The following is a 1,153,433-nucleotide window of genomic DNA, read 5'->3' as shown; positions in this document are numbered from 1 at the left end:
ACGCGATTGGCAGGTGGGCGCGTTGTCGGGTGTGGGCTCTGTAATGTGTGTCCCACACCTAGACCGTTCACAGCTTCCGCCGGACGTAACAGCAACGCATCCCATCGCGACGTTGCGTCAAACGCTACGGGCGTCGTCTAGCACGCCCTAGCCCGCCTCTACCGGTATCTAACAGGCTGTCCTACCCGCCAGCTGGCTAACCGAATACTGCCCCAATTCGCAAGGCTACAACGCAAGTGCGTGTGAGTAGATTCTTTTGTTTCGAATATGTGTTCAACCGGCACTACGCATATATAAAAAAAAGTTACTTAAAAAAAAACACACACACACACACACACACACACACAAGAAAGGGTAATTCCGGTTGAATACATTCCGAAACAAAAGAATCTACTCTTTACGCATTTCAGTTGTAGCTTTTGCACTTCAATTCGGGACGTCTAATAAATTAAAAAGCGAATGGGGAGAACGCTGATAGTGTTCTTAGACGGTACGCCCTAACATACGGACAAAGTGCTTTAGAAATCCTGTGCGGAATTAAAATCGGAACGGTCGAACCAGAGATGATTTTCTCTCTGATAGCTGATCGAAGCCTAAAGGAGGGTGGCGAGAGCCATGATAGACACATTCACTGAATTAGTAAGTAAACTTTTGTCAGCCGCTCCGAACTTAAGCCGCTCCGAATCTTAAGATATTTTTGTGTTGGCTGAATTCAGTAAAGGGATGAAAATCTTCTGTTTAGTTGACTATTGAGCGTACTAGTACCGAAACGGAAGGTAACATATAGAAGGCCGAAATACTGAATTCTGTCTTCCGAAACTGTTTACGTGTGGAAGATCGCAGTGTGGTCCATCCCTTCACACGAACACCAGAGTGATATATATTGAAATAAGCGACCGCTTAATTGAATAGTAAATACATACGGACCTGATATGATACCCATCCAGTCTGTACATATGTAACCGCCTTAATTTCCAACTGCAACTGATGTATAGGTTTCTCGTGAAAAGTTCCTGTTGTTTTGTTTCAGGTACTAAGTAACTGACCGAGCCTTGTAGTGGGATACTGAAACGAAATCGCCAATTGCTGTCCAGAGAAACATCCCACATGTAGCCAGCCACCACATGTTAACACGATTTAGACTTGAAACGGTTAGGCTCTGGCAGAAAACGTAGCTCTAAGGCAATGGAAGAGAAGACAAAGAGAGCTCCCAAAGTAGTCCATCAAACTTAGTACGCTGAGCATCACGAGAGCTAAACATCCCTCGATCAGCAGTTCACAAGGTCCTCCATGAACGACTTCGCCTTCGGGCTCACAATGTTCAGACTGTGCAGAGGTGCAAGGTTGTACCTTCGCCATGAATTTGCAGTTCAAATGTTATACCTGATCTGGTTAAACCCCAAAAGTGTAGGCTAGCCGTTGTGACCGAGCGGTTCTAGGCGCTTAAGTCCGGAACCGCTCTGTTGCTGCAGTCTCAGGTTCGAATCCTGCCTCGAGCATGGATGTGTCTGATGTACTTAGGTTAGTCAGGTTTAAGTAGTTCTAAGTCTCGGGGACTGATGACCTCAGCCCCATAGTGCTCAGAGCTATTTGAACCAACAATGTAGGGATTGTCGTTTTCTCTGGGGAAGCAACATCCCGCTTAGGTTGGAAGCTTAATAAGCAAACATTCGCTTCTGGAGTTCGGAAAACGCCCAAAGATTTTGGGCACATGTCAGAGATAGCGAAACGGTGAATGTGTGTTGTGCACTGAAGACAGATAGCGTATCTGGACCAAGTATCTTCATCGAGAAAACAGTAATAGGAACTGTCCATCTGGATATGCTTGAGCAATATGGTGTCCCTCAGCTTCCTCCCGTTCAACCAGATGTGATTTAGCAGTAGAACAGTGCTGCACCACTTGAGTTTACATGTTCGTGACTTCCTCGACCGAATACTTTCACAGCGATGATAGCACGTCATAGGGTAGCCAAGTGGTCACTACAGTCTGCAGACATAATGCCCCTGGGTTTCTTCCTGTGGATTTATGTGAAAGACATTGTGCATGCCTCGCTTGTGTGTGACCTTGGCGATCCCCGCAGAAAAACTGTGGATGCAATAGCCTCCATCATCTCAGACAAGCTTGTGCGCACGTGGTTTATGATGGAATATCGTCTGGACGTTTCACGTATTAAAAAAGGAGGACGAATGGAAGAACGCTACTTTCTTGCACAAGACTTTCTGTCTACAGACCTAAAATATCAATGTCTCACAGTTCTTTTATTTTTATTGCATTTGGAACTCAGGAACGTTTAGCGGGGACGTTCTGTACTATTCTACAGATACAATGCGAAGATATTTATTCGCCCTACTAGTAGCAGTTTATCGTAGGTCGATTTTGAAACGAAGGGAACGAAGCAATTGGAATAGTGGTCAGATCATTTTTAAGAACGCTCGTCGGGCTGTGACATATAATAAGAAGCTTACGGCACTGACTACAGTCGGCTGCAGAATTACGAAACACCTTCTGTGATAGCGTACTGTTACCTTTTTGGAGAACGAAAATCACCTCTACGGTATCCATCTTGGACCCTGCACACGAATCGGGTGGAACTCAGTTCCCTCTATTCACCCCTGTCATCCAGAACACCGTTGACATCGGTACCTGGGTTGATGCCGTGTTCCTTGACTTCCGAACGTATTTGTTACGTCGTTTAGTGAACAAAATATAAGTCTCATTAGTGTAGTACTATCTTTGTGAATAGATTCAACAGATCCTAGTAGAAAAAACTCGTTCCCAACGGGACGAAACAGTCAGCTGTAAAGGAACTTTGGGAATGTCGCAAGAAAGTGGCAGAGAGTCTTTAAATACCAAATAAATTTTGTTTTTAAGTAGAATAGTTAACTATTTTGCATCTTCCTCGTTATGTTCCCAAACCCTTGTGCTGTGTGAGTAGCCACAATGTGGACCTCTTGTTTGTGAGAATTAGGCAGTTGTCGTTACTTAACCATTCCATTTAGACCCAAGCTTTGGATTTATAGCAATATGTGTACCAACTAACCTGAAAATAACTGTGCAACTGAAGTTAATAACAATTTACTAAAGGTTCCTTCCTTTCTAACGTAGCGTCGTTATCGATCTAAATAGAGAACAAGATGATGCAACGAAGGTGTCGTAATCAGTGTAACCTCTTTTCCTGATATAAAGTTGAGGCGATTGGGAAATGGAAGAGAACATAAAACAGAGTGCAGGGCTGAGACTTGATCCCATTCCTTTTGAACATGAGTTCAGTTTGTGAAAATCTACGCATTCCTTCATTAAGTTTCAAGTCTCAAAGTCTCAACTAAACTACAACAAATATTTTGTTGTGCCTCGGAACGCTAGACTAATGAGTGAGATATTCATTTGTTGAACGTATTCGGAACCGCTGTTGCTAGGTGTATTCATTCCATGACGATATGAGTCGAAAGAGGAAGTGACCGTCAACTCGGTAGAAGCTAGGGAGGTGGTATAGGACTTCGGCATCAACCTTGATACAAACACTTTGTTTCACCCACAATAACTTCAGCGATAATTTTGCCGTCATCAGTGTGATTTATTCTGAAAACCTCTTATGAAGTACAGAGAGACACACGTTGAAATTAAGATAATTTTGGATGTTGTGATTAGTTTCATACTGATGATATGTCATACAATATCAGATACTGAAATGTTTCAGTGCAATATCTCTGGCCTTCATTTCTATTAAATGTCACATTAGCCTGATGCCAGGAAAGGGAGACGCTGACAGTTGGTATGGAGCATGATACCTGTTTGGATGTGATTAGTGCCAGTGTAGTATGTCTGTGCCCTCGGTATTCTGTTTTACTATCAGATGTGACGGTTATGATCATAACCAACTAACTTTGTTTATTATACCGTCTGTCAGATTCCTAATGATAGGCTAGTCCCCAAACACAGCTGAACAGCAAATAATTTTTACACAGCTTAAAGGTGTCGTTTTCTTCAAAAATGCTTAATTGTAGCATCATTGCTATATGTGGAGTTGTGGGACGAAAGAGCTGTTTCTGGTAAAATCTGATGTATTTCCTCTGGGTGATTTCTATAGATGGATGGTTACCATAAATATTATATTCTGTGGATGTTGAGAATAGAGCATACGTCATTCATTAACACGCAGCACACTTTGTTTGGAAGAGTTTGCTCTCTTTTCAAGTGTTCGGCCGCGGCCATTGACAACACTTTCGCACAATGGTTATCCATTCATTTCTGCTCCGTTTATAAACAGGGTCAGCGATTTCGCAAATTTGCTGTAGCTAAATTATCTGACATGTTGTCTCGCGGCTTTATAGGAAATCTCAAAACTTTTTTTCTCTACGTATTACAAACGCTCTACACAGTATGTTCGGAAATTCCCGTTACAAGCTTATATGAATTCTAGAGAGGAGTGAGTACATAATACTTTGAATAGGAACCCATTTGCAGAAACGTACCGTTTCCGTTCTACGGCGGTTTCAATTCAGATGTGAAAAGCGTCTACGTCTCAAGGGAGAAAGAGAGAAGTCTCACAGGTGCTTGTCCTGGCGTGTAATAGGGTGAACAAGATAAGTATACTACGTCTCCCATGGACTGTTTCTGTTGGGGTCGTATGCAAAGATTAATTTACGAGACTCCTTTAGAGACGGATAAATATTTGCTGGCACGAGTTCTGGTGCTGCACTAGAAACTAAAGAGACACCAGGTGGGAGGGAGAGAGTGTGCCAGAACATGTTTCGTAGGTAGAATGTCTGTAACAAAGATGGTGATCGCTGCGTCGAGCGGCTGTTGTAATGCATCAGTACTGTTCTGTACACATACTTTTCTAGTTTCTTTATTGCTATGGAATAATGTAAACACGTAATGTTTAAGTGTTAATACAAACAAATGCGTTTAAGTGATAAATAAATGTTTCGTTACTTTTCCTTTGGAATTGTTATTAATAGATGTACTGTGCCGCGACTAATTCAGTTCCACAAAGGTGGATAAGTTAAGTATCTGGACTGAAGCCGTCGTATAACGGTAACGACACGTTTCCAGATATAGATTCCAATACACAATATTATGTACTTGCTCACCTCTGCAAGTCCTGGAAATGTGTAATGGGTATTTCTGAACACCCTGTATGTGCCCCCTACCAACTGCCCCCTGCTGATTCTGTAGCTATCAAGTCATAATCAAGTTCTTCGCACGATCAGCGCTACATGTCTGTCAATGTGTTCAAAAGCACTGTTCATGCTAGTTCACATCTCTAGTAGATTTGTTGGTGAATGGGGCGTAAACACTGAATCTTCGAAATAACCCCACACATAAAAATCATATGGGATTAGGTCGGGAGACATGGAGGCCATAACATGAATTGCCTATTACCAAACCAAACACGACCAATCCATCGGTGTCACAATTTCCTATTTAAGAATTCACGAATATCATGATGGAAGTGGGGTGCAGCACCATCTTGTTGGCAGATAAAGAACACGCTGTCGGTTTGCACAGTCGTTTCCTTAAGATCTTCCAAACGGTCGGTTGTGGTACGTTCAGCTTGCAGCTTGCTCTGTTAGTCCTTCATTCACTCACAGCAGTTCGACCCTTTGATTTCCACTTGCAGAGGGATACTGAAGCTTTAAACTACGCTTACCATTGCCGAATGGAGTTGGTAGTTGCTGGATCTTTACTGAACTTCGTTCTAAAGTGTCGTTACTCTTTTACGGCGGACTGATGTGAATATATTTCAAGCGTAACGTATTTTTTCGCGGCGCTTGTCGCCATTTTGCCTAACTGCTCGCTTCTGCGCTCTCGTGGCAGAAATCTGAAGTACTTTTGCAACAATACAAAACTTTTTGTACAATATATGAGTTCTGTGAAAATACGTGCATTACAACAGCTACAGCAAATTTATGGACTCGCTTCAGTCATTTACAATTACAATGTATTCACCTTACAGTTGGACGTGTACAGCACTGCCAGGTTGTATTCAGTCTCGCGATAGACAATAACCATAATCGTTTTGCTCAGCAGCGTATATCCATGAGGAGTTAGGTCTAAGGACGCATCCGGAGCAGTGATGCACAGTATGCAAGAAGAAGTGATGGTAAGTGGGCAAGCAGACAAGCGTGTCTGGTGAAGAGTACGTGCTGTACCATAGCTGCATTTCCTTCTAGCCGAAGTACACAATGATGCAAAAGCCAAGACAGCCATGGCCGACGACTCCAAATGGACAAAAACCACGTAGCACTTCTCGCGTAAGTTGAGGAGTATTCCAGCAACTCAAAACTTCACAGAAAGTATATGAAGATCAGATGGGAGAAATGATACTGCGAGAAGAATTCGACACAGCACTCAAAGACCTGTCGAAACAATACCTCTGGAGTAGATGACATTCCTTAAGAATTACTGAGATTCTTGGAAGAGCCAGCCGTGACAAGACTGTTCCCTCTGTTGTGTAAGATAGATGAGAGGCGCTTTTAATATCATCAGGCTTCGAGAAGAATGTAAAATTTTCGATGGGCAACATGTGTGAATTTTGTTTAATAAACCACAGTTCTAAAACAGAGACACGAGGTGTTCACAAAAAACGTGCAAAAACTGGTAGTGACCGATCTCAGGGAAAATAAGTTTGGGTTCCAGATAAATGCAGGAGCACGTAAGACGATCTGATCTTACGACTTCTCATAGAACAGAGGTTAAATAAGGGCAAGAGGTTGTCAAGTCTCTATTGGAACATATATTTTACGAAAAGATAATTAAATGGACACCCTAGCTACAAACAGGCGTTGATATACTTCATTGGGGATATGTTGAAAATGTGTGACCCCACCGGGACTCGAACCCGGGATCTCCTTCTTACATACCATAGATTTGTTCTGCTTCTGCTATAATTATAATTCTATATGTAATACAGTGTTATAATCATAACAGAACAAATTCATATATTTTATATTAGATGGGTAGATCACATAACTAATGAGGAGGTATTGAATAGGATTGGGGAGAATAGAAGTTTGTGGCACAACTTGACTAGAAGAAGGGATCGGTTGGTAGGACATGTTCTGAGGCATCAAGGGATCACCAATTTAGTATTGGAGGGAAGCGTGGAGTGTAAAAATTGTAGAGGGAGACCAAGAAGGGAATACAATAAACAGATTATTCAGAAGGATGTATGTTGCAGTAGTTATTCGGAGATGAAGACGCTTGCACAGGATAGAGTAGCATGGAGAGGTGCATCAAACCAGCCTCAGGACTGAAGACCACCACAACAACAACAACAACAATATTTATATGTTATATAAGTTGCGTACCAAGTCTCTAGAATTTATTTAGCATGATCATAATTCACACGCTGATGTGTTCTCCTTCTCTTTTCTTTCCTGTTATGAAATGACTCTGGGTTATCTCGACGCAACTACCAGCAATAGTCAGTCACCAGTCATAGTACTGTTCCAGCTTCTTTGATGTCGTCGCTCCATGACACGAATATCCTGACGAAATCTTCCCCCCTGCTTGTCATTGACGGCTCCGAGATTTACAGGACAGAAGACCAAATGTGATTTGGGCGAGTGAAATTTCAAGCTCATCAGGCAACACAATTTTTCAAACCTCTGGAGCATTTTTGAGCAATGTTATTGTAGTCTGAATAGTCTTCACTCTCCAGAAATTTGGAAACGACATCTCTGATTCCTGTCCACGCCTCCTTTTCATCATACGTCATGGTAGTAACAAATTCGTCATCATGCATTAATTTGCGGATATCAGATCCAACAAAAACACTTTCTGTGAGATTTCCTCTGACAAATTAGGAAAACATTTACACAAATATTCAAAACATCTCCCAGTTTTAGGAAGTACTTTCAAAAATTCCTTAATTATACCTAGCTTAATGTAGAGTCGGGACTTCGGCGAACTGGCGGTTTGTGTCTGATCCCATGTTGATTCTGGCTTTGCTGTCTCACTCTTACAGAAAATATGGGTACTTCGTAAATCCTTCCTGGTGGTCAATTACCTTGAATATAACCTTGAAGTTCCCACAGATCATCCATTGATAATCTGACTACTTTACTTTTGTCAGTTTCAGTTGTATGTTTTCTTAAGTTTGTTTTAAGTGCACTGAAGGCCCAAGTGTCACTGAAGGACATTTGTAACCATAATGCGTAAGAACAACTTTTAATGCTCTTTTGAGGAATCAATAAACAGCCTTCAAGATTATTTTTCATGCTCTATTACACATTCATGTATTAATCGTGGTAAGTAAGAAAAAAATACGAAGTCGCCTTCCAGTTCAAAGTAAGATGTAAACTGCAAGTCTTCCTTCCTACAGAAATGAACAGACATACCTTCAGCCAAAAAACTCTTGTCCTTCAGTCTAGATGGAAGTTGGTAGACTCTTTTTTGTTTGGACCCAGGTCTCTCGCAAGGTCACTGAGTTCGGACTGATTAAACACATCACGGTTCGGATATCTACCACGTTCGAAAGTAGGATCTGCTTCATAACTTGAATCCGTTGGATCACCATCACTTGACATGATTGAAATGGTTCTGAGCACTATGGGACTTAACATCTGAGGTCATCAGTCCCATAGAACATAGAACTACTTAAACCTAACTAACCTAAGGACATCAAACACATCCATGCCCGAAGCAGGATTCAAACCTGCGACCGTAGCGGCCGCGCAGTTCCAGACAGAAGTGCTTAGAACCACTCGGCCACTGCGGCCCACCGACATGTTTGAAGGAAGTACAATTTCGTCTTGTGATTCTAGAGGTTCCCTGCAGAAATACTGAACCAGGCTGCATTTATAGCCGACCATAACTGCAAAAGTATTACTGGTGCAGGATGTTGTGCACAATCGGACCTCTGGATTATGTAACACAAATGTTCAATGGGATTCACGTCGGGCGATCTGGGTGCCCAAATCATTCGCTCAAATTGTGCAGTATGTTCTTCAAACCAATCATGAACAACTGCGGCCATGTAACATGACTTCGTTGTTTGGGAACGTGAAGTCCATGCAGGGCTCCAACTGGCCTCCAAGTAGCCCAACATAACAGTTTCCAGTCAGTGGTAGCTTCCGTTGCACCAGACGACACAATCTAATTCATGCAAGAACATCCCACACCATTATGGAGCCACAACCGGCTTGCACAGTGCCTTGTTGACGACTTGCGTCCATGGCTTCGACTACTATCAACTCTTACGAAATGAAGTCGAGACTCATGTGATCAGGCCACGGTTTTCCAGTCGCCTAGAGTCCAACCGATATGGTGACGAGCCCATGAAAAATGCCGCAGACGATGTCGTTCTGTTAGCAAATGGACTCGCATCTATCGTCTCCAGCCATAGTCCATGGACGTGAAAGCTCGCCGCAGTGTTCTAATGAATACGTTCGTCGTAGTCCCACATTGATTTCTTCGGTTATTTCACCCAGTGTTGCTTGACTGTTCGCACTATCAACTACACAAACGTCCCTGCCCTTTTATACCTTGTGTACGTCGCTGTATACAGGGTGTTACAAAAAGGTACGGCCAAACTTTCAGGAAACATTCCTCACACACAAATAAAGAAAAGATATTATGTGGGCATGTGTCCGGAAACGCTTAATTTCCATGTTAGAGATCATTTTAGTTTCGTCCACCTACGCTCAATGGAGCACGTTATCATGATTTCATACGGGATACTCTACCTGTGCTGCTAGAACATGTGGCTTTACAAGTACGACACAACATGTGGTTCATGCGCGATGGAGCTCCTGCACATTTCAGTCGAAGCGTTCGTACGCTTCTCAACAACAGATTCGGTGACCGATGGATTGGTAGAGGCGCACCAATTCCATGGCCTCCACGCTCTCCTGACTTCAACCCTCTTGACTTTCATTTATGGGGGCATTTGAAAGCTCTTGTCTACGCAACCCCGATACCAAATGTAGAGACTCTTCGTGCTCGTACTGTGGACAGCTGTGATACAATACGCCATTCTCCAGGGCTGCATCAGCGAATCTTGGATTCCATGCGACGGAGGGTGGATACATGTATTCTCGGTAACGGAGGATATTGAAGTGTTTGTAGTCACGCTGGTACGTTCTGTTGCTGTGTGTTTCCGTTCCATGATTAATGTGATTTGAAGAGAAGTAATAAAATGAGCTCTAACATGGAAAGTAAGCGTTTTCGGACACATGTCCACACAACATATTTTCTTTCTTTGTGTGTGAGGAATGTTGGCTGAAAGTTTGGCCGTACCTTTTTGTAACACCCTATCTGTGCCTATTGCTGTCGAATGACTTTTGTCACCTAATTGTACGTAGGCTGAATACTGTAAATCCAGTCCTCTAATTGATGTTGATGGCTGCAACTGAGGGAATTGAAGAAGCCGCGGTTGCTAATCTGTGTAGTGTAAGATCCTCATACTTGGCCGGAACCTACCTGCGGTCGTGGACTCGCACGGCTGGCGCATGCCAGCTGAGATACCCACTGCTGCTTGTGTAGCAGCGGCGCTGGAGGAATAAGGACGGGAGCCGCGGTAAATGTGACATTAATTGGCCGTCTGCGTGGGCGGCCATGGGCGCTACATCTCCCCGCTGACGCAGACGTCGACGCCGCCCAGCTGAGAGCAGCGCGCGCCATGTTTGAGACGGCGCTCCCAGACGCGCGGCTAATAAGCTACCCAATTAGCGTCTCGTCAGCACCTCAATTACGCTAATTATTTGGGTTTTCGCGGTGGGCGGTAATCAGCTCAGACCCGGAGTGGTGGGGGAGGGGGAGGGCAGCCGGGATGGTCGCGTCGTCACGTCGTGGCTCAAAAGGGGGGAGGGGGAGGGACAGGAGGAGAGCGTCGCGTATGGCGAGACGAGGGTGCACTTCCGGCTAGTCCATCGATCCGATGCTGTGCCGTAGTCCGCAACGCCTTCAAGTCTCACATAATGGCCAGACCACCTTGTGTGCGAGTTCCTCTACGAAGATCGTAGCTGGTCACGTTTGTCCGACTCGTTATATGTTGATTTCTGCGGGGTGGCCAAGATAAAAAGAGGCTCCCTTGTAACAACAACGAATCTGTTCTATTGTACGTATAAGTAATTCTGTTCGTCTGATTTTAAGATAAACCTGTGTCATTGATGTTCTGATTTCATTTCTCTTTGTTTCATGCCATTACGTTAAGAAAATTGTAAATAAGTTTCAATGTGAATATTAACTTTTATGTCAAATGTCAAGTAATATTGTAATAGAATTGAAATGTAACAAATGTTGAAACTGTTTTAAGATGTTTAAAATTGTAACTGTGCGCCTGGTCCATACGTAGGCAATGTGTTTGGATATGTAGAATGCAAAACGTCGTGTGAATACCTGGTTTGTCAGGGAGCGGTAAAAGGTGGATGGCAGGCGAGCGCGGAAAAATGCGCGCACTGTACAGCACAACGGGCTCAGTAGTAGCAGTTGGAGTTTGGCACTGGTTTGAGCAACACCTTCTGAAGCGAGGAGGCTCTCCTGGAAGACATAGCTTCACTGAGCCTCGGGTATGCCGTTCCAACGCCCACGCAGCATGGCAAAATTCCATGGGCACTAAATGGAAAAGTATTGCGGCGCTAAGAAGAATTAAAGTGCTGATACGTCAAGAACCATAGCTGTGGTTGTATGTGTGCTCTGTGTCTCGCCACCTTGCCGCCCGCCAACCGCCGCATCGATACTAGCAGGTCGAAACTTTTAGTACTGTATTCGTATGGATCAGAGAGTGAACTGTGTTTGTTTGGTGCAAATAACAACCTAAATTTTACCAGAACTTTTCCATCATTTAATTATCCTCACAACTATCCTAGACAGGGTCCTTTCCAAACGTTGTGCAATCCGAGTGTCCCGAAATGAAAATTAAAAATTGTGTTAATGATAATTATTTGCAGACCTAGCTATATTAGAATTGTGTTTAAAGAAATGTTTTTTTTAATGAACAAGTGAATCAAGAGCGAAGGTCTAACGAAGTCGAATGATAACTTTAGTATTGACATAGTAATGAAGTTTATTATTTCGAGACAGATTTAAAGGCATTTCAATGAGCAGTAAATAGGATGAAGAGAGTAGTTACTTATATACTGGAAATTTTGAATGAATAATAAATTCAGTAATCATTTTTTAAATACAGTGATCATAACAGTTTCAGCCCCCCATTCATTCATTTGAGTTCTGAAGTGTTCTAAATTGGTTTGACCAGTTAAAGTAAAAGTCAATATAAAAGTCAAAATTTATCAGTATTTTATCTTTATCAAAATTGAAATTTTGTATGTGGCACTAAAGTGCAATTTCTAGGGTAACCTGTGCCCGATTTTAATCAGATTAATAGACAGTATAAAGTTTTGTAGTATACATTGTAGTGTCGTTCTGTGTATTCATGATTTTCCATAACAGTGCATGACGTGAAACCATCAGTTCAATAGATTTTCTGGTTCTAAAATTCTATTATATTATGCAGTGTTACAACTCGTTGTTTGCATGAATATATACCAACTTGTGCAGGAAACAAACTCAGTTAATGCCTAATTAGGCTGACGACCGTATTATTATCAAATTGGTAGCTTTTGATCCCTCCTGACGTGTAATTGGATTTCGAACTTACTTGACGGATCATTGTTATTACAGAGTGGATGTAAGTCTGATTTGCCACCATTCAGGTACACGCGGTCGATAACTATACGAAAATCCTTTCTCATAAGGTGAATCCCGCTCACTTACCATAGCACAGGCTTTAACGAGTACTGTGTCAGGGGTTACACCCTGTTGTACTGTACATGATGGTGTTACTTCTTGACGCTAGGGCGGCGCTCGTGCGGTGTCACGTGACGCAGTGCGGCGAATTAGTGATAGGTGCTGCGTTGTCAATAGTCAGTTTGATACTTGTTGTGAAGACAGTTCTTAAGAATGCCTTTTTTTTCAATCGAGCAAAGATTGTTTATTGTTGAAACTTTTTTGGATGTAAATCGTTTAAAATGTGAAATGAAAGGTTCACGAAGTTCATTCACCAGAAATTATTGAACCTGTTTACGAGTGTGTGGTAAGAAGTCAACCGAAATCAACTAGACTTTTTCCTCCCAACTAAACACAAACTAAGTCCACACCAGAACACGTTGAAAGCAGAAACAGAAAGAAATTATTATTTTCCGAAAGTGAATTGATAACGAGTGGTACGAAATGTCGTATGTTTTAAGCATAATTTTGAAAATAAATTTATTTATTTATTTATGCATTTATTTTACGTGGCAAGATTAGGGCCTTCAGGCCCTTTTTACACCTAACCAGACATACTCAAATTTTACGAATTTCAGTTTGTACAGAACATTAAGGACATATAATATGTTATACATTATTAAAGTTAAAGAAGAAAAAATAGATATTATAACAGCACTACAATGATAATTATAACAATCAAAAAATAATTATAACAATCAAGAATAATGTTTAAATAACTTACGGGTTTGCTACCGGGTGACGTCGTCGACCACCGTCGATATTTAGACAGGAGCACACCCTGCCATTCTCAATGCACAAATGCAAAAAGGAAGCAATGTGCCTTATCCTTGCACATTGCTTCCTTTTTGCATCTGCGCCTTGAGAATGGCAGGGTGTGCTCCTGTCGAAATATCGACGGTGGTCGACGACGTCACCCGGCAGCAAACCCGTAAGTTATTTGAACATTCGATTCGCCGGGAAAAGTTAAGGTCTCACATCAAGAATAATAGTAATAATAATAATAGTAATGACTGTGTATATGAAAGTAAACATATTTTTCTTTTATGAATGTCAATCCTATTGCTAGTTGGGAATTTTCTCGTTATGTTGTTGCAGCTTGTGAGTTATTCTCATCGAGCAGAGAATAAGACAATAGAATGGAGTGAAATAAATATAGAAGAGGTAGGTTAGAGGAAGAGAAATATAATGGCAAAATTCGAAGCTATGATGGAGAGGAGAAAGAAAGAGATGAGAGGGGCACAACAATGGTGGCTATACCGTCCCTAATATGTAAGTTATTGAGTTCCCTCTTGAATGTTGAGTGGTTCTGGATAAGATGCGGAGCACAGGGGAGCGCATTCCATAGGCGTATAGCTGAGATGGAGAATGACACGGAGAAAGATTTTGTGTTATGTTAAGGTACAGCCAAGATGCTAGACGTATCAGATCTGGTATTGCGGTTGTGGAATGATGAAAGGCGTTAAATGTGAGAAGATAAGTATTGGGGGCACCAGTGGCTAAGGAATCGATGAAGTAAGCACATCGTGTGGAGATCGCGTGCTTTATCTAGAAGTATCCAACCTAGCTGGGAGTATGAAGGACTGATATGATCATACAACCGTGTATTGCACACGTATCTAACGCAAGCATTCATCAATAGCTAGAGGCATCTCGAATTTTCACCATTTGTGCCGTGTTGAACTACATCACAGTAGTACAGATTAGGCAATACTAGTGTTTGGACTCATTTTTGTTTAACATGGGTTGGAAATATTTTTCTAAATTTTTGGATTGTATTTAGGGAGAAGAACGATTTCCTACAAGCTAGGCTGTTTGTTCTTCCCAGTTTAAGTGATCATCCAAGATTATTCCAAGGTCTTTTACTGATTTTTGATATGGTAGTTGGGTACCATTGAGGAGTATTTGAGGGACAAAGCAATGAAGCAGAATTTCAGATATGGTACGTAGCATGTTAGCAAATACAGTAAATAGCCGTTTTCAGCAAAGGAAAATGTATATGATTATGTATCATGTATTCGTGCAATCTTGGGATAATCGTTATAACTGCGAGCTTGGTGTATTCACTTTACCGGCTCAATTCGTGTGATTCACGTTCTAACGTTGGTTTCTTTTCTAGAAATTATACCCAACATTTCTAAGATTTGTTGAAAAACAGAATCACCTTTAATTTACAGTGGCCCATCACGCTGTCTGATAAAAATACTGAAGCTCCCAGAGAACACAATGACACTGCACAGGTTGAGAGGGTATTGTGGAGTACATATGGCTTGACGCGTTCGATAGTAATCGGCCACTTTGACCTCCAATAACTCATGTACTATTTAAGTTACATGCCTGTAATTTAGGTTTACACTAATAGCATTCTAAAGACATGGCGATCGACAAAATCGGATGAAGCGTTTATATTTTGGAAATTCGTTGCTGGGTGTTACTTGTATAATTTACATTTATATACTAAACTTTAAACTAATAAAGATATTGGAAATCTGATCACACCATCAGAATCGTAGTGCAAATAATAATAATGTACATGTTTCTTTTTTGAGGGATCATGATTCATCTGACTACTATTAATTTCTATACTAACTGTGAAATGTCTGCAATTAAGGTTTCACAAAGTCCGCCTTCTTTGGAACTACCGGAATAGGCATCTCCTTCATCGACACAAAGCACCGTTCTCGTCACAGCGGAATTCCCAGCCATGCGGTTGGACCATGCACTGGGGCTATCGCTCTCGTCCGGCTAACGTATGGCACCACGTGTTTTCTGCCGGGCCCCGGCTTTGACTAGCGTCCTGTGCGGCCATCCCAACTCCGAACATATAATATTTCCATGGCGTCACAACTCGCCCCTTACCTCACAGTATGCAATGTTATTTTTGTGACTACAAAATAGAGTCAAAATTAAAAAGAACTTGGTAGTATGTACCCACTTATCGGTATGGCGTGCCACTCTTTCCGGCCTTGATGCATCGGCTGATTCGATTGGGAAAGATCTCTTAAGAGCTGACGTATGCTCTCCTGTCGCAAACTGGCTTGAAACTGTTGTATCTTTGATATTCTGGATACTATCACTGGGATGGAATTGGCATCCGAGCTGATCACACAGACGTCCTATTTGGGTGAGATCTGGGGATCTACCTGACCTCACTGATACCTCAGCAGCAGATATCTTTTATATCCTGTATATTGTCACTGGGATGGAATTGGCATCCGAGCTGGTCCCACAGATGTCCTATTTGGGAGAGATCTGGGGATCTTAATGACCTCACTGATACCTCAGCAGCACACTGACGTGTCATGGAGGCACGTGCCATGGTGGACAAGCATTGCCCTGTCGATAAATGGGACCACGATATTGTTTCATGAGAGGTAGCACATGAGAACACAGGATATCCATGACATACCATCAGAGTTCCGTCAGCCACCACCAGTCGTGACCTGAAATCATCTCCGATGGATCCCCACACCATAACGCCAGGAATACCACGGCTATGCCTCTCCTATACAATGGAAGAATTGGGTCTGTCCCCAGGTACCTGTCGTACTTGCCGATGATGGTCATCCAGACTATTACAGAGTAGTGATTCGTCGCTGAACACAATATGAAACCATTCACCAGTAGTCCCTACTTCCTATTCATGGAATCACTTGAAATGCAGCAGTTTATATTGTGTGGCGTTAACGGAAGACAACGAATGGAGCGGTAATTCCCTACTCCGACGGGACGGTACACAATGTTGTAGGAAGTCCATTACTTTGTCTCGGATGGCAGGAGAAGATATAAAAGCATTAGATGTGCTTACTGCACATAATGGTGATCCTCACTTGTGGTGGTCAGACATGCTCCACCAGAACTTTGACCATCGATATGGCGCCTCTCATCATCCCATGCTGTCCAAAATTGAGCCACTGTCACATCTGAATCCTCCACAACCACGATTCGAACAGCTGGTCAAATGGAGACCCACAATGAACCCCCTTTAAATCTCTGTCAGGCGCTACAACGCCTTCTCACACGAGTATCCGGCAACACATTCGCAGTGATCACTCATCATACTTACCGCTGTTCACGCCCTTTACATACCTTACCAGGTACGCGACACAACTAGACTGCTGTGATAATAACGTGATCTTTTGAACAACGTACGCGCTACACATCGTAGTGGTTATTGTGAACATATGCTACGGAACCTACTAACCAAATATGACCGTCTCATTTGTTTTGCTGATGAATAACGAAAAACAAGGAAGGACGGAGGGTGACCAACAGTATTTTTTGAAGTAACCACTGAATTTTTTGGTCCTTTATTTACCAAAGTATAGTTTTAAATGAATTTAAAAACTATTATTTTACGTGTATATTGCTTTATATTTTAAATAGACCATCATAATACATAAAAAAAATTTTCTCGTTGTAGGGAAGTCTTTCTTGGGACCCCTAACACAGCAGGATCTTCAGATTGTCCATCATCAATGTCTGAACTGTGGACTGTGCAACAGAAAGAAGAATAATGACTTGTAATCACACTTACGTGTCGTTCTGGTAGTACTTCACACACTGATTTGAATTACAATGTCTAGAAGTCGGTAATGAAATAAATACTTTTACAGCAGAAAATTACTACGATTACTGCTGTAGGAACTTGCGAAGACAGTACATCCTATCAGTTGGATTGTATGAGAGGACTCTGAGTTATTGAAGAGTATCCCCCGAGATATGTCTTCTTTTATGGCGAGAAGTCATTTTAATGGTAAATTGATCGATATTTTTAGCTATGTAATTGCGGTCAATCCATATTTAAGTTTGACTGATAAACGCATACCTTCCAAAAACGTAAAGAGAAAGGCCTGGCAGACATTTGGAATCTGCTTTCTTTAAAATAACTGAAACAGAACAAGATACTCAAACCTATTAGGTGTTGCAATATATTTAACATGTCAGAATGATATCGTGTTAATACTCATGAAATTCCGTTATAAGCCTCGCCACTTAGTAGTTAGTGACCAAGGCAGTTCAAAACAGAGGCAGATGTCCTAAGGCATGGAGCACCATGGAAAGGAGCACAACACACCTTTGCCTCTTCTTGACAGACTACAGGTATATTTCTGGAAACTATTGACGTGCATGTTTGTAAAAGCAAACGCTACAGGTTCCTACCTTGTCTCTTTTCAGTAGGTATTCCTTCCACCCAAAACGTGGTCCGAATCGTCGATCCTTGTATTCATTACTGTACAAGCGACAGACACTTGCATCAGTCAGGAACTTAACAAAACAGTTATGACGAGTATCAGTACCTTCGTCTCCATGTCAGTCAGCGAAAAATTTCTGCAAGACGAAGTTGCGATTCTCTAGACCGCTTTCTTCCTTTGAGGCACACCAAAGCACGCTTCAAACTTTGGCGGCACTCTTACATTTGATTCTTTTCGTAGATGCAGAAAAGCAAACACATAAAGTACACTTTTTGAACCATTATGAGTATAATCGCTTACAATGATGGGAGATTTCCTGCAAATTAGGGAACTGCCAGAACGCTTCGGCGATAATTCTTTATGTTCTAGATATTTCATCTGCGGAAGGTCATTAGACATTAAAAATTTCGCCACACCCACATCGGTTCAGAAACGCTGCTTTAAACAGTTCCAACACTGAAGAGTAAGGAAATGTTTAAGAACATGAAAAAAAATATAGTCTCCGCCATAATGGTTTGCTTTATCAACAGATTAACTTGTGATGTATTATTAATTTGGATGTATTACGTCCTTCTGTGACGTCGCTGAAAGTAAACCATTACTGCCTGTTTGTAACTAAAAATTGCCGGTGATGCTATTAAGGGGTCATGGTGTTCAGTGCTTCATTTCATGTACACTGCCGGAAAAAGATCATATCACCAAGAAAGAAAGTGCGACTTTAATGAAAGTTAGTATCCTTGTTACTAAATTGGAAATCTGATGTATATTCAAATTTCCCGCCATTCGCATAAGAGTGGCGATAGTAACACCACTCTGAGGATGCAAATAAGGTTTGCTTTAAATATAAGTTGTCAGCGTTAGTTACCTTTGAGAATGGACATGGTGAGCTGCTATTAGTCAGGAATGCTATTATGGCGACAACACCTCAATGAGTTTGAACGAGGTCTTGTAATAGGGATACGAGAAGCTGGACATTACTTCTGCGATAACGTGGAAAGACTGGGCAGGAATGTAGCCACTATATAAGACTGCTGGCTGCGGTGGTCACGGGAAGCCCAGTCTGCGCACTGCCATTTACCTCTACCGATAAGAACGACCATCGTGTTCGTTGTGTGGTACTGGAGCATCGTACTGCATCTGCAGCAGCAATCTGAACAGCAGCTGGCACCGGTGTGACACAACGAACTGTTACAAATTGGTTACTTGAAGGACAGCTTCAAGTCAGACGCTCTGTGGCGTGCATTCCGCTAACCCTAAACCACCGCCATTTGCGACTTCATTGGTGTCAAGGGGCAACTCACTGGTGGGCAGTATCGAGGTTTGTGGTGTTTTCTGATGAAAGTTGATACTGCCCCAGTTTCAGTGATGGCTGTGTGTTGGTTAGAAGGAGACCAGTTGAGGGCCTGCAAATAACCTGTCTGGGTGCTAGACAAACCGGACATACACCTGGAGTTGTAATCTCGGATGCGATTTCGCATGACATCAAGAGTAGTCTCGTGGTTATCCCACACATCCTAAATGCCAGTTTAACGTGAATTTTGTGATTATACCTTTTATACTGCCATTCGTAAATAGCACTCCAGGGAGTGTTTTCCAACAGGATAACGCTCTCCCAGACACCGCTGTTGAAATCCAACATGCTCTACGGAGTGTCGACATGTTGCCTTGGCAACCACATCTGTCTCCAATCAAGTACTTCTACGACATCATCGGATGACAACTCCAATGTCATCCACAAACGGCATTAACCGCAACTGTACTGACCTACCGAGTGCAACAGACATGGAACTCCATCCCACAAACTGACACCCGTCACCTGTGTAGCATAATGCTTGCATGACTGCACGGCTGCAGTCAACACACTGGCGTTTACAAGCGTTATTAGTGTATCAGCATTTCATATTTACAATGACTTATCACGATGTTAAAAAATGGCTCTGAGCACTATTGGACTTAACTGCTGCGGTCATCAGTCCCCTAGAACTTGAACTACTTAAACTTAACTAACCTAAGGACATCACACACACCCTTGTCCGAGGCAGGATTCGAACCTGCGATCGTGCGGTTCCACACTGTAGCGCCTAAACCGCTCTATCACGATCTTAAATTAACCTGTAATCTTGCAATGTCAACCACTTAAATGTATTCCTGAAATTTCATTATCCTACATTAATTACATTTTGGTGCTGCGATTTTTTCCGTCAGCGTATTTACCGGGTTGGTACTAAATTTAATCCACTTGGGCGGTTGGGAGGTAGGATGATGGTATAAATACGTAAACTACGGGTAGTCGGACAATATCTGAGGTATGTTAAATTATGAAACCATATCCCTCAATTTTCTAGAAGAACCATTATTGTCTGTAAGTTAATCCTGCATCACGCATGATCGTAACATAGTAAAAGACGAAGGGTATAGTTATGGAAACTGCATGCACATGTCTTCAGTGGAGTATGAGAGAAATATGAACAAGAAATATAATTTGAAAACTGTACATATGACCGTCTAAGCTCATCAAAAGCTCACTCAGGCCACATGCTCTTTCAGCCTGAAGAATAAGTGCCAAAAATAAGAACGGAATATAGTTTTACGGAAGTGTCGTGCCTACTGCCTTCTGACATAAGTGATGTGACTTAAATAACAGTGATTTGTAGTCGCTGAAGCATAGATGTACGTGGATTTTCCCCACATTTGCTCTGTAAGTCCCCTGATCACGTCCACAATAACATGTACGTGGATCCTCGTTGTTCGATGTAACAAATTTTTGAAATAAATGCGACCGAACAGAGATTCGTGGTGCCAGGAAAGGCATCAGGCTACCCTCTGCAACGAGAATTATCAAACCCACATTAACGTATTGACCCAGCGAAAACACTCGGTAAAGACCAGGAAAAATAAGGAAAAAAGTTGCACTTTGCCATCCAAACAGTAGTACTGTCTAATACTGAGAAATTTACAGAACGCATGGTAGACCTTCTGATTCTTTTCTGTCTAGTATACCGGTAAGTTCGAAAACGTGCACCCATACCCATATTCAAAATATTCATAAATTTTGGCGGACTCAATTCCAAAATCATGCCCTGATGTGCAGGGAATCCTTCAAAAATGATCAGCGTCCCATCCCACAACCGTTCACTAACGACGACGGCTCACGAAGTTCCCTCTTGAATATCGACGTATGCTCCACCCTACATAAGATAATAATCACTGTTTTCTTTTCTATAAACCCAGTACACAGGGTGAACCAGAAATCCACCGATGATTTTCGGAAGTTGTTTAAAGATTCCTTCTGAGTATTTTAGTCTAATGCACTCACGGTCTCCGGCGGTTCTTTATAAAGCAATAATGTAGCTACGATTTTTTTGGGTTTGTCCTCGTAGCCACTATTGTTTCTGTGAAAACACGTTTACAGTAATGAAGAAGCCTGTAATACGCAATAACTAAACCGTAAAAAACGTGCAGTATTGCAACATCCTCAGACGATCATGTACACTTTTATTGCACCTTGAGCGTACCAGAAGACCGCCATCATGACCTTACCGGCTGAAGGTGTGGCTTTGAACATGCTCTCCAGAGGAGAGGTGATGTGGCGCCACTCCATGGATTGCTGTATTGTTTCCGGTTCGAACTGATGAACACATGTTTCATCGCTTGTGACGATATTCGAAAAAACTGTAACGATGAGCTTCGTAACATGCAAGCCATTCTGCACAGACAGTCCTTCGAGAAATCCAGAGAGCACACACCTTTTGAGTATCCCAAATGATAGGCGACGGTGTCAGCACTAACAAAAGAGACGTCCAGCTGAGCAGCGAGGTGTTTGGTCGTGATCCGTCGATCACTTCGAACGAGAGTGTCCACACGTTCCAAAACTGCACAGCTGTGTATGGCCGGCCTGCACCCTGGAGATCAGACAGGTTTGCACGACCATGTTGCGATGATGACAGCCTCCTCACCTAACGACTCGCCGTGCTTTTGTTCACTGCCAGGTCTCCCTAAACATTCTGCAAGCGCCTATGAATATTTTCGATGCACAATGACAGGTCTCTGCTTGGAACATACCTACATTACAGACGCCATTTTGAAGCCTACTTACAGTGACGCCAACTATCGTCACTTCACTAAACTGTAAGGACTGAAACGGGAACATTCCATGATTTCGCACAACAAATTCGCATTTTTCCAATCGAAATTGGGAGAGAAAAACATCAACGCCCCTCGTATACTTGTGTTTCAATCTAGAAATTTCGCAGTCAAAATGGGTTTCTCCTAATAATCAGGGAGGCAAGATTTATTTTCTGCATGTAAGTGATACTGTTTTCTACTGGAAGAATGTTTTATTATTCAAATGGTTCAAATGGCTCTGAGCACTATGGGACTTAACATCTATGGTCATCAGTCCTCTAGAACTTAGACCTACTTAAACATAACTAACCTAAGGACATAACGCAACACCCAGTCATCACGAGGCAGAGAAAATCCCTGCCCCACCGGGAATCGAACCCGGGACCCCTGGCGTGGGAAGCAAGAACACTACCGCACAACCACGAACTGCGGACATTTTTTACTATTAGGGGGATCGTCAGATGAAACCCTTAACGTAGGGACAATATTATTACAAGCTCTTAAAACGAAAATAAAAGAATAAAAATGCGACACGTGGCACATATCCGGTGTTATTATATTTTGAAAATACAAAAAGACAGTCGAATTTCTTTGAGGAAACACGCTTTAGCTGCACGTCTGGCCTGGACGAGATTCGTTCTCAATTTCGGTGCCCGTCTAAATATAATTAAGGAGACGGGATTTTGTTAACATCACAGGTACAAAAGATGAAAGAGACAGCCAACACGAGAGAGCGAAGAATACTTTTTAGTGCGACTCGTGGTGAGGAGACGCTGATAGTGGGTGGGTTTCTACTGGTAGGTGAAGTGGGCAGCGAGATGGGTAGTCAATATGAAAGTGGTGTCTGTAGGAGGCGATCAAACAACTGGGAACAACAGGGATCCGGCTGTTACAGTGGGACAATGAGTTATTTTAAATTTGTATGAAGTGACTTGGGAAACGGTGCAAGGGAGCCTTGCCAGAATAATGGAGACTCCGTGGCAATAACGCCATATTGTGAGTTGTATGTATGCATACAATGGCTTTTTTAAAATACTCCCATCACTTACGCCAACAGTAACCACGGCTTTCGCTTGGTTGCACAGTGAATTTTTAAGAAGATCTTTCAAGAACAGGAATCTGTTTATTGGAAGTAATACGAGTTTGTCCTTCTAAACTGATGTACTGAATGTGCCTGGCATTTTAAAACTTTGTGTCTGGCCGGGACGGCGGGGACTGTAAACTAGCTTTTCTCGGCTATGCAAAGGTGCGGGTTCGGTTCCCGATCTGGTACGCAGTTTTAACTAGCCAGAAGTTTCGAAACAACACATTTCAAGTTAAACTTTATTTATTTATTTTTGTGGCAAGGAGCCAAGAAGGTGCTGAGTGAATGGTGAAGAAATGTAGTCATAGAATAAATGTCATCGAAGCCACGTCGGTCAGCAACTTGATGTCGCCAGGAGCAATTACTGCTGATCGTTGTTAAGAACTTATTGTATACGTTGAGAGAAGAATTAATTTAATACGCTCGATTATGAAAGCAGATTTTATCTCCTGCCGATTTCACTACATAAAAAATTTTGTTTGCAGTTATATTCCTCATAGAACAGAACAGAGAAATATCACTTTATTACATAAGTGTCAGTTTTATTACTATTTATTTGTCGATAGATAAATAAAAGGAAACTGGACCTAATTTCAATACTGAGAAGAGATATTGAAGTTCTTCGCCATACAGTTACTAAAAAGTAAGATCGAAAAATCATATTTGATGACTCCTCTTCTTTGTTTTTGCACTTCTGCACTTATACAGACGCGAAATTTAACCGACAGGAAGAAGATGCTGTGATACGCAAATGATTAGGTTTTCACACAAGGTTCGCGCCGACACTTACAACGTGCTGACATGAGGAAAGTTTCCAACCGATTTCTCATACACAAACAGCAGTTGACCGGCGTTGCCTGGTAAAACGTTGTTGTGATGCCTCGTGTAAGGAGGAGAAATGCGTACCATCAAGTTTCCGACATTGATAAAGGTCGGATTGCAGCCTATCGCGACTGCGGTTTATCATATCGCGACATTGCTCCTCGCGTTGGTCGAGTCCCAATGACTGTTAGCAGAATATGGAATCGGTGGGTTCAGGAGGGCAATACGGAACGCCGTGCTGGATCCCAACGGCCTCGTATCAATAGCAGTCAAGATGACAGGCAAGTTATCCGCATTTCTGTAACGGATCGTGCAGCGACGTCTTGATCGCTGAGTCAACAGATGGGGACGTTTGCAAGACAACAACCATCTGCACGAACAGTTCGACGTCCTTTGCAGCAGCAGGGACCGTCAGCTCGGAGACCATGGCTGCGGTTACCCTTGACGCTGCATCACAGACAGGAGCGCCTGCGATGGTGTACTCAACGACGAATCTGGGTGCACGAATGACAAAACGTCATTTTTTCGGGTGAGGCCAGGTTCTGCTTAAAGCATCACGATGGTCGCATCCGTGTATGGCGACATCGGGGTGAACGCACATTGGAAGCGTGTATTTGTCATCGCCAAACTGGCCCAACACCCGGCGTGATGGTATGGGCTGCTGTTGGTTACACGTCTCTTGTTCGCATTGATGGCACTTTGGACAGTGGACGTTACATTTCAGATGTGTTACGAGCTATGACTCTACCCTTTATTCGATGCCTGCGAAACCCTACATTTCAGCAGGATAATGCACGACCGCATGTTGTAGGTCCTGTACGGGCCTTTCTGAATACAGAAAATGTTCGATTGCTGCCCTGGCCAGCACATTCTCCAGATATCTCACCAACTGAAAAGGTCTGGTCAATGGTGGCCGAGCAACTGGCTCGTCACAATACGCCAGTCTTGATGAACTGGGGTATGGAGTTGAAGCTGCATGTGCAGCTGTACCTGTACACGCTATCCAAGCTATGTTTGACTGAATTCCGAGGCGTATCTAGGCCGTTATTACGGCCAGAGGTGGTTGTTCTGGGTACTGATTTCTCAGGATCTATGCACCCCAACTGCTTGAAAATGTAATCACATGTCAGTTCTAGTATAATATATGTGTCCAATGAATACCCGTTTATCATCTGCATTTCTTCTTGGTGTAGTAATTTTAATGTCCAGTACTGTAGCAATTTTAATGGCTAGTAGTGTAAATTACTTCATTTTTGAGCAGTAAACTTGCGTTTAATCTATGTTCTAGGTTGAAAAATATTACTGAATCTCTTAAAGTTGGGGCGTTGCTGATATAAGTGTTAACCTGGTACGTGTATCAGTCTGAGGGACAACTTCTCAGCTGTCTGACATTAATAGTGTCATTCTCTCTACCCACTCCCTCCCGATCGGAGATCGTTCGGGACGCGTAAAGTTGTTGTCAGTAAAATGTGTACCCACCGAGGCAGTGTGGAGAGATGCTGCCCCACACTCTCCCACCCCCATGTCATAAACAAATGTTCAGAAACGAACTCATATTGATCTCTGCTAAACAGACGTATCAGCTCATCATTAGTTTCAGGCGAACCAAAACATTTAATGGGTAGAGCTAGTAGCCTTTGCACACAGATCCAACTGTCGTGAAATCGCAGAACTGTATCGTCACAGATGTACCAAGCGCCTGCCGTGTTTGACGTAAACTGGTAGGGCCGCGGACATTTTGCTGTGCTGTGTCTGCTATAGTGAGGCGCCTCTCGCAGAACGCCCCCGCAGGCGTGCGACACCGGAGACGGCGGCGGCGGCGGCGGCGGCGGTGTGGGAGACGTGACGCGCGCGCCGGAAGCACCCACACCCACACCCCGGTCCCCCGCCCCCCCTCGCGGAAAGCGATACGGCCGCTCCACGCCGCGCTGTGTCACTTCCCACCCGCTGCCTCTCCGTCGCTCCGCCGACGTGTCAACAACAGCCGCGTGTGCCGCTTTCACATTCCAGATCGCGGTTCGTCCGAAGAGATCGGAAACAATATTCTCGACGAGTGTTCAAAAGCATCGCCGGTCGAGACACGAGGCTGTAACGTTTCCTACATTTTCAGCTATTTTCAGCCATGTTCAATCACTCATCTACATCTACGCGATTGCTCTGCTATTCACAGTAAAGTGCCTGGCAGAGGGTTCAATGAACCACTTTCAAGCTGTCTCTCTACCGTTCCAGTCTCGAAAGGCACGCGGGAAAAACGAGCACTTATATTTTTCTCTGCGAGCCCTGATTTCTCTTATTTTATCGTCATGATCATTTCTCCCTCTGTAGGTTGGTACCAACAGAATGCTTTCGCAATCTGAAGAGAAAACTGGTGACTGAAATTTCACGAGAAGATCCCGTCGGAACGAAAAACGCCTTTGGCCGGCCGGATTGGCTGAGCGGTTCTAGGCGCTTCAGTCTGGAACCGCGCGCCCGCTGCGGTCGCGGTTCGGAACCTGCCTCAGCATGGATGTATGTGATGTCCTTAGGTTAGTTAAGTTTAAGTACTCCTAAGTTCTAGGGGACTGATTACCTCAGACGTTAAGTCCCATAGTGGTCAGAGCCATTTCAACCATTTTTTTGAAAACCGCCTTTGTTTTAATAATTGCCACTCCGATTCACGTATCATGTCTGTGACACTATCTCCCCTATTTCACGATAATACAAAACGAGCTGTCCTTCTTTGTACTTTTTCGATGTCATCTGTCAGTCCCACCTGATGCGGATCCCACACCGCACAGAAGTACTCCAGAATAGGGCGGACAAGCGTAGTGTAAGCAGTCTCCTTGGTAGACCTGTTGCACCTTCTGAGTGTTCTGCCAAAGCATCGCATTCTTTGGTTTGCTTTACCCACAATATTATCTATGTGAACGTTACAATTTAGGTTATTTGTGATTGTAATCCCTAAGTATTTTGTTGAATTTACGGCCTTCAGATTTGCGTGAGTTATCGCGTAATCGAAATTTAGCTGATTTCGTTCAGTAGTCATGTGAGTAACTTCACTCCTTTCTTTATTCAGGGTCAATTGCCACTTTTCACGCCACACAGGTATCTTACCAAAATCATTTAGAAAGTTGTTTCGATCATCTGATGACTTTACAAGACTGTAGATGACAACATCATCTGCAAACAATCTAAGACGGCTACTCAGATTGTCTCCTATGTCGTTAATATACACTCCTGGAAATGGAAAAAAGAACACATTGACACCGGTGTGTCAGACCCACCATACTTGCTCCGGACACTGCGAGAGGGCTGTACAAGCAATGATCACACGCACGGCACAGCGGACACACCAGGAACCGCGGTGTTGGCCGTCGAATGGCGCTAGCTGCGCAGCATTTGTGCACCGCCGCCGTCAGTGTCAGCCAGTTTGCCGTGGCATACGGAGCTCCATCGCAGTCTTTAACACTGGTAGCATGCCGCGACAGTGTGGACGTAAACCGTATGTGCAGTTGACGGACTTTGAGCGAGGGCGTATAGTGGGCATGCGGGAGGCCGGGTGCACGTACCGACGAATTGCTCAACACGTGGGGCGTGAGGTCTCCACAGTACATCGATGTTGTCGCCAGTGGTCGGCGGAAGGTGCACGTGCCCGTCGACCTGGGACCGGACCGCAGCGACGCACAGATGCACGCCAAGACCGTAGGATCCTACGCAGTGCCGTAGGTTAACCGCACTGCCACTTCCAGCAAATTAGGGACACTGTTGCTCCTGGGGTATCGGCGAGGACCATTCGCAACCGTCTCCATGAAGCTGAGCTACGGTCCCGCACACCGTTAGGCCGTCTTCCGCTCACGCCCCAACATCGTGCAGCCCGCCTCCAGTGGTGTCGCGACAGGCGTGAATGGAGGGACGAATGGAGACGTGTCGTCTTCAGCGATGAGAGTCGCTTCTGCCTTGGTGCCAATGATGGTCGTATGCGTGTTTGGCGCCGTGCAGGTGAGCGCCACAATCAGGACTGCATACGACCGAGGCACACATTGCCAACACCCGGCATCATGGTGTGGGGAGCGATCTCCTACACTGGCCGTACACCCCTGGTGATCGTCGAGGGGACACTGAATAGTGCACGGTACATCCAAACCGTCATCGGACCCATCGTTCTACCATTCCTAGACCGGCAGGGGAACTTGCTGTTCCAAGAGGACAATGCACGTCCGCATGTATCCCGTGCCACCCAACGTGCTCTAGAAGGTGTAAGTCAACTACCCTGGCCAGCAAGATCTCCGGATCTGTCCCCCATTGAGCATGTTTGGGACTGGATGAAGCGTCGTCTCACGCGGTCTGCACGTCCAGCACGAACGCTGGTCCAACTGAGGCGCCAGGTGGAAATGGCATGGCAAGCCGTTCCACAGGACTACATCCAGCATCTCTATGATCGTCTCCATGGGAGAATAGCAGCGTGCATTTCTGCGAAAGGTGGATATACACTGTACTAGTGCCGACATTGTGCATGCTCTGTTGCCTGTGTCTATGTGCCTGTGGTTCTGTCAGTGTGATCATGTGATGTATCTGACCCCAGGAATGTGTCAATAAAGTTTCCCCTTCCTGGGACAATGAATTCACGGTGTTCTTATTTCAATTTCCAGGAGTGTAGATCAGGAGCAACAGGGTTGGTTGGTTGGTTGGGGAAGGAGACCAGACAGCGTGTTCATCGGTCTCATCGGATTAGGGAAGGATGGGGAAGGAAGTCGGCCGTGCCCTTTCAGAGCATTTGCCTGGAGTGGTTTAGGGAAACCACAGAAAACCTAAATCAGCATGGCCGGACGCGGGATTGAACCGTCGTCCTCCCGAATACGAGTCCAGTGTCTAACCACTGCGCCACCTCGCGAGGTGTAGGAGCAATAGGGGGCCTATACACTTCCTTGGGGAACGCCGGATATTAGTTCTGTTTTACTCGATGACTTTCTCTCTATTACTACGAACTGTGACCTTTCTGACGGGAAATCACCAATCCACTCGCACAACTGAGGCGATATTCAGTAGGCACGCAGTTTGGTTAGAAGAGGCTTGTGAGGAACGGTGTCGAAAGCCTTCTGGAAATGTAATATTATGGAATCATTTTGACGTCCCCTGTCGATACCACTTATTACTTCATGAGTATAAAGAGCTAGTTGTGTTTCACAAGAACGATATTTTCTGCAAAATTTTGTGAACAAACTTCCCCTTTCATTTCCTTTCCACTCTTCCATGTATCTGTGTGTGGAGAACGTAAAGGAAAACATTGTTACTAAAAATCTTTCCAATTTACTTTAATTTTTGCACATTACTGTAACAAACGTTTAGACACATATAGCAAGTATAGGCTATATACAGTTTGATATATATATATGAGAGAGGGCAGGAGGGAAAGATGGACAGAGTGAGGGGAAGCAAGTGAAGGTCAGAGAGAGGGGGAAGGAAGAGGAGATAAAGAGAGGAAGGGGGAGGGGAAGATGGATAGAGATAGAGAAGAGAAGGAGATTAGGACGTATATCCAAAGCCATACACATTAAAAACATGTGGTTTCTCTTTTCTATCTTTTCCATTTAAGCAAACTGAACCACAGCGGTGTATGGCCAGGCACAGCTTGCTGGCGTATAAAATTGTTCTATCGCAAAACCTGCAGTTTTATGTCAGTCTTGGCTATGCTAAAGCGTTCACTATGCTGTTTATAGTAGCTTACCTGCATTCCCCTTTTCTTTTTCGTTGTTAGACTTGCTGCTGCCTTATCCTTATTAGATTTTGTATTTATAGCCTTGTATTCGCCTGACAAGAAAACCTTTTCTTCCTGTCATCACACTTCTCAAATTCCCACTGTATCTAACTTCAGAGAATACATTTCCATGCTCCGACAGAGAGAAAGCCTGCTTTGGTTTTCTTGATGACCGAAGAATATGCCATCATCACTTGACCATAAGGTAGAGTTGTACTTAATCTGTAAAAATAATGGATGTAGTTACCTCTTTCTTTCAGCCATTCGCAATACTAGAAGAGCAAGCTCGCGTTAGCTAATGTTACAAGGCCAGATTAGTCTGTCAACCTTAGTGTTCCCGTACAACTACCGAAAAGGCTGCTGCCCCATTCAGGAACCATAGCTCAGTCCGGGCTTCCAAAATACAGCCCTCTTTTGTCGTCCACACCTTCGATACAGCTGTCTGTATTGTTGAGCCACACAAGGCATCCCACCTCGGCACAGTCCACAGTCCACCGATGTTTCCATTTGATTACTGTTACCTCAATGTTAACAGCATTTGCTTCTTCGAGGACATTGATCTTTGCATGATAGTTTGACAAGTTTATTTTAATTATTGTCTTTAGACAAGCTGGTAATGTTTCTCCAAGAATATTAACGTGTCTCTTCTGGATGGCTCAAATTTCCCACGCATAAACTAGACTTGGCGGTACAATAAACATTTATACGTACGGCTAAGTCCGTATGTTCATGTGCTGTTTGTCTAAAATAATCATCCGTAAGCAACCGGAAACTCTGCTAGCACATTTAACACGGTGCCGAATTTCATTGTTTCCATGTGCCGACAGATGAGTGCCGAGATAGGGAAGCTGATGTACATTCCGCAAGAAATCGCCATTACGTGTGATGTAGGGTGGTGTTAAGGCTGATACATTTTATGATGCCTGTTTTTATTAAGATCTACGCCAGCGACTTTACAATCTTCGCTAATGGCAATCAAAGTAACTTGTAAATCATCTTTTGAGTTGGCCGAAACAAAGCTGCGATCAGAGTACCGGAGTTCTATAATGCCAGTTAAAGAAACATTGTCCCTGGTCCTTAGTTGTTTTAGGTTGAGCAATCCTCAGACAGTCATGTGTTGTGTATTTACATCTGAGGGCTTTCACAGGACGGATGAGAATAAGCTGGGTTCTATTGGACGTCCCTGTATAGCACCAACGACTACTCCAAGTGGTTCTTGCTCATCACTAGAGGGAACTGTGGCATTCATGTTGTCATGCGACAGCTGAGAAACCTCCATGCGTTATTGTGGGCAGCCAATTTAAATGGTATCTCTCACAGTGAGTTTGGCTTCACAGAGTTGAAGACCTTGTGTCTCGAGTGTAGGTGTTTAAGAACTGACAAAATTACGCCAAGAAAAAAATTCTGTCCCCTCTTCTCGCCTTGGATACAATGTTATTAATATTTGTCAGAAAAATATGCGGCTACTTATTACGAGGGTTAGATGCAAATTTTTAAGTATCAGCTTGATAAATGAAGCTTTGTTGATCAAACTCGGTGATGTTGTTTATCTTCCACTATCAGGGTGTACAAGCGGACAAGGAAAAAGAATCCCAGATTTTTCCCGGATTTCCCGGTCAAAAATACACTTTTTCCCTGGTGAAAACACACTTTTTCCGTCTTAAGTGACAGTATATTTTCCCTCAGAACTGCAAAACTTATCAATCCTTTGAATGGTTATGGTTGTATACACGGTCGTAGAATTTCCCGGCACTTTAGAAGACGAAACTCAGGGAAAGAGACGCGTATTGGAAATATCTTTGTTGTGCAGAAACATGTAAGCTGCGTATTTTCCTATTACGAAAGTATACATTGGAATTGCACCAAACACTGCATGTTACTGAACTAAGCTTTTGCATATGACCTTTTTTGCACGTGTAACACTTTAAGATATATCACACGAATGTGCCTGTAAAATTTTTAATAATGACAAAAATGTCTAATCCTCAGGGTTCGAAATTCTTCTAAAAGGGTCGTCATCTTGAGTTGATTTTTAAATGAGAGTCAAACGCTCTGTGATTTAAGAAATCCGTGGTACATTCTCGCACATAGTTAAACTTACGTAAAAGGATATTTACTTTGAAAGTAACGCTTTTCAAACAACAATTCGCAATATTTTCCCGCGACCTGTTAGAAATAGGTTTGTTTCAGCAGTTGCCAGAGAGCGCAGATAACAGGCGACACGGCGCTTGCGCAGCTACCATGACGTAGCCCGTATGTACGTACGTGTAAAACATTGAAAGATCATAATTATGTCATAAAAGAAACAAGACATCAGAGGATACTCCACGAGCATCGGAATTTTGTGAACCATACTAAACCGTACACATTTAAAGTGCATACTTAAATTGCATATTCGTATGCCCAGATTCCCAGTTATATTAAGCTTTTCAGTGTGGTTTTCGGGATGTAAATTTCCTTGGAGCACCATTACTGTACTATATCATGTTTGATTCTTTATTATGGCATAATGCCATACATGCTAAAAGATGAAAACGTGCATTTGAAATGAAGCCAACAGTTGAAAGTAACCAATATTGTGGAATTACACATTTCGTTTCAAATACATTGACTGCCTCTGAGAAAAAGGTTAATTAAAGTCAAATTTCTTTAGCAAACAGACAAAACTAATTCATTGTTCTGAAAGGCGATTGATGCTTAACTGTCAGAAAGGTGGAAATTTTGTAAATTCTAAGGTGTCTCTTATATGTTTATTCTTGTGTTCTGTATAACGTTCAGCTAATTATTGGTGCATGGAAGCACTCTTGACATCTATAAATGATCTCACCGAGATATTGAATTTATGTATTTCGGGTTGACTTCTAAGGACTGGTGTTCCTGCACAGTTTTGTACTAAGTGCCACGAAGAAGGGACGCGCGGTTTGAGGCGCCGTGTCACGGATTGCGCGGCCCCTCCCGCCGGAGGTTCGAGTCCTCCCTCGAGCATGGGTGTGTGTGTGCTATTCTTAACATAAGTTAGTTTAAGTAGTGTGTAAGTCTAGGGACCGATGGCCTCAGCGGTTTTGTCGTTTAGAATTCACACACATTTGTACTAAGTTTTGTTTCTGTGCCTTTGTGAGTAACAATTTATTATTTAACGTGTTGTTTCAGTTTCATTTGGAACTTATTAGTTGGATCAATTTTAGGTTCTTCAACACTGTGTTTTTCGCCGCGCGGGATTAGCCAAGCGGTCTTAGGCGCTGCAATGATAGACTGTGCGGCTGGTCCCGGCGGAGGTTCGAGTCCTCCCTCGGGCATGGGTGTGTGTGTTTGTCCTTAGGATAATTTAGGTTAAGTAGTGTGTAAGCTTAGGGACTGATGACCTTAGCAGTTAAGTCCCATAAGATTTCTCCCATAGTGCTCAGAGCCATTTGAACCATAAGATTTCACACATATTTGAAATTTTTTTTCGAAAAGTTCCTGCTTACTCATTTATTCCTGTTTATCCATGAGCACTGTAAATTTGGTTTAGAATAAAAGAAACGTTGAATTACAAAAGGTAGACACTATTTATTAGTATCTACAAGACAAACATAAATGTAGTAGCAATTGAAGAAGAAAAGATCGTAAATATTAACAATTTAATAATTACATAACTTTACTTTTTGAAGTGATAATCAAAACTTTATGACTATCCGTGAAACGTGTTTTGCACCAGAGACATGTGTCAGCGGAACGAGAGTTTGAAAAGCTGAAGAGAAACACTGTATTGGCGTCGTAGTCGTGCAGACAGTAATAGCCCTGTGCGAGGCGCACACTTGTTACGCCGCAGGTGCAAAGTATTCGCGAAATTTTAGCACGCCGCAACATATTACTCATTAAATCAACCAGTAGAGCGTGTGCAGGATGATTATCACGTATTCGATTTATTAGCGCGTCATAGATATAATCGCCTCCGTATTCATCGGAAGAGGAGGCAATAACTCGCGGTGCTATCTGTTGCGGTGAGGTGAGGTGATGTATGCGTTGTGTGGCGGCACGACATCCCGGCCCCTGCGGCCGTAGCGAGCCGCTCTGCCGATAACAACCATTTGCTCGTCATCATTAGCGGCTGCCGGATGCCGCCGGTATATATATCTTCCGCATTTTTCCCTACACGATCCTCAATCATCCAGCAGTGTGTCGATACACTCACAGATGTGTGGACGTGAGCCGCATGGGGCAGGAGATTCATTTTGCTACAGTCCTTGGTTCAGAAAATTTTACCTCTGGTCGAGCTAATTCGTTTGTCCACGAAGCAGGAACAATATCGGTTTTTTAGTATAGAGGATGATTCAGCAGCCCCTACCGCTGGAATTTATGCAACCCACAACGCCTGCAAAAACCACACACGAGATTTTCATATTCTCTTGCTCGCTACTTGTGTACTATTAGACCTACAGACTAAACGAACAGGGCTTTTTTATAGGTTATTTAATTTCGTTTAATTTTGTATTTGGAGTTGTTTTCGCTGGAGGCCAGAGCTCTCGAGGTATTCAAGAAAAAGGCATTTTAAGGTCACTTTTGCACATTTATCTTGATTAATTCTAAAACTACGGCCTCTACCGAAAAAATGCCCCAGTACAAAACTTAACTGCATTAAATTTCCAACAAAAAGGTCATGTCCATTTTTGTGTAGGACTGTTTGTTTGCATGCAACGAGTGAGACAGTAAGAAAATCTTGAGCATGGCATCTGAAGTCGTTTCGGGTTGCATAAAACGCAGTGGTATCACCGTGCATACTGGGTGTTTCTTGGGCCACGATCAGGTCATGGGGAACAAATTCTGTTCGAGACGAAATTATCGCTGACACTTCTCAGTGATCCTAGTCGTCCTTCAGTATTCTCCAGACCTAGATCGACGAGTTTCACATTGCTATCAGGGTCTACTAATAACTGGTGCTACATACTACCTATCCCAGTGAATTGATAGAGAGGTTTACAACAAGAAAACCTTACGAATGAGTGTCTTTAAGTGGAGATGGGTGTTTTAGAAGCGAGCCAGGTAATTTAATTTGCTCAGTGTATCCGCTTTCAAATGGGGCAGATGACTGGATTATAGGCAATACTCATTGCATACATACCTCTAAGAGTGTCTACACCCCGCCACTCTTAGATAACCAATAGAAAAGGATGCCTGACATCGCCGGGCAGTGTCAGTGAACATTTTATCTCTAATAAGCGTTCTTCATCAGGACTTGATCTATCACAACTAGATATTTGATGCAAAAATTTTGAAACTCCCTGAACATTTTACACACACACACACACACACACACACACACACACACACACACACACAGGAAATAAAATTAAAATAAGAACTACATAGTATTATTATTACTTCTTAAATCATTTACGTGGTGGGGGACTGTAGGTATTTTATTTAGCCATATCAGTTTCCTTTGTGAAGCACAAAACTGTTTTACATATAATTCTGACTCGATAGAGTAAAAGCGTTTCTCTAGTCTGAATACTATAAATCGCTTTCACACACTAATTTCTAACAATGCCTTACGAAAGTTTTTGTCTTTTGTGTTTAACAGGTCCACTCCAAGCTAAAGTCGGGTAACCGTGACTTGTAGGATTCCTCTGGATAACGAAATGAGTAACCGCCATCTCGCCTGTAGAAAAACTGTCGGAATTCTTAAATGCGATTTTGAAAAGGTGCAGGTTCCGTTTTGCAGATCAATTTGACATACTAATTGTCGGTGAAGCCGAACAAAAAACTTTCCCCCAATACCTACAGTTATTACAATGCAGAAAGCCACGTTTTGCCAATTATTTGAAAATAGAATATGACCTGGGATACCTAAATAATGCACGCTACTCCAAGGAATAATTTTCTTTGAAATTATATTTTGAACTTGAATACACTAACACGAATCAAGAACGAACAATGAAAACACAAGCTCAAGAGGAAACGCTAGGGGAGAAGTGAATGAGTTTACATTGTTTCGTCACATTTATACTTTTATGAAAGAAACAGTTTAAACATGTTATGACGTACTCTGCATTATATCTCTGGTTAACTTACGGTTTTTTGTTTTGGTACTTAACAATGTTTGGCACCTTGTCTCTTTATTAATTAGTTTATTACTGGTATGAAAGGTAACGTGAATAAAAATACGAAAAATAGCTTAAATCAATAAAAGAGGCGCCACAACATACATTAACACAAATGTTAAGTACTTAAATAAAATGACGTCAGTTGTATACAAAAATGTTTTCCACTTGCATTTAAACTGTTTCACACTGTTTATGAACATTTTTAATCCACTAGGGAGTTGGCCAAACATCATCATGGGTCCATAATACACCCTCCTCCCACCCCCTGTCCTTGTCTTATCTTGTGTTATGGTTTTTGATTGGTGCAGCAAGATTATAATGTCAACAATGGAGGTTTTGTTTCTGGCGGTGGTTAATTAAGCATCCTTCGCTGGCAGTTGTAAGATGCTAATGTAGGGAAAGGTTGCTACCGATGGTCTGGCTCCATTTCTCTGTGGGTAGACAATAGGCACATACTAGCGATCATGAAGTGTACCCTACGTTGCCAAGGTTTTACATACTAATGCGAGTGGTTCCATGAAGCTACAAAGCAACAGTGAAAAAAGGTATGATTTTTCCCATGTTCTCGTAAGTGACTAGTACTAATGATTGAATCGTCATAGTTATATTGTAACAGTAATTAAATTTTTGAAGCCGTTATTGGTATTTTCGTGCAATTTGTCAAATTCCCAATACAAGGGTCCGTGCTGTGGAAGGAGACCCGACGTAAAGCTATGCAGAGCCGTCTGCCTCGAGTGAGCCACCTCGAAATTTACCTAATCTCAGGCCTAAGTAGGCCTCTACGAACACAATTTAAGAAATAGTTTTCATTAAATATTTTCTGACAGTTTGTGTGACCAGTCACCTTCATTGGGCCGATGACGTATGTTTTTATTTTTCAAATATTTCATTAAGAGTTATCACTTTCATTTATGACTTCTACGTACGGCAGCAAATGCAGCCACTCTAGACATGTTTGTAGAACTGTACAACGAGTTCTACTATCGTTGTCTCTCGTTCTCCGGCTCAGCTCACCTCTAGCTAACGGGTGCAATAGTGACAAAACTACTTGGTGCGGAAAGCGAAAGGCAGCAGCATGTTGTTCAAGACGAACCAACAACCATAAAAAGTTTTCGACTTGCTCATGTCGATCTACAACTAATTTAGCAAAATATCGATAGAAATACGTCAGAGGATTAGGCAATCTAGCAAACGCTGCATCTAAGTTCGTAGAGGATATAAATACTACCTCCGGGCTGGCTCCCGGTTCCCCTTTCATTTAGCAAGTCCCGGTCTTCAATCCTCTTCCCATCCAATTCTAAACATGTGAGCTTAAACTGCAATGCATTATCCAAAAACCCCAATTCGATGGTGAATTTTTTATAATGATCCTCCAAACCTAATATGCCTAAATTCGCTATCCGATTGGTTAAATGCGATAACTGTGCCTGCACCCTGTTTGATTGCCTCTAGGTTGAGTGCCTTCCAAAACATAAATGGTGTCCTCAAGGCCGCTAACAGCCTTAAACAAAAATTCAAAGGCTGCTTCTGTCTCACCCACCACCTCCGGCGTGACGTCAACAGGGTGAAGAACGGTAGCACGCAAGCGGGACACTAAGTCTGGAATACTGCCCTCAATAACCTGGCGCCTTATCGCCAACTGATAAACAAGGTGTTCCTTCCTCAACACGCCAATCCCTGGGCACTGCCTGACCGGCATTAAAATAAGTCACCTGAAACAATCAACAACCAAAACAATATGGTGCAACACTAACAGAAATAAAATTCAAAGCAACAGTAACTGGAATTGCAATATCACAGTCGTAACCACGCTCTGCTACCAGTTGAAATCTGGTTTCTCAGGACAGAGCAGAGCAGGTTATGGTTGTGGAGGAGGCCTTAATCAGTTACTGTTAATTGCACAAAACACACAAACTTTTATTGTCCTAAGAACCACTTAATTACACATTGCGTTAAAAGGATCAAATTAAAACGATATAGCTGAAGGCCTGGTTAAGAAAACTTGCGATAACTCCTCGGCTGAAGGCCCAAAACTGCGCCAAAAACAAGAACGGCAGAAGGCCTGAACACAAGTTATAAAAATTGCTTTAAGAATACACGCGGCTGAAGGCCTTACTTTAAAAAAATATTTGATGTAAATACTTGGCTGTAGGCCACACACAAGGCATTTGAACAACTCAGGGCTTAGGGCCTGGATAACAAGAATTTCAGATAGAACCATTTTTTTTAAAAAAAATTAGTTTTAAACAAATCAATTTTCAGTATTTTAATTTAAGATAGCTGAAGGCCTTATCTTAAAACTATTATACGTAAAAGCCCGGCTGAAGACCACACACTGTTTAACATTCTGCGTGGTGTCTGTTTGTTCTAAGTCGTGTCTCCCTACGACTTTCGCGCAACGACGCTCTGAGCGTGTTTTTTAGGGAACTGACTAGTTTGAACCTGGGACCTGTTGTTGGTAAGGAGACGCCAGACCATACATGACATGTAGAGTTCAGAAGAGTTCAGTGAGACTAGCGGTGATCAGTGGCCAATGCTTCCATCTCCGTGACTGAATAGTTTTTATCGCTTTTTGCGAGTACACGACTGGCAAATGCAATTGTTCTGTATGGTAGAAAGCCCTGCCTGTTCGTATTCTTGGAATAAAACAACTCTTAAACCTGTTTTCGCGCTATCAGTGCCCATACAAAAATTTTGTGTTGCATCAGAATGTGCTAAAATCGGTGATGTTGTTAGTGCATTTTTCACTTTTAAAAATTCTTTATCAGCTTGCTGATCCCATATCCATGGCGTGTTTTTTCCAGTCACTGCACATTTTTTTTATGGAATCCGGTGAGACCTTAAAATCCTCTGAGAGTATTCTTATTATATGGAGTACAGAATTCTTTGATTGCCGTTAGTTTTTCTGGGTAGGGCATTACCCCTTTCTCTGAAGTTATAGGCACTTTATTCCGATTATAAGCAGGCAAAAGACACAACACTTCGGACATATATCTTAAAGATTTTCAAGAAGTAATAAATGAAATGGCACATAGAACTACACTACTACCTCCAGTTACTGTACTTACAATATTGAACCCCTAAACATAACCAGAGAAAATGTTAGATTTCCTATTGTTCCACGTAGACAGCACAAACAAGTCATTGCAACAGCACTCTCCAACTTCATTAGATTCCAGGTTCGAATCCTGGCAGGGTTGCAATTCGCTAACATTCTGCATGATTTCTGTTTCTTCTAAGTCATGTCTCCCTACCACTTTCGCGCAACGACGCTCTGAGTGTGATTTTTAGTGAACTGACTAGTTTGAACCTGGGACCAGTGGCTGGTAAGGAGACGTCAGACCACACATGACATGCAGAGTTCAGAAAAGTTCAGTGAGACTAGCGGTGATATAATCAAATACTTAATGATTTCAGCGTCAGCTCCACTGCACCCCCTGTAAAAGAGTCTTAATACTAACTAAATTTAGTTCAAGGGGTTCAAGAATTTAATATTTTTAGTTATCTGGTAAAATAACATCGAAAAAGCAGTTAAGTTTACTATTGGAATTTTTATTCTACTCACAAAACATTGTTTATAAATTGCGCTACTGATGAAAGGAAATATTGTAATACAGGATGATAAAACCAACAGCATTCAACAAAAATGTGAACGAATATTCCCTGAATGGGTTTCCAAGTTCTACAATGGATTGAAGAATGACCTATGCCATATCATATCTATAATCTAGGTTTACGTTAAGTTTCATAAAAGAGGAAACTATCAAAAATGGTCTACAATCACCCTCAATTATCTTTAATTGTTTATGTAACTTGTAAATTACAATAATTATATAACAGAAAAATCCTCGCGTTCCATATTTTAACTTCAAGTAGCAAATGTGAATACCATGAGCTTTAATTGACGATCGACACTAGTATTACGTAAAAAGGGGATGTAACAGATAAGACTTCTGCAGTTCTGAGTGAAGCCTTATGCGCTGTTATGCAGCATCGCGTCCGTTCATTACCTTGTCGGTGGTTAGGCAGCGTCAGGATCGGCGGGCGGCGCAGCTCCACACACTTTGCCATCCAGGTAGCAACTCTCTAACTTCTCTTTACTACAATTTACTTACGTTGGTTTAAGAAAAAGGTATCTGGCTGAGTTTCCAACTGTCCAGTCAAGGTCTCAATGTTAACCTTAAGCTCCGCCTATAAAAATTCCGTCTATCCAATGAGAAACATTACACTTTTCGTGGTGGGGAAATGTTTTTAATGTTTGCTACGTAACAGAGATGCGTATAGTCTTACGCTAAAAACTTGCAGCTGGTGTGGCCCTTATAGTGTTATCGTAAGATCTATACTGTTCTTCTGGAGGGCTCTATCTTTTAACATGGGCTGGGAGCTGCTCTTGGCGATCGGCCGGCTTGTGGGTGTCCTTTATCGTAGGGCCTCCTAGCCTACATGGCTCTGCTCTCGGCTTCTCGTTTCTCCCCTCGGAACTGCGCCTGTTTCATGGTTTGAAGGTATGGCATGCATTTTGGCGTTCTTGTGTTAGCCTGTGGTATTCCATTTGCTCACTCGTTGATCATATTACTTTGGTTAATTTAATGTCAGAATTTATTCAGAGCTATGTGGCATACTGCCGGATTTGGTATCATGTCAGTGTTTTCATGGAAGGTGTTGGATGTACCTGACAACTTACAACAGAACATTGAACAACTCAGGGTTTAAGGCCTGGGTAACAAGAATTTCAGACAGAACAAACTTTCAAAGTTTTAGTATTAAACAAATCAGTCTTCAATAATTTAAGTCAGCTGAAGGCCTCTCACAGTACATCTGATTACATGAAAACACAATCTGAAACCAACAGAAACAGTGGTGCTCAGAAGTGCTCCAAGGGCTGGGCTGAGGAGGTAGCTCTAACGTAAGGTGAGGTGAGACAGGCAGCCAAGAGTAAGGTTCAATAATCAGATGGAAACCCGACCCAGGGACAGCTGAAGGACCGACCAACAACCTAATCAATTCTCTTCTGCCAGACCAACGGTACGACAACAAAAATATCGAGCGAGGACGAAGATACCAGCCACACTACGTCTTCAAAATTGGCATCTAAAAACGGCCAGGACACAATAACCATTCTTAAGAAAAAAATGTGAACGAACAACTAAAAGGCTGTCGAACTACACGCCGTGCCAGACAGCATCAACAAAGCAAGGAAAAACACACTGCTGGAAAACTACACTAATAACAAGGACAGATAACTGGGGCGTTAACGGCCACAAGGTAGAAAATACAACTGGTGCACTTCACTGATAAGTTAAAGATCGCACAGGAAGATGGCTGCAAAATTTTGCTGACTCCAGCACACCATTCGTTACTGCTAGCCAGAACAGCCCAGGAAGCAACAACCGACAACGAACGAAAAGTTGTCACAGCAGTTGACGTTTCATTACAGGTTAACTGATCACTCAGCTTCAGTGTCCAGGTTCGGTGGGCAACGAACTTTGTAGCTAGCGTTTCACAAACGGACAGGGTGTGCACGCGCCAGCGGTCCCGGCCTGACCTCGCACCACGGAGACTTCCTCGCTGCAATGTCCCAACCGACCGACTGCCGACCACATGGAAATATATCGGTCACATCAAAGATGGCACAGCAGTACTGGTATCGATAAGCGGTGCTGCTGTCACTGATGGAGGCAAGTCAGCAACTCGTTATGGTAGTAACTCAGGGAGAAATAAGACGCCACTCAATTGTGACAAACTGCCAAAGAACAAACGGCATCAACGCGAGCCGGCCATGGATCAGTCGAATGTAAATTTATTAAATTTGTGATTGCCCTGAGTATGTGAAAATGCACTGCTACCTGCCACGAGAGGAGTGAAGGAGGTGATGTGGACTCCAGAGGGTTTAATGGAAATAATAATAGAGGTAATATGGACCAATAGCAGGGATATAGCTGTAATGAGAGGGGTGGTGTGGGTGGTAAGAGTACCTGGTAAGAAGTACTCGATAAACTCAGGAGGGAACCCCAGCGCCGCCGGAAGGAGTTCCCAGTAAAAGTGAGTGCAGTAGAAACAAATGTAGAAGCGGAATGTGACGTAGAGGGTATGACAGATAGTACAGAATATGAGGTTTTCTTGGACACAGCGTACATGTGTCGGTGGCCTCAAGGGAGTTAGCAGATAGGAGGAGTTTGAACCAACCGCATTAGAATTTGCGTGAGATGATACATACCAGATTAACGTATGGAGGTGGAAGAGGTTGTATAGAACAGATATTTATCCCGAAGCAACCGATAGAACATAGGGACTTAAATAACAAAAAAGTAATAACCTTCGTGGTCTTCACAAAGACATATGTCTCCATCGGCAGACAGACTATTGTTAGGATCCTGAAGAACAGAGGACTACACAAGAACTCATAAAAGAAATTCTGACAGACACAAAAGCAAGGGTGAGTTTCAGAAGAGCACTGTCAGAACAATTTGAGATCAAGACTGGTGTTAAACAGCGAGTTGGACTGTCACCATTGTTGTTCAATATAGCGCTGGACGAAGTGATCAGGCAGTGGAGAGCAATAAACGAGGAAATGGGAATACCAAAGACCCATGTGGGGGACAAAAAGGACAACAGGGCTCAAGTGGACTGCCTAGCCTTTGCAGATGACACAGCAATAGTAAGTGAGACGGAAGTAGACGCAAAGACACAACTCGACAACTTAAATAAGGTAGCCAGATAGGTGGGACTGAGGATCGCCTATAACAAGACATAAACATTAAATACCACTGCAGACTGGGAAACACCGGAAGGCACTGTGCAAATGGCGGACAAATTTAAATACCTGGGAGAATTTATAACAGGAAGGAACAGGAGCAAGGAGGGAATAACAGAGAGGATAAAGAAGATGAGGTCAGCCTTCTGCAAGACGAGAGAGGTATACAATAAAAAGAATATATCCACAGAGGCAAAGAAAAGCCACTACAAGGCAACAGTGAGGAATGCAGTATTATATGCTGCTGAGACGATGATACTAGGAAGAAATAGGGCAGGACAACTAGAGAAAGAAGAGAGAAAAACACTGAGAAAAATACTAGGTCCCAAAAGAGGTGGAGAGAGGTGGATGCGAAGACCTAGGGAAGAATTGTACCGGAACAAGAGACCAATATCCGGAGAAATCACACTCAAAAGGGCAAGGTTTGCTGGGCATGTAGTTAGGATGCGTATGGACAGAATGACGAAGAGAGTGTGAGAAACAACAGGGAGGACAAGGGAAAGTCAGGAACCAAGTGGGTTGTTGAACTTCGGAAGGACTGGCTGGAATTGGGGATCAAGGTTGAAGGAAAGGAAAATTGGAGGAACAAATATACGCCGACCAATATGCCGGAGATCAATGACAGAGAAGAATATAGGAAAATATTAGAGTGTTACCAGTGGAGCCGACAGGATAAACGGAAACTGAAGATCTCGGAAGAAGAGCGGGAGAGAAGAAAAGAAAGAATGAAGAGGTTCTGGGAGAAGAAGAGGAAAATGCAGTCCACGAAGGGGCTACCAGTGGTCCTACAGAGGCCGTAACGCAGGAAGAAGAAGAAGAAGAATGTGGTGTCTCATGCGAAGGAGCTCTTTTTTCAACCAAGGGAAGTTTCAGACGATCCAACAATGAAGTATAATTAGGTCCAGTTGTGGTTCTGCCTTTTCCCAAGCAGTCTATGAGGATTATTCTTGTGGAATCCCCTCCTCTCCCCCACAAAAAAATCTGTCGCCACCAATTTAGCAGCTGAAAAAAATTGTCTTTGCCTTCTTCGGTGCGCTGTCACCAGTCTATGTCCATTATTTTGACTGTCATTTTGATTCTGGTGGGTAATGGTGAATCGGGGCATAAGGTGTTGCAGATTGCCATTCAGCATCGCCGGGCATGAGTTGAAATGTTAGGCCAGATGCGCTTTTCGTCGATTGTGCCCAATAGCGGCATCCTTCTTGCACACAGCTTCTTCACAGCCAATTATCCGTGCAGGACATTATGCATTCGCTCAGTTGAGATACCTACAATCTCATCTCTCTCTCTCGCATTTTTATTCGGCTCTCTTGCATTACCTTATCATGGACTTCGTCAATGGCTCTCTTTGTGGTGACCTCAGTTAGACTACTGGAGTGCACTTTGTCTTCGGTGGTTTCCGATTTCGTTTAAATTCATGAATCCAAAAGTAAGTGGTCTTCGATGACGGTGCTGTTTCCGAGTGAACTCCATACAATTATGTTTTGATTTGCGTGGCAACTCAACCCTTCAAATGAAAATGTTTCGTAACAGACAAAAACTCGGTTTTCTCTATTTTCAATCGCAGTTGACATAGTGACCAGTGCAGACGTTTGCCAACAATGAATTGTAGACTCTACATTCTTGAAATTCTGATGCGATCCTTGGAATAGTCAATCTGACCAACCACGAAGGGGCGACGACTATATTCCATTGTTTCAAGGCAATTTAGCAGGCTTATCACACCGCCCTCGTAGTTGCCGTTACTCCCATCTACTTTGGGCAGTTGTCGTAAAATGCTAATCGTATGCAAACACAATCAGACCATTTGGGACCAGTGAAAGACGACCTGCTATTGCGGAAGGCCACAATTTACAAAATACCTTGCCAATGTAATTTGGCTTACATACAACTGACCAAGAGCACTGTGAAAGAGCGTTGTACTGAACTTCAACGTTGTACTCGCCTTTTGCAACCAAGCAAGTCAGCTATTGACGAACAGTGCATTTACATTGGCGTTCAGTAGAGTATGACAGAGTGCACCAAAGGCCGTGGTGAGCGGTATTGCAGAGGACAGCTGAGATCCGCAGTTCCACTGTCGCCAGTAAGTGCGGTCCCTCTGTCAACTTTGTAGGGTGTCAGGCAAATCCAACACCTTCCATAAAAACCCTGACATGATAGCAAATCCGACAGTATGTCACATAGCTCCGAATAAATCCTGACATTAAATTAACCAAAGTAATACGAGCAACGAGTGAGCAAATGGAATACCACAGACTAACACAAGAACGCCTAAATGCATGTCATACCTTCCCATCGTGAAACTGACGCAGTTCCGAGGGGAGAAACGAGAACAGAAGCCGAGAGCAGAGTCGTGTAGACTAGGAGACCCAACGATAAGGGACGAACACCCACTTTTCCAGCCGACCGCCAGGACCACCCCCTAGCCCATCTTAAAAGATACAGCCCTCCAGAAGAACAGTATAGATCTTACGACAACACTAAAAGGACCACACCAGCTGCAGGTTTTAGCGTAAGACTTTTTCGCGTCTCTGTTATGTAGCAAACATTAAAAACATTGCCCCAACACGAAAAGTATAACGTTTCTCATTGGATAGATGGAATTTTTGTAGGTGGAGCTTAAGGTTAACATTGGGACCCTGATTGGTCAGTTGAAAACACAACCAGATCCTTTTTTTTAAACCAACTTCGGTAAATGGTGGTAAGGAGAAGTTACGAGGGAGAGTTGCTTCCGAGACGGCGAGCTGTGTGGAGCTGTGGCGCCCGCCGCCCCCTGATACTGCCTAAACACCGTCAAGGTAATGAACGTACACGATGCCGCATAACAGCGCATAACTCTTCACTTAGAACTGCTGAAGTCTCATCTGTTACATCCCCTTTTTAAGTAATACTAGTGTCGATCGTCAATTAAGGCTCATGGTATTCACATTTGCTACTTGAAGTTAAAATCTGGAACGCGATGATTTTTCTGTTAAATAATTATTGAGGAGCCACATCAGCCACTGTAACATACGACAAGTTAAATAAGTAATTAAAGATAATTGAACGGTGACTGTAGATCATTTGGATAGTTTTCCCTTTTGTGAAACATAATTTAAACCTAAATTATAGATGTGATATGGCATAGGGCATTCTTCAATCCATTGTAGAACTTGGAAACTCATTCAGGGAATATTCGTTCACACTTTTGTTGAACGCAGTTGGATTATATCATCCTGTATTAAAACATTTCCTTTTATCAATAGTGCAATTTATAAACAATGTTTTGCGAGTAGAATAAAATTTCCAATGGTAAACTTAACTGCTTTTTCGACGCTATTTTACCAGCTAACTAAAAATAGGAACGCCTTGAACCCCTTCCACTAAATTTAGTTAGTATTAACATTCTTTTACAGGGAGTGCAGTGGAACTGCCGCGGAAATCATTAAGTATATGGTTATATCATCGCTAGTCTCACTGAACTTTTCTGAACTCTACATGTCCTGTGTGGTCTGGCGTCTCCTTACCAGCAACAGGTCCCAGGTTCAAACTAGTCAATTCCCCAAAAAACACGCTCAGAACGTCGTTGCGCGAAAGTGGTAGAGAGACACGACTTAGAACAAACAGACTCCACCCTGAATGTTAGAACTTGACTTTGACACATCCGGGAAACGGAAAATTCGCAGCGCGCTACATATTGCAGAACGAAGCATTTTTTCATCAGTCATCAATGGATCACCGCAAGTGTCTAGAGGAACTGAAGGTTCCAAATGATTGGAAAAGAGCACAGGTAGTCCCAGTCTTCAAGAGGGTCGTCGAGCAGATGCGCAAAACTATAGACCTATATCTCTGGCATCGATCCGTTGTAGAATTTTAGAACATGTTTTTTGCTCGCGTATCGTGTCATTTCCGGAAACCCAGAATCTACTCTGTAGGAATCAACATGGATTCCGGAATCAGCGATCGTGTGAGACCCACCTCGCTTTATTTGTTCATGAGATCCTTAGAATATTAGATACAGGCTCCCGGGTAGATGCCATTTTCCTTAACTTCCGGAAGGCGTTCGATACAGTTTACTGTCGCCTGAAAAACAAAGTAAGAGTCTACGGAATATCAGCCCATCTGTTTCTGGATTGAAGAGTTTTTTGCAAACAGAATACAGCATGTTATCAATGGAGAGACGTCTACAGACCTTAAAGTAACTACAGAGTGTTATGGGACCATTGCTTTTCACAGTATATATAAATGACCTAGTAGATAGTGTCGGAAGTTCCATTCGGCTTTTCGTGGATGATGCTGTAGTATACAGAGAAGTTGCAGCGACATGCAGGAAGATCTGCAGCGGATAGGCACTTGGTGCAGGGAGTGACAACTGACCCTTAACATAGACAAATGTAATGTACTGCGAATACATAGAAAGAAGGATCCTTTATTGTATGATTATATGATAGAGGGACAAACAGTTACTTCTGTAAAATATCTGGGAATATGCGTGTGGAACGATTTGAAGTGGAATGATCGTATAATTTAATTGTTGGTAAGGCGGGTGCCAGGTTGAGATTCATTGGGAGAGGCCTTAGAAAATCTAGTCCATCAACAAAGGAGGTGGCTTACAAAACACGCGTTCGACCTATACTTGAGTATTTCTCATCAGTGTGGGATCCGTACCAGGTCATGTTGACAGAGGAGATAGAGAAGATCCAAAGAAGAGCGGCACGTTTCGTCACAGGGTTATTCGGCAAGCGTGATAGCGTTACGGAGATGTTTAGCAAACTCAAAGGGCAAGAGAGTAGCTTGCTGCCCAGGTTTCGAGGGGGTGCGTTTCTAGATGAGGTATCGAATATATTGCTTCCCCCTGCTTCTACCTCCCGAGGAGATCACGAATATAAAGCGCCCGGGTTCCCGGGTTCGATTCCCGGCGGGGTCAGGGATTTTCTCTGCCTCGTGATGGCTGGGTGTTGTGTGTTGTCCTTAGGTTAGTTAGGTTTAAGTAGTTCTAAGTTCTAGGGGACTGATGACCATAGATGTTAAGTCCCATAGTCTTCAGAGCCATTTGAACCATTTGAACGAATGTAAAATTAGAGAGATTCGAGTGCGCTCGGAGGCTTTCCGGCAGTCATTCTTCCCGCGAACCATACGCGACTGGAACAGGAAAGGGAGGTAATGACAGTGGCACGTAAAATGCCCTCCCCCACACACCATTGGTTGGCTTGCGGAGTATAAATGTAGATGTAGATGTAGATGTAGAAGACGGATGGCAGGAGCCCAGTCAAAATATCGTGGGATGAATTAAATGACGACCGGCTGCAGGCCCAAAATTTGTTCGAACACTGTACATAGACACTTTTCACAGATCCATCCCAACTTTCACCTGAAGTGAGTTAACCCTCCCGTGTAGTTAATTTATATAGTGCAAATGAGTTCTGCAAGATGAAACCAATGATGCTACAGCAGTCTCCGACTCCGCTAGGCGTTCAGGTAATGTGTATCGACCAGCGTAAGCAGGCGAGTCAGAAGTGAGTGAGGCCATACCCTACCCGATCACTGTCGGGTTCCGTGATATTGGAGAAGCAATCAGTTGCACGCGGTAGAAACACCGAAACAACTGTGTCACGGGGGCGGCGCGCTGGCGAGCAGAGCCTGCTTTTAACAGCGGCGAGGCTGCTGCGTTGCGGTGGGCGGACAATTTGTCGGCGATAAACATCTGCGGCGGCTGCAGCGCGGCCCGAACCGGCAGTGACTGCGTCCCGCGGCCGGCAGATGGCAGGCAGATAGCGGCCTAATGACGCCGCCGGCCATCAGTCTCCATCAGTCAGCGATAGCGCGTGCGGCGCCGCCCAAACTGCGGTTCCATGTCGTCACTTTGCCCCCTACCGACCGCCACGTCACAGCCGCAGCCGGCGTAATTATTTAGGCCTACTCGGCGCGATCGCTTCCGCGTGTCTGATCCGGAATTTGAATATAATCTGAATTTGCTGCGGTCTTGATTTTCAGGTTGTTAGTTCTACACTCGTAATGATCTCACTGTTGCGTACGACTTCGCACACAACGATAAGGAGAGGTGGGCTACACAGTGGTGCGGCAGGAGCAGAGATGATTAGGAAACGCGAAACACAACAAACACAAGGTTTACTTAATTTGCATTTTTCCAACCAAATGAAGATTCAACACAAATAATGAAGCGATAAATTCAGTCCATCTGTTACAACAGCAACAATGATGGAGACAGGGCCACGGCTAGGTGGCGTCTGCATAGACTCATGTATCGATGTGGCTCCAAGCACGATTGAGCACAGTCGCCGACGCTGGCCATCCTACACTACTGGCCATTAAAATTGCTACACCAGGAAGATGACGGGCTACAGACGCCAGATTTAACCTACACGAATTAGATGCTGAAATAGTTAGCTTTACAGAGCATTCACACAAGGTTGGCGTCGGTGGCGGCACCTACAATGTGCTGACATGAGCAAAGTTTCCAACTGATTCCTCATACACAAACAGCAGTTGACCGGCGTTGTCTAGTGAAAAGTTGCTGTGATGCCTCGTGTAAGGAGGAGAAATGCGTACCATCACGTTTCCCACTTTGATAATGCTCGGATTGTGGCCTATCACGATTGCTGTTTATCGTATCGCGACATTGCTGCTCGCTCTGGTCGAGATCCAATGACTGTTAGCAGAATATGGAATCGGTGAGTTCAGGAGGGTAATACGGAACGCCGTGCTGCATCCCAACGGCCTCGTATCACCAGTAGTCGAGATAACAGGGATCTTATCCGCATGGCTGTAACGGATCGTGCAGCCACGTCTCGACCCCGGAGTCAACAGATGGAGACGTTTGCAAGACAATAACCATCTGCACGAACAGTTCGACGACGTTTGCAACAGCATGGACTAGCAGCTCGGAGACCATGGCTGCGGTTACCCTTGACGCTGCATCACACACAGGAGCGCCTGCTATGGTATACTCAACGACGAACCTGGGAGCACGAATGGCAAAATGTCATTTTTTCGGATGAATCCACGTTCAGTTTACAGCATCATGATGGAGGCATCCGTGTTTGGCGACACTCGCGTATCACCTGGCGTGATGGTATGGGGTGCCATTGGTTGCACGTCTCGGTCACCTCGTGTTCGCATTGACGGCACTTTGAACAGTGGACGTCACATTTCAGATGTGTTACGACCCGTGGCTCTACCCTTCATTCGATCCCTGCGAAACCCTGCATTTCAGCAGGATAAAGCACGACCGCATGTTGCAGGTCATGTACAGGCCTTTCTGGATGCAGAAAATGTTCGACTGCTGCCCTGGGCAGCACATTCTCCAGATCTCTCACCAATTGAAAACGTCTGGTCAATGGTGGCCGAGGAACTGGCTCGTCACAATACGCCAGTCACTACTCTTGATGAACTGTGGTATCGTGTTGAAGCTGCTTGTGCAACTGTACCTGTACACGACATCCAAGCTCTGTTTGACTCAATGCCCAGGCGTATCAAGACCGCTATCACGGCCAGAGGTGGTCGCTCTGGGTACTGATTTGTCAGGATCTATGCACCCAAACAGCGCGAAACTGTAATCACGTGTCAGTTCTAGTATAATATATTTGTTCAATGAATACCCGTTTATCATCTGCATTTCTTTTTGGTGCAGCAGTATTAATGGCCAGTTGCGTATATCGTGGCGGCACAGGGCACTGAAAACACAGAACTGCTGGAGGTGTGGATCAGTGGACGCGCACCAATGGGTCCACCACAAAACTCAAAGATTACACATACAAAATTACATTAGATAATCATTAAGGGAAAGGAATAGTTCGAAAGGTCCCTTTACTCAGTCGGGCAGACAACCACTTACTCATGAAGGTGGCTTTGTTTCCTTCGCATAAGGCTGAAATCAACCTTCGTAATCAGCAACCAAGCAAACCACGCCCGTATGCCACTCCCAGAGCCGGGCCACACAGCATACAAGCAGACCCCTGTAACAGAGAAAGGACCACACTAAACTCGCGTATCATAATGAGGCAATTATTTACACCAAAATTTTCTCTAACGTGCCCCACAAACAACGTGCACCAGTACAGCAATGAAGTGGTTTAACTTTAGCAAGCTTAGCAAACTGTAGTGAAACAATGTGGCGCTGAAGTCAGCTGGCCAAATTATCACGGAACAGGTAACAAATCCATAGTTCGAAGCCTAACGGGCGTAAGCTGAGTTTCTCGGGCATGTTAACTTGAATGACACTACACGCGATGGCATATCCTACCAACATGTTCTAGGGACAATCTACACTGCGGCACTTGAATTTGTATAGGCATAATAGTTAAGCCAAATAGCAGAGAATCTGGCAGCTTCGTAACACATTTGTCTTTGCAGGAAACGGGAAGTCTGACGGATCCTCACCAGTGACGGAACAGGGGAAACGGCCGTTAGATCCACGGCCGTCGGCTTGATGCTGCAACCACACCCTGCACCACGGCCTCTTTCGACCAGGCGCAGGCCCTTTACGACATTCGTCCTAGTCTGCGGCGATAACAGTACTGTGTAACAGGAGGAACACAGCACTGCCTGACTGTAGGAGCACAACCACTATAGGGGGCCTCGTACCTCACGTACGCAGCTTCAAGAAAAAGATGACAAACTACGTCGACAGTCCGACGATAACTGAGGAGTTGACATGGGGAGGGGAGTAATTCAAGAAAAGCAAATTATACAGGAGAAGCAAGAAACAGCAAGAATTTGAATTTGCAAAATGGTTGCAGAAACTCCAAATTAACTTTACAAATATATTTATAGCATGCTGTTACATTTGTGTAAGAAATATTATTACAGCGTACAAAGGCAGCGGTAAAATACATGATATTTGAGATCCATCTCGTCCAACATCGCCCAGGATGTGCCACCATATCTAATGAGTCATGCTAATTGTCAGTGAATTAGCATGTTACACAAATGTCCTCGTCTTTATTTCGACAAAATTGGTTTACAAAACCGAAAATACCTGTTTTCACGATGACTTGGGTTCTATTAAATGATTTATAACACGTAACTAAGGGAATAAATCATGCAGCCCATTCATTGATTTAATTGTTTCCTCTGCTATTTTTCTGAAAGTCTGTCTAATATTTGTACTTTTATTGTGCTTTAATCTGTTGCGGTTGAAGCACTTGATAATGGTCTAAGGCCGAAATCTAAATTGTGGAATAAAACCTGTTGTACAGTCAAATGGCGGTTATATCTTTCAGAGGCTTTTTGAAAATGTTGTGCTTCCTCCACGGTTCCCTTTCATAGTATGAGTCATTTAATTTCGTTCATCAAATTAGATGTTTCAGGATAGTCTGCTATTGCACCACACATTATTCAAACCATGAATCTTTTATTTCTGTGATGGGGAGCTTATCACTCACAATTCTACTCCAAGAAGCAGAACTGATCTTCACTGGCGCTGTATGCATTAATTTATCTCATAAAGAGGCGAAATGATAGAAATCTTACTCCATTGTCTTTATAACATTGAATGGCTATATGTTTTTCTGTTTCTCGAATCGTACTAGCTATTTGAACAGGAGATAATTGTTGCGAAACATTCTTTGTCTTCTTTGTTATGTCGAAATCTCTGTCACAAGCGAGGCAGGAATGCCCCGAGACTGGAAATTTCAAGCTGACATTATTAGCCACTGCGTAGATTAGATCCTTTCAAACCGTCCGGTTTTTATTTTGGCTGGCGCAGTCGCCACGCCACACAAACGGTATCAGAGTCATTGGTGGATATTTGTCTTATGCTCAAAGTAGGATCACCGATATTATGGAGTCCTCTTTTGTTTCATCTGCGCTGTGTTGATTAAACCAAAAAGAAAATTACCTTGGCTTATCCAGTTTTGGTCTGAGTACAGCTTCCATACGTCATTGTCATTAAAACCACGGCAGTTATATTTGCATTTACAAGTAGCCTGTACAGAGGATGTACACAAATCGGTTAGGTCACAATAAAACACAGAACTAGGTGTTAGCACTGAATGAAATCAAGTAAAATGCTTTGCAGACGGAAAATATCTACAAAAAGGCAGACCAACGTTTATAGATTTTGTAGACATAGAAAAAGGTTTTGACGATGTTGGCTGAGATACTCTCTTTAAAATTCTGAAGGTGAAAGGTGTGAAAGACAGGGAACGAAAGGCTATTTACAATTTGTACAGATACCAGATGCAATTATGTAAGAGTCGAGAGGAATGAAAGTGAAGCAGTGGTTGAGAAAGGAGTGAGACATCGTTGGACCTATCACTGATATTATTCAACCTGTATATTGAGCAAGCAGTAAGGGAAACAAAAGAAAAATTCAGAGTAGGAATAGAAGAAATAAAAACATTGGGGTTAGGCGACAACAATGTAATTCTCTCAGAGACAGCAAAGGACCTGGAAGAGCAGTTGAAAGGAATGGACAGTGTCTTGAAAGGAGGATATAAGATGAACATCAACATAAGCAAAACGAGGAAAATGGAACGAAGCTGAATTAAATCAGGTGATGCTGAGGGAAGCAGATCAGGAAATGAGACACTTAGAGTAGAAAATGAGGTTTGCTATTTGGGGAGCAAAATAACTGATGATGGTCGAAGTAGAGAGGATATTAAATGTAGACTGATTATGGCAAGTAAAGAGTTTCTGACGAAGAGATATTTGTAAACATCGAGTATAGATTTAAGTGTCAGGAAGTCTTTTCTGAAAGTATTGTATGGAGTGCAGCCATGTATGGAAGTGAAACATGGACGATGAGCGGTGTAGACAGGAATAGAATAGAAGCTTTCGAAATGTAGTGCTACAGAAGAATGCTGAAGATTAGATGGGTAAATCACGCAACTAATGAGGAGGTACTGAATAGAATGGGAGAGAAGAGGAATTTGTGGCACAACTTGACTATAATAAGAGATCGGTTGGTAGGACACGTTTTGTGGCGTGGGAAGGAAGCGTGGAGTGTAAAAATTGTAGAGGGAGACCAAGAAGGGAATACAAGAAGCAAATTCAGAAGGATGTAGATTGCAGTAGTTCTTCGGAGATGAAGAGGCTTGCACAGGATAGAGTAGCATGGAGATATGCGTTAAATCAGTCTCTGGACTGAAGGCGACAACAAAAACAGCAACATTGTAACTCCCCACCCGTCACTTATCTGGTTTTGGTGTGAGTTCACCCCAGGTAATTGACTAACAGATCAACAGAGAGTGCAAAACTGCTGCAATGTCGAATAACGCAAAGAAAGTATCAAGGCCCTGTGACTCGTGTTTGAACTGCGGTGGCAGTGTTGACATTAAATGATTCCAAATTGATCCCTTTTAATTAAGAAGGAGAGCACAAGGATGTTATATTCAGCTACTGAACACCAGGTGCAAATGTTGAACATAAAATTAATTAAGAAAGTGACTTGGGATTTCAACTACTTGATTGAAAACAGATGCAGTCGATTAGCACCAATTTATTTTAACTCACGACCTTCAATCATCACATTATATGACTCTCCTACCAGGCAGTGGTAACAAATTGTGTTTGTGTGGAGTAAAGCGCAATAACTCAATAGTAATTCCTATCGACTGACCCAGGCGTAATGCGAAATGCGAGTTCTACAATACACGGCCCATGAAACCTTCGTGGAAACTTTGCCGACGTGATCCAACAAATTAACCAGTGGCGGGAGCGGGCGCAATATCACCGAACTGAGCATGGCTGGGCGTCGTCATTTTGCGGACGTCGGCTGACCTCTTGGTGCTGCAAGGCTGCGCTTGTCTGTTCACTTCTAGCTGTCTTGCTCCGTACATAGCTGAACGAAAACTTTCTATCTCCAAGCTCAAATGTTCCGTTTGCTAAGTCCTTAACCCTCGGAGATGCTCATTCTCTCTCAGGCAAGCTGAGTAAAGAACGCCACATCCGCACTCAAGGCAAGCTGGAAAAGGAAGACCCCTATGGAGACTTATGCCAGTCTGCTCTTTGCCTCGGTTTCCCCTCGAGCAAAATCACTTGCGCCAATTGCAGTGCAAGTCGTGTTAATTATGCGTCGCTTCTCAGCACCAACCAATGCCTGCTCTGGGAAGTGAACAAATTCCTACAAAATTCCCCTTACTCTCAACTTCTGCTATTTAGCTCCTCTCAGGCCACCCAACAAGGTTAGCATCTGCTCAAAACACCAATTTTTCCGGAATTGTGACTCCCAGGAGAGTACTTCAAATTCCTCGGTCCTATATTGCCATCGGAGGCTGGCGTATTTCATTCTGTCGCTCTTCACCTGATTTACTTCAGACTCTGTAGACCGTGAATTCAACGTGAAATTGCTAAAGTCACGAACATGCATATTTTGACCTCTGTTGACTGCTCCACCGTAGCTTTGCGCGGCTTTCTCGTATGTTTCACTGAAAACAGGACGACGGACATTTATCAACAGGTGTACAAGCTCTCCGTCTGCTTCCCAGTACACCAGCATGGGGTGACCCACCCACTCACTGATACTCATCTTAAGGCAGCTGGAGGCCGTGCCCCGTTACTGCTTTCTCAGAGCTTGAGCCACCCTAAGCTGCCTATTGTCGCTTCCCTTCGCGCTCCCCATCCGGCCACGGTCAACTCGAATACTTCCCTGGGATAAACTAGCCTCCAGTATATCGACGCATTTCCACAAAGTTTTTATGTCATTTTAATTATTTTTGAAAGCATCACCCGACATTAATTATTCCAATACGTCCATACTGTACCCTCTACAAGATGCATTGTGCCTTGTCAGTCATTTTTGTTCAGCCCTACTGTTTGCTCAACGTGAGTTAGGTGATCTTTAATGACTTCATGTAGGCGCATAGTTCTGGCCGTCTTACAACATCTACACAGATACTCCGCGAGCCACCGTATGGTGGGTCGCGGAGGGTACTTTGTAGCGCTACTAGTCATTTCCTTTCCTGTTCCACTCGGAAATAGAGCGAGGGAAAAACGACCGTATATGTGCCTCCATGTGAGCCCTAATTTCTCGTATTCCTTACTTGCATTCACAACAGTTAGTATGAAACAGGTTTCGGAAGTATTTTGTCGTATTAATAGCTCCTCATAATATGAATACCACATCCATAACACAGTAATGAACGCCTGGCCACAGAGTAAAAGCTGGTAAATCAGTGGCTTGCTGACTTTCTCCCATATCTATGCCAGCTCACATGAAGTGCCATTCTGTTTCGTTTGTAAGAACGCAGCCACTTACGATTCTGGCATTCTTCTATTTGTATGCCGCTGGCGACGTGTCTAACGACCTATTCGATAAAAAAAATCTGAAATAAAATTTGTCTTATGTTAGTGCCTCAATTGGTGTTATCATCGACTGGAATTAAAAAAAGAAATAGGAACGTGTTTTGTTTGTTCCGCACTGTTTCGACGTCGACTGGTGAAGACTTCACCGGAACGGCTATGACTGACGCTTTGCAGCGTAACGAACCAAAAGAGCGCTGTTACCCGTCTGGAGGGAGAGCCGACAGATTGGCCCCGTCCATTACGGCCGGAGAAGCGGCTGACCTCTGAACCGGAAGGAGCGGTCGGCGGAATAACGAGGTCTGGCCGGCGGCGCGCAGCCGCGGGCAGATGAGCCGGCAGCGGGCGCCGTCCACCCGCTAATAACTCCGGCCGGCTAATAGAATTTAGCCGACGGATTAAGCGCCGGCCGGCCCGCCATTGTGGGCGGTGTTTTAAATCGGCGCAGCGCCGCGGGCCGGACTTTGTAGCGCTGCACCGACCGGCGCTGCGTGGCCAGCCTTTGTGGCAGAGCGCCCGCGGCAGGCGGTAGCGGCAGAGGCAGCGGCGCCTAATTACCGCACGGCCCAGGCGCCGTGCCCCGCGTTTTCCACGTCCCTGGACAAACAAATAGCGCGCCGGGCCACAGCGGAGCGCTGCCGCAGTCGGCACGGTATCGCGATCTGCCGGGGTGGGCGGCGTTCAGTGGAAACGCCTGCGCTGACAGAGAACAAAATCACGAGTTAACAACCACCTGTACTCATCGCCAAGTCCCATGAAAGCGACACGAGTTACACGTAGGAATGAGGAATCGACGTGACCTTTACAAACTTCAGTATGTCAAAAATTATTTTGAAGAACTTCTCTGTCGAGTCCAGTGAATAGGCACAAAACAGCGAAGCCATCGGTCCCATCGGATTAGGCAATGACGGGGCAGGAAGCCGGCCGTGCCCTTTCGAAAGCGAATATCCTGGCATTTGCTTGAAGCCAAATCACGGAAAACCTAAATCAGTTTGGCCCGGTTTGAACCATCGTCCTCGCGAATGCGAGTTCATTTCGCTAAGCACTGCTCCATCTTGCTCGATGACAGTGCATAGTACTTTGCCAAGTGACAGCTGATGAACCCCCTAGGGTAGCCGAGTAGTCTGACTTTAGCTGTCGCCGCGGTCGCACGCTCCTGAAGTTTGCTCCTTGAGCGTATGGTGTTTACGCCAGTGTTTTCGTGTTTCGTAATCGTTTATTGGCGTTTTGCACGTGAATTAAGCGTTATAAATTGAGCATTTGGTCTTCGTTTGTGTCGTCCTTCTTGCGTATTGCCGTTGGGATTTCGGCGTTGTCCGAAATTTCTTCGCTGCAGAACACCATGGCAAACTCCGTGAGAAAAAACACCTTGATTTTCACCTTCGACTGGTACACCCGTCGAGTACAGCCCTCTGCACTTGAAATACACGACTGGATTACCGAGGTAATTGGCATTCATTCTGAATCTGTTCGTGCCATGCAGCTAGACTCTGATGAATACTGAATTTCTGTAAAGTTTAGTGAGTGTAGACCGCTTTCTGGAAAAATTTGGTTATGAAACGGAATTTAAACACCGTGATGGTACTAAAAGTACTGTAAAACTCAGGAATTCCGAGTCTGTAATTAGAAATGTTAGTGTTTTGAATATTCCCATACAAGTAGACAACTCGAAAATTAAAGATGTCCTTTCAAAGTATGGGCTTGTCAGGTAAATAGTCAACGAAAGGTGGGCTTCGCATTTCAAGCTGCAGTGCTTTAACGGCATTCGCTCCGTGGAGATGGAAGTGAAGGCAAACATTCCCTCCCACATCTTTGTTGACAGGCACAACGCGCATGTTATGTACTCAGGGCAAACCCCTACGTGTCATGTATGTAACGAGTCTGGTCACCTCCGTCAGGACTGCCCTCGCCTTGTTTTTGTGCTAAAAAATAACCATACGCAACGCCGGAAATTAAAACTAACGATTTGTTGCAAGCCAGTCATACAACAGAGCCGGCGGCTGTCGTGGATCCTGTTACTGCCTCTGAAAATGTTGCACTTAATGTTAATGAATTTCCGTTTTTAAAACCTGCATTAACTGCTGAAATTCCGTCCCGTGACAGCGAGATTCCCACTAAAAAGCGTCCTCTAGAGGACACTGGAAAAAACGTTGATGAGAACTCTTCCTGTGAAACACCCGTTGCCAGGAAGCCGAAGCCCAGTCCTGAAGATCTGTTGGAAGTGCAAAAAGGAGATGTAATGCAGGTCGATGTGGCTCCCGCTTCCGCACAAGGAATTATACCGCCACAAACAGATAGTGACGCAGCTCGTAGTGACCTTTCACGGAAATGTGACCCTGAGCCTGAGGTCACGGCTGAAATAACCGCATCAAGTGCACAGCCCATTCAGTGCGAACAGTAAGAGGAACTACCAAGTAAACAACCTGCTGACTCCGAAGCGCCACAGCACGCCGAAGGAGGAAATAAACAATCATCACCGCCTCTCCAGCAAGACAACGCAACAGACAACACGCCGGAGCCAGATATTGACGACTCGCAAGACACCGCCGTTGCGCCAGACGGCCACCGTCGGAGGCTGCGACCGGAACCGGGCCTTGCTGTCACGCGTCATCAAGCGAAAGCCACACCAGAGGAGAAAGACATCAAGAAAAAGAATATTAAATATGAAGTCATCAGGGCCACCGCTGACGAGGAGAAAGAAAAAGACCACAGTGACTTATAGCAATGCATTGTCAGGATTTCAGGATAATTTACTTCTCAACTACTTTGTTTAAAAACAGTTAAAATTTTTCTAGGACGTTAGTACATGTAATGAGCACACAGCTTGTAAAGATCGTGACTTGTAGAGAAGCACGTTGCTGCTATAATCATACCGATCCTCTTCCCAAATAGCTTCTTCTGGTAGGTCTGTGATGCAAGCTTATAGCATTACTACTATTAACATTAATAAAATACAGTCACCCTTGAAATTCGCAGCACTAAAAGAATTCTTGTACCAGTCTGGGACAGATATCGCGTTGCTACAAGAAGTTGCGATAGCGGAATTTCGGATCCAAGGCTTTTTTGAAATTGTTGATGTTTCTACGGAAGCCAATATCGGTACAGCCATTCTTATAAGGGAAGGCATTCCGGTGACTGAAATCGAACGACTAGAATTAGAGAGAGCCATAGGCATTAAAATTTTTGATGTGACCGTGCTTAAACTTTACGCCCCATCAGGAAATTCCCATAAATTGGATCGTGCGAAGTTTTTTCAAGATGAACTGATTTATTTATTGAGGAAAAATCCGAGTTATCTTGTACTAGGTGGAGATTTTAACTGTGGTTTAAACCAGAAAGATCAACAACCCAATTTCAACTACTCGCCTCAGTTAAAAAAGTTAGTAAGAGATCTACAACTTAAGAATGTGTGGGAACTTCAGCACCCGACGTCAGTCGGGTTCACGTATATAACCACCCACTCCCGCAGCAGACTAGATACAATTTACGTGTCACCAAATTTGCACAATTTTTTAATAAACGTTCAAACTATTCCCGTGTATTTTAACGCTCACAGTACACTTTTAACTTGCTTTAATTTTAGTGTACAGCCAACCCGTCGATTCAGAGGCCAATGGAATTTGAATATCTCTGTTTTAACTGACGAAGAACTGGAACAGGAAATAATAGTAGCGTGGACTATGTGCTTCCACACAGCAGACAAGCACCCAACAGTCATTGACTGGTGGACTAGGAGGGCTAAACCAAGGCTGCGGAAAGTTGTCATGCAGTTTAGTGCAGCGCAGCACCGGGAGTTGAGGAATACAACGGAGTTTTATTATAAAGTTTTAAGAGACTTATATCAACAGGCTCATGATAACGTAATTCGTCTGAATGATATAAAAAAAATAAAAGCCAAGCTATTAAGCATTAAACGGCAACAGATGGAGGGACTAAAAATTAAATCGAAAGCCATATCAGTCGTAGCAAATCAGAACAGCTTCTCTGTGTCACTTGGTGCGGCATGCTAAAAACAGACGTCAAACTTTTATTGATGAAGTCCAGACGCATACTGGTACAAGGCTCACATGCCAGAAAGAAATATTGGACGAAGTCCACAGGTACTATGAAACCTTATATGCCCCTACCACAGTGGAAGATGCAGCTCTCGAGGACTTTCTCACTATTTTAGGTCCACATTTGTCGGGAACAGACAACGCTGATATCCTGTTACCTATTACTATAGATGAAGTGCATGAGGCAGTGCGTAACTCACCTCTCAAAAAATCTCCGGGACTTGATGGCCTCCCTGTGTAGTTTTACGCCCGCTACTCGTCTATCATTGGGGACAAGATCACTTCCATGGCAAATGAGGTGTTGAACGGAAAAACGGTCCCTGCAGAGTTTAACGAAAGTAAAATAGTACTGATTCCTAAGAGCAAAGACAAAACCAACTTAAACAATTTTCGGCCTATTTCGCTACTAAATTCTGATTATAAAATAATTTCGCGTATTATCAACAAAAGACTCTCTGCCTTTTCCAACAGAATATTGAGTCATTATCAATCTTGTTCTCCTACCAGAACGATATTCGAAAGTCTGTCCGCATACAGAGATGTCATTACCATTACCTCAGTGACAAGTATAAAATGTGCTTTAATCTTTATAGATTTCAACAAAGCTTTTGACCGCGTTAGTCATAGATACCTCTTTGCGACGCTGTCAAGAATGGCTTTCCACCCTCAGATTGTCAACATGCTAAGAAATATTGCAACAGGTATAAATGCGAAAATAGCAAACATCTAAACCCATACACATAAGGCGAGGGGTTCCACAGGGCAGTCCTTTATCTGTGTTTTTATTTTCCGTATCCTTAGAGCCCTTTCTCCACACTGTGCACATAAGATTAACAGGCATAACATTTAGTGGTGAGAAAACGGTCATTCGAGCTTATGCTGATGACGTGGGTGTTGTAATACGGAATAAGGAGGAGACAGTTACACTGGAAAGAGAAATCCAAAAGTATTGTCTAGAGTCAGGAGCGACAACAAATGAAAACAAAACTAAAATATTGAATCTACGGGGCCTACATCACCTCCGACTTGCATGGGCAAAACAAGGCAACAAACATAAAACATTGGGAATAACCTTAATGGCGTGCCCGATGAGGATGGCTGCTTTTAACTGGACGGAAACTAGGAGGAAAGTTCAGGGTGCTGTAATGGAGAACATCCATCGAACTATGGACCTGGTGCAAAAAGTCAGATTCATCAACTCCTTCGATTTGTCTAAAGCGTATTTCACAGCGCAGGTATTTCTAATCCCTAAACTAGTAGCGAAAGGGATCATGTCCACTGTTATCAATTATTTATGGCGAGGTGACATATTCAGGGTTGGTGCGACTACCGTTATACTGAAATGTCAGAAACGGGGGCCTCGGTTTGGTGGATATTCGCAATAAAGCGTCTGCTCTGTTCCTCAAACGGACTTTCCATATACTCAGAGAACTTCCACGATGTATAACCGCAAAGCTCTTTGAGGCTGTGACACCCCATAGCCTGCAAGCACCGATTGATGTGCGAAGGATTAATGCCCGTCTGCAGTATGTGAGGATCTTTTTCCTCGAAGCAAGTTATCTTAGTGACGAAATCAGAAGCAACACATGTATCACAGCGCGCGACATCATACTTGAAAGGAAGTGAAATGAGGCCAGAAACAAAATTGAAACGAAATTCATTAATTGTGACCAGAAAGCTGTATGGCGGAACATCAACTATGCCGGGCTATCTAGAGACGATATTTCCGCATGGTACAAAACAGTTAACAACGTCATGAACACCAACGAGAGACTATATGGGACCGGTTTAAACCAGACACACCTTTGTGGAAAATTCCATCTGGTGGATACACTCATCCACAGATTCACCTTTGGCGGCAATGGGAATAACTGCAATTGGACCAGGCAACAAATCGCCTTTCTCTCCAGATCCTCGACGAAATATATAACGCCATCGCTCCTCCTGAGACCAGACATGACATACTTTCCGAATTTAAAAACCAACGCCATTAGCTGGTTACTGGGAAAATACGTTAGTTATGTCATCAACAAACTTGGGTCGGACAACGAGATAGAATTCCGCGATTACATTAAGTGTGAATACGCAAAAATCAGCACGTATCGCAACCACAATAAGCACTACGGCAACATGCTGAAGATCATTTTTGAAAGAATGGGTGTCGGTTAAATACGTGGAACCACTACAACACCTTGAACGAGAACGAACAGAAGAAATTTAAAAGTCACTTGTGTTCTTGTTATTATTTACTATTACCTTACTTCCGGAACTTCTATGTTACACGAAGAGTTGTTTCAAATCATCTTGTTCAGAAGTACTAGTGTTCGACCTCCAAAGTATTTGTGTGATTCAAGAAGAATTGTTAAGTTTTATCAGCGTTCCGTTTCTACTCAGAGAAGAGGTTTCTTTGTCTTTCTTACATCGGAGAATGGGAGTTTTGTGTTAAGATTTCTGCACACTTGGTGCTATGACCCAACAGGGGACATGAAAACAGGGGTGGGACGGGTTTGGGCCTCGACGCACTGGCAGTGCCGTGAACAGACCCCACTGCTAGTGTGGCGTGTACCACGCCCTGACCATCCTATAAAAAAAAGAGAAAAAAGAAAAAAGGAACAATTCCTGTATATATTAATGCGTTGTGTGATAGTGTACAATAAAAAATAAAAAAAGTGTGTTCGAACAGAGGGTTAGCTGCCCTCCGTCATAAAAGAAGTGAGTGAACGATCAACGACGAAAGTGAATGGATGTCATGGTATGTCCGCCACGAACAAATACGAGTCATAACGAACAATATTAGATTAAAAAAAAAAAGAAATATTGTCATGGTGTCGAACTACCAAGCGTGCGAGCTGTGTTGAAACCTACTTCCCGTCAAAAAATTTTATTATTTTTTTATTTTTATTTTTCGCTGTTCGCCGTATTCAATTTTGTGTTTGTAAAAAAAAAAAAGAAAGAAATGCTAATGCGCTGCTTCCTGGACTCGGGAAGGCGCGCCGACCCCGCATCGAATCCGCCCAGTGGATTAGTGGCGACGGCTGGTGCGCTGGCCAGCCTGAATGTGGTTTTTAGGCTGTTTTCCACATCCTCCTAGGTGAATACCGGGATGGTCCCCACGTCCCGCCTCAGTTACATGCGCGCAGACATTTGAAACACATTCACACTCTTTCACGATTTACACTTGACGCAGACAGCTGGGGTACACTCATTCCGTCCCGGGGGATGTAGAGTGGCGGCAGGAACGGCATCCGGCCACCCTTACAATTAACCATGCCAAATCCGTACTTAACCTGGCCGACCCTGCGCACAATGCGGGATAAAGGCGGTAGCGAAAGAAGAAGAAGAAGAAGAAGAAGTGACAGCTGATTGCAGTCCATACCTGTAAAGGACATTGCATGCTAAACGTTAGTGTTTGCAAAATTTTCCTTAAGTGGTTACGAACAGCCCATAAAAATTTGGAAAAATTCACATTTGCGCCAACAGCTGGTACAGTTTCACTTACTCTCTACCAGTTTCGGTACTGGTTACTAGCTCCACAGGAGATGCTGCGAGGTACAAGACAAGAACAACACAAGTACGTGATTTCCTATTATCTTAAAACATGAAAATAGGCACCAACAATTTGAAACATCGTAAGACCTACATAATGTACATCCATTGGCCAGAAATACGTCACTGCCAAATCAGGGCAATATTAAGTATAAAATGTGACTAATTACCACGATAATTGTTTCAGTGAATTTCCACTGTAGTGGCTTTACAAAATCTAAGCGAAGCATTAGACAATAATTAAAATGTACAGCGCTTCGCACAAAAAACTGTTTTTGTTCTTACATATAGTACAGTGTCAGCCGGCAGTTGTGGTCGAGCTGTTCTAGGTGCTTCAGTCTGGAACCGCACTGCCGCTAATCCTGCCTCGGGCATGGATGTGTGTAATATCCTTAGGTTAGTTAGGTTTAAGTAGTTCTAAGTTCTAGGGGACTGATGACCTCAGATTTTAAGTCCCATAGTGCTCAGAGCCATTTGTACGGTGTCTGGAGTCCGTATCAAGTTTCAAGAGCATATCCAGAACCCGAGCTCCAGACAGTGGCAAGCCATGTTAACTATGTTAATTTCTCTGTGAAAGGTGAAATAGTATTCAGGTTTCACTACAGGTAATTCTGGGTGGACTTGCTGATAATCACCATTAATTATGTGCTTCGCCTTTCCCCGAACTGATGCTGGATTGATACATACGTCTTTGGCAGGCAGGGCAGGATGTGTCATCAGTTTCGTTAACCGAGGTTTAGAAAAACTTCCATCAACTGGTAAATTCGGCAAGTACTTGCAGCAATGTGCTAGAAACTGTTTCCACTAACTTGCCGAAACTACTTACGCAAGTTTACGAAACTTGTGGAAGTCGACTTCCTGGGGGTGTTTCCACGTGGAATAACTTGCAGAAGTAGCTTCAGTAGTGGAAGTTTACTTGCTACAGGACTCACGGCTTTACGACTGGACTGCTCGGCAAAGACAGTAGCTTCCTGTGACTCGCTATTTTCGCGCGGTAACAGACGGGTCATTGGTCAGCGTAGCAGTGAAATATAGTAAAGGAGTCCCGTCTGATATAGTCGGGCGATTCAAGTCACCTCCCACACCACACTGGATTCGGATGTAAGCGAGTCATTGAACAGCACTTTGAGGAAGCTCTTTGAACAGCACTTTGAGGAAGCTCTTTTCTCCGAGCCCTTCCCGTTTGTTTTCAAAACCTAACTGGCCACACGTTCTTCTAAAATAGGACGACTCTTCGAAAATGAGGTAACAAATGACGGGACACACGTGTGGGCTGAGACACTAAAGGAATTATCTCAACATTCAAGTAATCTCAGGAATAGTCACACAGGAATTTCAGCTCACTCCTCCAGATTGTGACCCAGTTTTAATGATACTACAACTACATTTTCGTCAGCAACAACCCTGCTCAAACCACATTCCGCTTTGAACCACTTTTATTTTCCTCTTTACCTCTTCAAGTCGCGAGTGGTCTGCGGCAAGAACAACTGTTGGTAAGCGTCAGTGTGATCTTGAATGTCACTAATTTTACGTTCATTGTCTGTTCGTGAGATATATGTAGGGGGAATCCATATATCACTTTAATCTACTTGGAACATACGCTCCCGCAACATTTAACAATAAACCAAATCGTGACTCAAGGCTCCGCTCTTGTAAAGCCTGCCAATGCAATTGGATGAGCGTTATTTCCTATCTACGTCAATCTTGTCTGGGACGGATCCCAGACTGACGAGCAATATTACAATTTTGGCCGAACGAGTGTTTTGTAAGTTCCTCCTTTGCAGATGGACTACCCTTTCTGAGGATTCTTCCAATAAATCTGAGCGTGGTATATATTGCTGTGATCGTTCCACTTTAAATCTCCCCATAAGAATACTTCCAGATATTTAATGGATGTGATTTCTTCAAGCGATTGTTTTACAGCCGTACAATCGTATAGTAATCGTATTTTCCGCTTCTTTAAGCTCACTGCGTTACATTTTCTCGTGTTGAGGATCAACTGCCACTCCTTGCTCCAAGTATCAATTTTCCGTAGGTCCTCCTACATTTCGCGACTATTTTCTAGCGTTGCGACTTCTGCGTTTACAATAGCATCATCCGCGAAAAATCCTCATGGGATTTCCGATGTTATCCAATAGGTAGATCTCACATTATGGAAAAGTAGTTGTGCTATAACACTTCCCTTGCGATAAGGCTGAAGTTACATTTACATCCAAAAATTTCCCTTCGTTAAGAATGACATCCTGTGTTCTGTGTTCCAGAAACCCTTCGGTGTGATTACAACGCTGGTCGTATACTCCATAAATTCGTATTTATTCGTTAGGTGACAGTGCGGAGATGTAGCGAACGCCTTGTAGAGGTCGCGGAGTACAGCATCCACCTGGGCGCCGATATTTTGATACCTTTCGGTCTCGTAACGAACAGATGATGCTGCGTTTTACAATAATATTTTTTGTGGTATACATGTTGATTGCTATGTGGTATAGATGTTGGTTTCCACAGAGGAAATTTGCAAAAAAGATAACTGAATTAGTATCATTGCTGGTTGTTGATATGTGGTCCGAACTGATCGTCATTTGGTACTATCCAAGAAGCGTCCGTCTCGAAAAGCGTGACTCCGACAGCGAGTAACGTTATAAAGTTGAGTACTAGGCGGAGAGCTGTAGTTATTCATCCATAGAAGATGCCCTACAGCTACGACGGGCTTGGCACGGCTTCTTCCCACATCTGCCACATCCAGTAACATAACGAGATCCTGTTTACGTTTCCATGGCAACTTCTTGGTGTGGCTATAGTTAAAAGCCACTGTTCTTTTTATTTACTGTTGTGGAAACCTTCTGCACTTTGCCGTTGAAACTTGGTAATAACGCACAAGTTGGCAGGGATCTTCCGTCGCTGATGGAGTTCTTGTTAGTCACTATGCTGAGTTATTCAATTCCTTCCTGAAAGTTTCCCATCGTTCCCTAAGCAACACTGAGCATGACAATGTTATAAATTATTCATGTTTTGGTTTCTTTTGATTTTTAGGAGATAGAAGTTCGTGCTTAATTTCACAGTCAAAAACCACTTTTCTCATTAATTTAAGATTCATAAATTACCTAATCTATCACATTAACTATTTTTAGGTTAGGCGATAAAAAATAAGAGAAATCGAAGCACTTACGGAAAGACATAATTGTCGATTTTCCCTCTGGCTGTTCAAGAGCGGAATTATAGGGAAACAATTCGAAGGTGGTTCGATGAACACTCCACCAGTCACTTACAGTAAATTTCAGGTTAATCGTGTAGATGTCGATGTAGGCAGGGACGGTTCGGTAACATCTTTCCACACTAGCGGATTATCACTTGACCACTTGGCGATCCCTCCACCGTCTGCCCTTCACCTCGTACACTTCCACATGTGTCCTTGATTGTGATACGCGCTGTACACAGATCTTGCGCTAGGGCGCTCCTCTCAGCTTGAACCCACAAGCGGCCGCTGTTAATTGAGGGAATGCGAGTACAAGCGATGCAAGTGACAAATCAAAAGAAAATGTTCTAATCACGCATTTGTGAAGCTAAACTGTGGATTTCTTCAGAGTAAAAGAAATATAGGCGATTTCCTACATTGTTCTCTACTCTGTGATGATAAAGTTTAGGCTTTAATACAGTGTCTCAACTGCATTTAGGATATAACTAGTACAAGCGAAATTGCGGACAAAAGGAGAAATGCTACTATTTTTAACAAAATTTCATATACGACTCCTTAAAACAAGTGCAACAGAGTAATGTGTATGCTTTTATGATTATTTATAGTACTATTTAATGCGAGTTTAAACAGGCTCTGTTTTGAAACAGTGGATGTACATGTTGACGCAAAATCAGGCTATTAACACAATGGATCACAAGTTCCTTGAATTTGGCCATAAGTACATGGAAAGTGACAATACAAAGAAACCCTTGAAATATGTATTTGTTCCCCAAGACAGGATGGAAGCAGTGAAGAAGATCAGCCTAAAGTTTTGCGTAATCGGAATGAAAATAAAAACTTTTTTTTTTCAATTAAAGCCATGGATGTCATAGCAAAAGACAAAGTTGATAAAAGCACTCAAGGTAACAATATAAAGTGGAGGAATATTAGTAGGATGGGAATCAGCAAAGAAAATCCTCTAACAGTGTAGTAAAAATATTCACTAAAACGTGATCTTGAGTTTACTGAAGCGTGTTTCAGGAGTCAAAATATTTTTTATTTCCTACGAATACCTCTGCAGCAGTCTTTACATCAAGGTGAATTAGAAATCGAATATGAGAAGTGTGGAAATATTCAGGAAATAACGAACTACATCCCTCCAATTTATCATCAGTTCTATAGCAATACATCCCATTCCCAAACATCAGTTACCATGGGTGTAAGATGAGAGAGTGGAGAAAGAGGAGGACATGGTCAAAGAAGTGGAAAAAGAAGGATGAGAAATTCGTAAGATAGTGGTACAGCGTAACGAGTGTTTACCCACGAAGGACTTTCTTCGGCCGGTCGCTGTGGCCGAGAGGCTCTAGGCGCTTCAGTCTGGAACCGCGTTGCTGCTACAGTCACAGGTTCGAATCCTGCCTCGGGCATGGATTTGCGTGATTTCCTTAGGTTAGTTAGGTTTGAGCAGTTCTAAGTCTAGGGGACTGATGACGTCAGATGTTAAGTCCCATAGTGCTTAGAGACATTTGAACCATTTGACTTTCTTCGAGAGATATTTCGGAAGAAAAGGAATCTGAAACCATATTAAGGCACAGACTGTGATACTATTATATAAAGTGACAGCAAATAATATTTGGTACGTGTTGGAAACACGCCAATATATTTTCGCTTCGGCATTTAATTTTATTTGCTATTTACCTATTTTTTCACCTTACTGCATTTATTTTTCATTAATTATACACTTATTCTTGTTTTGTAACAAACATGTATTGTACTATGAGCATCATGTGTGTGTGCCAAAAGAATCTTCAGAATAAAGCACTGCATATACAATGTTTTCGCACCTGAAGTTGGGAAGGAAAACATAGGCACAAAGAAGGTAGCTGCGAAGAAACCATGGGTAACAGAAGAAATACTTCAGTTGATTGATGAAAGGAGGAAGTACAAACATGTTCCGGGAAAATCAGGAATACAGAAATACAAGTCGCTGAGGAATGAAATAAATAGGAAGTGCAGGGAAGCTAAGACGAAATGGCTGTAGGAAAAATGTGAAGACATCGAAAAAGATATGATTGTCGGAAGGACAGACTCAGCATACAGGAAAGACAAAACAACCTTTGGTGACATTAAAATCAACGGTGGTAACATTAAGACTGCAACGGGAATTCCACTGTTAAGTTCAGAGGAGGGAGCAGATAGGTGGAAAGAGTACATTGGAAGCCTCTATGAGGGTGAAGATTCGTCTGATGTGATAGAAGAAGAAACAGGAGTCGACTTAGAAGAGATTGGGGATCCAGTACTAGAATCGGAATTTAAAAGAGCTTTGGAGGACTTACGGTCAAATAAGGCAGAAGGGATAGATAACATTCCATCAGAATTTTTAAAATCATTAGGGAAAGTGGCAACAAAACGACTATTCACGTTGGTGTGTAGAATATATGAGTCTGGCGACATACCATCTGACTTTCGGAAAAGCATCATCCACACAATTCCGAAGACGGCAAGAGCTGACAAGTGCGAGAATTATCGCACATTCAGCTTAACAGCTCATGCATCGAAGCTGCTTGCAAGAATAATATACAGAAGAATGGAAAAGAAAATTGATAATGCGCTAGGTGACGATCAGTTTGGCTTTACGAAAAGTAAAGGCACGAGAGAGGCAATTCTGACGTTACGGCTAAAAATGGAAGCAAGGCTAAAGGAAAATCAAGACACGTTCATAGGATTTGTCGACCTGGAAAAAGCGTTCGACAATATAAAATGGTGCAAGCTGTTCGAGATTCTGAAAAAAGTTCGGGTAAGCTATAGGGAGAGACGGGTCATATACAATATGTACAACAACCAAGAGGGAATAATAAGAGTGGACGATCAAGAACGAAGTGCTCGTATTAAGAAGGGTGTAAGACAAGGCTGTAGCCTTTCGCCCTACTCTTCAATCTCTACATCAAGGAAAAAATTATGGAAATAAAAGAAAGGTTCAGGAGTGGAATTAAAATACAAGGTGAAAGGATATCAATGATACGATTCGCTGATGACATTGCTATCCTGAGTGAAAGTGAAGAAGGATTAAATGATCTGCTGAACGGAATGAACAGTCTAATGAGTACACATTATGGTTTGAGAGTAAATCGGAAAAAGACGAAGGTAATGAGAAGTAGTAGAAATGAGAACAGCGAGAAACTTAACATCAGGTTTGACGGTCACGAAGTCAATTAAGTTAAGGAATTTGGCTACCTAGGCAGTAAAATGACCAATGACGGACGGAGCAAGGAGGACATCAAAAGCAGACTCGCTATGGCAAAAAAGGCATTTCTGGCCAAGAGAAGTCTACTAATATCAAATACCGGCCTTAATTTGAAGATGAAATTTCTGAGGATGGTCGTCTGGAGTACAGCATTGTATGGTAGTGAAACATGGACTGTGGGAAAACCGGAACAGAAGAGAATCGAAGCATTTGAGATGTGGTGCTATAGACGAATGTTGAAAATTAGGTGGACTGATAAGGTAAGAAATGAGGAGGTTCTGCGCAGAATCGGAGAGGAAAGGAAATGTGCAAAACACTGATAAGGAGAAGGGACAGGTGAAACGTCCCCTTAGAAAAACTTATACAAGACTGGTCTATGTGAAACGTCCTCTTTGAACAATTATACACGAATGTGCTTAAACTGACACACAATATTTTTAGCGCAACGCAATCTGACTTCCAAAAATCCCTACAAGAGAATGGCCCTGACTAACATTAACCTATATGTTTCACAAATCACTTACCTCACAAAAATCTTCGTTACTCGAACTACTGCAATACAGCGAGCGCCACTACTGCCAGCTAACTAAAAGATTCAAACTACGGAAGTCACTAACTACTGATAGGCAAGTTGGCAAATGAAAGATTTTAATAGAGAACAAACAATGTATTTACCTTTATAGTCAAAATATATATGGTAGTTCATGACATCCAGTCTTACAAAACTCCGCCATCTCTCTCCCCACGTCCACCGCTGCTGGCGGCTCACCTCCAACTGCGCAACGCTACGCGCTGTTAGCATCCAGCTGCCGCTGCCCGACACTACAATGGCGAGTATTACAACAATGCCAATCAGCCACAGACTGCACACGGCACAGCCAGTGATTTTCATACAGAGCGCTACGTGGCGGCGGCGTTACCAATAAAAAAACCTAAACAGCCTACTTACACAGGATGATAGGACATCTGCCAAGACATGAGGGAATGACTTCCATGGTACTTGAGGGAGCTGTATAGGGCAAAAACTGTAGAGGAAGACAGAGATTGGAATACGTCAAGCAAATAATTGAGGACGTAGGTTGCAAGTGCTACTCTGAGATGAAGAGGTTAGCACAGGAAAGGAATTCGTGGCGGGCCGCATCAAACCAGTCAGTAGACTGATGAAAAAAAGAAAAATCCTGTTTTACTGTATAAAGTTTTAAGATGCAAGGAGTATAAGTACTTTTAATACATTATAAAAAATAATGCGCAAGCAATACAATTTCTTTTTATACGAACAGATATACAAGGACTAAGTATACATTAGAGAAAATGTATCTGATGCTTCGATGGGATCTTACATACTATATTATATAAGTAGCCATTTACGTTCGGCAGTTTATTTATTCAAATTGCTTCAGTAGGGACTTGAACCACCAGTACTCTCAGTCCCTCAATTGTGATGAGTCCTGTTGGACACCTTAAGTTTGTGACACCCCTGTCGCCGCTCTCAGCTTGGCGCCCCGAGGAACAGCTCGTGTCGCTTGGGTCTTATACCGGCTCTGGATGTAGGTTAAATCAGATTACGTAAGTCCTTAGCGGGACAAAAGTAAATTTAGGTGGAAAGGTTATGCACCTCAAACAGTATAGTACTTTTCTCTTCTTGATTCCAGTAACACTAGCCGAATTTCTTACCTTTATTTGTTAGCATCGTGCACTGAGAAAAGAAAAACAGTCCTGTATCTCTTCTTGACTTGAAAGGAGGGTATAAGATGAACATCAACAAACGCAAAACAAGGATAATGGAATGTTGTCGGATTAAGTCGGGTGATGCTGAGGGAATTAGATTAAGAAATGAGACACTTGAAGTAGTAAAGGAATTTTGCTATTTGGGGAGCAAAATGACTGATTATGGTCGAAGTAGAGAGGATATAAAATGTAGATTGGCAATGGCAAGGAAAGCGTTTCTGAAGAAGAGAAATTTGTTAACATCGAGCATAGATTTAAGTGTCAGGAAGTCGTTTCTGAAAGTATTTGTATGGAGTGTAGGAATGTATGGAAGTGAAACATGGACGATAAATAGTTTAGACAAGAATAGAAGTTTTCGAAATGTGGTGCTACAAAATAATAGTGAAGATTAGATGGGTAGATCACATAACTAATGAGGAGGTATTGAATAGAATTGGGGAGAAGAGGAGTTTGTGGCACAACTTGACAAGAAGAAGGGACCGGTTGGCAGGACATGTTCTGAGGCATCAGGGGATCACATATTTAGCATTGGAAGGCAGCGTGGAGGGTAAAAATCGTAGAGGAAGATCAAGAGATGAATACACTAAGCAGACTCAGAAGGATGTAGGCTGCAGTAGGTACTGGGAGATGAAGAAGCTTGCACAGGATAGAGTAGCATAGAGAGCTGCATCAAACCAGTCTCAGGAGTGAAGACCACAACAACAACAATCTCTTCCTCGAGGCCCTCCCTGTCTCACCTTTGTTGCTGAAGAGTTTCGCCACCCAATCAGTGCACACACGGCCGCCAGCGATCCCCGCCTGCCGCTCGCATACGAGAGGGGCTGCCGCTGCGGCAGTTGCGCCCCCGCCGGCAAATACAAATTAAGCCGTCGCCTAGGAGGCCGAGGAGCGTCGTGGAGTGGCCGCCCCCTCCTCCCCCACAACGCCTCGTTATTAATGCTAGAAAAACAAGTGGCGCGGCGGCGAGCCCGCGCGCAGATTAAATTTACACATTGTTACGCCGCCGAACAAAGGTGGTGCTGGTAATGAACCCAGGCCGGCCGCGGCCGCGCGCCGCCTGCACTGTCCAATATTTGTGCTGCCACTCGGCCAAATATTGACGCAACCTCTCGAGCTGGTGCCGCCAGCGCCGGGGTAGCAGCAGCAGCGGCGTGCCAGCAGCAGCAGGGCATCGCAAGACGCGCGCCTCCGAGCCGCCTGTTTTATAATCGACCTCTTCTCACCAGTGCTGAGTGGACCACCGCTTCCGCTCTATGGTTAGCTCTGCTAGATCTCAGGTAGCCGATAACATCCAACAGGCATTTGCACGTACGCAATTTTAAAGATATGCCAACGGCCCCGGCCGGAATGGCAATACCGGTTCACGCCACATCACCGAAGTCAAGCGCTGTCGGGCTTGGCTAGAACTAAGATGGGTGACCGTTTGGGTCAGTCAAGAGCAGCTAGCAAGGGGCCCTTGTGAGGCCAATTGAGGAGCTACTTGACCTCGAAGAAGCGACGTTGGTCACAAAAGGTTACTACAATGAGGAGAACTGTGTGCTGACCACACGCCCCTCCACATCCGCAGCCGGCCGGTGTGGCCGAGCGGTTTCAGGCGCTTCAGTCTGGAACCGCGCTGCTGCTGCGGTCGCAGGTTCGAATCCTGCCTCGGGCATGGATGTGTGTGATGTCCTTAGGTTTAAGTAGTTCTAAGTCTAGGGGACTGATGACCTCCGATGTCCCATAGTGCCTAGACCCATTTGAGCCATTCCACATCCGCATCCAGTGATTCGTATCAGTTGAGGATGCTACGGCAGTCGTCGGTTGGTATCGTTGCGCCTTTCAATGTCTCTTCAGATGGAGAGAGGGATTATTAAAGGTATTAACACTTGAGAGATTGCAGGACACTCTCACTTTGGATTCGATATTATGCCACTTCATTTTCTTAGCGAAGATGATCTTTATTACGATTTTATTTCATACATCATGATGAAATCGTGGGCAGTTGTTAATGTTCTTGCTTCCATGCTCTAGGGAATGAATAACGGTAAGCTTTATCTGTGTTCAAATGAATAGGGTGCCGATTTAAACCACTGCAGTAAAAGCACGGCGACGGTGGTCCGAAGGAAGCGCATTTTTTCTGTGGAACCTGGGTGGAAACATTTCTGGACGGCCGAGTTCCCCTGTCTCATTGTGCAGACACGTTGGTTGGTACCAGTCGGTTGGCATCTGCTTCCAGGTAAACTGACTAGAGCCGAGAAGGTGGCGCTGCAATGGCCAGTGCGCTACAGACCGGCAATAAAGCAGAGGATGAGCCCTTGTTAGGCAGGAAGCTGAGAAGACTACTGTGAACGTTCTACGAATTTCTGTGGGACGGGTCACTGGCGCCCAGTCGTCCAGACTCTGCCACAAAACATATTTGTGAAATCACGAGGCTTTTAGCGAGTTTATGGCCATTCTTTGGAAACTTCGAAATGGATGCAATAGTGGAGATAACAAGCTTTTTATGCAGGGGTGTGGTTCCATCCTGGTCATGTTATTAGCAAAAGACGCGGCGTAAACTTGTGGGAAAGAGGCCGCGAAGCTGAATCTTTTTTCCTTTTCTCTCAATTAAGTTTAAAGTCTCTGATTGGTCAAATCGGTGTTTGCAGAGCAAGGAGCGCTCTCCGAGCTTTGAATGCCACGCCCCACCTCATGATTGGCCTGTGCTAAAGTTGCGAAAGTCTAGGATGTAGATGGGCTTTCGCTACCGAGCTGAGGAGGAAAGCGGACAGAGAGAGATCACTCCTGCAGTGGTGCTTCGCTAGTAAAGAACTGCAAGTCTCTACCTAAACGGTGAGACTTGTCTTCTTGGCTAGTGTGCCACTTAGAGCCTGTGCCAGTCACCTTCTGAAACGTCAGAGGTACAACTTCGAGCATCACACACACAACAAGTGATTCGTGGGTGTACCTATTTGTCTTGAATCGGCCGTCTAAACATTTGACATATTCCATCATGCATAGTCATAGCACGGAGTCGAATTGGTATGGCAGACCAGCAAACGGGTCCACCTGCACACTGGAATCCACCGGGGTTTCAGAGGCTCATATGGAAGTACCTGCGTTCCGAGTTAACCGAACGTGAGAATGTGTACTTGCATTTTTCGGGCGCGTGCCATTAATAATAGATTACGCCCGTCCATGACTTCAGTTTCCGATCGCATCGTAGTGTGCCATCTTCACCAGCAGGAGGGTAAAGTATTCCTTGCAAAGGCGTAGGGCTCCATTATATGTTTCTCAGCACACTGTTCTTTCGAACCATACTTTTCTTTTTTGAATATTGGAGTATAGATGCTTGATGGTGGCGTAGTTTGTGTGCCATGATCCGAATTCACGTGTATGGAGTCAGATAAAGCGATTAGAGTTCTGGTTAGCGTCATGTGTGGATCCCCAGCTGGTCACTTTGTCAATCATAGACCCCACGTCAGTGAAAGTGTTTGTCAATTGAAAATGTTTGTGTGACGTTTCTTTAGTCATTTTTTTGTCTTGTGATGTTAAGAATGAATAAATCTAGAATGAGATTTTCACTCTGCAGCGAAGTGTGCGTTGATATGAAACTTCCTGGCAGATTAAAACTGTGTGCCAGACCGAGACTCGAACTTGGGACCTCTGCCTTTCGTGGGCAAGTGCTCTAGCAACTGAGCCATCCAAGCACGACTCACGCACCGTCCTCACAGCTTTTTTTCTGCCAGTACCTTGCCTCCTACCTTTCAAACTTTACAGAAGCTCTACTGCGAACCTTGCAGATCTAGCACTCCTGAAAGAAAGGATATTGCGGAGACATGGCTTAGGCTTTCTTTCAGGAGTGCTAGTTCTGCAAGGTTTCGCAGGAGAGCTTCTGTAAAGTTTGGAAGGTAGGAGGCGAGGTACTGGCAGAAGTAAAGCTGTGAGGACGGGGCGTGAGTCATGCTTGGGAAGCTCAGTTGGTAGAGCACATGCCCGCAAAAGGCAGAGGTCCCGAGTTCGAGTTTCGGTCCGGGACACAGTTTCAATCTGCCAGGAAGTTTCAATGAATAAATCTATTGTCATGTAGATGACAATTCGTCCCTGTGTTCTGATTAACAGTATCTTGCCATTTTTATTGAAGTTAAGATTGTAAAAGAAAGTAAATAGCTTGCACACCGTCTAGTCACTTAAGTGTGACACTGCCTATGATCGACGTCTATGTTCGATAAAAACTCACGGACGGCAGCTAGCAGCACAAGCAGCGGAAGGTATATAAATCCCGTCTGGGTGACGTAGCATACGTTGCGATTTATTTGACGTCCAAAAGGTCATGATCGTTAGCTTTCGGGGCAAGGGTGGAGTCATTTCCGAAACGGCTAAGTTCGTAAATTGTTCGCGTGCCACCGTGGTTAAAGTAAAGGGTGGCAAAATCGGCGCTGAGGCACCACGGGCACAGATGACAGGGGTGAACGACGGCTGTGGAGATGTGAACGGGCGAATAGACGCGTAACTGTTGACCAACTGACTGTTCGGTCGAACGAAGTGTCAACCAGCAGTGTCTCCTCATCGACCGTTCAACGAACGTTACTGCATATGGGCGCCCGCACCATGTGCCTCATTCTCCACCCACGCTCACTGCTGTTCATCAGCGACGAAGCCAGGAACTTGCATGGCAGTGCAACAACTGTACGTATACTGAATGGCGACAGGTCGCCTTTTCAATGAATCACGTTTCATGCTCCTTCGGATAAATGGCCGTTGGTGTGTGCGCTGCGAAACATGTGAAAGCAAATAAAATGCTTGTTCTGTGGCCAGGGGAATGTTTTCGTTGCATTCCCTGGAAGATATCGGCATTGTACTAGGCACAATGTATCAACGCAAGTATGCATATGTCGTTTGGAGTTAGTTCACCACTAAATGAAGATTATTTCTTCTCGGCATGATAACAACTGCCAGCAGAACAGAGCAAAGTCCCAGACAGCTTGGATGTGTGTGTTGTCCTTAGGTTGGTTAGGTTCAAGTAGTTCTAAGTTCTAGGGGAGCGATGACCTCAGAACTTAAGTCCCACAGTGCTCAGAGCCATTTGAACCCAGACAGCTTACAGTGTAAACGCGTCGTTGGAAGAGCACCAAACTGGGTTTACCGTATACCACTGGCGACTGAACTCATGGAATTGAAACCCAATCCAGGCTCTGTGGGTCTACCTCGGTCGGGCTGTTCGTGCCATGGATCCTCAAACGAGAAACCTAGAGCAGCTCCCCACGGCATTGGAGACGGCATGCAATCAAGGCCACCTCCGTATTAGCGTCTTGGTCCAGCTCTGGAACTTTATACAGCAGTGAGAGTCAGTCTGCACGTTGCCCTAATTCTGACGGTGGAGAAACCTTCGAGACAGGAATTGCTAGGGGCTTAAAGATGACGGAGTGTAGTTTCTGTTAACGATTCAGTTCTCCCATCTTCTCAGCCAATCTGGAAACTTCGCTGATGAGCCGTGGAAGTGAAGGTAGGAGGAACACTTGGTTATCTGTAATTCGTGTAGGAATCTTATACACGGTACTTTTCGAGAAGCTATGGCCAAGACCGGTAGTGGATGAAATCCTCCCGCTTTTCTCACTACCATCGTCAAAATAATCATTGGAATATAGACTCGCCATTGTCATTTACTATGATGTGCTGTAGTAATGGACTGCATAAGCGCTTCACAAAGAAAAGGAATCAATGCATGCGATTAAAGGAAACTTTTTGTAGCAAACAGTTTTTGATGTTGCTGAGCAACAGTCATACAACAATTTTTAAATGAACACACCACCATTTGACTATATCGCTGTTTATTTAATTATGGCTCGGTTTCGGCTATTTATACCATTTTCAAGTTCATATCATTAACTTATATTGCAGGACATCAAGCTCGAAATAGGTCGTAAAGTAAGAAAAACATTGACTCTCGACGAAATGCCAGATGTAAAATAATCATCTTGTAAAAAGATCAGTAAGTAGTAGTGGGAGCATGTCATATTTAGTAAAAACAGACATCTCTCTTATACTAATTATGACGTGATCTCACTATTATTTACTGACAATTTAACAAGATGATGATTTTACATCTGGCATTTCGTGGAAGTCAATATTTTTCTTAATTTATGGCCAATTTTGAGCTTGATGTCCTGGAGCACATGCGAATGATATAACTCAATCACTTGAAAACGCCGAAACCTGGCTCAAAACTAAACAAACAACAATAGTGTCAAATGTCGGTGTGTTCATTTAGAAACTCTTACAATTAAGGCTGTAGTATTCTTCGAGATGGCTTTGCATTTACGCAGTGAACCTTTCACCGTTGAGGAAATTTAAAGCGTTTGAAGTGCCTTTGAGAACGAAGATACTGTGAGAAAATGTGAGCCATTTCATTCTTCAAATATACTGTTAACTATAATGTTTATAATTTAAGTAGCAACCAGCCACAAGTACGCTTTGAAAAGTTTGACTCACAGTACTATGGGTTTGGGATTTTTACAAGTCCATTTTCCGGCAGCTTCCTGCTGGGGTGTCGTTCTGTGTTCGTTACTAGTATGGTGCACTAAGGTAACCAAAACGTTTTTGCTTCACAATACGTAAAGTTACGATAGTTTTTTTTTCCTTTTGACCTTCACAGAAACATTCATGAAATTATTTTTAAATTAATATAACAGAAAAAGTAAAAGAAACTGTTATTTATTGTAAACTGTGACCTAATATTACAGTACGTAACGTTTAAAATGGGGAACGCTGCTGACGTTCGTTTTGAATTCATGACATCTAGCAGACAGCAGCTATTGATCGCGTCTCTATTAAGAAGGGCCCAGTGGCGACAGCAGGGCTGAGTGAGGCTGGCTACAACAGTTCCAGAACGTAGACAAATAGAGCGTGAATTCTACACCTCCATGTATTGTCCGCAAGTGACTTTACGGTTACGTTAAGTACTTGTCATTCTTCCCCTTTTCTGCTCCACCCGCAAATGGTGCATGGGAAACGCTATTGTCTGTTAACTTGCGCATGAGTTCTAATTTCTTTTATTATTTCGCGAGACGTGATTGGCGGTGATACGTTGCTCAACTGTTCTTCGAACGTACGCTATGGGAATTTCAACAATAACCGTCTCCGCCACACACAAAGTCACTCTTACGGCGGCTATCACTGGAGCTTGTTGATATCGCGACGACTAAACGACTAAACGACTCCGTAAGGAAACGCCTTGCTCTTCGTTGGGTCTTATCTATATCTTGTATTAATTCTACTTTGTAAGGGTCCCAGATTGATGAACAATATTTGAAAATCCACCGAACAGGTGTTTTACAAACCACTTATTTCGTGAATGAATTACATTTTCTTCAGATTCTACGAGTGAATCTCAACTTGGCATCTTCCTACAGTTAGCTTATGTAGTCATTCCACTTTAGGTCTTTTCGAATGGTTACGCCTACATACTGTCTGTTTTCAGTGATTTTCACCAACAATATGATCGAACATTAGTAGATATCCTCGGCTATTTCCGTGTAATATGTCGCATTTATTTAAGCTCTGGGTCGCTGCCAGCCTCTACACCATTCTCCAATCCTCCACAGGTCTCCCTGACTTGCGCTGGTTTCTGCCGTTACCACATTCTTGGGGAGCACAGCATCACCTCAAACAGTCTCTTCGAGCTTCCGAAGGTCTGTTATGTACTGGCTACTGAAAGATAATGGTTCAAAAACGCTCTGCTGGGTTACTCCACAAATTAAATTACGTACATTAAATTGACATCTGTCGATTTAATCCGAGGATACAAAAGGTAGTGCTATTGTATTAACAGTTACATCATTCAAGCAAGTATCATTGAGTTGCGGGGTGGCGGAGATTGTGGGGTGATGGAGAAAAGAGTTAAAATAATTGTAGTAGTACTTTCTAATAGTAATATTGTACCTAGTGTGATATTTCTGGCTTATTCAGCCATGATATTAGGCTCCAGGAAGCTATACCCAGGGCAGTGGAGATGCAAGAAGCATAGAGATGACGCAATGTGGGATGAGGTACTGGTGACAGATGTTAGATTCGGTACCATTCCCGTGCGAAAGACCTCCTGCATGATGCTGCTGCTCTGTGATTGGCGGTGTGTTCGGCGGTAGGGCGCCAAAACTTTAAACTTTAGTTGCTATTATTAATTAACCCTGTCATCCAAATTACTTCATTTTTTTTAAATAAACGTCTCTCAACAGCCAGCTATCAATCAGTCGTTTCAAAATTATTAAAATCAAAGTATTAGTAAAACAAAAGACTGACGATATTACTGCCGATGCACTTCGGTGGGGTTCGGGTCACGCCTTGCTGGCTTGGCGCGCGAAGTGTCTCAGGCAGTCCGGCTCTCCAGTTCTGACTGTTCCAATAGACAGACGTGTTGTCTGTTATGGCAGTAATTGTTTCATGCAATATTATTTACTACAGTTCCGACCGTCGCTAGGTACAGACATGTTGTCTGTAATAGTAGTATTTGGTTCATGTAATTTTGTTCTCCAGTTCTGACGGTTCCAGTAGACAGACATGTTGTCTGTGGCAGGATGTATTTCGTGTTATTTTAGCCAGATATAATGACTGTGGAAAGATATGTTCAATACGTTGTGATCAAGAATAGTTTCTCGTGTCTATATCAATAAAAACGCGAGTGGCATCCCAAATGAGTTATATTTTATTCGTAACAGCAGTTCCTTGCGAAGTTAATTTCAGCCTCAAGAAAAAGAATCCACGACCTGCGTGCTGTTTTCTGCGCTGGGGACATCATCATCATGAAGACAGCAGGTTAGTGAAGTGCTTATGTATTCCACACAGGGCAGTGGAAACAACTAGGCACCTCACGTGTACTGCATGCACATTACAAATATGCTCAGTGACACGTCATCTGTAGTAATGCAGAGGAGGTAAAGAAGGATGAAAGTATTAACAATATCTCACTTTTATTCATTTTTTCTTGCCGTATTAACAGTAATTATCATCATACAAAAATGTATTAATGTGGTGTGTATAGTTGTATCGTCTGTTCTAGATACTTTCGCCATGGTTTATCATTGTGCAGGTGCTGGTAAAAAATGTGTGTCGTTTGCTAAGAGTATAAAAATAGCGTGGGGGAGGTGGGACGTTCCGGGGGTTATATAAGCTATGAAATCTAATACGATGGTCATTGGCCGTGGTCATCCTAAGGATGTCCAAGGACTTCCTGGAGACGGCGAGGCGTGGCAGGCGGCATTTGGGGCCGCCCCGCTGTGTCCACTTAATTTTTTACAGCCCGCGCGGCCCGGGAGGCGCTAATGTAATTTACGCAGCGCTGTAAAAGCGGCGAGCTGTGTGTGTGTGTGCGAGCGTGCGTGTGTGTGCGTGTGTGCCACCGTGTGGCCTCCGGTCGTCTCAGGACGGCCTGCTGCGCACCGCGCCACCTGTTCGCCGGAGGACTGCCATCTCTTCCGTCGCTCGCTTACTCGAGAGCAAGGCAGGTACAATTCCCTTACTGAAATCCTTCGGCCTAAAAATGTTACAGCCCTGCATGGATCTCAGATTTAGGTAGTGTCGTGTGCGTACTGTAAGACCTTCGGTATACACCATCAGATTATTTGACTTGTGACTCTAACGAAGTAGGCGAGTGTCACCAATATGTCTCGTGGTCTTATCGTGGCGTGTTTATCTTCTGCCGTTAGGTCAGACGATAGAAATGCCACTTGCACGCTTACAGTAGGAGATTGACGGTGACCAACTTCAAACAGAACTTGATTAATTTTCACACACATTTATTAAAATAATAATCATAAACCTTACTTAACTTGATTCTGTATGCTATTTACAATTGACAATCTGAAGATTCTTTGGTCTTGGTGCGTTCATCTTATTGTCACATATCTCTGATACTTGACAAAGTGTCTATACATTTCTCTTCATGGCTATGTACAGGAATATGATAATCTTATTAGGCGCAGACTGAAACTTGACTATAGACTGGTACAGACAAATGCAGTCTAATGCAGACTGATTAATCGGAGGTCTGTACACCCGTTATAATACCTCGCGCGTCCAGGTATCAATGCGCGAGTGTGATCCGCGAGGAGAAAAGGTTCTACGTTAGCAGCAATCTCATTGGCTGCGTTACATATTAATACGCGGATCGGCGGAAGCAGAATTTGGTCCGTCTCTAAGACAGCGCCATCTCGTAGTGCGGAGACGGACGAGCGCTGCGCCTGCGCTGTTGTGCTCAGCGGGGCGCGCTCTATTGGGAAAGTTGTGTACGCGCTGACTACGCGGAACTATGTACACAACAGGTAGCCTGTTGTTACCACCAGTAAAATTATAGTCAGTGTGATGTTAGTGACTTAGGATCACCCAAGATTCACCAGCTCCTGAATGGCACGTTCAGCATTCCTTTCATTGACGCCATTTATCTGATATCTCGTCTTACCTCTTGTTGTTGCTGTTCTCTGTCCAAAGACTAGACTGATGCAGCTCTTCTCACTCGTCTATCCAGTACAAACCTCTTAATCTCTACATAACTATTGAGTCTGGTCTGGAATTTCCTATACAATTTTTACTCGCTGCACCTTAATTAACAAACTGACTTTCTGGGTACATCAGGACATCGCCTACCGATCGATCCCTTCTTTGAGTCAAGTGACAGGGTTCCAGCACTTAACTTAGGATCCGCTTAGCAACTAATAAATACACGAAACCCTCCGTTGCCAAATTTACCTTTATTGCAATTTTAATTAACATGGAAGCCATTAAAACACCAAACATGGAGGCAAAATGCACGCATCTAAAAGCCACTTAAAAAGGAATACAATCACTTAAATTTGTTTCCAGGAGAGGAGAATACAACGTCCCAATTCGGACGCCGCAAACACATTTTACTGACATTAAATATAACAAGATAAATAGTCATACATGTGACGAGAACAGAAGTTAATAACACTATCAATCTTTACAGATGAGAATACAGCTATATCCACAAAGGTTCGCGCCGTGGCGAGACAAATGTACTAAAGGAGAATAGCCGGATGTGCCGTAATACAAAGGGCCACTATCCATCCTGTCAGAACGCGACCCCCGTGAACACGTCAGTTTCAGCTACCTGAAACATGCACAGAGTCATTTGTAGCTTCTTAAAAACAATTAACATGAAAAGGCACAACGCGTAACACACTAATAAAATATAAACGACTACTTCACAGAACTAGCTCCTCTTTAGGCAAAGCAAACAGCAGAATATTAACACACAAAACACTTCTAACCTATAACAAACTAAGGTACCATGTAATGGAATATCGTCTTGAGCTCATAGAATACTCAAATGGTTGAAATGGCTCTGGGCACTATGGAACTTAACTTCTGAGGTCATCAGTCCCCTAGAACTTAGAACTACTTAAACATAACTACCCTTAGGACATCTACGCCCGAGGCAGGTTTCGAACCTGCGACCGTAGAGGTCGCGCGGTTCCAGACTGTAGCGTCTAGAACCGATTGGCCACCCCGGCCCTCATATAGGATACTCAGTTTGACTTGCCTCTTCATAAGTCTTACAACTCAACAGTGTCAGCTTAAGCAAACAAACCCACGAATACAAAACTCGAGATATGACAGAAATAATGATTATAGCCATTGACAATGTTAGACTGCCACACAGAGGAGACAATAGTACTTTACAGCGGCTCACAATTGACCTTACATCTCCAATTTAGTACAATCAGAATAAACAATTTTGTGTATAATAATTACTTACAGTAGCACGACAACCACCGAATAACTCTTATTACCCATGGTAGATTCTGGTATCGAAAGACACCTTTAGTGATACAGATTTCGTGTGAATTCACTTATTGGAAATGTTTCAAATTTACATCCCCTTCCACATAGCTCTCTGTTTACACACTTCTATAACTTCTGCAACTGAAGAAGGGCATATAAATGCGCAAATAACTGACACAGATTTAAGCAGAATAAAGCTGTACCTTAGTATGGCGCAAATGGCTCCATTTGCTTTACACGTGGGATATGTTCACCATTCAGTAATTCCGAAAAATATTCAACAACGCGTGAGAGCAAGACGTCGCCGTGGCATCAGCTATTTACTTCACATAATTTTCTGCACAGACACAAGGCAGACGAATCCTTCTTACATGCAACAGCGGCGAGCATCACACATTTCCTCCGTCACGCCATAGACACATCTCAATTTCAATGGCCAGTAACAAGAACCTATACATGCCCTCTCAGTAGAAAAGCCCCAAAACACAACACTGCTCCACCGCGATATCAAACCCGAGGTCCCATCAAGCCACTACCGGGATCTCTCGCTGACCCTGCCCATAGCGTACAGGCGTCGTACCACAGGCCTCACGCCGGCCGGAGTGGTCGTGCGGTTCTAGGCGCTACAGTCAGGAGCCGAGCGACCGCTACGGTCGCAGGTTCGAATCCTGCCTCGGGCATGGATGTGTGTGATGTCCTTAGGTTAGTTACGTTTAATTAGTTCTAAGTTCTAGGCGACTGATGACCTCAGCAGTTAAGTCGCATAGTGCTCAGAGCCATTTGAACCACAGGCCTCACGGTAAACGTCAACAAGGCACCTCCGACCCTGCAAATATCCACCTGCAAATATCCACTCCGCTGCCCCTTTTCTCTCTCCCTTAACCACCCGACCACCGGCCTGAATCGCTAAAGGCAAAGATGGTGACCCTATAATCGACAGCAGCGATGCCATTCTAAGTGCGAGAACACTGTCGCCAGCCTCACCACAGCATATCAAACTGTGCCACAAATTTCTTTTCTCGCCAATTCGATTCCGGTCCTCTGCTTTAGTTACCCTTTCTGCCCAGCTGTTCTCCAGCATTATACACTGGAGCGTCAAAGAAACTGGTATAGGAATGCATATTCAAATACATACATATCTAAACAGGCATACTACGGTGCTGCGGTCGGCAACACCTATATAAGACAGTTGTGTTACAATGGCAGGTCATCAAGATTTGAGTGATTTTGAACATGATGTTATAGACGGCGTGCGAACGATGGGACACAGCATCTCGGAGGTAGCGATGAAGTACGTTGAGTAGCAAGAATCCAGTAAAACATCAAATCTCCGACATCGCTGCGATAGGAAAAAGATCCTGCAAGAACGGGACCAACGATGACTGAAGAGAATCGTTCAACGCGACAGAAGTGCAACCCGTCCACAAATTGCTGCACATTTCAATTCTAGGCCATCAAATAGTGTCAGCGTACGAACCACTCAACGAAACATCATCGATGTGAGCTTTCGAAGCCGAAGGCCCAATCGTGTATCCTAGATGACTGCACGCCATGAAGCTTTACAGTCCGCCCGCGCCCGCCAACACCGACATTGGACTGTTGATGACTGGAAACATGTTGCCTGTCAAACGAGTCTCGTCTCGAATTCCATCGAGCTGATGGACGTGAACGGATATGGAGAACAACCTCATGAATCCATGGTCCGTGCATGCCAGCAGGGGACTGTTCAAGCTGGTGGAAGCTCTGTAATGGTGTGGGGCGTGTACAGTTGGAGTGATATGGGCCCCCTGATATGCCTAGACACGACTCTGACAGATGACATGTACGTAAGCATTCGGTCTGATCACCTGCATCCATTCATGCCCATTGTGCACTCCGACGGACTTTGGGCAATTCCAGCAGGACAATGAGGCACCCACACGTCCAGAATTGTTACAGGACGGCTCCAGGGACACTCTTTTGAGTTTAAACACTCCAGCTGGCCAACAAACTGTCCACACATGAACATTATTGAGCGTATCTGGGATTCCTTGCAACGTGCTGTTCAGGAGAGATCCCTAATCCCTCCACATAGTGTTGCGGCACCTCTGCGTGCTCACAGACGATATTAGGTAGATGTACCAGTTTAGTGGGAGCTTCAGTGTATTTTATTTAAGCTTACAACCTCTGCTTTATAGTCAAATTACTATGGTGTTTGTAAACCTCTATGGCCTCTCTAGACACAGTTAAGTTAAATATAATAAAGATGCTGGTTTTGTGCCAAAAGAATGGCCATCAATTACTTTTAATCGAGAATGGTGAAACCAGCCAGCACCAGTTACACACCTGGCGTCATGTGAAGGTATGTTGAAACCTATAGACAGTTTTATACCGTAGAGAGCCCAGGCAGCCTTTGATGCAGCTGCATGTCCTCCAACTTGCCTTTTGTTGCGTGAAAGTGCCGTCCCATGCCTGCGCTAGTCTGACCAGCATATCTGCCCCTGCGCCGCTCCTGGTTCTCCAAACAGGCTCCAATAAAGCATCTCAGCAGCAGCTGTGACTGTCTGGAAAAACATGCACTCAGTTCCATCACCTCTAATTCCTCCATGGAACTAAGTAACGCCATAGTCCACTACTAGAGCAGCCCAGATCACGTCGTCCACCTTGCCTTCCGTTGCATGAAAGTGCCAGCCCGAGCCTTCCCTGGTTTAGCCTATACACCAAATCTTGGGCCACTCCTGGTTCTCCAAACTGGTGTAGCGAATGATAGAAAACAGGGTTAAAAATCAAGTAATGTGTAGGCTCCGAAATTCTTGCTACCGGCGAGGTAGACTTGACCGGACGTAGCTTATGTGTAATGTTTACTCTGCTAACAAGAACGGACTATGCCGCATCTCGACGCTCGAGAGCCGTTACAAGCTGCAACCCTTGGACACAGCGAACATAGCGGAGTACGGCCTGTTAGTCACGTAGGTATAACGTGCTACCGCTTAACACACACGCATTGCTCGAGAGTACTGGAAACTTCTAGAACAAGTGGCGCCAGGTGCACTACCACCTATAAAAAGGCTAGCTGCCATAGTGATGGGAATCATGGACCAGCTGGTCAGTCGGTCAGATATGGTTTTCCTGGAGTTATGATGCTGTGGGATTGTAGTAGAAATGAGAACATCGAGAAACTTAACATCAGGATTGATGGTCGCGAAGTCAATGAAGTTAAGGAATTCTGCTACCTAGGCAGTAAAATGACCAATGACGGACGGAGCAAGGAAGACATCAAAAGCAGACTCGCTATGGCAAAAAAGGCATTTCTGGCCAAGAGAAGTCTACTAATATCAAATACCGGCCTTCATTTGAGGAAGAAATTTCTGAGGATTTACGTCTGGAGTACAGCATTGTATGGTAGTGAAACATGGACTGTGGGAAAACCGGAACAGAAGAGAATCGAAGCATTTGAGAGGTGGTGCTACAGACGAATGTTGAAAATTAGGTGGACTGATAAGGTAAGGAATGAGGAGGTTCTACGCAGAATCGGAGAGGAAAGAAATATGTGGAAAACACTGATAAGGAGAAGGGACAGGATGATAGGACATCTGCTAAGACATGAGGGAATGACTTCCATGGCACTAGAGGGAACTGTAGAGGGCATAAACTGTAGAGGAAGATAGAGATTGGAATACGTCAAGCAAATAATTGAGGACGTGGGTTGCAAGTGTTACTCTGAGATGAAGAGGTTAGCACAGGAAAGGAATTCGTGGCGGGCCGCATCAAACCAGTCAGTAGACTGATGACAAAAAAAGAAAAAGGGATTGTATTGCAGTGCAGTGTAACCTTGAGAGCACATAGATTCATTTCCATGTAGTCAACACTTAGTCTGGTGCGCCCGCCTCTGCTATATTTGGACTTGCACTCAGGGAGCTGTGAGAAGTTACACTACAAAGAAGGCAGACTTTGTATACAGGGTGTTACAGGAAGGTACGGCCAAAATTCCAGGAAACATTCCTCACACACAAAGAAAGAAAATATGTTATATGGACATGTGCCCGGAAACGCTTAATTTCCATGTTCGAGCTCATTTTAGTTTCGTCAGTAACGTGATCATATTGTAAATTTTCACAATCAACATGTGTGGGCTGACGAGAATCCGCACGCAATTGTGCAATCACGTCATCAACACAGATTTTCTGTGAACGTTTGGGCAGGCATTGTTGGTGATGTCTTGATGGGGCCCCATGTTCTTCCACCTACGCTAAATGGAGCACGGTATCATGATTTCATACGGGATACTTTACCTATGCTGCTAGAACATGTGCCTTTACAAGTACGACACAACATGTGGTTCATGCACGATGGAGCTCCTGCACATTTCAGTCGAAGGGTTCGTACGCCTCTCAACAACAGATTCGGTGACCGATGGATTGGGAGAGGCGGACCAATTCCATGGCCTCCACGCTCTCCTGACCTCAACCCTCTTGACTTTCATTTATGGGGGCATTTGAAAGTTCTTGTCTACGCAACCCCGGTATCAAATGTAGAGACTCTTCGTGCCCGTATTGTGGACGGCTGTGTACAATACGCCATTTTCCAGGACTGCATCAGCGCATCAGGGATTCCATGTGACGGAGGGTGGATGCATGTATCCTCGCTAACGGAGGACATTTTGAACATGTCCTGTAACAAACTGTTTGAAGTCACGCTGGTACGTTCTGTTGCTGTGTGTTTCCCTTCCATGATTAATGTGATTTGAAGAGAAGTAATAAAATGAGCTCTAACATGGAAAGTAAGCGTTTCCGGACACATGTTCACATAACATATTTTCTTTCTTTGTGTGTGAGGAATGTTTCCTGAAAGTTTGGCCGTACCTTTTTGTAACACCCTGTATAGAAATGTTTACAAAACGGATGTGCCAAGGGTGCTTCCAGTGTACATATCCTCATGCAATGATTTATGATTGCATCCAGTGTACCCTGAGATCCCAGCCTAATTCCGTATTCTAACTCACCCCACAGCCCTCTTTTCAGTGGGGCAAGTGCACAGAAGGCAGCCCACGACCACGGGACCTGCTGTCAAGTAAGTTCTTTGACACGCATTCTTGCAGTTCTTCCACTCCTTCTCAGCACTCGTCAGTAGGACACGACACTGGTTTCAAAAAAATAGCACAGTGACAGCTGTGACTCCGGAAAGACATGTAACCATCTCCTTCACGCAACTAGCGAATACCGTAGCCCACTACGAGCCATCCTCTGCCTGTGGCTAGTGGACCTCTCGCAGCTCGGATCCTGTGCTCCATCATACTTTCTAGTGCATGGAAATGCCGCCCGAAGTCTTCCCTGGTTTGGACGATATACCTGATCCTGCACTCCTCCTGGTTCTTCAAACTAGCTCCAATAATATAGCACAGCAGCGGCTGCGACCTTTCGAAAAAACTTGCACTTAATTCCATCACCTCTAATTCATTCATGCAACTAGCTATTAATTAATTCAGTATGACAATAACTGTCAATCGTCTTTAACAAGCCACTTTCGACACAGATTCCTGCTAATCTAATGAAAATGCCCTAAATAAGTAAATACAGGAAATGTATCCGGAGTTGTTAACATGAACAATCATCAGGTGTATAAGGGAAAGGTCAGAATGAAAATTTCAGTTTTACCAAGTGTCAATCCCAGACTTCCTGCTTCTTAGCGCCAGCGGTCATCTTAACTGTTTTTGTTAACCATGCGCGCCCAGAACCGATCTTACGTAAGTCATTGTTCCTGCGACATAACCTGTATTCGCACGTACATTATGTACTGCCGTACAGGAAGAGACATTTTAATTGAAAGTCGCTGCCTGGTACGACTGGATAAATAAGACACTGCAGCGCCTATTTTGTCAAGAAGAACGATGCAATGTTCTTTCGGACATGCATCGTTCTTCCTAACGACGCAGGTACTGCAACATCGTAAATACATAAAGAGGTCCGGCCGGGGTGGGCGAATAGTTCTAGGCGCTACAGTTTGGAACCGCGCCACCGCTACGGTCGCAGGTTCGAATCCTGCCTCGGGCATGGATGTGTGTGACGTCCTTAGGTTATCTAGGTTTAAGTAGTTCTAAGTCTAGCGGACTGATCACCTCAGATGTTAAGTCCCGTAGTGCTTAGAGCCATTTGAACCATTTTGAAAGGCGAGTCCAAAATATTTGACATCTTTAAACCAGTATTTCTCGTAGCACAACGATTGTAGTGTAGATCACGACTATGCGAACATGTAAATGAGGGGAATTATGTTTCCAGATTGGTTTACACTTACCTTTGGGTAGTACGTTTCCATCGTTTTTTCCTTATTTCCTTCGTCGAGGAGGGTCTTTCCATTTACCTATTACCAGGAGATTATGACCATTGTATGGAGCGATACATGTGCGGCAATGGAATGTGGACATTTCTGCGAAGTCTAAGGTATTTCAGCGAGGGAGGGGGCGCAGTGGTTTCCACAATGGACTCGCATTCGGGAGGAAGACGATTCAAACCCGCTTCCCACCATCCTGATTTTGATTTTCCGAGATTTCCCAAAAACGCTTAAGGCGGGTGTCGGGATGGTTTCTTTGAAAGGCCACGGCCGTCTTCCTTCTCTAATCCAATAGGACTTATGACCTCGCTGTTTGGCCTCTCCCCCGAATAAATCAACCAGCCAACCAGCTAATGCATTCCTTTTGGTTTCTTCGCTTTCACATTCATTGACTTAGCCAGTTCATAACTAAACTGTCACATTTAATCCTAATCTTTACCTCATCGGAAGTTGAGTAAACCTACCTGAATATGATTAATGAAAAATAAATTTTGATCGAAAGGTGATTGTTCGCTGCTTTTTCAGCCGCACAACGTATTTCGAAACTAAATCCTAGCAACACTCGTTGTAGTCTGTAGCACACTGTAATACACTGCTAGAGGGGAACCAAATTATTTGTGTGCATGTGTGCGAGCTGCGAAAAGACACTTGCCGCATTTAGAGCCCCGCACTCTCCAGAAACGTCTATCTGCGGAAGTGTCACTCTGCACCCCTATTCCAGTCCAGATTGTCAGTGCTACCTCTGGACCCACTAACGGTGTCTGATTAATTATCGGCAGCGGGTATAGTTGGGGCCCTTTACCTGTCTGCAATGTTCACCACAGTCGGTTTTTCCCTTACAAGGGTCAGCCCATCCGCATAGAAAAGAAACTAAAGAGTATCTTTTGTTAACCTAGTTCGTAATTTTCTAGGGAGAAATATACACAAATAAGCGTCTTTACTTAATTTTTTGGGGTAGGGGAAGGGGTGTCACGACACCCTTCATAATTCCCTTGGTCTGCACCTGGGGCACTGAGTGTTTCGACTGCTGTGTTCGGCCGCCGGAGCCTTTCTCCAAGTTGTAGGCTAGCAGTCGAATGCTGGTAAACAAATAACCAGGAGGAGAAACTTCCTGGCAGATTAAAACTGTGTGCCCGACCGAGACTCGAACTCGGAACCTTTGCCTTTCGCGGGCAAGTGCTCTACCAACTGAGCTACCGAAGCACGACTCACGCCCGGTACTCACAGCTTTACTTCTGCCAGTACCTCGTCTCCTACCTTCCAAACTTTACAGAAGCTCTCCTGCGAGACATGCAGAACTAGCACTCCTGAAAGAAAGGATATTGCGGAGACATGGCTTAGCCACAGCCTGGGGGATGTTTCCAGAATGAGATTTTCACTCTGCAGCGGAGTGTGCGCTGATATGAAACTTCCTGGCAGATTAAAACTGTGTGCCCGACCGAGACTCGAACTCGGGACCTTTGCCTTTCGCGGGCAAGTGCTCTACCAACTGAGCTACCGAAGCACGAGTGCTAGTTCTGCATGTCTCGCAGGAGAGCTTCTGTAAAGTTTGGAAGGTAGGAGACGAGGTACTGGCAGAAGTAAAGCTGTGAGTACCGGGCGTGAGTCGTGCTTCGGTAGCTCAGTTGGTAGAGCACTTGCCCGCGAAAGGCAAAGGTCCCGAGTTCGAGTCTCGGGCGGGCACACAGTTTTAATCTGCCAGGAAGTTTCATATCAGCGCACACTCCGCTGCAGAGTGAAAATCTCATACTGGAACCAGGAGGAGAGGTTTAGGGGGTTGGCAGGGAGGGGGGGGGGTGGAAGGGGGTGTTGTGTTACACTGTTACTAAAGAGAACATCAAGTAGTCAAAGGATGATCGTTAAGGAATTCGATATTAGAGGACATTTAACACAGGTGGCAAGGAAGCGGCGAGGGCAGTCCACGCTCAGTGCAGGTGTGAGGTATGGGAGCGCAGTGACCCGGCCCACGCTCCTCGCTCCGCCACGGAGCGCCTGTGACCAATCCGCGGCCGCCGCCAGCTGTACGACTGCGCAGGCGCGCGCTGATAAGCGGACCGCATTGTCCGCGCCGGCTCTTTACGGGTCCAGCGTACGCGGAAGCCGACTTCAAAGGCGCCGCGGCCAGCTCGCCGCCTCGAAGGCGGGACTGCGAGATGGGCGTCCGCCGCTCGCCTGGGCTGGCCGCTAATGAGCCGCGAGAGCCACTTCCCGGAACCTCTGACGGCGGGGAACAACGCCAGACGTTCCGCCGCCAGTCTTTGTCTCGAGAGCGAAGCATTCTGCCCGACTGAGACGACGACTTTAGCGCGTGCGACACACACCCCAACGAGGAATTTTACGGGAGAGGGGCGTTCAATAAATAATGCAACCCTTTTATTTTCTCTGCCAATTTCGGTTTAAAAGATAAGTAATTTGTTGTGGGACACCGAGGAATATTCCCGCTGCAGCTCCTATAGTTCCATGAAATTCCGATAGGTAACACTACCACACGCAGTCTTCAAAATGGCGTCTGTAACAGAGATGCATTCCAAGCGGAGAGCTGTCATTGAATTTCTGTTTGGAGGAAAACCGGAACATTGCAGGTACTCATAGGCACATGCAGAATGTGTAAGGAGGCAAGGTAGTGAAAAAAAGCGTGATGAGGCGTTGGGCGAGGCGTCTTCAGCATCGCAACAAGATCGTGCAAGCCTTTTCGATCTACCGCGTTCCGTCCGGCCTTATACAGCTGTGACTCCTGCAGTGTTGGAACGTGCGGACACTCTCGCTAGAGGTGCTCGAAGAAACACAAACACTTCGCTACAGAACTGGTCGTCTCTCTTGGTAGCGCTGACATCCTCCTCCACCAATGGGGGTACTCGAAGGTGTGTGCTCGCTGTGTTTCTCGCCACATAACAGAAGATCATAAACAGTTACGTAGGACCACCTGTCAAGAATTCCTTCCGCCTTACGTGGATGATCGTGAAAATTTATTGTCGAACATCGTTATAGGCGATGAAACGTGGGTTCATCACTTCGACAGCAGCCCATGGAGTGGAGTAACAGCACTTCTCCTCCTAAGATCAAAACCACATCCTTAGCAGGTGAAATCACGGCGACGGTCTTGCAGGACTCTGGGGCCCTATTTTGTATCGTTCATATCGATCGGCGGAGTAGGTTAGTCTCGCTAGTGACGTCATTTTCGGTTATTTTTCTGAAGTTACCGTTCTGTAAGCTTCTGAGACCTGTTACCGATCGGTCCTCCTGCCGATTTTTCGACAAATATACCGAGACGTTTTGAATTTCGGTATGGCCCTCTCGTTCCGTTTGGTGTGATTTATTTACACCAAGAATTTGTTATTTTAAACATATTGAGCTGTGTAAGCATAGGGTTTAGTGATTGTGTTACTGAAGAATCACCAAGATGCATTCGAGTGGAAAATGAGTTCATAATAAACTATTCTCCTTTGTTAGAAATATGGTTTGTTTTGTTGTCACTATGAATGATTGTAACAATAAAACCAGTAAAAACTGTTTCTGTCGAAAATATCGCAAAATACCTGTTATTTTTATGTAATTTAGAGTTTTAACAAATCATTAAATTTTAAAAAGATCGGCTCTACTTACGTACATAACATGAGTGTTGGCTGAAACTACTAGTGACTTCATGTACATTTTTTCGCAAATGGTGTGCTTATTAACTATTGAAACTTTTAAGTAACAACGATTTGATTCCTAAAAAACAAAATTAAAAAAAAACGCCTTTCGAGAGCATGTGGCGTGTGCAGCTACAGAAAATCGTTGTTGTTTGTAACATGCATCTTAAAACTTTTAAGTAACAATGCAAAGGAATTTTGTGAAGCCTCATAGAGGAAACTTTCCAACATTTCATGTATTTACACCTCAGCCCGCGTCATTCGGCAACGAAGTCAGTCTGCGTCTCTCTAGATTGGAATTATGGGGAATAAAGCGCTGCAGGCTAGCACGTTGTAGTGGCATAGAGGGCCGTGTCAAAGGTTATTGGTTCGCATAGCGCTGGATATCAATTTATTTTTCCTCTTCTTATTTGTAACACATTTTGAGACTTTGTTAATCCTCAAAGTTAAGCATTTTTCTGACATATTCGTTGTTATTTACACGTAAGAGCGCGCTTTCTCTGTAATGGGTATTTTCGATTTCGTGACTTCCAATGTTTAAGAAATGCTCAGTAATGAATATCTTCGATTTCGTAACTTCCATATGTTTAAGAAATTAAAGATGAAATCGCTGTGCATGAAACAATTGACAGCGGCATTTATACTTTTTCTTGTCACAAATAACTCTTTTTTTCTGAATATGTAGCGATATCAGAGTGTGTGGTCAGACAGGAATCTAAGAGCATAACTTGAATTACTGCGAAAGAAACTAGCAGCAATGGTCTTTATACTTCAGCTTGTCACAAGTATTTATCTGGGATCGAATCCTTAACAACAGTAGACAGAGATGAAAGATTCCCGCCACAGTATTTTTAGACTGTACCACCATATGTGAAACATTTTGATTCAGCAGATGCATGTTATAAACTAAAACGAGCTTTTGTAGCTGCACTTCCCACACGCTCTGGAAAAGACTTTTTTTTTAAATTTTGTTTTTATGATCTAAATCGTTGATTTATCATATAGAGAAGTGGGCTACTACATCATTTGGATCTCTAGGTGCGAATTACAACCACATTCTATGCATATTCTTATTCTTTGACTCTCTTAAACAATTTTTCTGGTTCGTGGAGATGTGTTGCGTCTATGCAACTAATTGAAGGCAGTCTGTTTATTGTGATATGCGTCTCGCTTCTTATATTTGTGAAGCATCCTCACGAATAAAAGAAGCGAAACGCGTATGGCAATAAAAAACTGCCTTCAGTTAGTTGCATAGACAGAACGTACCTCCACGAATTCTGAAGCAACTATAGAACGAAGCAAAAGAGAAAAAATGACGAATTTTTCAGGTTTTTCTATACATGTATTTGTACAATATGGTACTACACTCCATTCCTAACTCATAATCCGAAACGTAAAATCCAAAACAAGACGTCGATGTGAATGAGAATAAAATGACATAATGTGTCACTCATGACAGTTTCCAGGACATAGTCAATATTCTATCGCTGTCTTGCATTCATGGAAGCATGTGATCAGCGAAATTTGAACAGTACTGCGTATTCTAATCACACTTTTGGGCACTGTGAAGAATAGCGTGATTGTGTCGGCTTCTAGCTGCTTCGGGTTCGTGCCACTGTGATGCTGCAGTGCGCATGCGCGGATCTGAGGCAGATTGCTTTTGATTGGTTGGCGCAAGGAAAACTGACAACAGCGGTTTGATTCTTTAGGATCGTTCGGCATCACTTCCGAAATTCTTACAGAACAATGTTGGGGATCTACTTCGAAACCAAGGCAGTTCGGTGCGCTCGCGTACCGATCCAAACGGCAAAATGACGGAAAGATAGAGAATAGGGCTCCTGAAGGGGTTACTCTGTTTGATGTCCTCTCTAGCAGTGCAACGATCAAATTTGTATTGTGCTGTCCTCAGTCTGACCTCGTTCTGCATGGCAACGCAAGGGCTCAAACAAGTCTGCACACCTGTCTGGAGCTCACGAAACTTCATTGATCTGTTCTTTCTCATCCATCCTATATCCCGCATGTCACACCTCCCAACTTCCATGTGTCTGGCCCAATGGCTGATGCACTCTGTGGGAACCAGTACAAGCATGATGGGGAGGTTATGGATACACCAAGACTTTGGCTCCCACGTCGACCACTAGAATGGTGCCATGTGGGGATACAAGCCCTTCCAGTAAGGTGGCAAGATGGTGTAAGACTGTAGCTTTGAATGGAGATTATGTTGGAAAATGGAGTTTTAGGGTAATATGGTGTATTGGAATCTTGAATAAAATCAACCTGCCATCAGAAGAAGTATGTTGCATCCTTATTGAACGTCCTTCATATTGAGCAAGTAGCCTAAAATGGTGAATGTCACATATGAAATGTAGTGATAAAGCTTTCAGTAGCACCCTTGAACAACGCATTTCTCCCAAGAATGCATGACTTTGAGGCCTATCTTCACCAAACGATTAATCTTGAAGAACAACCTAGTTGTTATTCAGGAAATACCTGTCTTGTAATAATTTCTTCCCCAGAGGAAAATGTCACTGGGATCCCTGTCAGGACACACAGAGGAGGAGAGGAGGGGGAGGGGAGGCATAATTTGAGTGCCAAAGAAAGCAGCTTGTATGACTATGTTCTATGCAGAAGAAGCTGAGATTTTGCAATGAATCAGAAACATCTTTTGGTAGTCTACACCTTACAAGTGTGTAACGTAGCAGAATAAATAAAGGTCAGATTCGTACCTTACATGAGAGCTTTTATTCTTTTATTTATTTATTTATTGTTCCGTGGACCAAATTAAGGAGAAGTCTTCATGGTCATGGAACGAGTCAATACATGAAATTATAACATGATATTAGAAACAGATAAAACGAAATATAAAAAAAACGGATTCAGATGACAAGTCGTAAGTTTAAATAAAGAAAATCAACAATGTAACACTGGAATTTGCATTAATTTTTTAGCTCTTCCAGGAGTTCCTCGACAGAATAGAAGGAGTGAGCCATGAGGAAACTCTTCAGTATAGTTTTAAAAGAGTTTGGGCTACTGCTAAGATTTTTGAGTTCTTGTGGTAGCTTATTGAAAATGGATGCAGCAGAATACTGCACTCCTTTCTGCACAAGAGTCAAGGAAGCGCATTCCACATGCATATTTGATTTCTGCCTAGTATTAACTGAGTGAAAACTGTTAACTCTTGGGAATAGGCTAATATTGCTAACAACAAACGACATTAAAAAAAATATATACTGTGACGACAATGTCAGAATTCCCAGACTATTGAATAGGGGTCGACAAGAGCTTCTCGAACTTTCACCACATATAGCTCGAACAGCCCGTTTTTGAGCCAAAAATACCCTTTTTGAATAAGAAGAATTACCCCAAAAAATAATACCATACGACATAAGCGTATGAAAATATGCGTAGTGGACTACTTTTCGTGTTGAAGTGTCAGTTATTTCAGATACAGTTCTAATGGTAAATAAAGCAGCATTTAGTTTCTGAAGAAGATCCTGGACATGGGATTTCCACGACAGCTTACTATCTATCCGAACGCCTAGAAACTTGAACTGTTCCGTCTCGCTTATAATATTCCCATTCTGGCTGATCAAAATATCGGTTCTAGTTGAATTGTGAGTTACAAACTGTAAAACCCGAGCCTTATTGTGATTTAGCGTCAAATTATTTTCCACAGGCCACGTACTTATTTCATGAACTACATTATTTGATACTGTTTCAATATTACACACAAGATCCTTCACTACCAAGCTGGTGTTATCAGCAAACAGAAATATTTTTGAATACCTGTAATACTAGAAGGCATATCATTTATACAGAAAAAAAAATAAGAAACAGCAGTGGCCTCAGCACCGACCCTTGGGAAACACCCCACTTCACAGTTCCCCATTGGGACTGAACATCACTACCACTCTTAATATTGCGGAGAATTACCTTCTGCTTTCTGTTCTTCAAGTAAGAGGCGAACCAATTGTAAGCTACTCCTCTTACTCCATAATGGTCCAACTTCTGCAGTAATATTTTGTGGTCAATACAGTCAAAAGCCTTCGTTAAATCAAAGAAAACACGTAGCGTTCGCAACCTTTTATTTAATTCGTTCAAAGCCTCACAGAGAAAAGAGAATATAGCATTTTCAGTTCTTAAACAATTTCTAAAACCAAACTAAACATTTGACAGCAAATTATGTGAATTTAAATTCTCCAGTAACCTTGTAAATACAACCTTCTCAAAAACTTTAGCAAACACCGATGGCATAGAAATAGGTCTATAATTGTCAACATTGTCTATGTTACACATCGCAACAGAAAGGTGAATATGACACCTAACTTAATTAGGCGGTAATGAGCAAATTTGCCTGTCAGTATGTAGTGCAAAAAAGGGATGACACTCAATTGAGGGTAATTAACACACCGTTCCTATAATGCATGATTGAGCAGAAGGTGAAACAAGCAACAAGAAGCGTTTTAGTTTGGAATTCAGAGGGATGAGGGCAGAGGAAAGGCCACACTACAGGGGGTTCCACGGAAACCACTTAAAGGGATGTCCCAGGAGGAAAGTCGACGACTGACCAGGTGACTCAGATGAAGAGAGCGAGTATAATGGACCATCTGAGGGAGGACAGGAAAGAAAGATTTTGGAATTCCAAATGAATACAGAACAAGACCAGTGACGCATTTTCGATCACATGTCTAACAAGTGGTACACACGTGAGTAGTCAATGTATGCATTTAGGCATCTGGAATGGGCACAAAACGTACCATTGGCTGAAACGCCCTAGGAAGGAGAAAAGAGCCAAAGTTTTGACGCAGTTTAATGGTAGGGACCTTGCGATTGATAGAGTTTCCACAGAATAAGAGGAACACTCCTATTGGTCGAAAGAATCTGTGATGTGAAGAACGAAAGAACCCAGGTGGGGAGACAGTTCGGCTATGAGTAAGACAAGACGGAAATTTTTAGGGGGACTCTTCTCTGAACTGGCGTCAAGTGCAGAACAGAGTGCATAATGATCTGTACGACGCAGAGGAGTAATCTGTCTGATCAGTGAGTTCACAGCGGCACATATCCACCTAGAAATTAGCTGTAGTATCGTTTAGCTCCAACTATGGAGAAACGAACCAGCCAATTAGTTAATTGTTCTTGCGACAACTGAGAGGGCATTATAATATGCACACTGCTCCAACCACGCGCGTGTATATCACCACATTCCAAGACTAGAGATGGGTGTATGTTCTCTCACATAACGAGAAACATAGGGAAATTTTCTGCTGGAAAATTCAGCAGAAGTGTAATTAGTTTTATAGGAATTTCAGCAGAAGAGAGCGGCCTAGCAGATGACAGCGCATCGCTGCTGAAGGTAAATACTGCGTGCAGAGGCATAAACTTGTTGGTTCACCAGTTTGCGTCCACTGTAAACTCGAGCGACTTTGGGTAATCTTTTGCTCAATTGGTCACATAACTAACTATCCACCATACGCTTGATTGTCATTCTAAAAATAGTACCGAACTTTGAACCGGAATCGGACCATTTTTGCAGTACTGAAGAACATCATAACGTAAGTGTAGGAATTATTTTGTAAAGAGTCTTCTAGTTAATCTTCAATATTGTCATGTTTAGGACAATTTAACCTTCTGAGAGTTAATATTTAATAGTGTTACGTTTAGAATTATTTCACTTTTTGATGATGACGGGATGCGTTATCTTGACAACTGTTTTCTGTTGTTACATTGAAAACTGAGTAAAAGCGTGTATTTTTGTGCTAATATTGCGACATTAAATATGTCATTTCAACTTACACAGTTGTCTTCAATCATAGAATAAGTAAACAACAAAATACTGCACCTTACAAATGGTGACCCTGTCAGGATGGCAATTGGTAGCCGGCCGCGGTGGTCTTGCGGTTCTAGGCGCTGCAGTCCGGAACCGCGGGACTGCTACGGTCGCAGGTTCGAATCCTGCCTCGGGCATGGATGTGTGTGATGTCCTTAGGTTAGTTAGATTTAAGTAGTTCTAAGTTCTAGGGGCTGATGACCTAAGATGTTAAGTCCCATAGTGCTCAGAGCCATTTGAACCATTTGATTTGAGCAATTGGTATGCCTGAATGGCAATGAGTCAAATTAATAAGAAAAAACACTTTTTTTCAATTTTGAAAAAACAATTTTTTTCGTGTTGTTTTGTGACGAAGTTATCCAATGTATATAAATGTATAGTGGACACAATACAGTAAATGTGTGATCCAAAGTGTTGGAAAGTTGTATTAGCAAGTAGAAGAACATTTGTCATTGCATAGAAGTAGCTTGTGTATGACATTGCTGGCGCGTGCAAAGCTATTCACGGCGTTGTTGGGCTGTGTTTGCAAATCCACAGACAGTGAACAGTATTGCTAATGATATGTAAATAATCTAAGAAACTTTCTATGATATTTTGGATTCGTGCAAGGTTATATAACTTGATGCTGACGCGAGCGCAAGCTCGCGCGGTTTGAGAAAGACAGAGATTAGCGAGACGATCAGAAATGGCGGAAGAATGGAGAGTATCGCAGATAGGTCAAAACAGAAGATCTTGACAAAATAGAGATTGATGTACAACGTAAAGTATCAAGTACGAGTCACGGAACGGAACGTAGTGATAGTGCAGAGGGAATGGTAGCAGTTTCACGATTGGTATCACAGTCGGAGAATGCACAGAAACGAACTAATGATGGGTCTGTTGGGTCAGAAACAGAATCAGAGGACGAGCACCGTCGGTACGTTGAACCGAATACAGTAATTTTGAAGAAAATTCCAACAGAAAGAATGTGTGTAAGTGCGTCTGTTCTATGCGCAGAAGTCGGTGAAACGACACGTGAAAGACGCGAACTGCAAATTTTTTATCAAATGGTGACAGGTGCAGATGGCGAAGAGGCAGACAGGGTGTTTGCAATATTGAAGCAACTCACTATGATCGTAAAGCAGACAAATTCAGGGTTAGCAGACTTAAAAACAGAAACGGGGGAGCCGGCCGCGGTGGTCTCGCGGTTCTAGGCGCGCAGTCCGGAACCGTGCGACTGCTACGGTCGCAGATTCGAATCCTGCCTCGGGCATGGATGTGTGTGATGTCCTTAGGTTAGTTAGGTTTAAGTAGTTCTAAGTTCTAGGGGACTAATGACCACAGCAGTTAAGTCCCATAGTGCTCAGAGCCATTTGAACCATTTTTTTTAGAAACGGGGGATTTAAAAACAAAAACAGCAAATTTAAAAATAGAAACAAATTCAGTGTTAACGAATTTAAAGATAGCAACAGAGGGGGATTAGCAGACATAAAAGCAGAAACAAATATAGGGTTAGCAAATTTAAAAACAGAGACAAAAGCTGCCTTAAGTAGTCTCCAACTTGAAGTTTACGCTGGGTCCGAAAAAGTCCGCGAAGATCAGCAAAAACTATCAACAGATGTCAATGAACAGTTTACTGAAATCCGGAGAGAGGCGAAAGACTCATGCGAGCTTATACAATCGTTAATGGTTGACCATAAAAAGATGCGTTCTGACGTTGACCAGGTGCAGAATGCAGTGTCCAACATTAATCAAAGTTTATAAGTTAGCACGTAAGGCGCAACAAACCGTGTAAGAGCTCAGTGTCAGAAAACTTGTCACGCTAGCCGCATTATAAGGATTCGATACACGCTTTAAAAACATATTCTCTAAAAATCAGAAACAGTGTGAAGACCTTCGTACAGAACTGAAACAGTGTATCGAGAATCGTACAGAAAACAGTAGCGAGGTGACGGAATCGGTAGTATCATCTGACATAGTGATGGGCAGAAATCCAGAAATAAACAAGTCAGTTATGCAATTTTCCGTAGCAGTAGAGGAAGCACAAAAATGTCATGAAATTCCAGTCGTATATCCACATGAGGTTGCGTCAATAATTACAGAAACGAAACAGAAGCAAACAGGAAAGAACAGTTAACATAGCTGAGCGATGCTGGTGATGTGCGGTCACAGCAGACAAGGGATCGAGAAACAGTAAACGCGTGCATTCCAACAGAGCGTGTGACATTACAGCCTTTATCACTGTGATTTTTAACATGTAAAAGTTTTTTTCTGTATTCGCGTCAGTATGTGCGAACTTTTAACATATACCAATGAATGTTGTAACCAGATATCTTTGCCGCGCTCCTAAAAAGCGCAGAATATCACGATAGCTATAAACTGTTATACGCTGCTATCGATCAGTAAAAAAACGACGCACCTATGTTTCAAAATAACAATTGCCAATTTTTACTTGTGCAGGGAGCCGCGCCGCTCTCTAGCTGTTCTTCTGTGAATGTGTTGCGAGTCGGACGCAAAAGTATTGTGCTCCATACTGATATAATCATTTTATTGTAACTTTAAGAGTTTAAGTGATTAAAAACATATGTAGCCACAAACAAGCGAGAATGTGTATCATGAAAATTCGCTCCACCGCCACAAGGGGTGGCCATGTTAATGTAAGTTTCCGTTTCATAATATAATACTTGAAGCCTTGAAGTTTATTTAATTTCAAAGAAAATCTCTCAACCTTATTTTCATTAATTATACTTGTGATAATCTTTCCTTTTTAAAAGATTTATGCAGCTTATGATCCAGCGTGTGTTCTGTCGGAACAGGAGGCTGTCGTGACGACATCGTTATAGTATTTATTCCAAGTTCTTTCAGTTCCGTTTATATGTTCGTACAAATTCAATTAGTTGGTCCCTTAGGTTTCTTTCATGTAACTTCTGTCTGTTTTCTCCTTGCGATCTTCCTCCGAAAAAAATTCTGTTCATTTTTTTAGTAATTTTCTATATCGCGAATGAGAAAAGACAGCCGCCTCCTGCTCCGAACGGAACACCACGACTTTTCTAACGTCGGAGAGTACCGCACGAATTTTCCGCTAAAAGATAATAGAATTTCTTAAAGCTGGATCAATTACAGATGTTGCTGCTGTTCTCCGACAAATCTGGTGTGATTAATAGTAATTTATTCTGTCACGACAAAAAGAACCAATTTTACTTTTACCAAAGCAACAAAGCTTTCAATTAAATTACTAAAAAAAAAATTATACTGGAAGCGGCAGCCGTTCCTTCGAAAGCGTACGCGAGTGACGCGAGAACAGAGCAAGTTACCGCGACACATGTACCAATTCCGCAGTTTCCAAGTTACAATACAACAGGTTATATATAGCAAGTTAATACGAATGTAATAGAAAGGCAAAACACTGAACCATTAACGAACGGGAAATGTAAACGAATCTTTCAGTCCGATCCACGAGGAACGATACATTTAGGTAACTGTACACCACTGCGTAGATACGATGCTATATGGGACATAAATAAGTCAGCTCAAGACCGAATGTGGTACGACGAGTACAAGAGAATGTGACACAGTCGAAGGGAACGGGTAATGTTGAGAAAACACAAACGCCGCATGGCGAAAGAGAAAAAATTGACAATGATCACTTTTTGACAGTCATAAAATTCCAAAATTACAAAGAAAGCGGGAACGGCTTACATCCACGCACATTTATAAATCAATTCCAGATTGGTTTACCAGAGCCTTGGCCACTTATCCATAAACTTGACTTCATTTGTGGGCATATGGATGGTTTAATCACCAGAGTGAGTCACTATAAAAAAGAAGCAAAAGAAGCACAGGGGGGATGAGGATTCATCACCGCCGAAAAAATTGGATCAACTATCATCAGATTACCTGATACTTAGTGTTATTTTGGAACTGCCATGGTTCCTCCAGAAACAGAAACCATTATGTGGCAAGTATTTTTGGAATGACGACGAAAGTGATTCTGCAGGTGGAACGTACTGTGAAAATCCAAAGTCTCCGTTATCCACTGTGGTGGAGAATCTGTCGCAATCAAGGGTGCATGTGTAGATATGGTCTAACATCATCACCAAGATCATGATCGAGCTTAATTTTTCTAAGTGCTTCTTAAAATTTTGTGACTACCCCTCTATCTCGCAATAATAAACAGAAACGTCTAGGCTGTATAATAAGTATAAACTGTCACTTACAAAGCTTAGCACGGTTCAGGGAAGCGACGCTGCTTGAGAAACATGTCTGCCAAGAGCATCTCAGTCTTTCTTTACAGGGTTTAGGCCCAGGAAGTACACGGGCCTTCCCACACGGTCATAGCCTTCCAGCGTTTCCGAAACCTTATCGGTCGTGTGTGGGGGTGATTGTCGTCCACAAATCAACCGTACCCCTAAACAGACGGACATGATCGGGAATAATCTTCCTGCAATTCCGTTTGCAGCTGTGTTCGCCCATAGTACGTGATGGCTACCCACACCATAACGCCTAGGCGGTACAAATGACATTCATGAAGATTCTGTGGCGTCTAACGTGTTCCCCTCTCTCCCCTTACTAAATGGTGTTGTCACTAACAATTTGCGACTTTTCACAAATACAACTTTTATTTAGGTAAGTTTACAAGGTAACAATAACGATGACAGTAAAAGTCTTCTGCTGCAAACAAAACTTCACTTCTAATTTTCCACACACACTAGAAAAAGTCCAATTCAGAGACGAAGACGTAATCTTCAGCGGTCGAAGTCAACGAGGTCGGCATCCGGAGTGAACTGGACTTCGGGGTTGGTTGTAACCCCTAAATAGCTGTCTCCAGCCAATCAGGTTTTAGCGTAGTGATATTTCCTGCAGGCCGTGGCTCGAGCTCCCCCTGCAGGAAATAGTGCTCGGAATGCCTGTTTCCATTATCTTTTATGTAAAAAGCCGGTGTTTACCATGGTGCTTTTGGTACACCTTGGACATAGACAACCCTGTCCTCTGTGGTGTAATATTGGTTGCCAGCCCTCAGGGGCTACCTTGTCTCCGGCATAACAAACTGGTAACAGGAATCACTTCCCTCAGTGAAGCTGGCATTCGTGGTAGAACATCATTCTGAATCATCTTTGCTGACCCCCAACAAACATGCTGCCAGTGCCAACGAACTCTTTCTCAAAGACGGCGTGGCCGAAGTGGATGCATTTAGCAGGCTTCCGAGTATACGAACCAGTCTGATTTAATTGCCGCCGAATGGTTCTAGCAGTTGCACACGTACCGGTAGCGGTTCCAAGGTCTGCAACCATCAGCGTAGGAGTGAGATGTCTGTTTCTTTCTGCCACTAGGGTTGCATATCGATACTCTTGCCGTGCCGTGCTGTGGCTCGCGTTGGTGCCATTGCCAGGTTGGCACCGTTTAGTTGGTATAGTTACGGTTGTCGTCTTCTTCTTGTGTTCATTGGCGCCACTCCGTTTGCAAGCGTTGTCTGTCCACTAGTGGTAGTAGCGGCCGTTATAGATATCCAGTAAAGGTAGTACTATCTTTGAGGCGACGTTGTGGTGTTTCCGTGTCGTGTGAGTCGACAATTCGGTTGGGGACGGACGGGCAACCAGGTCCGCGCAGCTCGAGAACACGCCAGGACCACTGGCGGCACGAAAGCACTGTCGGATGGAAGGGCTGTAGTCGCGAGGGGTACAACCTCGTAGTCAACCGGACCCAGGAAGTTTAACTTGAGTCGGCTTCAATTCATGTAGTGAAACCTCCACCATTGTAAGATCCGGCCATTTGCTTGCATGCTGCTGCTCGCAGTGAAACGTCTCCTTTGAAAAATTATTACAAGACTGTGCTTAAACTGACACACAATATTTTTAGCGCAATGCAATCTGACTTCCAAAAATCCCTACGAAAAAATGGCCCTGACTAACATTAACCTATACGTTTCACAAATCACTTACCTCACAAAAATCTTCGTTACTCAAGCTACTGCAATACAGCTAGCGCCACTACTGCCAGCTAAATAAAAGATTCAAACTACGGAAGGCACTAACTACTGATAGGTATAATAGTTAGCAAATGAAAGATTTTAATAGAGAACAAACAATGTATTTACCTTAGTAGTCATATATATCACTTCATGACACCAATTCTTACAAATTTCAAAACTCCGCCATCTCTCTACCCACGTCCACCACTGCTGGCGGCTCACCTCCAACTGCGCAACGCTACGCGCTTTATCATCCAGCTGCCGCTGCCCAACACTACAATGGCAGACAACAATGCAAACCAGCCACAGACTGCACACGGCACAGCCAGTGATTTTTATACAGAGCGCTACGCGGCGTTACCAATAAAAAAACCTAAACAGCCTACTTACATCAGAGATGAAGAGCAGCGAGTGGAGTGTTTGGGGAAGGCGAACCTAATTAGCCTTCCTCCACTTCTTATTATTAATTGTTGCATTCTATATGTTATTGTTTGTGAAGTTCAACCAGTGGTATTTTTCTTGCCCTAGTGGCCGCTAAAGTCCCAGTTACCTGCCCTCGAGCTTAGTGTATGTTACGGCAATGTACTTTTCCTCGCTTTGCCGCTGCTGTCCGGTAAGGCATATAGTTCGACAGATTCCTTGATTTGGGGGCCAGGTGGTGCTTTTTTTTTTCCTACTCTGGTGGTTCCTTTCTGCTTCCGGATGCCCTAAACAACAGAGTCTGAAGACGTAGTGCTGACCGCCGGTTCCGGCTTGGGTGTGTTATTCCATCATTGCATTGGTCACCGCACATTAGGTAGATTCAGCTAATGATTATTGGTCATATGTTTAAACTGCCACTAGTCCGAGCTACCATCTCGTGAAGTGAATGCAACTCTTGGCTGCCTGTCTCATCGCTTGCGAAGTTTTGAGGGACTTTCCCAGGTCGATCTTTGGAGCAATGCCTGCGCCTCCCCCCTCCCCCTCCCCCCCCGGTCCCTCCCCCTTGGTTTGATCCGATTTGATGATGTAAAGAAAATATATTTTAATGAATCTAATTTGAAGTTTGAAGAAGTTAAATTATTACTAATGGGACCTTCAGCCGAGAAATAGTTTGAATTTGCTGTCATTAAGGCCTTCAACCATGGATGTTACTTGTCTTAAAAAATAAAATTAGACAGTTTTATTTGAGGAGTGAGATTTTGATGACTTAAGATTGCTATTCAGGCCTTCAGCCGTGAAACAGTTTTAAATTGTCACTATTGAGGCCTTCAGCCGAGAAATAATTTGAATTTGTTGTCATTAAGGCCTTCAGCCGTGGAACACTTACTAATTTATTGTCACCTTTTATTTGTTGTTGTTTCTAAATAAAGTGCACGTGATTCAAAAATAAACTAACCAACAGGAATTGATTACGGCCCCGTCCACAATCGCAACCCAACCCTGAATTCCTTGGTACCAGGTCTCAGTTGGGTGTTCTGTAGTAGTTGTCGGCTGCTCCGAAGCAATTGGCATTTGTTCCTTAGCAAGTGTCAGACGTTCCTTAGCTATCGTCAGGCAGGGTATAAGTTTTGTAAAGTTCAGCAACAGTGTCGACTGACGAACTGAAGTGGCGTTTGCGAAACGAGAATTTTATTTAAAGGGCCCTTTGCTGGTGGTCTCCTTACATAACATAAAGCAAATATGGAGACGATTCCTTGAGAAAGGTAATGGACAAACTTATTTGTCTTGTTTTAACCATGCATCATCGTGCTGCATCAATGAAATTAGCATCATAATCGGTGTAGCAAGATGATAGGATTCGGCCGGCAGTTCACTGCCAAAGATGGATGCGGGTGCAGCAGGGAAAGACAACTTTGTAAATTCAACAATTACTCTTTGTTTATGATCATTGGCCTTCGAAGCAACCAGCGTTGATTGCGTGCGATGCGAATAGATCGTTCAGTGGCATTCAGAGCGCCGACCTCCGGCACAGTGTGGAGGTAACAGGTCAGAGCAGGTGCCTCCATCACTGCTACTGCGTCAAGAGAGAGCTCGCACTTCCTGGCCCATGTCGTGTCGGCCCGGCGTAGCTGCTCCACAGTGAATACGTCAGCCTGTGTTTTGTCTGGTGGGGTAGGACATGGAAGTCCCTTGTTGCTACCTCAGCATCTGTGGGGTGGTTGGACACCTGCGTCATAGTTTCGAGAAGTTGGTAGAGTGCCTAATTACACGGATCCTCGGATGTGGGTACTGGTTCGGAGTTTGGCGACATTAGAGATTGCAGTATCATCAAGAGGGAACCGAACAACACAGGTTGCACGCCACACTTCTGCTAAACTATTAGATGACGATGCATGGTACAGTAAGGGCTTGCCAACTGTTTGACAACGATGTCTGGTACAGCAAGAGTTTAAATGCAGCTGCTACTTGCTCTAGTCTCTATCGGTCACACCGAACGGTCTGGTACAGAGGCAACATGCGAGATGGCAGAGGGCACTGGCAAGCAGAACTTGGTCAAGCCGGAGACGCTTCTCGAAGGCTTGCGTTGCCACCTGGAACGGTGTCAAGGAAGCTTCCCGCTGCTGCTGACAGGTACTGAAAATTCAGGGTGATGGCTGGCAGCGGCCAATGTCCGTTCCCTTGTGTGTGGTTTTGGATCCAATCTCTGCTACAGTCCATCCCATTCTAGCATACACAATTTTTTTTCCAGTTATTGTACAGATATCATTAAATGAAAGGACAATGGGATACGATCTGATTTTTCTCAGAGAAAATATTAAAGTATTTACCTGAAAAGAACACTTATGGTATGAAACTCCAACTATAACTTCTGCACTGTAGATTTTTTTAAATGATTTCGTTTAGTGTAAAAGGTGGCTCCAAAACCACAGTTCTGAATTTGTCGATAGGAGAAAAGGAAGATTGATACCATGGAATTCTGGATATATACAAGGGGCAACTACTGGACAATATGTTTCAACAATGCAGGCCAGATTATCTTGTTTAGTAACTTTTAAATAAAGTTATGAGTTTTTGGACAGACGTTCTATATCTTCATTAGAAGCAACAAAACAAAGAACACAAAAGAAAAAATTCTAGACTCTCTTCTGTACACAATAGTCAACTTATTGTTGCCCGGAGCACATCATCATGTTATCACGAATGTGGGGTAAATCTGCATTTCGCCTTGTCTTATCGTAGATATCAATAGCTCTCTCTATATCAGCATATCTCATAAACGTATGCTCTCCTTTTTGAACTTATCTTCTACGAAGGTGTGTCGTAAAGTAATGCCTCCGAACTTTTTGTTCTATGCTCAAGATCCGTTGAGGCGCTACATGTGATGCACATTACTCGGTGGAGTTTCCAACTTTGTTGAAGCCACCAGAGAGCTCCGATCTGCCGCTTCTAACATGGCAGAGTGTAACGTTGCTATATCGAAGCGTGAGAAACAGAGTGCTGTTATCGAGTTGCTAACCGCAAAGCACTTCGTCCACACATGGAACAGCCTCTTCTTCAGTATGACAATGCTAGACCACATGGGAATTCTGCGACATCTGCAACAATCCGACCTGTTGGGCTCAGTCATCGATCATCCTCCATACAGTCCAGATTTAGCCCCATCCAATTTTCAACTGTTTCAAAACCTTAAAGACATACGGATTTTCGTGGATGATGCTGTAGTATACAGAGAAGCTGCAGCATTAGAAAATTGCAGCGAACTGCAGGAAGATCTGCAACTGATAGGCACTTGGTGCAGGGAGTGGCAACTGACCCTTAACATAGACAAATGTAATGTATTGCGAATACATAGAAAGAAGGATCTTTTATTGTATGATTATATGATTTGGGAACAACCACTGGTAGCAGTTACTTCTGTAAAATATCTGGGAGTATGCGTGCGGAACGATTTTAAGTGGAATGACCATTTAAAATTAATTGTTGGTAAGGTGGGTGCCAGTTGAGGTTCATTGGGAGGGTCCTTATAAAATGTAGTCCATCAACACTCGTTCGACCTATACCTGAGTATTGCTCATCAGTGTGGGATCCGTACCAGGTCGGGTTGACAGAGGAGATGGAGAAGATCCAAAGAAGAGCGGCGCGTTTCGCCACAGGATTATTTGGTAAGCGTGATAGCGTTACGGAGATGTTTAGCAAACTCAAGTGACAGAGTCTGCAATAGAGGCGCTCTGCATCGCGGTGTAGCTTGCTGTCCATGTTTCAACAGGGTGCGTTTCTAGATGAGGTATCGAATATATTGCTTCACCTACTTATACCTCCCGAGGAGATCACGAATGTAAAATTAGAAAGATTCGAGCGCGCTCGGAAGCTTTCTGGCAGTCGCTCTTCCCGCGAACCATACGCGACTGGAACAGGAAACGGAGGTAATGACAGTGGAAGATAAAGTGCCCTCCGCCACACACCGTTGGGTGGCTTGCGTAGTATAAATGTAGATGTAGATGTAGGTAGAACACTTTAGAGGACGTCAATTTGATAACCGTGCAAGCAGCGGTGAGGTTGTGGTTCCGTCACCAAACATTCTACGGTAACGGTATCAACAAACTGGCCACTCGTTGAAAGAAATACGTTCTTCGCGAGGATGACTGTGTTGAGAAACAAAAACGTAGACATGAAGAATAAAGAAACAGAATTTTAATGAAGTTCGCTTTATTTAAAAAGCTTTAAAAGTTTTTGCTTAAAAAATTGGGAGGCATTACTTCTCAGCACGCCGTCGTAAGATAAATCTTAGGGTCAGTATTGCACTCGGTGTGCCTGCATATCTTCGTAACCAAAATTAATCTTCCCCGAGTACGGCTTCTACCACAATTTTTATTCTTCATCAAATAATATGATTTAGCTATTTACAACCATCTGCAGTATTCTCATCTGTCAGAGTCTGCATTCTTAGGAAAGGGAAATACATTTCTTTGAAGTCTAAAGATATTTTGCCTGTTTCATATATACTTTCATACTAGGTGGATAATCTGGCACAGTTTTGTCGTGGCTGACCCAAGAATCGCAATAATTCTGAGGGATTATCATCTACTCCAGAGGCCTTGTTTCAGCTTACGTGTTTCACTACCTCAACAAGTGCTTCTCATAATATCGTATTCTGCATCTAATCTTTAGTTACTTCCTTTCCAATCTCTTGCAGTATCTTCAAGTTATTTTCCTTTGTATAGACTTCTCGTAAATTTCTTCCAGCTTTCAACTTTAAACTTTCACTTCTTTGTTTAGTACTGGTTTCTAATTTCACCTCTTAACAATCAAGCGGGTTTCAGGGGCCCCTCTTCCCTCCAAAGGCCTCTATATTTTTTTCTACAGAGGACATCTGTGTTCCCCATAGCCAAGTATGCTTATAAAGTTTCGAATTTCTCTTGCAGCCTTTCCTGTTCTGCCTTTTTGCACTTTCTATCAACATCATTTCTCAGACGCCGGTATTCCCTGTTGTCTTCTTTATTTGCTGCATTTTTACATTTTCTGTATTCAGCTGTGGAATTCAATATGTCGTGTGTTGTCTAAGAATTTCTATTGGGCCTTTTGTTTTTGCCTATTCAGTCTTCTGCTGCCTTTCCTATTTGATCTCTCAAAGCTACCCTTTGCCTTTCTGGTTTTTCATTTCTCCTGTTTTTGTCAGTCATTGCCAAATTCTCCGTTAGAAACTCTCGACTACCGCTGGTTCTTTCGACGTATCCAAATCACCTTAATTTCCTATTTTTCTGCAAAGCTCTTCAGTTTTTATCTCCAACTCATAACCAAAAATTATGGTGAGATTATACACCTCTCTCTGTAAGTGTTTTGCAGTTTACAATCTAGTTTCGCAATCTCTGTCGTACTGTCGCGTTGAAACGCCCCCTTAGAAAAATTGTACACGACTGTGCTTAAACTGACACACAATAGTTTTTAGCGCAATGCAATCTGACTTTCAATAATCCCTACGAAAGAATGGCCCTGACTAACATTTACCTATACCTTTCACAAATCACTTACCTCACAAAAAAGTCTGAGTAGTAAAAGAAAATGCACTTGGAAGTAGTGGATTTCTAAGCAGTCTTGAAGAAGTCGTGTTGTCCTTCCAACGGACAGACAGTGCTGACTCTTGACATGCAGACAGGTAATGGGCCACAGCAGAGTCAGTCAACGTTGAAGACTATCGGTATATAGGTCATCACAAAGCAGACCCACTGTAGTCCTGGTAGAGATTACTAATGGTGGGCCACCAGAGGTGCAGACCCACTGCAGTCCTTGTAGAAATAATGGTATTGGTGGGTCATCAAAGATGCAGACCCACTGTAGTCCTTGTACAGATGGCCAGCAGCCATCTGTTGGGACTGCGCAGGTGCACAATCACCATCGAAGAGTCATGCAGAGAATACAGCAAGTCCTTAAACCACCACTTCTGCACTCAGAAAAATTGTTTTTGAAATGTCCTTAGAACCAGCAATGCTGTTATCCAGTCCCTTACTGAGTTATTAACACACGTGCAAACACTATCAGTCCCTACTTCTCACATATTGTCCATATACTACGACCAACAGAAACGTGTGCAGTGAAATGTAATTTACAAGTTACTTAATTTGATGAACTGGTGTCAATTACAATTTTATAACATAAGAATGCAATAACAAAGGTACAAAATACATCTTTAAATAACATAACAATACAGATAACATTTGCAGTAGTATAGGCTTTACAAAAGAATCGAAATAGCAAATACATCAGTGTTACAAAAATTACGACATAAGTACATACATAAAAGATCAGAATAACTTTTGAAACATCAATTTCACACATGAGCATTAAAACAAAACACAATAAATAATGTCTGAACATATTTACAAAGAAAATAACATAGTATTTGAAAAATTCTACAACATAAATCTTATTAGCTAAACACATAAAGACAGGAAAAAGACAAATACATAAGGGTACATAAACACATAGAGGGATAATACGAAAGGAAAGGACAGGGTTTGTTTTACTGCAGTATTTTGCATAGAGATCTCCCTTAGTTCATCATTATTCCCAAAAAGTCCTATCTAAACCTGCTTTCTGTATTCTGTTCACATCCTCTTTCAAAAATAGTTTTCTCCACTGTACACTACTTTTTTGGCCAAATTATTTCTTATAACTTCTCAATGCATTTCTTCCAACTCATCGCAACTCATTCTCTTATATAGGTTACACCCTCTTAAGCTAACTTAAATCTACTGAGCTCAGATGCTTAACTAAGGGACGAGGCAAAGCAGCAGCACAAAACAAATTAATATAAACAGCAATGTCCCAAAAAAATGGAAATTGGTAAAGAAATTGCAGTATTACAACTAATATAAGGCGCTGTGCAGCAAACAAGAAAAACAAATCCCTAGTAAAACTGGCTTAACAGTGTAATACAAAGTCAAATTCAGTAACATTACGCCTGGCACACAGCAGCAGCAAATGCAATAGCTTTTAAGTAAACATGACAAAGCTCAAGCAGAAAAAAAATATTACAGTAAAAACAACAATGCCGAAAAGGGAAATGTCTATTCACATATTAATATCTATGTCATTAAAGTGGTGCACCACAAGAAGTTATCCTACCATAAAAATTACCAAGTACTTGAAAAGAAAATTATATATACAGTTACTGTTATTAGTCGCTTCTTATTGCTCTTTCCATCCCAAGAGCTCCTTTTTCAAAGAATGTGGATCATAAAATAATTATTTAATAGATCTGTCAACAGAAAGTGTTCACATTAGCAAATGCATTTAATTTTATAAAACCAATGCTGCAACACAGCTGGAAAACAGATATCAAATGAAATAAGCAACTATGGACAAAGCATAAAAATATCATTCAATAGTCATGTGACATTTCATAAGTTAGTAGAATTCTCTCAACTCTCGTAGAAAGACGTTTGTTATAATCAGGTGTCAGATGTAAGTATCTTTCTCAGTTATGAGCGTGTCGTATTTGCGGTGCTTTCTACAAAGGAATGTCAATAGCGAGGATAATGGCACCTTTTTTTTTTTTACCTGTGCCTCTGAAAGGCACACACTAATGGCTTTTCTCCCAGGAGACTGTCGCACAGCTGGGTGCCCTCGACGCATTATGTGCAGGTGGTCACTTACCTTTATTACTGAAAAATTTACGACAGCAATTTCCGCTACAGTGACAGTCTCATATAAAAAAAATTCACAGGTCAAGAATTAGCGTTACAAATATGTAGAAACAAAATCCTTTAAATAGAATAGTGTTCAAAAAATTTTCGCCAGCATAGTGATACATTCACGCATATACACACATTTCATAACTCTTAAAGTACGATTCACGGTTTCCAACATCCTTTTGTCACAAACCAGAGTCCCTAACCACTACCCATTACTCCTTACCTTATTCGTCGACACTTCTTCAATATTTCATCATAACAGATACGTAGCATAACCAAATAACTCATATAGCATCAGCTTAAACATACCTCACCTGCATAATTCACTTCGTCGTCGTAATAATAACATCATAACACCTCAGTCAAATCTCAGAATCGTCGTAGCTTCCTTTAATAATTTCAAAACCTAAAAAAAATTCTCTGCTCATGTCAAAAGTGTCATCTGCCTCAAACGTACTTTAAAAATCATGATCCCATACCAAATATGTCATTCAAAGCTCTCATAGTATCACAATGGTTCCGAAAAAATATGAACAGTTCACGAAGTACAGACAAAATACAATTTCATAAGTGTGAAGTTATCCACCTGCGTAATTGCGTAAACATGTGTCACTCAAGTAGTAAAATAAATGTTTGTCTCTCTCAGTTAAATAACCAGATAGCTGTGTAATTTGTGTTAGAGAAATATGGTACCGATGTGTAAAGTTGTATAAGCAAATACCATATTAGCTAGGGCTCCTTGTGCTTGCCAAACACATGGTACACAAAGTAAGCGTGTACCCCCCTGAGGATTAATGTAATTATATCCTCAGATGTTACAGATTACAGCAATGGAATGAAATGTATCACGGAAAACCTTTGTATCATTGTATTTCAAATATCTTTAAAAATAAATGTTTTAAGTACAAAATTAGTCACTCAAATACTCGTACTGTAGCGCTAAACTGTGCGTCGTGTTGTAAGATAATCTCTGTGGAAGTGTCGTAGTTATTGTCCTCCGAAAGCTAAGTTCTACAGAAGTCAATGTACTTACCTCATGATAAACAAAAGTGAAATGCTTTGCGTATAGATATCGTAGTTACTACGCTTATTGCCGTGATGATGTAAGTACTGTACTGTAACGTATTGTTGTGCTACAGAAAAGGCTGTCTCATTGTAGCTATACCACAAAGTTACTACTAAAACGTGTTTTACTTTCCAGAATAATACAGAAAAAATGTGCAGATATAAAACAGATACAGTGCAACAGCAACATTGTAAATTGTCACTCATTAGTAGCGTCGTGATAAAATCGTGTAGCTGTCACATAAACTAACCACTGAGTCATCTGGTATCTCACAGAAAGTACTTTAAATCCAGAATTTATTTTCAAGTAAACCAAAATGTTGCATTAAAAATCTCATTAGCAGTACTGGTAACTGTTCTAAATATGTCAGCCTTATAGTCGTTACGTAATAGTGCAACTAACAAGCAAGAATGTACATGCACAATAACACTGTGACGTCTGTTCACTATAACAATGCATTCGTAATTTCTGTTTAAATAAGTTCTCTTGGTTCTTGACTGGGTATTTAACTTCGAACATGGTTTCATGTTAACAGGTTCTAAGTCTGACAAATTGTACTAGCAGCGTGAAGTGAAAAATTTTATGGCAAAGACAAAGTTAAAAAGCAGATTATCTTTCAATAAACGGTTTTACATGTGAAATATAGTGCAATTCTTTACTCTTCACAGTACTCAGAGTTTCAACTGAAAAGCAATTATCATGTGATTGCGTCGGTAAGGAACACTGGAATTTTGCTCAAGGTTAGCTTATGTTATTTTTCTCTGAGCCAGCCGGCGCACGCGGCTGCCAGCGGTGCGAGTCATTGTCTGTTTCTTTGTTGGCGCGTGTCGTTATTGGGATTTGGGGACCTAACTTCTACAAATTCACCTTGCCGAGAGGGCCCTGCTCTGTTTGAATCCCGCCAGTTCTGATGCAATTCAGGTCTGTCGTTACGATCATATCGTCTGTCGTCATGTCGGTAATTCTGTAATTAATTTCTTGTCGGTTAAGTGGTGGAGAATTACTCCCTGAATCGTAACTGCGCGCTGGACCGTTGCGTCTGAAGTTATTCCGTCTCCCTTGCTAATAATTATTTTGGTTCCCGTGTTGTCTGTTTCTCTGATTGTCTCTGTGATATTCATTACTGCTGAGAGGTGATCTTTCCCTGTAATTATTACTACTCTGCCAACGGTTGTCATACGGGTGGTGTCTGTTTTGTTCACGATTTGTGTTGTGAGAATAGCCTTGTCGTGTCCAGTTATTATTTCTTTCATCGCGGAATTGCGACGGATGTGACCTGTAATTGTTGTGTTCCTGTTTTCGCGTTCCGCGATTGTCAGTGTCAATTTCTAATTCTTGTAAGAGTCCCTGAAAAGCTTCAATGTCGTCTTTGCAACGGCCTGCCAAAATAATATGCCGTAAATGTTCAGGCAATTTGATTAAGCAAATGCGGATGAGTTCTGACGGGCTGTATGGGTTTGAAAGATACTGATTCTTATGTAACATGTCTTCAAAATATTTCACAAGACTTGAAAATTCAGATTGTCCGAAATTTTTCATCATTATGATGTCATGTTTTACTCGGTCTTGTATGGCTTGGGACCAATATGCTGAGAGGAAGGCATGGTAAAATTCTCCTTCACTGTGGCAGTCGTGAATGACCGATCGCATTCTTACAGCTGGTTCATTCTCTAAGTAGCCACACATAAATTCTAATCTGTGTTCTAATGACCAGTTGGGAGGAACACAATGAGAGAATTGATGGAGTCATGCTTGTGAATGAATGTCGTTGGCAGAATTCTTAAATGTTTTGAATTTACGTGTAGTAATGAACAGCTTATAGTCAAAATCATCGTGTCGGCGAGTAGCATATCGGTCATTGTTACGTCGTGTCGGCGGTTCCATCTCAAAATTCGGTGTACTTTGCCAATTTCTTTCATAATCTCCAAAGTGCCCTGTGTTGTTATTTTGTGGCAGTTCCGTATTTTTATGTCCCTCTTCCCATATTGGAGTGCGAGTGTCCTCTGAAAAACGTAATTCTTGTATTACCTGTGTCAGCTGATCTTGTACTTCCCGGATTTCTCTTTGGTGTTGCGTATTAATTTGATTCTGTTTTTGTTTGAATTTCCTAATTTGTTCGACCACTCTTCTGTGTCATTAAAGACTACTGGTTTTGTGTCATTCAGATTATCATCTACCATCGTAGATAAATTATTTAGCTGATCCGAAAGTTCAACTACTTTCTCTGATAATGAACTAATGTCCTCCATGTGTCTTTCTGAACCAATTTTCAGAGTATCTACTGTGTCCTTTAGGTTTTCTTGAGTTTTTGCAAGTTGCGTAACCGAATCGGTAGATGCAACTGAGTCAATTTTAGCTTGCAAGGTCTCATGATTTTCATGAACAACTGTTTGCAGTTCTTTTATGGCTGCTTCGTGATTCTGTAATGCATTTTCATGCCGCGAAAAAATAGGTTGGAAATGCTCACAAATTTGTGTTTTTACGTCATTACAGACTTTTTGACATTTCGATTAGATTTTATGTAATTCAGTAGTTAAATCTTCACGTGTTTGTTCAAGCGTATGTTCCACTGAGTCTAACTTTTGAAGCTTTTGCTCCATTGCGTCTAACTTTTGCTGTGTTTGTCTCTGATTTTGTTCCATTGTGTCTAACTTTTGAAGATTTTGTTCCATTGTGTCTAACTTTTGAAGCTTTTGTGCCATTTGTTGCATTAATTGTAATAACAATGCACTGGTGTCTGAAACATGTTCCTTAGTGCTATTCGGCAATGCATTTGAAACGGCAATATTCGCAGTTTGAAAAACAGAAAATGTGTCTTGACTTATTTGAGAAAGCGGTGAGGACGCAAAACCTGAATCTACAGTATTTGCAAGAATGTGTCCTGTCATTTCGGAATCCTGAGGCGAGCTGTTGCCGACTGATCGATCGATAATTGTTCCCTGTTCACTACTTATTTCACTGTCTACACCATTATTTGCCGCCCGCTCCATTTCCCTATGCACAATTACCAAATTACTACTTCGAATGTCTGTTAATTCACTACACAGTGGTGCTGATAAGCGACGCTCATCGTAACTATTATTTCTCAGTTTACTTTGGAGCCTAGTGTTACGTTTTTCACACGCCATTATTGTCACAATATTTCACACGATAACACATAAAATCACAATTTGAAGAGCAAAAATAAGAGAACACATTAACATAGCACTGAAAATAATACCTAGTTAATTGCAAGCGCAGCTGCGAAATACTTGGTGCAACCCTACATGCATGCTACAATTGTTGTACTGTACAACAATGAAAGACTACAACTACAAAGGAGATTCTCTCTACAATTACGCGCTAGCAGTAAACAAAATCTACATTAATTACACAAACTACAAGAAAAAATCAGAAGATTCCAGTGAGGTATCCTTGGCTGAGGGTCGACATATGAAACGCCCCCTTAGAAAAATTGTACACGACTGTGCTTAAACTGACACACAATAGTTTTTAGCGCAACGCAATCTGACTTTCAATAATCCCTACAAAAGAATGGCCCTGACTAACATTAACCTATACCTTTCACAAATCACTTACCTCCCAAAAAATCTTTGTTCAAATGGTTCAAATGGCTCTGAGCACCATGGGACTCAACTGCTGTGGTCATAAGTCCCCTAGAACTTAGAACTACTTAAACCTAACTAACCTAAGGACATCACACACATCCATGCCCGAGGCAGGATTCGAACCTGCGACCGTAGCAGTCGCACGGTTCCGGACTGCGCGCCTAGAACCGCGAGACCACCGCGGCCGGCTGAAATCTTTGTTACTCGAACTACTGCAATACAGCGAGCACCACTACTGCCAACTAAATAAAAGATTCAAACTACTGAAGGCACTAACTACTGATAGGCATAGTCAGCGAATGAAAGATTTTAATAGAGAACAAACAATGTATTTACCTTAATAGTCATAATATATATATATATATATATATATATATATATATATATATATATCATTTCATGACACCAATTCTTACAAATTTCAAAACTCCGCCATCTCTCTACCCACGCCCACCACTGCACCACTGCTGGCGGCTCACCTCCAACTGCGCAACGCTACACACTGTTAGCATCCAGCTGCCGCTGCCCAACACTACAAGGGCGAGTATTACAACAATGCCAACCAGCCACAGACTGCACACGGCACAGCCAGTGATTTTCATACAGAGCGCTACGTGGCGGCGGCGTTACCAATTAAAAAATACCTAAACATCCTACTTACAGCGTAATTCACCTGAAACCGCACTTTATCTGCAGCCTTCCACCACGTGTGCACTTTTATTTAATGATTCTTAAACCAAACATTAACAATAGTTATTTTATGTTGTATGCAAAAATTTACAAGTCTGCTTCCCACTTCGTTTGTTCCCCCGAGACCATGTTCTTCGACTGCTTCTGCTTTCCTTCCTTCTCCTACTATTTAATTAATTTCTTCTCAGTTCTTCCCGCAGTTCTTCCCCGTTAGCAAGTGTTTGCTTGCTGCCACATTTTCTCCCTATTTAAATGAGAAATCGGTTCACGTTCGTCTATAGATGAGCTAAGTGAGTTATGGTTATATCCACCTGGCGGAGATATTGTATGCGCTAACTGCACTCGTCTTTTAATGTGGACTGCATTTTACTACCACGTTTAATGTTGAAATATGTGTGAAATCTTATGGGACTTAACTGCTAAGGTCATCAGTCCTTAAGCTTACACATTACTTCATCTAAATTATCCTAAGGGCAATGGCAGCAGACGACCGACAACAGTGTCTTTGCCAACAGCACTCCATCTGGCCTGCTGTGCCTCTCCTGGGCTCGTGACAATGTCTGTTGGACCCTAGACGAATGGAAACTGCTCAGACGAGCAGATGAGTCCCGATTTCAGTTGTTTAAGAGCTGATACTAGGGTTAGAGTTTGGCGCACACCCCACGAAGGCATGGCTTCAAGTTGTGAACAAGGCACCGTGCAAGCTGGTTCAAAATGACTCTGACCACTATGAGACTTAACTTCTGAGGTCATCAGTCCCCTAGAACTTAGAACTACTTAAACCTAACTAACCTAAGGACATCACACACATCCATGCCCGAGGCAGGATTCGAACCTGCGACCGTAGCGGTTACTCGGGTCCAGACTGTAGCGCCTAGAACCGCACGGCCACTCCGGCCGACGTGCAAGCTGGTGTGGACTGTACTTACACGGAATAAAATGACCAATGACTTGAAATTGTTATTCTTGGCTACTTGGAAACCATTGCAGGCATTCACGGACTCCCTATTCGCAAACAATGGTGTAGTTTTTAAGGATGACAGTGCACCATGTCACGGGCCACTGTTGTACACGATTGGTTTGAAGAACATTCTGAATAATTCAGCGGAATGATTTGGCCTCCCAAATAGTCCGATATGAATCCCATAGAACTTTCTCAGTTATGAACTACTATAGAGGCAGCGTGGCTATATAAATCTGCAGGAGTCTTCCTTCTTTTTTTGAGCCATCAGCCTCTGACTGGTTTGTTGCGCCCCACCATGGTCTCCTGTCCTGTGCCAACCTCCTCAAGGTAACACCTGCAATCTACATCCTCAATCGTTTGCTGATGTGTCCCAGTTTCTGTCTTCCTCTATAGTTTTTACCCTGTACAGCTCCCCCTAGTTCCATGGAAGTTTTCCCTGATGTCTTAAAAAAATTCCTATCATCCTGTTCCTCCTTCTTGTCAGTGTGTTTATATTCCTTTCTTCGCCGATTCTGCGGAAAACCTTTCATTCCTTAGCTTTTCAGTCTACCTAACTGCACTACATTTGGTAACAGAAGGTGCTACACGATACTAGGAGATGTCCCATGACTTTTATCACTTCAGTGTATGTACACTCCTGGAAATTGAAATAAGAACACCGTGAATTCATTGTCCCAGGAAGAGGAAACTTTATTGACACATTCCTGGGGTCAGATACATCACATGATCACACTGACAGAACCACAGGCACATAGACACAGGCAACAGAGCATTCACAATGTCGGCACTAGTACAGTGTATATCCACCTTTCGCAGCAATGCAGGCTGCTATTCTGCCATGGAGACGATCGTAGAGATGCTGTATGTAGTCCTGTGGAACGGCTTGCCATGCCATTTCCACCTGGCGCCTCAGTTGGACCAGCGTTCGTGCTGGATGTGTAGACCGCGAGAGACGACGCTTCATCCAGTCCCAAACATGCTCAATGGAGGACAGATCCGGAAATCTTGCTGGCCTGGGTAGTTGACTTACACCTTCTAGAGCACGTTGGGTGGCACGGGATACATGCAGACGTGCATTGTCCTGTTGGAACAGCAAGTTCCCTTGCCGGTCTAGGAATGGTAGAACGATGGGTTCGATGACGGTTTGGATGTACCGTGCACTATTCAGTGTCCCCTCGACGATCACCAGAGGTGTACGGCCAGTGTAGGAGATCGCTCCTCACACCATGATGATGGGTGTTGGCCCTGTGTGCCTCGGTCGTATGCAGTCCTGATTGTGGCGCTCACCTGCACGGCGCCAAACACGCATAAGACCATCATTGGCACCAAGGCAGAAGCGACTCTCATCGCTGAAGACGACACGTCTCTATTCGTCCCTCCATTCACGCCTGTCGCGACACCACTGGAGGCGGGTTGCACGATGTTGGGGCGTGAGCGGAAGACGGCCTAACGGTGTGCGGGACCGTAGCCCAGCTTCATGGAGACGGTTGCGAATGGTCCTCGCCGATACCCCAGGACCAACAGTGTCCCTAATTTTCTGGGAAGTGGCGGTGCGGTCCCCTACGGCACTGCGTAGGATCCTACGGTCTTGGCGTGCATCCGTGCGTCGCTGCGGTCCGGTCCCAGGTCGACGGGCACGTGCACCTTCCGCCGACCATTGGCGACAACATCGATGTACTGTGGAGACCTCACGCCCCACGTGTTGAGCAATTCGGCGGTACGTCCATCCAGCCTCCCGCATGCCCACTATACGCCCTCGCTCAAAGTCCGTCAGCTGCACATACGGTTCACGTCCAGGCTGTCGCGGCATGCTACCAGTGTTAAAGTCTGCGATGGAGCTCCGTATGCCACGGCAAACTGGCTGACACTGACGGCGGCGGTGCACAAATGCTGCGCAGCTAGCGCCATTCGACGGCCAACACCGCGGTTCCTGGTGTGTCCGCTGTGCCGTGCGTGTGATCATTGCTTGTACAGCCCTCTCGCAGTGTCCGGAGCAAGTATGGTGGGTCTGACACACCGGTGTCAATGTGTTCTTTTTTCCATTTCCAGGAGTGTATTTAATAATAATTTGGATGCATTGTCTTGGTGCCATTTCAGATTTTTTCTAATTTGCGTACTTTATAAAAGAATATTCATTATTCATTCTGGAAATATTCGTTAAGTTAAAAGAGTCGTTAGCGGCGTGGCCTGCGTGTGGCATGTGCAAATTTCCGTCATTTCCCACCACACTGCGGTCCTGCTGCTGTACTGAAAGAAGTAAATGATTCGGGTGCTGATAACCCCTTATCACTAGTAGACTACAAACGCGTTTTCTGACTCATCCTCGCCGCACCACCTCATCGTCTTTTCACTCCATATTTTACTAGTGTCAACAAATGTGCTGCCTCTCACAATGCAACAGTAGCTGATAAGTTTTCTAAACTTGTGGGTAATAGTCCAGAAATGATTAGGAACGAATTAGATAACTTCCCGATGACCCTCCCCCAGACTAAACTGTTAAGTACATTGTCGGGGGAAAAATTAGTAAGCCCGGAAAGGCGAGGTGATTTTCATTCGGTGACGGAATATGCCACCTGAGGAACAGTAGATTTACTGATAGTGGTTTCTGCGTCGTCCGCCGACAGATAGCGTAGTGGCACAGCTACAGAGCGCCATCTGTGTCTACCCCTTAAATTTTCACCTGCCTCGACATGACTGGGTGTTTGTGTTGTCCTCATCTTTTCATTATCATTCATGAAACTTTCCAGTTTGGACTGTGCAAAGTTTGGGCATTTGTACGGGCGCTTATAACCGCGCAGTTGAGCGCCCCGCAAATCACACATCATCATCGTCATCTCTACCATTTAGTATGGAAATCTCAGAGCCAGACGGCTCAGTGTGGTGCAGACGTGTGAAGCAAGCAGGCAATCATGCGTCAGAGACACTCTTGTGCTCCCTACACCCAAATGAGCTAGCTTGAAAGGGTCAAACGGTGGCCATCCGACTGTGGGGATGGTCCTTTCGGAGAACTGCCACCCGAGTTGGACGCGCTGTGTCAGTTGAGAAGCGATACTGGTATCATTGATCAATGAACATTCTTACGCCTATAGACGAGGTTGTTGATGTACACGCACCAGGACAGTCGTATTGTAAGGGCAGCAGCGGCAGATGGTACAGCTACCACGGCACAGATACGAGCACTTGTGGTCCACACGTGCCAGCGCGACTGTTACATCCCAGTTATTAGCAGTGGGACTACGGTGACGCACACCTCGGACACCCTCACGCCACAGCAGCAACATGCACGGCTCGAAGATCACTTGGAAGATGGAATTACGAGCCGTGGTCTTCAGCGGTGAAAGCAGATTCTACCTGCACGCAAATGGCGGTCGTCCGCGCTTACGTCGTAGACCTGGTGAGTGCTGTGTGTGTAGCTCATTCGTCCAAGACACACTAGCTGTAGCCCAGACCTTATTATCTGGGCAGCGACAAGCTACAACTCTCTTTCACCTTTGGTGTTTTTGGAGGGAACGCTAACCAGCGCTCGGTATACGCAGATTGTTGTTAGACCTGTTCTTTTGGCATTCTTGCAAAAGGAAGCTGCTGTGTTGTTCCAATAGGAGAATGCTCACCCGTACACTGCCCATGGAACTCAACGTGCTCTGCAAGACGTGAAGCAACTTCCCTGGTCAGTGCAATCTCCGGACGTGTCTCCACTCTAGCACGCGTGGGATATGATGAGACGGGAAACGACTAATGTGACTCGTCAGCCAACAACTCTTCCAGACCGACTTGGACAGGTCTAACAAGTGTGGCATAGCGTACCCCCGGAAAATATTCGCCATCCATACAATCGACTGGATGCCAGAGTCAGTACCTACACTGACACCCGGGGAGGCTACACCGTGCGCTAATATGGGTGTTTCAGTGTGGGTCGATACCTAGTACCTCAGAACCGCTTGTGCTATTGATATGTAAATGTAATCATTTCATGTAGTCCATACGCATTATTGCAACAATAAATCTTCAGTTAACTTGAAACCTATGAAAGGGTGCACTATTTTTTTCCAGCAGTGTATTTTTACAACACGCGAACCTAATTTCAGAGCAATTAAACTTTCGTTACAATGTTTTTCTGGATAGTGGTGCTGAAGTCACAGGATTCACTTTGATAAGACGGCGCTTCAGACTCTGTGTAATGCATACTGCTCCATTGGTTACCATCTCCTGAGATGAACTAACCGTAATTGGCAAGATCACATGGTTTTAAGTTTTTAAAGATTTTGTAATGGTCGCTCAACACCATTGTCATTATAGGACTCTGCGAAATGTATGGTTCTGCATCTTTATTGCACAGTAATTGATCACTTGAATAATACTAATGCTTTCGTAGACGGCATTTATAACCCTGAAAATTTGACAGTACTTACCAAAGAATACAAAAAGTACATGGCGCCCATTTTATATCTTACAGACAGTGCATATATTTCACTAGCACATTTCTGTATTTTCATTTTATTCATAAATTATTCTTAGTTTATGATTCTGATAAATGAATGATATAAGAAATGAATGCTTCAGATACACATTTTTCTCCTAAAATAGATATAGGTTTGTTAAAAATAAAAGTTTCAACTAAATTATTATTATTAAACTTTGCTTGATACGAGACTTTACGGTAAGAATGTAAAAGGAAATAAAAATATCTACAAATATCTTCAATGAAATGATAGTTGCTGAAGTCGATCGATGTTGATCAGATAACATTCTCTACAAACTTTAGAGAGGTAGAAACTCTATAATAAAAAAATATCAAAATTATTTGTGTGAGTTTTAAAAATATGGCATAGTGCTTCAAATTTCCAGTTCATCGCCACAACAAATGAGGAGCCGAAGCTTCAATGAACATAATGTGTGGGTAAGTATGAAAAAACAACATTTGAATGTGTTTTAAAAGTCTCATTAAAGTGGCATTTACCAAAATTAGTTTACTGTAACCTAGCATCACGAATATAGTCATACGTCGGCACTGTATTGAAGTAAAATGATTGGAAACAGATCAGTACTTTTATATTTGTATAATTCAAATGGCTCTGAGCACTACGGGACTTAACATCTATGGTCATCAGTCCCCTAGAACTTAGAACTACTTAAACCTAACTAACCTAAGGACTACACACAACACCCAGCCATCACGCGGCAGAGAAAATCCCTGACCCCGCCGGGAATCGAACCCTGGAAACCGGGCGTTGGAAGCGTGAACGCTACAGCACGAACACGAGATGCGGCCTTTGTATAATTCTAGACATGTTTGACTCGTTATGTTATTTGACAAAAATGATGAAAATTCTAACTTTGGTATTTAATAGTACATATGTAGTAAAACAGAACACTGAGAGATGGTAGCACTCACCTCAAAAAGCAGTGGAATGCTGCAACTGGTTAGACTGAAGAGAGCCAAATGATTCCAGAATAGGGATAGTAATTATGGGAGAATTAGTTTCTGTGAACTAAATATGTTAGTATGATTAGAATTTATACCTGTGAGTAATGGTGTACAGAGTTGATGGTCCTAATCGTGCTACATTGTTTAGGAGGTTGGAAGCGGAGGCGAATCGACCATTCTATGATCAGAAACACTTCGTAATACTGTATTAGAGGTACTGGTGGTGGGGGAACTTGAGTTGTCCCGCATGAAACAACCATAGCTCTTTTCGTTAGCTGTTCGTTGTCCAAAAAAATAAAAATGATTTGATGGAAAACTGGTGTTGAACTGATCGTACATCTCCGTACACTCCTGTTTTCACACAGAGCAGAAGCTCTTAGTGTATTGTAACTGTAAATACATTTCTAAAAATTATCCAACATTATCTTCAAAAACCTTATTTTATATTTTTTTTAATTTTATTTATTAATTTTGAAAATGAGTGATAATTCTACAAGGCCGCATTAGCTGTACACAGGTACATTCATTAGGCAACACAACCGATTTCACACCATTGTAGGTGCAACTTCAGGCGATAATGCGTACTGAATACCACACAATATTTTTATAAAATACTGTTAATACATAGAGAATAACAGCGATAAAAAGTAACAGGTTTTTACTCACACCTTTTCACTTCATAAGATTAGAGTGAAAGTACGATGTTCCAATGTTCAAGGTGTGAAGTGAAAGATGCAAGCGTCAAAACTTATCCCTCAACAAATTACCTAAGGAACGAGGGAAAGTCACTGCAGATTAGAAGATATAGGGCAGAAACAGTAGTAATGGACACTCATGCTCCAAGAAAGTATCTGAGGAACGAGAGCTAATCACTGCAAATTAAAACACACAGCGCAGAATCAGTGGTAATGGGCACCGCATACTGAGAGAACGTCATTCACCCACTCTGTGCTACAATACACTCAGGGTCTAAAAACTTGACTCATTGAAAGTTGCCGCGCGGGATTAGCCGAGCGGTCTTAGGCGCTGCAGTCGTGGGCTATGCGGCCCTCCTTCGGGCATGGGTGTGAGTGCCCTGTCATCCTTAAAAATTACACCATTGTTTGCGAATAGGGAGTCCGTGAATGCCTGCAAATGGTTTCCAAGTAGCAAAGCATAACAATTTCAAGTCAGTGGTCATTTCATTCCGTGTAAATACAGTCCACACCAGCTTGCACGGTGCCTTGTTGACAACTTGAAGCCATGCCTTCGTGGGGTCTGCGCCACACTCAGACCCTAGTATCAGCTCTTGACCAACTGAAATTGGGACTCATCTGCTCGTCTGAGCAGTTTCCAGTAGTCTATGGTCCAAACGACATTGTCACGAGCCCAGCAGAGGCACTGCAGGAGAGATGGAGTGCTGTTGGCAAAGACACTATTGTCGGTCGTCTGCTGCCATTGCCCATTAACTCCAGATTTCGCTGCACTGTCCTAACGGACACATTTGTCGTACGTCCCACATTCAATTCTGCGGTTGTCTCTCACACCGTTGCTTGTCTGTTGTCACTAACAACTCTAAGAACCGCCACTGATCTCGGTCGTTAAGTGAAGGCCGTCGGCCACTATCTTGTCACTGGTGAGAGGTAATGCCTGAAATTTGATATTCTCGACACACTTTTGACGCTGTGGGTCTCGAAAAACTTAATTCCCTAACGATTTCCGAAATGAAATGTTCCATTCTTCTAACTTCAATCACCATTCCGCGTTCCAAATTAGTTAATTCCCGTCGTGCGACCGTAGTCAAGTCGGAAACCTTTCCACAAAACTCGCCCGAGTATAAATGGAAGCTCCACCAATGTACGGCCCTTTTGTATCTTGTGTACGTGATTCTACGGCCATCTGTATATGTGCATGACTTGTCATCTCAGTATATATCGGCTAGCAAGCCTTACTAAAGGTGTTTACCTGAGAGGAGACTGCTGACTGAAAAAATAATTTAATTCTCCACCGGCGTAAAAGACAAAGTGGCAGTAGCAGTAAAATCTCAATCCCGCAAGAAGACGCAGAGTAGTCTAGATGCTGCCACAATCCCGAAGCAGGTGTGCAAAAGCCATGTTTAATTTCCACTCACTAACTGTCTCAACTCTCCAAGACATTTCACTCACAACCACGTCACTCATTAGCCACTCACAGACTCAGGCGACGATCGAGGGGAGGGGGGGGGGGGGAAATTATTGGAAGTTTATCTTAACTTACCAGACAACGGACCCAGTAGCCTACATTCTTATATGTTATAATGACATAACAGCATTGTTAGCGTGTAACAGTTAATGTTTAGATTGTCAGTGGGTCTTCTGCATTCCAGTGCTACACTACATTACACGTAACACTAGGTTGAAGGTTCCTTATCTTTGTACTTCACACATCCGCAGGAACTGTCTGCAACGTGGTCGTTGCGAGCAAAGCGGGAAGCAGTTCCGTGAAATATCTTTTCTTCTATTTCACTTGCAATAAAATGGCGCTCATTTCCAAACTGCTCTATTAAAATAAGTCGCTCGGAATAAATTTTAATTATAATTAATTGCGGCGCAGAGGTTAAGCCAAAAATTTTTATGGGTCTTAAAATTTATGCGCGGCCCTCCCATAGAGGCGCGCCCACATAATTTTCCTGCGGGACAGAGCGTAAAACACGACCGCCCCGCGAGTGGAGCCGGGAGGCGCGTTTTATGCGCGCGGCTGTACCGGGGGAAAGTACTGGCGACAAAAACCGAGCTCTAAAGTGGCTCAGTTTCTGGTACAAGTTCGGGACACGGAGCACCATAACTCACGCAGGTAATAAAATTTAAATTTTATTACTAACTGTTAGTTAAACGGGATTGTAAATTACACAACTCGGAGAAAAAAGGGGAATGAAAGAGCTCGGGAACTTGTTTCATCGTTTCTGGTATTTCATTAACGCTCGGAATCACTTTTAATGTGATCTTCCACGTCTACAGGAATAGCTACTTGTTCATTGATTGACATCCACTCTTCGTTATATTTCTTCCTGGATTGTCTCATTGACATGGGTTGTATAGCAAAAGCATTCCATATTAATGGCGTCTAGGTACTGAATCCGAAAGCTTTATCATTCACTTTTCGGAACCACTTTTGTAACAGGCTGTATAATTGCAATCACATTCGGCAGACAGAATAGCTTCTTAAGCATTCATTAACCGCTGATGAATCGACTCGGTATACTGACTATCGAGAAAGGTCATACAGACGCTGTTCGCTTCTGTTGATCGGTATATCGACAATTATGTGATGGAGAAACAGTGAAGGTACGTGCTTGGGGTTTATACCTGCCTTGATTAGGCTGCACTTTTTGACATTGTGCAGCTATCAGGGATAAAATAAAAGGAGTGGAAAGTTATTACTTGTGTAGAAACCAGTGTGTAGTTACATGTGTCTAATGACGTAGAAGGGAGAGAGTTGTACTCGACAAAGGAGTGACCCGGGGTGAAATGTAAGCGTCTTTGGTTTCTATCTGTAGCAAAGTGGTACGCTATCCGACTTTACTTACGACATGATCAAAGCCATGCGACAAGCGAGTGGCTTACTCGGTCTACAGCTGATGACAAAAGCTGCGTGTAAGTTGGATGATCAGAAGTTTGGCTACTGAATTTCAACGGGACATTTTCAGAATGAGACAAACCAAATAGAAACGCGAATCAATTTCCTGTATTTATTTTTAGAGGGCCACCTAACCAGGATCTGTTTTAGGAGAATAGTTTGCTTCTGAAATTCAGCTCCAGTGTGAGTTTAAAAAGTCATTTATTTACTCTCTGATCTCTACAAATGACACTTTAAACTCACATATAATAAGTTTGAAATGAACATTAAGTCCCGCAAAATTGACAGAGAGTCTCTAGAAGCTCAGTTTAATCAAGAAGGTCCTGCTGCCACTGTGTAGAGGTATCTCTCATTTGCATGTAAGGATGCTTGGGAAACGTTAAATTCGTCGGCAAATCCACAGCAAACTCCCCAGGTTGTAAGCTGCTCCAGAAACTGGACAAGGTTAATGTAAAACGCGACACTTGCCCAAAACTCAGGAAATGAGTGGCGGACCGCGTCGAACGACAGCGTATAGAGATCGCGCCAATCTGCGGTAGCAGGTGTGCGCCCCACTAAGAGCCAATGCCATAAGTCTTTTCCGCTCCACAGCAGGGTCGCAAGCCGCCAAAATTACCATCCTCTAAACCTAGCTAACTGGCTTTTTTAAAAAACTCAGCGTGGGAGGGTTTACTACTGCCATTGAGACCACCTAATTGTATTTACATACGTGCAGGGGAACCGTGCAGAAATTTCCCTTCTTGTCTTAAAAATGAGTGTTGAAATGAAAAGATACGAAACTTGATAACAATCAAGCCAGTGGAAACTTGTATGTGCCGCTCTGGGATAACACAGACAGACATCTAGGCAATGGAAGCATCCGTCGTCACCTCCCCCTAAACAATTCAAAGCTGTGCCCTCGCAGGCAAGGTGACGTTCACCCTCATTTTCGGAGTCCGAGGTCCGATACTCATCGAATTCCCCGAGCATGGAAGAACCATTAACAGTAACATGTACTGTGAGACACTCTGTAGTCTACACAGACGCATCACGAGCAAGCGGCATGGGATGCTCATGGAGGAAGTGATTCTGTTCCACGATAATGGGCGTCCACTCATTTCCAACATCACACAGAGCGTAATGACCAAGTTAAAGTGGGAGCAGCTTGAACATCCGCCCTACCTCTCGGACACGTAACCCTGTGACTTCCATGTGATTGACTGCCCCCCTCCCTTTTTTTTTTTTTTTTTTTTAACGGAAACAGAAACTAAGAGGCTTCAACTGGGACGACGATTTGAAGGACACAGTGAACGATTGACTCCTATCACAGCCACAGGAATCCTTGGAACAGAGAATCATTCAACTCATGAAACAGTGATGTGCTCAGGCGTCTGGTGATTACTTTTGAATAAAGCCTTCAATTATACCCACAGTGATATTTCGTAATTTTTGTTTTGAACACCCCTTACAGACTGCATCTTAACATGCAGGAGGGTGAGAAGCCCAGTCAGTTTGCTCTTGATAGGCTTGTGTAGCCTGCGGCGTGTCTCACAGTGCATGTCGCTGTTTATGTCACTGCCATTTGTCGATCCCTTCATGCTGAGGCAAGGTGGTGAATGAAACGCTTTTTATTAGATAACAAAATCTGGAGTATAAGGTTACAGGTTTAGTGACGGTGGCCGAGCAGAGCCATGTCAGCCCATTCTTAGATCTGCTTATGGGTAGATAAATTCGTCATATTCAATGATACATTACGGACTTGCAGGACTTAATAGTAAACTGCCGTGAACGGAGAAAACCGCATTTTGCAACGAATCATCGAGCAGGTGCTTACTGTCTTGGGCGTCTGCAAGCTACAGCGACCTGAGGACTGACATCTCTTCTCTAAACTCCAATGGTTTATTTTTGTTCCTTCTGATGGCTTAATAGCCGAGAAACTAGTTGTTTAAATAATAAAATTTGCATCTATTACACAAGTGTGTTTTACAGTTATAATGCGTAACATGCTCTACCACGGACCAACAAAACAGCCTATTAACGCAGCAAGTACCCGTATAAACGTATTTTCCCACACAGTTCCGTCATCAAGTCCTGATGCAAGTACAATTTTGAAATGAAATACGACGAGACGGGTGGTGTAAATGCCAGGTTTTCGGAGCAGTATAATTAATGAGCCCATTGAAACAAAGATGTAGAACGGACTGGGATGAAGGTTTCAATTTAAGCAAGGCTTCGGATCCGACAATCAGTTCATTAAGATATCGCCGCTTATTTCATCCATAAAAGCTCAAAAACGCGGCTACGACTCGAGGTTCATGGAATAAGAATGCGGACATCAAAAAAAAATAGCGTATCTAATGAGCCTCAAAGGGCGTAGCGGTCTCTGGGAGTCGAACTCGGGTGTAAGTGACGGTGGGTCTTCGATAATACCTGGCAACGGGTACCTACATACTGCTGCCAGCACCTCAAGACATCTGGATCAATCGTCGAAATATCTTGCGGGAAAATGAAATCAACAACTCAGCCCCCAGCTGGAAATACCGTGTGCTGTGTCCTCCGATGCTTGTCTCGCACCCGCCACCCAGGGAAGTAAGCCAACATGTATAGGAATCAAGTGAAAAGTATTTTTGAGCTCTCAGTACAAATACTCTCATTACTATTACCTTATTCGGTCCGTTACTAACGTGCAATGACATAGAATATTAATAAAATTGATGAAAATGAGAGGAGACATGCAAAAGAGGGCAAGGAACCTCTCAAGGGCCCCACCTTACCACGTGTTTCACTTATCAGTCATCTCCACAGCATTTGTAAATGGCGACAGGCGACATACTTAAAAAAAGTCAATGAATTTTCACGAAATTTTATGGTGCAGTTAACGAATAACTCTGAGGCGCCTTGCCACGGCCCGCGCGGCTCCCCCCATTGGAGGTTCCGAGTTCTCCCTCGGGCATGGGTGTGTGTGTTGTACATGGCGTAAGTTAGTTTAAGTTAGATTAAGTAGTGCGTCAGCTTAGGGACCGATGACCTCAGCAGTTTGATCCCGTAAGACCTTATCTCAAACTGCAGATTTCCTTTCCAGGTCTAGTCTTAAGCTTGACTACTCTACCGACATCGCTGAATTGAGGGTTGAAAACAGTGGAACCACACTAAGGCGCTCCTGTTTCTATTACAACAAGTACTAAACAAATTTTTGACGAATACTGGTGCAATTGATATAATGGCTTATTAATGTTTCCACGAAATCTAAGTCTTCCATCCGCTTCACCTGTAGTATAGGAAGCCAAAGAACGACTCGATTGAACTGTGGATGGTTTTCATGGTCACAAGCGTAACAGTTTGATAAGTTTAATCCAATTTCACGTTCTTGTGAGTACTACATAGGTATATTGTGTTCACACATTTAGCTGCTGATACATCTTTTACTCCTCTGGAACTCTCGAAAATGATACTATACACAGATTTCATGTATTTCGATCTTCATACCTCACAATACATTTCAAATGCCACTACAATGTCTAAATAGCAAAACAGCTGTAGTTCTGCCATATTTCAGTACCATCCTATCTTGCACACCAAATAAAACATCAGTTCAACGCGACTCAGACCTTTATGGATTCCAAATGTGTATAATGCTAACTGTTTACAAAATTCGCTTCCGATTATGGTGCGGTAATTATACTATGTTCACTACATTCTTGTAAAATAACCGCCAGCGACGGTAAGTGCTCATGTCGTAACAACGACATCTTCCGAGACTAACAGTTCATTCCCTTCTTATCCATGCCACCACAGTCAGACGTCAGACTACAGCGCACCATATATGGTCAGCAAATATAGTGCCACAGTCAACGAAAGAAGTGTAAAATCACTGTCTAGTTTTAGTCTTACGCTTTAAGAACAAATATTGTACCGTCAACACTGAATTTGGCGTTGAAAATAGCGAAGATAGTACCGAAATCAATTAAATTAGTACCGCCGTAAATCCGATAACATATTCCGTATTTTGCTAATGCGCTTACATCCCTAGGCCGTATTTCACACCAACTGGAAGTCAGGGATGCTAACAATGTGTTCCATCACACTCTGATAACATAACTGAAGAGCAGTTTGTGAGACATCCATCGTAGATTGAGTCTCTCCACAGCAATCCTATTGCAGAGTACAAGTTGCACGGGTTCACCACATTTGAATACTTTCAAACTATTTTACAGAGAATACCTAATGCATGGAGGCATTTTAACATCCTCCCATGGCTCTGAGAGCAATGGTAAAGAAAACAACTAGCAGTGACATTATACTCCACAGTTCATTTATGTAAATCTGCCTGGTATGCATAGTCACATTTTTAAGTTGTGCGGCTTAGCAAGAGCAGCATTAAACTATTTAACACCGCACAACACTCACACACAAACCCCACAATACATCACAAATCACACCACACACAATGCCACACCACACTACACACAGTACACATGCAACACCCCCTCCCCTCCCAAACACGACAGATCATCACCGACAACACACTATAGACCACACCACACAGCACAGAACACAACACAGGTGGCAAACCACCAAACCACATGTCCGAAACCACACGTCTGAAAGCACACAACATGCACACTACACAACTGTCCCAGTATACACAGCACCCACCACACACACACACACACTACATGTGACAGAAAATCCAACACCAGACCGCAACACACACCATACAACACACCACAGATGACATGACATGAACATCACAGACAGCACAAATCAGAAACCACACATCACACATACAACACACCTCAAGCAATACAGACAATGTCGACCACATACACTACTACTAGACAAAAAATTAATTTTAAGGGTGCTTTAGCGAAAAAATATGATATAATAGTACTTATAGACATGTGTGTCGCTGTGGCCCAGTTGGTACAGTACTAGTGATTCTAGTAGTAGTAGTAAATTCAGTAGATTCAAATAGCAGGTCATGTGTTGAATTAAGATACGGGCAAGTCTTCAGGTCCGGATTGTATACCGATTAGGTTCCTTTCAGATTACGCTGATACTATAGCTCCCTACTTAGCACTCATATACAACCGCTCGCTCACCGATTGATCTGTACCTACAGATTGGAAAATTGCGCAGGTCGCACCAGTGTTCAAGAAGGGTAGTAGGAGTAATCCATTTAACTACAGACCTATATCATTGACGTCGGTTTGCAGTAGGGTTTTGGAGCATATACTGTATTCAAACATTATGAATCACCTCGAAGGGAACGATCTATTGACACGTAATCAGCATGGCTTCAGAAAACATCGCTCTTGTGCAACGCAGCTAGCTCTTTATTCGCACGAAGTAATGGCCGCTATCGACAGGGGATCTCAAGTTGATTCCGTATTTCTAGATTTCCGGAAAGCTTTTGACACCATTCCTCATAAGCGACTTCTAATCAAGCTGCGGAGCTATGGGGTATCGTCTCAGTTGTGCGACTGGATTCGTGATTTCCTGTCAGGAAGGTCGCAGTTCGTAGTAATAGACGGCAAATCATCGAGTAAAACTGAAGTGATATCAGGTGTTCCCCAGGGAAGCGTCCTGGGACCTCTACTGTTCCTGATCTATATAAATGACCTGGATGACAATCTGAGCAGTTCTCTTAGGTTGTTCGCAGATGATGCTGTAATTTACCGTCTAGTAAGGTCATCCGAAGACCAGTATCAATTGGAAAGCGATTTAGAAAAGATTGCTGTATGGTGTGTCAGGTGGCAGTTGACGCTTAATAACGAAAAGTGTGAGATGATCCACATGAGTTCCAAAAGAAATCTGTTGGAATTCGATTACTCGATAAATAGTACAATTCTCAAGGCTGTCAATTCAACTAAGTACCTGGGTGTTAAAATTACAAACAACTTCAGTTGGAAGGACCACATAGATAATATTGTCGGGAAGGCGAGCCAAAGGTTGCGTTTCATTGGCAGGACACTTAGAAGATGCAACAAGTCCACTAAAGAGACAGCTTACACTACACTCGTTCGTCCTCTGTTAGAATATTGCCGCGCGGTGTGGGATCCTTGCCAGGTGGGATTGACGGAGGACATCGAAAGGGTGCAAAAAAGGGCAGCTCGTTTTGTATTATCACGTTATAGGGGAGAGAGTGTGGCAGATATGATACACGAGTTGGGATGGAAGTCATTACAGCATAGACGTTTTTCGTCGCGGCGAGACCTTTTTACGAAATTTCAGTCACCAACTTTCTCTTCCGAATGCGAAAATATTTTGTTGAGCCCAACCTACATAGGTAGGAATGATCATCACAATAAAATAAGAGAAATCAGAGCTCGAACAGAAAGGTTTAGGTGTTGGTTTTTCCCGCTCGCTGTTCTGGAGTGGAATAGTAGAGAGATAGTATGATTGTGGTTCGATGAACCCTCTGCCAAGCACTTAAATGTGAATTGCAGAGTAGTCATGTAGATGTAGATGTACAAGATGGCAATAAGTTTCCAACTAGCTGCCAAGGATTCTCAGCCATCTGCACCACTTTGGCCCACATGTTTTATTCATGGGTGACTATTTTATTTTTTGATCAACATTGATTTTCACTGTTGGCATGAGGGAAATTTGGTATTGGTGTAGATGAAACCCACCCCAGAACAGTGAAAATTAACATCAACAATGAGAAAACTAGATGTGCACTTACATTAAGAAACCTTAAGATGTCATTGAAACCCTTTGGCATGTGAAATCCTTATGTGCACAGACTTTATAGGCCCAGTTTGATACCATCTTTTTCGCTGTAATATGAATTGGCGGTGAGGTGCTGCGTAGCTTCGACTGATCAGTTTCCTGATTCTCATGAATCCCTCGAAGCTCAAACATCATCTGAATTTTTTCAGATTTATCAGAGTACTTCAGAAGAAGAAGTCTCCACTATGAATTTCTAGCATTTTTTATCTACTGTTCCTTGACAGCAAATCACTTAGCAGGGTAACAGTGCAATATCACCCTATAGCTACTAACCAGCATGGTTCTACGTTTAGAATCCAAGCTGTCAATCTAAGATGTCTTTTATGACACCAGAATCCATGATGGTTGACTGGGGATATGGGCACAGTGAAAAATGGTTGTTGCAATTTCTGTGACACTGTGGTCATTTACCCTAGACACTCTGTATGGAAATCTAATAACATTAGAGGTTTCTGAGCGTCAAGTACAGCGGTTATTTGTGTTAAATTCTGAAACAATTGATCTCATGCATTGTCTGAAGCACTGACACAGTACCTTTAAATCACGGCCTGATCCAGTGCCAACAATTATGTGTAACTCGCATTCAGCTTATACATTATAGTGAATAACACCACTTCCAGTCCTGCACTAAACCATAGTAGCAGCTTGATGTGCAGCTTAGATGTTGGTGATGGTGGAAAATCGAAGTCTGGAAACAATTCGGTGTACTGAATTGATTTCTGCTGTGATGTAACAGGAGCACTTTGAAATGTTAGTAGCTCGGCGATCAGTGCGTTTGTTGGATATATTGAAAAGTCATTCTGGAAACAATTCTGTGTTCTGCTCCAATACACAAGGCACATAATTACGGATTTGATCTGTGTGCTGACTTGGTGATGCAGGTGATGGACATAGTTTGTATGCTACCTTGATTTTCACTCCAAGGCGCTGAAAGCTGCACCAGACATCATATCTGCATGTTGAGTTGTTGTCTGCTGCTGTTCAAATGTATCAGGCAGTACATTACATATGTCAGAGAGCTACTGAACTGAGCAATACACGAAAGAAAGCCATGAGAAACATATGCATTCACATACACATGTAACATAAGAAACAATGAGAAAGAGGTAAGATTTAATACTTACAACCAAGTGTAAATTGCATTAACTATTTTGGACTATACCTAGGTAAGTCATGCTAGATTCTGAAACCATCAGACATCATAGATTAGCATTTTGGATTCTAAACTTAGAACCACACAGGTTAATACCTATAGCATCAATACCATACCTACAGCGAAAATCAGTGGTAGTTACAAAATAACACTGTCATCCATCAGAAGAGTGTGTGGGTCGCTGCGGTTCGGCTGGCTGAGAATTCTTGGATGATGTTTGCGAACCTATCCCAATCTGAATGCAAAATTACACCTATTATTTCAATCTATTGAATCTATGCTACTACAATTGCTACCACTATGGAAAATGAGCTATAGCGAACCACACATCTACATGAAAAATTGTAGCATGATTTTCTGTACAGGAACCCCCCAAATTCGTCAGAAATGAGATATGTGGTATGTGGGTCGTTTTTTATGTATAGTGTTTGTGGTAAGTGTTTTGTGTGCTGTGTGAAGTGTGTTGGGCATCTGATGTGTGGTTTCTGGTGTGTTTTGTGTGTGGTGTGCATGGTCTGTCACCTGTTGTATGTTGTATGTTGTATGGTGTGTTATGTACCTGGTGTGGTGTCTTCTGTGTTGTATGGTGTTTGGTCAGGTATGGTGTGGTGTGTGGCAGGTGTGACTTTGTGGTATGTGATGTATGGTGTGGGTGGTATGTGATGTGTAGTGTGTGTATCAGGTGTTGTGTGTGCTGTATGAGTTGTGTTGGTGTATGACGTGTGGTTTCTTTCAGATCAAGATTCACAAATGTGACTCTCTAGTTGATTACCAAATTCTTCCACTTGTTTAGTTGCCTCTCAGCTTATAGCCTGGTTGCCACTTATTAATTGTTCATTTTCCTCTAATCTTGTTGCCTGGTTATCATTATTTATATCGTTTATCTGTTGAGTTATCTCAAACTTTATAGCTCAATTGTAACTTTTTATTTCATTGATATCATTTATTAGTTCCCTGTTATCCTTGGATATTTCTTTTTTGTCCTTCCCTAACTGCTCCTTTAATTCTTTCAACTTTTCAACTATGTATACCTATATCTGTCTACTAATTTTGAGACTATACCCATTGAAAATTGTATTACAACAGTACTGGCCATTAAAATTGCTACACCAAGAAGAAATGCAGATGATAAACGGGTATTCATTGGACAAATATATTATACTAGAACTGACGTGTGATTACATTTTCACACAATTTTGGTGCATAGATCCTGAGAAATCAGTACCCAGAACAACCACCTCTGGCCGTAATAATGGCCTTGATACGACTGGGCATTGAGTCAAACAGAGCTTGGATGGCGTGTACAGGTACAGCTGCCCATGCAGCTTCAACACGATACCACAGTTCATCAGGAGTAGTGACTCGCGTATTGTGACGAGCCAGTTGCTCGGCCACCATTGGCCAGACGTTTTCAGTTGGTGAGAGATCTGGAAAATGTGCTGGCTAGAACAGTAGTCGAAAATTTTCTGTATCCAGAAAGTCCCATAAAGAACCTGCAACATGCGGTCGCGCATTATCCTTCTGAAATGTAGGGTTTCGCAGTGATCGAATGAAGGGTAGAGCCATGGGTCGTAACACATCTGAAATGTAACGTCCACTGTTCAAAGTGCCGTCAATGCGAACAAGAGATGACCGAGACGTGTAACCAATGGCACCCCATACCATCACGCCGATTGATACGCCAGTATGGCGATGACGAATACACGCTTCCAATGTTCGTTCACCGCTATGTCGCCACACATAGATGCGACCATCGTGATGCTGTACAATGATCCTGGATTCATCCGAAAAAATGACGTTTTGCCATTCGTGCCCCAGGTTCGTCGATGAGTACACCATCGCAGGGGCTACTGTGTGTGATGCAGCGTCAAGGGTAACCGCAGCCATGGTCTCCGAGTTGATAGTCCATGCTGCCGCAAACGTCTTCGAACTGTTCGTGAAAATGGTTGTTGTCTTGCAAACGTCCCCATCTGCTGACTCAGCGATCGAGACGTGGCTGCACGATCCTTTACAGCCATGCGGATAAGATGCCTGTCATCTCGACTGCTAGTGATACGACGCCGTTGGGATCCAGCACAGAGTCCCGTATTACCCTCCTGAACCCACCGCTTCCATCTGCTAACAGTCATTGGATCTCAACCAACGCGAGCAGCAGTGTTGCGATACGATAAACGGCTACAATCCGACCTTTATCAAAGTCGGAAACGTGATGGTACGCATTTCTCCTATTTACACGAGGCATCACAACAACGTTTAACCAGGCAACGCCGGTCAACTACTGTTTGTGCATGACAAATCGGTTGGAAACTTTCCTCGTGTCAGCACATTGTAGATGTCGCCACCCGCGGGTACCTTGTGTTCAAATGGTTCAAATGGCTCTGAGCACTATGGGACTCAACTGCTGTGGTCATTAGTTCCCTAGAACTTAGAACTACTTAAACCTAACTAACCTAAGGACATCACACACATCTATGCCTGAGGCAGGATTCGAAACCTGCGACCGTAGCAGTCGCACGGTTCCGGACTGCGCGGGCTACCTTGTGTGAATGCTCTGAAAAGCTAATCATTTGCATATCACAGCATCTTCTGCCTGTCGGTTAAATTTTGCGTCTGTAGCACGCCATCTTCGTGGTGTAGCAATTTTAATGGCCAGTAGTGTATACCTACAGCGAAAATCAGTGGTAGTTACAAAATAACACAATCCGCAGCGTTAGTGTTCTCACTTCCCGTGCTCGAGGTCCCAGATTCGATTCCCGGCGGGAATCGAGATGACTGAATATTTTTGTCTCGTCTTCATCAACATCATTCATCCTCATTGCGGTCGGAGGAAGGCCATGGCGAACCACCTCCTCTAGACCTTGCCTAGTACAGCGGTGTGGGTCTCTCACATCGTCCCGTACGCTCCTTGGAGTATGGGACCTCATCATCATCATGTAACACAACATCCTCCACACATAAAGTTATACTCACAGCAATCTCAGTTTTCTGTTATCACTCACTATTATTTAACTGTAATATTCTCCACTAGAATGTCACTGTCGTTCTAAAATCAACTTGCCTTTTATATTTTATGCTGAGGAGTGTATGGTCCCAATGTTGACTATAGCACGAGTAGTATTCCTGTTGTAGGTGCAGCTGCACTCGGTTGGTTTGCCCACTGATTCCTGTTCTCCTATGGCTGCTGGGGATAGATGGAGACAGAGCGAACTCATCTGTCACCCGTTCCAATGGGCACGCAAATGCACGACAATCGGCCTCATACGTAGGCAGCGATTGTGCACTTATGCAGAATTAAAGTGGTGTGGATGTAAGAAGCTTCTCGTCAACCACGAACAAAGTTTTGTCACGCTGAATCTTCCCATGATGAGAGGTGGCACATCGCTCTCAATTTAACAACATTCATATTTTAGGTAATGATCTCGGTGTTCCCCAGTACTACATTTGGTATTAGTGGTTTGTGACTTCTTTACCTGGGGAAACTGTGGACAGAATGTTCTTATACCGTAGAAAAATTGTACACATGGGGGCTGTAGTGGAGGCGAAGGAGAACAGGGAGAGAGATGGACTGGGGTCATAAATGCTGAATCCAGTGACCAGACTGTGGGAGTGGTTCTAGGAAGCAGCACTCAGTGGATCATACCTGCAGAAGAACTTCTGACCATAGCACACTTTCCTTCCTCTTAGGGTCGGACAGGGGGGCGCCGGTTTGCAAAACATTTTACTTCGCCAGGTGACAGTCCAGCAGGAAGGTAGTCAGTTGGTGCAAAGTGGGTGGAGGAAACCATTTAAGACAGACTGCTGTAAACTGAGCTTTTGTGTGGTGGGAAGGACACGAAACTCGGTGCATTCTCATGTTAGAAAGTAGGATGATACAGACAGAGCAGCTGTGCACGTGTTTTGTGGGGGCAGGACTGTAACCCCCTGACGCCAGGAAGTCGCAGGTTCTTTAGGCGAGCAGCAGAAACATATCTTTCACGTGCACAGCTGTCTTGGAAGCTTAACAGCCTTCTTTCAGAAACTGGAAATGACTAGTCTGGAAAGATTAGATCACTTCATAAATGAGGGACTACGATCCCATCTAAGTACACGTCTTCCGCCAAAACAAGGCCATGATTACCTTGAGAATGACGCCTCCAAAGTCTAAAATCTTCTTTTTGAGACAAGAGAGATTTAGAGTCAGTGACTGGCTCCTCTCAGCATATGCTAAGTGGAGGTTTGCGCCCCAAGCGAGGGAACCCCGGTGCTGTGTCTGGATTGGCTACCAGTCCAACAGAACAGCCAAGAGAGGAGATTCATTGAGTAGGGATAGCTCGATTGGTATGTGGAATGTGGGGGCAGTTTCTTTTTGCTGATTCGACTCCCATATCAAGGCTTGATGGAAAGTGGTTGCGATTCTTAGCCTTTCTTCGTCTTCTGGCCCTCCCCTGCTCGAGAACTTCAGGAAGTTTCCCCGAGACTTATGGTCTGTATCTTGTGGTGGACGAAGAGTCGATGGCAGTTTCCAACTGTACCGACAGTGGCACTGCATATAATCTCGGACATAACGTGTGCCTCTAGGGTCAACTTATTCGTCCTGAGTCAGGTATCCGACAATTTGCAACCGCAGCATGCCTCATTATGCCTGTGAGGTAAACTGGTTTGGCCAGACCAGTGAATAGATGCACCTCACACTGATATCTACTGGGATTTCTAGGCTCTAATAAGGTAGTTTCCCGCATTCTGATAATCAGAAAGCCAGACCGTGTAATTTGCAAAGTTTCGTGGACGCTTAAGAACATTACAGTTTCCGCAACGCACTGCTCCTCGCCCACTGCACGCCATTTTCTGCTGCCGCCTGAATCAAGGTGAAATGTTAAGTATTGCCGCTCTGGCGTAGGGTTGTTAAATGATATTCACAGCTCCGTGTTCTCAGGTTTGTGGAATAGTTGATTCCATTTGAATAGAGTTGGACCTCAGTTGTTTCATGTAAACAAAGTCAAACCTGCCTTGTAATCGTGTTTCGAATCCGAAAAACTCGTACACACATGGAGCTCCTTCTCCATGACAACACCGGGCCATACATAAGCGCTGCGACATTTGCAACAACTGGACACCTTGTGTTCACAGTTATCGGTCATCGTCTATACAGTCCAGACTTGGCTCCATTCGATTTACATCTGTTTCCAAGACTTACAGAACACCTTCGAGGACTTCACTTTGGTGATCAAGCGATGCATACAGAGGTCAGGTTGTGACTCCGTCATCAAAGTGAAACATTCTACAATGATGTTATAACGAGGCGCTCCATCGTTTGGAGAAAAGTGTTCATCGACAGGGCGACTGTGATAAAAACTATATGTATAGAGATGGAGGATAAAGATGTAGAATATTAAAGTATTTTTAATCAAAAAAATTTAAGAGTTTTCAGATAAGGAATTCGGAGGTGTGACTTTTCAGCGTGCTCTTTTATTAGTAATATTTTACCTCATACTATCGGGGATATCTTTTCCATCTCTGTCGTGACCAGACAGTGGCAAAGCTTCCGTGAGTCCCATGGTCAAGCTTTCAAGCAAGACCTGAGAATGACAGTTTCCAAATTCATCTATATTCCTCGAAAGAAAAGCTTCATGGAACCACCAAAAGCTGTTATAATATATAGTTAATTACAGACAACCGGTTTTCATCAAGTAACCATCTTCAAATCTCAGTCACCACGTACAGAGATCGACAGTCGATTACATTGTTAACGTTTCTTAAATGTGATGCGGTGTTCATCCCCGACTGGAGGATGGCCGCTTGAGTGATACTAGTTGTCTGTGAACAAACGTAACCCAACACTCTTGTCAGTGAATGAATAAAATTATTAGAAGCGTTCCCGATCATAGCTGCACAATACAATGTAATACTCAACCTTGATCGCTGTTTTGTTGTATAAACGTCATAACTTTACTCGTTTCGGCTTTAAATAATCTTCAGAGTCATACTAAGAGGACATTGACACTCAGTATTCGTCAGAATTTCTTGTGTAATATAAGTACCGTAGACTAGTACTGCTGAAGACGAAGTATTACGTCCTGTATTATGTGTTATGTTGTACACGACCGGGCAAGCGATTTACGGATGTCTGGTTCGTTGTAGAGATTGTGTTTTGCAGGATTTACCAACGAAGTACTTTTTCATAGAGATAATATTCTTCCTGGGATCGGCAACTACTGTGGATCCTTTTCCCGCATTCACCTGTTAAATTTGGATTTTTAAACTCCACCTTCCGGAATATACAATGTATTTTTTTTTCTATTTGCCGAAACATGTTTCGACACCTATGTATCATCTTCTCTGGGTTTCGATTTCTTTCCGCTTCTATATCTACATGCATACCCTTAAAACCACTGTGAAGTGCATGCCATAAGTTTCTTCCCAGTGTTTAATTTCTTGTCCAATATATGGAGCACTTTGATACTGGTTCCGCAACTGTGATATCGATTTTTTTTAAAAGAAAACCACCGGTCGACTATGATCCCAATGGCCATTACCATGGAAAAATATGTTATTTCCTTCCATTAAACACCGTGTCTGTCAGGCGTTAGGACATAGTCTCTCAGAACGCCTGAAACGTACACTGGATTAAGGTCTTGAGGGCTGAAATCGGTTGTGGTTTTTAAAATGAAAGGAAAAATGCAACTACTGCTGGCATTTTATTCAAAATTTCCCATTGTACCACTTATTAGTGCTTCTTAAATTTACGTGTGAGGCACGCGTAGAATGATTGTTGAAACTACTCCATCCGTGCTGTAATTAACCCGATCTTGTCCATCCGATCCCTACGGGAGCGCTACGTACAAGGTTATAGTATATTCCTAGTGTTATTATTTAAAACCACTTCCTGAAACTTTGTGAGTAGATTTTCCAGCGATAGTCTTCTCTTCAAGGGTGTGCCAGCTCAGTTTCTTCAGTATCTCTGTAACACTCTCCTGCGGGCGGAACAAATATTTGCCTCTCCTTCTCAGTCCAAACGATTTATCAGCAGTTCACAATTATGTGACTGGTAGATAGTTCAGCAAACCACCTTGAAGCTGCTTTCTACCATTCCACTCTCGAACAGTACCAGGGAAAAAACGAACACTTAAACCGTTCTGTGCGAGTTCTGATTTCCCTTATTTCATTATGATGGTCGTTTCTCCTTATGTACGTGGATGCTGCGGCGAAAAACGCCTTTGTTTTAATGACTGCATTCCCAATTCGCGTATCATATGCGTGGCACTCTTTCATCTATTTCGCTATAATACAAAATAAACTGCCCTTCTTTGATCTTTATCGATATCCTCCACCAGTCCTATGTAACGCAAATCCCACACCACACAGAAAGGCTCTAGAAGAGGGTGGACGAGCGTATCGTAAGAAGTCTCTTCAGTAGACCTGTTACATTATTTTAGTTTCTGGCAATAAATCACAATCTTGGATTTGCTTTCCCCACAACAGTATCAATATGATCGTACAAATTTATTATTAATTGTAATCCCAAGGTGTTTAGTTGAGTTTACAGCCTTTCGGTATGTGTGACTTATCGTGTAACCGAGAGTTTGCGGATTCCGTTTAGTGCTCGTGTAGATGACTTCACGCTTTTCATTATTTAGAGTTCACTGAGACTTTTTACGCCATACGGTTATATCTCCTCCACTCGTCCAAATAATTTTGGAGATTGTTTTGATCATCTGATAACTTTACAAGACTATAAATGACAGCATCATCTGTAAACAATCTAAGTGGGCTGCTGAGATCGTCTAAATTGTTTATGTAGATTACGAACAGCAGAGCCCTTAGAACACTTCCTTGGGGAACGCTAGACATTATTTCTGTTTTACTCTATGATTTTCTGTCAATTATTATGAACTGTGACATTTCTGACAGGAAATCACGAACATTGGCAGCAACTGAGACGATACTAAACGATATGCAATTCGATTAGAAGCTGCTTGTGAGTAACTGTGTCAAAGCCTTGCGGAAATCTAAAAGTGAGGAATCAGTTTTTACGTCCCCTGTCGACAGCACTCATTACTTCATGAGAATAAAGAGCTAGTTGTGTTTCACGAGAACGATATTTTGAAATCCGTGTTGGTTTCTTCGGGGTAATTTACAATTCATGGTGCCCTTCTATATACGTTCAATATTTTCTGTTATTCCTATTTGGTACGGTCTCAGACACTTGAGCAATATTCTAGGATGGGTCGCAGAAGAGACTTGTAAGCAGTCTCCTTTGCACACCGATTCCATTTTCCTTGTATATTTCATATCGGTAGAAAGCGTGACTGTTTTTAACTGTCGCTCGATGGTGTTATAGTTATAGGATAGTACATTTTCTCGTTTTCTGTAGCGCGTAGTTTTACAATTTTGAACATGTAAACCTAGCTGAAAATCTTTGCACCATTTTGAAATCTTATCGAGAGCTGACTGAAGTTACTTCTTCTTGCCGGTGACTCTCCATCCAAGATAACAAGCTGTGTTTTCCGTACCAAAAAAACCTTCATCTGACCACAAGTTTTGTAAAAAGTTTCGTATTGTAAGAATTCCGAGGTTGTTTTCCTATTTTATACCTGAAAACTATAACATGCGAAGGTTCTATTTTATTTTTGTTGCTCATCTGAACATACATTAATTCTGAAAGTGGAGTTGTACAGACTGACTTGCTTTTATGCATTTTCGAGGCGATTCGACGAGGCCATTGTCTTTATAACGTACCAGACGTCCCTAATTCGCTGTCTGTTTAGAGCGCAACAGAGTGTGACAATGTAGTTTCTGTAGATAATGCTGCACAGCTTCGGTATATTTATACAATGACATTTCAGAATCATCAAAAGATGTTGTAACGAACATCTGTTCATACAGTTAGTACCTGTCTAGCAACCATCTTCACATTGCAGAAAATGTCACTTAGGGGTCGAAACATGTTTGGGTTAACAGAAGAAACAGAAACATTGCGTTTAGCAGAAGATAAAATTTAGTTTGGCATTATCTTTTACTTGTAGTGTTCTATCGTCCACAGCTCCGTGTTATATCATATTCATAATTATCAATTTATGCCTGTCTAATTACAAATGAATGTAAGGAACTTTTCGAGCTGTGTGGGCTTCGCCTTTTTTATTTGAAATGCGTCATAATTGTTAGAAGTATGTACATATTTCTGTTGCTCCAAGCTTGTTTTACATATTGCTGTTGTTGTAAACTACTGTAGGCCCCCTTAGACCATCATCATAGATCACGGTTGTTTTTCTAGTATGTGTGGTCAGTTAAGGTCATACCTGCGTTATCTGGACGTTAAGTGTGTTGCATGCCTATCGGACGTTAAATCGTAAAGATTTCTTTACATATGTGATCAGTGTCTTACTAGAGACCCCCAGAAACCGGAAGCAATGAACTGTCAGGAAACTGACTAAGGATATACAGGGCGACAATTATTGAATTATATCAAATGAAACTGTCATCACTTCAGAACGGTTTGCGTTAGGATGTTCAAATTGCACGGTTGGCCATCGGGCATGATGTAAATTAGTATGCCCATGCGCACTCGCCTTGTTTTCGGCAATTTGCAAGTGAAAATCTCACGGTAGAGCGTGCCTGAGCGTATAGCGCTTGTGAAGGCCTACTGTGCGAGCAATAACAGCCCAACTGCGGCTCAGAGGAAGTTAGTGAGCGAGTTAAAGCTCAAGACAACTGGTCCAAGTGTGCTGAGAATCAAGAATTTGATTCGCAAGTTTGAAAGAACGGATGTTGTTCGCGAAGACAGCGTTTACATTGTCGGTCGTCCAAAAAGTGTGAAAACGCCAGGAAACATCGGGAAGACACGCGCTGTGTTTCAAACCAGCCCCAGGAAATCGGTCAGACGAGCTACACGACAGATGAGAATCAACAGGGCAACTGCGACAAATTGTTGCTGAAGACCTGCATCTCTTTCCATGTTGTTGTTGTTGTTGTTGTTGCTTCTTAGCCGCAATCCATATTCACCTACTATGTTTCCTTCTCTTCCTTTTCCTACTGTCGAATTACAGTCACCCGTGACTCTTAAATTTTCGTCTCCCTTCACTTCCTGAATAATTTCTTTTATCTCATCATACATTTCCTCAATTTCTTCATCATGTGCAGAGCTAGTTGGCATATAAACTTGTACTACTGGAGTAGGCGTGGGCTTCGTGTCTATCTTGGCCACTATAATACGTTCACTACGCTGTTTGTAGTAGCTTACCCGCACTCCTATTTTTTTATTCATTATTAAACCTACTCCTGCAATTTTTTTTTTTTATTTTGTATTTATAACCCTGTATTCACCTCACCAGAAGTCTTGTTCCTCCTGCCACCGAACTTCACTAATTCCCACTATATCTAACATTAACCTATCCATTTCCCTTTTTAAATTTTCTAACCTACCTGCCCGATTAAGCGATCTGACATTCCACGCTCCGATCCGTAGAATGCCAGTTTTCTTTCTCCTGATAACGACGTCCTCTTGCGTAGACCCCGCCCGGAGATCCGAAGGGAGACTATTTTACCTCCGGAATATTTTACCTAAGAGGACGCCATAATCATTTAACCATACAGTAAAGCTGCATGCCGTCGGGAAAATTACGGCCGTAGTTTCCCCTTGCTTTCAGCCGTTCGCAGTACCACAACAGTAAGGCCGTTTTGGTTAATGTTACAAGGCCAGATCAGTCAATCATCCAGACTGTTGCCCCTGCAACTACTGCAAAGGCTGCTGCCCCTCTTCAGGAACCACACGTTTGTCTGGCCTCTCAACAGATAGTTATACACAGTTAGTGTGAAATGAAATGTTGTTAGGCTAGGGCCTCCCGTCGGGTAGACCGTTTGCCTGGTGCAGGTCTTTCGAGTTGACGCCATTTCGGCGACCTGCGCGTCGATGGGGATGAAATGATGATGATTAGGACAACACAACACCCAGTCCCTGAGCGGAGAAAATCTCCGACCCAGCCGGGAATCGAACCCGGGACCTTAGGATTGACATTCCATCACGCTGACCATTCAGCTACCGGGGCCGGACTTAGTATGGCACAGTTTATCTCTCATCCACCATGTTATCTGTAAATCTGTTGTTGATTCGTCTTAGGCATGCGGTGTCAGACTTGCCCCGCGTGGCAACGGACGGCTCTCTCAGTGATGTGTGTGCGTGTGGTGTGTGGCAGAGAGAGGGCTGGAGAGGCTGCCGTGCCGCGAGGCGTGAGGCTGGGTGGTGCGTGGCGCACTTCCTACGGCCGCGCCCTCGCCTGTGCGTGGAAGTGCGTGGAAGCGCGTGCTGCGCGGCTGCGCGCACGGAGCCGTGGCACATAAATCGCGGTGGCCCGTGATTAGGGTGGCGTTTGTCGCTCGGACGGCCCGTAATCCTTTCGCTGGGGTCGCCGCAGGGCTGCGGATGATGGAAGGGGGCGGCAGAAGCAGGGAAAGAGGGGGAGGGGGAAGGGAAGCGAAGGGCGGCGCGACCTGCGGCGCTGGCGCTGGGCAGGGCCCACCCGGAACCGGAAGCCCATCTCTGCAGTACCGTGGAGGAGGCCGTTCCGCCCACCGGAACTTCCGCTCCACCGGGATACGAATGAAAAAAAAAAGCTGAAAAAAAAGCACACGCGTCGGGCAGCTCCCGCCGGCGCCCATTTCCCGAGTGAGTGCGCGAGCCGCTCCGCCGCGGGACAGGGCAGAGAAGGCCGGCACAGCTAATGCGACGCGGTCCTAACGAACGACCTGAGCCCGCTGGCGCGCTGACGCCAGAAAACACCCGCGGCAGCATGCGGCGGATGATGGGGTTACGAGCAGCACTGAGAACTGCGACTCAGCGTTCCCAGTTATCCTGGCACGGTCGCCAAATCCCTGCCGACCGCTTCTATGCGGGAGCGCTTTGTGGCTGTGTTGTGTACATAGTTCCGCGTAGTCTGCGCGTACACAACTTTCCCACTAGAGCGTGTCCCGCTAAGCAGAACAGCGCAGGCGCAGCGCTCGTCCGTCTCCACACTACGAGATGGCGCTGTCTAATAGACGGACCAAATTCTGCTTCCGCCGATCCGCGTATTAATATGTAACGCAGCCAATGAGATTGCTGCTAACGTAGAATATTTTCTCCTCGCGGATCACACTCGCGCAGTAATACCTGAACGCTCGAGGTATTATAACGAGTGTACAGATCTCCAATTAGTCAGTCTGCATTAGTCTATACTCAAGTTCAGTCTGTGCCTAATAAGATTATCATATTCCTGTACATAGCCATGAAGAGAAATGTATAGACACTTTGTCAAGTATCAGAGATATGTAAGAATAAGATTAACATACCAAGACCAAAGGAACTTCAGATTGTTAATTGTAAACAATATCCAGAAGCAAGTTACGTAATATCTATGCGTTTTATTATTTTAATAAATGTGTGTGAAAATTAATCAAGTTCTGTTTAAAGTTGGTCACCTTCAATCTGTTACTCTAAGCGTGCAAGTGGCATTTCTATCGTCTCACCTAACGACAGAAGGTAAACACGCCACGATAAGACCACGAGACATATTGGTGACACTCGCCTACTTCATTAGAGCGACAAGTCAACTAATCTGATGGTGTGTGTACCGAAGGTCTTACAGTACGCACACCACAGGCTGACAACACTGATCTGAATTGCATCTACATCTACATTTATACTCCGTAAGCCACCCAACGGTGTGTGGCGGAGGGCACTTTACGTGCCACTGTCATTACCTCCCTTTCCTGTTCCAGTCGCGTATGGTTCGCGGGAATAACGACTGCCGGAAAGCTTCCGAGCGCGCTGGAATCTCCCTAATTTTACATTCGTGATCTCCTCGGGAGGTATAAGTAGGGGGAAGAAATATATTCGATACCTCATCCAGAAACGCACCCTCTCGAAACCTGGACAGCAAGATACACAGTGATCTCTTGCAGAGTCTGCCACTTGAGTTTGCTAAACATCTTCGTAGCTTACCAAATTACCCTGTGACAAAACGCGCTGCTCCTCTCTGGATCTTCTCTATCTCCTCTGTCAACCCGACCTGGTACGGATACCACACTGATGAGCAATACTCAAGTATAGGTCGAACGAGCATCTTGACTGATGGGGGTCGATGTCTTACATAGAGCTGATTTCATAGAAATGGAAGAAAGTGAACTAAGTGATCAGCCGATTAGTGATAGTGAAAGCAAAGAAATACTCCAGAGATGGGTCACTTATACAGGGTGACTCAGTGGCCCCTACTCAGTGGTTTTATGCAACCTGCAACGCTTTCAAAAACTATGGACTAGATTTTCATATCCTCTCTCTCTCTCTATCGCTTCGTATAAGCTGTAAGTCCTACAGAAAAAAATGAATAGGATCTTTTCGTGGAATATTCAATGTATTTAAATTTTTTGCTGGGATACGTTTTCACTGGAGAGCACACATTTCGAGTTATTCAAGAAAAACGCTTTTGAAGGTAACTTTCCTTCATTTTCCTTGGATAATTCAAAAACTATGATCTCTAGCGGAAACTCATGCCAGTATAATATTTAATTACATTAAATTTCGTACAAAATGGTCCTGTTCCTTTATTTTGTCGGACTTAAGGTTTGGACATAGACAGCAAAAGCGTATGAATATCTTCAGCGTGACATTTGAAGGCACTACGGGTTGTGTAAAACCCAGTGGTAAGGGCAGCTGAATTACCCTGTGTATAATGTCCTTTCATGGAAGGATCTGTACCAGAGCCTATATCTAACAAACCATATACACTGGCTGCTCAAAAGAATATGGACGTCCCTTATGTAATGCACAACTGACCGTAAGACATTACAAGTGGCAGACCTGTCAGGATCTAGGAAGGTGGGGAGGATTATGTTGTCAGTAGAGAAACAGTAACAGCAGAATGAGTCAGTCAGTGATTTTGAACGTGGACTACTTATTGCGTGTTACCTGATTAACAAATGCGTCAGAGAAATTTCAACTCTGCTAAAGCTAAAACCTTTTTCTGACTCACAGCAGTAAAGGCACAGGAATCATTAATACATGATGAAGAGACTGTGTTGATTGTAGGTTTGTAATTATTTCTTATTTGCCAATGGTGCATTTTGTTTCAATCAGTCATCTTCAGATTGGCTGATAATAGTTTATGTTCGGCACAAGGGATACCAAGAATACGAAACGTCCCAGCAACTGCCGCGGTGAAAGATGACACAAATACTTTATAAAATAGAAATTCCACCAAATGCATAGACATGGGCACCTTTTATATTCAGCACATAATGCTTTTGTTATAGCTCAGAAAGCAGATAGTTGGTGGGATGGAAAAAGATATTCAGAATCCTTACAAGACTGGACATAAATACAGAGAGAAATGATAACTTACTACACCAACAAAGTCTAAGAGGGAGTAACGACAGTGGAAGGTTAAGAAAGTCAAGTACATGCTAAGAAGGGTGTACGGCAGCATTGTAACTTGTCACCACCGTTATTCTCCTTGTATATCGAAAAAGCACTGAACGAAATGAAAGAGAATTTCGGAATAGTGACAAAAGTGACAGGAGAACACATACTAATGTTAAGGTGCGACAGACAGTGTAATTGTCTGTCCACATATAGAGTATGTCGGTTATTTATGGTCTGAAAGGTTGGGGTTAACTGAAGAAAGTCCTATTTCCAGTTCCAAACGCTCATCGCTTCTTCTCACCTGAGACCCTACAACTGTCATCACGTATCTGTCGTTGAATGCCTGGATCTCGCCATTCTTCCTTATTCTCTTCTATCCCTCTTTTCTCCGTCGCTCCCTGGATATCTCTCGGTCAACCTTTCTTGGTCTTCCCCTTCTTCCCTTTCCAAGAGCCCTCTCTGGCCATCTGTCTTCTTCTACTCCTCTGACATGCTCTAGCCATTCTAGCTCTCTTTCTTGTACCCTATTCGTAGTAGTGTAATAGATATGCGTCCTTTCTCTCTCTTCTTCATTTCTCGCGCGTTAAGACGTGAAATCTTACATGCTCTTCTCAAGTGATCCATTTCATTAACTCTAAGTCTCTTCTACTTCTTTCTGTGAGATCCTGACACCAGATATGTTTGAAAAATAAACAAAGCAAAGACGTAGGTGATAAAAAGCGGTCAGAAGGAGAATAAAGCCTTGCCTAACAGCAGAATTGGGAACTAAATGCTAGCTGAAGACGTGACAGATTGCTCCTATCTAAGAAACAAGATTGGGTGTGATGGCAGAACCAAGGAATATAACAGAAGTCTATTGGAATAAGTGAAGAACGCTCTCTTAAATAAAAGAGCTCCAATGACATCAGATATTAATATGGAACTGAGGAAAGCGTTTCCGAAAGTGTACATCTGGAGCACAGTGTTGTAGGCAAGTGAGACGTGGAAGATCTGAAATCAGGAGAAGACGAAGCTAGAAGTGTTGGAACATGTTACTATCGAAAAATGGGAAGAGGTTAGCGAACAGATAAAGTAGAAAGTGAAGAGGTATTTAAAAGAATAAGTTTTGAAGGAAGCCAATGGAAGGTGCTTAATATAAGAAAGGACAGATTAGTGGTCTGGAAATACTTCGTGCACCTTAAGATACGCAATTTTCTTCCATTAACTGCACTCTGGGAAGGTAATGTAAGTGGAGTTGCATGTCTTAAGGTACATGAAATATATGCAGGTCACTTTTATTTTACCCACTCTAAACTAAAACATCCAAGAATAGTTAACTTGGTGCTGGAAGGAACAGCAGAAGGAGACAGACAAATACTAGAATATACTCTCGAAATGTGGTAATATGGGAAATACCGAATCCATCGGTGATGAGCTGTGTTCCCTAGGACTCATACATTATACCATGAAAGCAGAAATTTCATTGAAAAGCGATCTCTTTATGTGTGACAACGTTATCGTAACCATGATCGTAGCGGTTATTTATCGACTGTATGATGCTCAATGTTTGGTTTGTTTAGTTGCACTCCAATGCCAAAGACCGCGACATTTACGTTTAATGTCGGGCGGAATAGACGAATACTGTACAAAGGTAATATTATCACACACCATTATGCAGCCCATGATTCAGCTCTAGGTCTTTATTTAATGGTTTTATACTGCAAGCAGTGCAGGAACACATAGTTTGGCTGCAACTCTAACGTTTGCGAGAATATGAAAATACGCTACAATAATGTACACTTACTGTGACTTAAAACTGCGGCCGATAAGTAACCAGTTATCTTCTGCAGAGATTATTTAATCTCAGAAAATACGAATCAATAAAGAGGGTGTGAGAATTTTTCGCTGTTACTTTTTATCGATAATTAATTAAAGCCAACGTTGTAGTTACTTTTTCTGGTGTAGTGAAGGGAGCCGAAAGTTTTGTTTATGCACCTATGTACAAAAAGGTGGCGACTATGTACAAAAAGGTCGCGAACATCAATTTCCACAGCTACGTCTTTATTCACAGTCCACAGGCCTCTGTAAGCGCGTAATTGACGATATTCCGTTCTGATATACGCGATTTTCTGTCATATTCCATTCGCGTGTCGAGCGAGGGTAATGGCTCTCTATACGCTTCAGTAAGCTGCTTATCTCTCTTAGTTCTTATCTTCCACCGGTGCCAGAGAAAAACACACAAGTATCAGCGCCATTCTTCACATCAATCCTGTTTACCGGTGGAAAGAAGTACCTTAGCATAACTTAACGATCAAAATCCATCGCTGTAATAATATCGCTCTAAGTAGATGGAACAATGTCTCGTCCAACAGCGCAAGTATTCAGATAGGCATAGTGAAATTATCAAGCTTCTGAACGGTTGACTTTCGTTTCCTGTGCAGAAGGCTAGCCATGCAATCACAGGAATTTGCTCTCTTGCGTCACGAATTAGCCATGGCACGCGGCTGTACCAGAGATAAGTCTGCGTTTTGCACTCCGTAGTGACGTCAGTGGTCTCGCAACTTCTTGTTCAGAAAATATCAAAGAGCCTGCGAGATTACCATGAACCCACTATTAGCCATTTACTTTCCTGTTCAATGGAGTGGGGAGAAAACAACCGTCTACTTGCCTCTGTACGAGCCCTAATATCTCATATCTTCGTGGTCCTCACGCGAAATGTACCTTGATGTCAGTAAAATCGTTCTGCAGTCAACCTCCAATGCCGGCTCTCTAAATTATCTCAGTGTTGCCTGGCGAAAAGAGCGTCGTATTCTCTCCAGGGATTCCTATTTGAGTTCACGAAGCACCTGTGTTAAGCTACGTCATGTCAGAAAAGACGACTAGAAACGAGAAGTAAGCGCTTAGGAAGCAATCTCTTACGTATCTGCGTCGAGCCAGAGCGCAGCTGTTTCCCTGTAAGCGTTACTCAGCCTGTAATGACGTCAGTGAAGTTAATCGCTGTCGTGTGCTACAGAACAGCTGCAGCCACTCAAGCCCTATTTTAACGAACGTGACTAGTTTTTATGGGCAAAACTAAAATGTTTTCTGCGGAATGCCAGCGTAGGTGGCTTCCGATGACTGAGGACGACGAATTTAGTACAAACAGTTACTCTTTGTTTCTAACTTTTTTAAATAATTACTGCGGAGAGGAGCACTGTATTTTAACGTACTGTTTCAGGTAGAAAGGGCCGATGTCTGATTATATTCTTGTAGGATGATGTGATAGGTACGTTTATTTATGAAGACCTACTGCGTGTTATTTAATAGTTGCCCAGTCTAATGTGATTAGATTGTTGCGAAAGTGACGATTTGAGTTTTATTTTGTTGGCGGGGCATTTCTTTTTAAATTGGTGCATAGGTTTAGACTCGCATTCTGAAGAAGTGGGGTTCAAATCCTCGCCTGACCATCGCGATATTATTCTTCCGAGATTTTCACTGATTATTTAGAGGGCAATGTAGGATGTATGCTTTAAAGAGACCCCCATTTATTTCATTCTTAACCCTAGTCCATTTTAACTGGTGTTTAACACATAGTGATATTTTTATTCTGTTCGGAGGTATTAACACAAATAAACGCACACAGAAAACGGAAATTGCGGAGTACACAATATGAGTAACGTATAGTAAACACTTCGAGGATAAGTGTGTGAAAGAGCATGCCATGGATGACTAAAAGCACGCAAGCACAAGGGAATTTTGAGCTCCTTGAAGCAGATCTTCCTCGGTACAGGATGAGGGACAGAGCCGGCAGTACAGCAGGTAGTCCACTGTCTGCACTTCTCGGCAGTTGTAGTTGGCGGTGTCGACTGGAAATCCCCAGTGTTGGAGATTACATACGTATATGCCGACACCAGAGCGTAGATACGCGAAGAGCATGGCATGTTGTCCTCGTGATGGTGAAAAGGATGGTTTCCAGATGGTTGAGATCAATGAAGATGGTTTGCGATTTGTGGGTTCCGTATTTCCACTCTTGCTTTGGCTGGACTCGTTTGCAAGATATAGCTGATTTTCATGAAGGTTTCCCTAGACCTTAGTTTCGGACGATTGGTACGAATCACTTAGAGCGCAGCTAGTTTTAGTGACATGACTGTTCTCTCTACATCTACATCTATATAAATATTTCGCAAGTGTACTCTGTACCACTACCTGTCGTTTACTTTCCAATTCCACTCGCAAATAGAGCGAGGGAAAGACGGCCGTCTGTATGCCTCCTTATGAGCCCTACTTTCTCGTATCGTATCTTCGTGGTTCTTACGCTCAATGTCGTTGGCAGCAGTAGAATCGTTCGGCACTCAGCTTCAAATGCCGGTTTTCTAGACTATTTCAATAGTGCTTCTCGCAAAGAACTCCTCCCTCCATAGATTCCCATTTGAGTTCCCGAAACATCTCCGTAACACACACATGTTGTTTGAGCCTACCGGTAACAAATCTAGCAACCCACCTCTGAATTGCTTCGATGTGCTGCTTCTATCCGACCTGGTACGGATCCCAAACACAAGAGCAGTATTCATGAATAGGTCGCACCAGCGCCCTATATCCGGCATCCTTTACAGGTGAACCACTCTTTCCTAAAATTCTCCAAATAAACTGAAGCCGACCGACTGTTCTCTGCCACATTTCTCACATGTTCGTTCCATCTTATATCGGCTTGTAGTGATATTTAAACGATTTGACTGTGTCAAGCAGGACACTAATAATACTGTATCCCAACATTACAGATTTGAAGCTCCTGCTCATCCTCGTTAACTTACATTTTCCCACATTTTGGGCTAGCTGCCAACTGGAAATTTTGTATCTTCCTACAGCCACTCAATTTCGGCACCTTATAGTACACGATGGCATCATCAGCAAAAAACCGCAGATTGCTGTCGAACTGTCAGCCAAATCATTTATGTACATAGAAAAGAGCAGCGGTCCTGTCACACTTCCCTGGGGCACTCCCAGCGATATCATTGTCTATGATGAACACTCACCACCGAGGACAACGTATTCGGTTCTATTACTTAAGAAGTCTTCGCGCCACTCACATATCTGCGAACTTATTCCATATTCTCGTACCTTCGTTAACAGCCTGCAATGGGACACCGTGTCAAATGCTTTCCGGAAATGTAGAAATATGAAATGTGCCAATTGTCCTTGATCGACAGTTCTTAGTATATCATTTGAGAAAAGGGCAAGCTTTGTTTCGCAAGAGCGATGGTTTCTAGAACCATGCTTATTCGTGCACATAAGCTTCTCAGTCTCAAGAAAAGTTATTATGCTCGCACTGAGAACGTCCAAACAGAAGTTACGGATATTCGTCTGTAATTTTGCCGGTCCGTTCTTTTACGTTTCTTTTTTTCTAATCACTTGCGACTTTGCGCTGGGCAATAGATTTACGATAAATGCAAGCTAGATAAGGGGCCAGTGCCCTAGAGTACTCTTTGTAAAGTCGAACTGGGATTCCATCCCGACCTGGTGATTTATTTGCTTTCAATTCTTTCAATTGTTTCTCTACGCCGGGTATGCTTATTCCAATGTCGTCCATACGGTAGTGTCAGACGGTCAAATGGCGGTATGTTTGTACTGTTCACCCGTGTGAACGATTTCTTGAAACTAAAATTTAAAACTTCAGCCCTCGTTTTGCTGTTATCAGCTGCTGCACCAGACTGGTCAGCAGGGATCTAAATGGAAGCCTTAGACCCGTTTAGCGATTTTACATACGACCAAAATTTTCTTGGGATCTCAGACAGATCTTTTTCTATTTGTATAATGGCGGTAGCTGTATGCTTTGCGCATAGATCTTTTCACAGATGCACAAATCTCTACTAACCTTCGCTTGTCGTCATTTATGCGTTCCCTTGTGAACCGAGAGTGCAACAGCCTCTGCTTCCTTAGCATCGGCCAAATTTCGTTATTAAACCACGGTGGCTCATTTCCATCCTTTATCCACTTACTAGGCACGTTTATCCACTTACTAGGCACGTAACTCTCCAATCCACAATTTATAAGCTCCTTAAATTTTGCCCTAAATCCTCTACCGCCATCTTACTGGAACTAAGCGTTGTCAATTTCCACACTAAGTGAGATGTTAATAACTGCGTATCTGCTCTATCTAGCAGAAACACTCTCCTAGCCTTTTTGATTAATTTGTTAACTTTCGTAATCATAGTTGCTATAATGAAATCGCGATCCCCAATCCCCGTTTCTATATTGACATTGTCGATAAAGTCCACCTATATCTAAGATATTTCAACTGCGTGTGGGCTGCCGAGCTAACTGCTGAAGACAGTTATCAGAACATGTGTTCAAAAGTATTTCGCATGGCTGCCTGTCAGTATCCCCTGCAATGAATCCACGGACATCGCAGTCTATACTGGGTAGGTTAAAGTCGCCTCCAACCACTATTGTATGATCTGGATATTTAGGCGCTATTGACCATAGACATTCTTTGAATGGCTCAAGAACTGTCACAGTAGAATCGGGTGACCGGTGAAAACATCCAACAATTAACATAGCTTCACGTACACCTGTTATACAGGACCAGATGAACTCACTGTCATACTCAACTTCGACCTCAATAGAGAGAATATTTTTGTTAACTGTAATGAACACTCCGCTTCCTATGGCCTCTAATCTGTTTTTTCCGACATACGTTCCACGACTCGCTAAATATCTCAGAGCTTTACACTTCGGCTCTCAGCCAGCTCTCGGTCCCAAGAATAATTCAAGCACGAGATCTTTCCTGGAGGTCAGTAAATTCGAGAACTTTATTACGAATACTTCGACAGTTTACTGATAAAATTGTGACAGTCGAAGTGTCTATTCCGAATGCCGTTTGACTTCCCTTCCTTCATATCGACTGGCGATTGTTCATCAGAACAACCTCAAACTACTGCCTACCCTAAAAGACCCTCATGTGCACTCCAGAAGTACTCTATTACCCGAGTAGCTGCTTCCTTTCTGTTGTGCACCCCTGACCTATCAAGGGGGAGTCCTACAAATCACCACACGATAACATAGGTCTATAAATTTGCATCCAAACCGTCTCAGAGCCGGTGGAGCCTTTGGTTGAGACCCTCCACTCAGCTCCAAACCAAAGGACCCCGATCAGTCTGGGAACGATACTGCAAATTGCGAGCTCTGCTGACACCCTGCACGCTAGGCCAGCGGCCTTCACCACCTCCGCCAGCCGCCTGCACGAACTGAGGATCTTCTCAGAACCTGTACGACAGGCGTCGTTGGTGCCGATGTGAGCCACAACATGCAGACGACTGTACCCTGCACCCTCGATAGCCAAAGGCAAGGCCACTTCAACATCTGGAATGAGGCGCCATCTCAGACATACCGAGCGCACATTGGCTTTCTTTCCAGCCCTGAATGCTATCTGCCTAAGGGGCTCCATAATGCGACTAACATTGGAGCGGCCAATAACTAGTGAACCCCTTTCCCCGTGTGCCTGCTCGGACCCTACTGAAGGAGCGGCCACCTGTCAACTCACAGGGTGAGTGGCCGAGTCCAGGCGTCCAGTCTCCTCCACATTGGCCCTCCGCCTAGAGCGGCACGAACGCGTTACCACCCGCCGCTCACCCTGCTGTGAGGGCGTCTCCATCGTGTCGGGTGCACTAGGAGGTGCCTCAGAAGAGGAGCCCGTAGGCAAAGCAAATGACACCTGAGGTTCCCTATGCGACGCGTCAGATTCAGCTGTTCGCGAACTGCGGCCAGCTCCTCCTGCGACCGCACACAGCTTGCACACTCCTTCCCCATATTAGCAAGACTAACTAAAGAAGTGAACAACATTACTGGCCATTAAAATAGCTACACCACGAAGAAGACGTGCTACAGACGTGAAATTTAACCGACAGGAAGAAGATGCTTTGGTATGCAAATGATTAGCTTTTCAGAGCATTCACGCAAGGTTGGCGCCGGTGGCGACACCTACAACGTGCTGACATCAGGAAAGTTTCCAACCGATTTCTCATACACAAACAGCAGTTGACCGGCGTTGCCTGGTGAAACGTATTTGTGATGCCTCGTGTAAGGAGGAGAAATGCGTACCATCACGTTTCCCACTTTGATAAAGGTCGGATAGTAGCCTATCGCTATTGCGGTTTATCGTATCGCGACATTGCTGCTCGCGTTGGTTGAGTTCCAATGACTGTTAGCAGAATATGGAATCGGTGGGTTCAGGAGGGTAATACGGAACGCCGTGCTGGATCCCAACGGCCTCGTATTACTAGCAGTCGAGATGACAGGCATCTTTCCGCTTGGCTGTAACGGAAGTGCATCCACGTCTCGATCCCTGAGTCAATAGATGGGGACGTTTGCAAGACAACAACCATCTGCACGAACAGTTCGACGACGTTTGCAGCAGCATGGACTATCAGCTCGTAGACCATGGGTACGGTTACCCTTGACGCCGCATCACAAACAGGAGCGCCTGCGATGGTGTACTCAACGACCTTCTTGCGTGCACGAATGGAAAAACGTCATTTTTTTGGATGAATCCAGGTTCTGTTTACGGCATCATGATGGTCGCATCCGTGTTTGGCGACATCGCGGTGAACGCATATTGGAAGCGTGTATTTGTCATCGCCATACTGGCGTATCTCCCGGCGTGATGGTATGGGGTGCCATTGGTTACACGTCTCGGTCGCCTCTTGTTCGCATTGACGGCACTTTTAACAGTGGACGTTACATTTCAGGTGCGTTACGACCCGTGGCTCTCCCCTTCATTCGATCCCTGCGAAGCAGGATAAAGGACGACCGTATGTTGCAGGTCTTGTACGGGCATTTCTGGATACAGAAAATGTTCGACTGCTGCCTTGGCCAGCACATTCTCCAGATCTCTCACCAATTAAAAACGTCTGGTCAATGGTCGCCTAGCAACTGGCTCGTCACAATACGCCAGTCACTACTCTTGATGAACTGTGGTATCGTGTTGAAGCTGCATGGGCAGCTGTACCTGTACACGCCATTCAAGGCCTTTTTGACTCAATGCCCAGGCGTATCAAGGCCGTTATTACGGCCAGAGGTGGTTGTTCTGGGTACTGATTTCTCAGGATCTATGCACCCAAATTGCGTGAAAATGTAATCACATGTCAGTTCTTGTATAATATATTTGTCCAATGAATACCCGTTTATCATCTACATACATAAATAACATGACGGATAGGGTGAGCAACAGTCTATGACTGCTGATGACGCCATAGTCAATGGAAAAGTACCACCGTTGTGTGACTGCAGAAGGAGATTTATATTTGGTGTGATGAATGGAGGCTTGCTGTAAATGTAGAACATTGTAAATTAATGCAGGTGGGTAGGAAAAACACTCCTGTAATATTCGAATTCAGTGTTTGTGCCGTGCTGCTTGACACAGTTACGTCAGTTAAACACCTTGGCGTAACGTTGCACAGCGATATGAAATGCAATTATCACGTAAGGACGGTCGTACGGAAATGGAATGGTGAATATGGAAAAGTGTAGCTCAGCAATTCAGAGGCGTGCTGTTAGGTTTGCTAACGGTTTTGTCGATCAGCACACGAGTGCTACGGATATGCCTCGTAAAGTCAATTGGGAATCGCAGGAGGGAAGAAGACTTTTTTTCACGAAACACTATTGAGATAATGTAGAGAACAAGCAATTGCAGCTGAGTGAAGAACGATTCTACTGACACCAACGTTCATTTCGCGTAAGCACCACAAAGACTAGTAAAGTAGGGCTCCTAAGAAGAATTACTGACAGCTGTCTTTCCTTCTCTCCATTTGCTAGTGGAACACGAAATAAAATGACTGCTAGTGGTACACCATGCACCGTAAGGTCCCTTACGCAGTATTTATATAGGTGTACGTGGCGCTTTAGGTAAATAATGAAACACTTTTGTCTTCTCGGCCAATTTCAGTTGAAAAAAAAAATGTTGAACCAGTTGTGCGACGGCGTATCGTGGAATATTCCCGCTTCAGTTCATATAGTTTCATGAAGTTGCGATAGGTGGTGGCGCTATACGTACCCTTCAAGACGGCACCTGTAACAGGTGCGTTACAAGCAGACAGCTATCGTTGAATTTCCTTTCGCGGAAAGCCAGGGCATAGCAGACAGTCATAGGCACTTGCAGAATGTCTACACAGATTTTTTAGACGACATGGTTGTGTGTAAATAACAGCGATTGGTTTACTTATAATCAGTTATTCAAAATGAGAGTCACAATCGCATTATTTATTTTGTCGCCAACGGGTTTCAAACCGCGATGGGGTCATCTTCAGGGCAATTTACACCATTTGGTCGCTCGCTAGTGTTGTCACCCAGCCTGTGCACAGTTGGTAACCATGCATAGGCAGGGTGACGACTCCAGCGAGCGACCAAATAGTGTAAATTGTCCTGAAGATGACCCAGTCGCGGGTTGAAACCGGTTGGCGGCAAAATAAATAATGCGATTGTGACTGTCATTTTGAATAATTGTCTACAGAGACGTGACAGTGAACGAAAGCAGGGTGAGTCGTTGAGCGAGACACCTGCCATCATCGCAACAAGGTCGCGCAAACCTGTCCGATCTGCAGCGTGCCTGCCGACCACACAAATGTGTGACTCCTGCATTGTTGGAAAGTGCGCACACTCTTCATTCGAGGTGGCCGACGGATCGCAATCAAACACCTTGCGACACAACTGGTCGTCTCTGTAGAGAGTGCTGACCCTCTCTTCTACCAGTTGGTGTATACAAAGCTGTCTGCCCTCTTGGTTCCTTGCCACCTAACGGAAGACCATAAAGAGGAACGAAGGACAACCTGTGAGGAGTTGCTTGCACGTTACGACGCTGATTGTGACAATTTTTTGTCGAACAGTGTTACAGGTGGTGAAAGATGGGTTCATTACTTCGAACCGGTAACAAAACGGCAATCCATGAAGTGACGCCAAGCGAACTCTTCTCCGAAGCAAAAGTTCAAAGCCGCAGCCTCAGCCGGTAAAGTCATGGAGACCTTCTTGTGGAATTGTGAAGGAGTCATTCCGTGTGATGTCCTTCACTATGGTGCAACGATCAACTCTGAAGTTTACTGTGCTAGACTGAAGAAGCTGAAGAAGGACGTCAGTTGTGTTCGTCTCCACAAAGATGCAAACATACCTCTTGCCCATGTCACTGCAAGGCCTCACACGAGTCTATGCACCCGAGAGGAGCTCACAGAATTTTATTACACTCTTTCTTCTTCAGTCACCCCACATCACTTTCCGACTTCCATCTGCTTTGCCCAATGAAGTATGGGCTCCATTGGAAGCAGTACGGGGAAGATGGGGAGATTATTGATGCAGCAAGAGTTTGGCTCCAACGTCGACGAGTAGAGTGCAAGGATGAGTCAAATAAAAACCTTAAATATTATTTATTGTGCAGATGTGGTACAAAGCTGTATCACTTTTCAGCAGAATCTCCCCCACGCTCAATGCAAGTCCTCCAGCGCTTACAAAGTGCATAAATTCCTTTAGAAAAAAATCTTTTTGTAGTCCGCGCAACCACTCATGCACCGCGTGGCGTATCTCTTCATCAGAACGGAACTTCTTTCCTCCCATTGCGTTTTTGAGTGGTCCGAACATATGGAAATCACTTGATGCAAGGTCTGGTGAGTATGGTGGATGAGGAAGATACTTAAAATGGAGGTCTGTGATTGTAGCAACTGTTGTACGGGCAGTGTGGGGCCTTGTGTTGTCATGTTGCAAAAGGACACCTGCTGACAGCACACCACGTCGCTTTGATTTGATTGCAGGCCGCAGATGATTTTTTAGGAGATCTGTGTATGATGCACTGGTGACAGTGGTCCCTCTAGGCATGTAATGCTCCAAAGTGACGCCTTTTTCGTCAAAAAAGGGAGTCAGCATAACCTTCCCTGCTAATGGCTCTATTCAAAACTTCTTTGGTTTTGGTGATGAGGAATGGCGCCATTCCTTTCTCACTCTCTTTGTTTCCGGTGGGTGGAAGTGAACCCAGGTTTTGTCCCCAGTAACGATTCTTGGAAGGAAGCCATCACCTTGCCGTTCAAAGCGACGAAGAAGTTCTTCACAAGCATAAACACGTCGTTCTCTCATTTCAGGGGTCAGCATCCGTGGCACCATCTTGCAGATATTTTGTGAAACTGGAGCGCATCATGAAAAATTGTTGTTCAAATGGTTCAAATGGCTCTGAGTAATATGAGACTTAACTTCTGAGGTCATCAGTCCCCTAGAACGTAGAACTACTTAAACCTAACTAACCTAAGGACATCACACACATCCATGCCCGAGGCAGGATTCGAACCTGCGACCGTAGCGGTCACGCGGTTCCAGACTGTAGCGCCTAGAACCGCTCGGCCACACCGGCCGTCGCACAATGTGGTGTGCTGACACATGACTAATCTGTAAACATGCTGCAATGTAATTCAGTGTCACCCGGCGCTCTTCTTCACTGTGGCTTCAACTGCTGCAATGTTCTGTGGAGTCACAACTCGTTGTGCCTGACCTGGACGATGAGCATCATCCACTGAAGTCTCACCATTTGCAAAGTTCCTACTCCATTCGTACACTTGCTGCTGTGACAAACATGCATCACCGTACTGGACTTTCATTCGTCGATGAATTTCAATAGGTTTCACACCTTCACTATGCAAAAACCGAATAACAGAAAGCTGTTCTTTATACTGATACAACGACGATGTATGTGCATCTGCACTATGCAGCCATCTACAGGTCATTCTGCACGCTGTTTGTGGCACGCTTACCAACTTACAGGATAACGGCGCGAAATTTCGCTTTGTTACTACAAGAAACAGCAAAAAGGTGGGAATTTAAGGAGATGGGACCTGGATAAACTGAAAGAACCAGAGATTGTACAGAGTTTCAGGGAGAGCATAAGGGAACAATTGACAGAAATGGGGGAAAGAAATACAGTAGAAGAAGAATGGGCAGCTTTGAGGGATGAAGAACTGAAGGCAGCAGAGGATCAAGTAGGTAAAAAGACGAGGGCTAGTAGAAAACCTTGGGTAACATAAGAAATATTGAATTTAATTGATGAAAGGAGAAAATATAAAAATGCAGTAAATGAAGCAGGCAAAAAGGAATGCAAACGTCTCAAAAATGAGATCGACAGGAAGTGCAAAATGGCTAAGCAGGGATGGCTAGAGGACAAATGTAACGATGTAGAGGCTTATCTCACTAGGGGTAAGATAGATACTGCTACAGGAAAATTAAAGAGACCTTTGGAGAAAAGAGAACCACTTGTATGAATATCAAGAGCTCAGATGGAAACCCAGTTCTAACAAAAGAAGGGAATGCAGAAAGGTGGAAGGAGTATACAGAGGGTCTATACAAGGGCGATATACTTCAGGACAATATTATTGAAATGGAAGAGGATGTAGATGAAGATGAAATGGGAGATACGATACTGCGTGTAGAGTTTGACAGAGCACTGAAAGACCTGAGTCGAAACAAGGCCCCCGGACTAGACAACATTCCATTGGAACTACTGACGGCCTTGGGAGAGCCAGTCCTGACAAAACTGTACCATCTGGTGAGCAAGATGTATGAAACAGGCGAAATACCCTCAGACTTCAAGAAGAATATAATAATTCCAATCCCAAAGAAAGCAGGTGTTGACAGATGTGAAAATTACCGAACAATCAGTTTAATAAGCCACAGCTGCAAAATACTAACTCGAATTCTTTACAGACGAATGGAAAAACTAGTAGAAGCCGACCTCGGGGAAGATCAGTTTGGATTCCGTAAAAATACTGGAACACGTGAGGCAATACTGACCTTACGACTTATCTTAAAAGAAAGATTAAGGAAAGGCAAACCTACGTTTCTAGCATTGGTAGACTTAGAGAAAGCTTTTGACAATGTTGACTGGAATACTCTCTTTCAAATTCTGAAGGTGGCAGGGGTAAAATACAGGAAGCGAAAGGCTATTTACAATTTGTACAGAAACCAGATGGCAGTTATAAGAGTCGAGGGACATGAAAGGGAAGCAGTGGTTGGGAAGGGAGTAAGACAGGGTTGCAGCCTCTCCCCGATGTTATTCAATCTGTATATTGAGCAAGCAGTCAAGGAAACAAAAGAAAAATTCGGAGTAGGTATTAAAATTCATGGAGACGAAGTAAAAACTTTGAGGTTCGCCGATGACATTGTAATTCTGTCGGAGACAGCAAAGGACTTGGAAGAGCAGTTGAACGGAATGGACAGTGTCTTGAAAGGAGGATATAAGATGAACATTAACAAAAGCAAAACGAGGATAATGGAATGTAGTCAAATTAAATCGGGTGATGCTGAGGGAATTAGATTAGGAAATGAGACACTTGAAGTAGTAAAGGAGTTTTGCTATTTGGGGAGCAAAATAACTGATGATGGTCGAAGTAGAGACGATATCAAATGTAGACTGGCAATGGCAAGGAAAGCGTTTCTGAAGAAGAGAAATTTGTGAACATCGAGTATAGATTTGTCAGGAAGTCATTTCTGAAAGTATTTGTATGAAGTGTAGCCATGTATGGAAGTGAAACATGGACGATAAATAGTTTGGACAAGAAGAGAATAGAAGCTTTCTAAATGTGGTGCTACAGAAGAATGCTGAAGATTAGATAGGTTGATCACATAACTAATGAGGAAGTATTGAATAGGATTGGGGAGAAGAGAAGTTTGTGGCACAACTTGACCAGAAGAAGGGATCGGTTGGTAGGACATGTTCTGAGGCATCAAGAGATCACCAATTTAGTATTGGAGGGGAGCGTGGAGGGTAAAACTCGTAAAGGGAGACCAAGAGATGAATACACTAAGCAGATTCAGAAGGATGTAGGTTGCAGTAGGTACTGGGAGATGAAGAAGCTTGCACAGGATAGACTAGCATGGAGAGCTGCATCAAACCAGTCTCAGGACTGAAGACTACAGCAGCAACTACAAATTTGAGGTTTTCATTTGACTCACCATTGTAGTACCATGCGGGCATACAGACCGTCCTAGTGAGGTGGCATAAGGCCGTCGCATCGAAAAGAGATTATCTTGAAAAACAGTGTTTTGTAGCTAAATCAGGGGGGAATTATATAGTGTACTGGAATCCTCTGTAAAGCCAGTCTGCTTTCAGGAAAAATATATGTAGCATTACTGATTGAGCGCCCTTCGTAGATCTGTCATGTTACCTTCTGTGTGGCGGAAACTGAACATCATATCATCTCAGAAAATATCTTACGTTGCATGTGGAAACCTAGACCACAGGCTGCCCTCTTTTTGCGAAAGATATAGTTGACCAACGGACGAGAGGTGTGAACTGTTGTTAAATTAGTAACCTACGACGAATTTAATATGCGCCATAGATGGAGAGCACGGTTATAGCGGTAATTCATAATTCTGCAGAATCAGGTCCAGGAGGATGAAGCAGCCATGTAGGTCGCTGGACAGCGACTGCTGTCCTGGAGCAACGTCCGGTCGCGCTCTAACGAGGCAGTTGCAAAGTAGCTGAGTTATTGTTCCTAACGGTGGCCGCCAGCAGGTGAATTACTCGGACGCTGTGCCGACTGCAGGCTGTCATTGCCGGTACGCTGACGGCGTAATGCGTCTTTATTTTGCGAGGAAATGAGGTGTTACTTGTTTCCTCGGGAACCTCTGTCACCCAAACAAGGTTTCGTCAACGGCACACTGCGATAGAACACTTCCGTACCGGTCTCCAGTAATGTAGCTCAAATTGAGCTTCTGCGTTCCTTTTTTTTTCTTTTTTTGTAAAGAGCTATAACTAACTAGCATGGCTACGAATTTACAAACCACATGACGCTATTTTAACTTGTAAATTGGCTCTGTCCTATACTAAATAATACTAAGTGCAAGAAATAAGTTTCGTAGTGAGTACTTTCATGCGTTGCTCATTAAACCAGCTTTTCTTGTGGAGGTTACTTCGTTAGTAACAGATGTCCAGCGACACATTCCTTTAATAGGACAAATGTGAATCTGTCACTTCACTGAGTCATCCCAAAGTCAGAGCCCCTAAGACAGCAGTAGCCCTTAGTATCTGTCGTAATTTTGCAACGTAGGTTCATAACTCCATTCTACACAAAAAACCTAAATTTGTTGTGCCTAGAACCTCTTAAATAAAATGTAGGTTCCGAAGAAAAACAGCAATTATTTTGATATTACTCATCGACGTATGAAAGTGTTTACTTTTATTAAAGTTCTGCAACTTTCTCTCCGCAAACTTTCGCCACGAAGAAATCCCGATCAATCGTTGTTTCGTCAGCCTCAGTGTCATCCTCTCGTTCAATTACTAGTCTAATTTCAAATTTGTGTGAAAGCACTTAGAAGCTTCATAGAAACTATTCGAAGTTATTCCAGCTACAAAACTCACCCTAATAAAACACTAGTTTCTGCTCTGAGTCGTTAAAAGCAACACACTCATCGTGTAAACTTCATCCGTATCTATGATGCTTCTTCCAAAATCAACCTGCAGACATGCTTTTCAGGAACTTCCTACACTGTTAATTACTGCTGCACGATTGTGAACCGTGGTGTGGGGGTTTGCGTCTTTGATTAATAATCAGTACACCTTCTGTCCCGGGTTCGACCCCACAACTGCTTAAATTTGAATAAAAATTGTAGCAATGGCTGACAGAGAATTTCAGCATAAGGATCCACCCTCATTCAGCCAACACACTTGACAAAGAGGGCAGAGAAGCGGGCAGATATTCAGGGCACTCTCTTGCCCTTGGGCTGAGAAGCTGCCCTTAAAGGCTGAAGAATCAGCAATGATCAACGGCATGAGGATGCAGAAGGCAATGGAAACCACTGCATTAAAGACACATAATGTGTATCCAAAGGACATGTGGCCTGTAAATGGCTTAGTATCATGATGATATCTCCACTGGCAAAAGATTTCGTAACAGTTCCCCATTCTGATCTCCTGAAAGGAACTGCGAAGGGGAAGGTGACCATAAGAGAAAGACTTAATAACCAACGAAAGGATAACGTTCTACAAGTCGGGGCGTGGAGTGTCAGAAGCTTGAACATGGTGCGGGTATATAGTATAATGGGAGTAGGATTCGTTACGAATAGAAAGGTAGGGAAGAGAGTGTGTTACTCTGAACAGAACAGTGATGGGGCCGTTCTCGAAACCAACAATACTTCAGGTATACTTTACGACGTCGCCAGCAGAAGATGAAAAGAGAGAGAAAATATATGAGGGTATTGAACGGATAATTCAGTACTTAAAGGGAGATGAAAATCTGATAGCCATGGGAGATTGGAATGCAGTTGTAGTAGAAGAAATAGATGAAAGGGTTACGGGAGAAAGTGTACTTGGTACTAAGAATGATAGCGGATAAACACTTATTGAGCCTTGTAATAAATTTCACCAACTAGTAACGAATACTTTATTCACGAATCGCAACAGAAGAAAGTATACTTGAAAAAGGCCGGGAGATACAGGATGATTTCAGTTAGATTACATCAAGGTCACGCAGAGATCTGAAATCAGATACTGGATTATAAGGAGTACCCAGGAGCAGATATAGACTCAGATCACAATTTAGTAGAGCTGAAGAGTACGTTGAAATTTAGGAGATTAGTCAGGAATAATGAATGAGCAAAGAAGTGGGATAGGGAAGGACGAAAGAGGATTTCCTTGAAGTGCTCTGAGACTGTAGATACTGCAGTACTCAGTAGGCAGTTAAGTTGAAGAAGAGTGGACATCTATAAAATCGCAGTCACAGAAGTTATGAAGAAAACCATAGGTACAAACAAGGTATTTGCGAAGAAATTATGGGTAACAGAATGAATACTTCAGTTGATCGGTGAAAGAAGAATGCACAAAAATGTTTAGGGAAATTCAGAGATACATAAATACAGTCATTTAGGAAATAAATAAATAGGAAATGCAGGGAAGGTAAGACGAAATTGCTGCTTCAAAAATGTGAGGGGGAAGGCTTGTCTGATCAAGTGATAGAAGAAGAAACTGGAGTCGATATAGAACAGATAACGGATCCAGTATTAGAGTCAGAATTTAGACGAGCTTCGGAAGACTAAAGATCGAATAAAGCAGAAGGGATAGATAACATTCCATCAGAATTTGTAAACCGTTGAGGGGAAAGTGGCAACAAAACGGATGTTAACTTTGGTATGTAGAATGTCTGAGACTGGCGATACACTGACTTTCTGAAAAAAAAAATTATGGTATAATCAATTTAACAGATCATGCATTCAAGCTACTGGCAAGAATAGTATACAAAAGAATGGAAAAGAAAATTAAGGTTTATTAAATGACGATTTGTTCTACTTTAGGATTGGAAAAGTCACCAGAGAGACAATTCTGACGTTGAGTTTGATAATGGCAGCGAGACTGAAGAAAAATCAAGACACCTTCTTATGATCTGTCGACCTGGAAAAAGCGTTCGACTTTGTCAAATGGTGTAGGATGTTCGAGATTCAGAGGACAATAGGGGTAAACTATAAGGAAAGACCGTTAATAAACAATATGTACACGACCCAAGAGGGAAAAATAAGATTCGAAGACCAAAAACGATGCGATCGGATTAAAAAGGACGTAATGCAAGGTGGTAGTCTTTCGCCCCTACTGTTCAGTCTACACATCGAAGAAGAAATGACGTAAAGCAAATGAAAGGGTCTAGAGTGGAAATGAAATTTGAGGTAAAATGATATCAACGATAAGATTCGCCGATGACATTGCTATCTTCAGTGAAAGTGAAGAAGAATTACGGGGCCTATTGAATGGAATGAACGATCTCATGAGCATAGAATACTGACTGAGGGTAAATCGAAGTAAGACGACAGTAATGAGAAGTAGCAGAAATGACAGCAGCAAGAAACTTAACGTCAGCTATGATGATCACGAACTAGATGAAGTTAAGAAATTCTGTTATCTAGGCAGCAAAACAACACATGACGGACGGAACAAGGAGGACATAGAGAAGCAGACTACCAATGGCAAAAAGGGAACCCTGGCCAAGAGAAGTCTACTACTATCAAACATTGGCCTTTAATTTGAAGAAATAATTTCTGAGAATATAATTTTTGAGCACAGCATTGTATGGTAGTGAAACATGGACTGTGTGAAACAGGAACAGAAGTGAATAAAAGCATTTAACTTGTGATACGACAGAAGAATGTTGAAGATTAGGTACTGTAAGGTAAGGAATGCCTACGTTCTACGAAGAATCGAAGAGGAAAGGAATATGTGGAAAACATTGACAAGAATTTCGACCTCTTATGTTTTATCACTCCCTCCTGATCTCCAAATCCTTGAACGACACGCACTCTTATCATACTCTGTACCAACTCACAAGGTACCCAGACCTCCTGAAACGGGACACCTTCACCTTCTCTTATCTCTCGTAAACTTTTCATCACCCTATACAGTGTCATTGAGAAACCTGGCTTGCTACCATGCGTCTATCAACACGTCCCACCTTTAAGTCTCCAAACTATCCATGCCATTTCGCACAAATAATTTTAGTATCCTTCGCCTCTACTCTCTCTTCCCAACGTAGCCTACCGTACAATAAAAAATGAAGGCTCCATTCCAGCCTTTCCTTGACAAAATGGTACCCCACTCATTTCCGAATGCGTACATCCCACATACTTGTTTCTTCTCATACAAGCATCCCATATCCTTTATATATCTTTCGCTCTAATAGTTACCGTATCAAAAACCTTACACAAAGTTACCAGGAGTCCCCATCACATCATCATGAAAAGACTGTACATCTCCTCACCATTACATTCTCATAAACACCATTACCAGCGAAATGGTGTCCAAACGTTTTCGACGTGTATTACTTTAAATCATTGCATATTAACAAGGTGGTATTTTACACCATCACTTACAAAATAGTTCCTTGGGAACGACTACATCGATCTCAAAGTTCCTTCTACCATTTCAATACATCCTTGACGTTTTTCTTTATTATTATGTTTAGTACCACCTGCGATTCCTCTTGAACCCAATCCACTGTATTTAATCCTCGCTCCTATATCTTGATTTTCATTTTGGTGCGTAGGGAGGGTGGGAAATGGTTATCACCTCATTTTCGGTAAAAGATCTCTGTTTAATGTAAGTCACATGGACTTTTTCTCCGGGTCGTAACTCAAATGTTTCAGGAATCGAAATAGTACTGTTCACTGAAACACTTCAACAACGAATTTGTGCTACTCTTATAGAACTTTCTTTGCCGAGATGATGCAGGTTTCATTCATTGCGACGATTATTTCTCACGACGAGTCATGGCCATAAATCCATCTTTCACCGCCAGCGACAACCTCTGAAAGTAAGTCTGAATGTTTTTGAAGTAGTTCTTTAAGTTACCTGTAAACTTACAAGCGAATTTGATTCTGATCACTTTGAAAAGTCGTGGCACAAATTTCGAATCAGTTCCCCTCAAGTTTTCTAATAAAATATGTTCGCACCTTCCGTAATTCATTTCCAAGGTGCTGCAGAGATCGCCAATGGTCGGTTTACCGGCTTGCAGAATCAAATTTCTCCCTGGCTGAACATTTTGTGGTGTGATTCCAGTTGGGGGCGGAACGGAACAGTGTTCATCATTAGTTGGTATCTGTAAATTTTCGAAACATTTATATTACACAATCCTTAACCAAAAGCCTTATTTCCAAAAACGTACTTAATATGTGGTGCGTTCCTGCAGCGGTTTTCCCAAGCGTAAAGTAAAACTTTACGCAGAAACGCTGCTCTTTCAGATCAGCCGTCGAAAACGGCTAACTCAGGGGATCATGACGACAGGTATATGCTCACCAACCATTGGCTACCCACCCCACTCTGACCACACCCACTGGGCACAACGATGCCACATGGATTTGCGGGGAGACCACTAGTGTTCTTTTTGTATGTTCATACCTATTTTGAGCCGGCCAGAGTGGCCGTGCGGTTCTAGGCGCTACAGCCTGGAACCGAGCGACCACTGTGGTTGCAGGTTCGAATCTGCCTGGGGCATGGATGTGTGTGATGTTTTTAGGTTGGTTAGGTTTAACTAGTTCTAAGTTCTAAGGGACTGATGACCTCAGAAGTTAAGTCGCATAGTGCATAGCGGGGAGGGAGCCACTTGAACCATACCTATTTTGAGCAAAATTTAAATTTCCGGTACCTTTGTATACCGCTTCGTTATTTAACCTAATGAATTTTTGTATTAACTTTTAAAATTACCTTATCAAAAAACTGAAGTGTAGCATTTTGGACACTGCCAACTAGAGGGCGTGTAAATAACAATTAAGTAAATAAATAAGTCTCTTATTCCCTTACTATCGTCTCTCTGAGCTCAAAATCTCACTGACTACGGAGGACGCTGACTCATTTTCAGGAAAATGGCAAGGTGTGTTCTGCCGAAAGTGGAAACCAGCCGTCGGTGCTTCGCTTCTCAATACAGTTCACGCTGGTTGGTTGTTTTCCGGGGAGAGAACCAAACAACGAGGTCATCGATCCCATCGGATTAGGGAAGGATGGGCAAGGAAATCGGCCGTGCCCTTTAAAAGGAAACATCTCGGCATTTGCCTGAAGCGATTTAGGGAAATCACGGGAAACGTAAACCTGGATGGTCGGACGCAGGGTTTGAACCGTCGTCCTCTCTAATGCGAATCCAGTGCGCTAACGACGGCGCCACCGCTCTCGGTAGCTCATAGTAGTGTTGTGCAGAGTGTGTGCAGTGTGTGTAGTGATCGGTACTGAGAAAGGAATAAACAATGAAGCACTAGGTTTTACATTATTTAATAACTTCATCGTATTTCACACTAGGGATAAACCGAATGAGGTTGCTCTGTTTTAATCAGACTAGCCTTGTATTCAGGAAGATGGAGACTCTGATATTCTTCGCCCATGCTGATTGCGGTTTTCCGATTTTTCTTGAAATTACTTCAAGTAAATAGCGGAATCTTTCTTACTATAACGCACAGCCGACTATCTGTCCCCTTTTTATCGAACTAGACCTGCACGTAAAGACGCTCACGAAATACAACATTAGAGCCAGATGTTTCATAACATGATGGTCCGCCTTGGAAACACAATATAGTGACGATTCTGCATGGCAAGGATTCGACAAGTCCTCGGGGGTCTTCTGGTGGTATGTGACAACTGACGTTTACGCACAATAGCTAGTGGTTTGTGGGTGCGTAACTCGCGGCCAGTAGCGTGCCATACGTGTTCCATCGGGTCCAGACGAAGTAAATTTAGTGGCAAAGACGTCAACGTGACTTCAGTGTGGTGTTCCTGAAACCACTGTCGTACGATTCTGGCCTTGTAATGTGGTCATCCTATTGGAAGATATCATGGCAGCCGGGGAAGGCAACAATCATGAAGTGATGGAAGGGATGCAGGTTGTCCGCCATAATGTGTGCGTAGTCCACCTCTGTCATGGTGCCTTCGATTACTACCACAGTTCCCCTGGATAATTTTCTCCGTGGTCTAGAAACAGTGTCTTTGACCAGTAATCAAAAACGTCTTGGGTCCTGCGTTCGAAACAAGCCACTGCTTTAATTCCGAATAAAAATCATCAGCAATGGCGGCCGAAGATTTTCAGCATAAGGAGTCAACCGCTTTCTACCAGAGGCCTTGCCAAAGAGGTCGATGTAGCAGACAGAGGTTCAGGGCACTCTCTTGCCCTTGGGATGGGAATCTGTCAAAGAAGGGGGGAAGAATCAGCAGCGATCAACGGCATCGGTAATTGGAACTACTGCATTGAAGACACATAATGAGTATCTGCAGGAGAAGTAGACTGTACCGAAAATTTGGTATGATGATTTCTCCACTGGCAAAGGATTCAGTACTAGTTCACCATTCCGATCACCGGGAGGGGCTGTCAAGGAGGTGCCCATGAGAAAAAGACTGTATAAACAAGCAAAGGGCGACGTTTTCCGAATCGGGGCGTGGAAAGTCAGAAGTTTGAACGAGGCAAGAAACCAAGTAAAGAAGACAAGGATTTCTGGTCAGATGAGTATCTGGTAATATCAATAATAGCCGAAACTGGCATCACAGGCGTGGTATCCGCTAGGTTCAAAATGATGCAGATGGTTCTGAGCTCTATGGGACTTGACATCTGAGATCATCAGTCTCCTAGAACTTTGAACTACTTAAACCTAACTAACCTAAGGACATCACACACATCCATAACCGAGGCAGGATCCAAACCTGCGAACGTAGCGCTCGCGCGGTTCCAGACTGAAGCGCCTAGAACCGCTCGGCCACAATGGCCGGCTATCCGTTAGGAGAGCAGAGGGTGAGTTACTGTGAACAGTTCAATGATGGGGTTTTTCTCATCAGAATCGATAGTAATCCGTCTCCGACAACAATGGTTACATGCCGATGTCGCAAGCAGAAGATGAAGGGATAGAGAAAGTATATCAGGATATTCAAAGCGTAATTCAGTACTTAAATAGAGATCAAAATCCAATAGTCATGGTAGATTGGAATGCGGTTGTAGGGGAAGGAGTGGAACACAGAGTTATGGAAGGAAGTGGGCTTGGAAGAAGGAATGAGATAGGAGAAAGACTATCTGACTTCTGCAGTAAATTTCAGCTCGTAACAGGGAATACTCTGTTCAAGAATTAGAAGAACATACGGAAATTATTCCAGTCAGATTACGTCGAAGTCAGGCAGAGATTCCGAAATCAGATATTGGATTGTGAGGCGTATCCAGCAGCAGGAGAAGACTCAAATTACAATTTATTAATAATGAGACTAGTCAGGAAGAACCAATGGGCAAAGAAGTGGCATATGGAAGTACGGAAGTACTAAATAAACGTCGTGTGACTAGGTCCTCTCGTCGGGTAGACCGTTTGCCGTGTGCAAGTCTTTCGATTAGATGCCACTTCGGCGACTTTCGAATGAGGATGAGATGATGAGGATTAGGACAACACAACATCCAGTCCATGAGCGGAGAAAATCTACGACCCAGCGGGGAATCGAACCCGGGCCCTTAGGATTCATATTCTGTCGCGCTGACCACTCACCTACCGGGGGCGGACTACAGAAGTACCAAGGAATGAAGAGATACGGTTCACGTTCCCTAAAACTATAGATACTGCGACTATGAATACCTCTGTATGCAGTTCAGTTGAAGAGGAATCTGTATGTCTAAAAAGGGTAATGATAGAAGTTGGAAAGAAAAACAGTGGTACAAGGAAGGTAGCTACGAAGAAATCAATTGAACGACGAAAGAAGGAAGCACAAAAATGTTCAAGGAAATTCAAGAATACAGAAAGACAAGTAACTTAGGAGCGAAATAAACAGGAAATTCGGGGAATCTAAAACGAAAAGACTACATGGATAATGTGAAGAAATAGAACAATAAATAATTGTCGGAAGGATTGATTCAGCATACAGAACAAAACAACCTACGGAAATATTACAAGCAAGTGCTGTAACGTTAAGAGTGCAATGGGAATACCACTGTTAAGTGTTGAGGAGAGAGCGGGTAAGTGGAAAGAGTACAGTGAAGTCCTCTATGAGTGGGAGCACTTCTGTGATGAAGCGCTGGAAGAAGGAACAGTTGTAGTCGGGGAAGATACAAGTGATCAAGTACTAGAATTTAAAAGAGCTTTGGATGACTTAAGACGAAATAAGGGAAAGGGCATAGATAACATTCCAGTAGAATTTCGAAAATCGTTACGGGAGGTGGGAACATAACGACGAATAACGTTCGTGTCTAAAGTGCATGGTACTGGTAAAACGATATCAGACTTCCGGAAGATAGCTAGAGCCGACAAGTCCGAGAATTACCTCACGATCAGCATGACAGTTCATGCGTCCAAATTTGTTCACCTGGAAAAGCGTTTGATAATGTAAAATTGTGCAAAATTTTCGAAATTCTGAGGAAAATGGAGGTTAGCTATAGGGAAAGAAGGCTAGTATACCCTATGTACCAGAACGGAGAGGAAATAAGATGACTGGAAGACCAAGAACGAAGTGCCCGGATTGGAAAGGGTGCAAGGCGGAGATGTAGCGCTTCGGCCCTACTGTCCAGTTTGTACATCGAAATAGCAATGACGGAAATAAAAGAGAGATTCAAGAGAGGGATAAAATTCAAGATGAAAACATGACAATGATAAGATTCTCAGTCAAATGAAGAAGAATTACGGGATCTGTTCAGTATAATGAACCGTCCAATGAGTACAGAATATGGACTGAGATAAATCAAAGAAAGACGAAAGTAATGAGAAGTAGCAGAAATGAGGACAGCGAGAAACTTAATATTGGAACTGGAGATCACAAAGAAGACGAAGTTAAGAAATTCTGTTACCTAGGCAGCAAAATAATCTGTGACGGACGGACCAACGAGAACATAGAAAGCGGACTAGTACTAGCAAAAAGGGCATTCCTGGTCGACAGAATCCAACAAGTATCAAACATAAGCTTTAATTTGAAGAAGCAATTTCTGAAAATGTACGTTCTGAACTCAGCATTTTATGTTAGTTGAATATGTACCGTGGGAGAAGTGGAACAGAAGAAAACAGAAGCATTTGTGAACTGGTGATACAGGGGAATGTGGCTCAGAATGTAAGAAAGTGAGAAAATATTGAGATTATGGACAGACAAAAGAGCTGAGAGGCTATCTGAAGGCTAGCTGTCACGGCAGAAGGCAGGGAAGGAGCATGTGGAAAACACTGTTAAGATTAAGGAACAGGATGATAGAACATCCGTTAACACATCAAGAAATAGCATCTATGGTACTACAGGAAGCTGTAGATGGTACCTAAATGTAGATAGGAACTTAGAGACAATTTAACTTGTGTGTCGAAATGAAGATCTTACCTTGGCGCCATTTGCAAGATACCGATTTAATTCGTGAATGCGCAGTGAGGGGTAAAGGAGGACAGCTGCCCCTCCCTAGAAAAAAAAAATCTCCATAAACATAACACGCCTCCGCCACATACGCGCGTGCACACACACACACACACACACACACACACACACACGCACAACTGATTTCAATTTGTTTTCTGACTTGTTCTAACAACACACTGATTTTCAGAAACACGCTTCTGATTTCAGAAGAGTTTATCTTCTATATGGAAGAACACTTGCATTGAATTTATTTGAAATATATCATCATTGTTAGAAATATGTATATATTTATGTTGCTCCAATCTTGTTGTACATATTGTGTAAATAGGCTGTTTAGGTTTTTATGTTGGTAACGTGACGTAGCGCTCTGTATGAAAATCACTGACTGTGCTGTCCGGCCTCGGTAGCTGAGTGGTCAGCGTGACGGAACGTCAATCCTAAGGTCCCGGGTTCGATTCCCGACTGGGTCGGAGATTTTCTCCGCTCAGGAACTGGGTGTTGTGTTGTTCTAATCATCGACATTTCATCCCCATCGACACGCAGGTCGCCGAAGTGGCGTCAAATTGAAAGACCTGCACCAGGTCTACCCGACGGGAGGCCTTAGCCACACGACATTACATACTGACTGTGCTGTGTGCAGTCTGTGGCTGGTTTGCATTGTTGGAATTTGCTATTGTAGTGCTGGGCAGTTGGCTGTTAACAGCGCGTAGCGTTGCGCAGTTCAAGGTGAGCCGCCAGCAGTGGTGGATGTGGGGAGAGAGATGGCGGAGTTTTGAGAGCGGATGATCTGGACGTGTGTCCATCAGAGGGAGTAAATTTGTAAGACTGGATGTCATGAACTGAGGTATTATGACTTTTGAACACTATTAAGGCAAATACATTGTTTGTTCTCTATCAAAATCTCTCATTTGCTAACTATGCCTATCAGTAGTTAGTGCCTTCAGTAGTTAGAATCCTTTATTTAGCTGGCAGTATTGGAATTCGCTGTATTGTAGTAGTTCGAGTAACGAAGATTTTTGTGAGGTAAGTGATTCATGAATGGTATAGGTTATTGTTAGTCAGGGCCATTCTTTTGTAGGGATTATTGAAAGTCAGACTGCGTTGCGCTAAAAATATTGTGTCAATTTAGTGATGATCAGAATAAGTAAAGAGAGAAATGTCTGAGTACGTTCAGTTTTGCTCAGCTATTTGAAAATCAAATAACGTAAGGGGGTTACCAGCACAGTAATTCACTAATTTTTCTAAGGGGACGTTTCAATTGCTATAGTTTTAAAACTACTGTAGGCTACCGGAGACCATCATCATAGATCGCGATAGTTTTGCTAGTATGTTTGGTCAGTTAAGGTCATACCTGCGTTACCTGGACGTTGAGTGCGTTGCATGCCTATCGGACGTGGTACAAACTGTACAGAAAGACAGAGATTGGAATATATCCAGAAAGTAACTTAGGATGTAGGTTACAAGTGTTACTCTGAATTAAAGGATTGGCACAGGAGAGGAATTCGTGGCGGTAGATCAAACTAGGCAGAAGACCGATGACTCAAAAAGAAAAAAAAGTTACTGTGTCTATTGCGAATGTACGGATAAAGGCGCATCAGGGCAGGAACATCGAATCACAGTTCATCTCGATGATCTCACGTCAACTGCAATCGTGAATGACGATGTCATTGGGTCAATATGGGAAAACGCAGGAATCAACTGTTGCTGAATCCTGTGTTTAACAATGTTGACGGAACAGTTTTCCGTCATCAGACCTGCTACCAAATGCTGCCGCGGTCAAGCTCTACATCTCCACATCCTGCAATGAGGCATGACCGTCCAATACCTTGTCACCTACTCGTGACTTCAACCACGTTTCATAGATGCCAACGACAGCAGCTCACGAATAGCTGACCAGCATTACCGTTTCGGAGACAGTTGTTCCTAGAGACCGCTTAGTAACAGGCTGTCCTTTGAAGTCGTTCCCTTGATATTATTTCCGTACCGCATCACATGCCCGCAATGCAAGCAGACAGCATTCAAAGTCTTGGTGGACCGCGTTCATAAAGTCTTTGCTCATTTGGACAAATGCCTGTGTATTTGGGTTATATTTTTTTTCTGTTCTTATAGTGTATTCTTGTGACGTATACAGCACCCACATACGAGGGGTGTTCAATAAGTAATGTAGCACATTTTCATTTTCTCGGCCAATTTCGGTTGAAAAAATACGGAATTCGTTGCGAGACAAAAAATGGTTCAAATGGCTCTGAACGCTATGGGACTTAACATCTGAGGTCATCAGTCCCCTAGAACTTAAAACTACTTAAACCAAACTAACCTAAGGACATCACACACATCCATGCCCGAGGCAGGATTCGAACCTGCGACCGTAAGAGTCGCGCAGTTCCGGACTGAAGAGCCTAGAACTGCTGCGCTACGGTGGCCAGCGCTGCTACGGGACATCTTGGACTATTCCCGCTTTAGCATCTATACCTTCATGAAATTCGGACTTGTGGCAACGCTACACGTTGCCCTGAAAATGATGTCTCTTACGGGTATGCATTTCAAGGACAGAGCTGTCATTGAGTTTCTTCTGTTGAGAAACCATTGTATTGTGCGTATTCTTACGCCTTTGCAGAATACCTACGGGGACCAGGCAATCAACAAAAATGGATCAATGGGCGCCCTGTCATCATAGAAAAACTAGGTCGCGCAAACCTATCTGATCTACCCGCGTGCCGGCGGACCGCACACAGTGGCGACTCCTGAAATGTTGGAACGTGCGGACACTCTCGTGTGAGGTGATCTACGGGTAACAAGGATCTCACTTACACAAATCTGTGCACCCGTGAGGAGCTCATAAAACTTCACTGGACTGTCGTTCCTCATCCCCAGCCTCCCCGCCCCTCACCCCGCTGATGACAGTTGTGGTGGCAGATTCGATGGAAAGTTTGCAAAGTAATATTTCAGAGCTAGATCAGAAATGTAAGGACTACGGTATGGAGATTAGCATCTCCAAAACGAAAGTAATTTCAGTGGGAAAGAGATATAAACGGAATGAGTGCCAAATAGGAGGAACAAAGGTGGAGCAGGTCGACAGTTTCAGGTACTTAGGATGCATATTCTCACAGGATGGCAACATACTGAAAGAACTGGAAGCGATGTGTAGCAAAGCTAATGCAGTGAGCCCTCAGCTACGATCTACTCTCTTCTGCAAGAAGGAAGTCAGTACCAAGACTAAGTTATCTGTGCACCGTTCAATCTTTCGACCAACTTTGTTGTATGGGAGTGAAAGCTGGGTGGATTCAGGTTACCTTATCAACAAGGTTGAGGTTACGGATATGAAAGTAGCCAGGATGATTGCAGGTATTAGTAAATTGGAACAATGGCAGGTGGGTGTCCACAATGAGGAAATCAAAGAAAAATTGGGAATGATCTCTATAGATGTTGCAGTCAGAAAAAACAGGCTTAGATGGTGGGGTCATGTTGCACGCATGGGAGAAGCAAGCTTACCCAAGAGACTCGTGGGTTCAGCAGTAGAGGGTAGGAGGAGTCGGGGTAGACCAAGGAGAAGGTACCTGGATTCGGTTAAGAATGATTTTGAAGTAATAGGCTTAACATCAGAAGAGTCACCAATGTTAGCACTGAATAGGGCATCATGGAGGAATTCTATAAGGGGGACTATGCTCCAGACTGAACGATTTTTTTTATTGATTTTCAATTCCCCCCGAAGGGGGGCGGGCTGGCAGCAGCTTAGTACGCTGCTCTACAGCCTACAGACCTTTTCGTAAGAAAAAGAAGAAGAAAGAAACAAGGAAAAACAGGCGATAACATGATGACTTAAAGTGTAAAAAGGCGTAAAAACGCGGAAAGTTAAAACAGAAAGCAAGAGGGGTTGGCAATGTCGATAAAATACACAGGGATCGGACACACAATTAAAAAACATGGCGACAGTCTGGTTTCTGTTCGCAAGAGATAAAAAAATCACACCCAGCGACAGTATGATGGCTGTTCGCTTCACATCCCCAAAGACACATCACGGAACACTCACTGGAAAACACACACTGTAAAACACTGCACGAATGGGGAATTGTAGGGCGCGAGTACCGGCTATTCGTGGAAACGGGATTTGCTTCCGCGGCCAGCAGAGAGACACAGCGCGACGTGAAGGCGCTGCAATTACCCGGTGGCACAGCTGGCCGGGCTTGCAGTTAGCGACCAGCTCTTAATGGAGCGGCGCTGCCGCACTAAAGATTACCGGCACCGCGCCCTCGCTGCTGGAGTTATAACTCGTGTAAACACGTCGCCGCGTGCACCTTATCTGATAAGTCGCGCCTCGCAAACCGGAAGGGCCGCCACCTGCCTTAATTAAGGCGCCTGTTCGGCGGTGCCCACGGCAAGTGCTCCGCCCTAGTCCCACGCGACGCCACTCGCCGATACCGCTAATTGGCTGCAGCTCCATCGAGTTTCTGCACCGTGTCACCTGTCACCGGGTTTTCTCTCTCTTTTGGACATAACCATTAAGTGAGGCAAGTCCGATGTAATTCTCGCCAAAATCGAGCAAATAGACTTGGAATTACTAGTCAACAGCTCACCACTGTTAATTTTTTTGTTCCACAAAAACAGAAACAAAAGTGGCTAGCTTACAACGAAATGACATAAATAAGGTGACAGATAATTGCAGTCATAAATTACAACATTCCGAGAATGAGGAGAGACATTCAGTCCTTGGTAGTAGCACACATTGAGCAAGCAGTAAAGGAAACAAAAGAAAAATTCCGAGCAGGTATTAAAATACACGGAGAAGAAATAAAAACTTTGAGGTTCGCCGATGATACTGTAATTCTGTCAGAGACAGCAAAGGACTTGGAAGAGCAGTTGAACGGAATGGACATTGTCTAGAAATCAGGATATAAGATGAACATCAACAAAGCAAAACGAGGATAATGGAATGTAGTCGAATTAAGTCGGGTGATGCTGTAGGAATTAGATTAGGAAATTAGGCACTCAAAGTACTAAAGTAGTTTTGCTATTTGGGGAGCAAAATATCTGATGATGGTCGAAGTAGAGACGATATCAAATGTAGACTGGCAATGGCAAGGAAAGTGTTTCTGAAGAAGAGTAATTTGTTAACATCGAGTATAGATTTAAGGGTCAGGAAGTCGTTTCTGAAAGTAATTGTATGCAGTGTAGCCATGTATGGCAGTGAAACATGGACGATAAATAGTTTGGACAAGAAGAGAATAGAATCTTTCGAAATGTGATGCTACAGAAGAATGCTGAAGATTAGATGGGTACATCACGTAACTGATGAGGAGGCACTGAACAGAATTGGGGAGAAGAGGAGTTTGTGGCACAACTTGACAAGAAGAAGGGACCAGTTGGTAAGACATGTTCTGAGTCATCAAGGGATCACAAATTTAGCATTGAAGGGCAGCGTGGAGGGTAAAACTCTTAGAGGGAGGCCAAGAGATGAATACGCTAACCAGATTCAGAAGGATGTAGGTTACAGTAAGTACTGGGAGATGAAGCTTGCACAGGACAGACTAGCATGGAGAGCTGCAGCAAACCAGAGTCAGGACTGAAGACCACAACAACACTGTCACCTTCAACTGGTGGCAGTTCAGCAGCACATTTTCTTATTCTGTTGCCTGAGGTTCCTCATAATCATTTCCCAGACCCAAATTAATCATTCAGTAATTCTTTGATGTTTGTACTTCCAGGGTAAATTATATAGACAGAAGAGCAGTCTCGAACAGTGACATTGCAAAGTCCTTCACTGCCTTTTTATTTTTGCCAGTTCCAGCCTTCGAAACGCATCCCTAGGGAGTTCAGGATCTTTCTTTATAAGAGATACCAGATGTTTGTCGTCATATTCTTGCATCTGCAATACTACTGACTGATTTTTCATGTGTGACTTACAGGTGAGGCTAGGGTCGGGAACGTGACCCAACCCATCCCCTCTCCACGAGGAATCCACGTAGTCCTAACCTATGCCCTTTCTGTTGAAGACAATTCGGAGCATGTTACCATATTTCTTATTGTGGTTCTGATACTTAAGTGTTTTCTTAAATTCATTTTCCATTTACATCTTGTATTCAATATGTTCATGGCTCCCAATATTGTTAAAAATGTAACTTGTGTATTTGCTCATCAACCAAATCACTGCATAATTTTTTCCTGAGGGTAGTAGCTCCCTTCTGGTCTGAAGAAAATGTTAGTAGGTATTGTTTGCTGAAGTTTTTGTTATTTGAGCAATTTTCTCCCTGGTCCACCTCCAGTTGATAATCCGATCTCCACGTATGTACCGATGAGGCACACCATCAACGAGGTTGCATTTTCTGCAGAGGTTAGTGTCACTTAAACCGATGGGAAAGAGACGCTCATTAATGTTGATGATGTTATGGACTACCTTGTGCCACACTGTTCTCAAGGCAGACGAAAGAACATCACTACCGATGTTTTTCCAGACCACATTCCATGCTATTCCAGCATATTTAGTTTCTATGTTTTTCTTTCTTTCATGTTTCCGTCTTTCAGCAAAAATCCCCTTTGCTCTAACGTTTTTGGACTTTAAAAGCTTTTTGCTGAGATAGCTTACTTCAAGATAATACTTCCTAATATGTTTTAGTTTAAAACTAATTTTTTGTGTATTTATGGCCGGCTCTACACTTTCTGGCCTAACAACGGCGTATAGTTTTGCTGTAATGCACCCTGGATCGTTACATGTTATGCTCCATTTTCGTTTGACATACAATGCCACTGCTTTAGACTTGATGTCGGTTAGTCCCATTCCTCCATTACTTGGATCCAAAACTGCTGTCTTCACCGGCACTCGAAACATTTCCCCTTTCCACAAAAATTTTACTAAGGTGGACATGATCGTCTTCGCCACCAATAATGGAGTGGAAAGAATCTGTGCTATGTAGTAGGCCTTGGATAGAATATACTTGTTGATAAACAGTATTCTCTGGAAGTGGTCTATGCTACGTTGACTGTTTTCAATCAAAGTTCCCCTGATTTTTCTTGCCATCTCCCGCCAATTTATTGCAATGAATCTGAAGTAGCAAAGGAAAAATGTACCACTGACGCCATTATTATACATTCATCCGATTTCACAAGATTGTATCTTCTGCATGAATGAAGATGTACTGTCCACTCACATTAATGAAAGCACGGCCTAGATTCCACGTCAACGTGCGACAACCATTCACAGACGGCAAGTTGCAGTATTAGCAGTGGAGGGTATATAAAACGTTTCGGAGGGACGCGGAAAGCAGTGCAGTCGTCGTCGTTATGCAGAAACGTAGCGACGTCCAAAAAGCGTGGTCATTCGCTTTCAGCCCAAAGGTGGAGGCATTTCCGGAATGACTAAGTCTATAAACTGCTCACGAGACGCTGTGCTTAAAGTATACCGTGCATGGTTGAAAGACGCTATCCAAAATAGGTGCCGAGGGCAACTGTTCGAATGGTTGGAATGACTCTGAGCACTAAGAGACTTAACATCTGAGTTCATCAGCCCCCTAGAACTTAGAACTACTTAAACCTAACTAACCTAAGAACATCACACACATTCACGCCCGGGGCAAGATACAAACCTGCGACCGTAACACTCGCGCAGTTCCGGACTGAAGCGTCTAGAACCGCTTGGCCACCGCGGCCGACAGGGCAACTGTGGGGCGACCATAGATGACAGGCTGAACGAAAGCTGCCGAGACGTGTTTGGGCAAATACACGGGCAGCTGTTGGGCAACTGGCCGCGCAGATGAACTAAGGGACTACTAACAGAGTCTCCTCAACGGCCGTTTAGTGAACATTGCGCCGTATGGGCATCCTCAGCAGATGCCTGGTTCGTGCACGGATGCTGTCTGTTGATCACAGGCGACGAACTCTGGAATTGGCACGCCAGTACTGTAACTACACCTTACTGAGTGGCAACATGTGGCCTTTTATATTAATCACGTTTTATGCTCCTTCGGACGGATGACCGTTGGCGTGTAAGGTCCTGCAACAATCGTCATAAGTTTCCATGCCGGAGGAGGGTGCGTTAAGGTCTGGGAAATGATTTTGTGGAATTATCTTGGTCGTTTCGTCATTCAGGAAGACACAGTGGATCAATACATTTATGCATCTATCCGTATCCGCATTTTGTTTATTCTCGGCACGATGGCATCTACCAGGAGGACAATGGGACGTCTCAGCGTATGTGCGTGGTTCGAAGAGTGACAGGATGACTTTACCATAGTCCCTTGCCATCGAACTATCTGCATTTAAAGCCAATTGGGAATTTGTGTTGCCACCTCGGTCGGGCTCTTCGCATCGTGGATTATCAACTGAGAAACGTAGCGCAGCTGGCTACGACAAAGAAGCCAGAATGGCTCCACATCTCTGTTGGCATCTTTCAGAACCTCATCGATTCTCTTCCTGCGCGTCTGACAACTGTTTCCTCTGCGAAAGATTGCTTTTCAGGCTTCTGACAGGTAGTCACATTAATGTGAGTAGACAGTATGGAAACTAGGGCTGGATTTTAATTTGTGCATCGAAACTAAAAGACCTGTGAACCGGTTTTAATTTGGCCAATGATGTGGTTTCCCATTGGGGTCTCTCGCTCGCTCGTGCATCAGGCAGCATGTGTCGAGTCGAGATGGAGATGTAATAACCGCTAAGAGACAAAAGAGAATCCTCCGACTGAAGAGATATTTCTCGGCTTCCCCAGAAGTCACTTCAGCTTCAGTGACACGGTATGTAGGGAGTGATCAAATAGTTTCCTTTTGAGTCATTACTGCAGAGTACACGTAACGCAGGGCTACTCTTATGCTGGTATACAAGCACTTTTATGTAGGCAAAGAGTTAGATGTCATCGAACGGAAACTCTTTGATCGCCTCTTATAAGATGAAACTGAAATCGATGAGAACACAGGAAGCACTAAGATTGCCAAAATCAACTTAAGTTTAATTCCACTCAAGAGCATCCTAAGTATAGCTCGAATTGGCTGCTCTCCAAGTGGGAAATTTCTTTAGCGCTGGTGGCACCAGTACAAACACACAGTATGGCAGTCGACACTGATGTCAGTAGTTTTCGGTACTTCCGCCACAACAATTAGAGAATTCCCGGAAGAAAAAGTACACGAAACACAACAATTGTGCATGTAATCATCACAGATTGCTCTCGATTTCCTCTCTGCACAACTGTGCATGTAATAGTTAAAGATTGCTCTCAAGTCTCTCTCTACAAGAAACGATTCGCGCTCAAGCGGTAGAAACAGTTTTGTTTGGCTTAAGGGGACCCTCTGCGTACCTGTGTCGCCGCCGAAGGGAAACGATGGAAACTGAACTGTAACTGAATTTGTGATACGAGATGTGAATTCAAGCTGCGGACATATAATAAGCATAAAAGTCTCCAATACACTGATTAGAACTTTCGTGCCTTTGAGTAGCACTTAGCATTATGTGGAATACCAAGTTAATGACTTTCACGTCTCATGACTGTTCTGAGATGTGGAGATCTACGGGAAGAAGATTATGCCTCCTCTGAAGAAGTAATAGATATAAAGTATACTCTGAAGCTATAAGATCTGTATGTCCGTGTAAGTTGCTAACTCGAATAAAAGCATGATTCTCAAAGAATGTAGAACCCATTGCACCCCTAATTCATTCGCGAAATATAATGAAACATTGTCGTGAAAGAGGAGACCCTACGAGGGGGCGGAGATTGTGTAGTACGCATTTCTGCCGCTAGGCATGTATAGTATAAGTCACTGCCAGATCAGTACCGCCCGTGTTGTTGACATGGCTTCTCCTGTTCATCTGCCGTGACTGTTTCTTCTAGCGTTGTTTCGTTCCTAATTCATTTTTTATGGTGACAAGTTTAAGTGAACGGCGTACAGCTACGAATTTTTGTTCTCTGCTTAGTAAAAATGCTGCTGCAACTGTTTTAATGTTGAAAACCACTTAATAACATGACGCCACGGGAAAGACTCAAATGTTCGAGTGATTTTTCTCAATTTAAAAATGGCGATATGTTGACTCAAGACAAATATCGTTCTGGACGTCCATCAACTGCCCGAATCGACAAAAATATTGCAAAAATTCGAGAGCTTGTGCTCACAGACCGTCGACAGACTATTGATCAACTGTCAGCAACAGTTTTCGTCAAACGAGACTCGATTTCTGGCAGACAGGAGACTGATTTTTCCACCACGACAACGCACGTGTACACACAAACACCTCTGTTAGACAGTTTTTTGGTTGAAACTGATATGGTTCCGCTGCCCCACGCACCTTACTCGCTTGGTCTGACTCTGTGCGACTTTTTCTTATTTCCACACATGAAAAGGGGCGTGAAAGGACACCGATTTCACAATATTGTAGAAGTCAAGAAAAGAACGAGGGAGGACAAGTGAGCCATTTCTAAAGATGACTGCAAAGAATGTTTTGAACAATGGAAGCACCGGTGAGACAAATGTGTTAGTTGCAATGGAGAGTATTTTGAAGGGGATAAGAGTGTTTTGTAAGAAATTTGGAAATATTTTTTTGATACCCCTTCGTTTTCTCTCTCTGAAATACCACCCTCCAAAACACATTCTATACTACTGTCCATTAAAATTGCTACACCACGAAGATGACGTGCTACAGACGCGAAATTTAACCAACAGGAAGAAGATGCTGTGATATGCAAATTATTACCTTTCAAGTGCATCCACACAAGGCTGACGCCGGTGGCGACACCTACTACGTGCTGACATACACAAACAGCAGTTGACCAGCGTTGCCTGGTGAAATGTTATTGAGATGCCTCGTGTAAGGAGGAGAAATGCGTACCATCACGTTTCCGACTTTGATAAAGGTCGGATTGTAGACTACCGCGATTGCGGTTTATCGTATCGCGACATTGCTGCTCGCGTTCGTCGAGATCCAATGACTGTTAGCAGAATATGGAATCTGTGGGTTCAGGAGGCTAACACGGAACGCCCTGGTGAGTCCTAACGGCCTCGTATTACTAGCAGTCGAGATGACAGGCATCTCATCCGCATGGCTGTAACGGATCGTGCAGCCACGTCTCGATCCCTGTGTCAACAGATGGGGACGTTTGCAAAACAACAACCATCTGCACGAACAGTTCCCCGACGTTTGCAGCAGCATGAACTATCAGCTCGGAAACCATGGCTGCGGTTACCCTTGAAGCTGCATCACAGACAGGAGCGCCTGCGATGGTATACTCAACCTGGCTGCACGAATGGCAAAACGCCATTTTTTCGGATGAATCTCGGTTCTGTTTACAACATCATGATGGTCGCATCCGTGTTTGGAGACATCGCAGTGAACGCACAATGGAGGCGTGTATTCGTCATCGCCATACTGGTATATGACCCGGCGTGATGGTATGGGGTGTCATCGGTTACGCGTCTCGGCCACCTATTGTTCGCACTGACGGCACTCTGAACAGTGGACGCTACATTTCAGATGCGTTACGACCCGTAGCTCTACCCTTCATTCGATCCCTGCAAAACCCTACATTTCAGCAGGATAATGCATGATCGCATGTTGCAGGTCCTGTACGGGCCTTTCTGGATACAGAAATTGTTCGACTGCTGCCGTGGCCATCATATTCTCCAGATCTCTCACCAACTGAAAACATCTGGTCAATGGTGGCCGAGCAACTGGCTCGTCACAAAATGCCAGTCATTACTGATGAACTGTGGTATCGTGTTGAAGCTGCAGGGGCAGCTGTGCCTGTACACGCCATCCAAGCTCTGTTTGACTTAATGCCCAGGCGTATCAAGGCCGTTATTACGGCCAGGGGTGGTTGTTCTGGGTACTGATTTCTCAGGATCTATGCACCCAAACTGCCTGGAAATGTAATCACATGTCAGTTCTAGTATAATATATTTGTTCAATGAATGCCCGTGTATCATCTGCATTTGTTCTTGGTGTAGCAATTTTAATTGCCAGTAGTGTACATTACGGCGCAGTATAGCGTAATGATTCGGAACAGTTATTCAGTGCGTCAATACAACCATAACACAGTAACAAAAGAAATATCCCTTTCTCCTTTCAGCAGGACCAATTCATTAATAACAGAGTGGTGTGATTTTGGTTATGAGTGCTGGAGCTCCTACAGCGTAGTCGGCCCTAGGATCTCGGACTGCACCCGTGATACCTGGAAACCTGACGGTACGTGGTTCTGTTTGCGAGTGTTTGTGAAAGTCTCCGTTTTCCAATAACTTTGCGTGCATTGCGAGGCTGCATAGCAACAGCACTAAATGCATGCTGTAGCTCCAAACATTCTCCCAAAAGTAGGTGACGAGATAAACTACCGCCCGAATGGTATCGGGCGTCTGGTGAGAGGCACATTGAACAGAAAGGTAAAAGGAAACTCCGATCCCAAACTCAATTGTATGAAGTGCCCCGAGGTTGTACATGCGCTGCGGCTCGCCTACAGCGGAGCGCTGGCGGCCGAATGTCTGCCGGCCGCACAACTGAAACGCCAGTGGCTCCACTCGAACAGCAGCAGGGGCAAGGAGTGAGCCAGTAGACCATCAGAGGGCAACGCCGGAAACCCGCCAAAATCTCAGTCGTCTCACGCAGCTAGCATCGGCATACACCGATCGAGACTACCTTCTGCTCCCGCGACCCAGCCGAGAAGCCAGTCAGAAAGGTGTAGTACTCCGCTCTTCAAGGGTATAAGATCGTGTCTAGGTAGCAGAAGGCAGTGACATCGCCAGCCCGGAACCGATGCGCTTGATCAGAGCCGCCGCCTCAGTCGCCGTCCAGTCCGCCGTACACCCCCGCCCTTCAACAAAGACGTCACGCCCCCGGGTCTGGACTTTGTCATCGTTTTGTTGATTTTAGCTAGGGAAATTAACATTTTTCAGAATGAAATTTTCACTCTGCAGCGGAGTGTGTGCTGATATGAAACTTCCCGTCTGATTAAAACTGTGTGCCCGACCGAAACTCGAACTCGCACTTGCCCGCGAAATGCAAAGGTCCAGAGTTCGGGTCTCGGTCGGGCACATAGTTTTGATGTGTCAGGAAGTTTCAATAACTTTTTCATTACTCTTGCTCGGAACGGACGTAGCGTTCACAACGAGAGTGCTCCACAGTAGCTTGTCGGAACTTTTATTTTTCCAGTTATATCGTCCTGAAAATTTGTTTCTCAGTTACTAACGTTTTGTAAGACTGTGTTCTTTACTACAGTACTCAAGAATAGCTCTTCTTGCCTCAGTAAATTTCCTGAAGAGGTATTTAATTTCTGCGGTGTTCAGTGATTAGTTTTGGAAGACACTTCAAGAAACGCTTTTGTTCAAAAAAATGTTCAAGTGTGTGTGTGAAATCTTATGCGACTTTACTGCTAAGGTCATCAGTCCCTAAGCTTACACACTATTTAACCTAAATCTTCCTAAGGACAAACACACACACCCATGCCCGAGGGAGGACTCGAATCTCCGCCGGGACCAGCCGCACAGTCCATGACTGCAGCGCCCTAGACCTCTCGGCTAATCCCGCGTGGCAAACGCTTTTGTGTTGTTAAAATGTACCAAAGGCTCAGAAATGTGCGCATTTAGCATCATGGTGTCATTAAACATTTTTCCCGTTTAGGTTCCTTGTATCACTTATGTCAGACAAAATAAAATGCATGCTTGTAAAATCGGATCGGTCTTTCAGAACACAAACTAGGTAATTAGATTGACGGAAAAAAATCGCAGCGTCAGGAAGGTGTGGTGCTTGTCTCTATATATGAAACATGATGTCTATTCATATTTCGCGCCAGTCACATAATCATGGCGCCAGTATCCACTATGAGGAGGCAAATCATTTTTGCTTTAAATACACAGTGTAATGGTCGTGAGCATTTGCTTCCTTTGAGACTGGACCTGGTGAGATAACAATAGCGAACTTTGCCATTAAGTGGATATAAATGCCATTATCAGCACCTCACTGAGTCTGAGCGAGGTCGAGTAATAGGGATACGAGAAACAGCATGTCCCTTCTTGCAGAAAGACTTGGCAGGCTTATAGTCACTGTACATGACTGCTGGCAGCGGTGACCAAAAGAATGTACGGCCACAAGAAGATCTGTATCCAGACGGTCAGGCAGCACTTCCCAGAGGGAAGACCATCGTGTTCGGCGGCAGTTGGCACCACAGTGACACAACGAACTGTTACAAACCGGTTACTTCAAGAACAGCTCCGAGCCAGTTGCCCCGTAGTGGACATTTCACCAACACAAAAGCAACGCCGTCTGCAACTTCGCTGGTGTCAAGTGAGAGCTCATTACAGGACAGTGTGAAGATCTGTTGTGTTTTCTATTGAATGGTGGTTCTGCCTCGGTGCCACTGATGACTGTATGTTGATCAGAAGGAGGCCGTTTCAGGACATGCAACCAACCTATCTGCGTGCTAGACACACTGGACTTATATAGTTATAGTCTTGGTGCAGTTTCGCGTGACACCAGCGCTCTCATGATTATCTCACGCTCACTCACTGGAAACTTGTACGTCAGCCGGGTGATTTGACCTGTTGTGCTGCCATTCGTGAGCATCATTCCAGGTGGTGTTTTCCAACAGGATAACGGTCGCTCGCATACCGCTGTTGTTCTAAACATGCTCTACAAAGTGTCGACACGTTACCTTGGCCCGTTCGATAAGTGGGTCTGTCTTCATTCGAGTCGAACGACGACTCCAGTGTCATCCACAAAAATCAATAACCGTCGCTGTCTTGACCGACCAAGTGCAACAGTCATGAAACTCATTCCCACAAACAGACATCTTGCACTTGTACAACACAATACATGCAATTGTACATGCTTGCATTCAGCATTATGGCAGCTACAACGTTTATCACAGTACCAGCATTTCACAAGTGCAATGGCGATTCTCGCGTTTACATTAACCTGCGATCTTGCAATATTAATCACTTAAATTGTAAGTAGGCTCTTCAGATTTTTATGTTGGTAACGTCACATGGCGCTCTATATTAAAATCACTGACTGTGCTGTGTGCAGTCTGTGGCTGGTTTGAATTGTTGAAATATGTGCCATTGGAGTGTTGGCTATTAACAGCGCGTAGCGTTGCACAGTTGGAGGTGAGCCGCCAGCAGTGGTGGATGTGGGGAGAGAGATGGCGGAGTTTTGAGAGCGGATGATATGGACGTGTGTCCATCACAGACAGTAAATTTGTAAGACTGGATGTCAGGAACTGATATATATATAATGCCTTTTGGACACTTTTAACGTAAATACATTGTTTGTTCTCTATCAAAATCTTTCATTTGCTAACTATGCCCATCAGTAGTTAGTGCCTTCAGTAGTTAGAATATTTTATTTAGCTGGCAGTATTGGCGCTCGGTTGTATTACAGAAGTTCGAGTAACGAAGATTTTTGTGAGGTAAGTGATTCAAGAAAGGTATAGATTATTGTTAGTCAGGGCCATTCTTTTCTAGGGATTATTGAAAGTCAGATTGCGTTGCGATAAAAATTTTGTGTGTCAGTTTAGTGTTGATCAGAATAAATGACAGAGAAATGTCTGAGTACGTTCAGTTCTGCTCAGCTGTTTGAAAATCAAGTGATGTAAGAGGGTTATCAGCACAGTAATTCATTAATTTTTCTAAGGGGACGTTTCATAAAATATGTTACCTAGACAAATGTATTTCGGAAATTTCATTACCCTGCATTAGTTATTTTTTTGTTAGCGTTTTTTTTTTTAGTCATTGCATATGGACAATTAAATTTCCTAGAGTGGGGCAGCTGTCACCTCTACACCTCACTGCCTTTGCACAAAATAAATCGGCATCTTACAACTGGCGCAAGGCAAGATCCTCGATTCGACGCGCAAGCTAAAATTGTCCCATTGTTTCTATCTTCCAACAGGTACAAGATGTACTCATGTGGAATCGGTGATTACTTTTGAGTGTCTGACCCTCAGTTCAGCATTCATACGACAGACTCCTTAAGAATGAAACAACTATGCGACCACCACGGTATTCTTCTCCACGTACCATCACAGACCTGAACCCTGCCGTTTGTGCTACCCGTGACTGAATTTAAACGACCGGGTCATTTAACAAATGTCGCCTGCTAGTTTCCCTCACCGGTATTTACTACTGCGGCGAGTAATCGAGGCCCGCTGCCATGGCAACAGCACCTGCGAGTCACGGCTGCGCTGCTTCGCGGTCCTTGAGTCGGCCGCCGGGATGACACGGCGCATCTGCCGAGGAAATCCCGCAGACGTCGCCGTCGTGCTTTCCCTCTGCGTCCCTCGTAATTCCCTGCCTTCTGCCGTGACAGCTAGCCTTCAGGTACCGCCGCCGCTCAGCTCGTGTGTCTGTCCGTAATCTCAATATTTCCTCACTTCATGACTCGTTTCCTGATGGCAAAGTGTTAAACTTGGAAGCTACACGAAGCGGGACAGACAGAATAAATTTAGTATTGCGTTAGGTAAGCACTTTGACCTGTTGGAAGCGCCTGGGAAAATGCGATGTACACTCCTGGAAATTGAAATAAGAACACCGTGAATTCATTGTCCCAGGAAGGGGAAACATTATTGACACATTCCTGGGGTCAGATACATCACATGATCACACTGACAGAACCACAGGCACATAGACACAGGCAACAGAGCATGCACAATGTCGACACTAGTACAGTGTATATCCACCTTTCGCAGCAATGCAGGCTGCTATTCTCCCATGGAGACGATCGTAGAGATGCTGGATGTAGTCCTGTGGAACGGCTTGCCATGCCATTTCCACCTGGCGCCTCAGTTGGACCAGCGTTCGTGCTGGACGTGCAGACCGCGTGAGACGACACTTCATCCAGTCCCAAACATGCTCAATGGGGGACAGATCCGGAGATCTTGCTGGCCAGGGTAGTTGACTTACACCTTCTAGAGCACGTTGGGTGGCACGGGATACATGCGGACGTGCATTGTCCTGTTGGAACAGCAAGTTCCCTTGCCGGTCTAGGAATGGTAGAACGATGGGTTCGATGATGGTTTGGATGTACCGTGCACTATTCAGTGTCCCCTCGACGATCACCAGAGGTGTACGGCCAGTGTAGGAGATCGCTCCCCACACCATGATGCCGGGTGTTGGCCCTGTGTGCCTCGGTCGTATGCAGTCCTGATTGTGGCGCTCACCTGCACGGCACCAAACACGCATACGACCATCATTGGCACCAAGGCAGAAGCGACTCTCATCGCTGAAGACGACACGTCTCCATTCGTCCCTCCATTCACGCCTGTCGCGACACCACTGGAGGCGGGCTGCACGATGTTGGGGCGTGAGCGGAAGACGGCCTAACGGTGTGCGGGACCGTAGCCCAGCTTCATGGAGACGGTTGCGAATGGTCCTCGCCGATACCCCAGGAGCAACAGTGTCCCTAATTTGCTGGGAAGTGGCGGTGCGGTCCCCTACGGCACTGCGTAGGATCCTACGGTCTTGGCGTGTATCCGTGCGTCGCTGCGGTCCGGTCCCAGGTCGACGGGCACGTGCACCTTCCGCCGACCACTGGCGACAACATCGATGTACTGTGGAGACCTCACGCCCCACGTGTTGAGCAATACGGCAGTACGTCCACCCAGCCTCCCGCATGCCCACTATACGCCCTTGCTCAAAGTCCGTCAACTGCACATACGCTTCACGTCCACGCTGTCGTGGCATGCTACCAGTGTTAAAGACTGCGATGGAGCTCCGTATGCCACGACAAACTGGCTGACACTGACGGCGGCGGTGCACAAATGCTGCGCAGCTAGCGCCATTCGACGGCCAACACCGCGGTTCCTGGTGTGTCCGCTGTGCCGTGCGTGTGATCATTGCTTGTACAGCCCTCTCGCAGTGTCCGGAGCAAGTATGGTGGGTCTGACACACCGGTGTCAATGTGTTCTTTTTTCCATTTCCAGCAGTGTATATGTACAGAGAATAGCTTACACTGCGATGGCAAAAGTCATCGAATACCTCCTAATATCGTATCGAACATTCTTTTTCCCGACGCAATGCAGCAACTCGACGTGGCATGGACTTAACATGTTGTAGGAAGTCCCTAATAGAAATACTGGGCCATACTGACTCCGCAGTCGTCCAAAATTAGGAGACTCTTGCTGGTGCAAGATGTCGTGTACTATCTGACCTCTCAATTATGGTCCATAATTGTTCGCTGGGAGTCACGTCGGACAGTCTGGGTGTCCCTAATCATTCGCCCAAGCTGTCCAGAATGCTCTTCAAACCAATCGTGAACTACTGTGGTCATCATCATCCACAAAACTTCCATCGTTGTTTGGGTATATGACGTAAATGAATGGCTGGAACTGATCTGCAAGTAGCCGAACCACCATCTTCAGTCCTGTTCAGCTGCACCAGGGGACCCAGTCCATTCCACGTAAACACAGCCGACACTGTCGTGAAGAGATAATTAGTTTGCACTGTTTCGTGTTGACAACTTGGGTCACTGGCTTTGTGGGATCTACGCCACGCTCGAAGCCTAACCTGCTATTATCAACTGAAATCGGGACCCATCTGACCAGCCCACGGTTCTCCAGTCGTCTAAGGTCTAACCTACATGGTCACGAGCCCAGGGTAGACGATGCAGGGGATGTCATGCTATTAGGCAGTCGCACATCTGCTGTCGTTGCTTATTAATCCCAGATTTCGCTGCGCTGTCGTGACGGATTCGTTTGTCGTACTCCCACATTGATTTCTGAGATTTTTTCACGCAGTGTTTCATATCTGGTAGCACCGACAAACCGACACAAACGTTGCTGCACTTGGTCTTTAGGTAAAAGCCATCGGCCACTGCATTTACCGTGGTAATGCCTAAAATTTGATATTTTCGGCCACTCTTGACACTGTGGATCTCGGAATATTGAATTCACCAACGATTTCCGAAATGGAGTGCCCCATTCATCTAGCACCAACCATCATTCATTGTTCATAGTCTGTTAGCTCCCGTCCGGCAGCCACAATCAAATTGGAAACTTTTCAGCTGAATACAAGTGACAGCTCCTGATGTTGACGCTAACGCTGACGTTGATGCGTCTTTGGCGAACTTGCCTTTCGCAGCACGTTGGACAGTGTAAGCATGAAAATACTGTTCCTGTTGATCCTATAGGGAAGGAAAGGGAAACGTTACTGAAACGTCCTCTTAGGACAATTTATACACGACTGTGCTTAAACTGACACACAATAGTTTTTAGCGCAACGCAATCTGACTTTCAATAATCCCTACAAAAGAATGGCCCTGACTAACGTTAACCTATATGTTTCACAAACCACTTACCTCACAAAAATCTTCGTTACTCGAACTACTGCAATACAGCGAGCGCCACTACCGCCAGCTAACTAAAAGATTCAAACTACTGAAGGCACTAACTACTGATAGGCATAGTTAGCAAATAAAAGATTTTAATAGAGAACAAACAATGTATTTACCTCACTAGTCATAATATATATAGCAGTTCATGACACCAATTCTTCCAAATTTTAAAACTCCGCCATCTCTCTCCCCACGTCCACCACTGCTGGCGGCTCACCTCCAACTGCGCAACGCTACGCGCTGTTAGCATCCAGCTGCCGCTGCTCAACACTACAATGGCAGACAACAATGCAAACCAGCCACAGACTGCACACGGCACAGCCAGTGATTTTCATACAGAGCGCTACGTGGCGGCGGCGTTACCAATAAAAAAACCTAAACAGCCTACTTACACAGCCCCCATGCTCCCCACAAAAAAATTTACAAATTATTTTGGGCAGTGGCCAATACAGATTTGAAAAATTTTTTCATAATTACAATGACAAAGAAATGAAATGCACACACTTATCGATACAATGTTGGTCAAAAGCAAAAATTTTCTCACGGTCCATAAAGACAGTCCTGATCATTTATCAAAGTAAAATTGCAGTGTTTTTCTCAAAGTCTGAGCAGTAAAAGAAAATGCACACGGAAGTAGTGGATTTCCATGCAGTCTTGAAGAAGTAGTGTTGTCCTTCCAACGGACAGACAGTACTGACTCTTGACATGCAGACAGGTAATGGGCCACAGCAGAGTCAGTCGACGTTGAAGACTATCGGTAGGTAGGTCATCACAGAGCAGACCCACTGTACTCCTGGTAGAGATTACGGTATTGATGGGCCACCAGAGGTGCAGACCCATTGCAGTCCTTGTAGAAATAATGGTATTGGTGCGTCATCAAAGGTGCAGACCCACTGTAGTCCTTGTAGAGACGGTCAGCAGCCATCTGTTGCAACCATGCAGGTGCACAATCATCATCGAAGAGTCTTGCGGATAATATAACAAGTCCACAACCACCACTTGTGCACTCAGAAAAATTGATTTTGAAATGTCCTTAGAAGCAGCAATGCTGTTATCCAGTCCCTTACTGAGTTATTAACACATGTGCAAACACTATCAGTCCCTACGTCTCACATATTGTCCATATACTATGAGCAACAGAAACGTGTGCAGTGAAATGTAATTTACAAGTTACTTAATTTGATGAACTGGTGTCAATTACAATTTTATAACATAAGAATGCAATAACAAAAGTACAAAATACATCTTTAAAGAACATAACACTACAGATAACATTTGCAGTAGTACAGGCTTTACAAAAGAATCGAAATAGCAAATACATCAGTGTTACAAAAATTACGACATAAGTACATACATAAAAGATCAGAATAACTTTTGAAACATCAACTTCACACATGATCATTAGAACAAAATAGAATAAATAATGTCTAAAAATCTTTACAAAGTAAATAACATATTATTGGTGCAAATTATATTTGAGGATAACAGTATTCCTCATCATAGTGAATGTAGCTTAGTATTAGAACAGAAAAAATTCTATGAAACAGTACACAGAGACAGGAAGAAAATAAATACACAAGGGTACACAAACACATAGTGGGATACACAAAAGGAAAGGACAGGGTTTGTTTTCAGTGTAACGTTTGGGACTGCAGTATAACCCAAAACCTCATTCTGTAGATCTTTCGTCATATCTCAACATTTGTTTCCACCAAAAATATCCTATCCAAGCATGCTTTCTGTATTTTGCTCACATCCTCTTTGAAAAATAGTTTTTCTCCACTGTACACTACTTTTTTGGCCAGACCATTTCTTATAGCCAAACCATTCACTTATAACTTCTCCATGCATTTCTTCCAAATCATCATAGTTAGTTTCTTATATAGTCTACCCCCTCTTAAGCCAACTTAAATCTACTGGGCTCAGATGCTAAACTAAGGGACGAGGCAAAGCAGCGGCACAAAACAATTTACACAAACAGCAATGTTAAAAAATGGAAATTGGCAAAAAAAAGGCAGCAATATTACAACTAATATAAGGCAATGCGCAGCAAACAAGAAATATAAATCAGTAATAAAATTGGCTGAACCTAGTAATACAAAGTGACATTCAGTAGCACTATGCCTGGCACATAGCAGCAGCAGCAAATGCTATAAATTATACCTACACATGACAAAGCACAAGCAGAAAAAATATTACGCTAAAGACAACAATGCAGATAAGGGAAATGTATATTCACGTATTAATGTCTATATAATTAAAATGGTGCACCACTACTTATTCAATGAAATAAATTACCAAGTACTTGAAAAGAAAATTATATATACAGTCACTGTTATTAGGCGCTTCTTATTGCTCTTTCCATTCCAAGAGCTCCTTTTTCGCAGAATGTGGATCACAAAATAATTATTTAATAGATCTGTCGACAGAAAGTGTTCATATTAGCAAATGCATTTAATTTTATAAAACCAAAGCAGCAACACAGCTGGAAAACAGATATCAAATGAAATAAGCAACTATGGACAAAGCATAAAAATATCATTCTATAGTCATGTGACATTTTATAAGTTAGTAGAATTCTCTCAACTTTCGTAGAAAGACGTTTGTTATAATCAGGTGTCAGATGTAAGTATCTTTCTCAGTAATGAGCGTGTCGTATTTGCGGTGCTTTCTACAAAGGAATGTCAATAGAGAGGATAATGGCCTTTTTTTTTTTACCTGTGCCTCTGAAAGGCACACACTAATTTCTTTCTTTTGTCAGGTGGTTGTCGCGCAGCTGGGTGCCCACGACGCATTACGTGCAGGTGGTCACTTAACTGTCTTAACGAAATAGTTACGACACCAGTTTCCGCTACAGTGGCAGTCTCATGTAAAAAATTTCACAGGTCAAGAATTTGCGTTACACATCTGTAGAAACAAAATCCTTTAAATATAACAGTGTCCAAAAAATTTTCGTCGGCATTGTAATACATTCTCGCATGTACATACATTTCATAACTCTTAAAGTACGATTCTTGGTTTCCAACAACCTTTTTCACAAACCAGAGTCCCTAACCACTACGCATTATTCCTTACCTTATTACACATGTATATTCGTCGACACTTCTTCAATATGTCATCATAACAGATACGTAGCATAACCAAATAACTCATATAGCATCAGCTTAAGCATACTTCAGCAGCATAATTCACATCGTCATCGTAATAATAACATCATAACACCACAGTCAAATTCTCAAAATCTCCGTAGCTTCCTCCAATAATTTCAAAACCTAAAAAAAAATTCTCTGCTCATGTCAAAAGTGTCATCTGCCTCAAACGTACTTTAAAAATCGTGATCCCATACCAAATATGTCATTCAAAGCTCTCATAGTATCACAATGGTTCCGAAAAAATATGAACAGTTCACAAAGTACAGACAAAATACAATTTCATAGGTGTTAAATCATCCAACTGTGTAATTGCGTAAACATGTGTCTCTGATGATGTAGTAAAAAAAATGTTTATCTCTCAGTTAAATGACCAGATAGCTGTGTAATTTATGTGTTAGAGAAATATGGTACCGATGTGTAAAGTTGTATAAGCAAATACCATATTAGCTAAGGCTCCTTGTGCTTGCCAAACACATGGTACACAAAGTAGACGTGTACCCCCCTGAGGATTAATGTAATTATATCCTCAGGTGTTACAGATTACAGCAATGGAATGAAATGTATCACGGAAAACCTATATATCATTGTACTTCAAATATCTTTAAAAATAAATGTTTCAAGTACAAAATTAATCACTCAAAGACGTGTACTATAGCAATAAACAGTGCGTCCTGTTGTAAGATAATTATGTGGAAGTGTCGTAGTTATCGTCCTCCGAAAACTAAGTTCTGCAGAAGTCAATGTACTTACCTCACAAAAGTGAAATGCTTTGCGTATAGATATCGTAGTTACTACGCTTATTGCTGTGATGAAGTAAATACTGTACTGTAACGTATTGTTGTGCTATAGAAAAGGATGTCTCATTGTAGCTATACCACAAAGTTACTACTAAAACATGTTTTACTTTCCAGAATAATTCAGAAAAACTGTGCAGATATAAAACAGATACACCGCAAAAGCAACATTGTAAATTGTCACTCATTAGTATCGTCGTGATAAAATCGTGTAGCTGTCACATAAACTAACCACTGTGTCATCTGGTATCTCACAGAAAGTACTTTAAATCCAGAATGTATTTTCAAGTAAACCAAAATGTTGCATTAAAATCTCATTAGCAATACTGGTAAATGTTCTAAGTATGTGAGCCTTATAGTCGTTACGTAATCGTGCAACTAACAAGCAAGAATGTACAAATAACAACAATGTGTCATCTGTCCACTATAACAATGCACTCGTAAATACTGTCTAAATATGTTCCGTAGGTTCTAGACTGGATAGTAAGCTTCAAACATTGTTGCATGTTAATAATTTCTTAAGTCTGACAAAGCATACTAGTAATGTAAAGTGAAAAGTTATATGGTAAAGACGAAGATAAAGGCAGATTATCTTTCAATAAACGGTTTTACATGTTAAATGCTGTGCAGTCATTTACCCTTTCTAGTGCGCAGAGTTTCAGCTTCCAAGTAATTATCATGTTGTATACGTCGGCACGGAATACTAAAATTTTTTCTCAAGGTTAGCGTCTACGTTATTTTTCTCTGAGCCAGCCGGCGCACGTGGCTGCCTGCGGTGTAAGTCATTGTCTGTCTCTTTGTTGGCGCACGCCGTTAATGGGATTAGGGGACCTAACTTCTAAAAATTCACCTTGTCGAGAGGGTCCAGCTCTGTTTGAATCCCGCCAGTTCTGATGCAATTCAGCTCTGTCGTTTTGTCGGTAGTTTACATAGTTTCTTGTTTGTCGGTCATATGGTGGGGAATTTCTCCCTGAATCGTAACTGCTCGCTGAACTGTTGCGTCTGAAATTATTCTGTCTCCCTTGATAATAATAGTTCTGGTTACGATATTGTCTGCTTCTATGGTTATCTCTGTGATAGTGATTACTATGGAAATGCGGTCTTTCTCTGTAACTATTACTGTGCCAGTGGTTGTCATACGGGTGGTGTCTGTTTTGATCACAATTTGTGTTGTGAGAATAGCCTTGTCGTGTCCAGTTATTATTTCTTTCATCGCGGAATTGCGACGGATGTGACCTGTAGTGATTGTTTTCCTGTTGTCGCATTCCGCGACTGTGTGTCAATTTCTAATTCTTGTAAGAGTCCCTGAAAAGCTTCAATGTCGTCTTTGCAACGCCCTGCCAAAATAATATTCCTTAAATGTTCAGGCAATTTCATTATGCAAATGCGGATGAGTTCTGAAGGGCTATATGGGTTTGAAAGATACTGATTCTTGTGCAACATGTCTTCAAAATATTTCACAAGACTGGAAAATTCAGATTGTTCGAAATGTTTCATCATCATGATGCCATGTTTTACTCGGTCTTGTGTGGCTTGGGACCAATATGCTGAGAGGAAGGCATGGTAAAATTCTCCTTCACTGTGGCAATCGTGAATGACCGATCGCATTCTTACAGCTGGTTCATTCTCTAAGTAGCCACACATAAATTCTAATCTGTGCTCTAGTGACCAGTTGGGAGGAAAACAATGAGAGAATTTATGGAGCCACGCTTGTGGATGAATGTCGTTGCCAGAATTCTTAAATGTTTTGAATTTACGTGTAGTAATGAACAGCTTATAATCAAAATCATTGTCTCGGCGGGTAGCATATCGGTCATTGTTACGTCGTGTCGGCGGTTCCATCTCAGAATTCGGTGTACCTTGCCAATTTCTTTCATAATTTCCGAAGTGCCCTGTGTTATTATTTTGTGGCTGTTCCGTATTTCTATGTCCCTCTTCCCATATTGGAGCGCGAGTGTCCTCTGAAATAAGTAATTGTTGTATTACCTGTGTCAGCTGATCTTGTACTTCCCGGATTTCTCTTTGGTGTTGCGTACTAATTTGATTCAGACTTTGTTTGAATTTCCTAATTTGTTCGCACTCTTCTGTGTCATTAAAGACTACCGGTTTTGTGTCATTCAAATTATCATCTACCTTCGTAGATAAGTTAGTGAACTGATCCGAAAGTTCGGCTACTTTCTCCGATAGTGAACACATTTCCTCAGTGTGTTTTTCTGAACCAAGTTTCAGAGTGTCCATTTGTGTTGAAATCGAATCTACTGTGTCCTTTAAGTTTTCCTGAGTTCTTGCAAGTTGCGTAACCGAATCGGTGGATGCAACTGAGTCCATTTTAGCTTGCAAGGTGTCGTGTTTTTCACGAACAACAGTTTGCAATTCTTTTATGGCTGCTTCGTGATTCTGTAATGAGTTTTCATGCCGCGAAAAAATAGGTTGAAAATGCTCACAAATTTGTGTTTTTACGTCATTACAGATTTTTTGACATTTCGATTCAATGTTATGTAACTCAGTAGTTAAGTCTTCGCGTGTTTGTTCAAGTGTGTTGTCTAACTTCCGAAGATTATGTTCCATTGTGTCCAACTGTTGCTGTGTTTGTCTCTGATTTTGTTCCATTGTGTCTAACTTTTGAAGCTTTTGTTGTGTTTGTCTCTGATTTTGTTCCATAGTGTCTAACTGTTGCTGTGTTTGTCTCTGGTTTTGTTTCATTTGTTGCATTAATTGCAATAATAATGTATTAGTGTCTGGAATCTGATCATCTATGCTTTTCGACAGTGCATTTGCACCGGCAACATTCACAGTTTGACAAGCAGAAAATGTGTCTCGGCTTATTTGAGAAAACGGTGAGGACCCAAAACCTGAATGTACAGTATTTGCAAGATTGTGTCCTGTCATATCGGATTCCTGACACGAGCTGTTGCCGACCAATCCATCGATAATGCTTCCCTGTTCACTAACTGTTTCACTTCCTACACCATTATTTGCAGCCCGCTCCATTTCCCTATGCACTATCACCAAATTACTACTTTGAACATTTGTGAATTCATTACATGGTGGCGCTAACACACTGCTTTCGTTTTCACTGTCATTTCTCAGTTTACTTTGGAGCCTAGTGTTACGTTTTTCACACGCCATTATTGTCACAATTTTTCACACGATAACACAGAAAAGAACAAAAATAAGAGAACACATTAACATAGCACTGAAAATAATATCTAGTTAATTGCAAGCGCAGCTGCGAAATACTTCGTGCAAAACTACATGCATGCCACAACTATTTTACTGTACAACAATGAAAGACTGCAACTACAAAGGAAATTCTCTCTATGATTACGCGCTAGCAATAAACAAAAAAGCTACACTAATTACACAAACTACAAGGAAAAAATCAGAAGATTCCAGTGAGGTATCCTCGGCTAAGGGTCGACATATGAAACGTCCCCTTAGGACAATTTATACACGACTGTGCTTAAACTGACACACAATAGTTTTTAGCGCAACGCAATCTGACTTTCAATAACCCCTACAAAAGAATGGCCCTGGCTAACGTTAACCTATATGTTTCACAAATCACTTACCTCACAAAAATCTTCGTTACTCGAACTACTGCAATACAGCGAGCGCCACTACCGCCAGCTAACTAAAAGATTCGAACTACTGAAGGCACTAACTACTGATAGGCATAGTTAGCAAATGAAAGATTTTAATAGAGAACAAACAATGTATTTACCTCACTAGTCATAATATATATAGCAGTTCATGACACCAATTCTTCCAAATTTTAAAACTCCGCCATCTCTCTCCCCACGTCCACCACTGCTGGCGGCTCACCTCCAACTGCGCAACGCTACGCGCTGTTAGCATCCAGCTGCCGCTGCTCAACACTACAATGGCAGACAACAATGCAAACCAGCCACAGACTGCACACGGCACGGCCAGTGATTTTCATACAGAGCGCTACGTGGCGGCGGCGTTACCAATAAAAAAACCTAAACAGCCTACTTATATTACCTCTACGAAATGCGTGATGTGAGTTGTGGTTTCCTGTGTCTTCTGCGAGAAAATTGTTCTCGAAGCAAGTGAGGCCAACTGTAGTTGGCCTATGATGTAGATGGTGGCCCAGTACACGGACGAGCCGGTTGTGGCAATGCCCCGTCTTCCCGTAGAAGGACCTCGCCACGATCTTGAATCTGTCCTGCAGAGGCTCCCGCTTGTGTCTTCGTCTAGGAGACGGGTGGAATATTCTCTCGGAAGACGTACAGCAGTCTTCAGAGCTATGGTCTGGATCCTTTGCAGTATTGCGATGAGTGAATCTGCGGCCTTTCCCCACACCCCAGCTGTGCACTGTAACCCTAGTTAGATCATTGTAAGGTACAGCATGATGCCGTGTTCCGGCAGCATCGACTGTTGCCTGAGCAACGGGTATAGAGCGCGGAGGCGCCCTATGGCTATGCTTCTGACGTCTCGGATATGACGAGCCCCGGAGAGTCCTTGGCATGTGTGACCCATAGGTACCGGTACCTTGTCGTCTTGCTCAATGGCAGAGGTGTTCCCAGGATTTCGAATGGTGGGAGATCTTGGGGCAACATTCTGCGGGCTAAGATCACTGCCTGCCTCTTCGCTGCGATGAATTTCAGCCAATATTTCGTTGACCACGAACACAGGCACAAAAGTTGGAGTCGTGTCGCATCATGTGCGCGTTCATGCTTCGGGTATACAACCGAGCATCATCGGCGTAGTGGGAATAGCGGTAGTGTACAGTGAGTACACCAAAGGGCCGCCTGTCTGTGGGCGTATCGTCGTCTGCCCTGACGTGGAAGGTTCGCTCCAATAGCTTGGAACTGAGGAGGACCGCGTGCGACGCCAGCAACGCGAGTGCAAAGAGCTTGTGCACACGTGGCCGTCCTGCCAGATGGAATCGAACGACCTGGACGCGTCGAGGAACATTGTTCCAAGGTGTTCTCTTCGTTCCAGTTCTCTCATCACTAGCTTCACCGGACGCAGAAGCTGGTGAGAGGTTCAATGGCCGCTTCGAAAGCCGAACAGTTCGATCGGGATGACACCCTCCTGTGTGACGTTTTCCGTCAGCCTTTTCGCATACAGTTTCCGAAAACTTTCGACAACGACGGGAGCAGGCTGATGGGCTGCGAAATGATTACCGGGCGTGTATCTCCGTCGCCTTTCGGAATGGCCTCAGCTTCAGCTGCTATCCACGTTGTAGGGTAGCAGCCTGAGCGGAGTATCTCGTTAAAGACGTCGGCTAAGTGCTGGTGTGCTCCTGACGGGAGGTTCGTCATCAGATGGTTGTCGACTCCATCGTTGCCTTCTGCTTTCCTGGCAACGAAGTTGCAGCGCAAGTTCTTCCTCTGTAATCGGCTCGATTATCTCTTCTTCATTCCTGGCTGCTAGGGACATAGGGAGCAGCTCGTCGATTAGTCCACTCGATGGCTGTGGGCCTCGTCAACCACGTCGGCGAATGTGTCGGGCACCACGCCGGCTTCTGCATCTGACTCAGTGAAGTATTCGTTGCCGACTTGTAGTGGCGGTTCGCGCTGTCGGCAGGAGGTTTTCTGCGATTTTCCATGCGTTACCGTAGTCTGGATTGAGCTTGAACACTAATTCTGCCCATCCTTTGATCCTAATGTCTTCGACTGCTGCCGTTATTTCTTGTCGCATGCGGTTGACTCGGATGCGCTTAGCGTCTCGTTGGCGAGCCAGTGCATTGGCCTTTTATACCTTGTATACCGCTTTCTTTATATGTGCATTTCGCTATCACAAGACTTCCGTTAACTCAGCGTACAAGGCGGTAGTGCTACGAATTCTAGAGTATTGTTCCTGCTGTTGAAGGCTTTTTCAACTAGGTATGACTAATGCTGGCAAACGATACTCACGTTCAAGCGGGCCAGAAATTTTCCGATACGCCGCTGAGGTCGATACAGGCTGGCGCTCTGAGCACTATGCGACTTAACTTCTGAGGTCATCAGTCGCCTAGAACTTAGAACTAATTAAACCTAACCAACCTAAGGACATCACACACATCCATGCCCGAGGCAGGATTCGAACCTGCGACCGAGGTCGACACAGCATCGAGCCCTGATCCAACAGTCAGTTGGATTTGACTTAAGCGGTGCGAGGACAAGCGAAACGCGGAAACCCAGAAACCAGGCACAACAACATCTTACGTCCTCAGTTATTAGCTGAATCTATTCCAATGTCTGACTTCCTATACAGTTTTTACCCTCTACAGCTCCCCCTAGTACTAAGGAAGTTATTCCCGGGTGTGAGATGTCCTGTCATCCTGTCCCTTTATCGTCAGTGTTTCCCATATATTCCTTTTTTCGTTGATTCTGTGGAGAACCTCCTCATTGCTTACCTTACCAGTACACCTAATTTTCAATATTCTTCTGTAGCACCACGTCTCAAACGCTTCTTTTTTTCTCTCCTGTTTCGATTTTCCCACTGTCGATGTCTCAATGCCATAAAATTCTGCACTCCAAACGTACATTCTCAGTAATTTCTTCCTCAAATTAAGACTGATGCTTGATATTAGTAGACTTCTCCTCGCTAGGAATTCCCTTTCTCACTGCTTGTGTGCTTTTTACGTCGTCCTGTTCCGTCCGTCGTGGGTTATTTTGCTGCTTTGGTAGCAGAATTCCTTACCGTTCTCTACTTCATAGTCACCGTTTCTGATGTTCATTTTCTCAATGTTCTTATTTCTGCTACTTATCATTACTTTCATCTTTCTTCGATATACTCCACTCCCTTTCTGTACTCGTTAGACTGTTCATTCAGTTCAACAGATCCTGTAATTCTTCTTCACTTTCACTGGGGATAGCATTGTCACCAACGAATATTATCGTTGTTATCCTTTCACCTTGAATTTTAATCTCGCTCTTGAACCTTCTTTTATTTCCGTAGTTGATTCTTCTTGTTACAGACGTAACAGTGGGGGCGAAATACTACACTCTTACTTTTCCTATTGGTTCTTGTATTTATTGTATATTACCCGCCTTTACCTATATTACATCTATTTTCTCAGAATTTCGAGTATCTTGTACCATTTTACATTGTACAACGCTTTTTCCAGGTCCTCTCTCACTTCTTTAAATTTCCTGAAGCCAAACTGATGATCATCTAACGGATCATCAATTTTCTTTTCCATTTTTCTATATATTATTCTTGTCAGCAACTTGTATGGATGATCTGTGATGCCAACTGTGCAATAGTTCTCGCACGTGACAGCTCTAGCTGTCTTTCAAATCTTGTGGATGATGTTTTCCAAATGTCTGATGTGTATCACCTGTCTTATGCATTCTACACACCAACGTGAATAGTCATCTTGTTGCCCCTTCCCCGAATCATTGTAGAAACTCCGATGGAATGTTTCATATCCCTTATGCCTTTGAGAGGCACCCACATGCCTTGCTCATACTGCGGCATCAAGCAGTCAGGCCTGCAAGATGAGTGGTCTGCCAAGCGAGTGGACTCATTCTTATTTATCGAGTAACATGAACTCTAGCACTCACAATTAAGTTACAAGATATTCTCCTGTTTGAATATTACGCAACTATTAGTAACTTACAGAACTCTGACTGTTAACTACGCACTGGCAATACCACATTTTCTTTTTTTATTTAACGGCTTTGATCAACACGTGGTCATCGCACTGAATATGAATGGCGCACCCATTATAAATTCTGGATATCATGACAATATACAATTCAAAGGAAAAGGCCACCAATCTTTTTCTTCTCACTACTTATTTATTCCGATAAATTCTATAACCTAAACACACAAATTCTATAACCTAGAACAATAATACACGAGAAATTCCGCCCAGAGGGCATGGCTTTACATTGGTGAGTCTCTATCTTATGGTCTCGTAATTATTTAACGCTACAGTGCACTTTCTGGATAGGATGGTGGATATTTTGCTATATCTCACACTTCGACTCTCACAACCTTCATCACGAAACTTTCCTACAGACCGAGCGGTACAAAAAGAACATGCATAATACACTACCTCTGAAACTACCTTGCTACTCTCCCATGCAAACCACACATACTTAAATTACATGACATACATCACACTGAAACATAGAATACAACACAAGGAATAGTCACAACATTATAATCACATCACTTTCAGCTTTCCCACTTCAATTAGTATTCATCCCAGTTTCACACGACACTGCCCCACATCGTAAATTTTCTTTCCTACGATGAACTCTGGAGGATATATGCACGTCTTCCTGTGCAATGCAAGCCAAGTGGCGTTGCTGGATAGACGGCTGAATCACCTTGCTTCTCTCTCAGAGCATTATAGTTTGTATCAAGCGTCGCACGGAAATATAACACTCAAAGTAATACTAAGAACATATTCATCACACACGCGAGTCCTCAACTGATACCATGGACTAGTACTTCTCTTTATCCTTTGTCTCATACACAGATTGAGACTCACACAGTACTCACCACGTGGAAGTACTCGTCTCTAATTTCAAGCCCTGCAAACGCCATTTCTTAAATATTTTGAACTTGTAGTACACATGCTAGTAATTCAGCTTAACTTAAGCGCTCGGAAGTATTTCAACTTATTGCTACACGTGGTTTCATTGTGACCGTTGGTCACTTCCGAAGATTACTACAATGCCCTTAATATTACCTGCCTGACATTTAATTCTCCCCACAAAAGTTACTGAAATAGAGAAATTATTATTCCAAACCACTCTTAAGTATTTTACATGCATACCATGTCTCCACTCTTGCCTTTACGGAGCACACCTAAGACAGGTCTTACCAACACTAGATGCAGCGGCAGAGTGCTTAAAACATGGCCGTTATTCAGGTCCTCTCGCACCTCTGCCGAAGTGGGGGAAGACCATGCTACCCATTGGTCAGCCACATTTCAGGCGCTCATAGCTCCGATAAATTTCATCTCTTTGGTTCCACCAAAGGTGACCAAGGGATCGTCTCAAAGATGATCGTATATTCACATTCACTGTCTGCAGTTAGCAGACGACCATACATTCATTCATTTCACAGTTCTCACCAAACTGGATGTAGGTATTTATTTTGTGGGAGTGAACATGTGATCAATTAAATAAATAAATTGTCATACTTTCCCACACTGGTATCCGGCTTCGCCGTATTAATTGAAATTGAGTTATTATTAGAAAAAATATATTGTGCTGACAAGAATAACGAAGAATGTTGTACCTATTTTCAATGTCGGACAGTACTGTACCCTTTCACCTTATTTGATCTTAAGTCGTTTAAAATCCTTTTAAATCCTAATTCTAATGATGGATGCTATATCTCTTCCCTATTGACTCCTGCTACTTCTTTTATCATGTTATCCGAATTTCCTCGCCCTCGTAGAGGCCTACAGTGTAATTTTTTCCACCTGTCAGCTCTCCTCTGCATTTAACAGAAGAGTCCAGTTTCACTCTTAATGTTAACGTCGTCTCTTTCAGTTTCACAGAAGATTACTTTTTTATTTTACTTTCCTACATGCTGAGTCAGTCCTTTCGACAATCATCTCTTATTCGGTTTCATCATATTTTTCAGGCAACCATTTCGCCTCAGCTACTCTGCACTTCCTGTTTATTTCATTCCTAAATGACTTGTACTTCTGTTTTTCTGAATTTCCTTGTACATTTTTGTACTTTCTATTTCTGTCTATCACCTGAAGTATTTCCTCCTTTATATGAGGTTTCTTCGCAGCTGCCTTTCTTCCTCCTATTTTTCCTTCGCACTTTCGTAATTGCCCTTTTTAGAGATGTCAATGCCTCTTCAACAGTACCGCTTACTGAGCTATTCATTATCGCTGTATATACAGCCTCAGGGAACTTCAAGTACATGTCTTTATTGCTTAGTACACCTGCATCCCACTTCTTTGTGCATTACTTCTTCTTCACTAGTCTCTACAACGCCAGCCTACTCTTCATTACTAAATTGTGATCTGAGTCTGTATTTGGTCCTGGATACGCTATACAATCCAATAACTGATTTCGGAATCTCTCCTTTTCCAAGATCTAATCTAACTGTAAACTTGCCGTACATCCCGGCCTTTCCAAGTACACCGCCTCCTCTTGTGAATTTGAACACAGTATCACTACTATGATCTGAAATTTAGTGCAGAACTCAGTCTTTCTCCTCTCTCATTCCTACAAGCAACCCTTTCTTCTACTCCCTCCTCGAAAACCGCGTTGCAGCTCTCGATGACAAATAGATTTTCGTTTCCCTTCATGTACTTAATTACCCGTTCAATATCCTAATCTGCTTTCCCTGTCTTTTTGTCTTCGGCTGAAACGTCCGCATGTATACCTGAACTGTTGTCGCCGGTGTTGTATTGCTGCCGCTTCTCGTGAGTACAACCCTGTCACCGTACTGTTCACGGTAATTCACTCTCTGCCCTGCCTTCCTACTCATAACGAATGCTACTCCCATTTTGGCATTTTACGCTACTGTTAATATTACCCTATACTCATCCGGCCAGAAACCCTTGTTTTCCATTTCTCTCCAAAAATGTTTAAATGTCTCTGAGTACTATGCGACTTAACATCTGAGGTCATCAGTCCCCTAGAACTTAGAACTACTTACACCTAACTAACCTAAGGACATCACACACATCCATGCCCGAGGCAGGATTCGAACCTGCGACCGTAGCGGTCGCTCGGCTCCAACTGTAGAGCCTAGAACCACTTGGCCACAACGGCCGGTGACGCATGATGGATCGAGGTGTGTCCCCCAGCAATGTTGTCGAGACACCTTGCCCGGATCGGGGTGCCTCCCACTTGGCGTGATCGAATGCTTGCTTTGACACGATGAGCTTCTGTATGATGTTCTGATAGCCGATCCCGAAATGAGAACTCACGAAGCAGCGTGCAATAATAATCAAGTTTGTCCCTTTTGCATCTCCTCTTTCACCGATCTTAGTGTATAAGAGCTCTTCATATTATCGGTTTAGCACATTACAACCACCAGTGAAGAACAGAATGCGGCATTGACAAGTCACCCATACCTTCTCGACTCGCTGACGACTTTTTTTTTCTTTTTTTTTTTTATATCCGGCGTCCGACAACAGTGACGAACTGAATTTCTATGTCCCGTGACTCATCACTTTTTTTGAAGGAGGGATATTGTACACAGCTTTTGGACGGTCACATGAATTCATCAAGACACTGTCTGGCTGTATACATGAGGTGATTTTTGGGATCCGTTACATGTTAAGGCGACTCTATCTTGCCCATTGTAGTGAACAAGTGCACATGCTACATTTCCTGTATCTTAGTTTTTCTGAACAGGACAAGACAGTGGCGAGAAATAAATAATGTAAAACTTTCTAAGCTAAGAAACCATCGAAATTCACGAAACAACATAAACCTCAGCGATAGCCTTTGCTATAAAATGTTTCCTGGAAACTGTGAACCCGTGAAATAGTGTCAGTGATGTAAGGTATAACAGAAAATCGTTCATTCTCCAGGGAATACACATAATGTGTGCAGTGTTCATCCATCATTGGCGTACGGACTGTGAGAACTGCGTGTGTCGTCCTCACACGGCAATGCAGGATACGCAGTGGCTACCTACATTGTCAATCAGGCTTTACTATAAGACTTGCGGTATGTCTCCCATTTCTCGCAAACTGCTTCGTTGACGTTTTACGTCGTTCGTGATAGAGTTCTTAGCGCTACACTGATTCCATCTAGATCATCTCATTCACGTTCAATTGAACTGAAGTTCAGAGAGGGGTCATTTTAGATGAGCGGTGTTCGCATGTGGCAGGTACTCATACACCAGGTCCCTGCGTGGTGGGATTCATCATACATCAGGTGGAATCCAGCTCAACATGAAACACCAAAGGTGTTACCGAATTGGTGAAGGTAAATTACTGCCGGCCGGAGTGACCGAGCGGTTCTAGGCGCTATAGTCTGGAACCGCGTGATCGCTACGGTCGCAGGTTCGAATCCTGCCTCTGGCATGGATCTGTGTGATGTCCTTAGGTTAGTTTTAAGTAGTTCTAAGTTATAGGGGACTGATGACCTCAGCAGTTAAGTCCCATAGTGCTCAGAGCCATTTTTTTGGCTGGCCGCTGTGGCCAAGCGGTTCTAGGTGCTTCAGTACGGAACCGCGCGACTGCTACTGACGCAGGTTCGAATCCTGCCTCAAGCATGGATGTGTGTCATGTCCTTAGGTTAGTTAGGTTTAAGTAGTTCTAAGTTATAGTGGACTGATGTCCTCAGATGTTACGTCCCATAGTGCTCAGAGCCATTTGAACCATTTGAACCATTTTTTCGAAGGTAAATTACTCTACATCTCAGCCTCAGTCTCAGACGAAAATACCAGTGTTGCATAGCAGTCCCCTCTCAAGAGCGCTTCAATGAACAGGAGACTAGAATCAATCCCTAACTTATACCACCATTCATTCGCGAACAGGAACTACTCCATTGTATCTGGGTCCAATCACGGATGGGCAAGGCAGCAGATTCCGTGAGCCACGAAACGTCATTGCTTAAGGAAAATGAACCGACGATTCACCGAGTATTCAGATGAACTCTCGACTTCCGAGTACAGTCTGGCGAGATATATATGATACAAGAACTACCGCCAGGTCTCTTATCATACCAAGTACGGTGCTGGTTTGTTACCTTATAACACTTACAGTAATATAACGATTCTGACACGGGGTTGTACCACATGGCTGGCCGGAGTGGCCGAGCGATTCTAGGCGCTACAGTCTGGAACCGCGAGACTGCTACGGTCGCAGGTTCGAATCCTGACTTGGGCGTGGATGTGTGTGATGTCCTTAAAGTTACTTAGGTTCAAACACTTGTGGATAAGGTGTGCAGCTGCTTACGCATGTACAAACGTTGTTTCTGCAATATTCAAGATCCACCTTAGACGCTGTTGAAGGCAGAAAGCAGAGTTATTGTGTAGTCTCCAATATGCTACAGCCCAGGCATCTTGAACCGACTACCACTTCACGTTCAAAGTTGATTACGTCGCGACGTGCTGACACCGTAACAGACTGCTCTGACAGAGCGTCTAGATTCCGGCGACATAAACGACACTACTTCGGATGGAACTTTTTCTGACGCCGCGCTCTCTAGGGGTAGCAAAGTATTATTGCCAGATCAGAATGAGATTAATCAGAAATTGAAAAACCTTCGAGGCTGGCAATGATACTAATTAAATTCGACTGTAACTTAATTCGTGATTTTACGCGTATTGCGAAGACGAACGAGTGATACCAAACAGGTTGTCATGATGTGCCAGTAAAGAGGTATTCTCCATAATGTTGGCTGGTTATGATTGTAGTTTAGTTCAGAAGTTTTGATTTTCCATCGTAGTAGATCGTTGGAAAGCAACCATGTGACAAATTTTTCAATAGTAAATAAGTAGCCTTTGACTGCAGTTACTTTATTTACAGTTGCAAAATCGCGTTCTTGCCATCCACTATTATGGAAAGTCAAAATAAGAGGATAATCCGAAATCTAAGGTCTCCTACTTTTTTATAAGTACATCGACCTGTTTATTTTTTACAATGGTTCGCATCTGTTTACAGCTTGAACATTTAGCTGTTTTTCGACATAATCACCATTTCTGTCGATGCATTGTTGTAGACGCTGTGGCAGTTATTGTATGCCCATGTCATACCAGCTCGCCGCCATGCTGCGAAGAAGGATGCCGCCACTGGCGTGATTGTTGCTTGGTCTCAGGTGTCAAGTGGTATGCCCAGGTTTCGTCACCCGTGACAATTGATTCCAAAAACTTGTCCTGTTCGGCTGCAAGGCGGTGAAGAAGTGTGCGGGAAGCATCAACGCGTTGCCGCATGTGGTCCTCAGTCAGCATGCGTGGCACCCATCTCGCGCTCACCTTCCGGTAGTTCAATGTTTACGTTAAAATTCTGTGAGCGGTGCTTCGGGAAACCTCAGGAACCAGCGTGCAGAGATCACCCAGGGTGACCCGCCGAACTTCTCGCATGCTTTGCTCAACCTTCAACACTGTCTCCTCAGAAATTGACGGTCTCCCGCTCCTTTGTTCGTCGTGAATTTCGGTCCGACCAGCTGCAAACTCTCTACACCACTTACGAACATTTCTGACATCCATACACGATGCACCATACACTTCCGTCAGTTGGCAATGGTTTTCAATCGGCACAGTGCCCTTTGCGTTCAAAAACCGAATAACTGCGCACAATTCGCACTTGGCGGTAACATTCAGCGGAAGCTCCATTCTCAACGGCTAACAAGCCAAGACAGCGCCTCAGCGCGGCGTGCGCATGTTTACGCACATCGCTTGAAGCACTTTTCATAACAGTGTGACCAACAGACACACAAACAAAGTTCTGTACTTACAAAAAAAAATAGGAGACCTTACTTTTGGGATTACCCTCGTATATACATTGCTCATCAGAATTAAAGGATCACTTTTTCGAAACCACATACCTGCCTCTCACTGCTACGCATAACTTAGAAATTTGGCTCGAAGCACTCTACAAAATTTCTCTCTAATTGCGCAAAAACGTGACACTCTGTGGCGTCACCCTCGGGCTTGGGGAAGCTTAAAACAGCCACGTGTTGACACATGTGAAAAAAAACGGCCACAGCTCCGAAGCTCATATGAACTGTAAGGTGGGCCAATGATGTCACGTTGGCACCAAATTTCACCATAATTCTGTCCAACGCCATCGCTGATGTGTCACACGATAAGAAGGTCGTCACTGCCCCTGCCATATACATTTCACCCATTCTGTTGACCGTTTCTGCGACTGACGTCAGAACCGCAACACCTAGTGTTGAAATCACATGGCTGTCTTGTGGGCACACTGTCGCTCAGAATCTATACGACTGTTTTCTACAATCACAAGAAAGGTCGATGGAAGATTAATGATGGGTCAGATAAACAATTAATTATCTTCTTGTTGACTAATTGTGACAATCAGACCATCCTAAATCACGGTGGCAGCTCTTAATTACGAAGCATCAGGACTACCAAAGCCTCCATGCCGCTGCTGAGATAATCTGCCGCGTTCTACTGTCGTGTCCCCCCATTAGTATATTTGTCACTGGCCCACAATTACGTGTTTCATTTCTATTTTGTACGTCTACTCTCGTCGCTCATGTGTATGATTTTTCTTGACTTACCGAGAGTCGTCTCCTTGTCCAGTAATAACTATTTCGTTTGAGTAACTTTTTTCCACTTACATCAATACCTGGGCTTCGTTACTGATATATTTGTAGGTCCTTATCGATATATACGTACGAAAATGAGTCTGCAGTCCAGTCTTATTTAAGTATTGTTGTGCTACCCCTCGCGTTCTTAATCCATCATCATGCCAGATCCACTCTACTGTAATGGCGAAGATACAGTCGAATGATGCCCGCACAAGAAGATGAATTACACGCTTTAGTCACCCTTAGGGTAGGAAGAAGGGTAATGGGTGTTCGTTTGCAGGCCACACAGCTTCTGCGTGGCTTTCGGCCATTCAGTTTACAGCAGTATGGTCTCGTGTTACGCCTATAGATAAGTTCCTTTTGCCGCTCAAGCCCCTAAGACTTAAACTGCTGTGTGCCAAACACTCACAAAACAAGCTCAAGAGCAGTTAATGTCATATACAGGCAAACGATAGACTATCTGATTTTTCATCCAGAGTCACCAGTGTTTCCCTACTCATGGTTTCCCTGTCTTCATCGTCACGCAATTCGTACATCCACAAATAAGAGAATCCTCACTTTTCACCTCAAGAGAATTAAGCAGATCAGAAGCAGAGCAGGAAAAGATGAGAAACATCGAATAGAAAATTAAGGCAAATAGAATGGGACAGGAAATTCATAATATTAGTGCAATGTACTCTCCTCCATGCACTATACAGTGGTTCCCGGGATGTATTTGAAGATGTTGATGTGAAGGAAACAAAAGAAAAATTCGGAGTAGGTATTAAAATCCATGGAGAAGAAATAAAAACTTTGAGGTTCGCCGATTATATCGTAATTCTGTCAGAGACAGCAAAGGACTTGGAAGACCAGTTGAATGGAATGGATAATGTCCTGTAAGGAGGATATAAGATGAACATCAACAAAAGCAAAACAAGGATAATGGATTGTAGTCGAATTAAGTCAGGTGATGCTGAGGGAATTAGATTAGGAAATGAGACACTTAAAGTAGTAAAGGTGTTTTGCTATGTGGGGAGCAAAATAACTGATGATGGTCGAAGCAGAGAGGATATAAAATGTAAACTGGCAATGGCAAGGAAAGAGTTTCTGAAGAAGAGAAATTTGTTAACATCGAGTATAGATTTAAGTGTCAGGAAGTCATTTCTGAAAGTATTTGTATGGAGTGTAGCCATGTATGGAAGTGAAACATGGACGATAAATAGTTTGGACAAGAAGAGAATAGAAGCTTGTGAAATGTAGTGCTACAGAAGAATTCTGAAGATTAGATGGGTAGATCACATAACTAATGAGGAAGTATTGAATAGGATTGGGGAGAATAGGAGTTTGTGGCACAACTTGACCAGAAGAAGGGATCGGTTGGTAGGACATGTTCTGAGACATCAAGGGATCACCAATTTAGTATTGGAAGGCAGCGTGGAGGGTAAAAATCGTAGACGGAGACCAAGAGATGACTGCACTAAGCAGATTCAGAAGGATGTTGGTTGCAGTAGGTACTGGGAGATGAAGAAGCTTGCACAGGATGGAGTAGCATGGAGAGCTGCATCAAACCAGTCTCAGGACTGAAGACCACAACAACAACAACGTAGCTTCACGAATGCAGTATGCTATGGAGGATTTCCATTGGACCTGTTGTAGTAATCGAAGGCGCTAGGACAGCTGTGGACTACTTGAACATGATAGCGGATCGTCCGCATACTTTCAGACTTGATGTTCATTCTTGTGGACATTATAGCGGACCACCCGCATCATTTCATTCTTGATGTTTTTCCGCCGCAGTGACATCACCCAGCAGGATGTTCGTGTCACAAGGCAGGATTTTGGCACGTGTATTGTGTTCGATCGCTGTGAATTGCCTCGGAGAAAACGGTCTATTGACACACAGTCAACAGTGATTTAGAAAGCATCGTTCTTGTGAAAAACAACTAGCTCTTTACTCGCATGAAGTGCTAGGGGCTATTGACAAGGGATTTCAAAATGATGCTTATCGAATATCGTCTCAGTTATGTGACTGGATTCGTGATTTTCTGTCAGAGAGGTAGCAGTTCGTAGTAGAGATAACAGTTCGTAGTAGCTGACGTAAAGTCATCGTGTAAAACAGAAGTTATTTCTAGCGTTCCCCAAGGTAGTGCTATAGGCCCTTTGCCGTTATCTACACAACCGATTTGGGAGGTACTCTGAGCAGCCGTCTTAGATTGTTTGCAGATGACGCTGTTGCTTATCGACCAGTTAAGTCATCAGAAGATCAAAACAAATTGCAAAACGATTTAGAAAAGATATCTGTATGGTGCGAAAATTGGCAAATGACCCTAAATAACGAAAAGCGTGAGGCCATCGACATGAGTGCTAAAACGAATCCGTTAAACTTTAGTTACACGATAAATCGGTCAAATCTAAAGGCCGTAAATTCAACTTAATATCTAGGAATTACATTTACGAACAACTTAAATTGGAAAGAGCACATAGAAAATGTGGGGAAGGCTAACCAAAGACTGCGTTCTGTTGGCAGAACACTTAGAAAATGTAATGGATCTACAAAGGAGACTGCCTAAACTACGCTTGTCCGTCCTCTTTTAGAATGCTGCTGCACGGTGTGGGATCCTTACCAAATAAGACTGACGGAGTACATCGCAAAAGTTCAAAGAAGGGCAGCACGTTTCGTATTATCGCGAAATATAGGAGAGAGTGTCATTGCAATGGTACAGGATTTGGGATGGACATGATTAAAACAAAGGCTTTTTTCGTTGCGGAGGAATCTTGTCACGAAATTCCAATCACCAACTTTCTACTCCGAATGCGAAAATACTTTGTTGACGCCGACCTACACAGGGAGAAACGTTCACCGTAATAAAATAAGTCATAGTTCTTTCAATGCGCTATACGTGGTTACAAAAACAGAGAATTATTAAGGTGGTTCGATGAACCCTCTGCCAAGCACTTAAATGTGATTTGCAGAGTATCCATGTAGATGTAGATGTAAAAGGCCAGAATTATTCCACATTGATTTAAGTTGGGTTCTGGAGTGACTATTAATGTAGATGTGGTGTCCTCGGCAGTATGAATTACACTGATTGGCCAAAACATTGTGGCTACCTGCTTAATAACGAGTTGGTCCAACTCTGGAACGCAATACAGTAGCGTATCCCTATGGCATGGATGCGCCAAGTCTTCGGTAGTTTTCTGAAGGTACTATGCATCAGATGTCTCCGTCGCAGATCATGCAAATCCCGAAAATCACCGGCCCTTGGTTTGTGGTCATATACCTGGCATCCGACAGCGTCTCAGACGCGTTCCATTGGGTTTACTTCAGGAGGAATTGGTAGCCAAGACGTCGATATTATTGGAATTAAATGTCCTTCGAATCAGTGTATCATGATTCTGGTCTTGTGACATGGAAATGCTGGTTGATGTCACTGCTGTCGGGGAAGACATCAAGAATGAAAGGACGCAGGTGGTCCGCTATAATATTCACGTAGTCCACAGACTCCATAGCGCCTTCGATTACTACCACACGTCTAATGTACGGCCAGGTGAGTATCCCCCATAGCATAATACTGGCGCACGCGACTGCACCCAGTGGCTTCCAGCATATTTGGACCAGTCAGCCAATCACTTGTCTGGATGACTGTGTTTCCGGACACGACTCTTGACATGGTGCAGCAAGAAATCTGATTCAACCGACCAGGCGCCTCGTTTCTGTTCATCCACGGTCCAATCTCGATTATCTCCGCCACACACCGTTGGGTGTAAATGTAGATGTAGATCTCTCGCCCACTGCAATCGTTGGATAAATAAGATAGCGCGTACGGGCCTTAGCTCTATGTTCAACAATGTGTGCTGAACCGTGTGCTCCGAGACACTTGTGCCTGCATCAGCACTGTCCTCTGCTTTCGTATATGACACAGGTCGCTGCCTATCTCACTTTACAGAGTGGGCATTCTTCCAGCCTCTACGGTCTGTGATGAGGCATGAACGTTCAACACCTTGTCACCTACTTGTGGCTTCACCATAGTTCAACCAATTTGCATAAACGCTCGCGCCACTTGAATGCCAACAATCAACCAGTTTCGTCATTTCCGAGATACTCGATTCCAGGCGCTGGGTGATAACAATCTGACGTTCGCCGAAGTCACTTATGAAGCAAACGTCACAATTTGCGGACTATATCATAGCTAGTTTTTTTTTTTTTTTTTTTTTTTTTTTTTTTTTTTTTTTTTTTTTTTTTGCACATGAGAAGACAAAAGCTAGTTGGTGCTTAACTTTACCTGCATAATGCTGTTGCGATAACATTTATTTCACCATTTGGGGATTATTTACTTTTATTCCTATGCAGTCTTTTGTTTCCTGAGAAAAGGACACGATGACCCTGGCATTCGCCCAAGTGCTCAGGGAAACGTCTCAAAAGCCTCATCAAGGGACGTTTTGTGATGTTTGCGGTTGGATCTACTTCTGTCATTTCTCTTCTGATTTGCTTTTTTACACTACTGGCCATTGAAATCGCTATATCAAGAACAAATGCGGATCATAAACGGGTATTCGTTGGACAAATATATTATACTAGAACTGACATGTGATTACATTTTCACGCAATTTGGGTCCATAGATCCTGAGAAATCAAAACCCAGAACAACTACCTCTGGCCGTAATAAAGGCCTTGATACGCCTGGGCATTGAGTCAAACAGAGCTTGGATGGCGTGTACAGTTACAGCTGCCCATGCAGCTTCAGCACGATGCCACAGTTCATCAAGAGCACTGACTGGCGTATTGTGACGAGCCAGTTGCTCGGCCACCATTGACCAGACGTTGTCAATTGGTGAGAGATCTGGAGAATGTGCTGGCCACGGCAGCAGCCGAACATTTGCTGACAGACAGAAAGGCCTGTACAGGACCTGCAGCATGCGGTCGTGCATTATCCTGGTGAAATGTAGGGTTTCGCAGGGATAGAATGAAGGGTAGAGCCACGGCTCGTAACACAACTGAAATGTAACGTCCACTGTGACCGAGACTTGTAACCAATGGCACCCATTACCATCATGCCGGGTGAGACGCCAGTATTGCGTTGACGAATACATGCTTCCAATGTGCGTTCACCGCGATGTCGCCAAACACGGATGCGACCATCATAATGCTGTATACAGAGTCTGGATTCATCCGAAAAAAATGACGTTTTGCCATTCGTGCACCCAGGTTCGTCGTTGAGTATACTATCGCACGCGCTCCTGTCTGTGATGCAGTGTCGAGGGTAACCGCAGCCATGGTCTCCGAGCTGATAGTCCATGCTGCTGCAAACGTCGTCGAACTGTTCGTGCAGATGGTTGCTGTCTTGCAAACGTCCCCACCTCTTCACTCAGGGATCGAGACGGGGCTACAGCCGTGTGGATAAGATGCCCGTCATCTCCACTGCTAGTGATACGAGACCGTTGGGATCCAGCACGGCGTTACGTGTTACCCTCCTGAACCCACCGATTCCATATTCTGCTAACAGTCATTCGATCTCGACCAATGCGAGCAGCAATGTCGCGATACGATAAACCGTAATCGCGACAGGCTATGGTCCGACCTTTATCAAAGTCGGAAACGTGATGATACGTATTTCTTCTCCTTAAACGAGGCATCACAACAATGTTTCACCAAGCAGCACCGCTCAACTGCTGTTTGTGTATGAGAGATCGGTTGGAAACTTTCCTCATGTCAGTACGTTGTAGGTGTCGTAACCGGCGGCAACGTTGTGTGAATGCTTTGAAAAGGTAATCATTTGCATATCATTGCATCTTCTTCCTGTCGGATACATTTGGCGTCTGTAGCACATCATCTTCATGGTGTAGCAATTTTAATGGCCAGTAGTGTATTTAGTTGATTTAGTTTTCTGTTGAGTGACTACTCCTGTTAGGTTGTAGTTGTTGTTTTGTTAGATCGAAATGTATTCCTTAACTGTTTTCGGTGGATATGGATATTCGTACTGTATTGTTGTGGCATCAAGGGATCACAAATTTAGCATTGGAGGGCAGCGTGGAGGGTAAAAATCGTAGAGGGAGACCGAGAGATGAGTACACTAAGCAGATTCAGAAGGATGTAGGTTGCAGTAGGTACTGGGAGATGAAGCAGCTTGCACAGGATAGAGTAGCATGGAGAGCTGCATCAAACCAGTCTCAGGACTGAAGACAACAACAACAACAACAACAACATTGTTGTGAAATCTCGCAGGTCTGTCATACGTGTTTTCTTAGTAGTCCTCTTTTTTCCTAATTTTGCTGCTGTTGATATCCATCGTTCCTTTATGGGAGGGACTTATAATGATTTGTCATTGCTCTCTGCTCCGTTTAGACATCTCCCATACCGTTCCACGTGCTCGCAACTCCTCCAAATGGCACTCTTCTGGCGGTGGACAGAAGTTGAACTGTTTCGGCTCATCAGTGGATGTCATTGTCAAATTGGGAACAGGGTTCCGGAACAGTATTCCATCCCCAGTGACAGATAACGTTTCCAGTGAACATGCACGGTACGCGACCGTCCCTCCACGCCTCGCCGCGAGATTCCTGGCGGCCGGGAGAGACCGCGCCTCCGCGCGGCGCGGGGTGCTAAAGAGCTGGCCGACTGGCGAGACGAATGCGGCGCGTTCGTCTGCGTCGCGGTGCTATTGAGGGCGGCCGCTGAGTGATGCCGACTCACGTCACTCGTCACGCCCCCTACCCTGCTCTGGCCTCCGCCCCCCTCCCCCTCCTACCCGCCCACGCAGACGTATGTGCGCGCACGTCCCGCCGCGGCCCAGCCACAGCCGCCGCTTTCACCGGGATCGCACGCTGTCCGCGGCCCACGCCAAGTTGTGCGAGTGGTATCCGTGGGCTCCGCACATTTCTCTCTAAGGGAAAGTTGACCGACACACCAAATATGCTGACGTAGCTTGGAATAACTGCTCGACTCAAAGAAAAGGAGAATCGAAAAGACCAAACAGTGAAATATTAAAGAAAATTACAGTGTTGTTAACAATAATTATTCCAGAATGAACTCTGCTGCGGAGTGTGTGCTGATATGAAACTTCCTGGCAGATTGATATTGTGTGCCGGATCGAGACTCGAACTCGGGACCTTTGCCTTTCGCGGGCAACTGCTCTACCAACTGAGCTACCCAAGCACTACTCACGCCCCGTCCTCATAGCCTCACTTCTGCCAGTACCTCGCCTTCTGCCTTCCAAACTTTACAGAAGCTCTCCTGCGAACCTTGCAATATCCTTTCTTTCAGGAGTGCCAGTTCTGCAAACTTCGCAGGAGAGCTTCTGTAAAGTTTGGAAGGCAGGAGACGAGGTACTGGCGGAACTAAAGCTGTGAGGACGAGGCGTGAGTCGTGCTTGGGTAGCTCAGTTGGTAGACCAGTTGCCCGCGAAAGGCAAAGGTCCCGAGTTCGTGTCTCGGTCCGGCACACAGTTTTAATCTGCCAGCAAGTTTCAAGAATTTATTGTTACATTCTATTTAGGTCTTCTTTGGTCCGACCACTTTTTAATTCTGGAGAACTTAGCGCAATACTTCTTCATACTGCCGCTATGCTTGTTTTGCTGTTCCTGGGTTGATTTCACTCCACTTCGCAACGCACTGTTATTGCTATTAGTTACTTCAGAGAGTCAGATATGTTGATAAGGATTCTAGTTAGAACTCCCTCGTGACAGTCGTGTCCAGTTTCTGTTCTTTTCTATCTTGACCACTTAAAGTTAGTCATTTCCCCTCTAGAGACATATCCGAATATTCTACCCGTCAGTCTACAGTTTTCCATAGATTATCGCCCTTATAGTAATCATTTGGTTGTGAAGCTCATGCGGTAGTCGTGTTTGCAGACAAAATTACTGGATCTGAGGTCCACCTGTTACGTAAACAACTTTCGAAGGAGAGACTGACTCCAGCCGCAACCGGGCACGGTGAAAGTTGACCGTTTGTGCTGGACCGGGCCTTGAACCCGCATCTCCAGCTAAGTCACTTGGTCGTCTGGACACACCTCCTGTACAACCCAAATTCGTAACTCTTGACACGCTCGTGGCGTCCACTGCCCATTCATCTATTTGATCGCAGCGAATTCTGTATTCCCGCAAAAGTTACGGAGGCTGTTGTGCTTCCGCACAGAAGTTATCAAGGCAGTCACTGCTGCAGACATACTATATATGTGTCTGGCGCATACATGTATATAGTAAATCTGTAGGCATGATTACCTTGATACCTTCTTGCGGATACACGACAGCCTCCGTGCCTTTTGCGGGAATACAAGATTCACTGAAACCAAGAAGGTGAATGGACAGTGGACCGTATTAGCGTTTGATGAATTGAGACTTTGGGTCGGAAGAGATGCATGTGCGGATTACTGAGGCGGCTAACGCAACCGGTTGCGTTCGAGTCCCGGTGTAGCACAAATTTTCAACTTTCACCATAGAATTATTTCAATGCCCTATTGTGGCTGTAGTTGGCCTCCCCCTTAAAATATGATAATTAATATTAATACATATGCAGACAATTATTATTCATACAAATAACTAAATAGCTCGCAGAGTACGCAACATTTTAAAGAAACAGGGCTTTCAAATATGATACAGAAGAGACGAAACAACAAAGAAAAACTCAATATACAGGAAACACCCGCAGATAAAGTCAGCAGATAAGGTGTATACGAACTTACAGGGACTTCTTGTCAGTTAATATACACACACCAAAAAAAGTTTTGCAAAACCTCGGTTCCGAGAGTGCCGTAACCTGGGTCGGAGCTGTCCTTAAAGTATTCGATTTATAACCGTTCGTTGTGTCACTGGGGTGTCAACTCGTGCTCAGATTGCTGTTGCAGATGCAGTAAGATGCGACAGAGCCATACGCCGAAAACTATGGTCTTTCCTCTCGGGAGTGCCACGTAGCCGTCCGAAGCTAGGCCTTCTTGCGTCCGTACATTTTTGTGGCTACCGCTGCCAGCAGTCAGGTAAACTGGCTATATTCCCATCGCTTCCTTCAGCAGCATGGCAGAAAGAACATCCAGCTTCTTGCAGCCCTATTACAAGCCCTCGATCGACCTCGGTGAGGTGTCTTTGTCACCATAAAGGTATCCTTGACTAATATGAACTCACCACCTCCAGTCTCAGTGGAAACTAACGCTGACGACCGTTACAGCGCGTACTTAAAGCGAACGTCACTTGCATCCTGATATTGGCGCTCTTATCTCAACTCATACGCGACTGTCGTGAAATCTGAATCGACATCATGTTTCGGATGTAGAAACACGCCTGCCAACTTTCGTTTATGTCGCACAATTCCTTCTTCGTGTTGCGATTTTTTAATTTTTTTATTTTATTTTATTTATTAATTTTTTTTGTGTAAATCACATGGCCACATGGTCAGTCTATAAAAACTGTCGTAGTCTGACGACACAATTTAGGTTACGATACGCTAAAAGTGTGTAATTCGTGGCCTTATAATCTGTTACAAGTGATTTTGTATTTCACCTAACTGTGATACTTTTATGAACCTGATGATGGTTAGATGTCTGAAACTGGTTTGGTGAATGAAGTACTTTATCAGCAGCTCAAGACTGTAATACATTTTTCAAATATATAAGAGATGCTCTCAGGACACACGAAGATCAAGACGAGGATGTAAATAAATAGTGGATCACTGTGAGGAATAATATCAAAGAGGCAGCGAAGGTCACAATAGATACAATTAAGAAGAACAGGAGGAAACTGTGGTTTGATGAGGAATGAAAGAAATTGGTAGAGGAAAGGAGAAAAGCGCGATTAGATTGGGTTAGAATGGGAGACAGAAAACGAGAGGAGTTTTTGAACTTGGGAAGGGAAGTTGGTCGTAGGCTACAGGCAAAGGATAAGGATTATTTGAACAATCAAATGGAAACAAACAGTAAAACAAAAAAACAGTAGGGAACTTTACCTAGACATAAATGGGTATAGGAAGGGCTTCAAGGTTAGGACAAATGCACTTCGAGGGGATGCTGGGGGAATACTGAAAGACCCCAGTGCTACATTAAGTAAATGGAGGGCGTATTTTGAACATCTATTAAATGTACACCAGGGAGCAGGAAATGAGCAGGCGTACGAAATACTTACAGCAGAACCCCAGATACCTGAACCAACATTATAGGAAGTAAGAGATGCAATCAACAAATTGAAAAACCATAAAGCACCAGGATCAGAGTGCATAACTGCAGGGTTAGCTACAAATGGGGGACAGAAATTAGTGAAAGTAGTCCACAAAGTGATAACTAAAGTATGGAACGCAGAGATGATACCCGAAGAGTGGCAGGAGTCGATTCTGATCCCAATTTTTAAGAAAGGTGACAAAATGGGTTGTAGTAATTATAGAGGGATATCGCTATTACCAGTATGTTCCAAAATTTTCTCGAATATTCCGCTCAGCAGGCTTACACCTTATGCAGATGAAATTGTGGGGGATTATCAAGACGGCTTTCGGAGGAACAGATCAACTCTAGATCAAATATTCACTCTGCGTCAAATTTTGGAAAAGAAATGGGAATACAATAAACCAGTTCATAATCTTTTCATAGATTTTACAAAAGCATGTGATTCAGTATTGCAATCAAAATTGTACAGAATTCTTTTGGAACCTGGAATACCAAAGAAGTATGTTAGACTCATAGAAGCGAGTTTCAAAAACACAAAAGGTAGAGTACGCGTGGGGAAATTGGAGTCAGAAGAATTTGTAATAAAGAACGGAAGGAGATACCCTGTCTCCGCTACTTTTTAATTTAGTCCTAGAATATATTGTAGGAATGGCAGCAGATAATTCAGAGGGTGTGGAGTTAAATGTAAATATTAAGATATTAGGGTATGCAGATGATCTAAACATCATTAGCGATAGAAAAGAAACTGTAACAGCAAATGCGAATGCGTTAATCAAGGCTAGTGAAGATGTAGGTCTAAGGATAAGTGAAGACAAAACTAAATACCTGGTTACTACTAGAATGCCAACAGCAGTACATCAGGAAATGGTAAGAGTTGGAGACATGCAGTTTGAAAAAGTGAACACATTTAAGTATCTAGGCGTGGACATCACTTCGAGAAATGAGATTGAATCCGAACTGAAGAAGAGATTACGGGCGGGAAATGCGTGCTACTTCTCACTGAATAGATTACTTTCATCACGGATATTGTCTAGGAATTTAAAGATTAGAATATACAAAACTATTATTCTACCAGTTATGCTGTATGGGTATGAGACTTGGTCTCTCACTGTGCAAAATGAAAAGCCGTTTCGAGTATTTGAAAACAAAATTTTGTGGAAACTTTTCGGAGCGAAAAGGGATGACATTAGCGGAGAGTGGCGAAAACTGCATATCGAAGAGGTTCACGAACTCTATTCAAGCCCTGACGTAATCAGTATTATTAAATCACGTGGGCTGCGATGGACAGGTCACGTAGCTCGAATGGATGAGGACAGGGCAGCGCGCAGAGTACTGGTAGGGCACCTAGAAGGAAAACGTCCTGTGGGGAGATCGAGGCGTAGATGGGAGGAAAACGTGAATGCTGATTTGAGGAGCCTAGGTATTGAAGGTGAATGGAAGGAAATAGCCCAAGACAGGGACAGATGGCGAAAATATGTTGCTGCGGTAATGGACTCTCGAGTGAGTAAGTAAGTGTGGAGGCACTACCTCCTGAAAATATATATTGGGATCTTTGGTTTTCTTATTTGTTATGAAACTTGTATAAATAGCCTTGGTGTTATTACTGTTCCATTTGAGCCATGTTTGCCTGTCTGTCTTCCCTCTTCGATCGTTTTGTCATTTGCTGTTGCAGAGCATGGATTTTTGCTGCAGCAGTTTAATATACAAACGTCGTACAATTTATAAACATAAGATGCAATATGAACTTTCTAACACAGTACAAAATAAAGGAAAGCTATGCTCAACCAGAGGAAGATTTTGAACATCTCGGTGTTTTATCAGACATGGTTCCATTGGAAGTACATGTATCGCTACCTCTGACTTTTGAAATGGCTTATTCAACCAGTTACAGGAAGGACTAAAGTTAAACATGGATTCTGAATGACGCTGCAAATTTAGATTTTTCACGGCAACCAAACTATGCAAGACCTCGCGTTAGTGCCAGAGGTGCTGTATCTAATTAATCTTGTGTCTCGTACAATGAGCAGCTGGTAAGTTTCGTAAAACTATTTCACAACTGTAGAAATGTAGCAAGTACATCGAGGTCACCGATTAATGTTTCCTCCACTGACGACAGCGAAGTCGCGCTCCCAGCATCTCTCCTGAACGTGAACGGCTGCACTGGTCGTTTCCTCTTAGATCATACGGACAATGAAGATAAATAAAACAAAGATCATCAACTGAGTATTGCTGACAAAGAGAGCATCGCAGATACACCAAGGCCCAGTTGCTTCTCTCGGAAGTCCGACTGAAGCGCTCAGTTGTCTCAGACATATGAAAATACCACTAAAACTCCGGCGTACCTGCGTCTCGCACTTAATATACTCTCTTTTACACGAGGCTCGTAAATTAACTAACGCAGGTAGTCCAAAAATTGATTTTGACGTTTAATTTAATTGCACGTATTTCTCTTGAATCAATTAAATTAAGAAAATGAAAATGGTGAGATTCTGTTTTGCAAGTACATTTTAGGTCCCCGAGTAATTGTCTTAGTGAACTAGTTCTTAGATCGAAGAAACTAACGCCAAACACGCTCCTACAGTACAGTGACAAGTGAAGAGTTTGTATAGTCATTCAGCCTTTATTTTAACTACGAGTTATCAACCACTTTAGTAATATATTATACTGTCAAGCAAAAATTTTAATAGCTATGTGGTGCGACAGGGATTTAATTTAATAAAACCTCAACCATTTCCTTTTTTACCGAGCAGTCCCATTATTCGCTGTAATCGATTGGAGAATAAGCCCCCCTCCCAAAAAAAAGACGTACCAAGGAGGAATTATCCAAATTGGACGGAAATCAGTAGCTGTGATTTGCCAGTACAGACACACAAAAGATTACAATTTCAGAAAAACTGGGTGATTTATTCAAGAGAATGACCTTCACAAATTGAGCAAGTCAATAAGATTTTGGTCCACCTCTGTCCCTTATCCTGCAGTTACTCAGCTTGGCATTGACTGATAGAGTTGTTGGATGTTCTCCTGAGGGATATGGCGCCACATTTTAATTTGAGCTTTGGATCATAGAAATCCTCAGCTGGTTGGAGAGCACTGCCCATAATGCTCCAAACGTTCTCAGTTGACCAAGGTGGGGTTTGGCAAACATGAAGACAAGCAATGGAAGCTCTCGCCACGTGTGGCCAGGCATTATCTTGCTGAAGTGTAAGTTCAAAACAGTTTGCCATGAAGGGGAACAAAACAGGGCGTAGAATCATTTCTTTTGTTAAGATAATTCTGACAATAATGGCATATGAGTGCTTTGCATCGTGAGTGACTGAGCCAACATTACGTAACTAAACAGAAAAATTCTTTTCCAACCAATTCGTGTAGATAATTTCTTCTGACAAGAACCTTAGCGACCACACGCCTTCTCTAGAACTTCTTTCAATGCTTTCTGTCGATTACACTGGATCTTCCTCTTCCTCTAGTTCCATGTACTGTCTTGCTACACTGTAATAATAATAATAATAATCTTGCAGATGACCGCTACCAGTAATAATAATAATAATAATAATAATAATAATAATAATAAGCAGATGACCTGGAAATCACCCAACAACCTCTTGGAAGAATTTCAGGTTGATCATGTTGCCATATCAAGGAAATCCCATAGAGAGATCAACAATGTAAAAGTGTTGAGAGGAGCAAATTTGGAATCTGACCACTACCTCTCCAAAATGAAGCTGAGATTTCTGCCTAGGAACTCTAAGAGAATGAAGTCACTCAAGCTTACTACGTTTGATATAGAAAAAGTTTCAACTTGCAACTAATTCGCAGAGAAATTGGAATCGCTAGAAAGTACAGATTGGGAAGAATTGAGGAAGAACATAGTGAAAGTTGCCACAGAGACTGTACCATTACTGAAACAAAAGAAACATGCCTAGTGGGCAAATACCTGTGAGGAAGCAGTGATGCTGAGACAGATGCCCTGTCTGAAGTGGAACTCGCAGAAGACACTACAGAACAGAGACAAGTTCATAGAACAACGAAAGTTAACTACCAGAACCATCAGACAAGTAAAACGGCAGTCCACAAAAGACAAGATGAATCATCTGGATGACATCTTCAAGAAAAACAACACCACGAATTTCTAAACCTAAGCCACTACAGTCTACCTAGCCTTCACTTCAGAGGACCAGATGGGAAGCTAGCATACAACTGACAGACAACTGCCATCTTCTGGTCATGTACTTCAAGAACTTCCTGAACTGTGCATCACCTGACACATTCTTTGATTACCATGACAGCACCAAGCATCCAAACTCGCAACACCAACGAAAGAAGTAATAGAAATCATCCAGTCCTTGAAAAACAACAAACGAACAGGAGAAGACTCAATAGCGGCCGAAGTATGAAAACAGGCGGGGGACAAGTCTGTAAGCAAGTTAATTGAAATCCTAAAAACATTTGGGAGACCGAAATATTACCTAGCGATTGGACCTCTACCTTTATTCATCCCTTACACAAGAAAGGAGACTTGACTGACATCAATAAATATCGAGAAATCTCGTTGGTACCTGTCACATACAAGATTTTCTCCAAGGCCTTACTAAACAGAGCCGAACCTCAACTGGACCCACAGCTAGGGGAATACCAGGCAGGATTTAGAAAAGGACGCTCTTGTACTAAACAGATACTGAACCTGAGGTCAGTGTTACGACAAGTAAAAATGACTGGTAAGAAGTATGACGTCTTCTTCGTCATGATTCAGTTGATACACCTGCTCTCAAGAAGATCCTGCAAGACCTAGGGCTAAATGAGAAGACCCACGACCTTATCCAACAGACTTTAAGAAACTCCAGGTCACGAGTAAAGTTCAGAGGAACCCTCTCAGAAAGTTTTGAAATCAAATCGGGAGTAAGACAGGGAGATGGCCTGGCCCTCTCCTCTTCAACTGTACCCTGAAAAAGGTAATAAGAGAGTGTCAGAAGGAGTTAGCTCAAGAGGGGATATGTGCAATGGGCTCATTGTTGATTGCCTGGCATATGCCAATGACCTGGCACTTCTATCAGATTCAATACAAACTTCAGTGAAACAAGTCAACGTTCTCGAACAGCAAGCGGCAAAGGTTGGGCTTCATGCATCACTTGAAAAAATGCAGTACATCACGAACATAGGTGAATCTCCTAGTACGCTGCGTCCGACCAGGGAGAGATCAAGAAAACCAAAAGGTTTAAGTATTTGGGAGAATGGCGGAAACCTAATGTATCTGAAGAAACAGCACTATCAACTCGAGTCAACGAGCTACAGGTGGCATACCAGATGACCAAGAATACGTATAATAAAAAATGTCTTTCCTGTAACACTATACTGAAGCACTACCAGATAGTCATTCGTCCTGAAGGCTTATATACTTCAGAATGTTTACTACTCAGTAGCAAGGGACTTACTGAAAAGTTCGAAATCCAAGAGAGAAAGATAATGAGGAAGATACTGCGGCCAGTCAAGGAAGGAGACAATTGTAAAAGGTGACCCAACCGAGAGCTCTAGGAGTACTGTGAAAGAATCACAGATGTAGCTGGGAAAAGATGTCTAGCATTTTATGGACGCCTTTACAGGATGCATCCTGACAGTTTGACTAACCGGTTTTCTCTGTTGCTGGCAAAAGAGGAAGACCAAGATACCATGGCTGATGGAAGTGAAGAAAGATCTTCAGGAACTGGGAATAACAGAAGGAAACTTGCAGGATCAGACAATTCTCAGAAAGAAGCTTAGACAAATATGTTCCAGGACAGACTACCAAGAAAGACAACTGTTTCCCTCTGGACACAGGAGAGGAAGGGAAAACGCAGCCAGAGGATGAGTAATTACTGGGCAAACGTCAAAGCCCACTCCAAAGGTAATAGTTGAATGTCGTGGTCCTTAGTTGGCCTATACGAAATAATAATAATAATAATGGCAGATGTACCTCCATCGCCAAGCGAGGTAGTGCAGTGTTCTCGTAGTTGGAGGATGGTGGTTCAAATCCTGTTCCACCCATCCAAATTTCAGTTTTCGTTGAGATTCCTAAATCGGTTAAGGCGGGTGCTGCACCAATTCGTTTAAAAGGGCACGATCTACTTCCCACCTGTCCCTTCCCCTGTTCATTTCTAATGACCTCTTCGCTAATGGGACGTTGAACCCTAATCTTTGTTTTAACTTCCTTTCCACTTATTATTCTTAACCAAATGATCTAGCGGTCAGTCCGTAACGACCTCAACATGGATTGAACGATAAACAAGAATGTAAAGAGGAAGTGCATATGGATGCCTGGAATTGCTTCCGAAGACAATTTTGATGGTCTTTAATGACGGCCATTTTTTTTTTCCACACGATGCCTAACTTCCGGAACATATTCCTCCGGCACTCGTAAATCTTTGCAGGTTGAATACTCGCTGGCCAGTCACGCGGGCGACGAATAAAAATATTTGTCCCCGTTATGAGGTCCAGTAAAACAGGGGCCGACCGGAGGCGGGAGGGCGGCCGAGCGGGAAAAAAGCAGCCCTGGGGATTTCTTGGCAGGACCTGCGGCCGCCAACCCTCGGCCACCCCGCGACCTCATATATGGCGATTAGGAGCAGAAAAACGCGTCGCCGGACAGCGATATATGGTTCCGTCCAGGGCCGAGAACGGAAGAGGGTCGGTCGGTGCGTTGGTGGCATTCCAAGAGGTTTTTCTGCCAGTGGTCACCGGGATTGCTTGTTTACAAGAGGCCATGTTTATAGGGGGCCGAGCCATAAATCAGCTTTATAGCCCCCGGGGGCGCGATGGGAAAGGGTCCGGCGTGGCGCGGCGCAGCCCGTCTCCAGGGGCTGAAACCTGGAGCTGGAACTAGAGGCCGCGATTCTTCACGGGCGCGCGCGCCGGCCCAGCTGTTCCGGCGATAGCACGTCCGCAGACAACAGCCGCCCCACCCTCACCCACCCCCACATCGATGGCTTTACGACCACCGAGTCTAATCCCGAACGTCACTATCTCGGTTTTCGGGGTCCTGTGCCGAGTTTCCCGCTGGGAGACGCGTCGCTGGAGGGACAAAAACGTAGACGCTTTTCTCGCCGCGTGAAACGACGTTAGGTAAAGACACTGTGACCTGTCGGCGAGGCTGTTGCGCAGGTGGTCGAGGGACTGCCCTTCCAGATGTCGGCCTGTCCCACGCTCCACTTAGGAGGCTTTGAGATGTCGTCACACTTCGATTTTCATTAACACCATCAGCCATCTACAGCTAGAGAGTTGTTATTGTTGTTGTGGTCATCAACTCAAGAGCAGTTTGAAGCAGCTCTCCAAGCTACTGTACCCTATGCGAGCCGCTTCATCGCCGAGTACTGCTTAGTGTACTTATCTCTCGATCTTCCCCTACAGTTTTACCCCTCCCCCCCACCCACACACACACACTCCTCCGATACTAAATTATGATCCACTGAGGTCTCAGAATGTGTCCTATCAACAGATCTCTTCTGTTAGTCAAGCCGTTCCACAAATTTCTTTTCTCCTTGATTCTGATCAGTACCTCCTCTTCAGTTACATGATCCACCCATCTAATCTTCATTTTAAAATGTACTCTCTTCTTATCTAAACTGTTTATCATTCACGATTGATTTCCATATATGGCAACAGTTAACACTCAAGACAAATACCTTCAGAAAATACTTCCTTAGATTTAAGTCTTTGTTCGAGGTCAACAAATTTCACTTCTTCAGGAAAGCTTTTCTTGCCTTTGCCAGTCTACATTCCATATCCTCTCTACTTCAGCAATCATCAGTCATTTTGCTGCCAAAATAACAAAGAGCATCTATTACTTTAAGTGCCTCATCTCCTAACCTAATTCCCTCAGCATCACCTGACTTAATTCGATTGCCCTTGTTTTGCTTTTGTTGATGTTCACCTATAATTTCCTTTCAAGAGACTGTCCATTCAGTTCAACTGCTCTTCCAACTGCTTTCATGCCTCTGATAGAATTATAATGTTATCGGCAAACCTCAAAGTTTTTATTTTTCCCCCTGAGCTTGAATTTCTTCTCCATATTTTTCTTTAGTGTACGTTACTACTTGTTCAATGTACAGATCGGATAATATCGGGGATATGCTACAGCCCTATCTCTGTCCCTACTCAACCAATGCTTCCCTTTCATGCTCCTCGACTCTTGTAACTGCCGTTTGGTTTCTGTAGAAGTTGTAAACTGCCTTTCGCTCCCTGTATTTTACCCTGCTACCTTCAGAATTCCAAAGAGGTTATTGCAATGAAGACTGTCAACAGCTTTCTTTACGTCTACAAATGCTACAAACGTAGGTTTGCCGTTCCTTAAACTATCTTCTAGGATAAGTCGTAGAGTCTGTGTTGCATCACTTGTTCCTACATTTCGCCAGATTCCAAACTGATCTTCCCCATGCTCAGCTTCTACCAGGTTTTCCATTCTCCTGTGCAGAATTCGTGTTCGTGGTTAGCAAACATAACTTATGAAACTGATATCGCGGTAATTTCATACCTGTCAACAACTACTTTCTTTGGAATTGGAAGTATTACACTATTCTTGAAATCTAAGGATATTTTGCCTGTCATATACAGGTTACACAACAAGAATCATCCTAGTTAATGGCTCAGTGATTTGGTCCCAATTGGACAACACTTCAACAACTTTTGAGTCATAATCTATCGCATTTGTCCCACAGTGGAAAGGAGACCAACAGTTTAACATACAATCCAAATTACCTGCTGTTCCTAATGATTCCTCACATTGTAGAGGTGTGCAAACTAGATTAAAGACAAACTGAAAATATTGATGGTTCGACCGGGAGTCGATCCCGTTACCTCTCAGTTTCCTGGTACGCACTGCCCTCCAGACTACCAGGCCCAAACAGTCTAGCTGGTTATTAAAATAAAATCAAAACTTTCGTATAAAAGCTTTCATTTCACATCACCATATTTTTTAAAAAGTAAAATGTGTAACTTCCGTCACGATCTAGACTAAGACAAAGACTCTCTGCAACAACTTGCGTCATGACAGTAGAAATATGCCATTAGACATCGTCTTTGTCTTAGGTACAAACAATCAGATCACTAGATGACGTGTCGTCACATGTAAACACATGTGTCCGCCACCTTCTATCTCCGTACATAGTCCTCAAGCCACCGTACGATGTTGTATCATATTAGGAGTTTCCTTTCCTTTTACACTCGCAGAGAGAGGAAAGGACTATATACTTCTGTATAAGCCCTAATTCTCATATCTTATTTTCGTGGTCCTTACATGAAATGTATGTTGGTGGGAGTAGGACAGTTCCGTCGTCAGCTTCAAATGCCGGTTCTCTAAGTTTGCTCAATAGCGTTCCTCGAAAAGTTCGCCGCATTCCATCCAGGGATTCCCATTTGAGTTCCTGAAGCGTTTCTATGACACTTGCGTGTTGTTCCAACCAACCGATAACAAATCCTGCAGTCCGCCTCTTCCTTTAATCCCACTTGGTGCGGATCCCCAACATTCGGGCACTACTCACTAAGAGTCGCACTAGCATCCTATGTGCGGTCTCCTTTACAGATGAATCACAATTTCCTAAAATTCTCTCAATAAACCGAGGACGTCCCATCGACAACAGGGTCATTAGAGAAGGAGCACAAGCTCGGATTAGGGAAAGAAGTAAAGCGTCTGTGCCCTGTCGAAGGAATTAACTAGGCATTTACCTTAAGCGATTCCTACATCTACATCTATATGCGTACTCCGCAAGCCACCTGATGGTGTGTGGCGGAGTGTACTTTGAGTACCTATATCGGTTCTCCCTTCTATTCCAGTCTCGTATTGTTCGTGGAAAGAAAGATTGTCGGTATGCCTCTGTGTGGGCTCTAATCTTTCTGATTTTATCCTCATGGGCTCTTCGCGAGATATACCTAGGAGGGAGCAATATACTTCTTGACTCCTCGGTGATGGTATGTTCTCGAAACTTCAACAGAAGCCCGTACCGAGCTACTGAGCTTCTCTCTTGCAGAGTGTTCCACAGTTTATCTATCATCTCCGTAACGCTTTCGCGATTACTAAATGATACTCTAACGAAGCGCGCTGCTCTCCGTTGGATCTTCTCTATCTCTTCTAACAACCCTATTTGGTATGGATCCCACACCGGTGAGCAGTATTCAAGCAGTGGGCGAGCAAGTGTACTGTAAGCTACTTCCTTTGTTTTCGGATTGCATTTCATTAGGATTCTTCCAATGTATCTCAGTCTGGCATCTGCATTACCGACGATCACCTTTATATGGTCATTCCATTTTAAATCACTCCTAATGTCTACTCCAAGATAATTTATGGAATTAACTGCTTTCAGTTGCTGACCTGCTATATTGTAGCTAAATGATAAAAGATCTTTCTTTCTATGTATTCGCAGCACATTACACTTGTCTACATTGAGATTCAATTGCCATTTCCTGCACCATGCGTTAATTCGTTGCAGATCCTCCTGCATTTCAGTAAAATTTTCCATTATTACAATCTCTCGGTATACTACAGCATCATCCGCAAAAATCAACAGTGAACTTCCGATGTTATACACAGGGTCATTGTGAATAGCAACGGTCCTACGACACTCCCCTGCGGCACACCTGATATCACTCTTATTTCAGAAGACTTCTCTCCATTGAGAATGACATGCTGCGTTCTGTTATCTAGGAATTCTTCAATCCAGTCACTCAACTCGTCTGATAGTCCATATGCTGTTACTTTGTTCATTAGGCAAATTTGTTTAGGGAAATCACGGAAAACATAAATCAGGATAGCCGGACACTGGTTGAACGGTTGTCCTACCGAATGCGAGCCCAGTGTACCAACCACTGCGCTACCTGGCTCGGTCGCAAAAAGTCGAAGTCGACTATTCCCAGTCCCTGCCACAATCCTGACATGCTTGTCTTTAGTCAGGCTCATCCGTAATAATGATTCAGACACCTCTCTCGCGGAGTACAGAGAAAAAAATTTCCTCCAATAAGTAAAATATAAAACCTTATATATAATGTAAAATCTGCTGTAATCAAGTAAATCGTGAATATTATGTTACTTTATAGGACAAAATTTGAAATTTGAACAATAAATCCTCACTGCCGTCTGACAATGGGACCAGGTCTGAAACTAGTTACAGGGAAACAGAACATTCATTCAAAAAGGATGGATAGTTGCAGTTTTTTCTTCGGTGATATTTAGCTGAAAATATGTTTTAGAACAGAATTTTGCCCAAAACTAACACAGTTCTCTCCTTATTTTTCACCTGTACATGTTTCAGTGAGGTTATCACCGTTATCATCAGTGAGTTCGCTTTATTGTCTCTGTCGAATAGTAAGTAAAAAGTTGCATGATAAACATAACACTTTGGCATTACGATCTCTATATCCATAGCATGTTTCAAAATATTACCTTAACCGCCCAAACTGTTGTTCATGCAGCTGCGTATCATCTGCAGTAGATATCATGTTTAGGTACAGTTTGTCATTTGCCTCTAATAATGATTTCTCTGTAGTAAACTCCTTTTATAGAACGAAAAATTTGATTTAAAATGAAAAGTTTGGTATTTTGAGCTTTCTTAATGTTGCATTATCTTACTGCAATCAATCTTTACTGTATGCAGTCAGCACATCCATGATAATTAACTTTTAATCCTTGTTTCCATGTTTTTTCTGTTTTCTAATACATTTCTGCTTGTTCGGTGAGAGGCTATGTTGCTAGCTGTGTGCGTCATAAATTCGTGGCTGTGTATGTATGTATGTGTGCCGGCCGTTGTGGCCAAGTGGTTCTAGGCGATTCAGTCTGGACCCGCGAGGCCGCTACGGTCTCAGGTTCGAATCCTGCCTCGTGCATGGATGTGTGTGATGTCCTTAGGTTAGTTAGGTTTAACTAGTTCTAAGTTCTAAGGGATTGTTGACCTCAGATGTCAAGTCCCACAGCGCTCAGATCCATTTGAATTTGTATGTTTGTGTATGTGTGTGAAAAACCCTTCGTGGTTCCCACATTGCCGTGTCTCTATGAAACTGTATTCGCTAACACACATTGTATAATTGTTTACGAAACATTGAACCTCAAATGATGCACAGGAACAGCGATTGTTGGTATGAGTTCGAATGTCTCTTAATTTTACCGTCATTGTCTTTTCTCGAGATACCCATAGGTTGAAGCGATATATAGCTTTACTCTTCCAGGAACGTACGCTCTCGGAAATCCAACTGTAAACCACAACATACTGACCACTTCTCTTGAAGCATCTACTACTGGAATTGTTGAGCATTTCCATGATTCTTTCGGGCTTCCTAAATAAAATACACCGCTTTCCTCTGGATCTTCTTCAGTTCTAACCGGTGAAGATCCCTGCTGAATAGCAGCACTGAAGTATCTTTCGAACGGGGATTTTGTAAGCTACCTCCTTCGCTGGTAATTTACGTTTCCGTAGGATTCTTCCTGTCTGTTTTAGTCCGACATCTGCCTTTCATACGACTAGTCTTTCTACTTTAAATCGTTCCCTTCGCATACTCCCAGATACCCAAAGGATGTGATTCATTCCAGTAATTCGTCAGGAATTGTGATATCAAGCAACGCCCTCTTAATTATGCACAACATGTTTTGAGGGTCAGTCGCTCCTCTCACAAGTGTCCATCATATGCAGGTCTTCCTGCATTTCGCTACAGTTTTTTTACAGCTACGACTTCTCTGTGTACATCATCATCCACCAATGGGCTCGTGGATCTTTAGACATTATCGACTAGGTCATTTACATATACTCTGAGTTCAAGATCTCTCTCTCTCTCTTCCCGGTTAGGAGAGTGTGCTGGTTTTTTCTCCCCGTAGGAATTCTTCAATCTAAATACAAAGCTTGTCTGATACTCATTATGCATGTAGGAGGTGGGCTCTAAAATAACGAAACTATTGCTGTAAAACATTTTATTTCAAAAGCATACGTATTTAGTTATGTCACCCTCCATATACCGGCTTCCTTTATTCTTACAACGCTCGATGGGAGTTTTTCATTAATGGGAACGGTGCGGGAAGTCTTCCTCCGTGAGCTCCTTGCTAACGTGTGCCGCTTTTTCTTTCACTGCTTCAACGGACTGAAATCTTGTTCATTTGAATGGGGATCTGACGTCGTAGAATAGATGAAAGTCACATGGTGTTAGGTTAGGTGGTCTAACACCGGGATGCCGTACTTTGCTAGAACCCTCTTAATGGACGATATGTATCAGCCGGTACGTTGTCTTGATGCAGAACCTATGATTTGCTCTTACACAATTCGGGTCATTTTTTTCTTATTTTCTCTCGGAATCAGCAAGAATCTTAAGGTCGTAATGTTGGTTAATTGCTCGAGCTTCAAGAGCCCAGTGAAGATACACAATTCCATGAACATCGAAAGAAACGATCATCATCGCTTTTAATCTTGATTTGATCATTCGAGCTTTTTTCGCTCTCGGTGGACTTCGATCTTTCCCATGAATCGATTGGCACTTAGTTTCTGGACAAAAAGAGAAAACGAAATTAGGATCATATTCAGTGTATTCAAAATGTCAGTACAACCAGCTTTTAACGAGCTCCTTTTTGTTCCGTCGTGGCAATTTTCAGCACCAATTTCTCACATACACCTCTCACGCTAGACTGATTAAATAATGTTTGCCTTACACATTCTTTGCAGTTTCAGCAATCGATCGAATACTCAACCGACAGTCAAATCGAATCAGATTACCTAATTCTTCGATATTTTCATCCGTTTTTGATGTTGAAGAGCGTCGCGGTAGTGAGTCACCTTCGACGTCTTCTCGGTCACCTTTGAAACGCTTGAACCACTCAGAAACTCACGTATTTGATAAACAGTCTTCGCCATACACTTCTTTTAGTAAAAGACAGGTTTCAGTAGCAATTTTTCCAAGTTTCATGTGAAACTTTGTGACACGTTGCTGCTCTGCTATTACAGTTATGGTTTTTTACGAAAAACAAAGTAACTGGTATTACACAAACGGAGACTACGGCCACATTGGTCCAGTCAACATCACCAGTGACTCAGATGGCTTCACACTTGGCAGCTACCGGTCGTTCATCTTTGGCGCACGCATACTTAGTCTGTGACAGCATTTTACAGCTACACTTCCTACTTTGTTCATTAGGCTACAGGTCTTGCTCGTGTTGAACGCTTTCTGGAACTCAAGGAACACAGGACCAACCTGACCTCAGTATCTGTTACCTTCTGGCTCTAGAGGAGAAACGTATATCCACTGCTGGAGTTTTCTGTGTTTGGTATCTGGTGTCATACAGCCATTATTGATGCACAATACATCATTAAACAGAATTAATATACAGTATCTTCTACATATATTACACTTATTTGACAGAAGTCATCGGGTAGTGATATACACATATAGAGATGGAGGAAGTATCGCGTATACAAGGTATAAAAGGAAAGTGCATTGTCCGAGCTGTTATTTGTATTCAGGTAATTCGTGTGAAAAGGTTTCCGACATGATTGTGGCCGCACGACGTCAATTAACAGATTTTGAACACATAATGGTAGCTGGAGCTAGACGTATGTGACATTCCATTTCGGAAACAGAGAATTCAATATTCCGAGATCCACAGCGTCAAGAGTGTGCCGAGAACACTACATTTCAGCCATTACCTCTCATAACACAGTGGCCAACAGCGCCGGTGACGGCCGCTGTGGCCGAGCGGTTCTAGGCGCTTCAAGTTGGTTCAAATGGCTCTGAGCACTATGGGACTTAACATCTATGGTCATTAGTCCCCTAGAACTTAGAACTACTTAAACCTAACTAACCTAACGACATCACGCAACACCCAGTCATCACGGGGCAGAGAAAATCCCTGACCCCGCCGAGAATCGAACCCGGGAAGCCGGGCGCGGGAAGCGAGAACGCTACCGCACGACCACGAGCTGCTGACCTAGGCGCTTCAGTCCGGAAAAAAACAGCTGCCCCGGTCGCAGGTTCGAATGCTGTCTCGGGCTTGGACGTGTGTGATGTCCTTAGGTTAGTTAGGTTTAAGTAATTCTAAGTCTAGGGGACTGATGACCTCAGACGTTAAGTCTCGTAGTGCTTAGAGCCAGTTTTACCATTTGACCGACGGCCTGCATATAACGATCGAGAGCGGTGGCGTTCACGTAGAGTTGTCAATGCTAATAGACAAGCAACACTGCGTGAAATATCCACAGAAATCAACGCGGGATGTACGGAGAACGTACCGTTTTCTCCGGTGCAGCAAAATTTGGCGTTAATCGGCTATGGCAGCGGACAACTGACGCGAGTGTCTTTGCTAACAGCACTAGATTGCCTGCATCAGGTCTCCCGGGCTTCTGATCTGGTCAGATGAGCTGGTAAGAGCTGGTGGTAGAGTTCGAGTGTGATACAGACCCCACAAAGCCATGGAGGCAAGTTGTCAACAAGGCACTGTGCAAGCTGGTGGTGTCTCCATAATGGTGTCAGCTGTGTTTACATGTATTGGACTTGATCGTCTGGTCCAACTGAACCGATCATTGACTGCAAATGGTTATGTTCGGCTACCTTGAGACAATCTGTAGGCATTCTGGGACTTCATGTTCCAAAACATTGATGTAATTTTTATGGATGACAATAAGACATGTCACCGAGCCACAATTGTTCGAGATTGATTTGAAGAATTTTCTGGACAGTCCGAGCGAATGGTAATGCCACCCAGATTTCCCAACACGAATCCCATATAATATTTATGGGACACAATTGAGAGGTCAGTTCGTGCACAACATCCTGCACCGGCAACACTTTCGCAACTATGGACGGCCATAGAGGAAACATGACTCAGTATTTCCGGAGACGACTTCCAACGACTTGTTGTGTTCAAGCCACGTCGAGATGCTGCATTACGCGGGGCAAAAGGAGGTCCGACACGATATTAGGAGGCATCCTGCGACTTTTGTCACCTGACTTTATAAAGTTCCCAGCCACATTCTTCTGGCTCAGTCTATAAAGTACTATATGGATTTTAATACACTTTTGTTAGCATAAAACGCCGGCCGCGGTGGTCTAGCGGTTCTAGGCGCTCAGTCAGGGACTGCGCGATTGCTACGGTCGCAGGTTCGAATCCTGCCTCGGGCATGGATGTGTGTGATGTCCTTAGGTTAGTTAGGTTTAAGTAGATCTACGTTCTATGGGCCTGATGACAACAGATGTTAAGTCCCATAGTCCTCAGAGCCATATGAACCATTTTTAGCAAAAAACAGACAGATTCACCAAGAAGTTATTTTCTATATCATTTATTGTTTATAGTAATGATGTGTGTAATATCCGTATTTAACTGTCATTTAGAGTGGAAATGATGGGGGCTGCGTGTTGGTCAGTACAGAGGAGGCGGTATATGGAGGGAAAAGCAGTAAAGTAAACAGCCGCCGCAACAATCTACTCGTATTAACGCTACAGCGTCGAAAATTGACATTTTGAGAACCGTAGTTGCAGTGCTATAAGACTTCTAATGTTAAACGCCAACGAACCTCAATAACGGTTTCAAAAGTTTTATTTGTATAATACCATGACCGGTTTCGCATTTACGTCAAAACTATCTTCAGATGGCTGCTACAGGTTTTTATCCTTTCTTCATGGGGCTTCATTTGTATTCGTTTTTGATCTGCTTTACGAGGTTAGACCGAAAATATGTTGTTTCAAGTTCGACAAAATTTACAAGAGACTGAGCTCTGCACGAGTATCTGACGAAAATCTCGATGCTGAGATACTTTGAATAAAACTATTGCAGTCAATAACCGATATGAACCAACCGTAGTGGATAATATTTTCAAACATAAAGCCAGTAATAGAATCGCTACTCTTGGCACTTCTCCAAGTAACAAACGTAATTAAAAAAAATTTCTTTCCATAACATTTTAGGACCTTTTTTCTTACAGGATTCAGCGAATACTAAAAAATAAATACAACTGTAAAGCAGAGTTTTCGACCATTTATTGCTGTCATTTATTGTGATGGCAAATTTGCAATTACTGAAGTGTTTATTTCCTTTGAATACGAACGAGTGTGCTAAAAGAAAGAATATGTCCATAATAAGTAAGAAAAAACAACACACAAGCTATAACATATCACTCCGTTCAACAGAAACAGCAATGTGTATCTTTTACATTACAGTTACTTTTGACTCTCAGATTTTATAGGAAGTGATCTTACACATTTCTGCAATACATGTCAATTTATGCCACAACAGCATTATTCATATTCAAGATTAGATACCAGGACATTGTTTCTTACAAAACTCAGTAGTCTATGAAATTATATGGGAGACATATCCAGTCTGCTACTTGGGACAAAGAGGACGAGCGATTGTTGTTAGATATTAAGAACATCTCTCAGGAAGAAAAGATACAAAGGTATAGAACTGGGCCTTCGCTGGTAATTCATCTATTACAGGTCATGAGGCGACAACAGTTCATGACGTCACTATCCTTCACACAGAGAAGAAAAGCTGCAGACTTAATATCCTTGAAGAACTAGAAATTTTCATACACCTTTCTCTTAATGATGAATACGTTATGAGTGAATGGTTTAAGCTACACAATAAAAGTTTCTTCGGTGGTATAAAGCCCTTATATCGAAACGTCCAAACCTGACTCTTCTTTTTCCTCAGAATAGACTCTATAATCTGGTCTCCCTCCCTCCTTTTTATTTATTACAGCCGGCCGCGGTGGTCTAGCGGTTCTAGGCGCGCAGTCCGGAGCCCTGCGACTGCTACTGTCGCAGGTTAGAATCCTGCCTCGGTCATGGATGTGTGTGATGTCCTTAGGTTAGTTAGGTTTAAGTAGTTCTACATTCTAGGGGACTAATGACCACAGCAGTTGAGTCCCATAGTGCTCAGAGCCATTTGAACCATTTATTTATTACATGGTAATTATTTCCATACGAAATGTATATGTTAATTGTTGTTGCACTGTCCTGTACAAATTCCAACTTGAATTATACTGGATACTGGCCTGTGAGATGAACACTTATCCTATTTAAAATATTTGTGTTACGTAACAGAAGATATCTATCTCTCGGCATGATTTGCGCAAACATTGGAGTAGACAGTAACTGATCATTGGTCCAATAATTGTTTATTTCATTTTTTTCTCACTTGAGTCATCAGAAAATTTACAGCAAGGAAACAGTAAACTTCGTCACTGTTTGTGGTTTTCCAACGTCGCAGTCTTAATTTTTCACTGCCATCATTGCAAAGGTGTTCATAATATAAATTACATTGCTCAGCTATGTAGCTCACAATTTCTTGGCTAAAAAAAACTTGGAAGCAGTCGTATACAGTACATAAATCATATAAATTGTCGATTTTGCAACCAGAACCACTGTCATCGAAATTATACACTTTAGGGTCCAAATCAGAGTCTTTCCATCTAAAATCAACTGTTTTGTGTCTATTAGGAGATTTTTCAGGCATAGGCTCAGGCTCTTCTTCGAAATCGGAGAAAGAATCGACGATAACATCAAACTCTGGATCTGCATTTACTGGTTCAACGTTTGTTGGTTCAAAAATATATATTTTTAATTTGTGTTAACAGAGTTATCTGCCAGCTCGTCGTCGTCATTATCTGTCCACCCATAATCAGCTGGATTGGGCATGATGATGTCCTCGTCGTCACTTTGGTTTAGAATACTCAGCAGCTTATTAGCTGTAAACGGACGGTAACGTCGCGTCATTTTATTCGGTAACGCGGAAACGGCCGCACACAAACTAGGTAATATAGCGATACGAATGAACTCAGCAGAAAGAGAATTCAGCATTCAATAGTTGTTCAGGTGTTTCCTAGTATATCAACAATTAAACTGCATACTTGCGCAACAATTACCTCCGACTCTCTGGCCCGATTGTCGGCGTTATACGTAACTATACGACTGTAGCAGGGAACCGCTGTAAGTATTTTTTACAGCTAATAGTATATATACGTCTGGAGCACTGAAACGATTAGCGTATATTTACGTCTGGTATATTATCTTCTTATATAGTATTAAATCTGTTCATCTGTTACATGTGACTGTAGTCTCGTCATAAATCTGTTGGGTATAATAACCATGTGTTCTTGGGCTTCTTCTGTGCTAATGACTTTGTAATCTTTTTTGATGACTGTTTGGATTTCTGATGAAGACACCCATAGTAGGTGACGAAACTAAGTTCAAGTAAAATCTTGTTGTAATCAGTTGGCTGTGTTATGCATATCATATTCTTTTGACCTCTATTAAAAAAACCATGAAAAGATTTAAAGATAGTAAAATGTGAAATGTGGTAAAAAATTACGTGCTGTGTAAATCTGTGTGACGAAGTTCTCCTGTGTTTATCTCAAAGATTTTAAAATTAACACATTTTTGGACGTGCATTATGTGACGCTTTTCAGTTCACGGGAAAACGCTTTAAACCACAACATTCTATGTTCAGTGACAGCCCACATGATAAACATTTACAAAGCGTGGCTCAGCTTCACATGAGTAACATGGATAATATTTTCAGCGATGTTACAGTGGTAAAGATGTTAGGTTGCGATGCTGTGAGAGTATGTAGGCCATGACAATGTTAATAAAGGAACATGGATTTGCCCTTGCTGAGAGAAGGCACAGGCTGGTGTCCGAGGGTGGAGCAGTCAGCCATTCTGTTCAGCGAAAAATAGGGGGTTTATCCTTTAAAAGAATGTGTGAAACTTGCCCTCTCTATTTAAAGCCACTCAACTGACAATCACATTTTAGTATGAACTTAGATAAGACATATTTGCATGGCGGCGTACTCAATAACGGGGCACTTGAGAAAATTTATTGATGTGAAATTTTATTCCTTAGCTGTAATAGTAAACAGTGCAAATGGAACAAGATCCTTCCGATCTTTACACTACGAAAATGTACGACTTTCATAACGTAAGCATTGAAATACGCTGTTTAGTCAGAGGTACACGATAATAATGCATAAAAATTATTGATTAAGCTTAAGCGTAAATAATCATTACCACTAAAATCAAAAGCTTAAAGTTAATGTACAGTTAAGCCCATCGGTATCTCTGCCACACATTTGTAGCCGTTCTAAGAATGCTTCGATCGTTCTACATATTACAAATTTCGTTTGACAGTTTTGCACAATGGGAATATATATTTCAGTTATGATTTTAATTTACGATTACAATCACTAGGGCACGTATATTCAGTTATGTATGTAAAAAGGAATTTCTCGACAAATGGGCTGTAGACAACGCTTATATGATCATTTCATATGCAACAAAACAATACTCTAATGCTTTGTGAAATTAAATCTTTATTTCCCTTTCACAAGCAAAACAAACTTGCAATTTAATAGCACCGTATTTTATCACACATGTAGTTCATTGTCCTTCAAAGACAGATAATTGTATATGCATTCACTTTTGTTTCTGATAGAAAAAACTTTCAGCATTCACATTGCATGAGCCATGCTCGACTGTAACAGGACTACACAGCAATTATCAAGTGACCATTAATGTCTCATGTGAGCAATCAAGATCAGAAGTAATGCCTTGTTTAAACAGTTACTAACCGTTAAATAAATGGAACTGTGTGGCCATACGTTTTGCATCATTTGCAAAACCAGGTGCCCACCTCGATAACGCTTATTGTTCTAGGACGTTGTCATGAGGACTATTCATTTAGGCTGCACTAAATACACTGTTAAGCACTCAAATACTCTTCATCTGTGTAGTTCTTCTTCTTCAATGCCTACGTCACTTGCTTCAGACTACTATTTCGCTGCTGTATGCTGAGGAAGTTTGATTTTCTTCCTCTTTTGCATGTTTACTTCACACCCAGTGTGCAACTTTTTCCTGACATGAACAACAGCGTCTTGAGGCAATGTGTCCGGATCGCGGGGAACATCTTTGGGTTCAAATGGCTCAAATGGCTCTGAGTACTATGGAACTTAACATCTGAGGTCATCAGTCCCCTAGAACTTAGAACTACTTAAACCTAACTAACCTAAGGACATCACACATATCCATGCCCGAGGCAGGATTCGAACCTGCGGCCGTAGCGGTCGAGCTGTACCTGACTGAAGCGTCTAGAACCGCTCGGTGGCACCGGCCGGCCATCTTCTGGTGACACTAAAAAACAAACAGATGCGTAGCACTGGCGTGGCACGTCAAAGTTTTTGATGAATATAAACTACACTGAAGCACCAGAGAAACTGGTATAGGCATGTGAACTCAAATACAGAGATATGTAAGCAGGCAGAATACGGCGCTGCGGTCTTAATGCCTATATAAGACAATATGTGTCTGGCGCAGTTGTTAGGTCGGTTACTGCTGCTACAATGTAGGTTATCAAGATTTAAGTGAGTTTGAACGTAGTGTTATAGTCGGCGCACGAGCGATGGGGCACAGCCTCTCCGAGGTAGCGATGAAGTGGGGATTTTCCCTTACGATCATATCACGAATGTACCGTGAATATCAGGAATACGCTAAAACGTCAAATCTGCGACATCGCTGCGGCCGGAAAAAGCTCATGCAAGAACGGGACCAACGACGACTGCAGAGAACTGTTCAACGTGACAGGAGTGCAACCCTTCCGCAAATTGCTGGGGTTTCAGTGCTGGACCATCAACAAGCATCAGTGAGTGAACCATTCAACGAAACATAATCGATATGGGTTTTCGGAGCCGAAGGCCCACTCGTGTACCCTTGATGACTGCATTATACAAAGCTTTACACCTTGCCTGGGCCTCTCATCACCGATATTGCACTGTTGATGACTGGAAACATGTTGCCTGGTCGGACGAGTCTCGTTTCAAATTGTATCGAGTGGATGGACGTATACGGGTACGGTGACAACCTCATGAATCCATGGACGCTGCATGTCAGCAGGGGACTGTTCACATTGGTGGAGGCTCTATAGTGGTGTGGTGTTGAAATGGTTCAAATGGCTGTGAGCACTATGCGACTTAACTTCTGAGGTCATCAGTCGCCTAGAAATTAGAACTAATTAAACCTGACTAACCTAATGACATCACACACATCCATGCCCGAGGCAGGATTCGAACCTGCGACCGTAGCGGTCGCTCGGTTCCACACTGTAGCGCCTAGAACCGCACGACCACTCCGGCCGGCGTGGTGTGGGACGTGTGCAATTGGAGTGATATGGGATCCCTGATATATGTAGATACGACTCTGACTGGTGACACGTACCTGTCTGATCAGCTGCATCCATCCGTGTCCATTAGGCATTCCGACTGACTTGAACAAATCTAGCAAGACAATGCGACATTCCATAAGTGCAGGGTTGCTACAGAGTGGCTCCAAAAACTCTTCTGAATTTAAATACTTCCGCTGGCCATCGAGACCTCCAGACATGAACATTATTAAGCATATCTGGGTTACCTTGCAATGTGCGGTTCAGAAAAGACTTCCTGTCCCTCGTACTCACACGAATTTATGGACGGTCCTGCTAGAGCCATGGTGTCAATTCTCTCCAGAACTACTTCCGACATTAGTTGAGTCCATGCCACGTAGTGCTGCGGCACTTCCGCGTGCTCGCGGGAGCCCTACACGATATAAATCAGATGTACCAGTTTTTTTGGCTCTTCAGTGTATGATTACGCTACTTATGAAGCAGCAGTTCCCGTAAAGAAAAAAAACTCGTGCAACATAAGAATTAGCACAGAGCATAATAATCACACAAGCACAAAAAACAATTAGTATGTTGGAAATTTTAAATGAATAATCTACTGCTTAGTCACAACATTCACTCGCTGGATTATCTCAGCGTAAATATTTAAGTTAAGTATACAATGTCTAAAACATTCATGGTGGTGTCTGATTGTACTATATCGTGTCTCCCTACCACTTTCGCGCAACGACGCTCTGAGCGTGTTTTTTAGGGAATTAACTAGTTTGAACCTGGGACCTGCTGCTGGTAAGGAGACGCCAGACGACACATGACATGCAGAATTCAGAAGAGTTCAGTGAGACTAGCGATGATATAACCAAATACTAAATGATCTCAGCGTCAGCTCCACTGCACTCCCTGTAAAAGAATCTTAATTCTAACTAAATATAGTGGAAAGGGTTCAAGGCTTTCCTATTTGTAGTTAGCTGGTAAAATAACGTCGAAAAAGCAGTTAAGTTTACCATTGGAAATTTATTCTAATCACAAAACATCGTTTATAAATTGCACTATTGATAAAAGGAAATGTTTTAATACAGGATGGTAAAAACCAACTGCGTTCAACAAAAATGTGAACGAATATTCCCTAAATGGGTTTCCAAGTTCTACAATTGATCGAAGGATGACCTATGCCATATCACATCTATAATCTAGGTTTAAATTAAGTTTCACAAAAGAGAAAACTATCAAAATGGTCTACAGTGACCCTCAATTATCTTTAATAACTTATCTAACTTGTCGTAAATTACAGTGGCTGATGTGGCTTCTCAATAACTATAAAATAGAAAAATCATCGCGTTTCAGATCTTTACTTCAAGTGGCAAATGTGAACACCATGAGTTTTAATTAACGATCACCATTAGTATTACGCAAAAAGGGGGTGTAACAGATGAGTCTTCTGCAGTTCTGAGTGAAGCCTTATGCGCTCAAAAATGCGGCATCGCGTGCGTTCATTACCTTGTCGGTGTTTAGGCAGCGTCAGGGCGACAGCGGCCGGCGCAGCAGCCATCCAGCTCGCCGTCTCGGAACCAACTCTCAATTTCTCCTTACTACAATTTACCGAAGTTAGTTTAAAAAAGCTATCTGGCTGTGTTTCCATCTGACCAATCAGGGTCTCAATGTTAACCTTACGCTCCGCCTACAAAAATTCTGTCTATCCAATGAGAAACGTTATACTTTTCGTGGTGGGGCAATGTTTTTAAAGTTTGCAACGTAACAGAGACGCTAAAAAGTCTCACGCTAAAACCTGCAGCTAGTGTGGTCCTTTTAGCGCTATCGTGAGATCTATACTGCTCTTCTGGAGGGCTCCATCTTTTAACATGGGCTGGGTAGTGATCCTAATGTAACAGACACGCGAAAAAGTCTCACGCTAAAACTTGCGGGTGGTAGTGGCCCTTTTTGTGTTATCGTAAGATCTATACTGCTTTTCTGGACGGCTCCAGCTTTTAACATGGGCTGGGGGTTGTCCTTGACATACCTGAGACGCGAAAAAGCCTGACGCTAAAACGTGCGGGTTGTATAGTTGTACAGGTAGGCTCGCAGCGTGGGTGCCCAGCCCCTCTCTTTCCTAGCTTAACACGGTTCTGCTCTCGGCTTCTGTCCTCGTTTCTCCCCTCGGAACTGCGTCTGGCTCACGGTGGGGAGGTACGACATGCATTTAGGCATTCTTGTGTTAGTCTGTGGTATTCCATTTGCTCACTCGTTACTCGTATTACTTTGGTTAATTTAATGTCACGATTTATTCGGAGCTATGTGACATACTACTGAATTTGCTTATCATGTCAGGGTTTTCATGTAAGGTGTTGGATTTGCCTGACACCTTACAAATGCATAGACATCTGCTGTGACTCAAGCTGTCAACAGCAAAGGATAACAAGTGTTACATCAAATAAATATGTATAATACATCTTGCTTGTAGTACTAGAAGTATGATTAATGAAAGTAACGTTACTGTGAAACATTCTTCTGCAAATACCAATTTTTATGGAAATAATTAGAATCGTAAAACTATATAAAGTCCAATTTAGACTTTCGGCCTATTACGTTACTGTTAGTTTCAAAATGAATGTATGATATCAGAGCACTTTTTTGTTGGGACAGGGTGGGAGGACGTGCTGTGTGGTCCCACTCTCCGACGTTTATGAAATCCCCCCACTGCTGTGTACAAAATTGCTGTAAAGGCGACGCCCTCTGGTATGCCGCTTTCGCTAACTGAAGAGTGCACCAGACAGAGACGCGGTTTTCTCTCGAGTGACATGTAGCAGTGCGGAACGAGCTAGCAGTATGGGTCACCTCTTGCGGTTGTGGTGATGCGTTGTTGTGTCGCCGAGGCCTGAAGTCATGAATTGGAGGTTGTTGTGACAGGCTTTCCGTCGTGCTGTCTTCGGCAGTGCACTGGAGTTGGGTGCTGTTTAGTATTTTTCCGTGTAGCTCGAGTGCTTCAAGTATTTTGTTCTGTTTGACCGTGGATCCTCTTTCGCCGACTGGTAGAAGCATCAGGTAGTATTCTTACCTTCTGTCAGCTAAGGCGAGAGTAGCTTTCTGTAGAGACCGGCAAGCCGACGTATCTGTGGTTTGCGGTGAATGAAATGTGTATTGTATACCTAGTCTCTCATGAATCACGTGTTCCGAAAAACACTGACTCACTGGAAGTGGTTTAGCAAACGTGTTTAGCAATATACGGTATGTTGTGTTCGTTTGGTGTGGAAACCGCGTGCAGAAATAATTTCGAATTTTGTGTTGGTATCGTGTTTTTCACTAGTTAGTGTGTGTATTGCTGGCAGATTTATTTCACAGCGTCTTGTGAAATAGTTTTCATACTTAGCGAGGTTCGCACAGTAACGTGACATTCCTAATGGGATATTTTCGTTTTGCTTGTTTGCGAAACGTTTGGAGGTTTAGACCTCGAAAGATGTTTCCCTATCCTTAGTACTATCTGCACCACATAGAGATCTGAGTCGTGCAGTCCGATTGAAATAGTGACTGCAGCATTTGAGTAGGGAATTTAGTTACGCGCAACGAATTGGCACAATGTAAGGTCATGTGCAGCATGCACCTCGAAATGGAAGTGTTTCAGAATTCAAATGGTTCAAATGGCTCTGAGCACTATGGGACTTAACATCTGAGGTCATCAGTCCCCTAGAACTTAGAACTACTTAAACCTAACCAACCTAAGGACATCACATACATCCATGCCATAGGCAGGATTCGAACCTGCAACCGTAGCATCAGCGCAGTTCCGGACTTTAGCGCCTAGAACCGCTCGGTCACAGCGGCCGGCATTACAGAATTATTTTCCTCCGCATTCAGATTGACTGGTAACGTATTTCTAAATGTTCTATCAGAACCAGGTTAGGATTTATTTCCTGCGGCAGGCACCGACAAGCTGTTGTCACAGTGGGTTTGTACTGGGTTTGGCTGGTGTATGAGTTTCTGGTCTATCGTGTATCATACGTTCGGGAATCTGTTATAACTTTGTCGTGAGTGGTTCCAGTATGACGTCTGTAACCTGATTAGGAACACGTTTTTTGTGTGTGTCTTGATATTCCAACTTCCTGAGAGGTTAGTGGCTTGCAGTTTCTGTGTCTCATGTACTGTATTAACTGACGTATTCTGAGATTCATGTGCCACCTGTTTGGAATCTGAAAACGTGTGTCAGTGGTATGATACAAGCAGTGAGTTTACTGACAAGAAATTAATTTTTGCATGTCATTAGAGAGGAAGACCAGAAAGCCTCCAGTGTGTACTATGAGGAACCTCGAGCAACTAAATTAAGATTGGAGGCACTAGTGTGAGTTATATGACTATTTTGTGTTGTTGTTCGATGATACACGATTTCCAGCAACCGTGTTCCACAGAAAATGATTTTGTTGACCGTTGGGTTGTTGGACGAACGTGGTGGGTGAGCTTAGTCGCGTTGTCGTTTTGTGCTACTCTGTTTTTGCCTGGAATATTCTTGGCCTGATTTTGATATTACTTGTGTGCTGAATACACGTCCACGCATTTATGGTAACTCGATGATGTGTCCTGATCAGCTTATGACTTGAGGCATGCCGTTGTGTGTTTTAGCTTGTTCTAAGGAACGAGATCCTTGTTGGTTGTGTTACGTGAACAAGGGCCTACGGTATACGTTTCTGCGCAGCTAATTTTACAGAAGCGAGAAAATTTATTAAGCTTTGCCCTTGTGTTGCGTTAGGAAAAAGGAACGTGGGTTTGCTGTCGCGGTCGTTCTCTTTTTTCCAGTGGATGTCTTGATATCTCATCTGCAAAGTCCTACAGCAATTCTAATTCTTTAGTGAAAAATTTGTGCAGACAGCTGGTTACCACCAAAGCTGGGATTTGGTGTTAGTGTTGATCAGGCTGTAACGCCCCCTTAGAATAATTATACAAGGCTGGTCTATGTGAAACGTCCTCTTTGAACAATTATACACGAATGTGCTTAAACTGACACACAATATTTTTAGCGCAACGCAATCTGACTTCCAAAAATCCCTACGAAAGAATGGCCCTGACTAACATTAACCTATATGTTTCACAAATCACTTACCTCACAAAAATCTTCGTTACTCCAACTACTGCAATACAGCGAGCGCCACTACCGCCAGCTAACTAAAAGATTCAAACTACGGAAGTCACTAACTCCTGAGGCACAGTTAGCAAATGAAAGATTTTAATAGAGAACAAACAGTGTATTTACCTTAATAGTCATAATATATATATATATATATATATATATATATATATATATATATATATATATATATATATATATATCAGTTCATGACACCAATTTATACAAATTTCAAAACTCCGCCATCTCTCTCCCCACGTCCACCACTGCTGGCGGCTCACCTCCCACTGCGCAACGCTACGCGCTGTTAGCATCCAGCTGCCGCTGCCCAACACTACAAAGGCAGACGACAATGCAAACCAGCCACAGACTGCACACGGCACAGCCAGTGATTTTCATACAGAGCGCTACCAATAAAAAAAACCTAAACAGCCTACTTACAAGGCTAGCACTTGTTTCGTTATTTGACCAGACCAGCGCTTGGTTATTTATAAAGGGCTGAAGTCACTGACATAAGTTGAAACCTAGTTTGAGCTGCGGCTAGTGCCGATTACCTCAGTCACATTTGTCATGAGAGCCAACTGGCATAGTTTTAAGTCACGTCAAGATCACTAAAGTTAATAAGTGAGTGCTCTTGCTTCAGTATCTGTGGGTGTAGTTTAGAGAGGGGCCACTACTCTGTTTAACTAATATCTTAACTTTTATTACTAAGTGGGTGCATGGAAAAATCTTATGTAACTCCTTCCTAGTAAATGCTAGTTTTTAAAGAATTGTGCACGTTGCCTTCCCATTTAATCTTTATTGAGACCATCTATCTATATCTATCTATTTCCGAATCCCGCTCCAGCTACTGCCGGGTCTGTGTGCTGACGAATCCTCTCCATTTGGCTCGGTCCCCCCACCACTTTTCTTCCTCCACTTGCTGCCATGTCACACCTCTCCTTTCAACAGATATTCTCACTCCCATTTTCCACCGTGTTCTTGGGCGCCCTCTAGGTCTTTTGCCATCCATCTTTAGTTCTTCCATAATTTTGGGGAGTCTCTGCCCATGCATCCTCATAACATGCCCATACCATCTTAATCTCTTTCTTTCAATTTCTTCTCTCATACTTTCTTGTTTGAGGTCCTTTCTAATCTCTACATTCCTTACTCTGTCCATTCTTGTTTTTCCCTTAACTGCTGTGAGAAATTTCATTTCCCCTGCTTGCAGTCTGCTCCAGACCCTTTCTGTCATTGTCCATGTTTCTCCACCATAGGTGACAATAGGGATGTAATAATTCTTATACATAAGTTTTGCTCTTTTTGAAACCTCATTATTCCAAATCAGATGTTTTATTGTTTGGTAGAAATTGCCTCCCTTCTGTAACCACCTATTAATTTCGTTAGTTATTCTTCCATCCCTAGATATTTCACTCCCTAGATAAGTGAAACTTTCTACCGATTTGAGGGGTTCTCCATTCAAGGTAATATTTCCATTGATTCCTTTCTCTCTTCCAAATACCATTACTTCAGTCTTATCTTTATTTATTTTTAGTCCATACCTTTTCATTATTTCCTTCCACGCATCAAGCTGTAACTGCACATCTACCTCTTTATCACCCCATATTACCGTATCATCTGCAAAAATCATCTTTTCGTCTTTTTATTTTACTATATCTTTAACTGCCCTATTCATTCCCTCCATCACAACATTAAAAAGCGCAGGAGATAGAATACTTCCTTGCTTAAGTCCTTGTCTTATTTCGAAGTATTCAGAGTTCTCCAATGGTGTTCTAATTCTACAATTGTGGCCTCTGTACATTGTCTTTATAACATTAATGTATCCATCTTCTATATCTATCTTCTTCAGTTCTTCCCAGAGACTTTCCCTGTCAACTTAGTCATATGCCTTTTCTATGTCTATAAAAACCATTATCACGCTTTTGTTATACTCCCAACTTTTTTCCATGAGTTGACGGATGGAAAATATCAGGTCGATCGGGCTCCTTCCTTTCCTAAACCCATGCTATTCTTCACTCAGCTCCGTTTCTATCTTTTCTCTTATTCGATTTAGTAAAATTCTTTCAAAAATCTTGGCTGTATGACTCATGAGGGTTATTCCTCTGTAGTTTTTACAAAGTCTTTTATTGCCTTTCTTGAAGATGGGAACAATGTCTCCTATTCTCCAGTCGTCAGGTATTTTAATATTTCTCCACACGCTTGATAGTACTTGTACTTATATTTAATGTAATTCCGATTAGGTTGTAGGACAATGCTCAATCGACTGCTTTGATGTGACGTTAAGTGTCCTCAGCCACTGCTAAATTTGCTTGAAGTGTGACCAATTTACTTAGTCACATCTCTGAAAACAGAGTAAGAATGTATCCGTTTCCCATTCATCCTGTACTCTCAGTAACTGAGGGGTACTTGCCGTTGTTGCTACCGCCGCCACGCTGATGGCCAAGTACTCACATCTGCGCCCACTTCCATCCGAGGGTATCAGGTGTTCCGACTTGGCGTCGTATCTGAAGAGGTTATTTTAATGAAACTTGAGTTTCAAAAATGAAATTAAGGATAAAAAATAAATGTGTGTCAGCCCAACAACCTTCAGTTACAAATAAGACGTCGCGCCACTCCCCAGTCACATTCTTGGCCATTTCATGGTAGAAGAGCATGGTTGTGGTAGTGGGAGTCTGGGGTGGCTTATGACTGATGGACTGTTCAGGAATTTGTTTTAAAATTGGTTTTGGTGTTTCGTTTGGTGTTCCTGGCTTGTAAACCGTTGAAGAGGGCGGAACTGAGGCATGATTTGCGTGTCAGGGGTGCCAGTGATGGTGATGTAATAGTTGGCAGCTACGTAACGACGAATATATGGTGGCACTAGTCCAGCGAGTTGATAAAGTTTAACTTGAGGCACAGATTTCAAAGTTCCTGTTGTAAGCGTATATGTTTCGTTTAGCGCCTTACCCACTATGTTTGCGTGGGTGAATTTCTATTTGTATTTTACAGCACTGTAACATGTTGTTAGTGCTATTGTTCTCAAATGCTGTAATCGAGAGACCTTCTTGCTGCCATTGATCTTGAGAAAGATATTGCTGCTGACCTTCATACAGGAAAGTAGGTGACGAGATTCTCTGGGCAAACGACGAGGAAAGGAACATATGGAGGACACGTACAAGAAGGAGGGACAGAATGAGAGGACAAGAGATGAGACATCATGGAATATAGTCCACGGTACCACAAGGAGCTGTAGAGGGTAAAAACTGTAGGAAACAGAGATATTGGAGTATATCCAACAAAAAACTGAGAAGGTTGGGCGTAAGTGCTACTCTGGATGAAGAGCTTGTCACAGTAGAGGCAAAAGTGGTCCAGCCAATCATAATACAGATGGCCGAACAAGACGACGCACAACACAGTAATTATCCTAATGTGACGGGAATCGGTAGACGTAATGTACATGACAGACAAGCAAATTACTGCAATTTCAGAAAAATTTGACGATGTAATCAAGAGAAAGAGCATAACAAATTGAGTGAGACAGTAACGGTTTGGTTCACCTCTGATCCTTTTGCAAACAGTTATTCGGCTTGGCATTGATTGACAGAGTCGTTGGACGTCCTCCTGAGGGGTATCATGCCAGATTCTGTCCAATTGTCGCTTTAGATCGACAAAATTCCAAGACTGTTGAAAGACTCTGCTCAGAATTCTCCAAACTTTCTCAATTGGGGAGAGAGCTGGTAACCTTGCTGGCCAAGGTAGCGTTTGGGTAGCACGAAGACAAACAGTAGAAGCTCCCGCTTTGTGCGGACGGGCATTATCTTGCTGAAATGTGAGCCCAGGATGGCAACAAAACGGGGCGTAGAACATCGTCAACGTACCACTGTGTAGTAACGGTGCCGTAGATGACGACCAAAGGGTCCTTGATGTGGGACCTTATGGCGGGCGACAGTCATGTTCGTATCCCACTAACGTCCAGGGTGTCTCTAACACCGCTCTGCAACTGAATTTTAATGACTGTAGTAGAATTGTCTTCACTGATGAATGTTGCTTCGAATTGAGACCCGGTGACCATCGAAGAAGTGTCTGGAGATACGCTGAATAGCCGTGGAGTTCCAACCTGACTGTCGTTTGCCATACGGCTCGACACCCAGGAGTGGTGGTCTGAGCTGCCCTTTCTTTCCATGGCAGGATCATTTTGGTTGTCATTCGCGGGACGATCTAACGCCCCAACTGGATAGAATTTAGCACGATGTCGTCAGGAGGACATGCAACAATTCTATCAATCAATGTCAACTTCAATAATTGTTTGCATTAAAGCGAGAGGTGGACCAACATGTTATTGACTGACTCGAGTTCTGAAGCTCTTTGTGTTGGAAATTGTAATCATTTGTTTATCTATATGTGTACATCACATCCAACTATTTCCGTCCCACTCGGATAATCGTTTCATGGCGGGTCCCTTTGTTTTCCTGTATGTATACAGGGCGGTTCATTGATAGTGGCCAGGTGAAATAAGCATCAAACGAAAAAACTACAAATAACGAAACTCGTATACCCTGAAGGGGGAAACCAGATAGCGCAATGGTTGGCCCTCTAGATGGAGCTACCATAGGTCAAACGGATATCAACTGCAATTTTTTGAAATAGGAACCGCCATTTTTATTACATATTTGTGTAGTAAGTAAAGAAATATGAATGTTTTAGTTGGACCACTTTTTTCGCTTCGTGATAAATGGCGCTGTAATAGTCACAAACGGATAAGTACGTGGTATCACGTAACATTCCGTCAGTGCAGACGGTATTTGCTTCGTGATACATCACCCGTGTTAAAATGGACAGTTTACCAATTGCGGAAAAGGTCGATATCGTATTGGTGTATGGATATTGTGATCAAAATGCCCAACGGGCGTGTGCTGTGTATGTTTCTCGGTATCATGGACGACATCATCCAAGTGTCCAGGACCGTTCGCCGGATAGTTAGGTTATTTAAGGAAACAAGAAGTGCTCAGCCATATGTGAAACGTCAACCATGACCTGCAACAAATGATGATGCCTAAGCAGGTGTTTCAGCTGCTGTCGCGGCAAATCCGCACATCAGTAGCAGACAAACTGCGCGAGAATCGGGAATCTCAAATACGTCGGTGTTGAGAATGCTACATCAACATCGATTGCAACCGTACCATATTTCTATGCACCAGGAATTGCATGGCGACGTGTCGTGTACAGTTGTGCGACTGGGCACAAGAGAAATTACGGGACGATGAAAGATTTTTTGCACGCGTTCTATTTAGCGACGAAGCGTCATTCACCAACAGCGGTAACGTAAACCGGCGTAATATGCACTATTGGGCAACGGAAAATCCACGATGGCTGCGACAAGTGGAACATCAACGACCTTGGCGGGTTAATGTATGCTGCAGCATTGGCGGGAGGAAGGATAATTGACCCCCATTTTATCGATGGCAATCTAAATGGTGCAATGTATGCTGATTTCCTGCGTAATGTTCTACCGATGTTACTACAAGATGTTTCACTGCATGACAGAATGGCGATGTACTTCCAACATGATGGATGTCCGGCACATAGCTCGCGTGCGATTGAAGCGGTATTGAATAGCATATTTCATGACAGATGGATTCGTCGTCGCAGCACCATACCTTGGGCCGCACGTTCAGCGGATCTGAAGTCCCAGGATTTCTTTCTGTGGGGAAAATTGAAGGATATCTGCTATCGTGTTACACCGTCAACGCCTGACAACCTGCGTTAGCGCGTTCTCAATGCATGTGCGAACATTACGGAAGTCGCTGTTAGGAGGAATGTCGTTACACGTATTGCCGAATGCATTCAGGTAGGCGGACTTCATTTAGAGAATTTATTGCATTAATGCGGTATTTACAGGTAATCACGCTGTAACAGCATGCTTTCTCAGAAATGATAAGTTCACAAAGGTACATCTATCACATTGGAACTACGGAAATAAAATGTTCAAACGTACCTACGTTCTGTATTTTAATTTAAAAAACCGACCTGTTCCCAGCTGTTCGTCTAAAATTGTGAGGCATATATTTGTGACTCTTACAGCGCCACCTATCGCAAAGTAAAAAAAAAGTTGGTCCAACCAAAAGATTCATATTTCTTGACGTGCTACACGAATATGTAATAAAATGGTGGTTCCTATTTCAAAAAACGCAGTTGATATCCGTTTGACCCATGGCAGCGCCATCCAGTCGACCAACCACCCAGAGCGCCATCTGGATTCCCCCTTCAACCCAGACAAGTTTCGTTCTTTGTAGTTTTTTCGTTTGACGCTTATTTCGTGAGATATTTGGTCCGGTAGATGAATGGACCACCCTGTATAATCGTTCTAGATATGTGTGGTTTGGCTCGTCTTAGCCTGCGGGTGTATACTCTGCAACTCACCTCGCGATGGGTGGCGCAAGTAGTTTCTTATATCACTGTAATTCATTTGCCGCTCTCAACGCGGGCCAGAAAGCAGGTGCCGTAGCCACGTCTGTAATCTGTGGCTGTGTAGAGCGGTGACGGCGGCCTGGTGACCGAGCCATCGCTGGCCACTTCCGGCAGCAGGCAGCTGCCCAGCTGTGCAGCTGAGGCCCACTCGACTCGCCTTGCCTTGCCTTGGCGCGCTTGGCCGTGCCGTCTGCAGTGTCACGGCGCTTAATGCGCCCTCCTCGCCACGGCTGGCCTAATGAAGGCGCGGGATGACCGCACCGGCGGCCGGCGCTGGCTGGAAACAGCGCACATGGTGGCCGTCCGGCCAAGGGCCGCCTCGCACAGCTGCAGGCCGCCAGCTGCACTCGGCTGCACCAAACACCGCTAAGCTCTCAGCCGGATACTTGACAGTTTCCCAACATCTGGATGGGTCCACATGCTTAGCTTTAGGTCAAAAAACGAAGTTGCTGTGAAAATGAAGAAACAGTCGTCCCATAAGGGGAGTCTCTGGTATGTAGGTTACTGGTTTTGGTAAGTTTTGCAAAGGCGATATAGAGAGTGGTGCATGGGACTAAACATCTGATGATATCAGTCCCCTAGAACTTAGAACTACTTAAACCTAACTAACCTCTGATTTCAATTTACCAGATATGGACTGGAACACTGAGATGTTTAGGACAGGTGGTAGGGACAGAGCATCGAGTGACATTATACTGAGCGCACTATCCGAAAATTACCTCGAGCTATTAAACAGAGAACCGACACGTGGAGATAACATCTTGAACCTACTGATAACAATGGGTCAAATGGCTCTGAGCACTATGGGACTTAACTTCTGAGGTCATCAGTCTCCTACAGCTTAGAACTACTTGAACCTAACTAACCTAAGGACATCACACACATCCATGCCCGAGGCAGGATCCGAACCTGTGACCGTAGCGGTCACGTGGTTCCAAACTGAAACGCCTAGAACAGCCCTGCCACTCCGGCCGGCAACATTTGTTTCCTCTCCTCCACACTGTAGATGCAGAATTTCTTAACTTACTAAAAGCATGGACTCAGTATCACAACTGAGGTGACAAAAGTCATGGGATAGCGATATGCAGATTTACAGATGGCGGCAGTACCGCGTATACAAGTTATACAGGGTGGTCCACTGATCACGACCGGACCCAATATCTCATGAAATATGCGTCAAACGAAAAAACTACAAAGAACGAAACTTATCTAGCTTGAAGGAGGAAACCAGATGGCGCTATGGTTGGCCCGCTAGATGGCGCTGCCATACGTCAAACGGATATCACCTACTTTTTTTTTTTTTTTAATAGCGAACCCCATTTTTATTACATATTGGTGCAGTGCGTAAAGAAATATGAACGTTTTACTCGGACCACTGTTTTCGATTTGTGATAGATGGCGCTGTAATAGTAAAATACAGAACGTAGGTACGTTTGGACATTTTATTTCGGTTGTTCCAATGTGATAAAAGTAGCTTTGTGAACTTGTCATTTCTGAAAACGCATGCTGTTAGCGCGTGATTACCTGTAAATACCACATTAATGCAATAAATGCTCAAAATGATGTCCGTCAACTTCAATGGATTTGGGAATACGTGTAACGACATTCCTCTCAACAGCGAGTAGTTCGCCTTCCGTATGTCCGCACATGCATTGACAATGCGCTGACGTATGTTGTCAGTCGTTGTCGGTGGACCACGATAGCAAATATCCTTCAACTTTCCCCGCAGAAATACATCCGGCAGAGCATTATGTAGGAAATCAGCACACATTGCACCATTTAGATTGCCGTCGATAAAATGGGGGCCAATTATCCTTCCTCCCATAATGTCGGAGCACACATAAACCCGCCAAGGTCGCTGATGTTCCCTCTTCTCGCAGCCATCGTGGATTTTCCGTTGCCCAATAGTGCATATTACGCCGGTTTACGTTACCGCTGTTGGTGAATGACGCTTCGTCGCTAAATAGAACGCGTGCAAAAAATCTGTCATCGTCCCGTAATTTCTCATGTACCCAGTGACAGATCTGTACACGACGTTCAGAGTAGTCGCCATTCAATTCCTGGTGCATAGAAATGTGGTACGGGTGCAATCGATGTTGATGTAGCATTCTAAAAACCAATGTTTTTGAGATTCCCGATTCTCGCGAAGTTTGTCTGCTACTGACGTGCAGATTAGCCGTGACAGCAGCTAAAACACCTGCTTGGGCATCATCATTTTTTGCAGGTCGTGGTTGACGTTTCACATGTGGCTGAACAATTCCTGTTTCCTTAAATAACGTAACTATCCGGTCAATGGTCCTGGACACTTGGATGATGTCGTCCATGATACCGACCAGCATACATCGCACACGCCCGCTGGCCATTTTGATCACAATAGCCATACATCAACACGATATCGACCTTTTCCGCAGTTGGTAAACGTTCCACTTAACACTGGTAATGTATCACGAAGCAAATACCGTCCGCACTGGCAGAATGTTACGTAATACCACGTACTTAGACGTTTGTGACTATTACAGTGCCATCTATCACCAAGCGAAAAAAGTGCTCCAACTAAAACATTCACATTTCTTTGCGTACTACACAAACATGTAATTAAAGTGGGGTCCCTATTTTTTAAAAAAACGCAGTTGATATCCGTTTGACCTATGGCAGCGCCATCTAGCGGGCCAACCATTGAGCCATCTGGTTCCCCCTTTCAAGCTAGACGAGTTTCGTTCTTTGTAGTTTTTTCGTTTGATGCTTAATTCGTAAGATATTTGGCCCGGTCACTACCAATGGACCAACCTGCTTACAGAAAATAAGAAGACACGTGTTACGGTTTTTTTGCTAGACACTTCGTAATTTTTGAGAAAATCGAGTTCAAAGTTGATGATGGAAAATCATATTTTCAATGGTATACATTGAAATATCCTCAAAAAACAAATACTTTTTGTTAATGTAATATGAGGCTGTGAGTTAATGTTCCGATTATTAACGTTTTTGCCTTTTTCATGCTGTAGTTACGGTATCCGTCATTCCATGCGCCAGCAGTACGAAGTCGCACTTAAGCGATCAAGGCACGCTGGCACGTTAGCTCAGCGTGTCTGGTCGGATCGCGGGCTGCTCCCTGTAATAATTTAAAGAAAAAGCTGCGTGAAGTAGTCAGCAATGAACTTAATGGAGTGTACTATGACGTCCGTGTAGAACAAATTATGAGATCAATTTGGAACAAAATTTTTCAAAAATAGTGCTTAGCGTTAGTGCCTCTTTATCGCGGGGTCTCGAGTTCGATTCCAAATCAAGACGGAGAAAGGGCATTATACTACCAAATTGCTCGTTCGTGTTCCGTTACCGGTCGCACCCTTTTCCTTCGTTCGATACTTTTTTCCGTATCCTATAATATTCTGATAATCGAACTACACTTCTTCGCCAACTTTGAAGTAAAACAATGAAAGTATGATTAATGATCAAATAAGTATATATTATGTATATCTGCACATGAAAGAAGTGTTTACTTTCAACATTCATCGTTCTTGCAAAAATCGGTGAGTGAAATGTTGTCATCGCCGATTTCATTTAAATTTATGGCATGTACAGGACTTGGGCAGAAATGAAAGTGACAGAAGTGAGAAGTCTACACGGCAAAGAGTTTTGAAAAATGGAGTAGCCGAGCCGTTCTAGGCGCTACAGTCTGGACCCGCGGGACCGCTACGGTCGCAGGTTCGAATCCTGCCTCGCGCATGGATGTGTGTGATGTCCTTAGGTTAGTTAGGTTTAAGTAGTTCTAAGTCTAGGGGACTGATGACCTCAGAAGTTAAGTCCCATAGTGCTCAGAGCCATTTGAACCATTTTGAGCGCCGAACCCAAATGCACTCGGTAGTGCAATCCTATGTGGCTATTTGTATCGATGGTAAAGAATTTGATCGCAAAACTTCAAAACTACTCTTATCTCATCGAGAAAATAAGATGTCATGTCCCTGGAGGACTTCATGAAAATACATTCCACAGCCAATATTTGGTGAACTCACACGTTACCCATCGTTTCCTATCACACTATGTGATGAGAAGGAACCTTTTATGAATGTACACTAAATCCGTTTTTCCATGTATAATTTAAAACCACCATGCAATTGTAAAAATTCGGCATTTATAAGTTGTGCAACATGATTCCCCTGCTTTCACAACGTAATTCATCCCAGCAGACGTAAATCAACTGTAAAATGGTAAAAATACGAGTATCTAATTTTGTACAAGTTGATTGAGTTGCCCCTACCGCTGGATTTTATGCAGTCTGCAACACCTTCAGGTGCCACGTGCAAGATATTCATATTCTCTCGTTCACTACGCTCTAACTAGTTATTACTCCTATAAAAATAATGAGCATAACCTTTTTGTAGTAAACTTAATGTACTTAAATTTTGTACTGGGATATACTATGGCTTGAGGCCACGGTATCTAGTTATTAAAGAAAAACGCTTTTGAAGGTCACTTTTGTACATCACCCTTTATACGAAGTTCTCGTGTACGCCTTACAACCCCTTCCTGGAAATTTGTTTGCAATTACAAGTTTTTCCTGGCCTTTCTTTTTCATGCCTTTTAAGAAAGGCTCCTTCCTAACTCTACCTCCGCCATAAATGCTATTATTTCTTAACCCTTGGCCATCTCAAGCTCCCACATCCATCACTTTCTTTTCTGGCCAAGTGCTGTTTATACCATAAATTAGTGTATGCCACGTCTCCGCAGCATGCCTTCTTCCACCAGTGCTAGTTTACAACACACGCAGGAGAACGTTTGTGAGATTTGGAAGGTATGACATGACGTACTGGGGTAAGGACAGCTGTGAAAGCAAGGTGTGAGACGTGCTTGGATAGCTCAGTCGATGGAGACATTGTCCTAAAAGTCACGGAGTCCAGCTTCGAGTATCGCTCACATACACAGTTTCAAACTGCCAGGAAGTTTCAAAGCTGAACGAAGCCGAATTAATGTAAGGAGACCAAGGTGATCAGTGTTCAGAAAATATGAAAGAAATATTTTTGCAACGTAGTTGATCAACAATCCTAAGGAGTAAGCTGATCGAAATCATCCGTTCAGCTGATAACTAACCGTACTGATATCGAAACTGAAGATGACAGAGGGAAATCTGAAATGCTGAATTCTCTCTGTCTGAATTGTTTCAGTGCCTACATTCGTAATACGTCTTCTCCTCTTCACACAAAAGCTGGTCGTTGGTTGTGTTCGAAAAATGAACAGCATAGAGACAGAAGTGATGACACTTTCTGCAGGACCTGACCATCATTTTGCACGACAACGCTAAGCGCTATACCACCTACTGCCCTCCCCTGATTTTGGCCCTTGTGAGTTCGACTCGTTTTCTAAACTGAAGGAAACACTTCACAGCATTCGCTTCAGAACCGCTACAACTTGGTCGGGCAACAGACCGCGCCGCTCGAACTGTCAACACAACTGGCACTGCTAAGATTATCCTACGACTTCCACATCGATGGCAACAAGTTATACACAATGCTGGTGGCTACTTTTAAGGTCAGTAAAACTTTGAAACACGTATCTATTTTGTAAGAGCTGTAAATATATATTTGCCACTATTAAAGTTACAACCCTCGTATATACAGGGTGAGTCACCTAACATTACCGCTGTATATATTTCGTAAACCACATCAAATACTGACGAATCGATTCCACAGACCGAACGTGAGGAAAGGGGCTATTGTAATTGGTTAATACAAACCATAAAAAATGCACGTAAGTATGTTTTTTAACACAAACCAACGTTTTTTTAAAAGTGGAACACCGTTAGTTTTGTTAGCACATCTGAACATATAAACAAATACGTAATCAGCGCCGTTTGTTGCATTGTAAAATGTTAACTACATCCGGAGATATTGTAGCCTAAAGTTGACGCTTGAATACCTCTCCTCCGGTGTTCGATCGTGTGTATCGGAGAGCACCGAATTACGTAGGGATCCAAAGGGAACGGTGATGGACCTTAGACACAGAAGAGACTGGAACAGCACATTACGTCCACATGCGAACACGTTTTTATTGGTCTATTTCACTGACGCACATGTACATTACCATGAGGGGCGAGGTACAGGTACACACGTGGTTTCCGTTTTCAATTACGGAGTGGAATAGAGTGTGTCCCAACATGTCAGGCGAAGAGATGTTCAATGTGGTGGCCATCATTCGCTGCACACAATTGCAATCTCTGGCCTAATGAAAGTCGTACACGCCGCAGTACATCTGGTGTAATGTCGCCGCAGGCTGCCACAATACGTTGTTTCGTATCCTCTGGGGTTGTAGGCACATTACGCTACACATTCTCCTTTAACGTACCCCACAGAAAGAAGTCCAGAGGTGTAAGATCAGGAGACCGGGCTGGACAATTTATGCGTCCTCCACGTCCTATGAAACGCTCGTCGAACATCCTGTCAAGGGTCAGCCTAGTGTTAATTGCGGAATGTGCAGGTGCACCATCATGCTGATACCACATGCGCCGACGCTTTTCCAGTGGGACATTTTCGAGCAACGTTGGCAGTATGCGCATGACATTACTTTGACTCAGTCCACCGGCTCTCGCAATGTCCCGTGTACTCATGTGTGGGTTCATGGCAACAGCAGCTAACACACCAACTGCACCCGCTTCTCCTGTGACGGGCCTGTTACGGACCCATTTGCGTGCTACGACCATACCTGTTGCATACAGTTGGCGGTAGATGTTTTGTAATGTGCGGCACGTTGGATGCTCTCTGTCCGGGTACCGTTCTGCATACACCCTGCAGGTTTCAGCTGCATTTCGTCGACACTCGCCATAGATGAGTATCATCTCCGCCTTTTCAGAGTTCGAATACACCATGGTCACATTTCCTACAACACTACTCTATCACAGACGTCTGGTAATTTGGTGTACTACAGTTGGTCTGCGTGCGGAGACGAATGCAGAATAACAATAGCAGCAAGCGCTACATGCGGACACTGCGACAGCTAGACCAAACAGTGCACTACAGCCACACTCGTAAACACGGTCGTCATCGTAAACATGTCCCTGCAGATGCTGCTCGCCGATCGTGGCCCGTGTTTGTTACAACACGCAACTGAATGTCGGAGGTTTCAAGCGTCAACTTTAACTTACAATATCTCCGGATGTAATTAACATTTTACAAAGCAACAAACGGCACTGATTACGTATTTGTTTATATGTTCAGATGTGCTAACAAAACTAACGTGGTTTCTGTTGTGGTTGGTAGGAGAGCCAACTCGTGTTACTAAAGGAGGCCGAAATGCACGCGTTTTAGCTCACGCAGTCTGGCGTGAGGTCTGGGCCATGACAAGGGAAACAGAATTGAGAAAAACGGTCGTAGCTGTTGGAATACTTAACTTTAATCCATTAATGACGAACGTCGCTCTTGACATTACATGATTTACAATAGCAATAGAAACTAATGACGCCTTGCTAGATCGTAGCAAATAACATAGCCGAAGGCTATGCTAACTATCGTCTCGGCAAATGAGAGCTTAGAAGTCAATGAACCATCGCTAGCAAAGTCGGCTGTACAACTGGGGCGAGTGCTAGGAAGTCTCCCTAGACCTGCCGTGTGGCGCCGCTCGGTCTGCGATCATTGATAGTGGCGACACGCGGGTCAGACGTATACTACCGGACCGCGGACGATTTAAAGGCTACCACCTAGCAAGTGTGGAGTCTGGCGGTGACGTCACAGTTTCATTTTTTTAAAAAAAAACGTAGGTTTGTGTTAAAAAACATACTTTCGTGCATTTTTGTATGGTTTGTATTAAACAATTACACTACCCCTTCTCGTCACGTTCGGTCTGTGGAATCGGTACGTCAGTATTTGATGTGGTTTATGAAATATATCCAGCGGTAACGTTAGGTGACTCACCCTGTATATTAAATGCGATAGGGCACTAAGGGAATAAGGGCACGAAGTGCTCGAAACCGGGAAAGAAATTTAATTTCTTTTAAACTACTGACTACTTAATACTTCCTTGTATACGACTAAGTAGCTGAGGGTGGTTAAAATACTAAAACGGATAATTCGTATACAGCATTGACATAGATAATAAACGTGACCACTGCGGAGTCCATCCTCTCTGCATGTCGTATGAGTTGACTTTTCTCAAAGAATGTTCTTTCCTAAACTACAAACATACTTATCATTGTCACCTCGAGTTGTGATTTACCTGTTGCTACTACGGCGTAACGTGCTTACTGTACATGAAAATACTTGTCGAGTTACAGTTACAGGTTACATCGCCCTACGTACAGTCACTGACCTCTGCACGAAGTACAAGCCGGAACAGACATTCCTAATGCTAAAGACATTTTTGGACACATGGATATGTGTATACAGGGATGTCTCATAACTTTATAATTATTATTCCATGTCGTTCGGCTCCTTTATGAAGATGTTTTCGCTTCATTCGCACAACTGCCCTTATCCCAGAGACTACACATATTCCAATTACAGTCATTATTTAAAACTATAAAAGTGCTAAAGTTTCTCAGGGATCCACTGGTAACGAAATATTTCATAAGTGAGTGGTGACACCTATTTGTATACATATTGTATACAAACACAGTACCCATACTGATGTTTAAAATATTGTAAGGACCCAAGAGTCGCAAATAGCAAGGCGTGCGCTCTGTCGTCATAGTACCAGGCAGGGCACTCTTCTAGAACTTCGGTAATGATCTGGCCGTCTTCCTGGTCACACTGAAGTTATGGTAACTAACCAGTTTACGTAGATAGGAGGTGACTGCGAAACGTATATTACACAGTCTTATGGTAGGCCAAATAACTTTTGCTGAATGCAGCGTTACACTTCGAAGTGACACAGATAAATGGCACTATTTTTCAACATTGTCACCAAGTCTCTGTGAACAGCAGTCGGAAATTTCTAACAGTTGTCCAGTTCCTCGACGACAGAAGTTCGCTCGTCGTTCACGGCACGGAGTCATTAGAGAACCGCTGTCTGCTAGATAATCTCTTCCCGTGCTACAAGTTTGAGCTTGCCGAAAAGGTGCAAGATATAGACTCTCCGATCAGCATCACTCACATCTATCAGGCCTTGCTAAAACTGATTTCACTGCAACTGGACGCGACATTGAATTTGGTTCATAAATCACCAGAAACTCACGTTGAATCTATGTGCAATTTAGATGTTTTGCCTAATAGAATCGTACTGACCCTCGTAGTTCGTATTTGGAGTACGTTACAAGTTGCTACACCATTTCAATGCAACACTGTCATGCACTTACATGAGTAACGCAGCAGAAGTGTGTCATCAGAAAGCCTGAAAGGTGTGCTTTCTTCTGACAATGTGCACTCATTTTACATAATGGTCTTAGCGTGAAACGACATGAGCAACTTACTTTCTGCACACCCTACTTAATATACGTGCTTAATGTTTCCTATCAGAGAACACGATTTTTTTTTTTTTTTTGGTCACTTGGAAAGTGGAAACCTGTAGATTTTAGGGCAACACAGGGAGCATTCACGACATGTTACTTCCTGCAAATTTTCTTCGGTAAATTTAGCATCATAATGTTCTTCTATACCGTACGTTTTATGTGAAGGTAATTAGATTTCTGTTTTAATAGCGGACGTATACGTCCAGACAAATAATGAATTTTATGTACGAAAAGCATGAAATTTGCTATTTGACAGAATCCTATCAAATCTTCTACATTTGACAAACATAGTGTAAATATTAGAAACAGGTGTGTCTTTCATAAATGCATACAAATTAAATTTATGCTTATACTGTCGGAAGCTGTCCTGTGAAAACACTGCATTTAAATAACAGAATTTTGCCCTTTTGAGAATTCTACGATGTTCCGCTTCTCGGTAAGCTCAATCGTAAATTCATCGGACAAGATATTTGTTACTGCTTAAAAGAATTCTCAGTTCGCTTTGAAGCGCTCTAGATGGTGTAACGGGTGCTCATGTGCGTGAATAAAACGGCAAAGCATCCCTCAAAGACCCCCCCCCCCTCCCCCTCAGTTTGGCATCAGCCCCGGTGCAACCTATGCACTGTTGTTTTAAAAATTTACCTGTACAGAGATATGCATTCATAACTACCAGAAGCCTGCAGAATAGGAAAGAATTTCGACACCCCTCAGATTTCACAAGCGGCCAACAGGTGCTAAACTGGGATATAGCAAACTATTGATGAGGCTGTGCGGATAGAATTGCCTAGTCCGCCGATTGTTGTCGTTTGTGAATGAATATCTCTGTACAGCGAAATTTCTCAGAAACCCAGCAAAGGTGCGCAAGATCCGCAAGGTGCGCAGTTGGCACTGAGTGTGTTGCCAAACTGGGGGAGTGTTTCTGAGTGACCTTTTCCTCCCTTATTCGTGCGCTTGTCAATGTCTTATTCCCCCGTGGTCATGCCACAGGAGAGGTTAGAACTCGAGGGCTGAAAAACATAAACAACCTATGCTGCTTCGGATCTCGTTAAAATTTCGTCGAATAGTTTTCAAAGGTCCTTAGTAGTTCGACCTTGTATACCAGGACAAAAATTGAAGACGAACTGTACTCCAAAACAGTCAGGTCAGGTACAAAGGGCTGCAGCTCCACGATGTCCTTAGAGAATGGCTGAATCGTCTTGGGGTTATCAGCAATGTCAAAGGTTGTCAAGAACGTGGTCCTGTTGCAAACCGTACTGCGATCTGTCGCTTTCGACTTCCAAATGTGCGTAAATGAAACGCCCCGAGGAAAGGGGTGGTTTCATTGACGCACTCTATGCCACCTCCTGAGGTCTTTCCATGTCGATTCGTTCGTGGTGAAATGTGGTGCCAGTGTGACATAATTAAACCACCTTACTGGTCACATGAGCTTCTGAGCCCTGGCCTTTATTCCTCATGTGCTGCCACCTTGCTGACAGCAGTGCTGCCGAGCCCAATGGTGACGTTGCAGGGCGACACGTTTTTGCACCGTTACAGAAGAAGTCCAAATTTCGAACTTATACTTCTCAATGGGACAAAATGAAGGAGTTTCCAAAAAGCGACCCTCAATTGTGTTCCGCAGTGTATTTTTCAACATTCTCGGTGTCTAACAGAGAGAGATCCCCAGCAGTGGGATCGGCTCTTTGAAACCATTGAAACGTCTTCTTAGAACAATTATACACGATTGTGCTTAAACTGACACACAATTTTTTTTTTTTTTTTTTTTTTTTTTTTTTTTTTTTTTTTTTTTTTTAGCGCAACGCAATCTGACTTTCAATAATCCCTACAAAAGAATGGCCCTGTTTAACATTAACCTATACCTTTCACAAATCACTTACCTCACAAAAATCTTCGTTACTCGAACTACTGCAATACAGCGAGCGCCACTACTGCCAGCTAAATAAAAGATTCAAACTACGGAAGGCATTAACTACTGACAGGCATAGTTAGCAAATGAAAGATTTTGATAGAGAACAAACAATGTATTTACCTTAATAGTCATAATATGTATAGCAGTTCATGACATCCAGTCTTACAAACTACAGAACTCCGCCATCTCTCTCCCCACGTCCACCACTGCTGGCGGCTCACTTCCAACTGCGCAACGCTACGCGCTGTTAGCATCCAGCTGCCGCTGCCCAACACTACAATGGCAGACAACAATGCAGACTAAACACAGACTGCACACGGCACAGCCAGTGATTTTTTCATACCGAGCGCTATGTGGCGTTACCAATAAGAAAACCTAAACAGCCTACTTACACCATCTACACTGTTGCGTAGGTTAGATCCCGCGTATCTCACACTGCAGCCATTCACTCTCTTGGGCCCTGGCTTGCGAGTAATTGCCGAAAAAAATTTCGGAATTTTTTGTGACAATCGTGATAAAAAAAGCTGCCTAATATAGTGTTATTGCGTGGTGTAATGGATATGATAATAGCATCACATACACCATGTTGTGGGGTCTAATTTTGTCGGGTGCAATAAACATCTTTTTATTTTAAATCTTTATCGAAATGACTCTGATCATACTTTTCGTTCAGTTAACTGATTTATATGTCATTTTTTATTTCCATTCCTTTTTCGTACAATTTGAATCATAATATAAACTTCTTCATTTGCTCTCATTTCTCTTCCTATAGTTCCTGTTTCTAATTGACAATTTGGTTCATGTTTTTAAATAAATTTTATGTATTAACTTCGATTTCATTTTTTGTTTTATCTCCCTCTTATTTTTCGTCCACATTATTACTTCATTACACCTATCGGGTGATCAAAAAGTCAGTATAAATTTGAAAACTGAGTAAATCACGGAATAATGTAGATAGACAGGTACAAATTGACACACATGCTTGGAATGACATGGGGTTTTATTAGAACCAAAAAAATACAAAAGTTCAAAAAAGTTCATCTGATCAGAATAGCAATAATTAGCGTAACAAAGTAAGACAAAGCAAAGGTCGTGTTCTTTACAGGAAATGCTCAATATGTCCGCCATCATTCTTCAAAAATAGCTGTAGTCGAGGAATAATGTTGTGAACAGCACTGTAAAGCATGTCTGGAGTTATGGTGAGGCATTGGCGTCGGATGTTGTCTTTCAGCATCCGTAGAGATGTCGGTCGATTACGATACACTTGCGACTTCAGGTAACCGCAAAGCCAATAATCGCACGGACTGAGGTCTGGGGACCTGGGAGGCCAAGCATGACGAAAGTGGCGGCTGAGCACACAGTCATCACCAAACGACGCGCACAAGAAATCTTTGACGAGTCTAACGATCCTTTTTTTGTTCTAATAAAACCCCATGTCATTCCAAGCATATGTGTCAATTTTTATCTCTCTATCTACATTATTTCGTGGTTTGATAAGTTTTCAATTTCATACTGACTTTTTGATCACCCGGTATTTGTCATTTTGCTTGAACTTCTTTTTACTTATAAACGCTTATTCTTTTTAATCCTTCATCTGCATTATTTTGTCCATTGTGCAATAGGTATTTAGGGTATGTTTTAAACGTTTGTATGACGATTACAATCATCATCATCATCATTTAAGACTGATTATGCCTTTCAGCGTTCAGTCTGGAGCATAGCCCCCTTATAAAATTCCTCCATGATCCCCTATTCACTGCTAACTTTGGTGCCTCTTCTGATGTTAAACCTATTACTTCAAAATCATTCTTAACCAAATCCAGGTACCTTCTTCTTGGTGTGCCCCGACTCCTCCTACCCTCTACTGCTGAACCCATGAGTCTCTTGGGTAGCCTTGCTTCTCCCATGTGTGTAACATGACCCCACCATCTAAGCCTGTTCGCCCTGACTGCTACATCTATAGAGTTCATTCCCATTTTTTCTTTGATTTCCTCATTGTGGACACCCTCCTGCCATTGTTCCCATTTACTAGTACCTGCAATCATCCTAGCTACTTTCATATCCGTAACCTCAACCTTGTTGATAAGGTAACCTGAATCCACCCATCTTTCGCTCCCATACAACAAAGTTGGTCGAAAGATTGAACGGTGCACAGATAACTTAGTCTTGGTACTGACTTCCTTCTTGCAGAAGTTCATGGTGTGGGTTCCTGTAGTCATGTCCTAGTTCATGAACCACGGGAAACGTATGAGTGGCCAAGTAAGTTGTCCCGACAGTCGGGATACCAGTTACTTTGGAATAAGGCTGGGCATCTCGGACATATTCTGAGGCGTGGTCACCTTTGTGCTCATACGGCAGAGACTACCAAATCCATCGGTTAGTCCCTCAACCGTTAGGGGTAAAGCCCAATGGGACTCGGGGCAAGTAAGGCTAGCAGCCTGCTTCCCTGGTACTTTAAATATGATGCTGGCAACAATCAGAGCAAAATGCCTCGGACGATTACAATGTAAAAAAATAATTGTAGCTAAGAGTAGCTAAAACGTAATAATCAACATCGTCTGCGGCAGTTGTCAATGGAATGGCTTCAGGTGGATGTGGTATACCTGAAGTAGCTTGTGGAGGCTATTCGCCATCGAACTGAGGTCACTGTTAAGGATAGGACCTGTGTTTTACTGTATTTCATATTTTGTTTTTTATCTGATAGACTGGAATTTTCATAATTTTATATTATGATAGGTAAATACAATTAAACTCATACCGTTATTCACGATAATTTCGATTAGAATGATGTGACAAAGGAACAGAAACAGAGAATTACTTTTAAACCAGTTAACTGAATAGTGGTCAAAGTCATTTCAATAAAGACTTAAAAATTTAAAAAATTTACTGCACGTGATGAAACTCGAACTCATAACCTCCTGCATGTGAAAGTATTATCCTACCCAGTACACCACGCAACCTGTCTAGCGTGACGACTTTTTTAAACTTCGAAATTTTATTTTCGTCAGTTACTCCCAAATGAGGGCCCACCAGTGTGAATAGCTGCAGGATGTGATACCTGGGATCTTAATCTTCATCACCTTATATTTGATTTCAAAATTTCGATCCCACTGCTGGGGACTTCTCCTTCTAAGAGTAGCCCTTTTTCTTACTTTTTCGTGATGAGTTTGCTGTGGACTCTTGCTGCCTTCACAAGACTGCACATATACTCACCTGTTTTCACCAAAATTCAGGCACCCTGAAGCGCCTGGACTGGCCTACTGAACCACCCGACCGTGACCCCAAAGAAAATTATTGGAGTTAAGAGCAGCTAGAGCGTAGCAGTCAACATCGTCACAATCTGGTAGCTTTACAGAAGTTAATAGTCAATTAATGGCCTCAGGTGGATATTGTGTAGCTGAAGTAACTTGTGCAGGTTATTCGTCGTCGAATTGAGGTCACTGTGAAGGGTAGGACCTGTGTTACATTGTATTAGAGTGATATCAGCAGGGGATGACTTCTTATTTGGACCGATGTGCTTCATGTTACAATACGGCACATACACTGATGAGCCGAAACATTATGACCATCCGCTTAATAGCTTATTTGTCGGTCTTTCGACTGAAATATGTCACTCATTCTGCGTATCAGGGATCCGAAAGTTTGCTGATAGGTTTGTAGAGGTATGTGGCATTAGATGTTTACGCACAGGTCAAGTAATTCTCGTAAACAATGGATAGCTGATTTTCGTATACTGTGATGTCACCCACTAGCGACACAGACGGATTCCAGAGGATTTACATCAGGCCTATCTGGACGTCGAGAGATCAACATTAGTTCACTACAATGCTCCTCAAACCATTGTACCAGGGTTCTGGCTCTCAGATACGGACAATTGTACTGATGAAAGATGACATCGCCGTCGGAGTCCGGCCCCGGTAGCTGAATGGTCAGCGTGACGGATTGTCAGTCCCCTGGGCACGGGTACGATTCCCGGCTGGGTCGGGGAATTTTCTCAGCCCAGGGACTGGGTGCTATGCTGTCCTCATCATCATTCTATCATCCACATCGGGTGCAGGTCGCCGAAGTGGCGTCAGATTGAAAGACCGGCACCTGGCGAACAGTGTGCCAGACGGTGGGCCCTAGCCATACGATTAAATAAACAAATAAATAAATGAATCGCGGTCGGAGAAGACATCAAGCTTGAAGAGATGCAGGTGGCCTGTAGCTGTCAGCGTGCCTTCGATTACTATCACACGTCTCATGCAAGCACAGGGGAATGCCTCCCATAGCATAGTACTGCTCCCATCAGCTTGCGTCCGTGGCGCGCTGCACGTTAGGAGTCGCCGTTCACCTCGACGGCGACTTTAGTGGAGACGACCATCAATATAGTGTAACAAAAATGTGATTTACCCGGAGAGCTAACACGTTAGATGGTCGAATCTCGATGGTTCCGTGCCCACTGCATTCGCATTTGCTGATTTCATTGGGTCAACATGTAAACACGAAGGGGTGATCTGCTGCAGAGCTTCAAGTTCAACAATGTATGATGAACGGTGTGCTTTGAAACACTCGTGTATGCACCAGGGTAGTGCTCATTCGGCAGAGATGCCCCAGATCACCATCTATCTTACTTTACAGAACAGCAAAACCACCAAACTTCGCGTTCTGTGAAGAGTTATGGATGGCCAACCATTTACCTCCTAGTAGTAGTTTCATTGCCCTTCGCCTCTTTCCGTAGATGCTCACGACAGTAGCACGTGAACATTCGACCAGCTTTGCCGTTTTCGATATACTCGTTCACAGTCTCTGCATAATCATAATCTTCCGTGGTCAAAGTCGCTTTTGTCAAAGGATTTCCCAATTTGCAGCCCACATCTTCGCTAGGGTGATCCGCCGTCCATGTGTGCTCCGCTTTTGTTGCCGCGTCATGTGTCCACAAAGCCACCAGGCGGTGTCCAACTTCGCGGTGGGCAGTGGTCATAATGTTTTCGCTGCTCATTGTAGGTTCGTATCGCATTCGCTGCAGCACAGTAACGGGAAAAACTAGCGGTACGTGACTGGAAACTTCTATAGCGCAGTGCACCTCGCCCGTGTCTTTTGGTAGCTCCGTGGAGAACCCATAGGACGCGTAGTGAGGGCCTTCGTTGCTCGTCAATTTGAAAGCTCATTACGAGCGCGAATCGAATCGGCCAACAGCGAACTGCAGTCTCGTGCAGCGCCTCGGGTAAAAAGAGTACACAGAGCTCCGCCGATGCATCTTATTGGAAAGAGACCCTGACCTCGCGGCTAGCGGGGTCGCCTTGAGCGAACATGGCAGATTACTGCGCAGTCAGCGCCGTCCAGTAGCCACGATGTAGCGGCCGACGTAACCGATCAAATTACCCTGCGAGAACTCGTTACCGGCACCGCGAATTAGCTCCCCCTCGCAGTAAAGAAGTGCTTCCTGTTGGTGCTTTGTAGGTGCTGGCATGGGACGTTGCTGGTCAGTTATTTCTTTAACTTGTATACTGTTTTCCCGTGGTGCAGCCACCCCCCCCCCCCCCCCCCTTCTTCCGGTTCTTTAACAAAACGTCTTCAGTTCTTCCGCTGCAGTAGTACGAAGTATAATCAATAAGCTTACTATATAGTATACTCCGTCTTTTACACGGCAAATAATTAGATATGCTTACTGAACAGAGCTACTGCCGTCTTCGTGGAATATCAGTTGTCTGGTATTTTTCGTTATGCAGGTACTCTCTTACAGTCTCCTGCGTCTGAAACTAGCGTATGAATGTCTATATAGCCTTTCTTTACAGACGCTCTGTTTCTGCTGTTAGCCATGCACTTGAGCAGTATTTCGGTGACGCTGCAAAAGTTCTTTTCGACTGTCTGATTACAGTTTCTGTTTATCACTGTAATAAATAATAACCATTCCATTTATTTACCAACAACTGATTACTCTTCATATCTATTCGTTCTGTTACTTGCTAACATTTATGCGAGTATAACGTCACTGGCTACAATTGTGACTTTCATTTTGTCGTGGAAGGCTGCTACAGGTTTTGAGGTGAATTAAATTATATTTCTCGGCATGTAAAGCAAGCAAACAATGTTTGCACCAAGCTGTCATGTTTTTCGAGATCTAAGTGAATATTACTGCAATATTTCAAAATAACGGGACCAGGAGCAAAAAAAAAAAAAAAATTGATCTGAAGCACAGTGAAATAATCCAGTCTGGAAGTATTCCTGCTTGTAGGAACATTCTCCTCTAGTTGCTGTAGGTAGGCTGCAGAGCTTCCACAGAGCAAACAGACTTCAGCAAAGAAGGTCTTTCGAAACCAATGGTCTCGTCCATGCCAAGTACCACAGATTCCAAAATCACAGTTCGTGCGTAACCCAACTCACGCATTCCTTACATGATATACTGAAAACAATGGATCAGCCCATTCAGGCACGTGCAGTATTTCTTGATTTTATAAAAGAATTTGGGGCTAGAACCAAAAAAAGGCACACAGCTTTTGTTAATAAAAGTACAGTCATATGGGATGTCGAACGATATTCATGACGGCGTTGAGGATTCTTGGTAGGAGAGTTATCGACAGCTGTCGAAATATAAGTGTCTTCCAGGGAACTGCATTGGGACCCTCGCTGTCATTGCTGAACATTAAACACCTAGCAGACATTATTAACAGGAGTCTCCGAGCTTCTACTGGCGACCATCAGGAAACATTTCAAAGTGAGACAAAGATTGTCTGCTTATTTTAAATATTCACGGATTTAAAATTTCATACTTCACATAACATAAAATTGTGGTATACTACGCTCACACAAGCCACTATTGGAATCAGTCTACTCATACAAACAACTGCGTGTAAGAATTTGTGAAGATACAATACGGAACGATTGCAAAGGTTGACTTATAAGCAAAGTACGTCACAGACTTTTGTTCACTGGAGAATACTGGAAACGTTTTGTCTGTTTACAAAAGAGATTGCTTACGAATCATTATCGTGATCCATTTCAGAATATTACTCGAGGGTGTGACATCCACTACTAATAGCAATAACACCAGAATGAATGGACAGAAAGAAGAGCAGCGCGTATGGTCACAGATTTGTCTGATCCACAGGAAAGAGCTACGGAGATAATTAAAAATCTTAACTTGCAGACGCCTGAATACAGATGACAACCAACCCTCGAAAGTCTACTTAAAATTTCAAGAACCAGTATTAATATGTGAATCTAAGGATAACCTACTGCCCACTGCCGGCCGCTGTGGGCGAGCGGTTCTACACGCTTCAGTCCGGAACCTGTCTAGGGCATGGATGTGTGTGATGTCGTCAGGTTTAAGAAGGTCTAAGCATAGGGGACTGATGACCTCATATGTTAAGTCCCATAGTGCTTAGAGCCTTTTGAACCTACAACCCACTACGTATCGCTCCCATAGGGAGCAACCGAGACACGATTAGCCTAATTATGGTGCTTCCAGAGACATTCAAGCAATCATTCGTCCTACGCTTTATACCCGAATGGTACTGGAAGAAGCCTTCATACGGATGGTACAACAATGGAAGTCACTCTGACAGGCACTTAATCAGTGATTTGCAGAGTAAAGATGTAGATATCTGTACGTCACGTGAGGTAGACAGCCGCCTTACTATTATACAGTCTAACACAAAAAATTAGATTAAAGTAAAATAAAACGACGCTCCACGAATGAATTACTAGAATGGGAAGAAACCGGCAGTCGTGGTGTACATATGCAGGCAAACACTTGATTATGGTTTCACGAAAACTGGATGATTTGTTCAAGAGATAGAGGTCCAGAAATTGGGCAAGTCAGTAACGCGTTGGTCCATCGCTGGCCCTTAGGGAAGCGGTTATTCGGTTTGGCATTGATCCATACAATTGTTCCATGTCTTCTTGAGGAATATCGTGCCAAATTCTGTTCAACTGCCGCGTTGAGCAGGTATTACAGAACATACTTATCATACACAAGTCTGCCGCAAGCGTACAAGTCTGGATATGCCAGCACCATCTTCCCAAGGGTACCTATTCGGGACCACAGGCTTTGTTACAGTGTTGCGAGTGAAAGCTACTACTTACTCATGTGAAAATTTGAGTGGCCTAGCTTCGTACTTATTAAGCAATTATTGTTAACTTGTGCAGTTATAATCAAATTACGTTATTATTATATGGAATTATGGACTAAAGTGTTCGTTTTATGTCATGTTGGTACAAGCCAATGGTTATCTAAATTTATGTTTCATATCATTTTACGAATGGAGGACGCATCTGCAGCTGCAATGTCCGCCTTAGTCCTTAGGAGAGGGCAGAACGATAACGTAATGCCAGTTGTAGGAATTAGGTTCGGCACCGGCTGGGAAAAAGGGGTGGAGGCAGGAAGGAGTGGAGTCTCTAAGATCCACAGGAATTTTAGAGATTTGCCAGAATCCGCGTGCTTTGTTGATCGTACAGCACGGGATTTGCACAAGTGACACAGTAGTGAGGGAAGCTATTTTATAATACTTCCACCGCAAAGATGCAAAACGGGTTTTATACTCCTCACTGGTCACGGCCAATCACATTTTCGGTACTTGCACTGATTAAGGAGATACGTATACACACCTAAAGTAAAACTATATGCACATCTGCGTAAAATATATAAGATCATAATTAAATACTTTTAGACGTAGTTTATCATGGTATAGTGTATCTAGAGGGTCATACAGACACCTTTCCTTGCTGTATGTTTCAGTAAGCACACTGACAATTCCTTTGTTTCATTTCATTTCTGTAATAAGAAGCTGGCATTTGATATACAGCTTTTTTCAACGCCAATACAAAAAAGAGAATTTTCATTTGCTTTTTACTGTATTTACAAAAAATACGTTCTCAAGAATGTGTAAAATAACCAAAAAGAGTTCTCAAGAGCTTACGAATTTCTCGTCTGATTACCATATGTGAAAATAACAACAAGCAGAAAGCCCGCTCGAAATACTGCGCTCTGCGCATGTGCACCTACACCTCTTCTACTGCATATGTGTGGATTAACGGCAGAACCGAACGGTTGCTATTTCTCCCCGTTTGATAAACCATCTGCTGAAATCGCAGCTTCACCCACACTGCCGCTGTGTTGCAGGCTGTCTACAGCTGACTTATACACATTAGGTGTGTCGTGTAGTACCGGCTTCAGATCGTCAAAATCCCGAGATGGCTGGAGGGCTCTGTCCATAATGCTCAAAACATTCTCAGTTTGAGAGAGATTCTGCGACCTTTTTGGCCAAGGTAGAGTTTGGCAAAAGTACGAAAGCAAGCAGCAGAAACTTTCGCCGTGTGTGAGAGGGCATTATCTTACTGAAACGTAAGTTCAGGATGGCTTACCACGAAGGACAGAAAAACGGGGCGTAGAATATCGTTCAGGTGCCGCTGTGCTGCAAGGATGCCGTGGATGATAAAAAAGGTATCCCGCTATGAAACGAGATGGCACCCCAGACCGGCACTACTCGTTGTCGGGCAGTGTGGTGGGCAGTATGGCGGGAGACAGACGGGTTGATATCCCACCGCTGTCGGGTTGGCCTCCAGACACGTCTTTGCTGATCATTGGGGCTCAGTTCGAAGCACGACTCATCACTGGAGACATTCTATACCTGTCAATGAGATTCCGTGCCAAATACGTGTCCGTAGACACTCTAGACAGCAGTGAGATACAAATCCCCGTCCCATTCGAAAACTGTTCCTCGCGGTGCGTGCGTTTCTTTTTCTTTTTTGTCTGAGAGCGTAGTTTTATATTCCCACGCAGCTCATACGTATTTGTGAAAATTAAACTTAAATTTAAAACAGAATTTTTTAATCTCGAATATATATTTATGCACCTGGTGCCTGTTCATTCGGACATAATTGACAAAGGGAACTACCTCAATAGTGTGTTGAGAACTTGGGGTCTGACCTGGCCGCGCGGGATTAGCCGAGCGGTCTTAGGAGCTGCAGTCATGGCCTGTGCGGCTGATCCCGGCGGAGGTTCGTCCTCCCTCGCGCATGGGTATGTGTGTTTGTCCTTAGGAAAATTTAGGTTAAGTAGTATGTAAGTTTAGGGACTGATGGCCTTAGAAGTTAAGTCCCATAAGATTTCACCCACATTTGAACATTTTTTTTTCTGACTTAAGGCGTTCTAGGATACTTTGTACAGTTGTTATGAGCACTTTGGTCGGATGATGCAGTGGTCAGCATATCAGCCTAATAAGCAGAAAAGGCGGATTTATTTTTTGTCAATAAATAAATGAGTACTCTGCTGTGGTCATCTAACTCTTCCATTTCTTCCCGTTTGGCGACCCAGACATTGTGGCCAAGCCTCGAAAATGACCCCTTACCACTTTCTCCCTGGAAGCATTCCCATTCACACTTTTTTTAAAAAAAGTAATCCCATTCTGTTATATATTTTCGACCTAACCCATTCGTTTAAATGAGTGCCCGTTGGCAGCTAATGCCTTTATGCCTTTAATTCATCTCTGTCTTGATAAATTTATGTGTTAGAAAGACTTTCCTGATGCTTTTTGTCTATTGTATAGCTCTGTACGTAAGAGAAACGCGAATACTAAATAAGACAGGATAATCGAAACATGTAGTTGGAGTGTTTTTGGGGGAAAAGACCAAACTGCGAGGTCATCGGTCTCATGGGATTAGGGAAGGAAGGGGAAGGAAGTCGGCGTGCCCTTTCAAAGGAACCATCCCGGCATGAGATCTAGTGAAATCACAGAAAACCTAAATCAGGATGGCCGAACGCGGGATTGAACCGTCGTTCTCCCGAATGCGAGTCCAGTGTGTTAACCACTGCGCCAACTCGCTCGGTGAAAACATATAGTGCTATGAAGAATGCTAAAGGTTAAGTTGCTTGATCGGATAACTAATGATGAGATACAAGTTGCATTGGGGAAAAAATAAATGTATGGTAAATGAGACTTGGTCTCTCACTGTGCAAAATAAAAAGCCGTTTCGAGTATTTGAAAACAAAATTTTGAGGAAAATTTTCGGAGCAAAAAGGGATGACACTAGCGGAGAGTGGCGAAAACTGCATAACGAAGAGGTTCACGAACTCTATTCAAGCCCTGACATAATCAGTATTATTAAATCACGTAGGCTGCGATGGGCGGGTCACGTAGCTCGAATGGATGAGGACAGGACAGCGCGCAGAGTACTGGTAGGGCACTTAGAGGGAAAACGTCCTGTGGGGTGAGCGAGGCGTAGATGTGAGGACAATGTGAAGGCTGATTTGAGGAGCCTAGGTATTGAAGGTGAATGAAAGGAAATAGCCCAAGATAGGGACAGATGGCGAAAATACGTTGCTGCGGTAATGGATTCGGGGTCGGTATGACCAGTGAGATGAGATGGTAACAGAAGAGGTCTGTTGATAGCACACAACATAAGGCACCAAGTAATGGAGGGAAACGTGGGGGAGTAAAAGCTACTGAAGGAGGCCAAAGCATGACTATAGTAACCACTTGCAGACTGTAATAGTCATGAGGAGTTGGAGAGCTCCGCGCTGCTAGAGACAGCAGCAGCAACAACAACAACAACACACTAGAAGTAAAGAAATAAGTAAGTAAAACAAGCACACGCAAGCACACGGTTTGCAAACACTGGTTCCCAGGTATGGGACGCGTCGCCGCCCCTGAGACCCGCGGGGAGACGAGAACAAGAGAGCGGCGGTCGGCCGTTGCCTGGCGACGGACGCCCTCGTGGGCGGCCATCCATCACGGCGGCCGCTGTCCGTCGCGGCGGGTGTCGGCCTGACAGCGAGTGACGCATTAATTTAGCCCGCCGCCCGCCAAGCCAGGCCACGCGCGCTCCGCGGGACCCTCACGGCGCAGCACGGCGGCGCAGCGCAGTGCTCGGGGGCGCTCAGTCAGCGCGGTAAAACAACAGCAGCCGTGCGAAAGCGTTTACAAGGCACGGCGGTGCTCCGCGCTGCGGAACGATTCGGCCGAGTGCACAAGACGGTATCTTTTACATGAGAAATATAGAAACGTGGGGGAAATATTTGCTTACGCGTTAAAACTACACTGAAGAGCCGAAGAAACTGGTACACCTGACTAATGTCGTTGGGGGCCCCCAGAGCAAGCAGAAGTGCCGCAACACGACATGAACACGACTAATGTCTGAAGTAGTGCTGCAGATTCAAAATGGTTCAAATGGCTCTGAGCACTATCTGACTTAAATTCTGAGGTCATCAGTCCCCTACAACTTAGAACTACTTAAACCTAACTAACCTAAGGACATCACATACATCCATGCCCAAGGCAGGATTCGAACCTGCGATCGTAGCTGTCGCGCGGTTCTAGATTGTTGCGACTAGAACCGCTCGGCCACTCCGGCCGGCAGTGCTGGAGGGATCCGACATCATGAATCCTGCATAACTGTCTATAAATCTGTAAGAGTAAGAGCGGGTGGAGATCTCTTCTGAACAGCAAGTTGCAAGGCAAGCCAGATATGCTCAATAATGTTCATGTGTGGAGCGTTTGGTGGACAACGGAAGTGTTTAAATTCAGAAGAGTATTCGTGGAGCCACTCTGCAGCAATTCTGGAAGAGTGCGGTGTCGCATTGTCCTGCTGGGATTGCCCAAGTCCGTCGGAATGCACAATGGATGTAAGTGGTCGGACAGGATGCTTACCTTCATGCCACCTGTCAGAGTCGTATCTACACGTATCAGACGTCCCATATCACTCTAACTGCACACATCCCACACCATTACAGAGCCTCCACCAGCTTGAACAGTCCCCTGCTGACATGCAGGGTCCATGGATGCATGAGGTTGTCTCCATAACCGTACATGCCCATCTGATAGATACAATTTGAAACGAGACTCGTCCGACCAGACTACATGTTTCCAGTCATCAATAGTCCAATGTTGGTGTTGACGGGCTCAGCTTTGTGTCGGGCAGTCATCAAGGGTAAACGAGTGGGCCTTCGGCTTCGAAAGCCCACATCGATTATACGCATTTCGTTGGATAGTTCGCACTCTGGCACTTGGTCGGCCGTAGTGGCCGAGCGGTTCTAGGCGCTTCAGTCTGGAACCGCGTGACCGCTACGGTCGCAGGTTCGAATCCTGCCTCGGGCATGGATGTGTGTGATGTCCTTAGGTTAGTTAGGTTTAAGCAGTTCTAAGTTCTAAACGACTGATGACGTCAACTGTTAAGTTCCATCGTGCTCAGAGCCATTTGAACCATTTCCGGCAGTTGCTGATGGCCCAGCATTGAAATCTGCAGTAGCCTGCGGAAGAGTTACACTACTGTCCCACTGAACGATTCTCTTCAGTCGTCGTTGGTCCCGTTCTTGCAAGATCTTTTGCCGACCGCAGCGATGTCGGAGATTTGACGTTTTACTGGATTCCTGATATTCACGGTACACTCGTGAAATGGTCGCACGGGAAAATACCTACTTCATCGCTATCTCGGAGATGTTATGTCCCATCGCTTGTGCGCCGGCTGTAACGCGACGTTCCATCTCACTTAAATTTTGATAACCTACCATTGTAGCAGCAGTAAACGATCTAACAACTGCACCAGACATTTGTTGTCTTACATAGGCACTGGCGACATCAGCGCCGTATTCTGCCTGTTTACATATCTCTGTATTTGAACACGCATGCCTACACAATTTCTTTGGCGCTTCAGTGTAGAAGTTTACCTTAGAGTCGATTATGATATGTCGGTTCATGGGATTGCCGGTAGGGTCCCTCTGGTGCAGCTACAGCAGTGGTTCCCAATCTTTCCTACACCATTACCCCTGAGTACAATAAGATTTTGGCTAATACCCTGCCCCCTCCCCCTCTCGCTCCACCACGTTATCACCAACGTTATCACCAACGTTATCACCTAACTAAACTGTAGAATGAAATACTTTTCTTGGAACAATTTTATTTTTAAAATTATGAAAGACAAATGATATTTACCTTCTCTCTCTCTCTCTCTCTCTCTCTCTCTCTCTCTCTCTCTCTCTTTCTCTCTGTGTGTGTGTTTTAGAACGAATGACGAAAAAAGCTTTCAAGGTGCATCGCAAGTGCTACCCATAACTCTTAAGGAAACTAACTATCCACAATGAGGTTAGACACTTGTTACAAAACTCCTCTCCACTGCGGCACTTTCTTGACCTGCACTCTGCAACTCCATTCAAAATCAACAAAGTTAAAATTTGTGAACTATACTTATTGTTTGTAAATCATTTGATTACTGCACTCCTTACTTTTGAACTGGCAGAAATTGCAAGACTTCAGGTTGTGCCACTAATATCAGTAATAATAATAATACTGTGTACAGCACTACGCCAGTCCTTGTATAGTTACTGCTATGTCGTGCTCTCAATTAATTCATTTATCTGTTTCGACGCAAGTAATGAAGCAATTTCTGGAACACTGCAGGTACTATCCACAACTTTGGGAAGACATTTTCTTGAGATATTTAGCATTTGTTATGCATATGTCTCACATTCATTATCAGCGATGTACTGGACGAAGCACAACATACGTTCCTGGCAGGTGGACTTTGTAAGGAGCATGTAATTTCCATCACATTAATGCTACTAATCAAGGAAAAGTAACTATTGATAACTTGCATAAGCAATATTAGCGTCTTGCAAAAAACTGTGGTGATAGAATGATCTTTTGAAAGTGTTGTGGTTGGCAGGAGAGCCAACACAGGGTTACTAAAGGAGGCCGAAATGCACACGTTTTAGCTCACGCAGGCTGGCGTGAGGTCTGAAACATGACAAGGGAATTAGAATTGAGAAAAACGGACGTAGTTGGTGGAATACTTAACTTCAATCCATTAATGACGAACGTCGCTCTTGACATTACATGATTTACAATATCAATAGAAACTGATAATGGTGCCTTGTTAGGTCGTAGCAAATAACGTAGCTGAAGGCTATGCTAACTATCGTCTCGGCAAATGAGAGCGTAGAAGTCAGTGAACCATCGCTAGCAAAGTCGGTTGTACTACTGGGCGAGTGCTAGGAAGTCTCTCTAGACCTGCCGTGTGGCGGCGCTCGGTCTGCAATCACTGATAGTGGCGACACGTGGGTCCGACGTATACTACCGGGCCGCGGCTGATTTAAAGGCTACCCCCTAGCAAGTGTGGTGTCTGGCGGCGACACAACAGAAAGTAATTTAGTTTCGTGACTGAAACAGAACAGAACTGTTTAGTATTATCCCTCAGAGAACTTCATTTATCCCTCAGGGGGTAAATACCCCAGGTCGGGAACCGCTGCGCACCAGCCTGTTCAAAATAACTTGAGAATTGAGTGTTCGGCAGGAGTACGTGAGGGCACGAATGTCCTGTAAACTACACCCGACGACATTTGCACAGAAAGATTGATGAAACGTATGCTAATCTGTCCGTGCGATCTCCGCCCGACATGGTAGACTCTCCGTCAGGCAAACTGATGAGCCGAGGGCTCTTAAGGATTGTTAACATAGACCTTATTTTACGGTATTGTGTGGCCCCAATAGTGTTGCCAGCAACATTGCTGCAATGCACGGATGCCTGGGCCATACCTGTCTCTGTCATTGTCTGTATATACGTTCCTTTCTCTCTCTGTCTTGCTTCCTCTTTCTCACACCGACAGAGTTGCAGAGTCATTTCACGTGAAACGGTATTGATTCGTTTCTGTAGTTTGGTTGGTGTAATGAATTAGAGAAGCTACTACTACAAGAAGATATAAACAACTGAGGAATGACGGAAAACTTAAAGAAAGTTACTGTACCAAAGTTGGCGAGATTATTTACGTCGAGGCGCTCTATTTGCTTGTCGTCTACAGAGATCTGAAATTGGACAAACGAGACAACCATAAAATGCATGAGCATCTACGACCAGGGGTATGGAAACACAAAGACCGAAATGTGAAAAAGGACATTCTCACTGTCAAAATGATTTAAATGGCTCTGAGCACTATGGGACTTAACATCTGAGGTCATCAGTCCCCTTGAACTTGGAACTACTTAAACCTAACTAACCTAAGGACGACACATACATCCACGCCCGAGGTAGGATTCGAACCTGCGACCGTAGCCATCACACGGTCCCAGATTGAAGTGCCTAGAACCAATCGGCCACACCGGCCGGCTCTCACTGATACCGTCTTATTGAAAGTCTGTAGTAATCAGCCACAATTTCATTCAACATAGGTTCCTAAGACGTCTAAACTTTTCTGAAGCTTCATCACGCCTGTTTCATGTTCAGGAAACTGTCAACATTTTATTTATTGCGGTGGGTGTGCCCATTACTTTTCACGCCCGACAGCTGTGGTCGTAGATCTCCGGCGTTTACGAAACACACAATTCTCATTATCTTGGTGGAGCTCAGTAAAATGTTTGCACATACTTTTGCTTGTTACTTCAAATAACTTTAACAAAGTGTTGCAAATGTCTTGTACCAAAAGGCATAACGACGGATAGTGCAGTTTAAAACACACAGCAAATTTCTGCGTGAAGCACCATTACCGAAACACTGAAGGCTTTGTAACTGGTTAAACAGAAATCTGTTGTGAGTTTCATAATGCTAGTATACAGTAATTAACAGTGATGTTAATCTTGCCAATCTTCGGATGAATCACTTGTAAACGATGTATTCAAAGTAATGTTTCAGCGTTCTGTAAAAGTTACGTATGAAGCATCAGTTGACAAGTTAAAGATTCGGAGTCAGTCCGCTCACTTAAAAAAAAAAAATAGGAAAAGAAAAAAGAGCACTCATTCACGATGCTCGATTTATCTTTTTCTTGGAATGCAAGCACAGGTAAGCTGCAGTCACTTCCACTATCTCACTTTCGTTCATTTCGCGACCAAAAAGTGGCTCGTGTAAAAATACACAACACGGAGAATTTTTTGCGCAGACATTGCGCATTAATGTTGCCGAGCGAGGTGGCGCTGGACTCGCATTCGGGAGGACGACGTTTCAATCCCGCGTCCGGCCATCCTGATTTAGATTTTTCGTGATTTCCCTAAATCGCTACAGGCAAATGCCGGGATGGTTCCTTTGAAAAGTCATGGCCGACTTCCTTCCCCATCCTTCCCTAATCCGATGAGACCGATAACCTCGCTGTCTGGTCTCCTTCCCCAAAACAACCCAAACCAACTCATTAATGTTGCAGGACATGTGGCTGCAATTGATGTGAGCAAGATGTTGCCCGTTCAAACGTACCTTTAAGTGACGTAGCCAAACTGTTATAACCGGAAGTAATCATGTTTTCATATGTTTGTCGAATTTTACGGACAGTATGATCGTATTATCTGACAATGCAATGGAAAATATGACACCAAATTGGAAACACAGAATTTAAAGGTCTAATCATTCTACTTGGAAAAACATGCTTTAAAACACACGGAAAACAAAACATGGTGCACACTCGTGGATCGGTACATGGTACCTGTGAAGTATGTAAGACGCGTTGTCATACTAAGTAAGAGTCTATGATTACGTGAACTGTATTTACAGTTGCGAACACGGACAATCATCAGCTGTATAAGGAAGTAACGACAGTGAAAACTCGTGCCGAACCAGCACTCGAACCCGTATTTCACGCTTAACCACTTTGTCTATCCGTGCACGACTCACAGCCAGACACAAACCTCCATATGTCGCCGTTCCTGCCTCATAGCCTGTACCCATACATACACCGTGTAATTTCTGTACAGGTGAGGACAGTTTAATTGAAAGTCGCTGCTGTAAAGTCGTGTAATGAGTAAGATGTACGTTGAAAGGAAAGAGTATGCATCATGAAGTACCTTACTTAATAACAAAGAAACAATTTTTAAAGGTGGTAATGCATGACATGATGTTCCATACCTGCGACAAGATATGCACCATAAACCAAGGAAAAGCTGGAATTAAACGTTAAAACAGTTATAGCAAAGGCAATACGCGTATGAAAGAGGCATATCGTAGAACGTTATGTGGACCACGGGTAGCGCTGTTGTTCCGGCAGCAGGGTGATTAGGTTGCTGGTCTTCTGCATGACGGCGGCAACACGGCCAGGACTGGGAGGCCAGCACCTCAGTGCGGGCAGCAGCCAGCTCCCTAAGGTTCAAACCGTAGCAAATGGCGCAGGCGCGCATATCGTCATAAATAGTAAGGTAGGCGTCCGCCCCTGGTAGCTAAGTGGTGCCGGCACGAACATTTCTTTGCCAATCTTCACAACAGTGTTTATGTTTGTGTTCATAATTGCAGCATTTCTATCTATTTACATTATTAGTGCAGAGCAGTGGGCCACCACTAAGGTTTTCAGTCTCAAAGCAGGAACGTAACGGGCAAAGCCATATATTTCGACTGACTTCGTACGGCAGTCCATCGGCCAAGAGAACGACGTGGAACTTTTCAACTCATAATTTTAGACGTATTACTTCCGATATTGTTCTGTACCGCAAAAGTAATAACAATAACAACAAATAAAGTGATAACTTCCACAACACTGTAACAGAAAAAAGGTAAACAGTCACAGGGTGCTACGTTCACAAAGACCAGCAAACTTCCTGAAACTCGGAACACGCTGCAAGCGGAAAGTGTTGGGTGGTGGCGTGAAGTTGGAGTGGTTGCTGCGGCTACAGGTATCATGGGTTCAGCGAAACGCGGTCTGTGTCTCCAGCATACTCTAGCCCCTATACTTTCATCGCAGCTGTCGTCCCTAAAGTAATTTTGAACACACTACAGCTCGGTCGCTCGTTCATTACACAATGTGCATATACATCTACATATACAGTGTGAACCAGAATTCCACCAAAAAACTTTCAGAGGTGGTGATATGGACCAAAACAAGAAAAAAATATCTAATAAACATGGGCTCTAAAATGCATACCTTAAGAGCTGTGAGCACTTGTTCACCATCGCTACGGTGAGACACGTCTCTTCCAATGAAAGCTCATTACTTTCTATATTTGGGGAAGAGGCATCATGGACAAAAACAAAATGTCTGGTAAACATGGGCTATTAAATGCGTGCCATAAGAGCTATGGACAATTGTTCACTGGAAGATCAAGAAATGTTCATACCTCAATACTTCGCGAACCACAGGGTCTTCTCCACTTTGCTCTTCTAGTCGCGAATGTTCGTCGGGAGGAACGATTTATTTATCATTGGTAAGCCTCCATGTGAGCTCAAAACTGTCTGATTTCGTCTACAAAGTCTCTACATGACATATATGTGTGTATGAGGAAGTAATGTGCTGATTGACTCTGCTAGGAGCCGGTCGGTGTGGCCGAGCCGTTCTACGCGCTACAGTCTGGAACCGCGCAACCTCTACGTTCCCAGGTTCGAAATCTGCCTCGGGCATGGATGTGTGTGATGTCCTTATGTTAGTTAGGTTTAGGTAGTTCTAAGTTCTAGGTGACTGATTACCTCAGAAGCTAAGTCCCATAGTGCTCACAGCCATTTGAACCCAACTCTTCTAGGAACGTAAGAACTCGTAATTTTAACAGGAAACTTCACTGTGACAACTATCGTCTCTCGTGTAGTGTATGCCTCTGGAGCTGGCTGACGATCTCCGTTACGATTTAGCGTTTACTAAATGATAATGTCACGAAAGGTGCTCTTCTTCTTTGGAAGTTTTATATTTGCTCTGTCAGTCTTATCTGGTACAGGGAGCAGACTGACGAACAATATTCAAGTTTTGGTTGAATAAGGGTTTTGTAAGCCACCTCCTTTGTGGATGGACTGCATTTTCTGAAGATTCTTCCAATGCATGTCAGTCTGACAACTGCTCTGCCTGCAGTTAGTTTTATGTTGCCATTCCACTTTAAATATCCGCCTTCACATACTATAATAATAATTCGTTCTTCCTATTCATGCACTTAACGTGACATTTGTTTATGTTGCGGGTAAACTGCTAATTCATGCACCAAGCATGTATTCTCTGCACACATCTTCCATCATTTAGCTACAGTTTTGTAGCTCTGTATACAACAATAAATTGAGCGAAAAGCTTCATGGAACTTCGACGTTAGCCACAAAGTCATTTATATATTTCGCGAAAAGGAACGGTCCTAAACACTACTTTGGGGGCACGAAGTTAGTGTCGCTTCTGAAGATTTCTCTCCGCTAAGAATTACGTACTGAGTTTTGTTTGCTAGTAACTCCTCAATGCAGTCACCTAGCGGGTCGGATATTCCATATGCCGATATTTTGTTAATTTTGTTTATTTCGCTGTCACGTCATTACACGACAGTACTAAACTGATCGAGCGCCTTCTGGAAGTCAATGAGCACAGCAGCAGAATTCCATATAACTGCTAGATTTTCTTGATCTTCACATTATTGGAGTCCATGTTTCGTTCTAGTAAGAATTTCTGTATTAGTAACTGTCGTCGAATGTAGAGTCGTGTTTCATCTTCTTCTACAACAAGCGCATTATTCCGTAATGGCGACATGGCACCCAAAGAAATTCCCACTACTCTACAATGTAGTATGTCCAATTTCACATAATTCGGCGCATTCCTGTAGAATTTGTGCGCATAATCAAACACAGAGTGCCCTTGCTTATTGTTGCTAATATTCCTTCAGTCCGAACCAATACTACATTTCATCCATCGGCGTAATCAAGTCGCATCCACAATACCATCCTGACACTTCGTGACGCTGTTCGGTACGAAATCAAGTAAGTTTGACTGTTGCTTCGTTTCAGCGTTGGATGTGAAGCGTTTGCGCCCTCCATAGTCGCCCATTGCTCTCCGATAAAGTTACGACGCAACCAAAATTAGTCACGGAATGTCTGGTACCATCGTCAGAGATCAAGCGATGATTGATGGATTTCTCTGTACATTATGGGGTTGGGATTCACTTAACGGACTTAATTTCTAAGCCGTAAGTTTGCTTAGGATATACAACTATATTCCATTATGAGGGATAATAAGTTCTAGAAAATCATTGCCTTCTTTTGCCATTCACCTCTACCTATTTTTCCTTTCTTTCTTTTTTTCTTTTATGTATCATCAGTCTAATGACTGGATTGATGCAGCCCGCCACGCCCCTTCGTCTCAAAGTGGCACTTGCACCCTACGTCCTCAACCATTGCTGCATGTATTCCAATCTCTGTTTTCCCCCTCAGATTTTAGTTTCTACGTCTCTAGTACCACGAAGTTTTCTTGTTCCCTCATATCCCATCATCCTATCCCTATCTGTGTTTTCCATATGCTCCTTTCTTCGCCGATTCTGGGGAAAACTTCCTCATTCTTTATCTTATTATTCTACCTGATTTTCCACATTCCCCTACAGCGCTACGCCTCAAACACTTCTATTTTCTTCTTTTTCCGTTTTCCCATTGTCTGTGTTTCAGTGCCATACAATTCTGTTTCCAAACATATATTCTCCGATATTTCTTCCTCAAATTAAGGTCTATGTTTGATATCAGTAGACTTCTCTTCGCCAGGAATTCCCTTTTTTCCTGTGCTAGTCTTGTTTTTATGTCCCCCTCGCTTCGTCGGTCATGGATGATTTTGCTCCCAATATTCCTAAACTTGCCTACTTCTTGATTACAAATTTTGATAAGTTTGTCGCTATTGTCGTTTCTGCTACCTCTCGTTACTTTCGTCTTCGGTTTACTCTCAATCCATGTTTCCATGAGATGTTCATTGCATTCAAAAGATCTTGTAAACTGCTTCATGTTCATTGATGATATCAGTGAACCTTACTATAGATATCCTTTCATCCTGAATTTTAGTTACGCTCTTGACCGTTGCTTTTATTTCCATCATAACATCTTCGATGTATAGACTCAACAGTAGGGAAAAGACTGCATCCCTGACTTACCGTTTCTGATCCGAGCACTTCGTTACTGGTCTTCCACTCTTATGGTTTCCTCTTGGTTCTTGTTTTTGTTGTTTTACTATACTGCCGTATTCCTGTCTTTCCCTGAACATTTTTGTACTTCTTTCTTTCATCGTTCGACTAAAATATTTTTCTGTTACCCATGGTTTTCTCGCATTTAAGCTACTTTTTGTTATGTTTGTCTGTCCAACATACGTGACTGCCGTTTTCAGATATGTTCACTCACCTTCAACTGAACTGGCTACTCTGGTATTCCTTATCACAGTATCTACATCCTTAGCGAACTTGAAAAGCGTCTCGTCATTCCTCAGTACTTCAATGTCCAATTGCCATTCACAATAATTCTTCCAGACGATTCTCTTAAATACGATTCTGTTAAACTTAAGTCTACTTTCCATCGTTACTAAATTGTGATCTGAACCACTTATGTTCCTGGGTACACTTACATTCCAGTTTCTGATTTTGGGCTCTCTCTATGACCGTAATGTAAGCCAGCTGGAAACTTACAGTGTCTGTAAGTCTTCTCCAAGTTCACCTCCTCCTCTTGCGATTCTTGAACAGTGTATTCAAAGTTATCATCCGAAATTTACTGCAGATCGCAGTTAGTCTTTCTCCCCTCTCATTCCTACAGCCAAGTTAATATTCTCTTGTTACTCTTTCTTCTATTCCTTCCCCTCAACTGCTTTTCAGTTCCCTGTAATTAACGGATTTTCATTTTACAATATGATTCCGTTTTCTAACAGTCTTTCAAAGCTCTGAGAGGAAACTTACATCGATTATGTGGCTGTCGCCCATCTGGAACCGTCGCTGATGTAGATGTAGTGCGGGTTGCATAAAACTGCATCAGAGAGGGCAGATGCATCACCCCGTTATGTCCATTCTCTCGATCACAAGCCGCTTGGAACGTTGAGATCCGGCACGGCTGCGTGTGGCGCTCTCAAACCCACATAACCTGTACTAGCAAGACAGTCGCAGGATATCGAGCAGCGCGAGCTGTAGCATCACGGAACGATAAACTGCAGCCTCGAAAGACCACGATCCTACTGTTGTCGAATTGCAGCACGAGCTGGTAGACGTTTGCTTCTTACACGAAGCATAACACGATTTCCTCATGAACAGTTAATATTTAGATGCGATAACCGAATGAGAAATACGTTGCGTAATTTGTTGTGATAAACAGACTGTATATGGCGCTAATCCACACTAGCAAGTACCCCATTATACTTAGTTGTGAACAGTTTAACTAATTCTAAACTACCAGTTCCAAGTTTGCACGTATTTTCTGTCCGCCTCGATAGCTGAGTGGTCAGCGTGACGGATTGCCGTTCTACGGTCCCGGGTTAGACTCCCGGCTGGGTTGGAGATTTTCTGTGCTCAGGGACTGGGTGTTGTGTTGTCTCAGGTCGCCCAATGTGGCGTCGAATGTAATAAGACCTGCACCAAGGTGGCCCGTACCTGCCCCGCAAGGGGCCTTCCGGCCAATGACGCCAAACGCTCATTTCCGTTTCCATTTACCTACCTTCTAATGTATTTCATACTAGCTTGTAGCTTAAAACAGTAGAAAATGTCGACTTCTCAAGCAAAAGAAACTTTCTGTGAATACCATTACTTTGATATTTTGCTGTATTGTAATGTGTCCTGTGGGAACCTTATAACTTTACTAACTGGCTATCCTTCGCTGCTCAGGTATGTATTTCTTTTATTTATAGTAGTCAATTTCCTACATCTACCTCAGTCGATCTCCTCCCGCTCCTCTCTCTGACCATCTGCTACTCCCTCCTCTCTAGCGATGGAACACTCGACTGTTTTTAACACTTGGTCGGTTGATAGTTTTTTTTCACTCAGTCAGTTTTCTTCAGTCGAAAGAAAGAAGCGAATGAAACTAGTCTCTATGACTTACGAACATTTTCAATCACTCAACGGGCATAAGTGGCTACAATCAATGTGAGACAACTGACACAAGCCCCTGTCTGTTGCACCCGTTATATGAATGTATTCACTCGGTCTCCGGATTTTAGTGATTTTATTCATATAGTTTTCAGCCTTTTCAGTTACACGTGAATCACGACTAGGGTCGACAAATTTTTTAAAGACGAATGAAGTATTTTACTTCAAGGACATATGAATAAAAAGTATATTACTGAAAATATTTTCAGAAGTTGTGTATTTGCTTACTCATATACGAATTTTCGTAATTGTAGCATTAAAGACCAGTTTTTGGTTGGTTTTAAAAGTGTAATATCTTGTGCTTCAGTGTAAATTTACATATATATATAAATGAACAATCACTTTACAACAGCTGGCCGGGGTGGCCGAGCCGTTTTAGGCGTTACAGTCTAGAGCTGCGCGACCGCTACCGTCACTGGTTCGAATCCTGCCTTGGCCTTGGGTGTGTGTGATGTCCCTTAGGTTAGTTAGGTTTAAGTAGTTCTAAGTTCTAGGTGACTGATGACCTCAGATGTTAAGTCCCATTGTGCTCAGAGCCATTTGAACCATTTGAACTTTACAACACGTATTTACTAGGTCGGTTTCTCGTCTGTTTCTTAGGTAAAAATTTTGCAGTTGATTTTAAACTAACTTCCACGTAAGCTAGAGAGTTGAAACTTTCAATGTAGCTCACAAATGGATGACACTGCAATATTAGCTTGCTTTAGAGCCTGGTGTGTGAAGGAGGGTACTTTGTTTTTCGGCCAGTCTGTTCGCGACAAATTTTGCAACTTATTTTAAACTAGTTTCCTGATAAGCTGAAGACTTGAAAATTTCAACTTAGCTCAGAACTGAATGATAATGCAGTATTAACTCGCATTCTTTTCTGGTGTATGGCGGAGAATACTTGGTGTAGCACTTCTACTTCCCTCTTTTCCTGTTGCAATTGCAGAACTTTCGCGGTTAAGAATGACTATTCCTAAGCTTCCATGTGAGCTCGATTCTCTCTAGTTTGTACGTTCAGGTTACTTTAGCGGGAGATCCGTAGGTGGAAGCAATACATTCGTTGCCTCAGTTGGGGAGAAACTGAAATGAACCTAAAATTTACCCCATGTCTCTGTTGTAATCTCATAAGAATGTTTGAAATCAATTGAAAAATTTTACACAAACCAGACTAAAAGGTAGAAAATAACTATTTAAATAAAAGTCTTTTTAATATAACACGATTTTCACTTGAAAAGAAAGCATGAATAATTCAGCCAATATGCAAAGTCGCAACGGTGTCGAACGTTTTCAGTCAATTGCTCTCACAGACGGTTTTCGCTAGAAAAAATAAATGAATAATAATCCAACAAACACGTAAAACTACAACCGACTTACGCCGTCGGTTTTATTCGGCTGCTTCCACAGACTGATTTCAGTCAAAAGAATGAACCACTAGGCCGACGAACTGGACAACTGTTTTCATTCGGTTGCTCCCACAAACTGGTTTCACTCAAAGAAATGAATGAATAATTCAACTGACATACAAAAGTACAGCCGAATGCGTCGATTGTTTTCCAACAACCGAATGAATCTATTGCTTTCATTGGATTGTTCTCATCACTATTTGTCTCTTTGTCCATCTCCTCGTCTTCGACAAGGACATCACGCAGAAGGCAATTTTTCCGTCGAAGAAATGACTCACACCAGCTTCATCTTCTATAATACTGTGCAAGAAAAATTCAAAAAATGTGACCCGCAAGACGTATTTCGCTCAAGTTTTTTGTATGTGGTTTAGGCTCTCGATGGTAATTTCATGGATCAGTGCTCAGGAAACCTTCAACATTACTCACTTTTAAGATTAATTCTTATTATAAAATCTCTCGTGATGAGACAGCAAAATCCGTCAAGCTCTACCTCATTACATCAATAATGTTCAAACGTGTATGAATTCTTAAGGGACCAAACTGCTGAAGTAATCGGTCCCTAGACCTACATACTACTTAAACTAACTTATGCTAAGAACAGCGCACTCACCCATTACCGAGGGATGAATCGAACCTCCGGCTGGAGGGGCCGTCAAACTTAATCAAGATCCCCTTGCGAATGAGTTTTCCACAACCTTGGTATTATAACATGAGTAAATCTGTCAGATACAGTCGTTCTGAGAGACTTCACCGTTCCCAAAGACAAAAAAAGGTCGTTATTCAGAAAAAAAGATGCGCTTTTCGTTATCCTATATAACGCGTGAAATGTTAATGAGCTGAAAAGAAAATTCTTTCAAGGTTACCAAAGCGTAACTGACTCAAGTCTATATAATCTCCATTATTAAGCTGATAATATTACCTGAATGACTCTTAGTATGTTAACGCGACGTCAGGAAAAAAATGTGGGTGGCGCGTAGTAAGTCCTTAACTCTTTGAGTCCCAATAACATGAAAACAAATACAATATTAAATTTTTTCAAGAAAGTAACCTTCAACAGTACCAGGAGAAATATTAAAATGCTTGAAACAAGATGGAATAAGAGGAATATTGAGATTATGTAATAAAATATATGACAGTGGTGAATGGCCTTAGGACTTCCTGACAACAGTAATGATTCCATTACCGAAAAAAACAAGGAACCAAGAAATGGAGCACAGGACAATCAGCCGCGTTTCACATACAGCCAAAGTGATGTTAAGAAAAATTAATAAAAGACATGAAAAAGTAATGGAGGAGAATCTTGGCGAGGAGCAGTTTGGCTTTAGACGGAGTACGGGCGCCAGAGATGCAGTAGGGCTCCTACGAATCTTGGGAGAAAGGTTTATTGAAAAAGAAAGAGACCTATATATGTGCTTCATCGATCTAGAAAAGACATTTGACACTGTTGTTTGGGACAAGCTGGCGACTATAATGAGGGAAAAGAGAGTGGACTGGAAACCAGAACACTTGTAAACTTATTATATCTTAATAAAAAGGTTTCAATTAAAGTGAGAGAAGAAAGTACAAACTGGATCGCTCTAGGAAAAGGAGTAAGACAAGTTTTCTGTCTATCACCTACTCTTTTCAACCTCTACTTGGAAAATATGATTGACCAATGCTTATTAATGACAAAGGCGTAGAAATTGGAGGAAGAAGAGTAGGGTGTTTGAGGCTTGCTGATAACATGGCCCTTCTACTCACAGGGGAAAAGGAATTACAGAATTTGGTGGACACCATTGAAACTAACGGATAAAAATATGGAATGAAAATTAACACAAATAAAACAAAAGTATTGGCTCTAGGAGGAAATAAGGAAATAAAAATTATGCTGAATGGAGAAATACTAGAACAGGTGCTAAATTTTAAGTATCTTGGAAGCAGGATAGACACCGACTAGAAGTGCACCACAAAAATTAAAGCAAGGATAGCAATGACAAAAGAGGCGTTTTATAAGAAAAGGAGAATTTTCTACAGCGGTCTTGACAGAGAACGCAGGAAGAGACTCATAAAATGTCTTGTGTTGAGTGTTCTATACGGCGTTGAAACGTGGACTAGGAGGAAGAAAGACAGAGAAAGGCTGGAGGCTTCTGAGATCTGGACATGGCGGAGGACGGAAAGAATAATTTGGATGGACAGAATAAAAAATGAAGAGGTATTGAGAAGAGTGTGAGAGAAAAGACAGTTACTAGATGTAATAAAGAGAAGAAAAAGAAAATGGATTGGGCATATATTAAGAAAGAATGACGGACTGAGAAAAACAGTTTTAGAAAGTTATGTAGAAGGGAAAAGGAAGCGGGGAAGGAAGAGATTCCAGATCTGGATGACTTGATGCACGGTACAACACACAGCAGCCCTAAGAAGGAAGCAATGGATTGCAGAAAATGGAGAGGCAAAGTACCTACTAACACAGCAGATAACTGATGATGAACCTTCATTATCATAGTAAGCCTGAAACAAGAGTAAATTAGCAAAAACAGTAAATCCTCAGTTTTTTGAAGGAGGAGATGTCACTTAGGAACGTAACTTCAAATTTTTTCATAAAGCAACGAATATAAATATGAAATTGGAAAAAAGTAAGCAGCCAATTGTTTGAAGGAGGTGGTTTCACTCTGTTATTACAAGGACATACAGTTATGAACTACCCATCATTTCACGTTATTTCAAAGTAAATTCGCATTTTTCTTGACAGAGTCACACATCTATAAACGTCCACGAACTCATAACGCCTAAAACAAATTACTGTCGTAGAAAAGATGGGACTAAAATTTATTAAATTTTGAATCAAAACCAAATATTGTCCCAGTCGCTTTATTTCGAAACCACTCGTAAAAGTAGAAGTACGAACTCAAATTTACGTTCCAGTAACTCTAGATACATTACTTTCATTGTTAATGATATCAATATGACTACCATCAAAAAATCTCCTACAATCACATTGCCGACTGTCGCTTTGAATGTTGTAAGTGAATGCTACAGTACATTACTATTAATGATTGATGAAAACCTCCTCAGCTGTGTTATCGCAGATTTATTGCGCTACGACCGTTTTCGTTCATTGCATGTCTTCAGGTTGCCGACTTGTGCTAAAGTCATGACACAAGTTCTCCGGTTGTCATATGTAACGTTAAAGATCAAATGCAAAAACACTTACCACAAACATTCTGCCGACCACCTGGCGAAAGTATGGCTAGCGGACAGGGCCTGCTGCACACAGTACACAGGTGTTCGGCAGAGTGTATGTGTTCAAATGTGTGTGAATTCACAAGGGACCAGACTGCTGAGATCATCGGTCCCTAGATGCACAGGCTACTGAAACTAACTCAAAGTAACTTGTGCTAAGAACAACACACGCACCCATGCCAGAGGGAGGACTCGAACCTCCGGTGGGAGTGGCCGCGCAAACCATGACATGGCTCCTGAAACTACGCGGCCGCTCCGCTCGGCCGAATGTTTATTATCAGTGTTTCTGGATTTGTTCGTTAATATTGCATACAACAACACCATTTGTGTCATGCCTTCAGCACAACTCGACAACCTGAAGATGTTCAACAGACGGAACAGGCTGTGACACCTTAAATGTGTAATAATACAGCTGAGGTGAATTTCATTAACCATTAATATTAGTATCGGTAGTGGTACTCAACATGATGAAAATTACAATGCTGTAAATTCGTAGAATTACCTCAGTGTATTACTAAATGACTAGATGTATCTGTCTTGCTACTGAAGCGGTGGTATCATGCTAAAGGCGCTGCTACGATAAAAAAAATTAATAATAATAATAATAATAAATAAATAAAAAATGTGGTTTCAGACAGAAACCACTGGTATTCGAAGGGTTAAATCATACAGGCCTATATGTCTGAACGACGATCCAAGTTTTCTAGTGGTGAAGCGGAACATTACTGATATTTCCTCAACTTCTTCTTGCCACTGGTGTGCTTTATATACGACCAGAATCTCTTTGGGTTTCCTGCCAGATTCCGAGACAGAGTTTCGTTGTGCATTAAAAGTATCTCGCATTGAAGTACGCGCTATATTTCGAACATCTGCAAAACTTGGCCAATCTTGGGGATTTTGCGTTCTTTTAAATTTGGCATGCTTTTTTCGCTGGTTCTGCAACAGCGATCTGACCCGTTTTGTGTACCATGGGGGATCAGTACCAGTACTTAATAATTTATGTGATATATATCTCTCAATTGCCGTCGATACTATCTCTTCGAAATCAATCCACATTTTTTCTATGCATACGTGATCAGAACGTAAGGAGTGGAAACTGTCTCTTAAAACGGCATTAAAAGCATTTTTATCGGCTTTTTTAAATAGATGTACGTTGCGTTTCTTTTTTATGGTTGTAGGAGTTATGGTATTCAACCTAGAAGCAACTGTCCTGTGGTCGCTAATTTCTGTATACGTCATGATACTCCCTATTTGTCCAGGATTATTTGTTGATAAGAGGTCAAGTATGCTTTCGCAACCATTTACGCTTCGAGTGGGCTCATGAACTAATTGTTCAAAATAATTTTCTGAGAAAGCATTCAGTACAATTCGGATGATGCTTTATGCCTGCCGCCGGCTTTAAACATATAATTTTTCCAGTATATCGAGGGTAGATTGAAGTCACCACCGATTATACGAGGTTTGTCCAGAAAGTAAGTTCCGATCGGTTGCGAAATGGAAACCACAGTGAAAACCAGAAACGTTTTATTTGCAACAGTTAGCTACACCTTCCACCTACTTCTCTACATAGTCTCCGCTCCAACTTCGATTTTTGTCGTAGTGTAATATCAATATCACATATCTATATCAATATCACATATTTTTACGAGCTTCAAACACGAGCGACTTCAGTAATGGATAGGACCTGTGACTGCTGTACAGATGCGAGCTGTACTTTCGGCCAGTTATCTACAGTGTGGTCTGCAGCTCGTTGTCTGCGGAAAAAAATTATCTTCATAGCCAGCGGTTCTTGTGAGCAGAGATGAGACTCAGGGGGAGCCAATTACGGACTGTATTGTGTGTGATCAAACACTTCTCATCGGAAACGGTGCAGGAGCGTCTTCACTGCCCCTGTAGTGTGCGGCCGAGAATTGGCATGAAGTACGAACTGCTCGACAGTTGTGTTATGTGGGCTGCGCGACACAGGCGAAATCTCTAACCATGCCCTCATACTTGGGGTGAGACGCTATTCCCTACGCATCTTTACGTGCTCTCTGTTCACTCAAAACTGAAAAGAGCGACACGATCGACGGGCATACTAGAGACACTGCTCAACACATCTGCGCACAGCTTTAGCGGATTTTCCCAGTGGTTTCCATTTCACGACCAATCTGAACTTACTGTCTGGACAACCCTCGTAATTGTATGAGTTTGTTAATTATTTGAAATGAGACTCAAGTGTTTTTTGAACCGTTCAGCGGCTATATCTTCTGAGTAAAACGATCCAATTAATAGTTCAGTGCGATTGTAAAGTATACCCTCTACCCACAATATTACGCAAGAACTATCTACTTCAATTTCACTCTAAGATAAACTACTTCTGACAGCAATAAATACACCACCAACTGTATTTAATCTATCCTTTCTGAACACTGTTAGGTAGTTTGAAAAAATTTCGGATGAACGTAGGCTTTCCATACCTATCGCTATTTGAGCTTCAGTGCTTTCTATTAGGGCTTGGAGCTCTGGTTCTTTCCCAACACAGCTATGACAATTTACTGCTACAATACAGATAGTTTCTACAACTAACTTACTGTACTTTACCTGCCCCATTTTAGACGGACGCCCTTTCTGTGGTTCTCTGAGGCCCTCTAACCTACAAAACCGCCTGGTCCCTTCCACACAGCCCCCGCTATCCGTGTAGCCGCTTCTTCTGTGTAGTGGACCCCTGACCTATTAAGAGGAAACCGGAAACCCACCACTCGATGGTGCAAGTCAAGGAATCTACAGCCTACACGGTCACAGAACCGCCTGAGCCTCTGATTCAGACCCTCCACTCGGCTTTGCACCAAAGGACCACAATTGGTTCTGTCGACGTTTCTGCAGATGGTGAGATCCGCCTTAATCTCGCAAGCAAGACAGGCAGTCTTTACCATTTACGCTAGCCGCCAGAAACCTGAGAGAATCTCCTCCGATCTAAAGCGACACATGTCATTGGTACCGACATGGGCCACCACCTGCAGTTTGCTGCATCGTGTACTCTTTATGGCATCCAGAAGCAACATTTCCACATCTTGAATGACTCCCTCCAGTGTGCACACAGAATGGATAACGGCTTCCTCCCCCTCCTTGGCATGTTCCTAAGGGGGCCCATTACGCGCGTAACGTTGGAGCTCCCAACTACCAGCAAACCCACCCTCTGTGAAGGTCCAGACCTTGCGGGCCGAGAAGCTTCCTTTGGAACAGGGTAGACAACTGTATCCGGTTTAGAGACTTCCTCAGCCACAGATACGACCGAAAGCTGTTCGTAAAACGAACTGGGGAGGCCCTACGATCAGCCCCTTGAAAAGGCTTTCGCTGACTGCCAGACTTTGGAATGATCTCCCACTCGACGATGGGTGAGAAGTCAACCTCAGTGCAGGCAGTAGCCAGGGCGGCCACAGCAGTGGACCGATTGGGGGACACGTGGGACGTGCTCGACGATTCTCGCATCCCCGCGTCCGATCCCCGACAATGATGCCCTTTGCAGCAGCCTCAAGCTGTGTGACAGAAGCCAGCACTGCCTGGAGATGTGAGCGAAGGGTCAACAACTCATCTCGAATCTGTATACAGCAATCACAGTTCCTATCCATTACTCAAGTCGCTCGTGTTTGAAGCTCGTAAAAATCTGTGATAAACGAACGGTGTACTCACCTTATTAGGAGCTGGAACTCGCGGTGCTCTCTCACTGACGGTCTAACCGACACTGAGCTGTTCAAACCAAAACAAACGAAAGCCTGAACGATACGATGGTCGATACAAGAGTCGATAACATGGGATGTACTCTACGCTATATTGTTATTAAAATAAAAAATAAAAAAATATTAGCAGCTGGAACTTGCAGTGCTCACTCACTGACGGTCTAACCGACATTAGTCTGGAGTGTCATCGACAGAAGGTAGAAATAACTACAGTTGTGTCGCAGAGAAATGTGTTACGATCGTTGCCGTTGGTAACTTAATGGCATGGATTGAATTGATGTAAACCTCAGTTTTTCTTGCAGATGATGCAGCTGTCTGTAGCTAAGTGCTCTTCGAAAAAGAATTTATTGATACCTATAGATTTGGAAGTTATGCAAAAATTCACATAATGCATTCAGTGTTTAGAATTAGCTATTACAAAGTCGTCTATGTGAGTGAGTATAACTGTAGAGTAATTGTAATGCGCCAATTTAACGGTTAGATTATCTGCGGCGAAGCTGATAGCTCTAATTTATGAAGTGGCAGTAGTCCACTCGCCGGATAAAATTCTGGTCCTCTTCTTAAGGTATGGGCTACATAGGGCGCGAGCTTACAAACTTTAATTGATGGTAGGATCCTGCTCCGACAGCTTCAGAAAAGAATTAAGGTGGTCACAGGTTAACAAAGATGTCGTCAAATACGAGAGGCAGACTACGTTTATTTTAACAGTTGCTACTCATTTCCACGGAACATCCATTGTAAGATATATTAATTTATATGAATGTGTGGGTCTGTTCTTTCTGACATTTGAGAATGAACAGATACCACGCAGAATCTGCAGCTATTATACATATAAAAATATTGGATCGGGGAAACACTACCTGAAGTCAGAAAGCAACCCTAAGCAACCCACTGCACAAAAAAGGCAGCATGAAAAAGTCACAATGACAGTGGAATATCCATGCAACTGGTAACCTATGAAATTCTCTCACTTGCCATCATGGAGCGATTAGAAGCCCAAGTCAAACAACTAGAGGAACACTAAGGGGGCTTCAGGAAAGATCGTTCAACAGCCGAACAGATCCATGGCCTCAAGAGCATAATCAGGTTTCATACTCTAAGATCTAAACAGAACATGTCAGTTTTTATGAACAGCTTACAATTCAACAAACTGCGAAGTCCTGTTCAACATCCTTAAAGAATTCGAGGTTCACCTTAAACTGCTGGCTTTAACTGGAACCACCCCGACGGTATACACTCCCAAGGAAAAAGTTCCTAGGATGCCTCTCAAACTCCTTCGAGGTCAAAAGAGGAGTCATACAAAGCGATGGACTATCCTAGATGTTTCCCAACTTTGTCCTTGAAAAAACTGTCAGGCCCTGGAGAACGAAATTGATGAAAACAGACTATAGTCAGCCGAGAATGTAAATTAAATCAGTGGGAACCGTGGAAGATTGTGTAGCTTTTGCCAATGATAAAGCCATTCTGTCAAAGACTTAGAAACCATTAGGATTTAAATCTAACTGTTGTAGTGGTTCATGGTGTGGGTTCCTGTAGTCATGTCCTAGTTCATGAACCACGGGCAACGTATGAGTGGCCAAGTAAGTGGTCCCGACAGTCGGGATACCAGTTACTTTGGAATAAGGCTGGACATCTCGGACATATTCTGAGTCGTGGTCACCTTTGTGCTCATACACCAAAGACTACCAAATCCACCGGTTAGTCCCTCAGCCGTTAGGTGTAAAACTCAATGGGACTCGGCGCAAGTAAGGCTAGCAACCTGCTTCCCTGGTACTTTAAATATGATGCTGGCAACAATCAGAGCAAAATGCCTCGGAAATTGGAGGTGACGGAGTCCCACCTCTAACTGACAAACCAGGGACTCCTAAAATACGACTTGGCAAACAAATGGTAATGAGATGGGGAGCGATTAATATCAATGGGGGCTACTCTGGGAAGAAGGTAGAGCTGGCAGAGGCTGCAAGTGAGATGGGGCTGGACGTTTTAGCTGTTAGTGACATTCGGGTAATGGGTGAGAAAGAAGAAGAAGTGGGAGAATACAAGGTCTACCTGTCAGGAGTCAAAGCAGGAATAGCACAATGGGGTGTAGGGCTTTACATCAGGAAATAAATGGAACGCAGCGTAGTTGCAATAATGTATGTAAACGAACGACTGTTGTGGATAGATTTGGCAATGTCTAGCAAGAAAATTAGGATTGTGTCAGTATATTCGCATTGTGAAGGAACAGATCATGATAAGATGGATAGTTTTTATGAGGCACTCAGTGATGTAGTTGTTAGAGTAAAGGACAAGGACAGTGTTCTGCTCATGGGTGGTTTTAATGCCAGGATTGGAAATCGAACAGAAGGGTATGAAAAGGTTATGGGTAAATTTGGAGAGGATATGGAGGCCAACAGGAACGGGAAACAACTCTTGGATTTCTGTGCCAGTATGGGCTTAGTAATCACAAACTCCTTTTTTTAAACATAAGAACATTCACCGGTATTGGGATTGTAAGCCGATAGTGTAGATGGTCAGGACCATATGTAGGAGGATAAGAGTGGAGAAACTTCAGGATAAGGAAATCAGGCACAAGTACATAACAGCGATCTCAGAAAGGTACCAGTTAGTTGAATGTAGTCAATTACAGTCATTGGAAAAGGAATTGACAAGGTACAGGGACACAGTACTAGAAGTGGCTAAAGAATATCTTGGAACAGTAGTGTGTAAAAGTGGGATGAAGCAAACAGCTTGGTGGAATGACACAGTAAAGGCAGCCTGTAAAAGGAAAAAGAAGGCGTATCAAAAATGGCTACATACTAGAACTCAGGTAGAAGAGAAAGTTATGTTGAAGAAAGAAACAAAGTCAAACAGATAATTGCAGCATCCAAAAAGAAATCTTGGGAAGACTTTGGAAACAGGTTGGAGACTATGGGTCAAGTTGCTGCAAAACCGTTCTGGAGTGTGATTAGCAGTCTTCAAAAGGGAGGTAAGAAGGAAATGACAAGTAATTTGGACAGGTCAGGAAAACTGCTAGTGAATCCTGTAGATGCTTTGGGAAGATTGAGGGAATATTTTGAAGAGTTGCTCAATGTGCGTGAAAATACGATCAGTAATGTTTCAGATTTCGAGGTAGAATGGGATAGAAATGATGATGGAAATAGAATCACATTTGATGAAGTGGAGAAAATGGTCAATAGATTGCAGTGCAATAAAGCAGCTGGGGTGGATGAAATTCAGTCGGAACTCATCAAATACAGTGGAATGTCAGGTCTTAAATGACTACACAGGATAATTGAAATGGCCTGGGAGTCGGGACAGGTTCCATCAGTCTGGACAAATGCAGTAATCACACCAATCTTTAAACATGGAAACAGAAAATATTGTAACAACTACAGAGGTATCCCTTCAATCAGCGTTGTGGTAAAACCTTCTCAGGTATTGTTGAAAGGAAAGTGCGTGTATTAGTTGAAAACCAAATGGATGAAAATCAGTGTGGGTTTAGGCCTCTTCGAGGTTGTCAGGACCAGATCTTTAGCTTGCGGCAAATAATGAAGTGTTATGAGTGGAACAGGGAATTGTATCGATGCTTTATAGATCTAGAAAAGGCACATGACCCGGTTCCTAGGATGAAGTTATTGTCTGTTCTACGAGATTATGGAATAGGAGGCAAACTTCTGCAAGCAATTAATGGTCTTTACATGGATAGTCAGGCAGCAGTTAGAGTTGACGGTAAATTGAGTTCATGGTTCAGAGTAGTTTCAGGGGTAAGACAAGGCTGCAACCTGTCTCCATTGTTGTTCATATTATTTATGGATCATATGTTGAAAACAATAGACTGGCTGGGTGAGATTAAGATATGTGAACACAAAATAAGCAGTCTTGCATATGCGGATGACTTAGTTGTGATGGCAGATTCGATGGAAAGTTTGCAAAGTAATATTTCAGAGCTAGATCAGAAATGTAAGGACTATGGTATGAAGATTAGCATCTCCAAAACGAAAGTAATGTCAGTGGGAAAGAAATATAAATGGATTGAGTGCCAAATAGGGGGAACAAAGTTACAACAGGTGGACGGTTTCAAGTACTTAGGATGCATATTCTCACAGGATGGCAACATAGTGAAAGAACTGGAAGCGAGGTATAGCAAAGCTAATGCAGTGAGCGCTCAGCTACGATCTACTCTCTTCTGCAAGAAGGAAGTCAGTACCAAAACTAAGCTATCTGTGCACCGTCCAATCTTTCGACCAACTTTGTTGTATGGGAGCGAAAGCTGGGTGGATTCAGGTTACCTTATCAACAAGGTTGAGGTTACGGATATGAAAGTAGCTAGGATGATTGCAGGTACTAGTAGATGGGAACAATGGCAGGAGGGTGTCCACAATGAGGAAAAAAAAAAAAAAACTGGGAATGAACTCTATAGATGTAGCAGTCAGAGCGAACAGGCTTAGATGGTGGGGTCATGTTACACGCGTGGGAGAAGCAAGGTTACCACCCAAGAGACTCATGGGTTCAGCAGTAGAGGGTAGGAGAAGTCGGGGCAGACCAAGGAGAATGTACCTGTATTCGGTTAAGAATAATCTTGAAGTAATAGGTTTAACATCAGAAGAGGCACCAGTGTTAGCACTGAATAGGGGATCATGGAGGAATTTTAGAAGGGGGCGTATGCTCCAGACTGAACTTTGAAAGACATAATCAGTCTTAAATGATGATGATGATGATGATATTCTCTTATTTAAAGCATAGCTAAATTATGAATTTCCAAATCAGGATAAGTGTAAATATAGACGCAGACCACTACATAAGAAGAATAAAACTACATTTAAAAGCTCATGAATGCTAAAAAAAGAAGTCATAAATCCCCAAATTTGATTCTAGCACGATCCAGACAACACTCACAGAAGAATGAGAGAAAACAGAGCGAAAGCTTTTTGATCGAAACAGACCAATAGAACAAACCCTTTCTTCAGGAAAGAAAAAAGCCTCCTTGGTGAATGAGGAAAGTGAGCTTCAAATCCAGTCTCGAGAGGATGCAAAAAGCAATCGGAACGGCAGTGAGAGAGAGGAAAATACAAATCATTCCTTGCAGCGAGAAGAAAGTCAGCCAAATTAATCAGAAAGATCTATATTCCTATAATGACTTAAATATAAGATCGTATGATATCAACATAAAACTCTCTGGTTCAAGAGGAATGGGCAGTTGACTCTAAAAAAAAAAAGTGCAAGTAAATTGCCAAATATTTCAAAGAACTATTCATTTCCCGGAACCTACACGAAATTCCTACCACAAGAACGTGGGGAGGACCTAAACCAAATCCTTCACCGCCAGATGAAGAAGAAATTGCTAGATCAAAAGACTGAAACAATAAATCACCGGGGGAAGACGTAATCATAGCAGATATCCTCAAGTAAGCAAGCTCAAATACCACAAGAGAAATCACCAAAGACATTAGCAAACGAAATAAATTGCAGAAGATTAAAAAAATGGGTTAATTCACTCGTTGCACGAGATGGGAGACCGGGCAGATGCAAATAACTACGGTGGCACCCGACTAATATCAGTAGCACACAAACTTATTTCCTTGTATGTTCGAGGAAGTCAGGTTGGATTCAGACCACGCCGACTCTCGAGGTAGCCGCGTAGTCTTGGACGCCTTGTCACGATTCGCGCGGCTCTCCTCGTCGGAGGTTCAAGTCCTCCCTAGTGCATGGGTGTGCGTGTTGTCCCTAGCGTAAGTTAGTTTAACTTATATTAAGTTGTGTGTAAGCTTAGGGTCCAATGACCTCTGTAGTTTGGTCTCACAGGATCTTACCACAAATATTCCAATTTTTTTCAGACCAGGCCGTTGGTGTCAAAGGTAAATCTTAAACCGAAGGCTAAACCTAAGACACCAATGTGCAGCAAAATTTTAGTCTGTATATTTGTTGATTTTAAAGAAGCCCACGACTCAGCTGACCGCAAATTATTCTTTCAAATAGGTATTAAAGTAACCAGGTCTATATCTGAAAACACTTGCAGTTGTAAGACAGACACTGACAGACACAAATTCCAAGGTTTAGTTTATGTAGGAAATCTCGGATCCTTTCGAGATCAAAGCGGGAGTAAAACAAGCAGATTGTCTGTCTTTATTACTTTTTCGACTGTATCCTTGAGAAAGTTGTACAAGTATGGTTCAAACAGAAATCAATCTTCAAAATTGACCTGCCAAGTTATTCATAGAATGTCTTGCATTTGCAGAGAATTTAGCAATCTTAACTCATAAATTTCATCAGCCCAAGTCAGACTGGATTCTTGAAATAAACTTCAGAAAATGCCGCTGTCCAGAAATGTTTTGAATAGGCGCAATACGTTACTTGAAGAAACATGCACCGAAATTCATGGAGGTATATGGCAGAATTAACCAAGTTCCACAATTTAATTACCCCAAAGACACCATTCAGGAAAATGGAATCAAAATAGAGGCAAGCAAAATTAGGTGTCAAAAGATGGAATCTCCGTACCGACTTACGGGGGTTGCCTAGAAAGTAATGTACTGCATTTTTTTCTTCAACAATTCTCTTTTTGAACTTAATGAGAATCACGGACACAAAAGAATGGTGTTTTATCTACACACCCTATTTTTCCAATTTATCTCTGTCTCCGTGTATGGCCTTCCTCCAGCTCGAAACAAGGGCGGGCATGCCTTGTCTGTACCAATCCTTGTCCTCGTGGTGGAGCCGGTGCTTCACTGTGTGAACTTCCTTTGCTGATTGACAGGTGCAGCGCCAACTGCCGAGTCGCAACGCTTCCGTTCTCGCATATGGCATCAACTCGCTGCAACATGCCAGATGTGACAGCCGTGGATGGTCTCCCGGACCCCTGCAAATCGTGGAGCTCCGGCGTACCGCCTACTGATGACCTCCGTGCCCATGGACTAACTGTGATTCTGTCTGTGGTGTGCATACTGTAATACCTTTGGTACACACACCATCAGATTATTTGACTTGTCGCTCTAACGAAGTAGGCGAGTGTCAGCAATATGTGTCCTGGTCTTATCGTGGCGTGTTTATCTTCTGCCGTTAGGCCAGACGATAGAAATGCCACTTGCACGCTTAGAGTAGCAGATTGACGGTGACCAACTTTAAACAGAACTTGATTAATTTTCACACACATTTATTAAAATAATAAAAAGCGTAGACATAACTTGATTCTGGATTATTTTTACAATTGACAATCTGAAGTTCCTTTGGTCTTGGTACATTAATCTTATTCGCACATATCTCTGATACTTGGAAAAGTGCCTATACATTTATCTTCATGGCTATGTACAGGAATATGGTAATCTTATTAGGCGCAGACTAAAACTTGACTATAGACTGGTACAGACTAATGCAGACTGAGTAATCGGAGGTCTGTACACTCGTTGTAATAACTCGTACCTTCAGGTATCACTGTGCGAGTGTGATCCGTGAGGAGAAGAGGTTCTACGATAGGAGCAATCTCATTGGCTGCGTTACATATTAATACGCGGATCAGCGGAATCAGAATTTGGTCCGTCTCTAAGGCAGCGCCATCTCATAGTACGGAGACGGACGAGCGCTACACCTGCGCTGTTGTGCTTAGCGGGGCGCGCTCTAGTGGGAAAGTTGTGTACTCACTGACTACGGGGAACTATGTACACAACACTGTCGACATCAGATAACGATCCATAGACTTTGTACAAATTTTTGTGAATATTCCCCACAGTTTTTTTTCTCTTCAGTGAGAAATTCAATGATGGCACGTTGCTTGTAACGTACATCACCTACAGACGCCATTTTGAGACTGTCCTGCAGCTACAGTATCTGTCGAAGATGACGGAAACATGGCGCACTCACTCGGGAGACTTCAAATAACATGTACGTAACGTTTCGCATTCGTAGTATTGTTTTTGGCTAGAAACAAAATTTGGTGCATTACTTTCTGGGCGACCCTTGTATCTACAGTAAGAAATTTATCTCCAAGCAAACAAAACTAAGACGTCACGGTGTACTGCAGAGTGGAGATTCTTAGTGGACTGGCTACAGTCGATGGCCCAGTTCAGTGACAAAGGAGAGTGCTCTAAGTAGATTAAATCGATATCTAAGACATTAGATTCGGGTTACCCAGAAAATTACCTTTTATTCGATATGCATCTCGAGTTGACAGTCCGCAGCTCGTGGCCTCGCGGACGAGTTCTCGCTTCCCGCGCACGGGGTCCCGGGTTCAATTGCCGGCGGGGTCAAGGATATTCACCTGCCTCGAGATAACTGGGTGTTTGTGCTGTTCTCATCATTTCATCATCATTCATGAAAGTGGCGAGATTGGACTGAGCAAAGGGTGGGAATTTGTACGGGCGCTGATAACTGTGCAGTTGAGCGCCCCACAAACCAAACGTCATCATCATCATGGAGTTGATAAACTGTAATTTCAAAAGTTCTGATAATTAATCTTTAATTATTCGCTATCTGACTAATTTTCCTCAGCTTGCCTAACCAGCGGACTGCGTAATCGTGGAGGCGGATGAATTTTCTGGGTCTTAATTTGATTGATCCTACAATACCGGAAGATGGTGAATATTGGCAGAGACAGCCAGCCGATTGTTTCAAATTCAAACCCCGGCTGATTGCTACGGAAGGACACGAGAGTGTGCGCCTTTCCCCTCGGATGTTGCCACCTCTGCAGCAGTCCCAACCCCTGGACTGTGGATTCTGACCGCTCCACAGTGAAGCTAACGGCAACCGTGGCGCCAGGTGGGTTGGCTACACGGCCCTCTTCCGTTCTGTAGAATCGTACTGTGTCGAGGACTCTTCGACCACAAAAGTGACGAGAGACGCTTGGTTGCCAGCCGTGACTAGTCGGTTGACTTGAACGGATGTGAGCGGTTACGACGGTAGTGAGTCGGGGGCCAACCGCCACCTTAACGTCGCTGAGCATCCTTAGTGCACCGTTTCTCACCATGGACCGTTCCGCCGCGAGGTTGCAGACAGCTGAATTCATCTACGAGTTCACATTCAGCAGCGTTCGTAGTTATGTTGCTAATCGATCAGAGCGCTGTAGACAATACACTACTGAAGATGATACCAGGATTGTCGTTTGAAGTACCCTGCCCAGGTTGCCGTTACCTTCCATTTTGGCGAACAATGTTTTCCTCGTTTTCTCTACTCGCTGTCTTCCGCAGTCAAGGGCTGGACCATTTTAATTTAATGCTCTTCATACAGTTGAATCTTGGTATTTTATATTCTTGTCCTATAGCAATGAAACGTCCCCTTAAAAAAATTAGTGAATTACTGTGCTGGAAAACCGCTTACGTTATTTTCTTTTCAAACAGCTGAGCAAAAACTGAACGTACTCAAACGTTTCTAAATGGTTCAAATGGCTCTGAGCACTATGGGACTTAACATCTGTGGTCATCAGTCCCCTAGAACCTAGAACTACTTAAACCTAACTAACCTAAGGACATCACACAACACCCAGTCATCACGGGGCAGGGAAAATCCCTGACCCCTACGGGAATCGAACCCGGGAACCCGGGCGCAGGTTGCGAGAACGCTACCGCACGACCACGAGCTGCGGACTCAGACGTTTCTCACTTTACTTATCTAATCTGACCATCATTAAACTCACACACAATGCCTTTAACGCAACGCAACCTAACTTTCAAAAATCCCTACAAAAGAATCTCCCAGACTAACAATAACCTACACCTTTCACAAATCACTTACCTCACAAAAATCTTCGTTACTCGATCTACTGCAGTACAGCGAGCGCCACTACTGCCAGCTAACTAAAAGATTCTAAGTACTGAAGGAACTAACTACTGACAGGCCAACACTACAATAGCATATACTACAACAATGCAAACCAACCACAGCCTTCACAGAGCACAGTCAATGATTTTTATATAGAGCGCTACGTGGCTTTACCAACATAAAAACTTAAACAGCCTACTTACATAGCCCCCATGCTCCCCACAAGAAATTTTACAAAGTGTTTTTATGTAAGTAGGCTGTTTAGGTATTTATGTTGGTAACACCACGTAGCGCTCCACATAAAAATCACTGACTGTGCTGCGTGAAGGCTGTGGTTGGTTTGCATTGTTGGAGTATATGCTATTATAGTGTTGGGCAGTTGCCTGTTAACAGCGCGTAGCGTTGGGCAGTTGGAGGTGAGTCGCCAGCAGTGGTGGATGTGGGGAGAGAAATAGCGGAGTTTTGATAGAGGATGATCTGGACGTGTGTCCATCAGAGACAGTAAGTTTGTAAGACTGGATGTCATGAACTGCTATATATATTACGACTCTTTAACACTATTAAGGTAAATACATTGTTTGTTCTCTATAAAAATCTTTCATTTGCTAACTATGCCTGTCAGTAGTTAGTGCGTTCAGTAGTTTGAATCTTTTATTTAGCTGGAAGTAGTGGCGCTCGCTGTATTGCAGTAGTTCTAGTAACGAAGATTTTTGTGAGGTAAGTGATTTGTGAAAGGTATATATTATTTTAGTCAGGGCCATTCTTTTGTAGGGATTTTTGAAAGTCAGACTGCGTTGCGCTAAAGGTATTGTGTGTCAGGTTAGTGATGATCAGAATAAGTAAAGTGAGAAATGTCTCAGTTTTGCTCAGCTGTTTGAAAAGCAAATAACGTAAGCGGTTTTCCAGCACAGTAATTCACAAATTTTTTAAGTGACGTTTCAGCAAGAAGCAATAGGACATGGCGTTCCTTAATTTACACTTATAGTCGTGTGTCAGGCTACGTCGCCAATTTATAGTGTGCTCTTGGGGGAACCAAATAGTAGATTTTACCATAATAGATGCATTCACTCTTGTCTGTATCTTCAGTCTGTTACCCTATTTATTGTGTTAATTAACCATAAGCTGATCTGCTGCTTGACGGCCAGTGTGGCCGAGCGGTTCTAGGCGCTTCAGTCTGGAACAGCGCGACCGCTACGGTCGCAGGTTCGAATCCTGCCTCGGGCATGGATGAGTGTGATGTCCTAAGGTTAGTTAGGATAAAGTAGTTCTAAGTTCTTGGGGACTGATGACCTCATATGTTAAGTCCCATAGGACCCAGAGCCATTTGAACCATTTCGAACTCCTGCTTGAAGAGAATCAGTTCGGTGCCAGTTACTATCGGAACAGCAGATAACAAGGTTATGCGAATGACAAACATTATTGATTGCACGGAAACAGAGAAAGATCTGTACAAGCAATTATTTTACCAAATCTATGCAAATTAACCTTCATTCGCACTCATGTCATCGCTACATGCCTAGGTCAGTGAAATGAAGATAAAAAGGAACGCAAAATCGTAAGAAAAATTCTAGGCTCAAAAGTTGTAGACTAACAACATCGACTGAGAGACAATCGAGAAATCAAAGACTACACAAGTATCCATAGTGACAGAAAACGCGGTTTAAGATTCTGTGGACACATTAAAGGAATAAACCCAGACACACTTACAAAACATGTTGTCGAATCCAACGGACACGATGAGCTGGACTGGCGAGATGAAAACTAAGTTGAATTTGGCAGGAATTACACCAGACGTTGTCCCAAATCGCGAAATCTTTCGATGCTAAATTCGTAAAAAAACAAAAAGAGATACTGAACAACGACATTGTCTGCCGGGCGTTGTGACCGAGCGGTTCTAGGTGCTTTCGTCCAGAATCCCGCTGCTGCTACGGTCGTAGGTTCGAATTCTGCCTCGGGCATGGATGTATGTGACGTCCTTAGGTTAGTTAGGTTTAAGTAGTTCTAAGCCTGGGGGACTGATGCCCTCAGATGTTAAGTCCCATAGTGCTCAGAGCCATTTGAACCTGCCTCAGGCATGGATGTATGTGACGTCCTTAGGTTAGTTAGGTTTAAGTAGTTCTAAGTCTGGGGGACTGATGATCTCAGATGTAAAGTCCCATAGTGCTCAGAGCCATTTGAACCTGCCTTGGGCATGGATGTATGTGACGTCCTTAGGTTAGTTAGGTTTAAGTAGTTCTAAGTATGGGGACTGATGACCTCAGATGTTAAGTCCCATAGTGCTCAGAGCCATTTGAACCATTTTTGAAGTGCCACGTGATTGTTAGCCGCGGTATGCCGTATGATTGATCGCCTGCCTCGGTTACTTCCCTTCTAGCGGACTCTCCCAACATTCCACTGTTTCGTTTATCTCAGCCAGCGTCAGTAGTATCGTTGGTGTGTGTCGTTACGTGTTGACGTGAACATTCAAGTTTAGTTCCTTTGTTCCTTTGTATCGTTTTTGTTACTGTTAAAATGCTAACCATTCAAGAACGGGTATTTTTCGTCGAACAAGTGTTCAAAGCTGGCGGTAAATACACAGTTTCAGTTCGTCAAACATTTAATTCAGTTATCCCGGAGACAACACTCCCATGTCGCGATACTGTGCGAGATTTTATTAACAAATTTTGAAGTACGGGTTCAGTGACAGATACACCGAGAAGAGGTCGTCCTAGCGCTTTGTCTGCGGGTAATCTACTCGATATTTACGATAAAATGTCCACGAGTCTGAACAATTCTGTAAGAAAACTCGCCCAGGAAATCGATGTTAGTGTCGGAACGGCCCACAAAGCTCTAAGGAAAAAATTAGAACTTTTTCTATACAAAGTGACAGTCGTGGAATAACTGAAAAATACTGATCATGGCAAGAGACTGCATTATTTTCAATGGTTCAAAAATTTCGTTCAACAAAATGGAAATGGGTATTCTTAATGAAACGTTTTTCTCTGATGAGGCATGGTTTCATTTATCCGGGTACACGAACTCGCAAAATTCTCGCATGTGGAGTACTGCAAATCCATTATGTACTCATGAGGAACCACTTCATTCTGTGAAAATAGGAATTTGGATTGCAATTTCTAGACGTCGGATTGTGGGTCCCACATTTTTCAACGAAACAATAAACGCACAACGATACTGCAGTGATATTGTGTACCCATTCAATGGAGAACTTGTGTCAAGTGAAATACTGAATGTTTATTTTTAACAAGATTGTGCAACCGCGCATACAGCTCGCGTTTCAATGTCACTGCTTGCTGATGTTTTCGGTGATCGCATAATTTCACAGGGACTTTAGCCTCCACAATCGCCTGACCTAACACCACCTGACTTTTTCTTCTGGAGTGCAACGAAAGCAACTGTCTATAAAAAACCGTGAAAAATCCATCAACGAATTGAAAACCGTAATATCCACTTTCGCTGCCTCTGTTACAGAAGAAACGTTACAGCTTGTGTTTGGAAACACGATTAGACGAATTGAATTGCGTATTCGACAACAGGGAAGACACTTTCAACATTAAATGTGAAAATTTTTAAGTAAAAATGAATATTTAATAAATTAATAACTTGTATTTCACCGAGTTTCATTTCGGTGTATTCACTGCGGGATACGCCACTCGCGGCTAACAATCATACGGCACTGTGGAGAGAATTCTACATCTGCATCTACATCCATACTCCGCAAGCCACCTGACGGTGTGTGGCGGAGGGTACTTTGAGTAACTCTATCGGTTCTCCCTTCTATTCCAGTCTTGTATTGTTCGTGGAAAGAAAGATTGTCGATATGCCTCTGTGTGGGCTCTAATATCTCTGATTTTATCCTCATAGTCTCTCCGCGAGATGTACGTAGGAGGGAGCAATATACTGCTTGACTCCTCGGTGAAGGTATGTCCTCGAAACTTCAACAAAAGCCCGTACCGAGCTACTGAGCGTCTCTACTGCAAAGTCTTCCACTGGAGTTTATGTATCATCTCCGTAACGCTTTCGCGATTACTAAATGATCCTGTAACGAAGTGGGCTGCTCTCCGTTGGATCTTTTCTATCTCTTCTATCAACCCTACCTGGTACGGATCCCACACTGCTGAGCAGTATTCAAGCAGTGGGCGAACAAGTGTACTGTAACCTACTTCCTTTCGGATTGCATTTCCTTAGAATTCTTCCAATGAATCTCAGTCTGGCATGTGCTTTACCGACGATCAACTATATATGACCATTCCATTGTAAATCACTCCTAATGCCTGCTCCCAGATAATTTATGGAATTAACTGCGCCGGCCGGAGTGGCTGTGCGGTTCTAGGCGCTAAGTCTGGAACCTCGTGACCTAGACGGTCGCAAGTTCGAATCCTGCCTCGGGTATGGATGTGTGTGATGTCCTTAGGTTAGTTAGGTTTAAGTAGTTCTAAGTTCTAGGGGACTGATGACCACAACAGTTAAGTCCCATAGTGCTCAGAGCCATTTGAACCATTTTTTAGAATTAACTGTTACCAGTTGCTGACCTGCTATATTGTAGCTAAATGATAAAGGATCTTTCTTTCTATGTATCCGCAGCACATTACACTTGTCTACATTGAGATTCAGTTGCCATTCCCTGCACCATGCGTCAATTCGTTGCAGATCCTCCTGCATTTCAGTACAATTTTCCATTGTTACAACCTCTCGATATACCACAGCATCATCCGCAAAAAGCCTCAGTGAACTTCCGATGTTATCCACAAGGTCATTTATGTATATTGTGAATAGCAACGGTCCTACGACACTCCCCTGCGGCACACTGAAATCACTCTTACTTCGGAAGACTTCTCTCCATTGAGAATGACATGCTACGTTCTGTTATCTAAGAACTCCTCAATCCAATCACACAATTGGTCTGATAGTCCATATGCTCTTACTTTGTTCATTAAACGACTGTGGCGAATTGTATCGAACGCTTTGCGGAAGTCAAGAAGCACGGCATCTACCTGAGAACCCGTGTCTATAGCCCTCTGAGTCTCGTGGACAAATAGCGCGGGCTGGGTTTAACACGATCGTTTTTTTCGAAACCCATGTTGATTCCTGCAGAGTAGATTTCTAGTCTCCAGAAAAGTCATTATATTCGAACATAATACGTGTTCCAAAACTCTACAACTGATCGACTTTAGAGATATAGGTCTATAGTTCTGCACATCTGTTCTACACCCCTTCTTGAAAACGGGGATGACCTGTGCCCTTTTCCAATCGTTTGGAACGCTACGCTCTTCTAGAGACCCACGATACACCGCTGCAAGAATGAGGGCAAGTTCCTTCGCCTACTTTGTATAAAATAGAACTGGTATAGCATCTGGTTCAGCGGCCTTTCCTCTTTCGGAAGATTTTAATTGTTTCTCTATCCGTCTGTCGTCTATTTCGATATCTACCATTGTGTCATCTGTGCGAAATCTATAGAGGGAAGCACAATGCAGTCTTCCTCTGTGAAACAGCTTTGGAAGAAGACATCTAGTAATCCGGCCTTTAGTCTCTCATCCTCTGTTTCAGTACCATTTTGGTCACAGAGTGTCTGGACATTTTAGGTTCGTTTGAGCAGTTACCAGACAGCGCCAGGCAACAGGCTGTACTGCGCATGCGCAGCTGCGATGACGTAGTGAGCCCGTGCTTGGTGCTTGCTCTACTCATACTCTTTTCCTCGAATTTCTGGTGGAATTTAGTGCATGGTGGGGCGTCACGTGACCATGTGCAGCCCTGCGGCATGTTGTTGAGAGGACGTACAGAGTTGTATTTATAGCAATTGTTTTATCATATCCCACCCAAATAAAGAATGCAAATAAGGAAGCAGTTCTTGGCAAAACATCATTTCAAAATTAGACTCCACAGCTCGAAGTACCATAACATTTTGCTATGGGGTGAATTTGACACATTTGTTTTTTAAATTCGTACTCTGCAATATTGTTATGTAGTATTTCCAACATGTTTACAACTACACAGCACTGCAAAAAGCTTGTAGGATGGAATACAAATTTCTTGAAAAAAGAAAAGTTTCTTGTGTAGCTTGCGCCGGAATAAAAGACAATAAATTTCACGACTATCTCAAAATGTGCAAAAAATCAACAAGGTTGTCTGTGAGGCAAAGAAACTGTAGAACTGACAGTTCGTATTCTACTCTAGGATTAAGTACGAAGCCATGTGCGGAGTTAAAACGATAAAACATGGTATACTGCCTGTCTACAATTTACCATAGAATGTAATTCTATAAATTTAAGACGTAAACACAAATTTAAGAAATTACTTCAGCCCTAGAGCAAGTACTTGACAAGTGCCTTGTGATCGAAAACACATTCATAAAAGGCAGATTTGTAAAATTCTGTTACATCTGTCATTATATTTGAAATAAAATATATCGTTCAAAACTACTGACAAAAATTGCCTACTTAGTCAGCTTCAAGTAAATGTTTACGTATGCTCGTATATATGTAGCATTAAGAGATTTTACAGTGTCATAAAAGGAACAGGACATCAGAGACTACTCCAGCTACCGGCCACAGAAATCTATTTTGATTTCATTTGACGTGGGAGCTGTAAACGAAGAGAGCAGCAATATTTCGAAGACACGAAACAAGTATACGGGTCACGTGCTGAAGGATCCCCCCCCCCACTATAACTCAGCTTGCTCTGCGCATCCGCGAATCTGGCAGCTTGGCTGCGCCAGAAACATTTTTCCGGGTAGCGTCTGGCAGCTTGCTGCTACTGCTCATGCAGCAAACAGCCCCACTTCCAGTAGTCAGAAAGCGGGAGAAGGCGCTGCTCATACGCGAATTCAGCTCTGCGCATGCGGACGAGTCTGCTGGCAACTGCTCATACACACCTTTTGCTTTGAACCACCTACCGCTTTGACATAGGACCAAAATTTGTGAACACGCCGCACATTGCGCCTTAGAGGTGGGCAAACTCGTTCACCCTTGGGAACTAGTTCACTGCAGATCGTTCTTTTTTGGGAACCATTCATTTTTACTCGTTCACCGTTCATTTGTGCTTGGTATATGGTTCTTATGAAAAAGTGAAAGCTAGTAGTGTAGGTGACTGAAAGATGGAGGGCACCAAGAGGGGGCACTTGCCTCCCCCCCCCCCCCCCCTGAAGTATAGAGTTTTTATTCATTACAGAATTCTTACCCACTTTTAGAAGTAATTTCTATGATTCTGCAGAACCTCTCGTTTAGCCAACCATAGCCTTGTGTGGCTGATTGCAGGGAAATAATATAGGGTGGCCCACGGAGAACCGTCCCCGAGTACAGACTGCTCGCCAATTACGGACGATGTGTTGCCCATTACGAGCAGATACAACAAACAGACAAGAACATGAAAATTTCACGGGACGCCACATGTTGATGGCTGTTTCCCAACTTAATAGACCACAAGGGTCTTGTATAAAATTCTTCGTTTCGACTTCCACTACATAGCTATGCTACGTTGTAAACAATAATCGTTTACGCCCTATATATCCTTTACGTTGTCTCTAAGTTCGTAGGGCCAAGTAGAGACTTTATGGAATTATAAAATAAAATGTGGTTTTCTCATACCTGCGTCACACGCTTAGTAAAAGTTAGGGTTTTATGTTGCATTATTAAAGGTAATGCAGCAATAATAATAATAATAAAGTTCACAGTAACAAAGTTTTTGGTTTGAAAGCTCCTTCTGAACAATGTTTTTGAGATAATAAGTAAATTCGATTTTATGGTAATCTATGTCTTTTCAAATGGAGAGGCACCGCTTTTCCTACTGAGCCAAAATGACCCACAACGCACTTTTTCTTTTCTTTTTTTTTTTTTTTTTTTCAAAGAATCGAAACTAGCACGTAGTGCAAATTGAAAACAACCAAACTTAAAAATAATCAAGAGCCTTCCTAAATGTAATGTTTTGTGTATGAAAATACACAAAAATCATTTTATGTGAATTTTCTTACACTAAAAATTAAGCAAATGATTGAAAGTTAGCTGCTAAATCAAGTTGATGAAACCAAAAAATATATGAATACCAAAAAAAACTTGCCTTGTTATAAGTATGTCTTCTGCTGTTCATCGATATAATGAAGTGAGCTGATACGCCCTTTTGCTATCTGAAAATACATACCTATTACATACAACGTAATTTTTGTGTAATTTACGTAACTACAAAATACTTTTTGATTACCGGTCGTGGACGCTGAATAGCCAGACCCAAGTGCAAAAACAGTGTGGAACACGTGTAAAGTAGGAGAGCGCAGTGAACGAAACGAACAACTGGGTACTGAACTAACTAGGAGCAGTCGGCAGTGGAACTGAGGCAGGTGGTCATGCGAAGAACGACGAGTGCGGCCGAGGGAGACCGAGACCGAGACGAGCACGCGACCGAGGCTGGAACGAGAACTGCCGAAGTGACCGCCGCGACCTAAGTGATCTAGGAAACTGTGAACCGATCGTTTCTCGTCCCCGGGACCTATAAGTAGTTCTTCACGACCGAAGTGAACTATGAACCGATCGTTCCTTGAAATTCGTTCCTCGGTCCTTTCGTTCATCTTGGTGAACCGTTCCTTTGCACCAGTTCGTTCGCGAACTACCCATCTCTACTGCGCATTGCTAATGGGCTTATTCGCAAGTAATAATAATAAATGTACATCAGTACACCCTCACGTTACAAGAGCCCGACGGGCCAGCACATTCTGCGGAAGAAAAAGCGGAACTGATGGTCCTCACACTCGCAGCGTCATTCACACTGAACCTGGATCCTTCAGACCCAGCGTTCACACTTGCTACGGACCAGGAGGTCACACGCATCTTGGCCCAACCAGCGCGCAACATCATCCGACAAGCTAGTACAGCTGAAGTCAAATGCGCCATCATGCATACCACCGCCAGGAATGCCCTGGTCACGATGGCATTCAAAACCGTGTCCTCCAGGAGTTCACGGACAAAGCTGTAGACTACCTGACATACATCACGAATGCCATACTCAAGCACCAACACTTTCCCGCCTTTTGGAAGAGGGCCAAGGTCCTGATGTTCAGGAAGCCGGGGAAAGACCACTCCCACCCACAAAATTACCGACCCATCAGTCTGCTGAGTGCGCTCAGCAAGATCGTTGAGAAGGTAATATTAAAATAACTCACCAGGCACTGTATCACAAACGACACCCTGCGTCCGGAGCAATTCGGTTTCAGGAATCACCACTCAACAACACAACAACTCCTCCGCGTTGTTGAATACATAACACACGGATACAACACAAACAAAGCGACTGGGGCACAACGGCCTAATACGCAAACTTAGTGACGCAGTGTTCCTCGACGGGCTCGTACGTCTCATACAATCATGTCTCACGGACAGGAGTTTCAACACCGACGTGCAGCGCAAACAATCGACACGACATGGTATCCAGGCAGGAGTACCCCAAGGAAGCATTCTAGGGCCCTTACTATCTAACCTCTACATTAACGACCTCCCAGCTACACACAACACGACGGTAGCAATCTGCGCGGATGACACCGCCATCCTTGCGCAAGATTGGAAGCCGTCTAACATTAATTCACGACTACAGACTGCACCCAGAACGGCCGAGCCTTGGCTGGTGAAATGGCGTGTTAAACGTCGACAAGTGCGAGGCCGTTCCGTTCATTAGAAGACCGAAGCAAATGCGCAAACATCAGCACTGCAACCCAATAACACTACACACGCCCAATACGTTTCCGCGAGAAGGTCAAATACCTCGGTGTCTGGCTGGAAAGGAAACTACTCTGGGGGGACCACATTCAACACGTGGTCAACAAAGCAAACGCGAGGCTCAAACAACTCTACCCTATGCTTAACAGGCGTAGCGCACTGAACAGGAGGGTGTCTAGGTCCATGTACATGACACTTACTCGACCTCTGATGACGTACGCAGCCCCTGTCTGGGGATACGCTGCGCCAGCTCGCCTGCGCCGTCTGCAGCTCATACAGAACAAAGTACTCAAAATCATAAGCAACGCTCCGCGCTACACACGCATCGCGGACCTTCACCGGGAATACCGTCTAGATACTATCTTGCAGGTATTCCAAAAACTCTCCACGCGATTGTACAATTTCACGAGACACTCGCGCAACGCGTTAATCCTTTCTCTGGGTAACTACGACCACAACCTTATATGGAAGCATAACAGACCAAAGACACTACTGGCTAGGCACTAAACATCTATGGTCCATAGAACGCTAACACGACAGTACTGGCGAGCCCCTGCAACACAGCTATTACTGGCAACCCCAGATGTTCGACCTCTACAGGCAACCGCAGGGAAACCGTACTGTACACAGCACGCAAACCAACCACACACACCCCCTACACCGTGTGTGAGCCGATCTGCGACCGATCGCCCACTAATGTACAACGACCTTGAACTGTTGCAGGGACGCAGCAACTGCAGCAAGCACCGCAACGAGCTCCAGCAACGACAAAGATAACGATGCACAATACCTCACACTAACACAACCACACCTTGCATGCACTGTCGCAGATAGCAAGCCGCTACTGCCCTTACTACCCGTCCTACTGTCGCAGGGTTTTTTTTCCCCTTGGCGCTTGCCTTGGCACTTTTTTTTCCTCTGCCCTTACAACCGCTACCCTTCTATCGCTTTCGTCCACTTTCTATTTCCTGATGGACCATGTTAATGAGCAGTCTTACCGAGACGCATGGATAATATCACAGCCTGTGACTCCTGATTAAAAAACTAACATGTTATACGGAGGTGACAGCAGAAATGTTTGTTTGCTCACTACGTTGGTGTGGGCGTGGAGGGGCCCATCCTATATAAAGTGTCTATGGAGTCGTAGCTTGCAGTTCGGCCGAATCGTCCCTGTGTTACCTGACCGCTGCAGGTTCGGTACCCTCCCCGCTACAAACCACTTGTTTCCGATTCGTGCAGGCCGCGGCGGTCGAACCCCACGTCAGCGGCCGTTTTTCCGGCTGTCTGTTGGCGTGACAACAAGAGCGCGGACCGGCCGAGCTGTGTGCCCGCCGCTTCCCATGGTGGGCCGGCCGGAGCGGCGGGCACCGCCGGCCGAGAGGGCCGCCTTTGTGGGCCGCGGCCGTCGGGGGCGTTTAGTTTCGCAGCGTGCGGCGGCCGGCAGCGGGGGGGCCCGCGCTATTTGTCGGCGGACCGTGGAAACACAGCCCGCCGCCCCGGGGGGCGACAACACGGCCCGGCACCGCCGCGCCGCCGCCGCCGCCGCTGCGTGCGCTGCGGCCGGCATGCAAAAACTCGCGCTTGTTTCTGCTCAGTCACTCCGCACTCATCGGCTACGGTCGCGGCCAGATTCCCTGCAACGCTCACCTCACACTACAAACTTCCTAAACGCCCGGGCCGCTGCACGTCCTTCGTCACGGTCGGACGGTGACGTCTTTGTTCGCTCTTACGGACGGCACTGTTTCCTGTTCGAGTAATGGATCTGAGGTCAATAGGACGATTAACAACTGCAGAAAAGACATAGGAATTATGTACATAATGTTGTTGTTGTGGTCTTCACTCCAGAGACTGGTTTCATGCAGCTCTCCATGCTACTCTGTACTGTGCAAGCTTCTTCATCTCCCAGTACATACTGCAACCTACACCCTTCTGTATCTGTTTAGTGTATTCATCTCTTGGTCTCCCTCTACGATTTTTACCCTCCACGCTGCTCTCCAATACTAAATTGGTGATCCCTTGATGCCTCAGAATATGTCCTACCAGTCGATCCCTTCTTCTAGTCAAGTTGTGCCACAAACTCCTCTTCTCCCCAATCCTATTCAATACCTCCTCATTAGTTATGTGATCTACCCATCTAATCTTCAGCATGATCATATATAAAGTTGATCGTCGGTAAAGCAGATGCCAGACTGAGATTAATTGGAAGAATCCTAAGGAAATGCAATCCGAAAACAAAGGAAGTAGGTTACAGTACACTTGTTCGCCCACTGCTTGAATAGTGCTCAGCAGTGTGGGATCCGTATCAGATAGGGTTGATAGAAGAGATAGAGAAGATCCAACGGAGAGCAGCACGCTTCGTTACAGGGTCATTTAGTAATCGCGAAAGCGTTACGGAGATGATACATAAACTCCAGTGGAAGACTCTGCAGGAGAGACGCTCAGTAGCTCGGTACGAGCTTTTGCTGAAGTTTCGAGAACATACCTTCATCGAGGAGTCAAGGAGTATATTGCTCCCTCCTACGTACAGGTATATCTCGCGAAGAGACCTTGAGGATAAAATCAGAGAGATTAGAGCCCACATAGAGGCATACCGAGAATCCTTCTTTCCACGACCAATACTGGACTGGAATAGAAGGGAGAACCGATAGAAATACTCAAGGTACCCTGTGCCACACACCGTCAGGTGGCTTGCGGAGTATTGATGTAGATGAAGATATAGATGTAGATCCTTCTGTAGCACCACATTTCGAAAACTTCTATTCTCTTTCTGTCCAAACTATTTATCGTCCCTGTTTCACTTCCATACATGACTACACTTCATAGAAATACTTTCAGAAAAGACTTCCTGACACTTAAATCTGTACTCGATGTTAACAAATGTCTCTTCTTCAGAAACGCTTTGCTGCCATTGCCAGTCCACATATTATATCCTCTCTACTTCAGCCATCATCAGTTATTTTGCTACCGAAATAACAAAACTACTTTAAGCGTCTCATTTCTTAATCTAATACCCTCAGTATCATCCGACTTAATTCGACTACATTCCATTATCCTCGATTTGCTTTTGTTGATGTTCATCTCATATCCTTCTTTCAAGACATCGTCCATTCCGTTCAGCTGCTCTTCCAGGTCCTTTGCTGCCTCTAACAGAATTACAATGTCATCAGCGAACCTCAAATTTTTTATTTTTCTCCATGGATTTTAATACCTACTCTGAAATTTTCTTTTGTTTCCTTTACTGCTTCCTCAATATACAGATTGAATAACATCAGAGATAGGCTACAACCCTGTCTCACTCCCTTCCCAACCACTGCTTCCCTTTCATGTCCCTCGACTCTTATAACTGCCATCTGGTTTCTGTACAGATTGTAAAAAGCTTTTCGCTCCCTGTATTTTACCCCTGCCACCTTCAGAATTTGAAACAGAGTATTCCAGTCAACATTGTCAAAAGCTTTCTCTAAGTCTACAAATGCTAGAAACGTAGGTTTGCCTTTCCTTAATCCCTTTTCAAAGGTAAGCCTTAGGGTCAGTATTGCCTCAAGTGTTCCAAAATTTCTACGGAATCCAAACTGATCTTCCCCGAGATCAGCTTCTACCAGTTTCTCCATTCGTCTGTAAAGAATTCATGTTAGTATTTTGCAGCCGTGGCTTATTAAACTGATACCTAATTTTCACATCTGTCAATACCTGCTTTCTTTGGGATTGGGATTATTATATTCTTCTTGAAGTCTCAGGGTATTTCGCCTGTCTCACATCTTGCTCACCAGATGGTAGAGTTTTGTCAGGGTTGGCTCTCCCAAGGCTATCAGTAGTTCTAATGGAATGTTGTCTACTCCCGGGTCCTTGTTTCAACTCAGGTCTTTCAGTGTTGTGTCAAATATAATATGCAGACTGAAAATTCGTAGCAAGGCCAGGATTGGAACTTGGGTCTCCCGCGCATGCGCTAACCATTACACCACCCTGGCACAGTAGCTTTCCACAACTGCACGGGCTATAGTAACGCGCTTCTCTCCTCAACTCAAATTTCCATTCACGCCTCACGCCACTTGCTATTCCCCTGAAATTCGAACATCATTGCAGAGGCTCTACAGTTGTATTGCTGCAGCACCTCAGCATCGAACGAAATGTATGGTCCCACCTGAAGCTTGAGCGTAGGTGCTTAAATCAAATGAAACTATATTGCTCCAGAGACGGTTTTCAAGTCTCAGAGATGTATTATGCTGAGGTGTGATTGGGAATTTAGACTGAAAAGATACAGCCGGCTTGTGTGGGCGAGCGGTTCTAGGCGCTTCTGTCTGGAACCGCGCGACCACTACGGCCGCAGGTTCGAAACCTGCCTCGGGCGTGGATGTGTGTGATGTCATTAAGGTTAAAGTAGTTCTAAGTTCTAGGAGACTGATGACCTCAGATGTTAAGTCCAATAGTGCTCAGAGCCATTTGAACCATTTTGAGAAGACACTCGTGCAGTTATACGAAGTCACTGTACGACAGTGCATGCTGGTCACCACATCTGACAAGCAGCAGGACATCGAGGTTAGATTTCTGGCTTTGATACAACGTTTTGTCCATTGCTTATGTCTACATATGCAGGGTGGTCCATTGATAGTGACTGGGCCAAATATCTCACGAAATAAGCGTCAAACGAAAAAACTACAAAGAACGAAGCTGGTCTAACTTGAAGAGGGAAACCAAATGGGACTATGCTTGGACCGCTAGGTGGCTCTGCCATAGGTAAAACGGATATCAACTGCGTCTTTTTAAATAGGAATCCCCATTTTCATTACATATTCGTGTAGTGCTTAAAGAAATATGAATGTTTCAGCTCGACCACTTTTTTCGCTTCGTGATACATTACCCGTGTTCAATGGACCGTTTACCAATTGTGGAAAAGGTCGATATCGTGTTGATGTATGGCTATTGCGATCAAAATGGCCTGCCGTTGTGGCCGTGTGGTTCTAGGCACTTCAGTCTGGAGCCGCGTGACCGCTACGGTCGCAGGTTCGAATCCTGCCTTGGGAATGGTTGTTTTTGATGTCCTTAGGTTAGTTAGGTTTAAGTAGTTCTACGTTCTAGGGGACTGATGACCACAGATGTTAAGTCTCAGAGTGCTCAGAGCCATTTGAACCATTTTTGATCAAAATGGTCAACGGGCGGTATCCTGGACGACATCATCCGTTATTTAAGGAAACAGGAAGCGTTCAGCCACAATGTGAAACGTCAGCCACGACCTGCAACAAATGATGATGCCTAAGTAGGAGTTTCAGCTGCTGTCGTGGCCCGTCCGCACATCAGTAGCAGACAAATTGCGCGAGAATCGGGAATCTCAAAAACGTCGGTGTTAAGAATGCTACATCAACATCAATTGCACCCGTACCATATTTGTATGCACCAGGAATTCCATGGCGATGACTTTGAACGTCGTTTACAGTTCTGCCACTGGGCACAAGAGACATTACGGGACGATGACAGATTTTTTCCACGCGTTGTATTTAGCGATGAAGCGTCATTCACCAACAGCGGCAACGGAAACCGGCATAATATGCACTATTGGGCGACGGAAAATCCATGATGGCTGCGACAAGTGAAACATCAGCGACCTTGACGGTTTAATGTATGGTGCGGCATTATGGGAGGAAGGATAATTGGCCCCCATTTTATCGATGCCAATCTAAATGGTGCCATGTATGCTGATTTCCTATTTAATGTTCTACCGATGATACTACAAGATGTTTCACTGCATGACAGAATGGTGATGTACTTCCAACATAATGGATGTCCGGCACATAGCTTGCCTGCGGTTGAAGCGGTATTGAATAGTATATTTCATGACAGGTGGATTGGTCGTCGAAGCACCATACCATGGCCCGCTCGTTCACTGGATCTGACGTTCCCGGATCGCTTTCTGTGGGGAAGGTTGAAGGATATCTGCTATTGTGATCCACCGACGACGCCTGACAACATGCGTCAGCGCATTGTCAATGCGTATGCACACTTTACGAAAGGCGAACTACTCGCTGTTGAAGGGAATTTCGTTACACGTATTGCCAAATGCATTGAGGTTGACGGACATCATTTTGAGCATTCATTGCATTAATGTGGTATTTACAGGTAATCACGCTGTAACAGCAAGCGTTGTCAGAAATGATAAGTTCACAAACGTACATGTATCACATTGAAACAACCGAAATAAAATGTTCAAACGTACCTACGTTCTGTATTTTAATTTAAAAAACCCTTCGTGTTAGCAACTGTTCGTCCAAAATTGTGAGCCATATGTTTGTGACTATTACAGCGCCATCTATCACAAAGCGAAAAAATTGGTCCAACTAAAACATTCATATTTCTTGACGTACTACACGAATCTGTAATAAAATATGCGGGTTTCTTTTTAGAAAAACGCAGTTGATATCTGTTTGACCTATGGCAGTGCCATCTAGCGGGCCAACCATAGCGCCATCTGGTTTCCGCCTTCAAGCTAGACAAATTTCGTTCTTTGTAGTTTTTTCGTTTGACGCATATTTCGTCTGATATTTGGCCCGGTCACGATCAATGTACCACCCTGTATACATAATAGATATCTGAAACTTGGAACGGTATCTGAAACAATATAGTTTCATTTGATTGAAGCACTTATACCTGGGCTTGAGGCAGGATGCCGAGGTGCTATTCCAATGCAGTTGGAAAGCCTGTGCAATGCTATTAGAGTTTCGGAGAAATATCAAGTGGGCTCAGGCGTGGATGGGTATTTGGATTGAGGAGGGAGGCATGTTTGTGTAGTCTGTGCAGTTGCGCAAAGTTACCGTGCCAGGATGGTGTAGTGGCTAGAGCAGATGCTTGGTGAACTAGAGATCCGCTTTGAATCCCAGTCTCGATACAAATTTTGGTTCGTCGCTTGACTCTGCATATACACGTTGTATATGTTTGCTAGTTGATAGGTCTCTGGAGTAATATTGTGTCAATTGACATAAGAATAAGTATAAAGCACGTAGAAGGTATCAAGGATTATGCTTTCATTTACATGTACAAATGTTTGGTAGGCTGTGTCTGTAAATATGTCTTTAAAATACTGCAAGTTGCTGATTATCTGTGCATATCTTCGTATATCCATCTTCAGATAGACATGATGATGATGATGGTGATGATGGGTTATCAGCGCGGTTATCAGCGCCCGTACATATTCCCAACCTTTTCTCAGCTCGCTCTCGCCACGTGAATGAATGATGATGGAATGATGAGGACAACACAAACACCTAGCCATCTAGAGGTAGGTGTCAGATAGAGTGGTGGGGGCGGTGAGGGCGTTAGGGGTGGTAGTATGAGAGGGTTGGAGGTGGAAATGTTGGAACAATTATTCTCAGTGTTACTTCTGTCGAGAGGCATTTCTGCAAATCCAGGCGTTCTTGCCGGGATAAGTGACTTTCCACAGGTAGCATACAGGCACATTAAGTATTTGTTTCCTGTCTTGCCGGAGAGCGCTCTGCAATCTACTACACATGTTGCTAGAAATTAGTTTTAATATGCACAGTCCAGTCACATTAATGTGACCACCTGCCAAAAGACTGAATAACCACCTTTTGCAGGGCAGACTACTGCTAGACGCGCAGGGAGAGAGTCAATAGATTCGTTCTAGATACCGTTGCAACCGTTTGTGAGTCTGTTCAAGCTGTTCGAGTTGCGGCCAATGAACAGTTGTAATTAGTTTCGAGCAGTCAGGGGAAATTCTTCTGACTGGCTCCAAAGTCTTTAACAAGCCTGCTCCAAAGACAACAGCACGCATGTGTAGAGTTTTTTGTGTTCAGTCTCGTAGCATTCCCGTTGGAGACAAGGAATTCGAGGTGTCTGCTGTCCTTGTAAAGGAAATGTATATTTCAACTATGTGCAAAATTTAATACATCCTAGTCTAACTTTATTCCCTTGAGGAATTTTTCTGTAGAAGTGCGTTGCATGTATAAATCAAAAGGATGTCGCTACCCTCTAACATCATTTCCAAAATGAATAAATTTTTTCTCTTCCAAACAAGGATCCGATCACAATAGCCGATAACTGGGGGTCACTCACTACACTCACTGCTAGAAATGACACGCACATTAAGTTGGCTCGCTTAAGAGGGGTAGGTGGTATAGGTGGATATAAGCATGCTGTGCTCTTACACATATATTAGTGTAATTAAGCTGCGTACCTGATTCTTAACCAGTGGACAAATTGCGGCCACTTCCTACCAACTAACTCAACAATAATTTTTCTTCAAATTACACCATTTCCGGCATTTGTAATGCTTGGTCATTTACTACACGGTTGTTTATTAATATTGGCACTAATTATTGGCAGTTTATTGTCAATCAGCAACCAAATTTGTGTCAAAAAATCAATAAGACAAGCTCATTAAATTCTTTCATCATATCCATATAATCAAAATATGTGAAAGAAACCAGGATATTGACGAGGAAAGTGGTGTCAGGAGTAATTAAGAACGTCTTCAGTTAGCATTTTTGTGTCACTGTTTCTCCAAGAAGTGCGGACCACAAGTTGCAAGTAGAAATATTTGACACAATTTCATTCATCATTATTGATCTTTGTGGGACGCCTGCCACTGTCATTCATTCTTTAAATACGGCAATGAAACACTGCACCACTTACGTATTTTTTCATGGTTAGCACGATGAATTTCTAGAATTTCTCAGCTCCGTGTTCAAATATTTAGATGAGTATTTTTGTATTGTGTTGCTTGTCTCGTACTATAGCCGTCTTTTTGGTGTTATAAGATAGTGTGCCTTCTCCATTATGCGGGAAAAAACACACACAAACCGCAGTTTGTGTGTGTGTGCATAATGTGGTAGCCAAAGTAGGCACCTTAACCTAGAACACACAATACAGTGCAAGAGAGGCACAACACACATACGAACATCACACAAAATACTTACGTAAATATTTTCACTTGACAACGAGAATACATTCTCGAAACGCGTAGTGTTAAGCAGGAAAAAAATACGTACGCGGTACACTGTTTCATTATTTAAATCAGAAACATTTGAACAGCGCGAAGAGAGTAGAGGTGTCAACTAGCGCTACACGTGGTCAGACAACGAAACATGTGAAATACGCGTTGGAGTTACCACAAGGGTTCTGACGGTCGAAACTATCACGAAGTTGCGCATGCGATCTAGAGACGGGCTGGGAACGGTTGCCCTCTGGTGTGATAGCGAATGAGGTTCTTGAACGTACAGACAGTGATGTGCAGCCATCTCATGCCGACTTCAGTGTCGTGGCGAGCTGCGCTAGGCTTTTTCGGTGGAGCATCTGTGACGCGAACAGCTCGATCAACATGGTCGCACACATTCTCTATTGGGTTTAAATACGGGGACTTGGGTGGCCAGACGATTACGATAGTCTCATTCTGGTGATCTTAGAATCACGCACGTGCACTGAGAGTTGTGTGACGCGTTGCTTTGGACTGCTGGTAGATGCTATGGTGCCGAAGAAAAATAAAATGTATGTAGGACTGAACATGGACAGATGCAAACGTTTATTGATCCATTGTCAAAAATGGTTCAAATGGCTCTAAGCACTGTGTGACTTAACATCTGAGGTCATCAGTCCCCTAGACTGGACATCACACACATCCATGCCAGAGGCAGGATTCTAACCTGCGACCGTAGCATCAGCGCGGTTCCGGACTGAAGCGCCTAGAACCGCTCGGCCACAACGGCGGGCGATCTATTGTCCCTTGCAGAATGACGAGATCGCCTGGAGAATACCACGAGAACATTCCCCAGGCCATAACGCATGCAGGGTGTTTGCTCCCAGACGTTTCACGTCCTACATGCCAAAGGCCATCTGTACGATGGAGCGTGAAACGTGATTCATCTGAAAAAGACACCTGTCCCCACTTAGCGAACGTCCAGTTTCGGTACTGGCGTGAAAATTGCAGCGTCCGCCTTCGGTGAACAGCAGTCAGCATGGTACATGAAATTGGCATCCGCTGCGGAGGCCCTTACGCAGCAACGTTCGCTGAACGGTCGTTGAAGGTAAGCTGTTGGCAGCCCCTTGGTTCATATGGGTGACAGCTGCTCAACAGTTTCATCTCTGTTCGCCTGTACGCATCTCATCAACCGTCGTTCACCCTCGTCATCTATGGCCCGTGGTGCACACAGTTGCCTAGGCGCAGGTTTTGCATAGTGCGGTTTCGTTACTCACAGTATACTTTAACCACGGCGGCCCGCCATCAGTTTACAGAATTATCCATTTCGGAAATGGGTCCACGCTCGGCCCGAAAGGCAGTGGTCATGCCCTTCTCCACATCTGATAAATCGCTCCATTTCCGTATTACGATAACGACTGCACTGTTTTTCCTCGTCCTCCAAAACCTTTTTATTCTTTCAACTGCTAATGCTGCTACCAGCCGACTGTGAGTGCTTATTGTACGCTGATTCGAACATAGGTGGTGGTCCTCAATAATGTGACTGGACCCTGTATTTTGAAAGGTTGAAGAAACTGCTACCAGTCACTTTTTATGATAATTTATTCTGCCTTTACAGGTTTCAGGATGGTTTGCCCATCGTCAGACGATACCTAGGCTAGGTCATTCAAATGTGACAGTCTGCTTGTGAGTTAGCGAAGTCAACAAATCTTGAAGCGTAAAGGTTACCCGAAGTGTCTTGGGCTCCGCAGAAATGTCATTACATTCCATCCCTACGGACAACTGCAGCAAACTCGATAGCAGATGGCAGCTATTACCATATTTTTAGGAGTGTGAATGAATCTTTCAGCTGTATCTGAAGGTTCTTCTTTATTTGCAGCCGATTTCCGCACTACAATGGACCACCTTCAGGCCCCGTATGATAAACTGAATAATGAAGAGGGTGACGGGGTAACGGGCGTAATACACATCACCAGGTACAAATTAAGTACGATCTATAAAAGTGTCATTCCCATGAAAATATGCGAATGTAACTAGGTGATATTCCAAAAATAAAAAAATAAAAAAACGAAGCCTGAGGTATCTCCTTATATATAAATTGAAGTTCCCTTCTCGCTTCTGTCTGTATGTTCGCGATAATTTGAGGACTACTAAATGGGTTTTGATCAGATGTTGATAGACAGACTGATTCACGAAGAAGCTCGTGTGTATCAATTTATACATATTTCTTGCAACCTGGCTGAACTCTGATGATTTTAAGTTCTCCGCAACTGTAACAATGATGATATTGACACCGCAACAGCAGAGTACAGCAGCAGTAAAGCGCGTGCTTTGTAATCGAAAGGTTGCCGGAGTGAATCCTGGACGGACCTGTTTTATAATCTAGTGCTCGCCTCAGTGACAGGTAGATTCACCAGAATGTGTTTCAGATCTCACGTTAAATGTTAGATCGCCTTTTCCCGGTTGTATAACCAGCTAGACAGACAAAGTCGTCGAAGCTGGGTCCAATGGAATGACTTGCGCCAGGACATTGCCCCATAGGAATGTTTTACTACCGTAATCTGTGAAAGCGAAGCCATTGCCATCTAATGGTGATAGCCGACTTATGACAACTTCCAAGGAGCGTGCAAATACGATTTTCATTGGCCAAAAACGATATGCGAAAATGCGATACGCTGTACAAAAAAACCACTGAGACATTTATTTGAAATCAATATTTCGGTCTTTGCAATTACTGACCATATGCTCTCTCGGTAAAATCATCGAGAAAATATGGCTCAAGATATACTGTATCGAAGGTGACGACTGTCATCAGAAGATATAGCTCACGAACAAAATATGTTTGAGGAGGCTATACTTGCACTGAAGAAAGAGGTTGAATCTCCATCAGGCAAATCTGTAAGATATTTTGGATTTCTTTTACGGATAAATTCCAATACAAATCTCTAAAATATTTTGGATTTCCTTTACCGATAATTCCAGTACAAATTCATCAGCCAATACTGATAATTTACGAGAGACAAACTACGATTTTTACAGACCGTTTAAACTGGCTGTCGTTGGAATCAGGAGCAAAAAACTATTTACGCCTTAATGATGTCATCAGCCGGCCGGAGTCGCCGAGCGGTTCTAGGCGCTACAGTCTGGAACCGCGCTACCGCTACGGTCGCAGGTTCGAATCCTGCCTAGGGCATGGATGTGTGTGATGTCCTTAGGTTAGTTAGGTTTAATTAGTTCTAAGTTTTAATGACCTCAGCAATTAAGTCCCATAGTGCTCAGAGCCATTTGAACCCATCTGAACCATTTTGATGTCATCTGTCAACAACAACCAACAGAAAATTTGTTTTGCGGATACGCCTGGAGGTACTGACAAGACATTTTTAATTAGTATTGTACTCGCAAAAGTCAGATCTGCTGAAAAAATTGCCCTAGCTGTGGCATCGCCTGGCACTGCGGTCGAACTGCACATTCTACATACAATCTTAGTCTAAATTTCATGATGATGACAACTACAGTGTCTGTAATTTTCTAAGAAAAATAATGTTAGTAGACTGATGCATGATTTCACTTTGATTGTTTAGGATGAAGTTTCAGGTCCATATCACCCGTTGAAGCGTCGTACAGAACGATGCGAGATTTGGGCAACAGCAATTGGCCCAACAGCGTCTGCACTGTTTTGTTCGCTAGAGACCTCTCTAAATTCTTACCAGTAAACTCAGGTAGAACGAGAGCAGACGAACAAGGCATATTTGAAAAGATCATACCTTTGGCCGAATATAAGGTGAAGTGTATTTAATTTATATAGAACGTTCGATTTCTTTTTTCCTTACAAACTAGTGACACGAAAACTGTGAAACTTATGCCACTTCTCGACGTAATCTCCCAGGAACTGAACACATCTTTCAGAATGTCGACGCATGATTGCATGTACGCTCCCAACATTTCATCGAGAGTCTGGTTTGACGTGTGGAAAATCGTTGAAATAATAGCGGCACGGCTATTGGATAAGCGACCACGGAGAGCGTCTTTTATCGTTGGAAATGGTCATACCTCGCCAGGAGCCAGGTCATGTGAGTTGGGAGTACGAGTAATCACGTTAATGTTGTCACGACCGTAATTGCAGCATTTCATTCGTCCGATTTGCTGGGGCTGTGGCTTGGTGAAACAGGGCACTTGGCGTCTTTTCCGGCAGTTTTTCACACAATGCTGGAAGGAGCTTGTTCTTCAAATATCTTGGTAGGCTGCACCAGTCATTACAGAGCCCCGTATAACGCAATGAGTAGGGATTACGTCACTGCTGTTCCTCGGCATGGCCACAATCATTTATTTCTTCCATTTAGGTGACTGGCATTTCGCTTCGGGACTGGAAAACGGTTTCCATGTCACATCCACTGTCACAGTCGATGGAAAGAAAGCCACATTCATGTCATCAACACTCGGCAACATTGCCAGTCTTGCTGTCGCCCGCCAGTATTCGTTGCACTCACCTGGAGGACTCTTTTCCACGTTCCGATGTCTGCAGCAGGATTCTGTTCACAACCCCCGCTGAAATACCAACCTCGGAGGCGGTCGACCAGAACGATTCTCTTCATCTACTCGGTCATGTAGTGAGACCGCCTGGTGCGTGGCCCGAGATTGCCTTGGTTTGTTGTCATAAGACGTTCTGCCTTCTTTGAACTGTAGCACTCACGAACGCACATTAGATACATCCATGACACACTCCATCTTAGTACATATATAGTTAAGGCTCACCGGCCACTTGACCATCTTCTTCTTCTTCTGTGTGAATGCACAAACAGTGCCCGAACTCTTACGGTAATCGGCAACCACCCGCGAGTAATGAGTATAACGGACCGGGGCACTAAGAATGTAGTGCGGGACAATGCGTTGAGAATGTACGCGGGAGGCGTGCCAGAGATAAACCCTGCAGTCGCGCTATCCTCTGTGTCCTCGGTGGCTCAGATGGATAGAGTGTCTGCCATGCAGGCAGGAGATCCCGGGTTCGAGTCCCGGTCGAGGCACACAATTTCATCTGTCCCCGTTGACGTATGTCAACGCCTGTAAACAGCTAAAGGTGTTCATTTCATTGTAATTTCATGACACCATCACCAAGTGTGTCACTCATCTGGCGATAGATTCCAGTCGATTTCACATCACCCAAATGTAGAAAATTAATAAGGTTCCTGTAATGAAGACACTGCCACTTAAAGTACCACAACAGGTCCTCATTCTCGCCGATAGAGATCTGGGTGCTAAACAGTGCTGCCATCTCCGTCATGCATTCACAACGAGAGCACGCGTATTTTAAAACAAACCACATGTTTCTGTCTGTTTCCTATCCTGAGAAAAAAATTGGGGGTGTTATAACTTGAAGACACCTCATAAAACAGGAACCTACAACAAATGAGACAGTTTTGTGTTCCGGGCAAGATTATGAGCATTATTCACTTACTTAAAACGGGAAACGCCGAATGTCAAGCAACAAACACTAAAACAAAAGTTACTATATCTTCGCGTCGGTACCAAACGTATCGGCGTTAACTGAAGAAGTATACTCGAATATTCACAATATGTCATTTAAGACACTTAATTGTTTTCAGGAAAGGGCTACATTGTTCCGTTCCAATCAACAAGCCAATAAAGTAAATGACTTCACTCTCTCCAACTTTGGGGCTTCATCATAAATTTATTACTGTTTTCTCAAAGTCTTAGATAGAGAGAAAGCAGTGTAATACGATACTGAAATTTAAATTCATTGATGTTCCCTGGAACTCCACAGCTTAAATTAATACAAAAATGAAGTGTACCTCTTATTTGATTGATAAATTTAAATACATCCCGACTTCGCAAAGGAATCACCAACCTCAAAAATACTTCGACAGGGTGCACAATGTTAAATGGCTGTGGAACTGGACAAATTGTTTTGATACCACGAATACCAATGATACTAACCTACCTTTCCCGTTCAAACGGCTCCAGTTCCCCAGCAAGCTCACTTTTGGTGTGTCAATTAACAAAGCATAGGGCCAGACACTGAAAGTTGCTGGAATCGAACTAAGCGTTCAGTGTTTTTCACACAGCCGGTTGTAGACAACCTATCACATGCGACATCAAAGCGAAACATTTTGTCACATAATCCTGAAGAGTTTTTTTTAAAATATTGCAAATATTTCTTTGTATCTTATATTGATAACTTGTGTGGGCCACAGTTAAATCATAAACAATAAACTTTTCAGAGCTTCTTGTGGATGCTAATTACAACAAATTTTGTTCGGCTTTCTATACAAACATGATCGCTACTAGAATATGAGAAAAATATTCAGTTAGCTAACGTTGTTCTGTGATTTTCAGTCATAGCTCTACGCAGTGGCATGTAAAAAAAATCACTGCTACATCAGGCAAATGGACCATCCTAGATACTAAGTCTATCTGTGCAAAACAAGGGCGGGACGCTAGTTTTCTTATAAATAGCACGAATATTTTCGTTTACGACACAGATTTCTCATTGTAAAAACCTAGACGACGGAAACATGATGTCGCCTATGAACCGAGATTTTAGCACCTAAGTGAGGAAGATACAGTGAACAAGAAAGTGAATTTCATTTATAATGGATGCTGTTGAACTCTGTGAGTGTTGATTTATAAGTTGTAGAATAAGATCCGTTACCAGTCACAAATGAAGGTGATTTATTTAAGACAGACCTGGTTTCGAGCTTGTGCCCATCTTTAAGTGATTATACATTCATATTCATGTTACCACATTTTGCGTTGGAGATCACTACTTTAAAAAAAGGTAGACTACGAAATGTTGACTAAAGAGGCACATGTGAAAGAACTGGAAGTGGTGAAGTGATACGTATTGAAAATATTGGCGTACTTACACACAACTGGAGTATCCAAGTCGTAATTTCACATTTGCCACATTTATTACAAACACATTTTCGATTTTCACACATTAACTGCACATTTGTCTCCGTAGTAGTTATTTTTGACATAGCAGTGGCACTTTATATGTTCATAACTGTAGATAGGACAAGAACTCGCAACATACAAGGTGTCTACATTAGTACACGTAACGTTAGTGATAGCATTTCTCCTGGGTCAAGTCCCGCCCATTTATACCCTTGCACACATTCCCATTCGCTGAGCCCTAACCAGCTGGAAATTACATCGAAGTTCTTAGAATCGCAGATGTGCAAGTCGAAGAAGCAACTTGCACACTAGCATGCCAACTTATGTGTAAGTTACGAAAATTGAAAGCTGCCCTACTTTCATGCCCCACCATCGCCTACGAGCTTCATCACCCGCCGATAGGTGGATCTGCTCTCCTTCTAATCTGGTTCTTTGGGCAATCTAAAATTGTGTGTTTATTGGCACCGCCATGTTAGATGCCCCAGAACATTAACAAACTGTTGTTTACATTAAGATTGTTTACAATCGGTTTCTGATCGTAATTTCTGTCTTTTGCAGGCGACAGTTGTTTCAAATAGGAAATATTACAGTGCTTATGCTAATAATACAGCGTCAGGAAGGCATTTTCAAACGTTTTTTATGGTCTTAAATATGTATTTGATTCAGCAATATGACGCATTCAGCCTCATAATTGCAGCTTTTTTTTATGCATTTCAAATACCGAACAGTAACCAAGAAGCTAAGTGTGTGATATGAAAATAAAGCTTTCATAGTCTACTTAAATCTTCTTTTACTGTATCTGTGTCAAAAGCTGATGAAGCTACAGCGCTGGAAACAACGCTTGACGTCCTATTCGCATTGATTCAACTTCCAGATCATATGAACAGAATGTTGAATGTTCAGGTTTGCTAGGAACTTATCAATGTTTTCTTTGTTAGCACATAAGTCTGTGCAGTGAGGAAAGAAGTAAATAAGCACACTATCATGACTTGTGGATGTCAACAAAATGAAAGATTCTTGCAATGTTGAAGGAAGAGAACTTTATGGAGGTATATCTCCATGCAGAATTGGGTTCTTGTTTTATTAGACTGCCAGTGTCATTGTACGAGGGTCAGTCAAAAACTAATGCCTCCTATTTTTTTTCTACGTTTAATTGTCAGGAAATTTAAATGCAATTACATAGGTTGAAAACCACAACATTGAGGATCATTTTGTCATTTTTCAATGTAATCTCCGCCCATCTCTACAGTTTTGGTCCATCTTTGAACAAGGGCATGTATCCCAGCACGGTAAAAATCACAGCTCTGCTTCCTAAGCCATTGACGCACGGATGTTTTGACGGCCTCCTCATCTTCAAAATGAATCCCACGATGAGCTTCTTTTAGTGGCCCGAACAAATGGAAGTCTGATGGTGCCAGGTCAGGGCTGTATGGGGGATGAGGCAAAACTTCCCATCCAATTTTGACAATCTCGTCAGAGGTGTGACGACTGGTGTGTGGTCTTGCATTGTCATGCAAAAGAAGAACATCTGCCATTGATTTTGTTGGGCGAACTCGCTGAAGACGTGCTTTAAGTTTTTTGAGGGTTGTGACGTATTGAACAGAATTTATTGTGCATCCCTGCTCCAAAAAATCAACCAGAATCACACCCTCTGTATCCCAGAAAACTGTTGCCATAACTTTCCCTGCCGATCGCACAGTTTTGAATTTTTTCTTCCTCGGCGAGCTTGTGTGACGCCACTCCATTGACTGCCTCTTCGATTCGGGTTCAAAAAAATGCACCCATGTTTCGTCCCTGGTCACAATTTTTTTCAGAAACTCATCTCCCTCCAAACGGAAGCGCTGCAAGTGTTGGGAGGCTATTGTTTTCCTTGCCTCTTTATTCTGATCGGTTAACACTCTTGGAACCCACCGTGCACAAACTTTTGAGTACCCCAATTGTTTAATAATCGTGATCACACTGCCTTTACTAAGAGAAATAATGCGACACACTTCATCTGCAGTCACCCGACGGTCACCACGAATGATGTCATCAACTTGCTGAATGTTGTGTGGAGTCACTGCACTCACCGGCCTGCCGCTCCGCTTTTCGTCAGTCAACGGTGTTTGCCCTTCAGCTTCCTTACAACGACGAACCCATCGTGTAACAGTGCTGACATCCACTGTCACAACACCATACACCTTCTTCAGTCTTTCATGAATGCGTACGGGCGTTTCACCTTCTGCATTCAAGAATTCAATCACACAACACTGTCTCAAACGAACATCGATGTCGGCCATCTTACAAACTTCTGCTGTGCTGCCACCTGTTGACACAGAAAGTTACTACTGCAGTGGATTGCAGAAGGTTTGAGGAATCGCGCCAAATTCAAATTTTTCACTTAACTTAATTTTTTTAAGTAGAAAAAAATGGGAGGCATTACTTTTTGACCGACCCTCGTAGTTTACACATTTTTTCACTTTGAAATCTCACCCATTAATTGCCATTCAGTACGTGACTAATAATAGTAAAAACCATAAATTTTACTTTCCTTCTTTTCTACAATCATCTCGCCTTTAAACCGTCAATTTTGTTTTCAGTATAAAACTACCTGCAGAGCGGCAGATTGCACTGCTTCAAAAGTAGCATAACATGAACTGCAGAAGGGTTGAAGAACTGCATTGGTTAAAAAAAGAGCATAAGCTCAAAATTAGGATTAGAAAATAAAAATTAAGACAAATTATTTCAGAATAACAATATGTTAATCCACAGACATTTTTTATTCAATGTTCATTAAATTACACCAGTGAATTGAAATTAACACAACTGAATCTTGTCCATGTTGTTCAGTGTCACACGCATCCTTTTAATAATGCTGCTGGCTGTCTCCTTGTCAGTGCCAATGAAGTATCCAATAGGCAGAAGAAAATCACCAGAGGCAAAGTATTTGAGTGTTAGTAGGAGCTGGTTCCTTGGTGGAACAGAGTCATTTCTGAAAGAAAGAAAACAATGGCATGAGACAAATTGTCTGACAGTTCAAGATAAATTTAAAAACGTCATTTATTTAAGTGACTCTCGGACTGAAATTTCACTCTTACTTCTGCACTCTTTCATGATCTCTTTCAAACGTATTCTAATTGCACACTTTTGTCCTTAAACCCAATTTTGCAAATAGAAATTACTACCACATTACAGTTTTAATAAACAAGCATTTATTTTATAATTGTATCATATAGTATGTTGTCAGGCATTGCAAATTGCATTCCCATCATTGGTAGTTCCAGAAGTTAAATATGAAATTAATTTAACTTCCAAAGTGCTGAGGAAACGGTGTAATTTAAAGCCGAGTGGCATTGCTTTAAATTTTTTAAAAATCTGTGTTACATGAGTAAACTAAACATTACAACCATATAAGCCGATTGATTGCAAGAAAAAAGACTTTTCTGTACAGGTGTGGAAGCAGCATGTTGTTCTCTGTAGGATCCAAGGGTCATGGAAGCCTCTTCAAATTTAATTTTCAATGAATTTCCACTGCTGCGCCTGGATTAGAACCACAACTGCGTCCCTTATCTTGAGACTTTTGTGTCGAAATTTAACAGTTTTCAAATTTTGCAGATCTGTAGCATTTCACAGTGTTGTCCTGTATCTTTACAGATTAGTAGGTTTTTCCTTTCTTACCAAGATAATTGAGAAAAACTAGAGATGATTAAGTTAAAAAAATCGACCTTTTGTGTTGTTTATATACATAGTTTATGGCGAGGGAGCGTACATTTTTTAGGGGAGGACGGGAATAAATCAGCGGAACTTGTTCTAGGAAAAAACGCTACCTCTGCCGTTTCCTATCTGGAATACAAAGGTCACAGTTAAATAAATTTTATCTAAGAAATACACAGAAATTACACACAGGGAAACATAGCAGTCTAACGTTTCCTCACTGGAATACAGAGGCTGTAGTCACAGGAATTTGATCTCTGAAGTACAGAGAAATTACACAGAGGGAAACATAGCATGCACTAGAAATTACGAAAATGAAAACGGTTAATGGTTGGGGGACCATATAGTGACTTCACAATCGTCGTCATAATACCGTAATATTCTGAACTGCCACATTATTCCTTTCACATATTACATTGTGTCTAAATTAGTGGCGAATTTTGACGCTTGTCTTATCGCAGGCGATGTGACACCGTTGCCCAGATAACAACCATTGGCGAGCGGGCTTTCCCTACCCCACCCGTTCGGTTGGTAAAGCACTTCTGTTGCCACGACGTAGATAAACAGTACCACGTGGTGTCACGCATTAGATGCACGAAATTCGACAGCTCTCGTTTTGAAGTAGTAGTTTTTGGTGTTCAAGTATTCTGCGATCGTCAGGTTTGGTGAATGAGTGTTTTGTGTTGGCGTTGCATTAAAATATCAGTGCACCGTATCTGAACTCGAGATTCGAAACGAAAGTGGTTATCCAGGAGCAGGATCGCTGAGAAAGTAATGCTCTGCTGCAAAATATTCCTCCGAATTCAACAAAAGTAAAGAACAGTGAGCCATAGGACTCTCTTGCAACGGATGAAGCTTCAACGATGTACTGCAGGAAAGCCGATATTTAACTTTCGGTACAAAGAAATGTTCCATTGGATAAACTGAACCCAGCATTTATAAGAAGCAGTTAACGGGACCGTAAGTGTCTACCCGCGAAAAACTGCACACTACCAGGTCGATGAACTTGCTAACGCTAAAGAGCGTAGTTAAATCAGGTTTCCTCCGTACCTCGTTCCTTTGAATCCGATTGACAGTACGTGGGCCCAGGAAAAAGTACGTGGCAAAAAACAACAAGAAGTTTATGTTTAGTGAGGCTGAAATGCGGACAAAAGAAGCCACTGCAAATGTTACAGCGCAGGACTGTTTTCGAGTAATTAGCCGTGCCAAGACGGTAAATCAGGAGACAAGGATTCCTGAACGACGTATGAGTTTTGAGTAATACGTAACGTCCCTCGTTGCCATGTTAAAATCTGCTTCTTTTCCCACGTCACGGCAGACTTTAGACAAATGTTCATCTCACTAAGATTCCAATGCAGCTGAAATTGCGAGAGAGTCCTGAAACAGTGTATTATTAAACAAGCTACTGAAGGGAAGACAAGTCAATATTTTATAAAAAGCCCAGTCTCAGTATAAAAATAAAAGTGCAAAAAATGGCTCTGAGCACTACGGGACTTAACTTCTGAGGTCATCACTTCCTTAGAACTTAGAACTACTTAAACCTAACTAACCTAAGGACATCACACACATCCATGCCCGAGGCAGGATTGGAACCTGCGACCGTAGCGATCGCGCGGTTCCAGACTGTGGCGCCTACAACTGCCCGGCCACCCCCGCCAGCATAAAAGTCCAACTTCTTCACTTACATTCTTAAAAAACCCACAGCAAGTCTCAATTCACTAGCTATCTACACCGCTTAAAATTGCATTATTTCATTGAAAAAGAAAAGAAAAGAAAAGAACACTTCAGTTCCTTGAATATCCTGATATGTATAGAAGTTTCGTATTTTTATCATATGGCAAAATTTTCTGCTGCTTATCTGTTATCATTTTCCAAAATCTTGTTGCCTTACGTGAAACGATATTATTATGTATGAGGGATTTATGAGTATTTCATTCTGGTCTCTTCGCTTGCGTACTCATTCGTGAAATAGCGCTTTACATAAGCTTCTTTTTCTCAAGGTGGAAGACACGTTTAAAGAAAATTCAGTATATTATGCATGTGTCATATACAGCAACACATAACCTAACATCTTCAAAACGCAAATTCCTAGCAACCCCTGTTTAACATTGAAAACTCTCAGAATTTTTTGTAGTGGTTTACCTAATCTCAAAAAATCACAATAACTGTTACCATTAACTAAATGATAGGCAGTACGTTATGAAGCTGACGAATCAAGTTATAACGTAAGCAAGAATTTTAGTTTTAATCGAATAATTTCTTTAATATCACTTGAGAAAGGTTTTCAGAGTGGCCAGTTTGTGCACCTTGCTGTTCATGCAGTCTAGCAAGCCTCCACACTGCGTAGACGTGGTATTATTGCCACCTGTTTATGTGGACTGTTTAATTCATCACCCTGGTTACTTAGTGCCTAATTACAGGACAGTGACTACAACGTTAGCTGTAGTGATCGCCGTGTCTTATTACAAGCGTCAGTACTTGGTATTCCTTGTTCTAGTCAATGCTGTCAGGCAAGTCATTGAAAATTTACTTGTTTTGGTGTGTGATTCACCTATTTGCTTTAACTATGTGACTATAACAACAGCAGACAACGGCACCCGCCAATGGCCAATTGCCGCAGAGTATTCAGAGCACGCGACGTCACTTCACTGAGCAGGTGCACATGTAAACGGAATTTTGCTGCTGTCAGTTGCGAGTCAGGCAATCAAAGAAACTACGAGACCCCATGAAAATTTTCTCAGGACATGGATCGAGACGTTGGGTTTTACAATGGATCCACTTGGCCAAGTCGTAATACCCGGAATATTTTCTCAACTGTGCCATTTCTCGCCATGAAAGTTTTCACTTTACAATCAAATATCAACCACGCTTTTCAAATTTACCGGAAACTTTTCACCAATGATGTTGTCATAAACAGCTCCTCTGGTCGCCCCATGTACCACAATATGGCATTCTTCAGCTCTACACTTAACCGTACACACAAACTCCTACTCAGTCTTTTGATCAACAGATTGGTATTATAGTAGTCAAACAAACAGCATATAAGAATGGATGGAACTCAAATATAATTGATAAATGTCACAGCAGAATTAAAAAGAAAAACGAACTTCTCCTAACTCAGAGTCACAAGAACAAATGTACACATTTGGTCACCTCTTCTTTATATTAAAAGTCTCATAGTTGGGTGCTAACCTTCTTCACAACATGATATTCAAATACTTTGAAGCACTAAAACAAGCTATAATAGCACATCATTCGAAGACAAATAGCCAGTTTCCCCACAAATTTGGTCCTAACAAACTTTTGTGTGGCAATTGGTCACAGTTCTATATAGACCAAAGAGGAAGAAGATACACTGTAAGATATCATGAACATAAGCATGTCTTCTAGCCAAATAACTTTGACAAATCTACTTTTGCAACACATTTGAAAAAAACATAACCACTCAGCTGGAGGAATTAGAGACAACCTGTTGATATTACACATGGTCTGCAAAAGAAAGTAAGTAGATCAACTTGAAGACTTCAAAATTTTCATCCACTACTCCAGATCACCATAACTCATTCCTAATGAAATACAGTCTTGACAAAACAAGTCATATCTCCACATTTTCATTAAATATTTAGAAACAAAAATGGTGACTCATTGCCCCCTGAGAAATAGTAATCAAAATATCCTGTATCATGAAATGCCTTACAGTACAAAAATATTTATGTAACTACTTTATGTATAAGCTGTGAAAATCCAACATATGAAAATAGATCACTTTAAACTCATTTCCAGTTTATTTGCGATATATTATTTGACAGTGACTTTTTAACACAGCATTATTTGCCAGTAACCATTCTGCATATTATAAAAGAGAGTGTGGTTTCACAATCAGGTAACAACTTTCATCTTTGTTATTTGTATAATCTGCTATGCTTCCAAGAGTGTAACATCTCTGTATTCCTTACATCTAAGTTCGTTAACAATAACCTCTGTATTCAAATTTTGTATGTCTTGAGTTCATGTCTTGTATACAGTTATTAACATCTAAGGTGCCACTAACATGTGAAAGGCGTAATATAGATTTTCAAATAATTGCTATGGTGACAAATATGCAGTTAATGTCTGAAAATATAAAATCTGTTTTTTTAAAAATTGACATAAGAGCTAATGCGATTTGTATACTCCAGTTTTATGTAAGTGCATTAATATTTTGTACACACATCACCCTGCCACTTTCAATTTTTCACTTGTGTCTATATAGTGAACATTACGTAACTCACTTTTATTTACTCCAACATTGAAAGAGGAGACATTAGAAACGATGTATAAACACATGAATATACAGGCAAAAGCTAGAAACCGCTCGTGTCTTAAATAAATCGCCTTCATTTGTGACTGGTAGCGGATTACTCAACACCTTAAAGTGAACAGAGTATTTTCAGTAGAGGAAGAGAGCAAAGATGAGGCGATCGAGGAATCTGTTATCGTAGAGACCAAGACAAAGAGGTGCACCGCCTTGTTTTTAGAGTAGGCTGGATCATAATTAGTGGTCCACAGAAACGGAAAAAAAACTGGATTATAATTTCACGACTGTAACGGTTAAGCTAGTGAAATACAGTAAGTGTCAGATTATATAGGTAGATAGATAAATACATTTTCATTTTTTCATCTGTAGTACAATATAAATTGTGTGAATGCCATCAGTTGTTGGTACATTGTTTTTAATTCAACAAACATATTAAGACTGTGAAAATTTTACATACCTGAACATTTAAAGCAAGTTGCCAGTATCGATACTACTTGAAATTTTATCAAGCTCTGACTCCATATTTATGCAGCTTCTTTCAGATAGTACTTCATTATAGACAACTACATCATCTGCAAAAAGCCTGATGTTACTATTAATATTGTCAACAAGGTCATTAATATACAACATGAGCAACAAGGGTCCCAACACACTTCCCATGGGCAAACTCAAAACTACTTTTCCATCTGATGGTGTCTCTCCATCCAATATAACATACTGTGTTCTCCCTACCAAAAACTCCTCAACCCAGTCACGAATTTCACTGGATACCATTTATGATCGTGCTTAGGTACTGAGTCAAATGCTTTCCAGAAATCAAGAAATACATCATTTACTTCATTGTCTTGATCAAAAGATTTCAGTATATCACGTCAGAAAGCGGGAGTTGTGTTAGACATATCTATGTTTTCGAAATCCATACTGGCTGACATTGAGGAAGTCATTCTGTTCAAGATACCTAATCATGTTTGAGCATAGAATATGCTCTGGGTTTCTACAACAAATCGATTTTGAGGACGCTGAATGACAGTTTTGTGATTACTTGTATTACCCTTCTTGTAGACAGGTGTAACCGTGTGTTTCTCCAAGAACTGGGCACAGTTTTTTGTTCTCGGGGTCTACGATAGATTACAGTTGGAAGAGGGGCTTACTGAGCTGCAGATACAGCATAGAATGTAATAGGTATTTCATTGGGCCCTGGAGCTTTGATCAGTCTTAACGATTTGAGTTGTTTCTCAACACCACTGACACTAATACTTATTTCACTCATCTTTTGAGTAGTACAAGGATTAAATTGGGGCAGTTCCCCTCGGTTTTCCTTTGTGAAGCAGCATTTGGAAACAGAGCTAAGCATTTTTGCTTTTGCTTTTCTGCCAACAGTTTCAGTTATTGCCTCATTCACTAGGAACGGAACACTAACGTTGGTGACACTATCACCTTTTCAGACACTCGAGCAATACCTACCCGATACTCCAACTCGTTCCACACTCTCTGTAGCATATGAGGCGTAACAGTTTGGATAGCTGCTGTTATTTCTCGTTTCAGATCATCAATGGTGGCTGGGAGAGGTGGCCGAAACACCATATCCTTAACATACCCCCATAAGAAAAAAACTCAGGGGGTAAGATCAGGGCTTCTTGGAGGCCAGTGATGAAGTGCTCTGTCACGGGCTGCCTGGCGGCCGATCCATCGCCTCGGGTAGTTGACGTTCAGGTAGTTAAGGACAGATAAGTGCCAATGTGGTGGCGCTCCATCCTGCTGAAATATGAATTGTGGTGCTTCTTGTTCGAGCTGAGGGAACAGCCAATTCTCTAACATCTCCAGATACTGTAGTCCAGTTACAGTAGCACCTTCGAAGAAAAAGGGACCAAAAACTTTATTGGCTGAAATGGCACAGAAAACGTTCACCTTAGGCGAGTCACGTTCATACTTAGTTGTTTCCCGCGGATTCTCAGTGCCCCATATACAGACATTCTGACGGTTGACTTTCCCATTAGTGTGGAAAGTTGCTTCATCACTAAACACAATCTTTGAAACGAAAGATTCATCTGTTTCCATTTGAGCAAGGATAAAATCACAGAAATCGATTCTTTTAATCTTATCAACTGCAGACAGTGCTTGAACCAATTTCAGCCGATAAGGTTTCATAACTAACCTTTTTCGTAGGACTCTCCATACAGTTGATTGTGGAATTTGCAGCTCTCTGCTAGCTCTGCGAGTCGATTTTCCTGGGGTGCGAACAAATGCTTGCTGGATGCGTGCTACATTTTCATCACTCGTTCTCGGCCGTCCAGGACTTTTCCCTTTGCACAAACACCCATTCTCTGTAAACTGTTTATACCAACGTTTAATACACCACCTATCAGGAGGTTTAACACCATACTTCGTTCGAAATGCACGCTGAACAACTGTCGTCGATTCACTTCTGCCGTACTCAACAACACAAAAAGTGTTATTGTACAGAACCTTGTGGGACACCCATGTCCACAGGTAAGTAATCTGATTCTGCACCATTAAAAATCACCTTGTGCACTCTGTCGCTTAGATAAGGTTTTCCAGAGCACTTACTGTAAAGCCATAAAATTGCAATTTGTTCAATAAGATTTCATGAGACAGTGTCGAAAGCTTTCGGTAAATCAAAGAGTTTATTCTGAACCACCAGCTTGCTTTCTAGTTGCTTCAGACACTGTGTTAAAAGTGATAAGGCAGATTTAACAGTTCCTAACCCTGATGTGAAGCCAAATTGACTATCAGTGAAGCTTTTGTTTTCTTTGACGTATTTTACTATTTGATTATTTAGTATAGCTTCTATCACTTTGGACAAGACTGGCACAATTGAAACAGTCCTAAAATTAACGCAACTTGAGAGGCTGCCTTTATGTGTATTGGAGTGACTTTAACGAGCTTTAGTGCATTTGGGAACTGAGTCTCCAATATACATGTATTTACTACATGTGTTATCTATTCTGGCAGTTAAACTGAATCACATCTTTAACTTGGCTGAACTTAAACCATAAACATCATCAATAAAACTGTTCTCCATTTTCTTCAGTATATTAGTAACATCCTGTACCTTGACCAGTTTAAAGCTAATTGTACTTTCAGGCTTTGTGGTGTTTCTCAGGTAGTAATTAAGGTCAGTGGCTATATTGGAAGTGCCAATCACCATTATTTCTTGCAGCTTCTCAATAAAAAAATTATTTAACTGTGCAGCATTCTGATTACTCTTTCATCCTGTTACACTGACTGTTAATGATCTTCCACATTGCACATGTTTTATTTTCAGATGTTAGTATTGTATCTACATTTTTTTACATCTAGATTCCTTTAAGGCCTGTCCTAATCTTTTTCATTGTGAACATGTTTTTAATTACTTGTGAACCTGTATCTCTATACCAGTCATAATATTGCTCACACTCCCTCTTGATCTTCAACACCTTTTCATCCTTGACCTTATTTACTCTAAGTGCCTGTTTATTATTTAATAGCTTAGTTGGAAAAGACATCTTAACACATACAGAAAGAGTTGATAAGAGATCTTCCACCTTTTTATCTATTGCATTTTCTAGATAAACCTGCAACCAGTTACTTTTAATATATGACACTGAAACATATTTAGATTATCATAATTAATCACACATACTTTCTTTCCTGCCATTGGCACTGAGCCAGTGTTACAATTTCTTGTTATATCTGTTCTAAGAAATAGTGGCCAGCAGGCAGATACCCAGGTCTTAATTACCTCTGACTTGAGGTGTATTAACTCATTTGATACAACCATATTGTCAAAAGAGGTACTGTACCTTTCTAATGTGGCCTTGTTATTTCAGTAGTTGCAATATGAAGACCAAAAGACTTTAATAAATTTTTTACATATGAGTTATAGATAGTGGACAACTGAAAATTCAAATTGAAATCTCCACAGATTATTATCCTACACTTATACTTATAGACTGTCTCACATAAAGAGACTAACTTGTTAACAAAATCATCACTTGAAGTGCCTCCAGTCTTAGTTGAGTACAGAGCTACAAGTATTACATTTGAATCTGTTAATCTAACAGCTGCAGTTTCACATAAAACTGCTAAAGATAATGCTTTAACTTTTGCTGTTGGTTCATATTGAATCCCTTTTTTTAGAATTATCACACACACACCATGATTTTTATTAGTTCTACAATATTTGTCAGCTAGGGTGTAGCCCTCAGGGTAGTATAGATCTATTTCTCATACTGTAACCAGTGTGGTAAGTCTCTATGACATCTTCCACTACTTCTAACTTATTAGAGAAACATTGTACATTCCAGTGAAGAACATTAAAACTGTGTGATCTGTGCTTGAGTCTGTTTACCTTGAGACTTTCCTCCTCCTTTGGCCTACCACTATAAAATCATTTAGATGGGAGGGAAGCACTGTTTTCCATTTTCTCGCCCTGTTAGTATTTGGTCTTGTTACTGGGATTGGTGATGATGCTGATTCATCTGCTGCTGCTGATGGTGGTGGTGGTGGTAGTGGTTCTGCCATGGTCGACAGTGGATTCTCAGCTAGTGTTGTGACTATTCCTACTGTTGCTGTTGGTGGTCCTGGTCATTTCACAGTTTCCATTGTTTGTGATTAATTCTTTATGAGATGAAACTTTGGCTTGACTGTCTGCTGATGTTTCTGCTGCTGCTGCTGATGGTGGTTCTACTGTGGCATCTGATGTTTGTACTGCTACTGCTGTTGCGGTTACTTATTTTTGAACTGTAGGCACCACTCCTCTTAAGATATGCATGCAGTCTCAGTCTGTGCTTTGTTACCCTAACCCTTCCCTCCCCCCTTTCCCTCCCTCTCTGCAGCCAATCACAGCCTAATGTTAAAACAAGATAGGCAATCAGACCACAAGATGGCAGAACTAACTCAGTTGTGTTAGTGGGAAATTTAAAACTTCCCCTATCTCCAGCTAATCACAGCACCATATTTTACAGTTCACTAAAATGAAACAGTCACTCAAAACTGGAGGTAGCAGATAGTTCAGTTGTGGTTTGTAAACCCTCCATCTCCTCCAATCAGAGCCTAACATTTTAGTTGCCAGGAAAATGGAAGAGCCAGTCACAATGAAGCCCCATCTTGGCTATACTCAAAAATGTTCGAATTTGTCGGAAAATTACTTTGCAGTGTTTCCACATCTGAAACACGGATATGCACTTAAAGGTTCAAAAACTCCACCTCAGTTTCACAAAATGATGCCAAGTTAAAAAAATGCTGTCAAGTATGCTACCATTTCAGACTGAAATTACTTTTTGTCGACTGTATGATGTAAATCTATTGATGTTAAAGTTGGTAATACTGATACTTACCATTTCTGTTGCATAAGAGACTTGTCAAGTATTATTACTGTTCACTGTAGGTGCTGCAAGTATATGATTATTGTCTGTGCTATTTTCATTCCCAGGAAAAGTTAGCTGCACGTTTAGTTGAGAAAATTTGTGTGTGCAGCTCCACCTTTATAGACATTTTAGTCATATCAACAACAAATGTTCTGATTGCACTGCTACCTATTCCAAAATGTGCAGATGAACTTGTTTTTGCAACTCCAAGACTTTTCATTCTTAACTTTGCTAATTCTTGGTGTACAGTCAGATCTGCAGCAGAGCTAATGTGTTTTGTCAAATAAATTCAATATATTTAATGTGTGGTGCAGAGATGAAACTATGATGACCCACTAATCTCTAATTTATTTAAGTGTTGTCAGAAAGTTACCAGTACATATTTTAATAAGTTACAAAGACAATTTAGATGTGGAAATATTTAATCAGAATGTCCATTGTGTTGAAAGGCGTGGTACAATCATTAACAAATACTGCTTAACCTAAAAGTTTTTATCAGAAGTGCCAATATGCAAGTTGCATGTATTTTAATAAGCTATATATACAATTTATATGTGAATATTTTTCATTTGAAGGCTATCTATACTTGCAAAATGTGTTCTGTGCAATTTTATTTTGGTGCAAAATTTGAATTTTGTTGAGATTTGCATTATACTTGTGAGCAACATAAATATACTTTTTTACTCAATAAAGACAAATAATTTTACTCTTGAGGCATCAACACTTCCATTTTCTTTTGAGGTGTTGTATTTCTGTCACTGTACAAGATAGGACTGACAGAGAATTTTAAACATATACAGAGGACAGCAGAGATGGTAAGAGGTTTGTTTGATCTGCAGGAGGGTGCCATAGAGCTTTTAATCGACAGAACTGGTATAATCTTGAAGATAGATGTAAACGATCCCAAGAAAAGGTACCAAAAGAGTTTCAGGAACTGGCATTGATGTCTCTAGGAATATACTACAACCCTCTACATTTCATTCCCACAAGGCTCGTGGGGACAAAGTCAGACTAATTGCAGTATGTGCAGAGGTATTTAAACAATCTTCCTTCTCATGCTTCAAGCATGACTGGAATGGGATGAAGCCCTAAGAACTGGTAGAATGGATGCAACCTCTGCCGTGAACTTCAGCACTGATTGCAGAGTACGAATGTTGATGTAGACCTTTGGTAGTTTTGTAGGTGTCAACAAAGATGACACTCTCCGTTTGTAGTAATACATTGTAACAAAAGCAACTTTGCATTGTGTATTATCATAAAGTGTTGGTAATGATTATAGGAAATACTGTCTATAAGCTTTTGGAGAGCCATAGTTCCAACTGCAGCATTTAATTTTGTACTTAACCATGACTAAGACCAGTCATTTGTAATAAAAGTCAATAATTACCTTCCATCGTATTTTTTCTAGTAATGCATTGTCTCTGCCCCTCCTGCATTGATGGTAAAAATGTTTATGTGATAACAGTCACAACATCAGATTTAAATGGCGAAACACTGTATTAGACACTGTTGAACACTTATAGATGTGGAAATACTTAATTTGAGGATTTTACACCAATAGCATACCTAAGAAATTACATTCAGAATGCCTATTTATTTGTGTGTTTGCCAGTTATTTTAGCCAACATGTAGGTTAGTATTGTTTTTGGACCTTACTTATAATACCAAGTGACTGTTTTTTATCCACATGTGTTTGGACATGAAATTAGTAGTGACACACTTAACTTGATAGCCCACAGTGATGTTTTGCCACAGATTGGCAGATATGGATATGTACGTCGAAAATAACATTCTGGTACGATAACTATTTCAGTGAGAAATTTGCACATTTTTTTGCAATGCTGATGTACTTTTGCAGACATTTTAGAGCACTGTGAAACTTGATAAGCATCACTGATATGGAAAAAATTAATCTGGGGCTCTTTTTTCCTGATTATGTGATAAATTAATCAAACTTAGGGCATTTACAAGTACAGCAATCTGTGTTATGACAAGCAATATAGTTATAAACCAGCCAATGATTTTATTTTGTGTTTTTTAATTCTTGCAGAATAGTACATAAAATGAACATTAAGCAGCTACATATCATTAATTCATTGACTACATCGCAAAGCAAACTTTGGTTTTTAACTGTATGTGGAGAATATATTCTATACTCATTCTCATAATTCACATCAACTGATATACAGTTTCCAACTAAACTTACAGATGCAGCTGTTAAGTCAGACTATACACCATTTTTTGCAGCCAGGAATGGAAATATTATTCACAGTATTAAAAAAACTGGCATCATTTTATGGAGTTCTGGTGGAGTTTACATATTTTAAGTGTTTGTGTCTTAGATGTGGAAATTCCACATCATAATTTTTGGACCAATAGTTCACAGATTGGCGGACAAGTAGGTATTATAAATCACAACTGAGCTACTTACACTATCTTATGTTTTGATTGGCTCTTGCATTTTAATGAGCTCTAAAACATGTGGCTGTGACTATCTGCAGAGTAGGGAGGTTTTAAATGTTGTAGCAGTAAAACAGGGGTAGTTCTGCCATCTTCGATTTTCATTGAGGGTTTCATTTTATCATTAGGCTGTGATTTTCTGGAGAAAGGGGGCACTTAAATGTCCCACTAGCATTAGTGGGCTATTTCTGCCATCTTGGATTTTAATGGTTTGGTTCATTTTAATATTAGACTGTGATTGTCTTGAAAGGAGGAAGGGAGAGGGAAAGGAGGAGGGGAGGGGTGGTAGGAGTACAAAGTATGATTGAGGAACATGGACCTTTTTAGTTTAGTTTATTGACTGATATCATTAAAACTGTACAATTCCACAGCTACATTCCGACTGGTTGGATAACAACAAGGGGTGGGATTTCCATGAATAATTGAGATAGTTCTACCTTCTTGGATTCTCGCCAGCAATTTTATTTTAATTCTACATTGTGACTGACTGGAGATGGAAGGCGAGGGAAAAGTGAAAGGTTTATGTGAATGGAAGGTGGAGTGTCTTAACGATGTCATTGCTACAGATGATGAATTACAGATGAGAGTGACATGAGTGCAGTTAAGAACATAATGAATCTTCATGTGGTATACACCTGATTATTTTTGAGGTCAGTGATTACATCTGAGATAATTTTTGAACCAAGAAGACTATTTCCTTCCTACTTATTATGTTGTAATACCTAAACATAAGACCTTCGAGACAGATATCTACTTCTATGTTTTCTGCCTGTATTGCTGTAATGCACTGCCTTATTGATCCTGATAATAGAAAAACATCAAGGTTCAATGTTGAGTTCATGATGAGTTTATCAACGAAATATATGGCCCTGCCAGTTATTTTGCATTACTTACGGATGTGGCGCCAGTACCACATTGAATCTACAGAAAAGACTGAAAAGTACGAATGATGAGCTATGCAATTACACATGACTTTACCTAGAGCAACACAGAAATGAACACCAGGAGAAACATTACATGGAAGTTAAGTTAGTTTAAGTAGTGTGTAAGTCTAGGGACCGGTGACCTCAGCAGGTTGGTCCCATAGGAATTCATACACATCTGGAAATTTGGCCGTTCTGTCGTTCTCTGGTGCTGCAATGGCTTCCGTGTTTGCTTAACTCGACCAGCATTTCCCCCTATCTGGCAGTCTGCTTGTCATTGACACAGCCTGTTAGGCTTCGGGAGTTGTCAGGGAGAATTTAGACAAAGTTTTAGTGATCGCAGGGGCTCAAGAAAATGAATAAATGAACCTTACATTAACTTCAAAGATTAAAAGTGTGAGAATATAAGGCTAAAACAGTACATCATTACAGTGGGTGCTGGCACAGGCTACAACGTTTATGGACAAAATTACTGGTGAAAGTGACGAACAGGCGAAAGGGGAAGGCGTTGAAGGAAGGAAAGGGTCAATACGTTATGGACAATGAGGAACAGTTGAAAGTTGTACATTCATGTTTTTCGGAAAGTTGACTACTGATTCTGCTGTTGCGTGCATTCACAAAGTCTGAGATATTATTATCGCGAATGGTAGTGAGCGAACAGTTGTTGACAGTAGTCGGACGCAGCCTGGCGTGTAGAGAAGCTACGCGTCAGAAGAGGTCGTAGCCTGCTAGTAGTGCCAGAGGTATTTATTGAGGATTTTTGGTAATTTCCCTTTTTGCAGCAATTAGTTATTCATTACTTGCGCACTGGTAGGATTTTGTCAGATTTGTGTATGCTTACATTGAGAGTAATATTCATATCTTTATTGTGACCAGATACATGATTGAAACTTCCTGGCAGACTAAAACTATGTGCCGGACCGAGACCAGGATACGGGACCTTTGCCTTTCGTGGGCAAGTGCTCTACCATCTGAGCTACCCAACCACGACTCACGCCCCGTCCTCACAGACTTACTTTAGCCAGTATCTCATCTCCTACCTTCGTGCTTGGGTAGCTCAGACGGTAGAGCACTTGCCCACGAAAGGCAAAGGTCCCTAGTTAGAGTCTCGGTCCGGCACAGAGTTTTAATCTGCCAGGAAGTTTCATATCAGCGCACACACCACTGCAAAGTGAAAATCTCATTCCAGATACATAATTACTTATTACAGACGTTTTGGAACAATTAAAGTTTTCAAACTGTTCAAGGAATAGAAAAGTCTGAATAAAGTTCGTCAATGTATGAATCTTCGTTTTCAGAATATAACAAATTAAAAGTTTTTGTTGGTTCCTTACTTTTTTTTTTTACGCCGCTTAAGGTTTGTTGGAAAACGCCTCCTGGTCATACAAATTTTGTATAAAGAAACATAGGAGTAGTTACATAAATAGTTGTACCATGCACTACACTCTGCATAGATCGCAGTATTTCTTTTGAATTATTTTAGTATATTGTTGGTTACGCATCTGCAGCGGCAACACGAGGTAATTTGTCTGTTAGGCACAGGATCACTGAAGTATAATCTCTAGGATACTTTACAGAATATTCTAAAATTCGCAGTCAGTTTTCATGATTCGTGGGAAGGGCAATTAATTTCTGTTTTTCGTTCTCTATCAGAATTCTGACATGTCCGGTAGTAGGAGGTTCCAGCAAATGTTTGAATACTGACATGTCGGAAAAAGGGGTTTCATAATACAGCTGTACGGCTACGTATCAGATTTTATCATAACGATAGTAAAGATTCACTAGATTGCATTGTAATTTTTAGAGAACGATATTGTCAGAGATGGAGCATTACACATATCCATTCGTCTTTCATCAGGCTAATTATAATTATTTCAATTTTTTGATAAATTAAAACAAACAACTTTCACAGTAACGTTAGTTACAACAAGCACATTATGCTATAGATGAGTAGTGCAACTGTATTTCATCATAAGGGATTAATTCAGGCTTCAGTGACGCGATAATTGGTACCCAGAATTCCAAGCCATTTTTGTTTTCTGCCTTTAATTGCCCTGTGGAGAATGTCACATTTAATATCATAACAGTGATATTAATTAAGAGAGAACTTAGCAGACGGGGCATCTCTTTATCGTTTCATTCTCCTTTCGTATTCAGACAGCCTAGTAGTTGTAGCCTCTCATGAGACACATGCATGTAATTAGCAACAGAAATTGCAGGAAATCCTGTTAATTCCGTTCAGTTCTAAAGATAGTATATTACCTTTACTATTGAAAGGAATGTGGATAACAGCATTCGTAGAGTAAGAAGGTGGTGTGTTTCCTGGATCTTAGTTTGCTGCCAACTACCTGTGCAGTCCTGCCTACACGTGGCATGGGGTCCTTTTGTTGTGAGCGCGATTTAATGCCTTCTGAGGAGAATAAAATATTGCTGTTATCCTCTGTTTCTTCTTACTACCAACTGTATTATCAATCACACTGACATGACGAAAGTCATGGATAGCGAAGTACACACATACAGACGGCGGTAATACCACATAACACAGGGTATAAAAGGGCAGTGTATTGGCAGTGCTGTCATTTGTACTCAGGTAATTCAGGTGAAAGGGTTTCCGACGTGATTACGGAATCACAACGGGAATTAACAGGCTTTGAAGGCGGAATGGTAATTGGTGCTCAATGCATGGGACATGCCATTTCGGATATCGTTGGGGAATTCAATATTCCGAAAAGTGTCAACAGTGTGATGAGAACACCACATTTCAGGCATTACCTTTCACCATGGAAAACGGAATGGCTGAAGGCCTTCACATAACGACAGGGAGCAGCGGCGTTTGCATAGATTCGTCTATGCTGACAGACAAGCAACAGTGCGTGAAGTCATAGCAGAAATGAATGTGAGACGTACGACGAATTTATCCCTCAGGACCTATGGTCGACTCAAGTGCCTTTGCTAACAGCAGGACGTCAACCGCGGCAACTTTTATGGGCTCGTGACCATGTCAGTCGAACCCCAGATGACTGGAAAACCGTGACCCCGTCAGAATCGATCGACATTTCAGTTGGTACGAGCTGTGATGATAATGTTTGGTTAGTGGGGCGCTCTACTACGTTGTCATCAGCGCCAGTACAAAGTCCCAATTTTTACACAGTCCAGTCACTGTTTATCCCCACGACGCGTTTCAAAGGTTTAAACCGCCATCATCTGACCGATTTACATTTGTTATTATGACATTTGTGTGTGTGTTGTGTTACGATACTTTGGAGGAACTTGTGGCACTGTCTCCAGCGATCACAGGTTCCTTACACTGTCGTAACACATCACATATATAGTGTGATATATTATTATTCTCGAATCAGAAACATACGAATTTACAGTAGCCATACACATCAATAAATATGTACATATATATATACACAAATTCTATTTATATTATTTAATTACACTCCTGGAAATAGAAATAAGAACACCGTGAATTCATTGTCCCAGGAAGGGCAAACTTTATTGACACATTCCTGGGGTCAGATACATCACATGATCACACTGACAGAACCACAGGCACATAGACACAGGCAACAGAGCATGCACAATGTCGGCACTAGTACAGTGTATATCCACCTTTCGCAGCAATGCAGGCTGCTATTCTCCCATGGAGACGATCGTAGAGATGCTGGATGTAGTCCTGTGGAACGGCTTGCCATGCCATTTCCACCTGGCGCCTCAGTTGGACCAGCGTTCGTGCTGGACGTGCAGACCGCGTGAGACGACGCTTCATCCAGTCCCAAACATGCTCAATGGGGGACAGATCCGGAGATCTTGCTGGCCAGGGTAGTTGACTTACACCTTCTAGAGCACGTTGGGTGGCACGGGATACACGCGGACGTGCATTGTCCAGGTGGAACAACAAGTTCCCTTGCTGGTCTAGGAATGATAGAACGATGGGTTCGATGACGGTTTGGATGTACCGTGCACTATTCAGTGTCCCCTCGACGATCACCAGAGGTGTACGGCCAGTGTAGGAGATCGCTCCCCTCACCATGATGCCGGGTGTTGGCCCTGTGTGCCTCGGTCGTATGCAGTCCTGATTGTGGCGCTCACCTGCACGGCGCCAAACACGCATACGACCATCATTTGCACCAAGGCAGAAGCGACTCTCATCGCTGAGGACGACACGTCTCCATTCGTCCCTCCATTCACGGCTGTCGCGACACCACTGGAGGCGGGCTGCACGATGTTGGGGCGTGAGCGGAAGACGGCCTAACGGTGTGCGGGACCGTAGCCCAGCTTCATGGAGACGGTTGCGAATGGTCCTCGCCGATACCCCAGTGTCCCTAATTTGCTGGGAAGTGGCGGTGCGGTCCCCTACGGCACTGCGTAGGATCCTACGGTCTTGGCGTGCATCCGTCCGTCAACTGCACATACGGTTCACGTCCACGCTGTCGCGGCGTGCTACCAGTGTTAAAGACTGCGATGGAGCTCTGTATGCCACGGCAAACTGGCTGACACTGACGGCGGCGGTGCACAAATGCTGCGCAGCTAGCGCCATTCGACGGCCAACACCGCGGTTCCTGGTGTGTCCGCTGTGCCGTGCGTGTGATCATTGCTTGTACAGCCCTCTCGCAGTGTCCGGAGCAAGTATGGTGGGTCTGACACACCGGTGTCAATGTGTTCTTTTTTCCATTTCCAGGAGTGTATTTATTTATGCATTTATTTTACCTGGCAAGATTTGGGCCTTCAGGCCCTCTCTTTCACCTAACCAGGCATACTCACATTGAACGAGTTACAGTTTCTACAGAACATTAAGGACATATAACGTATTATACAGTATTGATGTTAAAGAAAAAATAGAGATTATAACAGTAGTACAATGATAATTATAACAATCAAAAAAATAATTATAACAATCAAGAATAATAATGATAATAATAATAATAGTAATGACTATGTATATGAAAGTAAACATACTTTTCTTTTGTGAATATCAGTCCTATTGTTAGTTGGGAATTTTCTCGTTATGTTCTTGCAGCTTGTGAGTTATTCTCATCGAGCAGAGACATAAGACGATAGAATGGCGTGAAAGAGATATATAAGAGGAAGATAGGTTAGAGGAAGAGAAATAGAATGGTAAAATTCGAAACTGTGATGGAGAGGAGAAAGAAAGAGATGAGAGGGGCACAACAATGGTGGCTATACCGTCCCTAATATGTAAGTTTTGAGTTCCCTCTTGAATGCTGAGTGGTTCTGCATAAGACGCAGATCACAGGGGAGCGCGTTCCATAGTCGTATGGCTGAGATGGAGAATGACACGGAGAAAGATTTTGTGTTATGTAAAGGTACAGACAAGTTGCTAGACGTATCCGATCTGGTATTGCGATTGTGGAATGATGATAGGTGTTTAATGTGAGAAGATAAGTATTGGGGGCACCAGTAGCTAAGAAATCGATGAAGTAAGCACATCGTGTAGAGATTGCGTGCCTTATGTGGGCGCATCCAACCTAGCTGGGAGTATGAAGGACTGATATGATCATACAACCGAATATTGCACACGTATCTAACGCTAGCATTCATCACTAGCTCGAGGCATCTAGAATTTTCACTATTTGTGCCGTGTTGAACTACATCACAGTAGTAAAGATTAGGCTAGACTAGTGTTTGGACTAATTTTTGTTAAACATGGGTTAGAAATATTTTTCTAAATTTTTGAATTGCATGTAGGGAGGAGAGCGATTTCCGGCAAGCTGTGACTGTTGGTTCTTCCCAGGTGTTCATCCAAGAATATTCCAAGGTCTTTTACTGTTCTTTGGTATGTTAGTTGGGTACCATTGAGGAGTATTTGAGGGACTGTTTCGCGAAAGTACCGGCTGATTAACTTTCGATGAGATATAAGTATGACCTGGGATTTCTTGGGGTTTAGTTTCAGACCTAGGTTCTGTGCCCATCGAGATTACATGTGCCCAGTACTTTGCAACCTCCAAGGCGCTTGGAATGGCTTGCAGGAGATCAATCTTCGTGCAGGATGTAGGGCACAAAAGGCACTGGAGCATGTGGCTTGTGGTTTGTTCTTGTCCACAATCACAGGACGTACCTTCTGCTATGAAGGCCCATCTCTTCAGGTTGTCTCTGAATCGTCCAACTCCTGATCGTAATCTGTTTAAAGATTTCCACACCCGCCAGCTCTCGTTGTGTCCAGGTGGTAGTTCTTCAGCTTCTGGCGTCTGCAGGTGAGGCGTCAACTTCTTCCATAACTCCAGCCTTGCCTTCTATGGTGAAATGGTGAGCTTCTCGGATGTTCTTAGGAAGCTCTTTCGTGATCTCAGCCGTTGCTGTGGTGGACTACATCCGTGCAGTGGATGGGCACTGTCCTATTCCACTTTCAGTCTCTCCTTGTTGGAAGCCACTGTTCTGCGAATCCATGGTGGCGCTATTCCAGCCAGGCAGTAGAGCTTATCAGTTGGGGTAGATCTTAAGCAACCTGTGATCAACTTGCAGGTTTCGTTGAGAGCAATGTCTACTTGTCTGGCATGAGATGACCTGTACCAGACTGGAGAAGCATATTCAGCAGTAGAAAAGCACAGTGCCATTGCAGTGTGATATATGACAAAATACGACAGTATACATGTTATGTGATACGACACTGTAAGGAACCTGTGACCACTGGAGACAGTGCCACAAGTTCCTCCAAAAAATCGTAACAGAACACACACACACACACACACACACACACACACACACACACACACACACACACACACACACACACAAATGTCATGCTAACAAATCTAAATCCACCTGATGATGGAGGTTTACACATTTGAAACGCTTCATGGGGGTAAATAAACAGTGAGTGGTAACTCTAAACTTGTTGTTTGATTTAATATCAGTATCAGTCACGGAAAAGCCTAACCTAAAATGTTCGCATTTAAAGTTTACACAGTCCAATTTTTACACAATCCAATCTAGCCACTGCCACGAATGATGATGAAATGATGAGGACCACACAAACACTCAGTCCCCATCCAGAGAATAATCCTCAACACGGCCGGATTCACTCAGTCCTCATGCAGAGAATAATCCTCAAAACGGCCGGGAATCGAACCCGGCAACCCGTAATCTAGATGCAGCAATTCTAGCCACTAGAGCACGAACTGCGAATAGTTGGTATGTGCTGATGGTATGGTTCGATGTGGTGCAGATCCCACGAAGCCATGGACGCAAGTTGTCATCAAGGCACTGTGCAAGTTATTGGTGGCCCTGTAATGGTGTGGGTTGTGTTTACATGGAGTTGGTTCTCTGATCCTGCTGAACCTCTTGAAGACCATCTCCAGCCATGCATGGTCTTTATGTTCCCAAACAACAGTTGAATGTGCCTCGTCAACAGGCCACAATTGTTCACGACTGCTTCGAAGAACATTCTGGACAGTTGGAGCTAATGATTTAGCCACCAGATCGCCCAACATGAATCCCATCGAACATTTATGGGATTAATCGAGGGATCACATCGTGCACAACATCCTGCACCACCAACTCTATTGCAGTTATGGACAGTTATAGAGGCAGCATAGCTCAATACTTCTGCAGGGGACGTCCAATGACTTCTTGAGTTCATTGAACGACGAGTTGCGAAACTAGTCCGGGCAAAACAAGGTCCGTGTAAGGGTCTATGAGTTGTACGCAGCCGTACAGTACGTCACACGTCCTCGCCAGCCGACTTATCGGGAATGCTGACAATTTGCATGGTCAGTACACGTGCGTCCGGGCGCAGTGCGACGCAGGGAGTGAGTGACGTCCGCAGTGCCGTATTAACTAGCGTGGCCACAGGCTCTAATATGTCTCTCTTCTTAGCTCACCATGGAGCCTTTCGATACGACCGTAATTAGGATGTCAGATACAGTGATGATGGGTGCGCGTAGCAAGGATGTTTTATAATCTGCCTTTGTTAATACAACTGTTTAAACTTACTTCTCGTGTTCGTGTATTGCCTTACCTCAAGGACCCACCGCTTACATATCCTGACAGATATTTTGTCTAATTGTCATCCGGGGCAACAACACAAACAACCCCCTTATGCTATTAGGAGGTATATGATGATTTTTGCACCTCATTGTATTACTAAGTATTTCAGTTTTTAAGTATATCTAATTTTCTCCAAATACCGATGGAATGGTCCATGAATAATGTTTCATAAATTTAGTATTAGCAGTTAATTTATTCAGTTGTTGTAAGTTCTTCATTCGCCATTCCTTACCCCAGTGCTATTCAGCCTGACCGCTGCGGCACTCTAGTGCGCCATGAATCACAGTGTGGGACGCCGTGGACTTGTTTCGCAGTTAGTGGCAAAGAAGATAGTTGTGGGAAATTTTATTTGTATTATCACCGTGTGTGACCTTGGAGGGATTTCGCTTTAGATGTTGGGCAGCCTGCACAAGCTGACCTCAAAGCCGAATTGTCGTGCATTATACTTAGCACGAGCAGTGGGAGTGTTGTGTTCTCAACCAGTTTTTACTGTACTGATAATTTGTTGTACAGTTGACAAGACGTTAAACTATGGAAAAGTTTTTAAATATGTCAAGTGGAAGTAAAAAAAAAGCGAAAACTCTTTGAGGATAACAAACGCCAGAGTCCGATCGCGTGATTTTAACGAGGTGCGAGTTTACTGGCATGTGGCCTTCTTGCAAGCCTGACACTCATAGGTTGCAGTGGAGGAGAAGTAAACTCTGCAGTCAGCCGCGCGGGATTAGTCGAGCGGTCATCGACTGTGTGGCTGGCTCCTCCCTCGGGCATGGGAGTGTGTGTTTGTCCTTAGGATAATTTAGGTTAGGTAGTGTGTAAGCTTAGGGACTGATGACCTTAGCAGTTAAGTCCCATAAGATTTCACGCACATTTGAACATTTTTTTGACGAAGTCAAGTGCTAATTGAAATAGGAAATGCATATACGGAAAATACCTCCCTTGTGAACAATGAATAGCGTCCACAGTGTGTTTTGTGCATGAACGTATGTTCTGTTGTATGTATGTCAATCAGAAAGTGTTCATAAGAATGAGTGGGTCAACTCAAAAAAAAAAAATAATTTTGTAGAAAATGGCATCAAATGAACATAAATCATGATTTTTCTAAGCAGGCGAAAATGTAGAATGAAGCACTTCTAGCATTTTAAAGCGTAGTTTACCGACTAGCAAAACGTTTGTTGCATGTTTGCTATGTGTTACAAACGACAATGCGATAGGCCTTACTGCAGATATTTTTCCTGTAATTGAGGAAAATTCGTGTTAATTTAGAAAAAAATACGTTCCTCAAAACAGTGATAGGCTTCACAGGGTTCAACATTCTTTCAGTGATGACTCTTCTTCTGAATTCAGAACTGCAGAACAGGAAGAGTTGACCGAATTTTATCATCAGATACGTCATTGAAAGTGAAGTTATCATTGTAAACATTTGAGTAATCAGTAAAAAAAGAGTTTCCGAGCTTGAGCAAGAAAGCAGTGAAGGTATTAAATCCTCTTTCAACGTCATATCTTTGCACGAGTACGTTTTCGACAGTGGCTGTCATGAAAAACAAGTCCAGAAGAAGACAAAAGAAGAGGAGGAAATGAAGCTAGCTGTATCTCACTTGATGTCTAGATCTGGCAAGTTGTGTAACAAGAAGCAAGCACAAGTGCCGCATTGAGGTGAGTAGTATTTTATTTTTAACTTCCTTTTATTAATTATTTCAGTTTCTACAAGGTATCCTACAGGGGCGCCATGGAAACAACATAATTGGTCAGCGGAGGCACGAACTCAAAAAGGCAGGAGACCACTTATATACTGTGGTAAGCCAAAACATTTTGAGTACTGCTCGCCGCGGCGTTGGATGCTGCCTGGTGGCGTTACAGGCACGTGAGGCGGTGACAAAAATATGTAAGCGGAGCAGACAATGAATTACCACTAGGCGCATTGGACGTCCACAACTCTTCGCAGAACGTGTGGTCAAAAGGCTCTAAGCACCATGGGACTTAACATCTGAGGTCATCAGTCCCCTAGACTTAGAACTACTTAAACCCAACTAACCTAAGGAAATCATACACATCCATGCCCGAGGTAGGATTCGAAGCTGTGACCGTAGCAGCAGCGCGGTTCCGGACTGAAGCGCCTAGAACCGCTCGGCCAGAGCGGGCGGCCAGAGCGTGGGGTTCGGAGGATTGTCTTCCCTGCAAAGTAGGGCAGATGGTGATCTGTGGCATCTCTTCTGAAAGATGACAATGCTGGTGGACGCACAAGTATTTGGGACCATATTGTTCTCCGCCCATTGTTGAACATGGAGCTTCGCAGCAGATCACCTCTACGTGTTCATATGTGACCCAAAAGCATCGTCAAATACGAGTGTAATGGGCACAGGACCATCGAGATTCGACCGTTGATCAATGGAAAGGTGTCGACTCTTCGGGCGGACTACAATTTTGCTACACTATGTCGATGGTTGTCTACACAAACACCTTCATAGAGCTAAAGGCAGCTCGAAACGTGCAGCGTGCCACAGACGCCGGCTGGTGGGAGCAGTATTATGCTATGGGAGACATTCTGCCGCTCTTGCATGGACCCTTTGGTAGTAATCGAAGATACACAGACAGCTACGTACCACCTGCATTCCTTCATACTTTATGTCTTCCCCGACGGCGATGTCGTTAAAATGGTTCAAATGGCTCTGAGCACTATGGGACTTAACTTCTAAGGTCATCAGTCCCCTGGAACTTAGAACTACTTAAATCTAACTAACCTAAGGACATCACACACATCCATGCCCGAGGCAGGATTCGAACCTGCGACCGTAGCGGTGGCGCGGCTCCAGACTGTAGCGCCTAGAACTGCTCGGCGACTCCGGCCTACGGCGATGTCGTCTTTCAGCAGTATAACTGTCCGTGTCTCGGAGTCAGAACCATCCAACAGTGGTTTGTGGAGCATTATCGTGAACCGCCGTTAATGTCTAGGCGACCGAATTCGCCTGGTGTAAATCCTTTGGAAAACCCATGTGGGCCGCTATCGAGGGCCATCATCGGGAACACAAATCAGCGGCTCATAATTTATCCGAATTACATGACCTGTCCGTAGGCTTCTAATGTCACATACCTGCACAAACCTACCAAAAAACAGTCGGATCGCTGATATGCAGCCGGCCGAAGTGGACGTGCGGTTCTAGGCGCTACAGTCTGGAGTCGAGCGCCCGCTACGGTCGCAGATTCGAATCCCGCCTCCGACATGGATGTGTGTGATGTCCTTAGGTTAGTTAGGTCTAATTAGTTCTAAGTTGTAGGCGACTGATGACCTCAGAAGTAAAGTCGCATTGTGCTCGGAGCCATTTGAACCATTATGAACCTGATACGTAGAATCAGTGATGTATTTCGTTTCAAAGAAGGACAAACAAGCTGTTAAGCAGGTGCTCATAGCGTTTCGGCCCAACAGTACACCTGTAGATGTGAATAATGCTCTGTACATGTCGCGACGGTACAGCCGATGATGGTGACGTTTGGTTTGTGGGGCGCACAACGGAGCGGTTATCAGCACCCGTACAAAATCCCAACCTTTGCTCAGTCCAGTCTCACCACTTTCATGAATGACGATGAAACTATGAGGACAACACAAACACGCAGTCATCTCTAGGGGGGTTAAAATCCCTGACCCAGCCGAAAATCGAACCCGGGACCCCGTGCTCGGGAAGCGAGAACGCGACCGCGTGACCACGTGCTGCGAATAATAGTACAGGTGTCACAGACAAGATGCTGTCAGCGTCTCTTCTGATGATTAGCTTACCCAGCCTTCAGACTTCCTCCGCTGTGAGCAAGATGCAGAGAGAAGAGCCGCAGTCAGTGACGTGGCGGACAGCTAGCTACACGCGGCCGCTGGCTCCGTACCGCGCATCAGCGACTGCGGCTTGCAGCGGAAGTCCGCGTATCGCCCGCGAGGCGGCGGCGCGCCGGCGAGGGCTCGCATTACGCGTCTGGCTCAGCTTACCGTGGCTGGCCGCGCCACTTTCCGCTGTTCTCTCTTCCAGCAAAAAGAAAAAAAAAGTTACCCAGTAGCTCTGCTTCCTTAGTAATCAGCAGTAGTAATATGGTCTGTGACCTTCCTCAAGTAGTCTCTGAGTGTCGAAAAACCATTCCAAAAGCCACGATCGCACAAAAATAAATAATTTAATAAAAAATATTTCAAGACAACTGATTTCAACATCTCAGCTGTCATCTTGAGGTCTTGAACTTTTTTTTTTTTTTTGAAAAATATGTCAATTTTGCGCTGACCTCCTGCATACCGAGCGAGGTGGAGCAGTGATTAGCAAACTGGACTCCTATTCGGGATGACGGGGTTTCAAACCTGCCATCCTTATGTAGGTTTTTCCTGATTTCCCTGATTCTCTTCAGGCAAAAATTTTTACACAAGATAGTTGTTATGAGATAAACAGCGATTAATTTACTTATAATCAGTTATTCAAAATGACAGTCACAATCGCATTCTTTGTTTTGCCGCCACCCGGTTTCAACCCGCGATGGGGCCACCTTCAGGGCAATTTACACCATTTGGTCGCTCGCTGGAGTCGTGTCGCCACCTTGCCTGTGCGCGGTTGGTAAATTGCCCTGAAGATGACCCCATAGCGGTTTGAAACCGGTTGGCGGCAAAATAAATAATACCATTGTGACTGTCATTTTGAATAATTGATCTCTTCAGGCAAATGCCGGAATGATTGCTTTGAAAGGTGTGGCCGACTTCCTTCCCCTACCCTCAAATCAACCAACCAGGGAACCTCATGCACAAGATGTCAAGTGGATAAAACCCAGCAGATTATAAATGTTTGTCATCGCTAAAATATTTAGGCACACACAGAAAGTTGTTCAAAAGGCAATGTCCATATATATATCGCTCACAGATGCTAGTTACATGGCTCAAATAAGGTAACAAGCATCTGTGAGCAATATGCATTGGACATGACCTTATGGGCAAGATGCTGAGTGTTTTTAAATATTTCAGCGATGGCAAACGTTTATAATGTGCTGAGTTTTATTCACTTGATGTCTTGTGCACGAGATCAGCGTAAAAGGAACATGGTATCCTACAAAAAAAATAAAAAAAAAAAAACTTTTAAGACCTGAAGATGACAGCTAAGGCTGTTGAAACCGGTTGTCTTGAATAAAAAATATTTTGTGCGATCTTGGCTTCTGAAATGGTTTTTAATCATCAAAACAGGTCGCCCTTCAATACTCTCATAACGAAAAAATTCAGTCTCCGATCTGTGAATTCCGCCTACGTTTCAGAATGCAGTAACGATCTCACTTTAAATCTGGGGTACACAGCTCTTATCGTCATTTTATCGGCGACTGCATGAAGGATAACTTTCGGAAACTAGGGTAAGCTAGATTTTATCATATTTGGCTGTTTTATGCTCTTACACATTGCATCTACACCCACAGGGTGGTTCTTAGTAATGTTTATAAACTCCCGAAGAAACATAGATGACGCTGAGACAATTAACTTACCAAAAGATACTTGGAGACGCAAATATCGGAAAGTATCCGAAAAGTGCTCTTACACATTGTCTCTGCAGCCATAGGGTGGTCCCTATTAACGTTTAGCAACTTCCGACGAGACGTCGATGACGCTGAAAAATTAATTTAACAAGGGGCACATGGAGACGCAAATATCGGGAAACATCCGAAAAGTGAACGACAAATGTTGAACATGTGACGTCACCAGATGACGTGCCTCATCGCACGTGCGGTGTTTGGGCTTATTGTCTGTCGCATCTGATTATGACAACCCAAGTCAAGTATTCACATCGGTGTGTCCCGGACCTACGTGCACGACTGGAGCGCTTGAGGCTCTGAATTCGAATCTTGCTTGTGGCAGGAAGTATTTTTTTCATTCGATTAGATAATTATGTCTATACATTGACGTAACATTTATTATTTCACTTACCGGTCTCGTTATTTTATCTGGTTGTCAAGCCCAACCGCTGCACCTGCGACGAGGTACATCATTTGGCGACTACACATGTTCAACATATGTCATCCACTTTTCGGGTATTTCCAGACATATGGTTCAAATGGCTCTAAGCACTATGGGACTGTGGTACTTAACATCTGCGGTCATCAGTCCCCTACACATAGAACTACTTAAACCTGACTAACCTAAGGACATCACATACATCCATGCCCGAGGCAGAATTCGAACCTGCGACCGTAGCAGCAGCGCGATTCCGGACTGAAGCGCCTAGAACCGCTCGGTCACAGAGGCCGGCTCCACACATATGTGGCACCATGTGTCTTATATTAAATTACTTGTATCAGTGCCATCTACGTCGCTTTGTGTTTTTTAAAATGTTAATAAGACTCAATCTGTGTAATGTCCCGTCACGTTAAAGTGACCACTTGTCAAATACCTGAATAGCCACCTTTTGCAGCTTGGACCGCTTCGAGAAGTGCATTAAGAGAGGATTCTGGAAGATGCCGACAAGCATATGGAGCCACGGAGACTCCAGTGCCGTAGCTAGCTCTGGGGATCCATGGCGCAAACATCTCGATCGAAGTAGTCCCATCGAGTTTAAACTCTGGAAGTTTGGTGGCCAGGGAGCACAGTAAACTCATCCTGCAACTGTTCGAGTCACGTACGTACCCTGCAAGCTGTGTGACACATCCCATTGTGCTGAGAAAAACAAACTGCTTGTAGAGCTACATCTACATCTACGTATACAGTTCGCAAGCAACCGTACGCTGCGTGACAGAGGGTACCCTGTACCACAACTAGTCATTGCATTTCCTGTTCCACTCGCAGGTAGAGTGTGGGAAAAACGACTGTCCATATGCCTCTGTGGGAGACCTAATTTCTCGTATCTTATCTTACTGGTCCTTACCTGAAATGTATGTTGGCGGCACTAGGATTGTTCTGCGGTCAGCTTCAAATGCCAGTTCTCTAAATTTTCTCAATAGTGATCTTCGATAGGTCGCCGCACCTCAAGGGATTCCCATTTGAGTTCCCAAAGCATCTCCGCAACCCTTGGGTGATATTCGAACCTACCGGCAACAAATCTAGCCGCTCGCCTCTGAACTGCTTCGATGTCTTCGTTTAATCCGACCTGGTGAGGGTCCCTATAACTCGAGCAGTCTGAAGAATGGGTCGTACTTGCGTCATGTACGCGACTCCTTTACAAATACACCACATTTCCCTAAAATTCTCCCAGTAAACCGAAGTTGACGAGACGCCTTCCGTATCATAAGCCTCACATGTAGGGGTAGTCATGGTCCGTAAGAATAGATTAATTGTGCCTACCAGAATTACGAGGGCACCAAGGAGACGCCACGAAAATATTTCCCAGACCGTAACGCTCCCTCCTCCGGCCTGGGTCCCTCCCACGATTGTTTCTGGGTGTTTATTTTCAGTCTGACATAGTATAAAACGTGACTCATCTGAAAAGACCGCCCGTCGCCACTCAGTAGACGTTTAGTCGCGGCACAGGCGTACCAACTCCAGCCTTCGTCGTCCATCAGCAGTCAGCGTGGATATATAAACCAGACACCTGTAGCGGAGACCAAGACGCAGCACGGTCGTTGAATAGAGACAGTTAGTAGCCCCGGGTTCATCTGGGAGCTCAGTGCTCAACAGCTACACGTCTATTCGCCTTTACATACCTCTGCAGCTGTGTTTTTTTTCGGGGGGGGAGGGGGGGCAGGAAAGGACGGACAGTCAGCTTCAGGCTGGATGGAGACAAGATGGACAGGGGTCGAATCCCGAGGCCTGGCCACGATAGCTCTCTCCCCGCCTGCCACTGTGCTGGTCTTATACATGGTACTGGCCGTATTTAAAAATATTTTTACTCTTATTTATTTTTTGTGTTGAAACCTTACTACTTGCTACTCAGAACGGAAGGAAACCAGATCGGACTTAATTCTACATGGTTGTTGTCACCGAAAAAAAGAAGAAAGTTCATTTACAGTCTTGGCTTGCAACGATTTTAGTTTGTTTTTTTAATCAAACACAAAAAGAGACAAACAGGGCCGTAAAAATGAAATAAACTCTTACAATACGTCTGAAAAGGGATCATGACGAAAATACCAAGAGAGCTAGTTAACTCAACGCCTTTCTTTTATCAAGTTTGTCAAAAGCAAGGTAAAAAGAATGAAACATACGAACAGAAAAGGGATTCTACACTTTGTCAAATCGTAGACGACTGAATACGACGTACAGCACATTCACAATAAACTTTGCTATTCCAACGAGCCGTAACCGTATACCTGTAAAAGGCACGAGGGTCCGGGTCTACCCCCTCCCCACCACGAAGTGAACATAACCGTATTGTTCTTCATCCTGGGAAAGGAGGTTGAACCGGGGCGCATGAGAATCGTGGTGGAGGCTGCCGCTTCCGCCGTCTTGCCAAGAAATACCAGTTGTCGTCGAAGCCAGCTCCAATGTCTGTGTTCGCAGGAGACTAACTGATGACATAATGTATCGTTTTCATGGCTACGGCTGCATCGGTCTGCCTCACTCAGGGCAAGGCGAAAAAGTCGAACGTTGCTGGGGACAAGGTTATGAACGTTTCGGTACTACGAGGACGCCACTTCCATCGGAAAAACACATAGACTGACATTGGACCAAACAACCTTCCAATGTGTCTCTGGCGATAGGAACTCCACAGACGAAGAGTAATTTGGAAACGTCCAGCGACGTAACTGCATTTTGACAGAGAGATACGACTGGGAAGAAATATCAATCCCTAAATAACTTGACAACAACAAAAAAAATCACGAATATGCCTGAATTTATTATTTATCCTAATAGCATCTATTGGAGGGGTAAGCTCGCAGGTTGTAGACAGGCAAAAAGATCCTCTTGGACGTCAGATGAATTGCTAGGTTTCCCCAGTACGACAACCATTGCACTGTTTTATCGCATCTGCCTAACAGGCTTTAAATATCCCCAACTCCTAGTGCTGCCACCTGCCATCTGTAAGTGGTTGTTGGACGTTGACATCGAAAATTGGCGGTGGTCACATTAATGTCACTCGACTGTGTACATCTTAATCTACATCTAACTACACAAGTCACGTTACGGTCTTTGATGAAGGGTACTTCCAGTACCACAGTGATCCTCCTCCCACTGCGTTCCCTGTTTCAGTAGCGAATGGTATGTGCGAAGGATGACTGGGCAATAAACTCCCACTTCAGCTGTAATTTTTCAGATTTTCTTGTCCCAATCATTTCACGAAAAGTCTGAGAGAAGATAATATTTTGCCCGACTTTTCTTCGAACGCACACTCTCCGATTTCCAACAGAAAATCTCTTTGTAGTACACAACGCCTCTATTGCAGCGTCTGCCACTAGACTTATTGAACATCTCCGTAAGGCTCTCTCTATGTTTAAACGATGTTATGAAGAAGCGTGGTGCTCTTCACTGGATCCTCTTTATCTCTTCTATCAATCCAGTATGTTTCCCAGACGGATGAACAGTACTCAAGAACTGGCCAAACAAGTGTTTTATAAGCCACTTAATTCGTGGATGAAAACGTTCCCTTATCGTTATTACAGAAAATCTCCGCTTAGCATCCGTTTTTACTTCAGTTAGTTATATGTGCTCTTTCTAGTTCAGGGCGCTCCCTGTAGATACTCCCAGATAGACTGCCGATTGAGAATGCCACACGCATGCGTCAGATGCTGCATAGGAATCCCACTCTAACGATTCCTATGCAAAATCTGACGGATGCGTCTGGCGTTATGCGACAGACATAGTTTGGCCGACTCACAGCTTAGGCGAGGGCAAAGGTGCATATGGGACTAAGATCCGAATTTAGTATTTTTCCTAGTTGTGGTTGTAGTGTGGTCGCCCTGCATCTCCGGTTGAGAGTTTACATGGTGGAATAGTTAGGTGTGCTGAGTTAGTGGTTTGCTCTCTGATGCTTTCGAGATATGAAATGAGTAAGTCTTTTGGAACATTCGACCTAAGTGTTTACCATGTAACTGATGGCTGTCTGTCTGCTATAACAAAATCCCAAAGTATTATCAGTACTGCGTATATAGGTACAAAACGTAACTCACGCTTTAAGTTTAGCTGTTGGTTTAAAAAGATGCCATATATGGCACCTTATAGCAGAAGTTCAGAAATCAGTGCCACGGAGCAAAGATCCTAGGAACTATCTGGAACAAATGTAAGCTTCCGCACCTTTACTCCACAACGTTAGTCTTTTCCTTCTCCGTATTTAATACCGCGCGTAGTTGTATTTAACATATTTAATAGACCTTAATTTGTAGTTCTATATTTTACATCGATAATTCAGTATTAATAAGACTATTGCAACTTCATGTTAGAAAAATTACGAGAGAAAAACTTCCTCCACGCCGTTGTCTTCTGAAACGTTAGAGGAAGCTAAGATGCTAATAGAACAGTGATCTTACATTAGAAATGCGGCTAAAAGGCTTGGATGTGATGAATTCACACTACGTAAAAGATTTAAAACAGTCTATGGAGTGGCATCATTGGGGCGCTTCAAGAGAGTATTTTCTGAGACAGAGGAAACTGAAGTGGCAGAGCACTGTTTCAGTCTTGATTCTATTTTCTATGGCTTTACTTTTAAACACTTCCGCAATTTAGAGTATCACTAAGCGGGAAGTAATGGCGTTTCATAAAGAAACCCAAGTGGCAGAGGTGGACTAGTTCAGTTATCGCTCGTCATAATTTAAGTTTGAGGTATTTGGAGAAAGTCAGTATCGGGAGGGTAATGGGGTTCAATAAAGTACGAATGGATTCTTTCTTTTTCAGCATCTTGGTAACTTTGCACTCCAAATACAGTTTTCCGCTTCGTCGACTCTCTAATCAAGATGTAATGAGGATGCAGACTGTACCGGAAAAACTGCAGAAAAGTGTGGCAAGAAAATGCCAAATAATTATAATACTATGTATTTTCTTCTGTTAAGATGTTCTGTATTTAAATTAGTGATATGTTAATGTCATGTTTCGATGTTCAGCACGATCACGAAGACGGAGACAGTTATGATGATGATGATGATGATGATGATGACTGTGACGGATTTGATATATTAAACTATTAGACATGGTACCTGACAAATACGTAATTCTCCTTTCGCCTGTAATTACAACAATTTCCTTTGTGTACAATTTTTCCCCATAAGAATGCGATGCTTATCCCAGGCCTAGGGCAAAGATCTATTTCCTTCATTTGTAACATTTTGTTAAATATAGCTTTAATATATCAGCAGACAATGGTATCGTGTAAAGTATGATACTAGATGAATTGTATAGAATTTTCATTGTAACCAGAGAAGCAGAGGCGAAAAACAGAATAGCACGTCAGGCACACAGCGTTATTTGGTCTCCTGTATATGAAACGAACCGAAGAGTGAGCTCGATTTGTTTTTTTATCTAGTCTTAGAAAACGCTGGAGATGCAGACATACAACTACATTTATATGAGGGAATGCCGAAGCACAGCCGATTTTCCGAACAGGAATTAAGGAAGGCTGTTTTGAACAACGCATCAGATGGAACTTGTTGAAAAATAACCAGACATTTCGGGAGTATTGCAGGCTGAATATGTCGCAATTCAACTATTTCTTCGATCTCGTCAAAGAAGATATCAAGAATTCTTCTCCCAGGTATCCAAACTCTATAGATTCAGACTAAAAACCAGCTTCAATAATGAGGTATATAAAATTAAAAATCTTCCTTAATGTGTTACTGATTTATTAATAATGTTGACGTTATAAAAAAGGAGAAAAGCATACTACAAAAATAAGAAGTAAGACTCATCACAATATTACAAGGATTGGTCCGTTTGCTTTTCAGTCTCTGTGTAACCAGATTGTGCAATGTCAGTGTTATCCACACTTGATGGCGTTGCAGTTGTTGAGTATGAGTCAACCCACCGAGAATTCATCGACTCCAAGATTTTGTCATTTTGACGTCTCCTGTTAACGAGAGGTCTGAATGGCGTGATGTCTTCGAGGTTTCCTGGAGAAACATCGTTATTGGACGAAGTATGGCACACCTCTCTGTATCTCGCTTCACGTGAACTTGCCATCTCCCTCAACGATGGATGTATTTCTGTGAAATGTATTATAAAAACAATTTAATATACATAATAAAAATTAAACGGAGAGAAAAGTAAGGAAAATGAGGAAACACGGTGGGAACTTACTCGCTTCTGATCCACTCTGTGTAAAATCGTGAACATATCAGTCAGTTCCCATTCAGTGCCTTTACTACAAGTAGAACTTGCAGTAGTTTTGTCTTTCCTCTGCCTTTTTTGATGTGTGTATTTAATGTCGCGCCACCTTTTCTTGCAATCTTCCCTAAAACAAACAGCTTAATTAAATAATTATTATAGTATTAGTACTAAAAGTAGTAGTAATTTTGAATATTACAAGTATATTATTTTTATTTTGTTTTTAAATTTAAGGCAACAGGAGAAATTTTTATATCTTTGGCGTTTTCGTTCAGAATATCTTCTAGCTACGTTGGCAACGTCTTACGAGTTGTGTTACTAGTTTTACGGAAGGAATTAGAGACGATACTTCTGCCAACGATCCCACTGATCACTTAAAATCAAAATGTAAAGAATTTGAAGAAAAGTTGCAATTTCCTAACAGTGTTGGTGCCATCGATGGAAAACATGTTCGAATTTTTTCCCCAAAGCAACCAGGTTTATTGTATTACAATTATACATTTTTTTTCTCTAGCGTTCTTGTTGCAGTGGTAGACGTGAACCGCAAATTGATTTTCGTTGTTGTCTGGCCATACGGGCAGGAAGGCGACAGTAGAATTTTGGACGAAAGTAATAATAGTAATAATTTGGAAGTGGTGAGATAGCTGCCCGAATTCGGAACTAGTAGTGATACATGGTTTTGTAGGCGACGAGGCATTTCGATTACATCGCAAGATGTTGGAACGTTTCACTCGTCGAATTGCTAGTACTGATTAAAAACATTTGTTTCTCACTACCGTCATTCAAGAGCTCGTAGAGTTTCTGAAGATGCTTTCGCTCTGTTAACTCAAACATTTCGCCTGTTATATTCACCATCCAGTCTAAAGCCACAAACGACTGATAAATTGATTACTGTTGCTTCCTGTTGACATAATTTACTTAGAGATGCAGTCTTAGAGAAATATAACCAGCCTCATTTTGAATTAAGCAGCACTTACTGCAGAACTCGGATCATTAGGAAGCAGTGGAGATTATTCGCACGTTGAAAGATTTTCTGTGCGAGATTCATTTGCAGATTACTTCAGCATCCGCATAGATGCAGGGATAATACCATGACAAAGTAATTAAGTTAAGAGGACTCAGTAGGCTTCGAACTTCATAGCGTTACGGAGTATTTCTGAAAATATGTAAGCATATATTTATAAAATAAACCTATTTAACATAGAGCAGTTTCTGATACTTGCTTTTTTACGCTTCATTATTATTAAAACGAAAATATACAGTACGTTTCTTACTTGTTCTCTCCACGAATTCTACTATTTGTCTGGAAGCATTATTAATCATAGTTTGGTCCTGGCCTAGCGGTAAGTATACAGCTTAGATGCTTGGAAATTTTTTAATCCATTCTACCAGTTTCTCATCGTCCACCACTGTAAACAATACGTCGGAAATGCTCACATTTTGTCCGAAGCGGCTGCGTGTATAACGCTCTCCAAACGACTCGCCCTCTGTCGTTCGTTCCATTAGCGTTAGCTGTAGATATAGCTGGCGCGTTATGGGATACAGTGCCGCATGCTCCGAGGTGGCAAAAGTCATGGGAGTGCGATATGAACGTATACAGATGGCGTTAGTAACTTGCACATGCGGCATAAAAGGACAGTGCATTGCGGGAGCTGTCATTTGTACCCAGGTGAATCATGTGAAAAGTTTTCCGACGTGATTATGGCCGCTCGACAGAAATTTACAGACTTCGAACACAGAATGGTGGTAGGAGCAAGACGCATGGGACGTTCTGTTTCAGATATCATTAGGGAATGAAATACTCCGATATGCAGAGAGTCAAGAGTGTTCCGAGAATACCCGATTTCAGGAATTACCTCTCACCAGGGTCAGCACAGTGCTGGACGGTCTTCACATAACTATTGAGAGCAGTGGCCTTTGCGTAGAGCTGTAAGTGCTAACAGACAAGCAACGATGCTTGATATAATGCCGAAATTAATGTGGGACGTTCGATGAAAGTATCCATGAGGACAGTGCGGCGACATTTCGAGTTAATCGGCTACGGCGGCAGACAATCGAGGCGAGTGCCTTTGCTAACATCACAACATCGCAAGCAGCGCTTCTCCTGGGCTCGTGAAATTATCGGTTGGATCCTAGACGACTGGAAAATCGTGGCCTTGTTAGATGAGGCCTGATTTTAAGTGGGAAGAGCTGATCGTAGGATTCGACTCTGGTGCAGATCCCATGAAACCATGGACCCAAGTCGTCAACCAAGCACTGTGATAACTTGTGGTGGGTTTATAAATCTGTGGGCTGTATTTACATGGAGCGGGTCCCCTGGTCCAACTCAATCGATCATTGACTGTAAATTACTATATTCGGACACTTGGAGGCCATTTTCAGCCATTTATGAACTTATGTTCGCAAAAACCAAGTCATGTCACTGGGTCACGGTAGTCCGTTTTTGGTTTGAAGAGCGTTCTGGACAATTTGAGTGAATGATCTGGCCACCCAGATCGCCTCACATCATTATGAACCATAACCGACAGGTCGGTTCGTGCACAAAATCCTGCACTAGAAACACTTCAGCTGTTATGGACGAATATAGAGGCGGCATGGTCAATATCTCTCCAAAGGATTTCCAACGACTTGTTGAGTCGATATCACTTTGAGCTGCTGCACTGCACGAGGTGAAAGGAGGTCCGACGCCATATTAGGAGGTGTTGTTGTTGTTGTGGTCTTCAGTCCTGAGACTGGTTTGATGCAGCTCTCCATGCTACTTTATGCTGTGCAAGTTTCTTCATCCCCCAGTACCTACTGCAACCTACATCCTTCTGAATCTGCTTAGTGTAGTCATCTCTCGGTCTCCCTCTACGATTTTTACCCTCCACGCGGCCCTCCAATACTAAATTGGTGATCCCTTGATGCCTCAGAACATGTCCTACCGACCGATCCCTTCTTCTGGTCAAGTTGTGCCACAAACTTCTCTTTTCCCCAATCCTATTCAATACTTCCTCATTAGTTATATGATCTACCCATCTAATCTTCAGCATTCTTCTGTAGCACCACATTTCGAAAGCTTCTATTCTCTTCTTGTCCAAACTAGTTATCGTCCATGATTCACTTCCATACATGGCTACACTCCATACAAATACTTTCAGAAATGACTTCCTGACACTTAAATCTATACTCGATGTTAACAAACTTCTTTTCTTCAGAAACGCTTTCCTTGCCATTGCCAGTCTACATTTTATATCCTCTCTACTTCGACTATCATCAGTTACTTTGCTCCCCAAATAGCAAAACTCCTTTACTACTTTAAGTGTATCATTTCCTAATCTAATTCCCTCAGCATCACCCAACTTAATTCGACTACATTCCATTATCCTCGTGTTGCTTTTGTTGATGGTCATCTTATATCCTCCTTTCAAGACACTATCCATTCCGTTCAACTGCTCTTCCAAGTCTTTTGCTGTCTCTGACAGAATTGTGATGTCATCGGCGAACCTCAAAGTTTTTATTTCTTCTCCATGGACTTTCACACCTACTCCGAATTTTTCTTTTGTTTCCTTCACTCCTTGCTCAATATACAGATTGAATAACATCGGGGAGAGGCTACAACCCTGTCTCACTCCCTTCCCAACCACTGCTTCCCTTTCATGTCCCTCGACTCTTATAACTGCCATCTGGTTTCTGTACAAATTGTAAATAGCCATTCGCTCCCTGTATTTTACCCCTGCCACCTTCAGAATTTGAAAGAGAGTATTCCAGTCAACATTGTCAAAAGCTTTCTCTAAGTCTACAAATGCTAGAAACGTAGGTTTGCCCTTCCTTAATCTACCTTCTAAGATAAGTCGTAGGGTCAGTATTGCCTCACGTGTTCCAACATTTCTACGAAATCCAAACTGATCTTCCTCGAGGTTGGCTTCTACTAGTTTTTCCGTTCGTCTGTAAAGAATTCGCGTTAGTATTTTGCAGCTGTGACTTATTAAACTGATAGTTCGGTAATTTTCACATCTGTCGACACTTGCTTTCTTTGGGATTGGAATTATTATATTCTTCTTGAAGTCTGAGGGTATTTCGACTGTCTCATACATCTTTCTCACCAGATGGTAGAGTTTCGTCATGACTGGCTCTCCCAAGGGCGTCAGTAGTTCCAATGGAATGTTGTCTACTCTGGGGGCCTTGTTTCGACTCAGGTCTTTCAGTTCTCTGTCAAACTCTTCACGCAGTATCGTATCTCCCATTTCATCTTCATCTACATCCTCTTCCATTTCCATAATATTGTCCTCAAGTACATCGCCCTTGTATAGACCCTCTGTATACTCCTTCCACCTTTCTGCTTTCCCTTCTTTGGTTAGAACTGGGATTCCATCTGAGCTCTTGATATTCATGCAAGTGGTTCTCTTTTCTCCAAAGGTCTCTTTAATTTTCCTGTAGGCAGTATCTGTCTTACCGCTAGTGAGATAAGCCTCTACATCCTTACATTTGTCCTCTAGCCATCCCTGTTTAGCCATTTTGCACTTCCTGTCGATCTCATTTTTGAGACGTTTGTATTCCTTTTTGCCTGCTTCATTTACTGCATTTTTATATTTTCTCCTTTCATCAATTAAATTCAATATTTCTTCTGTTACCCAAGGATTTCTACTAGCCCTCGTCGTTTTACCTACTTGATCCTCTGCTGCCTTCACTACTTCATCCCTCAAAGCTACCCATTCTTCTTGTATTGTATTTCTTTCCCCCATTCCTGTCAATTGCTCCCTTATGCTCTCATTGAAACTCCGTACAACCTCTGGTTCTTTTAGTTTATCCAGGTCCAATCTCCTTAAATATCCACCTGTTTGCAGTTTCTTCAGTTTTAATCTACAGGTCATAACCAAGAGATTGTAGGCAGTGTCCACATCTGCCCCTGGAAATGCCTTACAATTTAAAACCTGGTTCCTAAATCTCTGTCGTACCATTATATAATCTATCTGAAACCTGTCAGTATCTCCAGGCTTCTTCCATGTATACAGCCTTCTTTTATGATTCTTGAACCAAGTGTTAGCTATGATTAAGTTGTGCTCTGTGCAATATTCTACCAGGCGGCTTCCTCTTTCATTTCTTAGCCCCAGTCCATATTAACCTACTACATTTCCTTCTCTCCTTTTCCTACTACCGAATTCCAGTTACCCATGTCTATTAAATTTTCGTCACCCTTCACTTTCTGAATAATTTCTTTTATTTCATAATACATTTCTTCAATTTCTTCGTCATCTGCAGAGCTAGTTGGCATATAAACTTGTACTACTGTAGTAGGTGTGGGCTTCGTATCTATCTTGGCCAAAATAATGCATTCACTATGTTGTTTGTAGTAGCTTACCCGCATTCCTATTTTCCTATTCATTATTGAACCTACTCCTGCATTACCCCTATTTGATTTTGTGTTTATCACACTGTAGTCACCTGACCAGAAGTCTTGTTCCTCCTGCCATCGAACTTCACTAATTCCCACTATATCTAACTTTCACCTATCCATTTCCCTTTTTAAATTTTCTAACCTACCTGCCCGATTAAGGGATCTGACATGCCACGCTCCGATCCGTAGAACGCCAGTTTTCTTTCTCCTGATAACGACATCCTCTTGAGTAGTCCCCGCCCGGAGATCCGAATGGGGGACTATTTTACCTCCGGAATATTTTACCCAAGAGGACGCCATCATCATTTAATCATACAGTAAAGCTGCATGCCCTCGGGAAAAATTACGGATGTAGTTTCCCCTTGCTTTCAGCCGTTCGCAGTACCAGCACAGCAAGGCTGTTTTGTTTATTGTTACAAGGCCAGATCAGTCAATCATCCAGACTGTTGCCCATAAAACTACCCCTCTTCAGGAACCACTCGTTGGTCTGGCCTCTCAACAGATACCCCTTCGTTGTGGTTGCACCTACGGTATGGCTATCTGTATCGCTGAGGCACGCAAGCCTCCCCACCAACGGCAAGGTCCATGGTTCGAGGAGGTATCCCATGAATTTTGTCACTTTACAGTGTTGTGAACGTCTTGTTAGACTTTGTTCCTTCTTACATGAGCAGTAACACGATCTTCTCATAAACAACCGACACTAAAATGCGGTTCCTCAAAGATGCCCACCTCATATTCTGTCTTTAAAACGGATTGTAGGTGGCATCACCCGTGCCTACTTTCGGTCACTAGCGATGAAACACTAATCATTTGCGTGTCCTTCATGGTGTCGCAGTTTTAATGGCCGGCAGTGTATTTACAAATCGTCTATAGGCAATTATACTGTTCTACTGAACTAACTGGTGGATATGTTTGTTTCCGTATCTCGTTACCCATCGCCTTTTTAAAGGCCGGTTGGCAGTGGTAGCCCTGCGGGAAGTGTTGGTAGCCCTGCGCCTGCTACACGGACGTCTGAGTCACAGCTCTTGTACAAGATAAGTAATTTAAGTAGTAATAAACTGTTTTTTAACACTTTAAACTAATTTATTACGTTAATTATAGTGCTCTGCAAGCGTACCATTAAAGGTTTTTGTCTTACTCGCGTATTTTCACAGTAATCACGTAAAGTTCGTTTTGTTTACATATCGCGGCCAGGCCGAACTTTTGAGTTTTCAGATTAAACTTCATACCGCAATCTTAAGTGCATTTACTGATAGTTTAGTGTGCTAAATACGTTTGCTGCCCCTTTATATCTGTAGAGTATCGTCATCTGTTTACATAGTCGCGAGTAGGCCTAATTTTTCGTACACGTATTTTCATTGTTTTCCGGTAACTTAGTTGTCTTTCTGTCACTAAAATCGATTTGTACCATGAGTGTAAAGTGCCTGACGTGCCGTAGGATCGTTAGCTCCGGGGTCTGGTGTGATGGATGTAGTAACTTTTTTCATTGGGGCGACTGTAGTGGCGTGGGAATTGGGAAAATGAGCGAGACTCATCAGTGGTTCTGTAGGCTATGCAGTAGAGATAGGAAGATTGTGGAACAGGAGGGGAAAATTGCTGCCCTTCAGGCTGAGTTAGATGAGGCTAGGCGAGAACTGGGCAGGTTAAGGGGAGAGAAGGGTAAACAGGGGTGGGAAGTGGCAACAGGCATGAGGAACAGGCCAAGAAATTCTTCTGACAGCTTTGTTATTAATGTACAAAATAGGTTTGACCTGTTGCCTCAGTCAGAAACTGATGAGCCTCTCACAGAAGTAGATGTAGACAGGGCTCAACAAGCTTTCAGCAGCAAATTGATTAAGAATGTAGGGATGTCTGCAAAGAGAAAGAAAGTCTTGTTGCTAGGTAGTTCGCATGCTAGGGGTGTGGACCAACTTCTGCAGGATGAATTAGGGTTGGATTACCAGGTCACAAGTTTTTTCAAACCTAGTGCTGAACTTAGGCAGGTTACAGAGGATTTAGGTTCACTATGTAAAGGTTTTACTAAGGAAGAGACCGTGGTTATTGTGGGTGGGCCGGGCAACAGTATTGACAGAGATCCGGGGTACAGCATAGAGTGTGACCTGGCAAAGATTGCATCGGCATCGAATCATACCAGTGTTGGGTTTGTGTCGGTTCTGGAGCGCCACGACCGACCTCATTTGACCTCTTCTGTCAGGAGAGTTAATTTGGAGTTGGAACGGCTACTTGGATCTGGTGCAGGGTCACACATTGGTGTGGTTCCTGTTGATTCACTCTGTAGGTGGGACTATACTAGACATGGCCTACACCTCAACAGGAAAGGGAAGGGTAAACTGGCTGGGCTGATAGCAGGAAATTTAAAGGGGGGAGGAACTACATCTCATGGTGGAAACTCTTTTTTAGTGTAAGATCAGTGTCCAGTGGGAAACTCAGCCAGGCAAGTACTAAAGATGTTAAAAAAGTTCAAGATACTCACAAAAGTAAAGTGAAAAATAATGTTAGTATATTTCATCAAAATATTGGGGGATTGAAGAATAAAAGTACTAAAGATGTTAAAAAAGTTCAAGATAATCACAAAAGTAAAGTGAAAAATACTGTTAGTATATTTCATCAAAATATTGGGGGATTGAAGAATTAAATTGATGAGCTTCTGCTTTGTTTAGAAGATATAGAAACCAAGAATGTAATAGATATACTATGCCTGTCTGAGCATCACATTGTCACTGATATGCAAAAGGTTAGCATCAATGGGTACAAATTAGCTGCACATGTAAGTAGAGATAATATGATGAGAGGAGGAGTTGCCATATATGTCAAAAGCTTCCACAGTGCAAAAAATTTAGAAACTAAAAAATTTTGTGTAGAGCAACATATGGAAGCATGTGCCACTGAACTTAAACTAAATGATGGCACTTTCATAATTGTAACAGTGTATAGGTCCCCCTCAGGGAATTTCCAGCTATTTCTAGAAAACTTGGATGCTTTGTTGTGCTATCTGTCAGACAGGGGGAAGCAAATTATCATTTGTGGGGATTTCAGTGTTGATTCCCTGAAAGAGTGTAATAGGAAGAATGACCTTTTAGTATTACTCAGTTCTTTCAATTTGAGCTCCGTCATTGATTTTCCTACTCGGATAACAAAGAACAGCAGTACATTGATAGATAACTTTTTTATAGACCAAGATAAGTTTAGGGACATAAATGCTTATCCTGTTGAGAATGGTCTTTCAGATCATAGTGCACAGCTTGTTACAGTACATGACATAGCTCCATGCAGTATAATAAATCAGACTTTCAAAACAGTGCGTTCAATTAACAATATAAATATTGCAAACTTTAGGGAAAGCCTACAGCAGCTAGACTGGGATGAAGTGTATAAGGAACCCGATGCAAACTTGAAATATAACTTATTTCACAATACATTTTTAAGGGTATTTGAAAATTGTTTTCCCAAGAAAATAGTTAAACATAATTCCAAGAAAACATATAAAAAACCTTGGCTAACTAAAGGAATAAGAATATCTTGCAACCGTAAAAGAGAACTGTATCTAACAGCAAGAGGGAGTACTGACCCCGAAATTGTTCAATATTATAAAAACTATTGTGCGGTACTAAGAAAAGTTATTAAAAAGTCCAGAAGCATGTGTATCATGTCTGAGATCAGTAACTCTGATAATAAAATTAAAACAATTTGGAATATTATTGAAAGGGAAACAGGGCAACCAAGAGCACAGGAAGACTTTAGTGCAATAAAACAGAATGACAAGTGCACTAACAAACAATCAGAAATTGAAAATATTTTGAATAATCATTTTTTAAATGTTGTGGAGAAAATAGGATCTAGATCTTCACTAGAAGAGGCAAGGCTATTAATAGAAGAGGCCATACCTGCGCAGTTTGAAACAACTGTAATTCCACCAACCTCTCCCTCTGAAATCAGTAAAATAATAAACTCACTGAAAAGTAAAAGCTCTTACGGAATTGATGGCATTTCCAGCAAAGTACTTAAAGCTTGTTCCCCACAGATAAGTAGGATTCTCAGCCATGTATGTAATAGCTCTTTGGAGCAGGGTGTTTTCCCTGATAGACTGAAATATGCCATTGTAAAACCATTGCATAAAAAGGGGGATATGTCGGATGTCAACAACTACCGCCCAATCTCTCTTCTGACAGCTCTATCAAAAATTTTTGAGAAAGTAATGTATTCAAGAGTAGCCTCCCATATTTGTAAAAATAAAGTACTAACAAAATGTCAGTTTGGTTTTCAGAAAGGCTTTTCAACAGAAAATTCTATATATGCTTTCACTGATCAAATATTAAATGCTCTGAATAACCGGACATCACCCATTGGTATTTTTTTGTGATCTCTCAAAGGCCTTTGATTGTGTAAATCATGGAATTCTTTTAGATAAGCTAAATCATTATGGTTTGAGTGGGGCAGTGCACAAATGGTTTAATTCATACTTAACTGGAAGAATGCAGAAAGTTGAAATAAGTGGTTCGTGTAATGTTAAAACAACAGCTGATTCCTCAAACTGGGGTGCTATCAAGCACGGGGTCCCACAGGGTTCGGTCTTAGGTCCTTTACTGTTCTTGATATACATTAATGACTTACCATTCCACATTGATGAAGATGCAAAGTTAGTTCTTTTTGCTGATGATACAAGTATAGTAATAACATCCAAAAACCAAGAACTAAGTGATGTAATTGTAAATGATGTTTTTCACAAAATTATTAAGTGGTTCTCAGCAAACGGACTCTCTTTAAATTTTGATAAAACACAGTATATACAGTTCTGTACAGTAAATGGCACAACTCCAGTAATAAATATAGAATTTGAACAGAAGTCTGTAGCTAAGGTAGAATTTTCAAAATTTTTAGGTGTGTCCATTGATTAGAGGTTAAACTGGAAGCAACACATTGACGGTCTGCTGAAACGTCTGAGTTCAGCTACGTATGCTATTAGGGTTATTGCAAATTTTGGTGATAAGAATCTCAGTAAATTAGCTTACTATGCCTACTTTCATTCACTGCTTTCGTATGGCATCATATTCTGGGGTAATTCATCGTTGAGTAGAAAAGTATTCATTGCACAAAAACGTGTAATCAGAATAATTGCTGGAGCCCACCCACGGTCATCCTGCAGACATCTATTTAAGGATCTAGGGATCCTCACAGTAACCTCACAGTATATATATTCCCTTATGAAATTTGTTGATAATAATCCAACCCAATTCAAAAGTAATAGCAGTGTGCATACCTATAACACCAGGAGAAAAGATGATCTTCACTATGCAGGGTTAAATCTGACTTTGGCACAAAAAGGGGTAAATTATGCTGCCACAAAAGTCTTTGGGCACCTACCAAACAGCAACAAAAGCCTGACAGATAGCCAACTAACATTTAAAAATAAATTAAAAGAATTTCTAGATGACAACTCCTTCTACTCATTGGCTGAATTTTTAGATATAAACTAAATTAAAAAAATTAATCATTAGTGTCATGCAATATTTTGTGTAATGTAATTTCTTGTACAGACATCTTTTATTAACCTGACACGTTCCACATCATTACGAAGTGTCGTATTCATGATCTATGGAACAAGTATTAATCTAATCTAATCTATCGACCGAGGCAGCGCACACGATTCCCTTTAGAGAGTATTAGTGTTGATAAAAAATTCAGGGCAACTTGCTTTAACTTTTCAGTGGTTTCTTCAGATGGATGCAGGCGAATCGCAAGAGGATTCCGTTGAATCGCGAAAGAGCGACTTTTTTGTCAGTGCTTGCACTATCAGATCACCATCTCTGAAAATGTCGACGTAGATGGGGTGACAAACACCAGTGTTCCGTCACTGCATCTTCTGCACAGAGACTATGAAATGTGGAGCTTTCATTGGAAATGATTACGTGATTCGCAGAAAGTTACTGCATAACTTTATTTGGATGCAATAATGACATAATACCCCTCCCTGTGTCTTTTGGAAAACAATAAAAAAACAGGTTGAGAAAGAGAATACCGTTCGTTAGAAAACTCAGTGCGCTTGTAAGTGTATCACTGAACAGGTAGAGTCTCGAAAATATACAAAATGTTGTCCATTTGGAAAACATTGTGACAGCACAGGGAAGCAGAAAGATGCAGAATATATTAGGCCAAGGCAGCACTCTGTGAAAGGAAAAGAATTTTCACAGCAAACGCACATAGGCTGCCGCTGGAAGATAAGACATTTAGCTGGCGGGTGCTTTTTTTATGGGGGAGAGTCCTAAACATCTATGATGGATGAAAAGAGACGGATTCAAGGGTTCTAAATGTGTTGCTGCAAAAGGATACTCAATATCCCATGGGAAGGTATTTAAATGGAAGTTTCTTCTAGGGAACTAAATAAAACCGAGGGCTGTTTCAGATGATTAAGAAGAGAAGAGATGTCTGGTTGGTGCAAATTATGTGACATGATAGCTTTTTGCTGCAGAAGATTCGTGGAACTGAAAATGTAGGCCAAAGACATTGTTACATGTAGATCTGCAGCCAATAAACCCAGGACTGTGAAATTAAAGAACAAACAGTATAGAAGAAACAGGACTACAAGTTAGTGTAGTTAGAGATCGCGGGAAGCACAATCGTACAAAGTCTCATGAGTGCAATCGAGATTGAGTTCATCTGTAAACCTCAGGACAATCAAGAAGGATAAAAGAATGTGGAGAAAAACTCGGAGGCCATGAGGAAAAGGAGGTTGATCTTTGATGGACAACTGTGCAGAATAGGCAAAAATAGACTACACAAAGAAATATTTGATTACCTCTGGAACAGGAAGACCGCCACGATGTGGAAAGAAAGCTCGGAAACACCCAGAGAGGTATAACACACCAAAGGGACTCATGTTATAACGATACAAGTTTCGAAACAGAAAGCAAAGTTTCGCAAGGTTTCAAGTCAAATGAAGGGCTACAATCAGCGGAAGAACATGGGTGTAAGAACGGAAGCAACAGATTAATGACATTAAGAAAGGGTATTGGTAACAGAGGAAGCTCCAGATAAAGAGGACAAAATGAAGTTGTAGTGTCATCCTAAGTGACCAATTCACCAATAAAAAAAGAGCGACTGATTACAGTTTCTACACAAACGAACTATCATGAGACTAGTTTTTGTTTCGTTGGCTGTGGCCCCGAGTGGATGTCATAATTCGTCTGTTTGCAGTTTCTGTTTTCTTTGTCCCCTGGCCAGCATTCACACTGAACCTCCAGGAACCGCTACGTTGGCAAACACCCAACGGTTGGACGTCCACTTCGCCAGAAGACGGACGGCCCGGGGTGCCCGGCGACATCTCATCTCACATGGCTGAGTGCTCAGGTTTTTCGCCCGGTGGTGTCCCCCCCCCCCCCCCCCCTCCCCCGCCCCTGTCAGCTGAGTGACGGGGCCCTGCTGTCTCTCTGAAGACCACTGACGGGCTTCATGGGATGCTCCAGCCCAGGCCCCAGGGAGCGTCCGACGCCGCAGGCGGCCGCACAGCAAAAACACGAGGTTCAGCCGAGTTCGGCACAACCGTTCCGCGACCTCCACGGGGATCAGCACATGAAACACGCCGCGGCGGGCGGCCAGACCTCCCACGCGTGTTGCGGGTGGATGGTGGGGGAGGGAGGAGGAGGACCACATGGGTAAGTCAGCGCTCGCTCTGCGAAACCTGCACGTGGTATCAGGTTTTCTATACCTCCGGCAAAAATCACCAAAAAATCAGTGATCTCAAACTTGGCCGTTTCAGTCTCATACTTAACACAGCGCTAGCCATATACCTGTCGCACCACAGTTAATAACGAAAAGTAATAAGAGTGAAAGTAAACTATAGTAGAAGCAGGAACTTTCCAGGAAGTATGAGCCCACAGTCGAACTGGTTCAGAGATATCTTTGCGAATTAGTGGTGTAACGTATTACTATCTTTACGACGTTTCTCATCGAGCCACATACGTTATCTCGCATTTCTAGCTGCTTCTCTCGAACAAATAATGATAAAAATTCAGAAATTCAGGGTCACCACCAGCCCAAACCCTTCCTAACCATTCAGAAAAAACGGAGCTGGAAAATTATTAGTTTCATTACTTTAATAATTTAATTACAAGTACGCAAATTTCTTTAAGCAGCCAGATAAATAGCACTCCATGTCGTGCATGAAGCAACTTGATTAATTCAGGATTGGAAATCAGAGTAAGGGGGTAAGATCGACACCAAAGAATTTATCTTTCACGTAAGGTATTTATTGTAACTAAATATTTGCTTGCACATCCTAACTACACATAACTGTTGCCTGACTCGATATATTTAAATAAGAATTACGTGAGAATGAACCAGAGTACAATTTAACTACAGCAAGAAGAAACACAGAAGGCGGGGGTGGAAGACCATTATACTATCATCTCCTTTCCTTAATACCATAAACACATCTCAGTGACATTTGCATTACGATTCTACGCATACACTATTCTGGACATAGGTTCAACCAATACGCAAGGCTGTGCGATAATTATTTAACATGCTAATTGCATCTGCTGCTTGCAAACGGCCGAACTAGAGTACGTGGTGCATTCTGACTCAAACGGTTGTGCTGCTTTGCAGAAAGCGCACGAAAGAACGGATACTCTTGCAGAAATTGTAGCTCATTAAACAAGCAAATTGTTAAAATAAAGCCTATTGCGGTGCCGTGGTGGACCAGAAGGGTCATTGATTACCAAACACGTGGCACAAAATCGACACACAAAGACAAAAGCAATTTCCACAAAATATAAGATTAAAAATCATTAAAAAAATAACTCGCTTCACACGCTTCACTTAAGCTGAAGTTCTTAAGAATTTCACCAGTTTAACATAACAAAGTCCTAACTCAACCTGATTCCTATCACCTGAAACCCCCCTTAATAACTACGATCCGTAGTCACCAAGCATTCACCGAAGAGTGTCTCTTTCTCTTTAGAGATTACCTAGCTCCTCGAGCAGCGGAAGCTACCAGAGGGGTAGCCCTCCGTCACCAACCTCACACACAAAAACAACCTTCGACACAGCCCTCGACTAAGATGGTTCAGGTATTGGAAACCTAAGTTGGTCATCCTATGCTCTCCTTTGAACGAGAAGCAACATCGTCTGCTCCCAGCAGGCGATGACCAATTCAGCGATTCCCACAAAACAAAACCGAAACCCACATTAAAACACACATATAATAACCAATAGGCCTTATTTGAGTGCTCAGTCTTTCTGGAAGAGTTGATGAATTGAGCTAAAATCAGGTAGTAAAATGAATAGGTTGTACCGAATTCAACAAGCGTCTTATGAAACGACTTCACAGAGACGTTTCAGTGATTACGAGGTGAACCTATTTAGTATGACTATACGGAGGTTGGACAAAAATATGAAAACAGCGTGCGGAATGCATGCCTAGAACATAAATGGAGATGGTGCCCAAGCCTGCAGCTTTCGCTGTTGTTTTTGACCATGAAAAGCGCTTGTGCAATGTCCACAACACGTTTCAAGTGTCCGTCTTGGTCAGAACAGTGTTGTATGTAGTTGTGACTTTATTATGTAGGAGCTAAGTAAATGCGAACGTCGGCAAACTGTCGTTGCTCGTTTGATGGGTACTTCGGTAACCAAGGCAGCGGAAGTGTTTGATGAATCAAGAGGCACCGTATTGAAGATTTATACCGCATCTAGGAAAGCTGAAAGTATCAGCCTCTAAGTCACAACGCGGATGAAAGTGTAAGTTAATGATTGCGACAGACGGTCATTCAACATGATTGTATCGAAAAATTAGGAAACGACAGCTACAAGTCACTGCAGAACTGAACGTCGGAACCCTGTCAGCAGCAACACGCACACGAAGAGAGCTCCATACTCATGAAGTAATAAGTGCTATCGACAGGGGATGTCAAATTGATTCCATATTTCTAGATATCCAGAAGGCTTTCGACACCGTTCCTCACAACCGTCTCCTAACCAAACTGCGTACCTACGGAATGTCGCCTCAGTTGTGCGACGGGATTCGTGATTTCCTGTCAGAAGGGTCACAGTTCGTAGTAATAGACGGGAAGTCATCGAGTAAAACAGAAGTAATATCCGGCGTTCCCCAAGGAAGTGTTATAGGCGCTCTGTTGTTCCTGATCTATATTAACGACATTGGAGACAATCTGAGTAGCCTTCTTAGATTGTTTGCAGATGATGCTGTCATTTACCGACTTGTAAAGTCATCAGATGATCAAAACAACTTGCAAAATGATTTAGATAAGATATCTGTATAGTGCGAAAAGTGGCAGTTCACCGTGAATAAAGAAAAGAGTGAAGTTATTCAAATGAGTACTAAAATAAATCCGCTAAATTTGGATTACGCGGTAAGTCACATAAATCTAAAAGCTTAAATTCTGCTAAATACTTAGGGATAACAATTACAAATAACTTAAATTGTAACGATCACATAGATAATATTGTGTGTAGAGCAAACCAAAGACTGCTAAAGAGACTCTTTTATACCACGCTTGTATTCTGGAGTACTGCTGTGCAGTATGGGATCCGTATCAGGTGGGATGACATAGAAAAAGTACAAAGTAGGGCAGCTCGTTCTGTATTATCGCGAAATAGAGAAGATAGTGTCACAGACGTGATACGTGAATTGGAGTGCCAATCATTAACACAAAGGCGTTTTTCGTTGTGAAGGGGTCTTCTCATGAAATTTCATTCACCAGTTTTCTCCTCTGGTTGCGAAAACATTCTGCTGGCACTCACCTACACAGCGAGAAACGATCATCACGATAAAATAAGAGAAGTGAGGGCTCGCAGAGAAAAATTTAAGTGCTCGTTTTTCCCGCGTGCAGTTCGAGAGCGGAACGGTAGAGAGACAGCTTGAAAGTGGTTTATTTAACCCTTTGCCAGGCACCTTATTGTGAATAGCAGAGTAATCACGTAGATTTAGATGTAGAACCTAAGGCGAACTCGAAAGCCACGTATCAGCGATGCAAATGACAGTAACAGGAAATCTTGGTGCCGAAGACATAAGCCAGGACTATGGAGAAACGGACCAAAGTCACTAGGCGGACAAGTCTCGTTTCACACTTTGTCAACTTCTGCCCGAGTTTACGCCCTGGCAGTGAAACATGGTGGGTAACCGGTGATAATTTGGACATCCATATCGTTTTATTCCATGGGCTTCTGCAAGGTCGAGCTACTGTCAAGGATTATGCGACCATTTTCTTTTATCTTGTCCATTCCATTGTACAATGCTTGTACCCAATGGCGAAACTGTGTTCAAGGCGAAAGTGACCCTGTTCATACAGGTCGCATCGTCCACGACTAGATTCCTGAGACCAAAGATGAATTTTTGCCTCTCCCCTGGCCATTATAGTCACATGTTCTCAATATTGTTGATACTTTGTGAGAGGAGGCTGCGTGGAGAGAAGGCTGCATGATCGCTATGCACCTCCATCATTGTTCCTTGAACTTACCAGAGGTATGGTGTAACATTCTCCTGAAAACGGTACAGGACATATATTTATCCATACCGAGACGACTGGAAGCTGTTTTCAATGCCACAGAGAGTGTTTAAAGAGAAGTGTCTTACAGGACGTAATATTTGTAAATACTCGAAGAAAAGTTCCTATAATTACATACCCGGAAATCAATACCTGTTGAGAAATAAGCTGGTTTACTTGCGACGAGTAATGTGTAGTATTTGTTCGTGTGTGCCGTCTTACTTCTGCAGCATAGTAAACTACCACAATACGCATGCGCGGGCAGATCCCAATCCTCGGGAAATCATAAAGATAGGCATCAGGATCGCTTTAGCATCAATTTTTGAGCAGGATTTGTCTCTGACAGACTTACAGGGCAGTAAGTTGAGTTTAACATATGCAATGCATCACCGGTTTATACGAGATAAATTACCAGCACCTTCGGAAAACGCTACCCTTTCAGAAAGACAACTGTGATTTTGCATGACTGGGCAACCACCCTTTTCTCAATGAATCGTGGCGTAGTACTCCTTCGTATTTCTGGTTGTGGGGACATTTCGAGACATTGGTGTATGGCCAGCCTATCGACCATGAGCAGGTGTTTCAGGAGCTTACGACCCATGCATGTGAATTTGATTCGTGTATATTCCAAATAATGCGAGATTCATTGAGAAAAAGTCTGAAGGATGTACGCAACAAACAGACGGGAATGAGAAGGCAGACTGGCCCAAATCTCAACAGGTGTTCGTCTGCAGACATATCATAATTGGAACATTTCTGCTAGTTTTCACCAGTAATGCCACCTCTAGCACTATGTGATTCTTTTTTTTAATATTCTGTATGTGATGAACGAAAACCAGAGAACTTCGAGAAATTTCGCCATAGTCCACCGGGAAAACACATTTTCGCAGTATGCTGGTATTTAAGAGCGTTGTAGTGGTTTTTTTTTTTTCCACGTGCTGTTAAACGATACGGCATGAAATCCCATAGGAGCAAGTGCTTTACCAGATAGTGTCGTAAGACGTTAGGTGAATGTCAGGAAGAAATTGGAGCTGTTGGCGACTGCCTCCGTTCACCTCCAGTTGACAACGTCGCGCTCGCCGAACATCGGTGGCCAGCAAAGCTTCTAGGTTCTTTCTAGGTACAGTTGCAATCGTTGGAACAACGCGAATGCGTTCGATGCACGCGTTTATCAGTTCCTGTGGTTTGAGCCTGGGTGAAAGCTGTTAAAGTGGCGGCCAATGGACTGTTGCAACTAGTTTCTACTGATAAAAGGGAATTATTTTAAATGGCTGCAAAGCTTGTAACAATCCTGCTCCAAAGAGATCAGCGTTTGCATGCGCATAGCTTTTTGTGTTCTGTCCGTAGCATTGTCGTTGAAGCAAATAAGTACTAGGGTCATGTTGGCCTTTTAAAGGAACTGTACATCTCAACCTTCTGAAAATTTAATACATCCTAGTGTCTAATATTATTCCCTTGGGGGATTTTTCTGCAGAAATGTGTTAAATATATAAAGCCTGGGGTATCAAAAGCAAAAGGATCCCACTACCCTCTGCTAACTTCACTTTCAAGAGGAATAACTTTCACTCTTCCCTATGAGAGGACGACCGCTAAAGCTGATGACCGAGGGCCCCATACTATACTCATTGCTATAAATGAATTGCACATATTAACTTGGCTCACTTTAGAGTGGACGTAGCATATTTAGAAATAAGCGTGCTATACTGTCACAAATATATTAGTGAAATTAAATTGCGTATCAGATTCATAGCCAGTGCGCGCATTGCAGCCACTCCCTACGAGCTAAACCAACGATAATTTTTCTTCGAATTAGAAAATTTCCAGCATTTGTAATGTTGGCGCGTTTACTCCATTGTAGCGTATTAACTTCGGTACTAATTATCTGCAATGTATCCTTAGTCAGAAACAAAATTTGCCATAACAAAATCAGTTTATCAAATTATTTTCATAATATGCATATAATCCAAATATGTAAAAGAAGAAAAAGAAAGACAGGATGCTGACGAGGAAAGTGGTGCCAGGAAGAATTAAGAACTTTTTCAGTTAACGTTTTGTATCATTTCTTCTCCATCAAGTGCCTATCACGAGTGGGAACAGGAACTTTCGCTCAATGTCATTCATCACAATAGATGTTTTTGGAAACCCTGCGACTGTCATTCACTCTGTAAATAATGAAAAACTGCTCCACTTACTTTTTTTTCGTTTTTAGCACGACGTGTTTCGAAAATGTCTCATTGCCACGCTCAAATATTTACATTAGTATTTTGTGTGTTGTGCTCCCTGTCTTGCACTGCTGTCGTCTTTTTGTGAGTACAGTATAATGTGCCTCTTCAATTATGCAGGAAAGCACGCACAAACAAATCATCGCGCATACTGTTTATGAAATTTCACAGGTTTTTCGTGCAGTGATTTCATTCACTACTTCTTAGAGTTTATTTTTGAAACTAAATGACATGAACGTAGTCCCGCCGATATCCTTTATGACAGTTTTAGTCAGAGTCTATTGGTGCATGTTGCCCTAGCACAAGACGCAAAGCGCGAAACGGTGTCTCGTCAAGCATCGTAATTTGCTGCCCAAGTTTCCCTTGTTTCTGAACTATATCGCCACGAGCGACTGTATTTAATTCCGTAAATTAAATTCGCTAACCTCCTAAACTTCCTGTTTTGTTGTAGTAGCTCGGGAACAAAGCTGAGATTACTTTCGTTAAAAGCAACCTTAACTTTCATTTATATGTCCATATGCTCATAGCAAGCAGCTTACGTATTCCTTTCAGTGTACTGTATTATTATGCCATTTATTTATTGTTTAAATTAGCGTACGCTCAGACTCTTCTCTGCACTGCTAGGATGCGTATCTGATGTGCGTAGTGGTAGTCGCCAATAATAAAAAAGGAAACCAGTCATTCCTTCAGAGCTTTTGCTCAGAAATGCGTATCGGAAAGCCTTCAGAGCTGAAATACTTACAGTCGAAGGACTTCTGTTCATAAGATATATATCTTTCACTGCCTGTGTTTGCTATGTAGAACTATTAACATTCCATCAAGAAAAATGTCGCTGTACGTTTTGATCTGAGCTTGTCGCTGCGTTAATGGTACAATTCGCTGACTGTTGCGAAAATATACTGATCAACCAGAACATTATGACCACCGATCTACTATCTATATAAACCCGTCCAGGTGGTAGCAACATTACCTGCTGCGGAATGACTGATAGTCAGACAGACGCACGGTGCATGTATCATCAGTGAGAGTGCTGTCCGCGTGTGTAGAATGGGGAAGATGAGCGAATCTATCTGAGTCTGACCGACGACAGATTGTGATGGCCCGGAGGTTCGGTGCGAGCATTTCGGAAACTTTACGACTTGTCGTGTGTTCTAGGAGTGCCGTGGTGAGTGTCTTCAACACGTCCCGACGTCGCAGGGGTGTATGGCCACTCCTCATTGCAGATGACGGATGTCGTAGGCTGGGCAGACTGGTAAAATAGGAGACGCGGTAAACTGTAGCGAAACCAACATCAGACTTCAATATGATAATTAATAAACAGTTTTGATCGCAAATTTCTTTTAATCGGAGTGACCGGTTTCAATCCTTAAGGGTCATCTTCAGACTCCAGAACGACAGGTCGACTTCCATGGAGCAGGCTGCGCCGATCCACGACACTGAACTGACTGCAGTCAGCGTCTTGGATCGGCGCAGCCTGCTCCGTGGGAGTCCACCTGTCGTTCTGGAGTCTGAAGATGATCCTTAAGAATTGAAACTGGTCACTCCGATTAAAAGAAATATGCGATCCAGACTGTTTTAATAATCATTTTTATATAAGATCGCTGATAATGTTTTCAAAACAAATTTTATCAGACTTCAGTGTTCTGCAGAGTACAAGTGTGTCTGAATACTCAGTGCACCGAGCACCTGGACGTTAGCGCAGTGGCAGAGCGCTTCAAGATCTGATGAATCCCGGTACCTTCTTCATCATGCTGATGGGAGGGTGCGAATTCGTCTTCTTCCAGGGGAATAGCTCTGTGACACCTGTACTGCGGCACGTAGACAAACTGTAGGCGGTCCTATTGTGTTCAGGGGAACATTCACGTCGGGTTCCATGGGTCCAGTAGAGCTCGTGCAAGGCACCATGACGGCCAAGGTGATTTGTTGTTTTGCGAAAGCAGTGGCATTTTTCAACATGTTATTGCGGCATCTCACAATGTGATAGAGTGGTTCGAGATACTGAGTGGCGAGTTACAGTTGATGTGCTGCCCCTCCAATGCGCCAAATCTAAACCGATCGAACACATCTGGGGGATATGATAGAACATGGCGTCAGAATTCATCGCATTCGCTCCCCCCCCCCCCCCCTCCTTTACGGAAATTAAGTGACTTGTGTGTGCAGATGTGGTGGCAGGCCGACAAGGCCTCATTGCTTCAATGCCACAACGAAAGGTGGACATACGGGCAGTGGAAGTTCAAAAACATAACAAAATAAATTTCTTTTACATGTGGAATTTCATCGTTTCTTCACTTACTACTGGCTGCATTTGTTCCCATAGGTACACTTTTGTTCATAAGTAAGAGAGATTCTTTAGCGAAATTTTCATAGCACACAAACCATAATTACAGGTGTATGAAACTATAGAATTTTTCAAATCTATTAAAAACTATGGTAAAAATTGAGATATTTAACTATAAAATTTGAGTTTCTCTAAACATGAAGTTTAAAATGTAACAGCTCATTCATTTTTCCATAAATTAAATAAATTCTAGAATTTAATACTCCTCTAAGTATTGTTTGTATGCTGTGCAAAATTCATCGAAGAATCTCTCTTACTTATGAGGAAAAGTGTACCTATAGCAACAAATGCAGCCAATAGTAAGTGAAAAAATGAAGAAATTTCACATATAAAAAATTTTTTTTGTTATGTTTTTGAACTTCCACTGCTATGAGTATGAATCCTGAATCCTTCCTGGTCATTTTGAGGAAGTTTTATGAATTTATTTGCAAAAGTATAGGCAATGAAAATTAAAATGTCCTGTGGTGCCTCTTCTGCTCCAAGTAGGCCCGTTTAACGTCTTACCCCCATTAAGCACAGAACTACAGAGCAGAATCGCTGGATGCTAGAGAGTTACCCAAGCCCAAACATTATGATGATGCTGGAGCAAAATAGGCTTCTCTGAAAGAATCAGCATGGACTCGGGAAGTATCAATCCTATGAAATACAGCCCGTATCATTCATCCACAACATGCACTGAGGTGACCAAATATGTAGGATAGCGATATACACTTATACGGATGGTGGTGGTATCGCGTACACAGGGCAGTGCATTGGCGGTATTGTCCTTTATCCTCAGGTATTTCATGTCGAAAGGATTCCAAGGTGATAACGGCCACACAACTGGAAGTAACCGACTTCGAACGCAGAATGGTACTTGGAGCTAGACGAATGGTGCATTCTATTTCAGAAACCCTTAGGGGATTCAATATTCCAAGGCCCGTACTGTAAGAGTGCTCCGACAGTACAAATTTTCAGGCATTATGTCTCTGCACGGACAGCGCCCTAGATGACAGCCTTCATTTAACGACCGAGAGCAGCGACGTTTGTGCAGAGATGTCAGTGCTAACAGACAAGCAACACTGCGAGAAACAGCTGCAGGAATCTATGTGAAACGTATGACAGTGCGTCGAAATTTAGCTTTAATGGGACACGGCGGCAGGTGACTGACGCGAGTGCTTTTGTTAACAGCACAACATCGCCTGCAGCGCCTCTCCTAGCCTCGTGACCATGTCGGTTGGACCCTAAACGACTGGAAAACCTTGCCTTGATCAGATGAGTCCCGATTTCAGTTGGTAAGAGCTGATGGTAGGGTTCGAGTGTGGCGCAGACTCCACGAAATCATTGACCCAAGTTGTCAACAAGGCACCGTGCAATCTGGTGGTTGCTCCATAATGGTGTGGGCTATGTTTACACGGAATGGACTGCGTCTCCTGATCCAACCGAACCGATCCTTGACTGGAAATTGTTATGCTCGGCTACTGGGAGACCATTTGCAGCCATCATGGAGTTCATGTTCCCAAACAATGGTGTGAAGTCGCCGAGCCATCATCGTTCGTGACTGGTCTGAAGAAAATACTAGACAACTCGAGCGAATGACTTGGCCACGTAAATCGCCCGATAAGAAACCCATCGATCATATTTGGGACATAATCGAGAGGTCAGTTCATGCACAAAATCCTGCACCGGCAACACTTTGGCGACTGGGGATGGCTATAGTGGCATCATGGCTCACTATTTCTGCACGGGACTTCCAACGAGTCCATGCCACGTCGAGTTGCTGCACTACGCTCGGCAAAATGAAGTCCGACACGATATTAGAAACTATCTCATGAGTTTAGTCAGTTCATTGTATAACACTGGAGTTAGTGCAGCTAAAGACAGCGATCGAAACGCGCCAGTGTGAGAGAGCTCGAGCAGCGCTGGAAGACGACAATATTGTGAGCTCAGCAGGCCGCTGAATTGGCTGGGCCTGTGGAGGCGAGCACGAGATGTACTCCCAGCGGGTGCGGCCGCCTTGTCGCTAATTAGCCGCGGCGCGCAGAGGCGGCATTGTGGGGCGGCGTCGGTGTCGGCGTCGACGTCGCCGTTTTTGGCCGCGTCCTGCGGGGGAATGCCGCCATTACCGGCCACGGCGCGTCTTAATTACAGCCGTGGATGCCGCAGGAATCAATCAGGCTCGCCCAGCGCCGCGCACCTGCGAGCCGTGCCGGCTGCAGCCTCGGCCGGTAGGCACTGTGCTAGCAGGAACTCGCTGCGTCACCCCGCAACGCCGGCCCCTGCTCCCCTGTCACCTCGCTGGGAGGCGATTCGCAATCGCCAGCAGTATAGAAAACCGTCTCCTTACAGGCCACAGGCGAATCTATATTTTTGGGTACCACAGACATCTCGGCGTCCGGAGGTTTAGGGAGTTCCGTTCGCAACAACGTAATTTCCTGATGGGCCAAAAAATTATGACCACTGTTTTCCGCGAGGCTGAATTCCGAGTGGTGTCACGTGACGCGTTAAGGGAAAAAAGTGTTAAAATGTGTGTTAAATCTTATGGGACTTAACTGCTAAGGTCATTAGTCCCTAAGCTTAGACACTACTTAACCTAAAGTATCCTAAGGACAAACACACATACCCATGCCCGAAGGAGTACTCGAACCTCCGCCGGGACCAGCTGCACAGTCGATGACCGTTAAGGAAAGTGTATGAACGGAGCAGCTATAAGCTGGGGATCATCTAAAACGATACGGACTGCAAGCGACTTTCACAAAGGTTGGTTGCTATAAACCAGAGCCGAAATCAGCCGAGCAGTCAGGAGCATCAATCGAAAATCGTTGAAAGACGGTAATATAACGAAATTACAAACAAATCAATACCATTAGCTGCTCACAGGCGTTAATATACACCAATGGGGGCAGTTGAAAATGTTTGCCCCGATATTTTTTTTAAATCTTTAATGAACATACAAACTTCTCTGCCTCGTGATGACTGGGTGTTGTGTGATGTCGTTAAGTTAGTTAGGTTTAAGTATTTCTAAGTTCTAGGGGACTGATGACCATAGCTGTTAAGTCCCATAGTGCTCAGAGACATTTGAACAAACTAACAGTACATATATATACACTATGCAAGAGTTCTTCAAGGTACCATTTAAACATATACAAATGACTGTTAGGTATACAAAAAATATTATAGAAAACAATAAATACAACAAGATATAACATTTCTGTCTTCTTCCTTTTTTTTTTTTTTGTCGGTGCGTGAGAACGTGCATAAGGGTGTTGCATCATGTGACAGGTAGGCTTGGCACAGCCCAACTTTGAGGGGGTCAAGGAAGACGCTGCGGAGATAACATGCCAAAGTTTGTCGGTAAGATGTTTTTCAGGTGAGGATGCTATGCGCGGTCACAACTTTGTACCAGAAGTCGAGGACTGTATGCAGACCACTCTGAAAGAGGTATTCTAAAGCCTGTCCTCGAAACCATATTAGAGTATGGTGATTAGCAAGAGGGTAGTGAAATGTCTGGGGTTACCGTCGTTGGCGGGGCAAGGAGGTAAAAGCCCACGATTCGTTGGATGAGGAGCCATACGTTTCGTTCCAGGGGGCAAATAAGACGGTACTTGTCGGTGTATTCGAGCTGACAGTCAAAGCAGAGTGTGGAGATGGCCAGTCCTATGCGATAAAGTCGACTATTAGTCGAGAATTTGCCATAGACTAAAACATACAAGAATGCAGACACAGATGACGGTAAAAAGGTTGAGTGCACACACCGCCAAACCGTTCGCCAGTTAATGTCAGGGTGCTGCAGCACCATGGGGTCGCAAGGGTTGGACAGCATAAACAAACGATAACAATTTTTTGTACGGGAAGGACGGGTGACTGGTAGATCGGCCCGAACGTAGCTGAGTTCTATCAAACAATTGGCGACGTGGTACAATGATGGAGAAATAGGTGCCACATTGATCGGTGGATCGAGTCCCGATCGGGACTCGAACCCGGAATCTCCTGCTTGCATGCCAGGTGCTCTATCCATCTGAGCCACCGAGGGCACAGAGGATAGTGCGACTGCAGGGATTTATCTCGGAAACGCTCCCCGTGAGACCCACATTCTCACACACTACATTCGTAGTGCCCCTGCCCGAAAGAAGAGATGCCATCTTCATATCGTTAAGGCCAACCGGCTGATGACGTTCTTCAGTGCGGATGCACACGAATTTTCCCGAACTCTTACAGGACTCGGTGGATTGTCTGCCGCGAGTAATGGGTATAATGGCAGGGGCACTAAGAATGTAGTGTGTGGACTATAAGTTGAGAATGTGGGTCTCACGGGGAGCGTGCCAGAGATAAATTCCTGCAGTCAAATATCGCCTGTGCCCTCGGTGTCTCTGATGGATAGAGCGTCAGCCATGTAAGCAGGAGATCCCGGGTTCGAGTCCCGGTCGGGGCACACATTTTCAGCTGTCTCCGTTGGTGTATATCAACGCCTGTGAGCAGCTAACGGTATTGATTTAATTGTAATTTCATTCTAGAGAGCTGCACGGTCACCAATGGCGCCTGTTATTTCGGACATGTCCTAAAAAAAAAAAAAAAGATACCATCTTCATATCGGTAAAAAAGTAGTGGGTGATAATGCTTTCAATTTTTTCCTTCAATGTCCGTCACATTTGCGATAATAGTGATTTGCGAAATGCGACAGTCTCATACGAAATTGAAAAATCACGGGAACTTTTAGTCAGTAGTAACAAGTAGCTCTTAACAGCACAGACCGCCTTCGACGAAATTAGGCAGAATCTTAAGAAAACAACATGTCTTACAACCACCTACAAAGACGTGTGTTCTTCTCGGTTTGGCAAAGGACGAAATGGGACTGCGGAAGGCTGGAGTCTACAGAAAACCTTGTCAGTATGGCAAAGTCTGCATTGATCAGCAACGTTCACAGTGCGTGAAAGACACCTTTCGTAGCCCAGTAAGTCAGCCACAGCCGAGCACTGCATCTAAGCAGGTCTTTCCATGGATTACTCTGCCACGGAAATCTTGGCCTCGACGAGATCCTTCTGGGATTAAATTATTAACGAGTCCAGGTTGACTCTTACAGAGAAGTCCACAACAACCAGCCACGTTTTACAGTACTGTTTATTTATTTAAACGGTAAGTTTACGTTAAGATACAATTGACATTTGCTTTCACTGTTTGTTTTCCCAAATGATCAAATTTCCTTGGGTTGGCGGTGTCCTACAACCAAAACAAGATGTGAGGCAATATCTTTTAGCTGTAATTGTGCCTCACAACTATTTTAGTTAATATAAACAAATTATACTACTGGAGATGTTTTTGTTACATACGTTGAATAAACTGCGCCATTACGTTCCAGTGCTGGCTGCCTGTGATCACGCAGCAGCCAAGACTGTATGATGCACTTTCTACATCTACATGACTACTCTGCAATTCACATTTAAGTGCTGGCAGAGGGTTCATCGAACCACAATCATACTATCTCTCTACTATTCCACTCCCGAACAGCGAGCGGGAAAAACGAACACCTAAACCTTTCTGTTCGAGCTCTGATTTCTCTTATTTTATTTTGATGATCATTCCTACCTGTGTAGGTTGGGCTCAACAAAATATTTTCGCATTCGGAAGAGAAAGTTGGTGACTGAAATTTCGTAAAAAGGTCTCGCCGCGACGAAAAACGTCTATGCTGTAATGACTTCCATCCCAACTCGTGTATCATATCTGCCACACTCTCTCCCCTATAACGCGATAATACAAAACGAGCTGCCCTTCTTTGCACCCTCTCGATGTCCTCCGTCAATCCCACCTGGTAAGGATCCCACACCGCGCAGCAATATTCTAACAGAGGACGAACGAGTGCAGTGTAAGCTGTCTCTTTAGTGGACTTGTTGCATCTTCTAAGTGTCCTGCCAATGAAACGCAACCTTTGGCTCGCCTTCCCGACAATATTATCTATGTGGTCCTTCCAACTGAAGTTGTTCGTAATTTTAACACCCAGGTACTTAGTTGAATTGACAGCCTTGAGAATTGTACTATTTATCGAGTAATCGAATTCCAACGGATTTCTTTTGGAACTCATGTGGATCATCTCACACTTTTCGTTATTTAGCGTCAACTGCCACCTGACACACCATACAGCAATCTTTTCTAAATCGCTTTGCAGCTGATACTGGTCTTCGGATGACCTTACTAGACGGTAAATTACAGCATCATCTGCGAACAACCTAAGAGAACTGCTCAGATTGTCACCCAGGTCATTTATATAGATCAGGAACAGTAGAGGTCCCAGGACGCTTCCCTGGGGAACACCTGATATCACTTCAGTTTTACTCGATGATTTGCCGTCTATTACTACGAACTGCGACCTTCCTGACAGGAAATCACGAATCCAGTCGCACAACTGAGACGATACCCCATAGCTCCGCAGCTTGATTAGAAGTCGCTTGTGAGGAACGGTGTCAAAAGCTTTCCGGAAATCTAGAAATACGGAATCAACTTGAGATCCCCTGTCGATAGCCGCCATTACTTCGTGCGAATAAAGAGCAAGCTGCGTTGCACAAGAGCGATGTTTTCTGAAGCCATGCTGATTACGTGTCAATAGATCACTTTGTTTAAGTCTATTTATACAGATAACCCGAAGCAGTACTCACACATCAAGAAATTCACCACATGGAAGTAGGTACACAAACATGGCAATACCGCAACCATAACAATGCCAAAGACTTCTACTCTCAGAGGTATTGTGATATATATTCGCGACAGCAGGAATTTACAAATTATGGATGTTCCGCTACCTAATATTTGTATTAAATGAAACTGATTAAAATCAAGCTAAACAAATAAAGCAGCCAGTTTGTTATAAAGTGATGCAGAAGTGACATTATGTAAATATTATGGTATACATTGGAACTATAAATGATATTGGATAGATGTATGTAAATAAATAGTACAGCTTTGGACATATTATGTAAATACTGCGGCATACATCGGAAACAACGTAGATGATTTGGTATGGATGTACATAAATAAGTATTACGACTGTGGGCATTACAACCTTTTGTTATAAGATAAACCTAGTTAAAGGTATTGTTTGACAAGAGAAGAAGATATGTATTATTCACTATTTCATGTTGGATTAGAGTTGCATATTGTTATTGTTAAAGCGGACGGGGAGTTGTATTTACTTTATACTGGATATGAGGTGAGTGAAATTTCGCAGAAAGGCTTCATTGGGTAACTCGGTTTGTTCATTGAGGAGAATTTGTGGCTATCTGCGTTTATGTACGTATATTTCAATCTATTCAAGCAAATTCATAAAACTACCTTTCTCATCATGGTGAAGTAATCGTACGTGATATTCAGTGCTCTTTATTCAGTGATTGTTAGTATTTGTGCGCATGGCGAATGTGGATTTTGATACGTTGTTCAAACGTATGGGGTCTGTATCCCCTTTGAACAGAGTCCAATGCTTCTTCCAGTTTGACCTATGTAGTAGGAGGGGCAACTGTCACAGCTGAGTTTCTATATGCCAGATTCTTGTATGGGGGGTTATTACTCTTTAAGATGTAAATTGCCAGTTTTCGACAAATTATCATTAAGGAATTGATGGAAATACATTTAGCACAAAATTTTCTTAATCTTGATGGCGGATTTCAGCTGGATAAGACGTAGGACTTGGAGATTTCTTTAATTTCTTCGGAAAGCAAACATTTTATGGCCAATGACATGTCTAGCGACATTTAATTTTATTAATTGTGGCATCTGAATTTTAACTCTACAAGTACGAATTCCGACAGAGAGCGCGCATGTAGCATCACACCACGCGCGCCATAAATGGAGCAGTATTCGAAGAAAGCGCACATCTCGACAGAGGTCGCTCATTTAGAGCGGCTGCATTAACGCATGCAGCTCCGGGACAATTTTTGGTACAAAGGTAGAGGCGCGAACTAACAACCTCCACTGCGAAACACTCACTTGAAGATGGTTGAACTGTAGTTAGTCGAAATATCGTGGCGATAAGTCGACTTTATACGGCTGCAGTCTCGAAACCACATGGAATACTCTACTCCGGTAAAATTTCTAGAATCAACTCTCCATTACTATTGTTACAATTAATTAAAATCATTTACATTTCTTTTACATGCACAATTGTAACAGTTCACACATTATAATAAAACTAATGCAGCGCCACAATATGGAGTGCCCAAAGCTAAATATATGTCAGTTACGACCAACGTAAGAGTTGTAATTAAAATTTTTTGCTTATGAATTTTATTAAAATAATCATCAGGCACAAGCTGTTATAAGTGGCATGCTTCTATGTCACACTTCTGTATGGTAGGACAGCGCAGCGCTTCCATTTGGTGCATTCGACTGGTAAGGATTCATATTGTACTCTCATACGAGGATTATCATGTGGTATCTACACTCCTGGAAATGGAAAAAAGAACAAATTGACACCGGTGTGTCAGACCCACCATACTTGCTCCGGACACTGCGAGAGGGCTGTACAAGCAATGATCACACGCACGGCACAGCGGACACACCAGGAACCGCGGTGTTGGCCGTCGAATGGCGCTAGCTGCGCAGCATTTGTGCACCGCCGCCGTCAGTGTCAGCCAGTTTGCCGTGGCATACGGAGCTCCATCGCAGTCTTTAACACTGGTAGCATGCCGCGACAGCGTGGACGTGAACCGTATGTGCAGTTGACGGACTTTGAGCGAGAGCGTATAGTGGGCATGCGGGAGGCCGGGTGGACGTACCGCCGAATTGCTCAACACGTGGGGCGTGAGGTCTCCACAGTACATCGATGTTGTCGCCAGTGGTCGGCGGAAGGTGCACGTGCCCGTCGACCTGGGACCGGACCGCAGCGACGCACGGATGCACGCCAAGACCGTAGGATCCTACGCAGTGTCGTAGGGGACCGCATCGCCACTTCCCAGCAAATTAGAGACACTGTTGCTCCTGGGGTATCGGCTAGGACCATTCGCAACCGTCTCCATGAAGCTGGGCTACGGTCCCGCACACCGTTAGGCCGTCTTCCGCTCACGCCCCAACATCGTGCAGCCCGCCTCCAGTGGTGTGGCGACAGGCGTGAATGGAGGGACGAATGGAGACGTGTCGTCTTCAGCGATGAGAGTCGCTTCTGCCTTGGTGCCAATGATGGTCGTATGCGTGTTTGGCGCCGTGCAGGTGAGCGCCACAATCAGGACTGCATACGACCGAGGCACACAGGGCCAACACCCGGCATCATGGTGTGGGGAGCGATCTCCTACACTGGCCGTACATCTCTGGTGATCGTCGAGGTGACACTGAATAGTGCACGGTACATCCGAACCGTCATCGAACTTGCTGTTCCAACAGGACAATGCACGTCCGCATGTATCCCGTGCCACGCAACGTGCTCTAGAAGGTGTAAGTCAACTACCCTGGCCAGCAAGATCTCCGGATCTGTCCCCCATTGAGCATGTTTGGGACTGGATGAAGCGTCGTCTCACGCGGTCTGCACGTCCAGCACGAACGCTGGCCCAACTGAGGCGCCAGGTGGAAATGGCATGGCAAGCCGTTCCACAGGACTACATCCAGCATCTCTACGATCGTCTCCATGGGAGAACAGCAGCCTGCATTGCTGCGAAAGGTGGATATACACTGTACTAGTGCCGACATTGTGCATGCTCTGTTGCCTGTGTCTATGTGCCTGTGGTTCTGTCAGTGTGATCATGTGATGTATCTGAACCCAGGAATGTGTCAATAAAGTTTCCCCTTCCTGGGACAATGAATTCACGGTGTTCTTATTTCAATTTCCAGGAGTGTAATATATTCCCATCTCGAGTTGGTTTTGCAACCAATTGCTCAAGGTCGTATGTTGAGAGCGCTCCTAGAATAACTTCACATGAGTCTTTGCTTCTGCCCCCTATGATAAACGTGTAATTTTCCCAGTCAATGTATGCCAGGTTAAAGTCTCCACTATAACTAATGGATAATTTGCATATTTATTTCCTATGTACTCAAGACTTTGCCTGAGACGTTCTGCGACATTTGTTGCGGATGCTAGTGGTGTATAAAAACATCCTAATACAATGGACGATCCTTGTCTGATTGACAGCTTTATCCAGACTATTTCACAGTCCAACACAGTATCGATCTCAACCGCGTTTAAACAGCTTTTAACTGCAATGAACACAATACCTCCTGTAGCATCAGTCCTATCCTTCCTAAACATTGTCCATTCCGAGTTCAAAATTTCACTGCTATTTATGTCTGATTTCAACCATCTTTCGGTACCTAATACAATTTAGCATTGCTACTGTTTATTTCGGAGAGTAACTCGTTGCTACAGAGACTTTGACAATTTACTAACATGAGATGTAGCATATTTAAATCCTTTGGAATTACCTGTTTAGGCGAACTAACAATTTTACTATTGGCACATCCACATCAGTGTCATGAACTGGTAATTTTTCAGGCTAACGGTTTGGTTCCTGTGGTGTCCTACCCATGTAGCTGCTTCCTGTGTGTAGTGCACGCCCGATCTATCGACGGGCGTCCTACAACCTTCCACCCCATAGAGTAGGTTGAGGAATCTACAACCATTTTCGTCACAAAGTCGACGTAGCCTCCAGTCATAAAATAGCATCTGTAAGGCAACGCCTTGTGTACAAAAGCATTCCAGATATGGATTGGCCTGCCGGTAGCCCCGACCTGAGTACACTGGAACAGATTATGATCACTTAGAAAGTCGATTCGTTGCAGATCCCAGCATCCAACATCACTGCCTTCTCTGGTTTCGGGTTTTGAGGAAAGATGGACTGCCATCTCTCCATAAACACCTAGACCCCTTATTGAAAGTGTCCGCTGCAAAGATCAAGGCGTCATAAATACGAAGGGTGGATACACTACATACTAATGTCCACTACTACGTGCCTGGATATTTTCGATCATTATCAATATCTGGCTATATTTCTTTTGCCTGTTTCACACCTAATGTCTTTTTTTTTTTGTTTCTTGTGGTTTGTACTTAACCGACTACTGACTGCTAGATGTCATTTATATTCATGTTGAACAACTAAAGTATCTTTGTTGCCTACATCAGTGTGATAACATTTATGAAGCTGTGGCTTTCTTTGTTGTTGGCACTGAAGACTTCAGTATGTATTTATTTCAGTCTGAATAAGGCTCTCACTTGGAAATTGTTGTAATCTTCCCACTTATCCTTATTTTATAATGGTAGCTTTAATCCTGTTAGTTGTGATCACACAAAAGTCCGGAGTTAACTGCGTCTCAGTATACGAGGACCCGACAGCTATACGAGAGAAAATACTAGTGAACACAGCGAGTCAAGTTTCTTACATTAACGCCACTTACAGATGAAAAAATGAAAGAAGCTATAACGATGAAGCACAGCCTCAGAAACCGATCTAACCGAGCAAATGAAACCGTACAGTGGCTGAAGCTTTATAATGCAGAAACGAGTAATAATACAAATAAGGTGTTCAAGAAATCAGAAGATTGGTTTGTGGGATTAAAGGGACCAGACTGCTACGGTCATCGGTCCGAAATCAGAAGAGCTTTGGGAGATTCATCTCATGGCAACGCTTATGGGGTACATTACTTATACAACCTACAAAAAGTATTCACTTGTTTCGTTTGAAATGATGCAAATTTGGAATGCAACTGACAACATTGTCATTAGAACTACAACAGATCATGGCAACTGTCTAAGCAACCAAATCCTCTCATAATGTGCTTTGCGGTACCCAAGATACACCAAAATTAGTTTGGACGTGTTGCGGATGAAATACCAGCCCATCGCTTTAGCGCTGAACCACCTGGAGCAGTCCGAGGGACTGCTACCGAGTACCCAGGGCAATGACGTCATCAAGCGCAGCCGGCTGTGATGTTTTATTCCCACAGGCCAGGCCCCGCAAAGGCTGTCGTCCCAGTCAAGAGTTTGCTTTGCACAGAGCTTTCTGAGCCCCGAGATGGTGCGAGAGGACAATTTATATTAATGACAACGCGGATCCCCCCTGGACTCGCCGCTTCTCGAGACGATGTACACACAGCAGCAAAAAGTAAAGAAAATACTTGCACATGGTACGTAAATTCTTATCAGTGCGATGTAGCCCCAATTCTCGGCTTCATTATAACTTGCATTAGTCTTAACAGGGATCTGAATAAGAAACAAGCAACCTCACCTGGAATTTTAACACACACACACACACACACACACACACACACAGAGAGAGAGAGAGAGAGAGAGAGAGAGAGAGAGAGAGAGAGAAAGAGAGAGAGAGAGAGAGAGAGAGAGAGAGAGAGAGAGAAGATTAATGAGTGTAGCAATTCTCTGTAGTATATAGTAACTCTTAAATCACAAGTATGATTGAGAACATTTTCCCTATAAGCGGCAAGTTGTCACCTATATGTTTACGGAATATAATAACAGATTAGGATACTGGTGATACAACTACCAATACCTTATTTTGCAACATGTCTGCTTAGCTGTCGCTGATGCTACAGGAGGTATTGTGTTCATTGCAGTTAAAAGCTGTTTAAACGCAGTTGAGATCGGTACTGTGTTGGACTGTGAAATAGTCTGGATAAAGCTGTCAATCAGACAAGGATCGTCCATTGTATTAGGATGTTTTTATAGACCACTAGAATCCGCAACAAATGTCGCAGAACGTCTCAGGGAAAGTCTTGAGTACATAGGAATTGCAGTAATACATTCGGGAATGGTTTCTAAACGTATATCATGTGTGGCCCGAATCAGATCGTGTCCACTGACAGATCAGCCTATTACAGCGGACTGTGAAGAACAAAAGAATATGACAGAGAGTTTAACGGCCAGTCATGTCGATAACATTACGTATGTACAACTCAAAAAGATGGGCTACAATAATACACTAAGTGTCAGATCGCGAGTTACATGCATGTCTCTCTCCATCTTTTGTGTATGTGAAACTGCGTCTTGTAGTGTGGTGTGAAGTAACTCTATGATTAAGAGCTATATTTTGTTTTAATTTTGTGGACACTTGCTGTTCTAACGTCACATGAGGGAACTTCTGTGCACCACATGTCTTTCGATTGTGTTAACTTCGTGTTGTGTGTTATCGTATTTTTTAAAGCATTGGTTTGGGACTAGTCCAACATTTGCCTAAATGGACGTGAAAAGACAGCTCAAAACCACAGTCAGGTTGATTGGTGAATTAAATCAGTGACTGTTAATCCGCTATGCGTATTTGATCCACATCTGTCTCACCTGACAAATTTATTTTCCAAATAGTTAATGTAAACGTCAGCTGAAAGGCCCACAAGACTGTTTCCCATTGCTCGACCATCAAGTAGCCTGTAAATTTTGTTGTTGTATGAGAAACAGTTATGTGACAGAATTAACTCTAAGATCTCTCTGAGTTCGCATGTGTCTGCCTTGCAAACATGTCTATTTTTAGCATACTGGACTTAATTATTTCAATATGTGTGAACAGTGGCAGTACCCATTAAGAGATAGCCTGATTTGTTACAAAATGTATGTTGATGACACAATCATCCTGTTCAGTGGTACAGTAGCTGAAATAAATTTTTTTGTAAATACCATGAGTATCATGCAGCACAATGTCAAATTCACTGCTGTACATCAGACACATGATCTTAAAACAAAAAAAAGTTAAATCAAGAGCATACTTTTGAAATTCATAGAAAACCCACCATCACAGATGTAATTATAAATAAATCTTCAGGCTACACTGCACAGCATAAAATGCTTTATTTCAGATCCAAGTTAAACTGTATACATAAGCTTCTCCTTAGTTCAACTGCCAAGGAGAAAGAAATAAATATTATCAAAACTGTGGCTAAAAGTAATGGCTATAAGCCACAAATAATTGAATTCCTACACAATAATATTACAAATGTAAAATTACCTGCAGTAACCTTAGAACCAGCAGCAGAAAAGGAAATATTCGCATGCATTCCCTTCAAAGGCATAATCTTATACCAAGCTGCACATATTTTATGAAACAGGAGCTCAAATAAGTATCTGAACCAACACTACTGTGCAATATAATATAATACACATCACAAAAATCACCATTCTCGGCCTTGAAAAATCAGAATTTGACAATATTGCTTTTGGCAACTGCCCAGCTTTCATCTTGGCCACATCAGCAGATTCAATGTAAGATACTGTGACTATATGAATGTCTTTAGACTAAAAAATTTAAGTAAATCGGCCATAGCCACTCACATGGATCAACACAGATACCCAGGTGCTAATAGAAAACTTAGAGACACTGCATACCACTGGCAAGGAAAAGAAAATTGACCTCTTAGATGAACAAGAAAAATATATATTATTATTCATAGCTGTGATTTTCACGAGAAATTTCAGTCATCATTTGCAAATAAATTTTATTATGCTTTAACAATTTTGACAAATTAATTTGTCATTGCCAGGAGTCTACAAAATTGGTCATATTATAGATCTTTAGACCTTGGCTGTACATTTATATGAAGTATAAAAACTTACTTAATAACTACAAAAGCTTTGCTTAATTTAACAGACAATTAATATCTTCTTTGTAGAAGGATTATGCCATGGTATGCCCAGGAATTTACATGTTGTATGAGATTATTTCAAACACCATTTGACAATTTACAATAACAGAATCACATCTATGTATTTGTTGTTCCAGCAGCAAGGACATATATAAAAGCATATACTACACATAACCAATGTTTGTTAACAAGTTATATATGTGCTACATTTGCAAAAAAACATGACACACATTTCTAAGACAAGAAACGGATTTTACAAGAGATGAATATAATGGTTCAAATGGCTCTAAGCACTATGGGACTTAACATCTGAAGTCGTAAGTCCCCTACTCTTCTATCTATTGCTTGCGCCTTTGTCCCACATTTTGCGTGGGCTTAGTATGGTTTAATCGGATTTGGAATGTTAATGTGAAGGGGTGGCCAGATGCCCTCCCTGCCACCTTCCCATACCCCCCAAGGGCAGAATCAGAGTACCTCATCTGTCTGTGTCCAGTGTAAATCATGGGAAAGTGCAGATGTGTTTCGAATGCCTGTGAGTCGTGTAAGTGAGGAGGGACGTGGGGCCCAGCCCAGTATTCACCAACCACATCCAGGTTGGCCAGCATACCGGCCCTCGTCGTTAATCCGGCTGGCGGATTCGATCTGGAGCCGGCGCGCCTACCCGAGTCCAGGAAGCAGTGTATTAGCGCGCTCGGCTAACCTGGCGGGTCCGTAAGTCCCCTAGATTTAGAACTGTTTCAGCCTAACTAACCAAAGGACATCACACATATCCATGCCTGAGGCAGGATTCAAACCTGCAACCATAGCAGAATTACGGATCTGGACTGAAGCACCTAGAACCGCTAGGCCACAGTGGCTGACTTATAAAAGATGATATGCAATTGAAACAGTGTCTTTTTTAATGAAAGTTCATCATTCAACAAATCTTTTGAATTTAGGAGACAATGTTTATATATTTAAAATTCTTCTAAAAGTTCATTTTGTAGCCCTTGTCAATTAAATCAAATTTGCATGTTGTTGTTGTTGTTGTCTTCAGTCCTGAGACTGATTTGATGCAGCTCTCCATGCTACTCTATCCTGTGCAAGCTGCTTCATCTCCCAGTACCTACTGCAACCTACATCCTTCTGAATCTGCTTAGTGTACTCAACTCTCGGTCTCCCTCTACGATTTTTACCCTCCACGCTGCCCTCCAATGCTAAATTTGTGATCCCTTGATGCCTCAAAACATGTCCTACCAACCGATCCCTTCTTCTAGTCAAGTTGTGCCACAAACTTCTCTTCTCCCCAATCCTATTCAATACCTCCTCATTAGTTACGTGATCTATCCACCTTATCTTCAGTATTCTTCTGTAGCACCACATTTCGAAAGCTTCTATTCTCTTCTTGTCCAAACTAGTTATCGTCCATGTTTCACTTCCATACATGGCTACACTCCAAACAAATACTTTCAGAAACGACTTCCTGATACATAAATCTATATTCGATGTTAACAGATTTCTCTTCTTCAGAAACGCTTTCCTTGCCATTGCCAGTCTACATTTTATATCCTCTCTACTTCGACCATCATCAGTTATTTTACTTCCTAAATAGCAAAACTCCTTTACTACTTTAAGTGTCTCATTTCCTAATCTAATTCCCTCAGCATCACCCGATTTAATTTGACTACATTCCATTATCCTCGTTTTGCTTTTGTTAATGTTCATCTTATATCCTCCTTTCAAGACACTGTCCATTCCATTCAACTGCTCTTCCAAGTCCTTTGCCGTCTCTGACAGAATTACAATGTCATCGGCGAGCCTCAAAGTTTTTACTTCGTCTCCATGAATTTTAATACCTACTCCAAATTTTTCTTTTGTTTCCTTTACTGCTTGCTCAATATACAGATTGAATAACATCGGGGAGAGGCTACAACCCTGTCTCACTCCTTTCCCAACCACTGCTTCCCTTTCATGCCCCTCGACTCTTATTACTGCCATCTGGTTTCTGTACAAATTATAAATAGCCTTTCGCTCCCTGTATTTTACCCCTGCCACCTTTAGAATTTGAAAAAGAGTATTCCAGTCAACATTGTCAAAAGCTTTCTCTAAGTCTACAAATGCTAGAAACGTAGGTTTGCCTTTTCTTAATCTTTCTTCTAAGATAAGTCGTAAGGTCAGTATTGCCTCACGTGTTCCAACTTTTCGACGGAATCCAAACTGATCCTCCCCGAGGTCTGCATCTACCAGTTTTTCCATTCGTCTGTAAAGAATTCGCGTTAGTAATTTGCAGCCGTGGCTTATTAAACTGATAGTTCGGTAATTTTCACATCTGTCAGCACCTGCTTTCTTTGGGATTGGAATTATTATATTCTTCTTGAAGTCTGAGGGTATTTCGCCTGTCTCATACATCTTGCTCACCAGCTGGTAGAGTTTTGTCATGACTGGCTCTCCCAAGGCCGTCAGTAGTTCTAATGGAATGTTGTCTACTCCGGGGGCCTTGTTTCGACTCAGGTCTTTCAGTGCTCTGTCAAACTCTTCACGCAGTATCGTATCTCCCATTTCGTCTTCATCTACATCCTCTTCTATTTCCGTAATATTGTCCTCAAGTACATCGCCCTTGTATAAACCTTCTATATACTCCTTCCAACTTTCTGCCTTCCCTTCTTTGCTTAGAACTGGGCTGCCATCTGAGCTCTTGATATTCATACACGTGGTTCTCTTCTCTCCAAAGGTCTCTTTAATTTTCCTGTAGGCAGTATCTATCTTACCCCTAGTGAGATAAGCTTCTACATCCTTACATTTGTCCTCTAGCCATCCCTGTTTAGCCATTTTGCACTTCCTGTCGATCTCATTTTTGAGACGTTTGTATTCCTTTTTGCCTGCTTCATTTACTGCATTTTTATATTTTCTCCTTTCATCAATCAAATTCAATATTTCTTCTGTTACCCAAGGATTTCTAGCAGCCCTCGTCTTTGTACCTACTTTATCCTCTGCTGCCTTCACTACTACATCCCTCAGAGCTACCCATTCTTCTTCTACTGTATTTCTTTCCCCTATTCCTGTCAATTGTTCCCTTATGCTCTCTCTGAAACTCTGTACAACCTCTGGTTCTTTCAGTTTATCCAGGTCCCATCTCCTTAATTTCCCACATTTTTGCAGTTTCTTCAGTTTTAATCTACAGGTCATAACCAATAGATTGTGGTCAGAGTCCACATCTGCCCCTGGAAATGTCTTACAACTTAAAACCTGGTTCCTAAATCTCTGTCTTACCATTATATAATCTATCTGATACCTTTTAGTATCTCCAGGGTTCTTCCACGTATACAACCTTCTTTCGTGATTCTTAAACCAAGTGTTAGCTATGATTAAGTTGTGCTCTGTGCAAAATTCTACTAGGCGGCTTCCTCTTTCATTTCTTAGCCCCAATCCATATTCACTTACTATGTTTCCTTCTCTCCCTTTTCCTACACTCGAATTCCAGTCACCCATTACTATTAAATTTTCGTCTCCCTTCACTATCTGAATAATTTCTTTTATTTCATCGTACATTTCTTCAATTTCTTCATCATCTGCAGAGCTAGTTGGCATATAAACTTGTACTACTGTAATAGGTGTGGGCTTCGTATCTATCTTGGCCACAATAATGCGTTCACTATGCTGTTTGTAGTAGCTTATCCGCATTCCTATTTTCCTATTCATTATTAAACCTACTCCTGCATTACCCCTATTTGATTTTTTGTTTATAACCCTGTAGTCACCTGACCAGAAGTCTTGTTCCACCTGCCACCGAACTTCACTAATTCCCACTATATCTAACTTTAACCTATCCATTTCCCTTTTTAAATTTTCTAACCTACCTGCCCGATTAAGGGATCTGACATTCCACTCTCCGATCTGTAGAACGCCACTTTTCTTTCTCCTGATAACGACATCCTCCTGAGTAGTCCCCGCCCGGAGATCCGAATGGGGGACTATTTTACCTCCGGAATATTTTACCCGAGAGGATGCCATCATCATTTAATCATACAGTAAAGCTGCATGTCCTCGGGAAAAATTACGGCTGTAGTTTCCCCTTGCTTTCAGCCGTTCGCAGTACCAGCACAGCAAGACCGTTTTGGTTAATGTTGCAAGGCCAGATCAGTCAATCATCCAGACTGTTGCCCCTGCAACTACTGAAAAGTCTGCTGCCCCTCTTCAGGAACCACACGTTTGTCTGGCCTCTCAACAGATATCCCTCCGTTGTGGTTGTACCTACGGTACGGCCATCTGTATCGCTGAGGCACGCAAGCCTCCCCACCAACGGCAAGGTCCATGGTTCATGGGGGGAGGCAAATTTGCATATGAAATAGAAAATCAACATAATGAACTGAATTTTCTGGACCTGAAACGATGTTTATTAGATGATGAAATTAACTTCGACTTTTACAGGGAATCTACTACAACATATAACAGCATTCATGTCCTTGTTGTCACCCCTTCAAGCACAATTTGGCATTCTTTCACACTATGATCTACTGTATAACTGAGGTCCCTGTAAACCCTTCTGCTATTGCTACAGATCTTAATAACTTAGAGTGTATACTTGCCAGTAATGAATGTGAAGCAAACCTTTTACTAAAACTTTATAATAATAAAACGAAAAAGAATATAAATTCCTCTGGGCGTAACAAAATGGCGTTACTGTTAAGAAGTACACTACAGTTTCATTTCTAGGTAGATTTCATATTTTATAGCCAATTTATCTATAAATCATGACATTACTGTGTCCTTTACCAAGAATGATGCCAACAAGTTGCTTTATGTACGCAAAGAGAAACTTCAAAGTGACAAATTTCTCAAATCTGGAGTATATGAAATATGATCTAATATATGTACAAGTTTTTATATTGGCAGAGAGGGAGGACATTTAAGACCCACTTCTGAGAATGCTTGCTCAACAAAGATAGCGAGAATTCATATGAGTCAACTTTTGAAGAACACCTCAAAACAGAGAAACACTCATTTCCTCCTCCACCCATGCTTAAAATGGAAATGTTACATATAATTGACAAGAGCTACAAAATCAGTCTTTTAGGAGGATTTTAAATATATAAATATTCTCACCTAAATTCAAAAGATTTGTTGAATGATCAACCTGCAGTATAAAATAGACACCATTTGATTGCATATCATCTCTTATAAAATGCAAAAATTAGCCTACCCCTTTAACATATAAGAATTATCTGTCAGGTTTTTTCAAATGTATTACATACAATTCTTTTATATGCCTTAGTCATATTTTTATAAATTCTTTTATGTAAGTTCCTGGCTGCTGGTACAACAGATACATATATGTGATTCAGTTATTGTGGTCATACATTTGGTATATCATTGCTCAATAGGAAACAAATGATTTCTTTGTATCTTTGCTCAGTGAATACTCTTTACATTGTAAACTAAACATCGAAATTTCAACCATGTGTGACACTATAAAGAATATTATGAAGAGTACAACAGTGATTTATCGGCAATAGTTACACTTTTTGCAGTGTGGCAGCTTACACATTGTCATGGAACACCATAAGGACCATAACAAAACAAATCTCCGAATACTGCAACATATGTAAATGTATACAACTGCTTCACCATATAACTAAATAAATGCAGGCACATTAACATGTTTTTATTAATGCAACAGCAAATAAAGTAACTCTAAATATCGAAATATTTTTGTGCAATGCAGGAGCAGATCATAAGCTACTGATCAAAATATAAGTGCAATACTGGAAATGTTAGCCATCTGAAGGTTGTCGTGGTACCCCAAAACTGGTTATGAAATTAAATTTAAGCATTTAAAAGTATATGTTTCTGTTTGCATTGTTCACGAGATCCAGTACAGATAAAATAAATTTATTATTATTATTTTCCTGTGCTGTTTGGCAAATAAGAATTATTACTGGGAAGAATGTCGAATTGTTTGAGCTGCTATGTTATATGATTTTAGGCGCGTTCAAGGTGCTACAGTCTGGAGCTGAGCGACTGCTACAGTCGCAGGTTCGAATCCTGCCTCGGGCATGGATGTGTGTGATGTCCTTAGATTACTCACGTTTAATTAGTTATAAGTTATAGGTGACTGATGACCTCAGAAGTTAAGTCGCATAGTGCTCAGAGCCATTTGAACCATTTTTATATGATTGTAAAGAAAACTATTTAAAAATAATGACAAGCTACAACAACCGCATGCTTCAACCCTACTCTGCACTATATAATGTACGTTATTACTTATCTTCCTATTAATAACAATCTGCCCATCTGTTCCATTACTCATTGTTTCTGTCGTTATTACCCTAAGACTATTTGTTGAGAAGGCTTTCTTTTTCATTTGGCTTCTTTGGTCTCTACTAGGTCTAGCTGAAAACTGCTCATATTTCTGTCTATATTCTCCAATTTCCTTACAACTTTTAAACGCTGGGGGCATTCACTCCTTTATAGAATTTTAGCCTCAAATGTCCTTCTCAAGATAATTGTATCATATACACGGGTTTCCAGGAAGATACCATGTTTCTTGACTTCCGGAAGGCCTTTTATATAGTTCCCCACAGTCGTTTAATGAACAAAGTAAGAGCATATGGACTATCAGACCAATCGTGTGATTGGATTGAAGAGTTACTAGATAACAGAACGCAGCCTGTCATTCTCAATGGAGAGAAGTCTTCCGAAGTAACAGTGATTTCAGGTGTGCCGCAAGGGAGTGTCGTAGGACCGTTGCTGTTCACAATATACATAAATGGACCGTTGCTGTTCACAATATACATAAATAACCTTGTGGATAACATCGTAAGTTCACTGAGGCTTTTTGCAGATGATGCTGTGGTTTATCAAGATGTATTACAATGGATAATTGTACTGAAATGAAGGAGGATCTGCAACGAATTGACGCCTGGTGCAGGAAATGGCAATTGAATCTCAATTTAGACAAGTGTAATGTGCTGTGAATACATAGAAAGAAAGATCCTTTATCATTTATTACAATAAAGCAGGTCAGCAACTGGAAGCAGTTAACTCCATAAATTATCTGGGAGTAGGCATTAGGAGTGATTTAAAATGAAATGACCATATAAAACTAATTGTCGGTAAAGCAGATGCCAGACTGAGATTCATTGGAAGAATCCTAAGGAAATGCCAGACTGAGATTCATTGGAAGAATCCTAAGGAAATGCAATCCGAAAACAAAGGAAGTAGGTTATAGTACACTTGTTCATCCACTGCTTGAATACTGCTCACCAATGTGGGATCCGTACCAGATAGGGTTGATAGAAGAGATAGAGAAGATCCAATGGAGGGCAGCGCTCTTCGTTACAGGATCATTTAGTAATCGCGAAAGCTTTACAGAGATGAAAGATAAACTCCAGTGGAAGACTCTGCAAGAGAGACACTCAGTAGCTCGGTATGGGCTTTTGTTGAAGTTTCGTGAACATACCTTCACCGAGGAGTGAAGCAGTATATTGCTCCCTCATATGTATATCTCGCGAAGAGACCATGAGGATAAGATCAGGGAGATTAGAGCCCACACAGAGGCATACCGACAATCTTTCTTTCCACGAACAATACGAGACTTGAATAGAAGGGAGAACCGATAGAGGTACTACTCAAAGTACCCTCCTCCACATACCTTCATGTGGCTTGCGGAGTATGGATGTAGATGTAGATGTAGATCATGAAAAGTTTCCACCTGGAGATTTGAAACTTTTGACATGGAAGTGTCATGATAATACTATAACTTGGTAAACTTAATGTGTTGTAGATTACTTTTTTCTGTCTTTAATGCAGTGGTTAATGTTGTCTCCTACATACTCATATCGTTAATCATGGCTGATTGTTCCGCATTTGAGACAGTACCTTACACGCTAAAGTGATGATTTTGATCAAAATTTAAAACAGTAGCTAGAAACGTATCCAAAACCTATTGGCCCATAGTTTTTTATTTCACTGCAATCACAAGCATCTGTTTTCTTCCAAATAAAACTTATGAGCTTTGTGCTGCTTGAGTTCATCTGTTTCTGGTTGACAAAAATAATTTGAACTGCTGTGGAACCCAAGAAAGGTAAATATAACATTTTGCTGTTGCTCTTAAGATCCAATGTGAATTTGACTCCTTCCCCACCCACCATTGGAAATGTCTTCTGGGTGGTATGTCTGAAGGCAGAAGATATGGAGGCGCTTCTGCACTGCTAAGCCCTTTTCCAGGTTACATTACTTTACTACTTTGGAATTCACATCAGCCGAAAATCTTTACACATTTAACTTGGGGAGCCATACAAACGTGCACTCCATTGCAAAGTACTAATAACAATTTAACGCTCCTCTGTGTGCTCTGATAGAACCACATCCTTCATATCATCGTTTTTAAGTTTGTTTTCAGTTGTAGGAATGCACTGACACCAACATCATAACTGTAAATATCAGTGTAGATGACATCAGTCTACTCGAAAACACATCCATCACATGTCAGTTTTTAAGCTTGTTTGCAATTCGACGAATAAATTAACACCAATATCATAACTGAAAAGTCAATGAAAATAGCTTCAGTCTACTCGAAAACGCCTGTGTAAGACAATAATTCCAGAAGTATATTCATCTTGGAGAATTTAATTTCTCGTTTTTGATTTAATATGTGGTTTTGTTTTGTGCCACAAGTTGTACTTCTGAACTGATATGTCATACAAGCATGTTATTGTAAGAGTTAATACAATTATACAATTGTCACATCGTTCTGTAGTGTTCTCAGTGTATGACACTTAGCAACTAATTTTTATTGTTAGCCGTCCAAGGTGGCCGAGCCATTTTATTGCTATTTGAGGAAGTTGGTACGTTGCTTGTTTCGAAATGCCTTCAAACTCGTGTTCATGTTTACTTCATCCTTCATTGTTCTTCTCTCATACATAACATAATATTTAAAAAGTACTCTTTCTATCAAATATGCCTAGACGTTAACGCTGCTACACTGTCCAATAATTCTGGAGCATGAATACGCGTTTACAGCAAGAGAAGCAGTGTATGCAGAGCTCCGCTGCCTTGCGAGGCGCTGCTCCACTATCATTTGTCATCACGTGACCGGTAGTCGAGGAGCATGATTGGTTTCCGGCCGGCACCGCCGCTGTCGGAAATGTTAGCGCGCGAAAAGCGTTCGTGGCGAGCGTGACCCTCGGGTGGCGATTCCGGCGCTGCAAAATAAATGACCGGCTGGCGAGGGTTTGTCTTTCCCTCGGCGCTCCTTGGCACGCGACGCGCAACTCATTACGGGCCGCCCCCGCGCAATGGAGATGTGTCGCACAGATAATGCTATCGCCTCGCCGCCATCTTGATTGCTGCTTCGACACTGTTTCGCCCTAAGGCTGGCTGGAGTGAACAACTTCTTGCTTACTAATGAAGCGAAGGGCTCTGTCGAGCGTTTCCTACCTTTTCCGATAACCTGGAATGGCCATGCAGTACTAGGTAGAGAGACCACTGCCATAAAAATTAAGGGCATCTGCCTCATTCATTACTGGTTAGCCAGTAAAACGTATAATGACACCGTCTGTTTTTTCGTAACTGAACTGAAAACACCGGTTAACCGAATCTCAAAAGCTACAAATAATGTAGATATAATCTACAGCTACATGATTACTCTTCAGTTCAGAATTAAGTGCTTGGCTGAGAATTCGTCGAACCAACTTCAAGCTTTTTCTCTACCGTTCCACTGTCTAACAGCGCGCATAAAGAGCGAACACTTAAACCTTTTTGTGCGAGCTCTGATTTCTGTTATTTTATTACTTTGATCTTTTCTCCCTGTCTATGTGAGAGCTAACAAAATATTTCCACACTCTGAAGTGAAATTTGGTGATTGAAATATCCCCATAAGATTCAGTTGCAACGAAAAACGCCTTTATTTTAGTGATGCCACCTCAAATCGCGTGTCGTGTCCGTGGCACTTTGTTCCCTATTTTGGAATAATACAAAACGAGCTGTTCTACTTTGTATTTTTCCAAAGTCCTCCGTCAGACTTATCTGATGCGGATTCCACACCACACAGCAACACCGCAGAGAAGGACGTCAAACTTAGGGTAAAGACTATCTTTAGTATATCTGTTGCGTTTCTTATGTGTCGTGCCAATAAAACGCAGTCTTTGATTTTCTTTGCCCACAATGTTATCTATGTGGTCGTTTCATCTTACGTTAGTCGTGAGTGTAATTAAAATTTGGCGGATGGGTTTTAGTATTCATGAGGTTGACTTCACTCTTTTCGAGTCTATTGCCACTTTGCTCACCTTACAGATATCTTGAGTAAATCACTTTGCAGTTTGTTTGGATCATCTGATGACTTTAGCAGACGCAAAATGACAGCATCAGCTGCAAACAACCTAAAAGGGCTGGTCAGATTTTCTCCTAAGCCGTTTATATAGATCAGGAAAAACAGAGGACCTATAGCTTTTCCTTGAGGCAATGCCGAATAGCATTCCTGTTTTACTCGGTGATTTTCCGTCGATTTCTACATACTGCGACCCATCTGACAGGAAATCCTTTGTTATTACATCTGCAGTGAACTTATAGGTCAGATCATTATAAAACTTACTACTAACTAAATTATTCTCTCAATTGTTCCAACGAGTATATCTGCCGGCTGAGTCGGCCGAGCCGTTCTAGGTGCTACAGTCTGGAACCGCGCGACCACTACGGTCCCAGGTTCGAGTCCTGCCTCAGGCACCGATGTGTGTGATGTCCTTAGGTTAGTTAGGTTAAGTAGTTATAAGTTCTAGGGGACTGATGACCTCAGAAGTTAAGTCCCACAGTGGTCAGAGCCATTTGAACTATTCGAGTATATCTGAACCTCCAGATGTATTCTCCTTCCTTTATAAATAATAATGGGGAAATGCACAAGAATGGAATTTTTATTGACAATACGCGAGCTAGATTTAAACTTACGATGAGCAAGAGCGTACACACGATCTTGGCTGCAGTCGACGATAGCGTTTGTGGACTCTGGACCGGGGATGCGCAGTAAACAACTGCGCATCCATCCTGTCAGCGGTCGGTCTTTCCGCATTCCGTACTGTGTAAACTTCCGTCATATTTGAGCATTCTGTCGTGTTTTACGCATGCGAAACTACGACTGTGGTATTCTGTATGTTCTGTGGGTTTTCTAACAATGGCTGATCCACCTAGAAGGTACGAAGTGCTTCACAAACAGGCAAGAAACAGGCAAGAGACCTTTTATTTTATAAGTGTACTCGTTCTTCAAAGGTGAGGCAGATTGTCAAGGTGCAGGAATGTAACGTAGCTGCTGCGGAGTCAGAGGCGATTAACGTTGTCACCAACAGTAAGAGCGACACAGTGTGGTATCAGTGATGGGAGAGCGGCGGGGGGGGGGGGGGGGGGGGGGGAGTGGTAGGGCAGAGAGTGGAGGTCAACTCATGATAGTGCTATAATGAAAGGTGTAAACAGTGTGCGATTTCCAGACGAATGGCTCTGAGTCGTGCTGTCACACCTGTGGACATCGATATCAGAGAGGTTTTCCGGGAGTACGCTGTGGCGGTTCCAGCTGTGCGTCGACGCAGAAGTCAAACGGCTGACGCGCATTCTCACAAGGAGGCCCTCGAGACCGAGGTAGCAAGAGGCCAATGACCTGTACGGCGTTCGATGCCCCACGTCTTGTCTACCATACAACCACGATATTGGCTGCCAATGGCAACAGGGGGCAGGAGTGTAGGTATCCAGTGGTGAGCACAGCATGGGGCTAAGAGGCTTAGCTGAACAGCTGGGTTGACGACTAACCCATAACAACGCTACACTGCTAGTGGTGTTGGTACAAAACAGAGAAATGACTACGAAAAACATAGCAAACACTGCGTTAGATCTGCAACAGTTGCCGAAATTGACATTTCGTCAGAAAGTAACACAAGGAGTTGTCCAGAGTGGGAAAGGAACTAGCAGACGAAATATTGCGTGTCTGCAACACAAGTCAGTGTGATGCATGGTGTCGTATACAATCGACTGAGCGGATAGTATAGATGAGAAGTACAACACTGCCGACAAGTGCTTAACAAATGAAAGTGATACTGAATCAGGCTCAAAATGGCTCTGAGCACTATGGGACTTAACGTCTGAGGTCATCAGTCCCCTAGAACTTAGAACTACTTAAACCTAACTAATCTAAGGACATCACACACACCCATGCCCGATTCAGGATTCCAACCTGAGACCGTAGCGGTCACGCGGTTCCAGATTGTAGCACCTAGAACTGCTCGGCCGCCCTGGCCGGCTACTGAATGAGGTGTGGAGCTATGTAGTTCATCACCCTTGTAGGATAGGCAGCCAGAAATTCCGTCTCCTGTGAGACGTAGTAAAGAACAATCGTTGTCCACCGAGTAGAAAAAAAAAAAAAAATGAACAGATTTCAAATAAGTTTGTGGCAGTGCGACCGTGTAGTGTAGAAGAAAAACTACGACTATTCAAGGGAGGACAAGGCGCACTTGTTACAAAATCTGGTTGTTGGGTGTTTCATGAATGCGCGTTACAATTTACAGGACATACATGCCAATGCACCGGACGCTGTGGCCAAGCGGTTCTAGGCTCTTCAGTCCGAAACCACGGTGCTGCTACGGTCGCAGGTTCGAATCCTGCCTCGGACATGGATATGTGTGATGTCTTTAGGTTAGTTAGGTTTCAGTAGTTCTAAGTCTAGGGGACTGATGACCTCAGATGTTACGTCCTATAGTGCTTAGAGCCCTTTGAACCATGACAATGCCATACTATGTTATGCACATAAAACTGCTCGGGGCATATACACTCCTGGAAATGGAAAAAAGAACACATTGACACCGGTGTGTCAGACGCACCATACTTGCTCCATCGCAGTCTTTAACACTGGTAGCATGCCGCGACAGCGTGGACGTGAACCGTATGTGCAGTTGACGGACTTTGAGCGAGGGCGTATAGTGGGCATGCGGGAGGCCGGGTGGACGTATCGCCGAATTGCTCAACACGTGGGGCGTGAGGTCTCCACAGTACATCGATGTTGTCGCCAGTGGTCGGCGGAAGGTGCACGTGCCCGTCGACCTCGTACCGGACCGCAGCGACACACGGATGCACGCCAAGACCGTAGGATCCTGCGCAGTGCCGTAGGGGACCGCACCGCCACTTCCCAGCAAATTAGGGACACTGTTGCTCCTGGGGTATCGGCGAGGACCATTCGCAACCGTCTCCATGAAGCTGGGCTACGGTCCCGCACACCGCTAGGCCGTCTTCCGCTCACGCCCCAACATCGTGTAGCCCGCCTCCAGTGGTGTCGCGACAGGCGTGAATGGAGGGACGAATGGTGACGTGTCGTCTTCAGCGATGACAGTCGCTTCTGCCTTGGTGCCAATGATGGACGTATGCGTGTTTGGCGCCGTGCAGGTGAGCGCCTTCCTGGGACAATGAATTCACGGTGTTCTTATTTCAATTTCCAGGAGTGTACATCTGTACTCTGTAAGCTACCTTGCAGTGTGTGGTGATGGGTAATTTGCTTACCACTGTGTAATGTGCTTACCACTGTCACTTTCCCCTGCCATGTTTCAGTTGTGGATAGTTCGCCAGTAGACCGGTTGCCGGTACGCCTCTCTCTGTGCGGGCTCGAATCTCTAATTTTATCTTCGTTTCGCTATGTACTGGGTGAGTCACTAACTATTTCCACCAAGAGTACCTTCGAAAGTAGGATAGTAGCCGAAACGTTTGAAGGGGAAAATGTTGCATGGGACAAAGGGATCATAATATGACGGTTTTTTGTTGCAGGACGGGGTTGCGTCAACTTTTTCTTTATGGGATGCTATAGTTTGGTACTTATGTTCTGATAGCGGCTACTAAGACGAATCCAATGATGTGTAACAGTAAGGTTTTGGAAGGTCAACCCAGGTAAAATAGGTGGCATTAACGTCCATTTACAGGTGTTCTAATAATGGCCACTGGTATTAATGCAGTGCTGCACTTTTCTTATAATGGACTGAGTGGTATTACTTATCTCTTCCGCACTTATCGAAGCTCATGCTCTGATAATTCTCTCTCGCATATCGTGCAAATAGTAAATATTCGCCGAATACGGCGTAATGATCTAACGTGTCACTGACATGTAAACACCGTTCGACGATTTCGCAATACTACACGAGTAGGAATGGTAAGACTACTATCGTCGAATCAAGCGAATGTGAACGATGTATTCCTTCGAAGAAGACGTCGATATGCTTCACATTCACTTGGAATGACAACGAAATTCAGTGAAAGCTAGAGACTCAGACGCTAAAAGATACCCTCTACGTACTCACCCTACACGTCGTACATTTAAATATGTGTATGATAAATTCATAACAACTGGATCTTTAACGCATCGGACACATATCTGGCAAAGGAAAGTTGCTAACGAGGAAACGAAAATTCGTACTCTTGCCCCTGTGGTTCGGGATCCTTGTGTTAGTTCGCGTCAAATCGCAAGGGAATCTGGCATGAGCCAGAGTAGTGTTTTTAATGTTCTGCATAGACATAAATGTCATCCTTAACGTATGAGTCTCCAACAAAAATAAACTGGTACGGATTGTATGCGTCGCATTGAATTCTGCCGATGGGCTCGACTTCACATTCACGGGGATGACACATTTATAAATTTGATTTTATTTACTGAAAAGGTTACATTCACGAACCACGGAAATGTTAATCTGCATAACATGCATTATTGGGCAAGTGAAAATCCGTGTTGCCTGCGGCAAGTTGCACGCCAAAAAAAAGGGGTCGGTGAATATATGGTGTGGGATCCTGGAGAACAGAATTATAGGCCCTATTTCATCGAAGGAAATCTTAATGGTAAGAAGTACACCACATTCCTTCAAGAAATATTACATCAGTTATTGGCAGAAATACCCTTAGGAAAGAGAAACAGAATGTGGTTTCAACACGACGTGTGCCCGACACATTTTCGCTGATGGCTAGAAATGAATTGCATAGTCAATTCCCAAATCGTTGGATTGGACGCGGAGATGTGTCATAGCCGACTCGTTCGCCAGACTTGACACCTCTGGAATTTTTCTTGTGGTGATTCGTAAAAGACATTGTTTACAAAGATGTTCCAACTACACCTGAAGATATGTGAGAGGGAATTGTCAGAACATGTGCTTCGACAAATGCCGATGTAATAAGGTATACCACTCAGTCCATGATAAGAAGTTTGCAGCACTGCATTGATACCAATGGTCATCACTACGAACACTTCTGTAAATGGATGTTCAGGCCATGTTTATGACCTTCATTGACCTTGAAAGACCGTACTGTTACACATCACTTGATTCGTCTCGATAGCTGCTGTCAGAAAATAAGTACCAAACTATAGCATCCTATTTTAAAAAAACAAAGTCGACCCTCATATCGCCGGCCGGGGTGGCCGAAAGGTTCTAGGCGCTACATTCTGGAATCGCGCGACCGCTACGGTCGCAGGTTCGAATCATGTCTCGGGCATGGATGTGTGTGATGTCCTTAGGTTAGTTAGGTTTAAGTAGTTCTAAGTTCTAGGGGACTTATGACCTTAGAAGTTAAGTCCCATAGTGCTCAGAGCCATTTAAGCCAGTTGACCTTCATATCTCTGGAGCGACCCCACCTTGCAACGAAAAACAACATCATATTAGTAGTGTCATAAAACAGGAGCGGCCTCACACTCCATTGTTGCCAGTTGTATCCAAGATAGTGGCGATGACATCATCCAAGACAGCAGCATGTAGACTTGGCAACAATGCATGGTGTCATCCAAGATGGCGGCCATGGCGTCATTCAAGATGGCGGCTTTCGGTTTGAAGTTTGAATTTTGGTGTGTAGAAGCTCAATTGGGTTAACTCCACTAACCTAACTCCCTCCTCCAGTGGGAAGTTCAAATTCCAACAGGATAATGCAACACACGACGAAAATGGAGGGAAAATAGTTCAATTGGGCTACCTCCACTAACCTAAGCCCACAGACTGCTACCTCACCATATGAACAGGCGCCAACTTTGGTGGTAAAGAAAGGTCACTTGGGCTATCTCTAATTCTAACCTAAGCAAATGGGAGTTAAGATAGGGGCGATTGGACTACTTAAGTCAGTTCACCCTATGAACAGGAGGGGGATAAAGAACTCAGACTGAAGTCTTTATTTCATGCAGTACAGCCATCCAGTGTGTGAGCTCGCCACGAGCTCCAGACTCCAACTGACTTAGTACACAGTACCACCACCAGGGGGCACTGTCGTCTGTTCTGTGGAATAATCCAAGATGGCTGCCATGACATCAGCTGATGACACAAGTACCGTTATCCAAGACAGCTGGAAACAGTGTGTTCACCATGAGGTCCGGCTCTAGTACACAGTACCACCACCAGAGAGCACTGCCCTCTTCCCCAGAAATGGAAGGAAGTTCAAATTCCAACAGAATAATGCATCTACTAACCTAAGAAAATGGTTAGTTTAGTAGTAGAGATATCTCAAGTGACCTTTCTTTACCGCCAAAATTCAAACTTGGCGCCAGTTCATGGGATGACGTGGCAGTCTGTGGACTTATGTTAGTGGAGGTAGCCCAATTGAACTATGTTCTCTCCACTTTCGTCGTATATTGCATTACCTGTTGGCATTTGAACTTCCCACCATTATCTGGGTGAGGGGGTTATGTTAGTGGAGATAATCCAATCGACCTTCTTCCTACCAAAATTCAAACTTCAAACCAAAAGCCTGGTCTTGAATGACACCATAGAGGCCATCTTGGATGACGTCATGTGCTATTACAAAATCTACAAGCCGCCATCTTGGATGACATCATCGCCGCCATCTTGGATACATCTGGCAACAATGGAGAGTAAGGCCACTCCTGCTTTGCCCCCTACTCATATTATGGTCCCTGTTGTCCCATACAACTTTTGTCCCACAAACTTTTCAGCTCCTATTATATTTTTGGAGTTATTCTTGGTGGCAATAGTTAGTGACTCACCCTGTATACGTAGGAGAAAGCAATATATTTATTGACTCTTCTTGGAAATGCAGAACGCCTGCCTTGCAGCGTCCGTCACTGGAGTTGGCTGGTCATTTTCGCGACGTTTTCAACCTTATTAAATGAGCCTGTGACGAAACGTGCTGCTCTTCTAAGGATTTTTTCCGTTTCCTCTATCAGTCCTATCTGGTGCAGATCCTATACTGACCAGCAATGTTCAAGCAGAGGTTGAACTATTGTTTTGTAAGCTACTTCCTTCGTTGATGCACTACATTTCCTTCCAATAAATCTCAGTCTACCACCTGCCTTGCTCGCTATTAATTTTGTGTGGACGTTCATTTAAAATCGCTCTGTACACATACTCCTAGGTATTTTATAGAAGTAACTCTGTTCAGTGATTGTTCGAAAATTGTGTAACCATACAATGCATTCACCATAGTTTATGTTTGTTTATGTTGAGGGTCAGCTGCCACTCCCTGCAACAAGTGTCCATTCTCTGCAGTTCTTCCTGAATTTCGATACAGTTTGCAGCGAAGAGCCTTATGTAACTTCCATCGTCACCTACTAAGCCATTTATAAACAGTACAGTGTGGAAATAATTGGCTAGACCCTAGTCCTGGGTACACTCTGTTAGGGGGGCGGGGCCCTGCTGATATGTGTCTGGAGAATGGAGCACAGTGCTCAGCTGAGGATGCTGCGGGTCGATTGTGTGTCTGAGAGTCATTGTCTCTTGGTCATCATGCTTCTTAAGGCATTGTGTTTTTTAAGGGTTTAGTCTTTTTTCTTGTGTTCGTATTGTTCATGGATTTGTGTTGATGCTGCCTACCGCAAGTGAGTTAGTATCTTGTTAAACTGCGTGTGTCCATCCGTTCGTTCCTCATACATGCTAGGTGGCTGGTTATGCCACTTCCAATTCCGTTCCCTTTGCCCCCTGTTTGTTCAGCGTAGTGTTAAGTGTGGGTTATCGTGTGTTTATATCTATAATCATGTGTTTATGTGTGACAAGGAAATACCATGATTTATTGACACGTAACACTTTCGATGTGCCTCAGATGAATTGGTGTACGCACCACCTACGTTCTGGTGTCGAGTCTTTTCTGTAAACGTGTAAAGATTAAAGCGCGCATTTCGATGTGTCCCCAGTGAACTGATGTACACGCCGTGTATGCTCCTGTGTAAAGTGTTGCGTGAATATTCCGTTTAAAGACGTTGCTGTAGTATTTGTCTCAATACTTGTTTTAATATCGGTCATTTTCATTCTGTTTACCATCTTTCCTGTATCATTCTGCTTTGGTATTACGAGTATGACTAAGTCTATTACCTGTTGTTTGAGTACGATTTACAAGAGAACTTACAGCCATTCGTTTTAATATCAGTTAGAGGAGTAAAGATTTATCGTCTTACAGCCAAATGTAATAAATATATTTCGAGATCTAACTGTTGTGACCAGCAAACGTCAATTCTCTCTTGCAATGGTGTTTAAATTTCGGTTTTAGTTTCTATTAATAAATGACGAAGTTAAATTTGTCTTTTGCAGTCTCAGTAGGCCAAGCTTGAAAATGAACCTATAAATTTCGAAACTAGTCGCCAAATGTAAGTACTGCAACTATTGACAGATTAAGCGTTTTATGGAAGTTAAATTTTTGTCCAGTAAAGCCACCAGCACCTCCCGCTCCTAGGCCTCCTGTCATTTCAGGCTCTACTTAAACGTGTCGATATCTGGTGCATGTTTCCTCTTCAAATTTTCACTGTGCGTTTGGCAGGCCAATATCGGAGTTGGGTTTTTGAAGATTACAGTTAACCCCTGGGAACAGCTAAATGATTACTTTATGATAATTAATTTCTTAAGTACAATTGTCTACTTTTTACTAAATTAAGCTGTGTCACTTTCAGTCATAGCAATGGTGAATCTCGTACAGTGCCTGTTTTAAGTACTGCAGTAACAGCAGTTACCTAAAAAAATGATCATATGTACCTGCAGTAAGCCATATCGAACTATTTGTATTAGGACAAAATTAGTTTTCATTATAGGTAGTACATCTACTAAAACAATAAACTCACAGGTTGAACCCTAAAGAATTTTATAATACAAAATAAATTAATTTGGAAAGGAACTGACATGTGATTAAACTGCCCAGATCGCTACAGTTAAGGGCCAGTTAGCCTCGTCTTATTTATTCTTTATTCTTTGAGGAATATGTATGGGCCAAGACACGACTTAAAACTGCCTACTGGTATAAAATTTCAAGTGGTAACAATAATAACAGTAACAAGCAGAAGCGTTAAGGCATTGTGCGATAGAATTTTATAATTCCTGGCTAGCAAAAATCTTGATAAGCAACAGAATTACTGAACTGAATAGCGTATCTCCATTCTAAGTATTCAGAACACAATGAAAAGTTGGTGTCTGCTGCAAAATCTTTGAAGCCAGTCACAGAAAAGATGTTCACAAAGTGATCTTATATTTTCGAAAACTGTCCAGTAACTAGGTAAAATGCTTGTGCATTTGGCTCTGCTAATCCAAACATTTATTATAAAAGCATCTAAGTTACAGATGTCTTGTCCCTTGCTTCAGTCACAGCTATCTAAGATGTGGATCCCAAGGATCACAAACCTTAGCAATGCCAGCTCTGAAGAATTATTTTCGAAAACTGTCCAGTAACTAGGTAACATGCTTGTGCATTTGGCTCAGCTAATCCAAAACATTTATTATAAAAGCATCTAAGTTACAGATGTCTTGTCCCTTGCCTTAGTCACAGCTATCTAAGATGTGGATCCCAAGGATAACAAACCTTAGCAATGCCACCTCTGAAGAAATATCCATTTTATGCCTGTTTATCAGCCTTTTTCTTAAGATTGAGGATCATATTACTAATCATTTAATGAATTCAGCTCGCTCTTACTCACCCCCTCTCTACAAGAAGCATTGATACCATTCTGTCTGTTTTTTTTTCCAAGTAAAAGCTGAGATCTCTAATAAAACATTAAAACATTTGCGAAATTCAGTTTTTCTGCCTTTTTCTGCCATTGGCCTCCTTCAGTAAAGAGTCAGCAAATTTTGCTGTCTAGTAACTTGTGACAATATAACTGTTCTATTGTTAAATAGCTGATGGAGTACTTCAAGATTCTGTAAGCTATTGTTTATTTGAACACCCTGGGGAAACACATTTTGATGTAGCACTCTTCCTCTGAACGCTGATGTTAATATCTGTTTGGTGTATTCCGCTGCAGGTCATTCATACAAAAATATTCCAATTTTTTACCATGCGGAAACTGTTTGTCAAGTTTTCAAAAAGAATCTTTTCTTTATGGATGTTCTTAATGAAGCCGTTATGATGTACTGTGTCTCCACTGAGTTTGGTTTACTATTTCTGCAGTTCTCTAACTATTTTCGCGGTGGACCACTTTCGAAGTACTAAATACTTATGGTGCTCTAAAATAATGAAAATCTGGTTTATATTCACTCTTTAATTATAATCATTTAACAAAAAATCATACAGAAATAAGTAAATTATACACTATTGACATCTACAACAATATGATAAACAACACACAGTACCACACTACACAAAATGGCACTGTACTGTTTTCACTGTAAATTGATAAAATAGTTTCCATTTAATGGGAGCTACGGAGTTCTTTTATTTTTGGCCAGATATTTAAAATTAGGCTTGATAGAAGAGAGCAGAAGATGGATGTCAGGTTGAGGAACTAGTTTGTCATGGTACTTTGTCTTTGCATCTGTATATACTGAAAATCCCATTTCACACAGATATGCTGTTGGGAATTTGTGAAGAACATTCAGAACTTGTGTGGCAAGTTGTGGTAATTCATCAGAAACTCTGCTAAAAAACTCGTCAAGTAACATTGTTTTGACCGATTATTCCATGATTGGATCTGATTTCCAAAAGGATTTTGTAAGTTTCATGTGTCATTGCTTCTGGCTTCTGAAAACTTTATACAAAAGGATTCTGAATCTATGATTTCATTTTCGGGTTTATATGCTGCTCTTAAGGGAAATACATCTTAAAAGATGTGTGAATATCATTTAGACAATGGATCAGTTACTCAAATATTTCATTTGGTGATTTTGCTGTCTCTCAAATGAACACATTTAGTTTGCAAAAAGCTTTATTGTTCTCTGTTGCCAACAATATAACTTTATTTAAAGTAGTTGTTACTATTATTGAAAACTGTTGTCTGCTTTAATTGTAAAGACAGATTTAATTCATTAATTTTTTGGGACATATCTAGCAAAAAGCTGGTCTGAACATCCATGTCACATTGCTCAAATGATCTTTTAATTTAAAAGAAATGTCAAGTCATAAAAGTTTGTAATTCAGTTCTTAGTTTGAATAATCCTGCTAGAAATTACCTAACCTCAGTGTGGAGCACTAGTGGTTTATGTTTCCTCCTATAATGTTCACACTATATTGAAACAATCAGCACTGACTGGATATGATTTAACATAATTTACTATTTTTAGTGCATAAACAGCCAATTTTAGATTTGGTGGCACCTTCTTTTCCATGAATCCTTCTCTATACTTGTTCTAGCTGCAACTGCAGTGTTACATTTCACATTTTGTTAGACATACCATTCCTGCTGCTTTATGAGTCATTTCATTGACTCCAGATGTCCAAATATAGACATAGTTATTCCAATTGTGATGTTTATTTTTAAAATTCTTTACTCATGGTAAACGTTTCTTTTCTGGTATTATTAGCTGACACTGATGCACACATAAGGAAGTTTTCTTTGAGTGAATGTTTAAACTGATGACCCATCAGCAAGATGGCCAGTCCAGCAACATCATTCAACTCATCCATTTGCAAGACGAATTTGTTGTGCTGAAGGTGACCAAGTAGTTCTTATTTGATATAGAATGCATAATCGTTAATTCAGTTTGAAATACTGTCATTCAAAAGTGGCAGTGTAGGAAGATGCTTTGTAAATTTTTGTCAAGTGTATATTGTGCTATGTCAGCAGCAAATGGTTTTATTAAAGTCTTAGAGATAGTGTGTTTCTTACCCACTTGTGCATTGTGCTACCAGACCAAATGCCATCATTCCACGACTTTTTAATTCACAGCATGGGCCATATACTTCACAATTTTTTGACTTCTCAATGACTTTGGAGTTAGCATATATGGTTTCTAAATGTTGATGCATTTTATCAGGTGTCACAGAACTATTTAGAAGTAGCTTGCTGTGTAACATACAGATAGGTGAGCTATTGAAATCAACAAATCTGAGATTGATATAAGATTCGTATTTTTGTGCAACTTAACGAGTCATTAGATGTCTTACTGCTTAAAACACTAGAGCTTTATATAGTTACACCACCTTCTTGAATCTCACCGTCTTGATCGAAAATCTTTGAGGTTTGTACTGCATGTTCCAGATGAATCACCTTCGAACTTTCGATGCAAGATTTTGTTGCAATACTTTTAAGTCATTGGTTCATTCTATCTTTTAAAATCAACAGCTTAATTTTACGATTAGAAAAACACAGAATAATATCACGGCATTGAATTTTACAACAGCAGTTAACAACAAACATGAAGTTGAATATACTGCACAGCAAGAGCAGTGCATGGATTCACAATGTTGAAATGGATTGTATATTGTAATCACGTACTCAAGTATGACCTGTGCTTTGTGCTGTGCTGTGCAGTGAAAATGAAGCATAGATGCAAAGCAACAAAATCCTTCCATGTGGTTTAGGTGTTTGTGGATGAGAGAGAGATTGAGACGGTGCAATGGAATGCTCGGACCATGTAAAGATCAGATGACATCCAGCAGGAGTCACAAAGATGGGGGCAGGGGCAGAAATAATCAGCATGGCCACTGCATGCATGTGGGTGACAAGTATCGAGTCACCATATATCCGCTTGTACCATATAAATTCTTTTGTTTGTTGTTCTTGTTCTTAGAATTATTGCAGATTTATTATGCTGCTTGTTGCTTCTTTTCCATCTACTATACACCGAGAGAAAAAATAACTTCATAAAACCAACACTGATACACTAATGTGAGAGTTGTTTTCCTCATTGTGCAGTAGGACTTCATATGCATTGATCCTTAGGTTGTTATTATTTTGGGTAAGCACACACAGAGGCTGTTCAGAGCCCCAGAGTCCCACTGAAGACATTAAAGCACCTCTGATCTATTACCTTCAGTATTAACAAATCTGTTTGGCTCTTTTCTATTTATAATTTATTTTAGAGTAAAATATATATCTCATTTTCTTACATATATACATTTCTACAATATTTCCTTTGTCATAATCACAAAATAGCTTTATATGACTAACCACTACAGGTCACCATTAACCAGCAATGGAACAAGTGAAGCACCATTACAATGGTTCATAAATAATGTTTCATTAGTCTGTCATGTAGATGTAGATGCACTTGAGGACCATCCTTATGGTGCTGCTACTGTTCACATTATAACTGTTTACGTATTTATATTTATATAGTTTCATTAAAGAAGTGGGGGAGAGGGGCTAACACATGACTAATAGATATATTACAGACAAAGATAAAGTGATAGGTGTCTGTTTAAAAAGGTATTCAAAATGAAACAACTGTGATATGTGTGCCACATTAGTATGAAATGAACAGGGAACAGAAAAGATAGTATAATGTTCAGTACAAATGAAGAAACTGTATTAAGTACAAATGAAACCGAAAAATTGAAAACCTGTGGGACCAAACCAAATAAATTTAGAATTAGTGAAACATGGTGTCGTTCAGAATGAAGAGAAAAGCTTTAAATTATTTAAAAAAATATTGAGCAACATAGAAAGTGCAAGAAGCGTAGGTTCTTACCACTTTGAAAAGGGAAAATGCAAAAAGTGCGAAAATTAGAAGTAGCATTAAAGTGTTGTTCAACACTGAACATTAGATACATTTGAAAATGTTGTTTCAGAGACTATGTAAAACAGCAGAAAGCATCTTACAAGAGTAGAAAACATATTCGCTTTCTGTGTGAATAAAATTAACTGTAAGTAACTATGGATCATTTTAGACGAAATGAGGTTACCTTAACTAATGCAAGAAGCAAAAAAGGTATGTCCAGAAATTTAGATATGGCTAATGGCAGATATAAGATTATGAAACAGAAAATTGATTTGTTTCAATGAAAAAGATACATAGTTTTAAAGCATATATAAATTGGATGTTCTATCAATGGATACACAGTATTAAGGGTTACACACACAACATTTAACATACAATAACTTTTGTTTGCTTAAAAGAATTACTAATATTGAAGAATTCATACTAAAAGTGGCGTATGGCACTACTTGATAGTTAAATCACACTCTCTTAGTGTTTCGCCAAATAACAATGAGAGTATAACATTTCACTAGATTCTGCCTGATAACACAACAGCAGTTGAAGCTCAAGAAGTAATATAGGTAACCTTGTTTAATTTTCCAGGATAATCTCGATAATTACAAGAATGAGTAAATATGAGAAACAAAATAGGGAAATGTAATTAAACAATTGAAATAAACACCAGGGAAATTTTATATATATATATATATATGTGTGTGTGTGTGTGTGTGTGTGTGTGTGTGTGCGTGTGTGTGTGTGTGTGTGTGTGTGTGTGTGTGTGTGTGTGTATGAATTGACAGAATTAAAAACTGACCACATAAGAGAAATCATTTAGATGGTTATGAAACAAAGTAGGTGGAAGAATTTTAGGTTTAACATACTGTCACTGACAAAGTACTTGGAGATAGAGTACAAATTTGGCTTCAAGAGGTTTGGGAAAATAGTTTGTCTATGTCCTTTTCAAAGCGACTATCCTGAAATTTGCCTTAATCCTATTTAGAAACCATAGAAAAATTAAATATGGATAGCTAGGCCGAAATGTGAGCTGCCATCTTCTTGAATATAAGTCCTGTATCCTAAGGACTGTGCACCCATGATTTGGAAAGATGTGACTAAATCTAGTTAGACACAAAGGATGACATTCAAATTTGGAAAAAGTTATATCCATAACAGATAATAGTGGAAAGAGTACTGGATCAGCCAAGAAGGCCGGCCGCGGTGGTCTCGCGGTTCTAGGCGCTCAGTCCGGAATCTTGGGACTGCTACGGTCGCAGGTTCGAATCCTGCCTCGGGCATGGATGTATGTGATGTCCTTAGGTTAGTTAGGTTTAAGTAGTTCTAAGTTCTAGGGGACTAATGACCACAGCAGTTGAGTCCCATAGTGCTCAGAGCCATTTTAACCATTTTGAACCAGCCAAGAAGTTGTATGGCTGAACTTCATCCACAAGGAGTGGAAGCCATATCAGGCTGAAGGTAAATTATGTGATGTAAGAAGAAGAAGTTCCCTATTGATAGAGTCTTGTTGTGATTGCTAAAGAACTGATTTTTTCCATGTAACAACGTTTTCCATTCTATTGTTTTACCTGTGTTTTTCTTAACTTCTTGATCCACACGACTGCTTTCCATTGATATTTGAACATATGTATGGTGTGTGTGTGGAACCTTATAAAGTGCATGTACATCTTTCAGCGTATGTTTGAAAATAAGGAATGAAATAATGTCTGCTTTTTAAAAAATGATTTTAAATCCTAATATATCTCTCAGGTCGAATTTTAAATATCATATGATAGTTGGATTTTGTTCTAGTGACCCTCAGGAGACCAGAAGTTATGGATGAAAACACATCATCCTAGTTCAGTACTCACTAAATATTGGTTCATCCACATCAGTTCCATATAAATGACAGCAAACTTTTCACACATCATCCCTCAAGTCACAGTAGGTTGAACTGTATCTGACAGCCTGAAACAAACGAAAACCAGTGTTGTCTCTAAGTGGCCAGCTTCATTTGCATCGGAATGGTTTGACTACTAAATTAAATGACATGTGGACCAGAAATTATTAGCGTTTTCATCCTTAGAATCACAAATCATCAACCTCACCTGTTTTTGTACACACAGGAATTACGTTCTTACTGTATATGTAATAATATTATTTTTTCCTCAATGGACAAATTAATTTGACCCCAGGATTCTTATTGTCATAATTCACAAACACGTACATACATATAATGCATAATTTTTTTACGGTTTTTAGAGGACTAATACATCACTTGCTAATACAGAGGGCATACATTTGGCAACAACTAAGTGAAAATTAGTAATTCTTCCCTCTTGTCAATCTCGACCTCTTCCTTTGTCCCTCACACACACACACACACACACACACACAGAGAGAGAGAGAGAGAGAGAGAGAGAGAGAGAGAGAGAGAGAGATGCACACAATAGGAAGTTCGATTGTAATTGAATTTGAATATTGTATTTATTACATTTGTAGCATATTGACTATATGGTTGCACTGCTTATTGCTGACCATTTTGGAGTAGTGGAACAGGATGCAGACCGTTAATGAAAGAAGAGACACGAGGTTTTGTTATGTTGTTATGTATGTTTTGCCTGTACCTTATCACTGAGCCTCATTGTAAACTTTTTAAGTGCTTGGCTAAAAATGCAGCAAGTTGAAAAGACACAGAAATTACGCTCGCTAAGCCGACCTATAGCCTCTAGTAAAGCAAATACATTATTTTTCACATTTATATTTCTGTTATAAAGCAGAAGAAGTCTTTTAACAACGGAAAAATATGGTTATTCTTAGGGTCCTGGCCCATCAATAGACTCATACGTATGGAATTCTGATGCTAACATATTTTATACAGAAATGCTCATTACTGCTAGTTAACTAAACAATATGAATGGAGTACATCACATCAGCTTCGCATAGTGGCCCTGACTAGCCATTCAACACCTGACTTATCAGTACTGTGAATTAAGAGCCAGGTCATATGAAACTTCGTGGCAGATTAAAACTGTGTGCCGGACCGAGACTCGAACTCGGGACCTTTTTTTTTTCTCGGGCAAGTGCTCTACCAACTGAGCTACCCAAGCACGACTCACGCCCCGTCCTCATAGCTATCCTTCCGCCAGTACCTCGTCTCCTACCTTTCAAACTTGACAGAAGCTCTCCAACGAACCATGCAGGACTAGCACTCGTGAAAGAAAGGATACTGCGGAGACATGGCTTAGCCACAGCCTGGGGGATGTTTCCAGAATGAGATTTGCACTCCGCTGCAGAGTAAATCTCATTCTGTAGACCCAGGACCTCTGCATAACAGCCTGTCAACGTGGCTGACTACTTAGGTTCATTAATGGACTCGAATCTGTGGCATTGTTCTTAAATTTATTACGCCAGATTCTCTCTAGACCATTTACTAAAGAGAACTTCTTTATCGATTAAATAAGTTGCTACAACCCCAAATTATCCTAATTACTCATGTCGTAAATGAAGCTGAATTTGATTACATACATAAGAGCTGTAGTGCTCGACCAGGTAGAAGACATTTCGGATAGTTGTAATAAGAAGAATCGTTAGCAGTGACTCGTTGACCAAACCAAACTGTGTCAAGATATCCTGTATTAAATTTCAGGTATCTCCACTGCATCTTACGAAGTGAGGACGTGATAACTTTCATGGCGATCTGTACATCAGAGAAGAACGTCAAGACTGTACCCCTCACAAAAAGCTCCTCCCACAATTGCTGCCTGCGTGGGCTGTAACACTCTCCTTACTTTTATACTCGTTTTACATACTCGTAAAAAGCTACACTAAGCAAGCAATTACGTAACTAATACACGACATATAACGCCTCATCGAATGCCAAGAAACTGCAATGTCACGGGTCATACATCATCATTTTGATTAGGACTGAACACAGTGCAACGAATGTTGAGGCGCTGTGCAACACGTATACCTTGAAATGTGCGTAGAAGTTGGAAAATGGAGCCTACTTCCTGTTACGAACGGGATGGCTAAAAGTCAAGGCACATATTGCCCCGTTTGAAGACATTCTATGAATTACACCCGAATGTAGTGTCTAGATGCGGCCGAAGGTGCGATTGTAGAGTGTTTGTTGCAGACAGGCGTGTAGTGGAAATGGCAGCAGGTGGCGAGTTAACTGACTTTCAACGTGGGTCGATAACTGTTGCAAGATACGTGACTCATAGCATACCGGAGATCACTCAAGAAATAATGTTTCTGGGATCAATAGTGCGCAGAGTGCATCTTCAGTATTGTAGGCGCGATGTTTCTACTTGCTTAATCACCGCACAGGACGACCACAAGTTTCAAACCAAGGGATGTCATGTCGTTGCAGCGGAGCCATACAAAGCGATCGACAGTCTAGGGCCAAACTGATCGCTGTCTAACTGTACTTGGGCCATGAGGGACCCATTTCTACTGGGTCTGTAAAGAAACAAATGTATCACATAGGCTGTAGCAGCCGATGACCGACCCTCGAGTCCATTCGTTAACATCTCGAGACAGGTATCAACAACTGATTTGGACCAGTGAACATCGCTACTGGCCATAGGACAGTGCAGGTCTGTAGCATGGCTTGATGAATTTCGTTTTTGGTCGTAGCGACGTGACTGGAACATGACAGAATGATGTATGCACCACGAAACTATGGATCCTGCATGTCAAAAACATTGTATCAGGTAGGAGGTGCAACACTAAAGGTTTGGCCAGTGCTGACATGGTCTCAATTAGGCCTCAGTATCTCATTTAGGCCTCAGTATGAGACTCCGAGGAACAGCGAAAGGATTACAATAATGTGGACCTTCACGCAGACCAACTGTAACTCTTTCTAGCATTGGAGTAACCTAATGGAGATGCCACGTGTCAAAAGAATGATGTGACATGTCACCACTGTTTGGTGTCATGTATGTGACTTCATGACACTCAGGTGAATTCATTAACATGGCTTGGGCCTCCAGATTACCCAATCTAAACCAAAATGCACTTTAGGTCGATATTCGTGTATGCCCGATAAACACAGCACCAACAGCACAAGGATAAGTGTGGATAGCATGTAACATGACTGTCACGTACGTCTTTGCAATTTGTTTCAGCTCTGTTAAGATCACGAGATTGTGTGAGCCTAGTAAATTTTGCTGTGAGTGGAAAGTCTTAGATTTCTCACCTTGAGGGAATTGATGTGGAGGGCTCGACAGTCACTTAGGTATACCAAAAGGCTTTTCACGGTGTCTCAAAAACAGGGAACGAGTGCTTCATAGGTAGCAGCCAGTTTTTGCGGAAATCGTCCTGCTTTCCGAAATGTTTATTGTGGACAGTTCTTAGCACTAATCCACTTGCCAGAGGCACGGTGCCGGCAGTCGACACAGTCTTTCGACGAGAGTGAAACTTTGCTCTCTGTCTGCACATAAAAGAGGAGCCGCCTGCCTGCACTTCCCTGACATGAGAAAGTTCGTTGCTCCACCTTCCCCCCCCCCCCCCCTCCCCATCCCCACCCCCAAGAATTACGGGCTGTCCAATCCGAAGTAACGCCTCCGTTAGCGGATGGTGTGCGGATGGTGTTGACCAATGAACAGAAGAGACTGTTCGAAACCAGTACCAACCTCATGAATCATAAGATGCTTTTTGCAAGGTTTAAGTGTGAAGTTTCTGCTGCATTCTCCTGTCTTTACTTCGATTAGGGAACATATCCATTTGTAAGAATGGCAGCAAAATTCAGCCTCCCCTCTGAGTGGAGCTTGAGAATTGTGGAGTTCAGGAGAGAATTTCGACTGAAGAGCATTTGTTTTCCGGCTTTCATGTGGGGCTGACTGGCGCCCTCTCGCTATACCTAGAGAAAGTAGTTTCGCTAAGGCACTAGCATAATTCCTCTTCTGAGGAACTCTCATTTAACTCATTTGTTTCTGCACCTTGAATGTTCAGTTATCTGTTATAATTGTTAGTCCCAATTATCTTGGTTTTATGAGGTGCCCAGATGTGGAAGACTATTTATTATTCCTTGTTGCAGACTTCCAATTAATCGCGAATCCAATTAAGTTTGGAATCATTTTATTTTAGTACTCAAAAATTTCTTTGCATTATTCATTGACACAAAAGCTTTGTGTTCTTGATATGACTGTTTGCCTGAGGCTGTCAGAATGCTGTCAGACGTCATCATCCAGTTGTACGACGATGCCCACCCCACTACTGTCAGTCGATGAAGGCTACGCTTCAGCAAGTTGGTCGGGAAACAGTGCAACATGCTCCGTACTGCACGGATCTTTGAACATATGATTTTCACATCTGTGACGACCTAAAGAAGTACACGCGTGGAGGTTGGTTTCAGTCAGTTGAGGAAGTGGGAGTGTGAGTGCGTCGTGGATCCGTCAGTGACAGCAATTCATCGTCTCGTCTACGAGTGGGGTAATTGTAGTAAAGCATATGGTGATTACTTTCGAATGGGACCACTCCATGGTCCCGTCGTGGTTGATGTTTGGTTTTCATTTGACTGCCCCTCATAATTGTGTCATGCGTTCCACGTAGGGGCATTTTGCACGCTTTGCATTTAATTTCAGCAGGCACTACATCAACTAATTACACTCTGATATATATCTTGTTAACAACAACAGCAAAAAATGGCTCTGAGCACTATGGGACTTAACTTCTCAGGTCATCAGTCTCCTAGAACTTAGAACTACTTAAACCTAACTGACCTAAGGACATCACACACACCCATGCCCGAAGCATGGTTCGATCCTGCGACCGTGGCTGTCGCGCGGATCCGGAATGTAGCGCCTAGAACCGCTCGGCCACTCCGGCCGACTAACAACACAAGGCGCGAAATTTTCAAGCGTTGTAAGACATGTGTATCACTATCTCTCCATAACGATTGCGACATCTGGCAAGAGTCCATGCCGCAAAATGTTACTGAACGTCTGAGGTCTCGCGAAGGAGCAACTCCTACACCAACATCCCCTCCAGAGCATTCTTATTACTTTTGGCCACTCAGTTTAAGATATAAACTTGCAGCTCGTTCTCATGCAATGACAGTGTTACCACCTTCACGCTCATGTTAGTTGTGGGACACAGAAGCACACAGTCGTAATCAGCTAATTTGTCGGTATGAGTTTACTAGGAACGTGCGGCGGGATGTTATCCTCAGGATTATCAGCAGTTCTCGTAAGCACGGCGCCATACAACGCGCGAACAGCGCTCATTAACAAGCTCGCCAATAGGTGATGGACAGAGATAAAAGCAGTCCATTTTCATTAAATGGCCATCAGCCTCGCGGGTGCGTGCGGCGGCTTTCCGTGTTGTGTCGCCGCGGAGCCGGCGTGCCGCTAATGCACGGTGTCGATCGCACGTCACTGCTTCATTACCGACCGCCGCCGCCGCCGCCACCGCCAGCACCCCCACCGCAGTACTCACCCCGCGACCGCGTCACAGGAGGCGCCCCTAATCTGCTGTGCACGTCGTATCAATTACAGTTCCCTTCGCAACAGTAAAAACACTTGCACTTCCTTCCCACCCCAAGGCTTTTATATGCTGTCTTTATTGGACAGTTGTTAGTGTGTCCCTTACATTTCTCCTGATCTCTGTAATCTCATGTCAAATGATACACTGTCACATACACTGGCTGATAAAAAAGTGATACATCCAGAAGGGGAGGAGGAAACAAAAAATGTTTGATGGGTAGAGAAGATACATCATGTTATTTAAGTGATTACAAAATCGAGCCAAATTTACATAGAACTTGGCACTATTACCACATTTAACAGTATGTTGTTTCAGCCCCTCTGGCTTTGATGCATGATCTGCTTCAGTGGGGTAACGTGTCATAAAGCTAATGTATTCTCTGCTGGAACAAGGTGGCCCACTACAGTTGTAACTACGTTTATATCATGGATACTGGCACTGAGAAGAACATGACATCCGAGCTTGTTCCACATTTGTCCTATCAGGTACAGATCTGGGGATCTCTCTAGCACAGGAATACCTCAACATCAAGCAGACATTTATACACACATGTGCCATATGCCATCTTCCTGTTGAAAAATGTCATCATAATAATACAGTCGCTTGAGTGGTAACACATGTCGACGTAGGATGTTCATGACGTACCGTTGTGCCATCACAGTCCCTCAGCCAGTTCCGTATGAGACTTGAAGACATTTGCGATGACTACCCACACCAAGGTGCCAGGTGTAACACAGCGCTGCCTCTCCAAAACATTGGAAGAATTAAACCTCTCCCCATGTCGCCGGCGTGCTCACCAATAAAAGCCACCTAGGGTAGTATGGAACAGTGTTTCGTTGTTGAACACAATGCGATGCTGTTCATCAGCAGTCCATACTTCCCCGTTTGGAACCACTCCAAACACAGTAGTTTGTACTTCAATAGCAATAGAGGCTGAAGTGATGGATTTAAATTTGTGCCAAGGACGGGACTGAACCCATCTCTCCCCCTTACTAGGCAGATGTGCTAACCATTATATAACCGTAGCAGTATGGCTAACAGAGCAGCAGCGACTACCCTAGTCCAATGCTCCATAAACTTCATTTCACACCTTCAGCCCAATTTCCCCTTCTTAAATTGATAGTGTTGCCGGGACCCTTTGGTATTGGAATATCATCCCAGCTTTGCATATAATGGGGAAACCCTGACTATACATTAGGCTTAGATGCTCTATTGATATGATGGAATTTCATTTTCCTTGAGGCATATAAGTCTCAATTTCATCTACAATTATGACAGAAGCTGATGAAATGAATTAAAATTTGTGCCACTGACAGGACTTGAAACATGGACCCCTGTTTACTAGCAGATGTGTTAACCATTACGCCACCATGGCACAAATTTTAAATCATCTCTTCAGATTCTATCATTATCGAAGTTCAGCAGTCGTTTGTATTGGTGTTAACAGCAGCCTACCCACGGGATATAATTCTCTACTTTGACTGTTATCGACCAGTGGCGCGGGAGTTACAGAGTATTGCAGGCAATCCGTTATTAGTTCTAAGATGGCCGGTGCAAATGTGGAGGGTTGCGATATGCTTGGTGCACAATACGGAGGTGGTGAGATGTGGCCGACTCGAACCCTCACATCGATTACGCCTGCCCTCATGTTCCCATCCACGCCACCACTGGGTCACTGTCACATGCGAATACCCACGCAAAACTGGATATTGCACGACTCGATCAGCCAGCCAAATGCAGACCCAGAATAAGATTCATTTCGAAGTACGTCATGTGCCAATAACACTGTCTCGCCCGCGTTTATGTCAACTCTGTATTCTTCACAGTAATTACTCGACATCCATCCTGAACCACTCCTCTTATATACCTAACAGCCCCCAAAATAAGACTAAACACAACAACACATTGCACACTGATTGCCATTCTACCTGCCACACAAAATGATAACTATAATCATTTGCATACCCGCCGTTGGTGTGTACTGTACTATAGTGATCCAGATTGCGGAACTCTGCTCTATCGTTTTCCGCCGGTGGGATGTGTCGTGTGAACCGTGTAGAGAAGAAATGAGAGCAAGCACCGGTGCACTAGTATTTGTTACAGACTGTCGTGTTGGGTGTGTACGTACACTATTTTTGTGCATCACAATGTTTATGTCTGGGAAAATTTATGTTACATGCCATGAGAGTGCACGTGACAAGGCGTAGCGCAGCCCCGAAGTGAACAGGATCGCTGGAATCTGGCCGCTGCCAGCGGCGAGTCGGAGGCCGTCGCTTCCTCGGTGGGTGCCCGTTTTGTTCACGGAGAATATTCTGAAATTTTCTCAGGAGATTTATATTTTGTTAGTTGGTTTAGCCAATACCATCTAAAAGAAAGGCCGAACAACGCCGAAAACTCCACGTTGTGACGTCAGCATGAAGCAGTGAACGTCAACAGCTGGGTACAAAAACCTCGTCGTGTTATGTGATCGTTACGAGACTGTTATTTCACTAAAAAAAGTCATATTGAGTGTTACTATGTTGTGTCTGTGTGAGTTCAACGCAACACAATATGCGTTTATGCAGTTTCATCCTCTTAATGGTTATCGTATCTTGCGGACAAAAAGGTAATGTAAATTACACCGCAGCAAACGAACTTCACGTGTTCAAGTTTCCTAAGTGAGATGTAACGACACAGAGACAGCTCCATTCAATAACAAGGCAGCATTTTTAGATACTAATTAAGTGGTAAGTTTTGTTTTGAATGTAATTCAGTAATACATGTTTTATATTATGATATATTTCTGTTTGCGGGATCACTTGGCTTTAATATATTACGATTAATGTATTTCAGTGCTCATTTTCCAGGTGTGTCATAGGAATTTTAAAGCTAGCGGCATTATCTAGCTTCTAGACAGCATCTGCCTCAGATGGAAAACAATAATTGCTGCATTTTTCTGATCTGTCGAGCCTACCTATCTTCAACTACACAACCAACCAGTTAGATACCAGAAGAAAAAGCTCGTTGGAGGCAGCAGCAGTGCAGGAAAGTAACAAGATTAGTACAGCCAGTCATAATGCGCATTTAAATTTTGTTTCATAGAACAGATATCATCAACTGAAAGATTCAGTTAATGTTATATCTTTACAGAAGAACTGCATGAAAATACTCAAAGAAGAGTGTTTTATTTGTATGTGTATCGATCTATCTGTGCAGTCCCATAATCTATTGTATATTTTGATAGATAATCATTTGAAAATGGAGATCTATTCAAAATCAGTTGCATTAAACAAAATTCTAGCCACCGAATTTCTTCTTGAAATTGTACCGGTAAAAGAAAGCCGTGTGTATACATTAGACTGTGCATGCCTCAGTTTTTTCGTATAAAAAGATTATTTGTAAACGTGTGATGGCTTTTACTAACGGACTACAGTACCTTTAAAAATGCTCCAAATGTTCCCAAGAGTTCATACATACAAAAATAGCGCGTTTTTCAAAGATACCAGCAGATTTGCTTACAAAGGTGCTACGCATGAAATTAAGCGCAATCGTTTCGTTCTTAATTGTTTTAGCCTCATTTACACACAAACAACTACATGTGTTTTCTCTACTAACAAACATTCGAGTATCAACTCAAAAATCGCTAATTGTATGAGTCACAATTCTTTTGGTGTTGGCTGCTGTATATTACGTTCACCGCTTGGATATGACGTCATTAAATCTTTGTTTGGCCTGTCTCTAAGTGGTGTTGGCGTAACTCAGATGTTAAAGAAATGAAGGGGATGTGTTACTGAGCACTTAACTATTGATATGGTTAGGAGCTATTCATTGTGATCTCTGTTCTGTAATAAACAGTTCTTCAAGTTCAAGCATCTTTATTCTGACTACAATAAAATAATATTCTGGAAGGTGATGAAGTAAACTGATAATTTTCTCTAAGCTGCGAAGGGATACTGGATATTATAATATGTTCCCTCTCCTGTTTAAACTGATACACAATGAATTCTTTGATGGAAAATCATAAGGGGATTGATGCGAAAGAAAGCAATTGCGATATCAACAAAATTAATAACTGAAATTCTGAAGAATTGTAAACTCTCTGGACCAGTCGCAACACAACTACCGTGGCAGAGAGAGAGAGAGAGAGAGAGAAAGAGATTTTTGACAGTGGATTTTATCTACGCCTTTCCTGATTCCAGTACACTACGAAGTGCATTCAAGTTCTGAGACCTCCGATTTTTTTCCTAGTTAACTACTCACCTGAAATCGATGCAACTGGCGGTACTTCTCGACGTAATCGCCCTGCAGACGTACACATTTTTCACAACGCTGACGCCATGATTCCATGGCAGCGGCGAAGGCTTCTTTAGGAGTCTGTTTTGACCACTGGAAAATCGCTGAGGCAATAGCAGCACGGCTGGTGAATGTGCGGCCACGGAGAGTGTCTTTCATTGTTGGAAAAAGTCAAAAGTCACTAGGAGCCAGGTCAGGTGAGTGGGGAGCATGAGGAATCACTTCAAAGTTGTTATCACGAAGAAACTGTTGCGTAACGTTAGCTCGATGTGCGGGTGCGTTGTCTTGGTGAAACAGCACACGCGCAGCCCTTCCCGGACGTTTTTGTTGCAGTGCTGGAAGGAATTTGTTCTTCAAAACTTTTTCGTAGGATGCACCTGTTACCGTAGTGGCCTTTGGATCGCAATGGGTAAGGATTACGCCCTCGCTGTCCCAGAACATGGACACCATCATTTTTCCAGCACTGGCGGTTACCCGAAATTTTTTTGGTGGCGGTGAACCTGTGTGCTTCCATTGAGCTGACTGGCGCTTTGTTTCTGGATTGAAAAATGGCATCCACGTCTCATCCATTGTCACAAGCGACGAAAAGAAAGTCCCATTCATGCTGTCGTTGAACGTCAATATTGCTTGGCAACATGCCACACGGGCACCCATGTGGTCGTCCGTCAGCATTCGTGGCACCCACCTGGATGACACTTTTCGCATTTTCAGGTCGTCATGCAGGATTGTGTGCACAGAACCCACAGAAATGCCAACTCTGGAGGCGATCTGTTCAACAGTCATTCGGCGACCCCCCAAAACAATTCTCTCCTCTTTCTCGATCATGTCGTCAGACCAGCTTCTGCGAGCCCGAGGTTGTTTCGGTTTGTTGTCACACGATGTTCTGCCTTCATTGAACTGTCGCACCCACGAACGCACTTTAGACACATCCATAGCTCCATCACCACATGTCTCCTTCAACTGTCGATGAATTTCAATTGGTTTCACACCACGCAAATTCAGAAAACGGATGATGGTCGCTGTTCAAGTAAGGAAAACGTCGCCATTTTAAGTATTTAAAACAGTCCTCATTCTCGCCGCTGGTGGTAAAATTCCATCTGCCGTACGGTGCTGCCATCTCTGGGACGTATTGACAATGAACGCGGCCTCATTTTAAAACAATGCACACGTTTCTATCTCTTTCCAGTCTGGAGAAAAAAATCGGAGGCCTTAGAACTTGAATGCACCTCGTAAAACGAACCTGCACCGAGGCATCTTAGCCACGAAGTTCCAGACATCACATACGTGACTCATGTCTGCAACAGGACTGAGCACCGACGCATCATCACAGTAGATGTATTAAGTTACATTCTTGTGCGACAGTATCCTCTGTGTGCTACATTTTTCTGGCGTATTTCTTCAATTATTTCTTTTTATGTCTTTCCTAGTCCTATTTTCTGTCAGTCTGTCACTGTCCACCACTTGCTTACTCTTGCCCAAAACGATGTAAGCACACTGGACAAAAAAATCAATGACCCCTAGTACCTGTTTGTTTTGTTATTCCCCTTCTGACTGGTTTGGCGCATCGGGCTATGAATTCCTCTCCTGCGCCCAGCTCTCCATCTCAGAGTAATACTTGCGACCTACGTCCTCAATTATTTGTTGGGTCTATTCCAATCTTTGTTTTCCTCTACCATTTTTATGCTCTACAACTCCATCTAGCAACATGGAAGTTATTCCGTGATGTCTTAATAGTTGCGTTGGCGGACTGTTGTAAACAATGAAGGTGAATACATTATTTACGACTAAAGTCTCTCCTATAGGTATATGTTATGTTTATTGTTGTTTTTGTTGTTGTTGTTTAGGTCTTCAGTCCTGAGACTGGTTTGATGCAGCTCTCCATGCTACACTACTAGGCGCAAACTTCTTCGTCTCCCAGTACCTACTGCAACCTACATCCTTCTGAATTTGCTTAGTGTATTCATCTCTTGGTCTCCCTCTACGATTTCTACCCTCCACGATACCCTCCAATACTAAATTGGTGATCCCTTGATGCCTCAGAACAATGTCCTACGAACGGATCCCTTCTTCTGGTCAAGTTGTGCCACAAACTTCTCTTCTCCCCAATCCTATTCAATACTTCCTCATTAATTATGTGATCTACCCATCTAATCTTCAGCATTCTTCTGTAGCACCACATTTCGAAAGCATCTATTCTCTTCTTGTCCAAACTATTTATCGTCCATGTTTCACTTCCATACATGGCTACACTCCATACAAATACTTTCAGAAACGACTTCCTAACACTTAAATCAATACTCGATGTTAACAAATTTCTCTTCTTCAGAAACGATTTCTTTCCCATTGCCAGTCTACATTTTATATCCTCTCTACTTTGACCATCATCAGTTATTTTGCTCCCCAAATAGCAAAACTCCTTTACTACTTTAAGTGTCTCATTTCCTAATCTGCGTCAGCGTCACGTCACCCGATTAAATTCGACTACATTACATTATCCTAGTTTTGCTTTTGTTGATGTTCATCTTATATCTTCCTTTCAAGACACTGTCCATTCCTTTCAACTGCTCTTCCAAGTCCTTTGCTGTCTCTGACAGAATTACAATGTCATCGGCGAACCTCAAAGTTTTTATTCCTTCTCCATTGATTTTAATACCTACTCCGAATTTTTCTTTTATTTCCTTTACTGCTTGCTCAATATACAGATTGAATACTATCGGGGAGAGGCTACAACCCTGTCTCACTCCTTTCCCAACCACTGCTTCCCTTTCATGCCCCACGACTCTTATGACTGCCATCTTGCTCACCAGATGGTAGAGTTTTGTCAGGACTGGCTCTCCCAAGGGCGTCAGTAGTTCCAATGGAATGTTGTCTAGTCCAGGAGCCTTGTTTCGACTCAGTTTTTTCAGTGCTCTGTCAAACTCTTCACACAATATCGTATCTCCCATTTCATCTTCATCTACATCCTCTTCCATTTCCATAATATTGTCCTTAAGTACATCGCCCTTGTATAGACCCGCTATATACTTTCTTCCACCTTTCTTCTATTCCTTCTTGGCTTACAACTGGGTTTCCATCAGAGCTCTTGATGTTCATACAAGTGGTTCTTTTATCTCCAAAGGTCTCTTTAATTTTCCTGTAGGCAGTATCTATCTTACCCCTAGTGAGATTAGCCTCTATACCCCTACATTTGTCCTCTAGCCATCCATGCTTAGCCATTTTGCACTTCCTGTCGATCTCATTTTTGAGACGTTTGTATTCCTTTTTGACTGCTTCATTTACTGCATTTTTATATTTCCTCCTTTCATCGATTAAATTCAATATTTCTTCTGTTACCCAAGGATTTCTACTAGCCCTCGTCTTTTTACCTACTTGATCCTCTGCTGCCTTCACTATTTCATCCCTCAACGTTACCCATGCTTCTTCTACTGTATTTCTTTCCCCCATTCCTGTCAATTGTTCCCTTATGCTCTCCCTGAAACTGTGTACAAGCTCTGGTTCTTTCAGTTTCTCCAGGTCCCATCTCCTTAAATATCCACCTTTTTGCAGTTTCTTCAGTTTTAATCTACAGGTCATAACCAAGAAATTGTGGGCAGAGTCCACATCTGCCCCTGGAAATGCCTTACAATTTAAAACCTGATTCCTAAATCTCTGTCTTACCATTATATAATCTATCTGATACCTTTTAGTATCTCCAGGGTTCTTCCATGTATACAACCTTCTTTCATGATTCTTAAACCAAGTGTTAGCTATGCTTAAGTTGTGCTCTGTTCAAAATTATACCAGGCGGCTTCCCCTTTCATTTCTTAGCCCCAATCCATAGTCACCTACTACGTTTCCTTCTCTCGCTTCTCCCACTCGAATTCCAGTCACCTATGACTATTAAATTTTCGTCTCATTTCACTGTCTGAATAATTTCTTTCATTTCATTATACATTTCTTCAATTTCTTCGTCATCTGCAGAGCTAGTTGGCATATAAACTTGTACTACTGTAGTAGGTGTGGGCTTCGTATCTATCTTGGCCATAATAATGCGTTCACTATGCTATTTGTAGTAGCTCACCCGCATTCCTATTTTCCTATTCATTATTAAACCTACTCCTGCATTACCCCTATTTGATTTTGTGTTTATAACCCTGTAGTCACCCGACCTGAAGTCTTGTTCCTCCTTCCACCGAACTTCGCTAATTCCTACTATATCTACCCTTAACCTATCAATTTCCCTTTTTAAATTTTCTAACCTACCTGCCCGATTAAGGGATCTGACATTCCACGCTCCGATCCGTAGAACGCCAGTTTTCTTTCTCCTGATAACGACATCCTCTTGAGTAGTCCCCGCCCGGAGATCCGAAATGGGGACTATTTTACCTCCGGAATATTTTACCCAAGAGGACGCCATCATCATTTAATCATACAGTAAAGTTGCATGCCCTCGCGAAAAATTACGGCCGTAGTTTCACCTTGCTTTCAGCCGTTCGCAGTACCAACACAGCAAGGCCGTTTTGGTTATTGTTACAAGGCTAGGTCAGTCAATCATCCAGACTGTTGCCCTTGCAACTACTAAAAGGCTGCTGCTCCTCTTCAGGAACCACACGTTTGTCTGGCCTCTCAACAGATACCCCTCTGTTGTGGTTTTTTGAAAACGAATTATTTCGTCATGTGAATCCCTCTTTGTAAAACAAGAATAACTTTGTTTCAGGATTTACAGTCCTCCAATCTAATTCTCACTCGATGCTCAAACGGCGATACGTACGCAGTCTGTTTTCGGGGTTGTTATGGAATATCGCATAGAAATAGTTACTGGGTCTCCCTGACACTGAGATGTATCTTTCAAACAAGATATTAGTAAGTATACTATAACATTATTTGATGACGTATTTGGGTAAAAAAATGCACTGTTATGATTCGTGTGCAGCAGAGCTCCATTTCAAACAACATTGATCCTCAGAGTACTCTGAAACAGCTGTGCCCGTTTACTTCCCTCCTCATTGTATCGTACATAGCTGCCATTTCTCCTTTACGTACTGGACCAACATTCGGCGTTCACGTAGATTTAATGATACACGGTCGTCGAATTCCTTGTCCTTTCCAGGCAGTTTAAACTTCATTTTTCAAAGTTTCATAGGCGTCAATGTATTTAGCAATCAAATGTTTGCTCTATTTGATCATTACTGTGATATTGCTTTCCAGTAGTAGGGATATGAGTCTGTGTCATGGCTTTTTAGTTCAAACTTTTTCCTCGTTCTTTTGTCGTATGCCACCAACGTGAAACAGAACAGCTCAGTGATCCAGTAGAGAACAAGACATTATCTAGCTGATCAGTGTTTAGGACACTAGACTAAAGAAAACATTATTGAATTTATTTCGGAACAGCGGTAAGTAATACCAAAAGTGCTGGAATGTTTTGTTTTTATTTAATAATTTATTTTCATTTAATCAGAGGAAAGTGAAGAAGGAACAAGCGCAAAATGAAAACGATTTCAGCTTTCATTCGGTCAGACTAAATTGTTTTAAAATGTTGACTTTAAGCAATAGGTAAACTTGAACACGTCTTCAGCCGTCTATATAAAATAGATGGCAGAAGATATTTTAAATTTTGCATTCTATTCTGAACAGCCGAAGTCCAGCAGCCATCTTGTTTAAAGATGAACCTGCAGAGGAGACGTCAAGCCGAATGGTAAAATTAAAATCACAAGTACAGCAATGTCTTTCTCCAGTCTCTTCTGAAGAATCTCGTGCTCAACTTCTTCTGGGGACTAAACGCTGACATTAGAAAATATTTCCACAGACCCACATTCATTGTCCTACAAAGAGCTGTTTGAATGCACGTTATAAGATCTACAGGGAACAGAAATTCTAAATATGTCTTCTTTATATAAAGACAAACATTTTTAAATTGTTCTTTAACAGTGAAATCGCGGCATTACCAATTAACTTTCGAGAACGTTGTACAAGAAAAGCACAACGTAATGTAAAAGGCATCTGAAAAGCCTTAACAGAACTACGTTATTTACACTTTCTAATAATAATTCTGTAGACCATCAACATGTCAGTAGGATGAAACAGTTATTCAAGTCAGCGTGCAGAATTTATGAGACTGGAGGAACGCCATTTGATTTTCGGAAGAACATCAATCACACAATCCTGGAGATCTAATAAGGAGAAAAATGCGAAAACTATCGCACAATGATTGTGTAGTGCATGTATCCAAATTGCTGAGAAGAATAATATACAGAACAATGAAACGGAGAGTAAAGGATCTATCAAATGACGATAGGTTGGACTTTAGAAGAGGGGTTAAGAAAGGTAGGAACACTTTCTTTGGATCCGTCAGCCTAAAAAAAGTGTTCGACAATGTAAAATGAAGCAAGATGTTACAAATTCTCTGAAAACATGCAGAAGTGACGGAGTATGTTCAAGAAGAAAGGAGGAACAATAAGAAAGGAAGACCAATAGCGAAGTGCTCGGATTAAAAAGGATGCAAGAAAGAGAAGCAGTCTTTCTCTCCTTGTGTTCAACCTGCACACTAAAAAGCGGTGACGAAATAAAAGAACGGTTCAGGAGAAGGATTAGAACTCGAGTTTAAGGGATACCACTGATAAGCTTCGCTGAAAACGGTGCTATCCTATGTGAAATTAATTTATGATTATAAGATGCGTTCAGTGCAATGAACGGTGTAAAGAGTGCATAATGTGAACCAACAGTAAACCAAAGAAAGATGAAATTAATGAGGAATAGCAGAAACAAGATTAACGATAAAGTTAAAATTAGAATTTAAGACAACATACTAACGAAGTGAAGGAATTATGCTGTCATGGAAGCAAAATAACGCACGACGGACAAAGCAAAGATTTTTAAAAAAACGAAAAGAACTAGCACAGACAGAGATGGCATTCCTGGCTAGAGGATGTATGCTAAGCATGAAAAGTTCACGGAGTCACCACCAGATGTCGGCGCTAGAGCCTAATAAAAGGACGTATTCTGCGATTGAACAAGTGACGCTTCAATGCTCTGGGTAGAGATCTGTGATGCGACGTCTCTCAGTTGTTGTTCCCGTGTAGTGGTTTCAAATGGTTCAAATGGCTCTGTGCACTGTGGGGCTTAACATCGGAGGGCATCAGTCCCCTAGAACTTAGAACTGCTTAAACCTAACTAACTAACCTAAGAACATCACACATAACCATGGCCGAGGCAGGATCCGAACCTGTAGTGGATTGTGAAAATGGGAAAAAATCCGATTCGAGCAGTACTTCATAGGAAAGGTATGAATGTAAAGAAAATTCTTGCCGATTTTCATAACACTCTGGGGATTCGGTTCCTTCATATTCAACTGTTTTCAAGTGGTCAAACGAGTTTATGCTTGGTCGCGAAAGCTTAGGTGATGATACGGGTATTGGTCAGCCAAGATGTGCCACTGTCCCAGAAACTTGCAAAAGCATAAAAGAATCATGGAGGATCGCTCACTCAAAGTGCGAGAAATTGCTGAAGCCCTATAGATGTCAGCTGAATGGGCACATCACATTTTAACAGTGGAATTGGATGTGAGAAAATTATGTTCTATATGAGTGCCACGACTCTTAGCGCAGGATGAGAAATGCATCGGAGTGGAAATGTGCGAGCAATGTCTGACCTGTTTTCAAGGCAACTAATAAAATATTTTGCACCGGTTTGTAACCACTGTTGAAACTTGGGTCCCCACTATATCTCAGAGACAAAGCAACAGTCACAGCAGTGGAAACATGTTGATTCACCATCAAAAAAGGAATGAAAGGCAATACATTCGGCTGGAAAGGTTATTGCGTCACTTTTATAAGAAACTAAAGGCATTCTGCTGATAGGTTATCTTGCCACTGGTCATACAATTACGAGACAATGCTACGTCCCAGACCAACAACAGCAATAGATACACGATAAAAAAGTCAGGTTTAGCAAGGAGGAAAGTCATCTTTCATCAGGAATATACTCGTCGACACTCACAAGTGCCGTTACCATGGGAAAAACACATGAAGTATGATACGAATTGTTGCCAAACCGTACTTATTCGCCTGGTTTGGCTCCACCACACTTAATCCTCTTCCCCAAGCTCGAAATTTTCCCTGATGGACGGAGATTTTCTTCACACTACAAACTGGCAAACTAAGTTGGCGGGTATTCCGCAGGCCTGGAGGAATCTAATTTTCGAGATGGTATCAGGGCATTGGAACACTGCTGGACCAAATGCACCAGTGTATAGGAAAACATCATTGAAAATTAAAGAAATTTCACTAAGGACATCAAAAGCGGATTAGCACAGGCGAAAAGGGGATTCCTGGCGAATAGAAGTCTACTAACATCAAGCATAGGCCTTAATTTGAGGAAGAAATTTCTGAACAAGTACGTCTGGAGCACAGCGTTGTATGGTGGTAAACATGGACTGTGGAAAAACCAGAACAGAGGAGAATCGTAGCATTTTAGATGTGGTGCTACAGACGAATGTTGAAAAGTAGGTGGAATGATAAGGTAAGGAATGAACAGATTCTCCGCAGAATCGGAGAGGAAAGGAATATGTGGGAAACACCGACAAGGAGAAGGGGCAGGATGATAGGACATCTGTTAACTGTAGAAGAAGACAGAGACTGGAATACCTCTGTCAAATAATCGAGGACGTAGGTTTCAAGTGCCACTGTGACATGAAGAGGTTACCACAAGAGAGAAATTCGTGGCGGGACGCATCCAACAAGTCAGACGAATGATGACACACAAAAAAAATAGAAAACTCGTTTCTTTCTATTCCATTCCGACAGCTTTTCAAACTGCCATCGGATCAACCATAGACCATACTTTAAGAAGGAAATTTCTGAGAATGTACGTTTGGAGCACAGCACTGTACTGTCGGAAATCAGGAAAAAAAGAGAATCGAGGCGACTCCGATGCGACATTAAAGAATTAAATTCAAAATTAACAGCCTTCGAATTTAATATTTATACAGTTGCTGACAGGGCCGCGAAATGCTGAAAGTATTGACATTAAAGAATGATGCTGAAAATTAGGGCCGGCCGTGGTGGCCGAGCGGTTCTAGGCGCTTCAGTCCGGAACTGCGCAATTGTTACGGTCGCAGGTTCGAATCCTACCTTGGGCATGGATGTGTGTGATGTCCTTAGGTTAGTTAGGTTTAAGTGGTTCTAGGTTCTAGGGGACTGATGATCTCAGATGTTAAGTCTCATAGTGCTCAGAGCCAATTGAACCATTTTTTTTAATTAGGTTGGCAGATAAGAAATGTGGAGGTACTGTCGGAGATCAGGAAAAGAAGAGAATCGAGGCGATGACGACGCTACATTGCAGAATGTTGCTGAAAATTAGGTTGACAGATAAGAAATGTGGAAGTACAACGCAAAATTGGTGAAGAAGGGAATATGTAGAAAACTGACTATAAGAAAGGACAGGATGCTATGATAGATGTTAATTATAGCTCCAAAATACCAGAGGGCGCCGTAAAGGTCAAAAACAGTAGAGGAAGACATAGATTGGAAGGCTCATGATCGCACGCAAAAAAAAAGGACTGTGTGATTGCTGTACTAGAAAGTAATTTTATTATTGCCACCCTGAAAATATCAATAAATTGACTGTAACTCACCAGTATCTTTGCTTCAAAATTACCATCAGCGTTCACAAGGTGTCTTGAGAAGTCAGCTGACAGTAATTCGGTCGCTTGTGCCGAGAGCTGACGGCGTCATGCCGTGCTCCGGTATCGAAAGTGTGTAGCACATGCTTCACGGTTTAATCGCCTTTTTTCTTCTCTTTTCCTGGTGCTGCGGTATGAATTACAGGCTGTCGAGATAGGCGCCCTTCACTCCAGGCAGGCGTACAAAGCCGCGAACAATACACGGAACGTGCTCCGTCAGTCCATTCGGGGTCTGCTGCAAGCCGGTCCCCTCTCAGAAACCACCGTGTGTTTTTCTACGCCTCATACGATAGTGACGGATATAGTATCGGTTTAGGGGTTTTCTAGAATACAGTTTGACATGCTGCTCCACGCAGTATTTAACACTGCGCTTGTTACGGGCACACTACAGTGCAGTAAGAGTGTTTGTATATAGTCTCCTTCATCTAGGATATTTCAGCTGTTATGTTTTTCACATGCATCGTGTAATGCTGCAGAGAGACCGTCCACGTAGATTTGTCAACCAGCGGAAAAATGCCCCTATCGGAGTACAGAAATGGCGAATTGTATCCTCTTTAAAAGACTCTTGACACGAAAATGGGGAGCCAGCTTCCTCTATCCTCATTCTGTCTTCATCATCAAGAATTTTGGCATGCGAACATAATCGCTCTCTTTCAACACAAGACTTTCCAAATCCTTATACGGAGCCTGTCGTTATAGCTAAGTCTTCATAATCAGCATATCTCTCTCGCTGTCATTGTCTATACATGTGTCAGCGCGAGGCTCAAACAGCTCTATCCTATGCTCAACAGGCGTAGCACACTGAACAGAAGGGTGTCGAGGTCCATGTACATGACACTTATCCGACACCTGATGACGTACGCAGCTCCTGTCTGGGAATACGCTGCGACCACACGCCTGCGACGTCTGCAGCTCATACAAAACAAAGTACTCAAAATCATAAGCAATGCTCCACTATACACACGCATGGCGGACCTTCACCGGAAATACCGACTTGAGACTCTCACGAAGGCAATCCACAAACTCACCACAAGACTATGCAGAAACTCCAGACTTTCGCAGAACCCGTTTATTCTGAATCTGGTGAACTAGGACCACAACCATAGGTGGAAACATAAAAGACCAAAAGACATACTTGTAAGGACCTAACATCTATGGCCAAGCATACGCAAACATAACGGTACAGGCGATACCCTGTTAATCAGACGTCATTACTGGATATCCAGCTGGAATACACTGCCGAATAACTGACACCACGCAGGGAAGCCGTACCGTAAACTGCATGCAGACAAGCTCCACACATCCCCCACACAGTGAGATGATCTATGGCCGATCTCCCACTACTGTATAACGATCTTGATTGTTCCAGGAATGTAGCGGCAGCAGCAACTGGGATACATCGCTGTAGCTTGCCACGGTAATGATGCATGATACCCATACTAACAAACCCAACCTTGCATGAATTATCGCAGCTAGTAAGCCACCACTGCTCTTATTACCCACCCCACTGTCGCAGAGGTTTTTTTCCCACGGCACGAGCCATGGCAATTTTTTCCCTCTGCTCTTCAAATCGCTACCCCCACTCGCGTTTCGTCCACTATCTATCACCTGATGGACCGTGTTAATGCGTAGTCTTACCCAGACGCACGGATAACACCACAGCCCAGCATCCTGTGATCCACTTAACAGATAATTAACATGTTTACGGAGGTGACAGTAGAACTTTTGGTTTGGTCACCACGTTGGTGCGGGCGTGAAGGGGCCCCATCTCTGTGAATAAAAAAAAAAAAAAAAAAAAAAATCTCCCACTGCCTCCTTTCTGCCCCATTGATTCGCAGTATATCCTACTGAACTTTCTCCTCTCTCACTTACACTGCCTCCTTTTGTATTTCTTTCCCAATGCCACTGTCTCCGCCATATCCTAGCATCTCAAAAATTATGGGGGTCCAACTTATTTTTTCCCTATACCTGCATGCTGAGGGTTTAAAATGCGTCCCTCGCCGGTCGAATAGGGTTCAGACTCCCAAGCCCGTGTATGCTCTCCGCTCACCTGAATGTTTCATTTCCACTGTACCCTCTCTCTTTTGCTCCCATTGCTTCTGTTCCCATCCATCTCTCTTTCTCTTTGGGGCCACTTTCTCCCTCCCGCCGTCACTGCCTCGTATCACTTCCCTGGCACTGTCTCTTCTGTGTTCCACCGCCACGGTCTCTCTTCTGCTCTCTTTCAGCACAAAAAAATGTTCGCATGGAAAATTTTTTGATGATGGAGGAGGAATGATTGAGGCAGATAGTTCCCCAGTTTCCACTCAGAGACTTTTAAAGAACATATTCGCCTTTTTCCGCTGATTCCCTTATTTTGCCTGCTATAGCAGGGAGTGCTGAATATATTAACGAATTCTACAGGTCAATAAAGTTTTTATAGTTTATTTATATACTTCTACATATTTATAAACTCTCACACATATAACCAATGAATACGTACGCATAATACAATGTTAGCACAAAATTGTTTTTTCCGGATACTTTGCTCATCTATCGCAGTTCATCAAAAAGGCTGGCTTATGATTGGCATCTTGAAAGAGTAAAAATGTTATTAGAAATATTTTACTGAGTTTACAGTCTTTCCAGTTTTACATAATTTTTGGCAGTCATTTTAAGTTCCTTGCAGGATTGTGAAGACCCTTTTTTCCCATATTTTTCCCACTGCATTACTGCTCTTGGCATAATTGCATAAGCGTGAAGTTCTCATTATAAATAGGCAGCTATACTGGTGAAAAAATACTCAGTAAAAACATATTTCGGTTACCTCAGAACTCTTGCTATGACTTCAGAACCCTTGCAATGTGTTCACCACATTAGTTAAAATTAAATTTTCGGTTCAGACCGGATATTACTTTCATTATTTTAAGTGTAAAAGTATGCTAACTTTGAATCTCTGGATCTCGGTAAAGGATAATGAAATAACTTTCGAGATTGTCCGAGACAATCTTCTTAAGAAAACATAGTGAAAATTTCGACGATTCGCCGTGGATGCAGATTGTTGGCCATCCCCACAAATGGTACGATTCATAACGAAAAATCATGGCTTTTCGGGAATCTCTCAGGAACCACTCATGAACAAATGGTTCCTCTATAATACGCCTAACTTCCACCCTCGAGCACATGTACTGGAAAGGAACCACCCGATTAGCTCAATTTGTATGGGCTGGAGGAAGTGTGCAGCGTTTAAATTTTAACCTTGTACTGTCAGATAGCTATAGTACGACCGTTCTTCCGATAGATACACAAATGCATGAAATGAATTCGCAACTGCGAATAAGGACAACCATCAGCTGTAGAAAGAAATGACGACAATGGAAATTTGTGCCGGACCGCGACTCAAACCCGGATTTCCCGCTTATCGCGAGCAGTCGCTTTACCATTTGGGTATCCGTGTGCGACTCACGGCCATATCCAAGCCTCCATATGTCGTCAGTCATCTGTCTACGACCTGTACTGGTGCATCCATTACGTATATGCCCCTACAGGTCAAACGTTGTCCGTGAATGCACGGTACCGGCGGATAAATATACGAGTATATTTCAGTCATTCTCATTACGATGCAAAGCTTTTTTGGACATGCATGCATGTCCAATGGAACTTTGCATCGTAATCAGATTAGCACAGGCACTGCAATATCGTATATATTAGTATCGCAGATATACAAATTATCGCTACGCCAAGGGCTATCTAGAACACTTGATCCCTTACCTCTGAGATAAATGTAACCAGAGATACGGCCCCCTGAAAACTACCACATTCGCGGGCGGCTTTTTCTGGCAATCACAGACTGGTAATGGTGGCCGATTATGGCCAAAGTCAGCTGGATAATAACAATGTGAACTACTAAAATTTCAATCCCAGGTAGAGTAACAAATAGGATTTTACTTACTGTACGCTCTCTTTGTCCGCATAAAGGGAAGCCACAAAAATATCGTGTGCCACACGTCATGGCACTATCCTTGTGGATGTTTGTCTTGCCGCAGTCAGACCCAGTTACTGACTCAATGTAGGTAAGACTGAGGCTCATTGGCCGTAGACGAATCCACATCTACACCTACATCCATACTCTGCGGACCACTGCGAACTGCATCGTAGATGGTACGTTTCACTGTACCATTCATTAAGGCTTTTTCCCGTTCCATTCACGTATGGAAGGCAGCGCAGGAAAAATCATCATTTAAATGCCTCTGTGCATGCTGTAATTAATCTAATTTTATTCTCATGATCCCTATGCAAGAAATGGGACGTGTGTGTGTGTTGGGGGAGGGGGGAGGGGAGTGGAGATTGTAGTATATTACGAGTCGCCTTTGAAAGTCGATGCTTGATTACAGTTTCTCGGGATAATTTCCGGCCGTCTTAAGGGTCTACCAGTTCAGTTCTTTCAACATCTCCGTGAAACTCTCCGGCGGGTCGAACAAATCTTTGACCATTAGTGCTCCCCTTCGCTGTATACGTTCAACATCCCCCGCTTGTCGTATTTGGTACGGCTTCCACACACTTTAGCTTGTACGAGTGATTTGTAAGCAATCTCTTTGGGGATTGAATTTCCCTAGTATTCTACCAAAAAACCCAAGTGTGCTGTCAGCCTTACACCTGACTGTGCCTGTCTGATCGTTCCATTCCATGTCCCTACTGTCACATCCAAGTATTTGTATGAGTTCACAGATTCCACTTATGATTCACTAATACTGTATTCGTATGATGCTACGTTTTTCGTTTTGTAGCGTGCAAAATTTTACATTTTTGAATATTTAAAGCAAGTTGCCAATCATTGCGACACTTTGAAATCTTATCAGTATCTGATTGAATATTTGTACAGCTTCGTTCAGACTGCACTTCTCTGTAGATAACTACATCATGTGCGAAAAGCAAATTTTGCTTGCTAAGGACATTTTGTTGTGTACTCCAAGACAGCGCTCCTATAAAAAAGTACAGCGATTAAAGCCCATAGGTTAAGGATTATTTTGACACCGCATACGGTGACAGGTGTTTGAAATATTTTCGTAAACGAATTAAAACAATTGTTATATGGTGTTGGGTCACATTGACTCACTTAAACAGGGGCACATGGGCCCACATGGCAAACGTGCCCCGCTCTCTTTTTTTAAGTATTCTTACTAACTTCAATATACCCAACGAAGCAGAAATCTAGATCATACCCATCGCAGGAAAACATTCTTGAAGATTTCCTTACTAAAGCTATTGACATACTTTCGCCTTTCAACAAAAGAAGTTGGGTGGTTTGCCTGCACCTATGCAGTTGCCTGTCGACGTAAAATACCCAAATCTTAAAGCCACGTTGGAATGCCGGTACTTGATTAGTTTTCAGGATTTCTAAAACTGTACCAGACACTCTCCACTCGGACACCTCTGGCAACTAGTTTTTCACGACGTACTAGCTTCAAAAAGCACAAAAAAGCCTCCTTCCTTGACAACATCAATAATGTTTCGACACGACTGAAACTGACCGCTTCTGACATCTAGAACGTAGATGAAACTGGAATCACTACAGTCCAAAGACCTTTTAATATTTTTTTGTGGGATCTGAAATTTAAAAACCTCTCTCACACCGGCCTGATTTAGCTTCACTGATCAGGATAGTAAAAAACATACGTATATTAAAGGAATATTCATTCACAAAGCAGGCTTATAACATTAACACAGTTCAATACTGTTCTATCCTGATTAAATTGAGCTTAACGTAAATTCCATAATGCCGTGAAGCAATTTCGAAGTCTCGGTGCGACGAAAATTGTCAGTCGATCTCCTGAAAACATTTGTAATAATTATTAACTTTCGGTGATCACATGGAGAAGACCGGAGATCTGCTGGTAAGACAGTGTTAGCCCATTTATTGAAAGTAATAAACTGGATATCTTGAGCGTACAAAACGGCAGGTTCGTCCAGTGTAAATCAGACGTTCCCCACTGATCCCGTGCAACGCAGCGTAGTAAGCAGACACTGTCAGTAACAATCAGTTAAATAATACGCGAACACATTTACTTTGGTTTAGTTCTTGTATTAAATTCCTTCTCATACAGAATCTCTTCAAGATGGTGACTAGCTCAACAATACATACATATACATCTTAGTTCTTTTACGGCTAATCGGCCAGAACTGAATCATTCTTTTCATAAGAGAAAACATAGATAGCAGAGAAGCTATTCCATGGAGTAAATGGACGCTCCAAGGAATAATAGGGCTTGAAATTACTTTGCATTGATAATCATCGTATATTAAAGTTTAGGAATCGGTAAGATAAGAAGAGATATTTCGAGATATGTACTGAGTTACATAATTTATAAAAATTTCTGAAAATATCGCGGAGAGACCGCTGCAAGAGGCATTACAGCCTGACAATAAAGTCGCTCGAAGCGATTACGTCAAATAGGGCTGAAAGAGAATCACTTATCGTCATGGCTTTAGCAGTAAGTGCTACTGGGAACCGCGTGCCGCCAATTTCCATATCCCTGGTGTTAACTGAAAGCTCCGTTTTATCAGAGACGGTCCTATTAGGAACAAAGGTAGTGCTCCTCTCTCAGTGTGGATGACAGAAACAAGCTTCTTGTAATACGTGCAGCATTTTGCATCACATGTTTAAGTTTGAAAAGACTGTTCTTGCTTGGTTCTAACTGACAACCGTAGGTCCGATTTGTCCTCTTTATTCTCAGATATTTCTAAAGAAAATAGTATCAGACTTTTGTCTTTTCCAGATGTAGCTCCAAATTACAACCCTTTGACTGAAGTGTTTGAGGTGTCTTTTAGTAGTTCGCAAACCCAACGTACGATGCATGGGTGACAGCAAACAAGCGACCAGTAACAGTACGCGAACTCCAAAGTATTTTGCAAACTGCACTAGCAAACGCTACAACACCTAGAAATATTCTGGCTGGATTCGAAATGACAAGCACCTCCCTTTAAACAAGAACATTTTCACCGATAGTGACTTTCTGCCTTTGTACGTTAAAGATATACCTGATCCAAATGCTATGGGGTTTGGTTTTAATACTAAAACTGGCCCTTCAACTGCGGAAGAACGCTATGGCAAGCCTACGTTGCCCGTAACAATGCCTGTGAAGTTAAACGTCAGATCATCGACTAACCGTGCTTCCCAACGCACTGGAAAAGTCAGGCCGTTGCAGAAACGCAACCCAGGAAAAAGACAGCAAACAAACGAAAAATTACTTCAGCAATGCTAACAGAGACGCCAGTGATTGATGTAACTCAATAAGAGCAACAACCCTCTACAGGCAGAAAAGATAACACTTCAACCACCCTACTACTAGGATATTCTTTGTTTCGCGTAGTGGCGCTGGCGTGATAGAGACCCCAAGTAATTTACATGAGATGTGTTCGCATTACGGATTTTAATGAACTAACAAAGAAACATACAGTGCAATTATTCAACGTAACACTCATCATTCTATTTTCATGAATTTCAGAAATTTTATATTCAAGAAACAAAAAGAAATTCAGATTGGTTTCATATTGACCCTAGTGGTACATAGCGCAAAAAAGTGAATAAATTTTACTGTCTTATAAATGTAAAACTGAACAACATTGTCGTTTACAGGTGAATCAGGAGGAAAAAGTCGTATACTTCGAAAATAATAGTTTTGAAATCAAGCGAGATACATAGTTCCAAAGTGCTTATGAGGTCATGTTGAAGCCAGTAGCACTAGGAAGATTAAAGAGAAATATGGATATTCTGCATAATAAGATATTTTCAAAGAGAAGCGGCTGTTGCTAAGCTAAATCACGTGATAAAACTCCTCAAAGTGCAGTAAGGAAGTAGGCATTCCTAAGAACATTCTTCAAGATGAAGAAGATGAGGATGACTATGTCTTGCGCTGTAAGTCATTTCCTCAGAGCAATCTAAGTGATGAATGGATTCAATGCACATATTGTAAGCGGTGGGGTGATCCATCATGTGTTCAGCGAGACGCGAAACGTCTTTTTTATGAATGTTTGAACTGTGAAGATCGTATCGAGCATTTACACAAAGTTTGATGAAAATTTTTGGCGGTAGTTTTCTCTCAAGCTGTAACTGTAAGAACAATAAAACAGTTTAATATTCTAATTTGTTTTTCATAAAGTTGCATGAAGCTGCTTTAAAACAAAGCCGATATATTTTCAGTTAAATAAACGATGTCGTAACTGAATTAAATGATATCATATGGGCCAACTTGTCTCCCACTGCTGGGCCAACTTGCCCCAAGCATGGGACAGGTTTATTACTAAAACAATTTTTTATGCATAGACGAACAGTGAGACGCCTCAGTTACTTAGTAATGAATGTGGTGAAACAATATGGGAGTTTCATCATGAAAAGACCAATGGAAACATTTAAAATACCGAATGGTTATCTTTAAAGGGCAGCTACTTACCGACGTCCAGTGGCGACTGTAACTATCGTACGGTTGCTAAACTTGGAAGTTAATGCGGAACTGATTTACACTGCCAAAAAACTTTCATTTTTGGCCACCAGATGCAAATCTGGCGCTGTACAGCATCTCCTCGACATTTCCGGTGCCAATATTGAATAAACTGTGTAAGCAACGGTTAATAATACGAGGATAATCCCAAAAGTAAGATCTCCTATTTTCTTATAAGTACATGACTGTTTGTGTGGCAGTTGGTCACACTGTTACGAAGAGTGCTTCACGCGCTGTGTGTAAACATGCGCACGCCGCGCTGAGGCGCTCAGTCTTGGCTTGGCAGCCTTTGAGAATGGATCTCCCGTTGGATGTTACCGCCAAGTATGAATTGCGAACAGTTATTCGGTTTTTGAACGCAAAGGGCAGTGCGCTTATTGATATCCATCGCCAATTGACGGGAGTGTATGGTGGGTGAGTCGTGCATGGATGTCAAAATGTTCGTAAGTGGTGTAGAGAGTATGCAGCTGGTCGGACCGAAATTCACGATGAGGGGTATTGTTGGCCGACTTTATTCCCATTGTGACCACAATTAACGCTGACAGGTACTGTGAGACTCTGAAAAAACTCAAACGGGTAATTCAGAACTGGAGAAGAGGAATGTTGAGCAAGGGCGTACACATTCTCCATGACAACGCTCGCACAGATCGCTCGGCAAACCGTTGCTCTTCTGCAAGTTTCCGTGAAACATAATCACCCACCCACCCTATAGTCTTGACTTGGCACCCAGTGACTATCACCTGTTCCCTAGGTTAAAAGAACATTAAGCCGGAAAGCGATTCATTTCCGACGACGAGATGAAAGAAGAGGTTCATAACTTTCTGAACAGCATGGCGGCGAGCTGGTATGACATGGGCATACAAAAACTGCCACAACGTCTACAAAAATGCATCGACAGAAATGGTGGTTATGTCGAATAATAGCTAAATGTTCAAGTAAACCGATATAGAAATAAACAGGTCTATGTACTTATAAAAAAATAGGAGACCTTACATTTGGGATTAACCTCGTAAAATAAGCATTACGCCTTTTTCACTAATTTCCCTTTTCTGCCCACGAACTGTTCGTAACCCATGAACTTGGAAACATTTCTGCATGTCTTCCTTGCGTTCACAGAGCCAGATTCCACCTGGTGGTCGGAAATGGAACCTTTTTTTCCTGTGTAAACTAGTTCTGCATTAACACATTAGAATATTTACCAAGCTTCAGTGTCAGATGGTAATTACAGCCCATACTGGATCTCTTTGTTTATCTGCACTTTAGTTATAATGACTTGATACAAGCTGGAAAAAATAAAGAAAAAAAAGTGGGCCAGCCTCTCCCAGTGTCCCCCCATGTGAAGCAGCTGAAACTACAAGGCCACCGAGCTAAACATTCTGCACTGCCGGTCGTTAATCGGCTTTGGGGTCGTTGAGATCTTGCATGATGTTCATATCTGCGTGACACTGGTCAGAAATCGACAAACGTTAACAGTGAGTGCTAACGGGCCGTGGTGCTTGCGCTGTAGAATTCCATGCACACTGATGGACGTTTCTCCATCTTGTACGAGAAATAACACGACCTTCTCACAAGCGAGCGACACTCAGACACGATTTCTGAAACAAAACTCCGTTTCCTAATCCGTCATTATATACACAATATATATGACATCAATCTTACCCACTCCTTTTTGAAAATTGTAGAAACTATGATTTTTCTTCGTAATATGACAGGAAAAGAATTAACTTGTTTTTCTTTCTTTTCTTTTTTTTTTAATGATAACATGTTTCGGCGATGTTTCACCGTCACCAGTGGATTTCCTATATATTTCGTTACTGGAACAAGAAATAAAGTGTTTTTTGAAAGGATGGAGAAACAGAACCATAAAACTGAAACTGAAACGACTTTTTAATGCAAATGATCAAGAAGTGAGATGAAAAGCGACGCAAACTTATTTGAAAAACTGTAGTTTAAATAATAATATAATTCAGTAGTTGAAATTCATGGAAAGAGTATAAATCGTTGTTACTATATTTACATTTTTTTATTGAGGAAGATGTGAACATCTATGAAAATGTAAGTGACATGTGACCTCTAACATTATATAATTAATGTCTCTTTCTGTTTTTTTTTTCTTTTTTTTACTGATATGATTTACAACTATCAGTTTTAAGTTCGTTCCGATTATACTTGTGGTAATATCGAAATAGTAATGATGAAGTTAACTGGATCTAGACTATCATGTTGTAATGAAAAATGAATCCCACACTTCAATTGCTTTATTGAGAACTGAAAGTAATATGGATAACAATTCGTCGATGATGTCAGCTTATGTGGTAAAGCCCTATTCTATGGTGTTACGTAGCAAATGTGTTTGTGATTCATCCTGTAACGAAAAGTGCCTGCATCTTATTAAATGAGAAGTCCGATATCTGAGACGGGAAACCAATTTTTCATTGACATAATCACGTAAGTTGCAGATAGTTTAAGTTTCAGATAGGTATCATTGTGCTGCGTAATTTGTTATCGTTGATCACTCAGATACTGTGGTACCCGAAAATAAAGAAGCCGATTTTAAATTTGGTGATGCAATGTAACACAATAATATTTTAGTAGGAAAATGTGAGATTACAACACCTAGCACATAAAAACAAACAAAATATAATAGTTCGCATTTCGCTGGAACATGCTGGAAACACTTTTGTTATCGTATGTAATGTATGACTTCAGTGCAATATTATATTAAGAAGTGACACACAATAAGTAACTTCGGCATAATGAACTGTAAGGCAGACAACTGGCCCCATGCAATATTTTCTATATTAATCACCTGAGTCACCATAATATGAGGATGTAAGCTCTCGAATCCCGTTGAAAGAAAATAAAAGTGACTGAGAGAGGTTATTATTATTAGTCTCTTAAAGGAAATTCAACAGGATAAAAAGAAAGACTCAGGAAAGAGCACATAACAATGACAAACATTTTGGGAGGAGGGGGGGGGGGAATATGATGGGGGGAGAGAGAGAGGGGGGGGGGGGAGAAGAAGGAGCCATGGTTGCTGGAACGGACGGAGAGAGAGACAGAGAGAGAGAGAGAGAGAATCGGTGACCACGGCGGCTGCGGCAGCAGCCGCAAGTCCAGTACATATTTCTCACTGGCAGGAGCCGGAGTTTGAGTAGACGGCGCCCGCTGGCCATAAATCGTGGCCCTGCCCCACCCACGGCTGCGTGTGCTCCTGCGGACGCACGCACGCACAAACGCGCACGCGCACACTTCTGCTGCCCTGGGGCGACGCGTTTTGTCCGTGCCCGCAGCGTGACGAGCGGTCGCACGCTGCTAATATTTGATATATCGCATCTGTATCTGGGCGACGCGCCCGTCCCCGTCATAAAACAGCACCGCTGCTGCCGCTGCCTGCGCCGCTGCCGCCGCCAGCGCCGTCCCTGCATACCGGGGCAGTCCCCGCCGGAGCTGCCAACCCTACCGCGCTGAAAACCTCGCGCGTGAAAAATGGCCAGCGGCGGCCCTTCATCACGTTTTGGCAAATAACAAGCCCGGCGTAATTACCGCGGTGGCGGAGCGCAGCTCCCGGACAAAGAGAGGTATATTTTACACTGAATCTCTGTGTTATTTTTATTACGCTAACCTGGGTGATGCAGTGTCGTGGAACACAATTGCCTTCCTTTGAATGTGCTGCCCGACAGCGCACAGGGAGGTGGGGACAGAAAAAAAAATCATTAACTTGGCCGGACTGAATAAGTGTCGCACAATAACGTCAATGAAGCTGCGACGTCCATAGCTCGACAATTTTATGCGACCCCCACATGTAAACAAATACAAAATATTTATACCGACTGTTACACGCGGCATAAAGCATTCTTTACGTAGCTTTTTAATGTTAGAGCGCAAAAATACTTGTACAACGTGAATACGTGTCTGCTCTGGATTTGACGACAGAGGTATACTCAGCAGAGAAAACAGAGAACATTTCTCCGTCATTTATAACGCGTATTTTGTAATCTCTTCTGTCTGCAGTCATTTGTTCACTTCTGGTCCTGTGTATACGGTTTTTGATGTTCACATTTCTTCATGTACAATTTACACTAAATAACGTACAGGGACTTTTCGAAGACCTTCTAAAAAGAAAACAAGTTTTGCTTTTACTGTCTTAACTTTCATCTTCACATTACTCGAAAAACGAAGCTACAATTACAATAGCAAAATAAAACCATCAGCACCCCTAATTCTCAGAAGTCGCCATTGGTGCCGTTTTCCGTACACTTTTTTGAAGCTTTCAGATATTTAAAAAAAAAAATTCTGTCACAGGACACTCAAAACTTATTTGAATTAAGAACCGAATCAAAATACTGACGTGTGAGTGTGTGTGTGTGTGTGTGTGTGTGTGTGTGTGTGTGTGTGTGTGTGTGTATGTATGTATGTATGTGGTATGTGTGTGTGTGTGTGTGTGTGTGTGTGTGTGAGAGAGAGAGAGAGAGAGAGAGAGAGAGAGAGAGGAAGGAAGGAAGAAACCTTACTAATTCCATTCTCTACCATACAGCACGAATCATCACTATCATTTAGTATATTTTCGACTTAATTGTCGATTTCACCATATTGTGTACAAGTTATCGGAATATAATCGACTGATGTTGATGCAGAAGTTAGATAGCAGGCGCTTATTCAGGAGGAACCAGTTCTGAAATCCTCGTCGCTTTTTGTCAAGAGAATACAGGAATATTTTATTCGCTTATTCTCCATCTACGTATAAGCGTCGTACGCCACTACGCAGTGCACTCCTGAGAATGCTTTGTAGGAGATTAGAGTTTAACGTTCTGTCGACAACTAGGTTATTAGAGACGAAGCTCAAGTTCCTATTAGGGAAGGATGGAGCAGGAAAGCGTGCGTATCCTATCGATGAAACTAAAGCAGCAGATTTTCTGATCTATTACATTCACGTATTTAGCGACGGAAAAACTACTATCTATATTGCTCTGCACACACTGTAATATCTCTTACCTTCTTCTCATATATACAGGGTGGTCAGAAACAGTATGAAAAGCTTGTAAGGTTTTTCTGAGAAATTAATGTTAGGGAAAAAAAATAGATACATTCACTGTCTCAGAATCAATCAGCACTGATTTTAACAATCAAGCTACTGCGCCCAAAATTTAAAACGGCCAAACCCATAACAATTAGTGTCAGATATTCTAATGGCTTAGAGGATGACGCACGAGAGTGCTCAGCCCTTAGCTAGGTTTCGATACCTACTATCGTCCTATGTCCAGTTTTAAATCACTGTCTTGTTCGGTTTTTGGAAACCAAACGAAGAACAAGTTTTACTATACAGTCCCTGGTGGGCTGATTGGCTAACTTCAACGCTCATTAACAAGTAAATGGCAGAACGTATGGAATTTTTTTCTTAACGATTATTTCTCACTACGATCTACCTTGCAACGGCCTTAGAAACTCTTTAGACTGTTTCTGGCCACTCTGGTGGAAGCATAATGTGTACAAGATCGTCTTCGAATACAGGTTATCTTACACTCAACATGGTTTTTCGAGAATTACGTCTTCTTTCTTTCAAGGATTCCCACTTATGTTCCCCAAACATTTCTGCTACACTTCCGTATTGGCTATTACCAGCTGAAAATCCAAACACCAGCAATGTTACGTAATTTCTCGCGCTAACATTTTGTACAGCATTTTCTTAACGTGTATACATTTCCAACAAATCAAAGTCTTTCATTCGCGCCACGCGGAGTGCCTGCGCGGTTAGAGGCGCCATGTCATGGATTGCGCGGCCTCTGCCACCGGAGGTTCGAGTCTTCCCTCGGGTATGGGTGTGTGTGTTGTTCTTAGATGATGATGTTTCGGATCGTGGGGCGCTCAACTGCGCGGTTGTCAGCGGCCGTACAAATTCCCAACCTTCACTCAATGCAATCTCGCCACTTGCATGAATGACGATGGAAATACGAGGACAAGGCAAACATCCAGTCGTCTCGAGGCAGGTGAAAGTCCCTGACCTCGCCGGGAATCGAGCCCGGAAACCCCTGCTTTCGAAGGGAGAACGCGACTGCGAGACTACGAGCTCCGGCTGTTATTGTTAGCTTAAGCTAATTTAAGTAGTGCATACATCTAGTGACCGATGACCTCAGCAGTTTGATCCCTTAGGACTTCATACATATTTGAACATTTTCTTTCATTCGCGTCCCCTGATAGTGATTTTTACATGGAATTGGGATGGAAGTCATTACAGCAAAGACGTTTTCCGTCGCGGCGAGATCTTTTTACGAAATTTCAGTCACCAACTTTCTCTTCCGAATGCGAAAATATTTTGTTGAGCCCAGCCTACATAGTTATGAATGATCATCAAAATAAAATAAGAGAAATCAGAGCTCGAACAGAAAGGTTTAGGTGTTCGTTTTTCCCGCGCGCTGTTAGGGAGTGGAATAGTAGAGAGATAGTGTGATTGTGGTTCGCTGAACCCTCTGCCAAGCACATAAATGTGAATTGCAGAGTAGTCATGTATATGTACATGTAGACATCCTGTTTCACATCACTTCTTAGTCTTAGCATTGCCCCTAAATGCTTACAGGATGTTGCATGCTCATGATATTCACCATTTCACTATCAGGGTCATTCTCATTATTACAGGCGTTATCTTAAATTTATCCTAAATACAGTAGCTATTCTGTATACACTACGTGGAAATGTTGCCCAAGTATCTGTGTGTTACGGCGCGAAGTCAATCGCCGAAACGCCAGTCGGAAACGAGAGGGCAGAGAGGCCTGTGAAGGAGACGTCAGCCAGATACACGCTCACCGACCCCACTCCAGGACGACAACGAGACGGTAGAGACCCCTACGCGAAGAGGGCGTAAGCTCCACGCTGACTGGCCGCGGCCCACTTCGACAGCGGCATCACGATTAGGCACTTCAAGACCAGTGACATAGGAATTTTATACACTACTGGCCATTAAAATTGCTACATCAAGAAGAAATGCAGACGATAAACGGGTTTTCATTGGACAAAAATATTATACTACAACTGACATGTGATTACATTTTCACGCAGTTTTGGCGCATAGATCCTGAGAAATGAGTACTCAGAACAACCACCTCTGACCGTAATAACGGCCTTGATACGCCTGGGCATTGAGTCAAACAGAGCTTGGATGGCGCGTACAGGTATAGGTGCCAATGCAGCTTCAACACGATACCATAGTTCATCAAGAGTAGTGACTGGCGTATTGTGACGAGCCAGTTGCTCGGCCACAATTGACCAGACGTTTTCAATTGGTGAGAGATCTGGGGAATGTGCTGGCCAGGGCAGCAGTCGAACATTTTCTGCAGCCAGAAAGGCCCGTACAGGACCTGCAACATGCGGTCGTGCATTATCCTGCTGAAGTGTAGTGTTTCGGAGGGATCGAATGAAGGTCGTAACACATCTGAAATGCAACGTCCAATGTTCAAAGTGCCTTCAATGCGAACAAGAGGTGACCGAGACGTGTAACCAATGGCACCCCATACCATCGCGCCGGGTGATACGCTAGCATGGCGATGACGAATACACGCTTCCAATGGGCGTTCATCGCGATGTCGCCAAATACGGATGCGACCATCATGATGCTATAAACAGAACCTGGACTCATACGAAAAAATGACGTTTTGCTATTCGTGCACTCAGGTTCGTCGTTAAGTACACCATCGCAGGCGCTCCTGTGTGTGATGCAGCGTCAAGTGTAACCGCAGCCATGGTCTCCGAGCTGATAGTGCATGCTGCTGCAAACGTCGTCGAACTTTTCGTGCAGATGGTTGTTGTCTTGCAAAAGTGCCCATCTGTTGACTCGGGGATCGAGACGTGGCTGCACGATCCGTTACAGTCATGCGGATAAGATGGCTATCATCTCGACCAGGTGGGATTGACGGAGGACATCGAGAGGGTGCAAAGAAGGGCAGCTCGTTTTGTATTATCGCGTTATAGGGGAGAGAGTGTGGCAGATATGAGACACGAGTTGGGATGGAAGTCATTACAGCATAGACGTTTTTCGTCGCGGCGAGACCTTTTTACGAAATTTCAGTCACCAACTTTCTCTTCCGAATGCGAAAATATTTTGTTGAGCCCAACCTACATAGGTAGAAATGATCATCAAAATAAAATAAGAGAAATCAGAGCTCGAACAGAAAGGTTTAGGTGTTCGTTTTTCCCGCTCGCTGTTCGGGAGTGAAATAGTAGAGAGATAGGATGATTGTGGTTCGATGAACCCTCTGCCAAGCACTTAAATGTGAATTGCAGAGTAGTCATGTAGATGTAGATGATACGAGGCCGTTGGGATCCAGCACGGCGTTCCGTATTACCCTCCTGAACCCACCGATTCCATATTCTGCTAACAGTCATTCGATCTTGACCAAAGCGAGCAGTAATCTCGCGATACTATAATCCGCAATCGTGATAGGCTACAATCCGACCCTTATCAAATTCGGGAACGTGGTGGTACGCATTTCTCCTCCTTACACGAGGCATCACATCAACGTTTCACCAGGCAACGCCGCTCAACTGCTGTTTGTGTACGAGAAATCGGTTGGAAACTTTCCTCGTGTCAGCGCGTTGTAGGTATCACCACCGACGCTAACCTTGTGTGAATGCTCTGAAAAGCTAATCATTTGCATAACACAGCATTTTCTTCCTGTCGGTTACATTTCGCGCCTGTAGTACGTCATGTTCGTGGTGTAGCATTTTTAATGCCCAGTAGTGTATATTGAATAGATTTCTTATTTGCGTGTCGTCCTTTGCTTGCTACATTTCTGTGTTATTTTCAAAGTTAAGTATTGTCATGCATCCATTTCGTAATAAAATCCTTTAGTACGATTCGCTTGAATTGTTGTTCAGCGATCCGAGAAGCCGGTTTCCTGGTCACCCCATCTTTGACAACAAGGCAGGCTGCACCCAGCACTCTGTAACAGTTTACGATCGTCCGCCTACGTTACTCCCCTGTGTACAACAGGGCTGCTTACAGGTTTGATAAACCGTTTATCTATGTTAAGAGCATTAGCGGTCCTCTTACTCTTCCTTGGGACGTACACGATGTTACTTTCGTTTCCGTAGAACATTCACCGGCCAGTATATTTACTGTGTTCCATTAGCGGAATATTCACAGAGCCAATCATGTATTTCCGAAGATAACACATAAGGTAGTATATTGTTAAGTTACAGACGATACGGTACAATCGAATGCCCTTCGCCAGTCTTGTTCATCCCCATCTATTGTTTGCGAGATGTCGCGTGCGAGTAAACCGAGCTGTTACATATTTAGGTAGTTAGTTAGTTGCGTGTTCCATTGATAAATTGCACGGTACGGTAGCCGTTATGATGTGGAACGTGTCAAGTGCACAAGAAATGCACATATGAAAAATGATTTTTTACAGAGTTAAATAGTAATATTTCTATTATTTACTCCATTCCCTTAAATGGCACAAAATGCATATACTATATCTATAGACTTATTTATTCCTCTTCAAGAATTCAGCTATGGTATAAAAGGAGTTGTGAAGGAGACATGATTTCAATTTATTTTTTAAGCTATTACTACTGTCTGTCAGCCATTTTATTTAATCTGGTAATTTGTCGAAAATTTTTATAGCAGCGTATGTTACCTCTTTCTATACCAAAGGAAGGTTGAGTAAAGGATACTGTAAGTCTATCTTTTTTCTGCTATTATAAGCATGAATATCACTGCTGTTTTTAAACTGGTCCATGTTGTTGAGAACAAATTTCATTTGTGAGTAAATGTTCTGTGAGGCTGTTGTAAGAATTCTCAATCTTTTAAAAAGATGCCTACAAGATGTGCGACTATGAACCCCACACATTATTCTAACCACTTTCTTTTGAGCAGTGGATACTTTTTGTCTAAATGTTGAGTTACCCTAAAATATTATTCCTTATGACATCAGAGAGTGAAAGTATGCAAAGTATGTTAGCTTACTAATTTCTATCTCCTCAAAATTGGCAATTTTTCTGATTGCAAAAGTTGCTGAACCTAGTCGATTTAGAAGATCCAAAATATGAATTTTCCATTTACGATTCTCATCTATATGTACACCCAAAAACTTAGTATGCTCTACCCTGTCTACTGGCTTCTGTTGATGTGTTATATTTATTGAAGGAACTGTACTTTCTGCAGCAGAAAATCGGATGTACTGTATTTTTTCAAAGTTTAGAGCAAGCCCATTTGCAGAAAACCAATTAATGACTTGTCCAAAGACCTTGTATGTATCATTTTCAATTGGAGCTTCTTTTACTGGATTAATAATGATGCTTGTATCATCAGCAAACAGTGTCAGTTCAGCTTCCTGTTTCAGATAGGAAAGGAGGTCGTTCGCATATCTCAAGAACAGAACGTGACCCATGATTGTACTCTCTGTTACACTTAATTCAATTTCACCTCAGTTAGATGAAGTGGCAAACTTATTTAAATCAGTTCAAATATATAAGGAAACTTTTTGCTTCCTTTTCTGTCGCTATGACTTAAACCACTCATGTGCTATTCCATTTGTACCATGAATTGTAAATTCTGTAATATAATGTCATGGTTCACACAATCAAATACTTTGGACAAGTCACAGAAAATTCCTATTTGTGACATTTTACAATTGAAAAAAGTGGTGCTCACAATGTAAGATCAGAGTTTAAAAAGGAAGGAAGATATAGAGCTTAGTGTCCCGTGGACTGTGACGTCATTGGAGACTGTGAGCAAGGACTGATTACGAAAGGATGGCGAGAGAAATCACTGTGTCCTTTTCAAAGGAACCACTCCGGCATTTGACTGGACCAACTTAGGGAAAATCACAGAAAACCTAAATCAGGATGGCCGGACGGGGATTTGAACCGTGTCCCCCCCCCCAACCGAGTTCAGTGTGCTGAACTTATAAGGTTGCAAACAACGTCCCGGCGAATAGCTACAACTTCAAATGAGACACACAGTCATGGCAACCAATAAAAGAAGAGAACATAGGCAGCAAGTCGACAACTGGGTCTAGCAGAGTGATAATCTCTTGTGGAGGTTTCAGAGATCAAACTGGTGAACATCTTAGCCGTGTAGGTGGCGAGCCCGTTTTCTACCGAACCTGTAAGGTCCAGGATGTGTAAGCCTCCATCAAGGACGAGATACAAGCTCTGAACGCCGCGGTCGTGTACAAGATGTACTGTGAGTGTGCAGAAGTCAACATCGGTGAAGCCGGTGGCACAGCAGCAACATGGGTTCAGGAGCACCAGCGCTAGATTCTCTTTGGACAGCGCAATAAATGTGCGTTGGTCGTACAGTAAGACTGCAGCAGGAAAACAGAAATTATCAAAACTTGCATAGTTGCCAAGCACGTAGATATGATGAAGTGCAAATTGCCCCCTTCTAACAGCCGTGTACCGCAAGTCTCTAGAGGAACAGAAGGTTCCAAATGATTGGAAAAGAGCACAGGTAGTCGCAGTCTTCAAGAAGGGTCGTCGAGCAGATGCGCAAAACTATAGACCTATATCTCTGACGACGATCTGTTGTAGAATTTTAGAATATGTTTCTTGCTCGTGTATCATGTCGTTTCTGGAAACCCAGAATCTACTCCGTAGGAATCAACATGGATTCCGGAAACAGCGATCGTGTGAGACCAAACTCGCTTTATTTGTTAATGAGACGCAGAAAATATTAGATACAGGCTCGCATGCAGATGCTATTTTCCTGGACTTCCGGAAGGCGTTCGATACAGTTCCGCACTGTCGCCTGATAAACAAAGTAAGAGCCAACGGAATATCATACCAGCTGTGTGGCTGGATTGAAGAGACTTTGCAAACAGAACACAGCATGTTGTTATCAATGGAGAGACGTCTACAGACGTTGAAGTAACCTCTGGCATGCCACAGGGGAGTGTTATGGGACCACTGCTTTTCACAATATATATAAATGACCAAGGAGATAGTATCGGAAGTCCACGCGGCTTTTCGCGGATGATGCTGTAGTATACAGAGAAGTTGCAGCATTAGAAAATTGTAGCGAAATGAAGGAAGATCTGCAGCGGATAGGCACTTGGTATAGGGAGTGGAAACTGACCCTTAACATAGACAAATGTAATGTATTGCGAATACATAGAAAGAAGGATCCTTTATTGTATGATTATATGATACCGGAACAAACACTGGTAGCAGTTACTTCTGTAAAATATCTGGGAGTATTCGTGCGGAACGATTTGAAGTGGAATGATGATATAAAATTAAATGTTGGTAAGGCAGGTACCAGGTTGAGATTCATTGGAAGAGTCCTTGGAAAATGTAGTCCATCAACAAGGGAGGTGGCTTACAAAACACTCGTTCGACCTGTACTTGAGTATTGCTCATCAGTGTGGGATCCGTACCAGGTCGGGTTGACAGAGGAGATAGAGAAGATTCAAAGAAGAGCGGCGCGTTTCGTCACAGGATTATTTGGTAAGCGTGATAGCGTTACGGAGATGTTTAGCAAACTCAAGTGGCAGACTCTGCAAGAGATGCGCTCTGCATCGCGGTGTAGCTTGCTGTCCAAGTTTCGACAGGGTGCGTTTCTGGATGAGGTATCGAATATATTGCTTCCCCCTACTTATACCTCCCGAGGAGATCACGAATGTAAAATTTGAGAGATTCGAGCGCGCACGGAGGCTTTCCGGCAGTCGTTCTTCCCGCGAACCATACGCGACTGGAACAGGAGAGGGAGGTAATGACAGTGACGCGTAAAGTGCCCTCCGCCACAAGCCGTTGGGTGGCTTGCAGAGTATAAATGTAGATGTAGATCTAGGGTCCAGTGAAATATTAAAACGTACCAATTACATGAATATAGGGGTTGACTGCACATTTGCACCATCGTAGGTGCCATTCGTTATTGCCAAACAAACGTCACAAAAAACTTCAGATTGTGAACATATTCTAACTACAGGAGGTATTCTTTTTCTTTTTATTCTTTCTTTTCCTATGTTTCATGTACACTATACAGATATCTTTTCTGCTTTAGAATATTTATTGTACTGATCTAAATTATGATTTTTTAAATACTTGACTCTCTTTTAAATGCGTATGCAGTAGCGTCAATGTATGTTTAATCTTCTTTGTAACGCTTTTGTGAAAAGCGCTGTGTGAAACCAAATGTAATATGGAGCACTGTTGTATGAACTGCGATGCGTAAGCGATATCGACAGTTGGCAGACGAAGAGTGGCCTTGAATGTGTGTGCACTGTCGTGGTGTGCGCATCTATGACAAAGACCACGAATTGTGGATCCCAGGAAGACTGGTTAACAAGTCGCCACCTGCGGGACCAGACCTCAGCGGATTCACTATTCTTTCATGAATATGTGCAGCAGCAAGCTTAAGGCCCCAAGCAATAATAAAGAATTTCGAGTATTTTGTTGCTGTCTAGGAATGACAGAACAGGGAGGATTTAATGATAAATAATAGGTGTGTGGAGGAGAGTAACAGAGAAGTGGTACTGTTTTACTGATGTCTGTGTGTGAGAGAGGAAGACTTGTTTACAGGTTGAAGTTATGAATTTTGTTGGTCAATTGTAAGGAAAAGTATTAGATAAATAGTAAATCGAAAAAGGAGTAGATAACAATAATAGTTAACTAGGAAATAGGTAATGTAAGTTGTGAAATGATGATGGTAGGAATATACGATAAAGAGAAACAGAGAAATAGGAGATAAGAGAAGAAGTAAGGAATGTTACAAGTTGAAGTTGTTATGGACATTGTCCTGATTTACTCAGGAGGAATGATTGAATCCAGTAAAAAAGTATAATAAATCAGAAAAATGTTTTGCGTGATCAGCATGCGATGTGGAAAGTGAAGATTAAGGTAGTGTTGTGCATCATGAGACGCTGAAGAACAGGGAGTTTTTTAAAAAAAAGCATGAAAAGTATACAAAACAATGGTGAAAAAATAAAAAAGTGACATAATAATACCCTGAGTATCTAAATAAGACAGCATTTTGCATTGTTGCCCATAGGCAGATATATTTGCCCACTATCTCTGTGCAGAGCGAGTGGGTTGAGGTTGTTGTTGTTGTCTTCAGTCCTGAGACTGGTTTGATGCAGCTCTCCATGCTACTCTATCCTGTGCAAGCTTCTTCATCTCCCAGTACCTACTGCAACCTACATTCTTCTGAATCTGCTTAGTGTATTCATCTCTTGGTCTCCCTCTACGATTTCTACCCTCCACGATACCCTCCAATACTAAATTGGTGATCCCTTGATGCCTCAGAACAATGTCCTACGAACGGATCCCTTCTTCTGGTCAAGTTGTGCCACAAACTTCTCTTCTCCCCAATCCTATTCAATACTTCCTCATTAGTTATGTGATCTACCCATCTAATCATCAGCATTCTTCTGTAGCACCACATTTCGAAACCTTCTATTCTCTTCTTGTCCAAACTATTTACCGTCCATGTTTCACTTCCATACATGGCTACACTCCATACAAATACTTTCAGAAACGACTTCCTAACACTTAAATCAATACTCGATGTTAACAAATTTCTCTTCTTCAGAAACGATTTCTTTCCCATTGCCAGTCTACATTTTATATCCTCTCTACTTCGACCATCATCAGTTATTTTGCTCCCCAAATAGCAAAACTCCTTTACTACTTTAAGTGTCTCATTTCCTAATCTGCGTCAGCGTCACGTCACCCGACTTAATTCGACTCCATTCCATTATCCTCGTTTTGCTTTTGTTGATGTTCATCTTATATCCTCCTTTCAAGACACTGTCCATTCCTTTCAACTGCTCTTCCAAGTCCTTTGCCGTCTCTGACAGAATAACAATGTCATCGGCGAATCTCAAAGTTTTTACTTCTTCTCCATGAATTTTAATACCTACTCCAAATTTTTCTTTTATTTCCTTTACTGCTTGCTCAATATACAGATTGAATACTATCGGGGAGAGGCTACAACCCTGTCTCACTCCTTTCCCAACCACTGCTTCCCTTTCATGCCCCTTGACTCTTATGACTGCCATCTGGTTTCTGTACAAATTGGGTTGAGGTAGAGTATGTAATTTCCCATTTTAAAGGCAAAGAATTGAATTTTATGAACGTGGCAGTAATCCAGAAGGTGGAACCATTTCCAATAAAGGTCACTTAACTGAGGGATAGTCCGGAAGAAAGAGGACAAGGTGTGTTTAAAGATGAGGTCTTGTGTGTAGGGTTTTTGAAGCAAGGTGGATTCAAATAATGGATTGTCAATGTAAATGTAGGCCGGGGCATGGTGTGAGATGTTTGGTAATAGCCTATAATCAGAGATTTAACTAGTAACATCAGTAATCAGATCTGTGTTGTTGAGCAAACTATTGAACAATAACCTCCAAGAGATAGGGCGCAAAGTAAGGAACTTACTGTTTCAGCATGGTAAGTGCATACAGATACTTGGGAATTAAATGATTATGGAGCCATTTACGAACAAATTATAAAAACATTTGAAAGAGCATAATGAAAAAAGATGTTCACTATAAACAGAAACAACTAAATATGTCTTTAGCTTATGGTATAAATTTATTTTAATTATTTGTGTATCAAGTTTTTATAGATCACAACGATTCTAGCATTAGTTATAGATAATATTGAGAACAAAGGATTATTTCCTCATTTTTTGAATTCTTGAGCACTGTTTCTCTGCGGGGTACAAGTTTTCATTATTTTTAGGTAAATTTCACATTAATCCATGACTTAATTGATGGCTCACGTTTATAGGCATGACTCTCTTGAGAGGTTCTTGGGAACATAATAAAATGGGGAGACCCATATGAAGATTTTGCTACTTATGAGAGATATTTTTTTTCTTTTTCTTCTTTCTTTTCTTCTGCTTCAGTTGCTCTGTAGAAATATTTTTAATCGCTTAGAACATTTATAGTTTTCTTCTATAGTATGAAACGTAAGTTTCTTTTGCTTTATTAATATTCCTACATGAATCTCTATTAACTAAGTACTCAAAAATGTCAATGTATGTTTGATCTTTTTTTTAATGCTTTTGTGAAATTCTCTATCTGAAACCAAATGTAATATGCAGCACACATTACCTCTATATGCAACACATCTTTCGAAATAGAAAACCGAACTTCGGAAAGAGTTTTTCGCTGTCGTGTTTACATGTTAAAACCTGAAGGTGTTTCTCTAGCCTAATTAAATATGGCGTCTGGAAACGGTATTGTAAATCCTGTTTATGAAATCCTTTCCTGTTTCTGACTTAGCACAATTGCTGTTTCTGTTCACTTAAATATTAGAGGTAGACAACTTCAAGCTCAGTCTAATATTTCAGTTTCACTTTCACTGCACAATAAATCACTCCGTCAATATTAACCGAATATTTTGAAAACAAGACGTAAATTGACAATCCAAACACGTTTCAAAATGCGTTGTAATTTTACAGGGCAGTGAAAATCGGGTTTGGAAGTGGAAAACGGACAGCAAGTAATGTGTTTCCAGAATCTTGAGAGGTTCTTGGGAACATAATAAAATGGGGAGACCCATATGAAGATTTTGCTACTTATGAGAGATATTTTTTTTCTTTTTCTTCTTTCTTTTCTTCTGCTTCAGTTGCTCTGTAAAAATATTTTTAATGGCTTAGAACATTTATAGTTTTCTTCTATAGTATGAAACGTAAGTTTCTTTTGCTATATTAATATTCCTACATGAATCTCTATTAACTAAGTACTCAAAAATGTCAATGTATGTTTGATCTTTTTTGTAATGCTTTTGTGAAATTCTCTATCTGAAACCAAATGTAATATGCAGCACACATATTACCTCTATATGCAACACATCTTTCGAAATATAAAACCGAACTTCGGAAACAGTTTTCCGCTGTCGTGTTTACATGTTAAAATCTGAAGCTGTTTCTCTAGCCCAATTAAATATGGCGTCTGGAAACGGTATTGTAAATTCTGTTTTCTGTTTCTGACTTAGCACAATCGCTGTTTCTGTTCACTTAAATATTAGAGGTAGACAACTTCAAGCTCAGTCTAATATTTCAGTTTCACTTTCACTGCGTAATAAATCACTCCGTCAATATTAACCGAATATTTTGAAAACAAGACGTAAATTGACAATCCAAACACGTTTCAAAATGCGTTGTAATTTTACATGGCAGTGAAAATCGGGTTTGGAAGTGGAAAACGGACAGCAAGTAATGTATTTCCAGAATAGATTTTGGAGTGTTTACATAACCATCTTGAAACAGCATTATAAATTCGGTTCACTAAATCCTGTTTTGAGAGTCGCATACATAATGACTGTTGGGATCCTTGAAATTTTCCCGGCATAAAGAGTCTTCTGTGAAGCTTCTGGATTGCAGTCGGACGGCGTCGACTTTTTGCAACGATAGCCGAAGAAGTCGACGCCGACGCCATCCAGCTGCAATCCTGAAACTTCATGCAATAGTGACTTTTGTATGAACTATAATCGAGAGCGATATCGATAATTGGCAGTCGAAGATTGACATTGAGTGCGAGTGCAGCGCCGTGGCACCTGCACATGTATTGTGTTCTGGTGCTACACAGAAGCACACGTAAAATGTGTTTATCTTCTTATTTCTCGGTCACGTTGTAAATTAAATTTTGACGAAGGCGTCTTGTAACCAAATATTATATTGTGAATACTGTGAGCTTCATTGAGTACCAAATGCTTACGCGAATGGACTGTGATTGTCGTTAGAGCCGAACTGTTTTGCACGTAACGGAGGTGCACGACCTAATGTGCTTTGAATTGGTTTTTTTGTATGTAGGTTAATGGGCTGCCACATGCTATAACGTTAACAGTCCCCGTGGACAGCTTCAAACTTTTTGTTACGGTTTTCACCAGAACGCCGATTCCGCGATCGTGATCGCCGAAGTAGCGCATGTACTGTAACGTCGCAACCGGGGAGTAAAAAGTGCATTGTCTATTGTTTTAAAACTCTGTGCGAGACGTTGCAAACAGAAACGTGTGTGTATGGAACGTTGTGGAAGTGCATCATGCGAAACTGGATCTACACAACGATTACGTCCAACCAACCTGTGACTAAAGGAGTGCAACGGAAGACAATATTACCGCCAGGAACATCATTTAACAAGCAAGAGGATGCGACAGCTGCAGTTCCATGACTGATGGGTATACCCTCAATTATGCCACCAACGGAGTGACAACTCACAGACCACGCAAAGATGAGCTGCAATGCCAAACGCTCTCCCCGTGAAGACTTTAAGCATCTTGTATAGTTTCAGTTTTAATCTCTTTCTCTTTTCTTACAGACTTTTACGAGAACTTGCTTTCTTTAAAAATAAATGCAAGTTCTGTAAAGTGCGTTCGCGATCATACTAGTTATTACAGTTTATTTTCTCTGTCTTATTCATTTGTTTTATTGTAACTGTTATTGCGTATGTTTAACGTCTTATTTTGGAGAGCTGGTTTTTTACGAATGTGAACAGTGTTTTTATGAGTCGCATTTACGTATTTCGCTGTGGTATGTGCAAGCCCGCGTAAGCTGTAGTGTTCGTCATTAAATTCCGAGCGCCCATCACAGGTTGGCGGCTCATTCGCTTTAGCTTAACATTGAAGAAGTCGTCATATCACGACATACTCATGACCAAGTGCGAGTTATTTGGCTCCTGCAGTTACAACTGAACAAAATTAAAACCATATCGTCAATATTTATGGTTAAATTCAAGGGAGTTTCCTTGTTTATGTTTTCATGGTGTTTGTTCCCAAATTCTGCCGTGGTTGCTTTAAGTTTGGAAGTAAATCTAAGTCTTTTTGAGTTCAAATAATAAGAAATTCACGGTTGAAATTACGCCAAGTAGATGTCTTAGAACAGTTCACTTCACATGCAGCTCAGTTAATGATAGTCCTAAGTAACAAGTCTTGTTATGGCCTAATTTCGTTACACTTGTAGGCGACTTGCCTATAACAAATAACTGCATAGCCGTCCCGTATAATGAGTTAACGAAAAAATATTTATTCGCAAAAACTCACAGTGAGAAGAAACTAAAAAAACAATAGAGAAGTAACAAAAACTAGGAGACTCTATAGTCTTACGGCAAAGATAAAAAAAACAACACATGAGTAAAAAAAAAAACTCTTGTTCACTTTTGATATCACTTTGCACCAGACATGAAAAATATCACTGCCACAGAGCCCCTCCCCCCCCCCCCCCCCCCGCCCCCCTTAAAGTGCGGAGCCCCAGGGATATCTTGATACTTGAATTTTTATTCGACGTCCAGCTCTGGCGTGCGTCGGGTGTCTCGGGGCGGTGACGTTGTTGTTTATGGTGGTGATTCACCTGTCTCGGACGATGTACTGAGCGGTGTTTTGGTACGCTCTGCGTCCGTCATGTGTTGATGCACAGGCGTGGTGTCAGAGGTCGGAGAGGGTAAAACCCATGCTGGCTTGACACGTTCAATCGATATCTTTGTCGGAACACCATCGTACATTATGTCCACGGTATGCTTATTTCTACTCAGCACCTGAAATCGGCCCTTATATGGTGGTTGTAAAGGCGATTAGACTGAGTCTGTTCGCAACATTACGTGAGAGCAATTGTATAAATCTTTGTGTACAAACACCTTACGCTCGTCCTCTTGTTGACTTCGTGTTTCACGCTCAGCCCGGTCTCTCTTGCGCTTAAAGATAACTTGTGGTCGCTGTAGCGTGCGTAGCTGCGTTCGCAAATCCTACCTCATCTTAAAAAAATCTCGTCGTATTATTGTTGATTTGTTAATCCTCCACACGATTCAGTTACGAGAAGAAGTTCTCCTGCAAGTAGGTCTTCATCACCAGCCGAAAATGTTTTGTATAAGGTTGTTGTAAGTTTCCCAGATTTTGATGAAGTAATGACAACTTTCCTATATTTTACCGCGCACTCAACCACCGTTGTTGAAACCTGGGTCAATATGAGCCAGTACTCTCTTATAAACATACGTACAGTGTTGGAATTAATTTTTCAGAAATGGTTATAGCATACAGCGCTGCATACGAATGGGTTACATTATTCATGTCTTTTCCTTTCATGAGGACCGCTTTTGATACTCGATGGTCCATAGTTCGGTTGTAAGACGATTGGTACTGGCAACCTGGAGAGAGAACTTCCGAACGTATATATTTTGATATGTGTGATATTAACAAGAATATTTCGACCGACGTCGGCGAATAAGATTTCTCGACTTACCTGTTTGATCGGTCACTTTAATTACAATCCTTTCTTGGAAATTTATTTCTACTTCAAAATCTCCCCTTTCCCTTTTTGCCATTCCTTTATATGAAAATACTAATAATTATCTTACACAAAGCTTTATTTAGACCCGTATGGAAAGTAAGTAGCATAAAAATTGAAACTAAAAAAAAGTTTCCGATAGGGGACTTGACCCCAAGACACTCAAATATTACCGTCCTGCACCCTTACCTTTGTGTAAACCGCAGTCTGGAAACCACACTAACATAAATGACTCATGCTGCACCCGACCCGCGCCTAAAATTCTGTTTTTCATAAACTTTTGGTCATCTGAAGCTCCCATCTCTCTGTCACTTTCGTTTCTGGCCGACCCCTGCATATACGCACATCAAAATAAGTTCTGCATCACCTCGGTTCCCAGAACTCTTGAAGATGGACGTTGACTGTGGATATTGTATCTCACACACAGCCCCTTTCACTGTTCAACGATGTCACTAAATCCGCCCGAAGATGTAAACAACCATGCATGAGCAGCGCCTATTAGACAGCTTATAAGTTCCAGTCATTCCACCACGAAGGAGATACACGGCTCGTGTTGTCTGTAGTTCAACCATACCTACACGGTCAATACCGCGGTTCGATCGCGTCCATTTTTGTTGCTTTGTGCCAGGAAGGGCTCTCAACAAGGGAAATGTCCAGGCGTCTCGGACCGAACCAAAGCGATGTTGTTCGGACATGGAGGAGATGCAGAGAGACAGGAACTGTTGATGACATGCCTCGCTCAGGCAGTCCAGGGCTACCACTGCAGTGGATGACCGCTACCTATGGATTATGGCTCGGAGGAACCCTGATAGCAACGCCACCATGTTGAATAATGCTTTTCGTGCAGCCACAGGATGTCGTGTTACGAGTCAAACTGTGCGCAATAGGCTGCATGATGCGCAACTTCACTCCCGACGTCCATGGCGAGGTCCATTTTTGAAACCACGACATCATGCAGCGCGGTACAAATGGGCCCAACAACATGCCGAATGGACCGCTCAGGACTCTCTTCACCGATGAGTGTCGCATATGCCTTCAACTAGACAAACGTCGGATACGAGTTTGGAGGCAACCCGGTCAGGCTGAACGCCTTAGACACACTGTCCAGAGAGTGCAGCAAGGTGGAGGTTTCCTGCTGTTTTGGGGTAACATTATGAGGGGCCGAAGTACGCCGCCGGTGGTCATGGAAGGCGCCGTAACGGCTGTACGACAAATGAATGCCATCTTCCGACCAATAGTGCAACCATATCAGCAGCATATTGGCGAGGCATACGTCTTCATGGACGACAATTTGCGCCACCATCGTGTACATCTTGTGAATGACTTCCTTCAGGATAGCGACATCGCTCGACTAGAGTGGCCAGCATGTTCTCCAGACATGAACCTTATCTAACGTGCCTGAGATAGAATGAAATAGGCTGTTTATGGACGACGTGACCTACCCACCACTCTGAGGGATCTACGCCGAATCGCCGTTGAGTAGTGGGGCAATCTGGACCAACATTGCCTTGATGAACTTGTGGATAGTATGCCACGACGAATACAGTGATGCAGCAATGCAAGCGGACGTGCTACTGTGTATTAGAGGTACCAGTGTGTACAGCAGTCTGGACCACCACCTCTGAAGGTCTCGCTGTGTGGTGGAGCAACATGCAATGAGTGATTTTCATGAGCAATAAAAAGGGCGCAAAAGATGTTTATGTTGACTATAATTTCAATTTTCTGTGCAGGTTCCGGAACTCTCGGAACCGAGGTGATACAAAACTTTTTTTGATTTGTGCATTAGGTTGGTACACTGGCCCTTAGCATTCTTCCATAGGCTTAGTAGATACAGCGCATACACGCATCAGCGACTTCAGTCATCAATAATATATTCTCTTTCAATATTTTAAATAGTCTGCCAACTCTAGGGAAAATTTTCGATCCCACGACAGTAGTAACCACATGGTTTTGAGGCGCAAAAGGCGTTGCGCCACGTATGGAGCGCATTCTCATTCGTTAAACGAAGTTCTTTGAATATTGGACGACACAGAGCGGAAAAGATGAAAATCTGAGGGCAGGGTCAGGTGAATAAGGCGGATGCCGAATGGCTTCCCAAACCAACTCCTGTGTTGTGTTTTTTGTCAGTTTAGCGGAATGCGGGCGTTATTGAAGGGTAGCATCACTTCACGCAGAATTCCTTGTCGTTGTTCTCGGATTTTATCTGCAAGACGCCTCAGTTGTTGACATTTACTGTCAGCAATGATGGTTACATCTCAGGGAAGCAATTCGTAATACACCATACCGCCACTGTCCCACCAGATGCATAACATTACCTTTTGCGGATACGCACAGGTCTTTGTACGAGATGTTGCTGCTTTTTTGGGCTCTTTCCCTTATGTTAGCATACAGACACCTTTTTTCGTCACCAATAACGGTACAGCATAGGAGTGAGTTTTGTTGTTTACGAGCCATTCGATGACGAGCAAACAGAGATGCACATATATCCAGCTGCTCATTATTGTGATTTTGGCTTTGAGCATGTAATATCCATGCACCTGAATTTTAGCCGCCCCCACTGCGTGCAGCCGGCCGCGGTGGCCTCGCGGTTCTAGGCGCGCAGTCCGGAACCGTGCGACTGCTACGGTCGCAGGTTCGAATCCTGCCTCGGGCATGGATGTGTGTGATGTCCTTAGGTTAGCTAGGTTTAAGAAGTTCTAAGTTCTAGGGGACTGATGACCGCAGCAGTTGAGTCCCATAGTGCTCAGAGCCATTTGAACCAACCCACTGCGTGCAACTGTCGTACGATAGTAGACTGTTCACAGTTCATCAAATTTTCCAGTTCTCGACTACACCCCGATGTGGATCACTGTGGATAAATGAGTTTAAATGATCTTCATCAAACCCCGAAAGTCTTCCTGAACGTGGAAAGTCACTAATGTCTAGACTATCGTCCTTAAAACGATAAAACCATAATCTTGCCGAGTTCTATCCCATGGCGTTATCCCCATACAAGGTGCATATGTTTTTGGTTGCGTCCACTGCTGTCACGCTCTATTAAACTCAAACAGAAGAACATGTGCCAGATGTACAGATTTCCTCACTTGGCACTCCATATTGTAGCGTGCACATATGCACTCACTAGCTCCAGATGACAAAAAGACAATACTTAAACTCAAATAGCAACAGTGAACTACGGAAAGGAGAGCAGGCACCAGAAATTTCCTTCTTGAGGCGTGCACGAATGTCTGGATTATATTCACCTTTTTTTTTATTTCAGTGAGTACGAAAGTGGTAGAGATACGTGTGCTAACTCACATGGGAATTTAGTAGACTAAATATGAGGTTCATTTCATGATTGGCTGTTGGCTAAGTGTACAAGGCGCTTGTCGACAGAGACTGTCAAACGATTCTACTACGTCTGCTGAGCATCTCCTGAAATGTTCGTAAGAAAAAGATAAGTGAGATTAGCGCCGTAAATATAGTTTTTTTGTCTCTTTTCATTCACGAATGGAATTTCATTTAAATGTTTAATATTTTGCTGCCTGGGCAGCTTTCCCAGTGACAACCTAACCATGCCTCATACAATTCCCAACGTTACAAATTTATTGCGGCGTGTGTTTCTGATATTACTGTCAGAGACTGACGTTTGTACTTGTAGCAGAGAATCACTCCGTGATGAATCTTATGACGACTTACGTCGAAACCGCTAAGAACGAGTACTATAAGTGGTACGTTGCGATATAAATTGAAAATTACAAATAAATGACACTAAAGTTTCCCCATAGGAAATTGAAAGAGTTTTTCATCAACTTAGAGGAGTTCGCCAGGTTAAGATTTTTCAGGCTGAGTTTGGAAACATTTTATCTCTAGCGAGCTTGGGCTGTTGTAGAAACCTATTAAAATGTTTATTTCAGAGTGCTGCACGTTTTCCGTCCACTCAATGGTCACTACCGTATTGTAAGTTTCAATCAGTTGTTGTTTCCAGTCACCAATATCACATTCGAATAGGTGTGCTGCGGTATCAGTTAAGAGTTCCCATTGTACAAGAAACTAAAACATGTTTTCAGGTATTTTGTGAATTCGGTCCCCCTATGGTGTGGTCTGCTGAGTTTAGAGTTAAAAGTATTATTGCCACCTCAACTACATTTTCCAAAGAAATTATTACATGTAACACCAGAGGATGTATAGGTTCTAGTGTACAATAGACGGTACGAAACGTATTCTGCGACGAATTATGGAGGAGCTTTGGGAGTAAACGCACAGGGCAATCCGTTTGAGATATCGGAAAAGTATGAATTAATATTCGTTTAGATAATGTAAATATCCTTGAGCAATTTTCTGCAATGTACTTGAAAATGATGGGAGTTGACGATGAGATACCATGTTCTCGGAGCCAAGCAAACAGCCCATGTTTCATATCGCAAAACAACAGATGTCAGAAATACATGGTACTGATGAGGTGGCACAACTTAGCGGCCGCGCGGGATTAGCCAAGCGGTTAGGGGCGCTGCAGTCATGGACTGTACGGCTGGTCCCGGCGGAGTTTCGAGTCCTCTCTCGGGCATGGGTGTGTGTGTTTGTCCTTAGGATAATTTAGGTTAAGTAGTGTGTCAGCTTAGGTACTGATAACCTTAGCAGTTAAGTCCTATAGGATTTCACACACATTTGAACAACTTAGTGCCCTCAGTGTGTTTCGATTTTCAAGTTAAAGTGGTCGTTACGAAACATCAACGCGCTCATTGTGTTGTTTGATATGCGAAATTTTCAAGTGTTTCAAATGGCTCTGAGCACTATGGGACTTAACTTCTGAGGTCATCAGTGCCCTAGAATTTAGAACTACTTAAACCTAACTAACCTAAGGACATCACACACATCCATGTCCGAGGCAGGATTCGAACCTGCGACCGTAGCAGTTGTGCGGTTCCGGACTGAAGCGCCTAGAACCGCTCGGCCACAACGACGTGCAAATTTTCAAGTGTTGTAGAGACCTGGCTAGTATTAAAACTTCGGTACAACGTTACCGATCCGTTCTTTTTGCGGCGTAGACTATTCGTGAAGTTAATTAGATTGAAATGATCGAGCAGTGTGTGGTTCCTCAAGTATAGCAAGTAGGGGTACTGCGTACCATCATCTATCAACACGACGGCGCTTCACGACATTGGGCTCTCAAAGTGCGAGAGCAGTTAAACCAGTTAATCAAAGATCGTTGGTGCAGCTGTGGAGGATCTAGTCCCATGACCTCCTATTAGCCAGATTACAGCAGCCGTCAGCAAATTACTCCAGAAGTGCTACGCGCCAAGTGGCACAACAAGGGTGCGAAGTATGATTCGCGATGGTGGACATGTTGGTTGCTAATGTGCTGCGATACAAACCTTAGACATAAACTGCAGAGTCTGCTACACATATACGTACCGTTAACAAGCAACAAATTTGCATAGTTTCTTATGAATAGTGTTTTACTATTCTGGTATCTCAATCGGATTGCCCTATAGATACGTTCTAGTGCTTAACCTCAAAGTTTTAACAGAAGCGGTATCCGCGGTGACGAAACATTTACCTTGTCACCAGGATGCCAGAGCTGCTCCCTGTGCACCCCAGGTAATGAGCTAACGGCGAAGTGGACAGGTAGGGCAGCCGTTATCTGTGCCGTCGCCGGCCGGCCGTGCCCCGGGGATTCCCAAGGAACAACATCCCCTCTGGAACAGCCCCGCTTACCGCCCACCGACAACGGTTTCTCCTTCCCAGCTGAAAGAACCCACCTGGCGCCGGCGGCAGCCGTCGCCTGCTTGTCTGTCTGGGATGTAGCTGTAAGGCTAGGAGGCTGGGCGGGTGCGTATATAGCTGTGTCTTAGAATATCTGCGAAAATATTGCTCTTTGGCTGAAAATTAAGAAAAATAATATGAGACACACTTTTGTAAACCCATTTGAAAGACCTAAAAGTAAATGCAATTGTATTTTTTATGATGGTAATAAGATCTTGCATTATTTAATTGTATCATACAATTATCGTATTTGCAATAATAAACAATCTTTCAGAGTAGTTATTAAATCTTCACAAACAATGCATTTCGTAGAAATGAGATCAAGGTTTCCTAATATGAGACAGTAATAATATTTTGCTGTAATTATTTCATTACATAATAATGACATACCAAAAATAAATTTTTTACATGTTCATTCATTTCTGTTATCCTTCAGTCATTCACACTACTTAGGTTTACATTTACGGCATCCGGGGCAAACAAAATTGTCTTCTGTGACACCGCAATCTTCGTGAGCCCAGCGATAACATTTCGTGCACTGTGCACATTTCTCCCCGTGTTTGCCTCCAGAAAAGCGCCCAGCACAGAACAGACACTCTGCGTCATCGTCATCACTGCTGTCTGAATCCCCCACTGTCATCAAGATGGACATCGGATGCCGAGTCACTAGACGATTCCTCTGCTTTAGGTCTACGATTGCAAGATTTTCCACTCTTCTACCCAAATAACTTTCTCTCTCCTTTCTAAGCTTCAGCCTCTGATTTCGTCTGTTTAGATTCTTGCAATTGCTTCACATAAGGAGTCGAAGTTAGTAACGCAGCAGAGCACGAACTCGATATTTGACCTATTTGACTAACTCCAGGTGGTTTTGCGATGTGTGGAAGAAGTCTGATGTCTGCCGAGCTGACAGCTTGACCATCACCATCAGTAGTTTCTTTTTCGTTTTTGGCATCTCTTTCTTGAAGAGCGTTAGCATGGCGATAAATTGAAAATTCATGTTCCCTAAAGATGTTTCTGTTGCATGGAATGAGACCTGTTTTCCTGAAGGCATTCACATATGCTTCCATTGTTGCTGCTGGGTTGTAAGCTGCCTCAAATAACTTGGCTATTAATAATGGGGTAATAACATGACCTGGGTTACTTGCCAACCACGTTTCTATCTCTTGGGCATAGTAGGTTTTCAAAGGCTCCATAAATCCAACGTCAACTGGCTGCATTTTATACTTTGAGTGAGGTGGAAAACATACAACATGAATATTGATTTCACGTGCTTTATCCAACACATCGAGATTCTTTATGTGGGAATAATGCCCATCAAGAATCAAAATGACAGGGTCATTTGAAGATGGCTTTACATGACTCACAAAATGATCAAAACACTGAGTAAAAACGTGAGTTTGTATCTAGCCACTTGGATGACAAGCTGATATTGATCCTGCAGGTGCACCATCCATCAAGTTCCAGAAAACATTCCAATTTCTGATCATAAAACGAGTCACAGTAATCCCTGTTTATCATAATTTAATCGAATTAAAACAAACGCAGTTGCTAAAATTTTACAACAATAAATGATGAAATATTGTTATATCATGATAGTATTGCGTAAATTACATATAAAAAATCGTGAGAGAACGAGTTCCCCCAATATGCGATAGATGTCGTAATATGCGACACTGTCACGTATTTGGATCCCCATACTATCTCATATTAGGAATTTCGCCATCTTATACAAAGAATGACGTACTTGTTAACAACGTTCTTTGGAAAATGAACCTAATTGTCAATAATTATAGGTAATACCGTTACAAATAACAACAATAAAATAATGTAGTAATATCCACTCACCTCTAAGTTGAAATATTGTCTCAACACCGATGTCGCAAAAACTCCAAACACAAGAAATTTTGTATCAACCTCTACGTACTGTGTTCGGCTCAATTATGGCTTCCTACTCACTGTGTCGTCATCTAGCACACAATAGATGTGTTTAAGAAACTCTCCACCAGAGTGCAACCCCTAACATGAGCACAGTTGGGGTGTCTCATATTAGGGAACTATCACATAATAGGCACCTTTCCTCTATTTGCATTACATATAGACTATTGTCATAACACTGGCCAACAGTAAAAATGTAACTGGATGATATTTTATACATGTTTGTTAACTTTATTAAACAGCCTGATAACGAAAACGACCATGAAAAACTCAGATTAGCTATCGGCTCAAAGTTAAAGGAGGTGCATTTAATTGTAATTATAGGCTGAAGCGGCAAAGAAACTTGTATAGGCATGGGTACTCAGATACAGAGATATGTAAAACAGGCAGAATACGGTGCTGCGGTCGGCACGCCTATATAAGACAACAGGTGTCTGGCGCAGTTGCTAGATCGGTCATTTTTGCAACAATGGCAAGTTATCAAGATTTAAGTGAGTTTCAACGTGCTGTTACAGTCGGCGCGCGATCGATGAAAGAGAGCATCTCCGAGGTAGCGCTCAAGTGGAGATTTTCCCGTACGATCATTTCACGAGTGTACCGTGAATATCAGAAATCGTGTAAAACATCAAATCTGCAACACAGCTGCGGCCGGAAAAAGATACTGCGAGAACGGAACCACCGACAACTGAAGAGAGTCGTTCAACTGACAGAAGTGCAGTCCTTCCGCAAATTGCTGCAGATTTCAATGCTGGACCATCAGGAAGTGTCAGCGTGCGAACCTTAACGAAACATCATCGATATCGGCTTTCGAAGCGAAAGGCCCACTCGTGTACCCTTGATGACGGAACGACGTACAGCTTTACGCCTCCCCTGGGTCCGTCAACACCGAGATTGGACTTTAGATGACTGGAAACGTATTGCCTGGTCGATCGAGTCTCGTTTCAAATTGTATCGAGCGGATAGACGTGTACTGGTATGGAGATAACCTCATGAATCCATGGAGCCTACATGTGAGCAAGAAACTATTCAAGCTGGTGGAGGCCCTGTGATGGTGTGGAGCGAGTGCAGTTGTAGTTATATGGAACCCCTTGTACGTCTAGCTACGACTCTGACAGGTGACACGTGCGTGAACATAATTGCCTTCACAACTGCATCTATTCATATCCATTGTGCATTCCGATGGACTTGTGCAATTCCAGCAGGACAATGCGACACCCCACACGTCCAGAATTTCTACAGAGTGGCTCCAAGAACACTTTTCTGAGTTTAAACACTTCCGCTGGCCACCAAACTCCCCAGACATGAACGTTATTGAGCATATCTGGGATTCCTTGCAATGCACTGTTCAAAGGAGATCTCTACCCCCTCGTACTTTTACGGATTTATTGACAGCCCTGCAGGATTCATGGTATTAGTTCCCTCCAGCGCTGTTTCAGACATTAGTCGATTCAATGCCATGTCGTGTTGCGGTACTTCTGCGTGCTCGCGGGGCCTCTATACGAAATTAGGCAGATGTACCAGTTTCTTTGGCTCTTCAGTGCATTGGCATTCATTGTCAATCTCTTCCCACACAGGCCTTGAAATCGTGCTGATGGTAGACGGTGTGATGAAGTTTCAGACAACAATAACTGTGCGTATTTTGTCTCTATTTTCAGCCCGGGATCGTAGCAACAAGGAAAAGGGGAAGAGGAAGGGAGGAGCGGGTCATGTTTCTTTTATGCGTAGTTTCAATCTGTTACGAGCTGTGTTCTCTTCGCGTGCTGGAACAAGTGATTCAGTACGCCTCGCAAATGAGTAAACAGTGCTAACAACTTTTGCTACATTTGCAAACAGGCTCCTCTGAAATCGGAAAGGAGGCTAATAATTCTATTATTAGGAAGGTTTAATAGCTTTACTTTGGCTGTGTAATCGAGGAGCAGGAAAAGCCCTGGGGTCCTCATGTATGCTGCATGTCTTGTGTCTCGACTCTTCATTCGTGATTCCATCGTAAAAGATGTCCCATGGGCTTTGTTATCCCGCATCTGGCGAGAACCATCAAAACATGTGATTGGTTGTTAGTTTCATATGACAACTTCATTAACACATGGTATTTCCAAGAACAAAAAGTCTTCCCTAATATACCTTAACACACTGTCTGCCATGCAGTCAGTGCCTCACGAAGACGAACTGCCTGTGACTGTCCCTATCTGTTCGTGACAGCGACGAGAGCGGCAGTGAAGTTAGTGCTGCACAGTCAGGTTCAAAAGACAGTTCTTCGAAGCATCCTGATTTTGTGTGTAACAATGAGTGCACAGATATTAACAAAATAACGAAGTGTGAACTTCATGAACTAGTGAGAGACTTGGAATTGCTGAATGGTAAAGCTGAACTGTTGGCATCAAGACTACAACATTGGAATTTTTCTGATAAGACGGTAGATGTGACTGTATTCCGTACCCACCATGTGCCATTACTTCCATTTTTCGAAAGTGAAAAGAATTTGTTATTTGGTTGTGATGTACAGGGACTAATGGCAGCTATGGGCATTGACTATAAAAGTCATCGGTGGAAGTTGTCCATCGACTCCTCCAAAATAAGTCTCAAGTGTGTGCTACTGCGTGATGGCAAAGTGTTACCATCGATTCCGATTGGGAATGCAACTTACATCAAAGAAACATTTGATAACACGAGACAATTGTTATGACGATTGCACTATGACAAGTTTAAATGGCAGATTTCAGGGGATCTCAGAGCGATAGACATATTACTTGGGTTGAAATAGTGCTACGCCAAATTCTGTTGTTTCCTTTGCCTCTGGGAGAGCCGTGCCAAAGCACTTCATTATAAAAAGAAAGACCGGCTTAAGCTTCGGCCACTTGAACCAGGATCCCAGAACGTTATGCACTACGCACTTATTGGATCCAAGAACATAACTCTACCTGTTCTTCTTATAAAACTGGACCTAATGAAAAACTTGGTTAAGGCCATGGACAAAATCGGGGTAGCATTTCTCCATTTGCACGAGGAATTTCCAAGTCCCGGTGAGGCGGTAATAAAAGAATGGTTTTTCGTCGATCCTTAGATACGCAAACGGTACAAAAATGAGCAGGTGACGAAAAGTTAGCTAGGGATGCCCTTGTCCAAGTGTCAGCAAACTTTCTAGGAAACAAAAGCGCAGAAAACTGTATGGATCTTGTGGCAAATTTTCTGCATTGCTACAGTAGAATGGGATGCAATATGTCCTTAAAGATACATGTCCAAGATTCCCACTTGGATTTCCTTACTCACAACTGTGGTGCTACAAGCGACGAGCACACAGAACGCTTCCACCAGTTAATTTCGGACATGGAAATGAGATACCAGGGAAAGTGGAGTGCATCAGTGTTAGCCGATTACTTCTGGACACCGGTCAGAAAATCATGAGCGGTTAACTACAAACGCCCGACAGAGTTGTTACGTCAATACATGCATAAGTCTATATAGGCATTAACTTCAAAATGTGAGCTAATCTTGCGTTTTCATTAACATTTTCTTTATCAGCAGACACGGAAACGTAACAATTCTAACAATTTTGTTGGCTAGTGTAATTATTAATCTTTAAAGGAACTACTGTTATTGCATTTTGGATGGACTGCCACTATATTAGATTCGGTGCGCACTCTCCTAGAAAAGGCAAAAGTGTTGCTGACTTTTCAAGGGCCATAGATGGTGACTCGTCCTTTTTCCTGGTTTTTCGTACAATCACTTGTGTATCCTGTTCCCATCATATCAGCAGCTAAGTCATCGCTGTTCTGTTTGCGGTAACATGGGTTATTTATGATATTACTGAAAGTTGTCACTTGTAGACTCTTTTAGCACACTCCATCCATTGGAACCTTCATTTCTAGGACTGACTCCCGTTTGTGTGTCTCAAACAACATAAATAATAGGAATGTTTCAACGTTCTTCTTAAACATACGTATTTACAAGCACTAAATTCGTCGGTTATCACCGATAAATGCAGCATGTCAATGTGGTTGGCACTGTGGTGATTTAACGTACATTTGGTAAACGAATTACATTACTAACCTTTATTAGTATGTTTTGTGCAAGAATTGTAAAACGAGTTCAAGATGCGGAAACATTCCACAGAAACTTTCGCAAACCCCGCTTAATTAATTTCAACAGAAAACTGTAACTTACGGAACGTATCAAGAATACGGCAGGTTATCCTATATTGAAATTTGGTCGTAAGAGGCCTTTATTATAATGCAAATTACCAAGGCTGACTTCGGGAGACGAAAATTTAGGGGCAACATATCCACAGACGTGCACTCCATCAAAAGAGTTGATCATATGGATGCGGATAACGTCCTTGTAGATCCTCTTTGGATATCGTATTCATTCCGGCTGCAAGAATGAAAATTGCAACCAATAATCTCTATATCAGGACAAAACATCGAGCTGACGGCAATAGCAATGTTAAAGTTCTTCATGAGACACGCACGGTTCCATCCAAACACACTGGTTGAAATAGTTTCAAAAAGTCATACGTTTCTCGGTTTTTGTTCAATAGAGCAATGTGCACAGCTTGAATAGTGTTTGTTTCCTCCCAAAAACGTGTAATATCGGCGTGAAGTATAAACAACTGTCTGAAGTGTTTCTTCGACCTCTTGAATCTTACATGCACAAAGAATGAGTCACAGCTTGGTAAACACGAATTCTCTTTTCACCAGAATTCCCTCATTCCGTCCCCGGTTGTTTATCATTCGTCACTGAATTATTTTATTTAAAGAGTATTCATCCAGATCTTGTGTATGTCCCACGTACGAGAGCTATTCGGAAAGTAAGAAACGATAGGTCGCGAAATGGAAACCACAGTGAAAATATAAACTGTTTTATTTGCAACGGTTAGATACACTTTCCAGCTGCTTCTGTACACAGTCGCCGCTCAGATTTAGACATCTGTCTTAGTATTGTACCAGTTTTCCAATTCCTTTGTTATAGAAGACAGCCGCCAGTGCTTTTCGACAATTTTCTATTCTGGACTGCAGCTCGTTGTCTGTGTCAAAATATTGTCTTCATAGCCAGCGGTTCATCTGAGCACAGATGAACCTTAGAGATGGCCAATTACGGGCTGTATTGTGGGTGATCAAACACTTCCCATTGAAAACACTGCAGGAGCATCTTCATGGGCGCTGCAGATTGCAGCCGAGAATTGTCGTGTAGAACGAACTGCATGTCAGTTATGCTATGTGGACTGCATAGCTTCAGGCGAAATCTTTCACCATGTCCTCATACTTGGCGGGATACACTAATTACTAGCCATCTTTACGTTCTCTCTATGAGCTAAGAACTGAAAAGAGCGACATGATCCGATCGACGTGCGTACTAGACACAGTGCCCAACGCATCTGTGCAAAGCTTCGTCAGATTTTCACTGTGTTTTGCATTTCTCGACCGATCGTTCCTTACTTTCCGAATAACCCTCGTAGTTTCTCCTAATGTGATGCAGCTACTGATCCGCACTTCTGTGTGTTGGTAACGATGTTCTAAGTCGTAGCACTCGAAGAACAGGCCTAATTTTTCAATGTAAAGTAATGAAAATGCAGTACCTGTTTCTTTGTACGCCCTTTCTGTACTTACAAAATGTTACCACACTTAATTTCCTACTTTATCTGAAATACAAACATAGCTACCTTCGTCTAAAACTGTGTTATGTTTAGCGGTTGTCTTTCTTTGTGACACTGTTTACAACGCTTACACAACACCAGTTAAGTTACATGTTCTTTGTTGGTTTAGTCCACTATATACTGAAACCAGCTGTAAATCAATAAAAGCTTCCCTTTGGTGGTTCAAATGGCTCTGAGCACTATGCGACTTAACTTCTGAGGTCATCAGTCCCCTAGAACTTAGAACTACTTAAACCTGACTAACCTAAGGACATCACGCATATCCACGCCCGAGGCAGAATTCGAATCTGCGACCGTAGCCGTCGCGTGGTTCCAGACTGTAGCGCCTAGAACCGCTCTGCCACTTTGGCCGGCCCCTTTGGTGGTCTCAGTGATCACCTTCACAGCACTTAGCACACAGAACACTACTTGCCAGTCAAAAATTAATTGCAGTACTGAACTCTAGGACACTGAACTCTAGGACAAGGTCATGCACCAAGCACCGCAGCTATTCCACGGTCTTTCAGTGAAGCGGAGCGATCTAGGTTCATAATGCAGGACGCCACCTTCCTCAATAGTACGTCGCAGGTTTCATTATTCAGAAACAGGCTCGTTCTGAGGTCTATTACCTGAAGTGTCTGGGCTACGAAGAAATGTCAACAACTTCCTTCTCCACTCTGTACAAGTGTCACACAATCCTCACACTTGTACACTTCCTTGCAAACTGACACCTCCTTTGATGCCCCTGGATGTGTCCCATCAACCGATCCCTTCTTTTAGTGAAGCTGTTGAGTGAATTTCCTCTCTCACCACATGCGTTCAGTATCTCCTCGTTATCCGACCTACCCATGTAATCTTGAGCATTCTCCTACAGCACCAGGTGTCGAAATTTTCTATCTTCTTCCCCCCTTTACTGTTTAAAGTCCACGTTTTGCTCCAGTACAAGGCTACACATCAGACAAATAGGCGGTCGGGGTCGCCGAACGGTTCTAGGCGCTACAGTCTAAGACCGCGAGACCGCAACGGTCACAGGTTCGAATCCTGCCTCGGACGTGGGTGTGTGTGATATCCTTAGGTTAGGTTAGGTTTAAGTAGTTCTAAGTTCTAGGGGCTGATGACCTCAGAAGTTAAGTCTCATAGTGATCAGAGCCATTTCAACCAGACGAATACCTCCAGGAAAGGTTTCCTAACTTTTAAATTTATGTTCCATGTCAACAAATTCCTCTTTGTCAGCAATAATGTCCTTGCTGTAGCTAGTCTGTATTTTACATCCTGTTTACTTCGGCCATCACGAGTTATTTTGTTGCACAGATAACAAAACTCATCTACTACCTTTAGTGTGTCATTTCCTATTCTAATTCCCTCAGCACCACCTGATTTTATTCGAATACATTCCACTACTGTATTTTACATCTGTTGACGCTCATCTTATAAACTCGTTTCAAGACGCCATCCATTCCGTTTAATTACTCTTCTAAGTCCTTTGACGTCTCTGACAGAATAACAAAATCACTAGCAAAACCTCAAAATTTTAATTTTATTTCTGTGCTTTCATCATCTTTTCAAATTTGTCGCTGATTTCCTTTACAGAATGCTCAAACGCACGGACTGAATAACGTCGGGGACGGTCGTACCTCATTCCCTTCACTTGCGATGAACTCATCTGTCACAGAGATTCGAATTTGCTGTGATCAGATGCCGAGGTTCATCGCAGTAATTAACTTTTGTAGTTTCGGCTACAAAGGTGGATTAACAGGAAGGTAGGTTAGGGTTCAACGTCCCTTTGATGACTACATGAGTTAGCTTTGCACGTACTAAAATAAAGAAAACGAAGAAAATAAATAAATTGAAATGAGATTTGCATTGTGAAATTACTTTTTTAGTTCAAACTACGTAATATACAGGCTTTTTTCAAAAAGACCGGGTTCCAGACACTCACTTAGTACTGCAGAAAGGGTGGAGCATCGTGTTTGGCTTACGGCTCTGGCCCATTGTACTGCATCTGCAGCAGAAATTTGAGCATTAGCCGGCACCACAGTGACACAACGAACTGTTACAAAACGGTTACTTCAAGCTCAGCTCCGAGCCAGACGCCCTATGGTGTGAATTCCATCGCACGAAACCACCACCATGTCCGACTACAATGGTGTCGAGCGAGAGCTGATTAGCGGGAAGAGTGGAGGTATGTTACGTTGTCTGATGAAGGCTGGGTCTGCCTCCGTGCCACTGATGGCTGTGCGATGGTTCGAAGGACCAGCTGCATGCTATACACACTGGACCTACACAGGAGGTAAGGCCTGGGGTGCGATTTTCTATAGCAGCTGGAGCAGTCTCGTGGTTATCCCACGCACCCTAGCTGCAGTATTGTACGCCAGTCTAGTGATTCGACCTGTTATACTGACATTCGTGAATGGAATTCTACGGAGTTTTCTCTCTCTCTCTCTCTCTCTTTTTTCCAACAAGATACGCTCACTTACTTACAGAAGTTGTGGCCCAACATTGTCTACAGGGTGTTAACAATGTTGCCTTGGCATGCTCGATCAACAATCGAGCACATATGGGACATCATCGGACGACAACTCCAGCGTCCCCCACAAACAGCATTAACCGTTCTTGTACTGACCCACCACGTGCGACAGGTACGGGACCCCCATCCTACAAACTGACGTCTGGTACCTATGGCCGATCTCCCACTACTATATAACGAGCTCGATTGTTCCAGGAATGCATCGGCTGCAGCAAACTCGGATACATCGCCATCGTCTGCCACTGTAATGATGCATGATACCCATACTAACAAACCCAACCTTGCATGAACTATCGCAGCTAGTAAGCCACTACTGCTCTTACTACCCATCCCACTGCCGTAGAGGTTTTTTTCCCACGGCACGAGCCTTGGCACTTTTTCCTCTGGTCTTCAAATCGCTACCCTCATTCGCGTTTCGTCCATCACCTGATGGACCGTGTTAATGCGTAGTCTTGCCCAGACGCACGGATAAAATCACAGCCCAGCAACCTATGATCCACCTACACTCCTGGAAATGGAAAAAAGAACACATTGACACCGGTGTGTCAGACCCACCATACTTGCTCCGGACACTGCGAGAGGGCTGTACAAGCAATGATCACACGCACGCCACAGCGGACACACCAGGAACCGCGGTGTTGGCCGTCGAATGGCGCTAGCTGTGCAGCATTTGTGCACCGCCGCCGGCAGTGTCAGCCAGTTTGCCGTGGCATACGGAGCTCCATCGCAGTCTTTAACACTGGTAGCATGCCGCGACAGCGTGGACGTGAACCGTATGTGCAGTTGACGGACATTGAGCGAGGGCATATAGTGGTCATCCGGGAGGCCGGGTGGACGTACCGCTGAACTGCTCAACACGTGGGGCGTAAGGTCTCCACAGTACATCGATGTTGTCGCCAGTGGTCGGCGGAAGGTGCACGTGCCCGTCGACCTGGGACCGGACCGCAGCGACGCACGGATGCACGCCAAGACTGTAGGATCCTACGCAGTGCTGTAGGGGACCGCACCGCCACTTCCCAGCAAATTAGGGACACTGTTGCTCCTGGGGTATCGGCGAGGACCATTCGCAACCGTCTCCATGAAGTTGGGCTACGGTCCTGCACACCGTTAGGCCGTCTTCCGCTCACGCCCCAACATCGTACAGCCCGCCTCCAGTGGTGTCGCGACAGGCGTGAATGGAGGGACGAATGGAGACGTGTCGTCTTCAGCGATGAGAGTCGCTTCTGCCTTGGTGCCAATGATGGTCGTATGCGTGTTTGGCGCTGTGCAGGTGGGCGCCACAATCAGGACTGCATACGACCGAGGCACACAGGGCCAACACCCGGCATCATGGTGTGGGGAACAATCTCCTACACTGGCCGTACACCTCTGGTGATCGTCGAGGGCACACTGAATCACTGAATAGTGCACGGTACATCCAAACCGTCATCTAACCCATCGTTCTACCATTCCTAGACCGGCAAGGGAACTTGCTGTTCCAACAGGACAATGCACGTCCGCATGTATCCCGTGCCACCCAACGTGCTCTAGAAGGTGTAAGTCAACTACCCTGGCCAGCAAGATCTCCGGATCTGTCCCCCATTGAGCATGTTTGGGACTGGATGAAGCGTCGTCTCACGCGGTCTGCACGTCCAACACGAACGCTGGTCCAACTGAGGCGCCAGGTGGAAATGGCATGGCAAGCCGTTCCACAGGACTACATCCAGCATCTCTACGATCGTCTCCATGGGAGAATAGTAGCCTGCATTGCTGCGAAAGGTGGATATACACTGTACTAGTGCCGACATTGTGCATGCTCTGTTGCCTGTGTCTATGTGCCTGTGGTTCTGTCAGTGTGATCATGTAATGTATCTGACCCCAGGAATGTGTCAATAAAGTTTCCCCTTCCTGAGACAATGAATTCACAGTGTTCTTATTTCAATTTCCAGGAGTGTATTAGATAACTAACATGTTGACAGAGGTGACAGTAAAACTTTTGGTTTAGCCACCACGTTACTGCTGGCGTGTAGGGACACCAACTATATTAAAAAAATAAAATTAAATAAAAAATAAAAAAGCACTTGAACAGCACAGTACATGCACGTTTCAATGCTTGCATTCAATGTTCTAGGGGTTACACAGTTATTAAAGTACCAGCATTCCACATTTGCAATGGCTTATCTCGTGCTTACATTAACCTGTATTCTTGCAGTCTGAATCAATTACCTAGACAGATCTATTACCGTAATTACATAATTCCGCATTAGTTATTTTTTGGTTGTGCAACTTTTTTCCCGCAGTGCCGTCTACCCCTGCTAAAGATTGTACTGCGTACCGTGACAATTAGTTTGTTTACAAATCAGATTGCTCTGAGGTACCGGAAGACCATGATTTATCACAACACAGTGTGGCAAGATTGAACTTTGGACTAGTCTGTGTTACGTAGGATGAAATGTATTTCACTTGTGGACAGACAGCGTGGAGCATTCAGAGCTGCAGAGCGTAGGGCTTTCCCGCGGATAAGTTCCGCCGGCCACTTTATTCAGGAGCGGCGCCCTTTGCCACCGACGCGCGGCCCACGCACGCTACACGCCGCCCCCGCGGCGTCACACACACATGGTGCGGCATCAGCGCGACACAGGTCGGCACTAGTGGCCGCCATCAGTCGGCGCCGCGTCAAACGCCGGGCTAGCGGCCGGGGCAGCCAGTAATTGCGAATGCGTGTCGCCCCGAAAAGACGCGACACGCGGGCGGCCGGCCGGCGCCGCGCGCTCAATGCCCGCCCGGATGGCCTCTGCGCCACTGTGGCCGCTGCCTCGTTACTCGCGCCGCATGTCGACTCGGTACTCGCAATGACGCAGAAACTCCTGCTAGCGCGGCACTAGGGGACTGTCGTAATTTGGAGCCTGGTATGGCAAATGCTGTTTCAAAAAGGTTCGTCCTATCCCAAGAGCCCATGTCTTCTACCGAACGTTGGTACAACCTTGCGGTATTTGTTGACTTACGTGCAGAGGAAAGTGCCGAAAACAGGACCCCATTTTGTTATCGGTTTAAAAATAAAAAATAGAATATAATAAAATATTATGTTTCAAAATCATGTAGTTCTTATTTTATAGTCTGATGCACTATTTGCATAAAAAGTCCTCGGTTTACTTGCCGCGCCGGCTGTAGTTGCCGAGCGGTTTTAGGCGCTAGAGTCTGGTACCACGCAACCGCTACGGTCGCAGGTTGGAATCCTGCCTCCGGCATGGATGTGTCTGTGTCCTTAGGTTAGGTACATTTAAGCAGTTCTGAGTTCTAGGGGACTGATGACCAAAGAAGTTAAGTCCCATAGTGCTCAGAGCCATTTGAACCATTTTATTTGCCGCGTCAAATTTTGATAAAATCCCAAGCTTTCGATGACTACCCCCGTCATCTTCGTCAGAGGTAAAACTGACTGTCGTGGACCGCCGCTGCTGCAGAATATATTGAGGGCATCTAGGATCGCCCAGTCTGAAAACAGAAGTTCAAGCCATGCGGCTACGCCGTCAATAATAAAAATTGACATTAAAACAATAGCTTTTTGGTTGTCTTGTTTTTTTCTGCTTTTAAATGATTCAAAAAATTGGCTGGACCGGTGAGGCTTCAGCTTTTATAAGCAGTGGACGGCTTCTGATTGGCTGGATGGCGTCACCGTGAAAACGGCGCGTACAGAGGTTCAAAAATGGTTCAAATGGCTCTGAGCTCTACGGGACTTTACATCTGTGGTCTAGAACTTAGAACTACTTAAACCTAACTAACCTAAGGACATCACACACATCCATGCCCGAGGCAGGATTCGAACCTGCGACCGCAGCGGTCACGCGGTTCCAGACTGAAGCGCCTAGAGCCTCAGCCACACCGGCCGGCCGCGTACGGAGGTAGCGGCCTTTATGTCCATAGATTTTGTTTGCGTGTTTTATCCAGCATTGCTTGCAACGCCATCCATCGCAACAGGCGAACTGCAAGGAATGTAAGAGGTCTCCCTCTGCGCTCTTTCTTTATCTACTGCACGCTTCCATGCATTGCTGAGTGTATATCCAGAGTCTCTACTGAAATTATTTTCACACAAATTTCAACTGCTTCCCTGATGACAGAGTTCCAGTCTTTTTTATGTGGTAATTTTCTTCTATCGTTAGTTGTCGGTATAAAATGTTGCTGTCTCTCAGAATGCGTAGATTTTTTTCGATGTTAGTGGGGTTATGGCTTTTGTTCGTTAGATGTCCTGCAAAAGTTGAATGTGTGCTGTCACTTAGACTATAGTCGAAGTGAAAAATGTAATAAATGAAAACACATCACTCTGCAACAGCACACTTTTTACCGCTCTGAGAGAACTGACCAAGGGCACAGAACAGAAAGCACACACACGCAAAAGAACCACTTCCCCATCACACACAGAGACATAAATAATGAGCAGAAGTCGCTGTAATTCGCCCTACAGTTTTTCATAGCCTTTCTCGCCACACACGCGAACAGCAAGATTGCGTAACATTCTGGATCAGAAACAAAGTGCTAAAGTTTTGTTTTTCTGTGTAAAAAGCAGCCACACACCATCCAACGAAAGTGAGTACACGAATAGCTAAGCAACAGCTAAATACATACCAAAAAACTGGCTTCCACAACACTACCACAACCCCAAGTATATACTGTTGACATACGAGTATTTCTTTACTGACAGCCGCTCACATGGTTGCAGATGACATGTTGTTCGCTAAGTAAAATGATGGCAACAGAAAAAAGAGCACAGAAAATATGTCACAAACAGCACCAATAATTGTGATTCTTGAGTTTCTCCCGGCGTATTTGATAATCAAAATATCCACGGGTGTACTGCCGGTCTATAGTGTCCAACGGGCACAGTATTTCGGCGATCAAACTTGTCGCCATCATCAGGTGATGATGGCGACATGTTTGATCGCCGAAATATTGTGCCCGTTGGACACTATAGACCGGCAGTACACCCGTGGATATTTTGATTAGCACCGATAATTGCTTAAAACATGCTGTAGCACACAATAAATAAGGTAGTATAAAAGTATCAATATGAAACTGTATTTCAAAAGACGATTTGTGTAACTGTCATCATGTTTTACTGTGTTTGTACAACCATACCATTTTCTGCATGTATTAGATTAAAAAAAAAACTGATGATGGTGATATATTTAGGATAATAAAGAAATAAACAAATAACACGGTGTTTGACATCAAGGCGGACTCAATTAGTGATATTACTGTTCTTCTACGCTAACACGGACCAAATGGGCGAGTTCCAATATAATATCATTACGAACTGAGACATTTCTGACAGGAATCACGAATCAAATCGCACAACTGAGGCGATATTCCATAGGCACGCAGTTTGGTTAGAAGACGCTTATGAGAAGCGGTGTCGAAAGCCTTCTGGAAATCTAAAAATGGGGAGTCAATTTGACGTCGCATGTCGATAGCACTCATTACTTCATGAATATAAAAAGAGCTAGTTGTGTTTCGCAAGAACGATGTTTTCTGGATTCGTGTTATGCTCATAAGGTACTTCTCCCTGTTGAGATTTACTTTGGAATTTAATGGCGTACACTACGGGATTCGAAAAGAACCCAGGAATTATCTTTAAATAAATTTAAATAAAGAACGCGTGGTTATGTGTTCGGCTCCTTTAAGGCACTGTAAAGGAATGAAATCTAAGTGTTTCGACTCGTATACGGTGGACCGTTGACCTGTGGAAAATAATATAAATTTCCAACTCTAGTTTTTTTCGTACTTGATTGCATGTTTGTCTTCAGTGTACCGAAATACACCTGTTATTAAACGCAACGTTCCACTACAGCTTAATCTGAAGACTCACTAAGCCATCACTATACTTTACGACTGAATAGACCTTCCGGGTGTGCTACTCATCAGATCATGGAAAGTTAATCTTACTTTCATCACTTAAAGTAACTCATCTTCGACGCGATTTCGAAATTTGATATTGAGTCACTATTCTTCTTTTGACGTGCTTCACCATTCCGCATGTTCCTTGTTTTTATCCCAGATTTGAAAACCGCGTCAAACGATATTTCTCGCCCAAACTAACATATGTGTACTTCGCTCCCAGTATTCCTGGAAGCTACCTGCTCACTACGTCACTACCTGCCTGTTCCCTGGGTGTCCTCGCATACCAGAGTGATCCCTCGGCCTCAGCGGGTTTCTGTGCCCCCTGTCCGAACTGCGTCGACGCCACAATGCAAATAATCAGCAAACATAAACATGCCGGTGCGAGAAGAAAAGCACTACCAACGGCCAGCATAGCGTTCTGCAGTGTGTCCTTTTACATACGCATGTTGCATTGGTTATTGCTGTTTTAATTTTAAAATCACAATTTTCCTTCTTCTGTGTTGCATAGTATGCCCTAATAAGAATAATCGTATTTTAAATTGTTACTTCAAAAATGTTTTGTTTGTTGTGATGCAAGTTTCATATTCTGAAGCCACATACAGACCACGCGCCTATTTAGCGCTAGAAGGGGAAAAGAAATTACGTACAAGTTATATAATCTGCATATGTATATTCTCCTGGCCTCTTAATTATCATTATTAAATCATTATTATTATTTTACTTCCCCATTTAGAACAGCCCCCCCCCCCCCCCCCACAAAAAACAATTTATTTTCTTGACATTTTTTCTGGATGCCTTTTTTCTTCCCAAACACGTTTCATATATTCACTGTGTTTCGTCGTCCTGTCTTCCTCCCATTCTTTTCTGTTTCCTCCTCTTTCGGCGTTTGCTGAAATTTCTGCTTTCTGATCTTTCTCTCTGTATTTTTCCCTGTCTGTCATGTCTTCTGTGAAGACGTTCAGTTTCTTGAGGTCTTCCGTGGTTTCCTACCCACTTTGTTTCCACTGCAGTAGTTGTCCTATGTTAAAAATTTTCTTGGTCGCTGTATATTCGTTGATACTATGTATGTGTCCGAAGAACTTCGCCCTTCTTTTCCTTATGTTATTTGTAATGGTCTCTGTTTGTTCGTACAGATCTTTTATCGGTCTCTTTATCCACACTCCCTCTTTCTAAACGGGCCCGTAGACCTTTCTCGGCATTTCCCTCTCTTGTTTTTCCATCTTCTTGATTTTCGTCCTTCCCTTGATTACTGGTTGTTTCTGAGGCATACAGGGCCTCTGGTAAGACCACTGTACTGTAGTGCCTTAATTTGAAGTTGATGGAAATATTTCTTTTGTTGTAATGGTACCACGTAAGTTTGTATGCTTTTTGCAGTTTTGTGATCCTTTCTTCATTGGGTGGTGCGATAAGTCCTGTTTTTGTATGATCTCTCCCAGATACTATCTTTCCGAACTTTGCTGCCAGTGGGTGTCTTTCTGTGGATTTTTTTTTTCATGTATTGCCAGTTTTCATAGGAGATTAGCAGTCCTGTTGTGGCTGAGATTTCGTGTAGTGCTTCTAGAGCTTCCTTGGGTTCTTTTCTGTTATTTGTTATGATGGCTGTATCATCAGCAAAGTCCAGACATTTTATGTTGACGTTCTATCTTTACTAACGGTTCAAATGTGTCTGAGCACTATGGGACTTAACTGCTGAGGTCATCAGTCCCCTAGAACTCGTCATCGTTGTTTGAATGTAGGAGGATTCAGTATGATTTCCTCAGAATTTCACATTTGGTGAGATTAATGACAACTTGCGCTCAATGTGAATAAATGTAAGTTAATGTACGTAAGTATGAAAAAGAGTCCTGTAGTGTTCGAATACATTATTAATGATGTGCTGCTAACATAGTTACGTCTACTAAATATCTAGTCGCATCGTTACACAGCGACGTGAAATAGAACGACTGAGTAAGGTTGGCTGTAAAAAGTCGATTGGTCAACTTCGTCGTTTTTGGACCATTCTAGGAAAGTGTAGCTCATCTACAATGGAGACCACTTACAGAACACTGGTGCAATCCAATCTTGAGTACTGCTTGAGTGTTTGAAATCTCCTTGTCGAATTACGGGGAGTTGGAACGTACTATGCCGACAATGTTAAATTTAGTGACTTGGCTTCCGGATATTTCAGGAACCACTTCAGCCACTGACATGAAACTCTTACAGGTCATTAAATTGAATATTCTGAGTCTACTGAACTGCAATAATTGCATTTCAGCCACTGCTTTTGGAAATAGAATTTTTTAATTAGACGGTTTAAATTTTGTGTACTTTTTTTGTACCTTATCCTAAATAATTTTAATTATACATAGCATTGTGTTCTTCTTTTAGTTCAGTAGACTCAGGATATGTATGTCATTACTCCCTGGAAATCTGAATACTCTACTCGAAGTGGTTTCTGAGATTTAGAGAAAAATGCAACAGAAAATGAAAATATTCAGGAACGGATTCTAAAGTTTCAAAAAACTGTAACTCACTTAATATATGCTTAATTTTTTATTTTTAATCACTCAGAAACACCCTGAACCATACTGTATATCACCCTCTTGATCTTTTTCCAAGTTCTTTCTTCTTTTCTTCTTTCTGGACTCCTTAGTGGCCAACTGTGCCGCATACACTGCTTTATCAATGGAACATTGGCCGTCCGTCAAGTTCTATGATGCAGTTTGCGCCCCAGGATTAATTCCCTTATGCTGTAGAACTTTCACCGTACCAATGTTGCCATCATAAAAGCAATAACAGCATTACTGACCCCCCCCCCCCCCAATTCAGTGTCTTCATTCCAACAAAAACATTTTTTGGTAAGCTTATCCATATAAGATTACTGAACGACTTAGTTTGATTTTGTGTCTGACCGTGCAGACACTTCTTCATTAATTCAGGATTTGCCAGGTCTATGTAAACAGGTCTTATGATATCCATAACTGCGGGTGGGATGGAATGTTTCTGGCTGTATGGACTGTTTGAGTACTGGGCATTGCGGTAACTGCACCATGAATCAGGTCCAGGAGGGCAAAGGTGGTGTGCTGGTTTTTCATCAGACGACAGTCTGTGGAAGAAGGTAGCCCATGCTGCGTGCTTCATTTTCAACAAATCCTAAATATTATTTCTAATGGCCATCCCATAATACTGCTGTAGTTCACCAGTCACATTGTCTCTCTCAGGCTGCCTCTTATGGTTTTACCTACAGAAAGTTTCTTGTCTCTCAAACTTTGTTCCAACTTACTGAACATGTTGCCTATCCTCTTCTGGACATTACGTGAAATTTAGCCGTCATAACACAGTAATCCACAGCCTTATATATAAAAATTTACCGATTTTATTATATCTTGAAGTAATGCACATAAAAATTCTGACATTTTCAACAGGTATAGATTATATTTATAGAAAATAAAACAAAATACTTCCCACGTGAGTTTATAAGTGATATATATATATATATATATCATTTTATTCAGAAAATTGCAAATCTCATAATGAGATAAAAATCCGAAAACGTGAAAAAAATTTCCGTTCTAACTCCCCTTAAAGGGAGATGTGGAAGGAACTGAGAGGCAGGTTATTAGATATATCACGGATTGGTCAAGACAAGAGTAATGCGGAAATGCTCCGTGAACTCAAATGGGAATCTCTGGAAGGAAAAAGACGTTCTTTTCGCAGGACACTATTCAGAAAGTACTTGCGACAGATTGCAGAAATATCTTCATGCCCCCAAAGTACATCTCGTGTAAGGAGGGCTCAGGGCTCAGACGGAATCATATAGTTAGTCGATTTCCCTCGCTTCATATACAAGTCGAACAGAAAGGGGGACAACTAGTAATAGTACAAGTGCCATCCGACATGCTTCGAATGGTGGCTGGCAACGTATGAACGTAGATGTAGATATCATTTCAATCGTGCTCGGCGAGAATTTCCTCATAAGTAACTGTACCGTCTGCGACAAGTCTGACGCAGATACTATTCCAATCGGCTACTTCATTAAAATGAAACATGAATAATGAAGGTCCTATAGTATTTTCCTGTAGTTCAGTAGACATTACTTCCTTTCTGTAGATCGCCCCCATCCAACAAAAGTGCTATCTTCAGCCTCTAGAAATACATTCAACCAAGTCGCGATCCTGGTCAGATATCCCATATCGATGAATTTTCTTTGATATACGTATTTCTACGCACTATTCAATTACAAACTATGTATGTAGTGCACGTAGAGAACTACTTTGGCCGGCCAGTGTGGCCGTGTGGTTCTAGACGCTTCAGTCTGGAACCGCGTGACGGCTACGATCTCAGGTTCGGATCCTGCCTCGGGCATGGATGTGTGTGATGTCCTTAGATTAGTTAGGTTTAAGTAGTTCTAAGCTCTAGGAGACTGATGACCACAGCTGTTAAGTCCCATAGTGCTCAGAGCCATTTGAACCATTTTTTTAACTACTTTGATTTCTTACGTTCCACATTTACATCTACATACGTACTCCGCAAGTAGTCTTTCTTTGTGTTGGGGGGTAAGTATTTTGTGCAACAGTACCACTTCTCCCCTTTACTGTTCCAGCCGAGTATGGATCGCGAGAAGGACGATTGCTGATATGCGTCCAAAATTGCTGGTAAGCCACCGTGTGGGCTCAAGTCTCTCTAGTTTCATCTCCAGGTTCTTTGCGTGGTGATATAAGCAGTGGAAGCAATCTCCTGGTTGGCTCTTCTAGGAACATACGTTCTCAGAACTTTAACAGTAGAACACACCGCGGTGCAGAACGCTTATCTTACAACGTCTGCCACCGAAACTGGCTGAGCATCTCAGCGTTCGATGTTTTCGACATCTCGGCGGTTTCCACGAAGAGCGTATCTGGGTGATATAAGAATTGACAGGTGATGCTTCGGAAAATAAAATACAACAATTTTGATACAGATAAAAGCTTACTATAGTTCTAAAAATTGCTATAAAAATATTGACCGTAAAACTACACCAGCAGACTTGAGGCAACAAAACCAAACTTCATGGAGATATATTCCGTCTTTACCACTAAATTAAATAAAGTTTTTCTGCCGTACGTGTTGCACTTCTTTTATTTGTGCAGCATCTTTAGTGGCCTGTAACACATGTTTGTTTACTGTATATAATAAATGCGCCATACAGTAGTCACAATTATGTTCTCTCATTTTTCAGGTTAGAAACAACGTTCTGCAACACAAGTATCGTGAGGTTAAATTATCGTTTCGTGTTACGTACGACTTCCGATGTTATTAATCCGTCTGTGTCGTCCTGGAGATATATTCATTCGCTCTGAATCCTCCGAATGGCCGATTTTCGATATCTTTCGGCCACATTTATTTCAACACTTCCATTTTTTATTGTATACTGAATGTGTTTGTTTAGACCGTTAGTGGTGCTAACTGCAGCTGAGTATTTATCCTTCGTCTTATGTTTTTGTTGTGGAATGCATGCGTGGTTTGATAATTGTTCATTTGCAATGAATTTGTGTTTGTGTGTGTGTGTATGTGCGTGTGTCTGTGCGTGTGAGAGAGAGAGAGATGGAGAGGGGGAGGAAGTAATTTGTTATTGTGTCTGGTTATGTTTTTACATCTCTGCTTGCTATTTTTTTAGGGGCTAACATAATCAGTGAATTATTGGTTATATTGATTTAGTCATTAACTACTTCCTTTTTCATTGCAAGGACTCGTACACGAAAATTTTCCTGTAGCCTCAGCAGTTTTTTGTAGTCATTGTTCACTCTAATAATTTTCTTGTTCCGTTCCACGTCGGATGGTTAGCCTCCTAGTTTTGTGAAGTGTTCAGCAAACGTTGAGTGGCTATTTTCTTGTTATACATTCATTTGAAATTCCTGTCTGTCATTCTCAGTTACAGTGATTCACATTCTTGACATCCTAATTGTTATATACCTCCTCCTTTGTAATTATCTCGTTCGTCTATTGCTGTTTGTAAATTTTACTTGATTATGTTTTTGTCCTATAAGCAGTGTGAAATCCTTGTTCCTTTAATACACTTGCTATTTTGTGTGTTGATTAGTGTTTGTGTCTTCCTGTTAGTAATGTCATGAGTCTTCATACAACTTAAGTGTTATAACCACTGTCTTTGGCTATCAGTGGTAAATTTTTAATTCTTTTTCATAGTTTCTTTTGCTGATGGGATATTATTTAGTCTGTGTAACAGGTGTCGTAGGACCGCTAATTTTTTATTTTGTGGGTAGCTGGATATAGCATGCTTAATTGTGTCTGCTGCTGTTGGCTGTTGGCTTTTTGAAGATGCAAGAAGTGTGCTCATTGATGTCTTTCTTTTCTCTTATATCCAAGAAATGTATTTGCTTTTTTGTTTCTTTTTCCACAGCTCAAAAATCGCATTTTCGATATGGTTTGTGAATATGTCTGCCAGTGTTCTGATGTTGGGGATTCTATTGGAAGGTTATCTTTTCATAAGTAAAATTTCTTTTCAGATTGGAAGTTCTTTTGGCATGTGACTACATTAAGGGTTTTGGTTATTTCTCTAATATTATCAGCAGACAGATCGTTGTAAATCAGTAGGATTTTTTCAGTCCGTTGGGTTCTTCTGTGTGATGTGTTGTTTTTTTGTCTATGAGCATATGCGCGACGTCTTTGAAGCTGGTTCTTGTGTGTGTCTGGAAACATGTCACTGGATCGGTTTTACGTTCTGTGATATTGTTAAAGCAGATGAAGTCTTTGTTTTTTCTATATATTGTTTTCTGTATATTATTGTTTAGCGATCAGTACTGTGGTGTTCCCTTTTTGAGCTCTTGTGACTATGATGTTATTAGAATACAGTTTTTGTTTTAATTTCTTTGTTATATTGTTCTCTGTTTCAAGTTTCCTATTTTGCTCATTCTCTGATAAGACGATTGTGTTTATTCCTTCTTCATTGAAGAAGTATGAAACTAGACATACAAACCTTAAAGTAAACGCCTGCACACACACACACACACACACACACACACACACACACACACACACACACACACAATTAATTCTACTCACACAAAGAATTACACAGTCACACATAACAACACACACAACAAATGAGCAAATATCAAACCACATATACACACCACATCGCAAACAAAAGACAAAGGATTAACACACAGCGACCGTTGGCAAAACTACACACTATAAACACGTACATTAAGTACGCAATTAAAAGAAAGTAGAAGAGAAGTGCTGAAATAAATTAGTTCGCCAGTGTGCGAAAGTCGGCCATTTGAAGGATGTAGACCAAGTATATAGATCTCCAGGACGGCACACATGGATTAACACCAGAAATCGTAAATAACCAAGAGAATAACCAGAGAAAACGTAATACAGCAAAGAACTTGTTACTGCTATGCAACCCATACAGCAAACCAAGATGTATTACAGGCCACCGGAGATGGTTCACAAATGAAAGAAGCGAAATGCTTGGGCAAAAATACTTTTCATTTAGTTGCAAAGACGGTTTACACCTGAATGAATTTGAAGCAACTAAGGAACGGAAGAAAACGATAAAAAAAAGACGAAAACCAGACTGCTTTACTATTCTGCTAAACCTTTCGTTTTCTAGGCATTTGCTTCGACCAACAATTTGAGTATATATGAGCGAGAGAGATCTCTAGATGAAATACATCTACTTCTACATCTACATGGTTACTCTGCAATTCACACTTAAGTGCCTGGAAGAGGGTTCATCGAACCATTTTCATAATACTTCTCTACCATTCCACTCTCGAATGGAGCGTGGGAAAGAAGGGAACACCTAAATCTTTCCGTTCGAGCTCTGATTTCTCTTAGTTTATTATGATGATCATTTCTCCCTACGTAGGTGGGTGTCAACAAATTATTTTCACATTCTGATGAGAAAGTTGGTGACTGAAATTTCGTAAATAGATCTCACCGCAAAGAAAACCGCCTTTGTTCCAGTGACTGCCACCTCAACTCGCGTATTATATCATCGACACTCTCGCCCCTATTGCGTGATAACACGAAACGAGCTACCCTTCTTTGCACTTTTTCGATGTCCTCCGTCAATCCTACCTGGTAAGGATTCCATAATGTGCAGCAATATTCCAGCAGAGGACGGACAATGGTTCAAAATGGTTCAAATGGCTCTGAGCACTATGGGACTCAACATCTTAGGTCATCAGTCCCCTAGAACTTAGAACTACTTAAACCTAACTAACCTAAGGACATCACACACATCCATGTCCGAGGCAGGATTCGAACCTGCGACCGTAGCAGTCACGCGGTTCCGGACTGAAGTCTCTTTAGTGGGTCTCTCGCATCTTTGAAGTGTTCTGCCAACAAAGCGTAGTCTTCGTTTCGCCTCCCCGACAATTGGTCTTTCCAATTTAAGTTGTTCGTAATTATAGTTGCCAGGTATTTAGTTGAATTGACAACCCTTAGATTCGTGCGATTTATCGTATACCCTAAATGTATCGGATTTCTTTTAGTACCCATTTCGATGACCTCGCAATTTTCTTTGTTTAGTGCTAATAGCCACTTTTCGTATCGTACAGAAATTCTCTCTAGATCATTTTGTAATTGGGATTGATCGTCTGATGATTTTCATTAGACCGTAAATTACAGCGTCATATGAAAAGAATTTAAGGAGGCTGCTCAGATTATCACCTAGATCATTTATGTAATTCAGGAACAGCAGCGGGCCTATGTCACTAACTTGTGGAACGCACGATATCACTCCTGTTCTACTCGATGATTTACCGTCTATCACTACGAACTGTGACCTCTCTGAGAGGAAGTCACGAATCCAGTCACACAACTGGGACGATACTCCATATGCACGCAATCTGATTAACAATCGCTTGTGAGGAACGGTATGAAAAACCTTCTGGAAATCTAGGAATAAGGAATCGATCTGAGATCTTTTGTCGATACCACTCAATACTTCATGGGAATAAAGATCTATCTGTGTTGCACAAGAATGATATTTTCTGATTCTGTGTTGGTTATGTATCAATAAGTCATTTTCTTCAAGGAGATTCATAATGTTCGAGTACAGTATATGTTCCAAAATCGTACAGCAAATTTAGGTCAGTGATATGGGTCTGTAATTCAAAGGGTTACTCCTATTCCCTTTCTTGAACATTGGTGTGACCTGTGCTACTTCCCAGTCTTTAGGAACAACCTTTCGTCAAGTGAACGGTTGTATATGATTGCTAAGAAAGGCCCTATTGTGACTGCATACTCTGAGAGGAACCTGACTGGTATACCATCCGGACCGAAAGACTTGCCTTTGAGTTGCTTCGCAACACTTAAGATATCTACTTTCATGTCACTCATGCTGAAAGCTGTTCTGGTTTCGAATTCTGAAATATTTACTTCGTCTTCTTTCGTGAAGAAATTACGGAAAACTGTATTTAGTAACTCCACTTTAGTGGCACCACCATCGGTGACATTTCCATCGCTATCGCGCAGTAACAGTATTGACTGTTTTTTGCCACTGGTGTACTATACATACGACCAGAGTCTCTTTGAGTTTTCTACCATGTTTTGAGACAATGTTTCAGTGTGGAACCTATTAAAAACGTCCACGAGACTCAGTGGGCCATAGACACGGGTTCCCATGTAGATGCCGTGTTTCTTGACTTCCGTAAGGCGTTCGATACAGTTCGTTTAATGAACAGAGTAAGAGCTTATGGACTATCAGACCAATTATGTGATTGGATTGAAGAGTTCCTAGAGAACATAACGCAGCATGTCATTCTCAATGGAGAGAAGTCTTCCGAAGTAAGAGTGATTTCAAGTGTGCCGCAGGGGAGTGTCGTAGGACCGTTGCTATTCACAAAATACATAAATGACCTAGTGGATGACATCGGAAGTTCACTGAGGCTTTTTGAGGATGATGCTGATGTATATCGAGAGGTTGTAACAATGGAAAATTGTACTGAAATGCAGGAGGATCTGCAGCGAATTGACGCCATGGTGCAGGGAATGGCAATTGAATTTCAATGTAGACAAGTGTAATGTGCAGCGAATACATAGAAAGAAAGATCCCTTATCATATAGCAGGTCAGCAACTGGAAGCAGTTAATTCCATAAATTATCTGGGAGTACGCATTAGGAGTGATTTAAAATGGAATGATCTTATGAAGTTGATCGTCGGTAAAGCAAATGCCAGACAGATTCATTGGAAGAATCCTAAGGAAATGCAATCCGAAAACAAAGGAAGTAGGTTAAAGTACGCTTGCTCGCCCACTGCTTGAATACTGCTCAGCAGTGTGGGATCCGTACCAGATAGGGTTGATAGAAGAGATAGAGAAGATCCAACGGAGAGCAGCGCGCTTCGTTACAGGATCATTTAGTAACCGCGAAAGCGTTACGGAGATGATAGATAAACTCCAGTGGAAGACTCTGCAGGAGAGACGCTCAGTAGCTCGATACAGGCTTTTGTTGAAGTTTCGAGAACATACCTTCACCGATGAGTCAAGCAGTATATTGCTCCCTCCTACGTATATCTCGCGAAGAGACCATGAGGATAAAATCAGAGAGATTAGAGTCCACACAGAGGCATACCGACAATCTTTATTTCCATGAACGATACGAGACTGGAATAGAAGGGAGAATCGATAGAGTTACTCAAGGTACCCTTCGCCACACACCGTCAAGTGGCTTGCGGAGTATAAATGTGGATGTAGATGTAGATGTAGATGTAGACGTCCGCACTAAATTTCGAACTTCCGTGAAACTTAGCCAGTCTTGGTGATTTTGCGTTCTTCTGAATTTGGCATGCTTTTTTCGTTGCTTCTGCAACAGTGTTTTGACGTGTTTAGTGTACCATGGTGGATTATTCCCGTCTCTTATTAACTTATGCGGTATGAATCTATCTAATTACATAACGTACTGATTTTCCACGAACTGCTGCATTGTGTCGCCATGGTGACCTGTATAACGTCCAGAAATTAGAGTGGAACTGCGAAAGACAAAGAAGCGTCAGAGAGCTGACGAATTATTGGGGGAAGCCCGATGCAGCTGCCGGGCGCCCACTTTACCAGCAACATTATACACGGCTTGTCCATTTCTCTCGGCTCCGACGCGGAGATGGCTGCTCTTAACGAACACCGTTACCTTCGCATTTTCCGCCAAATCCCAGTAAATTGGTCCCTTCGCTAACGAGCCCTGTACCGGCGAGACATCATACGCCAAATCTGGCGGACCGCCGCCTCCGAAATTCCGGCGAAATCCGCTTAAGGGTCTCCCTCAGGTGAAACGGAGTTGTTGGCGTGGGGGAGGGGCTGGAGAGGGGTGGGGGCGGAGGGGGAGGGGTGTTTTCGTACCGACGCCGGCGGCGCGCACCTGTGCTCTGAGCAGGGGGGCGACGCAGGCAGCGAGAGAAACGGAGAGCGCCTGGGAAAGAGAGAGAAGCCGCGCGACACGACGGCGGGGTGCGACGCACGTGAAAAATTACCAGGAATTTATGTGGCTGCCGGCCGGGCCCCGCGCTATGAATCACGGCACCCAGGCGGCAGAGCCGGAGGTGTGCGGCGAGGGGTGCGTTAATTACCGATGTGTTACCGATACCGCGCGGACGCGGCGGGCTAGCTCCATTCAGTGCCGACCGCTCCATTCATACGCGCGCCTCTTCCAGCGGTAGTGGCCAGGGCATTGTCTTGGCAGCGCGAGCATTACGCCTTCCATTGGGTGCTCACATCAGGCGCGACTCCTTGAGAACCTTCTGTCGTCCTCGTACGGTCCTGACACGCTGTAATCATGTAGTTCTTACACTCTTTTTTTTCACGAAAGGTTAGAAGAGGTGCAAAGCTTATGGAACCCGAATACGTGTTTCGCTGCCTCCTACGAAAGATTAAAACAAAAAGTAAATTAGTAGTGGGATGACGGGGCAGATTCGAACCACCACGTCAGGTGTTCGGCGGCTATTGGACTTCAGGAATCGTGACTTGGCAGCTGGAACGACTAAACGAAAGTAAGACCCTATTCTTCTAACCTTGTGAACTTTTGCAGTTGGAATTGTGGGCAAATAAAACTAAGACTGTCCTTAATCCAAAGGGTACTTTTCACACTATAAATGTTTACTAAATATGGTCCTATTACAGGTGGTACGTCCTTTCCTGTCTAACAACCCTACCAGAACAAAGGTCAAAATTTAATAATGATTTTGGAGTTGCTCACGCTGCTAAATACTGAATTTTCGGGCAACAACTCATATTATGTGGCAGGTGTCATTAGAGCAGCTAATAAAGTCATTTCATGTAATAATGAATAAACTAGGCACTCTTCTTTTTTGTGTTTCCCACGCTGGTCTCGTTGTAAAATCATGGCTCAATCGTCGAAAATCAAGGTGGTGGTGATTCCAACCACGGATGCAAAGAGGCCTAGGTTTTATTCTGCTATATTCAAAAGTTTTATAGATGTGTTTCACAAACCATTCTTGAAGATTATACTTTTGCAGGACAATGGTGATGTAAAAAAGTAATCAGCACTCCGAATTTACGTTAAACTTCTTATTTATTGTTTTTGTTGCAATATCACATAACACACAAAACATCACTTCACAATACAATACATACTTGAAAATATCTTCCTCACTGTTAAAGTTCACATTTTATAAGCTGACTACGTTATGCGTCTTTCGAACATGACGTCCAAGACTTGACCTTCTCAAGGTCCGACTCTCTAACCAACTAATAATCGCTTACGCGCCCAAAAATCAGTGTTACACGTACGTCAAAGATCATAGTGACAAAAGAAAGAATACACATAAGAATAATGTCATTGCAATACAAATATATCGATGTATCAAAGTACTTCTACATTAGTGAAATCAAATCTGAATGTTGTTTCAGAAATATGTTAACTATTCTACACAAACACAGTAGAATATTGCTGGTATCGAGAGGTTAAGTTGAGGTGCCGTAATGGTTACGTAATTCAAGTACCATTACACCTGCTACCAAACTTTGCACTTCTTTAGCCAGCTACTTAGGGAGGGATTCCAAAGGAAGAGGCAACATGACATTTATGACACATACTAATCACCTCCACAGATAGTAAGCCGTAACTAAAACAAAGAAATCTTTGGAGCCATTCAACAGTAAACCCTGAACCTTCTGCTTTTATAAAGTGACACTTACCCACATAGCCACTGAGGGTCGCTGCAGAGGGTTGTGTACGTTGCGTGCACCTTAAAGTTTTGTTTTCGTTTTAAATACCCAGAATCATTCTTTTTTTGTACATATTTAAGGTTGCGAAAAATACAGATACCTTCTCTTTTTTACACATTTAACGTTGCGAAAAATGCAGATACGTTGTACAAGAAGCAGAACAGTTAGTATAGAAGGAACTGTTAATTGAGGATAGTGAAATTATTTTAATTAGGATCTCCGTTGAACTCAATACATTTGGTGAAACTTTACATCTGTATCTATACACGTACTCCGCAAGCCACCATATGGTGCGTGTCGGAGGGTACCCTGTACCACTATCAGTGATTTCCTTCGCTGTTCCACTAGCAAAGAGAGGACAGTGGAAGCGACTTCTATACGTCTCTAATCCCTCTAACCTTATCTTCGTGATCCTTAGGCGAAATGTACGTTGGGGGCAGTAGAATAGTTCTGCTGCCAGCCTCAAACGCCAGTCCTCTAAATTTCCTCAACAGTGCTCTTCGAAAAGAATGCCGTCTTCTATTCAGTGATTACCGCTTGAAGTCACGAAGCCTTCTGTAATAGTTGAGTGTTATTGGAACATACTGGCAACAAATCTAGCAGCCCACCTATGAATTCCTTCGATGTCTGCAACCAGCACACTACTAATTTTGTATTTGCGTTTCCTACTCGTCTGCTATAACTTACATTTTTCTACATTTCGAGCTAGTTGCCATTCATTTCACCAACGAGAAATGTTGCCTATGTTATCTTGTATATAAAAAAAAGGTCTCTGAGCACTATGGGACTTAACATCTGAGGTCATCAGTCCCCTAGACTTTAGAACTACTTAAACCTAACTAACCTAAGGACATCACTCACTTCCATGCCCGAGGCAGTATTCGAACCTGCGACCGTAGCAGTCGCGCGGTTCTTGACTGAAGCGCCTAGAACCGCTCGGTCACAACGGCCGGCCATCTTGTGTCCTCCTCCAGCCCTTCAAATTTGTCACCTTCCCGTACACCATAGCATCATCAGCAAATTGCCAAATTTTGCTGCCCACCCTGTCCGCCAAATCATTTATGCACACAGAAAATAACAGCGGTCTTATCACACTTCGCTGTGGCACTCCTGACGATAACGTTGTACCTGACGCTCGCCATCGAGAACTACATACTGGGTTCTGGTAATTACGAAGTCTTCGAACCACTCACACATCTGGGGGCCTATTCCGTATGCTCGTTCCTTCGTTAACAGTCGGCAATGTGGCGCCATGTCAAATGATCTACCGATATCTAGGAATACGGAATCCGTCTGTCACCCTTCATACATAGTTCGAAGGATATCATATGAGAAAAGATCAAGCTGAGCTTCTCACTAGCGATGCTTTCTAAAACCGTGCTGGATAGAAACTTGTCCTCTCTAGAAAATTCAGTATATTCGAAATGAGAAGAATTTCAAGGATTCTGCAGCAGACAGATGTTAAGGATACTGATGTGGAATTTTGCCGGTCCGTTCTTTTACCCTTCTCTTATACTGGAGTCACCTGCTCCTTTCACCCTCAGCTAATAGTTTTGTTTCTTGTACTACTTGTAATAAACGACTGCGGAGATCTCTTCGCTCTATGAAAATCTATGCCACCAAGAAATTTTTTTAAGTTTACGGAAGAGAAAGACATCACATGGATCCAATCTAGGAAATACGGCATACGGGCAGTTGTTCACATCCTCACCTAATTCCCTATTGTCATCGTAACTGCCTTATGATAGCAGGCTGATAGTCAGTGCAGGAAAACTATTTGGGGCGCTACTTTTTGTCACTTATGGTTCAACTCACTGTGCAAACGAACCGAAACGTTATGTAATATGAGTCTTGATAACTGGAAGGTTACCGTTGCAGTTTGCTCGTTTAGCCGTATATGGCTACAAAGGAAGGAAGATTACAGTTTAACGACCTGCGGACGACAAGGTCATTTACACTCGACTGGGGAAGAAAACCTGTCTTGTCCTTTTCAAAGGAAGCGTCTGCCCGCGCGAGATTATCGCCCGCAGGTAACTACTGTGACGTCATTGGGTAGACGGCGGGAAATCATACATGGTCGCTAGTCGCATTTTCCAAAGGGACAGATTCGAACTCGGCAACTTTTAACGACCACAAGAAGGATACTGTCAAAGGTTCAGTTAACCCCACACCCGAACTCGGCAACTCTGTACTCAGGCAACAGGACGGCCCGACTCTAGGTATGAGCCAACAAGGCCCTAACAGCTCGTCAGTGAACGACAGTAGTTGGCTAACATCCGTGCAAAATCACAAAGCGACACGTTGTGAAGTTCACGTTATTCATGGGAGCGAAGAATATGGCAGAAAGTCACGTTTTGCAACCTATTTTTAGTGATCGTGTTAATATGCATTTAACGAGATGGCTGTAAATTTAAACCTTAATGAAGAATGTGGATAGCAATAATCGGGTAAAAATTCTCGGTGTTCTGTTAAATTATTTACAGTGGGCATCGAAAGCTTATTTTCCGGTTTCAAAGGCACTCATGACCTCACATCAGTTACAGAACACTAATTAAACAGGAGAAATTTATGGAATTCTGCTAAAACAAGAGGCGAAGCTTTGGATGGAAGACCACCAAAGCCTATTCGCGAAGAAGTGGTTAACATTCCGACTACCGTGGACACATAAACCAGGAAGACTGTAAGTATACGAAACAGTATTACTCCTGCTCGTTTGAAGTGTACACCGAAACTACCAAAATCAGCGATAGAAATGCAGGTTGCCTTATCGCAGGTGGAGGTGACAATTACAAAAAAAAACCTTCATACTTTATAATGATGTGTCAATAATCCAGTGAAACACTTTTTCCAGTTGCCGACGATCCATTGTTACGCTGGAGGTTCTTACGAACCATTAGTGTTCAGCCTTATAAATGATAAGAAGAAGGAAACGTATTTAAGAATTATACAGTGCGTTCAAGATGAATGCAAGAATAGGCAACTGTCTTTCATCAAAACACGCAAGTAACTGACTGCAAACAATCCATGAATGAGAGTATCAAGATTGCCTTCCCATCAGTCATGATTACTGTTAGTCGGTTTCACCTGGCTCGTGCTTGATAAGTACAACTATAACTGTTATTCTAAGGAAATCATATTGCTGTCGAATGGTAAACGGCCATAATTAGTATAGAATGTTATTTGCTTTTTTATAAAAACATAGTGGAATACAGATGTTCGTAAATTAGCTATACATCATTAACGCTACCGAGGGTTGTGTACGTTGCGTTAGTCGTGCACATACAATTTTTGTTTTAGTTTTAAAACCCACAATCATTCTTTTGTTCTACATATTTAAGGTTGCGAGAAATGCAGAAATTTTGTTTGACTTCGTTGTACCAAAAATAGGTCAGTGAAAAAGGTCAGTGGCTCCTTTCTTTGAGCTCAGTTACTTAAATCCTCATGATATTGCTGATATTTTTGCTGTCGTCAGCATACAGTCCCAAGACCAATAACTCGCCTAATCTGACGATTACGTAACTGAAAATTAAACTGATGACGAAAAAGATACGCTGTTTCCTCGCATTTGAGTAGCATATTGCGCTTCCTTATGGAGAACAACTAACGCTTGTGAAAGCTTTCATTCCCTTTTCAATACTTAATGTGAATCTTCTCACTAAAACATGTTAAAGTTTGAGAAAAATCTGAGCAAGAATGAAGTGATGCCTACATAAGGATTAACTTTGCAATAGATGCTCAGCAAGAGGCAAACTTTCTGCAACCGGAATTAGATTTGCTCAGATATGGTGAAACTGGCAACTTAGAATTAAAAAGTGCATTTCATACAAAGCAGTCGTGAGTAGAATATAAGGTAAAATAAAATCAGTTGTTTTCAGGAAATATTTTTGTATCTGTAATTCGTGATAAAATCTTTTTGTGCATATATAATTTGTTTTCTTTTACAATCTTCTTTAAAAACATCGTAAATAGGGGCAAACGTGTGCACTTGCTCCGTTCAGATGCGAAGGACTTGCTGAGTTTGCACAGTTGGTCTGCCGCGGGAAGGTAGAAGTTAAGGAATTCAGGCTTGCTGCTCAGGAAGCGCTTTGGGAAGAGTCGCTGAGTTCGAGTGTCTCGTTTCCCACCAGCAGGTAGAAGTTGCGAGTTCGAATGAGCCACTCTGAAGTAGCATTGGTTTCGTGTTCGGGTAGTGCCACGATTTGTTTTGTGATTACAATGTATTTCGTTATGGAAAGAGGCCATCACTTGGATAAGAGGCCTGTGCAAAAACAAACTGTAACGACTTTATATTCATCATTCTTGTGTAAACATCCCCAAAAAATTTATTTAAAGCAATTACAATTTCGAGAATTCCAAATTTTCAAGCAAATATCACAAACACACATGACATATGCTCTAAATTACACTTGAACATTAAATTATTTTTCTTAAATGCTGGAAGAGTTGCTATTCTTGCTACAGTCATAGACCAATAAATATCCAAAAATCTTTTTAAGATATTATTCTGGTTTTTAACTAGGATGGTATGCACTTCTCTGATAATTGTTTTCATCTCTAGAGTATCTCGAGTTTAACAACTGACGCTTCCTTCAACACATGTTTCTAAGGTTGTAAACTGCAAATTTGAAATGTGATTGAAAGATCAGCCTTATGATGATCCCTAAGATCTTGTATTAACTTCTTTATCGCGGTCCTGACATCTGACAAAACCGCCCTTTGTCTAGTAAATGTTTTCTTAGCAATTGCAACAATAAGTACATTATAGAATACTTGTACTATCCTGTCACTCTATGCGGGGTTTGAAAATTACGTTTCGTTCTTAGGTAACCGAAGCTACTCCCATTCGTTCCAGTTGTTTGGTTCAAATGGCTCTGAGCACTATGAGACTTAACGTCTGAGGTCATCAGTCCCCTAGAACTTAGAACTACTTAAACCTAACTAACCTAAGAACATCACGCACATCCATGCCCAAAGCGAGAGTCGAACCTGCGACCGTCGCAGCAGCACGGTTCCGAACTAAAGCGCCTAGAACCGCTCGGCCACAACGGCCGGCCCAGTTCATTGCTTTCATGTCGCTACCATAAGCTGTACTGCGTAGTTCAACTGCCTCAGATTCCTTTTACTATTCCTTGTAAGAACTCATTAGTCTTTCTGACGACGACGTGGTAATGTACTGTCTCCTTCATCGTCGAAAAGAAGCTACGGGCGATCAGCAGCTGAAGTAATAATACATTGGCAGATGTAACTTATTCGACAATCAGGGCTCATTTTCTCAAAGAAACGATCATACCCGTCATCGAGTGTGATAAATAGATCTGCTCCAGTTCTAGTTAAGATTGATACCTCTTTTACCACATTCGCATTCCTGTGTCGTTCTTTGGAGCGCTGAGCGGCACAGCAAGGAATACTTCTGTCTCCTCAAATAATAGTATACTTAGCGTAGAAACTGATATTAATGGAAGTAACTAAATACGTTAGCAGAAAAGTTCAACGCAGATTGCGAAAATATTTTTGCAGTCAGTTACGTGCGAAGCTAGAGAGCACGTTAACCAGTAATGAGTGCAGAAATAAAAACGAAGTGAATTGGGTTCTAAGTATTGACTTTAACAGTTCATCATGTCTCAGTGCGAGCTCCAACAGTCAGGCTGCTGCTAAACAAGTCGCTAATCAAGAGTGGAATACTGTGATTTCCGAAGTGGGCTTCACATATACAGGACCTGAATGGTTGGCTATTTTGCTAGAGGTCGAGTATATTTTCTCAACATCCCTCTGAGGACGGATTTCGAAATTCAAAGGGGTGATGGAAATACCCATACATTAACACTTCCAAAATTAACAAAGCTTTTTTTCTTGTACCTGAGTACAAGAAAATTCATTAGGCTCGGACTCTAGACAAGAAGATTAAATATGTATCTTTCAAGAAGAATGCAGAAGAAGAAACCATCTCTAGCCTTCGTCTTCTTCAGCATTCACTCTGTGCTAATATGACTTAAGGTGATCAACGTTTCTTTCCGTGCCATATATGATTGATAACCAACGCCTTGCCGCAGTGGTGCACCGGTTCCCGTCAGCTCACCGGAGCTGAACACTGTCCAACTTGGATAACACTGGGATGGGTGACCGTCAGAATCTGCTTAGCGCTATTGGCGAGCGGAGTGGCCAACTGAGGAGCTGCGTGAATGAGACATAGCGGCTCCGGTCATGACGGCTGGCAACGACCGGGAGACCTAGTGTTGATACCCATCTGGGCAAGATCATGCTCATTCACAACAAGTAATTCTCGGTAACATTGTTTGCTCAATAAACGTGCAACAGAGTATCACTCAAAGAAGATAATCATAATGTCTGGCTTTGAGAGATGAAACAGCGAAGCTAGTAGAGGATCAAATAGGTAAAAAGACAAGGTCTGGTAGAAATGCGTGGACAACATAAGAGATATTGAACTTAATTCATGAAAGCAGCAAATATAAAAATTCAGCAATAGAAACGACTAAGAAATGAGATTAAATAGAAACCAGGAATGTCTAGAGGACAAACGTAAGAATTTAGAAGAGTATATCACTAAGGGAAAGATAGATACCGGCAACAGGAAAATAAAGAAGTCTTTTGAGAAGAGAGAAGCAGTTGTATGAACATCAAAAGCTCAGATGGGAAACCAGTTCTTAGCAAAGAAGGGAAAGGTGAAAGGTATAGTCTGTCTGTAAACTCAAGAGCGAGCAGCGCTTTTGGAGGGGGAAGTGGCCTTTCCCGGAAGAACCCTGCCACCGGCCTACAGGGGCACCCAAAATCTGTTGCTGTTGGCCGTTGCTTGTCTAGCGGTGTAGATCGGCGTGCAGTTATATTCTGTTCGTATGATTTTAGTTGCCAGTGTCAGTCAGTTAACTTTGTGCACTTACTGATATACTTCCATTTCCGGACGTGATGGATAATCGTGTAGCATTGCAAGAAAATGTGCAGAATACGAGGAAAGGGGATATTTGCTGAGTAACGAGCGTTCTATCATCTCTAATGTTATTACAACGTGCATTAAAGAGGCGACCCAAAAAGAACTGTTGGCTAATATTACCAGTCCCAATCAAAGGGCTGCGATTTATGCAGACGTCAGCCTCGTCCAATAGGACGCTTAAGGAAGGAACGCGAAAATAAACCACATGGTTTAGTGGAATCGCCACGAAGGAAACCTAATAATCTTGGGAGGAAACGATCGTTATAGACAGTTTCAAAATCACGTAAAACCTTTGATGCATGTGGAACACAAACTCTCTGTCTCGGTCACTATTTACCTGATTCTGAGACAAATTGCTTGAAATTTGTGCGCAATAGCTATTCTAAACACCGCTGAAATTTTTTTTCGAAACATGTACATCGATTCTGGACTTCTAAGCAAAAAGCTCGACATACTAGGTGCGTTCAGGTATTAATTTTTTTGTTAGGAACTTTATTTGTTAATCTACAGCAATGTTATCCTCTTCAAAATATTCCCCAGTACATACTATATACTTGTGCCAGTGTTTTTTCCAATTCCCGAAATTCTTTAGGCACTGTTTCTTCAGGGTAATTTATAGGTCTCTTAACTATGCATTTTTAATCTGATCCATGCTTGTAAAACCGTTGTCCTTTAAGGCCTGCTTTGAAATGTTTATACCACTTGTATGCCCTTGGTTCACTTATAACAGGCTCACCAAAAGCAATATTAAACATTTCTAAAAATTTCATACGCTTCATTCCATTCCAGTCCTGCAACAAAATTTAATACAGATTCTCTAATCTATTTTTATGCAAAACAAATAATCGTTGATGCTACCAAAACACATGTAACCTTTTTGACAGCTGACAACAGAGTGAATACCCAATATGCATAAAATTGTACGGCCGGCCGGGATGATCGAGCGGTTCTAGGCGCTACAGTCTGAAACAGCGCGACCCCTACGGTCGCAGGTTCGAATCGTGCCTCGGGCATGGATGTGTGTGATGTCCTTAGGTTAGTTAGGTTTAAGTAGTTCTAAGTTCTAGGGGACTGATGACCTCAGACGTTAAGTCCCGTAGTACTCAGAGCCATTTGAACCATAATATTGTACACATACTTTTGAGACATGTTTACGAAGACAGTGACCAAAAGTAGTGCAAATCGGACTAATACAACACGAAAAACTATAAATTTATGCTTATTTTTTAAACACTTGTCGTATTGCAAAAATTGTTATGTTTCAATGCACCCCTTCAAAGAAAACTTCTACCTTTTAGTAGAAACACAAAGTAATAACAAGCCTCAAATTCTGCTGATTGATTGCATTATATGAGGTTCGTTTTATGGACAGCAATGGTGGAACATACAATAAATTCACATGAACAGGCATTCGGTTCTATGTTTGTAGTATAATTCTGACTTCAATCTTATCTTAATATTATTTACTCTATAATGTTGTGTTTCGGAAGAAGCTATCGTTTTTTGTATTCCTTATGGTCTCAATACACTTGTCTAGAAATGACGTATCTGCACATGGCATCGCCACAGATTTAAAGCACGCGCCGCGGTAGGGGCGGTACTACATTGTGAAACAGCCTGTAGAAGCGCCTTGTGACGTAGCTGCGTTGGCAGAGTGGGGACTCGCTCTTCAGTTTACCGACAGACTATATATAGAGAAGGAGTACATAGAGGGTCTATAAAAGGGAGATGACCTTGACGCAATATTATAGACATGTTGTATACATTAATTATTGTCTTTTGCAACTGCAATAAAAGTCTTATTACGATACGTGCTGTCGATCGTGTGTACACATGTGTGGCAATATGGGCACTGTAAAAGAAGTTGATTAGCGATTAACGTTGTCAATTTACGTAACCGAGTACGATTACTCATTTTAAGGTTACTTAGCTCTAGAATACGGCGATGTGTTTGACCCTGACCGTGAATAAGGAAAAAGTATGAAGTTATTGAAATGGTTCAAATGGCTCTGAGCACTATGGGACTTAACTTCTAAGATCATCAGTCCCCTAGAACTTAGAACTACTTAAACCTAACTAACCTAAGGACATCACACACATCCATGCCCGAGGCAGGATTCGAACCTGCGACCGTAGCAGTCCCGCGGTTCCGGACTGCAGCGCCTAGAACCGCTTGGCCACCCCGGCCGGTATGAAGTTATTCACATGAGTACTAAAACAAATCAGCTAAATTTCGATTACTCGATAAGTCACTCACATCTGAAGGCTTTAAATTCAACTAAATACTTTGGGATTCCATTTACAAATAACGTAAATTGGAACGATCACGTAGATAATATTGTGGGTAGAGCAAACCAAAGACTGCGCTTCATTGGCAGAACACTTAGAAGGTGCAACAGGTCTACTAAAGAGACTCCTTACACTGCACTTGTTCGCCCTGTTCTGGAGTATTGTTGTGCAGTGTGGGATCCGCATCAGGTGGGACTGACGGATGACATCGAAAGAGTACAAAGAAAGGCGGCTCGTTTTGTATTATCGCGAGATATGGGAGTTAGGGCCACAGACATGATACGCGAATTGGAGTGGCAATCATTAAAACAAAGGCGTTTGCCGTTGCGACGGGATATTCTCATGAAATTTCAATCACCAGTTTTCTCCTCCGATTGCGAAAACATTCCACCTACATAGGGAGAAATGGTGATCACGATAAAATAAGAGAAATCAGAGCTCGCGCAGAAAAATTTAAGCGCTCGTTTTTCCAGCGTGCCGTTTGAGAGTGGAACGGTAGAGAGACAGCCTGAAGGTGGTTCATTAAACCCTCTGCCATGCACTTTATTGTGAATAGCACAGTAATGACGTAGATGTAGATGTAGATGTGTTATGATTGTCACACACTGCAGGACATTTTAGATTGATCTAACGATGGTTAATCAGTGAGCCGAAATTTTCGATCCTGATACAGAATATTTATTGACACAGGCTTTGAAATATCGGGAGATCGAGTATTTCATGACGACAGGTAATATGCGAGGACTTGAGTGGGCGGAGTATTTTGAGTGTTTCGAGTTCAAACGGGACGGCTTACTCGGTGCCCGGTGTCGCCCTGTGTTCCCGGCCGGATCCCCCTGCTGGAAGCGATCGCGCCACCGAGGAGGCGCCCACGCGACCGACTCTCGCCTTGTAATTACAAGACGGGCCGGCGTTCATTTGTCTTTCCCGCCGGAGCGCAGATTAACATCGTTTCCACTCAAATGTCTCGTTAGCGGCGGGAAAAAACGGGAGGGGTAGACACAGGGCGGGGTTAGGAAGGAAAAAAAAAAAAAAAAAAAAAAAACGCGGTAGGACGTAGCCTCGCACGGCAGGTGTTATTAAAATCACTTCCAAAAATACGGTATCAAAATGCCTTTCAGAAACGCCGACAGCACGAAATTAGTACATATTTAACTTTCATTTTACGCCTCGCGCTGCCACCTCGGGTCAGCCGCCACGGTTCTCTTTTTGTGCTGGCGCTGTGGAGCCGGTTAGGAGCTGCGGGTTAAGTCAGGGGGAGAGAGGAGCTGTCCCGCGCAACGGAAGCCCTGCTGCCACTCGTGTCGACACAAACGGCCGTAAAACGGGCACTCGCTTGCGCAGAAGAAAGCCTTCCGCGTGACGAAGCGAAAGCACTTTCTCTGTCACGTGTCTAATTGTTTGCATCGCTGGAAGCAAACGATCCACAGTTTCCAGAAGCGGCAGTCAAAGTCGTGATTATCACGCACTTGGTAGGCTCCGTCATCTCCTCCGTAATCACAGCCTCAGATACCTGCAACCTACAAAGGGTCAACCAGATCTCCACCGACAAACTGCAAGACGTTGTTCAGGACACCTTCAGAGTATTTTGGTATCGGACCCATGTCATACCGCGACTCGTTAAAGAGTTGTTGCATTCCGAGTTTGTTTGCTTGACCATTCTCCGCAGCAAGGCTGAAAAATTTGTTTTGCAAATAACGCCTTCTCTTGCTGTACTGTATTTTATTCTCCCAGACGCGTTTCGCTCTTTTTAGCCTTAAGGCATCATCAGTGGGAAAGTTCTTCGCGTTTTTAGCTGGCGTCTGCGTTTCCTATCATCTGGTCACATGCTGGAGATCGCACTACCGCCCTATTTAAGAAACGTGAGCGTGTTTTTGTGTTTCGAACATTTTTCTTCCTACTTTTCAACTTGTTTGCCCTTGTTGTGATGTCCTGTCAGTCTTCTGTCACTAATACAGAACTCTGATCGAAAAACTGTGATCTCAAGACTTAACTTCTTTGAGTTCAAGTGTCTATATTAGTGAGAAAAGGCTGGTAGTGCATCACATCAACAAGAGCAGACAAACTGAAAATGGAAACAAAGATGTTCCAAACATAAAAAACATGCTTATGTTCCGTAAATAGAGCGGTACCTCGATCTCCAACATGTGACCAGATGAGAGGAAACGCAGATGCCAACTGAAAATGGGAACAACTATCCCACTGATGCTGCCTCAAAGCTGAAAAGGGCGAACTGCATCTTTGAGAATAAAATACAGTGCAGCACGAGAAGGCGTTATTTAAAAAACAATTTTTTCGTACTTCGTTTGGTTTTCTGCCCCTATTAGCTTCGTATCCGCACCATCTGGAGCCTCTGCTTTTAAATTTAAGAGTTGTTACGTAGTTTTCATGTTTTCTTAGTTACGTATAAGTAATAATAGTTGATCTTCAAGCGAAGCAGCTAAGATTATGTGAGAGCAAGGAGAAACCAAATAGTAGAGGCACAATACAAACTACGTCATAATATGACGAAAATGTTTTTCACCACTGATATGTAAATGACGAAACAACGTCGAATCTTGCATTAGAATTTTCATTCTCATTCACAGTCACATCGCATTCCTCTGCTGATCTGATTCTGACTGCTGGTCAGTGCTGACTGAATGTAAGTGCATATTGGAAATGTAATTTGAAAGACAAGTGTTATTCAGAATCATGTATTACTTATGCAATCGCAGTCGCAACTTAATTTCAAAAATATTGTGGAGCAAGTGACATATGTTAAAGACGACGTTTTCGTGAGACCGTTCTAATTCAACTTCACCTACATCTAACTATGCTGTATATCTGCAAAGCAATATCCACTTTTGGATATTACATTAAATAAGTCCGATGATTTTCCTGAAAGCCGGTATGGTCAAATATTATTCAAATCCCACAATCCGAAAACATAGAGAACTTTGTCTTGGAGTTGACCTGTTTTATGAAAGACATTAACATAAATTAAGAAATATTACAATGTTTGATCTGATTAGCATTTTATATGAAGGGAAATATTCTTGGTAACAGTTTACTATCCAAAGACATTGCACAATCGCATGTCAACTTCGTGTAGGATTTCATTGTTACAGCTAAATAAAAGTAATCATTGTCTCCCACCATGTACAAAATTTAAACGTGAGAATTAAAATTTAAAAAATAAACATTCTTTTTTTATTTGGCTATAGCTGCATTGAAAATAGCTATGCGAATACTGACGGAATGTGCTGTGTGTCTTGTTTCCAAGCTGCTGTTGACAACAGTAATGTCTTCCTTACCTCGTTGCCCTCAGGTTCCCATTCAGTTTTGATCGGTTCTGTCTAGAGTTTCCTTTTCTGGCAGTGATAGTTGTGCGTCAACCGTGGGACACAGCAGTACCTTGGAGACGTTTACTGGCGAAGAATTGGCCGATATGCACCTCGTGTACGGGTTCACCGTGGACTACCAGTACAACGACGCTTTGCTGGGCTGTTCCCGTACCGACGGCAACCACATCACAGCACTTCTGCATCTATCCATAGGCGCCTGAGGGAAATTGGATCCTTCCGTGTTGGAATGGAAGACACCGGGTGTGTGAGATATGCTAGAGTACCAGATATCGAAGACAATCCCTTACACTTGATTGGTGGCAATCCTGCCTCTAGTAATAGGCGCGTTGCACTACCTCTGTACACAAGCCAATCAATTTTTTCTGAGAATCTTGCGCGAACAACAACTGCACCCATACCATCCACAGAAGTTGCAATAATTGCCATCAGCGGAGGCGTTTGCAAATTGGTCCCTAAACCAATCTAAAGAGAGGGCATTTTCAACATTAGTAATAGCCATGAATAGGATGACGAAAAATTAGACAGACTGGTGTATCGATCCTATATACAAAAATCTGCTTTCAATTTATGGTCTGGTATTATCAATAGTTTTGTGACTGTACCATACCTAATTCCTGATGTACTGAACGGAATCGTATACAGAACGTTCCTTCAACATATCCCCCCGGCTGTTGCTAAGCGATCTGTCACTGAGAATTCGTCAGCGTATGTGGTTTCATCGTGAGGGGACGCCGGCACACTTTGCATCGAAGTACTGTTTTGACGAAAATGGATTGGTTAAGATGTTCCTTTTTATAGCCAAATTGCTCACCAGGTGTAACACCAGTGGCCTACTTCTTCTGTGTGCGCGGGAAGAGCCTAGTTTACGCGACTCCTGTCGTTATCGCACGGACCTAGTTCCTAGTACACCTAAGTGTAGGTGTTCTTGAGCTTGAAAGACAGTGGATGGTGCGTCGCTCTACACTCTGCCGCGATCATGATGGTCGAAATTTTGAAACATGCCTACAAGGGAAGAGTTCCGCATTTGTTACGTGCTGTACTGTTCACTGACAGAACAGATTGAACATGCTGTGATAAAATTATTAGTGTTCCGTATGAAAATTATTGCATTACTCTGCGCTGCGTCTTGTACGTTTTGGTTACTGATTATTACAGGCTTCTCCACTGTTGTGAAGGTATTTTCACATTAACAAGGGTTGTTGCGGTAAGAAACCGCATAAATCATAATTACATTATTACTCTGTATTGAGTCGCTTGATTCCATGGGCCGCTTACACTGAAATACTCAAAAGTTATACCTCAGCAACCTCTGACAATTTGTCGGTGGAGTTCTGGTTCACGCTGCATAGCTTTCTTACACCGAGAACACTCACGAGGCTTTCTGCGCATTTCCTTCATCCTCCTTTATTCCTCATGAGATTACCGCGAGATCTTCAGAGTCACAAGCATACAACTATGAGTAAGCAGTATTTTATATTCATTAGTCCTTTATATCGTAATAATTTCCTGTGGCTCAGCAGCGGTCTGCAAGTGTTGCGATTGAAAGCCGCTTTGGCGAATTTGTTTCACATCAGTCTCATGGCTGGTTCGGTGCGGCCCAGCACGAATACATCTTCTTTGCTAATTTCTTTATCTCGAGTAACACTTGCAACCTACGTCGTCGAATATTTGTTGTGTTTATTCCACTCCCTGTCTTCCTCTACAGCTTTTACCACCTGCTGATCCCTTTTGCACCATGGATGTTATTCCCTGATGTCTTAACACATGTATCTTCTGCCTCTCAGTGTTTTTCATAAGTTTTTTTCTTCGATGATTCTGCGGAAAACCTCCGCATTCCATAACTTATCAATCCACCTAATTTTCAACACTCTTCTGCAGCACCAAGTCTCAAACCGCTTCGATCTTCTTCTATTCCAGTTTCCCCACATTTCATGATTCACCACCATAAAATCTTGTGCTTCACAAGTACATTCACAAGCGATTCTTCCTCAGATTAAGATCTGGGATTGATACTAGTAGACTTCTCTTGGCCAAGAATGCCCTTCCTGCCCTTGCTAGTATGCTTTCTATGTCCTTGCTTCGTCCATCATCGGTTACTTTGCTTCCAGGGCAAAATAATCCCGTATCTACTTCATGATTACATATTTTGATAAGTTCGTCGCTATTCTCATTTCTGCTACTTCTCATTACTTTCGCCTTTCTTCACTTTACTCGCAGGCCATACTCTGTACTACTTAAATCGTTCATTCTATTCAACAGATCCTATAATTCTTCTTCACCTTCGCTAAGGATATCCATGTTATAAGCGAATCTTATCATCGATATCTTTTCACCCTCAATTTTAATCCCGATCTTGATCTTTGCTTTATTGTCGTCATTACTTCTTCAATGTGTAGATCGAACAGTAGAGGCCAAAGACTGCATCGCTGTCTCACGCTCTCTCATCCAGGCAATTTTGACTTTGGTCTTATTGTTCCCTCTTGCTTCTTCTACGTGTTGTACATTACCCATCTTCACCCATAGCTTTCTCCAATTTTTCCCAGAATTTCTAACATCCTTTACCATTTTACATTGTCAAACATCCTCCATTTCGACAAATCCTATGAATGTATCTTAATTTTTCTTCAATCTTGCTTCCATTATCACCCGCTACGTCAGGATTGCCTCTCTGGTGACATTACATTTCCTAAAGCCAAACTCATCATCACCTAACAGATACTCAGTTTTCCTTTCCATTTTTTTGTTAATTACCCTTGTCGTAACTTTGGATGGATGAGCTGTTAATCTGATTGTAGAATATTTCTCGCACTTGTTAGCTCTTGCTATATTCGATATTGTGTGGTTTTTTTTCCGGAAATTATGATGGTATGTCGCCAGCAGTGGCTCATATTGTGAGCTATCAAAGCTCCATAGTCCATATCCAAAGTAAACTAGAAATTTATATGAAACTTCCTGGCAGATTAAAACTGTGTGCCCGAGCGAGACTCGAACTCGGGACCTTTGCCTTTCGCGGGCAAGTGCTCTACCAACTAAGCTACCGAAGCACGATTCACGTCCGGTAGTCACAGCTTTACTTCTGCCAGTATCCGTCTCCTACCTTCCAAACTTTACAGAAGCTCTTCTGCGAACCTTGCAGAACTAGCACTCCTGAAAGAAAGGATACTGCGGAGACATGGCTTAGCCACAGCCTGGGGGATGTTTCCACAATGAGATTTTCACTCTGCAGCGGAGTGTGCGCTGATATGAAACTTCCTGGCAGAAGTACAGCTGTGAGTACCGGACGTGAGTCGTGCTTCGGTAGCTCAGTTGGTAGAGCACTTGCCCGCGAAAGGCAAAGGTCCCGAGTTCGAGTCTCAATCGGGCACACACTTTTAATCTGCCAGGAAGTTTCATATCAGCGCACACTCCGCTGCAGAGTGAAAATCTCATTCTAGAAATTTATAAGTAATATTAATAATAACTGCAGTAGCAGCCAGTTTTCCCCATGAAGAATTAACGCTTAGAGTAGTGTATGTTTAGCTGTCTACTGTCGAACAGAGCGACAATAGAGCTAAGTATGCTTACTGAAGCAGCGATACGAGGAAGGAGGGGTGAGGCGGAGGAATGCAGGAATCAGCACGCCAAGGTTAGGGAATCCCGTGTCGCCATACAAACACGGGCGTCTCCGGAGTATGCGGAACGGACACGTCTCACTACTGGAATTCTGCATAGCACGCATAGTTAAAGCAACAAAGAGCGAGCCTGAACAGCGGTGTTTGTGTTACTATTTCCTTGTGTTCAGTGTACCATGACAGATACTAGCTCTAATTCTTAGAAATGGAAGAATAACGTGTAACAAAACACTTAGTGAAAATGCCATTATCCAGTTGAGATATAAGAATAAGTTAGTGATAGTGAAACAGAGAAGGCCTACTCGAACTCTTCCGCACTCGTAATGCAAGCAGAAGGAAAAGTAATGAGCGCTTACAAAAAGGAATTTTAATAAAAATTATTGAGACCCATATGTGAAGCTATCTGGCTCATGCGAATTTTGCTCGTTTGTAAGCGAGAAAACGCCCAAAAATATGTCGACTATCGCAAATTTATGAACATCGGGTATAAAATCCTTTACAGCATTAAAACTTTTCGGCACTCAACGGGTAAATCACTCATTGAATTATCAAAAAAATTCCTAAGGGTATGCATTAAGAAAAGGTTAAAGAAAATAGAAAAGTACTGAAAATATTGATTGATGCAGTGGTACTTCATGCAAAACAAGAACATTCGTTTAGAGGTAACGATGAAAGTGAGGAGTTATTAAATAAAGGCAATTAAAAAGAACAGCTACATTTTCTAGCTAAATATGATGTGGTACTGTCTGACCATTTTACACCAGTTCCCGGTTTCAAAGGCACCTGCACTCTTACACGAAATGACCGAATCGATGGTGTGACGAGTGTTATTAGATGCAAATGGCTCTGAGCACTATGGGACTTAACATCTATGGTCATCAGTCCCCTAGAACTTAGAACTGCTTAAACCTAACTAACCTAAGGACATCACACAACACCCAGCCATCACGAGGCACAGAAAATCCCTAGCCCCGCCGGGAATCGAACCCGGGAACCCGGGCGTAGGAAGCGAGAACGCTACCGCACGCCAACGAGATCCGGGCAGTGTTATTAGAGATAACTCTAAATCATATATTGATGAGGCTACTTTTGTTAGATTCATGCTCGATGAAACAACTGATGTCACCGTTAGAAGTCAAATCTCTACTATTCTAAGCTATGTAGATGAGGGAGGCAATTGCAAAGAACGAGTTCTATTTCACACTGAAGCAAGTTCTGATCAAACAGCCAGTGGTTTAATTGAATATGTTAAAAAAGGGCTACAGCTGATTCTGGATGATCAAAAACATGGTTGCTCAAACTTCCCATGGTGCTGCTGTAATGGACGGAAATGTTTCTGGAATTCGGACTGTTCTGTTGCCATCTTCATCCACTGTTATAGTGACATACTTAACCCGATACTTTCTGAATCTGTAAATTTTATTAAGGAAACCAGATAATTCTTCGTTTCTCTTAAACGCTTAGAAACTATTTTCTCACATTCCGCTTCACGTACAGATGATCTTAAAAACCATTAACGAAAAGAAAATGCCGAACGTTGCACCTACACAGTTCAGTTTTGCTTCAAGGCTTGCAAGCACAGTTCATCAGTAAAGAAGTTATCTTACCAGTTTCTTTAGTTCTGTGGAAGAGAAGCCGACGTACTCGTCTAGCGAAAAAAACAAAACTCCTTCAGGCATTGTCCGATTTTCCTCAATAACTCGAAACATTTTTTATTTTATTTTATTCTGTTCAGAAGTTTTTTTCCATTTTCAGATATTATTTTCGCAATTTTATAAAACCAGAACCATGGACCGTGCCGTTGGTGGGGAGGCTTGCGTGCCTCAGCGATACAGATAGCCGTACCGTAGGTGCAACCACAACGGAGGCGTATCTGTTGAGAGGCCAGACGAACGTGTGATTCCTGAAGAGAGACAGCAGCATTTTCAGTAGTTGCAGGAGCAAGAGTCTTGATGATTGACTGGTCTGGCCTTGTAACATTAGCTAAACGGCCTTGCTGTGCTGGTACTGCGAACGGCTGAACGCAAGGGGAAACAACAGCCGTAATTTTTCCCGAGGGCATGTAGCCTTAATGTATGGTTAAATGATGATGGCGTCCCTTGGGTAAAATATTACGGAAGTAAAATAGTCCCCCATTCGGATCTCCGGACGGGGCCTGCTCAGGAGGACATCGGTATCAGGAGAGAGAAAAATGGCGTTCTACGAATCGCAGCGTGAAATGTCAGATCCCTTAATCGAGCAGGTAGGTTTTAAAATATAGAGAGGGAAATGGATAGAATAAAGCTGGATGTAATGGGAATTAGCGAAGTTCGGTGGCAAGAGGAGCAAGACTTCTGGTCAGGTGAATACAGGGCTATAAATACAAAATCAAATCGGGGTAATGCATGGGTAGGTTTAGTAATGAATAAAAAATAGGAGCGGTGGTAAGCTACTACGAGCAACATATTGCACACATTCTTGTAGCAAATATAGACACAAAGCCCACGCCCACGCCTACCACAGTAGTACAAGTTTATACGCCAACTAGCTCCGCAGATGATGAAGAGACTGATGAAATGGATGATGAGATAAAAGAAATTATTCAGATAGTGAAGGGAGACGAAACTTTATTGGGTATCGGAATTCGGCAGCAGGAAAAGTAAGAGGAAGAAAAGTAGTAGGTGAATATGGAATAGGGGTAAGGAACGAAAGAGGAAGCCGCCTGGTAGAATTTTACACAGAGCATAACTTAATCATAGCTAACACTTGGGTTAAGAATCATGAAAGAAGGTTGTATACTGAGAGACGCCTGGAGAAACTGGAAGGTATCACATAGATTATATAATGGTAAGACATACATTTAGGGACCAGGTTTTAAATTATAAGTCATTACCATGGTAGATTTGCACTCTTACCACAATGTATTGGTTATGAACTGTAGATTAAAACTGAAGAAAAATCAAGAAGGTGGGAATTTAAAGAGATGTGACCTGCATAAACTGAAAGAACTAGATGTTACAGAGTATGTCAGAGAGAGCATTAGGGAACGATTGTTAAGAACAGCGAAAATAAATAAAGTAGAAGAAGAGTCGATAGCTTTGAGAGATGAAATAGTGAAGGCAGTAGAGGACCAAGTAGATAAAAAGACGACGGCTGGTAGAATTCCTTGGGTACCAGAAGAGATATTGAATTTATTTGATGAAAGGAAATTATATAAAAATGTAGTAAATGAAGCAGGCAAAAATGAATATAAAAGTCTCAAAAATGACATCGATAGGAAGTGCAAAATGGCTAAGCAGGGATGGCTAGAGGACAAATGTGAGGATGTAGAGGCATATATCACCAGGGGGAAGATAGATACTTCCTACAGGAAAATTAAAGATACCTTTGGAGAAAAGAGTACCACATGTATAAATATCAAGAGCTCAGGTGGAAACCCAGTTCTAAGCAAGGAAGGGAAGGCAGAAAGTTGGAAGGAGTATATAGAGGTTGTATATAAGGGCGATGTACTTGAGGGCAGTATTATTGAAGTGGAAGACGACGTAGATGAAAATGAAATGGAAGATGTGATACTGAGTGACGAGTTTGACATAGCACTGAAAGACCTAAGTCGAAACAAGGCCCCAGGAGCAAGCACATTCCATTTGAACTAGTGATAACCTTGGGAGAGCCAGCCCAGACAACACTCTACCACGTGGTGTGCAAAATGTATGAGACAAGCGGAATACCCTTAGACTTCAAGAAGAATATAATAATTCCTATCCAAAGCGTGTGTTGACAGGTGTGAACATTACCGAATTATCAGTGTAATAAGTTACGGCTGCAAAAAACTAACACGAATTCTTTACAGACGAATGGAAAAGCCGACCTTGGGGAAGAGCAGTTTGGATTCCGTATAAATGTTGGAACTCGTGAGGCAATACTGACCATACGACTTATCGTAGAAGGTAGATTATGGAAAGGCAAACCTACGTTTCTAGCATTTGCAGACTTAAAGAAAGATTTTGACAACGTCGACTGGAATCATCTCTTTCAAATTCTGAAGGTGGCAGGGGTCAAATACAGGGAACGAAATTCTATTTACAATTTGTGCAGCAACCAGAAGGCAGTTATAAGAGTCGAGGGGCATGTAAGGGAAGTAGTGGTTTTCAAGGGAGTGAGACAGGGTTGTAGCTTATCCCCGATGTTGTTCAAAGTGGTTCAAATGGCTCTGAGCACAATGGGACTTTACATCTGAGGTCATCAGTCCAATAGAACTTAGAACTACTTAAACCTAATTAACCTAAGGACATCACACAGATCTATGCCCGAGGCAGGATTCGAAACTGCGACCGTAGCGGTCGCGCGGTGCCAGACTGAAGCTCCTAGAACCGATGTTGCTCAATCTATATATTGAGCCAATAGTAAGGTAGCTACAGAAAAATTTGGAGTAGGAATTAAAGTCCTTGGAGAAGAAATAAAACTTTGAGGTTTGCCGACAACACTGTAACTGGAAGAGTAGTTGAACGGAATGGACAGTGTCTTGAAAGAACGAAATAAGATGAATATCAACAAAAGTAAAACGAGGATAATGGAATGCAGTCGAATTTAATCAGGTGATGCTGAGGGAATTATGTTAGGAAATGAGTCAGTAAAACAGTCAATGAGTTTTGCTATTCGGGGAGCAAAATAACTGGAGAAGAGAAACTTGTTAACATCGAGGATAGGTTTAAGGACCAGGAAATTTTTTGTGAAATTATTTGTATGGAGTGTAGCCATGTAGTGAATTGAAACATGGACGATAACATAGTTTAGACGAGAAGAGAATAGAAGCTTTCGAAATGTGGTGCTACAGAAGAATGCTGAAGATTAGATGGGTAGATCACATAACTAATGAGGACGTACTGAATAGAATTGGAGAGAAGCGGAATTTGTTGTACAACTTGATTAGAAGAAGAGATCGGTGATAGGACATGTCCTGAGGCATCAAGGGATCACCAATTTAGTACTGGAGGGCGGCGTGGGGGGTAAAGACCATATAGAGAGACCAAGAGATGAATACACTAAGCAAATTCAGAAGGATGTAGGGTGCAGTAGGTACTTGTAGTTGAAGATACTTCCGCAGGATAGAGTAGCATGGAGAGCTACATCTAACCAATCTCTGGACTGAAGACAACAACAACAACAACAACAACAATACGAGTATGGGCGTCTGTTAGTGTGTGGAAAAAAGTAAACAAATTTTTTACCGCGCTGCCAACTATTAGGAACATAGGATTTGAAGACGTGTGGTCAGAAACTATGATTGTTGCTGACGAAGAGAACCAAGTAAATCCTGGAAAGAGAAACTTATTGTTCGTGCCTGAGGATTTTCAACGGGTGACTGTGTGGTGAGCAACGTCCCGTCAAGGAATAATCGGTGCAATATTCCTTGTTGGCACGGTGACAACCGAACGGTTCGTGAAGGTTTCGGAAGATGATTTCATCCCCTTTATCCAGAGTGACCATGATTACTACAAGGTGTGGTTCTTGCAAGACGGAGCCCGACCCCACCGAAGCATGATAGTGTTTCATGTCGTGGAGGAGTACTTTGGGGACAGCGTTCTGCCTCTGGTGTACCTAGAGGCCACTGGCATAGGCCCCGGTTGACCACCATATTCTCCAGATCTAAACGCACTCGACTCCTTTTTGTAGGGTTATATTAAAGACAAGGTGTACAGCAGTAACCCCAAAACCATTGCTGAGCTGAAAATAGCCATTCGGAGGTCATCGACAGCCTCGATGTTCCAACACTTCAGCGGCCAACGCGGAATTTCTCTATTCGTCAGCGCCACATCATCGCCAATGATGGCAGGCATATCGAAAATGGCAGACCCTAAATCCCAATATTTGTAGTGACGTTTACGAGTTGAATAAATAGGTGTGCACGTCGTAGCTTGTAACTAATTTACTTTTTTTAATATAGTTCTATAATTGTCATCCTGCATAAGCGAAATATCACAGTAACTATGACCATCAACGATATGATGGACACTACCTCACGAAACTGACACATTAAGCAATATCCAACGTAACAACCATTTTTTTTATCCAATAGTATCTTTCGAATCGTCTAAGAACGACTGCAGGGCCGTTCTGCGGGTCTAGCGCTTCAGCTACCAGCTCGCCAAAGGCTCACAGACTTCCTTAGCGAGGCGCGTCGCAGAAATCTGTAAGTTTGTGTACCCGAAGTTAGGCCGGATCCCCGGTTCCGAGAACTGCAGGTAACGGTCTGAAGGTTGTGTCTCCACTAACACAGAGGCGGGTACTACGGGTATTCAAATATTCGTCTCAACTATCCGTGACCCGTCTCTAAAATCCCCTCGTGCGTGGTAGGACTGTTGATATTTTCAAAAATATAAGGAATCCGATATATCAATAATTAATAAATGTGATTATTTGCTCTCGTTATATCGAAGAAAGTGTCTATACATCGACCAAAAAAGTATCGACATATCGGCCTATAAAAATATTGGCTGCACATTGTAAATGTAGTGCCGGTTTTAGAGCTGTATATTTAAGTAGTGATTTATTATTAGATATTGTGTACATCATCAAGCTAGCAGTCTGCTTATCCCCCTTAGAGGAAGAATGGAAAGAAAAACTAGGCACGTCTATGCTTGACGACAACCACTTTGCTAACAAAGGTAACTGCATGTAAGTGGCACAATAAAAAGTGTCCGAAGGGTCCGTCGTTCGGTTTCCTCACATACCGAATTTTGTCCGGAACACTTCATGTGGCCTTCCCTGGTTTTTCATTTCTGCCAACGCCAGCGACCGAGCAGCTGTAGTGTCAAAATTGCGTGATGAATGAAAACGTTACTCTTTCTGTCACTACCGCCGAGCGCCGATGACGTCAGCATTTTCCCCTGACATGGCTCCGCCCAACGCAAAGGCCAATCTTGTTGTTCAGATTTGTGTTCATCATTTTCAGCAACTGTTTCTGAAGAACTCCGATATGAAGAAATAGCACACTAGTTGCGTTAATTTTTTTTTTTTAACACAGGCGTAGACGTGCCTAGTTTCTCTTTCCAATCTTACTGTGAGGGGGATAAGCAGACTGCTAGCTTGATGATGTACACAGTATCTAATAATAAATCACTACTTGCAAATACGGCTCTAAAACCGGCACTACATTTCTTCACATCGGAAATCTCGTTATTCCACTCACACCCGCTCGCCGCAGTACAATCAGACTTCTTTTGTGCCACCTGTACTTGCTTCACACATTCGAAGAGAAAGACTGGACCTGATAAAAGCCCAACACGTAGCAAGGCTCCTTCACACAGTCAAAGAAAAATCATGTTCTACTACAATTTCAAAAGAACAACTTGAAACATTTACCGAGAACTGTGAAAAAATATCATTTATAATGAAAATATCGGTACTTGGTATTTCCATTGTGATATCGATATATCGGGTAAAAATGTGTCGCCCATTTTTATATATCAATATTTTTTGGGAGACATCGATATATCGATATTTCATCAACAGCCCATAGTGTGTGGCCAGCTAATGCTTTCTGTGTCAACCCGCGCCTTGGCCGGAGATCAGTAACAGCTGACTAGCGACTACCGTCTACTGCGTAGGCTGCCGTTAACTCAACAACACAACAGGCTGTGTCGGATTACTGATGAATGGCATCGAATTGTGTTCAGCGATGAATCGAGCTTCAGCATTATCCCACCATCGTCGGTGATAAGACGGCGACCAGGGAAGAGGTCCCATTCTTACAATGTTTTGAAAGACACAGCAGTTTTAATACCGGCGTCATGGTGCGAAGATTCATCGGGAGTGACTTCAGGTCATGACTTGTAGTTGGTTGGTTTAAACGAGGGGTGGACCAAACTGCTAGGTCATCGGTCCCCATGACTTGTAGTGATATTTCTCGTCCGAGAACATCGTAGTACCATTTCCCGACACGACAGTCGTAGTCGATACAAGGAACCATCTGTGTGATGTTGACATACTCCCGTGGCCAGCTAGATCCTCGATGTCTCAGCGATAGATCAAGTGTGGGACTACCTCAGACGTCAACTCCGCTCCAGTGTCACAATCCTGGATATCAAGGGTCATTACAACAGTTGTGAGCCAGCTTGTCTGATTAGACAATACAATGGCTTCATGACACCCTTCCCAACCGAATCAGTCTATGCAACCACGCCAAAGTTGGTCATTACAATAAGTGACCTCATACTGTCAAATTATTTTTAAATTTAACTCAATTTTGTAATCATTGAACTAATATCACACAGCGTCTTAACCCCTGAAGTGTTATTTAGTAAGTTCTGCTCTTCTGCGTTCTTCACGTATTTGTCACCTTTCCAGTACAGTGAGTGGGGAACTAACGTCAGTCATCTTGCGTCTTGGTGATGCCGAGCGAAGCTCCTATCCGACAAGAAGTACAGACAGAGGACCGGAAACAGAAACACACGAGCGAATGAGGGAAGTCTAGGCAGCAAGGAAGGCATACAAAGTAGTGTAGAATCATTACAACAAGAAGTCTATCTCACAAAAAGCCAAATTACGCCACTACTACACGGTGGTGCTCCCCGAGGCACTGTATGCAGCAGTGACCGCACTAATCATAGGACATACACGTATCAGACAACTAGATAAAGTAGAATGGAAAATACTTAGGAAAATATTTGGCGCGACTAACAACAACGGAAAATGGACCAAGAAACCTACACAGAAACTATACAAACATACGGAGACAAACACATAAAACGCAGACTACAATTCTGCTGACACCTATGCAGGATGCCATTACAAAAACTGACCAAACAGATCTTTGACTGGGTAACCACTAGAAACAACAAACGAATGGCAACGGTAAAAAAAACGACCTGAACCAAGTCAACATCACACCAGAAACAATAAACGACAGAATAAAATTCAGAAACATCATAAATAAAAGTAAACTACATGAGATACACTGTGACAAACGAACAGGCGTAAAATTGACTGAAGAACGCAAGCAAGATCACAGTCGAAAGATGAAAGAAATATGTGCAAGCAAAATGGCAACCGCCGGCCGCAGTGACCGTGCGGTTCTAGGAGCTACAGTCTGGAGCCGAGCGGCCGCTACGGTCGCAGGTTCGATTCCTGCCCTGCATTGATGTGTGTGATGTCCTTAGGTTAGTTAGGTTTAATTAGTTCCAAGTTATAGGCGACTGATGACCTCAGAAGTTAAGTCGCATAGTGCTCAGAGCCATTTGAACCATTTTTGAAGCCAAAAAGGCAACCAAGATGAATCCGAAGACACGAAGTCGACAAGAAGCGTGGACAAGAGGACCGGAAACAGAAACACAGCGAGCGAATGAGGGAAGTTTGGGCAGCAAGGAAGGCAGCAAAAGGAATTAGCCTTGTAGGTTAGCTCAACTGCGCTCTTTAAGGGTGTACACAAATAATAATAATAATAATAATAATAATAATAATAATAATAAATACTCTGTTTCTTAAAAAGTGATTTACTCTCAAAAAGTGATTAACATATTTCCTTTGGCTGCTTAAACAATACTTTTTCAATTGCTTTACCTACTCTGCACTTTGGCCCCAAAGGATAATTCTACAACTTATTATTGACTGAATAAAGCACAGTACATTGAAGAGAGGATACTAATATTTACTTCATTTCTTATTGATACCATCATAAAACTTACGTCACTTAATTCAGTATTGGTTATGCCAAAGTCGCTTTTCGAAGTTAGTGTGCTGATTACGCAAACCTCTACAAATTTGATATCATTGACCAATACATCATTAATTTTCACTCAGTGATATAGTGGGGACTAGTAGCGTTTTATTCTGAACAGTGTGTAAAGTTAGACCGATGTCTCCTTTACACTGCCGAACAACGTGTTCGAGCCGTAAGTTTAAATGCGCTGTGCTTTTATTCACCAGAGTGTGGACTGGGTTTTTCGGGGTGTAAGCGTTAGCTTTTTTTATGGTTTGTACAAACTAATGTGCAGTACTGGCATTTCCTGAAGCCTTGATTTCATTTATTGGAACAAATTGTTATTGGCCTTTGAGATAACTTAGAATTGTCATGATCAGTTCCTGTTATTTGGTAAGAACAGATCTTTTGCAGCGATATAGTATGATTGACGTTGTCAGAGTCCATTGTGAGATGAGAAAGATAGCTATGGCTGATAGGGTGCCGTCAACGACACTTAGAGTAAAATCTATGGATTCCTGTGCTGCATTTTTCTTTTCCTCAAGAACGAATTTATTCTGAGGCCCCTGGTGTATTCAGGCCACCTAGAGTACTTAAACTGACTTGTTACTATTAATAGCTTCTCTCGTTCCTTCCTTGCGTATTGGCATCTCTATGCTGCCTGAATGTCGAACTGCAAGTTGCACGTGCTCTTTCTCTCTTGCTTAACTGCAACATGGTGGTTATAAAGTGTCAGTACAACGCGAAAGAAAATACGTTCCGGTTTGTGCCCCCTTGAAGCTATTGCAGCGGATGTTCCAGATTTGTGGATAACAACAAAATGAAATCTTCGGACATAAGTGCACAAAACAAGTGAGAGTTCTCCTGTATCATTCACAAATCTAGAGTGACCCAGAAGTAGGCATGTTGACCAGAAAATGGACTGCTCTTTACTGTCACGAATTATTTACTCACACATTTAGGTGTCGAGCAAAACATCATCATCAGATGCAGCAACAATGGATAAATTAGATATCTTATCAGCCAGAACGTTTTATGCGCGTCATTTATATAATCGAGTGTCATAAACAAAGCAGACACGTCTTCACCAAAGCTGACATCGTTTGCTCAGAGAAATCACAGCTAGTGCTCAAAATTAAGAATGAACTAATCAGATTTGTTTAATGCCCCATCATGTATTAATTAACTCGAACAAAAACCTGTGTGTAACGATTTGAAGGGAAATGAAGTGTAACAATCGCAAGGTCACAGGTTTTTCAGGAGGCAGACCAGTTCATTGGTAGGATACTGAGACAATGCAAACAATCTTCAAAAGAGATTGCTTGCAGAACGCTCGTGAGACCCATCCTAAAACATTACTCTGTTATGCGGGACCCTTACGAAATGTAGCTAACAGGAGGCAGCGAATGTAGAGAAAAAAGTACAGTGTTAATAGTCCCAAGATTGCCTTACCTACGGGAGAGCATCCCGGAAATAATGAAAAACCTGGAGCGGCAAATGTTGTATGTGTCTTCATTATCCGTCATAGTGGATAGTGGGAACGAAGCTGCATATAGTAACAGCAATAAATAAAGTAGCCCCAGTGTCTAGACTTCACGTCTCGTCCCCAGATGCACTTACGCACAAAGTGAAAAAAATTGTTTTAAGTTTACGTACATCAGTGCATATACAACATAACACATAATTACTTGCAAGGTGTACATTGTAAGCTAACCAGTTTACCTCTGTTAATGTTAGGTGAGAGGGCTCTGCTAAATATTAAAGTATAAAATCTGTAATTAGTCAAAGTAAGCACGAAAACTAGTTCAGTAATATTTTCTGCCTTTAAATGTTTAAATCATTATACATTGATATTGGTCAGTTTCCAGATGAAATGAATCCTGATGTATTGGAAGTGCATAACCACCCTCTAACATGCACTAAAAGAAAACCTTTATAGCGTTGAGCATTTATACCGACCATGAGTAAATATTAATTGGACACGAACCATGTGGTATTAGCTGAATTTTCCGATGGTGCCTGCAGAACATCGCTTTGATATCAAATAGAAAACAAATGGCAGAATATCAGGAAATGTTTCTTATCTAATACTACACTTAGGCGTAATGATAACTACGAGGTGCATTCAAGTTCTGAGGCCTCCGATTTTTTTCCTAGTTAACTACTCACCCGAAATCGATGAAACTGGCGTTACTTCTCGACGTAATCGCCCTGCAGACGTACACATTTTTCACAACGCTGAAACCATGATTCCATGGCAGCGGCGAAGGCTTCTTTAGGAGCCTGTTTTGACCACTGGAAAAACGCTGAGGCAATAGCAGCACGTCTGGTGAATGTGCGGCCACGAAGAGTGTCTTTCATTGTTGGAAAAAGCCAAAAGTCACTAGGAGCCAGGTCAGGTTAGTAGGGAGCACGAGGAATCACTTCAAAGTTGTTATCACGAAGAAACTGTTGCGTAACGTTAGCTCGATGTGCGGGTGCGTTGTCTTGGTGAAACACCACACGCGCAGCCCCCCTTCCCGGACGTTTTTGTTGCAGTGCAGGAAGGAATTTGTTCTTCAAAACATTTTCGTAGGATGCACCTGTTACCGTAGTGCCCTTCGGAACGTAATGGGTAAGGATTACGCCTTCACTGTCTCAGAACATGGACACCATCATTTTTTCAGCACTGGCGGTTACCCGAAATTTTTTTGGTGGCGGTGAATCTGTGTGCTTCCGTTCAGCTGACGGGTGCTTTGTTTCTGGATTGAAAAATGGCATCCACTTCTCATCCATTGTCACAAACGATGAAAAGAAAGTCCCATTCATGCTGTCGTTGCGCGTCAACATTGCTTGGCAACATGCCACACGGGCAGCCATGTGGTCGTCCGTCAGCATTCGTGGCACCCACCTGGATGACACTTTTCGTATTTTCAGGTCGTCATGCAGGATTGTGTGCACAGAACCCATAGAAATGCCAACTCCGGAGTCGATCTGTTCAACAGTCACTCGGCGATCCCCCAAAACAATTCTCTCCACTTTCTCGATCATGTCGTCAGACCAAATTGTGCGTGCCCGAGGTTGTTTCGGTTTGTTGTCACACGACGTTCTGCCTTCATTAAACTGTCGCACCCACGAACGCACTTTCAACGTATCCATAACTCCATCACCACATGTCTCCTTCAACTGTCGATGAATTTCAATTGGTTTCACACCGCGCAAATTCAGAAAACGAATGATTGCACGCTGTTTAAGTAAGGAAAACGTCGTCATTTTAAGTATTTAAAACAGTTCTGATTCTCGCCGCTGGCGGTAAAATTCCATCTGCCATACGGTACTGCCATCTCTGGGACGTATTGACAATGAACGCGGCCTCATTTTAAAACAATGCGGATGTTCCTATCTCTTTCCAGTCCGGAGAAAAAAAAATCGGAGGTCTTAGAACTTGAATGCACCTCGTATTTATGCACCATAGGTTTACGTATTCGAACCCTAAAATTATGTTAATATTGAACTGTTATGTCATCACAAGATAATATGGAGTAGATTAGACGAATTTTAATTAGTTATTGGAAATACCAATACCATGTCAATGATGTTAAGTGTTATGCCCTTACGCCTTGTTACTGGTCAATTTTGAGTTGAAGTGAGTCTAGATGTGCTGGGAGTGTATAACCAGTCTATTATAAAGGACATTTATGGTATTACATCAACCTTTACACTGACCGTGAGAAAACATTAACTGAAGAAGGATCCTGGGCTATAATAACAACTACAACAAGTGCTCAAATGGAAAGGTACGAAATGTCGTAACACCTGAAACGGTTGAAATTTACACATGCTGTTTTGCAATAATGTAAGGAGGCATTTAGGCAATGCAGGCATGCTTCGTCACCTCCCCCTAAAAAATTCAAAGCCATGCCCTCGGCAGGCAACGCAATGTTGACTGTCTATCGGAGGTACGATATCAAATTCCTCGAGTACGGAAAAACTACTGACAGTGACTTGTGCTGTGAGACACACCGTAGCCTATTCAAATCCATCAAGAGCAAATAGCCTGGGCTGCTCAAGGAGGGGGTGAATCTGCTCCATTGTCGCACAAAGAGTAACGGCCAACATCAACTGAGAGCAGCTCTAGCACCCGCTCAACAGACCGCGCATGTCGCCCTGTCACTTCCATTAGTTCGGTCTGCTAAAAAGCCGTCTCATAAGGGTGCTTTTCAACTAGGACGATGAACTGAAAGACGCAGCGGAGGACTGGTTCCTGTCACAGCCACAGGAACTGAGGGACAGGGAATCCTTCGGCTCGTAAAACGGAGGGAGAGCTGTGCTCAGTCCTTTCGAGATTACTTTCGATCAAGAGTTCTGTTACGCCCACAGTTTTTTATCGTATCTTTTCTTTTGAACGCTCCTCGTATTTAAGTCCTATATATTAGAAGCGCGAATATTAGATAATATTCGCCTCTGGAATGCCCCGAGAATCTATAGTGGCTAGGTGCACAAGCAGTATCTTGTTTGTCCCCCAGTGCTCCTGGGCCATAAATAATTATTGCTGTACCTCAATGTATGTGTCCAACTACTATTTACTTATGGTTAGTGGTAAGGTTGTTGGCAACGCTATGAAGCTTCTATACATACAGGGTGAGTCACTAACTATTGCCACCACTAATAAATCCGGAAGTATGATAGGAGCTGAAAAGTTTCTGGACAGAAGTTGCGTGGGACAACGGGGCCCATAATATGACACTGGTTTTTTTTGCTGCTAGGTGGGGTCGCTTCAGGGATATGAAGGTCAACTTTTTTTAAAAATGGGATGCTATAGTTAGGTACTTATTTTCTGCTAGCAGCTATCGAGATGAATCCAGTGATATGTAACAGTAAGGTCTTTGAAGGTCAACGAAGATTAAAAAGGTGACATGAACGTCCATTTACAGAAGGTGATCGAAGTGATGACCATTGGTATCAATGCAGTGGTGCAATCTTCTTATCGTGGACTGAGTGGTATTTCTTATCACTTCGGCACTTATCGAAGCACATGCTCTGACAGTTGCCTATCGTATATCTTCAGGTGTAGTTCGATCGTCTTTACATACAATGTCTTTTAGGAACCCTCCCGGAAAAAAAAGAGGCGTCAAGTCTGGTGAACGAGCCGGTCACGACACATCTACTCAGCGTTCAATCCAACGATTGGGGAATTGTCTCTGCAATTCATTTCTAGCCATCAGCGAAAAATGTGGCGGACACCCACTTGTTCCTTGTTCCTAAAGGTATTTCTTTCAATAACAAACGTAATATTTCTTGCGGGTATATGGTGTGCTTCCTACCATTAAGATTTACTCCGATGAAACAGGGGCCTATAATTCTGTTCTCAGAATCCCACACCATACATTCACCGGCCACGGTTTTTGGTGAGCAACTTGCAGCAGCCAACATGGCTTTTCAGTTGCCCACAACTGCATTTTCTGCAAATTAACATTTCCATGGCTCGTGAATGTAGCCTCGTCACTAAATAAAAACAAATTAATAAATGTGTCATCCCTCTGAATCTGAAGCTGAGCCCATCGGCAGAATTCAGTGCGACGCATACAATCCGTACCAGTTAATTCTTGGTGGACACTGATATGGTAAGGATGATATGGCGATGCAGAACACGTAGAACACTACTCTGGCTCATGCCAGATTCCCTTGCGATTTGACGCCAATTAACACAAGGATCACGAACCACAGTGGCAAAAGTACCAATTTCCGTTTCCTCGTTCATAACTTTCCTCCGCCGGATATGTTTCCGATGTGTTAAGGATTCAGTTGTTATCAGTTTATCATACACAAATTTAAATGTACGACGTTTAAAGTGAGTTCAAAAATGGCTCTGAGCACTATGGGACTCAATTGCTGTCGTCATCAGTCCCCTAGAACTTTGAACTACTTCAACCTAACTAACCTAAGGACATCACACACATCCATGCCCGAGGTGTAAGGTGTATTTTCAGCGTATAAGTCTCTAGGTCTCACTGAATTTCGTTGGAATTCTCGGTAAATGAGTATATCGACTTATTCTTCGAAGGAAAACATCATTGAGATTCGCTTGATTCGACGATACTAATTTTACTGTTCCCATTAGTGTCGTATTGCGAAACCATCTAATGGTGTTTAAATGTCAATGGCACGTTAGATTGATACGCTGTATTTGGCGTATATTTACTATACGCACGATACACGAGAAAGAATAGTCGGATCATGTGCTCCGATAAGTGCGGAAGTGATAAGGAATACCACTCTGTCCATGATAAGAAGACTGCAGCACAGCATTGACACCAGTAGTCATCACTTCAAACACCTTCTGTAAATGGGCGTTCATGCTGACTTTTTGACCTTCGTTGACCTTCAAAGACCTTACTGTTATACATCTTTGGATTCTCTCGATAGCCGCTATAAGAAAATAAGTACCAACCTATAGCATCTCACATAAAATACGAAGTTGACCTTCATATCTCTGAAGCGATTCCACCTAGCAACAAGAAACCAACGTCATATTGTGGCGCCGGTTTCCCACGCCCCATAAACGTTTTAATTACTATCATACTTTGGGAATTATTCTAGGTGGCAGTAGTTAGTGACTCACCCTTTGTGTGTGTGTGTGTGTGTGTGTGTGTGTGTGTGTGCGTGCGTGCGTGCGTGCGTGCGAGCGGGCGCGCGCGCGCGCGTGTGTGTGTGTGTGTGTGCGTGTGTGTTTGTGTGTGTGTGTATTAGAGGCTGGTTATGCACTCCCAATAGATCTAGATTCAAACTAGTTCTAGTATTTACCATAACTAATTATACTTACCCCCCCCCCCCCCCCCCATGAACCATGGGCCTTGCCGTTGGTGGGGAGGCTTGCGTGCCTCAGCGATATAGATGGCCGTACCGTAGGTGCAACCACAACGGAGGGGTATCTGTTGAGAGGCCAGACAAACGTGTGGTTCCTGAAGAGGGGCAGCAGCCTTTTCAGTAGTTGCAGGGGCAACAGTCTGGATGATTGACTGATCTGGCCTTGCAACATTAACCAAAACGGCCTTGCTGTGCTGGTACTGCGAACGGCTGAAAGCAAGGGGAAACTACAGCCGTAATTTTTCCCGAGGACATGCAGCTTTACTGTATGATTAAATGATGATGGCATCCTCTTGGGTAAAATATTCCGGAGGTAAAATAGTCCCCCATTCGGATCTCTGGGCGGGGACTACTCAGGAGGATGTCGTTATCAGGAGGAAGAAAACTGGCATTCTACGGATCGGAGAGTGGAATGTCAGATCCCTTAATCGGGCAGGTAGGTTAGAAAATTTAAAAAGGGAAATGGATAGGTTAAAGGTAGATACAGTGGGAATTAGTGAAGTTCGGTGGCAGGAGGAACAAGACTTCTGGTCAGGTGACTACAGGGTTATAAACACAAAATCAAATAGGGGTAATGCAGGAGTAGGTTTAATAATGAATAGGAAAATAGGAGTGCGGGTAAGCTACTACAAACAGCATAGTGAACGCATTATTGTGGCCAAGATAGATACGAAGCCCACACCTACTATAGTAGTACAAGTTTATATGCCAACTAGCTCTGCAGATGATGAAGAAATTGTAGAAATCTACGATGAAATAAAAGAAATTATTCAGATAGTGAAGGGAGACGAAAATTTAATAGTAATGGGTGACTGGAATTCGAGTGTAGGAAAAGGGAGAGAAGGAAACATAGTAGGTGAATATGGATTGGGGCTAAGAAATGAAAGAGGAAGCCGCCTAGTAGAATTTTGCACAGAGCACAACTTAATGATAGCTAACACTTGGTTTAAGAATCATGAAAGAAGGTTGTATACGTGGAAGAACCCTGGAGATACTAAAAGGTATCAAATAGATTATGTAATGGTAAGACAGAGATTTAGGAACCAGGTTTTAAGTTGTAAGACATTTCCAGGGGCAGATGTGGACTCGGACCACAATCTATTGGTTATGACCTGTAGATTAAAACTGAAAAACTGCAAAAATGTGGGAAATTAAGGAGATGGGACCTGGATAAACTGAAAGAACCAGAGGTTGTACAGAGTTTCAGGGAGAGCATAAGGAAACAATTGACAGGAATAGGGGAAAGAAATACAGTAGAAGAAGAATGGGTAGCTCTGAGGGATGAAGTAGTGAAGGCAGCAGAGGATCAAGTAGGTAAAAAGATCAGGGCTGCTAGAAATCCTTGGGTAACAGAAGAAATATTGAATTTAATTGATGAAAGGAGAAAATATAAAAATGCAGTAAATGAAGCAGGCAAAAAGGAATACAAACGTCTCAAAAATGAGATCGACAGGAAGTGCAAAATGGCTAAACAGGGATGGCTAGAGGACAAATGTAAGGATGTAGAAGCTTATCTCACTAGGGGTAAGATAGATACTGCCTACAGGAAAATTAAAGAGACCTTTGGAGATAAGAGGACCACGAGTATGAATATCAAGAGCTCAGATGGCAACCCAGTTCTAAGCAAAGAAGGGAAGGCAGAAAGGTGGAAGGAGTATATAGAAGGTTTATAAAAGGGTGATGTACTTGAGGACAATATTATGGAAATAGAAGAGGATGTAGATGAAGACGAAATGGGAGATACGATACTGCGTGAAGAGTTTGACAGAGCACTGAAAGATCTGAGTCGAAACAAGGCCCCCGGAATAGAAAACATTCCATTAGAACTACTGACGGCCTTGGGAGAGCCAGTCATGACAAAACTCTACCAGCTGGTGAGCAAGATGTATGAGACAGGCGAAATACCCTCAGACTTCAAGAAGAATATAATAATTCCAATCCCAAAGAAGGCAGGTGCTGACAGATGTGAAAATTACCGAACTATCAGTTTAATAAGTCACAGCTGCAAAATACTAACGCGAATTCTTTACAGACGAATGGAAAAACTGGTAGATGCGGACCTCGGGGAGGATCAGTTTGGATTCCGTCGAAATGTTGGAACACGTGAGGCAATACTGACCTTACGACTTATCTTAGAAGAAAGATTAAGAAAAGGCAAACCTACGTTTCTAGCATTTGTAGACTTAGAGAAAGCTTTTGACAATGTTGACTGGAATACTCTTTTTCAAATTCTAAAGGTGGCAGGGGTAAAATACAGGGAGCGAAAGGCTATTTACAATTTGTACAGAAACCAGATGGCAGTCATAAGAGTCGAGGGGCATGAAAGGGAAGCAGTGGCTGGGAAAGGAGTGAGACAGGGTTGTAGCCTCTCCCCGATGTTATTCAATCTGTATGTTGAGCAAGCAGTAAAGGAAACTAAAGAAAAATTTGGTGTAGGTATTAAAATTCATGGAGAAGAAGTAAAAACTTTGAGGTTCGCCGATGACATTGTAATTCTGTCAGAGACGGCAAAGGACTTGGAAGAGCAGTTGAACGGAATGGACAGTGTCTTGAAAGGAGGATATAAGATGAACATCAACAAAAGCAAAACGAGGATAATGGAATGTAGTCAAATTAAATCGGGTGATGCTGAGGGAATTAGATTAGGAAATGAGACACTTCAAGTAGTAAATGAGTTTTGCTATTTAGGAAGTAAAGTAACTGATGATGGTCGAAGTAGAGAGGATATAAAATGTAGACTGGCAATGGGAAGGAAAGCGTTTCTGAAGAAGAGAAATTTGTTAACATCGAATATAGATTTATGTATCAGGAAGTCATTTCTGAAAGTATTTGTTTGGAGTGTAGCCATGTATGGAAGTGAAACATGGACGATAACTAGTTTGGACAAGAAGAGAATAGAAGCTTTCGAAATGTGGTGCTACAGAAGAATACTGAAGATAAGGTGGATAGATCACGTAACTAATGAGGAGGTATTGAATAGGATTGGGGAGAAGAGAAGTTTGTGGCACAACTTGACTACGAGAAGGGATTGGTTGGTAGGACATGTTTTGAGGCATCAAGGGATCACAAATTTAGCGTTGGAGGGCAGCGTGGAGGGTAAAAATCGTAGAGGGAGACCAAGAGATGAGTACACTAAGCAGATTCAGAAGGATGTAGGTTGCTGTAGGTACTGGGACATGAAGCAGCTTGCACAGGTTAGAGTAGCATGGAGAGCTGCATCAAACCAGTCTCAGGACTGAAGACAACAACAACAACAATTATACTTACTATATATTAGGATTTAGCATAGATCTCTGACCTAATCGTAAGACTGTTCGTACGTTCAGATTCGAAGTCTCGAATATGTTACGTCATATATTCACTGATGTACGGAATGTTAGAAAGGTTTCACTATGTGAGCAGGTGCATCTCAGTAAAGTCTCGAAATCGATCATGCATAAGACTTCTAACACCCTAACTGCAGCATCGAGCTATTTAATATTATGTGAGGAGTTTTGAAATATACCGCAGTTCGTACAAATCGCTCTTAAAGGTACCGCGAAGAGAAGGTCAGACTGATTAGAAGGTTTCAGGTATTCGTTGTTCCAGCGCTCCACACGCAAATGGAAAGGAAAGAAATGCTTATACGTAGCATAACGTTAACTACCCTCTGCCACGCACTTCACAGTGGCGTGCAGAGTAGTGGACGTAGTAAGCGTAGCGAACAAGAGAAAGGAAATACTGTGTCCACGTGAAGCAGAAAGTCAAGCTTGTTCGGTCCAGCAGACCCTTCCAGAAATAAAATGCGCGCCAGCTAGGTGACAACTCCAGTAAACAAAGAGATCCCCACGGTTCCAGTTCGGGGAACAGGTAATCTGTCTGGCGCCGTCGACCGGGATCGGCGGCCGCCGCTTTTGGCCATTAGTGGGCACGAACCCCGCCGTGTCCGTCCGCACTCAAAGTGACTGACATACGGTTCCTTTCCTGGAAACCCTTTGCTGCGCCGCGGCTTGGTGTTGTTGCTGCCTGGGTTTTCCCTAATCCGTCCCTAGCAGAACTGTCGCTTCTCAGACTGCTGGGCACTACACTGTGAATCGCCAACCTGCAATAGCTGGTGCAGTGAGTGTCAATTGACCGTCAGTATAAACAAATGTAGCGTAATGCGAATAGATGGATATATGTGAGATCTTAACAAACGTTGGAACCACACTATGATTTCGACACTTCAATGAAAACGATAATGTACATTCCAACCTTATTCCACTGCTGCTGATTCGGCGTATCAGAAAATCGGTTCTAACCCTACTAAGAGTGTTGAGAGAAAGACAAATAACCTCCTGAAGAAAAGTTCTTTGTCACAGGAGACTATCAAGAGTCTTAATTCTTACTGTGCTATACCACCTAGATTTTATGGACTCCCTAAGGTCCGTAAAGAGGCTGTCCCGTTGAGGCCTATTGTTTCTAATATTGGTTCTCCGAGGTATCGTGTAGCTAAACATCGTGCCAGTTCGTTGAGCCCACTAGTATGTAGGTGTGAACACCACATTAAGAACTCTGCAGATTTCTTACGTCGATTTCAGGGATTGCGTTTGAATGACTCTGATATTTTAGTCAGTTTTGATATGGTTTCTCTTTTCACTCGCGTTCCACTCTCTGATTCGTTGCAGCTAATTGAGGTTAAGTTTGGTGTCGAGTTAACAAATTTGTTTTGACATGTGCTGCCTTCCACTTATTTTTTATTCAATGGTCAGTGCTACGAACAGACTGATGGAGTTGCAATGGGAAGCCCGTTGTCACCTATTGTGGGCAATTTGTTTATGGAGAACTTTGAGGAACGTGCATTGGAGTCAGCGACCTTGAAACCTGCGTGTTTTTTCAGATATGTAGACGATACTTTTGTTGTGTGGCCTCATGGTAGTGAGAATTTAAACCGGTTTTTGGAACATCTGAATTCAATCCACCCGAATATTCAGTTCACTATGGAGGTGGAAACGAATGGATGCCTTCCCTTCCTTGATGTGTTGGTCAAAAGGAAGACTGATGGTACGATGGGACATTCTGTTTATAGGAAGCCCACCCACACTGACTTGTATCTGCGAGCTGATAGTTGTCACCATCCAGCTCTGCGTGAAGGAGTTTAATTAATGGTTCAAATGGCTCTAAGCCCTATGGGACTTAACATCTGACGTCATCAGTCCCCTAGACTTAGAAACTACTTAAACCTAACTAACCTAAGGACATCACAAACATCCATGCCCGAGGCAGGATTCGAACCTACGACCGTAGTACCAGCGCGGTTCCCGACTGAAGCGCGTAGAACCGCTCGGCCACAACGGCCGGCCGTGAAGGAGTACTTCGCACCTTGGTTCACAGCGCTCACGTTATCTCAGACCCTGAAAGTTTGGCACCTGAGCTAGCACTTCTCGAAGTCACCTTTCGTCAGAATGGTTATAGTGAGAGGCAGATCAAACGTGCGTTGCGCCATCAGCCTTCTGAGCAACGAGTGAGTGGCGGTAACAACGGAGTGGCACCTAAGTCTACGGCCTTTCTGCCTTACGCAGGAAGCATTTCCAACAGGATGGGCCGTACTTTGCGGAAATATGATGTGAAATGTGTTTTTCGACCACCTTATAAGATTAAGGCCCCGTTGGCGTCCGTAAAAGATGATCTTAGTTTGCCTAAGGCTGGGGTCTATCGTATTCCTTGCAGTTGTGGCATGCCATATATTGGTCAGACAATCAGCACTGTGGAAGACCGGTGTATTGGACATAAGTGTCAAACACGCTTACAACAGCCGAGCAAATCCTCTATTGCAAAACATTGCCTTGACACCGGTCATCCTATGGAATACAACAACACGGAGATTCTGGCTTGCACGTCAAGCTATTGGGATAGTGTTACTAAGGAAGCTGTTGAAATCAGACTATCAAGCAACCTTATTAACAGAGATGCTGGATTTTGTTTAAATGTTGCTTGGAATCCGGCTCTGTCTCTCATCAAAAAAACAGAGGGACAGAATCAGTGCTACCTCACCTGTTGATTAATAGTAACCATCGATATTTCTGATGATGGTTATCTTTGTTTGTGTTGACACTTGTTCCTCTATGAACCGAGGTATTAAATTTGCTTGCACATTTTCTCTTCCTTGCATTTGTGCCTTGAGAATGGCAGGGTGTGCTCCTGTCGAAATTTCGGCGGTGTTCGACGGCTTCACCCGGCAGCAAACCCGTAAGTTATTTGAACAGATGGATATATATTTTTTTGTCCATCCAAAATATCTCTGGAACATTAACAGCTATTGGAAAACGACTTTCACCGGTATCAATGTAGGGCTGGGGCCCATGAATGTACATAATTGGAAACATTCTAAAGCGCAAGCATATGTGTTTTTATCACAAACTTATGTTTTTTTTAAATGGAACTCCTATATTTTTTCTTCAGCAATCTATAGCATGACAAAGCACATACACAATAGCGTTGATTGCATCGCAATATTCCCATTACATCCCGAGATATTAAGACGCGAAGTTGACGCTTGAAACACCCGACATGCGCTGCTAGCGCACATCCTGAGGCTCAGGCGTGAACCCCATGCTGCCCGTAATCGCGATGTGATGGACATGTGTAATCACACCTCCATACTTATCAAGAGGTCCGAAACGAATAATACGGTCTGCTGCCATCAACTCTCATAAGCACATAATGGTTTCACTCTTGCACGTTTTACGTATCTACGTACACAATATGAACCAGTACCGATCGGTGTGCACCCGTCAGGTTGTCTTATTTATCCTGCACACCCAAAATAAGGTTTATCTAATGCGTTATATTATCCATTCTGCCCGTCACGCAGGGCATGGCTCTACCTAGTCAAGTGTCCAACGTAGTTCCCACTACTGCCACAGTTACCACTTCGCCTTGTTTATGATTTGTGACCCATGCAAACTCCTGTACTCCACCACCCTCCGAGCATCCCATTTGTTGTTGCTTTGGCGTGCAGTACACCGCTTGCCAGTGTAGTAGTGCATGAGAGTAATCTAGTGACGGCACGGAGATAGTACACATTGTCAATAAACGTTGTGTTGTGGAACTTATACTGTACAGTATAATGTACACACATGAAGATATAATAGAAATGCTGCTGATCTATGGAGAATGTACGTTGACGGGAAATACACTATGAGATTGCTTGTTTGTTGATAGTACTGTTAGCGAACATTATGAGTATTAAGTTAATGTGTCTGTTTTCTAGCCTACTCTACATACCTGTACTGTACCATGTTGTAGGTGGACGAAATGCTGTTCAGGCAGAACGACTGTACAGAAGACGATTCCCTGACAAGTCATCGCCTTCGCGCCGGATGTTTGGTCGTCTCACATCTCGTCTACGTGAAACGGGAAGCTAAAATCCAAGACCTCGACATCGTCCTAGAACACGCACAGATGAACGTGCTGAAGTTGCTGTGCTCGCTACCATAGCTGTGAATCCTCAAATCAGCACACGTCAAATTGAACGTGAAGTTGGTGTGTCGAAATCAAGTGCACAGTGTGTTCTTAAACGTTATAAATTTCATCCTTACCATGTTCATTTACAACAGGATCTTCATGGAAATGACTTCCGCAATAGGCTCAAATGGCTCTGAGCACTATGGGACTCAACTGCTGTGGTCATTAGTCCCCTAGAACTTAGAACTAGTTAAACCTAACTAACCTAAGGACGTCACACACATCCATGCCCGAGGCAGGATTCGAACCTGCGACCGTAGCAGTCGCACGGTTCCTGACTGCGCGCCTAGAACCGCGAGACCACCGCGGCCGGCTTCCGCAATAGGGTAACATTTTGTAGGTGGGCTCAGCAAAAACTTCCGACTAACCCAAATTTTTTTGCAGATGTTCTCTTTACCGACGAGGCATCATTCTCCAACAAAGAAATTGTCAATATGAGGAATATGCATTATTGGTCCGCAGACAATCCAAAATGGCACCGTCAGGTAGAACATCAATGTCCGTGGAAAGTTAATGTTTGGTGTGGGATTATTGGAGATACCATTGTTGGACCTTTCTTTATAAACTGCATCCAAAATGGCAGACAATACTCCAGATTTATACGGCACAATCTTCCTGTTCTCTTAGACACCGTACCTCAGATCCGGAGAATGGTCATGTGGTAGCAGCATGATGGATGCCCTGCACATAACGCCTTACGAGCACGACGCCTTCTGAACCGTAAGTTCCCTGGTAGGTGGATTGGACGAGCTGGCCCAGTTAGGTGGCCTGCCCGATCTGGATTATTTTCTTTGGGGAGCAGTGAAGGATGTTGTTTACCAACATGAACCAACAACACCAGAAGACATGAAGCAACGCATTATTGATGCTTGTACAGCCATCAAAGAGGAAACAGTAGCACGAAGTAGGGCATCCTTCATCCACAGAGTGACCCTATGTATGCAAGCCAATGGGCATCACTTTGAGCATGAGATGTGAACACTATGTTTAGTATGTAGTGCTGGTATCACAGTGGAAGTTTCTACACATGGCCATTTTACCCAGTGATGTTAAGAAACATTTGTTTGCAACAATCTGTCATTTAACGCATTAGATAAACATAACATTGATAATTATGTGGTAATAAAACTAATTGTTTAAACGTGTTTACATTCATCTTCTATGTCCTACCTGAAATTCCCAAATCAAAACATTTTTACCTAAACAACGGTAAAACTTTTGGTCGACTTGCTCGTTTCACTAAAACCATGAACATGAATTTTACTATTACGAGTGAATGATTAACTGTCACTTGTGCTATATCTACAGTAAAGTAAAGTTTTATCGTTGAACGGCATTACCTTTTTAGTAACGGATTAACGATAAGCGAAGTTAACTTTGTGACTAACGTTGCGGTACACAGATATGTTACAGAACCGCATCACCCCTAGCCTATGGGATAAATACCTGCTGGAATGTACGACGTTAACGCAGGATGGCAGCAGACCGTATTATGCGTTTCGGACCTCTTGATAAGTATGGAGGTGTGATTACGCATGTCAATCACATCGCGATTACGGGCACCATGGGGGTCACGCATGAGCCTCAGGACGTGCGCTAGCAGCGCATGTCGGGTGTTTCAAGCGTCAACTTCGCGTCTTAATATCTCGGGATGTAATGGGAATATTGATATACAATCAACGCCATTGTGTATGTGCTCTGACATGCTATGGATTGGTGAAGAAAAAATATAGGAGTTCCATTTAAAAAAAAACATAAGTTTGTGTTAAAAAACACATATGCTTTTGTTTTAGAATGTTTCCAAAAATGTACATTCATGGGCCCCAGCCCTACATTGATATCGGTAAAAGTCGTTTTCCAATAGCTGTTATTGTTCCAGAGATATTTTGGGTGGACAAGATAGCTGGGACACCATATATATGGCAAAAGTTCTCAGCAAAAATTTTCACAAGCTCTTGAAAGATTTGTTCTATATTTTTCCACAACACTTACGGGGGAGGTTACAACCACAAATCTCGAAATGTTCTTGATCGATTTACTTGAGATTTTTACACGATGCTATAATGAACATTTGGACGGATATCGGGTGTATATGCTGCTCTAATAAACATTTGGACAGACATATCAATAACGATATCAATCCATCATATCTTATTCTGCTCACACAACTCTTCAACTGACGATGGTTGACGTAGTGACGGGTGTGCATTCTACTTATGTTTACATTTGTCTTCTGTCAACTTCAGCACGTGGATATGTTCCATTATCCTGAGTACATGCACTAAGCACTGGGGGCGTCAACGTCAGTGTCGTGTCATGTAATTAATAACGTTGTGTTTCAGTGCATGGTACACTGTGATACATTTTTCAGTATGTCTTTAGGAGAGGAAATGAATTACCGAATAAAAAAAATACAGGGTGCCATTTGAAAAAATCATACCGCTGTTCATATCTTTGTAAAAAAACAAAGCTACAACGAAGGCAATAATCCTGTTGATGTCCCGCTGACGGCTAAAGAAGATTAGTTTGAAATATCTGTAATTTGGACCTGGACAAACAGTTATTTAGGGTGGTCAAGATAAATGCAACATCCTATTTAGCATTCAGGTCTGCCTATAACAAACAATCTTTTTACTGCCACGAACACGTTTTAGCCCATTTTGTGCCGCCGGCCGAGAGCTTATGAGTCGACTTCACTGATCACAGTTTCTTAACAGGACTAACACCTACCTCTGTAGTTGACTGATTCAGGGTATTTAATTCTTCCTCTACTAATCCAGATCTGTATCATCTGCACCATGGAAGGCTTAACGTTGTTCAAATACTGTCATTGATGTTATTCTGTCAAAATATTTAGAACACAAGAAGTCGTCACTGGGAACATCTTCACTTTGAAACAGACTCTTCGAATGAGAACACTTATTCCGAACCTGAACAAAGTCTGATTTGTGTTTGTCTTATATATCACTCTTTTATGGATACGCAAACAGTCAGCACACCTCACTCTCCTGTAGCCCCAGACAGAAGACATTTAAAACCGTTCTTTTCACAAAACACACTGCAACTGTGTCAAATGGCAAATTCCTCCTGAAAACACAGAACTCACTGGTTGATCTCAGATTTCAGAGAAGCCTCTTCAGTAAACAAATTATCACTGAACAACTACAATGCAGAAACCTGCGCTAAGCAACCACGACAAAGAAACTGATAAGAAACTGTAACAAAGTGAAAGAAATATCTGCAACAATGAAAGTGAAAAGAAATAACTGCAACAAAGAAAGTGATAAGAGATATCTGCATCAAAGACAACAGAAATAAACATTGGCACAAATAAATTAGTAAGAAACAACTTCAATGAAGACATGCATTGCCCCTGAAAGTTAAAAGAAAAATGATATTTTCCTATAAAACCTGTCCATCTTAAAAGTGGAAACTCTCCTTTACTGAGAATATAGTACTACATGGTATTAATCAACAGAAAGAAAAAATTCCTTAAATTGTAAAAAACATTCAAAAGGCGACAGTGAAAGAACTTTGACAGGTATGCCCAAACGGAGGATACTATTGTAATCATAAAGCAATTATCTTTCAAATAAAAAAACTCTAATAAAATAACTAGAGCTGTTACAGAGATGCAGTATTTTTTAAAAATTTCAGAATTTTGCATCTTCAGAATGGTATCTTTGGAGGCCTGTCTCTCGGGGCAGGAATTTTTTTGAAGAAAACGAAAAAATACATGTTTCTTACTTACTCCTGAATTTTAACATATGCTAAATTCAATAACATCGGCGACTATGAAGGTAATCCCACTGGCAGAAGAGATATGGATTATGCCTCAAGATTTTTTACCAGGATGTAGTCATTTTTAACTAGTTCTCTGTAGTTATTTTTAACTTTCAAAGAAGTTGCATAAATACTCACTCATAACCAGATAAGATTTTAAAGCTGTGCAAAGATCGACCATTTGCTTTAAGTGTTCAGAAATGTAAAATTGTGCGCTTAACAAAGTGAAAACTACGTGATATCCTATGACTACAGTATCAACTAGTCAACATAGTGATTGGTAAACTCACAAAAATTCCTGGGTGTAACACTCAGTATGGTTGTGAAACAGAACGATAAAATAGGCTCACTTGTAGATAAATCAGACGGTAGACTTCGGTTTATTGGTAGAATACCAGGAAAATGCGATCAGTCTGCAATGTAGATTGCTTGTAATGCCCTCGTGTGACCCACCCTAGAATAATGCTCAAATGTGTAGGACCCATATCAAATAGTACTAACAGGGGATATTGAACGGATGTAAAGAAAGACACCACTAATGGTCTCATGGGAGAGTGTAACGGAGATCCTGATGAAGCTGAACTGGCAAACACTTGAAAACCGAGGAGAACTATTCCGAGAAGGCCCATATAGTAATCTTCAAGAATCAACTTAAAAGATCGATTTAGGAATATATTATAATTCCCTTCGAATAGATCCCGTAACGATCGCAAGGACGATTTTGGACTAATCACAGCGCCCAAGGAGGCGTTTGCAATCATTCCTATCGCGTTCCATACGCGGATGGGCGTTAAGAAACCTCAATAACAGGTACAACATGAAGAATCCTCTGCCACGCACTTCACAGTGGTCTGCACATTTTGATGTAGATGTAGTTGTAGAATTAAATATAAAGAAAACTGTTTTCAAGTTTCTAAGTCACATGTAGAGGACGCTGGCTCTTAGCGTTAGCAGGAGAAGAAGCGAAGTACAACTCATGTCACCTATACCGAGTGAACCAGAAATCCTCCGACAAAATTTCACAGGTTTTTCTGGGATATTTTCTGACTGTTTTGGTATATGGAACCTTTGGTCTCCGGTGGCTTGTTACGGGGCTAAACTTCTTAATATTTTTTTTTTTTTACTTTATTGCACTTACTTCACTGATAGGGTGAAACTTCTACGTTATTTAATTCTGAAACTGCTGAGTGAAACTGAACGTACTTTCTCTTTACTTACTCTTATCATTTCAACACTGACCCGCAATATCCTAACGCAATCTGACTGCTCAAAAATGATAACGTGACTTCAAATAATTAATACAAAAGAATGGCCCTGAATAAGAAGAAGTCCTAACAATAACTCATACATATCATAAGTCACTTACCTCGCAGAAAATCTTCATTACACGAACTACAGCAATGCAGCAATCACCAATGAACCCAACTACATAAAAGATTCTAACTACTGTAGGTTCTAACTACTAATAGGCATGTGGTTAGCAAAGGAAAGATTTTGTTGGAGAGTAAAAAATATATTTAGCAAACTATACCTCAAGATGTATGAGACAGGCGAAATACCCTCAGACTTCAAGAAGAATATAATAATTCCAATCCCAAAGAAAGCAGGTGTTGACAGATGTGAAAATTACCGAACTATCAGTTTAATAAGTCACAGCTGCAAAATACTAACGCGAATTCTTTACAGACGAATGGAAAAACAGTAGAAGCCGACCTCGGGGAAGATCAATTTGGATTCCGCAGAAATGTTGGAACACGTGAGGCAATACTGATCCTACGTCTTATCTTAGAATCTAGATTAAGGAAGGGCAAACCTACGTTTCTAGCATTTGTAGACTTAGAGAAAGCTTTTGACAATGTTGACTGGAATACTCTCTTTCAAATTCTGAAGGTAGCAGGGGTAAAATACAGGGAGCGAAAGGCTATTTACAATTTGTACAGAAACCAGATAGCAGTCATAAGAGTCGAAAGACATGAAAAGGAAGCAGTGGTTGGGAAGGGAGTGAGACAGGGTTGTAGTCTCTCCCTGATGTTATTCAATCTGTATATTGAGCAAGCAGTGAAGGAAACAAAAGAAAAATTCTGAGTAGGTATTAAAATCCATGGAGAAGAAATCAAAATGTTGAGGTTCGCCGATGACATCGTAATTCTGTCAGAGACAGCAAAGGACTTGGAAGAGCAGTTGAACGGAATGGATAGTGTCTTGAAAGGAGGATATAAGATGAACATCAACAAAAGCAAAACGAGGATAATGGAATGTAGTCGAATTAAGTCGGGTGATGCTGAAGGAATTAGATTAGGAAATGAGACACTTAAAATAGTAAAGGAGTTTTGCTATTTGGGGAGCAAAATAACTGATGATGGTCGAAGTAGAGAGGATATAAAATGTAGACTGGCAATGGCAAGGAAAGTGTTTCTGGAGAAGATAAATTTGTTAACATCGAATATAGATTTATGTATCAGGAAGTCGTTTCTAAAAGAATTTGTTTGGCGTGTAGCCATGTATGGAAGTGAAACATGGACGATAACTAGTTTGGGCAAGAAGAGAATAGAAGCTTTCGAAATGTGGTGCTACAGAAGAATGCTGAAGATTAAATGGGTAGATCACATAACTAATGAGGAAGTATTGAACAGGATTGGGGAGAAGAGAAGTTTGTGGCACAACTTGACCAGAAGAAGGCATCGGTTGGTAGGACATGTTCTGAGGCATCAAGGGATCACCAATTTAGTATTGGAGGACAGCGTGGAGGGTAAAAGTCGTAGAGGGAGACCAAGAAATGACTACACTAAGAAGTTTCAGAAGGATGTAGGTTGCAGTAGGTACTGGGAGATGAAGAAGCTTGCACAAGATAGAGTAGCATGGAGAGCCGCATCAAATCAGTCTCAGGACTGAAGACCACAACAACAACAACTTCAATCATGTGACAAACAGTTCAAAAAATTGTATAATCATCAGTAATAAATCTCCACGACGGATACACATTCAAACTGTCTGCTCGCGCTAATACTGCAAACCTCCAACACTGCTAATTATTAACCTTTAACCTCCATCACTGCTGACTACTCACTCCCAACTTCCATCACTGCCTGCTGTTCACCTCCTACTGCGAGTCCATCCAGCCACAGAGTCTCTTACAGAGTGCACACAGCGCTGTCAGAGTTATCAATGCAGAACGCTTTATACCACTGCCAACATGTTGTTATTGTCTTCAGTCCTGAGACTGGTTTGATGCAGCTCTCCATGCTACTCTATCCTGCGCAAGCTGCTTCATCTCCCAGTACCTACTGCAACCTACATCCTCCTGAATCTGCTTAGTGTACTCATCTCTCGGTCTCCCTCTACGATTTTTACCCTCCACGCTGCCCTCAAATGCTAAATTTGTGATCCCTTGATGCCTCAAAACATGTCCTACCAACCGATCCCTTCTTCTAGTCAAGTTGTGCCACAAACTTCTCTTCTCCCCAATCCTATTCAATACCTCCTCATTAGTTACGTGATCTATCCACTTTATCTTCAGTATTCTTCTGTAGCACCACATTTCGAAAGCTTCTATTCTCTTCTTGTCCAAACTAGTTATCGTCCATGTTTCACTTCCATACATGGCTACACTCCAAACAAATACTTTCAGAAACGACTTCCTGATACATAAATCTATATTCGATGTTAGCAAATGTCTCTTTTTCAGAAGCGCTTTCCTTGCCATTGCCAGTCTACATTTTATATCCTCTCTATTTCGACCATCATCAGTTATTTTACTTCCTAAATAGCAAAACTCCTTTACTACTTTAAGTGTCTCATTTCCTAATCTAATTCCCTCAGCATCACCCGATTTAATTTGACTACATTCCATTATCCTCGTTTTGCTTTTGTTAATGTTCATCTTATATCCTCCTTTCAAGACACTGTCCATTCCGTTCAACTGCTCTTCCAAGTCCTTTGCCGTCTCTGACAGAATTACAATGTCATCGGCGAACCTCAAAGTTTTTACTTCGTCTCCATGAATTTTAATACCTACTCCAAATTTTTCTTTTGTTTCCTTTACTGCTTGCTCAATATACAGATTGAATAACATCGGGGAGAGGCTACAACCCTGTCTCACTCCTTTCCCAACCACTGCTTCCCTTTCATGCCCCTCGACTCTTATTACTGCCATCTGGTTTCTGTAGAAATTATAAATAGCCTTTCGCTCCCTGTATTTTACCCCTGCCACCTTTAGAATTTGAAAAAGAGTATTCCAGTCAACATTGTCAAAAGCTTTCTCTAAGTCTACAAATGCTAGAAACGTAGGTTTGCCTTTTCTTAATCTTTCTTCTAAGATAAGTCGTAAGGTCAGTATTGCCTCACGTGTTCCAACATTTCGACGGAATCCAAACTGATCCTCCCCGAGGTCTACATCTACCAGTTTTTCCATTCGTCTGTAAAGAATTCGCGTTAGTATTTTGCAGCCGTGGCTTATTAAACTGATAGTGCGGTAATTTTCACATCTGTCAGCACCTGCTTTCTTTGGGATTGGAATTATTATATTCTTCTTGAAGTCTGAGGGTATTTCGCCTGTCTCATACATCTTGCTCACCAGCTGGTAGAGTCTTGTCATGACTGGCTCTCCCAAGGCCGTCAGTAGTTCTAATGGAATGTTGTCTACTCCGGGGGCCTTGTTTCGACTCAGGTCTTTCAGTGCTCTGTCAAACTCTTCACGCAGTATCGTATCTCCCATTTCGTCTTCATCTACATCCTCTTCTATTTCCATAATATTGTCCTCAAGTACATCGCCCTTGTATAAGCCTTCTATATACTCCTTCCACCTTTCTGCCTTCCCTTCTTTGCTTAGAACTGGGCTGCCATCTGAGCTCTTGATATTCATACACGTGGTTCTCTTCTGTCCAAAGGTCTCTTTAATTTTCCTGTAGGCAGTATCTATCTTACCCCTAGTGAGATAAGCTTCTACATCCTTACATTTGTCCTCTAGCCATCCCTGTTTAGCCATTTTGCACTTCCTGTCGATCTCATTTTTGAGACGTTTGTATTCCTTTTTGCCTGCTTCATTTACTGCATTTTTATATTTTCTCCTTTCATCAATTAAATTCAATATTTCTTCTGTTACCCAAGGATTTCTAGCAGCCCTCGTCTTTGTACCTACTTTATCCTCTGCTGCCTTCACTACTACATCCCTCAGAGCTACCCATTCTTCTTCTACTGTATTTCTTTCCCCTATTCCTGTCAATTGTTCCCTTATGCTCTCTCTGAAACTCTGTACAACCTCTGGTTCTTTCAGTTTATCCAGGTCCCATCTCCTTAATTTCCCTCATTTTTGCAGTTTCTTCAGTTTTAATCTACAGGTCATAACCAATAGATTGTGGTCAGAGTCCACATCTGCCCCTGGAAATGTCTTACAACTTAAAACCTGGTTCCTAAATCTCTGTCTTACCATTATATAATCTATCTGATACCTTTTAGTATCTCCAGGGTTCTTCCACGTATACAACCTTCTTTCATGATTCTTAAACCAAGTGTTAGCTATGATTAAGTTGTGCTCTGTGCAAAATTCTATTACGCGGCTTCCTCTTTCATTTCTTAGCCCCAATCCATATTCACCTACTATGTTTCCTTCTCTCCCTTTTCCTGCACTCGAATTCCAGTCACCCATTACTATTAAATTTTCGTCTCCCTTCACTATCTGAATAATTTCTTTTATTTCATCGTACATTTCTTCAATTTCTTCATCATCTGCAGAGCTAGTTGGCATATAAACTTGTACTACTGTAGTAGGTGTGGGCTTCGTATCTATCTTGGCCACAATAATGCGTTCACTATGCTGTTTGTAGTAGCTTACCCGCATTCCTATTTTCTTATTCATTATTAAACCTACTCCTGCATTACCCCTATTTGATTTTGTGTTTATAACCCTGTAGTCACCTGACCAGAAGTCTTGTTCCTCCTGCCACCGAACTTCACTAATTCCCACTATATCTAACTTTAACCTATCCATTTCCCTTTTTAAATTTTCTAACCTACCTGCCCGATTAAGGGATCTGACATTCCACGCTCCGATCCGTAGAACGCCAGTTTTCTTTCTCCTGATAACGACATCCTCCTGAGTAGTCCCCGCCCGGAGATCCGAATGGGGGACTATTTTACCTCCGGAATATTTTACCCAAGAGGATGCCATCATCATTTAATCATACAGTAAAGCTGCATGTCCTCGGGAAAAATTACGGCTGTAGTTTCCCCTTGCTTTCAGCCGTTCGCAGTACCAGCACAGCAAGGCCGTTTTGGTTAATGTTGCAAGGCCAGATCAGTCAATCATCCAGACTGTTGCCCCTGCAACTACTGAAAAGGCTGCTGCCCCTCTTCAGGAACCACACGTTTGTCTGGCCTCTCAACAGATACCCCTCCGTTGTGGTTGTACCTACGGTACGGCCATCTGTATCGCTGAGGCACGCAAGCCTCCCCACCAACGACTTATAAGAGTAATAACGTAATTATAATTTATTAGGCTTTGTTATCAAAATTATGGTTGTTTATGTGCAAACACTTTCACAATAGTGAAAATGCCTGTTATACGACAATTGTCAGAACGTAGTAACACGAAATGATCCGGTTATTAGTGGGCACCTATGTACAGATGCAAACCTACTGTGATATTGTTACCGTCGGTGCTGGAACAGACGAGAATTTAGTCGTGTCGTTTTTCCATTGTACTGACAGAACCCAGAGATGAGATGCAATTCGGCCAATTCTTCATCGGCAAACTTATCAGTACTGTTGTGTACCACTGTTAAAGTTTAACTAACACTTTGGGAAAAGTTTAGGACCCAAAACAAATGTAGTTACTCGGTCACGAGCCACCGGACACCATAGGTCCCTTATACCAAAACCCTCGGAAAATATCCCTGGACAACATCTGAAAGTTTCTCGGTGGAGTTCTGGTTTGCCCTGCACACAGAAAAAAATGGACTTTTCGTTAGAATGACAACGCATTTTAAGTTTGTTATATGTACTAGCAATATGGGACTGTGAGTCTGCCTTGATGCTAAATGGTTTTGTTTTAATTTGTTTTCTTTCCTAAACTAGTTTCAGCGACAATATTGCCATCATCAGCGAATTTTTTTCTTTATTGTAAAACATGCAAAAATAGCACCGCTATAAACACTATAAAGCATTATTTCAAGTATTTTGGTTCCAAATATTGCGTTCTGTAAATAGTTTCATAATACGTTATTTACGTTACGTTGCAGCATGGTTTTTACGTTTGTCACGGTTATTTACACCACTTTTTGTGTGTTTTTCTTGCATTTCTTCGGGATACAAAATGTCCTCTACAACTGTGAGTGATTGTTATTGACAAATATGACAATGTGAACTAATATACACTCCTGGAAATTGAAATAAGAACACCGTGAATTCATTGTCCCAGGAAGGGGAAACTTTATTGACACATTCCTGGGGTCAGATACATCACATGATCACACTGACAGAACCACAGGCACATAGACACAGGCAACAGAGCATGCACAATATCGGCACTAGTACAGTGTATATCCACCTTTCGCAGCAATGCAGGCTGCTATTCTCCCATGGAAACGATCGTAGAGATGCTGGATGTAGTCCTGTGGAACGGCTTGCCATTCAAATTCCACCTGGCGCCTCAGTTGGACCAGCGTTCGTGCTGGACGTGCAGACCGCGTGAGACGACGATTCATCCAGTCCCAAACATGCTCAATGGGGGACAGATCCGGAGATATTGCTGGCCAGGGTAGTTGACTTAAACCTTCTAGAGCACGTTGGGTGGCACGGGATACATGCGGACGTGCATTGTCCAGTTGGAACAGCAAGTTCCCTTGCCGGTCTAGGAATGGTAGAACGATGGGACCGATGACGGTTTGGATGTACCGTGCACTATTCAGTGTCCCCTCGACGATCACCAGAGGTGTACGGCCAGTGTAGGAGATCGCTCCCCACACCATGATGCCGGGTGTTGGCCCTGCGTGCCTCGGTCGTATGCAGTCCTGATTGTGGCGCTCACCTGCACGGCGCCAAACACGCATACGACCATCATTGGCACCAAGGCAGAAGCGACTCTCATCGCTGAAGACGACACGTCTCTATTCGTCCCTCCATTCACGCCTGTCGCGACACCACTGTAGGCGGGCTGCACGATGTTGGGGCGTGATCGGAAGACGGCCTAACGGTGTGCGGGACCGTAGCCCAGCTTCATGGAGACGGTTGCGAATTGTCCTCGCCGATACTCCAGGAGCAACAGTGTCCCTAATTTGCTGGGAAGTGGCGGTGCGGTCCCCTACGGCACTGCGTAGGATCCTACGGTCTTGGCGTGCATCCGTGCGTCGCTGCGGTCCGGTCCCAGGTCGACGGGCACGTGCACCTTTCGCCGACCACTGGCGACAACATCGATGTACTGTGGAGACCTCACGCCCCACGTGTTGAGCAATTCGGCGTTACGTCCACCCGGCCTCCCGCATGCCCACTATACGCCCTCGCTCAAAGTCCGTCAACTGCACATACGGTTCTCGTCCACGCTGCCGCGGCATGCTACCAGTGTTAAAGACTGCGATGGAGCTCCGTATGCCACGGCAAACTGACTGACACTGACGGCGGCGGTGCACAAATGCTGCGCAGCTAACGCCATTCGACGGCCAACACCGCGGTTCCTGGTGTGTCCGCTGTGCCGTGCGTGTGATCATTGCTTGTACAGCCCTCTCGCAGTGTCCGGAGCAAATATGGTGGGTCTCACACACCGGTGTTAATGTGTTCTTTTTTCCATTTCCAGGAGTGTATATGTCGGCGTTATACTGTAGGGGGAGTGCGGTAGTGTTATGGATACAATTCTGGTGTACACTAGGTTGTCATGTAATCTGTTATTTTCTCACCTTCGTTAGTCGTCTTACAGTCCGCGTGTGTCGTGTTAATGTATCGCGTTTTGCGACGAGGTTCCGAAAATTGTAGCTGGATTTCTGACGACTTCAATCTGTAATTTATGAATGTGTTCGTGTTGGGATAGTGATTACATTTGTGTGTGTGTATGTGTGCGTGTGTGTGTGTTTGTGGTTCTTGTTCTCTGTCATATGTCAGTTTTGTTAGGGCTGGGGCTGTAAAGAGGGTGTTGTTCCAAATTGTTTTGTTTTCATTTCTTACGTTTTTCCCTTTCACTGTAGCCACTAACAAAAGTGTTTTGCATCAAAGTGGACCAACAATTCAATACAGTTTTTTATGCAAACGCGGACGACTGAATGAGCATTAAGATAAAATGACAATTACAGTTACATTATGCTGATCCACGACTATACTATTTATTTTTTTTTTTTAAGTGTGCGATGTCGAGAAGAAGAGGTACGACTTTTAACACGCTTAATAGGGATTCAGTTTTAATGTTTTCCGTTGAATTTTCTGAAGATCAGGTCGTAAGTAAAAAAATTATTGGGTCCGACGGAAAATTAAAAAATGTATATAATCATTTCCGATTGTACAAAGTTAGGCATTACAGTGTTTCTTCATTTGTGAGGCCGTATTTAACAATTTTTGAGGGTATTTTTGCCCTGTCTTTGCAACTACAAAAATACGTCGTCTTTTTTCCTCACCAGACGTCTTTCGCTTTGTTGAGGTAAAGCATCATCAGTGGTTTGTAATTAAGTTATTTACATTTAGATTTGCTTTAAAATCGAAACACAGTTCGTAAACAATATGTTGGTTTGTCCTTACGGTGATTTTCGCTTGATTTGTCCCTTACATCGGGATATGGTGTCTGCTAGCACATCGTCGAAGTCTTTCTTCAGTAGACACTGATAGTTGTAGTATAATTTTTAGTTGTTCTGCAGCACTATGCATTTCTTATGTTTTTCATATCACTCTTTTTCGAGCACCGCTGTTTTATGTTTGTTTTTGTGCTTCTAAGTATGTGTTGTCGATTCTGTTTTGTAGTGTTGTCAACATAACCTTCCCAATAATTTGTGTTTGATCTATAACATTTTCTTAAAGTTGTTATAAGTGTGTAATTCTATTTAATTATGTTGCTGTGTATTTATATACTATGTAAGAGTTGGGAAGGAATAGTGATGGATATTTTTTTTTCTTTTTTGGGTGGAGGAGGGAGAACTCATTATGAGTGGACATGAGTGTATAGTAGCGTGATGAAGTATGAGTTGGGGGATAAGGTGAGGAACAAGAAGTGAAATGAAATTAGGAGGGGGAGGAGGGTGGGTGGGTGTGAAGGCTGTAAAAGGCTCTTTTCTTTTTCATGTAATTTCATCAATTGTTTTATATAGAGTCTGGTTTCCAATATTTATTTGGTCATTGAGTAGCTATTTATTTTGTGTTAATGATTTGTAGAGACCAGATTACATGCATCATAAGAACCTTAAAATATGCATGAAAAGTCCTTAAAATGCATGAAAAGTGTCGAAATATACAAGAGTAATGCAAATATGCATGAAAAGTCCTTAAAATGCATGAAAAGTGACGAAATATACAAGAGTAAATAATAAAAAAAACATGGTAGTCACTGGGTGCTTTATATCGGACCTGTGCATACCAATTACAAGGAAGGGCGCCGGCCATACGAAAAATCGGTACATTTAGAATGATGATATCATTTTCTGAATACTTTCAGGTAGAGGTTAGGAAAGGGGCCTTTCTGGGATTATTTTCAAAAATTTTCAAAATGGGGACGCACACCGTGTTTCAAGACATGTTCCTTTTTTGCTGTTGTTGTCGGTAACAAGCGGATGCGATGAAAGTGAATCGCAGCCAAACAATCGATATGTACAGTATCAACTTCGAGATATATCGCCAGCAGAAGGGCACGTTCAAAAACTCCGCAATATTTTACTTAAGAAACAACATAAAATCATGACTTATTTTTGAACAGCATTAAATTTTAATTAATAATATTGGACCAAAGCATCATTTACAATTTACTTTACATTTTTTTGCATTTGTAAACCTAAACGACCAAGTACTGTTCCAAATGTTTGGTAATAACATTGTGTTTTCAATCACTCAAAACATTTTTATAAGGAGAAAAGGACCCTTCTACATCAACAGAGGTAACTGGGCAGTATTTGATTTTGGTGCTTGTTGGCACTTATTGTTTTTGGTAAAAGTTCACTCGTCCCATTAATAAAACTATCAATTTGGCACAGAGTTTCAACGCCTGGATTATTGCTTAAAATGTTTTCAAACCTTTCTTGAAGTTTTCTCGGGAATACCTCCAGCAATGAGGAGTTCACTAGAATAACTTTATTCATTAACTGAATAGATTCATTCAACGCCAAACCTTGAGTATCAAGCTTTTTAATACTTGCTGTTATATGGGAAAATGAGTGCTAATTACAACAACGTCTTTTTGAATACCGGAATCATTAAAAGCTTCCTTGGATTGGCAGACTGGCAAAGCCTCTGCACCATCGAAGATGTTTACTACCCCTCCAATGGCATCGAAATATTCATTGTACAACAACACAGCTTTGACCCACGTATCCCGAGTTACCGCTGGTTCGGGAGCTAAAGGCACATTTGGTAGTTCTTCTTTGTAGATGCGAGCAGAAGCCTTTAGAAACACTTTCTTTGTGGATGAAAGCAGATTATTTACATTCACAAACGTGGAACGTACTTCTCCACCAAGGTGATGTACTCCATGAGGAAAGAATTTCACATGGAATCAGATTGGGATAAAATACTCGTTGGGCTTTACCAGTTTTGTCCATATAGGGAGCAGCATCTGAAATAAACACCCTTTCATCTGCAGAAGATTCTGGAAATATTTTTCTAATAATCTCATTCAGAAATCAGGCGATCGTAGAATGATTTACTTTTTCAAGTCCTTTGCAGTCCGCTAAATAGGAAGAAGGCTCTTATTTTAAAGTACCAACAATTAAATTTGCAATGAAGCGGCCCCAAGCGTCTGTAGTTCCGTCAGCTGAAATAAAGATAATGCTGTCCTTGAGCTCATTGCGTATTTCTTCAAGAACATTTACTTAAATTGTCTGTATGCGATTTTTACGCGATTTTGATTCATCTGGTATACACTCCTGGAAATTGAAATAAGAACACCGTGAATTCATTGTCCCAGGAAGGGGAAACTTTATTGACACATTCCTGGGGTCAGATACATCACATGATCACACTGACAGAACCACAGGCACATAGACACAGGCAACAGAGCATGCACAATGTCGGCACTAGTACAGTGTATATCCACCTTTCGCAGCAATACAGGCTGCTATTCTCCCATGGAGACGATCGTAGAGATGCTGGATGTAGTCCTGTGGAACGGCTTGCCATGCCATTTCCACGTGGCGCCTCAGTTGGACTAGCGTTCGTGCTGGATGTGCCGACCGCGTGAGACGACGCTTCATCCAGTCCCAAACATGCTCAATGGGGGACAGATTCGGAGATCTTGCTGGCCAGGGTAGCTGACTTACACCTTCTAGAGCACGTTGGGTGGCACGGGATACATGCGGACGTGCATTGTCCTGTTGGAACAGCAAGTTCCCTTGCCGGTCTAGGAATGGTAGAACGATGGGTTCGATGACGGTTTGGATGTACCGTGCACTATTCAGTGTCCCCTCGACGATAACCAGAGGTGTACGGCCAGTGTAGGAGATCGCTCCCCACACCATGATGCTGGGTGTTGGCCCTGTGTGCCTCGGTCGTGATTGTGGCGCTCACCTGCACGGCGCCAAACACGCATACGACCATCATTGGCACCAAGGCAGAAGCGACTCTCATCGCTGAAGACGACACGTCTCCATTCGTCCCTCCATTCACGCCTGTCGCGACACCACTGGAGGCGGGCTGCACGATGTTGGGGCGTGAGCGGAAGACGGCCTAGCGGTGTGCGGGACCGTAGCCCAGCTACATGGAGACGGTTGCGAATGGTCCTCGCCGATACCCCAGGAGCAACAGTGTCCCTAATTTGCTGGGAAGTGGCGGTGCGGTCCCCTACGGCACTGCGTAGGATCCTACGGTCTTGACGTGCATCCGTGCGTCGCTGCGGTCCGGTCCCAGGTCGACGGGCACGTGCACCTTCCGCCGACCACTGGCGACAACATCGATGTACTGTGGAGACCTCACGCCCCACGTGTTGAGCAATTCGGCGGTACGTCCACCCGGCCTCCCGCATGCCCACTATACGCCTCGCTCACAGTCCGTCAACTGCACATACGGTTCACGTCCACGCTGCCGCGGCATGCTACCAGTGTTAAAGACTGCGATGGAGCTCCGTATGCCACGGCAAACTGACTGACACTGACGGCGGCGGTGCACAAATGCTGCGCAGCTAACGCCATTCGACGGCCAACACCGCGGTTCCTGGTGTGTCCGCTGTGCCGTGCGTGTGATCATTGCTTGTACAGCCCTCTCGCAGTGTCCGGAGCAAGTATGGTGGGTCTGACACACCGGTGTCAATGTGTTCTTTTTTCCATTTCCAGGAGTGTATTTTGAGTTCAGCAAAATTTGCGGAGGAAGCCTTTTAGCATAGGGTTTGTAAGTTTGTGAAGAGGAATATTACTAACTATGAAGGCTTCACATAGATCCATGTTAAACTACTTTTTGGTTACGTTTGGACAGATCCCTTCTACTGCAGCTTACGTTTGTCAGAAGTTGTTGTCGTGGTCCTTTCTTGTGCACTCCTGCGATGTGAAAACTTGCTTTGACATGCTGATCTGTTTAAAACTTATTTTTGCACGAAATGTAAAACAATTCCGTCATACGTAAATGATCCAGGATGGCCAGCTATCCATGAAACGACGTTTCTTTTTTCGGGCGATATGGCGCACAACACGTTACACATTACACGTCGTAAACACGTTCAACTGTGTACAAGTAAATACAAACCTAAACTGAAACAATTAAAGTGCGACTAAAAGCTTGCGCAGTTTAATTGTTGGCGACAAGTACGGTATGACAGCGTCACTAGTTGTAATCGGTGAAGAGGCACCAAATATGCAAATGTATATCCAAATGCAAATAATTCAGTCTCTAATGTTTTGTATGTGAAAATTTTATTGGAATGGGAGGAGGTGCCTGTCTATTCTTATAATATTCATATCATTTTTAATATTGCTTGGTGTATGGTGTCCTTGTTTTGGATGATCTGCAAATGTTTAATGGTTTGAATCGTATGTAAATGCTGTGGCGTGTTTTTTTATATCTTGTGTCGAATGCCCTGTCGGTCATTACAATTTCATAGGCTCTGGAACAGAGATGCTAGATGCCAAATTGTTGCTAACTGTCTTTTGTTTTCAGTTTTGGAATGTGCATTTGTACTGAATTGTTTGTTTTGTAAGCAATGGTTATGCCTTGTTTTTTGAATATGTTACCTATTTTATGTGTGAATATGTTGTTGTAGGTCATCGTATACCGTTGCCTGATGAGAAAAAGGACATTCATTTTTGTAGTTGCAGCGACAGGACAAAAATACCATCAAGAACTATAGTTTTCATTTGAGCATCTCCTGGCGTCTTCATCATCATACCATAAAGGTCTTTCAGCTCTTTTACCTACTGGACAAGTCGTGGTGTTGGGAAGGGGGGGTTTGGTAATCTCTTCCTCAATTTCTCTGAGAGCAAATTTTACTGGGTGCAGATTTTGCTGGGTGCAGTTTACAGGACACGTGTCGATTCAGAACCTTTTCTTAATGACTCGATCTACTCATGCAGTCTTCATCAGTCTTCTGTATTACTACGTCTCAAAAACTTCTATGCTTTTTTTCCCAGAAATCAGTATGTAAAATTATTCATTAGTCTTGCAGTGAAAATTCAAAACGAGTTGGGTGTTTAATAGAAAGGAAAGTAAATTTTCTAATTAATTTCTTCAGACGATTCAGGGAAGTGCCTAAAAAAATTAAAAAAAGATTAGAGCTATTTTGAGTATCTTTATTTGCAATATAGCGCTGATTTATTTCAACTAGAGATATTAATGACATACGTACGACAGCTACAAAGCAGTATTAATCTTAAATGAGATTTGAAAATAATTCTGAGACATATATGAACTGCCTTTGAACCTTTCTATTGCGAATCAAGGACAGAACACAGTTTACAGTTAAGCGTGTTATCTACAGCTAGATCGTTATTGACGGACCGTCTAGCCCAGATGGACACGTATGACAGGGAAATCACGTCAACAATGAGCTAAGATATTCCGAGATAGATGCATTGTTGCTGTAATAAGACACTTTGATTTAACAACAGCATTTTGAGGTCAAACGTTAATGTCGTACAGTACGTGGATGCATTTTTGCCTTTCATTGCCCAGAAGTTACGATCGGTTCGCTCCTTCAGATGCTAAACGTGCTCGCGTGCTGTACGGCAAAAACATGACAGCCAGTAACGTGGACAATTAGCCCCGATTGCACTCGGTTTTTCTCATATCGACGCCGTACAGACACATTAATCGACAGCAGGGTGTTTAGAGCTCGGTTTTCCCCCTCGCCCCTTTCTCAGCCGCTCACGCCAGCGGCAGCACGGCATAAAGAGCGGCGGCGCTCGTGCTACCGGGGACGTGATATGCCAACACGGCGTGCTTCCTGGCCGCCCATTCTCTGATACTTCTCTGCAAGTCACATTTCCTTGAAACTACGTGCCACATGGACGTGAACGAAAATGGAAAAGAAGGCAGTGAGTGACCTATCCGGACGCTATACAGCTTTTCTTATCTTTTAAACAAAAGAAATCCAGATCATTTATGAGTTCCGTCCAAGTAACGGTTCCACAGACATATTTTTTTATTTTTATTTTTCGTTCGCTACTAGCTCTGGAGTAATAATCATACACACCACTGCAGCATTGATATTCGGGTGGAGAAGTGTATGGTCCCCCTGAATAGGCCAGGCTTGCACTACACGCAGGAAGCGGCTACAAGGATGGCGGAGTACGTGTGGAGTGCACATATGGGTTTTTTAGGTTAGAGAATTCTCTCCCTAGGCCTGACAAGACACCTCCTGAGACGCGACAAAGTAGCAGTAGGCAAAACACAACAGGGAATGACAATATTACTGTGGTAAAAGTAAACTGCAGGAGCGTCTATAGAAAGGTCCCACAACTGTTCTCATTAATAAACGGTCACAATGCCCACATAGTACTAGGGACAGATGTAAACAGTAAACAGTAATGAAATTCTAAACTCAGATTGGAATGTATACCACAGAGACAGGCTGGATAGTTAAGGGGGAGGCGTCTTTGTAGGGATAAAAAGTGCAATAGTATCGAAGCAAATTGACGGAGATCCGAAAAGTGAAGTAATTTGTGTGAAGGTCACGGCTAAAGCAAGCTCAGACATGGTAACTGGATGTCTCTATAGGCCGCCTGGCTCAGCAGCTATTGTGGCATCAAACCTAAAGGAAAATCTGGAAAATAATTCGAGTAGACTTCCCGACCATGTTATAGTTCTGGGTGGAGATTTTATTTTACCAGATATAGACTGGAAGACTCGAATGTTTATAACGGCAGGCAGGAACGAAGAATACAGAGAAATTTTTTTTTAAGTGCGTTATCTGAAAACTACCTTGACCAGTTAAACAGAGAACCGACTCGTGGCGATAACATATTAGACCTTCTGGTGACAAACAGACCGGAACTATTTCAAACAGTCAACGCAGAACAGGGAATCAGAAATTATAAAGCGGTTAGAGCATCGGTGATTTCAGCCGTAAATAGGAATATTAACAAAAGGTAGGAAGACTTCTCTGTTCACCAAAAGTGAAAAATAGCAGATTTCAGAGTACTTGACGCCTCAACAGAAAACTTTTATCTCAAGTACAGATAGCGTTGAGGATCAGTGGACAAAGTTCAAAACCATCGTACAATATGCATTAGATGAGTATGTGCCAAGCAAGAGCGTAAGAGATGGAAAAGGTCCACCGTGGTACAACAAAAGAGTTAGAAAACTGCTACAAAGCAAAGGGAACTTCACAACAAACATAAACATAGCCAAAGCCTTGCATACAAACAAAAATTACACGAAGCGAATTGTAGTATGAGGAGGGCTATGCTAGAGGAGTTCAACGAATTCGAAAGTAAAGTTCTAGATACTGACTTGGCAGAAAATCCTAAGAAATTTTGGTCTTATGTCACAGCGGTAGGTGGATAAAAACAAACCGTCCAGGCATTCTGTGACCAAAATGGTACTGAAACAGAGGATAACAGACTAAAGGGCGATATAATAAATGTCTTTTTCCAAAGCTGTTTCACAGAGGAAGATTGCAGTGTAGTTCCTTCTCTAGATTGTCGCACAGATGACAAAATGGTAGATATCGAAATAGATGACATAGGGATAGAAAAACAATGAAAATCGCTCAAAAGAGGAAAGGCCTCTGGACCTGAAGGGATACCAGTTCGATTCTACACAGAGTACGCGAAGGAACTTGCCCCCCTTCTTGCAGCGGTGTACCGTAGGTCTCTAGAAGAGCGTAACGTTCCAAAAGATTGGAAAAGGGCACAGGTCGTCCCCGTTTTCAAGAAGGGGCGTCGAACAGATGTGCAGAACTATAGACCTATATCTCTAACGTCGATCAGCTGTAGAACTTTGGAACACGTATTATGTTCGAGTATAATGACTTTTCTGGAGACTAGAAATCTACTCTGTAGGAGTCAGCATTGGTTTCGAAAAAGACGATCGTGGGAAACCCAGCTCGCGCTTTTCACCCATGATACTCAGAGGGCCGTAGACACGGGTTCCCAGGTAGATGCCGTGTTTCTTGACTTCCGCAAGGCATTTGATACAGTTCCCCACAGTTGTTTAATGAACAAAGTAAGAACATATCGACCTGCAGACCAATTGCGTGATTGGGTTGAAGAGTTCCTAGATAACAGAACGCAGTGTGTCATTTTCAATGGACAGAAGTCTTCCGAAGTAAGAGTGATTTCTTGTGTGCCACAGGGGAGTGTCGTAGGACCGTTGCTATTCACAATATATATAAATGATTTTGTGGATGATATCGGAAGTTCACTGAGGCTTTTTGCGGATGATGCTGTAGTATATCGAGATGTTGTAACAATGGAAAATTGTACTGAAATGCAGGAGGATCTGCAACGAACGGACGCATGGTGCAGGGAATGGTAATTGAATCTCAATGTAGACAAGTGTAATATGCTGCGAATATATAGAAAGGTCCTTTATCATTTAGCTACAATATAGCAGGTCAGCAACTGGAAGCAGTTAATTCCATAAATTATCTGGGAGTAGGCATTAGGAGTGATTTAAAATGGAATGACCATATAAAATTAATCGTCGGTAAAGCAGATGCCAGACTGAGATTCACTGAAAGAACGCGAAGGAAATGCAGACCGAAAACAAAGGAAGTAGGTTACAGTACACTTTTTCGCCTACTGCTTGAATACTGCTCACCGATGTGGGATCCGTACCAGATATGGTTGATATAAGAGGTAGGGAAGATCCAAAGGAGAGCAGCGCGCTTCGTTACAGGATCATTCAGTAATCGCGAAAGCGTTACGGAGATGATAGATTAACTCCATTGGAAGACTCTGCAAGAGAAACGCTCAGTAGCTCGGTACGGGCTTTGTTTGAAGTTTCGAGAACATACCTTCACCGAGGAGTCAAGCAGTATGTTGCTTCCTCCGACGTATATCTCGCGAAAATACCATGAGGACAAAATCAAAGGGATTAGAGCCCACATAGAGGCATACCGAGAATCTTTCTTTCCACGAACAATACGAGACCGGAATAAAAGGGAGAACCGATAGAGGTACCCAAGGTACCCTCCCCCACACACCGTCAGGTGGCTTGAGGAGTATGGATGTAGATGTAGATGCCAGGTTAGATCGTGCCCAATATGAATTAAAACGAGCGCTTGATGGTAGTGCTGTGCTCCTGAAACTAGCGACGAACAAAAAAGTAAGGAAGTTTATAAAAAGTTGTGGAATTGTTGCTTCCAGGAAACTATGGTCCGTACACATGAATTTTTCTTATAAAATATTTACATCTGGTTGCATGTGTGTTACTCTTCCAACTGCACTTTTATAACTTCAAAGTTGGCACGTAGCAACTGTTCCACACTTGATACTGGTCCATTACACAGTTTATGAAAATTATCGTTTCTTCTTATCAAGGCATTTTATCAAGAGTGCATGCCTCGCGTTACTTTGACGGTCAACTTTGTAACAAAATAATAAGTAGTTGGATATAATGCATAATCGATAATTTAAATAGTAATGGTAAAACAGAAGTTACAAGTGAAAAGTTGATGTGACTAATCCACGGAAAATGTAACACTTTGACTTCATCCAAATTCACTAGCGAACCATACTATCGTACTAGTAGATTTTGATTCTACATTTAAATACAGCGTGAGTGATGGCCTCCGTGCGTATGGCTTTCTGCATAATGAAGGAGGCACAATACCTCTAAGTAGACAGAAAAAAATACGATTTCCTAACCTAAGCACGTGAAAAACCTTCACATTTATTTGGTCCGATTTAATTATTCCAGTAAAACTACAAAAAGTCAAAAGGGGCAGAACAATAGACATGCAAACATCACAGAAAATACCTATGTAAATTTTTGCACTTGATAATGTGAAGAAGTTCTCGTGATTCATGGGATTAAGTATGAAAAAAAAACCTAACTGATGCTTCAATTATTTAAATCATTATAATTTTTGATTTCCTGTTCTTCATGTATAGAATACTACAGTCTTGCTCAAAAGCACATTGTAACTGAAAAATATCCAGTGACGAATATTGGGTGGACAAGAGTGTTTCGGAATAGGGAGCAAGAAATTACTATTGGCCAAGAAAGGTGCCTGTGAATAATGATGAAATGACCCGGCATATTTTTCATCTATCATGTTGACGACCAAAAGATTTATCATTTTAATGCCCGATGACGTGGTAAGTAATTTTCATTGTCAGTTTCCGCATTCCAATGATATTAGATTCGCTTTTAAAATGTTAAATATCTAACAACACGACTTCAATTTATGGAGATGATTTCTAGCACAGGGGGATGGGTGATTAAGAGTTCTTACATGAAAACATCAGTTTAAAAAGTGAAACAATGGTCTCGAATAATTATTAATATTTATTATTAGTATTAATATTGTAACACAGCTACCAGTTTAGGAAAAATCATTGTGAGAAGAGTCGGATATAATATTAATGATGAACATGGTTGCATGTTGCCATGTTAAAGCGGACTAAAATGTTAAGCTAACAATACCATAACACTGAACGTTCGTACTGTATATTAAATAACGAAGAGACGAATGTATTTGGATAAATGGTCATTTATCTTACTACAAAAAGGTTTCTAAATTCGCAATAAGTGCTTTTCTGTGGAATAAACACTATGTTTTGTAAATCCTCCGTGACTCTCCTCCATTCGCTATTACTTAGATAAACACTAAAGTCAACATCTATTCTTCTTTTCTAAAAACAAACTATACGTTTTAATGGATTGTACCATTGTTCTTTGTCAGACACTTCCATATTCAAGAATAAGAAATAATAATTGAGAATATCGTTCCGTACTTAACTTCTTTACAATCAACTTTCCAGCACATCGCTCAAAATCAGGAAAAGGCCATAATTATCAAAGGCAACGAAATTTCAGCAGACAAATTATAAAAATACCGGAGCTACAATGACTAGATGTAATGGAGAACTTCGGAAGTCAAATTAATCTTTACCAGTACATCTACATGACTACTCTGCAATTCACATTTAAGTGCTTGGCAGAGGGTTCATCGAACCACAATCATACTATCTCTCTACTATTCCACTCCCGAACAGCGAGCGGGAAAAACGAACACCTAAACCTTTCTGTTCGAGCTCTGATTTCTCTTATTTTATTTTGATGATCATTCCTACCTATGTAGGTTGGGCTCAACAACATATTTTCGCATTCGGAAGAGAAAGTTGGTGACTGAAATTTCGTAAACAGGTCTCGCCGCGACGAAAAACGTCTATGCTGTAATGACTTCCATCCCAACTGGTGTATCATATCTGCCACACTCTCTCCCCTATAACGCGATAATACAAAACGAGCTGCCCTTTTTTGCACCCTTTCGATGTCCTCCGTCAATCCCACCTGGTAAGGATCCCACACCGCGCAGCAATATTCTAACAGAGGACGAACGAGTGTAGTGTAAGCTGTCTTTTTAGTGGACTAAAGCCACATGAGAGTGTGTGGTGGAGGTTACTTCCGACACCAGTAACTGTTTCCCCTTCTCTGTTCCACTTGCAAATGGCGTAGCTTTAATTTCAGCACTTTTCTCGTTGTGGCCATTTCGCGAGACGTATTATAGGGCTTAGCGGCCCTGTTCACTATGAAAATCTTTTCGAAATCACGGTTTAGTATATGGCTCTCTAGGGGATAATATACTACCGCTCAGTTCCTAGCCATTCTTGACTTTATATCACGGTTTGTTTGATTTAACCAGCTGGTCGGACCAAATGAAAATCACAGTTTGGAGATATATGTCACATTATTCCACACTTCAGCACAGTGCTGTCGGAAAAGACTCCGAACAATATGTGTCTGGACCCCTCGCCAGCTGCGTTGTTGCCGCCGCAAGGCCTACATCCAAAACAGTCTTCCCCAAAATAACAATAATTTTCAGAATTTCTCACATTCTGGAGTTCTATGATACTGTTAATGCTAAATTTCGTTCTTCTTGAGGAAACATAATTACTGTGATTTAATCCTATGGAAAATCCCCCATGGTATGTGGTGCATTGATAAAATGACGTGCGTATTTTCATGTGGGGCACGAATAACACGCCCAGGAGCACCGATTTCCGGGGAAATAACTGACGTGTGCAAATAATATTTTTGAGTTACATTCAGTGAATCTCTTGGATGTCGTCTGCTACCAGTCTCGGGTGTCTTTGTAACGTTATAGTAAACTACCCCTCAGAGATTTTAGTCAATTCGCCAATATATCATAATATTTCTCAATGATTAGTCTGCGGGACACGAAACGTAAGAGCATATATACTTATAGTTTAAAGCAACACTTACTTAAAACAACCGAATACAATAAAAAATATGATCCCAGTGAATATTTCAGTGTAAAAATGAATAAATACTAAACAGCATATAGGACACCAACGAACAATTAAATAAAATTAAAATAAACTTCCTGGCAGGTTAAAACCGCGTGTGGGATCGAGAACTCGAACTCGGGACATTTGCCTGTCGCGGGCAAGTGCTCTACTAACTTACGACCCGTCCTCACATCTGTACTTCAGCCAGTACATCGTCCCTACCTTCTATACTTCACAGAACCTCTCCTGCGAACCTTGCAGAACTGGCACTCCTGGAGGAAAGAATACTACGGAGATATGGCTTAGCCACGGCTTGGGGGATGTTTCCAGAATGAAATTTTCACTCTGCAGCGGAGTGTGCGCTGATATGAAATTTCCTGGCAAATGAAAACAGTTTTAATCTGGCAGGAAGTTTCATATTAACGAACACTCCGCTGCACAGTGAGAATTTCATTCTGGAAAATTAAAATATTTTCGAAATACATGTATAACCTTGACCTATTTGCCAGAGATACGGAAGTTACTTAAGATCAAGGACCGACAGAAATTTCTTTTTCGTTTTCGGCCAGTTTCAGCCAAAAACATTCCTTTCGGCCACAGTTTCGATTTCGGCCTGAAATCAGCCGAATCTCGAAACAGCATCGGTAAACTCGACTGACGAGGTCGGGTCGCGCTCGGAATGGTTTCAGTCAACAATAGTGCCTGACCGCAGTGACGAGGCTTTCCTCGCGCGTAAAAGGCGTGATATATATTTGTTTTGATAATCACCATGTAACGTAATCGTATCTGACAGCAATACTCTTATATTGTGTGAATGCCAATTTAAATTACTCAGTATTATACTTAATAGATTGGGTTACAACATTGTTATACTGAAAAGTTTTATAATGAGTTTCTTTGAAAGTGAGGGATTTTTTTTTAATAGCTAACATGAGTTTAGGAAACATTGCTCATATGGTACACAACATTTCCGGTTCAGTTTGCGTAAATTTACAGTAACAACAATCATACTGTTAGTCAGAACTGTTTGTTGTTGTTGTCTTCAGTCCTGAGACTGGTTTGATGCAGCTCTCCATGCTACTGTATCCTGTACAAGCTTCTTCATCTCCCACTACCTAGTCAGTAGTCAGAACTATACGTTATTTTTCGAGCTACTTTCCGCAGCACATGCTGATTTTTTTTACTGACTGTAAATAATTTGCATTACGTATTGAGAAATGACAAACAGGAGACATGTCAGGCTGTTTGCCGATTACAAAATTGAAGCTGGCTGTATGAAGCTAGAGCTTCCAAGAAAGGAATCGTAAAGGCTACCAATGAAAACATACAGATTATTTTTTTCTGCGTATTTTGTATTGTGGTGCTATATGCCATTAATTACGTCCAGGCTACAGCATTTCGTAGAAACCACTTGGCAGATTGTTATACACCTAAAGGGTATCTTCATACAAGAAAATATGCAGGACTTTAACGTTTTTAAGACAATGTGGAATTTTTGGTGGTACCTATATCTAGATCAGTTTACTTATTCTGTAACTTCAATTTTTTTAGGTATTAAATTCATAAAAAAGAGAAAATAATACAATTGAGAAGTACTTTAATAATAGTATCACCGATTTGTCTACAGTCATTTGCACAGTTTGCAAGAAAATACTTTCGTTAGGCAGTCATGAACCCAAGAAACAAACTTTGCATGGACTGAAAGAACATTTATCGAAATTTCATGCATGAGAATATCAACAGGTTATAAAACGTGTCAGAATTGGACGATTTGAAAAATGCAACCAAATCAAAGCGGATGGATAACATAGTTTTCTTGAGTACCAGTACCGAGAAGGATGAAAAACCGAACCTGAGTCAACCATTCCGAGTTTGATTACTAAATCTGCACACTGGCTAGGTGGCCATGAAATTATGAAAAGAATAGCGAAAGCTATTATGCATTTAGGAAGTGTTCATATGCTTGACGCGTCCTTTGGTAGTTTGCGATGCATTCCGATGGCTCAGATTTACTGATCCACTAGCTGTTCACAAATATCCGCTCAAATCTGAAAAATTCTTTAGAACAATGTTGATGCCGCAGACCTACGATAAAGTGAAAGCCAAACAATCTGACTGAGATATGCGGCTTGTTAATTGCCGGCGCTGACATGTGGACCAACGCAAGCAAAACATGCTCACTCGACAGTTTTACAGGGCATTTCATCATTGAGCACCAAAGTTTGAAAGTTATACTGGTTGCAGCTGTGCTAGAACAAGATCATACTAGACAATATATCGAACACAAGTTAACATAGATGGCTAATGAATGGAGCATAAGCGGCAAGACTTTTTTTTTATATTACGTGACATGTGTTCAAATAGTTCAAATGGCTCTGAGCACTATGAGACTTAACATCTTAGGTCAACAGTCCCCTAGAACTTAGAACTAGCTAAACCTAACTAACCTAAGGACATCACACACATCCATGCCCGAGGCAGGATTCAAACCTGCGACCGTAGCAGTCACGCGGTTCCGGACTGCGCGCCTAGAACCGCGAGACCACCGCGGCCGGCTACGTGACATGTGTGAGATATGCGTGGGTCTCCCGTATGTCTCCTACCAGTCCTACTTGGTAAGAGTCTCAGATTGTTGAACAATACTCAAGAATCGGTCGAACAAATTCCTTGCAAGCCACTCCCTCAGTGGATGAAATACATTCCCTTAAGGTCCTTCATATGAACCCCAGTCTGTTATGTGACCTTCCTACTATTTTTTGTGTGCGCCTTCCACTTAAGGTCCCTATGGGTAATAACTCTTAGGTATTTTGCAGTAGGTAATGTTTCCAGCATCTTCATGTTTTCTCGGCGCAAAGTCTGTTCCATAAAATATGTGGTGTTCAGCCGCATAAATTCACATAAGAAAATAATAATAAAAGAAGCTGAATTTATGCTGCTGCACGCCCGAAATTTTATGGAACAATGTTTCCAGCAATTTGTCACTAGTAGTGTACCTGTTAGTTGCGGGTGTATGTGCAATATGCTACATTTATTTAGGTTAACGGTGCACTACCAGTTCCTGCACCATTAATAAAAGCTCTGTAGGCCCCTCTGCAAGTCGTTGGCTTCTTTTGGAGTTGCTGCCTTCTTATAGACAACTGTATCGTCTGCGAACAATCTTAGAGAGCGTCCGACGCATTCTACTAGATCATATTTGTCCATTGTAAACGGCTACGTCCTATCACTCTTCCTTGGGTTACCCCCGAAATTCCCTTTACACCTGATCTCTGTTAGCCAAATCCTAGCAGATTTTTAAAGAGGAAATTTTCATTCTGCAAAAGCTTCGTAATACATGAGTATAAAACGGGTCCCATAATTCTGCAACAGATCGACGTCAACGATACAGCCCTATAATTATGTGCGTCTGTTCTGCGACCCTTCTTGAAACTGGAATGATCTGCGATTTTTTCGAGTCGCTAGGTACCCTTCGCTGCTCCAGCGACCTGAAATCGATTGCTCCTAGAAGTGGAGCAAGTTCTTTTGCATACTCTTTGTAGAATCTTACAGATATGTCTGGTCCGGAGGCCTTTCTGTTATAACGCAGTTGTAGCTGCCTTTCTTTTCTGCGATTGGTAAACATAATAAATGCCATTTTGAAGTTGACGATGTTAAAGATGAACCTTATTATGATCTCTTGGAAATCCGAATTCAGTACTTCGACCCTCTCAACGTCATTTTCTTTCGATGTCATAATGGTCGCTGAGTGACTGAATAGGTCACTTACCAGTGTCTCCATCCAAACATTCTGCCAAAGCTGCCATTAGTGAGAATGTGAAATCACAGACGGAGCCGCCATTTCACGGTTTATCGCGCAATAACTGAAAATCTGAATAAAGCGCATCACGTGACGCATGTTTTTCGTCGGTTGTTAACTACCACTGTTTACGGAAGAGGTCTTTACATCTCTTCCCGGTCTCACTATGGCAGAATACGTGCTCTCGTAAGTGCGAGGCACGGAGTCTCTAATGGAAGCAAGCGATTCAAGCCCTAGGAACGACTCTCGGGAGCCTACGCAGCCGAACCGCGCCGGCTCCGCTGGCGACCGGGGCCTGAGTTATGCCCCCCAGACACATAAATACTGGCCGCTTTAGCATACACTGAGCGCTACCGGCCATCCCCGCCCCCTGCAGCACAGCCGCCCAAGGACCCGTTTGTATTGTCACCCACGCCGGCGGTGCCTTAATGACTGTGAGGCCTTCCCGTCTGGAAGACATTCCGGCCAGTACTCGGGCGGTGTTGTCGCAGGTCACGTGCACTGCTCGGCCTTTGAGCGCTCGAACGGCCAACCTGCATGTGCGTCCCGCTACTTAACTGTTAGCTACTCCGAGTGACACTTGCTTCAGGAGAACTACAATGAAGCGCCAGAGGAACTGGTATAGGCGTGCGTATTCCAATACAGAGGTTTGTAAATTGGCAGAATAAGGAGCTGCGGTCGACAACGCCTATATGAGACAAGAAGTATCTGGCGCAGTTGTTACTGGTGCTAGAATGGCAGGTAATCAAGATTTAAGTGAGTTTGAACGTGGTAAACAGGGTGGTCCACTGATCGTGACCAGGCCAAATATCTCACGAAATAAGCGTCAAACGAAAAACCTACAAAGAACGAAACTTGTCTAGCTTGAAGGGGGGAAACAAGATGGCGCTATGGTTGGCCCGCTGTATGGCGCTGCCGTAGGTCAAACGGATATCAAATGCGTTTTTTTTTTTTTTAAATAGGAACTCCCATTTTTTTATTACATATTCGTGTCGTACGTAATGAAATATGAATGTTTTAGTTGGACCACTTTTTTCTCTTTGTGATAGCTCTGTAATAGTCACAAATCTATAAGTACGTGGTATCACGTAACATTGCGCCAGTGCGGACGGTATTTGCTTCGTGATACATTACCCGTGTTAAAATGGACCGTTCACCAATTGCGGAAAAGGTCGATATCGTGTTGATGTATGACTATTGTTATCAAAATGCCCAACGGGCATGTGCTATATATGCTGCTCGGTATCCTGGACGACATCATCCAACTGTCTGGACCGTTCGCCGGATAGTTACGTTATTTAAGGAAACAGGAAGTGTTCGGCCACATGTGAAACGTCAACCACGACCTGCAACAAATGATGATGCCCAAGTAGATGTTTTAGCTTCTGTCGCGACTAATACGCACATCAGTAGCAGACAAATAGCGCGAGAATCGGGAATCTCAAAAACTTCGGTGTTGCTACATCAACATCGATTGCAGCCGTACCATATTTCCATGCACCAGGAATTGCAAGGCGATTACTTTGAAAGTCGTGTACAGTTCCACCACTGGGGATAAGAGAAATTACGGGATGGTGACAGTTTTTTGCACGCGTTCTATTTAGCGACGAAGCGTCATTCAACCTCAGCGATAACGTAAACCGGCATAATATGCACTATTGAGCAACGGGAAATCCACGATGGCTGCGACAAGTGGAACATTAGCGACCTTGGCGGGTTAATGTCTGTTGCGGCATTATGGAAGGAAGGATAATTGGCCCCATTTTATCGATGGCAGTCTAAATGGTGCAATGTACGCTGATTTCCTACGTAATGTTCTACCAATGTTACTACAAGATGTTTCACTGCACGACTGAATGGCGATGTACTTCCAACATGATGGATGTCCGGCACATAGCTCGCGTGCGGTTGAAACGGTATTGAATAGCACATTTCATGACAGGTGGATTGGTCGTCAAAGCACCATACCATGGCCGCACCTACCCAGATCTGACGTCCCCGCATTTCTTCCCGTGGGGAAAGTTGAAGGCTATTTGCTATCGTGATCCACCGACAACGCCTGACAATATGGGTCAGCGCATTGTCAATGCATGTGCGAACATTACGAAAGGCGAACTACTCACTGTTGAAAGGAATGTCGTTACACGTATTGCCAAACGCGTTGAGGTTGACGGACATAATTTTGAGCATTTATTACATTAATGTGGTATTTACAGGTAATCACACTGTAACAGCGTGCGTTCTCAGAAATGATAATTTCACAAAGGTACATGTATCACATTGGAACAGCCGAAATAAAATGTTGAAACGTACTTACATTCTCTATTTTAATTTAAAAAACCATCTGTTACCAACTGTTCGTCTAAAATTGTGAGCCATATGTTTCTGACTATCACAGCGCCATGTGTCACAAAGCGAAAAAAGTGGTCCAACTAAAACATTCATGTTTCCTTACGTACTACACGAATATGTAATAATAAATTGGGGTTCCTATCTAAAAAAATGCAGTTGGTATCCGTTTGACCTATGGCAGCACCATCTAGCGGGCCAACCGTAGCGCCATCTGGTTTCTCCCTTCAAGCTAGACAAGTTTTGTTCTTTGTAGTTTTTTCTTTTAACGCTTATTTCATAAGATATTTGCCCCTGTCACGATCGATGGTCCACCCTGTATAGTCGGCGCACGAGCGATGGGACACAGCATGTCCGAGGTGGTGATGAACTGGGGATTTTCCCGGTCCACCATTTCACGCATGCACCGTGAATATCAAGAATCCGGTAAAACATAAAATCTCCGACATCGCTGCAGCCGGAAGAAGATCCTTCAAGAACGTGACCAACGACGACTAAGGACAACCGTTCAAAGTGCAAACATTTCGCGAACTGCTTCCACGAATTCCTGCAGATTTCAATGCTGGGCCCACTCGTGTAACCTTGATGACTACATGACACAAAGCATCAGACCTCGCCTGGGCCTGTCAACATCGACATTGGAGTGTTGATGACTGGAAACGTGTTGCCTAGTCGAACGAGTCTCGTTTGTAATTATTTCGAGGGGATGGACGTGTGCAGGTATGGAGACAGCCTCACGAATCCCTGGACACTACATGTCAGCAGGGGACTGTTCAAGCTGGTGGAGGCTCTTTAATGGTGAGGAGCGTGTGCGGTCGGATTGATATGGGACGCCTTATACATCTAGAAACGCTCTGACAGGTGACACATACGTAAGCACCCTGTCTTATCATCTGCAACCCATCATGTCCATTGTGCATTCCGACGGACTTGGGCAATTCTGCAGGACAATGCAACACCCCCAAATCCAGAATTGCTACAGAGTGGCTCCAGGATTACTCTTCTGAGGTTATCCACTTCTGCTGGCCACCAGTCTCTTCAGATATGAACATTATTGAGCGCATCTGAGATGCTTTACAACGTACTGTTCAGAAGAGATCTCCACCCGCTCGTACTCTTACGGATTTATGGACAGCCCTGCAGGATTAGTGGTGTCAGTTCCCTACAGCATTATTTCATACATTAGTCGAGTCCATGCTACGTCGTGTTGCGGCACTTCTGCATGCTCGTAGGGGCCCTACACGCTATTAGGTAGGTGTACCAGTTTCTTTGGCTCTTCACTGTACCAACTGATGATCCAAAACATTGTGACCGCCATCTACAGAATTACTGAACGCTGCCTGGTGGACCTGTGGGAACGTGACGCGGTAAGGAAAACTTACAAGCGGGGCTGAAACGAATGGTGAATCACTTGTGCCGGTTGACACCAGTTTGTTAATAGATATCGAGTATGGATCGACTAGCTTTGAGAGTCGACTACGAGGTGCTCTGAGGCAGCAACCGCCACTGACAGTTGAATGGGAGATTAGTCAGTGACTGCAGCAGAGGGTGTGTGTACCGAGGTCAGGGCGTCGGTTCGTTACGTGAGATAGATGCCTGCTGTGTTCACTCTCTTTCGAAATAATTGAGGAATTTTTTATCCACTGGTTCGTAAGAGAAAGCGAAGGAAATAAACTGCATAAACTGCAATTGTACGTGGACGTATATTGTAGTGCCTGCATACATGCGCGTATGTCCGAGGGAACATTCCATCGTAATTCGGAACAATACAGCCACCAAAATATCGACAACGGGCATGTGACTTTCAAGTAAAATTTTTCCCTTGCATAGGAATATACATAATGGATGTACGAGATTGTAGACACATGGGTGATGGCATATGGAAGTTTGTGTCTACCGTGAGTCATTCTCAGATACCCAAATGGTAATGCAACCGCTCGTGATAATCGGGAAATCCCGATTCCATTCCCGGACCAGCACAAATTTTCACTGTCGTCATTCCATTGTACAGCTGATGGTTGCACATATTCGCAACTGCGGATGTACTTCAGGTGTTGAATGAAATTTGTGATGTACAAGTGAACTTTTATTCTGAACTAGTAGTCTTAATCCAATTTGAATGTGTAGTGAAGGTGTGTCACAATGCACGATAATTCTGAGGATGCTAGTTCGTCATTATTGTTAGCTTGAGCAGTGGTTGCCGACATATCATGTCCTATTGTCACACAGCCTCGGATCAGCATTGGTAAACTTCATTTACGAACAGCATAGGTATGCTCTGAAATAGCGACGTGTCAGGGCAACATTATGTGATTACCTGTTTGTTGCCACTGGTGATGGTATTCATTTTCCAAATTTATACTGACTTTTTGATCACCCGGTATGTCCACAAGAATGTAGACGTAATACTCTGCGATGCGCCGCATCTTCCTTTAGTTAGTATTTTCAAAGTGAGTACTGCGTCTGAACGTCTCGATCCTTCTGCAAAATTCACTAGCTATCATTTATTACATTTGTCCGGACACTCAATCGAGGGTCTTCTGTGGTAGCACAGTTTTGACCGCAAGGAGATGAAACAAGTTGTGTAAGATGTCAAATGTACGCGTAGGTAGACTCTGACATATACTCCTAGTACATAATGGTAAGTAACTTCTGCAGTATTCACCTACTTCTATTAACATACTACAGAAGACAATGTACGGTGCATTGAGGGTGGTACAAAGTATCACTAATAGACATGTCCTTTCCTGTTCCACTCGCAAATAGAGCGACGGGAAGAGGACTGTCTGGGTAAACCTTCGTGTGATTCCTACATTATCTCATTTATCTTCGTGGTCCTTAAGTTGACACAGTAAAACTGACCTGCCAGTCGACATCACATCCCAGTTCACTAAATTTTTTTAACGGTGCCTGGAGCAAAAGAGCGTCATCTTCTTTCCAGGGATTAGCAATTGATGTTTCGAAGCATTTCCATAATAATTGAATGCTGATCATATCTACCGGTAACAAAGCTACCAGCACGCCTCCGAACTGCTGACAAGTCTTCCTTCAATCCGACCTGGTGGGGATCCGAAGCACTCGACGGGTGCTGAAGAATGGGTCTTTATAGGTGAGCTACAGCTTCCTATAATTCACCAATAAAAGGAAGTCGACCACTCACGTTCCTTCCTCTCAGCCTAACGCTCTCATTCCACTTTATATCACTTTGTACCGTCACACTAAATATTTCGTCGATGTGGCTGCGTCAGGCAGCACACTACTAATTCTGTAGTCGAACGTCAGAGACTTGCTATCTCTTCTCATCCGCATTAATTTATATTCTTCTACGTTTAGAGAAACCTGTGTTTGATCACATCGACTAGAAATTGTGTCTACGTCGTCCTGTATCCTCCTACAGTCACTCAACGACGACACCTCCCCGTAAACCACAGCGTCGTCAGCAAACAGCCGTAAATTGGTGCTCGCCCTGCCCATCAGGTCATTTATGTACATAGCGAATAAGAGTGGTGTTGTCACACTTTCCTGGGACACTCCTGATGATATCCTTGTTTCTGGGGGCAGCTTACTGGTTTCGTCCTTCTTCCTGAGAGTTTTCTAAACCATGCGGCGTCTCTCGCATCCAAGTGTCCATCTCCTTCAATCCTGTGAGTCTTCTTCTTATACACTCCTGGAAATTGAAATAAGAACACCGTGAATTCATTGTCCCAGGAAGGGGAAACTTTATTGACACATTCCTGGGGTCAGATACATCACATGATCACACTGACAGAACCACAGGCACATAGACACAGGCAACAGAGCATGCACAATGTCGGCACTAGTACAGTGTATATCCACCTTTCGCAGCAATGCAGGCTGCTATTCTCCCATGGAGACGATCGTAGAGATGCTGGATGTAGTCCTGTGGAACGGCTTGCCATGCCATTTCCACCTGGCGCCTCAGTTGGACCAGCGTTCGTGCTGGACGTGCAGACCGCGTTAGACGACGCTTCATCCAGTCCCAAACATGCTCAATGGGGGACAGATCCGGAGATCTTGCTGGCCAGGGTAGTTGACTTACACCTTCTAGAGCACGTTGGGTGGCATGGGATACATGCGGACGTGCATTGTCCTGTTGGAACAGCAAGTTCCCTTGCCGGTCAAGGAATGGTAGAACGATGGGTTCTATGACGGTTTGGATGTACCGTGCACTATTCAGTGACCCCTCGACGATCACCAGAGGTGTACGGCCAGTGTAGGAGATCGCTCCCCACACCATAATGCCGGGTGTTGGCCCTGTGTGCCTCGCTCGTATGCAGTCCTGATTGTGGCGCTCAGCTGCACGGCACCAAACACGCATACGACCATCATTGGCACCAAGGCAGAAGCGACTCTCATCGCTGAAGACGACACGTCTCCATTCGTCCCTCCATTCACGCCTGTCGCGACACCACTGGAGGCGGGCTGCACGATGTTGGGGCGTGAGCGGAAGACGGCCGAACGGTGTGCGGGACCGTAGCCCAGCTTCATGGAGTTCGGTTGCGAATGGTCCTCGCCGATACCCCAGGAGCAACAGTGTCCCTAATTTGCTGGGAAGTGGCGGTGCGGTCCCCTACGGCACTGCGTAGGATCCTACGGTGTTGGCGTGCATCCGTGCGTCGCTGCGGTCCGGTCCCAGGTCGACGGGCACGTGCACCTTCCACTGCAAAGTGAAAATCTCATTCTACAAGCTACTATGTGCTCTGTGTGTACTAAAGATTTTTTGTGATCATCAGAAGTGATAATAATGTAATATGGTTCTGACTGCATAGAATATACACAAAACTCTAAATAAAATGGCTTAAACAAAGTATTTGAGGTGGTATGCTCAGTGTCTACTAACGACTTTTTTGTGATCATCAGATGTGCTAATAATGTAATATGGCTCCGACTGCATAGAATATGTACAACATCTACATCTACATGACTACTCTGCAATTCACATTTAAGTGCTTGGCAGAGGGTTCATCGAACCACAATCATACTATCTCTCTACCATTCCACTCCCTAACAGCGCGCGGGAAAAACGAACAACTAAAACTTTCTGTTCGAGCTTTGATTTCTCTTATTTTATATTGATGATCATTCCTACCTATGTAGGTTGGGCTCAACAAAATATTTTCGCATTCGGAAGAGAAAGTTGGTGACTGAAATTTCGTAAAAAGGTCTCGCCGCGACGAAAAACGTCTATGCTGTAATGACTTCCATCCCAACTCGTGTATCATATCTGCCACACTCTCTCCCCTATGACGTGATAATACAAAACGAGCTGCCCTTCTTTGCACCCTCTCGATGTCCTCCGTCAATCCCACCTGGTAAGGATCCCACACCGCGCAGCAATATTCTAACGGAGGACGAACGACTGTAGTGTAAGCTGTCTCTTTAGTGGACTTGTTGCATCTTCTAAGTGTCCTGCCAATGAAACGCAATCTTTGGCTCGCCTTCCCGACAATATTGTCTATGTGGTCCTTCCAACTGAAGTTGTTCGTAATTTTAACACCCAGGTACTTAGTTGAATTGACAGCCTTGAGAATTGTACTATTTATCGAGTAATCGAATTCCAACGGATTTCTTTTGGAACTCATGTGGATCATCTCGCACTTTTCGTTATTTAGCGTCAACTGCCACCTGACACACCATACAGCAATCTTTCCTAAATCGCTTTGCAGCTGATACTGGTCTTCGGATGACCTTACTAGACGGTAAATTACAGCATCATCTGCGAACAGTCTAAGAGAACTGCTCAGATTGTCACCCAGGTCATTTATATAGATCAGGAACAGTAGAGGTCCCAGGACGCTTCCCTGGAGAACACCTGATATCACTTCAGTTTTACTCGATGATTTGCCGTCTATTACTACGAACTCCAAATAAAATGGTTTAAACAAAGCACTTGAGGTGGTATGGAGTTGTATATTCGTCTACCGGTGAACGAGCTAACTTGTGCAAGTATTGTGTAAAGGCAGCTTCAGGAGCGAATAACGCAGAGATACATGGGATGGAAGTTTCGTTTTGTATCCCTGTAACGCTTTGAGAGCATGTCAGATGAATTCGGTTTCAGCCTCTGCCCGGACTCTCGTGTCACCAACGCCGAAGCACTGGCCGTGCTCTATGGACCAGAACGCGTGCAGCCTTAAAGTACAGAGAGTCGTTTCGGCTGCAATTCCTGCGGCATCGCGACCTCGCGGTCTCCTGTGAGGACCCCGCGCTGCGCCGAGCCGCGCCGCCGCTTTCCAGGAAGCGCACTTAAAACGGCAAAGTCTATTAGAGGCGGCGCCGGTTTATCGCGGCCGTGAAGCGGCTTTAATATCCGCGCGGATCGCGGGAACAATCGAGCGCTCAAAGGCGCCGCCGTCTTTCACGGCCGGACAGACAATGCGGGATTACGGCCGGCGTCCCACGCCGCCGCCGCGCTCCAGTAGTCGCCATCCGACGCCACCCCTGCCGCCCCCGCCAAGCCGCGCCGAGTCGCCCAATCCGCCTCCCAACTTCAGCTCGTAATCGACGCGCGTCGCGTTCATGCGGCATTCGCCAGAGATCGCTGTCACGATGTCTGCGCAGTGTCCCTAGCATCTCGTGGGTGTCAAAAAAATTGGGTCTGCTGATGAAGTCGTAGTGCAACTCGATGCGATCAATGCGATCACACAGACACTCTGTGACTAAAATGGTACTGAAACAGAGGATGACAGACTAAAATCTACTCTGTAGGAATCAGCATGGGTTTCGAAAAAGACGATCGTGTGAAACCCAGCTCACGCTATTCGTCCACGAGACACAGAGGGCCATAGACACGGGTTGACAGGTAGATGCCGTGTTTCTTGACTTCCGCAAGGCATTTGATACAGTTCCCCACACTCTTTTAATGAACAAAGTAAGAACATGTGGACTATCATAGCTATTGTGTGATTGGATTGAAGAGTTTCTAGATAACAGAACGCAGCATGTCATTCTCAATTGAGAGTGATTTCGAAGTAAGAGTGATTTCAGCTGGCCACAAGGGAGTGTCGTAGGACCGTTGCTATTCACAATATATGTAAATGTTCTTTTGGATAACACCGGAAGTTCACTGAGGCTTTGTGCCGATGATGCTGTAGTATATCGAGAGGTTGTAACAATCGAAAATTGTGCTGAAATGCAGGAGGATCTGCAACGTATTGACGCATGGTGTAGGGAATGGCAATTGAATCTCAATGTAGACAAGTGTAATGTGCTGCGAATACACAGAAAGATAGATCCCTTATCATTTAGCTACAAAATAGCAGGTCAGCAACTGGAAGCAGTTAATTCCATAAATTATCTGGGAGTACGCATTAGGAGTGATTTAAAATGGAATGATCATATAAAGTTGATCGTCGGTAAAGCAGATGCCAGACTGAGATTCATTGGAAGAATCCTAAGGAAGTGCAATCCAAACACAAAGGAAGTAGGTTGTAGTACACTTGTTCGCCCACTGCTTGAATACTGCTCATCGGTGTGGGATCCGTACCAGATAGGGTAGATAGAAGAGAGAGAAGTTCCAATTTGGAGCAGCGCGCTTCGTTACAGGATCATTTAGTAATCGCAAAATCGTTACGGAGATGATAGATAAACTCCAGTGAAGGACTCTGCAAGAGAGACGCTCAGTAGCTCGGTACGGGCTTTTGTTAAAGTTTCGAGAACATACGTTCGCCAGAAAGCCAGGCAGTATATTGCTCTCTCCTACGTATATCTCGCGAAGAGACCATGAGGATACAATCAGGGAGATTAGATGGTTCAGATGGCTCTGGGCACTATGGGACTTAACATCTGAGGTCATCAGCCCCAAGAACTTAGAACTACTTAAACCTAACTAACCTGAGGACATCAGACACATCCATGCCCGAGGCACGATTCGAACCTGCGATCGTAGCAGTCGGGTGGTTCCGGACTGAAGCGCCTAGAACCGCACGGCCACCGCGGCCGGCAGAGAGATTAGACCCCACACAGAGGCACACCGACAACCTTTCTTTCCACGAACAATACGAGATTGGAATAGAAGGGAGAACTGATAGAGGTACTCAAAGTACCCTCCACCACACACCGTCAAGTGGCTTGCAGAGCATGGATGTAGATGTAGATCAATCTGACCAATGCAAAAATCGCTAGACACCATATTGGATTTACGTACTTCGTTGTTTTGTTCTATAACGCAGTTTCAAGGCAACGGTGCACAGGTTTATCAAAAACACGTGGCTCTTGATAGGGTTTGTTATCATTAAATGTCAGTTAGCGACAAAACTGCACTAGAAGCCTATCTCAAAATTTATAGGAAATCACTGTAGCTTATATATTAGAGATGTAGTTACGGGGTCAGTGGAAGTAGGTTCGCGTCCTGCTACACTTGAATCTTCTTTTTTTCGTTGCCGCCTATGTAATAAATTCTGTGATTTTCTTATTAACACGAGGGTGAGTCAAATGAAAACCTTTTTTAACTTATTATTTATTGTGCAGAAGTGGTACAAAGCAGTATCACTTTTCAACATAATCTCCCCCACGCTCAATCCAAGTCCTCCAGCGCTTACAAAGTGCATAAATTTCTTTAGTAATGGAGTACCTCTTTATTAGCGTGGAGTACCTCTTCATTAGAACGGAACTTCTTTCCTCCCATTGCGAGTGGTCCAAACATATGAAAATAACTTGGGGCAAGGCCTGGTGAGTATGGTGGATGAGGGAGACACTCAAAATGCAGGTCTGTGATTGTTGCAACTGTTGTACTCGCAGTGTGGGGCCTTGAATTATCATGTTGCAAAAGGACACTTGCTGACAGCAGTTCACGTCCTCTTGATTTGATTGCAGACCGCAAATGATTTTTTAGATCTGTGTATGATGCACTGGTGACAGTGGTCCCTCTAGGCATGTAATGCTCCAAAATGACGCCTTTTTAGTCCCAAAAGAGAGTCAGCATAACCGTCCCTGCTGATGGTTCTGTTCGAAACTTCTTTAGTTTTGGTGATGAGAAATGGCGCCATTCCTTGCTCGCTCTCTTCGGTTCCGGTTGGTGGAAGTGAACCCAGGTTTCGTCCTCAATAACGATTCTTGCTAGGAAGTCATCACCTTGTCGTTCAAAGCGCCGAAGAAGTTCTTCACAAGCATAAACACGTCGTTCTCTCATTTCAGGAGTCAGCTTCCGTGGCACCCATCTTGCAGACACTTTGTGAAACTGGAGCACATCATGCACAATTTGGTGTGCTGACCCATGACTAATCTGTAAACATGCTGCAGTGTCATTCAGTGTCGCTCTGCGGTTTTCCTTCACTGTGGCTTCAACTGCTGCAATGTTCTGTGGAGTCACAACTCGTTGTACCTGACCTGGACGAGGAGCATCTTCCACTGAAGTCACACAATTTGCGAACTTCCTACTCCATTCGTAGACTTGTTGCTGTGACAAAACATGCATCACCGTACTGAACCTTCATTTGTCGATGAATTTCAATAGGATTCACACCTTCGCTACGCAAAAACCGAATAACAGAATGCTGTTCTTCCCTGGTGCAAGTCGCAAGTGGGGCGGCCATCTTTATACTCATACTGCCACGGTATGTGTGCGTCGGCACTATGCTGCCACCTACAGACCGTTCTGAACGCTGTTTGTAGTACGCTTACCAACTTACAAAATAACGGAGCGAAATTTCGATTTGTTATTCAAATTTAATGTTTTCATTTGACTCACCCTCATATAATACAAGTATATTATGCAATTTTCTACACTGACGTAAAAACATCACAACACCAAAAAATAATTAATATACAATAACGACATTTACGAAATACATCTCTCTAGGTGACACATTTACGTGATTAACATTGCAAGATCGCAGGTTAATGTAAACGCGAGCTAAGCCATTGCAAATGTGAAATACTGGAGCACTAACAACCGTGTAACTATCAGGACGTTGAATGGAAGCACGCAAGTGTGCATGCGTTGTGTTGTACAGGTGCCAGATGTCAGTCTGTAACAGGGCGAATATTTGCGGAAGTTAAAATATAAAACAAGGGGTTGGTGAAGCTGATTAAAACACATCGTAATTTAGACAGGCACAATTAAAATGCATGGTGACAGCGTGGTTTCTGTTAGCAAGAGCTAAGAAGCACAGCTGGCCACAGGATGGTGTGTCTTCACGATGCGTAAAGTAGGGGATGCACGACACTGACACAGGCAAGAGGCCAGATAGGGGGTGGGAAGGAGTTCCAGTGCTGCACTTGGTCGGTAATACAGTGGCGGTTAATACTGGTTTCTCACTAAAGCACAGAAAAAGAAACAGTCGCATTAACAAAAGATCGGCAAAGCGAAGCAAGATCGACCAGATGCTACCAGAAGGAAATCCCGTACAACAAAAAAAAGAGGTAAAAATGTATCGTAGTGAACAATGACAACATAAAGTAACGATCGTGTGCCATGTGCTCACCGCTTCTGCTAACAAATGCACCCAGCGGAAACCATGACATAACGTTTGGCCCTGTAGGCATCTGAATCGATCGTACTTGCAGGTGTGAATAAAACAATAACATTAATTAATCGAAGCTCATCATGGAGATGTAGGTGAACAGGGAGGACAGCACCACAATGACATCAATGCGAAGAGACCAAGTTCGACTTCCTAACTGTGATACATTATGCCTTCAAGGTATAAAAGGCAACATAAAACGAATATTTAGCAATTAAATCTGGGGGAAAGCGTGATCAGTTTAAGAAGAAATGATCACAGGTTATCGAGCATCACTTAAAATAAAACGTTAGAAAAATCCAATCAACGAAGCTGATGTAAGGTTAAGACGAACAAGAAATGTTAGCATTGAGGAGCAACAGTGGAGGACAGCCGCCCACCACGTTAATTACGATGAACCCGTACACTATGCATTTCCTGCTCCACAACACCGACAAAAGTGAGACCGAATGACCGTGATGGGTCCTATTTAAAATTTGTGACCTAACAAGAAAACAACAGAATGTCAGAGTTGATAGATTATCGTGGAAAGCTGCCTCTCCCTCTTCATGGCCTTCTCCCGAACCTTCACGGGGACGGTATGTGCATCTGGATTTGGCAGTACTATGGTAACGGTGGCCAGATGCCGTTCCTGTCACCACTCCTTTCGAGCTGAGATTTTGTGCACCCCATGCGTCCAGTGTTACCTGATGTGAAAGTGTGGGAAGATTTTTGAAGTGCGTGCAAATCCTGTAACTGAGACGGGACGTCGGTACCAGCCCAGTGGTCTACTTACCTAGTCGCACGTAGGAAATCGCCTAAAAACTACATCCACACTGGCTAGCACTCCGGCCTTTGTTGTTAATCCATTTCTTCTCAGTCTTGCGTACACACAACACGAAGTTTCAATTATTTATTTTCTCCGAAATATAAAAAAAATCTGCGACAGAAAACTTTTGAATTCATTTTAATAGATGCATTATGAGTTTTGTACAATAATTTCATTTTGAGTGCTTTTTGTGAAGTTAAACTTAGTATTGCTTGTACGCCACGTTGTGAAGAAGTAGGTTAATCTGCCGAGCGGACTCGATGAGGGCTGGCGCTCCTTCCCGAATCAAGGAAGGGGCTTGTCAACGAATGTGGTTGTCCGAGTGGGTCTACCTTACAAAGCTGCGTGAAACCAGTCTTCAGACTTTGGCAGAAATAGCAGTCGCATGCTGTTCCTGGATCGACAAAATTCTCTCTTTCTGACTGTTAAAATTTTGGGTGGTAGGACATCTATGCCCGCTTTTAGCCAGTTTCAAATGGAAGCATTTCGTGTGTTGATTTCCTATCGAAGGGCAAAAACGTACAGTGGTTTGATGATATTTACACTTAGCATACCATAAATGCTATACACCACAAAGATAAGAGAGATTAGGGCTCGTACAGAGTCATATAGGCAGTCATTTTTCCCTCGTTCTGTTTGGGAGTGGAACAGGTGGAGAAGATGCTAGTTGTGGTACGAGGTACCCTCCGCCACGCACCGTATGGTGGATTGGGGAGTATGTATGTAGATGGAGACGTAGAAGTAGATGTAGAAGAGTGATAGAACCGTTACTGCTTACAATGCATGTAAATGTTCTAGTATAATGCGTCAGAAACTCTTTAATGCAGCACGCGGTTGCTATGCGAAGGCAGCAATGTCAGAAGACACTATCGACTTGCAATATCACCTGCAGGCTAGTGATGAATGGTGCAGGCTTTGGCAGTTGAACCTGAATGTAAATAAATGTAACTTATTCCACAAACGTCGGGATAGAGGTCCACTACTGTACATCTACACTGTTGATGACAAACTGCTGGAAACAGAAACCGTTGTAAAATATCTAGGAACATATATCACGAGCGACCTTAACTGCAATGACCACACGACGCAAGTAGTAGAATAAACAGATGCCAGACTCAGATTCATAGGAAGAACCTTAAGAAAAATAACTCATCCATGAAAGAATGGCATACAAGTCGCTTGTTCGACCGGATCTTCAGTGTTGTTCATCAATCTGGGACACTTAACGGTAGGGCTGATAGAAAAGTTAGAGCAGATCTCATGTAAGGCGATGCATTTCTCCACAGCATCGTTTAGCGGGCGGAGTGTTTTACAGAGATCGTAATAAACCCCAGTGGCAGACGCTAAAAGAGAGGCAATGTTCATCGCGGAAAGGTTTACTACTGAAATTTCGAGAGAATAGTTTCCTGGAAGAGTCGCAGAATATATTACTTCCCCCCATATACTTCTCACGAATTGCCCACAACGACACAACGAGACAATTCGAGAAATTATAGCTAATACAGAGGCTTAATAACAATCATTCTTCTTTCTTGTCACACGGCGTTCACGAATGAAACAGGGAAGGGGGGATGAGTCATTAGTACCAGAAGTAGTTCCCCCCCTCCCTCCCCCCCCCCCCCCCCCTCAAATCGCCAGGTGGCTTGCGGAGTGTTGACGTAGATGTAGATAGTAAATTCCCGGTATTAAAACCGTGTACCGGGCGGGAACTTGAACTATTTACCTTACGCGGAAAATTCTTTAAACGACTGAGTTATCCAGATACGACTGACCATCCACTGTCAAAACTTTACTTGCATTTCTTCTACTTTATAGCCTTCACAGCAACTCCTCTACATAGTCCAGCCTCCGTCCTGTAGGAGAATGGTACTGGAGGAGGTAAAGCAATGAGGGTGAGTCGCAGGTCGTGTCTGAGTAGCTCAGTCGTTTAGAGAACGGCCTGCAGAAGGCGTGGTCCCGGTAAAAGTCGCGGTTCGACTCACACTTTTACAGTGCTAGGAAGTTTCAGTCAAAGGCTGGCTACAAAACGTTACCCGATTCACTGCACATTGTTAAGAGATGCGTCATTACTAAAGATAAATTCCGTAGTTCAAGCCCGTGATTCGGCTGTTGTCCGGACTGCAGGACGAGTGCAGCCTTTCTTGGCCGCAGCACTAGGAGGGGTTGCCTTTTATCACCGGAAAAGAACCCTGAAACTCATTTAAACATTAAAACAGTCTTGGCTGCGAAATCATTTAATATCAGTTGAAACGTCCCCTTAGAAAAATTATACAAGACTGTGCTTAAACTGACACACAATATTTTTAGCCTAACGCAATCTGACTTTCAATAATCCCTACAAAAGAATGGCCCTGACTAACATTAACATATACCTTTCACAAATCACTTACCTCACCAAAAATCTTCGTTACTCGAACTACTGCAATACAGCGAACGCCACTACTGCCAGCTAACTAAAAGATTCAAACTACGGAAGTCACTAACTACTGATAGGCACAGTTAGCAAATGAAAGATTTTAATAGAGAACAAACAATGTATTTACCTTTATAGTCATAATATATATATCAGTTCATGACACCAATTCTTACAAATTTCAGAACTCCGCCATCTCTCTCCCCACGTCCACCACAGCTGGCGGCTCACCTCCAACTGCGCAACGCTACGCGCTGTTAGCATCCAGCTGCCGCTGCCCAACACTACAATGGTAGACAACAATGCAAACCAGCCACAGACTGCACACAGCACAGCCAGTGATTTTCTTACAGAGCGCTAGGTGGCGTTGGCGTTACCAATAAGAAAACCTAAACAGCCTACTTACACAGTGACGCGCTTGGAGCATCGTCAGACTGTGTAAAAGTTGCTGGATATGAAAGTCATCCGGCATAAAACCCCATAAAATGGAAAATGGACAGTAACTGTTGCATCCATTTTCCATTTTATATAGCTTTATCACGGCTGGTTTCGTATCCTGCTACTTTTAGACACCCTGATGATGCCCCAAACTGGTGAAACGTGTCATTGATACTAAATAGTTTCACAACCAAGACTGTTTTTATTTTGAAATAATTCGAAACCATGCTGCAGCACCATGCCACAATGGAATGGAATAAATGTCACTGGTACTCATTTGGTAATAGGCTGAGTGAACCTGTGGACATCCTTGAGAGATTGGAACGAGCAAAAATACCCGTTCTTATCCAGGACTCAAAACGAGACTTCCAGGGCTGGAGACTAATGCTCTAGTCTCTAGGCCACCATGGCGGCATGCGTCGCTACCGGATTTCTAAAAAGCAGAAGTTTTATCATATATCACTTCACACTTCAGTCCACATTGCTCCCGATCTAGAGCGTGCGAGGTGAAGTAAAGCAATTCCCGTGCATTAGGTGGCAAGGATCAGATTTTTCGATATCTATTCTTGTACAGTATCCTATACCATCAAGGCGATGTCATAGATAGCAAAAACAAATGATACTGACTCATCAATAAAAACGTCACAGAAGAAGAGATGACGTCACACCAGGGCACTGATAACCATGGCGTTGATCGTCCGTCGGCTCCAAATACGCGCGCGCACGCACGTCACACCATTGCGCTGACGAAATTAGAACAGCTGATTTTACCTAAACTTTGATCTTATGCAGCTCTTCATCATGCTCGTCTGTCCTGTGGAAGCTTTCTCATCTTTGCGTACCTATTTCAACTTAAATAAACTTCAATCTGCTTTCTATAGTCAAGCTTTCCTATGCCTCTACAATTGTCCCCCGCCCCTCCCCCCTCCTCCACACACACACACACACGCACACACACACACACACACACACACACACACACACACACTTCTCTTCTTGATGCCTCAGGACGTGTTAGGTCAACCTATCATTCTTTCAGCTAATTTGGACCATACATTCATTTTCTCTTCCACTCAGTTCAGCACCTTCTTATTTGCCATATTTCAAAAGATTTGTCTCTCTACTTGCCTGAACTACTTATCATTCTTGTTCCGCTACCATACAAAGCTAACTCCAAGTATCTCTATTTTGTCTATAACTTCTAATCTGACTCCCTCAGCATCGCCTTTATCAACCTTGTTTTCCTATTATTGACGTTCATTTTAGAACCACTTTTTAACATACTACTCAGTCTGTTGAACTGATCTTCCAGCTTCCTTCTCACAGAACTACTGCGTCAGCTTTTAACTTTTGTACCATATGCAAATTTCTGATCGGTTTCCTCGTATACTTGTTCTGCGTACATGCTGAATAACATATGGAAAAGGGCATAAGCTCGTCTACCTCTCTTCTCAGCTGCTGCTTCCTTTTCACCTCTTTCGGCTGTTATACGCACATTATTATCGTTGTGATTCTTGAGTTTCTCCCGGCGTATTTGATAATCAAAATATCCACGGGTGTACTGCCGGTCTATAGTGTCCAACGGGCACAATATTTCGGCGATCAAACATGTCGCCATCATCAGGTGAACTGACGGACTGAGCTCCTGAGAACGCGCCGGCACGGAGATCCGTACGCTATGGCTGGCAGTACACCCGTTTATATTTTGATTATTATTATCGTTATTTGTATTATACATTATCATCACCAGCTTAATAGATTATCGGCAGACGCTCGACGAGTCCTCGGCAGCTTTCCGGGGGTATTTGCACTAGATGTACACGCATAAGTTTCGCAGTTCCCGTAAATTACGGAACGATGGTTGCTCGGAGCGGAGCTGATGCCTTTATTGCGTCCAACACGTGTTCCATAGGTTTTCGTTGCCAAGATATCTGCTACCGTGCCTTCTGGCGCGGGCAGTCATTCTTCTAGAAGATGGGTTAATCATTCGAACCGGAAACAAAACGGCAATCCACTGGTTGGCGCCAGACCACCTCTCCTCCGGTAAAGTCATAGCGACGGTCTCGTACGACCTGTAGGGCTTTTTCTGTTTGATATCCTCCCTCATGGTGTAACGATCAACTCTGAAGTGTATTGTGCTACCCTCACAAAATTGAAGAAACGACTTCAGCGTTTTCGCCGCCACAAAAATGTCAACTAACGTTTCCTTCTCCATAACACAAGGCCTCCCACGAATCACCGTACCCGAAAGGAGCTCATACAAGTTCACTGGTCTTTTCTTCCTCATCTGCCCAACAGTCCCGCCTCTAACCCCCCCCCCCCCCCCTCTCATCAGTGTGGCCCAACGAAGGATGCTCTCCGTAGGAGCAGTGCGTGGATGGTAGGGATGTTATTGATGCAGCTACAGGCCTCCCAGTAATATGGCTTAATAAGGCCCTCACATTGAACTGAGATTATGTTGAAAATTAGGGTTTCGTAGCCGAAAGAACAATATGGTATATTAGAATCCTGAAAAAAAACGAATTAGCTTTCAAAAAAGTGTGTTGCACTATTTATTGAAATCCCCTGGTAGTAGTGAAATGATTTATCAATGAACGCGTTTCTGCAGCAAACGTATACTTTTTCCATTTCGATTAAATGAAGTAGAGATGAGTACATCCGACAGATAATTAACATTACTTATCTTCAGCAGCGTTGTCTAGAGGAGATTTCTTCTGTTGGCATCGTGTTTATAATGAGTTGGGTTTTGATTTCGAGATCAAAACACACGTCTTCCTGCTGTTCGTTTATTCTGCTCGTGACAGTAACAGTCAAAATTCAAAAGAAATCAATCGTGTCACAAGTATATGTTTCGAACGGGTAACAGTCTTGTTTCAGGTACATCATTACCCAGGGCAGACTCGCTAACTAACTGTAGGACAGAGCTATGATATATGGTACAGTCATAAGTTCAAAGACGTTGGTACAGCAAAGATGTACAAGTATATTTACGTATTTAGAACGACATAAATGTTTATTGTGTTTTTAATGCCGCAGCAAAAACAGTGTTCATTTAAGTTATTTCTACCTCGCAAAATACATAATTTTATTTATTTAATTTAAAGTGGACGTAAAAGGTATAAGGACGACTGACTTTTAGGTATATACATATTCTCGCATTAAAATACGAAGTCTGCTGAAAAAATTTCAGGACTTCGTTTACAAAATTTTCCTAAGATTACCTTTTACTTATTGTGCATGGTCTCCATCGAAGTACACCGCTTATAACGCCGTTCCTGCTTCCGGAAGCAATCTTGGTACGAGTGTTGCTGCATCGTGCGAAGCGCCGTCTGCAAATTTTCTTCTATCTCATCTATAGTTGCAAATCTTTGTCCTTTCAGCGTCTCAGTATCCTAAGTGTAGACCCACGTGTCATCACCACTTGTGATTCTCTTAAGTAACATCTTGATTTTCGCGATCCAAGAGATCTTCACAAATTGCGAGCCGAAGGTCTATCTGGTCTCGGTTCATGAGCCGTGGGACCAACTTGGTGGTAACACGATGCATCAAGGTGCTGTGTCAGGATTTTATGACATAATCCATCTGAAATGTTACATTCTTCTGCAGTCTCTCGAACAGTCTTTGATTGGCACGCACAGTATCGTTGACGTTCCTGAAATAAGCGTCATCGATAAACGTCGAAGGGCGTCCTGAATGAGGGTCATTTTTAACTTCCATCCGGCCTTTTTTAACCGTGTGAACCACCCATAACACAGAGTACAGCGTAAGCACTACTCACCGTAGCCTTACTGCATCAAAAAAATGTTCAAATGTGTCTGAAATCTTATGGGACTTAACTGCTGAGGTCATCAGTCCCTAAGCTTACACATTACTTAACCTAAAGTATCCTAAGGACAAACACACACAGCCATGCCCGAGGGAGGACTCGAACCTCCGCCGGCACCAGCCGCACAGTCCATGACTGCAGCGCCCAAGACCGCTCGGCTAATCCCGCGCGGCCTTACTGCATCATTTGGTGTGTCTCTGTAAAGGTTTTCTTGAGTTTCACGCAAAATTTAACGCAGACACGTTGTTCCTCTACCATCTCTAAATTCGCAGAATGTGCACACAACATTCTGCTCAACACAGCACTGAACAGTAACTAACAGACATACAACAATGAAACACAGGCGTGTAGAAGATGGAGGGATGCTAACTGCATTTCGCTCCGACACACCATTGGCGCGATATTACGAATGTTCCGGCATTTTTTGAGCAGACCTCGTATACGGAATGTTATAATAAAATTCAAAAAAACAACCGAGAAGTATATTAATGAGGCAAGCTCCGCAGCAAAAGCCGAGAATTATGCAAATACTGTTGCATTTGAACTGCCTTCCACCTCATTATGTTGCCGTGTGTACTGCGGATCGAGCCGGCTTATTAGCTAATCCGATAATCGCCCCTCGACTCTCGCTGTCGAAACATGCGAACTGTGGACAGTCATTTCCTCGCATTCTGCTCATTCACTTGTGCCCCTTGTATTTCCTCCTGGCTAAGAAATACACATGTTCATACACGACAGCGCTACAGCATGTCACGCAAACTTCTCTTAGCCACGACATCCAACCGAAAGATGTTTCCATCCATTTTGAAATTGCCATTCGTTAAGCGCTGAAAAGCGTTTGGCCAAATTCACGGTCGGTTTCACCATGCTCAGTCTTACTGGAGGAGGATACAGGAGCTAGGGCGGTCGAAAAAGTATAACGCAACTCCCAATAGGGCAGAGAGTTATTACCTGAAAAACTTCTTCGGGATGCTGTTCTTGAGTCCAGAGGAGGTGATAGAGGGCTTAACTGATGATTTCATGCCAGTTATCCATGGTGAGTGGGTGTGGGAGGCTAAACCCAGCAATAGCAAAATTTATCGACTATGAGCCCTGTTCCAACCAACTGTCTGGACCGAACGCTTGCCAACCTGCAGCCGTACCACCAACAGATGTGAAGCTTTCCATTCTAAACTGAGCGGTTCGTTTTATTCTGCCCGTCCTTCTGTCTACCGTCTAGCGGTGATTCTGCTTGAAAATCAGGAGATCACGAGTGTGAACAGCGCCAAACTGGAAAAAAAATAATGTTGAGAACGGAGTATCTTTATAGAAGTTACTTTGACGTTTTTGTCCCAATAACTGAAGAAGAAGAAATTGGACGACTTATTTTTGACAGTCTGATGTTTGTCAATGTAGTGCTTGCTGACTGATGTTTTAGTTGTAATTTCGGTGGCGAATATGAGAGACAGTCAGCCACCCTTCTCGTGGTGTCTCCTGACTAACCCTTACTCGCTGAGTAATACTGTCCACAGTTGACATGTCACCAGGTTACACCAATCACAGTTCACATAATTAAGAGAGGGCTGTCCATAATTCACAAGTGGCAAATATGATCTAAAGTGGTATAGGACACGTAAATAGCTAAACAGGTATCGATCTATTCATTTTAGATAAGATGCAGTCAAACTGGTGAAAACCTTTCTCTAAATATACACTGAAGCGCAAAATAAACTGGTGTAGGCATAGGCATTCAAATACAGAGATATGTGAACACATAAAGTACGGCGCTGCGCTCGGGAATGCCTATATAAGACAACAAGTGTGTGGTGCGGTTGTCAGATCGGTTACTGCTGCTACAATGGCAGGTTCTCAAGATTTAAGTGAGTTTGAACGAGGTGTTTTAGTAAGCGCACGAGCTATGGGCATCTCCGAGATGGTGATGAAGTGGAGATTTTCCGGTACGACCATTTTACGAATGTACCGTGAACATCAGGAATTCGGTAAAACATCAAATCTCTTACTTCGTTGCGACGGGAAAAATCCTGCAAGAATGGGACCAATGCCGACTGAAGAGAATCGTTCGACGTGGCAGAAGTGCAACCAATTCGCAAATTGCTGCAGATTTCAATGCTGGGCCACATCAAGGGTACACACTCGTGTACCCTTGATGTCAGCACGACACAAAACTTTACACCTCACCTGGGCCCGTCAGCACCGACATCATACAATTGATGACTGGAAGCATGTTTCCTGGTCGGATGAGTCTAGTTTCAAATAGTATCGAGCGGATGGACGTGTGCGGGTATGGAGACAACCTCATGAATCCGTGGACTGTGGATGTCAGCTGGGGACTGTTCAAGCTTGTGGAGGCTCTATAATGGTGCAGAGCGTGTGCGGGTAGAGTGGTATGGGACAGCTGATAAGTCTACATACGACTCTGACAGGTGAAACCAACGTAACCATTCTGTCTGATACCTGGGTCCATTCGTGTCCGTTGTGCATTCCGACAGACTTGGGCAATTCCAGCAGGACAATGCGACATTCCACACGTCCAGATTTGCTACACGGCGGCCCCAGCAATCTCTTTTGAGTTTAAAAACTTTCGCTGCCACCAAAATACCCAGACATGAACATTATTGAGCATATTTGGGATACCTTGTGAAACGTCACCTTAGAAAACTTTATGAATTACTGTGCTGATAAACATCTTACATTATTTCATTTTCAAACAGCTGAGCAGAACTGAACGTACTCAGACATTTCTCTCTTTACTTATTCTGATCAACACTAAACTGACACACAATATATGTTTAGCGCAACGCAATCTGACTTTCAACAATCGCTACAAAAGAATGGCCCTATAACTTTCGTGAATCACTTACCTTACAGAAACCTTCATTTCTCGAAATACTGCAATACAGCGAGCACCAATACTGCTAGCTAAATAAAAGATTCTAACTACTGAAGGCACTAACTACTGACAGGCATAGTTAGCAAATGAAAGATTTTGATGGAAAACAAACAATGTATTTACCTTAATAATGTTCAAAAGTCATCACATCCAACTGCCCAACACTACAATAGGGAATATTCCAGCGAATATTCCAACAATGCCAACCAGCCACAGATTGCACACAGCACAGCCAGTGATTTTCATATAGAGCGCTATATGGCGTTACCAACATAAAAACCTAAACAGCCTACCTACACTTGCAACGCGCTGTTCAGAAAAGATTTCCACCGCGTTGTACCCTGACGGATTTACGGAAAGCCCTGCAGGATTTATGGTGTGAGTACTCTCCAGCACTGCTTCAGACATCAGTTGAGTCCATGCCACGCCGTTTTGCGGCACTTCTGCGTGCTCGCGGCGGACCTACACTACATTAGGCACGTCTACCAGTTTCTTTGCCTCTTCAGTGTACAAATGGTATTAATCTATGTTTTGTTTTCTTCAGTTTGCCTTTCGATATTTAGTCGTTCTTTAAAAATCAAGGTTTATTTTCCGAAACTGATTTTTGTCTTCCACAAATTGTGGAGATTAAAAACGAAGTTTGCATGAGCGATAATGCAGGAGTGTTCCTGCAGGCAGCCATTACAAAATCCGAAAGAAGCGCTCCCGCGACAGCGGCGGCGGCGACCGGGCCCTATCATCCTCCGACTGCGTTGCTGATCTGCGAAGCCAAGCCGCAGCAGCACGGGTCAATCCGACACCGGAATCGTCCGGGGCAGAGTTTCCCGCGGCGAGGAGGCCGAAGCCCCTGGAGGCCCTCTGCTGGGGTCGGCGTGGCCCCGGTTCCCACGGCCCGCGGCCAGCAGGGGCAGAGCCGGCGCGGCCTGGCTGCAGCGCAGCCGCGGCCGCTGTCGCAGCCACCGAGCGCAGCCGGTAGCAGGCTCGGCTAGGCAAGCGTATCTCCAGCCGCAGGAAGCGGATACCGGCCATCGCGGGCGCATCTGCGGCGCCACCGCCGCCGCCGCCGCCGCCGCTACTATGCGCCGATGCGAGTGTCGATCCACCTGCTGGCCTGCGGTCTCCTCCTCGTCGTGCATTAACGAATGAAAAAGGGAAATGGACAACACAGATAAGCACAGATTTTTGGGAAGCTAATGAATGGACGAATTAGCATAAGAGAACACTGAAAGGTGGCGACACAGACACCCACCCACCCACCCACACACACACACACACAAACACACACACACTTCACGTCTGCATACCACCTCGCTGAAGACAACCAAGGCCCAACCGGCATAGAAAGAGACCTCCAAATCTTAAAACACATGGTTGTATATTTCTCGTGTACGATCTAGATTTCGCCTTTCACGCCATTGTCAAGTAAGATGGTAAAAGCAACAAAATGAAAACAGTGAGACATAAAGTAAAAAAAAGAAACTGAAACATTTTTAAATTAAAAGAAATATTAGATACAAGCTGGTATAAAGCCATTATCGAGCAAAATGGTAAAAGTAAGAAAATGCAAACAGTGAGACATAAAGTAAAAAAAAAAGAAAGAAAATTGAAAAAAATATAAATTAAAAGAAAAATTAGATACAAGCTGGTATAAATTACTAGGTATACACTTCCATCTTAGACCGTTAACGTATTTTGCTGCGTCCTGTGTAGGATGACATTATTTCACGCTATTATCGAGCAAAACGCCAAGTGAAAAATATAAAGCTGATATTCAATTACGATACATACACTTACTTCTTAGACCATTAACATCATTTTCCTCTGTACATTGCAGGATTATATATAGAGAGTCCAAGTCAGCAGGTCGTGGTCTCGCGGTCGCGTTCTCGCTTCCCGGGCACGGCGTCCCAGGTTCGATTCCCGGCGGCGTCAGGGATTTTCAACTGCCTCGAGATGACTGGGTGTTTGTGTTGTCCTCATCATTTCATCATCATGAAAGTGGCGAGATTGGGCTGAGCAAAGGTTGGGAATTTGTATGGGTACTGATAAGCGTGCAGTTGAGCGCCCCACAAACCAAAACATCATCACATACAGAGTTCAAAGCATTTTCTTAATTTGATATAAGTGGTACAAAACTAACTTCTTGTAGAAACGAAGCACTTTATCGTACAGGCACGTCGTATTTGGGAAACAGAGGACTAGTACATGCCTGTAAGATGTAACTTTTAAAGTGATGTCAAAGAATGTAGACTCTAAGACCTTACACATTAAAATGTAGGAGTATCTCAAAAACTGTATGTGATTACCTTTGGAGGCGGTATTGTGAATAATCATCTTTGCATTTAAATGTAAACATCAGATCGTTAATAATGTGGAGTGGACATACGTTATGTAGCATGAAGAAACCAAAGTTTGTAAGGAACAGACGAAACAAAAAAGAAAACCCAGTGTATCTCACTTACCGATATTGTAAGTGCCAGTAATAATTTAAAAAATGGTTCAAATGGCTCTGAGCACTATGGGACTTAACTGCTGAGGTCATTAGTCCCCTAGAACTTATAACTACTTAAACCTAACTAACCTAAGGACATCACACACTGCCATGCCCGAGGCAGGATTCGAACCTGCGACCGTAGCGGTCACTTGGTTCCAAACTGAAGCGCCTAGAATCGCACGGCCACACCGGCAGGCAGTAAAAAATACTAAATATAACAATAATTGCGAGAAAACTGTGGGAAGGGAAGCTCGAGGGTAGAAGGGGAAGAAGAACAGGAGAAGATACTATTATGTAAAGGTCGCAGAAGTTTCAAAAATGAAGAAGGTGAAGAGTGTGACTGGTAAGGTGAGAGGGGGGTATGAAAAGGTTGGGGGGGGGGCAGAGGAGAAGACAGTTATTTAGATGGATAACAAGGAAATTTACTGTTAGAAGTAGGTAGATATATGAGGGGGGGGGGAGGGGGTGAGGTAGAGACTGGCAGGATGAGGGGTTTGGAGGTGGGAGAGCAGCAAAAGAAACATGGTTGGAAATTTGATTGAGTGTTGAAGTTGAGAAAATCAGAATAGGGTTGAGGAGTTAGGTATTAGGAGAACACGTGGGAGGGTGGAAGGGAACAAGAAACTATGACGGACAGAAAAGTAAACATGGAGTTGAAGGATGGGGGAGAGGGGCAAGGAACTTACGACGGACACAACGATGAACAGGGAGTTGAAGAAAGGAGAGGGGGATGGAGAGTAATCCTTTGTGCTCGATTAGTATAGTAATGATGACAGTGAGAGTGGGATGAGAGAAGTGGATGCATGACACGAGGCTAACAGGAAGACATGTGTAATGAAGTGCAAGGAAAATGGTTCAAATGGCTCTGAGCACTATGGGACTTAACATCTATGGTCATCAGTCCCCTAGAACTTAGAACTACTTAAACCTAACTAACCTAAGGACATCACACAACACCCAGCCATCACGAGGCAGAGAAAATCCCTGACCCCGCCGGGAATCGAGCCCGGGAACCCGGGCGTGGGAAGCGAGAACGCTGCCGCACGACCACGAGATGCGGGCGAAGTGCAAGGAACGTAGCCGACATGTCTAATGAAGTGTAAGGAGAGGAAGGAAAGAAGAAGACAGAAAAATGAAACAGGTGAAGACAAAGAGAAGAGGGGGAACTGCGCAACTGTACTCGATAATTGAGTGAAATAATGTGTCATCCTACACAGTACGCAGCAAAATATGTTAATGGTCTAAGATGTAAGTGCATATCACGTTATTTCTGTACCAACTTGCTTCTAGTATTTTTTAAACTTTTCAAGTTTTTCTGTTTTTTACTTTATGTGTTACTATTTGCATATTCCTGCTTTTAGCATTTTATTCGATAATGGCGGATTCTAGTGTATACACAGGAAACATACAGTCTAATGGCGGTGTATTCCTTCAGAAAACAATTCTCTTTTATAAAATGAAGAAATCACACAACAGTCGCTCAACCAAGTTTTTGTTACATACACGACTGCTTTGGAAAAACTTAAAGTTCCATCATTTGCTGTAAACTGTAATTACGGAAATATTGTATTACAAGTTAGTGGGAGCGAATTCTGAAGTGTCTTAGATGTCAGATACATGTGACTGCCAAGCAACACTGGCTGCAGCAGGTCAGCAATAACCTGACTGTCTCATTGCAGAGAGAGGCTCGATACTAAATGTCCTGGAAGAAACTGAAATCTTAAAAGAGTCTCCATTCCCACTCTCTTGTTGCTATTAATGAACGCACTGACCTTTATCACAAAAATATTTTAGTTAATGACGACGGTGTACAGGCAAGTTAAGGTGTGCGTGCAACACGGTATTTTCCTTTGTTTTCAGTTGCACAGTTCCCTTCTCCCTAATGTTATGATGGTTTCATCTCCTTTATACTGTCACCTTCCGCCTTTCCGGTTCAGTTTCTCAATCATATATGTGATTCATACTGTCCTTGCGCTATGTGTCGTGTGCACCCTCAATATTCACAGCTACTGCTTTGTTTTCCTGGTCGCGTTCCCAGTCGGGCGGCACGGGGGAGCGGTTTTTATAGAATTTATGTACTTAATTCCAAACAAAACGCGTTTTTCCTTCCCATTTTGATTGCATATTATATATTTTATTTTACGATTCTGGTGACTTCCGCACTGTGGTAATGAGATTTTTTGGGAATTTTCAATGTCATCTAATTCTGCTCTTTTGATGCTGAACTTTTGTTTCATGACAACATTAGGGTAAGGGTGACCTTAGATGGGTAAATGTTTTTATTTGTAAATAACCTCCTGCTCTCATTTTTATTGTATTTTAGAAATTTTAACTGTATAGGTCTTTATCTTGCCTTTTAAAAGCTTTATGATCCCCATCTATTGTCTTGTAAAACAATGTTTTCATTATTGTAGTTTACACTGGCTGATGGATCTTTAACTGTGCCGAAAACGGACGTCCATCGAATAAAAGATGGATTCAGCAACTGTTGTGCGGTTTCTTAATTTTACAAAATAGACTTGCACAGTTGCGGCTGCGTAATACGAAGAACTCTTTTTGCAGTAATCATCAGTAGCACTCACCACTTATTAACAACAGAAGAAAATTACCACTTCCTAAAAGCTATCATACAATGCAAAAATGTCCTCAGCGATAAAAAGTAGTGTGCGAAAAGACGTTATTCAACACTACTAAACACTATAAGCGAAAATCATAGAAGACACGATGAGCTCGCACACACAATCACACACACACACACACACACACACACACACAACACACACAAGCGCTCAAAAAGGAAACGAAAACACTTCTGAACAAATTAGCGGCCACCAAAAACAAAAAAGGAAAAAAAAAACAAAGTCAAACGAACGACTGTCAACAGCCAACAGCGTAGCTGAAACGCTAATGTGTTGTGAAAATTGTGTGTCACCCATAGCAACATGGTAACATCCAGAATTAGTCCATGGGCACTAGAAACCGCAAGTAGATAATGTTGTAAATAGACAATACAATCCATTAACTGCAAATTCACACCAAATAGTTTGGGAAAAAACACCTCGTGGAATTTTACCGATACCCACAGGTCACATTAAACATAAATAATGAGAGTGACACGAGCCAATGAGACACATTTTCATCTTGCAACTTCGGCGCGCAGCGCGGTTGAAACACAATAGCGTGAGAAGTCATACAGAGGTGTGGCATCTGGTCTGCGTACTTTTGTGGTTCGCTGTACGGGGCATTGCAGTTTGTCAAGATTGTCTGATTGTGTAGGGGATGAGCGCATTTGGAAACGAATCTGTTAATCATTTGCAGACACGCGTACTTATTATCTTCTTTTACTTATCTATGTTACCAGTGGAGCCTTGAGATAATTGCAACATATGTTTCATGACTTTAAAACGCGTCTCTCGCGCGGAGAAGCTGTCTTTGTGCTTTTATGAAAAGTGCAGACTTCAAAGCATGATACCCGTTTCTTTGTGCTTTTATGAAGAGCGCAGACTTCAAAGCATGATACCCGTGTCTTTGTGCTTTTATGAAGAGCGCAGACTTCAAGCATGTTACTTATGTCTTTGTGCTTTTAAGAAGAGCGCAGACATCAAAGCATGATACCCGATTCCCCATTTCATGGGTTCACGACTTCTTGAAATTTGTTGAGCATTTAATACCTTACATGGATTCGGGACTTCTTCAAATCAGTTGAGCATTTGATATCTTGCAACCAATCAGTACTGAGGCTACAGAATGAATGGACTGATATTCACCCTTAGGGATTATCCTCCTACAATCAATAACAATCACCTGTTCAGTTCTGCTAATTGGCGGAACCAAATCATAACCGAACTTAGATTAGTTTAGATTAGATTTACTTCTCGTTCTAATAGATCCATAGAAAACAAGAAATTGCAAAAAATATTTACAAAGAAAAAGACATGTACCTATGTACCTTCCACAGATACCAAGTAAAATGGTACTCAAATACACAGAATAAAACAAAAAAATATATATTTTCATTTAAAATACAATAACAAATTCGTCACAAAACTTGCAAATGCTTAGTACTCAGTGGTGCTTAAGGTAATTCTTGGACTATTGTAGCCATGCATTATCAAATAGAAAAATCATTTCATAACACTTATTTGCGACGACCGGCCTACTGCATTGAATCTCTACAGAAGTCGGGCGGTGCGTAATACTCGCATTACTCGATATTATTGGTAGCGTATACACACCAGTCGGTAGTGCCAAAAGATTCATGAATGGAAGAGTTGGCCACCAATAAATCCTTTAGGCTCGTCTTAAACTGAACTTTGTTATTAGTTTAGCTTTCTATGGTGGCTGGCAGATTATTGAAAACGTGTGCTCCCGAATAATGGACACTTTTCTGCACGAAAGTAAGTGGCTTTAAATCTTTGTGAAGATAATTCTTATTTCTGGTTTAAATTCCGTGAACCAAGCTGCTGGTTTGAAAAGGACGTATATTTTAATGGCAAATTTCATTAGGGAATAAATATATTCGTCAACAGTAGTTAATAGCCCCAGTTTCCGAAATAGCCCTCTGCAGTGTGTTCTTCAGTTCACGCCATAAATAATCCTAATTACAAGTTTTGGATCCAAAAAACTTCATCTTGACTTGATCAGTTACCTCGAAAAAATCTCATGTGACATTATGGAGTGAAAGTAAGAGAAGTACTGTTTCATCTCCTACGTCTGGCAACAAGATGCTGATCGCTGCTGAATTTATTATTAAGTTGTAATTCCACGTATCTGACACTGACAGCTTCTTGTGTCTGCTTGTCGTCATAATGTAGGCATATACTGGCGGGGAACCTCTTACAAGTTCTGAACTGCATTTGTGCGGTTTTTCGAAGTATAGTGACTCAGAATTTTACATATTAATGACTAAAAACGTTCCTATAATGATGTTGTGGGAGACCCTCAGATTACTGGTGGGACAAAAAACTAGCCTCAAACTCCATTATAGTCTTCACCTAGCATTGAAAGCTTTCTGGAATGCCACCTTATGAACGGATTAGCAAAACACTAACTCAGCCCTAAATCCATCGTCGAAAGCAGTGTTGTAGCTCTCTTGTACTTCAGAACATCTGAAATTTGAACTGATGCTCTTATCTGTTTCAGTAATTGCGGTGCGCCGCCACATCAGGATTATTTAACCGTTCCTCTGATAATGTGTACTCATCGAACTGAAACAGTTACGTTACAACTGCTGAGCGCAGTACTGTGCTACTGTAGTACTATCTATCTATCCTAATAGGTGTATTAAAAAAACTGTTTCTACCAGTGGAGGTACACACTGGAAAATACTTCAGTTTCACTGTACATAAAGCTTTAGTTTATAGCACTAATCACGGTACAAAATACAAAAATACTTTCATTCTGAAAAAGAAGGATGAATAGCGCTTAGTACCTCTAAAGTACCGCTTGTGGTGCCGGTTTTCTGTCAGGGCATTCAATTTGCAGCTCAGTTCAGCTGAAGTTTGTAATGAGCGCTTCTCTAGAATGCGTCCACGAAGTTCGTCTTCCTCAGCACGGAACTCCTTCCAACGAACAATTATGTTGGTAGTAGTTTGAAATTGAGCAGACATTGCAGTAATGGAGTTCTGTATAAATTTGTAGAGAGCGTACTTGCTGCGCCGCCTTTTAAATTTCACGAGCTCTTATTTATCTTTCATCTTAATAGATATGCCATAAGAGTATAGCAGAATTACTCGTCCCACAATGAACACATTTTTTCATTCTTTGAAAATCTTTTCTCACATTGGAAACTCGACTGTGGAATGTCCTGTAGTTAAAATCTACGAGAAATCACTCTCATTTCAGCGTCATAAAATATTCGATTCCCCACTCTCGATGCAATTGTAGCTTTCTGGGTCATAAGTTTACCCACGCTCTGACTTGTCGTGACGTTATTTAAACGCATTGAATGAATTTTACTTCCGCCACAGCGTTAAATGGTTCAAATGGCTCTGAGCACTATGGGACTTCACATCTGAGGTCATCAGTCCCCTAGACTTAGAACTACTTAAACCTAACTAACCTAAGGGCATCAGACACATCCATGCCCGAGGCACGACTCGAACCTGCAACCGTAGCAGCAGCGCGGTTCCGGACTGAAGCGCCTATAATCGCTCGGCAGCAGGGGCCGGCGTAACATGTCTACACTTTCTTCTTAACGGAACAGAATTGACTAATTTAAAAGTAATCTCTGGTGCACGCTAAGGGAGTGTTATAGGACCGCTAATGTTTCCAGTTTATAGTAATTATCTAGCTGATAACGAAAAGTAATGTGTTGTGCACAAACATGGGACAGTTTCCACTGTTGCCCTTGTATGCTACTGCTGATAAGTGACTAGAAACAGTAACTACTGTATCACAACTAGAATAACCACTCAGAACTGTCACATAAAGCAAATAGTAGGAAAAGCAGCTGCTAGCTTGAGATTCACTGTGAGAATCCATCCGTGAAACGAGGATAGATGTTCAGTCCCAGACCCGTACAGTCATCAGGAAAGAGCCGGACAGTATGCAGCAGGAGGTCCTGATTACACTCAAGAGTATGAAGTAAACATCATTGTCAATAACACAGTTATTACGCCAAAAAAACAGAAATTTCTTGCAAAGCACTGTGCCACAACTGGGCTGGCGGAGTAGCATCTCATCAGCAGGCCGGCTTGCACTTGTCTGGCTGTATTGCTGGCACAGCGCATCGAACTGTCATGGCCGGCTGTCGACCGAGGAATCTGGTGGCCCCCCCAGCTCTGCTTATTGATCTCCAAGGTGCTCTCATGGACGTCGAAGATTTGCGTCCAGGAGTCTCAGGCCAGGTCAACTTGAAGTACTCGCTGGCATGCAGGGGTCGGCTCTCAGCTCCCGTTTAGGAAATGGGGGCAAGTAACATCAGTGTCTGCCACAGGGATGCGATGAGTAGCTTCAGTGCCCACCCTCTGGAAGGCAGACGACTGACAGCATGCAGGTCACGCGGGTTCAGCCACCAGCAGACCTGCAGGGTGATGGTGGCCTCCGTGCCCCATCAGTGTGGCCCCGGGAGTTGGCAGTGTAGCAGGCAGCAGTAGCGTCATTCCCAAGAGACTCATTGTTCCGTAGACGATCGACGACAGCTTTGTGTGCCAAGTGTGACAGCCACTTGCTAGGTATCTGAAATTGATGCAACGGCTGAGACTACGCACTGGGCATTCAGTAACCAGCACGCACCAATCACGAATCAGATATTTGTTAAGAACGGTGGAATATTTATGTTGGTGCTTCCTGTGGGTTCTGTGGCAGTGGGGATGGCTATGATATCATGTATCGTGGTTTTTAGTTCACTGCCAGCTCTCCTCGTGACTTAACACTTTTGCATTTGCACCTTTCAGAGGCTCTCTTCTGCTGGCTCGACACCTGAACACTTAAAGTTGCATTCTACCCAGCCTTTCTTGCGAAACTCTTGATTTGTCACTAGTATGACGGTATCTCTCGGCTTCAATGTCATCATGCTTTGCTTGTAAACCGGGGCGCCCGGTCCTTCCCGCAGCTGAAATATCTTTCTTGGTTGCTGGAACTCGCTCGGCATTTCCCCCTATCTGGCAGTCTATTGTCACTGACACAGGCGGTACATCTTCCGGGAACTGTCAAGTAGAACTTCGACGAATTTTCTGCGTCTGCCGGGGATATTATCATGCGGTGTAAAAGAAGTGATTAACAAAACAGCCCGCATCTCGTGGTCGTGCGGTAGCGTTCTCGTTTCCCACGCCCGGGTTCCCGGGTTCGATTCCCGGCGGGGTCAGGGATTTTCTCTGCCTCGTGATGGCTGGGTGTTGTGTGATGTCCTTAGGTTAGTTAGGTTTAAGTAGTTCTAAGTTCTATGGGACTGATGACCTAAGATGTTAAGTCCCATAGTGCACAGAGCCATTTGATTAATAAAACATTTTTTCTGAAGACACTTAATTATTATTCATTGGTCTGGGAGACTTAACAAGGAAGATTACGAGGTGAAATAGAAATGGTCCAACGAAGAGTGGTGTATTTCGTCACAGGATCATTTACTCGCAGCGAGAGCGTTATGGAGGTGTTCTACAAACCGCAGTGCAGACGGTACAAGAAAGGCGTTGCGCATTACAGAGACGTTTACTGTTGAAATACCCACAGCATACGTTCTGTGACGAGTCGGGGAACATATTATTTCCCCAGTAATACGTCTCACGAAAATGTGGCGACAATAAAATCGGAACAATTAGATATCATACGAAGCTATACCGTCTATCATTATTCCCACGTCCGCCTCCGGGTAGCAGAGTGGTCAGCGCGACAGAATGACAATCCTAAGGGCCCGGGTTCGGTTCCCGGCTGTGTCAGAAATTTTCTCCACTCAGGTACTGTGCGTTGTATTGTCCTAGTCATCATCATTTCATCCCCATCGACGCGCAAGTCGCCGAAGTGGCGTCAAATCAAAAGACTTGCACCCGGCGAACGGTCTACCCGACGGAAGGCCCTAGTCATACGATAAAATATATATATATATATATATATATATATATATATATATATATATATATAGAGAGAGAGAGAGAGAGAGAGAGAGAGAGAGAGAGGCAGATATGGACTCTGACCACAATCTATTGGTTATGAACTGTACATTAAAACTGAAGAAACTGCAAAAAGGAGGGAATTTAAGGAGATGGGACCTGGATAAACTGAAAGAACCAGAGGTTGTACAGAGTTTCAGGGAGAGCATAAGGGAACAATTGACAGGAATGGGGGAAAGAAATACAGTAGAAGAAGAATGGGTAGCTTTGAGGGATGAAGTAGTGAAGGCAGCAAATGATCAAGTAGGCAAAAAGACGAGGGCTAGTAGAAATCCTTGGGTAACAGAAGAAATATTGAATTTAATTGATGAAAGGAGAATACAAAAATGCAGTAAATGAAACAGGCAAAAAGGAATACAAACGTCTCAAAAATGAGATCGACAGGAAGTGCAAAATGGCTAAGCAGGGTTGGCTAGTGGACAAATGTAAGGATGTAGAGGCTTATCTCACTAGGGGTAAGATAGATACTGCCTACAGGAAAATTAAAGAGACCTTTGGAGATAAGAGAACCACTTGTATGAACATCAAGAGCTCAGATGGAAACCCAGTTCTAAGCAAAGAAGGGAAAGCAGAAAGGTGGAAGGAGTATATAGAGTGTCTATACAAGGTCGATGATCTTGAGGACAATATTATGGAAATGGAAGAGGACGTAGATGAAGATGAAATGGGAGATACGATACTGCGTGAAGATTTTGACAGGACAGTGAAAGACCTGAGTCGAAACAAGGCCCCCGCAGTAGACAACATTCCATAAGAACTACTGACGGCCTTGGGAGAGCCAGTCTTGACAAAACCCTACCATCTTGTGAGCAATATGTATGAAACGGGCGAAATGCCCTCAGACTTCAAGAAGAATATAGTAATTCAACTCGCAAAGAAAGCAGGTGTTGACACATGTGAATATTACCGAACAATCAGTTTAATAAGCCACAGCTCCAAAATACTAAAACGAATTCTTTACAGACGAATGGAAAAACTAGTAGAACCGACCTCGGGGAAGATCAGTTTGGATTCCGTAGAAAAACTGGAACACGTGAGGCAATACTGACCTTACGACATATTTTAGAAGAAAGATTAAGGAAAGGCAAACCTACGTTTTTAACATTTGTAGACTTAGAGAAAGCCTTTGACAATGTTGACTGGAATACTCTCTTTCAAATTCTAAAGGTGGCAGGGGTAAAATACAGGGAGCGAAAGGCTATTTACAATTTGTACAGAAACCAGATGGCAGTTATAAGACTGGAGGGGCATGAAAGGGAAGCAGCGGTTGGGAAGGGAGTGAAACACGGTTGTAGCCTGTCCCCGATATTATTCAATCTGTATATTGAGCAAGCAGTAAAAGAAACAAAAGAAAAATTCGGAGTAGGTATTAAAATCCATGGAGAAGAAATAAAAACTTTGAGATTCGCCGATGACTTGTAATTTTGTCTGAGATAGCAAAGGAAATTGGAAGAGCAGTTGAACGGAATGGACAGTGTCTTGAAAGGAGGATATAAGATGAAATCAACAAAAGCAAAACGAGGATAATGGAATGTAGTCGAATTAAGTCGGGCGACGCTGAGGGAATTTGATTAGGAAACGAGACACTTGAAGTAGTAAAGGAGTTTTGCTATTTTGGAAGCAAAATAACTGGTCGAAGTAGAGAGGATATAAAATGTAGACTGGCAATGGCAAGGAAAGCGTTTCTGAAGAAAAGAAATTTGTTAACATCGAGTATAGATTTAAATGTTAGGAAGCCATTTCTGAAAGTATTTGTATGGAGTGTAGCCATGTATGGAAGTGAAACATGGACGATAAATTGTTTGGACAAGAAGAGAATAGAAGCTTTCGAAATGTGGTGCTACAGAAGAATGCTGAAGATTAGATGGGTAGATCACATAACTAATGAGGAGGTATTGAATAGGATTGGGGAGAAGAGATGTTTGTGGCACAACTTGACCAGAAGAAGGGATCGGTTGTAGGACATGTTCTGAGGCATCAAGGGATCACCAATTTAGTATTGGAGGGTAGCGTGGAGGGTAAAAATCGTAGAGGGAGACCAAGAGATGAATACAGTAACCAGATTCAGAAATATATATATATATATATATATATATATATATATATATATATATATATATATATATATATATATATCGGTCTACCCGACGAAAAGCCGTAGTCATACGATAATAATAGTTTGTAGAATATAGGTACAGAAGCCGTTTAGTGCAATATGTAGGTATGTAGTAGTTTGTGTAGCACTCATTTAGATGTAGATTTCGAGATAGAAGCAGAAAGAAGAGCAGAGCATTTCGTTGCAGGCTCATGCAGTAACACGAAAGCATCACAAAGATTTTCAGTCAACTCCAGAGGCAGACGCACTACAGGCGTTCTGCATAACAGTGTGGTTTATTGCTAAAATTCCGAGAGCGTGCTTTCCTAGAATTGTAAACAAAAACATTCCTTCTCCTACGTATATCTCGCCAAAAGACCATAAAGGTAAAATTAGAGAGATTCGGGTCCACGCAGCGGTTTATCGCCAATCGTTTTTCCCGCGAACTATTCGAGACTGGAACAGGAAAGGGAGAAGTGACAGTGATACACAACGTATCCTCCGCTACACACATCGAAGTGTTCAAAAAAATGGTTCAAATGGCTCTGAGCACTATGGGACTTAACATCTATCGTCATCAGTCCCCCTAGAACTTAGAACTACTTAAATCTAACTAACCTAAGGACATCACGCAACACGCAGCCATCACGAGGCAGAGAGAATCCCTGACCCCGCCGGGAATCGAACCCGGGAACCCGGCGTGGGAAGCGAGAACGCTACCGCACGATCACGAGATGCGGGCTACATCGAGGTGTCTTAGAGATTACAGATGTAAATGTACCGTATCAGGCCTCGGGGTGGGGACGTAAATTTAGATGCGAAATCTGTGTGACAATGCGCAGATGCTCGTTGAATAACCGTGCGAGATTGTGTGATATACGGAGTAGTACTTCTGGTTTGCTGAACGCAGGGCCCTCCAGATGGATCGAGGATTCCGGGCCACCCAGTGGGCGGGTGCACAGTGGCGGCGAGGGCGCGTGCCGTCGGAGCGGAGGCCGGCCGGCCACGGTATCGGGCGAGGCCACCTGGCGGCTCCCGCGGCATCCCCGGGGACCACGCCGCCATCCACCCCACCACGGCCCTAATGACAAATGTCGCCGGCCGTAGCCTTGCCGCGATAAATCACGGACAGGGCCAAACGGCCTCCTCTCGCCTCTGCGCGCTGTAGCAGCTGCGGCGGCACCCCGCGCCCGGGCTTCACTTTATCTCCGCAAACCAGGTGTCTCCCGCCCGCTGCTCGCGAGATTCTCATCTCTTCCCCGCGTCGTCGTAATTTCTCGTACGAATGTAACGATTTCTTCAGTGTTACCTGAAAATCTTAAGCCTTCGTGATTACCGACGGAACAAGTGTCGCCGGCTGGTGTGACCGAGCGGTTTTAGGCGCTTCAGTCTGGAACCGCTGGATGTGATGTCCTTAGGTTGGTTATGTTTATGTAGTTCTACGTTCTAGGGGACTGATGACCTCAGATGTTAAGCCCCATAGTGCTCAAAGCCGTTTGAACAAGTGGCCGCAACAATACAATCCTCCCGTGCAAGTCTTTTTTATTATGGTCTTCAGCCAGAAGATTGGTTTGATCCATCTCCCCGTGCTAGTATATACAGACTGACCATCTGAATTGGTGACACACCTTGAATTGGAGTATGTAAGTCAAGACCCAGCCTCAAGAAGATATCGAGTACCGCAGCCAGCTAAAGCGAGATGGCATCAAGGTAGAACGTCTGTGGTACTTGGGAACAACTTAAATGCCCTCAAGAGGAGTGGCAAGAATTGTGGGGGTAGACCAAGGCGACGCTCGATTTTCGAATCGATATTCATATCTTTCTCAATAAAACAAAAAACAGATTAGTAACTGACTTTGCCGGTCCTAGGCGCTTCAGTCTGGAACCGCACGACTGCTGCGGTCGCAGGTTCGAATCCTGCCTCGGTCATGGATGTGTGTGATATCCTTAATTTAGTTAGGTTTCAGTAGTTGTAGATTCTAGGGGACTGATGACCTCAGATGTTAATTCCCATAGTGCTCAGAGCCATTTGAACATGTTGCCGCAACAATACAATCCTCCCGTGCAAATCTTTTTTATTGTGGTCTTCAGCCAGAAGACTGGTTTGGTCCATCTCCCAGTGCTAGTATGTGCAGACTGACCACCTGGATTGGTGTCGCACCTTGAACTGGAATAGGTAAGCCAACACCCAGCCACAAGAAGATATCGAGTACTACAGCAAGGTAAAGCGAGATGACATCAAGGTAGAGTTTCTGTGGTACTTGGGAACAACCTAAATACTGTCAAGAGGAGCGGCAAGAATTGAGGGGGTAGACCAAGGTTACATTCGATTTTGGAATCGATATTCATATCTTTATCAGTAAAACAAGAAACAAATTACTGACTTTTCACCTTTATTGTACACCATTAAGATTATATTGTGTGTTTTTTAAGTAAAAGTTGGCACGACATCGTCGAAAGGCCTTCGTAGAGCGTGAGGGCGGTTGATGGGTGCTCCGAATGCCTTAATTTCCAACCTAGAACAGAATTTCAAAAACTGAATAGAACATGAAATATTGTCTAACATAGTACGTAGGGATATTTAAAACATAGTTTCTGACAAAAGAGCGGCACTCTGAAACAAAAAGTAAGTTGTTATCGAAAAATAGTCGTTATACAAACGTGCACAAGAATCGAAATTAATATATATTGTAAAAATCCTACGTAATACAGAAAAAAAAGCGCCCACCCGCAAGTTACAAAAATGTATATTCAAAATGAACAAACCTTTATTCGGCAATGTAAGCACTGGGCAGTTCGTCTTTTTTCCGCCGATGTCGAAGCACTCTCGTTTTGACCGAATTAAATCGAATAACTGGCTCCCGCTTGCCAATCGGGGCACTTTTTGGACAATTGCGATTATTTTTCGAACCCTTTAGATCGATACAAATACATTTGTTTGCTATTTACAAACACTCACGTTTTACTTCATTTAATACATTTGTTTGCTATTTACAAACACTCACGTTTTACTTCATTTAAAGAACAAGCGAGTGGCAAGTTAAGGAGAAGCGAAACGAACACGGCTGTTTACTGTAAATGAATCAGGTTATGAAGAGATATGTTCATGAGAATAATATTGCAGTTCATACTAATGCCCTCTGTGATACCATTCGAAACTAACTGGAGCCCTTTTCCGTCTCTAACTACTCGTAATATACACTACTGGCCATTAAAATTGCTACAACGAGAAGACATGCAGATGATAAACGGGTATTCATTGGACAAATGTATTGTACTAGAAATGACATGTCATTACATTTGCACGCAATTTGGGTGCATAGCTCCTGAGAAATCTGTACCCAGAACAACCACCTCGGGCCGTAATAATGGCCTTGATACGCCTGGGCATTGAGTCAAACAGAGCTTGGATGCCGTGTACAGGTACAGCTGCCCATGCAGCATCAAAACGATACCACAGTAGAGTAGAGTAGCGACTGACTTATTGTGACGGGCCAGTTGCTCAGCCACCATTGACCAGACGTTTTCAATTGGTGAGAGATCTGGAGAATGTGCTGGCCAGGGCAGCAGTCGAACATTTTCTGTATCCAGAAAGGCCCGCACAGGACCTGCAACATGCGGTACTTCGCTGGGATCAAATGAAGGGTAGAACCAGGGGTCGTAATACATCTGAAATATAACCTCCACTGTTCAAAGTGCCGTCAATTCGAAAAAGAGGTGACCGAGACGTGTAACCAATAGCATCCCATACCATCACGCCGGGTGATAAGCCTGTGCCGGCCGAGCGGTTCTTGGCGCTACAGTCTGGAACCGCGCGACCGCTACAGTATCAGGTTCGAATCCTGTCTCGGGCATGGATGTGTGTGATGTCCTTAGGTTAGTTAGGTTTAAGCAGTTCTAAGTCTAGCGGACTGGAAATGGAAATGCCGTGTGGCTAGAGCCTCCCGTCGGGTAGGCCGTTCGCCTGGTGCAAGTCTTTCGATTTGACGCCACTTCGGCGACTTGTGTGTCGATGGGGATGAAATGATGATGAAAGACACACAACACCCAGTCATCACGAGGCAGAGAAAATCCCTGGACCCGCCGGGAATCGAACCCGGGACCCCGTGCGCTACCGCAAGACCACGAGCTGAGGACCAATCTAGGGGACTGATGACATCAGAAGTTCAGTCCCATAGTTCTCAGAGCCATTTGGACCATTTTTGATACACCAGTTTGGTGATGACGAATACACGCTTCCAATGTGTGTTCACCGCGATGTCGCTAAACACGGATGTGACCATTATTATGCTGTAAACAGAACCTGGATTCATCCGAAAAAATTACGTTTTGCCATTCGTGCACCTAGGTTCGTCGTTGAGTACACCATCGCAGGCGCTCCTGTCTGTGATGCAGTGTCAAGGGTAACCGCAGCCATGGCCTCCGAGCTAATAGTCCATGCTGCTGCAAACGTCGTCGAACTGTTCGTGTAGATCGTTGTTGTCTTGCAAGCATCCCCATCTGTTGACTCAGGGATCGAGACATGGCTACACGATCCGTTACAGCCATGCGGATAAGATGCTTGCCATCTCAACTCCAAGTGATACGAGGCCGTTGGGATCCAGCACGGCGTTCCATATTACCCTCCCGAACCCACCGATTCCATAGTCTGCTAACAGTCATTGGATCTCGACCAACGCGAGCAGCAATGTCGCGATACGATACACCGCAATCGTGATACGCTACAATTCGACCTTTATCAAAGTCGGAAACGTGATGGTACGCATTTCTCCTTCTTACACGAGGCATGACAACAACGCTTCACCAGGCAACGCCGTCAACTGCTGTTTGTGTATGAGAAATCTGTTGGAAACTTTCCTCATGTCAGCACGTTGTAGCTTTTATTGGATATGTTTATATGTATCTTTTGAAGATGTGCGTTGTTATAGGAGTGTGGAGTGTTTCCATTATGCAAATTTACACTCTGCGTGTGGCATGTGGTAAATCGGGTAAGTTATAGCATCCGACTCGAAGAAAACGGTCTATTGGCACACAGTCAACATGGGTTTAGAAAACATCGTTCCTGTGAAACACAACTAGCTCTTTATTCACATGATGTCTTGAGTGCCATTGACAAGGGACTTCATATCGATTCCGTATTTCTGGATTTCCGAAGGGCTTTTGACGTTGTACCACACAAGCGGTTCGTAGTGAAATTGCGTGCTTATTGAATATCGTCTCAGTTATGTGACTCTGTTTGTGATTTTCTGTCAGAGAGGTCACATTTCGTAGTAATTGACAGAAAGTCATCGCGTAAAACAGAAGTGATTTCTGGCGTTCCGCAAGGTAGTGTTATAGGCCCTTTGCTATTCCTTACCTATACAAACGATTTTGGAGACAATCTGTGAACCCGTCTTCGGTTGTTTGTAGATGACGCTGTCGTTTATCGACTAACAAAGTCATCAAAAGATCCAAACAAACTGCAAAACGAATTAGAAAAGATATCTGAATGGCGCGAAAAGTGGGTCACTAAATAACGAAAAGTGTGAGGTCATCCACATGAGTGCTAAAAGGAACTCGTTAAACTTGGGTTACACGATAAATCAATGTAATATAAAAGCCTTAAATTCAGCTAAATACCTAGGTATTGCAATTACGAACAACTTAAAGTGGAAGGAACACACAGAAGATGTTATGGGGAGGGCTAACCAAAGACTGCGTTTCATTGGCAGGACACTTAGAAAATGTGACAGACCTACTAAGGAGACTGCCTACATTACGCTTGTCCGTCCTCTTTTTCTATAATGCTGCGCGGTGTGGGATCCTTACCAGATAGGACTGACGGAGTACATCGAAAAAGTTCAAAGAAAGGCAGCACCTTTTGTATTATCGCCAAATATGGGGAGAGTATCACAGAAATGATACAGAATTTGCGCTGGAAATAATTAAAAGAAGGCGTTTTTCGTTGCGCCGGAATCTTCTCACGAAATTCCGATAACCACTTTCTCCTCCGAATGCGAAAATATTTTGTTGACACCGAACTACATAGGGAGGAACGATCACCACGGTAAAATAAGGGAAATCAGAGCTCATACGGAAAGATATAGGTGCTCATTCTTTCCGCGCGCTATACGAGATTGGAATAATAGAGAATTGTGAAGGTGGTTCGATAAACCCTCTGCCAGGCACTTGAATGTGATTTGCGGAGTACCCATGTAGATGTGGATGTAGATTCCGAGCACCGTACAATCATAATATGGCTGCCTTATTTGCTGTTGGTGGGAGGCTCGACAATGGTGGAACTTTAAGTCTGACAGTTGTCCGACAACGCGAACTATGTTTACATTCAATAGGACGACATATTAGCGTATACTCATGACCAACTTTGAGTTTATTTGGCTTTCACAGCTGTAGTCCATCAAAATCCCAACCTTTTTCCATCATTATTTATAAAACTAGTCACGAGTTTCTTTTTGCTCTCTATATTCTTTTGGTGTTCATTACCAATTCCCATAATCGTTTATTTCTTTAACTTCAGAAGTGAAATGCATTTTTTAAGTCTAAATAACCAAAATTTATTTCATCACATTTTCTCGAAACTAGTTATCATACACTCCTGGAAATTGAAATAAGAACACCTTGAATTCATTGTCCCAGGAAGGGGAAACTTTATTGACACATTCCTGGGGTCAGATACATCACATGATCACACTGACAGAACCACAGGCACATAGACACAGGCAACAGAGCATGCACAATGTCGGCACTAGTACACTGTATATCCACCTTTCGCAGCAATGCAGGCTGCTATTCTCCCATGGAGACGATCGTAGAGATGCCGGATGTAGTCCTGTGGAACGGATTGGAATGCCATTTCCACCTGCCGCCTCAGTTGGACCAGCGTTCGTGCTGGACGTGCAGACCGCGTGAGACGACGCTTCATCCAGTCCCAAACATGCTCAATGGGGGACAGATCCGGAGATCTTGCAGGCCAGGGTAGTTGACTTACACCTTCTAGAGCACGTTGGGTGGCACGGGATACATGCTGACGTGCATTGTCCTGTTGGAACAGCAAGTTCCCTTGCCGGTCTAGGAATGGTAGAACGATGGGTTCGATGACGGTTTGGATGTACCGTCTACTATTCAGTGTCCTCTCGACGATCACCAGAGGTGTACGGCCAGTGTAGGAGATCGCTCCCCACACCATGATGCCGGGTGTTGGCCCTGTGTGCCTCGGTGGTATGCAGTCCTGATTGTGGCGCTCACCTGCACGGTGCCAAACACGCATACGACCATCATTGGCACCAAGGCAGAAGCGACTCTCATCGCTGAAGACGACACGTCTCCATTCGTCCCTCCATTCACGCCTGTCGCGACACCACTGGAGGCGGGCTGCACGATGTTGGGGCGTGAGCGGAAGACGGCCTAACGGTGTGCGGAACCGTAGCCCAGCTTCATGGAGACGGTTGCGAATGGTCCTCGCCGATACCCCAGGAGCAACAGTGTCCCTAATTTTCTGGGAAGTGGCGGTGCGGTCCCCTACGGCACTGCGTAGGATCCTACGGTCTTGGCGTGCATCCGTGCGTCGCTGCGGTCCGGTCCCAGGCCGACGGGCACGTGCACCTTCCGCCGACCACTGGCGACAACATCGATGTACTGTGGAGACCTCACGCCCCACGTGTTGAGCAATTCGGCGGTACGTCCACCCGGCCTCCCGCATGCCCACTATACGCCCTCGCTCAAAGTCCGTCAACTGCACATACGGTTCACGTCCACGCTGTCGCGGCATGCTACCAGTGTTAAAGACTGCGATGGAGCTCCGTATGCCACGGCAAACTGGCTGACACTGACGGCGGCGGTGCACAAATGCTGCGCAGCTAGCGCCATTCGACGGCCAACACCGCGGTTCCTGGTGTGTCCGCTGTGCCGTGCGTGTGATCATTGCTTGTACAGCCCTCTCGCAGTGTCCAGAGCAAGTATGGTGGGTCTGACACACCGGTGTCAATGTGTTCTTTTTTCCATTTCCAGGAGTGTATATACATACGGCCAAAGTGATAAAAGAGTAGGTCTCTTAGAACAGTTTTCCTCACCCATAGCTACATTTAGAGACAGGACCGTCATATACTCCACATCCGGGAAACCTAAAGCCATACTTTCCAATAATGGACCACATTTTACACGTAGAAAATGTCAACCAGGGAATAACAGTGTTATATACTTCAACTTATGACCGAGCAGGAAATCCAGCAGACCATCACGTAAGGGAAATCGGCAGGCTAGGCTGCACATACTGCGGCAACAACCATGGTTCATGGAGAAATATTGTAGAAAACACAGAAGATGTGATGGACAGTGCTTGATGTGACAGGGTTTACTCCTTATGGAATTATGAAGAGTGAGAGATCTTTGTGTTCTGTGGAGAAGAAATCACCTTTCCCTTCTTGGGATGAGTTAATTTGGGTTGAGAATGACAAAAAATGTGGGAAGTGGTGGAAAGAAAACTAGTAGTCATAAAGAAATGTTATGAGTATAAAATAAATAGAAATTTGGTACATTTGAAGCCATATAAGGCAAGAGTGGCACAAACAAAGAATATGAATTTGATGAATGGTCCAATTAAAGAATGTAGTACTTGGATCCAGTTAGTTGACCCACTTCCTATACTGGTGACTTAACTGAAGGAGATATTTAAAGATGAGTTCTTGGGTACAGAATTTTATAGTATGGTGGCTTCAGATTACACACTTCCAATGTGCGTTCATCGCAATGTCGCCAAACACGGGTGCGACCATCATGATGCTGTAAACAGAACCTGGATTCATCCGAAAAAATGACGTTTTGTCATTCTACATCTACATGACTACTCTGCAGTTCACATTTAAGTGCTTGGTAGAGGGTTCATCGAACCACAATCATACTATATCTCTACCATTCCACTCCCGAACAGCGCGCGGGAAAAACAACACCTAAACCTTTCTGTTCGAGCTCTGATTTCTCGCATTTTGATTCCTACCTTTGTAGGTTGGGCTCAACAAAATATTTTCGCATTCGGAAGAGAAAGTTACTGACTGAAATTTCGTAGAAAGATCTCGACGCAAAGAAAAACGTCTTTGCTGTAATGACTTCCATCACAATTCGCGTATCATATCTGCCACACTCTCTCCCCTATTACGTGATAATACAAAACGAGCTGCCATTTTCTGCAACCTTTCGATGTCCTCCGTCAATCCCACCTGGTAAGGATCCCACACCGCGCAGCAATATTCTAACGGAGGATGAACGACTGTAGTGTAAGCTGTCTCTTTAGTGGGCTTGTTGCATCTTCTAAGTGTCCTGCCAATGAAACGCAACCTTTGGTTCGCGTTCCCCACAATATTGTCTATGTGGTCATTCCAACTGAAGTTGTTCGTAATTTTAACACCCAGGTACTTAGTTGAATTGACAGCCTTGAGAATTGTACTATTTATCGAGTAATAGAATTCCAACGGATTTCTTTTGGAACTCATGTGGATCACCTCACACTTTTCGTTATTTAGAGTCAACTGCCACCTGCCACACCATACAGCAATCATTTCTAATTCGCTTTGCAACTGATACTGGTCTTCGGGTGACCTTACTAGACGGCAAATTACAGCATCATCTGCGAACAACCTAAGAGAACTGCTCAGATTGTCACCCAGGTCATTTATATAGATGAGAACAGCAGAGGTCCCAGGACGCTTCCCCGGGGAACACCTGATATCACTTCAGTTTTACTCGATGATTTGCCGTCTATTACTACGAACTGCGACCTTCCCGACAGAAAATCACGAATCCAGTCGCACAACTGAGACGATACCCCATAGGCCCGCAGCTTGATTAGAAGTCGCTTGTGAGGAACGGTGTCAAAAACTTTACGGAAATCTAGAAATACGGAATCAATTTGAGATCCTCTATCAATAGCGGCCATTACTTCATGCGAATAAAGAGCTATCTGCGTTGCACAAGAGCGATGTTTTCTGTAACCATGCTGATTACGTATCAATAGATCGTTTCCTTCGAAGTTACTCATAATGTTTGAATACAGTATATGCTCCAAAACCCTACTGCAAACCGACGTCAGTGATATAGGTCTGTAGTTAGATGGATTACTCCTACTACCCTTCTTAAACACTGGTGCGACCTGTGCAATTTTCCAATCTGTAGGTTCAGATCTATCGGTGAGCGAGCGGTTGTATATGAGTGCTAAGTAGGGAGCTATTGTATCAGCGTAATCTGAAAGGAACCTAATCGGTATACAATCAGGACCAGAAGACTAGCCCATATCAAGCGATTTGAGTTGCTTTGAAACCCCTAAGGTATCTACTTCTAAGAAACTCATGCTAGCAGATGTTCGTGTTTCAAATTCTGGAATATTCCATTCGTCTTCCCTGGTGAAGGAATTTCGGAAAACTGCGTTCAATAACTCCGCTTTAGCGGCACAGTCGTCGATAACAGTACCATCGGCACTGCGCAGCGAAGGTATTGACTGCGTCTTGCCGCTTGTGTACTTTACATACGACCAGAATTTCTTCGGATTTTCTACCAAATTTCGAGACAATGTTTCGTTGTGGAACCTATTAAAGGCATCTCGCATTAAAGTCCTTGCCAAATTTTGCGCGTCTGTAAATTTTAGCCAATCTTCGGGATTTCGCGTTCTTCTGAACTTCGCATGCTTTTTCCGTTGCCTCTGCAACAGCGTTCGGACCTGTTTTGTGTACCACGGGGGATCCGTTCCATCTCTTACCAATTTATGAGGTATGAATCTCTCAATTGCTATTGCTACCATATCTTTGAATTTGAGCCACATCTCGTCTACATTTGCATAGTCGGAAGGAATGGAGGTTGTATCTTAGGAAGGCCTCTAGTGACACTTTATCCGCTTTTTTAAGTAAAATTTTTTGCGTTTGTTTCTGGTGGATTTAGAAGAAACGGTATTGAGCCTAGCTACAACGACCTTGTGATCACTAATCCCTGTGTCAGTCATGATGCTCTCTATCAGCTCTGGATTGTTTGCGACTAAGAGGTCAAGAATGTTTTCGCAACCATTTACAATTCGCGTGGGTTCGTGGACTAACTGCTCGAAATAATTTTCGGAGAAAGCATATAGGACAATCTCGGAAGATGTTTTCTGCCTACCACCGGTTATGAACAAATATTTTTGCCAACATATCGAGGGAAGGTTGAAGCCCCCACCAACTATAACCGTATGAGTGGGGTATTTATTTGTTACGAGACTCAAATTTTCTCTGAACTGTTCCGCAACTATATCATCGGAGTCTGGGGGTCGGTAGAAGGAGCCAATTATTAACTTAGTTCTGCTGTTAAGTATAACCTCCACCCATACCAATTCGCACGGAGTATCTACTTCTACTTCACTACAAGATAAACCACTACTGACAGACACAAACGCTCCACCACCCATTCAGTCTAATCTATCTTTCCTGAACACCGTCTGAGACTTCGTAAAAATTTCTGCAAAACTTATTTCAGGCTTTAGCCTGCTTTCTGTACCTATAACGATTTCAGCTTCTGTGCTTTCTATTAGCGCTTGAAGCTCAGGGACGTTCCCAGCACAACTACAACGATTTACAACTACAATTCCGACTGTTCTTTGATCCAAGCACGTCCTGTATTTACCATGCACCCTTTGAGATTGCAGTCCACTCCGTACTTTCCCGAGGCCTTCTAACCTAAAAAAAAACCGCCCAGTCCACGCCACACAGCTTCCGCTACCCGTGTAGCCGCCAGCTGAGTGTAGTGATGAACTCCTGACCTATTCAGCGGAACCCGAAACCCCACCACCTTATGGCGAAAGTCAAGGAATCTGCAGCCAACACGGACGCAAAACTGTCTGAGCCTCTGATTCAGACCCTCCACCCGGCTCTGCACCAAAGGTCCGAAGTCGGTTCTGTCGACGATGCTGCAGATGGTGAGCTCTGCCTTCATCTCGTAGGCAAGACCGGCAGCCTTCACCAAATCAGATAGCCGCTGGAATCCAGAGAGAATGTCCTCAGATCCAAAGCGACACACGTCGTTAGTGCCGACATGTGCCACCACCTGCACCCACGTTCGTCAATGAGTACACCATCGCAGGCACTCCTGTCTGTCATGCAGCGTCAAGGGTAACCGCAGCCACGGTCTGCGAGCTGATAGTCCATGCTGCTGCAAACGTCGTCGAACTGTTCGTGCAGATAGTAGTTGTCTTGCAAACGTCCCCATCTGTTGACTCATGGATCGAGACGTGGCTGCACGATCCGTTACAGCCATGCGGATAAGATGCCTGGCATCTCGACTACTAGTGATACGAGGCCGTTGGGATCCAGCACGGCGTTCCGTATTACCCTCCTGGACCTACCGATTCCTTATTCTGCTAACAGTCATTGGATCTCGACCAACGCGAGCAGTAATGTCGCGATACGATAAACCGCGAGCGCGGTAAGCTACAATCCGACCTTTATCATAGTCGGAAACGTGATGGTATGCGTTTCTCCTCCTTACACGAGGCATCACAACAACGTTTCACCAGGCAACGCCAGTCAACTGAAGTTTGTGTATGAGCAATCGGTTGGAAACTTTCCTCATGTCAGAACGTTGTAGGTCTCGCCAACGGCGCCAATCTTGTGTGAATGCTCTGGATAGCTAATCATTTGCATATCGTAATATCTTCTTCCTGTCGGTGAAATTTCGCTTCTGCAGCACGACATCGCCGTGGTGTATCAATTTTAATGTCCAGTAGTGTATTTGTGAAACCTGTTTGCCACAACTGTGTATACGTAACTGCGATAAGCATGCTAGATGCGGAGGGACTGTAGCTCCGCAGTCGAGCAGTTAGTGCATGTCGCATCGTTTTAAAACTGTATGAGGGACGTTGATAATGGACTCGTGTGTGGAGGAAACATAAACTTGGATTCATATAGCAACAGTTACTTTTGTCCAACTTGTGGTCAAAGGAATGCCATAGAGTGTAATACCACTACGTGGAGGATCCTGTACCATGTAAGAGCAGTTATCTGGTGCAATTTCATTACTGATGAAGCATCTGTACCAACCATCGACGTCAGAGAGTACCGTCAGTGCGAAGACACGCTGCAATGGTTAGTGCTCTCCCCTTGAAAATACTTATAGTATTTCAAACAAGTCCAACTATAGTTTTTTTTTATGGGAAGACTTTCCGAACGCTGGTTTTTCTTAGATAAATGTAGTTTCTGTAAGGAGTGCTCGTAATCTATGCTGCTATTGTTGACTCACTATAAACAGTAGTCATTTCTATTCACTACCTCTATATTTCTCTTTTATTTTAATGTAGCTGTTCTTGCATGTAGTTTTTATATGTCTTTTGGTGAGGTGAGTTTTTATAGATATGTGCCGCCTTTCCACGATGCAAATTTACGTATTTCAGTGTGGTATGTGGTAAATCGTGTAAGTTGTGGCATCCACCATTAGATTCCGAACGTGGTTGCTTGTTGGGGTAAGCAACGATACTTATCGGTCGAAGATTTCAATTTGACAGCTGTCGAACTAAGCGAACTGTGTTTACATAGGGTAGAATGCTGCATACTCATAACCAACTGCGACTTTATTTGGATTTCCCAGTTATAATTTAGAAAAATTACAGCCTTTTACATCATTATTTAAGAAATTAGTTTCCCCTTTTTTTTACTTTGTATTCTTTTGGGGTCGTTCATCAAGTTTTCGCATGGTTTCTTTCATTAATTTCCATAGAAGAAGATCACACTGTAATTCCTCCTTTAAATCGTTACACGAACGAAAAAATGCCACAAAAGCAACTGAAATCGGTCAGCAGAGGAAAACCCACTGGATCTGATGGGATACCAGTTTTAATGTACCCAGAGTATGCTAAAGAACTTGCCCCTCTTCTAGCAGCAGTGTACCGTAGACCTCTTGAGGAGCCAAGCGTACCTAGTGATTGGAAAAAAAAACTACACATCATTCCCGTTTCCAAAAAGGATTGCCGAACAGAAGGACAAAACGCTACGCTGATGTCGGTCTGGTGTAGAATTTTGAAATATGTTTTATGCACGTGTGTTAGGACATTTCTGGAGAGCGTAAATCTCCTCACTAGAAAACAATATGGGTTCCAAAAGGAACGATCGTGTAAAAGCCAACTCGCCCTGTTCATCCGGGGGATACAGAAAGCAGTATCGATGCTCATATACCGTGTTCCTTGACACTCGAAAGCCATTCGATGCAGGTTCGCACTGCCACCTAATCAACAAAAGACGACCGTACGGAATATCAGACCAATTGCGTGGCTGGTCCGAGGAACTTCAATGAGGCTTTTGTTGTGGCCAAGCGGTTCTAGCCGCTTCAGTCCGGAACCGCGCGACTGCTACGGTCGCAGGTTCGAATCCTGCCTCGGGCATGGATGTGTGTGACGTCCTTAGGTTAGTTAGGTTTAAGTAGTTCTAAGTTCTAGGGGACTGATGACCTTAGATGTTAGCCCCATAGTGCTCAGAGCCATTTGAACCATTTGATCCATGAGGCTTTTCGCTGTTCTATAAAGAGAAGTTGGACGCCAGAAAATTGTGGGAAACGCAGAAAGACCTGCAGAGGCTCGACGTTTGCTGGAAGGAGTGGAAGTGTCACGTGACCAATTTAAACCAAATTTGATACACGTATAGCTTATTGTGTGGCAATCATGGATTTGGTGTTAAGAACCCCATACCTACCCAAGGGTTGGTGTGGGCGTGAGAAAGCGGTGTAGCCCTTGACACGTGAATACTCATACTTAAGTCATCCAGTATTTGGGGTTGAGAAGACTTTACGACTTATAACGAACTTTACACATATTTTTAAACCGTTACGAAATAGTGTCGTCAACGTCGCTTTAAGCTCCAGTCTTCCTTCATCAACTGTTATTGTTGTGATTTATGTTGTCATTGTTAGTGGTGCATCTTCGCAGGGATTTTCGATAATATTCAATACTTACATGATATCGATAATGGTGGTTTTAAAATCTATGGTAGGTATCAATACTGAAGTCCTCGCAACTTCGTAACATCGATGATAAGGACAAAATATTGACATCAGATGCTGGTAAAAATAGCAGACTACAAGTTATCACAGTATATAATTTATTCAACATTTAAACGAACAATTTTTTGAACGTGTCTAACAATGACAATCAGTGAAGTGATTAAAAGAGCAGAAAAGGATTTGCAAGAAAAAGTCATGTATCGTGTTTTTCCCATACGCCGAATTTGATAACAGAAAGACCAATTGAATATACTTACAAATTGCGTTGGTTGATTACTGCTGTGAAAAGGATTGTTATGTGGTTTGGACAAAGTGTAGCAGCAAGTGATGAGGTAAGAAAAAATCACATCGCAAACTGTTTCAAGAAGTATCCACTAGATGGATTTAATCGATCTTTATGAGTGAAGGTTTTTGTAGCTGAGTTCATTGATTAACAACATAATTAATGGTCATACTAGTGCACCATGTAAGGTAGCAGCCGTAGCTATTAAAGATCAGGCAGATGTTGTGACATATTGAGTCTATGTGAGTGACTACTCGTGCAGTCTGCATAGGAAACCACATTCTAAGCAGTAAAGTTCTCCCAGTAACTAGTATGTTGAATAACATGAGATATAATGTATATATTGAACATGTACAAGACGTGAAAGAGGCTCTCCAACACATTTGGATCAAACTATTCAACAAATGCCAGGAACTTGGAAGAATTGCGACCCAATGGAGACACTCGATAATAAAATTTCTCTGCAAAGGTAGAGGACACCCAACGGACACAAACAATTACAGAGGCATAACCCTAGAAAATATTCAGTTCAAGATGTTTTCAAAGATAATTACACCAAAAATCACAGCCACCTCCCAGAACCAGAAACCTTACAGCAGTCAGGATACTTCTAAACAACATCGACGAAGCGCTACAAAAGAAACAAATGTTCTACACAGTGTTCATAGACTTACCCAAAGCCTTTGACCCACTGGAAAGAGATCTCATAGCCCGAAAATTGGAAAACACAATGGGAGAATATAGCGTATGGGCAAGAATAATCAAGTCAATCCTCGAATACAACTCAATCACAATATCGGACAATCACTGTTTGGTTATGATGTAAATGATCGCCTACTATATCTGAAACAAGATGCATTATAATTGATGGGCTGAAATCACATTGCAGAAGAAAATGATCAAAACACACACTTGATAACTAAAGTGTGCACCTCTTCAGCGTAAAAGCAGTTCAAGCGATTTCCAGCCTAGTTACAAACTCCACGAGGATAAAGTTTAGGTTCTAAGCTAATGTCTGGACTGCATTTAGAAGACAACTAGTTGAAGTTAAAGGCGATGAAAGAATTGCTGCTATGTTTAATGAAGCTTAAGGTAATCATTTTTTTGAAAGTAGTGCTTTTAAGATTACTTACAGTAATATTTAATGCATGTTTAGGCCCAAGTTCTTTGCTCCTGGACACTTGATGTATATGTATCTGTTTCTCAAAATTTGGATGGGAACAATGTAGAAGGTCAGCCTAAAGTTCTCCGTATTGGAAATGAAAATAGAAAAACTTACCTTCAATGAAAGCTATGGATGCCACAGCAAAGGACAAAGTTGCTAAAGCCATTCAAGGAAAGAGTATTCAATGGAGGAATACCAGGTGAATCCGAGTCAAAAAAGAAAATTCTACAACAATACGGTTCAAGTATTCACTAAAACCTAGTCTTGATTTTATTGAAGCATATTTTAGGAAATCCAATACTGGTCCCTCATCCCTCATCAATACTTCTTCTGCACCCTTTACATCAAGATGAGTATGATATGAAATTTGAGAAGTGGAAATAAGGAACTAAATCCCTCCAATTTGTCATTTCTGTAACAATACATCCCATTCCCACACAGCATTTGTCATAGGTGTAAGAAGAGGGAGTGAAGAAAGAAGATGACGTTTTCAAATAAGTGAACAAGGGAAAATGAAAAATACACAATGCAGTGGTACAGAATCGCGAGTGTTGCCCGGGAAAGACAGTCTTCAAAAGATATTACCTATTGTTTTTCAGTTTGTTATATTAATTTTGCATTAATTAGCACATATTCTTGGTTTATAGCTAACATATGTCCTACTATGTGTTCATGTATGTTTTACCAAAATATTCTTCAGAATAAAGCACAATAAAGAAAACGGTTTTTTATTTGTACCCGTTCCACTCTAAAAAGATTTAAGATGCAAGGCGTATAAATATTATTAAAGTATTGCAAAAAATAATACAAAAGTACTACAATCTCGATCCATAACTACAGATATACAAGGACTAACTGACCATTAGAAAAAATTATGTTTCAATACAAGCTCACATAATTTATAAATAGTCATTAAAGTTTGGCAGTTAATTACTCAGTTTGCTTCAGCAAACACTTGTACAACTTGTAAACTTAGCCCCTCCATTATTGAATCACATTATCAATACTACCTGCTCAAAGCTACTAATAACTACACTAAAGCATTTGAGCTCAATATGATAGACTCATCGTCAGATATTGAAAGACTGATCTTAGTGGCAGGATATGATCTCTGTCAACAACGCAACTCAATGAAGGGGAACGTCATTCAAAAAATGTTATTTTTACAATCTGTAGACAAAACGTTGCGAAGTACATAATATTAATTATTGATGTATTTACTTATTAATAAGTAAAAGCTAGATATATGTGTATATTTATTTTTAAAGCGCTCTAACAAAGCATCGATATTTTGAGGTTGGTTATTTTTGCCACGATCATAAAGCCTCGATGGTGAAATGGAATTCAGCATCGATGTTCTGCCAAACAGCACATCCCTACCCCTTCTTATGATGCGAAAACAGTATCCGCTAGGTGCAACCCTTCTTTACATCTTCCTTAAGACGAACCGGTCTTCTTCGATTTTACACATTTAGTACTCGATACAGTTTTCATCGGCGCTGTGGATTATACGTTCTCTGACCTTCACTCGCGTCCTTAGTTTTCCAGTTAAGAAGTATAAACTGATGACTGAGGATTCCGTTCTCTTAGGGATTGTTAGCACGCGTATCGGATCTACAAGAGTTTTCGTTGCACAACTAGAGGGATGCTGGTACATTGAGACGTTGGTGGTTGTTATGGACACGAGCCCTCCCGGTCGGGGCACCTGGGAAGGATAGCAATAGCAGGTAGCCCGGGGCAGGGATTAGCGCGCGGGGTGGAGACCAGGACCCAGGTAAGCGGCGGCGGCGGCGGCGGCGGGGGCGGCGGGGGCGGCGTTGCCAGCTGCCTCTGGTCGCCCCAGACGTTCGGGCGCCGCCAGGTAAGCAGCCGCCGCAGATACACTCGCTGTCGCCCAAAGTTGCCCCTCTGGGCCCGCCTCCAAAGGGTTCACGTTCAGAGGTGACGGATGGTGTAGCGCCGCCATACGCCGCAACCATTTCTCTTTTCTGCGAAAGACTGTGTACGGAATGGGCCAACAGTCACTATCCATCATAACCCATTGAAAACATTAGACTAATTTTGTTATTTCGCGATAATTATAAATGCAAACGCCAGAGTGCATTGCTGTTTAAATCAAACATCTTGTTGCCCATTGTTCACTCTAGCGTGTTGTGAAGACATTTTCTATTGAATAAAAGCTTTATATAACTGGAATAATAATTTCAACATTGTTCCACCTACAAGGAAGGCTGTACAATTTACGGAAACGAGAAGACTGGATTTGCAGTGGATTGCTACAGGTGAGGTAGGCCACCAATAAGTGATAAAACTCAGATAAGTTGTACAAGCTATTATTCAGTCTATTCGTAGATTATCTCTCGAACAGAACATTTCTAGAACTTATGCGCGGAGAATTTTGCATACTGCCGAATTCAATCATTATATACCTCGTCTCACAAATAGGCTACTGGAAGGACGATCCTGATTGTGAGCTTCCATTTTGCGGGAGAATGATAAATGAATTAATAAAAGGTGATAACGAGTTGTTTTCCAAGATTATTTGGAGTTATGAGGCAAGTTTCAAATTGTCCGACCATGTCAACAGACCCAACTGTACCTGTCGGTGTACAGAGAAGCACAGAATTGTTTGAGAAGCAATTAACGTGGTGTTATCATATGAGGTGGTATCTTACGTCATAGAGTAACTGACCCTTGATCTTCGATGGAACGGTAACTGGAGAGAACTGGAAATGTTGACAGTCTATGCTATGCCGGGCCTGGAAATAACCTACGACGGCACCAGCTCACTTTAGATTAAACATGAGGGAGCCCAACCACATTAATCAACAACTGTCCGAAACTGCGTTGATGAGGTATTTGGTGAGGAAGCTACTGCAAAGCGAGGGGCAATGGAAATGTCACGGCTTTTGAAGACATTTGTTCCGATAAACGAATGTGTAAATAAGCATTCTTAAGCATCCCAGATCGTCTGACGAAATGTACCAACAAAGGAGAAAAACAATTCGAGCAAGAACGTTACAAATAATCCTGAAGCTTCAATAAAACGTTCAGTTATTCAGAATTCTAGTCGTTCGTCTCGTACCTCATCAGTTACTTTACGATAGCTAGTTATTTTTGGCCAACGCTGTATTATGCACTATTATACCGCTCTATTCAAGACCAGCGTACTTGGCAGAGCCGTATGAATTAAATCGTTTAACTAATCACATCTTTTCAGTAAGTACCAGCAATGGTGCTAACTCCCAAGCTCGTGGAATAGAGCGGGAGTTATTTCACTGTTTCAAAAGGGCAATACAAGCGAATGTGGAAAATGCAGACGCCTTAGCCTATTCTAGGGGGTGAAATCATGCAGCGTTTGGTTTCCGTCCGGCCAGCGGAAGAAATTCGCAGGGGAGAGTGGGGCGCTGCAGAAGGAGACGCAAGTTTTTACGAAAGCTGCTGTAAACTTCGTATGGAAAGAAATAATACTAACGACACATAAATAACTGTAAACGTCTGTAGATGGATTGAACATAATAAGAATTTACCCCTAAAACACATGTTTCGATGCGTAATTTGTTGGCGTGTCCTGTCGGGAAGGGGTGCCAGTCATATCGGTGCGTTACCCTGTAAACATTAACATCACCCTAAGACAGTGGTTCCCAATGGTTCTGAAACCATTGCCTCTTAATGTAGTCTGATACTAGGTAATTAAACCCACCTCTTATCTCCTCCCTTCACTATCATCAACATTAACTCCTAACTAAAATTTAGAATGAAAAAGAAAGAGTTTCATTTGAGCACTTTTACGATTAAGGAAGGAGGTGCACACAGCAATCGGTCCCAATCCCATCGGTATCTAGATTTCGACTATAAATAGCCACCTTCAGTGCATTTGACCTACCATCCAACAGTACGGGATTCCATACGATCTTACTGGTGTACAAGTTTCCCTCTTGCCTATACATCAGTAAGATCGTATCGTGATACGTACTGCCGCAAGTTTGTTGAATTGTAACTCAAATAGACTGAAGATGGCTATTTATAGCCAAAATCTAGATAAGCAAGAGTAATACAAACTAATGGAATTCTGAATGATTGCTGTGTGCCTCTCCTTTCTGACGGTCAACGGTCACTGTCCACAAAAGATAATTGACATTTAGTTTTTGTAGGTGATGTTTTAAGTCGCGAACTAGTGAGTCAATGAGACGATTGGTCGGCGTACTGTATATTTCTAACAACTTTTTTACAGAATTCTGAAGCAGTTAGCAATGCATAACGAGTGCTGCATACAACTCCTCCTCCGAAAAGAAAGCTAACGATGCACATTCAGGAGTACACACCTGTTACAAAATATGCTTCCTCTGCACCGCTGCTCTCCCTTGTGTCACTTGAATCATCAATACGCTGCACTCTCACTTAAAATCAATCGTGTTCAAATGTGTACGCTTTACTGGACTCCTCACCTCTGGACTGATTGTATTTTGAGCACTTCAACGAGCCTGTGCTTTGTGTCTGACCATTGCCACTCAGATAATAACAATAATAATAATAATAATAATAATAATAATAATAATAAGTTGGCCCTACTGCAATGTAAGTAGCCATTACTTTCTTACTGTTGTATTGTGATTCCAATTAGCTAATCATTTCGTTTATCTGTTGCGAAATGGAAAATAAAACAATTTGTAGTCCAATGCGTAAACAACCTACAGCTCCAAGAAAGAATTTTAATGAGATATTTAAGCATATGTGATGTACATGTGTCACTTTTATTGCCATAATGCTTGGCACAAAGTACATGTATATGTGTGTTCGGTGAATTACGTGAAGATGATGACGATGATCATATATTCGTTTCACAAGCTGTAACCTCTACCCTATTGTCACATGTTAATGCTAGTATTTGAAAAAAAAAATGTAGCTGTTGGCAACTTAATGTAACCAGTGTTACAGTCTTATGAAACAATGATAATAGTAATAATCTTTCAGAAATAATTTACTTTCGTGACTGAAACACTATCCAGCCCTTTTGTTTTTATCCCCTTAGGAAATTTCATTTTACGCCTAAGGAGGCAATTACCCCCAAATTGAGAACCACTTAGAGGAAATATTTAAATCAGGCCTGCGTGTCACCAAAGTTGATCCATGCCGGGGCCATTGGATGCACCATAAAGATCTACTCAAAAATCTTCAACAACAGAGTAAGAGTTCTAGCTGAGGTACTTTTCCAACAAGATGAAAGCACTTTCAGAAAAAGACGTTCGTTTAATAACAACATTTTTACAATAAAAACAACCACAGGAAAACAAAGAGAATTTAATACTAAAGCCAACATCCCTTTTGTAGTGTTTAAAAAGACATTCGATCAAATTGATGGGCAATAATGAATGACAGTGGCTACCCACCACAGCTTATAAGAACAATCATAAGCTTGCATCTTGAAACAAAAATAGTTATAATTACAGAGATGAAAAGGACAAATGAGATAAAAATCAATCAAGAAACGAGACGGAGGTGTTCGCTCTCACCAACTCTTCTTAAGATTCACATTGTAAGTAGGCTGTTTAGGTTTTTATATTCATAACGCCACGTAGCGCTCTGTATGAAAATCACTGGCTGTGCTGTGTGCAGTATGTGGCTGGTTGCATTGTTGTAATACTCGCCATTGTAGTGTTGGGCAGCTGGATGTTAACAGCGCGTAGCGTTGCGCAGTTGGAGGTAAGCCGCCAGCAGTGGTGGATGTGGGGAGAGAGATGGCGGAGTTTTGAAATTTGTAAGAACGGATGTCATGAACTGCTATATATATTATGACTATTAAGATAAATACATTGTTTGTTCTCTATTAAAATCTTTCATTTGCTAACTGTGCCTATCAGTAGTTAGTGTCTTCCGTAGTTTGAATCTTTTATTTAGCTGGCAATAGTGGCGCTACTTGTATTGCAGTAGTTCGAGTAACGAAGATTTTTGGTAAGTGATTTGTGAAAGGTATGGGTTAATGTTAGTCAGGACCATTCTTTCGTAGGGATTTTGGAAAGTCAGATTGCGTTGCGCTAAAAATATTGTGTGTCAGTTTAAGCACAGTCTTGTGCAATTTTTCTAAGGGGACGTTTCAATATTTTCAATGTCCACAAAAATTGGAAATCAGAAAATTATCACAGAATTGACTTAGATGAACCCACTAACAAGAGGACCGCACCAAATTGTCATCACCGATATCCTCCAAAGCTATCTTATAATTGCGACTTAACCAGAAATGAAGTACACAGAAATGGGCGCTCTAGATGGCCAAGCGCATAGAAAAAGTAGCGTTTTTGGCGGTGGTCATGTCAAGCGTGAGCCATTTATGATAGCATAAGTTTGCAGGCAACGTTGGACACAGCGGAAGGAATACAGAATGGTAATCCCAACGTTACTGGGTTTACTCCCTATACGGACACTTTCTTAATTTTCAGTTTTTTCGTAACTTTCACTGCAGATGAACCGAAATCAGGGCGCAGTATTAATTAGTACTTTCATTAATGGCATTAAAATGAAAGACTAAGGAATGTCTTGGATCGAGAACTCGAAAACGGTGAATGAGCATACGGTGGATTATAGGAATACCGGTGATTACTTTATGAAAATCGGGAAAACTTTCGACAGCAGTATACAAAACCTTTCTCACTAACTTGATGAAGGACGATGTGTAGGAGGGCAAATTTATTCCATTCACTAGTAAGTCTGGATGATTGACTGATCTGGCCTTGTAACAATAACCAAAACTGCCTTTCTGTGCTGGTATTGCTAACGGCTGAAACCAACGGGAAACTACAGCCGTAGTTTTTCCCGAGGGAATGCAGCTTTAGTGTATGGTTTAGTGATGATGGCGTCCTCTTGGGTAAATATTCCGGAAGTAAAATAGTCCTCCATTCGGATCTCAGGGCGGGGACTACTCAGGAGGACGTCGTTATCGGGAGAAACTAAACTGGCTTTCTACGGGTCGGAGCGTGGAATGTCAGATCCCGTAATCGGGTAGGCAGGTTAGAAAATGGAAAAAGTGAAATGGATAGCCGGCCTTAGTGGCCCAGAGGTTGTAGACGCTACAGTCTGGAACCGTGCGACCGCAACGGTGGCAGGCTCGAATCCTGCCTCGGGCATGGATGTGTGTGATGTCCTTAGGTTAGTTATGTTTAAGTAGTTCTACGGGACTGATGAACTCAGAAGTCAAGTCCCATAGTGCTCAGAGCCATTTGAACCATTTTTTGAAATGGATAAGTTAAAATTAGATACAGTAGGAATTAATAAAGTTCGGTGGCAGGAGGAACAGGACGGGCGAATACAGGGTTATAAATACAAAATCAAATACGGGTAATGCAGGAGTAGGTTTAATAATGAATAAAAAATAGGAGCATGGGTAAGCTACTACGAACAGCATAATGAACGCATTATTGTAGCCAAGATAGACACGATACCCACGCTTACCACACTAGTAAAAGTTTATATACAGGCTAGCTATGCAGATGATGAAGAGACTGAAGAAATGTATGGTGAGACAAAAGAAATTATTCAGATAGTGAAGGGAGACAAAAATTTAATGGTCATGGGGTGCTGGAATTCGATAGTAGGAAAAGAAAGAGAAGGGAAAGTAGTAGGTGAACAAAGGGTGGGGGTAAGAAATGAAAAAGGAAGCCGCCTGGTATAATTTTGCACAGAGCATAACTTAATCATAGCTAACACTCGGTTTAAGAATCACGAAAGATGGTTCTATACGTGGAAGAGGACTGGAGACTGGAAGATTTCAGCTAGATTATATAATGGTAAACTGAGATTTAGGAACATGTTTTTAGTTTTTAATTGTAACTCATTTCCAGGGGCAGATGTGGACTCCGCCCCCAGTTTCTTGGTTATGAACTGTAGACTAAAACTGAAGAAACTGCAAAAAGGTGGAAATTTAAGGAGATGGGACCTGGATAAACTGAAAGAACCAGGGGTTGTAGAGAGTTTCAAGGAGAGCATTAGGGAACGATTGACAAGAACAGGGAAAAGAAATATAGTAAAAGAAGAATGGTTAGTTTGAGAGATGAAATAGTGAAGGCCGAACAGGGTCAAGTAGGTAAAAAGACAAGGACTAATAGAAATCCTTATGTAGCAGTAGATATACTTAATTTAATTGATGAAAAGAGAAAATATAAAAATGCAGTAAATGAAGCAGACAAAAAGGAATACAAACGTCTCAAAAATGAGATCGATGAGAAATGCAAAATGGCTAAGCAGGGATGGTTAGAGGACAACTGTAAGGATGTAGAGGCATATATCACATCGGCCAACATTTACAAAAATGATAATTATTATCTTAAGTGGTCTGACGAAAAGTATGTAATGACGAGTTTCAGCTGCAAGTACTTTTATGCAGAATATAGTTTCAAGCAACTGATAACATTTAAGCTTACGAAATCTACTTCAATAAGTGCAATCTGTCCATTTCACTATTGCGCCATTTTGTTCTGTATCGATACTGTTTTTAACCGAATGTAAGAGCCTTATTCTTAACTGCTCACGTTACTCAGAAGAATATAAATATAGATTTGTTTGCGTGGCCATCTTCCGCAGCAAGCATATAAATACTTGTTTTGTAAATTAAACTGCCTTTTGCTGCTGCTATTTAGTTTATTTCTCCCATACGCGTTTACGCAGATCAGCAAATTGTAAGTAACTACTTTTTTTACAAAAATCGCGACGTGAACTGTTTAATAATCTAAAACTAAACAAAAATGTATCTTTGTAGATCCCACTGATGATGCCTTAAAACAAGAAAAGGCGAAACGCGTATGGGAGAAATAAACTAAATAGCAGCAGCAAAGGGCAGTTTAATTTACAAAACAAGTATATATAAATATAGGGTCTATTCAAAAGAAAGAAGAAAGAACGGAATTTAAGAGCTTAAGGTCCCTTTAGAAAAGGGTTTATTAAGCCTGGTTTCCGCAGGAATGAATTTCTTACATGTGCACCCCTCCACTATCATCCTCACATGCAATGTAAGTTTTCCAAACGCTGAAGTTGGAAACGCTGCTTAGACGACTTTCAAGGTGGCGACAAATGAAATTAATCTCACGGGAGTTGCACAGCTTTTAGCGGAAGAACGTACAGTGACGTTGACGAAGAAAAAACGGATCCACAAATGCTGGGTCTTGAAATCGGCATCTTCTAGAAATCGTTTGGGATCCCCAATGCGGTAAAATGGGAGCTGTATACAAAGGACGAGTAAAACGATTTTTAAAATTTTTGTGAGCCATACTTCTCGCCATGTACGAAAGTATAATACACATATGCGTGGTGCTGTGCCAACTGGCATTAAATCAAACATTAAAATATCTGACAGCTGGAGTAACCACAATGTAGCGGGTAACTAAACTGCAACTACTCACTGAGGTCCAGTGTGGTCTGTAACTATCGTATGGCACGAAGCCTGGAAGATATGCTAATGCATTAATACGGAACCGATTTAAGTTGGGAAACAAATTAATTGTAACTGTGGCTGTCAGAAGCAAATCTGGCTGTGTACGCAGTTTGTATGGCAGTGTGACATCTACGCTGTCATTTGACGACTCATAACGTGAGTGAACAGTACGATTGTTGAGAAGAGAGATCGTGTGTTGTTAGTGAAACTGTTTTATATGAACGACGGAACTGAATGGGAGTTTTGAGAAACCATTCATGTCACAAAACTAAACCTTTGAGCAGATACAAAAAACATTGCAGGTCTTAAAGTTACTCTGAAGTTACGTTTCACTTCTAGTTTTTTGTTAAAATGAATGTAAAGGGAAGAATACCAACGTACTATAGACAACATCGATACATTTTATTGACATTAGGATAAAATTAATGTAGGGACCATGTTTTTGAAATAAATAACCATCAGTTATTACTCAGTTTATACTTTATTGCCAGTATAGCAGAAAATGGAACATACTATGCATGTTTTCCACTGTCTATGGCATTATGCTCCATACTTGGTTGTCCATTCACACATGTTGGCCAATTGTATATATTGAGAGAGGTCTGAATGATTTCTCCATTCGGTAGGGACAGTAGAAACGGCCTTAGGTCAAGCATTTTCTTCTCATTTCTAAGCACTTGGATCCTGATAAGCCTGATTTACAGAGCTTGGTGGAATTACAGATGGATCAGCCTATTGAAATGTTTACTCTTCTGCTCCATCAATGAATGGCGTAGCTGTGGTCGAGCGGTTCTAGGCGCTTCAGTCCGCAACCGCGCTGCTGCTACGGTCGCAGGTCCGAATCCGTCTTCGGGCATGGATGTGTGTGTTGTCCTTAGGTTAGTTAGGTTTAAGTATTTATAAGTCTAGTGGACTGATGACCTCAGATGTTAAGTCCTATAATGCGTAGAGCCATTTGAACTAATTTGAATGGCCTAGCATTAAGAACACGAAGTTTTTACTGTGAGGAACAGTATTACTTGACTTTTGTTACATGAAAGTGCTGTTTGTTATTTCGTTGTGAAGTCCTTCTTTGAGTTTCAGCTGAAATGGCATTCTTTTATAAGAACTTTGGCCACCATTCATTAAAAATTAGTACCTCTTCTGTTTTTTTTCCACTTCACTATTGCGCCTTTTTTTCTGTATCAATACTGTTTTTAACCGAATGTTACGCTTAAATTCTGAAGTTACTCGGAAGAATATAAATGTAAGGTCTATTCAAAGGAAGGAAGAAAGAAAGGAATTTAAGAGCTTAAGGTCCCGTTGGAAAAGGGTTTATTAAGCCGGGTTTCCACAAGAATGAATTTCTTACATATGCATACCTCCACTACCATCCTTACATGGAAATTAGGCTTTCCAAACGCTGATGTTGGAAACGCTGCTTACACGAGTTTCAAGATGGAAACAAATCAAATTATTCTCACGTGAGTTGCATAGTTCTTAGCCGAAGAACGTACAATGACGTTGACGAAGAGAAAAATGCTGGGTCATGAAATGGGCATCTTGTAGGAATCGTTTGGGATCCACAATGCGGTAAAATGGGAGCTGTATACAAAGGACGAGTAAAACAATTTGTAAAATATTCACGTTTTGCATATTTTTTCAGCAAATGTATCCTATCCACCTTGCTCATTTTCCTTTTTACCATGTTGGAAATTCTATCACAGCGTAGTTAAGAGCGGCCTGGTATTGAAAAGTAATGGGTGATGAACTGAAATCTTCCATTACCACAAGCATTAAACAAAATCTCACCATAGCATTGTTTTTATCTCGGCCTCCTCAAAAATCGGTGAACATATGAAGGTGTTTAACACGTTGTCCAACTTTTTCACTTATATAATCCAAAAGAAATGTACAAATTTCATCAAGCCTTTTCCTTACTTCCATAAGTCATGGACATGAAAGACATTTACTGAAACCTGACGCAAGTAAAGCATGTCTTGTATTGGTATCTTAGGCAACTGCTGGTTCTGTAAGAAACAAAACGAGAGGCCTGCAATGGTAGAATCTGTTTCAGTTTTCTGTTTAACTGCTTGTAATTTCCTGAAGAATTTACCAGCACTATACTTGTGCATGGACTTCTGATTTTCACCCCTAGTCCTTCACCTGTGCAACAAGTGTCCACTAGTGGTTGCCCAAATTTTAAATTAAAATGTCAAAGGAAAATTTTGAAATAAAAATGATAGTCATTAGTGCTTTCAACATATAATTTTGAGAAATCTCACATCTTTTGTACATTTTTCTCTTCAGTTTAAGAGATACAATGGGTGAATAATAACGTAGAAAATTGCAGAACATACGGGATTTCTCCGTATCATAATTGGCCTATATATTTAAAGTAGAGAATCAGTGGATGTATGGCGTTTCTCAGTATTCCCATTCAGTTACAGCGGGAGAGTATAGCGAACTGAAAGGTCGGAAGGGACGCCCGATGTCGTTAAATGGTTTAAAGAAGATGATAATAAAATTCAAAACAAGGGTGAGCTAGGTGTGGCACGTGGAGGGGAAAGTTATTGATGAGGTTGCTGTTACTGTTAACTGACTACGCAGTTCGTGGTGCTAGAGCTCATTCAGTATTACGAGAATTATCCATGGCAAGGTCAACGTACGGAGAATTTTCCGGTCTGTACCACACTGGTACCCGTACAAGATGCAGGTGCTCCAGCACGTCAAACCTTATCAACCGCATCAACGTAATGAATTTTCTCTTCGGTTTCTGGCACTGATCGAGCTTGTTGAGATGTGGGCGGAAAATATTCTGTGGAATGAAGGAGGCACATTTTACACTACAGGGTGCAATGAACGCACAGAACTGCCGAGTTTGAGGGTACTTTTAAACCGCGTGCTGCACACAAATAGCCATTGCACTCGCCGTATGTGACTGTGTGGTGTGGATTTACGAGCACCTTTATTCTGGGTCAGTTATAAACAGAATAGGCCTAAAGGGCCTGACAGGTGTGCCATGATGAGTGCACGTTATCGAAACGTCCTTGTAGGGCATGTAATTAATGTTTTGGAAGAGCGTAACTGTGTGGAAACCACTCTTCTCGTGCAAGATGGAGCAACACTTCTTGTTCCTTGCCCAGTGAAATATCTGCTTAATGCAACCTTCAATCAGTGTGTTATCATCCATAGGTTTTCCAGGCGCATGTCCTTCAAGATAACGTGATCTGAATCCATGTGCCTTTTGGCTCTGGGCGTATCTAAAATAACGCGTTTACCAGGGACACGTTCGGTCTCTACCTCCTCTGAAGGTACGTATCCACTGAAACTGTTGCGAATAACTATCATATAGTTAACGGATGCAGCACCGCATCGACGTCTGCGGCGCTCATATTGAACAAATTGTGTAAGCGGCCGTTAATGACGAAATTAACATCTTGCCTTTCTCACTTGTATAATCTTTCCTGTCCTTGTCCCTTGCCTAATCCATTACATATTTAAACGTTTCTAAACGTCTTTCTTGCATTCACAGCTCCACATTTGTAACTGGTGGCGTAAATGGGAATTAATTTATTTCCATCGTATATCAGTTCTACGTTAATGCATTGACATATTCTGTTGTAGCCACAGGCACCGGAAAGAAGATGAAGAACGGAAGACCAGAGAAGGTGGTGGGAAACGTCAGCCAATAGTCCGCTAACCAGGACCGAGAGGCGCCAAAAGCGACATCTGAAAGAAGTGAATATAAGCGCCGTTCCTGCCAGACTCGGCCGCTCACATCGGCTCCGTACACGGACTACAGTGGACAGGATGCGCCGAGCAACATTAGTGACGTGTGTCAACTCCCAGGAACATTACATATATCCAAGGACTATAAATTATATTGCATGTCACACCTCATTTGCGACTACTACTTGCGAATCTCAAAGTATTGTCAATCTGAATATCTGAAATAAAACTAGTAACGTAATTTGGATGAACAGTTTTATAGCATTCCGAGAACGCTGCATCCCTTAGGCACCCCATAAGCAACGAGTGGGCAGGATCCAACATATCTACCAAGTTTCGCTACCATACGATAACTACAGCCCTAACTGGACCTCGATGGATAGCTACACTTAAATTATAGCCACCTGGCACTTATTGCATTCTGAATACAGATATTTCCAAATTTTTATATCATCTACAATAAATTGAAGGCACAGCGAAAAGTAAGGTCTTTGTCTTAGCTACTCAGCTTCGTTTTCATCAATAGAGTTAGTGAAGTTTCTGTTAGGTCACAGCTGCTGTAAACATATTTTTGTTTTACCAGTTCGGTCCTTAATTTCATAACCAAACTTCGTATTATTGTACAGAGCAGTCATTACTCAGTGGAAGAACCAATACGAACACTGTTATGTACTCATGCTCATAAATTAAGGATAACTGCTTAAAGTGGTGCCGCAGAACGTGGCACTAATAGCATAGGCACATAGGGAACACACATGACACACATCTGTAAGTCCACGGTATTGGTGATAAGTTGAGAAAACCGTCCCGAAACACATGTGCTACAAGACGCCACTGTTTCCTGCGCATGTACCCCGACATCAATATCTGATATGATCACCATGCACACGTACACAGACCGCACAACGGGTTGGCATACTCTGGATCAGGTGCTCGAGTAGCTGCTGGGGTATAGCCTCCCATTCTTGCACCAGTTCCTATCGGAGTTCCTGAAGTGTCGTAGGTGTTTGAAGACGTGCAGCGATGCGTCGACCGAGAGCATCCCGGACGTGCTCGATGGGCTTTAGGTCTGGAGAACAGGCAGGCCACTCCATTCGCCTGATATATTCTGTTTCAAGGTACTCCTCTATGATGGCAGCTCGGTGGGGCCGTGCATTGTCATCCATCAGGAGGAACGTGGGACCCACTGCACCCCTGAAAAGGCGGACATACGGATGCAAAATGACGTCCCGATACACCTGACCTGTTACGGTTCCTCTGTCAAAGACATGCAGGTATGTACGTGCACCAATCATAATCCCACCCCACACCATCAAACCGCGAGCTCGATACAGGTCCCTCTCAAGGACTTTAAGGGGTTGGTATCTGGTTCCTGGTTCACGTCAGATGAAAATCCGGCGAGAATCACTGTTCAGACTATACCTGGACTCGTCCGTGAACATAACCTGGGACCACTGTTCCAATGACCATGTACTGCGTTCTTGACACCAGGCTTCACGGGTTGTCCTGTCACCAGGGGCAGTGGAATGCACCTTGCAGGTAGTCGGGCGAATAAACCATGTCTGTTCAGTCATCTGTAGACTGTGTGTCTGGAGGCAACTATTCCAGAGGCTGCAGTAAGGTCCCGAGCAAGGATACCAGCAGTACTCCGTGGCCGTCTGCGGGCACTGATGGTAAGATATCGCTCTTCTTGTCGTGTCGTACACTGTGGACGTCCCATACTGTAGCGCCTGGACACGTTTCCTGTCTGCTGGAATCGTTGCCATAATCGTGAGATCACACTTTGTGGCACACGTAGGGCCCATGCTACGACCTGCTCTGAGCAGCCTCCAGTCAAAAAAATGGTTCAAATGGCTCTGAGCACTATGGGACTTAAGCTATATGGTCATCAGTCCCCTAGAACTTAGAACTATTTAAACCTAACTAACCTAAGGACATCAGACAGCACACAGTCATTACGAGGCAGAGAAAATCCCTGACCCCGCCGGGAATCAAACCCGGGAACCCGTGCGCGGAAAGCGAGAACGCCACCACACGACCACGAGCTGCGGACAGCCTCCAGTCGCCCTAGTATTCTACCCCTCGTAACGTCAAATGGCTCTGAGCACTATGCGACTTAACTTCTGAGGTCATCAGTCACCTAGAACTTGGAACTAATTAAAGCTAACTAACCTAAGGACATCACACACATCCACGCCCGAGACAGGATTCGAACCTGCGACCATAGCGGTCGCTCGGTTCCAGACTGTAGCGCCTAGAACCGCACGACCACTCCGGCCGGCCCTCGTAACGTCATCAATATGTGTTCTCTGAGGCATTTTCAACACGCAGTCACCATTAGCACGTCTGAAAACGTATGCACCCTTACTCGCTGCACCGTACTCTGACATGCACCAACACACCTCTGCGTATGTTGACTGTTGCAAGCCACACATAAATTTCCATTTCACCGGAATATTTAAATTAAGTGAGTAAAGCAAATACTGTTATCGTTATACTGAAATAAAAATAACTTTACCGTACTGACTGATCTGCAGTAACGTGAACCTCAGCGCCGGCCGAAGTGGCCGAGCGGTTCTAGGCGCTTCAGTCTGGAACCGCGCGACCGCTACGGTCGCAGGTTCGAATCCTGCCTCAGGCATGGATATGTGTGATGTCCTTAGGTTAGTTAGGTTTAAGTAGTTCTAAGTCCTAGGGGACTGATGACCTCCGATGTTAAGTTTCATAGTGCTCAGAGCCATTTATCCATTTGAAGCTCAGCAATTTCACACATTCAGTTACAATACTTTTCATCTACAATGAGTTGACAAGGGGTCATGGGATACCGATAATGACATGTAAGTATGGCAATAGTATCGCGTGCATAAGGTATAAAAGGGCATTGCTTTAGCGGAGCTGTCATTTACACTGAAGTGATTAATGTGATTGTGGCCGCACGACGGGAATTACCAGACTTTGAACCCAGAATGGTAGTTGGATCTAGAAGCATTCCATTCCGGAAATCGTTAGGGATTTCAGTATTTCGAGATCCACACTGTTAAGAGTGTGCCGAGAATACCAACTTCCACGCATTACGTCACTACGGACAACTCAGTCTTCACTTAACGACCGAGAGCAGCGGATTTTGTGTAGTGTTGTAATAACTAATATAACAGATAAGTAACACTGCATGAAATAAATCAACGTGAGACATACGACGAACTTATCCATTAGGACAATGCATCGAAATTTAGCATTAATAGGCTTTTGCTAACAGCACGACATCGCATGCAGTGCCCCTCCTAGGCTCGTGACCATATCAGTTGGACCCAAGACGGCTGGAAAACCGAGGCCTGGTCAGATGAGTCTCAATTTCTGATAGTAAAAGCTAATGGTAGGTTCGAGAGTGGCGCAAACCACACGAAGCTATGGACCCAAACTGTCTACACGGCAATATGCAAGCTGGGGGTGGCTCCGTAATGAGGTGGGCTGTGTTTACATACAATGGACTGGGTACTCTGCTCCAGCTGAACCGACCACTGACGAAATCTTTACGTTCGGTTGCACTTAATCGCAAACAACGATGAAATTTTTATGGATCACAATGAGCCACATCATCTGCCCACAACTATTCGCAGTTGGTTTGAAGAACATTCTCAACAATTCGAGCCAATGGCTGGCCACCCAGATCGCCCGACTTTACACGATATATCGAGAGGTGAGCTCGTGCACAAAATCCTGCACCACCAACACTTCCGCTATTGTGAACGGCTATGGAGGCAGATGGGCTCAATATTTCTTCTGCAGGAGACTTTCAACGACTTGTTGTGTCCGTGCTACATCGTTTTGCTGCACTGCGCCGAGCAATAGGAGGTCCGACACTATATTAGAGGGTATCCCATGACCTTCGTCACTTCAGTTTATTTTTTCCAATTCAAACTATGGCCCGTTACTCAATTACAAATAAGTGATTATATATAAGGAGTTCCTTAATGCTGGAGTGATATTTGTATCCAATGTTTTAAGAACATTTTGCTACTTTAAAAAGTAGTGCCTTTGTAATACGGTCGAAACGTTTGTTTTGCAGTTGTAAGTAGGCTGTTTAGGTTTTTATGTTGGTGACGCATCGTAGCGCTCTGCATTAAAATCGATGACTGCGTTATGCGCTGTAGTTGGTTGAACTCATTGTTGAATTATTCGCTAGTGTAGTGTTGGGCAGTTGGATGTGAACAGCCCGTAGCGTTGGGCAGTTGGAGGTGAGCCGCCAGCAGTGGTGGATGTGGGGAGAGAGATGCCAGAAATTTGAGATGTTAATGTGAGCGGACGATCTGGAAGTGCGTCCGTCACAGAAAGGAAATTTGTCAAATTGGATGTCACGAATTGTTATATATATTCGACTTTTGAACACTATTAAGGTAAATACATTGCTTGTTCTCTATCAAAATATTTCATTTGCTAACTATATGCTTATTGGTAGTTAGTGCATTCAATAGTTAGAATCTTTTATTTAGCTGGCAGTATTGGCGCTCTCTGTATTGCAGTAGTTCGAGTAACGAAGATTTTTGTGAGGTAAATTATTCATGAAGGGGTATAGGTTATTGTTAGTCAGGGCCATTCTTTTGTAGGTGTTACTGAAAGTCAGACTGCGTTGCGCTAAGAATATTGTGTGTCAGTTTAGTGATGATCAGAATAAGTAAAGAGAAAACTGTCTGAGTACGTTCAGGTTTACTCAGCTGTTTCAGTATCAATTAACGTAGAAGTTCACCAGTACAGTCATTCTTTACATTCAAAGGGGAAGTTTCACAGTTCATAAGTAAAGTGTTTTATACAATGGCATGGTACCACACCCATAAGGAATTTAAACAACATGACAACAGCCGCGGAAACCTATGTAGTTATATTGATTAGCTTAGTTGAAGATTATGCCTGTTATTTTCACAAAACGCTACCTTTTCACGAACATAAACAAGCGATGCTAGATCTGTAAGAGGAGAAGAATGAAAGCAGATATCCACCCATCGGCACTTGCTGAAGCTCATAGGCGATGGTGGGGAGAAAACGACATAGTGAAGGGAGGTTAAACTCATTTTAATTTCCGTAACTTGTGCTTAAATTGGCATGATAATGTGCAAGTGTGTGTTTCAGCATGTATGTTGACTTACGCGACTGTTGGCGCGGGAATGCACATGAAAGTAATTCATGCCTCTGGAAACCCTGCTTTAGAGATGGAGCACAAACTCGGATTATTGAAGGAACCACACCAGCATTTGCCGTAAGATGCTTAGGAAGTCACTAAAGACTTGAATCTGGAAAGCTTGGTAGTGATTTGAACTCAGAGTTATGACGAGAAAGAAAACACGCGCTTTTGTAGTTGAAAGCACAGAAGACTCGTTTGCGCAATTTCACGCTCGCTTTCTTCTACCTGAAGGACAGGTTTCAGAATTCGAGTAGGGAGATTAGTGGTCTCTGTCTCCACCTTTTTATGAATTGAGAAGTTCGTGTCCACCTCTGTACTCAAGTCTCAGTTCCCTCTACTATTCTAACCCGATACATACCGCCATTACGGAACTGAAGATTCTTTGATCCATCAGGATGTCTTGTATCAACGGATCCCTTTCTTTAGTCGCGCCATAAATTTATTTTCTCCCCAATTGGGTTCAGAACCTCTCCATTCCTTATACGACTCACCAGCCTAATTTTCAGTATCGTTCTGCAGTGTCACATTGTAATGTTGTTGCTTTAATTTGTTCTGAAAGCGGCGCTGATATTCAAGACCATAAGAGTGGGTTAAAAGCTGTGAGCTATCTGAGGAAGTTAGCCTTGCATTACTGCGCAACTGTTTCACCAGCTTACCAAATTCCCAACCAAACTAACATTAATTATAATCTTTTAGTACTCATCTTACGATAACCGGTGAATATATATATATATATATATATATATATATATATATATATATATATATATATATATATACAATTTAAATAAAAATAAATAAATCAGTTTATATTTGGACATTTATTTTAACATTGGTGATTGTTCCGTTAAAACTTCAGCATATCAAACTTGATTCACAACTAAACTGGTGCCTTATTTAGGATTGTGAAAATGTGAGTTTGTAATCTTACGGAACACATCAAATAGGGAGCCAAGATTGGGAGACTACATACAACACTGCATTCATAAAATAACACACGAAGAACGTTGAAACATATCCAAGAGGAAATCAACCACAACCAACCGATTCAATTTTCACCCAAAGAAGTTACGTTCGTAGCGCAATCCTGTCCGTCATGAAATTACCACACACTGGTAAACTAAATTCATACTAACACTCTGTGAAATCTTCCCGAAAAAAATAGCTGAGGGCTACTTCGATGATTACACCACATGCTTCACGTGGTCAACTTGGTTTACACAAAGAGTGTAGCTCCACAATAATTTTGATAATTAAAATTAACACTCAACTTGCATTCGGGAGGACGACGGTTCAATCCCGCGTCTGGCCATCCTGATTTAGGTTTTCCGTGATTTTCCTAAATCGCTCCAGACAAATGCCGGGATGGTTCCTCTGAAAGGGCACGGCCGACTTCCTTCCCTGTCCTTCCCTAATCCGATGAGACCGATGACCTCGCTGTTTGGTCTTTTCCCCCCAAAACCAACCAATCAAACAATTAAAATTAATTACATAGAAACGCAATTTACAAAAGAAAAACCTCGACCTGGTTACTATCTTCTTACTATTAACCTGATGGGTCAAACAATTGTATAAGCACGTGGTACTGGTCTCACAAGGTACACCCCACGTGGGATGAACATAACGAAAAGTTGCGATATTGAAAAATATTGTCAAGACGAGACGTTATAATCTCACGCACATTCGCATTTAAGATTGATGATCTTAGAGTTACTGATCAACACGTTGTTCCACTTTACTCACAAGGTAGTGACTAAGCAACTACCGGAAGATATTCTGAACTTCACACTCGAATTACACTGCGTTTCAATTTAAGATAACATTAGATATTTTAGATCTAAACCTGAAATAAAGGTGATTAAATTAAGAAATTCATTGTCCTACAGACTTAGCAGACACGCGCTTAGCCGGAGATCTTACCACTTCAGACGCTCGCCACGGACGGACTGACCTGGGCTCCTACCGAGCGTGCTTAACAGATACAAACGGAAGTGACCAAAGAGGCAGCTTCCTATATCAAAATACCAAGGGACGGACAGGACCATACTAAGAATAGAAAGCTCTCTGGTTTTAGAAAGCGTAGCTACCTGTTCCGACGTTGGTCCTACTGTTCTCTAGCAGACAGGCTTGTCTGCTACCATCAAGCATGCAACTAGAAATACATTTGCTGATTCATCCTTTCACACGGAAGGGAAGGGGGATGACAGTATCTTATCATATACAGTATATAAAAGAAACCGGATGTAGGTTCCGTATGAGACTGTGTGGCATGAATTACATATAAATTGTGTTTTAAAGTGTGGTAGTGTGACAGATCGTTCTTGATTATGTGTAAAAGTAACACGTTCTACTGCTCAGTCTCCTCCCAGATAGAAACACCACTGTAAATTTAGAAGAGGAATTTATGCCATAAATGACAACAGATTTAAGAAATTAACATGAAAGGAATCCAACAGAGACCTTTCAACATTTCAACAGCTTCCACTCTCTTCTTGTAGGAACTGTTTATCCTCCAAGTCTTCTTTCTGTACAAGGCTACACTGCAGACAAATGCTTTCAAAAATGATGCTTAAATTTACATTTTGTGTTAACAGATTTCTCGATTTCAGAAACTCTTTTCTTGCTGTTGCCATTTTGTATTTTATACCGTGTCTATTTCGGCCCACTTATTTTACTGCCCAAATAGCAAAACTCATCTACTACTTTTAGTGTCTAAAAGTGTTCAAATGTGTCTGAAATCTTATGGGACTTAACTACTAAAATCATCAGTCCCTAAGCTTACACATTACTTAACCTAAACTATCCTAAGGACAAACACACACACCCATGCCCGAGGGAGGACTCGAACCTCCGCTGGGACCAGCCGCACAGTCCATAACTGCAGAGCCTAAGACCGCTCGGCTAATCGCGCGGCTTTAGTGTCTAAATTTCTTATCTAATTCCTTCAGTATCGACTGACTTGATTCGAGTACATTTCATTATCCTAGTTTTACTTCCGCTGTTATTCGTTTTATAACCTTTTGCAATACAGTGAACACTCCGGTCACATGATACTGAAGTCCTTTCCTTGATAGCGATACAATGTCAGCGGAGAACCTCAAAGATACTGTTTTTGAGCCTGAATATTAATTCTCTTTCCATAATTTTCCTCGCTCTCCTTTAGTGGTTTCTTCAATGTTCAGACTGAAGAAAATAGAGTACATTCTGCAATCCCACCTCACTTCTTTCTCTACTAATGTCTCCCTTTCATGTCTTCCCGGACTAACGACCGTTGGGCTGGCACACTGGTCAGTCTGAGTCTAGGCGTTTCTCCAAGCTAGTTTAGGCAAATGCTTGGGTTGTATCCCAATCCTCGCCTCAGAAAAGACAACGCACAAACTGTAAAAATACGATAACACACGGGAAAAAGTTTACACCATCGCACAGAGATGGTGAATCCGACTTCGCTCCCTTACATTAACTGCGACCACAAAGTTAAAATAAAAGGCCGGCCGGAGTGGTAGTGCGTTTCTAGGCGCTACAGTCTGAAGCCGAGCGACCGCTACGGTCGCAGTTTCGAACCCTGCCTCGGGCATGGATGTGTGTGATGTCCTTAGGTTAGTTAGGTTTAAGTAGTTCTAAGTTCTAAGCGACTGATGACCTCAGAAGTCGCATAGTGCTAAAAAAATAAAAGTAAAATAATTAAAATAAAATAAATTTTCGAAATCTTGGAAACTGTGGACTCGATCTACGGAATAAACTCTAGGAACGGGAGATTCAAGGTCAGACGGTTTACTTCCTGTTCATGTGCAAATAATAAATAGTAATAAACGTAAATAGGGATGAATTATTACTTCCCTCCCTCCCCTCCCCCCTCCTGCTCAGCCTTTGCTTAATAAAACAGTAGATATGAAGTCCTCTGTTATATCATCATCATCATCATCATTTAAGACTGATTATGCCTTTCAGCGTTCAGTCTAGAGCATAGTCCCCCTTATAAAATTCCTCCATGATCCCCTATTCCGTGCTAACATTGGTGCCTCTTCAGATGTTAAGCCTATTACTTCAAAATCATTCTTAACCGAATCCAGGTACGTTCTCCTTTGTGTGCCCCGACTCCTCCTATCCTCTACCGCTGAACCCATGAGTCTCTTGGGTAACCTTGCTTCTCGCATGCGTGTAACATGACCTCACCATCTAAGCCTGTTCGCCCTGACTGCTACATCTATAGAGTTCATTCCCAATTTTTCTTTGATTTCCTCATTGTGGACACCCTCCTGCCATTGTTCCCATCTACTAGTACCTGCAGTCATCCTAGCTACTTTCATATCCGTAACCTCAGCCTTATTGATAAGGTACTCTGAATCCACCCAGCTTTCGCTCCCATACAACAAAGTTGGTCGAAAGATTGAACGGCGCACAGTCTTGGTACTGACTTCCTTCTTGCAGAAGAGAATAGATCGTAGCTGAGCGCTCACTGCATTAGCTTTGCTACACCTCGCTTCCACTTCTTTCACTATGTTGCCATCCTGTGAGAATATGCATCCTAAGTACTTGAAACTGTCCACCTGTTCTAACTTTGCCCCTCCTATTTGGCACTCAATCCGTTTATATCTCTTTCCCACTGACATTACTTTCGTTTTGGAGATGCTAATGTTCATACCATAGTCCTTACATTTCTGATCTCTGTTATAGAGTTAAGAAAAAGGTAGATTAATCGTTCTAGTACTTCGAAAGTATTTCACTGATTCGATGTAGTTTTGATATTCGATTTTATCTCTCATACTTCAAATCATCACGTTAGTACCAACGTTTCTAGATTGTACTTTATTTTAATTTTTTCAGATTTTAAGACTCCTTCGACACTCGGCGCAAATTTAGAGATACTGAGTGAGATTCGAGATACAGGACTCATGAAGAACAGAAATAGTTACATAAGGCAATCAGTATTCTGGTTTTAAGGTCGCCGCTACTGCTGTCTTGTTCAGCACAGCGGGTACACCAACTCTCCGAACTCGTTATTGGTTCGCTACACACGCCCCGAGCGATTTAAAGATGATGGCTACATGTACCGGCACTACATTTCGAACTGTCTGCATGATGCACCAAATAGTGTGGCGGGTAGTACGTACTGTAACACCTCCCCTCCTCTCTCCCACCACCATCTTCTTTTACTTCATTTGATTTCTTTGACTGCTGTGACGGTTACCTTGCTCGTTTTACAGTTCTGTGTAAAGAACAATGGATGAACTTTCACCACAGTGGCAATAATAGCATTGATCTTCGTCTCCAAGTAACGACAGAATAATGCGCGAAATAGTTTTAACGACAAAATTAGGTTGAAAGAGAGAAGCGATTTCTTAAATCGCCAGCATCCTCACAAAAACAATATTTCATTGCAGCTAGGAAGCTGTATTATAATGTAAAGAAGGTCCTACAGAATCTAAAATGCTAAATAATAAGAAAATAACTACAGTTAGACATAAACTTGTTTTTGGTTATTACCTTAGCTCCAATCAGTAATGGTTAACACACGATTGTATTTTACAGATTTGAATAAAAGTGTCTACTGATGATGGCACAAAGATCCCAAAATACAAAAACATCGTAGTTCAAAAGCACCGAGAACATTTGAAGGAATAAACTTTTATTCATTTTCAGTTTCGATTAACCGATCATCATGTATTGTAACGGGGAGAACGCGTGAGACACGTTGGACCAACCCATCAATGTAGCACATGGTGAACATACTCATGAAACTGTCGTAACTCGATACCAGATGCTCATGTAAAATTATTTACATCAGCCTGTGTGGTATCGTTCTTACTACGACGTAAAACGATAAGATTAAAACCAGTCTGCATCAGTGAAACTAAGATGCAAAGTGTAATACAGGAGAACTGTTAGCCTGAATCTCGTGGTCGTGCGGTAGCGTTCTCGCTTCCCACGCCCGGGTTCACGGGTTCGATTCCCGGCAGAGTCAGGGATTTTATCTGCCTCGTGATGGCTGGGTGTTGTGTGATGTCCTTAGGTTAGTTAGGTTTAAGTAGTTCTAAGTTCTAGGGGACTGATGACCATAGAGGTTACGTCCCATAGTGCTCAGAGCCATTTGAACCATTTTTAGCCAGTAGAACTGCTGGTATTCGGACATATTAATAAGGTGGTTGAATACGACACATTTACCAAAGTTGCCTCTTTCAAGAGTAAAATGCATCAATACAGGCAACATTAAAAATATTAATATAGTCCAACATTCTTCGTACACTGTATATAAGGGGCAGTCCTATGATTTGTAATTATAATCTTAAAAAATATGAAATTAAATACGGTAATTAAATTTTTGTTGTCTTATAGGGACATGTCTACAGTCCTGGTGTACTTTGTGTGTAAAATGGAAATCGAACAGCGCCCGTGGGTTGGGGATTGGCCTTTCTCGGAAGAGCGCTACATCTACCGTACAGGATGGCCAAGAACCAACTTTCCATCTAGCAGTGTAGTGCAGCGAGTGGTGAATTGGGTAGATTGTATTCGTTGGCCTTTCTTATCTTTGCTACACCAGTAACTAAACCCTTCTTTCCGTATAGTGTCAAAGCATTCGGCAGGAAGAAAAAAGAAATAAAAATACCTGTGACGTGTCGGCGCACTGAATCGCCATTGTTATAAAGGCCCGCTGCGGAAGGGTCGGTGTAACTTTGTGAAATAGTAATGGGTTCTCCTTGTGACGTAGGTGGGTAGAGTGAGAAATCGGCTGCCCGCACTTTAGTTTGGAGACAAACTATACACATTGTATTTACTGCAGCATAGTGGTACAGCAGGCCGCTACAGGAGCTAAAGCAAGACGGGTAGCCATTTGATAAGGTGAATCTACTTTATCAATGGGCTACGATATTTTGTTCTGACTCCAATAACACGAAATGCTATGCCCCTTTGGCGTAGTGGTTTGACAAGTAGGTCTCTCAGGAATTCAAGAATATGAGGGTACTTGCAGAAATCACGTAACTTAAGTTTCTCGCGATGATAATTTAAACTGCTCCTCGTATATTCAAGCTCCATTACGCTGTGTGGAGTGCACAACGAAGAAATATGCAACCGATTTCTGTTTACATGTTCTCTATGTTGCCATAGCTTATCCGATGGTCAGTTGATCAAAATTGGTAGTGAATAAAGGATTCCTGTCTCAACAGAAGCTCTTGGGGATACTTAAATACGACTCTTTTTCAAATATTTACAGATGTGTGGCAGTACCTGCATAAGGTAAAGGGCCGAAACTGATACGACTGTGCAACTTTTCTTAATAAAAATAAATAATAAGTTGAATTTCTAAATTGTAACTGCACTGGCCTCAACTGGTTTCCTGTCTTTAATCTTAAGTGTGTCTGTGTTGTTATACTGAAAAATTGAAGTGGTTTAAGTGGTGCAATTACGTAAATGCTGTGTGATAAGACTGAATCATTAAAACGATCTTAAACTAGATCTGAATTAACGTTTACCAAATTATTATCAAGCGTAAATGTGTATGTTAAATAAGCTGTCCTGTGAAACTCAGTATTGCGCAGTGAAGTGAATAGTGCTACAATACGTGACTTGCAATTCCAACACATGAAACTAACAGAATAAACATGCATCGCGAAATGAGAAAACAAATTTTGAAAGAAAAAAAACCAAATTTTCGCCAAAAAAACTCCGTTTCATTTTAATTAAGCAACTGACGAAAAATTTCAAAAGCTAGATAATACACGCGCAAATATAACAATGCACTGTAAGAAATGAAATCAAAACTGACTTTCCTCTAAACTACATCTGATAATAATTTTGAAATGCAACGTGTGACTGTAAATGATATAACTGTTGTGTCCTGACTGTAATTTTAGCTGGTCCTACAAATCTGTGTGGGTTACCTGCAAGTCATGTCAATTGATTATAATCACGTCGGAATAACTGAAATAACTAACCCGAACCAATAAAGAAAAATCCCACTAAAACTTCCCATTTTCCAAACACTTCTTAAATTACGCGGAGGCAAGCAATGCAACAACAATATTACTGTAAATCATCACAATTCTCAAATTCATCTTTACCAAATCATATTTCCAAAATTCAATTAACTCTGTTTATGCTCTGCAAGCTATTTCTAGGCCGCTCTGTTGTATGATCAACACCAGACTCACTCACCCTCTTCTCACACAACGCATTGCCTGCACTCACAACATCTGTGGCGTAACAAGTCGACAACTGAAAAATCCTGTTTGAAAAATATTCAGAGTACACATATGAAGTACGACACATCGAACAAAAATATGGAGCTCACATCACATTACTTGATATACCATTTCCTCCTATCTGCGTAATCGTTATGGTGTAGAATTAATTTAGTTACATCGTATAAGTCAGTGCAGATTGCTATGTGGGGTTTGAAATACGCGATCAGGAGTCGGTCACCTACACCAATGATAATGTAACGTAGCAGTTTAAACACTAAATATTGTTTTTGAACGCCACGTATATTTTGAGCGCGAAGAAAAGCGTCTTACACATACGTAGCGTGACGTAATCTAATAAGCAGGTAAAAATTTATTTATTATTAATGGAAATGTTACGCTCTCTTTCAACAAATAACAATGTAACGTAATCTGCAACTAACCCAGCGATAATATAGAGCATGAAATTATTTGTTTTCCCAGCAAATTAATCTAATGCTACACAGAAAGAAAGAATGGTACAAACACCTGCGTATTACTGAAATAATTGCAAATAATTTCTTGAACTTTACCTCCATAAGAACTGAGTTAATTTTTAATCCTTTTATTTAACTGAAAATATTTTAAACCAGAGGTGAAGCCTCACGTGAGCCTTGCGGTGTTAAATCTCTGAGTAAGTTTCGTAATCAAAAATATTAACTAACTTTAATATTGAAAACTAACTGTGAAAATTCATAAAAGGACTCAGGGTTTTTTTCTTTGTGAGTGAAGCTCGTAAACACTGAAATATTCCTTAGTACACGTAATGTCGGACTCAGTGTCACTGAAACAGTCGAAGCCAGATGGGAAATCGACAGCCATATCTTTAAATAAATTTCAGTTGGAGGGAGAAGTATTTTTGAAACGAATCGTAAGATACTTTCTGCTAACAATATATTGTATCTGTAAAGCTGATACCATTGTACAGACAGCAAATTATATATACATTGACCCACAGGCCAGAGACAGCAAAACAGGCGATAAACAGAGAAAAAACTTTGTCCTTCTATATATATATATATATATATATATATATATATATATATATATATATATATATTTGACACTTGACGTTCCATGCTTTCAATTAACGGACTGAAATATCGTATTCTTCATCTCTGAGGTTAATGAAAAATATTTACAATATTTATCACAAAATATTATCAGATTCGACAAAATGACTCATAATACTACGGGCATTATTTTCGCAGTTTAAATTACATTCATATCAGCTGAGTAAATAGCGTAATACATTAGACAGACTTCCAGGTGACGCCACATTGACTAACAAAAATAAGCTATAAACCTAAGAATAGTTAGCTTCGATCCTGAAAAGGATCATTTGTAGCGTCTACCAACTGCTGAGGTCGAGCCTTGGTACTTCGAGAGTGGAAAAATCAGACTGGTTTTAGTACATATTTGCCCAGGAAACGCCAGAATAGCAGTCACATTCTACGAGGTGGCAAAATCCTGCGAAAAATGAAGTCTGGTCTTTTATGGTACGTGGAGAACAGATAAGCTTCATGGAAGCTACGTGTGTCGGAGTGGCCGAACGGTTGTAGGCGCTACAGTCTGAAGCCGCGAAACCGCTACGGTCGCAGGCATCGTATCAGTAGCAGTCGAGATGACAGGCATCTTATCCGCTTTGTTGTAACGGATGGTGCAACCACGTCTCGATCCCTGAGTCAACAGATATGGAATGCTTGCAAGACAACCATCATCTGCACCAACGGTTCGATGACGTTTGCAGAAGTATGGCCTATGAACTGGGAGACCATGGCTGCGGTTACCCTTGTCGCTGCATCACAGACAGGAGCGCCTGCGATGGTGAACTCAACGACGAACCTGGGTGCACGAATGGCAAAACGTCATTTATTCGGATGAATCCAGGTTCCGTTTACAGCATCATGATGGTCGCATCCGTGTTTGGCGACATCGCGGTGAACGCACATTGGAAGCGTGTATTGGTCATCGCCATACTGACGTATAACCCAGCGTGATGTTATAGGGTGCTAGTGGTGCCATTGGTTACACGTCTCGGTCTCCTCTTTTTCGCATTGACCGCACTTTGGACAATGGACGTTACATTTCAGATGTGTTACGAGCGTGGCTCTACCCTTCATTCGATCCCTGCGAAACCCTACATTTCAGCAGGATAATGCACGACCGCATGTTGCAGGTCCTGTACGGGCCTTTCTGGATACAGAAAATGATGACTGCTGCCCTGGCCAGCACATTCTCCAGATCTCTCACCAACTGAAAACGTCTGGTCAATGGTGGCCGAGCAACTGGCTCGTCACAATACGCCAATCACTACTCTTGATGAACTGTGGTATCGTGTTGAAGCTCTATGGGCAGCTGTACCTGTACACGCCATCCAAGCTCTGTTTGACTCAATGCCCAGGCGCATCAAGGCCGTTATTACGGCCAGAGGTGGTTGTTCTGGGTACTGATTTCTCAATATCTGCCTGTTTGAGTGGCCGAGCGGTTCTAGACGCTACAGTCTAGAGCCGCGCGACCGCTACGGTTGCAGGATCGAATCCTGCCTCGGGCATGGATGTGTGTGATGTCCTTAGGTGAGTTAGGTTTAAGTCGTTCTAAGTTCTAGGGGACTGGTGACCTCAGCAGTTAAGTTCCACGGTGTTGAGAGCCATTTGAACCATTTTCTCAGGTTCTATGCACCCAAACTGAGTGAAAATGTAATTACATGTCAGTTATAGTATGATATGTATCAGCAGTATTTCTTCTTGGTGCAGCAAGTTTATTGGCCAGTAGTGTAGCTGAAGAGCAAAGTAGTGCATTCTCGATATATCTCGCGAGCTTGTGGTAGATGCGTTGGAAGAGGAGGGGGTCACTAACGGGTTCCTCGGTTTATGGAGGGTCGTTGCAGGCCGGGGACACGTGGGAAGCCAGCGACAGACCGTGGGAGCCACGTGGGTCCCGGGGCGGAGCCCCGCGGCGCAGGGGCTGGGAGAAAGCGCACCCCCCGGCCTCGCCGCGGCCCGGCCTGGCACCGCGCAGTCTGGGGTCGGCCGCGCGCGACCGCGTAGCGCCCGGCACGTCGTAAATTACGCCGACTCGTAGGTCATAAACCCGCCGACCAGGTATGCTGCCGCATTCCTCAGCTCGCACTGCGGTTCCGCATCGAGTGCGGGGAGTCACTCCTGGACCCTACTGGAAGTGGGCGGCCCGCTCCGGAACCGATTCAAAGAGCTGACTGGATCCTCCAAAAGAGTGGTTGGTCGATAACTCTTCTTATCCGAAATGCCTCTCTAATTAGGCACGTCAGTAATTACAACTCAGGCTATTTACAATTTGTACAGAAACCAGATTGCAGTTATAAGAGTCGAGGGGCATGAAAGGGAAGCAGTGATTGGGAAGGGAGTGAGACAGGGTTGTAGCCTCTCCCCAATGTTATTCAATCTGTATATTGAGCAAGCAGTAAAGGAAACAAAAGAAAAATTTGGAGTAGGTATTAAAATCCAGGGAGAAGAAATTAAAACTTTGAGGTTCGTCGATGACATTGTAATTCTGTCAGAGACTGCAAAGGACTTGGAAGAGCAGTTGAATGGAATGGACAGTGTCTCCAAAGGAGGATATAAGATGAACATCAACAAAAGCAAAACGAGGATAATGGAATGTAGTCGATTTAAGGCGGGTGATGCTGAGGGAATTAGATTAGGAAATGAGACACTTAAAGTAGTAAAGGAGTTTTGCTATTTGGGGAGCAAAATAACTGATGATGGTCGATGTAGAGAGGATATCAAATGTAGACTGACAGTGGCAAGGAAGCGTTTCTGAAGAAGAGCAATTTGTTAACATCGAGTATAGATGTAAGTGTCAGGAAGTCGTTTGTGAAAGTATTTGTATGGAGTGTAGCCATGTATGGAAGTAAAACATGGGCAATAAATAATTTGGACAAGAAGAGAATAGAAGCTTTCGAAATGTGGTGCTACAGAAGAATGTTGAAGAATAGGTGGGTAGATCACGTAACTAATGAGAAGGTATTGAAAAGGATTGGGGAGAAGAGACGTTTCTGCCACAACTTGAGTAGAGGAAGGGATCGGTTGGTAGGACATGTCCTGAGGCATCAAGGGATCAGAAATTTAGAATTGGAGGGCAGCGTGGGGGGTAAAAATCATAGAGGGAGACCGAGAGATGAATACACTAAGCAGATTCAGAAGGATGTAGGTTTAAGTAGGTACTGGGAGATGAAGGTGCCTTTTCACATATGTGCCTTTACTTTCTGAATTCCCATCATATACCTGTATGTAGATGATTTTGTAAATAAACTTTACCTATAATGTACTTTTAAAGATATAACAAGGGATGGTTTTTCTAATAGTGCATACGCGTGAATAGTGAGTTTCGTCATTAACATCTATTTATAAATAACTGTTTAACCATGGGTAACGCCACGGTCCAAGCTAGTAACATATATAATTACACTAACGCCTAAGACATTCCCCCCCCCCCCCCCCCCCAACTGGTAAAAGTACAAATCGCACACTGCTATAACGTCACTTATGACGATACGAGCGTAAAAACAATACACTTGGTGCAGGGAGTTGCAACTGGCTCTTAACATAGACAAATGTAATGTCTTCCGAATTCATAGAAAAAAGTATTCTTTATTGCATGATTATGTGATAGCGGAACAAACACAGTTAACAGTTACTTTTGTAAAATATCTGGGAGTATGCGTGCGGAACGATTTGAAGTGGAATGATCATATAAAATAAGTTGTTGGTAACGCGGGTGCCAGGTTGAGATTCATTGGGAGAGTCCTTAGAAAATGTAGTCCATCAACAAAGGAGGTGGCTTACAAAATACTCGTTCGACCTATACTTGAGTATTGCTCATCAGTGTGGGATCCGTACCAGGTCGGGTTGACAGAGGAGATAGAGAAGATCCAAAGGAAAGCGGCGCGTTTCGTCACAGGGTTATTTGGTAAGGGTGATAGCGTTACGGAGATGTTTAGCAAACTCAAGTGGCAGACTCTGCAAGAGAGGCGCTCTGCATCGCGGTGTAGCTTGCTCTCCACGTTTCGAATGTAAAATAAGAGAGATTCGAGCGAGCACGGAGGCTTTCCGGCAGTCGTTCTTCCCGCGAACCATACGCGCCTGGAACAGGAAAGGGATGTAATGACAGTGGCACGTAAAGTGACTTCCGCCACACACCGTTGGGTGGCTTGCGGAGTATAAATGTGGATGTAGATAGATCTACACTACGGAGTGCTTGACGGTCCCTGTCCGTCACTAAGTGAGGTCTGTCTTTTTTTCCTTTTTTTTATTGGATTTCGGGATGTGCTCTTAGAACCATCTCAAGACTATACCGTCACTTATGACGATACGGACGTAAAAACAATACAACACCCAGCCCTTGAGCGAAGAAAATCTCCGATTCGGCCGGGGATCGAAACCGGGCCCCTATGCTTCCGGGTAGCTACCGAGGCGGACATTAGCTATGACTATTCCTTTACCTTTCCACTCCACACGCAGATCACCGACGGACAACTAGGGTAGCTTTAGAAAGCTTCACATGTTCCTGGTGGATATCTTAACTCAGGTTGCTGCTAACCCACGTTCGCAGTCGCTGAGCTCTGCTGATCGAACCATAGTGCTGTTACTTCTTCTCTACTGAAAGCACAACCTACCTCTACATCTGCGAGCCACTGTGAAGTGCATGGCAGAGGGTACGAGTTATTACGGCTCTTTTCCTGTTCCATTCAAGTATAGAATGCGGGAAGAACGACTGTTCAAATATTTCTGTGAGTGCTGTAATTAATCTAATCTTATCCTCACGAACACCGTGGGAGTGATATTAGCGGGCCCTAGTATATTCCTTGAGACATCATTTAAAGTCGGTCTCGAAACTTCGTTAGTAGATTTCTTTGTGGTAGTTCCTGTTTACCTTCAAGAGTCTGCCAGTTCAGTTTCCTCATTATCTTCGTGACACCCACCCACGGGTCAAACTAACCTATGAACATTCGAGCCGCACTTACCTGTACACACCTAATATCACCCTCTAGTTCTACTTGGTGCGGATCACACACATTTGAGCAATATTCTAGAATGGGTCGCACAGGTGTCTTATAAGCTACCTTCACTGTAGACTGATTGCATTTCCCTAGTATTCCACCAATAAATCGGCCTGCTAATTGCTATACTCACTACTGATTCTGTGTGATCGTTACATTTCATATCCCTACAAAGTGCAACATCCAAGTATTTGTATGAGTTTACAGGTTCCAACTGTGATTCACTGATACTGCATTCATAGAATACTGTACTTTTTTCGTTTTTGTGAACTGCTCAGTTTTACACAGAGGCAAACCTAAGGACCATGAAACTTGTACACATTAACAGGAAAAGCAATTTTGTAATGTTCGAAAACAGCATCATTTTTTGCTGCCTGACTCACAAGAGAACATCAACAAATTTACCTGATATTTTGAGGATAAAAAATTACCCTAACAAAATATCGGCTCCAACATTCCAATTCGCGCGAAACTTTGGGCTCTAATTACGACCACTTGAAAGTGTATATTTTAAAGTTTGGTGATCACCGGTTGGCTGTCTCTCGCTCAGCACCACTGCTGCCGCTTAATGCCCAAGCGCTGTTCAGTGGAGTGAGTGGGGGGTTTGTGAATTATTATCTCGACATGGGTAACACACTGTTCATTGTCTCAAAGTTAAGTCCCATAGTGCTCAGAGCCATTTGAACCATTTGATCTTATCACGAGCAACTATTTCTAGAACCGTGCTGATTCGAGGACCGCTCGGCTAATCCCGCGCGGCTGTGTTATTTTCTTTTGATTTTTAAAAATAGTGGCTCTGAGCACCATGGGACTTAACGTCTGAGGTCATCAGTCCCCTAGAACTTTGAACTACTTAAACCTAACCAACCTAACGACATCATACACATCCATGCCCGATGCAGAATTCGATCCTGCGACCTTAGCTGTCGAGCGGTTCCAGACTGGTTCCTAGAACCGCTCGGCCACACCGGCCGGCCTTTTGATTTTAAAGCTGCCACTGTTAAAATGAAGGACAGTAGCAGGAGATTGTCCCGTTATTACATGCTATAGATATGATTAAATTGTAAATCGAAAGACATTAACTCCAATTCATAATAACTGACAGTTGTTTAGTTTTAATCACGTGGATTTTGAGGTATATACAGAGAGGAGAAAAATGGTGTCACGAAATTTTAACCCTGTATAACTGATGCCAGTACGAACCACAATTAGTAATGTTGTGTAGGTCGACAGCGCACAATTTTTAAACTACGGAAACTTGGCGCTACGAGCTCCGATTGGCCGTGGGATTGCCCTGTTGCTGTTCGTCAGTTGACGGGCAGCGCTATGGTTGTCGGTTCACACGTACAAACGTCCCTCGGCCCGTTACTGCTCCAACGTGATATGCACACGTGTCGAATAGGTCTTGCAGTTTGTCTCCACCTCACGTCAGAGGCATTCACACGTATGTTTCGCTTCGGAGCACGTGCTTTAAGTAAACAATGTCGTAGCTACAAAAAAGGCCCTTTTCAGGGCCGACACAATTTGTAAAAGACTTTCTGTACGCGAACTTGCAGATGTTGACGGGTACGTCTTATCATCAAACTACAATGGATGTGTCGGGATCCCGGCGGATTCGTCCCCAGTCTCCCAGAGTGGACGGCTGGCGCGCTACCACCGAGCGTGCGATCGCGATCTCCGGCAGGAAAAGCATTCGCGGTCATGCATTATCCAGAGCATACGGCAACAGGGCAATCCTGAGGCCAATCTGAGAGCGTGGCGCCAACTTCCCGTAGTTTCAAAATTTTGCGTTGTCGACCTACACAACATTAGTAATTTTGGTTCCTACAGGCATCAGCTATCCATGGTTAACACTTCGTGGCACCATTTTTCTCCACCCTGTATATAGAAACAGAAAGCCAATACGGAAATATTGTCAAAGCAAACTTAACGTATATGTGTGTGAGGCTGACTTACTACGCACTCACTTTGCTTACTGTTTTTCGCGTAAAATAACTCATGTTCTCCAACAAGATTTCAAAGCCCGCCTTCCTCCTCCTCTCTCCTCGCTTTCGGCATCCCGTCAGTAGGAGGGCTCTGGTTGTCACTCCGTTGTACAGCAGTCGCGCTCATCATTAGCGCGGAGCGAGGGACGAACAACCGGTGCCCGCGGAAGTTTAACAGCTGTACCTGCAGAAAATCACAGCAGCGTGGTGTCAGAATTATGAACCTTTTACAAGCGGTATCGATTTCTGGGGCTGATACTCGGCATTCGTGCTTTTTTCTCATTAAAAATGATGTCGATTGGTGACGTTTCCCTGTGAGTCATGTTAGTTAAATATATAGGCGTAATGCTGCAAAGTTATTTGAAATGGAACGAGTACACAAGGAAGGGAAGGGAAATGCTAAACTTCGGTCGATTGGGAGAATTTTAGGGAATTGCATGTCATCTATAGGCCCTAAAGGAATCCACGTGTAGAACCGCTTGACTGTTTGGGGTTCCCGCCAGGTTGGGTAAAGGAAGGCACCGAGGCAATTCAGAGGCGCCCTGCTAGATTTTTTAATGGTAGATGCAAAGTATGAGGGAGATGCTCCGAGAACTCAAATGGGAATCCAAGGAGGGAAGCCAATGTTCTTTTCGTGAGACACTGCTGAGAAAATTCAGAGAACTCAAGCTGACAGCACAACAATAATCGTGCCGTCAACGAAAATTTTACGTAAATACCACGAAGATAAGGGAAATTAGCGATGGCAGGGACGCATAATAGACCCGTTCCTCCCTCGCTACATTTTCGACTGGAACAGGAAAGACACAGACTAGTATTGGTACAAGGTACCCTCCGCCATGCACCATACCACAGATCTCGGACTACGCACAGTGGCACTAGAACGTATTAGCGCACCTACCATTATACATACATTATAAACAAAAAAAGGTGATACCAAGCCATTATTACAGGAGAGAGGCAAAATAATGTGAACACCTGTACTTAGGAATGATTTATTGATAAGGGGTTGGGCCCCATTTGCCCGCAACACAACTGCGATTCTCCTTGCAATACTGGCATATAATGACTGTATAGTTTCTAGTGAAATGATATGCCATTCTTCGATCAGAACCTCTCGTAATGCCTGTAGTGACAAGGGAGGCGGATATCTGCTCCAGAGTCTGTGCTCCAGTACCGCCCACGAGGGGCAGTGCTCCAATTCAGTTGCATGTTCCTCATACAATTGTACTCTTCTGACTATGTGACAGAGTGCATTATCGTCCTGAAATATGGCATGATTGTTTTGGAACAACATTTGAATCATGGGGTACACCTGATCATCTAAAATGTTCATACAGGTACAATCGTTGGCTGTAACACGGCCCATGATAAGCCGTTGGAATCAAGCAGTCAGGATTATGGGATTCCTTTGGCGTTCTCCAGATGTAAACGCGGGCCGATGTTGTAAATAACGAAAACGTTGCTCCTCGGACGATATTGTGTGTTTCCACTGATCAGCCGTCCAGGATTTATGTTCCTGACACCATGTTTTACACTTCGTTGCGTTGGTTGTCATCACTAATGGTTTCGGTATAGCTGTTCGTCCAGGAAAATTCACTTTATGGCGTTCTCGGCGGAAGTGTCGATAGATACGGAATCTCGACGATGGCTGTTGAGCTCTGCAGTCACTTTAGCCGCCGTAGTTTTGACACAATTTATGTTACTGTTCGACGAACTCTGTCATTTAGATTTGATTTGCGCCCACTATTGCGTTTACACGATGATGTCTCTCCATGTTTTGTGTGGGCTGTCATGACACTTGAAACAGTTGCTCTTGAAACGTTCAATAAGTTGGCTGTCTTGGTTACTGATGCTTCAGCTAATCGGGCCCCCACAATCTGCCCTCTCTGGAAGTCTGTTACATCTTTCAGTGCACGTCGGCCTCGGCCTCTGAATGCAAATACGAAGTGTGCACTACTCGTAAACAACCTGCACTGCTGCCTAAACCCGTACTGAACACGCACAGTCCAGCGCGACAAGGGCCTTAACTGCGTTGTTGACCATCGAACACAACCATCCCATTACTACCACTGTTCATATTATTTTGTAAATCCCAATACCTCAAGAAGAAATGAGACATCGCTCAGCTCTGTTTAAATAGTATTTCGACACCTTATCCACATTTCATTGCCGTGTGGGATTAGCCGAGCGGTCTCAGGCGCTGCGGTCATGTACTTTGCAGCTGCTCCCGCCGGAGGTTCGAGTCCTCCCTCGGGCATGGGTGTGTGTGTTTGTCCTTAGGATAATTTAGGTCAAGTAGTGTGTAAACTTAGGGACTGATGACCTTAGCAGTTACGTCCCTTAAGATTTCACACACACACACACACACACACACACACACACACACACACACACACACAAAAACACACACATTTCATTCAGTGGCAATATATGAGCTAAAATCATCCATACGATAAGTTTAAGCAGTGCGTTTTTACCTCTGCAAAGTCTTTAAAATTTCATGCTACATTTTACTTAATTTGATGCCGCACAGTAAATATAACGAATAACTAAAAGAAACACCTCAGTTCTTTGTCGACTGAAGACATCGGACTATTACAGGTGCTAAAATCAAAATTTTAACTTAAGATTTTTCGAAAATTTGGAAGCAAAGTATTTCACAATTGGCAGGATCGACTTCCATCAGAAGAGGCACCAGCATTTGGTGAGCAGTAGAGCCATAACTAAAACCGCCTTCATAACCGAATGCAGACAGTACGTCTGTAGCACAGAAAGCGCTAATTTCATGTGTTTTAGGATTGAAACCCCTGTCGATGGCGATCTGTAGCTGAAATTTTTATGAAGGTTAACAAACACGTTGTTTGCACCCAAAAATCCATTTTTTTATCTAGAGTTAAATATCTTGATGTAGACTACACGAAGACTGTAATTCCTTTGCGACCACAGGACAATGGTGATCAACTGGCTAAGCCTTCCAAATCATTGTATGAAAACGCTACGAGTATACGAAAACCCTAGGAAAAGACTGATTTATTTTGAGAGCCAAATGTTAGTGAAAAGTGTACGTAAGACGCCAATCTCTGACCAGTTGATGCTATGAAAAACACGTTATACGGAGAATGTTTTTTCCTGTTTATGTGTGAAACGTCCCCTTAGAAAAATTATACATGACTGTGCTTAAACTGACACACAATATTTTTCTGCGCAACGCAATCTGACTTTCAAAAATCCCTACAAAAGAATGGCCCTGACTAAGATTAACCTACACGTTTCACAAAATACTTACCTCACAAAAATCGTGGATACTCGAACTACTGCAATACAGCGAGCGCCACTACTGCCAGCTAAATAAAAGATTCAAACTACGTAAGGCACTAACTACTGATAGGTATAGTTAGCAAATGAAAGATTTTGATAGAGAACAAACAATGTATTTACCTCAATAGTGATCAAAAGTCATAATGTATATAGCAGTTCATGACATCCAGTCTTACAGATTTCAAAACTCCGCCATCTCTCACCCCACATCCACCACTGCTGGCGGCTCACCTCCAACTGCGCAACGCTATGCGCTATTAACAGCCAACTGCCCTACGCTACAATTGCGAGTATTACAACAATGCCAACCAGCCACAGACTGCACACAGCACAGCCAATGATTTTCATACAGATGTGGTGTTAAAAAATAAAAAAAACCTAAACAGCCTACTTATATGTGGAGTCGATAAGTGCAGTACGATAGTGTTTGAGTGTCGATAAAAAAATAGCCGACTTGGGGAGGACAGCAAACATTCCCAAAGCACGCAAGAATAAGTTCCACAATAATCTATGAGCAGTCTCCATCGCAACTGCACGGCTTCGCTACACATTTCTTTCGGCTGGGCATTGACAACAGAAGAAAGAGAGGGGGCAGGCCAGAGGGATCTCTGGAGTGTTTTCCAGTGACGGCAGCACCTGAAGAGAGCGTCCGCCACAGGGCACGGGACACGCGTGATGCTCCAGCCATGGACTGAACACACGACGCGCACCGGAACTGCGGCCACTACGGAATAACAGTATCGCCTGCGGGACGGGCGGTTTAATTAAAAACGGGGACTGCAGCGCCGATGCAATTAGCCGCCAGGGACAGCCGCTGGACGGCCACAGCGGAGGTCAGCCCACAGACCTACTCCGTAACAGGTTTCCGAATTTACTGTCCTCCAGGAAATTTCGCGCACTCATTCATGGGACTGAGAGCCGGCTCAAATCCGACGCAGAATGAATCAAAATACACTACTGGCCATTAAAATTATTACACCACGAAGATGACGTGCTACAGACGCGAAATTTAACCAACAGATAAAAGATGCTGTGATATACAAATGATTAGCTTCTCACAGCATCCCCACAAGCTTGGCGCCGGTGGCGACACCAACAACGTTCTGACATGGAGAAAGTCTCCAACCGATTTCTCTTACACAAACAGCAATTGACCGGCGTTGCCTGGTGAAACGTTGTTGTGATGCCTCGTGTAAGGACGAGAAATCCGTACCATCACGTTTCCGGCTTTGATAAAGGTCGGATTGTAAACTATCGCACTTACGATTTATCGTACCACGACATTGCAGCTCGTGTAGGTCGAGATCCACAGACTGTTAGCAGAATATGGAATCGGTGGGTTCAGGAGGGCAATACGGAACGCCGTGCTCGATCCAAACGGCCTCGTATCACTAGCAGTCGAGATGACAGGCATCTTATCCTCATGGCTGTAACGGATCGTGCAGCCACGTCTCAATCCCTGAGTCAACAGTTGGGGACGTTTGCAGGACAACAACCATATGCACGAACAGTGCGACGACGTATGCAGCAGCATGGACTATCAGCTCTGAGACCATGGCTGCGGTTACCGTTGACAGTGCATTACAGACAAGAGCGCCAGCGATGGTGTACTCAACGACGAACCTGGGTGCACGAATAGCAAAACGTCATTTTTTCGGATGAATTCAGGTTCTGTTTACAGCATCATGATGGTCGCATACGTGTTTCGCGACATCGCTGTGAACGCACACTGGAAGCGTTTGTTCGTCATCATCATACTGGCGTATTACCCGGCGTGATGGTATGGGGTGCCATTGGTTACACGTCTAGGTCACCTCTTGTTCGCATTGATGGCGTTTGAAAAGTGGACGTTACATTTCAGATGTGTTACGACCCGTGGCTCTACCCTTCATTCGATCCCTGCGAAACCTTACAGCCGACCGCGGTGGTCTCGCGGCTCTAGGCGCGCAGTCCGGAACCGTGCGACTGCTGCGGTCGCAGGTTCGAATCCTGCCTCGGGCATGAATGTGTGTGATCTCCTTAGGTTAGTTAGGTTTAAGTAGTTCTAAGTTCTAGGGGACTAATGACCGCAGCAGTTGAGTCCCATAGTGCTCAGAGCCATTTGAACCATTTTCTTTAAACCTTACATTTCAGCAGGATAATGCACTACCGAATGTTGCAGGTCCTGTACGGGCCTTTCTGGATACAGAAAATGTTCGACTGCTGCCCTGGGCAGCACATTCCTCAGATCTGTCACCAACTGAAAACGTCTGGTCAATGGTGGCCGAGCAACTGGCTCGTCACAATACGCCAGTCACTACTGTTGATGAACTGTGGTATCGTGTTGAAGCTGCATTGGCAGCTGTACCTGTACCCCCCTTCCAAGCTCTGTTTGACTGAATGCCGAGGCGTATCAAGGCCGTTATTACGGCCAGAGGTGGTTGTTCTGGGTACCGATTTCTCAGGATCTATGGACCCAAATTGCGTGAAAATGTAATCACATGTCAGTTGGAGTATAATATATTTGTCCAATGAATGCCCGTTTATCATCTGCATTTCTTCTTGGTGTGGCAGTTTTAATGGCCAGTAGTGTATTTAGCGTATCGTGGAATATACACTGATGTGACGAAACTCATGGGGTAGTGATATGCACGTAGACAGATGGCGGTAGCATCTCGTAAAAATGGTATAAAAGGGCACTGCTTTGGCGGAGCTGTCATTTGTACTCAGGTGATTCATGAACAAGGCTTGCGACGTGATTCTGGCCACACGACAGGAATTAACAGACTTCGGACGCAGAATGGTAGTTGGAGCTAGACGCTTGGGACATTCCATTTCGGAAATCTTTAGGCAATTCGATATTGCCGACCGCCGTGGCCGAGCGTCCCTAGGCGCTTCAGTCTGCAACTGCGCGACCGCTACGAAGTCGACCATTCGCTTTCCCTATTACAATCCTCACACGCTCGTACCAAGTGGTTCAATGGCTCTGAGCACTATGGGACTTAACATCTGAGGTCATCAGTCCCCTAGAACTTAGAACTACTTAAAGCTAACTAACCTAAGGACATCACACACACCCATGCCCGAGACAGGATTCGAACCTGCGACGGTAGCAGTCGCGCGGTTCCTTCCAACTCTTTGCAAAGTTACGCCTAGGTATAACTTAATCGACTTGAGCGTGTCTAGCAGCACGCTATTGGCATTGTATTTTCTACTCATCTGCACTGACTCACATTTTTCTTGAATCGTTTTCTACATTTAGAGCTAGCTGCCGTTCATCAAACCAATTAGATATTTTGGATAAGTCATCTTGTACCCTTCTACAGTCACTCAACAATGATATCTTCCCATGCGCAACAGTACCATCGGCAAACAGCCGCAGGCAGCAGGCGACGCGGTGCGCCAGATAATTTGAGTATACGCCCATTGAAAATAATAGCGGTCACTTCACACTCCGCTGAGGCACTCTTGATGATACCCTCGTCTCTGATAACACTCGCCATCGAGGATAGCATTCTGGGTTCTGCTACTTAAGAAGTCTTCCAGCTACTTCCATATATGAGAACCTATTTCGCCGGCCGCTGTGACCGAGCGATTATAGGCGCTTCAGTCCGGAACCGCGCTGCTGCTGCAGTCGCAGGTTCGAATCTTGTTCGAATGTCGTGCTTGTAGCAAAGGCAGTCGCGACGGTTTTCTGTTGCCGTAGCCCAGTAATGCCAAATTTCGCCGCTCTGACCCGTTTTGCTGTGTGTGATAGGGCGTCATCATGGAGCGTTATGACTTTGTGTTGCCTTATTCCATATTCTGGTCGTTAGTCACGTAACGCTCGATTTAAATCTATCACTTTCTGTTGGTAGCGATCAGTGTTAACGGTTTCACCAGGTCTTAGCAGCTCAGAATAGTTTACACCCTTCTGATCCCAATAAACACAGAGCATTGTCTTCTTTCTAAAGCGATTTGATCTTGCAGTGGATGTCGAAGGTTTGCCTGGATTCACCAATGATTTACGATGCTTAAGATTTCAAAATATATCCACTTTTCATCACCTGTCATTATTCGGTGGAGAAATGATTTCCTCTTATATCTGGTGAGCCGCATTTCACAAGTGGTCTTTCGATTTGTTTGCTGTCTTTCACTCAGTTCGTGCGGAACCGATTTCCCCACTTTCCCATAGCTTTCAACCGAGGAGAAACGGCGTTCTGCCTCACATTCAATTGTTCCTGTTGAGTCTATCATCTATCACCAATAGATTACTACCACGCATGCATACGGGCCCTCGCAGTAACGTGGAGTACGGCGGGCGCGTTGAACGGAGATTACGTTGATAAGCAGGTTTTTGTAGCCAAAAGAGTGTGAAATAATGTGGCGTATTCGAACCGTGAATTAAACCAACCTGCTTTCAGAAAAAAGGTGAGCTGCCTTACTTATTAAACGCCTGTCGCACTGTCCTTAACTTTTGGACACCAACGTGTATGGTTTATAGTGCCCAACTTCTTAATCCAGTAGCAATAGTCGTATTATAATAAATTTACGCAAGTAGAAAGTGGATTTTATACTTTGTTTTGAACTCGACTCACTGTACGTACGCGTGGTGGTCTAGCAGGTAGAGCGATAGACTGCAGCCCTCGAGGTTCCGGGATCAGTTGCGGATAGAAGCGATGAATTTTCGTTGTTCCATTATCTCCAAGATAGACTCAGCTTCACTGAACTGCTATCAGACTGAGTACCGGGGATCTTTCCCGTGCTGAAAGGCTACTGGTGCTGTATGCACGCAGCTCTCCCATTCCTAGTGCCGTGGCGAACTAAAGACGGCTCTCTACCTGCGGTCAGGCCAGAAGCCCATTCACAGGTGGAGCTCCACAGACTTTTACCCTTTTTACCTGTATCCGACGACTGAGCCAATCCTCAGTGAGATTTTTATGATGTTTCTGCCGACTGGTCTCCATTTGTAATCAGTTGTGAGTGCTGCCGGTAGCTATTGGTCAAAAGTTAATCACAGCCGTTCGCAAAAACTACGATAACTCTGAACTGAACACACAGTCGGATGACACTGTGTCAAAAGAAAGGTACGAAAACAAGGTAGCCGAATTCCTTCTCTTCCTGTGTCATGTGATTCGCAGTTTTAATGTTAAGTTTATCGCTAGTCTATCTTCGGTTACTTCTCATTACTCTTATTTCTTTGGTTTACTCTCAGTCCACATCTTGTGCTCATTAGAGTACGTATGCCGTTCAACGAGTCTTTCAGCTTCTTTTCACTTTCACTGAGGATAGCAACCATTATAATGTTCAAACTTTTAGTTGTCAGTTCTAAGCAGATAATACAAGTCACTTGTAGTTCCTGTGGTTTGCCTCCATTAGCCTTCTTCAGGAGTGCTGTAGTAGTAACATAAACTTTTTTCTCAATTGCGTTTTATTTTTTTACTTACTGTGCTTTTCGTACTGTTTTGTACTTAATATCTGGACACCGATGCAACAAAAACTTCTGGGTGATTGTGATTTACGGTTAGGTAAGTCGCCTCTGGACTGTCGTACCCTTACGATGTGATGCGTTTAAGCCGCAAGTAACAAACAGACGAGTTTTGAAAGCATTTGTCACGTTGTGCAGCACACGAATGACGGAGGAAGGGGACGAAGAGTATACCAGTTCGTTGACATTTAGGTAATAGAAGCCATAGTTGAGCTTGATCTCGAGTGACAGTTAACGGAGCAGTAAGTAGTAGAATTGTTCCATTGTTCTCATTGCGAGCAACAGGGAAAAACCTTAAACGAATTACAATGAGTCCACCACATCCACCACACTCAGTGATGACGGAAGTGGGTTCTCGTTTACTTCAAAACAAAAGAAGAATCCTTCACAATGTTCATGCGTTGCTGGACAAGAGAAAGGGTTGAAATTCATCTTTCTGTGAAATCACGCCTGAACAGAACTCAAGAACACAAAAGAAAATAGAAATAACTCATCTGATTAAATTATTCAGGACAAAAATTAAAAAAAATGATACGCAGTGATTCATACACCCATACTTTGCTTTAGAAGCCTTTCTTTAGCTTTAGTAGTGCATGTTTAAGGCTATAATTCAACACCTTTTTGCTGTTGTGGAGCATTTTTATGATAAACGAAAAATACTGCGGAAACATGCGCTATTTGGACCTTATCTCGAGCAAAGTACGTAATATCGAATGACACATGCAAAAGCACATTTTGTCAATACCGGGGTTTTAAATATTTAGAAAAAAAGGAAAATAGTTTATATTCTTGCTTTAATATAAGCCACTTAACATTATTTTATATTTTGAAAGTAATAATACCCCACTCATTTGGTAGTGAAGAGTCATAGTAGTGGGCTTCCAGAGAGGAAAATACTTACACGCCTATGAACGTCTCAAGATACTGGCAATAAATAGAGAAAAATATTAATCTCTACAGGGCCTCATAAAATGGCAGTGGCAGTTGTAAAACTTTTTAAGCGTGCCTATCTCTGATATACAATTTTTTTAATTGCTATGTAATTTAAGGAAGCAGAAATGTTCCTAAGTGGATTTTTCGTCCATTTCTCTTTTACCTACACAAGTAACTGGATTGTTCTCGTTTACTCCTCAATATGTGCATTAAACACCATATGTGCACTATAATACACAATATTTAAACTGCAGAAAAGGAGTATGAAATGACTTTGACAACAAGGTGTACTTACAAGGAAACATCACCAACTCCGCCTCATATTTTAAGGAGAAAAAGGATATTTTCGAGATATCAGCCCCAACAATCAATCCCACGTGAAAGTTTGGGCCAAAATTGTGACCGTCGGTAGTAATGACTTCCTGCATGTACGGCATTTAAATTTGGCGCGTTGGCTGTCTGTCATTCACAAGCTTCGCCTAACAGCAGTCAATGAATGCCCTGAGGCGAAGTACTGTATTGCAGAGTAAAAAACAGAGTCATTCCATTCGCCGGATGTTTGCAACAACGGCAGAGGGCGTGTATGGGGGTGACGTATGCCGAACTTGTTTTGGGATCCTGTACGAGAACACTTTATTTTACACAAAAAGAGAAACAAATATGTCAAGTTTATGCACATACATGTTGATTATTACTTACGTAGGCGCATATCCTAAAATCAAAGTGAATACCAATTATTACGAAATAGAGTTAATTATTTTGGATTTGCAGTTTAGTCATGCTAATCACGTTGAAAAATCGCGCAGTTCCTGCAAATGTATTTTAATTTAACAGTATCAGCTTTTCAGTCCAAATAAAATAAAACACTACAGCGATGTTAATAATTAATCAGCACTACACTACTTTCTTAATGATACTCCCATCTACTTCATTCATTTACATTGCATTTGTGAATCGGAACATAGGGCTGTTCAAAGCAAAGACATCTCTGGCACCAACTAACGTTTAGAAATCACCCACTTTAATACAATAAATGAAGCTTGTCCATCGACACTATTACTCCGCTGTATAGAACATGGTGCTCAGGCATTGGAGGTCTGCAGTGGGGGCGGAGCGAGTGACAAACAGCCGGTAAGAGCAAAGTTTGAAAGGTGTACATGCAGAAGGTCATAACTGCGTATTTTCAGAATTGTGGCCCAAATTTTCGAGCGGGATCGAATGCTGGGGCTAATATCTTGCAAGTGTGTTTTCTCTTCTCAAAATATGTGGTCAAGTTGGTGATGTTCCCTTGTTAGACTCTTGGCCGGCCGCGGTGGCCGAGCGGTTCCAGGTGTTTCAGTTCGGAACCACGCGACTGCTGCGGTCGCAGGTTCGAATCCTGCCTCGCTCGTGGATATGTGTGATGTCCTTAGGTTAGTTAGGTTTAAGCAGTTCTAAGTTCTAGGGGACTGATGACCTCAGATGTTAAGTCTCATAGTGCTCAGAGCCATTTGATTTTTTGTTAGACTCTTGTCCCCCTGTGGTCTTCACTATTGTTATGCAAATGGCTTCTTCGTATGAACTGCATTTGTTAAGGAGTAGTGGCTTCATTATAGGATAAACAAGTGACCTACAACTCTTAGATAATCCTTGGCCGCAGTTCATCCTCGAAGAGTAACGTTAGCATCAAGCGAGTTTCCACAAAGTGGCCCGCGTAAGAACATTGCGACCTCGATATACTCGGTCTGATCACATTAATGTGATCACCGCCTGTGCTCGACGTCACCGTGTAATAGCCACTCACAGACGGCAGGTGGTAGCAAGAGCAGTGGAGGGTTTATAATGCGTGTCATGGCGGATAGTACGAACAGTGCAGTCGTTGTCGTAATGCGGAAAAGAAGCGATTTATCTGACGTTCGATCATTGGCTTTTGGGCCAAGGGTGGAAGCATTTCCAAAACGGCTAAGTTTGTAAACTGTTCGGATGTCGACGTGATTAAAGTGCACCGTGCATGAGAAAATGGCGCAATCGAAAACCGGCCCAGAGGCAATTGTGAGGCAACAGGTGTTAACGACGGTTGTGTACAGGCGAATAGACGTGCAACTGTTGAACAACTGGCCGCCCAGGTGAACCAAGGGGCTACCGACAGTGTCTCCTCAAAGATCATTCAGCGAACTTCGCTGCTTAGGGGCATTCGCAGCAGACATCTGGTTCACGCACCTATGCTGACAGCTATTATTCGGCGACGAAGGCTGGAATTTAAACGCCAGTATCGCAAATGGACTTCCTCTGAGTGGTGACTAGTGGCTTTTTCAGATGAAACATGTTTTACGCTTCATCGGACAGGAAGTATACATCCCTCGTAGGAGGGGTCTGGGCCGGAAAAGGGAGTCTTGTGGCCAGGGGAATGTTTTCGTGTCATTCTCTGGGAGATTTCGTCATTCTGAAAGGCACAATGGATCAACACAAGAATGAATCCAACCTTGGGGACCATGTCCATGCGTAAATACAGTTTGTTTTTCCTCGACACGATGGCATCTACCAGCAGGACAATACAACGTGTACGCGTGTGGTTCGAAGAGCACCAGGATGCGTTTACCGTGCTTCTATGAAAAGCAGCCTTCGCGGTTTGGGACCCTGTCGTGATTCTGTGGGAGCACCTCGATCTGGTTGTTCACGCCGCGGATTCTCAACCGAGAAACCTAGCGTACTGGACGTGTCACGGAAGTGAGCGTGGTCAACTTCCGTGTTGGTAGCTTTCAGAACCTCACTGACTCTATTCCTGCACGTCTCACTGCGGTCCACGCTGCAAAAGGTTCTTATTCAAGCTTTTGACAGTTGACATATTGATGTAACTGCACAATAAGTAGGCTTCATCGCCAGGACTCAACCACTAGAGGGAACACGAGAGTCTATCCGCATCACCAGGTGGAAGAGCAAGCTACCACCTGATATCCCTGTGAAGGAAGAGCTAGCCCCAGGAAACGACTTCTCCTACCCTATTTGGAGATCACTCAGTCGTCTTAGGGTGGGCCTTCCTCTATGCAAGACGAACATGCGAAAATGGGGCATTCTTCCAGCTGATGGAGATACATCCTGCGAGTGCGGAACAACACAAGACCCGGCCCACCTGCTAATTTGTGCTCAACTTTTGAACAACAGTGCACAACACAGAACCAAATCGAGGGAACCAACAAGGCCACCGGAGTTGCTACCTTTTGGAAATGCTGACCGGACACGGAAATGAATGAATAAGTAGGCGCCGGATGATGTGGACGAGCGGTTCTAGGAGCTTCAGTCTGGAAACGCGCGACTGCTATGGTCGCAGGTTCGAATCCTGCCTCGGGCATGGATGTGTGTGATGTCCTTAGGTTAATCAGGTTTAAGTAGTTCTAAGTTCTAGGGGACTGATGACCTCAGATGTTAAGTTCTGTAGTGCTCAGAGCCATCTGAATAAGCATGCAGGTGGAAGTATTCTTTTCGTGACCATTACACGTAAGCCCAACTTGCCGAGGGAAACGAGAAACTTGTCATTCCTTCACAATATCCTCTTACCGCCATTGAGCCTTTTTTTTCTCCTATCGTCATTGAGCCAATCTGAAATGGCCTTATCACAGAAGCGAGTAAATATCGATTTTTGTCTTAACCATGTTTCAGCAAGCATCCACTCTAAAGCCAACACACGTCGCTCGCTTCATGTCTCTCCGCACAGCCTCTGGCAGAAACTTGAAACAGTTGTTTCTCTTTTGACATGCACGCCCTCACATATGTAAACATAATGATGAACATTCTCGATGTCGTTTGCTTTTCATATCCTCTCCGTCTTATGTCATGCACGAAAAGCGCACAAATACAGCTGAAAGTAAGCGTTACGCAAGGCCGAATGCTGGCCAAGCCGCAGTCGCCACTCGCCACGGATTTTTTTCTTCTGTCTCTTTATTTTTTTCTCGGTGCCAGTCAGCAAGCGGGCTGCAGCGGGGACGGCGCGCCGGCCAGCAGCAGCACCGGAAATCGCGCCACACGATTCTCCCTGACGGGCTGGGCTATAAAGCAAGGCACGTTAATCACGAACGGCCCGGCCGCAGTCGCTGGCGTCACGCCGCCCCCCCCCCCCCCCCCTCGCCATCCCTCATTCTCGCTCTTAAGTTTTCCTCCGCTGCTCCCACTCTAGTCTGCTGCTGTACACCTCGTTCTCCTCCTAAGCGAGGCTGTTTCTTCATCAGCAGTCATTCCATTCACTGGGATGACGTTTTTGGGTCGGGTTGTCGAGTCATACGTGCAAAAGGTGCACTTTATCTTCGCCTCTTGTTTCCATTGTAGTGAAGAATCAGGGACACTTTGACAAACAGCAAACTGGGGAATAGTGGTCATATGTATGGATCGTCTGGCCGGGATGGACGAGCGGTTCTAGGCGCTTCAGTCTGGAACCGCGGAACCGCTACGGTCGCAGGTTAGAATCCTGCCTCGGGCCTGGGTGTGTGTGATGTCCTTAGGTTAGTTAGGCTTAAGTAGTTCTAAGTTCTAGGGGACTGATGACCTTAGAAGTTAATTCCCATAGTGCTCAGAGCCATTTGAACCATTTGAACTAATTAAACCTAACTACCCTCAGGAGATCAAACAAAACCGTGCCCGTGGCAGGAGTCGAACCTGCGACCGTAGCAGCAGCGCGGTTCCGGACTGAAGCGCCTAGAACCGCTCGTCCACCACGGCCGGCGCCTGTCAAGGCATGCGTTACTGAATACATTGTCAAAACGTATAAGTCCGTCCTGGGCGCCACACTGTCAATCACTGTAGTAAACACTTGTGCCTATGCGAAGGCTATAGGCAATTCCACTTGTAGGCTAGGTCTCGCAGTCTGATCTCCACTACGAAGGGTAGTTACAAAGGGCAACCCTGGAACTTCACACTAGAACTGTCGTTCGCCAACGCCGAACATGACACTGTTGCTGCCCGTGGTCACAGATTATCACAACGCGAAAATTCATTTCATTGGCTGCGGCTCGAAGGTTGCTGATATTGCCAGGCTAGTGGTTAGCTGCGAACTTCAAAGCGCCGCCCGTGGTACCTGTCGGAAACTGTCCAGCTCCATTTGCGTCCATTGGCGAGCACACAAAATATGGGGAGTACTGACTTCTGAGAATGTGACTGATACGAAGTGCAAAGCACCAAAGCATGATCACTAGAGGAGGAAAACGAAGCTACAGAAACATGCATGAGTATAGGCAAGATACAGGGATACGAGGCTATAGAAACATGAATGGCTATGGAAAACACACAGGGGTTGGACAGAAACATGGAAAAACCAAAACCGCAACACATTACCGTGCTCTAACACGGTGTAGCAAACTCTTTGACATTGGAAACAGCTTCCAGTCTTCTCAGAAAGCATAAATAAAAGTTCTGTAAGTTTGTCAAGGGCGTCTTGCACCATTCTTCCTGAAATTTAGTGGGAAGTTCAGATAACAGTGATGGAAGTGCACAGTGGTCCAGTTCCCTTCTCTCCAAGCTAATTCACGATATTGCTGGTCAAATCATCACGGAAACACCGCCACGTTCCACTCTAGCAGCACGCAGTGTGCATCATAGGCCTGAGACGGCATTCGTCAGGAGTACACTTGGCCAGAAGCTTTGAACAGTGTGAAATAAGGCCCATCCGACCAAATGACATTGCTCCCTAGACTAAGCTTTTATGACTTCGGCGCCACGTTTTCCTGTAACAGGCACCTGCGTCACGGTCGAATAATTATGGAATCCACTTCTGCCTGAAATGCCCTGCCTATAGAGCTCCCTTCGTGTTTGTTTCGTGCTGACAGGGTCCGCAATGCGACATTCGGTTCTTTAGTGACTTTCGCTGCTGTCGTCCTCTTTATTTTTCGTCACAATCCTTTTCAATGACTGTCCGCCACGATCACTCAACACACACTTTCCTACACGTTGTGAGTTAGCGACGATGTTTCTCCGCTTTCCCCATATGCGGTACAAATCTTTCATACAGTGCCTCTTGAAACACCAAATACTTCGGCTCCCTTGGTTACGGTCGCACTCACCATACGAGCATCAACAATTCACTCACGTTCGAAGTCACTCAGCTCTGGCATAATGAACTCACAGCTGCACAGAACACTGTTCTGGCCACGACTGACACTTGTAATTTATTGAAGACACAGCAAAGGACCCGTACTTGGTCAAATAGATCAGCGTAACCTGTAGGCTTGCCTACCATCTGGAATTACACTGACGAATAAAAAAAAGATGTTTCTAATTCACTCAAGATTTTCTTTCAACAGTGCATATGGAACACATGAAACTACAGACGAAAAGCACAAGCGCTTTCGAGGTGCCTGTTATACAAGGTGCGACAATAAAGTAATGAGACATGTGAAAAAAATGTTGCTTACCGTTTTAGTCAAGTTTAGTGTTGTCTCCTTCAAAGTAATTCCCTTCTGACTGCACGCACTTTTTCCAGCACTTCTGCCATTGAAGGTTACATTTCTGGAATTCATCTTCTGTAATATCCTCCAAGACCCTCGTCACAGCTTTTTGGACATCTTGTGTTCTCTGAAAATGGTGTCCCTTGTCCGCCGTTTTGACTCTTCGAAATATAAAAAAAGTCACTCAGAGCGATATCTGGTGAATAAGGTGGCTGTGGTAGAACTGAAATTTGTTTTGAGGTTAAAAATTTCTGGACTTACAGAGCAGTATGGGATGGCGCATTGTAGTGATGCAGAATACAATTATCAGCAATGTTGGCATGGACACGAAGAACTCTTTTATGAAGTCTTTCTAAAATTTCTTTGTAGTAATATTGGTTAACTGTTAGTCCAGGAGACACCCACTCTTTATGAACAATTCCCTTGCAATCAAAGAAGTATACAAGCATGCATTTCACTTTTGACTTTAACATTTGAGCTTTTTTTGGTCTGGGTGATCCCTTTGATCACCATTGCAAACTCTGGCGTTTTGTCTCTGGATCGTACTGAAAAAACCAACTTTCATCACCAGTGATAACACTGCTCAACAGTTCTGGATTGATTACTGTTTGCTCTAACAGATCGGCTGCCACATTTTTCCGTGTTTCTCGCTGTTGGGGTGTGCGATTTTTGGTGACCATTTTTGCACAAATCTTTCTCATATCAAGATTTTCAGTTATTATTAGATGAACCGTTTCTCGATTGATATTCAGTTCTTCTGCAATCATTTTCACGGATAATATTCGATCAGATCGTACAAGTTCACGCACTCTGGCCTAGTCGACATCTGTCTGTGAGGTTGATGGTCGTCCAGTGCGGTCTTCATCTTCAACATTCGTTCTGCCTTCACTAAACATTTTATGCCAACTAAAAACTTGAGCTCTTGAAGTAACTTCCTCTCCAAAATCCTTCTGAAGCTTACTGTAAGTTGTCGTTTTCACCCAATTTAACGCAAAAAGAAATGGCATTCCGTTGCGCAATATTATGCAGTTCCATTTCCATGACGAGAGACACAAATTCATGTTAACTTATTACAGCACAATTCACAAATGAGCAGTTGCATCGATGTGCCGCTTGGACTAGAAGCAGCTTGTAGACCGAGGTCAAAGATATTGTGCCTACACAACCCTGCAGGGTTGCCACATCTTGCAAAGAAAACCAGTCTCATTACTTTATTGTCGCACCTCGTAGACCCATGCCGAAACGTACACATACTAGTTCGTGGTGTAGCCTCCACAGGTGGCAATGCCAGTGCTAACTCTGGTATTACATCGGTCATACAGATGACAGACACTATCCTCGGATACGTTACGTCACGCTTGCTCGACCTGTTCATGTAGTTTTGTAAGAGCTGTTGGTTGACGAATCACAAGAGTCACTTCACCTCCCAACATATCCCACATGTGCTCAATTGGAGACGAGTCTTGAGGTCGTACTTGCAGAGTTTCATGCGACTTATGTGGGCGAGCGTTATACTGTTGGAACAACATGTCACCTTTCTGTTGAAAGGTCGGCAAAATAACGGGTCTAACAACATTTTGCACATACTGAGCGCTGGTTAGCGTCCCCTCCAGAGACATCAAAGATGAATGGGGGCTGAAGCTTATCGCACCCCAGACCGTAAATCCTTGGGTGGGGCCAGTGTGTCTGGGAAAAATTCGCTCTACGAGACAGCGTGCCCACGGCCATCACTTTTAGGCAGGCGGAATCTGCTTCCATGATTGGAGACCACGGCGCGCTATTCCATTTTCCAATAGATGTTCTGACGGCATCAGTCGAGCCGTGCATTTCGGTTCTGTGGCGCAGGTGAAGATGGACTACCAGTGTGGGCGCCCGCAGTTCCACTGCGAATAACCGGTTCGCAGCAGTTCTTCTTCACACGTCTGGGCTCACAGGCCCTCTTATCTGTGTTGTGGTAGCTGTACGATCTGCCACTGCTGCCCTTAAAACACAACGATCCTCGGCGGGCGTCTGTGCTGTGTGGACGTCCAGAACCCCGTCTACGGGTGTCAGAATGTTCACATAACCATTGATATCAGCATCGCTGCACAACTGGCGCAGTATGTCCAACTTATGTTTCTTGCTTCACATTTGCGCCTCATTGAGCCTTCTGGCCGTGAGCATTCCGTATTAAAGGGTAGACTCTGGTAAGCGCAAACAATCGTCACGACGTGGTGTCCAGGCAGAAGCACCCCAAGGAAGCATCCTAGGGCCCTTACTGTTTAACCTCTACATTAACGACCTCCCAGCTACACACAACACGACGGTGGCAACGTACGCGGATGACACTGCCATCCTTGCGCAAGATTGGAAGCCGTCTAACATTAACTCACGACTGCAGACAGCACTCAGAGCGGCAGGGCCTTGGCTGGTGAAATGGCGTGTTAGAGTAAACGTTGACAAGTGCGAAGCCGTTCTGTTCACTAGAAGACCGAAACTACTGCGCAAACATCAGCACTGCAACCCAATAACACTACATAAACGCCCAATACGTTTCCGTGAGAAGGTCAAATACCTCGGTGTCTGAATGGACCGGAAACTACTCTGGGGGGACCCCAGTCAACACGTGACTTTTTTCCTTTTTTTTTTTTTTTTTTTTTTTACAAAGCAAACGCGAGGCTCAAACAATTCTACCCTATGCTTAACAGGCGTAGCACACTGAATAGGAGGATGGCTGGGTCCATGTACATGACACTTACTCGACCTCTGATGACGTACGCAGCCCCTGTCTGGGGATACGCGCCCACACGCCTGCGCCGTCTGCAGCTCATACAGAACAAAGAACTCAGAATCATAAGCAACGCTCAGCGCTATACACGCACCGCGGACCTTTACCGGTAATATCGGCTAGATACCATCTTCCAGGTATTCCAAAAACTCTCCACACGATACAATAACATGAGACACTCGCTTAAACCGTTTATCCTTTCTCTGGGTAAATACGATCACAACCATAGTTGGAAACATAATAGACCAAAGACACTATTAGCAAGAAACTAAACATCTATGGTCCATAGCATGCTAACACATCAGTACTGGCGAGCCCCAGCAACACAGCTACTAGTGGTAACCCCAGATGCTCGACCCGCCGAAAAACAGGCAACCGCAGGGAAACCGTACTGCACACAGCACGCAAACCAGCCACACACACACCCTATGCCGTGAGCTGATCTATGACCGATCGAAAACAATGTATGACGACCTTGAACTATTACAGGGGCGCAGCAGATGCAGCAAGCCCTACAACGAGCTTCCACAACGACAAAGGTAACGATGCACGATATCTCTCACTAACATAACCACACCTTTCATGCACTGTCGCAGCTAGCAAGCTGCTACTGCCCTTACTACCCGTCCTACTGTCGCAGAGGTTTTTTTCCCTTGGCTCTTGCCTTGGCACTTTTTTTCCTCTGCCCTTACAACCGCTACCCTTCGATCGCTTTCGTCCACTTTTTATCTCCTGATGGACCATGTAAATGAGTAATCTTACCCAGCCGCATGGATGACATCACAGTCCGCATCCTGTGACTCCTGATTCAAAAACTAAGTCTGGGGAGTTTGGTGGCCTGTGGAAGTGCTTAAACTCAGAAGAATGTTCCTGGAGCCACTCTGTAGCAATTCTGGACGTGTGGGGTGTCGCACTGTCTTGCTGGAATTGCTCCAGTCCGTCGGAATGCACAACGGATATGAATGGATGCAGGTGATCAGACAGGACGCTTAAGTATGTGTCACCTGTCCGAGTCACACCTAGACGTATCAGGAGGTTCCATATCATTCCAACGGCATACGGCCCACATCATTACAGAGCCTCCACCAGCTTGAAAGGACATGCAGGGTCCATGGATTCATTAGGTTGTCTCTGTACCCTACACGTCCATCCGCTCGATGGAATCTGAAACGAGATTCGTCCAACTAGGCAACATGTTTCCAGTCATCAACAGTCTAATGTCGGTGTTGACGGGCCCAGGCGAGGCGTGCAGTCGTCAAGGGTACACGAGTGGGCCTTCGGCTCCAAAAGCCCATATCGATGATGTCTGTGGAGCATCTGCTGTCGACAGAAGTAAAGTTAGTCACTGGGCAAGGAGAGTGAGGTCATCAGAAGGCGGGTCGGTGGAGCTCCATTATTTTGAGCGGTCGGGGAGAACATTCACGGCTGCATGTTGCAGCGAGTTGATGTCATTCACGAGAACAGACGCATTACGACTTGGCAGTTGGCGCTGCATATGTGTCAGCAAAGGGAGTTCACACAGCGAAGCAATGGCTGCACCACCACGCCAAGGATTGGTACCGACAGGGCATATACGCCCTTGCTTCACGCTCGAGGAAGGCCATAGAACGGGATGGAGATAACGTGGAAAAATAGGGTGTGTAGATAAAAAAAACATTCTTTCGTGTGTGTAATTCTCACTATGTTCAACAAAGAATTGTTGAAGAATTAAATGCGGTGCACTACTTTCTGGGCTACCGCCGTATTACCAAGATATGGGCTGGGAATGCAACAAAATTTTCGAAAACTGGGGAAAAGGCAGCAATCTTCATCGTCTCTGTGTACGCGATGCGCACTTTACCTTTACGAAATTGGTACTGAACTGATATCATGTTATCTCGTCCGCGCCCTGAACGAGGTGGGCCGATTAAATTCCGTTGGGTGAAGCGAATTTTTGGAGCGGAAATAGACGCTGCACCAACGCTTCTACTGGCGCGGGTCATAACAGAAAGCCAGAATGTCGTGCCCACCTTATCTCGAGGGGTTGACGAGGCCGACCCGAGATCGTCGCTATCCCTGGTACCGCTCACCAACGCACCAAGGCGATAGTGTGATGCATTTAGACTGTCGGCAAGTCTCGACCACTATCAATGAGGGCGTGGTTTACCGACGCTGGAGAGATTTTTACTACAATCGTATATGTGGAGGAATTGGCTAACTGACGCTGCAAGAGTGTGGATAGAGTTTATTAGTGATCACGTTGTGTAGGAAGTAACGGGCTACCGTGCTGTTGGAAATTAGACTCTAATTTCGATGAAACTGTGTTCCATATTTGAATCTGTTGATGTTTGAAAGTGTTAGCCTGTCACTGGACTGGACTTAGAGGGCGATTCTTGGTGTTGCTGGTGCTCACAAGACAAGCTATTGTTGCCCGTAAATTTTGTGACTCTAATCTTCGAAGATAGACTTCGTAACCTATTGGAACTAATTAATATTATTCGACGATATTCAGTTCCATTGCTTGGTAGTCAAACTTAATTCTGGATTCGGAGTCTAATTTTACAGTGGAAAAGTTTGAATCCCCACCGAAAGATACGCAAGTGGCGTAAATGATAGAGAACTACATTAATCCAAAGTAGTTCAAAGTCAGCCTTGCAAAGATAAGTCAGTTACTCCAGGTTTCAAAGAACTAGACTCAAAGAATCAATATCTTATTTAGATTTTATTGCGACTTAAAATCAGTAATTAGAGAAAAACGATTTGTAAGTAGGCTGTTTAGGTTTTTTATTGGTAACGCCACATAGCGCTCTGTATGAAAATCACTGGCTGTGCCGTGTGGAGTCTGTGGCTGGTTTGCATTGTTGTCTGCCATTGTAGTGTTGGGCTGTTGACTGTTAACGGCGCATAGCTTTGCGCAGTTGGAGGCGAGCCGCCAGCAGTGGTGGATGTGGGGAGAGAGATGGCGGAGTTTTGAAATTTTTAAGAATGGATGTCATGAACTGATATATATATTATGACTATTAAGGTAAATACATTGTTTGTTCTCTATTGAAATCTTTCATTTGCTAACTATCCCTATCAGTAGTTAGTGACTTCTGTAGTTTGAATCTTTTATTTAGCTGGCAGTAGTGGCGCTACCTGTATTGCAGTAGTTCGAGTAACGAAGATTTTTGGTGAGGGAAGTGATTTGTGAAAGGTATAGGTTAATGTTAGTCAGGGCCATTTTTTTGTAGGGATTATTGAAAGTCAGATTGCGTTGCGCTAAAAAAAATATTGTGTGTCAGTTTAAGCACAGTCTTGTACAATATTTCAAAGGGGACGTTTCATATGTCGACCCTTAGCTGAGGATACCTCACTGGAATCTTCTGATTTTTTCTTGTAGTTTGTGTAATTAGTGTAGATTTTGTTTATTGCTAGCGCATAATTGTAGAGAGAATCTCCTTTATAGTTGTAGTCTTTCATTGTTGTACAGTAAAACAGTTGTGGCATGTATGTAGATTTGCATCAGGTATTTTGCAGCTGCGCTTGCAATTAACTAGATATTATTTTCAGTGCTATGTTAATGTGTTCTCTTATTTTGCTCTTCAATTTGTGGTTTTCTGTGTTGTTGTGTGAAATATTGTGACAATAATGGCGTGTGAAAAACGTAATACTAGGATCCAAAGTAAACTGAGAAATGATGGTAAAGACGAAAGCACTGTGTTAGCGCCACTGTGTAATGAATTAACTAATGTCCAAAGTAGTAATTTGGTAATTGTGCATAGGGAAATGGAGCGGGCTGCAAATAATGGTGTAGGCAGTGAAACAATTAGTGAACAGGGAAGCATTATCGATCGATCGGTCGGCAACAGCTCGCGTCAGGAATACGAAATAACAGGACACAATCTTGCAAGTACTGTACATTCAGGTTTTGCGTCCTCACCGTTTTCTCAAATAAGTCAAGACACATTTTCTGCTTGTCAAAATGTGAATGTTGTCGGTGCAAATGCACTGCCGAAAAGTATAGAGGAACAGCTTCCCGACACTAATACATTATTATTGCAATTAATGCAACAAATGAAACAAAATCAGAGACAAACAGAGCAACAGTTAGACACAATGGAACAAAATCAGAGACAAACACAGCAGAAGCTTCAAAAGTTAGACGCAATGGAATAAAAGCTTCAAAAGTTAGACTCAGTGGAACATACGCTTGAACAAACACGTGAAGATTTAACTACTGAGTATCATGAAATCGAATCGAAATGTCAAAAAGACTGTAATGACGTAAAACACAAATTTGTGAGCATTTCCAACCTATTTTTTCGCGGCATGAAAATACATTACAGAATCACGAATCAGTCATAAAAGAACTGCAAACTATTGTTCATGAAAATCATGAGACGTTGCAAGGTAAAATTGACTCAGTTGCATCTACCGATTCGGTTACGCAACTTGCAAAAGCTCAGCAAAACTTAAAGGACACAGTAGATACGATTTCAACACAAATGGACACTCTGAAATTTGGTTGAGAAAAACACACTGAGGAAATAAGTACACTATCGGAGAAAGTAGCCGAACTTTCGTATCCGTTCATTAACTTATCTGCAAAGGTAGATGATGATCTGAATGATACAGAAGAGTGCGAACAAATTAGGAAATTCAATGATACAGAAGAGTGCGAACAAATTAGGAAATTCAAACAAAATCAGAATCAAATTAATACGCAACACCAAAGAGAAATCCGGGAAGTTCAAGATCAGCTGACACAGGTAATACAAGAATTTCGTATTTCAGAGGACACTCGCGCTCCAACACGGTAAGAGGGACTTAGAAATACGGAAAAGCCACAAAATAATAACACAGGGCATTTCGGAAATTATGAAAGAAATTGGCAAGGTGCACCGAATTTTGAGATGGAACCGCCAACACGACGTAACAATGACCGATATGCTACCCACCGGCACGATGATTTTGACTATAAGCTGTTCATTACTGTACGTAAATTCAAAACATTTAAAAATTCTGGCAACGACATTCATCCACAAGCGTGGCTCCATCAATTCTCTCATTGTTTTCCTCCCAACTGGTCATTACAGCACAGATTAGAATTTATGTGTGGCTACTTGGAGAATGAACCAGCTGTAAGAATGCGATCGGTCATTCGCGATTGTCACAGTGAAGTAGAATTTTATCATGCCTTCCTCTCAGCATATTGGTCACAAGCTACACAAGACCGAGTAAAACATAGCATCATAATGATGAAACATTTCGAACAATCTGAATTTTCCAGTCTTGTCAAATATTTTGAAGACATGTTACATAAGAATCAGTATCTTTCAAACCCATACAGCCCCTCAGAACTCATCCGCATTTGCTTAATCAAATTACCTGAACATTTACGACAGATTATTTTAGCAGGACGATGCAAAGACGACATTGAAGCCTTTCAGGGACTGTTACAAGAACTGGAAATTGACACTGACAATCGTGGAACGCGAAAACAGGAGCACAACAATTACAGGTCACACCTGTCACAATTCCGCGATGACAGAAATATTACACGACAAGGCTATTCGTACAACGTAAATCGTGACCAAAACAGACACCATCCGTATGAGAACCGTTGGCAGAGTAGTAATAATTACAGGGAAAGATCACCTCTCTGCGGTAATGACTATCACAGAGACAATCAGAGAAACAGACAATATGGAAACCAAAACAGTTATTATCAAGGGAGACAGAATAACGTCAGACGCAACGGTGCAGCGCGCAGTTACGATTCAGGGAGAAATTCTCCACCACTTAACCGACAAGAAAGAAACTACAGGAACTACCGACATGACGACAGACGATATAATCATAACGACAGACCGGAATTTCATCAGAACTGGCAGGATTCAGACAGAGCTGTGCCCTCTCGGCAAGGTGAATTAGTAGAAGTTAGGTCTCCTAATCCGAATAGCAACGCACGCCAACAAAGAGATAGCAGACAATGACTCGCACCGCAGGCAGCCACGTGCGCCGGCTGGCTCACAGAAAAATAACATAGGCGCTGACCTTGAGAAAAACTCCAGTATTCTTTACCGACGTTTACCTCATGATAATTGCGGTCAAGTTGAAACTCTGAGTACTATGAGGAGTAAAGGATTGCACCATATTTCACATGTAAAACCGTTTATTGAGAGATAATCTGCTTTTTAACTTAGTCTTTGTCATAAAATTTTTCACTTCACGCTACTAGTACAATTTCTCACACTTAGAAACTGTTAACATGTAATTATGTTTTAAAATAATCCATCCAGTTCATAACCTAAGGAACATATGTAAACAGAAATTACAAATGCATTGTTATAGTGAACAGACGACACAGTGTTATTGTGTGGGTACATTCTTGCTTGTTAGTTGCACGATTACGTAACGACTATCAGGCTTATATACTTAGAACATATAATAGTACTGACAATGAGATTTTAATGCAACATTTTGGTTTACTCCAAAATACATACTTTATTTGAAGTACATTCGGTGAGATTAAAGATGACTTAGCATTTGGTTTCTCTGATAGCTACACGATTATATCACGACACTACTAATATGTGACACGATTTACATTGTTGCTTTTGCGGTGTATCTGTTTTATATCTGCACTGTTTTTCTGTATTATTCTGGAAAGTACAACATGTTTTAGTAGTAACTTTTGTGGTATAGCTACAATGAGGCAGCCTTTTCCGTAGCACAACAATACGTTACATTATCTTGGTCACGATAAGATACGTAATAACTACGACATCTATACGCATAGCATTTCACTTTTGTTTATCATGAGGTAAGTACATTGACTTCTGCAGAACTTAGCTTTCGGAGGACGATAACTACGATACTTCCACAGAGATTATCTTACAACAAGACGCACAGTTTAGCACTACAGGGCACGCATTTGAGTGATTAATTTGGTACTTAAACAATTTATTTTTCAAGATTGTTGAATTACAAAGAAAGTGTTTCGTGATACATTTCATTCCATTGCTATAATCTGTAACACCTGAGGGTATAATTACATTAATCCTCAGGGGGGGACACGCTGACTTTGTGTACCATGTGTATGGCAAGCACAAGGAGCCCTAGCTAATATGGTATTTTCTTATATAACTTTACACATCGGTACCGTATTTCTCTAACACATAAATTACACAGCTATCTGATCATTTAACTGAGAGATAAACATTTTTTTTACTACATCATCAGTGACACATGTTTAGGCAATTACACAGTTGGATAATTTAACACTTATGAAATTGTATTTTGTCTGTACTTTGTGAACTGTTCATATTTTTTCGGAACCATTGTGATACTATAGGAGCTTTGAATGATGTATTTGGTATGGGACCATGATTTTTAAATTACGGTTGAGGTAGATGACACTTTTGACATGACCAGAGAATTTTTTTAGGTTTTGAAATTATTGGAAGAAGCTACGACGATTTTGAGATTTGGCTGAGGTTTTATGATGTTATGATGACGATGTGTATTACACTGTTGCGGTGTGTTTATGATCAATAAGCTGATGCTATATGAGTTATTTGATTATGCTACGTATCTGTTATGATGAAATATTGAACAAGTGTTGACGAATAAGGTAAGGAATAAAGAGTAGTGGTTAGGGACTGTGGTTTCTGAAAAAGGTTGTTGGAAACCAAGAATCGTACTTTAAGAGCTATGAAATGTATGTAAATGCGTGAATGTATCACTACGCTGACGAAAATTTTTTGGACACTGTTATATCAATAGGATTTTGTTTCTACAGATGTGTAACGCAAATTCTTGACTTGTGAAATTTTTTATATGAGACTGCCACTGTAGCGGAACCTGGTGTCGTAAATATTTCGGTAAGACAGTTAAGTGACCACCTGCACGTAATGCGTCGTGGGCACCCAGCTGTGCGAGAGCCACCTGACAAAAGAAAGCCAATAGGTGAAAAAAAAGAGAGGCCATTATCCTCGCTATTGACATTCCATTGTAGAAAGCATCGCAAAAACGACATGCTTATTACTTGGAAAGATACTTTCTTACATCTGCACACCTGATAATGACAAGCGTCTTTCTACGAGAGTTGAGAGAATTTCTACTAACTTATGAAATGTCACATGACTATTGTATGATATTTTTATGCTTTGCCTTTCATAGTTGCTTATTTCATTTAATATCTGGTTTCCAGCTGTGTTGCAGCATTGGTTTTATAAAATAAAATTAAATGCATTTGCTAATATGAACATTTTCTGTCAACAGAAATATTAAATAATCATTTTATGATCCACATTCTTCGAAAAAGGAGCACTTGGAAAGGAAAGAACAATAAGAAGGGATTAATAACAGTAACTGCATACTTAATTTTCTTTTCAACTACTTGGTAATATCTTTTGTAGAATTAGTTTGTCGCGCGCCACTTTAATGACATAGATATTAAAACGTGAATAGACATTTCCCTTTTCTGAATTGTTGTCTCTACTGTAATATTTTTTTCTGCTTGAGCTTTGTCATGTTTAGATATAAGTTATTGCATTTGCTGCTGCTGTTTGGAAGGCATAGTGTTACTGAATTTCACTTTGTAATACTCTGTTAAACCAGTTTTACTACTGGTTTATTTTTCTTGTTGCTGCACATTGGCTCATATTAGTTGTAATATTGCAATTGCTTTGCCAATTTCCATTTTTTGTCATCGCTGTTTAGATTAATTGTTTTGTGCTGCTGCATCGCATTGTCCCTTAGTTTAGCATCTGAGCTCAGTAGGTTTAAGTTAGCTTAAGAGGGGGTAGAAAAGCACTGAGAAGCTATAAGAAAATGGTTTGGCCAAAAAAGTTGTGTACAGTGAAGAAAAACTAATTTTGAAAGAGCATGTTAACACAATACAGAAAGCATGCTTGGATAGGATTTTTATTTTTTTTTTTTTTTTTTTTTTTTTTTTTTTTTTGGCTGGAGCAAATGTTGAAATAAGAGGGACGATCTATGGAATGAAGTTTTGGGTTGGACTGCAGTACCAAATGTTACCCTGAAAACAAACCCTGTCCTTTCCTCTTGTGTTATCCCACTATGTGTTTATGTTCCCTTGTGTATTTATTTTCTTTCTGTCTCTGTGTACTGTTTCATAGAAGTTTTTCTCTTCTAATACTAGGCTACATTCACTATGATGAGGAATACTGTTATCCTCAAATATAATTTGCATTAATAACTTGTTATTTACTTCTTAAAGATGTTTACACATTATTTATTCTGTTTTGTTCTAATGCTCATGTGTGAAGTTGATGTTTCAAAAGTTATTCTGATCTTTTATGTATGTATTTATGCCATAATTTTTGTAACACTGATTTATTTGTTATTTCGATTCTTTTGTAAAGCCTGTATTACTGCAAATGTTATCTGTACTATTATGTTTGCATTGTTGTCTGCCATTGTAGTGTTGGGCTGTTGGCTGTTAACGGCGCATAGCTTTGCGCAGTTGGAGGCGAGCCGCCAGCAGTGGTGGATGTGGGGAGAGAGATGGCGGAGTTTTGAAATTTTTAAGAATGGATGTCATGAACTGATATATATATTATGACTATTAAGGTAAATACATTGTTTGTTCTCTATTGAAATCTTTCATTTGCTAACTATCCCTATCAGTAGTTAGTGACTTCTGTAGTTTGAATCTTTTATTTAGCTGGCAGTAGTGGCGCTCGCTGTATTGCAGTAGTTCGAGTAACGAAGATTTTTGGTGAGGTAAGTGATTTGTGAAAGGTATAGGTTAATGTTAGTCAGGGCCATTCTTTTGTAGGGATTATTGAAAGTCAGATTGCGTTGCGCTAAAAAAATATCGTGTGTCAGTTTATGCACAGTCTTGTATAATTGTTCTAAGGGGACGTTTCAGATTTGATTAGATTTCATTTAAGAAAAGGCAAAGGTGTTAACTTCTTTATTCAGTTAACAATTATTTCAAGGTTTTAAAGAGAAGAAATAGGAAAGGGAAAATAAGAAATAACGTTTACAGATCGAAAGAGAATTAATAGTATTGCAGTGGTAGCTATCGCTATATCGCGGGTTTGCAATGAAACTACAACTTTGGTTGCTACGTTCGGAATTATCGTAATAAGGAACGGTTTATATGTGTACGAAACTGACATTTACCATAAGTGAGTGAAACGTTCTTCACGATAAATATTTATTACGTATTTTTAGGTGTCAGATAACGTGAAGTGTGCACAAGATTCAGTGAAACCCTAATTGGTTCAAATGGCTCTAAGCGCTATGGGATTTGACAGCTGAGGTCATCAGTCCCCTAGAACTTAGAACTACTTAAACCTAACTAACCTAAGGACATCACTCACATCCATGCCCAAGGCATGATTCGAGCCTGTGACCGCAGCCGTCGCACGACTCCAGACTGAAGCGCCTAGAACCGCTCGGCCACAGCGGCAGGCTCTGTTTTAGTCGGATTCACGGTTTGTGCTCAGTTCCTATTACAGTCACACGATTAAACATCTTGGACTAAAATTTAACGATTTTTGTTAGTACTGGGACTAGGTGTGTCTAGTCTTTCAGGCAGGTCCATTGTCAGTATATGGATTAGAGTTATGCCACGACACACCGCTCTACATTGATCAAAATGGCATAACATAGTACATGTGTAATGTATTATATTGTATTGTTTGTTAACCGGGGACCTAGAAACGACGGAGAGGCTCCGTCCCCGCCGCAACTGTAGTGGTCCACAACCCTACAACGACTACCGCAGTCCACTTTATCCCTCCGCCGCCTCACAAGAACCACTCTTTCAGGGTTTTTGTGCTGTTCGGCTCCCACTGGACTCCCCCCCCTCCCCCTTTCCAGGGAACGTCTCACACCAGAAGAGTGTAACCCCCATGTTTGTATGGTAGAGTAATGGTGGTGTACGCGTACGTGTAAAACTAGTTTGCGCAGCAATCGCCGACATAGTGTAGCTAAGGCGGAATAAGAGGAACCAGCCTGCATTCGCAGAGGCAGATGGAAAACCAACAAAAACCATCCACAGACTGGGCGGCTCACCGGACCTCGACACAAGTCCGCCGGGCGGAACTGTGCCGGGGACCAGGCGCTCCTTCCCAATCCGGAAAGCCGTGCGTTAGACCGCACGGACAACCGTGCGGGCTCTGTAATGTAACTACGTCGTTGCGTGAGAAAAGGGTGTTGTAATCGAGTTAATGATTCGAAGAGTTCGTCGACATTGGACTACTCCATCCTTCAGCATGCCAATGCCAGACCATTCACGAGCAATGTGACATTTGCAACGATCCGACAACTTGGGTTTGCTGTGATCGATAATCCTCCATACAGTCTCGATTTGGTCCCATCTTATTTTCAGGTTTCCATTAAACAACACTTTCGAGGACTTCACTTTGATAGCGATTAAGCGGGGAGTTTGTTGCTCCGTAACAAAGTCAAACATTGTAGAGCGATGGTACAACAAAAGGATCCCTTGATGGGAGAAATATGTTCGCCACCAGTGTGACTATACCGAGAAATAAATATGTAAACATGAAGGATAAGGATGCAGAATATTAACAACGTTTGCTTTACTTAAAAAGCTTTAAGAGTTTCCACAAAAATTTCGTAGGCATTACTTTTCCGCAAGCTCTCACAAATACAGCGATTCAGAAAGTCGGAGTGGGAACAACGTCTTTAGCAAACACGTATTAAGACAACCACAGACGTATTTGCCTTACTGAAAGAATATTCTATGGTTTTGAGCTCCGTATTGGTTTGTTTGTAAACAATTAGGCTGAACTTGAGCTGCTGCTGCAAATCTTTGTTTTCGCTACTTGTATGAAAGATTGGAAATTCTAAGGCCTTTATGTATATAAAACAACACCTCATAACAACCTCATTCTTTAACAGCTTTAGACAGCCTGATCTTTTGTAGTAGTATTTCGCAGTGTATCCCCCAAAAGGTTCAAATGGCTCTGAGCACTATGGGACTTAACATCTCAGTCATCTAGAACTTAGAACTACTTAAATCTAACTAACCTAAGGATATCACACACATCCATGCCCGAGGCAGGATTCGAACCTGCGACCGTAGCAGTCGCACGGGTCCGGACTGCGCGCCTAGAACCTAGAGACCACCGCGGCCGGCGTGTATCCCCCAACGTGAACATCTGTCATCTTAAGCGGTTACTCATGGCTCTTCGTCCTTATGGTCCCATTGTCTGCGTCTGTTGAGAAAGCGTTAGAACTGATACTTATTCTTCCTACACCAAGATAAAAATTAAGTTTCTCTCGATTTCTCCCGATTACTATAAATGTGTTTATCTCTCCAGGACTTTTGACTTTGTTTTGTTATCATTACTGTTATTATGTCTCGACCCTAATATGACACCTTGATGAGAATATTAGAAAACAGAGAATGTTTCCATAAAGGTAGAGCAGAGCAAATTTATGAGAGGTAAATGAGAAATTCTGGTTTGAAACCGACTCAGCCGAAATTACCAAGCCAAATGCATTGTTTGATACTTGTCTGTAGCATATAGAAGAATCAGTAAATAGTCAACAATAATTTTTATCTTGAAACTCTTCCATCGATCCGTGTTTACCTACATAAACAACAATATGGGGCTGTGAGTCCGCCTTGATGCTAAACGAATTAGTTACTTATTTATTGCCAAACAAGTTTTAGCAACAAATATCATCATCACCAGTGGGTTCTAAGATTCATATTTATTATACGTCAGAGCATAGTTTTAATATTGTTGTCCCTGTTTCCGGCATATTTTCTGTACTTTCTTTTTTTTCTGACTTTCTCTGCATTCAGCATGTCACCTGCGAGTTTGCTGAAACATAACTTTCGCACCTTGTTCCTAATCCGAAACATTACGTGAAAAAGGGAATTGTTATTTGTCCAGACTAAAAATTCATCTTTTATGTACATAGTTGCGAAAAGGGTAAGCTAGATAAATCTGGCCGGCATCAAGATGGGCGCAGTATTATGGCCACATCATTCACCTCAACTAACCCCATTTGGTGTCTTTCTGTGCGATCATGTGAGAAGTCTTGTCTACGAGCCGCCTGTCTAGACTGAAGAGAATTTCCTGACAAGAATTGTTGTAACAATACCTACGTTATTCGAGCGAGTACATCAGAACTGTCTAAGACAATGTCATGACTGGGTAGCAGGTTAGAAAAACTATTGTGAATGTAGTGCCTTGTGCAAGCTGTGCAGCTCTTCAGTTCGATATGTGGGTATAGAGCGGTCGGTAAAATATCGATATATCGATATTTAATGCACACATTTTCGTTTTCCACAAGCGATACTTTTCTCACGATATATCGATATCAAATGATAATATCGAGTGCCGGTATTTTTATTTTATAATATATATTTTCCCAATTTTCAGAAAATATTTAAAGTCGTTTTTTGGAAACGTAGTAGAAAAGAATTAAGTTTCGCTCAACTTTCATCACGTTTAGTGTTGGTCTTTGTGCGAAGCAACTGTATGTGGAAGAAAGGAAGAAGTCTGATTTCAGTGGGAGACGGCGGTGTAAATGGAATAACAAAGTTTCCGACGTAAAAAAAAAAAAAAAAAAAAAAAAAAAAAAAAAAAAAAAAAAAAAGCACATCAGAAGTGTAAAAAAAAATTAACGTAAGTAGTGTGCTATTTCCTCACATCGGCATTATTAAAAAACAGATGCTGAATATTATGAACAAAAAGCTAAATGACAAAGTCGGTCTTTACTGCGGGCGGAGACGCGTGAAGGGAAATGTTGAAGTAATTGCCGCTTGGCGCTACCAACAGAACCTGAAACGTTTAGCTTCACCACGCAATTTTGACACTACAGCTGCTTAGTAGGTGGTGTTGGCAGAAATGAAAAAAACAGGGAAGTCGACGTGAAATGCTCCAGACAAATACAATATGTCACGACTGAGCCATCGAACACCTTTTATTGTGCTATAAGCAGTCAGCGTTGTTGTCGCCAAGCGGGAATTTACATAGCTGTCCTTTCAATTCCTGCTCGAATGAGGACGGGCAGGTAGCTAGCTTGTTGATGTACAGAATATCGAATAATGGAGATGCAGGGCATATGTCAGTGTGGTATTCAAATTGTTCCAATACTGCAGCGAGCATGTCTTGAGTTACAACTTCCACGGCTGCTATTATGCGATGTCTTAAGTTCATTTATTGTTGTTGGTATCGGAGGAACGTAAACAGAGTGTTTTATAAACCCCCCACAAAAAATAATCACATACAGTCAGGTCCTGTGACTTAGAGGCCAGTAATGTAAGGCTGAATCATCTGATCCAGTGCGAACGATCCATCATTCAGTAATCCTTTTATTTAAAAATTCTCGCATTTCCAGATGCCAGTGTGGCGGTGCCCCATCCTGTTGGTAATTGAAGTCGTTCGAATCTGTCTCCAACTGTGGGAAAAGAAAGTTATCAAGCATATCGAGATTGGTGTTTCCTGTAACAGTGTTCTCGGCAAAGAAAAATGGACCATCCACCTTTTCCCGTGAAACCGCACAAAACACATTAAATTTTGGAGAGTCATTCTCACATTGTACAACTTCATTTGGTTGTTCCGAACCACATATACTCACATTATGACGGTTCAAAAATGGTTCAAATGGCTCTGAGCACTATGCGACTTAACTTCTGAGGTCATCAGACGCCTCGAACTTAGGACTAATTAAACCTAACTAACCTAAGGACATCACACACATCCATGCCCGAGACTGGATTCGAACCTGCGACCGTAGCGGTCGCTCGGCTCCAGAATGTAGCGCCTAGAACCGCACGGCGACTCCGGCCGGCCATGACGGTTCACCTTTCCATTTAAATGGAATGTTGCCTCGTCACTAAACACTAATGGTGGAAGAAAACAGTCATCCTCCATCTTGCCAAGAACTAAATTACAGAAATCTACACGTTGTTGTTTGTCACCTTCACAAAAAGCTTGCGGTAACTGAATTTTGTATTATTTCATCTGTAGACGGCGACGGAACACACGCCATACGGACATCGGGGCCATGTTGAATGGGTTTGTGCGCACTCGTTGTGAAACTATAGTGCATGCGTTCGACGTCTGCGTCAGACACTCGGGGACCGCCCGGCTATTTACCTTTGTAGAAACAACCTGTTTCTGGGAGTTGTTCATGCCATCGTCTAATGCTCTGTTCTGGATCCACAACATACCTAACACGAAAGCCACGCTGAACAGTTATTACTGATACGGAATGCGCAAAACGTAGAACACAAAACGCTTTCTGTTGTCCCGACTCTATTTCTACTAGCACCGAAGTGGGCGCACGCTCCTGTTACCTAGCGGGAACCATGTAAAACTCAAGAGTTTGCTCTTTCCAACGGAATGTTGTTCACGCTCATATGAAGGGCTTATTTAAATAGTGGTACAAGTGCATTACTTCCACTTTTCTGTCTATAATGGTTCTGACATTAATGGGCCAAACAAACAGAAAGAAAGGTTCATCTCTAGAAAGAAGCCATATGCTTAAATATTTCTGGTATCTCAACTGCAAATTTTTCAGCGCTCATTTAACTTTACGACTCTGAATCACAGAAGGAACAAAAGTGGACATGTACAACCATTGAAATAAGCCGTTCATATCTCAAGTAACATAATACTCACTTTTTTTTAAATCGGGTGATTCCTTTTGACACAATTAGGATTGATTACACATTCCTCGAGAAGCTGTGAAGCAAATGTAGAACACTGGATCCAGCGGGAAAGAAGAGCAACTGAGATATAAAATGGAGTTCTTTGGAGTCCAGCAACATCAGAAGAATGAATGAAGAGGATCCTAAAAACAGAAGGGGGAAGAATGCTCACATGCTGCGCAGAAGCCGGCCGGTGTGACAGAGCGGTTCTAGGTGCTTCAGCCCGGAACCGCGCGACCGCTACGGTAGCAGGTTCGAATCCTACCTCGGGCATAGATGAGCGTGATGTCCTTAGGTTAGTTAGGTTTAAGTAGTTCTAAGTTCAATGGAACTGAGATGTTAAGTACCATAGTGCTCAGAGCGATTTGAACGATTTCTTGTGTAGAAGGATGGACTATGGGGTGCGGCAGACAAGAGAGTACAGGCAGTTGAGATAGCAAGCAGGATATCTAGAACAGAGTGGAGAAGATATGAGGAAATTAGGGTGATAATGGGTATGAAACAACCAGCCGCGCGAAGAACTGAGGCCGGCCGGTGTGGCCGTGCGATTTTAGGTGCAACAGTCTGGAACCGCATGAGCGCTACGGTCGTAGGTTCGAATCCTGCTTCGGGCATGAATGTGTGTGATGTCCTTAGGTTAGTTAGTTTTAAGTAGTTCTAAGTTCTAGGGGAGTGATGACCACAGATGTTAAGTTCCATAGTGCTCAGAGCCATTTGAACCACTTTTTTTTTTTTTTTTTTGAAGAATTGAGAATAGAGCTGTTCAATGGTATTGCCATGTTGGGCGAATGGAGCAAGGACGATGGCCAAAAGTAATCCTGGAATGGTCGCCGCCAGGAAGGAGGAAGCAAGGGCAGCCGAGATTGACATGGAGAGCGGGAGCAATTACGAGGAGTGTTATTTAGATAAGTACCGTTTTTAAATTAAAAAAAGACGTGCTAAGATAATTCAATAATAATTTATTTTTACAAGAAAACCTGTACCTTTTCTACATAATTTCCGTCAATATTGAGGCACTTGTCATAAGGTTGTACCAGTTTTTGAATACCCTCCTCATAGAAGTCTGCCGCCTGACTTGTTAACCACTGCATCACCAATTTTTTGACTTCGTCATCGTCTTGAAGACGCTGACCGCCCAGGTGTTTCTTCTAGTGCAGGAACACACGGTAGTCACTGGGCGCAAGATCGGGGCTGTACGGAGGGTGATCTAGAGTTTCCCATTCAAAAGATGTGATATCTTTTGTCTGTTTCGCCATATGCGGACGGGCATTGGCTTGCAGCAAAACGGTGCCCTTGCTCAACTTCCATGGATTGTTGCTTTGATTCCGGTGTAACGTAGGCCACCCACGTTTCTTCGCCCTTAATAATTTGGCTTAAGAAATCATCACCGTCGTCGTGGTACCGCTCAAGGAAAGTCAATGCACTGTCTTGATTTTGTGCATATCCGTCAACAGTTTCTGTATCCAAAGTGCGCACAATTTTCGGTAATTCAAGTACTCGGTCACAAGGCCATACAAAACACTACGAGAAACATTAGGAAAGTCATCCCGCAAGGAGGAAATCGTGAACGTCTGTTTTCTCTCACCCTATTGTCCACTTCCTGCACCACTTTCATTAACGACCAAAGGACACCCACTCCGTTGTTCATCAAGCACATTTGTGCGGCCATCTTTAGATGTTCTCACCCACTTTCTAACCATTCCATCACTCATAATATTTTCTCCGTAAACTGCACAGATCTCACGATGGATATCGATCGCTTTTAGGCCTTTAGCACTAAGAAATCTTATAACAGCCTGTACTTCACAGTCGGCGTGACTCACGATTATCGGAGGCATCTTAAACACTCAGTACGCCGCGCGGGACTAGCCGAGCGGTCTCAGGCGCTGCAGTCATGGACTGTGCGGCTAGTCCCAGCGGAGGTTCGAGTCCTCCCTTGGGTATGGGTGTCTGTGTTTGTCCTTAAGATAATTTAGGTTAAGTAGTGTGCAAGCTTAGGAACTGATGACCTTAGCAGTTAAGTCCCATAAGATTTCACACACATTTAAACACTTAGTACACAACGTAAACAAGAAAGAATCAGACTGTAATGGCGTCAGTGCGGAGTGCGGTAAGCGAGTCGAAGGTTTCCATCCAGTCACTCACTGATGAGTCTGGCCTGGCAACGGAAGACAGCAAAACGAAAGCTGAAATTTTAAATTTAGTATTTCAGAAATCTTTCAAGCAGGAGGATCGCACAAACATACCGCCGTTTGAGTCTCGTACAACTTCCCGTATGGAGGACATAGTGATAGACATCCCTGGGGTTGTGAAGTAGCTGAATGGGTTGAAAATAAATAAATCGCCAGGTAGTGATGGGATTACAATTCGGTTTTACAGAGAGTAAGTACTCTACTGCGTTGGCTCCTTGCTTAGCTTGTATTTATCGCGAATCTCTTGCCCAACGTAAAGTCCCGAGCGACTGGGAAAAAGCGCAGGTGACGCCTGTATATAAGAAGGGTAGAAGGACGGATCCTCAAAATTACAGACCAATATCCTTAACATCGGTTTGTTGCAGGATCCTCGAACATATTCTCAGTTCGAATATAATGAATTTCCTTGAGACAGAAACGCTGCTGTCCATGCATCAGCACGGCTTTAGAAAGCATCGCTCCTGAGAAACGCAACTCGCCCTTTTTTCACATGATATCTTGCGAACCATGGACGAAGGGTATCAGACGGATGCCGTATTACTTAACTTACGGAAAGCGTTTGACTCGGTGCCCCACTGCAGACTCCTAACTAAGGTACGAGCATATGGGATTGGTTCCCAAGTATGTGAGTGGCTCTAAGACTTCTTAAGTAATAGAACCCAGTACGTTGTCCTCGATGGTGAGTGTTCACCGGAGGTGAGGGTATCATCTGGAGTGCCCCAGGGAAGTGTGGTAGGTCCGCTGTTGTTTTCTATCTGCATAAATGATCTTTTGGATAGGGTGGACAGCAACGTGCGGCTGTTTGCTGATGATGCTGTGGTGTACGGGAAGGTGTCATCGTTGAGTGACTGTAGGAGGATACAAGATGACTTGGACAGGATTTGTGATTGGTGTAAAGAATGGCAGGTAAGTCTAAATATAGATAAATGTAAATTTATGCAGATGAATAGGAAAAAGAATCCTGTAATGTTTGAATACTCCATTAGTAGTGTAGCGCTTGACACAGTCACGTCGATTAAATATTTGGGCTTAACATTGCAGAGCGATATGAAGTGGGACAAGCATGTAATGGCTGTTGTGGGGAAGGCGGGTGGTCGTTTTCGGTCCTTTGGTACACTTTTGGGAAGATTTGATTCATCTTTAAAGGAGACTGCTTATAAAACACTAATACGACCTATTCTTGAGTACTGCTCGAGCGTTTGGGATCCCTACCAGGTCGGATTGAGGGAGGACATAGAAGCAATTCAGAGCCGGGCTACTAGATTTGTTACTGGTAGGTTTGATCATCATGCGAGTGTTACGGAAATGCTTCAGGAACTCGGGTGGGACTCTGTAGAGCAAAGGAGGCGTTCTTTTCGTGAATCACTACTGAGGTTGACTGCAGTACAATTTTACTACCGCCGACTTACATTTCACGGAAAGACCACAAAGATAAGAGAGATTAGGGATCGTACAGAGGTATATAGGCAGCCATTTTTCCACCGTTCTGGTTGCAAGTGGAACATGAAGAGAAGATGCTAGTTGTGGTACGAGGTAACCTCCGCCACACAACGTATGGTGGATTGCGGAGTATGTATGTAGATGTAGAATAAGGTATAGGCTTTCATGTAAAAATAAAATTATTGAGATATCTTAGCACTTCTTTTATTAATTCCAAAACGGTGCCTACTTAAAAAAAAAAAAAAAAACACACCTCGTACAATGATGGGGAAGAGGAAAGACTGCCACGATCGTGAAAGCTGGCTACTGGGAATACAGGGCAACTGCCGAAGAAAGGAGAAGTCCCCCATAAATGTAGAAGTGTGTACGAATAGCCGCGCGGGATTAGCCGAGCTGTCTTCGGTGCTGCAGTCATGGACTGTGCGGCTGGTCCCGACGGAGGTTCGAGGCCTCCCACGGGCATGAGTGTGTGTGTTTGTCCTTACAAGGGAACCTCCACATCGCACCGCCCCCCCTCCCCCCCTTCAGATTTAGCTATAAGTTGGCACAGTGCATAGACCTTGAAAAACTGAACACAGATCAATCGAGAAAACAGGAAGAATTTGTGTGGAACTATGAAAAAAATAAGCAAAATATACAAACTGAGTAGTCCATGGGCAAGATAGGCAAGGTGAAGGATAGTGTGAGCCCAGGAGCGCCGTGGTCTCGTGGCTAGGGTGAGCAGATGCCGAATAAGAGGTCCTTGGTTCATGTCTTCCCTAGAGTGAAAAATTTAATTTTTTATTTTCAGACAATTATTATCTGACGTGTTTTCCTGTGGAAGAATCGGTTGACCTACGACCTTGCGATCAAATGTTTTCGTTTCCCATTGGAGAAGCACGTCCTTCCGTCTACTAATCGCACGGTTTTGCGGTGCCGTCGCAAAACACAGACACTAAACTGATTACAGTGAACAGAGACGTCAATGAACGAACGGACAGATCATAACTTTGCGAAAAGTAAACTTTTCACTCGAGGGAAGACTGGAAGCTAGGACCTCTCGCGCCGTAGCTGCTCACGCTAACCACGGGACCACGGCGCTCCTGAGCTTACTATGTCCTTGATGTTGCCTATCTTCCCCATGGACTACTCAGTTTGTATATTTTGCTTATTTTTTTCATACTTTCATACAACTTCTTCCTGTTTTCTCGATTGACCTCAAGGCCTATCCACTGTGCCACTGAGGAGGATAATAATTTAGGTTAGGAAGTGTGTAAGCTTAGGGACTGATGACCTTGGCAGTTAAGTCCCATGAGACTTCACCCACATTAACATTAACAAGTACGAATACCCTCGCAGACACCAGTGCGTGGGCGGGGCTGCCCCGGGCGGGACGCCGCCGGTCCAGCGTGCGGGGCGGCGAGTGTACCGGCCGCGGCACACCTGGCCGGTGGCGGTAGCGGCGGCTGACACTCGGAGCTGTGCGCGGCGGCGGCGGCGGCCCCTTTGGCACTCGCATTCCTCACGTCGCGGCTAACCTCTCACTCACAGCCCGCTGCACCGGCCGACACACGTCCGTCCCGGCGGCCGCTACCTGCGCCCGCAAAGGCCGCCGCGCCGGAATTACAGACGCCTGAGCTCGCCTCGCGGCGCGGCGTCTCGCGTCGGGTCGCCCGTAATCGCGGCACGCATCTACAGCACGGCCGGGATTAGGCGCGGGGTGGACCCTGTCCAAGCCGCGCGGGCACCGGACACGGCTACTGTGCGCTTCGGGGAAGATATACTCGTCAGCGTCGCCTCACCGTCCGCCCTAATCACCGACGCGCCGTCGTGCTCCGAAGAGAATTGAAATGTTCCACCACCCTCGTTTACTCTTTAACAAGACGTCGCCGATCCGTACGTGACTTGGCTGTGTACTTCAGTCCGCGGCGCGGAGGTAGTGTGTTCGACTCCTACCGGTGTAAGACATTTTTGTCACCAGTATTTGTCAAGGACATGAGATTTATACTACTCGCCTTTAAAATTGCTACACCAAGAAGGAATGCAGATGATATACGGGTATTCAATGGACAAATATATTATACTAGAACTGACATGTGATTATATTTTCACGCAATTTGGGTGCATAGATCCTGAGAAATCAGTACCCAGAACAACCACCTCTGCCTGTAATAACAGCCTTGTTCCGCCTGGGCTTGAGTCAAGCAGAGCTTGGATGGCATGTACTGGTACAAGTGCCCATGCAGCTTCAACACGATACCACAGTTCGTCAAGAGTCGTGATGGCGTAGTGTGACGAGCCAGTTGCTCGGCCACCATTGACCACACGTTTTCAGTTGGTGAGAGATCTGGAGAATGTGCTGGCCAGGGCAGCAGTTGAACATTTTCTGTATTCAGAAAGACCCATACAGGACCTGCAACATGCGGTTGTGTGTTATCTTGCTGAAATGTAGGGTTTCCCAGGGATAGAATGAAGGGTAGAGCCACGGGTCGTAGCCGGCCAGAGTGGCCGAGCGGTTCTAGGCGCTACAGGCTGGAACCGCGCGACCGCTACGGTCGCAGGTTCGAATGCTTCGTCGGTCATGGATGTGTGTGATGTTCTTAGGCTAGTTATGTGTAAGTAGTTCTAAGTTCTAGGGGACTGATACCCTCAGAAGTTAAGTCATATAGTGCTCAGAGCCATTTTGAACCACGGGTCGTAACACATCTTAAATCTAACGTCCACTGTTCAAAGTGACGTCAATGACAACAAAATGTGACGCGTAATCAATGGCACCTCATAGCATCATGCACGGTGATACGCCAGTATGGTGATGATGAATACACGCTTCCAGTGTGCCCTCACCTCGATGTCGAGAAACACGGATGCGACCATCATGATGCTGTAAACAGAACCTGGATTCATCCGAAAAAATGACGTTTTGCTATTCATGCACCCAGGTTCGCCGTCTGTGATGCAATGTCAAAGGTAACCGTAGCCGTGGTCTCCGAGCTGATAGTCCATCCTGCTGCAAACGTCGTCGAACTGTGCGTGCAGATGGTTGTTGTCTTGCAAACGTCCCCATCTGTTGACTCAGGGATCGAGACGTGGCTGCACGATCCGTTACAGCCATGCGGATAAGATGCGTATCATCTCGGCTGCTAGTGATACGAGGCCGTTGGGATCAAGCTTGGCGTTCCGTATTACCTTCATGAACTCACCGATTCCATATTCTACTAATAGTCATTGGATCTCGAACAACGCGAGCAACAATGTCACGATACAATAAACCGCAATCGCCATAGGCTACAATCCGACCTTTATCAAAATCGGAAACGTGATGGTACGCATTTCTGCTCCTTACTCGAGGCATCACAACGTTTCACCAGGCAACGCCGGTTAACTGCTGTTTGTGTATGAGAAATCGGTTGGAAACTTTCCTCATGTCAGCACGTTGTAGTTGTCGCCACCGGCGCAAACCTTGTGTGAATGCTCTGAAAAGCTAATCATTTGCGTATCACAGCATCTTCTTCCCGTCGGTTAAATTTCGCGTCTGTAGCACGTCATCTTCGTGGTGTAGCAATTTTAATGGCTAGTAGTGTATGATGCACTGTTCCCGAGTAACGTACTCTGCACCAATTCCAAGTATTTAACTCCAAAGACAATCATCATGAAACATGATGATTTTAGTGATTACATTCTGATATTTATTAACAAAGAAATTAATTTCATCCTTAACATTGCAATGTCTAAATGCAGCAAGTTGCACAGCAAAAGAGTCGAAGTTCCCACCAACACTAGAAGTTTTACCACCAATATTAAATCAACATTAATACTTTCCCCAAATTGCGTTCGCCAACGACACATGTTCCCCAAAGTAATGGACGATGTTATACTTGGCCGCTACGACTCCAACGCCTCTTCTTGCGAATAACACGACGCTTCATCGAACGGTATCTCCCATACCGGCGGTTCCGGACTACACAGGACCGACCAAGTGTCCATCACCTCCTTCACAGACAAACAATGCCCGACATAGTAATTAACATGAACTTTATTTAGACCTCATCTCCGATCGCTATTTCATTGGACACAAATATAACGAGCCCCGAATGAGTAATTGTTACGCCTGGTTTATTTTTAACATTAACTCTTACAGGCCTACCTTCAACAATTCTCTTCAAAATGCCTGTTTAAGGCTTCCATCTACACCACGCAAATTCCTTAAACAAAATTACAGGAAGTGTAGATGAATTATAGCCTCCAAATCCAAATTCGGAACAATACGCCATATATACCTGAGGATGAATTTTCTGACAATTTGCGTTTGTGATCAGAGCAATCTGAGAGAGTGAACTGAGGTCTGCGAAAAAATTGGAAAACAAGAGAATCGAAGAGTCAGAGATGTTGCGCTATAGAAAGATGTTGAACATGAGATGTACTGATAAAGTAAGGAGCGACGAGGTTCTGTTCAGAGTGAGTGATGGAAAGAACACATGGGAAACACTGACAAGAAGAAGGGTAGCATCACAGGACACGTGTTCGAGGTATCACGGAATTAGTTCCACGGTACTACAGGCAGCTGTAGGTGTAAACAGAGATGTGAATACATTTAACAAATGCACTGCGCAACACTATTAAAGGAGTGCTTTTTCGAAAAACGTAACTGGCTCCACATGTGATGCATATGTTTAAATTTCTTTTCAAAGGTGTTTACAAACTTCCTCTGTAATGATGCATATGCTTGGCGCCCTCGCTTCAGACAGCAAGGTGTCGACATATGCTAAAAAGAGGCCGGAGCTCAGTCGTTTGTGTGAGGTGCTAGGTGGGTTAATGGAATCGCACTGGCACCAAATTTCGCTACAGTTCTGCCCAACATCACCACAGACGAGTCACTTAATGGGAAGGTCGCCGCGCTCCATCTTAGCCTCACCTCACCCCTTATTTTCGTGCTTCTGCGACGGAGGTCAGAACCAGGGCGCCCAGTGTTCGAATCACGTGTTTTTCTTATGGGTAGCGGAGGAAAACTTTTCAGACACAGCACTGCTCGCGCTCGGCTTGAAAAGCTACCCTAAAGGGCGTCAATGAAACGACCCATCTCCTTGGGACGGTTGTTGCGTCACACTTCACCGTATGAATTGCAAGAGGACGCAGCTCTTGCCAAACTTTGACACTCTGACACTCCCACCTTCCGACGATCCATCCCTTCACTATGGACGTCGTGGGCCAGAAACTCCGTCGAACGCGGTAGCACACCTTCGGAGTGCAGTACGGCTTGGGTTTTTGCACTGATTGACAGAGTGGAACGACTAGGGACCGTACAGAACCACTCGACGAAATTTGAAAGTGATTCGAAGGAACAAAGAGTGCTTACGCTTTTTAGCCCTCTTGTTTTGCGCTCTCCTGTGGTGCGTTCATGGAGGGATGTGACATTGACATGTGCATGAATGAAATGCCCAACAGTCCCTCTAAGAACCTCCAGTTCAGCAACTCCATTGGTGCCGCCTACCCACCTTTTTTCATCTATTTTAGAAATGTACCAATACAGAGAGAAAGTGTCATGTGTCGTAGGTGCCTGCAGGCAGGCAACCCCTTGACACCTGTCGGATTCTGCACTCTATTAGCAGGTGCTAGAGCAACTGTGTAGCCTCCTTGCAGGCACCAAAGACTCTACATGCTGTGTACTGGTCCAGTGCAAACGTCATGGTATCACAATATTAAGCACTTCAAATAAAGTTTGGTATAACGAAGTTTAAAAATAGTACTTTCTGTTTATCTGCTTCATCACCAGCAAATTAAGGAATGCTTAGTCCTCACTCAATGTACGCTTTCAACACCTGTTTGCTTAACAAAATATGTTCGTTGATGGCTTCGTCGTAATGTGTGTCAATTTGTGCATGGAATTTTTGAACACCCTGCATGTGTACCTAGTACTCTCGTAGATAGTCTGAACCACGATCGCTGTCAATATTTATAAATATTTTAATGCCGTGATACTGAAGTCACACATCTTACTTTTCCGTTTTAATTAAAGATAAAGAGGTAGGAGCCTTTCAAGGTCAAATTCGAACCTCTGTGCAACATTCTACATACATTAGCGGAAAGTTGTGTTACTTACCAGCTCAAAACACACACTCTTATGGGTACCAGACGGCTTCCTCATTTCCTCCTGCTCGCCTCTGTAGATGCTGCGGCATCGTTAGAAGTCCAACGCTAGTCCACGGACAGAACCTGCGCTCCTTGCGATGCACGGCTCTCCGGGCAAATCATTAGACGTACTGTAGTTTTGACCAGGAAGCAAACTTTTACTGACGTACACGAATAAATCCCCGGCTCTACTACATTTCTCAAACAGTCCGAAAAACTTCATCAGCTTCGCTATGGCCGGCAAGACGATGTTAGAATAATTTTACTCCAGTACCAATGACAAAGACCCTGCAACAGAAATACTGCGAAATACGACCACCAGAATGGAAAATGTGCACGCTTACATATAGTACACCGTCTCTAGTTGGTTCTTTGCACAAAGACAAATGGATAATTCTTCACTGCTACTTCGGCTAATAATGGAAGCAAGACATACGAAAACTAAACACACATTCATGGAATATGTTGACCTAGAAAAACGAAAAAGACTGCAAGGCGTTCAAAAATTTAATGCACAAACTGACAAATATTACGATGAAGCCATCAACAAATATATTTCGTTAAGCAACCACGTTAAGAAACGCACTAAGCATGCATAAATGCACCTGTGACGAAGAAAGTTAGCAAAACGTACTATATCTATACATCCTCTACATCTACATCTACATATACATGATTACTCTGCAATTTACATTTAAGTGCTTGGCAGAGGGTTCATCGAACCACAATCGTACTCTCTCCTTACCATTCCACTCCCCAACAGCGCGCGGGAAAAACTACACCTAAACCTTTCTCTTCGAGCTCTGATTTCTCGCATTTTATTTTGATGATCATTCATACCTATGTAGGTTGGGCTCAACAAAATATTTGCGCATTCGTAAGAGAAAGTTGATGACTGAAATTTCGTAAATAGATCTCACTGCGTCGAAAAACGTCTTTGCTTTAATGACTTCCATCCCAAATCGCGTATCATATCTGCCACACTCTCTCCCGTGTTACGTGATAATACAAAACGAGCTGCCCTTTTTTGCACCCTTTCGATGTCCTCCGCCAATCCCACCTGGTAAGGATCCCACACCGCGCAGCAATATTCTAACAGAGGACGAACGAGTGTAGTGTAAGCTGTCTCTTTAATGGACTTGTTGCATCTTCCAAGTGTCCTGCTAATGAAACGCAACCTTTGGCTCTCCTTCCCCACAATATTATCTATGTGGTCTTTCCAACGGAAGTTGTTCGTAATTTTAACACACAGGTACTTAGTTGAATTGACAGCCTTGAGAATTGTACTATTTATCGATCAATCGAATTCCAACGGATTTCATTTGGAACTCATGTGGATCACCTCACACTTTTCGTTATTTAGCGTCAACTGCCACCTGCCACACCATACAGCAATCTTTTCTAAAGCGCTTTGCAACTGATACTGGTCTTCGGATGACCTTACTAGACGGTAAATTAACAGCATCATCTGCGAACAACCTAAGAGAACTGCTCAGATTGTCAGCCAGGTCATTTATATATATCAGGAACAGCACAGGTCCCAGGACGCTTCCCTGGGGAACACCTGATATCATTTCAGTTTTACTCGATGATTTGCCGTCTATTACTACGAACTGCGACCTTCCTGACAGGAAATCACGAATCCAGTCGCACAACTGCAACGATACCCCATAGGCCCGCAGCGTGATTAGATGTCGCTTGTGAGGAATGGTGTCAAAAACTTTCCGGAAATCTAGAAATACGGAATCAATTTGAGATCCCCTGTAGATAGCGGCCATTACTTCGTGCACAAGAACGATGTTTTCTGAAACTGTGCTGGTTACGTATCAATAGATCGTTCCCTTCGAGGTGATTTATAATGATTGAATACAGTATATGCTCCAAAACCATAAGCAAACCGTTATGCCGAAGCTGATTGGAGATGCGCAATGTTGTTACGTCCTGATATTCACAGTGAGTCAGTAAAAAGCATAACATCACACAGCGATTTAGTTCTGAGGAAAATAGGATTAAGCTACAGGAAAAGACGAGCAATCGATACAGCGCAGAAGCCCAGTAACGAATACGTCTGAAAAGTCCGCGTGCAAGATCGTGATTTGGTTAGGGCTGGGGTTGGGGGGGGGGGGGGGGGCTGTCTTGATGCTCCTTTCCTATCTGAGCTGGGATCGTGGCTAAAAAGTTTTTGCTGTGGCCCGGACCCGAGGGCATTTGAATAGCCATTCGAACATCTGACTTAATGTAGCTATCTTTCAGTATATTTAGCAAGGTTTGAACGGCCAACCGTAGCAGATTGTGCGAATTGATTAATTCCTTTTGCAAAAAATTTCAATTGGGGTGAAATTAATGCTTAGTTAATGGCACCATTTGTTTGTGCACCGATCAGATTTTAAGTGCTAAACCAGTCACCTTTAAATATATCTGGAGCGAGACTGATCGTTAAAATTTGGTCCCCTGATATATCGTGCTTTGGTCTAAGATAAATTTGAACCGTCTGAAAAATTCTCTCTTGATTTGGATTTTGCGTGCAAAAAACACGTTTTTCTTGGAGGTTTTTGAAGGACGCCACTTCTATAGGCCTACTTTACACTTATACAAGCCGGATGAAACTTTGCTTGAAAGTGGGCAAACGGACAAAATCAAAAGAATTTTTTTTTATCCAATAATCTTTATCTGTTGCCGAGATACTATGGTCTAAAGTCGAGCTAAATTTTGCACGTAAAATTCGTTCATACGCGAATTCAACAGAAGGAAATCGTTTAAAGTGAATCAACTAAATAAAAAAGGCATTCTTCGATAAAATTGAAAACTCGCTTTCAAAAATATAGCTTCACATGTATTTTACGTGCTAAGACACTTTTCGTGTTAGTTTCTTTCACACCCTCCAGTTCTGTGTTTCAAACCTGTGCGAATCGATTCAAATTTAGTAACCAGATAGATAAATACATGCAATTCGTGGTAGTCCTATAGTTTTGTGAAAACTTTATACGTTACCTTGATAGAAGCAACATGATTCGAAAGACAATAACAAAGCCTATACCCCATCAGTCGTCATGTGAACAAAAATCTACATTGGTTGCCAAGATATGGAAGTCCAGTGTCAAAATTATGGTAGAGTAAAAATTAGGATCCAGAATTAAAATTGCTCCTTTCGTAGCGCAGCAAAAGGTGAATATGTAATTGACAGAGTTAGGGATGTAAAAGAAGGGAACTGGATTTTTGACTTACGTGGCAGCTTCAAAGAAATTTAAATCAAACCATATTGACATAATTGCGCATCTTTGCGAGTAAATCTTAAACCCACCCCCTATTACATGCATGGTGAGGGGTGTAAGAAAAAAAGACACAAATTTATGTTCTTCTAGAGAGCGGGATGCATCTACAACAGGAAGGAGCTAATAGTGAAGATGCCTCTATACCTCTATAATAGGAAGCATCCCAGAGAGGGAATGCATGCATCCAAACTTTAATGACACGTTGTGTCATACTGCACGACATGGAAAATGCAATGTTCGATGACACGATGGCATGTATCATGTTATACGACGTGACATCACGTATGATGATGTTACTTCACTTGATACGATGCATTATACTGCATGACGTGGGTAAGTAATGTAGCGAGAATACGTCAAGATGTTTTGATTTAAATGTCTTTGAAGCTGCCAGATAAGCCGAAAAGCTAGTTCCCTTCTTTTACATCCCTTGCTCTGCTCGGGACACATATTCGCCCTATTGTGCTACGATAGGAGCAGTTTTCATTCTGGTATACAACGTGTATATGAGCGTAGAAGGAACAATAACAATGGGAGACCAAGAACGGGGTGCCCTGGACTAAAGAGTGTAATACAACTGTTTATTCTGTACATCGAAGACGCAATGTAGGAAATAAAAGATATGATAATCGGTGGGATTAAAATTCAGGCCGAAAAAATAACAGCGTTAAGATTCGCTGATGACTTTATTATCTTCAATGCAAGCGAGAAAGAATTTCAAGACATACTGAAAAGAATATGGACTGAAAGTAAACCGAAGAGAGACGAAAGTGACAAAGAGTAGCAGAACTGAGGTTAGTGATAAAATGAATATGAGAACTGAGAACCACGAAATAAGACATGTGAAGGGATTCTGGTACCTTGTAAGCAAAATAACGTATGTCGGGAGAAGCAAGGAGGGCGCAAAAGCAGACTAGCACAGGCGGAATGGCCATTCGAAGTCAAAAGAGGTCTACCATTATCAACATTGGCCTATTTATTTTATCAATGTTGGAGCTCTTGAACTCCGTGGCCGTTAATGATAGTTGGTGAATGATGCAGCCAGCCACAAATACTTTATAAAAGTTTTATTTTAGTGTCATAACCGGTTTCACTCTACCATGGCCATCTCCAGATGTTTTGATCAACAGTATGTCGTCTGCTCCACACTACACAAGAATATTCGAGATTTAGTGTCGCTATGTTAGTTGTTTCATTAATAAAAATACGCTTAAGCACTTGCGTTTCTTTTTATGCACGTATGATACAGAATAATTTTCTTCACTTAGATATCGCCGTCTAGTGGAACATACCTAAGTGAACGCAACTATTTTGCATCACATATATAAAAAAGGAAGCAAGGAAAGGCTGTTGTTCGTGAAAGTCTTGGTTTCTTCTACCAAGGGGAAACCAGATGACGCTACTCCATGGATTGGGTTTTGCTCTCCGGTTCGGACAAAAACAATCTTGTTTCATCCTGAGTAATGACGCCGTCAAAACACTGTTTCCACTCTTCAGTAAAGGTCTTCATGAGACACTTGCACACATTCTTCCTCATCGTTTTTATTTCTTGTGAATAATCTAGGCACCCAACGTGCACAAATTTTTCAGTACCCTAGTGACTCACTGCCGTCGATGGTCTGCCGCATCGTGGATTGTCCAGTAGAGAGAAAGAGAAATCACCTTCTTTAAACCTCTGCATCCACCGCTGGATACTGCTCCGATCCACTGTGACCCCCCCTCCCCCCCCCCCCCACCCATAAACAGGGAGCAACTTCCTGTGAATCGATGTGGCAGAGTCATCGCCCGTGTTAAAGAGGAACTCCATCACCGACCGTTGCCTCAACCTGACATCTACTTCACGGTCCATTATGGTTCACCTGTAATTAAAAGAAAATACTTTTATATACCATCTTATAGCTAAATGTTCCAAGTATATTTTAAAAAAATTCATTCTCCTCCTGCAAAAATAAAACAATTAGGGAGGCCTGCGCAAAACTTTTTGAACGCTCTTTGTATACGAAAGATGCTCCGATAACTTAAAAGCGAATCGTTGGAAAAAATACGACGAAGTACACCCGAAACCCTTTGGATAAATTTGGAGAACCTATATTCCTGGAAGATTGTGTGACCATTCTCCTGCCACCGTCGTATATCGAACGTTATAATGATGAGAATTAAGTAAGATAGATTAGGGTGTGTACAGAGGAAAACAGGTGTTTGATTTTCTCTGCTCGATGCGCTCGGGAAATAGGGTAAAATTTCGGTAATATTGGTACGAGAACGCTCCACTGTGCATTGCAAGAGTCTTTCCGAGTATACATCTAGCTGTAGATATATCTTCACGTTCATTGCTACTAAAATGACTAATAACGTAATACATGTACTTGATGTCAAATTAGTTTTGAAATCTACAGTTACTTGCAATCCATCAGGTCACTGCTGCCTGCCCTGTGCTTGTTAACTACAAATATATATATATATATATATATATATATATATATATATATATATATATATATATACATTAGAATGGAGTCTACGTTTAATTTGCAGCGAGATGGTTCTGTGGCTAAGGTGAGATTTAGTGCATGTATTGGTCTCTCTGTTATGTACCATATATGTTCGATGGGATTCATTTCGGGCCATTTAGGTGGCCAAATCATTAGCAGCAGTTGTCCAGTATGTTCTTAAAACCAATAACGAACAACTACGACCTGGAATTTGGGCAATGTCGTCCCTAGAAATTCCATAGTTCTTTCGAAACATGGAGACCATGAATGGCTGCAAATGATCTCCAAGTAGCCGAACATAACGAGGACTCAGCCCGTTCCATGTTAACACAGCCCATACCGTTAAAAAGCCAACACCAACTTCTACAGTGCCTTGTTGACAACTTGGGCCCATGGCTTCCTGGGCTGTGAGCCGCCACTCGGTCGTTCAGTCGTACGGTGTCCAACCGATATGGCCACGAGCACAGGAGAGGCGCTGCAGGCGGTGTCGTGCTGTTGGCGAAGGCACTAACGTCGCTAGTCTACATCCACAGTCCATTAACACCAAATTTCGCCAAAGTGTCCGGTTGTTTCATGTGGTGTTGCTTGTCCGTTGGCACTGACAACTCTCGGTCGTTAAGTGAAGGCCATCGGTCACTGTGTTAAAATTTGGCTTTCTCCACCCACTCTTGACACTGAGGACCTCTGAATTCTGAATTCCTTAATGATTTCCGAAATGGAATGTATCATTCGTTTAGCTACAACTACCATTCCGCGTTCAAAGTTTGTTAATACCCCTCCTGCGGACATAATCCGGTCGGAAACCTTTCCACGTGATTCATCTGAGTGCAAATGACACCTCCGCCCGTACACTGCCCTTTTATGCCTTCTGTACGTGATATTACAGTTATCACTTTACAGTAGGCGCATGTCAGTATCCCATGACTTTCATAGTAATGCCTATTAAATTGGTGGGTTTGGTAATTGACTTGGACCATTAATAATTGGTGCATCGGGCTCAACGTATGTACTTCATATTTCTACTACTCTCTATATAGTGGAAGGACTGCTTCCTCACTTTTGTTTTCTTATTGTGTCAGTGCACCGAACAAGACAGCGGCCGACCGAAGCCCACTCTGCCTAAAGCCGTCGGCACACGGACCGTGCTGTCGAACGTTAACGTTGAGCGTGCCGAGTTCAACGGGCTACTGAACGCTCAGGAACGATGCGACTTGTGCATACGGTACGTTGAACCCAACGTGGTACACGCGATCGCAACGCACTCCAGCGGCAGTTGAGGGATGTTTCTAGTTCGTAAACCACACTGTTTACCCAACGGGCGCGCGTAAAATTTCCACGTTACCTCTATTAAAACGCACATTTCCTCCATCCTCCACGAAAAGGAAAGTTCCATGTCCAGTCATTAAGGACACAGACTTATAAAAGTTCCATTACAAACAGTGTGGTACAAATTTGGAATGCTTCTCCGCATAAGATAAACATTATTTCATCATTCCCACATTTTAGTAAAACCCCAAGGCCTGTCTTACTTGGTAACTGTTCCTACCCAGCAGCAGAATCTTTGCAACATGTGAATTACGAAGCGTAAAAGAAAAAGGAGCAAAATATCGAAAATATCGTTATACAAGAGCGCAAGCTGTCCTGTAGATTAAGCCAATCGAACAGTCGCCCCTCATAAAAGGTTAACTTATATTTATTTAATATGAACTATTATAGTACATACTTAAATTAAACTAATAATAAAGTATCAGAACCTAATAAAAAAGCGAATGTTAGGAAAAAATTTTTGGAATTGTCAGGACGCGAACCACCGGCCCAACAAACAACATAATACAGGACACTGACGCTACTCTTTTTTTTCTTTCTTTCTTTTTTTTTTTTAATCATTGTGTTTGGTCGATGCGGACGTTACATGACTTCCGTTAAAGTTCGTTTGCTGATCCCTCAACTCAGTTTTTCATTACAGAGGACAACCGGCTTTCTCACCGAACACGCTGAGCTACCGTGCCGGCAAACTCATTACGCTAAACAAACGCCACACCAATTGCTCCTAGTCATATGTTACTCCTTTCTGATAACCTTGATCGTAGATATGTTACTAATTGAAAATTAATTATAACAAATTGTACCAATAACAATGCGTTTTGGGTGGATCTTCAGTGTGTCGCTGCCTTCAAATAGCCTACTCTCATAACACGCAAGTTACAATAATTCTTTTGCCACGAATATGATGTTTCTCATTATTTTATTGCAACGAATAACACAATTAACAATGGATTTTCCAGTGATTCTCAGTTTGCTGATGCTCAGAAAAGGCATATATACATATGGGCTTGAAATGAATTCTAATATGGCGCCTCACAACTCTATACTGAAGGGAGACGGCGTGCGTGTGACGTAGGTGGCGTTGTGCCATCTCATTGGTCAACGCTCAGACGCACGCTCAGAATATCTGATATGCCAGATATTGCTCTGCACGTTCGGAAAGACTCCCGATCGTGCTGTTCCACGCTATGACGTCAGAAACTCGGCACGCTCAACGCTCAACGTTCGGATGCACGGTTCATGTGCCGACGGCTTAAGGAAAAAGGCGGTCCAGACACAGCTGGCTGCTGTAAGAGCGCCCGTCGTGAGTCTGCGTTTGCACGGTGACAGACATCGGTCTACTGCGCCACTGTTGCACATTATTATGTAATTGCCACAGAAATAAATTTAGATGCTCTAACGGTATTCATGTTCAGCTGATGTTAGTTTGCATTCAAAGGAGTTGCTGTTGAAATTGTATTGTAATCACATACTGTTCAATCTTATTTTAGAGCACAAATATAGTTCGATGAAACTATACTCAGCATGTGGCGGTTCGCCCAGAACGACCGTCAGTAAGTTATTTTAATCCTCTAGTACATCCCAAAGATAGGAGATTTTATCGCTTAATATTGTTGAATGGCGAAGAGAAATTACAAGTGTGCGAAATATTGTTTTATGTTTATAAAAACGACTTGCAGAAGCTAATTTCTGCAGTGAACCGTGTAGTATCCGGATGATTGTGAATGTCACGTGACTAGGGCCTCCCATCAGGTAGACCGTTCGCCAGGTGCAAGTCTTTCGATTTGACGCCACTTCTGGGACTTGCGTGGCGAGGGGGACGAAATGATGATGATTGGGACAACACAACACGCAGTCCCTGAGCGGAGAAAATGTCCGACCCAGCCGGGAATCGAATCCAGGCCCTTAGGATTGACATTTTGTTAACGCTGACCACTCAGCTACCGGGAGCGGACAGGATCCGGGTGTAGTGGGGCAGGCACTAGGCTGCGGAAGCAACGGCAGCAGAGCGACGATACCGGCCGCCAAAGAAATTCAGGGCGCCACGACTGCTGACTGAAAAACATAAATAAATCTTCCATACATTCGTTTGCTGTATTGTATTCTTGACAGACTGACTATTTCTTTTTATTATGCTCGAGACAACGATTCTTTAAATGTGGTTACTCAAAGATAGAAGGATAGAATGTGGCGCACTGAGTCTAAAGTTTGCATGAAAATACGCTTCGAATGTGTTACAGCCCTTACTTTCTTGTTATAGGTAGCTTTATGTTATTGAAGTGATAGCATATTCCAGCACGACTGCTGATTTAATTGGCTGAGCAGTTTTATTTCAATTGAAAATAATTATGGAAAGAAATGAGAACTAATTAATCCTTGAAAACTATAGAATTTTAGAATTTCTTAGAAATTTGCAACTTTTACATTCGTGTGCATGGTGAACACTAAATTTACATAGTCATATGTAAAAGAGTATTAGGCAAAGCCATCATTTTAATTTACCATCGCGCTTTCACTGGGGATCTATTTAGACTGTGTGATCTTACCGGGACTGAACCCTAGAACAGTGGAGGAGGTAAATATTAGACTGCTTCTGATCATTCGAAAAGTTTGCTATTCAACATTTATCAAAGGAAGTCATAATTTATAGGTTACACATTAGTTAATTACAATTATTAAATCTCTAATGGTATATTATATACGAGATTAAGTTAAGAATGCCCTGTTTTGTATCCTACTGCAATCGTAAATGGTTCAAATGGCTGAGCACAATGGACTTAACATCTGAGGTCATCAGTGCCCTAGAACTTAGAACTATTTAAACCTAACTAACGTAAGGACATCACATACATCCATGCCCGACGCAGGATTCGAACCTGTGACCGTAGCGGTAGCGCGGTTTCAGACTGAAGCACCTAGTACCGCTCGGTCACAGCGGCCGGCTGCAATCGTAAATTTCACGATGTTCAAAATGGCTCGGATCACTATGGGTCATCAGTCCCCTAGAACTTAGAACTACTTAAACCTAACTAACCTAAGGACAACACACAACACCCAGCCATCACGAGGCAGAGAAAATCCCTGACCCCGCCGGGAATCGAACCCGGAAACGCGGGAACCCGAGCGCGGGAAGCGAGAACGCTACCGCACGACCACGACATGCGGGCAATTTCACGAGGATTTAGTAATTTAGCCTTATTATTCCTTACGCGTCCAGGATGGAGAGTGTGTGAAGGTGATGTAAGATCATACAATAAATCACAGCTGCGTAGGCAAACAGACACAAGTAAAAGTGTTATTTTTTTTATCTACTGGCATTACACATGTGTCATGTCAAAGACAGGTGGCTCTGATTGGATTTGCAGAGTTATAGTGATTTCTTTTACATTATATTTTCTTTCGCTTTGTAAATAAAAACCCTCTTTTCTTGCTACATTGTATTTTATTTCTTCCAGACACGTTTTGCCTTTCTCTTTAAGCCATCGTCAGTGGAATCTGGGATGATACAGTTTTGTTTTAATACAGAGTATTTGTAGATCATAAAACACTTCACGTCGTGTTATATTAAAATGTGCTTGCGCCGATATTTCGGCGCATTATTGAAATACATATGGCAAGACATTTTTCGGAGAAGAAGAAAGTAACGTCGCGCTTAGCTGGGGTGAATATTTCGACAGACTCGTGAAATAAATACAGTACACCAAAACAATATCCCGAGAAGGAGCGAGTGGCTCTATAAAAATAGTGCTTCTCGTAAAATGCGTCCGATTCGATTCCCGGCTTGGCATAGAGCCTCAGCTCAATGCAGACTGTTACCCTGCCAAACAGTTAGCCAAAAGACAAAATTTCTAATTGTTCTTAAATTTGGTCAACGCTCAAGCACAGAGAAGAAGATATAAAAATAGAAATACATTTGTTTTGAAATCTGACCACCGTTTTTCGTTTATCAGTGCAACTGAAGATTCTGTATCGAAATTTCACATTCCGCTGCTGCGTGTATGGCAGGAATTAACGAGGTGTGGCATGGACTTCGACTTTTCCACGGCCTCGGATTGGAAACTAAAGACGAAAGTTTAACAAACGGTAAGAGGAAACAATGAGCCGGTTCGCGTTTCACTCTCAAGTGGCTGTCTTTGGAAAGTGCTTCTTGTCAAACGCTTCCAATTCGAGTCGCTGCCATGCACAGTTTCAACTTGTTTTAAACGATTAACCTGGCAAATAATCCTCCAAAAACTTAAACTTTAAATTTTTCGTGAATACGTCCTACTTGCAATTAAATGTGCAAATGCAGACACGGTGACGTTGCAATAGTATCGTTGACTTCTAGGAAGCGACGCTTCTAGACGGAAGATCGCAAGGATATTAATTGCGCATGTCAACTGCCTCCACAGAGTATGGGTAACAATCGCGTCACAACACTTCCTGCAATTGCGAAGTCATTTTGACATCAATAGTATTATCTCGGGGACGCATTACAAGATCGACAATCGATTCGACAGGCTACGTGTGTATTTTTGCATATTTAGTTTTTTGTATTGTAACTTGGAGTATACCATTTCAAGCGAATGGAGCACTGAAAATGTATCAAAAGCACGCCATCCTTATTTAATGTCAGGTAATAACACATCAACGATATAAGCCCCCAAAAGGCAGTATGATACTTCACACTTATTTTCATTTTAGTAGGCTGTAGAATGAACAATGTCGTGGGTTCGAACTCACAACGTAATTATGTATATACATATATCTTAGACATTTTTAAGACATTCCGTGCCTTATGAATGTAATACCGCAATTTTTGCAACATTCGATGACATTTAACGGTTTCTGTCTGATTAGAGAACGACAGGTGAAATAAATATTTTACTGATTTTTTTTCGGATTATGTGGTGATTTCGGAGTGTGTTGTTGGATAGGAACCTATTAGGACAGCTTAAATTGCCACGACTGAAACGAGGAACAAAAATGTTCATATTCTATCTCATCACAAATACTTCGCTGTTTATTTCGGAAGATGTTTCGATATTCGAGTGTGTGGTTAGGCAGGAACGTAAGAGGACAATTGCTCCGAGTTTATTTATTTTATTGAGAGTTCCGTTGATCCTGATAGCAATGAAGTTGCAAGGATAGGGAACGAGTCAGTGTTTTTACAATGTTACGAATACAGCAGCACGCAATACGGTTAATTCATGACAAGACTCATAGTAACAACATGGAACAAAAAAGAATTAAATACATATTACATACATCAGAGTTAATACTTATGTGAACACATTCAAATCAACAATATCGAAGTATCTGAGCAACAATATAACAGTACAGCAATAATTAGTTTACATTAATGTTTAACACTGAATAGATAACTCAGTTGTATAATAAAAATTTGCTCCTTTGCACTAAAAAATTTACTAATTGAATAGAATTACTTTTGTAATAAGTACTCCTTCAGTTTGCTCTTGAACTTTTGTGTTTCAGAAGCAAGACTTTTGGTGATACTGGGTAAAGTTTGATGCCTGTGTAATGTACTCCTTTCTGCACAAGGGTATAGTTTAGCTGGTTGATGTGAAAGCCATCTTCTGACCGACTGAAACGGTGAGCACGTATTGTTCCTTGTCACAAATATTTTGTGGGTAATAAGATTCTCACAAGTGCTCCTGCAAACCAGTGGCCCTTTCGATTGTTATATGTGTGCCACTAAGTACATGAGTGAGCTGTTACCCTGCCAGAGAGGCACATATCGAATGCTAACAAAGGTCGATAGCAGTAACTGCGGTCTTCGATATTGGGCTTGAGTTCAAAATGGCGTAACGTTTGATGGAATTATTGTGAAACGAGTGTTACCCGCCGAGTAACCCGACCTCTGTAGTATTGTGAGGGCGATTGTATCCATGCGCCAGAAACTGTGATGCGCATAGCAAAGTCATTGCACTTCGCCACAAAGAGCGAACTTTAGAATTTAAGAATGTGTCCACTGCAAATTTTGTGAAAGTTATGTTCATTTTTAACTTTGAACGGGAGTACGTATTGCGGAATTGGTCAAAAAATTTTCCGATTATTATCTCTAATTAATATTTGATCTCTCATGACTCGAATACTCTCTTTCAAATTCTGAAGGTGGCAGGGGTAAAATACAGGGAGCAAAAGCCTATTTACAATTTGTACAGAAACCAGATGGCAGTCATATGAGTCGAGGGGCATGAAAGGGAAGCAGTGGTTGGGAAAGGAGTGAGGCAGGGTTGTAGCCTCTCCCCGATGTTATTCAATCTGCATATTGAGCAAGCAGTAAAGGAAACAAAAGAAAAATTTGGAGTAGGTATTAAAATTCATGGAGAAGAAGTAAAAACTTTGAGGTTCGCCGATGACATTGTAATTCTGTCAGAGACGGCAAAGGACTTGGAAGAGCAGTTGAACGGAATGGACAGTGTCTTGAAAGGAGGATATAAGATGAACATCAACAAAACCAAAACGAGGATAATGGAATGCAGTCAAATTAAATCGGGTGATGCTGAGAGAATTAGATTAGGAAATGAGACACTTAAAGTAGTAAAGGAGTTTTGCTATTTAGGAAGTAAAATAACTGATGATGGTCGAAGTAGAGAGGATATAAAATGAAGACTGGCAATGGCAAGGAAAGCATTACTCAAGAAGAGAAATTTGTTAACATCGAATATAGATTTATGTATCAGGAAGTCGTTTATGAAAGTATTTGTTTGGAGTGTAGCCATGTATGGAAGTGAAACATGGACGATAACTAGTTTGGACAAGAAGAGAATAGAAGCTTTCGAAATGTGGTGCTACAGAAGAATGCTGAAGATTAGATGGGTAGATCACGTAACTAATGAGGAGGTATTGAATAGGATTGGGGAGAAGAGAAGTTTGTGTCACAACTTGACTCGAAGAAGGGATCGGTTGGTAGGACATGTTTTGAGGCATCAAGGGATCACAAATTTAGCATTGGAGGGCAGCGTGGAGGGTAAAAATCGTAGAGGGAGACCAAGAGATGAATACACTAAGCAGATTCAGAAGGATGTAGGTTGCAGTAGGTACTGAGAGATGAAGCAGCTTGCACAGGATAGAGTAGCATGGAGAGCTGCATCAAACCAGTCTCAGGACTGAAGACAACAACAACAACATGAATATTTCGATGCATTATTTGTCGAAAAATTCCAATTGGAAGTGTAGTTTTCATCATTTCAAAGTTAATAGTGCGTGTGGAAAACTATCCGGTCGTTCTGCACTGACTTGCCTAAGTATCTCTCTCTCTTGAATTATTCAGTCTAGAAGGCTATGGTATCCACCTATTTATTCCTTGAAATCATGTTAATGTTCGTGTTAGGAGGTTGTTTGCACTGTGTAAACAGAAATGGCGGTATAGCACATGCATTTTGTTTATTTACTTTGTGGTTGTCGTGTTTCATAAGTTTTGAACTGAAAACATAGTGGTTTGGTGTGTTATATACGCTCTTATACCTCTTTTCAACATGACGAAAAGAAAGGGTTGTTTTAAGACGTGACGTTTCAATGGAAATCAGCATATCACAAAATCTGAATCCAGTGTTGATCCTGACATAGATTTTTCACAGACCCGTGATAAGGACACGCCAACTAGTACTTCAAAGAGGAAACGTGGAGATCATGAGGATTCATTTGTTAGCAAAGATCAAAATAGTTTAGGTTATGCTCTTTTAGATTTGAGTGTGTTAGGACACGTTTTGCAAGATCCTGTGTCATATAAGGTTTGTGGTGCGCAAATTAGCATCTCTGAGGACTCATCTGTAGGACTGGACTGATTAACACACTTGATATTCAGTGCGAAGTTCGCAGGCTCTCGACATCATTTTGCACTTCTGAGAAGTGCAAGAATGACTTGTTTGAGAGCAGTGTTAGATTCCTGTTTGGAATGAGGTGGATTGGGAAAGGACTGACTGCAGCTGAAGTACTGTGTGCAACGCTGAACTTGCCAAACCCAACAACCAGATCAAGTAACTACACAGAAGTAATTAGCTAATGTGTCAAATCTGTTGCTGTTGTTTCTATGAAAGCTGCTGCTAAAGAAGCAGTAGAATTAAATAACACAACAGACTTATCTGTGGCAGTTGATGGCACATGGCAGAAGAGAGGGCACACATCAAAAATGCAGTTGCAACTGCCACTAGTGTTGACACAGGTAAAGTTTTAGACATTGCTAACTAAATACTGTCATCAGTGTAAATCAGTTGATGAAACAAGTGAAAGCCATAAAACAAATTGTGCAAATTATTATGAGGGAAGTAGTGGGGCTACTGCAGTTGTTTCTATGTTCAGACGTTCACAACAGGAGAGGGGTGTGTGTTACACTGAGTGCTTGGGGGACGGTGATTCAAAAGCTTACAAATCAGTAGTGGAAAGCCAACCTTATGGTAATAAGCAGGTTGTTAATATTGAATGTGTGGGCCACGTTCTAAAAAGGATGGGAACACGTGTCCGAAAATTGAAGCAGACAAAAGGAAATGAAATTATCAGACGCAAAGACTCTAAATGGTAAAGGAAGACTTACAGACATAAACATTGATGAACTCCAGCATTATTATGGAATGGCAATATGAAACAATACACATGACCTACAAGGGATGAAACAAGCAGTGTGGGCTACATTCTTCCGCCGGCCGGTGCGGCCGTGCGGTTCTCGGCGCTTTAGTCTGGAACCGCGTGACCGCTACGGTCGCAGGTTCGAATCCTGCCTCGGGCATGGACGTGGGTGATGTCCTTAGGTCAGTTAGGTTTAAGTAGTTCTAAGTTCTAGGGAACTGATGACCACAGATGTTAAGTCCCACAGTGGTCAGAGCCATATGAACTATTTTTGATTTGGCTACATTCTTCCACAAATCTTCCACTGATGATCCACCTATACATGGTCTTTGTCCATCTGGTGCTGATTCATGGTGCAAGTACCGCAAAGCTCAGGCAGCGGGTAGCGAGGAACAATTTAGGCACAAAAATAGCATACCATCTGCAGTGATGGATGCTACTAAACCAATATATAGAGAATTAGCTCATGATGGAAGCTATTAAACCAATATATAAATATTTAACTGATCCTGACCTTATTTCCAAATGTCTCCATGGTCGAACACAAAACCCGAATGAGTCTTTCAAAAATGTAATTTTGACCCGCATACCAAAAAATGTCTTTGTAGGAAGGAAAACTCTATGCTTGGGTGTTTGTGATGCTGTGATAACGTTTAGTGATGGTATAAAGGGAAGAACTGGGGTACTAGAGGAACTTCGTATCACTCCAGGTGCCATCACTCTGCAAGCCTTTCAGCGAATGGATCGACTTAGCATCATGAAAGCCCAGCGTGCAGCAGAGGAAATAACTAAAGAAGCAAGAGGCAGGAAAAGAAGGAAGCTTCTAAGTTTTCAGGATTGTAAAGAACAGGATCCAGATAATGCTGATTAAGGGCCTGGCTGTTCCTAGAAGCTGGCATGCCTCCATGTGTAAGTTAATATCAAATAAAATATTTGAACTTGATTTGCCGGAAATGAAATTTTTAAAATTATTTGACCGATTATCTCAGGAACTATTACAGATACATATCTCTGATTTTATACTATGTTACCACTTAGTATACTGCAGCTAATGAACCTCGCAAATCATCTCTACCTCTAACGGTTTTTTACTTACGGAAGAAAAAGTGGACTTTTAAAAGAAAATATTGAACAACATTTTAAAAAAATCATAACTAGCTAATTATTTCTCTGTACATTTTGATTCTGGTTCAGTAATCAGAAAAGGAGTGATACTATACATCCCAAAAATTACAGATCTCTCTCTGCCACAGATTCTGAGATAATGGGTTATCGATATAGCAAATTTAACACAATGGGTATAGGGCGTACTTACTTCCCTTAAGGGCCGCCCTTTGAAGACAGCGTCCCGTAATTAAAAACTGGCGCTGCGCCTGCATCATCCACCGTGTGCGTGCGTGCGTGCGAGTGCGAGAGAGAGGGTGAAGGGTGGGATGGAGTAACTCAGAGTGGGAGAGAACATTCATGACCCCCCTCCACCCCCCCCCCCCCCCACCTCCTCCTAACACGTACTGCTCTGCAGCGAAATCCGGGGTTTCGTTATGAACTCTTCTGGCGTTCAGGAAAAATGAAACCCTGAAGAGCATATTTCTAAACAGATTTCTCACTGGTACCAGAATCGTATTTCCTTGTGCCTATTATCACGCTACTCCCCCTTCCTAGTTAAAAAATGTTCACATATAATTAAATGAAAAATTTACGGTCCACTGGCTTATATTCATGTTGCTTAGGAGATGATGTAATGTTCGATACTCTGACATCTATCGCGTGCGTTCATGTTTTCGAAATTAATGCAGCTACTTTATGAAAAGAAAATCGCAATTACCGAAAAGACTCCGAACAGCGTGTGCCTGGGGCCCGTGTGGCTTGCGCCACAGTCACAGCAAGTAAAGTTGTTCCCTTATGGGTGGTAGGACGTCAAACGGGTCGACTCGGAGCAGCAGATGCACCACAGGACATTTTATTTTCTACTGTCTATACTTTTACAAATAAATTCATAAAACTTTGTCAGCATGATCGGGAAGGATTCAGGATTCACACTCGTAGCAGCGGAAGTTCAAAAACATAACAAAATAATTTTTTTACATCATTTTTTCACTTACTATTGGCTACATTTGTTGCTATAGATACACTTTCCTGCATAAGTAAGACAGGCTGTTCGATGAATTTTGCACGGCATACAAACGATACATACAGGTGTCTGAAACTCTAGAATCTATTTAATTTATGAAAAAATGAATGAGCTGTTACGTTTTAAACATTATGTTTAGAAAAAAGGCAAATTTTGTAGTTAATTGTCTCACTTTTTAACACAGTTTTTAATAGATTTCGATAATTCTACAGTTTCATACACCTGTAAGTATGGTTTGTATGCTGTGCAAAATTCATTGAAGAATCTCTCTTACTTGTGAAGAAAAATGTACTTATAGCAACAAATGCAGCCAACAGTAAGTAAAAAAAATGATGAAATTTCATATCTAAAACAAAATATTTTGTTATGTTTTTGCACTTCCACTGCTATGAGTGTGAATCCTGAATCCTTCCTGGTCATGCTGACAATGTTTTATAAATTTATTTGTAAAAGTATAGACAGTAGAAAATAAAATGTCCTGTGGTGCCTCTCCTGCTCCAAGTCGGCCCGTTTGACGTCCTACCCCCCTCAAAGGAAACAACTTTCCTTGCTGTGGCTGTGGCGCAAGCCACACGGGCCCCAGGTACACGCTTTTCGGAGTCTTTTTGGTAATTGCGATTTTGTTTTTATAAAGTAGCTGCATGAATTTCGAAAACATGAACGCACGCGATAGATGTCAGAGTATCGAACGTTACATCATCTCCTCAGCAACATGAATATAAGCCAGTGAACCGTGAATTTTTTATTTAATTTTATGTGAACATTTTTTAACTGGGAATGGGGAGTAGTGTTATAATAGGTACAAGGAAATACGATTCTGGTACCAGTGAGAAATCTGTTTAGAAAATGGTTCAAATGGCTCTGAGCACTAAGGGACTTAACTACTGAGGTCATCAGTCCCCTAGAACGTAGAACTACTTAAACCTTACTAACCTAAGGACATCACACACATCCATGCCCGAGGCACGATTCGAACCTGCGACCTTAGCGGTCTCGCGGTTCCAGACTGTGGCGCCTAGAACCGCACGGCCACTCCGGCCGGCCATCTGTTCGGAAATATGCTCCTTAGGGTTTCTATTTTGCTGAACAGCAGAAGAGTTCATAACGAAATTCCGGATTTCGTTGCAGAGCAGTACGTGTAAGGAGGAGGGGGGGCATGAATGTTCCCTCCCACTCTGAGTTACTCCATCCCATCCCTCGCCCTCTCTCTCGCACTCGCACGCACGCATGCACACAGTGGATGATGCAGGCGAGCGCCAGTTTTTAATTACGGGACGCTGTCTTCAAAGGGCGGCCCGCAAGCAGGCGACAATGAGGCGGCGGCAGATCCTCACACAGCGACCTGTGCGCATGCGCGGCTCGGCGCGCGCTCGCTGCAGGTAGCCGCTCGGCCGGTGCGTGGCCTTTGTGCACCGCTGCAAGCCCGCCAGATAAGAATCCGCGCCCCGGCACTGCAGACGCCCGACTTTTACTGCCGCCGACCTACATTCACGTCTCGTCCCTAAATCTTCCCATTGTCTAATTGCATTCTGGCGTTATTGCTCTCGGCTTCTGGCTGGATGCCGTCGGCCTGCTAATTGATTTCCCATAGCCCCCGCCCTCCTCACCTCCTACCCACTCTACCTGGCGCTGGAGGACCTCGTTGCACTCCTCGGGGCCTTGCAGTTTCCCACGCCACCGCCGCCGCCCAGACTGCCATTAAAAGGAGCGGTGGGTCGTAACCCGGCTGCAGCGCCTTGTTCCTTATTACTCTGGCGTGCAGTTTTCCATCTGCAGGCCGTGGCGCTCCGTTGTTTGTTGAGGCGGGTCCTTTTCGATCGCGTAGCACCAGACTCTGCGCTTGCTATATTAACAGCTGGCGGCAGGAGCAACCGAGTTACCGAGCCCTCTGAAGCCGCTCGGCGAAATCACGGCAGTCAAGATTCTCATTCTTCACTTCTACTCGTCGTAATAATTCTTGGTCGGTCGTCAAATTCGGTACGGACGTGGCATTAACCGTCGACTTGTTCCTCCGGAATTTATTTCATTTCTGTGCATGTTCACGGTCCAGGAATGTTTATTAATTTAAACGATGAATTAAAGCTACAGGTGTGGTCCCAACGAATTCAATAGCTGAGGTGCAAATGCTAACACTAAATCGTCGTTGTCGTCGGGTGATACTCGTATCCGAGTTTTCATTTCTCTCCTGAGACTTCCTTTGTCACGGTTCAGGCGTGGGAGTGTCGTTGATGGCTTAGCAATCCAATCCTAGCGTGTAACAGGCGTCCACAGACATTACAGCTGACGGAAGGTGGAGGACGTGGCTGAGTCTGGAGGAGTTTTACGTCTCAGGCGTTTGTCATTCTCCATTCTCCGACGTTCCAGCTCAAAGTTTTGAAGAGCATTTGAGGTAACTGAGTGCCAGAGACTTCGATCTTCTGCTATTGTGCACCAGTTACTCGGATCGATGTCCACGTGTTTCAGATTATTCTTGTACTGATCCTTATAACGTTTGAGAGGGGATCCTCGTGGCCTTTTACCTGTGCTCACTTCGCTGTACAGCATTTGGCGTGAAAATCTATCATTCTTCATCCGCTGCACATGTCCGACCCATCTCAGTTGATGCCCAATGATAACAGCTTCGTCCGCAGCTCGTGGTCGTGCGGTAGCGTTCTCGCTTCCCACGCCCGGGTTCCCGGGTTCGATTCCAAGCGCGGTCAGGGATTCTCTCTGCCTCGTGATGACTGGGTCTTGTGTGTGATGTCGTTAGGTTAGTTAGGTTTAAGTAGTTCTAAGACCCATAGTGCTCAGAGCCATTTGAACTTTTTTTTTTAATGCCGGTGCTCTAAATTTTCTTAATAATGTTCCTCGAAAAGAGCGTTGCCTTCCTTTCAGCGATTCCCGTTTAAGTTCACCAAGCATGGTACTTCGATGACCAGTCCACCTATGATGAAATGTTGTTGTTGTTGTTGTTGTCTTCAGTCCTGAGACTGGTTTGATGCAGCTCTCCATGCTACTCTATCCTGTGCAAGCTGCTTCATCTCTCAGTACCTACTGCAACCTACATCCTCCTGAATCTGCTTAGTGTACTCATCTCTCGGTCTCCCTCTACGATTTTTACCCTCCACGCTGCCCTCCAATGCTAAATTTGTGATCCCTTGATGCCTCAAAACATGTCCTACCAACCGATCCCTTCTTCGAGTCAAGTTGTGCCACAAACTTCTCTTCTCCCCAATCCTATTCAATACCTCCTCATTAGTTACGTGATCTATCCACCTTATCTTCAGTATTCTTCTGTAGCACCACATTTCGAAAGCTTGTATTCTCTTCTTGTCCAAACTAGTTATCGTCCATGTTTCACTTCCATACATGGCTACACTCCAAACAAATACTTTCAGAAACGACTTCCTGATACATAAATCTATATTCGATGTTAACAAATTTCTCTTCTTCAGAAACGCTTTCCTTGCCATTACCAGTCTACATTTTATATCCTCTCTACTTCGACCATCATCAGTTATTTTACTTCCTAAATAGCAAAACTCCTTTACTACTTTAAGTGTCTCATTTCCTAATCTAATTCCCTCAGCATCACCCGATTTAATTTGACTACATTCCATTATCCTCGTTTTGCTTTTGTTAATGTTCATCTTATATCCTTCTTTCAAGACACTGTCCATTCCGTTCAAATGCTCTTCCAGGTCCTTTGCTGTCTCTGACAGAATTACAATGTCATCGGCGAACCTCAAAGTTTTTACTTCTTCTCCATGAATTTTAATACCTACTCCGAATTTTTCTTTTGTTTCCTTTACTGCTTGCTCAATATACAGATTGAATAACATCGGGGAGAGGCTACAACCCTGTCTCACTCCTTTCCCAACCACTGCTTCCCTTTCATGCCCCTCGACTCTTATTACTGCCATCTGGTTTCTGTACAAATTATAAATAGCCTTTCGCTCCCTGTATTTTATCCCTGCCACCTTTAGAATTTGAAAAAGAGTATTCCAGTCAACATTGTCAAAAGCTTTCTCTAAGTCTACAAATGCTAGAAACGTAGGTTTGCCTTTTCTTAATCTTTCTTCTAAGATAAGTCGTAAGGTCAGTATTGCCTCACGTGTTCCAACATTTCGACGGAATCCAAACTGATCCTCCCCGAGGTCTGCATCTACCAGTTTTTCCATTCGTCTGTAAAGAATTCGCGTTAGTATTTTGCAGCCGTGGCTTATTAAACTGATAGTTCGGTAATTTTCACATCTGTCAGCACCTGCTTTCTTTGGGATTGGAATTATTATATTCTTCTTGAAGTCTGAGGGTATTTCGCCTGTCTCATACATCTTGCTCACGAGCTGGTAGAGTTTTGTCATGACTGGCTCTCCCAAGGCCGTCAGTAGTTCTAATGGAATGTTGTCTACTCCGGGGGCCTTGTTTCGACTCAGGTCTTTCAGTGCTCTGTCAAACTCTTCACGCAGTATTGTATCTCCCATTTCATCTTCATCTACATCCTCTTCTATTTCCATAATATTGTCCTCAAGTACATCGCCCTTGTATAAACCTTCTATATACTCCTTCCACCTTTCTGCCTTCCCTTCTTTGCTTAGAACTGGGCTGCCATCTGAGCTCTTGATATTCATACACGTGGTTCTCTTCTCTCCAAAGGTCTCTTTAATTTTCCTGTAGGCAGTATCTATCTTACCCCTAGTGAGATAAGCTTCTATATCCTTACATTTGTCCTCTAGCCATCCCTGTTTAGCCCTTTTGCACTTCCTGTCGATCTCATTTTTGAGACGTTTGTATTCCTTTTTGCCTGCTTCATTTACTGCATTTTTATATTTTCTCCTTTCATCAATTAAATTCAATATTTCTTCTGTTACCCAAGGATTTCTAGCAGCCCTCGTCTTTGTACCTACTTTATCCTCTGCTGCCTTCACTACTACATCCCTCAGAGCTACCCATTCTTCTTCTACTGTATTTCTTTCCCCTATTCCTGTCAATTGTTCCCTTATGCTCTCTCTGAAACTCTGTACAACCTCTGGTTCTTTCAGTTTATCCAGGTCCCATCTCCTTAATTTCCCATATTTTTGCAGTTTCTTCAGTTTTAATCTACAGGTCATAACCAATAGATTGTGGTCAGAGTTCACATCTGCCCCTGGAAATGTCTTACAACTTAAAACCTGGTTTCTAAATCTCTGTCTTACCGTTATATAATCTATCTGATACCTTTTAGTATCTCCAGGGTTCTTCCACGTATACAACCTTCTTTCATGATTCTTAAACCAAGTGTTAGCTATGATTAAGTTGTGCTCTGTGCAAAATTCTACTAGGCGGCTTCCTCTTTCATTTCTTAGCCCCAATCCATATTCACCTACTATGTTTCCTTCTCTCCCTTTTCCTACACTCGAATTCCAGTCACCCATTACTATTAAATTTTCGTCTCCCTTCACTATCTGAATAATTTCTTTTATTTCATCGTACATTTCTTCAATTTCTTCATCATCTGCAGAGCTAGTTGGCATATAAACTTGTACTACTGTAGTAGGTGTGGGCTTCGTATCTATCTTGGCCACAATGAAATATGCTATTCAATACCGCATCAACAGCACGCGAGCTGTGTGCCGGACATACATCATGTTGGAAGTACATCGCCATTCTGTCATGCAGTGAAACATCTTGTAGTAACATCGCTAGAACATTACGTAGGAAATCAACATACATTGCACCATTTAGATTGCCATCGATAAAATGGAGGCCAATTATCCTTCCTCCCAATAAAACCACACCATACATTAAATAATGGATAGGTATATCGGATAACTAGTGAGGAGATTCTGAAGAGAACTAGAGAGAAAAGAAATTTATGGTGCATTTTGAATAAAAGAAGGAACTGGTTTTTAGAGTGTATTCTGAGGAATCACAGAATAGTGAATTTGGAATTTGGTAACGGAAGGAAGTGTTGGGGTTGGGGAGAAGGGAGTGGATTATAGAAGATCCACCCGTTGTCTTCAGGAAAGACTACCTAACAACTAAATGTATACTAGTGTTAACAAATATTTCTTTTTCAGTAAGATTTTTCATGGCTTTGGCAGTCTGTATTTTGTATAGCCTACAGTTCAACCAGCTTCGGTTATTTGTCTGTCAAAATAGCAAAACTCATCTGTAATGGTCTCATTCCTTATTCTAACAGGAAGGATCTCAGCAAACAGTGCTGCTAAATCTGTACTTTATTGCAGATTTTGATTTCAGCTACAGTATGGCTATCATCAGTGCATATGAAGTTCTCCTCTAATTTCCCCAGTACAACCAGATTTGATTCGACTATATCCCATTACTCTTCTTTTACTTTTGTTGAGGTTCATCTTATAATCTCTGTTCAACGTACTATCAATTCCAAGTCATTTAACTGTCTCTAATGTAATTAAGTCACAAAGTGTTATTTCTCCCCATTCAAATTTAGTTTCTTTTGGTAACAACTCCTTGGACTCCCTTAAATCTTGCTCTCTGTGCTACCTGAGTAACTTCAGGCAGAGGCTACAATCCTGTCTCACTCTTCTTCGACTATTGCTTCGTGTCTTATAACTGCGTAATGATACCTGTAAAAGTTGTAGGAAACTTTTCTCTACCTGTATTTTACCTCCAGAATTTATATCAGAAGCTTTCACTAGATCTAGTCTGTATTCTAAGACATGCCTTACGGCCATCAGTGCTTTGCGGGTTCTTACATTTCTCCGAGATTTACGTTTTCCGTGATTTCCCTAAATCGTTCCAGGCAAATGTCAGGATGGCTCCATTGAAAAGTCACGCTCGACTTCCTTCCCCATCCTTGACATAATCCGAGCTTGTGCTCCGTCTCTAATGACGTCCGTGTCGGAGGTAGGTTAAATGCAATCTTCCTTCTTTGCATTTCTCTGAAACTGATCTTCTCGAGGTACTAGTTTTTTCATTATTCTGTAAATAATTCATGGCCATATTTTGTACTCTTATCTTATTAAGGTCATGGTCTGGTAATATTTACACCTATCAGCACTTCTCTTCTTTGGAATAGAAATTATTACTTCTTTTCTTGAAGTGTGAGGGTATTTTGCCTGTCTAATGTACCTTGCGTAGAAAGTGGAAATGTCTTGGCTGGCTTTCTGAAGGACGTCAGCAACTCAGAGAATGTCTTTTACCCCTGGAGACCTTTTACAGCTTACGTCTTTCGGAGTCCTATTAAATTCTTCTCGCAGTATAATATCTCCCATCTCACATGCATTTACTTCTTTTACTGTGTCTATAATACTGCCATCAAGTTCATTTTCCACTTACAGCCGCTCTATATGTTCCTTCCACTTTTCGGCTTTCTCTTCTTTGTTTAATACTGACTTGTCATCAGAGCTCTTAATAGACATGCAACTGCTTGTCTTTTCTGCAAAGTTGTCTTTAATTTTCCCGTTCGCTGCATTTCTCGCCTAGCCAACCCTGCTTTGCCAATTTTCCCTTCATGTCATGTGATTCCCTTTTGTGTGCTTTATTTGCTGCAATATTATATTTTCACATTTCATCAATTAGATTCAACATATTGTGTGTTTACTCAAGGGTTTCTTCTGTGTCTTGCCTTTTTGTCTATTTGAGGTTCTGCTGCCTTCTCTACATCAAGTCTGAAGGTTACCCATTCGTCTTCTGGTGTGTTTATTACCCCTGTTTCAGTCACTTATGCCTAATGTTCCCATTAAAACTCTCAACAACTCCTCGTTCTTTTAACTTATCCAGGTTCTATCTACTTAATTTGCTCTGTTTCCGCAATTTCTTCAGTTTTAAACTGCAATTCAAAGCAATAAATTATAGTCAGAGTCCAGATTTACTCTTGAAAATGTTTTTTAGTTTAAAATCTGGTTTGGAAATCTCTGTGTTATCATTATGTAATCTATTTGAAACCCTCTGGTATCTCGAGGTCTGTTTCAAGTATAGAACCTCAATAATGACGTTTTAAATCAAGTATTAGCAAAGATTAAAATGCGCTCTGTGCAAAATTTCACCAGACAGCTTCTCGTTTCACTCGGCTCCCTCACTCATTGTTCTCCCACTGCTTTTCTTCATCTTACTTTTCCCACTGTCGAATTCCAGTAAGTGACCACAGTTAACTTTTGGTTTCCCTTAACTATTACATGACTTCTCGTATTTCATCACACATTCTTTCAATCTCTTGATAATATGTAGAACTAGTGGGCATGTAAAGTTGTACGGCTCCGGCCGGCGTTAGCTACGGTAATGCCTTCACTATGCCGTTCGTAGCAGCTTACGAGCATTCCAATTTTATTATTCATCATAGAGGTACTGCTAAATTTCCTCTATATGATTTTATGTTGATAACCGTGTACTGATCTGGTCAGAAGTCCTGTTCTTCCTGCCACCTCACTTCATTAAATGGCGCTACATGCAACATTAAACCTATACATTACTTTTTCGGAAGTCTCTATCCTACCAAGCCGGTTGGCAATATCACCCAGAGCAGCCACGTCCGTGTTTCTTTATGGGGAACTATATTACCTCCGAAACATTTTGCTATGAGAATCCATATAAGCCATATAATAGAGTAATACGTCCATGAAAAACATAGAAGTGGTAGTTTCACTGCACTTTCAGCCGTTCGCAGTACGAAAATAGAAAGGACATGCTGACTAATGTTACTGGGCCAGTCAGACTGATGCGTCCGCCAGTGTGGTAAAGGTTGTTGTCCTCTTCAGATCTAGCCTCTCTACAAATATCCCTCATGCGTGGGTTCATCTATCTGTATGTACAGCCACGGAACTCATTAGAAGATTCGAAGCGACAGGTTCATCTCCAATTGTTCAGTTTCACAATTTCTTTAAAAATTATACTGAAAGCGAAATGTCTACACCTTCATCTAGATCCATATTCCGCAAACCATCTGACGGTGTGTGGCGGAGGGTACTTTGAGTACCTCTATCGGTTCTCCCTTCTTTTGGCTGTTGAGAAGGTTTCTTGAGATGGTTTGGCTCTACTGCAAAAACGACACATTCTCTATAATAGAGCATAACAGTGAACTGAAATAACGTAAACAACTTTCTAAGATAAGAACTAAGTTCGTTTTCAACTACTTACATCGAAAATCCTCTTGTATTTTATGGTACCATCAATAGATTTTGAAGAGGTCCGTATTTTGCAGAATAATAAATAAGATTCAACTCTTTTCCGAACTTGGGAGATAAAGAAAGCTTAGAGCATCACATACCTGAATCGGTAATTGTTCTTAATAAATAATTACACTGAAGAACCAAAGAAACTGGTACGCCTGCCTAACAATCGTGCAGGGTCCCTGCGAGCACACGAAGTGCTGCAACACGACGTGGCATGGACTCTACTAATGTCTGAAGGAGCGCTGGAGCGAACTGACACCACGAATTCTGCAGGGCTGTCCATAAATCCGTAAGAGTACGAGGGGGTGGAGATATCTTCTGAACACCAAGTTTCAAGGCATCCCAAATATGCTCTGAGAAGTTTGCTGCCCAGCAGTGTTTAAACTCATGAGAGTGTCCCTGGAGCCTTATGGTAGCAATTACAGATGTGCGGGGTGTCGCACTGTCCTGCTGGAATTTCCCAAGTCCGTGAGAATGCACAATGAAGATGAATGGATGCAGGTGATCAGACAGGATGTTTCGCACGTGTCACCTTCAGAGTAGTATCTAGACGTATCAGAGGTCCATACCACTTCAACTGTACACGCCCCACGCCATTACAGAGCCTCCACCAGCTTGAACAGTCCCCTGCTGACATGGAGGGTCCTTGGATTCAAGAGGTTTTCTCCATACTAGTACACGTCCATCGGCTCGATATTATTTGAAACGAGACTCGCCCGACCAGGCAACATATTTCCAGTCATTAACAGTTCAATGTCGGTGTTGATGGGACCAGGCGAGGCGTGAAGCTTTGTGTCGTAGAGTCATCAAGGGTACACGAGCGGACCTTGGGCTCCGAAAGCCCATATCGATGATGTTTCGTTGAATGGTTCGCACGCTGACACGTGTTGATAACAGTGACATCTGCAGTAATTTGGGGAATGGTTGCACTTCTGCCACGCTGAACGATTCTCTTATGTCGTCGTTGGTCCCCTTCTTGCAGGATCTTTATTCATCCAAATAGATGTCAGAAATTTGATGTTTTACCGGATTCCTGATGTTCACGGTACAAACGTGAAATGGTCGTACGAGAAAATCCCCACTTTCGCTATCTCGGAGATTCTGTGTGCCATCGCTTGAGCACCGACTATTACACCACATTCAAACTCAGTTAAATCTTGATAGCAGCAGTAAGCGATCTAACAACTACTTTAAGCACTTGGCTTAGATAGGCGTTGCCAACCGCAGCGCAGTATTCTGCCTGTTTACATACACTATTGGGCTTTAAAATTGCTACACCACGAAGATGACGTGCTACAGACGCGAAATTTAACCGACAGGAAGAAGATGGTGTGGTATAAAAATGATTAGCTTCTCACAGCATTCATACAAGGTTGGCGCCGGTGGTGACAGCTACAATGCGCTGGCATGAGGAAAGTTTCCAACCGGTTACTCATAGACAAACGGCAGTTGACCGGCGTTCCTGGTGAAACGCTGTTGTGATGCCTCGTGTATGGAGGAGAAATGGATACCATTACGTTTCCGTCTTTGATAAAGATCGGAGTGTAGCCTATCGCGATTGGGGTTTATCATATCGCGACGTTGCTCCTCGCGTTGGTCGAGATCCAATGACGGTTAGCAGAATATGGAATCGGTGGGTTCAGGAGGATAATACGGTACGCCGTGCTGGATCCCAACGGCCGCGTATCACTAGCAGTCGAGATGACAGGCATCTTATCAGCATGGCTGTAACGGATCATGCAGCCACGTTTCGATCCCCGAGTCAGCAGATGGGGACGTTTGCAAGACGACAACCGTCTGCACGAACAGTCCGACGACGTTCCCACCAGCATGGACTATCAGCTCTGAGACCATGGCTGCGGTTACCCTTGACGCTGCATCACAGACAGGAGCGCCTGCAATAGTGTACTCAACGACGAACCTGGGTGCACGAATGGCAAAAGGTCATTTTTTCGGATGAATCCCGAGGTTCTGTTTACAGCATCGTTATAGTCGCATCCGTGTTTGGCGACATTGCGGTGAAAGCTCATTGGAAGCGTGTATTCGTCGTCGCAATACAGGCGTTTCAAGCGGCGTGATGGTATGGGGTGCCATTGGTTACACGTCTCGGTCACCTCTTGTTCGCATTGACGGCACTTTGAACAGTGGACGTTACATTTCACATGTGTTACGACCCGTGGCTCTACCCTTCATTCGATCCCTGCGAAACCGTACATTTCAGCAGGATAATGCACGAGCGCATGTTGCAGTTCCTGTACGGGCCTTTCTGGATACAGAAAATGGTCGACTGCTGCCCTAGCTAGCACATTCTCCAGAGAAGTTGCAGCATTAGAAAATTGCATCGAAATGCAGGAAGATCTGCAGCGGATAGGCACTTGGTGCAGGGAGTGGCAACTGACCCTTAACATAGGCAAATGTAATGTATTGCGAATACATAGAAAGAAGGATGCTTTATTGTATGATAGCGGAACAAACACTGGTATCAGTTACTTCGGTAAAATATCTGGGAGTATGAGTGCGGAACGATTTGAAGTGGAATGATCATATAAAATTAATTGTTGGTAAGGCGGGTACCAGGTTGAGATTGACTGGGAGGGTCCTTAGAAAATGTAGTCCGTCAACAAAGGAGGTGGAGTACAAAACATTCGTTCGACCTATACTTGAGTATTGGTCATCAGTGTGGGATCCGTACCAGATCGGGTTGACGGAGGAGACAGAGAAGATCCAAAGAAGAGCGGCGCGTTTCGTCACAGGGTTATCTGGTAACCGTGATAGCGTTACGGAGATGTTTAACAAACTCAAGTGGCAGACTCTGCAAGAGAGGCGCTCTGCATCGCGGTGTAGCTTGCTCGCCAGGTTTCGAGAGGGTGTGTTTCTGGATGAGGTATCGAATATATTGCTACCCCCTACTTATACCTCCCGAGGAGATCACGAATGTAAAATCAGAGAGATTAGAGCGCGCACGGAGGATTTCAGAAAGTCGTTTGGAAGAGGAAAGGGAGGTAATGACAGTGGTACGTAAAGTGCCCTCCGCCACACACCGTTGGGTGGCTTACGGAGTATAAATGTAGATGTAGATGTAGATCTCTCACCAATTGAAAACGTCTGATCATTGATGACCGAGTAACTGGCTCGTCACAATACGCCAGTCACTACTCTTGATGAACTGTGGTATCGTGTCGAAGCTGCATATGCAGCTGTACCTGTACACGCCATCCAAGCTCTGTTTGACTCAATGCCCAGGCGTATCAATGCCGTTATTACGGCCAGAGGTGGTTGTTCTGGGTACTGATTCCTCAGGATCTATGCACCCCAAAATGTAATCACATGTCAGTTCTAGTACAATATATTTGTCCAATGAATAGCCGTTTATCATCCGCATTTCTTCTTGGTGTAGCAATTTTGATGGCCAGTAGTGTATTTCTGTATTTGAATACGCATTCCTATACCAGTTTCTTTGGCGCCTCAGTGTATTAATGTTGGTTGGTGTTTTTAGTTCTTACTACAGTTAATCTGTAGCCTCAGCATGTCAGTTTTCTACAAAACAGAAGTACCTTCCACCACTGTACCAGACGGAGAGGGGCGCCGAGATTGATGTGTGGAACAGCTGTGGCGGCCGCGAGCGTGCGTGCCGCCAGCTGTGAGTGTGTGTCCGGGGCGACGCCTGGTCCGCACCGCGACCGCCACCGGACGTCCGCTGGCCGCCCAACATCACTTCCGGCCGCGGCCGGCTCACCTGTGACGCGCCCCGCACCCACCGCCCCGCGGTCCTCTGCTGCACCAGGAGTCGCCGTCCTCTGCCCGTTACAGGGCCGGGCGGCCAAACTGCGACTTTCCGGTACCAGGGGTTTGTGTAAACGCTACTTTTCGCTAACTGCGATTTTTAGCTGTGATTTGTCACAGTTTAAAATCGCAGTTAAAGCTGGGTTCTCATTAAAAAGGCTCGAAAACTCGTTTTTTATTGCATTCGAAGGTACATGTGTGTAGAATACTGGGACGAAGGGTTTTTAATCTGTGCGTTACAGAAGTTTCTACAGGTCATCGTTCGATGATGATGATGATGATGTTTGGTTTGTGGAGCGCTCAACTGCGTGGTTATCTGCGCCCGTACTAATTCCCAAACTTTTCTGAGTCCAAACTCGCCACATTCATGAATAGTGATGAAATGGTGAGGACAACACGAACACCCAGTAATCTCGAGGCAGGTGAAAATCCCTGACCACGCCGGGAATCGAACCTGGGTCACCGTGCTCGGGAAGCGAGAACGTGACCGCGAGACCACGAGCTGCGGACCCATCGTTCGAAGCAGTGTAACGGCCACCGTGGGGCGCTCCCAGTCGGAGACGCCCGGCTCAGGTAGAAAACCTTGTCATGCCGTGCCACACGTTCACTAAATTACTAGGCGAACCATCCATACATATATTAATAGCAAGTCAGTAGCTTTATATGAAAAGATTTCATCTTCACCCCACCAACTAATTCACTAGCTAGGCACGCAGTACCCGAACGCTTCAAATAAAAGACCGGTATCCACAATAACCGGTAGCGGCCTTGCCGCAGTGGATTCACCAGTTCCCGTCAGATCACCGAAGTTACGCGCTATCGGGCGTGGCCGGCACTTGGATGGGTGACCATCCAGGACGCCATGAGGTGTTGCTATTTTTCGGGGTGCACTGAGCCTCGTTATGCCAACTGAGAAGCTACTCGACCACCGACTAGTAGCCACTCCGACCAAAGAAAACCATCATAACGACCGGGAGACAGGTGTGCTGACCACACGCCCCTCCTATCCGCATCCTCCGCTGAGGATGACACGGCGGTCGAATGGTCCCGATGGGCCACTTGTGGCCTGAAGACGGAGTGCTTTGTCCACAATAACCAGACAATTTAGGGAATAACAGCTACAGTCATAAATACAAACTATCATTTCGACAAATAAATAAAGGAGAACCTCAACTACTCATTTAACTATGCTAGAAAGCAGGCAGGCAAAACTCTGTGGTGCTCCAAATGGAAATACATATATGAGGAGCGACAATAAAGTAATGAGACTGATTTTCTTCGCAACATGTGGCAACCCTGCTGGCTTGCGTAGGCACAATATCTTTGACCTTGGTCTATTAGCTGCTTCTAGACCAAGCGGCACGTCGGCGCAACTGCTCATTTGTCAATTGTGCTGTAATACGTTAACACGTGTTTGTGTCTCTCGTCACAGAAATGGAACTGCATAATATTGCGCAACGGTATGCCATTTCATTTTGTGTTAAATTCAGGCTGGCCGCGGTGGTCTCGCGGTTCTAGGCGCGCAGTCCGGAACCGTGCGACTGCCTCGGGCATGGATGTGTGTGATGTCCTTAGGTTAGTTAGGTTTAAGTAGTTCTAAGTTCTAGGGGACTGATGACCACAGCTGGTAAGTCCCATAGTGCTCAGAGCCATTTGAACCATTTTTGTTAAATTCGGTGAAAAGGCAATGACAACTTACAGTCAGCTTCAGAAGGCTTTTGGAGAGGAGGTTATGTCAAGAGTTCAAGTTTTTCGTTGGCATAAAATGTTTAGTGAAAGCGGAACGAATGTTGAAGATGCAATGGACGACCATCTACCTCACAGAAGGATGTCAACTGGGTCAGGGTGTGTGAACTCGTACGATCTCATCGAAGATTATCGGTGAAAATGATTGCAGAAGAACTGAACATCAATAGAGACTTTGTAAAAGAGTTCTTCGTGTCTGTCCCAGCATTGCTGATAACTGGATTCTGCTTCACATTAACGCGCCATCCCATACTGCTCTGTTAGTACAGCAATTTTTCAAAAATGTTCAAATATATGTAAATCTTATGGGACTTAACTGCTAAGGTCATCAGTCCCTAAGCTTACACACTACTTAATCTAAATTATCCTAAGGACAAACACACACACCTATGCCCGGGGGAGGACTCGTACCTCCGCCGGGACCAGCCGTACAGTCCATGACTGCAACCCCCTAGACCGCTTAGCTAATCCCGCGTGGCAGCAATTTTTAACCTCAAAACAAATTTCAGTACTACCACAGACACTTATTCACCAGATATCCATATCGGTCCTTGCTACTTTTTCTATTTCCAAGAGTCAAAACAGCGGTCAAGGAATACCATTTTCAAACAACACAAGATGTCCAAAAATCTGTGACGAGGGTCTTGGAGGATGTTACAGAAGATGAGCTCCAGAAATGTTATCATTAGTGGCAGAAGCGGCTGGAAAAAGTGTGTGCAGTCAGAAAGGAACTACTTTGAAGGAGACAACACTAAACTTGACTAAAACGGTAAGCAACAATTTTTTTCACATCAGTCCCATTAGTTTATTATCGCTCCTCGTAGAGAGCTGATAGATAGCACGTCCACAAAATGATCTGTATTGCAGTTTGGATGGAAACATATTCGCCGAAAAAGCTGACGAACAACGTGTGCAGGCTGCCGAACGCAGCATATCTAACTCGTCCAGATCGGCTTCTCTCGCTAAGAAGGAGGGAATTGCTCTCCAGGAACAATTCGAGCTGGAGGAAGGGTTGATATGCGGTCTTGGAATTGCAGACTAAACGTAAGTAAGAAAAAACTTTGTTTTTGGACAAATTTTCGTCAAAATTGGTCAAATAATTTTTGGGCCGCCATATTGGATTAGCCATCTCGAATTTTGAAAATATGACTTCAAATTCGTGTCAGCGGCATCAAAAATTAATTATAACGTGTGGTTTTTATGCACACTGAGCTAATAATACATATAGAAGTTTTCTCTAATCTTTAAAGAGATTTTCCTCGAGAAACGATGTTTCAAAACTACGTACAGCGTAAAATGAAAACGGTTCAACCTATTAACTTCTATCTTCAACCCTCAAAAAGTAAACACTTTTCATTGGGTGCTTATACCTACAATATATGACATGTGTTGATATTAACTATTTTTTGTAATGTCATAAAGAGTGAAGAAAACCTAACATCGAACTCTAAATTCGAGTTAGCACCATATCGTCATATTTAAGGTTATTAGATTGTGTTTACATAAATTTAATGTAGTATCGACTGATGCTACCCATTTTTGATTTCAGATAAATACTGAGAGCTCCGCAGCTCGTCGTGTGCGGTAGCGTTCTCGCTTCCCGCGCCCGGGTTCCCGGGTTCGATTCCCGGCGGGGTCAGGGATTTTCTCTGCCTCGTGATGACTAGGTGTTGTGTGATGTCCTTAGGTTAGTTAGGTTTAAGTAGTTCTAAGTTCTAGGGGACTGATGACCATAGATGTTAACTCCCATAGTGCTCCGAGCCATTTGAACCATTTTTGAAATCCTGAGAGGCTACACTACACGCAGTCTGCGTGCTTCAAACTTGCAGGCCATAATTACGGGCGTAAGTCTTTCTTTTTTTCTTTTTGTTTTGAAAATCTAAAATAAAATTCAGAGTATGATCAATCATAATCTTCAAACAGATGATTTGTATATCGTCTCATTGTCTCAAAAAAAATTCCAAACTTTGCTAAAAAAAATCAAGAGGCTTCAAGAACCATGTGTAAGTAGGCTGTTTAGGTTTTCTTATTGGTAACGCCGCTTAGCGCTCGATATGAAAAATCCCTGGCTGTGCTGTGCGCAGTCTGTGTTTAGTTTGCATTGTTGTCTGCCATTGTAGTGTTGAGCAGTGGCAGCTGGATGCTAACAGCGCGTAGCGTTGCGCAGTTGGAGGTGAGCCGCCAGCAGTGGTAGACGTGGGGAGAGAGATGGCGGAGTTTTGAAATTTGTAAGAATTGGTGTCATGAACTGCTATATATATTGTGACTATTAAGGTAAATACATTGTCTGTTCTGTATTAAAATCTTTCATTTGCTAACTATACCTATCAGTAGTTAGTGCCTTCAGTAGTTTGAATCTTTTATTTAGCTGGCAGTAGTGGCGCTCGCTGTATTGCAGTCCTCTTAGACTTAGAACTACGTAAACCTAACCAACCTAAGGACAACACACACAGCCATGCCCGAGGCAGGATTCGAACCTGCGACCGTAGCAGTCGCGTGGTTCCGGACTGAAGCTCCTAGAACCGCTCGGTCACAGCGGCCGTGTCAAAACTTTGCCCCTACTTTTTCTCATTTGAATGAGAACGTGGAGTTACAGAACTCACAACTTGTATTCCACCACACCACAGATGTTACACTGCGATTAGCAGCGAGTAGCATTACTTTTTGTTTACTCGATCGGCATTTACATGGCGAAACATTAAACTGGGACATTCGAGCATTAAAATGAGACATTCAGCATTAATTAATTACATAATTCAAAATTTTATACAATATGATTTTTTAAGCTATTCAATGACATTGTCCGTGAGGTTATGTATATCTTCCAGTTCAACATTAAAACCATACGCAGTACAATAGATCAAGTGGGCCATTGATTGGACAAGTAGCAAATACGGTGCTAAATCGCATTTTATCGTCGTAGAGCGATGCAGGTAAATCTGCTAACCGGTACTTTTGCCCAGGTGAACTGTGTTAAGGCTGCAGAAGTGCATGTTCTCATCCGTAAACTGTGCAAGCTACATATTTCGACAATGTATCATTTAAGTATCACGCCTATTGAACGGTGTGATAAATAAATGTAAAACACGCGGTCAGTGAATAATGAAAATTCCATTCTACGACTCTCTGTTCACCTAAATTTTCACCTGTGTAGGTATTGCTAAAGACTTGGTTATGTGTTTTGAGGTTGATACGCAACTGAACAAAGAGTGCGAAGTGCAGGTCTTCCAGTTAACAGTTGCTGTCGTGTTAAAAGAAATCTGGTGAATACATAACCGATACTTTTAAACTTTTACCAAAAGTTTCGTAGTGAACCTCCTTGCAGTTTGAGTAGTTTATGCACAATGTATGTGCGTAACACGTATCAAAATACTCGTCGGAGCCTTGTCCATGATCTAATAGACGCTTTCTGAATTTACCTTGCAGCTACAATTTTTATGATGAAAAATGGGTTTAAATGTGGCGTGCTCGTGAACGTCGGGCTACGCTATGTTACCACAGCCTCCTTTATTTGGCATTTACATTCGCTCGCCTCACCAGCTCTCAACTGAACTGTCAACTTACAACTTAACCTAGACCTCAGGCTACGCTACACAACGAGGGTTTCAGAATAGAGGGGACTGTCCAGTATCATAATCTACCTAATATATCAATTGTGATAGCAGGTAGAATACCAAACTTAAAACTTTTCCCAGTAGAAATTAGCTCCTTGGTTCATTCCTTCAACCATACGTAGGTTATACATAGCGTCAGAAACAAGGTTCTTAGATCGAGTTACGAACATCAATCGACAGATGACGTGGCGTGGACGTTAAAGTTGCTACTTGCAACCCGCAGTTGTCATTTGTCGCTGAAGTCACTGCAGTCGCACCAGACTCGACAGCGTGACACAAGGTTCTTAGAACGAAGTACGAACTTCCGCCAACAGATGGCAAGTGGCCTTCAACGTTAAATACTACTTTCAATTCGTATTTGTGACTTTTTGTTGTGACTTAAATCGCAGCCAGATACTGTGAGGTTGTTAATGTGAAAACTACGATTTCCCAGTCACTGTGATTTGTAACAGGTACCACGATATCTTGCCCACCTCTAATGCCTAAACTTTAGAGAGACTTCTCCTGTCTCTTACCTCTTGATTTGAATACGGCCAAGTCCGACGTTTTGTAGATGAGAGTACAGAGATGAGAGAAACAAAGATACCACAAAATTTGAAACAAATATGTTCCAGTGGAGGTCTGTGTATTCACAGTTACCTGTTGTTTTATCCTGAGGATATTTCGAGACATTTGTCAACCTCAGTAAATGCCTTGTATTTAATACCCTTCCACAAGAAATTATAACAATTCTGAGGGCACTGTTGTGAATGACTACAGACTTTCCATTCGGTTTTTGTTTTTTATAGTTTTTAAGGACAAAATATGAAAAAATATTTTGTGGTTGTTTCAAATAGAAAACGACTGGTTTCCATAATGATACATGACTCACGCTGGCAACGAGAACACTTACCCCGGGAAAAGTAAGAATTTCTACGAAAGGTTAGCCGCCTAGCTAAATACCTGTGGAGAAATAAATAAAAGGGAAAACAGTCTTCTTTAATTAATTACATTCTTCTGCGATCAAGGTTTGGGGCTATTGGCCCACTGCCCAGCATAAGTTGCAACGGTAGTTAGTTTATATTCTTTTTGCATTTTACGTTTGTGTCCTAAAATATAACAAAGTTTTTATGATAGCATGGTTTAAGGACCTCTGTCTTATAATATGTAAAGGAGGGGTCTCAAGAAATAAGTACAATGGATGGAGCACATATAAGTGCAAATCTATGTAATCGCAAAAACTTTCTGATGTTCTATGACGCAAATGTAAAACGTTTTGTAATCCACTCAATCAAATAAAGTTTGTTATATTTTAGGACACAAATGTAAAACCTGCAAAGAAATCAACGGTACCCGTCTGATGGTGGACTGGCTCGCACCCGAAAAATAGTAAAGCTAAAATAAAAACATTAAAAAATGTGGCTGATTACAATTTTTCGTACAGTGACGCGTAAGGCTGCACTGGGCCAAACAACACGGAAAATGGATATGGACATACTGCAGCCGTACAGTGTGGCCCAACGAGTAGCGATTTTGCGTCCTTCCAAAAGATTTCAGGTATTGAGTGCACTGACAGCCCGATGATGAGTTTAACCGGCGGTGTGTGGACGGTATAGCTAAGGCTAGAGGTGCTTCTGTGATGTTTTGTGGTGTCAGCCACACCGTAACTTCATCCCGCTCATTCAGATTACTGTGAGCATCAATCAGTATGTTTATCTAACCATTATCTTTAACCAAGTGTAACTCTTTTCCTTTACATCTTCAACAGTCGTGTTCACAGAGCTTCACGCATACGTCCCTGGTTTGACGAACACTCATCCACCCTCTCACGCATCGACTGGAACCCTAACAAGGAATGGGAAAGACCGACCACTTAAAACCAATACCGGTATTTTAGTCCTGAATAATCGACACTTTTCGGTATTTGTTAGGTCTCGGTTATAACAGGCGTTTTTATTTTCAACTAATAACCGGCTAAGAAAACGAAATATAAATTAGCCATATCACCAGGGCTAAAACTTTTCATTTTTTAATAAACATTTTTTTAAAGAACGAATAATTTTTATTCATAAAACTGCACTGCATTGAAATATTTTGTTATTACAGAAAATGGGAAAAGAAATCAATGCTATATTAATAACTATGCCGACGGAAACGAGCAAAAAACAGATGGCATAAGAATCCGGACTGCACAGGTGACACTGTAATGTGCCTATTATGTAAAGTGAACGAGAAGGGGGCAGAAGGAAGGACAAAAAGGGGCTATTGATTTCAGCTGCATCGGAACTTTGTGCGGCATCAGCGACGATGAGTGAAAATGTGTGTCACTCTGGGATTCGAACCTGGGATCTCCTGTTTGTTAGGCACTTGCCTTACCCACTGCGCCACCCGAACAGAAGCGTTTATCACAATGGCCGACCCTCATTTCCACCGAGCGCCACCTGTCCACTGTCCCTGTCTATTTCCTCCACGCTCGCTACTTTGAGATTCTCGCAGGACGTAGGACGTAGTTGTGCATCTGCACTGAATGTGTTGGAACCATTGCCCATCGACGTGAATCAGTTTCTGAATTCGTGGTGTCTGTTCTTCCAGACATTTCTGAAAGAACAAACCCCACACAATCGTATAAGTAACGTACTTGTTATGGTGTGGCGCGGCCTATTACATGGCACGCTTTGTACGTTCAGCGCGCAAGACTAGACTTGTCCCATCTGGTCTATATTGTAGCTTCTCACTGTCGTCGTCCGACAATAGTCGTATTACAGAATCGCACCGTCTCTAGTTTGGAAGTATTTTATGAAGTGCGATATGAGTTAAGTACAATGTTCCGTTAGCTTTAAAGGATTAAAAGTTGGAGGAACCACAACCAACTTGTGACATAACACAAGGAGAAAGCGTAAAACTTAATTAATTGATATAAAAATAGAGAGCAGCTGATCTGCAGCCTGTGACTAGTTAAGATGCTTTCATCAGCTTACAGCCCTTGAAAACTGACAAATTTATATGAAAAACAGAGTTCTTCAACCTGTTTCCCATGTTCGTGATGATGTCCAAATAGTGGCATAACCACAGATTACAACATGATTTTCGAGCTGATTTTCAAATAAATTAGTATCAGTAGGAGAATACTGGTGATATTTTGTAGTATCAACCACTTATCACTTTTCGAGAGAAGCACCGAACGGTGGACGGACTAACATTCATTTATTTGTTTATTTAATTTAATATTTTGATTCTATGTATCTTGAAACTGAGGAAGTCGAAATCTTTGAATCTATGTTCGATTTCTACGTTTATTACAGGAAATAACAAGGATAAAACACCCAGTACGTTGTCCTCGATGGTGAGTGTTCATCGGAGGTGAGTGTATCATCTGGAGTGCCCCAGGGAAGTGTGGTAGGTCCGCTGTTGTTTTCTATCTACATAAATGATCTTTTGGATAGGGTGGATAGCAACGTGCGACTATTTGCTGATGATGCTGTGGTTTACGGGAAGGTGTCGACGTTGAGTGACTGTAGGAGGATACAAGATGACTGGGACAGGATTTGTGATTGGTGTAAAGAATAGCAGCTAACTCTAAATATAGATAAATGTAAATTAATCCAGATGAATAGGAAAAAGAATCATGTAATGTTTGAATACTCCATTAGTAGTGTAGCGCTTGACACAGTCACGTCGATTAAATATTTGGGCTTAACATTGCAGAGCGATATGAAGTAGGACAAGCATGTAATGGCAGTTGTGGGGAAGGCGGGGGGTCGTCTTCGGTTCATTGGTACAATTTTGGGAAGACTGCTTATAAAACACTAATACGACCTATTCTTGAGTACTGCTCGAGCGTTTGGGATCCCTATCAGGTCGGATTGAGGGAGGACATAGAAGCAATTCAGAGGCGGGCTGCTAGATTTGTTAACTGGTAGGTTTGATCATCCCGCGAGTGTTACGGAAATGCTTCAGGAACTCGGGTGGGAGTCTCTAGAGGAAAGGAGGCGTTCTTTTATAGAATCACTACTGAGGAAATTTAGGGAACCAGCATTTGAGGCTGACTGCAGTACAATTTTACTGCCGCCAACTTACATTTCGCGGAAAGACCACAAAGATAAGATAAGAGAGATTACGGCTCGTACAGAGGCATATAGGCAGTCATTTTGCCCTCGTTCTGTTTGGGAGTGGAACAGGGAGAGAAGATGCTAGTTGTGGTACGAGGTACCGTCAGCCAGGCACCGTATGGTGGATTGCGGAGTATATATGTAGATGTAGACAATCACTTACTTCAGAAACTGGTTATTCTGAGCAGTTTTAATAGTCCGGTTAAAGTAGCACTGAAAACAAAAACGACGTAACCGAAAAACGGTTGTTTCAGCGATAACCGCCATCCCTACCGCTAACTCACCTAATCTTGAAGCTATAGTTAATGTCTGTGACTACTTGGAACAACGGGTAAAGCATAATCAGCATCCGCGCACTTCGGTAACTCAGCGGGATCTAATTATTAGAGTGGCTGCCGCTGGATTTGGTATACTTTTGACTCTTGCTCGCCTAATAACCTAGCCAAGAGTTTTAACGTGTTCTCTCCTGGGGGCCAACTCATTTTTTTTGGGCTGTATGCTTTAATATGAGTCACTGTCTGACCAGGATGTGCTACACACATGTTCAGAAATTTGAACAATAGATTGCAATACACTGTCCACAGCTTTGATGTAATGGATGACTGGCTGTTTGCTTTATCAAATGGAGTTTTAGTAGTAGCATCTACACCTTATCCCTGAGAAAAGATTCAACATTCAGAATAACTGCGTATTATTTTATCCATTATGGCTAGAGAACAGCGCAACTGTTTTCGTAAATTACACTGCACGAAATACTACATACAGCTGCAACTTTCCACATTATTTTGCTGTTATTAGTTTTGTGTCTGAGCTATCGTCAGACGGTGGCAGTGATTTCTTGGAAAGTTTTAAATTTGAGTCCGAAACTATAATAAAGTTCTTGTGATTACATGGTTTACATTCTATAGAAGGTGTTTCCGTAACAGTGTGCAAAAATTTAACAGGGCATAGAGGATACTCCACTGAACAATATGAGGTAGCGAAACTGCGGTCGAAGAAGCAGATAACAGAAACAGCCAGCTTAAGGAGACAATAGGAATAAAATCACATTACCGTGTACTTTTTTATTTATATTAGTTACAGACTTCTAGCATTTGTAGATTTAGAGAAAGCTTTTGACGATGTTGACTGTAATACTCTCTTTCAAATTCTGAAGGTGGCAGGGGTAAAATACAGGAAGCGAAAGGCTATTTACAATTTGAACAGAAATCAGATGGCAGTTATAAGAGTCGAGGGACATGAAAGGGAAGCAGTAGTTGGGAAGGGAGGGAGACAGGGTTGTAGCCTATCCCCGATGTTATTCAATACGCAAATTGAGCAAGCAGTAAATAGCTCTGAGCACTATGGGACTTAACATCTATGGTCATCAGTCCCATAGAACTTAGAACTACTTAAAACCAACTAACCTAAGGACAACACACAACACCCATCCATCACGAGGCAGAGAAAATCCCTGACCCCGCCGGGAATCGAACCCGGGAACTCGGGCGTGGGAAGAGAGAACGCTACCGCACGACCACGAGATGCGGGCGAGCAAGTAGTAAAGGAAACAAAAGAACAATTCTGAGTAGGAACTAAAATCCATGGAGAAGGCATAAAAACTTGGAGGTTTGCCGATGACATTGTAACTATGTCAGAGACAGCAAAGGACTTGGAAGAGCAGTTGAACGGAATGGACAGTGTCTTGAAAGGAGTGTATAAGATGAACATCAACAAAAGCAAAACGAAGATAATGGAATGTAGTCGAATTAAGTCGAGCGATCCTGAGAGAATTAGATTAGGAAATGAGACGCTTAAAGTGGTAAAGGAGTTTTGCTATTTAGGAAGTAAAATAACTGATGATGGTCGAAGTAGAGAGGATATAAAATGTAGACTGGCAATGGCAAGGAAAGCGTTTCTGAGGAAGAGAAAGTTGTTAACATCGAATATAGATTTATGTATCAGGAAGTCGTTTCTGAAAGTATTTGTTTGGAGTGTAGCCATGTATGGAAGTGAAACATGGACGATAACTAGTTTGGACAAGAAGAGAATAGAAGCTTTCGAAATCTGGTGCTACAGAAGAATGCTGAAGATAAGGTGGGTAGATCACGTAACTAATGAGGAGGTATTGAATAGGATTGGGGAGAAGAGATGTTTGTGGCACAACTTGACTAGAAGAAGGGATCGGTTGGTAGGACATGTTTTGAGGCATCAAGGGATCAAAAATTTAGCATTGGAGGGCAGCGTGGAGGGTAAAAATCGTAGAGGGAGACCAAGAGATGAATACACGAAGCAGATTCAGAAGGATGTAGGTTGCAGTAGGTACTGGGCGATGAAGAAGCTTGCACAGGATAGAGTAGCATGGAGAGCTGCATCAAACCAGTCTCAGGACTGAAGACCGCAACAACAACAACAACAACAACAACAATTGCAAAAACTATCACTGACACACTGAAATTAACATTTTCAATGTATCTCACACAAAGTGGTGAAACGAGCGAAACTGACGGCCATCAAACTCAGTGCAATCACGACATCGGCGAACAAGTTTCTAATGCACCCTGACAAATATCCCTGATGTGTTTCGAATCACATCGCAGGCAGCTAAAATTCTGGCAACTAATTCCATCTCCGTATCGACAAGGATCTCAAACACAAGTGTGTTTAGATATCTCCATAGGAAGTAAGGAGACGCAGGTCAGGTGACCTCGCAGGCCATAGAATAGTACCTCCCTTTCCAATCCAGCGACCAGGAAATACAGAATTGAGATGGTTGCGGACATCCAAGCTGAAGTGAGGTGGTGCACCGTCATATTGTGTCCACATCTTCTCACGAATAGCCAAGGGTACGTTCTCCAACAACTCAGGTAGAACTCTTTGCATGAATCTCAAGTACAGGTGGCCACTGAGATGGCCAGGTAGAAGATATGATCCAGTGATATTGACAACTACAATGTCGGCCCAGGTATTCGCAGCAGAACATACTTGATGGTGTGGCTCTACTGCAGCGTGAGGGTTTTCTTCATCCCACACATGGCTATTCAAGCCGTTCGAAATACTATCACGATCAAATGATGCCTCGTCAAAAACAACACGATGTGGAGGAAATTCGGTCGATCAATCCATTGTTGGAGCAACTACTGACACAATGTGACCCTTGGTGCAAAGTCAGTCACAAGCATTGCGTGGGCTCAATGTGGATGATATGGGTGTAATTGTTGTTCGTGGAATACTCGCCACACGCTAGTATGTGCAACTCCCATTTCATGTGCAACCCCCATTCGCTGAAACACGTTCCAGCACCTCCTCCTCAAAATCGAGTGTGCGATTGGTCCTCATGTTGCCTCAATTCTTGCCAGTGAACCAGTCTCCCGCATTCGGCGATCGAGAGAAAAAAGCACTCGTTCTGGCGGATGATGTCCGATAGGAAATCGTACCCTGTACAGCCTTTCAGCATCCAGAGCATTGCAACGTACTTTCGCTTACACAAGGTGCATATCAGCGAGTTCTGAGAAACTATACCGGCACTACTCCACCGTATTGTACTGCAAGTCTCTGAACAGCACGAGGTAATGAATGTGTCTGTCGATTCATAGCACGTTCTGTCATGGGATGATGTAAATACGATACAACAGAGCCACCTTATGGACAAGAAAAGTAAACAAAACCTGCATCATGACTTCCTACTGATCAGGCTCGTCCTCCTGGTTTCCTTGCAGTAAATAAAGATTGTACATGTAAATAAACAGCACAGTACGTATAACCTTGTAGGCATGCTAGTTGCAAATGAGCTGGAAAATAGTAATGCTAGACAAAGTGGTAGACAAATTTACTTCTCCTTAAGTTGGTTTCTCTGACCCCAGGTTCTCAGTGGAGCCTTCTCTATGTATTTCACATTTTTGCACGCTATTACGGAAACACCCTGTGTAAACACTCTTCATTGACTTAAAAACACTCCTTTACACTTTATAAGACAAAGATTTGATTTTCTCTTTCTATCCACGCTGCTTCAAAATTTAACTGATCTTCTTTCTCGGTATAGAACATTAAAAGTCTTACCAATTTAACCCAAGTAAAATTTGGGGAACACAGTACAATTTAGCTTAAAATGAAAGACAACATTATTCATAACTTAAAGAATGAAGTACACCACAAGTATGACATATATGAACTATACATGTTCACACCATCGGTGGGTATGTGTATGAATAGAGTTGCATTGCTCTAGGGCAATGAGAAGGGCCAATAGACTGCCATGGAGTTGCTGATGTTTGCTTTCACCAGGTATGGTAGTGTGTCAAGGGGCGTTAACACCGTCCGGTGTTGAGTGATCACTGTGAGGGACACCAAGAAGCTGTGTACTCGCATGTAATGTCACGTGACTAGGGCCTCCCGTCGGGTAGACCGTTCGCCGGGTGCAAGTCTTTCGATTTGACGCCACTTCGGAGACTTGCATGTCGATGGGGATGAAATGAAGATGATTATGACAACACAGCACCCAGTCCCTGAGCGGAGAAAATTTCCGATCCAGCCAGCAATCGAACACGGGCCCTTAGGATTGGCATTCTGTCGCGCTGACCACTCAGCTACCGGGAGTGGACTGTACTCATATGAGATAGCGTTGTCAACATATGACCAAGTTTGAAGAGAGCTTGATTGTCAGGCGCCACTTAACCGACTGGTGCAATGGTATAATACCCGTATTGGTGGTGTATTCGGATGTCAGAGAGGCCCTACGTTGGTCTGCACGGCAATGTGAGGGCAGGCACTCCTGTCGTCAAGGTAGGGGGGGGGGGGGGGGGGGGAGGGATACTGTGCACGAAGCATACCGTAATCTCTTCACGGCGGCACTTTCAATCCGATTAATGTGTCATTCCAGAGAGTAGCAGTGAAGGGGTTAATGTACTGCCGTTCCATTCGCAGGCTGCTATTAAGTGTGGATCTATCGGGTATGACTTCGGATTACTGCTGGTGGTGAGTGAGGGAACTCTGACGGCACAACAGTACATCAAGGACATCCTGCATCCTCACGTGTTACCTCTCATGCGACAGAATCACGGTGCCATTTTCCAACAGGATACAGCTCACTATGAACAACCTACGTGATGTAGAGGTATTCCCGTGGCTTTCATAACCAGATATGTCCGCAGCAGAATTTGTACGACCAGCGCGGACGTCAAGGCTCTCCCAGTACCAGTACCCACAATATCAAGGACCTGTTACAACAGTTAAATGTATTCGTAATTGCGAATATGGGTGGTACAGCTCTAGAACGGAATGACAACAGTGAAAATCTGTGCCGGACACGAACCCGGATTTCCCGCTTATCACGAGCGGTCGTCGTACCATTTGGCTAACCGTGCACGACCGACGGCCGGACCCAGTCTTCCATATGTCGTCAATCATGCGTCTACCACCACTACTGTAGTTGCAATCAGGAACAATGGCGGTCCAGTTTAGGGCCGTCCTGCGCACCTCAATGACGCAATGAGCGTTCAGTAGTGTTATGAGTCCTCTGCTATGAATGATGTACGCAGTGCGAGCGTTGTCCGCTATCGTAGCGAGTTATTTAGTTAATTTTTATTCCATTTGTTGCGAGTTGTAATGACTGATGGTGGTGGTGAGTGAGAAGTTCTACACATGTAAGACATTGACATACACTCCTGGAAATGGAAAAAGAACACGTTGACACCGGTGTGTCAGACCCACCATACTTGCTCCGGACACTGCGAGAGGGCTGTACAAGTAAAGATCACACGCACGGCACAGCGGACACACCAGGAACCGCGGTGTTGGCCGTCGAATGACGCTAACTGCGCTGCATTTGTGCACCGCCGCCGTCAGTGTCAGCCAGTTTGCCGTGGCATACGGAGCTCCATCGCAGTCTTTAACACTGGTAGCATGCCGCGACAGCGTGGACGTGAACCGTATGTGCAGTTGACGGATTTTGAGCGAGGGCGTATAGTGGGCATGCGGGAGGCCGGGTGGACGTACCGCCGAATTGCTGAACACGTGGGGCGTGAGGTCTCCACAGTACATCGATGTTGTCGCCAGTGGTCGGCGGAAGGTGCACGTGCCCGTCGACCTGGGACCGGATCGCAGCGACGCACGGATGCACGCCAAGACCGTAGGATCCTTTACAGTGCCGTAGGGGACCGCACCGCCACTTCCCAGCAAATTAGGGACACTGTTGCTACTGGGGTATCGGCGAGGACCATTCGCAACCGTCTCCATGAAGCTGGGCTACGGTCCCGCACACCGTTAGGCCGTCTTCCGCTCACGCCCCAACATCGTGCAGCCCACCTCCAGTGGTGTCGCGACAGGCGTGAATGGAGGGACGAATGGAGACGTGTCGTCTTCAGCGATGAGAGTCGCTTCTGCCTTGGTGCTAATGATGGTCGTATGCGTGTTAGGCGCCGTGCAGGTGAGCGCCACAATCAGGACTGCATACGACCGAGGCACACAGGGCTAACACCCGGCATCATGGTGTGGGGAGCGATCTCCTACACTGGCAGTACACCTCTGGTGATCGTCGAGGGGACACTGAATAGTGCACGGTACATCCAAACCGTCATCGAATCCATCGTTCTACTATTCCTAGATCGGTAAGGGAACTTGCTGTTCCAACAGGACAATGCACGTCCGCATGTATCCCGTGCCACCCAACGTGCTCTAGAAGGTGTAAGTCAACTACCCTGGCCAGCAAGATCTCCGGATCTGTCCCCCATTGAGCATGTTTGGGACTGGATGAAGCGTCGCCTCACGCGGTCTGCACGTCCAGCACGAACGCTGGTCCAACTGAGGCGCCAGGTGGAAATGGCATGGCAAGTCGTTCCACAGGACTACATCCAGCATCTCTACGATGGTCTCCATGGGAGAATAGCAGCCTGCATTGCTGCGAAAGGTCGATATACACTGTACTAGTGGCGACATTGTGCATGGTCTGTTGCCTGTGTCTATGTGCCTGTGGTTCTGTCAGTGTGATCATGTGATGTATCTGACCCCAGGAACATGTCAATGAAGTTTCCCCTTCCTGGGACAATGAATTCACGGTGTTCTTATTTCAATTTCCAGGAGTGTAATTTGCGGGATACTCGCTTTCAACAGGTGCAAAGCACGTGTGTACACGTACCGCAACTGTCACTTTGAACCGCCAACAATGCAATTCCCGTCACTGTCTCGACTTGCGCGAACCGCCATCGTTCATCGACCGGACTATAATACGTCCATTACGTATATTCCCGTACAGGTGAGACGTTTGATTTGAAAGTCGCTTGCCCGGTGTTGGTGGGATAAATACGATATTTCAGTGCCTGTGTCATTATGAGTTACTTTGCATCGTAATTTAGAATAACACTGACACTATAATATCGTATGTTCAACAAAACCTGACATTTTAATTTCTCAGAATGGGCATATGATTGGTGAAACTGAACAGTTCAAATACCTAGGTGCTCAGATAGATAGTAAGCTTCCGTGGAAAGCCCACGTCCAGGATCTTGTTCAAAGACTCAATACTGCCATTTTTACTATTCGTACGGTATCAGAGGTGAGTGATCGTTCGACACGAAAATATGTCTACTTTGCTAATTTTCATTCGGTTATGTCGTATGGTATTGTATTTTGGGGTAACTCTTCCCATTCTAAAATAATGTTTTTGGCTCAGAAACGGGTGGCTCTGGCAGAAGCTGGTGTTAAGTTCACGAATCTCTTTTCGCCCCCTGTTCACGAGTCTGGGTATTTTGACAATGACCTCTCAAAAACATATATATATATATATATATATATATATATATATATATATATATATATATTCCTTACTGTCCTTTCTTGTTAACAATATTAGCTTATTCTTCATATATATATATATATATATATATATATATATATATATATATATATATATATATATTCCTTACTGTCCTTTCTTGTTAACAATATTAGCTTATTCCCAAGAATAAGCAGCTTTCACTCGGTTAATACTCGACAGAAATCAAACCTTCATTTGGATCGGACTTCCTTAACTCTTGTGCAAAAACGTGTGTAATTTCCCCCGCTGCATCCATTTTCAATAAGCTGCGATTCGAATTCAAAAGTCTTAGCAGTAATGCACGGGCTTTCAAATCGAAACTGAAGAGTTTCCTCATGGGTCACTCTCAATCTGTCGAGGATTTCGTTGAAAAATTAAACTGATTCTTATTGTATTGTTGACTGCGTTTACTTAAAGTTATGGACTGACATTTTTCGGGTTCATGAACATTTATTTTTATCTGTTATTACTTTTATGTTGTAATTTCATGTACTGACACGTTCTATGACCTCGGAGATTTGCTCCTCTGTTTGGTCCTACAGAAATTGACGTGTAAATTAAAAAAAAAATTAAATTAACAGTTGGAGATCAGCTCGTCTCAGGAGAGGATGCAACGGCATTATGAAGGCACTCCCAACAGAAACAGAGCACTCATTCTGGCCAGAGAGATCGTGATATCGTAGTGGTAAGTGGGCCCGTACTGCCATGTTTAATCGTTAACATACCATTACGTATTCTCTGAACCCATGACGTTCCATTACGTTTCCTTCTTCTGGATGTTTCGCTTTTTTTATCAAGCACTGTCTTTCTCTTCGGGGCTATTTTTCATTGTATTTTTCCTAAACCAATGTAAGTAAACTACATTTTAGTAATTTACAAACTTTCGTTGCACAGTGTTATGAGATACAAACGTCCGTCTTGTGCGGCAGAGATGGTGACAGACGGCGTGAGTGGAGTGGCGGGGCGGCAGGTGACGGCGTGTCCGGCGAGGCCGGCCCGAGTGATCGCGAGTGGCAGCTCGGCCTGCGGCCCGGCCGCCTCCGTTAGCCGAGCAAACATTTGAGCAACACTCGGCCGCAGCGCCTCTCTCTTCACACCTCGCGTCCCCACCCCACCCTCTCCCGCCCGTCAAACCCACCAGCGCCCACGCGCCGCAGCTGCTGTCCTCGGTGTGCCGAACCCGTCACCGTGTTCCGACCTCTCGACTTCTTGTCGGATACTGGGTACGCTTTGCACTAGTGTGCGATTTGCAGGGGGGATGGGGGGGAATTTCCCCCCCCCCCCCTCCCTGCATCAGACCATCCCCTCCTCTGGTTTTAGTTCATGCATCCCAACCTGGGATGTTTATTTTCACGCACTGGAGTAAAACTTTACATATAATTTAAATTTGTGGAGCCGAACACTCAAAGTTTTTAATACAGTCTTACTATTAATATGTTTGCTTATTAATTTTGAAAAAGTGTTATGTAGTAGGTAAGCATTTCAAAACATTTAGAACAGAACGACAAGACGTCGCCCCAGCGTAAACGAGGCTTTAGAGCCAGGTCTGTATTGTATGGTGGATGCGATGTGTTGCGTACGAAACTGAAACCTGCGATCAGATCCAAACGTCGTGGAAAACTGTGAAGAGGTGTCATCCTACAGCAAGATAACGCTCGCCCACATTCTGCTCAAATGGCTCTGAGCACTATGGGACTTAACATCTTAGGTCATCAGTCCCCTAGAACTTAGAACTACTTAAACCTAACTAACCTAAGGACATCACACACATCCATGCCCGAGGCAGGATTCGAACCTGCGACCATAGCAGTCCCGCGGTTTCGGACTGCAGCGCTAGAACCGCATGACCAACGCGGCCGGCCCACATTCTGCCAAACGGACAGACGACGCAATAAAGGAGTTGAGATTCAAAGTGCTGGAACATCCCCGTACAGTCCAGACCTAGCTCCAAGCGATTTTAAAATGTTTGGACCCTTAACAGAAGCACTACAGGGAAGAAGATTTGAAAGTGATGAAGTGATGAAGACGTTATTGCTGCGGTGCGGTGCGGTGCTACCGATAAACGTATTTTACGATGAAATAAAAAAACTCGTTAAACGTCGGGAAAACTGCATTGAAGTCCAGGGAGGTTACGTAGAAAAATAACGCATGTTTCAGTTTGCTATCATCAGAATAAGTACAGCTTTTCACAAATGTGTCTTTACTTTCTGAATTCCCCTGGTAAACCTGTATGTAGATGATTTTGTAAATAAGCTTTACCTATAACGTACTTTTAAGGATATAACAAGGGATGGCTTTTCTGATGGTTCTTACGCGTGAATAGTGAGTTTCGGCTTTAACATCTATTTATAAATAACTGTTTAACCATGGGTAACGCCACGGTCCAAGCAAATAACATCTATAATTATACTATCCCCCTAAGACATCCTCCCCGGTAAAAGTACAAATCGAACACTGCTTTGCACCGAAAGCGTTTTGAGCCGCGTCCGAGCTGCTATCAGTGGCCACAGTACGTTGTAAGCCAACAAGTGTCTTCGATCTGCAGATGCTCGACTGGCGCATTTAATACACTGAGGTTGTAATGTTTATCTATTTACGTGACCATTACGGCACTCCAACCCCAGTTCTCGATACCAGTAATATCGTACTACTTTTCTGCGAAGTAACAGACATATTTTTGTGACAATATTCACATTTGGTTTTATTAATGTACAGGTACTCCGATGTATCGATATATTACAGTGATATGGTTCTTGTGTGTATTCATTTCTGTGAGACTGTCGTAATATTTGAGTTACTTGTAACCGTTTTGGAGCGAATGCGCACAGAGCAGTCTTTGTTTCACTTTGCAGAAGTTAAGTTGTTATTTCGCTTTGTAAAAGAACAGTCAAGTCACGTGCTTGGTTAAAGTGGAACTTACATATATGAAGATTGATACAAAACTGTTTTCTAGATGATGTGACAATTAAGAAGTATAAGTGAATTTACAAGAAGTTAAATAAAAATGTGGAGCGTGAACACCAAGTCAAAAATTATTTCTACCATACCATTGTTCTGATCTGGATTGTTTAATCATTAAGAATTTCCTGAAAAACACATTTGTTAGGTGTTCAAGTATTGCTAAAATACAGATCTGAACTTTCTAGCAAAGTATAATCACCCTAGAATCAACAAGATGAGCCATAACGACTTCGACGAAATCTACGTGGGAATCCATTCAAGATAAGTGCCAAATTAATGACTTTTTTACAGTGACGTCATTATTTCCATTCTGACGACATCATCCACAGTCAATAACTTTGTTGTTGCCCGATAACGCGAACATATGCGGCGTGAGCAACATTATTAATCTGGTTTCTAATCTACTTTGCAATTGGCGGTATTGTTACAAGGTGACCAGTGTCATGGGATACCTCATTATCTCGTCTCGGACCTCCTTTTGCTGTGCACAGTCCAGCAACTCGACGTGGCACGGACTCAACAAATCGTTGGAAGTTCCTTGCAGAAATACGGAGCCATACCGCATCTATAGTCGTCCACAACTGCGAAAATGTAGCCGGTGCAAGATTCTGTGCACGAACTATCTCTCTATTATGTCCCATAAATCTTCGTCGGGCGATCTGTGTGGCCGAATTATTCGCTCGAATCGAAGGGAATTTTCTTCAAAGCAAATCCGAACAATTGTGGCTCGGTGAGATGCCATATTGTCATCCATAAAAATTCCGTCGTTGTTTTGAAACACAATGCCCATCAATGGCAACAAAAGGGCTCAACGTAGGCGAACATAGCCATTTCCAGTCAATGATCGGTTTAGTTGGACCAGAGGACCCAGTCCATTCCACGTAAATACAGCCCACACCATTATGGAGCCACAAGCAGGTGGCACGCTTCCTTGCTGACAGTCTGGGACCTTGGCTTAGTGGGGTCTGTGCCACATTTCGATGCCCGCCATCAGCTCTTACCAATTGAAATCGGCACTTATCTGAACAGACCATGGTCTTTCAATCGTCTAGGGTCCATCAGATTTAGCCACAGAGGAGAGGCACTACAGGTTGTTGTGCTGTTAGCAAAGGCACTCGTCTGCTTCCGTAGCCCATTAACGCCTAATTTCGCCGCACTGTCCGAAGACATACGTTCATCTTACGTCCCACAGTGATTTCTGATGTTATTTCACTCAGCTTGCTTGTCTGTTAGCACAGATAACTCTACACAAACGCCGTTGCTGTCGGCCATTAAGTGAAGACCGTCGGCCACTGCGTTGTCCGTGGTGAGACGCAATGCCTGAAATGTGGTATTCTCGGCAGACTCTTGAGACTGAGAAAAAAGTGGTTCAAATGGCTCTGAGCACTATGGGACTTAACATCTGAGGTTATCAGTCCCCTTGAATCTAGAACTACTGAAACGTAACTAAATTAAGGACATCGCACACATCCCTGCCCGAGGCAGGATTCGAACCTGCGACCGCAGCGGTCGCGCGGTTCCAGACTGAAGCGCCTACAACCGCTCGGCCACCCCGGCTGGCTGAGAATGAGAATCTCGGAATACTGATTTCCCTATAGATTCCCAGACTGGAATGTCCCACGCGTCTAGCTCCAACTACTAATCCGTGTTCAAAGTCTGTTAATTCCCGTCGTGCGGCCAAAATCACGTCAGGAAACCTTTTCACATGACTCACCTGAGTACAAACGACAGCTCCGCCGATGCACTGCCCGTTTATACCTCATGTACCCGACAGTACCGCCATCTGTATATGTGTATATCGCTGTCCCATGATTTTTGTCACCTACGTGTGCATTTGGTTACAGAAGTAACAAATACTGGTTTCAAGAGGTTTTTGGAAATTCTGAATTATGCAGCACGATAATACAGTCACTTCGCCCCGCCGTAAGTACAATTATTAACGCATCAGACTTATCGTAACTGGTAGCAGTTACTTCTGTAAAATATCTGGGAGTACGCGTGCGGAACGATTTGAAGTGGACTGGTCATATAAAATTGTTGGTAAGGCGGGTACCAGGTTGAGATTCATTGGAAGAGTCCTTAGAAAATGTAGTCCATCAACAAAGGAGGTGGCTTACAAAACACTCGTTCGACCTATACTTGAGTATTGCTCGTCAGTGTGGGATCCGTACCAGGTAGGGTTGAAGGAGGAGGTAGAGAAGATCCAAAGAAGAGCGGCGCGTTTCGTCACAGGATTATATGGTAAGCGTGATAGCGTTACGGAGATGTTTACCAAACTCAAGTGGCAGACTCTGCAAGAAAGGCGCTCTGCATCGCGGTGTAGCTTGCTGTCCAGGTTTCGAGAGGGTGCGTTTCTGGGTGAGGTATGGAATATATTGCTGCCCCCTACTTATACCTCCCGAGGAGATCACGAATGTAAAATTAGAGAGATTCGAGCGCGCACGGAGACTTTCCGGCAGTCGTTCTTCCCGCGAACCATACGCGACTGGAACAGGAAAGGGAGGTAATGACAGTGGCACGTAAAGTGCCCTCCGCCACACACCGTTGGGTGGTTTGCCGAGTGTAAAGGTAGATATAGATGTAGACTGGAGAATGGGACAACGTGAAGTACAATCAACGAAAATGGCAAAACCGTGACACCTATGCATAACGCTACATATTTCTCCATCTGTTTTTTCAGTTCAGCCGTAAGAGTCTGGAACGAACAACCCAACAAAATAACTCTAAATTGAAGAGGATACTAGAGCTTCATCGACGTTACTTCCCTCTCAACGTACCTCAGCTTTATCTAACAGCGAACCAGTATTTGTGTCACACTGGCAACACTGTACACGCTTCTTGCATCACTGTCTGTTTCTATTATGAGTGAGATGATGTAGTGGTAACACACTGGGCTCATATTTAAGAGGACGGCACTTCGAATCCCGGTACAGCCACCTAAAATTACGGATAAAGAGTTTTCAGTTAAATTGTCACGTGTAATTCCGATAGAATCCCAAATTTTTTGCGACTGTCTCCATCATTGTCGCCATGGACTAAGACTGATTGTCGTCGCCATGGACTAAGTCTGATTGTCGTCGCGATGGACTAAATCTGATTGTCGTGGTACTGGCGAGGCTCCCATTCTTATGCCCTGAGTGACAGCGAGAGACTCCGAGCATGTACTATCTGAGATGAGACAACAAACATCTAGCAGATAATACCACCGCAAACGTTGCAATAAAATGCAATGAGCAGTCCTTTCAACAACGGAAATCTAGAAGAAAAGGCACTTCTCCGAGCCCATTCTGACCATCGCAAGTGCTGAAGGTATCACCAAAAATAAACAAAAATCACGTCAGAACTTTGCTGTACGCTTAAATGGGACTTACTGTCTATCCAAGAGATACACGGAAGACAAGGGGTAAAAAGACCCGGTCTAAGGCGCTGCAGTCATGGACTGTGCGGCTGGTCCCGGCTGAGGTTCGAGTCCTCCCTCGGGCATGGGTATGTGTGTTTGTCCTTAGGATAATTTAGGTTAAGCTTAGGGACTGATGACCTTAGCGGTTAAGTCCCATAAGATTTCACACACATTTGAACATTTTTTTGTAATAAGACCGGAAATAGAGGGAATGAACCTTAGCTATAGGAAATCCACATATGACAATGCTAGCTTGAGAAAACGAAAGGTAGTCTAACATCGACCATTAGAATTACCAACAACCACATAGAACTACTGACTGTTAAATGTGGCATCTTTACTGTAACATCAGTGTACAAGACCCTTGGAGTGAAACTCAGCCTGACTTTGCGAACAAACTTCAACGTCAACAAAACACAGTTCATTTTAGTGGACCTTATCTACCACAGCACATACAGATGAGAATGGACTTACACTAGAGCAGTGGGTGAAAATAAATAATTCATCACATCTTCATGACCTCAAGCTAACACGCTCGTTCAACAGCAAGATAAGGAAGCCTGAATGCAACCCCGACAGTTTTTCTCTGCGTGCAGACGATGCTCAGAAACCATATACGCCCCTCTACCTATATCAGATGACCGAGCGGTTCTAGGCGCTTCAGTCTGGAGCCGCGCGACAGCTACGGCCACTAGTTCGAATCCTGCCTCGGGCATGGGTGAGTGTGATGTCCTTAGATTAGTTAGGTTTAAGTAGTTCTAAGTTCTAGGGGACTGGTGACTCCAGATGTTAAGCCCCATAGTGCTCAGAGCCATTTGAACCTAAAACAGAATATTGCTCTATTGGGCTCCAAACACATGCTGCTGTAAGAACAACAAAAGTGTCATTCCTCACAAGACTGAACTTTAAAAAGACTGAACTCAAAAATGATGGACACAATGAACTGTGAACAGGCTACAGAAATTTAAAAGAAAATCGTTTCTCAGTCCTGGAAAATTGCTGAATTATCGTAGAGACCCTTCAGAAGGCTTACAGGAGAGACATACTATGAGGCAGCAGAGACCATTTTATCACGACATGACCCACATCAGCTACGTGTCCGGAGCTTAGTCAGTAACTTAACTGTAATCTAAGGATAGTCAAACAACACACAATAAAACGGACTGCGAACTCCTACTAAATGGAAAACCCTTCGAGAAATGACAGATAGTACAAGATGTCAGAAACCAGCCAAGAACCAAACATGTTTGTAACACCGTTTAAAGTAAAAGAGCTTAATCATGGACTGAATTCTGTGAAAAATGGGTGATTAGTTGGAATTATGATACAAGCGTTCATCTGTAGTGCCGAACAATGGATCTTACAACCCTGTAACTATTGTCTAAACATACGCAAGGTGAGTGTTAAGAAGAGTGTTATGTACACGCCTCAGGAGGTACATAGCATTACTAGGGGCTGCCACCACACTGGCACCCCCACTCACATGGCGCTTTCTCAGTTCCAAGCAGCCGCCTCCAGGTGGCCCTCGCTAAACAGGACTACACTCTACTTCTGCGCTACGTCCATCAGCGTGTCGTATTCGTCTGTCGATAGTGTAGCCATCTGCCACAGAGAATATTGTCAACAGTGGACTCTTTCGCTTCCACCTAGTATTTGCACGGATCGAGGTTCCTACTGCGACAAGCACTCACTCGGTTCCTGCACCGCCACCGGTTCCTGCAGTACAGCTGTACTTACAATAGAACTGACTATATTACACAAATAATATTTATTGATGACCGGTTTGAGTCCAAAGGCGTACCACCTTTAGACTGTACTCCAAAGATGATCTGTTGAGACGGGTTCGCCGGCCGCGGTGACAGAGCGGTTCTAGGCGCTTCAGTACGGAACCGTGCAACTGCTACGGTCGCAGGTTCTAATCCTGCCTCGGGCATGGATGTGTGTGATGTCCATGGGTTAGTTACGTTTAAGTAGTTCTAAGTTCTAGGGGCCTGATGACCTTAGATGTTAAGTCCCATAGTGCTAAGAGCCATTTGGACCATTTGAGACGGGTTCACGCAGGAGTAACAGCAGAAGTCGTCAGATACTGTCAACAGCTGTAGTTCGCGTATGACAAAGAAGTCAGTACAAGCCTAAACGACAAATGCATACTAACAACAAGATGGATGAACTCGATAGCATGGACATGGGAAGCTATAAAAGTGGCTGAATTCTCAGATCCTGAACCCAAACAACTGCACGTGGGCATAAAGAAGAATTTAGGCCGAGTGAGTCTGAAGATGGTACGCCTTTGGACTGAAACTGGTCACAATAAATGAGATTTGTGTGATCTATTCTTTTTTTCTACATATAGTATTTAATGCGAATCTGCCTGACTTTAATCCTTCAAGATATGTTTTAGTATTGAGCTAAATGAACTTCCGTAGGACCACCCTGCCTCACAAGAAATGTCCAGTAGCAATATATTGAGCTGGAAGATGTGGCGAACACTGAATCACATGAGAACGCGTGTCGTGGCAGTCAAGACATAGACAATTGAATGAAGCCTCAAAGACGAAGCAGACAGCAATTGAGATTGTGGTGAAGTCCAGGATATGAAACGTCTTCTATAATGTCCCAACTGCCCCACGAGATGTATCATGGACAACCTGTGACTTGACAAGTATCAATCACTGGACGAGACCCGATACTGAGTTGAAAAACATTAAAAGAAATTTTTCGGACAGGAGACGGTAAAGGACGACATCTGATTCGTCAGATTACGTATGCGTGTGGGTGTGTGTGTTTAATGGGGGTTTACGGGCGCTCAACGGCGAGGTTATCAGCTCCCTTACAAACATTAAAAGGAGCGAATGTAGATACACCGGGAGGAGTGAATCTACAAAATAATCATGACGCACTGATTCACTCACTCCCATCTCACTCGCATTAACCCACACAATAATTCCATCTGACATGCCGTAAAACAAAGGAAGGTACTGAACGTACCTTAACTGGGATTAAAGCACAAGTAAAATGAGAGAGGAGCTTCTCGCGTCCGTCGGCAGTCGTAATTTAATATATTACACTCCTGGAAATTGAAATAAGAACACCGTGAATTCATTGTCCCAGGAAGGGGAAACTTTATTGACACATTCCTCGGGTCAGATACATCACATGATCACACTGACAGAACCACAGGCACATAGACACAGGCAACAGAGAATGCACAATGTCGGCACTAGTACAGTGTATATCCAACTTTCACAGCAATGCAGGCTGCTATTCTCCCATGGAGACGATAGTAGAGATGCTGGATGTAGTCCTGTGGAACGGCTTGCCATGCCATTTCCGCCTGGCGCCTCAGTTGGACCAGCGTTCGTGCTGGACGTGCTGACCGCGTGAGACGACGCTTCATCCAGTCCCAAACATGCTCAATGGGGGACAGATCCGGAGAGCTTGCGGGCCAGGGTAGTTGACTTACACCTTCTAGAGCACGTTGGGTGGCACGGGATACATGCGGACGTGCATTGTCCTGTTGGAACAGCAAGTTCCCTTGCCGGTCTAGGAATCCTAGAACGATGGGTTCGATGACGGTTTGGATGTACCGTGCACTATTCAGTGTCCCCTCGACGATCACCAGAGGTGTACGGCCAGTGTAGGAGATCGCTCCCCACACCATGATGCCGGGTGTTGGTCCTGTGTGCCTCGGTCGTATGCAGTCCTGATTGTGGCGCTCACGTGCACGGCGCCAAACACGCATACGGCCATCATTGGCACCAAGGCAGAAGCGACTCTCATCGCTGAAGACGACACGTCTCCATTCGTCCCTCCATTCACGCCTGTCGCGACACCACTGGAGGCGGGCTACACGATGTTGGGGCGTGAGCGGAAGACGGCCTAACGGTGTGCGGGACCGTAGCCCAGCTTCATGGAGACGGTTCCGACTGGTCCTCGCTGATACCCCAGGAGCAACAGTGTCCCTTATTTGCTGGGAAGTGGCGGTGCGGTCCCCTACGGCACTGCGTAGGATCCTACGGTCTTGGCGTGCATCCGTGCGTCGCTGCGGTCCGGTCGCAGGTCGACGGGCACGTGCACCTTCCGCCGACCACTGGCGACAACATCTATGTACTGTGGAGACCTCACGCCCCACGTGTTGAGCAATTCGGCGGTACGTCCACCCGTCCTCCCGCATGCCCACTATACGCCCTCGCTCAAAGTCCGTCAACTGCACATACGGTTCACGTCCACGCTGTCGCGGCATGCTACCAGTGTTAAAGACTGCGATGGAGCTCCGTATGCCACGGCAAACTGGCTGACACTGACGGCGGCGGTGCACGAATGCTGCGCAGCTAGCGCCATTCGACGGCCAACACCGCGGTTCGTGGTGTGTCCGCTGTGCCGTGCGTGTGATCATTGCTTGTACAGCCCTCTCGCAGTGTCCGGAGCAAGTTTGGTGGGTCTGACACACCGGTGTCAAAAATTTAGTGGTGATGGTGATTGTTGCCAACTTACGTGGTGGGCCTTAATGAAACTGATATTTCATTTAATTTTGATTTACAATTAATGCTTTTGTGAAGTACTCCTTTTTTTAACAATATTAAACTTGAGTGGTAATTATTTTTTTCGTTAATGAACGTTAGACTCACTGAATTTTAAAGCATGAACATATAAGTTGAACAGTCGGATAAACTTTTCATACTAATTTCCTCGGCTAGTCAGTTCACTTTAAAACAAAAAATCTTTAGTTATTAATTACAATTGCGGCGCATACACTCGCGAGAGTATTTCTTATTACCTCCGTTAATCATTGTATTGTAGTCGGAGTCCTGGCTCTGGCTCTGGGCTGTGGTACTGAAAATAAGAATCTTAAAGCTGCGTATTTTCTGCAACGTCGATCGACTGTGGAGAAAAATGTGTATTATGTTAATAGCGTGCGAGTTTTCCGCTTCCGCTAATTTTTTATAAGTTAATATCGCCACGTAATGGCGTCGTTGGCTGCATCGGCCGCTGCGATTGTTGCACTGTAAACTACTCGAATGCAGGTTAATTCAAGGAAGGCAGACATGAAATCTGGATCACCTCTTACAAATTAAAATTGAACAGTAATATTAAATCAATATATTCTCTGCTTTCATTTGCCAGCACTCGCAAGATGTCCCTCTACACGCAACCACGACAAGAGAAGAAGTGAAGACGATTAAAAAATTAACGAAAGAGCGTATCTTGACGTCCCTTTAGATCATTTTGTTATATTTCTTTGCCCTCGAAACTTACACAGAGAAATTATTATAATACAGGTACATGAGAAAAATGTATATTATTCAATTTTAAAATGTCTCTTCTTTATAGATACTGTTTTTAAGTCTTTTCGTATTATTTCACTGGGGACGCTATAAGCTGAAACAATGGTACAGGAAAACGACGGACCACTTACATAAAACATGGGTGAGCCAGTCACCCTGTCAAGACATTAAGAACAACTCCATAAAATTTTTGGAAACGAGATGGACATATCAAAAACCTTAGAGCTCTAACCACATTCGTTTGAATGTCATTCAAAGTAGAGGGCGAATATGCCGCTACCCTCTGATCTGAAAATAAAGCGCAGTCTGGTAATGTTGCGGACAGTGATCTGCAGGCCACCTCATCGGAGGAAGGCGCTACGCATCAGAGGGCTGTGGTTTATGGGAAGACGAGTAAGAAGAATCTTATACGTTTTTCGTGGCTGAAAGGAGCTACATGACGGCCGCGTTGTAGAATTTACCAGACGCAGCTCTTATTATCTGTCAACTTCCAGCCACCCGTCTTCCCTTTGACATATGACTCCATACGTCAACAGTGAGGTGATAGCATATAGCGGGACGACATAATGAAATAATTAAGAATCACGATACACCTCCTTGGCTGATACATCCGCACTTTGCCGCGCGGTCTTGGTGGCTTGTCACGGTTAGCGAGAGTGCTCCCGTCGGGGTATTGAGGCCTCCCTCAGGCATGGGTGTGGTGTGTTGTCTCTAGCGTAAGTTAGGTTAAGTAGTCTTAAGCTTAGGGACCGATGACCTCAGCAGTTTGGTCCCACAGGATTTACAACAAATTTCCATTTCCATATCCGCACTTTCGTTTCACGTACTACCCCCGCGCCCTGGTACCCAGCAGAAATACACCTAATTTTCCAGTCGTAGCTGGAGGAGGGCCTCTGGACTAGGAGAGAGTAAAAGGTGCTAAGAGAATCATCATGTGATGATGACATCAGCAAAATGGCGAATGCTGAGATGGCGCCCTCTGTGTCCACAAATTACCTCTGTGCTCGCTGTCCGGATTGCAGCGGCACAAATCATAACTGGCCGTAAATTATATGAAGTTTTCCCCTGTGATCTTTCTCTGTCAAGCGCTGGCTTCCATGCACTTCTAAGTCGTGGCCGCTATCGCTACTGAAGCTGTTTGCCCAATCAAAGAGTCCCAACAGTTCGAAGCCCACACTACTCGTCTGTAAGAAAATAATCTCGTGTTTATTCATTAGACTGTGCTCGGCCACCACTAATTTTTCAAATTTTTTTTTTTACTTAATGGCCAACACAGCAAACTGTAGTAGTCCGTGTAAACTGACCTACGTAACAATTACACAGTTTACAAGGAATGTCATAAATATTCAGTACTCTCAGGCTAAAATTTCTGCAAAAGATACTGGGTGATCGGAAAATAGATAATATTCCTTGCATTTATTGCATACCACACTCTTGTTGACACCCTGCACTGGTTGTATATGTACGTGAATACCAACTTTAATGTCTAGTATAATGCATCGTAATTTATAAACACTGTAAATACGCTCTAAGAAAAAATAAAAATGAAATTGTGAACCACGATGCACGAATAGAACGGAAATCGGTAGATGACATGTCCATGTACAGACAAACAAAAGATTAGAACTTCAGAAAATTCGGATAATTCATTCAAGACAAAGAGCTTCAAAAACTGAGCGAGTCAATAATAAGTCGGTCCACCTCTTACGCCAGCAGTTATTCGTGCTTGGCGTTGATTGACAGAGTTGTAGGATATCCTCCTGAAAGACATCATGCCAAATTCTGCCCAATTGGTGCGTTGGATTCTAAAAATCCAGAGCTGACTGGAGACCCCTACTGGTAGTGCTCCATACGTTCTCAGTTGGTTGAGAGATTCGGAGACATTGCTGGCCATGTCAAAACTCTTGTGCGGGCGGGCATTATCTTGCTGAAATGCAAGTCCAGAACTTGGCATTAAAGGGGCTCGAATATCGTCGAATTGCCGCTGTGCAGTAAGGGTGCCGCAAATGACAATCAAAGGAGTTCTGCTGTAGCATCCAAACCATCAACGCGGTCGGCGGTCGCTATGACTGGCGACAGTGAGGTTGGTACCCCACCGCTGCCTGGCTCGCCTCCAAACACGTGTTCGCTGCTCACTGACGCTCAGTTCGAAGGACTCATCACTGAAGACGACTGTACTCCAGTCAGTGAGATTCCAGGCCGAATATGCACAACACCTCTGCAAATGGGCTTGTTGGTGTACACAGCGCAATGGTGGTCAGCGCAGTGGGAGCTGTGACCTCAGCGCCCTTTCTGTGAGCTACCTATTAATGATCCTTGTGGTCACCGAAGCACCAACTGCACGTTGGATCAATGATGATAATGACTTTGGGGCTCTGAGTGTCTGTCTGAAGATTGCTCTATCGTCACGTTCTGTAGGCTCTCTGGGTCAACAGCTTCCTCTTTGACACTGTGCAGGGTCATGGTTCACGCATTCCTGCTAACATCGTCGAATAGTGGCATCGCTACTATTGAAATGTCGAAAAATTCGCAGATTTTTCGAATCGGCTTGTTTGAGCCCAACCACACGTCCTCTGAAAAAAACCGCCATCTGCGTACAACCTTCGCGCGCCTTTCTGCGAGGAGTAGTTACTGTCAAACTGAGTGCACAGAGTTAAATAGGCCAAGACTTTATGCCCTGATATCGACATCTTCCTTAATTACTATCCTTGCCAGTTGCGAGGTAAAATTGCGCTGTAGATTCGCAAATTCTTTCATCCGACGCCAAAACTTACAGTTTTGCATTTTTCATCGATACCTGTACGAATATCAGCCTGTGACCAATTTGCGTAACTCGTTCTTGGTGCGTCATATTTCTTTTTACACTACTGCCCATTAAAATTGCTACACCTCGAAGATGACGTGCTAAAGAAACGAAATTTAACTGACAGGAAGAAGATGCTGTGATATGCAACTTATTAGCTTTTCAGAGCATTCACATAAGGATGGCGCCGGTTGTGACATCTACACAAACAGCAGTTGACCGGCGTTGCCTGGTGATACGTTGTTGTGATGCCACGTGTAAGGAGGAGAAATGCGCACCATCACGTTTCCGAATTTGATAAAGGTCGGATTGTAGCCTATCGCGATTGCGGTTTATCGAATCGCGAAATTTCTGCTCGCGTTGGTCGAGATCCAATGACTCTTAGCAGAATATGGAATCGGTGGGTTCAGGAGAGTAATACGGAACGCCGTGTTGCATGCCAACGGCCGCGTATCACTAGCAGTCGAGATGACAGGCATCTTATCAACATGGCTGTAACGGATCGTGCAGACACGTCTCGATCCCTGAGTCAACAGATGGGGACGTTTGCAAGACAACAACCACCTTCACAAATAGTTCGACGACGTTTGCAGCACCATGAACTATCTGCTCGGTGATCATGGCTGCGGTTACCCTTGACGGTGCATCACAGACAGGAACGCCTGCGATGGTGTACTCAGCGACGAACCTGGGTGCACGAATGGCAAAACGCCATTTTTTTTGTGGATGAATCCAGGTTCTGTTTACAGCATCATGATGGTCGCATCCGTGTCTAGCGACATCGCGGTGAACGCACATTGGAAGTGTGTATTCGTCATCGCCATACCGGCGTATCCCCCGACGCGATGGTATGGGGTGCCATTGGTTACACGTCTCGGTCACCTCTTGTTCGCATTGACGGCACTTTGAACAGTGGACGTTACATTTCAGATGTGGCTCTACCCTTCATTCGATCCCTGCGAAGCCCTGCGTTTCAGCAGGATAATGCACGACCGCTTGTTGTAGGTCCTGTACGGGTCTTTCTGGATACAGAAAATATTCGACTGCTGCCCTGGCCAGAGCATTCTCCAGATCTCTCACCAATTGAAAACGTCTGGTAAATGGCGGCCGACCGACTGGCTCGTCACAGTACGCCAGTCGCTACTCTTGATGAACTGTGGTCTCGCGTTGACTCTGCATGGACAGGTGTACATGTACACGCCATCCAAGCTCTGTTTGACTCAACGCCCAGGCGTATCAAGGCCGTTATTACGGCCAGAGGGGGTTGTTCTAGGTACTGATTTCTAAGGATCTATGCACCCAAATTGCGTGAAAATGTAATCACATGTCAGTTCTAGTATAATATATTTGTCCAATGAATACCCGTTTATCATCTGCGTTTCTTCTTGGTGTAGCAATTTTAATGGCCAGTAGTGTATTTTTTTTTTTTTGTCTTAGATTGTATGTGAATATTATTGCAATAATCTTTCACATAAACTCTTCCAGTATAAAACTGTAAACAAAGAACTCGCCAACCACTCGCTATCTTTTGCGTGTCATGTTGCAGCTTGGAGGCTATAATCAGTGACAAATACGGATGGCTCGCGCTGACATAGGGAGGCGACTGACGCTGCACAGACTCGCAGCAGTCTCAGCCGGGCCCGCAAAGCGGCCGCAGCGACTCCTGAGGAAGGGTGCGGTCTGGCCACATGAAACGCCAGCGCTGGGGATGCGTGTTTCAAGCCGACTGCGGTCGCCCTCTATACACCTGCCAGCCGGACGCCGCCTGCAAACGCTGGCGAGCGCCCTCAGTTTCCTCTGAGTTACTCGCCTTCTGTGCGTGCGGCATGCGTCTGGTGTGCCGGAGGGGGCGGGGCAAACGTAGCTCCGAAATCTGAGCAATGCCGTCTGGTCTCTGCCCTCTACTCTACTCCACTTCGAGCATTCGTATTTTAATTGCGCGCGCACACACACACACACACACACACACACACACACACACACATATATATATATATATATATATATATATATATATATATATATATATATATATATATATATAACATTAATCCATTAATGATGAACGTCACTCTTGAAGGTACATGATTCACAATATCAATATCAATAGTAACTGGGTATAGCGCCTTGCTAGGTCGTAGCAAATGACGTAGCTGAAGGCTATGCTAAACTGTCGTCTCTGCAAATGAGAGCATATGTAGCCAGTGAACCATCGCTAGCAAAGTCGGCTGTACAACTGGGGCGAGTTATAGGGAGTCTAGACTAGACCTGCCGTGTGGCGGCGCTCGGTCTGTAATCACTGATAGTGGCCACACTCGGGTCCGAAGTATACTAACGGACCACGGCCGATATAAAGCCTACCACCTAGCAAGTGTGGTGTCTGGCGGTGACACCACAATATACACATAGTGTGGTCCACTGATAGCGACCGCGCCAAGTATCTCACGAAATAAGCATAGAACGAAAAAACTACAAAGAACGAAACTCGTCTAGCTTGAAGGGCGAAAACCAGATGGCGCTATGGTTGGCGCGCTAGACGGCGGTGCCATATGTCAAAAGGATGTCAACTGCGTTTTTCTAAATAGGAACCCTCATTTTATATTACATATTCGTGTAGTACGTAAAGAAATATGAATGTTTTAGTTGGGCCACTTTTCTCGCTTTGTGATAGATGGCGCTGTAATAGTCACAAACGTGTAAGTACATGGCATCACGTAACATTCCGCCAGTGCGGACAGTATTTGCTTCCTCATACGTTACCCGTGTTAAAATGGACCGTTTACCAATTGCGGAAAAGGTCGATATCGTGTTGATGTATGGCTATTGTGATCAAAATGCCCAACGGGCGTGTGCTATGTATGCTGCTCGGTATCCTGGACGACATCATCCAAGTGTCCGGACCGTTCGCGGGATTATTTAAGGAAGTGTTCAGCCACATAAGAAACGTCGACCACGTCCTGCAACAGATGATGATGCCCAAGTAGGTATTTTAGCTGCTGTCGCAGCTAATCCGCACATCAGTGGCAGACAAATTGCGCGAGAATCGGGAATCTCAAAAACGTCGTCAACATCGATTGCACCCGTACCACATTTGTATGCACAAGGAATTGCATGGCGACGACTTTCAACGTCATGTACCAGTTCTGCCACTGGGCACAAGAGAAATTACGGGACGATGACAGATTTTTTGCACGCGTTCTATTTACCGACGAAGCGTCATTCACGAACAGTGGTAATGTCAACCGGCATAACGTGTACTATTGGCCAACGGAAAATCCACGATGGCTGCGACAAGTGGAACATCAGCGAACTTGGCGGCTTAATGTATGGTGCAGCATTATGGGAGGAAGGATAATTGGCCCCATTTTATCGATGGCAATCTAAATGGTGCAATGTATGCTGATTTCCTACGTAATGTTCTACCGTTGTTACTACAAGATATTTCACTGCATGACAGAATGGCGATGTACATCCAACATGATGGATGTCCGACACATAGCTCGCGTGCGATTGAAGCGATATTGAATAGCATATTTCATGACAGGTGGATTGGTCGTCGAAGCACCATACCATGGCCCGCACGTTCACCGAATCTGACGTCCCCGGATTTCTTTCTGTGGGGAAAGTTGAAGGATATCTGCTATCGTGATCCACCGACAACGCCTGACAACATGCGTTGGCTCATTGTCAATACATGTGCGAACATTATGGAAGGCGAACTACTCGCTGTTTAGAGGAATGTCGTTACTCGTATTGCCAAATGCATTGAGGTTGACGGACATCATTTTAAGCATTTATTGCATCAATGTGGTATTTACAGGTAATAACGCTGTAACAGCATGCGTTCTCAGAAATGGTAAGTTCACAAAGGTACATGTATCACGTTGGAACAACCGAAATAAAATGTTCAAACGTAACTACGTTCTGTATTATAAGGGTGTCCTTCAATAGGTAATGCCACACTTTTTTTTTAAAGCCATTAATAGACATAGAAATACGACTTTGTTGGTGCTTCACAATTGATGTTTGTTCTGTGTGCCGGTTAAGCCTCGAACCGTTCTGGCAGATGGCAGAGCCGTAGCACACCGACAAAATGGCGTCTTTATACGACTCACGTTACAAGCAGCATGCTGTTATTGAATTCTTGTGTGCAGAAAAAGAAACCTTGGTGAACATCCATAAAGGTTTGTATGCAGTGTGTAGTGATGCTGAAGTTGATAGGAGTACAGTTGGGCGATGGGTAAAGAAAGCCTCAGGAAATGAAGAAACAGAGCTCCATGATCAGCCACGCTCGGGACGTCCTGTCACAGCCACTGCTCCAGACATGCTGAATCGTGCGGATGCCATTATTCGTGCCGGCAACTCGACAACTGGCTCTACAGTACTCGGTCAACATTGAAAGGGCGTCTGCAATGATCGAGACTCCCAGATATTCAAAGAGATGCTCATGATGGGTTCCACGAATGCTCACAGCGGACCACAAGAGTCAAAGAGAGGCCATTTCATCAGAATTGTTGGAGCGTTTTGAGACCAACCGAGAGGCCTTTCTGTCACGGATGGTTGTTGTTGTTGTGGTCTTCAGTCCTGAAACTGGTTTGATGCAGCTCTCCATGCTACTCTATCCTGTGCAAGCTTCTTCATCTCCCAGTATCTACTGCAACCTACATCCTTCTGAATCTGCTTAGTGTAGTCATCTCTTGGTCTCCCTCTACGATTTTTACCCTCCACGCTGCCCTCCAATACTAACGGATGGTTATGGGGGACGAAAGCTGGGTGCACCACTTTGCGCCGGAAACAAAAAGGCAGTCCATGGAGTGGCATCAACTTCATTCACGACAAAAGAAGAAATTCAAGACAACCCCCTGTGCCGGAAAAATCATTATGACAGTCTTCTGGAATTGAGATGGAGTCATTCTCGTGGATGTCATACCAAGAGGGTCAACCAGTAATTCAGAGGCATACGTGAAGACTCTGAATAAACTCAAGCACCATTTCCGACGTGTTCTATCAGACAAGAGTCAAGCAGAAATCTTGCTCCAACACGATATAACAGGCCCACACACAAGTCTAAAACCCCTGGAACACATCGCCTAATTGCCTCGTCCACCCTACAGTCCAGACCTGGCACCCTCAGATCTCTATATCTTTGGGCCGTTCAAGGATTCTCTATGGAGAACACGCTTTGAAGATGACCAGTGTGTCAGTCATGCAGCGAAAACATGGCTGCACACAGAGGACAAGAGCTCCTACCAACAGGGAATACATGCTCTTCCACAACATTGGCGTATGGGCATAGAACGTGGTGACTACGCAGAAAAATAGGACATGGAGAAGACATGTTGATGTATATTGTTACCAAATAAATATGTTCTGAGAAAAACAATGTGGGGCATTACTTATTGAACGACAGAGAAAATGTGCGGCTGAAGATAATCATCGTCAACGGCCTTGTCACAGTGTAACGCCGCTTCCCATCAAATCACCGAAATTAAGAGCTGTCGGCCTTGGATGGGTTACCGTCCGGGTTGTTGTTGGCAAGTGGGGTGCACAAAGCCCTTGTAAGGCCAGTTGAGGAGCTACTTGACAGAGAAATAACGACACTGGTCACGAAAACACAACGACCGGGAGAGCGGTGTGTTGACTACGTGTGCCTCTGATCCGCATCCGGTGATAACAAAGGGCTGAAAATGACATGGCGGCTGGTCTTTTCCGTTGGGCCTTCGAACCCTGTTCAGACGGTGTTGTTTTAAGTTTTGAAAGTAATCATTTAAACACGATTAATGACAACAACTGCTACAATGAAAAAGCAAGATCTTATAACTTATTGATAACCGTAGTAATAATACAGTACATACCTGCATGTTTATCTAGTAATACGCGGAAATTAGGGTCCGGGTCTGCAGTGTGCTGTTGACAAGTGGGGTGCACAAAGCCCTTGTAAGGCCAGTTGAGGAGCTACTTGACAGAGAAATAGCGACACTGGTCACGAAAACACAACGACCGGGAGAGCAGTGTGTTGACTACGTGTGCCTCTGATCCGCATCCGGTGATAACAAAGGGCTGAAAATGACATGGTGGCTGGTCTTTTCCGTTGGGCCTTCAAAGCCTGTTCGGACGGTGTTTTTTTGTGTTTTGAAAATAATCATTCATACACGATTAATGACAACAACTGCTACAATGAAAAAGCAAGATCTTATAACTTATTAATAACAGTAGTAATAATACAGTACATACCTGGATGTTTATCTAGAAATACGCTGAAATTAGCGTCTGTACCCACTTTTTCATACGTTTGTTTACAAGCACATTCTCATATTCCTTCTCCACAGTAAGTACAACAGTTTCTGGTTGCAGAGCAGCAAGCGACTTGTGTCTAGCAACACTCTGTAAGACGTCGATTAACGGGGACATACAGAGACTTAATGGGATTGTCTCTGCCGGAGTTGTGCCGTCTTCACTATCACTCTTTTGGTTGTCACTACACTGAGATCTGGATTCACATCCACAAAGACGTATTCCCAACCATCACCACTATTGAAGAATTCAGTTTCTTCGTTCGCTGTAGAAATGTCCAATTCAATACTGGCAGCATCGCACAGGTGACTGATGATGTTTATTGTTTCATCGTCACCCTCTTTTTCTCCAGCGTCCACAGTTTGTGAAGACTGAAAATCAGAATTAATGAAACATTTTATAACTGTTTCGTTATTTACTTCATTCCACGTACTTTTAATTCAGCCAGGCCGTGAACGGAAGTGACGTTGTCCAGTTCCGCAACTAGGGAACGCAGTAGCTTTTTCAGTAATTTAATTTAAAAGACTGGATCGTTTCTTGGTCAAGAGTCAGAACACATGATATTCTGTTGACAGGAAAAACAGTTACTTGCATATTTGACAACTTTTAGCTGCAATAATATGGTGCATTATCCGCGAAAAATAGGATTTTACGTTACTGATTGTTCATTTTCGAATTTAAATTATTCAGCCAACAACAAAAGATGTCACGTCATCAAGGCATATTTATTCGCATTGCAACAGACACTAAGCAAGGACATGTCATTGTTTCACTAGCATAGTGGACGATTTGCTCTATGTGTCACTAGTGGTTCTTCTTTTCCACCGCTAAGATTAGCACAAGGACCGATCGTTAATCTTTTTTTTCGCCATTTTGCCTCCTTTGCACCGATCACCCTCCACAGTTAGTATTTTGTCTGGAATCTTTAAAAAAAATAGACCAGTTTCATCAATGTTGTTAAACTCACTATCACAACAACCACTTGTAATTATACTAAATTTCGGCTTCCAGTCGGATACAACATTTTGATTAACTACTATAAAACAGTACAGTGTCGAATGGGAAATCACTCCAACCAGCTGCTGTTTGCAATGATGCTAGGAATTCCATAATGAGAAGCAAATTTAAGACCTTTTTCTTGTATCATCTGTCCACTAATAGGCAATCATTTGGCACGTACTCTATTACACCACTCTAAAACAGCGTTACTAATGTCTTCAAATGGTTGCTACCATCTTTCCTTTGAATTTTTGTTGGCGTTTTCGTCGCTCTCCTTCGTACACCTGCCGCGATTTGCAAGTCTATTCAGTATTTGACGTTTTCCAATACTGAACTCACTCGGTAACTGACGGTGAGATTTTCCTGTTTCACTGTCTCTAATAACAAAAAATCGCTGTTCTAATGAAAGAATAACTTTCTTTTATATGAAGTACCCATGATTGTTCGCTACAGAGGAAAATTCAGAGCTGTTTGCTAGCAGAAGTACAAATGACAATGAAATTTTAGAGATTGTTGGGTCACATTGTCGGCGACAAACCTTACAGTGATACAGTACTGTAATTCCCTCTTTTGTGGTCCTCTTAAATGGAGGACATTGTTAGTTTAGGAGTGGTCACTGGTCGGAGAAAAGGGTTGTCATCTGAAAGGGGAAAAGGTATACTGATCTCATATTCGTTGCTTAAAAATGCAGGCGAACCTCGCTAAACGAGTTCCTCCGATTGCGCTCAGAACAACTGGAGAAAAAATGACTCGCTTAACTAGCGATGTTTCGCATAAAGAGTGAGGACGGTTCAGTGTCACGCCCGGTCGTTCGCTCGCGGCCGGGGAAACGTTCAGCAATTCTAACACCTTTCATTGCTGGCAGCGGCATGCGAACGATGTCTTTAGTACGTATCTCAGTACGTATCTCAGCTCTTTCTGCTACCATCTTAGTGTAGCTTGCAATCAGACATTTTTCTAAACTTGTGTTCACACAGTGTTTTTTTGTGTGCACATTTTACTAATCTTCGTAGAAATGTCCCCGAAGATAAAGCCGCAAGAAGACGACCATAAGAGAAAGAAAATGACCTCATAAATGAAACGTAAAATCATTCAACAACGCGAACGCAGTGTGAGCGTTTCTGGTTTAGTACGCACCTACAATCGGTATATATTAACTGTTTGCACTATCCTAAGCAACAAAACACTATTTTGTTTCTCCACTAGACAGTGCAACAAATTCCTCCAAAAAATCGTAACACAACACACACACACAAATGTCATATTAACAAATGTAAATCCACATGGTGATGGAGGTTTAAACCTTTGAAACGCGTAGTGGAGATAAATAAACAGTGACTGGTAACAGTAAACCTGTTTAATTTAATGTCAATAACAACCACGGTAAAGCCTAACCTAAGATGCTCGCATTTAAAGTATCTCAAAATATATTTTCAGAGGCAGCTGATTAGCGAATTACTTGGTTGCTTCCAACTTAAATATTAATACTGATGTAGTGACGTTACTAACACAACCTGCAAAGATACTATGTGCAAAGTATGTGATGAAGATCACTTTTTTTAGTCATATCAAAAATGGTGCTGAGGGAATTGCTAGTATATGAGTTTTACTGTTTGGCAGCAAAAAGACTGATGATGGCCGAATCAGAGAGGATATAAAATGCAGACTGGAAATGGCAAGGAAAGCGTTTCTGAAGAATGGACATCTGTTAACATCGAATTTAGATTTAAGTGACAAGAAATCTGAACGTATATGTATGGAGTATATGCATGGAGTGTAGCCATGTGTGGAAGTGAAACATGAACTACGAACATTTTAGACAAGAAGAGAGCACAAGCTATTGAAGTGTTGTGATACAGAAGAATGCTGAAGATTAGATGGATAAAATCGTTCAAATGGCTCTAGGCACTATGGAACTTAACATCTAAGGTCATCAGTCCCCTAGACTTAGAACTACTTAAACAACCTAATCAACCTAAGGACATCACACACATCCATGCCCGAAGCAGGATTCAAACCTGCGACCGTAGCAGGCGTGCGGTTCCGGATTGAAGCGCCTAGAACCACTCGGCCACAGCGGCCGGCTCAGATGGATAGGTAACTAATGAGGAGGTAGTGAATAGAATTGAGGAGAAAAGAAATTTTTGGCACATCTGGTCTAGAAGAAGGGATCGGTTGGTAGCTACATACTGAGCCAACAAGGGATCACCAACTTAGTATTGGAGGGAAGTGGGGGGGGGGGGGGGGGGAATCTCAGATGGAGACCAAGAAAGGAATACAGTAAGCAGATTCATAAGGATATAAGTTGCAGTAGTTATTCAGAGATAAAGAGGGAGACTTGCATAGGATAAAGTAGCATGGAGAGAAACGTCAAACCATTCTTCAGATTGAATATCACAACACTTATTCTTTGATTACGTCTCCTTTTATTCCCTGTAATCTTACGGTGATTGTTACAACTTGAAAGAAGTGCTGCTTTCGCAGGTCTTTTCTTTTAATCTGTTGTTGCCCCCTTGCATTTCACTTACAGCTTCTGTTTTAATTAGTGCGAGTGAAGCGTTGGCTTACGTCCTATCCCGGTCCTAGGTAGGCATACGACTGTGCATCTGTGAAGATAAAAGTGTAACAATTATTTACGTGTTAAGGAATAAGAGGCAGCTGCACCGTTCAAAACGCAGTCAACATAAAGTTGTATAGCTCAAGATGTAAATGTATTACCGCAATTGAAGATGGGTTAGATCTAAAACCACTTCTTGATATAAACAAAGCTCTATAATCAGTGGCTCTGGCTCGGAGCACTATGGGACTCCCATAATCAGTGGCTCGTAGATGAATTTATTCAAGTAACTCAAGACAAAGTTGGTTATTACAGTTCTGCGCTCTCGCCGGATGCTACACTCGTTAAGTCACGCCTCGTCATTGGCTAGAATATGCCACGGTTCCGCTGAACTTTCTGCTCATCGAGACGATTCGCACTGGCCATCCATCCCATTCACCAGGAGTTTGCTATGTCTCCGTACTTAAAACACTCAGCGCCGGCAGCCCACCAGTGGTCGTTTCCTTAGACTCTCACTCCACGAGACACTGCGGAGAGTTTAAAATTTTATTCAGGAGCTAGACCAAATTCACAAAAATGGTTCAATGGGACATAAGATCGGAGGTCATCAGTCCCACAGACTTAGAACTACTTAAACCTAACTAAACTAAGGTTATCACACACATAAATGCCTGAGGCAGGATTCGAACCTGCGACAGTAGCGGTCGCGCGGTCCCAGACTGAAGTCCTTAGAACCGCTCGGCCACATCGGCCGGCCACATTCACAAATCAGGATATTTTCACAACCAATTCTTCTCCTTTTGCCGGAGATTGAAATGTCTTCCAACAGTAGCACTCGAACTGCCGTGCTTTTAACATCTACTACGGAGACGGGCACTACAGAAGTTACATGTTGTTGTTGTTGTCTTCAGTCCTGAGACTGGTTTGATGCAGCTCTCCATGCTACTCTATCCTGTGCAAGCTGCTTCATCTCCCAGTACCTACTGCAACCTACATCCTTCTGAATCTGCTTAGTGTATTCATCTCTTGGTCTCCCTCTACGATTTTTACCCACCACGCTGCCCTCCAATGCTAAATTTTTGATCCCTTGATGCCTCAAAACATGTCCTACCAACCGATCCCTTCTTCTAGTTAAGTTGTGCCACAAACATCTCTTCTCCCCAATCCTATTCAAAACCTCCTCATTAGTTACGTGATCTATCCACCTTATCTTCAGCATTCTTCTCTAGCACCAGATTTCGAAAGATTCTATTCTCTTCTTGTCCAAACTAGTTATCGTCCATGTTTCACTTCCATACATGGCTACACTCCAAACAAATACTTTCAGAAACGACTTCCTGATACATAAATCTATATTCGATGTTAACAACTTTCTCTTCTTCAGAAACGCTTTCCTTGCCATTGCCAGTCTACATATTATATCCTCTCTACTTCGACCATCATCAGTTATTTTACTTCCTAAATAGCAAAACTCCTGTACTACTTTAAGTGTCTCATTTCCTAATCTAATTCCCTCAGCATCACCCGATTAATTTGACTGCATTCCATTATCCTCGTTTTGGTTTTGTTGATGTTCATCTTATATCCTCCTTTCAAGACACTGTCCATTCCGTTCAACTGCTCTTCCAAGTCCTTTGCCGTCTCTGACAGAATTACAATGTCATCGGCGAACCTCAAAGTTTTTACTTCTTCTCCATGAATTTTAATACCTACTCCGAATTTTTCTTTTGGTTTCTTTACTGCTTGCTCAATATACATATTGAATAACATCGGGGAGAGACTACAACCCTGTCTCACTCCTTTCCCAACTACTGCTTCCCTTTCATGCCCCTCGATTCTTATGACTGCCATTTTGTTTCTGTACAAATTGTAAATAGCCTTTCGCTCCCTGTATTTTACCCCTGCCTCCTTCAGAATTTGAAAGAGAGTATTCCAGTCAACATTGTCAAAAGCTTTCTCTAAGTCTACAAATGCAAGAAACGTAGGTTGGCCTTTTCTTAATCTTTCTTCTAAGATAAGTCGTAAGGTTAGTATCGCCTCACGTGTTCTAACATTTCTACGGAATCCAAACTGATCTTCCCCGAGGTCGGCTTCTACTAGTTTTTCCATTCGTCTGTTACATACAGGGTTACATACAGGGTGTTAAAAAAATTGTCGAATACCTTGAGAGGTGATAGTACTCATCGAAGAAAGAAAAATACGGATCTGGAAACGGAAACATTCCAACACAAACGCGAAGCTCGGTTGCGGATATTAGCACAGTCGTCACATTGCTGCTCCGTCAAACGTGTCGGCAGGGTATTATGATGTCTTACTCATAGTACGCTATTTTCCATTAGGTCGTCTGCAGTCAGTTGTGTGGTTCGTGTCGTGTTGAAGGATACGTTACGTTTCGTCGTGTTTGCGTGCCTTACTGTACAGTTCAGTCAACCCTGGATACGTACAGTGGTGTTTTACCTTCTTCCAAATGCGGATTCACTTATGTGTTTACCTTTATTATGTTGTTTGTATGTGCATACGGTGTAGTAAATTTACATTATCTCCCTTCTCACGGGGAGCGTGCCGGCCATAAATCCCTGCAGTCGCACTATCCTCTGTGCCCTCGGTGGCTCAGATGGATAGAGCGTCTGCCATGTAGGCAGGAGATCCCGGGTTCGAGTCCCAGTCGGGGCACACATTTTCAACTGTCCCCGTTGATGTATATCAACGCCCGTTATCAGCTAATGGTATTGATTTAACTGTAATTTCACAGAGGAGCGTGTACTACGTTCGGTGGAAGAAACCTGTGGGTCCAGCGTGCGACGATTAGCAGCAGCTGAGAGCGTGTCTCATATCTGGAGGGTTCTTCATGAACGGTTGTTGTACGGATTATCATTAACAGCGCTTTCAGGCGCTAAGGCCACATGATCATCAAGGCAGACGGCGGTTCTGCCAACGGCTGTTGCACAAGTGTGCCTCAGATCCACTGTTCACATCCAGGATTTTATTTACCGACGAAGCAGGGTTCACAAGAGATGGTGTTCTGAATTTCCTCAACCAGCATGTATGGAAAAGTGTAAATACCCCAAGAAATTCAGGAAAGAGATAATCAACACCGATTCTCAGTCACAGTATGGGTAGGCGTACTTTCCAATAGATTAATAGGGCCATTAAGGCTAACTGTGGCGCATTATGTGAACTTTGCCATTAATGTATTGGTTGGTTGTTTTGGGGAAGGAGACCAGACAGCGTGGTCATCGGTCTCATCGGATTAGGGAAGGATGGGGAAGGAAGTCGGCCGTGCCCTTTCAGAGGAACCATCCCGGCATTTGCCTGGAGTGATTTAGGGAAATCACGGAAAACCTAAATCAGGATGGCCGGACGCGAGATTGAACCGTCGTCCTCCCGAAGACGAGTCCAGTGTCTAACCACTGCGCCACCTCGCTCGGTCATTAATGTATTGCCTGTACTGGTGGAGGCTGTGCTATTGCAGCAACGAATACAAATGTGGTCCACACATGAAGGCGCATCAGTGCATTTTTGTCGCAATGTGCGCGAACATCTGACGCAAGTATTTCAGGACCGCTGTATTCATACAGGGCGGGGGTCGGGTAGGGGCACACCTTGACTTGCTCGTTTTCCAGACCTCAAACCCCTATACTTTTGGTTATGGGGTCTTGAAGGAATTAGTCTCAGCCACGCCAATCAGTGATGCGCCGGACACTACAGGCTAGCGTCTTCAGTGCGTGGCAGTAGGTACAACAACAACCACTTATACTTCAAAGGCTGCGTCATTCCTTACACCGGAGGACAGAGGGGTGTACTGTCATGAACAGACACCACGTTGAAAACCTCCTGTAAACACTTGTTTATCGCAGAAAGTTTGCGAGCCTGCCGGTGGGGCCGTGCGGTTCTAGGCGCTACAGTTTGGAACCGAGCGACCGCTACGGTCGAATCGTGCCTCGGGCATGGATGTGTGTGATGTCCTTAGGTTAGATAGGTTTAATTATTTCTAAGTTCTAGGCGACTGATGACCTCAGAATTTAAGTCGCATAGTGCTCAGAGTCATTTGAACCATTTGAACCAAAGTATGCATTTCGGGATCCGTGTTTATTGGACTTAGTCAGAAAGTATGCATTTCCCGACCCTTCTTTACTGGACTTGTTTTTCTTGTTTCGGTGGGTACTAACATCTCTCAAGTATTACACACTTCCTTCTGAACACCCTTTATTAACAGCTCAGGAATTTCTGTATACGCATGATGCTGCACTTGTTATAAACTTTGATTAGGAGAACATGAGATGTGATGACGCCACTCAACATGTACAGACAGTTTATGTCTACAACCTCGAACCATCTACAGCGAGTAGGCTGTTGTTACGGTGCACGATGCCAATCATCCGAAAGAATCATTCACGACTTTAGTGCCCTCCGACTAACTGACTATTCCTTTTACTTCGACTCGCAAAACGAGATGAGCGACACGGACTGTGGCAGAATTGCGAAAATTCTTGGACAACTTGTTGTCCTTGCATACGGAAAAAGTAAATTTTCTATTCCGACAAAAATTCTAGTACACTGCACGGACTATCCAAATATTTGTTGTCCTTATCAGATCCATGTGGTGCTTACGACGAAGAAGATTACAAGGCCGATACTTTCCACACGAGATGCTTGCGTTCATTGCTTGCATCTATCCAAGAAGGTTCGTGGAAGCACATAGTGAGCAAGGAACTTTTCTCTCAAGGACACAGTCCAGTAAGTGTACAGTAACCCTGACATAACATACCATTTCTGACAGCATTCATGAGCTCGTCCTTTTGGCTTGCCAGTTTCTGGAGGAAAGGGGTCTTTGTGCAGCCTGGAGATGTTGAGTACGCCTTTCTGTAATCTTTCTAACAAGGAGGTCGTGCCTACTCGTCATCACCGATTTCGTACAAATTTATGGCACGTACAAGGCTTGGCCAGAAATAAAAGTGACGGAACTGGGAGCTCCAGATTACCAGTCACTTAAAAAAAATTGTTTTTTGGCGCGAATCGGACGAAGCGTGAGCATTCTATGTTTGCGTGTTTGCCAGGCAGCAGCTGGCATAGCGTAAATCCGAGAGGCGTGGGGTTAAGTCCTTTTGAAACTTCTTTTTCAATTTTTACGTTACTTATACTGCAAATAAACCTAACTATGAACGAAGTAACCCAATCGTATAAAGCGCAGTTTGCTATAACACTTGATGGAAAATTTTTGCTAACAGTTTACATTTGCTTAAAACAGGGTAGTGGCTCTTTCGGGTACAGCATTCAAAAACTTGTGGAGGAGTACGCGGTAAAATACAGCAATGTCGCCACTACTCCTTCAAAATCTGGGGAACTTACAATAGTCTTATAGAAAAAAAACTGATGAGATGAAGCCTTGCGTGCAGGGCAGGAGAAAAAATTTCTTCCATTAATTGATTCATGGAGAATACAAACAAACTCACAATAGTATGAGATTTTTCAAAATGAAGATTACCATAGACCATTACCTAAGTGACTAGCCACAAATCCACTTCTATAGTGCAGCCCTGTGATGTCAATTTTTATCGTCAGATATAAAATTGGATCGAAAAGCTTCAAAACCGCGTTCATCACTATCGAGAGAAAAAGAAATCACATCCCCGAAATGCATCAGAATTCATTCCACCGTACATCACTATCTTTCACAAAATCCAGAGAAATCGTGGTTGTATATAAAGACTGTTAGTGGTGCCAAATTGATAATGTCCAGTTCTTAGATAATGAGACAGGAAATGAAATTGAAGATAGCAAAGCAAAAGCTGAAATTCTTAACTCCGTTTTCAAATGTCCCTTTGCAAAGGAGAGCAGAGGAGAATTGTCGCAATTAAACCCTCGTATGACCGAAACGATGATGAAATAAGTATTAGTGTCAGCGGAGTTGAGAAGCAACTGAAATCGTTAAAACTGAACAAAGCTCCTGTGCGCGATGGAATCCCCTCAGATTCTATACTGAATTTGCGGCTGAGTTAACCCCTCTTTTAACTATAATATATCGTATATCCCTCGAACAAAAACACGTGCCCACTTCTTGGAGAAAGGCACGGGTCACAACTGTCTGTAAGAAGGGTTATAGAAGTGATCCACAAAACCTTGACATCATTTTGTTGTAAAATCCTAAATCATGTTCTGAGCTCAAACATAATGAGATATCTTGAACGGAAAGACCTCTTCAATGCCAAAGAGCATGGATTCCGATAACATCAAGCATGTGAAACCCAACTTGTACTTTTCTCACATGACATACTGAAATCTTTGGATAAGGCAATCAGGTCAATGCGGTATCTCTTGATTTCCGAAAAGCATTTGACTAAGTACCACGCCTACTCATAGTGTTAAAAGTTCGATGATATGGGATATCGAGTGAAATTTGTGACTGGACTGATGACTTTTTGGTAGGGAGGACGCTACACTTTATCTTGGATGGAGAGTCATCATCAAATGTAGAAATAACTTCGGTTGTACCCAAGGGAAGTGTGTTGAGACCCTTGCTGTTCATGTTTTGTATCAGTGACCTTGCAGACAATATTAATAGTAACATCAGGCTTTTATAGATGATGCAGTTATCTATAACGAAGTTCTATCTGAAAGAAGCTGCATAAATATTCAGTCAGATGTTGATAAGATTCGTAAGTGGTATAAAGAGTGGCAAGGTGCTTTAAATGTTCAGAAATCTAAAATTGTGCATTTCGAAGACCTAAAAAAAAAAGATTATCCTGTTATAGTAAGGTCAGTAAGTCACTGTTGGTGTCGGCCAACTTATAGAAATACCTGGGTGTAATACTTTGTAGGGATATGAAAGGGAATGATCACATAGGTTCTGTTGTGGACGAAGCAGGTGGTAGACTTTGGTTTATTGGTAGAATACTGAGGAAGTGCAAACAATCTACAAAGGAAATTGCTTACAAATCACTTGTGCGACCCATCCTAGAATACTACTCAAGTGTGTGGGACCTGTACCAGATAGGCTGGGAGAGGATATTGAATGTACACAGAGAAGGGCAGCACGAATGGTTACAGATTTGTTTACTCCGTGGGAGAGTGTTACAGAGATACTGAAGGAACTGAATTGACAGAATCTTGAAGACGGACGTAAACTATATCGAGAAAGTCTGCTAACAAAGTTTCAAGAACCGGCTTTAAATGATGACTCTAGGTTCAAATGGTTCAAAGGGCTCTGAGCACTACGGGACTTAACAGCTGAGGTTATCAGTCCCCTAGAACTTAGAACTACGCAAACCTAACTAACCTAAAGACATCACACACATCCATAGGCAGGATTCGAACCTGCGACCGTAGCGGTCGCGCGGCTCCAGACTGAAGCGCCTAGAACCGTTCGGTCACAGCGGCCGGCGATGACTCTAGAAATATATTGCAATCCCCTACGTATCGCTTACATAGGAATTTTGAGGATAAGATTAGAGCGATTATTGCTTTCACAGAGGCATCCAATCATTCTTCCCGCCCTCCGTACGTGAGTGGAATGGGAAGGAACTCTAATAACTGGTACAATGAGACGTACCCTCTGCCGTGCACCTCATGGTAGTTTGCAGAGCGTAGACGTAGATGTAGATACAGAATATTTGGCAAAATGATGCACTAAACGTGGTTTCCTACCAAAGTGTGCCATGAGTGAGGACCTTTTCTGAATATAAACCAAGTTTGTTTTTCTACACAAACTTCAAAACACCCATTTAATTGTAAAAATGCGCCTTTTATAACGTCTGCATGATGCTAAGAAAATCATTGCTTCCCCTGTATTTACGACGGATATCACCCCATCACGTATAATTATCAGCTGTAAACTAATAAAAGTATCTAATGTTGTATACGAAATTTTACTTACGCTTTTCTTTTCATGTCTTCTATGAAAACACTAATAAATACAGTATATTAAACATTGTTCTACTTTATTTGTTCTGTAAGTAACGTCGAAAATTGAGAATGAAAACCAGCTTCGGCACAGGGCTAGACCCCACGAACCTCGGAATACCAACGTGTATTCTTTATGCTGCACCAACAGCTGCCGGGAAACTCTGTTAACATAAATGTTTATGCTTCATACGACCCGCGCCAAATACGTTATTTTATCGAAACATCTGGAGGTCCCACTTCTGTCACAAGCCCTGTATATTTCAGAAATTTGGATGAAATCGGTGATAATAAGTAGGGGCAGTCCCCTTGTAAGAGATTATTGTCGAAACCTGCTATGATGGCATAAGGACTAATGACTTCCCCATGATAGCTTAAGGCCTAGCGACCTTCCAGCACCCGTTGAAAATAAACTTTTGAAATGTTGTAAGGTTTCTAGTTTATTTTCGGTATTTAATAAAAGTGACGTTAGCTCTATTTTCATTCGAATTGCCATATTTCACATGTGTATATTGAGCATTTTTCAAATAGTATTTTTCATAGTCAATATGTTGCACCACAGAGGTTCTGAGTACAAGAAACCTGATTTTTGGTCCCCAAAAGCGTTGTCGTTGCACTAAGCATTCTAAGAGCAGCTAATTAAGACAGTCGGGTGTTGGCGATGCTACTGCGTGGATGAAAACGGCGCGTGGAGCGCAGAGATAAGGATACAGGGAAGGATAAATTATGAATTTTGGTTTTGTAAAGATTAGTAGGCCAAATGAAGATTTTGGAGGTTAAGTGTTGCTCCATTGCTTGCTTGCGCGTAATTATGATGTCTGTGAATAAGAGAAGATTTTAGTACAAACTCACTTTATTGGTTTGTGTTAGCTGGTTTCATTGTTCAGGCGAGAGTTAGTAACATATTATATTCGCATGGCTTGCACCCAGAAGTTATAGATTTACCGCTCCTTTACCATTTCTAGAAATTAAACCCGGCAGAGCAAAATTTGTTAGAAAAGATATATTTTTTAATGCTGATTGTTATAGTCGGGCAATGAGTTTCTTTTTGCAGTACAATTTTTTTTAAAGTCAATTTTCCTTTAACAAGTTCAATTTCCAGCAACGTCTCCACACGAAAGGCTTTTATTTACTGATCACGTGTGTCGCCGCACTGCCCAGAGAAGAACACAGCTGCACAAGGCAAAAGCAAAGCATGACCTGCTTAGAATAATTGCACATCCTTGTACTGCACTTGCGCAAGGTTTTTTCCTCCCTATTTAGCTGGCTTACTGTTGCGCCGTATTTTGTGTTCATCATTTCGAACAGTATAGAGTGTCCATTGCCACACGTAGGACAATAGAAACTGCTAGATTCACTTTTATATTACAGTCAGGTTACAGTTAGATCATTCAGTGAGTTTTGCTTTTCAAAATTTAATACCAGATCAATTCAGGTATAGTTTATTTCAGATTCCATTTCATATCTAGACAGTTACTCTCACAGTGCAATGTTACATTTGCATCTGAATTGTTCAGCATCTGCAAGTTTATTTAGTCAGTTTGCGTACGTAGAATCACAGGGCATTTTTAAAGACATACGTTGGTTAATCATTCCTTCAAAATTTGATTGGTAAACTTACATGTAATTTTTTGTTCTGTAGCTTTGTCTGTTTGAATTTGCAAGTCACGTACTCTGACGTTACGCATTTTAGTACTGTTCACTGAACCGTACAAATACAGTTCCACGGGATAATTTGTTTAGTTTACGGTTTTTGTTTTCTAATTTCGTTGTTAATTAAAAGCCCAGTTACACAATTGTAGTTTTCGCAACTCTCTTCTTATCAGATAGCGTTTCTCTAATTGTTGTTGTTGTGGTCTTCAGCGCGAAGACTGGTTTGATGCAGCTCTCCGTGCTACTCTATCCTGCACAAGCATCTTCACTTCCGAGTAACTACTGCAGCGTAAACCCTGCTGAACCTGATTAATGTATTCATCTCTTGGTCTCCTTCTACTATTTTTACCCCCCCCCCCCCCCAAACTTCCCTCCAGTACTAAATTGGTGATCCCTTGATGTGTCCTATCAACCAGTCCCTTCTTTTAGTCCATTTATGACAAAAAAAATTTGTTTTCCCTGGTTATTTAGTACTTTCCTATTAGTTACGTGACTGACATTTAATATTTAGCATTTTTCTGTAGCACTACATTTCGAAGGCTTCTATCCTCTTTTTATCTAAACTGTTTTTCATCAATGTTTCACCTCGATACACGGCTACGCTCCAGACAAATACCTCCAGAAAAGACTTTCTAACACTTAAATCTATTTTCTATGTTAACAAATTTCTCTTCTTTAGAAATGCTTTTCTTACCATTGCCAATCTACCTTTTATATCCTCTCTACTTCGACCATCGTCAGTTATTTTGCTGCCCAAATAGCAAAGCTCATCGATTACTGTAAGTGCCTCTTCTCCTAATCTGATCCCCTTAGCATCATCTGATTTAATTTGAGTGCATTCCATTATCCTTCTTTTGCTTTAGTCTATGTTCATCTTATATCGTCCTTTCTAGACTGTCCGTTTCGTTCCATTGCTCTTCCAGGTCATTTACTGTCTCTGACAGAATTACAATGTCATCGGAAAACCTCAAAGTTTTTTTCCCCTGAACTTTAATTCCTATTCCCAATTTTTCTTTGGTTTCCTTTACCGCTTGTTCAAAGTTCATACTGAATAATATTGGAGTTGGGCCACAACCCAGTCTCACTCCGTTTCCAACCACTGTCTCTCTTTCATTCCCCTGGACCCGTATAGGTGCCGTATGCTTTCTGTGCAAGTTTTAAATAGCCTCTCGCTCCCTGTATTTTACTCCTGCTACCTTCAGAATTTGAAAGAGGTTATTCCAGGCAACACTGTCATAAGCTTTCTCTAGTCTACCAATGCTATAAACATAGATTCGTCTTTCCTCAAAGTGCTAGGATCATTACAGTCTCTCATGTTTCTATATTTCTTCGGAATCCAAACTGATCTTCCCCGAGGTCGCCTTCTACCAATTTTTCCATTCTCCTGTAAAGAATTCGTGCTAATATTTTGCAACCATGACATTTTAATCTGGCAGTTCAGTAATTTTCACACCTGTCAGTAACTGGTTTCTTCGAAATTGGAATTAGTCCGCTTTTCTTGAAGTCTGAGGGTCTGTAATTACACCACTTGTATTGTTCAACATTACAACAGAGACACACAGGAGTACAATGAATAGCAGATCAGTTTACTCCAGTATCAGCTCAGAATTTAAACAGTAGAAAAGTAACAAAGTCATGGACCAGCTGCCAGCACTTTGCAAAGGAGAGATAGTAGTAGGAGCAGGAAACGGCCGGTGAAAGTGCCTCCATTCTGTTCCTGAGTATGACTAGCTGAAAGACCTGTACGTCGAAACAATTATCGTGAAACTCTTTGTAACACATGGAGTCAGTCAACAGCCCTCGTGGGTGCGAAGGTGTGTGCCTTCTGGACAGAGGTTGTGTTTTAAAGTGTCAGACGCTGGCACTTCTCTGTGATCAATTGGGATACTTAAAAAAATTCACAAGAATCTGGAAGTGCATTTCTTCGCACGGGCCTGAAATTCTACTTATGAACTCTCCTTTTTAATAACTAAGTAGTGGCGTTTAGTTATCGTATATGTGCTCGGTACGAAACTGCCTCAGTCAAAGGCTGGAGCCATCAGCTAGCTGTAGGGAGCAGTTTAATGAATAAACGGACGTGGCAAGGTCTAACTGAGACCAATAAATTAGGTGTTTCTGTGGTAACATGGAGGGTGGTTTCTTTAGTGCGATTGTGGCCTATTGAATTTCAGCTGTTATTCAAATTGATGCTACCAGCAAAGGTTAATAACTAGCCAGATGATGCTCAGTTGGCAATGTACGTATTCTACTCCAGTGGTTGGATCTCAAAATCTTTCACAGGGAAGTTAGACATAACTATGGGCCCCTAATTATTGAACTTGGAATAGTGGTAATCACGGCCGTGTGGCCGAGCGGATCTAAGCGCTTCAGTCTGGAACCGCGTGACCGCTACGGTCTCAGGTTCGAATCCTGCCTCGGGCATGGATGTGTGTGATGTCCTTAGATTAGTTAGGTTTAATGAGTTGTAAGTTCTATGGGACTGATGACCTCAGTTCAGTTTGAACCATAGTGATAATCTTAACCATATCTTGCGGATCAAGTGAGGCTGACGACATTTTAGATCGGTTTAACAGCGTGCAGTGCAGAGAATTAATCGATCTGTACCAACAAACGATTCCCAGTTCATCTTACTTGCCACGCATCGTGAACAGTGCGTGGGTTCTGATTACAGCCACTAGTGAGTCGTCCAGCGACGACATGGAAGCTCCAGAATTGAGATGAAAGGAAAGTCCCACAGACGCGACAGTACTTTCAGAAGACGTTCATCAAATAAATCCTTTGAGAAAACTGGAACAAGTTGTCTTCAGACACATTACACTCTTAAAGAGGACCGTGAGGCGTTTCATTCATAGGTTCAAGAATTCCAAGAAGCGTGACATGAAAAGTTTTTACTTAAACAATAGCAGCTGGGATATACAAGGCAGAATGAGACGTGAACGAAGTGTCAGCGATTAACCGCAGCATTGCACCGGTACGCATACGGTCGGGTGCACAGACTTCATCAAATAAGACTCCGTAGCACCGACATCTCCCTCAGCACTAGCGATTCACATGCAACAGATGTGTCATTGTCGAGGCACCACCATATTGATCCTGACAGTAATTAAATGATCTTGGATCCATCATGGACACGAGTCAGCGGCTGATCAAACAATATGTAGAACAAAAACCAAACAACAGCCCTGTTTCAACCAGTCTTATTTATTTTCCTTCAAGATACCACTTTTATCTCACTGGTGCTACGCTGAGGCCCCTGTACATTACGACATCAACAGTCATACAATGTAGTGCATGTCTGGCGTATAACAAAGGATAACAACACATGTACAAAACAAGACTGGCGAAGGCTGCTTCACTATACAAACCATACTAAAACAGAAAATTTTCACGTACTCTTAGGCATTCAATAAACATATTACACATAAAAGACATCTAACAGAAACTAAAAGGGATATGAGATGTGACATAACCAATCAAATGCATGAAATCATCATTAATCAACTAGTAAAGGGGAGAATGTAAGCCACATTCAAACCAAACGGGTAAAAACAATGCTGATTCTAATAGTTGTATACGCCTTACATAGAAGAGGGTGCTTTTCTTTTTGTAATTAAGATTGTTTTTACCTGTGAGACTTGAATATACCTAACATTCCGCATAAAAATGTGAATCCCTCTACTAGTATGTGTTCTATTTTAAGATAATTTCATACATTTGGCTGATGATGTCACATCTCATTTTCCTTATAGTTTTATTAGATACCATTTAAGTCTAATTTATTAGTTTATTGATGCCAACCAGTATGTGTACATGTTCTGTTAGTGTTGATTGTGTGAAAATCTAACTCTTTATATCTCTTTATATTACATTTTGTATAGTGTAACCACCATTGCTGGTCTAGCTAGGCGTGTATATTATCTTGTGTTACACACCAGCCGTATACTAGCTTGCATTCCTCTTGAGGTTCTAATATACTTCGACCTGAGGATTGGAACAGTGAAGTGCCGAAACTACTGTCTTGAAGCAAAATAAATAATAACTGATTCAAGAACGGCTGTTGTTTGTGGTTTGTCCAATACACAATAACTAAATGTATTCACTACAACAATATTTACCACAGAGGTGGTGATCTTTTTCAACACCTTTTAAAATTGACGAAACTTCAACTTCTCATTAATTTTCATTAAGTTATTGTGAGTCTGATTTCAGTAGTCTGGCAAATATGATGAAGTCCCGGTAAGATCTTGATGTGACTTGAGAAGAAAGTTGGTCTTACACAGGTTGTTTCACAGTTCCTCTTACAGTGTTCCAGGAGTTGTAGAGGGGACTTAGTTGACAAGGTTTTGATAAGAATCACGTGTCCGGGACTGTACTTTTTGGATATAAAATAAATGTGAACATCCATTACAGTCAAATGTGCCTCTTCTCGACACGGTACGTGATGATAGACCAGCGCAACGCTTGCGTGGAGTACGTTTTATGGATCGCCGCAGTCCACCACATATCATTTTCGTCCGACAACAGCAGCGGTTGAGAGTAGTTGGTACTAGAGATGGGCAAACTCGTTAATCCTTGGGAACTAGCTCACTGCTGATCGTTCTTTTTTGGGAACCGTTCATTTTTGCTCGTTCACCGTTCATTTGTGATTGGTATATGGTTCTTATAAAAAACTGAAAACTAGTAGTATAGGTGACTGAAGGATGGAGGGCACCAAGAGGAGGCACTTGCCTTCCCCCCCCCCCCCCCCCCCCTGGAGTGTAGAGTTTTTATTCATTACATACTTCTTAGACACTTTTAGAAGTAATTTCTGTGATTCTGCAGAACCTCTCGTTTAGCCAACCGCAGCCTTGTGTGGCTGATCGCAGGGAAATAATATAGGGTGGCGCACGGAAAACCGGCCCCGAGTTCAGACAGCTCGCCAATTACGAACGATGTGTTGCCCGTTACGGGCAGATACAACAAACAGACAAGGACATGAAAATCTCACGCGACGCTCATGTAGTCTTGTAAACCTGTTGGTGGCTGTTCCCCAACTTAATAGACCACAAGGGTCTTGTATAAAATTCTTCGTTTCGACTTCCACTACATAGTTATGCTAAGTTGTAAACAATAATCGTTTACACCCTATATGTACTTCACGTTGTCTCTGAGTTCGTAGGCGAAGTAGAGACTTTATGGAAGCATAAAGTAAAATGTCGTTTTCTGATACTTGCGTCACACGCTTAGAAAAAATTAGGATTTTATGTTGCATTATTGAAGTTAATGCAGCAATAATAATAATAATGAAGTTCGCAGTAATAAAGTTTTTGGTTTGAAAGTTGCTTCTGAACAAATGTTTTTGAGATAATAAGTAAATACGATTTTATGGCAATCTATATCTTTTCAAATGGAGAGGCACCGCTTTTCTTACTGAGCCAAAATGACCCACAACGCGCGTTTTATTTTAATTTTTTTTTTTCAAAGAAACCAAAGTAGCTGGTAATGCAAATTGGAAACAACCAAACTTAAAAATAATTAGACCCTTCCTAAATGTAATGTTTTGTGTATGAAAGATACACGAAAATCGTTTTATATGAATTTCCTTACACTAAAAATTAAGGAAATTATTGAAAGTTAGCTGCTAAATCAAGTCGATGAAACCAAAAAATATATGAATAACAAAAAAAAACTTGTCTTGTTATAAGTATGTCTTCTGCTCTTCATCGATATAATGAAGTGAGCAGATATGCCCTTTTGTTACCTGCAAAGACGTACCTATTACATACAGCGTAATTTTTATGTAATTTACGTAACTATAAAATACTTTTTGATTACCGGTCGTGGACACTGAATAGCCAGACCCAAGTGCAAAAACAGTTTGGAACACCTGTAAAGTAGGCGAGCGCAGTGAACGAAACGAACAGCTGGATACTGAACTAACTAGGAGCCGTCGGCAGTGGAACTGCTACAGGTGGTCATGCGAAGAACGACGAGAGCGGCCGAGGGAGACCGAGACTGAGACGAGCACGCGACCGAGGCTGGAACGAGAACTGCCGAAGTGACCGCCGCGACCGAAGTGAACTAGTGAACTATGAACCGATCGTTCCTCGTTCCCGGAAACTATAGGTAGACCTCCGCGACCGAAGTGAACTATGAACCGATCGTTCCTCGTTCCCGGGAACTATAAGTAGACCGCCGCGACCGAAGTGAACTATGAACCGATCGTTCCTTGGAATTCGTTCCTCGGTCCTTTCGTTCATCTTGGTGAACTGTTGCTTTACACCCGTTCGTTCGCGAACTACCCATCTCTAGTTGGTACGTTCGCTACTGTAAGACTGTCTGTGATTGTCCACGGATGTGCGACAGGGCCTGCCGCCAGCATGTACGCAAGTATGCGATAGACCTTTCACAACGAGCACCAGGCTCGCCACTTAGTGCAGCTCCGCAAGGCACACATATCAGAGCTCGTTGCCTCCACTGTGAGCGTTCCGTGAAGCGGCAGATATGAAAGTTATCCGATATTCAATCTTACTTTACATCAAAACGGTACTTTTCCGTACGCGATTTCCTTGACAGTTTGTCTGCAGTAGTTTTCACCAATGACCAAGGATCCAGAATGAGCCGTACTCTTAGCACCCAGAGTGTGGGCTGTTCTTTTACTCCCTGTCAGGTTAAAACTATGTACTCGGACGCGAGTGGGATCCATATCATAGCCTTACCGATACACGACTTCTCTCAACTGTACTACATAGGCGCGACTCTTGATCCGTCCTCACTGCCTCACTTCTGCAACTAAGTCTCTCCTACTTTCCCAATTTCACAGGGTTTGAAGGTGGTATAATTTTAATTTTCGTATGATAACCTTTCCCCTTTAATTGTTAACGTTGTGACCACCTGTACAGAATCTGCAGTCCATGGGAAGAGGGAGGGAGGAGGGAGGGGGGGGGGGGGGGAGAGAAGGATTCACAGTTGGATCGGTAAAGCTCACTACGTTCTGCAAATTGTACTGACGTTGACATGACGCGTTCAATCCAAGCAGTTGACCGAGCGCATTCAGATGAAATGAATTGCTTCTGTACGTTATCTGAATAATCAGGCTTAAACAGACTACCGAACGATGTAATGTAAATTTCAGAGGGGATACCAGTTATTTTCACCAACTTTAGCGTTAGTTAAGATAACAGCACTACAGTCGTCACGAAGTCATGTACTCATTTCGATAAGCGACGTGCAGTCCACACCCAAAATAAGCCACATATGTTACAAATCTACTGTTCACGCACAATATGACTCTGCATTGTTCTCAAACTCGCGGTACGAAACACTGACTGCTGGAAGAAGCTTAACGGCCTACAGCAACTATATTTCCAGTTGCGAATGTAGGTCACCGTCGTCAGCTTTATACTGGATTGACAACAATGAAAACTTGTGCCGGACCGAGATTCGAATCCGAATTTCCAGCTTTAACAAAGCGGTAGCCATAGCCGCTTCAGTCATCTGGGCACGAATCACAGACAGATCCAAACTTTCATAAGTCGTCGTCCATGTGTCACAACCAGCACTCCTACGCCACGTATATTCTCGCCCAGAAAAGACATATTTATTGAGAGTCGAGGGCGTGGTGTTGGTTAATAAATGTGAAACAGCAGTGACTGGGTTATTAGTGAATATAACGCAAAGTTTCTGAGGGCATGCATCATGTATGTCCGAAGCAACGCTAAATAGCACTTGTTAATAACACAATTACTGATATTTCGTACTTAATGACATCGCCCGCCAACACGCAACTGAACTGGCTGACGACGAGGGTAGTATAGAGCTGACACCAGTGTAGAGTGCTCCTTTAGTAGATTTTGTGACAACTCGAAAATTCATGAAGTGACTCGGGTTGTTCATAAATTTTCTTATTTTTCGAATGCTGTAGAAGGATCGTTTCCTTAATAACCGCTATTTTCTTAATGGCTACGTTAACGAAAGACTTTTTACCGTTATTAAAATAGTTATTTCACCTCCTTTTTAATAAATAATAAGCATCGAAGTAATACGTTTTGACGTGCATGCCATCCAGGAAGTGAGATCGCTCCGACGATTCCTTGCTAGCTAAATGAAGGAACCCACCAAACAGTAGTGCATGGTCTAAACAGGCACGTTGCAGTGTTCCGCCGGCCGGAGTGGCCGTGCGGTTCTAGGCGCTTCAGCCTGGAACCGAGCGACCGCTACGGTCGCAGGTTCGAATCCTGCCTCGGGCATGGATGTATGTGACGTCCTTAGGTTAGTTAGGTTTAATTATTTCTAAGTTCTAGGCGACTGATGACCTCAGAAGTTAAGTTGCATAGTGCTCAGAGCCATTTGAACCATTTGCAGTGTCCCTTACTAAGATGCACCAATTATGAGTCTTCCCTGAACAGCTCCCGGAAGTCTTGGATCCAAGTTCATGCCTCGGCCCTCAATGCTGTTTCAATCCACCAGGAAGTTTCAGAGGCTAGAATTTTAACAAGTAGTACCTTATACATCAACACACACGATGCGTGGCCGACGGTACCCTGTACCACTACTAGTAATTTCCTTTCCGGTAACACAGACAAATCCGTGAGACCACCGAAGTTAAGCGCTGTCGGGCGTGATCGGCACTTGGATGGGTGCCCATCCAGGCCGCCATGCGCTGTTGCCGTTTTTCGGGGTGCACTCAGCCTCGTGACGCCAATTGAGGAGCTACTCGACCGAATAGTAGCGGCTTCGGTCAAGAATACCATCTTACGACCAGGAGAGCGGCGTGCTGACCCCATGCCCCTCCTATCCACATCCTCCACCGAGGATGACATGGCGGTCGGATGGCCCCGGTAGGCCACTCGTGGCCTGAAGACGGAGTGCTTTCCACTGGCAAATAGAGCGAGCGAAAAAAGACTATCTATATGCCTCCGTATGAGGCCAAGTTTCTCGTGTCTTATGTTCATGGACCTAACGCGAAACGTTTGTTAGCGGCAGTAGAATCGTTCTGCAGACAGCTTGCTAGAAAAGAGCTTCTTCTTCCGTCCAGGTATTCCCATGTGAAATCCTGAAGATTTTCTGTAACAATTGCGCTTTGTTCGAAGCTATCTTTAACAAATCTAGCAGGCCGCTTCTGAATTGCTCCAATGTCTTACTTTAAAACGACCTGGTGGGGATTCAAAACACTCAAACAGTAGTCAATAATCGGTCGCACCAGCATCCTAGGTGTAGTCTCCTTTACAGATCAACTACAATTCTCCAAAATTCTCGCAATGAGTCCAAATCGACCATTATAAACTATTGGAATCATTTTCATTTAAGTTCAGGTTTAGGTACTATAGTCAGTTAGATCTTTACAGACTGGGTATCACCCTTTTTTCTATGACCGTGATAGCAATATTGACCTTAAAATTAGTGAATGAACGACGTCGGCAACTTTCCAAAGATATTAGGTCTACAACTTTGCTTCAGCCGTTTTGCAGTAGAAGGCGTTAGTGGAAAGTAATGGTGCAAGTCGTAGGTCGTAAGTTTCATACAGTAAGCTTAGGCATTTGAGAACATAACGACATCAGAGTATTAGTCAATTTTTGATTGCACCTTAAAGTTATTCTGGGCAGAATATCTCAACTTACGAGCCCAATTCTCGCCACCTGCGGGAGGTTTTAATTTTCTGCTTTAATATGAAGAAATATGAAGCCGAGACTCATAAAAAGCTGCGTAAGACCTATGGTGAGACGCCTGATAGCGGCAGAACTTTCCAGAAAATGATTTCCATGCTTCAAGAACGGTGATTTTGAGGTTGTGGACCGGCATGGTTGTGAAAGAGAGAAATCTTCGATGCTACTGCAACCGACGAAAGCAATCAGAGGAGATCGTTATCAAAAGTAATTGATGTGTTTAAGCCGAGCACTGAAGAGACAAACGGCCACAGTACAACGATATACATCAGAAGGTGATTTTGCAGCATGACAGTACTCAACCGCATGTCGCAAACCCTACCCGCCACATTTTCCAGACATTGTTTCCTTTGATTAACAACTTTTTAGTTCAATGGCACACGACCTGGCTTCCCAGCGCTTCTTGTCATATGAACAACTGCAAAATTGGATCGATGCATGGATCTTCTCGAAACACGCCCAGTTCTTCCGCCGCGGTATTCGTTGTTGTTGTTGTTGTTGTTGTTGTGGTCTTCAGTCCTGAGACTGGTTTTATGCAGCTCCCCATGCTACTCTATCCTGTGCAAGCTGCTTCATCGCCCAGTTCGTACTGCAACCTACATCCTTCTGAATCTGATTAGTGTAGTCATCTCTTGGTCTCCCTCTACGATTTTTACCATCCACGCTACCCTCCAGTACTAAATTGGTGATCCCTTGATGTCTCAGAACATGTCCTAACAACCGATCCCTTCTTCGAGTCAAGTTGTGACACAGACTCCTCTTCTCCCCAATTCTGTTCAATATCTCCTCAGTAGTTATGTGATCTACCCATCTAATCTTCAGCATTCTTATGTAGCAGCACATTTCGAAAGCTTCTATTCTGTTCTTGTCCGAACTATTTATCGTCCATGTTTCAATTCCATACATGGCTACACTCCATACAAATAGTCTCCGAAACAACTTAAATATATACTCGATGTTAACAGATTTCTCTTCTTCACAAACGCTTTCCTTGCCATTACCAGTCTACATTTTATATCCTCTCTACTTCGACCATCATTAGTTATTTCGCTCCCCAAATACCAAAAGTCCTTTACTGCTTTAAGTGTCTCATTTCCTAATCCAATACCCTCTGCATCACCCGATTTAATTCGATTACATTCCATTATCCTCGTTTTGCTTTTGTTGATGTTCATCTTATATCCTCCTTTCAAGACACTGTCCATTCCGTTCAACTGTAAAGCTGCATGCCCTCGGGAAAAATTACAGCCGAGCTGTCTAAGGCGCTGATTCCGGCGGAGGTTGGAGTCCTCCTTCGGGCATGGGTGTGTGTTTTTCTCCTTAGTATAATTTAGGTTAAGTAGTGTGTAAGCTTAGGGACTGATGACCTTAGCAGCTAAGTTCCATAAGATTTCACACATTTTTGAAAAATTAGGGCTGTAGTTCCCTCGGTTCCAGCCGTTCGCAGTACCAGCACAGTAAGCCCGTTTTGGTTGGTGTTACAAGGCCAGATCAGTCAATCATCCAGATTGTTGCCGATGCAACTACTGAAAAGGCTGCTGCCCCTCTTCAGGAACCACACGTTTGTCTGGCCTCTCAACAGATACCCCTCCGTTGTGGTTGCACCTACGGTACGGCTATCTACATCGCCCAGAAACGCAAGCCTTCCCACCAATGCTAAGGTTCTTTGCTTCATCGAGTTGTGGGGGGGGGGGGGGGGGGGGAGGGCGGGATTCGTATGCTGCCCGAAAGATGAGAGAAAATATTGACCAGCGATGGCCAAATTTTGAAACGTAAATTTTTTGTAAGATGCTCACAATAAAGCCTCGAACTTTAAGAAAAGACGGCGGAAGCAAAGTTGTAGCCCCAGTACGTAGAGAATCTACATGAGTCAGAAGTCAAACGGACAAGCCTGGTAAGCGCCCAGCCAACATTTAACCACTAACCGCTGAAAAAATACGGAGCAATTATCTTCGCCTGTTTGTGTTCCACTTTCTATCCGTGGGTGGAAACTGTAGGTCAGTTCAAGGCGGTGAAAATATATCACGCGATTCCCGTGGAAAGTAGACGCAATAACTGGCGAGAGAGGCTCTGCTGCGAAGTGGAGCGCCCGCCGCCCACGCAGGCGGTCGGAGGCGCAGCTTCCGCTCTAAATGCCGCTACTTATTAATAAACTCCGGCTCCGCCCCCACTTTAAATTCAGCGGCGCCGAGAGGCGGAGGTAAGTCCTCGAGGAACGAAAATCACGGCAGCGACGGGGGCGGCGGGCTGCGGGCGGCGGGGGCGGCAGTGGGAGGACGTGCAGCCGGCATTCACGAGGGCGCACTTAATAAGAACGTGTAATTTGGGCCCGTCTACAGTCCGCCGTGCCGCGCTGCGCGGGGCATTAATTGTAATTGCAGGCGGCGAATGACGTGACGTCCAGATACTATCACAATGGCCCCCGGCCGCTGTTCACACTCAGCGCAACGAGTCACTCTAATTACGCGCTTATCGCCGCATACTTTCTACACACAATCACGAATCGTATAAATTACCGCGTCTGCATACATATATAGAGGGCGCGCGCGCCGGCACTTCATGCATAAATGCAATGCGCGGAGCGGAGCGGCGCGGCGCGGCCGCCCCCGTTAACCTCCTCCGCCTCCGGCGACGTCCCCCGGGAGGCGGCCCTGCCCCGGCTGGCCCGCGCAGCTCCAGATGCTCCCGGCGATACCGCCGCGGGCCCGGGGTTCAGCGGCACCGCCCAGGGCAGACACGCCACCCGCAGCCTTCGCCTGCTGCTTCCAGCTCGCCTCTTACTCTGCTCCTTGTCCCATAACATCAGCACTGGGTGGAGCGGCGATTACGATGGGTCAGTTGTACGTCAAATGCGATGAAATGTTAAAAAAAATGACGTAATTCCTACAGCTTTATTAAGGTGTTGGTTTTATTGGCAACTAGTTTCGATGTTGTTACATCATCTTCAGGCTCATACTTGCTGACAGTAACCGTATGTGTCTAACATACTGCAACCTACATCCTTCTGAATCTGCTTAGTGTATTCATCTCTTGGTCTCCCTCTACGATTTTTACCCTCCACGCTGCCCTCCAATACTAAATTGGTGATCCCTTGATGTCTCAGAACATGTCCTACCAACCGATCCCTTCTTCCAGTCAAGTTGTGACACAGACTCCTCTTCTCCCCAATTCTGTTCAATATCTTCTCATTAGTTATGTGATCTACCCATCTAATCTTCAGCATTCTTCTGTAACAGCACATTTCGAAAGCTTCTATTCTGTTCTTGTCCGAACTATTTATCGTACATGTTTCAATTCCATACATGGCTATACTCCACACACAGTGGTGAGATAGGCGTGTTCCATGCGGAAGGTAGGTAGTTACTCTACCTGTCCGCCTGCAGCCGTTTGCGATTCGCGGTTGAAAGCAGTCAGAAGCACTGCCAGGTGTCAGGGATTTCCTTAAATTAACTCGATTGTAGGATTGTTTTAATATTAAAAGAATAAATGTATTAATAGATCATTCATGCTGTGGCATCTTTTGACTTTTCTCACGGTTTATGCCGCCATATTTCTTGAACTATGTGTAGTAACATGATACATTTGTGTAGGTACATCCAGTGGCATATTTGGATACTGTCCGCAAATAGTATAAGTAGGAAAGCAGTAATAAGTTTAAACATTATGTATGACGCGTTTTCGAGCGTATTTATGACGTCATATCTTCTGAACTATGTGCGGAAGCGCGATATTATTTTGTAGGTGCAGTTACCGGAATATATCGATACAGTCTATTCCTACTGAATTTTTTCCTGTAGAATTAGTACCCCAGAAGTAATAAATTTAAACGTCATGCATGATGCACATCAGTGCTTATGACATCATACCTACTGAAATATGATTGCAGGCAGTTCTTATACTCACGTCGATTGTTGCTTGACGGTAAGAGATATGTGTACCAAGTTTGGCTGAAATCGGTCTAGTGGTTTAGGAGGAGATGTGGAACATACACATACACATACTTCCAATTTATAATTTGTATGGATAAAAGAATAACATGTGCAAGTAAAATATGGGAATCGATGACAAGCACATTATTTCCTTAGAAACTAGTTCCAGAAACAAAGGATTCATTTGTTTATTAGTAACATCATCGTCTGAGACGTAACAGTGGCATCGCAACAAAGCAATTCACAGACTACTAGACTGTTTTGTTCCCACGATATAATTGTTCATCTGGCAGTGTAGACGAGATGGTGAAAATTGTCAGTCGCTGATCAAAATTTGCAAATATTATTTGGCTGTCTAAAAACTTGAAGCTTTAAACGTGGCTGGGTTGTCAGCGAACGTTACAAGGGAAAATTTAAAAAAAAAATGCATCATGATTTGACGCTTAAAGTAGAAAAAATAAAATCTCATTTAATGGTTTTCGTAAAGAAATATATACCGATCAGATCGTACCTGCCTCTTCAATGCACCCACAGTATCATAAGGACATTTTCTTTCACTCTGCTATTCAGAGAGCTACTTCTATTCCACTATCTAATGAGAAATACGACGAAGAAATTAATTTAATCAGAACGATTGCAGTTAATAACCAATACGAATCTACCATAACGGATAATATCCTTAAAAAGAAAACTGTAAAAACAGTTTATACACTCGGCAGCTCTATCATTGATTCCAGCCTAAAGAAGAACTCTTTTCTATTACTTTCTTGGGGTCCATCTCCTATCAGATCCAAAGCTTTCTTCGTAATAAATACAACTGTACTTTCACCTTTTCAACCAATAATAGTTTGAAAAAAAAAATTATTCATAATTCAAAATCGACCCACTCCCCTTTGGAAAACTCTGGTGCCTATAAATCAGATATAAAGAACATCTTTTCCGAAAAACTGGTAGTAACACCCAAAATTCGTCTTTTGCTGACCACGTACTAATTACAGGTCATGCGCCTAAAGCTGTTCAACATTTTGCACACTGAAAAGAAAGGGCGTAGATTAGATGTTCTCGAAGAACTAGAAATTTTTAAACATCTTTCTCGAAATGATGGCCTCATTCTTAATGAGCAGATGCAATTACGTAATAAAAGCTTCTTCAACGGTATAAAGCCGTCACTTGATATTTGATTTCGTGTTCACTCGTGCAGATACCGAAATATTTTTTCTGTTTACGTCGACTCATAACTGTCTGTTCATTAAATTGTTTATATTAACACCATTTCATGTTAAGCCGTTCCTCTATTCCCTCAGTTATTCAGCTCCCTTTTGTAATTCTGTAATGATGTTTTTCAGCCTTTAAACTGTACTTCTGAGCTCTTGTGTAGACAAATAGTTACCATATCTGCTGCTAAAATATTGCCTCTTACTTCGTGTATTACACTTTTCACTTGTCTATATTTGGAATGTTTAGTAGCAGGTTTGTATTTGCTGCTACTAGATGGCATTTTTGGCATAACGGTCATCTGCCCGCAATTGCTAACGTGGGCGTCTCAGTCTGATGCTACCGCAGCTCGTCATGTGGTACAGCCCTTAGTGGCTTGCCTCTTTGTTTTCTATTTTAATACGAGGACTATCCACAAAGTACATTACGTTTTGGAATTAACAATAAATAAAGTATTGGAAAATTATTTTATTATATACAGATGAAAGCCACACTTAAATACTACTTTTCTACATAGTTGCCATTTAAATTAAGGCACTTATCGTAGCGATGGACGAGCTTGGAAATTCCTTCGTCGTAAAATTCGGCCGCCTGCGCCTTCAACCACGTGGTTACCTCTTCTTGAAGCTGTGCGTCGTCATCAAAACGCTGCATAGCCAGCCACTTCTTCATTGCTAGGAATAAGTGGAAGTCGCTTGGTGCCAGGTCGGGACTGTACGGCGGACTTAAAAGATTCGAGAACTTCACGAGTGGCATTTGCCGTGTGGGCCCGGGCGTTGTCGTGAATCAGCAAGATCTTTCAGCCCAACTCTCCCCTGCGCTTGCTTTGTATTGCTCTTCTGAGGTTGTGCACAGTTTGGCAATACCTTTGAGAGTTTATTGTAGTGCCTCTTTCCAGGAAATCCACAAAAATCGTATTTCTACCGGGTTAGTGATTAACCACGTTGTTGAAGGCGCAGGCGGCCGAATTTTACGACGAAGGAATTTCCAAGCTCGTCCATCGCTACGATAAGTGTCTTAATTTAAATGGCAACTATGTAGAAAAGTAGTATTTAAGTGTGGCTTTGATCTGTATATCATAAAAAAATGCCCAATACTGTATTTATTTTTAATTCCAAAACGTAATGTACTTTGTGGATAGCCCTCGCATTTTGTGCCTAAAGCGATGACGCTTCATATTTATTTTATACGTGACATGCCAGTTTCAAAAGTTGTATTGCTGATGAAGGCTACGGTCGCAGGTTCGAGTCGTGTCTCGGGCATGGATGTATGTGATGTCCTTAGGTTAGTTAGGTTTAACTAGTTCTAAGTTCTAGGGGACTGGTGACCTCAGATGTTAAATCCCATAGAAGAAGAAAGGCCAAGAAAAAACAAGGAGAGGAGAATGTAAGTAAACTGAACAACTGATACTGCGTAACTTTAAACTCGCGAAATTGAAGTAAATGATTGGAATCGTTGCTTTTGCACAGGCCAGCTGCAGCATCCAAACTGCTGTCGATATTTTACCACTGTAGAAACTGAAGATACACGTAATTTGCCACCTGAAGATGGGTGCAAACCCGAAATGCATATTGGCATAAATAAAACGCATTAAAAAAATTGGCTGCTCGCTGTATTTTTATAGTAAAATATCATTATCCACAGCCACGGAGCTCAACAGTCCAAATAAAATGGACAAATTGTTGGATATGAATATAGTTCTGTAGAACTGCAATCGGTCATAACATTAAAAATATACGCAGTCTCGAGAAACAATAAAATTGGTTATACAATCATTGAGTGCGGATTTTATCCGAAATAGACAATATGTGACTTTTGCGATGGAATGTGTTGATGTCACGTGTATTGTTCATTTTGCACTGAACTGTCAAACTGACAGCTTAGCTAAGGAAATCGAGTTCACACAGTCAACTATTTCTTTGGACATCCCAGTCATCTAGCACGTCCAGCTATTCATTTCACAGTAACAACTGTCGCGATAAATGTTCAAGACAGTTGGGATCCCTATAGCAATTGTATGTTTAAGTCGATGCTGATGTACAAAGAGAGTAGCGGCAAACACAAGATCTGTATTTTTTCGGGTGGTCATTTCTTTTTCTCTCCCCCGTTACCTCTCTAGAAGCGGCAAAACAAAAAAATGCGCATATGCTACTTCTAATGGCAGAGATATTTTGGGAGACTCTTGCAGCCCTGGTCATTCCGCATCACGAAGTGGACCACACCGGACGCCCCAGTTTCCTTCGACACGGCGCAGCTCAGCGAGCGGACACAAGCGCCGACGACCGCCGCTTCCGGAATGTGTGTCCGGAGGGCGCCGCGGACGTATCGTCGTCGCCGACGCGCCGGCTCCAATTTCCGGAGAGCGTCCCGGCGCCGCGCGTCGGCGAGCAGTGCTGCGCGCCCGCAGGGAAATCACCGCGCACTGCTGCCAACCGCTATCGCCGGTGGGCACGAGTGAGCGCCAACAAGATTGCCGCCGCTCGCGCGACGGGCTCCACGCTCTACGTGCCTGCGTCGAAGCGTAAAGGTAACAAATGCTGCACACAGCAACGCGTTTTCCGGACAGGAGGCGGTAACAGATTTCCGGTGTGGACGTGTAATCACACTGATGAGCTTAAACATTACGACCACTGCCCACCGTGAGATGCAATGACGCCTGGTACTGCTGTCGTCACGTGATGCTGTACGGAACGAATATTAGGACGGTAGAGACGCATAGGGAATAATTCTAATGAAGATATGGCCGCAAACTAGGAAATGCACTGCCGGCCTGAGTGGCCGTGCGGTTCTAGACGCTTCACTTTGGAACCGCGAGACCGCTACGGACGCAGGTTCGAATCCTGCCTCGGGCATGGGTGTGTGTGGTGTCCTCACGTTAGTAGGTTTAAGTAGTTCTAAGTTCTAGGGGACTGATGACCTCAGAAGTTGAGTCCCATAGTGCTCAGAGCCATTTGAACCATTTTTGGGAAATGCACTGAAATACACTGAGGTGCCAAAAGTCGTGGGACAGAAATACACTCCTGGAAATTGAAATGAGAACACCGTGAATTCATTGTCCCAGGAAGGGGAAACTTTATTGACACATTCCTGGGGTCAGATACATCACATGATCACACTGACAGAACCACAGGCACATAGACACAGGCAACAGAGCATGCACAATGTCGGCACTAGTACAGTGTATATCCACCTTTCGCAGCAATGCAGGCTGCTATTCTCCCATGGAGACGATCGTAGAGATGCTGGATGTAGTCCTGTGGAACGGCTTGCCATGCCATTTCCACCTGGCGCCTCAGTTGGACCAGCGTTCGTGCTGGACGTGCAGACCGCGTAAGACGACGCTTCATCCAGTCCCATACATGCTCAATGGGGGACAGATCCGGAGATCTTGCTGGCCAGGGTAATTGACTTAGACCATCTAGAGCACGTTGGGTGGCACGGGATACATGCGGACGTGCATTGTCCTGTTGGAACAGCAAGTTCCCTTGCCGGTCTAGGAATGGTAGAACGATGGGTTCGATGACGGTTTGGATGTACCGTGCACTATTCAGTGCCCCTCGACGATCACCAGAGGTGTATGGCCAGTGTAGGAGATCGCTCCCCACACCATGATGCCGGGTGTTGGCCCTGTGTGCCTCGGTCGTATGCAGTCCTGATTGTGGCGCTCACCTGCACGGCGCCAAACACGCATTCGACCATCATTGGCACCAAGGCAGAAGCGACTCTCATCGCTGAAGACGACACGTCTCCATTCGTCCCTCCATTCACGCCTGTCGCGACACCACTGGAGGCGGGCTGCACGATGTTGGGGCGTGAGCGGAAGACGGCCTAACGGTGTGCGGGACCGTAGCCCAGCTTCATGGAGACGGTTGCGAATGGTCCTCGCCGATACCCCAGGAGCAACAGTGTCCCTAATTTGCTGGGAAGTGGCGGTGCGGTCCCCTACGGCACTGCGTAGGATCCTACGGTCTTGGCGTGCATTCGTGCGTCGCTGCGGTCCGGTCCCAGGTCGACGGGCACGTGCACCTTCCGCCGACCACTGGCGACAACATCGATGTACTGTGGAGACCTCACGCCCCACGTGTTGAGCAATTCGGCGGTACGTCCACCCGGCCTCCCGCATGCCCACTATACGTCCTCGCCCAAAGTCCGTCAACTGCACATACGGTTCACGTCCACGCTGTCGCGGCATGCTACCAGTGTTAAAGACTGCGATGGAGCTCCGTATGCCACGGCAAACTGGCTGACACTGACGGCGGCGGTGCACAAATGCTGCGCAGCTAGCGCCATTCGACGGCCAACACCGCGGTTCCTGGTGTGTCCGCTGTGCCGTGCGTGTGATCATTGCTTGTACTGCCCTCTCGCAGTGTCCGGAGCAAGTATGGTGGGTCTGACACACCGGTGTCAATGTGTTCTTTTTTCCATTTCCAGGAATATATATATATATATATATATATATATATATATATATATATATATATATATATGTGTGTGTGTGTGTGTGTGTGTGTGTGTGTGTGTAGGAAACAAGAGAAGTGTCCTTATTGGCTGAGGGAGAAAGGGTGGAGTCTCTCGTGTCCTTAGGGCGTGAGAGTCGCGGGGAGCCTCTCAAAACGCACGGTCAAGTAACCGGGGCGGCTCTAAAACAACGGTCGCGAGTACATATTTCAGCTGTTAAACAAGCTAGAAAGTGAAGTTATTGGTTATCAGAGCGCCACGTGTCATGGGCAGTGTCTATCATTATGTAAAGTCCGAAAATTGTGTTAATGCGTGTAAAGGTTCAAAAATAACGGCGTAGTCCAGAGCAGCCATATTGCAAATGCTTATTCTGTGACGTGTGTGTCAAAGCAATTTCTGTATTAGTACAAGTATAATACAAACGTTCTTGACAATTAATAACTGGCATCCCTAACCACTCCACTTCAGCAAGATCACCACCTACATGGAACCTGGCGACTGAGAGCTACTACTGTGCGACGAGGGACTTACCGAAGCAGCAAGACACCAGGTTAGTGATACCGCCCAGAGAAGTACTTCCTTCTAGCTACAATGCCACTGGGGGTGATGTAACCGCAGTGGTCCGACGGCTTTAACTTCACTACCGAGAGCAGTGGCTTGTAAGTAGAGATGTCAGCGTTAAGAGACAACTAACAGATCACAGAAATCAATGTGTGAGTAAAACGAACGTATCCGATAGGACAGCGTGGCGAAATTTGGCGTTAGTGGACTATGACAGCAAACGACTGATTCAGGTGCGTTTGGTAAAAGCACGACATCGCCTGCAGTGCCTGTACTGGGCTCGTAACCATATCGGGTAGAATCCTAGACCACCGGGAAACCGTGGCCAGATCAGATGCATTTCGATTTCAGTCGGTAAGACATGAAGGTAGGGTTAGTATGTGGCATAGACCCCACGAAACCATGGACACAAGTTGTCAACAAGGCATTGTGCAAGGTGATGGTGGCTCCATGATCGTTTCGGTTGTGTTTGCATGGACTGAACTGGGTTCCCTGATCCAAATGAGCCAATCGTTGACAGGAAATCGTTATGTTCGGCTACTTGGAGACAATATGCAACCACTCATGGACTTCATGTTCCCAAAAAAACGATGAAATTCTTAGGGATGACAATGCATCTTATCACCGGGCCACAGTTGTTCATGATTGGTCTGAAGAAAATTCGACCGAATGGTTGGTCATCGAGATCACCCAACATGAATCCTATCAAACGTTTACGGGACATAATCGAGAGATCGCTTCATGCGCAAAAGCCTGCACCAGCAGCACTTTCGCATACATTGACAACTATGATTCAGATGGCTCTGAGCACTATGGGACATAACATCTGGTGGTCATCAGTCCCATAGAACCTTGAACTACTTAAACCTAACTAACCTAAGGACATCACACACATCCATGCTCGAGGCAAGATTCAAATCTGCGACCGTAGCGGTCGCGCGGTTCCAGACTGAAGCGCCTAGAACCGGTCGGCCACACGGGCCGGCGTAGTCTTACATGAAATGTTTTTACGGTGGAATCAGAAGCAGCCTTCCTCATGGAAATGCTCAAAGCCAGCAAGTTAAACGCCTCCGAGGAACCGACGTGCACAAATGTTCACATACAACAGGAAAACTTGCCTCCCTTGCAAGGTAACAACCGCCACTGTCATGGGAAACCTCACGTACTCGTGGGTGCCAGCAAATTGCCGCCAGTGTACCCGTCTCCTGTTCTACCCTTGCGCGGCATCTGTCTCCTGGAGTACGCTCAAAATCCATGCTCTCGTGGAATCTCAAAGACGCTCAAAGTCAAAGCACTGCCGCTAGCCTATCCAAAGTGTATCGTTACGAAGGTATCACCATTGTCAGACATAGCACTTAAAACACCTACATCAGCTGACATATACAGGGTGTACCAAAAAGCAATACAAATCTTAGAGACAGATTCCTTACACAGAAATTAGAAAAAAAGTATGGATTCTAAAATTAATACCTCAGAGATATGAACACTTCTTCTTCTTTGATATTATAAAACACACCTCTTCTACTGCAAGGTCTTTGCTTTCCATATTTTGGGGAGAGGAAGTATTGATTAAAACGAGAAAGAAATCTTGTAAACATGGCGTCTAAAATGCATACGTTAGGAGTTATGAGCACTTGTTCATCTTCGCTAGTGTGAAACACATCTCTTCTACTGAACAAGTTGTAACCTCTCCCTTCCTAATCGGCCCACTGGATTGCGATATAACTGACCGTGGTCGCATATGCCTAATAAAATTATACAGTGAGTGAGGCTATTGTTGCCGAAGGAAAATAACACCGATTACTTGGAGGAAACTGTGTAACAGATCCTTCTGAAGGAAGAATCTATTCTAAACTTAAGCTAAATACCGATGATAATTTTGAAATGGGTGGAATACAGTACAATCGCTCACGTACCACACAGGGGAGGAAAGAGTACCATGTAATATTTACTACAGTACAGAGAAAACACCGATTAGCTAAAAAGGGGATAATTAAACGGTCGCCAGCTCGCTAGAGCAATGAATCTCCAGAATCTTAAGGAGGATAATGGTGTAGAAATTCAAGCAAACAATCACTGGCGTCGCAACAGAATGTTGTCACGCTTTTCCATAGCACAGCAGTTCACGAGATAACAATGAATCAAAAAGCATTGAGTTAGTTAATTCTGAAATACTAAATTTTGAAAGTAAAGTTAAATGGGGTTACTAGTTAAATAATTGTAACTAAAACTTTGCTTTGTAAAAAAAAAATTACTTTCAGCAACCTCAGTGTAATGTAATACAAAATTTACTTTTGATTATTGAAAGAATGAGCTGAATTCCCTTTAAGGAAATGAGCAGCTGATTTTACTTTTAATATAACAACAATAAAATACGTACCAAGCCAGCGGGAATCACTCGCTAAGCTAAATGCAGAATAAATGAAATTGTGCGCTGTTAATTTGTGCTGCATCTTTAGTTATTATTTTTGCCAATTACACGCTGCTTTGAGTGAAAGAAGCTAATACTCAAAGTTGCAAATTAGTTAAGCCTTAGTTATACAAGAATGACCAGTTACTGAGGCAAAACATTTAGACTGAAACTGGTCATTAGCAAACACACAAAACTGTCATGAAACTTCCTGGCAGATTAAAACTGCGTGCCGGACAGAGACTCGAAGTCTACGAGAATGGTTAGCTGTCACTGCTGTTGTGGTTGAGAACGCCGAGCCGTATCCAGAGCCGTGAGTAAGTATGGGACAGGCAACATATAGAATTGCCGCTTCCTCCGCCTGTCCGTTCCTAACGTGCTCTCAGTACTCGCGGGTTAACGACTTTAGTGCGCATACATTGTCGTGATCATAGCTGCACACTACGTCTGCCGGAGCCCCCAGCAAAAGTTTCCGCATTCTTTTCTGACTCGAGTTGCTGTGCCTCCTCTCTGCTCGCAACGCGACAGAAACTCTCCATACGCAAAGACAAACAACGGCAAAGGTACTGATATTTCGTCGTTGCTGTCGACACATTTAAATAATGTTCCCTTGGGTATTACCCAGCAATTTGCAATATTTTCATTATAATTACAATCAATTATATAAAGTCAGAGATAAATACACTATAACATCGATTACGTGTTAAATATAGTTTCTGTAGTAAAACTTAAAGATAAATTTCGCTGTTACAATGTGCTCATAGTTATTAAGATATGCTTTTGAGAGCTCATGCTTACCAGACGTTTTCTCTTGTTTTGCTCACACTACCGCCACCCAAAACAAGAGCTTGCAGTAGCGAGATGTGTTTCACTAAATCTAAGGTGAAGAAGTGCTCATATCTTTATTTATTATTTATTTCTTTACACATCAAGTACCGTAGGACCAAACTGAGGAGCAAATCTCCGAAGTCATGGAACGTGTCAGTACATGAAAATACAACATAAAACTAATAACAGATAAAAATAAATGTTTATGAACCCTAAAAAGTCACTCCATAATTTTAACTAAACGCAAACAACAATCCAATAAGATCAGCTTAATTTTTCAAGGAACTCCTCGGCAGAATAGGAGTGACCCATGAGGAAACTCTTCAGTTTCAATTTGAAAGAGATTGCTAAGATTTCTGAATTCTAGAGGTAGCATATTGAAAATGAATGCAGCAGTATACTGCACACCTTTTTGCACAAGAGTTAAGGAAGTCCGATCCAAATGCAGGTTTGATTTCTGCCGAGTATTAACCGAGTGAAAGCTGCTTATTCTTGGGAATAAGCTAATATTGTTCACAAGAAATGACAGTAAGGAATATATATATATATTGAGAGGCCAAAGTCAAAATACCCAGACTCGTAAACAGGGGTCGAAAAGAGGTACGTGAACTTACACCACTTATTACCCGAAAGCCCTTTTATGAACAAAAAATATCCTCTTTGAATGGGAAGAGTTACCACAAAATCTAATACCATACGTCATAAGCGAATGAAAATAAGCAAAGTAGACTAATTTTCGTATCGAACGATCACTCACTTCTGATACCGTTCGAATAGTAAAAATGGCAGTATTAAGTCTTTGAACAAGATCCTGAACGTGAGCTTTCCACGACAGCGTACTATCTATCTGAACACCTAGGAATTTGAACTGTTCAGTTTCACTAATCAAATGCCCCTTCTGTGAAATTAAAAGGTCAGGTTTTATTGAATTGTGTTTAGAAACTGTAAAAACTGAGCCTTACTGTGATTTAGCGTTAGTTTATTTTCTACAAGCCATGAACTTAGGTCATGTATTGCACTATTTGAAATCGAGCCATTGTTGTTGCACACAACATCCTTTAGTACCACGCTAGTGTCATCAGCAAACAGAAATATGCGCTTTAGAGCCCTTCTATACCAGATTATTTTTCTTTTTTGGCTGTCAAGAACCTGTCCTAAAAGTCGTAGTTGTTCTTCTAGGGCATTCTGTAGTTTTGAGGCTGCGCATGCAACATAGTAACCTCATTGATTCGGTGGATAATGAACAATGTAAACAGTGTAACGTGTTATTGGAGAACGTTATCCTCAAAGAAAGATAGCGGATACGAATTGTCCACGAGGCACTTGTACAACAGTCGCTAACACGAGCGACAAATCAGATAGGCATTGGTCGAAGAGACCCGGTAATGTAGCTTCCCCGTTCACCAGACGTTAATCCCTTGGGTGCTAGCTACGGGGACATTTAAGAGCATTGGAAAAGTCACACACATCGACAACAGAACACTCTATATGAGTGTATAGGAAGAGAAGGAGGAGTTTAGTGTTTAAAGTCCCGTCGACATGGAGGTCATTAGAGACGGTGCACGCGCTAGGACTGCGGAAGGATGGAGAAGGACAGCGCCCGTGCCCTTTCGAAGGAACCATCCTGGTATTTGCCTTAAGCGATTTAGAAAAATTACAGAAAACCTAAATCAGGATGGCCGGACGCGGATTTGAACCGTCGTCCACCCGAATGCATGTCCAGTGTGCTGAACACTGCGCTACGAGCATGTACTGTACATTTACATCTACATCTACATCCATACTCCGCAAGCCACCTGACGGTGTGTACCCTGAGTACCTCTATCGGTTCTCCCTTCTATTCCAGTCTCGTATTGTTCGTGGAAATAAAGATTGTCGGTATGCCTCTGTGTGGGCACTAATCTCTCTGATTTTATCCTCATGGTTTCTTCGCTAGATATACGTAGGAGGGAGCAATATACTGCTTCACTCCTCGTTGAAGGTGTGTTCTCGAAACTTCAACAAAAGCTCGTACCGAGCTTTTGAGCGTCTCTCTTACAGAGTCTTCCACTGGAGTTTATCTATCACCTCCGTAACGCTTTCGTGATTACTAAATGATCCTGTAACGAAGGGCGCTGCTCTCCGTTGGATCTTTTCTATCTCTTCTATCAACCCTACCTGGTACGGATCCCATACCGGCGAACAGCATTCAAGCAGTAGGCGAACAAGTGTACTGTAACCTACTTCCTTTGTTTTCGGTGTGCATTTCCTTAGGTTTCTTCCAATGAATCTCAGTCTGACATCTGCTTTACCGACGATTAATTTTATATGGTCATTCCATTTTAAATTACTCCTAATTCATACTCCCAGATAATTTATGGAATTAACTGCTTCCAGGAGCTGACCTGCTATATTGTAGCGAAATGATAAAGGATCTTTCTTTCTATGCATTCGCAGCACATTACACTTGCCTACATTGAGATTCAATTGCCATTCCCTGCACCATGCGTCAATTCGTTGCAGATCCTCCTGCATTTCAGTACAGTTTGCCATTGTTACATCCTCTCCCTATACTACAGCATCACCCGCAAAAAGCATCAGTTGAAACGTCCCCTTTGAAAAATTTATACACGACTGTGCTTAATCTGACACACAATATTTTTAGCGCAACGCAATCTGACTTTCAGTAATCCCTACAAAAGAATGGCCCTGACTAACATTAACCTATACCTTTCACAAATCACTTACCTCACAAAAAATCTTCGTTACTCGAACTACTGCAATACAGCGAGCACCACTACTGCCAGCTAAATAAAAGATTCTAACTACGGAAGGCACTAACTACTGATAGTTAGCAAATGAAAGATTTTAATAGAGAACAAACAGTGTATTTACCTTAATAGTCAAAATATATATGATAGTTCATGATATCCAGTCTTACAAATTACAAAACTCCGCCATCTCTCTCCCCACGTCGACCACTGCTGGCGGCTCACCTCCAACTGCGCAACGCTACGCGCTGTTAGCATCCAGCTACCGCTGCTCAACACTACAATGGCAGACAACAATGCAGACTAAACACAGACTGCACACGGCACAGCCAGTGATTTTTTCATACCGAGCGCTATGTGGCGTTACCAACAAGAAAACCTAAACAGCCTACTTACACAGTGAACTTCCGATGCTATCCACAGGGTCATTTATACATAGTGTGAATAGCAACGGTATTACGACACTCCCCTGCGGCACATCTGAAATCACTCTGACTTCGGAAGACCTCTCTCCATTGAGAATGACATGCTGCGTTCTGTTATCTACGAACTCTTCAATCCAATCACACAACTCGTCTGATAGTCTTTCATTAAACTTTGTTCATTAAACGACTGTGGGGAACTGTATAAAACGCCTTGAGGAAGTCAATAAACACGAAGTTTACCTGGGAACCCGTGTCTATGGCCCTCTGAGTCTCGTGGACGAATAGCGCCAGCTAGGTTTCACACGATCGTTTGTTTCGAAACCCATGCTGATTCCTACAGGGTAGATTTCTAGTCTCCAGGAAAGTCCATATACTCGAACATAATACGTATTCCAAAATACCACAACAGATCGACGTCAGAGATACAGGTCTACAGTGCTGCACACCTGTTCGACGTCATTTCTTGAAAACTGGGATTACCTGTCTCCTTTTCCAGTTTTTTGGAACGCTAGGCTCTTCTAGAGACCTACGGTACACCGGTGCAAAAAGGGGGGCAAGTTCTTTCGCGTACTCTGTGTAAAATCGAACTGGTATCCCATCAGGTCCAGCAGCCTTTCCTCTTATGAGCGATTTTAATTGTTTTCCTATCCCTCTGTCATCTATTTCGATATATACCATTTTGTCATCTGTGCGACAATGTAGAGAAGGAACTACAGTGGAACCAAACTTCTGCACGCCAGCGAGGCACGGTGTAAAGTTTCTGCGATTATTTGTGGAGATGAGCCGTGTCGGCTCTTGTCGATATCGCGCCTGGTTATGCTCCTTAACCGTTACCCAGCAGCTGTTTCGTTGGTGGTGCCGGAGAGGACGTGCACGGTAACTTCCGAATCTTATTACTGGTGTATTTGACTAGTTTGTTTACAGGTGTACTTGGTTCGTGAGGTGGAGTCTTAGTCTGCTGTCAAGAAGATAGATTCCAGCTGGCAACAAGAGTTCCGAGCGGACAAGCTGGGTGGGCGCCTCCAGAATAGAGCCTGGCACGGTGCACGACGTCATCGACGGGGCCTATGGGAGCATGCGGACAGGAGGTGAAGTGCGCAACTGTACTTTGGGCGAAGGAATCGTCGGATCGCTGGGTGCAGCCAGAGGAATATCGGTGCCCCAGTTGCCACCGGGTACAGTCCCTGTTCGAACAAAAAGAACTGAATTCTGTGAGCGCGTTTCAAAACGTTGCCTGTTGCTGTGCACTTTTACTATGGAGCTGACTTCAACATACAGTCCAATCCGTTTAGTGTTATTTGCCGGACTTCGATCCCCAGTGAGACACTGTCGGTTTTTTTACTTGGTGTTCATAATTGGTTCGACAGACTTGTAAAGAACGGTATTGCAGTGCCTTGTGTTATTCCGAATTATAATGAAATCCGGGTTCGAGTCCCAGCCCGGCACAAATTTTAGTTGTCATTCCATTATACAGCTGATGGTGGTCCATATTTGCAACTGCAATTTCTCGTTAAATTTCTTCCGCCAGTTAATTTGTTCTTATTATTGTGGTTCGGAACTAAATGTTTTTTGTCTCAGGTATAGGTCAGTTATTTATTAAACTTACTGGCAGATTAAAACAGTATGCTGGACCGAGATTCGAACTCGGGACCTATGCCTTCCGCGGGCAAGTACTCTATCGACTCTTCCTCTTTCTTTTTTTGCTGATCTCATCTTCTTCGTCATTGTTCGTTGCACTTGTTCAGGGCGGACGTCCCATGACACCTGTTCAAGATCATCGTTGATCTATTCACTCAGTATATATATATATATATATATATATATATATATATATAGAGAGAGAGAGAGAGGGCAGCTAAACCTCTGACCCCCGGCGGGTGTTCGAATCCTCTCTCGGGCTTGGGTGTGTGTGTTTGTCTTTAGGATAATTTAGGTTAAGCAGTGTGTAAGCTTAGGGACTGATGACCTTAGCAGTTAAGTCCCATAAGTTTTCACCCAAATTTGAACATTTTTTTGAACCCTCTTACCGAACACGCTGAAGTACCGTGTAGGCTGTGCTCTACAGAGAGAGTTGCGCATGCTCGAGTCACCATCCGTCCTCACATCCTTAATTCTGCAAATACTTCTTCTCCTACCTTCCAAACTTCACAGAAACCCTCCTGGCAGAATAGAATTAAGGCAGCGAGGACAAGTCGTGAATTGTGCTTGGATAGCTCAGTCGATCTCGGTCAGAGAGCTGCTCTCTGTAAAAAAATAAATAAATAAATAAATAAATAACTAAAATAAAATAAAAATAAAAAATTGAGTAAAGAAATTAACAACGAACTTCAACGAATGTCATTTGACATCCGCTACGACCAAATACAACGAACTACAACGAACAAAAAACAAAAAAAAGTGGTTGATAAAGCACTTGCTCGCGAAAGGCTAAGGTCCCGAGTTCGAGTCTCGGTCCGGCAAACAGTTTTCATTCTGGTCATTTATTAGTTTGATCACCAGAGAAGAAATTTGAGCGGTACACCTAGTCTGATGTTGCTCAGCGATTGCGTCTGGTTTTAAGACTTTGGTTATGCGAATATTGCAGCTTATTGCTTGAGTCTGTTTGATTAGGTTTCAGTCATCAGCACCGTTTTTCGCAAATTTCAACCTAGCCTTATTACGCTTTTACTAGCTTCACAGGGACTGGTTATTGGATGTTTTAGAAGGGCCACTGACTGCCCTATCTGACCGTATCCTGTAGAATGGAACGTCCAGTACTGTGAACTGGTGCCGGTTTTGAGTTCAGCCCAAGTTCGGTACATTATAAAAGGAAGCTAATTAGACATATGCTATCATTTATAATAGTATTATAAAGCTTTGGGCAATCTTTTGTAGTTTATTACATAAGAGCGCTGTGCTGGTGTATTTTTTTATTTTAATAAAATAATTATTGTCCGAATGATGTCTGTTTGACGTCCTGGCCTTACCACTTCCCAAGCAACTGCCTCACTGGCCATTTCAGATATGTAATAGTGGTAACTGAAATGAGCACATGTAGTGTCTACAGATGGCTAACATGTAACAGAGCGGCCCATATCTCAAAGAGTATTTTTCCCGGACGACTATGATGATGATAATTATGGTGATGATGATGATGATGACTGGCTCGTGGGGCGCTCAGTGAGGCGGTTATCAGCGTACCGTACAAATTCCCAAGCCTTACCCCGTCCAGTCTCGTCATTTTCACGAATGATGATGTAATGATGAGGAAAACACAGATTCCAAGATCCCGGGGGGAGAAAATCCCCTATCTGGGCGGGAATCGAAGCCGATCCCATTATCCAGGGGCAGCAGAGCTAACCACTAGACCACCAGCTGCAGACAATTTTTTCCGGTTACAGGACTTTTTCTAGTTTTGTCCTGCAAGAAGGTGGAACAGTTCCTTTAATACCCTGTCCAAATTTATATTATCCATGTGAAGCGAACGGTATTAGATCCAGTCTTCGATTTAGTGGATGGTAGGTCATTTTCTTTGGCACTAATTTCAGTGTCATTGCATTAACTAGTTAAGATAATTTATTGTATCTGTAATTGAGTGCTTTATGTAGTACATCTGTTTTCTTGCGTGACTACTACCCTTATTATACATAGCATTTTAATCTCCTCACCAGTCGTTAATTTCTATTAGTTGGTTGGTTATAACGACAGTAATTAGGAGAGTGACCAAGATTAACCATGCCTACAAGTTCGAGAGGAAGGTGGTGCCAGGATCAAATGGTTCAAATAGCTCTAAGCACTATGGCACTTAACATCCGAGGTCATCAGTCCCCTAAACGTAGAACTACTTAAACCTAACTAACCTAAGGACTTCACACACATCAATGCCTTAGGCAGGATTCGAACCTGCGACCGCAGCAGCGTGGTTCCGGACTTAAGCGCCTCGAACTGCTCGGCCACAGCTGCTGGCTGATGCCAGAATCACAGTGAGGCCAGGAAGCTATAAGAGGGGAGACTATCATAGCAAAGACAGAAGGAACCAGGAGCGATCTATCACAAGGGCTTCTCTTACAGTCACAGTACCTGAGAGAATCCCACTATGGCACTCACGGTACTTGAGAGAATCTCGCTATGGAACTCACAATACGACTACACAGCTGCAGTCGAATCCAAATTGTCTTTATCGTTTTACATCGAGGATGGGATCTGTTTTGAATCTTGTCCCATCCTCGAAAGTCTACTCCAGATTTTCCGCAACGAGTTCCGTTCTTCTGGTTGAGAGGTTTTCCAGAAGACCCACTGCAGGCGCCCCAAATCCATTGTTATTTTACGTCTTGGCATAACAGTACAGTACAATATTTTCCTCTAGTAGACGGGCAAGGACGGCTTCGTAGTCATTTAGACCATCAGAAAGGCCCCCGAACCCCCGCTACTCATTTGCAAGTTCTAGAAAGAAGGAATTTGTTTTTACGTCTCCTGCCACTAATGTGGAACGCTGGACTGCGGTACGCTTCGTGTTTCATTCGTGACGGCGACATGGTGGAGAGAAGGAACCCGTTCCAGCGGCAGCGGCGGCGGCGACGGCGGCGGCGGCGAGGCAGTAAATCTCCAGACATATTCCGACGTGGCTGGAGCCACACACACGCTGGAGAGGGCCGCGATTCCGGCGGTCGGACACCGCTTTACGGCGGACCCTGCCACGGCCGCGGTTTACGAGCTCCGGACAAGTCCTGACTGACTGCCTCCAGTAAGCCATCGGGTCTCGGTGCAGGAAGCTGTCTGATCAGCCAACAACCGTGCGAGCTGCAGATGCAGAGCCCGCGTTCCTCATGGCACTGGTCTGTCGCAAATGGAGCAGAAGGGATAGGAGAAGGGGATTTAGGTTTTGATGTCCCGTTGACGGCGAGGTCGTTACAGCGGGACCTCTAGCTCGTGTGGACAACACTGTAGAGAAGAATCACCAGTGACCTTTCTAAAAGCGCAATGGCGCCAGTCTCCATCCCCCCAACCCAACCACTACTCTTTTTCTGTACGGAAACAGATCTGCATTGACTGCAGTGGCTTTTGTCATCATTTTTCGTGTTGACAGACTCTGGTGAAATCTTCACTGTTTTTGGGTGATAATAGATGATGATATTCACGTGACTTTCACTTGATCCTTTGATCCTCGATCAATTTGATCAAGAAAGACATTTTTACCTGCGTAATACCGCGTCAAAAATATAAGTGCTGCAGCTGTTCTCTGTGTTTTCTGTTGCTCCGTCGCTTGTCGGGGCAAGTTCTGCTCTAGCTAACATTTTCAAACTCAGTTTCACTAGGCGAATAAAGAGCAATAATTGGGGAAAATCAAATGGTTCAAATGGCTGTGAGCACTATGGGACTTAACTTCTGAGGTCATCAGTCCCCCAGAACGTAGAACTACTTAAACCTAACTAACTTAAGGACATCACACACATCCATGCCCCAGGCAGGATTCGAACCTGTGACTGTAGCGGTAGTTCGGCTCCAGACTGTAGCGTCTAGAACCTCAAGGCCACTCCGGCTGGCAATAACTGGGGAAGAAATGTGTAGTTCGTCTTAGCATATGCGTCTGTCTCGCACAGCTTCGCTCTCCACTTCATTCAGTTGATTCCTCAAATTATCTGTGATGATTGGTGGACGTCTTGGACGAGTTTTTTTCTTGTAATCATAATCGTTCGCCCAGAGTGGAACATTTCACACCACTGCTCACATTTCTATCGTTTATTTGAAAAGGAGGAAAGACGTCTCGACGACAACAAAGACAGAAGTGCAATTTGGGTGGAAAGAAAGGGAAATTGGGTACGTCTTTTTCAAAGGAACCATTCTGGCATTTTCCTTCAGGGATTTAGGGAACCTAAGAAGAATCTAAGATTGGACGGGGATTAGAACCGCTTTCCTACAGAGGGGGGGGGGGGGGGGAAGTCCAGTCTTATATCCCTGTCCCACCTTACCTGATTTAGCCTAGTTCATTACTCTGTCAATACGCGCTTTCCTTAGTTACCAACCTGTGCAAGTTTCAGTTTCAGTGCCTTCAAAATCCTTGCAGTCATAGGTGCTGTGTATCACACAGTTCGTTTCGAACGATCACAGAATGCAGAATTAAAATTTCTTTCGACTGGTACGTGTAAAACATTGAGATAAAATGTCGAGAAAATCATTCGACATTGAACAGCAGAGTGATTTCAATCTGTGCAACTGGTATAATTAGGTGCACGTCATTACTTGGACTACCCTGGTATAAATGTCTACTCGTTACGGCACTGCAATCCAAAGCTTACTCACCATAGGAGTACATTGCATATATACCTTTCCTTAATCTCTCTTCCAAGATAAGTCGTAGGGTCAGTACTGCCTCACGTGTTCCAATATTTCTACGGAATTCAAACTGATCTTCCCCGAGGTCTGCTTCTACTAGTTTTTCCATTCGTCTATAAAGAATTCGTGTTAGTATTTTGCAGCCGTGACTTATTAAACTGATAGTTCGGTAATTTTCACATCTGTCAACACCTGCTTTCTTTCGGATTGGAATTATTTTATTATTCTTGAAGTCTGAGGGTATTTCGCCTATCTCATACATCTTGCTCACCAGATTGTAGAGTTTTGTCAGGACTGGCTCTCCCAAGACTGTTAGTAGTTCTAATGGAATGTTGTCTACTCCCGGGGCCTTGTTTCGACTCAGGTCTTTCAGTGCTCTGTCAAACTCTTCACGCTGTATCATATCTCCCCTTTCATCTTCATCTACATCCTCCTCCAATTCCATAATATTGTCCTCAAGCACATCGCCCTTGTATAGACTCTCTATATACTCCTTCCACCTTTCTGCTTTCCCTTCTTTGCTGAGAACTGGGTTTCCATCTGAACTCTTGATATTCATACAAGTGGTTCTCTTTTCTCCAAAGGTCTTTTTAATTTTCCTGTAGTCAGTTCTATCTTACCCCTGGTGAGATAAGCCTCTACATCCTTACATTTGTCCTCTAGCCATCCCTGCTTAGCCATTTTGCACTTCCTGTCGATCTCATTTCTGACACGCTTGTATTCTTTTCTGCCTGCTTCATTTACTGCATTTTTTAATTTTCTGCTTTCATAAATTAAGTTCAATATTTCTTCTGTTACCCAAGGATTTCTAGCAGCCCTCGTCTTTTTACCTACTTTATCCTTTGCTGCCTTCACTTCTTCATCCCTCAAAGCTACCCATTCTTCTTCTACTGTATTTCTTTTCCCCATTCGTGTCAGTTGTTCCCTCATGCTCTCCCTGAAACTCTGTAGAATTTCTGGTTTAGTCACTTTATCCAGGTCCCATCTCCTTAAATTCCCACCTTTTTTCAGTTTCTTCAGTTTTAATCTACAGTTCATAACCAAGAGATTGTGGTCAGAGTCCACATCTGCCCCTGGAAATGTCTTACAATTTAAAACACGGTTCCTAAATCTCTGTCTTACCATTATATAATCTATCTGAAACCTGTCAGTATCTCAGTACAGAGTATATGTACATATTTATATTGCACGTGCTCCCCAGAATTACGCTGCACGGACTGCATTATCACTGGTGACAACCAGATCGTCCATGGAGACAGTTTCTGAGAGTTTCCTGTGGTTTATATATATAAAATGTTCTGTTCTGGACACGTATAAATAAATAAATAAAAACCTGCTGGTAGCTGCCACCGCCACTGGGGAAGACACTAAGTATGAAGGAATGCAAATGGTCCACAATAATGTCCACACCGTCTACAGTCGTCAATTAATTCGTACCATTACTACCATCGAAGCACAGGTGCATAATCCCCTTAGCATAATATTGCGAAAACATCATGCGTCCTTGGCGCAGTAAATGTTTCACGTAGCCGTTCGCCTGGATGATGGCGTATAAGGAAATGATTATCGGCCGGGTATAAGAAGAACCGTGATTCGTTCGATTAGGTGATTCGTTTCCGTTGATACGCGGTGCAGTCTCTTTGATCCAGTGTCCACTGTGATCGGAGTTTATATTGTCGTTGGTTCATCTTGGGAACACGTATGTGTCATCTGCTGTTCAACAATGTGTTCTGAACAATGTGTTCCGAAACACTTTGCTCGTGTCAGCATTGTACTCTGTCGTCAAATCGCCCCATGTCCTCCTCTACAGAGCAGATAAGCGTCCACTCTCAGCGTTCTGTGATGATGCGCGGATATCAAACACCTTGTCGTCTCCTTGAGTTTCTACTGTTCTTCGAACAGTTTTCATAGACGCTCGTGACAGCAGCACACTAGCAGCCGATTAGCTTCACCGTTTGTGATACGCTCTTCCCGGGGCTCTGGGGCCAAAGTAACCTGCCCTTTGTGAAAGTCACTGGTGTCAGTGGATTTCCAATTTTGCGGGCCGTAACGTCGCCAGAATGATTCCCCGTTCGTGCCTGCTGCTGAGCGCTTTTAGGAATCGAACACAGGTCCCCCGCTTCTCAGGTAGGTGTCCTGGTCGTTCATCCAGCGCTGCTTCCGTTAACAGTATGGGTACATACAAGCAGTCCTAAAAGTCCTTTTTGGCAAATTAAGCGTCTGCGCATCTGATGTGTGATGACGAAAAATGCTCAATTTTCAGTTGTATCGATACTGTCAATCTTGAGTCGATTGTTCAACATGAATTTCAGGGGAGGATTTCTCAAAAACGGAAGGCGAGGGTGTGTCCCTCATTAAGATTGTACACAAGCGACCTGCAAACGTGGGGAGAATCAGTTGGCTGTATCTGAGGCCTTCCCCTTGTCAGCAGACGGTTCGTCCTTTTCAACAGGTCCCGTAGTTCCGCTTAAGATGTGTTGGAGTGTCAGGTCGTGTCATTATAAATGACTAGCCGCTCTGAAGAGAACACTGTAAAGACGGTTGGAACGTCTGTTGTGTAGTTTTACTGTATCATAATGATACGGACCAACACCCAAAAGGATTCTATTCGAACTGACACCTGCCGTGGAAGCCTACGTACTTATATGAGCTTGTATAATTCTTACCATGATTCATAGAGGATAAAAACTTTATCTGCGCATCTTGGCATTCATAGCCTTTCATCCTGAAATGTAATCCTGCTTTCCTTTATTTCCTACATCGCTTCAATGGACACTGAACAACTGGGGTAAACGTATCGCAAACAAATCGGGATCACAACATATTTACTTTGATTCTCATAGTAATATTGGAGGCGACGTAGGATTTTGAATCATCTGTCTGACAAGGGGAAGGCCTCAGACACGGCCAACCGATTTGGCTCAAATTTGGCAGGTCGCTTGTGTACAACCTAAAACGAAGGACTCTAAGACATTTTGGATCAACACCCCCGCAATTTTGAGAAAATCTCCCCTGAAGCTTATGACGAGCAATCGACCCAAAATTGAAGGGATCGATAGATAATTGTAAATAGAGCATTTTTCATCATCAGGTATGGGGCCCGCAAACGCAAACTTTTCCAGAAATCGAGGAAAGAAACTTTTACAACTGTCGCTTCTGTACCCACATGGTAAACGTTTTTCGCCGACAGTGCCGATAGCTCAGTGGTCAAGGTAACTGGTTGGGAATCGAAAACCCGGGTTGGAATCTCGAAGAAACCTAGCGGATGTTATTCTTTTCGTTTGTAATTTTCCATATCTCAATTGACAGGAATACGAGGCTTAATAACGTAAGTAAATCAGTAAGGGATCACAGATAACCAACGGCGCGACGCTTGTTTACAGCGAGGCACGGGGCAGAATGCTCACGGAGAGAGTTATGTTGTCCCGGTTGCCTCTTCTAACATCGTAGTTGTGCACCTGGAAGAGTGAAGGTGTCCAGCACGAGCTTAATAGAAGTCAGTCGGGAAGAATTGTTTTCCGTAATTAGGCTGCCGCGAACCTCGGGGATACATGTAGTAATTGTTCCATCGTTAATGCGCCGAATGAAATACGTTTTGTGAACGAATGCAGTGTTCTTCTGTAAGTAACATATGACGAGTACTGTATGTTCTTTGTAGTAATTAGCTCGTCTGTTTATGCTGTAGTAACTAGTTATTGTTTGTTGTGTCATATATTTCAGGTGCATAATCTGCATAATGGAGGATGTACACCCTTCGACTAGAGCTGTAATATATAGTTGGGAGCCCATCGCAGACGATTGAAAGCGGGAAGTTACCAACGACGTGTTTTGGTTTGTAAAATTGTTGCAAGACAGATGCATTATCAATGCACTACGGGAAGCAGGCAGTTCTGTTTCTCGGCGTTCGAGAAATGTATTTGCCTACCTTAATATTATCATTCCTTATTGATTTACTTACCTTATTAACCCTCCTATCCCTATCAATTGAGATATGGAAAAATACAAACGAAGAGAAGAACATCCGCTAGGTTTCTTCGAGATTGAAACCCGGGTTCTCTGAATCCCAGACAATTACCTTGGCAGTTGCGGTAATTTTTTTTTCTCGCTTTCTCGATTTACTTGTTCGGTGCGGGTGTCCCGTGACACCCGTTCAAGTTCAGTGTTGAGCCGTTGACTCAGTTTTTTATTACAGAGGGCAGCTAACACTCTGACCGAACACGCTGAGCTATTGTCCGGCGACTATCGGTGCTGTCGGCGAAAAGCGTTTACCATGTGGGTACAGAAGCGGCAGCTGTAGAAGTTTCTTACCTCGATTTCTGGAAAAGTATGCGTTTTCGGACCCCATACCTGATGATGAAAAACGCTCTATTTACAATTATCTATCGATCCCGCCAATTTTGAGTCGATTGCTCGTCATAACCTTTAGGGGTGATTTTCTAAAAAAACGCGGGGGTATTGACCCAAAATATCTTAGATTCCTTCGTTTTAGGTTGTACACAAGCGACCTGCCAAATTTGAGCCGAATCGGTTGGCCGTGTCTGAGGCCTTCCCCTTGTGAGACACGCGAGTAACTACTTGCAGGGGAGAGACTGCCAGAGGGTCAAGCCGAGATTTTTCACGTCTCTGTGGTCGGCGACTCTACGAAATGTCTCACATGTCAACCTAAGGAAGTAAATTGGTGGCAATAAGGAAGTGAGACTCTGTGTTGGTATTTGGCCTGCTTTTTAATGCTTTTTCAAGCGTTTAAATGACCATATGGAAGAGGACAGACACTGGTTTATCATTTGAATCCTAAGACTTACTTAACGCATGTAAAACACAAACGAGGCTTGTAAACTCATCCTATTATTAGGTGCTTCAACCAATTACTAGAACAAAGACCTCACCGGTCTAACATTCTATTACGAACTGGATACGCGTAGTAACGACTAACGATGCTGTTTCTTGCTACGAATCACGCAAAGAGCCAGTTTGTATTGCTCTAATCGAACCCGCCGGTTCAGTTACACTTCCCATTGGAAGTGATAAACAGATATAGGTACAAATAGCAGATGTGCAAAGGAAACAACTAACCACAGTCCACAGGTACGGTACATACAGGCAAGTTTTTCTAGTCCTTTTTAATGTACAAGCATAACTGAGCATACTTTTCACTCATATATTCCCTACCGTCGGCTTGTGATCATCCGAGACGCAGGTTTTGATGTACGTGGGGGGCGAACTTTGCTGCTAGTTAGAACTTTGACCTCTTTTCTTGTGAAGTGTCCGTGAGTGATTCGCCTTTGTTTCATCTACATATACATCTGCATCTACATAGATACTCTGCAAGCCAACGTACGGTGTGTGGCGGAGGGTATCCTGTAGCACTACTAGTCATTTCCTGCCATGTTCCACTCGCAAATAGAGCGAGTGAGAAACAACTGCCTGTATGGCTCCGTATGATCCCTAATTTCTCGTATCTCAACATCGTGGTTCTTAAGCCCGATGTGTATTGGCAGCTGTGGAATCGTTCGGCAGTCAGCTTCAAATGCTGGTTCTCTACCTTTTTTCAATAGTTTTTCTCGATAGGAACGCCACATTTCCTCCAAGGATTCCTTCTGAGTACCCGAAGCACCTCCGTAACACTTACGTGTTGTTCAAAGCTACCGGTAACACATCTAGCAGCTACACAGTGGGTGTCGAAAAATGCAGTTCTATCCCACATTTACGATCAACCAGAAACGTTTTAGTGCTTTGCTCTTACCTTACGAATTTTCTTTTACCGGACAGTTTTCTTGGTAGTAGGTTTAACGTTTAACGTTCCAAAACTCCCTTCTTTTCCAAGTTTTTAGGATAAATCTTAGTGAATTTTATGGAATGGTTTCGTTAATAATCTTTGTATCTGGTACGCAGTTGGCGTAACATTTAACAGAAACGATTGGTTTTAATCACAATAATGAATGAAAAAGTTATTTAAATATTTCAACTTAAAATTTGTGCTATGTTTCTGTGAAACAACGGTCACGGCACTCGGTCGCCATTGTACCCGGGCTGTCAAATTGTTAAAAAAGTATAGCCAGCCGGTGTCGTTATTTTGAAATGAGAGTTACTATGGAAATGAACTTTAGGCGCCATTGGCCGGGAGAACCCTTACGGGGCAGGTGGAGCCGCCTTGGTGCAGGTCGTATTACATTCGACGCCACATTGGGCGACCTGCGCGCCGGACGGGGATGAAAGGATGCTGAAGACAACACAACACCCAGGCCCTGAACGGAGATTATCACCGACGCAGCCGGGAATCGAACCCGGGCCCCATAGGACGGCAGTCCCTCACGCTGAGCGTTCAGCTATCTGGGCGGACAGAGTTAATGTTACTGTCGCGCAATAAATATTTCGCCTGAAGCGGCGTTGCGACACAGGCAAAGGTAAAGTTTAGAAACTAAGCCACTCAATATTAAAAGTAAAGTTATTAAGGAATACAATTGACTGACTACCCAAGATAAGGGGGGACGTACATTCGAGAGCGGCTGCTTCAAAATAAGAATTAACACTGTAAAAGAAATGGGTCATAAGTATAGGTACGTCGGTACACACTCAGTTGTATGCGAACGTACGATCGAGACAGATGCATGTACGGTCTAAGTACTACCATTCCCCTTGGCCTGGGTAAAAAGACACTGGCGGCCACGAAGGGAAAGAGATGAACACATTCACGGAGCTCTATTTACCAGCAGCGCCGTCAAGAAGATCGTCACCTCCATCTAAATTCTCCATATAAAATTAAAATAATAATAATCTTCCACAGTTACAGCAGCTGGGATCCATGGTATCGTAAAAGAGAAAATCGTTTTGTTTCAAAAGTTGCTTTCATTACTTAGCACAATTTTTCTAGTAATTACACAGCACTTCTCTCGTTTGTCTTCTCAGCAGAGCATGAAAACAACGAAAGGTAACTATTACTAAAACCAATAAACGAAGAGCGTAAATCTTCTTTCGTCCGCCAGTGTTAAATAATTTTCGAATTAATCTTTGTTATGAGAGTCGAATAATTATCTATACATTTATCAATAAGAAAAAATTATGAAGTTCCTTTATAACCCGAAACACCTCCACAACACGTGTTGTTCAAAGCTACTGGTAACAAATCTAACAGCCCGCCTCTTAATTGCTTCGATGTCATCCTTCAATCCGACCTGGTACGGATCCCAGTCACTCGAGCAGTACTCAAGAATAGATTGCACCAGCGTACTATATGCGGTCTCCTTAATACGTGAACCTACTCTTTATTAAAGTTTTCACAATAAACCGAAGTCGACCATCCACCTCCCCAACCACAGTTCTTACATGCACGTTCCATTTTACATCGGTTTGCAGCGTTGCGCCCAGATAGTTAAGCGACTTCACTATGTCAAGCAGGACACTACTGATACTGTTCGATTTTTCTACTCAACCGCATTAACTTACATTTTGCCACATTTGGGGCTAACTGCCATTCATCACACCAACTGGAAGTTTTGTCCAAGTCGCCTTGTATCTTCCTACACTCACTCAACTTTGAGACCTTACCGTACACCACAGCACCATCAGCAAACATATGGAGATTGCTGTCCGCCCTGTCCGCCAAATCATTTATGTATGTAGCGAACAACGGCGGTCCTAAGGCACTTCCCTGGGGTACTCCTACGAATAACCTTCTCTCTAATGAACACTCGCCGTCGGGGACAACGTACAGCGTTCTGTTACTTACGAAGTCTTCTAGGCACCACATATCTGTGAACTTGTTCCAGATTCTCGTACCTTCGTTAGCAGTCAGGAATGGGTCACAGTGTTAAATGCTTTCCGGAAATCTAGAAATATGGAATCTTCCTGATGCCCTGATGCCCTTCATCCAACAGTAGTTAGACATATTGGTCTGTGTCAACTTCGAAATAAGCGGCTTCGTAGTGCGTATGGCAAAAGTACCGAACTATATGAACAAGGTATCTGTTCTTACGGGACTCAGTAAGATTCTCTGCCGCGAGTAATGAGTGTAATGGCAGGGGCACTACGAATGTAGAGTGTGGACATTAAGTTGGGAATGTGGGTCTTGCGGGGAGCGTGCACTGTATAAATCCCTGCAGTCGCACTACCCTCTGGGCACTCGGTGGATCAGATGGATAGAGCAACTGGCATGTAAGCAGAAGATCCCGGGTTCGAGTCCCGGCCAGGGCACAAATTTTCAACTGACCCCGTTGATGTATATCAACGGCTGTCGACAGCTAAGGGTTTTATTTAGTTATCATTTCAACTTACCGAACAGTCTGGCACTGTACATCTCTATCTAAGTGACCATGTTTTAGTGCAAAAAACTGGTGATTTCTCAAACTGGGGAAAAATCGAGAATGGGGTGCGGCAAGGTTCGATTTTGGGTCCTGTGCTGTTCTTAACATATATTAATGACTTGCCATGCTATATTCACGAAGATGCAAAGCTGGTACTTTTTGCCGGTGATACAAGTATAGCTATCACACCCAATAGACAAGGATTAACTGGTGAAATTGTGAACGATGTTTTCCAGAAAATCGTTAAGTGGTTCTCTGCAAATGGGCTCTCATTAAACTTTGACAAAACACAGTATATACAGTTCCACACAGTAAAGGGAATGACACCATTAATAAATATAGACTTCGGTCAGAAATCGGTAGCTAAGTTAGAATATTCAAAGTTTCTAGGTGTATGCATTGATGAGGGGTTGAACTGGAAAAAACACACTGAGGATCTGCTGAAACGTTTGAATTCAGATACTTTCTCTATTAGGGTCATTGCAAATTTTGGCGATATACGTCTGAGTAAATTAGCTTACCACGTTTATTTTCATTCTCTGCTTTCGTATGGCATCATATTCTGAGGTAACTCATCATTGAATAAAAGTGTGTTCATTGCACAAAAGCGTGTAATCAGAATAATTGCTGGAGCTCATCCAAGATCATCCTGTAGATACTTATTAAACGAGCTAGGGATCTTCACTGTAGCCTCACAATATATATATATATATATATATATATATATATATATATATATATATATATATATATATATGTGTGTGTGTGTGTGTGTGTGTGTGAAGTGAATATATATATATATATATATATTCACTTGTGAAATTTGTTATTAACAATGCGAACGAATTCAAAATTAATAGCAGTGTACATGTCTACAACACTAGGAGAAAGGATGATGTTCACTACTCAAGGTTAAATCTAACTTTGGCTCAGATGGGGATAAATTATGCTGCCACAAAAGTCTTTGGTCACTTACCCAATAGTATCAAAAGTCTGACAGATAGCCATATAACATTTAAAAGGAAATTAAAAGAATTTCTGAATGGAAACCCCTTTTACTCATTAGAGGAATTTTTCGATATAGTAAGTGGGTAATTTCCCCAACGCCCACACAAAAAAATATATTAAGTGTCATGTAATATTTTGTGTAATGTAATGTCTTGTATAGTCACCTTTTATTAACCTGACACGTTCCACATCGTTACGAAGTGTCGTATTCATGATCTATGGAACAAGTACTAATCTAATCTCATCTAATCTAACTGCTGACCTCCATACCTAGATGATTTATTTAATTTTTCCGGCCACCCTTCATGAGCTGGTCATTACAAATGACCGCATCCCTGTCTTACACCCTTTTCAATACGAGCACGAGTCTCTGGGTCTTCTATTCTTTTTGTTAGTATGAAGTCCTTCTGAGTTATTCACCGTCTCTCCAGAAAGTGAAAGAAGAAAATAAGTTAAAGTCTCTTGAGTCTGTGCTTTTTGTTTGTGGCGCTACAAAGGGAGGCTAGGGGGACTGGTGACGGACAGGTGTGGGCGGCTGGCGGAGAGTGTTGCTCCAGAGTCGCGTGACAGGTGTAGGCGGCAGCGGCAGGGGGAGGCCTGGCTAGCTGGCCGTATCAGCAGGCAGGCAGGCGGAGAGGCAGGCGCCCGCATCTGCCAGCAGGGGCGCAGCGGCGCAGAGGCGCACAGCGGCGCTCAGATGAAATTACGTACAGCCGGCCGGGCTCGGGTTGCCCCGCTGCCCTCTGCCCGAGACGCGCTGCCGACTGCCGCCGCGAGGGCCGGCCCGTCGGCAGAGCGAGCACCGCTCTCCTCCGGCACTCTGCTGCCCTCGCCTTCCCGCATCCAGCCGATAAGAGCCCCTACGCGGGATGGTACAAAACGGTATGGCCAAACATCCAGGAAACATTCCACAAAAACAGAGAGGAGAAACAATTGTTACTGGGTGACACTTATTGAACTGTTGTTGTTGTGGTCTTCAGTCCTGAGATTGTTTGATGCAGCTCTCCATGCTACTCTATCGTGTGCAAGCTGCTTCATCGCCCAGTTCGTACTGCAACCTACATCCTTCTGAATCTGCTTACTGTATTCCTCTCTTGGTCTCCCTCTACGATTTTTACCCTCCACGCTGCCCTCCAGTCATAAATTGGTGATACCTTCATGTCTCAGAACATGTCCTACCAATCGATCCCTTCTTCTACTCAAGTTGTGCCACAAACTCCTCTTCTCCCCAATTCTATTCAGTACCTCCTCATTAGTTACGTGATGTACCCATCTAATCTTCAGCATCCTTCTGTAGCACCACATTCCGAAAGCTTCTATTCTCTTTTTGACTAAACTATTTATCGTCCACGTTTCACTTCCATACTTGGCTACTCTCCATGCAAATACTTTAAGAAACGTCTTCCTGACACTCAAATCTATACTCAATGTTAACAAATTTGTCTTCTTCAGAAACGCTTTCCTTGCCATTGCCAGTTTACATTTTATATCCTCTCTGCTTCCACTATCATTAGTTATTTTGCTCCCCAAATAGCAAAACTCATTTGCTACTTTAAGCGTCTCATATCCTGATCTAATAACCTCAGCATCACCCGATTTAATTCGACTACATTCCAGTACCCTCGTTTTGCTTTTGTTGATGTTCATCTTGTACCCTCCTTTCAAGACACTGTCCATTCCGTTCAACTGCTCTTCCAAGTCCTTTGCTGTCTCTGACAGAATTACGATGTCATCGGCGAACCTCAAAGTTTTTATTTCTTCTCCATGGATTTTAATACCTAGTCCGAATTTTTTCTTTTGTTTCCTTTACTGCTTGCTCAATATACAGATTGAATAACATCGGGGAGAGACTACAACCCTGTCTTACTCCCTTCCCAACCACTGCTTACCTTTCATCTCCCTCGACTCTTATAACTGCCATCTGGTTACTGTACAAATTGTAAATAGCCTTTCGCTCCCTGTATTTTACCCCTGCCACCTGTAGAATTTGAAAGAGAGTATTCTAGTCAACATTTCCAAAAGTCTACAAATGCTAGAACGTAGGTTTGCCCTTCCTTAATCTAGCTTCTAAGATAAGTCGTAGGGTCAGTACTGCATCACGTGTTCCAACATTTCTACGGAATCCAAACTAATCTTCCCCAAGGTCGGCTTCTACTAGTTTTTCCATTCGTCTGTAAAGAATTCGTGTTAGTATTTTGCATCTGTGAATTATTAAACTGATAGTTCGGTAATTTTCACATCTGTCAACACCTGCTTTCTTTGGGATTGGAATTATTATATTCTTCTTGAAGTCGGAGGGTATTTCGCCTGTCTCATAAAACTTGGTCACCAGATGGTAGAGTTTTGTCAGGACTGGCTCTCCCAAGGCCGTCAGTAGTTCCAGTGAAATGTTGTCTAATCCGGGGGTCTTGTTTCGACTCAGGTCTTTCAGTGCTCTGTCAAACTGTTCACGCAGTATCGTATCTCCTATTTCATCTTCATCTACATCCTCTTCTATTTCCATAATACTGTCCTCAAGAACATTGCCCTGTATAGTCCCTCTATATACTCCTTCCACCTTTCTGCTTTCCCTTCTTTGCTTAGAATTGGGTTTACATCTGAGCTCTTGATATTCATACAAGTGGTTCTCTTTTCTCCAAAGGTTTCTTTAATTTTCCTATAGGCATATCTGTCTTACGCCTAGTGATATGCGCCTCTACATCCTTACATTTGTCCTCTAGTCATCCCTGTTTAGCCATTTTGCACTTCCTGTTGATCTCATTTTTGAGACGTTTATGTAAAAAAACGTAAATTTGTTACGAACTACGGCGTGCACGCACAAACGTGACAACAGACATCCGGAGTTACGTTATGACATGTCCGATACGCCTGCCATCATTGACGATGAAGTGCCGCAGACAATTAGCAATATTCTGCATGACCCACTGAAATGTCAGAACATCGATGCCACCGCTATCCTCCTGTATGGCTATTTTCAGCTGAGCAATGGTTTTGGGGTTCTTGCTCTACACCTTGTATTTAATATAGCCTCACAGAATGAACTCGCCTGTGTTCAGATCCGGAGAATATGGCGGCCAATCAAAGCGAATGGCAGTGGCCTCTTTGTACCCTACAGCAGGAGTGCGGTCTCCAAAGCGCTCCTCCAGGACATCAAACACTCTCCTGCTTGGATGGGGTCGAGCTCCGTCTTGCATGAACTGCATTTGTCGAGATTAGGGTAACTTTGGATAATGGGGATGAAATAATATTCCAAAACCTTCACGTACCGTTCGGTAGTCACCGTGCCATCAAGGAATGTCGCACCGATTATTCCGTGACTGGACATTGCACTTCACACAGTCACCCGTTGAGGGAAAAGAGACTTCTTTATCGCGAAATGCGGACTCTCAGTTCCCGAAATGCGCCAATTCTACTTACTGACGGACCCATCGAAATGAAAGTGGGCAAACCACGCGCATGCGCACACTAATCCCCATCACGTCCCGCGGCCAATCACGCAATTTGAAGGTCCTAACGCAAATGGTTGAGAAGTTATGACGATTTTATTTTTTATAGTTCAATAATTTCAAAATTCCCCTCTGAATGTAAAGAATGACTGTGCAGGTAAAACTTCTACGGTACTTGATTTTCAAACTCCAGAGTGAAACGGAACGTACTGATACTGTTTTCTCTTTACTTATTTTCATCACTATTAAACTGACACAGAATATTTTAGCGCAACGCAATCTGACTTTCAATAATAACAAATTTCTTTTTCCTGACGAACACACGTCCAATCCAGAATGAGATTTTCACTCCGCAGCGGAGTGTGCGCTGATATGAAACTTACTGGCAGATTAAAACTGTGTGCCCGACCGAGACTCGAACTCGGGACCTTCGTTTTTGCGGGCAAGTGCTCTACCATGTGAGCTTTCGCAGCACGACTCACGCCCGGTACTCACAGCTGTACTTCTGCCAGTATCTCGCCTCCTACTTTCCAAACTTCACAGAAGCTCTCCTGCAAACCTTGCAGAACTAGCACTCCTGAAAGAAAGGATATAGTGGAGACATGGCTTAGCCACAGCCTGCGGCGTGAGTCGTGCTTCGGTAGCTCAGATGGTAGAGCACTTGCCAGCGAATTTCATATCAGCGCACACTCCGCTGCAGAGTGAAAAACTTATTCTGGAAACATCCCCCAGTCTGTGGCTAAGCCATGTCTCCGCTATATCCTTTCTTTCAGGAGTGCTACTTCTGCAAGGTTCGCAGAAGAGCTTCTGTAAAGTTTGGAAGGTAGGGGACGAGATACTGGCAGAAGTAAAGCAGTGAGTACCGGGCGTGAATCGTGCTTCGGGAGCTCAGATGGTAGAGCACTTGCCCGCGAAAGGCAAATGTCCCGAGTTTGAGTCTCGGTCGGGCACACAGTTTTAATCTGCCAGGAAGTTTCACACGTCCAGATCGTCCGCTCATATTAACATCTCAGAACTGTGGCATCTCTCTCCCCACATCCATCACTCCTGGCAGCTCACCTCCAACGGCCCAACCCTACGGGCTGTTCGCATGCATCTGCCCAACACTACACTAGCAAATAACTTCCATCATCGAGTTCAACCAGCCATAGACTGCACCCAGCACCGTCAGCGATTTTAATAGAGAGCGCTACGTGGCGTTACCAACATTAAAACCTAAACAGTCTACTCACAAATTGTCAACCTGTACAGGGTGTTACAAACAGGTACGGCCAAACTTTCAGGAAACATTCCTCACACACAAAGAAAGAAAATATGTTATGTGGACATGAGTTCGGAAACGCTTACTTTCCATGTTAGAGCTCATTTTATTACTTCTCCTCAAATCACATTAATCATGGAATGGAAACACACAGCAACAGAACGTACCAGCGTGACTTCAAACACTTTTTACAAGAAATTTTCAAAATGTCCTCCGTTAGCGAGGATACATGCATCCACCCTCCGTCGCATGGAATACCTGATGCGCTGATGCAGCCCTGGAGAATGGCGTATTGTATCACAGCCATCCACAATACGAGCACGAAGAGTCTCTACATTTGGTACCGGGGTTGCGTAGACAAGAGCTTTCAAATGCACCCATAAATGAAAGTCAAGAGGGTTGAGGTCAGGAGAGCGTGGAGGCCATGGAATTGGTCCGCCTTTACCAATCCATCGATCATCGAATCTGTTGTCGAGAAGCGTACGAACACCTCGACTGAAATGTGCAGGAGCTCCATCGTGCATGAACCACATGTTGTGTCGTACTTGTAAAGGCACATGTTCTAGCAGCACAGGTAGAGTATCCCGTATGAAATCATGGTAATGTGCTCCATTGAGCGTAGGTGGAAGAACATGGGGCCCAATCAAGACATCACCAACAATGCCTGCCCAAACGTTCATAGAAAATATGTGTTGATGACGTGATTACACAATTGCGTGCGGATTCTCGTCAACCCACACATGCTGATTGTAAAAATTTACAATTTGATCACGTTGGAATGACGAAACTGAACTGAGCTCTAACATGGAAATTAAGCGTTTCCGGACACATGTCCACATAACATCTTTTCTTTATTTCTGTGTGAGGAGTGTTTCCTGAAAGTTTGGCCGTACCGTTTTGTAACACCCTGTATATGGACGTGGGTTTGGAAACACTTTATTTCCATGTTAGAGTTCATTTTCTACTTCCATTCGTAATCACATTAACGACAGGAAACACACAGAGAGTGAACGTACCACCGTTAATGAAATGTATTCTTACATCTTTCTTTTTATTGCAGATGCTCTACGGCGGCTCATCTTCTCCGCCCCCAGTTGCTAGGATCTTCGGTCTTGGCGTTCTTCACCGTTCGTATTTCTCGCTTCCACAGCCTCCTCCATACTGTTTAGCCAGTTACGTTGTGGTGTGTGGGTACAGTACCCTTTACATACCTTCTTCGGATCGATTATGAGCAAGCAACGGTAAGTGCAATTGTAACTGTTGTGGAGCGACCGAGCCTGGAGGCAGTAGCGTTCAGGCAGAGCTGATAGTCGCTCACTGGAACCGTTATCGAACAGGGAGAACTGATAGTTGGTCATGTGTACGGTTAGTATGTGTTTGCACACAGTTTATTTTAAGCGTTTTGTATTGTGTCTGTAAATATCAATGCTCGTGTGTTTAACGAGGTAGAGATTTTACGCTAAAACTCTTGAATTGCTAATTTCAGTAGTACATCGCTCAGAACCATTTACAATGATGAGTAAAGTTAAAAGTGGGAAAGCAGTATTTCATTCTACATCAATTAAATGCAGGCCAACTGTTGAAAAAAGAAGAAAAACATGCACATTCGGTGCCCACACGCGGGGAGTAGCCTTGCAGTGAGCGACCACTTTTCTTCCGTTGGAATGGTATCCATTGTAGTATCCTATTTGGTACCCTGTATTCATTCATCCTATTCACATGGGCAAACCACATCAACTTCTGCTGGATGTCGTCACAGATGTCCCTATCCATTTTCATCCTTTGTCATTTCTTATCCTATCCATCCTAGTACAGCTTGAGCTCCGTCTTAACTAATCCGTCTCAGTGGCAAGTGATTTGCTCTTATTTCTTTTGCTAACGTCCCAGGCTTTTTCTGCGTACAATCACACTCTGTCGAATAGTCTTGTACATTCTCTTCTTTGTTGTTCTTATCTTTTTGTTCCCTAGAACCGAGTTCATTGCCATTAATATACTCCATCTTTTATTAATCCTGATAATGATTTTATCGTTGCTGGTGCCTGTTTATTAAATAATATCCCAAGGTATTTTGCCTTTTCGACACCTACAATTATTTCTCCATCTACCTCCAAATTATTTACTTTCTCCATTCCAACAGCCATGTACTATCACTTCTTCATGTTCATCTTCAGAGTAGCCTTATTGTACTCGTCTTTAAGCTTTCTGATCATATAGTTCAGATTGTCTTCTTCGTCTGCTAGAACAGTGTGGTCCTCTGCAAAATACAGACTAAATATCTTGCTGTCCTATATTTTCACTCCCATAACCTAGCATTTTCTGGCCAAGTCTGCATGATTGCTCCTAGATACAGTTTAAAGAGGGTCGGCGACAGCCCACATCCCTGCCGCAGACTCTCATTGACCTCTAATTCTTCTGTCCCGCTATTCCCAATCCTTACTGTGGCGTCGATAGTTACGATGCCACAACATGGGTGCACGCTCTCGTAAGTTGGCACTACGAGAGAAGACTAACTATGTGCCGTCTTGATTTTTGGCCCATTTCATTAATAGCAGACGGCCGGGAAATATCACTTCTACTATGGAATGGGCTAGCTTGCTATTGAGACTTCGTATTAGATACGTTCAGTTAAAGTTTGGACAGCAACAAGCATTTGTTAGTTTTGAGATTATACAGAACAATCATCCTAACTTCACAGGATAAGACATGGAATACGGCTTAACACCTACGTGCCCATCCTAGCGAAAGTTATGTATGGATTTGTTAATTACTTCTGTTTTTGACTATTAAAAGTGTTAAAGATACATGCAGTACCGACGTGCTTCACCTCTCCTGCTCCTGCTCGCTTCCTGCACTCTCGGCCTATATTACAGAAGCAGTCCACAGGTTCAGATCCACGCACCGCCTATCCAGATTTTAGCAATCTTTGATCGGAATCTATCTCTTCCAGCTTTTCCCACAGTTTGTTGGCGGGTACTTTATCATATGATTTCTCTAGGTCAGTCAGCACAACATGCGTCTCCACTCTTACCTTTCTGCGTTTTCCACATATTACGTTTATTCTGAAGATAATAACCATTACCGATCTTCCTGCTCGGAATCCTGTTAAAGTTTGCTGCTTCTGAATTATTTCTTTCTCTACGTAGTATTACATGAAATGTTCGAAGTACCTTCTTCCTTATGATTGGTTATAACGTACAGTAAGTTGTAATTCTTCGGTTCACAACCAATGTTTGTTGTTCCAGAGGAACTAAGATAACTTTATCATGTGACTCACTTAATAGCTTTCCGCAGCTCGTGGTCGAGCGGTAGCGTTCTCGCTTCCCATGCCCGGGTTCCCGGGTTGGATTCCCGGCGGGGTCAGGGATTTTCTCTGCCTCGTGATGACTGGGTGTTGTGTGATGTCCGTAGGTTAGTTAGGTTTAAGTAGTTCTAAGTTCTAGGGGAATGATGACCATAGATGTTAAGTCCCATAGTGCTTTGAACCATTTGAACTTCATAGCTTTTGTTTACAAGTGTGTTACCTCAAAGCTGAAGCACACAGCATCAGCATCACCTTCTGTGCAAGCTCATAATATCAACTGTTCAGTGTTCAGTGTTTGTCGCGGACTTGGTTTCCGGTACAGAGCAGTGGAAGTGTATTCAAATGCGGGGATGGCAGATACACCTTTGCTATACAGATTAGCAGGTGGCAAAGGCCGTGGCGCTCACGTTTGTATCGCGAAAAGGTTCCAGAACGACGGTGCGCGAGAAGAGGACACTTGAAACAACTGACCATCGTCTAGGGAAGTTGGGACGTTTAAAACTTCTACTTTTACTCTGTCGGCATACAAACGGGAGTCCTATTTGCGTTTGAAGTGTTACAACAGTGAGCCACTATACAAGACGTCACACTGTGCATGACTAATAGTTGCATTTTATTCCTCTACGCGTGAGAAATGTTTCCTGAAGGTTTTGCCATACCTTATTGTTACACCCTGTATCTCAACCGCTACTTATTCAACACTGTCACTGACACACTCCAACTATTTCTTTTGGTGTGCGAATCATCCACCAGTGTTTTAGGAATTTATTAGAACTTTACAGGGTTGTTTTTGATGTTGTTGTGGTCTTCAATCGGTAGACTCCTTTTATGTAGCTTCTACGCTAGTCTGTCCTCTGAAAGCCTCTTCATTTCTGAATAACTGCTACAATCTACATCAATGTGAACCATCATACTGTAGACAATCTGTACTCTTCCCGTACAACTTTTACCCCTCCCACACTCACTTACTTCCTTTCATTACCAAACTAAAGACTTCTTGGTAACTCGACATGTTTTCTACCAAACGGTTTCCCCTTATAGGCGAGATGTACTTCAAATTGCTTGTTTCATAAAGGACACTCAACTTATTTATCCGAGCCATCCAACTAATTTTCACGATTTCGCAGTCTGTTGTCCGTACTGGTTATCTTCCATGTATCACTTACGTGCAAGGCTTCGCTGTAGAAAAGATTTCTTAACATTTAAAGTTATATCTGATGTTAACAAATTTCCGTTTCTAAGAAATGCGTAATTTGCGTTTCCAGAATCTTTATCCATTCTACTTCGGTCATCATCAGTTGTTGCAAATTTTTATAGTCCTGATCGATGTACAACCTACTAGTAACTAGATGTTTCTGTTGACGAACATTGGTACCATTGTTAAAGAATGGTCTGAAGGTAGCTGTTACTGAATACGAACTGGTTATCTAGTTGCTATCAGACTGTATTGCGATCAAGACTATTCAAATTCGAAACAAAATATACAGAACGCTGTGTCTCCTTTACCAGACGATATCGGGTATTGCATCGGATTTATTTTGCTGCGCATATGGCAAAAGTCATCCACGACTTGTAGTGTCTCCTTTCCTTATCTAATTCCCCCACTGCATTCTGACTTAACTCTACTACATTCCACTAACCTTGTATTGCTTTTGTCGATATTTACCTTATAATCTCTTTCAAAATTCTAATCATTTCCTTCGACTGCTTTCCCTAGTCCTTTGCCGTCTCTGACAGAAATACAATGTAATGGGAAAAACTGAAAGTTTTAATTTCTTCTCCATGGATTTGCATCCCTTTCCAGAGTTCCTTTACTCCTTGCTCAATGTAGATATTGAGTAACATCGGTGATATGCTACAAGCGAGTCTCAAACCCTTCTCAACTACTGCCACACTAAAATGTATTTCGGCCCTTGGAGTTGCAGTCGGGTTTCTCCAGAAGTATAACGTAATCTTTCGCTCCACAATTTCTTCTACAATAACCAAAATATTTTCTAGTGTGATGTTCTGTGTACATTTACATTTGCATCTGTATGTACACTGGCGTGCAAAACGTAAAGACGAAAGTAACTTTCGCATAATGTGTTACTGCTAAGTAACGTAACTTGGACCGTATGTGAAACAACTGCTACAGTGTAGTACGTAACAGGAAGAAATACGCAATGAAACAAACAGAAATGACGCCTTTATTCAAATACAATAATTACACAGAACTTACCGTCATTCATTATGGTTCTTAACGGGGTGAGTGATCACCATGGACGGCTCTACAACGTGCTCCCATGCTGTCCATGAAGTTCGTGAGGAGTTATTAGGGAGGGCGTTCCATTCCTTCACCAGAGCAGGTGACAACTGCTGGGTGGTCGATGGTGCACTTTGATGTGCTACAATACGTGTCCCCAACGCATTCCACACGTGCTCGATGGAATTAAATCTGGGAAACTGGCAGTGTAGACCATTCACCGAATATCCTCTCGTTCCAAGAGCTCATTCACCTGCGCCGTTTGACACGGTCGCGGATTGTTATACCCAAAAATAAATTCAGGGCCGAATGCAACCCTGAAAAGACGCACGTGGGGTCCGAATACAGTGTCACAATAATGTTGAATGGTGAGTTTATCGTGTTCATTCATTTGGAGGTCTGCATACACAAGTAACATTACATGACTCCACACGCTGCAGCGGCACATCACGCGAAAGTTACTTTCTTACTTACGTTTCAAACATTAGTGTATACTCCGCAAATCGCAGAACTAGGAGTAGTGATAAAGTTTTAATAAAGCCACTAAAACTTAAAAAATGCGTAATTATTTCTTTGTTTGCTTGCAGGTACATTTTCGCAGTTGTGGTACACATTAAAATCCCCCGTCAATGTACCATAGTACGTAGATGGAGGAGAGAAAACAAAATGGCGTAGTCAATTGTTACAGTGGAGTATCCTGCGTGCTCGACATATTGGACTACCTATTTATCTACTTCTCATTAAGGCACAAACTCTTCTCACGACAAAGCGTTAGCTGTTGTGTTCTTCACGCTAGATGGAAAATAGGTCCAATTATCTTCAGTGGCAAACTAGGCCGCTACGGTGATACAAATTTTCTACAGTTATACCAAACGACTTTCGAGGGAGCATAATGTCACGCGTTAATCATGTGTCTCCTAATCATATTTCTACATTATATACCTTTCTCTACTGAACTACCCCTGCTGTTTTCAGTCCGAGGGCAGATTTGCTGCAGATTTTCACTCTAGTCTGTCTGTGCCTCACCATCGCCGTTTTTTTTTTTTTTTTTTACAATTATATCCTGTTACCCTTGTATTAATTTTATTGTTCGTTTTATTACTTCTGGTCAAGACACTGCCCATTTCAAGTCCTTCGCTGTATCTGCAGAATTACATTGTCATCATCAAACCTTGTTATTTCATATCTCTGAACTTAAATTCCCTTTAGAAATATCTCACTGGTTTCCTTCACAAACTGCTCAGTGCGCAGATTGAGCAAAGGCATGGAGCTCCTACAACACATGCTACAACAATGTCCCACTCCCTTCTCAGCCACCGTTAGCATTACATATCTTTCGGCGCTTACAATTGCCGATTGATTTGTGTACAAATCGTATTTAAGCTTCCGCTTCCGATATTTTGCTCTGCTACTTTAAGAATTCCAAAGACTGTGTTCCAGTCAAATGTCAAACGCTTTCTGTAAATCTAAAAATGCTCTAAACGTCGGTTTACCTTCGTTAACCTCACCTTCTAAGCTATGTGGTAGAATCAGGAATCCAAACTCATCTTTTGCCAGGCCGAGTTCTATCAATTTCTCCTTCTTCTATAAATACTTAGTGTCAGTATTCGAAAACTGTCCATAGTCGGCCATTTAGTGACATGTATTAAAAAGTGTATTTTGTGAACAAGCGCATGTTATCTAAAACATTCTTGATACACAAGTAGTACAGTGATCACATGCAGGGGACATTTTCTGTTCGTTCAGGTGTCGAAAACTACTCCATTCGCGTGCCTTTAAAGTGACGGAAATACACGCGTTTACTTATTCGTAATTTTGTCGCCTCTTTTCGTTATTCCCTAGGAGCTAATAGAAGAATTTGTTCCGTTGTTTGAGCTGCATGTGTGTGGCGCTTCTGTAGCGGTGGGAACTGCTAATTGCCGCTCCCACGTTCGAAACACCCTACCGGACTCTGGGCAGAACGAGGGCCTGGCCAAGAAGAACGCTGCTGACATGTGTCGAAGAGCTGAGAGCGCGCAGAAGATCTTCATTTGTCAACGTGGAACTGCTACCTGCACATTACTTCTGACTCGGAGATATTAACTGCACTACTGGCCATTAAAATTGCTACACCAAGAAGAAATGCAGATGATAAGCGGGTATTCATTGGACAAATATATTATACTAGAACTGTCATGTGCCTGCATTTTCACGCAATTTGGGTGCATAGATCCTGAGAAATCAGTACCCAGAACTACCACCTCTGGCCATAATAACGGCCTTGATACGCCTGGGCATTGAGTCATACAGAGCTTGGATGGCGTGTACAGGTACAGCATCAAGACTAGTGACTGGCGTATTGTGAGGAGCCAGTTGCTCGGCCAAAAATGACCAGACGTTTTCAATTGGTGAGAGATGTGGAGAATGTGCTGGCCAGGGCAACAGTTGAACATTTTCTGTATCCAGAAAGACCCGTACAGGACTTGCAACATGCGGTCGTGCATTATCCTGCTGAAATGTAGGGTTTCTCAGGGATCGAATGAAGGGTTGAGCCACGGGTCGTTACACGTGTGAAATGTAACGTCCACTGTTCAAAGTGTCGTCAGTGCGAACAAGAGGTGACCGAGACGTGTAACCAATGACACCCCATACCATCACGCCGGGTGATACGCCAGTATGACGACGACAAATACACGCTTTCAAAGTGCGTTCACCGCGATGTCGCCAAACACGGATTCTACCATTATGATGCTGTAAACAGAACCTGGATTCATCCGAAAAAATGACGTTTGCCATTGATGCACCCAGGTTCGTCGTTGAGTACACCATCGCAGGCGCTCCTGTCTGTGATTGAGCGTCAAGGGTAAGCGCAGCCATGGTCTCCGAGCTGATAGTCCATGCTGCTCCAAACGTCGTTGAACTGTTCGTGCAGATGGTTGTTGTCTTGCAAACGTCCCCATTTGTTGACTCAGGGATCGAGACGTGGCTGCACGATCCGTTACAGCCATGCGGATAAGACGCCTGTCATCTCGACTGCTAGTGACACGAGGCCGTTGGGATCCAGCATGGCGGTCCGTATTATCCTCCTGAACCCACCGACTCCATATCCTGCTGACAGTCATTGGATCTCGACCAACGCGAGCAGCAATGTCGCAATAAGATAAATCGCAATCGCGATAGGCTACAATCCTCCCTTTATCAAAGGCGGAAACGTGATGGTACGCAATTCTCCTCCTTACACGAGGCATCACAACAACGTTTCACCAGGCAACGCCGGTCAGCTGCTGTTTGTGTATGAGATATCCGCTGGAAACTTTCCTCATGTCAGCACGTTGTAGGTGTCGCCACCGGCGCACACCTTGTGTGAATGCTGTGAAAAGTTAATCATTTGCATATGACAGCATCTTCTTCGTGTCGGTTAAATTTCGCGTCTGTAACGCGTCATCTTCGTGGTGTAGTAATTTTAATGGCCATAGGTGTATTTGTATCTGAGATATCTACTGTTCGTACAGTTATGGAACTACCTATTGAAATGAATGAGTGGTCCAAAATAATACCGCATCAAGGTTCAAACTGGCAGCCATTCGTTTCCGACGCTGTACACTTTGAGTTCCGGTGAAAAGTAACCAAACGGGAGGCAATGCTGAGCCTATCACTTACTCCAGAAAATCGATGAGAGGGAATGTGACAGGGTTTTCGTATATCTTACAGGTTATTCAGTCTGTACCGTGAGGAAGCAGTAAAGGAAAGCGAACAGAACACAAGGAGAAACTGGTAAACGTAATTAAACTTTAGCGAGAAGGAATTAAGAACTTCGACTTTTGCAGATGACAGAGTCATTCAGAGTCGCCGAGGGACTTACGAGACTAGCTCAACGGAATGGTTAGTGTCTTGAAAAGTGTTATGTCATTAATATCAACAGAATTAAAATCAAGGGTAATGGAATGTCATCGAATCAAACCAAGTGATGCTGACGGGATTAGTTTACGGGATGAGACGCTAGAAGCAACAGACGAGTTTTGCTACCTGGCCAGGAAACTAACTGAAGAAGGCGGACGTAGATGGTACATAAAATGCAGGCTCGCAATAGCAAGAAAACGTTTTCTGAAAAAGATAGGTTTTTTGACGTTATGTTAACTGAATCTTCCGTCGGTCCTTTGTAGAAGAACATTATAATAAATGAAAAGCACCAGTTTGCTTTTGTTCTACAGTATTACTTTCATTGTGTTAACCAATTTTCGGCTTACAAGACCATCTTATGACATTTACTGAGTATTGTCACCAAAGAAGTTACAATGTTTGTAAACAGCATCGAAAGAGTAGTTACAGGTCTAATTTGAAGCAGAGACATGCAGTAAGTAACATTTATTTTATTGTTTTTGTTTTCTAATGGGAATTGTTATGTAGGCATGCTGTTCCTATTTTGTGTTAAAGTTTATTCCTGTCTACTTCATTTTTATCTACTGTTCAATTTTTTACTTTTTCAATGTATTACCACCACACTGTCAAAGATGTTACTTAGTGTATGTCTCTACTTCAATCTAAATGTGTAATTTCTCTTGCATTGTTGTTTACGAACATTGTAACTTCTTTGGTGACAAGACTCAGTATTGTGTTAAACGAAAATCGGTTAATACAATAAAAGTAATACTGTAGAACAAAAGCAAACAAGTGCTTTTCATTTATTGTTGACATTATATATAGATTCAAGTGTTTGGCAAGGTCTTCGGATCTTTCCCCAGTTGAGAACTTTTGGAATTAACGTCAGAGCCCTCCAAACACCTTGGGATTCTGACGAACTAACGCTTCTGTTACACAGAATTTGGCACGCTATTCTTCAGGAGTACAACTAACAACTCTGTCGGTCAGTGCCAAGCCGAGTAGTTGCTTGCTTAAGAGCCAGATGTAGACCAACACGTTAATGACTTGTTCACTTGATGTAGTTCTTTCTCTTGAATAAATCATCTATTTTTTTCTGAAATTTTAATCATCTAGTTGAGTGTCTGCACATGTACATCACACTTAAGATGTCCTTCCCATCAGGATAATTTCTTCGGCTGTGCTTTCTTTTCTTTCTTTGTCTTAGCATTTATGCATTGTTAATACAACACTTCTAGCAAGACAATCAGTCATTCATTATAGCGGAGATGTTGGTAAGTTCAAATATGCAACACGACAGACTGAAAAGAACCTATAAGCAGCTTATATTTCGCAAAAATTGAGCAAACTATTAACCTTCGTTTCATCACGCGGAAAGATACAACTGCGATTTCAATAAGCCGAGTTATCGCAAGATAGATGTGCAAGTATTTAGGGGGCACGTCTGAAGTAACCTATACACAGCGTATTAGACACCACGGCAAGTAACGCAGGTTAGGTTAGGTTAAGTTAGGTTAGGTTAAGGTTTTTTCGAGCCCATTCGCGTCGACACTACACAAAGCGGGAAGCAGAAGAGACCAGACCGCCTCTCAAACAGAAAACCAGTAAAAGAATGACGGAAACTACTTTCAGACTATATTTCTTCGTGGTTCCACATCAGTGAACGTTTCCCCTTGGCTGATGGCCGAAATATACCAGCAAAGGTACGAACATCCTGCAGTGGAGACGCAAGAAGATAGCTCAGAAAGTCTGTTTCGACTAATCGAAGCTGTGTGTAGTATCAACACGCAAAATATATACGAAGATAAACTCGATATTTTAGGAGATGAAAATTGTTGAAGGCAAGAAATGAAAATACAAATAAACACATAAATATCGAGAGGAGGTAGTTTTGACTTAAACTTTGCCTGGAATCCTGCTCTTCCTGGTCAAATAACAGATGGTAAGAGATAGCAACACTTAATTTTTTGTTTAAGAAAAGAACATCATATTCGAGGTTAACTGAATAAATTATTTAATTCAGTATTGCAGCTTCGGCCTTTAGGAAATTTCCCAGGGCTACTGCAAAAGATGTTGTTCCAGCACTTGTCAGACTTTATAAAAAAGGCTCCGCCCGAACAGGCCACGAAGGCCCAACGGAACCGACCGGTCGCCGTGTCATCCTCAGACCACAAGCTTCACTGGATGCGGATACGGGTGGGCATGTAGTCAGCACACCGCTTTCCCGGTCGTTATGATGGTATTCTTGGCCGAAGCCGCTACTATTCGGCCGAGTAGCTCCTGAATTGGCATCACAAGGCTGAGTGCACCCCGAAAAATGGCAACAGCGCATGGCGGCTGGATGGCCACCCATCCAAGTGCCACGCCCATAAGCGCTCAACTTCGGCGATCTCACGGGAACCGGTGTATCCACTGCGGCAAGGCCGTTGCCTCTGTGAACCCCGACCAAGAGAAGTTTATCAGCAGCACAACTTGGTCACCTGTGGTTAATTATTATTTCACTGTTGATAACGCATGACGTTTGGATGTGTGGTGGGGCTATATCTTAAGGGGATGCGTTGTTGTATCTGGATTATCGGTGTTTTGTATCCTAGAAGCTGTAACCGTGTACAGCGTCATCTCGTTTCCCTTCTTCTTTGACAAGGGCAGATTATTCACCTGCTGAAATATCGACTTTTGTCGTCTCCTGGTAATTTACCTCTTTCTATGAATGAAAATTTTTATAAAGTATCGTAAAGTTACGAATATTCTCTTTCAAATTCTGAAGGTAGCAGGAGAAAAATACAGGGAGCGAAAGGCTATTTACAATTTGTACTGAATGCAGAAGGCAGTTATAAGAGTCGAGGGGTATGAAAGGGAAGCAGTGGTTGGGAAGGGCGTGAGACAGGGTTGTAGCCTATCCCCGATGTTATTCAATCTGTAAATTGAGCAGGCAATAAAGGAAACAAAAGAAAAGTCGGAGTAGGTATTAAAATCCATGGAGAAGAAATAAAAACTACGAGGTTCGCTGATGACATTGTAATTCTGTCAGAGACAGCAAGAGGCTTGGAAGAGCAGTTGAACGGAATGGACAGTGTCTTGAAAGGAGGATATAAGATGAACATCAACAAAAGCAAAAGAAGGTAATGGAATGCAGTCGAATTAAGTCGGGTGATGCTGAGTTAATTAGATTAGGAAATGAGACACTAAAAGTAGTAAAAGAGTTTTGCTATTTGGGGAGCAAAATAACTGATGATGGTCGAAGTAGAGAGGATATAAAATGTAGACTGACAATGACAAGGAAAGCGTTTGTGAAGAAGAGAAATTTGTTAACATCGAGTATAGATTTAAATGTGAGGAAGTCGTTTCTGAAAGTATTTGTATGGAGTGTAGCCATGTATGGAAGTGAAACGTGGACGATAAATAGTTTAGACAAGAAGAGAATATAAGCTTTCGAAATGTGGTGCTACAGAAGAATGCTGAAGATTGTATGGGTATATCACATAACTAATGAGGAGGTACTGAATGGAATTGGGGAGAAGAGAAGTTTGTGGCACAAGTTGACTAGAAGAAGGGATGGGTTGGTAGGACGTGTTCTGAGACATCGAGGGACCACCAATTTAGTATCGGAGGGCAGCGTGGAGGGTAAAAATCGTAGAGGGAGACCAAGAGATGAATACACTAAGCAGATTCAGAAGGATTTAGGTTGCAGTAGGTACTGGGAGATGAAGAAGCTTGCACAGGATAGAGTAGCATGGAGAGCTGCATCAAACCAGTCTCAGGACTGAAGACCACAAGAACAACAACATACACTCCTGGAAATTGAAATAAGAACACCGTGAATTCATTGTCCCAGGAAAAGGGAAACTTTATTGACACATTCCTGGGGTCAGATACATCACATGATCACACTGACAGAACCACAGGCACATAGGCACAGGCAACAGAGCATGCACAATGTCGGCACTAGTACAGTGTATATCCACCTTTCGCAGCAATGCAGGCTGCTATTCTCCCACGGAGACGATCGTAGATATGCTGGATGTAGTCCTGTGGAACGGCTTGCCATGCCATTTCCACCTGGCGCCTCAGTTGGACCAGCGTTCGGGCTGGACGTGCAGACCGCGTGAGACGACGCTTCATCCAGTCCCAAACATGCTCAATGGGGGACAGATCCGGAGATCTTGCTGGCCAGGGTAGTTGACTTACACCTTCTAGAGCACGTTGGGTGGCACGGGATACATGCGGACGTGCATTGTCCTGTTGGAACAGCAAGTTCCCTTGCCGGTCTAGGAATGGTAGAACGATGGGTTCGATGACGGTTTGGGTGTACCGTGCACTATTCAGTGTCCCCTCGACGATCACCGGAGGTGTACGGCCTGTGTAGGAGATCGCTCCCCACACCATGATGCCGGGTGTTGGCCCTGTGTGCCTCGGTCGTATGCAGTCCTGATTGTGGCGCTGACCTGCACGGCGCCAAACACGCATACGACCATCATTGGCACCAAGGCAGAAGCGACTCTCATCGCTGAAGACGACACGTCTCCATTCGTCCCTCCATTCACGCCTGTCGCGACACCACTGGAGGCGGGCTACACGATGTTGGGGCGTGAGCGGAAGACGGCCTAACGGTGTGCGGGACCGTAGCCCAGCTTCATGGAGACGGTTGCGAATGGTCCTCGCCGATACCCCAGGAGCAACAGTGTCCCTAATTTGCTGGGAAGTGGCGGTGCGGTCCCCTACGGCACTGCGTAGGATCCTACGGCCTTGGCGTGCATCCGTGTGTCGCTGCGGTCCGGTCCTAGGTCGACGGGCACGTGCACCTTCCGCCGACCACTGGCGACAACATCGATGTACTGTGGAGACCTCACCCCCCACGTGTTGAGCAATTCGGCGGTACGTCCACCCGGCCTCCCGCATGCCCACTATACGCCCTCGCTCAAAGTCCGTCAACTGCACATACGGTTCACGTCCACGCTGTCGCGGCATGCTACTAGTGTTAAAGACTGCGATGGAGCTCCGTATGCCACGGCAAACTGGCTGACACTGACGGCGGCGGTGCACAAATGCTGCGCAGCTAGCGCCATTCGACGGCCAACACCGCGGTTCCTGGTGTGTCCGCTGTGCCGTGCGTGTGATCATTGCTTGTACAGCCCTCTCGCAGTGTCCGGAGCAATTATGGTGGGTCTGACACACCGGTGTCAATGTGTTCTTTTTTCCATTTCCAGGAGTATACTTACGAAACAGTCTAGCAGCTTATTTATTGTGAAATAGTGCATTATTTATCTGTTGTCACGAGTCGAATTTCTACTCTAGAAATGGACAACGGAAGAGAAACACATGTGGTTCCTGCGCATCGCCTGGAAAGCCAGGCGCCCTGCGAGCGACTTGAGAAGTTATTGCAGCGGAAGGCGGGCACTCGTGATTCGCTGGGCCGCGTCGTTATAATTACTAATACGGCGGCGCACATTAGCGCAGCACAATGCGGAGTAATTGCAGGCGACGCTTGGCGGCAGGTAAAGCGGAACTCCGAGCTGGTGCGGCTCCTTGCTCGGCTTGTTAGGCCGTCCGCGGCTGCGACGCGCCAGCAATTAGGGCACGGCGCGCAAAGGCAAGCGCGGACGGCCCGCTACTGGCGCCAGCCCCGTCCAGCGAAAAATAATTACCGCGTCTCCCGCGACGGCGGCGGCTATGCTCGCTGTCATCCGCGCCACTGAGCCCGCAATTACGTCCACGTGAGCCCGCGGGCCTGATATGTGAGGGGGGCCACTCTTCCCTGAAAGGGCAGAGGTGTGAACACCGGGCTACCGGCCCGGGCAGGGGCCACTCTTCTTAAAGAGGCCGGACAATTAACGTCGCTTTGCCTAACAGCGCGTCGCGTCTTGCATAATACATTAGCGCTAACTAGAACAGGAAGCGGCCACCTTTTCACTGCAATCCAATTTAGTCCGACAGTAGCGAAAATCTTCCATCTCGCTGCTTTCCACCTGCGCAGGCGGGCAAGTAGAGGCACTTACGGTCGCGCACGTTCTCGAAATGAAGTAGATACGGTGTGGGGACCAAGGTGTGTTAGTACGTGCATCCGTATGGAGTGAGTGCGTGTGTGTGTGTGTGTGTGTGTGTGTGAGTGTGTGTGTGTGTGTGTGTGTGTGTGTGTGTGTGTGTGTGTGTGTGTGTGTGTGTCTGAGAGAGAGAGAGAGAGAGAGAGACCCGTCTTACATAAGACGGAAAGTCAAAAAGTAAAAGGTAATAACTTAAAAATAAACTTCTCGTAGGAAAAACAACACAGGCTTCCCCAAACTCTATGATCTTGGTGCATCTCTTAACAAGCTCACTTAAATTTAGGTTATATGTCAATGCGGACATAGTGCCCAGACACTCATAGATGGCAGGGAACTGAAATTCAGGGTAGAGAAGCAAAAAAAGAAATACAGAACTCCGTTTCCATATGTTGCTGCACGAAGGTACAGAAGTATTGCTCCAGTTTAACTCTCGCACCAACGCAAAGATAAGTGTTTGTGTGATTCTTAAAGCTCTCACGGATATTTGGCACGATGTCAGTGTCCAACGGACACAATTTCTCGACAAGGGACCACGTTGGCATAATCAGGTACGCCGAATTCGTCAGGCCTCCAAGACATATGATTGTGTAGAGCTTGTTACACTCTTAGAAAAACTCAAGGTTTATGGATCTGAAGGCTATATACAGAGCTGATTTGAATTATACTTAAGAAACAGACTACAAAATCTTACGCTGAATACTTGAGACAGTGTCACAAAGTAGAAAATTTTAGTCACTTACATCTCTGAATGACTTTCCACGTAACATTCAACAATCAAAATTAGTATTTTTTGCAGATGATAATAGTGCTATAATAAATCCCATTAGAGGCTAAGCAACAGTACAGTTAGCATATGATATTTTTAAAGAATTATTAAGTGTTTCTCTGAAAATGGACTCTTCCTGCAGTTTGAAAAAAAAAAAAAAAAACACGCTGCATTCAGTTCTGTGCAGCAAATCGAGTCTTACCAACAACTGATGTAGCCCATGAGCAGGATTCAGTAAATTGGGTAGAATGCTCCGAATTTTCAGATGCAAACTTGAACTGGAAGGAGCATGTTACTGTGCTTCATGAACAGTTAAGTTCAGCTACTTTTGCTTTTGGTATATTTGCTAATGTTGGGAAAAAAACGTATCAGCCACCTGACGTGTTTTGCACTTTCCGCTCAACAGTGTCTTAGCGAAATAATTTTCTGTGGTAATTCATCTCTTAGAAAGAAAGTATTGACTGCACAAAAGCGAGAAGTAAGAATGATATATGCTGTTCACCCAAGGTCGTCATATAGGGAGCTAGACATTTTAACTATTCCGTCTCAGTACACATATCCACAAATGAAATTCACCATAAACAATCCACCACAATTTGAGAAAATCGGTGATGTCCACGCCTGGAACACTTGAGGGAAAAATTACCTTTATTATCCATTTCTAAAGCTGTCAGTGACTCAGAAAGTAGTTCAATATGCAGAAACAAAATTTTTTGGTCATTTACCCAATAACATAAAATGCCTGTCAGATTTCTCCTGGACAACTCTTACTACTCCACTGGCAAATTCCTACTTAAAACCTGGGAGCCAGTATAAAAAAAGGTAAGTGTAGTTGCATAAGTAGGTCTAAAAATGTGTTCATTATTGCTAACACTAGCCTGTAAACTGGCTCCTTTCACATAATTTCGATTAAAGAATCGATCAAATGATCTACGGAACATGTAATTAAATAGCTAAATGACTTCATCTGTGAACTATTTGGTGAGGATCATATGCAATTTCCGCCAGAATCCACACTATATTTGAAGCTGACTGAGGCACCATTGAAACCATGATATACCGTAAATTCCTCCAACGTAGAACTGTGTCCAATGGCTGGAAAAAGGCATGGGACAGACTCGACTACAAGAACAGAAGGCGGAGGTATCCACAAAATAACCGTCCACTGCAGCTGACGCTCATGCTCTGTGGAACACATTCTGAGAACGTAATGACGTATCTCCAACTAAATGAGCCCCATACTAGCCATCGCGGATTCCGCGTCTCTCATCCTAAAAGTTATGAATGAAAGCAGGCAGTATGTGCCGTATTTCTAGACTTCCGAATAGTAATTGACTATCAAACCAATGTTTATTAAATAAAGTACGATCATATAGGGTATCAAACAATATCTGTGGTTGGAATGAGGTTATCGTCTTAGGACGTACGCAGCACATTTCTTGGAGAATCAGCGAAAGGCTTAGAAATAGAATCTGTTCATTTTCTTTCAGTCTATGATCACAAAAATTTTTGTGCTCAGGCTAGCGATTTCTGTCGATAGTAATCTCTTCAGATTAATAAGGGCAGAGAGACATCGTCAAAAGATAAAAACAATCGCATCGTCGAACGTAACTAAAAACTTAGTGCGAACTACACTGCCTGCTGAGCCATCGTCTGAAATACGCTACTGTTCATAGTAAAATTAGTTATGTTCTATGATTCCTAGAAGACTTTGTTTGTGTTTCTTCACTATGCCACCCTGGCTTTATTATTTTATCTTCAAATGAGTGTGAAATCTTATGGGACTTAACTGCTAAGGTCATCAGTCCCTAAGCTTACACACTACTTAACCTAACTTATCCTAAGGACAAACGCACACACCCATTCCCGAGGGAGGACTCGAACCTCCGTCGGGACCAGCCGCACAGTCCATGACTGCAGCATCTTAGACCGCACGGCTAATCCCTCGCGGCTTTATTATTTTAGAATATGTGTTAAACAAATCTCAAGATGGTCGCCACTTATCTAAATCGATAGTCAATTCTTTGGTGATCATAGTCTGGAATAAAAGAAACAAATTCTACACTTCCTAGATGACTGTTTTTTATCGGCTAGTATTTCGGAGCTTGAGAAGTAATAAGTTCAGATGTGTCCCTGGGATGCGTATTGAGACCCTTGCTGTTCATTTAGTATATTAATAAGCTGGTGATAGTATTAATAGTATTCTCGTGTTTTTTTTCTGGTGATACTGTTATTTGTAATGGAGTATTATGGGAAAATAGCTACCAAATATCCAGGCAGATCTTGATAAGATTTCAATGTGGTGTATAGGTTGGCTGCTTGAAGTAAGTCACAGATAGAATCATTCACCTGACGCATATACTAGGTGTAAAAATCTGTTATGAGTACGGAATGGAATGATGACAATGCTAAGTTGTGGATAACACAGAAGTTAGGCTGCCGTTCATAGGTATGATACTGAGAAAATACTGTCAGTTTACAAAATATACTACTTACAAATCACTTGTGCACCTTGTCTCAGAATACTGTCCTACTGTGAGGGAACCACACCAAATAGGATCAACAGGGTATATCGAAAGTATACAAAGAAAGGCGGCACCAATGGTCGTAGGTTTGTTTGGTTCACGGGGGAGCCTCATGGAAATGCTGAAAAATGTATTAAGTGAAGCCGGCCGTCGTGGCCGAGCGGTTCTAGGAGCTTCAGTCCGGAACCGCGCGACAGCTACTGTCGCAGGTTCGAATCCTGGCTTATGCATGGATGTGTGTGACGTCCTTAGGTTAGTTCTAGGGGACTGATGACCTCAGATGTTAAGTCACATAGTGCTCAGAGCCATTTGAACCATATTAAGTGAAGGATCCAGGAATATATATATCAGCCCCCTACGTATCGCTCCTATAGTGGCCGCGAAGACGAGATTAGACTAACCAGAAACGTGAACAGAGGCATTGAGCAGTCATTCCTTTCGCGCTGTAAACCCGATAGAAACGGGAAGAAACCTTGTGGTATCATGTCAAATAACCGCTGCCTTGCACTTAGAAGCGATTTGCGGAGTATGCCTTGTAATTTATAGTGTCTTAAATAGTATATATGTACACGCATTAACAAAAGTTTTGCATTACCGCTTTGGTTGGTTGGTTTGTTGATTTGGAGGAGGGGGTCAAACAGCGAGGTCATCGATCCCGCTGGATTAGAAAAAGACGGTGAAGGAAGTCGGCCGTGTCCTTTCAAAGGAACCATCCCGGCATTAGCGTGAGGCGATTTAGGAAAATCACAGAAAACCTGAATCAGAATGGCCGGACACGGTTTTGAATCGTCGTCCTCCCGAAAGTGAGTCCAGTGTGCTGATCACTGGGCCACCTTGCTCAGTGGTTTCTTCGAAACTCGTGGAACAGAAAACAAAAGACTGGCTCTGAGGCAAGAGTACATATTCATTTACGATGTGTCCCGATCACAGAAAAATGAGTGTAACAACAAAATCGTCTGTTTCCCATAGGGGAGGGGATTCATAGCCTCCTGTGAAACATCAACACGTGGTGGAATCTCCTCTTTCTATCATACAGGCTTCTATCCGTCTTGGTATACCCTCGAAGAGATCATCAACCCAGCCCTGGTCCAGATGGACCCACTCTTCGTTGGCGATATTGCGGAAGTCGCGTAGACTATGTGGTCGTTGTCGACGTCCGAAAACAATTCGTTTTAATTGACCCCACACTTCCACTGACGTTATGGCTGGGGAACAGGCAGCCTACTCCAGTTCGGTGATTCCAGTATGCTTAAGGAAAGTGTTCACGAGTACAGCACGATAAACATGCGCGTTATCACCCATCAAGATGAAATTGCACCAGAATGTTGAAGATATTACCGCACTGTTGGTTACGTAATATCGTCCCCGAATCTTAGAGCAGTGAGATTGCCCTCAATAATCACGAGATGTGTTCGGTGGCCTCATGTAATGGCACCCCAGAACATCACTCCACCACCACGTTGTTGCACACGTGTGGAAGCGTTTGATACGCCCGGGTTGTCTCCATACACATTGCGTTTATCAGAGTGCGAATAGATCCGAGATCCACCCACAAATAACACTCTAAGCCTTTCTGCGGCGTCCATTCTGCATGATTTCTTGCCCGTCTCAAATGGAGTCCATGGTCATGGAGTGTACCACGTGATGCTCACCATTGTCGTTGGGAACTGAGAAGCGCATTATGCAATCACTTCTTAAGGGGAGCCGGAGGTGGTCAAATCCAAAAAATTACGATTTTTTTGGCTACCGCAAATTAATTGGAACATTCCTCTTTAATGTAAACTTTGAATTATTGTTCTACTCGCCCTAGACGTGGAGTTATTACCATTTTCCCCCACGCCTGCAGAGGAAATGGGCGGCCGCTGAATGCATCTAACACACTCTCGTGACTTCCTGGTGAACTGCTTGGGATTTTCTCGGCCTGTTACGCATACAGCGCCTATAATGCAAAAAAGGACTATTATCACAAACATTGTTTGCCAGCAGCTGTAATAAATGCAATAAAACCAATTTTTCATGACTTAGCACAGCTAGAATTGTTACACAAATGTCTACACGGAAAGACGCAGAATCCTAATGAGAGCGTAAACAATTTGATTTGGAAAGTGATTCCTAAAAGAGTGTTTACAAGCATAAAAACACTGCACTTTGTCATTTATGATGCAATAGCAACCTACAACCAAGGGAACAGTGTGAAGTGTGAAGTTCTGAAGGCATTATGATTTACAGCTGGGGTGAACACTGTACGAGCACTAAGAAATATTGACAGAGAAAGGATAAGAGGAGCAGAAAGAAGAGAAAGGCATATGAAGTATGATGGAACAACAGACCAGAAACTAAGAGAGAAGAGGAAGCTTTTGGAGGATAAAGAAGAAGACCCCAATAATCCATCCTATGGTGCAGGAATGTATTGAGAAACTTTGATAGCCATTTCCCGTAAATTAGAATTTTTCGAATATAAAGAACATTTTCTCAAACTCCACTCAAGCTAGAGAGATGAAATTTTTATACAACACTCCTAGTGGTCAAACTTACATTGTAACACAGCCATTTGGCAACATGTTCAGTAGTTTCATTTCAGTTTAATTATAAAGCAATTATTTGTAAAAAAAATTTGGGTCATTAATAAAAAAATAATTGGAAGGAAACTAGAAAAGATACTCCAAAATCCCTCTGTCATAACTGTAATACTAAGCCACTCTATATGTAAAAAAAAATTCAAATTTTTCTATTTGGTAGTTTATTCATAAATGTTCCTCAAACTTAGTGATTTTAACATGGGCAGCATAGGCAACCTCCGCCTCCCCTTAACAGTCTAATGCAATACATAACTCCCTGTAGTCTCTTTAAACTCGGAATTCAGTTCTGGGGCATCCAACCCACTGTTTCCTTGACTCAAAAGATGTAGATATCGAGCATCATGTGCACTTGTGGAACGTGGGCGGTCTGTGCGGTGTAAGTCCTCAACACAACACCAATTCCATGTACGCTTGAGATCTTCAAATGTGTTCAAATGTGTGTGACATCTTATGGGACTTAACTGCTAAGGTCATCAGTCCCTAAACTTACACACTACTTAACTTAAATTATCCTAGGGACAAACACGCACACACCCATGCCCGAGGGAGGACTCGAACCTCCGCCGAGACCAGCCGAACAGTCCATGACTGCAACGTCTGAGACCGCTCGGCTAATCCCCGCGGCACTTCAGATCTCTTCGATTTACACGTCGAGCACCTACTGTGGTTGACAAGTCTTCTGTGTGTAACGTGATCATCTGGCCCAGATCACTGATCGAGATTATATTTCATGGCATGACAGATGTTCACTCCACTGTTCCGCATGCGTGCGTCTCTGCTTTAGTACTACTGTTGCTTTACTTTCAACTAAAATGCTGCAATCAATTCGACAGGAAGGATTAAAAAGAATGGCTCTGAGCACTAAGGGCCTTAACATCTGATGTCATCAGTCACCAAGAACTCAGAACTATTTAAACCTAACTAACCTAAGGACATCACACGCATCCATGCCCGAGGCAGGATTCGAACCTGCGACCGTAGCGGTCGCGCGGTTCCAGGCAGACGCGCCTAGAACCGCTCGGCCACAACAGGTAGGATTCATGCTAACTTTGTGTTTCCAAACAATCTCAGTATATCGAAATGATGTGAAACATTTGTTGACTTGTGTGCATCGCATACTCACTTTCTCACACCGCCACCACAATCTCATCATAAGAAATCAACTTAGATTTACGCAAGATGCTCCATAGTCGCACCAGAAAGGTGAACCTCACATGGAGCTGGGTCAGGACGCTGTACAAGTTCGTGCTCCATCAGCTCAACAGCAAAATTTGGAACACTGTGAACTGTTGTAGCAGCTTTAGGAGGACTGGCATTTTCCTGGAGATAAACCACAGTTTTCGAATGCTTCGTTCGGCTTTTATTTCTGACTTTGGGTTTCAGATCTCGCAGTAACTCACTGCAGCTGTCACTACTTCCTCTCTCACATTAAGAAGTATAATGAATCAACGGTGGACAATCATTTCCCAAAACACTGTCATGATCAACTTCCCTGCAGAAGGTTGGCATCTGAACTTTTTTTGTTGTAGCAGAAAGTGGATGAAACTTTTTTGTTGTAGCCGAAAGTGGATGGTAGCACACCACGGCCTGCTGCTTACTTTGCGGTTTGTTGTATAGACTCACGTCTCGCGCGACTCTGCTCAAGTCAGCTCTTTCCTCTTCAAAACGCCTTAAATGTGATGTCAGCATTTCCAAGGTTCCTATTTGTTTTACTCTGTCAGTTTACGTGGTACGCAACGAGGTAGAATTTTTGCGATAGAGATTCATGGATATTTGCAACTGTTCAGCCATGGCTAATGTTCGAATCATGCGCAATGTCACCAATTCTGAAACTGCCTCGATGTTCCTGTCTGTTTTCGAAGTGGTTGGCCTATTCGAAAACTGTTTGGCTCATACTTCCTCTCTAAAAGTGATTTATCCACTTATACATCTTTTGTTTACTAAGACAGCCATCACCACTCTATAACTGTATCTACAAAGAATCTCCGTAGCTTTAGTTCCTTCCGCGCATAGCAAACGACCATTTCCCTTGTATCTTACGTGGTACATACGGACAATGGGGCATTCATAAAAAAAAATGCTCTTAAAACACTGCGAATATACACTGATTGAAAAAAAATCACAACACCAAATAATTAAAGTTGAGTAATAAAATTTCGGCAATATATTCGTCTAGGTGACATATTTAAGTGATTAACATTGCAGGATCAGAACAGGTTTTGCTATTGAAAATGTGAAAAGCTGGCACATTAATAACTGGTGTGACAAAATGGCTCTGAGTACTATGGGACTTAACATCTGAGGTCATCAGTCCCCTAGAACTTAGAACTACTTAAACCTAACTAACCTAAGAGCACCACACACATCCATGCCCGATGCATAGTTCGAACCTGCGACCGTAGCGGTCGCGCAGTTCAAGACTGAAGCGCCTAGAACCGCTGGTGTAACAGTCAGAATGTCTAATGCAAGCGTGCAAACGTGCACCCATTCTGTTTTCAAAGTGCCGGATGTCAGTTTGCGGCACTTGGTCGCTCAATAAAGGGGCGGTTAATGCTGGTTGTGGATGACGTTGGATTTGTCGTTCTATGATTGATCAAGGCAATATGTAGACACTCTATAGAGCATGTTGGTTTACAACAGCAATAAGTTGGCGAGCGTTATCCGTTTCGAAAACGCCCTGGAATGCTGTTCACGAATTACAGAACAACAGGACGAAACACTTGACTCATGTACCAAATTTGCAGTAGGGGTGCGTTGGGATAGCCACGATAGTGATCCTGCTGTTATACGACATCGCACCTCAGACCATAACTCCATGTATAGGTCCAATCTGTCTTGCACGCCGACAGGTTGGATGCTTGCCCTCAACTGGCGTCCCCGTAATCAACACACGGCCATGACTGGTACAGAGTCAGAACCAGTTTTTTTTTCAGAAAACACAACAGACCTCCACCCTGCTCTCCAATGAGCTCTTGCTTGACACCACTGAAATGGGAAATGGCGGTAGTTTGTGGACAGTGGAAAGCGCACTACATTGTAGGGCGTGTGGCACGGTTCTGTTCTTGAAGTGACCAATCTGTAACAGTTCGTTGTGTCACTGTGATGTCAACTGCTGCTCAAATTACTGCTGCAGATGCAGTACGATGCGTCAGAGACATACGCCGAAAACGAAGGTTTTCCCTTTCGGTAGTGCCACGTGGCCGTGCGGAGCCCGATGTTCTTGCGATCGAAAATCCCCATGGCCTCCGCTGCCGGGAGTCATGTACAGTGGCTTCATTCATGCCACCTCTTTCTGCAGTGTCGCAGAAGGAGCATTCAGTTTCTCGTAGCCCTATTACGCAATATCGTTCAAACTCAGCGAGGTGTTGAAAATGGAATCTTTATCGCCTTAAAGGTATTCTTGACTAAAATCAACTCATCACGTCCAGTCTCAAAGGTAACTAACTATCATGAATGTTACAGCGTGTATTTAAAGAAAACTTGGGTTTGCACCCCCATAGTGGGGCTACTGGCTCCATTCTTATGCGACAGGCCTAAGATATGAAAAGACGTCATCTTTCAGTTGTTGAAAGAAGCCTACCAACTTTCGTTTATGTCGCACTACTTCGTCTTGGTGTTGCGATTTATTTATTTATTTATTTATTTAACCAGAGTAGTTATTCGCTTAAGCAACCTACCTAACGCTCAAGAGCAAGTGACGTTAAGTCATGTCATTGTTGAGTCATTCGTCTAAATCAAACTTTCTCTCAATCTATCAAACGGAAAAGGAATTGTTTTTACTTATTGTCTTGCCCTCGCAACTATGCACAAGTAGCTCTCAACGAAGGCATAGAGTAATTAGAGTGTCATAAGGATCGAGAAGAAAGTCTGCAGCTCCGTACGGCCTTTACAATGCAATTTAAGAACAATGGAACACCAAAATCTGGATGGCCCAACAGGGATTTTATTCGCTGTCTTTCCGAATAAGAGTATAGTGCCAGAATGAGATTTTCACTCTGCAGCGGAGTGTACGCTGATATGAAACTTCCTGGCAGATTAAAACTGTGTGCTGGACCGAGATTCGAACTCGGGAACTTTGCCTTTCGCGGACAAGTGATCTACCATCTGAGCTACCCAAGCACGACTCACGGCCTGTCCTCACACCTTTACTTCCGCCAGTATCTCGTCTCATACTTTCCAAAACTTCACAGAAACTCTTCTGCGAATCTTGGAGAACTAGTGCTGCTGGAAGAAAGCCCAAGGCTGTGGCTAAGCCATGTCTCCGCAATATCCTTTCTTCCAGGAGTGCTACTTCTGCAAGGTTTGCAGGAGAGCTACTGTGAAGTTTGGAAAGTAGGAGACGAGATACTGGCGGAAGTAAAGGAGTGAGGACGGGGCGTGAGTCGTGCTTGGGTAGCTCAGATGGCGCCGGCACGGTACTTCAGCGTGTTCGGTCAGAGGGTTAGCTAACCTCTGTAATTAAAAAACTGAGTTAATGGATCAACGACGAGCTGAAACGGGTGTCTTGCGACGTCCGCCCCGAGCAGATACAACGAACAAAAACGAACAAAATGAGAAAAAAAAGATGGCAGAACACTTGCCCGCGAAAGGCAAAGGCTCCGAATTCGAGCCTCGGTCCAGCACACAGTTTTAATCTGCCAGGAAGTTTCAAGAGTATAGTGTTTTAACGACTGGACCACATTCTTAGGTTACTTCTTCGCCTCCAATTCCCATCCACTTTCTTAATTTACCGTTTCGTTCCTAGCTCTATAAAATCATATACAGCAGACGGAGGTTTCCGGTTGCCAGTCCGAAATGTTTCCGGTTGCCAGTCCGAAATAGAAAGGTGAAAATAGCACCCAAAATAGAAGTGGGTGCTTAAAAGGTAGGAAAGAAAGTCACACTGTTTATTTTTGACAGTTAATTTCAGTACGACAATTAGATTGTGTACATGATTGGACGTGAAAGGCTTTGTGCAACAGTTTTCATGTAACACTAAAGACAGTAAAAACAAAATTATTCAACTGAATGCCTCTTCCAGTACTAGATCTAAGGATATCTATATGTCAGTTCGAAACTGACTATCATAAATAAACACTGCAGTCATCCAGACGGCGAATTTCGTCAATGAGTCAATATTCGACATGGTTCCCTAAAGCATCAGGCCTTTAATTTTTTTAAAGTTCAAATTCAGGTCTAAAAACTGTAGACTTTACCATATGTATAAGTGTGTATATGTTGCCCAAAGTTAATAAAAACCTTTCTATTTAATTTTTATTTTATTTCATCTTCAATCCATCTGACCTCTGTGTCAGTGTCAATTTCCTCGACGTATTGTTGATTGCAAATGCAATTCATTTTTAATCCGCTTTAATCGATGGTCGTATTTGTATTTGGTCAAATTACTACGGGATTTGTACTGAGTTCCACAACCGGCCGTCATAAGATCAAGTACATGACAGAGCACCATGAACGTACTCTTTGGGAAACATTTTATAAAGTACGATATTGCAAAGCCTGTGTAGCTCAGAAGAACGATGCAATATTTCTTCGGGTGCGCGGTTTGAGACATTATGTCACGGACTGCGCGGCCACTCCCGCCGGAGTGAACATTTGAATGTTACTTCTGACATGCATGAAGGAACAGGCATTGCTGTGACTACAGACTTTATGAAAGGCATAAAATGTATTTGCAGTTGCGAATACGAACAACCATCAACTGTATAAGGGAATGACAATGAAAATTTGTGCCAAGCTGGGGCTTGAACCTTAATTTCCCATTTTGCGCGAGCGATCGCCTTGACCGCTATGGCTATCCGTGCACCACTCACGGCAGACCCAAAGTTCCACACGTCGTGGTTCCTGCGTCACAACCTGAACCCGTGCACGCTATCCAGTTCCAGCACAGGGGAACGACATTTTAAGTGAAATTCGCTGTCTGGTACACGCATGCATTTCCAAAGAAACATGTCATCGTTCTTGTTAACAACACAGGATCTGCAATAAAATATCCAACGAGGGGTAAACCACTCTCCATGTATAGTTTCCCTCTGTAGTGTAGCAGAACAGTAAAGAGTTGGAAACGTGGAATATTGTCAAAGTTTCGTTGCCTATGCCGAGAGCCAGAGGCAGTAGGTTAACCAAGAGGTAAGAGGATTGCATATGTGTCGGAATGTGTCGTCACGCAGGGGGCAGTGGCCTGGTTGCACACAACAGGCGAGACAGAATTGCTTAGCACTTTCGTAGAGTGCAAGACAGAGGTATAGCGTCAGCTGTGCTGCATTTCACAACTTCGCGTAAGTCTGTCGTAACAACATGTAACTCTGTCGCAAGAACACCTAAGGGGCGAGTACGACAGATGAATCAGCAGTATAAGTGGAACGAATGCGTTCATTACAAACGAGCATGACGTCAGGACGTCGCTCGTGCTTCCTTTAAATACGCCAGATTTGATAGCAACAAGCCACTCGCAGTTAGACTTGCAGTTAGATGTGTACTGGGTCGCTGCGTAGCGCTCAGCTCGGTGATCGACATGCTAATCATTATTAAGGAGATATTGCAGTAAGGGCGGCCCATCCAGCAGCAGACGTGACGGGACAGTACCAGCTCTGGTCCTGTCTGCTGCCGCTCTCAATCATCAACCCAGGATTAGCAGACATCACGGCAGACTCGCTCGCCGCCAATGCTGACCACATCAGTGAGCCGTCGTCGAGATCGTGCGGGGCCTACGCCCTGTGCACCTGCCGTCACAAAACGGTGAGCCGACAACGCTGGGGACTGCAGCCCGTTCCACCCGTCCACCGCGGACGAGCCACCAGGAGGAGCAGGGAAGAAGACGGGGTGGCATAGAGTACACTCCGCACTACGAGAACGCCTCTCGTGTCAACAGCGCCGGGACTCCAACCCGGAGCCTCCTACGCGCAAGCGGCTTGCTATCCGTCGAGCCGGCCGGCCAGCCACGCGCGGCCGAAGTAAGCTACGTCACGGCACGCGGCGCTGCGCTAGCAAGACTGGTGCGGCTCGGAGCTGGTGTCATTGCTCCGAGTCAACGAGGACTCGGGGAAGGTCGTTGATATCACCAAGCCACGTTGTACTCGGCAGGAATAAAGGTGTTATGAATTAATAATGTTTTTTTGGCGTTTCTGACCCGTCCACAGTCATTTCCTAGCATCCTGACAACTGGAGAGGTCACCGCTCGGCTTCCAGTCCACTACAGGCGACCGGCACCACCGGGGCGCCTACACTTGTGCAGCTACAAATGCAAACAGCAAGTACTGTGAAATTAAAAACGTATAACACCGTGGAACTTGGACAAAGGAATTCTATCATCTTAAAATCAATCTGTGTATTAATCAAAATAGTTTTCAGGCGAGTATGTTGGACAGCACACCGTACGTTTGCATACCATAACATTATATAGGTTGTGTCAAGGACGGGAGGGAGGATAATGGCAGCGGGAGCGGACGAAGTGGGAGGTGCAGAGCAAGAGGAGGACAGGAAGGAAAAAGAGATAATATCTTCCCTATGATAGACAATGACCTAAAGTTGAAGCAGGGCTCAGCATATACACTCATACTCATAAATTAAGGATAATGCTGATACATTGGGAAACAACGCTCTGGTGGGCGGTTTGCGGGTTTAAATCGCCTCGGGGTATGACCATGCGGTGCATTTGACTTGCGGTCGTCGCACGGTGGCGCTGGCAGCAGTCCACATACGCAGAGGTGTGGTCGTGCATGTCAGAGTACAGTGCAGCGAGTAAGTGTGCAGGCTTTTAAGACATGCTAATGGTGATTGTGTGTTGAAAATACCTCAGAAAACACATATTGATGACGTTATGAGGGGTTGGATACTAGGGCGACTGGAGGCTGGTCAAACACAGCAGGTCGTAGCATGGGCCCTCTGTGCGCCACAAAGTGTGAGCTCAAGATTATGGCAACGATTCCAGCAGACAGGAAATGTGTCCAGGCGCTACCCTACGGGACGTCCACAATGTACAATACCACAAGATGACCGATATCTGACCATCAGTGCCCGCAGGCGACCACAGGGTACTGCAGGTAGTCTTGCTCGGGACCTTACGGCAGCTACTGGAACAGTTGTCTCCAGACACACAGTCTACATACGACTGAATAGACATGGTTTATGCGCCCGGAGACCTGCAAGGTACATTCCACTGATTCCTGGTCACAGGAGAGCCCATAAAGAACACAGTGTTCCCAGGTTATGTTCACGGACGAGTCCAGGTATAGTCTGAACACTGATTCTCGCCGTGTTTTCATCTGGCGTGAAGCAGGAACCAGATACCAACCCCTTAATGTCGTTAAAGGGACCTGTATCGACGTCGTGGTTTGATGGTGTGGGGTGGGATTATGATTGGTGGACGTACACCCCTGTATGTCTTTGACAGAGGAACTGTGACAGGTTAGATGTATCGGGACGTCTGCCTTTTCAGGGGTGCAGTGGGTCTTACCTTTCTCCTGATGGATGATAACACACGGCCCCACCGAGCTGCCATCTTGGAGGAGTACCTTGAAACAGAAGATATCAGGCGAATGGAGTGGTCTGCCTGTTCTCCATACCTAAACCCCATCGAGTAGATCTGGGATGCTCTTGGACGACGTATCACTGCACGTCTTCAAACCCCCTAGGACACTTTAGGAGCTCTGACAGGCACTGGTGCACAAGAATGGGAGCTATAACCCTGCTCGACAATCTGATCCAGAGTATGCCAACCCGTTGTGCGGCCTGTGTACGTCTGCAGGGTGATCATATCCTATATTGATGTCGGGGTACATACGCAGGAAACAGTGGCGTTTTCTAGCACATGTTTTTCGGGACGGTTTTCTCAACTTATCACCAATACCATGGACTTACACATCTGTGTCGTGTGCGTTCTCTATGTGCTTATGCTATTAGCGCCAGTTTGGTGTAGTGCCACGTTGTGTGGCACCACGTTCTGCAGTTATCCTTAATTTATGAGCCTGTGATTCAAAAGAGCATCCACGTAATATGCCTGCAAAAAAAAATAATAATAAAAGATGAAGAAATAGTAATAGAATATGAAACAAACTTCACCCTTGAGATAGGGAATTTGAGAACTATAAGCTAAAAAATTGAGAAGATCATAGAAAACATCTTAACTGAGGCGCCAGCAACAGATGTCACAATCATAACATATTAGCACAGGTTTCCTCGAACAACGAAATCTATTGATATAATATATTGCTACAGATTTAAGGAAGTAGTGCGTGTTTAGCTTAAAATTATATAGATTTCAACGTGAATGACAGAAAAAAAGAGATGGATGAAGTGGAATTACACGAAATGTACTGATTATTGAAGTCAAGTAACTGGGCTGAAAAGAATAACTCCGCATGATCTGCAAGGAAAGATATATGAGGAAAATGCTTCCTGAAAGAAGGGATAGGATGATAAGAAATGTGCTAATAGATACTGCAGGGAGCCGTAGAGGACAAAATATGTAGGCAAGGAGGACTCAAATAAATGCAACAAATAATGGTGCTACTCTGAAGAGGTGGGATCCGTGGAGAGCCACATTTAAGCAATCAGAAAAAAATAGTTAAAACTAATGCAAATGAAATACATCATATTTAAACATCGTCATGGCGGTGCATGGCACCTAGCAAACCAAATATCCAGCATTAGTACTCGGTAGCATATTTATTGGAAGAATGCGTCTCAGAACTTTAGGGACTCCTTCCTCCCATGGATATAGTAGTCGAAACGTCATTCCTAAGACTGAGGCCTTACTAACTAATTTCATACACCATATAAACAATAGAAACTTAACAATTTCCAATGAAAATCACACGTCAATAAACTATGGAAAATACAATTCAGTTGCTCTACCCGGTTAATAATTATAAAACGTAAGACAGACAATTTTTAGCTGAGTACAACTGCAAAAATATGGAATGTATTTTAACAGTAACCAAAGGCGTAAAAGTGAACAAGGCTCATTGCTAAATTGGTACACACGAAGCCGGATCGTTGCTGTGTGCAAGAACCTTTGAGAGACATTACAAATTCACATCACAAGACAGAACGTAGAAATTCATGCATGATCGAAGGAAATACACGTTTCGGAGAAAAATAGGTATGAAACATTCACGGACAGGAAATCGAACCTATCGGGCGAAATTACTGGGCTAGTAGGCCCCAGTTACGATCACTGATCATGAATTTTAAAATAATCTCTTCCCTGGACTATCATCACGCAGGCTGACGGTGAGAAGTGACACAGACGGGACAATTCAGCCAGCTCGTGGTCTCTCATGACGAAAAGATTTCCAGAGGCTTGCAGATTTCGACACACCACAGAGGGGGAACAAAACGCAGCGACATGCAGGTACTTCTCTTCAGTCTAGCTACTGTCACTCACTGATCACGGGATTCACTTGCTGTGGTGTTTGCTGTCTCACGATTTGGTAATCCCCTGTTTTTATTTTTTTGGCTTACTACCCTTCCTGCCGCATTAGTCGTTTGTTCACATACAGGAGGAAAGTCGTGTACATGTTCTGTACGTCAATCGTGTATATTTTGTTCTGTATACTGGTTTACAGAACAAAGAGACTGAGACGGAGATTGGAAACCAGCCCGGAATTTGCTTAAGCAAGTACAAGAAACTGCCTAAAAACAACATTCAGTTTGTCCAGTGTAACAGACAAATGATCGCTAAACCGTCGCACGAATTTGTTCAGGGAGTGGCTCACCCCTATGTCCGGTAAAACAACACACCGCCCGTCAAGTTACACGAAAACTTCAGATTGAGACGGGATGTAGGTACACAGTATTAAATCATAACAACAAATTATATTACTAAAACTATTGAACAACACTACAATACTGTTTCTTTCAAATGTAATGCACAGTGTCACTCCAAACATTAATCTAAAAATAATTACATCCTTTTCCTGCACTTGGAATAAATTCACTTGTAAAGTCCAGCTAAAAAAATTACAAAACTAATGCTAAGGATGTAAGTATATGACATACAGCGTATTTGGTACAAGCTCAAGTATACCTATGCGAGAAAAAAAATGGTTCAAATGGCTCTGAGCACTATGGGACTTAACATCTGTGGTCATCAGTCCCCTAGGACTTAGAACCACTTAAACCTAACTAACCTAAGGACATCACATACATCCATGCCCGAGGCAGGATTCGAACCTGTGACCGTAGCAGTGGCGCGGTTCCTGACTGAAGAGCGTAGAACCGATCGGCCACCGTGGCCGGCACCTATATGAGAGACTGACTTAATTGCAATCAGAAAATAGTGTTATTTTATGAATGGAAATGCCGTGTGGCTAGGGCCTCGCGTCGAGTAAACCGTTCGCCTGGTGCAAGTCTTTCGAGTTGACGCCACTTCGGCGCCTTGCGTGTCGATGGGGATGAAAGATGATGATAAGGACAACACAACACCTTGTCCCTGAGCGGAGAAAATCTCCGACCCAGCCGGGAATCGAACACGGGCCGTTAGGTATGACACTGCACCGCGCTGACCACTCAGCTACCAGGGGTGGACATTTTATGAATGAAAGGCACAGTATCGTGCATTTTATGCAGTGCTAGAATAATACCTTAACCGGTTTTCGGCTAAAAAATCATTCATTAGACTCTAGCTAATGGTCGCCAATGAAGGGGATACAATATTCGTGAACAACACTGAAAAAGTTTCTGTACACTGAGGTGACAAATAATGGCACGGCGATATGCACATACCCTATGTGGTCAAAAGTATCCGGATACCCCCAAAAACATACTTTTTCATATTAGGTGCGTTGTGCTGCCACCTACTCCATATCAGCGACCTCAGTAGTCATTAGATATCGTAAGAGAGCAGAACGGGGCGCACCGCCGAACTCACAGTCTTGGAACGTCATCACTTGTGTCATACATCTGTACGCGAGATTTCCACACTCCTAAACATCCATAGGTCCATTGCTTCCGATGTGATAGTGAAGTGGAAACGTGAAGGGACACGTACAGCACGAAAGCGTACAGGCCGGCCTGGTCTGTTGGCAGACAGAGATCGCCGACAGTTGAAGAGGGTCGTAATGTGTACTAGGCAGACATCTATCCAGACCATCACACAGGAATTCCAAACTGCATCAGGATCCACTGCAAGTACTATGACAGTTAGGCGGGAGCTGAGAAAACTTGGGTTTCATAGTGGAGAGGCTGCTGATAATCCACACATCACGCTGGTAAATGCCAAATGACTCCTCGCTTGGTGTAAAAGCGTAAACATTAGACGTTTGAACAGGTAAAAACGTTGTGTGGAGCGACGAGTCACGGTACACAATATGGCGATCTGATGGTAGGGTGTGGGTATGGCGAATGGCCGGTGAACGTCATCTGCCAGCGTGTGTAGTGCCAACAGTAAAATTCGGAGGCGGTGGGGTTATGGTGTGGTCGTGTATTTTATAGAGGGGGCTTGGACCCCTTGTTGTTTTGCGTGGCACTATCACAGCACAGGATTACATTAATGTTTTAAGCAGCTTCTTGCTGCCCACTGTTCATAATGCACGGCCTGTGGCGAAGTGATTGCAAGACAATAACATCTCTATAATGGACTGGCCTGCACAGATTCCTCACCTGAATCCTATAGAACACCTTTGGGATGTTTCGGAACGCCGACTTCGTGCCAGGCCTCACCGACCGACATCGATACCTCTTCTGAGTGCAGCACTCCGTGAAGAATGGGCTGCCATTCCCCAAGAAACCTTCCAGAACCTGTGTAACTAACCTGTTACTACGGGTTATTACGTTATTATTGGGAATGTAAATACTTATTGCTTGTGAAGTCAACTTGAGAAGATTAGGGTCGCCACCGACTCTAACCATACAACTAATCGAAGATTTGGTCGGGTCGGAAAATAAATTAATTTGATCACAGACCAAAAACTCACAAAAATGCATACGTAGTGAGGTCGCTGACAGCGGATACGATGCAATTAATATTATTGCCCGTGCACTGTTCACGACAGTCAAACATTTAAAATGAAATAGAAAATGCATGAACACTGCATAAGATCAGCTCCCAGCAACACACCTGAAAATGAGACTTAATCTAAAGCATTTGTTATAAAATACAAGGGGAGACTAATCATTGGACCTGTGCATAAGGAAACGCATTGGATGTGCTAACGGGAAAGCTACGGGGTGAGTGGCTTAGGTGCAAAAACGTAATCTCGGAACACAAGAGAAAATTGTAGATAAAATCATTTATTCCTTGGATAAGGATGTGAGGCATGTACACGAATCCTGATAACACGTGGTTTGTGGAGACACAATTTCTAGGTATAGTGCCCAAATTCCAACAATATCACATCAGGCAATCATGTTAACATTATCTAAAACAAACATACGATCGGACAGTTAGTGATGCCGGTAGCCCAACAACTATAATGTTCTACCACGTGGTTGGCTGCCCACGGACGAAAGACACATAAGGCAAGGAAAATTTACTAGAAGGCAAAGCTATAAATATTTAGAAAGATGAAAGCTTATACAGACAAAGCTGAAGGCAAACAGACATTCATACAGAAGCGAGTGCTCACTTCTTATCGACACCTTTGTGTGGCGCTCTTCCGGCGGATCCAAGTCTGCTACAGAAATTTTCTAAAAGAAAAATCTGCCAAAGTTTTGCATTCCTTGCTGCGAGGCCAAAAGCTAACAGCTCTCCTCTCGCCAAGTAACAGCGCGCCACGCGGTCAGTCTAACTCACCCTTCTTCGACTGGAGCACAGCTGTGGACGCTTCCCGTACCGGCGGCAGACTGCCTTCCCGCTTCCTTTCGAGCCTCTTCCACGCTCCGCGTGGCCCGGACACCCAAAGATGCCATTTCCGCCACCAACCTAACGCAGGTGGATTTCTCACAAGTAGCGAAAACCTCTTTGGCTACTTGACCACTACGCGAGTTGGCTATTCTGTACACTCCTGCTGAATTTGTACGACTATCGCAGGACTTTCTGCAGCAGACTACGCCACCGTCTAGCAACGTGACACACAACCAGATTCATTCAATCACACCACTATGAGAGTAAAGAGGAAAGAGAAACAAGGAAAAGAAAGAGAAATGGTAATGAAAATGGGCTACCGGACTAATGAAAAGTGGCTACAGGACCCTTTCACCTGATTGAGCGTATGCCTGCGAGAGTGGAAGCGGTCATCAAGACTAAGGGTGGGCTAACACCATATCCAACATTACCGATGGAGGGCGACACGAATTTATAAGTCATTTTAAGCCAGGTGTCCCGATAATTTTGATAACATAGCGTACACAGATGGCGGAATCACGTACACAAGTTATCATGAACATGATGAAGTCGAAAAATTTTCCACGTCAATCACATGAGTACAAATGACTGCTCCGTCACGACGGGAATTGACAGATTCTGAACGCATGGGACATTCCATTTCGGAAATCGTTACGGGAATTCAACGTTCCGAGACTCATAAGGTCAAGAGTGTGCCGAGAAGATCAAATTTCAGGCATTGCCTCTCACCACGGACGAGCTTGATGATCCAGAGGACAGGCGTTGCCGTTGAGTTGTCAGTGCTAACAGATAATCAACACTAAGTGAAATAACCGCGGAAAGCAATGCATCCGTTACGACAGTGCGGTGAAATTTGGCGTTAGTGGGCTATGGCTCCTGACTGCCGATGGGAGCACTTTTGCTAACAGCAAGACGTCGCCTGCAGAACCTCTTCTGGATTAGTGACCATATCGTTTGGACTCTAGACGATTGGAAATCGTGCCCTGGTCAGATGAATCCGAATTTCAGTTGGTAAGAGCTGATAGTAATGTTCGAGTGTGGTGCACACCCCACGAAGCCATGGCCCCAGGTTACCAGCAAGGCGCTCTGGAAGCTGACGGTGGCTCCGTAACGATGCGGGCTGTGTTTACATGGAGTGAACTGGGAGCCCTGCTACAACTGAACCAATCATTGACTGTAAACGGTTGTGTTAGGCTATCTGAAGACCATTTGCAGCCATTCGTGCACTTCACGTTACCAAACAACGATGAATTTCTTACACATGTGCTGGCTTTCACAATAATAAATGAGGTGTGGTGTGTAGCCCTCGAATACGTCCCCTCTGACTCCGAGTTGAAATATTAAAAGTTTTAGCTGGTTTCGTTGTCTAGGGGCTGGGATACGTAGTTGCCGCATTACAAGCCAAATACTGCTGAGTCTACAGTATGCAATATGAAAACACACATTGAAACCTCCCCTTAGAAAAAATTTAAATAATTGGCTGTGTTGATAAACCTCATACGTTATTTGATTTTCAGACAGCTGAGCAGAACTGAACGTACTCATACATTTCTCTCTTTACTTACTCTGATCATCACTAAACTAACACACAATATTTTTAGCGCAACGCAATCTGACTTTCAATAATCCCTACGAAAGAATGGCCCTGACTAACAACAACCTATATCTTTCATGAATCACTTGCCTCACAAAAATCTTCGTTACTCGAACTACTGCAGTACAGCGAGCGCCAATACTGCCAGCTAAATAAAGGATTCTAACTACTGAAGTCACTAACTACTGACAGGCACAGTCAGCAACTGAAAGATTTTGATAGAGAACAAACAATATATTTACCTAAATAGCGTTCAAAAGTTCACGCTGTTCACATCCAACTGCCCAACACTACAATAGCGAATATTTCAACAATGCCAACCAGCCACAGACTGCACACAGCACAGTCAGGATTTTCATACGTGGTGTTACCAACATAAAAACCTAAACAGCCCACATACAACATGAATCGAATTGCGAATTAATATAGAAATTTTCTAAACATTCATGGTGGTGTCTGTTTGTTCTATATCGTGTCTCCCTACCACTTTCGCGCAACGACGCTCTGAGCGTATTTTTTAGGGAATTAACTAGTTTGAACTTGGGACCAGTTGCTGGTAAGGAGACGCCAGACCACACATGACATGTAGAATTCAGAAGAGTTCAGTGAGACTAGCGATGATATAACCAAATACTAAATGATCTCAGCGTCAGCTCCACTGCACTCCCTGTAAAAGAATCTTAATACTAACTAAATTTAGTGGAAAGGGTTCAAGACTTTCCTATTTTTAGTTAGCTGGTAAAATAACGTCGAAAAAGCAGTTAAGTTTACCATTGGAAATTTTATTCTACTCACAAAACATCGTTTATAAATTGCACTATTGATAAAAGGAAATGTTTTAATACGGGATGGTAAAAACCAACTGCGTTCAACAAAAATGTGAACGAATATTCCCTAAATGGGTTTCCAAGTTCTACAATCGATCGAAGGATGACCTATGCCATATCACATCTATAATCTAGGTTAAATTTAAGTTTCACAAAAAGAAAAAACTATCATAAATGGTCTACAGTGACCCTCAATTATCTTTAATTACTTATCTAACTTGTCGTAAATTACAGTGGCTGATGTGGCTTCTCAATAACTATATAAAAGAAAAATCATCGCGTTTCAGATCTGTTCTTCAAGTGGCAAATGTGAACACCATTAGTTTTAATTAACGATCGACACTAGTATTACGCAAAAAAGGGGTGTAACAGATTAGACTTCTGCAGTTCTGAGTGAAGCCTTATGCGCTCAAAAATGCGGCATCGCGTGCGTTCATTACCCTGTCGGTGTCTAAGCAGCGTCAGGGCGACAGCGGCCGGCGCAGCAGCCATCCAGCTCGCCGTCTCGGAACCAACACTCCTCTAACTTCTCCTTACTACAATTTACCGAACTTGGTTTAAAAAAAACTATCTGGCTATGTTTTCATCTGACCTGTCAGGGTCTCAATGTTAACCTTAAGCTCCGCCTACAAAAATTCTGTCTATCCAATGAGAAACGTTATACTATTCGTGGTGGGGCAATGTTTTTTAAAGTTTGCAACGTAACAGAGACGCTAAAAAGTCTCACGCTAAAACCTGCAGCTGGTGTGATCCTTTTAGCGTTATCGTGAGATCTATACTGTTCTTCTGGAGGGCTCTATCTTTTAACATGGGCTGGAGTATTGTCCTAATGTAACAGACACGCGAAAAAGTCTCACGCTAAAACTTGCGGGTGGTAGTGGCCCTTTTTGTGTTATCGTAAGATCTATACTGCTTTTCTGGAGGGCTCTAGCTTTTAACATGGGCTGGGTTTTGTCCTTGACGTACCTGAGACGCGAAACAGTCTCACGCTAAAACGTGCGAGTGGTGAGCCCTAGTGGTTTGCTGGAGACGTGGGTGTCCGTCCCTTATCGTAGTTCCTTCTAGCTTAACACGGTTCTGCTCTCGGCTTCTGTCCTCGTTTCTCCCCTCGGAACTGCGTCTGCCTCACGGTGGGAAGGTACGACATGCATTTAGGCATTCTTGTGTTAGTCTGTGGTATTCCATTTGCTCACACGTTACTCGTATTACTTTGGTTAATTTAATGTCACGATTTATTCGGAGCTATGTGACATACTAGTAGATTTGCTTATTATGTCAGGGTTTTCATGTAAGGTGTTGGATTTGCCTGACACCTTACAATTTATGAATGAAAGATTGCAATTAAATGAAACCTGCAGACACTATTTTAACGACTTTAAATGATGAGTACGAAAATATAAGTACTTTTGAAAATGAGGTATATTTCTGCAAAACACTTATTGGTATAGATGGTCCAGCACTTAAATAAAACATAAGTTGAATAACAGGGAAACAATAGATTCCTACTGCACGTAATTAGTTATGAACGACAACAGAGCTTGCGAGATAGTCACTTCTAAACGCACAGTAAGTCTTCACTGTAGAAGCCACGGAAATCTCCCAACTGCACAAGTCGGCACTCCGAATTATTTCTATCTGCCGCGACCACGTGCATTCCGTTGCACACTCTCCAAGTCTCTGCCGCGACCGAGCTTCCGTCGCGCCGTCACGTCCAGAACTCTAGTCCTGTGCGACTCTCCCCATGTCCTCTCCTGTACTGTCCCTCGCGCCACCCTGTTCAGAACTGCCCCTCCATTCACTTAAGTAGTCACCTCCCTTAGTAACGAGCGCTGTGATTGGCGATAGCACTCCCGTCATGTCTCCAAGCCAATTCACACTCACAAACATTTTGAAACACATTCGAAATACTGGATTTACATTTAAATAACTTGAAATTAAATAATATTCCTATAACTGGACGATAAACACGCTCTAAGGCACACCATTAAATACATAAACAAATCAAATAAACATATATCAAAGGAATAGGAACAAAAGGTAGGCCAGTACCCTAATATCTCTGTGCTTTCTAAGACACAGTAAATAATTGACCAATTTCTTCACGAATAGTATATATCGGATATAAACAATGACATAGATAAACAAATACATTTACAAGCATGCTGCTACCGTTTTTCTTGTGACTGTGGAGTACTTATGGCCTGACGCGATCGTTAGTAATCGGCCACTTTGACCTCCAATAACTCATGTACTATTTAAGTTACATGCCTGTAATTCATACCAATTTAGGTTTACACTAATAGCTTTCTGAAGACGTGTCGATCGACAAAATCGGGTGAACCGTTTAGATTTTGGAAATTCGTTTCTGGGTGTTATTTGTATAATTTATCGTCAGATACTAAACTTTAAACTAAGAAAGATATTGAAAATCTGAGTATACTATCTGAATCGTTGTGCAAATAATGGTAATGTGCATGTTTCTTTTTGAGGTATCATGATTCCTCTGGCTACTATTAATTTCTATATGAACTGTGAAATGTCTGCCATTATGGTTTCACAAACTCCGCTACCTTTGGCTCTTCCGGCGTACACGTCTCTTTCATCGACACAGGTTCGATTAGATTAGATTAGATTAGCACTTGTTCCATAGATCATGAATGCGACACTTCGTAATGATGTGGAACGTGTCAGGTTAATAAAAAGTGTCTATACAAGATATTATATTAGACAAAATATTACATGACACTCAATATTTTTTTGTTGGGAAACAACCCACTTACTATATCCAAAAATTTATTTAATGAGTAGAAGGAGTTGCCATTAAGAAATTCTTTTAATTTCTTTTTAAACGTTATATGGCTATCTGTCAGACTTTTGATGCTATTAGGTAAGTGACCAAAGACTTTTGTGGCAGCATAATTTATCCCCTTCTGAGACAAAGTCAGATTTAACCTTGAGTAGTGAACATCATCCTTTCTCCTAGTGTTGTAGCCATGTACACTGCTATTACGTTTGAATTCGTTCGGATTGTTAATAACAAATTTCATGAGTGAATATATATATTGTGAGGCTACAGTGAAGATTTCTAGCTCTTTAAATAAGTATCTGCAAGGATGATCTTGGATGAGCTCCAGCAATTATTCTGATTACACGCTTTTGTACAGTGAACACTCTTCTACCGAATGATGAGTTACCCCAGAATATGATGCCATACGAAAGCAGAGAATGAAAATAAGCGTGGTAAGTTAATTTACTCAGATGTATATCGCCAAAATTTGCAATGACCCTAACAACATAAGTAGCTGAACACAAACGTTTCAGCAGATCCTCAGTGTGTTTTTTCCAGTTCAACTCCTCATCAATGCATACACCTAGAAGTTTTGAATATTCTACCTTAGCTACGATTTCTGATCGAAGTCTACATTTATTAATGGGGTCATCTCATTTACTGTGTGGATCTGTATATACTACGTTTTGTCAAAGTTTAATGAGAGCTCATTTGCAGAGTACCACTTAAGGATTTTCTGAAAAACATCGTTTACAATTTCACCAGTTAATTCTTGTCTGTCGGGTGTGATAGCTATACTTGTATCATCGGCAAAAAAGTACCAGCTTTGCATCTTCGTGAATATAGAATGGTAAGTCATTAATATATACTAAGAACAGAACTGGACCCAAGACCGAACATTGCGGCACCCCATTCTTGATTGTTCTCCAGTTTGAGAAACCACCAGTTTTTTTGCATATGTGAACTGTTTATTTCAACTTTCTTCCAGTTAGGTATGATTTAAACCATTTGAGCACTGTCCCCCTCGTACCACAATACTTGAGCTTATCTAGAAGTATTCTATGATTTACACAACCAAAAGCCTTTGATAGATCACAAAAAATCCCAACGGGTGACTTCCGGTTACTCAGGGCATTTAATATGTCATTAGTGAAAGTATATATAGCATTTTCCGTTGAAAAACCCTTCTAGAAACCAAACTGACATTTTGTTAAAACTTTATTTTTACAAAGGTGTGAAGCTACTCTGTAATACATTACTTTATCAATAATTTTGGACAAGGCAGTCAGAAGAAAGATTGGGCGGTAGTTGTTGACATAAGACGTATCCCCTTTTTTATGCAGTGGTCTAACAATGGCATACTTCAGTCTATCTGGGAAAATGCCCTGCTTCAGAGAGCTATTACATATGTGGCTAAGAATCCCACTTATTTCTTGGGAACAAGCTTTTATTATCCTGCTGGAAATGCCGTCAATCGCATGTGAGACTTTATTCTTATGAGAGTTTATTATCTTCCTAATTTCAGATGGAGAGGTGGGTGGAATTTCAATTGTATCAAATGGTGTGGGTAAGGCCTCTTCCATTAACTGCCTTGCTTCTTGTAATGAACATTTAGATCTTATTTTCTCTATAACATTTAGAAAATGATTATTCAAAATGTTTTCGACTTCCGGCTTGTTGTTTGTCAACTTTCCATTCGCTTTGATGGTGATGCCGTCATCCTGTACTCTTGGTTGTCCTGTCCTGTCCTGTCCTGTCCTGTCTCCCAGTCACGTGTTCGGCCTGGACCACATGCTGTGGCCACCCCTCTTGTTCGGGTAACGTTCGGCACCACGTGTTTGCTGCCGGGCCCCAGCTTGCCGAGTGGCCCATGCGACCACTCCAACTCACAACTTAGAATATTTCCAGCGCACCACAACTCGCCCGTTACCTCCCAGGTGACAGTGTGTCATGTCATGGGCCTCAGTTGTTGGTTTGGTTTAGAGAACATTCTGGATAATTAGAGAGCCTGAAATGAATCCGATCGAATATTGATGGGACATAATCGAGGGGTCAGTTCGTGCCCAAAAACCTGCACTGGCAACAATTTCGCAATTGTGTACGGCTACAGAGGTAACATGGCTCGGTATCTCTGCATGGGACTCCTAAAGACCTGCTAAGTCCATTCCATGCCGAGTTGCTGTACTAAACCGGGCATAAGGAGGTCCGACTCGACACTAGGAGGTATCCCGTGGCTTTTGTCACTTAAGTGTACGTCGAGAGTGAGGAATCAATGTAAATTTCATCTTTGAGATTGTAGCGGTAATGCAATCAGATATGTTAAACAGTAAATGAATATAAATGGTCCATAGCAGAGAAACATTAACACTAAATCTTTTTATCATCTTTAATTACATTACCACTACACTTTCAAATATGACATTTTCTCTGTGTTCGTAATTTACTGTCGATATGTAACATGTTCTTCACTGTCGTACATGAACATTGTACCCTCTTTAAGGACAGTTCAAGTCTGATGATGACTTTGTTACCCGGAAACCTGTTAAAAAATTAATACAGCAGAACCTACACAATACTGCGATATTCATTAATAATTATGAACTTGTTCTACCAAGAAGCTATGGAAGAATCAATTAACATGATCGCATAATTTTCATAATTTCCATCGTCATTCGTGCTTAAAGTCGTCTATAGTCTCAAACTGAGATAGCAAACTCGAAGTGGGTAACCAAACAAGAAAGGAGCGATTTAGGATGTTTATGATCATGGATCAAGCAGAAGGTGTGGGCGTCTAGGCAGGCAGAGTGAACGAACAGAAGTCAAATGTAAGGCACTGCACTTCGTGTCGTGTCTTCTCGCAGCGTGGAGGTTTTGTGAAGTGGCACTTCCGCTGCGGCGTTTGTGTGGGAAAGGAAACCTCATGTTTTGAGACAGTAATCTTGTATTAGTTGAATAATTTGATTAATACTTGCTAACAGCTTCATAAAATTAATAATTGGGGTCCACACTCTAGGTGAGCCTCTCCTGAGTTCACGGAGACTTCACACAGGTCATCAGTTTCGCAGTCCTGTGCTCGTTCAGTATATTAACATTTTGGACTGCAGAAATATTTAAAGGTAGTTTTAGAAAATATAATGCTTTGTGAATAGATGGAGAGTCTTTTTTTTTTTCGTTTGTGTAAGTTCAGATGGAGCTACTGTTACCACATTAACATCATGCGTTGTGTAAATGGCTACAGAGTCTTAACTGAAAATTATGTATAACTGTTTCATTTCGGAAAGTAAACTCTTCTTCTAATTCGTAATCTTGAGCGCCATGCAGGTCACAAGCATCGTGAAACCTAGCGCCAAATTTATCCAGGTGAGAAAGTAGGGATTTGTACAGCAATTTTGATGACGGGGATAAAGTAGTTATAGTAGCAGGAGCAGGAAACAGCCTGACTAGCAACCTAATATATAGCATTAAAGAGTACCTGAGCACATAGAAGCAGCAACAGCACACACTCGAGTGGGCTTATCAAGGTCTTGTAACGACGTGACCAGCCCTGCGTTAAAACCGCTGTTCGCCTTGTAAACAGAGAGTTGAGCTACTTGCTTTTAATGAAACAAAGTCTCATGTCTGCGCCGTGCCTGTTGATACGACTGGGAAATGGGGATACACTAATCATGGTCTCCACCTGAGTAAGAGGGAAAACAAAATCCCTGTGGATAATGGGATAAAAGAGACACATTTTTTAGGTTACAGTTAGGTTACAGTCAGGGAGTATTGAAAGAAATTGCAACAGTACAAGACGTTAAAACTTCTAACACTTTTCCAGAAAAATATAACTGACTCATCACAAAGTTAGAGGGTTGAAAAACAAGGTAGATGAGCTCACTGTATGCCTAGAAGACGTGGAAAATTCTGAAGTAACAGATATTCTCTGCCTCACCGAATATCATGTAACTAAAATGATGGAGAAGTTAAATGTAAGAGATTAAAGACTTCCTCATTTCGCGTCGAGTAAACAAGGAAAAAGAAAGAGTTGCAGCGCACGTAAATGATGAACACAAACTCATAATAGTTTTTGTGTTGATCGGAACCTATACGCATGTGCTTGGGTTCTCACTTTACAGACCTACTACATCTACATCTACATTTAGACTCCGTAAGCCACCCAACGGTCTGTGGCGGAGGGCACTTTACGTGCCACTGTCATTACCTCCCTTCCCTGTTCCAGTCGCGTATGGTTCGCGGGAAGAACGACTGTCTGAAAGCCTGCATGCGCGCTCGAATCTCTCTAATTTTACATTCGTGATCTCCTCGGGAGGTATAAGTAGGGGGAAGCAATATATTCGATACCTCATCCAGAAACGAACCCCCTCGAATCCTGGACAGCAAGCAGCAAGCTACACCGCGAGGCAGAGCGCCTCTCTTGCAGAGTCTGCCACTTGAGTTACCTAAACATCTCCGTAACGCTATCACGGTTACCAAATAACCCTGTGACGAAACGCGCCGCTCTTCTTTGGATCTTCTCTATCTCTTCCGTCAACCCGATCTGGTACGGATCCCAGATTGATGAGCAATACTCAAGTATAGGTCGAACAAGTGTTTTGTAAGCCACCTCCTTTGTTGATGGACTACATTTTCTAAGGACTCTCCCAATGAATCTCAACCTGGTATCCGCCTTACCAACAATCAATTTTATATGATCATTCCACTTCAAATCGTTCCGCACTCATACTCCCAGATATTTTACAGAAGTAACTGCTACCAGTGTTTGTTCCGCTATCATATAATCATACAATAAAGGATCCTTCTTTATAATACATTACATTTGTCTATGTTAAGGGTCAGTTGCCACTCCCTGCACCAAGTGCCTATCCTCTGTAGATCTTCCTGCATTTCCCTACAATTTTCTAATGCTGCAACTTCTCCGTATACTACAGCATAATCCGCGAAAAACGGCATTGAACTTCCGACACTATCTACTAGGTCATTTATATATATTGTGAAAAGCAATGTTCCCATAACACTCCCCTGTGACACGCCAGAGGTTACTTTAACGTCTGTAGACGTCTCTCCATTGATAACAACATGCTGTGTTATGTTTGCTAAAAACTCTTCAATCCAGCCACACAGCTGGTCTGATATTCCGTAGGCTCTTACTTTGATTATCAGGCGCCAGTGCGGAACTGTATCGAACGCCTTCCGGAAGTCAAGGAAAGTAGCATCTACCTGGGAGCTTGTATCTAACATTTTCTAGGTCTCATGAACAAATAAAGCGAGTTGGGTCTCACACGATCACCGTTTCCGGAATCCATGCTGATTCCTACTAAGTAGATTCCGGGTTTCCAAAAACGACATGATACTCGAGTAAAAAACATGTTCTAAAATTCTACAACAGATTGACGTCAGAGATATAGGTCTATAGTTTTGCGCATCTCGTCGAAGACCCTTCTTGAAGACTGGGACTACCTGTGCCCTTTTCCAATCATTTGAAACCTTCCGTTCTTCTAGAGTCTTGCTGTACACGGCTGTTAGTAGGGGGCAAGTCCTTCCGCGTCGTCTGTGTAAAATCGAATTGGTATGCCGTCAGGTGTAGTGGACTTTACTCTGTTGAGTGATTCCAGTTGCTTTTCTATTCCTTGGACACTACTCTGTAAGTAGGCTGTTTAGGTTTTCATATTGGTAACGCCACGTAGCGCTCTGTATGAAAATCACTGGCTGTGCTGTGTGCAGTCTGTGGCTGGTTTGCATTGTTGTTGGCTATTGTAGTGTTGAGCAGTTGGCTGTTAACAGTGCGTAACGTTGCGCAGTTAGTGAAGAGCCGCCAGCAGTGGTGGATGTGGGGAAGTGCGATGGCGGATTTTTGAGACTGGATAATCTGGAGGTGTCCATCAGAAACAGTACATTTGTAAGAATGGATGTCATGAAGTGCTATATATATTATGACTATTAAGATAAATACATTGTTTGTTCTCTATTAAAATCTTTCATTTGCTAATTATGCCTATCAGTAGTTAGTGCCTACCGTAGTTTGAATCTTTTATTTAGCTGGCAGTAGTGGCGATCGCTGTATTGCAGTAGTTTGAGTAACGAAGATTTTTGTGAGGTAAGTGATTTGTGAAAGGTATAGGTTATTGTTAGTCAGGGCTACTCTTTTGTAGAGATTATTAATAGTCAGTTGCGTTGCGCTAAAAAATATTGTGTGTCAGTTTAAGCACAGTCATGTATAATTGTTGTAAGGGGACGTTACAACTCTAGGAAACTTTTAGCTGTTTTTGAGAAATCTAAATGCATTATTGAATTACCTATCAGACAAGAAGAAACATTAAGTAGTTTGTGGAAATTTCAAAGTCGATTTCTTGAAAGATACAGACGGGAAAAATGAAATAGATTTATTATTTAGATGTTTCACTCTAATTTCAGTAGTCAACTTTCCAACTCCTGTTGAGTAACTTTTTTTAAATTTAGAGTTGAGCCTCTATGGACTGCGTCGTAACAACCAATTTCATTTTGGTGTCTAGGGCTTGTTCTTGTTCCAGCTTTGACTTCCTGCCAGCATCTTCTGAGACCACCAAGAAGTGCCTGTATATGCACTTCAGACAGAGGTCCTCTCCGTCTTTTGGACGTTGATGCCATTTTAAAAACTTGGAAATTGTTCACCAATCTTCTAAATTTGTTCCTGTCAGGAATTTATCTCTCAGAGATATCAATCTTCCTAAGATCTTTTTCACATTCTTCGAACCAGCTCGGCCTTGTTTTCTTAGATTGGATGAAACTCCATAATCTTTTTGTTAGTCGGTCATTGTCCATCCTCACGAGATGACCGTAAAATAACAATCGTGTCATCTTAATAGATGCTGTGATAGGTTCCGTCTTGCTGTACAAGTCCTCATTTGTTCTCATTCACCGTTGTCCATCAACCCATCTATTACCTAGAATTTTCCTTAATATCCTACGCTCTCGCTTTTCGAGCCGATCAGCTTGACTTTGTCTATTCACGGTCAAAGTTTCGGGCGCATATAAGCCCTCAGGTTTTACAACTGTATTATTATATCGGAACTTGCCCTCTCTAATCATAGACTTTTTGTTATAGATATTCTTTGTCAGCTGGTATGCCTGGTCTAACTTTCTCATCACGACATTAATCGCTTCTTCTTCTACTCCATTCTCCTGGAGGTCTTCACCGAGCTACTTGAAATTCCAAGATTGGTGATAATCCATTCACGTCCATCACATATGTTCGTCATATATTTTGTCTTTTCAATAGAGATCTGGAGTGCAACTTTTTCAGCTATTTCTGACAGCCTATTGATCTTGTTGACTGCTGATTCTATATTGGCAGGCCGGAGTGGCCGAGCGGTTCTAGGCGCTACAGTCTGGAACTGCGCGACGGCGCTACGGTCGCAGTTTCGAATCCTGCCTCGGGCATGGATGTGTGTGATGTCGTTAGGTTAGTTAGGTTTAAGTAGTTCTAAGTTCTAGGGGACTGATGACCTCAGAAGTTAAGTCCCATAGTGCTCAGAGCCATTTGAACCATTTTTGACTCTATGTTGTTAGCAAGAATGGCCAAGTCATCTGCAAAGGCCAAGCAGTCAATGTACACCCCTTTGTTGTTAGGACCAAAACTGAACCGCTTTTTATTTGTTTCTTCTTCAGCTAACAACTTCCTACACTCTGGAATAACCTTTTCCAAGACGCAGTTGAAAAGCAGTGGGGATAGTCCATCTCCTTGTCTCTTTCTGAAAGTGCAGTAAAATATTAATATTAGGACAACGATTGATAACAGTTTTATTGACGATGTACTGGCTGAAACAATTAATGTGCACCCAATCACTAATGGAATATCAGATCATGTTGGATGATTAATAGCAATAAACATTATGGCACCTTACAACCCTGAAACAGTAAATCTGGCAACACAGAATATAAATTTAAACATTAGGAAGATAATTTATCTACTGCATAGCTTTTACGGAAATGAAACGTGGACGATTAACAGACAAGAAGAGAAGAGAGACTTTTGAAAAGTGCTTTTGAATGTTGATGGTTAGATGGGTAGATTGAATAACTAATGAGAAAGTACTGAATCGAAATGGGGAAAAAATGAATTTATGGTACAATTGACTAAAAGCGTGGATCCTATAATAGGAAACCTTCCAAGACATCAAGGAGTCGTCAGTCTGGTAATGTAGAGAACTTTGGTGGTAGTGGGGATTTAGGAAGGAGGGGGGGTAGAAGTAGTAGAGGCACACCAGGATTCGAACACAATAAACGAGCTGAAGTAGATGCAGAGTGCAGTGTTTATGCAGAGATGAAGAGGCTTGCACAGTTCTGACTAGCGTGGAGAGCTGCTTGCAATTAGACTTCAGACTGCGAAACCTCAACAACAACAGGTATCAACTCGCAAAAATTAGGAAAAGTACCTGAAATTACCCTCAACCAGCTAATCTTTCCACTAAAGTAGCGTTGCGATGTGCGACAGAAAAAGCCCAGCGTCTGTCCCAAGACGAAAATTGACGAAAATGACCATAAAAACTGAATGCTTATCAGCCAACAAACAAGAAATTCTAGAAACGATGTGTCAAGATACAAATTGTGATGTTTTTTGCTTACAAGAAACGCACAGAGATATTACTCAACGAAGAACAAAAATAGCAAGCATGCAGATTGCCTCTGAGAGATCCCGCAGCCAGCACAACAGTGTCTTTTTTTAATAGTCACGTTGTAGGAGAGCTTTCAGTTTCTCTAGCAGAAGAGAACTATTTTGAAACCTTAAAAGTTGAGCTGAGGAGTTATACAGTAACATCCGTCTACAAAGCTCCTAGTGCAAAATTTAACTTCAATCCGCATTAAATTTTTTAAAGTCCAGGCACACCTCGTCTTGGGCAACTTTAACAGCCACAGTAGCGTCTGGGGTTACGAGGATGATGATGTAAACGGAGACATGGTACTGAAGTGGAATGATTGCAGAAGATTAACTTTCTGACATGAATGCGAGGTAGCAGCTTCATTTAATAGCAGCCGCTGGAAAAAATATAGATACAACGTGAACCACATAATAATAATAGTTACATATAAATAGATCCCAGACACTAAATATAATCAAAGTGTTAATGCCTAGTGCGGTATCGATAGCAACGATGGCACGGCGTAGGTGCAAGTTCATAAGTGGGCACTACGAGACACCGACGACAGCGCCTTCTAGCAGGCGCTGTGGAGCTCTACGAGCGTCGCTCCGGATTCAGACCATTTGATCAAGAGCAGGCGGCCGGGACACTTCGCTGCATATAGAGACTTACTACTTACGATGGATCTTGGTTCAAGAATCGTACAAGAAGGCTGTATACATGGAAGAAGCCTGGAGATACTAAAAGGTATCAGATAGATTATATAATGGTAAGACAGAGATTTACGAAACCAGGTTTTAAATTGTAAGACATTTCCAGGGGCAGATGTGGACTCTGACCACAATCTATTGGTTATGAACTGTAGATTAAAACTGAAGAAACAGCAAAAAGGTGGGAATTTAATGAGATGGGACCTGGATAAACTGAAAGAACCAGAGGTTGTACAGAGTTTCAGGGAGAGCATAAGGGAGCAATTGACAGGAATGGGGGAAAGAAATACAGTAGAAGACGAATGGGTAGCTTTGAGGGATGAAGTAGTGAAGGCAGCAGAGGATCAAGTAGGTAAAAAGACGAGGGCTAGTAGAAATCCTTGGGTAACTGAAGAAATATTGAATTTAATTGATGAAAGGAGAAAATATAAAAATGCAGTAAATGAAGCAGGCAAAAAGGAATACAGACGACTCAAAAATGAGATCGACAGGAAGTGCAAAATGGCTAAGCAGGGATGGCTAGAGGACAAATGTAAGGATGTAGAGGCTTATCTCACTAGGGGTTGCAGATAAGAGAACCACTTGTATGAACATCAAGAGCTCAGATGGCAACCCAGTTCTAAGCAAAGAAGGGAAAGCAGAAAGGTGGAAGGAGTATATAGAAGGTCTATACAAGGGCGATGTACTTGACGACAATATTATGGAAATGGAAGAGGATGTAGATGAAGACGAAATGGGAGATACGATACTGCGTGTAGAGTTTGAGAGACCACTGAAAGACCTGAGTCGAAACAAGGCCCCCGGAGTAGACAACATTCCATTGGAACTACTGACAGCCTTGGGAGAGACAGTCCTGACAAAACTCTACCATCTGCTGAGCAAGATGTATGAGACAGGCGAAATACCCTCAGACTTCAAGAAAAATACACTCCTGGAAATGGAAAAAAGAACACATTGACACCGATGTGTCAGACCCACCATACTTGCTCCGGACACTGCGAGAGGGCTGTACAAGCAATGATCACACGCACAACACTGCGGACACACCAGGAACCGCGGTGTTGGCCGTCGAATGGCGCAAGCTGCGCAGCATTTGTGCACCGCCGCCGTCAGTGTCAGCCAGTTTGCCTTGGCATACGGAGCTCCATCGCAGTCTTTAACACTGGTAGCATGCCGCGATAGCGTGGACGTGAACCGTATGTGCAGTTGACGGACTTTGAGCGAGGGCCTATAGTGGGCATGCGGGAGGCCGGGTGGACGTACCGCCGAATTGCTCAACACGTGGGGCGTGAGGTCTCCACAGTACATCGATGTTGTCGCCAGTGGTCGGCGGAAGGTGCACGTGCCCGTCGACCTGGGACCGGACCGCAGTGACGCACGGATGCACGCCAAGACCGTAGGATCCTACGCAGTGCCGTAGGGGACCGCACCGCCACTTCCCAGCAAATTAGGGACACTGTTGCTCCTGGGGTATCGGCGAGGACCATTCGCAACCGTCTCCATGAAGCTGGGCTACGGTCCCGCACACCGTTAGGCCGTCTTCCGCTCACGCCCAAACATCGTGCAGCCCACCTCCAGTGGTTTCGCGACAGGCGTGAATGGAGGGACGAATAGAGACGTGTCGTCTTCAGCGATGAGAGTCACTTCTGCCTTGGTGCCAATGATTGTCGTATGCGTGTTTGGCGCCGTGCAGGTGAGCGCCACAATCAGGACTGCATACGACCGAGGCACACAGGGCCAACACCCGGCATCATGGTGTGGGGAGCGATCTCCTACACTGGCCGTACACCTCTGGTGATCGTCGAGGGGACACTGAATAGTGCACGGTACATCCAAGCCGTCATCGAACCCATCGTTCTACCATTCCTAGACCGGCAAGGGAACTTGCTGTTCCAACAGGACAATGCACGTCCGCATGTATCCCGTGCCACCCAACGTGCTCTAGAAGGTGTAAGTCAACTACCCTGGCCAGCAAGATATCCGGATCTGTCCCCCATTGAGCATGTTTGGGACTGGATGAAGCGTCGTCTCATGCGGTCTGCACGTCCAGCACGAACGCTGGTCTAACTGAGGCGCCAGGTGGAAATGGCATGGCAAGCCGTTCCAAAGGACTACATCCAGCATTTCTACGATCGTCTCCATGGGAGAATAGCAGCCTGCATTGCTGCGAAAGGTGGATATACACTGTACTAGTGCCGACATTGTGCATGCTCTGTTGCCTGTGTTTATGTGCCTGTGGTTCTGTCAGTGTGATTATGTGATGTATCTGACCCCAGGAATGTGTCAATAAAGTTTCCCCTTCCTGGGACAATGAATTCACGGTGTTCTTATTTCAATTTCCAGAAGTGTATAATAATTCCAATCTCAAAGAAATCAGGTGTTGACAGATGTGAAAAATTAACGAACAATCAGTTTAATAAGTCACAGCTGCAAAATACTAAACCGAATTCTTTACAGACGAATGGAAAAACTAGTAGAATCTGACCTCGGGGAAGATCAGTCTGGATTCCGTAGAAATGTTGGTACACGTGAGGCAATACTGACCCTACGACTTATCTTAGATGCTAGATTAAGGAAGGGCATTTGTAGACTTAGAGAAAGCTTTTGACGCTCTGAGCGTGTTTTTTAGGGAATTAACTAGTTTGAACCTGGGACCTGTTGCTGGTAAGGTGACGCCAGACCACACATGACACGTAGAATTCAGAAGAGTTCAGTGAGACTAGCGATGATATAACCAAATACTAGATGATCTCAGCGTCAGCTCCACTGCACTCCCTGTAAAAGAATCTTAATACTAACTAAATTTAGTGGAAAGGGTTCAAGACTTTCCTATTTTTAGTTAGCTGGTAAAATAACGTCGAAAAAGCAGTTAAGTTTACCATTGGAAATTTTATTCTTCTCACAAAACATCGTTTATAAATTGCACTATTGATAAAAGGAAATGTTTTGATACAGGATGGTAAAAACCAACTGCGTTCAACAAAAATGTGAACGAATATTCCCTGAATGGGTTTCCAAGTTCTACAATGGATCGAAGGATGACCTATGCCATATCACATCTATAATCTAGGTTTAATTTAAGTTTCACAAAAGAGAAAACTATCAAAATGGTCTACAACTATCAAAATCATCTACAGTGACCCTCAATTATCTTTAATTACTTATTTAACTTGTCGTAAAGTACAGTGGCTGATGTGGCTTCTCAATAACTAGATAAAAGAAAAATCATCGCGTTTCAGATCTGTTCTTCAAGTGGCAAATATGAACACCATGAGTTTTAATTAATGATCGACACTAGTATTACAAAAAAAAGGGGTGTAACAGATGAGTCTTCTGCAGTTCTGAGTGAAGCCTTATGCGCTCAAAGATGCGGCATCGCGTGCGTTCATTACCTTGTCGGTGTTTAGGCAGCGTCAGGGCGACGGCGGCCGGCGCAGCAGCCATCCAGCTCGCCGTCTCGGAACTCTCTCCTAACTTCTCCTTACTACAATTTACCGAAGTTAGTTTAAAAAAACTATCTGGCTGTGTTTTCATCTGACCAATCAGGGTCTCAATGTTAACCTTAAGCTCCGCCTACAAAAATTCTGTCTATCCAATGAGAAACGTTATACTTTTCGTGGTGGGGCAATGTTTTTAAAGTTTGCAACGTAACAGAGATGCTAAAAAGTCTCACGCTAAAACCTGCAGCTAGTGTGGTCCTTTTAGCGTTATCGTAAGATCTATACTGTTCTTAGGGAGGGCTCTATCTTTTAACATGGGCTGGGGGGTGGTCCTTGACGTACCTGAGACGCGAAAAAGCCTCACGCTAAAACCTGCGGGTTGTGTAGTCGTACAGGTAGGCTGGCGGCGTGGGTTTCCAGCCCCTGCCTTATCTTAGGGCCTTCTAGCTTAACAAGGTTCTGCTCTCGGCTTCTGTTCTCTTTTCTCCCCTCAGAACTGCGTCTGCCTCACGGTGGGAAGGTACGACATGCATTTAGGCATTCTTGTGTTAGTCTGTGGTATTCCATTTGCTCACTCGTTACTCGTATTACTTTGGTTAATTTAATGTCACGATTTATTTGGAGCTGTGTGACATACTACTGGATTTGCTTATCATGTCAGGGTTTTCATGTAAGGTGTTGGATTTGCCTGACACCTTTCAACTGGAATACTCTCTTTCAAATTCTGAAGGTGACAGGGGTAGAATATAGGGAGCGAAAGGCTATTTACAATTTGTACAGAAACCAGATGGCAGTTATAAGGGTCGAGGGACATGAAAGGGAAGCAGTGATTGGGAAGGGAGTGAGACAGGGTTCTAGTATAACCCCGATGTTATTCAATCTGTATATTGAGCAAGCAGTAAAGGAAATAAAAGAAAAATTTGGAGTAGGTATTAAAATCCATGGAGAAGAAATAAGAACTTTAAGGTTCGCCCATGACATCGTAATCCTGTCAGAGACAGCAAAGGACTTGGAAGAGCAGTTGAATTGAATGGAAAGTGTCTTGAAAGGAGGATATAAGATGAACATCAACAAAAGCAAAACGAGGATAATGGAATGTAGTCGAATGATGTCGGGTGATGCTGACGGAACTAGCTTAGGAAATGAAACACTTAAAGTAGTAAAGGAGTTTTGCTATTTGGGGAGCAAAATAACTGATGATGGTCGAGGTAGAGAGGATATAAAATGTAGACTGGCCATGGCAAGGAAAGCGTTTCTGAAGAAGAGAAATTTGTTAACATCGAGTATAGATTTAAGTGTCAAGGAGTCATTTCTGAAAGTATTTGTATGGAGTGTAGCTATGTATGGAAGTGAAACATGGACGATAAATAGTTGGGACAAGAAGAGAATAGAAGCTTTGGAAATGTGGTGCTACAGAAGGATAATGAAGATTAGATGGGTAGATCAAATAACTAATGAGGAAGTATTGAATAGGATTGGGGAGAAGAGAAGTTTGTGGCACAACTTGACCAGAAGAAGGGATCGGTTGGTAGGACATGTTCTGAGACATCAAGGGATCACCAATTTATGCCCCCATAAATGATAGTCAAGAGGGTTGAGGTCAGGAGAGCGTGGAGGCCATGGAATTGGTCCGCCTCTACCAATCCATCGGTCACCGAATCTGTTGTTGAGAAGCGTACGAACACTTCGATTGAAAAGTGCAGGAGCTCCAATCCCGTATGAAATCTCGATAACGTGCTCCATTGAGCGTAGGTGGAAGAACATGGGGCCCAATCAAGACATCACCAACAATGCCTGCCCAAACGTTCACAGAAAATCTGTATTGATGACGTGATTGCACAATTGCGTGCGGATTCTCGTCAGCCCACACATGTTGATTGTGAAAATTTACAATTCGATTACGTTGGAATGAAGCCTCATCCGTAAAGAGAACATTTGTGCTGAAATGAGGATTGACACATTGTTGGATGAACCATTCGCAGAAGTGTACCCGTGGAGGCCAATCAGCTGCTGATAGTGCTTGCACACACTGTACATGGTACGGAAACAACTGGTTCTTCCGTAGCACTCCCCATAGAGAGACGTGGTCAGCTTTACCTTGTACAGCAGCAACTTCTCTGACGCTGACATTAGGGTTATCGTCAACTGCACGAAGAATTGCCTCGTCCATTTTAGGTGTCCTCGTCGTTCTAGGGCTTCACCAGTCGCGAGTCATAGGCTGGAATGTTCCGTGCTCCCTAAGACGCCGATCAATTGCTTCGAACGTCTTCCTGTCGGGACACTTTGGTTCTGGAAATCTGTATCGATACAAACGTACCGCGCCACGGCTATTGCCCCGTGCTAATCCATACATCAAATGGGCATCTGACAACTCCGCATTTGTAAACAATGCACTGACTGCAAAACCACGTTCGTGATGAACACTAACCTGTTGATGCCACGTACTAATGTGCTTGATGCTAGTACTGTAGAGCAATGAGTCGCATGTCAACTCAAGCACCGATGTCAACATTACCTTCATTCATTTGAGCCAACTGGCGGTGATTCGAGGAAGTACAGTACATACTGACGAAACTAAAATGAGCTCTAACTCGGAAATTAAGCGTTTCCGGACACATGTCCGCACAACATCTTTTCTTTATTTGTGTGCGAGGAATGTTTCCTGATAGTTTGGCCTACCTTTTTGTAACACCCTGTATAATCTGGCCCGCAGTACTGATGTGTTGTACTTTTTCCTATTCCTATTCACTTCCTACATTCGGCCTGCCCTTCAGTTTACAGGAGCAGACCCACTCGCCTCCTTCCAGGCAGTGTACAAAACCTAGTGTAGTTTTAAATGCACTGAAGCTTTAAGTTCCGAAGATAATTTACGGACACGCCGCAGACTGGAGGAAACGTGAGCGACGCTGTATCCGTTTCCCGGTCAAGGGCGCAGGTCGGCCGCGCTGTCAGCGGCAGTGCGTCAGACGGCGTCCTCAGCGGCGCGTCAACGTCCTGAACAAATATTGACGCAGGCCGCGACACGCGCTGCCCGCTGCCGCCGCCGCCGCCGCGCTCTCCACACTGCGCTACCGTGACACGCGGGGGGCCGCGCTCGCACGACACCGACAGCTGTGGCGGGCGCCGCAGGTGTCTTTGCCGCCTCCGTGTGCCCCATCCGCGCAGCACATCTGCGTTACGTAAACTCGACAGTTTTCCCAGATCACTCCGAGTTGGAAATTTTCGCGTCCGCGATCGGGAACCATTGCAATCAATCCGCGGGAGGTTCGGGTGGCGCAGCTCCGACAGATACGCAGTGTGATTCGAAAATATTCATCCAGTTTCCCAAGACTATGTCGTCTACATCAAGATACCAGGGAAATCCAAAAAGTAAGGTCTCCTATTTTTTTTATAACTACATAGACCTGATTATTTCTACAATGGTTTACATCAGTTTACAGCTAGAACATTTAGCTATTTTTCTGTCGAAGCATTTTGGTAGACGCAATGACAGTTTTTGCATGCCCATGTCATACTAGCTCGCCGCCATGCTGTTCAGAAAGCTATGAACCTCTTCAGAATGAGATTTTCACTCTGCAGCGGAGGGTGCGCTGATATGAAACTTCCTGGCAGATTAGAACTGTGTGCCGGACCGAGACTCGAACTCGGGACCTTTGCCTTTCGTGGGCAAGTGCTCTACCAACTGAGCTACCCAAGCACGACTCACGCCCCGTCCTCACAGCTTTACTTCTGCCAGTACTTCGTTTCCTACCTTCCAAACTTCTGTAAAGTCGTGCTTGGGTAGCTCAGTTGGTAGAGCCCGAGAAAAGCATACGTCCCGAGTTCGAGTCTCAGCCCGGCACACAGTTTTAATCTGCCAGGAAGTTTCATATCAGCGCACCATCCGCTGCAGAGTGAAAATCTCATTCTGGAAACATCCTCCAGGCTGTGGCTAAGCCATGTCCCAGCAATATCTTTTCTTTCAGGAGAGCTAGCTCTGTAAGGTTCGCAGAAGAGCTTCTGTAAAGTTTGGAAGGTAGGAGACGAGGTACTGGCAGAAGTAAAGCTGTGAGGACGGGGCGTGAGTCGTGCTTGGATAGCTCAGTTGTTAGAGCACTTGCCCACGAAAGGCAAAGGTCCCGAGTTCGAGTCTTTTCCCGACACACAGTTTTAATCTGTCAGGAAGTTTTATGAACCTCTTCTTTCACAGCCGGCCGATGTGGCAGAGCGTTTCTAGGCGCTACAGTCTGGAACCGCTCGACTGCTACGGTCGCAGGTTCGAATTCTTCCTCGGGCATGGATGTGTGTGATGTCCTTAGGTTAGTTAGGTTTAAGTAGTTCTAAGTTCTCGGGGACTGATGACCTCAGAAGTTAATTCCCATGGTGCTCAGAGCCATTTGAACGATCTTCTTTCACCTTGTTTCCGGAGATGAATCGCTGGGACCACAATTAACGCTGACAGGCACTGTAACAATCTAAAAAACAAACAAACGGGCAATTCAGAACCGGAGAAGAGGAATGTTGAGCAAGAGCGTACACATTCTCCATGACAACGCTCGCCTACACATCTCTCGGCAAACTGTTGCTCTCCTACAACAGTTTCAGGGAACATAATCACCCAGCTACCCTATAGTCCTTACGTGGCGCCCAGTGACTATCAAAAAATTGTTCAAATGGCTCTCAGCACTATCGGACTTAACAACTGAGGTCGTCAGACCCCTAGACTTAGAACTACTTAAACCTAACTAACCTAAGGACATCACACACTTCAATGCCCGAGGCAGGATCCGAACCTGCGACCGTAGCAGTAGCGCGGTTCGGGACTGAAGCGCCTAGAACCGCTCGATCACAGCGGCCGGCCCAGTGACTATCGCCTGTTCCCTAGGTTAAAAGAACATTTGGCCGGAAAGCGATTCAGCTCCGACGACAAGGTGAAAGAAGAGGTTCATACCTTTCTGAACATCATGGTGGCGAGCTGGTATTACATGGGCATACAAAAACTGCCACAGCGTCTACAAAAATGCATCGACAGAAATGGTGATTATGTCGAAAAGTAGCTAAATGTTCAAGCAATAAACTGATGTAAACCATTGCAGAAATAAACAGATTTATGTACTTATAAAAAATTAGGAGACCATACTTTTGGGATTACCCTCGTACAAACTTGACGCGAATTTTAACTTAACGGGCCCTCAGACCATCAACAATATTGTCAATTTGTCAATATACTGACCGTCTGATGGCGCGTATTGAGGTACTGTCAGTCCTAGAAATATTGATGAGTAGTGTTGACGGACCTCAAAATATTCCCAGTGTTGTCAATGTATCCCGAACTTACGACATCAAATATTGACTGTTTGACAATATTCTCCGTTCAGTTGGTGACAGTTTCAGGAACCAGCCACGCGGCGTTAGTGTGCACTGTTAATTCGACGCTGTGTGTATCCTACATTAGATTCAATTTTTAAGGAGTCTTCTAACACGAAAGGATTTTAATAGGCATATAAAATGGTAATCATTGAATATGCCACTTTAGGACGGTTAACCGAGGATTCTCTATGACACTGCTTACTTCATTAATTTGAAAATATGGTACAGATTGTTGTGTTACATAGTAGTTTTGAAAAATGCTCCCATTTCGAAATATGTATCTGCCGTGACTAGTAAGAGGTCTGAGGAATACGTGTCAATTTCACCAAATTGACACAAAGCGTAAAAAAGAAATGTTTGACGTTAATTTCCTGAACAGGTCCTTGCCAGGCAGGTACGTACAATTTCGTCTTAGGTTTCCATAGAATGTTACTAATTATGCTTGCTGCTGCTACAGAACTAAACTTCGAGCATTGGAATGACCTTTCTGTCGCCAGACATCTCTGAGTTACTCCTAATGTCTTGTCAAAGGCGAGTGCCCCTCTCATTAACGTATTTTGCTTCTCCATTTTATCTAGTACCAACACTAATAACGCGTCGTATGTTGCAGAACTAATCGGAAAATAATATATAAAAATCTTTCGGGTCTGTGATTCTGATTTTAGTGAGTAAATTAACATGTGACCAGAGACTCCTTCTTTCAACCAATCTCGGACCCATTTCTTCCTTTTCGTTGTTTTCTGTTGCTCACGAGCTGTAGCTAATATAACTGCAGACACGTTTTGTTTTGGGTCTTCGACATTTTAACCTTGTAAAATCGTGTTTTACTGACAATGGCAGCGCGGGACAGCCGTGCGGTCTGGGGCGTCTTGTCACTTTTCGCGCGGCGCCCTCCCTCGGGCATCGGCGTATGTGTTGTCCTTAGCGTAAGTTAGTTCAAGTTAGATTACGTAGTGCGTAAGTCTAGGGACAGATGACCTCAGCAGTTTGGTACCATAGTCCTTACCACAAATTTCCAATTATTGATAATGTGATGTCACTTCAATAAATTGAATGATTGACAAACGAGTACTGTCAATAAATAGTGAACGTGTGCAGGCCCCTTTAAAAATAGCATAAAGTGCTTTTCATTTTCTACAGAACGATCCAATTTTACAAAGGATACCTTGTAAATACACACACATACAGTCTTGAAGGGGACCGGCATTCCTTCCCGCCCGGAAAGCAGTACGTTATACCGCACGGCTAACCGGGCGGGCTTTAGTGAAGTGCATAGTTTAACATTTTTGAACATGTAAAGCAATTGCCAATCGTTACACCACTTACAAAATCTGACTGAATATTTATCCACGTTCTTTCAGATGGTACTTCATTATAGATAACTGCATCAGCTGCAAAAAGTCTGTAGTTCCTGTTAATATCGTCTGCAAGGTCATTAATGTACAACATGCATAGCAAGGATCCAAACACACTTCTCTGGCGCACAACCGTAGAATACATCTGATGGTCATTCTCTATCCTGGGTAGCATGCTGCGTCCTCCCTACCAAAGAGTCCTAACTACAGTCACAAATTTCACTTCATACACCATATGGTGGTACTTTTGACAATAAAGGTAGGTGTGGCACTGAGTCAACTGCTCTTCGGAAATCAAGAAATACTGCATCTCTCTACATGCCTTGGTCCGAAGCTTTCAGTGTGTCATGTGAAAAAAGTGCAAGTTGGGTTTCACATGATCGATTATTTCGGAATCCAAGCTGGTTGGCATTGAGGAGGTTACTCTGTCCGAGATCTCTCGTTATGTTTGAGCTCAGAATATGTGCTAAGGTTTTACTACAAATCGATGTCAAAGACATTGGACAGTAGTTCTGTGGAACACTTCTACTACCCTTCTTGCTTACGCACGTGACCTGTGCTTTTTTCCAGGAATTGGAGACGAATTTTTGTCTCAGGTATCTACGGTAGGTTACAGCTATAAGAGAGGCTAACACAGCCGCAAATTCAGTACAGGATCTGATAGGATCCTATGGGGCCCTGAAGCTGTGTTCAATTTTAATCATTTAAGGCGTTTCTCAACTCTGCTGACACTAACACTTATTTGACTTATCTTTTTACTGGTACGAGGGTGAAATGGGGCAATTCTCCTGGAGTTGCCTGTTTAAAGGAACACTTGATAACGGAGTTAAGAGTTTCAGCTTTTGCTGAACCACACTCAAGTTCAGTTCCTCTCTCTTTCGCTAGGGATTGGACTCTAATTTTGGTCCCACTAACAGCCTTTACATACGACTAGGATTTCTTTGGGTTTCGTGAAAGATCATTTGACAATTTCTGCTACGGTAGTCATTGAAGGCTTCACGCATTGCTCTCATGACAGCCAAACGCGTTTTATTCGGTATCTCTCTACTTATAGCCCTATGCTTTGTTTTACATCTATTATGCAATAATCTATGATTCATTAGAGGCTTTTTACCGTGACTGTGTATCATGGAGGGTCCCTCCCTTTGTGAATAGTTACAGTGTGTACATATCTATCCAGTGCATCGTCAATTATTCTTTAAAATTTGAGCCATAGTTCCTCTACACGCTGCTGCCGTGTGCTAAAAGTTCCAAGTACCTGATTGAGGTGATACACTACTGATTTTTTATCTAGTTTATACTTTTATACCTTTCTGCTTGTTAGAGTTGTCCTTTGTACTCTGGTAATAATTGTTGCCACAACCGCGTCATGGTCACTGATACCAGTTTCGATGTGGACATCCTCAAAAAAGTCAGGTCTGTTTGTTAATATTAGATCCAACAAATTTCCATCAAGTGTGGGGCGCCGAACTATCTGTTCCAGGTAATTTTCAGGGAATGCATTTAGTAATGTTTTCCAGAATGTCTTGTCACGCCCACCACTAACAAAATTACAGTTGATTGTTGGATGATTAAAGTCTCCATCGACGACTACAGTGCGATTGGGGAACTTACGTACAGGTCAACTGATGTTTTCTCTAAAGTTTTCGATTACATCAGGAGATGAACCTGGTGGCAGACGGAAGGATTCTATCATCAAATGGTTCAAAGGGCTCTGAGCACTATGGGACTTAACTTCTGAGATCATAAGTCCCCTAGAACTTAGAACTACTTAAACCTAACTAACCTAAGGACATCACACACATCCATGCCCGAGGCAGGATTCGAACCTGCGACCGTAGCGGTCGTGCGGTTCCAGACTGAAGCTCCTAGAACCTCTCGGCCACCGCGGCCGGCTTCTATCGTCATTTTATGCGCCCCCTGATACTGAGTCTTGATCGGACAATTTCAGATACAGCTTCAGTTTCTATCTCGGAGAATTTGAGTTTCTTGTCTAATGCGACAAACAGACCAAGTTCATTTCTCATTTGCCTGTCCTTTCGACAAATTTGTTTTGTGCATAAAAACCGCTTTTCCTTGCTCTAATGAGTTTTATTTTTCCCAGATGGGTTTCGTCTTTCACTTCAAGGCATCTCCAGTAGGATCTATAATGATATAGTTTTGTTTTGGTATGTGATATATGTAGATTATAAAACAGTTCACGACCCGTTTTTTACGTAAATTCGGCGTTTTGGTTGTCATCTTCCTCTCATCTTGTCACATGACTGATGTCACATTATAACTGCACTTAACAAAACATGGACAGTGGGAAAAGCGGAACAGACGAGAATCGAAGCATTGTAATTGGGTGCTACAGACGAATGTTGAAAATTATGTGGACTGATAAGGTAAGGAATGAGGAGGTTCTGTGCAGAATCGGAGAGGAAAGGAATATGCGGAAAACACTGACAAGAAGAAGCGACAGGATAAAAGGAAATCTGTTAAGAGATCAGGGAATAACTTCCTTGGTACTAGAGCGATCTTTAGAGGGTAAAAACTGTAGAGGGAGAGAGAGACTGGAATACACCCAGCAAATAATTAGGACTGAATATATAGTTATCGTTACTCTGGAAATACCGTCGAGGCCTAAGTGTTGTTCTCACGACCCCACATCACACGGGGCTACGACGACACAGAAGATATTAGGTGACACTGGCACATTCTGGTTCCCGCGAGTGGGAAGAGCTGCGTTTGCCGCACTGGTGAGTCAATACCGCTGTAGGGTGCGTGAGTGGAGACAGTGCGTGACGCGTAGGTGGGCGGCGACCTTGGAAATGGCCGTTGCGGCGCGGAATCACTTATTTCCTGGCGGCCAGCTGGCGGTCCAGGAGGGAGCCTAAAAAACCAGCGGCACGCGAGTCGCGCATTAACCGCCTCTGTGCCAAATGACGCCGATAGCGGCGTCGCGACGCCGGCGTCTGCGTGTCTCAATCACAGCAGAGGGACGGCTTGTCGAAAGCTGGAGAGAACAGGCAGCAGACGTGTTGCTGTGCTCTCCAACCCGAAGACATTTTTCGGTGCAGCGCTCCACTCTAGCCTATCTAGCCTATCCCGTGCAAGTTTCTTCACCACTACGTAGAGGTGTTCTACAAAACTCTGGAAACTTTTGAACATAGAGGCAGATAGTAGCCTGAAGGTAGCGCTGTTCTATTTTATCACGAACGGCAGTTGTGTAATGCCCTCAATACGTTGCAACTGTCAGTCATGGTTAGAACACTCTTGTGTGTCGTGAGTGCTTTATGTCGGACGTAAGAGAAATGCAACGTTGGCGAATTGTTGGTGGCCAAATGGTGGAGTTTCAGAAGCAAGGTAGACGAACTGTTTGGAGTGTCAAGACGCACCTATCGAAGATTCATTCCACGTAGAGGGAAAGCGCTGAAGAGGAATGTGATGGGAAAAAAACCCAGACAAATGCGAATAGGACTCTTGCTCTGTGGGTTCAGTAGAAACTTATTTATGTACGTATAATAATAATAACCATAATTTCGTATGACTGAATGGCCTGGTGCTAGTTAGTCTGGTGGTATTGGACGCAACTTCTGTGACCGGCCGGATTGGCCCTGCGGTTCTAGGCGCTACAGTCTGGAGCCGAGCGACCGCTACGGTCGCAGGTTCGAATCGCGCCTCGGGCATGGATGTGTGTGATGTCCTTAGGTTAGTTAGGTTTAATTAGTTCTGGGTTCCAGGCGACTGATGACCTCAGAAGTTAAGTCGCGTAGTGATCAGAGCCATTTGAGCCACTTCTGTGACTTGCGTGTCCCTAACCTGCCCCAGTTATCCACTTAAGGCAGACGAGACCTACAGTTTAACGTAGGAGTGTAATATATTGATTATTCCTTGCTACTGTAGTGTTATCTTGAAGCTGTGAGAAAAGAGGACAGGCGCTCCAAGACGCGGTAGCGGAGGCGATGCTGGGGGAGACGAAAATAGGCATGAAGTAAACCGTAAGGCATGAAGTAAACCGTAAGGGGAGAGCCTTGCGAAAATGCAGACGCCCCCCAGACGCGGTCCCAGGGCGCTAGTTACTCTTCAAGGAATTAACATATAACTTCATATGTCGTCTAGACGCTGTGGTAGGTTGCCACCGTAGAACTTCGTAACCAACAGGCACGTATTAGCGATAAAGCCAGCTTCACACCAGCAACGTCAGTAGGCTCACAAAGGTTAGAAAGAGAGCGAAAACAACAAAAACTGTTGACCTAGCAGTCCCTAGTCCGGAGAGCCCGAGGGGCGGGGCTAAATGACGTATAACAATAATGTTGCAAGCCTTATTTGCAGAGCAGTTACGTTTAGCTTTCAGCTGAACGATATTGATACCAAATATGGTCTTAGTTAGTGCAGCTGCATTTACATCCCCGCCGCAGGAGCAGTAGAGGGGACCTAATTAAACCGTGATTGGCAGGCGCCTGCAAGAGACCTGCGGGATTGGCTGGGTTAAGTGGGAAAAACAGTGCCCCCACGCGACTCTTTAAAACCCCTGGATTCCGCATTTTGGCAGAGTTCTCAGTCAGACAATCTGGGCTCCAAATCCGCTTCCGTCGACTCCAGCCTCAGACCAGCTCCGCGTATGTCCGCTCTCTCACTTGGAGTGCATCAGTAAACAGTGTCACATTCAGTATGTTTTATTTTGCAACTAAGTTGTTGTCTTAAGATGCTGCTAGTGTTTGCTACTGTGGATAGCACTCCTTGGACCTCTGCACTGGCTTCTTTTGTAACAGTGTTATTCATGCTTCTTTCAACCCTAGAACTAGCCTCTAGTGTATTAGTTAGTCCTGTCCGGAATAAACAACTATTTCAAAACCCTGTTGGTCCAAGAGTCTCCATAACGAGTTCCCTGCCAAGTCTCACCAACTGCATTTCTAGTAAATTCCTGCACCAGTGTTGGCTCAAATAGAAGAAAAAAGTCAAATGCCTTCACAGTGGATTGTCCTCCTGCCTTCTGCTCTGTACCGCTCGGGAGCGCAGACTGACCAGCAACCCCTTTTCTCCCTCTCCCACCTATGTCAGCACACTACAGGAGACGAAGCACGTGTTGTTCATGTCGACTCCTCAGGACAGTGAGAGGTGACGGCTGGTTAAAACGAAGACAGAAAATTCTGTGGTCCGATCGATAATCTATCCCGTGGCATCTCTGTTTCCAGACACGCACTTCAACGTGTCACTCGTTGTTTTCTTCTTCTTTTGTTTTCTCCTCGGCATTTGGTCTTGGCGACCGTCACATGAAACCCCTTCAAGCTGATCACTGAACACTTCACTCAGTTTTCTTATTACAACCAGCCCTCCAAGAAAATGCGCTGAACTACCGTGCCAGCAAAAAAAAAAATCCAAAAACTGAAGAGACATCGAACCTTAGTTCTTTGGATTAGTATTCTGGCACTTTACCACTGTTTCTGCTGTTTTTTTCTTTTTTTTTACAAAGTGGAATCACTCTTTTTTTAATATGAGATGGAAATGTAAACTTTATTTACAAACAAGCAATACACCAAATCGGCAGATTACATCAGCAATGTGGAAAACTGATCGTTGGTTTTAAGCAGGCGGAAGGTACGGATGATGGGATTTAAGTACATGTAGGTCGCCACTGGCTCGATGGTAGGGGTGAGGGGGTGGAGTGAGAAGGGGTCGATCACACGAGGTCTGGCCACGGCGCGCCCAACACCAGCAGCTAACCAAATGACGATAAGGAAGGACTGTCTAGGAGGGAGATACTTAACTATAACCACGAAATTTCGTCATGTGACACAGCAGTGGTAGGTGGGGATATGGGAAGGAAAACATGGAGAGTGCAGAATGATCCGCTGAGCCCGCCAGGGGCTTGAAGTAATAGTGCACCTCGACAGAAGTCGAGCCAACCGTGCGAGGCACAGCCAACCACCAAGTGGGGGGATCTCGCGAAACCTCACAGAGGTAACTGGCGAAACAGGGGATGTAGTAGCTTGGACATCGTTCGACCACTGCATGATCGTTCTGTAGGGGGGTCAAAACACTGAGCTGCGATTTATTCTCGACTCCATAAAGGCAGGCGACTGTCCATCCTTTGACCTAGACTATCGCATAGGTCTTGGTTGCAGGAAAACACACGTCCTCTGGGCGAATGAAAGCCTATGTTTCGACCATGGATGGAGGAGCGCAAAAGAAACTGGTGAACATTTACGGCTTCAGTGTCCAGGTCAGACGAGGGGCGTCATCATCCACAGAGTGACAGCTGGAGCATAAAAGAGTGGCCATTAAACCAATGGCATGCAAATGATGCTTTGTAGCGAATTTTTCACAGGCGACGTGATAACATGTAGCTCGGGCTAATGTAGGTAGGGACGGCTGATGAAGATTGCGCCACATTGCCATCCACTTTGTTACTAGATACTTGATCTCAACGTTGTTTCAAGGTATGTTGTGCAGTAACTGAACGTAGAAACCCATTGGACACGAGTTGAGGGCCGGGGGGGGGGGGGGGGGGGGGCATGTACATGGGAGGCAAGTGCAGACATAGCTAAGGTCCATGAGAAAGACAGGCAGATGCGCAAATACAGGTGCAATATGTCCTGCTGAGACCGGTGGGGGAATGGACGCCGGTGTGATAAGGTCCAAGAGTTATCGTGTGGATGAGTGCCCTGTGCCTGACCACTGTTTGTTCATGGTACTGATATACAATGCTGCCACACGATACCAGACTTTGGTTAGTCCACGTCATGCGACATTCCGGGGGAACGTCTATCAAGTCTGACTTTAAAAATATTATCATCAATCGGAAAGTAGCCCAATGTGCCTGCAGGATGCGACCAATCGCCGGCGACATCGTGAGGGCCTGTGCTATGTGCCCCACCTTAGAAACTACATGCACAATTAAACATTCCACACGTTGCAAAGCATCAAGGTAATGGAGACAATGTTGCTGAATGGCTACATGGGTGACTTGGAGGGCGCGCTGGAAGTTGACCACTGTGATGTGAGGGTTGCTGAATGTAGAGATGATGCCAAGGTATCGGAAGATCAGGACGCAAGGTAGAGGCACCAATTTTTGCCGAGTGAGTCACCAACCAATTGGCTTTACCGTAGATTTACCAACAAAGCACTGCCTGCCACATCCCCATACATGGAGATCAGATCAAGTACTAGTGAGGTCTCTTCCCGTGACTGTACCAGCAGCAGATCGTCTGCATAGGGAAGACAGCAATCCGTGTATTGCTGCAGGATCGATCCAGACAAGTGCGTCACGAGATTTCAGCAAATGTCTCCAATGCGAAAGGGCAGAAGTAAAGAATGGCAGATCAGTACTGGTCCGGCGATACGTCCATTAACCTGGGCAAAGGATTGCGAGTTGGCGTAAAGATTTCATAGTGTGTAGTGACGGAGGCCGGGACACCATCGGCTCCATGACAGGCAAGAGGTAACCATCTCACACCTGATCAAAAGCACTGTATGCTAACAATACTGCAAAAACACTGCACGTAGCTGCTACAGCAACCACATCTAGACATTCACCATAGGCCGTCTGGGCATTGCCATGTCCACCGGGCGTCGGTATCGTTTGTTCTGTGATTGTTAGAATGATCCGAAGCATCGTGTCGCCAAAATACGTGCAAATATCTTGTAGACGGCACTGAGTAAGGTAAGGGAGCGTTAATGAGCAACTGTATTCCCTTTCAATGGCTTGTGAAATGGGATGATAATGGCTTCGTCAAATGGCGGTGGAGCCGTGGCGGCTGTTGTCAGCAGTTCGTGGGACGTCGTAAGCAACCTTGGCGCCACTAAATCCTGGAAAGCCGGGTATAATTCCACAAGAAGACCATCTATACCAGGCGACGTGTTTGGAACACCATTCGTTAACGCATTCTTGACGTCATCAAAGGTGAAGTCCTCCATCAGGGTTTCCGCCTCAATGCTGGAGATGGTGCGAGCGTTGTGGGTCAAACTCGACTCCAAGTCATAAACTTCATTTTGCTCGTACTGGTAGATGTGGCGAAACTGATCACAAAGCCAGCCACGGTATCTGCCTGGTTGGTGGGCCCATGCTCCCCATGAGGGACGACGACCTTCGAGAGCAACTATCACCGGCGTTGTTTCCTGTAGGTGACAATGTGGTCCATTGAGGGGTCTTCCTACTACGCCATATCTTGACGGTGGGTCCTCACAACCACTCCCTGCAATCAGCGACGGGCCAGGGCCTTTATATCACTCTTGATCCTGTTGCAGTCCCTCTGGACAGCTGGACAGGGTTGTTGCAAATCAAGGTCACGAAGCACAGCAAGTAGAAGTCTGTTGTATGACGGTTCTTTCCGGACGCTTCCGTGCCAAGCTGCATTAAGGCTAGCTGTATCGCAGGCTAGGCACACACTAGCCACCAAGCCATCGTCGTGGTATATGCCGGACATCGGCGTTCACATGCTGTCCAAACCTACACCACATGCCGCCGGCAATGAGGACTGGTAAGGTGTGTGGTGTTTTAATTTCCAACACGCACAACGGCGCCCCACAGCCTGACGTGGGAGGAGGATGGTGTGACGTATGCACAGTGGTTCGAGACCACCGAGGGCCAGCGTTCTGAATTTTGGATAGCATCGACGAGTCCCTGGGAGTCGTAAATCCTGCCCTGGCGAATTGCAGAGTGTCCCATCTGATGTATATCACCATGACGAATCTCCCATGTGTCGCAGAGGGAAAAGTCGCTGACAAAGCATAGTTCGTGGGTAGGGCTGAAGTGTGGTTGTTGGTTCTTCCGATGCAAACCACAATTGAAGTAGCCGCCAAGTAGACAATGATCATAGCGGCCAAGAAATATGGGAGTTATTTCCTCAGACTAATCTCTAGCACTGCACTTCTATGAACAGAGACAGGCAGGGCATACACATTTAGAATGTGGATGCTCATCACGGTAAGTGACATGACTAAATTTTCGGATATAGCCATATCATCTTTATTCAACCATGACGTCACATATTCAGTTCAATCAAGAAGACGAAAACAGTTCTTTAATACAAAATTTAATCAAAAGCCAACGGGACATGTTTGGGAATTACGAGATTAGCAAAGAGTGGAGGACAATAAAAGTCATTCCTGTTCTAACATAGACAACCAAGCAAAAAGCTAACCAAAAGTCCATTACACCAACATTATGTACGCTTTGATTGTCCTATTTAGGTAAAATAAACTCCACGATACAAAAGAACGAATAAATTTACAGAAGCTGATATTAAAAACATCAGTTGACACATACAGGGTGATTCAGTAACTCAGAAAATCTCTGAAGGCCACGAGCAAGAGTTTCGTTCTCTCTCCCTCGATACACGCAAACTATTAGGAAACTACAGGAAAAATTAACAGGTTTTTTTTTTTGTAGGAAATTTAATGTACGTAAATTTTGTACTGGGATATGTTTTCGTTAGAAGCAATGGTTTTTCACTTATTCAAGATAAACGTACAAAATTGACCTTCAAAAGCGTTTTACGTAAATAGCTCAAAAACTGTGGCTTACAGCGAAAACTTATCCCAGTTTATAATTTAAGAACATTAAATATAATAAAAAAATGTTATGTTAATTTTTCTGTAGGACTCATAGTTTGCTTGTAGCGAGTGAGAGAATATGAAAATCTCGCATATTTCTGCAGGCGTTGCGGGTTGCATGAAACCCATAGGTACGAGCAGCAAAATGATCCCGTGTATCTAGAACGAAATACAGAATAACCATCAAATATATGCAAACGCTATTAACTACCAAACCAAAGAAAACGACCTACAACTTCATACATAGTTTCATTAACAAAAATTTATGTTCACAAGTGAAACACAATACTCTACACCATATAAATACATGCGACATACTTTCCTGAAAAAGACTAACAAAAACTTCAAAACATACTTACCGACCAAAATATGAAGTAGCACAAACAAAAATCTAAACTAGTGCCATTCATTAACAAACAAAATATGAAGTAGCACAAACAGAAATCTAAACTAGTGCCATTCATTAACAAACAAAACACTAAAGAATAATAAATACATCGACTCCACCAATTTCTCTCAAAACCTCAAATTTCCTAAAGCACAAGCCGCCATTCAAAAACCACCCAAGCACCATGTAAAGCCTGTCCCCAGCACAAAACACAAATAAAAATAAAATTAACTCACACAGTATCATAAAATACTTCGAAATATACACGGCAAAAAGAAAATGAAAAACAGGAACAAAAATACAAAGCTCTACTAATCAAATTAAAAAAAAAGTGTGTGAAATCTTATGGGACTTAACTTCTAAGGTCATCAGTCCCTAAGCTTACACGCTACTTAAACTAAATTATCCTAAGAACAAAGACACAAACACCCATGCCCGAGGGAGGACTCGAACCTCCGCCGGGACCAGCCGCACAATCAGACCGCTCGGCTAATCCCGCACGGCAATAATCAAATACCTCAAAACAATGCACTCACCCTCATCTACTGGAATTAACAAGTTTCGAAACATTGGAATTCGACACTAGAGAGCGCCACCATTCAACTACCTATCACCTTCTTGAAACAAGCTGTACTTTAAGTACCCCGGAAAAGCAAGGAATATAACACAACACTGTTAGGTCTCAAGCCACGGTGGAGGCCAGGTATCGTATGCTTCAGGCGCCAGCGGCACCAAGAGACCTAGTTCCACCACCGGATGACATTTTTAGTATCGTTCGCTGAGGAGGAGCTATGGTGTAAAGATTCCCAGAAAAGAAAAACGTTATAGTTTGAAGGTGTGTTGTGAAATGAATGACCCAGGTCAATCACTGCCTCTTAATCGCACCAGGGGAGCGATGTTGTAAAGCAAGTGTTTTGTGTACTCCAGCACGCGGGCTTTTCGCCGCCCAGGGACAGGGCAGGTCGCGGTGCTGTTGAGAGGGCGGGCCCAATCCCACGGCCCCGGCGCAGGGATCCCGGGCCACCCCCTGGGGACGGCGCGCCTCTGGTGGTCTCTCTGCCACGGCCACGCCGCTGGCTGATTTGTTGCAGGGTCAGCTGGTCGCCGCTTTGAGCGCACCAATTCGACACACTGTCCGCAGTCTGTTCCCACGCATTGCCTCGGAGGAGGTCGTTAGCCGGCCGCTATAACCGAGCGGTTCTAGGCGCTTCAGTCCGGAACCGGGCGTCTGCTACGGAGGTAGGTTCGGGCATGGATATGTGTGATGTCCTTAGGTTATAGTCTGTCGGTAAACTGAAGAGCGAGCGAGCGAGTCCCCACTCTGCCAACCCAGCTACATCACAAGCCGCTTCTGCAGGCTGTTTCACAACGTAGTGACGGCCCTGCCACGGCGCGCGCTTTAAATCTGTGGCGACGCCGTGTACAGCTACGTCCCAGTTGCGTTTATTTTTAGACAAATGCATTAACACACTAAGGAATACAAAAGACGATAGCTTCTTCCGAAACACAACATTGTAGAGTAAATAATATTAACATAAGAACGGAAGTCAGGACTGAAACATAGAACCGAATGCCTGTTCAAAATGGTTCAAATGGTTCTGAGCACTATGGGACTTAACATCTGTGGTCATCAGTCCCCTAGAACTTAGAACTACTTAAACGTAACTAACCTAAGGACATTACACACATACATGCCCGAGGCAGGATTCGAAACTGCGACCGTAGCGGTCACGGGGTTCCAGACTGAAGCGCCTAGAACCGCACGGCCACACCGACCGACTGAATCCCTGTTCATGTGAATGTATGTTCGTCTGTTGCTATTCGTAAAACGAACCCCATATAATGCAAGCAGTTGTAAAATTTGAGGCTTTTCTTACTTTGTGTTTCTACTAAAAGGTACAAGTTTTCTTTGAAGCACTGCATTGAAACTTAACAATTCTTCCAACACGAAGATTGTTTAAAAACTGGCAGAAAATTATTATTTTGTTTTTCGTATTAAACCCATTTGCCCAACTTTTTGCCACTGTCTTCGTAAACATGTCTGAAAAATATGTGTACAATGTGATGCATATTGGGTAATTACTCTTTTGTCGGCTGTCAAAAAGGTTACATGTGTTTTGGTAGCATCAACGTTTATTTGTTCTCTAAAAAAAAAAAAAACAGATTAGAGAATCTCTATTAAATTTTTTTATAAGAATGGAATAAAGTGTATGATAATTTTAGAAATGTTAAATATTACCTTTGGTGAGTTTGTTATGAGTAAACCAAGAGCATACAAGTGGTATAAACATTTCAAAGTAGGCCTTAAAGGACAGCGATTTTACAAGCGTGGATGAGATTAAAAATGCACGGTTAAGAGACCTATAAACTACCCCGAGGAAACAGTTCCTAAAATGTTTCGGGAATTGAAAAAAGCTCTGACATAAGTATGTAGTATATAATGGGGAATATTTTGAAGAGGACAACATTGCTGTAGATTTTCAAACTAAGTTCTTACCACAGAAAATAAAAATTAATGTGTGAACGTACCTCGTATGTCAAACCTCTTACTTAGATGTCCACAATCGGTCTACATGTTTCGAAGGAAATTTCAGCAGTGTTTAGAGCAGCTAATGCGCACATGTTTTAAGCAACATGTCTTAGAATCAGGTGCGTAATAATCGAGATAGAGATTTAGTGACAGAATACATTCAAATGCTGCTGTTCCACAAGCATCAAAGATTTTACGTGATTGTGAAACTGTGTATAACGATGGGGTTCCTCCCAGAATTATTAGTTTTCTTTCGTGACGATTCCAGTAAATGACGCAGCTTATTATCGCATTCCTTCCTTATGCGTCCTATTGTGGCAGGGCTGACCCTTCGATAAAATTGCAGCCTTTTGATTTGGACTGGTAATATTAGCCAATAGTTCTTTTTGTGTCGCCTCTTTACTACACGTTGTAATAACATTAAGAGACGATCGAACGCTCGTTACTCCGCAAATACCTCCTCTTCTTCGTATTCTGCACGTTTTTATCCATCACTTCTGGGTACCGAAGTATACAAAGTTAACTGACTGACACTGGCAGCAGGCCGATCTACGCCGCGAGACAGGTAAGGGGAAACTCATTTTGGATGCCCCTGGGCTCTTCCGGGAAAAGCCACTTCCCCCACCAAAAGCGCTGCTCGCTCTTGAGTTTACAGACAGACTATAGTTAGGTTTAAGTAGTTCTAAGTCTATGGGAGTAATGACCTCAGATGTTAAGTTCCATAGTGCTTAAAGCCATTTGAACTATTTGAAGCCGCTCGCTTATTGCGACACAGTTTTTGCCTTTTAACATGGCCACAGTTCTCATTTGGCTTGCTGTTTGTCTCTTGTCACGTCTGACAATTGCTTCTGTTTTTCATGTGGTTCTTAGCTCTTAATGCTAAATATGTTGTAACATGATTGTTTAATAATACGTCCATTAAATATGTAGGTGTAACGTTGCAAAGTCGCATGGGATGGAATGAGCACATAAGGTCGGTTATACGGAGGGTTCACTGTTGCTTAGAGAACAAAATACGAGTCTGTCGAATATCGGAATACATTTCTGACTCGATTCAGGACTTTCAAGGAAATAGAACTCAGTCCGCTATTTTTAACTCAATAATATAGATAATGTGAAGATATTTTAAGGAGTACCTCACGGAAATGATGTAGTGCCATCACTCTTCTTTGTACAAAAATCACAGCACCAAGGAGGAATAAAAAGTTGGTAAACCAGTGTCAGTTGCATAAGAATGGCCCTAATAACGTCACTATGAGGATGCAAATCAAACTTAACTCCATCCGAACAGGCCTTGATGGAGCAACGGTACCGACTGACCGCCATGTCACCCTCAACCCACAGGCCATGTGGTCGGCATACCACTCTCCCGGCAATTGTCAGTTTTCGTGACCGGAGCTGCTACTTTTCAATCAAGTAGCTCCTCAACTGTCCTCACAAGGGTTGAGTGCACCCCACTTGCCAACAGCGCTCAGTAGACCGCTCGGTCACGCATTCAAGCGCCAGCCAATCCTGACAGCGCGTAACTTCGGTGGTGTGACGGCAACCGGTGCCACCACCGCGGCAAGGCCTTGAGGAGGCAAATCAGGTTTGCTTTATGTACACGCTGTGGCGGTCGCGAGCGTTAGTTACCTGTGACATTTGGGGTGGTAAGCTGATGTTAGTCAAGAATGCCTTCAAGTCGACAAAGACGCCATTATCAACAGCTCACTGTGTTTGCTCGAGGTCTTGTAATAGGGCTTTGAGAAGCTGGGTGTTCCTTCCGCGATAATGCGGAAATACTTGGCTGTAATGCAGCCACTTAACAAGATGCTGGCACCGGTGGTCACGGGAATCTACGGTCGCAAGGAGGCCAGGCTTCCAGACTGCAATGTAGCTCTATTGAAAAGAGAGACCATCGTGTTTGGCGTACGGCACTGACACATCGTACTACATCTGGAGCTGTCACCACACTGACATAACGAACTGTTACAAACTGTTTACTTCAAGGACAGATCCGAGCAATATGCCCAGCAGCGTGCATTCCGATAATCCTAAACCTTGACTGTAGTCAAGCGACATGTCACTGGGTGACAAGATGGCGGTCAGTTGTACACTCCTGGAAATTGAAATAAGAACACGGTGAATTCATTGTCCCAGGAAGGGGAAACTTTATTGACACATTCCTGGGGTCAGATACATCACATGATCACACTGACAGAACCACAGGCACATAGACACAGGCAACAGAGCATGCACAATGTCGGCACTAGTACAGTGTATATCCACCTTTCGCAGCAATGCAGGCTGCTAGTCTCCCATGGAGACGATCGTAGAGATGCTGGATGTAGTCCTGTGGAACGGCTTGCCATGCCATTTCCACCTGGCGCCTCAGTTGGACCAGCGTTCGTGCTGGACGTGCGGACCGCGTGAGACGACGCTTCATCCAGTCCCAAACATGCTCAATGGGGGACAGATCCGGAGATCTTGCTGGCCAGGGTAGTTGACTTACACCTTCTAGAGCACGTTGGGTGGCACGGGATACATGCGGACGTGCATTGTCCTGTTGGAACAGCAAGTTCCCTTGCCGGTCTAGGAATGGTAGAACGATGGGTTCGATGACGGTTTGGATGTACCGTGCACTATTCAGTGTCCCCTCGACGATCACCAGAGGTGTACGGCAAGTGTAGGAGATCGCTCCCCACACCATGATGCCGGGTGTTGGCCCTGTGTGCCTCGGTCGTATGCAGTCCTGATTGTGGCGCTCACCTGCACGGCGCCAAACACGCATACGACCATCATTGGCACCAAGGCAGAAGTGACTCTCATCGCTGAAGACGACACGTCTCCATTCGTCCCTCCATTCACGCCTGTCGCGACACCACTGGAGGCGGGCTGCACGATGTTGGGGCGTGAGCAGAAGAAGGCCTAAGGGTGTGCGGGACCGTAGCCCAGCTTCATGGAGACGGTTGCGAATGGTCCTCGCCGATACCCCAGGAGCAACAGTGTCCCTAATTTGCTGGGAAGTGGCGGTGCGGTCCCCTACGGCACTGCGTAGGATCCTACGGTGTTGGCGTGCATCCGTGCGTCGCTGCCGTCCGGTCCCAGGTCGACGGGCACGTGCACCTTCCGCCGACCACTGACGACAACATCGATGTACTGTGGAGACCTCACGCCCCACGTGTTGAGCAATTCGGCGGTACGTCCACCCGGCCTCCGGCATGCCCACTATACGCCCTCGCTCAAAGTCCCTCAACTGCACATACGGTTCACGTCCACGTTGTCGCGGCATGCTACCAGTGTTAAAGACTGCGATGGAGCTCCGTATGCCACGGAAAACTGGCTGACACTGACAGCGGCGGTGCACAAATGTTGCGCAGCTAGCGCCATTCGACGGCCAACACCGCGGTTCCTGGTGTGTCCGCTGTGCCGTGTCGTGTGATCATTGCTTGTAGAGCCCTCTCGCAGTGTCCGGAGCAAGTATGGTGGGTCTGACACACCGGTGTCAATGTGTTCTTTTTTCCATTTCCAGGAGTGTATTTTCTGATGAAAGTTGGTTCTGAACCAGTACCAGTGATGGCTGTGCGTTGGTTATCAGAAGTCCAGTTGAGGGCTTGTAACAAGCTGTCGTCGTGCTACACACACTGGACATGCACCTGGAGTTACGGTCCTCATGACGCTACGGTCAGTTCCAGTACAGCACTTGTGGCTGCCGCATCGCTGTCGCGAAGTGGGGCCGAGGCAGAGCCTGATAAGTTTTACAGTTTGACGATAGTTAATGGATTTGTAGTTTTAGATTGACGATGTCTACTATGGACAAACGGTAGATATTATTATTTCGAAGAAGGTTGGGTTATCCAGACTGAAATTCTAGGTAAACGGTGCAACTCAGCGTGTTCATTATAAAAATTAGAAAAATCGTAAAATTACCTATAAGTTACCAAAATTGTTCAAATGGCTCTGAGCACTATGGGACTTGACATCTGAGGTCATCAGTTCAGATGGTTCAAATGGCTCTGAGCACTATGGGACTTAACTTCTGAGGTCATCAGTTCCCTAAAACTTAGAACTACTTAAAGCTAACTAACCTAAGGACATCACACACATCCATGCCCGAGGCAGGATTCGAACCTGCGACCTTAGCAGTAGCACGGTTCCGGGTGAAGCGCCTAAAACCGCACGGTCACCGGCTATAAGTAACCGTTTGGAGCGACCTAATTACGAGCATGTGCTGATAGGTAATGTCTCCGAATTTTTTAAGTGAGAACTCTTACAGCTTTTTAAATAAAACAAACGTTATTAACATTCTACATCTTTATTCCTCTTGCCTGCATATCTATTTCTCACCATAGTCAACCTGGTGACGAACACATTTCTCTCGACGAGGGAGTACTCTGTTGATACCGTCAATGTTGGATGTTAGACTTTGTCGACGTAGCCACAAACTTACCTCTGTTTACACCACTTCATCACAATGAAAGTGAGGTCCTGGGGGGTGCTCTTTAAGTTGTGGAAACAGATGATAATGGGACAAGTCGGAAGTGAATGAAAGATTCACGATGACAGTGAAACCGGCGTCGGACAGTTGCATATGTTACAGTGATCGCGCGTCAGCATACTGTTTCTTACGTACTGAATAGTTACGTTACCCACCGCCATGTTCAGTACTACGATTCGGAACCGTCTTACGGCATAGGGCTGCAAATATACAGACTTGAGGAATGATGATGTAGAATGTTAATAACGTTCGTTTTATCTTAAAACCTTTACGAGTTTTCACATAAAAATTATGAGGCGTTACTTTTCAGCACGACTTTGTAGGATAACCAAATAAAACAAACCGCAGGAAAACCAGTTGCCATATTGAGATTCAGTGGAAGAAAATTAAGGAAATGTAACTCATCCATGATTGTAGTGGCTTACAAAATACAAGTATCATCAATTCCTGATTATTGTCAGCCAGTAGTATTAATGGAAGAGACAGGCAAGGTCTAACGAAGAATGACACGATTTGTCAAGTGACAGAATGAAAGTGTTACAGAGATGTTCCAAAAACTCAGGTGGCCGTTCCCACAAGAGAAAAAAATGGTTCAAATGGCTCTGAGCACTATGGGCCTTAACGTCTGATGTCATCAGTCCCCTAGAAATTACAACTTGAAAGGTCTCTGTTGGATTCCTTTCATGTTAATTTCTTAAATCTGTTGTCATTTACGTCATAAATGCCTCCTCTAAATTTACTGTGGTGTTTCTATCTGGGAGGAGACTGAACAGTGAAACGTGTTACTTTTACACATAAACAAGAAAGATCTGTCACACTACTACACTTTAAAACACAGTTTATATGTAATTCATGTCACACAGTCTCATACGGAACCTAGATCCGCTTTCTATTATATATTGTATATGATGAGATACTGTCATCCCCCTTCCCTTCTGTGTGAGAGGATGAATGAGCAAATGTATTTCTAGTTGCATGCTTATGGTAGCAGACAAGCCTGTGTGCTAGAGAACAGTATGACCAACGTCGGAACAGGTAGCTACGCTTTCTGAAAGCAGAGAGGTTTCTATCCTTAGTATGGTCCTGTCCGTCCCTTGTCATGTTGATATAGGAAGCTGCCTCTCTGGTCACTTCCGTTTGTATCTGTTAAGCAGGCTCGGTAGGAGCCCAGGTGAGTCTGTCCGTGGCGAGCGTCTGAAGTGGTAAGATCTCCGGCTAAGCGCGTGTCTGGATTTCTTAAGATCAGCCTAACTGAAAATTTAATCACCTTTATTTCAGGTTTGGATCTAAAATATCTAATGTTATCTTAAATTTCAATGCAGTGTATTTCGAGTGTCAAGTTCAGAATATCTTCCAGTAGTTGCTTTGTCACTACTTTGTGAGTAAAGTGGAACCACGTGTTGATCAGTAACTCTAACTAAATGCGAATGTGCATCAGATTATAATGTCTCGTCTGACAATATTTTTCAATATAGCAACTTTTCATTATGTTCAACCGACGTGGGATGTACTTTGTGAGACCAGTACCACGTGCTTATACAATTGTTTGACCCATCAGGTTAATAGTAAGACGATAGTAACCAGTTAGAGGTTTTTCTTTTGTAAATTGCTTTTCGATCTAATTTATTTTAATTATTAAAATTATTGTTGAGTTACACTCTTTGTGTAAACCAAGTTGACCACGTGAAGCATGTCGTGTAATCATCAAAGTAGACCTCAGCTATTCTTTTCGGGAAGATTTCACAGAGAGTTAGTATGAATTTAGTATACCAGTGTGTGGTAATTACATGACAGACAGGATTGCGCTACGAACGTAACTTCTTTGGGTGAAAATTGAATCGGTTGGTTGTGGTTAATTTCCTGTTGCATATGTTTCAACGTTCTTCGTGTGTTATTTTATGAATGCAGTGTTGTACGCAGTCTCCCAATCTTGGCTCCATATTTGATGTGTTCCGTAAGATTACAAACTCACATTTTCACAATCCTAAATAAGGCACCAGTTTAGTTATGAATCAAGTTTAATATGCTGAAATTTCAATGATCAATGTTAAAATAAATTTCCAAATATAAACTGATTTATTTCTTTTTATTTAAATTCTCTTTTTATATATATATCACCGGTTATCGTATGACTATTAAAAGATTATAATTAAAGTTAACCTGGTTAGGAATTTGGTAAGCTAGACTGGATACCTGGTAAACAGTTGATCAGTAATGCAAGGTTAACTTCCCCAGACAGCTCACAGCTTTTAAACCGCTTTTATTGTCTATCAGCACCGCTTTTAGAACAAATTAAAGCAACAAAATTACAAACTACTTAAACCTAACTAACCTAAGGACATCACACACATACAAGCCCGAGGCACGATTCGAACCTGCGACCGTAGCAGCAGCGCGGTTCCGGACTGCAGCGCCTAGAAATGCCCACAAGAGAGGTATTGAATATCACGGGGAAGGTTACTATTGAAATTGCGAGAGATTACGTACAAAGAAGACTTGAGTAACACGCTGCTCCCTTGCAAATATGTTCGGTGATAACACACCATTCGCGAATGGAACAGAGACGGTGACAGTGATAATGGTGCCAGATGTACCGTCCACCAGACACCTTAAGACGACCTGCGGAGTGTAGTTGCAGATATAGAGGCAAAGGGTCGACCTCCGTTTTATTATGTAAATTTTAGGAAAGTGTAGCCTATCTATAAAGTAGTCCGCATACAGAACAGTTTTGCGATACTTTCTCGGGCACTGCTCCAGTGTTTGGGATCCCCAGCAAGTCAGATCGGATGAAAGGGAGACATCGAAGCAATTCAGAGGCGTGCTGCTACATATGCTACGCGAATATTACGGAAATACTCCAGGAACTCCAGCGACAATCCCTGGAAGGTAGAAGACGTTCTTTTCGTCAAACACTATTGACGTAGTTTAGATAACAGGCATTTATAAAAGTGCACAACGAATCTATTGCGGCCGGCCGTGGTGGCCGAGCGGTTCTAGGCGCTACAGTCTGGAACCGCGCGACCTCTACGCTCGCAGGTTCGAGCCCTGCTTCGAGCATGGACGTGTGTGTTGTCTTTAGGTTAGTTAGGTTTTATTAGTTCTAAGTTCTAGGGGACTGATGACCTTAGAAGTTAAGTCACATAGTGCTCAGAGCCATTTGAACCATTTGAATCTATTGCCAGCACCGCACGCGACATGTAATGACTTCGAAGACAAGACTAGAGAAATCAGCGCTCGGATGGAAGCGTATTATGGTCGGTGCCACTCGCTCCGTTTGCAAGTGGAAAAGGAAAGGGAATTTGTAGCAGTGGTGCAGTGTACCCTTCACCGTATGATGCCTTTCGGAGTACGGACAACGATTTGGATGTACCAATTGCACACTGCTGTGCAAAGCTTAACGACGAAAGTAACTTTCGGATGATGTACCACTGCCAAATAGTACAGCTCTATGAAACTTAGACCATACATAGAAATAACTTCTACATCATCGTACCGAAGGTAACTGGAAGAAATTGGCAATGCGACGAACAGAAATGGTATTTTTATTCAAAGAGGTTTCAAATGGCTCTGAGCACTATGGGACTTAATTTCTGAGGTCATCAGATCCTAGAACTTAGAACTACTTAAACCTAACCAACCCAAGGACATCACACATAACCATGCCCGAGGCAGGATTCGAACCTGCGACCGTAGCGGTCGCGCGGTTCCAGACTGTAGCGCCTACCCAAAGACGACACGACTGTTATTCAGTAACAGTATGTCCTAGTTTCAACATAGGGTTAAACAGCCAACCGGTTGCACGTAAATGGTAAATACATTGACCTAGATTTCTGCGCCTACTACGCGTGTCATCATCTGAAATGTTGCTAAATCGTAAAATTACATTGCTAAAAAGCAGTAGTCAGAATCTGGAACATTTATACTCAAGTCAAGAGCAAAATAAAACGTTGTAGCCTTTGCCACGTGTGCCCAGTTGGCTACAACATCAGACTTCCGACTTGAGCATAGCTGCTCCAGATTCTGACTATTGCTTTTTAGTAATGTAATTTTACCATTTATTAACATTTCATTCTGATGAAGACACTTTACTTGGTGTCGAAAACTAGTTCAACGTAAATACCGTTTATGTGCAACCGGTAGACTGTTAAATCCTATGTTGAAATCAAAGAGAATAATTGTACCGAAGGCACCGATGCTCCCTTGGATATTAGACAAGGTGGGATATGGTGTACTGGGTTTTCTCTTTTGATGCTAGTCAGTTGTCAGGTGAGCATTACAGCTAAGGGCATTTGATTCTAAAGCATTATGACAGGGTGAAAAACACTAAATAAATTACTTTTTCTCTCTTAACAACATGTGGTCGGGGTGGGTTCTTCCTTGGCTCGGGTATGAGGTAGAATGAAACAGCATTTTTACATAAGATAATTTTTATTGCAAGTTTTGTACAACGGTTTCCTTACTGGATTGTCCTGGCTGGAAGCCGTGTCGTTTCCGAAGCCTTGCTGCGTGAGCGACGGCGTCTGATTACGCCTGGCGGTGTATATCTCGTGTCGCTGTTTCGCCCAGTTGACTGAAGACGCGCATCGCGATGTGGCCCGTTTAATTATTGAGAAAGAAGTCGTGAATCTGATGGTGATACCTTGGATGTGACGCCCCAGTGTTTCTCTTCTCTAAGCAGCCGCATGTGTCAGTGTTGTGCGTCGGCCAGCGGAGCGGCGCGGCGGGAGAAGGCCAGTGTCCCGGACTCGAACAACGGACTCCAGCTTGCCAGCCTTGGTCTGTCAGATCTTCATCACCAGCTCACAGGTGACTGCTGATGTGACGCCGTCTCCTTCCCGTCCTCACGAGTCACCCGGGTACGTAAAAATCCGTGTTCAGATACCTTCTAACTTCTGTCTTCCGGCGGCGAGGCTGCTGCTTGCTATTCCATTACAGCGACGGACTTGGTGCTTCTGTGTACGATGTAGTCTCTTCCTGCATGACGGTCTTCAGCACCGACTGAACTGTACTGTAACTGAAAAACTACTACTATCGGGCCCACTGCGTCTCGCGTATTTATTTACTTCAGTTCACTGGAGGTGAACGACTTCACGGTCATTGCCTCTTCTGTCACGTTGAAAAGCTTCTCGAAGAATCTTCTTAACGTCGGTCATTGGCTCTTGGAATGTACGCGAGGGCCTTTGATCATATGCGACAATTGAGAAACACGTGAGCCGGTCGGGCGATGCCCTAACGGCTGAATCGACAGCTTCCGCTTATGTGGGGAAGGCGATGGCTTCTCCTGAACGTGCTGACTTGCAAGCACCGGACGTTGCCACTGCTGCTCTGCCCGCTGTTTGCCAGTGTGTAATTCTTCTAAACTAAACTAAGTTTTTCATTCATTTTCGAATTTCTACTTCACTTCATATTGATTTCACTAATTTATTTACCTATCTTAAGTACCACTCAACAGTGGTTCTACATGGATCTGTCATCAGTACGAACGACAATGGGTGCTCTGCAACGTACTCTCATCTTGCCGACAAGGTTGGTAAGAAGAGCTCGTGGGAAGGTGTTCCATTCCTCCTTCATCAAGGATGACAACTGCTAGATGGTCGTTGCTGCATGTGGAAGTGAAGCAATACGTTTCCCCGATGTGTCCCACAAGTGCTCGATGGAATTTAAGTCGCAGAATATCCTCTCGTTCCAGAGCTCCTCCACCTCCGCTGTTCGATGCGGTCGCCCAATGCCGTCCATAATAATGAAGTCAGCTTCGAAAGGACCCCTGGAACGACACACATGGGGAAGGAGTACAGTGCCACAACAACGCTGAGCAGCGAGTATACCGTGTCCAAAGATTTGGAGGCCAGTACTTCCGTGAACATTGTGCCTTCCCTTATCATAACAGCTGAATCATCAAAATTACCAAAGAATCCACTACAGGACGGCCACAGATTTTCCTAGTACAGTGAATTACAATTGGCAACATTTAATGCACCTTTACACCGTTGTACATAACAGTAGGTCTATGACATTAACTCCAAAGGACCTGAATGTGCTCCTTGTAATTTCTGACGCCGTTCCTCGCCTGTACTGCAGTGTTGTGCGCTCAACTGGAGCAGTAAACACCGCTCCGTCATGTTGCTGTCCACACAGCCACCGTCCATGCTGACCCTTGTCCGTCTGGTATCCTTCCACTAACGTCGTGACACCCTGCAGTCTTGGCTCCTCACAGACCAGGCTTTTTCATGTCTCTCCAGTTCCATATGAGGGAACGTGAACGATGACACCGGGAAGGGAGCGATGCCGTTTGATACATCACAAGTCATACAAATATCAAGGTGTAACAGTTTGTTTGGGTATGAAATGAAGTGACCACATTTGCTCATTAGTAGGAAACTCAGGCGGAGACTCCGGTTCATTGGGAAGACACTGCGAAACTGCAATCAGTCGACAAAGGAGACTTCTTACTGGACACTTGTACAACACATCATATAATACTGCTCAAGTGTATGGAAGCCTTATAAAATAGTACTAATATGGAGTATCTACATCTACATCTATTCTCCGCAAGCCACCCAACGGTGTGTGGCGGAGGGCACTTTACGTGCCACTGTCATTACCTCCCTTTCCTGTTCCAGTCGCGTATGATTCGCGGGAAGAAATACTGTCAGAAAGCCCCCGTACGCGCTCGAATCTCTCTCATTTTACATTCGTGATCTCCTCGGGAGGTATAAGTAGGGGGAAGCAATATATTGGATACCTCATCCAGAAACGCACCCACTCGAAGCCTGTACAGCAAGCAGCAAGCTACACCGCGATGCAGAGCGGCTCTCTTGCAGAGTCTGCCACTTGAGTTTGCTAAACATCTCCGTAACGCTATCACACTTACCAAATAACAGTGTGACGAAACGCGCCGCTCTTCTTTGGATCTTCTCTATCTCCTCCGTCAACCCGACCTGGTACGGATCCCAAATTGATGAGCAATACTCAAGTATAGGTCGAACGAGTGTTTTGTAAGCCACTTCCTTTGTTGATGGACTACATTTTCTAAAGACTCTCCCAATGAATCTCAACCTGGCTCCCGCCTTACCAACAATTAATTTTATATAATCATTCCACTTCAAATCGTTCCGCACGCATACTCCCAGATATTTTACAGAAGTAACTGCTACCAGTGTTTGTTCCGCTATCATATAATCATACGATAGAGAATCCTTCTTTCTATGTATTCGCAATACATTACATTTGTCTATGTTAAGGGTCAGTTGCCACTCCCTGCCCCCAAGTGCCTATCCGCTGCAGATCTTCCTGCATTTCGCTGCAATTTTCTAATAGTGTAACTTCTCTGTATACTACAGCATCATCTGCGAAAAGCCGCATGGAGCTTCCTACACTATCTACTAGGTCATTTATATATATTGTGAAAAGCAATGGTCCCATAACACTCCCCTGTGGCACGCCAGAGATTACTTTAACGTCTGTAGAAGTGTCTTCATTGAGAACAACTAGTGTTTACAGTGTGTGTATGTGTGTGTGTGTGTGTGTGTGTGTGTGTGTGTGTGTGTGTGTGTGTGTATCTTCCCGAAATTGCTCTCCAGACTGAGGTTTTAAATTCCCATCCACAGAACTTTCCCACTGCAATTTTGCCTTGAAAATTACAGCATGGTCTCCTGTCGAAATATCTGCGGTTGTCGACGACGTCATCCTGATCCATTCCCGTATTTGATTAAAAGAGTAATTTTCTTTACGTTTCCAGCTGTCTTCGCAAAGAAAAATATAAATTGGTTCTCAGTGCTGTGCCGCAATGATTCAATTGTTATGTCAGCTACGTATTGGAAATGATGCGTAATGTGTACGGCAACCATTCGCATCTGCTCATATCTGTATTTATTTAAACAATATTTGTAACCATATCACAATGACTCGAGTGAAAAATAATTTACAAAAAAGGAGTGTTAGAAATGTTATCACCATTCATACTTTGTTATTAAAATTTGTTTGGGAAGTATTACTTTCCAGTCATTGTCACTCAAATGACGGGCATGACGTCTACGCATTATACTGGAACGAACTACGCATTTCCACAAGTATACAAAGCAGGATGTTTGATTCATTACAGAGACAACGTAGGCAAATGTACCAACTGAAATGCACGTAGGTTTTCGCCAAATGTTGCCTTTCAATCTGTCACAAGGCTATACTCTGATAATAACATACAAATGGACTAATAGTATCTCAAGCTATCGCTACACTGGCCTAGCCCAATTGCTGTAGCTGTAATACATCTTTAAGAAAATTTCTGGGCGTTTATTTAAAGACATTTCTTTCAGTTCTCAGCGATATGTGAAACCGCAGATCTGTTCAGAAGTAGTTTCTGTAGTCTTAAAAGTATAACAGGGTTCACCCTGTTTATTTCATGGCATATTTCTATATCCTGCAGGTATATTTTAGTGCAACTTAAGTAACTGAAAGGTTCGTATAGTACACAACACCATTCATATCTAAGTATTTTAGTCTAGTGCTATTAAAACCAAATTAATGAAGCTGTTAACATAAATGGGACAAAGGCTCGTCCACTTGATTGAGGTATCATGACTGAGATTTTCCATGGCTTATCGTAAAGAATTTAGGACCTATTAACAGACTGTGGTCCACTTTCCTTGGCCACAGTTCACGTCTCGTATTTTATGTAAATAACTGATTACTTACAATTCTTCTCGTTTTTGGTTGTCATCTGCGTTTCATCTCATCTGGTTACACCTGGAGGTCAAACTATAGCTTCATTTACGAAAAAACATAAGTATGTTTCCATTTTCCGAACTTTTTCCTTTCAGATTTTCACATTGTTTGCTTATGTTGTTGAGGGGGTCTGTTAGTGTTCTGTCATTAGTTGTAGATAGATGATCGAAAAAACGAGGCGTGAACTGTTTTATAATCTACAAAGAACACTCACAAAATAAAACTATACCATTCTATGTCCCACTGAAGATGTCATATAGTAAAAAAGGCGAACGCATCTGCGAGAAATAATATAAAGTGCGGTAAGAAAAGGCGGTTTTTATTTACAAAACGAATATATAGTAGTGCAACTACCACAAGACATGCATTCTGAAAGAACAAATTCGACAAGTAATTTATGAAGAAAAGAATTTCATGTTTAACAAAAATGCAAGTTAGGGACTTCGCTTATGAAGTCTGCTCATGAAGGAAAAATGGTACTGAACAGGCAGCTAATTCGTTGCCCTTCAGTTCTGTTATAGTGGTCTTCTTCTACGCTTTCTGTTAAGCTAACGGCATATTTCTAGCGTTGAAACTTATCGAATCGAACAGTTTTAAGCGCATCGTTTTTGTAGTGACAAGTAACTCTTGACTTTTCCCTCTATTTCAGTGGACGGGAACTCGCTCAGCGCACACACGTACGCTCAATAATCAGACCGACCGTATTTCGTTGCCTCCTTCGGGAAGTCCACTGAGAAGGATCATTATGGCGGCACAAGCATAAGTAGTTGGAGATGTTCTGATAGGTACTAGAATAAGATGCCTCTATGAAAACTAAAAATGTGGAAACATCGTTTGAGTTTCCAAAAGCTTAACTTTCATTGGCTACATAATTCGGTTAAACCGCATATTGACAATAGCTTTCAATATTTACACATTTTAAACAAACGTATATTACTCTAATTCTATAAAACATAAATTAAAATAGAAATAATTATTTGAGATTATATAGGTCGAATACAAAAACACAATTTCACAGTATAAAACTTACTTTTAGAATAAGCCTCAGTTTCTGCGTGATCGTGTTCTGCGTCCCTGCAACAAAGAAAACGATGTCCATCACATAAAGTTTGAGGTATGGTAATTTTAAGGAAAGCGAACGAGTAATAATAATCGCTATAAGAAAAATGCTTATAGGCTTACAGCTCAAATCGCAAAGCTAAGATTACAGTTATTGACTATATAAAACTGACTGTGGGAGAAAGTCTTCTCAGAGTGAAAACTAGCAAAAAATTACTTAACTGCTGGTGCAGACGAGCTAGGAGTGCATAACATGAGGGCTAGATACCCGCCAGCAGATACGATCAGCGAGTAGCAAACTAACAACTGGCGGTCCTTTTGGAACATAATGACATATTCCCAAATGACATCATTTGAATATTCTAGAAAAGCTTAAGATTTTTACTGATTTAAGTATATAATCCCAGCCTGTGTTAACAACTACATCCATTCTTCGGTCAGACGGTTTTTAAAGCAAAAATGGTTATAAAAATTACGTACAACAAACTAACACCGTTCCAAAGGTACCGACCGGCCGTCGTATCTTCCTCAGCCCTTTAGCGTCACCGGATGCGGATAGGCAAGGGCTTGTGGTCAGCACATCGCCCTCCTTGCCAGTTCGATAAAAATTAGATGCTTTTCATAAATTATGATAAACATAACTAGCAACGTCTTTATAGGCAAATAACGGATTGCACTGCGGCCTATGAAACGCGATAAAGAAGAACGGCTTGTATAAATTTTTTCATTAGCTGGCAGTGATGGTGATTGGCAACGAGTGCCAAGAAACAGGACTGAATATGAAATGGCATATTATTGATTTTAGAAAGGATGAGTGCTGTCGGGGTAGATGTGGTGATGTGGAACATATGATGTGCGCTTTAAACGGGATAGTGTTTTGGGAGATAACAGGAGTAGAGTATTTGCAAAGAGCATCCTAAATCAAGGTGTGGTAAGAAGATGTTGTCATCCTGACTTCAAAAGTATGTAGGAGTCCTGCTCAATCTGGAGGGGTGATAAGAAATCTGGATATAGTTCAAGCTAACGAAATGGAAGGTGAATAAAATTTTTGTGGGGTATGTGGAGGAGAAAGCTTGGGCATGTGCTGGTACAGTCTCGACAGAGTTCAGGGATTGGAAATCATAACGAAATATTAGTATTATTCTATTCTTAGGATTCCTTGCCTCAATCTGTAAGAACCATTTTTCTCATGAACGAGTAGACGTATCAAGTTCAAATTTATCTCAAATAATAAGATATATGGTCCCTTGGATATGAAAAAAATTTTAAGCTTCTAAGTCACTTCAGTCAAAAGATACAGACATTTATGTAACATAATCTGATACTCGAAAACTCATTCCTCAGAACATACAGGGTACTTCCTGTTTACTTAGAATCATGAACTTCGGCAAGAAGCTAGGTTTCACAGTAAAAGTGATGTAAAAACACTGAAACTTGTTAAACCGTAGTATATCACATAAAAGATATCCTTCGCCATTTGAACGTTCATTCCTTTCGTCATCCGCCAAAAGCATAATAGAAGAACATTACTGCAAGAAAACATAAAATTTGAGCTGTAGCACGTTATAGTAGGTGAATAAAAAATCTTTTATTAAATCTTCTCCCTCTGCAGATATAAATCGAAGTCCTCTGTTCGCTTCTTTTTGTTTTTCCCGTCTGGTATGAGGAATTACTTCAGAGATTTTATGAAGGTCTTGGAATACCCACGACCAGTATCTTATTAGTATCGATATCTGTAACAGTCAAAAATCGTCGAGAGTCGTGATTCCCATGTCGGATGAACTACACACATAGTTAAGTTTATACGGATGACTCAGTGCGCGAGTCCTACTCTGACTTGGTCAATTTCTTTCTGTTTTGGTAACACTGTTTTTTTAAGAGCAAACTGACGGTGTCTGTAGCTCCTCATGTGTGTGCAGCACATGGTGGCTTGCCTTCCATCTATTCTTTTTCAAAATTTTCTGGCTAAAACTTTATCACTTAATATTTATTTTATGCATGACATGCCAGTTTGAGTGTTTTACTTCTGATGAAGGCAGTCATAGTAGTAACGAAACTTAGGTCAAAAGATTTCTTTTTCGCGACCGAAGGCTGTTATTGCTTTAATTTTAGACACATGTGTATCAAACATATACTCATAATGCTTAAGTTGGGAGCCATAGCTACAGCAACTATGCTATCTTTGTAAAGGAATATCCGTATTTTGTCTGACTACTTCACTTGCCACTTCCTTCTTTACCGCCGGCCGGTGTGGCCGAGGCGCTACAGTCTGGAACCGCGCGACCGCTACGGTCGCAGTTTCGAATCCTACCTAGGGCATGGATGTGTATGATGTCCTTAGGTTAGTTAGGTTTAAGTAGTTCTAAGTTCTAGGGGACTGATGACCTCAGAAGTTAAGTCCCATAGCGCTTAGAGCCATTTGAACATTCTTTACCTTTTCCTTCCCCTATCCACGATCTGTTAAGACGCAAATATTAATATAAGTTTCTTTAAGTGAGAAAAGCACTCATTTTTATTCAAACATTGTATCTTGTTCTTTACATGGTACCAATAATACCCTTGGTATGTCATTGACAGATTTTGTAGTGGTATTGCAGGTGAGTCTAATTGTATGACCGGAAATAGCCGGCGTGAGAGATAGCTGCTTAGCCACCATTGCGGTCATCTCATTGAGGCAACTACGAATAGTTGTAGCTACTTACAACCTGCTTGTCACTTAATTAACTAAACCCGATCACCCACTGAGAATAAAATAGGCGCACTTACGATATTCCAAGCTCTGACCGTCGCGAAACTGAGAAGCCAGGCTATGTATTTCTATAGAGTTAGGGTTACCAGATTTCGGAATACCAAAAAGAGGACATTATCTGTATTTTAGGATGTAAAAAGAGAATACTTATATTTCTTAAATTTATTACATAAGCAACAAAAAAAAACGGTACAGACACCTCCCACACCTACAACATTTTTGAGCCCACGTATTTTTCATTTGTCTGAATCTTTTTTAAAAGTTCCTTTTCTTGGCACAATTATTTAAAAAGCTCTTGCAGTCCACACTTTTAAAATTAAATTTCGCCATTGCTATCCTTTTTACAGTGCCAATAGTGCGTATATGTCACCCTTTTGTCCACTGTGTCTGTATTAAGGAGAACAAGCACTCAAGACAATTATTGGCTAGCAACGCGAGGAAGAACTGTGCAGTTTTAAGTAACTCACTAAAATGTTCCTAACTACTACACGACTCAACGTAGAAGTACTTGCTCCGTCTCTTATGGGCCGGTTCTGATTTTCCATCATATGTGGCTATGAATTTTTTTTAAACTTGAAAACTGATCAAAGTATTTTTCAGCGTCAATTTTACTATTCTTATTCAACAAAAATTTGATTGATTCTTGCACGTAAGTCCACGATATATCTGGAAACATCAAGCCACTTAAAACAAGAAAATTCAAAAAATTGTTCCACCCACATATTCAGGTACTCCCAACACCCTTCATAGAGGATACCAACAGGGCATTTAAAATACTTCACCTTCAAAGCCTAACCATCATTTTCCATTTGAAATGGTCTTTCTTTCACATTCAAGGGCATAAAATTTTCATCTTTTCCGTGTTGGATAACAGCACGAAGGGAATACAGTACATTCATGACATATGCAAGGGAGTTTTCTTCCGTTTCTAAGTTACCAATACAATTATGAGAAATACCAACTAAAGATTGGGTATACCATAGATACATCTTATAGATAGGGCCCATAAGAAGCTTAAAGACTGTTGGAGGTTTTTTGTGACAGAAAGAAGAATTTTGGAGTGGAAATATCTCTGGAAGTCTCTGAATAGCTGGAAATAGTGACACCCATCGAGTCTTGCTATGGCTGAGAAGTGTTGGTATTCTATTTCAACGAAATCACAAAATTTTTATAGAGCCTCAACACGGACGGTGTATATTGAAAAATGGTTATACAGTTTCATTATTAATTCTTGTAACTCAATTTCAAGGTGGTCTGTTCCGTGCTGAATATAGTTATTAAGGACATGAGCTGGTCATTCCACTGCAACCAATACCTTGCTAAGTACCCTCTTCAGGTTAGCAAATACATTATTTCCATCACCTCCTTTAACATCATCGAACATTCTATTTCAGTTATCAGGACCAGACACAATACATTTCTCCTTAATTTTAAACTCGCCAAGCGTACCGGTGACATACACTCCTGGAAATGGAAAAAAGAACACCGTGAATTCATTGTCCCAGGAAGGGGAAACTTTATTGACACATTCCTGGGGTCAGATACATCACATGATCACACTGACAGAACCACAGGAACATAGACACAGGCAACAGAGCATGCACAATGTCGGCACTAGTACAGTGTATATCCACCTTTCGCAGCAATGCAGGCTGCTATTCTCCCATGGAGACGATCGTAGAGATGCTGGATGTAGTCCTGTGGAACGGCTTGCCATGCCATTTCCACCTGGCGCCTCAGTTGGACCAGCGTTCGTGCTGGACGTGCGGACCGCGTGAGACGACGCTTCATCCAGTCCCAAACATGCTCAATGGGGGACAGATCCGGAGATCTTGCTGGCCAGGGTGGTTGACTTACACCTTCTAGAGCACGTTGGGTGGCACGGGATACATGCGGACGTGCATTGTCCTGTTGGAACAGCAAGTTCCCTTGCCGGTCTAGGAATGGTAGAACGATGGGTTCGATGACGGTTTGGATGTACCGTGCACTATTCAGTGTCCCCTCGACGATCACCAGAGGTGTACGGCCAGTGTAGGAGATAGCTCCCCACACCATGATGCCGGGTGTTGGCCCTGTGTGCCTCGGTCGTATGCAGTCCTGATTGTGGCGCTCACCTGCACGGCGCCAAACACGCATACGACCATCATTGGCACCAAGGCAGAAGCAACTCTCATCGCTGAAGACGACACGTCTCCATTCGTCCCTCCATTCACGCCTGTCGCGACACCACTGGAGGCGGGCTGCACGATGTTGGGGCGTGAGCGGTAGACGGCCTAACGGTGTGCGGGACCGTAGCCCAGCTTCATGGAGACGGTTGCGAATGGTCCTCGCCGATACCCCAGGAGCAACAGTGTCCCTAATTTGCTGGGAAGTGGCGGTGCTGTCCCCTACGGCACTGCGTAGGATCCTACGGTCTTGGCGTGCATCCGTGCGTCGCTGCGGTCCCGTCCCAGGTCGGTGGGCACGTGCACCTTCCGCCGACCACTGGCGACAACATCGATGTACTGTGGAGACCTCACGCCCCACGTGTTGAGCAATTCGGCGGTACGTCCACCCGGCCTCCCGCATGCCCACTATACGCCCTTGCTCAAAGTCCGTCAACTGCACATACGGTTCACGTCCACGCTGTCGCGGCATGCTACCAGTGTTAAAGACTGCGATGGAGCTCCGTATGCCACGGCGAACTGGCTGACACTGACGGCGGCGGTGCACAAATGCTGCGCAGCTAGCGCCATTCGACGGCCAACACCGCGGTTCCTAGTGTGTCCGCTGTGCCGTGCGTGTGATCATTGCTTGTACAGCCCTCTCGCAGTGTCCGGAGCAAGTATGGTGGGTCTGACACACCGGTGTCAATGTGTTCTTTTTTCCATTTCCAGGAGTGTATGTTGAAATAGTTTCTGCAGTTTCATTTGATCTTTTTCCTTTATTAAGAAGATTGATCTGCAGGCATCCAATTATGTGATCAAAGTAATGAACTATAATGGGGATTATTTTAATAGTCTCATGGTTGCTAACATCTGTCGAGACACCAAGGAAAAGAATGCACTCCAGTTCTTCCATGACGCAGTCTACTGAAGAGATGCTAGAATTGAGTTCACTATTGCTTCAGTTTCGGTGCGTCCTCACGAGATATTTAATTATGTGGATGAGTCATGGAAAATTTCTCTCAACAATGAGCAGGTATTGTCTACAGATTTCTAGCTGCTGTGGTGAAACACAGTATGGCAAGCAAGAGTTTCTTCAGCAGTACTTGTGTCCAGTTCAGCATAGGATTCTGTAAAAAAAAAAAGTTACTCACTTAACCTGCAGAACTTGCATCTCTAATACATTTCTAATGTTTTTCTGTTTTCATGTGGACTCCTAGGTCTCTGGCGCCATGATTTGATATAGATACATAGGTCCCTGGACAACAAACCATACATTCTGCCTCCCACTGAACTCTTCCTGGGCGAAAGCATGGATACTTTTCTCGGAGTTTATCCGTAAATTTTTGCATGATGAGAAATTATCTTAAACAAAAGTGAAATAAAGAACGATCAAAACGCATTATTCAGCTACCGCATGAAAAAGTCCTCACTTACAAAACTGAACTATATTTCTTGGTCATAAGCTATACTTTGAAACTCACGAAACTTGCCCAATAAGATGAATACGGAAAGTAAAGATGCAACTGGATTATCAACAATCTCGCTAAAAACATGTATATCACACAAAAACGAAGAGCGCGTACACATCACGGCTACCTTTTGACCATAGATACTACCTAAAAAGATTAAAACAATATTTGTACGCAATAGAAATCGATACTTTCTGAGTGTAACAGAACGATTTTAAGCTAATAACAATTTATGTAATTCGATGACCGTCGTAAAAACGACATAAATTGTTGACGATGCGAGATGAAAACAAAAATCAAAAGACTCTTATTCCAAAAACTCAAAAATGCGGACATTAACAGAAATCGCAAAAATGTGTGCGGACCCTACATTAAACATCGAAAATGAGGATATGTCCGACTTCTGATAACCCTATAAAGAGTGAAATGTCGTGTCTCATAGGGATTCAATCTGAAAACCTTTTGTGAAATCTACTCGCCCTCTGTGAGTCAAGATCTTAAAAAATCAACGATTAAACAACTGGGTATCAGGAGTCAAGTTTGTGAGAACTGTAGGACATCTGTGTGTGTTCAGTGCAGGAAAGGAGTGGATGGACTTTCACATGTATATGTTGCGCTATGTTTCTGTACAGCTACTGTACAATCTACTTGAAAACCAGCTTTTGAAATTTTCTTGCTTTATTTCTGTGAAATATTAATTCAGACATTTCAAATTTTTCAGACTGCCTTGTTGAAACAAGCGTGTGACGGCTAGTTTTACACTTCTTCGCGACCATAGAGTACGCCTGATGTTGCTGTTAGTCGAACCGGGTACGATACCACAGAGAGCTATTTTAGTGCACACCATGGAACCATGCCACCGGTTCATTTATTCAGGCTTGAGTCTAGAATCTAGACAAATGAAAGATGATGTCATGTGGTTTATTACATCGCGTTGTTTAAATGATTTCATTATCTCCAACTGTGCCTCATTAATCGTGGAGACAAAAACGACAGATTCCTTGCGGTCTGTGAAATGTGCTTTTAATCAGTAGCCCCGAGAATACCTGAGAGATCACTTTCCGCGCACTGTAAACACTGCTGCATGGGTTGGATAAAAAATAGTGGCAACACTGATATAAATCATACCAGACTCTACTGCATTACATGCCCTCAATATAACCTCGCCGCATCTCGGTCTTCTTCCCTCACACACACGGAAGGCGTTGTGCACCGTCAGCAGCTCTATCGCGCAAGGATCGCCCTAAGGCATGGATGATGTCTTCGCTTGTGTCTTAGTGCGTGCCACGAATAGGTTCCTTCATTTTGACGAACGGGTGGTTATCTCACCGACTCATATCTGGTAAAAACGGATGTTCCGCTGTGCCCCCCGTTCGCTTATAGCATAGTGCATTGTCGTGATGGATTGTAGTATCAGAAGATGCCGTCACTTTCTTCTCACGTGTCAATGGAGGACGAAAGTGATGTCTGAGGTAACTGCAGTAGTAGGCTGCAGTGACCGTCTGTTAAGGAGCCTGAACTGGCATTCCGCTCTATCAGACAAACTGCAACTGACACAAACAAAGTTGCCGCTGCTGACTGCGCTATGTCAGCTGACATTCTGCTATCAGCTACAGACAGTGCGCATGCTATCTGAAGCACGTCCTTCATGTTACGGCAGAGTTGCCATTAATTTTTGTCCAATTCTAGTGTAAGTGCCATCTGACGGTGTCTGAGGCAACTACAATCGATGTACAACAAAACATCGAAAGTCTTTATAGTCTTTGTTGCGACGATAATAGTCGTATGATTTCCATTGCCCCTTAAAAAAATCACGAGACCTTAATAATATTTACATCAGGATCTTTTTGCGACGCCCGAAGGTAAAACTTCACTGTAGCTAAAATGGTTATCACATATGGGCTTCGTTCAATAATAAAGAAAACACAAATATAACACACATAAATAATTTCCTTCACAAATTTATCGTTTTGGTTTGTATGAACTCTTTGTTCACCCCGTAACTTCCCAAAGGTCGGAATAAAACCGGATTCAGCTACTCTGATTTACGTTCCGCGTTAATTGTCCCACAATCAGCACGGCAAGAAACGTACTTTACAGATTCGTCAGTGGATCTTTATTCGTCCTTTCTACATCCATTGCTGTTGGATAAAGTGTGTAATACTGCAATATTCTTTGCCGGCTCACAGTATGGGAGCTATTGCTTTACATGATAATGTGGTTATCGCCGTCTAGTAGCTGCATTCTTGATAGCACAGCGGAGGAAAACGTCTGCTTTCTTGATCTGGGGTCCCATCGAATACAATATGTCATGTTGATACCTGTACAGCCACATGCTACAGTCCTTCCCACTGGGCATCAATTTCAGCTTGATTTTATTTTGCGTTTTGGACCAAAATGTGAACATTTGTCCGCAGCTCGTGATCTAGTGGCTAGCGTTGCTGCCTAGAGATCATGGTGTCCCGAATTCAATTCCCAACTGGGCTGGTGATTTTCTCTGACCACGGACTGAGTGTTTGTGTTTCCTCATCGTTTCATCATCATTCGTGAACGTGGTGAGATTGGACTGTGTAAAGATTGGGACTTCGTGCGGGCGCTGATAACCGCGCAGTTGAGCGCCCCACGAACGAAACATCGTCATCGACATCTGTTTAGTTTACCTAACCATACAGACTCTCAGTTAAGCCCCTACATAATCACAACATGAGCTCTCTGTGAATATTCAAAGCCGGCCGTAGTGATCGAGCGGTTCTAGGCGCTACAGTCTGGAACCGCGCAGGTTCGAATCGGGCATGGATGTGTGTGATGTTCTTAGGTTAGTTAGGTTTAAGTAGTTCTAAGTTCTAGGGAACTGATACCTTCAGAAGTTAAGTCCCATAGTGCTCAGAGCCATTTGAACCATATTTTTGAGTATTCAAACATACCATGATTACGCTGGATCGGTAACGACGGTGCCATACTCTCTAGTAACAACAACGTACTAGTCTCTCGCTAACTTGTATAAGCAATGTTGTGTGCAACGTCATTCCCTTCTGTGACGTGATTGCAAGATCAAATTATTTTGTTCGATATTTCTGAACTTGTTTAATAATCGTAATAATTCATTATCACCCTAGAATTCTGTAAGTCCTTTAATTTAAGACTATAACAAATTACACTCACTTTAACCTTTACGTAGGATAAATCTACCATACTCTGTGACATACTTCATTTCGTGACAGCAGACTCATTCTTTGTTCTTAAGTAAGGTAGGCCTTCTACAAAGAGTTTCAGTGGTTCTCAATGGATGGCAGGAATGTCTTCACACGGGAAAGACATTACTGGCGTGAATGGACCAGGTGTGCTGAACAAACAGTTTATCGTTTGTTGCGTAGCAGGAAATACGTTGTTTCCTGTGCTGATCCAGTAACATAAGTTCATTAAATTAAGTTGTTCAAGTAATTAGTGAGACAAATGGTTCAAATGGCTCTGAGCACTATCGGACTTAACTCCTGAGGTCATCAGTCCCCATGAACTTGGAACTACTTTAACCTAACTAACCTATGGACATCACACACATCCATGCCCGAAGCATGATTCGAACCTGCGACCGTAGCGGTCGCGCCGTTCCAGACTGTAGCGTCTAGAACCGCTCGGCGACTCCGGCCGGCTTAGTGAGACACTTACAAGCAACTATGTTACCAATTGGACACACTTATAATCTTAGCCATCATAATTGGAGGGAAATGCCTTGTTACTGAATCATTCACTTACGAAAACGACAACAACTCTTACATTTTGTGTCAATTTCAGAAACACTGGTTTCATCTGTAAGCAAACTGCGAAGAAACCAATCCTACTGAACTGACGACATTCGTGTAACACTTCAGGAGGCGTTGGAAGAAAAATGGTTAATATACACAGCTGCTAAACATTTCTCCAGGCTACGGAGTATTTTAAAGACTATTTAGACCACAGTGGTAATGACAAAGACAATTTGACCATTGGCAAAATTGGATAGATCGTTGGCCTTTACGAGTAATCCGGAAGTTAATTTAGTTAATTTCAAAAAAGAAATGCAGGAAATAGGGTTCGGCCCGAACGTTAAACGAATAATCCACTAACCATTGTAGCGCAGTGAAATCAGTGTCTAAGGGAAAATAGAAGTGAAAGACGAAAAGAAATGATCATATTTGCACCATTTGAAAAGAGACCTACAACAGTGGAAAGAATAAACGTGTATGGACTCAGTGTTGTTGTCTGCGGTGCTCCCATGAAAGTTGTCAGTCAGTTGAGTCACCTGATACTACGGTATTTAGGCGCTCAGTCCAGAACCGCGCGACTGCTACGGTCGCAGGCTCGAATCCTGACTCGGGCATGGGTGTGTGTGATGTCCTTAGGTTAGTTAGGTTTAAGTAGTTCTAGGTTCTAGGGGACTTATGACCTAAGATGTTGAGTCCCATAGTGCTCAGAGCCATTTGAACTACGGTATTTATGTGTAATATTTATGCTAATATTATGACAGTGACACTCACGCTGAAAATAAAATAAAAGTGAGTTCAGTGACTTTAACAATTCAAAAGAAAATTACCACGAAATTAAGCACATTAAATGAAGTGAAGTATATAGTGTCACAGAATTAGGTAAACTACAGCGAAATTAAGTAACATGTCCACTTGTTTACAACATATTTTATAACTTCAGCAGTTTTTCACTTCTTAGATGTTTTTTCGTGGGTTAGTGGAGCAGTGTACTGGTCTCTTGCATTTTAAATATCCCATTGCTAGATTGAATATTTGTTTTGCTTTTTCATTTGTAATCCTTAATATCACCAAGTCAGGTAGGTTCACATTATAGATCAGATTAGAAGAACGTATCTGATGTATTAGCCTCCCAAACGATGCCCAATAGGAATATCGGTTGCTTCTTAGTGATAAAAGTGAACTGTTATATAATTTTCATCCATTGAAAGTTACAATAATATATTATTTAGCATAATAAAGACATCACCGTTAGGTTGAGGTGGTGGCTGTACGTCACAAAACTAACACACACACACACACACACACACAGTGTGTGTTAGAGAGAGAGAGAGAGAGAGAGAGAGAGAGAGAGAGACATTTTATAACGTATAGGTCTTTTTGGGTCAGGAGGGAAAAAAGAAAACATAAAAGCGGAGAGGCCACGAGGAAGCCACACCTGCGGAAAGCTACTCTACCAGGAGCAGGGGGCACAGGCTATTTTGACGGCGCGCAGAGCAAACAGTGTGCTGGATGTGACGTCACCCGTGTCAACACGCGCCTCAGCCTTGCAAGGTAGCAGGCCGTCCCCTAGAGGCTGCGCGTGGGTGTGCCGCCAACAGGCACTGCCGCCTGCATCACACGGAGTGACTCCGCTGCACGACAACAGTTACAATCGTCTCAGCAACCAACACTCCTATATACTAATATGGCCATGCGTTTTACAGCTACAACTGCATTCTACAAACCAATGTGAAATGCATGGCAGTTGGTATTTCTGAGAGTAGCGCTATTTCAGTTGTTTTCCACTCCACCTAGTGGGGAGCATGGGAGGAAGGTCTTAAACGCCTCTGCGCGGTCCAAATTAGCCACATCTTGTTTTCGTGGCACCTACGGGAGTGATACATAGCGCAGTGTAGTATAATTCTAGATTCGTCACTTAACCCTTCGACTACCATTGGTTTCTGCCTGAAAGCAACATTTACATAATTTTTTAAGTACCACTGCCTTTCGCACGAAACGACCGACGCTATTATGAGACACAGACGTACTTAGAGCTACACATAGGTTCTTCTACGAATGCAGTACAATACAGCAGTCACTTATAGTATTAAAAGCAAAGGTCGGCGCCAAGATTGTACTACGTGATTGTAGGAGGTTGTGACTTGTTTTTTTATTTTACTTTATTTTTTACAGTTACCACATTAAGGAGACCATTGACAGTAAATGAACGTATTCCTAAAATTATTGTAAGGTAAATTTGAGATCCAGCTACTGCTTTCAGGAGTGGGTTCGAAATGAAACCGTGTATGTACTTTTGATATAAATTTATTAAATTTTAGGCCCATTTTTGCTTGTTATTTATGATTACTATTTGTTTTAGGCATTATGAATTCATGGAAGTTTCGAGATATGGGACTTTGTCTTGGAAAAACAATGAAATTACTCTCAAATATACATATCGCATGATATCATGATGCCTCAGTGCTTCCAAAGTGAAACTACCTCCTTAAAACAGTTGACTGTCAACTTTTTGCCAACTTCTAATGCTACTCCTTGCTTACGACGACGGTAAAAATTTAATTTTTTGTGTTTTTGGGACTTAAACTGTTCCTAACGGTGCTTAAAACTGTGTAAGCATGTTTACTCGGTACAGCTTGTGCCTATCTTCATGCGTCTGACAATTCAAGATCTTTAGTATCTTCTTGACTCTCTGCGCTGAGTTAAAACAAATACGCAGCCATCGCGTACCCTCTTTCGTATACCTTCCATATCCCCTTTTCGGCATTATTGTAACTGTTTCCATACAAGATTCGAAGATGGGCGATACGTGAGCCCTATTCTCTGTAGATCACCTTTTGCAATTATCTTCCGAGTGAAACAAAATCTGACACCTATTTTAACAACGACTGAGCCTAAGTGCTCATTCCACTTCATATCCCTACAAATTGTTACACTGAAGTATTCGTGTGAGTCAACTGATTCCAATTGTGATTCGTTGATATTGTGGTCATGAAATACTACGTTTATGGGGTTTGTAAAGTGCACATTTACTACTTTTCTGAAAATTAAAAGCAAATTGTCCGGATTCTAACATGATACAGGAATAGTGCATGGTAAAATCTTCACAAGTACGCAAGTCTCACTACACGTAAAACCACTACATTTATGTCAGCTCGACCTCTATGATGGTAGTACTGACAAACTAGTCCACCGTTGCGGTACTCCAAGCTGTGTGCCCATTGGGATTCTCGCCACCTAATAGAAGACCATAAATAGCAACGGATGCACTAAGCAATACTTTAGTGGTCGGGAGGTTCTTGATGCAGCACGAGGTCGACCATTAGAGTGGTACCATGTGGGAATAAAGGCCCTCTCAGTACGGCGGCGTAAGGCTGTCGCATTGATCGGAGTTAATGTTGAAAAATAGGGTTTTGTAGCCAAAAGATTGAGTCGCAATATGGTGTATTAGAATCCTGAATAAAATCAACTTGCTTTGAGAAAAAAAAAACACTGTTGCATTGCTTATAGAACGGCCGTCTTACATTTGTCGTAATGACATAACATGCGAACTTACTCGATCTAGCTTACAAACTGTGCAAGATATGCGCTTGTGTGTGCGCTTCAGCTCTCGAACTGTACCTCCCCTATCGTAAGAAGTCCGTTCACAGGGGACGTCCGTTCTCCTACTGCGCTACCTACGGACCGATCAATTTTGTACTCGCCCTACGCAGTTGTTGACGTACTGGCTAAAATAACTTCCAATTTCGTTCTTAATGGGTAAGATGCCATTGATGCAAATGTAGAACGGTGGTTAGAGTCGTTATTTAAGAATTAGTCTGGATTTTAAGTATATGGCTGCTGCATGTGTTCTCTAAATACATCAGAATGTAATTCATACAGTAGAATGCAATCAAACAGTAAGTATCTGAAAGCTGGTTAATGAGATGATGACCGAACGACAGATATATAATATATATTGTCCAGTCACATTAAAGGGATGGTCTGCCATGTTGACGTCAACGTACAATAACCCCTCATAAACGGTACGTGGCAGCACTAGCAGTTGCGGGAGTATAAAGCGTGTCAGGGCAACACGAAGGAACGTGCACTCGTTGTAATGTGGAAACGGAGTGGTGATTTATCTTGCATCCAAGAGGGCACGATCACTGGCTTTCGGACGAAGGGTGGTGGCATTTTGGAAACGGCTGTTTGCACTTTGTTCATATGCAACCTTGGTTAAAATACACCATGCACGACAAAATGGAGCTTTTCAAAACTGGCGCCGAGGGAACTGCGGTGTACATTGGTCATAGATGGAAGATGGAAATGAGCAATTTGCGTCATTGGCCGGGAGGCCCCTTGCGGGGCAGGTCCGGCCGCCTTGGTGCAGGTCTCATTGCATTCGACGCCAGATTGGGTGACCTGCGAGCCGGATGGGGATGAAATGATGATGAAGACGACACAGCATGCAGTCCCTGAGGGGAGAAAAGCTCTGACTCAGCCGGGAATCAAACCCGGGCTCATAGGACGGCAATCCGTCACGCTGCCCACTTTTTTTTTTAAATCTCATTTCGTTCGGTATAGTTCGTTCTATTTGTTCGGGGCGGAGGTCATATGAAGTCCGTTTAAGTTCTTCGTTGATCTATTCTCTCAGTTTTTTTTTTTTATTGCAGAGGGCAGCCAACCCTCTGACCGAGCACGCTGAGCTACCGCTCCGGCTTAATGGTTCAAATGGCACTGAGCACCATGAAACTGAACATCTGAGATCATCAGTCCTCCTATAACTACTTAAACCTAGCTTACCTAAGGACGTAACACACATCCATACCCGAGGCAGGATTCGAACCAGCGACCGTACCTGTCGAACAGTTCCAGATTGAAGAGCCTAGAACCGCTCGACGACACCGGCCGGCATCCACTCAGCTATCGGGGCGGACATGGGCCATAGATGACAGGGGTAAACGACGGCTGCGGAAATGTGTAAGGGCGAATAGACGTGCAACTGTTGAGCAACTGGGGGCCCAGAGGAACCAACGGGCTACGAACAGCGTATCCTCAAAGACCGTTCAGCAAACACTGTTGCGTATAGGCATCCACAGCAGGCACCTGGTTTATGCAACTGTGCTGACTGCAGTTCGTCGGCGACGAAGTCTCCTATTTGCACGCCAATACCGTAACTGTACGTCCAGTGGAATGGAGACAGACAGATTTTTCACACGAATCACATTTTATGCTCCACTGGCCAGAGGATCACTGGCTTGCACGGCGTTAAACGCCTGAAAGTAAACTAGGATGGAGCGGTATGGACTGCGAAATATTATCCTCGCTTTCTCTGGGTGATCTCGTCATCCTGGAAGGCACAATGAGTCAATACAAGTGTGCATCTATCTTTGGGCACTCTATATGCAATCTGTTTTTCCTTGGCACTGGAGTCGATAAGGTCCCATATCCCTGTCGGTACCTTCCAGAACCTTATTCGCTCTCTTCCCTCACGTCCACGCCGCAAAACGCGGTTATTCGAGCTTTTGGCACGTGGCGCATGAATGAGAGTGGACCTTGTGTTTAAATAAAAATATGAATCTCCTTTTCTTCAAAAAAATGCCGAAAGATTTTTACCGATTGCTTTGAAATGGTGGCACATTGCTTTCAAATTCTGGCACAACGTTACATTCCAATGCACGTATGTCTCTGTATATCTACTGGAATCGCCAAAGAAACTGACATAGGCATGCGCTTTCAAATACAGAGATACGTAAACAGGCAGAATCCGGCGCTGGGTTCGGCAACGCCTATATAAGACAACAAGTGTCTGGCGCTGTTGTTAGATCGGTTACTGCTGCTACAGTGGCAGGTTATCCAGATTTAAGTGAGTTTGAACGTGGTGTTACAGTCGGCGCACGGGCGATGGGACACAGCTTCTCCGCAGTAGCGATGAAGTGGGGATTTTCCCGTGCGACCAATTTTGGTTCAAATGGCTCTCAGCACTATGGGACTTCACATCTATGGTCATCAGTCCCCTAGAACTTAAAACTACTTAAACCTAACTAATCTAAGGACAACACAGAACACCCAGCCATCACGAGGCAGAGAAAATCCCTGACGCCGCCGGGAATCGAACCCGGGAACCCGGGCGCGGGAAGCGAGAACGCTACCGCACGACCACGAGATGCGGGCGACCAATTTTCAAATATTGTGTGAATATCAGGAATACGGTAAAATATCAGATCTACGACATCGCTGCGGCCGGAAAAAGATCTTACAAGAACGGGAGCAACGTCGACTGAAGAAATCATTCAACGTGACTGAACTATAACCCTTCAGCAAATTGCTACCGATTTCAATGCTGGGCCATCAACAAGTGTCAGAGTGCGAACCATTCAACGAAACATCTTCGATGTGGGCTTTCGAAGCCGAAGGCCCACTCCTGTACCCATGATGGCTGCACGACACAAAGCTTCACACCCCGCTTGGATCCGTCAACATCAGCACTGGACTGTTGATGACCGGAAACATGTTGCATGGTCGGACTAGTCTCCTTCCATATTGTAATGAGCGGAGTATGAAGGTAACCTCATGAGTCCATGGAGCCTGCATGTCAGCAGGGGACTGTTCAAACTGGTGGAGGCTCTAATGGTGTGGGGCTAGTGCAGTTAGTGATGTGGAACCCCTGATTCGTCTAGATGCGACTCCGACAGATAACACGTGGTTAAACATCCTGTCTGATCACCTGCACTCATTCATGCCCTTTGTTCATTCCGACGGACTTGGGCAATCCCAGCAGGACAATGTGAAGCCCCACACGCCCAGAATTGCTACAGAGCGGCTCCAGGAACACTCTTCTGAGTTGAAACACTTCCGCTGACCACCAAAGTACCCAGACGTGAACATTATTTAGCATATCTAGGATTATTTGCAACGTGTTGTTCAGAAGAGATCTCCACGGCGTTTAATTTTGCTAGTAGGATATTTAAATCATTAGAAAAAGTGTTTCTTCCAAATGTATTCTTTCTCATTACACATTTTTTAAAGAAAATTGCATACACTAGAATATGCTGTTGCTTCCTCGCAGCCAATTTTCACAGAAAACAGAAGAACTGTATTTATGGCTTATCTCCTTATGACTAAAACACAACTATGGAATCTGAAGTCGCAGTAACAATAAACAGACCCCTGTCATGTATGGCCCATGGTACGGGGGATGAGTAGATGAACAGAGAAAAAGAGGGAGGGGGGGGGAAATGGACATAGAGAGAGGAGGAAAGGGAAACGGACAGATAGAAAGGGAGAACAGAGGGACAGAGAGCGGAGATAGAGGAAGAGATGGAGAGATAAGGAGGAAGATGAGTTGGAGTGAGGGATGAGGAGCTGTTGGACAGAGAGATGGGGGGGGGGGAGGTAGAGGAAATGGAAGCAGAGAGAGGAGGTGATGGAAAGATTGACAGAAAGAGGAGGGAGAAGGAGATTAGGATATGTATCCAATTAACATTCACATTAAATAATTGTGAAGCACTGCCGTGTTTGCTAATAACAAATTTACACACAGTTAGGGCGAAAGCATAAGGCCAACTTCGAGGCAAATGTGTCAGGACCGTTAACAGTAAAAAATACATCTATATCCCATATTTGAGTACCGCTCTACTAGATGAAGACACGGTCTGCCACTGTCACTTTGAACCCCCCCAATATCTCTGTCCAACAGCTCCTCAACCCTAATCCTTTACTCTTTCCAACTCATCTTCCTCCTTCATCTCTTCCTCTACTTCCGCTCTCTGTCCCTCTCTTCTCCCTTTCCATCTGACCGTTTTCCCTTTCCTCCTCTCTCTATGTCCATTTCCTACCCCCTCCCCACCTCCTTTTCTCTGTCCATCTACTCATCCCCTGTCTCTGATTGATCCTTGTTTATTGACATCTCTCCTTCCTTCATTCACTTCCTTTTAAGATCACCAGGCATTAGCAAATGATACTGGTACATTTCACATTAAACAGACAATAATTGTAAACATATAATGTGTACCCAAGTCTTCCGGCCTTTTCTGATAATTAGGGTGATCATCATATTCATCTGACAGACATAAATTTGGCTCTTACTGCAGCATTTCTGTATGTCATGCAACCATTTTTGTTTAAACAAATGGCTCATTAAATGAATGATAATTACGATGTATGAAATTTTAAAAAAAATTAAGTGAAGCATTTTTCATTTTACAAATATAAAATATCTATATTTGAAGTATTTAAAAGAAAATAGAAAATGCTTTTTGAAAGAAAGTATTTCAAATGCAAAATAAAAATAGATATTTTGCATTTTGTATTTCCATTCAGATACATGTATTTGACATAATTCGCTTCTCTCTTCGTAAGTAATGATACTGGTACATTTCACATTAAACAGACAATAATTGTAAACATATAATGTGTACCCAAGTCTTCCGGCCTTTTCTGATAATTAGGGTGATCATCATATTCATCTGACAGACATAAATTTGGCTCTTACTGCAGCATTTCTGTATGTCATGCAACCATTTTTGTTTAAACAAATGGCTCATTAAATGAATGATAATTACGATGTATGAAATTTTAAAAAAAATTAAGTGAAGCATTTTTCATTTTACAAATATAAAATATCTATATTTGAAGTATTTAAAAGAAAATAGAAAATGCTTTTTGAAAGAAAGTATTTCAAATGCAAAATAAAAATAGATATTTTGCATTTTGTATTTCCATTCAGATACATGTGTTTGACATAATTCGCTTCTCTCTTTTTAAGTAATAGAACCCAGTATGTGGTCCTTGACGGCGGGAGGATATCGTCAGGTGTCACACAGGGAAATGTGATAGGGCTGGCGCTATTTTCTATATGGTTTGGCGGACATGGTAAGCATCAGTCTGCAGTTGTTTACTGATGATGCTGTGACATATGGGAAAATGTTGTCGTTGGGTGACTGCAGGAGGGTACAAGATGACTTAACGAAATTTATAGTTGTTATGATGAATGGTAGGTAGGTCTAAATATAGAAAAAAATGGTTCAAATGGCTCTGAGCACTATGGGACTTAACTTCTGAGGTCATCAGTCCCCTAGAACTTAGAACTACTTAAACCTAACTAACCTAAAGACATCACACATAGCCATGCCCGAGGCAATATTCGAACCTGCGACCGTAGCTTTCGCGCGGTTCCGGACTGAACCACCTAGAAACGCTCGGCCACAGCGGCCGGCTAAGTATAGAAAAATGTAAGTTAATGTAGACGGTCGGATAAACGAACTCATAATGTTCGAGTACAGTTTTAGTAGTGCTTGACACAGGCAAGTCGACTAAATATCTAGGCGTAATGTTGCAAAGCTGTTTGGCATGGAACGAGCAAGTAATAATTGTAGTAGGGAAGGTGATTGGTCGACTTCGGTTGATATATTGAAGAGTTCGGATGCAGGCTGCTAGGTTTGTTACCCGTAGGTTGGAACAACGTGAAAGTGTTACGGAGATGCTTCGGGAACTTAAATGGCTCTGAGCACTATGGGACTTAACATCGGAGGTCATCAGCCCCCTACAACTTAGAACTACTTAAACCTATCTAACCTAAGTACATCACACACATCCACGCCCGAGGCAGAATTCGAACCTGCGACCGTAGCAGTCGCGCGGTTCCGGACTGAAGCGCCTAGAACCGCTCGGCCACTGCGGCCGGCTTCGGGAACTCACTGGAGGGAAGGCGAAGCTCTCTTCGAGGAGCGCTATTGAGAAAATTTATAGCTGGCATTTGAGGCTGACTGCAAAGCGATTCTCCTGTCGCCAAAGTACACTCGCGTAAGGACTGTAAAGGTAAGATCGGACAGATTACGGCTCGTACGGATAAGTGTAGACAGTCGTTTTTCCCTCGCTCTATTTGCGAGTGTAACAGAAAAGTAAATCGCTAGTTGTGGTAGAGGATACCCTCTTCAAAGCACCAACAGTGACTTGAGGAGTTCATGTGTAGGTGTAGTAGATTCTTATGTAAAATTACGCTGGTGAGCCACTCTTAAAGACGAAAGTAATTTCCGCATGTGTCCCTGCTAAGTAACGTAGCTCGATGAAATTTCGACCATACATAGGACGCAATGCCACAGTACAGTACAGACGGTAACTGAAAGAAACGGGTAATGACACGAACAGAAATTACACTTTTATTCAAAGTTAATAGCTACATTGAAGTTATTGCAAATCATCATAGTCCCTTGGGTGTTACAAAACGCGGGACATTATTCTTAATGGAATGTATGATGACCACAAATGGCAGTGAATACTCAGCATGGTGCTCCAATGTTTACCACGAGGCTGGTAAGCAGCTCTCGTGGTGGAGCGTTCCATTTGTGGTATCGTCCAGAGACTGCGGTGCCACATCGAACGCAGCACCGCGAATCGGTCGACAGATGTTAGGAAGGGCTCGCTACAACTTGCAGCGACGTATGGGAGATGTTCCGGAAGACCACGCCTCCATGTCAGCAGTAGAAGCCCTCTCGCACTGAGGTCAATATAGTGTCGAGTGGGCAAGAGTTCGGGCTCAGTGCGAGAGCTCAGCTACAGCTCGATCGGATTTAAGCTTAAGGGATGAGTACGCTGTACATTCTGTTGTTTCAGTAGGTCTCGCATCTGCGCAGTTTGATGCGGTCGCTCATTGTCACCTACAAAAAAGAAACCAGGGCCGAATGCACCCCTGAAAAGACGCTTCCTGCGCGTAGTATCATATGGCGAGAGGTAAGAAGAAGAGATGCAACTAGCAAAATTGTGTAACACGATCGTTTTGGTGGCACAAGTGTTATGGTGTGGGGAGGCACGTTGTTCCACGGGTGTACTGAACGCCAAAACTGTGATAAAGGTACACTGGTTGGTTGGTTCGTTTGGAGTGTTAAGGGACGAAACTACAAGGTCATCAGTATTGATGCGGGTAGACTCACAGGGATTATTTATTGTGACACTGTACTGTGACACTAGACTGATAAGGCATGGAATGAGGTGGTTCTCCGGAGAATCGGATAGGAAAAGAACATATGGACAACACTGAGAAGATGATAGGGAATCTGTTAACCCGTCATGTAATAACTTCCATAGTACTAGAGGCAACCGTAGAGGGTGAAAACTGTAGACGAAGACACAGATTGGAATACAGTCAGCAAATAATTGAGGACGCAGGCTGCAATTGATATGAGATGGAAAGGTTGGCCAGGAGAGGAAGTCATGGTGGGCCGCATCAAACCAGTCAAAAGACTGGTCTTTTTTTAAATAAAATGTTCTTACGACTTAAATTTCGTAAAGCCTTCTTCTTTCAAATGCTGCTCCTGTTGTAATGATGTTTGATTAGTGTGGCCCTCAACTGCGCGGTCATCAGCGCCCGTACAAAGTACCAATTTTTATGCAGTCCAGTTTTTTCACAATCCAATCTAGCCACTGTCACGAATGATGATGATGATGATGATGATGATGATGATGAAATAATGAGGACAGTACAAACACCCTGTCCCCGGACAGAGGAAATCGCCAACCCGGCCGGGAATCGACCCTGTGATCCAGAGGCAGCAATGCTAGCCACTAGACCACGAGCTGCGGACAATCTGGTCCTCTTGGACGACTATTTTCCTTCGATGGAATGATAGTGACGCCACGTAAGTGGAACATAAAAGATGAAATAGTTGAACAATTATTGGTGTTGAAAACAGTGAAAGAATGGGATGTAAGACGTCCAATAACAAGAGGTATTTTATTAGAATAAAGGTATTTTGAAATATGTATTTTGCATTTTGTATTTAAATATTTTTATTTAAACCATTTTGTACAGAGGGGTCCAAAAAATGTATCTACTGTTTAAAAGTCCATAACTGGCGAACTAACTGACGGAGTTGTCGGATCTTTGGTAGTGTAATAGTTTGTAGTTCCGGCAACCGCCACACAAGCGGTGTATTGCGTTGTTTTGTTTTGTCAGATAACAGTCGCCAGACAGTCCGTGTTTTGTTCTTGGTTGCACCTAGTTACTGGCGTAAACATGGCTGGTGCAAGGCTTACATTCGATGAAAGGAAGTCAGTTTTGAGGTGGTATTTTAAGTACGAAAACATTAATGAGGTTCAACGGCAATGGCGAAATGAGTATCAGACAGAGCCACCGACACGTTTAACGATTCTTCGCATTCGAGACAAATTTGAAGGCGAAGGCTGTGTTAAAGATGTACACAAAGAGCGATATGAAGTGGGCCAAGCATGTAATGGCAATTGTGGGGAAGGCGGTTCATTGGTTGAATTTTGTGGAGATGCAGTTCATCTGTAAAGGAGACCGCTTGTAAAACACTAATACGACCTATTCTTGAGTACTGCTCGAGCGTTTGGGATCCCTATCAGGTCGGATTGAGGGAGGACATAGAAGCAATTCAGAGGCGGGCTGCTAGATTTGTTACTGGTAGGTTTGACCATCACGCGAGTGTTACGGAAATGCTTCAGGAACTCGGGTGGGAGTCTCTAGAGAAAAGGAGGCGTTCTTTTCGTGAATCGCTACTTAGGAAATTTAGAGAACCAGCATTTGAGGCTGACTGCAGTACAATTTTACTGCCGCCAACTTACATTTCGCGGAAAGACCACAAAGATAAGATAAGAGAGATTAGAGTTCGTACAGAGGCATGTAGGCAGTCATTTGTCCCTCGTTCTGTTTGGGAGTGGAGCAGGGAGAGAAGATGCTAGTTGTGGTACGAGGTAACCTCAGCCACGCACCGTATGGTGGATTGCGGAGTATGTATGTAGATGTAGATGTAATGGGGGTACTAGATCGTGAGTTTAGTGGCGGTCGGTGAAGGTGTTCTCGGTGTAACACTTTATGTTAGTGAATGAGGCCTCAGTTGCTACAGACGGAGTCATATTAGACAATTGTTCCTTTTTAGCGCAATAAAACGAGGCGCAACTCCCTGTGAAAAAGCGCCGGCGGAATTGAAGTTATCTGGTGGCTTATCCCGGAGCTGGTGGAATGAACAGGCTGGCGGCCTCTGGCAAATGCGGCGTGACGAGTGGAGGTGGTCCGGGCCGCCCTGATGGATACCGTTTTGCAGGAGGAGGCGGGGCGGGGCGTGGCCGCCGTAATTTGTCGGTTGTTCTGGGCCGGCCGGCGCGCCGCTGATTTATGTCCTGTCAGCGGGCAGCGGGCGCTCTTCTTTCCTCCCGCTGCAGCCGCTGCCTGCGCCTGCCCCGGCGCCCACAACTCGGAAAACGTAATTCTCCCTCTCTCCCGCCTACGTATTAGGCTATCGGGCTCTACCGAGTTGACAGGGGAGGTGCAGTGAGAGAACAGAGGATTTTTAGACGCAGGTTGTCCCCGACACGCTGCTGGTCATTAACGCGGGTCATTCAGTAAGTAAAGCCAACACATTTATTTTCTTGCCGAGTTTCGGTTAAAAAAGTGCAGAATTTGTTGCGGGACACAGCGGAATATTTCTGATTCCACCCCTATAGTTTCAAGATGTCCCGATAGATGCTGGCGCCATACGTATCCTTCAAAATGGTGTCTCTGACCGAGGTGCGTTCCGAACAGACAGCTGTCTTAGAGTTTCTTTTGGCGGAAAACTAGAGCATCTCAGATACCCAGAGGCGCTTGCAAAAGTCTACGGAAACCTGGCAGTGAACAAAAGCACGGTGAGACGTTGAGCGAGACATCTGCTATCATCACAAGATCCTGCAATACTGTCCGATCGCCCGCGTGCGGCCCGGGTGTTGGGATGTGAGGACACTTTCATTCGAGATGATCGACGGACCACAATCAAACGCCACGCAGCACAGCTCGACGTCTCTATCGGTAGTGGTTACACACTCATCCGCCAGTTGCGGAACTCAAAGGTGTGTGCCTGCTCGGTTCCTCGCCGCCTATCAGAACACATAAAGAGAAACTAAGGACCATCTGTACGGAATTGCTTGTGCGTTGCGAGGCCGATAGTGACGATTCTTTGTCTAGCGTCGTGCAGGGGTTATTCGTTCGGTGTCCTAACTCACGGTGCAACGATGGACCCGGAAGTGTTGTGAGCGTGTAGGTGCTATTCTGTCATTCTGCGCAAGGGATTAATCTGAGATATACCCTTTACCCTGTGGTCCTGCAAGATGCAATTTGCACCCCCACACTACAACAGAAGTCAGACAGACGCTCCTAACGTTCTAAAGAGAAATGCCTGAAAAACTTTCAGCAATAAATATCTTCTGGAGTCGTCCGTTGTAAGGAACTGACACAAAAATTCACAAAAGTTCTTACGTGACTAGTGCGATACTTGGGTACTGGAGTAGTGTTGTGTTAGTTAGTGTAAGAAAAACACGAAACTAACGAATTTTTTTTTTTTTGCAAAAATTCTGAGAAGTCACAAATGCACTTTTAGTTATGAACTGAACAAGTTAGTTCCGGGTTGTGAAGCTACCTCTTAAGGATAGGATTCGCTAATGAAATTTATATACAAAATTTAAGATTGTTATTGACTTGGCAGAATTGCTGAGAACCGCGCCTACTCAACTTGAATAATTATCCGTTAGAATGTTGTTAGGTTCGGTCGAGGCTGTCGCGTATGAAATGGAATGAAGTGTACTGTTGTGGAGAAAATATCGGGCTCGCAAGAGCTGTAGCACACAATACCGTAAGCTGAAACGACTGCTGTCTGCGCCGCTCGCTGCTGACAAATAAGATAACACCCGTTCTATCTGGATTGACCTTCGCCAATCCAACGCTCCCTACGCCTTGATGAAGTCAAATACTCCTATTCGCCCCTAGTCTAACTATTGGCGTGGTACACCGGTCAGATAACCAGTCCACTACGATGCCACTCAAAAATTCGCTGGCAGGCTTTTAACTATAACTCTGTCCGTTCACAACGCACAATAAGTGTGGCGGCCAACACAGTGAACAACGCTTAATCACAAGGACTCAATATAGAGTCGCACTTGGATTCGCTCTCGATGGAGGTGCTCTCCCAGTGAAGTACTAAGGAGAGACTTGTTCCTCGCTCTTTGAGTACACATACGAGTTCACACACTCTCGTTACGTGTTCTCGCTCCAAGAGCGACAACAGAACGGCCCCTCTCCACGCCAGATGTGAAGGGGTATATCTTTCGGTATCTTCCATTACTGCTTCAGCTCAAGGCGTCAGGAATATCGTCTGCCAATCAGCAATGCTCTTCTGAAACGGGAGAATGACGTTTTGTTTAAGGCGACCAATCCGGAAATCTGTAGCATCGGCATTTGGCGTTTGCTGAGGCCCTGTGGAACCTCTGAAACTGTGTGCTATGTTTGTAAAAAATGCGTAGGCTGGGCGCTCCCACACAATGTAGCGGAATTTGCTTTTAAGCCGAACACGGGGTCGTTCTCCTTTTCACTCGGGCAAAAGCTGTCTGCTCTACAGGCGGTAGCCGGCCGACGTAGATAGGTTGACTCGTCCTCTGAAGGGACCGGCCTCCTGGCATGTGGTTTGCCTCTCCTGAACTAAAAGCTTTTGTGACCGTTGTATGTGTGTACGGCAGCCTCGAGTATTTCAACGTCGGTGCGCATTTGTGATTTACTTGTTATTTGCATGTTGTTTACATGAATTCATACAACATTGACTTTATCTTATCAAGTTTGGGTTCGAATGAAGCGTCTTGATGTGCGGAATATGATTGTGAGGGCGGAATATGTAAGGAATGAAGGTCAGGAGACCACGACGTCTTACAGTGTATTGCGCTACCCTCAGGAAAAAAAAGGCTTCAGCGTGTTCATCGCCACAAAAATGCAAACGAACTCCTCTGTCTCCATGTCAACGGAAGGCCTCTCAGAAGTTTGCGTACCAAAGAAGAGCTCACAAAAATTCACTGGACTGTTCTTCCTCGTCCACACAACCCGGATCTCGCACCTTCCGACTTACATCTAATCCTATGGAAGTAGTATATGTATGGGGCGGGGGGACGTTATTGATGCAGCAAGACGTTGGTACCAACATCGACAGTAGAGTGGTACTATGCGGCAAAACAGTCCCTACCAGTGAAGTGGAGAAAGGCCGTCTCATTGAAAGGAGTATACGTAGAGAAACACGGTTTTGTAGCCATTAGAGTGCAGAAATTATGTGGGTGTATTGGGATCCTGAATAAACTTAACCTGCTTTCAGAAAAAAATGCGTTACATTACTATTGTGAAGGCCTACTGTACTTTTATTTTCGAGGAGTCACTAACTTTGTAGTATCCTTCTCCCCCATCAAGTTCTCTCGCTCACACCGACTCAGGACGTTCAGGTGTTGTGCACTTCAATTTTGTTCTGTGGTTGTTTAATTATGAATTAGTAAAAGCTTAGCACGCTGGCACTCAGGAACGAGACATAGGTGTACCGTTCAGTAATAAAGTGGTAAAAATCGTTTGTCAGAAATCAGAAAAATGAACGCTCGCGGTGTCAGTTGCACTACAATGTATCGTATCGGTCGCAGGTTTAACGCTTAATTCGTTTGTAGTCTTCGACTAAGCGATAAATATAAAAAGGAAGGTTCAAATGCCTCTGAGCACTATGAGACTTAACATCTGAGGTCATCAGTCCCCTAGAACTTAGAACTACTTAAACCTAACTAGCCTAAGAACATCAGACACATCCATGCCCGAGGCAGGATTCGAACCTGCGACCGTAGCGGTCGTGCGGCTCCAGACTGAAGTGCCTACAACCGCTCAGCCACAGGCGGCTGGGAAATATAAAACAAAGTACATTTTGAGAAACCGTATGCTGATCCACTTTCGAATAATTTATACGTCTGTGGAAGGTTTTGGTAATTTCATCTTAATGTGTATAATACATATTGTTGAAGGTTTACGAAAACAATCAAAAACAACTGGTTTTAACACATTACTGAAGTCATGCCGTTGCCCTATCCGAACTAATACAATTCGTCATCAGACCGATTTCATCATTTCATCGAAACACATGCTACTTTGAGAGTTCGAGACTCGGTCGGGCACACAGTTTTAATCTGCCAGGAAGTTTCTCATGCTACTTTGGTTTATAGGGTGTGCCCCTGGGCAATAATTCACCGTTTCAAAAGTATAGTAATGATGATTACGCTATGGGCTTGTGTTAAAGGGCAGGTTTTTTTCCATAAATCACATTCATGTTGTTGTTCGTATTTTTACATACATACACACGCACGAAAGGACACACACACACACACACACACACACACACACACACACATATATATATATATATATATATATATATATATATATATATATATATACTTTTACTGTGTCACAAAACAAATTACAACAGTTTTTGACTCAGAAATTATGAAAAAGAATACGGAGTGGCTACATAGTGCTTGAATGACAAAGATACAAATAAAACAGTTTTCTGCGTCAGTCACTTACTTATTTTGCCACTACGCGATTCGATGATCAACACTATGATCTTCAGGTGAAGAATTGTTTATTTACATAGCTGATATCAGTGAGGAGCACAAACGTCATGTCTCAGCAGCACCAGAGCAAAGGCAATGCAGATTATGTGGCTTCTTTTGCAGATGATTAAAATTGATTTTTTAGAAAAGGCCCGAATCTGTGACAGAAAATTGTACTTATAAGGGCAGAAGAGCCGTAAAAAGTCTCATACTGCTAACTGTTCTACATCCTCTCCAATGTACATTATGTTTACAGTGTCACGTCAGAGACGTTGTATGCTTGCATGCATTGAATACAAATGAAACTGAAAGGTGCAATAGCTGGGGCGTGCTTATTCGTTACCTTCCATCACAATTCACTTATTATATCAAAAGGTTATATGAGTAAATATGTTTTTCTTTCATTTTATATGAATGGGCTGCACCGTAATAAGCACATATGTAAAATTCAATTACTATATTGGGTGGTTATATATCTATACATAAATAAGTTTTTCATATTTTAGAAATATACATATATATTAAAAATATGAATGGGCTAAAACAGAATATTGACATGTATACAATTCATTTCGTTTTCACTATTATAAGAACGACTACAGGAGGTTACGCATACACTGAAGCGCGAAATAAACTGATATAGGCATGCGTATTCAAAAGAAGAGGTATGTAAACAAGTAGAATACGGCGCTGCAGTCAGCAACGTCTATCTAAGACAACAAGTTTTTGGTTCAGTTGTCAGATCGGTTGCTGCTGCAATAGCAGGTTATCACGATTTAAGTGAGTTGGAAAGTGTTGTTATAGTCGGGTCATGAGCTATGGGACACAGCATCTCCGAGGTAGTGATGAAGTGGGGATTTTTCCGTACGACCGTTTGACGAGTGTACCGTGAATATCAGGAATCCCGTAAAACATCAAATCTCAGACATCGCTGCGGCCGAAAAAATATCCTCCAAGAACAGGACCAACGACGACTGAAGAGAATCATTCAACGTGACGGAGGTGGAACCCTTAGGCAAATCGCTGCAGATTTCAACGCTGGGGCATCAACAAGTGTCAGCGTGCGAACCATTCAAAGAATCATCATCGATATGGACTTTCGGAGCCGAAGGCCCACTCGTGTACCCTTGATGACTGCACGACACCAAGCTTTACGGTTCACCTGGACCCGCCAACACCAACATTGGACTGTTGATGACTGGAAACATGTTGCCTGGCCGGACGTGTCTCGTGTCAAATTGTATCGAGAGGTTGGACATGTACCGTTATAGAGACAACCTCATGAATCCATGGACCATGCCTGTCAGCAGGGGACTGTTCAAACTGGTGGAGGCTCTGCAATAGTGTTGGGCGTGTGCAGTTGGAGTGATATGGGTTCCCTGTTACATCTAGATATGACTCTGACAGGTGACAGGTACGTAAGCATCCTGTCTGGTCACCTGCACCCATCATGTCCATTGTGCGGACGTGGGCAATTCCAGCAGGACAATGCGACACTCCACACATCCTAAATTGTTGCAGAGTGATTCCAGGAACACTCTTCTGAGTTTACACACTTCCACTGGTCATCAAACTCCCCAGACATGAATATTATTGAGCGTATCTGGGATGCCTTGCAACGTGCTGTTCAGAAGAGATCTCTACTCCCTCGTGCTCTTACTGATTTATGGAGAGCCGTGCACGATTCATGATGTCATTTCCCTCCAGCACTACTTCAGACATTAGTCGAGTCCATGTCACGTCCTGTTGTCGTACTTCTGCATGCTGGCGGGAGCCGTACACGAAACTAGGCAGATGTACCAGTTTCTTTGGCTCTTCATTGTATTTACCACACACAATAAGGTGACAAATGTCATGGTATATCTCCTAGTATCTAGTCGGACCTCCTAATCCCCGGTGTAGTGCAGCAACTCGACGTGGCATGGACTCAACAAGTCGTCGAAAGCCCCTTGCACAAATACTGAGCCATGCTGCCTCTATGGCCGTCCATAATTACGGAAGTATTGCACGTGCAGAGTATGTGCACGAACTGATTTCTCGAGTATATCTCATACATATTCGATGGGATTCATGTCAGTTGATATGGGAGGCTAAATCATTTTCTCGAATTGTCCAGAATGTTCTTGAAATCAATCACGAACAATGGTGGCCCGGTGACATGGCATATTACCATCAATTCCGTCGTTGTTTGGGAACATGAAGTCCATGAATAAACTTTTCCAGTCAATGAGCGGTTCAGTTGGACCAGACGACCCCATCCAGTCCATGCAAACACAGGCCACACCATTGTGGAGGTACAATCAACTCGTACACTGCCCTGTTGACAACTTGAGACCATGGCATTGTGGGCACTGCGCCTCACTGGAACCCTACCATCAGCTCTTACTACATGAAATCGTGATTCATCTGACCAGGCCACAGTTTTCCAGTGTCTAGAGTTCAAGCGATATGGTCACGAGCCCAGAAGAGGTGCCGCAGACTACATCATGCTGTTAGCAACGGTACTCGCTTCAGAGTTCTCCATCCATAGCCCATTAACTCCAAATTTCCCCGCGCTGCTCTAAAGGATACGTTCGTCGTACATTCCACGTTGATTTCTGCGTTTATTTCACACTGCGTTGCTTGTCTGTTAGCACTGACAGATCTATGCAAATGCCGCTTCTCTCGTTCGTTAAGTGAAAGCCGTCGACCATAGCGTTGTCTGTGGTGAGAGGTAATGCATGAAATTTAACACTCTGGACACGAACTTTTGACAATTTGGATCTCGGTATGTTGAATTTGCTAAAGATTTCCGAAATGGAAAGTCTCGCACGTTTAGTTTCAACTACCACTCCGCGTTTAGAGTCTCTTAATTCCCGTCGTGCGGAGATTGTCACGTCGGTAACTTTTCACATAAATCACCTGGGTACGAATGGCAGTTCCGCCAATGCGCTGCCCTTTTATACCTTGTGTATGCGATACTATCGCCATCTCTACATGTGTATATAGCCATTCGATAACGCTGGCGGTTTCGGGAAGATAGTCGTGGTATATACTGTTATCTGTAGTAGGGTTGAAACGCAGAAAGCTGTAGCGAAATACAGGACGCCAGCAGAGAAGCGACGATTGGTGCTGGAACTGACAGTTGGCCCTGGACATAAATAAGTTTAGTGTATTGCGCATAAGTATGCAAAGAGAACTACTTCTCAAATACACAATTGGCGAGAAATCGTTGGTCACTAGGACTAACGTAAAATATCTAGAAGTAGCCTTCAGGAGCGACCTAAGGCGAAATGACTACATATAACAAACTGTAGCTACCAAAGACAGATGCCTGTCTGAGATCTGTTGGAAGAATCTTAAGGAAATGTAATTCATCTAGAAAGGAGGTGGATTACAAAATACTCGTTCGACCGATTATTGAGTTCACAAGCGTATAGCAGCATCTCTGTCACTGAAAACTAAACGACAGTGAAATAGGCTCAGCCAATTTTTAAGAGCTTTGACCATGTACTTAAAGCATTTTCACTATTTTCAATTTCAATGTGCAGCATTTATTCATTTGGCATTACGTTCAGCCTACAATTTATACACTGCAGATCCAAAGAAACTGGTACACCTGCATAATATCTACATTTGCATCTACATTTATACTCCGCAAGCTAGCCAACGGTGTGTGGCGGAGGGCACTTTACGTGCCACTGTCATTACCTCTCTTTCCTGTTCTAGTCGCGTATGGTTCGCGGGAAGAAAGACTGCCGGAAAACCTCAGTGCGCGCTCGAATCTCTCTAATTTTACATTCGTGATCACCTCGGGAGGTACAAGAAGGGGGAAGCAAAATATTCGATACCTCATCCAGAAAAGCACCCTCTCGAAATCTGGACAGCAAGCTACACCGCTTCAGAGCGCCTCTCTCGCACAGTCTGCCACTTGAGTTTGCTAAACATCACCGTAACGCTATCACGGTTACCAAATAACCCTGTGACGAAACGCGCCGCTCTTCTTTGGATCTTCTCTATCTCCTCTGTCAACTCGACCTGGTACGGATCCCACACTGATGAGCAATACTCAAGTATAGGTCGAACGAGTGTTTTTTAAGCCACCTCCTTTGTTGATGGACTACATTTTCTAAGGACTGTCCCAATGAATCTGAACCTGGTACCCCCCTTACCAACAATTAATTTTATATGATCATTCCACTTCAAATCGTTCCGCACGCATACTCCCAAATATTTTACAGAAGTAACTGCTACCAGTGTTTGTTCTGCTATCATACAATAAAGGATCCTTCTTTCTACGTATTCGCAATACATTACATTTGTCTATGTTAAGGGTCAGTTGCCACTCCCTGCACCAAGAGCCTATCCGCTGCAGACCTTCCTGCATTTCGCTGCAATTTTCTAATGCTGCAACTTCTATGTATTCTACAGCATCATCCGCGAAAAGCCGCATGGAACTTCCGACACTATCTACTAGGTCATTTATATATATTGTGAAAAGCAATGGTCCCATAAGTGTGGCCGTGCGGTTCTGGCGCTTCAGTCTGGAACCGCGTGACCGCTCCGGTCGCAGGTTCGAATCCTGCCTCGGACGTGGATGTGTGTGATGTCCTTAGGTTAGTTAGGTATAATTAGTTCTAAGTTCTAGGCGACTGATGGCTTCATAAGTTAAGTCGCATAGTGCTCAGAGTCATTTTGAATGGTCCCATAACACTTCCCTATGGCACGCCTGAGGTTACTTTAACGTCCGCAGACGTCCCTCCATTGAGAACAACATGCTGTGTTTTGTTTGCTAAAAGCTCTTCAGTCCAGCCACACATCTGGTCTAATATTCATTAGGCTCTTACTTTGTTTATCAGGCGACAGTGCGGAACTGTATCGAACGCTTTCCGGAAGTCAAGGAAAATGGCATCTACCTGGATGCCTGTATCTAATATTTTCTGGGTATCATGAACAAATAAAGCGAGTCGGGTCTCACACAATCGCTGTTTCCGGAATCCATGTTGATTCATACAGTGTAGATTCTGGGTTTCCAGAAATGACATGATACGCGACATGTTCTAAAATTCTACAACAGATCGATGTCAGAGATATAGGCCTATAGTTTAACGCATCTGCTCGACGACCCTTCTTGAAAACTTGAACTATCTGTGCTCTTTTCCAATCATTTGGAACCTTCCGTTCCTCTAGAGACTTGCGGTACACGGCCGTTAGAAGGGGGGCAAGTTCTTTCGCGCACTCTGTGTAGGACCCCCGCGAGCACACTAATGTCTGAAGTAGTACTTGAGGGAACTGACACCATGAATCCTGCAGGGCTGTCCATAAACCAGTAAGAGTACGAGGGAGTGGTTCTTTTTTTGTTCAACACATTGCAAGGAATCCCAGATATACGCAGTAAATAGAAGAGTGTTCCTGGAGCTACTCTGTAGCAATTCTGGACGTTGGAGAGATATTTCTAGATGCCGATCTAACAGCTACTGCAGACACTTGTTGTGTTGTATAGGCTTTGCCCACCGCAGTGCTCTATTCTACCTGCATTTGAATACGCATGACTATACCAGTTTATTTGGCGCTTCGGTGTAGTCGTGGCCTTATAGCACTCTTGGCGTACTCCCAAAAGCGTCTTTAATTTAGTCGGTCTAGTTCCGTTGAGAATGACATGTTAAATTATACCTGCGAGAAAATTCTGTATTCAGTTACGATTGTGGTCCGATACACGGGAAGCTCTTATTTTGTTCTCTAAACGACAATGCGGAATTCTTCCGTCGTGCTTACAATATTCAATATTCAACTGACCTCTGACACGCCTCATGTTTTAAAACGGCATGGAATCGCTGTGTAAGCTGTTTATATGACGGCGTGACGCGGCCGTTGTTGGGAGAGCCGTCATGCGTTGGATGGAGAGCCTTCCTCTTACGGCGCGCGGAGCAGCAGACGCGGCAAGAAAGCGGCGGCTGTCGAGAGATTCCCGGAACCGGCGCGGCGGCAAGCGCCGAAGAGCGCGCACGGAGTTGGCGCCAGTTGGGGTCGACTTGGCGCCAGCCGGAAGACCAACTTGGAGCGGCAGCCGCAAACTCCGGCCGGAGGAACTCCCACAATAAAACTATCAGCGCCGCGCGCGCGTGCGTGGGTGTGTGGGTGGGTGAGCGCCCGCGAGGAGCTGCAGATGGCCGGTCGGGACCGGCAGAGGAACTCGAACTCGTCACTGCCGCCGCACGCTCGCTTAGGCTCTGCATATGTGGGCGGCACCTGTGCCATCCATCTGTCGATAACATCGTCGGAAAGTAAACAGCATTCTTTTCTCACGAGGTGCGTCCCATATTGTGTTTGCAATTTGTAACACGACTGGTACCGATCGCTTGTCGATCCTGTATCAGCTCTGTTACGAACTAGGCAGTAATAATTACTGGGTGGTGGCTGAAAGCTTCTCACAAAATGACTATTACATGTTAGCCTATAAAGCAATTTTTGGTAGAAAATTTTTACATTTGTAAAATGTCCAATTATTGTCAAATATTTTACATTGGTTTCCGACAGTACCGACTAGAGACAAGTGTCCCTGTGAAGAGGCTAAGTTGGTTATTTACGGTATAGTTCAAATGGCTCTGAGCACTATGTGACTTAACATCTGAGCTCATCAGTCCCCTAGAACTTAGAATTACTTAAACCTAACTAACCTAAGAACATTACACACATCCATGCCCGATACAGGATTCGAACCTGTTACCGTAGCAGTCGCGCGTTTCCGGACTGACGTGCCTAGAGCCGCTGGACCACCGCTGTCTGCATTTACGGTATGTCTATAGGTACTAGTTCTTAGTACAGTTGGAAATAAAATGGATGTACTCACTGGTTTACGTACTTCACAAAAAGCTATGACATGTTTATACATACCTTTAGGTCAACTACGCAGTCTTCAGTCTGTCATACGCAAACAGCAAAACGTCATCTTACTTTTCTGTTTATTATGCAGTTCCGACTGAGAATCAACAGTTAACGTGTCATTTGCCATGTTACTTACAGTTTTTGATGTTGTGATGTTTTCACTTTGTTTGTGTGGAGTTAACACATTTATTTATTTCGATTTTGACGTTAGACATGCTTCTTATCGATTTGTTTTCCAAACAAAAAGTTCGCGCCAACATTCTCAGTTATTTTGGCTGTGTAGTGTTCATTTATATCGTAGCATGTTTGGTTGGACTGTGACGTTCAGATTTGAAGTGTTGCAGACGTTTGTGGTGTTTAGTTTGTGTGTGTGTGTGTGTGTGTGTGTGTGTGTGTGTGTGTGTTGTGTGTGTGTTTCAAACAAAGGGAGAGAGAGAGAGAGAGAGAGAGAGAGAGAGAGAGAGAGAGAGAGAGGTGTGTGTATGTGTGTGTTTCAAAGAAAGGGAGAGAGAGAGAGAGAGAGAGAGAGAGAGAGAGAGGAGAAGGAGGAGGGGGGGGGGGGCGGCTGGAGTGAGAGAGTAGTGTATTGGATAGGCAGGTACAGTAAATGGTGTACAGTACGGGAAGAAGATAATTTATGATTTAATGTTAGTGGCTGATCATACGCTGTTCTGGGGTAGGTGTTATTTATGTAGTTTTTCTTGTGTGCAAAGAGGGTTTTATTGCACAGTGATGTGTATCCATTTGGTTTGTTTGACCCACATATACAGAATGACAGCACCTGCAAGTTAGTAAATATACTGGTACTCCAGACTGGCTGTATAGTTCCAATTCTCTTCTGTCTTGTATTGTTGGTTCTGCTATGTTGAATCCTTTTCTCTTTACTAAACGACCCACACTGTATGTGTCTTTATTGTTATAAACCATTGTGTGCAATTTGTTGCTTACTGTCTGCTTATTTGTTACTCAAAGTGGATGTCAATTCCGAGGCGGTTCGGAGAACCTGTTCGGCATATTCTGAAGTTGCGGTCTGCGGGAGTTAATCCCTGAGGCGCGGCCGCAACGATACTTAGCCCTTAAGTGCCCACTTCAGATTTAGGAATTTTGTATTGAGCATGGATATCATCAAGAATCCTGCCATTTCCCTACCATGAAATGTGAGAAATTTAGCTCCATCTCATTAGTATTTCTTCTCCGCCAATTATGTGTATTGGCTCACCTTCTAGACATTGTGTGTGCTATATCCTCCAATAGTGGAAGACCCCTCAGAAATTAGATAAGCTTAAATTAAACTTTGTATCAGTCTTAGAAATTCTCTATGCGTGTTTCTCGGCCGTATCAAGAAAACTTCGGAGCGTTCCCATCTATTTTCATGCTTCAGCGTACACCTATGTTCGTCACATTGCCCGTCAGCTTGCTTCTGCCTCTGCAAATAGGGTTTGCGCTGAGTGCACAGAACTTGTCATTCTTGGCGTTCGTTTCGTGGGAGTCCTCCCGTGCCGACCATCATTCGCTTTCTGGCTGACATCCCATGCTGACTGTGCAGGCTGGAGATGCAAGTGTCGCTTTTTGCTGTAGCGAGTGGTGTTAGTTACATATGTTAGAGTTTGTACCCTGAGCAGTTCGTATTTATCTGGGTACTTGAGCATCTTGGATACGAAATTCATTGGCTTATTTCCCCTCTTTTATTTGAACGTGTTTGCTTTGCACATGAAGGACTGATTTTGTTCTTCTTTCAGTCTTCTTAAAGATGCTAATCAAAGTCCCACATCATTAACGTCAGAGTTTCATGTCAGTTTTCCATGCATTTGATTTTCAAGAGTTGGCATTGCAACAAGATTCCATGTTCGTTTTTAATTTAAACAAATGTTTCAAATTGGGCGTCGACTTCGGTTTATGAATCCTACTTGCTACATCTTCTCCCACAGTTGTTTTTGTTGTTGTTATTATCGTAGTGGTCTTCAGTATGAAGCCTGCTTTGCTGGAGCTCTCCGTGCTACTCTTCGCTTACGAATAAGTACTAAAACCTACATTCTTCTCATTCTGCTTACTGTATTCATCTCATGGGTTCCCCTTACGATTTTTACCCCCTCCCCCCTCCATGCTTCCGGCTATGTAGAAATACGGTATCAATTTGAGATCCACTATCGTTAGCACTCTTTACTTCATGCGCATAAAGTGCCAGTTGTTTCTCTCAAGAACCAATAACATCGTAATTGCTAGAGCTATCCTAAATTCAGAAATAACGTCAGCAAACCACAAATGTTAGCATTGTTGAAAATTCAGGCTTGTGTCACTGAAGCATAAGGAAGAAGGTGCACCAGTAATGAAATAAATCAAAGGTTACGCGGTAGTTACAGAAGAAGGGCTTAACAGTCCTGAAGAAGTAGCGCTGTTGCTTCGGACACAAAAAAACTGCATCAGCATCTAAATTGATTTTTTTTTTTAGTTCCGAAGGGACGTAATGCTCGTAACTCACGCATCCGATGAGCCAGAAACAAAACACAACACGCTGCCGTAGATACACTGGTTTCTCGATTTAGGAGTGATTATGCGCTAACACGCAGCCTTTTTGGACCGTGAAATTTATTTGGCACGCACGTAAGGCACTTTGGAAGAATGGAGATGGTAATGCGAGTTTCCCCTCAGTAGTACAGAAGCTATACAGCAATTGATTAAAGTAATTGGAAGTAGTTTATCAGGCTAGGAACATCCTTGTCTAAAAGTTTTTGTGTGTGTTTGCGGTCTCCTTCGTCTGATGCCGTTTGGTAGTTTAGCTGGTTTCGGTGCTTTGTCAACTCTGAATTCCTAATTATCTTGGTGCCTTCCCTATTAGATATCGGCCATAGAGTGATGTGACAGGAATAGACGCTGTTCAATTCCACTTTCCCTTAGGGCGATAAGTAAAAGCCCCATTAGATTTAATGAAACGTCTGACATAACAAACCAACTGAACCATGCATTGACGTACCATTGTAACTACCTCCACCTAAACTTTTACGAAAACTGCATTTAATACTTTTCATGTGTGCTTACCTTTAGAAACTAGGTTGTACCTCCGCATCGAGCTATAAAAATACGATTCAGGGCAAATATGTTTCACACGGTGATTCACCTGCTCCTACCCTTCGGTGTCATGCAACCCCCAATGTCTTCAAATACCACGAACAAGATTTTTATATTCTCTCACTTGCTATGTGGAAACTATTAGTTCTACAGGAAAAAATGATCAGGATCTTTCTGTGGGAAATATAACGTAGTTAGATTTTGTATGGGGACGCGTTTTCGCAAGAGACTATAGTTTTCGAATTATTCAACAAAATGTACAGAAGTGACCTTCAAAAGCGATTTGCTTGAATAAAAGCAGTGACCTCCAACGAAAACGTAATCCAGTACAGAAGTTAAATACATTAATTTTCCTATAAAAAGGCCCCGTTCATTTTTTCTGTAGGATTAATAGTTTGCTTGTAGCAAGAAAGAGAATATGAAAAATTAGACGCGATATTTGGAGGTGTTGCAGCTCAATCACCCTGTGTAATAGCTACTTCCCCTGTTTACAATGTCAAAAAACTTAAAATTGCTAATATCCATTCAGCTATCATGTTCAAATTCGAACTCGAGTTTCTACCTCTCTAAGCTTGTTGCAACTAGATCAGTGGTGCGCAGTTGCACCAAAATATTTGATCTGAGAGCCTGTCGTGTTTGTGAAGTGCTTTTTGGGTATTGTGACTTCCAGCCGTTAGCGATTTGGGTGACGTATTGAGTGAGTTTAGTCCTATTGGTTGGCGGAATTGAATGGATCATTCGCAGCCAGCATGCAGGACCATTGCATATTATGTGCTGGGAAGAATCATGCAGAAAGGAGATTCAGTTTATTCGCTCATATTCCCATCCAATCTTTCTTCATTACATGTATAATTATTAGGGAAGGATCAAGACTACAGACTGTGACTTCACATGTCCTAGACTTAAGAACTAATCCAGTCATACCTGACGATTTATACTGAAAAAATGTGGATTCCTCACTAAATTTATATTATTCGTCAGACTAAAAGCGCAATTATACCGATGCAGACCTTTGCTACGTGCAGATTTATTGAAATTGTTCTATGACCACATGTTTTGTGTTTAATTTAGGGATAACACTATATATATATATATATATATAGTATTAACCAACCACCTAATATGCCCCTTGTAACATCTGATAATCCGCTGTGTACGCATTTATATCCTCATCCTATCACCCAGTTTGTCCACTTAGCATGCACAAACCAATGGAAGCGTAAGTTAACCCTTGTTTGCTACAGAAAACTGACGACATGGAGAAATACTTGTCTTGGTTAGCTCTATTTAAGGACTCCGTCCCAGGAAAGGAACAGCACACTGTCGTTGATGACACTATTTTCTCTAAGAAAAAGTGAAACTTTTTCCAATCCGAAGGTTGATGTTAACATCTAAAGGAGGACATTCAATTTTACTGGACCTCAAACCACGGTCCAACTAGGCATTTTTAATACATCCAAGTGTTTGTGACTGACGAAGGAGTCGATAAGTGAAAAATTTTTGGTGTTTCCTGACGACGTTTGGACTTTTGGAAATGTCTAAAAATTGATACATTGAGCCACATTCATCAACATGAACGGCCCTAAAAACATATTAAGAACATAGTTTATTGAGCTCTAAGAGTAAACTTCATCATTTTTTCAGTAGCACAATGGACTGATTTCTTTTATATTTGAACTTAATACCCAGTACTCAACTGCAGCCCATACCTTTCATAGTAATTTAAACCATCGAGTACGAAGGTGAGACTGGGTGTCTGGGAGTAAGTAACAAGACGGTTAGGGTGGAGGACACTGATTTGATTGAAGCAATAATCGGAAAAATGACGGATTGATATACCAAAGGCAAACGTGCGCTAATCCAAAAAATCAAAGTTTGGACTGTAAAATAGTGGTAAATGGAAGTATCTTCCGCCACAAGATAGTTCATATGGTGCAAATGGCTTTGAGCACTATGGACCTTAACATCTGAGGTCACCAGTTCCCTAGACTTAGAACTACTTAAGCCTAACTAACCTAAGGACATCACACACATCCAAGCCCTAGGCGGGATTCGAACCTGCGATCGTAGCAGCTGCGCAGTTCCGGACTGAAGCGGCTAGAACCACTCGGCCACACTCCAGAGTAGAGATGTAGATGGAGACAATTTTATCTTCCAACAGGACAGTGATAATAAGAATTCTGCCACAAATTGTATTACGTTGTTCCTGCACAACATTCCCAAACAGCAAAGAACAATTAAGTCTCCTGATTTACATATGTTGAAAATGTGCAGAATCCTGCACTAAAGGCAATCATTTTCCTAATGATATCGATATGATGAACTCGCTTCCGGAAGACTGGGTCAAAATATCGGCAGAGAGCATCGAAACTGATAGAGCCAATCAAGAACTGCTTCCAAAAAGTACTTTCACAGAAGAAACACGATTTCTGCTGTACGATGCCGTTTAGTATGACACAATGTACACTGTGTTTTACTGAAAAGTTTTTCTGACTAGTTTTGTAAACGAAAGTCGGAATTTAAGTATTTTCTGTACATTGCTATTGACACATTAATTCATCTCAGACAAGCTTTGCTGTATAGTTTTCTCTGAGCCAGAGATAATGTAAGTTTCCAGCAACATTCAACTGATACCATCAAGCGCACTCGGTTAGCCGTGCGGTCTAAAACACGGCTTTCCGGACTGGGAAGGAGCGCCTGGTCTCCGGCACGAATTCTCCCGGCGGACTTGTGTCGAGTTCCGGTGAACTGGCCAGTCTGTGAATGGTTTTTAGGCGGTTTTCCATCTGCCTCGGCGGTTGCGGGCTGGTTCCCTTATTCCGCCTCAGCTACACAATATCGACGATTGCTGGGCAAATAAGTTCTCCAAGTAATCGTACACCACCATTACTCTACCACGTAAACATAGGGGTTACACTCGTCTGGTGTGAGACGTTCCCTGGACGGATCCACCGGGGGCCGAACCGTACAATAACCCTGAAAGAGTGGTTCGGTGTGCAGCGGCGGAGGGGTGAAGTGGGCTGAGGTAGTTGTGGACCACTGCGGCTGCGGCGGCGACACAGATTCTCCGTCGTTTCTAGGCCCCTGGTTAACATACACTATAATACAATATCATCAAGAGAACCAGACAACAGGAAATATAAAAGAAAGAAAGAATACTAAGGTGGACACAATTAATGCGCATCTAAAATTAATATTAGCTTAAAATTCTATTTTATTTGATACGGTGTTTAATTTTTTATTATTTTTCGTGCTTCGTTTGCAGCACTTTTTTTCTCGGCCAGTTTCGATTTAAAAAATGTGGGAGCTGCTGTGGGACATCGTGGAATATTCCCGCTTCAGCCCCCATAGCTTCATTGTGGCGACGCTATACGTACACTTTAAAATAGCGTATGTAACGGAGGTGTGTTCGAAGCAGAGAGCTGTCATCGAGTTTCTTTTGGCGGAAAACCAAAGCAATGCAGATATCCATAGGCACTTGTAGAATGTCTACGGAGACCTGGCAGTGAACAAAAACTCGTTAAGTCGTTGGGTGAGGCGTCTGTCATCATCCCAACAAGGCCGCGCAAACCTGTCCCATCTCCTGCGTGCCGGCCAGTGGCACACAGTTGTGACGCCTGCAGGAACGTGCGGACACTCTCAGTAGAACTCATCTCCGGACCACAAGCAGACACCTTTCTGCGCAACTTGCCGTCTCTATTGATAGTGCTCACACACTCGACCACCAGGTGGGGTACACAAAAGTGTGTGTCTGCTGGGTTGCTCGCCATATGATAAGACCTAGAAGATACCGACGACCTTGGGTGGACATTCTTTCGCCATAGGCGCCCACACTGAGGCGGGATTCATCGGAGAACATCACTCTAGACCATTGTTGCTGACCCCAACCAACATACTCCCTACGCCAATGAACTCTTTCTCGAAGATGGCGTGGTTGAAATGGGATGCATTTGAGAGGTTTCCGAGAACACAGACCGGCCTGATGTAATCGCCGTGAAATGTTTCTGGCAGAGAGACGTATACCGGAAGCGGCTACAACGTCTGCAGCGATCTGATTAGCAGTGAAATGTCTGTACATTTTCGCCACTAGGGCTACGTATCGACCATCCTGCAAATATGGTGGTCCCTCTATGACCATCGGCATGTTATCGCATAGCATTTCCATCTTGAGCGATCTCTTTTAAGGGGGGTAGGACGTCAAACGGGCCGAATGGAGCAGGAGAGGCACCACAGGACATTTTAACTTCCACTGTCTATACTTTTACAAATAAATTCATAAAACTTTGTCAGAATGACCAGGAAGGATTTAGAAGTCACACTCATAGCAATGGAATTTCGAAAACACAACGAAGTAATTTTTTTTTCATCTGAAATTTCATCATATTTTTCACTTACTAATGGCAGCATTTGTTGCTATAGGTACACTTTTCTTCATAAGTAAGAGAGATTCTTCGATTAATTTTGCACAGCATACAAACCATACTTACAGGTGTATAAAACTCTAGAATTTTCCAAACCTATTAAAAGCTGTGGTAAAAATTGAGGAAATTAACTAAAAAATTTGTGTTTTTTCTAAACATGAACTTTAAAATATAGCAACTCGTTCCTTTTTTTCATAAATTAAATAAATTTTAGAGTTTCATACACCTGTAAGTATGGTGTGTATGCTGCGCAAAATTCATCGAAGAATCTTTCTAACTTATGACGAAAAGTGTACCTATAGCAACAAATGCAGCCATTAGTAAGTGAAAAAATGATGAAATTTCACATGTAAAAAAAAATTGTCGTGTTTTCCAAGTTCCACTGCAATGATTGTGAATCCTGAATCCTTCGTGGTAATGCTGACAAAGTTTTATGAATTTATTTGTAAAAGTACAGACACTGGAAATTAAAACGTCCTGTGGTGCCTCTCCTGCATCAAGTCGGTCAGTTTGACGTCCTACCCCCCCCCCCCCCCCCCCCCCCCCCTTAATAACGAGATGACACTTTCGGACACACGCATTACTATGACCACCTTAGTGACACTGTGACAGGCTTCGAGCTGTCCAACTGCTCGTCCACGATCGTAAGGAGTCAAATGACGTCTTGCAGACACGTTGCCGTACCCCATGTAACGTCGCACAAATCGATTCCATAAAAACCCTCGTCCAACACGTACTGCACGTGCTGTCGAATGCATACAGAACAATCGTGTACAGGCTTCACTGCAGTTAACACGTCCGGCCCTCTACATTTCCTTCTACTGTCATTGCTGGGTGTTCCGTAGCAACTGTCGGTTGTTCCGTAGCGACTACCGGTTGTCCCTTAGTAAGTGTCAGTTGCTCCTTAGCAGTATGTATTCATCCAATTATGCTGTATACAGGGTGGTCCATTGATAGTAACCGGGCCAAATATCTCACGAAATAAGCATCAAACGAAAAAACTACAAAGAACGAAACTCGTCTAAGGAGGAAACCAGATGGCGCTATGGTTGGCCCGCTAATGATGCTGCCATAGGTCAAACGGATATCAACTGCGTTTTTTTTTAAAGAGGAACCCCCATTTTTATTACATACTCGTGTAGTACGTACAGAAATATGAATGTTTTACTTGTACCACTTTTTTCGTTTTGTGATAAATGGCGCTGTAATAGTCACAAACGTATAAGTACGTGGTATCACTTAACATTCCTCCAGTGCGGACTGTATTTGCTTCGTGATACATTACCCGTGTTAAAATGGACCGTTTACCAATTGCGGAAAAGGTCGATATCGTGTTGATGTATGGCTATTGTGATCAAAACGCCCAACGGGCGTGTGCTTTGTATGCTTCTCGGTATCCTGGACGACATCATCCAAGTGTCCGGACCGTTCGCCGGATAGTTACGTTATTTAAGGAAACAGGAAGTGTTCAGCCACATATGAAACGTCAACCACGATCTGCAACAAATGATGATGCCCAAGTAGGTGTTTTAGCTGCTGTCGCTGCTAATCCGCACATCAGCAGCAGACAAATTACACGAGAATCGGGAATATCAAAAACGTCGGTGTTGAGAACGCTACATCGACATTGATTGCACCCGTACCATATTTCTATGCACCAGGAATTGCATGGCGACGACTGTTAACCTCGTGTACAGTTCTGCCACTGTGCACTAGAGAAATTACGGGACGGTGATAGATTTTTTGCACGCGTCCTATTTAGCGACGAAGCGTCATTCACCAATAGTGGTAACGTAAACGGGCATAATAGGCACTATTTGGAAACGGAAAATCCACGCTGGCTGCGAGAAGTGGAATATCAGCGACCTTGGCGGGTTAATGTATGGCGCGGCATTATGGAAGGAAAGATAATTGTCCCCCATTTTATCGATGGCAATCTAAATGGTGCAATGTATACTGATTTCCTACCTAATGTTCTACCGATGTTACTACAAGATGTTCCACTGCATGACAGAATGGCGATGTACTTCCAACATGATGGATTTCCAGCACATAACTCGCGTGCGGTTGAAGCGGTACTGAATAGCATATTTCATGACACGTGGTTTGGTCGTCGATGCACCATACCATGGCCCGCACACTCACCGGATCTGACGTCCCCGGATTTCCTTCTGTGCAAAAAGTTGAAGGATATTTGTTATAGTGATCCACCGACAACGTCTGACAACATGCGTCAGCACATTGTCAATGCATGTGCGAACATTACGGAAGGCGAACTACTCGCTGTTGAGAGGAATGTCGTTACACGTATTGCCAAATGCATTGAGGTCGACGGATATCATTTTGAGCATTTATTGCATTAATGTGGTATTCACATGTAATCACGCTGTAACAGCATGCGTTCTCAGAAATATTAAGTTCACAAAGGTACATGTATCACATTGGAACAACCGAAATAAAATGTTCAAGCGTATCTATGTTCTGTGTTTTAATTTTAAAAAACCTACCTGTTACCAACTATTCGTCTAAATTTGTGAGGCATATCTTTGTGACTATTACAGCGCAATCTGTCACAAAGCGGAAAAAGTGGTCCAATTAAAACATTCATATTTTTATACTTACTACACGAATATGTAATAAAAAATGGGGTTCCTAATTAGAAAAACGCAGTTGATATCCGTTTGACCTATGGCAGTGCCATAGTTTTTTCGTTTGACGCTTACTTCGCGAGATATTTGGCCTGGTCACTATCAATGGGCCACCCTGTATAGAGAGTAAGTTATTTTACTTTACTTATGATATTCTCTCGTGTTGTAATTTTAATGGCAAACTATGTATCGGCGAATATTTCGACATGTGACATATATTATCTGACTTTCGGAGTGTCTTTGAATTGTCTTGGTGACTAAGGCCGGGTTAAACTGTTGGCCAGTCGCTGCAGGTTCGCGTCTAGCTGTTGTCGTCGCTTAAACTAGGAAAGAGAATATCACGCTGGACAAAAACGGTGACCCGGCAGAGAGCGAGAGGCGTTGCCTGTCGGCGAGCGGCCGTGTCGAATGGCTGGAGGTGAGTGAACCCGGGCCCCGGCCGCGTACGCTAATGGGAAACGGAGCGGTCCTGGAAGTGGGCTACGCCGGACTCTGCGCGGGCGGTCCGCCCGGTCTGGAGAACGGCTGCCCGAGCCACCACCGCGGCTCCGAGACGGTGTGCTAAGTGAAACACTCACAACGCTTTCACAAGTTGCGACATGGTCACAAACAGAACAGTGATCCAGAACGTGGAGAACATATTTCTCTATTCCCGTCGATGATCACAAAATTGTCAAGTCTTCAGACTACCTGTTCCGGTCATCAGTGACCATCTTCAGATGTGTAGCAAAACACATACCACTAGTGCATTGTCTGCAGCTTAAAACAATAAAATAGTCCACCACGAAAAGTATTTTTGATATACGTGTGAAAATTATGGGATATAAATATGATGAGGCTAAAAAAATGGTTCGAATGGCTCCGAGCACTATAGGACTTAACTTCTGAGATCATCAGTCCCCTAGAACTTAGAACTACTTAAATCTAACTAACCTAAGTATATCACACACATCCATGCCCGAGTCAGGATTCGAACCCGCGACCGAAGCGGTCGCGCGGTTCCAGACTCAAGCGCCTAGAACCGCTCGGCCACCAGAGGCCGGCTTTCGACTCATGTCTTTCAGGGCTCTGTCAAACTCTTCACGCAGTATTGTATTTCCCATTTCGTCTTCATCTATATTCTCTTCCATTTCCAGAATATTGTCCTCAAGTACGTCGCCCTTGTATAGACCCTCTGTATACTCCTTCCACCTTTCTGCTTTCACTTCTTTGCTTAGAACTGGGTTTCCATCTAAGCTCTTGATATTCATACAAGTGGTTCTCTTTTCTCCAAAGGTCTCTTTTTCCTGTATGCAGTATCTATCTTACCCGTAGTGAGATAAGCCTCTACATCCTTACATTTGTCCTCTAGCCATCCCTGCTTAGCCATTTTGCACTTCCTGTCGATCTCATTTTTGAGACGTTTGTATTCCTTTTTGCCTGCTTCATTTACTGCATTTTTATATTTTCTTCTTTCATGAATTAAATTCAATATTTCTTCTGTTACCTAAGGATTTCTACTAGCCCTCCTCTTGTTATCTACTTGATCCTCTGCTGCCTTCACTACTTCATCCCTCAGAGCTACCCATTCTTCTCCTACTGTATATCTTTCCCCCATTTGTGACAGTTGTTCCCTTATGCTTTCCCAGAATCTCTGTACAACCTCTGGTTAGATCGGCTTGTCCAGATCCCATCTCCTTAAATTGCCACCTTTTTGCAGTTTCTTCAGTTTTAATCTACAGTACATAAGCAATAGATTGTGGTCAGAGTCCACATCTGCCCCTGGAAATGTCTTACAATTTAATACCTGGGTCCTAAATCTCTGTCTTATCATTATATAATCTATCGGATACTTTCTAGTATCTCCAGGATTCTTCCATGTGTATAACCTTCTTTTATGATTCTTGAACCAAGTGTTAGCTATGATTAAGTTACGCTCTTTGCAAAATTCTACCAGACGGCTTCCTCTTTCATTTCTCTCCCCGAATCCTTATTCACCTACTATGTTTCCTTCTCTCCCTTTTCCTACTCTCGAATTCCAATCACCTATGACTATTAAATTTTCGTCTCCCTTCACTACCTGAATAATTTCTTTTATCTCATCATACATTTCATCACTTTCTTCATCATCTGCAGAGCTAGTTGGCATATAAACTTGTTCTATTGTAGTAGGTGTGGTCTTCGTGTCTATCTTGGCCACAATAATGCTTTCACTATGCTGTTTGAAGTAGCTTACCCGCACTCCCATTTTTATTCATTATTAAACCTACTCCAGCATTGCCCTTATTTTATTTTGTATTTATAACCCTGTATTCACCTGACCAAAAGTCTTGTTCCTCCTGCCACCGCACTTCACTAATTCCCACTATATCTAACTTTAACCTATCCATCTTCCTTTTTAAGTTTTCTAACCTACCTGTCCGATTAAGGGACCTGACATTCCACGCTCCGATTCGCAGAACGCCAGTTTTCTTTCTCCTTATAACGACGTCCTCCTGAGGAAAGCATAGAGAACAAACATATAAACCAACATTCGTTTTTAATTATATAGACTAACAACCGCATAAAAATGTATTCGAAATAAATGAAGGGTTGGCGTAGAAATGCTCAAAATCTAATAGAAAATTATATACTTTTTATTTCTAGAGAATGAACAACGTGACTGAAGTGTACAATTTTTTCACTTAACAATATGGAATTTCGCTTATCTCGGTCAAATTTTAATTTATTTTAATGTGATTAATAAATAAAAGTTAAAGGATGCTATTATTATTGCAAATTGTTATGGATTTTTTGTTAATTAACATTTATATGAAATAGTAAATACAGAAATACTGTTGGCAGAACGTCCGTAACAGAGCATAATAGCACAGGTTGAAAATACCGCTTCAGTTGTAAATTACTTTATTTTCACACTACCGGTTGAGTGAAAATTAAGTAATTTACAACTGAAGCGGTATTTTCAACCTTTGCAGTAAATACAGAATTTAAGTAAAAGGAAACGAAAGTTGCTGTTTCCGAGAATCGAACCAAGGACTTCCCTGTTATAGAGTATATACGCTACTCACCATTTTTACTAAAAATCGTTTATTGCGCTGAAATATAACGCTCTACAAATTTTGATGCAAAACCGAGGCACCACGTACACATTGTTGAAATTACTCCCTTAAGCAAGAAATTAATTTAAAAAAATTAAACAATCAAGTAAACAGGAAGAAATACGACTTCGTGTTTTTATCCACAAATACGTAAATTTCAACAGAAAAAATACGTAGACAAATTTTAACTCCTTCTTTGCAAAACATTTCGTTTCTCCTATGTTGATGTATTATTTGAACTGCTTTTAGACTTTAGTTAGAGAAATTAAACACTACAATTGCCAGAATTGCCGTTGCATACTTCCTCTTATAAAATAAGAATTTGCATTACAGGAAAGTGAAAATATGAAATGTGTGTTAATTAGATAAGTTATCTGTTCAAATTTGTTGTAGATGGCAATTATTTTCCCAAATTTTTATTAATCAAACTCTGTTAGAGAGGGATCTTGTTGGATGATGGAACTGTCTTGTCCTTCACAGCACTCGTAATTCTTATTTTCAGAGGTGGACTGTCTGAGGGTTTTTCGTTTTATTTATTTATTTATGTTTTCCTTTTAAGAACTGCTTCGTACTGCTTTAGGAAATTAATGTCTGAGCATTGAATTTAAAACCTTCTGAGTATGAATGAAATGGAAGGAGCCCAATCCTTAAGGTTCCCTCTGTAAATCGTTTGGTGGGAAATTTTGTATGGAGCCCATATATTCCTCGAAAGCAATTCGTAGTACACGATACCTTCTTTTTTGGAAGTACTCGTATAAAATCGGTTTTCCTAGATGTATTAGATGTTGCTGTACTTCTTGACGTTCTTAGATGTTGACATACAATGGTAATTTTTCGACGTCCGTACCAGTCTTCGACAAGAAAGTTCGAAAATGTACAAAAACTGCGAGACGACAAGAGGGGGTAGAAATGTACGCCAGGGGTTTTTGTGGTTTCATCAGCTATATACCTGAATTCTGAACTTTAACACTAAAATACAACACGATTGTTGACTGACCATGATTTACTGCATCAGTAAATGCGTCGACTGACTGAGGTTATTATGGTTTAAATTATTGAAGTAATCTTCGTTAGTGCGTAATGGGCTTCGTGATTGTGGCGAATTTCCAGTACATATCGTTTTTTTATTTGAAACTCTGTTGCAGTGACACCAAAATTAATACATTTGCGAATATTTTTACAAGCGGCAGAACCCAAAGAAAGAATAGCAGCTGACAACCGGAAAACAGTGACCCGGAAACATATTTTTATGCTTGGAAAAGTTCATGACACGCAGCTGTATGATTTTTTGTGCCTAATTACGACGCACTTTCTTTCGGATCATCATCGCTGTGAATAAGTGTGAATGTTTTATGATAACGCTATGAACTTGTAATCAACTCCGAAATTATGAGGTAATGTTCCAGAAAACAATGGTCTTAATGTGAAAAAACCTATTAATTACGAAGAGGTTTTCCGCTCTAGGGGATGTGTTCAAGAATCATATCAACTAATCAAATGTTAGTGACGGGCACTTCATCTCGTGGGACACGACCAGAAGTCGAGAGCAGTGCGTGACTGGCAGCAAGCGTGCGTCGACACGCAGGTGGGGTTTGTCAGGTCTCCATCTGTGGCAGCCTTCAGTTCCCTAGGCTTCACATTCTCAGCGACTGCAATGTGATTAAATTTTTCTAGTCTTACAAGTACGGGGGCGTGCTGAAAAGTAATTCCTCCAAAGCTTTTAGCTGAAAACTTATAAACCTACTTAAAGAAAACACATGTTAGCAATGTTCTACTTCTGTATTCATCGCGCATGCATATTTGCAACACTCTGCCGCTAGAGGGCCCCGAATTACAGCACGTAACATATCGGTGTGTAACGTAACTATGAATACGCTTGAGAAACAGCGTCCTGTAATCAAGTCTCTAGTTCAAAGAGTTCGTCCACACTTGGAGTTTCCTCTCCTTCAAAATGACAACGTGAGACTACATACGAGCCCTGCTTCATCTGTAACAACCCGACGCCTTGGGTTCACTGTCGCCGATCATATTCCACACAGTTCCGAATTTGCCCCATACGATTACCATCTGTTTCCTAATGGTCTCTCGTTGAAAGGATTGTGTTCGTCGCCAGGGTGACTACGTGGAGAAATAAATATGTAGACAGGAAGAATAATAACACTTGTTTTATTTTAAAACGCATTGTAAGTTTTCAGAAACCCGGAGGCATTGCTTTTCAGCTTCCTCTCGTAATATACCCTCATATCGATATTTTCTGTTTTACTAAATGGTAGTATCCATCGTTTTACGAACGCGTACTGTTGCTTAAATTGAACTCAGCGATCTCAGAACAGTTGTTTTAAAACTACACACACTTCTCCATGTGACGTCGTTTTCCACAATAAAATACAACGCTCATTTGCTCATCATGTCGTGTTTTTAGACTCACCACTTGTTTTGATTCGGTTACGTAATAGTCTCTGTCGTCATACAAGTAGGTGATCTAATTACTAACAATTGTCACTACATACTTCCGTAACGAATTAAGTGAAAACACAAACGCATATGGTAGCCTATACGCAGACACAGTACTTCGTTCTACAGAACATGTATGATTATATGATTGCAGAGCAATAACTCGAAGTATTCACATTCATTAAATGTCTGTGGACGTGGGCACCGAGCGGTTTAAAGTGGACCACCAAAACTAATCGTACGTAGGGCAGAAACCAGACTGAGATTCAAAAGAAGAAAGGATGTGAAGTCCACCTATGAAGGAGACAGTTTACAAAACCCTCGTTCGACCAGTACCTGAGCATTGTTCCAATGTCTGGGATTCATATACGATGTATTGACAGATCAAACAGATAAGATCTACAGTAGCAACGCATTTTGCCCCAGGTTCATTTAACATTCGTGAGAGCATCGCGGAGATGTTCACATAGCCCCTATGGAAGACACTGCAAGAGAGGCGTTACGCATCACGTAGTGGTTTATTGTTAAAATTTCGTGATCGAACTTACCTTCAAGAGTCAAGCAGTTCATTGCTTCCTCCTGCGTACAGCTCGCGAAAATTCCTTGAAGGCAAAATTAAAGAAATTCGAGTCCACACTTTTCAACAATAGTTTTTTCTGAGGACCATTCGGGACTGGAACAGAAAGGACTGGAAGTGACAGCAATACATAGAGTCCCGTCTCCGACTTACGGCAAGATGGATTAGTAAGTACAGATGTAAATGATGATATTTATATACAGAAGATTATACAAGTCCAAGAATAAGCCCAGGATAAATTGGAAGTGATACGGAAGATAGGTCACTAAAGGGTAACGACATAGCAATGATAACACAATAAAACAATTGAAAACAATAAAAGAACGACATTGCTGTTCAGTCCTTATCGGTGCGTGCTGAATAAGGGTAAAATATGATGATGCCTGCAAGAAAAATGCTATTGTGGAACTTCAACAATAAATTGAGCACGGATGGAGACAGAGAGTATTGAACATTGAGTGTCATTACTTGAACTACCTAAATCATGGTGGAGAGGTGATTTGAACCCAATTACAGCACCACTTCATTTTGAAGTAATATATTCGACAAACAAAATGGGGCTTTTGAGTTATTATCAAAAGAGATGTTCTGTACTGAAGTTGCACACTTTCGTTGAAGTTTAAATTCGAGTAAATAATTAGCATGCACATTTAACACAAATATTTCAATAGAATCAGGAAACTGCTTCAAGCATGCGTATATTTTCCTATATACGCTTGCAGTTACTATCACGTACTAAAGTCATACAGCATGACATAAAAGTTTTCTTGGCACGGTACCGAGTCATATTGTAAAACTACTATTGTATAAAACTATTGTGACCAGTAGACCTAGAAGGAGGCCGCTGCAACCGTGACCGAAACGTTGGTTTTCTCCAGCAGTAGTTTTATACAATACGACGCGGTATTATATCCAGAAAACTTTTTTGTCGACTGACTCTGGCCGCGGATGCCTAGGCAATTATATTTCATAGAGCTCGTTCCCGGACAACATTTTATATTAGCAGAAAAATAGGCAAGCTGAAATTTATTCAACCCTTTACAGCCATAACATGCGACAGTGGAAACCATTCTGATGAGTCTCTTGGCGTTTCGACTTTCTACAGCTCGAAACAGTTTGTACGAACAGAATGAAGATTAGCTGCAGCCCATGTACGAGCACAGCAAAGATCGCCCAGTTGTCTGCGAGACTGAGGTACGTACAACTGGTTATCCGCTCTTCTATTAGAAGCGCATTAGTGGACTGATGCTTGTTCACGCTGGCAAGAAATACACAACGAATTTCAATGAGCGCTTTCAGATCACATGTTGCATACCGGCAGCACTAAGTATTCGCATGACTGAAAATGAGGTGCCTTAGATTCATGCCTGAACTGTAAATTAATGACATGATAATTGATTCGATATTTCGAGGTTTCCTTGCGTATTAGCTGCCTGAAATCGTTATGATGCCCCTCTAAGGGAAGTCTATAGAAGTACTTTGCTTCCTTTGCTTTTTCCTTATGTTATTTTTAAATGTGCGTGTTAAAATGTGAAAATTTCTATGTTATCTGAATTAATACAAAAAGCTGGATGACAAAGACTGAATAAACTATCAGTGAACTGTTGCGTTTAAACTTGTATCCGAAAATGTTCCCGCGAATGCTATGACCTGAGACAAAAAACAGAAACACGCGTAGTACGCTAAGACTTCCAAGAGCCAATCTGAATATACTCTGCTAAACTTTTATAATTTAGTATCTACATCCATATCTTAGTGAAAAGTAGTATGCCCCTTTTGTAATTGAGAACGGACAATGTTTCAAAATTTGATCTTCAATTACAGTTTTCTTTATTCTGGATATTTCCCATGGAATGCCGTTGTATTAGTTTTATTTACTGCTGTCTTAAAATTATAATCCTTTCCAATCACGTTTAAGAGATGAATTGGATTTATAGTTTGTCTTCAGAATTTGTTATTAACACAATGTCGTCAGCATATAATAGCGTGTCAATTACAGGGTGGACAGAAACAGTCTGAAAAATATGTAGAGACGTTGCACGGTAGATTGTGGTTGAGAAATAACTGCTAAGAAAAACATTCGATACGTTGCGCCGTTTCCCAGGCCTTGGCGTGCACAGATTCAAATACCCCGCCAGATACAATTAGCGTCAGTTGTTCTCGTAGCGTAGATGTTAGCGCCCGAGGCTGCTCAGCCTCTGGTTCGGTTACTTCCGTCCCATGTCAAGTTCTTGTATCACTCTCTTGTTCGGTTTTAGGTAAGCAGAAGAAGAACTTGTCTGGAGACACTGTCTCTGGCCGTCCGCATTAATTTGCACCTCAGCACAACTTACCCTGCAACACTTTTACTAGCTATTCACACTGTTTCTGAGTGTCGTTTATCTACTCATTCTTTTGGCACTCTTTACATCCATTTTCGGGTGGCATCGTGTATATAAATACAAAAAAAGTGTAGATGACAAAGTACAACCTTGTGTCACACTTTCGTTCATTACAGTCGTATTCCCTATGCCGGCGGAAGTGGCCGTGCGGTTCTAGGCGCTGCAGTATGGAACCGCTAGACCGCTACGGTCGCAGTTTCAAATCCTGCCTCGGGCAGGGATGTGTGTGATGTCCTTAGGTTAGGTTTAACTAGTCCTAAGTTCTAGGGGACTAATGAGTTCCAGAGTGCTCAGAGCCATTTGAACCATTTATTCCCTGTGTAACTCGGGATGTCATGTATAATATGAGGCTCATTGATAGATTCTTGATGCAGTTTATCAAGTGATTTGGGTATCCACGTTTCGCCATAGTCTCACACAGGCTCTCTCTATCCATCCTGCCAAATGCTTTATCAAAATCTATGAAGGCCACGTAGGTTGGTAAATAAATGTGTCTTCTTTTCATATTACATATCGCAGAATAGATATAGTTACATGATCATATTCTTACGAAGCTGCTTTCTTCCTCTAGAAGTTACACTTCCATAGTCATCTTTAATGTCTCATTTAATACACCTTGAAACGTCCACTTAGAACAATTACACATAACTGTGCTTAAGCTGACACACAATATTTTTTCGGGTAACGTAATCTGACTTTCAAAAATCCCTACAAAAGAATGGCCCTGACTAACATTAACCTCTAAGTTTCACAAATCACTTACCTCACAAAAATCTTCGTTACTCGAACTACTGCAATACAGCGAGCGCCACTACTGCCAGCTAAATAAAAGATTCAAACTACGGAAGGCACTAACTACTGATAGGCACAGTTACCAAAGGAAGATTTTGATAGAGAACAAAATGGTTCAAATGACTCTGAGCACTATGGGACTCAACTGCTGTGGTCATCAGTCCCCTAGAACTTAGAACTACTTAAACCTAACTAACCTAAGGACATCACACACATCCATGCCAGAGGCAGGATTCGAACCTGCGGCCGTAGCAGTCGCACGGTTCCGGACTGCGCGCCTAGAACCGCGTTAGAGAACAAACAACGTATTTACCTTAATATTGTTCAAAAGTCATATTATATATATCTGTTGATGACATCCAGTCTTACAAATTTCGAAACTCCGCCATCTCTCTCCCCACATCCACTCCTGCTGGCGACTCACCTCCAACTGCGCAACGCTACGCGCTGTTAACATCCTGCTGCCCAACGCTACAATGGCGAGTATTACAACAATGCCAACCAGCCACTGACTGCACACAGCACAACCATTGATTTTTCATACAGAGAGCTATGTGGCGTTACCAATAAAAAAAACCTAAACAGCCTACTTACAACCTGAATATACAATGGTGAAAAGAATTTTGTTAGTGGAACACGTGGATTACTGTCCGTTATGTTAAATCTGTTTTCATACTGGTGGTGCCTGTGGTCTTACTTCACAGCTTGAGTTCGCTTTCATTTTAGACAACCATTAAAATCAGTAGCCACCTACTGGCTGTGATATGCATTACAGGGTCAGGTGACCCCTGAAAAGGAAGCAAATAAAGGCGTTCCAGTGTTTTCTAGACACGTACACAGGTAGCATTTGTCATTTGTGGATGTTGTATTCAACCAAGTGCACGCAATTCGACATCTTAATCCAGTGGTTTGCAAGAGCAGTTTGTATGATCCAAAAAGGAGGGACTTTCCGTCGGGTTGCTGCAGACGCAAATGCCTTTCCACGTGTCATCCATTAGTTGTGGAGAAGCGATAGTGAGATAGGTCAGCACAAAAGCGAGTTGGACATGGTTGATGACGCATTACACACCCACGTGAAGACCGATATCTGGCCATATCTGCGTTGCCGTGTCGCATGAATCTAACATGCTGGGTGGTGTCTGTTTGTTCTATATCGTGTCTCCCTACCACTTTCGCGCAACAGCGCTCTGAGCGTATTTTTTAGGGAATTGACTAGTTTGAACCTGGTACCTGTTGCTGGTAAGGAGACGTCTGACCACACATGACATGTAGAATTCAGAAGAGTTCAGTGAGACTAGCGATGATATAACCTAATACTTCATGATTTCAGCGTCGGCACTACCTATAAAAGAATCTTAATACTAACTAAATTTAGTGGAAGGGGTTCAAGGCTTTCCTATTTTTAGTTAGCTGGTAAAATAACATCGAAAAAGCAGTTAAGTTTACCATTGGAAACTTTATTCCACTCACAAAAGTTTGTTTATAAATTGCACTATTGATAAAAGGAGATGTTTTAATACAGGATGGTAAAAACCAACTGCGTTCAACAAAAATGTGAACGAATATTCCCTGAATGAGTTTCCAAGTTCTACAATGGATCGAAGGATGACCTATGCCATATCACATCTATAATCTAGGTTTAAATTAAGTTTCACAAGAGAGAAAACTATCAAAATGGTCTACAGTGGCCCTCAATTATCTTCAATTACTTATCTAACTTGTCGTAAATTACAGTGGCTCATGTGGCTTCTCAATAACTATATAACAGAAAAATCATCGCGTTTCAGATTCTTACTTCAAGTGGCAAATGTGAACACCATGAGATTTAATTGACGATCGACACTAGTATTACGTAAAAAGGGGATGTAACAGATGAGACTTCTGCAGTTCTAAGTGAAGCCTTATGCGCTCAAAAATGCGGCATCGCGTGCATTCATTACCTTGTCGGTGTTCGTCAGGGGGCGGCGGCCGGCGCAGCTCCGCTCACTTCGCCGTCTCGGAAGCAACTCTCTCCTAACTTCTCCTTACTACAATTTTCCGAAGTTGGTTTAAAAAAACTATCTGGCTGTGTTTTCATCTGACCAATCAGGGTCTCAATGTTAACCTTAAGCTCCGCCTACAAAAATTCTATCTATCCAATGAGAAACGTTATGCTTTTCGTGGTGGGGCAATGTTTTTAAAGTTTGCAACGTAACAGAGACGCGAAAAAGTCTCACGCTAAAACTTGCAGCTGGTGTGGTCCTTTTACCGTTATCGTGAGATCTATATTGTTCTTCTGGAGGGCTCTATCTTTTAACATGGGCTGGGGGGTGGTCCTAACGTAACAGAGACACTTTTTTTTAGATGTATAAATGCTTTTTCTCAGTATTTTGTTGTAAGAATTCGATATATTGTAATACAGTACACGAAGCGTTGTTAAGTTTCGCTGTACGAGAACGAGTAGATAACGTGCTGAGTGCGTGCGGGCGCAGCTGTCGCGGTGCGGCTGTGGCCTATCTGTGGCGTGGTCTCGCGTGCACGCAGGCGCTGGGTTTTGGGCGCGCGCGTGTTTTTCCGCATGGCACGAGGCCGGCTGGCTGCACCGCCACGGCGGCCGCGCTTCTTACCCAACAGCTCCGCGGCTGGCTGTGGCGTGGCGAGCGTGACAGACAGGCAGCCGCAGCCAGCTGCACCAAGGACGCGGCACCCCGCCGTTCGACACGGCAGCACACGGCGTGTCCAACACGTTCCTCCGACAAGTGCAGGCCGGCCTCTACACGAGTTGGACAAATATATGGAAACACCTCGACAAATGCACGCCTGAACATAAATGCAGATGCGGGCGAGACCCGCACGTTGCGCTGTTTCACACACACCAAAAAACGTTTTGTATCACCCCGGTTCCCAGAACTCCTTAAGATAGACGTTGGCTGTCGATATTGTATCACAGCCACAGTCCCTTTGACTGTTTACAAACGTTGCTAAGCCCACCGAAAGATGTAAGCAACCATTCATGAGCAGCGCTTATTAGACAGAAGGGATCCGACGGACGCTCAATTCCAGGCATTTCACCAGGATGACAGCACACGGCTCGTGTCGTCTGTAGTTCAACCATGCCTAGACGGTTATTATCGGCGTTCGATCGCATCTGCATTGTTACTTTGTGCCAGGAAGGGCTCTCAACGAGGGAAGTGTCCAGGCGTCTCGGGGTGAAGCAAAGGGATGTTGTTCGGACATGGAAGATATATATAAAGACAGCAACTGTCGAGGATATGCCTCGCTCAGACCGCCCAAGGGCTACTATTCCATAGCATCACCGCTATGTACGGCTTATGGCTCGGAGGAACCCTGACAGCAACGCCACCGTGTTGAGTAATGCTTTTCGTGCAGCCATAGACCGTCGTGTTACGCCTCAAACTGTCCGCAATAGGCTACATGATGCGCAACTTCACTCCCGACGTCTATGGCGAGGTCCGTCTTTCAACCACCACACCATGCGTGGTACAGATAGGGCCAACAACTTGCAGAATGGAAAATGGCTCAAACGGCTCTGAGCACTATGGGACTTAACTGCTGAGGTCTTCAGTCCCCCAGAAATTTGAACTACTTTAACCTAACTGATCTAAGGACGTCACACACATCCATGCCCGTGGCAGGATGACCGTAGCGGTCACGAGGTTCCAGACTGTAGCGCCTAGAACCGCTCGGCCACCCCGGCCGGCTGCCGTATGGACCTCACGGGTTTGGCATCACGAGTGTCACATATGCCTTCAACTAGACAATCGTCGGAAAGGTGTTTGGAGGCAACCCTGCCAGGCTGAACGCCTTAGACACATTGTCCAGCGAGTGCAGCAAGGTGGAGGTTCCCTGCTGTTTTGGGGTGGGATGGTCAAGAAGGGGATCGTTATGGCTGTACGATACGTGAACGCCGTCCTCCGACCGATAGTGCAACCATATCGGCAGCATACTGGCAAGGCATTCGTCTTCCTGGACGACAATTCGCGCCCCCTTCGTGAACATCTTGTGAATGGCTTCCTTCAAGATAACGACATCGCTCAACTAGAGTGATAGCACGTTCTCCAGACATGAACCCTATCGCACATGCCTGGGATAGATTGAAAAGCAGGGTTTATGGACGACGTGGCCCACCAATCACTCTGAGGGATGTACGCCGAATCGCCTTTGAGGAGTGGGACAATCTGGGCCAACAGTGTCTTCATGAAGTTGTGGATAGTATGCCACCACGAATAAAGAAATGCAATAATGCAAGAGGACGTGCTATTGGGTATTAGAGGTACCGGTGTGTGCAGAAATCTGGACACGACCTCTGAAGGTCTCGCTGTATGGTGGTACAACATGCAATGTGTGGTTTTCACGAGCAATAAAAAGGGCGAAAATGATGTTTATGTTGGTACCTGTTCCAGTTTTCTGTAAACCTCCCGGATCTCTTGCAACTGAGGTGACGCAAAACTTTTTTTCATGTGTGTATTTGACCACGAACGGCACCTCTGCTACGTGCGCAATACGCTGCAATCCTCGGCCGTGGTCAGTGTAGTTGTGAGAGCGTTGTATCGGAGTTAAGCATATACGAACTTTGGAAACTATTTGGTGTTCGTGAGGCGCATTCTTCCATAACCAAGGTGGCCATGTTGTGTGGTGTTTCAAGAGGCACCGCACCGAAAGTTATACCGCATGCAAAGGAAGGGAAAAAACAATGACGAAAGTGTGTGTTGAGTCTTTGAAAAGGATTTTGGCGAATAATAATCGAATGACAAAAAAATGTGCGTGAAATCTTATGGGACTTAACTGCTGAGGTCATCAGTCCCTAAGCTTCCACACTACTTAACCTAAATTATCCTAAGGACAAACACACACACACCCATGCCCGAGAGAGGACTCGAACCACCGCGGGGATCAGCCACACAATCCATAACTGCAGTGCCTAAGACCGCTCGGCTAATCCCGCTAGCCGAATACGATGATAGCTGCAAAAGTTACTGCATAACTGAATGTCGGAATCGCGAACCCTGTCAGCAGCAAAACAACTCGAACTTTCCTCCAGAAACAGCGAATTGAACAGTCGGCTAAAAATTCCAAAACCACTGATTAGTGATTCAAATTCCCATAGTTGGAAGCCATAAAGTCTGGACTACGAATCATACAAGAAAGTCATTTTATCGGATGAGTTTTATTTCATAGTGCCTACAGGCTCTGGTCGAGTTTACGTCTCAAAAGTGATACAGGACGGGTGTTTGGTGATGATTTTAGCTGGCGTATCCTGGTATTCCAATGGGCCCTGCAAGGCTGCTCTGTCAAGGATTATATGACCATTTTCGCTAAGCCTATCCATCTCGTGGCACTATGGGACTAAACGTCTGAGGCCATCAGTCCCCTAGAACTTAGAACGGCTTAAACCTAACTAACCTAAGGGCATCACACACACCTGTACCCGAGGCAGGATTCGAACCTGCAACCGTACCAGCAGCGCAGTTCCAGACTCAAGCGCCTAGAACCGCTCGGCCACCCCGGCCGACTGTGTCCTAGCAGCCTTTCACTTTTTCAGTCAAGTTGTGCCATAAATTTCCTTTTTCCGCAATTCAAGTCAGCGCCTCCTCGTTAGTTATTCGATCTACCCGTCTAATCTTCATCATCTTTCTAGAGCACCACTCTTAAAAGCCTCTACTCTTATCTGAACTGCTTATCGTGCACCTTTCACTTTTATACAAGCTCCTTCAGAAAAGACTTCCTACTGCCGAAATTTATACTAGCTGTGAACAATTTCCTCTCTTTCGGAAATGATTTTGTTGCTATAGCCAGTCTGCTTTTATATCGTCTCTACTTCGGCCACGGTCAATAATTTGCTGCCGAAATAGCAAAACTCGTCTACAACCTCTAGCGTCTGATTTCCTTGTGTAATTTCCTCAGCATCGTTTGGATTAATTCCAGTATATTCCACTGTCTCTGTTTTACTTTAGTTGACATTAATCTTACAATGTCATTTCTGGACCCTATCCATTCCGGTCAGCTGCTCTTCCGAGTCCTTTGCCGCCTATAATAGAACTATAATGACATCAGCAAACCTCAAAGATTTTGTTTCTTCACAGCCAAATTTAGTTCCTTTCGCCAATTTCTCCTTGATTTCTTTTTACTTATTGCTCAGTGTACATACTGATTTAAAATAACGAAGCTTTTGAGAGGGATACTTCCGAAAATTTGATTTAAGAATTACAATATATGGGATGATGGAAAAGTTTCCGTTCGAAGGCCGCACTAAACCCTTCCTTATACGTCGGTGTTTTTGTACCAGAGTGGCGCTGGGAAAAACGGAAAGCCAGCCGTTGTGGCCGAGTGGTTCTAGGCGCTTCAGCTGGAACCGCGTGACCGCTACGGTCACAGGTTCGAATCCTGCCTCGGGCATGGATGTGTGTGATGTCTTTAGGTTAGTTAGGTTTAAGTAGTTCTAAATTCTAGAGGACTGATGACCTCAGATATTAAGTCCCATAGTGCTCAGAGCCATTTGAATCACTTTTGAAAAAAGGAAACTTTTCGAGCGAATCTTACAGGAACGAACTATCAGTGGTCTGACTACGTCCTAATTTACACAATATAGAATCGAATAATATGTTCACCATTGCCATTATTTTTTAAGTACAAAACCTATTATCCCAGGTCTATAAAAGCCGGCTCTGCGAGCTTGCTATTGTGGGTAACAATGGTTTTTTGATTCGTTTACGCCTACGTTTGGGAAGTTAGTATTTATGTTTCTTGTTTGCTTTTTTTCCCTGGCGGAAGGTGTTTCCTTTCTGTCTTCTCTCACTGTAGTTCACGCAATTGGCTGATTGTACCTGTCGACTAACGAACTGCGCAGGATTTTTTGAAGACAGCCTACGAATGCACACTTTTACCTCGCTGAAATGTTACGAGTCAGGCTGCAAGCCCATCCACGTGGGTAGGCTTTTTCTCAAGCACTGAAAATGATCCCTTGTTAAATGTAGCCCCCAATTTCTAGAATTCCTGACCATTTTCGATGCCCTTTAGTTTTCATGCTGGTTCATCCTCCGAGAGTAAGCTGTGAAGTTTGGAAACTGACGTATGTGGAAACCTAAACGCTTCTGCCAAAATGTTGTTGGGGTGGGAATATCATGAGCTTAGAGACGCCCTGCCCTGTGGATCCGCGCTTGCGCGCGGCCGTGGTCAAAAAGTACCGCTACGCGAAGCCACTCTGTAGTGGCGGGCGTCGACGCGAGGTGGTCCACGTGCAACGTCGACTCCGCTAATGACAAGCTCGAGGCACGTTACAGAGTGAAAAAAAGAAAAAAATGTACCTGCCGGACTTGGTCCAAATAGAACGCGGCGGCAGCACTCAGCGCGTGATTGGCTTCGCAGCTCGGCCGGCTTACCGGGAAACGCCTCCGCAAGCCGCCACGTCTCACGCCCGCGATTAGCCGGAACAAAGTAGCGCCGATCGCGCCGTGTTTTTGCACCCGGAACGGCTACTGGAAATTACGGCCGCTGAAATGATGTTGCTGCCGCGTACGAGTGCAAATAAAACCACGCTGGCCGAGTCGCGTGCAAACGTGCGCACGATGGGAGCCGTGATGTGGGGAGCAAGTTCGTGACGAACCAAACAAGCAACTGCATTTTTTTCTTCCGATCCAGTGACTTCATTTCATCTTTTAAACATTTAGTGCAGCACTGGTACATTTACTCAGTTCTTAAATTTGCGTTTGTGTTTAGAAACTGGCAACTGTATTGGGATATAAAATAAAATGGAACTGTTGTTGGTGCCAGACACACAGTCTTTAATCTACAGGTCTTTCGATGGGTTTCGCCCTCATCTTCACGACGCCGTTGTAGGTACCTGTGCGGTAGCTGATATTTTGTATTGTATGTTAAGCGGGGACCTAGAAACGATGGAGAGGCTCCGTTCCCACCGCAGCCGCAGTGGTCCACAACCCGACGACGACTACCGCAGTCCACTTCACCCCTCCGCCGCCGCACACCGAACCCAGGGTTATTGTGCGGTTCGGCCCCCATTGGACCCCCAGGGAGCGTCTCACACAAGACGAGTTTAACCCCTATGCTTGCGTGGCAGAGTAATGGTGGTGTACGCGTACGTGGAGAACTTGTTTGCACAGCAATTGCCGACATAGTGTAACTGAGCCGGAATAAGGGAAACCAGCCCGAATTCGTCGAGGCAGATGGAAAACCGCCTAAAAGCCATCCACGACTGGTCGGTTCACCGGATCTCGACACAAATCCGCCGGGCGGATTCGTGCCGGGGACCAGGCTATCCTTCTCGTCCGGAAAGCCGTGCTCTAGACCGCACGGCCAACCGGGCGGGCGATAGCTGATACACAAATGGGGATTCAATTGTGGAAATAGCCAGTCATGTCTCTTTAATGTCGAATAAGTTGTATTTGTTTCCACTCTGTTGACACTTCGTATTTGCACGCATTTTCTAAACATAGTGGCGCAATGATGATGGTATGGGGGGTGCGATATTCGGAGAAGGGTTCAATAGAGCACTGGACGATCTAAGTCCAAACAACTATCTTCTTCACTAAGCGAGCAGCATTTAGGCTAATTAGGCTGCCATACAAAAGGAAAAGTATCTATTCCATACGGCGATAGTCAAGTCGAAGTAGGACAATGCAGATACTATCAGGACTGAGCGAGGTGGCACAGTGGTTAGCACACTGGACCGCATTCTGGATTACGACGGTACAAACCCGCGTCCAGCAGTCCTGATTTAGGTTTTCCGTGATTTCCCTAAATCGCTTCAACTAAATGCTGGGTTGGTTCCTGTGAAAGGGTACGACCCCACCCTTCCCTAATGCGTAGGGACCGATGACCTCGCTGGTCTCCTCCGCCGAATCAACCAACGACCCAACACTCTCAGGAAGCTAGTCAAAGTTGTCCCAAATAAGAACTAAAAACTCAGTCGTGCGTGCACTGATATACCCCATCCATTATCCTCGGATGACGCATTGTCACTTTCATACCCATAGCTCGTTTCTGAATAAACTGAAAGATGTTCTGATCTTCTCCATAAATAGAGTGTGCCAATGACTAACTAGATGTCTCCTTCTAAATCACCCAACAGCGACGCGTAATATCTCTGATTGTCCAAACCATCAGCCAAATTAAAAGCAACTTTCGCAAGCACAACTATAATTCCAGTGTTCCTCCTGTTTTTCTAACTCAAGGAACTCAAACATTTGAAGCTGCTCATGGATCAGTCGGTACAAATGGTCCACAATTTCCTACACTTGCTTCATTGAGTGTCTGAGAGAGGCTCTGTGTTTCTTCTATTTAGCTACAATGGATACCATTCATAAATTTTATAGAGAATAGTGTTAGCACAGAATATTTTGCGGTATCAGTTCGCGAATTTCGAATATACCACTATTCAGATGCCAAGGAAATCTAAGTGGGATCCGTTGTATGTAATACTGACTCATCCCGAAGAAATTCCAAGATTCTCTGAGTGAACACTGGACGGAAATACAATCTGCATACGGAAAAACTTCCTTAAGCATTCCACAAAAAAGTTTGCGTTATTCAGAAGATTTCAGTATCAATAGTTTCCCAGAAGAGTTCAAAAACTGAGTGATAGATCCCAAGTATTCATATCAAAATTGTAAGGCTTTCTTATTGCGCACGGTCTCTATTCTGTACAGGAATTCCTCATGCTGGTGACAGCTTCTCTCTGCAATGTGTTATTCATTCATATATTCTCTCACTTTTTATAAATTTTCTGATCAGTACTCTGTATATTATCTACCGACAGTTTCCATGAATATGCAGGTGTGGCTCACATGGTCAAATGGAATCTGATAAATAAGTAAAATAAAATAAAATCTGAAGCTTTGGAGTGGCTAGTGCCCTGTCAGGCGCCTTCGTAGATAGCGGAATGCCCGCCTGATAAGTACCAGAGTTAACCACAACTAGAAAAACAAAATCCCAGGACATATCTGCAGTGGAAATCACCGATATCTTGATCAGCATCTGCGTACCCAGTGGATGCGACTGCCTTTCGGCTCCAGGAACTGACTATCCCTGGTTCTAGGTAACTAATGAAATCAATGGACCCGCAGTCAAAAGCTGTCATGGATCGTGGCAGCGAAGTCTGCAGTACCGCAGGTGGTGAACAATCCACCCATCGACAAATGGCATCCCTGTGCTAGGACTCGGGGCCCCATCCAATCATGAATAGCGAGAATCTCGAAGACTATATGAAAAAGAACGCAATGTTCTAAGAAATATACTCTACTCGAAAAGAAAATGTGATGAATACAGACTGCAGTCCCCAAAAATAATCAGAAAACTTACGAATTTTGCGGCAGACACCAGAAAACAGGATTTTATGCGCTGAGCCGCAGACTCTCAACACCAAGGCCGACTCACAAAATTGCGAAGTGCATAGAAAATTTTGATATTTTGGATCCAGCAGGTCAAAAATGATTTAGAAAAGCCTCATATGAGTCCATCATATACACTCCTGGAAATTGAAATAAGAACACCGTGAATTCATTGTCCCAGGAAGGGGAAACTTTATTGACACATTCCTGGGTTCAGATACATCACATGATCACACTGACAGAACCACAGGCACATAGACACAGGCAACAGAGCAGGCACAATGTCGGCACTAGAACAGTGTATATCCACCTTTCGCAGCAATGCAGGCTGCTATTCTCCCATGGAGACGATCGTAGAGATGCTGGATGTAGTCCTGTGGAACGGCTTGCCATGCCATTTCCACCTGGCGCCTCAGTTGGACCAGCGTTCGTGCTGGACGTGCAGACCGCGTGAGACGACGCTTCATCCAGTCCCAAACATGCTCAATGGGGGACAGATCCGGAGATCTTGCTGGCCAGGGTAGTTGACTTACACCTTCTAGAGCACGTTGGGTGGCACGGGATACATGCGGACGTGCATTGTCCTGTTGGAACAGCAAGTTTCCTTGCCGGTCTAGGAATGGTAGAACGATGGGTTCGATGACGGTTTGGATGTACCGTGCACTATTCAGTGTCCCCTCGACGATCACCAGAGGTGTACGGCCAGTGTAGGAGATCGCTGCCCACACCATGATGCCGGGTGTTGGCCCTGTGTGCCTCGGTCGTATGCAGTCCTGATTGTGGCGCTCACCTGCACGGCGCCAAACAAGCATACGACCATCATTGGCACCAAGGCAGAAGCGACTCTCATCGCTGAAGACGACACGTCTCCATTCGTCCCTCCACTCACGCCTGTCGCGACACCACTGGAGGCGGGCTGCACGGTGTTGGGGCGTGAGCGGAAGACGGCCTAACGGTGTGCGGGACCGTAGCCCAGCTTCATGGAGACGGTTGCGAATGGTCCTCGCCGATACCCCAGGAGCAACAGTGTCCCTAATTTGCTGGGAAGTGGCGGTGCGGTCCCCTACGGCACTGCGTAGGATCCTACGGTCTTGGCGTGCATCCGTGCGTCGCTGCGGTCCAGTCCTAGGTCGACGGGCACGTGCACCTTCCGCCGACCACTGGCGACAACATCGATGTACTGTGGAGACCTCACGCCCCACGTGTTGAGCAATTCTGCGGTACGTCCACCCGGCCTCCCGCATGCCCACTATACGCCCTCGCTCAAAGTCCGTCAACTGCACATACGGTTCACGTCCACGCTGTCGCGGCATGCTACCAGTGTTAAAAGACTGCGACGAAGCTCCGTATGCCACGGCAAACTGGCTGACACTGACGGCGGCGGTGCACAAATGCTGCGCAGCTAGCGCCATTCGACGGCCAACACCGCGGTTCCTGGTGTGTCCGCTGTGCCGTGCGTGTGATCATTGCTTGTACAGCCCTCTCGCAGTGTCCGGAGCAAGTATCGTGGGTCTGACGCACCGGTGTCAATGTGTTCTTTTTTCCATTTCCAGGAGTGTATATTCGGCAGGAATCTATACAGACAAATACTTAGGAAATTGGAAGTAATATCAGACAATGAAGTCGCCACCACACCGGGGCAAAGTGGAGTGAAGAAAAATGATTGACGGAGAAAAGAATGCGTGGAAACTGAAGATTGGCTTTTTGTGGTTCGATAGGGTGCAGTTTCTCCCAATATAGGTAATAATAATAACAATAACGAAGATAATAATAATAACCTCTACAACAAACCCACGTTAACACAGACAAAAATACGGCAATACAACACAGTCATAAAATCAATAGTCCTCTACGCAAGTGAAACGCGGATACTTAACATAAACCACTAACTTGAAGAAATAAAAATAGAAAAGAGAAAGATCATTAAGAGTATTTTAGGAACAAGACATAACCAAGACCGTTACGGGTCACAATCAATCCAACCAACAGAAACGTTTTCAAACATCGAAACTGACATTAAGGAAAGGTGTTTGACACTCTTTGGTTATCTCAAAAGAATACCAGAAAAGCGATGACAAAATGGATAACAGACAATGTGACATCACTTACGAGCTCAACATCTTGCCTGAAAGAAATTGGAAACGACCTAGAAAGCGCAAAAAAAATAAGACCAACCGACATTTTGAGAAGAGACGCCTCCAGACACAAAATTACACCAGAGAAAAAAAAAACCGCAAACAGTACGGACCAAAATAGTACGAAGAACGTAAATAATCCTCGGAAAAAATGAAGGGCTATTGGAACAACAAAAAGAACATAAGGAAAAATAGAATGAGTTATCTGCTTACCGTTTTCTGTTTATTGGTACAATTCTTAAATAATATTTATTTACATAGTTTACGCCCACATTGGAGCACTAAAATCAAACATAATACAACAGAGTCTACAATGATTAGTTCTTAGCAGTCAGCAATTTCTTCGTTTCCCAAAACTTCTTCAATTGCTGTGTTCTGGCTGCTCGTTCTTCTGCAGATATGACATATTTCTTCCGTTCTGATGGTCTGAATGTCAGCCTTGTGTATTTGTTCTTCAGAAGCAGCTTCTTTTCTCTGTGTTGAATTTGGTGTGTGATGATGTTCAGTTCATCCAGACCACTTTGTACTTCTTTAAACCAGATGTTTTGGTTTTACTGTTCCAGAAGTAGTCAAAAAGTTGCTTCAGGATTCTAGTATTTGGGAGGCGAGATATTTGGCCAAAAAAAGCAATCCTTCTTTTCCGCATTGTATCAATAATGGATTCACTTTCTTTATACTCTACTGAATTGGGCTAAAGTCTCCCTTGCCCATTAACTTAGTGTTTCTTACTGATATATGTTCGGAGTATTCTTCTATCAACTCTCTGCAGTTGATGCTTGAGTATTTAATCTGAATAGTGTTTCAATTGCATATGTTGCTTTCGGTTTAACTAAGAAGGAGGAATGTCGAACTTTAGCATTTATTGAGAGAGAGATCGATTATTGTAGTTTGGCCAAGTGGTTATCTGCGCTAGCTGTAGTTTTAATGTTCTACTATCTAATGATGCTCTTTCATTAACATTCTAAGTAATAATCTCACCATGATATTTAAACTTTTTTACTACAATAATTTTTTGATCATTATGTAGTATAATATGGGATGTGTCAACTGGGAATCTGGGCATCATTCCTGTTTTCTCAAACGAAATTTGCGATCCGATTTTTGCCGCTAATCGCTCTAGTTGTTCTATCTGAACCTTTGCTTCATCAGTATTGTTTGCTAACAACGCCAAATCATCTTCAAATGCAAGGCAGCTAAATTGAATCTTCCTTCCAGTCTTAACAGATGGCGGGCATATCATGTTCCATTCACGCATGATTTTCTCCAGCACACAATTGAACAATAATGGAGACAATCCATCCCCTTGTCGAAGGCCAGTATGAATCTCAAAAGGTTCAGAGAATTCATGTCTGAATCTTAGTCAAGCTTTAGTATTTAAAAGGGTGACTGCAATGAGGTTGACAAGTTTCAGATGTAAATCAAATTATTTAAGAATTGACAGTAGAGACTCACGATGTATACTATCGTAGGCTTTTTTAAAATCGACAAACGTGATCACTAGTTTCTTGTCCCTGATCCTTTGATGTTTCTTTATCCATTTCAGACTAATCATTTGATCAGGACAGCTTCGTCCTGGACGAAAGCCTCCTTGATATTCGCTTACTTCACCATAAAGCTGTTCATAATAATAAGTTGTCTAAAAGATGAAGACTCTCGATGCATTAGCATACCTCACACTGTCATTCACGCTAGAATAAGAAAGAAATAGCTGATACGTAATTAGGGCTAGTTACCAGTGGCGTCATAACATATTTTGTGTGTGCAGTGCGCCCGATGACTAATCGCTGAGCGTGCTGAAAGGGCGTTTGTTTACATTGAGTTTAACCTTCTGATGTACAAAGAATAGTTGTGGAGACTGCCGCAGATGTTGCTGAATAGCTCAGCGCTCCAGCTGTAGACAGCCCTGTGTAGCGGACCCGAAGGACAGGCGTGGTGTCAGGTGGAACACACGGCAGAGGTGAGAGCCGGCCATGCGCTCCAGGCGGCGGGGGCCGGGACGAGGAGATACGTGGCGGCGACTGCGCCGCGGGTAGTCGCTCCGCAGGCGCACGGAGGATTTACTCCGGCATTGTGGCGTCACAGACAAAGCTGGAAGCACCTACCGTTTATTACTTGGCTGCCTCGGTGGCCGGTCGCCCGCTGGGCGCTACTCAAGGCCTGTCGAATATACACTCACCGTCATGTTAAGCACATTGTCCGGCGACAAACCGAAGCGCTCAGCAGCCTTTCATAGCGCACTGGTCGAAAGCGACTTATTGAAACATACAGCCACAACTAGCAAAGGCCTGTAACTCGCTTACGTTAAACAGATGACGTTCACATCGGAAGAGGACTATTAACTGCTTTCCAGTGCTTTAAAAAAATTACTTGACTTGTGAACCACCAATTTATTTCACAGTTGATGTTAAAATCTGGTCAAGTATGAGACCTACAACTTTGCTTGCCCTGTTTTGAAATAGATGGCACTAGCGGGAAGTGGTGGTAAATGTGACATATCGTAACTGTCACACAGTAAGCTTGCGATTTTGTAAATACAACGCCGTTAAAACATTGGCGGGTTTGGGACTGCTTGCCCCGCGGGTTTAGCCGATCGGTCTTAGGCGCTGCAGTCATGGACTGTACGGCTGGTCCCGGCGGAGGTTCGAATCCTCCCTCGGGCATGGGTGTGTGTGTTTGTCCTTAGGATAATTTAGGTTAAGTAGTGTGTAAGCTTAGGGACTGATGACCTTAGCAGTTACGTCCCATAAGATCTCACACACATTTGAACATTTTTTTGGGATTGATTCATAAAATTATTCTCGATTGAATATGTCAAGTTACGAACCCACTTGCCGATATTTGCAAGAAATTTTAATTTCCTGCTTTAACTTGAAGAAATCTACGTCTGAGCCTCATAAAATGCTTGGTAAGACCTATGGTAAGGCACCTATTACACTAGACTCTTGCTAAACCGGCCATTCCTCGCACATGTGGATGCCGGATTAGCGGAAGTGCCGGACTGTTGAGACTGTCTAAATTTTAATATAAAAAATGGGGATTCTTTATTTTAATAGTCAACAGCCTCAAAAATGTTTAAATGTGTGTGAAATCTTATGGGACTTAACTGCTAACGTCATCAGTCCCTAAGCTTACACACTACTTAACCTAAATTATCCTAAGGACAAACAAACACACCCATGCCCGAGGGAGGGCTCGAACCTCCACCGGGACGAGCCGCATAGTCCATGACTGCAGCGCCCCGACGGCTCGGCTAATCCCGCGCGGCTCAATAGCCTCGGTTGCACCGTTTACCTACAATTTACATAGGTTTCAGTCTGGATAACCTAACCTTCTTCAGAATAACAGTAACTACCCTTTGTCCATATGGACATCGTCAAGCTAAAACTACAAATCCATAAATTATCGTCAGACTGAAACACTTATCTGGAACTGCCTCGGCCCCACTTCATGACCGCGATGCTGCAGCCACGAGTTCTGTCCTGGAACTGACCGTAGCGTCATGAGGCCCGCTACAATACCTTGCCCCTGCGCATAAACTGTATGGTAGTTACTTGTTGGGAGAAGATGAGAACTTAACTCCTGACCTTGAATGTACTAGTAAAGTGAAATAAAAGGTATAGCCGAGGAAAAGGTTGTATATGTTAACCTGTGCAGAACGTACTTAGATCGACTGTCTTAACATTTACGAAGTATTCATTGATCATTATATGAGGAAGACATTATGTGCTTACAAGGTATGGCCTATCTAGGAAAATTTTTGTGCTTAAGCATGAAGTTTAATCACCTAAAAAGAACTTAGGAGTGGGAAGGATAATATAAAGCCAGCGTCGTCATTATTATGACTAGGTCTAGAAATTTTTAAGACGTAGTTGTTAAGCCGTTGCTTAGCTATGGTTACAACGCATGAACATCCTATTGACTTAGCACACAAATGGTCATGAATTAACTTATGAACAAGTCTATATCTAATCTGTAACATCCGGCAATACGGGGTCATATAAAATAGATTGTCATTATCCAAGATTAGAATATTGGACCTGAAATGGTCTAGAATCAAGTCAAAAACTAATGCATGTGCCTGGTTGAGCTTCTTGGCGAAGGTATAGTTATGAGTTGCAGAAAACACTACAGTAGGGGATAATGTGGCGGCAATGGGGTACTCAATTTTCCTTCATGGAGATGATCCACACACATACTGTAAAAATTGTGTGTGGACCACTACCATCATAATTCGAGCTTGGTGGCCACTGCCATTGAACTTAGGGAATGACAGCGGTAGTTACTGTTAGTCTGAAGTAGGTTGGGTTATCCCGACTGAAACCTAGGTAAATTCTAGATAAACGGTGCAACTGAGGCTGTTGATTATTAAAATTGAAATTAATATTTATACAGTTGCCGACAGGGCCGCGAAATTTTGAAGATATTTAAATGGGGATTGTACTTCATCAAATCAAAAGATACAGAAAACTTGGTCCTTGAGAGTGTACGTGCATGTTAGTATCACTCGACATTCACTATGAAACATGTCCTAAAGTTTCAGTTGTCACCGTGTTGATAAACTGGCTTATCACACAACGCCTTTACAAGCATTTCATAGGTCCTGCAATGTTCGTGATTTTTGCGCATTGTACTCCAGGACGAAGCTTCCCGCTTCAGCACCAGCAATTTGAGATGTCCTCATGTTCTCTCCTCCTATGTCCTGTTCTGCATCAGTTTCATCGTAACTTTCCTGTGAGCTTATGATTACCTCTTTTCTGCTGATGTTTGCTCATAAATAGTTGCTCGTCCAACACTGTTGCCAGCAACAATGATTTACTGCGAAGAATCTCAGTCAGTTTATATCAAATTTAGAGTTTCTGCTTAAAGTTAGCACAAACGTGCTTCCCGTTAGAAGCCAAAGTGTACAGGAAGGTTGAACATTGTAATTAACTAACAACATTGATTCATACGAAATTTCATTATTGTAGTCGCTATTTCAGGTTGAACGACTAGAAGCTGGAAGTGTGCCAGATTACTGAGAGGCCGGACTACTGAGGGCCGTATTAGCGAGAGCTTAGTGTAGTGTTAGAACGTGCAGAGAATGGTTTCAAAGCTTCAGAACGGTGATTTTGACGGCGAAGACCGGGATGGCGGAGGAAGAGAAAAGGTTTTCGAAGCTACTGAAAGCGACGTAAACAATCACAGGAGATCGTTATCGAAAGCAACTGATGCGTTTGAGCTAAGCAATAAAAGACAAACGGCCACAGTAGAGGGCTAGACATGAAAAGGTGATTTTGCAGCATGGCGATACGCGACTCCGTGTCGCAAAACCCGTCAAAACATAGTTGGAATCACTGAAATGGGAAGTTCTACCCTCTCCTTCACGCACGGTATTCTTCAGACGTTGCTCCGTCTGACTTCAATGTTTTTCACACGCAACCATACCCGAGGCCGGATTCGAACCTGCGACCGAAGTGGTCACACGGTTCCAGACTGTAGCGCCTAGAACCGCCCGGCCACCCCGGCCGGCTTTCGATCAACAGCACACGGTCTTGCTGATCGGAACCTACGGTCATCTGAACAAGTGAAAGTCTTCTGCCGCGGGATTCGTAGGCTGCCCAAAAGATGGGAGAAAATAGTGGCCAGCAATGGTCAACACTTTAAATCGTAAATTTTTTGTAAGTTATTCACAATAAGTCCTCGAACTTCGAGAAAAAAAGGCGCAAGTGAAGTTGCAGGCCTAATGTAAGTAGTGCTCTATCTTACATTCAAAGAGCATTCTTTCAGCTTGCTACTGTGAAGACTTATTTTATCACTTATAGATCAGTGTAACAACATGTAGAGCTATCATTCTACATGTACTTATTGCAGTGTTGTTATAGTCAAAGAAGAAACAGTAATGTACTGAGTATCTAAAAAAACTGATCAGCAACGGATGATTCGAAGTAAAGAACACAGACAACCAGAGATGTCGACTTAGCGGTAGTCAATATTTAGTAGGGTCCTAGTCCCCGCCCCCTCTCCTAAACTTTCAAACGTGTATTTCTCACATTTCTCATCGTCTCACCGCTGATCCACCCCCGCAAATTTACCAAGAAATAATTTAAACTTGCATGTACATTGTTGCGTATTAGTATGTAATGAGAGAAAAATGCAGATCTGGCTTGCTCATCTCTGCTACTGCTCTAACCTGCGCACGCGACGAACTGCCTTGAGTGGGTTTTCAGGAATGTGTACTAATCGCAAATTTTTACGTGGCCTCTGTACGGAGTCATGTTGTGAGCGGAAGCTTACGATAGGTTCGCAGCCCATTAGCTGCTCGGACTCGCCCCGCCTCCTTCTCCAAAGGCAGCCAGCTTACAGCTCATAAAAAAACGAACGTGTAATACGTTACTACGTCGATAAAATGACACTAGAAGGAACAGGTGGTGGTAAAGATTCTTTATTCATTTTTGCAAATACTATTGACAATCACTAGGTACAGCAACCAGCACGAATCGACGCTAATCACACAATGGCTACTTATTGCTACGGCGCACATTATCGTTACACAGCTAATGCTGGCTGCAACCGCGAACAGTTCGGGGCTGCCCGAAGTCTGCCAGTTTTCAGAGACCGGACAGGGACCAAGGATTTGTGGGGTGTGCACTAATACGGCATACAATGGACAGCGTCAGTGGTGAGTTAGTCTTACTGTGACTTGGGCGGACTATTAATCAGTCTTTCGGCCGTTACTGGCCAGTTGAAACAGGACAGGTTTATAATTAGGAACAAAGTGCTCATGCGCCAAGTGTTGGTGAAGGTGAACCAGGACCCTGGGCTCAGGTTCATATTTCTTTTGGAATGATGCTGTGACTGTTACTGTATTTTAATTTGCCCCACACAAAGCCCAATACTTCCCATGGTTATGCCGTTAGTTTCTTCCTTCTACTGGATTTAAATATTTCGCGTGTATTTTATGTTAGTTCACGGGCACAATAAGTCATGATCATTATGTTCGCTATACTTGGAATAGGGGTGCCCACCCCCTTGATCACGTCATGGCTCAGAACAGACGCGCAATATTGCACGTTTTGGTTTTGCCATTGGCAGCATTCCGAACACCGATAAAACGCTGGCCAGAAGTAAACAACCGCAGAGTTATCTATCACATGTAATACCTTATATAATGACTCTCACCTACCTTCCTCCCCCCCCCCCCCCAATAATATTTTCAAGTCGGCGCCTGTGCACACAATGCACATTACGCTGAAGGACCACGAAGATAAGATGCGAGAAATTAGGGTTCATACGGCGGCATACTGATAGACATTTTTCCCTCGTTCTATTTGCGACTGGAGCAGGGAAGGAAAAGAGTAGATTGGGAGTGTCATGCCGTCAAACCTGTTGCCAGAGATAGGGATTCATGTGGCATTTTTTACGGCTGTCTTGTCCGAAAATTACCTTGAGTAGATAGTTCGAGAACAAACTCGTGAGAGTAACGTCTTATACCTGCTGACAACAAACAGACCGCAACTTAGCGAATTAGTTAACGTAGAGAAAGGTATGAGTAATCATAAGGCTGTGACAGAATGTATGACGACGGGTCGTACAAGGAATGTTAAGAAAAGTAGGAAGATATATTTGATCGGAAAGGGTGACAGGATACAAATTTCAGAATATCTCAGCAGTCAGCATCAAATACTCGGTGATGAGAGCGAAGATGTGGAGAACAAACAGAAATTGCCCTAGACAAATATGTTCCGAGTAAGGTTTTAAGGGATGGGAAAGATCCACCATGGTTTAAGAGCCGTGTTAGAAAAGCGCTACGTAAACAAGGAGCACTTCATCTCAGATTCAAGAGAAGTAAAAACCAAGCTGACAAATAAAAACTGAACGAAGCGAAAATGAGCGTAAGAAGAGCAATGAGAGAAATGTTCAATGATTTTGAAAATAAGACTTTATCAACCAACCTTACTAAAAACCCTAAGCGATTTTGGTCGTATGTAAAATCAGTGAAGCTGTTTCAGCGCGGAAGATCGTAACACTGTCCCTCCTTTCAATCGTCGTACGAACGTCGAGATGGCAGATACTGAGATAGCCTTTGGTGAAACTGAAAAACAGCTATAATCGATTAATAGTGGAAAGCCGTCAGGACCATGTGAGACTCCTATACTATTCTATAAAGATTATGCGAAAGAACTTGCTCCCCTTTTAGCAGTAATTTATCGTAGATCGTATGAGCAACGAAAGGTACCTAACGACTGGAAAAAGCGCAGGTCATTCCCGTTTTTAAGAAAGGCCGTAAGACAGATCCACACAATTATAAACCTACATCGTTGATGTCAATCTGTTATAGAATTATGGAACATGTTTTATGCTCGAGAATTACGAAGTTTCTTGAATACGAACATCTCCTCTATAAAAATGAAAATGGATTTCGCAAACAGATCCTGCGAAACTCAGCTCGCTCTGCTCCTCCGTGAGATACACAGCGCAGTGGACAACTGCGCTCAGGTTGATGACGTGTTCTTTGATTTCAATAAGGCATTTCACACCGTTTCGCATTGCTGTTTAATGAAAAGAATACGAGATTTTGGAGTATCGGAGCAGAGTTGCGTTTGGATTCAAGACTTTCTTGCAGACACAACTCAACACGTCGCTCTTAACGGAACAAAATCGACCAACGTAAAGGTAATATCCGGAATACCACAGGGAAGTGTGATAAGACCGTTGCTGTTTACAATATATATAAATGATCTGCGTAGAAGGCGTCGGATGCTCTATGGCTATTCGTAGATGATGCATTTGTCTATACCAAAGTAGCAACGCCAGAAGAAAATAACAGAACGACCTGCTGAGAATTGATGAATGGTACAGGCTCTGGCAGTTGACCCTGAGCGTAAATAAATGTAACATATTGCGCATACGTAGGAAAAGAAATCCTCTACTGTGCAGCTACACTATCGATGACAAACAGCTGGAGACAGCGTCTGCCGTAAAATGTCTAGCCGTAACTATCCAGAGCGGCCTTAAGTGAAATGACCACAAAAACAGATAGTGGGAAAAGCGGATACCAGACTCAGATTCATAGGAAGAATCTTAAGGGGATGTAACTCATCCACGAAAGAAGTGGACTGTAATTCGCTTGTTCGTCCGACTCCTGAGTATTGCTCATATATCTGGGATCCCTATCAGGTAGGACTGATAGAGGAGATAGAGAAGATCAAACGAAGTGTGGCGCGTTTCGTCACGGGATCGTTTAGCTGGCGAGAGAGTGTTGCGGAGATGGTAAACAAACTCCACTGGCAGACGTTACAAGAGAATCCTTGTGCATCACAGAGAGATTTACTATCGAAATTTCGGGACAGCACTTTTCAGGAAGAATCGGACAACATATTACTTCCTCCTACATACATCTCGCGGACTGACCACGAGGAGAAAATCCGGAAATTAGAAACAATACAGAGGCTTACCGACAATCATTCTTCCGAAAGCACTGTAAGTAGGTTGTTTAGGTTTTTATGTTGGTAACGCCACATAGCGCTCTGTATGAAAATCACTGACTGTGCTGTGTGAAGTCTGTGGCTGATTTGGACTGTTGGAATATTTACTATTGTAGTGGTGGGCAGTTGGATGTGAACAGCGCGTAGCGTTACGCAGTTGGAGGTGAGCCGCCAGCAGTGGTGGATGTGGGGAGAGAGATGGCAGAATTTAGAGAGCGGACGATCTGGACGTGTGTCCATCAGAAAGAGTAAATTTGTAGTACTGTATATCATGAACATATATATATATATATATATATATATATATATATATATATATATATATAATGACTTTTGAATGTTATTAAGGTAAATACGTTGTTTGTTCTCTATCAAAATCTTTCATTTGCTAACTATGCCTATCAGTAGTTAGTGCCTTCAGTGGTTAGAGTCTTTTATTTAGCTGGCAGTATTGGCGCTTGCTGTAGTGCAGCATTTCGAGTAACGAAGATTTTTGTGAGGTAAGTGATTTATGAAAGGTATAGGTTATTGTTAGTCAGGGCCATTCTTTTGTAGGGATTATTGAAAGTCAGATTGCGTTGCGCTAAAAATATTGTGTGTCAGATTATTGTTGATCAGAATAAGTAAAGAGAGAGATGTCTGAGTACGTTCAGTGGTGCTCAGCTGTTTGAAAATCAAATAACGTAAGACGTTTACCAACGCAGCAATTCATAAATTTGGTAAATGGATGTTTCAGCATCCCACGCCACACACCATTACGTGGCTTGGGGAGCATGATGCAGCTGTGGATATAGTATGGGGTACCCCATGCCACGCGCCTAAGTTGGAGTGCGGTGTATCATTGTAGATGTAGACTAGGCGTGTGAACAGCCATATCATAGTAATCTGCCTAGCTCCGTCAGCTGCAATTAAAGCAACCGAACAGCCAGCTGCCACAGGGAAGGTGACAAAGCACGAATCACAGACAAATCCCACAGGTAACTTACACCGATTGGTTGCCCAATCTGGTGACGACATTGCCATGTTTAATGGTCGAAATGGATGCAGTTGAGCTAGTGCACATCCTCGGTGCCCAGCGGCCAACGAACTTCTCTACTACTAACAACCGTTGCAGTCTGAATGGACTGCCACTGTTCGTAGTACAAATCCGCCCACAGCCCTACTACCCGCTCAAACTATCTCAGAGGGATTTTTCCCACGGTTCCCCATGGCACTTTTTTCTGTGTGCCCTAAATGGATAGCCTTCTAATGTTTCTGTGAACTACACTGCAGATGAGACCACACTAATGAGTGATCACACCAAGGTGTATGGATCAAATCCCGTGATTTCCCTATAAATTGCCGGCCGAAGTGGCCGAGCGGTTCTAGGCGCTACAGTCTGGAACCGCGCGACAGCTACGGTTGCAGGTTCGAATCCTGCCTCAGGCATGGGTGTGTGTGATGTCCTTAGGTTAGTTAGGTTTAAGTAGTTCTAAGTGCTAGGGGACTGATGACCTCAGAAGTTAAGTCCCATAGTGCTCAGAGCCATTTGAACCATTTGAACCCTATGGATTAATTAATCCTATCGCAGAGGTGACAATAAAACTTTTCGTGATGGTCACCATGCAAGAATGATCCTGTAGGAGAGCCACTTCTTTTCAGAGTAAGTTTCACAAGAGTATGTCATCCAGATAACTGAAGACAGAATCATGGAGTAATTTTTTTTTTTTACACAAAATAGCACAAAGATTAGAAAGAACCGTCCCATTTAACAAGGGTACATCTTCGACAGGCAAGCATATACATCCAGGCTACAGTCACACTCGTTACTGCATTCACTTTAGTTTACATACGTCGTTGCAGTTAACCGAAAGCTGTTGGACCGTGAAGCACATAGAAGAATCTGCAGTGCCGTACTCTTGAAGCGCCACAGTTGTTATTCAATAGAGGAGGACACAAAATATCTTTTGTTGCTCCGTTGTCGCCATCTGGAGTCGATGAACATCGAGCAAGTTAGTTACACCAGTGGCAGTTGCAACTAGTGCCGAGATAAAATTTTAGCTTCCCTGTGTAAGCTAAAATTCACCACAAATTTCTATCTTCATTCATGTACGAGAGATAGTTTTCCGAAACCAAATGAATATTTTTGAAGCGGACTGTACCACTTTTAGTTTGGGCTTCGCATTGACAGCGAGTTTCCTGTGCATGAAAACCGATTCATAAATGTTGCTGTTAACCAAAGTTTCTTGTAATGTACTAACATTTGTTGCAACAAGCAATTTCATCTAGAGGCATATATGAATGTCACGCATTTCGTCAATATTTTGAGATGTGTCGGCTTTAAGCGAAGAGAAAAATTGTTCTGGGCAAGGACGATCAGGTCTTGATGATATTCACTGTATAAGACAGTTATTCGAAAACGCACAAAGAGAAATAATGGAACAGAAAAGTAATGATTAAAATGGAAAACAAGCATATCCTATGTATTTCCTTGACAAAGGTCTATAAAAAAATGTTGTGCAGTGTCAGCCATTTTGTTTAAATTTTACCTAGTACCGGCGCCGAATAGATGGTACAGGGAACACTCGGGCATAGGAATAAAGACTGATGGCGGTAATCTTGACTTCCTTTTGTTTTCAGAAAACCAGGTAAAGTTCCGTAAAGCGTAGGAGAAGATGGCCGCCGTCTCGGTTTTGGCTTTATGTCGGCTCCGTGTTGGGAAAAGAGCCAAAGAATCTGGTACACCGCCTAACATAGCGTAGGGCCCCCGGGAGCACGCAGAAGTGCCACAACACGACGTGGCATGGACTCAGCTAATGCCTGAAGTAGTGCCGGAGGGAACTGACACTATGAATCCTGCAGGGCTGTCCATCAATCCGTAAGAGTACGAGAGGGTGGAGATCTCTTCTGAACAGCATGTTTCAAGACATCCCAGATATGCTCAATAATGTTCATGTCTGGGGAGTGTGGTGGCCAGTGGAGGTGTTTAAACTCAGAAGACTGTTCCTGGAGCCCCTCTGCAGCAATTCTGGAAGTGTGGGGGTGTCGCATTCTCCTGCTGGAATTGCTTAAGTCCGTCGGAATGCACAGTGAACATGAATGGATGCAAGTGACCAGACAGGATGCTTACGTACGTGTTACCTGTCATACCTGTATCAAAACGTGTCATATCACTCCGGCTGCACACACCCCACACCATAACAGAGCCTCCAACAGCTTAAGCACTCCTCTGCTACCATGCTGGGTCCATGGATTCATGAGATTGCCTCCATACCCATATACGTCCATCCGCTCGACATAATATGAAACGAGACTCGTCCGACCGGCAACGTGTTTCCAGTCACCAACAGCCCAATGTCGGTGTTGACGGGCCCAGGCAAGGCGTAAAGCTTTGTGTCGTGCTGCCATCAAGGACACAAGAATGGGCCTTCGGCTCAGAAAGTCCATATCGATGACGTTTCGTTGAATGATTCGCACACTGACACTTATTGATGGCCCAGCACTGAAATCAGCAGCAATTTACTGAAGGCTTGCCCTTTTCTGACGTTGAACAATTCTTTTCTGTCACCGTAGGTCCCTTTCTTGCAGGGTCTGTTTCCGGCAGCAGCGATGTCGGAGATTTGATGTTTTACTGGGTTGCTGACATTCACAGTACACACGTGAAATGGTCGTACGGGAAAATCCCCACTTCATCGCTGTCTCGGAGATGCTGTGTCGCATCGCTCGTGCGCCGACTAATACACCACGTTCAAACTCAGTTTTATCTTGATAACATGCCGTTGTAGCACCAGTACCCGATCTAACAACTGCGCTAGGCAGTGTTTGTCTTGCGTAGGCGTTACCGAGCGCAGAGCCGTATTCTTTCTGTTTACACGTCTGTATATTTTAACGCCAGCCGGTGTGGCCCAGCGGTTCTAGGCGTTTCAGTCTGGAACCGCGCTACCGCTACGGTCGCAGGTTCGAATTCTGCCTCGGCCGTGGATGTGTGTGATGTTCTTGGGTTAGTAAGGTTCAAGTAGTTCTAAGTTCTAGGGGACTGATGACCTCAGAAGTTGAGTCCCATAGTGCTCAGAGCCATTTTTTGTATATTTTAATACGCATTTCTGTGCCAGTTTCTTCGGCACTGCTGAGTGGATTTCAACAACTGGTGTTTGTTCAAAAAATGGTTCAAATAGCTCTGAGCACTATGGGACTTAACTGCTGTGGTCATCAGTCCCCTAGAAGTTAGGACTACTTAAACCGAAGCTAAGGACATCACACACATCCATGCCCGAGGCAGGATTCGAACCTGTGACCGTAGCGTTCGCGTGGTTCCAGAATGTAGCGCCTAGAACTGCTCGGACACTCCGGCCGGCGGTGATTGTTCTCACAAATGCTGAAGTGACATTTGTCGTGGTGAGAGCGATATTTCACAGAGAAATCAGGTGGGAATTAGATAGTCCGAGCGATAAAAGTTTTGAACTACGATCAGTTACGCCAGCGTCGAGGGATTGTCAGATCGTCCGTAGTGCTTGGTGCGAGCCGCCTTGCTCTACGTCACGTGTCGCGCATCGTCAGCCGAGCAGTGGAGAAAGTTACGGCGTACAGTCAGCTCCAGCACGCCAGTCGGGAACTACAGAGAGGAGACGGTTGTGAGTAGAGGTCAGCCAATCGCAGACTGACCGACCTCCCTCCAGGATGACAACGCGACAGGAGCGGCCCCTAGATGAAGCGGACATAAGCGCCGCGTCCGAATGGTGGCAGACACTTCGATAGCAGTGTCAATGTTAGCCACTTCATTAGGAATCTCTATGTACACTCATGCTCATAAATTAAAGATAATTGCAGAATGTGCTACAAGACTCCACTGTTTCCTGCGCATGTACCACGAAATCAATATGGGATATGAACACCATGCACATGTACACAGGCCGCACAACGGGTTGGCATACTCTGGATCAGGTAGTCGAGCAGCTACTGAGGTATAGCCTCCCATTCTTGCACCAGTGCCTGTCGGATCTCCTGAAGTGTCGTAGGGGTTTGAAGACGTGAAGCGATACATCGACCGACAGCATCCGAGGCATGCTCGATGGGGTTTAGGTCTGGAGAACAGGCAGGCCACTATATTCGACTGATATATTCTGTTTCAAGATACTCCTCCACGATAGCAGATCGTTGAGGGCGTGCATTATCATCCATCAGGAGAAAAGTGGGACCCACTGCACCCCTGAAAAGCGGGGCATACTGGTGCAAGATGACGTCCCGATACACCTGACCTGTTAAAGTTCCTCTGTCAAAGACATGCAGGGGTGTATGTGCACCAATCATAATCCCACCCCACATCATCCAACCACGACCTCCATACAGGTCCCTTTCAAGGACATTAACGGGTTGATACCTGGTTCCTGGTTCATGCCAAATGAAAACCCGGCGAGATTCACTGTTCAGATTATACCTGGACTCGTCCGTGAACATAACCTGGGACCACTGTTCCAATGACCATGTACTGTGTTCTTGACACCAGCCTTTACGGGCGGTCCTGTGACCAGGGGTCTCTGGGCGAGTAAACCATATCTGTTCAGTCGTCGGTAGACTGTGTGTCTGGTGACAACTGTTCCAGTGGCTGCGGTAAGGTCCTGAGCAAGGCTACCTGCAGTACTCCGTGGTCGTCTGCGGGCACTGACGGTGAGATATCGGTATTCTTGTGGTGTTGTACACTGTGGTCGTCCCGTACTGTAGCGTCTGGAAACGTATCCTGTCTGCTGGAATCGTTGCCATAAGCTTGAGATCACACTTTGTGGCACACGGAGGGCCTGTGCTACGACCTGCTGTGTTTGACCAGCCTCCAGTCGCTCTAGTATTCTACCCCTCCTAACGTCATCATTGTGTTCTTTGAGCCATTTTCAACACACAATCACCATTAGCATGTCTGAAAACGTCTGCACACTTACTCGCTGCACCGTACTCTGACATGCACCAACACACCTCTGCGTATGTGGACTGCTGCCAGGGCCACCGTGCGACGACCGCACGTCAAATGCGCCGCGGAGTCATACCTCCAGGCGATTTAAACCCGCAAGCCGTCCACCAGAGCGTTGTTTCACCACGTATCAGCATTATCCTGCCAGCGCCAAGGTGCGGCGACCACAGGTCAAATGGACCGCATGGTCACATCTCCAGATGATTTAAACCCGCAAACCGTCCACCAGAGCGTTTTTTTTCACCATGTATCAACATTATCCTTAATTTATGAGCACCAGTGTAGCACGGACTTGTGCTGTCCATTCTGGAGAAGACTGGTTGCTTGCGACACATCTATTGAAGTACCGAGTACGCAGGATTCCTTGACACAACCGAAATGACCTATACGATGGGACGTTTGCAGTTAACGAGGCGAAATACGACACAAAATCAGTAGATATGAAAAACGGAGATACTATGATCTATAACAAGTACTTTGGAGAACCGAGCGCTTCGTTGGTACGGGCGCGTACAGGGATACCCAATAACAGGTGACCAACGAAGATCTTAAGCTTGAGGCTGCCCGGAAGAAGTAGAAGAAGAAGAAGATGATGATGATGAGAAAGGCCAGTGCTAAGGTGAACGGCAAATGAAATAGCTGAAGACAGAAATCTAGACTTGGATGGCTGGAATGGCAATCGTCTTGTATGTCAAGCTGAAAAGGGGTAGCATGGCAGGGAAAGAACGAAGAAGAGCATCTGTAATTACCGCTCGTGGTTCTCAGTCCATTAGTCCTTCGTTAATTCGTGACCTGATCATGAAATTCCTGTTTGAACTTGTCGATCAGTTCAACAATAGCTCTTTTTTTGCTCTCCGTCTTCAGATCATTTACTTTGAAAACCATTGTTTTCACTGGTCAATGAATCATAAACTGAATCACGAAGAATCAAAGTGTGCGAATGGTAGATTCTAAAGACAAACAATTTCACCTAGTTTGGTTTTACAGCGTTAGTGTGGGTTCAATGTGAACTTATGAAACGTGTTCTGATATTTAAGAAACAAAAGTAATGTATCATTCATGAGATTAATGACATTAGGAAGTGGTGTTAGTCACCTATGGTTTCGCCTCTAACTGTGGGAGAAATTCTCAGGTCTACAAATACGTAGTTGAGTAATTTTTAACGTAAACACCTTTAAGTGCTGAAATTGACAAATTGTTTTCTAGTAATGACGGAACGGTCGAGCTATGACGTCATCCGACACTTATCAATCGTGGAGTAGTTCTGCCGACCTGTTACGCACTGTACAATAAAAGAGTTGGTGCTGTTTGCTGTATGCAGCCCTATGACACACAAAGTACTAATTTCACTTCTCTTTTCGATTACAACTTTTAAGTGTGAACTTTTTTTTAAATTAGCTATATGCATCCTTACAGCCTCTAAGGATATCTCCCACAGTGGGTAACAACACATCAAATGCACATGAACGTGTCTTAAAGTCCTAATGGCCGTAAAATCATTGTCTCCAGTGACATAAATGCCGATCGTAAAAACCTACATTTTGTGACAAAAATAAATTATTTCAGTTGTTCCTGTAACTATTGCAACTTCGCTTTGAACGTTCTTAAATAGCCTGTGACTCAAGGAATGTATCACGTGACCTGGACTGCTTTGTTGTATAGACCCCCTCTCAAGAGGAATTACGCTGGAGACTACCCACTAGTGTCTAGCATCCTTTTTTCCACTGCTAATGGCGGCTGCATCCCGCTGTAGCACTGCGATTACGCCACGTGAAATGTATGGCAAGTATCGATCTTTCAGCTACTCTGCTATCAAGTTCACGAGTCGGTGACTAATTCTGTTACGTAATCTTTGTCACAGATCGTGTTTATGTAAAAAAATACCACCTATTGAGCGAGTTTCGTTTCAGTTTTGATTTTTGCCCTCTCGAGATTTCTCAACGCCAGAGTAACACAAAGGTAAGTTTAGTGACTGACAGTCCTAGAATTTTCAGGATTTATCAGCATTATCAACTCAACTGCAGTGAAAATGTTTCACCGAAAGAATATCGTTAAAAATACTAACATATTACTGATTCGCAGATGAAACCAAAATTACTTAATAAACAGAAGAATTAAAGTTCTGCACGATATTGAGATGTGGCCATCAATTATATCTTTATTTTCTAACAATTTTGTTGTTGTGCTTTCTTTAGTCTGCGTAAATGTGATCTTTTGACTCCTTGGTGCAATACTGATTATACTGCTATCTTATTCTCGCCAGTTCGAGAATAAAATCGATAGCTAACTCTGATTTTGTCGACAGTGAAGTAATCGAACGACCAAGTATTCTTCTAAAATAAACTTAAAGTGGATCACGGAGAGAAATCTTGAGTTTTACATGAACACACGTCTGTAGGTACAATGATGAGCTCACTCCTGTTAAATAACATGTAAATGTGACCTGTAACTATATGTAATTAGATCTGCGTTATGGATGAAACTGAATATTTGATTGTTTGTTGGTTCGTCTTCTATGTGTTCCTACAATATTCATGCGATTACGATGAGATTACGATGAGCTGTTGTGTGAATGCACCCTAAGTTTTCTGTAAGGTTAATCACACATAACACCACTGTGGGTGTTTGAGGTGATAAACTGTTACACGTAAAAGTATTCGAGAAACACCGACATTAGTTTCCACTCCACAGTTTTGAAGCTCCCTAGGCTCACTAGAGAGAGCTGTAGACGGTGAAAGCTTTAGAGGAAGACAGAGAATACATCCGGCAAATAAATGAGAAAGTAGACTGATTTACTACTCTGAGATCTAAACGTCGGCACAGGATATAAATCCATGGGAGGGGGGAGGGGGGGGGGGGGACGCATGAAACCAGTCAGAAGACTGATAACCAAAAAGCCATAATTAAAAAAAAACAAAGGTTCATTACTGGCTGTCCCACTGACGTTTCATTCGCTGCAGTGGGCAGAGAAAACACAAATCTATATCAGTGCATCTCTCTAATGTCTGCATCTATTTCTACGAAACTTGGCACACTTACAACTCGTTTTCTGAAAAACATTACAGTGATGGGCACAGCTAGCACTCCTATGCCTGAGGATGGGGTGAAAAAGTGTGAGATACAAGCATAACTCACGATCGCATAGAGAAATTTCAACCCTGTTTGGTGTACACACGACTTATTATTAGCAAAAAATACTGTAGGAGTAAACTAATCCTATTACATCTAGGAGATGGTTTGGGGACGAGCAAAGATAGAGTGTAAATATAAAAAAAACAATTTGTTTCTTTCCAACATTTAGTTGATGTAACATTCTTTAAAAGTATGTGGCGAAGTTGTCTCTTACTCTTGTTGTTCAATACGTCCATTAGATTGAACAGTTGCGCGATCGATAGATCACGCCATATCTCGAGAAGAACGTCTTTGCGTTATGAGGGTGTGGTTCGTGCGGAGGTCAGACGCTTCAGGGCAGTCATAGTGAAACTGGAGGGTGACGCAGTACGCTCGGGGTGAAGAGGCCGAGGTGGAACCTGGCGGCGAGGCGAGTAGCGTGCCGCCAGCTGGTGGCTGGTCTTAGTTCGGCAGTTAAGAGTCACAGGCTTTGAACGTAGCAGCGATACTAGGAAGAGACAATCAGGCCAGTTCCTCGATTGAGAACCTTTAATTACGCGACTGCGGCTAGCTGCAAACCTTTGGACGTGTGGAGCGCGTAACGAGGGAGGAAGCGTGTTGGGTGCTTCAGCGATCGACCGGGCTTGGAAACGGACGGCGGACTGCCGCTGTGTTGAAGTTATGTATCGTCTCCATGCCCTCCTTCCTGGTTCGTTGTATGGTCGCGTATCGTGAGTTTCCGATTTGGTTTATCGGATGCGAGTGAGCGAAGTATTGCCATTTACTGTACCAGTACTGTGACTGTTTAGTTCGGTAGTTTTCTGGTTGTTTGTTGGAGGTTCACGACCAGTTCCATATCACATGTCTGGTCACTGGTCCGCTTTTGTCTCCAGGCAGGAAAGTTGTGTGTACATTGCTATAAGGCTACGGAATTTGTTTCTTTATTTAATGCTCCAATCTGAGTGTTATTTGCTGTAAGACGTAGGATTTGTGGCAACAAACATGTTAAATGGGTTCATATCATGTGCCACGTCCTGCATTTACTATTACTAGAGCTACATTTTCATCTATTACCTTTTTGGGAGTTTATACTACCAAGTATGACTGTTTCTCTCTTTCTTTTTGTTTGTTTGTAAGGCTGAAACCTCTAAATATTAGCTATTAAGTCACCCTCAGTGAGGACTTTATTTTGCATTTGGTACTACTACCTTACATGTGATTAGAATGTTATTCAAAATGTTGTATTCTATCTGCTGTTAGTTAGGGATGTGTTATTCAGCCGAACGCATTAACTTGGAGTTTAGTGTTCCACTCCATCTGGCGACTACTTGTTCACACATAGCCCACGTGAATATATGAAAACAAATTTTGTAAATTATATTAAAAGATCTAAGGAATTGTAACAAATAAAAATATGACTAATGGATAGAACAAATTTAAATTTAATAAAAATAATTTAGTTGAAAGAAATAAAAAGGATAGAGGGAAACAAGTTAAATGCCATATCTTCAAATATTATTTTGATCCATCTTTAGTAATAGAACATTTAAAAAGTATAGAACATAATGATGCTACTGATTATATTACAGAGTTTTATAAAGAAGATATATGTGAATTCCAAATCTGCAGGTATAATGAAAAGTTTTTAGAAATACAGAAAGAAGAATAAAAAGAAAGTCTCACCTGTTTGTAACTTAAAAAAAGCATTGTGAAATATCAATCAAATAAAAATATAGATCATACATTTTATATTACTTCTGATGAAATGTTACGAGTTAATAATTTACCAAAAATATTACAAGAATATATTTTTGTTTGTATATTATTTTAAGGACTTTTTATTCAATAAGCAAAAGCATACAAATATTTTAAAAATTCTTAATCAATATTCGATGCTGAACATCATAAGTGAAATCTTTCATTCCATAAAAATTGTATATGCTAAAGTACCATTGAGAACTCTGTCATCAAATTTAGCACATAATTTCATAGTTGTTTTTATCATAATATTTTTTTCTCTGAGTCATATTTATAAAATAAACTGAATAGCTTGTAATGAAATCACTTGGATTTATGTCAGTATCTCCTTTTAATTATGTTAGCCTTTCAAAATGTTTCAAAAGGATGTTCTATTGATAACAAAATATTATTTCCTTTTGATAATTACAAAATCAAATAATTATCAATCAACATTTTATAATATTTTCGATCATGTGTAGAATAACCTGTGTATCAGTTTCAAAGATTTTAAAATTCATATACAAGTGGGCATGATTTGGATTAGCCAAACCATCTACAATATTTATACTAATTTTTATAGAACTGATAGCTCTCCATTTTGTTCATTTACTTAGACAGAAATTGTTTGAAAACTACTCATTACAATATTTATAATCCCAAACCATTATCATTGACGCAGATTTCTAATTTTCATTTCCATACATTAGTCATCTAATTGCCACTGCTGGAATTTTATCACCAAATGAAGATCTTTCACCATACTTTCTTTTTGCATTTAACTGAAGTTCTTTAACTGCTTCATGACTTTTCTTAAATCTTTATTCTCTGTATATGCAATATCATCTTTCCTTATCAGCTTCATCTAACTGATTTATTCCTTTATCTCCTCGAGGTAAAACTTTCTTGTAATTTTGTTCCTGGACCACAATTACTGTAAGCAGGAATATGCATTTGAAAATGTAATTTATTAGTTAATTTATTAAACAGTCTTTATCCATATTTTCCTGACATCCAAAATATGAGGTAAATTATTCAAAGAGCTAATTATTAGTACTAAAATCGTAAAATGTATTTGATAATTTTTTATTCCAACCCATTCATTATAATAATGTTTATTTCCAGCTAATTCTTCTCAAATAGTAATTGCTAATCTATCAATTAAATCTCTAACATCATTCATTGAAATATATTAAATTGGTTTTCCTGTATATTATTTTTATTAAGCCTTCATCAACATTTTTAAGTTCAGTAAAATTTAAATCTCCTGACAGTTTTTTGAAATTTAAACATCGACAATTTATTTTATCAAGTACATATATTTATTACATTTACTTTAATTTATTTGAATTATTAACAGAACATAATGCATTTGAATTACACTATATTTCCACACTGATAAAATGACAGCATCCAATTTTTTATTCCCGTCACCCATCCTGATCTATTTTTTAGTTAAAAGATTCATTAATCCATCTATTCCTGCATATGTTTTAGAACCAACTCTTAATTATACATTATCACATTTTACTGGTAATTCAGCAACATATTTAAATGCACCAACATGTCCCAATACAAAAACACTATGGCTGGTATATTTTACCATTTTTCACTTACATTTATGTTTTTACATTTCATGTTTGTTCTTCATTTTTCTACTTTGTTCTTTCTTTATAACTTGTTCATATCTATTCAATACCTCAGGTATTTCTGATTCACTTAAAGTATAATCCTGATCAAATTGTTTTATCTTTGATAGGTCATTAAATCAATACTCAAATTAAAAGAGAATAAATAACCTTTTTGATGATCAAAAGGAACAATATGTTTTCTGTGGTGTCACCGCCAGACACCACACTTGCTAGGTGGTAGCCTTTAATTCGGCTGCAGTCCATTAGTATACGTCGGACCCGCGTGTCGTACTATCAGTGTTTGCAGACCGAGCGCCGCCACACTGCAGGTCTAGAGAGACTTCCTAGCACTCACCCCAGTTGTATAGCCGACTTTGCTAGCGCTGGTTCACTGCCTACTTACGTTCTCATTTGCCGAGACGATAGTTTAGCATAGCCTTCAGCTATGTCATTTGCTACGACCTAGCAAAGCACCATTATCAGTTACTATTGATATTGTGAATCATGTACCGTCAAAACCGACGTTCATCATTAATGGATTCAAGTTAAGTATTCCACCAGCTAAGTCCGTTTTTCTAAATTCTACTTCCTTGTCCTGTTCCAGACCTCACGGCAGCCTGTGTGAGTTAAAACAAGTGCATTTCGGCCTCCTATGTAACATGGTGTTGGCTATCCTGCCAACCACAACATTTTCAACTTAATTTTCGTCAATTGCTCCTATAACTATGATTGTATCAATAATAGGTTGATCATCCTTTTTACATTTTTTATATTCAGTTCCAGGTTGTTTTTCTAAGTCTTTAAATTCTTATTTTAATTGTTTCATTATTTCTTTTTCTAACTGTTTTATCAACAAACAGATCATATTCCATTTATATATTTTAATAGTTATCATTTATGTTCATCATTTATTTTATGTTTTAAAAGTCTTTAAAATAAAATCTGTAGTTTCCTTAATTAATTTTTCTCCATTATATCTATTGTAATAAAACCATATTTATCATTATTCTACCAGTCAGTAAACATTTCCTTGAAGTCATCAAATTTTACAGTGCAACAAACAAATTCAAATCATTAGCTTCTGATGAACAATCAGTACATAAAAATCTAAAATTTGTTCTAAGTGTAGAAAAATTAAAACAACACATAATAATAATAATAAGTTCATTATCACAATCACATGAGTGTAAAAGATACAAAGTACTATGAAGCCATTATAATTGGTAACTAAACATCATACTTTTGTACCAATTTACATAATTAATCAAGATATGATTCTCCTTTATTTGTGAAAGAAATTGGTTACAACGAAAAATAAATGAATTTAATACCAACTTATGAAAATAAATGATTTCATAAGACAACAGGAATTTTGGAAATGAGTTTCACTAATACATTTAGATTTATAGCTTCAAGCCTTGATCAAATTTCTTCAGAATTTAGAATGAAACAAATGAAAAACATTAGAAAATATTTTCCAAAAGAACTAATAATTTTTGCAACTAAGAAGAATTTTTATCTTATGATTGTATAGATAATTTGAAGACATTAGACAGTGAAATAAGTGATGAGGATTATAAACCTTCCCCATTAGTTTGGGAGTGCTTTAATACAATATGTCTTGGTGAATATACCGATTTATATCTTAAATCTCAAGTTTTATTATTTGCTGATGATTTTCTAATTAAAAAACATATTTAAACATATGATTTAGATCCACCATGCTGTTATACACTGTCTAGTTTATCTTTTGAGTGTAATGTTAAAAATAACTAATCAAGCAACTGCATTATTACATGACTATGATATGATTTTAAAAGTTGAAAAGGATTAAAAGGTGATATATTCCTATGTTGAAAAGGTATGTTAAAGAAAAGTAATAAATGTACAAAATTTTGATAAAAATATTATATCGAATTTTTTAATATATTTGTATGTAAATTAAGTAAGTGAAATTTGAGAATTTCTAGAATTTCTTATATTTTTCAAGTAGATTTAGAATTCACAGAAACTTCACATAACTTACATAAAGATTCGCCTTAAGCTCCTCAAAATAAAATTGTTCCAGGAATTAATGAAAAAATTTACCACAGTGGAATGAGAAGTTCTCAGAACAGATTAGAAAAAAGTACTTACAACACTAATTTTTTTATTTTAAATGTAGTCTCCTTGTAGATTAATGAACATGGTCGAACAACGATCCAGCGCCTTGATCCCATCTCAAAAATGACTTTCCTCCAGGCCTGCAAAATAGCTTTCAACTCTGGGTATCAATTCTTCGTTTGAAATTAATCTTCGTCCACCACAAAAAATTTGAAGTTTTGGGAAGAGGTGGAAGTCTGTTGAAGCTATATCATATGAATAATGTGAGTGTGGCATGAGTTCATACCTTTGTTTGAGTAATTTTTCCATGCCAATGGCACATGTTTGTGGGCGCACATTGTCTTGATGGAAAATGACTTTCTTCCTTGCTAAGTCTGGCCTTTTTCCCATATCTTTTGTTGCAAGTTGTCTAGAAGGTGAGCATAGTATTCCCCAGTAATTGTCTGCCCACTTAGGGAAAAATCCACAAACGGAAACCTCTTCACATCTGAGAACACTGAAGCCATGACCTTTCGCTGCTCAGATTGTCTTTGCTTTCTTTGTTGGGGGAGAATCACCATATTTCCACTGCTTTGGCTGTTGTTTTGTTTCTAGTACACCCACGTTTCACCTGTAGTCACAAACTGGCACAAAAGACTAAAATGGTCCAAACATTGTTCCAATACGTCCATTCCCATGCATTTTTGATCCAGCAAACAAGAGTCATGGTACCCATCTTGCAGAAATTTTTTCATTTATAATTCAGTTAAAATGTGATATACTCTTTCAGATGATATCTGGTAAGCATGAGCAATTTGATGCACTTTCAGTCGGCAATCCTTCATGACCATTTTGCGCACTTTTGCAATGATTTCTGGAGTTGTGACTCATCTTGGCCAACCATTACTCAGATCATCATCTAAGCTCTCCCATCCAAATTTAAATTCATTTGTCCACTTGGAAACAGTTGAATATGAAGGAGCAGAGGCCACCTGTGTATTCTGGAAATCAGCATGAATGTCCTTTGCTTTGATACCTCTCTTTGCAAAGTTTAATCACTGCTTTAATCTTCACAAATCACTATCTGGGAACAACGGCATAGCTGAGTAACCACCACACCTCTCTTCCAAGAGCGCTGATGTGGCAAGTGTTTACAGGCAACAGCGTTATGAATACCACATGAACAACTCGTTCCACTAGAGCTGACCTCTCATTGTGCTTCTGAGAAGTTTTCAAACCAACCTCATATTAACTGCTTTAGATAATAAAAATAAATATGTTGAGCATTTCAGAAATCATAAATTATGTTGATTGCTACGCTAAATACTATGATTGCAAATATTTGTGAAAGGTGAGTCATACCAGCAGGTTAGAAAACTCCTTTGATTCACCATCTACACAAAAAGAGTGATAATACTGATCCCAACAACTAAGAAGGTATTTCACTCCTACAAAGTGCTCTCACATGCTCTTCTCACCAGATTAGAACAGACAGAACATATGATGAATGTCAGGCAGGCTTCCACCCACATCGATCCTGTGCAGAACAGATCTAGAACCTGAAGATGATACTGAAAAATGAAATGTCGTGTGACGAGGCCTCTGGTTGGGTAGACCGTTCGCCTGGTGCAAGTCTTTCGATTTCACGCCACTTCGGCGACTTGTGGGTCGATGAGGATGAAATGATAATGATTAGAACAACACAACACCCAGTCCCTGAGTGGAGAAAATCTCCGACCCAGCCGGGAATTGAACCTGGGCCCTTTGGATTGACAGTCTGTTCCGCTGACCACTCAGCTACCGGGGGATGGACAAATATGATACTGTAACACAATCAGTAGTCAGCTTCATAGATTTCATGAAAGCATACAACTCGATTCATAGCACCAGCCTGTTCAGTACACTTCCTGAATATGGTGTAGATAACAAAACTACTTCATTAATTGAGCAGAATATAACAGATGTAACTTCAAAAGTAAAATTCATGGAAGAAGTTTCTAAATATGTTCAGATTAGGACAGGAGTGAGACAGGGTGATGGTACTGGGCAAGATTATCATGACGTGGGAGAAAGGAATACCTGGAATAAATAGGGAAACAAAGGACAAACAAATCCACATAAAATGCCTTGCTTTTGCTGAAGACCTAGCCATAATTACGTGGACCCCCAAGGAAGCAAAACATGCCAATGAGAAACTTCATGAGGTTGCCATCAAAACTGGACACCAAATTTCTTACGAGAAAACACAGTCTATTGACTCCAAAACTTCACATCTGAAACCATTTGCTACAAAATATGGTGACATCATACAATTCAGTACTTTAGGAACTTGGGTGAAATGATCAGCAACACTGGCAACGAAAATGTAGCTCACAAAATATGAGCAGAAAAATTATGTAAAGCTTATACAATGACCTGGAACACATCCAATAAGAAATCGCTAACCACACAAGCCAAACTTCACCACTATCATACAGTCGCTCTACCACTCAAGCATCATCATTAACCATCAGCATCAAGAACATTTAGAAAATGGAAAGGAAAATACTTAGAAAATATTTGGACACAAGATTCAAGATGGTATCTGGATGTGCAAAAGCTCTGAAGAACTCTACTCAAGGACTAAACATTTCAAGTCAGTTGCATGGAGAAGACAACTGAAATTCTATAGACATTCAGCAAGAATAGATGACTCTAGAATGAACAAGAAAAATCTTCCTTATCTCAAAGGATCATGCCAAACCAGGGCATGCGTGCTAACAGACACCCACGATGACCCCATACAACTCAGTATTGACAAACTAGAAACCACACACAATGCATGCAGACAGAAAATGAACTCCATAAGTTCACAACCCAGAATCTGATGGAAAAGAATCTGTAATTGAAAAATGCATGGACACAAAACAGAAGATAGGCCCATAGTGAAAGGATGAAGAAGTTTTGGGAAGAAAAGAAGAACAAGAAAGGTAAGAAGACCAGTGCTAATTAATGGTTCTGCAAACTCACTAGTGTGTGAAAAGAATAAATAAACAATAGTAATAAAAAGTATATACACAAAAAATTTTAAAAATTCAAAATTTTAAAAATCCTAACAGGCTTAAAGTTAAAAAAGTATATAAATACCAGAATAAGGACAAAAACAATAAATTATTTTTAAAAAGATTTATGTAGATAGATGACTAATTCAATATTTGGAGAAACAAAAGAAAATATAATTAATAAAATAAGAGTATATATAAAATTCTCAGATTCAGATAAATGTGATAAATTAATCAATAAACAAAATTTTAAAAATGGAACAATATTTAATGAAAAGTTAGTTGTTATCAACATGATTAAATAAAAATTTTATTGATAAAGCCGCTTAGATTGGTGAACCTATAGTCAATTTATGGCAAGAATTAATGTTGATTTTCACTAGTTATGTTATGGAACCAAAATATGTAGAAAATATCAAACTTTGTTTTCGAGATAATGATAGTTACCTCTTTAATATAACAGCTAAAAATTTTTATGAATATATGAAGAAACGATAGATAAATTTAATTCTAGTGTTTATCTGGAAAAGAATATTTGCAACACGTCTAAATTAAATAAAAAATATTATGAAAAATGAGATGAATGTAATGGGAAAATATTGAAAGAATTTTGTCGTTTAAGAGCGACAATGTATACTTATAAAATTGATCATAACGAAGGGGAAAAGTCAAAAGGAGTAAAGAAATGTGTTATTAAAAATAAAATATGTTTGCAAGATTATATCATCGTTTATTTAACAATAAAAGACAACATGCAATTATGACTTTAATACAAAGTGGGAAACATGTAACAGGTTCAGCTGAAGTTAGTAAGGCCATAGTGACTTTATATGATAACAACAGATCTGTTATAAAACAGACCTATTACTGTAAGGCAATTATTTAATTAAAATTTATGAAAGTATTCTATTTCAAAAATTTATAAAATTACTTGGTTTAAACAGCTATAAATAATTGTTCTATATATATGCCAATAAATAACATTAAACATCTTTCAGACAACCACATATGGCATCTCAAGTGTAAAAAGGTTTACTGATATGCATATTATTCAAACAGAACAACAAGATATGGAAAAGAAAGAACTGAAGGTAATTTTTAGTATGCAAAACTGAAAAAAGTAAATTTGTTAAAGAAATTTGTAGTTACTGGTCATGGTTTAATAAAACTATTTGTGAACACATAATTAATGCATTACATAAAGTAGTTACCAAAATTTTAATGGAAACATGTTGTTTCTATTGGTAAAGATCATTGTTGGCAATCATTTTTAATAGATACGGATTCTGGTAAGTTAAAAGTGATTTTAAAATATACACAGGGTACACATATTTATTGACTAAAATCGATGTTTTTAAACATTTACTTGGGCTAATCCAGTGAAAGATAAAATTAATAGAAGTATTTCAGAAAATTTTGAAAAATTTCACAACTAATATAGACAAGAAATTCAGACCAGATAATGGAAAAGAATTTTGTGATAATAAGTTTAAAAAATATGAAAAATATAAGATTAATCATTATGTAACTTATACAGAAATAAAAGAACTGTTGTTGAACGATGTAAGAGAACATTACAGGAAAATTACTCTAAAAGGTAGTTTATATGGATTGATTTAGACTACATTTTAATGAATGATAATAATCCAAAACATTCAACAATAAAATTGAAGCCAAAAGATGCAAAGAAAGAAAATGAGAAAGTTTATTCCTAAGTCATTATACAGTAAATTTTAGATGCTAAGCCTAAATATAAACTGCATGATACAGTTGAAATAAGTTAATTGAAAGGATTTTTGAAAAAGACTATACAGTTTTTTGGTCAACAGAAATTTTCGAAATTGAGAAGCTTTTTTATCATAATCAAATCAAATATAAATAAAAGATTTTAATGGAGAAGAAGTAAACATTCATATTTACGAACAAGAACTACAAAAACTAATTTTTCAGATATCTGGCTTTTTGAAATCATTATAAATGAGAAACAGAGCAAATTTTTGTTTAATGGCTTGCTTTTGATGATGCATGCAATATTTGAGTACCAAAAATAATGTTACAATTTATAACATTATAATTTATAACAAAAACATTCCTTCACCAACAATTATTAAAATCAATTTTTTAATTTTCAAATTAATGGTTCTCTGTATAAATAGAAGTCAGCAAGCAACTGTTGTAGCAAGATTGGGAATGTGCAAAATTCATCATTTGAAATAAATAATTTGGGTATATTACTTAACAAAAATATAGAAGAGATAGTTATAAATCAATGTATAGACATTGTTTAAATGAATAGCACATAAAATATATATTAAAATGAAATTCTCTGTGCTTGTGAAAAAAAAAGTTCTAAATAATATTATAAAGTACATTTAAAAAAAAGATTTAAAACGAATTGCAAGTGACAAAAATCAAATATATTACTATCATTTTAAAAATAATGAAAATATACAAAATGATAAGTTTGGAAATTCAAAACATTATCAGGAAAGTAAAGATTTAAACTGTTTTTATGTAAATCCAATGTCTAAGGACAAATAGCGAAATAAATGTGAAAAAATGTATTCAAGAATACATCAAAAGAAAAAAACAAATTTTTTCTATATAAATGGGTCTCTCTAAACTTTTGAATGACATAGAAAATTATAACATCAAAAGCTTTAATTAATAAATCGAAAAAAATTTTAATTTTCACATACACATTTCACATGGAGTATTGTGATAAAAGTTCTTCACATTTCATAGAATGTGAGAACATATAATATATTAAATATGAATTTTATAGAAAGTAAACATAAAAATTTTATTACAGTTTAAAAATGAGGAATACAAAATTTTATTAGATTTTTAAAATAGAAATGATGTATGAACATTTTTTAAATTTAAATTTTTCACATACATGATTTTTAAATTTTTTCAATCATTATTGTATTCAGTTAAAATTAGTAAGTTTTCCAATTTTTTATTTCATGATAGTTAATTAAATTTTAACAAATTAACTAAGTTCAGTAGCCCTTTTTTAAGCCAAAAGGTTTTCAGCAGAAGCAAATGATAACAGTCTGCTGGCCCCAAAATTTGTGGCCCTTTAGGCATTTCCATCTATTCATATAGACGTAGTTTGGTACAATTTGTGGTTTTTCAGTCAAACGTCCTGAATGGTATCTGCATTTAGATCTTGGCCACCTTACAAGTTTCCTTGATTTAACTTCATTTATTCCTTAGAAAAATTATTTGCTTGTTTTACTTATTGCTGTAATTTTGACTGTAGTGCAGCAACATTCACTCTATAGTAGAGGCCTGTTCCAATCCTGTACTAAAGTTCGTATTTTACTGTTAATTAGGCTACTGTTTGTGTTTGTTTTGGTGAGACTTGGATGGAATCTGCCTAGCTGATAGAGCAGGTGCAGCATCTGAAAATGGAGCCAAGTCTGTGACCAGACAACCAGGCACATGCAGGTGGTCCCACAACACTTAATCTTTTGGAGGCCACTATGCCCTGCCAAAACAGGGTTTATAGCACATTGATATGCTTATATGTGTCTTCATCACTGTGTGCCTACTGCTGCTCTCCTTTGAAGCTGTTTGTATTTCTTGGTTGTATAACTTTTTGAAATGTTAACCAGATAATTTGCCAGTTGAATAATTACTAGGTTTATTTACTTAAATGTGTTTATGAAGTGTGGATTGGCCAACTGAATGTTCATTAATCTTAGTCCTTGTATGCACTTTGAACTAGCCAAACTCTAGGAGATCTAAGATGCGTTAAATTCATGAAGGTTCATACATCAATTTTGTCTGATTATTTCTCTTGCATGCCTTGCACACCTTAACTATGCAGCAGTATAGAAAATTTTGTGTATGGCACGTGCTTGCAGAATGTACTTCTATTCTGGATGGTAAACCTTAAAGTTTCTTCGAGAAATAATTTTTTTTGGTTCTTTATTGTACTGCTACAATTTTTATTGTTGTATTTAATCTGTTTGCGATTAGCCACTCTGTTACAGTTTCATGATCGTAAAGTATTCCGTTTATTTGGCGTTTTTCCAATAGATGTTTAATAAATCTTGTTCTGTTACAATGTAGAGAAAGTTCACAGCACTAATGATGTTCAGACTCTGTTTGACGTTGTTCTTCCTACCACAGACATTGTGTTCGTGTGTACTGCATATCACAAGTCACGAGTATGAGCACTGCAGGTACACTATAATTTAGTCAACGTGTATCTAGACAAATCATCATGTCACATGGTTGAATAACGCACTTACAGTGAGATGACAAGTCATGGGGTAGTGATATGCATTTACAAGTATACAGATGGCGGTAGTATCGAGTACACAAGGTGTGAAAGGGCAGTACATTGGCTATTCTATCGCCTGTACTCAGGTAATTCACATGAAAAGGTTTCAGGTTTCCAACGTGATCATGACGGCACCATGGGAATTAACAGACTTTGAATGCGGAATGATAGCTGGAGCTAGACGCATGGGACATTTCATTGCGGAAATCGTTTGGCAATTCAATATTTTGATATCCACATGATCAAGAGTGTGCCCAAAATATGATGTATCAGGCATTAGCTCTCGCCATGGATATCACAGTGGCCGACAGCTTTCACTTAACGACCGACAGCAGCGGCGTTTGTCTAGAGTTGTCGGTACTAACAGACAAGCAACACCGAGGGAAATAACTGCAGAAATAATTATGGGACGTACGACGAACGTATCCGTTAGGACAATGCAGCGAAATCTGGTATTAATGGGCTATAGCAGCAGACCACCGACCTGAATGGCATTGCTAATAGCACGACATCGCCTGCAGCGCCTCTCCTGGGCTCGTGCCCTAGACGAATGGAAACCCATGGAGTGGTCAGTTAAGTCCCGATTTCAGTTGATAAGAGCTTATGATAGGGATGGAGTGTAGCGCAGACCCCACGACGCTACAGACCTAAGATGGCATTTGTGCAAGCTGGTAATGGCTCCATAATGATATGGGATGTGTTTACATGGGATTTATTATGTTCTCTAGTCCATTTGAACCGATCATTGACTAGAAATGGTTGGAGACCACTTGCAGCCATTCATAGACTTCGTGCCCCCAAACAAGGATGGACTTTTTATGGATGACAATGAGCCATGTCACTTGGCCACAGTTGTCCGTTATCAGCTTGAAGAACAGTCTGGAGGATTCAGGTGAATGATTTAGCCACCTAAATAGCCGGACATGAATGCCATCGGACATTTATGGGACATAATAGAGATGCCAGTTCGTGCAGAAAATCCTGCACCAGCAACGCTTTCCCAATTATGAACTGCTTTAGAGGGAGGATAGGACAATATTTATACAGGGGACTTCCAACGTCTCGTTGAGTCCGTACCACGTCGATTTGCTGCAGTATGTTGGGCGAATGTATGGTTGATGTTAGGAGGTTTCACGAAGCATTTGTAGCCTCACATTGAAGAACATCTCTGGAATCGCACGGTGTAAAACAGCAGAGAATCAAAGAACCGCCAGTGTCAAAAAGCGAAAATAGAGTGAATAAATCAAACGTGTGGTCAACACAGCATCGACCGTAGGCCATGCAGGAAAGTGTTAGCTCAACACAGGCTGGTGAGCCGGAAGATCAACGTGAACTTCGCTTACGTAAGGAATACCGGCGCGCAGGTAAAGCTGCAGGCAAAGGCGAACCAGAATAAAGCGTTTCAAAAATGGTTCAAATGGCTCTGAGCACTATGGGACTCAACTGCTATGGTCATCAGTCCCCTAGAACTTAGAACTACTTAAACCTAACTAACCTAAAGACATCACACACACCCATGCCCGAGGCAGGATTCGAACCTGCGACCGTAGCAGTCGCACGGTTCCGGACTGCGCGCCTAGAACCGCGAGACCACCGCGGCCGGCAAAGCGTTTCATACGTATGATTGAGGAATCGTGAGAAAACAGTATGTTTCCCTCCAAGCTGACATTAATTTTTATTCTCCAGTGAAAGAAACAAACTTAGTGACGCACAGTGCAACAAAAAGAAAAATGCACTGACGAACTGTGATTCTGTCGTTTGCAAAAAGAGGGATCCATCTACGCAGGTTTTGAAACTGTTTGTTACCCTTTCATCAGGCCAAATGTAAAAAATGTAACTATCGCATTATTATTGAGAGATCTAGAAAAATTATGTTAACTGTACTACTACATGCGTAGAACTAATACTACAAAATGGTCAGGTACAGTTAGTGCTTGATTTCAGCTAAAAATTAGAAAAATTGTAACATTAGGCTACATTTCGCATAGTGTGGGATGACAGAAACTCGGTTTTGTCAAGTGACTGAGATGTTGGTTTCGAATTTTAGCACAGTACGAGTAGGAGCCAGCTCGGTTTTTGTGTGTCTATGCTCTAAGGTACAGTTTATATACTAAGAAAAATCGTCCAGAATGAAATTATCACTTGGGAGCGGAATGTGTGATGATGTGAACCTACCTGGAAAATTAGAACTGTGCGCCAGTCCGGGACCTGAACCCTCTTTTTTGGAGTCAAGTGCTCTAGCGACTGAGCTAACCAACAGCTAAGGAGGGTCGTGAGTCTTGCTTTTGTTGCTCAGCCTGTAGAGCATTTGCCCAGGAAAGGCAAAACTTCCGGGTTCGACTCGGTGTCTAGCATACATTTCAAATCTACCAAGAAGTTTCAAAGGTAACCGCTGCTTTCAAGACTGGGTATCCGTAGGTGAGCATGTTTGTCTGTGTATCTTCTTGTCCTTGGACCTACAGCATTTAGTTCAGGACTCTTGGCAGGACTATTACGTAGCTTCTTGATCTCGTCACCTCTCATCGTACTCACGTAGCTCATGCGCTCGTGGGTGATTTTTGAGCCGTCAGCCTTCTGACTGGTTAGACACTGCCCGCCACGAATTCCTCTCCTGTACCAACCTTTCCATCTCAGAGTTGCATTTACATCCTACGTCCTGAATTATTTGCTGGACTTATACCAATCTCTGTCTTTCTTTACAATTTTTATCCTCTGAAGTGTATACCCAGCATTACACATATGCACTAAGTGTACTGAATACAAATTCATCTCTTCATGGACTTAAACAATAAAACAAATAATTCTGTAACAGCATAGCTATGGAATAGTGTGAAGCCATAGTAAACGATGCCTTAAAAGGGAACATTACACGGCGACACATTGTGGAATGGACTCCATGCGATACCAGAAGTGTTGAAAAAATTGTTTAGGAGCTACGGAGACTCACCACCGCCGCCTCCTATTTCTGGAGATTGTTCTAAGCTCCAAGGTGCGAACATATCGCCCTATAGAGACAGAACTTTTCTCAAAAGTCTTGAGACCAGACGAAATGGCGGCAACACAGCAATCCTCATGCCTCCACACGCAGACCATTTTGACACATCTGGGGAAGTAGTGGATGGTCAATTAATTTTCTGGAGATAGATCACCAGCGAGGTGCTCAAATGGCTGAATAAACGGGTGCACTTGATCTGCCAGAGGGTTCGTGAATAGTTCTGCTCCGAGAGACGACAACAAGTTTATCACGGGCTCCATTTCATCCATCCCATGTCAACACTCGTTCAGGTCCAGAACGCATCTCCTCGTAAGGTCTCCGAGGAACTCAGAACTCAGAACATCGGCATGTATCAAAGTGTATAATGACCCGTCAGTGTGTAACACAATCCTGTTGAATTTCCCGCTATTTTCATAAATCAAAGATCGCAATCTGTTTCCATTGAAACTAAGTTTTCGAGTACGAAAAATTTATTCTGATCTAGCAAAATACACTTTTTGTGCCACTACATAAAATCACTTGAAATTATCTGTCCCTTTCCAAATCAATCTTATCATTTGTAAGTAATTTACCCGTTTTCTTCGTGTGGGTCCAGTTTTCGTATTTTAATTATTTTTTAGACATTATCCACAGCTTTGATAATTTGTATTGGAAGTCAGTCTATGTGTAAGGTTGAAATACCTTGTAAGTAGGCTGTTTAGGTTTTTTTTATTGGTAACGCCGCCGCCACGTAGCGCTCTGTATGAAAAGCACTGGCTGTGCCATGTGCAGTCTGTGGCAGGTTTGCATTGTTGTCTGACATTTTAGTGTTGGGCAGCGGCAGCTGGATGCTAACAGCGTGTAGTATATATATATTTTATGACTATTAAGGTAAATACATTGTTTGTTCTCTATTAAAATCTTTCATTTGCTAACTATACCGATTAGTAGTTAGTGCCTTCCGTAGTTTGAATCTTTTATTTAGCTGGCGGTAGTGGTGCTAGCTGTATTGCAGTAGTTCGAGTAACGAAGATTTTTGGTGAGGTAAGTGATTTGTGAAAGGTATAGGTTAATGTTAGTCAGGGCCATTCTTTTGTAGGGATTATTGAAAGTCAGATTGAGTTGCGCTAAAAAAATATTGTGTGTGAGTTTAGTGTTTATCAGAATAAGTAAAGAGAGAAATGTCTGAGTACATTCAGTTTTGCCCAGCTGTTTGAAAATAAAATAACGTAAGAGGGTTAGCAGCACAGTAATTCATAATTTTTTCTAAGGGGACGTTAAATTAAACAACTGTAAATAAACCAGCCAATTAAAATAAATTTCTTCATGCAAACTTAAGTTCAGTTCATTAGATAAATATTAACAAAAATAACATAGGGATTACCCAAAGATTCACACAAAAGAATTTTCAATAAAACTTTGAATAAGACTGCAATATGTGTTAAACATTAAAGCCAAAATTCTGTATGCAAAGTCATTTAATCAAAAGCCTCTTGGCCGACAGCAAAACTTTACTTACGGTGCAACTGAGATAACATAAGATACTCGACACGACGACAAACAACGAGGACGCGTGACTGCAAACAAATAGCAAGCCGCGCTAGGAAATGCCCGAGAGACGTGCACACGGCAGCAAACAAGCCAGGCCCACGCGGCAAGGAGCCACCGACACGGAACACTCCCCCAGCAACTTAATAGGTGCTGTTAACCAAAAAAAAAGGTTAGTTTCTGACTGGATTATAAAGCAAGTAAAGTTATGGTTTAACCATGACAGCATTTATACAGCTTATCCGCCAAATTGATACGCCCCAGGAAGCTTCTGTAACAGAGAACTACAGACAGGGAGCTGTCATTTCTACCGGGAATGAATATAATAAACAACTCGCTAGGGTCTTACCTTTAGCCGCAACTCACGACATGCTTAAAAGGCCTGGATAGTAGTAATACCAGAGAGCCCACCAGCTTCTAAAGCATCGTAAAAACAAACATTAAAACTTAGATCATTTTGAAACGTATCAATAGCAGATGTTCGGTCTGTCACCATCCCCACATATCGCCAAAGATTTACCACTATTATACAATATTAAAAAATTAAAAAGAAATATTACTAAATCACGTCGGCCCCATTTCAGTCAATATCTTGTAAACCCTGAAAAGGGCACATATCCTTTCACCCTCGTGCTAGCCAACCAACACAGTTAGCCGGCCGGAGTGGCCGAGCGGTTCTAGGAGCTTCAGTCTGGAAAAGCGCGACCGCTACGGTCGCAGATTCGAATCCTGCCTCGGGCATGGGTGTGTGTGATGTCCTTAGGTTAGTTAGGTTTAAGTAGTTCTAACTTATAGGGGACTGATGACCTCAGATGTTAAGTCCCATAGTGCTCAGAGCCATTTGAACCATTTGAACCAACGCAATTATCAGTAACTTTAAATTAATTGTCAAACAAAGGGTTTCACTACAAATCCTGTCAATAAACGTAGCCAGACGGCTCCCAGTAGGGAGAAAAAACCTGATTTATGTAATTCACATACCATAAAACGGAAATGGGGAAAAACCTTCGTGAAATAAACGCTTTGCATAGGTCCAAGTGAAGTTATTTAATGTTGCCGCAGTATGCGTGTAGGTGGTCGCAACGGCAACCGCAGAAGCGGAACAGAATATTTTCCGCTCACTGTGGAGCCACTCACGATACTTCACATACTGTGTCGTAACCATGGCTAACGAACACAGCTGCTCGCTGCCGTTACAGCAATCTTATCGGTGTGGCATGCATCGGTGAGAGAGCTCGTAAATCGGGAAAGAATTCTCGTCGCCGGGACTGCCAGGGAGGACGTAAAGCCGAAATGACTTGCGCCGCCTGTAGCAGCACCCACTCCGCGACGGTCTCTGTAGAAATAATGTCCACCACAACTTTGTGCGGCTTACATGTGTCTGGCACGTCTGCCATGTAACGCACGTCATAACTACACGCGTAAAACTTCAAATTCAGTTGTAACATTTTGTTGGAGAGGGACTGAACAGCCATTATCGTTCGTATTTGCAAGAGATTGACGCAGAATTGTAAAACGCATTGCTGTTCATAGTCGTGTTCAGATCTTCTGTTTCCACACTACCTTTGTAACTTCAATGTTAGTTTCCTGTGACCATCTATGAAACGACCAATTCTGCCGTAGTCTACTTTTCGAGGTTAAAATCCAGCACTCAGTTTGGCTATCGAACTACGCAGAGGATTTTGGCTTATTTTCATGACGTAAAATATCGCAGATAAAATGCGTGTTTATATTAGAACGAGTCGACTTTGTTTGGAATTTGTTCTTTTAGCTGATAGTGCAGTGAGAAGAATGTGCAAATTACGTCAAGGTGTGGGCTTCGGCAGTTATTCTGGACAATAAGGAGCACGTCGTCCTCCCAAACTCACTTGATCGGAGGATTGTGGTAGTAGCCAACATCCCACCCCTGTCACCAGGCTTCGACTGAGATTAGTTAATAGCCCACAGCTCATTAATATCACTTCGATCGACTGTGCCTGTACAGCTACCTGCAGCAAAAAAGAATAAAAGGCGGTCGACACGTTAACGTTACTAGACAATTTCTCCTCGCTTTAATTGAAACACTTATAACACTCATGTCTGCTATTGCTATACCATAACCTTAAAGTTGGAAGCAGGTCGTGAAATAAAACTATCTTGTTAAAGCAATTATGGTATAAATCAACAGAGCAGTGTTACCCTCTGAGAGGAATTTTGTTATGTTGACCATGTTGTACCTAACGGAGGTGGCTTATCGGAAATGAAAGTCAGAATTACGTACACATATGAACAGTAACAAACAAAATTTTGCCTATCTGCACTGTTTAAAGGATAAAGAAAACGGTCGCCAGCCTAACTAGGCAAGAGAATGATTAACATTCTCGTTCAAGAAAATAGTTATTAGTAACTTTGATGGATAAACACAACCTATACTTTGTCACACGCGAGTGCAGTGAACTCTGACACATACATATGTTTACGGTAAGACTGAAACTAACAATTAGAGCAGCACAAACTATTTGCAAAATTATAACAGATACCGAAACACACTATTACTTTCAGGGCTTATACAAACTGAATGGCCTTTATAACGTTATTATTACTATTCACTGCAGAATCATTAATTGGATATAGGTTAAGTCTCTCTCAGTTAAATACTTTACTACTTAAAAAGAAAGTTAATTGGAATCCACTAACAGGTTGCTTCTCACTATCATTTGAATAAAGAAATTATGGTTTTCCTAATTAGTAGTCTTTCCGTTACTTGTTACCTAGCATTAGCACAATAGACAAACTGTGTATCCTTTTATATTATTAATATACACTTCCAATACACAAGAGAGACAAACACTTTGCAAACAAAAGTATATAACGTTTCACAACTGCAGTTTTCCACTGTTACTACAATGAGAGACAAAATGATTATACATGTAAAATACTGACTCAACTTCTGCGATTTACAACAGGCAGTAATGTGATCATTTACTAAGCAAAACTTTATAAGCCTCAGTCTTAAGAACTTTGAATTTGAAGTTGGCAACAACACATTAATAAGCAGTTTTGCTAGGAAAATTATTTTCATCAAGCATCATTAACTTTAACTCACTCTCTTTCCACATTCACTTTAACTTTCTTTTTACTATGTTCAAGACCCCCCCCCCCCCCCATGTACCATGGACCGTGCCGTTGGTGGGGAGGCTTGCGTGCCTCAGCGATACACAACCACAATGGAGGGGTATCTGTTGAGAGGCCAGACAAACTTGTGGTTTCTGAAGGGGGGCAGCAGCCTTTTCAGTAATTGCAAGGGAAACAGTCTGGATGATTGACTGATCTGGCCTTGTAACAATAACCAGAACGGCCTTGCTGTGATGGTACTGCGAACAGCTGAAAGCAAGGGGGAACTACGGCAGTAATTTTTCCCGAGGGCATGCAGCTTTACTGTATGATTAAATGGTGATGGCGTCCTCTTGGGTAAAATATTCCGGAGGTAAAATAGTCCCCCATTCGAATCTCCGGGAGGGGACTACTCAGGAGGATGTCATTATCAGGAGAAAGAAAACTGGCGTTCTACGGATCGGAGCGTGGAATTGTCATATCTCTTAATCGGGCAGGTACCTTAGAAAATTTAAAAAAGGAAATTGATAGGTTAAAGTTAGCTGTAGTGGGAATTAGTGAAGTTCGGTGGCAGGAGGAACAAGACTTCTGGTCAGGTGACTACAGGGTAATAACCACAAAATCAAATAGGGGTAATGCAGGAGTAGGTTTAATAATGAATAGGAAAATAGGAATGCGGGTAAGCTACTACAAACAGCATAGTGAACGCATTATTGTGGCCAAGATAGATACGAATCCCACACCTACTACAGTAGTACAAGATTATATGCCAACTAGCTCTGCAGATGACGAAGAAATTGAAGAAATGTATGATGAAACAAAAGAAATTATTCAGATAGTGAAGGGAGATGAAAATTAAATAGTCATGGGTGACTGGAATTCGAGTGTAGGAAAAGGGAGAGAAGGAAACGCAGTAGGTGGATATGGATTGGGGCTAAGAAATGAAAGAGGAAGCCGTCTGGTTGAATTTTGCACAGAGCACAATTTAATCATAGCTAACACTTGGTTTAAAAATCATGAAAGAAGGTTGAATACAAGGAGGAACCCTGGAGATACTAAAAGGTATCGGATAGATTATATAATGGTAAGACAGAGATTTAGGAACGAGGTTTTAAATTGTAAGACATTTCCAGGGGCAAATGTGGACTCTGACCACAATATATTGGTTATGACCTGTAGATTAAAACTGAAGAAACTGCAAAAAGGTGGCAATTTAGGGATATGGGACCTGGATAAACTGAGAGAACCAGAGGTTGTACAGGGTTTCAGGGAGAGCATAAGGGAACAATTGACAGGAATGGCGGAAAGAAATACAGTAGAAGAAGAATGGGTAGCTTTGAGGGATGAAGTAGTGAAGGCAGCTGAGGATCAAGTAGGTAAAAAGACGAGGGCTAGTAGAAATCCTTGGGTAACAGAAGAAATATTGAATTTAATTGATGAAAGGTGAAAATATAAAAATGCAATAAATGAAGCAGGTAAAAAAGAACAAAAACGTCTCAAAAGTGAGATCAACAGGAGATGCAAAATGGCTAAGCAGGGATGGCTAGAGCACAAATGTAAGGATGTAGAGGCTTATCTCACTAGGGGTAAGATAGATACTGCCTACAGGAAAATTAAAGAGACCTTTCGAGATAAGAGAACCACTTGTATGAACATTAAGACCTCAGATGGAAACCCAGTTCTAAGCAAAGAAGGGAAAGCAGAAAGGGGGAAGGAGTATATAGAGGGTCTATACAAGGGTGATGTACTTGAGGACAATATTATGGAAATGGAAGAGGATGTAGATGAAGATGAAATGGCAGATATGATACTGCGTGAAGAGTTTGACAGAGCACTGAAAGACCTGAGTCTATACAAGACAACGTTCCATTGGAACTACTGACGGCCTTGGGAGAGCCAGTCCTGACAAAACTCTACCATCTGGTGAGCAAGATGTATGAGACAGGCGAAATACGCTGAGACTTCAAGAAGAATATAATAATTCCAATCCCAAAGAAAGCAGGTGTTGACAGATGTCAAAATTACCGAACTATCAGTTTAATAAGCCACAGCTGCAAAATACTAACACAAATTCTTTACAGACGAATGGAAAAACTAGTAGAAGCCGACCTTGAGGAAGATCAGTTTGAATTCCGTAGAAATGTGTAAGTAGGCTGTTTAGGTTTTCTTATTGGTAACGCCACATAGCGCTCTGTATGAAAATCGCTGACTGTGCTGTGTGCAGTCTGTGGCTGGTTTGCATTGTTGTCTGCCATTGTAGTGTTGGGCAGCGGTAGCTGGATGTTAGCGGCGCGTAGCGTTGCGCAGTTGGAGGTCAGCCGCTAGCAGTGGTGGATGTGGGGAGAGAGATGGCGGAGTTTTGTAATTTGTAAGACTGGATGTCATGAACTGATACATATATTATGACTATAAGGGTAAATACACTGTTGGTTCTGTATTAAAATCTTTCATTCACTAACTATGCCTATCAGTAGTTAGTGCCTTCTGTAGTTTGAATCTGTTATTTAGCTGGCAGTATTGGCGCTCGCTGTATTGCAGTAGTTCGAGTAACGAAGATTTTCGTGAGGTAAGTGATTTGTGAAAGTTATAGGTTAATGTTAGTCAGGGCCATTCTTTTGTAGGGATTATTGAAAGTCAGACTGCGTTGCGCTAAAAATATTGTGTCAGTTTAAGCACAGACGTGTATAATTTTTGAAAGGGGACGATTCATATGTCAACCCTTAGCCGAGGATACCTCACTGGAATCTTCTGATTTTTTTTCTTGTAGTTTGTGTAATTAGTGTAGCTTTTGTTTATTGCTAGCACGTAATCATAGATAGAATTTCCTTTGTAGTTGCAGTCTTGCATTTCTGTACAGTAAAACAGTTTTGGCATGCATGTAGTTTTTGCACGAAGTATTTCGCAGCTGCGCTTGCAATTAACTAGTTATTATTTTCAGTGCTATGTTAATGTGTTTTCTTATTTTGCTCTTCAAATTGTGCTTTTCTGTGTTATCGTGTGAAATATTGTGACAATTATGGCGTGTGAAAAACGTAATACTAGGCTCCAAAGTAAACTGAGAAATGACAGTGAAGACGAAAGCAGTGTGTTAGCGCCACCATGTAATGAATTAACTAATTTTCAAAGTAGTAATTTGGTAATTGTACATAGGGAAATGGAGCGGGCTGCAAACAATGGTGTAGACAGTGAAACAATTAGTGAACAGGGAAGCATTATCGATCGATCGGTTGGCAACCGCTCGCCTCAGTAGTCCGAAATGACAGGACACATTCTTGCAAATACTGTAGATTCAAGTTTTGCGTCCTCACCGGCTTCTCAAATAAGTCAAGACACATTTTCTGTTTTTCAAACTGCGAATATTGCCGGTTCAAATAAATTGCCGAATGGCACTAAGGAACATGTTTCAGACACCAGTGCATTGTTATTATAATTAATGCAACAAATGGGTCAAAAGCTTCAAAAGTTAGATACAATGGAACAAAATCTTCAAAAGTTAGACACAATGGAACAAAATCAGAGACAAACACAGCAAAAGCTTCAAAAGTTAGACACAATGGAACAAAATATTCGGAAGTTAGACACCACACTTGTTCAAACACGTGAAAATTTAACTACTGAGTTACATAACATTGAATCGAAATGTAAAAAAATCTGTAATGACGTAAAAACACAAATTTGTGAGCATTTTCAACCTATTCTTTCGCGGCATGAAAACGCATTACAGAATCACGAAGCAGCCATAAAAGAATTGCAAACTATTGTTCGTGAAAATCACGACACCTTGCAAGCTAAAATGGAATCAGTTGCATCCACCGATTCGGTTACGCAACTTGCAAGAACTAAGGAAAACTTAAAGGACACAGTAGATTCGATTTCAACAAAAATGGACACTCTGAAACTTGGTTCAGAAAAACACACTGAGGAAATGTGTTCACTATTGGAGAAAGTAGCCGAACTTTCGGATCAGTTCACTAATTTATCTACGAAGGTAGATGATAATCTGAATGACACAAAACCGGTAGTCTTTAATGACACAGAAGAGTGCGAACAAATTAGGAAATTCAAACAAAGTCTGAATCAAATTAGTACGCAACACCAAAGAGAAAACCGGGAAGTACAAGATCAGCTGACACAGGTAATACAACAATTACGTATTTCAGAGGACACTCGCGCTCCAATACCGGAAGAGGGACATAGAAATACGGAACAACCACAAAATAATAACACAGGGCACTTCGGAAATTATGAAAGAAATTGGCAAGGTACACCGAATTTTGAGATGGAACCGGCGAAACGACGTAACAATGACCGACATGCGACTCGCCGACATGATGATTTTGACTATAAGCTGTTCATTACTACACGTAAATTAGAAACATTTAAGAATTCTGGCAACGACATTCATCCACAAGCGTGGCTTCATCAATTCTCTCATTGTTTTCCTCCCAACTGGTCATTAGAACACAGATTAGAATTTATGTGTGGCTACTTGGAGAATGAACCAGCTGTAAGAATGCGATCGGTCATTCACGATTGTCACAGTGAAGGAGAATTTTATCATGCTTTCCTCTCAGCATATTGGTCTCAAGCTACACAAGACCGAGTAAAACATAGCATAATTATGATGAAACACTTTGAACAATCTGAATTTTCCAGTCTTGTCAAATATTTTGAAGACTTGTTGCATAAGAACCAATATCTTTCAAACCCATATAGCCCTTCAGAACTCATCCGCATTTGCATAATGAAATTGCCTGAACATTTAAGGAATATTATTGTGGCAGGGAGTTGCAAAGACGACATTGAAGCTTTTCAGGGACTCTTACAAGAATTAGAAATTGACACAGACAGTCGCGGGATGCGAAAACAGGAAAACAATCACTACAGTTCACATCCGTCACAATTCCGTGACGACAGAAACAATAACTGGACACGACAAGTCTATTCTTACAACGCAAATCGTGACCAAAACAGACACCACCCATATGACAACCACTGGCAGAGTAATAATAGTTACAGAGAAAGATCGCATTTCCGTAGTAATGACTATCACAGAGACAATCAGAGAAACAGACAATATGGAAACCAAAATAATTATTATCAAGGGAGACAGAATAACTTAAGACGCAACGGTCCAGCGCGAGGTTACGATTCAGAGAGAAATTCTCCACCACGTGACCGACAAGAAAGAAACTATGGAATCTACCGACATGACGACAGACGATATGATCGTAACGACAGACCTGAATTGCAGCAGAACTGGCGGGATTCAAACAGAGCAGGGCCCTCTCGACAAGGTGAATTTGTAGAAGTTAGTTCTCCTAATCCCAATAACGGCGCGCACCAACAAAGAAACAATGACTCACACCGCAGGCAGCCACGTGCGCTGGCTGGCTCAGAGAAAAATAACATACACGCTAACCTTGAGAAAAATTTTAGCATTCCTTACCGATGTATACATCGTGGTAATTGCGTAGAAACAGAAATTCTGCGCACTATGAAGAGTAAAGGATTGCACCATATTTCACATGTAAAACCGTTTATTGAAAGATAATCTGCTTTTTAACTTTGTCTTTGTCATAAAATTTTTCACTTCACGCTACTAGTACAATTTGTCAGACTTAGAATCTGTTAACATGCAACCATGTTTGAAGTTAAATATCCAGTCAAGAACCAAGAGAACTTATTTAAACAGAAATTACGAATGCATTGTTATAGTGAACAGACGTCACAGTGTTATTGTGCATGTACATTCTTGCTTGCTAGTTGCACGATTACGTAACGACTATAAGGCTGACATATTTAGAACAGTAACCAGTACAGCTAATAAGATTGTAATGCAACATTTTGGTTTACTTGAAAATAAATTCTGGATTTAAAGTACTTTCTGTGAGATAGCAGATGACTCAGTGGTTAGTTTATGTGACAGCTACACGATTTTATCACTACGCTACTAATGAGTGACAATTTACAATGTTGCTTTTGCACTGTATCTGTTTTATATCTGCACAGTTTTTCTGTATTATTCTGGAAAGTAAAACATGTTTTAGTAGTAACTTTGTGGTATAGCTACAATGAGACAGCCTTTTCTGTAGCACAACAATACGTTACAGTGCAGTACTTACTTCATCACGGCAATAAGCGTAGTAACTACGATATCTATACGCAAAGCATTTCACTTTTTTTTATCATGAGGTAAGTACATTGACTTCTGCAGAACTTAGCTTTTGGAGAACAATAACTACGACACTTCCACAGAGATTATCTCACAACAAGACGCACAGTTTAGCGCTACAGTACGCGTATTTGAGTGACTAATTTTACACTTAAAACATTTATTTTTAAAGATATTTGAAATACAATGATACAAATGTTTTCCGTGATACATTTCATTCCATTGCTGTAATCTGTAACATCTGAGGATATAATTACATTAATCCTCAAGTGGGTACACGTCTACTTTTTGTACCATGTGTTTGGCAAGCACAAGGAGCCCTAACTAATATGGTATTTGCTTATACAACTTTACACATCGGTACCATATATCTCTAACACATAAATTACACAGCTATCTGGTCATTTAACTCAGAGAAACAAACATTTATTATACTACATCAGTGACAGATGTTTACGTAATTACACAGTTGGATAACTTCACACTTACGAAATTGTATTTTGTCTGTACTTTGTGAACTGTTCATACATTTTCGGAACCATTGTGGTACTATGAGAGCTTTGAATGACATAATTGGGTATGAGATCATGATTTTTAAAGTACGGTTGAGGTAGATGACACTTTTGACGTGAGCACAGAATTTTTTTTAGGTTTTGAAATTATTGGAAGAAGCTACGACGATTTTGAGATTTGGCTGAGCTTTTATGATGTTATGATGACGATGTGTATTACGCTGTTGCGGTATGTTTATGATAAATAAGCTGATGCTATATGAGTTATTTGATTATGCAACTTATCTGTTATGATGGAATATTGAAGAAGTGTCGACGAATAAGGTAAGAAATAATGAGTAGAGGTTAGGGACTCTGGTTTGTGAAAAGGGTTGTTGAAAACCAAGAATCGTACTTTAAGAGTTATGAAATGAATGTAAATGCTTGAATGTATTACAATGCCGACGAAAACTTTTTGGACACTGTTATATTAATAGAATTTTGTTTCTACAGATGTGTAACGCAAATTCTTGACCTGTGAAATTTTTTATATGAGACTGCCACTTAGCGAAAAGTGGTGTCGTAAATATTTCGGTAAGACAGTTAAGTGACCACCTGCACGTAAAGCGTCATGGGCACCCAGCTGGGCGACAGCCACCTGGAAACAAGCCATTAGTGTGTGCCTCTCAGAGGCACAGGTAAAAAAAAGGGGGCCCATTATGCTCGCTATTGACATTTCTTTGTAGAAAGCGTCGCAAATACGACACGCTCAAACTTGAAAACATATGATTACACTTTGGAATTCTTAATTTATGATATTTACTGAAATGAAATGATGAGAAACATTCCATGTCTATTGTCTTGCTAGTTGGAAGATTGTTTACTGCATTATGAAATGACTTATGGCTAGCGAACGACGTTTCACGCCTTGCTTCGCCTATTTTGTTTAATATCTAGTTTCTAGCTGCCCTGCAGCATTGGTTAAAGTAAAATTTTATAGATGTACTAATATAAATATTTTATGCCTACAGACCCAGTAAAGAATAACTTCGTGATATACTTCCAAAAAAATGAGGGAGCACAAAAAGACATTGCCCTTCACAGGAACTGCATACATAATTTTCTTTTCAAGTACTTGGTAATTTATTTCATTGAATAAGTAGTGGTGCACCATTTTAATTGCATAGACATTAAGATGTGAATATACATTTCCCTTATCTGCGTTGTTGTCTTCAGTGTACTATTTTTTCTGCTTGTGGGTTTGTCATGTTTAGATATAAGTTATTACGAGGGTCGGTCAAAAAGTAATGCCTCCCATTTTTTTTCTACTTAAAAAAATTAAGTTAAGTGAAAAATTTGAATTTGGCGCCATTCCTCAAACCTTCTTCTGCAATACACTGCAGTAGTAACTTTCTGTGTCAACAGGTGGCAGCACAGCAGACGTTTGTAAGATGGCCGACATCGATGTTCGTTTGAGACAGCGTTGTGTGATTGAATTCTTGAATGCAGAAGGTGAAACGCCCATACGCATTCATGAAAGACTGAAGAAGGTGTATGGTGTTGTGACAGTGGATGTCAGCACTGTTAGACGATGGGTTCGTCGTTGTAAGGAAGCTGAAGGGCAAACACCGTTGACTGACGAAAAGCGGAGCGGCAGGCCGGTGAGTGCAGTGACTCCACACAACATTCAGCAAGTTGATGACATCATTCGTGGTGACCGTCGGGTGACGGCAGATGAAGTGTGTCGCATTATTTCTCTTAGTAAAGGCAGTGTGATCACGATTATTAAACAATTGGGGTACTCAAAAGTTTGTGCACGGTGGGGTTCCAAGAATGTTAACCGATCAGAATAAAGAGGCAAGGAAAACAATAGCCTCCCAACACTTGCAGCGCTTCCGTTTGGAGGGAGATGAGTTTCTGAAAAAAATTGTGACCGGGGACGAAACATGGGTGCATTTTTTTGAACCCGAATCAAAGAGGCAGTCAATGGAGTGGCGTCACACAAGCTCGCCGAGGAAGAAAAAATTCAAAACTGTGCGATCGGCAGGGAAAGTTATGGCAACAGTTTTCTGGGATACAGAGGGTGCGATTCTGGTTGATTTTTTGGAGCAGGGATGCACAATAAATTCTGTTCAATACGTCACAACCCTCAAAAAACTTAAAGCACGTCTTCAGCGAGTTCGCCCAACAAAATCAATGGCAGATGTTCTTCTTTTGCATGACAATGCAAGACCACACACCAGTCGTCACACCTCTGACGAGATTGTCAAAATTGGATGGGAAGTATTGCCTCATCCACCATACAGCCCTGACCTGGCACCATCAGACTTCCATCTGTTCGGGTCACTAAAAGAAGCTCATCGTGGGATTCATTTTGAAGATGAGGAGGCCGTCAAAACATCCGTGCGTCAATGGCTTAGGAAGCAGAGCTGTGATTTTTACCGTGCTGGGATACATGCCCTTGTTCAAAGATGGACCAAAACTGTAGACATGTGCGGAGATTACATTGAAAAATGACAAAATGATCCTCAATGTTGTGGTTTTCAACCTATGTAATTGCATTTAAATTTCCTGACAATTAAACGTAGAAAAGAAAAAATAGGAGGCATTACTTTTTGACTGACCCTCGTACATTTATTGCTGCTTGCTTTGCTTACCTGCACCTTTTTTTTATTGCTGTTTGTATTAAATGTTTTGATTTGATGCATTGCCTCGTCCCTTAGTTAAGCATCTGAGCTCAGTAGATTTAAGTTAGCTTAAGAGGGGGTAACCTATATAAGAGAATGAGTTGCGATGGATTTGAAGAAATGCACTGAGAGGTTATATGAGAAAAGTACAGAAAGCAGGTATAGGTAGGATTTTCTTGGAAATAAATGATGAGGTAAGATACTGGAAGATAAATGATTAAGTAAGAAATATGTGAACATATAAATACAGAAAGCATGCTTGGATAGGATTTTTTTGGTGGAAACAAATGTTGAAATAAGACGAAAGATCTAATGAATGAAGTTTTGGGTTGGACTGCAGTACCAAATGTTACACTGAAAACAAATCCTGCCCTTTCCTCTTGTGTTAACCCACTATGTGTTTGTGTACCCTTGGGTATTTGTGTTCTTCCTGTGTTTATGTGTTTATCTGATGAGAGTTACATAGTAGAATTTTTATGATAGTGTGTTATTTACTTTGTAAAGATGTCTACACATTATTTATTCTGTTTTGTTCTAATGCTCATGAGTGAAGTTGATGTTTCAAAAGTTATTCTGATCTTTTATGTATGTACTTATGTCGTAATTTTTGTAACACTGATGTATTTGCTATTTCGATTCTTTTGTAAAGCCTGTACTACTGCAAATGTTATCTGTATTGTTATGTTCTTTAAAGATGTAATTTGTATCTTTGTTATTGTATTCTTATGTTATAAAATTGTAAGTGACACCAGTTCATCAAATTAAGTAACTTGTAAATTACATTTCACTGCACACGTTTCTGTTGGTCATAGTATATGGACAATATGTGAGAAGAAGAACTGATAGTGTTTGCACATGTGTGTTAATAATTCAGTAAGGGACTGGATAACAGCATTGCTGGTTCTAAGGACATTTCAAAAACAACTTTTCTGAGTGCACAAGTGGTGGTTATGGACATGCTATATTATCCGCAAGACTTTTCAATGGTGATTGTGCGCCTGCACAGTCAAACAGATGGCTGCTGGCCATCTCTAAAAGGACTACAGTGGGTCTACACCTTTGATGACCCACCAATACCATTATTTCTACAAGGACTGCAGTGGGTCTGCACCTCTGGTGGCCCACCAATAGTAATATCTACCAGGACTACAGTGGGTCTGCTCTGTTATGACCTACCTACCGATAGTCTTCAACGTCGACTGACTCTGCTGTGGCCCATTACCTGTCTGCATGTCAAGAGTCAGCACTTTCTTTCGTTGAAAGGACAACACTACTTCTTCAAGACTGCATGGAAATACACTACTTCTGTGTGCATTTTCTTTTACTACTCAGGCTTTGAGAAAAACACTGCAATTTTACTTTGATGAATGATCAGGACTGTCTTTATGGACTGTGAGAAAATTTTAGCTTTTGACCAACATTGTATCGATAAGTGTGTGCATTCCAATAGCCTAACGCTACAATGGCAGACAACAATGCAAACCAGCCACAGACTGCACATGGCACAGCCAGTGATTTTCATACAGAGCGCTACATGGCGGCGGCGTTACCAATAAAAAAACCTAAACAGCCTACTTACATAGCCCCCATGCTCCCCACAAAAAAATTTACAAATTGTTTTGGGCAGTGGCCAATACAGATTTGAAAAATTTCTATGTAAGTAGGTTGTTTAGGTTTTCTTATTGGTAACGCCACATAGCGCTCTGTATGAAAATCGCTGGCTGTCCTGTGTGCAGTCTGTGGCTGGTTTGCATTGCTGTCTGCCATTGTAGTGTTGGGCAGCGGCAGCTGGCTGTTAGCGGCGCGTAGCGTTGCGCAGTTGGAGGTCAGCCGCTAGCAGTGGTGGATGTGGGGAGAGAGATGGCGGAGTTTTGAAATTTGTAAGATTGGATGTCATGAACTGATACATATATTATGACTATAAAGGTAAATACGTTGTTTGTTCTGTATTAAAATCTTTCATTCGCTAACTATGCCTATCAGTAGTTAGTGCCTTCTGTAGTTTGAATCTTTTATTTAGCTGGCAGTAGTGGCACTCGCTGTATTGCAGTAGTTCGAGTAACGAAGATTTTCGTGAGGTAAGTGATTTGTGAAAGTTATAGGTTAATGTTAGTCAGGGCCATTCTTTTGTAGGGATTATTGAAAATCAGATTGCGTTGCGCTAAAAATATTGTGTGTCAGTTTAAGCACAGACGTGTATAATTTTTCAAAGGGGACGTTTCAAATGTTGAAACACGTGAGGCAATACTGACCTTACGACATATCTTAGAAGAAAGATTAAGAAAAGGCAAACCTACGTTTCTAGCATTTGTAGACTTAGAGGAAGCTTTTCACACTGTTGACTGGAATACTCCCTTTCCAATTCTGAAGATGGCAGGGGTAAAATACAGGGAGCGAAAGGCTATTTACAATTTGTACAGAAACCAGATGGCAGTTATAAGAGTCGAGGGACATGAAAGGGAAGCAGTGGTTGGGGAGGGAGTAAGACTGGGTTGTAGCCTCTCCCCGATGTTACTCAATCTGTATATTGAGCAAGCAGTAAAGGAAACAAAAGAAAAATTCGGAGTAGGTATTAAAATCCATGGAGAAGAAATAAGAACTTTGAGGTTCGCCGATGACATTGTAATTCTGTCAGAGACAGCAAAGCACCTGGAAGAGCAGCTGAACGGAATGTACAGTGTCTTGAAAGGAGGATATAAGATGAATATCAACAAATGAGAGCGAGGATAATTGAATGTAGTCTAACTAAGTCGGGTGATGCTGTGGGAATTGGATTAGGAAATGAGACACTTAAAGTAGAAAAGGAGTTTTACTATTTGGGGAGCAAAATAACTGATGATGGTCGAAGTAGAGAGGATATAAAATGTAGACTGGCTATGGCAAGGAAAGCGTTTCTGAAGAAGAGATATTTGTTAACCTCGAGTATAGATTTAAGTATCAGGAAGTCTTTTCTGAAAGTATTTGTATGGAGTGTAGCCATGTATGGAAGTGAAACATGGACGATAAATAGTTTGGGCAAGAAGAGAATAGAAGCTTTCGAAATGTGGTGCTACAGAAAAATGCTAAAGATTAGATAGGTAGATCACCTAACTAATGAGGGAGAAGAGAAGTTTGTGGTACAACTTGACCAGAAGAAGGGATCGGTTGGTAGGACATGTTCTGAGGCATCAAGGGATCACCAATTTAGTATTGGAGGGCAGTGTGGAGGGTAAAAATCGTAGAGGGAGACCAAGAGATGAGTACACTAAGCAGATTCAGAAGGATGTAGGTTGCAGTAGGTATTGGGAGATGAAGCAGCTTGCTCAGGATAGAGTAGCATGGAGAGCTGCATCAAACCAGTCTCAGGACTGAAGACCACAACAACAACAACATTTTCAAGAGGCATTAACTAGCAAAAACACTGGTCTTTAATGTTCTTTTAGTAAGGACGCTTGGTAATGACTTTAGTTCAAACGGTGAGGAACCTAAGAGGTGTTATGATAAGGAAAAAAATCAAGGTAGGTACATAAATTCAGATACAAATTACCTTATATTTGAGTACACTAACACATCCATTAAGCTGATCCTTCACTTTACATTACTATAGTGCTCCATTACATTGATTGTGCAATGAGGTGTCGTTTGCATGTTGGTAGATGGAATGGCAGGTAGAATTGCTGGAGTCTGTTCCTTCTTGGTGGCGATGATGAATACTAATTCCAGAATCGTTCCATCTATTTATCCTTCCATCCGAGGCATTAGAAAGTAGCAGGGAAAAACCTCTCTCGGACCCAGCACAATATGCAATTTTTACATGGCAGTGCATGTTCTGTTCCCGAGGGGAACCACACTGTCCCTTACACACATAATAACTAAGAACCCTAAGTGAGGATCAGCAATTTACATAACAGCAAACAAACACATTAAATAAAACAGAACATTTGCACATATTGACATTTCTACAAAAAATTATTCATACAGAAATTACAATTATATATAGTAAGTTTTGTTCCCTCCAAATGGGACAAACAATTTAAATGACAGATGTACTACATTGCATAGAATCAAATCATGACATCAAAGTTTTTATAAAGAAAGGAGTATACAATTTTGTGTTATCTATTTAAACACATTTACAGAAGCTCAACGAAGTAACATTAAATAAAACAAAAGCAAAATAAATCAGTACAGCATTAGAGCTATGGTGTTACACACTGTTCACAGAAATGTTCTGGATAAAACGTAATCAGTTTGATCCTGCTTGCAGGGCTGAACAACAATATTGTCTCCATGGATAGAGTACAGATTTGCAAGGCGGGTGGGGACAGCAATGCACAAATTATTAAAAAATCTGCTTATCTTGTTAACGAGTATTCTGCATTCATTAGACTGTTCATTTCATTCAACTGACCCTGTAATAACAATTTCATCAGACAATCTTTTGATGTCCTTTTGCAACGTCGCAAGTCAATACGCAGTAGCATCTATTTCACTACGTTGCAATATGGCTCGTAGCTTTGGAACCGTCTGGCGGTGACAGAAACAGCCGCCTGTATCTCAGCGTAACTCATTCGCACCTGTCGCTAGCCTAGACATGGGAAGTGGTACCGTGTCAATTCGAGTGACAGAATATTCAAGCCCCTAAGAATCTAAATAAACTATATAAAATATTATTCAATTTAATTAAAAGTCAATGTACTGCCCTTTGTTATTAAAATGAAGATTGTGTAAAAATCTCAGCTTTCTAGCTAGCATACTTTCAGAGTTAGAGATAATTACCTGAAACACCCCAAACCGAGACTTGTAAGATTTAAGTCAGTTAGCATCCGTAACACTTTGTCTTTTAGTATCATTTGGAATCATTACTGAAGTTCACAAAACGTTAGGTCAATTTATCTGAATTTTCATACTTAAAAAACGTTAACTATTTTTCATTTCCGAACTATAAAATTTAGAAAAGATCACTATTTATTTAATGTGTTGTTGTGTGAGTAAGTGAGAATGGGTGAGAGTGTATGTGGGACACACGAAAAAATTCAATAGTATCTCATGTTGAACATTATGTAACTATGTCATGGTAAAGTGTTAAGGAAGCAAGTTGCAATGAAAAATGTAATTTCCCCACCTTGCTAACGACGTATGTCTTAGGGTACTCGCTTTTGTAAGAAGGCAGCCAGAATGGCCGTTTACAGCGTAATAGTTTTCTAAAGTTAATTCAAGATAAGTTTTCTTTTCGTTTGGTTTTGTTAAACATTTTATTAATATTTGCATGATGAAGTGACGTAAATTCATCTGTCAATGTTGACTGGGGTAAGACAGTTTTAGTTCGAGAAAAAACTCTGACTGTTTCGATTGGCTGGTCATTTTGAACAACCAATCAGATTTAAGCATTTACCACGCATTGCAAATAGTTATAGGCCCTGGAAGGGACGGCAATGAGTCAGTCGCTGGCTAGCTATCGGATGTGCAGGTCATGCTGGACGTGTCCATCTATGTTATGAGTAAAATGAAAAAAAGTTACTGGTTTCTCGCGTCCAGATTGTATTGCCGTGAAAGCAATTGCATTTACGAACAGATTGTGAAAACTGGAGCTTCGTGAAGTGTTTTGTTGGAAAGATAAACGGGTGTGAACTTTCAGCCTTTGTAAAATTCCGCGTGGCATGTTTCATATTCGTCTATGGTATATTTGGCGAGCAATTTCTTTATTAGAAATCCACTGAAAAAGGACTAAATGTGAAACTCGTATATTGTAGCAGAGTAATGACTGTAAATCGTGTAATAATTCGGGTCGGACTTAAGTACATTCCTGGATGCCTTGTGTGTGTATGGGTTTTTATGAACTGTGAGATGAAGACAGTGATATTAAGTACGACGAGAGACAGTGATCAAACACTTACGCAACGCCACAATTTCAAAATCCACCCCGCCGCATTTTCACCCTGAATTTTAATCTCCCTCTTGAACCTTTCTTTTATTTCCGTCACTTCCTCGTCGATGGACAGATTGAACAGTGGAGACGTCGTGCCTGTCTTACGCCCTTTTTAATCGGAGCACTTTCTTCTTGGTCTTTCAATCTTATTGTTTCCACTTACAGGTTTGACATCTACACCGTTACATAAAGACAAGAAGTTGTCCAACTTTGTTACCAAAAACCTCGGAAAGTTTTTAACCGGTTTACTTTAATCTTTATATGATACTCTAATAAAAATTATGACAGACATAGGCTACATATACTTTTAATATATTTAGGGTGGACAAAAAAGTCTGAAAAGAAGCTTGTGGCGGTGCTGAAGGGTAAATTGTGCTCGGCAATAATTGTTAAGACGAAAATTGGATGCGTTGGGCAGTTTCCTAGTTACTTAGCATTGAAGTTAGCCAATCAGGCTGTTGTGCGTACAATTTTAAGCGGCCCACAGATACGATTAGTGACAGTTGTTCTCAAAGCGTACGTGACAGCGCACGATACTGCTCTGCCTTTAGCTCTGAGTCGATCCTTATACCGTCCCACATCCGAGTTTTGTATTGCTCTCTTATTTGGTTTTAGGAAAGCGAGCGAAGAACACGTTTGGCGACACCGTCTCTGACGTCTTGAATTTACATGCCTAGTTGCTAACTACGATGCTAATTAACGCGGAAGGGGCTTAAGGTATCGAACTGTTTTATCAATAATTATTTCTCAGCACAACCTGCCCTGCAACGTCTCTACAAGTATTTCAGATTGTTGCTGTCCGTTCTATAAAATACAGAAATAAATATGTGTTTACAAAAGTGAACGTTATTAGTAAAGCCTTAGAGAAATTGTTTCTCCCTTCTATAGTCCTTTCCTTACATATAATTTTAAATAAAATTTATATACACAACAATGTAAAGTTCTGTCTTCTTCCTCGTGTTGGCTTTAAAGAAAAAGAGGAAAGTTGTATTTATGGCTTATCAGCTTATCGTTGGAATACTACTACGGAATTCAAGTGGTCCGAAACTGTGTAAGCCTACCGGTTTGCAGATTAAATATATGCGAAATATTCCCATTGAAGGACTATCCTCAGAACCCAGGAGCTGAAAAGTTCTTTCTCACACCCCATATACCAATGATCCCAGATGATTTACCCATTCATTTTAAACGACCTTACCTCTCAATCAAGTTTTAGTTTGCTATAACAATAAACAAAGCCATGATCAGAGAGAAGAAGGGGAGGAAGGAGATAGACAAAAGGGGGCAGGTGGGAAGGAAATGGACGTAGAGAGAACGAAGAAGGAAATGGGGAGAGAAGGAGCGGAGGAAGACGAGACCGACAAAGAAGAAGACAAGAAGAAGATGAACAGAGAGACAGGGAGAAAGAGATCTGGACATGTATCCATTTCCCATATATATTTAGCAATTGTTATTACACGTCTTTCCCTGTCGCTTACTCTTATTTTTCTCAGAATTTGGAACATCTTGCACCGTTTTACATTGTCGAACGCTTTTTGAAAGTCAACAAATCCCATGAACGAGTCGTGATATATCTTCAGTCTTGCTTCCACTATTAAGCGTAACGCCAGGAATGCCTCTCTGGTGCCTTCACCTACCCTAAAGCCAAACTGATTATCGTCTAACAAGTACTTCATTTTCTTTTCCATTCTTCTGTATATAAGGGGCGATCAAAAAGTTTACTTTTGAAGACCGTACATTCCATAACCGGTATGTCAATCAGGTGAATCGCCATGAGCACTAAGACAGTCATCCCACCGACTCACCAGGGTGAAGGTACCCGTGCGGTAAAACAACGAATCCTGCTGCGTGAAGAAGCCTGTAACTACTTGCCGAAGAGAATTGACGACCGTTCGACGCCTTTTTAAGGGACCGAAGGCGTAATAACCGCACGGGAAGAGATCAAGTCTGTCGAGTGTGTCCCACTTGGGTTGGCGTAACGACATTTACCACATGGAGACGTGCGTTATCAGGAAGCAGCAAGACCCCTTTCACACCATTCCGGCCCGAGATGCTGGAGTTGGCTGTAGTGTGTAGGTGAGCTACGCTTGCTTATATGTGTGAATGGTGTGCGGTTCTCTTTCGCTGATGAAGGCTGTGGACAAAAGCTTTATATAAGTGTCTTTTAATTATGGTTTTCTGCACCTTGACGTGTCTTCTTTACGATAAGTAACAATCTGTCTTTTCCTACATTGTTATTATTCCTACCTGGAGTTCCAATTGATTGATCATTCCACAACGGTCGTTTTCGAAGGACGTGCTGCCCCATACACATTCTTCATTATTCGATTGATGTCTGCGGGTGTTTCTCCTTCCGCAGCCAAGAAAAGTGTAACAGCACGTTGGTAAGACCCGAATGCCACACTAGTCACTTGCCTACACGTCGGTGCTTATACACCGGATCGGAATGGCGCTACGTTGCCTATACACTGCAGCAACGTCCTCAAACGGAAAATTTTTGATCGCACCTTATAAGCAGTGCGTTCAATAAATAATAAACAACTGTTTTTCTGAAACCTGGTTGGTTTTATTCAGGATTCCAGTACACCATTTTACATCCCATTCTTTTCGCTCAAAACCCTATTTCTCAACATAACCCCCGCTCAATGCGACGGCCTCATGCCACCTTACTGGGACGGCCTGGAGGCCCACATGGTACCGCTCTACTGGTCGATAATGAAGCGAGCGTCTCACTGTATCAACAACCTAACCATCATCCACTTACTGCTTACCGCGGAGCGCACTCTTCACTGGGACAAACAGATGGAAGTCGAAAGGTACGAGATCCGGGCTGCAGGGAGGGTGAGAAGAGGCATTCGGGTGAAGTTTTGTGAGTTCCTCTTGGGCCGGCCGCTGTGACCGAGCGGTTCTAGGCCCTTCAGTCTGGAACCAAGCTGCTGCTACGGTCGCAGGTTCGAATTCTGCCTCGGGCATGGATGTGTGTGCTGTCCTTAGGTTAGTTAGGCTTAAGTAGTTCTAAGTCTAGAGGACTGTTGACCTCAGACGTTAAGTCTCATAGTGCTTAGAGCCATTTGAAACATCTGAGCTCCTCTCGGTTGCGCGGCCTAGTGTAAGGCCCTGTGTTGTCGTGGAGAGGAAGAAGTTCGTTCTCGTTTTTGTGGCGACGAACACGGTGCTATTGTTCCTTCAGTTTCCTGAGCGTAGGGCAATATACTACAGAGTTGATCGTTGCACCATAAAGTAGGATATCTAAGAAGTCGCCCCTTCCGAGAAGCCCGTCGCCTTGGCTTTACCAGCTGAAGGCACAGTTTTGAACTTTTGCTTCGGAGGAGAAGTGGCGTGTCAATAGCCGTTTTGTTTCCGATTTGAAGTGATGAACCCCTATTTCATCGCAAGTGGCGATATTTGACAAAAAATTGTGACGATCAGCCTCGTAACGCGCAATCGATTCCACTCAAATAGTCCTTCCGCTCAAATGGTCTTTCGTCGGTCTTTACGGTCTTCTGTTAGCCAGCGGGCACACACCTCTGAGTGGCCTGGCTGGTGGACGACTCTGTCAGCACCACCAACAGAGACATCCAGTTATGTAGCGAGACGTTTCACCGTGACTCGTAGATGACCTGGACTGAGAGTGTCCGAACGATCCTGCATTTCAGGAGTCACAACTGCGTGCGGCCGGCACGTGGGAGATCGGGCAGGTTTTCGCGAACTCTTTACGATGATAACAGACGCCTCGGCCAGAGACTCGCCGTGCTTTTGTTCACTCCCAGCCCTCCACAGACGTTCTGCAAGGCCTATGAATATCTGCGACGCTCTGGTTTTCCACGAAAAGATACTCAATGACAGATCTCTGCTTGGAAGGCACCTCCATTACAGAAGCCATTCTGAAGGCAACGTATTGGGCTGCCACTTATGGGAACTTCATGAAGCTATAGGAGCTGAAGGGGGAATATTCCACAATGTCCCATATAAAATACCGAATTTGTTCAACCGAAAGTGGCTACAAAAAAATTGAATACCCGTAGTACTATTCTCATCAGCAACTTAAATGCATTTGCTATTAAGCCGACACTGCGAAAGTTCTTCAACTTATTACCGCTTGCAATCTTTATATTCATGATTTGTTGATGCTGGTGGCTGTGCATTATCATCTGCGTATTCCTGGCGTTACCTTTCAACAAGATATCGCAAGACCACATGTGTCCCGTGCTGCCCTAATCTACATCAACAAAGAGAGTGTTTGATTGTTGCCCTGCCGAGCACCTTCTCCAGATCTCTTACCCATTGAAAACATACGGTCACGAGTTGCCAAAAAGCTGGAACGCCGCCACTGAACAGCGACAACGCTAGACAAACTCTGACAGACTTGAAGCACTATGGGGCGAAGAAGCCGTTAACGCCATCAAAGCTCAGTCCAAGTCGATGTCCAATCGAGTTGGAGCCACTAATTCCGCCAGAGGTGCAAACTTCGCACACCATACACCGCCAAATCACCAACAAACTATCACGGAATGCGCAGAATAAGCACGATTTAGTTGTTTACAGCTTTAACGGCCAGCAGTGTAGCGCTTTACCAGCGTTCACCTGGCGGCGCTAAAACGCAGCTCCCCTCTCCTTGTAACGATGACACACAGTTGTCCGCGGACAGTAAAGTGCAATGACTGCCTGCCCCTCGGACAACTGATGACAAGGGACCGTGTGACTCGTCACATGGGAGCGGCCAGCCGCGCGTGGTTAATTAAGGCGATACCCGCAGGGCGGCGCGGTGAGGGACGATTAAAGATCGCGGTCGTGCCGGTGGGCATGCAAAACCGCGATTAGAGGAGACGCACCGTCACAAAGACAGCCTGGCGGCGCGCGGCACGGCAGGGCGCCTTAGGCGGCCTGAACCCTGACACCTCCAGCCGTCGCCAGCCGGCCACGCACTGCACTTGCATTCGTGACAACCACTGTTCAGATCCACGTCCGGCCATCCTTATTTATGTTTCCCGTATTTTCCCAAAATTGCTCCAGACAAATGTGGGGATGGTTCCTTTAAAGGGTACTGCCAGTTTCCTTCCAGATCCTTCAATAATTCGAACTTGTGACCCATCGACCTCGCAGCTCCATGCTGAGCAGTATTTATTTATTTATTTGATTACCAGTACAGACTAACCCACCGCCTTGAAATGTAAGGTGCGTCGTATGCTTCTGAATCTAATAGCAAAGACTTCTCATTGTTACAGTCTTCTTGGTATACAATTGTTAATGTTTTTTAAATAATATAAACAACATATTATATAATGATTTCTCTGAGGTTACAGCGAATTGAATGCTTAGCAGTTGTTAAAATTTGTTACTACATAGTTGATGAGAATATAATTTATACAATGCAACTGTCAAAGAAAAATAAAAAAATAAAATGTAATATAATGAGCGTGGTTAAGAATAATTTGTAATACATAGAGGGAAGTGATATGATGTACACTCCTGGAAATGAAAAAAAGAAAACATTGACACCGGTGTGTCAGACCCACCATACTTGCTCCGGACACTGCGAGAGGGCTGTACAAGCAATGATCACACGCACGGCACAGCGGACATACCAGGAAACGCGGTGTTGGCCGGCGAATGGCGCTAGCTGCGCAGCATTTGTGCACCGCCGCCGTCAGTGTCAGCCAGTTTGCCGTGGCATACGGAGCTCCATCGCAGTCTTTAACACTGGTATCATGCCGCGACAGCGTGGACGTGAACCGTATGTGCAGTTGACGGACTTTGAGCGAGGGCGTATAGTGGGCATGCGGGAGGCCGGGTGGACGTACCGCCGAATTGCTCAACACGTGGGGTGTGAGGTCTCCACAGTACATCGATGTTGTCGCCAGTGGTCGGCGCAAGGTGCACGTGCCCGTCGACCTGGGACCGGACCGCAGCGACGCACGGATGCACGCCAAGACCGTAGGATCCTACGCACTGCCGTAGGGGACCGCACCGCCACTTCCCAGCAAATTAGGGACACTGTTGCTCCTGGGGTATCGGCGAGGACCATTCGCAACCGTCTCCATGAAGCTGGGCTACGGTCCCGCACACCGTTAGGCCGTCTTCCGCTCACGCCCCAACATCGTGCAGCCCGCCTCCAGTGGTGTCGCGACAGGCGTGAATGGAGGGACGAATGGAGACGTGTCGTCTTCAGCGATGAGAGTCGCTTCTGCCTTGGTGCCAATGATGGTCGTATGCCTGTTTGGCGCCGTGCAGGTGAGCGCCACAATCAGGACTGCATACGACCGAGGCACACAGGGCCAACACCCGGCATCATGGTGTGGGGAGCGATCTCCTACACTGGCCGTACACCTCTGGTGATCGTCGAGAGGACACTGAATAGTGCACGGTACATCCAAACCGTCATCGAACCCATCGTTCTACCATTCCTAGACCGGCAAGGGAACGTGCTGTTCCTACAGGACAGTGCACGTCCGCGTGTATCCCGTGCCACCCAACGTGCTCTAGAAGTTGTAAGTCAACTACCCTGGCCAGCAATATCTCCGGATCTGTCCCCCATTGAGCATGTTTGGGACTGGATGAAGCGTCGTCTCACGCGGTCTGCACGTCCAGCACGAACGCTGGTCCAACTGAGGCGCCAGGTGGAAATGGCATGGCAAGCCGTTCCACAGGACTACATCCAGCATCTCTACGATCGTCTCCATGGGAGAATAGCAACCTGCATTGCTGCGAAAGGTGGATATACACTGTACTAGTGCCGACATTGTGCATGATGCTCTGTTGCCTGTGTCTATGTGCCTGTGGTTCTGTCAGTGTGATCATGTGATGTATCTGACCCCAGGAATGTGTCAATAAAGTTTCCCCTTCCTGGGACAATGAATTCACGGTGTTCTTATTTCAATTTCCAGGAGTGTATTTGGATGAGTAATACAGTCTAAGTAGTATTTTGGTTAGTAATGGCCTATTTCTATCTATTTCAGATAAGAAGGTCTCGGTACATCCTCGAACTGTTCTCATCTGAAATGGTTTGCGGTTAGGTATATGTAGTATCATTGCCACAGATACTACTACAACGCCGCGCCAACATAATGTTGGCAGTCCGCCGTCTGCCGAGCACAGCGCACTCTAGTGGGCTGTGCAACTCGACGGAACTGGAGTGTGCCTTGTTCACTTCTTACCCAGATTTCAACTTAAGCAGACGCACTTTCATAACCGACCCTCAGCCCGTCTTGTTTGCACTGATTCTCTGAGGAGGGCCCATCAGGATTAGTCCCTGACAACATGTTTCGAGCTGCAGTCCTACAAACTACTGAAGATAAGTAATTTTCATTGTACTATGTGTTTCTTGAATAATAATCCTTCTCCCGAACAGTGTGCCGTACCGCATATTATTGCAACCTGGACTCCTTTAGCTCCTATCAGCTCTACCTCCTACTTATATGCATTTAGTAACGAGCTGAAAACACCAACGCGTTTTGTGCTTCTAAACAGTGAGACAAAATAGTACATTTACACAGATCACACAGATTAAATGCTGATTGAGCACTTCATACATATAATACATGAATTTTAGCTTCGCATGAGAAATACACTTAATGTTTGTAACTCGTTAGTTGAAATAGAATATAGTTCATTGCTACTTGAATGCATTATTCCTTAAATAACTTAATATATTTCTGATATATGAAATTCATTGATTACGGCTTTGAAATGATAAGAGAATATACTTCCGTCTGCACACAATAAGATGAGCAATACATTACTTCTTGTGTGCAGTATACTTTAAACACTATGCAGGATGTCATTGGGGAATAAAATTTCTGGGAATAAAAGTTCTTCGAGCCTTCTCCTCCCAAGCGACATTACCTTATTACTACAGCCTTAGTATGTGGTGCGGGTGTTTATTTGTTTTCTGATTGTTGTGTTGTTTGTGACTGTGTTGTGGCATGCAGTGTCATACATTGTTGGTTTTGGTCCCTTACATGTTGATCCCTTCTGAGTCATGTTCACTTAGTGATCCTCCCTCTGTTTTGGAATCTGTGGTCGTGTTCGTGTCCTCCCATGTGGTTTGTTGCGTTGTTGGTGCTTGTCTACGCCTCCTTCCACATGGGTTTTGGCGCTTGTATTCTTAGTGCAGAGAGTTCGATACAATATCGGTTACTTATTGTGTTCCTGTCATCGGGATTTCGTATTATTCTGGCGATGTCATTGTCATTCTGTAAAGGTCTCACTTGAGCTATCGTGTTGCACAGCAGTGTGACATGTTCTGGTGTCCCAGTTTCTCCACATACGCATACTTCATAGCTAGTTAGGCCCATACGATTTAAACGTACCGGATACGGCCCGTGTCCTGTCTGGAAATAGACCATCCCCGGCTTGGGTCGACATGTTTCAGTTGTAGTCTTTCGTGTAATTCAGGACAGAAAGAGTGTACTCGGCGACCGACTCTCTCTGCCATGTCTGAATCCGCCATTGTTTCATTTGTGTTTTGTTTCGTAATGTAGGTTCCCGTAATTTCGGTGACTTTATCGAGCCTCCCCTTTTAAGCCAGTAAAGTGCAACTCTGTAACGTATTGTTATGTCTATAGGGCTGAGCAGTGACGTATCATGAAGTTTCTTTCTTGAACCTTTGTCTCGCAACATAGTTAGTAACAGATTTTACATGATTAATTTTAAGGGTAGCCAGATGGCCTTCTCCTCGGCAACCTGTACGCCCCGGGACGGAATGCATGTACCCCAAGTGTCTGCGAGTAGTGTTATTCATGTGAAAGTAAATAATTGTTCTCTAAACGTTTGCCAGCGCTGTAAATGAGACGGGACTTGGGCACCAATGCGATGTTGACCTACTGGGGTGCGGGAAACCGCCTAAAAACCATGTCCAGACTGGCCGGCATACCAGTCTTCGTCGTTAATCCCCGTGTCGGACTCGATTCGACGCCACCGACAGCCATTGGGGCTGGTTGGTGAGACGTATCACGAAACAACGGGATGTAGTAAGATGCATAAAAACCATTCAGTATTTTTTTAAGACGCATGTACTACAGAAAATCATCTACAGGATGATTTGTTTGCCCCGCAGTAGAGTGTGCACTGATTTGAGACTTCCTGCCAGATTACAACTGTGTTGTTGAACATTTGCATTTAGAGGGTATATTCTCTACCCACTGAGATATACGAGATGACTCACGACCTGCTCCGGATAGCTCAGTCTGCAGAGGATTAGCCTGTAGAAGGTAACGTTCAGGGTTCGAGTCCCGGTGAGGCACACAATTTTAATTGTGCAAGAATTCAGGTCATCACACACTGCGCTGCATAATGAATACAGCATTCTAGGATCAATTCTGTAGGCTATGGCTAAGCCGTTTCTTCGTAGTAGCCTTCTGTATGCTTTCCCGTCATCTCTCTCTCTCTTACTTCCACTGTCTAGTTCGGGGTCGTACAGCAGACGCCCGTTAATCTCAGTAGCATTCCTCGGTGAACTCTTCTGGGTAAACTGCATTCTATGAGCCCAAATGCTTTCTTATTCTGCGATCCCAGTGACGATCTCGCAGTGAATCTAATACGACTGTCTGAATTGTCCCAGCAACGCTTCCTTCTATACCACTGGATAAGAAAAGTGATCACCTTACAATAAGCAGTAGTCTGACGCTTACTCTCTTCCCCAAAAGCAACTGCGTACAAGAAGGAAAATTTAGGAAGCTCAAAAGAATTACTCAAATTGTCTGTAGCCGAAGTGGAGTGATACTGAGAGTACAATAGGAATTCCACTGTTAAACGCAGAGGAGAGGGCAGATAGGTGGTAGGAGTGCACCGAAGGCATCTATGATTGGGTAGAATTGTGCTATGACTTGATAGAAGAAGAAATTAGAGTCGATTTGGATGAGAAAGGAGGTCCACTATCAGACTCAAGAGTCAGAATTTCAAAGAGCTTTGGAAGACCTGAGATTAAATAAGGCAGAAAGAATAGGTAACTTTCCATCAGAATATCTAAAATCATTGGTGGAAGCGGCAATTAAACAGTTATTCATGCAGGTGTGTAGAATCTGAGTCTGGCGACGTACCAACTGACTTTCTGAAAAGTATCATACATTTAGTTCCGAAAATAGCAATAGCAGATAAGTGCGTTAGTTATCGCACGGGCAACTTACCAGCTCATGCAACAAAGTTGCTGACAAGAATAATATACAGAACAATGGAAAAGAATCTTTAGAAATTGTTAGATGTCGATCATTTCGGCTTTAGGACACCAGAGAGGCAGCCCTGACCTTGCAGTTGATAATGGAAGCAGGACTGAAGGAAAAAAACAAGACACGTCCATAAGATTTGTCTACCTGTAAAAAGGTAAAAAGCACTCGACAGTGTAAAATGGTGCAAGTTGTTCTAAATTCTGAGAAATTTAGTAGTAGGCTATATACGAATATACAAGAATCAAGAGGGAACGGTAAGATTTAAAGACCAAGAATAATGTGCTCGGATAAAAAGAGGGTAAGACAGGAACGAAGACTTAGCTCCTACTGTTCAATCTATACATCGAGAAAGCAGTGACGGAAGTAAATAAAGGTTCGAGAGTCGAATTAAAATTCGGGGTGAAGGGATTTTAATGATAAGATTCAATGATGACGTTCCTACCCTCAATAAACTGTATTGGCAAGTAGCTAAAAGGAGAACAGCGAGAAACTTAAACATAAAAATTGGTGGTCACCAAGTAGGTGAAGTTAAGGAATTCAGCTACCTTGGAAGCAAAATAAACCATGGCGAATGAAGCAAGGAGGACATAAAAAGCAGACTAGCACTCGAAAATAGAGCATTCGTAGCCAAAAGAAGTGTACTGGTATCAAATATAGGCATTAATTTGAGGAAGTAATTTCTGAAAATATACACTATGTGATCAAAAGTATCCGGCCACCTGGCTCAAAATGACTTACAAACTCGTGGCACCCTCCTTCGGTAATGCTGGAATTCAATAGGGTGTTGCCCCACCCTTAGCTTTTATGAGAGCTTCCACTCTCGCAGGCATACGTTCAGTCAGGCGCTGGAAAGTTTCTTGGGGAATGGCAGCCCATTCTTCACGGAGTGCAGCACTGAGGAGAGGTATCGATGTCGGTCGGCGAGACCTGGCACGAAGTTGGCGTTCCAAAACATCCCAGAGGAGTTGTATAGGATTTAGGTCAGGACTCTGCGCAGGCTAGCACATTGTAGGGATGTTATTATCGTGTAACCACACCGCTACATCCCGTGCATTGTGAACAGGTGCTCGATCGTACTGAAAGATGCACCCGACATCACCGAATTGCTCTTCAGCAGTTGGAAGCAAGAAGGTGCTTAAAACATCAATGTAGACCTGTGCTGTGATAGTGCCACGCAAAACAACTAGGGGTGCAAGCCCTCTCCATGAAAAACACGACCACACCATAACACCACAGCTTCCGAATTTTTCTGTTCGCACTACACACAATGGCAGATCACGTTCACCGGGCATTCGCAACACCCACATCCTGCCATCGTATCTCAACATTGTGTACCGTGATTCGTCACTCCACACCTTTTTTCACTTTCCAATCTTCCAATGTTCACGCTCCTTACACCAAGCGAGGCGTCGTTTGTCATTTACCGACGTGATGTGTGGCTTATGAGCAGCCGCTCGACCATGAAATCCAAGTTTTCTCACCTCCCGCCTAACTGTCATAGTACTTGCAGTTTGGAATTCCTGTGTGATGGTCTGGACAGATGTCTGCCTATTACACATTACGACCCTCTTCAACTGTCGGCGGTCTATGTCAGTCAACAGACGTGGTCGGGCTGTAAGCTTTTGTGCTGTACATGTCCCTACACGTTTCCACTTCAACATTACATCGGAAACTGTGGACTCGGGGATGTTTAGGAGTGTGTAAATCTCGCGGACAGACGTATGAAGCAAGTGAAACCGCATCACCTGACGACGTTCGAAGTCCGTGAGTTCCGCAGAGCGCCACATTCTGCTCTCTCACGATGTCTAATGACTAATGAGGTCGCTGATATGGAGTACTGGGCAGTGAGTAGCAGCACAATGCACCTAATATGACAAACGTGTGTTTATGGAGGTGTACGGATACTTTTGATCACATAGTGTATTTTAGAGCACAAAATTATATAGTTGTGAATCATGAAATACAGGAAAACCGGAACAGAGGAGAATTTAAGCGTTTGAAATGTGGTGCTACAGAAGAATGTTGAAAATTAGGTTGACTGCTAAGGTAAGGAATGAGGTGGTTATCCTCAAAATGGGTTAAGAAAGGAACGTGTGGAGAACGCTGACGAGAAGAAGGGACAGGATGACAGGACACGTTTTAACGCACTGTGTGTCACAATCCTGTGGTGACTGCGTGTGTGAAATTTCAAACTGCAATGCTATCTCGTGGAGCGTAGTGGCGTTGCAGTCCTTGATGTTCCAACAACATCCGCGTGGAAGCAGGCGTGATGGCTGCGAACGTAACAGTACGTGTCTGAGACTTGTCTGAAAATGAAGGTAGAGCAGAGAGGCATCAGACAGTTTTTTGAATCCTCCATCGATGGTGGGAAAGAATGCGTAGAATTCGACCAGCATACCGAGAGGCAGGTATCTGGTCGTTCCTTCACAACAATGTCCCACTTCGCAAAGTAAAGACTGTGTGTGAGATTTCACCAGCGAATGGATCACAAAAAATGTTCAAATGTGTGTGAAGTATTATGGGACTTAACTGCTAAGATCATCAGTCCCTAAGCTTACACACTACTTAACCTAAATTATCGTAAGGACAAACACACACACCCATGCCCGAGGGAGGACTCGAACCTCCGCCGGGACCAGCCGCACAGTCCATGACTGCAGCGCCGTAGACCGCTCGGCTAACTCCGCGTGGCGAATGGATCACAATCCTGGATCACCTGTCGCCTTCTGGTTGTTCCCCAAATTGAATTTGACAATGAAAGGAGACAATTTTGAGTCAACTGATGATATCCAATAAAACTGTAGTGCAGTACTAAATACAATTCCAAAAAGGACTATAGTGTTTGTTTCAAAACACTTGTAAAACTATTTTACCTGTGTACTGACCCAGGTGGACACTAATGAGACTAAAGACTTTGTGAACACAGTTCATGACTTTTAGTTTTCATAAGCACAGTGCTAAAGGAACTGGGACACACTGTGTATATCATGGTGCTAGACGAAACTGTAGAGGGTAAATACTATAGAGGAGGTCAGCGATTGGAATATATTAACAATTAAGTGAGGAAGTATGTGCAAGTGGTTTTCTGAGATGAAGGGTTTGGCATCGGAGAGGAATTCGCGGAGGGCAGCATAAAACCAGTCGAAGATCGATGACTAAAAAGTGGTAATCGCTTCTAGAATGAGAATGAGTAACTCGTGGGAGATACGAAACTAATTCGTCAAATTTGTAGTTAGTGAATTAAATAAATAGATTCACTCGCTTTAGTTTTCTTACGTGGTTAACAAACAACCACTGGAGAGAGACACTTGCATTAAATATCTGGAATCATGCATATGGAGAGAATGGCCCGCCACCACTCACCAGCTATTACGACGGATGAGCTCTAGCACGTGTGTCGGTCATCCAAAATCAGTTCGACTCTGGGCCTTGCCGGATTAGATCCACTGTTGTTGCCAGAGTCGTATGTATGCCTACCTCACAACAGTGTGGCAACGGTTCGTTGTAGGCCGATAAACTTAGTCTGGTTACCTGTTAACAAATCGAAGCAGTACTGAAACCTTCCCGTCGAACAAATAAATGAAATAATGATTGAACTTAATGCGTTTAGACGATAACCTGCCCGTCTAGAGTAAAATAATTTAACTTACTTCCCGTCTAATGAAAGAAAGAAAGAGAATTGAACTTTTTGTGCCTTGCAGTTTTCCTGTGTAGACTTGCTTTTGACAACACGTCTGATCTGATAGTCTTTAGCGTACACAATGTTGTACGCCTTGTGCATTTATTGCTAACAATATTAATGTGACTGATCAAAAGAAGATTATTTCGACGTGAACACATAAGCTTACACCGTGGTCCTTAGTACTGCTTGTCTATGCAGTGAACCTGGAAACATACATATATATTTTCCTTACCTTTTATTTTACTGGGTCGCCTCTGGAAACGTCATCTGGCTGCGTGTCTGAATATACTCACTCTGAACTATTGTCGATAATTATTTGGGTTGGCATTCATTTACTAGGATTGCGCATATGTGAGCTAAAACTGTACTTATTATTCATTTGCTTTTTTGATTTAAGTTACTGGTGCAAAATTCAGTGACATTATTAAATTAAAAAATTGAGAAAACTTAACAAAGATAAATCTTGAGGTTAATGAGTTCAGTGAAAAATAATACGATAGTGGCTGAGTTAAACTGATCTATTCTGAAAATGATAGAATATAAATTTTTAACCCATTATAATAATTTAATTTATAAAACTTTATTTTGGTGCCTGTTTACATAAAACAGATCAAAAATGTAACAACGAACTTACAATATGCAGTTAGCGCTGAAATACCTTAGATGTCTTCATGACGTCGATTTTTAATCATTTATAAGTAATTACCAATTATATAAGTATAGTATTCTTCAAGTAATATATAACTGGTGGCGAACAGCTACAGCCACGCGGGATTAGCCGAGCGATTTGGGGCGCTGCAGTCATGGACTGAGCGGCTGGTCCCGGCGGAGGTTCGAGTTCTCCCCCTCGGGCATGGGTGTGTGTGTTTGTCCTTAGGATAATTTAATTTAAGTAGTGTGTAAGCTTAGGGACTGATGACCTTAGCAGTTAAGTCCCATAAGATTTCACACACATTTGAACATTTGAACAGCCACACCGCTCTGTCTCTCCACACAACTTCACTGCACAAAGTTTGACTCAAGAGTGTTCTGTCGAAAATGCTACGCGCTTCTCGTCGCGCTCTATGTATCAATGCGCGGGCTCTCCCGCCAACAAAGAGCTTGGTGAGGATACTGTCACCACCGATATGCAAAGAACTTAAATAAATTTTACAAAACATTTTTTTTACTTTCTATAATTGTTATTTACATATCTTTTAGCTTATAAATATTTTCATGAGTTTATTACTTTGATTTATTTATGTTTTGGCCTGGTTGATTTTCTACTGACTAATTTCAGTGTAACAGAAAGTCGTGTGGAGAAGTTAATCATAAATTCAAATGGCAGGTGTTATGGTAGAATGTGGATTGAAGGGGAAATGCTTACGAACAACCGCTAATGTTTAGACGTTTAAGTGTGTAGGGTAGTGGTTCCCTTCTTGCGTGTAATATTTTGCAGACAGCTGATGAGACGAAGTGGCAAAACAGGCGATTACTTTCGCACCTCCTAAAGCCAAGAGACTATCATGACGGAGAGTGCCCACTAGCAGTTTCAGTTTAAAAGTCAGATCGCTGCGTTTGACCAAGTTATTACCGGGTTGCAGCTGACTGAGAGTTACCAGTAATAGAGCGTGGAGGAGTGAATCATTTTTCTGCCTGTCAATCTTTGGATCCATTCCAGAATGACTTCATATTCCCTTGATGTTTTAACTACGAAGAGGTGGGTCGTTTTGTAGATGTGAATTATACTTTGAATTATCCGAACTGCACTGTCCTATCACATTAATGTCACCACCTGTCAAAATCTTGAACAACCACCTTTTGCAGGACGAGACGTACTGGAACTGAGTCAGAGAGGTTCTGGAAGGGAACGACAGGTATGTGGAGCCGTGGCGACTCCAGTGCCGTGACTGGGCTCGTTTCCCAGTGGGGCCAGGGATTTTCACCCGCCTGGAGATGACTGGGTGTTTGTGTTGTCCACATCATTTCATCATCATCCATGATAGTGGTGAGTTTGTCCTGAGCAAAGGATGGGAATTTGTACGGGCACTGATAACCACGCAGTTGAGTGCCCCACAAACCAAATACCATCATCATCATCATCATCTAGTGCCGTGATCGGCTACGCTAGGTTTCACCGTTAAGGATCCAGGGCGTGAACAGCCCGATCAAGGTGGCGATTGGGTTTAAATCCGCGGAGTATGGTGACATGGGGAGTGCAGTAAGCTCATCCTGCTACTTTTCGAACCACGCACTTACACAGTGAGCTATGCAAAATGTTGCATTGTCCTACTGGTAGAAATCATCGTGTGGAGAAAAACAAAACTGCATGTAGGAGTCGACATTGTCCCCAAGGTGCATACTTGTGTTGATCCATTGTGCCTTCCAGAGCCGGCCACTATGGCCGAGCGGTTCTAGGCGCTTCAGTCCGGAACCGCGCTGCTGCTACGGTAGCACGTTCGAATCCTGCCTCGGGCATGGATGTGTGTGATGTCCTTAGGTTAGTTAGGTTTAGGTAGTTCTAAGTCTAGGGGATTGACGACCTCTGATGTCACGTCTCATAGTGCTTAGAGCCATTGCCTTCCAGACTGATGAGGCTACCCAGGTAATAACACGAAAATATTATCCAGACCGTAACGCTCCCTCTTGGTTGCAGTGTGTTTACTTTCAGACGTTTCACACTGGGCACACCAACTACCACCTGTACGACTGAGAAAAAAACGTGATTCATCTGGAAAGGTCACCCGACACCACTTAGTGGACATTCAGTTGTAGTACTGGCGTGTAGATTACAACCTTCGTCACCGATGAATAGCAGTCAGTATAGGTGCATGAATCAGGTGCCTGCTGCAAAAGACGATACCCAGCAACCTTCGCTGAACGACGATCGCTGAGGAAACGCAGTTGATAGCCCCTTGGTTCATCTGGGTGGTCAGTTGCTCAACAGTTGCTTGTCTCATACAATGTGGGCTTTCACGGCAGGTGTTGTCTTCAGCTGAAACTTCCGGGCTAACCAAAGTTTTGAGAAATACCAATCAACTGGTAAAACAATCTTCTTTTTCTACGGATGATAAAAAACATTTCTGCAAAAAGGAGGCTTATCCACCCAGACTATATGGACTCCCAAAGGTACATAAACCACAAGTCCCGATGAGACCGACTGTGAGTGCTATAGGATTTCCAACACAAGAGGTGGCCAGATATCTCGCGTTCTTTCTGCAACCGCACATTGGCAGAACGGACAGTTACATTAAAAATTCGGTGCATTTTATTCATAAAGTGAGGGAGATTAACGTCAGTCCAAGTGATTTTCTTGTGAGATTCGATGTACTGTCATTGTTTACCATTGTGCCTGTAAACGAAGCTATTTCATATGTAGCAGATATTTTTTCGACTGACGTAGTGGCTTCATTTAAACACTGCCTCACGACAACTTATTTCCTGTACAATAACGAGTTTTACGAACAGATCGATGGGGTGGCGATGGGAAGACCTCTCAGCCCAGCTGTTGCCGATTTATTTATGGAGCTCTTCGCACAGCGAGCGCTGCAAACTGCCAGTAAAAAGCCAGCTAAATGGTACCGCTATGTTGATGACACATTTGTAGTGTGGACTCATGGTGAGGAAGAGCTGGATGTCTTCTTGGTGCATCTGGACAGTATTAACCCGAAGATACAGTTTACGATGGAGAAAGAGAGCAATTGTCAACTCAATTTCCTAGGTGTGTCGGTAATTAAACGGGTGGATGGGACGCTGGGCCACAAGGTACATAGAAAGAACACTCACACGGATCGATACCTCCACAAGGAATCAAACCATCATCCTAGGCAAAAAAGAGGTGTCATGAAAACCTTTGTGGACAGAGCCAACAAAATCTACGAGACGGCTTACTTACGAGATGAATTAAATCACTTACGCACAGTCTTCATGAAAGACGGATATACCACCAAGAAAATTGGCCGAGCCCTCCATCAAAGAAGAAAAGAAGCAAGAAGCCAAGAGCAACAACGGTCACCTACTGGAAAATTTTTCCTATTGTTCATTAATAAAGTCACCGACCGTATCGGGAAAGTTCTGGCCAGTTGTGGGATCGAAACCATCTTCACACCCACCAAGAAGATTAAGAAATATTCAAGAACTGAAAAAGACGCCCGATACCCCCTATCAACACCTAGGGTATACAAAATTCCATGCAGTTGTGGGCAAGTATACATTGGAACAACAAAAAGAAGTGTAAACACCCGCTTAGCCGAACATAAAAGAAACTGTCGCTTAGGACACAACGAAAAATCAGCCGTGGCTGAGCATGTTTTTCGAGATGGGAACCACGATATTATATTTAATGAGACAAGCGCTCTAGCACGAACACCCCATTACATGTGCGCATGTATAGAGAAGCAATAGAGATTCACAAACACCATAATAATTTTAATAGAAAAGAAGAAATTTTAAAGTTGGACAAAATATGGACGTCAACGTGGCGCCAGCAGACTGACAATCGATTACTCTAAATCGAGAATGACGACGCCTTCCAAAGCTAGACATACCGTCGGCATCACGTGACGAATGGTGGTGCCCTCTATGCGCTCTATAAATGCGAGAGCACCTGGAGCCACAGTGGCAGTAGCCGGACGGCCTCAGAAGATCTCTCCCGCAGATGGAGACGAAACGTTAGGTGGAAATTTTATACATCGGCCACGGCCTCTCAGCCCGGAAATTTCAACTGAAGAGTTGCTTGTCTATTCGTCCGAACACATCTCGGCAGCCGTTGTTCATTCCTATCCTCTATGGCCCGTCGTGTACCACCGTTCCCCGACGCGGTTTTGGACAGAGCCATTTTACCGTACACAGTATGCTTTAACCGCGGTGGCAAGCAACGGATTGCAAAACTTTTTACCGTTTCGAAAACACTTCCAACGTTGGCTCGAGAGCGAACGATCATGCCCTCTTGGACGTCACATAAATCGCTCCGTTTCCGTATACAACTGTAATCTTCCCCCTCCTTGCTAATTCCAGCTATTTTCTGCAGTAAGCGAAGTATTTTATGAAAAATTTGAGAGGAGCGAAGATTCTAATAAACTTTCTGGTTTACTTACCTTTCGGTGTAGAGTTGACTCTAGTTCTTCTTGTATAGGGGTCTGATTCTTGAAGCTGAAATTCTCAGATTTTAGGTCCTCATGGTTGAATTGACCTAAAATAAATTTGAAGATTGTTGTTGCAGAATTACTTTTGTTAGGTTAACATATTTTGTCACATATTACTTTATCATACAGTCTTTTGAATTTTCGCATTAACGAAGCCGAAATTTCATTGTTCGCCGAAAATAAAAAAATACGTCCGATCACATCTGACACATGCTTACTACTACTTCAAAAAATTGTTCAAATGGCTCTGAGCACTATGGGGCTTAACATCTGAGGTCGTCAGTCCCCTAGAACTTAAAACTACTTAACCCTAATAACTGACCTAAGGACATCACACACATCCATGCCCGAGGTAGGATTCGAACCTGCGACCGTAGCAGTCGCGCGGTTCCAGACTGAAGCACCTAGAACCGCTCTGCCACAAAGGGCCGGCTAATACTACTTCACTCTGAAGTAATAACAATATTCCGAAGGGCTTACAGTTTTTCTTGACTAATGAAATTCTATTAGTTTCGATTGTTATTTCAAATGAATCCAGAAATAAACATAATAAACAGTAGTAGACTGCGTAATTAATAACAGCAATTTTAAATGTGCCAAATAACTCGTAATTTCAAGTGTTTGGCATGGGTTTGTGTGTTTGTCCTTAGGCTAATTTAGATTAAGTCGTGTGTAAGCTTAGGGACTGATGACCTTAGCAGTTATGTCCCGTAAGATTTCACACACTTTTTTTTCAAATGTTTCTAAAAAAAATAATTTTAACTGTACATTCAGTTCACTTACCGATTGTATCAATGAAAATAATGTAATACCTTTTCATAAATTTTAGCTTTAAATATAACACACTGTGTAAAATTATATGAAAGTTTTCAGAAAAGCGGTTGAGATAATATTGACCTGTTCAAAATTCGAAAAATAATACTGATATCGACAATTTCTGTCGAGGAAAAGTAGTGCTATAGGAGGATGTCCCGTCCCACAACAACGATTGCACTATTTTCCGCGTCGCCCCAACTCGCCTAATACACTATGCATCGCTAGTGCCTCCACCTGCAGTTTGTCAGTGATTATTGCACGTTGACGTCGAACATAGGCAGTGGTCCCATTAATCGTTAATGTGAGTGGACTGTGTACGAGAGGAATGAGCAACTTCTGCCGGTTTCCCCATCTCCACGAGGATGGCATCTTGGCCAGAATTATATTTGAAGAAGACAATTCTCAAGTCCATCTGTTTAAAACTGCATGTTCTTTAGAGCAGAAACGTTCAGAAACGACAAATGGTTAGTGGTTAGCAAATTCTGCGGAATTTAGCTCCACTGGTGCTTTATATGGCACCTAGAAATTGCGCTTAACTTCAGGACAGCAACCATACAATCTAGGTGCCTGTGTGAATTTTTATGCCAAGTTTGGTTGTTCAGAACATTGGCCATGATACCCGAAATGGCAGCTTGTATCAGTGCTCATGAGCGACAGGGCGAAAGTAATCAATGATTTTTCCACTGACTATAGCAACACATTTGAAATTATGCATAAGCGAGCAACAGTTTAAGATACTGTCAGTAAATGTGACACCTTAATAATACAGTCCGTGTGAGTCGTAAGGTGTGGTAAGACATTTAATTTTCATTATTCTCTCATTTACTTAGTTTTTTGGTTCAGTTTCATCTCGTCTTGATCATGAGCGACTTTTTCAGTGCATATTATTTCCAACTAACATCTCTTTACTCTCAACTCCTGTTATTTCTCTTTCATTCAGCGAGTTACATACTGATATTGCATTGAATCCAACAGCATCTATCCGTTTTCCTGTAACTATAACGGTTCTGTACTGACGTTTTATTCGCAAATAGCTGTTGCTTTAAATGCTCTGTGGCTTAATTATCCAGTTATTTTCATTCAATCGTATTATATAACATATGTGATCGCTGATCATTACCGTGAGACAAGATAATCTGAAGTTCCACTTACCTGTCGCTGTTGACAGTGACTCTATCCTCTTGCAGAGCTTCTATCAAGAATTTACTCCACACGTTGTCGTCTTCGAGTAAGCTTCATTTTGGAAACAATTTAATTCATCTAAGGCCCTTGAACCATTTTTAGTCCATTGTTTATTCCTTAAAAAAGCTTACCAACTGGCTGGCTTTATTACTTATTTGCACACTTATAATACCATTCAGATCACACTTTGCTTCGTCTCTCGCCACCCAGCATCAACGTCTCCGTCGCGTAAATCACCTCCATCTGTACTCGGCAAAGCATCTTATGGTGTGTGGCGGAGGGTACCTCATGCACCTATATCAATCACACTTTCTCGTATTTCAGTTACGAATGGTCAGCGAGAAAAACAGTTTTTGGTAAGCCTGCAGTATAGCCCGAATCTCTCAGGTTTTATTTTCATAGTTTTCTAACTACATATACGTAGAAGGAAGCAATAACTGATTGACTTTACTAGGAATGTATGCTTTCGAATTTTAACAATAAGCCACAAGTGACGTTTAAAGTCACTCTTGCAGCGTCTGCTATTGGAAACGGATGAGCGTCTCCTTGCCGCTTTCGTGCTTACTGCTGTTGTTGTTGTGGTCTTCAGTCCTGAGACTGGTTTGCTACTCTACCTTGTGCAGGCTTCTTCATCTCCCAGTACCTACTGCAACCTACATCCTTCTGAATCTGATTAGCGTATTCATCTCTTGGTCTCCCTCTACGATTTTTACCCTCCACGCTGCCCTCCAATACTAAATTGGTGATCCCTTGATGCCTCAGAACATGTCCTATCAACCGATCCCTTCTTCTGGTCAAGTTGTGCCACAAACTTCACTTCTCTCCAATCCTATTCAATACTTCCTCATTAGTTATGTGATCTACCCATCTAATCTTTAGCATTCTTCTGTAGCACCACATTTCGAAAGCTTCTATTCTCTTCTTGTCCAAACTAGTTATCGTCCATGTGTCACTTCCATACATGGCTACACTCCATACAAATACTTTCAGAAATGACTTCCTGACACTTAAATCTATACTCGATGTTAACAAATTTCTCTTCTTCAGAAACGCTTTCCTTGTCATTGCCAGTCTACATTTTATATCCTCTCTACTTCGACCATCATCAGTTATTTTGCTCCCCAAATAGCAAAACTCCTTTACTACTTTAATTATCTCATTTCCTAATCTAATTCCCTTAGCATCACCCGACTTTATTCGACTACATTCCATTATCCTCGTTTTTCTTTTGTTGATATTCATCTTCTATCCTCCTTTCAAGACACTATCCATTTCGTTGAACTGCTCTTCCAAGTCCTTTGCTGTCTCTGACAGAATTACGATGTCATCGGCGAACCTCAAAGTTTTTATTTCTTCTCCATGAATTTTAATACCTACTCCGAATATTTCTTTTGTTTCCTTCACTGCTTGCTCAATATACAGATTGAATAACATCGGGGAGAGACTACAGCCCTGTCTCACTCCCTTCCCAACCACTGCTTCCCTTTCATGTCCCTCAACTCTTATAACTGCCATCTGGTTTCTGTACGAATTGTAAATAGCCTTTCGCTCCCTGTATTTTACCCCTGCTACCTTCAGAATCAACATTGTCAAAAGCTTTCTCTAAGTCTACAAATGCTAGAGACATAGGTTTGCCTTTCCTTAATCTAGCTTCTAAGATAAGTCGTAGAGTCAGTATTGCCTCTCGTGTTCCAATATTCCTATGGAATCCAAACTGATCTTCCCCAAGGTCGGCTTCTACTAGTTTTTCCATTCGTCTGTAAAGAATTTGTGTTAGTATTTTGCAGCTGTGGCTTATTAAACTGATAGTTCGGTAATTTTCACATCTGTCAACACCTGCTTTCTTTGGGATTGGAATTATTATATTCTTCTTGAAGTCTGAGACTATTTCGCCTGTCTCATACATCTTGCTCACCGGATGGTAGAGTTTTGTCAGGACTGGCTCTCCCAAGGCCGTCAGTAGTTCCAATGGAATGTTGTCTTGTTTCGACTCAGGTCTTTCAGTGCTCTATCAAACTCTTCACGCAGTATCGTATCTGCCATTTCATCTTCATCTACATCCTCTTCCATTTCCATAATATTGTCCTCAAGTACATCACCCTTGTATAGACCCTCTATATACTCCTTCCACCTTTCTGCTTTCCCATCTTTGCTTAGAACTGGGTTTCCATCTGAGGTCTTGATGTTAATACAAGTGGTTCTCTTACCTCGAAAGGTCTCTTTAATTTTCCTGTAGGCAGTGTCTATCTTACCCCTAGTGAGATAAGCCTCTACATCCTTACATTTGTCCTCTAGCCATCCCTGCTTAGCCATTTTGCACTTCCTGTCGATCTCATTTTTGAGACGTCTGTATTTCTTTTTGCCTGCTTCATTTACTGCATTTTTATATTTTCTCCTTTCATCAATTAAATTCAATATTTCTTCTGTTACCCAAGTGTTTCTACTAGCCTTCATCTTTTTAACTACTTGATCCTCTGCTTCCTTCACTACTTCATCCCTCAAAGCTACCCATTCTTCTTCTACCGTATTTCTTTCCCCCAATCCTGTCATTTGCTCTCTTATGCTCTCCCTGAAACTCTGTACAACCTCTGGTTCTTTTAGTTTATCCAGGTTCCATCTCCTTAAATTCCCACCTTTTTGCAGTTTCTTTAGTTTTTATCTACAGGTCATAACCAATAGGTTGTGGTCAGAGTACACATCTGCCCCTGGAAATGTCTTACAATTTAAAACCTGGTTCCTAAATCTCTGTCTTACTATTATATAATCTATCTGAAACCTGTCAGTATCTCCAGGCTTCTTCCATGTATACAGCCTTCTTTTCTAAGTGAACTTATAACGAATCGTGCTGCTCTTCTTTGGATCTCTGTTTCCTCTGTCAGTCATATCTGGTACAGATCTCAGACTGACTTGCAATATTCAAGTATTGGTCTAACGAATGTTTTGGCAGGTACCTCCTTTGTGGGAGGACTACACTTACCGAGTGTTCTTGCAGTGAATTTCAGTCTGGCGTCCGCCTCACCAGCAGCTAGTTTTATGTGGTCTTTCCGTTTTCAATCAGTGGCTACGTGTACTCGTAGATGTTTAATGGATGTGATTGTTCCTAGTGGTCAGTCTGTTATTCTGTAATAACGTCCTCCCCCTGATTGGTCCGCTGTCCTGTAATATGCTATAACGAGCATTTCTGCTTATTTCTCTATATTTTTCTAGCGATACAACCTCTCTGTACACAACAGCATCACGTGCGAAGAGCCTCATGAAACTTCCGATATTATGTACTGCGAAAATTACATATATTGTGGAAACAAATTGTTCTGTAACACTACCTTTGCGTATGCTCGAGGCTACAATGAGGCAGTCTTGGAGATTTTTGTACAGTGAGCATTTTTCGATATTCGTACCTTTTTTTCTCAAGCTGGCTAGGATGCATGTCGTAAAAGTTGGTATCTGGCTGCTGCAATCACCTTAGTTTGTAGTTGACTTGTTGTATTCCACTACCGGCAGCAAAACTCTTGTCACTTAAGCCTATTTTAATCAGTTCCAAACTTTTAGTGTCATTTAAAATTCTCTTTAGCTCCGTAGCAGTATATTTTGTATGTTGTTGTATGTACTGGAGGTAAATGATAAAAGTTTACAGCATGCAGCAGTGGTTTAGAGAAACTGGGGACGAAAAATATGATGCATGACACTAGTGGTCCATGAAGTCGCGATACTGCCTCAAATTCGAGTGCAAAAGTGCACTACGACGCATGCGCGGCGCGCGAGTATTTCAATATTTTTTCGGTCTCCTCGCGAAAACTATTAGTCCTGGGGTAAAAATGAATAGGACCTATCTTGTAAGAAATTTAATATACTTTAGTTTTGTTCTGGGATATGTGCTCGCTAGACGCCGCGCTTTCCGAGTTCTTCAAGAACAGGTGTTTTAGTATGTTTTTCATGGCATTTCCTCCTACCACTGAACAAAAATTTGCGGCTACACTAATTATTTCACATACTCGAACTTTTTTTGGCCTTCATTGACTGGACTATTACGTCACTAACTTATTAGTGCACATACAAACGAAATTATACAACTGACGTTTGTGTAAATTTCACGTCTCAACTTCATGAGTTTTAGCCGCGTAACAGCGACAATAACAGTCGTTTTGTTTGGCTGGCCACCTTACTAAGAGAATACTCTGCCGGCAGGTGTTAAGATCGAACTGTAAACGTAAGAAGTTTTAGCACAGCGTTAACAAAAGTTTTTTTTTCTTTCATTACCCTCACGGGGATATTACAATTAATAATGTTAATGAAGCAGCCAGTGGGGTAACAAACAAGTCCACGAACATCGGAAAACAGGTCTGATATGGGAAATAAGTATTGTAGTCGGCAATTTTTATACGGTGGTAGAATATAGTGCCACGAAAAATATACTAATATCTCTAACCGGTGGGGAACGGCGGGAGAGTGGTAGAACGTCACTTTCACTCGATTTTCTGGAATGACTCGAAAACCATTACCCCAGCGAAAACATATCCTGGTACAAAATTAAACTTCATTAAATTTCCTACAAAAATGCCTTACTCATTTTACCTCTAGGCCTAACAGTTTTCGTGCGTAAGAAAATTCACGCGACACGCATGCGGATGCGCTGTTGTTTTTGTGGGCCAATTTGAGATAGTTTTCCTCCTTGATAGGCCACCAGTTTCCTGTATCAAAATTGTTCGTTGCGGCTTCCCTTGTAACACTGTGGTACGCTGCGAACAGTTATTGTTTACACCCTGTAAATGCAGTCTCTAGGCAAGCGGCGGAAACACCTCGTGATAAGTCGCAGAGAGAATTCGATGGACAGTGAAAAGTGTCAAGGCGCTTTTTGTCCTCCCCAAATCACACGGGTCGCAGCACGGATGCGCCCCGGCGGAACCGTCAGAAAATTGGCTGATTCCGTTGGAAACGCGCCATGACGTTCCGCTGTCTGATTCGTGACGAATCCCTGAGTGAAGCGTTGTTAAGACGTCCAGCTGTCACAACACCACACGGAAGGTAAAGCTGTTTTCTGTGATCGCCAACAACATGTATTCTATTTCATGCTCTTCGTAATTAAGAAACGTGCCTACAGTATACAGGAAGTACCTTCTGTGTGGTCTTCGCTTCGTGACTGTATAGCCCAACACGTACGAAATCACACCATGAAAAAAAGTTAACAGACATTTTCCTTATTTAACTAAGTTTTAAATCGAACAGAGTTAGATGATTTCGTGGCGTATACGCTGTTAGGTGATTCTGAAGGTTTCTATAAGACACTGACGAACACTTCATGCATGGCGTGATTTGAATCACTGAGATCGTGTTGGCTACAATAAAGTTGTTTTATTAACACTAGTAAAAGAATGAGATTTTCACTCTGCTGCGGAGTGTGCGCTTTTATGAAAGTTCCTGGCAGATTAAAACTGTGTGCCAGACCGAGACTCGAACTCGGGACCTTCGCCATTCGCGGGCAAGTTCTCTCCATCTGAGCACTTGCCCGCGAAAGGCAAAGGTCCCGAGTTCGAGTCTCGGTCCGGCACACAGTTTTAATCTTCCAGGAAGTTTCAGCACTAGTAAAACATTGTTAAATGGCAAAATACACTGAAGAGGAAAAGAAGCTGGTACACCCGTCTAATATCGTATACGACCCTGCGAGCGCGCATAAATGCCGCAATGGACTCGATTAATGTCTGAAGTAGTGCTGGAAGGAACTGACACCATGATTCCTGCAGGGCTGTCCATAAATCCGTAAGAGTACGAGGGGTGGAGATCTCTCCTGAATAGCATGTTGCAAGGCATCCCAGATATGCTCAATAATGTTCATGTCTGGCGAGTTTGGTGGGCAGCGGAAGCGTTTAAACTCAGAAGAGTGTTCCTGGAGACAGCCTGTAGGAATTCTGGACACTTGGGGTGTCGCATTGTCCTACTGGAATTGCCCGCGTCCGTTGGAATGCACAATGGATATTAATGTAAACAGGTGACCAGACAGGATGCTTACGTACATGTCACCTATCAGAATCGTATCTAGACGTATCAGGCCTCCCACATCACGCCAACTTCACACGTCCCACACCATTACAGAGCCTCCACCAGCTTCAACAGCCCTCTGCTGACATGCATGGTTCGTGGATTCATGAAGTTGTCTCCATATACGTACACGTCCATCCGCTCGATAAAATTTGAAACGAGACTCATCCGAACAGGCAGCTTGTTTCCAGTCCAGTTTCGGTGTTGACAAGCCAAGGCAACGCGTAAAGATTTGTTTCGTGCAATCATCAAGTGTACACGAGTGGGCCTTCGGCACCGAAAGCCCACATCGATCGCTGGCCGCTGTGGCCGAGCGGTTTTAGGCGATACAGTCTGGAACCGCGCGACCGCAACTGTCGCAGGTTCGAATCCTGCCTCGGGCATGGATGTGTGTGATGTCCTTAGGTTAATTAAATTTAAGTAGTTCTAAGTTCTAGGAGACTGATGACCTCAGGCGTTAAGTCCCATAGTACTCAGAGCCATTTGAACCCATATCGATGAAGTTTCGTTGGGTGGTTCGCACGCTGACACTTGTTGATGGCCCAGCACTGAAATCTGCAGCAATTTGCGGAAGGGTTGCATTTCCGTCACGCTGGACGATTCTCTTCAGTTGTGGTTTGTCCCGTGCAGGATCTTTTTCGGACTGCCACGATGTTGGAGATTTGATGTTTTACCGGATTCCTTATATTCACAGCACATACGTGAAATGGTCGTACGGGAAAATCCGCAAGTTCATCGCTACCTCGGAGATGCCATGTCCCACAGCTCGTGCGCCGACTATAACACCATATCCAAACTCATTCAAATCTTGAAAACCTGCTATTGTAGCAGCAGCGCCAGACACTTGTCTTAAATATACGTATTCTGCCTGTTTACATATACCAATTTGTTCGGCGTTCCAGTACGTAAATCAGTTTATATTGTATAGGATCTCTCACCCTATTAATATTTGTTGTGTGTCATTATTTCATTACAGTATTGCAATAAGTAAATATTTCTTACGTAAAATGAGTACATTCATGTACTGCGTGGATACAATGAAACTGATTGTATTTCGAGTGCTGATGTGAGGGTTGTATGCATCGCAGGACACTGAAACATCGTAGGGACGTTCAGTAATCAGTACGCACTCTGAGTATGCTGAAAAAATGATAGTTCCACTTTCTGCCACCAGGTGAAATACGGCGCTGTAAGCAGTCAGAATGTGAAATGTTTCCTGTGTCGAAGTCAGTATGCTGTTTGCAGCTTGTCGGTGCGTGTTGATTTCTTTTGTGAAGTGACTGTTGGTGTCAAGAGTCAAGTAGGTTGAAATTTTCCGTACGGAACACAATGGCTACTGAGGAGAAGGGCCATGCATTCCAGTAAAGGTTATTTTATCAGAACAGTAATAGTAGCATTGTATATAGAAGACAGAAGCAGCTGGAAAGAGGGTCCATGTCAATAAATAGGCTAAAGAAAACGATCAAGGAATCTGAAGTAACAAGTGAAAGAGGTGATGCAGCAGGGAGAGGAAGGAGACCCTTTCCCAAGGCAGTTAATGATTAAGTTGGTGTTGCTACAGTGATCGTCCAGCAAATGGCACACATTCTGCAGCTGTGTCAGGGGAATTGTGTCTCCCTGGCAACGGTTCGACAGATACTGAGGGGCGTTTTACACTGGTATCCCTACAAGATCCAGGATTTACATCAAATGAAGTCCAAGGTAGTCTACAACGCCATGACATTCCCCTTCGGCTTTTCGCAATCATGGTAACTTGGTAACGGATGAATTATGGCCGGGAAATATTCTCTGGACGGGAGAGGCAAGTTTTACTCTGCATGGTTCAGTAAATGCAGAGAACCGTCGCATATGGGGCTCTAATCCGCCAGATTTTATGCAAAAACAGCCATTGTACTCAACTTGTGAGACAGTGTGTCGTGGTTTCACAAGCTCCATCATTGTTCGTCCGTTTTTGTTTTCTTTTTTTTTTTTTTTTCGAGGAGATGACATGTCGTGTGCCAGTTACTTGTACAGTGACTTCTGCACTTTGTAAGGACCTCCTTGAGCAACACGTAATTCCAACTTAGCAAGAAACCAACTGTATCCACAACTCTAATCTCGTGCAAGATGGGGCGACACCACATTCACTTGTCAGGTGAAAGATTTTCTTGAAGAAACCTTCGGTAACGACCGCATCATCTCTTGAAAATTTCAAGATGTGTCGCCTTCCAGATTCCCGACCTAAATCCATGTGACTACTGTTGTGAGCACAGCAGACAGATCGTCTGCACCAGGGATTTATCCGGGCTCTTTTCTATCTGAAGGATAGTATAACATATCACTCCGATTACTCCGGATATGCTACAGGCAGCTGCCGACCATGCCGTGTTACGGATACAGCATGTTTCTGAGTCCAGAGACCATATTGAACACGTGTTCTGACTTCTGGTGATATCCTAGTAAAAGTGCCGGAACCACCGTTAACATATGTTTGAGCGTTCCTCTCCTTTTCCTGCACTTACATCACATTCTGAAATCTTACAGCGCCATATTTTCACCCTGTGGCAGAACGTGAAACTGTTATTTTTTCAGCAAACTCCGTGAGCGTACCGATTAGTGAACACACCTACGATATCTCAGCGCCTGTCCATGTATACAGCCTACACTGCAGCACTCGGAATACCGTCAGTTTAATTGTAACCACCCAGTATGTGATGAACACGAATTTTGTCACAAATATAATTTTTACAATCTTTGTTGTTCAGGATGTAGCTGACCCCGCTAACAAATATCCGTCTTAATACTGACTCGCCTCTTTTGAAACCCCTGATTCCCTTAGCGATCAAATTTTATGAGTCAGGAAATATGAGTAACCAAAGATTTTGTTGACTGATGATGCAAATTATAAAAACAAAATCTAGAGTTATTTTCTTGTAACACTATTTGTTCTTCATTAAAAACTATACACTCCTACTAGAAAGACTAGGTTACTTAATGGAATACCATAAATATGAAATTGGGGCTTGTAGAGAAACCTTGGCGGGCTTTGGTAGGAAATTGTGTGGCTGAAACTCCATGCCTGAGTATAGAAGCTAATGTTAGTGTCATTTTTATATTACACAGGCCATGATGACAGAACTCTAGGGTGGTAGGTGGTATAGGGTAGTTAGAGGTTGAGATACCGATAGACCACCACCCTGCGTGAGGTAGTGGTACAGCGGTGAGTGGACACCTGGTAGTCATTCGACTTGTTGTCATAGAAACGTAATTGCCAGAACACTCATTTATTCTTCTTCATGTACAACAATCGTGACGATACACGTAGATGTCAACGCTTCCAGGGCGTAAGCTGTGTACGGCCTGCGAGAAGACCTGACAGTTTGCAACGTCTCACGGCCTCTGCTGATGGCGTCGGCGGTACTACAGGGGCGCCGTCCGCAGTGGAACGAGGCAGCTCATAATGCAGACTAGACACTGCTCAGCAGCTGAGAACGTAGTACGCAGAATCACTTCGTGGGTCCAGGGTGGATGAGATGGCTCCCCACAGCAGTGGTGCCCACACGAACAGAGGCAGAAAGCAATCAATTGTCCTGCACAGGCGATGGGAAGTGAAAGTAGACATCCAGAGCAGGAGGCCAGCAGCAGCTGAAATAAGGCCCCAGGCCTCTGGGGTCCCGCCGGTTGGAGTGCATAAAGAACTGGACTTGGCACCAGCAACAAGGTCGCAGCTCGCAGTCCAGAGAGGGCGGGTGGTATGACAGTGCAGAGTCGCAGACTTGTGGATTAGTTTAGATTAGGTTAGATTAGTACTTGTTCCATACATCATGAATACGGCACTTCGTAATTATGTGGAACGTGTCAGGTTAATAAAAGGTGTCTATACAAGATATTACATTACACAAAATTTAACATGACACTCAATTGTTTTGTGTGTGTTGGGGAAATTACCCACTTACAATATCCAAAAATTCATCTAATGAGTAGAAGGAGTTGCCATTAAGAAAGTCTTTTAATTCCTTTTTAAATGCTATATGGCTATCTGTCAGACTTTTGATGCTATTAGGTAAGTGACCAAAGAGTTTTGTGGCAGCATAATTTCCCCCCATCTGAGCCAAAGTTAGATTTAACCTTGAGTAGTGAAGATCATCATTTCTCCTAGTGTTGTAGCCATGTGCACTGCTATTACTTTTGTATTCGTTCGGATTGTCAACAACAAATTTCATAAGTGAATGTATATATTGTGAGACTACAGTGAAGATCTATACCTCTTTAAATAAGTGTCTGCAGGGTGATTTGGATGAGCTCCAGCAATTATTCTGATTACACGCTTTTGTGCAATGAATACTCTTTTACACAATGAGTTACTCCAGAATATGATGCCATACGAAATAAGAGAATGAGAATAGGCGTGGTAAGCTAATTTACTCAGATGTATATCTCCAAAATTTGCAATGACCCTAACAGCGCAAGTAGCTGAACTCAAACGTTTCAGCAGATCCTCAGTGTGTTTTTCCCAAGTCAACCCCTCATCAATGCATACACCTAGAAATTTTGAATATTCTACCTTAGCTCCGATTTCTGATCGAAGTCTATATTTATTAATGACGTCATTCCATTTACTGTATGAAACTGTATGTACTGTGTTTATTCAAAGTTTAATGAGAGCCCATTTCCAGAGAACCACTTAATGATTTTCTGAAAAACATCGTTTACAATTTCACCCGTTGATTCGTGTCTGTTGGATGTGGTAGCTATACTTGTATCATCGGCAAAAAGTTCCAGCTTTGCATCTTCGTGAATATACACTCCTGGAAATGGAAAAAAGAACACATTGACACCGGTGTGTCAGACCCACCATACTTGCTCCGGACACTGCGAGAGGGCTGTACAAGCAATGATCACACGCACGGCACAGCGGACACACCAGGAACCGCGGTGTTGGCCATCGAATGACGCTAGCTGCGCAGCATTTGTGCACCGCCGCCGTCAGTGTCAGCCAGTTTGCCGTGGCATACGGAGCTCCATCGCAGTCTTTAACACGTAGCATGCCGCGACAGCGTGGACGTGAACCGTATGTGCAGTTGACGGACTTTGAGCGAGAGCGTATAGTGGGCATGCCGGAGGCCGGGTGGACGTACCGCCGAATTGCTCAACACGTGGGGCGTGAGGTCTCCACAGTACATCGATGTTGTCGCCAGTGGACGGCGGAAGGTGCACGTGCCCGTCGACCTGGGACCGGACCGCAGCGACGCACGGATGCACGCCAAGACCGTAGGATCCTAAGCAGTGCCGTAGGGGACCGCACCGCCACTTCCCAGCAAATTAGGGACACTGTTGCTCCTGGGGTATCGGCGAGGACCATTCGCAACCGTCTCCATGAAGCTGGGCTACGGTCCCGCACACCGTTAGGCCGTCTTCCGCTCACGCCCCAACATCGTGCAGCCCGACTCCAGTGGTGTCGCGACAGGCGTGAATGGAGGGACGAATGGAGACGTGTCGTCTTCAGCGATGAGAGTCGCTTCTGTCTTGGTGCCAATGATGGTCGTATGCGTGTTTGGCGCCGTGCAGGTGAGCGCCACAATCAGGACTGCATACGACTGAGGCACACAGGGCCAACACCCGGAATCATGGTGTGGGGAGCGATCTCCTACACTGGCCGTACACTTCAGGTGATCGTCGAGGGGACACTGAATAGTGCACGGTACATCCAAACCGTCATCGAACCCATCGTTCTACCATTCCTAGACCGGCAAGGGAACTTGCTGTTCCAACACGACAATGCACGTCCGCATGTATCCCGTGCCACCCAACGTGCTCTAGAAGGTGTAAGTCAACTACCCTGGCCAGCAAGATCTCCGGATCTGTCCCCCATTGAGCATGTTTGGGACTGGATGTAGGGTCGTCTCACGCGGTCTGCACGTCCAGCACGAACGCCGGTCCAACTGAGGCGCCAGGTGGAAATGGCATGGCAAGCCGTTCCACAGGACTACATCCAGCATCTCTACGATCGTCTCCATGGGAGAACAGCAGCCTGCATTGCTGCGAAAGGTGGATATACACTGTGCTAGTGCAGACATTGTGCATGCTCTGTTGCCTGTGTCTATGTGCCTGTGGTTCTGTCAGTGTGATCATGTGTTGTATCTGACCCCAGGAATGTGTCGATAAAGTTTCCCCTTCCTGGGACAATGAATTCACGGTGTTCTTATTTCAATTTCCATGAGTGTAGAGTGGCAAGTCATTAACATATATTAAGAACAGCAGAGGAGCCAAGACCGAACCTTGCGGCACCCCATTCTTAATTGTTCCCCTGTTTGATAAATCACCAGTTCTTTGTATATTATGTGAACTGTTCATTTCAACTTTCAACTTTCCATTTAGGTATGATTTAAACCATTTGAGCACTGTCCCATTCATACCACAGTACTTGAGCTTATCTAGAAGTATTCCATGATTTACACAATGAAAAGCCTTTGATAGACCACAAAATATCCCAACGGCTGACTTCCGGTTACTCAGAGCATTTAATATTACATTAGTGAAAGTATATATAGCATTTTCCATTGAAAAACCCTTCTGGAAAGCAAATTGACATTTTGTTAAAACTTTATTTTTTACAAAGGTGTGAAGCTAGTCAACAATACATTACTTTATAAAAAATTTTGAATAAGGCAGTCAGAAGAGAGAGATGGCGGTAGTTGTTGACATCAGACGTATCACATTTTTTATGCAGTGGTTTAACAATGGCACACTTCAGTCTATCTGCGAAAATACCCTGCTTCAGAGAGCTATTACATATGTGGCTAAGAATCCCACTTATTTCTTGGTAACAAGATTTTATTATCCTGCTGGAAATGCCATCAATTCCATGTGAGCTTTTATTCTTGAGAGAGTTAATTATCTTCCTAATTTTAGAAGGAGATGTGGGTGGAATTTCAACTGTATCAAATGGTGTGGGTAAGGCCTCTTCCATTAAGTGCCTTGCTTCTTCTAATGAACATTTAGATCCTATTTTCTCTACAACATTTAAAAAAATGATCATTCAAAGTGTTTTCGACTTCCGGCTTGTTGTTTATCAAGTTTCCATTCGCTTTGATGGTGATGCCGTCATCCTGTACTTTTGGTTGCACTGTCTCCCTTATATTATAAATTATTTTGATATTGTTATCAGAGGTATTAATCTCAGACATGATGCACATGCTTCTGGAGTTTTTAATAAACTTTCTTAATGTAGCACAGTAGTTTTTATAATATTTGACTTTTTCTGGGACATTACTCTTTCTTGTTAGATACAGTTCCCTTTTGCGGTTACAAGTTATTTTTATTCCTTTAGTAAGCCAAGGTGTTTTTGCATGTTTTCTTATAATGAAATTTAACAACTTTCTTGAGGAAACAGTTTTCAAATTCTCTTACAAGTGTATCATGAAGTAAGCTATATGTTAAATTAGCATCGGGTTCCATGTAAACCTCATCCCAGTCTAAATGCTGAAGTATGACCATTGCCCCCGCCCACCCCCACCCCCAATCCCCCTCCCCTCCTAGGGAGTGGTGGATGACAGACAGCGATACCTCCTACTAAAAATGTTCAGTATTTACACGGTCTTGGCCTATCCTCGTTTTTCCAAAGCATCAATTTCGACCACGTAATCCACACCTAATGACTCGGGTCACCGAAGCTGCAGTGGTTCCGTCTTTAGCTCACTTGGTGGTATTTCAACTCAGGTTCCTCGGCTGCGCCTGGTGATGTGGTAACACAGTCGTAACTTAAGTACTTTCCTCGTGTGTTCCTACATTATTCTGGAATGTAAATTAATCTTCCCCTAAGTCGGATTCTACCAGTTTTTCCATTCTTCCGTAAATAAATCTTGCCAGTATTTGGCAACCATAGACTTACTACACTGACGCCACCTGGTATGCAACGTACAGGATGTGCTGAAATTCCAGTTACAAACTTTTAGGACTTGTAGAGGGGAGTGAGTACATAATATTTTGAATAGGAATCCACGTAAAGTTTCTGTTCTTCGACGATTTCAGTTCAGATGTCTGCCGATGGAAAAATTTACTTGACCTGGTATGCAGTAGCGTAGACAGGATGACGTGTACTGCGACAGATGGTCATCTGATCTCACTTAACGACTGCCTCGCTACGAGTCTCCTGTAGAGACAGAGGAAGATATGCTGGCACGAGCACTCTTAGCAGCTGCGCTAGAAACTCAGGAGACAACAGGTAGAAAGGCGGGTGGGTACCAAAACATGGTTCGTAGGTGCAATGTCTGCAACAATGTTGCTGATCGGCACATGGAAGTTGAATCGCTGTTGTAACGTATCAGTACCGCTCTGTACGTCCAGTATTCTGCTCTTTTTTTTTATTTCTTGGAATAATGTTACCACGTAATGTGTAAGTGTTATTACAAGAAAACATGCTCAAGTGATAAATGGGTATTTCGTTATGTCCCCTTCCGAATTGTTACCTAGTAACTGTACTGCGTCACACCTAACTCGCCGCGCGGAGTGGCCGCGCGGTTAGAGGTGCCATGTCACGGATTGCGCGGTACCTCCCGCCGGACGTTCGAGTCCTCCTCCGGGCATGGGTGTGTTTGTTGTTCTTAGCATAAGTTAGTTTCAGTAGTATGTAAATCCAGAGACCGATGACCTCTGCAGTTAGATACCTTAGGAATTCACACACATTTGAACATTTTTTAACACCTAATTCAATATCTCAAGCAGAAGTCGATGAGTAAAACATCTGAATTGAAATCGTCGTAGAACGGAAAGTCTACATTTCTGTACATGGATTCCTATTCACAGTATTATGTACCCACGCCCTTCTACATGTACTAGAAGTTTGTAACGGAAATTTCCGAATACCCTGTACATCGGGCAGACGAAATATCCTCAAACTTCTAGCAGCATATTACATTGCCAAAGAAGACAGGAGTTGGCAGGTGCAAATATTACCGAAGCCCCTGTGTATATATCGCCACGAACTTGTAATTATTTCTCAGCCAAGTGTCCGGATACTTTTGATCACATAATGTATGGTCCCGTAACACGCCAATTTCATGATGTGCCTGCAGTGGCTCAAAAATCAGTTAACAATACAATAAATTTTAACAAATTAAAGAAAGGTTGTTGGCGTATAACCAACGTAAGTCACCAATGCATATCACAGTCGTAGTTTCTCATATAGAATAGATATTATGAATTTACAAGCGACTGTTTTTTTTCTGCTTAGGATTCGCGACTGGAACTGAAAATGGAGGAGATGACAGCGGTACATACAGTAGTCTCCAATAGACATACCAATGTGGGTTACGGAATATAGATGTCGATACAGAAATATTTATACACTGAGGTGGCAAAACTCATGGGATACCTACTAAATCATGTCTGACATCGTTTTTCCCGGAGTGGTGCAGCAATTCGATGTGGCATGGACTCAACAAGCCGTTGGAAGTCTCCTGTAGAAATATTGAGTCATGCTGCCTCTGTAGCCGCCCATAATTACGAAAATGCCGATGTAAGATTTTGTGCGCGTACTGGCCTCACGATTGTGTCTCATAAATGTTCGGTGGGATTCATGTCGGGCGATCTGGATGGTCAAATCATTCGTTCGAATCTTTCAGAACGTTCCTCAAACCAATCGCGAACACTTGTGGCCCGGTGACATGCTGCATTATCGTCCACAATATTCCATCCATGTTTGGGAACAGAGCGACTGTGAATGGCTGGAAATTGTCTCCAAGTGCCGAATATGATCATTTCCGGTTACTGATCCGTTCAGTTGGACCAGAGGACCTAGTCCATTCCAAGTAAACTGAAACGCATCATTATGGAGCCACAACCAGCTTGCACAGTGCACTCTTGATAATTTGGGTCCATGGCCACACTCGAACCCTACCATTAGGCGGAGGGTGTGGCGGAGCGGTTGTAGGCGCTTCAGTCTGGAACTGCTCGATCGCTACCGTCGCAGGTTCGAAAAGGGGACTGATGACCTCAGATGTTAAGTCCCATAGTGCTCAGAGCCATTTGAACCAACCCTACCATCAGCTTTTATTAATCGAAATCGGGACTCATTTAACAGGCCAAAGTTTTCCACTCCTCTAGGGTACAACCAATGTGGCCACGAGCCCAGGAGAGGCACTGCAGGCGACTTCGTGCTATTAGCAAATCCACTCGTGTCGCTCGTCTTCTGCCACGCCCCGTTAGCGCCGAATTTCGGCGCACTGTCCAGGCTGACGCGTTCGTCGTATTCCCACATAGATCTCTGCGGTTATCAAGCAGTGTTGCTTGTCTCTTAGCACTGACAATTCTATGCAAATGCCGCTGCTCTCGGTAGTGAAGTCAAGGCCGTCCACCACTGCGTTGTCTGTAGTGAGAAGTAATGCCTGAAATTTTATATTCTCAGCGCGCTCTTGTGGATCTCTGAATTCAGACTTTCCTAATGACTTCCGAAATGGAATTTCCTATGCGTCTAGCTCCTACTACCTGCGATCGCCTGTTATACACGCAGGACAGGACAGATCGTTTAATTTATGGAAAGGGACCAAAATGAGTGGCTGTCAGTTGCATTCGAACAAACTACTTTATTCATTTGACAGACATTACAAGAGTAAAGAAAACATTAAAAACAGAGCAAGCCAAAAATTAATTTTAGAACTTAATTCCCTGCTAAATGCGCCATTCAGTCTCGCGCCTTAAGGGCAAAACAACTTTAATTTAAAATCGGCTAGAAGCCATACATAAACAAACAACAAGGACAAATAAGAAAAGACAGTACATCAAACGGCGCTCAGAAGTTTCCAAGAGTCGGCCTGGAATTTAGACACTAACTCTCGCTTAGGTGAGACAGGCGATCGGCCCAACAATTCTCAATCCGACGGCAACCCAACCGAGAGACAGCCACCGGACCAAGAGACAGAATATCTTCCGCTCCACCCGACCTGCACACAACAGGACACACAGAAGGTATCGGCGCCCACAACGAATTAAACATTGAGGTCTCAAACTACACGCCGTGCTGGACAGCCACAACACGACGAGGAAAATACACTGCCTGAATTTACGTCAACGACCAGGGCAGGTTCAAAGTGGTTCAAATGGCTCTGAGCACTATGGGACTTAACATCCGTGGTCATCAGTCACCTACAACATAGAACTACTTAAACCTAACTAACCTAAGGACATCACACACATCCATGTCCGAGGCAGGATTCGAACCTGAGACCGTAGCGGTCACGCGGTTCCAGACTGAAACCCCTAGAACCGCACGGCCACACCGTCCGGCCACTAGGGCAGGTAACCAGAACGTTAACGGCCACGGGGCACAAGATTCCGTTCGTCCACTTCAGTTCAAAATCACCAAGTCAAGTTAAACTCTACAAGAGGGTGGCTAGAATTTCGCCAACTTGAAAACACACGTTGTTACTCGCGGGAATGTCCCAACAGCCTACAACTAAATTCAAACGACAAAACCTTAACAGTTGGAGATGGGTGGTAGAATAAGTAAGGACTCAACTTTCGTGTCCGGGATCGGTGAGCCACGGACCTCGTAGCAGTGGGAACAGCACCTCACACTCCGAACGCGCGTGGACGCCACTAGCGGCCCGGGCCAGACACGCGCCACGGAGACTTCCTCGCTGCTCCACGCCAACCGACACCGAAACGGTAAAAGGACCAAATATACGTCTGCCGATGAGACGACCAACCAACAGTCGTCCTGTTCCAATCTCCCTCCGTCGAACAGTTCATGTGTGCTGCTACTGGTCGCCGAGCACAGGCTATCCTCACCTCACTGGCGCCCCGTCCCGACTACACTGCTGCTGCGTCCCGACTGCACTGCTGATCCGTCTCCAACTGACTGCCAGACACACGACGACCCAGAGATAGTACCACATTGCACTTACCGATACGCGCTGCTGCTGCCTCTCATGGGCAAGTAGGACATGAAATTAGTGACGCCAGTAAATGGAATAAGAAAACGAGGTCGCAGTACCGTAATGGAAGATGAAAAACAATAAATGGCATGAACACGAGCCGTGCACGGCTCTCTACCATTCCACATTCAAGGCGTGTTAATAACCGTCGTGCGTCCATTATCACGTCGGAAAGCTTTCCAAATGACACAAACGATTGCTCCGCCAATATACTGCCCTTTTATACGTTGTGTAAGCGATATAAACGCCATCTGTATTTACGCATATCGCGATACCATGACTTTCGTTACCTCAGTGTATAAAAGAAACTGTCCCTCGCTATTTTAGCAGCCGTGCCAACATACCATAATAGGACAGCGACAGTGCCACAGAGGAGCTGAGGGCGCCGGCACCTGCCGCCGTCGGCTCTGTCCACTTGGCGTGCGGCCCTGCCTCTCCCTGCGCCGGCATGCGAGCCCACGGTCGGCTGGCCACGCACAATAGCCGCGGCCGGCCCTGGCCTACAGGCAGAGGCTGCGCGCCCGGAGCCGCAAGGCGCCGCCGGCTACCCACACCACGCGCGCCCGCTGTCCACCTGCTGATGACGCGGCGCTCCGCCTTCGATCCACTCCCGTCTGCTACTGACAGGACTGCCGTCGATCCTCATCTGCATTAACGGCTGTATTCCACTGCTGAAGCGCATGCCTGAGGGTGTTTCCTCCTCTACTACGCGCTGTGATGTTCCCTCCCGTTCAATTCGTGTTTGGAGCGCGGGAATAATTTCTTAAAAGCGTCTTTGTATGCCGTTATTAGTCTAATACTGTCTTCGCGATCCCTACGGGTGTAGGAGTTCATGAGCTGTAGAACACTGTAACACCGAAAATGCAGGATGCATGGCACCTGCTACCGATATACAGAGTGTTAGAAAAACGTACGGCCGAACTTTCAGGAAACATTCCTCATACACAAATAAAGAGAAGAAGTTATGTGGACATCTGTCCGGACGCTTAATTTCCATGGTAGAGCTCATTTTAGTTTAATCAGTAATTACTGTACTTCCCCGATTCACCGCCAGTTGGCCCAGTTGAAGGAAGGTAATGTTGACTTCGGTGCTTGTGTTGACATGCGACTCATTGCTCTACAGTAGTAGCATCAAGCAGATCAGTAAGTAGCATCAACAGGTTAGTGTTCATCACGAACGTGGTTTTGCAGTCAGTGCAATGTTTACAAATGCGGAGTTGGCAGATGCCGATTTCATGTATGGATTAGCACGGGGCAATAGCCGTGGTGCGGTACGTTTGTATCGATACATGTTTCCAGAACGAAGGTGTCCCGACAGGAAGACGTTCGAAGCAATTGATAGGCGTCTTAGGGAGCACGAAACATTCCAGCCTATGACTTGCGACTGGAGAAGACCTAGAACGACGAGGACACCTGCAATGGACGAGGAAATTCTTCGTGCAGTTGACTATAACCCTAATGTCAGCGTCAGAGAAGTTGCTGCTGTACAAGGTAACGTTGACCAGATCACTGTATGGAGAGTGCTACGGGAGAACCAGTTGTTTCCTTACCATACACAGCGTCTGCAGGCACTATCAGCATCTGATTGGCCTCCACGGGTACACTTCTGCGAATGGTTCATTCAACAATGTCTCAATCCTCATTTCAGTGCAAATGTTCTCTTCACGGATGGAGCTTCATTCTAACGTGATCACATCGTAAATTTTCACAGTCAACATGTGTGGGATGACGAGAATCCTCACGCAATTGTGCAGTCACGTCATCATCACAGATTTTCTGTGAACGTTTGGTCAGGCATTGTTGGTGGTGTCTTGATTGGGCCCCATGTTCTTCCACCTACGCTCAATGGAGCACGTTATCATGATTTCATACGGGATACTCTACCTGTGCTGCTAGAACATGTGTCTTTACCAGTACGACACAACATGTGGTTCATGCACGATGGAGCTCCTGCACATTCCAGTCGAAGTGTTCGTGCGCTTCTCAACAACAGATTCGGTGACCGATGGATTGGTAGAGGCCGACCAATTCCATGGCCTCCACGCTCTCCTGACCTCAACCCTCTTGACTTTCATTTATGGGGACATTTGAAAGCTCTTGTCTACGCAGCCCCGGTACCAAATGTGGAGACTCTTCGTGCTCGTATTGTGGACGGCTGTAATACAATACGCCATTCTCCAGGGCTGCATCAGCGCATCAGGGATTCCATGCCAAGGAGGGTGGATGCATGTATCCTCGCTAACGGAGGACATTTTGAACATTTCCTGTAACAAAGTGTTTGAAGTCACGCTGGTACGTTCTGTTGCTGTGTGTTTCCATTCCATGATTAATGTGATTTGAAGAGAAGTAATAAAATGAGCTCTAACATGGAAAGTAAGCGTTTCCGGACACATGTCCACATAACATATTTTCTTTCTTTGTGTGTGAGGAATGTTTCCTGGAAGTTTGGCCGTACCTTTTTGCAACACCCTGTATATAAATTTTTTATGAACTGTATGTAAATATCCCTAATTTAAATGCTTTCTTGTAATAAGTAAGGACATTGCTTCCCTGTATGTGTACAGTTAGGTAGAGGGCTGTTGATGTTTCATTGTATTCATCTGTGTTTTACTGTGAAACTTATAAGCTCTGGGAAAAAGCCAAAGGAATTGTTATTTGCATCGACTAGCAACGGTAACAGCAATGCTTGTGTGTTGTAAAATCTTTGGGTGGGGGGTTGTTGCGCAGAGGCGCGGAGAGAGCGGGAGACGGGTTCCAGCGCTTGTAGTGTGCGGAAGTGTGGTGTTTACTTTCTCGCATTAGAGAGTACCGTTTTCGGAGGCATCATGTAAGCGCACTGGCCAGATGTCTAGAGCAGGAGTACGCACACTGGACGGGCGGAAGAGGCTGTATTAGTAACGATTGCCCGTTCCTGTATTCAGCCATGGCTCCACAATATGCTGCCGTCTTCAACAAGAGCAGCAGTTCCAGCTACACAGTTTCGTCGTCGGCTCCGAGTTCCGTCGTACGCCCAGCGCTGAATTAAGACTGTTCATTAGTAGAAAGTATTAACAGCTAACCCAGCAGCACAACTGAATGTGATTTGATTGATAAGATTTATTTAAATAATAATCAGTTAAACTCAGGGCGATTGTGTCCTCACTGCCCCCAGACATTGTTACCAAGCAAGATCCTTGCTCCTTTTTTTCCTAATAAGAAACAAAATGAATAGTTACAGTCAGTTTAATAATGAATAATTTCTCTTTTAAGAATTTTAGCCTCAGTCTACTTTCAGTTAGAAGTTGTACAACAAAGGTTTCAGTATATGACTAAAGTAAAGCAGTTGCATTTTTCAAGTTTGAGAATCAATCAATCGAAAAAATCCAAATCTAAAGAAATGCACAAATTAAGACTGCGGAAGTTTTATTTATTTTACATAGAGCTTGGAGCACATGGCTGTTTGGTTTGGTACGTATTATAGTATTTAATTCTGTTCAAATCATTAAAAAAACGCTCAGTTTTTCAGACAATAATATGACGTCCAATTTACAAAATAAGTAACAGCAAAGTAAAAAGCGCATTTTTCTAAATTTCTTTGATGACATTATGCTGAGGTTACTGACAGTCATCGTTCACGCAACGAAGTTCAGTACCAACATACAGTATAATTACATGTTTTCAAATCATTACTCGATTGCCTTTTTCAAAATTTGATGCCAAACATAATGTAAGAGTGACTTCTCAATTTTCTTTATCATTACATACTCACTTAAAATTAGTGTCAAAAAAACGTGGCAACCTTTAGTTGCCACGTCACTGTTTAAAAATACATTTTTTTCTTTCCCATCATCTTTTACAGGATTTTGGATGTAAATTGCCTTAGTGGGCTGGCGACCGTTAATTACTTCCTTTTCTTTCATCAGTGTAACTTTTGCACTCATGATCAGTGGTCCTCCTTTCTGTCCAGTGTTGTTCGTGAGTGAATGCACAAAGTAACTTTCATTTTCCAAATTATAGCCCTGTTCGGTTTAATTACTTTTATTTTTAGTAGACTTTCCATCAGAAGGGTCGGTTGTACACTTTCCTCCTAGTTGTTGGTATCATTTCTTTGGGAAAGATAGCCTTTTACAATTAGAAAAAATCCATTAGACATACACGCGATCCACGGTCATATTTTATATTGCAAGCAGGATAGACCGAGGAAGGTTACAACATTCCTAGTGTTCTCACTTTATAGTAGCTCTTGACAGTTTGTATGGAAGCTTCGCAAGTTCGCACCTGTCTTCAAACGATCAACGTTCCTTTGTTTAACAGCGCGTCGTCAAAATAAGTATGAAATGCTAATGTCTTTGCAATACATAATGTCGACTGTTGAGTTAAAGTTCGTACCTACTTTGCCATTTTAGAAAAGAGAAACCTTAAGCGCTTCTGCTTCTATAGTCTCAGTATCAAATGACCACTAATTTCAATTTACTTCCTATCTCAGTTCAGTATTTAACACAAATTATATATCAATGTTATTACAGAGATATTACGTTGGTTCCACACTAACGGAATAACACGTAATTGTCATTTAACATCATTTTTATTAATAATACTTTTTCTTATAACGTAAATGTTAATGAATGGTCACTATCAAGGAGGAAAGAGGGATTGATCCTAATCATGAGATAATAGCTTTTAATGAGCCCGCAATCGTTAATTAAATAAAAAGTCACATTCAAGGATGATATGCGAACAACTTTCGTTACGTCCGTTTTCACGTATCTGTGAAAACTAATCCTGTCGCCCACAATTCAAATTAACACTGACGTTAACCCCTTTAGTCGGTACATCGAATCGTAACTATTATGTGAAAGTTTATTCTAGTCCCCGAATTAATTCCTTTCAGATATGCGCACGACCGAACAGCAGAACGGAACACAAACGAACAACGCAACGTTACATTACAACATGGTCCGCCTAATGAACATCTCTTTGACTTTATCTTTTCAGCTCTGCTTCATTAAATTATTCCTAATTAAAATTTATTTAGCTATTTAACGAAAACATTTAACAAAAAATAAAATAAATTTGCCCCAACGTAAAAAAAAAAAAATGGTTGAAATGGCTCTGAGCACTATGGGACTTAACAGCTGTGGTCACCAGTCCCCTACAACTTAAAACTACTTAAACCTAACTAACCTAAAGACATCACACACATCCATGCCCGAGGCAGGATTCGAACCTGCGACCGCAGCAGTCGCACGATTCCGGACTGCGCGCCTAGAACCGCGAGACCACCGCGGCCGACCCCCCAACGTAAAAGATCCGTTATAGTATGGAGAGCAGTACACCACAGTAAGTTAGAATTGTACCACCCATCGTTGACACAGGAGCCGCATGGGAACGAATTCAACCGGAGAGTTACTTTTACTTACAAAATGCCATATACCCTGATGAATCCACGTCCACGAATTATGCTACACTGAACAGACGTCGTACGCAATAATGGGGCACCGAAAATCTTAAGCTCATTCGTGGTGTCGATCGCCAAAGCTGGTGATCCATTAGTTTATAGTGTGAAGCCCTTGGATACGAAACCATCCACTGCACTATTTCGCAGGTACTCCTACAGGTGAGATGCATCGAGTTTTATCGTCGGTAGTTTAGGTGCTTTTCTTGAAAATGTCCGTCTACACATTAGAACCCGTATGTGGATGGGCCACGGTGGTTCGCGAGCCCGCTCTGCTTGTCATGTTGTGCAAAAACTGAATAAAAGGTTTCCTGGAAGATGGGGAGGGTGTAATCGTTCTCAGAAATGGCCCACAAGGTCGTCCGATTCAACATAAGCAGATTAATTTTAATGGGGTCTATGAGGAATCGTGTTTATGTCACCGAACCAACAACCACAGACATGTACAAAGGGTCCAGGAAACTTCCCGCTGCGTGACGCTAGCGGCTTCTTTCACAGTATCTTGCACCCATCCCGAAAATTTTGAAAGTTGTTATTCCCTACCTAAAATTGACAGAAATTTGATTAAAGCTGATTTGTACACAGTTTAAATACATTTGCTACATGAAGAGTAAAATGCTCTATTTTAAAAATTATAACTCCCTGCTGTGACTCTATGGAGAATAACTAAATAAACTATCCCCATATATCTGCGTAAAGACTAACGTTTCTTTCGTTTACCCAACTACATAAATAAATATTCGTTTCACTTACAGAGAAACCACCATATGTACTTTTACGGTCTTCATCGTCTTCAGTCAACTCCTGTCTCCAACCTTCCAAAATGATGTGCTGCTTACGGCTCGAGTAATTTTGAATTTTGCATTCTACAAAACGGATTTCTCTTTCTTGGGTAAAGTGTGACAAGCCATCGCCTTGATTGTTTCATGGGCTCAGGAGTGAGACGACAGAAGTAAGTTTCATCTATGATCACGAATCTGCGTATGAGATCTTTGCTGATAACTTCTAAAAAGTATATCATAATGCAATGAATCCTTTTTTGGTCAAAAGGCACCAACAGAGCTTCGGCACCCATAGGGTGTTCTCGTGTGCCGTTTCCCGCAGAAAAAAATTGTGTACATATATTTATTGGTGTGTCGCCAATATCCTCCGCCTTGTGCACATTCATTTTCTGGCGTCTCATTACTGTCTCAGGCTTTTTTGAATTCAACATGGCGTCCAAACTAGCCCTGTAAGTGTAAATAGCATGGTGGAGTGTTTTGATTCGCATCGCTGTAGACTGCGTGAAATGGGAAGGCTTAGAAAAGTTCTAAATTAAATTTTTCTATCATTCACATGATGTGGTACATTTCAGATATCAGATGAATAGCACCTAACACATGATGATGATGTTTGGTTTGTGCGGCGCTCAACTGCATGGTTATCAGCGCCCGTACGAACTCCCAACCTTTGCTCAGTCCAATCTCGCCACTTTCATGAATGGTGATGAAATGATGAGGACAACAGAGACACCCAATCATGTGGAGGCAGGTGAAAATCCCTGACCTCGCCGGAAATCGAACCCGGGACCCCGTGCTCGAGAAGCGAGAACGTAACCGTAGGACCACGAACACCTGACACTTGCTCGCCAAATCCATTATCATGACTTTCAACAAAACAAGTACAAGATCAGTGCTTATCAACACCAGTGCTCCACTGTACCCATAGACAAAACAGAAATTCAAGAAATTTTGATGCAGTGAACACAGAAGAAGAATCACTCACTTTAAGTATCATTAATTAATTAAAATGAAAATAGATGTTGGAAAAAGGCAGGAAGATTCCCTGAGGGACCAACAGTAATTAGAAGTCACTGTGACCCAAGCTTATGCGGTGTATTTGTCACCGTACGGTCCTGGAAGAAGCGGGCTCTTTACACCCCACATTCGAATCTGTGGCGAAATGATTCGCAGTGTAGCGGCGATCGCCCCATATTCCTCTGCAGGGTGACGAGGCTTACAGTCGTCAAACACTATAGGCTTAAGCGTCTGGAAACAATGTCTGCGATGTTGGAGATCTACCCTAAACATTGTTGACCTCTTAGTGCCCAATTCTACTTTAGATTGCAACAGCCATGGATATTTTCACATTCTTTAGGATGTATCAGTAAGAATGAAATATGGTTCAAATGGCTCTAAGCGCTATGAGACTTAACATCTGAGGTCATCAGTCCCCTAGACTTAGAACTACTTAAACCTAACTAACCTAAGGACATCACACACATCCCTGCCCGAGGCAGGATTCGAACCTACGACCGTAGCAGCCACGTGGTTCCGGACTGAAGCGCCTAGAACCACTCAACCACAGCGGCCGGCAGTAATAATTATAGGGTCTTTAGTATGTGTCAGTAATAATTACTGTGTTAACTTGTAACTGAAAATATGAAGTACTGACTTCACCTCGGCCTTACTGCACCTACTATATTTCATCGAGTGGGACATGTTTCAGGCTTCACGGCTATTTCCAAATACAACTGTCGGAACACAAGGACGTTTGTAACATGACGACTGAGTCGGTCCCTGTACTGTAAGTTGTGAACAATACACGAGTTATGATACACATAAGGTAGTACCCCATATCGCCGTATAGCGTGAGTCAGTTATCATACGAGTATAATCTGGTATCATACACTTAGCCCCTGCATGTCCTTCAAGTTCTTGCTTGGCACGGCCGTCTCTTGACGGATTTCTTTTTTCGTTGTCACAGCGGTGTCGATAATATATGAAATAATGACTCCACATTACAGAAGCGTTAAACAGACGAGTTGTCATAATTATTTATATTTTATTGAGACGGCCGTGACATGGCAAAATGGAACCTTCTGGTAAAAAAAAATGTTGCAATTTGCTTCACTTTTTTTCAGTCTTGGTTACCATTTTCTATGGATCTTGCGAATGAAATATACACTAAAACCTTGAGTAACTGGAGGTAGGTCGTTCATATTCACAGGATATGTACATTAGCATGTTCTGCAGAAATGATTAGCATTTCTGTCATCTCGGTTCAGCGTTTTTCCTGTTGCCTAGTAGGCACAGAGTCCGGCATGGTTGCTGATATGATGGCATCGACGCGAATAAGGCATGAATGGCGTCCCGTGGTATAGCCATCCATGTTGCATTCGCCTGATTTCAAAGTTCATCTGCAGTTAGAATGATATTTTCGCTCTGTAGCGGAGTGTGCGCTGATATGAAACTTCTTGGCAGATTAAAACTGTATGCTGGATCGAGACTCGAACTCGGGACCTTTGCCTTTCACGGCCAAGTGCTCCACCAGTGTAGTGCTTGGCACTGGTTCACTGCGCTGCAGCCGTCGTTTCATCATATCCCACACATTTGGGATTGGTGACAGGTCTGGTAATCTGGTGGGCTGGCAAAAGGCTGACATGCTGGAAACCAAGACGGCACGTGTTTGTGCAAAAACATGTGGTCGTGCATTGCCTTGCTGAGAAGTGGCGCCTGGCGTGTTTTGCAGGAATGCTATGGCCAGGGTTCACAGGATGTCATACATGTGAGTCGCAGTACTCACTGTGCCCTGTGGATAGGCACCAACTGTGATTTGTGGTTGTACCCAACAGCACTCCACACCGTAAGGCCTTGAGTTGGCACTGTATGTCTTGTGCAAAGAAAGTCGCTGTGATGCCGCTCCCCCTGTCTGCTGCGTCCAAAATGCGGCCATCATTTTTAAACGAACAGAAGCTGGACTCGTCCGAAAACACTGTCTGATGCCATTCCTGTCCCCACTAAGGTCGTTCCATGTACCATTACCGTCTAACATACTTCTTCACATCCGTCGTAATAGGTACGGAAGTGGACGACCCGCACGTACCTCATGCAGTAATAAACGGCGATGGATTGTCACCCCTGATGGTGTACGACCACTGTAGCAATGTTGCGCCAGGGCCGAGGAGGATGCACATCTGTCCTGCAGTGCCATTCATTTGAGGTCTCAACCTCTTCAGGAGGTGGTCGTCGTATTCTACGGACCCCGTGAACCGTTCTGCAAACACCCGTTGCACTGGTGAAATACTTCGTCCCAGACAAGCAGCAATTTCCTGGATGGACGCATCACATACTCCCACGCCAATAATGTACCCTCTTTCAAACTCACTGATTTGAAGGTACGGTTCACGCATACATCTGCGAGGCCTCCTGCATATCCGCTCAAGTCAGATTGACCCATTACCTTCGATTTATAGCGACAACGAGAGCCGCAGGTACATTTTACCGGGAGGTTGTGTTGCGCCACGATATCGATGTTGACCTTGAACCAGCGGGCCGACATGGTTTAAATGCTAATTATCTCTTAGTAGTTGAAGGTTTTCTGTTTTTTCTAAACATGAGTGTAGATTTAAGCATATCAACAAGCTTATGAAATATATACTGCCTGACATAGAAAGTACCCGTAAAAGGGGGAGGAAACGAAATTAAATTCTTTCTTTCTCTTTCTCGAGGCCTTTTGTCCCGCTCCAACGCGGCGTCGGCATTGTCAGTACGAATCTGGCAGTGTGAATGGCAGAGGATGGCCGGATGCCCTTCCTGATGCCACCCTGAACCCCCAGGGATGGAGGTACAGTACCCCAGCTGTCTGCATCTAGTGTAAGTCATGAAAAGGTGCGAACGTGTTCGAATGTCTGCGAGTCGTGTAACTGAGGTGGAACTTCGGCATTCACCTAGCGGGATGTGGAAAACCGCCTAAAAACCTCATCCAGGCTGGCCGGCACACCGGCCCTCGTCGTTAATCCGCTGGGCGGATTCGATCCGGTGCCGGCGCGCCTACCCGAGTCCAGGAAGCAGCGCGTTAGCGCTCTCGGCTACCCTGGCGGGTTAGGAAACGAAATTAAATTGAGAGAATATAATGTTATTTCAGCGATGACAAATTCGAGTCAAATTTACAAATAACTTGTCAGTTTGAGCCCACTTATCATAATAACATTGCACCCTCTCAGGGGTGGACGCATGCACTGATTCGGTTGAGAAGGGTATCATAAAGCTCTTGTATACTCTCCTGGGGCAACCTGGCCAAAAATCGGAACTTGATGCCCTGTTCAATCAGGACAAATCTGGGATCCTCCTGACAAAAAGAGTGCCCCAAATCATGTAGCCAGTTCATACAACCGTGTGTGGACGAGCATTATCCAGTTGATAAATGTCACCATGATACTTGCTGTATCAGAGGTAACAAATGAGAACGCCGTCAGGTTTCCCCTAATCACTACCAGTCGTGACCTGAAGTCGTACCCGATGGCTCTGCAGGCCATGCCGCCAGCAGTAACGCCACTGTGCGTCTAGAAAATACTGGACGAATGGAACTTCTCCCAAGTCGTCGCTATTCTCGCCGATGTTCGTCAGTCGGGGTAGTGCAGAACAACGATTCACGGTCGAACACAATGCGGCGCTAGGCAACAGCAGTCCATACGTCCTGGTCGTGACTGCAAAAGCAACCGTTTGTGCTGTGGTGTTGACGGTAGCGAACGCATGGTGCGGTAATTCTGTAGCCCGGCTGCTGCCACTCTACGACCAATGATTCGGGATGACACAGAATGTTGAAGGTGTGCATTACTTGTTTTCGGGTGGTAGGCACAGACGTGCAAGGGTTACGATGTGTTTGGTGTACGGTGAGATGATCCTCCCTTGTGATGGTGAGACTTGGTCGATTGGAAGGTTGACGGTGCCCTCACGTTCCACTGCAGTCCGACATCTGGCCATTGTCACATGCGAATGCCCCATAAATCTCAATACTGCGTGATTCGACCAGCGGCCAAATGGAGACCCACAACGAGGCATGTTCCACACTTTGTCAAACTCCAATGACGCTATCACAAGGAATGTAATACAGGGCGCGGCAGAACCGACTAAGCAATTACTATAGATTACCGCTGGGGCTGTGGTGGGGGTAGGCAGTTGCATGTGGTCTGCCTTTGTTCAGTCGTTGACCCCATTTCAGCAGGCAACATGGTCTGGACCGGTGCACATCGTGGTTGTGCCGTTCACGCTTATTATGAAAACAACAGATGTGTGATCGCTACACGAGCTTTAAGGCGACAGCTCAACACTGCGCGCAACAATGCCGTTCCAAATGCAAGCACATCTCGGCCCTGGGTTCGGCATTTGGAGGAAACTGGTAGCACACTAAGCATAGATTCATATGGCCGACGCAGATCCATCAGAACGCCAGAAAATATGCAGTGGGTGAGAACAGTAGTTCAACAATGGCCGCAACGTTCTGCTCGACGAAATGCTGTTGCACCGGGGATTGCAGGTGCAGTTTGAGAAGGATTCTGCAATGCGATTTGAAGTTCCATCCTTTCAAAATAATGACTGCTCAAGGATTACGCCCAGCAGACTAAGCCAACCGTCAACATCTGTGTGAGCAAATGCTTGCGCAGATCCCTCTGTATGCAGCTTTCTTCAGTAGTGACAAGGGACATTTTCATCCTAGTGGGTGCGTGAATAAAGAAAACTACCGTTACTGGACTGTTAATCACCGAATTATTCATGAAAGACCGTAACATTCTCTCTTAAAGTGACAGTGTGGTGTTCCATATCACAATTTGGCATGGTTTTTTGAGGAGAAAGGAGTCACCGCGCCGGCCGGAGTGGCAGAACGGTTCTAGGCGCTACAGTCTGGATGCGCGACCGCAACGGTCGCTGGTTCGAATCCTGCCTCGGGCATGGATGTGTGTGATGTCCTTAGGTTAGTTAGGTTGAAGTAGTTCTAGGGGACTGGCGACCTCAGAAGTTAAGTCCCATAGTGCTGAGAGCCATTTGGACCATTTTTGGAGTGACCGTGACAGTGAATTCCACACGTTATGTTTCAATGTTGCAAAATTTTATGCAACCCATAATGGACGAGATTGTTGAAGAAAATGGTCTTGGGGACCTGGGGTTCCAACAGGATGGAAGTACTGCTCACACAGTTGGAATTTCACTTGATGTTTTGAGAGAAATGTTTGCGGGACGCCTCGTCTCTTTGAGGGGTGATGTCGGGTGGCCTGGGCGGTCACCAGATTTAAGCATTTGTGACTACTTTCTTTGGGGATATCTGATGGAAAAGGTTTTGAATAGCCGCCCTCACACCCTACCAGAGTTAAATGAGCGGAATATTGACGAAATGAGTGCCGTACCCCAGCATATGTCTGCAAGAGCTGCTGGAAACTTTAACTACAACAATGTATTGACGCTAACGGCAGTCATCTTGAGGACATTATTTTCAAAACTAAATGAATGTAAAACGGTATATTGTACTAATTTAGAAAATAAATACATCCAGATTTACTTTTTATTGCTCCTTAAAACTGCTTACTCGGTTCTGTCGCCCCCTCTAGATATCTCCTTATCCTACAGGTGGTCACCTAACGTGTTATGGTGTTCACGCCCCTATACAAGGTTTTCGGAATTCGCCGTTTCAGACTTGTAAGTCTTCTAGAAGGGCAGCCGTTGTGGACGAGTGGTTCTAGGCGCTTCAGTCTGCAACCGCGCGACCTCTACGGTCGCAGGTTCGAATACCGCCTTGAGCATGGTCGTTTGTGATTGCCTTAGGTTACTTAGGTTTAAGTAGTTCTAAGTTCTAGGGGACTGATGACCTCAGATGTTAAGTCCCATAGCGCTCAGAGCCATTTGAACCATTTTTGAACCCTGTTACTCAACTTATATTTTATTTAATTGCTGGACCATGGACACTAATAAGTGTTTTACAGTAGTAAAGAGTATTTTTAGAGGTACTTCTGCTGTCGTTATCATCATTTAAAGTCGTTAAAATAGTACCTGCAGTATAATTTAATTGCCATCTTTCATTTATAACTTTCTATACAACATTCATACTTCGCAACTGCCAGGTGATACGAACCTTCGACCATTCGATTCACGTGTATATCCATATTGTATTCTGTAGACTTAGCAGTATTTGGTCTTTAATGCGGCAGCTACGTATCCCAGCCCGTAGACAACGAAACCACCCAAAACTTTTAATATTTCAACTCTGAGTAAGAGGGTACGTAGTTGAGGGCCACCATCATTTCATTCCTATTTGAAAGCCCGCACTTCGTTACCGCATAAGGGTTCCAATTCAAAGTATTATTACTCACTCCCCTCTAGAAGACCTAGAAGATTTAACGGGAACCTCCGAACATCTTGTGTACACTACCAGGTCGGATAACAACAATGAATACGAACAACATTAAGGCACTTTCGTTGCCGTTCTACTAGCCAAGAGAACTGCAACTCAAATCATTTACATACCTGCCTATGGTGTGTACATGTTCAAAGTTACGCTGACATCCGAGAACGTCTTCTGGGTGCTTCACTTTTCGTGTCAGATAGCTTATATTCTGACTTCGTTTGGAACAGGTTCCACTTCCATGACGGTTTTTTTACTCTGTATCTAATGAAGGAAAATTGTATCGTGTTTCTTGAATGGCTGTTATGAGTACGCTGTGGTTCTTTAGCGTATCTGTTAGATGTTTTAGTTTTCCGGTTTTCAACAATGAGTTTGCATTGAAAGTTGCTAGGTACGTTGATTGCCTATGTTGAAATTTGGATGAGATTCCAAGACACTCCGACTTGTCTTTGTGCAATGTATCAGACTCCCCAGAATCCGAATGTCTGCTGACGTACTGGCGTGGGTGAATCGTCGTCCACCTGGGGTAAAATAGTTTACATCACACACTTCCATGATTGATGAAAGTTATTTTGGGTGTTGCCCAAAGGCCACACAATATACAACCAAGATTGTGAGTCCTGGAGGTAGTTCTTCCGCTCTCTCCGCCGTTGGGAATCTGAACTTCCTCTTCCGCCTTTGAGACTGGTGACCAGGTTTCACCTAGCAACCCTAGGCAGGGGCCCTTACAGGGTGCTACCATCCGGAGCCAGATGGACCCAGGTTTTTAAACGAGGTGTTACTCCTCCCCCTCCTCCTTCCTCATCACTTGCGAAATGAGGCCCCGGAGAAAATCGAATAGATGAAAACATAAGGTTCCAAGACAAATCCACACAAAAGTCCAAACCCTTCATCTCGGAAGAAGAGAGGAGAAGAAGTTCAGAAAGAATGAAGAAATACTGGTCCCTAAGAAAAGAACAACGCACAAAGAAATGATTGATCCAGCGTACCCTAAAGAGGGTGAAACGAAAGAAGAAGAAAGAAACATGTATCGGATCGAAACTTTTCTGAGGAACGTATTAAGGTGATGTTAGCAGATGTGTCTGAGATTTGTTCTGAAATGTCAGACAGGTTCTGTTAACACCATATGTCTGAAGCGAAGCAACTGTGCCGGGAGCTGGCCGGACGCCTGTCGCGAACAGGACGCGAGCGCCAGGCTTCCCGCCTGCCGCACGCGACTGTCTCCTTAGTGACGGCCCGTGACGCACAGTTAGGAGCGCGGGGTGGGAGTCCGTAGGCAGGGAATTATTAAGCCGGGAGCAGGCGATTGGCGACGACGCCGGCCCTGGACAATGGCTCGTAAACACAGCGCGCTACCGGTCCGCGCAGCTCACTGTGCGTGGGCGAGCGCCGCCAGCCCGCTGCCGCCTCACCAGCGGAGGCTGGGCCGCGTTGCTCCGCCGCCCGCTAACGAGGCTCCCGGGTCCGTGGCTTACGGACGCCCCTCACTCTGACTTACTGTCCTGCTTACGTGACTTCAAACAAGGCACTCTACTTCATTTTTAGTGTTTATCCGATATTAATTAATAACAAGCAACTGAGGATGGGAACTATCTGTCGAAGCCTCTACATTTACAGTTGTTTTGTTTTGCTTATAGGTCCCCTATTCTTAATTTCCGCGTATTTATGTATTGTATCGTAAACGTTCTTTCAACCGAAATGCAGATTGTATGTTTATGTCAATGCTATCAGATGAATGGTTACTCTTGAGAAAATGGTTCAAATGGCTCTGAGTACTGTGGGACTTAATTGTTGTGGTCATCAGTCCCTTAGAACTTAGAACTACTTAAACCTAACTAACCTAAGGACATCACACACATCCACGACCGAGGCAGGATTCGAACCTGCGACCGCAGCGGTCGCGCGGTTCCAGACTGTAGCGCCTAGAACTCCTCGGCCACTTGAGAAGAAAAAGCAAGCCAAGAAGTGTAGTGATTATAGAACAATTAGTCTGATATCGCATGTGGCAAAGATCATTGCAAGAATACTAAACAGATGGTTGGAAAACAAAATTGAAGAAGTGATAGGAGAAGACCAGTTTGGCTTCAGGAAAGGAAAAGGGACCAGAGACGCCATTGGCATGATGACGATATTGTCAGAGAGACTTTTGGCCGTTAACGAAGAAGTTTGCGCTAGTTTTATAGACTGGCAGAAAGCCTTCGACAGAGTCAATTGGAATATATTGATGAACATACTTAAGGAAATAGGAATCAACTGGAGAAATCGGAGACTTATAAGGAACTTGTACCTGGGACAAAGGGTAAAGGTACGACTGAACTATGGAGAAACGAACACTGTGGAAATAGGAAGGGGAGTGAGACAATCATGTTGTCTGTCGCCAAGTCTCTTCAACCTGTATGGAGAAATGCTGGCCGGCCGGAGTGGCCGAGCGGTTCTAGGCGCTGCAGTCCGGAACCGCGCGATCGCTACGGTCGCAGGTTCGAATCCTGCCTCGGGCATGGTTGTGTGTGATGTCCTTAGCTTAGTTAGGTTTAAGTAGTTCTAAGTCTAGGGGACTGATGACCTCAGAAGTTAAGACCCATACTGCTCAGAGCCATTTGAACATTTGAGAAAAGCTGGCGAGAGAAGCGCTGAAACGATGCGGAAACTTCAAAGTAGGACGACGTCTCATCAACACCATCATGTATGCAGACGACCTGGTATTGCTTGGCAAAAATCAGAGACAGTTGCAACACAGGGTGAATAATTTGGTGGAAACGGGAAGAAAATACGGCATGGGAATCAACATCGAAAAATCAAAAGTGATGGGCATATCAAAACGTGAGAAACACTTGAAGATCACTGTTGACAATCGGGAACTGGAAAATGTGAATCAGTTGAAGTTCCAGGGAAGTTTTATCACAAAGGATGCCCACTGCGCCAACCAAATCCGAACAAGAATCGCCATGGCCAAAGCTGCTTTCAACAAGAAGAGGATTCTGCTGACCATCAAGTTGAGTTTGGCATTGAGGAAAAAACTGACAAAGTGCTACATTTAGAGCATTGCACTGTATGGAGCAGAGGCATGGACCATGAGAAAGAAGGAGAAAAAATACTTAGAGAGCTTTGAAATGTGGCGCTGGAGGAGAAGGAAAAGATCAAGTGGACAGATCGCATAAAAAATGACGATGTACAACGAAGAGTAGGAAAGAAGAGAAATATTCTGCGTACAGTTCTTCAGAGAAAGGCCAAATGGACTGGACATTACTTAGACACCAGGGACTCAGACATGATGTCACTGAAGGGAAACTCAGAGGAAACGCAGGACGAGGAAGCAGAAGAATTCAACATCTGGACGACATGAAAGATATAACAGACTGAAGGAAGAAGCTGAAGACAGGGAACAGTGGAATCAGAAATTCTCCGTACGAAGACATGGACCTGCCACTAGGCAGAATACTACATAATAATGGTAATATCTCATGAAACACGAAGCGAAATTTATCTAAAAACGTGCAATTGTATTCCAATTGACTTTTACTCAACTAATTGAAAAACCTAAAACTCTAAACAACAGAATCTAACACGCGAAATTTTGTATCATTCAGTGCAATGAACAATGCTACGATACCTGAAGTCACAGTACGTATGTCGCAATTCTAACACACAAAAGTAACAGAGTAAAAATCCTGCATAAAATTATAAACTGCACTCTGAAAGAATAAATGCCCAAAACGCTCCTGTTAATATGCCTTGTGAATTTAAAGTTTTGTATTATCGCGAAATAGAGGAGATAGTGTAGCAGACATGATACGTGAATTGGAGTGGCAATCATTAAAACAAAGGCATTTTCGTTGTGACGGTATCTTCTCATGAAATTTCTATCACAATTTTTCTCCTCCGATTGCGAAAAAATTCTGTTGGCGCCCACCTGCATAGGGAGAAATGATCATCGCCATAAAATAAGAGAAATCAGGGCTCGGACAGAAATATTTAAGTGCTCGTTTTTCCCACGCGCCGTTCGAGAATGGAACGGTAGAGAGACAGTTTGAAGGTGGCTCACTGAACCCTCTGCCAGGCACTTTATTGTGAATAGCAGAGTAATCACGTAGATGTAGATGTACGTACCTATACTGACTAAGTAAAATTCCGAACAGTGAATAACACACAATCGAACGTGTAACACACCACTGTAAAAGTAGTAATATCTGACAAAAGAAATGTCATTTGAAATAAACTTTAACTAAACTGACTCTGGCAATGTTTATCTGTGAATAATCTTACTGTGTCGCAACAGTGCTGTTAAATTGGCTCTAATAGATTTCTTGACTTACCGTGTGACAAAGGAAACTCGATAATGCTCGAAGGTGGTGAATGCTCAGCGCAGCAACAAAACAGGTAAAGAAAACCTTGACCAAGCGTAGTGCACTGAAAAGGAACTACGCTACACAAATACCTTAAGCTTTAACTGTGCAACTGTGCCCCGCTAAGTGCAATGCAGTGGCACACAATTACAAAATAAGACTTTTTTTTAGAACGGGGATGGTTAAAGAAACTGAAACTACTGACTGATATAGAATAGCTGCCATTTAAAAAAACTGTACTATGGAGTCGACTTTTATCGATTGCAAGAATCTTTACAAAATCCACTTCTTATGAAGAAATATAGTTGTCAATGAAATGGTAAAGAAGAGGTCCTCTATGAGTCCAAGCTATGGGAGCTTTAATCTCGTCCCGACACTCAATCTAACCGACCCGAATCAATAAAGAAAAATCATACCGAAAATCTGCCTTTCTCAAACTCATCACAAGTTACGCCAGAGGAAGCTATGCAGCGGCAACATTACCTGAATATCTTCGCAGTTCTAAAACCATACTTTACAAAACCGTATTTCCAAAAACCAACATTCTCCGCGTCTGCATCTCCGTGTTCTGCTACTTATTTTCCCAAATCGCTTAGAAATGTTACCGACACCAGACTGTCACTTAACACACGCCAAGGCTACACTGGCCCCTACAAACAACGCACATCACTCTCATCGACAACCAAAACCTCGCTAGAGGCCTTACACCACCTTACAACTTCTGCACCCACACTGTGCAAACCACAGCGAAACACATGGCATTTCGCACTGTATTTCTTCCCGTTTCATTCGGCTGTGGGGCGCAGTAAGAACGCCTGCTGAAATGCCTATTTTTAACGTAACTAGTCTAATCTTTCAATGTACAAGTTTTTTGTCTGTGTTACCGCCTCATACTGTAAAAAATTACCGCTTAAACCAGCGTCTCGACGGCGGTTACGGTGGCTTCCTCCTGCGTCTACTGATGAAAAAGCAAACGCCTGTAACTGACTGTGGCCACGGAAGCCCACGCAGTTATGTCTAATCTTGTCTTGGTGGTACCTACGGGAGTACTACCCGAAGGCAGTAGCATACTCTTAGTTTTCTCATTTAAAGCTGGTTCTTGAAACTTTTTAGGTAGACTTTCTTGGATAGTTGACGTCTTCTTCAAGCGTCTCTAGTTCAGGTCTTTCAGCGTCTCCGCGACGCTCCTCTACGGACGTAACTTGTATACCTAAAGTATCCTCTGGCAGTCGTTTACGGTGTGGACAGCACATGCGCAGCAGTCTTCGAGGATTGTAGCTCACGAGTGTTTCTTAATCAGTCTCTTTTGTAGACTTGCAACGCCCCAACGCAGTGTCACTTATGAAAAATTTTCTTTAGTTCTGAAATATAAAGTAACATAGTTACAATTATCGTTCCCGGTATACTTTGAATGAAGCGCACTTTTAGTCAAGAAATTCCACTCTTTCAACATTAATGTCCACAGTTGCAATCAGTGGAACCCCTTCCAAACAATGACTGTTTTCGCGCGTGTGTTATTATCAGCTGGTTTGAGCCGCGAGGTAGAATGCGCTCGCTTATATTTACGAGTCGCAATATAACAGCAGGTGAGTTTCTCGGAAGCGTACACTCGCGGATCGCAGTGGACAGAGGAGAAAACTTTGACAACAGTTTATGCCACCGTACAGTATTAATGACTTGCTGAAAACCTTGGATATGGAATACTTCTGGACCAGTGCAGCTACCGATCAGTCTTCCCTTAAGATCATTCAAGAAGACTGTAAAATTGACGCTTACAATGTTCAATAATTTCAATTTTAACTCACGGAGACACTTGTTAAAACTGTAATTTTGCTATACCACAGTACTGTGTGAGGTAGACTATCTATATCATTATTATTTGGAATAGGTTCTGATTCCAATATCTTATTTTGCGTGCCCAAGCTCCATAAACATGCAAGACTATCTAAAGCGTTATATAAAAAATTTTCCTTTGAAAACTTCATGAGTTGTTATAAATTAAGTAACAGGCAGTCTGCAAAGCAACAGACCTTCAGCCTCGACGCCTTTTATTTCAAAGTAATTGTTTTATTTACTTTGAAAGCTGGCACTAAACAAGTTCAGTACTGAAAGAGAACTGCTTTTGCTTCCTCATTATCGAGCTAACCGCTTGGTGTGTAATGTTTTAGCGTTGTTTCAACACTTCATGGCTCCCACAGAGCTTCAGCGATTGGAAAGCTGTTTTGACGCTTGTGATGCAAGCTGGTTACAATCAAATGTGGAATGCGGAGGAGATGCAAAAGCAGAACTGCCCAGTTTTCAAATTCAATGGCTTGACAAAAGTCATGGGATACCTCCCAATATTATGTCGGACCTCCTTTCGCCCGGCATAGTACAACAACTCGACGTGGCTTGGGCTTAACGAGTCATTAAAAGTCCCCCATTCTGCCCGTAATCACGATGTCAATGCGTAATCACACTTCCATAGTTATCAAGAGGTCCGAAACGAATAATACGGCCTGCTGCGCGATTACGGGCAGCATGGGGTTCACGCCTGAGCCCCAGGACGTGCGCTAGCAGCGCATGCAAGGTGTTTCAAGCGTCAACTTCGGGTCTCAATATCTCGGGATGTAATGGGAATATTGCGATGCAATCAACGCCATTGTGTATGTGCTTTGTCATGCTATGGATTGCTGAAGAAAAAATATAGGAGGTCCATTTAAAAAAAAACATACGTTTGTGTTAAAAAACACATATGCTTTCATTTTAGAATGTTTCCAAATATGTACATTCATGGGCCCCGAGCCCTACATTGATACCGGTAAAGTTGTTTTCCAATAGCTGTTATTGTTCCAGAGATATTTTGGTGGACAAGATAGCTGGGACACCCTATATATATATATATATATATATATATATATATATATATATATATATATATATATATATATATATCCCAGGTATCTTGTCCGTAAAAATTTAAAAAAATATTTTTGTGCAACAAAAATTTCAAGTACTAGGGCTGCATGAATATTTTGAGGCTAATCATGTTCCAAGATGAAGAAGCTTGCACAGGACAGAGTAGCATGGAGAGCTGCATCAATCCAGTCTCAGGACTGAAGACCACATCAACAACAACATGTTCCGAGACAGTGTTCAGACAACTGTGTGACGAATGACGTTTTAGAGATGTTGGTGCGTCCTAAGGAAATGTTTTGTGTATGAGACGCCGACAGACAGTCCAAGAAAGCTGGCCATTATTCGGGAAACACCCTACTGTTTTGAGCGTGTTAGACAATCATCAGCGACTAGATGGCAGTTCTACATTGATGTAAACGGATTACATTGTCAGCAGCATTTCCCAAACGATATTCATCATAAGTCAGTTTTAACACCATTTCCGAGCACCACTTGTATCATAACTTTCACGGACCCATGAAGGGGAAAGTGAGTACCCGTGACATTTTTGTCACATAACGTGTTTCCTTTTATCTCCTCTAAATGCTCTGAAATACTTAAACATCTTTCGTTGAATGCAAATGACATAATTGGTCAGAACACTAAACCCTGAGTAACAATTAACCGGAAAGGCCTTTAATTGTGAGGTGCGACCATTGTGCAAACGTTGATACTGCACATCCACCCAGGTTAGTGTTTTATCAAATGCGTGTGAGAGTAACGTGGTGTGTTGACCATATTCGTAAGTAACATTTATGGTAAGGCTTGTTATGACGTCGTAACTTTTTTATTGCAGTGTCTACTGCATACACTAGTCTTTAGTCAATAGTACTGCACTCTAAACATGTTTCTTATGGCACTTCCTCCTAACTTTGATACACTTTTATCTTTTTCCTGTGTGGGCATCAATAGTAACAATAACACGCAATCATTTGTAATCGACATTAGCAAACATTACGTGATGTGTGTACAGCATCACATATACCTACTCTGAATTTGTGTCTTCTCACACCAGCACACTGTCTTTTAGGTTAGGTACTGTGCAGTCGTGTCCCAATCACTCTAACTAATACTCCTTGGGACAGAAGGATTACCTTAGTAGTAATACTTACCTGAGTTATAGGCAAAACGGAAACTAAAACTAAAAATACATAATTTTCAGTGTAACATTCATGGTTTTATGTTTCCAAATCGTGTGTTCTTTACGATTTGTTCAAAATGTCCAAAATTTGCAGATGACCGTCGACGATTAACCTTTCCTGCGTCGTGATGAGGATAAACTACAGACAACAGTCACTGCTATAGCACGTACACATTAAACTTACGTTACTATTGTAGCAAAAAAAAGAGAGATTTTTTTGATCTTCTGGTTCGTGATATTTCTACACTGGTGACCACGTTTACATCTATACTCTGTAAACCACCGTGAAGCGCATGACACAGGTATGTCCCAGTATTCCATTTGTTAGTGTTTCTTCCCGTTCCATTCATGCATGGAGCGGGGGGAGAATGATGATTTGAAAGCCACTGTGCGAGCTGTAATTATTCTAATCTGATCCTCATTATCCCTACGCGAGCGATGCACAGGGGGTTGTAGTATATTACTAGGGTAATAATTTAAAGCCGCTCTTGAAACTATTCAATAGACTTTCTTAGAGTAGTCTACGTTTATCTTTAACAGCCATTTCAGATTCTTCAGTATCTCTGTGACACTCTCCTAGTGATCAAACAAACCTGTGACGATTCGTGCTACGCTTCTCTGCAGACGTTGAATACTCACTATTAGTCCTATTTTGTACAGGACCCACACAGTTGAGCTATATTCAAGAACCAGTCGCAAGTGTGATTTGTAAGCAATGTCCCTTCTAGACTGGCTGCACTTTGCCAGTATTCTACCACTAAACAGAAGTCTACCACCTGCGTTATCCACAACTAAGCCTACGTGACCTCTTCATTCCGTAACCCCGTAAGTGTTACACCCACGTATTAGTACGAGTTGACCGATTCCAATAGTGACTCAGTGATATTATAGTCATAGCCAATTTTAAATTTCTGAACATTTAAATCCAGTTGCCAACCTCTGTACCACTTTGGAATCTTATCAAGCTCTGACTGAATATTTTTACAACCTCTTTCATTTATTGCTACAGTTGGCGTATTTTCCTTTTCTTCGTTAGAAGTGAGAAATCCGCCAGCTGAATTATTCCGGTGATGATCTGCTGTATAATTTACAGATTGGTTATCAGTTCTTGTTGTACCTTAGGCCAAGGTTTTCAAAATTTCAAACGGTAAATTGGCAATTAATACTAATGGGATTCGCTTCGAAGTGACCTGCATCATACTTCTCGAAGTTTTAAAAAAGGCCTAATAACTGCTGTCTCATGAAATCGTTGAATGTGATACAGGTTCTTGAAGATATCGCACATACCATACGCATTTTGTTAGTTGTTTGGTTATCTGTGACCCAAATCTATTTTTGCATCGAAGCGCAATTTCTGGGAATTGCATCGTACTCCACGGTTGAAAACATCCTTGCAGAATTATGGTAACTATCTGAAAAACATTGTAACTGCACATTGCTATTTACTCTAGGTAACAAAGTGTTATGTCCTGAAACAGAGCTGCAATAATGTTAAAGACATTGTTCTAGAACATTAGACTATGCTGATGTGTATGGGTTACGTTACAAATATCAGTTAAAAATTTCAATGGTTTTCAACAATAATCCTGGGAAACTTGTCAAGATGTGTAGCGAAGGACGACACGTAAGAAGTGACCTGAAAATGAGGACACATCCAGTTTGTTCCTACTGTTAAGCAACGTATTATGATGTGTGTTCTATTGTCTTCCTTCCGAGTATCTTAAGAGAGACAAGAGCGTTTGCTATATGCTGATACAAACCATATTAAGTTCCAGATGCCTGGGAGTTCTACAAAGAATGTACATAAAGTTGCTCTTATATGGTACGTAAGTGCCACTGACATTTCCGTAGAGCGAAACTTTCTCGTAGGTTAAGTCACCGTGAAATATCCAAGAGTTATGAGAGCTAAGTCACTCCGAGGTCGGCTACTTTCGCTCTAAGTGACCTCGCGAGTTCTAAAAACGGAGGCAATTCTACAAATAAAATGTGGCATATTGTGAGGTTCATTTGGAGATTCATCTCTTAAGAGCTAACATTTATTTCTTCTGTTCCCATAGTTATCATGTAATAATAGCATTTTCTCCTTATTCTGTTGTAAAAGAAACTGGAATGAACAGGTCGCATCTGGTACATTTCCTGAAATCTGCAACCTAGTAGCATATGAGACACAAGAGCATTTCCTATGTGCTGATACAAACCATATCAAATTCCAGATGCCTGTTGCCTGCCTGAGACATGAGAGTATGTACCATGTATCGTTACTCAAGTTTCTTTCCATCCTGCTGGTAAATATATACGAAAATACTCCACAGTCTATGAGAAAGTTTTGTTTCTCCGAAGTTTAAATAGTTCAAACAAAATGCAGCTGTGTGACGTGTTCGACAACCGCCGGCTTCGTGACAGATAAACTCTTTCATTTTCGTCTTTGTATGGTGACGCTAGCTGTGCACTGTGTTTTGTCTTTAAGCCGTTATACAATTATTGTCAGCAGCAGTCCCGCTTACGGAAGTTTTAAATTTCCTTGCGAAGCAATTCCGTGGAGCAGTTATCCATTGTGTTGGTGGTTCACGACTGATGGAAATATATTGGAGAAAACATCTCACCCAGTAACAAAATACATCAACAAAAAGCAATAGTGCTAAAATTTGAGGTTCATATGTCTCTAACTGATGACTGAGGAATAATACTCAGCAATGCATTCCGACATCCTAAACAAAACAACTGATAGCAAATATCTGTATTTATCTCTCATTGCTGTAGTTCACGAGCAACCTACTAAATGTAGTGAAAAATGTTTAGCACGAAAACGTGTAATACGAAGAAATAGTTAATACAAAATAATACTGCATTTCCTGCAAAATACTTTGCAATTACAAACGTTTTCTTTCTTTTAACTTGAAACATGATAAGACTTTGTTGTACGGGCGACCTGCTTTTTACAAGTGTAACGTTAACCAGATTTCACTGGCCTTTTGTTTTCGTTATATCTAACAAAGTAAACAATGAATGCTACTGTTACTATGCTATTGGCCCGATTAATGCCATTGTCACAGGTCTTCAGTGTCTACAAATTATGTGCTAGTTATGTCAATATCGATGGTTTGTATGACGATATTTTTGAATATTGTGTAAAAAAAACTTTTGTATTTTTAAATACATACACTGACAAAAATTTCGTAAGCTCAATGGCAGCTAAATCTAGACAACAATAAGCCAATAGTTCGCTGAAAATAAGGATGGAGCTGTGTAAGGCAACTGATGGAAAACGGAGCTCGAAAATGGAAATCTGAAAATAGTCTGGCATTGCGAACTCTACAATGTTGGTGACAGTTGAGAATGGGCAGCAACTTACGGAAATGTTTGAGACGAGTATGCTCGACCTAGAAAAATCGTAAGAAGACTGCGTAACACGAAGATCTAGAGCAGTGGTCGCCAAACTGCGACCCGCGGGCCGCATGCGGCCCTATCAACTACTCGCGCTGCCGTGGTTTTCAGCCGTATATTCTGACATATGCATCTAACAACTACGAGCCGAATCCAAAAACATGAACTACAGTTAAGAGCTTCTTGGGAATGTAGTTTTTTCCTCAGTAACAAACAAAAACACTTAAATACAAAGTAAAATTTGAAGATATGCTTCACTTTAATTGATGCTAGTTTGTTCGTTCTAACAATACCACCACTTGCAAAGTAGGTTAGAAATCAGATTTATAATGTTGCTCACACAGCATATGTTCGCTTTATCGGGAAACAACAAGTTATTGCCTGTGGATGGTATCGTCAGAATGGAAATAATGAAGTCACTGTAAAAAATTTTGGCACTTATCTTGAATGGATTCCAATGTAGATTTCGTCGAAGTTGTTATGGCTCATCTTGTTGATTCTACGGTGATTCCACTTTGACTGCTAGAAGATTCAGATCCGTATTTTAGCAATATTTGAAGACCTAACAAATGCGTTTATCAGGAAATTCTTAATGATCAAACAATCCGAGATCAGAACAATGGTATGGTAGAAATAATTTTTGACTTGGTGTTCACGATCCACATTTTTATTAAACTTCTTGTAAATTCACATATACTTCTTCTTAATTGTCACATCATCAAGAAAACAGTTTTGTATCAATCTTCATATACTTAATTTCCACTTTAACCAAACACAAGACTTGACTGTTCTTTTACAAAGCGAAATAAAAACTTAACTTCTGCAAAGTGAAACAAAGATTGCTCTCTGTGCGCATTCGCTCCAAAAAGGTTAACAAGTAAGACAAAGATTATGACAGTATCACAGAAATAAATACACACAAGAACCATATCACTGTAATATATCGATACATAGGAGCGCCTATACATTAATAAAACTAAATGTGAATCTAGGCACAAAAATATGTCTGTTACTCGGCAGAAAAGTAGTACGATATTACTGGTATCGAAACTGAGGCTGGAGTGCCGTAATGGTCACGTAAATAAAGAAACATTACATCGTCCATGAGCCAAGTAAAATTGGCCGCTTACATCAGGGGCAGATGGGTGAAGTAGCGCAGCCACTACGGGGATAGAGGATGTGACGGGGTGAGTGTTTTCTTGTTTGTCTTCCAGTGTTGACAATTCATTGGCGTATGTGCCCCGTACAGATCAGCTGTTATTATATAACTTTCAAACGAAAGTAACTTGCATCCGTGAACCCACATTATAAAAACGGTAATCTTCAAATAGAGTGCATATTTACAGCGAGGAAAATGGAACTAAATTGAGGCTATTGTAGTGCAACGCAATGAGTACAATGAAAACGTCCCCATCTGATGGCTGAGGAATAACACTAAGCGATGCATACCGAATATCTAAACAAATGCGACGCAAAAATTTCGGTATAATGTCGATCCCGATAAGTGAGTGATACAAATTCTTCCGCTTTTAAATACGAAGACACATATATGAAAGGCTCGATCCGCCTTCACTGCGTTACGAGAGACATGTAGTTTCTAAAGCAGTCATTTGTCGCATGAAGTGCTGCTGGAGGGCCGCAGCTCTTTGTTCAGTACGTAAAGAAACGAAGGACGACGAAAGTTTGTGCGAATTGGAGCAAGATTTTGTTAACAGTGAAAACGAGGATGACGATACCAACGACTCACATAATGATTCTGACTTTGTGCAGGAAGAAGTCGGGGTAGTAAAAAAAAAATATGGCTCAAATGGCTCTGAGCACTATGGGACCTAACATATGAGGTCATGAGTCCCCTAGAACTTAGAACTACTTAAACCTAACTAACCTAAGGACATCACACAACACCCACGGGGTAGTTCATTTGTCCCGGGCAATCAGAGAGATAGACCAGTGATACTGTGGAGAGATGGACCACGTATTTTAATGGAGCACAACTAAATTCAGTTTATATGATAACGGCAGTGTAATATATGTTTTGAAAAAGTACTGAATAACGTTTTTTCTTTCATAGGTGGTATCAGCAGTGGTTAAAAACGCATTTCACGCCCGGGAAATCAGCTGGAAAAGCATTGCTTGTACTAAAGGGGACACGTCTCACACAAGCTGTTTGGAAACAGAAATTGGAGAGGAACAGGGGATTATTTTAGTGAGTCTGCCTCCACCCACATCCCACTGGTTGCATCCCATGGACGCTCGTTTTTCGGGCAAGTGAAAAGCTCCTGCAGCACTTTTATGAGGAATATTTCAGGCAGCAAAGTTAACCATCTGAAATTTAGAAAACTGCTAAACGCAGAGCGATCTACGTCACTCTATACTGGAAATGATACAAGTGGCTTCAAGGTTTGTTGAATAACACTACGACAGATGAACACAGTCCCGGACCATGCTTATTTGTCAGAAGATACTTATGTGCCAACAAATGGAAGAGCTGGATCTCACACACAGTCTAACCAACCGCTTCAAAGCTCATCAAAAGAGAAGATTTATCTGCACAAGTCAGATTCCTTCACTGACACAATTTCGGTCTTCACTCCTACTAAATTAAGAACTTCCGAGATTACCACTTCAAAACTTACTACTCCTAAGCCAGTACCTACAAAACGTTTAGAAGAGTCTTACTTGCTCCTGCTGTTAACAGTATCACGAAATTTAAGACAAGGCAAGAGCTGTTGCCGAAGTGCTAGACTCTGCTAAAAATATTGAAGCTCTGAAGAAAAAGAGGGATGACAAAAGAAAGGAAACAGGAAATACAAACAAATAATATCACCAAAGCACATTACAGTGAAGAGGAAAAGAGTCCGAAGAAGCTAAAAAAAAACTGCAAGAAGTTCACCGTGTTCAACAGACCCAGAACACTGAAGATATTGTAGAAGATTACGAAAGTAGTTTTGATGGATGGGGTGACGACGAATGTGTTGGGTATGGTGAAACCTATTATGAAACACAGAAAAGACGATTGGCTTCAGCGTGTTTCCCGTTCACGATGGTGCCGCGAATATTGTTCAGCGTTTGGTAATAGTGTAACTGCTGTGGTAAGAGAAATATATGCTAGTGTTTGAAGAAAAGCCACAGCCAATGTTCAGTCAAGCTTTATAATGAACTGGTAGAATTTTTTTTTGAGCGAAAATATTTAATAGTGTAATTCTGTACTCATTACAACACATTCCAAATAGAAGTATCTTATTTTAATTCACCCTTTAGATCGTGTGTAGCCATTTTTATTTGATCCTGCTCACCCATATATATTTTCAGTTTATCGTCTCAGTGTCTCAATAATATATTGTACTTCATTTTACGTGACATTCCATGCGAACATGCTTTTAGAAGAGAGAGAAATTTTATACTGAAGAAAATAAGTGAGCCAACTGTCTCGGACTTATGATATACAAAATTATCAGTCGAATAGCCAAAACATGTTTCCTAAAATCACCTGAGAATTTACGTAAGCACACTGACTATATGAAATTGTAAACATTAAATAATACACACGCGAATGTAACTCAGATCTGTAAGAATGAGAACGTCTGCATAACAAATGAGGTGTGAATTGAACTTAGCTTAAACTGAACCTAAAAATGGGTTTGATGAGCAAAACTGTCTGTAAATGGCCTTACATTGTTCTCACTGTGATTTTAAACTGAAATTAACTACTTGTCATAGCTTTCCTTTTGCAACGGAAATTCGGCACTGCTCGAAAGTGATGAACATGAAAATACAGTGCAGCAGCAAACCAGATAAGGAGAAAGGAAGCTTTGCCCAGTGTAATACAAGGAGATGCAACTATTCTAAGCAGATCGTGCTTCAGTTTTCATCCATGTGTTCCACAGAGTGCAATACGGCGATACACAACTAAAAAAAAATGGCTCTAAGCACTATGGGACTTAACATCTGAGGTCATCAGTCCCCTAGACTTAGAACTACTTAAACTTAACTAACCTAAGGATATCACACACATCCATGCCAGAGGCAGGATTCGAACCTGCGACCGTAGCAGCAGCTCGGTTCCTGACTGAAGCCCCTAAAACCGCTCGGCTGCAGCGGCCGGCTCACACTACTAAAATTCCGAATTTTCGTCACGAGAGGATGAAGCTCATTGTATTTAATAAAATGGCTGAAATGAGAAAAGCGTGCAGAAACTGTATTTGAACTCTAATTCCATCTTTAACAATTACAACTATCTTCACAAAAATTACTTCCTATTAAAAGTACGACTCTACCAGGTTATGAATTAGTACTACGTTAAGGCAACTTCTGAGTGCGAGGCATGTAAATAGACAACTTTGTTTAATAACGTCTCAGTAATCGAACTAACTAACCCTACCAATAACGAACAATCTCACTAACATTTTCCATTTTACAAACATCATAAATTACACTCGTGTAGGCACTGCAGTGACAAAATTACCTGTCGAACATCTGCACTTAAATCAGTCTTTACCAAGTCATATTTCCAGAAATAGACGTCCTCTGTATATTTATCTCCGTTAGTAATTTTCACCTCTTAGTAGTGTGACCGACAGACAGTTCATTCACTTCTCACAGAATAATATTGGAACGACAATACTACTGGAAACCAGAGATCACAATGTTCAGAACCTCTGGGGCGTAACATATCTACTACTGAAGACTACTGAAGACTACTGTTTGAAAAATGTCCAATGCACAAATATGAATAATGACACGTCCAATGAAAATACAGGGCTCACATCACATTTCTTGCATAACAAAAATAAACTAGAAACCTTACCATTGCAGTTTGAAACGTACCAACGGAACATCGTTTGCATACGTTGAGGTGTTAATCTCAAGTGTCTGGATGCCACATTTACCGAATTACATAAATTTTGTAACAATCTTATTTGATTTATCTGGTCATTTTAGATGGTAATTCGTTATAAAGAGGTCCTAATATTTTGTGATCGCAGACGAGAATAAAGAAATATAGTGAATTTTCTCATTTTGGGACAACCAAAGGGCGATCTGTTTAACTGTTAAAAACCAATCAACAACCAAGATAGCATAAAATATTATTTTATGTAAGATAACCAGTTTTAACAGAGGGTGCTATGATCTTCACGTCTTAAGAACTTCTGTTGCAAAACATTTTCGTTTTACGCTGATGCCAAGTGGATAAAAACAGTGCATTATAAAAGGTTTGTCATCTCTAAAATGTTTGAAACGTAAAGCACCTGGTGCTACAGGCTACGTCCATACACATATTGCTCACAGTTGCTTGTTCTACCATATAAACACGATACACTCAATAACACAACTGTTTACAAATGCTGGACACATTCTAAACAGTGCGGATCCGCTGTTTATATTATGTCCAGCATACGTACACAGTTGTGCTTTTGTGTACAGTGTTAGTATGATGCAAAAAGCAACTGTGAGCAATGTGTGTATGGAAGTAGCCTGTAGCACCAGGTGCTTTACGTTTCAAACATTTTAGAGATGACAAACCTTTTATAACGTGCTGTGTTTATCTACTTGACATCTTCCGCAAGAGGTAAGCGTAAAATGAAAACGTTTTACAACAGAAGTTTTCAAGACTTGAAGATTACAGCACCGTCTGTAAAAATTGGTTGTCTTAAATAAAAAAAATATTTTATGCGATATTTGCACTTTAATGGTTTTTAACAAATAAATTAATTCTAAATTCAAATTTTGTTATTAATTTCGTTTCGGATTCAGCAAGCATACATAAACCTCTTCACTGTTTCGCTAGTTACCAATCGATACTCGAACATACAACATAAACAGTTCTCATTTTGTAATTCCAGTATACCTTTCAGAAGAAGCGAAACTAGCTTTTCGTTAGCATTTATGGAATGAGCACATGTAAATGTTAGGAACATTTTCCAACTAACAATCTTCATGATATTAGCAACTTTATAAAAAGCACTGTTATCGAACATATTTTAAGAATTTCAATACTGAAAGCCAAAAGCCGTGTAAAACTTGATGTTGCAATGTGAGATGAGCGAACTAACACATCTGTGTAATTTCCTGATCTCATCATGTATCAGCGTGATTTTCATTGTAATCCTTAAATGTTCTGTTTGTAATAATGGATGACACAAACAGTAACTGTTAAAATATCTTGTAAGGAGTGATGAATCAGCCATCAAGATCCCAGTTCTCCGACAGTTTATTTGAGGCAGTTTTATAACTTGTAACGTCCCCTTAGAAAAATTAATGAATTACTGTGCTGGTAAACTCCTTACGTTATTTGATTTTCAAACAGCTGAGCAAAACTGAACGTACTCAGACATTTCTCTGTTTACTTATTCTGATAAACACTAAACTCGCACACAATATTGTTTTAGCGCAACGCAATCTGACTTTCAAAAATCCCTATAGAAGAATGCCCCTGACTAACAGTAACCTATACCTTTCATGAGTCACTTACCTGACAAAAATCTTCGTTACTCGAATTACTGCAATACAGCGAGCGCCAATACTGCCAGCTAAATAAAAGATTCTAAGTACTGAAGACACTAACTACTGATAGGCATAGTTAGCAAATGAAAGATTTTGATGAAGAACAAACAATGTATTTACGTTAATACTGTTCAAAAGTCATTATATTTATATACATACACAGGGTGTTACAAAAAAGTACTGCCAAACTTTCAGGTAACATTCCTCACATACAAATAAAGAAAAGATGTTACGCGGACATGAGTCCGGAAACGCTTAATTTCCATGTTAGAGCTCATTTTAGTTTCGTCAGTATGTACTGTACTTCCTCGATTCACCTCCAGTTGACCCAATTGAAGGGAGGTAATGTTGACTTCGGTGCTTGTGTTGACATGCGACTTATTAGTCTACAGTACTGGCATCAAGCACATCAGTACGTAGCATCAACAGGTTAGTGTTCATCACGAACGTGGTTATACAGTCAGTGCAATGTTTACAAATGCGGAATTGGCAGATGCCCATATTATGTATGGATTAGCAGGGGCAATAGCCATGGCGGGGTACATTTGTATCGAGACAGATTTCCAGAACGAAGGTGTCCCGACAGGAAGACGTTCGAAGCAATTGATAGGAGTCTTAGGGAGCAAGGAACATTCCAACCTATTACTCGTGACTGAGGACGACCTAGAACGACGAGGACACCTGCAATAGACGAGGCAATTCTTCGTGCAGTTGACGATAACCCTAATGTCAGCGTCAGAGAAGTTGCTGCTGTACAAGGTAACGTTGACCACGTCACTGTATGGAGAGTGCTACGGGAGAACCAGTTGTTTCCTTACCATACACAGCGTGTGCAGGCACTATCAGCATCTGATTGGCATCCACGGGTACATTTCTGAGAATGGTTCATCCAACAATATGTCAATCCTCATTTCAGTGCAAATGTTCTCTTTAAGGATGAGGCTTCATTCCAACGTGATCAAGTTGTAAATTTTCACAATCAACATTTCTGGGCTCACGAGAATCCGCACGCAATTGTGCAATCACGTCAACACAGATTTTCTGTGAACGTTTGGGCAGGCATTGTTGGTGACGTCTTGATTGGGCCCCATGTTCTTCCACCTACGCTCAATGGAGCACGTTATCATGATTTCATACGGGATACTCTACCTATGCTGCTAGAACATGTGCCTTTACAAGTACGACACAACATGTGGTTCGTGCACGATGGAGCTCCTGCACATTTCAGTCGAAGTGTTCGTACGCTTCTCAACAACAGATTCGGTGATCGATGGATTGGTAGAGGCGGACCAATTCCATGGCCTCCACGCTCTCCTGACCTCAACCCTCTTGACTTTCATTTATGGGGACATTTGAAAGCTCTTGTCTACGCAGCCCCGGTACCAAATGCAGAGACTCTTCGTGCTCGTATTGTGGACGGCTGTGATACAATACTCCATTCCCCAGGGCTGCATCAGCGCATCAGGGATTCCATGCGAAGGAGAGTGGATGCATGTATCCTCGCTAACGGAGGCCATTTTGAACATTTCCTGTAACAAAGTGTTTGAAGTCACGCTGGTACGTTCTGTTGCTGTGTGTTTCTATTCCATGATTAATGTGATTTGAAGAGAAGTAATAAAATGAGCTCTAACATGGAAAGTAAGCGTTTCCGGACACATGTCCACATAACATACTTTCTTTCTTTGTGTGTGAGGAATGTTTCCTGGAAGTTTGGCCGTACCTTTTTGTAACACCCTGTATATCAGTTCATGACATCCAGTCTTAAAAATATACTATGATGGACACACGTCCAGATCATCCGCTCTCAAAACTCGGCCATCTCACTCCCCACATCCACCACTGCTGGTGGCTCACCTCCAACTGCGCAACGTTAAGCGCTGTTCACATCCAACTGCCCAACACTACAATAGCGAATATTCCAACAATGCCAACCAGCCACATACTGCACACACCACAGCCAGTGAATTTCATACAGAGAGCTACGTGGGGTTACCAATATAAAAACCTAAACAGCCTACTTACAAACTGTATCTAAGGCAGCATTGGATATAGCGGAGAAACGGAGATGAATATTTGCTAATTAACTGTTACGCATTGTCATATTTCAAGTTATAGACTGTATTCAATTTTAGTGTTTACTCGTATTTTACTCGTATAAATAAATAAAACCTGTGTTTCGACTCATTCGCAGTATCATGTTGTCAGCAGACAGCATTAATTCGTAGCCTTGGATGTGTTAGAATTTTTCCATAACGTGACGTTGGCGCTGATCGCGGAAAGGAATGCTGGAGTGGTGACGTATCGGGCGGGCGACAGGGCCGGAGGGCAGGACGCCGGTGCGCGCGGCCACGCCCCTTCCTGGTCGGATGGGCGGCAGCGGCTGGCTACGATCACAGCGGATGCGACGCCGCTGGTCCCGTGGCGCCGCGGCGGAGAACACGCCGGCGACGCCCACGCACTGCGCCGCCGCGCCGACGACGCCCACCTCCGCACCGCTGCAGGTAGCTCCACCTGAGGCCAGCAAGTCCTCGCTGCTCGTGCAACAGCTCTCACACCAAACACACCGCACTGCAGGGGGAGTGACGCGGTTCATAATAGGTGAGCCTCTCTACACCTTATCAACTGGACAGTGGAGGATTTCAGAAGATAGGCGTTGCCCATTTACGTAGAATATTTCGTTCTCTAATTTATAACATCAGATGCAAAAATCGCATGGTGTGAAATAGCTTATTTCATGACCATTCTCGGCAGTACCTAGCTGTGTAACCTAACAAGCGTCTGGCGCACTTGTTAGAACGGCTACAGCTGCTACAATGGCAGGTTATCAATTTGTAGGCGAGTTCGAACATGGTGCTATAGTCGGCGTACGAGCGATGGGACACAGCATCTCCGAGTTAGCGATGAAGTGGGGATTTTCCCGTACGACCATTTCACGAGTGTACCGGGAATATCAGGAATCTGGTAAAACATCAAATCTTCGACATCTCTGAGGCCGGAAAAAGGTACTGCAAGAACGGGACCAACGACTACTGAAGAGGATGGTTCAACGTGAAGTACAACCCTTCCGCAAATTGCTGCATTTTTCAATGCTGGACCATCAAGAAGTGCCAGCGTGCGAACCAGTCACTGAAACATCGTCGATAAGGGCTTTCGGATTCGAAGGCCCACTCTTGTACCCTCGATAACTGCTCGAGACGAAGCTTTACGCCTCGGCTGGGTCCGTCAACACCGACATTTGACTGTTGAACACTGGAAACATGTTACCTGGTCGGAGGAGTCACTTTTCAAATTGTATCGAGCGATGGACGTGTACGGGCTTGGAGACAACCTCAAGAAACCATGGACGCTGCATGTCAGCAGGCCCTGTAATGGTGTGGGGCGTATGTAGTTGGAGTGACATGGGACCCCTGATAAATCAAATACGACTCTGATGCATGACACGAACTTAAGCATCCTATCTGATCACCTGCATCCATTCATGTCCACTACAGATTTCTATGGACTTGTCGATCCTAGCAGGACAATGGGACACCCCACACGTCTAGAACTGCTACAGAGTGGCTCCAGGAACACTCTTCTGAGTTTGAACACTTCGCTGGCCACCAGATTCCCCAGATATGAACACTGTTGAGCATATTGGGGTGCCTTGCAACGTACTGTTCAGAAGAGGTCTCCCCCTCTGATACTCATATGAATTTATGAACAGCCGTGCAGGATTCATGGTGTCAATTCCCTCCACCACTGCTTCGGACATTAGTAGAGTCAATGCCACGTTGTATTGCGTCACTTCTGTTTGTTCGCGGTGGGCCCTACGCGATATTAGACAGGTTTATCAGTTTCTTTGGCCCTACAGTGTATAATAGAGGCTTGACACGTAAAGTAAGGACAACCTCGATAAATCATCCAGAATCTCTTTATTGAAGTTGGCAGAGGAAGTACTGCTCCCAGTTGTAAGATTGCGCAACATATCAAATCTTAATACGTAATGCGGACTGGCCCCAAGCCTCCAACGTTTCCCTCCTACCACACTGTATCGCCTATCCCCTATTCCCTCCCCCGACCCAAAATACACACACACACACACACACACACACACACACACACACACACACAAACTCACATAGTGAACTCTAGCGTGTGGAAGCAAATTTAAAAAAGGGGCTATGACCACTATGGGACTTAACATCTGAGGTCATCAGTCCTCTAGAACTTATAACACTTAAACATAACTAACCTAAGGACATCACACACATCCATGCCGGAGGCAGGATTCGAACCTGCGACCGTAGCGCTCGCGCGGTTCCAGACTGAAGCGCCTAGAACCGCTTTGCCACTTCGGCCGGCAGCGAATTAAGGTTTTGGTCTCGGGCGCAGAGCCAGTGGTCCGTACCCGTTACTGTGTTCAAGCTTTATATACGTTCCACGCGAGGAGAGACGATTCAAAAACATGTTTTACATTGTGATCAGATTTGAGCGAGTACATCCGACAGGTTGGGTCTAGGATGTTAGTGAGAAACAACGGGCCTGAGATCAGCAGGCCACATACGTCAGAAATATCCGCAGAACCGAACTGTAGTTCTACCCCATGGAGGAATCCTCTCGTGTGTAGCCAGTTGCTCAAGAAGCCAGGCGTACCAAGGCAGCAGCGGAAACGTGGTAACTATGAAAAGCCAATCCTGATGACTTCTTCAGGTGCGTAATACCCTAGGACGAGTGCTTGGTGTACCACTACGATTCGGAGGCAAAAGAGCGAAGAAGGATTGGAAATAAGTGGACTACCGGCTGCCGTGTGAGGCTAAGACGAATCTGCCATGGAGCATGATGATGTAGAGCGTTTTCTGTACCTGACGTGTTGTGTTTGAGATCATATTGTCACAGGAGCGTTCTATCGTAACCTCGTGAAGAGTTTACGGGAGGCTGTAAAGATGAAGAGCCCCGTTAAGATAAAGTTTTTGCCCTACGAATACGCTACAGCTTGGTCTGCAAGCGCTCAGTCGCATGTGCCTCTTCTTTGGGTTAAAAAATATACACTCACGACCCCCGTCCCCATCGATTCTGTATTCTCCTTATATGGCACTCACTGTCTTCTTCCTCCTTTCTCGGACGAGGAAACCATTACCGTGTCAAGCATTTTGAGAATGACGTCAAGATTATTTTCGAGGCGGAAAGTTCTTCGAACAACAAAAAGACAGACTCCTACCACCAATGCATCCGCCAAGTCAACTGTTACTGGGATAAACGTAACGCGTTGAAGGATGAACCTTTGTTACTGTTGTAAGATTTCTGCAGCTGATCATAGGCTATCATAAGTAACCGCAGACTACTGTAATTTCCTAGAAACTTCGGTCGGGCTAGGTTGTACCCACATTACCTGTACGTTAAGGGTGTTGCAGCCCTATCGGACGTTACTTTTTAATGATCTCTCCCTTTACATATGCGATCAGTGCTTTACTGGATTCCCCTAAAAACAGGAAAAAGGGAACCGTCTAGAAACTGAGAGAAGATATATAAAGTGCTGCGTAACTTGCGGAACATTTTTGTTCCACATTGTTATTATCTTGGCTGTTACACAACAATAAGCAGTAGTTATACCAAAATTGAAATTATCAATATTTAATTCAGGTTTTACTCGAAAATTCTTGATTTACATTTTCAAACATATGGATGTTGTAGTAAAAATAAAGGACACAATACAGGTTTATCCTATAGCGCCAGAGAACGCAATTTCCTCCACAATAAGGTAAAATAAAAGAATCGCAAAAGAGAATTATGTTCAACATCGTTTCAATACTTCGTTGAACTTACATAACATTTTTCGGTTATTTGTAAACAATCTCAGCATTTATGAACAATGACAGAGAAACCTTACCTTTCATCATGACGAAGAACTTCTATTGAATGAAATGGTTCAAATGGCTCTGAGCACTATGGGACTTAACTGCTGTGGTCATCAGTCCCCTAGAACTTAGAACTACTTAAACCTAACTAACCTAAGGATATCACACACATCCATGCCCGAGGCAGGATTCGAACCTGCGACCGTAGCAGTCGCGCGATTCCGGACTGCGCGCCTAGAACCGCTAGACCATCGCGGCCGGCCTGAATGAAAAATAACAACAATAATTGTTTATATTTTGCTATTTCCGTACATGTAAACTGAACTTGCATCAAAGTAATTGTTTTGGTTACGCAAAAGAGCAGAAGTTAGGCGACGAACTAATTTTTATTATTTAAAAAAAGCAATTTATATTCTGTAAGAACGTAAAGTACATAATGTACAGTTTTAATTATATGCAAAACAAACAAAAAGCTAAAAGAAATAATCGATTCCCTGCTCCTCTCTTACACATTTACTTGCGTTTCTTTCCCTACAGATCCCACCAATACTACCGATAATTCTGCCATTTAAATCACCATTTATATAGTGTAGCTGTAATAGATAGCAACTCTAAGGCAGACCAACGCTGTCAGCAAGTTTCACGGTTGATATTTTTGAGGCTGTAATTAAAATATTATGACAAAGGAACAATGATTTCAAAGCTTCTGTTTTCGGTAACGTAAGACAGCAATACATTTCTGTCAGGCGCGAATACCTTCGCCGGTCTGAAGTCAGCGTCTGCAGCGGCGTGGATCGTGGGCTGTCTGCGAAAACAGGACAAACGGGCTGACCGTACGCGACAGACCGGACACAAGTCACTATTTACTCCGGCCTCTGGTTAGCGGCGGCAAAAAACAGCCACCGTAGTGAGTACCTTTTTTGCGACAATGGCCATGCAAATGTACGTGCTTACCGGATTAGCTGCGGTATCCAGGTCGTCGCAAAAACAGGCGCAGCGCCGGAACAATGCTGACGGGTCGCGGCTTCGAGACTCACCAGCGGACTGCAGCAGTTACGGGCAGCGTTGGGTAACGTGCGCTGTGGTCGCCTGTCCTTCAAGAGCAGGTTCGTATTTAGCATAGCCTTGGTCAGATGCGAGACAATCTTCTTCAGCGAATTCCTTTGATACTCATGTGTCACGTCCTGTAAACAGTGCATGAGCGAAGACAATATTACGAAAAGGATAGTTGCAGCTCGCCGTACAGTGCAAATGCTGAGTCGCAGATAGGCACAACAAAAAGACTGTCAGGAAGTAAGCTTCCGGCCTACAAGGCCTTCATCGTAAATAGACAGCACACACATACACACACACACACACACACACACACACACACACACACACACACACATACAACCACAGTCTCTTGCGCCGATGAAGAACACGATGGCCGAAAGCTTACTTTCCGACAGTCTTTTTGTTGTGCCTATCCGTGGCTCAGCGTCTCGGCTACACGCTTGGTAGCAACATTCCTTTTCATAATATTCTCATAGTCCATCTAGGATTTTCCATTGTTTGTGAACAAGGCGACTCGACAACTGGGACAAAACTTCTTACTCTTTCTGCTACGCCCGTTATACCCGCTGAAAAGTAAGTCTGGCTTCTATCAAGGCCCAAAGGAGCACGTAAAAAGAATAATCGTCCAGTTCAGAAGCAAACTGGTTTGATTTGACTGAGGCGAAATGTTTAGCCTGATCGTCTGTGTGTGTCCAGAGCTCGTGGTCTAGTGGCTAGCGTTGCTGCCTCTGGATCAAGGGGTCCTGGGATCGATACCCGAACGGGCTGTGGATTTTCTCCGCCTGGGGACTGGGTGTTTGTGCTGTCTTCATCATTTCATCATCATCATCATTCGTCACAGTGGCTAGATTAGACTGTGTAAAAAAAGGGGGACTTTGTACAGCCTCTGATGACGGCGCAGTTGAGCGCCCCACAAACCGATCACGATCATGAGCATCATCGTCGTCTTCAACGTCTGTGTGAAGTGTTAGTCTCGAGGCCGCACGTGCAGATCAAAATACTCAATGCACTTGTCTATGTGATATTACGTACGACGCATTTCGGTAAAACACGCTCTAAACTACTAACTGATACAGTAAATTGGGTTAACAGAGTAAGGTGCATCAAAAATCTATAACGAGTAGTTACTTTCCGCCAATTATACGAGGGGCGTTTGAAAAGTCCGTGCAAAAATAAAAACTATTTATGTGTTTGGAGTAAACCGTTTTTATTTTTCGACATTGTCTCATTTTAGACTTACACACTTCGTCCAACGCTGTTCTAATTTGTTGATCACTTCCGTATTATAGGTATTGTCCAAGTCTGCAATATAGCTATTAGTTGCTGCAATCACCTCCTCGTTTGAATAAAATATTTGTCCCATCAGCCATTTCTTCAAATTGGCAAGCAAATAGTAGTCCGAAGGAGCCAAGTCTGGAGAATAAAGGGGGTGTGAAACGAGTTGGAAACCTATTTCCATTAAATTTGCGACCACAACTGCTGAGGTGTGTGCTGGTGCATTGTCGTGATGGAAAATGACTTTTCCATTAAATTTGCGACCACAACTGCTGAGGTGTGTGCTGGTGCATTGTCGTGATGGAAAATGACTTTTTTGCTGTCCAATCGCTGGCGTTTTTCTTGCAGCTCCGTTTTTCAAACCGTCCAGTAACGATGAGTAATATGCACCTGTAATAGTTTTACCCTTTTCCAGACAGTCGATGAGGATTATCCCTTGCGAATTCCAAAAGATAGTCGCCATAACCTTTCCGGCCGAAGGAATGGTCTTCGCCTGTTGTGGTGCAGATTCTCCCTTGGTAACCCATTTTTTAGATTGTTGTTGGGTCTCAGGAGTATAGTAATGTATCCATGTTTCATCCACAGTGACGAAACGACGCTTAAAGTCCTGCGGATTCTTGCTGAACAGCTGCAAACCATCCTTGCAACACTTCACACGATTCCGTTTTTGGTCAAGCGTGAGCAATCGCGGAACCCATCTTGCGGATAGCTTTCTCATGTTCAAATGTTTATGCAAAATATTATGTAACCGTTCATTCGAGATGCCCACAGCACTAGCAAACTCACGCACCTTAACTCTTCTGTCATCCATCACCATATCATGGATTTTATCAATGATTTCTGGAGTCGTAACCTCCACAGGGCGTCCAGAACGTTTAACATCACTTGTGCACACATGGCCACTCCAAACATTTTGAAGTCACCGTAATGTTTGTCAAGCTTCTCTTTAGTCTCTGCCGTTTTGCCTTTCATGAAGTAAAGTTTAATCACCACACGAAATTCTTTTTAGTCCATTTTTTGACAATCACTCCACTTCCTTGATTCACACGAATGCCAAACACAAAGAAATAGACCAATATGGCTGAAATTTGGTGTGCGTTGTTTCCAAAGATGCTACTAACTAAACATGACCTCGATACGCACCGGTGGACTTTTCAAACGCCCCTCGTATGGTGATGCTACTTCTCACGAGCAAGCGGAGCATTCCAGCAATGTTGAACACATACACTATGTTATCCAAAGTATCCGGACACCAATTAGTGGACGTTAATATTGACTTTGTCCATCCTTCGCCCTTTGTGATAGCTTGAACCCTGCTGGGGACACGTCCAATGAGTGTCTGAAAGTCTATGGACGAATGGCAGCCCATTCTTCCTCAAGAGCCAGAACCAGAAAAGATAGTGATACTGGACGCTGACATCTAGATCGAAATCGTCAACTCATCCCAACGCTATTCCATGTGGTTCAGGTGGGGAAGGACTGATGACCTCGCTGTTTAGTCCCATAACCCCCTCAATCAATCAGTCAATAAATTCATCAGGTAAGGACTCTGGGCAGGCCAGTTGGTTTGAGGAATACTACCATCCATAAACCACTGCCTCATAGATGCAGCTTTATGACGAGGTGCACTGTCATGCTGATACACTCATCGTCTCAGAACAGTTGCCCTACTGTAGGCGGTACACAATATTGTAAAATGTGAACACGTCTTTCCGTATTTATCTTTTTCTCGAGTGCAATAAGCGGCCACAACCTAACGACGAAAAACACTTCCACACACCATCTCCTCCGTACTGCATTGTTGATTCTACACAAGCTGACAAGTAACATCCCTAGACATTTCTCAAAGTTAAACCCTTCCATCGGATTCCCACAGGATGTAGCGGAATTCATACCACCAAATCACCCGTTTCCAGTCGTCCAGTGCCTAGTGGCGTCGCTTTCTTACACCGTCTCAAGCGTCGCTTAGCAGAGACTACAAAAATGTGTGGCTGATGAGGAGCTCGTCGACCATTGTAACCCATTATTTTTACCTCACTCGGACATTCATTATGCTAGTTGTCGACGGTACCTATCCTTCAGTAGATGACCTCTGTTTGGTCTTTGTTTACATGAGGCTGGTTCCTTTGCGTTTCCTCTTCACAAGCAAAGCACCAACAATCGTTTGGACAGCTTTAGAAGGGGTGGAATGTTGCTTATGGATTTGTTATTCAGGCGAAATCCAGATACTAGTCCACCTTCGAAGTCAATAAGCTCTGCTGACCGAGCCACTTTACCGTTACTGCTTTTCTGCGGACAGCACAACATTGTCCGCTACCTTTCGTACTGGCGGGTCCGCCTCTCGTGATATTTAGTGGTCAGATCCGAATTACATACGGGTGTCCGGATACTCCTCATGAGATACTGTAAGTGAATGAAATTCAGTAGCAGATACTGTGCTAGATAAACTTAAAGAAGCGTTGAATGCAGCCGTGGAACATGTCTTCTCGCTGTCACACTTTATATTAAGGATGCTGAAATCCAAGACTTTATCTAAATGAACGTAATTTTCATACAATTTTAGATAATTTCCAAGAATGATGGCGTATCGAAGTCGCGGGGTCAAAACGGCACACATCGAACGTGCGATTGAAAATCGATCATGCGACTCTCGTCTCGGGCGTTATGAGTATGTTTACGGTGGTCACTATAGCAACGACAAAAGAATAGCGTTAAAAAAATACTTGTAATCACAAAGGAGACGAATTACCTTACACGTCGTCGGGGTTGCCGTCATGTGAAAGTCCTTGTGATGTGTACGCTATAGGGACAATTCCCTTTTTGCCATTGTTGTTGTTGTAGTGGTGGTGGTCTTCAGTCCGAAGATTGGTTTGATGCAGCTCTCCATGCTACTCTATCCTGAGCAAGCTTCATCATCTCCCAGCACCTACTGCAACCTACGTCCTTCTGAATCTGTTAAGTGTATTCATCACTTGGTCTCCCTCTTCGATTTTACCCTCCGCGCTGCCCTCCGATACTAAATTCGTGATCCCTTGGTGCCTCAGAATATGTCCTACCAACCGGCCTCCTCTTCTAGTCAAGTTGTACGATAAATTTCTCTTTTCCCCAATTCTATTCAATACTTCCTTATTAGTTATGTGATCTACCTATCTAATCTTCAGCATTCTTCTGTAGCACCACATAGCACCCTTTTGCCATAGCCTGGGTAAACTCAGCCAATATCACGCCAGAATATCGGCGGAGAGTCACATGCTTTAATGTTTCCCTGCAAACGCAAGTTGTGGAAATAGAGATACCGAAACAAGTACAATTCGTCTCTTTGTCCTGGACGCCCTTCTCTTTTAATGGAAGATTTCACAAATTTCCATAGGCGCTCGATATTGTGCGTGTGCACATCATGCGAAGACACAAACTATACAGAGTGGTTCACGAACTCGTGGTCGAATCCTTCAGCTTTCAGAGTCTTATAGGACTGAAACCCGTCTGGAATAACTTTAGTATCAAGCAGCATTTAGTGCTTTATCAGACCCACTAATGTGACCTTGTCTCGGGACAATACTCTCACAATAAACCACATCCGGGACACTCTTTCTATTACACCGAATAACCAAATATGATCTATTTCACTCTTTGAAGGTCGGCCTCATTGTTCTTCCTTCTAGCTATTGAGGTTCACCCACTTCCACAACTTTAATCGCTCCACCAATTGGTGCACTCTCGTTTCTCACGACCACATAACAGACTTCTCTGCAAAACGCGAAATATTCACACACGGTATTAGCAGATAACTCAGTTTCCGATGCTGTTGCTTGCAACTTGTAGTCTCGAATCCAGCAAGATAGAAGAATTACGCTGGTCTAGACATATTTGCAACAAAAAGTCAAACAACTTTCTACGCTGGATAAACATAGAATTAGATTTTTCCATGTGAGAGAATCCGTCGAAGAAACGTCAGGAACACCAGACATCACACTCACTATCGACAGAAATCGTCTGGGTTTCCCAAGCGCGAATAGAGCAACTAAAAGAACGACGGAAAATAGATAAAAATGACGATCACAAATAATTGATCATAACGTCCGCAACGAGACTCGCATGGTCGATTTACAATCGCATGGTCGATTTACAATCGCACGTTCGATATGTGACGTTTGAACCCCGCAACTTCGATAGGCAATCATTCTTGTTTATTATCCATTTTACTTTAATATCATATAGTAAAGAGACTGCTTTGTGCAGGTGACTTGTTTACTTCCAAAAACCTTCATATGTCGAAGTTATACAGGGTGGTCCATTGATGGTGACCGGTCCAAATATCTCATGAAATAAGCGTAAAACGAAAAACCTACAGGGATATTTGCTATCGTGATCCACCGACAACGCCTGATAACATGCGTCAGCGCATTGTCACAAGTTCACAAAGGTACATGTATCACATTGGAACAACCGAAATAAAATGTCCAAATCTATCTACGTTCTGTATTTTAATTTAGGAAACCTACCTGTTACCAACAGTCCGTCTAAAATTGTGAGCCATGTGTCTGTGACTATTACAGCGCCATTTATCACAAAGCGAAAAAAGTGGTCCAACTAAAACATTCATATTTCTTTACGTACTACACGAATATGTAATAAAAACGGAGGTTCCTCTTTTAAAAAACGCAGTTGATATCCGTTTGACCTATGGCAGCGCCATCTAGCGGGCCAACCATAGCGCCATCTGGTTTCCCCCTTCAAGCTAGACAAGTTTCGTTCTTTGTAGTTTTCTCGTTTGACGCTTATTTCGTGAGATATTTGGCCCGGTCACGATCAATGGACCACTCTGTATACAGGAAAATAAGCTAAATATGATTGACACGGAAACAGAATACGCATTACGTATTGATAATCTGGAGACGAAGACTCCTCTGGCAGTTTTTGTTTGTCTGGCCAAGGGCATACACAATAATCAACGTCAAAGTTTTTTGTTTATAGGAACGACCTTCGCAAATCGCCTGTTGTCAGACTTCCATGGTAGACTTCATTTTTTTTCTCGATCTGTTGGCTTTCGGGACGTGCCCATACAGGCATATTGATAGTGGAACTTCAATTAATGCCTGTACAACCGTAAGGGCAACAAAACAGTCAGTTTCCCAACGGAGAATATCACCCACCCGCCCGGGATTCGAATTAGGACTCCTTCGCCTAGCAATCCGCGTAAGAAAAAGTATGCCACATTCACTCACCGACACTCGGGAAGTATATCTGCCCAACAAGCCGAAAAAAATATAGTGGTCCTGAAGGTACGACGATCTCCGTTCTGCTCACTACCGATACTTTGTAAGTATATTGGGAGCTACGTGCTAAGAAGCTGTTGTTTCCTGAAATCTGTGCAATGTGACCATTCTACGAATGAATTAGTCAGCCTTGCGTTCTTCTGACATTGTGATTTGAAAGCTAAAAAAAAATGTAGTGATAGCTATCTAAATATTGGCTGGCGTTTTGATTCCTTTCAGCATTATCTAGAAGCCACTTGAATTTCTGTACACATAGAAAAATCACCATACGTACAGAACGTCTCATTTATCTTGATCACTATTAATAACTTTTTTTCGAAAGCAAAATAAAAAAAATCATCTAGTAAATGTCGTTTATCTATCAGGGGAACATTAATGAGCATGATTGTCCCTCTTGAAATTATTTTCGTTATCAAGATACAAACAGCAGTAAGTGTGTTTTTTTTTAAAATAGATCCTGATATTTTTTATTCTATAATCCACTTCTCCAGAAGACCAGTTCAGAAACGTATAACATTGTGCCATCGACTTAAACATTTGCCAAGTACTAAAGCGTACGTCAATCAGACGCTAATGATGTTTATTACATACCTAGATTTCGGTCCATGTGTAACCGCCTTCAGTGCTAAAACATGTGAAGAACCAATTACAACAACGTAACATGCATACCTTATTAAACGCAGAGTTGCATAAGCTCTAAATGTCAGACCTAAAAGACATGCCATTAAATGAAGGTCAGAACATTAAAGTGTTTTAAAAGTATAAAATAATAAGTAAAATGATAACATACGAATTATGACTGAAAAATAAATACTTGTCGTCGGTTCATCGTTCATGTAAGGTGGGCGCTCTAGATTGATATGACATACACTGAAGCCAACTGTTCAAATGGTTCAAACGGCTCTGAGCACTATGGGACTTAACTTCTGAGGTCATCAGTCTCCTAGAACTAACCTAACTAACCTAAGGACATCACACACATCCATGCCTTAGGCAGGATTCGAACCTGCGACCGTAGCGGTCGCGCGGTTCCAGACTGTAGCGCCTAGAACCGCTCGGCCACACCGGGCGGCGAAGCCAAATGTCTTTTAATTGTAAACAGCGGCCTCCATGTGAACTCAACCTCTGACATGGGTAGTCCAGTTGGGACTATGTGGAATGCAAGTGTTTTTAATGTTATTAAATTACAGTTAGGGGTATGCATTTTATGGCTGACACATTTAAAGCTTATGCAGCTATACATTTAATAAACCCTACATGCTACCTTATTGCAACTGGTTCTTCGACTTTTATTAGCACTGAAGATGGCCACACAGTGCCCGAAATCTAGATATGCAATACACATCATTTGAGACTGACTGCTGTGCCCTTACCACTTGAAGTGAATACAGTCACTGGGCACAACTGTGGAATCAAACCTGATGACGTGTGACCTCTACGAAGGCTACCTGGGGAGAAGGGCTTCGTGATGAAACAGCTGGCACCTTGAACTTCACCCAACATCCAATCGGTTCTCTCATCCCCATACCCGACGTCGCTCCCTCCCCTCGTAAAACGTTTTGGTTTCCCGAAGCTTCTGGAGGCACTGTGCATTCACAGCCGAGTTGCAGCACAGTAGCCTGCGGGGAAGAAGCAACAAGCGGATATTCCGTGCGGCGCGAGGCGTGTGAGCCGGCCACGTGTCGTGACCGGGGGTTGGCCGTCCCTGCCCCCGCACTGCCGCTGCACGCGACGCCACCCCCGCCGCCGCCGCCGCCGCCGCCGCCGCCGCCGCCCTCTCAGCTGATAACAGTGCCGGCGCCTTGTAATTCCCTGTCGACCGCACACCTCCCGGGGAGCACGCAAGTCATTCACGTTGTCCGCTTCGCCTGTAGCAGCTGGTGCTACGGGGTCCGTCGCGCACGACATTACGACACCCGCGTTCGGTAGCCGTGGGCAACTATTCGTATGCAATGGTGGCGGACTTCCCGGTGCGCCTTATAGGCGGATGACATTGGAGCTTTACATTGACTTAGTAAATGTCGTGGGATATTGGGACACATATGGCGCAGGTGTGATGTATGCGCACCACACGTCCCCTCAGCCAGCCGCAGTTGTATAGGAGGCCTTCTGAGAAGTGGATGTGCTAGTGATTTGTGCAACACGAAATGTCGTCGTGAGCTGACGCCGTTCGAAGTGGGTATGGTGGTCGGTGCCCGACGGATGTGAGTTTCGATTTCGGCAGTGGTGCACGAATTCGGCTTCACACGTTCGACCGTGTCCAAAGGTGTACTGTGAATGGCTGAATGTAGGTGTCACAGTCCACAACAACAGACGAACTGCCAGCCATCCAGCCACCCTCGATGGCCATGACTGCTGACACGTGAGACAGATTATCAATAGTGACAGAAGAGCAACAGTGCAACAAATCACGGCTCAATTCAATACAGGACTTTCTAGACATGTCTCCTAGAGAGCAATCCGTATGAACATGGGTTCCGTGTGGTATGGGAGCCGGCGCCGCATACGGGTGCCACTGTTAACCCAAGTCATCGGACACAACGGCATTCTTCGCCAACCAACAGGGATGGACACTCGAACAATGGTGTAACGTGATCTGATCGGACGAATCACTATTTGAACTGCATCATCCTGATGGGAGGCACCGTGTATGGTGCTGACCACACGAATCGATGGAGCCCTTCTGCCAAGAGGTGTGGTCCAAGACGGTGGTCTCTCTGCTATGGTCTGAGGTGCATTTACCTGGTACTGAATGGGCTGTTCTGGAAGGATCTTTGAATGGTCGTGGGATATTGAGCTCCTCTGGGACCATCTCCATTCATTGTTGGTCTTCCAACACCCTAAAGATTCTGCGGAGTATCGAGATGGTAGTGCGCTGCCACATCACTCCCACGTCGCCCGGGAATGGTTCCAGGGACATGGAACGGAGGTCTAAAGACTGAGATGGCTACCCTGCAGCCCAAGTTGGAACACCATCGATTATATCAGGGACGTCATGGAACGCAGGCTTCGTACCGTGGATCCTGCACCGGCGAACAGATCAGAATTTACTGCCATTCTGCCAATCATTTGTTGTCAGCTGCTCCATAAGAGTACCAGTTCTTCGTAGACTCACTTCTACGGCCTCTCACTGCAGTCTTCAGGGCCAGATAAGGCCCCAAGCAATATTATATGCCTATTCCATGACATCTACTAAGTTACTGTACTTCAATTCGTGCTGTACTTTAACAAATTCAAAAAAATTAGAGAGATAGCTAAAATAAACTTCAAGCATGTATGAGACATGTCGAGAAATGTATTTCTTTGTCAGCAGAAAATCTTTTTCTACCCAGAGGAGAAAAGGTAAAAAACTGAAGGCGCCATATCAGGGCTGTGACCAGGGTGGTTGATGATGTCTCAGTCGAAAGAATCCGAGAGTTGCAGCTTCGAATCCTGCCTCTCGCATGGATGTGTCTGATGTCCTTAGGTTAGTTAGGTTTAAGTGGTTCTAAGTTCCAGGGGACTGATGACCTCAGATAAGTCCCATAGTGCTCAGAGCCATTTGAACCATTTTTTTCTTACACTCTACAGAATGTTGTTTTGTTTTCAGATTTTCTACAGACACCTCGACAGAAGTTTGCAGACTTATAGAAACAAAGAATTTTACTCGCCCAAAGTTTAAAGTACTACAAAAAAATGGTTCAAATGGCTCTTAGCACTATGGGACTCAACATAGGGATAAATCACGATAAAATAAGAGAAATCACGGCTCGTACAGAAAAATTTAAGTGCTCGTGTTTCCCGCGCGCCGTTAGAGAGTGGAACGGTAGAAAGACAGCTTGAAGGGGGTTCACTGAACCCTCTGCCAGGCACTTTATTATGAATAGAAGAGGAATCACGTAAATGGCTCAAATGGCTCTGAGCACTATGGGACTTAACATCTATGGTCATCAGTCCCCTAGAACTTAGAACTACTTAAACCTAACTAACCTAAGGACATCACACAACACCCAGCCATCACGAGGCAGAGAAAATCCCTGACCCCGCCGGGAATCGAACCCGGGAACCCGGGCTTGGGAAGCGAGAACGCTACCGCACGACGACGTGATGCGGGCTCACGTAGATGTAGATCCTGTCTGCGTCCTTGACACACTGGACCTACACCTGCAATTCTGTTCTGGGGTGCAGTTTCGTATAACAGGCAGAACATTCTTGTGGTTATCCCACGCACCCTGACTACAAATTTCCAAGTCAGCCTGGTGATTCGACATGCAGCGCTGCCGTTCATGAGCGGCATTCCAGGGGCTGTTTTCCTACAGGACAATGCTCGCACACATATCGCTGCTGAAGTCGAAAATGCTCTACAGGGTGTCAGTATCTTGCCTTAGCATGCTCGATTACCGGATCTGTCTCCAGTCCAGCACATATGAGACAACATCGGACGACAACTCCACAAACAGCAATTGACCGACCAGGGGCAACAGGCACGGAACCTCACCGCACGAACCTGCACAACGCAGTAGGCTTATTAAAGTACCGGCATTTCACTTTTGCAATGGCTTATCTCGCGTTTAATTTATTGTGGGGTCTTGCAATGTTAATCACTTGTAGACAAATGTACTCCCGAAATTTCAATACGCCTCATTAACTATTTTTTGGCGTTGCAATTTTCCGTCAGTGTACTTAAATTTATCGTGAGAATGACTAAACAGTCGTTGTGCAGTTCAGTGCTGAGTTTGTGTCGTTACGTGTGAGTGTGGAATAAAAGGAAGGGAGTGAATTATCTGCATACGTCTCCCACCAAGTGGGCCGCCGACCTTAACTCCTCCGTGTGATGGACGGACCACCATCACCAGTGTCACACCTCACTTCATGAGACACTACGGAGCAGCTTGGAGTTTAATGCACGGTACTGGCGCTATGTCTGTTGAGCATGAACTGGTCAACAACATGTCTTATAAATTACAGAGAGCAGCAATCAATCGTCCTTTTCTAGATTTCATTACGCAAATCCAGATTTCGCCTAGTAGCTAGCCACTCTCAATGCACTATCTTCTATTGTCAATGCATGTAAGTCTCTGTTGTTCGGGCGTCAGTCATAGTTCTTTGAATACTGTGACTGACGCCAGAACAACAGGGAGTTACATGCATAGACGATAGAAAACAGTGCAATGAGAATGGCTAGCTACTAACCGAAGTCTTAATTTGCGTAATAAAGTCTAAAAAGGGACGAGTGATTGCTGCACTCTAGAATTTGCGTCACATAACAGTCGTTGACTGTACCCACTTTCCGAATGGAAGGTAACCTGAATAACATTTCTATTGTAATCTCTCGCGTTTGTTCAACGTGACTGGTTTGTGGTGCCCTTCGGCATTTTAACCACGTTTCTGATTTAATTTTTATGCTGCGGGCATAAAACATTTCTCCTCTAATCACCAGGCAAATAACAATAACATTTTATTAGAACACCCGGTTTAAAGTTGCCGTTATAGACGCCACAGCACCAGCTTGCCATTGTTCCATTTTCTAGGTGGGGGGGGGGGGGGGATATTTAACTGATTGCACCTTTCGAAATGAATTATCGGATGAAGTGACAGCGATAAAACAGTAATTATTTTCAAAGCTCGCTATATAGTCCGTCAATCCCTGATATTTAAAACAAATTTCTGAGACAATGAGAGCTGTACCGACGAAATACAACTCCATCATATGTTAGTACGACACCATTAGCCGACAACGTTGAAAACATTGCCAGACAGAAGCCATCAATGTCTTCGAATCGTGGTAGTTTAACTACACTTTCAGAGAACCCATTACCACTTCCTACAGGTTAGTGAAAGTGGCGACAACAGTAAGAGGCTTACTTCGAAGTCATCCGCTCTTGGACTCCTGATTTAATTCTCACTGCCTCTTAGGGTAATGGTAAATACATCAAAGAGCATTCCGTCCATGGAAAACAGTGGTAGAGGCGACATTTATAGTATTTTCGAGGTTCCGTCTTCGTTCATTGGTTCTATTCCATACAGCCACGAGTACCGAGTACTGCATTTGACAGTTCTCTGCTACTCGAGCTATTGCAATAGCTGGAAAGTGATTTTTTAAATTTCCAACAAGGTAGCGCACCCTTTCGTAAAGCGAAGACCAGAACCGAATGCCTTGACGAATAGCAAGTGAATGAAACCACACACAAGACCGCAGCTCTGGTATCATTCGACTGCAGGAAACTGGTCAGAGCGACAGCTTTTCATAGACAAAACTCACCTAGTAAAATTGCTTTCTGTCTTCCTTAAGGAACTGTAAAAAGTACTTGCAAACATTCACCACAACTTGGTATCAATTGTATCATGAATGATGGAGACTTAAACGATGAGCCAAAACATTATGACTACTGTCTATTGGGAGACCGAATGCATTGCAGGAACGGGACGCGGTAAGAAAAGCATTCAAGCTGGTAAGAGACGAATGGGTTATTATTCTAAGCAAAAATACGGGTCACAAACTGGAATAAAAGACTTCGGCAAATGGCAGATTGTTCTAGGCCGGGTCCTGCGAACGAGCATCTCGGAGACTGCGAATCTGATTGCTTATTCGCTTGCTACTGTCGTGATTATCTATGGCAAGCGTTGAAACCACTAGTGGGCAGCTGACAGGGTGTTGGACGTCCAGAGCTCACAACAGAATGTGGAGGTTGGAGGCTTAAGGGGAGACGAAAGGCAAGTGAGCTTCTAAAATTCGATTTTTAGATTTTAGATTATTTGAAATGACTGGTTACCTGCGTGAAACAGTTTTTGTTTTATATAAATGCGACAATTTTTTCGTGAGATATGATGCTTTTCCTGACGCTCTGTGCAATCTAGGGACGGTGACCGCAAGGCCTATGACCGGGTATGTGCAGAAAAACCCTATGGTCCTAATGTCACAATTACTAAATTAGAGTGCATTGGGTATGTCCCGAAGAGAATGGAGTCCAGGTTGAGAAGATTATTGAAATAAAAGTCAAAAATAGTGCTGGAAGATGGTGAAGGTCGCCTGAAAAATGTTGAAATAGATAGATTACAGAATTACAATGGCTTGGCCATGAGAAGGAAAGTAGAGAGTTTAGAAAACATGAAAAAAGCTGTATGAGGTATCTTTTTCCATAAGCTTTCCACAAATGAAAATCCAGTGCACGGTCTTTGCCCGAATGATCCTGACACTTGGTGCAAGTACAGGAGAAGTGCCAGATATGACCACAAACATTCTTTACCTGCATCAGTAATGAATGGAATTTAACCCATATTTAGAGACCTTTGTAAATGGCTCTGAGCACTATGGGACTTAACATCTGAGGTCATCAGTCCCCTAGACTTAGAACTACTTAAGCCTAACTAACCTAAGGACATCACACCCATCCATGCCCAAGGCAGGATTCGAACCTGCGACCGTAGCAGCCGCGTGGTTCCGGACTGAAGCACCTAGAAACGCTCGGCCATCGCGGATGGCGAGACTTTTGTAAAGATACCTTGTTGAAGAAATGTCTTCATGGGAAAACCCGTAATTTAAAAATAATTCTGTCATTTGGAACCTGTTACCGAAAACTTTATATGTTCAGCTTACAACCCTGAAATTTGGTGTTTATGACGCTATTCCATGCTTTAATGGTGGTGTAATTAGAAAACTAGATGTTTCGGAATTATTGGGCATAAAATCTAGTGGAAATACTGCTAAATCCTTGGTGCAAATAGGTAAAGAGAGAATGTGCAAAGCAGATATTCCTAGTTTAAAATGCACAAAAGAAGCCAGACACAAAAGAAGAGGGGGATCAAGAGAAGAAAAGAAGATCAGTATGATTCAGACGATGCTCAGTGTCGTGCAGGAAAATATTAGTGGTAAGTAATTCTCATCAATAACTGTACTAGAACTGCAATATCAAACTTTAAATGGATTTTTTTCAAAACGACATTTCTTTTATTTTCAAGTACCATTATTTGATAAACTAATGGGTTATAAACATGAAATTCAGTCAATTTGTACAGTAGATGGTAATAATTTATTATAAGTAAACTGAGAACCTCCAAACAACCAGAAACTGTGTTATAATAATTAATGTACAAAAAAAGTTAATTTTATTAGTGAAAGAATACATTTTCTTCTTCAAAACCGTAAGAGGTATTATGTTGCCGGTCTAGGAATGGTAGAACGATGGGTTCGATGACGGTTTGGATGTACCGTGCACTATTCAGTGTCCCCTCGACGATCACCAGAGGTGTACGGCCAGTGTAGGAGATCGCTCCCCACACCATGATGCCGGGTGTTGGCCCTGTGTGCCTCGGTCGTATGCAGTACTGATTGTGGCGCTCACCTCCACGGCGCCAAACACGCATACGACCATCATTGGCACCAAGGCAGAAGCGACTCTCATCGCTGAAGACGACACGTCTCCATTCGTCCCTCCATTCACGCCTGTCGCGACACCACTCGAGGCGGGCTGCACGATGTTGGGGCGTGAGCAGAAGACGGCCTAACGGTGTGCGGGACCGTAGCCCAGCTTCATGGAGACGGTTGCGAATGGTCCTCGCCGATACCCCAGGAGCAACAGTGTCCCTAATTTGCTGGGAAGTGGCGGTGCGGTCCCCTACGGCACTGCGTAGGATCCTACGGTCTTGGCGTGCATCCGTGCGTCGCTGCGGTCCGGTCCCAGGTCGACGGGCACGTGCACCTTCCGCCGACCACTGGCGACAACATCGATGTACTGTGGAGACCTCACGCCCCACGTGTTGAGCAATTCGGCGGTACGTCCACCCGGCCTCCCGCATGCCCACTATACGCCCTCGCTCAAAGTCCGTCAACTGCACATACGGTTCACGCCCACGCTGTCGCGGCATGCTACCAGTGTTAAAGACTGCGATGGAGCTCCGTATGCCACGGCAAACTGGCTGACACTGACGGCGGCGGTGCACAAATGCTGCGCAGCTAGCGCCATTCGACGGCCAACACAGCGGTTCCTGGTGTGTCCGCTGTGCCGTGCGTGTGATCATTGCTTGTACAGCCCTCTCGCAGCGTCCGGAGCAAGTATGGTGGGTCTGACACACCGGTGTCAATGTGTTCTTTTTTCCATTTCCAGGAGTGTATATATATATATATATATATATATATATATATATATATATATATATATATATATATATATATATATATATATGCAGTAATGATTTCATTGTTTTATCACTTATAGTTCTTTTGAAAAGTGTACCGATTCAAAGAGTAAAATAGCTTTGGCAGAATAGGGATAAAATTGCCTTCCCTTCTCCCCTTGAACAGGATAGGTGGTCCTCTGAAGCTGGTCTGACGACCGAGTGGAGCGCTAGTGCGGGAATGTTTTGGAGAACAGTGCTCAGTGCACATTATTGGGCCAGGGACTCTGCAACAGACGGTCGCTACCTGTTCCCACGCTGTGTCAATAACATCGTCAATTACGATTGCAGTGAGCACGCCAGCAGCGGGATAGAACCTTGGATCAATGGAAAGTTCCACCAGGTGGGAAGGATCAACTGTCTTGTTACATCAGGTCTTTGGCCGTCATCCAGGCGAACCAAAAAATGCACATCAACACGGACGCAGACTGATGGGGGCAGTGTTAGGCTATGGTTGACATTCTTCTAGGCCTTCATAGGACGTGTGGCAGTAACTGAGGGCACCATGACACACGTGGCCACGTGGACATTTCTGGGGGTCACCTGCATCCCTTCAGGCTTGATTTTTTTTTTTCCTTTGTGCGGATGGCGACTTCCAGCCGCAGTGCGTGTCGCGAAGCCAGATGGTGACACAGTGATTTGAGCAGCATGACAATGAACTCAGGTTGATTTCTTTCCAACCAATTTCGCCAGATCTGCGTCCGATATTAAACACCTGGACCGCTGTAGGGCAACAGCTCCGAATCCGCAAACAAACGGTTCTTAATTTATGCGAATTAAGTAACTTGTGCCTAGACATCTGGTTCCATGTGCCTCCGGAAACATACTGAAGACTTGTCGAATCTTAAAAACGCTTAGTCACTGCCGCATAGAGTTTCAAAGGTGGCCTACGTACTATTACGCCGATGGTCGTATTGATTCCGCTCTGTCCTTTGAAAGATATTCATTTTGTAAGTAGGCTGTTAAGGTTTTTATGTTGGTGACGCTACGCAGCGCTCTGTATGAAAATTATTGGCCCCGTTGTGTGCAGTCTGTGGCTGGTTGGACTCATTGTTGGAATATTCGAATGTGTAGTGTGGGGCAGTTGGATGTGAACAGCGGGTAGCGTTGGGCAGTTGGAAGCGAGCCGCCAGCAGTGGTGGATGTGGAGAGATGCCAGAGTTTTGAGAGGTTACTAAAAGCGGACGATCTGGACGTGTGTCCATCAGAAAAAGGAAATTTGTAAAGATGGATGTCATGATTTGATAGAAATGCACTACTGGCCATTAAAATTGCTACACCAAGAAGAAATGCAGATGAAAAACGGGTATCCATTGAACAAATATATTATACTAGAACTGACATGTGATTACATTTTCACGCAATTTGGGTGCATAGATCCTGAGAAATCAGTACCCACAACAACCATTTCTGGCCGCAATAACGGCCTTGATACGCCTGGGCATTGAGTCAAACAGAGCTTGAATGGCGTGTACAGGTACAACTGCCCATGCAGCTTCAACACGATACTACAATTCATCAAGAGCAGTGACTGGCGTATTGTGACGTGCCAGTTGCCCGGCCACCACTGACCAGGCGTTTTCAATTGGTGAGACATCTGGAGAATGTGCTGGCTAGGGCAGCAGTCGAACATTTTCCGTATCCAGAAAGGCCAGTACAGGACATGCAACATGCGGTCGTGCATTATCCTGCTGAAATGTAGGGTTTCGCAGGAATCGAATGAAGGGTAGAGCCACGGGTCGTAACACATCTGAAATGTAACGTCCACTGTTAAAAGTGGCGTCAATGCGAACAAGAGTGTAACCAATGGCACCCCATACCATCATGCCAGGTGATACGCTTGTATGGCAATGACGAATACACGCTTCCAATGTGCGTTCACCGCAATGTCACCAAACACCGATGCGACCATCATGATGCTGTAAACAGGACCTGTATTCATCCGAAAAAAACGACGTTTTGCCATTCGTGCACCCAGATTCGTCGTTGAGTACACCATCGCAGGCGCTCCTGTCTGTAATGCAGCGTCGAGGGTAACTGTAGTCATGGTTTCCGAGCTGATAGTCCATGCTGCTGCAAACGTCCTCGAACTGTTCGTGCAGATGGTTGTTGTCTTGCAAACGTCCCCATCTGTTGACTCAGGGATAGAGACGTGGCTGCACGATGCGTTACAGCCATGTGGATAAGATGCCTGTCATCTCGACTGCTAGTGATACGAGGCAGTTGGGATCCAGCACGGCGTTCCGTATTACCCACCTGAACCCACCGATTCCATACTCTGCTAACAGTCATTGGATCTCGACCAACGCGAGCAGCAATGTCGCTATACGATAAACCGCAATCGCAATAGGCTATAATCAGACATTTATCAAAGTCGGAAACGTCATCTTCATGGTGTAGCAGTTTTAATGGCCAGTAGTGTAACTTTGATCAGGTACATTTCAGAAATGGGAATAGGTAGAAAGATGAGGGTTGTGGCGTAATAAGTAAAGAGAAAACCGTTTGAGTCCGTTGAGTTTTGATCAGCTGATTTAAAATCAAGTAACGTAGAAGTTTACGAGCACAGTCAGTCTTTATTTTTCTATGGGGACGTTTCAATTTCAGTTGATAGACAGGCTTCCCAGAACCATTTTTAAGTTGCAGGTATATCACCATCAGTATATCTACCGAAGAAGAAGAATGAAATCTGGAAATAGTACGTGAATGATAAGACCAGTACCTTAAGGACGCTGTCCAAGACTAATCATCAAGCTTCGTATCTGTGTGGCGCATCGAACAGTCAAGGAAGGGATGTTATAATGTAACGTTTCGACGTTAGCGTGGTTATTAAAATCATGCCTTAAGTTCCATAATACAAGTATGGCAGTATATCAGGCTCTCACAGCCACATACGTATAGCGAATTGTTTACCGGATCTCTCTGCTTAAAACATTTCACATAATAGAGTAAATGAAATAGAAATCGAGATAGAATTTAACGATTCATCATAACTGTTATTATCCTTTTCTTTAGCCACTTTCAACTTTTTATAAAGGCAATTTTGGTGGTGCAACTGAACTAGCACTTGCTTGGAACTCGCTGTGTCGCAGAAGGCAGCTATTAGACCACATATTTCACACAATCGTTCTGCGACGTAGCGATTGGGACGTCAAAAAACCCCTCTCTCCTCTCTCCCCTCCCCCCCCTCCGACCCCGCCTAACTCTTCCGCGATAAACGCGCGAGCCCCGGGAACAGAAAGATATATTAGCGCTGGCGGCGCGACTTCATTGCTTATGCATTCAGCGGCCGATCAAAGCGCCATTCTTCAAACAGCCATTTCCCGCGCCACACAAATCTCTGCGCCAGCCGCGGCGCATAATTGGAGCTGGATATTTTGGCACTTTCCCAGGCAATCTGCGAACGCCGCGCCGTGCTCGCGTGTAATTGGCTGTAAATATTGGCCACAGCCGCATTGATTCTTCCCCCTCCGGACTCTCGGCGCCCATGGCGGTCTGAAGCCGCGCTGCGACGTCTCCTTCTGCTTGCTGTTCCTCCCTCCCTCCCTCCCTCCCTCCCACCCTACTCGCTCTCTCTGACGGTAGATAGCGCTGCATGAAGTTTCTCACGGCAATCACCGTTGGGCACGTACACTGTACTTGTCGAGAAAGTCATCAGTTTTATTCAGTACAAGCTTAGACCACACAGCTTAGATCGCATATCCTGCTTAGGCAACATATATCTTAATTTTTTTTATTTTTCTTTCATAAAATTTTTATGTTGTTCGCAAACTGCAACATCGTCTAAACCTTAACATGCTAATTAAGGCCATAGAAGCATGATCATTTCCGACCGTACATCTGACCAAAAAGCGATTCTGGTAACAAGAGTCGGAAGTCTTCTTTAATCCTGCCTTTTGAGTTCTTATGGTGATACTACCAAGGAAACTTTCATCCTCTAATACAAATTTCTTTAGAAGCCAAATGCCCGTTTTTGTAGATTTAGCTGCAAAAATGCCTTAACACTAATAATCAAATATTTTCATAAAAATTTTTACGCCCTCAGGGGTTGAGTTTCCAAAAACCACTGCAACACGTAGTTTTTTTATTTCTAAACCATTAACGAAATATAAATTTTCAGGGGTTTAGTTTCAAAAATGTTTTCGGAATGAAATGTTTCTTTCCTTAGCGGTTTGGGCTTTACAATGATGAGTCACTTAAGCAGTCAGATCCTATTTCCCCTCCTAAAGGATTGAATTTTCAAAAACATTGAAGTACTTAACTTTTTATTGTAACCGAAATGCCACGTACAAATTCATTGTCCCAGGAAGGGGAAACTTTATTGACACATTCCTGGGGTCAGATACATCACATGATCACACTGAGAGAACCACAGGCACAT

At 42.9% G+C, this 1,153,433-nt stretch overlaps 1 long non-coding RNA gene across 1 annotated transcript; it reads right to left on the bottom strand.

Annotated features, from left to right (window-relative positions):
- Positions 1 to 374,214: 374,214 nt before the first annotated feature.
- Positions 374,215 to 935,250, bottom strand: LOC126335380 (uncharacterized). The gene is made up of 3 exons (XR_007564864.1): positions 935,209 to 935,250; positions 435,872 to 435,968; positions 374,215 to 374,362 (listed from the first exon to the last, which is right to left on the bottom strand). It is a non-coding gene; the product is annotated as an uncharacterized LOC126335380 (long non-coding RNA).
- Between the last annotated feature and the right edge of the window lie 218,183 nt (positions 935,251 to 1,153,433).

The sequence above is a fragment of the Schistocerca gregaria genome, chromosome 2 (genome assembly GCF_023897955.1).
Source record: "Schistocerca gregaria isolate iqSchGreg1 chromosome 2, iqSchGreg1.2, whole genome shotgun sequence".
Taxonomy (NCBI): domain Eukaryota; kingdom Metazoa; phylum Arthropoda; class Insecta; order Orthoptera; family Acrididae; genus Schistocerca; species Schistocerca gregaria.
Note: the sequence above shows the minus strand (reverse complement) of the source record. Positions and strands in the feature narration are given on the sequence as shown.